The sequence below is a fragment of the Meles meles genome, chromosome 17, assembly GCF_922984935.1.
Source record: "Meles meles chromosome 17, mMelMel3.1 paternal haplotype, whole genome shotgun sequence".
In the NCBI taxonomy this organism is placed as follows: Eukaryota; Metazoa; Chordata; class Mammalia; order Carnivora; family Mustelidae; genus Meles; species Meles meles.
Window position 1 is genome coordinate 59,991,364 of NC_060082.1, and position 1,153,433 is coordinate 61,144,796.

A 1,153,433-nucleotide genomic window follows, 5' to 3' on the forward strand; every position below is an offset into this window, starting at 1 on the left:
ATTGATTTATCTCGGACATGATCTCTGAAACCCCTCCTCCCTGCAAAAGACCCAAACCTACGATGTTCACCAACCAGATTGTTTACCGTGCAGTGAGATGGCGAATACCCTCCGCAGACCCATGTTGAGTAGATCTCGAATTCCTGCTACGACGGCCGTGTGGCTGGGTATTTTGCTCTTTGATCAATGATTAATTCCTTCAAGAAGTAAAAATTAAAAGCCTTAATTGTTTCAAAAAGCTACTATTTTATTTCTGAAGCGCTCTGGATAAAGGAGTGCCATAGATTAAAGAGCCTGATCAATGATTGAAAAATTGGCTTCACCCTTTGCAGCAATGAAGTGGGGAATTTTTTTTTTCTCTTTTCAGTGACTTTAGAGGATTGACTCTTGTATCTCCAGACTAGGAAAGAGACTGGTCAGATTGTATTTAATTAATGAATATCAAATCAGGATAAAACTCTGCTTGATTTATGCCCTACCTTTGGCAGTCACCCGTTTCTTTTCTGAACTGCCACTTTCAAGTTCAGGATAATGCGATTGCATCCAATCTGGACCCTCAGGCTTCCCTTATTGAAGCCTCCATACATTTGGCTCCCGTGATCTCAAATGACTTGTTACTAAACGAACATAATGCCAGGATCCTATTTAGAATTGTAGAATGAGTACAGAATCCTATCACAGAAGAGATCCGGACCCATCGTTCTTAATCTGGTCCACTTTTGCTCAAAAGAAAATCTATCCCATGGTTTAAAATGCGAAAGGGAAACAGATTCTGTCTTTTTCATTCAGGTCACATTCTCGGTTCTCCCAACTCTCTACTATGAGAGAATGTCTTTACATATTTAACCTAAACTCGTCATAGTTCGGCTAATACCCATTGATTCCATTTAAGGATGGCATGGTCCCGTTCTTTGTGTGAGACCATTACACCCAGAAGGACTAGAATGGACAGCCCTGCAGCCCTCAGTGGAATCCTTCCCTCAAAGTCCTGCTCTAGGGCTCTCACCAGAGATAATTTGCTTCAAAGTCTATACTCCATAGTTAATGACTTTAAGAAATCTAAACTACAGGGGCGCCTGGGTGGCTCAGTGGATTAAGCCGCTGCCTTCGGCTCAGGTCATGTTCTTGGAGTCTTGGGATCAAGCCTCACATTGGGCTCCCTGCTCAATGGGGAGCCTGCTTCTCCCTCTGTCTATTGCTCCCCCTGCTTGTGGTCTCTCTCTCTCTCTCAAATAAATAAATAAAATCTTTTTTTAAGCGATTTATCAAAACAAGCCTTATGGTATTCACCAATAAAGCAGACAAAATTAGGAGGTTGACCATTTTTCAAATCTATGGTATCTCGTTCTACAGACATTGCCCAAAAAGGGAAGAATTTTGGTTTTAAGCTTTCAAAAATTCCATTTCCAGAGGTAAATCATATTTTAAATGATTATTAGATGTTCTTCCTTTAGAAAGTTTGGCAAAGGGTGCAAAATTTCTGTGGTTTGAAGGTCAAATACTAAAAGAGTAGAAGCCTGGTTTACCTACCCACTGAGCATCAAATCCTAGTTTTGGGTTTCAGTCATCAGTCTCTTTTGGATGGCTTAGGATCCCATTTCCTAGACTCAAGAAGTGTGAGAGCTGGACGGACCTCAGATGCTCCCTGGTCCCATTTTCTAGTTTTACACTGGGGACCTAAGACCCTCAGAGAAGTAGGTAACTTGTCCAGATCCCCAGTTAGTAATTAGCAGAACCAGCCCGGAAGGGAGGTCTCCTGAGTCCCAGTTCAAAGCTTTTTTGACAACAACATGTATCTTCTCTTGACAGAAACAGGACCTGCATCAGAAGTCTCCTGAGAGATGCCATGCGTTGTTGTGTTGTTTTTTTTTTAAGTGTGATGCATTTCTTTTATTCTACTTTGAGAAAAATGCTGCCAAAGGGCTCTCTAGGGAGCAGAGCCTCTATGAGGAAAGGAGAGCTTTCATGCTTGGAGATGGCAATGAATAATCATCCATTTAACACCTAGACTGCATCCCAAAGGCCACAAACACCCTGGGGAAGATGATCAGATGGAGAGCATCTGAACTGGGTTTGGGAGAGACCTAGGGAAAAGTTGAGGAACTTAGCAGCCAAGAGGTGTTGGAGAAGAATTGAAAAGTACCCAAGACTAGGGAATGAAAGAGCTGTAGGTAGCCAAAGCTCGGATCACTCCAGCTCAGATCAGTTTAACAGTGTCTTTACACATCTGTAAAAGAGTTCTTCTTTATATTCATTGAGAGCCCATTAAAGGACTAAGCAGATACCTTTTGATTCTCCTGGGGGGTGGGGGCAGGCATTTTATTATGTGTGTGTGTATGTGTGTGTGTTTCATCCATTAAACCCTTGGGGAGTAGGGGACAGTGGGAGAATAAAAGAGTCCAGATGAGGTCAAACAAAAGGAAAGGCACCAAGAAATGGATAGAACTGAAACATGGTGGCCACATGAGACAACCAGCAAGACAAACTGGTGAACAGTTTCCTGCAGAAAGATAAATTCTGAAGAGTCCCGCCACCCCCCCGCCCCCGGGAGTAACCACAAGTCAGTTTCCTTTGCTTTACCAAAAAGATAGCTTTCAATTAATCTAAACCGACAAAATAAGTCTAGGTGTTCTATTTGGTACACACCAAAGTTCCAGATCAGATCTTTTAAAAATTAATTTATGTTTCAGAAAGTGTGAGATATTACAATACATCACATATTTCTTCCCCGGTAGCAGGTGCGTAAGAGCGGCTGGTTTAGGAGCTACTCACTGGTTTGCTAACGGAAGGTAGTAGCAGGCGGATCATATCTAGACCCCGGTCTGTGCATATCCAGGAAGCTTCCTTCATGTGTTTCCTTCTCCGAACAGTCTCAGAGTATCACAGATCCTTAGAGGTCTCATCTCAAATTAATTTCGTGTTTTTCTCCCTTTTCGCCGATGTTGTGAAATGAGTCTTTTCAGCGAGTCCTAGGAACGAAGCTTGACACTTCTTAAAATTTTCTCTGCACCCCCTGACCGCAAAACAGGGCACTGGTGGGAAAGAGCACATTTTGGGGGCCAAGTTCATGTTTATACCGAGACGATGACTCCGGGAATGAAAGCAAAGACCGGTTGTATGTTAAGTCTCTTGCTAAGGTCTTCCATCCTTGTCTCTGAATGCAGACTGTCCAGGTCCTGCCCAGACGCTGCCGGCTGCCGAGAAGGGAGAGCTCCTCAGACACAAAGGCTTGTGTGTTCCTCCCGTTTCCAGAGTGTTCCAGGCAAGGGCCTTAAGTAGGATTTTGCATTGAAAGAGCAGTCCCTAGTTCCAACCAAACTTTCAGCGAGGACTTCCTCAAAAGAGAACGTCTGAAAAAAAACAAAACCATTTCTACATTCAACAGAAAAAAAAATGTTAATCTCTACCCACCTAAGTATTAAATTTCCGTTACATGTTCCACAAATTCTCTACACCACAGTGGCCAGTCGGGACCCCTGGGTCCTTTGGGTCTCATCCTGTAGATCCCCGGCTAAGACTACCCAACTCCTGAGATTTAAAAAATGGCCACACCCTCCAGATTTTTGGAAAAATGCAAAGGTGACATTATATCTCATCCAAAAGAAATATGATGTTAGGCAAAATGTATCTTTGGGACTTAAAACTCACTCGACAAATTTTACTCTCCCCCCCCCTTTTATTTTAATAAGTAGTTCTGAATAGAAAACTGGTCATTTTCTACTAGGGCCTTTTAAGCAATCCTCGAAGTCCTTGTGACATTATTATTATCATTGTTACCATACACAAACCCAAGGAACCATGCTCCCGAGTTGTTCATTTGCAGGATCTTATAGTGAGAGGGTCATCTTTAAAAACCCTGGGATGTTTTGTGACCCATCTGAATTAAAGTGCTTAGGATTCCATCTCAAGCAGCAGCAAATGACCTTTTTAAAGGCACCTAATTTACTGAGTCCATTAGGTTTATGATAGTAAATAAAACCTCTGCAATGCTTCATACTAACAATAATGCCTTTCAAAGGATTCTGCCCTTAATGGCCAATTTCAGAACATTCAATGTTGTTAACAATCAATTTCCTGGATATTACTGTGCTACAGTTTATACGTACCAAGTCGGATAGGTCAGAGTGTTACCTTTCTGGCCAGTTGCTGGGTTCACATTGATACTCTGTAGAATAATTGCCAAACATTGGACCACTGTGATGATAATTTTTTTGAAGTCTGATTTTTCAGCGGGTTACGAGCCTTTTGCACTGACACTTTTCTTTAACTTTCTCCCCCTCAGGATCAGGTAATTAAAAGGGTATTGATGCAAGGGAAGCCGAACACCACATGGCTTGGCAAAGTGTTTCCATAAAGTCCTGTCCTGTAGCTGCGGATACAAACTCAAGCTGGTCATGTGCAGAGAACTCCAGCATGTTGAGCCCACTACCCTTCGGCACAGCCAAATGTTTCAGCAGCTGCCCTTTTGTCCTGTGTCTTAAATAAACAAAGAACAGATACAAATTAATGACCTAGATTTATGGCAAAACACACTGCCTTCCCAGAGCAAATAGCCTTAAAAGAACAGATGCTAAAATCGCATTTCTTACTCACAGACCCCCGGAAAAGACACTTCTGCGAACACATTAGTTTCTATTCTATAGAAATTAATAACCGGTAGAAATGGGATCGTGTTGTGCAATGCCACGCGGATCCCCGGGTTTTGCAAGCTTCCAGGCGCAGGCAGAATACACCCAGACTTTATTGCGTGAGCCGCTGCCCCACTTTGTTCCAGGATCTTAAGAGCTTTATGTCCCTTGTGCCTTTTATTTGACTTTTCGCTAAGAAAGATCAAAAGATTGCTTCCTTGGGCTTTTAGAGATTGGATTTGGTTAACACCATCACTACTGTGGTTCCCAAAACAGTATCAGCAATGTCAGAAAATCTCCTTCTCTGTTTTCCTCTGAACCCCAGAATGATGGAATTATAGGGAAAATGGGGTTGTGTCTGTCAAACTTGGTTCAAATTTTATTCTCTGCTTTTTTCTTCCTCGGCTTCTGTGTTAGCCAATGTCAGCGACACATAACAAGACCCTAGAAACAATGAAAACCCTGCTGCCGACGCTTCACCCGGAGACTTCATAATTTATGGCAAATGGGAACGAAGCTAGGTCACCTCCAGACAGACATTAGAACGAAAAGGTACAGTATGTCACTGGCCACACGTTGTGCATTCTCTTTAGTCCACACTGTACAATATTTCCAATCTTACTCAATAATTTAATATACATTTTCTTGTCAAGTTTCTTGGCAGCAGGCTCTGCAGCTTGCAAGATGGACCGAGAATGCCACAGGTGGGCTGATTAGCGGGTATTCTAACAAGCTGTTAGCATTATGTCTGTTTGCTTTAGGTACAGATGTGAAATGATTTGACAGTAGATTTCAAAAGTGTGTGAGTACATTTTTGTATGTCAAACTATGGAAATCTGTGTGTGTGTGTGTGTGTGTGTGTGTTTAATTTCGCACGTTGATGGTATGTATTGTATTTATTAATTTCGGAAAGTATATGCCACTGACACGGCATAAGAATTAAAAAGCAGTATCCATAATGTCTAAAACGAACAGATTGAATAAACATGCCACCCCCAGTTAATCAGAAAGTCTTATCTCGTGCTTCAGAAAAAGTCAGAGGTTGGAATAGCTCAGCCAGGAAATAACAGTCTTTGAAAAGTTTGTTTTAATTGGTTTTACAGTGTGATGGTGATTTTTTTTAAAAGGAAGGAAAAAAATAAAAAAGCAGCCAAAGGGAAAACAACGACCACACGCAACAAATGGCATGTGGAACACTTGCCAGTCACATTAAGTGACATCTGCCCTTGTCTAAAATTTCAAAGGTGATCTCAGGATTTATAAAGGGAAGGCTGCTTGACATATGAAAAGGAAATTTAAAATAAATCTTCGAAATTTACATTTCGGGATACGCTTAAGGCTAGGATACAGACTTGAAATCAGAGGGATGCCCAAAAGTTAGAGAGCCGCCTGGATGGCAGGGAAAGGTCACTGGAGGGATAGCGGGGGTGGGGCAGAGAGGAGACTTTCTTTCCAAGGATGGGTCAGCTGGGGCACAGGGGAACTTCTGGGGGCTGGGGGGAGACAGTCGTGCTCTGGTCCTGTGGGGACTTGCTTCCAGGCTATGGTAGAGAAGGAGGATGGCCCCACTGCCGTGCAGAGCATCCTCTGCCCTAGTCCTGGCAGAATCCGTCCCCGCTAAAAGCAGCCACACTTGTGCGTAGGGACCAGCCCTGTAGGGGCTCATAAATGCACTCATAACTGCAAAGAAGCCTCAGCCCCTGGCCAGTAGGCCTCCAGCAGAACCTCCATCACATGCCCTGGGCTCAGTAGTAGGACCTCAGAATCTGAGCACCGTGAACAGGTGCACAGAGAAGGACCACCGCCTCCCCCATGCCGCTCTGGAGGGGACACCAGGGATCCTAAGAGGCAGGAAACCCCCAGAATCACAGGGCAGAATTCCACCACCCCCGGGCGCACAGGTGGAGGCTTGGGGTTGGAAGGGGGTCCTGCACGTCCATGTCAGGGGTGAGGAGTCAGCAGCCAACACCCAGTAGCGCGCAGGAAGCTGGGTTTTGTCTCCATCACCATTGCTGATGTTAAGAGCTCTGGGGTCATAGAGAGTAGCTAATAGGACACCCTGATTTTAAAGATCAGGCGCCGTGGCTGAGAGAGGGAACGTGTCACATCCTTACAAGGAGTGGTCTGTGGCTCTTGCCGGTGGTGCTGCGAGGGGAGCGGGCAACGCAGGTCCCCCGGTGAGAAGACAGATGGGGAGGCGTGAGCTGGTGGTGGTCACAGTCACACTCATGAAACCAGTGCTCTTTGGGTGATGAATCTGGGCCGGGGACTTGTCCCGGTGCTGAGAATAGCAACCAAAAAACTGACAAAACCCCTGCCCACCTTGAGGTGGGAGGAGCGTCTGGTTTAAGAAGGTGGAAGAGCTCTAGAGAAACATGGAGCCCGCAGGGTGACTCTGAATGTGGCAGGTGGCTTGCAGTCGGGTGGGGGTTCGCCTTGGAGGAAGTGGGGCAGCAAACCCACCTTCAGGTGGGGCGGGGGGAGGAGACCAGAACCAGGTACGGAGATGGGAGCTGTTCCTGAGAGATCCCAGGACTCGGTGCAGCTGGAACAGCATGAGCGTGCCCTGGAACAGCAGCAAATGGGGAAAGTGGGGCAGGGCTGCCACAAGCTGCTGGGTGGGGACGAGGTCTTGAGGCCATTGTAGAGACAGAAAACACCTCCGGGGGTTTTAATGGGAACCTCGCTATTGTGAAAGTCCTTACAATCCTGTGGGAGAGAGCATTCCAAATTTCACATGACAGTCTTCTGGGGGAGCTTTGGGAGCCCAACTCATTTAAACTGGGAACCTGCCTGTGAAGACAAAACGGGCTAGAAATGGCACTGCCCAATCTTGGGTTCAAGCACTCGGAGTCCAAAACTGGAATACTGGCCTGTACAAAACGGTTCTCTTTAGCTTTTGCCATGATTCTCCCCTCACCATGTATCATGCCCCCTCTAGCCACATAAGAGTGTTTTCCCTAGTCCCTCCCATCCGTTTCAGCACTAACAGAGTTAAAAGCCAATAATAATCCCAGCCCCTAAACCTTAGAGACTACGTTTTCTTTCTTTCTTTTTTTTTTTTTTTGTATTCTTAAACAAGGGCTTTGGTTAATGAAATAATTTCTTAGAATCTTCCACCACCTCAAATATACCCAAACCTTAAAAGTAATCAGAAAAAGGGTGTTACAATGAGGCCCACGTGGAGATCCTTGCTAGCCCAACCCAAGTGGGGATCTGTGTAGTTACCTCTTATCCTTGAGGCCTGGGTTTTTTAGATGCTTTGTAAAAATCCATTGCATATTAGAAGGCATTTTCATCAGAAAAAGAAAGTGCACAGCAAGGGGGTGGGGGGAATTGCTGTAAATTTTCTCTTCCTGATACGATAACGCGGGCTGTTTCCCCCAGCATCCCCCAACCTAGTCCAGAAATAGCACATGCGGGAGGAATGTGACTCCATTCTCAAAGGGCATGGAGCCAACAGCAGACCTGTCCATCCTGGGTCAGCCTCTTGGAAGGGGGTTTGATGCAGAAAATCCACCGGGTGTCATTCCCGGGTGATGGGCTTTGATGCCTCCTCCCATCCAGGGACGCGCGGGGAGAAGTCAGTGTCCACAAACACTGCCTGACCTCCTGCGTTTGTCCAGCTGCTGTGGAGCTTCCCAGCGGAGCCCAGCTGCTTCCCGCTGCCCTCACGTGCCTGACATCCCTCACCCAAACGGCCCGTCTCTAAGACCCGACAAGTTTTCCTGAGGACTTGAAACTTACTCCCCCCAGACCCTCAGGACCACCAGACACTCGATCTCTAAAGAGCCGCCGGCGTGAGGTAGACACCAGTCTGCATTTATTTTCAGCACACAGAGGGGAAAAAAGTCTCCCTTAAAAACCGATACCGATAGGGCTAAAGAAAGGTTCTTTATTGCAACATGCCCATCTCTGTGCAGAGAGAGAACGGCGCTGGTCTGTCTTGCGGAAGACCGACGCTTGAGTGATGCGTTCGGAGAGATGATGGATTTGCACTGATCCACCTCCGCTCCCAGCGTGACTGGTCCCCCCTGTGACCAATGGCAAGCATTTGCGAGACAGCTGGCGGAGTGAGGGGTGCAGGCTGAGACCACGTTAGAGCTCACTGGCCTCTGCGCGGATCAAAGACTCATTAGCATCCCGCTCTCACCAAATCAACTTATTGGCTCAGACGATCTGTATTGCTTGAAACCTTCAGACAGCTACAAAATTTATTTGTCAATGAGGCAGTGTTAGGATTTGATTTTTGACAAGTCCCATCCAGAGACAAAAGGTTTGCCATTCCAGAGCCATACGTACAGCCTCTGTTGTGATTCTCGTGGTCGGGGTTTTTTTTTTTTTCTTTTTTTGGCAAATACAAATTAATAATCTTCCCAAAGTACCAAAATAATAACTTTGGGTCACAAAATATGACAAATGGGCCACAAGAAAATGCAAAAAACATCTCTCCTGAAAGATCTGGTGACAAGCCCCTCAAAATACGACTCTATGGTCGATGTTGTTTCAAGAACTTCTGAAAGATTTATGAGATTGTAGAATTTACAATGTCACACTGCATGCTTCCCAGGCTACTGAGTATTGTTGTGTGGCTCGACGAACAAAATGAAAGTGGAGAACGCAGAGCACATTGAGTTCTAATTTAGATTTGCCCACTGACTTATGGCACGTCTGATAGAAGTCATTTTACTCCTCTGTGTCCTGATTTTGCCAGAAATAAGATGGGAACGACAAAATCACTTATTTACTCTTTGGGTAAACTGTGGAAAGAGTAATAAAAAAAATCAAAAAGCCTCTTTATGAATATAAAGATTGAGCTAGCAGATCCTGGGAACGGCTTTGATTTATAAGGGAAACTTCACTGTTGATGTGGAAAATTTTGCATTCGGGCTCTGTCAGTTTGCCCATCCTGACGAGTCTCTGTGTAGGCTGTCCGGTCTGCTGGATATAGCAAAGGCATCAACCTTTCTGCTGTTCACTTTCCTTTTAAGAATCCGTCATTATGTTATTGCCTGGAAGGAGAAGAAGACAGCAGCCTGTTTTCCAGTTGGAGCCTGACGCTATCTGTGCGGTTCTCGGGTACTCAGCACAGGGAATCAGGCGGGCTTTGTGACCCCCGCCCTGCGGTGAGCTGGCCCCCCCGGGGAAGTGCTGATGAGACTCCTGTCCCCGTGGCTCAGCTCTACCTGTCCAATTCAAGGAAACCTGCCATGACCAGACTCTTGGTTTTATGGTGTCAAGTACAGTAACGGGGGAGGAGGGAAGAACAGTCTTAGTTAGATCCCAACAGGAAATCATGGAAGCTATATAGACATTGTTAGAAGGAAGGGAAGTGAGGGAGGGAAGGAAGAGAGAAATAAAGGAAAGAAAGAAGAAAGGAAGGAAGGAAGAAGGAAAGAAAGAAAGAGAGGGAGGGAGGAAGGAAGGAAGAAAAAAGAAAGAAAGGAAGGAAGAAAAAAAGGGAAGGAAGGAAGGAAGGAAGGAAGGAAGGAAGGGGGCGTTGCATGGAGTGCAAGCAGGAAACAGCTGTTGAGTGGAAGGGATAATGGATGGCTGGTCCGGTGAGCCGCACAGAGGAGGTGGCCCTGTGGTCCTGGGCAGGGGCGAGAATGCTCCTGCCAGGGAGAAGGGAGTACATCAGGGCAATAAATCAAGTCAGGAATTCCAACCTTTGGGTTTGCAGCGAGGATTTGCTTCTCAGTGGGCTGCATTTTCTCACTCATAATTCTCTTCGGTAGAAAAGAGCAAAACGCAAGCGAAACTTTAGGGCCATTTATGGTATGAACCAAGTGGGGGTCAGATCGAATTAAACACTGCCCATTTTAAAGCCGACCTCTAATGAAGGACCTTCTGCCTTCTCCTCTTTGCTAAGCATGTAATTAGGCACCGGCATTCCTTACCACTCTGTGTATGTCACGTAATGGGTGCGCAGTTGGTCTATGGGACTTGACATTGACTTTAAGATGGGAAAATGCTTACCGTATGGATCCTCAGATATTTTCTGAGCCTGGGTACTTAGGATCCCACATCAGAGCATCTTTTGTACAACAACCCCTCTTTACTATTTTATGCAAAAAAAAAAAATAGTATATCTGCAGGCATATTCACTTTTTTTTGGTTTAAAATCTTTCGATTGAGTGTATATAGATTGGATTTTTCAGATGTCTTGCCATGTACTTGTACTTAGTTCTACAAGGTTAAATTTCTTTTAGACAAATAAGCTAGTCCAGTTCTTAGACAATAACAAAATATGTTTAAGGGTTTTGAGTGAACAACGTGATTTCACATCCAGATTGAGCATGTTGTTAGTTCTGGGCATGTTGTTAGTGTTGGGTTGGGCTTTTTTTTTTTTTTTTTATCCTATACATTTTACTAAAAATAGTTTACCAAAAGCAAAGTCTGCTTTAATTTAATTGTGCTTAAAAAAAATCCATCATCTGCCAGGAATTAGTTACAGTAACATTAGAATTTGAAACTATAGTCAGCTGAAGAGAAATCCCAAGGAGAAGAGTATCACCATCAGGACGCAGAAGGGCGTCTATTTACTGGTCTCTCCACCTTCCTTTCCCGTGCTGGGTCTGTCACAGTTAATGGCAAAAGGGAAGGATCCGGAGACAACGTGGTGCTCTTGGAGATGGGGTGGAGGGCTTCACTGGGCGCCACGGGATGACAGCATCCTCTTGACGCTGATACAGAAGGAAGGGTCATAGCCATGCCAGGACAGTAGCAGCGGGGGCAGCTGCCACCCCCACTGGCACAGGCCACTTGACTCAGTGCCTAAAGATAACAAAACAGATCCCTAGGAAAACAGAAGAATTCCATTAGCCGGAGCAGTCATCCTCCGGGAGAGGTGAGCAGCCTTCCACCTGCCAAAGTTGGTGAGTAATGAACACAGTCCCAGAAAATTCCTGGATTCCACAGTTTTGAACCACCCTACAAGGTTTTTGTACTCCTATCAGCAATTTTAAATGTGTGCTTCTCTATGGCCTCATCTGCTGCCATGCTGAATTGGCAGCTTGGAAAGCCCGATCTCCTCTTTCCTGGAGGGGCTGCCTTCCTCGGTGAGAAGAGCCACGTTTAATGCTTAGTACAGAAAAGGAGAGGGAAACGAAAATAAAAAAGGGAATAAAGTAAGTAGAGGCTGAAAGGATGCAAAGAGAGAAAAAAAATTAAAACGCTGACGTAAGTCTAGTGCAGAGCAAAGGCAGAGATGACAGGCACTAAGAATCGTACCTGCCTTTTTTCAGGAGGGCTTCTTGGCTTGCTCAGAAAAATTGTGGAAAAGAGAAATCAAGATATACAAAGAAAACATCCTCTAAGCACAGAAAAAAAAAGCGACGATAGCACAAAGATAAAATGAGACATACACAGACGTCAGGAAATTTCACGTACAGCAAGGAACACCACAGGAGGTAAGCTAGATATCTAAATGCAGAAGCACAAAGGCCAAGGAACAACAGAAAAGGCAACAAAAGGAATTTAAGGCTTAACGGATCTAAGTTATCTGGCGATGGCGTGTTCTGGTTACTTGACCTTCTGGCCAACCTGTTAAGCCTTAACTGTCCTGGTAAGCACAGATGAATGAACACAGTTGACTCTTTCCTTCAAGAAAGAACTCTTGTGAGCTCCCAATTCCCAGCTCCTGCTCCAAGCTCATTTTCTCTGGTTGAGCGTGGTGTTTAAGAGTACGGGCTCTGGGGTGGGTGGCTCAGTTGTTTGTGCGACTGCCTTCAGCTCACATCATGATCCTAGAGTCCCAGGATCAAGTCCCACATGGGGCTCCCTGCGCAGCGGGAGGCTCTGCTTCTCCCTCTGACCTTCCCCCTCTCATGCTCGCTCCTCTCATTCTCTCTCTCTCAAATACATAAAATAAAATCAAATAAAGAATACGGTCTCTGGCGTCATACCAATCTGAGTTCAGATGCTCACCCTGCTCACTAGTTGTAGAACCAGTCATATAACTAGTTCTCGTTTTGGAAGGTGGCTTTAAAAACTCATCTCTACAGCGAGGATAATAAGAGTCATGTCATCACCGGATTGTCCTGGCGAAGAGATGAGATGATCTGTGTAAATCGCTGAGCACCCTGTCTGGTACGCAATAAACCTTAGTGGCGGTTGTTTTGCTATTATTATGTTTTCTGCTCTGCGTGAGGAGATAGAAACGATCTATCCATTAGCCCCAGAACGTTTACTACATCATTTATCACTATTATAAAGTGAAAGGCTCCCTTGTGTCCGCCTTTCAAGTGGGGTATATGGGGAGACCAGGAGAGGAGGGAGAATTTGATAAACTGAGGACTACAGGAAGGATGCTTTGTTGATATGTCCAACACGGTGAATTCTAGTGTCTTTAAGCGCAACGTTCTGCTTGTAAATGTTTTGCCATCGTCCTGATTCGGAACATGGAAACCCACTACCGCTTTGTCTTACGTCTCCCAATCCTGGCATTCTTCTAGTTTTTTAAATACCTCTACTTGTAGCCAGCGACCTCAAGCAGAGCGTGCGATTCTCAAATTAATTTTAAAACGCCGTTGAGCCGAAGTTGCTTTCTGCAGATAATACCAAGTAAATAAACAAGCAAACAGACTCTAAAGCCCTCAGCCTAATTTTTGTGGGCCACCAGCTCTGGGGAAGCTGCAGAGAAGCTGGTTTTCCAAGGACCCAGGACTCCCCTCTGGCCACCGAACACGGCCACCTGGGAAATGGGGGTTAGTCCGTGTGGATTCCAGGGGCCAAGAAACCCAGGCTCAGGGGTAGGCAAAAACCAGGGAGTTTTCTGGCAGAATCAGAGATGTGGATAAACTTCATGTAAGTAGATATTTGCAGACTCCAGCTTAGGTTTCTTTTCGAAAAAGGTACTGAACAGCCTAGAAACTTCTCACGTGGTGTGGGGCACCGTGAACCCTCTGAGACTTTCAGGTACATCTTCCTTCCCCAGGGTGGACCCGACTTAGCAGTGAGGAGTTGACAAAAATCACAGCCCAAGACGGCATGACAGCAGCTTGATTAATAACGATTATCACAACAGATGGAAAACTGTAGACAAAACTTTCCATAGAATGAGTCTACCACGAAATTTCTTGACGAGACAGAAGGATGCTTAGCTACCACAGAACTACTCCTTACTTAAAAGAATAAAGTGGCTGAATTTCTACCCACCCCTTTAGATAATTTTCACAAATTTCCAGTGCCTTACAGTTGAAATTCGGACCCCTGGGTGACATGTGAAACGTATGGCTTGCGACGCGGACGTGTGATTCGGCTCGGGGGCAGCAAAGCGTGCATTCCTCTCCAAACGTATGTGCGTGCATGTGTCCCTGAGAAAAAGCGACTTGCATAAGTACTGTCTCGGGTAGGTCGTCTTTCCAGCGGGTCCACACGCGTGGACCTCCGCAGCCCAGGGTAAGTGAGATTTACACCCACCATCAGAATGGTTTTTGACCATTTGGAGGGCGGGGGGTTGCATCCTCCCTGCTTTTTTTGTTGTTGTTTCATTTCGTTTACAGTGCAAATGGCCTCAGCAGACGCTACCCATTAATTCGGGAAAACAGAGCCAACGTCTCTTTCTCTTCCCTCCTTCCCCTGGAGGCCCGGCTCAGCATACAACAGAAACAGCCCTGCCCTCCTCCTTATGGGGACTGTTGGAAGAAGGGACAGCCTGGTCCCCTGACATGTATGGTGGGACGGAGAGCCCGGGAGGCCGGGGAGACCCGCTGGGCCGAGCGACAGGGAGGTGACAGGTGCCGAGGCCGCAGAGAAGCTAGGAAAAGCTCATCCAAAGAGCCTTCCAGGGCTGGGTGAAGAGGCCAGTTGGTGTCTGAGTCTTTGCACACTGCTCTGCTCCCCGTTTCCCCCACCAAGGGGACGCCCCCTCCGGCAACGTTGCTTAATTGCCCTGTTCTTCAGAGGCGCTAGAAAATCCCCCCACCGCTGAGCAGTCCAGATTTTGACCCGAACTGCCGGTAGATTCCTGTGCTAATCAGAGTATTAATTATCCCACTGAACCCCCGGCGCGCCTGCCCCACAACTCAAAAGCCGGAATCAAAAGGAGAGGGCATTTGCCAAACAAAACGGAACACACAAACCCTATCAGCGAGAGGCTCTAGGTGGGGGCCACATGGAGAGTTCCTGAGTTTCTATGCCAAGTTTTCAACTGCGGGGCCTCAGAACGGTCTTGGGTGAAGACGGAGGCGTGGAAGGGGGCGGGGGGTTGCGGTGGGTGGAAGATCCGGGTCCACATGCCCTTGGACTAGTCACTCACCCTGGCTCACCCTTTTCGGGGCCATGAAATTTGAGTCAAGGAATTTGCGAGTCCGTCGTAAGAAGGTACTAGATACCAAAAGTGAAAGGAAAGCGCTCGATGGGGTCGTATAAGGGCAAGGCCCCGGTCTATGCCTCGAACTCATGGCAGCGTCTCCTTAGCCGGAGCCAGTAGGGCTGAGGGGTGAACGAAGACCAGAGGCACCCCTCGGGCTCAGGCGGTCCCCGCTGTGACCCACGCCTGTCTCCCTCGCCCACAGGCCGTGAGACCACAAAGCCAGCTCTGTGAAAATAGGACGCCGTGTGCTTCCAGTTCTGTGGACGACAGCCCCATGGTCAAGACTGTGCGCCGTTTGGGGATCAGACAGTCCAGTTCAGAACCTTCCTCAGGCCAGTGTGCGTCACTGGCCATGCGATCCAGCCTCACCAAGCCTGCCTCCCCTCAACCAGAGAACGGCTTGTCCTTCACAGCGTTGAGGTGATATTAAGGGACAGGACGCACGTCAAGAGTTCGCCCCGCGACCTTGCACGCAGTCGGGGTCATCAACACATGCTCCTCAGCCTTGCGCTGCGGGGTCTGGGGCTCATGGCCCAACTGCCCCGTGGGTGAGTGCTGTGTGAATCCGTCACATTCAGCCGCTCATCGGAGCCACGTGTCTAAGCCATCCCAGGTTGGATTCGAATGCTGCTCCCACCGGAAACCTCTCCTGACACAGGGCCAGCCCCGCTCCCCAGGCTGTACTAATCCAGGACCGTGCAGGCGAGAGGGCCTGTGCTCACGAAGGCCCACACCGACTTTGATGCTCTGCTCTTGCTGTCTTCGAACAAGGGACTCTGCATTTTCACTGGGGCCTGGGGCCTGGCCATTAGGTAGCTGGTTCCAATACTTTGGTTTTGCCTCAATTCTGCCTTATAATTTTTTTAAAGATTTAATTAATTCATTTATTTGTCAGAGAGGGAGAGAGCAGAAGCAGGGGGAGTGGCAGGCAGAGGGAGAAGCAGGCTCCCCACTGAGCAAAGAGCCTGATGTGGGGCTTGATCCCAGAACCCTGAGATCATGACCTGAGTCAGAATCAAAGAATCAGATGCTTAACCGACTGAGCCACCTAGGCGCCCCAAGATTGTTAAGTCCTTCGCAAGTGACCTACATGCAAGAGATTAGCTGGAATAAAGAGAAGTGTGAAAAATTTCTAGAATCGGTAACTTACTTATCACCTATTTAATTCAGGTGGGAATACTGGACCCCAGGATGCAGGAGAGTGTGAAATAATTTGTCCAGTTGTCAACTGGATGACGTTAATGTCCATTCTATCACAGATGAGCCTGTCTCCAAATCTGAGGAACATGCATTTTCTATTGGCTGGGTCCAAAACCTTCTGGTGAGACCCATCATGAGCCTCCTGGGGAGAAAAAGAAATCAACGTGGACCCTTCATGCACGGCATTTGAGGAATAATGTATCTGAAGGAGTCAGAAGGAGTGAGCAGAGGCCGCAGGACACAATCCCTGCCCCCGCCCCCACCATTCGCCTCCATACTTCTGGCTCTTGGCTCCTGGCTGCCTGCTCTGGCCCTCCGCTCTCCACTCTGCCTTTCTTTCTGTGGAAGCATGTCCATGGCTAGACGGGGTACTCCAAAGCGGCTTCCTTCAAAAGTCATTGGCACAGACCAACTAAGCAAACAAGTAAGACTGAGACAGTCCCATCCACAAGAAAGGTGAGGTTCTAGATTTGATGGACAACCCACCAGGGAGACCAGCATCAACGCATAACTGGTAATGAAAAAACTGTTGCTGTGTTCTGACAGCTAGTGAGTAGATAGTTTTGGACCATGTGTCTTTGGAGAAGTGAAATTAAAAGATCCTCACCTCCCCTTGACGACATGTCTCTTTGGCTCATAAATAGCAAGATGGTTATTTGGACTGAAAGGTAGTGAGAAAGAGGAGGGTCCAGCTGAAGAGAAGAATGGCTGAAAAGGCAGGGCGATGATGTGCTTAAAACTATGAATGATTAGTGGTGCATGGGTGGTTGGAGAAAGACAAGAACAGGGCGAGAAGCCAGTGAGGGGGCTTTGGTGGTGGTAGAGAGGTGGAAAAGCCAGGAGCCCAGAGCCCTGTGAATGGCACGGTGAAGGTTGATGTCAGGACCCTGGAAACTGACATGGGGGAGGGGATGCCCCAGAAGAAGGGGGATTCAAACATGAGGATCTTGAGTTCCATTGGCTGGGAAGCAGAGGTGTCTGGTGAGTGAGGTAGATAGAAGGTTTTGGCCCTTAGTGTTTAAGATGCTGGAAGCAATTGAAAATTGGCAGAATCTAGATATGACTTCATCAGAATTACATTTCACATATCAACGCACCAATGGTTCCAACCTTGTTTCTTTGTTACCTACCAATATTTCTGCAAGAAAGTATGTCCAGACTTGATTTCTCAGACCTGGGGTAGTCTAGGCAGAGTGTAGCCTGGCTGTGTTATGCTGGGAAGTGTCAGAGAGGATGTTCCCTCCAAAAACACTCTGAGTGGAGACTGTGACATGTTGAGACTTCAAGTTACCTATGAAATTATGAAAATATTTATCTTATCTTTTTGCCCCTCTCCTCCTCCCCCAATCTCATCTCTCCAACTACACACACATACACACATGCACACACACACACACAATATTGGGTTTCACATGCACCATATACTGACTTTCCATTACTCCAGTGCTCGCATCTGGGAAGGATAGAGGCAGAGGTGAGTAAGACACTGTGCTATCTTCCAAAGAGGTTACATGGGCGTCTGGGTGGCTCGGTTGTTTAGACGTCTGATTCTTGATTTCAGTCAGGCCCTCATCTCAGGGTCGTGAGATCGAGTCTGTCGGGCTCTAGGCTCAGCAGGGAGTCTGCTTGAGAGTCTCTCTCCCTCTCCCTCTGTCCCACCCCCGGCTTACATGTGCTCACTCTCTCTCTCTTTAGAAAATAATAATAATAAATAATAAATAAATAAATCAATCTTGGTGGGGGGGAAAGAGTTTACAGTCTGGTGAGGACGCCAATAATTGGCTACATTTATGCTTATTGAGCTCCCGCTATATACCGAACTCTGATTTAGGAGCCACTAAGAGGCCATGTTTCCTAGCGGTTAGACATGAATTTTAGTGGTGGTTGATGTGTAGACCCTGACGCTAGATTAGCTGGACTCAAAGTCTTGCTCTACAGCTTATCAGTGTGAGAACTTTGATCAAATTACTAAGGGTTTAGGGGCCTCAGTGTCTCTACCTGTAAAATGCAAGTGATAATAATTACTTCAGAGGGTTTAATAAAAATTAAGTAGGTCCAGGGGGCACCTGGTGGTTCTGTCGGTTATGTGTCTGGCTCTTGATTCCGGCTCAAGTCATGATCTCAGGGGGTCACGGGATCGAGCCTCATGCCCAGCTCTGTGCTTGGTGCAGAGTCTGCTTGTTCCTTCCCCTTTGCTCCTCCCCCTGCCCTTTCCCCCCTAAATAAATGAATAAATACAATCTTTTTAAAAAATTAAATAGCTCAATAAAAAGGCTCAACCATCGTTTTAGGAACTTACACATGCTTACAGCACAGCAAGCATTCATAACTGTTAGCTATTACTGTTAAATAGTGCTTTCGTAAGTATGGTTTCATTTAATCCTTGTATTAGCTCGGCAAAATTAGTGGCATTTTCCCCATTCATAAGTGATGACCTCAGGACTGAGGGAGAACAGCTGACTTCCCCCGGGTTGCTGCCGAATGAAGGATCCAGGACGTGAATCCAGGTGAGCCCAGCACTTATTCAACGATATTGCAAGACATGGTGCTACAGGGTGAACAGAATTAAAGAGCACTGTTACAGATCTCAGCCTGATCTAAAAATCTCAAAACTGGACATAATGTTTAAAGGCTGATAATTAAATAATCAATAATGATGAGAGCTGCTAATATAATTCCCTAATTTAATCTTATTCCACAAGTAAGCTTTTAACATGATTTGACTGTGATAATGAATTAGATGGACCCGGTATTTTCCTCTCTGATTTTATGAGGCATCTGTGGAGACACAGCTTTATTGAAAAATGAGCTTCTAATGTCCTATGGCAGAGACCGGTTTGTTAACATTAATAAGTGAACTGACAGAGTTTTAGATGTCAAGTCACAGTCAAGAATCTGAAGACCCTGCATGAGTGTTAACAAAGGGTAAATACACACAGACACACACGAGGTCAGTTAGGAGGTTGCAAGGATCACATCATAAGGGTTGGCTGCTTCCCACCCAGCAAGCTGATGTGCAGCAAAGTCTAGGCCAGGCTGACTTTCCGTCAGGCTCTCCACAGCGCTTTCACGTTCCTCCCTTAAGATCCTCTTTAATCTGGCCACCCTCTAAGGACTAAGGTTGGATCAAGCTTTTGCTTAAGCCAGGTCAGGTAAGATGTTTGCCTGGAGTGGCCCTCAAATAATCCACGTAATCCACACAAAGAACATCGCATGATCCAAAGGGAGACTATCAACCCTAGCCAGAACTGAAAGCCAGAGGTCAGTACCAAACCAGTTGTATCGACTACCAAGACAGAGAGACTACAAATGGAAAATGGCGGATAAATCTGAAATCGAAAAGATCCAGAGTGGTTCAAGAGAGAGAGAGCTGGGGGTGTGAAGGGGAAACCATTCCTTTCACACGGGAGAATTCCAGGCCCATACTTCCTGGATGCCTTGCTGGATCCGGACAAGAAGGTGGCTGTTTCTACGTGTGTGCTCTCTGCACCGAACCGGAAGGCTCTGGAGAGCACGATGTGTACCTCATCATTTTTCTCCCTCATGGAGGCTGTCATGGCAGACCCTTAGCAGATATTTGTTGAGTGAACAAAGGAACCACAAGAGAGAAGGCCACTATCAGGACAACTACTAACCCAATCACTGATAACACCTATCGCTTTTGGACATTTGCTGTGTGCCCGGAACTGCACTAAGCACTTGGCATGTCTGTAAGGGAGATGGTCTTCTTAGCCCAGTTTATAAACGAAGAAATTAAATTTAAGAGAAGTTATCTTTTACAAATTGCATACCTAACAGGTGGCAGAAACAACACACTCACCCAGTCTGCCTGACCCCTCGGTCCAAGAACTGGAGAGCTCAGTTGTACTGTTTTGGAAGCCCAGCCTTGTTTGAGCCTGACTGGATTCTGAAAGTTGTACAGAATTTCCTATCCTTCCCTTCTACCACCCCCCAAACCTGCCCTGAGTTCAGTGCCCCTCCTCCGTGCTTCGTGGCATGTACACTCAATACACCATCAAATAAGCATGTCTGGATGGGCATCTGGACCACAGGTACTCTTGTTCCTTATGTTCCCCTATCGTAAATAGCATAATGTCTGGAATAGAGTAAATGTTAAATACATGTTGGTGGGCTTGATTAATTACTAACTTCTGAATAATGATGGTCATTTAGAAGACTGTGTGTACTGGAGACCATTCTGATTTTGATCCATGGATTCCCTCATGGCGGGACTGAAAGGTCTGACAGATAAGATAAATAAGGCTGTCTCAGCACCTCTCAGTTACCTTTGGGGCTGGATTTATTGCCTTCTGGGGTGAAATACTGGCCCTCCCCTTTGCTGAGCCATCAAGAGCAGGGACTTCAGATGTGGGCTATTGATCGCCTCACAAGGTTACTTTTTTAACTCGAAAGTGCCACCTGGCACGAGAATGAGAGTTCTGTTGTGAGGTGTTAATAGGACCTTTGGACCTCCAAGGAGGTGATGCAGGCGAGACCAGGAGAAGCAAGGAACACCCTGTTCCCAACTTTAAAATTAAAAAAAAGGAAGGAATTTTCAACTAAAAAAAAAAAAAAAAAAAAGCTTTTAGTAAAAAAGAAAAAAAAGGAACAATAATCAAAATAGGATTCTAGAACAGTGGTGAACAGCAAAGGCTTTGCAGTTAAATAGATTTGTTTCAGAGTCCGATTCCTCTCTTCTTACCTGGTTATTTGGGGCAAGTTACCAGTTCTAAACCTCAGTTTTCTTGCCTGTGAAATGGTACTGATAATGTCTACCTTATAAAGTAAGCATTAGCCAATGCACGTGAGACATTTCCAACATCACCTACTGTAGAGCAGAGGCTCAATAAAAGACAGCTGTTGGCAAAGGCAGTCCTGAGAGGAAAATATATAGCGGTACAAGCCTTTCTCAAGAAACAAGAAAGGTCTCAAGTACACAACCTAACCCTACACGTAAAGGAGCTGGAGAAAGAACAAGAAAGAAACCCTAAACCCAGCAGGAGAAGAGAAATCATAAAGATCAGAGCAGAAATCAATGAAATAGAAACCAAAAAAACAATAGAAAAAATCAATGAAACTAGGAGCTGGTTCTTTGAAAGAATCAATAAGATTGATAAACCCCTGACCAGACTCATCCAAAAGAAAAGAGAAAGGACCCAAATAAATAAAATCATGAATGAAAGAGGAGAGATCACAACTAACATCAAAGAAATATAGACAATTATAAGAACATACTATGAGCAACTCTACGCCAACAAATTTGACAATCTGGAAGAAATGGATGCATTCCTAGAGACATATAAACTACCACAACTGAACCAGGAAGAAATAGAAAACCTGAACAGGCCCATAACCAGTAAGGAGATTGAAACAGTCATCCAAAATCTCCAAACAAACAAAAGCCCAGGGCCAGACGGCTTCCCAGGGGAATTCTACCAAACATTTAAAGAAGAAGTCATTCCTATTCTCCTGAAACTGTTCCAAAAAATAGAAATGGAAGGAAAACTTCCAAACTCATTTTATGAGGCCAGCATCACCTTGATCCCAAAACCAGACAAGGATCCCACCAAAAAAGAGAACTACAGACCAATATCCTTGATGAACATAGACGCAAAAATTCTCGCCAAAATACTAGCCAATAGGATTCAACAGTACATTAAAAGGATTATTCATCACGATCAAGTGGGATTTATTCCAGGGCTGCAGGGTTGGTTCAACATCCGCAAATCAATCAATGTGATACAACACATTAATAAAAGAAAGAACAAGAACCATATGATACTCTCAATAGATGCTGAAAAAGCATTTGACAAAGTACAGCATCCCTTCCTGATCAAAACTCTTCAAAGTGTGGGGATAGAGGGCACATACCTCAATATTATCAAAGCCATCTATGAAAAACCCACCGCAAATATCATTCTCAATGGAGAAAAACTGAAAGCTTTTCCGTTAAGGTCAGGAACACGGCAGGGATGTCCATTATCACCACTGCTATTCAACATAGTACTAGAAGTCCTAGCCTCAGCAATCAGACAACAAAAAGAAATTAAAGGCATCCAAATTGGTAAAGAAGAAGTCAAACTATCACTCTTCGCAGATGATATGATACTATATGTGGAAAACCCAAAAGACTCCACTCCAAAACTGCTAGAACTTGTACAGGAATTCAGTAAAGTGTCAGGATATAAAATCAATGCACAGAAATCAGTTGCATTTCTGTACACCAACAACAAGACTGAAGAAAGAGAAATTAAGGAGTCAATCCCATTTACAATTGTACCCAAAACTATAAGATACCTAGGAATAAACCTAGCCAAAGAGACTAAGAATCTATACACAGAAAATTATAAAGTACTCATGAAAGAAATTGAGGAAGACACAAAAAAATGGAAAAATGTTCCATGCTCCTGGATTGGAAGAATAAATATTATGAAAATGTCTATGCTACCTAAAGCAATCTACACATTTAATGCAATCCCTATCAAAATACCATCCATTTTTTTCAAAGAAATGGAACAAATAATCCTAAAATTTATATGGAACCAGAAGAGACCTCGAATAGCCAAAGGAATATTGAAAAAGAAAGCCAAAGTGAGTGGCATCACAATTCCGGACTTCAAGCTCTATTACAAAGCTGTCATCATCAAGACAGCATGGTACTGGCACAAAAACAGACACATAGATCAGTGGAACAGAATAGACAGCCCAGAAATCGACCCTCAACTCTATGGTCAACTAATCTTTGACAAAGCAGGAAAGAATGTCCAATGGAAAAAAGACAGCCTCTTCAATAAATGGTGCTGGGAAAATTGGACAGCCACATGCAGAAAAATGAAATTGGACCACTTCCTTACACCACACACGAAAATAGACTCCAAATGGATGAAGGACCTCAGTGTGAGAAAGGAATCCATCAAAATCCTTAAGAAGAATGCAGGCAGCAACCTCTTCGACCTCAGCCGTAGCAACATCTTCCTAGGAACAACGGCAAAGGCAAGGGAAGAAAGGGCGAAAATGAACTATTGGGATTTCATCAAGATCAAAAGCTTTTGCACAGCAAAGGAAACAGTTAACAAAACCGAAAGACAACTGACAGAATGGGAGAAGATATTTGCAAACGACATATCAGATAAAGGGCTAGTATCCAAAATCTATAAGGAACTTAGCAAACTCAACACCCAAAGAACAAACAATCCAATCAAGAAATGGGCAGAGGACATGAACAGACATTTCTGCAAAGAAGACATCCAGATGGCCAACAGACACATGAAAAAGTGCTCCACGTCACTCGGCATCAGGGAAATACAAATCAAAACCACAATGAGATATCACCTCACACCAGTCAGGATGGCTAAAATTAACAAGTCAGGAAATGACAGATGCTGGCGAGGATGTGGAGAAAGGGGAACCCTCCTCCACTGTTGGTGGGAATGCAAGCTGGTGCAACCACTCTGGAAAACAGCATGGAGGTTCCTCAAAATGTTGAAAATAGAACTACCCTATGACCCAGCAATTGCACTACTGGGTATTTACCCTAAAGATACAAACATAGTGATCCGAAGGGGCACGTGTAGCCGAATGTTTATAGCAGCAATGTCTATAATAGCCAAACTATGGAAAGAACCTAGATGTCCATCAACAGATGAATGGATAAAGAAGAGGTGGTATATATACACAATGGAATACTATGCAGCCATCAAAAGAAATGAAATCATGCCATTTGCGACGACGTGGATGGAACTAGAGCGTATCATGCTTAGTGAAATAAGTCAATCGGAGAAAGACAACTATCATATGATCTCCCTGATATGAGGACATGGAGAAGCAATATGGGGGGGTAGGTGGATAGGAGAAGAATAAATGAAACAAGATGGGATTGGGAGGGAGACAAACCATAAATGACTCTTAATCTCACAAAACAAACTGGGGGTTGCTGGGGGGAGGTGGGATTGGGAGAGGGGGAGGGGGCTATGGACATTGGGGAGGGTATGTGCTATCGTGAGTGCTGTGAAGTGTGTAAACCTGGCGATTCACAGACCTGTACCCCTGGGGATAAAAATACATTATATGTTTATTAAAAAAAAAAATTTGGAAGGGGAGGCGAACCATAAGAGACTATGGACTCTGAAAAACAACCTGAGGGTTTTGAAGGGTCAGGGGTGGGAGGTTGGGGGAACAGGTGGTGGGTAATGGGGAGGGCACGTTTTGCATGGAGCACTGGGTGTTGTGCAAAAAGAATGAATACTGTTACGCTGAAAAAATAAATAAAATGGGGAAAAAAAAAACAAAAAAAACCACAAAAAAACCAAAAAAAGACAGCTGTTGGCAAACAGTTAAGGTTTCTTCACTTATTTAACAAATTTTTATTCAACACCTACGGCCTGCCAGGCACTATCAACAAATAATGAGCAAACGCAGATGGGGCCTGTGACCCCACAGAGCTTCAGGGTGAATTGTGAAAAGGAGCCACAGTCTCTTCCCCTCCCTGTATCGACACCCCCAGCCATGCCCTTTAAGTGCCTTCCTGCTTTGAACTGGGTCAGGGGACTCGCTTCAACCAATGGGATGTTAACCAACATGCTCCCACCAGAGGCTTCAAAAATGTTTGTTCCTTGTCCCGCCTGGCTGCTCTTAGAACCCCTACCACTACCACCATGAGACAAAGCCTCAGGTAGCCTTGCATGACAAGGGACGCAAAGGTCCAATTGCTGCTGTGTCCTTGGCCAACAGCTGCCAATGTCTAAAGTACAGGTAAAGCGTTGCTAGGATCATTGTCTCCTGTTGACCCACCAGCTGACTGTAGGCACAGTAGGGAGTCCATCTGAAGTCAGCTGATCTGGCCCTAGACTGGAAACCTACCCAGCCAGCTAACAGATTTGTGGCTAAATAAATGGTGTTTGTTTTGAACAAGACTGGGGACGTTTCTTACGCAACCAAAGCTAACTGACACAAACTTAGAGCCGAACACAGGGGTCAATAAACTTTTTCTGCAAAGGATCAAGTGGCAGATATTTTGGCTCTATAAGCCATGAGGTCTTCACTGAAACCAGTAGCCAAAGGGAGTCATAGATGTTATGGAAGTGAAGAGTCGTGTCTTGTTTGGCCTGAGGGCTGTTGCTTGCTGACCCCCTGCTCTAGCGCAGGAAATACACACTATTCAAATAATCACAAAGAGAAATATGTACACAGAAATTCCAAGAGCTGCTGTACAGCCAAAGTGCATCACACTGTTAGGAAGAAAAATTGAAGAATCTGGCCCAGGCTTGTAATGCAGATATTGTGTCTTGGCTAGATTCCTCCAGAAACAAACCCAGAGGTGAGGATTCGAGTGTAAGTGGTGTGTTTGGGAGGTGACCTCAAGAAGTGTGAGAGGGAAGTGGTCACCAAGAAAGAGGCCCATACAGACCAAGTTTGTGAGTAGGTTACCCCGTTGGCCAGTAAGGCTGAGTCTGCTGGGGTCTCTCGGAGATGCTCTAGGTCCCTGAGTGGTGAGGAAACTGGGTTGAATACGCTCCAGCTCCCATCTGCCATCATTGGCAGGTGGCTCCGGGAGGTGTTCATTCTCTGGTGTTCTGGCCTGCCCTCATCCCCCTGCAGCCCGCAGAAGTGCTCAGGCAGAGAGTTGCAGCTCCCAGTAAGAAGCTGAACTGGTAGTGAGGAGAGCCAGGGATGTGGGCGGGCACTGACAGGCAGCTCCTGCCGAAGCTGCCCCGTGGGAGTCAGGTCTGAATCGAGAGCTGAGATGGGGGTTCGCAGGCAGAGAAGCCATGGCTGACGTGGGGATGTGGAGGAGGTCACTTAGGGAGGAGGATATGTAGAGAAATGAAGAGAAGTCTAGAACTAAGTGTTTAGGAAAACTGACATCTAACGTAGGATGAACCTAAAAAGAGACTGTATTCGTTTCTAGGGCTGTCATAACCAAGTACCCCAAAGCTGATGGTTTAAAACAACAGAAATTTGTTACCTCACAGTTCTGGAGACCAGAGTCCAAAGTCAAGGTGTCAGAGGGTCATGCTTTCTCTGAACACTCTTGGGGGGTGTCCTTCCTTGCTTCTTCCTGGTCCTGGTGACTTGTAGCAACTCTTGGCCCCCCTTATTTTGTGGATGAATCATGCCCCTCTCTTCCTCTCTTCTTACATGGCCACCTTGCCTCTGTGTCTGTGTCCAAATTTCCATTAGTCTTTGGATTACAGCCCACCCCTAATGACCTTGTGTTAACTTGTCCATGGGCAAAGACCCTATTTCCAATTAGAGTCCCATTCCTAGGTACTGGGAGTCAGGACTTAAGCATCTTTTGGTGGGAGTGGAGGGAATGATTCAAACCACACGAGAGACTGAGAAGGAGCAGCCACAGGCAAGAGGAAAGCCCAGAGAGCATCATACCGTGAACACTCCCACAGGAAAGCAGCACCTCACGGAGGAGGGAGGGGTCATCGCAAATACAATGAAGCCTGGAGTTCGCTGGATTCCAAGACATTCACTGGACTTAAAAACATGGACACTGGGGTTCTTGGCAGAGCTCATTCTGTGGAGAAATGGAAGAAAAACAGTGGTGAGTAAGAGATGAGGAATGAAGACCATGAGCCCTGAACTCCACCGAGATGCTGGGCGGTGAAAGGGAAGAAGGAGAGCCAGAGGTTTATCAGGTGGACGGAGGATATTTTTGAGATGGCAAACACCGAGCATCTCAGTGTGAGGGACCCAGTTTTGAGGGAGATGTGGCATATGGATGTGACCAGCATAGCGCAAGGTCCTGAGGGAACCAGAGAAGATGGGTTCCTTGTGTTGTGAGAGCAGGGAAGGAGGAGAGGAGACCCCGGGATTATCTCCCCTGTGCTTTATGCCCTTGTTCTTCCCACCAAGGGGTCTCATTTGCCAGTCTTAGAACAATCCATCTGGTAACAACCACCAACCTCTCTGCCCCCAGGGAGAGCTGTAGCTCCACATTTTTCTACTATTTCCCTGTCATTGCTGACCCTTTACCATTGTTTATCGATAATTTCTTTTGTATCTACTAAGATCCTGTCTAAAAAAGGCCGTGCTGGGAGAAGAGAGCATAGGGTGCCGGGCTTGCGGAAATGTATGGATTATTCTATTGACCTCAGAAACAGTCCCCACAGGAAGGCGGGATGAGATGACTACCTTGACTTTACCCAAGAAGAAACCCAGACTCCAAGAAGTCAAAGGTTTTGGACCAGATCATGTGGATTTAAACCCATATCCTTGGATATCTTGTTGGTGCTTTTACTACACAAAGAACTGGCTCCTTCAATGTGATACTAAGGGTGGGTTAGAATTGACCTCAGCATAGAGATGTTATCATTTCTGGAGGAAAGGGGACATATGGTTTTCAACATTTGTAAAAATATTTATTTTTTTCCTTTTCTAGGAATAATGAAGGGGACCGGAGTCTTGTGAACTAAATTTGCCTTCCTCACGAGTCTCTACCACTGACTGGCGCAGAAGAAATTATACAAGCACTGTTTTCCCATCATCTTAAAGTGTCATGCATGCGGCAAACATTTGCAGAGGTCCTACCGTGGGCCAGGACCGTTCTCGAGGACTCTGGAATGTGGGGATAGGCAGAGACTCGTGTAGGCACGCTCCCCTGACCACGTGGACCAACTGGGAAGTGTTTGGGAAATGACGATACTTCAAAGAAATTCATGGGACACAGAGTCTGGAGGAAGAGAGGGGAAGGACAAGAGGAAGCCCCAAGAGGCGAGGAAGAGAGATCAGGCCAGGGAGGCATGCTAATTGCAATAATAAAACATATTTGGGTAGTATTTACAATTTCTCAAACCCTTTCATATGATTTTTTTTTTCATTTAACCTTCACAAAAGTCCTTGGAAAAGTAAACCATAAAGCACTTTCTCCCCATACAGGTAGCTCTGGGAAATGAGATTTCCCGAAGCAGCAATGTATTCAAGATGAATAAAGTAAGAAATCCACCCATATTATACTACATATTCATTAGACTTGTGAATTGCGTCTGACAGCTCCTGCCTCATTTGGGGGGGCGGGATGGGGGGGTGCTTTGCCATGTTTAGTCCAAGCAGCAGTGCTCACCATCCTGTCTTAAAGATGCCTAATTCTGCCAACAACAAAACCCTGGAAGATGGTTGAAGCGAGGCTCTGACTTTCCCACATTCTGCTTCCTCCGCTGATTGAGGGCTACTGGCCATGACCCCTTCCTGTTCTTTCCGATCGCCAGTGTGGGCACTGAGAAGCCGTGACTGCCCGAGACAAACTCGTTCAGGTGGCGTTCCAAGCACGTCTCTTAACGCCCTTCCCAAAGAAGTGGTTCGTGCACAGTCCATCCACCGATCTGTTCATCTGGTCCATACATCCATCCAACGCCCACCATTTGCAAGACTCACGGGTCCGGGCTTTAAAATAGCAAGACGCATGCAAGGTGTGTGGGGTCCACTGGGAAGGAGAAGGTGAGCATGCAGATAAGTAACACGCAGGTCAGAGAGCTGAGTGAGAAAGGAAAGCATTTTCTTTCCTTAGCAATCGTTTAGGAAGCGCCAATTATGGGAAAGGAACTCTCCAGATTCTGCCCCATATGTCACCTGATTGAATCCGCCAGCAAGGAAGTAGATGATCTTAACCCCATTTTACAGATGATGATACTGAGGCTCTACTTTCCTCCCTCCGTTCCGAGGGGCTTCCTGGAAGAAGTTTTTTGTTCCTTTGGGGGCTTCTTTGTTTTGGCTGCTTTGTAGTCACTGCTGCCCGGATTGGAAGATTGCACAGAATTTTAACATATGAGTCGAGGAGGATTTATGAAGCTTAACCTTCGAGCTTACATGTCTAGGAGGAGCCAAGATTGTGTTCACCTTTCCATGTGTTTTTGTCGAATTTGCCGAAGGAAAGCCTGTGAGCCTTCTTTTTGTTAATGAAGCTGTCCCGCGTTGTGCGTGCTTTGGGTCCCGCGAAATCCGGATAACCGTCTGCACTGAAAGACAGAATGAAGGGCACAGGGAAAACAGATGCAGTGACGTGGAGAAAAGCCAGGCACGCAGGAAAACGAGAATGGGCGGCCCTTTTTGTACAAGACCACTTGGAGGCAAGGTTAGAAGGGATGAGATGACTTCCCCAACTCTTGGCCCAAACCCCAGGCTAATCTGTCTCTGTCCTCTCCTGTCCTCCTCTTGGCAGCGGTGATAGCGGGACGCCTCCCCCCGCCAGACTCTGATCCCCTCCCCAGCCCCACCTTCCCTGCAGATCATTCTTTGTCCCTTCTGGGTCCTTCCCTGAGGCTGCTCCATTGGCCTCTTCCCCATGTGACATGGTCAGAGTCCCCTCTTGGGAGGGGCTGGGAGGGAAAGGAGGAAAGAAAGAAAACCTCTTTTGAAGACTTTTCCTCTCCAGACCCAGTCCTTTCTTTTTCTCCCGCATTCTTGGCTGAACTTCCTGACAGAAGCGGTCCTGCACTTCCTGTCTGAGAACGGCCACTGCAGTCCGGCTTCTCCCTACCAGCGCCAGCCCCGCGGAAAGCCCCTTGCCAAGGTGGCAGCGGCTCTGCCCTCCGCACATGCCTTGGCATCCTGGCTTTGAGGACTTCCCCAGCTTTGCCTCCAGCCCGGCCTCCTCCCTCTGTCTCCCTGCAGACCCCCTTCCCGCGGCCATCCTTAAACGCTGGTGCTCCAGAGGTCCTGGCATGGGCCCTCTGCCTTCTCTCTATCGTGGTGAGTGTTTCTCCTTGTGTGTGTCCTATGCCCAGATGTCATTGTGTCTGAAGCTGAGCCCATTGTCGGACAACCCCACTTACCCACCCAGTCCCAACCCTGGCTTGTCCTCCGCCCAGGAAATGGACCATCGTCCACACAGCTGGCCAAGCCAGAAACCTGTGATACCTCAGATCATTGCCCAGACGCCCTCACTCAGTATCTCCAATCTCTCTCGAATCTGCATGTTATTCTGTGAGGGGAGTGAGACCATGACCCCCCACTTGGCTCTGGAAAGTTCACTCTGGGGTACAGTGGTTGGTGGCTCGCTCATGACGGACAAGTCCGAGCAGGAAACCCGGTCAGCAGGCTCTTGCAAAGGTCTGAGCAGGAGATAGCCGAGCCCGGCACTGGGCAGAGGAAGCAGGATGCGTTCTGTCCTCCAAAGGTCCAAGATCTGAGGCTTTTTGTCCTCCAGGGGTCCAGAATCTGAGACTTGGTGCTTCTGCCCCAAACCCTTGTGTGGAGAGCAGATCCTTGAATGGCGTTGGGCTATAACTGGTATCATTGTGGCTGTTCAGCCAATCAGAACCTGAAGGTTGAAATCCACTGTGGTGTGCATGGGGATGTCTTCTCAGAGAGTCCGCCCAACTCACACCCCGCTAGAACTAAACTAATATATGCCTCAGAAGATTGTGGGTTTGGCTTTTTATTTTGTTTTTCCATCTTTCAATGCTCTCTCATGCAGCCTCGGTGCAACTGTCTCCCAGCTCACTGTTCCTGGACCGTGGCTGCGGCCACCAGAGCACAGGCCACCAAAGCCACTGGCTAAGGGGCGGCCACCATGCCTGCCAGCGATGGCACCAGTTGGGAGGTCTGCAGGGTCTCCACTGGGTGTGGCTGGCCAGGAGCTCGTGTCTTCTCCCCCATCACCCTCCCAATACAACCTTTAGGGCACAAGGTTTATTTCAACACAATTTGTCATGACCTGGCACAGGCTGGCCAGGGACCTCATGTTCAGGAGTGTCACTAAGCCTGTTCTCTCGGAAGCACGTCTCCCTGTTGCACAAGCTGTTACTGATCTGGCAGGGTAAAGACAGGAATGCTTTCACTGAGTTCAATGGCACCGTGTTGCACTCATAAGGTAATAAGACTGAACACAGATCTGAGATGATCGCAGTTCCCATTGTGAACCTGGAGGTCAGAGCACCTGGAATCAGAGCCCAGGTGGCCACTTACCAGCATCATGATCCGGGGCAGGTCACTGAACCTCTCTACACCTCAGGGTGTAGAGATTTTCCCATCGCTGAAATGGGTATGAAAAAAGCCATGTGCCCAGGATTTTGATGAGTGTTGGATGAACCTGCAGACATCTTTGGCAAAGGAAATAATTCTAACAGCCATATGATTCCTGTTTCAAGTCTTCTGGGTTCCCCATCCCCATGGGCCTCTTCTTTTATCATTTTTCGAAGAAACCGTATTCCTTCTTGAAAAGAGTTTCCAGAACATAACTGACCCTGGAAACGGTCGAGCAGCTTTTCCTTTCCTTGCTTTTTTTTTTTTAATCTTTAACATTGTGATAAAATGCAAATATAAAAGCTACCATCAGTGACAGTTAATACATTCACAGCGTTGTACAAACACCGCCACTGTCCTGTTCTAGAATGTGTCATCACACGGAAGGAAAGCCTGTCCCCATCCACCCCGGACCTTGACAACCCCTTTGTCTGCTTCCATCTCTGTGGATTTGCCTCTCTGGACATTTCTCATGAAGCGGATTGCTCCTTTTCTTCCGAAGACAAAGCTTGCTCTCCACTTGGAAAGCTCCATCTGGCCTCCCCAGGCCTGAGCCTGGCTCTGGGGCTCTTGACTGTTCGACTCTGCTGGTTATTTCACATTTCTCTAGCTTAGGTACCCCCTCTAGACAGCCAGGATGACAGCCACGGGCTCCTTATGCAGGGTTTAAACGAGCCGTCAGGGAGCTCCGGTCATCAGTGTGGTTTTCAATGACACAAGTCTTGAGGGCTTGTTGAAGAAGATCCGGAAAACAGAAATGTGTCCATCCGAAATGAAAACAGCTCCTGTCCCCCAAATATAGTGCCGGTGAAGGTCAGAGACCCTGTCTCACCCCAGCACCAGCAGCAGCGCTGGAGCAGGTGTGAGGGACCAGAGGAGCTGGGCCTTCCTCTGCGCTTCACTCCACGGGTGACCTCGGACCAGACCCTCACCTTCTGCTAATGCTGTTTCCTCATCCGTCATGATGGGAAAACATCTATTGCATGAGGCCGATATGGAAATCCAAGGTCAAGGGCGTGACTGAGAGTGGGGTCTCAGCCCTGCAGGCAGGAGTGGGGCTGGCAGAGGCAACAGGTGAGCACGGACACAGCACAGACCCAGCATCGGCACCCCACGGTCACGCAGAGCCAGGGAGAAGGCAGGGCCTGAAGGGCGGTGGGAAGTTCCAGAGCCAGGGAGCGGGGAGGACTCTGCAGGCAGGGAGAGGGTGGCCAGCCTGGCAGGGCTGTGGGCTGATATATGTCCTTCACTAAACTTCACGCTCTAGGGCTCCCCTCCCAGGATCCTGTCTGCCGGTGTCTGGGGCCCTGCCCGTGGGTGGTGCACATGGGGAAGCTGAGCGAGCGCTTCCAGAGCCTTCCGCCCCGCTAACCGCCCAAGGGCTAAAGGGAAGACAGCCTGTTCTCCACGGGCCTCGGCTCCCCCAGCCTCACCTCCTTGCAGTCTGAGATGCGAGCCCTGGCTGAGAAAGGAACAGCCAAAAAGAAGGCAAACGTTCAGAAAGACTCTAGAAAGTACTAGGGCAGTCTCCCTCAGGTGTTGGAACCCACATGTGAAACTCAAACTCTTGGGCCAAGGCTGCATTCTTTCTTCAGAAACTCAAAGCAAGGCCACCTCAGCTCAGAGTACATCAAACTTCAATTAAATGAAAACTGATCCCTTAATGCACAGCAGGGGGGCTGAACGGGGTGGGCTGCTCATCAGGTTTTGCCCACATGGCACCAGGAATGTCTGGCTCCTGGCAAAGGTTACATGGAGTTGGCTGTGGGCCACGGGACCTGTGGACAGAGCCACCTCCCTCACTGTGCTGAGCAGCACTGGGCAAAACCGAGTTTCATCTCCCCAGCACAAACTAGCTGTGTGGCCTTAGGCCAGTCACTTAACTTCTCTGGTCTCAATTCCCAGGATTGATAATGAGAGATTTCACTCAGAGAATCTAGATTCCCTTCTGGCCCGAACTTCCTTTTTGGGACCTTCTCATATCAACTTTTGGGATCACCAAAGCTGCTGTGGCTGCGTACTATTCTAGATACAGCCACAGACACCTCTACCAGCAAAGCCTCATGCTGCCTGTTGGAAGTGTTCCTGAAATTGCGGAGGAAAGTCAGGGGAGTGAAAACTTTTGAAAGGGTTCTAGAGTCACTCAGAATTTAAAGGATTACAAGAACTGAATTCTTTTGCAAAAGGAAGAATACTTCTCTAATGTGCCAAATTCCCTTTCATCTGTTTCTTTTTCTTTAATTTAAATTTTGACAAGCAGGTTTAATAGTTGGGGTCAGCAGAACTGGGTTGGAAAGCCTGGTTCCTGGAGAAGTTACTCTCCACAATTCTGTTTCCTCGTCTGTGAAAGGGGTGTTTATACCTTCCTCAAAACATTGTCGAGAGATTAGCAGGAATTTATACATTGAGTGCCCCAGAGTGTGTTCGACATGAGATGCCAAGTGCACATCAGTGCTCTAAGGATAGTCTTAAAGCAAGACACACAGACATGTGTACTTGCCTCCTTCTCTCTAAACTCCCTGAGGTCCTGCAGGACAGAGACAGTTTCTTATTCTTCCTGGTAAGCCCCACAGGCCCTTGAACAGTGCTAATGGAATAAATGAATGCATCAATTCATGGAATGACTGTTCTTCCTGAAGTTTCTGCCTTCCCGGAGTTCACACCATCTTCCCCGTCCTCATGACAGCATGTCTGAGATGGTGGGTTGAATCAGTGTCTCAGTGAACCTCTGCTGCAAGTCTTTGAGAACATCCCTTAATGGAGAAGCTCCCGAATTGTGCAAATCCCATCAGGATGCATTTACTTGCACACATGTTCCCTGAGCACCATGAGGCTCCTGGAAGCCTGAAGGGGGAAAGCAGAGGCCTCTCCACTGCCCAAAAGAGCAAGCCAAACCCCCAGAGGGGCAGAGTATGCTAGATACTCTCCACTTTGTGCAAGGCCAGTCCCAGAAAACCACACAGTTTTTGTGCTCTTGCTCCTGAAAGATGGCTCTAAATAAAAAAAGGCTGGCCTTTCCCTCTTGGCTAACCAGATGAAGAGCCAGGAGTGGGAATGGGAGGGATGTGGCAGGAGAGGGGTTGGTGACAATGTGGCCGATGAGATTGGAAATGTGCCTGAGAGGTAGGATGGGGTGATGGGTTTTCTAAGGGGACACCTTCCACCTCCTGGAGCATCTAACTCAAGCTTCTCCTCACTTCACCTGCAGAGGCTGCCAGTCACGAGAACCCAGAAGCCGAGAGAACGTCAGTGGCCCAACACGATCCGCAAATTGCAGGAGGTGGAATGAGTTCCACGGTGCTTCGTGTCTGCGCCAGGCCAGGCCCACCCTGCATGTGTGTTGAGTGAGGGGTTCTGCAAACGCAGGAAGAAGTGAGTGAGCAAATGAACGGCAGCAGGAACTGAATGAAACAAGGGCTTCGGGGCCTGAGACGCCCATTTCACAGCTTGTCTGCATTTGCAGTGTGTGCTGCTTTGGAGGAGAGAACGTTTGTCAAAGGGCCGGCACAGGGGAGAGGGGAATTTGTGGGCAGGTCCCGGGAGAGAAGAGCTACAGGTGAGGGGCCAGCTGGCCAGGAAGCAGATGGGAGCGAGGTAGGAGGTGGGGGCAGCTGAACCCGGGGATGGGAGGGGTGGGGGAAGCCCCAGCAGGAAAGGGGCTGGTCGAGCCAGGGAAGGAGGGGAACTAGGGCATTTAGGGTGCACACGTGGGGCTGGGCTCCAGGCCAGGCACCCTTTGCAAGCTGTCTTTTCATTCTTCCAAGAGCCCTAGGAAGTCAGTATTGTATCTTCATTTTCTTGAGGAGGAAACAGAGGCCCAGAGAAAATGAGAGTCAAGGTCGAGAAGCTGGGAAGTGAAAGCACTGGGATTTGAACCCAGGGTTAGCCCATTCCAAAGCCAGCATTCTTTCCTTCTTCCAGGCTGTCTCCTGGTGGGGGGGGGAATTAATATACAGGATACGTATTAACATAACGATACACATTCCCCAGGCTGATCCCTCTGCCTGAGTCCTGCCACCTGCCACCCAACCATGCCCAAGTCCTGCCGACCTGCTTTCCTCTGCAGATCCACAATCCACTTCTTCCCATCCATGACTCAACGGCCTCCTTGGGGTATTCCCTGTCCCTGCTTCCTGAGCCATGGCAGTGGCCCCCTGACAGACCACAGCCCTGCTTCCCAAAAATGACCACTAGAATGTGATCTGAGGCATCACTGGCCTGTTCTAGGCTGAGGCCCCGACTGCCTAGGACCTGGCCTTGCTGCTCAGTCTGGAGCATCTGTGATTACTCTACCCTCCGTCCTATACTACTGGGGGCCCCCAAGAGGTGTGTCTAGTTCCCCGTGGCCAGACCTTGGGAATGTGACCTTACTTGGAGAAAGGATCCTCAGTTAAGGATCCTGAGATGAGCTGATCGTCCTGCATGACCCAGGAGAGGTGAGGACAGGAACCTGCAGGAGAAGACCACATGGAGGTAGAGGCAGGCATGGGAAGGTGCAGCCACAGGGGGGGCCTGGAGCCACCAGAGCCTGGGACATACACAAGAGGCTGGGAAAGTTTCTCCCCTAGGGCGGCCCTGCTCGCATCTCGATTTCAGACTTCCAGCTTCCGGAACCATGAGAGAGAGGATGTTTCTGTTGTTTTGAGCCACTGAGTGTGTGGTAATCTGTCACAGTGGCCCCAGAAAATGCATACGCCTTCCCCCAACAGCGTGCCAACCATCTGGACTGGTGGAGGGAGGAACTACCGGGGCTGTCAAAGCTGCTTGGTTCTCCTTGGGGCCTTTGCACATGCCGATCCTCTGTCCCCGCACTCTGCACCCTCTTGCTCTGTGACCAACTCATACCCCCGTCACTTCTGCTGGAAAGTCTTCCCTGGATCCCCCTGGCTGTGGGTTTGAACTCACTATATACTCTTGTCATAACACTGACGATGCTTTACTAAAATTTTCTGTTTGTTTCATTAACTTGTAAGCTCTATGAAGGCTGGGCCTTGCTCTACCCCCAGGGCTGAGCGGACAGTGGTCCTTTAATAAATATTCGTTTGCCCTCTGCCATTTCATTTTTTTCCCTACCATCCCACACCCAAATCAAATTTGTCTTCCCCAGGCAGGAACCCATGAACAGAAACTCACCCTGCCCTTGGCTCCCTGGTGAAATCTTCCCCTCTGGGTTCAGAGTCCTGCAAACTTCCTACAGCCCCACTTCCTCCTCTGGGTGGCTTGACTCAAGGTTTCTACTCACAGTGGCTGTAAGGAAGCTACTCCGTGGCTTGGGGACAAGCACACCCTCTAGGTCAGGTCAGAAATCCTCCCTTGGGGTTTAAAGGCGGGTGTTCAGAGAAGCCATCCTCTTCCCTCTGGGGTCACTTCCTGTGGTAAGGCCAGCGGGAGCCATCTTTGTCCAGGCCCCGTTCCCCTGTTGTGGGAGGAAAGCCCGTCTTGGACTGTAAAGACAGAAGTGAACCAAGAAAGGGGGTGGGCGGAGGAGGACAGAATGACAGAATCTAACGCCATCAGCTGAGTCCTTGTGCCCAGTCACTGCTGAGGCCATGGCCACCCCCAGACTCTCCGACACACGACTTAGTCATTTTCTTTGTATTTTCCAGCTCGTCTGAGTCCATTTTCTGTCACCTGTGACTGGACGTATTCTGGCAGGCCATCTGGCCAGTCTGGTCCTCAGGGTCCTTCTGAGGGGTGGTTGTGGCATCTCCGCCGTAGAGGGGAAACGTTGACCCAAGGCTCGACCTGTGTGCTGCCTGCCTTCGAAGCAGAGACTCTCCTGTCCTGGCTTCCTCGCTGCCTCTCGCAAGGCACCCAGGAGGAGGCGAAGGTCAACAAAGGCTGGAGAGGAGGCAACATCCTCTTCTTAAGTGCGGCGCATGATAACTTGGGAGGCTGAAGCAACGGTGAAATCCACCATACCTAGAATACTCGTATTTGTTTTCTAGACAGCTGGGAGACACCGAATCAGGAGCCTCATGCTTCTTCAGTTTGGCCTTGAGGAGCTAACTAACCAGGAGCTTCCTTCAAACTGAGTATTTTGCATCTCTAGCAATGGGACAGTAAATAGCTGGGGAGTGATGAGCCGTACGTGCAAACGGACTGAGTGTGTCTCTTCCCTCAGTCCATGGCATGGGTGCCCGTCTCTCTTTCCACCAAGCAGGCCCATTTCCCAGCTGGGCCCCTGGAGGCACCTGGGAGGTTAGTACCACCTTGCTGGTAGGCTACATCCTCAGTTGGAGGCCCTCACTCACATTAACCGGCACCGGCTTTCCCGGTCCCTCCCTGTTCTAGACTCATGGACTCCTCCGTCCCCAGACAGAGAACACACACGTCTTGCCTGCTGGGACTGCCTTGCTCTTCACTGTACACGGTGTCCTTCCTCCGTCCTAAACGAGGAGAAAACAAGTGTCTTCTCCATTCTCTGTGCTCCGTTGTCTGATCATCCTCAGACAGTTGGAAGACAAGGTCGGCCATTGAATTCTGTGGGCTCACCGGGTGAGCCAGGCAAGGGTTCCGCAAAACAGTACATGACCATGCTCCGAGATTATAAAACGGTAGGGAATTTGGGGGAGATCAGATGCACTAAGTTAAATGAAAACTAGTTAATCATTTATACTTCAGAAAGCCTACATTATTCCACTTAACTAGTTGGCCACAGATTAGGGATTCGTAACTGCTGTTGGACCACAAAGGATAATATATTATTCTTGCTCCCAGATAAACTATTTTTTTCATAGTTTCCTTTGGTTTTGGTAGAGAAACGCATTGGGGCCCTACTGTTCCGTCGGCACAGCCCCTGCCATGATCGTCCCCACCACCTGGGGACCACGACCCTGCCCCTCTCCCCTGTGGTGAGGGAGGGGTCCCACCGCAGGGACCATGGGCCTTGCCCCTGGCCCAGCCTATTGGTTGAGAGGTGGGCGCCCGGTCCAAGCAGGCCAACCAGAATCCTCCCCCAGGATTCGGGAACTGTAACTGACAAAGGGAGTCTGAAGATGAAGACGTGGAAATGCAGGAGCAGTTGGCAGCCCGTCCCACCATGTGGACTGAGGAGCGGAAAATGCCAATCAGCAGAATGGGAATGGGAGGCAGGGAGAGGAGAGCAGACCCTGACAGCCTCTACACGCGTAGCTCTAGCCGCTCCCGAGGCCTCTCGTGTCACTCTTTCGGATTCCATTGAATCCAAGGAGCCTTATAATAAAATTCTTTTTTGGCTTAACTAGCTTAAGATGGATTTCTATTCCTTGCAACCAAAAGAATTTTAACTAATATAAGAATGTTGTCCTATTTCAGTCTTCCATGCTAATCTTTAATTCAGCAACCATTTTACTTTGCGACTTCGGGATGAAAAAAAATAAAAGGGAAAATATTTGAGCAAGACTCTTGCACAAATTAGTCTGCGGTCGTTCTCTGGGATCGTTTTTTTCTCACACAACGCTCTGGGAGGCTTTTCCCCCATTCTGGGATGGATTAGAGACGTGCTAGAAGGACAGGGAATGACTAGGTCAGTGGTCAGGCTGTGAATGGTGGAACAGGGGATTTTTTTATGACAGTCACTAAGAATGTGGTTTTCCATCATTTCGGAGTCTGTCTGGGAGTGTGGTGTGTTCTCTCAATGACCGACGTAACTCAAATGATCTTTTGATCCATAGACCTGTCACCAGTCCCCCCAGGACACTCTGAATTCCATGAACCACATCTACGGTAATGGGCTCTGCTGTTTCCCTTCCTAGGGAAGCGACCAGAATTAGCCGTTTCATTCGAGAGGCCCCGTCCTGTGCTGGAAGGTGGCAGGGAGCTGTCCAGCCAAGGCTCTGTGAGGAGCTAAACCAGCGGAAAACCGCTTTGCAGTCCTAACAGGGACGACACGTCGGCCAGGTGTGCTCTGTACACGTTCATGTCCGCTGCTATTTAAGGTAATGAAAGCCCCTCGCTTTGCCCGAAGCCCGTGTAAACACGGTCCTAGCACGGACCTAGACGGGCTCTTGCCTAACATCTGTTCAGCACCTCTCAGCTGCCTCCTATCAGAAAACAGCCAAGGACCCAGACCTGCTGGGCTGGAAAGGGGACACGGAAGGTCGTCCACGTGTCAATACAGTTAGATATTAAAAATCCAAAGGCCGGCAGAAATGCTCACTTGCCCTGCCCGTGGCCCTCCCCCGTCCGAGCGAGCCTGCCTTTCGTGGCAACGAGCTGTAGAAGCCGAAGTGGTGAGTGAATCACCATTTCTGCTCTAATTGGAAAATATTTTCTTGTTAATCAGCCCAAGTTCCATCAGCATTATAAACAGGTACAAAAACAAAAAACAAACAAACAAAACCCCAAGAATTTAAAGCTAAAAAACCCTCAGTGTCTGATGGCCCAAGAAGTTTGTTTTAAAGATGAAGGGGGTGGGGAAACCCGGGAGAGAATGAGGTCACTCGTTCCAGAGCGCACAGAGAGGACAGTGGGAGAGTCACGACCCCTTCTCCTAGCTCTGGGCTCTCAGAACGGGGGGGCGGGGGGGCTGCGCAGCATGCTCCCTGGGTCCCCGCACGTGGGGAGGCTGCAGATGTCCAGGAAATCAAGGACACCGGCTCTTCTGAATTCTCCAGGGAGAAAGTTCCAAGGCGCTGGGGGGCCGCTGTGGCAGGGTTTTCAAAGGCCTGCAGCAGGAGCCCTGCTCGCAGGGACACGGTCCAGATGTCCTCATGTCCCCTCTGCAGACACAGGGCTCACACTGCTGCAGTCCACTCCACACAGCCGCGGAGCTGCTTCCGGCTCCCGGGTCCTTGGGCACGGGTGCAAAACACACCTAGGGTCGCCTCCCATCTGCCCGCCTTGGGGACAAGGCTGCCTCGTGCTCGCTGCAGAGGCCCCGGGGCTCTGCCTTCTCCTCTCCCCGCTGTCCTCCTCCCCGGGTCGCGGGCTGTGGCATAGCACGAGGAAACGAGGGAATGACAGGGCAAACAGAAGTCAAACTGAAGAATACCCACCCTCGCAAGACAGGGCCCAATTGCTAAGCAGCTTGAGTGGGATTGTGAGAAAACCATGGGGTTTTCACAGAGCAGGTGGAGCTCGGTGCAAATCCAGAGCGGCTTGCTAATCTTCAGAGATGGCCCCTTTGTTCGGTTTCGAGAAGCACAGTTTTGGGGGCATTTTTTTTTTCCTCTCCCTTGGAAAAGAGTCTGTAAAAACAATATAAATTTGTTGAAGCTCAAGATGTGAAGCAAACTGGTGTCATGCCTTCTCAGCTTCCCGAGGGAGGGACGACGGGGTCCCCCGAAGCAAAGCCTGAACAGACTCACGGATGGTCAGTGACCCCCCCCCTCCCCGCACCCCTCCAAGGCTGTGTCGGATTCTCCTGGACCCACCCAGACCTAGAGAGAGTCCTCCTTCTTCTGGAAGGGTAGACACTTGAACAATCGACGCCTGAACCCCTCACCCCGCCGTGGCCAGGCCGGTGGAATTCGAGGTTGCCATCACCCGGGAGCAGGTGGCCGAGTCCTCTGGGTGGAGGGCTTCTCCACCCTGGTTCTCTCCCTCCCGGTGTCGCCTGCCTGTGTCCGCGGCTACCTGAGCAGGGGTGACGGCTCCGTAGAAGCTGGCTTGCAGGAGAGAACGCTTCTCACTCGGGTTCTATAAATTACTCATATTCTCACTTTGGTATCGAGTACGGTATGTATTAGAGTGCATGGTTTTGGCTAGAACCAATTTGGAAGGCTGTCAAATAAAAAAACAAAGTAGGAAAATAAATCCGAAGTAAAATTTATGACAGGATTTCACTCCTATTACATTCCACTTAACAAATGCATATGTTTTACAATATCTTTAATAATAATTATTAAACATAGTAAAATACTTCCAAACTTGGCTCATTGCATAATTGTACTTCGAGTGAAAAAAAAATTATCTGAAGCCTTGTCAATATGCCACTTCCTCCTCCCCCAGCTTTTAACAGAAGCAGCCTCCAGTGGAATAATCCAAGCTGTGTTCAAGAAGTTGGCAAGTAGGTCCAATTAAATGTGGTTTTACTGTATTTTGGCGTTTGCATATCTAGTTTGCCAAGAAGTAATCTTTCACAAAAAAAAAAAAAAAAAAAAAATCTGTACTGGCCCAGACACAGCCTGGATAGAGCAATGCCTCACATAACTTTACCCCATGACTAAGATAATCTTTTTTTTTTTCTTAAATAGCTGTGGAAAACGTATCATACATCCATCACATTCCTATATGAATCACAAAACACCAGCCCTTATGGAGCCTTTTACATTTATACATGACAAACTGAAATTCATCTTAATAGTGCTGTTTATTTTAATGATTAAACTCGAAAGGGGCTCGCTCCTGGCCACCTGAGCTCCATGTTTTTATGCAGGTGTGCTCTGGTCGGATTATCTGAATGGGGCTATAAAGGATCCTTTTGCCTATTAAATGTCAACGTGTCCAAGCTGCAGTCAGACACATTCACAGACCTGGGTCCCTGAAACTCGGGGAGCGAGAGGCTTCTCTGAGATTTGCAGAGGAAATCCTGGGGCTGTTCTTTGCGGATGCTTTCCATGCTCCTGGTCCCTTATGGAGGAGCTGACTCCCCTCGCCCCTTCCAGCTAACCGGCGCTCTACGTGAACGATCAGCCGTATCCAAAGTCCAGATGGAAAGCTGTCAACAAAGAGACTCCTTCCGCTCTGCCTACTGCATGATTCATCCCTGGCACGAAGACAGGCCCGGAGATGGCCCCACCACCTTGACTCCCATAGGTGAGCCTGGAGAGGAGCACAGGTGCCCATTCCTCGGGTCAGCAGGGAGGGAGCAGGGCAGAAAACGCCCCCAAAACGCACAACCTGGCCTTTGTTACAAGCCCTCATGAGCTCATTAAAAACACATGCAGAAATGGTAAAACAAAATCCTCTAAACCTTTTACAAAATTGCCAGTCTATTAGAAGGACTGAGCTCACAGCAAACTCTCCTTTCCAATGTGTGCAATGGAGCAGCTAATGTCCTTTGGACTCCTGTCTATGGCACCGAGCGGCGGGGGGGCGGGGGGGGGGGACTTGTTTGTTTTTGGTTCTGGTTGTTTTTCAACTTTTTTTCTAAACCAAACTCCTAAATATATCAAACCCAAAGGACTATTTCACCAAACGTGTCCCGTTAAAGTCATTGCCTTTTTAAAATATCTATGAAAATCATAAAAAGAGAAGGAAGCTTTGTGTCATTACATGGAGGGCAGAGAGGAAGAGGGAGAGAGACAAGCGTGGCACCAATCCTTTGTGAAGGGGCCTTGCATCAAAGCGCAGAGTGGACACTCTGGAAGGGCTTTCTGACGCCTGTGTACGCAGACGGGATGGAACGCGTGTTCCTGGCAACAGAAATTCAGGGGTTTCCTTATAAGGAACAGAGCAGCTCTGCGTTGCATCGAGTTGTGGGCTTTGAACAGGTGCACCTTCCTCTAAAGGGATCCAGTCGCTATGATCCAGTATGCGCAGAGCGTCATTGTGCCACAACGTGCCTCCAACAACACGTAACAGAGCACGTTGGCGGTGTGAGGCCGGGGACTGAGGCGCTGTGAGCTCTGATCTAGCCAGTGCCACCTTCTCTTGGTGTAACTCATGGAGGTCTCTGGGCAAATCACTTTCATCTGTGCGCCTCCCCGGGGAGTTGGGGCTGTTCCTTACCGTGATCTATATTCATGATGCTGTGGTTCGTATTAAGACGCAAGCACAAATGTGACCCGAACCTTCGGTCCCGGTCTCTTCAACCCAAAGGGGGAAAAAAAAAATATCTGTATGCAACTTAGGTATTTGGATGAGAAAATCGGAGGGTTGAAAAGGCGCTGGGAGGTCTGGAAACGGCACCAACAGCGGGGGCGTGAGTTACAGGATACGGGTGTGCGTCAACGTGTGTCCACCTGCGAACCCACCTGGGAGTCGCCACCGTCTTCCTTGCCGTGGTGCTCGCGCTTTCTCGGGCTTCAGGTGGCGATGGCTTTCCTCGGGGCCTGCGGAAAACCAAAATAGAGTGGAGACAGTAAGCGCTCGTGCATTAAAATCATAAAGTGCCACATTGGGGGAAGAAAAAAAATCCACGTGGGTCAGAAGGGCTTCGTATGAAGGTGAAGCTTCCTCTTGCCCCAACAAATAATAATGATTATAATAGTGAGGTTCCCTCAGGTGTCCGGGGCACCCTGTTTCTGCCCGTGATTGCACACCTGCTCTCCCCTATTCGAAGGGAGAAGGTGAGGCAGGTGTTAGGAAGGTGGTCTTGCGCAGACGGAGAAACGAATGTGTCGGGGGCCCGGTTCCTCCCGTGTCGTTGGTAGGACCTTCCCCAACTTCCTCGTCAGGCTTCTTTTCAGCAGCTGATGCTGAGAGAAGGAGGTGAGAAACATTCCAAGAACCGAGGCCAATTTTCAGATTAATGGAAAACTATTCAATTCTCCCACTTGGGCAGCAAATGAGTTCTGAGGGTCCTGTCTTGGCTGCCACCGGGTCATGCCATCATGTTTCTTCTCTCCCTCTCGCGCGGCCAGCAACAGCTCCGTCAGCCCCGCAGTCAGTAGCCCACAAGGAGCAGTGCCTCGTTGTGGTTGAACAAATAACATATTTTGGAAACCCAAGCAACACTTTTTGTGGCTGGGAGCAGAGAAGGAGAGCGTGTCAGTCAGTAGAATCCTGCCAGGGCTTCGGCTCTAGGGGAGCCTGAAACACGTCCCCCTCTGACACCAGGAGAGAGCATTCTGCTGTAATATTTTAAAAAAAAATAGTCGAAAGGATGCAAGTCAGGAAAGGAAATAGTAGAATTCCAATCTGGGGTTTGGTGTGTAAATACACAGAGCGGACAATGGTAAGCACAACGGTGGTAAATATGAAATTACAGAATGCAGATTGGATCCCCTGGGCATGACCCAAGAGGGTCGACTTCAGATTCAGACTCAATCAGAGATGCGCCCTGAGCTGGGGATTCAACCTTCAGGGGCTCCTAGAGAGAGGAAAACCCCGTGTCTGACATGATAGGTAGCCAGTGGTCTGGGGAACGTAGGAGACGTTTGCAAAGTCCTCGGAGCCCCTTCCCGCCCCCTATGCCTGGCCCTGCAGAGTCCACTTCCAGGATAAATAAACCGAAAATCACTTTTGTGCCTTCCAGTTTTTCTGTGTGCGCTGAGACTGGTCTGGGTGTGAGCACATGTGATGTAGCCGTGTGTAAGGGGAGAGGAACCGACACACAATATAGGTCTTCAGATCATGGAGAATAATTGGACCATGGGATTATTTTCAAATTCCGGCCGTTAGATTTTTTGCAGTTTGAATAGCAAAATTAATTCGTGATTTCAAGAGCAGCCGGTCCAGAATGCAAATTTTAAAATTCGGATACAGATGTAAGCTTGGGATTGTTTTGGTTTATAATGCCTAAAAGTTCTGTTATTTTTGGAGAGAGAAAAAAATTATATATGTATTACTAAATAAGAATAATAATAGGAGGATTGACTGCCTTCGAGGGCGTTACTTGACTGACTTTTAAACAGAAACACTTCAATCATTAAAAGCCCTCCATGCTGGTCAAGCCTACAGACCGCCTGTATTTTGACTAAAGTATTATTTTTACTGCAAGATAAGCACCTTTACAAGCAAGTTGAACAAACGACGACAAACCCTCCCTCCCTCCCTCTTTTGCACATAAGTGATTCTAGTACCGCTTTGAGGCATCCCTCAAGTAAAATAACATATAAATAGAATGTGAGAAATCACCACATTTTCTAGACTCCACACTTGGTATGAAAAACAAAAATTCACTGTGCCCCAGCATACCCTCTAATTTTGTTTCCTCTTAACCTAAGGATTTCATCCTGTTCCATGTCATTTGGTATAACAAGCCCCTGGAAGTAGGAAGTGGGGGGCTCCTTCGTCCGCGCGCTAGGAACCCCCCAACCCTCCCCGGAGAGGGAGAGTTTGCTGGTGCAGACTGGAAAGGAGGGCCAACCTCAAATGTCGTTTTTCCTTTCAAAATTGTTCCCATTATTTCAAAATGGTAGAAATTCAGACACAAATACCACTTGGTTGGAAAATTCATTGGTGCAGTGGTGTCAAAATCACCCCTCGCATCAAATGTACCCTCTGAGGGTTGATAAAAGGACAGGAAGGAAACAGAGTGGACTGTGCAAAGTATGATTTTGAGTTTGAGTCTCAACAGAGATAAGAACCTAAAGGGATATTCCATCTGCCCACCCCCTTCAGTTTCTTTCGATCTGTTCAGTTGCAGAATCTTGGGGACGCTGAAATCTTAAACAAATGCTACGCCAAGGGCTTGCATAGGATGCCTAAGCTTTCAATGTACACCTGCACGATTTTCCCCTCCCGGCCCATTTTCAAGAGGCTCTCTCTCTCTCTGAAGGGCAGTTAGTTACAGAAACTTTATAAATTTGCTCTTCTTGGGATATGACTCTGGGCTCAAACTTCTTCTACTCGGCGAGGAGTCACTTTAATAGTGACACGGAGAAGAATTTTTTTTTTTTTTACACTAGAGACAAATACCAACTCCTATGGTTATGGCTCACAAGCAAAAAACACTTTCCTTGAATGTTTTAATTATCCATTATTATACCATTGTGCCTTCCTGAAAATTGTCCAAATAGACGTCCTTAGGAAACGTTGCTGTCTCCTTGGTAAACAGGAATCGGTCACCTCAATATTAGCAACCAGCCTGTCTACGTGATACGTCCCCAAAGAAATGGTCCGCAGGAAAGATACACGTTTATTTTTCACCTGCTTTTAAAAAAACAAATGGCAGAGACTCACGTGAAAAGCCTACATGCTCCTACTTGGATCAAAGATCATTTCAGAGCACTAGACAGAGAAAAACGTTAGTGTCTTCACCAATCCTCTCAATGGTAACGTACACAAGCATTGAGGACGATTCTCCAGACGAAGCCAGTGTGTCCTTATTTACAAAGGTTTTAAGTAATACATGTATTTTAATCACCTATGGTTAAGATGCATTCTTTTAAGCCCTGTCACGGATCAAAGTTAGCCCTAGCCTGGCATAGCACACCTAAATAAGGGTATGTCATTCTTTCAAGTCCAGCCCTGTTCTATGTGCTTTCCGTTCAGAAACAACAGATTTAATCTGCCCTAAAACGTTTACTCGTCTTCGAATACATTCTCCACACACCACTTTGTATTAACCACAAATACACGTCTTACAGACTTCCATGTTTAGGCCAATAGGACTTCTTCAAATTCCTATAGAGCTAATATTAAGCACGCAGACTGACATCTAATGAAAACGACTCGATTTAATGATTAACTACGGAGATTATGACAAACTGTAAGTCAGTCATTTCCGTGAATGGACTTGCTATGGGTGTCACACCGCCTCTCAAAGCCACTCTGAATCTCCGCACTGAAACTGTTGCTCACCAATGTGCTACATTTTAAAGCCAAATTGGGTTTTCAGTCTTCTCTTGCCAAACGAACTGGAGAGAATTCCTCCTATAGCAAAATGCAGGCTCCACTGTAAACCCACTCCTCAAGATTAGAAAGAGGGGGAAAGGGCCAGAAAATTCGAGAAAAATCTCAGTCTTCAAAAAATTGTTTTGTAAAGGACCCTGCAGCCAAGGGAAATACCACGCTCCCATAAACCTAGGGATTGGGATCGACGCTGAACTAGCAAATGTTGAACTAGAATCAGAAAAGTTAACTGGTAAATTCATCTCTTTAAAAAAAAAAAAAAATCTGAGTTCTTTCAGGTGCTTGAACATTTCAGGAGAAAGCCACTCTGGGAGCCTGAGTTATCGGGATAATTAATTGAACAAGTTCATGTGGTAAGGCATTTGGGCTTAGAAGAGAAACTTTTCGAGCTACTGTTTGATTTCTATGACCTCATCCTTTCTCGTTACAATGTTTTAAATTTAAAGAGCTCAGCTCCATTTCTGAGAAATTACAAAAATTCGTAGTAAGTTTTAAGGGGTCAGTCTGCAAAAATGCTAAAAGTCTCATTTCTAAAATGTCTCTAAAAATAAATTGCTCTTTCTAAAAACCTCCAGTGACATCAGTAAGCTCTGACTGCTGTAGCTAACCCCTTCATGATATTAAGAAAATCCAAGAAGGAGTAGGGAGGCCAGAAACATGCCTCTTCCTCCTCTGACAGATAGGTGGTTCTACATTGTAGACCGAAGGATCACATACGAAGATATTTTGCCATGTTTCTGGAGGCAAAGGTAGAAAAATGTTAACGTAAGGGACAAAATCTTGTCAGTGTAATAAACTTGGAGTCTAGCCAAAATGAAACTCCTAAAAGCTATTCACTTTAAAAAGACAATAACAAAACTACTGCTTTATTTTTCAAATGGTATAGTCCCTAGCATCTTAATGGCAAATGAGGGTAATGAAAACGACTGAGCTCTTCTGTCTCGGATTTCAAAATTCACTTACTCGATTCACTGGACTTTATCAGCAGTTTCAAACATTGTACCAAACAATTAAACAAAAACTTGCAAATTACATCTAAAAATTATCTGAGTTTCCTAACCCGAGGTATATAAAAGTTTCTCTGATTATATTAGAAATCCGAGAATGTTTCAAGTTTCACAGGAATAAAATGCAATTACAGGAAATGTTGAGATCTTAGGAGTTTTTTTTAAATTCTTATCTGACACAATGAGGCTTATAAAGTCTAATTCTTGTACGCTTGTGTTTCATTGATGAAACCTGTGAGAGTCAAGGTTTTTTAAGTAGGGTTACTTCTTGGGTAAGACTCAACTGCTTCCTTTGATGATAGCGCAAAACAAAAGATTTACTTGGAAAATTAGTATTTCGGTCATTGTAATGTGCAATTATCATGTAATTTTAATACAGTGTTCACCTTTTTCTAGGCTTCTAATAACCCATTTACAGGTAATCATGTCTACTTGATTCACCTATTAATCTGAGAGCAAAATTAACTAGAAAGGAAATCCAAAACCAGTATCCTTAACATTTTCTGTACTTCTTGGATATTCCCCAGGGACCAACTAGCACACAGTGCTGGGCCCACAGTGATCTAGGGCATAACTGATTATCTAAAAAAAACAGATGGTTTCAGAAGTAAATGAAATCACATAGTTAAAATACACTTAGACATCAGCCAGATGTCAAAGGGGGAATCAATTTGAATGGTTTCCAACATGATTACATGACAAATTAATTTCCTTTTTTTTTTGAAATGTAGCAAATGAACAAGTGATTCCTTCACTTCTCTTAACAAACGCAGCGATTTATGGACTTAATATTCTGTTCTAGTTTTGCAAGGAGTGCTTGAAGAAGTTATTTCCTCCAAATCACATGTCAAAATATTGTTCTTGTAAGTGTATCCGGCTAAGTATAGGGTAGTGCTCCTCATTTTAAATTAGATGCTAGTCAATGAAACTGAATTTTAACTCTCAACATCTTCAGAAAGTTTTGAGGTCCTATGACCAGTTACTGCAGGAACTGAGAACACAAGATCCACCCTCCCCAACCCCCGCCCCCACCCCCAGCCCTTTTTAAAAATAAGCTTGTTAACCGCTGCAGAAATAATTTCGTAGAGCTCAAATGTACATTCCCCTTCGACGCGAAACGATGCTTGGTTGGTTAAAAGCAAGTGTGAGTGCATGGGATAGAAATCTTCCTTCAACGACCACAAAAAGAAACAAACAAAAAAAGGAAACGCAGAGATTCTGAAGAGTAAATTATTGATTGTGCTCTATGCTTAAAATTAAAAAAAAAGAAAAAATCTTTTTGGATTCCCATCCAAAGCCACCCAGGGGGTTAGGAGTGTGTTTTCAAGCTCTGGACCTTACATCCCACTCCTTCTACAGAATTTAAGAATATTCACGTTACTCTAGGCCAGTGTAATGGAAACGTATCGCATTTGACTGTAGTAATGTAAAACTGTCTTCCTGTATATCTTTCAAAGCCTCGGAAGCTATGGGCAAATACGGACCTGAGGATTCACACTCTCGCGTCTGTGCCAGCCCTGCACGCTGTCCTGTCCAGTGCGTGTGTGTCTTCTTGTGCATTCCTGCCATCCACACCCTGACACGCCCAACGGGACGAGCGCGAAGTCGGGACGATGACAAAAATTAGGGTTCAGAGTCCTCGAAACCTTGAGAATTAAAAACTTGGGAACTTCTGAGCTCTCCCAGCAACAAAAAGGATGTGTATAGACCATCTTGAACAATCGCAGGCCTGCTAATTTGATTGCCTAGAATTCCAGTCATTAGCCCAAGCAATCTTCCAAATTAAGACATCCGGTCTCCTTCAATCTTCCACTTACACCAGAACGCAGAAGAATAGATCTGACCCATCAACTTGGGATAAAATTACCCATGAAAAAGGCCTGGGGTGTATGGATGAGCAGCTAGCCGTGCAGCGTCACTAGGAAAAACCCACGCTGCCACGCGAAGTTCTGTAGATTCACGGATTGCTAGGGAATTACCTTAACATTCTGGACCTAGGTTGTAGAAAATGGGTCACGTTTTAGAAATGTGCATTAGCATCTTAAAGGACCGAAAGCCCAAATGTTTGCACGTTTCCAGTTGAGTGAGTTGAGGCATCCTGATCATCCCACAAGCTCTGGACAGAACTGATATTAAAAATAAAGATGCCACGTACAACACATATTTAGGGTCTACGTAGGACATAATCACGATTACGCACACAAGGTTCTCAGTTCATATAATTTATTGCAGTTAGCACACAGTTTAAAAATTCACCAACACACCAATAGTACAAAACTAAACAGCATTATAAGTTATTCCCCCCTCAGGAAAATAAAACATACTATGATTGTCAAAGCTAGATGTCAGTCTAAGTTTTAGAACAAAGGAAGAATGTGAAACTAATAAAAGGAAAAAGCAATCACTCACAATGACCACAAAAAGAAAATCCAAAAGAAAGTCCGTTTTTCTCAGACATTGATTGTCTCCTCTAAATTAATAAAAATTATTTTAACATAAACTGTATTTAAAAAAAACTAGAAACTCTTCAAGTAACTAAAGATAATGCTCCAAGGCCATTTTCACAGCTTTTTTTTTTGTTTGTTTGTTTGCTTTAAATGCCATTACAGCCAAATTAACACACATTTGACCAAATATTTCCAAAACAGTCCAGCAACACACAATGGAGTTTTCCATTCAGTATCTTAAGCACAAAAATAGGCTATGTTTACAGTAGTTAAGGCGATCAAATTTTAAACAAAAGCAATTAAAAAAAAAAAAAGGGAAAAACAGCAAAACGTTTTCCATGCTACTCCCATAGACCTTATTTGTAAGTGCAAGACAGGAAAACAAACACTGTGCAAAATGCTTTTGCCCTGCGCGCTGGTCATTAAAACCACACGTTGGGCTGCAGCCTCTGCTGCCCCGATACACATAGTCTACTAACCCCCTTCCCCACCTTCCCCACGTCAATCAAGGCAGTCCAGTCCTTTCAGCCCGGGGCTTTTTCAGTCCATAGAATCTTTTCATGAGTTGGGGGTGGGAGGGGATGGGGAGGATGAAGGCGGGGAGGAAGGGAGGGAGGGAGGGCGGGCGGGAGGGGAGTGTAAGGGAGAAGGGAAGAAAAAGAGAAGGGGAGCCACCCCCCCCCCAAAAAAAAAGGAAGAAGAAAAAGAAGAAGAGAGAGAATGACCTATTGTCGATTTGTGCAGTAGTTACTCTAAAAACGCTCAGCTGGGTAAATGTGTACACCTAAACTTTTGAGCCGGCACGGGTTTTGTGCAATTAGAAGTTTGTCATAAACGCACACTGCACATGCAAATCTTTAAGCCGTTTGTAAACATTTATATTTTCCTTGTTATGTAGCGAAGTTATCAATTTGCAGCTTAAGTTTTTATTCAGCTTAACAGTTTCAACTTAAAGACAGTGGGAAAGTCAATTTAAATTATATAAAATAAAAATAAAAACAGTGCATTTACGTTCTTCATAACACCAGTTTTTTTCCCCAAACGGTGCTATTTTTTTTTCTAAGGAAATTAAATAATTTTAAACTCACTCGTTAAAGTTATACAATGCAAACAAAGACAAAAAATATATTGAAACTCATGCATTTCTGTAGCGTTAATATTTACTTTTCAAGACTCAACTAAGAGCATCAACACAACCTGTCAAGTTCTTTGACACCCCCCCCAGCCCGTGTAATCAGTTACAGTATACAAGAACAGTAATTCACATTTTTCAACACACAGTTCAACACTGCTGAAGCTGCAATATCCTTTTTCATCCCAAGCAAACCTTCACAAAGACAGCGTCCCAGTGATCCCAGTGTACGTTCAGAATTTCTCTCATTGGGAACCGTCAGAAAACCAGAAGTTGCCACAGAAAGTTTTAAGTCAACTGCTTGTTTAAAAATAGATAATCCAGCATTTCAGAAATTTTCCATTTGGGTCTAAAAGCATTCAGGTTTCCAACAGCCAGAAAAGATTCATGCAATTTTGTGACCTATAAAGAGGCTCATCAAACTGGAGGGAATTTCTACTCTGAAAAAGGAAAGGGAACGACGAATACGACGACGACGACAACAAAAAAAGAAAACAGAACAGAACAAAAAAACCAAAACAAAACAGAAACACAAAACCAAAACAAAGTGGAAAAAGAGAGAGAGAGAGAGAGAGAGAGAGAGCGAGCGCGCGCTCAGAAGACAATGCAGTGGCGACAGAATCAAGCCCTGTGAGAGCATCCTGTGACAGGACGAGTTGTTCCAAAGGTTCTTGTCGGCTTCCTCCCCCTACCCCCTCGGAAGAGAAGCCCTCTCTAGTCTCCGACTTGCTCCGAAGTCTCTTTACCAGAACGCTAAATTAGTGAGAGTCTCATGCTACTCTAAAGTGCAAAACCGAGTTAACGCCCCGACGTTTTAGTTCCAGGAAACAAGGCTGCTTTTAGACCGTACCACAACTAGATAGAGATCTATGTATAGATACGTGTGTGTGTGTATATATATGTATATATATATATATTATTTATATATATAGATAGATATAGAAAATTATTTCCAGAGTTCTTGCGAGCTATCTTCTAAGGTCCAGTCTCTGACAGTGGGCAAGCTCAGGGCTTCGCTTTTGACCGACAACGAGTTCACCAACTCACAGTGGAACTTGCGGATGTGTCTGTACAGGTCCCCCGACTGCGTGAACCTGCGCTCGCACCACTTGCAGGCGTGCGGCTTCTCGCGCGTGTGCACCACGGCGTGGCGGCTCAGGTTGTGCGAGTACTGGAAGCTCTTGCCGCACTGCGTGCACGTGTAGGGCTTCTCGCCCGAGTGGGTCCGCTCGTGGCGCTTGAGCGTGTACATGCACGAGAAGGTCTTGCCGCACAGCGAGCAGGTGGGCACGTTGACGTCGGCGGCCGGCTTGCTGCGCAGCCCGTCCTGCTCGCGGAAGTGCGTGCTCAGGTGGATCTGCAGGATGTGCGGGCTGGGGAAGACCTTGTTGCACAGCGGGCACATGAAGATCTGGCCGGCCGGGCTCAGCATGTTGGACACGTAGGGCAGCAGGCTGCTCTCCATGCCGCCCTCCACCGGGCCGCGCTCGGCGTCCGGGGTCATCATCTCGTCGTCGCTGCCTTTGTCCTCGCGCTCGAGCTCCCGCAGCACCGAGTCCTCCCTCAGCGGCGCCAGGTGCGCCGGCTCATACTGTACCCTGGCGTTAGTGCTCACGCCCTCTTTCACAGCGCTATGTTCCATGTCATAGTCACTAGCGCCAACCTCGCTCTCCTCACAGGAAGCCTCTTTCTCCACCTTCACCTGCACCAGGTTGCTTCTCAGCACGTCCTGTGAAGAGAAATAAGAGCTGTTCAGATTTTCAACTCCTGACAGGCTGGACTTGACAGACAGGTCCAGCACACAGTCAACATCTGCCGAATCCCTCACGGAGGTGACAGACCTCTGGGACAAAGACTCGCTGGAGCTGCAGGGGCTGGCCACTGTTTTTCCCGCGGCGGCGGCGGCGGCGGCGGCGGCGGCGCCGTGGGGCTCGGGCTCCCCGCCCGCCGGGGGGAGGCCCGCCGAGTCCGAGGGCAGGCGCATCCACATGGTCCCCGGCTCGGCCGCCAAGTCCCTCTTGCCCGGCAGGAGGTTCAGTTTGTCGTCTTCGCCCTCGTCCTCGTCGCTGGGCAGGTCGCCGGCCATGTGGCTGCTGCCGTCCGAGAGGCTCTCGACTTTGTCCGAGCAACTGGAGGCGTCCTCCTCCTTCTTGGTGCTGTCCGCCTCCGTGGTGGCTTTCTCTTTCAGCTTCTTTTTGCAGACTTTGACGATGTCATACATGTGCAGATAACTGGCAGCTGCGAGCACGTCTTCAATGGGCAAGTCTTTGAACTGGAGTTTCCCTTCATACATGAATTCCAGCAGGAGAGCGAAAGCTGGGGCGGTAACAATGTCGCTGTTCAGATGAACAATGTCCCTTTTGTCCAGCTGGTCCTTGTAAAAGAGGTGGAAATACATGCTGCACGAAGCCAGCACAGCTCGGTGCGCGCGGAACTGGGCATCTCCCACCAGCACGGTGCAGTCACACAGGAAGCCCTGGTGCCGCTGCTCGCTCAGACACTGCAGCAGATGTCTACTGTGGTCTGGGAACTCCATGCTGTCTTCATAACCTGCGGACAGACAGACTTCTCGTGAGAGCCCGCTCGGGAGCAACCTTCCGGCGCTCGGGGCCGCCGGTCCCCGCGCGCACACACGCGCGCACACACACACAAAGATAGTGCCAGTGATTCGGCTGGGGCCGCCGAGGTACACGTCCCTGCATTCTAATCAGGCTTCTGACCCCGGGACCACCAGATCATCCGCACAAAACCCAACCCACGCGAGCAGCGGAAAAAGTGCACTTTCCAAACTTCCTCGCCCCAGCCCAACGGTCCCTGAGGCATCTCCACCTTCCCGGAACTTTCAGTTAAGTTTTAAAAGCCTTCATTTCAGTGCAGGCTCTTACTGAGAAGAGGAATTCAGCTCTCTTTCAGGAGAAGTGAAGCTACTCATCAAATTATGTCCCACAAAACCTACAAAACAGCTTTAATTTCCAAGGGAACAGCTCATGGAATGAACAAAGAGAAGTCCCAAACACGTTCTGAAAGATTCAGAAAACTTGTTCAGCCGTCCTTTTTATTTTATTACTTTTGATACATGACTGCACTTGGAAAGCTCAATTTCAACGCGCACACTGGCTGAATCGAGGGGGGAAAAATGAAATCGCGTAATTAGCCCAGAAATTAGCAAACAACTCACTTTTAAAGTCAGAGTGTTACAACAACAAAAGCCCTGTGTATAAAAACAGATGTTAATGCCTTAGGATTTGCAGGTATGGCACACATGTACGAGATCAGAGAGAACTACACCAACAGATGGAAAAGATCATCTTTACTATGAACGAATCCAAATATTTTTTAAATGAATTGAGAAAAAAAATAGTAATATTTCTTTGTAAAATCTGTACATCCAGAATATCAGGAACCAGAAGGGATTCACTGAACTCTGAAAATTCTCATCTAAACTTTGATCTGTTGCAAAGCAAATGAATTCCATACTAAAATTATTTCAAACTTTCAAATGAAGGCGTATCGCATTCCAAAGCTTCACAGGTTCAACATCCACCCCCCCACCCCAAAAGCCTTGCTAGAAAAAGAGAAACTATTTTTTCCCCCTGACTCTGCCTTACCTCATGCAACAGAAAATACTTTGTTTCATTAAAACCTGATATATTTTTGCTTTCCCACTAGCTTCTATTCTTTCAAATATGCACGGCTGCCCTTGTTTTCTGGTGAAGGAGGGTGAGATGGAGGGAGAGGAAAGGCGAAGATGTACAAAGGGTCAAAATTCAACTGCAAAATTCAGCTCCTTAAAAAATTCAAGAAAACCCGACTTCCCCTTTCCTGTGACCAGAAGCAAGGTTCCACACCAAGCAGCTCAGAGCGCATGTGGGCAACGGACACACAGCAATTTAATACTCCAGAAATTACCTCCCTGCTTTTTCTCCACTCTGCCCAAGATGGACCCAAACTTTCATCCTGGCCCCCAAATACCTTTGCCACGATGCCACCGCTCGAATAAACCAAGATTTACAATACAATCACTTTAAGTGCCCCACAGCTAACATCAATCCTAATCCTTGAGAGGGCTAAAAATAAAGATTGGAGGGCAGCTCACAAGGTAGCCGTGATCAAATTAGGAGGCTGAGAGGACAGAGAGGGACGAAGAAGGAAGCTTATAAACATCTGATCCAGCTGACTGTGGCCATATGGCAGCTGCTGCCCAGATAAAGAGATTAAGAATAGAGGAGTGCGATTACAGCTGTCTGGCCAATTCAGGCAGCTCAAATCTACAAGTTCTAAATTAGTCGCTAACACAAAAACTCCTGCAAATAATTATTGTTATGCTGAAATAAAAGCTCTCTTAAATATATATTTGAAAGAGAAATGAGGAAACCAGTCACACTATTCTCCTGGGGACAAAAGTTTTTTTTTTTCCCCCCTTTTAAAAAAACCTTCGGTTTCAAAAGCACTACAGCTGTATGTTTCAGTAGTGCTGCTGAATGTTTTGAAGAATAAAGTTTCACAGTGGAATTAATTACACACAATCTAGCTTCTTAACTAGAATAATCTTCTCATATAAGTTTGAATGCTGGATTCCAGACAGTTTACTATTTCTCTCCCCCCTCCGCCCCACAAGCAAAAGGAATCTAAATAGCAGTGAACAACCACACGAAGCATTTTAATCCAAAGTGATCTCGAAAAGCAACATTTCAAAGCCTTCCTTCACATTTCAAAACTTGAAATATTTCTGTGTATTAAAGTTATTTACTTGCTCGAGCAAAAGGGATAAAAATTTAAACTAAACAAGCCCAAGACTCCCAACTCCAGTAAGATGTTCATTGAAGACTCGGTTTCATATCTTATTCCTAAACTGGGTTAGAAAAGTAATGTGATTTTTTTTTTAATTAAATAAACAACACACCAAAACAGAAATATGCTCCGTCTAATCTCTTGCTACTCCTACCTTTAGGACACATAAACCTGATTAAGTCCTTTCCTCTGAGTCTCGCTGGCTCCAGGTCTGTTACATCGGTGGAAAAAAAGCAGACTAAGAGAGACAGATGCAAAGTGGAGATGATGTTAGAGAGGAATAAGATACCTTCTCCACCACAGATCGGCACACACTAACTCCCTGTCTGCGTGTTAGAATAAAAGGCTGAGGGATGGCAGGCTGTCAGCTGCTCTGACATCATGTTCAGATGGAAATGCTACCTCCAGCTGTGCTCCTTTTAATGCCATATGCTACTCCTCTCCACTCCTGCGCCAGCTTTTTCTTAGGAGAACTTTTCTCTTCTGTTAGTATAAACAAAATACTTCAAAGTCTCCCTTTTTTTCCAAACTTTCTAACAGAAAGAAATGGAAAAACTCAGCATATGGAGTTCTACTGTATTTATGGAATAGCAACACTTCTGTCTTAAGTTGGTGGACTGGCTTGCACGCTGACAGCACACTCAAGCCACGGTGCTATGCAGGAAATCCAGACTCACTTCTATTCAACTCCAACGTTTGGTTTCAAAGGCAGCTTAGGGGATATTTTTAAACCAACCCAATTGACATCTCCAGTCCCATTTCGACATTATTATGGTACTTTCATTTTTTTTTTTTTCTTTTCTGCCGAGATAATGGCATACGTTGTCTCAGAATGCTGGAAGACGAGACGGAACTATTACTCCGGCCCAGTTCACCTTACGATTTCACTCTCATTTTAACTGTTTTGTCTCCTACTACCTTCTCGAGAAAATTTCTCACACTACCACTTCATGCAAATTTCAGCTCTCGGTATCAACCAGGTGAAACTGCGCTTTCTGAAATCCTGGAAAGAACTTCAATTCCATGAGACAAATTAATAAACTGATACAACCTGCTACGGCCACTGAAAATGAGCACAGCACCTGCCTATCTGATCTGACCCTCCGCTCAGAAAAAAGCAGAACTTTGTCTTCCCCTTGATCTGTGTCCCATAACAATCTTTTTTTGGGTCGCTCTGTAATGTTTCACAATCTCAGAAAAACCTTTCAGCTTTGGGGGGCGGGGGACAGGTCTCCTAAGTTTGGGAACTTTTAGCTCGACTTTGTGGGTCTTTTCTAAGGGCTGATGAAATCCACACGTAACCCCAGGCTGGGCTGACCAGCGCCCTGCAAGGTGCTGCGACATCTGTGAATGTCAAATACATCTCCACAGACTCTGGGGACGGTGAGGCGTAGAAAAGGCCCGAGGCGCGAGTGTTGCAGCCCTGGCGATCACCACTCCGTCCTCATCAGGAAACCGCGGCAGAGTTAAAGAGTAACAAAAACCAACGTCTCTGTCCAGTCCTCGCTTTGCCAAAGTCACAAACCTAACTTTCTCTAACTTCGCGGTGAATGACATAATGACGAACGCCTGTTCGAGGCGGTACTCTTCGGAGCTACATTCCTCCTCAGCCACACAACCTATTCTCCACAAATGCCCTCGCCCCATTCCAATATATCAGACATTAATCACCCCATTTACCCAGTGGGGTGGGGGGTGAGTGACAGTTTAATGAGTCCCAAGCACCGCAATGGGCCAGCGACTCCCACCCCACAAATCAACCCCTTCACAGTCTTGCTACCGCGGGGTCCAGAGAGGGTTTGCAAGGTTGGGTTTTTTGTTTTTGTTTTTTTCCTAAGGAGTGGGAGGCGAGGGTTCGGAGTGGGGAAGAGCGGAGGGGGGGAGAAATGCAAATCTCCATGTAGTTCACCGTGCAGAAAACACACGGGGAAAGAGGAAGGTTAAACCACAGGGAAGGAGGTGGAGGGCGGAGAGCCGGTGCAGCAGGAAAACACCTTAAACAGCAGACGAGAAAACAGACCCGGGTCACCGCAACAACAAAAGAAAAGTCGTAAGAAGAAGCCCGCGGGAGGAGGGTGGCTGCTACCGCTTCCCCGACGCCGCGGCGCGCGAGCCCCCGGGGCCTCCCGGCAACTGCACCAGCCCGGGAGGGGCCCCTCCCCCGCCGGCCCCCTCCCCCCCGGGCGCCACTGCAGCTGCACCGGTCCCCGGAGCCGCGGCCGTCCCGGGCGCCGCTGCAGCTGCGGCGGCTCCCAAGCCCCCTCCCCCAGCCCGCCGCCCTCCGCACCCGGGAGGCGCCGCCGCAGCTGCACCGGCCGGGAGCCCGCCCCGCGCCGCAGCTGCACCGGCCGCGGGGCGGGCGGGGGTGGGGGGACGGGTTGGGGGGGCGCGGCGCGGAGCCGGTGAGCCCGCACCCCGCCCGACCCCGCAGCTGCGGCGGCCCCGTCCCCGCGCCCGGCCTCCCGCAGCTGCGCCGCCCCCCGCCGCCCCAACCGCTCCAAGCACACAAACTAACTCCACTCGCGGGGGCGCCCCCGGCCCGGCCCGCCCTCCGCCCGCTCTGGCCCGCCGGCCGGGGCCGCACAGCTGGCACCCCCGCCCGCCAGGGGGGCCGGGCGCGGAGGGGACGCCGGGTCAGGGGCCGGGGCCGGCGCCGGGACTCACACGGAGCGGCCCTAAGTCACCGCGTCCCCGCCGCCGCCGCCGCGTCCTCCGCCTCCTCCTCCTCCTCCTCCCGGCCGCCGCCGCCGCCGCCGCCGCCGGACTTGGTGGGCTTCCTCCTCCTCTTGCCCCCCTCCCTCCCGGCCCCCCCGCCCCCCAATCCCGGCTCCGTCGCCCGCTCCCCCCTGCCCCCTCCCTCCCTCCCACCCACCCCCGCTGGCAGCCGGAGGAGCGCGGCGGAGCGAAGAGGGCCCCACTCTCAACGGCTCCCCATGGCAGCAGCCCAGCGGCGGCCGCAGCCTGCCAGACACAGCGAGGGAGCGAGCGAGGGAGCGAGCGCGGAGCCGCCGGCCGGGGAAGGGGGGGGGCGGGAGACGGGGTGGGGGGGTAGCCGGGGGAGGGGGAGGGGAGGGGGCGGGAGGACGCACCACGCACGCACGCGGCGGCGCCGGCCAGATGTTTCCCCCCCCCGCCCGCCCAGCCTCGGTCCGCCCCTCTCCTCCCCCTGCCTCCCTCCCTCCCGGCGTTGGGCCTCTGCGATTGACCGTAAGCGGCTGGACCGGCGTTCCCCGCCCGCCCCCAGCGCCCCGTCTCCTCCAATGGGAGGGCGGCTTGGCAGGAGGGCGGAGGGAGTGGCGGGCAATCGTCGGACTGACAGGAGGGAGCAGCCAATGGAAGAGACGAGCCGGAGCTGCCGCTCGCGCGCGCCAATCCCAGACAGAAACTACCGGAGTGGGCGGGGCCCGGACGGGCGGGGGCCGGTAGCGAAGCGGCGCGGGGCGGAGTCCTCGGGCGCAGCGGCGGTGGCGGCAGCGGCGCCCCTCTGGGTGACTTGGCCGTGAGAAAGTGAAAGGAGCCCGCAGGCGGCGGCGACAGCTGCGCTGGGAGGGGCCTGTCTCCGGGCTCCAAGGCCTCGCGCGCCCTGGGGGTGCGGAGCGAGCCTTTCGGTGTGCACCGTGACCCCCAGAAATACACTTTTAAACGTAGTGGGTCTGGGGTGCGCCGAGTTACGCAGGTATCCTCTGGAGGCAGGGCGCGCGGGGACACGGAGGACCGGAGCCGGCCCGAGGCCGCCCCCTCCGCTCCCCGGGCCGCGGGCGAGGCCGCGCAGTCGTCGCCCGCCCGAGCGCAGGGAGCAGGACCGAGCAGCGCTCGGGCTCGGTCATGCCGCACCCCGTCCCCAGGTGCACGTCGGGGCGCCGCGGCCGCGACCGGCTCGGGGAGGCCGGCTCTGGGCATCGCTCACCCGACGTCGTCTGGTTTCGGGCGGCGCGCCTGCGTTTCTCGCAGCCCCTCGCGTGCCCCGCGGACTCGCCCTGTTACGAGTACACCCTCCCGAGTGACCACATGTTAGAGAGCTGCAGCAAAACTGGTAGTTGTGGAAGCCGTAGCCGGAGGCTTTAATTGGTACGTATCAAGCCACAACGTCCAGCCACCGAGGGGGCAAGATGTTAACTGCAGCGTCGCTGTTGCCTCCGTCCGAGTGGACGTTCTCTCCCAGCCCTGCTCTGGGCTGTTCAATGGGGTTCCTCACGGCCACGAAGAAATGTAGAAACTTCTGTTCTCAAGAAGTTGGAACTCTTGTTGAGGAAGGCAGGCATTCCTGGTATAAAGTTGAATAGCAAGTTAAAAAAAGATTCAAGAATGTGAAATCGAAAATTGCACAGGGAGGAAGTTAGTACACTAGTAATTGTCCAGTGAAATGTGTTTATTCTTTGCTAACTGAAGCGGGACTGACAAGCCTGTTGCTAACCAACTTGCCAGGAGACCTTTCAGCTGGGCAAAATGTGCTTTCACTTTGTTCCAGGTCAAATGGGTAAACTAAGTTGAAAGTATTGTGTGGGCAAATCAGGCATGTTGAATTACTAATGAAGTAAAAACAGGAGCACATAACATTCTTGGAACTGGAGTACAGTTGTGCCGTCCTGTGAGAAGCAGGAGTGATGTTCTCTGCTCTTTCCTCCACTTTTTCATATGCCCTCTGGTTTGATCCCTGAGGTCAAGGGCATCCTGTGATAACTAGTTTTTTAGCCCATGAAACTTACTGTTGCATGTATGTGCTTTGGATGAATTCTGGATCTTTTAGTTTATGGGTAGAAGGCCCAATTTCAGTATGACCGGTTTCCAGTTAGGGAAATTTGTAAATGTTCTCGATGGATGCAACATACTATTAAAAAGAAAAGAAAAAGACGTGAGAAGGAGCAAATGCTTTGCCAACCAGTTCAGGAAGAAAAAAGGAAAAGGAAATGCTTGCATTCTCAAAGCTGTTCCTCACCTATGAAAAGTTAAAAATAAGGAAAGTAGCATCTCTGGATGAAGAGACAAAGTAATTGATAGTGTCAGGATATTAAATAATAAATTCATGAGAAAATAAGAGCAGATTCTCCACGAAACACTTGGAAACTCCGTTCTGTGGCGTACAGAGCAAAATCACAGCTGTAACAAGAGGTTTTACAGAATGTACCTACAGGGAGAACAACAGCCCCGGAGATGAGCCAGGGGCCGGACACGTTGATGCCTCAAAAGTTGTGAGCATTGTTTCCTAGATCTAGCAGTCTGCTAGAATTCATATTGAAAGCTGAGTAGCATAGCCAGAAAACATAGATTGAATGGATATTTAAGGAAGCATGTGTGTCGTCCCTCAATTATGTAAAAGATCTTATGAATTTATGAAAATGCTTGGAATATTCATACGTTGTCAGAATCAATAAAAACATTTCTGGAGTATTGTGTTCAAGAGAGGCACTCTGATGGGATGTGGAAGACAACAAAAAAGCAACAGACAGGTTCTCTCCTTCCTGGGGTTTAAATTTGCTGGGAAAGAAATGGTGCGAATATATAAAAAAATCTAAAACAGAGACTAAATAACAATATAATAGGATATGAGTGTCGGAACTAAACATAATATTCAGTTGTTAAAACCATCTTATCCCTGGTGTCTGATGAGGCGGCATTTTCTCTGCCCCTTTTTTCACATAAAAATTTTTTTTTTACTCCCTGACTCCCTGACTTTATTTTAAAAGGTCCTAAACTTACTATAAAAAATGATACTTTTAATCATCTTTGGAAAATCATCAGCATACAAATTGTAAATAAAACAAAACTGATGTCAGAGGTGTCATGACACAGAATAATTACTGTTTTTACTGAGTGCCCATTGCAACCATGGAAAGCAGTAAATCAGACCCAGAAAGCCTCCTCAGGTAGGCTCCTCAAAGTAAGATCTGTTTACCTGTACCCATCAGACTCAGCAAATTACCGAGATAAAAAGCTACTTGACAGAGTTTGAAAGCCAGTAATTTTTTTCACTCTCCCACAGTGAGGGGGGAAAAAAGTGCATAAAGTACAGTCTCTAAACTATTAGAACAATGTACCATTGCTTTCCTCCAAAAAAAAAAAAAAAAATCCCAGTCCTGTATAGTTAACAATCCATACTTTTCTGGGAGTCCTGAAATTAAAACCGACACAAGTCAATCTAACTGGTCATGGTTAGATTTCTTGCCAAAGAACAAGTTTTATGTTTTAATGACACATGGATTTCAAGCAGTAACAATTTAACACTATAAAATGTTGACGGACCAAATAAAATTTAATTTGATGGGCAAGTCCATAAAATGAATGTCTGACTTTTAAATGTGAGCCACAGGTCAAATCTCTGAAAAAAAATCAGTGCCTTGTTACACTTAGTGCAATAGGTCATGTTGAAAAAGTTATCTATGCAATTAATTTTTCAATATTGACTTTCTATGAACTTCATGTATAACTGGGATCTTTTTTTAAAAAAAAAGGGGGGGAGGCAAGCATTAATAATAAAAGACCAGATATTCCAAAGTGCCATATTTCATCTATAATAACTATAAAATGTACAAAATGTGGGTAGAGGTTAACTTGATTTTGAATCTAGAGAGAAAAAAATATACTAAAATGAAACATGCATTAAAGCTTCTATTAAGCCCAGACAATGTCATAGCACACAAGAAATTCTCTTTACTTGTGTAGATTCTCTCTCTCTCTCTCTCTCATTCACTCTGGCTTTTAGAAATGAACAGGTTGCAATGGCCTAAAGGTAGAAGGAGACACAGAAACACAGCTGAGACGATAGTTAAAAAAAAGTAGATAAACAAACTAGAACACACAGTACAATAATGACAAGAACAGGGAGCATATTTCCCAAAGCTCAGCTTTTAAAAATATATATGTTCATAATTCTGCAAAATATGTTCTATACCAAATCATTCCCCGGGTTATAAATCCTGTAATGCTTGAATCTATTTATTAAACCCCTCAACTATGATAAGTCATAAATAAGAGGCAATTCATCATGATTCTCAGCCCTGAAGACAGAAATCACGTTATCATACACTCTTGAGGAAGGAGCCTTAGCAGATTCATACAAGGCACGGGGGATACACTACACCCCCTGTGCTAAAAGTGGAAAGAGGCTCCACGCACGAGTAATTCAAACCTGTTTGAGGGTTAAGGGGAGAAGAGGAGCACAAGAGACAGTCTTCCCAGAACTGTTTTTCCTGTGGAGCTACTTTTCAGTTGCTTGCTATAAATCAGTGCTTTGACGTGGCCATCACAAATCCAGAGACAGCGTAATGGGTGAAGGAGGCTGATAGTTTAGGCTTGGTTAGCATCCAGGCTGGCCACCCACCCCTCCATTCTCTCCGTCTCTCTCTCTCTCCCCAGAACCCCCGCCCTGAGTCTTTTCCTAAACAAAATAAATTGGTATAGACAAGTCTACTACCCTTGAAAAATTACACAGAAACTCCCAACATCCAGATGTTGGAATTGTCCTGTTACTGTGGAGGCTGCATTAATTTGGATAAGGGAAAGATGTGTTCATTTCATATGTGGAGGCTTTTAGACTTAATTTTTAAGAATTAATCTGATGAAGGCTCTAACTTTTCCAGATGAATAGACTCTGTAACAGAAAGATTTTATAGGAACTTATGATATTTATGCCCCATTTTTTAATAGTGTAAATCTTTGAGTTTTGTTTGTTCTAAAATTCGCTAAAATATATAGTCAATGTGGGTAGTTTGTTTTGTTCAGCATGGAAGAATAAAAGTTCCAAATCTGTAAATGCTAATATTCTTAATTATATCCAGTTGCTTAAACAGGGGCTTGTAGAAATTCAGTGCAAAATGGACTCAGCTAGAAAAACTGAAGGGAACTAGAGAGATTTCCAGTAGGTTCCGATGCTGTACACCTACTATGTGTCAAGTGTTGTGCTTCTGACCAAAAGAAACCTCTGCCTGTCCACATCCCAATGCAGGGAGAAGTTTTTCCCTCCTTTTATGTTCATTCCAGTCTCCAGTGCAGTACTTTCCTGGACTTTAAATGGGCAGAACGGAAAATGACACATCCCCAAATTATTAACTGAGAACCTACAATGCGTTATAGAAATATGGAACTGCGTTTCATGGTTCTTGTAAAATTGCCACCCTGTGCTGGGTGCCCACGATACATAAGATCATCCCTCCCTGCAGTTCATCATTCCGTATAAATGTCATTGTGAACACACTGGACAAAGACAACATTGCTCTTTTCGTTCAGTGGCTAATAAACGCATACCAATCCTAACTCTTGTAATAATATAAAATCGCCTTAATCAAAAGCTTTTCTTATATAGAAATTCTATACATTTAATGCAAAAGTCTTGATACATACCAAATTCAAACTATTCCTGGTAATAAGAGCAGACAGAAGGTAAAATCTCACTCCAGAAATTTACTTCGCCCTTAGCGCTAACATGCAACTCAGGAAGTTACTTGCCTCACAAAGAACTAGCATTTATGCTTAAGACTAAAATGATTATTTTTAAAGTACTCATTTTACAATGCAAATGTGTATCTAAATTAAACTCAGCAAAAATAAGCATTTTAAATTGAAGCTGCAGTAATGACTTTATGGGAGACAATAGGAAAAGTGGCTCTTGAACGTGAACTCAGAGAAAACAGATTTCAGATTTCTTCTATGTGTCTTGAAGCTTTCTTTGCTCCCTGGCTCTGTACCTTAACATATTGGCACGTGTTTAATTGAGAACGCGTTGCCCTGAAGTTATTTTACAAAATTGAGACTACAACAAGGTCATAGCAAAAAAACATATAAGGGGGGTGTGCTGTGAGTCCAAAAAAAACTCCAAAAGACAAGAAACTGACAACCGATCCACACTGCCAAGCCATGCCTTAGCACTTGGAACACGGGACAGGTGCAGGAACACAGGCTCACTAAGAGCAGAAGCAAGAGTCTTGGTAACAAAGACATGTACACAGTAGAGCATTTGAGACAGAAACACGTGACAGAGAAGAGCAACATAGGGGAGAAGAGCTTCTGAGGGGAGATGGGTTGGGCTGGAAAGAACAGTGAGAAACAAGATGGTGACAGTCTGGAAAGGTAGCCCAAGAGAGGGGGAGGGGAGGGAAGCCGAAAGATCCCGGAGGGCAGTGGTTTGTGGTTAGAGGCCTTGGTTTGCAGATGCATTGTCAGTGGAGGTGGTGACGGCAGCCCAAGATAAATACCCAGAGAGGTGGACATCCCTTCCTGGCTCTGCTGACCCTATGCCACAATTTTTTGCCAACTTGCTCTTTGTCCTTATCTTGCTCTTTTTCCTTAAAAATGCTTTAAGAAATAGCTAGCCCCAGGGCGCCTGGGTAGCTCAGTGGGTTAAGCCTCTGCCCTCTGCTCCGCTCAGGATCTTAGGGTCATGAGATCGAGCCCCACATGGGGGTCTCTGCTCTGCGGAGAGCCTGCTACCCGCCTCCTCCCTCCCACCCCACAACGCCTACTTGTGATCTCTCTCTGTCAAATAAATAAAATTAAAAAAAAAAAAGAAAGAAAGAAATAGCTAGCCCCGAGGTAAAGAGAATTAGAACATACTTGGTATCTGACCCTTCCTAGACCTTATGTTGTCTCCATCCGGCGACTGCCTGTGCGCACACGCGTGCATGTGTACGTGTATGTGCGCGTGTGCGCGCGTGTTTGCGCATGCGCACATGACCAGGTCGTTAGTTTGCTTGGTCTTATGGTAAGACCTGCTTGATAGGATCCTTCTTAACATAGAGTCAGAGCTTATAGCACTGAGATGGATTTAGGCTGATCTTATGAAGAAATTGTGGGGCTGTATTGATATTTTGTTGAGGAATTTGAACTATTTATCAACCTAACTAATCACATTTTAGAAATTCATTCATTCAACCTTCACTAAACATCTATTCTGCACGAGGCCTGGCACTGGGCACATTAGCCTTCATGTAAAACATCTGGCCAGGACCCTGATGCGTGAATCAGCGTCATAGACATAGAAGACTGAGCTGCTGGAACCAAGTGAGCCCGGAAAATTCCCGTGATCCAAGAGAGTGACTCTATGTTTTGTTGACGATCTTCCTGGATAGGATATAAGCTTCCTCGTTTGGGAACCTTTTTTATGAACTTAACTGTACCCTTAGCACCCAGAATAGTGCTAGACACAGAATACGCATGCAAGAAAGATCTATAAGCCGGGAGGGAGGGAGGGAAAGATAGAGAGAAGTGACTTACAATTTTATGGTTTTCGGGCTGGAGGGAATAGCAGTGCTTTACACGTACAATTGCTCCCTTCAAACTCAGGAAAAAGTGAGAAATATGGCTGATTCTATGGACTACCAGAAGGCTGTCCATTCACTGTCTCAGAAGTACTCTGACCCAGTGGAGACATAAACCCAGATGGATGTGGTAGAGACTTGACTTCTGGTGGAACCATCGCAATCCCCTAGCATGTGTAAAGAGTATTTCATCTTTGAGGCATTTTAGAAATGAGTTATTACACAAAACCTCTTCTAGGCAGAAGATTTGTTGTTATTTTTGCAACTGGGAGAAGAATGTTTATATGGAATGGCTAAGTGGCTTGTTCAAGGCCCAAGATTGAGATCGGTGATTTGCAGAACTAGTCATTGACTCGTTAAGGCATTGTTCTTCAGATATTTAGGCCGTTCTGAAACTATAAGCAAAACCTCCATTGTTTTTTAACAAATTAAAATCTGCCATGCCTTGAAAAAAATAGGACTTATCAGAGCTTTATTCTTTTTTTAAAATTTTTTTATTAACATATAATGTATTATTAGCCCCAGGGGTACAGCTCTGTGAATCGCCAGGTTTACACACTTCACAGCACTCGCCACAGCACATACCCTCCCCAATGTCCATATCAGATCTTTATTCTTAAGGGCAAAGCCCATGATCTCAACTGAGCCACACAGACAAGCTAGATAGAATGAAAGGAATCATTCCTGACTTTTCAAATGTAGCTTCCACTGGAGACATATGCCATTGGTGGATATAAATGAAGGAGCCTCCCAGCAAGAGATGTTTTCCTCTCCTGGAGATCCTACTAAGACAGCAGGGTCCTTACGAGCAGTAAATCTGATGCAGAGGAATCTATGAAACTGTATATATGGGTGCATCCTGTCACTATGAAATATGAAAGATTAGATTTTCATTTGCATGGTTTGCTGGGTTTTATTTGGCAGATACAATAACACAGGCTACACAGAGCCCATAAAACAAAGTGAGAACAGCAGCTCATTTGGTGGCAAAATGTAATGGTTATGGCTAAAGGGCTTCCATAATTTATCTCAAACCCTTATGCCTACATTTATTGTTGTTTAAATGAAAATCAAACTCTCATGGCCATAAGGAGGGATCTGGTCCGAAATTTGACTGAGATCCTTTCTTCTCACACAGCTTCTGAGATTAGCAGTCTGTAACACTTAAAACAGCTACAGAAATATCCCAGAAGAAGCAACCTTACCTAAGCACACTCGTGCTTCATTTCTCCAATCCTGCTTCTCGAAACAGCCCTGTAACTCCTGCAGTGTGAGCGGGAGTGAGCACTTCCGGCCCTGTTCCTTGTTCTGACTCTTTATTCCTCCTTAGAACACACCTCAGCCCTGGTTAAGAGCTAATGTTCAGCATTCAGATGAGGTTCCATACAAGTGATACTTGGTGGGGGGGTGCTGAGAGAGGGCAATATGAAAGCAGAGCCGAAGCATGGGATAGTGGCACAAACCATTTAAGTATAGTGTCTTTTAATATTATTAAAAGTATTTATTTTGTAGCATATATCTAAAAGTCAATATTTAAATTCGTGATTTTAAATCACTTTATTCTCGTTATGTTGCAAAAGTAAAAACGTTGACTCTCAAATGGGAATTCTCATGGCTAAGTGTTCTGCAGTGTTAGGGGTAGGTTTCTTCTCTTTTTTCTTTTTTTTTTTTATTAAGATTCAGACTTATAGTTTGTTACAGAGAAGTCTGTACCATTTTATCAAATGTACATCTGGATAGGGTTTAAAAATATCAGTGATTATCACACCAATTTAGTGTGATATATGACAGGTGTATAAAATAATATTATAGTTTTATTTTCTGCAGATAATATATAATGTATATAATATTGATGTGTAAACATCTATTTTTATAATGTTGATGAAAATTCCATACCATTCAATGAGATAGAAGTGTTTTGTATGGCTGGGCTATTGTAACATTTGTAATTAAAGTAGTCTTAAAAATGAAAGAATAAATTAACTCAATCATTTTTGAAATGACCAACAGGCCGTCAACATGCAAGTTAAATGGATATGAAAATAAACGGAAAACATATGGCCTAAATTTTACCAACCATGAGCAAGTAGTTAATTTTGAAACTGGGTTATCCCTTTTGGTCTTAGAAACTCTTCATTATTTTTAGGTAAATCAATATGCATATTAAAGTGATTAGCTCTAACTTTCCAAATTCAAAAAAGTTTCATGCCATGGAGGTTATTACTATAAAAATACATGAACCAATTTGGAGAGGGAAGACAATTTTTTACGTTATTTTAAGCAACTTGTAAATGCAACTAAATAATTCATTTCCAAATCCGGAGATAACTGACAGACTTCCTCTTGCTTTGGTAGTAAACCCACTGCATGTGCATGCGTGTGTGTGTGTGTGCGTGTGTGCATGTGTGCGCACGTGTGTGTGTGCGTGTGTGTGGGGGTGTGTGCAGTCACTTTCATTGCAGAGTCCTCGAGTTTAATAGGAAACAATTACCGAGGGGGAAAAAACCAAGGAACATTAAAAAGCAAATAAAATATTATATATTTTCATTTCCAACAAAAATGTTACTGTCATGAATCCTTCCGGCCTTGTGTGTTTGCTCTCCTCAGGAAGATGTTTCCAGACTAGGCCAACATACATCTTTGAGTCAGCTGATTTTGATGGCCTTCTGGTGGCTGCAGGGGAAATCTGGCAAGTGGGAAGGGAAAAAAAAAAAAAGGAAACTAATACTGATTAAGACACTTTCAGAAAGAAAGGGAAGAAAAGATCGGGGGGAGAGAAGATGAATGCATGAAAACCAAATAAAATTAGGCAAAGTTTTAGGAATAAAACTATACAAGTTTTCCATCAATTTATTTTTCCCGGTATAGAATTTTTGTAATTGGCAATAGTACGTGCTCATATTTTAATTTAAATCTGCCTTCGCTAGACTAAAAACAAGGCACCTAATGCCTTGTAAACATGAATATTCAGATTTTAGAATCTTAAGAGCTTTGGGGGCCCCGCTACCATCGGGGGCTGCCACGCCACTAACAGATGTGTGGACTTCTGAAACCAGAGAGAAGCAAGTAAGGAAACAAACAAACAAAAAAATTTTTTTTCCTTTCAAAGATGTTCTAACCACGAAGGAGCATCACTCTCTGAACTGCCTGTTACCCAGGCAAGTAAGTAGTTGTTAGTTTGGCCAGAGTGAATATCAGTTCCTATGATACGATCCTAAACGAGCGAATGGAGCGATTTGTGTGTTTCCCCTACCTCCTCGTTGTGTGCCTTCAAACCTCACCTCCATCACCAATAATTTTTAGGTTGGTTTTTTGTTGTTGTGTTTTTTGTTTTTTGTTTTTTTTTTTTACTTTTGGGTTCTTGAAGCATATTATTAGCGGTAGTGGTATTAGTATTGCGATCTCCTATAGTCCCTTTCACTCAAAATTACAATACAGGGGACTATGGCCAATGCTATGCAGATGGCCAAGTAGATAATAAAGGCTCAGTTCATGAATAATATCCACTCCGAAAGAGGACAAAAGCAACAGGAAAAAAGAGCCCAAATTGGACAAAATGTGCATGCTATATTTAAAAAAAAACACACACGCGATCATTGTCAGAGATCATTAAGGGTGCCCTGTAGTTTTAATGATACGCCAGTGGCACCAATTTGATGTGACTGTTTGCTCTTATAGTCAATAAAAAAAGTCATAACTGCCATCAAATTTAAATTTAATTTATTTTCTACACAGCCCTTTCTGTTTTCCTTGTTTTTTTTTCTTTTATAACATTAACACTTTTTTTGTTAAAAAATGTGTGAAAGATTAATTTGTAGAATGAGGGGGTTGTGGGTGCACAGCGCAGGACAGATGGCGTGGGTGGGACATGGCAGTTTTCGTCTGAGGCATCATTTTGTTGTTGCTGTTGCAAATGAGCAAAATAAAGCTATGCGAGCCCGATCATCTCTTTGGGGGCCCCTCAGATAAGGTGTGTGGCTTTCCTTTATGTCGGCCCCTGCTGCCCCGAGACGCAGGCGCCCCCTGCCCCCCATGGCCAGCCCCCTTGAGAGCGTTGTTAGTCCGAGAGCACTTGAATTTTAAAAATTGCATTTATATAGAACTCCACCCAACTTTTGTATACAACAGCATGAAATATACTCTTTCTTGGTAAGCTGAAGATTTTGAAATGAATTTATGATCTGTCCTCTCTGAGATCCTGTCTTGTAAACCCCATGGCATGAAACGTAGATGCAAAACAGATTGATTTTTTTTTTCAAGGAGAGGATTTTGGGGGGAGGAAGACTGTGCACCAGTCAGAAATTCTACTCACATTCAAGGGGAGGGAGATATGGTACAGGTTTATATTCAAAGGTTCAATTTTTGCCTTGGAACAGCCCTCCTTTACGCATAAGTACTGTAGGAGTTCACCATTGTAAAGGTTCTTAGCAAAGAATAAAGCAATTACCAGAGAAAATCACTGTCATATGGCACACACAGACATTTGAGAAAAAGTGAAACTTTGAGAAGGAGGAAAAGGGGAATTCAGGACAGCCTGTGGGAGGGAAGGTTCAAGTTCTTTTTATGCACAAAGAGATCCATTAACAATATCTTTATCAGCTCCCTTCTTCCCTGTTAACTGAACCGACTTGCGGTGCCCAGAATATGTGAACGTGATTGCAAACAAATGCTTTGGGAGGAGGAGAGGGGAGTAAATAAGGGAGCATAGGAAAATGGTTGGTGGTTGATTCACGGCAAGACGGAGCTGCCTGACAAAAAATCTCCACCAAACCTTGCCTCCAATGAGTGCTTCTTGTCACGGGAAGGCAAGACGGCCCACGAAAGGATGTGAGCGGCCACGGAGTGACACACGGAGTCAGAGCAGTCTGTCCTAAGGCCGCCACAGCCTAGAGCCCGAGGTCTTCGGATATTTGGTATTCAAGTCATTTCAGATTACCGTGCTATTTCCCAATTAGACCGTAGGCTTTCTCGGAGAGGGGTCACGCCATACAAGGCAGGGTTCCACGAGCGCACCCCGCTGGGGCACCAGCACTAGGGGGCCACGGATCTAGGGACAGCCCATCGTGGAGGCAGTGGCACCCGGTGGTGGTAGGCGTGGGTCTTGGTGGCAGGCAGTCTGCAGGGGGCCTCAGGCTGCCACTAACTATGTAACTGGACCCAAGTTACTGTCCCGAGTCGGGACCTTAGTCATCCCCTCTGCGAAGACAGGGACAAGGGGAGTGTGGACCTTCATTACAGAACTGGTGGGGAATTGAAGAGTCGCCTTTGAGAGAGCACAGTCCTCTGGCAAGTGGTCCATGGCAGGTAGTTGATTCAGCCCTCGTTTCTTGGACTTTGCAAGTACTCGATGCCCGAAGGCACGCAAAACCCGAAATCTTTGGCATGAAACATGTCAACTGTTTCACTGGGGGACACATGGGTAAATACAGTGTTAGAATGTACAAGAGTGGATAAAGAATGAGGGAGAAGGGTATATACAATTTTAAAACCCAATAGACCATATTACATGGGAGGAGGGCGTTACTGATGTCATGGGAGGTAGAGGGGAATCCTGTATATGAGTTATGCATCTGGAAAATACAGCACACCGACAGGAAATGGGATAAGAAAGGTGTCTGCCATATGTCTCATCGAAAGAGCGTCCTCTGTTTGGTATTTATTTGTTCTACCAGTTTCTCCGTGGTTCCACGTGGTTCCACTCAATAGAAATTGAGTATAGCGAGTTCTTGCCATTCACTCAAACACGCCGGCACACAAGCAGACTCAGAATAGAGACGGGCTGTCCATAAACCAATACCACAGTCGCGATGCTAGCCCTACATACACTGAAACCATTGTAGGGCTGTTGTTTATACTCAGATGTGCCTGTAACTACTTATTTCTGTGTATCTGATACACAACTCGGAAAGTATCTTTATTTTCCCCTCGCTGTCTGACATAGTTCTACTGAAGCCCCAAACACTGGAGAAGAGTTGATTCACTGACTCTGAAGGAATTCGAATGGACTGAGGCTAGAGCAGAAATGGGAAGCTATATGCATCTCATGCTTCTAATATAAACCAAAATTTATATGTATGAACACAGATGTGTGTCCAAAATTGCATTTTGTACAAGTCAGTGTTTCCCTCACAGTAAGAAGTTAGCTCTTAGCAAAGGTAGGAGAGGTTCCTGAAAGTCTACTCCTTTCCTTGTCAGTAATAAAACTCTCCATTTTTACTGGGTACATTGCTGCTCAAAATAAATCTGCATTTCCCAGCTTCCTTTGCAGCTAGGTATACCTAGATGATAAGTTTTGGACAATGAACTATAAGGGGAAGTGTTCTGTGGCAGTTTATAGGAAGCCCTCCTTAAAAAAATTGTTAAAATACCCTGTGATTCCTTTCTTCTTTGTCCTTTTCTGCTGTCTGGGATATGGATGTGATGGCTGGAGCTTGGGCTGATATCATGGACCATGAGTATGAGAGCCACACAGTAGGGAGGTTGGAGAGGTGACTTAGAAGAAGCTTCTGAGTTTAATGATTTCTTAAAGTAACCAGCCCAGCCCAGCCTGCTTCTCAGCTTTGTATCTATGGAAGAGAATCCTGTCTATCTTGTTTAATGCCTGGTCACTTAGACTTTCTTCACATACAGCTGAACCAAATCCCAACTCCTGCTTTCTTTACGCCTTTCCCTAAAACATAGTGGACAGTGGGGGTTTATGTTGCCACCAAAGTTTGTACCTTTAAATGAAGTACAATATCAGGTAGATATGCCGACATGGCAAAGGCTAGATTTCATTATTAGATTCTAATATACTTACATATCTAGTATATGTAAAAAATATTAGGTTGGGAAAGTAATTAATGCTAGCTGTTAGAACCACCACCCCCACCCCCAGTGGCTTAATGAGAGGTTCATTTCTGACACAAGAGTCTGCTTGAGACAGAGGAAGAAGGCAGGAGCCTCTGTTCCACGCAGCTCTTCAGAGACCAAGTCAGTCTCAGCCCTCAGAGGCTTGGGCCATTTTCCATCTCTGGCCGCCCACGCCTCAATAGAACAGTGTGTAGGATCATCTGTGGGAGATTTTTCATGGTCCAGGCCTCCAGTGGCTTTTGACACTTCTGTCCACCTTCTGTCAGACAGAACTCACCCACATAACCCCAAAACAATTGCAAGAGAGCCTGGGAAGTGTAGTTGCACCGTGTTCCAGGAAGAAGAGAAGGAATACGAACACTAGTTCTCCCTTCCCTAAGAAATAAACAGAATTGCATCCCTGTTTCTACCTCCTGTTCCAAAGGCCAAATTAAACAAGGACCACATGCTCAAGGAGACAGCTCATTGTGTGGCAAAATATTCTTTTTAAGTCATTTTCTAGGGAAACATCTAAGACCCTGAATGTTTCTGATCGTGGAGGATGAGTTCTCTAAACAGGGTGACTTTAGTCACAGGCGCTGGCCAACTCCCTTTCTTCTTTTCCGTAATGTATTGTGTGTATATATTGAGATCCTGAATGCCCTTAAATTATTTTATATAGTGTTTGTAGCAAAATGTTATAGACTGGTTACGGTTTAAAAGGACCAAGTCCAACTGTTTTCTTTTTACTTTACTTCTATAATCACTATTCACAAACTTTTCCTGTAATAGTCTTAGTTCGATATGCTTTACATTTTTTATCCAATGAAACTCCAAAGTAATTTTATAGCTAGATTTTTTTGATAGGTAAGACAGAACATTCCTCTAACATGAAGACTGTTTTTTTAAGTTTCTTTTTTCCAGTTTACTGAGGTTTACTCAACAAATAAAAATTGTATATATTTAAGGTATACAACATGATGTTTTCTTTTTTGTTTTTCCTTTTTACCTTTTGACTCCCTTCACCCATTTCTCCCACCACCACCCCTCACTCTGGCAAACCGCCATTCTGTTCTCTGCAGCTATGAGCTTGTTTGTTTGTTCCTTGGTTGGCTGGGGTTTGGTTTGGTTTGGTTTTGTTTTCTAGCTTCCACATGTAAATGAAATCATACACTATTTGTCTTTCTCCGTCTGACTTTTTTCATTTAGCATGATGTCCTTGAGGTCCATCCATGTGGTAGTAGATGGTAGGATTTTCTTCTTTTTTTGGCCGACTACTTTTCTTCTCATTCCTACTATTGGTCTTTCTCCTTGTCCATGCGCTTTTACCATAATGAAGCATAATTCTTTAACATCTATGGATGACATTAAGAAACATTCCCAGAAGACTTATATTGCTGAGAAAAACAGTTTAAACTGTGTTTGAGCAATGGTTTTGGAATATGCCAGAGACGGTAATAATGGGTCTTCAAGGCAGGTAGAGCTTTTCCAGTTTTTCCTTATACTTCTGTATTCTATAGGTTTTGTGCTTATGTGCTGTTACTTGCAAGATATGAGATCATTTAGGATATTTTAAAGTTTTTAGACTCTCCAAAAACAACTGGGGGAGGGTAAGAGAAAGAGAGGTCGGAGATGAGGACAGATGTAGCTAATAGGTGAGTGGGTGGGTGGATGGATAGATAAAACTTTATTTTCCCTAAGAAAATCAATCATGATGGTTTTATTGAACCAGCGTTTCCCTTGAATTCTAGGCGACGATCAAAGACAGCCCATTTGAGTCCATTTGAGGAAACATGATTGAGATAAAAAAATAACAGGGTCAGGAGGACTCAAGTCTGAGATTCCATTTCAACCGAATTACTAGTTTGTAGCCTGCAAATACGACACGTTATTGACCGTCACCTTCTATCTTCAGAATCCTCCCTTCATTGGTATAAGGAGTTTGCAACCTCCATTTTCAGAACGATCCAGAAGATGTTGTTACTGTTAACTATCATTTCCTTTCACGGTTTGGTTTTGAAGTTTAGCCATCTTCCAGACATTTGAGGCATCTGATAAGGTGGATGGTGAATTTTAGAGTGTTTGCCTATTTCTCACATGAAATTCAAAGCAAGTTTTAATGTTTTGGATTGCTCAGTTAAAATGTAAGGGTGAATTAAAAAATTACTGTATTAACAAAAGAAACCTGAAGTGTCGGTGTTCACATAGCCTAAAAGAGGAAAACAGAACATCAAAGAACTATTTTTTTAAAGAATTTTTTTATTTATTTGACAGAGAGAGATCATAAATAAGCAGAGAGGCAGGCAGAGAGAGAGAGAGAGAGGAGGAAGCAAGCTCTCCACTGAGCAGAGAGCCCGATGCGGGACTCGATCCAAGGACCCTGAGATCATGACCTGAGCCAAAGGCAGAGGCTTAACCCACTGAGCCACCCAGGTGCCCCAGAACATCATGGAACTTTTATTCTAAAAGAAGAAATTGTAAAACCAGGATGAATTTGAACTTGAAAATGGAAAGATGTCCAGTTGGTCTCTGTAGGTCTTAAGGAAGCCCCAATTTAGGATGATTGGGTTTAAGTTTACTTGGGTCACATGTTAGGGTCACTTGTTAAACATCTAACAAGTCTGGCACACGGTGGGTACTCAAATAGCTTTTGAACGAAGGTGTGGGAGTGGCCAGGACCCGAGAGGAGTGGGAGAAGAGGAAGGTAAATAGATAGGGAGACAAGAGTTGAAATGGTCTTCACCTTCAGTGAGAAACAAGAGGATACCCAAGGGGGTCAGGTCCTGCAACCCTGGCAGGACACAGCCCTGGACAAATAGGACCCCAGCATCTCTAATGACCATGTAATGAATAAGGTTCCCGCTCTGTGGGCAGTGACTATTCCCATCCTTACCCACTATGCAGAAATCACCAAGCACCTGCCAGAGCTCTGTGGCTTAGACAAGGAGAGATTTTTCAGCTCTCTGACCATGGCTCTGAGGTTTGGGAAAACCTTCAGGAATTCTCTAGTGTTCTCAGGGCGAATCCCTTGGATCCCTCAAATCTTTCTCCACGCATTCAGGCTTGAGGGTCTGACCACTGGCAATGGTCACGACTTCAGGAGTGTTGTGCTCATTTGAATCGCCAGGGGATTTTTCACAAACTGCTGTTGCCGGGGTCCCGCCTCAGCCTTACAAAGCCAAATTTCCAAAGGGAGGGTTGGGACATGGAAGCTGGGGATGTGTGTCTTAAAAGCCTCACTGTTAAATCTGTCCCTTGTCAGAGACTGAGAAACTCCTCACGTCTGCAGGCGGATGAAACAGCATTAACCGGGGCTTCGAATGCACTTGTCACCACATTTGGTCACCGGCTGGATAGAAAAGGACGGATCGCGTCCTCCCACGAAAATGATTGCATGAGCCCTGAAGTCTCCGTCCCCGCCTCTAGGGGGCAGGGTACAGTCTGGGCATCTTTACCATCCACCCTTGAGTCAGACGTTTGCAACTTACTTGGAACTCCCAACCGTTTGGACTGCGTGCCTGTGAACATACGAGCACTAGAAAAAGGAAAGATGGAGTAAGTGCAGGTGGGCTGTGAGCAATTAGAAAATCATAACCGACAGTCTGGACACTCATTTCATACCATTAAAAGAATTAATGCATCTCTTAGTAAATAAGAGGCTGGAGCACGAGGACATATGATTAATGTGTTTTTTTCAATTAGAAAATCCAGAAAGTAGATTATAACCATTTAAGAACAATCTGGTCTACAACCAAAGACACGTGCGAACAAGAGGCCAAAGTCAAAATATTGGATTGCAATTATGAGGCGATCAAATAACAAAAAAAAATGGGATCATTCCCTTCTTCGTTTTTCAGGCTTCTCTTATTATTGCCAGCGCTTCAATAAATTGCAGAGAGAAGGAAAAACAAGACTACTTGGGATTAATATCGTGTGGTGCTTTTTAGCTGGCCGGCTGTCTCTTTGAAATACCGATTGCCACCCATTCCAAGCCTTTTGATAGCGAGTGGTTAAACTTGAATGAACACAGTCTTCTGGTCCAATGTTCCTTATCCTCATAACCAGAATGGAGTGTGCTTTTTTTTCCCCTTCGATAGTTTATAAACAGTCCATATAAAACTGCCCATTACCTTTTTGAACATACTCAGCTCGTTATTGAAAACTCACGCCCCCTCAAACCTCCGGGCCTTTCTGCATCGAAACGAAATTCTTTGCACTTAAATGTACATGGCAGGAAAAATCCCCAGATGCTAATATTCAAACCCCAAGGGGGCAGCCTGCACACAGATGAAAATATGACCGTGCACGTACACAGTTCTGTTGCCTGACACGGGGCCTAGAGGAGAAAACCAAAGCCTGCAGCAAAGATTTCACTCGGAGAAGCAAGAGAACCCAGGACTCGGGGGTTTGCACACCCCAAAGAATCTGCAGAAACCCCAACACTGTTGCAAACCTCACCATAAGGTCAGCAGGGCAGAAACCACAACACATTTTTGAAAATTCCCATTCACTTAATAATACATATTGCCAACTTTGCAGTCAGATGTCAAGGAAGCAGGCAAAACAAGTTATTTTTAGGAGTCCAGCCAAGGACCATTTGCTCCTTCATGAGTGGGTTCTAAGAAGGCCAAAGCCAGAATTTCAAGACAGGCCATTATCTGGGCAGTGGCCGCAGGGCCAAACCGCCTCACAAGGGGAGTGCCATCGACCACACAGGAAAACGAGATGAGAGACAACGTGTGGTTAATACAGACCCATTACTGTTGTGAGAAAAACAACCACGAGCATGAATGCTGATGGTGGTCAGAGCATTTGGTATTGAAGGAACGGCTCACAGTAGACTCGGCCAAGGGGTCTAACATGCAAAATGTATCTGAAGGCTAATGGGCTTCTTTGGAAAGATATTTAGGTAAGGGCCAAGCAACAGTCTACGACAGAAAGGCAACTTCCTTCCTTCCTATTGTTTACTAGCTGCTACCAGAGCAGCGAGACCCTGGCTTCCAGTTCTCATCAAGATGAATGATGGCAAGTAGGAAGCTATTTCGGGCTTGTAGAATGTCTTTTGAATGGGATATAACTGGGAATAACTGGACAGCAATAGAGAATGCCTCGTGAAGTTATACGCCTTCATTTATTTCCCCATCAGGCTCTATTGAACCCTTTTCAAGAGGTGTGTACGTGCCCGGGGTGAGGGATACCAAGACGCACCACACCTGCCTTCCGGTGGCCATCCTCAACATCATCGTCCCCACCATCACCATCAACATCCCCATCGTCATCCTGTCAGCAAATACTCCACACAACAAATACAGTCCCCTGAGTTTCCCTTGAGAGAAAGGGGATGAGACGTCTCTCTGTACTTGTCACTGATACTCAGTTTTGAATAATAATTCTCATTTCAGCCAGTGCCACAGAAACCAGGTAGCTGGCCGCACTCCCTTGGGCGGAGCCATGCGGCGGATCTGTCCGGCTGGCTGTGAACCGGTGAGTCTCACAGGCTGAAACTCAGAGGAGGCAGTGCTCAACCCTCCAGCCTGGACAGTCAAGGAGGGCTCGTGGCAGCATGGGAGAGCTGCACGGTCGGCCTTGATTGTCAAGCTGCAGCACAGCAGACAGACGCCCAGGAGGTCACCCAGCCCACAGTAGACTTCTTGAGTGAGAAATAGACCTTTGTGGTGTGAAGCCCCAAGACATTGCTGCTCTACAACATAACTTATCCTGCCTGATCCCATTAATAAATGTTTGTTTTGCCTAGGACTTTGAGAGGAGACCGGAAATCACTGCCTCAGTAGAAATGGAAGGAACTTCATGGATTTAGTAATAGACTCACCCAATGCCAATAAACCTCCCAATGGAAAAAAATCAACTTCTCCCCTATGCCTTTTCCTTTCAATCAATCCTAGCCACACCGACTCTTCTCAGGATGCTGGGCTGTTAGAGTCGCTGCCTCCTTCTGCCCGGCTTCTCGGGGAACCCAAAGACCTCCAGGTCTTCCCACCTTGGTGTAGCCAAATGCCTTTTCTTCTCAGTCTCGTGGGGGCAGTATGGGGATTTTGCCAAGAGAAATCTCTTACCAAACAATGAAAGTTAAGTAAGTACAAATGTATAGAAACAGATGGATGCGCTGGGTATAGATTTCTAATTAATCTATAATTATTTGATTATAATTAGGTGAGAATAATTCTCACCTTCCAAGACATTGGCAGGATATTTTTGATCCCTGTATCCTGAATCCATCCAGCGAAGGAATAACCAAGACAGAAAGGGGAGATCTGAAGTGCATGATGTGGCCAGATGCTAGCTTTGTTTATTCGCCCCAAATTACGACAACGTAGGAAACGCATTTCTTTCTATAGAACCGTCGTATTCCTTATGAACAATATAAACCATCAAGAGCAATACTCTCATTAATAATTAATTTGTGATTTTTACAGCACTCTGCATGTTCAAAGTCATAACTGTAGTATTGTGAACAATAATAGTCATCACCATATTTTAAGCCTATTCATGCACAGAAGAGAGCAAGGAAGTTCTTTATAATGTAAATTATTCCTAAGCTCTAGAAATTCAGTTTACACTTACAAACATTACTTAATTTTAAATTCTTCTATTAAAATATATAATTGTTGGGGCAACAAGCTCCATATTTAACTGCCAAGTCTTCCAAAATAAAACCGTACTGAATCTTACTTGGGGCGAGAGATAAAGTGACCACAGATGGAAAGTTAATGCTTTCAGGGCATGGTTTAACTCGCTGAAGAAGTAAATCACATTCATTTCTCGTTAAAGAAATTGAGTGCCTTTCTTCTTGTGTGTACTATGTTTTAACCTCCCATAAACCCAATGTTTCATAAGGGGTGTGGTGCAGTGGTTAGGAGCACAGACTTTGAAGTTGGACTTGTGGGTTTTAATTCTTCTGCCATTTTGCTAACTGTTGACCTTGACCACGTTCTTTGATCCTCCCGGGCCTCATCCTACCTGTAAAATGAAGATTCTAATCGTCCCTACCTTACAGCAGTACCTGACATCAAAGTATAAGCATCTAAACTTTTTGTTGATTAAAAAGGAACATATAAACCAGATGTGAAGAAGAAAAATGGCAAAGAAAAAAAAATATCCATCTTTGATACCAGAATACTCCAGAGTTGAATGCAGAAAAGAAAAATTTCCCATGCCACCCTTCACTAGAGCCCCCAAAAAGGAACAGAAACTGGTTATTTGGGGAACTCAAATTCAGGGAACTCTCAGACTTTGGGTAATCGCAACTGGTGAATTATTCCCTCAACTATGCCAAAGTTGCACCAGGTTTTCTAGGGCTGACTGGGTCTCCTGGGACACTGACGGCGGTGGTGAACCTCTCACCAGCAAGTTCCCCCAGGCGCCCACCAAGTGTCCCGCTCCACATTCATGCATAGGGGTTACAGAATCCAGAAACCTCGGAAAACCTAAAGTTTGCTTGTTTGTCTTTAATAAGTGAAAAGCAAACTCGCGAGGGATCGAAATTTGTCCTGAACAGAGATGAGGTGATTTGTAGTTTTATCTGTTTCTTTTAGTGTGAATCTTCTCATGTTTCGCTACAGAAACAATAATGCCTTTGTTTGTGGGCGTTTCCCCAGAACTTGCCAGGATGTTATATGCTTTATGTACCGTGTTACCTTCCTAAAAGCTGAAAAAGCCTGATTTCAAAATCCCATCTGGCCCAAAGGATTTCAGACTGGGGATTACGGACCCCAGCGTTCTTCTGTGTCATACTGTCTGTTTGGAAATGGGGAGGTCATTGAAACTCTATGCCGTCTCCAGTGCTGGGATGTGAGCTCCAGGCAATGTTTTCTCTGCCTCCTCAAGGTCAGGAGGTGGGAACAAGAATGGAGCCCCCAGTGAGAGGGAAGGTCTTTGACAAAATACTAAAGTCGTTCTAGAAAGTCTTTTCTCCCAGGAACTGGTGCCAGGAGGGCTGCTGTGAAAATTCAAAGGGGGTGCTGGATGGGGACCAGGACACAGAAGGCATGGGTGATCTAACCCAAGAGGCTAGCAGCAGGAATATTCTCTCCTAAGGAAGCCTGGACTGTGAGTTAGCCCTCAGGAGTAAGAGAACGATCCCAGGGAGTGTGTGAGAACACTGGCTAGACAGGGCCACATGAAGGTCTAACAGGAAGTGTCTGCTGCCACCCAACCCACGTTTGTGTTTGCACCTGGTCACTAGATTCTCCTCCAGTCTCATCCACCTCACTTACTTGGAACATTCCAGAAAGCAGCCAGTAGGTAAAACAATGGACAGTCCATTCCTCCTGCTTATCATGGGATGTACACCCTATCATCAGGGATCATGTTCAAGGGTTGGACCTCGATGATTTCTACCTACAAACAAGCCCTACAAAATGACATAACCCCAATAACCCTAGGGACACTGCTACCTGTTGAGACCTCCATGACTGAGACTTAGAGCCCAAAGCCACACCCTGTAGAAGTCAAAACCCCTCCCCACAGCATCTAAGTATTTTTGGTGGGGCAGGATGGTCTTTCTCCCAATATCGACTTCCCCTAGAGTTTTGTCTGCCCGGTTCCAGTGACCCACACAGCAATGTAATTTCTACTCACAGAAGACTCACTCGCATGAAGTTAAGTACATAGCTGACTTCTATAAAGACCTGGAGGGAGACACGGGGGATCATTTCAAACAAGTTCAACTGAAGATTCAACACCACAGTGCACTAAAACAAAACAAAAATCCACCCTACTGTGGCGGACATGTCGAGCTGATCCTCTTCATCCAGCTAAGGACCTGAACCCCGCATGGTCCAACAGGAAAATAATCCACATACACAACTGAATATTTTTATAATATTTTCTAATGGCCACACTTAAAAAGTAGTTTGTTGGGGGTGCCTGGGCGGCTCAGGTGGTGAAGCGTCCAACTCTTGATTTCAGTTCAGGTCATGATCTCAGGGTCATGAGATCAAGCCCCACGTTGGGCTCCATGCTGAGTATGGAGCCTGCTTAAGAGTCTCTCTTCTTCTCCCTCAGCTTCCCCCCCCCCCCGCACCCTCCAGCTCACACACACTCTCTCTTTTTGAATAAGTAAATATTATTTTGCTAATTCTAATAAAATTTATTTAACCCAATATTATTATTGAGAATATTAGAATTCCTAGATTATGGATTCAAGATCTAGAGTATAGAAAGTGATGTAATCAATATCTTTAAAGTATTAATGAAATCTTTGACACCCTTTCTTCCGTAAGTTCTTCCACACAGCATGCGTTTTAATTGACAAGCATATCTCCATTGGAACTTGCCGCATTTCAAGTGCTCCGTGGCCACACGTGGCTGGGACCGCCCGGTGACCCAGGTACTCCCTGCAGGCCCACCTCTGTTCCCAGGCCCCTCCTCACTGCCCCCTATAGCTCCAGAGGACTCTCCATTCCTCCTGTTTGTAGGAAACCCTTCTCTCATTTCTGCTCCTGGATCACAGCCCACTTCTCCTTGGTTAATTTCTATTTCAAAAGAGCTTGTTGACTTAGAAATGGGGCATACATTAGCCATTTGTTTTGTTTGTTTCTCCGCTTGAATCAGAAATTATTATTGCCTTCAGGATCTGACAGGTACGGAGGCTTAACTCAAAAAGCTAAAGATGTATTACATTCACATGGTGTAGCGTGAGCCCATGACTCCTGAAGGGTCTCCTTTTGGCTCCAGAAGTTAAGGGAACAGGACCCAGAGCCTCAGTCTGCTGATTTACTCTCCTGAATCCTTCTCTGGGTCCATCATCAGCTTCTACCAATCCTCTGAAGTCCTAGATTATGTCATGTCTTTTCTCTTCTCTTTCCTACACACTCTAGGGCTTGAACATTTACTCCAGCCTTCAGTCTTCAAGGCCAGACACCTGCCTGTCTCCATGTTCCCCACCCAGCTCCTCTGAAGCCATTATCTCTACTAAGCCTGGGCACCTTTGGTCCCTGACCTCCTGGACCCACAACCTGCCAGTCACCACACTCCCCTGAGTCCAAGCGTAAAAGCGCAATTTCAAGACTTTACAGTCAGAAGTTGAATGTTATGAGATAATTCTCCTAAGTTGGAAAACACTGTTCGAATATCTGAGAGAACTTGAAGAGTCACAATATTTATGACTTCCAGTTTACTAGATTTACAAAACTTTAAGATCATTCTTTGGAAAGTCCTATGGGCCAGCATCATTAGCTTGCCGGATCAGGCATTTGAGGTTGCTTAGGAAGAAAATGAAGTGTGTTAAATTTATCACTTTGGTTTAAGAGAAACGAATAGTTCGTGTAAATGACACGAATGGCTCAAGGAGCAGTGAGCCCTCTCAAGTTGAGTAGACCCCAAACTAGTCAAATGTGTTTCCTCTTATTTTCTATAAAATGCCCTAAATTTATAAGGAGAATAACTAGAATTGTAACACAAACGTGAAGGCTTTAAGAAGCTGGGCTTTTAAATGTGTAATTTATAAACCAAATATTATGAAAATCCCAACGGTGTTGTGTTCCTTGAAGGGGAGTGGGCAGCTTCTCCATACTTCAAACATCCTCGCTGGTCCCGCATAGCGACTCTACATGGTTGAGTTTCTCCAAGAAGGTCACAGTCGGGAAGCTTCTGGCATGAATGGTGACTTGATGATGGCTCAGGCAGGCAAGGAGCAGGGCCAGTGGGCAGAGAGTGGGGGTGGGGCACAGGAAGACTGGACGCCCACCCTGACCCCCTCAGCCTTGAGACTGGAAAAGAGGCTTTTATCACAAGTGCCCTTTCCACACACACCGAGTCTTGACATCATCTTCAGAGCTCTTTTGTGGGTCCTTCTCCATGGCTTTCAAGGACATGCCTGCGGTCGCTGTGCACCCGAAGGTCTGTGAGGCTCAGGGACACGCTCTCTTAGCCCGTCTGAGCTGCCATGACAAAAAATACCATAGCCTACGGGCCTTAACAACAAACATTAATTTCCCACAGTTTCGGAGGCTGGAAAGGGCAAGATCATAGCGTTGGCAGATCTGATGTTCGGCGAGGGTACTTTCTGGTTCGTAGACTTCTTCTGTGTTGCATCGGAGAAGGGGCAAAGGAGCTCTCTGGGGTCTCTTTCATAACGCCACCAATCCACTCATGAGGGCCCCATCCTCAGGACTCATGATTTCTGAAATGCCCCCTCTCTTCTACCATCACACTGGGAATTAGGTTTCAACATATGAACTTCGAGGGGACATACACATTCGGTCTCTAAGGCACACTCAAGTCCCAGCACAAGGGTGACAGACTGAGATCTCTGTTTCCTGCTCCTGGTTCTAATGTCTGTGTGCCCCACCATCTGTAGAAATCAAACACAAAGCTTGGGTAAATACAGACTTTCATGGAGAAGCAGAAGGGTCCCATCCAGCTAAGTGAACAAATCCATAAGCATAGAGCCTGTGGATATCCTGAGATCAGGCCTGGAACATACTGGCCATGGCTTCAGTGCTTCTATTCAGTGAATGTGACTATTGTCTCTCTCAGTGGATTCCATTTTAATGACACAGCCCTGTCCCCAGCAGGAGACTGTCTGGTGAGCGCAAGTAGGGCCAACAGTATTTAAATCACATTAGACCTCATAACATCATAGACGCTCCAGGATGGGAGGGGAATTCCCTAATGAAAGTTTTACGAGTTGACTGTGTTAACCAGTATTAATTTTTATCAAATCACGGCTTCTCCAAAGCAATTCAGGGCCCCCACCTCCTTCACAGATGAAGCTCTGCTTTTGAGGAGAATGAGAGCATAACACAGAGGAAAGGATATTTCACAGATGTTTACTGGAATAAGATGCAGAGGAGAAAACCAAACAGGAGAGCCGTTAACCCACTCCCGTTTGTGTTTGTTCCAAAGCAACTGTAATTAGGAGACAAGATGGAAAATTAGTGAATAAGACCCAGTTGTCATCTTAGTCCTCAGCCCCTCGTGTTTCTTTGCTAATAGCCAGGCTCGGGAATTAGGACAAGAATGAATAGGCAAGGCATCCCCTCCCCCATCCAGCTAACCCATGTCACTTATCTGAGTGATGAAAAGAATAATGTCATATGCAGCGTTGTTCAGTTTCACAAACACAGTATGGGGCACTTAGAAAAACTTGAATTTCGGATAAAAAGCATAAAGAGCTATTTAGTAGATAAGTATATTCTAAATATGGCATGGGATATAATGCGACATTCAGGACATACTTGTACAAAAATAATATTTTAAAATCTTCACTGATTATGTTAAATTCAAATTTAACTGCGTGTCCTGTACCTTATCTGACAATCATAACTGTATGGTCCCTGGGCTTATATGTATACCTAATATACATATCTTTCGAATTAACGTTAATAGGAAAAAAAACAAACAAACACATTTCATAGGCACAGTCTCTCAAGCTACCATTTCGCACTTGGATAAAGAGAACTTTCCTAACCTTAGAGTTATTATCCTAGAAAAATGGAGGAAACTGCCCAGGGTCACCCCTTAGTACACAGAGGAGCTAGGATCCCGATCCAGACCCAGGTCCGCGGCAGCTCTTAGACATGACCCCACATCGCCTTTCAGATGCTGAGGTGATAATACAGACAATAATTGCTTTTATTCTTGTGACTGTTTTGGTACATTACACACAACATAAAATTTACCATCATAGCTACTTTTAAGGGTGCAGTTTGGTAGCGCTGAGAATTGTCATGCAACCGAACTTCAGAATTTTTTTAACTTGAAAGACTAAAACTCTGTCCCCACGGGGGTTTCTGCCCATTCCTCACTCCCAACCCCGGTCCCTGGCAGCCACCAGTGGACTTTCTCTCTGTATGAAGATCACTTGTCCAGTTCCCTCATCTAAGCAGAGTCATGCAGTGACTTTGTATCTTTGTGACTGGCTCCTTTCACCTGCTGTAGTGTCCCCAGACTTCCTCTATCCTGTAGCAGGTGTCGGAATCCGCATCCTTTTCGAGACCTATACGCCATTTTCTTTCTCTTCTCATTTGGTGTGTGGATCGCTTCCACCTAATGCTTCCATTAACCTGAGAGGGTATAAGTAGCTTTTTGGGTCCTTGTTTTCAATTCTTTGCGGTATATACTCAGAAGTGAAACTGCTGAATCATATGGTGGTTCTATTTTAATTTTTTGAGGAACTGCCATCATGTTTTTCACAGCTGCCACACCATTCGACATTCCCACCAATAGTGCGCAACAGTCACAATGTCTCCACATCCTCAGTGTCACTTAATTTCTGGAGGTTGTTTGTTTTGGGCAGTAGCCGTTATACTGAATCCAAGGAATCATTTTTTTTTTTTTTTGTCTCCATGATAAAATAAAATAAAATAAAAATTATTATAGTTTGATTTTTTTTTTACTGATTTAAATATTTTGTAGAAATCTGCAGAGATATACCAAGTTATTCTCTTTGCTACTATAATTAACACTAACATCAATTATTTATTAATAATAGTGACTGGTGTGACTACCGGAAGCAAGGATCCACTGAGTGTACACAGCCACTCTCTTGTCCAGACCTCACACTGCCAGGTGGATACTTACTGCATTGTTCCCATCTGACAAGTGAGAAAAAAATGCTTAGAGAGAGGTTAAGTATCTTGTCCGATGTTACAAAGCTCATAAGTCCAGGTAATCTGATTCCTACTTATGCCTCTATCTTTCTGTGGATCTTGAGAAGAAAAACATTTCTTCCAAATCAAATTGACCCATCGGGAGGGAAATTAAAATAATTGTTGGGGCACCTGGGTGGCTCAGTTTTTTCGAGCTGTGACTGACTCTTAGTTTGGGCTCAGATCATGACCTCAGGGTCATGAGATTGAGCCCCACATGGAGCTCAGCTCACAGTCTACTTGCCCTTCTCCCTCCCCCTTTGCCCTACCCCCCATTAACATGCATGCCTGCATGTGCACACACACAGTCTCTCAAATAAATAAGTAAATAAATAAATAAAGTCTTTTAAAAAATTCTTAAATCATGAGATTTAATTCATTTAATTTAAAAATATGACTATTTTCAAGGTACTTTAAAGCTTCTTTTTTAAAAAAATAGCTTTATTGAGATATAATTCACTTATATAAAATTCACTCATTTAAAGTATACAACTCAGTTGTTTTTAGTATGTTTTACAGATTTAGGGAGCCACCATCACAGTCAACTCTAGAATATTTTTATCATGGCAAGAAGACACTTAGGTGAAGGTGGTACACGATGGCCGCATAGGAAGATCCTGAACTCACCTCCTCCCGTGGAAACACTCAATGTCCACCCACATCTAAAGCAATCCCTCCTAAAGAAGAGTTGATTGAACACAACAAATGATAGCCAAACCAGACAGAGAAGGGCAGGAGATGAGAGACGTGCTAACTAAGGAAAGCCCACCCCCAACATGGAGATCTGCAATAAGGAGGGATATCCCTGAGGGTCTCACACACAGACTCAGCTCCCACTTAGGAGACACAGTGAAAAAACAACAGTTAAAAAGCCACCCAAGTATAAGTGAAGGAAATCTACACAGACCCTAGAGTGTGGACCAAATAGGTTGGGAACTGCTGGGATTCTCTCCAGGGTTGGAAGAGCCTATGAGTGCCATTTCTTCACATTTCCCCTCTACATTGACAGCACAAGGTGTGAGCAGGGTCCAGAAGTTCTCGCCAGCCTGCTAAGGCTGCCCCATCATGCTTCAGATTCCTGCTCACACCACTTCCAGCCATCTCCCCAAGGTGGCCCTAGTGAGACATACCCTGCCTCAGGATCCCATAGCCCATGCCTGCCCCATTTCCAGCCATCCTACTAATATAGTCCCAGTGTGGCACGCTCTGAGACCACTTGGCCCATGCCTGTGTCAGCTCTAACCATCCCACCAGGGAAGCCCCAACATAGCACCCCCTAGACTCCCTAGACCATGCTCATATACCAGCTCCAGCCAAACTGCAAGATGGCCTTGGGAGCCCCTGGCTTGTGTCTGCTCCAGCCCCCATCATGCTGCCAAGGCAGCCCTGGCACAACATGCCAGGGACCCTCTAGCTCACACCGGCTCTAGCTCCAGATGGCCTGCCAAAGCTGCCAGGCACATGCAGTCTACACAGGAGCACTCCTTCAAGACCCAGGGAACAGATATTCCATCTAATTCATAGAACTAAATATAGAAAATTGAAGAAGGAAGAAGAAGGAGGAGGAGGAGGAAGAGAAGAAGAAGAACTGGAGGAGGAAGAACAAGAAGAAGGAGGAGGAGGAGGACGAGAAGAAAGAATAGGAGGAGGAGGAGGAGAGGGAGGAAAGGAGACAGGAATATGCTCCAAATGAAAGAACAAGATAAAACCCAGAAAGAAACTCTAAAGAAATGAATATAAGTAATTTACCTGACAAAGTTCAAAATAACAATTATAAGGACATTCACTAAATTTAGGAAAAGAATGGAAAAACACAGTAAGAACTTTGACAGAGAGTTATAAAACATAAGAAACAGCCAGTTAGAGCTGAAGAATACAATACTGACATGAAAAATACACTGTGGGGAATCAACAGAAGATTAGGTGATATGACCCACATTCTGGAAGACAGAAGAGTAGAAATCACCCAAACAGAACATCAAAAAGGAAAAATAATGTAAAAAGTGAGAATGTTTCAAGCTACCTCTGGGACATCAAGTGTACTAACATTTGCATTATAACAGTCCCAGAAGGAGAAGGGAAAGAGAAAGGGGCAGAAAACTTTATTTAAAGAAATACTGGATGAAAATTTCCCTAATCTGGGAAAGGAAGCAAACAGCCAGGTCCAGGAATCCAGAGTCCCAAACAAGATTAACCCAGAGAGATCCACACCAAGACAAATTATAATTAAAATGGCTAAAATGAAAGATAAAGAGAAAAACTTACATAGTCACAGATAGAATCTCAAATAGTCACAAATAAAAGAAATCCCATAAAATGATCAGCTGACTTCGTAGAAACTTTCCAGGCCAGGAGGGAGTAGCAAAGATATATTTACAGTGCCAAAAGGGAAAAGCTTACAACAAAGAATACTCTACTTGGCAAGGTTATCATGCAGGATTGAAGGAGAGATAAAGAGTTCCCCAGATAAGCAAAAACTAAAGGAGTTCATCACCACTAAATGGGTCTTACAGAAATGTTAAAGCATCTTCTTTAAGTGGGAAAAAAGTGTCATAATTAGAAATAAGAAAATATGTGATAGAAAAAAAAATCTCACCAGTAAAGGTAAATATGTACTAAAGACAGTGTATCTGTCACTTAAACAGCTAGTATGAAGGTTAAGAGACAAACATAATAAAATTAACTTTATCGATGATAAGTAGTTAAAGAATCCATAAAATAAAAAGATGTAAAATATGACATTGAAAACAAAAGGGGGGGTGGTGCAGTAATAATAGAGCTTTTAGAATGCATTCAAACTTAAGTTACTATCAGCTTAAAATAGATGAGTATGTACATATAGGTCAGTATATATGAATGTAATGGTAACCACAAACCAAAAGCTTACAATAGGTACACAACAATAGAGAGGAACCCAAACATAACACTAAAGAAAACCATGAAACCACAAGGGAAAAAACCAAAAGAAGAAGAAAGGAACAAAGAACTAGAAGACAACCAGAACACATTTAATAAAATAATAATAAGTGTGTATATATATATATATATATATATATATACTATACAAATAAAAGAAATCCCATAAAACGATCAGCTGACTATATATATATTGATATATATATATATATATCAATAACTACTTTAAATATAAATGGACTAAATGCTCCAATGGAAGTTGTAAGTCAGCTGAATGGATTTAAAAAAAAAAAAAACAACCAAGACCCAAGACCCATATGCTGTCTACAGGAGATTCACTTCAGGGCTAAAGACATCCACAAGAGCCCTGGGTGGCTCAATCAAACATCTGCCTTTGGCTCAGGTCATGATCTCAGCAGGGAGTCTGCCTCTCCCTCCTCCTCTGCCCATCCCTCTGCTTATGTGCAAGCTCACTCTCTTTCTCAAATAAATAAATAAATAAATAAATAATATTTTTTTAAAAAAGGACACACACAGACTGAAAGTGGAGGTATGGAAAAAGATTTCCATGCAAATGGAAATGAAAAGAAAGCTGGAGTAGGAATACTCATCAGACAAAATAGACTTTAAAACAAAGACTTAACAAAAGACAAAAGACATTGCACAATGATAAAGGGGTCAACCCAAGAAGAGATATGTTTGTGAGTATTTGAATATCCAACAAAAGTGCACCTAAATAAAGAAAGAAAATGTTAACAGACATAAAGGGAGAAATGGACAATAATACAACAATAGTAGAGGACTTAAACACCCCACTTCCATCAATAGACAGATCATCCAGACAGAAAATCAAGGAGACAATGGTTTTGAATGACACATTAGACCAGATAGACTTAACAGATATATACAGATCATTCCAACCAAAAACTGCTGAATCCACATTCTTTTCAAGACATGGAACATTCTCCAGGATAGATCACATGTTAGGCCTCAAAACGAGTCTCAATCAAGAAGATTACAATCATATTAAGCATATTTTCTCACCACAATGGTATGAAAATAGAAATCAATTACAAGATGAAAACTGGAAAAAACACAAGCATATGGAGACTAAACAAGACGCCAGTAAACAACCAATGTGTCAATAAAGAAATCAAAGAGAAATTTTAAAATCTCAAGACAAATGAAAATAGAAACACGATTTTGCAAAATATATGCGAAACAGCCAAAGCATTTTTTTTTAAGATTTACTTTATTTATCCTAGAGAGGCTGTGCATAGGGGAGGGGTAGAGGGAGAGAGAGTCTGAAGCAGACTCTGTGCTCAGCATGTAGCCTGATGTGGGGCCTGATCCCGTATCCCCAAGGTCATGACCTGAGCCGAAACCAAGAGTCAGAGATGTAACTGACTGCTCCATCCAGGTGCCCTTGGCCAAAGTGTTTCTAAGAGGAAAGCTCATAGCAATACAGGCCTACCTCAAGAAACAAGAAAATCCCCAAATAAACAATCTAACTTTATACCTAAAGGAACTAGGAAAATGGTGCTGGGAAAACTAGACACTTGCATGCAAAAGAATGAAACTGGGGCATTATCTTACCCCATTTACAAAAATAAATTCAAGATGACTAAAGACCTGAATGTAAGAATTAAACCATAAAACTCCTAGAAGAAAACATAAGTAGTACACTCTTGGAAATTAGTCTTAGCAATACTTTTTTGACTGGGCTCCTCTGGGCAAGGGACACAAAAACTAAAATAAACAAATGGGATTACATCAAACTAAAAAACTTTTGCCCAGCGAAGGAAACCTTTGATAAAACAAAGGGCGACCTACTGAATGGGAGAAGGCAAATCACATACTTGGCAAGTGGTTAATATTCAAAATATATAAAGAATGTTTATAACTTAATATTGAAAAAACAACCAACCTGATTGAAAAATGGGCAGAGCACTTGAAAAGTTTTTCCAAAGAAGACGTGCAGATGGCCAACAGACACAAGAAAAGGAGCTCAATATCACTGATTATCTGGGAAATGCACATGAAAACCACAATGAGCTCTCATCACACCTGTCAGATCAGCTATTACCAACAAGACAAAAAATACCAAGTGTTGGTGAAGACATGGAGAAAAGGGGACCCTCGTGCACTGTTGGTAGGAATTTAAATTGCTGTAGCCTCTTTGGAAAACAGCATGGAGTTTCCTCAAAAAATTAAAAATGGAACTCTCAGATGATCCAGCAGTCCCACTTCTGAGTATTTACCTGAGGAAAACAAAAACACCAATTTGAGAAGATACATGCACTCCTATGTTCATGGCAGAATTATTTACAAGAGCCAAGATATGGAAGCAACCTAAGTTCCATCAATAGATGTATGGATAAGGAAGATGTGATATAGATATTTGTACATACATATATATTTTTATATAATATTAATAAATCACAAAAAAGGAATGAAATCTTGCCATTTGTGACAACATGGATAGACCTAGAGGATATTATGCAAAGTGAAATAAATCAGACAGAGAGAGATAAATACTAGTTGATTTCACTTATATGTGGAATCTAAAAAACAATACAGATGCCTGGGTATCTAGGTCGGTTAAGGGTCTGCCTCTCAATTTTGGTTTAGGTCATGATCTTGGTGTTGAGACCCAGCCCTGCTCAGGCTCTGCTCTGGGTGTGGAACCTGCTTAAGATCTTCTCTCTCCCGGGGCGCCTGGGTGGCTCAGTGGGTTGAGCCTCTGCCTTCAGCTCAGGTCATGATCTCAGGGTCCTGGGATCGAGCCCCGCGTCGGGCTCTCTGCTCAGCAGGGAGCCTGCTTCCTCCTCTCTCTCTGCCTGCCTCTCTGCCTACTTGTGGTCTCTGTCTGTCAAATACATAAATAAAATCTTAAAAAATCTTATTAAAAAAAAAAGATTTTCTCTCTCCCTCTGCCCTTTTCCTATCCTTGCTCGCATGTGCTCTATCTCTCTAAAAATAAAGAAAAACTCAGCAAACAAACAATACAAAACAGAAATAGACTCATAGGTACAGGAACCAAACTGTTGGTGACCTGAGGGGGATGGTTTGGAGGGTAGGACTGAAATAGGTGAAGGGGATTAAGAAGTATAAACTTCCAGGTATAAAATAAATAAGTCATGGGGATCTGATGTACAGCATGGGAACTATATAGTCAATACATTGTAATCTTTGTATGGCGACCTATGAAAACTAGACTTTACTGTGGGGATCATTTCACAATGTATAAAAATACTGAATCACTGTGATGTCCACCTGAAACTAATAAGACATTTTATGTCAGTTATATCTGAATTTAAGAAAGAAACCCCGTCATACCCTTTAGCCATCACCCCTTATCTCTGATCTCCACCCCCCTTTCTGGCCCACCCTTAAACAACCACTCACTATTCTAGATTTCCAAATGAATAAGATGGTATACTATATGGTCTTCTAACATTTTCAAGGTGCAGTAGCAATGGTTCATTTTTTTATGGTCAAATAAAATTCCATTTATGAATACACCATATTGAGTTTATCCATTTATTCATTGATTTGCATCCACCTTTTGGCTATTACAAATAATGTTGCCATAAACATTTGTGTACAGATTTTTGTGCAGACAAACTTTTTCATTTCTCTGGGATATATACCTAGGAGTGGAATTGGTGGATCATATGGCAACTCTGTATTTAATCCCTTGGAGAACTGCCAGACTGTTTTCCAAAGCAGCTGAAACATTTTATATTCCCACTGGCAGGATATGAGGGTTCTGTTCTTTCCACATTCTTGCCAACACTTGTTGTTATCTGACTTTTGAATTCTAACCAGCCTCGGGGGTCAGAAGCAGTATTTCATGGTTATGATGTGCATTTCTCCGATGACTAATGATGGTGAGCATCTTGTCTTACGCTTCTTAACAATTTGTGGATCTTCTTAGAGAAATGTCTGTTCAGATCCTTTGCCCATTTTTAAATTGTTATTTGCCTTTTTGTGATTAAGTTCTAAGTTATTCATATATTCTAGGTGCACATCCTCTATCAGATACATAATTTTCATATATCTTATTCCATTCTGTGGGTTGTCTTTTCATTTCTTAATGGTGTCCCTTGAAGCTTAACAGTTTTTAATTTTGATGAAGTCCAACTTAACTATTTTCCTTTGTTGCTCGTGCTCTTAGTGTCATAAATAAGAATTCTTTGCCATCTCCAAAATCATAAAGACTTCCTTTAAAAATTTTATAGTTGAGCTCTTACATATAGGTCTTTGGTCCAGATCGATCTAATTTTTGTACGTGGTGTGAAGTAAAAGTCCAACTTCCTTCTTTTGCATTTGGCTACCCACTTCTCCCAGGACTATTTGTTGAAAAGATTGTTCTTTCCCCCATTGAATGGTCTTGACATCCTTGTTTAAGATTAGCTGACCACAGATGCACAGACTGTCTCTGGATTCTTGGTTCTATTCTGTTGGACCATATATTTATCTTTGTGCCACACTGTCCTGATGCCTGTTGCTTTGTAGTAAGCTTTGAAATCAGAAGGTATGCATCTTTTTACTTTGTTTCTTTTCCCACCAGATCGTTTTGACTATGGTGGGTCACTTAGAATTCCATACAAAATTTTAGAATCAGCTTATTGATTTTTACAAAGAGATCAGCTGGGATTTGGAGAGGGATGGCTTTGAATCTACAGATCAGCTTGAGGAATACTGTCATCTTTATTCACAGTGAGCCCTCCCATCCGTGGACACGAGATGTCTTATATTTATTTAGATCTTTATTTTCTTTCAATAATGTGCTATCACTTTAGAGTATTAGTTTTTCATGTCTTCTGTTAAATTCATCCCTAAGTATTTCATTCTTTTTAACATGATTATAAATCGAATTGTTTTTTAAAGATTTTATTTATTTATTCACAGAGAGAGAGATCACAAGTAGGCAGAGAGGCAGGCAGAGAGAGACAGGAGGAAGCAGGCTCCCTGCTGATCAGAGAGCCAGCTGCGGGGCTCAATCCTGAGATCATGACCTGAGCCAAAGGCAGAGGCTTAACCCACTGAGCCACCCAGGCGCCCCATCGAATTGTTTTCTTAATTGCATTTTTGGATTTTTTTGTTTATTACAAGTGTATACATATGTAAATGCTTTTTGTGCATTGAAATCGTATCCTGCAGCCAGCCTGAACTCATTCACTAGTCCTAACAGGTTTTTTTAGTGGATTCGTCAGGATGAGAACTTTAAAACTTCTTGATTTTGTGGAAGATCACTGATCTCTTGAGATTTGCTTTCAGAGGATAATTTCTACCTCAGTAGACAATAGACAAGATCCAAAAATCTAACTGAGAAGGTGAAAAAAAAATCTGAAAACCATCAACACAAACTCTAAGATAGAAGTTAATAGGCCATTATCGTGGAGTCACTCATTTTCAGTAATATTAAGATGATAGGCGCCAGCTGTTCATTAGTAAAGGAAAATGCTTCAGAGCAAGACTATCCAAAATACAGCTTTTTGTGATGGAAATGTATTAAGTCTGTATTGTCCCAAACAGTAACCCCTGGCCACATGTGATATTTAAATTTAAGATAATAAAAATTAAATAAAATTTGAATTTAAAATAATAATTAAAATAAAATTTAAATTTTCATTCCTCAGTCACACTGGCCACATTTCAAGTGCTCATTGGCCATACATATGGTATTGGACCAAACAGATCTAGAATATTTCCATCATCACCCATAGTTCCATTGGCTAGTGCTGCTCTCAAGTCTCCAGGAAAGCAACCATTGGATTGGCAGAACATAAGAGGAGGAAATGGTATTTCCATTCTCAAGTGATTCACAAAAAGAGCAGATTCAGTATGTTAGGTGGTCCGATTAATGCTTGTATCTATAACTCTTACAGAGATATTAGAAGAAAAAGGAATTCACAATTAATGCTCTCTCTGTGCTCTTTAAGAAAGGCAGAAATGTGAACAAGGGAGGGGAAAAAAAAAGAGTTGTACATTCCAGAGAATCACGACTTTGGAAATCTAGTGCTAGTTTTAAAGAAAAACAGTTTCAAGTCAAAAACCATTGTGTTAAAATGCTTGTCTGTGAAATCCTGCAGACTCTCCCTGCCTCTGGCTATCGTGGCTGAGACCTGTGTTCAAGTTCAAACTCTACACTTAGAGGTGTGACCTTGGGCAATCTACTTAACCTCTCTGTGTCAAGTTTCTCTCTTCTGTAAAATGAGGAAAGGCATGGATAGCCCTTAGATGTACATCTAGCAAATAGTTGGCATTAAATACGTAGTAGTTATTATTACTAGAGAGTGATTTTATTATTATTTAATATTATTTTATTTAATATTATTACTAGAGATATTATCGTAGAGGAGATTGATTTGTACTTAAAGCCCTTGAAATGACTTCTCATTGCCGATAGAATAAAAGCCAAGGTTCTCAGGTTCCATAGGGCACAAGTCTGGTCTGCAGTTACCACTCAATTTTCTTGTTCTGAGAGCTACCTGGGACTCTCAGCTTCATTGACACCAAGAAACTTGTGTTTTTTCTGGAAACTACGCCATTTCAGATGTCCATGACCTGCCTACGCCATTCCTTCTGTCTGGAAGCCCTCTGTAATCTTTCTGGCCCAGTTAACATGTGCTGATCCTTTAGGGCTAAGGACAGTGGCTTGGAAGACTTGCTGGTGGGCTCATTTCTTCCCCACCTACTATTTTATATTGAAATTATCAGGTTAAGTATCTGTCTCCACCAGTAGGTAGAAAACACCAAGTGACAGTTACTGTGTTGTGCTTTGAGGGTAGAAGGAGGAATAACAAATATGTTCTTGCCCCCACTAAGCCGAGTCTGAAAACAGGACCACATTTCTCGTGCCTCTTTATATCCGAAAGCACAGTACATGCATGGCACACAGTAGGTACATAAAAACATAGTCAAACCTCCCAGAATCTGATGTGAGAGAAAGGACTGCCAAGTTCAGCACCTGACTTCCTCCTAATGTGTGTTATATTGTTTTTTTTTTAATTTTTTAATTATTATTTTTTTATTAAAGGAGGACTCACAAGGCTCCTGGGTGACTTAGGCGGTTAAGCACCTGGCTTTGGCTCAGGTCATGATCTCAGGGTCCTGGGATCCAGCCCCCGCACACCAGCTCCCTGCTCTGTGGGGAGTCTGCTTGTCGCTCTGCCCCTACCTCTGGTCATGCTCTCTCTCGCTCTTTCAAATCAATAAAATCTTAAAAAAAAAAAAAAAGGAGGAATTGCGGCTGACCAGCTCATGAGCAGAGTAAATTCCAAGTGAAGTTCTGCATGTGTCTCAGGCACACTTCCACCCTTTAAGTCCCTGCCTTCTCCCTCTTCTCTGTGAGGACAGACACTGGCCCTCAGGCACCCAGCGTGTCTCAGCAACCCACAAGCTCCTGGATCCCTCTCCACCTCAGTATTTCCTCTTTTCGTGTTGCAAAACAAGGGAGAGAGAGGTTTGATTAAATTAATTCCTTTCAGATTAAACAAAAGCTCATTTAACAGTTGATAGCCTAAAGTTTAGCCTATGCTCCTTTTTCTGGACAGTGTCAGCCTTTCTGACACAGAAGTCCGAATGCAAAAGTCTCCTCTCACATGCGGAACCAGGAGCTCTGGCTGTCGTGTCCGGGACACACAGAGGACACGACCACAAGCAGAGTCAGCCCCTTGTCCAGTGCAGGAGCACCATCTAGAAACGCAATTTCGACCTGAAGAACTTCAGAGTCCTGGTGATTTGAAGTGCTCCAGGTACTCTAACGTGAAAGTGGTTAGAGAGAGAAGCTTCTTAGGGAAGATGCGTTTAAGAGGACATTTTAATTCTGGAAAAAGAAATTGCCGGCCATACAGAAAGACAAGGCTGTATGGAGAGACATTCCAGGGGCCCGTGGAATATTTAGCGTCCTCCGATCACAGGAAATCATATTCTTCCTGGATGGGCGTCAGTGGGTCCATTTACATGTGTCATATCCTGTCAGATATGTAATATCTAATATTATATAGGATAATCTATTCTGACGAAGAAAGTTGAGGCGTTCAGCCCCACAGATAGTTAAGGTTCCTTGGTAATAACTGTAGCTACATGACACCCAACCTCTGGGGTTTTCCCAAACACAGCCGACAACAGTGGGGAAGGACAAGGGGGCGCCATGTTGGATAAAGGTGTGTGACTGTTCCCCACCACACTGTGAATTCCATGAAGACGGAGCCTCAGAATCATTCGGCTCTGGATCTACAATGCCTAATATGGTGCTGGGCCCTGAGAAAGAACCTGGAGCTTCTTGTTGAGTGGGAGAAGGAAGAAAGCCAGGAAAGAAGGAGAGGGATAAAACAGAACCAAGAATGATCTCAGGCCCCACAGGGCCAGAGATGGCCACTACCCAGGGACTTCCAGGGACACTGAGGAAGAGGGAAGAGTGAACGGTCTCATCCATGCCAACCGCCTATAAATGGAATCCCCTGTGGCCAAAAGCACAGCAGCTGAATTAAATCAGTTTTACCAAGAGCTCTGTTGTTCCATTTGACCATCCCTTCAGCAGTTACATAGACGAGTGTGTATTTTATCAGCTACAGGAACAGGTGTCATAATAACCCTTCCCCAGATGTTCACAACTTCCTAAAATTTCAGCATTTTGGCTGGTGGTTTCTCCATTTGCTATCAGGCCAAAGGTAGCATTTGGAATTTGGGGGGGAAAAAACCTCTCGGGCGCCTGGGTGGCTCAGGTGGTTAAGCCATTGCCTTTGGCTTGGATCGTGATCCCAGCGTCAGGTCTGGGGAGCAGGGAGCCTGCTTCTCCCTCTCCCTTTGCCTGCTGCTCCCCCTGCTTGTGCTCACTCTCTCTCTCTCTCTCAAATAAATAAATCTTTAAAAAAAAAACCAAAAACCTCTCACATTATTTCTAATTTGGTAGAAATTAAATCCTCATCATTTCCCACTTACGATAACACACAAATAGGATTAAAATAGGAATAAAATACGGATCCAAATATCTTCCCAAGGTAAAACAATAAGAATTTGGAGTTCAAATTAGGAAATATTGATGAGTCTCTTCTTCTAATCAATAATAACATTTTAAAATTTATTTATTTATTTGAGAGAGAGCGTGCACACAAGCAGGGCGGAGGGGCCAAGGCAGAGAGGGAGAGAGAGAGAAAATGTCAAGCAGACACCCTGCTGAGGGCTGGGCCCCACTCAGGGCTCGATCTCACCACCCTGAGATCATGACTCGAGCCAAAATCAAGAGTCGGATGCTTAACAAACTAAACCACCCAGGCGCCCCCCAAAATACCATTTTTGATACAAGCTTTACTTTGCCTTTTTTCATAGGTATAATGGTATTTTACCTTGATGCAACCCAAACTCCAGTGCGAAATTATGTTTTCCTTCAAGGAGGTATAATTTCACATTCCACCAGCACAGCGATTTCAGGCTTACCAATTAGGTCTGCAGAAGGAATTAACCATTCTTCTAGCTCTGATCCTTCCTGCCTAGCAGGAACTGCAGAATCGCCTGGAAGGGCCCACATCGAGGTTGGGGAGGCAATCCAGCAAAGGGAAGGAAACCAGATGCTCCGTTTTGAAAGCACCACGAATGCTTGCTGTGTTTCCCATTAATGATTAGTATTCCTGCTTGGAGAGGAGGTTATTTCCAAACTTGGACTTTGCCTTGATTAAATCTGGAATGTCATTTTGCTTCTCAATCTTTGTCAGGGCTGGCAAGGAGTTGGCTCTTTTTTATGGCTGCCTTCACCGAACAATAAAAGTAACCGTTTGAAAAGTCAAACAACGGGAGTCCTTTTCAGGAGACTAGCAGCCAGACTGCTTCCCCAGGCTGGCCCCTTTCCCAGGAATAAAAATACTGCTAGGTAGTTGCCGTAGCCATTATCCCGGGTGAGAGCAGAAGGGTCACACTCAGGATTCCGGACTGCATGGCTGGGGAGACGAGTTAAAGTATGTCTAGGACCAGAGCACGATCGGAGGTGACTCTCTGGCTGCCGCAAGCCCTGCATGAAGTTGGTACATTCAAAGTTGCCATAGAAACCCTCTCTGAATGTCCTCACTTCTCCAGGATTGATTTGATGCTTAAATGTTAAGACGCCTTCTTACATTTAATGATATGTGAAAGAGAAAGCGGAGAAAGCATGGAAGAAAGGAAGCAAGGCTCTGATGTCTGAAAAACTGGAGAATCGAGGACTTTTCCAATACTAAGTTATCCTTTTAAACCAGTGCCCCAAAGAGGAAGGGGTGGGGTGGGGAGCAGCGGCTGGGAGCTGTTTACGAGTCTTTATGCCTCTGTGTCCAATGCCACACTCTGAAAGGCACTGCCGCAATTCAGCTAACCCAGCTTGTACTTGCAGCCAAATGAAATGCAAAGTTGCTTCTCAATAGCAAACCTCCAGGAGGAAATGCCAGTTCGCAAGCGTGAGAAGTTTCAGAGACAGTAATTCCATATATTCCGTCTTCTACCACTCAGTGTCCGTGAGAAAATGTTTGGAGGCTCTTTCAAGCCGGTTACATGATCAATTAATCTATAGTATGTTTTAAATAAATATTTCTATTAAATGTAACAAAAACCGGCATTTGTATTGCTTGCACCTAAATTATCATCATCATTGCAAAGCAGATGCGGAACGCAAAGACGAGGCAAACAATCGGCACTGTAATTTGCTCAGTAACATTGTTTTAGATCTAATTAGTGCTTATGCAGATCCTTTACAAAAATGTGAAAACTGCACCAGGATGTAATTGTTTAATGAATTTAGTGCAAAGCACATCTGCATAAATTCCATTTTAGCTGGAAAAACTAAGTTCAACCGCTATTTGCTCCAGAGCCAAAACATTGTGAATTGTGCCCACTGTGTGTTAGCCCGGCTCTGCTGGCTTGGATATTTCAAATAAATACTACAAAGTTAAAGCCTCCAGCTGCAGACCAACCCATCTGTAGATGTCTGTTATATTTGGCAGTATTGTAGAATGATTGTGCCTTCCTGCTGGAAAAAAAAAAAAAAAAAAAAGAGGGGGATAAAAAACAAGGTTCTGTCAGCAAAAAAAAAAAAGTAAAAGTTTGAAATATGCATCACCCAACAAAAGGGAAGTCGAATCCGAGTCTAGTTTCTCTAGCAGTAAATCAGAAGCACCTGCTCGCCCTGAGCCCATGACGTAAACCTAATAATACCCTTTCTTTCGGTTCACCCCAACATTTCATTTCTGTCAAAATCGCAGAAAATGGAACTGGACGTGCGTTTGAATGAGATGGAACTTAAGCTTTTCCTTCAGGTTTCAGGGCTTTTTCCTAGTCACTTCTTGGGATCAGTGTTTCCATATAAACATTCATCACTTCTCCAAAAAGAGAGGAGTTAGTCACGGACATTTGCGTGATTGGTTGGGAAGGTAACAACACTTTCTCAGTGTTTGGTTTTGGTTTTTGTTTTTCTGTGTTGCCTTCTGCTTTTTTTTTTTTGTCAGCACAAATAAATGCCAAACCAAAGTTGTTTGTTCTAGCAAATGTCTCCAGTGCATGTAGGGGTGGCAAGGGACGGCAGGGCTTGAGGACCTCAGGATGGAGATGAGTCAGAAGAATTTTATAAAACGATAAACTGCAAAAATCATCTTCCCATCGTTCACCTGATTGCTTCCATGTAGGCTGAAACACCCATTAGAAACACACAGACCATGTTTCGATGGAGCAAGTGGGTGCGGTTTCCGTTGGTTCAATACCACAGATCCCGTCTCAGAGGGTCTTGGGTTAAGGTTCCCGAGAAGCGGACAGGGAGTCAGAGCTATGCTCACAGGAAGTTTATGGGGTTGCGGAGGCAGGGAACTGTAGGAGGGAAGGTGCAGGGGCGGCGAGGGATGGGGGTGCTATGGACCCGCCCATGAGGGAGTGAGGGGAACCAGGACTGGACACCCCAGGTGGCCTCAGCCCGTTGCGTGGTGCTCCAGACCTGGAGTCTCCTTTCAGAGCTGGACGACAGGCCTTTCCAGCCTCACATAAAGGGGGTATAGAGGTAGGGCCCCCCCTGAGCAGGGCTTCGGCCTGGGAGGGTGGCTCCCTTCGGCCCCAGGAGAGGGAGGCTTGGGGGGATGGGGTAGTGTCTGCAGCCAGCGCTGCCGGAGACTGGGGCAGTGAGCACCTGCGCCCGATGGGAGATCTTGGCCGTGCACCGCACTCACTCCAGTCCCCTCCTGCACCCTCAGGTCGGCTTACTTGGTATGGTAAGTTCACACCACCCGGGAACCGTGCCTCCACGCACTGCCTTGGTCTCTTTTCCTGAAGAAACTTCCAGAGGAAGGGTAGGGGGACGAATGACAGCCCCTGCGGCTGTAGGTGGCCTTGACCGCAACTGCTTCTCGTCTCCACCTGCCGCCTTCACTCATTCTCTAGTCCCCTCACTCTCCACGGCTCACCTGCTGAGGTGAACCTGAGCCTCATCTCTCAGCTCCTGGGCACCCCGCGCTTCTCACGCTGTCCGTGCCGCGCTTGTCTATCAACACAATTTGCCAGGGGAGCCCCAAGAGGTGTCCGCATAGATCGCCGGGAGCCCAGCAAATTCTCCCCTGTCCTGCTGTATGACAGCAGCCCTACCCATCCGCCTGATGACGGACCACTCCCTCCTGGGTGCCAGCGCCTTCGCCAGCTTTGGTGAGCAGGATCCCGGAGTAGCCTGGGTCTTGAGGTTTATGCACCAGCCCTTGGGTGGCCAGTGATAAAGGCTGGTTGACGTGAACTGGTGAGTCATTTTGTATTCGGGTGGCTAGGGGCCTCTCCCGTAGTAGTCGATCTTCGGCAGGCATCTGACAGGTGACACAAAGGTCTTCTCCATGTTCCTCTTCCCCAGAGTCCTTGTCCTTGATACTCCAGTTTGTTCCTTCCTGGCCCCTGGCCTAGCTCTTGCCTTTGCTTGTGAGGCTCTTTGTGCGCCACTCTTTTTCCTCGGAAGTAGGCGATTAAGGGCATAGTCCAAAGATCTTTAATAGAGGAGGATTTAACCTCACTTCTGGCTTTCAAGGCCACTCCCAGGAGGGGCTACAATACGGTCATGCTCTATTTTTGGCTTGCACCCAACGCTAATCTAACTCTTCCTTAAGCTAAGCGTGGCCTTTTTCCTCTCTCAGTTGGTCAGTAAGGGACTTCATGACCATACAAGTGATCATAATAGATGAGAGCCAAGGGAGAGGAGCTGGTGGGACACTGGTGGGTGGTGACAGTCTGGGCCACTAGTCATGGAGTTTCCTTGTGCCCACATTCCCTGTTCATGCCTCATCCTGGAAGTACCGCTTCTATCTTATGATGAATGGCTCCTAGGCCTGCCTGACCTTATGACTTGGTGTGTCGGACAGAACCCAGATTATTCTAGCCACATGGTCACTCAATGTCCCATGGTTAGGCTCTCCATCTCAACCAGGGCCCATTAGCATGCCAGGAGCTATTTTTTCAATGGTATAGAATTCTCTGCTGCAGATGGCATGGCCCTGTTCCAGAACCCTAGGGGTCCACGCTGTGAATCTCCTATTGGGCTTGCCATAAACTCCACATGGCTTGTTTTCCCACCACAGACACCTCTAATAACAGAGGGTCTGCTATCTTGTCCTTTAGTAAATGTCCACAGATGAGCTCCCGAACCCCTGTAGTGTTTAGAGCCTAATGCCTAACCTCTGGAGCACATGTGTCATCAAGGTCTCCAATTCCTTGCCATGTCCTGCTCGTGTGGACCTATTAACTTGATATTATCAGATTAGTGCACCAATGTGATGGTCTTTAAATGTCCAGATAGTCCATGTTCCCTTTGGATTAAGTGATTGCTGAGAATGTAAGAGTTAATGCTTTGAGGGCAAGACTCTAAGTTTATACTGTTATCCACTCCGTGTGAATGTAACAGCTTCTAAATCTCTCTTCTGATTGGAATGGAAAAGAATCCGGATCTAGGGCATGTACCCTTGTGTTTCTTTGCTCTAACAGCAACAACGACGATAAATCCAGAATGACAGGAGGAACTGGTACTGTTGTCTGGGCCCCAGACTGATGGATTTATTGGGGGTTATGATGGGAACCACTACTCCCCAGATCCTTTAGGTCTTTATGGGTGGAGCTGAAGTCTACTGTTCTCCCTGGGATACAATATCATGTTCACTGAGTATTTTTGCTGGAGAGATGGAGCCATTTGCAGAGGTATCCTGCTTGGACTTCTCTATTAGAGTACTTACTGCTCCAGAAACTCGCAAACCCAAGAGAACGTGAAGTTCTGTCAATGACCAAGTATGCCCATTCCAATTACACACGCAGAGGCTGAGGAAATGACCATTTGGTGAGTTCATTGACCCAGTGGACCCATGCTGAATCCCAAGTCCAGGTCGGGTCCTTCATTTATTACCTGGCCCCCATATGCCCTGTTCTAATAGAAGGAGGATGATGACATAGATGGGTTGTGTCATCCGCAAATACTGAAAGTTTTACTTCTTCCCTACTGATTTGAATGCTTTTTCTTTTTTAAAAATTTATTTGATAGAGCTCAGATCCCGACGCAGGGCTTGATCCCAGGAACCTGAGTTCATGCCCTGAGCCGAAACCAAGAGTTGACACACTTGATTGGACTGAGCCACCCAGGTGCCCCCTTTTATTTCTTTTTCTTGCCTGATTGCTGTGGCTAGGACTTCCAGTACTACACTGAATAAAAGTAATGAGAACAGATATTCTTGTCTTGTTCCTGACCTTAAGGGATAAACTCTCAGTTTTCCCCCATTGACGGTGATGTTAGCTGTGGGTTTTTCATATATGGCCTTTATTACTTTGAAGTATGTTCCCTCTAAACCTACTTTGTTGAGGGTTTTTATCATGAATGGATGTTGAACTTTGTCAAATGCTTTTTCTGCATCTATTGAGATGATCATATAGTTCTTATCCCTTCTCCTACTGATGAGATGTATCATGTTGATTGATTTGTGAATACTGAACCATACTTGCAAACACAGAATAAATCCCACTTGATTGTGGTGGAGGATTTTTTTTTTTAATGTATTGTTGGATTTGGTTTCCTAGGATTTTGTTGAGGATTTTTGCATCTATGTTCATTAGAGCTATTGGCCTGTAGTTCTATTTTTTGTGGTGTCTTTATCTGGTCTGGGTATCAGGGTAATGTTAGCATCATAGAATGAATTTGGAAGTTTTCCTAACTTTTTAAAATTTTTTCTAATGGTTTGAGAAGAATAGGTATTAACTCTTCTTTAAATGTTTGGTAGAATTCACCTGGGAAGCCATTTGGTCCTGGACTTTTGTTCTTTGGGAGATTTTGATCACTTTTTTCAATTTCATTGCTGGTCATTGGTCTGTTCAAATTTTCTATTTCTTTCTGCTTCAATTGTGGTAGTTAATATGTTTCTAAGAATTTATCCATTTCTTCTAGGTTGTCCAATTTGTTGGCATATAATTTTTCATTATATTTTCTTAAAAACCTTTGTATTTCTGTAGTTTCAGTTGTTATTTCTGTTTACATGTCTGGTTTTGTTTATTTGAAGAGTCTGGCTAGAGATTTATCAATTTTGTTCAATGTTTCAAAGAACCAACTCCTGGTTTCATTGATCTATTGATCTTTTTTGTTTAGGTTGGTTTGGTTTCTGTATTATTTATTTCTGCTCTAATCTTTATTGTTTCCTTCCTGCTGCTGGATTTGGGTTTTGTTGGCTTTTTCCTAGCTCCTTTAGGTAAAAATCTAGGTCATTTACTTGAGATTTTTCTTGCTTCTTGAGGTAGGCCTATATTGCTATAAACTTCCCTCTTAGAACCACTTTCGCTGCAACCCAAAAGTTTTGGGCCATTGGATTTTCATTTTCATTTTTTTCCATGTAACTTTTTATTTCCTCCTTGATTTTCTGATTGATCCATTCATTGTTTAGTAACATGTTGCTTAACCTCCATATATTTGTGTTCTTTCCATATTTTTTCTTGTGGTTGATTTCTTTATCACAGCACTGTGGTCAAAAAAGATTCATGGTATGACTTGGATCTTGAATTTGTTGAGATTTGTTTTGTTCTCTAACCTCTGATCTATTCTGGGGAATGTTATATGTGCATGTGAAGAAGAATGTGTATTCTGCTTTTTTAGGATGAATATTCTGAATATATCTGGTAAGTCCAAGTGGTCCCATGTGTCATTCAAAGTCATTGTTTCCTTGTTGATTTTCTGTTTAAGTGATCTCTCCATTAATCTAAGAGGGATGTTAAAGTTCCCTACTATATTGTATTATTAACAATCTGTTCCTTTATGTTTATTACTATTGTATGTATTTGGCTGTTCTTATGTGGGTGCATAAATATTTCCAACTGTATCTTCTTGTTTGGATTGACCCCTTTATGACTATATTGTGTCCTCTATCTGTTGTTATAATCTTTGTTTTAAGGTCTATTTTGTCTGATACAAGTCTTGTTACTCTGACTTTCTTTTGACATCCATTTACATGGTAAATGGTTCTCCATCCACTCACTTTCAATCTGCCTGTGTCTTTAGGTCTAAAATGGGTCTCTTGTAGGCAGCTATAGATGGGTCTTGTTTTTTGTTTTTTTTTTACCCATTCTGTCATCCTCTACTTTCTGATAGGAGCATTTAGTCCCTTTACATTCAAATTAATTATTGATAGGTATGTATTTATTGTCATTTTAATACTTATTTTGTTATTGTCTCTGAAGGTTTTCTCTAATCCTTTTTTGTCTTTCTTTCATGGCTTGCTGGTTTTCTTTAGTGATATCTTTGGATTTCTTTTTCTTTATTCTTTGCATATTTATTAGTGGGTTTTAATTTGTGGTTACCATTAAGTTTATGCATAACATCATCTGCATATAGAAGTCAATATTAAGTTGATGGTTGTTTAAGTTTGGACCTATTCTTTACTCCTCTCCATATTTTAGGTATATGGTGTCATATACCTATCCTTGATCAGAAGCAACGCCATGTGGAATACCATTATAGAGGGTGAGGCATTTGATAAGCACACAAATGGCAGTTTTGGCAGAAGTACTGTGGGCAGGGAAGACAAATGTATATCCAGAATAAGTGTCTGTTCCAGTAAGAAAACACAGGCCCTTTCGTGATAGAAGCAGTGAGTGTAATCAACCGGCCACCAGGTAGCTGGTTAATCACCCCAGGGATTTATGTCATATTGAAGGTTCAGTATTGGCTTCTGCTGCCAACAGACGGGCACTCAGCAGTGGTCATATCCAGGTCAGCCTCGTGAGTGGTAGTCCATTGTGCTGAGCCCAAGCATGGTCTCCATCCCTGTCAGCATGGTGGCCACTTTTCCATGATCTTATTGGGCAATGATAGGTGTGGCTAGGGAAAGAGGATGACCAGTATCCACAGAATGGGTCAAATCATCTACTTGATTATTAAAAATCCTTCTCTGCTGAGGTCACCCTTTGGTGAGCATTCACATAGCACACAAATATCTTCACGTTTTCCCCCATGACTTCCAATCACACACAAAGCATTGCTTCTGATCAAGGAACTTATTGTGGGAAAGCCACTTCCTCTGTGGTTAGGGAGACCTCTTTCACTGGCAAGGAGACCCATCAGGATTTAGGGGCTCAGTATCCCCAGCTTCACCAGAGTCTTCCCACACATCCCCAGGCCAACTTATGAGATCTCATTCTTTCCCAACCAATGCCCTCATTTTAACAGCAGAAATGCTGCAAGGCTGAGAGTTCATCTTGCATTGTAAATTCAGCGGCTATGGGATGAGGTCTTGCATTTGATTTCCAGCAACTTGAGCCTTGCTATAGGAGATAAAGCTCCCCTTCAGGACACAGACAAGCTCTAGGGTCACCTCTGTGGTTCTCCTGCTTGAATTCACCCTTTTCTTTCACTATTCTGTCCAGCAATATTAAAAGCAACCCACTGAAGTCATTCTTTAGTTTTCCAGAAATGTTCCATAAGATCATATACAGAGTTTCTTAGCCCACTGTTTCTTATAAGTGGCCAATTAGAAGTAGCCAATATAAACACTTTGCATATTTTTATAAAGAGTTTTGTGCTCTTTTTACTATTGGAGATAGGGTCATTAGCATCTTTAATCAGACTCGGGAGCCAATTTCAGAAACAACAGAGCTAATTCAGAAAACTCATCCTTAAGATTCTGTTTCTCTAAAACCACTCTCAGTACCAAAATCTGTATTACTCAGAGTTCTCCAGAGAAATAAAACCAATAGAATATATGTACACAGTTGTATATATGAGATTTATTATAGAAATTGGTTCACACAATTGTGGAAGCTCACAAGTCCCACAGTGCGCCGACCGGAGAATCAGGAAAGCTAGCAGTGTAATTCAGTACAAGTCTCAGGGTCTGACAAGCAGATAAGCCAATGGTATGAGTCTGAATCCAAAAGCCAAGACCCAGGAACACAAAGTCTGGGGGCGGGAGGAGCTGGATGTCTCAGTTCAAGCAAAGAGAGCAAATCTGTTGTTCCTCTGCCTCTTTGTTCTACTCTGGCTCTCAGCTATCACAAGACTCATGGTCACACCATTGCCTCTCGGGGATTTTGGTAAGACAGAGGGGTGTAGAATGTTCAGAAATGATCATTAGACAACGGTTTGTTATTGGTTTTATCCTTTGTTACGGTCTACACTGACAGATACAGAAGGGAAGTAAGAGGGAATCAGCAATTGTACCCCATTGGTTTCCTGGGTTCATTTCCCACATTCTGCTTACACTCTTTGCCAGAAAATAGGTGATTTTCGATGTCTTCCTCTGTTTGTGTCTCTTGAACAAAATACACTTTTAGATCGCGATCTTCAAACCCACTCCTACTCTCCCTCTGATTTCTTGCCTTTTCTTGGTTTTAGGACAGATGGAAACTGATTTCTGTCAACATTTGTCTTCACTTGGATATGTAAAAACTTTATCTAGCTTATTTTTAAGGATTTCCTCCCACCTCACATCTGAAGAAAGATGGTGGGACCCCATTTGCTGGTAGTGATTATTCACGAATGATTATTGCATAACCTATTAGATAACCCTATTACTACAAGCAGAAGATCTAACATCTTAACTTAGTAACTTTTACACCATTTGGAGAAGCTGAAATTAACAGGATGCAGTGGCATAATAGGATTGAGGCATTGGAGAGATGTTTAGGGATTCCAGCGAAGCATCTGTTACATCCACACGTCATCTACATTTTTCTGACAAAAAGCAGGAGGGATCTATTTTTGCCTTATCAGAGCTTATCGGGAAACACTGTAAGTAAAGGCTTCCAAACTAGCGCAACACAGAAACAGAGCCAAGCAGCTCTCCCTGGTCAGTTTGCGAGACGACTAGTTACAATGAAAGATCAGGCCAGCCAGCGGCCACTGGAAAGAGAGGAGAAAAGTAAATGCCTACCACTTAATATAGAATCCTTAAGGATTAACCCTCAAAATGACGCACATAATTTGGAGAAATGGATGCACGAAGAGGGTGGAGTTTAATAGGGACCAGAGTGGCGTATCAAGCTGGGGAGCAGATTTCACATAATCCAAATAGGAAAGTCATTTTTGCTCATGAAGAAGCACGACGGGTTCATACTAACCCGGACCAATTCCCTGACGTAGTGTCTGTCAAGTGTCTCCACTGCAGATGGAATTTTCCCGCCTTTCCACATTGTCCCCTTTGGAGGGACATCATAAAGCAGCCTACACTTAAGGAATGGAGAATTATATTCCCCTCTCTTGAGGGTGGGACAGGTACACTGATTCAGAATTCCTTCACAGAGCAGATTTGTCTTTATAACCTCATGTATAGGTCTATTTATTTATTCAATCATTTATTCCGACAATTTATTTATTTAGTCAATCATTTATCCATGGACTCGTGGATATTTATTTTATACTTCATGTTATGACCCAGCACTACTTACTTCATTTATTTTATTGTTCACATCATTCCAACTGTGGCCATGGGTGGGGAGAGAATATGTTATTCAAAGCTATAATCAGTTGGGTTTTCCATTTTGTTTTCTTTGGTTTGTCACCAAAAAAAATCCTACTTGAGATGTCTTCCTAAAGACCTTGCTAGAGCACAAGTTAGCAATGAGTTAGCTGTGTAGTGCTTGTAAAAGTTCTGGCAAGGTACATACAAACAGGCGCATTGCCTGAAAACCTCACATTTACCCTTCTTTTTGTATTGCTTGGCCTGTTCTAATTAGAAAAATAAGCAAATCATCTTATTCAGGAAATGAAGGCTGATCCTTGCCCTCCCACTAACCAGTGTAGGTGCAACGGCCAGATTAACCAGACCAAAAATTAGGACACTATTTTCAACTACGCCATAAGTATTCACGCATATGTGTAATCCTATTGGTAATAACTTTCTTTTGCTAAAAAGAGCAAAATCACAGCAAAAGAGAGACAATTTGCTGAAAACACATGTCGGCTAATATTCTATTTCAATCCTTGCCTTGAGAATTTCTTTGGAGAGCCACAGGGTTTGTTTGTAAAGACAAAAATGAAATAACCATGAAAATGCTTTTTAAAATTTCAGTACTGTATAGATCGAAGGTATAATGATAACAAAAAAGTGAACTCCCAATTATCCCAATTTGTGGGCTAAGCGGGGTGTCGGAATCACTGAGCCCAGACCACTTCCTCAGGCCTGGGAAGCACTGCAAATCTCAGAGGCACCACGGTGTCGAAACAGGCAAAACAAAGTAAATGAACTTCTTCCCAAGAGAAGGGGAAAATGAGTCACAAAATGGCAACAGAATGGGTGGCTGGGCAGTGTATGAGGGTGTGGAATGGGGAGGAGCCTGGATCCTGCCTTACCTGGTGTGGAGGGACAGGGGAGGCATCCGCTACCAGCGGCTGAAGGGATGATGACAAGGGATAGGAAGGAAGTGGACGGATGCAGAATAAAATGCAGCTGCTCTGTTCTTTTCTAACACAAAGGGCGCAGCCACCTCTTCCCGAGCCAGTCCCGTTCCCAAATCACTGGTCTAGACCGGTGGCAAGTGTGGGGCCAGGAAGGACTCGCTCACTGTTGGGAAGAGTGCTGGCTGCAGTGCCTGAAATGGCCATTAGGGAGAAGGTATTTGCCGAGTGACTGCAAAACTCCGGGCCAAGTGCGGTGGGAGTCGGGGAGGGGCAAGATCAATCTGGCATAATCCGATGACCATGGAAGCAAATGTGGTTAAAGCATGAAAAACAAAGAATTTCTAGCAGTCTTTGCGACATTTACAGGCTTTGGAGAGGAATGCTTTTACAATTTTTAAAATAATGGACTATTCCTAAGATTGGAACATTTCACATGAAACCTACATGTCTGGTTTCTCCTGAGAGTGTGAGATCTGGCGAATCTGGTGCTTAATTCTCTCCTGGGAACTCAGCTGGGGCTGAATGGTGGCAGCTTGTCCCTAGCCAGACAGTCTGGTTTCCCAGAGTGCCCCCCTCATCCACGTTTTATCGTTCCCAACCTGTTCTCTCATTTAAAATACCCGTGTGACCTCAGTCAGCATTTTGAGCTTACAAGCCTGTTAGTTGCAGGAGGAGAAGAAGCCAGGAGGAGAGGTAAGAGAAAGTCGAGGAGAGAGGCAGAGGGATCCAAGATCAGCTGAAAGGCTAAAGAAAGGGAAACAGAGTGTTTTCAAAGATAAAATCCATAGGACGAATAATATGCATTCAATATTGGCAGATACTCAAAGATTTTTGAGAAAACGTTAAGGAGAAACATCTTTCTGTGGTGCTTAAACGCGGCTAGCATAGAGATCAAACCAGCTGTGCTTTATCATGAAGAATTTTGTGTGGCACTCATGTACAAAATTTAGTTAGGGCTTAGCACTCCGAGAACCGCTGCAACAATTTCCCCTCGTATGGGATACTGTGATGACAAATATTTTCAAATCATCCCGTGACCACTTTGCTGTGCTCGGTTCCGCAGTGGATTCAAATCAATCAGGTGTGTTTCAATTGTTGGGGGGAAAAAATCTACTTGGTGTGAATCTCTCCATCTTTTTTTTTTTCCCATTTTATTTATTTTTTCAGCGTAACAGTATTCATTCTTTTTGCACAACACCCAGTGCTCCATGCAAAACGTGCCCTCCCCATTACCCACCACCTGTTCCCCCAACCTCCCACCCCTGACCCTTCAAAACCCTCAGGTTGTTTTTCAGAGTCCATAGTCTCTTATGGTTCGCCTCCCCTTCCAAATTTTTTTTTTTAATAAACATATAATGTATTTTTATCCCCAGGGGTACAGGTCTGTGAATCGCCAGGTTTACACACTTCACAGCACTCACGATAGCACTTACCCTCCCCAATGTCCAAGATGGGATTGGGAGGGAGACAAACCATAAATGACTCTTAATCTCACAAAACAAACTGGGGGTTGCTGGGGGGGAGGTGGGATTGGGAGAGGGGGAGGGGGCTATGGACATTGGGGAGGGTAAGTGCTATCGTGAATCTCTCCATCTTAAAAAAAAAAAAAAAAAGCCAAAACATGATTCCATTCAAGTCCCAGGTATGTATTAGAATTGTAAAAGAAAGAATGTACAAGGGAGAAACAAGCTTACGTGGAGGTATCTGAGTAAAATAGCCCAATTTGATTTAAAATAGTCCACATATGCCCCCACGGCTCTTAATATTAGGAATAAAATTACTGCAAATGAACTGGAGCCACATGTGGCCAGAGAGGATGACAGTGAAAATCAGCAAGAAACGGCTTATTCAGCCTCTTCAAACAAAAATGAATTGTCTTGATGAATGAGAATTCTTTAATGAATTACCATATGACATGCCAGTAATTTTTTCAATGTCAAGCGGAGAAAGTTTTCACTTGTCTTTTGTTTGGCTACAGCCATTTAAAAATAATGGAAGGTCATGGCCACGGAGGCACTTCCCATTATGGCCCTGCAAAGGCAGGCTCTGCTGAGCCCAGAGAGAAAGGGGCGGGGTCGGTGAGGTTCCGCGGGAGCCTCTAAGCCTGTGGCTTGTTCCCGTGTTCTCTACACGGAGGCGTGCGGCAGGACTGAACGGATCCAGTGGACTGCACTTGGATAGCAGCGGAGCTGTGTCCAGATTTCACCCATTCCACACGGATGGCACAAGCGTTGGATGGCTGCGTTCAAAACTGCAGGTACCCAGATGGGGGGACAGTGTATGAAAAACTTGAAGGATGTCAAGTGAACGGTGGGGCTGCTGGAGCCACAGCTGGAAAGGAGAGCAGGAGGGCACCGGAGGGCCGTGGCAAGGGGGCAAATGGAAGAGGTCAAAACCACAGGTCTGGAGCCAGGAGGGCAACACCAGCCATTTCCTAAGGGTTCGGATGAGCTCCCGCCAACACAGCACCGAGTGGACCCATCGCGCGCGACATCGTCTCAGGCTTGACCTTTGAAAGATTGCCACCTCGGCCCCCCTTCGGGGCTCACGTGAATATTTATTTCCTTTCCTGCCCTGTACTGACCCCTTCCTCATGCTCAGTCCCCCGGGGTTTTGTGATATTGGAGTAGTTTCCAATATGCTGCCCAGGTGGGAATCTAGGTTTCTAGATTTGAGCACAGCAGAGCATCTGGGAGCGGGTCTCAGCGGGACCACACATAACACCAAGAGACTGACAGACACTCCAGCAAAAAGGGACACACATTAGATTATAAACTTTTAGATGTATTCCCTGACCCCATTCCAACCAAAACATAAAAATATAAACAGATGCATGCGTGCATGTGCACACTCATACGCTCACACACACGTGCACGCTCACACACACACACACACACACACACACACACCCTACAAAAGAGAAAATACTTTCTTAATTAAACCCTGGGAGAAATTCATCATGTATGTCCTTATGGACACCATGAATAGAGTTTTGAATAAGAACAAGCACTAAAAAAATTTTTTCAGAGGCGCCTGGGTGGCTCAGGGGGTTAAGCCTCTGCCTTTGGCTCAGGTCATGATCTCAAGGTCCTGGGATCGAGTCCCGCATCAGGCTCTCTGCTCAGCGGGGAGCCTGCTTCCCCCTCTCTCTCGGCCTGCCTCTCTGCCTACTTGGGATCTCTCTCTCTCTGTCAAAAAAATAAAACCTTTAAAAAAAAGTTTTTTTCAGATCGACTTCTTTATAAAGTCTGAACATAGAGCGTTAAGTTGTGACTTACTGGAGGCATTCCTTAAGGGGTCTGGGATACCAGGAAGCAAGAACTTTTCTTTCTGATGATCTAATTTCACACAGAAAGAGCACCTGGAGAAATAAATGAAATAAATACCATCTCTCAGAGTAGAGCCCATGGGTTACCTGGAAGACCTTTCCAGAAAAGGTAGCTTCCTGAGCTTTCTTTCAAAACTACTGAAACAAAATCCGTGGAAATAGGGCCTACACCTGCATTTCAACAAACTCCCCAGAGACCGGGATGTGCAGTAAAGTTTGTGCGTGACAATGTGCCCAAGAACATAAACAAGTTGATCGGCCTGCCTCTCATATATCCAGTGTCTGTAGTTAACCCTGGTCATCCTTGACGATCATTAATTCTTTTTCTTTAATCCAGGTGTAATTAACATACAGTGTCATATTAGTTTCAGGTATGCAATACAGTGACTGAATAAGTCTATACATTGTCAGCGCGCATCACGCTAAGCGTGCTCTTAATCCCTTTGCCTCCCTCACCCATCCCCAACCACCTGCCCTCTGTCAACCACCAGTTTGTTCTCTGCATTTAAGGGTCTGGTTTTTTTGTTTGTCTCCCTTTTTTGTTTGTTTGTTTTGTCTCTTAAATTCCACATATGAGTGGAAATGAATGTCTAACCACGGCCTTTGTGCAAAGATTTGGTGTTTTTGGTTACAGTGGGAACCATATGCCTTAAAATCAGATGTAAGGAAACAGTTATTGTTCTGTTGTGGAATGTGTAAGAATAAGATGTGGCGGGTGGCCCTGCCCAGTAAGCGTCAGACTCTTGATTTCCGCTCAGGTTGTGTTCTCAGGGTTCTGGGATCAAGCCCCATGTTGGGCTCCACACTCAGTGAGGAGTTGGCTCGACAGTCGCCCTTGCCCTCTCCCTCTCCCCCTCCCCACGCTCATGCTCTCTCTCTCTAATAAATAAATAGGCAAATAAAAGAATAAAATGTGTATTTTCACCCAGACTGAAGTCCAACCTCCCACATAAGCTGGAAGCCTGGGGAAGAGCCAGCGTCCCTGAGACGAGCTTGACTCAGCGTCAGGCGTCATGTAGTGGCATGGATACGTCTGATGTGGAAGGCAGAGGTTAATGTGCACTGATCCAGTGAGCTCCAGTAAGGAAACCAAACTGGGAGTCCCCATTTTAAGCATCAAAAGAAGTGTCTTCAGTCAATGTGTGCGCAGCTGCTAGGAGGGAGTTCAGGACCACCACGCCGTGTCATTTATTGAACCATATCCCCCCTCCGGCTTCCACCCCTACCTTAGAAAGGAAAGCCCCAGGCAGCTTAAAATACAGCAGCCCATGTGGCACATACAGACCTGGTCACAGCCTTTCAAGGGACCTCCTTAGTGGCTAAGGCCATGGCCCATAAACAAGGGAGGGTGGCCTTCGAGGGAAGGATAGGAGACAGAGTGTAATGATACAAAATACTAGCTTGGGGAAGAGAGGTACAGCGACTTCAAGCCATTCAGAAAGAAATCTGATTAACTCTCAGTATCCATTCTCTCCTTTGCCTCCTAACAACCAAGCTCCCAACATTTTAGCTGGGCAATCGCTACCCAGTTAAAGATTTTCTTTCCCCACCTGCCCAGCCACAGGTAAGACCACGTAACAGATTCTGGCCAATGGGCTGTGAATGAAATTGTCATCTGCCCCTTTAGGGTTACATTGTTAAAAGGGAGCCATTTGCCCCAGATTGTGGACTAAATATTTGTGCCCCCCTGAAATTCCAACGTGAAAGGCCTAACCCCATGGGATGGTTTTAGAGATGGGGCCTTTAGTTTCCAAATAAAGGTCTATTGGATAGGCTCTGTCAAAATCAGCTTCTAAAGAACTTGGAAGGGCTCTAATTTCTGTCATTCTACCCAGATAATTCGGTGGCGCAGCTTCTGGGGCAGAATACTGCCAGGTGTTTGCCCCCTTCTGGTTCCAGACCCTCAGGCCTCCCGTGTCACACCTGCCTCTGCCCTTCTCTACACTGGCATCTGCTCCAGGTCTCTCCTCCGGCCTGCCATCTTTGGCCCCTACCTGTTTCCCAGTAAGCACACAGCCTCCGCAGACGTGGGGGTTACAGCACCTTCAAAGAGGAGTCCCTTGTCCCCTTCCAGCTCTCCCCAGGGCAGCCTGCTCCCCTCCACGACACCAGCCTTGCTGCCAGAAAGGGGACTGGCACTCCGAGGACAATGTGCCGACGAGAGCTCTGCCTAGGCTGCCTCCTGCCTGGGTGAGGGGCCACCAAGCTGGCCCACGTGGGAGCCCCCAATGGCCTGTGAGGTGAACGCCCCTAGCGGCTTTCCTAGGTTGCCAGCCGAAGACCGCAGGTGTGGCCTCCGCGGTTCATGCAGAAACTTCAGAAGCAGAGACCCCCATGCAGGGTGATCAGCCCCCCACAGAGCCCTGGAGAGTTCTTGCTTCCATGGCTTACTCCAGGGTACTTCGTGGGGATGCCTCAGCCAAGATCCCCAGGGAATCCCCCTGAGTCTCCTGGTGCCCTCAGAATCCCTGGTGGGCTTGTTACGACACCGGCTACTGCCCTCCCCCAGAGTTTCACACTCGGTAGTTCTGGGGCGCAGCCTGAGATTCTGCATAGCTAACAGCTTCCAGGTGATGCCGAGGCTCATGGTCCCAAGCTCCCCCTTACCTCTCCCTCCCCTGTGGAACCACGGCTCCAAGTGTCTGAGGCCTTGGAGAGAGGGTCGGTGTGGAAACTTCCCAAAGTGGCTTATGTGGTTTGGGCTGAATGAAAAGGTTAAAAGGAAAAAGAAAAAGAGTCTAGGTGGGGAGGGGAACCAGGAACAGGTAACACCACAATATCCCAGACTGTGGGGTCCGACGGAACTCTTCTGGGTCTGGTTCTGTCCTGTACTGGCTGCGTGATCAACATCTCTAGAAATGGGGCTCCGAGAACCGTGGAATAGGATTGCTGGAAGGATTCGGTGCGGCATTATCTAGGGAACTCCTGCAAAGCCCGACTCAGGTGTGCAGTAGGTAGCCAGGAAATGGTGTTTCAAGCCCTGGCCTCAGTTTCCCACAAGTTTTCCCCATTCGGGTTTACGACCTTATTCAGAGAATCTTCAGGCACTAGACCCTGCACGCGCATCAGTATCTTTCTTTTTTTTTTTTTTTTAAGATTTTATTTATTTATTTGACAGAGAGAGATCATATGTAGATAGAGAGGCAGGCAGAGAGAGAGAGGGAAGCAGGCTCCCTACTGAGCAGAGAGCCCGATGCGGGACTCGATCCCAGGACCCCGAGATCATGACCTGAGCCGAAGGCAGCGGCTTAACCCACTGAGCCACCCAGGCGCCCCCAGTATCTTTCTTATCTTTGAGTCTCAAAGTGAGGGAAAGTGCTTCCTTTCTGAGTTTACACTGGAACATTCTATTTATATTATTTTCTGCTTTAGTAGTTTTCTGCGATCAACTCACCCACTAGCATAGGGAAGTAATTCCCCTTTTCTCTTAAATCACATGCAGAGGGCGTCTTTTCCCAGGAAGATGGCTGAAGATGACTTTTGTGGTTTACCTCAGCGGGCCGTTTAGGGGTCATCTTCCGGGGAAAAGTGAGAGGAAGCGAAGGGGCCAAAGCCTAAGGCTCCGGCCTCAACATACCTCATCAGCTCCACACTGTCTGCTGCCCCTTGTAAAACAGAAAAGCCAGGGGCTCAGCTGCCTGCTTCCTCTGAGCCCCCAGCTTCTGTCCATGGGACCTCCTGAAAACCGAACTCACCCTCCCCAGTTTCTTAAGAGCTGATGGTACAACTTGCAAACGACCCTGATGTTTTGCTTCTCCCTTTTCTTAGGAGCTATTTCTTTTTTACCTCTTAGAAAAACCAGTAGAATGCTTTGTACCCGGGGCCTCCATAAATGTTGTCTGGCTGAAGGAGGTCTTCTGCCTGCCTTTTGACATGTTTCTGTCTGTAAGCTCCAGAGGAGGCAGGGAGAACTAAAGGAAAGGACACTCAAACTGGTTCTCCAACTCTGATTCAATGCTGGGGCAGAAGCACCCACGAAAGCCGGAAGGGTGGAGGTCAGTGCCTCCATAACCACAGTGAAGAATTTCCAAGCCCGAACCTCCCCACGGAGGAACCTCCTCACGGGAGCCTGGACGTTCACGTCCCTGCCCAGTTATTTCACCTCATAGCCTTCCCCTACTGGTCACCAACTCGTTCAGTAAACATTCTTCTCCAGTTCAGTGAGTCAGTGCTTTCTGCAGGCAACCCGAGGGGTCCTGTAGGGGCAACAAGAGTAGCCAGAGGATGGAGCTTGACCCTAAGCACTGTAAGTCACAGCACCTCTTTCCAGCGTTTCCTCTCAGTGGGTGACACCACCTGCATCTTGTTGACCAAGCCAGTAATCCAGCAGTGACTTCCGGCCCGTCCCTCTCCCTCAGACCCTGCCCAAACTCAGTCTAGGGCCAATGGCAACAGTCTCCCATTGGACTTGCTCTGCAGCCGTGCCCATGGCCTCCACTCTCTTCTCCTCGCTGTGGCAGAGTGGCCTCTCAAAATGTGATCTGATTGTGTTACATCTCTTGAATTGTTCAGTGAGGGGGCATCTGGGTGGATCAGCTTGTTAAGCGTCTGCCTTGGGCTCAGGGCATGACCTTAAGGTCCTGGGATTGAGCCCCACATTGGGCTCTCTTGTCAGTGGGGTGTCTGCTTCTCCCTCTGCTTCTGCTCCTCACACCCCCACTCACGCTAGTACTCTCTCTCTAATAAATGAAATCTTTAAAAAAAAAAAGAATTGTTCGATGACTTCCATTACTTTTAGGATAAAGACAGAACTTCACCTGGCCCTGGACAGTCTGATCTCTGCCTGCCTTTCCTGTCCTAAACACTCACACAGTGCTGCTATGTAGGAGACCCTCAGTATTTGTTGAGGGATGACTATGCCACATCTAGCTGCTGATTACATGAGTGAATGAATGAATGAATGAATAGATAAATGAGAAGTTACCCTCCCCTTAGGACTCTGAAGAAGAATCTCAATCCACCAACAGACAGTTGCAGGTGTCTTCACGCCATGACCACAGACCCAAGGCTCTGATGAAAAGTTAGGCTTTACTGTGGTCCAGGATTCCAGATCTTAGTTGGCTTCTCTCATCTCACACCTAACTCTTGGCTCCCTTTTCGCCACCCATCCTGGCAACTATTCTACCATCTCATGCATTTATCTTGACACACAATCTTATTTCTCAGGACTTAATAATTAAGCTGCCTTCTGAGTACATTTTTATGGCCTTGATGCCCTCTGATGTTGTCCACTCCCCGAGCCTCCTTTCCTTCTCCCCACATGGGTGACTCCCATCCAGTCCACCCTAGAACCACAGGACAGACCCACATACAGCCGAGGCCCCACCAACCCCACAGACACTAGTTCGATATCTCTTGGAAAGAACCCAGACTTGGTATTTTCACTAGATCTCCAGAAAATGTATTGTGCTATCCCCATATCTGCCAAAAATCCTGTTGGTTCTCTGCTTTCGGCTTTGTGTCTGCAGGCCAGGATGCTAACTTTTCCTACACCAGAGTCTAATTAGATGATCTAAGGAAATATCCATCTAACACAGTATTTCTCGAACCATCAAAGTATGTTGAGCAAAGTTTCATGGATAACATAGCCCAGATTTTAACGAAGGCCAGAACTTTAATAGAACAACTAGGCAATAGGACTCATTCTTCAGGGCATACTTTCATTGTCATGAAATACATAGTTTATACTTTATTTTTTTAAAAGATTTTATTTATTTGGGAGCTAGAGAGTTGATGGGGGGTCGGATGAAAGGGAGGAAAGACCTCAACCAGACTCCCCACTGAGCACAGAGCTGGAGGACACAGGGCTCGATCCATGGCCCCGAGATCATGACCTGAGCTGAAAACCAAGAGTCAAGACACTTAACTGACTGAGCCACCCAAGCACCCCATGATTAGTTCATACTTTAAACTCCAGTTATCACTCACACAAAAGAATGACCTATGAATATATCAACATAGAGTCTGGTATAGTATGAGTGCTCAATAAACATCTTTTGAGTGAAGAAATAATTCAAAGGCACTCCCCCTACCAAAAACTATCCTCTCCAAAAGTTGTATTACTAGATTACCTCTTGAAATCAGACCTGCCAATTGCATAGATGTTCTCACAAGCATGTTTCCATTTTCTGAATTTGAAAGTTGAGACCTGAGCACCAACCAACAGAATCCTATCTGCCTGAAAGAGGAATTACTGGTTGGGCTCATGTCTGGGCTTCTGAGATGAGATATTAATCAAATCATTGACTGAGTTTGGAAAAGGTCTCTTTTAATATACATGTTATTAAAGTGCACTTGAAATCCAACGGCTTGCACGTTTTACTCCAAATGCCCTACCGAACACTGGAAAAGCCTTGGCTGAAGTCAACTTAATGTTTCTTTCATATTGGGAAAGACAAATGATGCTATGTTAAGACTGAATAATCACAAAGAAGCACAGGATGCTGTCTCGCTCCCGCAAATCTAACCCTGGGTGGAAACACGACAGAAGTGATCAAGAGGCAGAGGTTGGAGGACTCCAGAGCTGAGCTCCACAACAAGCATGGGAGCAGTATGGTCTGGAGTCAGAGAGGGCCGGAGCCACTGGATTCCTTCCTCCCTATAGCTCTTTTCCCCTCCATTGCATTTACCTGTGGAACTCATTTTATGCAGCAACGTCAGCCCAACGCCTCGGGAAGGTGGAGCTGGAAAGACCATGTGAGGGCAACATCAGTGGATGGCAGGAGCCCAAGCATCTTCTCTCTGCAACCCAATTGCAACCATCTCTCCTGGGACAGAAGTGGGAGGGTGGGTTTCCCTGGGGAACAGATGATGTCTACAGCCAGGAACACAGGGAGTAGTTGAGCAACTCAGCACCCTGACAGTCTGTATACTTCAAGGAGCAGCCCCACTCTCCAAACCCACATTAGCCTGGAAAAAGCACGAGCAAGGTCTTCACCCATCACCTCGGCAAACATCAGGAGTCAACGCAGCTGTGAGTTCCAATGTGAAAAAAAAAAAAAAAGAACTCATAGAGAAAATAACTAAACTGTTCCAGAGGGAGCAAAAGCAATAGGAAAGAAAGAACAATCCTTTTGTATGGGCATAATTAGTAGCCCATAACATAAAGGAGATGCAACAAGTGGCTGGTTATGCAAGCAAAACTATGAGAAATACTGTATACAGAAAAATATTAATTTCCAAGTAAAGGATTCCACGGGTAGATTACATATCAGAATGGATAGACTGAAGAAAGATTTAATGATCTGGAAGAATACTGAGGAAAGGAAAGAATGAGAGCAAAGGGGCACAGAAAGCAGAAGTAAAACCATCACTCTCTGCATAGTAGGGTTGCCAAGAAGCAAAAAAATAAATAAAGAGGAAAAAATTTGAAGAAATAATTTCCCAGAATTAGAGAAAGAATATTTACATTGAAAGGTCTTGTCTGGTGCTAAACAAGGTCAAAGAGGGTGTTGGAAAAACCATAACTGTGTGTTTTTTCATCATCGTGAAATTGAGGAACATTAAAGCTAAGAGAACATTCTAAAAGCTTACAGAGGGAAAGAGCTGATCACTTTATTTTTTTTAAAAGATTTTATTTATTTATTTGACAGAGAGAGAGATCACAAGTAGGCAGAGAGGCAGGCAGAGAGAGAGGAGGAAGCAGGCTCCCCGTGGAGCAGAGAGCCTGATGCGGGGCTCGATCCCAGAACCCCGAGATCATGACCTGAGCCGAAGGCAGCGGCTTAATCCACTGAGCCACCCAGGCGCCCGAGCTGATCACTTTAAAAGGAACAGAAACTGGACTGGAATCAGGATTCTTTTTTTTTTTTTTTTAAAGATTTTATTTATTTATTTGACAGAGAGAGATCACAGAGAGGCAGAGAGGCAGGCACAGAGAGAGAGAGAGAGAGAGAGAGAGGAGGAAGCAGTCTCCCCGATGAGCAGAGAGCCTGATGCAGGACTCGATCTCAGGACTCTGAGATCATGACCTGAGCCGAAGGTAGAGGCTTAACCCACTGAGCCACCCAGGCGCCCTGGAATCAGGATTCTTGATAGTAGTAAAGAAAAATCTTCCAAGTATTCAAGATAAGGAATTTTGAACCTAAATATTTCTTTTTTTTTTTTAAGATTTTATTTATTTACTTGACAGACAGAGATCACAGGTAAGCAGAGAAGCAGGCAGAGAAAGGAAGAAGCAGGTTCCCCACTGAGCAGAGAGTCCGACTCAGGGCTCGATCCCAGGACCCTGGGATCATGACCCGAGCCGAAGGCAGAGGCTCTAACCCACCGAGCCACCCAGGTGCCCCAAACCTAAATATTTCTATTCAGCCAATCTTTTATTTAAATGTGAGGACAGTGGGGCGCCTGAGGGGCTCAGTCAGTTGAGCATTGGACTTTTGATTTCAGCTCAGATCGTGATCTCAGAGTCATGTGATTGAGTCCCCTGTCAGGTTCTGTGCTGGGCATGGAGCCTCCTTGGGATTCTCTCTCCTTCTTCTGCCCTACCCCCGCTTACGAGCTCAACGGCTTGCTCTCTCACACACACACAATAAAAATAAAAAATAAATACAAATACAAATAAAAAATGTGAAGACAAAATGAGGATATTATGAAGCTATCCTGTGTCTATGGAAAATTTGTGCCAGTTTATGTCTCTTTGCAAGACTTCGTTGGGACACACTTTAAGAAGGGACTTAACCCATGAAGGAGCCACAAGATATTGGAGAATAAAAAGAATAACATGAATGAACCTTGAAAACATTACACTAACTGAAAGAAGCTAGTCTAAACGGATACAAGTCTGATTCTATTTATACGAAATGTCCAGAACAGAAAATCCAGAGACAGCAAGATTAGTGATGGCCACAAGGGCTAAGCAGCGAAGGTGAGCGGTGACTGCCGATGGGTGCACAATTTCTTTTGAATGTTCTGCAATTAGACAGTGGTGACGGGTGTATGACTTTGTGACTATACTAAAACCCACCAAATCATACTCTTTAAAAACAAGTTTTAAATAAACACAAAAAAGATATTGGGAAAGTCAGCTTAAAAAAAAAAAAAAAAAGGAAGGGACACCTGGGTGGCTCAGTTGGTTAAGCAGCTACCTTTGGCTCAGGTCATGATTCCACGGTCCTGGGATCGAGCCCCACATTGGGGTCCCTGCTCAGCGGAGAGCCTGCTTCCCCCTCTGCCTCTGCCTGCAGCTCTGCTTACTTGTGTTCTCTCTATGTCTCTCTGTCAAATAAATAAATACAATCTTAAAAAAAAAAAAAGCAATAATCTACCTCTCTCTCCTGCCAAAAAATATCTGTAACGTTTCAGACTTCAAACTCCAGACAATAGCCATATGCCAGGAGGAGAGGATGGAGGAAGATATCAGGAAGCATGCTAAGAGCTTTTTCTCAGTCAAGAAGAAGACAAGTATGTGCAACAGTTTTAAGCTTTGATAGTGAAACATAAACATAAGTAAAAAAATCTAAATAAAGCTGGAAGTAACCTGAGTTCAAGCATTTATATTTATATATATAATTATATATATTTATATATTATATTGATTATTAATTGTTATTATATATTAAATTATATTTAATTTAGTATTATATATATATTTATATATTATATATTTATTTTATATGAATTATATTAAATTTATTTAATATTAAAATATGTTTACTATATTATTAAAATGTTAATACATAGTATATATAAGATATATTCATTATATATCAATACATGTTATTTTTTGACAAACTGTTTTCCTCTCATTTCCTTTTTACATTTAGCAAATATATATTATATATAAATAAAAATCTATTTCATATTTATCAGAAACCAAAATATTTTCTATTTATTTTCTGTGCATATATTTACATAAAATCTATTTATAAATGCACTACATTTCTATGTCAGGTGTGTCATAGTGTATATTTTTAAAATTACACTTGCAGATATGTTATATTCACCCTGACTTCCATGTCAAGGTAGTAAATGGGGCGTTAGAAACATTTTTAAAGAGCTTTGTGTGTGATGGGGCTGAGGAGCTTCTGCTCAAAACCATCCTGGCATATCACCCCTATACCCCGTCTTTTTCTCAGTTACTTCTCTGTTGATTGCTTATTTGTTTGTTTCCCACCCCTGGAGCGCAGGCTTCATGAGAGCTAGGTCACAGCCTGCCTGTGACCAGCCCTGCCCGCCTGCCCAGAACGGCCAGGCACATGGGACACTCACGACTCACATCTGTCTCCCACGTCACTGGCCCATGCGGAGCCAGCCTAAAGTGGCTTCTCCCTACACACCCACCTCTACACACGTACCAACGTGGAGGAAACTGTGAGAGCTGTGGGCTTCCCCAGCTTTGCACTGTGGATGGGATCCCCAGGTAGCCTCTGCCAGGAGGGGTCGTCCCTCTGCAGAGCAGACACACGAGATTCCCCAACTCTCACCTCATCGCAGCCGCAAAAATCCTATGGAAACCCTTCTGAGAACGGGAGAGACTTAGAGACAAACAGATCAGCAGAGGGAGGACGGAGACTCGGCGGGCTGCCTACAGCCCTTTCTCAGCAACCCAAGCCGTAAAGATGACAACCACCCCGGTTACACCAGCTGATAACTCCTTCCTAGGGCTTGCTCTAGGATGAATAAAACCCATATTTCAGGTACCTAAGGGTTACACTGCAGGCCGTCAGTAAACACCTGATGTACGGAAGAAGAATGAATGCCTTACTGCAGGGCCTGACTCATGGACGCCATTCAATTACAGGCAGCTCTCAGGGACGCGGAGAAACAGGCCATCCAGATCTGAAGGATGAGGGTCACAAACAGCAAAGAACTTCCGAGGGGTCTCTACACTATCTATGAAAATAAATTTGTATAAAATAAACTCATTTGAGGAAATGTCTTCACATGATAAAGTGGTTCCTTGCTTGATAAAACGTTCACCATACACTGGCTTTAAAAACCGAGTCTTTTTCAAAATAGCATCTCATGTATCACAAATTTACTTACACACCACTTTCCTGGGCAGATTTTTTGCTTTGATTGAATCACATCTGTATTAATATTTTAATAATAGAAAATATGGTGAGTAAATGCTTACTACTTCGCTGGGGGAAATGAAAAGAAATTAGCTTAATTACAGCAGAAAGGGCTTAGGGTAGGCATGAGGAAAAACACATTGATATTGCAAACAAAAAAATTCTCTATTAAATTTGTTCTGTGAACACCTTCACATAAATTATTAAAGACACCGAGTAACCCTCTGACTTTAGTGGGCTTTCTGGAATCAAGAGAACCAATTAGGGGAGATCCCTTGATATGCACAATTTCTCTATTTTGCAAATGCACTTCCGATCTCGTTATCGCAAACTCTTAGATCAGAAAGGAATCTGAATGGCCATTTAATTGAATCTTAGCATTTCACAAGTGGAATCTGAGACCCCAGGAGGTTGAACTGATTTGCCAAAGGTTGAACAACAGTTAACTGTTCACTCGGGACTGGACACAATTCTCTCAAATACCATTTCAATGCTGTTTCTACCGCATATTATTTCCACCTTTTTATGCGCTGGCACTCCTGTTCTTTAAAGTCTTAATTTATTCAGCTTAATATTAAATCCACGTTGAACCCCAGACCCCGTCCCTTTGCAAGCTTTCTTTCTCAGTGTCCATGGCCCACAGTCCTCAGTACCCTTTTCATTTTACTTTGTTGAAAACAGTCTTACTTGGACGAGCTGTATCTCCTCCAATACGACATCCAGCAGAAAATATATTCCACATGTTCAATAACAATACTCCCGAAATTTGATTAGAGCAATGAGGTGTTGTAGGTGTAACTTACGATTTTTACCATCGAAACCATAATTTTTAGAAATGGGAAGAGTAGTGAGGGAAAATATTCTCACCGCTGGTGAAGAATCACGTTTTCACAGGGTTTGCAAACAGGGAAATATTTGTGGTTTTGTCTCATATGTTTTGCTTTTTTTTGGCAAAAGCAAAAGGCAGTTTTCTTTGCAATAAAAACGGCCTTTCGTTTTCGCCAATGCTTCACATCCATTTTTGCCAAGCAAAAAGCTGTTTTCCCAGGAGAAAACAGCTCAAGCTGAAATAAAAGTGAAGCACAATTCGTAAAATTTCCCTCTTTGAAAACAAGAATCACGCCCTCAATGCAAATGCCACCTTAGGGGCCTTGCACAGAGAAAGATAATGGGAGAGCCATGGTGAAAACATACATATAAACAAGCTTTCTAGTAGACACAAAAATAAGCCCCAAGTCAGAGCCATGGTGAAAACATATATATAAACAAGCTTTCTAGTAGACACAAAAATAAGTCCAAAGTCAGGCAGGTGGAAGTTTTTGAATCCTGCTCAGAATTCATGCTGAGAGAGTCCACTCTTCACCTCTGTGATCCAAATGTGCCTTGGGAATAAGTCTTAAATGGAGCTTATTGGATCCAGCTGTGATTTTTCTGGACGGCTTCTGTATCAATAAAAACATCTTGCATCTTTTTCGTATACTGTGATCCATTCTGATGCTTAACAAAACCATGAGAACTAGGAAGCATGGGCATTATCTCCAGCTTATATAAGTTCCTCAGACACTTAATGAGGAGGAAGGGGTCAGAGAAGGACATGATACTCACTCGTGATCCTTTCCAAGGTTATCAAGGTGCCAGGACCTGGGTTTGACGCAGAGGCATGATTCCTTCTTTGTGCTTTCCCCTGAGACTCTTGACAACAAATTATAAATTCCAACCGGAAATTCCTTACGTGTCGTGGAACTGGCTTTTTTCTGTTCTAGTTCAGTTTGCGTTTTCCTATGTATGATGACACCTGTGTATCCTTTGAGGTGTCACGGTATCTTGAGCTGGTCACCCTTGCTGTTAGAAAGACAAACCCTATAGAAAATCTTAGTTATGAAAAAAATCAGAAGTTTCCAATAGCCACGCCAATTACAAACAGATAATAGAGTAACTGTCTCCTTGATAGAAGTGGGCCACTTACTACATGGAAAAATAGAAAGATTAGAATCATTTTTGATTAATAGCAATGTTTAATGAGCTATTCTTTGAGACTTAGCCTCTGGAGAAATTTTTTTTATTGAATGTATTCAAACAAAAGCTGTAACCAGATTGCAAAATGACCCTCAAGTTCTTAATTTGTTTAAATGAAGATGTTTGATTCTAAAACTCTACATTTATCAGAATTATTATTGTACAGTTCATTATTTCACATTTAAGCAGCCACAAAAAGTGAGTGAGTACTTCGCACAGATTCCAACCTAGATGTGGACATCTCTTGGGTATGCCAGAGACACATCTTCACCCTCCTCCGTCATCTGTCCCAGCGCTGGCAGTCTTCCTTGAACAAGAGCTCAAGTCACACCACCTCTGAGAGCAAAGGCTTCTCTATTCCACCTTTCTTCATTTCTCCATCCAGTTGACTTCATGCTATGAAATCTGCCACTGTGTCACAGAAGTGTCACCTTAAAAATGACACATTTTAGGGTAAATATCAAATGTGTATTTACTACAACAAAAAATTAGGGGCCAACTGGGTGGCACAGTTGATTAAGTGTCCGACTCCTGATTTCAGCTCAGGTCATGATCTCAGGGTCATGGGATCAAGCCCTACATCGGCTCCGTGTTCAGCGCAGTGTCTGCTTCAGATTCTCATTCCCTCTCCCTCTGCCGCTCCCCCACAACTTGCATTCACACTCTCTAATAAATAAATCTTTTAAAATTTTAGGAAAAAATAAGAGTCCATGCTAGCCAAGGCCACGTATAAGTCTAAAGAGCTTAAATAAAGTAAAGCATTTATGTAATTGTTCCCTTAAAAAATGTCACTGTTTAACTGCATATTGCTGGGGCTATTCCAGATGTGTACATTATTTATTATATCTTCCTAACTAGATTGACTGTAAGCTTCCTGAAAGCCCAACAATGTCTAAACCTTTGTAAGCCCTTCCCAGGACTTATAACAGTGCTGTGACACAGCAGATAATGAATCAATAATTACTGATTGATAAAGAACGATTTAGTTGGACACACCTCAGTTGATGCTTCCTTAAAATTTTAAATAAATATCAGCAAGATAGCCACTAGGAAATTTACACCTCATCGTCTTTGATCTCAAAACTCTCAATCAATATTATCCAGTCCCTTTGTTCTCTACCCATAGTTACCCTTTATATATGTAAAGAGGCGATTTCACAGAGGCAGCAATGGAGCCTAACCTCTGGTAGTAAACAGCAGTTTGCAGTAACTGTAAAGTTGGTACCTTGGACAGCGCCTCCGCGTCAATGGATTGAGTGGCATATTTGATTAAGGGAGCCTTCAGAAAGCAGACAACTAAGAAAAGAGGAATGGGCAGGGACAGAAGCAGCAGGACAGACAGCAGAACAGTGATATTCAATTAGTGCATTAGTGCACTTCAGAAACCCCTAGGGCACCACTTGGAAGCCTCGGGCTTCCTGTCTTCTTGTATATCATGGGAGGCTGGGGGCTCCCCAGAGTCTACATCAGTCAGATGATGGCAGGACATCTGGAGCATGTCTGCGGATGCGGAGTCACCCTACATTGACAAGGGGAGGGGAGGCAGGGCCAGCTCCAGCCATGTGGCTCTGACAGGGATATGCTTCTGCCCTCCAGCACACACTGTGGAAGGGCCATCGGTTCAGCAAGGGCAGGACGGTGTCTGTCACCCTTCCCTCTCCAAAGTCGATGTTAAGAAGCTGGCATTTACCAGAACGAACAAACACTTGCTGCCAGTGGAGTGTGCCCAGAATAAGGACACATAGAAGAGCACCCAGAGAGCTGGTGATGAGAACCAGGGGCTCTTGAGACAGAGTGCCACCGAATGCAGGCTTTCACTCACACTGTGCGTGACATTCTGTTGCAACCAGCTACTGCCCCCGCAAGAAGGAAGTCTGTGATCTTACTTTGGGGAGATTGGGGAAATCATATGCAGGTTTCTTCTTGAGATATATCCCAGAGTCTCAGCCTTTTGTTCCTTATTTCTCATCTATAGCAATTCATTTGTATTCCACTGGGCTTCTGCACATAAAATTCATCTCTGTGTGGGTGGAAGTAGCCCCAACTTACTTACTTCCGTGCTGTTCACAGAGTTATTTTCATTATTGGTACATGATGTGCTATCTCTGTAACTCACTGTACTTGGAGAAACAGTGGTGGACTCTGGAGGGTAAAATCGAGTTTAATTGCCTTAACTCTCTTGTTGCCATCAGGGTAAACCCTGCTCTCCATCACCCTTTATCACATGCCTGTATCACCAACCCTGCATCTACACCCTCAATGATAAAACTGGAGTGGATTTCAGTGACTTAGACTTGACGTGGTGCTCAGTGGTCTCCATTTATATCACACAAAAGCAAATTGCTAACCCAGTTTTGTGTGTTCCAGGCCCCCCACTGAGAAACTTACTCTGACACGAAGCAAGACCTCGAATATAATTTCAACCAACTCCAGGTAAGGATTTGGTCTGGTTTCAAGAGTCTAAGCTAACATTTACTGAGTGCCTTCCATGTGCTAGACATTTCCATAGGTCTTATTAATTATGCCAACAACAGTTCTGGAAAGTGACTATGACCATCCTCATCTTGTGGAAGAAAAAACCGAGGCATAGAGAAGTTAAATAATTTTCCAACAGCCAAGCTGCTCGATAAATAGCAGAGCTGGGTTTAGATCTAGAACTGTCTCTCTCCAGGGTCCCCATTGGTCCCTTTCTTTCTGCTGTGCTGCCTCTCCTAGGGCATGCGAGACATGTGGGACAGGGGTGACCACCAAGCGTCATTTGGAGTGCAGCAAACAGAGAGCCAGGTCGACGCCATTTAGGAAGTCATAAATGCCTTCCTTTCTGCCCCCTGCATGATGCTGTGGTACTTGCAGAAAGAAACAGTTCTCCTTCCATCAACCCCTTTGGAGGAGGCTGACTACAGCTGGATCACCAAACCCTCTTTCCACCATGTTGCTCAGGCAGGGTAAGGCACTGATGACCCGAAATTACCTCTTAATATCCGATTCTGGTTTTCCTGCTTCCAGATGTAAGAGAACATCCCAAGGATATCCTCAATGCTGAGGTCTCACAGTTAAAGGCATGAACGTTCTCAGTCTATGCAGGGTCTGAACCCAGGCTGTCCCGAACCCAGGCTGTCCCGAACCCAGGCTGTCCCAAACCCAGGCTGTCCAGGTTCAAGTATGGTTCTGCCACCTGCTCACTGACAGATCTTGGGCAAATCGCTTCCTTTTGTGTGTCTTGTTCTCTTCCTCCCTAAAAACGATAACAGTATGTATTTCACAGGGTTAGATTTTCCCTTTGTACTTGTAGCATTGACCTTGGCAGAGATCTCCTTGCTTCCCCTAGACTCACAGCATGGCTGGTCAGGAGTCTTTATGAGGACTTAGACTTATAAGAGCTTGGGAAATGTAATTTCTCTTTGCTGGGTCACGTGCCCTGGAAGCAGGCCCGGGTGCCTTCCTTCGTACCCATGGGCTTACTCCTCATTTCGGGCCTCTATGATTTGGGAAAGGCAAGGGGACAGCACTAGATGCCTCATACTGGTAATGCTCTTTGATCATCAATGGAAACTACTTCACATCCTCCCTGCTGGCTTTTCCCTGGCGTCTATCATGACAACAACCCATTCATTTCAGGCCCTTCTATAGGCTTGGATGCGTTCTGTGTTCTACAGTGGTTTTAGAGGATCTTCAATAATTCAAGAATTATTGAAATGAAGGCTCTCAACCTCAAGGACCTTGTAGACTGCATCCTTTCACTAGTTCTCCGATTCCTTTGCATCTCCAAGACCCCAACTTACTGATGTGTTCTTTTTCTGATGGGGCTACCTTGACATCCATGTATATATTCAGCAGAGTTTGCTGAAGTCAGCAACATTTATTATACCCTGATAGCTTGATACAGCTGTACTTCAGAAACACGCTTGTGTGTAGTCTAAGACAATTATTTTTAAGGTTTCTCCTCCATTTCTGCAAGTAAAAATATTTGGAAAATGCATAATGTGATATTTCTATAAAACCTCATCCAACCCTTAACAGACACCAGCTCCCCTTTATGGGTCCCATATTGCTGTCAGCACCAACGAAAATGCAAAGAACAAGCAGGCGAGTCCTTGGCTCTCTGGAGCAGACATTTTAGGGAAGGAAACAGTCAATACACCGGCAAGAAGGCGGGACGATTTGTATTACGTACTGGGAGGAAAAGGAGAAAGAGGGGGAGAGGAGGGAGTGGGTGGGCAGAGACAACAGTGATACGATAGAGACTAAGTTACAGAAAAGGTAGCAGCACCAGAGTCCTTCGAAAGCAGCAACATTTCGGTTGAGACCCAAAAGAGGAGAAAGCCAGACACATAGAGTCAGGGGAAGAGCCTTCTGCTGGAATGAACCACAAGTGCAAAGGCCCAGGGGCAGAAAAGACCCGGTGGCCCAAGGTAGGGGAGCGGCACAGCGGGAGGCTGGAGACGCGGAGAGCAGCAGGATCAGGTGGGGCCTTGGGACCATGGGAAACAGTTTGCACTGGATGTCGCACTGGATGGTGAAAACTCGTCCTGCGCGTTAGCGACTCGCATCCAAACATCAGGCTCCACACAGGGATCTTTCCTCCCTTTGATCTGGCAGACTCTTCCTCCAACTTTAAGAACCATTTACTACACACACATGTTCGGACAGTACTGCGATGAAGAAGAAAACGCAGAGGGAGGAGCAAGTTTTAGAGAAACTCTGCCAAATCCGCATGGAAAGAGAGAGAAACGGAAGCTTTAGCTTGAGCACTCAGAGCTTTAACGCTGAGGTAGCTCTCCTATGGTCTCTTATGAAGACATAGATGGGTCAGGGAGGAGCAATTTAAGCTCCTTTGAATAACAGTTTTAATTTAATTCACTTTAAAGTGAATTACAGGTGTCAGAAAGGGCAAAGTTTACCTGTTGGAGATGCATTCAAAATTCTGGATATAATTCGTCAATTAATTCATATAAATAACATAACTTTTCCCAGTTCCTAGATCTGAACTTAAAATGAGACAAGGGTGGGGCAGCTCATTTCTCTTTTACATGAAAAAAAAAAATCAGAGTCCTGTGTTCAGAAGCAAAATCTAGAGTGAAAGGGTAGAATACATCCTTTAGACAAACCAGATATGAAAAGACATTTTATAGATACTTGCCCTGAATAATGTGGTAGTTTGTGCATTAAATGCTCTTGCCCCATTAAGAGAATATCTGTTTCTTCTAGAATATGGTCTAGACTATCATTTGAAGTAACTGATCACAGGGGCGCCTGGGTGGCTCCATGGGTTAAAGCCTCTGCTTTCCGCTCAGATCATGATCTCAGGATCCTGGGATTGAGCCCCGTGTTGGGCTCTCTGCTTGGTGGGGAGCCTGTTTCCCCCTCTCTCTCTGCCTGCCTCTCTGCCTACTTGTGATCTCTCTCTGCCAAATAAATAAATAAAATCTTTAAAAAAAAAAAAAACAGCTGATCACACCGTCTTTGGAAAATTAATACCATTTATTTTTAAGGTCTTTCATTTTATTGTTGCTTGAATTTATCCCAAGACTCTGCTCTGTTCTTTGTATCATTCAAAACGAGAAGAGTAAGACAACCTCCGAGAGCGAGACCACCGAGAATTACTTTCCCCACCACAGTGAAGAGAAAGCAAAGAAACCTCTTGATTTAGGAATAAGAACTTTCTCTCTGGCAGATTTAATTAAATACCTAAATGTTAATAAAGCATTTCTCAGTGGACTATTTAATTACTTTGAAAGCAGTGCACTCCCCCATGTTCATTTTCCAGATGAGGAAGTTGAGAATCACATCGATTTAGGAAACAATCTCTAGAACAATGCATTTTACAATCTTGAGCCGGGAAGAAATCATCTCACCTTCTTCTCTTTCTTGTAAAACTCATGCTAATATTGTCACTCCATGTACTGAAAGCCAGGAAGTAAAGGTCTCCCCGAACTCAGAGAATAAAATCACTTTTCTGACAGATCCTTTTAGCATGGGTTCCAAATTGAAAAAAAAAAAAAAAAAAAATACAGCATACATCTCTTCTCCATATTTATATCTTCTGTATTTACATCAGAAGGGAATTTTAATTTAGGAAACACAGCAACTTGTATTTTAAGAACAAATTAGCCTCATTAGCTAGTACAAAATGCTGTTCCTCCAGCCATCATTTTGAGATTTTCTTAAAATTAAATTCATCTTTCCTTCACCATCAGAAGCCAACCCTCAGATTAAATGACAGCCTCCAGCCGCACACAGAGATAACATGGCGGATCAGTCCTCGCTTTCGGTTACCGCCTTTGCAGCTATCAGGAACATCCAAAAGGACGGGAAAGATGAGCCATTTGCCACAAGCCCTTAGATGGGGGAATTTTTAAATGGGCACCTCTGGGTGGAACTTTGCGGAGGAACGGGCATCTGGTGAGGTTTCTCGAGTTCTGAAAGATGAGCAGTTCCACTGAATTCTTCAGTGTTGAAGGGTCACGGCCAGGGTAAACCCAGTGACTTTGGAATGAAAAGTATGATAACAATGTAAACTCCTATTTTTCCAGCCTGGCCCTCCTCTGACTCCCCAAAGAGATAATCTCATAGTTTCTATTCACAAGTTTTCCGGTTTTCCTTCTTGTCTGTTTCAGTCCTGTTCTACGAGGGTATACACTTCTATGCCAATTATGTTTTAGTAATTCCTGACTCATGGGTAAAAGATCAGGAAAACACCCTGAAATTTCAGTGCCCCATTCTCGTCAGTCTTTTAAGCTAAATCACACCATCCATTATTCTAAAAATCAGCCCATCACCTGTTAATCACTTTGTTGCTTTACGCTGATTTCTCTCTGGCCTTCTATATCTGTGTGCTCCCCAGACACGCAGACCTGAACACAATATTCCAGGTGTGTTTCTGCCAAATGCACTAAATTACTCCACCTCTCCCTCATGATGTGATGTCTCTACACATACAGCCCCAAATCACATTAGCTTCCATGGCATATTGCAAACATGTCTAATTTGTTGTCCACTCTCCCTAGGTCTCTCTGGCATTACTGCTTTCTGGATGTTTCCCTCTTGCTGCTTACTTTTATAGCTTGTTGTTTTGTTTTTTTTTTCCCCCTCCCAAGCGCTGGGGTTACACCTGTCTGCCTTCATTCCCATTCTGTTTGATCCTGTCCATATTTTTAACCTCAGAAACCCCTTGTAGCATCTTTCTTTATTCACTGGTGTGTTTCCAACTCTTCTTGATTTAATTTCATCTGTAAATCTAATTAACATGCTGTTTACTACATTTTTTCCAGGTTACAAATGGACACGTTCAGAAAGAAAAAAAAAAAAAAACAGCACTAACAGGGATTCCCAGGGCTCTTCTCGGCACCTCTCCTACTGGGACAGCCTCAGAAAGTGCAATTAACTTTCTCCAGCTCAGGGGATGGCTGTTTCAGCCACTTTACACCATTTTGATGGACAGCTGGGTCTCTCCCCTAATCAGCCAATTTGGAGATAGAACAATTACAAAAGACAGCAATTACCGAATGCAGTCTGTCATTATGAAGATGGGGGTGGAACAGGAAGAGGAAAGAAGAAACGGCCCAAGTTTAGAGTCAGATGATTTAAAAAAAAACAAAAAACAAAAAACAAAAAAACACAGATCTCAGCCCTGCTGAACATGGAGCCTCTACAAGGCAAAGAGAGTCCTGGGTTCAAGTAGGTGAAAATGCTGGTTTTCCAGCAAGCCTCCAGTCCAGCACCCAACCTCCCAGGAATCAAAGATCAAGGATTGCTTTGTGTTCTTGTTCTTAAAGATTCCAAGAGGGTCTTAGAATCCTGCTATAATATTAAAACAATTACTCTCAAAGTTATCCTTCTGTCTTTCTATTTTGGGTTGTAATTTAAGTATTTTTCACTGTTTTTTTTTTTAATATTTTATTTATTTATTTGACACAGAGAGAGACAGAGATCACAAGTAGAGCAGCAGGCAGAGAGAGAGGGGGAAGCATGCTCCCCGCGGAGCAGAGAGCCCGATGCGGGGCTCGATCCCAGGACCCTGAGACCATGACCCAAGCCGAAGGCAGTGGCTTAACCCACTGAGCCACCCAGGCGCCCCTTCACTCTGTTTTGTTTTTTTTTTTTTTTTTTTTAAATTTTATTTATTCATTTGACAGAGAAAGATCACAAGTAGGCAGAGAGAGAGAGAGAGAGAGAGAGAAGAGGAAGCAGGCTCTCTGCCGAGCAAAGAGCCCGATGTGGGACTCGATCCCAGGATCCTGGGATCATGACCTGAGCCGAAGGCAGAGGCTTAACCCACTGAGCCACCCAGGAGCCCCTTCACTCTGTTTTTTAAAGTGAATACAATGTCCCACGAGATCTTGATGACAACGACTATAAACCACAGAGCTGTGAAGACATGTTTCATCATGTTTCCCCTTTGGGTTCAAGAATTTCAAATTCTTGATCTTTCCCTAAATTCACTTAAGCAATTGTCTCAAAAGTACTGTATGCTTTTCTCTGGATCCAGTGAAAAAAACAAAAGATGGGGCCCTAATCAGGAAGAAAACATTATATTTCTCAATTTTAATGGTCATGGAGCACCTGGGTGCTTCCGGAGGCTAAACCACTGACTCTTGATTTCCGCTCAGGTCATGATGTCAGGGTCGAGTGAGCCCTGTGTGGGCTCCACACTCAGTGTGGAGTCTGCCTGGCAATCTGCCTGGGATTCTCTCCCTCTGCCCCTGCCCACCCATGCATGAGCCCATGTGTGCTCCCTCTCCCTCTAATAAATAAAATCGTCAAAGAAATTTTAATGGTCACAGTCTTACTAGAAGATTAGAAAAACATCCTAGGAAAAGCAATATGTATCTCTATTTAAGCATGTATTAAATTAGGATCATTTCTAATCCAATTTTTTTTTTCTAATATGAGAGCTGGAGAACAAGAAAGGCAATTCTTCTCAAAAACTGGATCAACAGCAGAAGTCACGTTGAAAACTAGTGGAGCTTAATGAAGAAATTCCTCCCAATATAGATTGGACATTGATCAGGAAGGAGAGGGGACCCAGACTAAAGGAGGAAAATTTTTTCATATTTCAGGGGGAAAAAAATCTTTGATGGAGAAAACGAGGCTCTTATGAATATTTTATAGAAGCCTTTACCTTATTGTCCTCTGACTTTTTCCCGTTTTCATAAAAGAAAGGAAAGGAATGGGGGAACCACATAAAAGTCCAGATTCCCTGTGAGCATTTTTTGCTGAGAGATGCGGGGGAGAGAATCACGGAGGCAATCAAATGTCCTCTGCTAGGTAAACAGAACCGGGCTGCGGAAGCCTTTTGACCAGAGCTCGGTGCAACCCAGAAGCAGGCAGAGCATGCTCTAACTGGCAGCTTCTTTGGCACTTGGGACAGGCCTATGCTTCAAAATAATGGAAGCGCCGAGGGTAGCAGTACGTTCAGTACTTTCTTTCTAGAGCAGGATGCGGTAGGTTCAAACTGGATTTCGCCATCATCCTGATGGAAGTCTTTGTCCTTTATCGGTACTGTGGTCTTGCTTACTACACGTGACCTCCCCCAAGCTCAGCTCTCTCATCTGCTCAAATGCCCTCTCCCACAGAGTGGTAGCCCATGATCAAATGAACCTTAAACTTCATACGGAAATAAGTCATTTTTCATAATTAAGGTTTCAGAAAAACCTGAAATGTTTCATTGCTACCAAGAGTGTATATGGATCACCACTGGAAAAACATGGAATTTTATATTCATTAATTCCTAGGCCGGTGACATTAACACTTCTGTTTTCAAGCAGATCAGGAAACACAGGAATTAAAAACCTTAAAACATTTGAAATGTCTATTAAATGTGTAATTGCATATACTTCTAACTGTATTCTGTAATGATCTATTTGAAACAATTAAATTTAGTAGCGGTTTATCATAGGCTTTTGATCTGAATGTTTATATTCTGGAATTATGGTTCCCCACATATTTTGCTATATTTCCGTTTATTCTTTATCAATGATCTGCAATAAAAAACAAATCATACCCCATTGAGATCATCTAATATTTGACGATCACGATGAATTTCTGAATAATGAAAAATAGAACGGAATAAGAATGGTTATATTCATTTAGCCATCAGCATTCCTGAAACCACTAGACTGGTTACATACCAATGAACAGTTGACCCATGTTGGTTGCAAATATGGCTGAAATTAACCAGACTACAAATATTTACTCTAATTACAAATAATTACTCTAATTACTACAAATGCTAACTGATCGGTGAACTGATCTACTGTTATTCATTGGTCAACCTGCAAATGGCCTGTGCATTTGGACACACAGGGCACGTTATAATTTAGATTTAAACTTCCACAATGTATACGTATGGTATGGAAAAGTGCCAGGTGTGTGCATGTGCGTGTGTGCGTGTGTGTGTGGAAACTTGATGTTGTTCATCGGCAGTTCTCTACTAAAATTAATACCAAAGATTTTTTGTTAACAGTTGAAGACACCCTGGTGATGACACAAAGACACTGAGACATCCATACATGAAAAGAAGCTTGAGAATTCATGAATATCGTTATGAGAGTCAAGACTATAGGCACCTGTGCTCATGGACCAGGCTTAGCATCACTAAAAGTGGACAACGATAACGATACTCCAAGATGTAACAGGAAGTAGTGACCCAGCAACAACGACGAAGCCTTCCTGCCTAGGGCTTGACCTTGAGCCTGATTAAGCCCACAGCACCAAATACCGGTGTATAGGAAATACAGGGATAGAGAGCCAGGTTAAATGTCTTTCTAGGAAAGTAACTAATCAAATTCAGAGTGTAGGACATCCTGAGAACAAATAACCTGGTTTATCCAACTATCAATGAAATGAAAAGGGAGGGATTAAAATAAACATAAGAGACATAATCGGGACTCTGGGACCTACTTCGAACAAGCTAACAGTATAAACACACCTCTGAGATAAGCAGGGGACGGGTGAGAGGATATCAGGAGGATTTTTGGTCACTGCGTTTCAAAAAGTCGTCCTTGTCTCTTAGGGATGAATAATAGCAAAGTATTTCTGGGTGAAATGACAATCTGAATTTGCTTGAAAATACTCCAGGAAAAGGAGGGGGGAGTGTGAGCAGATGCCAGGGAGGACGAAGAAACAAAATTTGGCAAAATAGTAATAATCGCTAAGTCTAGGACACCTGAGAGTTCATTATCCTATTCTACCTACTTGTTTTGTAAGTTTTTAATTTTCTTATACTAAAACGTATTTAAAACACGAGTAGATGTATCTACATTTCAATTAGTTGTTTATTCGTGTATCACAATGATAGTTATCAGCATAATAGTTTGGGGGAATCGAACACAGCTTAAATCTGGTAGGTTCTATACGACGAGTCACCAACAATAACCCACTAACATCCATACGGACTACTCTGGTTTCCAAAAGAAAAAAAACAAACACCCCACCAGATTCTTAGCCGTCTCTCCTTCCCTCCTTCCCCACTTCCAACAGACTAACAAGAATGGGTCACTTCACAGTGGGCTGCTGCTTCTCGACCATCAATCAAGCACAGCCTTCTGCAGAGGGCCTGGGGTGGGGAAGCTCTGCCTTCCCCCGCATCAAGCCTGGTGCCCCACTAGGGGCGGGAGTGGACACTCATGCCCCTGGGGAGAAGCTGGGGCTGGCGTGTACTTAGGGACAGTCGGGACAATGCAGGGAAGGTGGAAGGAGATCATGTCTGAATGTAACACTGCCTCAGTGCCTGAAATCAACATGTTAATTTCTCTTGGATTTTTGTTCAGGTCTCTAAGTGGCTTTGTCTTAAATGGATATGCTTGGTTTTTGTTTATCACCTCTCTAACATACATCTAGGCAAAAACTGCATCCCAGGTTGCCACGGGCAGAGAGGAGAAGCTGCCCCAGGGACGGTGGAGAGGCACACCGGGGAGCAACTGTTTGAAGGGTGGAATGAAAGCACATCCCATGTCTTGGAGCTAAAAGAAGGAAAAGGGTATTTACATAAGACGAGACGCCAATACATCGGAAAGTTCAATGTGCTTAGAAATAGATAGTGGCTGGGACAATGATGAAGGAATCACATTTCGGCAACAGATTGCATCTTTCATGTTTAATTTTCGTTTAATTCCTGAGGAAGGCAGAGGCTCAGTGGAATGACTCACCCTCATCCTCTTCCTTCGGGAACACTCCTGCCGACCCGACGGATGCCAGAACCTGGAACTGCCCCTATGTGTTCCCCTCCTGAACTGATCGTTTTTCATATGGCGTTTTTTGACTAGAAGCCAAGTTCATCCGAGGCTCAGCCACGAAGCAGGGTTTCAAACCAGGTGAGGAGGTAAAAGATGGACTTCTCCAGCCTGTTCGGCCAGTGACTCATCCGTCATCATCTCTGTGCCTGGAGAGAACGTAAGCACTCTTACCCCTCCTCTCTTCATTGCCCTCGGTCACCAAAGTGCAGTTAACAAATTAAGGTATTTTATCTGTTTGAAGCAGAAACATCTTTTTGTCATCTCAGTCAAGAAACGAACTAATGTTAAGGGATTGAATTAAAGTTTGGAATAATAAGAATAGCGTAGTTGGGTTCAACATGAGGTTAGAACCAAGTAGAGAGAATGGAGAAATTGAAATCAAATATGCTTTAAATGACTCTGAACAGCTGTGGGGTATTTTTTTTTTTTTTAATTAACTATAGGTAACAATATGCAAGGGTCATCTGGAAACAAAGTATGTTTTTAATGGTCAAGAACTTGACATCCAGTTTGAAATAATTCACTCTTACTGTAGTTGTTTCCTGAAAGTCTCGAAACACAAAACATCCATGGTGTGGTATTGACAATGACGAGATGATGATTTATTACGTTGGTTTTAATTCAGTATAAACTGGAAAACCTAAGGCATTTGGGGTTTACTTGAGGATGGGGAGTACATAACATTCAACTCCTCCTTCCCACCTGATTTCCCTTGGGGGGAGGAAGCTGGCTAACAGGTCTGTGTTACATTTGAGGCTTTAAGGAGGACTGAGACCTGGCTCACTTTGTTTCTTTCTAATGGAAGATATGTCATTCATACAGAGGGTAATTAGTGATTTTTCAAAATTCTGAATATTGGTATTTCTTAGACCTCTGTTCGTTTCCTCATCAGGAATGTATGGAGCACCAAGTATGTTCAAAAGAATATTCATATAAATTTAAGGATCCACTACCCAATTCTTTGTTATGTTTTTATTATTTTATAATTAGATAAGGCTTTTTGGCTTTTCCACAATATGAAAAGGCTTTTGTTACAACAAAAATATAAGAAGACAACGGTGATATTTCTAGCCACTGACAAACAAGTTGCTTTGTTCTCTCAACTTTTCATCTGGTATTAAATGTCATTGCCCAGAAGATTATATTATATTGTATTTTTAATTCAAGCCCAAATTATAGCATTTTAAATGAAATTAGAGCCAAGTCCCATTGGTATTTGAAAGTGGCAATTCATGATTTCTCCATATTATGTATTCCAGCATTTTTTTTTTTTCTGTTTTCCCAACCTGTTCTGTAGACCGGTTTCCAATTCTGTACCATGTCTTCAAGAGTGATTCTACAGGAAATTTCGTATAACTGGGGAACAGTCCCTACATTTCAGAAACACACAGCAGCTAATTTGATGACAAACTTCGGCTTAAATCCAAAGTGTACTCCTATTTCCCAAAGTCTGACCTTTGTTTCCCACACAACTCCTGTGAAGAAATTCCATTCATGAATTTTCTCTCTGTCGGAACAAAAATATCTAATTGCCTCTTCTATGAAATCTGTATTTATCAATTATGGCTTTCTCGGGGAAATTCTAATTTGCAAAAATGCTCTATATTCCAAGCTTTCACAGTTGGAGGTAGATGTCCTTAAGGATGGAGGGGGAAAAAAAAGTTCTTTTTTAAATGGCACATTTACTAATTATAAAATGCTCTTATCTCTTTGCAGCCAAAGCCAAAATGAACATGTGCCTTGTACTAAGAAATCCCAGGATTGTGACAACTTGTGCCAGCTGCTGAGGTTACGACACCTGGGCCGGCATTGCCAGCTCTGCCCACTGTCATCTGTTCCAACTGTTCCATCTGCACTGTTTGTACCAATTCTCCCATTTCTGCATCTGTACCTTCTGCAGAAACGTTTCCAACAATGCCAGCTGTGTCATTGGTGCCAAATATGCCAGATGTTCTATTTGTCCACCCTGGGCCAAATCAATGCAGTTTTGTGCTCATTAGTTTTAGCTGGTAGATTCTATTTTACAATTTTTTGAGATGTATTTAGATTGAATCCAGGCAAAAATCCCCCTTGCAACACTTTGACGTCTCCCTACCCATCTTTTTGGCCACCCCAACTTTCTCTAACAGCGTGAAGTTGGTCCATGTTGTCTTGATCGGACAAGACCCATGCTCTCCAACCAACGCAGCACTAATTGCGGTAGGCCATTGCTTGCAACGTGAAACTATATAGAAGAAAATATTGCAGAAGCCCCCAAATACAACAATAAATTGGCAAGGTAATTAAAAAAGAGTAACTTTGTTCTGATAAACAAATGGGAAATGCTCAACAATCAATATGTCGAGCCGATTAGAGTAATCTATGGCATAATGTTCTATTAAGCTGCCCGTTTATTGCTCTTTTAATCGGCAGAGTCACACATGCCAGTTGATGGGCGGCACACTCTCCTGTTTTCTGGGTTCTGCTCTGCAGAGTATTAACCAAGGGTGCGCGCGGGTTGTAGGGCCGTGCCGATGGCCCTGACCGCCTCCCGGTAGAATGAAGCAAGGTCAGGAGCTTTGCCCTCCGGCCAGAAGCCAGCTCTCTCCTCTCTCAAATGTCAATTCTACCTGTGCCAACACAAACCATTCCCTGGGTAAGAATGTGCTCTCATCTTTAAGGTTGAAAAAAAGAAAAGCATTTTCATCCTCACAACTTCAATATTCGACACCACTGCAACGCAAAAAAAAAATTGTGTTTTTTTCTTTTCTCATTTGGGAAAGCTCTTTTTTTCTTTCTTCTTTTCTTTCTTTTTTTTTCTTTTTAAGGAGCCCTAACACTGAACCTCCAAATGTTAAGCCAGATTCTTTCCTCTCCAGTTGTTTTTGGAGATGGAGGATGAGCTCAGAGTCTGTCCTTTGAAAACCAACGCTCTCCCAGGAATGTGAGGTCCAGAGGACAGCATCTACTTCCTGTTTATCCAGCTTGGATCCCTTAACCACTGCTTCCCAATGATGGAAGTCGTATCTATTCACTGGTCCTTCAAAGCATTAATAATGGAGTTCTTGACAGCAAATAAAATGGTTTGGGGTGATCACGCCCAAAGATCTGTACTCGGTCTACACACGTGATGAGGTGCAGTGAGGAAATGTCTCAACAGAATTATGAGGTTTCAAAATCCACACAGAAGCACTGAGCTTCCACAGGGAACCATCAGATTACCATATGAAAATGACTTTGTTTAGGTTTTAAGCTAAAAATGCTGGTGACATCATTTCTTCCCAGACAAGGGTGTGTATGCTGAGGCTCTAGTCTCACCAGTCCTAAGTGGGCTATGGTGTCCGGACTCGCCAATATTCTCATACAGCTAGAATACCCTCCACTCAATCACACTTTTGCCTTACAGGGTAAGTGATTGTTTCTCACTGTCCCAATTCCTTTGCTCCACCACCCAAAATTTAGCTGTTTCTGATCTTTTCACCCCTTACCTTTCCATAATTTTCTCTGAACATGGAGAGGAGGCTAGATAAATATCAATTGCCTAAAATGGTAACTCTCTCTCAAACTATCCCCAGTTCCTGACTTGAGGGTTCGGTCTGAGTCTGCTGACCCAACTTCTAGAAATGCCACAGACTTTTAAAATTCTAATTTTCTACGTTCCAAGATGCCAAGAGGGAACATCCTTAATTAGGATTAAAATAGTGCGATGACTCGTCGGGAGTGCACCCTGTACCTTCTCAGAACATTTTAATTAATATAACTTCTGCTCCCTGCTGACAAAGATATTTCTGATGGTGTTTTGGCCCAACATATTTACTGCCTCATTGATGTGAGTCATTTGAATAACTTGGAAGAACCCAGAAACTCCATGGTCTCATGTAAAATACAGAATTGAGCGATACAAGTGTGCATCCGACATGGAGAGTACTGTTCATCACCTGAGACGGTGACCACAAGAACATTCAGATCTGCAGGTAAGGGATAGAAAACCACCCATTTCAAGGTTCCAGTGATGGGGTGGCTCAAAAGATCCAAATGGTTTTGAAATTTGCTCTCATGGCACTCAGGCTCCCTGTTAGTTGCTTCTCTGGAATGACTAAGTCATGAGTAAGTCAACGTGGAGAACAATACTGTGCGTTGATCTCCTAGCCACTTGAGGTAAACAGAGTACCTCAGTGCTCTTCGGTTTCTTGAAGATTTTTCTACACTTCCTCAATCTCACAGTCCACATTTTCCATTTTGGAAGGCCAACGAATCCTAACAAGTAGTTGCCTCATTATCAAGTGCATCAGGATACTCCAGCTCTTTAAAATTACAAGCATGAGAGCAGCTGCGTGATCGATATTTAGGAAAATGCTGTACAAGACGACGAAACGTCCCGAGGGGCCGTGACTCCGCCAGTACTGTGGCTGTCATTTCCACCATTTGCTGACTTATTTTCAGGTAAATGACACTGCTTGACTCGTTCACGTTCAGACCCTTATATTCCGCCCCTAAACAGTCCCCAGACCACAGGGCTGAAGTATGTCAATGAGGTGTCTGCATCTAGAAGTGAAATCTGCCAAAATGTAGACGAATTTGAGGAAGTCGGAAAAGAGGTTAAGAGAAGGCAAAGTAGGGCAAGGGTAGAAAATAATAAATCATTGCAGCAAATCAGTCAGAGGAACAGACAGAAGCGGTTGCCTTGGTTAGAAACAAGAACAGAGACCATTAGTGGAGACTCACTAGTCCAGTCAGAAAGCAGGTCCTCGGAGGTTAAGTGACACATTCAAGCTCACGTTGCTTATTAATGGCAAACTCAAGTGTAGAACCAACCCATCCTCGGGTTCTTCTTCTGTAAAATAAGGACCGTAATACCAGTATGGGACGGGGAGGGTTGAGCAGGCTGAGTGTGTCAATGGGCAGCAAGCACTGAGAAGAGGATCTGACAGGTGGTAAACACGGTGGTTGGCTCTCACCATCATCAGCATTAGGACACTTGAACCCGTGGGGTTTTACTTTCCTCGGACCATACGAACTGTATCTGGTAAATCGTAGCATCAGTTTAAAGTCATACTCTTACTCGCAGCAATAAATCATCTTATTGCCATGTGTGTAGTCGGACCCATCAAATTCGTATTATAAAAAAGGAAGGTGAAATAGGAGCCTGAAAGTAAGCAACAACCCAACTGTTTTCGGTACCCTACCTGGCACACCATGAAGACAGTCAAGGTAGAGACTGCCAAGATGCCCAAGTTAATGGAACGAAGCAAAGGCAGGATCAATCTAGACCAATCAAGGTGCCAGCAGAAGTGGTATCTGGCTCCAGAAAGAAAGCACTCTCAGCCGGTGTCACGCCCCCACGCTCTCCTGCAGGTAGCCTCCAGTCACCTCTCTGGGGCTAACCACAGCTATGCGGGTCCTCACCAAGCAAGAGAAACAATAAGACCACGGGGATTCCAGAAGAAAAACTCCATTCTAAATGGAATCGGTCAACCATGCTGGGAAATTAAGAGGCCAAGGCAGGAAGGAAATTGTAGTAGCTACATAATGAAACGAATCTCTCCTACTTGTAAGTAAGGTAATTTAGGCTTCCGGTTTGACTCAGCCTCTGATTCTAGGCGTCAGTACTGGGTGGCCCATGAGAATCACCAGGGTGAGAGATGCTAGACCGATGGAATCAGAATCGCTCAGGAATAAAGACCATGAGCATGTGTTTTTAAGAGGCTCACCAGGCTATTCGGATGCATTGGGAGAGTTAAGAAACCACTTTGGAAGCCCAGTGGGTGCTCTTTCCTTTTCATGAGAGTGGCCTCCTAACAGGGTATTTAATTACATTTAAATTAATTATTTAGAACTGCAGAACTCTGGGCTGTAAACACAAAATGGTACTTTGTGCAAAAGGTTTGGCTCAACCTGGGTTAACCTGTCCTTTCTTGGCTTCTGTCTTCAGAGTCATTTCTTGCCTCATCTCAATACACTCAAGTTGGGCGTGATCCCAAATGACAAAAACTAGAGATGAAACCTTCGCTCCCGAGTTTGCTCCATATGCTCCCATAGGAGTTGGCCTCCGAGTTAACCTTGTTACAACTCAAGATCCATCATAACAAGTGCTGGGATGCAGGCACGTGACGATGCCTAACCCCCTTTGCTGTACCCAAAGTCTGAATCCACAGTGGGCTGGACACAGACTAGATGGCTTTTTTTCAAGCAAACATTTCAAATTGTGTGTAAAGCAGTTCACAGCACTGTTATGCATGGAAGCAGAGTTTCCCACCCTCTGACAACGGCACACTTGTGCGGCCCAGATGGCTCATGGGTGTGCCAACGCAGCGACCCCTTCATCCCAGGGGCAGCCAGATCTTCTGGGCTAGTTGCCTTCAGGCATTAGCAGCCTTGCCCCATTGGCCATACACACGTTACCACTTTCTGTACGTGCCATGATGTGAAGAATGTTACAGAACGGAACAGGACAAGTTGACCCTGGAGAGGCCCTCTCTAGACATCTAAACTCCATGGACCAGTGACATCAAGAAGAAGGAAAAAAAAGGAAAGAATCAAGGTTGGGGTTGCCAAGTCTTTATTTTGGATGTTACTACAAAGCAACTATTACCTGTAGCTACCATTTTATAGAAAAAGGGGATTGTGGAGCTGTTTGCCTCCAAAACCCTTTCATCATAAAGTAGTTCACATAATGTGAGAGAATACTGTCCAGACGCCAAGTGCCAATAAAATATTTTATCAAGAGTACCAAATCTTTTTCTGCTTTTTATTTTGTAATTTTTGATCCCACTGAAAAGCTGAAATACCATCACAATGAATACCCCTCCCCTAAATTCTAGATGTTTGTCCACATTTGCTTCATCTCTAACTTTCCTTGCTATGGAACCATTTGAAAGGTATGACATCATGTCTCTTCACCCCTACACACTTTGTCCTGAGTCCCCAAGAAAAAAAAAAATCCTCCAAAACAACCACAGAAGTGTTGTCCCAGGAAAGGTGACACGACTCTGATGTCACCTACTGAACAGCTCATATTTATAACATCATCATCGTTTCAGAAATCTCTGGCACAGATCTGTTTCTTCCCGTGTGAGATTTAATCCAGTACCATACACGTATTTGGTTGCTCTCTCTCTCTGCAGTATCTTTTGATCTAAGATAGTACCCCATGTGCTTTTTTTTTTTTTTTTAAGATTATTTATTTGACAGAGAGAGAGATCACAAGTAGACAGAGAGGCAGGCAGAGAGAGAGGGAAGCAGGATCCCTGCTGAGCAGAGAGCCCGATGCGGGACTCGATCCCAGGACCCTGGGATCATGACCTGAGCCGAAGGCAGAGGCTTTAACCCACTGAGCCACCCAGGCGCCCCCCCATGTGCTTTTTTAAAGATCATTTGTTTTTTCATGACATTGACTCTTTTGAACAATGTGGGCAAGCTGTCTTGCAGCATGTTCTACATTCTGGATTTGTCTGTTGACTCCTGTTTTGATTCAGGTAGAAAGGGTGTTTTCAACTCCCGAGTATAGAGCAAGGACATAATCAGGACTAAGTGAGCACTGAACTTGATGGAGAGATTCTCTCCCTGGTTCTGATTTTATTCCTTATGGAGTGTCAACAACTTGGTCACAAAATGGCCCTCTCCCACAGGCCAGCATTAGGTACCCGCCGTTCTATAGAACAAAAATGATTTCGGGGCACCTGGGTGACTCCGTCAATTAAGGGCCCAGCTCTTGATTTCAGCTCAGGTCACAATCTCCAGGTCCTGGGATCGAGCCCCACATCGGTCTCGGCCACACTTAGCGTGGAGTCTGCATCTCCCTCTCCCTTGGCTCCTCCCCTTGCTTGCTCATGTTCTTTCTCTCCAATAAATAAATTTTTAAAAAAAACTTTTAAAAAAATGATTCCACCACAGACCATCTATCGACAAACCACAGCCCTAGAAAAAGATGCCAGGTCTTCAGAAGACGGACCTAATTTCTGCCAAGCTTCAACTTACAGATTGAGGGCAGTGACTCATAAATCTGTTTGGCTGACACAGCCTTATCATACCGTGGAGATTGTCTAAGAGCAAAGTAAAATGTCAGGCCACATTTTAGAAAGAGAATTTGGCCCCTGCTGGCTTGCCAGGAGCCCCCTACTTACCGTGGTGGGAAGTGTCCATGGTACCCAGGAGGGCGGGAGAAGCCTTGCTCATGAACTTGGTGAAGAGGCTCCCGATGCTCCATCAACCACCTGCTGGTTCCTGAACCTGCTGGGTGCCCACGATGTCCTAATGACCACGTATGTGCCCTATCGATCGCGGAGCTTTTCTGCAGGAGACAATAATAACAGAAGCTCACTCGAGCATGAACACAAGTTCCATCACGGCACCCTTTCACCCAGGGGCTTCCTCAGTTGCTGATTCGGATTCTAGCGCATGACCACGGAGTTCAGGCCAGGGACAGACTCCAGGCGGGAGCACGGTTTCCTCTCTGGGGTAGCGGGTCTCCAGATCCACCCAGCAGCCTTTGCGGGTGCCAACTGTTCTCCACCCATGGGGAGAAGGACTGCGGCTCTCAGCGGGGAGGGGGAGAGGAGGGCTTCACCCCATCCGGTGCTTTCCCAACGAGGCAAATTAGCAGTGGGGGAAGAAGGGGGGCTGTCTCCCCGCCGACCCCAGTTCTCGCCACTGTGCCCACCACCCAGCTGACAGGTTGGCACTCTGAGCACGACACAGGGCTGAGCACGCCCAAGTGTCCCAATGCCGATGCCCATTTACTTCACATAGACACGCATGTGCTTCTGAAAAGGGATTCGCCCGAGCCTTCCAAAACCAGACACTTCTCACCTTGGCTCCTCCACTTCCAGCCAACGGCTCTGGTGCCTGCTCTGGGCCATTCCTGACCACGCTGCTTCTCATGGCTGTGGCACGGCGAGGGGGACAGGACGGCTGCTCCTACCAAGTTCATCCAGAGACCAGAGAGACCACACTTTGTACATCCATGGCACTCCCTGGGGAGTGGCACCGTGGTTTTCCATTCATCTGGGCACCGTGTTCTCCTCTTCAGGTATCTCCAGGGAGGGGATGCTGAGAGAAGCGAGGAGGGGTTCGGGACCGGGAGTTAATCCTCCACCTGGGGAGAGAGGGAATATGTATATATGGACACACGGGGACACACAGGGTTGTGGGAGTCTCGCTGGAGGGAGGGGTTCCAGCTGCCCGCAGTCGGGGGTCAGACTATGCGGGGAAGAGACCACAGAGCCTGCATGTTGGAGGCAGAACAGAGGACGTGTGTGGTGTGTGTGTGTCAAGGGATGCAGGTGGGTTGGGCAGTAGGATGGAGATGGGGATCCGTGAGAGAGGGCGGGGTCAGAGGAAAGAATCCACTGACAGATTTCTAGCTCGGCCACGTACTCTAAGTGGCTCCATTTGCTACGAAGAGAGCTTCTGAGAGACTAGGTTTGGGGTGGGGCTGACGAGCCATTTACTCATTTATCTTTCAAAAATACTTTTCACACCTGCTGTGGGCTGGGACCTGTGCTAGTTTGGGACGTACTCGTTCTTGAGGTGCCATTAAACTGTCCAGAGGAGATGTGGCTTTAACTGAGTTTAAGCATGAATCGAGCTCAGAAGAGCATGGAGGACAGAGATCGCCACGTGGAAACCATCCACCTTCCTCTCTGGGCAAATGCTACTTCTTCAAAGCCTCTCCTTTTGGCTGGATTCTTCCTGTGGACACATTCTTCTTCAGCTGGGCTACGCTACATTTATTTGGCACATTTAGGGATGTCTGGCTTCCCGGTGCTGGAAGAAATCCTGCATCTTTCCATAATGGGTGATTGGATTATGTTCTGAGTTCTAGAGGTTTCCTATTACCGTGGCTGAGAGCCTCCAAGCTAGTAGTTGATCACCGGTGAAAAACAAACCAAAAATAGAGTCCAGGTACAAGATTGAGACCTAAATAAATAAATAAATTAGGAATCTTTCCAACAAAAAGATCAAACTGTACAAAGGAGTTTCTCTTCTTACCTCTTGCAATAAGATTTTCTACTCTGCCATGTTATGGCCAGAATGTTCCTCATTTTAATAATGGCTAATTTTGAAAACAAAACAAAGCAAAACAAAAACAATACAATAAAGTGTGTTGGTAATCTAGACCGTGGACAAAACCATGGTTCAGGAGTTCATCTGTGGGACCAGGCACCACCAGCCCTGCTGTAATAGCTTATCCTACCTTCCTGCCTGGGAAAACTAGCAAACCGCAAAGCATCCCACAGTAAAATTCTATCAGATGTCGCTCTCTCCTTGATAGAACTCGTCAGACCAACGGCCAAACCAAGGAGACATATTTGTAAAAGATACACCAGGCTACTTTTGTTGATGTCACTCAGTTGAACTCCCCTCCTTGACGGTACCCCAAGATGATCAGATCCCTGGTAATGGGATCCCCAAGTTCTTACCACCACAGCGACACAATCTGGGGAGACCAAGTTCGCACCTCCGGTAGCAGACAACAGTGCAAGCCTTTCTGACCCATCCTCGAGGCTATTGCACTAAAGGCACAGTAGAGCAGGGCCTTGACTTTGGGGTCGGACATTCCTCTGTAATTCTGTGCATCCCATGAGATGAAAAGTCATTTGTATGATCTCAGACATAAGAACATTTGTAAACCCTTCACAGGGAAAACACCATATTAGAGACCCAACATCTAATAATCCAAGTTTAGGGAAAGGAAGCTGTGTTAGTTTCCCAGGGCAGCCGCAATAAATGATGCCAAAATGTGGCTTAAGACAACAGAAATGGGGGGAAAAGCAAAAAAAAAAAGAAAAGAAAAGCAAAAAGACAACAGAAACATTCCCTCACAGTTTTGGAAGCTTGAAGTCCACAATGTCTTGAATTCAAGGTGTCTATAACATCATGCCAACTCATAAGGATCTTTCCTTGCCTTTCTAGCTTCTAGTGGTTGCAAGGAATCCCTGGTGTAGCAGCTTCGAGCAGCACATCACCAATCTTTGATGTCACGTGCCGTTCTCCTTGCGTGCCTGTGCCTATGTCCAAATGTCTCTCTTCTCATAAGGACACCATCACTGGCTCAGAGCCCAGCCTGATCTAGTATGAACTTGAAGACATTTGCAAAGACCCACTTTCTTCATAAAGTCACAGTCACAGGTAGCAGGGATGAGGGCTTGAACTCATCTTTTGGGAGGACACAATTGCATGACAGGAAAAAAAAAACACAAAAAACAAAACACTGGTTTTTGGCCTTTGTTCTTACTAATAAAAGGAGAGACGGAAGTAGTTTTTTTAATAAAGTCAAGATGCTACAAAGTTTAAAAGTCTTAAAGTTATATGAAACAGATTTTCATTATAATTTAAAAATATATCCTAGGGGCACTGGGTGGCTTAGTGGGTTGAGCGTTCAACTCTTGAATTTGGCTTGGGTCAGGATCTCAGGGTCATAAGATCGAGCCCCGGGTCAGGTTCCACGCTCAGCAGGACGTCTGTCTGAGATCCCTGCCAGCTCTCCCTCTGGCCCTCTTCCCGCCTCTGCTCACGCACCCACATGTGCTCTCTCTCAAATAAACAAATAAAATCTTCTTTAAATATACAAAAATTAAAAGATACCCTAAAAATTAAGATACAAAAATCCGAAAATGCTATTAGCATGATTTGATTTGATTTTCAACTATTGACCTGGGAGTCAAACACACTAATAAGAGGACTGACGGACGCCTTACAGAGACGCCTTACAGCGTCTGGGGGCTGCGGGGGGGTGGGGGCAGTCACTGTGCAGACAGGAAAGCGGAAGTGAAAAGAATTCTTTGGGACCCCAAAGGCCAGATCTATGTTTTTAGCGCCCCCAGAGACTACCGACCATTTCCATTTAAGTCTCCCATTGCAGAAACACGACACACAGAGTCAGAGGACCAAGGTGGGGGTGGGGGGACCATCCCCGTGTCAAGCGTGGGAAATGCAGTAGGCGCCTCTCGTGACCTAACACCAGGCGTGGATGCACAGCCCAGGCTCAAGGTCTGAATCAGCGAGGGCAGTGCTCCCCGCCGCTTTAGAAAGAATTACCGCAGGTGTTAGCTTTTATACAATCATCTCTTCCAGCGAAACCAAATTGCTCTATTCAATCCAGGTCATCGCAGCCAAGTGTTTTCAAAGCCATTTGCAGGCTTTTGCTTCTCAGGACCACACCCTGCCTGGCCGGTGGCGGACACTGAGCATTCTTTCATGGAGCTAAAAGGGTCAGGATTAGCCCAAGCTACAGGAATCTTGCGCAAATGGACTTACAGCCGCGCTAAAATTGCAGGTACACGCTAGCGTTCCAGCTAATACCTACAAATCATCGCAGATACAAAGGGCAATAGGATTGTCAGAAAGCGAAACTTGGACAATATTAAGTCACTCCATCTTCGGCTTTCTCAAAGTCAGCCTCCCTGGGCACTGCTCTCCGCCAAGCGAAGACTCAAGAATCGATCAGCGGTCGGCTTTTCTGCCGTGCATCTGGGCTCGTGTGAAACAGTTCTACCCCAGGTTCTACCCAACCGAGAGCCGGCAGACACTCCAAGGATCCCCTGGTCTGGAGCAGAAAACAGTCACAGACTCGTGAGCCACGCCTCCCATGTCCTGGTAATCCCCTCGATTGGTCAGGTACACAGGAGACTTTGTGGGAATGTCCCCCGAGGGACATGCTAAGATTCCTCTGTCCTCCACTGTTTCCTTTGCGGGCTGCAACCAGCAGTTCAGATTCTCGACTTTGACCGTCACCCCTTGCTTTCTCCCTGGTCCTCTTTCCAAAAGTCCTGACTGTGCTCAGCACAGGCACTGACCACCCTGCATGTCTGTTTTTCCCCCCTGGGGGATGGACCCCACAACCCCCCCCACCCCACCCCAGGCCCTAACTCAGTGTCTGATGCAGGGTCATTGCTCAGAGTTTTTGTTCAATGAAAAAATATTTCTAGAAAGGACCGTCCATAAGGCCTGCCTTTACAAGCTGAGCATAAATTCATCCTACTGAGTTTATCTCACAAGCTATTCGGGGAGTGAGGTGTGATGTGGGTGCGTGTGTTTCCATAGGGACAGCAGGAAGAACGGAGCTTGGAGGTAGGGGTCTATTTAGGAAAAGGATAGGTTTGTCAGCAGCTTCCATCAACAGAGGGCGGAATCCACATTAGGAGCGGGGTGTCTGACCACCAAGGGCCAGTGAGGGTGCTGGGGGCCTGGAAACGTGGGCAGGAAGTTCAAGGTGAAGACAGCCGGGAGCCTGGAAACCAGCATGTCTCCACTCTTCAAAGGGACTTCAGGCTGTTTCTACTCCTGCTCTCCTAGGCAGATCTGGCTGGCTCAGGTGGGAAGGGATTTAAAGCGCACTGTGTCGCTGAAGGTTTACCTGCCTCAGGCATGTAGCCATCCGTGAGGACAATCCCATCCCCTGGGAGAAGTTCCCTGTGGCCATTCAGCAGAGGAGGCAGAAGACCCACCGCTTGTCTGGTTTTGTTCTATCTTCATTCTTTCAAGTGGTGCCGGCAACCTTATTCCAGGTTTGCCCTGGTGGCCTCCCCCACCTCCCCCCACGACCAGCCCTGACCTGCCTGGTTCATTCTCCCCACTCTCCCTCCACTACAGCAAGGACTGAACCCGGGATCCAAGTTTGGCGCCTCTTTCCTACGTTGAGTAAAGTCAAGTCATAACTTCTACACGGGGACTTGGACCCAGAGGGGCCACAAAGTGAATGAAGTGGGAGACGCAGGCCCTTCTCTTGCCAAGGATGCTTCTGAGGCTCGGGGAGGGTCCTTGAGACTCTGGGCATTTGTCCTTGTGAAATGTTCTTCCCGTGGGTACTTGGGCTTTCCTTCTGTAAACTCCAACCGGCGCACCAGGATCCGTGCCCTGGTTTCACATACAAGCCTTGCACACCACTGTCCTTCTTGGTCTAACTCCACCGTAGGCAGCCTGACCCGCCCTAGAAAACTCCATTCCTCAAATCCCACCCCTTAGGCGCTTCCTGGGCCCCTCTATGGACAATGGCCCACCCTGTCTCCCCATCTGTTTATCGCACGTTACCACTTGTCTCTGATCTCTCTGAGCGTTTCTTGACCAGAATCTGGGGTTGTGCAGATAAGAGCTCTGTCTCTGCCTTGGCTTGCTTCTTTGTTTTCACTAAGATTTCCTCTTTCTAGTCATTTCCCCCCCACTGAGAATACAGTTCTCTCCTGCTTTTAAAGGCACATGTCGTGGTATAAAATAGAATTGTATTTGGGAAGAGAAATCACGGGGCTACTGAAGTCTTAATGTACAACTAGGCAGCAGAATTCAAGGTCAGTCTGATCAGGCAGATTCCGAGCATTTTTCTACCTCCCTTTGAAATCACTTGGGTTAAATTCTGGGTTACTAGTTAACTTCCATTATTCGGTTATTTCACTCCGGCATTTCTCCCTGCCCTTCAGTGATGGCGTGGAAGCAGCTTTTATGACCTCATCTCATAGAAACCCTCTTCAGTTTCATCAAAGGAGCGATCTCGTTCCCATCCCAGGACGTTCGAACTCACTTTCCCCTCAGCCCAAGGCTGACTCTTCCTCACCCTCCATAACCCAGTAACAACTATTGCTTTGTAAGAGATCTTCCCTGCCTATCTAAAGGCAGTCTGCTGTCATTCTCGGGGTGCCCAAGTGGCTCAGTCGGTTAAGTGCCTGTTTGGGTCATGATCCTGTGGGGGGGGGTCCCCATTCAGCAGGGATTCTGCTTGTCTCCCTCACCCTCTGCCTCTCCCCCGTTCTCTCTCTAAAATACATTGATAAATCTTAAAAAAAAAAAGAAGTCCATTGTCATTCTTCCTTTGCTGGTTTTGTTTCTTTATCATAATATGTAAATATGTATTTTTTTAACTTTTTATTTTCCAGTGCCTTCCTTCAAAACCTAAGCTCCGTGAAGGTCAAGGCCACACCCATCTTTCTCTCCATTATACCCACAGCACTAGGCTTGTTCTGAGTTACGGCTCTCATTGCCATGACAATAGGTCAAATCACCTTACCCGCCTTGGCTCTTCTCATAGCACTGATGAAGGAGGCAGAGAACCTTGTCCTAGGCCGCTGGGAGAGCTCTTCCTAAATGAGGCAACTTGGTTATTAAGCTCGTCTCTTTCAGTGTTACTGGTAATAGCATGGCTTCTCCAAGGCCCCCATCTTTGGTCTGCCCGTGATTTTCCCAACAGGCTGGCTCTCCAGTGCTCACCTACTGGCTCAGAAAGGGGGGACCTAGGGCAATGGACACCACACGGGAGGGACGGACTGGTCTTACCAAGTTCCAGCCAGGGCTCCCCTCCACTTGGGACATAGGAATTTCAGGAGACAAAGGCATTACTCATCGAGCTCTCGCCAGGAGCCCAGAGGGGTTGGGGGGATGGTCTACTTCAATACCAAGGACAGCTCCTCGGGGCTGGAGGGAGGCAGGGCTTCTTGTGCCCTCTGCCTGCCCGCTCCTCTGTTACATCTTTGAGCCCCTCGATAGGTTCGGACATCCAGAGAGCCAGTAGAAGCATATACTGGGTTCAAGGTCAGGCTTCACTCAGCCGCAGAGCTCAGAGACTTGACTTCCGACTACCTCGTAGTATCTCTGACTACGCCTCGGTGTCCTGGGAATGTGGCTGGGAGCCTGGAGCATAAGCAGCTTCCTCCATCAGGAATTTACCAGCAGGTCAAGTCACAGTTAGTCTCGGCAAAACATGACCTCGGAAGCTATCGATTCTGGCTACCTTTTCCTTCTGTGAATTCCTACAGAATGGGATGTTGATATGGATGCTGGCTTAGAAGATCTTAGAAGCTAGAGCTCGCCACTGTGATTAATGGGAACAAAATGGGGTCTTCCAAAAGTACTGGGAATTTCTGGGACCCGAGTCTTCCATTAGCCTTTAAGGATATGGACATCCTTAGAGAGTTGGGAGTCCAAGTGAGGCTCAGAAATAGGTTCCCCCAGAACATTCACCCCAGGGAAGGGGCGGCACAGGCAGCGTTGTGGGAGCCGGCCCAGCCCTGCGGCTGAAGTGCTGGGGCACAGGTGACAGGCTGTCTTGGAAGGCGAGCACCCTGATGCCCCCGCCTGTAGTAGCTGGCAGGGAAAACAAGCAGCAAAGTTCTCATTTGATGCCGAACAAAGTGCTTCCTGGGAGTTCTGCTCAGTCGTCAGAACACAGCCACCCAAGGGAGTTGGCACATCAGTGAGAGCAGGCGGGTTCTGAGAGTGACGGTAAAAGGGCCTTTTGGTCCCTCGCGTTGTACTGTGTTGTACTTGTACTGTTGCAGTCAAATGCTATACCCCCTGTACTTGCACATTGGTCTCCACTGAGTGAGAAGCTATACAATGACAAAAAGGTGCTGTGAGTTCACTATCACCTTCAAGTGACTGATACCTACTTAGAGACCAAAGCATTGACATTTTCAAAGGAGAACGCATCTATTTACCGAAGATATTCCACATCTAGTCTACATTCAGCCTCCAGTGGACATACGGGTGCCTGGGCCCTTGTAAACATCTCGGCCCTGTCCACGCATCACAGCCCTCCTGTTCTAACCATCCCTCTAAGACACAGCTTCATGGGGACTAGCCCCACAGGCCTGACACAGATGGGTATCACTGGGTTTGCTCAATGGGGTGACAGACCCAGGTAGCAGTCACACCCTCAGGAATCAGGACCTACATTTGGAATTAGAAGCCGGAGAAATCAGAAGCCAGGTGGACACTGAGACCCCTGACCCAGGGTGGGGAGGGTGAGAGCAAGGGTCAGCTCCAGGGAGGAGGGCTAGCAAAAGCCACACACGGTATAAAGAAGCCTGTCCAATAGGCTGGGGCTCAGAGAAGGACTCTGTCAGAGGCAGGAGTGCTAGAACAAGGCAGGGGGAAGATGGTTGGAGCAACCCAGGGTGTGGAGGGGGTGGGGCCGGGAGCCATGCCCTAGGGGCAGCCAAGAGATAAGTGCTCACCCCTGGGGCCAGTTGACAGCAAAGGACACTGGCAGGCCAGGAGACTTAACAGCAATGGCCTCTGGAGTTGGAGGGGCATTTGGTTTAATTCTCAGAGCTGCTGGGTGCAGGATAGGGAGGGGACTGTGGGCATCTTTCTACCCTCAGGATTGCTCCAGGACCTGGGGCCAGACTGACCCCACCAGGGGGATATCAGAACATTCTGTGGGAGGAACCCAAGACAGCAGCTTCAGAGGCAACAAGCCTCTGCCGACCAGCCCGACAGAAGGACAGAAGAGCCCAGCCTCATGAAACCTCCTTCCCCAGGCCCGGAACACACCAGCAGACACTTCCCCAGATTCTGAGAACTCGGGGACATTATTTAGGACAGAAGGACAGAGAGATGGGGAATCGTTCCTGAGTTTCCCTTCTGTGTGCACTCTTCGTGTGTAATCCTGTTCAGTGGGAAAACATGAATACTGAGGGCCTCACTTCCAAAACAGAAAGTGAGAGTGGAGCAGTTTTATGGGCAGAATCTTCGTGGGCTCCCCGATTCAGATCCTTATTGTAATTCAGGAGCCAAAATCATTTCCACACCGCCCCCACGGCACAGGCTGAAGCCCCCGCTCCACCGTGGAAGGAACCGCTCCTAGAACCGGCCCCCTCGCAACCCCCCACCCCGCCCTACAGAAACAGTTCCACATCCTTTGTCTCTGCATCAAAACCAGGATGATTAATGTTGCCGGTGGTGATGTTAAAAAGGGATCTCTGAGATCCAGGGATGTTATCTAACGGCAGTGTCTCCAAAAACGCCTTTCACAAACCTCAAAGCACTCTCCATCAAACACACCCAAGGGAGCAGCCGCAAAAGGCCGGGACAATAACTTGAGATGAGTAGTGTTCAGAATAGTAAAAAGTTCTAGGAATGGCCAAAAGTCAAAACAATGCCACAGAGTGGAGAGGGAGCTCTGCCCCGACACTAGCATTCATGGAGGACAATAAATAAAAACTTCAGAAAGAAGGAAAGAGCCCTGCGCCGGGAGTAGGGCAAGTGCACGGCTGGACGGGCCCTCCGTTATGAGTCTGATTGGTGACACCCGTTTCCGACCCCACCTGAAAAGGACCGCATTTTGGCAAAAGAGGGTTATGGTTAATTCTAGAGGGAACATTTAGGTGTAGTCTCAATCTTCTTCCTGTTCTGGGCCGGCTCAAATCTTTTGGAGGCGGTAGGATCCTTACTCAGACAGATGTTTGTTTCCCCATGGTCCCCCATGCTAAGGAAGTCACCTTCCAGTAGAACCCTGATTCAGGCACACCCCCTATAAATCGGATGGGGTAGCCTCCTAGAACATGCAGGAAAGCCAATTTTCTTTCCTTCTGGCCATTCAGATCACAAGACGGAGTTTTCCATGTGCAGGAGGAATTGTGGCCAGTCCTCTCCTGACTTTGTCACCTCCCTTACCAACACAGGTAGTGTTCCAAATGTACAGTCCATCCCCCAAGTCACCAGGCATCACTACTGGCCATTAAGAGCTGGTCACTTACTGTCTACGGAATGTGGGCTCTATACCACATGCTACTTACATACAAGTTACTACCTAATGGTTTCTGGTTGTAGGAGATTCTTCTGGTGCCTACCCAAACCCCCACCCCTCTCCCCGATCAAACTCTCCCCCATGAAGCCCAAGGGACACACGACAAATTGACCCCATCCTCATCAGAGGTAGATGCTGATGGGTCTGAGTGAATCATCCTGAGCTCATTCTCCTCGCCAGAGTTTGGCTCAGGAATGCAGGTACATTCACAGCGTTCCTTCCTCTGGCATCTGTTTAGGGGTGGGTGTGTGACCTAAGTGGGCCAACTGGCCTGAAGGGAAAGACTTCTGAGCCACACTCTCTCTCTCCCTGCCTCCCTCGCTCCCTCTCCCTCTGTCGCTCCTCACCTGGGCGTGAACAAGGAAAGAGAGGGCCCCGGTGCCGCTGGTAGTCACCTCAGAGTCCCCTCCGCACCAAGAAGGGAGCCGTTCTGAGAACAAAGCTGACAGAGATTGGAGCCCCTCAAGACTCTTGATCTGAGAGCTGAGAGATGCCCTTATTTCTTGGGCCAGTCAAATGTTCTGTTACAACCGGAAGTACCTTCACGACAGATCTGAGGCAAAGTTCATTTCTCTCTCCCTCCAATCTTTCCGTTTCCTTCCTTCCTTCCAAGGAGGCGGCCCTGCTGGTTTTCTAGCTGTGTGAACTTAGGCAAATCCTTCCACCTCCCCGGTCTCCAGTGTCTCCATAGGTAATGAAGGAGCTGGACTAGGATGATTTGTAAGAACCCTTCAAACTGTAACATTTGTGGTACAAAGATTAAATAGTAAAATACTTCTACTCAAAAGACAAGTGTCATATTAAGTAGGTAAACCACTGAGATTAGTTCAAACTAGTTCAAGCTTAAGGCACAGAGTTGCCAAGGCAATAAAAAAAGAAGGTTTGAGAAGACGTGAAGCAAACTCCCATACACAGCAGGCTTCAAGTCAATGAACACAGAAAATCAATGAGGCGAAAACCATGTACCCCTGAGAATGAATGAGGTGAAAATAAATTGACCACAAAATCGTATGTTCCCTTTTACACTCAGCCAAACAGACACTCTTTCCAGTCCCTCGTCGTGCCTCTTGGCTCTGACAACGCCAAGAAGATAAGGGAAAAAAGGACCCAGGGCTTTATTCAGGAGCAAAGAATAGAGGAAAGCACTCGAATGATGGGAAAAGGAAGGGATGTCGTTTGAGGCAAGAGGCTCTGAGAATCCACTCAGTGGCATTTCTTTTCCTCCTACATTCCTGTGGACATTCTGTTCCTAGTGAATCTCCAGTGGACACCAAGGACCAAAGACTGTCTCGGCGTAGTTTTGCCCCAATAAAGGGCTGATGAGGGGGAGGCTTGCCACGCCTCCAACAAGACAAGGCTGCAGTGTCAGAATCTAGAGCACGAGTGTCCAGAAGGCAGATAATCCGGCGGTGAGAACAGAAGAGTACTCTCCTGAGGACACAGGAGAAAAAGACCTTCTATGTTCTAGGCGATGACCGCAGTGAGAGCTTGGGACCCAAGTCAGGAAGGGAGGAGGATGCTTATTTACACTTTCTAGGATTCCCACCATCCTGGCACAAAAGGAAGTTCTACAAATAGTCATTGCATCGATGACCGAGGTGAGTAAAAATACATCTAAGCCAGCGAAGACACTTCGTGGCATCAAGGTATCAGGGAAATTGAACAAAAGTAGTTGTTGGGACCATACCTGTGACGAATAATGGACAGGGATCCAGGGCAGCAACTTAGGAACCATCACCAAGAGAGATTAAAAATAACAGTCATGAGGCTTGAGCCCCTCCCCCACCCAAGAAGTTTTCATTTGGCTGATCTGGAGCAGGGTTGAAGTTTGGAACCTGGAAGTGGGCGCAGTGAAAGCACTGCTCTGCTCAGCTCTAAACTGGCTCTTCGAGTCCACTGAATTTTGACAAGCGGCCAGCAGGATCCTTTTCCAGGCAGGAGTGGGTCTATGTTTTTGTCTCTGCACACCACCACCAGAATGGTCTTTCCAAAGCTCTTGCCTCCATAACCGAAATGACCATTCATCACCGGCAGGTTAAAAATCCTGGAACAAGTTCGTGGCTTTTGTATGATTTCCTTTCTTATGGTTTGTCAAGAAAAATGTCATACTTCACACTTAGGCATCACCTTGAGGGATTTCTGAACTCCAAATAAAGATAAAAAAAAAGGGGTCGGAAAATTGAGTTCTGAGCACTTGCTTCAAAAGAAGAGTTCAGAAACAAACCAACATAAAAATGTCTCTCTTGGTGGACACTTTTGTAGGAAACTCTGGTTAAAGATCATTAGATTCTTGACTGACAGTCCACTGAGTGGGAAGCCAATCTCCCAGAGGCAGACTCTCTTTAAGCTCATTAAAGTTTATTTTTAAATTACTTAAGCATTTTATCAGGAATATTAATTTCTTCCCAGAAGGAAGTTGAGAAATACATCATGCAAAGAGAGCAGGGGATAATTTTTCCTTTCTAATTTTTCCTTTCTAAGGAAAATCTTACAACTCTCTGTAAAACTGAAGCAACTCTCTTTGCTTTAATTGCTCTTAAAGCAAATAAAATCATTCTGGCACCATCTCGTAATCAACTCTAAAATCAGAAGACAATGAGCGATGTTTTCAGACTTTCCAGGAAAAAAAGTTGTCTGACCCAAGATTTCCACACCTGAAAACAAATTATTCAGTGTAAGAGCAAACTAAAAATATTGTTTGTTATGCTAGGATTCTAAATGGATCCCATTTTGTTCTTTCTGAAAAGCTCACTCAAGGAGGTACTCAAGCAAAACAAAAATTAAATAGCAACAAAAATTTCTAGAAAGAGGGAAGCAACCTATGGAAGTTCCAGTCGGTGAGAGTAAGGTGATGATAACATTATTGTCAAAAGTAAAACAAGTGTTAAGAGAAACTTCTGACAAAATAGAAGGAGCTCTTAAGAAAAAGCATCACCACTCTCTCCCCCTGCTCTGGAACTTTCTTGTCTTCCTGTTTTGTTTTGTTTTTTCCCCTCAGTACTGCCCCAGAGCAGTGTGTGGTAAGACCCTGAGTCTTCTGCCTGGGGGGCTGAATTTTTGTACATACTGATCTTAGTGTAAAGCAAAATAACCCTTTCCTCCAGCAGCACCAAAGGCTGAGATGTTCTCAACTCATTCTTAAACCTGTGTAACCCTAAAAGGACATTCAATAATAAAGCTGGAAATTCTGGTCAGGATATGAACATGAAAATGACCTGCCACTTGGAGTTTTGCCCTTCTAATCTCAAAGCACAGGGCCAAGTTCAAGTCCTCCCAAAGCCTTCCATAAAGCCGCTACAAGGAGAAATTGCCTGACATATTCTAGGCAATCCATACATGACTTCACTGGAAGGAATTAAATAGAAACAACCAACTTAGCTGATTTACCTTCCCACGGTAATTTTGTAAGTCACGTGCAGCCACGGGAAGCAACTGGACATATTCTGGTTCACCTGGTTTGTTAGATAGAAGTCAAATCACAGAATCCTGCCTCACCCCCCCTCACCTCCCAACCACCACCTTCCAGTAACAGTGCTTTTTTTTTTTTTTTTAAGTTTTCATCTTTAATGAAATGACCTATGGGTCTCTTTTGTTTGATGGTTGCTTTCTTGATTTTGTTTGCCATGTAACAGTGCTTTCTACTCTTTACCTGCACGCTGGGCACAGAGAGGTCTGGGATGAGGAGGGTCAGGTGGGAGGGGTTGTGAACAACCCCAGCCCAGGGAGGAGGTCACATGCCCAGCCCCAGGCTGCTCAGGGAACTTGGGCCCCTCCCGGCCGCGCCCTTGGAACCACGCCCCACCGCCCACCCGGCTCCCTACTGCCACAGTCTGTGGTCCCCTGCGCTACCCTCTTTCCCGCTAAAGGGAATTTGAAATGCAGAGGACCCACTGGAATTCACCGATGGTTGGAAGTTCCCAAATTACCAGTTCATCTCTCTCCTCTTACCACTCACAGACATTGAAAATGTTCAGCCAACACTTCATTCCCAGCACACGCACACACACTCGCGCGCCCGCGCACCTTCTCTCTCCCCCACCACCGCGGGAGGAGAGCTTCTACAGCATTCCGGATAGCCAAAGGCCGCACTGACAGCGGCCGCAGGCGACTTGAGCTCCCGTGGCTCCCGCAGCCCACACCCGTGCAGTGCTTTCCTGGGGGGAACAGAAGGCCAGAGACCCCACGCTCTGATCCCAGTCGTGCTTAGAACTATTTTCTCACCCTCGGTCCCCTTATCCGTGAGTGACAAGGTAGAGACAGGGCCCAGCCCCAAGAGAGCGCGTCATCGACAGGTCTGCAGGAGCGCGAAGCCACCGGCCCAGGGATCCGAACCCGTAATTTCAGACACTGAGGCATCTGCCTGCGCCTCTCCCCGGCAGGTCCTCTGCCTCTTTCAGATCCGGCCTCTCTTTAAGCGCGCGGCGGCCGAGCCCGGAGAATTCAAACGGAAACGGGAACCGAGCCGCTCGCTGGCCTGGCCGTGACCCGCGGGCGCGCTGCGGGGGCTGTGGGGCCCGGGGCGGCAGCGGCAGGTGCCCGGATCCGGCCGCGCCCCCGCGCCCGCGCACCTTGGGAATCTTCGCAGGAATGAGAGGAATGAGCCGAGGCTGCAGCAGCGCATTCTCGGTGCCCGCCGCTTCCCCGCTTCCACCGCCAGGGTGGGGGGCGGTAATCCCTTCTTGGTGCCGGAGTCAGGTGTCATTCCCTCCCTTGTGCAGGCCCAGCCGGCCCAGCGACGAAGCTCTGAGGCCTCTCCGGCTCCCGAGCCAGTCTCTGGTGCGCAAGAGGTGGCCCCCAGAGGGCCTGGCGCCCGCCACCCTGACCCTTCCCGGGAAAACACTTTGGGTTCCTTGAAAGGGAAAGTGGCTCTGCTGAAACAAAACAAAACAGAAAAATAATAAATAAAATCTTTAAAACAAAACCGAATCCGTGCTAAGAGGTCCCAGGGGAAATGGTTCGGATTACCTGCTCTTTCAGACTGACTCAGGGCACAGCAGGCCAAAAGAACTGGACCAAAATTCCAGGAATAGGAGTGGGACGCGGAGCTGGGATTGAAACTTCTACGCTTAGACGACCGATGGTCTGTACTGTGCTATAGGGTGCTGCAGGGCAAAAGGGAGAATAGGAAGGGCCTGTATTGTGGGGCTCCTGGATAGCCCGGGTTGATGGAGGGACTTGGGTTGGCTCAGGTCACGGTTTCTGGGTGGTGAGTCCGAGCCTGGCATCAGGTGCTGCGCCCAGCCGGGAGTCTGCTTGAGATTCTTTCTCTCTCTCCCTCTGCCCCTCCCCCTGCTCTCTCTTCGCTAATAAATAAAGTAAAATCTTTATGAAAGAAAAGGGGGGGCGTGTACTGTAAGAGAGGAGAAAGAGGTTCAGAGGAGGGTGGAGAAAAGGAGCCAGTAGTGAAAACGACAAACCATCAGGAACCCCATCAATGAGGCAGGGAGTGTTCTAAACTGCTCGAACGCAATGATCACTTACTCTCAAGGCAATCCTTGGAGTCCGAGGTAGACAAAGTTATTACACCCATTTTGCAGATGACGACACCAAAACACAGAGCTATTAAACGAACTTGCCATTGAACACAGGGCAGAGCTGGGAGGAGCTCCCCTTGGTACTGCTCCTTTTCCATCTTGTAAAACCAGGCTAGGTGGCAGGCCTTTGGGAACTTACCTGGTTTTAGGTAAATTCTAGCTCCACTGTGTAGACGAGCCACGGACTCTCTGAGTCCCAGTTTCTCAGGAATGAGGGCAGTAATTGTTGGCTTTTCAGGAATGCTGTGAAAATCAAATGCGATCATGTATCAGCATGCAGTTTGCAAAGCAGAAGGCAGTTACCAAATATAAAATGATTTCATCTTGTCCTGGTCCGTCCGTGGAGGGGGAGCCTCGAAGAGATCTCCTGAGAGGGGCATCCATGTGCACTCATCAGCCCTCAGAGCAACTTCCGCTTCCGCCTGTGCTAATTGTGATAGAGACATTGAAAAGGCCCCTGATCTAAGTAGGCCTCCTTCCCCTTTAACAGAATTCTTCGTTCCGTATGTCGAATATACTCCTGGATTTAGGTTGCTTCCCCCAGGTACTTACTTGCAACTTAGAAACAAATGACTAGACATCATGTTGGTTCTACGGTTTATAGCCTGGCCTGGGGGGAATAAAGCCCAGTTTCTTTTTTAAGCGTGGGGCTTGAGCTTGAGAAACCACCAGCTACTTCTTTCCTTGCTGCCTAGGTCATGACTCCACTGGAAGGAGGGGATGGTTCTCAGGCCCAGCCCCGGCTTCTTAAACGCTGCGAGGGAAACTCAGTCTGGGAAACTCAGTCAGTGGAGCTCCGTGGCGGCGATCCTTCGGGAGAGGGAGAAGGAACATGTGAGATTCTGCATGGGGCTGGTGTATCGGTTTGCAAGAGTTGACATAACAACGGCCCAGAGACTGAGCTGCTTAAAGAATAGAATTTTATCTTCTCGTTCTGGAAGCTGAATTCTAAGATCAAGCAGGGCTGGTGCCTTCTAAAAGCCGTGAAAGAAGGACCTGTTCCAGGCCTCTCTCCTCGGCGTGTTACACGGCTCTCTTCTCCCTGTGTCTTCACGTGGGCTTCCCGCTCCTCCTCTCTGTCCTCATCTCTACTTCTTACAAGGACACCGGTGATTCTTGTGGAGGGCCCACCCTACGGCCACATTTTAATTCAATTTCCTCTTTAAACACCCTATCCCCAGTTACAGTCACATTCCAAGGTACTTAACACATGGATTTTGGGGGGGGGGGGGACACCTTTCAGCTCACAGCAGCTGGCCGGCAAAGGAACAGAGGCTCTCCAACCCAGCTGAGAGCAAAGTCTTCCCTAGAACCAGCACATAAAGATCATACCCATTATTAGATAAGGTCGTTGCCTGTTACCTATTAAAGTGGCATGTTTTTTACCACGAAAACATGAATTCTGAAATCGAGACGATTTTGCGATGTGTCATATTTCCTGTTTTTCTCTGGTAACCAGGAAACTCAGACCCAAATTTGTCAGTAAGTCTTGGTGGCAATATAAGATTTTATGACCTGTGGGTCTCCATGCCATCCTGGATCACCGTCTTCCAGTCCTACCCATATTTTCCCTAGCCCTGATTCTCTATTTCTACTTTCCCTATTATTAGACAAAGTATATTCTAGATGCTTCATCCAACCCGCTGTGGAACATGGTAAAGACAATAAATGAATAAATTCTACAGCTCTGTACCCAGGACCAATAATAATACCCAAGGAAGAGTTGCCTGTGGTATGTCCGGCTTTTCCATTTACCTGTGGAGACAGGGACCTATAGGAATTCGATGCGAATTAATGACAGAGCTGCTCTGGAGAACTTCCAGCTACTCCAGAAGCAGAGAATTTGTCAATAAAGCCACAAGCAGCAAGGAAGTTCATATTCTGACACCAAATGACGCTGGAGCTCTTGAGGCCTCCCCCAAAACCTGCCCCATTCTCTCCTCCCTCCACCTGTCTCTGCTGGATTATTTTCACAAGGGTTTTGAGGAGAGGTGTCTGAGCCCCACCCATCCCCATCTCTAACTTACAGAACGGCCCCTTGAGAGCCAAAATTCAGAACACCTAGTTGGGGAGGCAAAATCCAAATGATCAGAGGAAATGGTGTTTATTAGGATCATTATTAGGCACATTAATGGACCTGCTTTTGTCTCATCGTGGAATACAGAACAGTAAGGCACTGTGGCTATCCAAATATTTTCTGATAAGGTGGCAGGAGATCAGACAGCACAAGGCCCAATGCCACCTGAAGCTAAATTATCACTTAATAGACACAGCGAGCAGCTGATGTCCAGAAGTCAGCATCGAGCTTCTTGCTAACATGATGAGCAATGACCATCTGTCCCCACAAAGCCAGGCAGCCTGACCTTCAGTCCCAGGCGTTGCTAGCATGGCTCTTGCCCATGATGAAGGATGAGAAAGAGAGAGCTGCTGTGATAATTCTCTGTTATGAGCAACAACAAAAACCAAAGCGCTTGTCTCTGTTTTCGTTACATATTTTCTCCTAAAACACACACACACACACACACACACACCAAACAGGCGAAGAATCAACTGGAACCTGGATGACAAGTTAAAGCGTAGAGATATGCGATCCTATTTTCTTAGAAGGAAGATGTATGCACATAATTAATATGTAATCAAAGAGCAAAGCTGAGCTCATGCATTATACTGGAAATTCCTTCATGTTTTATTAATCTCAACTACATGGAAACATCTAGCTGGAACAAAGACCGAGCTCAAAACCTCTGGCCACCAAACCGCTCCCGACAAACAGCACGTCACTCTGAACTCTGGGACTACTGCTGTTGGCAGCGACAAAACAAACAATGATAGAGAAGGTGAGAGCAAGTCACTGCTAAGATACAACCTTGCCAGTGAGGGGGTTGTAATCTAGATCGACTCATTAAATCCTTATGTGAATCGAACGCATTCCCCCATTTGTCTCCTGCATTCTTTTCTGTGTCTGTCATACTTGGGATTGTTAGCTGCCTCAGAACAAAAAAGGGGGTGGGTGTGGAAAGTAAGTGCCTGCTTCTCAGTGGGAATCCATCATTTGACAGAGAGTAAAATAACCATGTCCAAGATCAACAAAACCAGACATTATAAAATGTTTCTTTAAGCCTGAGTGGTTCTCACAATATCAAGCAAATATGTATGCAGTGTGTTATTTTTGTAAAAGAATTCCGTTTTTCCGTAACCTTTTGCTTAGCTCTCGGGACTTAAGGGGGGAAAAAAAGTTTTAAAAAAATGTAAGTCATTTCCTAAGAACTTGCTTCCATAGTTCATTTAAAGAAATAGGAAACATAAAGAGTTGTTGCTGGGTCCCTTCACGTGAAACACTGGCCACGGCTTAAGCCCTGAAGATTGTTTGTTGGTGTCCTTGGGAGAGTCTGGAGGGATTGGGTGGCAATCCAGGAGTTCAGCAGCTCGACTCTCGGTTCTTGTGTTCCTCCATCCTTTGTGTGCAGGCTTTCGTTCTGGTGTCTGTCAGCTCGCAGTCCGAAGTTGGCCGACAAAGCTTTAGGTGTCGGATTCGCTCCCTGGCATCGCAGCAAGGAACAAAGGGCAGAAACACAACTCTGAGCCTGTCTGGGCTCCCTCTTTATTCAGGAAGGGCAGTCCTGTATAGATTTTCCCTTGGGTCTCATTGGCAGACCTGGACCTCTTGCCTTTCGGTAGGCCAGTCACTAGCGGGAACGAAAACAGGCTTCGGCTAGGCATGGTTCACCCCTGGGATGAGTCCCAGCCTGATGCCGGTCAGAGGAGAAGCTGTGACAAATGGCGGTGGGGAAAGGTGAGGACCATAATCTACCCCAGGGGGCCACGGCCCGGTCCCCTCCCCATTCTCCAAAAACTCTACTCTGTCAGTTTCCTTGGGCCTTATCAAGATCAGCCCATGCAAAACAGCCACCCACCAGATATGACATGATATTCGGAATCATTTTCCCATCAGGCTTTCCAAGCATTTTCTTACACTTTTCCATTCTGCCATTGGCCATATAACTTTTCTTCTGGCAACAAGCGCCTCTTACGTTTGCCGAGCCTCCTCTCCTGATGCCTCCCATGTTGGAGCAACCTTACCCTTCTGCATCTTCCATTTCCTTAAGAAAACAAACAAACAAACAAAAACCACGCAGACCTGTCTGCTTGTTGAAGCTGTGACTTCCATCTTTGGGATCAGAGCTGGGCAGTTTCCCCCCACGGCAAGAGATAGGGCAGACATGGCGACTCCCCACTGTAGCCCACTTAGCCATGAGTATTCCTCGCTCACTGGCCTTCTGGGATCATCTGTTAGGTGCGCTTGGTTGGAAAAAACAATCTTCTTGGAAAGAAGGTTCGTGTCAGGGTGTCCCATCCCTGGTGGTCACTTCCTGCCCATCCCCCGGGGCAGGCCCTCGCTCCACAAGGGGTTTCTAGATCAATCTGAGGGTGTTAGGGTGGGGGGCACACTTGATCGGTACCCCTGCCAGTCTGGGGCTCTTACTCTTGCCCAATCCTAGTAGAACACCATCAGGAAACTGTTGGTCTCCTAATAAAAGAAAAAAGAAAAAGAAAAAAGGAAATCTGATCAGATCTGCCTGGGTGGGTTGGCAGCAAAGAGAGAGTCTCCCTGCAGGAAAGCAGCAGGATCTTGGAGCCCAGAGTGTGGCTCTGCGTGTAGGCTCTCTGACGATCGGCCTCCCCGAGACCCACGCTGGCCTTGCTGGAACAGGGTGGGGGCAGGGTGCTCCACTCCCGCTCATCTGACCCTCCTGTGTCGCCCCCTCCAATTTCCTCCTGATAACTGGGCTGGGGGTGGGGGGCAGGTTATAGCACAAAAACTGAGCTTTTCTAAAAAGGCAAGAGAAAGGAGAGAAATAAAAAGGATTACAATTAGAGGATTTAGCTTCCTCCCAACGTGGTCTCTTGGTTGTCTTCTTTGGTTCCCCTGCCAGCGTGGCTCTAGGCTCCCTTTTTATGTCAGAAGCCACCAACAACAGAATGACAAAGTGGGAACTCCCCGACTGGCCAAGGGCTGACAGCAACACAAGACTCTGAGGATGCTCGGCCAAGGGTGATTTTGCCCCCTTGGGGACAGATGGCAATGTCTAGAGAGACGCTGGTTGGGTGATGCTACCGACCTGCAATGAGGAGAGGCGAGGGCACTGCTGAAAAGTCGAGGATGCAGGATAGGTCGCAAAGCAAAGCATCCTCTGGCCCCAAAATGGCTGTAGTGCTATGACTGAGACACCCTACCCTTGCCTCTGGGCATCAGCCAACCTTAAGGCATTCTGCCACATTGCCAGGAGGCATGTGGGGGAGGGAGCAGTAAGATGGACAAAAGACTGTGTGTCTTCTAACTGGCCATCATGGGTGATCTCTGTGGTTCCTGGGAAGGGCAGAGTGTCCTCCCCTCACTTTAAGTCAGAGCAAGAGGAGACCTCAAGAAACTCACTTCACCAGGTGGACATAGGTCTTCTGGGATTTAGGGGAAGCAAAACCTGGTGTCTGGCTTTTCTCAAGTAAACAGACTCCACAAAAGAGGCTCTCCAGAGCTGGGAGAGCGAAAGGAAGAGCTGCATTGGGAGCCAAGCTACATCTCTACCAACAGCAGAAAAGGGCTGGCCTGGGACGGGCTTTAAAGAAGAGGAGTGGAGGCGCCTGGGTGGCTCGGTCCGTTGAGCCTCCCGCTCTTGGTTTTGGCTCAGGTCCTGGTCACAGGGTCATGAGATCAGGCCCCACGTCGGGTTCTCACTCACTGCAGAGTCGGCTTGGGATTCCTCCCCCTCCTCCTTCCTTCTCCTCTGTTCCTTCCCCCACCCCCCATGCCGCTCCCCCACCCTCACTGTCACTCAAATAAATAAGATCTTTAAAAAAAAAAAAAGAAGACCTTATCTACAAGGATCCTTTGGAAAAACAGACATATACCAGCACAGGAAGGGATTGCTAGAATCCCCGGAGATATGACAGGGAAGAGGCTGGCTGCACAATGGGCACAATTCCCTGGGGGCTGGAGAGAGAGAGAGAGAGAGAGAGAGAGAGAGAAAGAGAGAGAGAGAGAGAACCAGAGAACCACCATCTTCCCTCCCACAACAGAAAGTGATTCAGAATCATGACAGTGCATTACGTCAGGATAGCTTTGAATCTGCTTCTCTATATTTCTTTTTAATTTTGGTGCTTGGCTATCCCTAATAACTTGTGAACACACCTCCCCCCAAATATCAACAATCTGACAATTGAGAGTAAATGTTGGTTATCAAAAGAGAGTTTTGGGGCGCCTGGGTGGCTCAGTGGGTTAAGCCGCTGCCTTTGGCTCAGGTCATGATCTCAGGGTCCTGGGATCGAGTCCCGCATTGGGCTCTCTGCTCAGCAGCGAGCCTGCTTCCCTCTCTCTCTCTCTGCCTGCCTGTCTACTTGTGATCTCTCTCTGTCAAATAAATAAATAAAATCTTAAAAAAAAAAAAAAAGAGAGTTTTGACCTGGGTTCACATCCTGGCAGAAATTTGCTCCTGTGCTTCAAGATTTTTTAAATCTGTGAAGTAGGTTCATGGTTGATTTGCAGATCATGAAGATAAAGCACCTGACACGGAGCCAGATTTCAAGAAACGGCTGCCGTCCGTGCATGTGGGCGGGGCCTACCTGGTACCCATGCATTTGCGACATAGGACCTTTCTCTCATTCTGCCTGGGCTCTTTGTGAAGAAAAAATTATGAGGCTCTTTCTGCTCCTCTTGCCAGACTAACACACATGTCACAGTGCCTCCCAGGGTTATCTGTATTTACTAGGGTGCTTTCACTTACAAGAACAGAGAACCAAACTAAACGTATCTTAAAGTATAAAGAATTTATTACCTCACATAACAAGGCTATAAGTGGAACAGTTCTAAGTTAACTGGCAACCACATCTATACATCAAATAGTTGTCTTTCCATTCTCCTAGTTCCAGTGCTATGGCCTTTGTCCTCTTTTGGAGTCAAGATGACCACTGTAGTGCCAAGCTACAATAGCGCAAACAGGTAGGAAAAAATGAGGACATTCCCAACCCTTTCACAGAAAATTGTTACCCAAGAATCTTCATCTGATTGGCCAGAATTGTATCAGACGCCCCTGTTTCACCAACCACTGGCAATGGGCAATGAGACCACTAGGAATGGCTTGGACCAATCAAGATTCACCCCCAGAGTGACTGGGACCTCCTCCCAGAGTACAAGGGTAATGAAGAACAAGTAGACAAATGATTGTGGTTGTCAGAACACTCAAAATATCTCCAGGCTCAGACATTGCGAGAACCCCTGTGCTTGGAAAATAAATATCCAACATATGATATATAGCAACGGGGTGGAAAGACAGGAGCTTGGAGTTTCTACCAACAAACTGGCCGTTAGGAAAGTTAGTTTCCTTTGACTCTTTTTGGATAGCCCTTCTCCCAAAATTTCTCTCTCTTTTGGGCAGATACAAGGAATGACCTCATTGTTTTTATCATGATATCATGGTATGATATACACTCATTTTTTTAAATGAGCAATACAGAAAAGTACAAAGGGAAAAAAAAGCAACAAATCGCCCAAATCCCACTGCCGAGAACTGACTAATATTAACACTGATGAGCGTAATTGCAGACCTTACTCTGCGTGTGAGACAGATCCGGGAAAGGGGAACTATAGAAAGAAATAATTTAATAAGGATAGCGAGCTATGTATTCTCCTAGTAATTAAAAGTATTCACTTGCATGTGGCTTGATTTTAATGAGCAGGAAAAATATCTTGAAGTGAACCTGAAAAGTATCATGGAAATTTTAGACATGCACTGGCACTAGATATATTATTTTCCTAAAATATCTAAGTATTTTTTTTAAAAGCAAAATCTGTTGCTTAAGAAGTTAGAGTATCTTTACCTTTTACATAGAAGTTGAATTTTAGAAACTAGGGATCCATAGGTGAAGCAATTAGCCTCCTCCCATCTCTACTCCCAAATTTCTATTGGTGATAATATTTTTATTTTATCGAGTTTTGTGCTATTTGCACTCTTTTCGGTAACCGTAATTCTGGGCCAGCTGTTTTGAGCTAGCATCAGGGCTTCTTGAAGTCAAGTGTTCAAAGGCAATGCCTCCCACCCAGACTTCATACCTTCTTCCTGGGCTCCCCAGTTGTGTAAATGGCAGCCTCACTTGTGTCCCGCCCTGACCGTCATTCCTCGCTCTACACATTTTTGTACCATTCCCTTCTGTCCCACTGACCGAGTCCCATGCATTTTATCATTCAATTCTTCCACTGCTCGTTTCCTACATCCATATCACTTTTCAGGTAAGTCAGGAAGATCCTTGCTGGCAGGAAGCTCGTCTAATTCTGCATTCTCTTGTGGCCTAACAAAGCACAGGAGCACTTAATACATGCTCAATAGACAACTGCTCAGTCGAAATAGCCACGTGCAGAATAAAGCAAAAGCAGCAGACTCTGGCATAAAAGACGGAAAAAGCACAGATATATCCCTGCTTGTTCATCGCACGTAGCAAAAGGCTACTAAGCTTCCCAGACACCCTTCCCCAGACAAAAGCATGTCTCCTGGCTTCCTGAAAGGAGATGATCCATCACAGGAAACAACAGGATGACTGGATCACTGCCTGTATCACTCACATGGAAAAAATATCTAGAAATTTTAAGGCTGAAAGTTATTGGTCAATGAAAAGATGATATTTTTAATTTATGAAAATTCAGGACGCCTGGATGGTGTAGTTGGTTGGGTGTCGTACTCTTGGTTTTAGCTTGAGTTGTGATCTCATGGGTCTTGAGATCGAGTTCCAGGTGAGGCTCCACCCTTAGTTCAGAGTCTGCTTGAGATTCTCTCTCTCTGCCCCTCCCCCCCTTCAGTGACACACTCCCTCTCTCTCTCAAAAAATAAAATTAAATTTAAAAAAATTTTAATTTTTTTAAAATTAAAAAATTTTAAAATTTTAAAATTTTAAATTTAAATTTAAAATTTTAAAATTTTAAAATTAAAAAAGCCGCTGGGCGGCTCAGTGGGTTAAAGCCTCTGCCTTCGGCTCAGATCATGATCCCAGGGTCCTGGGATCGAGCCCTGCATTGGGCTCTCTGCTCAGCAGGAGGCCTGCTTCCTCCTCTCTCTTCGCCTGCTTCTCTGCCTACTTGTGATCTCTATCTGTCGAATAATAATAAAATCTTTAAAAAGAAATAAGAAAAAACAATAAAATAAAATAAAATAGAAAGGGCTAGTTGCTCACAATTCAGCCCTGTACAATAACTTTTCCCAACAAGCATCTTGAAGGCTTTTTCTGTCACTGTCGATTATATGGAAAGCCTTTATGGTTACATGTATTCATAATGTATCTACAAAATAAAGACCCTTACTTATAAAATAAATATTCATGTGTTAGTCTAGTTTTGTTTTTTTTTTTAAAGATTGATTTATTTATTTGAGAGAGAGAGAACAGAAGCAGAGAGGAGGGGCAGAGGAAAAGGGAGAAGCAGACTCCCCAGTGAGCAGAGAGCCCTATGCAATAGGAGGCTCGAACCCGGGACCCTGGGATCATGACCTGAGCCTAAGGCAGAACCCAACTGACTGAGCCGCCCAGACGTCCTAGTCCAGTTTTTTGGGTTTTTTTGGTAAGAATTTACTTTTTACCTAAGACTTGCCCTCAGATAGCTCTCAATTTCCAGAAAAATAGGTCTCTCTCATTAAAATAACTAGATGCATTCCAGCGGTGAGTGTGTGTGTATGTATGTGTGTGTGTTGTTGGAGAGAAAGGAGCCCTAAACCAAGTCCTATATAATGTGTTTCCCCCCACCGATTTCTATTAGTGTAATGAAAATGTCAAGGTAAAGGAACAAATAAATTCTAGAGGTAACGTCTTCCCACATAGTTGTACAAATACCAACTATGTGCTTTTGGAGCAAATGGGGTAGCTACTCACCAGCCCCCACATCCCAGGTCTTTGTCACCTCTGCTCCACTAGCCCCAATCAGGGTCCCTCCACCCCACTGTCCCTCTGTTTTCAATGGGACCAAGGGGTCAGCTGCTTGCCACAGGTCAGCTCATCTGTCTGCTGAATACAGGGTCCCTGCCCCACCCCATTAATCCCATCTCAGGAGCTGGGGGATGAAGCCAGGGAATATGACTTTCGGTCACCTTCCTAAGTCATTCGAAAGAATGGCCAAATTGGGGAAGCACAGCTAACACCCTGCTCAAGCACCTCTTTCTCTTGGACGCCTTGCTAATCCTCCCAATTCTCCACTCTTTTCCCAAGGAATTATACATAGAAATATATCCTATTATTACATAATGTTATATTATAAATAGGGGAGGATCTCCACATATGACTCTTCCTAGTCTTAGGCCAAGGCTTGGAATATTGTAATTCCTGTACCTCTTTGTGGAATGAATCAATAAAGGAAGGAATCAGGAAAAATGGCTCACTGTCTTTGAAGATGGAAAGATTAAGATGGGGTCTGGTCCTTGGGCACTAGACCCTCTGTGTTCCCCCTTTCGGGTGGGCTCTCTGCCTCCGCAGAAGCAGATCCCCTCTTCTGGAAGCCCTGATTTCAGGCTCCATTACCAGGTCACCTCCTGACCAGGAGTGGGGTGGCAAGACTTAAACTTTAGGAAACACAGACGCGTAATTGCCGGAAGCTGCAGGCTTGGGATTCCAGGTACTGACATAGATCACATCTGGATAAAAGAAAAACACGTGGGGCGCCTGGGTGGCTCAGTGGGTTAAGTCACTGCCTTCGGCTCAGGTCATGATCTCGGGGTCCTGGGATTGAGTCCCGCATCGGGCTCTCTGCCCGGCAGGGAGCCTGCTTCCCCCTCTCTCTCTCTCTGCCTGCCTCTCTGCCTACTTGTGATCTCTCTCTCTCTCTCTCTCGCTGTCAAATAAATAAATAAAATCTTAAAAAAAAAAAAAAGAAAAAAGAAAAACACGTGTCATTTGGGGGAGAGCTGTGAGTCACTTGTAGAGCGTCCTACCCTTAAAAGTTATCTCCTGGCTTGCACAAATCGTCACAGAGTTGTCATTTTCTGAGAATCAGCAGTTAAGTGAGATGCATTTGGGCAGTTATCTACTACCATCTTCTGAAACCCTCACAGTGATGGGAAGGCAGAGTGGTGGCACGAAGAAAAGAAATAAAACAGAAATAAATGTGTAAACAAGAGCATTAAACTATCCAAGAGCTAAATGGAGCTGGTCGCGCCTCAGCCACGTTGCTGTCTGTGACCGGACTGAGTAAACGGAGGGAACAGTGCCCCTTCCAAACAACACGCAGAAAGCAGCCGGAGGACGTAGCTGTTTAGGAATGCCTGCATTGCAGCTCTTATTTACCGTCGCGGGGTTTAAGCCTCGCTGCATACGCGTTCACAATATAAACAGGAAGGATTAGAGTGACCCCACGTCCCGAAAGACTGAAGCAGTCCGGGAAAAGCTCCGGTTACCTTGCATCCCGAGCAGCCTGCCCCTTGATGACAAATGTCCCAGATTCGGGCGTTCTTTTGTAGTTCATGGGAAAGCACGACTAATCCGTGCAAGCCCGCGCGCACACAGACCAGCTCCATTCAGCAGCGTCGCACAAAGCGCTGGCTGGCTCCCCGCGTGGGGCCCGGGCGCCCGCTCCCCGCCCGGCCCCCGGCCCCCCGGCCCTGGCTCCTCTCTCCCTCCCCGCCCGGCCCCTCCGCCCCCCGCCCCGACCCCCGCTCACGCCCCCGCCCCCATCCCCAGCCCCAGCCCCGCTCATGCCCCCCACCCCCGGTCCCTTACCCGGGCCCCCAGCCCCCAACTCCTGGTCCTGGCCCCGGCCCCCCTCTCAGCCCAGGCCCCAGGCCCCAGTCCCCAACCCCCCGGCCCCACTCCCCGCCCCGGGCCCCAGCCCCTGACCGCAGACCATCTACCCAGCCCGGCCGCGCTCAGCTGTGCCTGCACGTGCGGGCGCCGCCCTGCTGCCGGGACACCAGACTGGCGGCGACTCGGGTCTCCCTGCACTCCAGGCTTCGTGGAAGGGGAAAAGCAAGAGCCGCAGGCCGGCCTTCTGCCTCAAACCAGCTCTTCTGCCCCACCTGGGGTTCACCCAGCTTTTTAAACCCTCCGCCTCTGTTCCCCTCCCCTTTTCCATTCTCCTGGTTCAGGTGGCACAGCGAACGCTCCAGGCTCTGTTCTGAGAGCCGCTCTCAGAGGGAGGGACCTCATGGGCATCACAACCCTGTGAGGTAGGTGCATTTTACAGGGGAGGAAACCAAGGCACGACCTGGCCCTGGGGCAGCGCGCATGGAACCAGGCTTCCAGAATGCGTCTTCTTCACCACTAAGCTGCCCCTTGTCGCTGACGCTGACGCAGAACTTTGCCATAACCCGCGCTGGGAGTGGCCCATCTAGCCATCTGCATTTCCATCTCAACTGACACTTTGGAGGTGTCAGGCAAATGGAGAAGACCCAGGGAAGAGGTGGGCCGTGGTTCATTCTGTCAGCTGCAAAGCCTGGCCTCCAGAAAGTTCCCTTACTTCTTCTGGAAGGGCTTGGGTTCAATGGACAGCCACCCTCCACCAGCTCATTTCCCCATTACAGGGGTTAAAGCTGAGTTTTTGCCTTGGAGAAGGGGGTTAAAAACCTAGCTGTAAAACATGAACCGTGTGCCTTAGACATTTCCAGTAAGATGGCTGAGAGGAGGGTGGTCTGCTGGGGTTTCCTAACTCCTAACAAGTGATCTCCTTGGTATTCTGGAAAATGCTCAAAATCCTATGCTATGTACCTGGGAATATGTTGATAATTCAGAAAACGACAAGGTGGTGAACAAAAGTCCAGGCAGATTTATTGAGGTTTGGAACATATGAATCAGAAAAGGGCTGAATTTGTGCAGGGGGAAGGGAGGGGGAGTTTGGGGACAGAGAGTTTCACTTTCATTAGCGATTAAAGCAATGAAAGAAAACAGCAAAGAGATACCAAATTTTCCTTTGGCCAAACTAAAAACAAAATGGAACGAGGTAGACTTTGCCATCTCATATACTGCTGGTGGGAGTGCCAGTTGGAGCAAACCTTTAAGAAATGATTGGGAAGAGGCACCTGGGTGGCTCAGTGGGTTAAAGCCTCTGCCTTCAGCTCAGGTCATGATCCCAGGGTCCTGGGATTGAGCCCCCATCGGGCTCTCTGCTCAGCAGGGAGCCTGCTTCCCTTTTTCTCTCTGCCTTCCTCTCTGACTACTTGTGATCTGTCTGTCAAATAAATAAATAAAATCTTAAAAAAAAAAAAAAAAAAAGGAAGAAAGAAAAGAAATGATTGGGAAACACTTATCCAAAGCCTTCAAATGTGTACACTTTTGGCCCAGCAGTCTTTAAAGGAAAAAATAAATTTGTTTCTCCCCAAAACGGTGCCACAAGAGCAGCTTCCGAGTCAAAGCTGGGACAGCCCTCCACCTGGGCAAGAACCCCTAATGTGATTCCTGTCACATCAGTGTCTGGTATCCGAGCATAATAAAGTCCTTCAATCAGCAACACAGAGGAGAGACACAGGTCTTTGGCCCCCGGCAGGGAATTTAACTGGAGAGTGTTATTGTCCGAAGCTTGGCAAAGAAATTTATCAGATTTAAGTAGCTATTTCTAAACACGTGACCTTACAATCAGGTGGTGGGGGGGGGGTTCCTACCAAGAGATATGAGCAAATTTTTATAATTGAGATATATTTGATATACAGCATTCCGTGTAGGTTTAAGGTATACGACATACTGATCTGATACACTGATCTTGCAATATGGTTGCGCTGTAGTATTGGCTAATAGTCACAGAACTATCATTTTTTTCCAGTTTGGGGAACAATTAAGGTCTAGTCACTTAGCAAGCGTAATGTTTATAATACCGTTTTATTGTCTACAGTCACTGTAGTATGTATTAGGTCTCCAGGACTTACTATATAAGATCATTTTCTAAAAAGCACTAACGTAAGTCATTACATAGTGAAGATCGCAAATATATACTGTATTTGTTTGCTAGGAGTGTTCTAACAGTGTATGGTTAACTGAGTAGCTTAAAGCAACAGAAATTTCTTGTCTCACAATTCTGGAAGCTGCAATTCTAAAATTAAGGTGTTGGCAAGGCACAGTCTCCTCCTGAAACCTGTAGGGGAGAATCCTTCCTTGTCTCTCCCGATGCCTGGTGTTTGTTGGCAATCCTTGGCCTTCCTTGGCTCGTGGGGCCCTCTTTCTGATCTCTGCCTGAGTCATCACATGTCCATCTTTCCCTGTGTGTCTCTCTGATCTACTTGCTGGATATCAGATTAGAGACTCTTCCTCTTCCGGTTTGACCTCACCCTAACTAAATACATCTACCTATGAGGACCCTATTTTCAAATTAAGGTCACATTCTGAGACCCCAGCAGTTAGGACCTCAACATGTCTTCTTGGAGGACACAATTCAACCCATTACATACATCTACAGAAGAAAAGCTTTTAAACCAACTCTCTAGTCTTGTGTAAATGATATTTGTGTCCTGAGATAAAATTCAATGACCAAATCATACATGGGTTCAAAAATGCTGTCTCCCAAGTAAATTACAGGAAAAGATAATATTCTCCCCCCAAAAATGTTGTCAATGACTCCTAGGGCAGCTCTTTTTAATGATGACACTGGGTGAGAGTTAATTTTATGGGTCACCTTGACTGGCCTGGGGATACCCAGATTAAACATGAATTCTGGGTGTGTCTGTGGGAGCATTTCTGGGTGAGATTAGCATTTGAATCAGTACACTAAAAAAGCAGGTTGCTCTCCCCAAGGCCTCTGAAGGCCTAAGGAGAATAAGAGGCATAGGAAATGGAATTTGCCCCATTTTTCTGCCTCCTTACTTGAGCCCAGACATCTCATCTTCTCCTACCCTCAGATGGGGATTTACACCATTGGAACCCCAGTTTTCAAGCCTTCAGACTCAGACTGGATTTTACCACTGGCTTTCCCAGGTCCCCAGCTTGCACAGAGCAGATGGTGGGACTTCTCAGCCCCCATAATCGTGAGCCAATTCCTCATAATAAATCTCCTCTTATATATACATATATAAACATATATATAATATAAATCTATACATTATATAAATATCTATAAATATCTTCTTGGTTCTGTTCTCTGGAGAACACTGACTTGTACACAACAGTGTTAAAAATTCATTTAAAAAGTTTGAATAAAATTACTTCTTAATATTTGAGAGTTGAAAAACACATGTTCTAAATTAATATTGTTTTTCATAGTTAAGATCCCTTAATACATAAAATTGAGTTGCCAGGTGGTATTACACTTGAAAAAGGATGCCAATTTTTTTTCTTTAAGTGTAAGAATAATCCTGGACTCTTGCCTTAGAATCTTAGAATATAGTTTCTTCCCATTCTACCTGATTTTTACTTCTTAATTTTTTTTTTGGAACCCTATTTATGGATGCCTATTATATATACAAAAGTACTTGCTAGACATAGGGAAAAGAGCAATGAATTAAACAGACATGCTTTCTGCTCCTATATAGTCTCCGTTATGTACACGGAGAATTGCCTTTAATTATCTTTAGAAGTAGATACATTAACACATAAGGGGACGATAAGAGAGAAACATAAGGGATTATGAACAGAAGGGACAATTCAATGAGGGATTGGTGGTGAACAACACTTGGCATCATAGAACTGTTGGTCTTTAGAAATCAGTGGCCAGCTTCTCATATCTAAGGCGGACAAAGATGGGCTAGAAATAGAAATAATAAAAAGAGTATGCTTCCAACCCATCTATTAAAACCAACATCCAAGCCATGACTATGAACATAGGGGTCGAGTAATCCCCAGGATTGATATCTGGGTCCAGAGTCCACAGTCTGTCATATGACTACTCATTGGGCAAAGTGATTATTTTTTTTCTTCTTCTTCCCCATCCTTTACCACAGACCTGTGTTTCCACTCTTCTCCTTGACAGAAAATGGCACTGCCTTCTACCAGGTTCCCCAAACACACAAATCAGTCTTGACTCCTCTCTCTCTCCATCACTCCTGTCAGATTAATCTCCAAGACTTGGCAAGTCTACCTTGCAATTATCTTCTGAATCCATGCATTCGTTTCCATAACTGCAGCTATAACCCAGTCTTAAAAATAAGATTAGCATTTATTGAGCTCCTCATGTATCTCAGGCATAATTTAACCTCTTTATTTGTATTGGCTATTTTAGTTCTGACTCTAATACTATGTGGTAGGTACAATTAATATCCTCATTTTAGAGAAGAGGAAATGAGGTGCACAGAGATGAGGGAGCATTCTCAAGGTCACACAGTAGGAAAGGGTCAGAACTCAGACTCAAATTACAGAAGACTGCCTTCTGAGCCCAGGTGCTTAATAACGGCAGTACAGCCTAGTCAGCCTCCTGCACTTCACTAAAAATTTGCCTCCTCTATCAGAGCTGAGTATTTTATTCCTTGTAACTTTTTATCACTTTCCTACCTCCCCACTTTTAGCCGATCACCTTGCCCTTCTTAGAAAATAGAAGCCACCAAATCCATAAATAAGAATTCATCAGTATCCATTTTTCCTATCTCCTTGGTTTTAATGAAAGAAGTATCCCGAGACCCACAAGGAGTCCATGGAGAAAATTCAGTTTTGTGAACCTAGATGGGAAAAAAAAATTACATCTCTATTTTCATTATTTGAACAAGCCACCGTTGGATTAGCAACACTTTTTTGTCTTTATCAGCAGTATAAATTACAGATTTTTTAAAAAGATTTTCTTCTTTTATGCAAGAGAGAGAGAGAGAGACAGCGTGCATGCACGTGAGAGAGAGAGATGGAGAGAGAGGAGAGAGAGAACAAAAGCAGGGCAAGGGGCAGAGGGAGAGCAAGAAGGCCCTCCGCTGAACAGGGAGCCTCATGCGGGGCTCGATCCCAGGACCTGAGCCAAAGGCAGACATTTAATCACCTGAGCCACCCAGGCGCCCCCAAATCACGGATGTTTTGATATTACACTACAGTTTTGCAGACATCTCCAAACAGCATTTCTGCCTCATCACAACTCAAAATTATAGTTGTTATCAGACCCACCGCTAGATCTTGTAAGGTATACGTTAACAGATAAACACACGTAATAGATTTGTCTTTTTTTTTTTAACTATAGTTGCTATCAAACCCCTCTCCCACACTCCAGACTCAGAGCCAACTGCCTCCTGTCATCTCTAGTTAAGCATATGATAAGTATCTCAAAGTTAATATGTCCAAAACAGAGTTCTTGATTTCCCCCCCAAACTTGTTGCTCCCCTCAGTCACCCACAACTCCATAATGGCTTTTCCATCCACTCAGCTGTTTACATGAAACCCCAGGAGTCCTTCCTCATTCCCCTCTTACACTCAGTTCCCATTACCAAGTTCTGTAAGTTTCACCTGCCTCTTCATTCACCCCTGCAACCTGCTCTCCTCCTCACTACACTCAGCCTCACAGAACCTATCTCTGTCCCTGAACACTTCAGGTGTGCATTCTGTTTGTACTCCCTATGGCCACCGTTTTCATCTCCAGATCCTCACATGGTTTCCAGTTTCTTATCCTTCAGGCCTCAGTTGAAACATCATCAACAGTATACGTCATGACTGTAAACATGCTTTTGTGTATCTTGTTTCCCGTCTCCCCTCTAGAACGTGAACTCCATGAGAGCAGTGATCTTGTCTGTCCTGTTCACTGCTCAGAGCCTGGATAGGAACCACATAGCAGATCAATAAAAATATATTGCATGAATAAATGCTTAAGCAACTAATTAGTATGAGGCTATTTTGCAGATTAATTAAAATAGCGCATGTTCCTCCCTCAGCACAGCCTCACTGCATGGGGAGCACTTGATCACTGTTTCATACTGAATGTTCCCTTTCTCCCCCATGACACCATGGTAGGGATAACCTAAGAGTCATCTGACACATTAGTTCCCATGATGGCACAAACATAAAGCTGGAATTCAATTTAAGCCACAGAACAGAAGACAGCGTACGGATAAGAATACCTTTAGGCAAACTAACAGGAGTGCAGGGTCAATTCAAATAAGCATAAACCAGAAAGAATATACATTTTGGAGGGAAGTGGTCTTATATTCAAGTTCCTGTTCATTTCCTTCCCCAATTTGCATGTTGGCAATTGTTCAAGGTCTCTGGGCCTCAGTGTCCTTGGCTTGTGAGAGCCAAGAGGCAAAACAGGCCAAGAGTACGCAACACAAGGCAGAGCCTCCCTACAGCATCACTGCCATTTACCACGATAGCAAGTCCTCCTTGAAAAGCTAGCACTTAGAGTTGCAAGGAACCTGACAGAGCTCCTGTTTTGTCTCATTTTTTATATTTAATGTCAAACATAATACATTTTTTAAAATCCACACGCTACACGGTAATGGGCTGCCGCAAACAAAAATTTACCAAGTATTTCTTTATGCTCTAAAAAATTTTTCGTTTCCTGCCAGCCTTGCATTTAAATGAATCCCTTCCCCGGTAATCATGCTGACATGGACTCATATCTGCATTCAGTGTAGACTCCCACTGTTCTTAGGGGTAATTTTCAAATCTTTCTACGCCAGTCGACACGCAGTTCCCATTGATAAATAACAGCCTCTATGCTTTTGCTTCCTGCATACTATTTTGACAGATCACCACCCTGTAGAAGTTTTTATGTTTAAGGAAAGTAATTTGTCTAAAGGAAGAGGGTATTTTCAAACCACACTTCCAAAAAAAGTCAAATAACAGGAATAAAGGGGAAAATGAGCTCTGGAGGAAAAGAGGCAGCTCTTAAATAAAAGAAATCTCCAAATATAAAGAATAGAGAAGATCAAGGGACAGCACAAAAGGAAAATAGGAATCTGAACGTGTACTAGAGGTGGGAAATGAAAGTGTAACTGCCTTCGTACCCAGCTGTGAGAGTTTTAAATGACATGACAACGTTAATGAAAAAGGAGAAGTGGTATTTCAAACCAATGGTCTCATCCTTTGAAAACTTGTCTTTTTTTTTTTTTTTTTTTAGAATTTCAGGATAATGAGACCCAACTGCAGGAGTTAATATACAGACATAAGTCCTTCATTGTAGGGGATTTTCCATTAGCAATTTTAATAAAAATTAAAACTCCACATAGAGATAAGAAATTAAATTACAGTCTAACCCCTAACTATGCTAAAATGTGAAATGCTATGACATTCTACTCAGTTATGTACCAAATAATTTGCTGGTGCTCAAAGGTAAAATCTCTAAGCCCCACCACAATTATTCCTATACAGTTTTGACCTGCAGCCTCTGTTTTGTTTGCTTGTTTATTTTCACAGTAATAGCATTTTTAAAAAAAGATTTCATTTATTTATTTGACAGAGAGAGACACAGTGAGAGAGGGAACACAAGCAGGCAGGGGGAGTGGGAGAGGGAGAAGCAGGCTTCCCACGGAGCAGGGAGCCCCACGTGGGGTTCGATCCCAGGACCCTGAGATCATGACCTGAGCCAAAGGCAGACACTTAACAACTGAGCCTCCCAGGAGCCCTACAATAATAGCATTTCAAAAAAAGAATCCAAACCAGATGTTGACTTTAGAATGCAGTTTCCTATTGACCAAAGCCCGAAAAACCAGCTTCTTAATTAAGTTGAAAACTCTTTTCCCTGAGAATTTCTTAGCAACGCTTCATAATTTATGTAAATCTACCCTTAAAATTCTTTTTTTTAAATCACTTGCCATTCCATTCCTTAATGTTGGTTTGTTAATAACTGCTCCACATTCCATCTCCTTGTCCTAAAATGTAAATTATCTTTCCTATTAAAAATACCTTCACATGGCAATAAGCTAGGACTTTCCGTCCAAGTCACCCATTCCTGTAGCTGTATAAACCTCCATGTTCTGAGTTTGTTTATATTTATTAGGGCTTTTTCTTGTTAAGTTCTTTTGATTTGGTGGTGAGTTATGGGAAGGAAGATAAAGGAACAAAGACCAGTGGGTACCCTTGAAGAATGCAGTCTCTCTGGATGTTTCAGGGTAAAGAACACTTCAGTTATTTTGTCTAAAGTCAAGCTGTTTATAAAACTTCCAAAATGGTTTAGCAGAACTACTTGGATAATGAATACTTATGCACAACTTACGACTGCCATACACATCGCAGCATCCAATAATATAGAATAAACAACAGCCATATCAAACCATAAAGCAATAATTTGTATCAACTTTTGAATTTCAAAAAAAAAAAACAGTATTGAAGGATCAGGTTTTAAGTGGAAGATTATCATACTAATTCTATCTCTATGTCTACCCCTATGTCATGGTTCTTGTGAAGAAATATTCCAAAAAACTACTATTTGTTGGTCCAAGCTTATTTTGACCATGAGCATTAAAAAGCACATTGGTTTCTTTAGCTATTAGACATGACATAAGTTCTTGATAATAAAGGCACAAGGATGATAAGAGAGACTCCTGCAGCAGCCACTGAAACAGTAAGGATCCAAAGTTGGGCACCGCATTCTTTGAGGAAAGATTTGAGGGTCATAAATGGAGGCATTCACAAGCAGGGGAGCTAAATACAAATTTTGGGTGTTTAGGACCATACCTGCTAGTTGCAAGAGCTTGTAATAACTTCTCAGGTCCTGTCATGATTTATTTGAGGACCCTTATACCTAAGGATTCTATATCTGTATATATGGGTTGCTTATCTATCAAGGTGAAATTTAAAATTCAGTCATGCTGATGTATTCTCTATTTGAGTGTTTTTAAAAACATAGGCATCTGGAAATCTTATTTAATATTCTGATGCAGAACGAAATTGACGTCGACTGACTTAAAGCTTGCCTGCCTCCTTCAATTCAATCATATTCTCAATGACTAAAATAATTTAAAATAAATTTGGTGCTTTTCTTTCATGTTTTGAGGAGCGTGTGTTACAGCCAAGTTTCACTCACAAGTTTGCCACCTTTCTCATGTCCTCATGTGTTATTATTAAATATGCTCACAGGAGCTAACATATAATACATATCCACTATGTCCTAGATATGATATAATAAGCAATTTATGTATATTCCTTCACCTGCTGTAGTTTCCATTTGATGAAGAAACAGCTTGGGGCTTAGAGAGAAGATGTCACTTGCACAAGGTGACCTGTTTTCACGTATGGATCTGGGATTTGTGTCTCTGTTGAGGCAATCAAGAGTCTTTGTGGCAAAGATGGAAACTGACCAGCTGGTTTTAGCAAAAAGAAAGAAATTATTAAAAGGATCCTCGAGAACTTCCAGGAGGGCTACATTAAAAGCCACAGAAAAATGGCCAGGAGCAAAGAGAGGCTATGGAGGCAGAACCGCTGTGACACAAGTCACAGTAATGAGTCAGAGCCCCAAGAGTGCCAGCACTGGGCAGCGGCCATCAGTGGCAGCACCGCCATTCCTGGAACCCTAGGAACTGGGTGTTGCAGCAACCACTGCTGCCACCAAAAAGAATCTTCCAACCTACTGATATTTTGGACCACCAGATCCCGATCAGAGGTCTGGGGCAAATGAGTCTAACCGACCGAGTGTAGGTCTAGACGGTTCCTGGGCCCCAACAGTAAGGAAGACTGAGAAAGGAGGAGTCTGGCCCCTCTAGCTTCAACAGTGAGTGGTGAGCTCTAACTTGTATCAAGATTCCTATTGTAAGAAATTTCCCCTGAAGACAGAAAGGATCATTTCCTTGGGCTCATCACCGTATCTCAGGCATTTAGCACAATACCAACACTAAGCAGATGTTCAGTAAAGGTATATGAAATGAACAAATGGATGTCTGATCCAGTTGTCCCCAGGAGGGACACAGAGAAAGGCAAGAAAATACTATCCATAGCTGGTAATATTATTGAAATGGGCAAACAGGTAAACCCTACTTGACTGAAAGCTCTGAGTAGTGAATGTGTGGAACTGGAACTCCACTCCAGAATGCAAAACTGAAACTGACAAGCATGGGAGTTGGTTGCTTTCTTACTTCCTGAGTGTGTCCTTCCCCTGAAAGAGAATGTCCTCAGAGAGCCCCAAATCCTCAGTACCGGTCACCACTGCTGTTGTCAACCAGGTCAGAAACAACCCATTAGAAGGTACACAGAAAGCAATGTGTGCTTGCTACGTGCCGAAGGTTTTGCACGGATTAGCTCACATCACCTCAGAACAACCCTGAGAAGGAGCTACTATTTGCAGCTCTATTTTGTGGAAGAGAAGAGCTAAAGCCTGGGGAGATTGCTGAAGGTTACATAACTAGGAATTGGCAGAACCTGGCTTTGAATCCGAGCCTTATTGACTCCAAATCCACCTCTTAAGAGCTAGGCAGCGCTATACAACAGCAACTTAAACTATAAAAATAGGTTATTGTGGAAGGCATTTCTTTTACAAAATCTAGTTTCACTGTCAACTTATCCCATTATTTCTCATTTCACATTTTTACCGAAGAAATCAGCCTACACTTGAGCTGGCTCCAGTGAGGGAAATGGAGGGCTGAGTTTGATGCTCTCCAAGGTTCTGAAAACCAATGTCTGAAATTTAAAATTTAACTGCCAGAGTAAAGGTAGCATCATTTTATATTGGCTCTTCAATTTTTACACCCAGGGCAAAGCCATCTGTGAGCGGATGAAAATGAAATAATTATGAAATTTAGGCAGTTCTTAAGAAACTAAGTTTTCAAAACACCCACAGCCATTCACTAAAATTAAGGAATATGAACTCTGAAAACAGACTTCCTTTATACATTTTTGGCTTTCCTCCACAGTTATGAAAGTCAATCCCTGCCAGTAATGTCTAAAATCACGATGGGAATTTTCTGAGGGCTGCAGTAAATCCATTCTCCTGGTTATGCATCATCACTCCTGGAACGTTGCTGAGGCCAGAGTAAGCATCTGGAACCAGAGTACCTGGTGGCAGAGGCAAGAGACAGCCAGTGGGGTGAGAATCAGAGTTAGAATTGGCAGCAAGAGTCTGGAAGAAGAAAGGAAATCAAAAGGAAAGGAGGGGAGTAAAGATCTGAAATAGAGAGAGAGAAAAAAAAAAAAACCCTAAAAGCTTGAATGGGGCCAGTCCGAAAGGAGATGAGGCTGTGGCCAGTGGCAAGTCATGGCTTTCAATTCTCGGGGAGAAAGGTATCATCTGCTCTCTCTTTACTCCTAATACCAACTGCAGTGATGCTGTTTCTTTCCAAGTCTTTCTACATAGCTCCACGGGGGTTGACATTGGGCTGGACTGACATCTGCTGCTACTTCTTGCTGCATTCTGTGCTATTTGGAGATATTCTATTGATATCATCCTTCTTTGACCTTGCTTTACTCTTCCCCCTCCCAACCCTCCTTCCGCTGTCCTATTTGTAGCACCCGCTTTAGTCCACTAACAAGGGCTCTTTTATCTATTGGTCCTGCTCTTGCTTTTGTTTCTCTTGTCTGTTTGGAGTTAGCTTCTTGATATAAAGCCAGCATGAATTCTCCCTTGTCCTTGAGAAACTGTTGAATGTAGCTGACTTGCTGGAACCGGCAGGTAAAAGTATAAGCTAATTCCATATTTCATAGTAGTCTGTTCGGCAGCCTTCAACTTGAGCTAAGTAAATAACCATTTTCCTTTGCAAAAATTGTCATCCTGCCCTTATAATCACAATCCCCAGCCATGAGTTACAGAGACCACATGTGTTTAGAATAAATAAATAAAAAGAACTGAGCTCCTGTCATATGGATTCTGGCTTGGGCTCTTTGGACCCTGCCATTGCAGCTGAAGATGGGTTTGCTGCTTTCGGAATACTAATTGCTATTACTATTCTGAATGGATCTGTCTTATGAAAGAAAAAAATATGAGAGAAAAGCTTATTTGGGGGTTGGTCACTCAAAATCATAAGCTGACTTCGGAGAAAAATCTTTGCACCAAATACATATATCTCCAGACTTTTTTTTTCCCAGAATGCCTTTGGGTTTGCACCCAGTGAGACACATCATGACTCTCCAGTGATCATTTACAGTTTGTGTGCTCACTTAGTCACAGCGGTCTGTCAACAATATTTACCGAGCACTCGTGTGTACACAGAACAGGAGAAGGCTGATCTTCTTGCTTGTTTGACTCTATTTAGATAGAACAAATTGATCTAAAAGTCTGTTTGCCAGAGATTCACCATTGATCATGTATTCTTTGATGTTCTCTTAGCGGATTTAACATCAGATGTTAGCAAACTTGAAGGTAAGAGGAGAAGTATTAATCCTTAGATCCAGATGGAAGTTTTCCTGGTTTGGTGGGAGACCTACGGATTTGGAGGCGGGAGACCTAAGATTAAAGCCTGGCCCTTTTACTTGGGCTTACGCAAGCAACTCATTGTTTTTGAGCTCTGGTTTACCACCTGTAAAATAAAGGTAGAAGCCCTCGCCTGACTAGATCATGGGATCGCCGCAAGGATTAAGTGTGACTAGGATGTGAACCAGCTTTGCAAACTGGAAAATGCGGTCAGAAAGGAGTTAGAAATTGTCATAGTAATGTGGCCCGGTGGCTATAAGATATACTGACTGTCAGGATGAAGGATCACGGTTCAGGGGACAGCCACTCTAAATTGTCAACCCATTTTCCCCAAGTGGAAGTTAACACTATTCTAATCAATTCAAACTATGCTTCCATTTTCTCCTTCTGGGGTTTCATTCCACCGGATGAATTAAAGCTGAGAAATCATTAGTAGGGGCTGGAAGTAATTTGGTTCAACGAAGCTCTTTTCATCTTAGCACTATTCCTTACAATGCACATATTGTAAAGCGTCTCATTAAAGTAAACTAGAATATATCTTATTAAAGTATCTCGCCAGCAAATGAACCAGCTCTATACACATTTTCTGGTCAGTTATTTCTGCCCAGACATCAAGGGTAGCATGGAACCGTGAGAGGGATTTGCAGAGAGATACACACTCGGTGAAGAGAATTCTGTGAGGTTTTAGAGAGCATTCTGGGAACATCCTCTTCAGAGGCTTGTTCCCTGGGAGACCGTACCTTCCCCTGTTTCTGGCAGGGATTTGAGAACGGCTAAGTGAAGCTACCACAGAAGAACCAAGGGGGGAATTCAAATCCTGGACAGAGTCTGGACTAGATTAGTCCTTCCCGGTGTAGGGTCACCAGCCTTTCCTCCTTAAAAAAAAGCCTTAAGATGGGGCGCCTGGGTGGCTCAGTGGGTTAAGCCGCTGCCTTCGGCTCAGGTCATGATCTCAGGGTCCTGGGATCTCAGGGTCCTGGGATCGAGCCCCGCATCAGGCTCTCTGCTCGGCAGGGAGCCTGCTTCTCTTCCTCTCGCTCTGCCTGCCTCTCTGTCTACTCGTGATCTCTCTCTGTCAAATAAATAAATAAAATCTTTAAAAAAAAAGCCTTAAGGGGCGCCTGGGTGGCTCAGTGGATTAAGCCGCTGCCTTCGGCTCAGGTCATGATCTCGGGGTCCTGGGATCGAGCCCCGCATCGGGTTCTCTGCTCCGCGGGGAGCCTGCTTCCTCCTCTCTCTCTGCCTGCCTCTCTGCCTACTTGTGATCTCTCTCTCTGTCAAATAAATAAATAAATAAATAAATAATCTTTAAAAAAAAAAAAAAAAGCCTTAAGAAAAATTAACTATCAGGACACTTGGTGCTGCTCAGTCATTAAGGGTCTGCCTTCAGCTCCGATCATGATCACAGGGTCCCAGGATGGAGCCCCACACCGGGCTTCCTGCTCAGCGGGGAGCCTGCTTCTCCCACTGCCTCCCACTCCCCCTGTTTGTGCTCTCTCGCTCTCTGACCAATAAATAAGTAAAATCTTTAAAAAAATTAACTATCATGATCATGTCATTTTTTAAAGGGCTATCTTCACATGAGAAAAGTGGGTAGCTACAAAATCACAGAATAAAGAATAGCACTGAAAATATAATCATTTCGTTTATTGGGAAAAAGTCATTATATCGTCCTTAGAGTCTCCTTTTAATGCAAACCAGGAAGGCTTCCTCTGATGCGGGGACCGGTTGCTGGCCAACATGAGGCCGATATTTGTCTACGACTCCTTCCAACTCTGAGATACTCTGATCACAAAAATGCATTAAAACAAAATGAGGTATTATTGTCACAGCACAAAAGAGTACCTTTCGGGCAGCGTGTGTGAGCAGCTCTCTGTAAGGCTATGACTAATTTCAGATTTCGAGAGCCTCTCCCATCATTCAGAGTTTTGATGAAAAATGCTTCATATTTTCATCAAGGAACTCTGGTCGCTCCCTATCATCCAATGAATTCACCTAAACAGCTACCAGAAAAATAGGAAGAGAAAAATAAACTAGGAACAAAATCATGTGCAGATTTTTCTCTGTTGACAGCATCGCACGAACCGTTCAGATATTGCCAAAGAGGACATTCGACATTTTGCCCAGGTGGAAGGAGGTGTGAGGTTTGATTTCTCAAGATGTCGTGCCCCTGATTCCAGTTGCTCTCTGCCAGCAGCGTGGGATTCGCCTGCTGTTTTCTGTTTCTATTAGCTGTGAGTTTCTCTGCATTCAAGTTCCATCTGAGAGCCCGGCTAAACTTAGCTCATCATCCCAGCAAGAACAGCTCCCATTGGAAAAGTGTCATGGATCAAGTCTCATGACCTCGGTACCGGAGAAAGCCAGCCCTCCTTGATTTTGCTCATCACGAAGAAGATAAAAATATATGAAAAGATCTGCCTTTGTTTTTCCTAGCCATCCAATATTCACTAGGCTGGACCATTTTATATGGAAGCTCAAGAATCAGGATGAGTTGGTTCTTAACAGAACAAAGAATTTTTTTTAAAACAAGTGATGTCTTTCCTATAAATGGAATGAACAAGATTGTGGCCGTGTGATAATATTTCAAAACTTTATAAATGTGCTATACATAGCACTTCCATTTAGTGTCTCAGGCATTCTCTGCCCAGCGGAGTGGCTGTGATGCATAATAATTGTTTCTGTCAAAATCAGGTTTCCTTTTTTAAAGCTCCTGAAGGGACTGAGTTGATTTCTTGTCCTTATTTTCTCCCTGTATCACAGCCTATCCTGAACATCAGCAAATGTAGGATAATGAGTCCAGGGGAAATTAACCCCTACCCCGCGATTGCTCACACATTCATTCACTCGCTCATTTATTCTACAACTATTTGCTTAATGCCTGGTCCACGCAAGGCACTTATACTATTTCTGGGATTCCCGACACGAAGAGGAGTTCACAGTTTGATGGAATTTGGGTTAGCATGTGTCAGCCCCAATTTTAGTATATGTGCTGCCGAAGCGAGCACGCATGTGTCAGCCCCAAAGTGGTCAGGACAGTATTTCTCAAAACCAAAAATTTTCTTTTATTTTTTGAAAGATTTTATTTATTTATTTGAGAGAAAGAGAGAGGGAGAGCAGGAGCACACACCAGCAGGGGGAGGGGCAGGGGGAGGGGCAGGAGGAGGAGTAGCCTCCCCACTGAGCAGGGAGCCTGATGGGGGTCTTGATCCCAGGACCCCAGGATCATGACCTGAGCCAAAGGCAGATACTTAACTGAGCCACCTTGGTGCCCCCCCCTTTTTTGCTATAATCCACAGTAAGAAATAAACTTTATATCCCAAGTCATTACCTATGAAGCACACATACACACCTTTGTGCCCAAACAGGCAAACACACAACCAATGCTCTACTGAAACAATTTTCACAAACTGGACTTATTCTTTATGTGTGTGATTCACTGTAGTATTTTCTGTCCTATTCATTTAATTCTTTAAAAGGCTGACATGACTGTCTGAAGGGATTTCAGAGCCTACTGTCGTAACACGCAGTTTGAAAGAGAGCAGTCTGGGTAGGTCAGTATGCTAAAATATCAAGAAAATTGTCAAGAAGCATAGTGGAAATAGACAAAAGACATGGCTACATAATACTAGAGTATTTCAGCTGATGTGCCGTAAGAATGATGTTAACCACAGATAAGAAGGATATTAACTTCCATTCTTCAGCATGAATGTGTTAAGCTTGGACCTAATAAATTCAGTACCACTTCCCAAAGGGCGCTAACCAAAGGTAGAGAATTTGGGGACTTGGTTATATTGCAAGTCAGGGTAAATACGGGGGAAATGAAGCTAAAAATTACCCCAATTTCACCTCCTGTTCTACATCTGTTCAACGCACTGGCACCAAACAACACCTCTTATAGTCTAAAGAGAAGAAGAAAGTGATGCAAACACCCAATATATAGGTAGTTTTCAGACATTTGTCCAAATCTTCCAAGAAAGTAAAGAGAAATCGGAGACAGAAATGTAATAATGATCAAAGATCTTTGAGAGGCTCCTGAGTGGCTCAGTTGTTAAACCTCTGCCTTTGGCTCGGGTCATGACCCCAGGGTCCTAGGATGAAGTCCCCCATTAGGCTCCCTGCTGGGAGCGGGGGGACACCTGCTTCTCCCTCTCCCACTCCCCCTGCTTATGTTTCCTCTCTTGCTGTGTCTCTCTCTGCCAAATAAATAAATAAAAATCTTAAAAAAAAAAAGCATGTGTAGTGTACGAATACCATCTATGGCTCTTTTCTCCGATTGAGCTGTTCTTGACACAGGAGGGGTTGAAGGAGAGGTGGGAATCAAGAATAATGTATAGGCTTCAGATTTGGGATATCTGATGGATGAGATGTTATTTATAGAGATAAGTTCCCCGGGTAAAGAACATGTCTGAGAGGAAAGTGAAGAATTCTGTTTTGAACATAGTGAGTTTAAGGTACTTGCAAATTTTCACTTCAACAGATAATCAAACAGAGAGGCTCCGCACTATGACTTGAGCAAACAGCATCAAGCAAAGTCAGTTGCAATAACAAAATTTCAGAATAAAAAGAGGTCCACCAAATCCCCTTTAATAAATTTTAAGGATTCTATACAATAAAAGTCTGTCTTTTATTTCAATATCTTAAAGTTTGTTGTAATTTTTTACATTTTAATTCCATTATAGTTTAGCATGCAGTGTTATATAAGTTTCAGGTGTGCAGTATAGTGATTCAACATTTCCACACGTCGCCCAGCGCTCATCACGACAAGTGCGCTCCTAATCCCCATCACCTGTTTCACTCATTCCCCACCCACCTCCCTTCTGGCAACCAGAAGTGAGTTCTACATCATTAAGAGTCTGTTTCTTGGTTTGTCTCTCTTTCTTTTTTTTTTCTTTGCTCATTTGTCGTTTCTCAAATTCCACATAAAAGGAGAAATCACATGGTATTTGTCCTTCTCTAACTGACTTGTTTCACTTAGCATTATACTCTTTATCTCCATCCATGTCACTGAAGCACCAAGTTCTCTTCCATTTTGTGGCTGAATAATTATTTGGTTACATATATACATATGTGTATATATATGTATCACATCCTCTTTATCCATTCATCAATCAGTGGACACTTGGGCTGCCTCCCTGTTTTGGCTATTGTAAATAATGCTGCAATAAATATAGAGATGCATGTAATCCTTTGAATTAGTGTTTTTGTATTTTGGGGGTAAATACCCAGTAGTGCAATTATTGGATCATAGATCAGTTCTATTTTTAATGTTTTGAAGAACCTCCATACTGTTCTCTACAATGGCTACAGCGTTTACAATTCAACCAACAGTGCACAAGATTTCCTTTTTCTCCACATCCTCACCAGCACCTGTTGTTTCTTGTGGTTTTGATTTTAGCCACTCTGAAGTCATGGGGTGATATTTCATTGTAATTTTGATTTGTATTTCCCTGATGATGAGTGATGTTGAGCATCTATTCATACGTCTGTTGGCCATCTGTATGTCTTCTTTGGAGAAATGTCTGTTCATGTTTTCCACCCATTTCTTTAATTGAAATTTTTGGTTTTGGAGTGTTGAGTTGTGTCAGTTTTGTTTTGTTTTTTTAAGTCATATGAGTTCTTTATATATTTTTTTGACTTTTTTTTTAACTTTTTAAGTTGTATGAGTTCTTTATATATTTTGGATACTAACCCTTTATCAGATATGTCATTTGCAAATACTTTTTCCCATTCTATAGGTTGCCTTTTAGTCTTGTTGATTGTTTCCTTTGCCATGCAGAAGTTTTTATTTTGATGAAGTTCCAGTAGTTCCTTTTTGCTTTTGTTTCCCTTGCCTCTGTAGACATACACAGAAAGAAGTTGCTATGGCTGACATCAAAGAGGTTACTGCCTGTGTTCTCTTCTAAGATTTTTATGCTTTCCTGTCTCACATTTAGGTCTTTCATCCATTTTGAATTTATTTCTGTATATTAATTCTTACATTATGATGTAAAGATTTTATGATGTAAGACAGGGGTCCAGTTTCATTCTTTTGAATGTTGCTGTCCAGTTTGCCCAACACCATTTGTTGAAGAGACTGTCTCTTTCCTTTTGAATGATCTTTCTTGCTTTGTCAGAGACTAACTGACCATATAGTTGTGGGTTTATTTCTGTATTTTCTATTCTGTTCCATTGGTCTGTGTCTATTTTGTACCAGTACCATACTGTTTTGATCATTACAGCTTTGTAGTATAAATTAAGTCTAGAGTTGTGATGCCTCCAGCTTTGCTTTTCAGAATTGCTTTGGCTATTCGGGGTCTTTAGTGGTTCCACACAAATTTTAGGATGTTTGTTCTAGTCCTGTGAAAAAATGCTATTTTGATAGGGGTTGCATTGGATACATAGTGTAGATTGCTTGGGTGGTATAGGAACTTTAACAATATTCATTCTTCCGATTAATGTGCAAAGAATGTCTTTCCATGTCTCTGTGTTGTCTTCAGTCTCTTTCATCGATGTTTTATAGTTTTCAGAGTCCTTCACCTCTTTGGTTAGGTTTATTCCTAGGTATCTTAATCTTACATAATCTTAATTAATTTCTCTTCTTACCTGGTATGTAGTGATCATTTCAAAATGTTTAATAGTTGAGAAGCTATTTTTGTGTTTTAGATCATGGTAAGCACTTAGTTTGCTAGCTGCTTGTTGATAATCCCATGTTCTGATAGTTTTCATACTTTACACATTTTATTGAGCCTACAAAAATTATGCTTTCATATTTAAGAAATATAATATCCTCCTCTCTAGTCCCAATTAGACCTTTGATATTCTCATCACATTCTCCTTCCCACTTCACCAGATTTAAAGAACACAAGAATTTGCTTTTACAAATGTCCTCCAAAGTTCCCCCCCAAAAAGAGATGCTCATGATAATAGACAAATGGACTAAGAAAAGAAGACTTTGTGTCTTGCTTCATTTACACCCACTAACCTATTTTTATTCTAAGTGTCTGATTTAAAAAATGATTGTGCCTTGAATTATTTTAGATTTCAGGTCTTTGGATTATAGTGCTCCTTTTTCAAATGACAACAATAGCCTAGCAACCCGTCCAAGTTATTACATCTTTCAAAAAGGGCTTGTTATTCTGAGGCAATAATATAACTTGGAGAGCCTGTCTCATTATACAAATGTTCTTGAGGTTTCCTTTAGTGCTCAAAATAAATAGTTCCATGTTTGCATTTGCATATACCTGCTGTCAAAATCAGACTTCCAATACAAAAAGTATCAGCCCAAGGGGCGCCTGGGTGGCTCAGTTGGTTAAGCATCTGAATTCAGCTCAGCTCGTGATCTCAGGGCCTTGGGATCAGGCTCTGCACTCGGGGGAAGTCTGCTTTTCCCTCTCCCTCTGCTGCTCTCTCTCTCTCTCTCTCTCAAATAAATAAATAAAATCTTTTTTAAAATAATCAGTGCAAAACTCTTTTAATAAATTTGAAGAGTTATATACAATAAAAATTGTAAAGCTTCATTTTCTTTCCTCCATAATCTTTTGTAGAGTGAAAATACTACATACTCTCAACATTAGTTCACTCTCACCGCTCTGCATGAGATAGGTCAGTGTTGAGTTTTCGTATTTCCCAGGAAGGAAGGAATACCCAGAAGTTATGGTGACATGTGATAACATAAGCAGCTGTGTCAAAACTAGAATTTACAACTTTTAATTCTCAATACCCGGGGTACGCAAGCCACAGTCCTATACATTCTGCTTTCCCAGTAATAAATGCCAACTATATTATATATCTGAATTGTAAAATGAAGTCTGCTATAGAATCCCATTTACCATTTTAACAAGAAAATTGGAAAACACCATCCAGGAGAACATGAAAATTAAAACTGTAGATAATCTTCCTACAGATTGAAAACAACTTAATTAAACCAACAGGGCAGGTAAGGCAATTCTGTTATTGAATGACAACCCCTCAGCTGTTTGAAATAACCACCTTAGTAATCAATACCATGTTGAGATTTTCACCTAGCATTTATTTCAAGGGATGTCTTGTTTTGAACAGTCATTTTAAATCCTAGTAAACTGAAGAATTAATTAGCAAGCATGGAGGCTCAGCAAACTAATGCTTTAGTCTGTCCAACCATCTGCTCAGAAGCACCCTTCTCTACTCTTGGCATTATTGAGAATGGGGGAACACAGCACTTTAGACGGCGGTGCTGGTAGACGAGTCGGTCCTGAGTATTTAACCATTCCATCTTCCAAACGCTCATCAAAAGATTCAGTCCTAGGAATCAGCTCAGGAACTTCCTACCTCTATTTGCACTTGTGGTCAGAACCACAGTGAGGCCAAGCTTTCTTTAAGGGCAAGGACCTGGCCAAAAATTACTTATCTACCCCAGCTAGTTTTGTCCCTTTCTAAGTAAGTACCAGGAGGTTCCAGTCTAAAGCCAATCATTTTTCTACTCAGATCATATTTTAAATTTCATTTTTGGAACTTTTTTTTGCATATTCATTCTCAAACAGTGGGAAAGAATCTGAATCTGTTTAATATAGTTAGCTATTTCATGTAAAAATGTTTTGTAATTATAACCTAATGAGACAATTTTTATTTTACAGTTTGCTAACTGATTCAGAAGGCAGTTCAGAAATGGAGGTTCAAGACAAAAACAAAACCATGCTGAGGAAAATGCGACATGATTTGAACAAGCATACAGCTAGCTCCCTGAAGGGGCTGCTTGTGCTTGGTGGAAAGGACTGATAAACTTGTTTAGAAAAAAAAAAAAATCTCATGTCCTTAAATAAATTCAGCATATTTGCCAACTGAAGCATAAACCTGCTGCATTGTCTGCTCAGCACTTACCCTTCCCTTTTCCAATGACAAGACATGGGTTTCCTTTGGCAATGAGCCCCTCACCCACTTTCAGTCCATTTAGCTCCTGCGGAGGATGGAGAACCAAGACCAGACCATTTCAGTGCATCCTATCACTACTGGCCCCAGACCTAAGCCTGAGGGTCCATTCCATGTCTTGGCTGAAACTGGGAAGAGAAACTTGCTTTCTTTGGAGGTTACAAAGCTTAAATAAAGTGGGGGTTGGGGATGGTTGTAATCACTAGGAACCATCATGTGGAGAGAACTCCTGAGGATGAAGCCAATGTAGAGTAAGGCAGAGCTGAAAGATGGAGGAAAAGAACCCCGATGACATCATTTGAGCAGCTAGATCCAGCTCTGCCTGAAGCTAGATCCCTGATCTATTCAGTTATGGCAGCCAAAAAATTCCTTTTTAAAAATTTACACCCACTTAAGCGTGTTTCCCTATATAACGTTTCAGTCAAGGAAAAAACCAACAGGAAATGTCACAGCATACACACAGGCAAATATGATGTGACTTACATTGTGCCCATTTATGTTGTCATTAAGTTTTAGCTTGACATCGTTGGTCATGTGTATTCCATTTTTCTCAACTTCATAGCTACACAAAGTGTTTTTAATTTCTGGTCTGTTTTAGGGGCCTCTGAGTGGCTTAGGCAGTTAAATGCCTCTCTTCGGCTCAAGTCATGATCCCAGGGTCTTGGAATCAAGTCCCGCATCTGGCTTCTCATTCAGCAGGGAGTCTGCTTCTCCCTCTGCCTACTGCTCGCCCTGCTTCCGCTCCCTCTCTCTCTGTTAAATAAATAAATTCATTTTCTGAAAAAAAAAATTCTCATCTGTTTTACAGAGCTGAGGATTTAGTGGCTGGGGTAGGAGAGAAAATGTGCTTAATCTTTAAGACTATTTTCATTCACGACACCTCAAGTTTGGAATATAACGATTCTGGATATGATATATTCAAAGTCAGCAATGTTACCTTCAGAAGCTAAGAGACATCAGGTCAGAAATCAACGCTGACCTCTTGTCCCTTCCCTCTGTGTCACAGCCTTCCCTTTGTAGTGCAGGGTAGCCAATCTTTGGGTCTTTCTGGCAGCCTATTTCCTGGGCTATCATATGTCAGCACAGTAAACCCACTGCAGGCTGTTTTTCTCTAAAAATCTGATCAATACATCTGTTTCCCAGAGCAAGAGGAAGAACAAACAGCAAGTCCTGATAACCCTTCGCTGGCATTGCTCATTTCCTCAAAGGCTGTCCATGGCACACACTTATCGGTTTAGCCCTGTGCTATTAATAAGACTTCTTGAGTAAACCCCGAAAGCTCTAATTCCACCCAGATGCAAGCAGTAACACCAAGTGCCTTGTCCCTGATGTTCCACTGAAATTACTAAGAGCACATCATGACTCACATGTTCTCAAGCACTCCTCTCTATCCTAAAATCTAAAACTAGGGAATGTGGAGCAGGTTGCCTTTTGCAATTGACTTTTCGGCTACTGTAAATCATGCCTGGCTCCACGACACATTTCCTCTCCTCACAGAAGAAGGCAGTTTGCATTAAAGAATTAGCCCAGTTTGGGGAGGGGGGGGGGGGCGCGGGGAGAAGTGAGGAGCAAGACCGCAGAGGAGTGAGAGACCTAAACCCTATGGGGTCCCAGGAATTCAGCTAGATCGTTATCAAACCATTCGGAACACCTACAAACTCCACAGGAGATTGAAGAGAAGAGCAGCAAATCCAGGAACAGAAAAGCGACCACTTTCTGGAAGGCAAGATGTGCGGAGACGTGAATCTGAGGTGATATATGGTAAGACAGACCCCCGGGGGAGGGGCTGGTGGTGGAGTAGCAAAGCACAAAATCGGAACTTTTAGAAGTCTGCTCCACTGAGGGACGTCGCTCCAGAAGCTAAGCAGGGGGTGGAGCCCTCGCGGGGACAGTGTGGTCTCAGGTCCCGTGAGGTCACAAAAAGACCAGGGGTGTCTGAGTGCAGCAGAGTTCCCAGGCATTGGAGGGGGGAAGCCAGCTACAGAGACGGAGCAAGGAGGGAGCTCTCAGCTCCGGGTTACCTTAAACCATGATCCGGGGCACAGTCAGGCCACTGCTCTTCGAGCAGGGACCCCCCAAGTGGCAGATCTGGAGAGACTCACCTTCCTACTCTAGGAGGAGTGGCACAGGAGCGTGGCAGGAATCTGCCAGGTTTGCAGACTCCAAACGGGGCTGCGCGCCAGCGATAGAAGCACTCCGTCACAGGCCAGGGGAGCTCGGAGCGTGGCCAGGAGACCAAGGAGACAGGAGGGACTGACGGCTTTTCTTCGAGGTGCACTGAGGAGTGGGGCCCGAGCTCTTGGCTCCCTGGCCCGAGACTGGGCTGCCGCCATTTTATTCCCGTCCTCCCAAGCGGTACGGAAAGCGCTCAGGGAACAAAAGCTCCGAGCGCGAACCCAAGCACATTACTTAGCCCCACTCCTGGCAAGGGCGGTGCAGCTCCGCCTCGGGAAAAGACATTTGAGAATCATGACAACAGCCCCTCCTGCAGAAGATAAGCAAGAACGTCCAGCCAAGACCAAGTTCTCCGATCAATGAGAACTGAGGAATTCCAGAGCAAAGTGAATGCGGCACATAGAATTCATGGCCTTCTTTCCCCATGATTTTTAGTCTTTCAAAGTTAATTTATTTTTTTTATTTTTTTCTTATACTATTTTTTTTAATTTTTCCCTTTCCTATTTTAAACTTTTTAACAATTTTATCTTATCAATACCTTTTTAAAATATATTTTTAAATTTCCATTATTATATTCTATCCTTTCATTGTATTTAACCTTATTTTTTGTATACATACAAGTTTTTCTTTCTTTAAAATTTTGGATTAGAGTTTCTTCTAACAAATCAAAATGTAACCTTAAATCTAGCATATGGTTTTGTTCTAGTCTCAGCCTGATCACATTATTTCCTCCTTTTTTTTCTTTTTTCAACCAACCACTTATCAATTCCTTTTTTAAATTTTTTATAATTTTCATCTTTACAGTCATATTCCATCACTTCATATTTACTCTTATTTGTGTGTGTGTGTGTGTATATATATATATATATATATATATATATATAGGCTTTTCTTTCTTTAAAATTTTGGGAGGCATTTTCTTCTAAAGGACCAAAATATACCCAAAAGCAAGTGTGTGGCTCTGTTCTATTCACCATACATACATACATACACTATATGTATATATTTCTTCTCCCCCCCAGTTTCAGGTCTCTTCTGATTTGGTTAGTGTATATTTTTTTCTGGGGTCCTTGATGCCCTTTTAGTATTTTGTTCTCTCATTTATCTATCCTTCTCTGGATAAAATGACAAGGCAGAAAAACTCACCTCAAAATAAAAAAACAAGAAGCTGTACTGATGGCTAGGCATCTAATCGATATGGACATTAGTAAGATGTCAGAACTAGAGTTCAGAATGATTATTAAAAAGATGCTAGCTGGGCTTGAAAAAACCATAGAAGATGCCGGAGAAACCCTTTCTGGAGAATTAAAAAATTAAAATCTAACCAAGTTGAAATTAAAAAACCATTAATGAGGTGCAATAAAAAAAAAAAATGGAGGCTCTTACTGCCAGGATAAATGAGGTAGAAGAGAGAATTAGTGATACAGAAGACCAAAATGATGGAGAATAAAGAAGCTGAGAAAAAGAGAGATAAACAACTACTGGACCATGAGGGGAGAATTTGAGAGATAAGTGAAACCATAAGACAAAACAATATTAGAATAATTGGGGTCTCAGAAGAAGAAAGAAAGAGAGGGGCAGAAGGTATATTGGAGCAAATTATATTAGAGAATTTCCCTAATCTGGGGAAGGGAATAAGCATCAAAACACAGGAGGCACAGAGAACCCCTCTCAAAATCAATAAAAATAGGTCCACACCCCATCATCTAATAGTAAAACCTACAAGTCTCAGTGACAAAGAGAAAATCCTGAAAGCAGCTCAGGACAAGAGGACTGTAGTACATAATGGTAGAAATGTTACATTGGCACCAGATCTATCCACAGAGACCTGGCAGGCCAGAAAGAACTGGCATAATATGTTCAGAGCACTAAACGAGAAAAATATGCAGCCAAGAGTACTATATCCAGCTAGGCTGTCATTGAAAATAGGAGAGACAAAAAGCTTCCAGGACAAACAAAAATGAAAAGAATTTGCAAACACCAAAGCAGCCCTACAGGAAATATTGAAAGTGGTCCTCTAAGCAAGCAGAGAGCCTAAAAGTAACAGAACAGAAAGGAACAGAGACAATATACAGTAACCACCCCCTTACAGACCATACAATGGCACTCAAGTCATATCTTTCAATAGTTACCCTGAATGTAAATGGGCTAAATGCCCCAGCCAAAAGACATAGAGTATCAGAATGGATAAACAAACAAACAAACAAGACCATCAATATGCTGTCTGGAAGAAACTCATTTTAGACCCGAAGATATCTCCATATTTTAAGTGAGGGGGTGGAAAACAAGTTACCATGCTAATGGACATTAAAAAGAAACCAGAGGTGGCAATCCTTATATCAGATAAATTAGATATTAAGCCAAAGACTATAATAAGAGGTGAAGAAGGACACTATATCATACTTAAAAGGTCTGTCCAACAAGAAGATCTAACAATTTTAAATATCTATGCCCCTAACATGGGAGCAGTCAATTATATAAACCAATTAGTAACAAAATCAAAGAAAGACATCAACAATAATACAATAGTAGTAGGGGACTTTAACACCCCCCTCACAGAAATGGACAAATCATCTAAGCCAAAGATCAACAAGGAAGTAAAAGCTTTAAATGACACACTGGACCAGATGGGCATCACATATATTCAGAACATTCCATCCCAAAGCAACAAAATACACATTCTTCTCTAGTGCATATGGAACGTTCTCCAGAATAGATCACATCCTGGGTCACAAATCAGGTCTCAATGGTACCAAAAGATTGGGATCATTCCCTGCATATTTTCAGACCACAATGCTTTGAAACTAGAACTCAACCACAAGAGGAAAGTTGGAAAGAACTCAAATACACGCAGGCTAAAGATCATCCTACTAAAGAATGGCTCAAACAGAAAATTAAAGAGAATTTTAAAAATTCATGGAAACAAATGAAAATGAAAATACAACCATTCAAAATCTTTGGGATACAGCAAAGGCGGTCGTGAGAGGAAAGTATATACCAATACAAGCCTTTCTCAAGATACAAGAAAGTCCTCAAAGAAACAACCTAACCCTACACCTAAAGGAGCTGGAGAAAGAATGGCAAAGAAAGTCTAAACCTTGCAGGAGAAGAGAAATAATAAAGATCAGAGCAGAGATCAATGAAATAGAAACCAACACAACAGTAAAACAGATCAACAAAACTAGGAGTTTGTTCTTCGGAAGAATTAATAAGATTGATAAACCCCTGGCCAGGCTTATCAAAAAGAAAAGAGAAAGGACCCAAATTAATAAAATCATGAATGAAAGAGGAGAGATCACAACCAACACCAAAGAAATACAAACAATTATAAGAACATATTATGAGCAACTATACGCCAGCAAATTTGACAATCTGGAAGAAATGGATGTATTCCTAGAGATGTATAAAGTACCAAAACTCAACCAGAAAGAAATAGAAAAACCTGAACAGACACATAACCAGTAGGGAGATTGAAGCAGTCATCAAAAATCTCCCAACAAATATGAGCCCAGGGCCAGACAGCCTACCAAACATTTAAAGAAGAATAAATACCTATTCTCCTGAAACTGTCTCAAAAAATAGAAATGGAAGGAAAATTTCCAAACTCATTTTATGAGGCCAGCATTACCTTGATCCCAAGACCAAAGATCCCATCAGAAAGGAGAATTACAGACCAATAGCCCTGATGAACATGGATGCAAAAATCCTTTTTTTTGGATAGCAAAATACTTTTTTTTGGATAGCAAAATACTATCCAATAGGATCCAATAGTACATTAAAAGGATTATTCACCACGACCAAGTGGGGTTTATACCTGGACTGCAAGGTTGGTTCAACATCTGCAAATCAAATCAATCAATATAATAATAATAATAATCACTGTGATTAATAAATTTATACATTAATAAAAGAAAGAGCAAGAACCATATGATAATAGATGAAGAAAAAGCATTTGACAAAGTAGAGCATTCTTTCTTGATCAAAACTCTTCACAATGTAGGGAAGAAGGTTACATACTTCAATATCATCAAAGCCATCTATGAAACACCCATGGCAAATATCATTCTCAATGGGGAAAAACTGAGAGCTTTTACCCTAAGGTCAGGAACAAGGCAGGGATGTCCACTATCACCACTGCTATTCAACATAGTACTAGAAGTCCTAGCCTCAGCACTCAGACAACAAAAAGAAATAAAAGGCATCTGAATTGGTAAAGAAAAAGTCAAACTCTCACTCTTTGCAGATGATATGATACATTATGTAGAAAACCCAAAAGACTCCACTCCCAAACTTCCAGGACTCATATAGGAATTCAGTAAAGTGTCAGGATCAATGCACAGAAATCCGTTGCATTTCTCTACACCAAGACGGAAGACAGAACAAGACAGAAGAAAGAGAAATTAAGGAGTCAATCCCATTTACAATTACACTCAAAATCATAAGGTAACTAGGAATAAACCTAACCAAAGAGGCAAAGAATCTCTACTCAGAAAACTATAAAGTACTCATGAAAGAAATTGAGGAAGACACAAAGAAATGGAAAAACATTTCATGTTCATGGATTGGAGGAACAAATATTGTGAACATGTCAATGGTACCTACAGCAATCTACACATTTAATATAATCCCCTATTGATGATCTGCTTAGATGAAAAAACATTGCTTTAGGGGCACCTGGGTGGATCATTCTGGTAAGCATCTAACTTTGGCTCAGGTCATGATCCTAGAGTCCTGGGATCCATTGCTGCATCAGGCTCCCTCTCCCTCCACCACTCCCCCTGCTCTGCTCTCACTCGCTTTCTCTCTGTCAAATACACAGATAAAATCTTCAAAAAGGAAAAAGAACATTGTTTAATCAAAAAGTTGTTGCTGCTTCTTGCATTCCTTGCAACTAAAGTTCTGCATATGAGATCTTTGAAAGTCAATTTGTACACGTCATACTAATAGTCGGTTTGAGTTTTCTTTTGTCGTTATATAATTTCCAATTTTTAGGAAAATACTAGTATTTATAGATAGTCTTCACTAATTATGCAAATCAAAAATACAATAGACCTTTAGTTGCAATGTTCACATCACCACACAGATGACTAATTTTTCAAATTAGTCACGGAAGTCAGAACTATGAGTCACTGAGTGGCTCACCCTAATGAATGAAAATAAAATATATGCTTCTCCCAGATGGACTGTATTTTATTTTTTAAATATTTATTAAGGCTTATTAACTTTGTGCTGAAATTTTGTGAGTGGTTCCTCCCCATGCGTGTTTCAAGCCTTCGGCATGTTATTGTGTTTGTACCTGTGCAATCTAATACCAAGTCAGACATGGGATGGAGCCTGGCATGTGATACAAATGTACAAATCGTACCAAATATTCCAGTTCGCTCGCAAGCACAGGCTGGCCATTGCATCCTGTCGCCATATTGGGAACGGTCTCAATATTTAACACAGCCTTCACGGCAGGAAAACATTCTGCACAGCTAAGCTAAATACCACCTACTAAACTCTTAAAAATAGTGATGAAGCCATTGATGTAACTATTTTTTTACACCTTGTCAAATTTTACATGTCATTAGACTTGTGTAGCAGGTCTTGCTATGTGGAAAAGAAATAGTCTTATCGTAGACTGCAGTAAATGTATGAACATATGTAAGCATTGAACAGTCATCGGACATTCTTGAGCACCGACTGTGTCTGGCATTATTCTGGGTGTGTGGTACCAAAGAAAAAGGCACAGTCTCTCTGTTCAAGGAGTTGTACCCAGTGTAAGGGAGGTCATGTAAACAGATGTGATATAGGAGAATCTTGGTATGCTTTTCAATGGTATAAAGAAAGGACCACTGAGTAAATTGTGCACAGACTGGAAATTATAAGGCTGTTGCTTCATGGGGCAAAGAGTCAAGTTTAAGAGAAGCAGTGGGGCGGAGGGCCTGGGTGGCACATCACTTGAGTGGCTGACTTGGTTTCAGCTCAGGTCATGATCTCAGGGTTATGAGATCGAGTCCCATGTCAGACTCTGAGCTCTGCAAGGAGTCTGCTTGAGATTCTCTTTCCCTCTGCCCCTCCCCACGCTTGCTCATGCTTTCTCTCTCTCTCAAATAAACAACCTTTTTTGAAAAAAGAGAGTGAAGCAATTGATCCAATGACGAATGTCCTTTAAAAAAAAAAAAAAAGATTCTTGAGACCAGCATATGGAGATCAGTGGTATGGCCATGATCTTTTCTTGAGAAGTTGAGTTCCAAAGGGAAAAATTCTAACAACACTCAGGGACTCACTTCTGTAACTAAGTGAAACAGAGAATGAGTGTCAGGGACCTTGACACCAATGTTCGGGAGCTGCGGAGAAGCCCCAGTATATTGCACACAAACCTAAGGAGGCCAGCGGAATGGAATCAGAGAGAATCACAGGGTCCCCTTTTAATTAGGGCAGCTGAGTGTTGTAGCCCAGAAACCTTTAAATGCCAATCAGGCTTCAAATCTTACAAGCACTCTCACTCTGAAAGGTGCAGGTTAAGTTTGACCTCCTTCCTTCTTTAGGTTATGTTGGATTCTCCAGGAAAATTGGCTCAGGGGTAAAGAGTGATCACCAAGAGATTCACTATGGAGGCGCAACAGTCCCTAGGGGTTCCTATTTCTTTACATTTTACCCTAGTGTGATCCCACTGACTGACCTGCTCTTTAATACGTGTGCAAAGTGACGACTATAAAGTACTAGACTCATTTAAAAATACATGTGACTGAAACCAATAATCTTTTCAATTCGGCATTTCCAGGTTAATTATGCTTAGGAACGTTTGGATCTTTGGGGGCCATTGATCCATAAATCAGCACCCACCCCATACACATGTCCCTTATAAAGGCAGCTTATCTTACACGCAGGCAGGACGGAAGAACAGAAACCGCTAACATCTGCTGACTTGTGCAATACGCCAGGCACCGAATTAATTAGTTTGCATGATGCTTCTTCATTAATTTTCTCAACCACCTTAGAATCCAGGAACCATAATTACCACCACCTTCTTATACACAAGGAAACTTAGAGGAAATTTGCACCAGGTTGCACAGTCAGCAAGTGGAGAAGCCAGAATTCCAGGCCAGACATACTCTGACTCCAGAACCCACACAGCGCAAACTGGGCTCCTTTGCTGAGGTAGAAGCGTGCGGGGAGGGGGGGGGGGCGGTGCTGGCTTCTGCGTGAAAAAGACAGGGTAGGGGCAGGAAAGCGAAACAGGAATGGAGCACGGGAAGATCAGAGACCCAGGAAAGGAAAAGAGCAAAAATAGCGTCACTGACCGGACTCACTCCTCCCTTCTCACCAAACTCCGCATGTCCTGGAAAACACTTGCACAATCCGTGTATAATCCTGATTACCTGCACGCACTAGGAAGTCTGCCTTTCCCCCAACCGGCACACCGCACAGAGCACTGCCCAGCACCTCTAAAATGCAAGAAGCATTTCTTGAATTAATCATTAAATCAAGCAATGAAATTATATTCTTTTCAAAACCGGAGGCTAAGCTCCCACAAACTTTTTTTTTTTCCCGGTTTTTGGTTTGTTTGTTTTTTTTTTCTTTCCTTTCCTTTTCTTTTCTTTTTTCTTTTTTCTTTTTTTAACCAATCAGCTAAAAATTATGTCTGCTCTTCTCTAACAAGAGAGACACTACCCATAACGTATTCTCATGGGTTCGGTCTCTGCCTCTCGAGCTGGTAATTTATATTTGCTCAGCAGTCAAGACTCAGGGACATACAGAAAGGAGGGGGTTGTGTTTCGGGAGGGGAGGGAAGCATGGACCTTCTTCGGATAGAAGATAGATGATCTCAACAAGTAGATTCAGGGCTCCCTAAATTTGTCATGAAGATCATTTCGGAGCTGCCTTCCCAGAAGAGGTGAGCTTCGCTGGGGGAGTGTGTAGGAGAGAGGTGCCACAGATGGGTGAGTGAGCTCGTTTTCCACTGTCTAGGGCCATGTGGAAGCGCACGAGGAGATGCCGGGAGACGGGGAGAGTGGGAGTGGTAGGCGGTTGTGATTCCAAAGGGCGGAGGGAGCAACTGTGGGACGAGGAGGAAATGACAGCACTCCCCTGACAGTGGGTTTAGCAATCTGGCAATAAACCGGGAGCTAACAAGGCCCACCTGGAGTGGTGAGCGACAAAGGAAACATTTGTCGCTCACCAAGAAGATTTAATTGAGGAGAAAATAAGATGATGTTTGGCTCTCCTGAGACTCATGCTGTATCTTGGACCCAACTTCCTTTGCAATTTTGAAATAGGCAAGAAATGACAGACATGTTTGTGCTCCTGGACTGAGAGCTTGTTTCTTGGTGACACGGCAGCGCCCGCGCCAGCATCGTCCTCCTTCGCTGCACAGCGATTTTGTCTTGACTTTCGTGTTCCTTAACATGCGACGTTTTGCTCCTATTAAAGTTGTTTTATCTTACTCTTTGATTAACTTCTTGGCACAGATGTCCTTTTTGATGCTAATCATAGATTTGTTGCTTTTAACTTTTTATTTTCGATCTTTTTCATGATAGTTCAACTTTGCTTATTCTGTTCACTACTTATAAAAACCTGTCTTCTGTTTTTAGTCATAAAGGATTCATTCACCTTAGAGATTCCAACATTCATTTTTGTAAAGCCTACAGTCCATCTGTTCCCAGCTCCTCTGATATTAAATTTTATTACCCTTTGTTGTTTCCTCCAACTTTTGGCAGCGGAGACTATTCCCCGCTAAGCCCACTTCCTTCAGATGACAAGAAATGAATCTGGGTTTTTGTCAGTGTCTGCCACAGACAAGTCATCAAGCAGGCCCCCAAATGTTTACACGTTCCACTTGTTTATGTCATCGATGCGGTGTGTTTGTTCCGGGAGATAAGACCACACTTATAAAGGAAAAACTTAGAAATTGGAATGCTCTACTAGGTATCTCTTAGGCAGTGACAAACCACCACGAAGTCAACAGCTTGAGATGACACGGACCTACATTCCTTACCTCACAGTTTCTGCAAGTTAAGGGTCTAGTCTCAGCTTAGCTGGGCCTTCCTGGGTCTCACAAGGCCGCAGTCAGGGTGTCAGCCTGGCCACTTCCTTTCTGGAGCTCAGGGTGCTCCTCCAAACTTGCGAGGCGCTGGCAGTTACAGGACTGAGGTCCCCATTCTCTGTGGGCTCTCAGCAGTGTTGCTCCTGAAGCCCAGAGGCCATGTGTCCCCTCGTGGGTCCCCTCGCATGGTGATGCATCTCTTCCAGCAAGAGAGCCTCACGCCATTCTGGTAAGATGAGACTTTTATTACCTAAGGTGATCACAAGAGTAACTATCCCCATTGCCTCTGTCACGCTGTGCCAGATGGTGGTAATGAGCCGCTCCTCTCTTTCCCCTCTGGGGTTGTGTCAGAGGAGGCCTACAAGAGATTCAGGAGTTCCACGACCACCCGTCATACTATGGACTGGATTGCATCCCCCTCATATTATGACATTGAAGCCCTAACCCCCAGATGTGATTGTATTTAGAGGTAGGTTTTCTAAAGACATAATTTAGGTTACATGAAGTCATAAGAGTGGGGCCCTGATTCGATAAAATTAGTGTCCTTACAAGAAGGGACCCAGAGATTACTCTCTCTCTCTCTCAACCCCTCTCACTCTCCCATGTGAGGATCCAGCAAGAAGGTAGACAGCCATCCATAATAAGTAAGAGAGCTCTCACTGGGAATCAAACCTTGCTGGAAACTTGAACTTGGACTTCTAGGCTCTAGAACTGTTAGAAAAGAAATAGCTGATATTTAAGCCACACAGTCTACGGTATTTTATTACAGTCACCTGAACAGACTATGACACATGCCTGTCAGTGCAGGCCAATGTGGGCAGCAATAACGGGACACCCTCCCCCCACCTAGACCTGCTGTATCAGTGGAGGCCTGGTGTGGTGCCAAAACCCCCTCCCTGCTCAACAGCAGTGAGGATCCCTGCCCCCATAAATAAAATAAAACAGTTTCAGTAAAGGAATTGAAAATCTCAATAAAGAAATCAAAATTATAAAGAAAAAACGAATGGGGATTTCCAAACTAAAAAATATAATAACTGAAATAAAAGACACAAGGGAGGTGCTCAACAATAAAATAGGAAGGACAGAGGAAGGAATCAGTGAAGTTGAATGTAGAACAATATAATGGACCAATCAGAACAATAAAAAGAAAGTATACTGAAAAAAAGAAGAAAGAAAAGAAAGCAGAGCCTCAGAGATCTGTGAGATTATAACAAAAGACCTGGTAGTCATGTCACTGGCATTCTGAAGAAAAGAAAGAAAATGAGGCTGGTTGCCTGGGTGGCTCAGTTGGTTAAGCATCTGCCTTCAACTCAGGTCATGATCCTGCGGTTCTGGGATGGAGCCCTGTGTTGAGATTCCTGCTGAGCTTCTCCCTCTCCTTCTGTCCCTCCCTCTGCTCATGTTTTCTCATTCTTACTCTCTCAAATAAATAAATAAAATCTGAAAGAAAGAAAGAGAAAGAAATAGAATGAAGCCGAAAAATATTCAAAGCAATATCACTGTATGGAAAACTTCCAAAATTTGGCATAAACATAAATCTACAGATTCAAAAAGCCGAGCAAGCCCCAAGCAAAAGAATCCCCCCTCAAAAAAAATCATTGCCAAGACACATCATTGTCAAGCTTCTGAAAACTAAAAGGAAAGAAAAACCCTTGAAAGCGGCAAGAGAGAAACATCACCTTATACATGGGAGAAAAACATTTCAAAGCACAGAGTTTTCTCTTCAGAAACCATGGAGGCTGTAAGAAAGTGGCACATTTTTCAAGCACTAAAAGAAAACATCTGTTGACCCCAAATCCTATATTCAGCAAAAATATCCTTCAGGAATGAAGGTAAAATCAAGGCGTTTTCAGAATACAGAAAATAAAAAAATTATCACCTAAAGACCTGCCCTAAGAGAATGGCTGAAGTAAGTTCTTTAAATCGAAAACAAATAATACAAGAATCTTGAAACATTGGAAAGGAAGACGAATAGAAAGAGTAAAAATATGGTAAGTTCAATAGGTTTTCCTTCTTTTGGGTTTTCTAAGGGGTGTTTCATGGTTGAAAAATTATAACACTATCTGACTTTGTTCTCTGAATGTGGAGGAAATATTTAACACAGTATTGTGTAAGGGATATAAAGGGAGGTAAGATTTCTACACTTCACTCAAAGCAGTAAAATGCCAACACCAGTAGGCTGTGATTAATTATATGTATGATGTATATGCATATGTATACGATACATGTATATTATGTGCAATTATATGTATATGTAATTTTATACATGCAACCACTACAAAAGCAATACGAAGCTTATACAGTCAAAAATATCATAGATAGGGGCACCTGGGTGGATCAGTGGGTTAAAGCCTCTCTGCCTTCAGCTCAGGTCATGATCCCAGGGTCCTGGGATCGAGCCCCACATCGGGCTCTCTTCTCAGCAGGGAGCCTGCACCCCCTGCCCCCGCCTGCCTCTCTGCCTACTTGTGATCTCTGTCTGTCAAATATATAAATAAAATCTTTAAAAAAAAATACCATAGATAAATCAAAATGGAATTCTAAAAGTATTCAAGTCACCACATGAAGGCAGGAAGAAAAAAATGGAAAAACAAGATGAGAGAACATGGACCAAAAAATTAAATTGTAGACCTAAGCCCTAAAATATCAATAATTACGTTAAATGTAAATTGTCTAAATATATCAGTTAAAGACAGAGATTGACCTAGTGGATGAAAAGAGCATAACAAACTAAGTGCTGTCTGTAAGTAAAACAACTCAGATATAATAATGTAGGTAAGTGGAAGGTAAAATGATGGGAAAAGGTACACCATACAAATGTTAATTAAAAGAAGGCAAGAATGGCTGCGTTAATGTCAGGTAAAGTAGATTTCAGAAAAAATTACCTATGAAGTCTATTAAAGTAGACGTCAGAGCAAAGAAAATTACCAGGAATCGAAAGGGACATTACATAATGACAAAAGAGTCAATTCAAAAAGATGTAGCAACCCAAAATGGGACTGCAAAATATATATTTCATGAAACTTAAATAATGTATAGACAAAGCCACAATTTGCAGTTGGCGATATTAACACACTTCTCTTAAAACTGATAAAATAACTAGACAGAAAATCAGCAGGAATATAAAAGAACTCAACAACACCATCAACCAATCGGATCTAATTAACTTTTTTTTTACAAACACATATATTTTATTTAAATTTACATTTAAGTTCCAGTTAGTTAACATATGGTGTAATATTAGTTTCAGATGTACAATATAATGGCTGGACACTTCTGTACAACACCCAGTGACCATCATGACCGGTGCCCTTCTTAATCTCCATCAGCTGTTTCCCCCATCCCCCCCCATCCACCTCCCATCTGGTAACCATCAGTTTATTCTCTATAGTGAAGAGTCTGTTTCTTGGTTTCTCTCTCTTTTTTCCCTTTGTTCATTTGTTGTTTCTTAAATTCCTCATATGAGTGAAATCACACGATATTTGTTCTTCTTTGACTGAATTATTTTGCTTATACTCCCTAGCTTATCCATGTCATTGCAAATAGCAAGATTTCATTCTCTTTATGACTGAGTAATATTCCATTATATATATATTATATATGTATAATGTATATATATGTATACATATGTATGTATATGCATATGTAAGTATGTATATATGTATGTATATGTGTGTGTGTGTGTGTGTGTGTGTGTGTGTGTGTATCACAACTTCTTGATCCATTCATCAGTCAATGGACATCTGGACTCTTTCCGTAATTTAGCTACTGTAGATCGTGCTGCTATAAGCATCAGCATGCACGTGTCCCTTTGGATTCATGTTTTTGTATTCTTTGGGAAAATACCCAGTAGTGTGATTGCTGGATCATAGGGTAGTTCTATTTCTAACTTTTTGAGAAACCTCTATACTGTTTTTTACAGTGACTGCACCAGTTTGCGTTCCCACCAACAGTGCAAGAGGGTTCCCTTTTCTCCACATCCTTACCAACACCTGTTGTTTCTTGTGTTATTGATTTTAGCTATTCTGACAAGTGTGCGGTGATATCTCATTGCAGTTTTCATTTGCATCTCCCGATACTGAATGATGTTGAACATCTTTTCATGTGTCTGTTGGCCATCTATAGAACATTCTGCCCAACAATAGCAAAATGCATTCTTTCCAACTGCCCACAAACCAAATACCAGAACACGCCATATCCTGGGCGATGAAACAAACCTGAAAATTTTAAAAGAATTGAAATCAGGGCACCTGGGTGGCTCAGTGGTTTAAGCCGCTGCCTTCGTCTCAGGTCATGATCTCAGGGTCCTGGGATCGAGTCCCACATCGGGCTCTCTGCTCGGCAGGGAGCCTGCTTCCCTCTCCCTCTCTCTGCCTGCCTCTCTGCCTACTTATGATCTCTCTGTCAAATAAATAAATAAAATCTTTAAAAAAAAAGAATTGAAATCATACACTGTAAGTTCTTTGACTATAGTGGAATCAAAGTAGAAATCACTAACAGAAATATAACGGGAAAATTGCCAAATACCTGGCAGCTAAACAACACACATCTAAATAATGGGTGGGCCAAAGAGGGACTCACGAGATAATTTTAAAATATTTTAAATATATTTTAATATTTAAAATATATTTAAAAATTATATGACTGAATGAAAATGAAAGTGCACCATATCAAAATTTGGGATGGATGCAGCCAGAACACTACTGAGAAGAAAATTTATAACACAAAATGCTTATCTTAGACAAGGGAGGAAATCTCAAGGCAATAATCTAAGTATCCATCTTAAGAAACTAGAAAAAGAAGAGCAAAATAAACCCAAAACAGGCAGAAGGAAGGAGATTATAAATATAGCAGCTGATACTAAATTGTTTATTTGAAAGTTGATAAAAGAATAAATCTTAACATCTCACCGCACAAGAAAAAAAATATTGTAACCGTGTGTCATGATAGATATTTGCTAGATTTATTGTGTGTGGTCTTTTTATAATATATACAAATATTGAATCATTATGTTGTACACCTAAAACTAATATAATGTTATGTGACATTTATATCTCATTAAAAAAACCTTATAGATCTCTTAAGTGAGATCATCAAAGTTTCAGATCAATATACAAGAATCAACTGTATTTCTAGGTATTAGCAATAAACTTAGAGCTCTGAAACTAAGAATATAATACCATTTACAAGCTCTCCAAAAATATAATGTTGCAAACCTAATAGAACATGTGCAAGACTTCTATGCCAAGAACTTAAAAAAAAAAAACCAAAAAACCAACAACCAAACAAAAAACACAACAAACTGATGAAAGAAATAGATCTAAATAAATGGTGATACAGAATACTAGTGGACTGGAAGACTTAACATCTCATAAAGAGATCACTTTTCTCCAGATAGATACATTAAAAATTTTTTTAAACTATGCTTGAACTCATAACCCTGATCAAGACCTGAGCTGAAATCAAGAGTCAGATGCTTAATGAGCTGAGCCACCAGGGTGCCCCTCCAAACTGATACATAAATTTAATACAATTCTTATCAAGATGTAAGATCTTTTAAAACAACAGACAAGATTATTTCAAAAATTTCATGGAAAAACAAAGGAACTAGAATAACTAAAAATAATTTTGAAACAGAATATTAAGGAGGAAGGAATCAGTATACCCAATTTCAGATAGACTATATGGAGATACAAACACAGAGATTAATGAAGAGAATAAAGAAGCCAGAAAAAACCCTACACAGGTACAGATAACATATTTTTGATAAGGGTGAAAAGGCTTTTCAAAGAATGAAGAAGAGTCTTTTAATAAATCACTGGGGCCCTTAGATATCCATATACAGAAGGAAAATAAACAGAGCCTGAAGTTAAACCTCATACCTTATACAAAAATTAACTCAAACTGAATCATGGGCTTAAATATAAAGCGTAGAACTGTAAAACCCTTGGAAGACATGGCAGGGGTCTTGAAATTATCAGACTGGGAATTTTAAACAATGATGTATAATATGATGAGGGCACAGATGGCTAAAGTATGTAGCACATAAGAACAGTTGGGCAATGTAAGTAGCAAGCTGGAAATCCTAAGAACGAACCAAGAAAGAACACTGGAGATAATAATAATAATAATAATAATAATAATAATAACTAATAAAAATGAATAATGTGGAGGTCTGGGTGGCTAAGTGGGTCAAAGCTTCTGCCTTTGGCTCAGGTCATGATCCTGGGATCATGCCCCGCATTGGGCTTTCTGCTCAGGAGGGAAGCTGCTTCCCCCTCCCCTCTCTGCCTGCCTCTCTGCCTACTCATGATCTCTCTTTCTCTGTCAAACAAATAAATAAAATCTTTTAAAAAAATGAATAATGCTTTTGGTGGGCTTTCTAGTAGACTAGACAAGACTGAGAAAAAAAAATCCCTGAGCTTGAGAACATTTCAATAAAATAAGTAGACAGAAAATCTTTAAGGATTTAGAAGATTTGAACCTTAGCAACAAACATGACCTAGTTGACATTTATAAAACCGTATATCCAACAACAGCAAAGTTACACTCTTTTCCAAGTAAATATGGAACATTTGACAAGATAGATTGTATACTGTATCATAAAACAATTGTCAAGACATTTAAAAGGATTGAAATGATAGAGTATGATCTCTACTCACAATGAATTTAAATCACGAATCAATTATAAGATACCTGGAAAATACCAAAACATACGGAAATGAAACAACACACATGTAAAGAAACTATAGTCAAAAAAGAAACATAACAGAAATTATAAAATATTCTGATTGACTGATAATGAAAACATAATACACCAAAATTTGCATGATGCCACCAACACAGTAATTACAGAGAAATTTCAAAGCTTATTTTAGAAAAAAGGACAGTCCACGTCAATGACTTAAGCTGCATCTTAAGCTTAAACTAAAATAAACTCAGGACAATTATAAAGAAGGAAATCATAAAAATAAGATCAGAAATCAATAAAATAGAAACATACATGCAATAGAGAAAATTAGTGAAATCAAACACTAGTTTTATGAAAAGGTTAGTAATATTAATAAACCTCTAGCTTGACTGATAAAAAAATTAAGTAAGTCAAATTACCAGTATCAGGAATGAAAGAAGGGCTATCATGATAAAGCTATAGACATTAAGAGGATAGTAAACTATTATTATGATTAAATTTGTGCCAATTAATCCAATAACTTACATGAAATGGTAAAATTAATTAAGACATGAAATGCCAAAACTAACACAAGATGAAACTGAAAATATGAATATTTCCATATCCATTACACAAATTGAATTTTTTAAAAAACCTTCTCACACAGAACACTCGAGGCCATATAGGTTTACTGCTAAATTTGATCAAGCAAGGTAGAAAGAATGCTGATTCTACAGAAGCTCTTTTAGTAAATAGAGTTAAGGAAATACTTCCTTTTTTTTTTTTAAGATTTTATTTATTTATTTATTTGACAGAGAGAGATCACAAGTAGACAGAGAGGCAGGCAGAGAGAGAGAGAGGGAAGCAGGCTCGCTGCTGAGCAGAGAGCCCGATGCGGGACTTGATCCCAGGACCCTTAGATCATGACCCGAGCCGAAGGCAGTGGCTCAACCCACTGAGCCACCCAGGCGCCCCAAGGAAATACTTCCTAACTCATTTTAGGAGTCTCACATAACCCTGAGGCCAAAACAAGATAAGACATTACAAGAATACTTACAGACCAGGCTGCCTGGGTGGCTCAGTCAGTTAAGTGCATGACTGTTGATTTCAGTTCAGATCTTGATCTCAGGGCTGTGAGATCCAGCCCTGTGAGTTCGAGCTCCATACTGGGTGTGGAGCCTACTTAAAAAAAAAAAAAAAAAAAAAAAAAAAAAGAATACTTACAGACCAGTATCTTTTATGAACAGGTACAAAATCTTTTTGAAAATTAGCAAATCAAATTCAGCAGTGTATAAAAAGGATAATATATCACAACCTATTGGAATTAATCCAAGGAATGCAAGGTTGGTTTAACATTCAAAAATCAATTAATATAATTCACCATATTAACAGAACAAAGGAGAAAAAACAAGTAAGTATTCTAATAGATGCAGAAAAAGCTCTTAACAATGTTCGTATAAGCTTATTACAAAGATTCTTAGCAAACAAAGAATAGAAGGAAATTCTGTCAATCTTATAAAGGGCAGCAATTAAAATCTATAACCTATAATATTTTACTGAATGCTTCCCCACACTTCCTCCACTTCCATTCAGTGTTATATTGGAAGTCCTAACCAGTATAATAAAGCAAAGAAAAGGAATAAAAAGTAAACAGATTTGAAAGAAAAAGTAAACTGTCTTTATTTGCAAATGATCATATATGTATCGAATTTACAGAAAAGTTACTAGAAATCAGTAAACTAATCTGGCAAAGTCTTGTAATACAAGATCAAAATACAAATATCTGTTGTATTTCTATATGCTAGCAACAAATGATCAGAAAAGCAAATTTATGAGAAAGTACCATTTACAATAGCTTCAAAGACCATAAACTACTTAAGGATAAAATTGACAAATGTATGTAAGGTCTGTACATAGAAACTAAAAAACATTGGGAAAAAAAATCTATCTAAAGCTTTATTTATTTAAGAGAGTGAGAGCACAGGGGGAAGAGGCAGAGAAAAAGGGAGAGAGACTTTTAAGGACACTGTACATGAATCACAGAGCCTGACTCAGGGCTCCATCTCAGGACTTTGAGATCATGACCTGAACCAAAACCAATAGTCATCTGTTTAACCAATTGTTCAATCTAGACCCCCAAGAAAAATTTTAAATACCTAAATAAGTTCTGAGATATACCTAAATATATCTAATATACCTAAATATATAAAATACCTAAAATGTTCATGAATTGGAAAATTCAATAATTTTAAGATGTTAATTCCACACGCATTGATCCAAAGATTTTGTGCAATTCTTATCAAGACCCCAAAATGATCTCTTTTTTGGCAAGAATTGACAAGATGACACTTAAATTTTTATGGAAACTGCAATAACCTAGAATAGACAAAGCAATTGTTTAAAAAAGAAGCAATGTTGGAGAACTTTACTTGATTTTGATACTGACTTTTAAACTATTATAATCATAGTGTGTGGTCTTAGCAAAGCACACACATATAAATCAGCAGGATGGAATAAAAAATTCAGAAATAGACCCACATGTATACTTCTTTCATGAGGGGAAAAAAAATGAACCTTAAGCCTTGCCTCACACTATATACAAAAAATTAGCCTAAAATGGCTGATAGGCCTAATTGCAATCAGCAAAATTTCAAAATGTTTAGAGGAAAACATAGGAGCAAATCTTCATGCAAAGATTTCTTAGGTATGGTGAAAAGGATAAAGGAAATATTGATAAATTGAATCTTATTAAAATTAAGAACGTCTGCACTTCAAAAAATGTCATTATCAAAATAAAAGGCACGCCACCAACCAGAGGATAATATTAGCAATTCATATATCTAACAAAGGATTTGTATCCAGAACGTGTAATGTGCCCGGTAGCTTAATAACAAGACAAACATTCTTATAAGAAACCAACACATGATTTAAGAAGATATGTCCATGAAAAAAAATGCTCAACGTCATTAAAATTAAATGAAAACCTTGAGGCACCTGGGTGGTTCAGTTGGTTAAGTGTCTGCCTTGGGCTCGGGACATGATGCCAAGTTTCTGGGAACAGAAGCTCTGCATCGGGCTCCTGCTCAGTGGAGAGTCTGCTTCTCCCTCTCACTCATCTTCTACCCCTCCCCCCAACTCATTCTCTCTCTCTCTCAAATAAATAAATAAAAACCTTAAAAAAAAAGAAAGAAAGAAAGAAAACCTCAATGAAATATCAGAGCCTGCCCACTAGAATGGTGAGAAAACTAGTATGACTGATGACCTGAGTGTTGGTGAGGATGGGGAGCCCCTGGAACTCTCATGCATTGCTGGTGGAAATGTGAAATAGTACAGCCACTTTTGGGAAAAAAAAATTAGAGTTTCTTTTTTTAATTATTATTTATTTTAGAGAAAGAGAGCACTGGGGGGGGGGGCAGAGGGAGAGGGAGAGAGAGAAACCCAAGCAGACTCCGTACTAAGCATGGAGCCTGACGCAGGGCTCAGTCTCACAACCCTGAGATCATGACCTGAGCCGAAACCAGGAGTTTCACACTCAGTGGACTGAGCCACCCAGGCGCCCCTGGAGTTTCTCGTAGACTTAAGCGTACGATACATATGACTCGACTACTACACTCCTTGGTATTTACCAGAGAGAAATGGAAACATATGTCTACCCAGGTCCTATACAGAAATGTGCAGAGTAATTTGGTTCATAATAGCCAAAAGCTCGAATAATCACAATGTCCCTCAGTGGATGAATAAACAACCCGTGCTAGATCCATAGCGGGGGTTAAGTACCGGCAGTATCAGAGAATGAACGACTGGTACACACCACACAGGTACCTGGAAAATGGTATGGTGAGCACAAGTAGGCAGGTACAAAGAGGGCATATTGTAAGGTTCCTTTTATACGGAATTCTAGAAAGGGCAAAACAAAGCGGTAATTACTGAAAGCTGCTCAGTGGTTATCTGGGACTGTGGAGGTAGAGTGGGGAGGCTGACGCCAAGAGGCACAAGGGAAACTCATACAGCGGTGGAAATGTTCTTTATTTTGACTGTGGTGGTGGTTCCAGGGATCTATACCTTTACGCAAATTTAGAATTCTACACTTAAAATAGGCGCTTGTATCTTATATAAGTGATGCCTGATAAAGTTGATTTTAGGGGGGAAAAGTTTGAAATCCAAATTTAAAAAATGTGACTGATAAGTAAAAATACCCATAGGAGACTAAGGCAATACACCTGTGACCCGAACTTCTGCTCCATAGCTTACAAGTCTTTCATGTTAACTAGAAACGACCGTCAAGCTAAGTACCAATATTATCTCCATTTTACAGACGACAAAACTGAAGTCTTGTTATATATTTGCCCAATCTCCCATAGCTGGCACATCGCAAAGCTGGGACGCAGACCAAAGTTCCAAGTCTTTAATCCTTTATCTGCTCTGCTCTACTATATATTTATTCACAGTCTTTTCTTGAAAACAAATTAATAATCTTAAGCCTCTTCTTTCTTTTTTTTTTTTTTAAGATTTATTTATTTGACAGATAGAGATTACAAGTAGGCAGAGAGGCAGGCAGAGAGAGAGAGAGGAGGAAGCAGGCTCCCAGCCAAGCAGAGAGCCCGACGCGGGGCTCGATCCCAGGACCCTGGGATCATGACCTGAGCTGAAGGCAGAGGCTTTAACCCGCTGAGCCACCCAGGCGCCCCAAGCCTCTTCTTTCTTAATGCTCTGAAGAAATTAATGAGAAAATGACCTCAAGCCATACTCACTTCCTTTTTTCCCTTTGTTCGACAGAAATAGTTTTAAAATGGTACTTGGTATCAGCATGCTTCCCTCGACTTCTTTATATTTACAAAATTTGCAACAGTTCCTCACATTAACCTCTTCCCAATCTTTCTGGCTTTAGGAATATCTTAGTGATTTTTCTTATTTTGTGCTCACAGGATTATAGTCTTTGACCGTTTATTTCCCATACTATTAGCAAGTATAACAGGGCAGCCAAGGTTCTCACGTTCATTGTCTAACGAAAGAATAAAGAAGCATAAGATGTTACATAATTATTTTATCTTCAGGACCCACTCCATACTCTACCAATGAAGGTAGGTCACTGGAATAGGAGTTACTTATCAAATGGAAAAATAATGCAAAATAATATTCATTAGTGAGAAGTAAGACAAATATAACAATTTATCTGTAAATCATTAGGTTCATAAATATGCATACACATATATGTTGCAGAGCTACTCTACTCAAAACAAGTTTGGAACTTAAGAAAATTTATATTGAATTCTGAATATTGCTAAGCAAGAATTATTAACCAATCTTAAAAAAAAGAGAAATTTTCCCTTACTGCAAAAATCTATACGCAGTAACAGAAGGGCTGGTTTCTGGTAAGGGTGAGTTTCCACATGAGGCATTCTTTTGACAGCAAAGCCTAGCATACATACAAAGCTTACGACTCAACATCTCCAGTCCGAGGGATCTACCTAAATGAAGCACATACATTTGTGTACCACGGGACATGCTAGAATGTTCACGGCAGCATTCTCGATAACAGCAACAAACTGAAAACAGTGTAAATGTCCATCGATGGTGGAATAGATTTTATTTCTCAAGGAGACATAGTCCTATAGTGGAATACTATACAGGAATGACAAGGTGCAAAATATTGCCCCAGGCAACAACACGTGTATCTCACAAACAAAATTCTGACTGAAAGGAGCCAAATCAATAAAAATATGTATAATATCGGGGCGCCTGGGTGACTCACTGGGTTAAAGCCTCTGCCTTCAGCTCAGGTCATGATCCCAGGGTCCTGGGATTGAGCCCCGCATTGGGCTCTCTGCTCAGCAGGGAGCCTGCTTCCCCTTCTCTACTTGCGATCTCTCTCTCTGTCAAATAAATAAATAAATAAATAAATAAATAATAAATAAATAAAATCTTTTAAAAAATACATATAATATGATTCCACTTAAATACATCTAAAACCAAGCAAAACTAAGGTATGACATTTGGCATGTATGTATAATGTATTACAGTAAAAAGTTCATTTTTTAAAATGGGGAGTTTTTAAAAAGACATTTTTGGACACATAAAAATTGAGAGTACTTTGCTAGTAGGGAGGTACTCAAAACAATGTTAAAGCAGTAATTCCAAGAGGGAGGCCCATGGGCTAACGCCAGCCCACGAGAGGAGTCCAGGAACCAAGAATGTGTGTTCAGAAAACACACAGCAATTTGACAGCGTACTTTGATGTCTATCGAAACTAAAAATAAAAATGTGGGCCTTATATCTTGTACCATTCTTTCTTTTAAGAGTTTATTTATGTTTATTTGTAGAAAGAAAGAGAGAGAGCATGTGAGCAGGGGAAGGAGCAGCATGGGAGGGAGAGGAAAGAGGAAAGAATCCCAAGCAGACTCCACTCTGAGCGCTGAACGAGAGGCGGGGCTCCATCTCACAACCCTGAGATCCTGACCTGAGCCGAAATCCAGAGTCAGATGTTTAACCAACGGAGCCACCCAGCTGGCCCTGTGCCTTTCACTTTTTTCATTTAATTTTCCATTAATTCGTGTTATTGTGCTTTAAAAAAAAATTGGTCTGTGACGACTAAAAGAAAAAAACAGGTTCTCTCCCAAAGAGTTTAAGAAACACTATGCTAAAGGTTGTGCTTCTGGAAGGAAGAAGGACAATCAAGATGCGAAAAAGAATGGAAAGAAAAAAATGGTAAATATTTGGATAAAGAAAACAATCACCGGTTGCATAAAACAGCACTAGTAATGTATCACAGGGATTTTTAAAAAAGATATTTGATGGAGATGCACAAATGCAAAAATATATTAGTTTGATAACTGTGGAGGGAACAAGGTTCAAGTGTTGTTTTATTGTCCTTTGGCCCCCCTGCCCCCCACAACACCTCAGGAGGAGGATAAAGGTATTGATTAACTTTAGACATGGGTATATTGATTTTCCACATTGTAATTACTAAAACAATAGACAAAGAGTAATCACCAAATCAATACAGAACCAAGAATACATATATAGAGAAAGAAATCAGTGAAAAAGAAGGCAAGAAAGGTATTGGTCAAAGGGCATAAACGCGTGTACCATGGGCATAACAGGCTGGAAGGCACAGAGCAGCGGAAAACATCACCCAAGGTCCAGTGCTCATCATCCCAGTCAGAGGCAAACTGGAGGAGACCCAGTGGAAAGACCCTGTCCAATGCGATCTTATGCATCTATGAGGGACTTGGAGGAAGGCAGGGACACCAATTTGGCTCTGTGACAGTGGGACCCTCCTGGGCAGGAAACCGGCTTTATTACAAGGGAGCCTTAGTGCCTTATGCCCTTGCATTGAACTGGGATCTGCTGAGCTACAGAAAGTGACAGACCAAATAGAAAGCATCATATAGGATAACAGATTTTTTTTTTAATCGAATTTTGTTTAAATCGAAGATTGTTTTTTAAATCGAACTTTTAAATCGAATATTTGTTACACGAAATATAAATGAACTAAATGCTCTGGTCAAAGAAAAAAATGATGGATTCCGTTTTCTTTCTTTCTTTTTTTTTTTAAAGATTTATTTATTTGACAGATAGAGATTACAAGTAGGCAGAGAGGCAGGCAGAGAGAGAGGAGGAAGCAGGCTCCCAGCCAAGCAGAGAGCCCGATGCGGGGCTCGATCCCAGGACCCTGGGATCATGACCTGAGCTGAAGGCAGAGGCTTTAACCCACTGAGCCACCCAGGGATTCCATTTTCTTAAACCCTTGCAAAGAGTTAAGTATGCAGAAAGCTTTAAAGAAAGATTTAAGGTAAAAGGATGAAAAAAAATCATGTAAATACTAACCAGAAGTAGGCTGCTATACCTTCATACACACACACGTACACATACTACATGTAAAATACACACATATACACAGATGTATATACACCTTTGAATGTGTGTGTATCAAGCTCGATAGCCCTCTTTCTCTCTCTCATTATGTACATAATGGTCAAAAGCATTATTAGAGGTAAAGGGTCTCTTCACAATGATAAAAGGTACAATTTACCAGGAAGAGGCAAGAATTCTAAATTTGTATGTTTCCTTAAGACATATAAATGATAAAATGACAAAACTTCAAGAAAAGGAGGTGAGTTCACACCATGATGAGAGATTTTAATATACCTCTCTCAGTAACTGAGACTATGGAGACAAAGGAATCAGTAAAGATATAAAAGATTTTAACAATATGATTTTTAAAGATTTGCCTTTGGGCATGTGTAGATGTATAGCACACAACACCCACCAACCGCAGAGTACTTATTTTTTTTCAAGTGCACGTGTGGAATATTTACAAAAATTGAGTGAAAGCTGAGACACGAAGTAAGTCTCGATAAATCAGAAAGGATTGAAGCCGTACAAAGTAATCTTTGGGAGAATTAAGAAAGACTGCCTAATTCTAAGAAAAAAATCAGAACATAAATAAAAATTATTTTGAACTAAGATAATAAAAACATGACATCTTTAGCATATGAGACGCAGCTAAAGAAGTATTAGAGAAAAAATGGATAGCCTTGCATGCATATACTGAAAAAGGAGAAAGACTGATAATGAATGAGTTCATCAACCACCTCAAGAAGTTAGGAAAAAAACAGCAAAATAAAGCCAAAGAAAGTTAGAAGAGAGAAAGTAATAAAGATAGCAGCAATTGATGAATTTCAAAACAAGTATAAAGTAAGTAACTGCAAAAGTTGTATTTTTAAAAATGTTGTTGAAATTGACAAACCCCTAGTGAGAATCAATCAGGAGAGAGAGAGAGGGAGAGAGACAGGAAGGGGAAGAGAGAGGGAGGGGAAGGAGGAGAGGAGGAGAGGGAAAGGCAAAAGAGAGGGGGAGAGGGAAAAGGGGAAAGAGCGCATACATAACTAGTATCAATTGTAATTGAAGAGGAGGGGACGCCTGGCTCAGTTGGTTAAGCGGCTGCCTTCTGCTCAGATCAAGATCCCAGGGTCCTGGGATCGAGTCCTGCATTGGGTTCCTTGCTTGGTGGGGAGCCTGCTTCTCCTTCTCCCTCTGCCTGCTTGTGCCCTCTCTCTGTCTCTGTCAAATAAATAAAATCTTTTTTAAAAAAATGAAAAAGAGGGCATTACAGATTCTTCAGGTATTAAGAACAAAATAAGGAGATTTTTTTTAACTTTGTCATTAAATCTGAGAGTTTAGATGAAGGAGATATACTTCTTTAAAAATCATGATATATTTACACAATGGAATATTATATAGTCCAAAAATGGGGGGAAAACCACAGCTACTCAAAACAATATGGATGCATCTTAAATCCATAATATTGAGAACAAAGTAGGAAGTCAAACGAAAGGAAACTTAGAACTTACGGGCTGATAAATTGGGAGAGACACTATAATGGAAACCAGGAAATTATTATTTCGGAAGGGAGGGCAGTGGTTACTCTTAAAGGAAGGGGGCTAAGGTTGAGGGAGAGCTCACTGGATTCATGTTCTGGTTTTTGGACCTGGATGGTAGTTATATAAGTGTTTACTTTAACATTATTGGCCAACCTATATACATGTTTTATGTGCTTCCTGCATAAATATTATATTTCACAATTAAAAATGGAATATAAATCAATAGAGGACTTAAAGTCTGTGTGCATTCATTTCATACATATTGGTTCAATGTCGCTCCCTCTCCCTCATACAAATGTAATATACCACATCCTCTAACTAAATAAAGCATTTTTTTCTCTGGAAAGCTGCTGAGCTGATTTTTGAGTCATCTTGAAATTGGAATTTTGATTACTATAATAAGGTAGAGTATATCCTACACATATTTCTTGAAAGCAGTCCTTTTAATAAAGAATTTATGAAGACAAGAGAATCAAATGTTGGTTTAAGCAGATATAAATATTCTGACAAATTACAAACATTACAGTTTTAATGTTAAATCCCAATTTCTATTCACTAAGGAGTTGTGAAAACTCTGCCAGCAGGACTAAGATGAGACCTTTGTTCAGAGTTAGTCTACATAACTTTTTTCCTTGTCAAGTCTACTGGTCCACACCACTCTGTTCCTTTTTTGTGTGAGGTCTTTTTTTTTTTTTAAGATTTTATGTATTTGAGAGAGAACGAACAAGAAGCATGGGGAGTGGCAGGCACAGGGAGAGGGAGAAGCAGACTCCCTACTGAGCAGGGAGCCCGATGTGGGGCTTGATCCTAGGACCCCAGGCTCATCTCCAAGTGGACAGCAGACACTTGACGGACTGAGCCACCCAGGTGCCCTGAGTGTGGGTCTTTATCATTACTTGTGGGAAATGCTCGCTGTTTCTATAACTGCATAAAGTTCACTCATTTAAACAATCTTTGGGGCAGGAAGAAATAGACTCCAAGAGTAAAGAAAATGCTTTTCTGTGGCATATAAATGTGGTCACCTTGATACTCTCCCTTCTCATTATCTGTCCCCTGTGAGCTTCCTTATTTACTTCCCCTTTAAGCCCTCCATTTCTTGGGTTTTTCCCCTTTTATTTTTTTAACTGAATAAATTTGACATACAGATAGTGTAGATTTAAGGTGTACAATGTGTGCTTTGATACACTTACATGCTGTGATGACCACTGTTGTAGCAATATTTATCATATTCCATGATTATAGTATAATATATATATATATAGTAATATATAGTATATATATAGTATAATATTGTTGTCTGCAATCATTACACTGTGCCTTAGAATTCTGTGGCTTAGGGCACCTGGATGGCTCAGTTAAGTGTCAGACTCTTGATTTTGGCTCAAGTCATGAGATTAAGCCCCAACCACCTCCCCCCCAATCCCCATTCCTTGGGGCTCCGCTCAGCAGGGAGTCTGCTTGCGATTCTCTCTTCTTCTCCCTCTGCCCCTCCCCCACTTGTGTGCCTGTGCTCATGCTCACTCTCTCTCGTTCTCTCTCTAGCTCTCTCTCTAAAATAAATAAATCTTAAAAAAAAAAAAAAAGATCTCCAAGGCCTATTTACAACTCATTGCAAGTTCAAAGCCTTCAACGACGTCAGTCTTATTCCCTCACTCCCGGTTTCCTGTATTTTTACAAGTTTGGCTTTTTCATTTCTACTACATTGTAGGCTCAACCATAGCACACTTAATTGACAACCCGGGGCTTGTTTTTATGTGCATTAGTTAAAAATCAGTTGAATTGTAGGAAGTCATCAGGTTAATCAAGAAGAAAATGAGAGAAAATTTCAGAAAGAAGCTTTGAATTTAAATGTGCTGTAGTGTTGAAGTATGTTGACAGTCGAACTGGAAGTCTGAGTTCAAGTCTGTATTGGAGGATGGACTTCTATTTTGTGGCAAAGAATGCGGGGGTTTTCTCTCAATCTCTGCCTGCCTCTCTGCCTACTTGTGATCTCTCTCTGTCAAATAAATAAAATCTTTTTAAAAAATGCGGGGTTTTGTTTTTTCAACGTCGGGACATTAATTGTGTAATTGGTAAATGTATTTTAAAAATATTCTGGGATCAGGAGTAAAGAAAACTCTCTGTTGAACATCAAAACAAAGATAAAGTGAGGAGAGAAGGTCAGGTCCATTTGAAAGCCGATGGTTTGAGGGAGCCGAGACTATTAGGGTGATAACTGGGCAGGAAGGAGGGTGTTCTAAAGGCATGTCTTGACAATTTTGAAAGTAATTCTGGAATTTGCCATGGAGTAAGCTTCCTAACGGGAAGCAGACTTGCCTCCTGTTCTGTTTCCCGCAGCTCGGGGATATTCACTGAAGAATAATTGGCAATCGTGTAATTATTATTTCATTTTTAACGATTTTCTTACAGTGGTTGGGGTTGATGAATTGCTTGTATATTTTAAAAAATTACCTCTTCCTCCTTCCCAAGTTAGGATATTATGATGTGAAAACGCACTGGCTGAATTGGGGGCAGGGCTCAAGAGCAACCAGACTCAAACACTGAATAGAAGCATTGACAAATGAGGACACTGTTACCAGTTTAATCCCCATATGGGCCAATTAGTTTCACATAGAGAAGAACTCTGTTCCAAAGCCACAGATTGCACCATTAACCCCAGTCAGCCGTCTCCAAATTGTGTGTCATTGATCACAAGAGGCCCAGGTACTAGTGTCGATAGCTCAGAGCAAACCCATGATCACCTCCGAGAGCAGAGTCATTCTGGGAGCTCATACGCTCCTCCTCTCATAGAGGGCTAGGAATATTACAGTAAGATGAGAAGTTGAAGACCCTTTCCCCTCCATTTCCTGCACCTTGTAACCTTATTATAAGCAGTGGAAAATTACACTTGCATTGCTTTCATTCTTATAGGAAATCTGAATGCCTTTGAGGAAACAGATAATACCATTCTTTTTAGGATTGATTTATTTATTTTGAGAGTGAGTGGGGTGGGTGCAGGGGGAGGGAATTCTCAAGCCCCACACAGGGCTCGATCTCACCATTTGGGAGGTCATGACCTGAGCCGAAACTGAGAGTCGAGCGCTTAACAGACTCAGCCACCCAGGGGCCCCTGATCGTACCATCATCCATAAGTAATACAACTGGCAAGTAACAAATGCTTTACGGATTCATTTCATCAATACTTAAGGGTACCCTAGAAGTCCCAACATCAACCCAAACAGATGAGAAGGGCCAAATACGTGGTTTCTAGCCCTTGTAACCTGGTTCCTTCTGGTATGGGATAACAGAAATGGACATCAGAAGTACGTGGAAACTGCAAAATACGACACCCGAAACACCCAACTGGTCTAAAATGTAAATGTTCCCTGGCCTTTTTTATTCTCAAAACAAACGAAATCTTACCTAATGTCTGGCTTATGGACAACATTTCAGAGTCATCCTTAATTTGGGACAAAGCCTGAAAAATTAATTTGGAGGGTAGCTTGGGGGTATAATGCGATCAAATTAAGGTAATTTAAAAATAGGCATTAATAAAAATAGTGGTACCCTTACCATCACTCCTGCAAATCTATCATAGAGGTTTTGATATGTGGATCCACTTAGCATACTTATCTTTTGGTAATAAAACGTAATTAAATTAATGACAAAACTGATCTCTGCAAAAAGTTGATACAGTTCTTCTCTGTGATGGAGCCAGTCTTTTGAATTCAGCCCCAAATTCGGAGAATCAAAGAACAATGATTTAAATCTAACGACCGGGAACTTGGGTACCTTCCGTTTGTGGCTCACTCCTCTTGGGCGGGAACTGCTTTGCCCGGAGGACTACAGATCAGGGACATTTTCCAAATGTTGCAACCATTACATTTTTCTTTATCTTCTATTCCCCATCATGTTTATTTTTCACGTCCCTTCTCATTCTGGCCAGCTCTTGCCCTCAAAAGCCACCCAAACACTGAGTAGTGTTTTCTTTTCCCCCCTTCCAAAAGTGCCACAGGGGTTTTCAGGGAGTGAAACAGCTTCCCCCTCTCCTCTTTGTGAGTTTGGATCCCAAGGGAGAAACACAATACAGAAGATAGGCCCTGGACCAGAAAACAGTCCCTTCGAATCAGGTTGGGCTGGGGAAAGTGAATCTAGGCCTGTAGACAGGGGAGATCACTAACACTTTGTCCCAGAACCAGAAAACCACAGGCCATGCCTGCAGAGCGGGTCTCTTTTGGCATGGGAGGGGGAGCCGACTTATCTTCCAGAGGCACCCCAAAATGGCCTAAGGGCCAAGTGACCTCCTCCCAGACTCCCCAGTCAGATGAGTCTCTGGGAACAAGGGAGGAAGGGATGAGAGAAGTCAGGAACGTCACTTTAATCTGCATGGAAAAAATGAGGGCAGGAAAAAAGGAGGTTGTTGCCCTCCACAGAGCTGTTCATTCACAAAACCTTGATTTCCCCAAGGCATGCTGGTGTTCCCCACCCCCCAGGTTCCTTTCCCAGTGACACAGACTGCAACAGAGATTGGCCCGCAGGAAGTTTTGGGGGAGCACTGTTGGGACAGAAGCCTGTGGGGGAACTGAAGAATGCAGGGGCAGGGTTGGGCAGAGGGAAAGTCAGCAGGTCACAAGAACAAAGACCTCAGCTGATCCCAGGGCAGGGCCGAGGGCCATGGTGCTGGCGAGCAGTGTGGGTTGGGGGGCAGGGTATATGGCCCTGAAGATTTGCCCTGACCCGAGGCAAGGGGCTGGACCTCAGAACCTGGGACTGAAGAGTCACTGGGAAGGGGATGTCATCTGGGGTCACACAGCTCTCTCAGCTGTGGGCAGTTCCTCAGGAGACAGCATTAAGAAGGGTCGGTGACCAACTTTCCTAGCTGGAGAAATGTCTGCTTCAGTCCTGTGAGGAGGGGATTGAATATCTGGGCGTGACTCTACTGCAGTGTTGAAGGAACTTGATCAAGTTCATGATACAGAGCACTTGACATTCAAGGCACTGGATGCAAGCGTTACGGTCCAGCTTCATCCTACAGGCATCCTACAAGCATTGTCAAGTTTCTCCCTCCTGTCTACAAAACTCTACCCAAGCAAAGCCTCTCTGTGTTCTCTCCTATCTTTGGGAAGCACCCACCTCCCATTCAAGGTTTAGCCCTTTATCTGTCTTCTCTTTTCACATCCTATAGAATCATCTCTTGGGACATGATCTTCCTTTTTCTGTCGTTTTCGATCTCTTTCCCTCCACTGGCTCTTTTCCCTTTCCCCGTTTATATTGTCTAATTTCTCTCCTTCTTTCTAAAGAGTCCCATCACCTCCAACCCCCTTGGCTACCACTCCTCTTCTCTGCCAAACTTTTTTGAAAGAGCAAAATGGTCTAGTGGAAAGAACATTGGCAGTGGGGTAAGAGGGACCTTGGGGTGAGTCCTGGCTTTGTCTCTTGCTAGCCTAGAAAATTCCTGAATCTCTCTGAACCTAGTTCATCTCCTGTAATGTGAGAAGGGCATTACCTATTTAGGGACGTTGTAATAAGGAGGAAGTATCAGGATACATATGGTAGGCATGAATTTAATTTCCCCAATTCAAGTGTTCAGAAAATACACCTATATTTCTAGAACTCAACTTTATTTCTTTTTTTGAGTCTTTATTTTGCTGGGTGGTTAAAAGGTTCCAGAAAGCCTGGCATCATGATGAAGGTCTGGAGGGAAGACAGTGAGGAGAATGGCTTCTGTGGTACCAGTTCATGGAGAGAAAGGGCTATTGGTCTTGGTTGTCTGTGCACACTGGCATCCTCTGAGACATCGGTCACCTCAATTGTCCCTTGGTCGTTGGTCCTTCAAAGCTACCACTGAGCTGTCCCTCAGTCCCTTCATTGTCATTTGCTGGTGTGCTAGAACTTTATTGCTGATCCCATATGACAGTTGAGCGTGGGGCTCTCAGACATCTGCCTAGAGCCCCATGCAACCACAGAAATCATTTTTTTAATAGGTGGGGTGGAGGGGGGAAGCAGTCTCCCTGCTGAGCAGAGATCCCAATGCGGGACTCCATCCCAGGACCCTGAGATCATGACCCAAGCCGAAGGCAGAGGCTTAACCCACTGAGCCACCCAGGTGCCCCACAACCTCAGAAATCTTAGCACATAGGAATCCAGTTGCTGCTCCTGTCATGCTGGACCCCTGGAAGCTCTCTGAATGCCTACATGAACCACAGGGACGGGTCAACCTCTGGTTCATCCTCCCTCCACCCACACTCCTAAAGAAACACAACTTCCCTTGTTTTGGAATCATGAAGGCTGTTAAGTTATTCATTCATTTTTCCCACTCAGGCTGGCCCTACAGGCCAGGGTACAGGTTCAGCCCTTCCCCCAAGCCCTGTCCCAAAACCCCTGTACTCTCTTCCTCTAGCCAGCCTGAGGACTGGTCTAGTTGGAGGACTGTTCTAGCTGGAGGACTGTGGTGGTGTGAAGCCTTAGGGTATGAAGGGCATAGGGTGTGTGAAGCCCTGTTCTTGGTCTCAAAATTCTCCCAAACCAAAGTTCTAGAATCATTTTCATTCTCCCCGGGTTAGGCTTTTGAAATTAAAAGCCAGGAAAGGACTCCTTTCCTTATCAGTCTATTCTGCTATCTCTCTCCCAAGGCAACAAGATTCTGGCTCTCTCAAGGGTGAGGAAGAGCTAGGGGAATCGGAAATCAGAAAACAACAGTCAGTACTTCAAATTCTCATCCTGCCACCCTTAAGCAAAGTGCCAGCACCAAGCTGAGCCCATAGTAGGTCTCAATAAATATTCGTTCCTACCCCCACCGCTGTACTATGCCCTCCTCCTCAAGCGGCTGGGTTCTCTTGAACTCTGCTGGGTGAAGCTTTCAACCCCATTCCACGATGAGATCCCTTCCCCCAAGCCAACCAGCGACTTCCCAGTTGTAAAAGTCAGGAGAGACTTACAAGATTTTCTCCTTTACCTGACTCTCCCTACAGCATTTCCGCTGGAGAACACAGCCTCCTTTTGGAAACTCTGTCCTACCTTGGCTTTCCTAACTTCTTCTGTTTCTCTACTTGCCCATTTGGCTATTTTGTCTCTCCATCTCCTTCTGCCCTCGCGTGTGAGTACTTCTGAAGGCTCAGTTCTTAACATCACATGGCTGGCTGGTACCACTCACCCCACGCTCTGGTGCAGACCTATAATTTCAGACGACGTCTTTTAATCTCTGTATTTTCATATTCCCCAATGCTGAAGACACTAAGTCAGTTAGTTCCTATCGCACAGTGCCACACCACCGCTTCTCCCGCTGCAGGAGGACAGAATTCTGGGCATCATTCTTCCCACCTGACTTTGCATCCTAAGTTGCTCTTGGAGATTCTTCGTTCTGCTCCTTCTCCACTGCTTCGGCATAAATGTGCACTCTTATTTGCTCTCATGATTCTTCTTCCAGCTCAGATCTCTTCGTGTCCCTTAAACCTTTTCTACACCCATTTTCTTTTCCTGGAGCCCCTGATGTTACTCTTTCTTGCTTTTCTTTGCGTTCCTTTCGCTGCCTGGAATGTCTCCTGTCCCATCAACTTTTGACCTTGTTTTGAAGCTCAGGTAAGATGTCATTAACTTCTCTTTAGGTTGCCAGACTCATTCCTTCTCATTAATTGGTACTGCTGCCATGTGTGCTCTTTTACCCCTTTACACATATTTCTATTGTCACACGTATTTGGTGTATTGTTGCTTATTTATGTTCGGTCTCCCAATAGATGGAACCTCTTGAAAGTACGCACTGGGCGTACTCATAGCTGCCTCTAGACCTTCAACTGTATAGAGCTAACAAGTTTTAGGGAAGTAAGTTGAAGGGAATGTTCAAATGTGAGCAGTCCTGGCCTCTCAGGGGTAAAACTTTTTATCAGGGAAGATAATCGGACAAGCACATAAGCAAATAAGCTTTTTGAAACCTTGGAGATTTAAGAAAAAAAAGGTCACAATAATCCATCTTTCACTTGAAGGTGGAAAGGCATGAAGAATAACCAAAGTGGGGACTTTGCCTTTATTCTCACTCTTTACACATTTTTTCTTATGACTTATCTAAAGAATCTTTGGCTCATAGATAAGATGTCTAGATGCCATGCAGCTCAAGGACTTTCTCAGGTATTTGGAAAAAGATATGTACGAGGAAAGAGCTTTGCAGAAGATGAGGGGTGGAAGGAGACCTATGACATGCTTATACATGGTTATTCTCTGGCCTGTATACTCAAGGCTTCTCCTTTTTAAATAAGGCTTCTCCTTATTTATTCATATATTTGAGAGAGAGAGTTTTTGAGAGCAGGGGAGTGGAGCAGAGGGAGAGGCAGAGGATTCCAAGCAGACTCTACGTCCACTGTGGAGTCCAAGGTGGGGCGTAATGTCAGGACCCCAAGACCACGACATGAGCCAAAACCCAGAGTCAGTCGCACAATGGACTGAGCCACCCAGGCGCCTGCGTAGTAACACTTTCAATGGAGCCAGATAAAATTAAGAAGTTTACACTAGGCACCAAAATCCATTCTAAAGTCCATCATATTCTTTTTTAAAAAATTAAGTTTATAATCTTAATTCCAGGGTAGTTGACCTACAGTGTTAAATTAGTTTCGGGTGTGCAGTCTAGTGATTCCACACTTCCATACATTACTCACTGCTGGTCACACGTGGTTAAGTGTACTCTTAATCCCCGTCACCCATCTCACCCCGCCCCCACCTCCCATCAGTTTTTTCTCTATAGTTAAGAGTCTGTTTCTTTTTTCTCTTTTGCTCATTTGTCTTGTTTCTTAAATTCCATGTCTGAGTGAAATTATATGGTATTCGTCTTTCTCCAACTGACTGATTTCGCTTAGCATTATACTCTAGCTCCATTCGTGTGATTACAAATGCCAAGTTTTACTCTTTTGGGGGGCGGAGTAATATTCCATCGTATATATACACCATATCTTCTTTATCTACTTATTAGTCATTGGACACTTGGGCTGTTTCCATATTTTGGCTATTTTAAATACTGCTGGTCTATATGTAGGTGTGCGTGTATCCCTTTGAATTAGTGTTTTTGTATATTTTGGGTAGATACCCAGTAGTGTGATTGCTGGGTCGTAAGGTAACTCTATTTTTAACTTTTTGAGGAAACTCCGTACTGTTTTCCAGAGTGGTTGCTCCAGTTTGCATTCCCAACAACAGTACACGAGGGTTCTCCTTTCTCGACATCCTCACCAACATCTCTTGTTTCTTGTATTGTTGATTTTGGCCATTCTGGCAGGTGTGAGGTGGTCTCTCATTGCAGTTTTGATTTCCGTTTCCCTGATGATGAGTGATGTTGATCATCTTTTCGTGTGCCTTTTGGCCACCTGTATGTCTTCTCTAGAGAAATATTTGTTCATGTTTTCTGCCCATTTCTTAATTGGATTATTTGTTTTCTGGGTGTGGAGTTGCATCAGCTCTTTATGCATTTTGGATACTAACCGTTGATCGCAAAGTCCGTCATTTTCTAGATTGTTTTACTTTGATATAAAACACAGGAAGGCAAGTCCTCTTTGGCTATCAGAGGCAGAGAAAACTCAAGGCAAGCTTATGCTATTAAAAAATCTATTTGAGCTTCATGTTCATATTCAAAAGTTTCCATGACTCGATGTCACCTTCATTCCACTGACCCACTCTCAGTACACACTGTACTTGCATATTTTGATTTTGTGGCTTATTTATATATTGTAGGCTTTTGGGAGATAAACTTTCATAACACTCAACATAAAATTCTTTAAATTAAATTTTGAGAAATTAACCAAGGCAAGAGTCTAAATTTTTTAAAAAGATTTTATTTATTTATTTATTTGACAGAAAGAGATCACAAGTAGGCAGAGAGGCAGGCAGAGAGAGGGGGGAAGCAGGCTCCCTGCTAAGCTCCCTGGGGCTCGATCCCAGGACCCTGGGATCATGACCTGAGCCGAAGACAGAGGCTTTAGCTCACTGAGCCACCCAGGTGCCCCATAACCAAGGCAAGAGTCTAATTGTTTAATATTGCTACCTAACGATATATGAAATAGCTAATGTGCTATTTGTCACATATTTTCCCAAACAGAAATATAAACAAACGAAAGAAATATAAGCAAATGTCAAGAAGATACTATTTCAATTTAAACCTTAAGTTTTAACTGAGATCCCGAGATACAAAAAACAGGGAATTACACATTAGGTAACTATTATGAAGGAATAGCTCAAAGTCTATCCTATGAGCGGAACACTCATTGACTTTAAGAATATAAAAGAGAGAAGAAAATTCAACAGAGAGATTTGAAGAGATTACACTGGGGCAAGTCGAGGTCCTCGTCTCACTGGGGAGGGAGGGGATGGAGGATGCTTCTTCAGCTCATGCCAGGGGCTGCCACGGGCTTCCATGGGCTTCCGTGGGTTCCCTGGAGAGTTTGCGAGGTGCTCCCTCCAATGAAGGGTTTCTGTGGAAACTGGGAGGCAGGCTGCCCCAAGCACCTCTGTGGTAGAACCAAGACAGGAAGAGTGGCCTGCAGCGGGAAGGATGGGTAAGCATCTCCCTTGGCCCAGATAAAGCCTCTGGGGAGAGAAAGAGCTGGCCTGGGGCCATCCTGAGTCCCTCCTAGGAGACCTTCTGCCGGAGGGTTAGAGGATTCCGGTAGGGAGACTCCAGGAGTGCTGAGGAAACAAGCCGAGAGGTCACAAGAATCACGAAGTGTGTCATCTTTGTCATAGGGGCTGCAGTCAGAGGAGCCCAGAAGTGACTCCAAAGAGCCCCTGGAGATCTGGCCTAAAACACACGCCAGCGGCCTCATGGGAGCATGGCCTGAGCACACCTGTGCACGGGGAGCTATGCTTGGTTCAACGTTTGCCTGTCGCGGTCTTGAAATTCTTAATTCTTTTCCAGCATGGGGCCCATGCTGGAATGTTCATGTCGCACGGTGCCCCGCAAAGGCTGTTGCTTGGTTCTGTGTATCCGGGGGAGAGAGCGCAAAACTGGATTCCAAGTCGACCTGCTGGAGGAGGACTGCTCCATCCTTCACCCAGGGACTGACTTGCGGGCTGGAAGAGGAAAACAAGACCCAAAACCGAGAAGCGGAGCTCGCCTGCTTTCCCCACTACCGGCTTCCAGCCCAGAGGAGGCTAGAATTATAAATTAAATTCAGCGTTTTGATTAAAATCCAATTTCTGAATTGAGATGGTGTTTGTAACTTAAAGTGGCCATGGTTCCATCTAGTAACTAACAGCCAAGAGAAAAAGTCTCAGACTGAATTTCCTCCTGCTATAAAATAGCAACCCAGGATTATTGAATGGCATATCACGAGGTCAACAATTGAAAGCTTTCATCGTGGGGGCAGGGGCGCTGAAGTCAGGCATAGATTTGAAACGTCCCCGGTGATTCTGAAGGTATTTTCATTAGCAGAAGATATTGCGTTTTAAATGGATGGGGACACTTCCTGGAACAGAACCCTACTAACCTGAGACAACGGGGGGCACGGCTGGGGTGATCATCTAGGTGAGGGTTGGAAATGCACTGCGGAGGCTTCACTGCAAGCTGTCCTGTTGAAAAGGTCAGTCCTCCCAGAGCCGATTTTGAAACAGCTAGACGTGCACAGCACCTCAGGGAGTTGAAAATTCTAGCCTCAAACGGGGTTCTGGGAATATAACATGGGTGTGTTCGTTTTATTGCTGACCTGGATCCTCCCCCACAGCCAGGGAGAATAATTATGCATGCTGGCGGCTTTGGAATTAGATCATGAATTCTAGCTCTGAGCAGTTGTTTAACTGAGCTCAGTAATTTCCGTGACTCAAGTGTCCTGACAGACTACACGTAATGTCCAGAGATTGCTTTCTTTGCTGTCCGACTTAGAAGGACAATATGAATGAAAAAATGTTCATTCGCACTGAGTGACATAGTACGGAGAGAAAATCCGACAGTGACTTAAGAGGGAGGTTTCCAGAAGGCTTTAAGCCTCCCAGTTTTGTGTCTTCAGATTGGTGGCATACCTAGTCTCAGGTATTCTCACGTGTTCCTGACACAAGACATTTGACCTCCACACGAAGAAGGACTTCTGGGCAAAAGACGATCCGTATCGATAACTCTCGCCACAGATGCTTCTGCTACATCCACCCAGGTTTAAACTAAGCTCTTTTGAAAATTCCTCCATTAGTCCTCCAGAATATTCATTAATTACAGCCCGTGGCTTTCACGTGGTTACTTCGGAAACCAACTGTGGCAGAAACTGGCTGGCTGTTTATCAAAACTACCTCATTTTTTTGCTTTCCTGGCCTAGACTGATTCCATTTCATGGCCTGCCTCATACTTAGGTGACTATGGAGGAGAGTTCTGGCCAACCGAATGTGAGTGGAAGTGAGGTGTCGAAAGCCTTCCTTGAATGACCTCCATGCTTTCCCTCCTGCCTGCTCAATGTCATGATTTTGCATTGAACACGTTGGAGTTCTGACGTGTAAGAAACAAGGATCCTAAGTATTTGTTGGCTTGTCTGTTTTTTAAAGATTTTATTTATGTGGGTGGCTCAGTGGGTTAAGCCTCTGCCTTTGGTTCAGGTCATGATCTCAGGGTCCTAGGATCAAGTCCCACATGGGGCTCTCTGCTCAGCGGGGAGTCTGCTTCCCCCTCTCTCTCTGACTGCCTCTCTGCCTACTTGTGATCTCTCTCTGTCAAATACATAAATAAAATCTTAAAAAAAAAAGATTTTATTTATGTATTGGCGGGGGAGTACACACAAGCAGGGGTAACAGCAGGCAGAGGGAGAAGCAGACTCTCCATCAAGCAAGGAGCTGGATGCAGGACTTAATCTGAGGACCCGAGGATCATGACTTGAGCTGAAGGCAGACACCCAACTGACTGAGCCACCCAGGCTTCTCAGACCCTAAGCATTTGTAAGAATAAATGTTTAGAGGCAACTTGCCTGCATTCAGGACTTTACATGGGTGACAAATACACCTCTGTTGTGTGCCAGGATAGATTTTTGTGTTTCTTCATTGTAGCAGCTAGTGTAATAATAATGAATATATTCACATTTAGGATAAAGGAGTCTTAGCTTGCTGTGCACTCACTACGTTTTAGATTCTAAGATTTCATCGCATTTATTTCTCATAATAAACTGTTGAAGTAGTTGAACCGTCAGTTCAAAGGAGGGAATTAAGGCTAAGAAATGTTAAGCAACTGGTCTGACATAAATCCGAGGATTTGAACTCAGGTCTGTAAGCCTCCCAAGTACATTCATGATCTTGCCCATAAGTTACCCCAAGAGGATAGTATTGTATAAACGATACATAGGTTATACAGATTTATCTTTCGTTCATTCTTTCATTCAGTCAACAAACACTCTGTGTGTACTTTGTGCCACATCCTATCCTAGACCTTCGGGACAAGATATCCTCTTTATTAAGGCAGAGAAGTGGCATTGTTTAAACCTACCTTCCAGTTTAAGTAACTCCCCCCAAATGGGAAAAGTACTAAGAAATAGCTCTCAGTATCTAATTTAGTCATTGGTAGTCAAGAAGAGTGAAGGCTTTTCTTAAGATGCATAAATTACTACAACTGAGAGATGTTAGCCAAGGATATCCGGCTTAAGAAAGAATGAGGGCTTTCTCCCTGAAATTTGGGAGGGACATTCTCATGGATAAACGTACTCTGCTCCCTGTATGACTGTGATGTATCGACAAGGGAGAAGAGGAGAAAGCTAGCATGTGCTCTGTGTGGAGTACCAGCAGACCTAAAGGGCAGATTCTGCCGAATGTATGATGGCACAGTCTAGGGGAAAGGACAATGCTGTTTAAATAAATAATAGTTCTAATAAATAATAATTCTATAATTATCTAAATTATTATCTAAATAATAATTCTATAACAAGAGCTGACATGATCTCATTCTAGAAATTTGTGAAACGACTATAGAAGAGGAAAGCAGAGTAGAAAGAAAAGTTTATAATTTTTCAAATACATGAAGCCCAGAGTATATAATCCACTGTAGTTTACATAATACTTAATTTTATGCTTTAATCCAGCAAATATATAATACAATATGGTGAGACTCAGAGAAATATGGTGGGCATTATGGCTTATGGCACAAATTTGGTTCTCGCAAACATGTTGATGTTAAAATCGGAAACACATGAAAATTAAAATGGATAAGAGATATTAGTAATTCAGAAGGCCACAACTCTCAGAGTTAAATATTTACAAGAGCTTTGGAGACACTCTTTTTTGCCCTGGTGTCATAGGGACTATTTTCTCAAAAATAAGAAGTAGGTTAGGTTACTATAAAATTAATATGTGACCCATTATTGTGTTTCACAGCAAGAAATCTGTAAGCGAGTCATTTTGCCAATTGAGACTATTAGAGGTGTGATAATTATGGGAATAAACTGTGTACATTTTATACTCTGTAAACTATGTAAGGATACAGTTTCTATGTTTATTAATGTTTATTAATCAGTTCTTGATGTGTTGGGAACTATGGGGAAAGGAGAAAAGCAACAATTGAGAACTTTTCCCCCCGGGGTGGCTTGTGTATCTTAAAAAAAGGCAAATTTTGTTCTAGAATCGTCCCTACAAGTAGGGGGAAATTAACTTAACTCTTCCCCCCTTTTTTTCTTCTCTGGTGTCATACTGTTGTCCCACACAGTAGAAGACAATCAGTACGGACACAGCGTTGTCAGGACGTGGAAAAGCAGAAAAGGAAGTGCATGTTGGCAGGAATTTTCCAGAAAGAAGCCGGGAGCATGATCAAGAATCTTGCACTGGGAGAAATACCACGTACCTCAACAAGGCTAGAGCCACGTGGTGAAACAATACGGGGTTTTCAAAGTGTTCCAAAAACGACAAAACATGGTGTCAGAAAAAATAAACTTCTTTTATAACTTTACGCACTACGCTGCATCCGAGAGTATGGCCATTTTGCACAAGTAGTGTCTCCATTGCAAATAGTCTCAGGAGCCATGAACTTCAAAAGAAATGGTTATCTTCTGGTAGTGTGAATGCAATACATCATGGCTTCCCTAAAGTCAACGAAAACTAGTATCCCTAAAAAGAGTGTCATTTTAAGAGTGCATTCCGATGCCCGGGCAACCCGTCCCCGCCCAGCGGTGGCGAGCGCGGCCGGGCGCGCTGGGGGGCTCCTGCGAGAGGTGTGCTCTGGCCGCGCGGCCAGGTCTCCGGGGACGCTCGGGGAGGGCTTCGCGCTCGGGACCCAGCCCCGGGGCGCGGAGGGTGGGGTCCGCTCGCGGCCCTCGGGTTCAGCTCCCCCCCTCCCCGGAGCGCCGCCCACCTCCCCGGGGCGGCGGGCGGCGGGCCTCGGGGGCCACGAGGGCGCGGGGAGAGCCAGAACTTCCCGCCCAGGAGAGCCTGCCCCCGCCGCCGGCTCCGGCGGGCTGGGGGGGATGTTCTCGCGAGAGGAGAGGGGGCGCGGGGCGCCGCGGGTTTGGGGGGCGCGGGGAAGCCTGCGGACGAGGGCGCGGCAGGGAGGGGAGCTGAGGCGGCGGGCAGGGCCGGGGACGCGGGGAAGCCGCTCCCGCCAGTCGCCGAGAGCCAGCCCCTGACGTCAGGAGTTTTCCTCAAAGTCAACAACAAGCCCCGCGGCGGCGGCGGCGGCGGCGGCGGCGAGAAGCGATCCGCGGCGGCGGCGGCCCGGGAGGGAGGAAGGAGGGGGCGGGGAGGCGGCGGCAGGGTACCCCCACCCCCGCGGCGAGGCGCGGCCCCCCACCCCCAGAGGAGGCCGCAGACCCCCGACCCGCGCCGGGCGCGCCCCGGGACCCGGAGCCTCCGCCCGCCGCCGCCTCGCCGGCGTGACCCGGCCCCCGCCCGAGCGGTGTTTTCTGGTGATGAATTGAATTTGTAGCCGATATCCGATTCCCATGTAGAGTCTCCGCCTCCTCCTCCCCCCGCCGCCGCCCTCCCTCCGCCCTCCCCTCCCGCCGCCGCCGCCGCCGCCGCCGCCTCCCGCTCCAGCTCCGCGGCCCGGCCCGGCCGGCTCCCTCCTCCCTCCCCTGCAGCCTTCGCCTGCCCTCCCGCCGGCCTCACCGGGCTCCAGGGGGGCCAGAGGCTCTGCGGGGTGGGGGGAGGACAGGAGGGGAGGAGGAGGAAGGGGGGACCCCCGAGTCGCCCCCTCTCCTCCCCCCGCCCCCCCGGCTCCATCCTCCGCCGCCGCCCGAGCAGCTGCGGGGCCGCCGCCGCCGCCTTTGCAGGTAACAGCCACCGCCCCCCGCTCGCCCCCTCCCCGCCTGGCCTCCGCTCCCTCCGGGCCCCCGGCCCCGGGCCTCCCTCGGACGGGGGGGGATGGGGAGGCGGCGGCGGGGTTGAGGGGGGGAGGCGGGGGCGTCTGGGTTGTCACCGCGCCGGGGGCGTGGGCGGGGGCCGGGTCACCGGAGGCTCGGGTGTGGGTGTGGGTGGGGAGGCCGGGGGATGCCCGGCGCCGCTGACACCGGCACCCCCTCACTTTCCGGGGGAAGCTGGGGGGCGGCGGCGCGCGGGGGGCCGGGGAGGGTGTTCCCGGCCTAGCGGTACCGGCCGCGTCTGCGCTGCCCCGGCCCTGGCGCCTCCAGTCCCTGCGCAGCTCCGGCTCCCAGCCGGCCCGGGCCGCGCGGCGTGGGGAGGGGGCGCCGGCCGGGCGGGGGCGGCGGCGGGCTTATATAACGCGGGGAGCGCGGGAGCCGGCGTGTTTGGGTTGGGGGGAGGGGGCCGTCTGCCGCGCTCCCCGGCGCGGGGGCTGTCTGCGCGCGCGGGGTGGGGTGCAGGCGAGGATGCACCGGCGTCCCCCGGGGTCTCCTTCCTCCCCACCCTCCCCGGCAGCCGGCGCGCAGGAAAAGACTGCCCTGGAGAGGGGAGGGGGGGTAGGGGGGGTGGGGTGGGTGGGGGTGTGTGTGGGAGGTGGGTAACGTGCTCGTCTGTGTTTTTAATAGTAGTGGGGTTTTAATCCGCTTGGGAGTTGTGTGCTAAGAATAGAAATGTGCGGAAGATGCTGGGTTTGGCGGATCCAGTGATGCTGTAGCTGTTGGCGGTGGTGGCGGCTCAGGCTGCAAGTAAACAAACCAGCCTCTTCCTCGTCCACCTCCTCCTCCTGCGCATCGGGTCTGCATCAGCCATGATGCTGGCTGGGCCCTCAGAGCCCAAAGTTGAAGCCTGGCCGGTCGCCGGGTTCACCCTAACTCCCAGGCGGGGTCACTCCTTGTTTGGGATTACCCCGGGGATCTTCACTTAGGCTGGATTGAGTCTCTTTGGGGTCAGGTCTTCAATACCGATATTGACTGTTTATCTTCTGAAAGCAGAGAAAGGCTTTCCCCTAAGCCATGGGTAGGATGCTCCCCCCCCCTTTTTTTTTTTTGCATCAGGAGAACCTTACGAAAATAAAACCAACTCATTTCATCAGTGTGGTAATTGGTCGAGAGCCCAGTAGTTTGTAATGGATTACATTTTCAAAGATAAATTCACGGCGGAACCTATGTATCTGTATTAAGTAGTACTATTAAGAAAATGTTCACACTTTTTTAGTTCATCCTGTAGCTGAGACATGTGAAATGATGACTTTTTTTGCAGTTCAATACCTTGCCAAGGGCTTCAGATCGTCAAGTTAGATGTATGTTCCATATTTGGGAAGGCATGGTCATTTTATATCTTTTATAAAGATGTAAATTACTGTAAATTGTAAATTACTACCCCCCTCCCGTTTGGGTTTGGTGGAAATTCATTAAATTAGGTTATACATTGTTAGGAAATAGTTGAAAAAGCCAAAGCTAGAAGAGTCCAGTAAACATGGCTTAGGAAAGTTTGCTTTCAGAAGTTAAGTATCATTGCAAAATACGTATAAATGAACATGAGTATCCCAGGGGGTGGTCGTCCAAAACCAACACACATTCAGGAAGTGGTTGTCTAAGACAGGAACGCATTTTTTATTAAGAAATCTAACTCTTGGTAAATTACTAGATTTCTGAGGTGAATGTGCAATACTTTGGAAGATGCATATCAGGAGTGTCGTTTTTTGTTTTTTTTGTTTTTTCTTCTGGCAACAAATAATCTTGACTTGGAAAGTTTACCACATAGACTGTATTTGAAGATCTGCTTTTTGTTGGTCTCACTAGGGTTGACCCCAATATCTTTGATTGGCTTGTGCTTCTAATTTTTAAGTGAGAGAGCGCATATATCACATGAATGAGACACCATTGGAATTTAGATGAGTGTAGAACTATAGTTTTCAGTTGCTATGTTTTGTTTGTGGTAGGTGTTTGCAGTAGTAGGTTTTCCAATAGCATTTAAAAAATACCTAAAGTAATTCTACAAAAAAACTTAGGAAACTACTACTTATATCCGTTTTGTCCCGTATGCTTAGTCTTTCTGTAAGAAGTTCTTTAGTGAGTTGTTTTCCAACTGAAAATTCGTTTTTAGTTTGACATTGACTCTTAGTTTAAGTTGTGTATGTGAAGGTGCTTAAGGGTTCAGCTTTAGAGTTTTTGGTTTATGTACTTTTATAGCTGTAAAATATTTTAAATAAGATTTCTTTCATTCTTCCAACAAATAATTTGAGTGTGAACTGTGTGCCAGAGCTAGTTTGATTAAAAACTTCCGTTATTTACATATCATTCAGAAGATTACTACCATTAGAAAGAGAATTTGTTTTCAGAATCATTGCAAATCTAAACATGTTCTGGTTAAACATATCCTAAGACAAATGTACTTGGCATAATAGAATCTCATGTAAAGTAGAGATGTAAGATTTTTTTAAACTCTGGCTTTTGATTTAAACATATAAGAGATTTTATTTCTTAATAACTCAATGGAAATTTACAACTATTTGGTTTTCTTTAAAAAGAGGAACCTGTTTGATAAATTGATTTTGTGGAAGTTTAGAGTTTACTTAAACTTTGCATATTTTTGTGAAAAGATAGCTACACTTTGTTGTTAACCTTTTTTAGTTCAAGAATTCACCCTTGAGAAGATAAGGCAGTTATTGTTAACTCATGTTAATTGGATTTTTACCATGATTTGATAGGATCTTGCCTTTATAATGTGATTAAGTTTTAAGCATTAAAAAATACTTAATTTGCAATAATTTATACTTGAATACCATAAGACTCAAGACAGAAAAATAAACCATTTGTTTTGATCGAATCCGTTTTATAATTTGACTGGCATTTTTGTTTTTCTTAACATATTTTAATGCACACAATGAATTTTTGTAAGTTTGTGTTAGAATATTTACATTATTTGAAGTTGCTCTGTTTCTAGCTCCAGGGTTCAGGAGTGTGCCTTGGTATTCTGAATGCTCGTTTTATACATCAGGCATCAGGCACTCTTCTGCACTCTTCTGCAGTCACCTGGAAGGATAGCCCTGAATCATCTGTTGTTAATTAAAAATTGTATTGTGGTAGCGTGAGGTCAGGTTTAGGGTCAATGCCAGGCACTGGTTAGCACTTGCCAAGTACCAGGCGCTGTTCTAGGTGCTTAACGTGTGTCAGTTGGTTTAATCTTCACAACAGCCCCTGCTACTTTATGAAAGTGGTTTTCACAAGAGAAAACACTTATTAATGCAGCATTATAAAAAGCCATTTCCGTCTGACTGTCCTCGTTCTGAAACACTTTTTTTTCCTTAGCATTTCGCCTAAGTTGCTTATACCTCTCATTAGACTTCCCAGTGACATACTCAGTTTCAGTAAGGTAGTACAATAATTTCCATAGAAATCTCGTTAATAGAATAAAAAAAAAGTATTATCGACAGACTCTTAACAGTCTTTCATTTCAGTTGTTTCAGAGACCAAGTTCAGTTGTTTACATATGTTATTACAGTGCCCTGGTCTATTGGTATTTAGACGTAAATAGGTTTCCTTTGCCAGGTAACCTTCACGTAGTAGTTGATAGATAAATTAATACATGTTTCTTGACCCATAGATTTGCTTTTTAGCAGTCTTTTCAGTACTTTCTTTATAATTTAGGTATCACCAACTGCCAAGATTTCACATTTTGTAAATGGGTTTATTTTGGTAATATTCAGGGGGAGAAGTAAAATGATTGACCAGAAGAAATCTATAGAAGACTTTTAAGGCTCTGACTCTGTTTGGAAGTCTAGGGGATGGGAAGGGGAGGAAGATGGTGTTTTGCCAGTATTGGAGTTCAATTTGAATTTTGTCTAAGTAAGATTGATGTTTGGATATTTCATCTTCCCAACTGTGTATTCAGCTTTTGAGAACAGAAACTGTGTATAATCATGATGCTGTCACAGAGATGCCATCTATAAGCGAAGTAGATGCTTGGTGGATTTGAACTCGAAGAATCATAAATACCAACTCTGGAAGAGCTGTGAAGCTATTTAAGTTTGTCTAATGCTACACTTTTATTTTTATGGCTAAGAAAAGTGAAGCACAGAGAAATTAAAGGACTTGATGTAGCGTCACTCAGGGTGGGGCGGCGTTGGGAACTGGGACCCCAGGTTCTGGGCCTGCCCAGTGCTCTTCTTGATGCACTTGATGAACTTTGTTAGAGGATTCCATGCCCGTGGGTTAACTCTCGGTTTAATTCGGGGTAAAATCCGTCATGCTGATTTTTGACATTTAATGGACCATATACCAACTGTATTTTATGTATATATGTGGATTTTTTTTTTCATTTTATTGTCAACAAGGTCCGCAAGGCAGATTTTAGAAGGATTTTATATGTGTGTTGGAAAAGTATGGCGACCTGTGCAACCGAAATTCTTTCAGGGGCAACCCTCAACATTTTTCTGTTGTATTACAGGTGCCTTCACATAGAGACAAGCCACACTTAATATGAGAAAGGTAGGAGATCATTTGTCTATGGCTTGTTCAGTGGTTTAGGTGAACCAGAGGAATCCAATGGGCATTTTTCTAGTTGTTTCAAGTTAGAATATTAAATACAGCACCCAGCACAAGTTTTTTTGTTTGTTTGTTTGTCTGTTTTTAGTTTGGTTACTCATGGATGTGTTGGTTCAAATGGCATTCAAATGTCCTAAACCGAGGTAGAGAAGAAGAGAAATACTCTCCACTTTTGTATGAATATTTCAAAATTTGCGAATTGAAAGAACGAAATTTTGCGTGAAAGTTGGAAATCTTGCTTATGCCAATTCAAGTATTTTTCTGTAGGATGAAACAGTGAAGATATCTATTAGTTTTAAGAAAATCCACAAAGTCTGTTACTGCATTCGGAAGAAAGTTTTGTGGCTCACTTTCCCTGTAAGACAGGTTTATGAACAGGATAGCAACTTGTGAGAGGGACAGATAGGCTGAGAGTTATTTGAAGTGCAGAGCAAGTTGTCTTGAATTTCCCTTTATTTCAGTATTTTTCCTTTCCCTTGAATCCTTTAAAGAGTTTTATATGACTTTAGGCATTTACTATGGCATAAGTTAGTTTCACCTATTTCTTGAAATCGGTAGATAGGGTAGAATTGTAGTATGGTTACCCTTGACAATCATTTGTATTTCAAAGTAGCAAAATTCTCTTGTCTTTGTACCTTAGTAGTCCTTCATTAATTCAGTTTGGCTAGGCATAGCTAAAGAATATAAAAAATCGTGGTTCAGGGCAAGTATATTCTTCATAGTATTATTTACAGCCAAGGATATGGTTTAGAGGAAGTTGTATTATGGATAGTATTGTAGCTTTGAACTTAGAAATTAACATGTAGGAAATTGCTAACCCGTGAATCTTGTTCTAATTTGTAAAAAAAGAAAATTGCTGGCATGCCTTTTAACTTTGTCAACCTTCTGGTCTTCTGTTAGTGTCATTTCCTTTGTGATGCTGCAGTTATATTTGATTTTTAATTTATTTGAAAACGTTGTGTTTACTGGACTTTTGAAAAATAACTCAACACAGAAAAAATGTTCACAGCGATATTCACAAATGTTACACATACTTCTGAGAGTTCCTACTGGGTTACTTGGTAGAAAGCATACCTAACTGATAGGAGACTTGAATTGCAGGTGTTACTTGTCACTGTCTGGCTATGGTAATGGTGAGGAAATAATGTCATTTTTGGTTGGTCACAGTTTGCCTAGGTTCAGAATTGTAGATGCTGTAGCTACTATACAGATTTGTTTCCGGAGTCAAATTCACAAATATGCGAAAGCACTTTGATAACAAATTAGTCCATGGGAAAGATTTTTTTCAAACCTTTGTTTTGCTTGCCTCCGTGTGTCCTCAGTGTGGTCCTTGTCACAGAGTAGGCAATCAATACCTGTTTACTGATTACTTGTATATGTTACTTGAGTGAATGAGATTTTGGAAAGGCATTTGAAGAACTTGGATTATTGCTTAAAACCGAATGGTTTTTGCCTTAAGTAAGCAAATATCTTTTAAAAATTGTTATAAATGTCATTAAGAAGATACGCCATTCTTTCTATTTCTTTCTTCCACAAAGATAATTTTGGGTAGCATTGATGCTTAGTTGTTTGGGAGTTGAAACTTGGCCTCCTCTCAACAAAAGGTATCAAAAAACATGGAGAAAAGGAGCATAATTTTAATGTGTACTAGTCTTCATAATTAGTGGAGGTCTACAGTAAACATATTTTAAGGAATAAGGGAGGATATTTATTGTAATTTAAATTACTTCTGTGTAGATGCTTTTATAATGTTTGAGTTCAGGTTTGTATTTAAGGTGACTTGATACCGCTCTCTGTGTTTCTTATACTATTATCTAGTGTGTTCTTCATTAGTTATGTAAAGCTGTATCTTTGCTCTTTCATTCTTCCGCTCATTCATTTCTTCTGTATTTGTTGGGCGTATCTTATGTGCCCCGCACTGTTAAATTGCCTTACTAAATAGTAATGGTATTGAATGAGGTACAAGATGTGAAAATGTTTTGTAAATTGTGAAGTGATACTCAAATGCTGTTATCATCAAATTTTCAAATAGTTTTGAATGAAAGTACCTTTAGTTTAACTGCTTTGTGTAAATTCTAAATTGAATCTGCCAGGAATTTTGTATGACATTTTTTTAAAGAATAGACAAAATTAGATTATTCAACAATGAAATATTTAATGCATTAGGCTTAAAAGAAAAAGGAACCAAATTTTGTCTTTTAGAGCTCATTGGATAGAATGTAATTTCTGGAGAAGCTGGGACTGTAGGAGGAGGGGAAGTTCATGTCCAGCTCATCGTTTGGCAGATTAGTGTTTTTAGCCACGTGGAACATGGGAGTGGGAGAGCACGGATGACTTGGTGCAAGTGGGTTGCCACTGTGGGGAAGTTAAATCGAAGAATATGGTGGATTGCTTAAGAGTCATTAGCATTGTGGTTTGCACACAGGACAGCATTTATTTCTAGCCTACTGGCCATGATTCTGCAGTAGTATACTTTGAATGTCTTTTAAGCTGTTTTCAAAGAAGGTATCATTTTAGCTGAGAGTCCCAGGAGCAACTTTCAAGCTGAATGTTATGATTATGGGTAGAATTTGGTAAGAGTTTAAGATGCAGTTGGATAAAGCCACTTCTATAATGTGTGGGTTTACTGGTCCTTATGATGATTATAAATTTTGTCCTGTTGATTTAACATACATTTCAGCACTTTAAATATAAAAGCACCAATAAATATTTTTATCTAAAAGTTAGCTTTTTGAAAGTTTCATTTCACTTATTTTTTTAAAAATTTATTTGAGAGTGGGGAGGGGCAGTGGGAAAGGGAGAGAGAGAGACTGTCAAGCAGACTGTGTGCTGAACACGGAGCTGATCTCAAGACCCTGAGATCAGGACCTGAGTGGAAACCCAAAGGGAGACACTCAAGGACCGGGCCACCTAGGCACCCCGAAACAGTTTCATTTTAAAACAAAATTCATTGATTTGGGCTGATCTGGATATTTCAGTATGTTGTTTTGTACCAAAGTGCTGGTGCTAGTGGAAAGAACATGTGCCTGGTTCTCTGCTCTTGGTTCCCTCAGAGAGCAGCTATGCGACCTTGGGCAGGTCTCTTCATCCATCTGGACTCTGTTTCCTCAACTGCAAAATGAAGGTCCTTTCCTGCTTTGAGATTCCAACAGTGAAATGTCAGCTTAAAAAATGGAATGAATTTTGAAAGTACTTTTCTTTAGTGTTCTCTATAGGTGTGTTTTAATGCAGATTATTTTACTAGAAAGGAAGATATTTTATATGTTTATTGGAGTGGTATCATTTTTTGGTTATTACTGAATGCTCACCCCTGATCTGTTCCATTTCCAATCCCAAGAATATTAAGATAGGAATTTTTTTTTTCCAGATAATACCACTTTATAGTCAGGAACCAAGAAGGGCTTGAATGAGATGAGGTCCCTTGCTACAGGTGCATCCAAAGAGAAAGACTGCGTGCATCTCTCCTGAAGTCCTCAGTTTGCACTAGGGACCCCGGTACTTAATGTCCTCGTAATTATTTATGTAATAGAAGAAGGTAACCCTTTTAGTTACCTGGTTCTGTATTATGGAGCCAGTTTTCAGGAAGTTATGTAAATCAAATTAAAATAATGTTTGGATTCTTTATTGAAGGTTTTTTGTTTTTGTTTTGGTTTTTTTTTGCCCATTTTTAGTGATGAAATGAGTCTTGCTTTGAGTTATGTGGCCATTTCACAAAATGTGTTCCTCTGGATATCTAAAGAAAAAAAAAAGAGCCCTGCAGGTTCAATAAGTTGAGGATTTGCTGGGATAAACAGGTTGTACATATTTTATATCTTTAATAGGTTAATAGTGATGTTTCAAGAGAAAGAATAGTTCGTAGAATTTTTCTAAACTTACTTGACCAAAGAATTTTTTTTTTCTTTTTCTCTCTCCCAGCACCCCCCCCCTTCCCCCCCCGCCCCGGAATTTCTTTTGGTGTTCTTTCAAACATATTTTGGGAAGATACATTCAGATTCTAGTATCCCTTTCTCTGCAGTGGCAGACCCCATTGCTTCTGAGGACAGTCTTGGCCTTACCTGTAGGTGCTGAGGGCATGTGTGGGGGTGGTTTTCTATTCAGCCACACAAACTTGGTCAAGCTTTCTTAAGAAAATGTTAGCCTTGATTCCTCACTGCTGTGTGATTAGGTTTTCTACTTAATATGCATTGGAAAATGACCCATACTTCAGTTCCAGTAATAGCTAGGGAGTCTAACCTTGAACTTGCTGCTATGGACTATTAACAAAACCCAGTCTGAGAAAATAGTACAGTTATATAGTCCATCTGTCCATCGTTCTGGTTCTCTAAAATTTATGCCTGTGCTTTTGGACATATAATGCCAGTGTACCCTGGACTACATGTTTTGGTCCCTTTCTGTGGAAATATTTTTAACTCTGTTTTATCTTGGCATTTTCCTTTTTAGGTTGAGAGGGACAATGAGAAATAGCCCTGTAAAACTCATTAGTGTATATATGAGGATACTTTTGGGGACTTTGTTTATTATACAGCAAGGTATCTTACAAAGACCCATGGGATAAATTTCAGATTTTTATTCCAAGAAAAACTATTCCGTCTGAAGCAACTTTTTTTCTTTTAAAAATATTTATGGATCCTATAAATATTGAAACTGATTGTGTCTCATTTGCTTTGCTTCCTAAAAGCTTTCCTGCTAAATTTGTGGCCCTTCTTATACAAATGTGTAGACTTTGACTCTGGCTTCTTTTTATCTGAAGGCAGTAGAGTCTTGGAGTTAGGAATGCGGTCTCTGGAGTGTGATCGCCTGGTTCAGACCCGGGCTCCATCACGCAGTAGTCGTGTTGAAATCAGGCACGCTGCTTAATCCGTGTGAGCCTCAGTTTACTCGTCTGTGAAATGAAGTTAATGGTGCCCTCCTGGGTTTATTGTGAGGATTTCCTGAGAGTGATAGATGTAAGCAACTGTTCTTGACACAGCTTGGATACCCCATAGTTTTTTCCACTTTCATATTCCTTTGTTTCACTTCGTGTATTTTAAGAAATAATTGACTCCATAGTGTTTATGAAAATTTATTGATTGTTATCCAAAAACTCATTGTCATCTAACTCATTGATTGTCTAAAATATTTCTTGGAGTATGGGCAAAGTAAGCATATGCAAGTGCTGGTTTTTAGTACATTGTGTTTTCCATAAAATACAGCTATTAAAAATAGTCACAATTGCTTTGCCATAAGTATTCCTAAATCCCCAGAGATTTCAGAACTAGACATACAGGAAAGTTACTTTTAGTTCCCCCAACTTCCAGTCTCTCCCCTTTTCACCTCCAACACATAGCACCAAACAGATGTTCTGTATTCTTTGTCTAGGTGTGACAGTAGTTTTCTTAAGACATTTCTGTTACAGCCTCTTAGGTTAAAAGTTTCACTATCATTTGAAATCTGTCATAAGCCCAGGGAAGCACGTTCACTCTAGAACTGTTGAGTAAATGAGTTCCCCAGTTTGAGGAGTTAGAGTTTTATGTGAGGTCAGGCCAGTTGAAGACATTTACAAAGAATTAGTTGTTTGTTATTGCTATGTGAGTTGCAAGAATGGAAAAAAAAGAAATTCTTTCTTCAATACTTCCTTCCAGGCTGAGTCATCACTAGAGAGTGGGAAGGGCAGCAGCAGCAGCAGAGAATCCAAACCCCAAAGCTGATACCACAAAGTAGCATTTCTCCAAGTTGGGGGCTCAGAGGGGAGCCATCATGAGCGATGTTACCGTTGTGAAAGAAGGCTGGGTTCAGAAGAGGGGTAAGTACTCACCAAAGCCGAAAGTCGTATGCTTGGTAAGTGTGCTAACGGTCAGTGGTGTCCTGGAACTTGGTATTTGTTCCATAGCTGTTCACAAAGTCCAGTTAAGAGAGAAATATTTAACTTATGTGTGAGGAATTTGCTTGTTATTTAGGGATTCTTCGTAATTCTTGATTTTGATCATTTATCATCAACATTACGAAGACTTGGCCTCCTGGTATGTTGTGTTACAGAAAGTTCATGTTGTGTTTTTCCGTGTCCACAGATTCTACAATCCAGAGAGGTGTCTTTCAGATGATTTGATACCTAGAAAAGTGTCTAACTCATCAGCATTTAAAGACATGTAAATTTATATTAAGCCAGTCTGGGCCGTAGCAGGGGAGGGGCTTACAGGCTTAAGGGGAAAGAGTTCTCCCTCAAACTCATGGTTTCAACTGCCCTGTAAGTTAGGTAAGGAGAGTCTGAAAGTAAAAGACCAAGTGAAAAGGTTTTGTGTTGTGTATGTGTGTGTGTGTGTGTGTTTATGTCTCATTTCATATTTTTATTTTTCATGATCTAGTTTTAGTATTTCTTGGTCACTTGTGCACTCCTACTTTAGGTAAATAATTCAAATGCACTATTCTTCTCTAATACTAAAGGAAGAACTCTTCAACATAAAGCTTAGTTTATCCTCTATGAGGTCACCTGCTAATGTGGTCAATATGTTTATCAAGAAATCGGAGTGTAGACCAGTTGCCAGGCAACGAGTGTTTATCCACGTGGCCAAATTGAGTAGCATGAGGACTGATTCACTCTCAGGACTCTTAAGTTCTGTGTACTGGATCTATGTTCTGATTAAAAGTTGCCTTTTAAATACGTGATTGCAGTGTTCCTTGTGGGTCGTAGTTAATTCCTATGCTTGAAAAGCCGTTGTCAGAAGTTAAATGGGATTATGTATGACTGAGTTTTAAAAAATCAACCCTATTATAAAACCCCGCCCCCCAAAAATCAACCTTATTGAGTTATAATTTCCAGAACAATAAAATTGACCAATTTTACGTGTACACTTTGATGAGTTTGCTGCCGTCATGCGGTAGTGTAACGGGCACTACAGGTACGACAGCAGACATGTCTGTCTCCCCAGAAGTGTCCTCTTTCCTCAACCCTGACAACCACTGATGTGATACCACTGGAATCTTCCTTTTCTAATATCTCTTATCAATAGAGGCCTGCGGCCCTTTGTGTTTGGTTGCTCTTATGTAGGGCAGTACTTCAAGGATTCAGCGTTTTGTTGTGTATGTTATCAGTTTGTTTCTTTATTGTTGCGTCACATTCCGTAGTTGGGCCATAATACAGTTTATCTCTTGACCAGCTGATGGGCAGTCGGTTGTTTCTGGTTTCTGGCTGTTAGAATAAAACTGCCATGAGCAAGGGAGTGTGTATCTTGGTGTGATGTGTTTTCATTTTTTCTTGGGCAGTAACCTAGGAATGAGATTGTGGTCATGTGGTAAGTGTGTGTTTCACGATAAAAACTGTTTCAGCCAAGTATTTTACTGTTGTTTCATTTATTGTATGTTCTGTTATATAGTTTAGGAGGCATTTTCAGACTTCACTGCTGTAGCAAGGTATTTTTTCTTTATTTTTTAACTGGCCTATTAACATTTATTCTACCTTACTTTCTTTGGTATGGCAAATCACATAAACCTTTTGGAATAATACTTTATTAAGCTCTAAAATCTGCTCTCTTACGACCAGTGCGAGGCTTAAGTAAGACAGTGGATGTGGATGTGTTTTGAGAGTTTTAACACCAGTGTAAACTATTGTGGTCACGGCATTTTGTCAGGGATTTAGGGTGGTTCTTGAGTTTGTTTAGCTAATTGTGTCTTGTCTGAACTACTGTAAGAGAAGGTTGGTATATAATGCCTGAGATACAGAAACAAGAAAGAGTGGACAAAGGTTTCATTGTGTTTTTCTTGCATTGGTTAGCAGTACACAAAGGTATATAATGATAAGTAAAAGGCTTTTCTACTCTCTACTTCTTCAAACTGGTTTCTCTTCTTGGATATAACCACTTTAGACCTTTTCTGCTTTTAATTTTTTTGGTGATTATTATCTCAATTTTATGTATATTATGCTAAGCTTTATATTTGAGTAATCTTACATAATCGAGTATATATATCACCGTTGTGAAAATAAAGAATTTAACTTGTAATACCTGTTCTCTTCCTTCTTTCCTGAAGGAGGGGAGAGGGCTTCAAAGTTACATTTCCAACACTTGCACTCTTAATTCTAGAAGATACTTAGGCATCATCTCTAAACTTGTCATTTTATGAGTTGAGAAAAACTAGTACCCCTCCCAATCTTACCCCCGAATTCCTCATGGTCCCCTCCCAGGTTGTGTCAACTGTAACATTTATTTAATGTTGCCAAGGTTTGTAATAGTTTCACTTGTTAATTTGGAGCAGCAGTAATCAATAGTGTGATAAGTAAATACTGCCTGCTGCTAAAGAAAGTTGTGTGACGGGTATGGTGTGTTAAGAGCCGTGGGGAACAAATGTTGGTATTCCAGATCAGGACGTACTTTAGTTTGGCTTCCAGATGGGGCTATCCCTGTTTTTCCTGGATTTTCCAGTTGCCATGTTGCGCCCCCCCGCGCCCCCCCCCCCCCCCCCCCCACCGTTGGCTAAAGAGAATCTGTCTTCTTCATCATACCACTTGGGTATCCAGTTTTTTAATCATAGTATTTGTTGAAATTTTACTGGGAACTGACTTTCTTCTGGGCATGGTGCTTAGTTAATAGCATGTTATTTAATTGCATTCTTGGACACATTCTCTGCTTTCTTAGATCTTGTGTCCTTCCCGTTTGTTTGGGATTTATTTTACCATATTCTAGAAGTTTTTTTTTTTTTAATTTCCTGGAGTACTTTTTAAAGAAAGAAAATGTGGGGGGTGCTTGTCAACAGAGTATTAAAAAATGTGCTTTTCACTTTCACACCCAGGACATACTTTAGCTGGGTATAGAATTCAGTTGTGCAACAGTTTTCCTTTGGAATTTTGAAGGTTGTGTTACATTACCTTTTGGTAACCAGTTTCACTGATAAGAGGCTTAATGCTGAAAGGAGTAATTTCTTTCTAGGTAACCTGTTTTTGTTCTCTGGAAGCTGCTTGTGGCCATGCCTCTTTGTCCTTGACATGAAATTTAAGGAGGATGAGATGTAGTTCTTTTTAGCTCTTCCTGTAAAGCATTTGATGCACCTTTTGGATATGCAGACATTCTAGGGAATCTTCTGTATTTCTGTATTTCTTTCATTATTTCTTCCCTTCTATTCCTTTACGGCCTGCCTCCCTAGAGCATCTATTATCAATGTTCAAGTTTTATGATTTTTCTTTTACATCCATGTCTTTGTTTTCCTGCCTTGTTCTGGAAGATTTCCTTGACTTTTTCTTTGAGCCCTTTACTGAGTTAATCTATTTCAGCTATTACTTTATATTTCTGGGAATTCTTTCTAGTTCATAGCCAGCTCTTATTTTACAGATATAATACAATCTTTAATCTTAGGACACTAACTAGGCTTTATTTTTAACTTTTTTCTCCCCTCTGAGTAACTTTTTCAGTTTGTTCATTTTGGTTCTTTTTTGGTGGTATTAGTGTTCCTTAGGTATCTGGTGGTTCCTGTGGCTGTGTTTATACTTGGGAATGAAAGACTGAAATTGCTGGTTGTGTCCTCTATTTGTATAATGTATGTATTTTCCCTATAAATAAGACAAGTTAGATTCACTGAACGAGGATTTGTGATGGCAGTTTTAACTGGACTCCTGAAAGTATTAGCTGAAATATTAGGGGAAACCAAACTGGGCATTTTTTTCTCTCCACCATTCTTAACTTATTCCTTTAGAGATTTTCAGTATGATTTTAATAATAACTTTGTGTTTTAGTCAAGCAGATTTCATTAGGTAGTCTGATGTTGTTTGGCTATATTTTTGTTCAAAGAATTTCTTCTAAAAGAGTGTTATTATTTGTTGCCTGTTTCCCCTGAGCAGACAGATTTTGATCGCCTGAACCTGGGTGTACTTGTTTGAAAATAAATACGATAACATCTGCCTTCTTTACCTCACAGTATGGTGCTAGGCATTATGAGCTAATATGTATGGAGTGTTTAAACTATTAGTAAAAGTACTAATAGAAAAGTGATATCAGCCGTTACCTTGAATATCAGTCCTTTTCCTCAAACTTGTAGTTATGAATCAGTTCTTGTTAGCTCTTGTCCAGAGAGAATCTCATTTTATTTGTACTTTCAATGTAAATAAGTCATTCTTTAGTAAATATGATCCTAGAAAAGGAAAAAAAAAGATTTAAAGATAATTAATGGTACTGTGTTAGACAAATGCTTTCCTAATTTTGGTGATTGGTGATATATCGATATTGAAACCTTTTTTTTGTTGTTGTTGTTCTGTACTTTTCTGGAGCAATTACAAAATGGTAAGTATTAATTGGGATAACACATGGACATGGGATTGTTGGTGTTAGAGATGACAGTAAAGAAAACATCACATAGCACACATAGACTCCAGTACACCTGCATTTTCCTCTTTTGTGTGGGAGAGAACCTCACAGTTCAGTTGTACATCATCGCAGGAGATACCTGCATGTGTATTAAGTGCTTATTAGATGGTCTCCTTCACAGACCAGCCAGCTAGTGACTGCAGATCTCTAAAGTTAATGTCAAAAGTTCTGCTCTCCTAGTTTTTTATCCCATTACAGCCAGTGGTGATATTTGCTGTGAAGAAACTTAACGCTTTAATAAAGTGGGAAATTTAACCAGCTTAAAAGGTCTAAATTATAGAATTAAGTAGACTGCAATCCTATTAACCAGGGCTGATTGTAATTTATAAAATTCTATTTGCTTAATAGTACTGTTTCTTAAAAAGGTAAGTAGTCTCATAAATGTGAAGAGGCAGTTTTTTGATAACAGGTTAAAATCTAATGTATTGTTAGTCAACTCATAACCTTATTGTTTGGAAATTGGTAACAAATCTAAGAGGTAGTTTTATCATTAAAAACCTTTGAATTGATGAAAATGCTGCAGATTTCTTACACTTTTTGTTGCCTCGGTATCTAACAAATCGAACATTCATGTTGTGTTCGTATATGTAACCAGTTTGTGCTTTCAAAGAACTTGTTCCCTCAGTTTTCTTTGTAGTTAATAGTTTCCAGCTCAGGGACATCAATAAATTGTGACCTTGGAAAGATATTTGTTTTCAATTCTTTGAAATGATTTGTTTAGAGGAATTGGAATGTTAGTGTTTGGTAATTTCAAGCTAAAACTTCATGAGTCTATGAGTTTTCTCTCAAAATAGCTTAATGCCACTATGCAGAATATTTTAGTAATGTGAAGATTGTAAGCTGGGCTATATTTTAATGTGTGATTGTTGTGATCTAGTCAATTTTAAGCTGTTATGGAAAGCAAAATGCACAATTTGTTGGATGCTCATCCAAGTCCAAGGATCTTCTCCTTTACTTTTTATATACTTGTGTACCTTTTGTTCATGTTTTATTCAGAAAGTGAGTTTTGAAATAAATTATCAAGTGATTATGGAAATAGAAAATGATAGTATGATTTTCTGTTTACTACTCAGCAGCAAGCATTTTCCATAGAAAGTAAAGAGCTGTGATAGTGACTGAATAAATCACATGATAGATTAGAGAAGCTCTATTTTGACTGTTGATGTTACAAATAGAGCATAAACCTGAAAAAATTAAATTTATTTTCTGAAGGCATTGGAGTGCTGAGATTTAATGTATTTAGAATAATGTGAAATTTGGGGTGCTTGGGTGACTGAGCTGATTAAGTGTCTGACTCTTGATTTTGGCTCAGATCGTGATCCTCGGGGTTGTGAGATCGAGTTCTAGGTGGGCTCCATGCTGGGCATGGAGCCTGGTTAAGATTCTCTCTCTCCCTCTCCCCCAGCCCTTAAAAAATGTGAAATTTATTTTTCTTGTAATTTGAATACATTTATTTTGGAAATTTTAACCGAGTTAAACCAAATGGAGAGAACCATCAAATGATAAGCTTCCATATGCATTCTAGAATTACAGAACTGAGAGCTGCTGAGGCGCCGGGTAGGGTGGCACAGTTGATCAAGTCTTGGACTCCTGGTTTCTCTTCAGGTCATGATCTCAGGATCATGAGATTGAGCTCGCAGCTGGGCTCTGTGTGCAGCAGGGCGTCTGCTTGAGATTCTCTCTTACCCTCTCCCTCTGCCTCTTCCTGCTTGCATGCTTGCGCACACACTCTCTCAAATTAAATGTGTTAAAAAAAAGAACTGTAGAGTTGCTGTTGTGCACACACACACATACATACTCACACACACTCTGCTTCCCAATAAGCATGAGTTTTGTGTATTGACCTTGTATCCTGCAACCTCGTTAAATTCACTTATTTGTGTTAGTTACTTTTACTAACGTGAATTTTTTGCTAATTTTCTGCATAGATGGTCAAGTCATCTCAAAGAGCCACAGTTCTGCTTCTTCCTTTGCAATCCTAATGCCTTTAATTAACTTGTTTATTTATTTATTTATTTATTTCTGTTTATTTAATTAACTTGTTTATGGCTGGTCTTGTTTTGCTGGTTAGGAATTCTGGTGCAATTTTGAGTAAAAGTGGTAAGAGTAGACTTTCAGCTGCCTTTCTGATGGTACTGGGAAAGCAGTTATTCTACCGCTCTCCTCATAATATTATGTAATAAGCACTGTTGTATTATTTGTGGGTTTTCTATTGCTGCCTTTAATCAGGTTGAGAAAGTTCCCTTCTGTTCTAGTTTGGTGAGTGTTTTTATCATGAGTGGGTGTTCACTTTTTTCAAAAAGTTTTCCCATGTCTTGGGTGCCTGGGTGGCTCAGTGGGTTACGTCTCTGCCTTCGGCTCAGGTCATGATCTCAGGGTCCTGGGATCAAGTCCCACATGGGGCTCTCTGCTCAGCGGGGAGCCTACTTCCCCCCCCCCGCCTGCCTCTCTGCCTACTTGTGATCTCTCTCTCTCTGTCAAATAAATAAAATCTTAAAAAAAAAAAAAGTTTTCCCATGTCTACTGAAATGGCTATTTGATTTTTCCCGTTTTTCTTTAATATGGTGCATTACTCTCATGGCTGGAATAAATCCCATTTGGTCACGATGTATTATATTTAATTTACCAGTTTTGATATACTAATATTTTGTAAAGGATCTTTTTTTTGCATGTACGTTGGTCTGTCATTTTCATTTCAGGTTTTGGTGTAATGGTGGTATGGGACTCCTAAAATATGTATGTTAGGAAATACTCCCTGCTCCTTAATTTTTGAAGGAATTTGCATAAGATGGGGTTTATTTCTAGTTTAGCATGTTTGGTAAAATGCATCAGTGAAGCCATTTGAGTTGGAGCATTTTTGGTGAGATTTCTGATAATAAATCCAGTTTCATTAATAGCTAGATACAGGACTATTCAGAATTTTTGTTTCATCTTGTGTCAGTTTCATCTTGTGTCAGGCAAATTGTGATTTTTTTTTTTTTATGGAATTTGTCCATTTCATCCAAGCTGTTGATATATTTGGCATAAAGTTGCTCTTAATATTTCGTTATTTAAGTCTTTGCAGGATCTCTAATGATAATCACTTCATTAAATTCTGATATTGGTAAGCTGTGTTCTCCTTTTTCTTACCTTTGGTCAGCTTGACTGGGAGTTTATATATTTCACTAAGCTTTTCAAGGAGCCAACTTTTTGCTTTGTTTTCTTTGTCCTTTTTTTCTGTTTTACTGCATTTGCTCATTACCGTTTTAATTTGTGTTTCTTTTCTCTGGCTTAAGGTAAAATAGTGCATCACTGGTTTTAAACCTTTTTTTAAAATATAAGCACTTAAATGTATGGATTTATCTTAACTTCACTGCCTAAGTATGTCCTGCAAGTTTTGATGAAATATGTTTTCATTATTATTTAGTGTAAAATGTTTCCTAACTTCCTTTGTGATTTCTTCTTTGAACCAGGGGTTATTTGAATAATGTTGCTTAATTTGAAAAGATACAGGGGTTTCTAGGTAGCTGAATGTTTTGATTTCAGCTTTCTATTTTTAATTGTAATTACAGAAGATACTATGTAAAATTGCAGTCATCTGGAATTTTTTTGTTATTTAAAAAAAATTTTTTTATGGTCCACCATATGGTCTCTCTTGATTTTTCTGCTGTTCTGGTTGTCTTTTTTTTATAAATGTCTGGTCAGCATGGGTGATAGTGAGTCATATCTTCTCTGACTTTACTGATTTTTTTTTTCTTTAGTTCTGTCAGCTACTGAGAGGTAAAATCTCCAACTATGATTGTGAATTTATCTGTTTCTTTTTTCTGTCTATTTTGTTTTATATATTTTGAAGCTCTGTTATCAGATGCATTCACATTTATAATGATTATATCTTCTTGATGTATTACATCTTTTATGCTTATGAAATGTCCATATTTTTGGGGGGTATAATCGTCTTTGATTTGAAATTCTGTATTTCTGTTATTAATATAACCACTCCAGACTTTTTCTGTTTAATGTTTACATCTTATATCTTCTTAAAATGTTATTTTACATTTATTTACTTATTATTATTTTTATTATTTTACATTTAGCTTATCTGTGTTTTATATTTAAACTGCCTCTCTTGTATACAGCGTATTTTTGGGTCTGGCTCTGTTTGTTTGTTTGTTTGTTTGTTTTCTTGATCTCATTTGACAGTCTTTATGCTTTAATGTAGACCATTTATATTTAGACCATTCATATTTATTAAGGTAATTATTAATATGGTTGAGTTTCCTTCTTCCCATATTCCTGCAATTTTGGGGTTTAGAATTTTTTTACTTTCTCATTTTATTTCTGCTGTGGCTTGTTAGTTATACCTCTTATTAAAATATAAAACAAATCTATGGTTGATGTTGATTTTATTGAATTTAGGTCTTCTGTTTTGTTATTTATTTTCTATTTGGCCTATTTAAAAAAATTTGTGTGTTTATATTTATTGTATATATTGTATATACAATTGTGTGATTATATATATTGCCTGTATGTATATGTGTGTGTGTATACACACACACACACACACACACACACACACACACTCTGTCCTTCTGTTCAGACTCAATACTTTATTTCACCTATTGTGAAGAGCAAGCTGGAATCTCAGCTTTTTTCTCCACTTTTTGATTTCCACTTTCAGGCTTACTGGAGTCTTTTCTGTGCATGTACAACTCAAGGTTTAGCCATAATTTGGGTTGAATTTACCTGTAGGTTTTGGGACTACCGCATGTGTCTCCCTTGTTTGTGGGCTGCCTCTCTTACTTTCCAGCCATTTTGGCATCTCTGACTCTAGCATCTGACTCCTAAAGTGAGCCAGACTATAGTTTTCTGTCTAAATTGTATCTACCTTAATCGCATGGAATGGGGGAGCCGGTCAAGCAGAAAGCCGCATCGATGCGGATCTCGCCCAGGGCAGTTCCTTGTTTCCGGTGCCACCTTACCTCCGGTTTCTGCTTTTGCTTTTGGTGCTTTCCACTGCCTTCAACTAGTTATTTTGTATGTTTTATACAAAGTTTATAATTTTATGTGTGGGAAAATTAGTCTAATGTAAGTCACCCAACTTATACTCTGAGAAGTATATGCTTTAATGTATGGATATAAAAACCTGTTTAAGTTTTATAGTTCACTTAATTTTGTCATGGAATTGCTCATAACAAGTTAGGTGAAGTAGAAATTTCATCTGCATTTATATTTGAGGAACCTGATGGTTTCAAACAGTTGAGTTCCTATCACCTGGAAACATAGCTGAACCTTTTTTGTCAAGTGAATGTATAGAATCATAAGCTAGAAGAGACATTAGAAGTCATCTCGACTTGGGGCTCCTGGGTGGCTCAGTGGGTTAAGCCTCTGCCTTTCGCTTAAGGTCCTGGGATCAAGCCCCGCATCAGGCTCTCTCCTCTTTCTGCCTGACTCTCTGCCTGCTGGTCATCTCTCTGTCAAATAAATAAATAAAATCTTAAAAAAAGAAGAAGAAGAAGGCATCTCGACTTATACCCATTTATCTTCCACATTAGAAAACGGGTCATTTTTCGAGTTAGGGACTTCACCTGGACCAGTAGCTGAGATTTCTTTATGGCCAATTTTATGATGCTTCATATTTTGTTTCTTTCTCACACTCTGGCCAGTATTGGAGTTGTTTTGTTTTGTTTGTTTGGTTTTTTTTGGAATTCTTTTTCTAAAAGTTTATTTTTTATTAACATATAATGTATTATTTACTTCAGGGGTACAGGTCTGTGAATCATCAGTCTTACACCATTCACAGCGCTCACCATAGCACATACCTCCCCAGTGTCCATCCCCCAGCCACCCCATCCCCCACCCCCCAAAGTTTCTTATTAGTACCTGGTGGGGGGATGGTGCAGAACTGTTGGACAGGAGGGGACTTTAAAACCCCATGAGAATGGAAAAGAGAGCATTTTCCATTTGGTGGAAGGAATCCTTATGCTATTTGAATATATCACTTACTGCTCTGTGTCCAGCGGGGAATGCAGGGAAGCCGTTCCTCTGGAACTTACTGTGTTACCTCCCTTGGAGAAACTATTTCTGTTTCCTGTAACACAGAGAAACTTTTCTTTAGTTATCTGTTCACATTCTGTAATCAACCACATTATCCTACTGATGCCATTAACTGGGTTCCTATCACCACGTTTTCTTTTAACATGTCATTGTTAATGCTAGTTTTTTACTTGGCGTATTTTCTTTTTCCTGTGTTTTTGTCAGTGGAAATCTTCTGTGTCCTTCAATTATAAGTTCTAATATAATCTCTGTTTTTTCCCGGATCAGTCTTACAAAGGCAGAGTGATTTGTCTGCGGTGCTCTGTCGCTTCGCTTCGTTGTGGCTCTGTATGGGCTCCTGTTAGCTCCATCACTTCTCTTTGTCCTTTGTCAACACCCCGAGCGCAGGAACTGTGTCTGATACAAGGGTATTTTGCATCTAGGGGCTACCAGCAGTTTGCCCATGGTAGGTGCTTAGGCTTGGAGCGAAGGAGGAAGAAGACAGCTTTAGAAGGTCAAAACAGCAGCATGTCACAGATTCCAGGGCAAGGAAAACTAGAATTGGGACAGCTGAGGCGAGGCAGGGAACACAAAATAGATCACAATTATGAAAGCAGCCTGTATCTAGGATAGGCTTTTGGTCAGGGCAATGCTGGGATTCTAGAGCACGTTGTCTTATCTGTCAAGCTTTCATGTGAGGGAAAACGGAACTAACGGTAGGAAATGGTGGAAATGACCGAATGGTTCTTCCTGGCCCAGGTGGCTGCACAGGACTCCGCCCGACCCAGAATGGATTAGTATAGAAGGTGTCTAAGGCAGATAGGTGCACTCTGCACACTAGAGTGAGAATAGAGTAGTGGTCGTAGTTCTGGAATATCTGTCCACGTTTTACCCTTGGAAGCGCAAAGTACTTTTGAGGTCAAGACACCTAGCTTTTCCCACCTAGCAGAATCTTTTCTACCAAGTTTCTGATGGATCCTTTGTCTCAGGGATTGCGGGTAACTAAAATCTCACTGTGTAAGGCATAAGTGTTTCATTATTGAACAGCTCTGGGTACTAGTGCGCTTTCCTTTGGCCTCCTGAGCAATATAAAACAAGTTGTGTTTTCCACTGATAGGCCTTCAGATATTTCAGGATTGCTGTGATAGCTTCCCTAAAACCTTTTTAAGTGAAGTGTTCTCTTTTCTTTCATTTGTTTATTGTATGATATGGTTTCTCACCCTCACATGTAATTTGGGTGTCTTACTATGGAAATAGCTCAGTTTGTCCATGTTCCTGGTGCCCAGAAGTGAGCGTAATCCTGCAGGTGTGCTCAGTGTGAGGAAGAGCGCGGCAGGCCTGTTCGCTCCCACGGTATATATCTCGGGGCGGGGGGTGGGGGGGTGGGGAGCATCGCTGCCATCCAAGGCTGCAGTCCTTTTCTCAGTTTTAACTTTGGAAGCAACTTTTATGATGTGTTCTTCATGCAGATCCTTTACATCTGCCAGTTTGTTGTCCACATGTTAGCAATTTACATTCCTATCACTGGTGTGTGAAAGTTTCTGCTGTATCTTGCCATAGTTAATCACTGGGTGTTATTCTTTTTAGTTCTTGCCATCATATTGCTGTTTCAGTTTACGTTTATTTGCTACTGAAGCTTAACTCTGTTGTTGGTGCTTTTAGCCATTTTTTCTTCAAAGGAATTGCTTGTTTCTGACCGTAGTCAATTTTTATATATGCAGCCTATGTCTTTTATATATTTTATATCTTCTTATTTGTTTGTAAGTGCTTTTTGTATATTCAGGATAGCATCATTTTATTAATCATTTTGTTGTTAAAAGTATTTTCCTGACTTGAATATATATCTTTCAGCTTTATATTTTTGTCATGTAGAAGTTTTATAATTGTTCTGTAGTTTAATATATCAGACTTTTCCCTTCCAAGGAGGCCATTGAAGTCACACTTAGGAACTTTTGCCCTGTTTTCTTCGAGCATCATTATGATTGCAACCATTTGTACTATCTACATAATATATTAATTCCTTTTGTAAAAGATCCAAGCAGTATATAAATAAGCAGAGTGTGATAGGATTCCTCTACTCCCGATTTCCTTCTCAGAAATAGCCACTGTTGAGTGGGATGTGCTACTGTAAAGCCAGAAGGATACATACCAAACAACAGGTAATATTTGTCTCTTGTCAAGAGATTGGAATCCAAGACATTAGGTGGGGGACAGGAAGAGGGATAATTAAAGAAATGAGATTTTTGCACTTTATTTTGTATGTTTGGATCTTTTGTTTTATCTCATTTTGCTTACATGTTTAATGTCATAATCGCTTAACAGTGTACCTTAGAGATTTGTCTGTGGCATTGCAACATGGTCATTCAGACATTCTGAAAGGAGCGTCTAACTTGATAGAACTTGGTTTCAGAGAATCTCTTCTCATCCATCAACTTTTCGCACTTTTTTTTTTTTTTAAGATTTTATTTATTTATTTGACAGACAGAGATCCCAAGTAGGCAGAGAGGCAGGCACACAGAGAGGGGGAAGCAGGCTTCCTGCCAAGCAGAGAGCCGGATGCGGGACTCGAGCCTAATGCGGGACTTGAGCCCGATGCGGGACTCGATCCCAGGACCCTGAGATCATGACCCGAGCCGAAGGCAGCGGCTTAACCCACTGAGCCACCAGGCGCCCCAACTTTTCGCACTTTTAAGTACTTGTGTACTGTCAGTTTAGTCCCCTGGTTAAAAGGATGGAATTTAACTTCAGATCTTGGCTTTGCCATTTATTAGTGACTATGGGCAAAATACTTAATATGCCTTAAATTTCTCATCTGTAAAATGGTGATGATAACAAGTGGTTGTAAAACTCTTGATCAACTCTTCTCGCAGTTCGTGGGACATACCAAATCGATAACAAACAATAGCTACTATTTAATAATCTGTTATATGATATTGCTAAATTACCAATCAGCTTTATTAATATTTAATAATTAGGCTCATCCATTGTTTTCCTCTGTGAAAACAATAAGGACTTGCCCTTTTTAGTTTTTTAGTTTTTTTTTTTTTTTTTAAATCCCTTCTGATGCTCTTTGTTTCTCAGAGATTATGGATGCTAACTGGAACTCAGCGATAAGTCACTTACTGTCTTCTCAGCATCTCTAGGCATCCATGTTTGCATTATGATGGTTCTCTTTTGAGGAGTCAATCAGTATTTCTTTCCTGTTGTCCAGCCCTGAATGCTGTGCTGTCTTCCTCTGGCTTCATCTTTTATAATTTTGAAATTCATGTTAGTCTGTAACTATGTTTTTCCTGTTGATTGAGGACTTAAATTTCTTTTAGTTGTTCTCTGTATCTATTCTTCGTTACACTTCTGTCTTTCCCAACATTTTTTCCCTACATTAAATGAACTAGCGCTTCAAAGCAACAAGTATATGTGCTTTTTTCTTCCTCACTCAGGGTTGGGTAAGGTCAAATGACAGTCACATTTTAGTCCTGTGGTTGAATTTTACTAAAACTGTTCGCCATACAAGAACGCTAATTTCCTTATCTTGCACAGTCGGCAGCAGATACATCATCCCAAATTCACTGGCCAAGAAGTGGAGCTTCCGTGTACTTTGTTTTTTGACTTTACAATATCAAGCAGTAGAAACTAAAAATGAAAATAAAAGTAGTAAGAATTGGGAAGAAGGGTGAAGGGGAACCCAGGTTTTCGCCTTCAGAGTAGGAAGTCAGTTGATGTGTTTACAGGTGATAAATCAAGAGACAGGCACAATACCAAAAACATTAAAAGTGGCTGTTTCTGAGAAGTGGGAAAAAGAGGGAGGCTGTGTGTTGTGTGTGTGTGCACGTGCACAGGCGTGGTAGAAGAGACACTTTTCAAGTTTTCTGTTCTTTCATTTGCTGTTGAATTATTGTCACTGGTGCGTGTGTCAGTTAATAATGAATCCCATCCTGCATGATGCCAGGTTGTTTATGAAAATAAGAAAGTACAGTTTTATACATAGATGGATGTTTAAAAATTGTTTGGAAAGAAATATACCAAATATGAAAAGTGTTTATCTCCACATAGTGAGTTTTTTTTCCGTCATTATATTTTCCTGTATTTTGTATAATTTCCAAAGTGATTATGTTACTTTCATCGTTAGCAGAAATGTTATTAAAGGAAAAATATCTAGGACCTCCTGGATTTAATTTGTCACGCTTCCTTGGCATCAGTCGGACTGTTTTTTGTTTATACAAGTACTATAACCTTTTTTTTAATTAAAAGAATTGTACACCATATTCTCTAAATGTTTGTAAATGTATTAGTAAGGCAGGCATTCTGCTAAAAATAACAGAAAACCCAGCCAACAGTAACAAAACAAAGACCGGTTTATTTTTTTTACTTAAGAAGGGTAAAGGTGAGCAACTGCTAGCTGTTTAGCAAACAAAGATAAAATCATAAGAGATTCCAGCTCTCTCGCTGCTTCACCTTTAGCTTGTGGCTTTTCGGTCTCCATTTGTTGCTTTTAGGTTTCAAGATGGCTCTGCTAATGAGCAGCACGTTTCTGTCCAAGGCAGACGCGTGGGACGGTGGCTAGTGTTAGCCACCCTGTCCTTTTTTTTAGGAAACCAGGGGCTTTCTCAGAGCTCCCTGTCAGACTTCCTTTTGTGTCTCTCGGAACCGGGTTACGTGTCCCCTCAGCTGTGAGAAAGCGAGTAGCCCTCTCTCGGCCTCTGTACAGGGGGAGAGGGGACTGGGACTCGAAACTGGGGTGGCCAACCAACAGTGTCCTCCGCAGAAAGTTTCATACGTCCATCAGATTCCAGCAGAGACAACAGCCTTTCCAGAGGTTAGACTGAGAGTTTGGCACACAGGCAGTCTCAAAAATTCACCCCCGTGGGGATTATTCCAAAATGACACCGTTTTGTCTGGTTGTGGCAGTATACCAGGCTTGTGTCCCCTTTTGTATTTTGAGGTAATAGTGAGTTAGGGGGTGTGTCTGTAAAATGCTCCCGAATTTGACTTAAGTTTTCTTATAGAATCCAAATTTCAGTTTCTAGCCGTATTTGAAAGCGAGAGTTTTTAAGTTATCAGATGAATTATGTAAATATTTTCATTTTTAAGTCAAGAGTATGCAATGAAAATGTTGGTCACAGGTTTTACCACAGGATGATTCCAACTTTACCAACCCAAATAGTACTGGGTCAGCCCGAAATTCCCAGATTACATTGCTCAAAGTATTTGGTCTTAAATTTACTTGGATTTTTTTCATGCATGCATTTTAATGGGTATTACCACTGATTTTCTTATTCCTTTGTCTTGGACTTCTTTAAAAAAAACTTTTGTTAAAAATACAGATATGTATGGGGCGCCTGGGTGGCTCAGTGGATTAAGCCGCTGCCTTCGGCTCGGGTCGTGATCTCGGGGTCCTGGGATCGAGCCCCGCATCGGGCTCTCTGCTCCGCGGGGAGCCTGCTTCCTCCTCTCTCTCTGCCTGCGTCTCTGCCAACTTGTGATCTCTCTCTGTCAAATAAATAAATAAAATCTTTAAAAAAAAAAAAATACAGATATGTATGATTGCCTTTGCGATATTTATGGGTTTCTGGATTAAAATAGCGCTGAGTAAAATATGCTACTCTCAAATTAGACTTGTTTATAAAAGTCTAGTACTTAATAGTTGTGTTTATCAATGAATTGACAAACCTTAATTTTATATTTGTCTTACTGTAAACCAGAGATATTTATTTAGTTCTAGACCATTTTTCCTTAGTCCAAAAAGGACTAACTAAGGACTTTGCTTTAGAGGAGTGAAAAATCGTCCTTGGAAAGGAAATGATCAAAAAACAAAAAAAGAAAAGGAAAGGAAATGGTCATATTCATTTCTAGTACTTGGAAAATAATTTCTTTATTTAATTAAAGAGAAATATGTGCAGGAGACTGGGGAAGATATGAAGATGAAGAAACAGGTCACCTGCTGTCACGGAGTTTAGAGTCTTAAGTGGGGGAAGAGACTCTGTCTGAGTCAATTTCCCCAACTGTAAAGTGGGGATAATGATAGTGCTTACCTACCTCGAGGTGGTTGTCTTGAGGACTGAGTGAGTGAAATCCTGTGAAAGGCTGAAAATTAGGCCAGGCGCATATTCAGTGTTCCATAAGCATTAGCGGCTATTACTACTAGGATCACAAAACAGGAATTTGCACAGAATGCTTTGTGAACACAGATGAGGCAGGGACTGACTTCCTGGAAAAGCTAGGGGAGTGTTAAATTTTTACCTGCCCCAATTCCATGGTCACCTTTGCCACTCTAATGCCTGCTGCCTAGTAAGCCCCCCAAAACTGTTGACGAGTGAATTAATCAGAGAATGGGAGTACACTACACAAGTGAATTTTTTTTTTTAAAGATTTTATTTATTTATTTGTCAGAGAGAGAGCGCGCATGCCCATAAGCGGGCAGAGAGGCAGGCAGAGGCGGAGAGAGAAGCAGGCTCCCTGCCCAGCAAGGAGCCCGATGTGGGACTTGATCCCAGGACCCTGGGATTGTGACCTGAGCCGAAGGCAGAGGCTTAACTGACTGAGCCACCCAGGCGTCCCCACAAGTGAAATTTTCTTAAAGCATCTTAAAGTAGATATAAAATTTGTAAAAATTGAAGATGTAATATCAAAATTTATTGATCTTACATTCCTGACTTGATCCTAGGGTAGAATTTAGAATATTTTTTCAAGTAAGCAAGTAATAGAAAGTAATTTAAGAAACAGAAGAGCTATTACTTGCAACGTGATATTTGAAACAAGCTGGGTTTTCAAACTGTTTAAGATACAGTATTTTCCAGCAAGGACCTGGGATACAAGTATACGGCAGCCCACAGCTCTCTCTGTAGATTTTGGCAGTCTTGTGTGATTTAGATCTGTTTAGTGACATCAGTTATCCGCTGTTGCAGAACAGACCACCCAACACTTAGTGGCTTAAACCAACAATGGTTTATTAGTTTTCATGATCTTATGGTTTGACTTGGAAGTTCAGGTGGTCTCACTTGGGGTTACTCCTGTGGCTGCATTGGAAGACTGAACCGGGAGATCCAGATTTGGGGCCCGGGTTCAGTGTCGGCTGGGAGTGCCTTCAGTCTCCACCACGCCACCCTTCCTCCGCAGAACAGCCTGCGCTGTTTGAGAGCATGTGACTGCCTCCCTCTGCGGGTGGAAGCTACCAGCCCTTCCCAAGGCCAGTTCCAGAGTTGGCACAGCATTTGTGTTAATCCTATTTTGTTGGTTGGACAAGTCGCAAGGCCAGCCTAGAGTCAAGGTGAGGAGAAACATAGTCCATTTCTTGATGGGAAGAATGGCAAAGAATTTGTGGCCCTTTTAACCTGCGAGAGAAGTATGGTACCTTACTATTTTTGATTGGCTATTTATCCTTCATATTTATAATTTCTTCCCTTATGTTCTGTTTTCCTCTTTCCTTTCATTCCTAGTGAAATTTCATAGTTTGCCTTCAAACTGTTCCGAGGATTCAAGTTTCTGTTCTTTTGATGCAAACTTACTTTTCCATAGTGTGGATCCTAGTTCTGCCCTGCTGGTTTTGGTGGGGCCATATGTTTTTCTAGTTTTATGTTAATGTATTCTGTATCTTAGCTATCTCCCTTTGCTTTGCCTCTTTTAACTCTAATTTTATGCAGTCTATTAGAAGTTTTTAGACATAACAGACATCATGGCCAGGTCTGGTAGCAGGACTGGAGGTAGGATTAGAAGCTCTGGGTGGTGTCTGCCGTGCTGTGTTACTGACAGGAGGAGCCTGAGTCTTTGGTTTAGGGATCTAGTGGAACATGACCAGACTTCCCCCTTGCACTGAGACAGTCTTGAGATTTTGCTAGTCACTCCTGAACTTTTATTTAAGTGTGGTTGTAAGAATGATTTCAGCAGGTTACCCATAAAACTGCCATGAGATTGCTCAAATTTTGTGATTTAAAACATGTAAGCTGTTGTTAGATTAGTTTAGAAAGCAGTTCAACCTGGTGTTTACCTTGGAATAGCATTTCCCGAGTCACGTAAACATGGAGTGGCAGCTGAGTTCCAAGAATATGGAAGGGGCACCTGGATGGCGTGTTTGGTTGAGCATCCAGCTCTTGGTTTCACCTCAGGTCATGATCTCAGGGTCTTGAGATTGAGCCCCATGTGGGGGTGTGCATGCAGCGGGGAGTCTCTCTTCCGTTCCTTCCCCTCCCACCCCCACTCTCTCTCTTTAAATAAAAAAAAATAAATAAAAATGAAATCGTTTTAAAAAAAGAATGTGGAATTATAAGCCGCAAGGTATTATGAACTTGTCAGCTGCTTGAGGAAGCTATCTTAGAAGAAAACCCCATTCAAGTAGAGCCTTTTGATGACCACGGCCGTGGTCACCATATTGCCTGTGGTCTCATGAGAGAACCTGTTTCAGGCTAAGCCACTCTTGCCTCCATTGAAACTGTGCAGTAGAAGTTCATTGTATTTAAAGATGTTGAATTTGGGGGTAGTTTGTTATGTAGTGATTGATAATACAGATTTTGTACCAGTGGTTTTGTTTTGCCAAAACAGAAATTTAAGGTGGAGGGCTGTTTTGGGAACTCAGCGGTGGGTGCAAGCGGGAAAGATTAGGAGGCATTTAGCGAAAGCCTGAAGAGCTTTGAATCGACTCTTGGTGTAAGTTGGACAGCCTCTGGGAAGGCTGTGGGTGAGAGCTTAAAGAGCGGTGGGAAAAATGTCAGTGGAAATTTGAGGAAGGAAATCCTTGTTCTGTAGTGGCAGAAAGCTTAGCTGTCCAGTTGCTAAACTGTAGAAGGAGAGAAATAACCTCAGGGAAGTACTGTTAACGAAAAGGAGCAAGAACTGTTGAGTCTGAAAATTCCTGGCCTCTTTGTATGACCAGTATTGCTGAAATTAAGGAGATTCTGGGGGGGCACCTGGGTGGCTCATTCGGTTAAGCGGCTGCCTTCCGCTGAGGTCATGGTCCCAGGGTCCTGGGATCGAGCCCCACATTGGGTTCCCTGCTCCTCGGGAAGCCTGCTTCTCCCCTCCCTGCCATTCCCCCTGCTGTGCTTGCTGTCTGTCTCTCTCCTTGCTCTCTCTGTGTCGAATAAATAAGTAAAATCTAAAAAAAAAATAGTAGATTCTGGGCAAGATCAAATGTGGGACACTTTGAGGAAAACATCTACCAGCAAAGCTGAGGATGTGACTTGAAAATCCTTTGGGACCTCGGGAAGATCCCAGGTGTTCCCTCAGAGAACTGTGTAGTCCAACAGTAGGGGTTCTGGAAACATGGAGAGAGCTGGCCGCCTCAGTCCTGGTAGAGGGGCTTCTCTTGTGCAGAGTTGTAAGTGTGGCCTTTCGTCTCCTAATGGAGTAAACCGGGACCCGCAGAGCGTTTCCTTTTCTGTCTCCCTCTCTGTTTTAAAGACAGTTGAGTTGGCAGACGCACTGTCTGCTCGGACTGCAAGGGCCGGAGACTGCGCGTGGGAGGCAGCGTGTGGACCCCTGCGCCTCTCTGCACGCGGGAAGCACACTGGCAAGACCATGGGGCGTCACTCCTCACTCCCCTCTTGGGCAGGAAGGGATGACTCCAAAAGCAGAGCTGAACTCCTGAAGGGCAGACCCTCATCAGGAACTGCCTGGGCCCCACTGGATTTCAGAATTGCTCTGAGCCCCTGATGGCCATCCTCTGAGCCCCTGATGGCCATCCGTCTTCCTCATCCTCACCCCCTTCAAAAAGTTTTTATTTACTTATTTGAGAGAGAGAGAGCACGCAAGCAGGGGGAGCAGCAGGCAGAGGGAGAAGCAGACTCCCGGCTGAACAGGGAGCCCATCGTGGGGCTGGAGCCCAGGACCCTGGGATTATGACCTGAGCCAAAGGCAGCCGCATAACCAACTGGGCCACCCAGACACCCCAATAGTACTTTATCTTCCTTACCCCTTCCTGAGCGGCAGTGCTGCGGTGGTTTGTCTCTGCCTTCTGCACAATTGGTCCTGAGTTCCTGATTCCCAGAAACTGCGAGATTATAAAAATTGTCCAGGCACGGGCTTGTGGCAGTCTGCTGTGCGGCGATAGAAGACAAATGTGGGGATGCTTAGGCTGAAATTGCAAGTCTGGGAAGGCAGCCGAGCACGGGTGGCAGGCGGTGGGCAGGGGCCAGTAACGCAGGGGTGAGGAGGGCCTCCCATGCAGGGGCCAGGAGCTGGTGGATTCCGTGGAAAAGCGTGCAAACACAGGCGTGTTCTTAAATGTAATTTTTGATTAAATATTGGAGGAAGGAATTATCTGATCACAATTATTACCAAGAACTAGAGTTTTATGTGTGAAATGAGGAAAACGTTTTTCTGCTTATTTTACATGTAATCATTTAGTCTTTTGTTAGTAAAGTTATGTCTGCATAGCATATCTTCTCCAAGGTTAACGTACATATTTCATACATAGTTATTTATTTTAAAGATGTTATTTATTGGGGAGAGAGAGCACGTGTGCAAGCAGGGGGAGGGGCGGAGGGAGAAAGAATTTCAAGCAGACCCCCACTGAAGTCGAGCCCCACACAGGACTTGATCTCATGACCCCGAGAGCATGACTTGAGCCAAGTTCAGGAGTTGGTTCATCAGCTGACTGAGTCACGCGGCGCCCCATGTCATCAAAGCATCTAAAACGAGTAAATGTTAGATACCGTAGGGCTCTGTACTCAGCTCTGCCTCCGTTTATCTGGAAAGTGACTGGGGAAGGGGGATTACCTACACTCCTTTTTCTTTGGAAATTTTAAAAATACGGAAAATCTCAAAGTATATAGTGTTAATGAGCAGGTAAGCAGCCTCAGTGTTCTGCCACATTTATTTTTTCCCAGCCTTACTGAGGTACACTGGGCAAAAACTGGATGTTTAAGGTGTGCAGTGGGACATTTTGATAGGTTTATATATGCTGTGAAACCGTTACATATCAAGCTGGTTAACATACCTGACTCCTCACACGGTGACAGTTTTCCTTCTACCTTTTTCTTTCTTTCTTGGGCGGGGGGAACCATTGGAAGGGAGTTGCAGGTTTTGCTGTCTGTAAGTCCTTGAACCCGAATCCCCAGGGATGAGGTAGTTAAAACCACAATACCATCAACCCAGCTAAGAAGATTAATACATTCAGTAATCCCATCTAATATGGTAGTCCAAAAAAACTTTAAAATTTTTTAAAAATCCAGGGTCCATACTGTTTATTTGGTTGTTTCTCTGGCCCATTATATTCTGGAATAATAAATCATGACATAATTCTTTCTGAGAAATGCATTCTAATATTTGGGCTGATTTTTATGCCTCAAGTTGCCTTGTAGAATGTCCCACATTCTGGCTTCGTCTAATTTGTCCTCACTATTAGAGTCACATTGAACATTTTTTGGTGAGAAAATTGCAGGGATTACGTGTTTTTGATCAAGAAGGTGATTTATGGGTCTCTTTACATAAAGACGTATTTTCCCCATTTATAAATCTGTGGGGTCATAGTCCCCCACAACCCTTCACTTTGGTTTAAATGTCCATTGATGATACTTGCCTGGAACGGTTTTTACATTGTGAACTGTAGAGGAATTGCTTTTAGTGCTCATGTTTAAGAGAGTCATATTTGCAAGGAAAGAACCCGCTGTTGTTTTTCTTTTAAGAATAAATATATCAATTGGGTTGGGATTTAAAAATATTTATTGCCTGAGTTCCACGTATGTTTATTTTCCTTAATGATGGATTTGGAGAAGTCTTGGTTTAATTTAAAACAGTAAGTTAATAACAGATCATTCAGATGGTTCCTAGAATTGCTGACCGTGAGGCTCATCGAACAGTCGTGTAATACTTCTTGAATGCCTGGTAAGGTGCAGGGAATCACACCAGATAGTTTAATATGCTTAATGCTAAGAATCATAGCTCTCAAGTACTTATCCAGCTGAGAAGATAAGACACACGAGCATATAAAAATAGAATAATAGTCACCAAAGAAGATCATAAATGCCAAGTTACTGGTGTAGTCAATAAATGCTTTTCGGTGTTCAGAGAGTGATCGCTTTGAACTTTGACCCGTGCAAAGCAGTGTTGGTCTGTGAAGTGTTTTAAGATGTCACTGACATTCTGAACCTGGGCCTTTTAAGCATGCTTTCCAATAAATATCACGTGCCTACCGTGTTCCAGAAAAAAGAATAAAAACCTGTCCCTTGCCCCCGAAACAATTACTGAGCGAGAGGAAAAGCACAGGAATGTACACTCGCTGTGGTCCTAAGGACGCTCCAATGCAATCATCCCCGAGGGCCATGGCCATGTGGACGAGAGAACTAGGACCTGATGTTGCTTTGGCGATGGGTGTGGGTGTGTGCCTGGAAAGGCTTCCTGGGGGAAGTGATATCTGAGTCTGGCAGGTCTGTTTAGATCGAGAAGGGAAGACTGTCCTCGGCAATGGAAGGTGGACCCATGTATCCAGAGGTGTGACGGTAAGAGCTGTGGTTTCCCGGAGGCTAGTGATGCTATTTGTAGTCGATTCAGGAGCGGTCCTGATTGGAATGGGTGTGACAGGAGTGTGTTCGCGTGTGTGCATCTATACGTTTTTTTTTTCCCGGGTGGGAGAACACCACCGTTGAGATTTTAATGGTAGGTACAGTTTTTCAGAAAAGGCGTATGGAAAGATGAGCAGTGGAGTGAAGAAGGAAACGTGTACTCTGATAACACGTGGGGAGTGGGAGGAAAAAGAGCCTCTTCAGGCCAGCACAGAAGGAGCTCTTGATTAGGAAGAGCACTGAAATAGTAAGGCCAGAGCCACCGGACAAGAGATTGTACAAGAGGCCAATTAATGTCACATACAACAGAGTATACAGATGGAATGAAAACTGAAAAAGGCCATTGGATTCGACAGTGAAAGGATGCTCTGAATTCAGGATCAGTGATTTTGGGGGGGAGGGTGGTGTGGAAGCCAGATTTCTGGGGAGTAAGGAGAGTCCATTGATGTTGAAATATCAGGTTGAAGCCATTCGTTTGTAAAATTTGGCAGTGAGAGTAGAGGAGGAATAAAATGAGGCCGCGTGGTCAAGGGAAGTTTATTTTCAAAGAGAATACCTTGTAGGCACACAGTGGCCGGAGGGGAATGGGACAGGAGGTCCTGCAGAGGGTGGGAGGAGATGGGAACTTGGGAGAAGGGGTTACTTTTGGAAAGGCGAAGAGCGAACCTCAGTCCAGAGGGGAGGAAGGGAGTCTGCGGGAAGAGCGGAGAGAAGGAAGGATTATTAAGGAAAAGAAGAGGAAAAGAAGGAACTTCTAGATGATGGCCCGTATGTGCTCTGTGAACTTGGAGAGTGCAAGATTGCCGCGGTTTAGCCTTTCCTGCGCTGTTCATGTACCCCAGGAGCCCGCAGGAGCTTGCACAGAGCGAGCCCCTACCCGCCCAGCGTTCTCTGAAGGTGGAGAGTAGCCTGGCGGAGGACTAAGGGACAAGACCATAGTCACGTGATATTCTCTACCCTTAGGAAAGTGTTCATACCCCCCCCAAATCAATTAATTGAACACTAAATCCTCTAGTATTATCTTAAAATGTGTAGAAAACATTACTGGGTTTAATTTTAAATGTTTTGTTAGTACATACATTTTTTTAAAGATTTGATTAATTTGAGAGAGAGAGAGAGAAGAATGAGAACAGACGGAGAATGAGATGGAGAAACAGACTCCTGGCTGAGCAGAGAGCCCGATAGGGGGCTTGATCCCAGGACTCTGGGATCATGACCTGAGCGGAAGGCAGATGCTTAACCGTCTGAGCCACACAGGTGCCCCAGTATATACATTTAAAAGCATGTGTTAGGTAGACCAAATTATTAAGGGATCAAATTTTCAAACATTTAAAATTTTGCAGCATGTTATTTTTTTTGAACTGAGGACGTTTCTCTCTGAGGATAATTCGTCAAGACTTCAAACATTTTAAGTAACAAGAGCTCAACGCAAGCTTGAGCAATGAAAGGAACATGAAAAGGGGACAGATTTAATAGATTCTATCAATGGGGAATCCAAGACGGGCTGATTGCAGGTATGCTTGAATCCAGGAATCCTGGTGATGGTGTCAGACATTCTGTCTTCCGTTCCATTCCATTCTGCGTCTGTCTGTGATGGTCTCGTTCTCAAACAGCCTTCTGCTCTGTGGCAACCCCAGGGGCTCAGCAGCACGGCTCGCTGTCCAAAAGGAAGATAGACTTTCCTCCGCCAAGCCGTGTGGTAGACACCAGAACAGATTCCGTTTGGCCATGTTGCCCTCCCCAGTTACCGCCGGAGCCAGGAGAACAGCCCACACTGATTCTGGAGAGCCTGGGTTGAAGGAAGTCACCATGATTATGGGACAAGCGGGGGCTTTACGATTTTGGCACGTTTCCTTCCAGTCTGACATGCACACGTATATAGAGTGTGTATGGATTTGTTCTATAACAAACCAGCTTGTCTAATGAAGGCCTCGTGTTGAAATCAGATTCCTTAGAGAGAATCAGCCTTTGCTTGCTTATAGAAAGGAACCTTAACAGTTTCTTTATGATTTCATAGATACTGTAGAAGCCTTTTCCTTTTTTATAAGTAAAAGTGTTTTCTGTGCCACGTATCACAGTATTTTTATGTCTTCACAAAAATGGAGCAGCTGTACGTGGGTCGGTTTTAGTAGCAGCAAACACAAACACACAGAAACCAAACAACCGTTCCAACACGCACACAACCTGGGTCTCTCCTTGGGATTAGGAGGCAGTTGTGATGGAAACACAGAACGTAGCTGGCTTTGGAGTCAAGCTGGCTTTGGAGTCAGCAGTTGGGGGCTTTCAGAGAGATGGTTTGGGGGGTGGGATTCAAGATAATGGTATACAATAGCCTGTATAGTTCGAGGCCTCTAGTAAGCGCTTGACAAGTGATAGCTATCAGCATAATTCTTACTGATAAGCCTTGATCTTTTGTGAGGTCGAAAGGAGCTCCATGTGACTCTAGCTGAGGTCCTGGGTTTTTATGTCAAGTCTTTCAGTGACCAATTGTGTATCGCCACCATTATCAGACCACTTGATATCACTGGTCTGTAAATCAGAGAGGTGGGTTAGAGATCTTGTTTAGCTCTAAAATTCTCCGGTTTGTGATAGACTAATTTGGGTTACGGAAACATGTCGAGTGGGAAGAATCTGTGTATACTGTAAAGAAAATTAATGATCTTAGTTTTGGTGTTAGACACATTTGGGTTTGAATTTCAAGTCCTTGGCTCACCGGCTGTGCACACTTGGAGAAATTGCTAAACCTTGTCTCCTCGTGTAAAGAATGGCAATAATTTGTAATAATACCTGCTCTCTAGTTTAAGGATAGTGCAGAAATGCATTTGATTTTTCTTCAGTAACATTTTACTTTGATTGGTGTCTGTAAAGTTCCTTCCAGCTCCAAAATTTGATATGTAGAATTACTTGCACCCTGTGAATATTTTTTTTTTTTTTAAAGATTTTATTTATTTATTTGACAGAGGGAGATCACAAGTAGGCAGAGAGGCAGGCAGAGAGAGAGAGAGGGAAGCAGGCTCCCTGCTGAGCAGAGAGCCCGATGTGGGACTCGATCCCAGGACCCTGAGATCATGACCTGAGCCGAAGGCAGCGGCTTAACCCACTGAGCCACCCAGGCGCCCCACCCTGTGAATATTTATTTATTCCATGTTTTCTGATAAATTCCAGCTAGGGAAGTTACTGTAAGTCACAAGGGTGTAGTTATAAATGTATAGTTACATAAGGCGAACTTTGTCCCAGCTGCATTGTGCCTACGACACGCTGCCCTTTGAGATCACGTGGTACAGAGTCCATGCGCACCGCTGCATAACCGGATGTGAGCACTTACTGATTAGCTGCCTTACTAGTGGCTTGGTGGTGGATTGTGTTGGAATTTACCCTATAAAACTGGGCCAGCAAAAAAGAGGTGTACAAAATTACAAAAAAATCTTGGTCAGGCATTTGGAAATAAGTTGTGGACTTGGGATCTGCTAAAATTCCCACGACCAAGCCACGTATCACTTAAAGATCATTGCGAAGATCAAAGGAAATGATGTATGTGTGAGCCCTTGAGCATATAGTATTTTCCGTATACATTGGCTACTGCTGTTTTATTTTCATCTTGTAGAAATGTTTTGGCTCTTGATTCACCAGGCCACGTTTAGTCAAGGGCAAAGCCGGTGCAACACCCAAAGCCATTCTTGCCCGAAGGCTGTACTGGAACCTGCAGCTGGAGTTCATTCTTTCTGACCTAGCTTTAGTTCCTGAAATCATTTTTCCTGAGAAGTTTTTTTAATATTCATTCATTCATTCAGCAAGTACGTAGTACTCATTACAGGCTAAGTACTAAGGGAAAGAGCAGTGACCACAGAGAGGTAGCATACTTTAATTAGTAAAGAGCCAGTTCATTTAGATTTCATTTCGTAAGACGCAAAATAAAATTAATTGAAACTGTAAAATCAAATAAGGGACACTAGTATACCAATGACTTTTGGGTAGAAACTAGATGGTAAAGAAACTTGTTTCACTTTTTTTAATTTGGCATTTCTGAAACTTTTTTTGACCGGTTCTACCCTTTCCTCCTCACTGAACCCTCTTTCAGAAATAATAGTCTAAAGTAGGTTTATTTAACTGGAAGTGAACAGTATTCGGTTACCTCTGTGATATTTGTAGGCCAGAAACGGTTGCCTGTCAACGATAGCCTATGGTTCGTCCCATAGTAATTGCGTGACTCCATCCTGGTTTGCCACGGACAGTTCTGGTTGATGCCTGTTGCTCCAGTGTGGTGATTAATAGTCTCTTCTTTAAGGCTCAGAAGTGCCCTGGTTTGGATGATAAATGCGGCGGTCCCTTGGAGCGAGCACTTAGGGATCTCGTATGTACCAGGCAGCATCCTCCCCAGTTATGTGTCTAGTAATTCACTCGCTGCTCACAACACCCCTGTGAGGTTGGTACTGTTTTGTCCTTTTCTTGTTTCAGCATGAGAGTAAACTGAGACCCAGAGAGGTTCAGTCTTATGACAACACACCTGAAGGGGGTGCTCCGAACCGTCAAGCCTGCAGGTGCAGCCCGCATGTTCAGTGAGCGCTGCAGGGACGACTGGGCCGGAGCCGGTGGGAGCGGTGACCTTGAGCAGCTAGGAAGGGGAATACAAACTTGGAATAACCGAGAGCACGAGCCAAGAGGGATGTGTTTTAGGTTACCTAAAGTAGAATTTGGTGAATTTGATTTTGTTTTTTCCTCCAGGAATTGCCATCCGTCCTCTTTCAACTGAGAAATGTTTTCCTTTTCACTTTTAGTGTCCAGAAGTCCTAGTTTTCCCTTGTAACTTAACAAAAGAGTGTTAATTTAAAGCAATTCATTTATGTGTATTTTGTTTTTAAGTTTAGGTGCTAAGTTTAGGGACATCTTTTTTTCCTTTAGTAACAGAAATCAGACTTTTGGAAAAGCCCTTTTAAACCTATCCCAACTTATTAATGACAGGTTCTTCAGAGATGGAAAAGTTAATTTTAGGAAATTTATGGAGTTTTTTTACTACCCTGTCTCCGGACTTCAGTGCTGACGTTTGAATTCCCCCTCATTTCACGTGGACTCCAGCTTAACTGGGCCCCTTCCCCATACCACCTGGAAGTTCAAGAATGCTGAAGTGTATTATTACTTCCTTGCCGTAGTCAACAGTGCGATTTTTATAACCAAACCTTTAAGGTGAATGTATAATTCTCAGAATTGTAAATGTGAATGTTCAGGTTAACTGAACCAAACCGAACCATGAGACAGGTGGTATATATGCGTTCAGTGAGATTCGGCAAACATTAACTGAGGTTCTTCTATGGCTAACTTTTCCGCTTTGTACTTAGGGATAAAAAGATGAGGAAACCCGTTTTCTCTCTCTTCTCCTTTCCTTCCTTCCTCCTCCACCCCTCAGTCCTTCCTTCTCAGCCTCCTTCAAACCTTTATTGCGTGTCTGCTCTGTGCTGGCGACTGTGGACTCAGGCATATCAAGAAGAGTGAGCAGTGCCTGCCTTCGAGTTACTTGTGCCTTAGGGAGACAGACCAGCCCCTGAGCCAGCTCGTCAGCTCAGCAGTGTAGTTAAATGTTGGAGCCAGGGTCATAGCCGGACCCATCTGCTGTCCTTTAAGGATGACCAGAATCTAAGTCATGTGGAAGGAGGAGGGGGGTCTGGGGGGTGGGAAACCCATGGTGAGTAGCCAAGGAGCTCCTGGTGACAGCCAGGGAGAGCCGCTGCTGTGGTAAGCGGTTGGCGGCCATGTTGGTTAGCTTGCGTGGAGGGTTGAGGAGTCAACGGGAAATGAGAAAGCACTTTTCCAAGAAGCTTGATGTGGTAAAGGGGGAATAGATAAGATTGTAGGTTGAGTGTGTAGTAAGATCAAGTGAATATTTTTTATAATGAGCGGTACCTACATTTGGTGTCTAGGAGGGAGCCATAGAAATGGCAAGGTGAGATTTAAAGACAGGAGAAGGAAGCTAATAGAACAGAATCCTGTAGGAAATTGCATACTCTCGAGAACATAAATGGAAAACAAGTTTTTGGTGTTTTTTTTTCCTAACTCAACATTTGAATTACATGATAAAATAGATCGTTAAACATCTATGATGTGGAAGCTCTTCTAGTAAGGCATATGTGCTAATCTTTGAAAGAATGACAATAAAGGAATGATATTGCCATGTTGTCAGGAATTCCTGTTGGGAAATAATGAGAAACTCCTCATTTTATCCCACCTTCCCATTGCTCATTCCTTTAATCAAAAGCAAATGGGTCTTTGCTGAGAAGAGAATATCTGTTTTAAGGGTCAAATGTGTCAAATTGTTTTGACGAGCTGGAAGGAGGGGTGCTAATTGGGTTATATATAGCAAATTATCTGTTTTTATAAATCAGTGTTTGAGGATTCTGGGATCTCATTTGATAGGTTCTAGGTGGGACCCAGAAACCAATTAATTCATTTATTCACCAAATGTTTATTGAATGCTTTCCTACCATATTCTTTTTTTTTAAAAATAAGATTTTATTTATTTATTTGACAGACAGAGATCACAAGTAGGCAGAGAGGCAGGTAGAGAGAGAGGAAGGGAAGCAGGCTCCCCGCTGAGCAGAGAGCCCGACACGGGGCTCAATCCCAGGACCCTGGGATCATGACCTGAGCCGAAGGCAGAGGCTTAACCCGCTGAGCCACCCAGGCGCCCCTTTCCTTCCATATTTTTATTACCATAACACATAAGTGAGGTTAGAAGGTGGCCCAGGTGCCTACTTTCTAACTGGAGTACAGAGATAAACAAGTAGGATGGTTTCATACAATAGTAAGTGCTACAAAGAAAGTAAACTATAGGATGTACTAGAGAGTTACCTTATCCAGGGAGAAATAACTTTGCATAGGGTGATCTTGGAAGGAGTTTTTGAAGAAGTAGGTAGCTTTTATCAAACTTGCTTTAAAAACAGTTCTTTTTAATCACGGTAACATATACATAATAAAATATACATCAGAAAATGAACCATTTTAACTACTTCTAAGCATGGAGTTTGGGTGTATTAAGTCTGTTTCCAGTGTTGTGCAGCCATCCAGCCCCATAACTTTTTTCATCTTGTGAAACAGAAAATCTGTAGCCCTTTAAAAAAATCTTTCTCTATTCCCCTCTGAGATTACAACAGGAGATGGAAATTGCTAAACTTTTTTTTTGAAATAAGGCAGCAGATGGATAGGTGGCCTCAGATTCCGCAGGGAGGAAAGGTCTGTAAGTGCTTAATACTTGCATACTTGCATCAAGTCCAAAATTGTGTCCTGAAGCTCCCAAGAGGCCCGGCTTTGGGAGGCACCAGACACTAAGGAAGGCAGGGGTCAGAAGTGGAGCCGGAAACAGGGCTTGGTCAGAAAATGTGTAAACTTAACAGGTGGAATCCTTGACTTGTCTCTTTGTATACTCCGTGTAGATAGGTGACTGTCCACCAGCAACTCCTGGCCTCGGGAGGCCAAGATTTATCCTTTTTTTTTCTTTTTTTTTCCTTAAGATTTATTTATTTGGGAGAGAGAGAGCCTGCCCACGTATGTGAGGCTGGGGCAGAGGGAGAGAATCTTCAGGCAGACTCCCGGCTGCCCGCAGAGCCCAGGAGGGGCTCAGTCTCACCACCTGTGAGCTCATGCGTGACCTGAGCCGAAACCGAGAGTCAGAGACTTGACCGACTGAGCCACCCAGGCGTCCCCAAGATTTCTTCTTTACAAAGTTAAAATTAGAAAATAGAAAACTGAAGAAGTGCCTGCGCTCTGAACCAGGGGCACTGGGTGGCTGATTGCTTCAAAACCGGAGGATCCAGGGAAGTCTGCACCTGAACTGTGGAACTCTTAGCCGGTTTGCTCTGCTCTCCTTCCAGAACTCCACGGTGAAGCCTACCCAACCTGCTCACTCCCTTGCAGAAGACCGAAATGTCTTCGGTCACGCACAGGCTCACTACTGGAGCGCCCTGCAATGAATTCTACCAGTGACAAGCCCCATTTCCCCACATAGATCTTTCTGTTTCTTTCAGAGCCTCGTTTGTAAATATGACTTAACAGCCCAAGCCCAGTGGACAAAGAGAGGTCAAAAGAAGCAAACGGAACAGGTGTATTGGGAGAAAACAGACACTGTAGGGACCAAGAGAGACCGTAAAAAAATCCATCCCTCTAGTAGTAGTATCGGAGAAAATACAGTCTTCTCTTCCAATATGAGGGTGAAAACAAAAGCATATTTCTGTGAGGGGAGAGAGACTTGGAGGGGAGATAAGGGCAGACAGAAGGTACCGGCTAAGTATGGGAAGCCGAGAACCTGCGCGTGAGAGGGGACTGACTTGGCGGAGCCCAGACGGCGGAAACAGGAGTCCGAGGACATGGGTGGCGGTTGCGCAACCCCGAATGGGTCTTCCTCTCGTTCTGACGGGCTCTGCCCTGTTTGGACCGCTCGTTCTTATTTTTTGAGAGTGTGTGCCCTTTCCCACTTGAAGCTGCGAGTGAGCTATCCACCCGTGGAGAAACCAGAGCTATTAAACGTAGCTCGTTTTCATAACGGCGTTCTGAAGTGCTCATGCCTTATTTCATCTGTATCCTTGTTGCTTGTGAGCCGGCATTTCACAGAAGTGGGCGGCCAAAATGCTGTTCTGGGTGCCCGTGATGATGGGCTTAAACCATGCCGACAAGAAAATAGAACCAGTATCTAACCTACGAGTGTGTCCTTTTGTTTGTTATGTAGTTGTTTAATACTTGGGACTTCTTTTGGAATACCGTAAAAAAAATGATCATCGGATTCCCATACTGAACTTGAATAAGACTTTCCGTGAGCACGTAAATGGGCACTGGTGGGTTCTCCGGGGGACCTCACCGCTTCGGGCGATATCGTCCTTTGAAGAAACACTTTTTTGTGGTAAAGTGACTGGATTTGGATCAGACAGCCTTGAATTCAAACCGTGCCTCTGCCGTTTTTCTGCTGTGCATGTGTAACCTTGGGTAAATTATTTAATGTTTCTGAGTCTCGGTAGAACCCGATGAATAATGTCTAACTCAGAGGGTAGCTGTGACGATTAAGTGAAATGAAAGTAGATAAAGCCCTCAGCCCGGCTCCTGGACGCTGTGGGGTCAATAAACGGTAAGTTTCCTTCATTGCACTTTTCTGTGGAATGTGATAAGAGGGAACATTAGTTTTCTAGGACTTAAGGGAAGCGCAGATCAATTGAAGGTGTGTAACATTTTCGAAATGGGATTCCTGTGTTTTAAAATTTTGCCTTATTTATTTGCAACACATGTCCCTCGTTTGATAGATTGCGCTTGTAATGCTGTGCAGGAGCCTGGGAACAGGGCTCGCGAGACTCAGGATCTGGTTAGCCTCCATTTCTACCGCTAACTAGATGAGTGATGTTTTCTGTGTGGCACTTCTCCGCTTTGGGTCTCCTTCCTGATCTGCACAGTGAAAGTGTTCTGTTGCAGGGTGATTTCTGAAAGTTGGCGTCTGCTCTAAGGCGATCCTGAGCTGAGACATGGGCAACTGGGTCTCCTTTTTGCAACCTGGGTTTTCTGGGGTGTTGAGGCTTGGGATACATTTATTATTATAAAACTCAGTTGATGTGTTTGGAGGACTTGAGGCGATTGAACGAATGGCCGATGTTTGGCTTTTTCATTGGAAAATAGTTCTAGCTGTGAACTCGAGTTTTGAGTGGAAATACACCAAGAGATGGCCACCGCTTTCCTTCCTACAGAGTGAAGTGTTCTTTGGTGCTGCTCTCACGAAGCTATCACCAGTATTTTCAGGGTCCTGTGGGTTTTACCATTGCTCTTACAAAGTTTTTATTCTCAAAAGTTAAGGATATGCTTATTCCTTGAGTGATTGGGGGTTGTGTGTGTTTGAAATTATTTTTAATGTTTGTTAAATCAGCTCAGTTTCACTACCAAAGGAATCCTTGTCTGACCTCTGGGCTAGATCGTGTTGTACGTTTACATTTTTTCCCCTTTTCTTTGTTTGGACTGTATACATGTCTGCTTTCATAATAACTTTCTTCCCAGCTGGATTGGAAGCTCTCGGAGGGCAGTGACCACATCTCTTTTGCTGACCTCCATCTATAATGTTTTGGCACGTAACCGACACTCAGGACATACTTTTTTGAATCAAAGAATAAAGTAAAATTGTTGCAAATATTAAGCAAGTAGAAAATATAATGGTAATTAAGAGCTCAAAGTAGTGATTAGAATTAGTGACTGTAGCCTTTGCTGTTAACCAAACAGTGAATTTTAAAGGAAAAGAAAGAATAATGAAGGTGGTTGTATAAATGACCCTTATTGTTGTTTGTGCGAGAACAGTGAACATTCCCGAGTACAGGAAGCAACTGCTAAAAAACCGCCTGCAGACCAGCGAAGTCGGACCGTCCTTGACCCTTAGATCAAATGTCTTAGAGCCTTAACTCTTCTTCAAGTTTGGAATAAACAGTTTGACACAATGAAAGATTTATTTCATAAAATTTTTGGTCCTCACAAACAAAGAGTTTAACTGAAGTTGCTGAAACGGAAAACAAACACATTTTGAATTTTACTGGTTCCATTTGAAAAAAGTTTGTTTCCTTTCAAGTGCATAACATGTTCGAATGAGCTCAGCTGCTTGAGCAGATAAACATGTTGATTCATTTGGCCCAGAGCTACTGAATGAAGCCTGGAGGGGCAGATTGTTCTGGTCCCCACCCACCCGCACAGTGTTTTTCTTCCTCTCCGCCCTGGGGAGGGCAGGGGACTGGACTGAGTGGCACTCCCTTACCTGAATTGTCGGGGTTGGGGGGGTGGGGGGGAGTTGTTTCACCATTTACGTCTCCTGTCCCTTGCTTGCCTTCTCACAGCCTGTGCCACTGGTCCAGTGCTCGTAGGCAATGGCCAGACTGAGCCCAGTTCCTGAATGCTCTCGTTTGAGGAATGAATCTGTTGTGAGTCAGGTGTGATTCATTTTGAGAATGGACTTCCATTTGGGAAGCAGAGGGAAGCAGGCTGTGTGTGGTGGTGTTGGGATCACAGAGACACATGGCTTTTATCGAGCATCTAAAGAACCTGTGTAAGACGCTGAGATGAGCTGCGGTGCTTGGAATAGTATTTAGGAAATGACCAAAATACGTGGCTTTTACTGTTTTAGAAACCCTGTAAGTGTCTGTTGTGTCCTGTGTGTCTCTTACCGTGTTTGGTGCCATTGGTAGGAGGACTACATTCTCTCTGCCCTCCGGTAGCTTATCATCGGTGTCCCATTTCCCAAAGCACATGTCAGGAGGAGGTGGGTGTTCCTCAGAAATAGATTTCTGCCACTGAGGAAGTTTTGGAAATACCTGGACTAGAGAAAATAAAAGGTTCCTTTAGGATAAGTATATATCCAACTCCAAGAAGTCCTTATGCGTGATAAGAGTGTCCAAAATTCCTAGACGCAGTTTCTTTTTCTCATGAACTTTCTGCGGTGGGATCTGAGGGGCAGGGGGGAGGGCTGGTGGCAGTGATTCGTGCAGGAAGTGGATGATCCTTGAGTCACGGCGCGCTCCTTGGGACACACTGGCCTGAAGTGGTATTCTGCAGAGCCCTTGCTTCTGAGCGCTTTCAAAGTAGTTCGCTGCAGAGGTCTATGCTTGATTGTCCCTTTTAGCTGGGATGAGGGGCTGGGGTCTTTTGACTGAATAGGTAAGTTAGAAGTGGGGATTCGTGATGAACGTGAAAAATGGTGCCTGTTTTCTCAAATTCAGCCTGTCTTGAAGCAGACTAACCATTTCTTCCAGAACGGTTACATCTCCCACCTTTTCTGTTGGTGCTGTTTTGCCCCCTTTTCTAGGCAGGCAAACATGAGGCCAAGTCATTATTGACTCTTCCCTTTGTCTTACCCAGCATAGCCCCAGTGCCTCCAGCCAGATACTGCCTGATTTTTCCTTAACGTTCATCAGTGTTGTTTTTCCCTTCCCCACCGCCGCGGTTCACACGAAGTAAGTAATCAGTAAATATTTGTCAAATGATGGAATCTGGATGACTGTAATGTCCTCTGGTGACCGGTGACCAATGGGACTCAGGCCCTCCCTGGGCTTTCAGTCCTGAGCCACTGGGACTCACGCTGGGTTTCTGCTCTGCGCCCCCAGTGGCTCACTGTTGCTCGGACAGCGGCCAGAAGACATCACCTGGGGCTCTTGTCTGGGCCCGGCCACCTTTTGTTCCCCTCAGCCGCAGGGAGGCCTGCGGCGAGGCCCACTCCCCACCCCCTCGCTACTTTTTGATAAATGCTCTTTCCCCTGATACTACTGCTCACCATTTGCCATGAAGTTCTTACCTTTCCAGTTTTCACCTGGTGGCCTCTGTCACGTTTTCATCTTCAAATGCTTTTGGTGGACCGGGGGGGGGGGGGGGGGGGCATATTAATTATGTAATAGATCTTACCTATCAACAAAGCAGGTCGATACTTTAAAAGCTGATTCTTCCACGATCTCTCCAGCTGTGAGTGCTATTGTTTATCTGGACATACCACTTTTCTCTGGAAACCTAAGTTTGTCTTACTCTTGGTGCTGTGTGTATGGGTTGTGATAGATATTAATATACCGGCGCATTTCCTCTAAAGGTTTAAGTTTCTTGAGGCAGTATGGCATTGAGTTTGCTGAAACAGATAACAGATAACCCTCAAATCTCCAGGGATTAATGTCATCCTTTTTTGCTCCGCCAAATCCAAAACAAGTAATACTGTTCCTGATTCTCGCTCCTTGTGTCTGTGACTCCGGTGGTTCCACACGTGCTCACCTGCACGAAGCCGGAGAGGGGAAGAACACCATAAGATCCCCGTGGGAAGGCTGTTGGTGGGCCGAGCCTGGAAGGAGCCTCTTCCTTTCTCCGTTCATTAGCTAGAACTCAGACAAGCGCCCCATGCGACTGCGAGGGAGACTTCTGGAAAGCATGTGGCTGGCAGGAAGAGATTTTCGTTAATACGAGGCAGTTGTCAGCATGCTTAGAAACCTGTGCTCTGAAGTCAGACAGTCCAGAATTTAATTAATTTTCTTTATTTGAGAAAGAGAAAGACAACAAGAGAAAAAGCATGAGCGGGGAGAGGGAGAAGCAGACTGCCCGTGGTAAATATACGTTAAACATATTTATGCGGGGGTCGTACTTAAAAATACCTTATTGCTAAAAAAAGGAAAAAAGAAAAAGAAATATTATGCTAACCATCCCTTGAGCTCTCAAGCAAGTTGTAATCACCGCTCACAGATCACAACAAATAGAATAATGAAAAAGTTTGAAATGTCGCAAAAACTGCCAAAATGTGACACAGATTCACAAAGTGAGCTCGTGCTATTGGAAAGATAGCACCAGCACATGTCTCTGTGCAAAAGTGCCACAAGCCTTCCGTTTGTAAGGAACGCAGTATCTGCAGAGTGCAGCAGAAACAAGGTGTGCCTTTGTAGCGTAGTTCTAGGTTCTGGTGCAGACAGAGCTCTTGCTAGCATCTCACCAGCTGTTAATGAGAGAACAGGAGTGATGACCCGGGTAGCTCCTGAAACTAGCCCTGCTTAAAGTCATTTAGCATTTATTTAAGAAGCCCCTGTGCAACAAAGGTCCAAAAATGTCCCTAAGGATGGCAGTAATGGGTAAAATGTATTGAGTGGTTACTCTATGCCAAGTACTTTGTCTGCATTATTACTTAAATCTCACAGATGGAGAGAAGTAACTTGTCCAGAATCACAGAGCTGATTAAGTGATGCAGCCAGAATTAGAATCCTAGTTTGGGGGGGCGCCTGGGTGGCTCAGTCGGTTAAGCGTCTGCCTTGGGCTCAGGTCATGATCTCAGGATTCTGGGATCGAGCCCCAGGTCAGGGCCCCTGCTCAACAGGGACTCAGCTTCTCCTTCTCCTCCTCCCCCTGCTCGTGCTCTCTCTTTCAAATAAATAAAATCTTAAAAAAAAAAAAAATAGCAGAAGCGGGAAGAAAATGGAGCAGCAATGCCTTTAAATTCTGAAGACAAAGGATATCCAAACTAATCTCAGTAGTCTAAGTAAACTGTTAAGATTGAGAGTAAAATAAAGATATTTTCAGAGAGACAGATCCCTCCCACAAACCCTCAGGAAGCTGAGGAACGTCCTCCACCTGAAGGAGGCAGTGTGTCAAGTCAGGTGAGCGGGGAGAGGGGTTCAGGAGAGGGTCAAAGGGACGCCCAGGGGATGGCTATGCAGCTGGCCAAGGTGACCCGTTTAGATTGGAGCACGTCGGAAGGCAGGGCGATACTTCTTCAAGGAGGTGAAGTTGATAGAAACCTGATGGGAATGAATCTATTAAAGGGGACTTGTTAGACTAGAGAGTCTGACGTTAATGAGGGATAACTACATAGTAGAGAAATGCATAGGAAAAACTCTACAGAAAACTAAGTAAGTGAGAGGTAAGACAAAATGTTACACAGGAAAAGAAAGGTAATTAGTGTTTACTACGTGGCTCAGTTCTGAATACCCTTCGATAATAAAAGCCTCCAATATTGATCTAACAACCCAAGTATTGAGACTGTGGGGTGGGAAGTGTGGAAGTGGCAAGACTAGGACGCAGAGCTAAATCTTAAACATCATCGTCAGGCGGTCACTGGAGAACCCCCCACCCAGTCACGAAGCTGTGGTACAGACATGCCGCGTTACTTAGAGATGTGGAGGGAAATTCCAAAACAGCTAACTAGAGAAAGCTTGAGGGAAAAGAAGGTGTTTTCAGGGGGTGGGGTGGGGGAGACTAGTTTTTCTTAACAAACCTTGTAGATGGAGTTGATTTTTAAAAAACTCTCTGGGTGTGCAATACTTAACATCTGAAACTCTAGATTTTGGAGAATCCATTAACTTCAGTGGATTTTTTCAAGTACTTCAGCTTCTCACTTAAATGTTTTCTCAAGTTGAAGTTTCTCTGGTGTCTCTTGGGTCTGAAACATACAAATCCATCTCCTTGTCTTCTATATTATTTTATTTATTTATTTTTATTTAAAGATTTCCTTTATTTGTCAGGGAGAGTGAGCACAGGCAGGCAGAGTGGCAGGCAGAGGCAGAGGGAGAAGCAGGCTCCCCGCTGAGCAAGGAGCCCGATGTGGGACTCGATCCCAGGACGCTGGGATCATGACCTGAGCCGGAGGCAGCTGCTCAACCAACTCAGCCACCCAGGCGTCCCGTCTTCATTATTTAGATTTTACTTGTGGATAAGGTGCTGGCTGGGAGTTCGACCACATCGGCTGCTCTAGGACCGGGGTTTCCCAGATCCCGTCCCTGCAGTGGCTCTGCTCAGTCTCCCCACACCTAAATCGGCTATTCCATCTGCGTTAGACTCTTCCATGTGTTGCATTAAGCGGTTTCCTCACTCAGTTGTTACCTAGACTACCCCCTCACACCCCCTTGATGGGGCCTTCCCTCATTTCCTGTTTCTTCTAGCATTTCAGTAGCAGGAATGTTTGTGTGGGGAGAAGCTCTGTGCTCCTCTCTGACCCCTTTCCCCAAACTGGGGTGGATGGTTGGAAGGTAGAGCAGGAGGTCTGGGGTGAGTAGCACCGGAAGAGGAATGTATCACTCTGCAGCATTTCCGGTCCAGCAGCTTCTCATCATTTTGCCATCTCCCTCCCGGGTGCTTTCTGCAACTTCAGGGCTCATGATTCACTGGTTTACTCTATTTGCTTCTTGCATACTTAGCTCTTCCATCCAGAGTTCTTAATTGTAAAAACTAAGTTACTGGTTTACACTTTGCTAATACAAGTAGGCAGGGGATTTATTAGCACTATTGTAGGTCTCCCTGAACCAGTGGGGAGGCCGGGATTGGGATCTCGGGATGGGGCCACACAACTGGGAGCAGTTCCTCCGTGCTAAAACAGCTGTGGGAGGACTCTCAGTAAATCAATAGCCTGCTTGTGAAGGTTGCCGTTCTTCATCACGTTATATAGCTTTTACACTCTTGAATGATAAACTTGTAAACTGAGAAATGGCTCCAAGTGCAGGTCATAGTGAGGGAAGAGGTGAGGTGACTGGATTTGTAGTTCCTGGGATTTTATTTTTACTTTTTAAAGATATTATTTATTTATTTGAGGGAGCGCACATGCACAAGGGAGGGGGAATAGCAGAAGGAGAGGGAGAAGCAGACTCCTCACTGAGCAAAGAGCCCAATGTGGGGTTTGATCCCGGAGACCCTGGGATCATGACCTATGGTGAAGGCAGATGCTTAACCGACTGAGCCCCTCAGGTGATCCAGTTCCTGGAATTTTAAATCCAGAGATAGGAGAAATAGGCAACACAAATTTTCAGGATGTGAAAGCATACTTTGGACCATTTTTTACTGAAAACCCTTTTTGAGGAGGGTTAAAGGGTAGCCTTAGGTCAGTGCATTTCTTGGTGTGTTCTGGTTAAAATGGAACTTACATCCCTTGATTAGAACCCTCCCCTGGTTTCTTGTCTCTTGTAGAAGAAAAAAACCGAAACTGCTTTTGATAGTCTTTAGGCTCAGGATGATGTGGACAGAGGTGGGTTTACCACAGAGCTAACTAATGTTTACAGCCTCTTGCTTGGGCAGGCTCCTTCCTGGGCTGGACCGAAATCGGTAGAGGCCACCATAGTTTCCCACTGTGACTTTCTTCCTGTCACACTCCCTATCCTTTCAGGCTATGCTGGAGTGGACACCGGCTGTTTAGGAACCCCAAGGAGCGGGGCATGGGGTACACTGATGTGATTTGCAGTCACTTTCGTGGATGGTTTAGGGGTTGCAAGCTGACCCAGTGTAGGAACACCTCCCGGCTGGCCGCATGTACGACCTCGTTCTGTGCTGCCCAGCCCGTGCTGGAAGGATTGTGGGCGGTGGAGGAGAAGCCAAGATGGACTGTTTGCAAGTTTATTGAATATTCTTCTAATCTTATAACTCCCGTGAAAAAAACATAAAGGAGGTTTTCACCAGTTCAATAATTTGACATATTTACATGGCATCACCAACAGTTGGGAAGCGGAAAGAAACCTTTCCCAACAATCAGTAATAAAAAACAAAGTTTTACCCTTTATTTCCGATGAAGGACTACACTGTTGTCTCTAAAATTAATGTGAAAGTATGCCAGGGAGTTAATTATTAAAAATAATCTTGTTGTTATTTAGGATGTTTTGATGTGGTTGACAACTCTTGAAGATGTATAATTTGCTGTGGTTTCCTTTCTCATTCCAAAGAAATACTCAGTTAGAACCCAATTTTGTTTTCATCATGTGTGTTCCTTTTCTTGAGAAAGCCCTCCCCACCCCGCCCCCCCAGCTGCATAAGCTTCGAGCTCCGTTGAAACCTGGGTTCACCCCCAGGTTTCCTCTTGTTAGCCACTTTCCACCTCACGTCCTGTGTGCATGTCCTCACCCGCTGGAGTCCAGGCTCCTGGTCGCTTTGTCCCTCAGGTGGATTAGCTTTGTTCCTGCCGCGGACCTTCCGCCCCTGACCAGCACACTCTTGCCTTGGCTTCTCAAAGAACTTTCCCTTTACTTCTCAGGACAGCCCAGCCTGCAGTACAGTATCCCTTTTTCCTCCCTCGTCTCTGGCGCATCACCTGCTTGATCTTCAGAGCGTTGGCCAACATGGGACCGTCCCTCCCTTCCTGGACTGAAGCTCAGCGTCTGAGAGCTCTTTGTTCACTGCTGTGTTGCCAGAGCCTCAGAGAGGGCCTGGACCTTTCCGTTAGGCGCTTGGTGGGTATTGGTTGGAGGAAGAGTTACAACTAAGCTTGCCCTTGTTCATTTTGTTGTGTGTTTGTGAGTTCCTTTTCCTGTTTTGGTCATTGTTTTTTGCATGTTATTAGACAGATCCCTCCCTCACACCGCTGCCTCTCCTCTTGCCCTCCGTAACCCAGAGGTACGTTGAGTCCAGTGTTCAGCATTCTCATCCATTTGTATCCCGAGTTTCCTCTTACCTGTTCGTGCCCATTAAACACTGTATGTGTTTAACACTGTATGTGTTTAACAGTAGAACTATGTCTTCAAGCTTTACACAAATGGCACCACATTGCACATTGTCTTCACCTTTTTCAAAGCATTATGTTTTAAGACGTATTGATACTGACACCCCGAGTCCTGATTTCTCCATTCGCATTGCTGTGTGCTTCTGCATCAAGAATAAGCCGCATTTCACCGAACTTTTCTATTGAAGGGCTTTTAAGTGGTTGCTAGTTTTTTTTTCCCTCTCCCAAACCGTAGTGTGCTGAGTGTTTTTGGAATGTGTGTGTGAAATTACTTTCTAGGATATATTACCGCAAGTAGAAAGGGCCGGGTCCTCGGGAGGGCTCATCCTTCCTGGTGACTGGATCGTGGGGTACCGTTTCCTGAGGTGCTTGTCACCCATCAACTCCACCAGCAGTTCACAAGAGCTGTCCTCCCCTTGCCGTCGCTTTGTTCGGTCAGACGTGACGTCTGCCATTCTGATGTTTGACAGTGGTGTTGCGTGTCTAAAATTTGCATTTATCCGGTTACTGGTGGGGTTTCAGTTGTGTGTGCTTGTTTCTATTTCATTTCTTTTGTAAATTGCTTTTTCTGTCCTTTGTCCCCACTCAGAGTTTTTTGTACTGGACGATTTGTCCTTTTCCTGTTGGTTGGTAGGAATTCTTCAGGTATCGGTAGGAATGATTTATCTGAGTCACAGGTATCTTCTTTGGGTTTGTGCCTTTTCCTTTTTGTTGCATTTGTACTAACTTTCGTTGTTGTGCCAGACTTTCTCATCTTGGTGCAGATACATGGATCAGTCTTTTCTTAATAGTTTGGGCTTCTGGTGGCATCATCAAGAGCCTCTTTGCCTGCATGAGGTTATAACGGAAGTCTGTGTATTGGTGATCTATTACTGCTAACAGATTACCACCCAAACCTACTTTAAAACAAACAATAAACATTTATCACCTACCCGGTCCCTGGGAACAGGGCGGCTGGGTGGTTCTCGCCCCTTGTCCTTGGTTTGCGGGTGAGATGTCACTTAGGCGGCCGTCGTCAGAAGGTTTGACTGGAGCTGGAGGACCTGCTTTTAAATGTCGTCCACTCCCACGGCGGGTCGTGGGTGCGGGCCCTCGTGGACAGCTCAGTTCTTTCTCTTAGGTCCTTTCCCAGAGTGAGTGTCCTCAGAGGGGAGAGGCTGGCTTCGCCTGAGTGAGTGAGGCAGGCGGCAGAGTGAGGCGGAAACTTGGTGGCTTCTAGGAGCTAGTGTTTGAAGTCCCAGCCCTGCTCGCTGGGGAGGAGGAGGCACGGGGACAGCAGTACCGGGACACGCAGATCGCCGCAGGCCGACCCGGAGGCCGGCTTCCAGACTGCCTTCGTTCGTTCTCTTACCAGATACCTAAAAGTTCTTTCACATTTAGGTCTTCTCTGCCCTGCTTTCAGGATTTTATGTTGTGTGTGTGCGTGATGCTGGGAAGAGGTCTAGCCTCAATGTTCTTCTGAAGGTGTGATCTGTCCCGGTCCCGTTTATGGAATCATCCGTCGTCATTGTTCTGTTTATACGTACGTTTGTTTCTGGACTCTCTGTTCTTCTCCTTCGGCTTCTTGTTTTCCTCGGCCCGTCCCACTTTACAAGTACTGATCCCTCCCAACCAAGTCTCAAAGTCCCTTTGTTCTTCAAGGTTGGCTTAGTTCTTCTCGTCTCCCAAGGGTCTTTAAGAGAGAACTTGTTAGATAAAATCTGAGTTTTAGGATCAGTTTTCTAGGCTCCATGCAAAGTCCTATCAGATTTTTCTCATTTTAAGGAATATAAAGATACAACTTTTTTTTTTTCCCATTAAAAAAGAAAATAATGCTTCATAAAGATTTGTGAAATTTAGGTAAAAGAAATGTGAAAAAAGAAAAGCACCCATAACCCCATCACTGAAACATCACCATTATCGTGATTAGGAATATTCACTGGAAAGTCTCAAAGATTTGATTATGTAAAAATTAAAGCTGCTCTATAACAAAGGGCAGGATGTATTGGGAAAAAATAACATTAACATTTTTCTTTCCTTTCCTTTCCTTTTTTTTAAAGTAGACTCCACGCCCAGCCTGGAGCCCAGCGTGGGGCTCAAACTCTCGACCCTGAGATCAAGACCTGAGCTGAGATCAAGAGCTGGACACTTACCTGACTGAGCCCCCAGGCGCCCCTAGTGTTCACTGTACAGAGTGCTTCCATAAATTATTAAGAGAAAGATAAGGGACCTGATAGAAAAACGGGCAAAGAACATGAGCAGGCATTTGACAGAGGAGGATGTACAAAGAAGGGCACGTACCCATTCCTCACATGGTAGCATTTTTCTACATTTTGTGTTCTCTTTTCTTTCTCTCCCCTCCTTTTCTCTCTGTCCCTTTCTTTGTCCTTCTTTGTATATGATATTTTAAATATATTCATAGAGATTAAAAATATATTTAGATATTTAAATATATTTATGTTCAAATATATAGATTTTTTCCTGAACCATTTAAAAGTAAATTTGAGATATAGTGCCTCTTGTGCCCCTGTACACTTCAGTCTGTGTTTCCTAAAATGAGGACATTGTGTCACATTATGTGTCGTTATCAAAATCAGGAAATCTTGTGGGGTGATGCTGTGTGACGGTGTAATGTCTGGTTACTCCTCAGACTTGGACCCACCAGTTTCAACAGCTATTTACGGTTCTTGTTTGAATCAGTTATTAAGGATTCATGGTGATTTTCTAATTCTCTTGTTCCTTTTTCATTTTAATTAACTTTTTACTAGAAAGAGGAAATTTGATTTTCCTTCATGAATTGTTTTATTCATGAACAGTAATCTTTTGTTATCATTATTAATTTACTTTTTTTTAAACAATTTTATTTATTTATTTGAAAGAGAGAGAGAGAGAGAGAGGAGGAAGCAGGCTCCCCGCTGAGCAGAGAACCCAGTGTGGGCCTGGATCCCAGGACCCTGAGATCATGACCTGAGCTGAAGGCAGAGGCTAAACCCACTGAGTCACCCAGGCACCCTAATTTACTTTTTTTTTTTTTAAGATTTTATTTATTTATTTGACAGAGAGATATCACAGGTAGGCAGGGAGGCAGACAGAGAGAGGAGTAAGCAGGCTCTCTGAGGAGCAGAGAGCCAGATGTGGGGCTTGATCCCAGGACCCTGGGATCATGACCTGAGCCGAAGGCAGAGGCTTTAACCCACTGAGCCACCCAGGCGCCCCCTAATTTACTTTTTAAAAATTTATTTTTCTTTAAGATATTTATGTATTTATTTATTTGTAAAGATTTCATTTATTTCTCAGAGTGAGAGAGAATGCAAGCAGGGGGAGTGGCAAGTAGAGGGAAAAGTGGGCTCCCCGCTGGTGTGGGGCTCGATCCCAGGACCCTGAGATCATGACCTGAGCCGAAGGCTGATGCTTAACTTACTGAGCAACCTAGACATCCATTCCTAAAATACTTATTTTTAAAATCCCATTATAGGGGCACCTGGGTGGCTTAGTAGGTTAAAGCCTCTGGCTTTGGCTCAGGTCATGATCCCAGGGTCCTGGGATCAAGACCTGCATCGGACTCTCTGCTCAGCGGGGAGCCTGCTTCCCAGGCCCAGCCTGTCCTCTCTGCCTGTCTCTCTGCCTACTTGTGATCTGTCAAATAAACAAATAAAATCATAAAAAAAAATAAAATCCCATTATAATTACCATACTATATTAGTGTCAGGTGTACAACATAGTGATTCAACAGTTCTCTACATTACTCAGTGCTCATCTGGTAAGTGGACCTGTTTCACCCATCTTCCCACCTCCTCTCTGGCAACCACCAGCTTGTTCTTATTTAACAACCTGTTTTTTTGTTGGTCTCCCTTTTTTTTGTTGTTTTACTTCTTAAATTCCAGGTATGAGGGAAATTATGTGGTATTTGTTTTTTCTCTGACTTCACTTAACATTATACTTTCTAGATCCATCTCTGTTGTTGCAAATGGCAAGCTCTCATTCTTTTTGTGGCTGAGTAGTATTCTGTTGTATATACACACCACATCCTGATCTCTTCGTGTATCAGTGGACACTTGGGTTGCTTTCATATCGTGGCTGTGGTAGATGATATTACAGTAAACGTAGCAGTGCATATATCTTCTTGAATTGGTATTTTTGTTTACTTTGGATAAGTACCCAGTAGTGGAATTATGGGATCAATATACTAGTTCTATTTTTTATCTCCTAAGGAATTTGCATACTGTTTTCCACAGTGGCTGCCAATTTCTGTTCCCACCAACTATGCACTAGGGTTCCTTTTTCTCCATATCCTCGTTAATCCTCTTGTATTTGTTTTTGACTTTAGCCATTCTGACAGGTGTGAGGTGGTGTTCTCATTACTAATTAAGTGATTAATTTCTTTGTTAGAGAGAGGTGAAGAAGGGCCAGAGGAAGAGGGAGAGAATACCAAGCAGGCTTCACACCCAGTGCAGAGCCCAGTGTGGGATTCGATCTTACAACCCAGAGATCATGACCTGAACTGAAATCAAGAGTCAGATGCTTAACCGACTGAGCCACCCAGGCGCCCCTCATTATTAATTTTTAAATGCTCAAATTACCCTAGATTTGTCCCATGGAAGCCCCTTTAAGTTAGCTCCTGTATTGTTTTGACATGTTCCCATCAATTTGTGAAGACTTTCTGACATTCTGACACTGTAAGATACTCCAGGCTGATCTTGTCCCTTTCCTTTACCAGCTTTAGAATCAGCCATTTCTCCACAGAGTTCTGGTTCCTTCTACTGGATAACAGTATTATCCTTTATTTAAAATTCTTTTATTTTTAATTACCTTTATTCTTCATTACTGTATTTTTTTATGGTATCTTGAGCCATTGTATTTTTGCATGAGTACCAGGTTGTTTTAATTATTTAAATTTTATATTTTAGTTAATTATTTTAGTAGATCTCTTTGCTATATATTTGACACTGATGAGGAATCGGTGCTTGCTTGACTTCTAGAAACGCATAGTTCCTCTTTTGTTAATTTCTTTGATGTCTTATCTCATTCTTCTTCTGGATTATTCTTCCCTGATTAGGTTTTTAAAGGGTTGAGTTTTCTAAGATTCTGTCCTTTCTCTGGGATCTAGGTACTGCCATTGCTCAGTCTGAACGGGTTCCATCCCTCTGGGACAATTTGATAATATATATCGGGATTAGGAAAGTGTATTCCTCCTTCTGGGAATGTGTCTTGCAGATATGTTTGCATGTTTTATAATGCAGGTACAGGATTATGCATACAGATATTGTATGTAATAGTAAAGGATTTGGAGATAATCCACACTAACCTGAAAAGTTTATTAGCTTTTTCTCCCCATATCTGCATGAAGCTAGATTTTCTTTACATGTGTGAACCAAAATAACCTAGTGCAGCAGAGTGGCAAAAAGCCCAAATGTCTATTAATAGTGGATTGGTTAAGTAAATTTTGATACAGCGATGCAACAGGTATTATACATGTGAAAGTAGTAGGAAGAATAGTATTTATATGGAAAATTTTGGAAAAATCACTGCAATTAAAGAGGCAAAGAGCCAAATGCAGAACATATTATGTATTACTTTCTGTGTAAAGGAGAGGAAACCAGATTATGTAGTTGTATTTGCTTAAATTGGTGTAAAGGAAGTCTGGAAGGAAAAACAAGAAACTAACGCTTTACCTCAGAAAGCAGGGTATGAACTAGGCAGATGACAGACAGGGGTGTAATAGACCTTTTTAATCTGTTTGATTTGTGATGGGGGCGCGTCTGGGTGGCCCAGTGGGTTGAGTGTCTGACTCTTGGTTTCAGCTCGGGTTACGATTCTCAGGGTGGTGGGATCAAGGCCCGCATCGGGCTCTACGCTAAGGGGGAGTCTGCTTGTGGGTCCTTTCTCTCCCTCTGCTCCTCGCCCCTGCTTATGCTCTTTCTTTCTGTCTCAAATAAATAAATATTAAAATAAGTCTGTTTGATTTGTGACATACTGTGACATACTGTGAAGATACTGCCTAATTCCTCTTTAAAATGTTCCTGCTGTAGCTTAAAGCTCATGTTGACACAGCACGGACTGAGGCTTTGTGCTCTGAGCTGCTGGCCCACTGCACAGTGCTCGTTGACATGCCGTGTAAAGCCCTTCGTCTCTTTAGGTATTTACTTTGCCATTTCTGGCTCCGTGTTTCACATTCTAGCAACACTGAATTTCTTCTGGCCCTTCTCACACGTGGCGCTCTTTCCTACTTGTGCCTGTTTTACTTCCGTCTTCTTCGTATTCACCTGTGAGGAATCCTGTCCTCATCTTCTCCGCAGGCCGAGTGAGGTGATTGTCTCACGTGCCCCATGTATTTGTCCGTTACCGCTCTGACCATAGTGCATTGTAACCACTGGCCCCGTTATAGTACCTATAAGCAGACGCTCAAAGATTTGCTGTAAGTTTTTGTTTGTTTGTTTTTAAGATCTTTGCATGTAGGGTCCAGGCCATCCCTCAGCTCCTGCCGTCTTCTGGAGATGGACACGCAGGGATGCAGCTAACGTAGCAGGTCTCTTACGTGAGACGGTAGGCAGAGTCATCCTTCCACAGGAGGGCTTGGGCGTGGCCCTTGAAGCTGGGCCCGAGTCCAGTGGAGACCTTTGCACAGGCCCGGTGAGGAGCAGCACTCACTCGGGTGGGGCTTGGGCAGAGGGGAGTCATGACTCAAGGTGCAGGGGGAGGGGAAGGAAAAACAGGCACAGATTGTGAGAGGTCGAACATTCTAGCCTCAGGAATTTAAATAGCATCTTGTGGGCAGAGCGGGACTATGGAATGTTTCTGAACAGGGAGTCAGTCTGATCTGTGTTTCAGGATGGTGACTTTTATGCTCTGTGTAAGGTGGTTTGGAAAAGGAGATGTGACTGCGGGGCACCTGGGAAGATATTTTCTACCGAAAGCTGCGGTGATGAACGCGGGATCGGAAAAGGAGTAGCCAGTCCCATTTCAGACTTGTGCTTTTTCCAGATAGTCCGTTCAACCTGGAATCATGTTGTTCCAGCGACGAGAGTGTTCATCCTTGAGGAGGCGGCTTATGTGTTACTTCCACTCATAATCCCTAGTAAATTCCCTCCAAAAGTAATTAATCATGCCCCGTTCTGTGTTTCATTTCTTTCTTTTATAACCTTTTTCGTCCTCTCCATGTCTTACCGTCGTCATCTTCTTCACCCACAGAGTTAATTGCTTGCTCCTGGGACGCGGCGTTGCTTTGTGTGACCCACTCATGTAACCCTTACCACCTTGTGTTATTGTTCGATGGTGTTTCTGTTTACTTCAGCGAACATTTTCTGGGTGTCAGACCTCAAGGAAGCCTTGGCAATCCGTATGTTTATCTATCATGTATGATTAGATGCGCGAGTTCCTTGAGGGGACTTAGGATGGTCTCTTCCACTAAGCACAGTTGGTGATACATGTTAGACCCTCAGTGGTTAGAAGAACCAGTGGAATAGCGTTGGTTAAAAACCAGGTTTAGATCCTGGCTCTACCGCTGTAACCTGGGTCCACTGCAGAGAAGTTACTTAAGCCTGTCTAAGCCTTGATTGTCTCGTCTGTAAAATGGGGAATTCGCGAGCTTGGGCTGCCATTACAAAATACTGGAGACCGAGCAGCTGAAACAACAGAAAGTTCTTTCTCCCGGTTCTGAAGAGTGGGGAGAGTGAGCTCGGGTGCTAGCATGATTGGGTTCTTGGCCCATGGGCAGCACCTCCTCGTTGTATCCTCATGTGGTAGAGAAAGACAGAACACGCTCTCTGGTATAATCCTTTATAAGGACACTGATCCCATCATGCGCCCCACCATGTCATCTAAATGTAATTACCTTAGAGCACATCTCCGAACACCTGGCAGGTGGGGAGTTAGGGCTTCCACGTGTGACTCTGGTGGTGGCGACCAGGGGGACACAAACCCTCCATAATGCTGTCTTATACAGTGGTTATGCCAATTAAGTAATTCAGGGAAAGCATTTAGCCCTGGGCCTCTAACGTAACAAGTGTTGTGTTTATTTAACCCCTTGTTATCGTTATTTTGGCTTGGCATAAATTTTACATATGGGTAACGGAAAATTCGAAATGATCTGGCGGTTTTGCTCTTCATGGCTGGGGACTGTGTGGTCATGTTAATGAAGAAGGGGGTGTAGGGAGAAGGGCGGGGGAGGTGCTTTGCTGGACCCGCAGGGGAGGGAAAGGTAGATGCTGCTGTCCCCGCTGTCCGGCTTAGAGACGGAGCCTAACTGTGCTCACTGGAGAGGAAAATAGAACTTTAATATTCTGTACATGTACGTGACCTTTACAATGTACTTCTTAATTTGTTTTTATTCAAAGCTTTCTTTTCCTTGCTCTGATTTCATTGATAAGGTTGAGTTTTTCTGTGAGCCCAGGAAAACAGAAGTGCCTTTTAGATCTTTCTCCACAAATGCTACTAGAGTTGTTTTGCTGGATTTTGAAAAGTCATATTTGAAACATTAGACTTGTTCTGATATTTTATAATTGGAGTATTATCTATTCCTACTTGGATTTTGACTTTCCTCTCTCAAACTTAATGAATCAGGGACTTAATTTATGAGCATTTCTAGAACTATTAGGACTTTTGGCAATAATTGTCTCACATTTACTTTATAGAGCCCTTTGGTGGAGCCCACGGGCGGAAAGGAAGCACGGGATTCATAAGATGGAGGGCGGGTGAGTGACTGAGAATTTGGGCCGGAACTTGGGAAAAAGTGGTAGTAATTGCTTCTTAACAACAGGAATAAAACATGAAGTATACATTTGGATATTACGTTGTCTTGGTGAGGTCTAGAGAGACGACGTAACAGTATTTGTCATACGTAAATCGTATTAATAATTTGGGTGGCATGGTTATCATGCCATCTGTACTAAGATTTTGTCAAAATTCACGCAGTTGACTGGGGAAACAGCGAACAGTTGATCCCAGGGCACAGTGTTTCTTGGCGACAGTGGTCAAAGCACATCATTAAAATGCACTTTGGGACTTTTCTCGTTTGTCTTAATAATAAAAATTGCAACTCTTAAGAATAGATACCATTGTCGTTGTAATTGGCAGACACATAACGCTTCTGGAGGCGCAGAAGTCAGACTTACAGTGAGGTGATCTGTGGTAAATATTGACATAAAATAATTATCAGTGACAAACGTTTGCATTCAGAAGAAAAATGATGTGTGCCCAAGATGAACTGTATTACTGTATGTCGTATAACTCAAGAGTGCGATTTTCTATGACATCAGTGCTGCAGCCGAGATGCAAAGGGAAAGGGCTGCAAATCGACAGCAAAAAAGGATGGAGCCTGGGACAGTGGAACCGCTCGGGAGAAGGGGACGAACGTGGGTCTGGATCCGTGGCAGGCATCTCTTTCTCGCAGTGTAAAAATGACCTTCAGTTGTTTGTGTTGGTTTAGTGGTGAAATTTATGAGTTGGTGAGAATGTTTGTAGGTATCTTTTGATGAGACTGAGTGTAATAGGAAAATTTTAGAAAAACTTGGTCTCTGGGGCTCTTTGACTGCTTCTTTTCTTATTCCTTCAACCTTCTCATTTGGGGTTGCCCCGCATAGGCCTTGCCCTGCTTTATCCCGGTCGGGGGGGATGCCAGTACTTTTGGGCCTTGACAGGTTATCTCTGAAAGAGGAATAGACACACTTAACTGCAGATTAGTTTACATTCAGTTGGGGCTCGTGAAAACCCAAACAGAATTGCCTTATGATAAAACCTCAAACATTGACATCTGTTGTGGGAAATATTTTTAGGGAATATGACTCGGTCCCAAAATGCACACAGCGCGAGGCCTGGTACCCACTGGTGTGTGGGGATGTGGGCCAGGCCCCCGATCTACGGGACGTCTACCATTTGGTCCTGACGGTGACATTGGCCTTCTCATTCGCATCTCACAGAAGAGGCCCTGGAGGAGGCACAGAGACGAAGTGACCCTTCCAAGGAGGTCGCAGTAGAGGCACATCTTAAAACCAGGACTTCCGGACTGCAGAGCTTTTACCGCCACCTGCACGCCAGTCTCCGTCCCTGTTTTCTTGTTTTACCCAGACCCCTTTGTGCTGAATATACAGTTTCCCGCCCTCAGGACTTCCTTCACCTGGTTCTCTAGAGACGGTCCCCCAGCTCCCTTGTGCGTCACCCCACAGACCTGCTGCTGGTGGTCCCTTGGTCTCTTCCTGGGATGTCCTGTCGGACTTCGGCTAGGAACCTAGGAAGGCCTTCTTAGCCGAGATGGCCAGCAACTTCAGCTTTGGTTCTAACCGTGCTCAGGCTGGTTGGTGTTTTAGCAGATTGGCCAGCCCTGGCGCTTGCAGTTGCGTCAGGAAGTATGGGTGAGTTCCGTGTGGAGCGCCGTGTGTGGGAACGAGCGCAGTAAGAACTGATACGGTTTTTGCGCTTGCCCCTTTTGAAAAGACGTGTTCAGTATTACAAACAGTTTGAGGATGTTCGTTCGACAAAGAGCGGTCAGGTGTGTACCATGTGCCGGGGAGCGCTAGATTCTCCACTACCCCGGCTCTGAGAACATGGTTCTGGCCCCCAGGGAGGGGGTAGCTTAGAAGGGAGATGGACAGGGGAGGCCCCTACTGGGGTACGCTCTCCTCCTAGAGTCATGCAGGTGCGCAGGAGGAGGGCGGCCCTGTGGAAGGAGCAGCCAGCTGTGCTTGAGGGGCTCACAGACAGGTTTGGGGAAGAGGGTGTCATTTCGCAGAGGTTGGATGACGTCCTCGGCCCTAAGAAGCTGGCTTCTCCGTACTGCGTGCGAGTGTCTGTACCCACGGCGGTTCTCTCCCACGGACACTGCAGTGGTTCAGCTCCTCCCTTCTCTCCGAGTCATGAGTGATCGTGTATCTTCTCTTCCTCCCCATGTATCTGTTAGAAAGCTGGTGTTCTAGCTACCTGCTTGTTCCTTTACGTTTCTGCTCTCTGCTCTTAAATTTTTCTGGTTTTTGAAAGCAGGCAGATGAATTTCTGGGTGGTCAAGTAAAGTCAGGTTTTAATGTTGATCGTCGATAAAATAAATAAAAAATAAATCTTACCAACAAATGTTGATTGTCGATTTCCGCCTTCTTCACAGCACTTAGTGTGAGGGGGCGCGGTGGGTGGGGCACGAAGAGAGGAGGGTAGTGGAACCAGGCGCCTGATCACTCCATCATCTCTACTGTGGCACGGATTGTTTTCTTCCATTTCAAGTAATCTCAGGACTGAAAGTGTTGACTCGCTGTGTTCTGGAGCTGAGAATGCAGAAGAGGACAGTTGGCTGGAGGGAAACATTGTATTCAGTGGTGTATTATTTTCTGGTTATAAGGCTCTTGTGGTGAGTTACACTTAGGAAGGGCTCCCCTTTGACTAAGTCTCCTCATAACATGCTGGTCTCTCGTGCACATGCGGTTTTCCCCAGGCACATTGCCAGATGTGAGAGCAGTTTGGTTTACTCGAGAAGCCGCCGTATGACATAATGGAAAGAGCCCTGCACCAGAAGTTAGGAGAGATGAATTCTGGACCTACCTTAGTCTCTTGTTGTTTGCTTTTGAATTAGTTAACTTCATTTTGGTCTCAATTTTTTTGCTTTTTAAATGATGGGATAGGATAATGCTCTCTGAGTTATTGCTTGGCTCAAAACTTTGATCCTTTCATTATTTTTTCAAGTATAAATTTTTATTGAGTATGTCCCACATTTCATGCAGTGAAAAAAAGAATGGAGGACACAGACCTATAGGCGATGGAAGAAAATTGGGAGTCCAGAAGTAAACCCATATATCTGTGGTCCGTTGATGTTTGACAAGGGTGGTGAGACTGTTCAGTGGGGTAGAACAGTCTTCAACAGATGGTACTGGGACGACTGGATTTCCACATGCAGCAGAATGAACTTGAACCCCTGCCTCACAATATATGTAACAAGTAACTCAAAGTGGACTTAAACATGGGAACTAAAAGTGTAAATCTCTTAGGAAAAAATGGATAAATCTTCGTGACCCTCGACTGGGTACTAGTCTTTTAGATTTGATGTCAGAAGTACAAAGCTGATAAATTGGACTTCATCAAAATTAAAAACCTTGCTGGGTCAAAGGACACTATTAAGAAAGTGAAAAGATGACCCCACAGAACGGGAGAAAATATCCGTAACTTATATCTAATAAAGGTCTGGTACCCAGAATATATCACGGGATTTTTATAACTCAGCTATAAAAGATGACAATAAAAGACAAATTAAAAAATGGACGAAGGACCCAAATTGACATTTCTTCAGAAAAGATATGCAATTGGCCAATAAAACATGAAAAGATGCTCAACCTTATTAGCCATCAGAGAAGTGGAATCACAGCCACATGAGATACCATTTCCTACCTCTAAGATGACTGTCATCAAAAAGACAGATCGTAGAAAGGTTGGTGAGGTCACAGAGACAGGGGGACCCTCAGGCAGGCTGCTGGAATTACAACACGGGAAGCTGCTTTGGAAAGCAGTTTGGCGGTTCCTAAAAAACCTAAACGTAGAGTTTACCATGTGACCCAGCAGTTCCACACCTAGAGACTTGAGAGCATATGCCCAAGAGAACTGAAATCCTGTTTCCATAAAACTCACGTATGAATATTCATAGTAGCAAGATTCATAATAGCCCCAAAGTGAAAATCACCCAAAGGTCCAATAACTCTTGTGTGGATGAACAAAATATGGTATAATCCAGAAAATGGAATATCCATCCTCCAGAAAAGGAATGAAATACTGATTCATGCTCCAAAGTGGATGTACATTGAAAACATTATGCTGAGTGGAAAAAGACATGAAGGTCACATGTTGTCCGATTCTGGTGGGTTTTTTTTTTTTTTTTAAGATTTTATTTATTTGACAGAGAGAGAGAGAGATCACAAGTAGGCAGAGAGGCAGGCAAAGAGATAGGAGGAAGCAGGCTCCCCGCTGAGCAGCGAGTCTGATGTGGGGCTCGATCCCAGGACCCCTAGATCATGACCTGAGCCGAAGGCAGAGGCTTAACCCACTGAGCCACCCAGGCACCCCTGTCTGATTCCGTTTAAATGAATTGTCCAGAGTAGGCCAATCCATAGGCAGGAAGCAGGGTAGTGTGGTTGCCAGGGGCAGAGAGGAGGAGGGGGTGGGGAGGGACCACTGATGGGTTCAGCGTTTCTTTCTGGGGTGATGAGAAGTTCTGGGATTAGACAGTGGTGATGGGTGCACGGCCTTGTGAATAACCTGAAACCTACAAATTGTCCAGTTGAAAACAGTGATTTTTGTTATAGGTGAATTTTATTCTCACAAAATTTTTAAGAAGACATGGCCCTTTCCTTCACAGAGCTACAGGGAACAGTTTATGTGATAGAGATAGGGTTCTGTGGGAGGACATGGTATGACATTTTCTCCTAGTGTGTGGCGTTGGGGTCAGACTCATATTTAGGTGAAAAGACATCTGGTACTGGAAATGAGGAAGAATATGTGAGATTTTTTTTAAAAAAGATTTTATTTATATGTCAGCACAAGCAGGGGGACTGGCAGGCAGAGGGAGAAGCAGACTCCCGGCTGAGTAAGGAGCCCCATGTGGGACTCCCAGGAGCCTGGGATCACAACCTGAGCTCAAGGCAGACACCCGACTGACTGAGCCTCCCCGGCGTCCCGAAATGTGAGAACTAACAGCTTGCAGTCCGTGTCAGCTGTTAACGGGTCTGAGCTCCTCCCTCTGTCACCGTGCAAGACTAAGACTGTCTGAGACCTTTGCCTTAAATAACTTAATTATCTTATAATGTTCATTATGAGATATGTATGTGTCATATCTTCCTGGGAAAAACATAGCATTTTTTTTTTAAAGATTTTATTTATTTATTTGACAAAGAGAGAGATCACAAGTAGGCAGAGAGGCAGGCAGAGAGAGAGGAGGAAGCAGGCTCCCTGCGGAGCAGAGAGCCCGATGTGGGGCTCGATCCCAGGACCCTGAGATCATGACCTGAGCCGAAGGCAGCGGCTTAATCCACTGAGCCACCCAGGCGCCCCAAAAACATAGCATTTATATTTCATGATTTGATTGTAGGATTTTAGTCCATGGCATTTTATAATTTAAAATTTTCATGAAACCGGGACGTCTGGGTGGCTCAGTCAGATGAGCGTCTGTCTGCCTTCGGCTTGGGTCATGATTCCAGGGTCTTGGGATCAAGTCCCGCATTGGGCTCCTTGCTGGGTGTGGAGCCTGTTTCTCCCTCTGCCTGTTGTTCCTTCCACTTGTGCTCTCTCTCTCTCTCTGACAAATAAGTAAATAAAATCTTTTAAAAAAATTTCTTTTTCATGAAACCAAAGCTAGCTTTTAGGATTCATTTATGCTGGGTTTTTTTTTAAGTATTTATGTCTTATTAATTCAGTTTGTAGAAATTTTACTGTTTTCACTCCTTTTGACAGTTTGAGGTTAATTTCAGATCCTTGTGAGCATGATTTACCAGAGTTAGGGTAAATACAAGTATTTATTTTTATTTTCTCCTAGGTAATAACATGGTTTATTAGGAAATTTCGAACATGTACAAAAGTAGAGAGAAAAGCATAATCAGCATCCATGTAATCAATATCAGCTTCAGAAATTTTCAACGCATGGCCAGCTGTATATCCACTTACTTTCTGGGATAATTTGGAGGCAAATCTTAGGTGTCACATTGTGTCATACATGTTTCATTCATCTCTAAATGACAATTTTTAAAAAAAAAAATTGAGTTATTTTAACTGGAAATTTAACAAAATTTTTTTCTTATGAAAACAAATTATTTAAAAAGTTAACTATTCCTGGAGATTGTTACTGTTACTCTTAATACTAATTTGCTTACGTACTCAATTCTAATTATCAGGTATGTTTATAAAATAACAGAGTGAAGTTATAAGAATACGGCTCATGTATTCAGTCTTGATGCCCCTCATTGTGTTTAACTAGGACTTACACATGACAAAACTCTCTCTACAGCTAGTCATTACCTCTGTTTGCCATATTCAGTGGCCCTTACTGTTTGGCCTTCTAAGGGGGTCTGTATCGTATAATAGTGTTTCCTGCCCATTCCTTACTAGACAGCCATCTTTCTTGGCTTCCTTGACATCTGACTTTCTTGGTTCATCCCTGTGTCAGAGTGCTCTTTCACGGACACATTTTCTTTTGCTACCCACCGAATGTTACCGTATCCCATCCTTACTCTGTTCTCTGGCCTCTTCTGACCACTCTGCAAACTTGTAGTTCTCTCACAGCTGTGTGATAGGTTAGCTGCCTGTTAGTGAAGCCCAAAGTTTTGTTACTAGTGAACGAAAGAACCTCTTTTTCATGTTCTAGTTGAATATATTTTTTAAAGATTTTATATATTTATTTGAGAGAGAGAGAGAGGAGAGAGTGCGAGTGTGGAGAGAGGAGCAGAGGGAGAGGGAGAAGCAGATTCCCTGCTGAGCAGGGAGCCCAATGCGGGGCTTGGTCCTCAGACCCCGGGATCATGACCTGAGTTGAAACCAAGAGTCAGTTGCTTAACCAGCCTAGCTACTCACCTGCCCCTAGTTGAAAGTTCCCATGGATATGCTGTGTCTTTGTGAATTTGGATCTTCAAAACTGAGCCTGTCTTCTCTTTTGTTAACATTGATTCCCCTTCAGCTTTCCTTACTGACAGATCGCCATGTTTCTTCAGATTGCTAGGCTGGAAATGTTTCTGTCTTCCTCTTCCTTTACTCTCCTCTGCACATGCTGTTTGTCTTGTCCTGGTAGGTCTTCCTTCAAAATATGTAAGCTAATTTGTATTTTATTATTATTGTTGTAGTTTTTTTTTTCTTCCTTTTGGGACACTTCCTAACTCCTTTTAGGTCAGCTCACTGCTCTTCTCTGTGATTCCATAAACCTCATACATTGTCTAGTCAAGATGATCCATGTACATGTCTCTCCCTCATTAGAACTAAAGCTCATTAGAACATCAAGTCCCATGGAGACTCAGATGGGATTTTATTCATGCTAGCCTGGCGGCACATGAGGCATTATGGTATTTATTAAAAGCTAACTGATTTGAATCGAATATCCAGTCCCCTACCTGTGTTCCTATAATATCTATCTAAGGTTCTGTCTTTCCCTTGCAGTACGTCCTAAGTAAGGTAGTCTGAAGCCTTGGAGTGTCTCATGAAAGCAACAGAATGTCAACATACATCACCACTGTAAATTTCCATCATAGAACTTATTGCTGTCTAAAATTATTATTTATTTTCTTTTTTATTATGGGTTTTTCCCCCCTGGAAAAACCCTCTGTGGTGGTACAGACCCAGGTCCGTCTTTCTTGTGTTCGTGTCCTCTTACATAACCTTCCACGTAGTACGACCCTAGTCAATATTGATTGAGTACGAATGGGTCCTCTCCCCTCCGCCCTGACAGAGAGCACTGCGCTTAGACCTAATGCAAATGATTCCACAGCAGTTACAAATCTCAGACTTGGACTCTTTGTTTTGTTGTATCAGAACAGTCTTTTTTTAATCTTATTTAAATTCAATTTAGTTAACACACAGTGTATGACAGAATAATCTTTCTAAAACAGTGCTTTTATCAATGAAAAGTCCAGTTAAACTCCTGGGCCAGACTTCAGAGAGGTTCTGAGGATACAGACTAAGTAAGAACATCATTCCTGGCATCTAGGCACGAGGAGGTAGAAGTGCTTAGGCCTCCTTGAGGAGGTCAAGGAAAGCTTCGCGAGGACCGCTGACATCTCAGGTTTCTCTCCAGCTCTGCAAAGACATAGTCCGCAGCTGCCATTTTCCTTTCTAGGAGGCTGGAGCCTGGGTCTGTGCAGGGAGAGGACGGAGAGCCGCCAGCAGGAGTTCCTGGCCCTTCCAGCAGGTTCCAGCGGCCGCCCTCGTTCTCACTAACGCAAACACTCCCGTCAGCCTAAGTAGTTAACTTCCCAGTGGAAATCAAATTCCTTATTAGGTGGAGATGATTTTTAGATTATGCCTTGTTTTGTTAGTTTGGATTCCTGAAGGAGAAGCCACTAGTGTGCCGGTGTCTTTACCGAAGCCACCACGAGCTTTTGTTGCATGTGGTTTGGCGGGTTTTGTTAATGAGGGAAGCAGGAGACTCTAGCACTCGGCAGTTCGGGAGCCCCCCTTACTCACTCAGACTTACTCCCACCGCTCATTTAGTCATATGCGTGTTTTCCCTTTCCATTCCCATTAGAATGGAAGCTCCGTGAGAGCAGGATTTTGTCTGTTTCGTTCATCGCTTAACAGGTGTTTGTTGAATGAATGAATACTTAGGAAGTGGTTGGTAGCCATCACAGAGTAGGTTAAGTGAAATAGTGGGAATGGAACCTGGTTTGCCTGGTTGAGGATAGCCTCAGCTGGTGATTTCAAATCAAACAGGACTCTTTTCTTACCTCTTTTAAAAATGTTTGGTAAAGAGATACCTGAGTGGCTCAGTAGGTTAGGTGTCTGCCTTGGGCCCAGGTCATGATCACAGGAACCTGGGGTCCAGCCCCACAGCCAGGTCCCTGCTTGGCGGGGAGCCTGCTTCTCCCACTGCCCCTCCCCTCTCCCATTCCTCTTCTCTCTCACATACTCTGCGGTCTCATGCAAATAAATTAAAAATCTTTAAAAAAGTAAAGAGAATTGTTTGGTAAGGAGAATGTTTATGAAAATTCTCTGCTTGGTCACTTTTGTTTCCTTTTTACTGATGGTAGCTTGTTAAATCTCTTTCAAATGAACATGTCTTTTTTAGGTATCCTTGTAATTTATATAAATTTTGTAATTATAGAATGTATTTATTACTGTAAGTTCTCCAATCTCAACTTCTTATGACTTTTTAGATATTTAGAGAAAATAAAAATTTTCAGTGTTCTTTAACCTACATGCAGCTGTGAAATGAAGTATCAGTAAATGGTTTTGGACCTGAGATTAATAAATTCTCCAATCTCAATTTCTTATGACTTTTTAGATATTTAGAGAAAATGAAAATTTTCAGTATTCTTTAACCTAAATGCAGCTGTGAAATGAAGTATCAGTAAATCGTTTTGGACCTGCGATTAATTTTATTTTGAAAAATTAACTTAGTAAATGTGCACCAGAAGTAAATGTATGTGTAAATGACTTTACATTATTCAAAATTCTAGAATTAGACATCTGTCTAATGAATGCTGTTCTAAATGTTGCTAAATCATTAATAGTAATTAAAAGGTTAAATGCAAGCTGAAGAAAGCTTTGAATTTTGAAATGTTTGCAATAGCTAGTAATCTGACTGATGCAGACGTTTTTGTCAAAGTTGAAAAAGTTAGAACTAATTAATTTCTTGGGAGACATATGATGAATTGTAGGTGTGATAACATATTTGAGTAACATATGGTAGTAATGGGGCACCTTTCTAATGACAGAGCAGCCAATTAAATATAGACTTTTTGGGTGTTTTTCTTTCATGACCGTTCTTTGTTACAGTGTATTTTTAAACCAGTCTTGTTTTCTAGAGGTCATTGCTCAGGACTTAATGATTTATATTTAAATGTTACCATGAACACGTAATTCTATTCTAAGTTGGCATAAATTTTAGTGAAAGGTTTTCTTAAAACTGCAGCCAATCATTTTTTCCCTCAACATGCACATGGCGTGCTTCTGGTAAACTCCGTGTTTGGGGAAGAAGAGTCTCCGTATATACATTGTTTAAATGCCGGTTGCCCTTGAATGACGGCCAAGAAGAAATGTTAGGTGTTTACCTTTGCACCGCACCACATACAGGCGTTTACTTTCAGCATTTGGCTGTCCTCTTCTCTGAAGGATTCATTATTTGCATTTTGACTAATTTCCTTCCTTCCTTCTACTTTTACTTTCTGAATATTGCTCATTTATGACAACAGATTAAAAAAGGAATTAACCATTCTGTTATTAAAATAGTATCTAACATATTGTTAGAGGAAATCTCGAGTTAAGAATTTTGCAAATAGAGGCAATTTTAGGTCATGACGTACAGTTTTCGTTTTTTAGAGGCTGGGTTTTTACCAAGCTTACGGGCTTGTAATCGGGTGTGCAAGTCCCCAGTTTTGTAACTGTCCTTCAGAGCAGTCCACAGTGAAAAGGAGAGCTCAGGTTGCCAGTGACTCAGGGAGGGGAGGGTATTCAAGGGAAAAGCCTCCCCCCACCCTCACCCCTCTTTCCCACCCCCCAGCAGTGTGCTGAGGACCTAGGTGGAGTGGAAAAGGTAGCGAAGGCTGAGCGTTTCCAGATCTTCTGACATTAAAGCAAAAGCCGTATTTACCTCTAAAAGGAGATAGGCTGAAAGGGAATTGATTGTAAACCTTCAAGGAGAGAGGATATGCAAATTCTAGAATTATTAAGGAGATAACTTTAATACTCCTTTGGCCTCTCCTCCAGACGCTGTTCAGAATATTACTGTAGTTTGGTATACACTTAACTTTAAAAACCTGCATGTCAGTGGGTCTAGCTTGTCTAGAAACCTTCCAAATTGATTTACTGAACTTTTTGATATCACCATAATTGTCTTCATTTAAATTTGAGTATCCTATGAAGAATTTTGGTATGGACATCTGTTCTATGAATTCTTTCTTGTTCTAAATCTGTTGTAAAATTTTCCTTGGTAATTGGCATACTTTTAGCCTCTGGGAATAAAGACAAAGACCCCCGAGGGGGCTGCTGGAGTGTTTTGTCCCAGGTGGGCTCTGGCCTCAAGCCTTAAGCTAGATAACGAAGGTGAACTTTCACGTCACTCATGTAATTCACTAGCTTTTCATTCATTTAATAAAATTTATTAAATTTGTGAACACTCAGTTTCTAAAAATAGCAGAATTCGCTGAAATATAGCTTACCAATATGAAAAATGATTAGGGATTTATCCTAGACATATAAACTTTAAAGAATTGAATCGGTACGATTGTTACACTGATTAAAATGTCCAGAAACAAAATGCTAGTGGGTAGGCTGTTTATTTACTATTTAAAACTTATAGGAGTTTTAGTAGAGTAAAATGATTTATAAATTGATTGGTTTATTAATTATCAAAAGTAATGAACTTTAAATTGGATCATTTTTCTTTATGCAAGTAATAACCCATATAGTTCTATGCAGCTGGTAGGCAGTATTTAATGAAGAATAGAAAAAGATGATGATTTTTCCATTCAGTAGGAAAATCAGATATTTGATTTGATTTCATAGTTGAATTATTATACTTAGAAATGGCATTTTTTTTTTTTTGCTTTCATAAGTCGTTAAAATATTTCCTGTTCAGATAAGTCTGTCTTTATGTCCTAAAGTAAGTAAATGACAGATACCAGATGTAAAAGCCAACGTTAAAATTCACTATAAAATACTTGGCCCCAGTCTGGAAAGCTGGGGTTAGTGGTTCTAGCACTGTTTCTGGAACAGTGAGTGAATGATTTTGGAAGATTAGGGGATTTCCATTTTAAATACAGTGTCAACAGTCCTTACCTTGCCATGCATAATTTGCCTCCCAGGTGTGCTCAGGTCAGTGCTTACCATTCCCATATCTGAACCTTTTTTCTGAAATTACTTGAGTTTCATAGTTCTAAGTCCCTTCAAGACTTGCTAGTCTTGAAAAGAAGGGTTTGAGAGAAAGTCTGTTAATAGTCTTATTAATAGTACAGAAAACAGTCCATTTTGTGGAGCATGCTGCATTCTGTCACATAAAAACGTTTTTTTGGATGCTTTCATAGCCATCTGTAGAGCGTGGATCATTGATTATACATAAGTCAGATCTAAAAGATAATTTTGACACAATCTTTTCCTTTCCTAAAAACCTTGTTTCTGGAGAATGATGTGTTAGTTAGGTTGAGCAAATCATTACATAGGAGTCTCAAATTTGGCAATTAAAAAATATATGGTAAGTTCATTGTTGATGATTTTATTTTAGTATTTTCTGTTGACATGAAAAATTTTGAGAACAGATGATCAGCAAGCTAGCCTGAGAATAAATGGTTATTTTTTTTTGCCTCTAGGAATGAAAAATTAATTTTAATAAACATATTTTAAATCTATCCATTGCACATTGTTGAGTCACTAAATACATGCCAGAACTTCTCAGAGACTCAGTTACCAGGAAGATACTCTCCCTCTTTTTCAGAAATTTGGGGGGAACTGTGGATGCTTTCTTCGTTTTCTGTTACCGGGTATGCTGACAAAACCCTGTTCTTTTGACTTTACGAAATTCCCCTAGCATCATAATTTCTTTTTTTCTTTTTTAAAGATTTCTGTATATATTTGAGAGAGAGAGAGAGAATGCCTGTGGGCAAGTGCAGGGTGGAGGGCAAGGAGGGGCAGAGGGAGAGAGAATCTTAAGCAGGTTTCACGGCCATTGTGGAGTCTGGAGTCTGACGCAGGGCTTGACGGCACAGTGCTGTGATGGTGACCTGAGCGGACTGAGCCACCCAGGTGCCCCACATTGTAATTTCTTTGCAAAGTTTGTGCAGGTGGTTAGACAGCGACTATATAACACAGAACTGGCCTTAGAGGACAAATAACTGGATGGTCCCATCCCCCCTCTATGAAGTACTAGAGTGGTTACATTGATAACGATAGGAAGTATAGAACAGTGGCTGCTGGGAGCTGGGGGAGGGAGCGATGGGGAGTTACCATTTAATGGCACGGAGTTTCAGTTTTGCAAGATGATAGGAGCTCTGGAGAGGCTTGGGGACTGTGGTTTGCAGAATGTGAATGCACTTGATGTCACAGTCCCAGACGAAAGAGCTAAGATACAAGACGAGATGAAAGAATGACAGATGTAAAAAAATGTGGGGCCTCATCAGCAATCAGAGAATTACAAATAAAAATCACCATAAGACCGTCTCTACGTGCACACCATTTTGGCAGAAACGAGAAGCCTCTATAATACCGAGGTTTGGAGAGGTTGGCAGAAACCAATGCCAGAACCTAGAACAGTCCGTCATGATCTAGCGAAGTTGAGGGTACACATACCTCTGACTCAGTAACTGAACCTAGAGAGATGTGCGCGTGTTTTCACCGGGAGACCCGTTTAAGAGTGTTCAAAGTAACACCGCTTGCAAGGACACGAAATTGGGAAGAAGTGGCGCTCCACAGAACAGACCAGTAAGTTGTGGTACACAGTGCAAAACTACACTAAACACCGGTGAATTGCGCGAGCTTGGTATCGAGTGAAAGAAGGAAGGTGCAGACGATGCGTCAAGGGCTATCCTGATGTATGTGAACTTGAGACGCAGGAAGCACCCTGGATTGTCTGGGGAGACAGAGCTAGGTGCTCACACGTTAACAAAAACCAGGTAAGTTAACACCATAAAAGTCGGGAGAATGTCCGCCCTTCTGGGGGAAGGATAAGAGTCTGAGAGTGGGAAGGGACGTGTGGACAGTTCCTGGGGGCTGGCCGTGCTCCATGCACCTGCTCGCTGACCAAATGCAAGTTCACTTGAAAGCCTTTCATCCTGCTTTACTGTATTTTGAACGATGGGGCTGGCTGTTGTGGAGAAGTTAGATTTGGTTGTTAACCCTCATCTAAACTGTCCTTGTTCCCCTTTTTATTCTTTTTTTCCAGCAGTAGCCTCTGAGATCTTACTAAAACTTGAATCAGATGGCCCGGCCTCTCTGCTCAGAAACCTCCCATAGCTTCCCACCGCACTCGGAGTAGAAAGCAGCGTCTTTGGTGCAGTCTACAAGGCTGTAGATGATGTGGGGCTCCTCATTACCCCTCTGACTTTCTCCTGGTTCCCTGCTTTTCTTCGTGCTCTGACTGTGCAGGAGCATGCCAGGCATGTTCCCTTCTCAAAGCCTTGCTGTTCCCTAGGTCAGGAAATCTCTCCCTGACCTTCCCTCTTCCCCGCCCCCGGTACCCCCGCCTAGCTTCCTCACATCTCTTAAGTTTTTCTTAAAATTATCAGTGATGTCGTCCTTGGCTACCTCATCTAAAACTTCAGTCCTCTCCCCGTTTGGCATTTTTCTGCTTGGCACTTGACCAGCATTAACACATTCTACCCTCTATTTGTTTCTCTCCCATTAAGTATAAACCCCATGAGAGCAGTGGTTTTTTTCTCCATGTTTTCCTATCATGCTCCCATGCCTGTCCCAGAGTCAGGGACTCTGTTTTCCTTGAGTGAAGAATGAATGAAATGTATTTCTAGAACCAATTAGTTGAGAGCTTTCATTGTCAGATAAAGCTACATCAAAATACAAACAGGGAATGCAGGTGTAAAAACCTTTACATTTTATTTATTTTTAATTTATATTTTGAAATAATTTCCAACTCATAGAGAAGGTGCAAGAATAACTCCGAAGCTTTTCTGTCCCCATCCATTTGAGCGTAAGATGCTCCCTTACCCCCAAATCCTTCAGTGGGTTTTTCCGACCAGAGGATGACATCCTCCTGTATGAGGGGAGTATAACTATTAGGTCAAGAAATTGATACTGATATACATCAGTCCCTACTATCTAATCATCAGGTCCTCTTCAGATTTTTAATGTTTAATCATGTTTTTTTAATAATGTTTTCTTCTCTTAATAATGTTTTTTGCTTGAGAAATTCTAATCCAAGATCTTGCGTTGCATTCTTTGGTTGTCTTTAGCCTCATTTAGCCTGGCATGGCTCCACGGTCTTTACTTCTGTGGTCTTGATGCTTTTGAAGATTACATATGGGTTATTTTGTAGAACGTCCCTCGATTTGGGGCTGTCTGATGTTTTTCTTCACTGTTAGATTCAGGTGGTACGTTTTTGGCGCGATCGTAGAAGAGGTGCTCTGTCCTTGTGTCCTCTGGCGGGGGGATGTTCAATTTCGATTTATCCCATTACTAGTGATGTTAGCTTTGATCACTTGATTCAGGTAGTGACTGCTAGTTTCCTACACTGTAATGGTACTCTTTCCCCTTTTGTTGTTATTAGTTTGTAAAATTGTCTTTTAAAATGTTTAGACCTACCTTTTTACCTATTCCTTTGAGTCAGGTTGCATTGTTGCCTGGTGAGATCAGAGGTTGGCAGAGGGAAGGAAGGACATTTTGAAATCTGGGGCATTTGGGGAAGTGAAGGCAGATCAAGATGGTATGGCATGATGCAAGAGGGCTGAAGACCTTGAAACTGGTAGAAATAACAGCAGGGTGTGGGAGAAAAGTTTGTATTGGGGAAGGATGTAGGAACAATGCCAAAGGTACACTTGCCCATTTCAAATACTTGATTACTGCAGAAGTCTGTGCCTGGAAGGAGTGATAAAAACTTAACTTCCTTTTCCCCACCCTTCCATTCCAAGGACCTAGATTTAAGGTTGGGTTAGCTGGTACTGATTAGTACTGTTTAACTGAGTTCAACAGACTTTGGATGATACCCTCAAATTTATAGCGTCCATTCTTTATAGCATTATTCTCTGGAACAAAGCACTCCGAGTACTCCGAAGCTACCGATAAGCTAAAAGGGTGCAGACCACTTATAAGCCAGGGGACTACCTACAGAGGGTTCCTTTTATTTAAAAATTTAAAGTGTAGTAAAGTTTGAAAAAAATAAAAAGTTGGAAACACTAGATCTAAGACTAGTGTGTAATTGAAATGAGGTTGTTTTAGACAATTAATTTTGGCAAGTGATTAATCCTTAATAAAGAATAATTGTTTTATCTATTTTAGGGAAAAATTAATTTAACAAACCTATTATTATGTGAAATTTAGGTAATGAACATGGGCAGTACATAATTTCCGTAACATTTATAGCATCGACCACAAAAAAGGCTGAATTAGTATCATCAGATACAAAGAATGTTCATTTCAGAATCAGAGCTGTTCAGAAAGCACTGCTCATGGTTCCTATAATTAAGTCAACATTTCAGGGCTACTTGAGTTGTTTGGCTGTGTCATTTTACTAGATGTACCTTCCAGGTGCTTATATGCATGGTTTTGGAGAAGTATCACTGTGTGTGTGTGTGTGTGTGTGCTTCCCAATATTGGGTAGATTTTTTTCTTAGTTGAGAATGTTCTCTCATTCACTGATGTTTGATTTTGTACCAAAAGTAAAGAAACTTCGAGTTATATTAAGTAATAAAACTGACTCTTGCCGCCCAGCGGTAGGTAGGACTCTGCACCCAGCATTAGCCCCGACCCAGCAGCTGGCTGTAGAATTAGCTGGCTGGATTTCTGTAGGTACGTTGTCCGTCCACCCCATTCCCTGGAGCCAGTGGAGTTTTGGTCGAGTGGTGAACAGATACCAAAAAAATGAAGAAAGTCGCTGTAGATTATTCTTTGAACTTATTTTTTTTTTTTTAAAGATTTTATTTATTTATTTGACAGAGAGAGATCACAAGTAGGCAGAGAGGCAGGCAGAGAGAGAGGAGGAAGCAGGCTCCCCACGGAGCAGAGAGCCCGATGCGGGGCTCGATCCCAGGACCCCGAGATCATGACCTGAGCCGAAGGCAGCGGCTTAATCCACTGAGCCACCCAGGCGCCCCTGAACTTATTTTTTGATGAAAAGAAAGAAAGTAGATTGGAACAGGTCAGAGAAAGATGATGTTTGGATGGGGTGGGCATGTTCATAGGTTAGAGGGAAGGAGTCAAAATACAGAGGGGAATTTTGAAGATTCAAGAGAGATTTAATCATTGACATGACCAAATCTTAAAGACAGGTAACAATAAAAATGGGACACAAGACTAAGCACTTGACAGGGAGGCTGTTCTCCTTTGAGGGAGAGAGAGAGAGAGAGAGAGGGTGTTCCAGAATAAGTGTCTGCTGCAAGTGCAGAGTTGGGAAGTTGACATTACTTACATTCAGTTGGTTCCATGTTTTCTAGGAAGTGAGCGTATTAGAGGATGAGAGAGATGGAGTCTGGGGAGAGGGGTTTGAATAAGGGCAAAGAAGATGTGATACGATTGTTTTGGGTAAATAATCATCTATCAATTTGACTTGATAGATGGTCAAGTCAACTGGAGATGAATTAAGTAATTTCCCAGATGAATTACAGTTGATTCATTTGGCTTAGTTTCATGATTTAATATTGCCATACTCAGAGCAGTTCCACAGCAAATGGGTTTTACAAAAGGCCTAGGATGAAGAGTGATAAAATGCGTACAGTGAGGGCCTCTGGGTGGCTCAGTCAGCTAAACATCTGAGGATCCTGGGGTCCTGGGATGGAGCCCCATGTCGGGCTCCCTGCTTTCGAGGGAGCCTGCTTCCTCCTCTCCCTCTGCTCCTCCTTGCCCTGCTCATGTTCTCTCTCTTTCCCTCGCAAATAAATAAATAAAATCTTTTTAAAAATGTGTACAGTGAAATAAAAAGTAGATGAGAAAAATACAGACCGCAAGAGTCCATAGAGAATGAGAAAGTGAGCAAGTGTGGAGGGGAGCGTGCAGACTGGGAAAAGGGGGAGAATGAAGGGCTGGAAATGGTGGGAAAGGAAGGAGGAGGTTCAGTAGGAATGGGGAAGTTGGGATATTAACCTAAAGTATTAATGGTAGAGTGGCTGATTCATACACTGGTGTTTGAGCGCCTGCCATGTGCTGGGTTTGGTGCGTTTGTAGTTAAGGAAGGAGACCAGAGTCCAAATGTGCTCTGTTCAACAGAGTCGCCACTAGATGTCGCTCTAACTCGTATGGCGAGGCTGGCCTCCACACACTTCACAATGCAAGGCTTTGAAATTCAGACGTGTACAAACAGGCAACCTTCAGTTTTTGCAGATTGATTCTTTATTATGGTTATCTTATTTGTAAAACTACACCTTGAGAGAATACCGCCTTTGAACAAAAGCAAAGCCTGAAAAGTTTATGTGATTAATACTGCTTTGTATGTTTGACTTATTTTTACTACACTTAGAAAGATTTTATTTATTTATTACAGAAGAGATAGTGAGAGAGAGCACGAGCAGGGAGGACAGGGACTTGAGCCGAAGGCAGATGCTTAACCAGCTGAGCCACCCAGGCACCCTTATTTCTACTCAGTTAACTACCACATTAAGTAATAGTATTCCTCCAGTAAACTTTAACTGATTTTCTGAAATTCTACATCAAAGTTTGTGAAATTGTTTTCTTTCCTTTTTATACTGTTTTAGTTATTTGTCTACTAGATTGGTTTGGCTTTTTATAGGGACTAATGAATTTTTATAAGCATCAAAGCAGCCACTAATTTTAAGTTGTCGAGATTGTGCCGCGGTTGTGCCTATCTACACCATGGCTGGAAGTGTCAAGTTTTACCCTTTGTGAACTTTCTGTTCTCGACTGTAAGGAAGAACATGGAATCTCCCCAACTCTTTAAAAAATAATTTTTTTAATCCCATTCTTGTTTTCGATCTCAGCCAGATAGGATCACCAAGTATAGTTTTTCTTCTTTATCTTCATGCTCAGATAAAGGAGCTATGTTTAGGGCACTTGTCCAACTTCCTGCCTGCCCACAAGCTTTTCCAACTTGGTTCCTTTAAAACCTCTGAACTATTTTGGACAGCTGTGCAATATAATCGTTAAGCCTGCGAAAACAGACTAACAACCATGTTGACTTCCTCAAAAACACAGATTAACAGTACCCTGGCACATTATATATTTTATAGGATCTGTTTATGTTCTCTCTCTTTTTAAATATGTGTATGTTAGGAGTAGGGTTAGGGTTTATGTTCATTTTTTCTTCATCTGACTGAGGAGAGATTCTGCTAGGACTGTTCGGTCTCTGTAAAACTGTTTGAAGATCGTTATGGTAGAAAAAGGATAGTGTCCCTTTTTTTTTCTTGTTGATATGTCCCACCATGGATTCCTGTGCTTTCGGCATACCCCACTTCCCTGGTGACCGCGAGTTAGCTTGTGATTCCTTATGACCTTAAGTCATTTTGTGAGAAGCTTATATACTGTCTTAAGTAAACGGTCTTAAATTTATCCCTTTTTGAACTTTATTGTGTCAGTGGGACACAGTTTATGTTTTAAGGCGGTTTTCTGTAGCACCTCCTATGTAGTATTCATCCTTTCATTTGGAAACGTACCTGGTTGCTACCATCATAAAATCAGCACATTCTAATCGGGAAAGCCCTTTGCATCAAATGGCACAAACGTAAACTACAAAGAGGAAAACAAATACATTATCTGGAATAACTAGAAATAAGCAGAAGATGCCATTGCAACTTGCTTTGAGAACTGTACCTATGGCTGGGGGAAAAAAGATGTACTTTCTCATTGTTTTTTAGGACCGCATGTTGTTAGATGGTATCTCGGTCTATGAATTGACGATGCCTCCCTTTAATCTTTTCATGTCTCTTGCAAAATTAAAAAAAAAATTATTTTTATTTATTTATTTTTTGCTTTTTTGGTCAAATGATCATGAAAATGTTGCATTTACTGAGGTGTAATGGATGGAATGCTAGCGAGAGAGGAGGCCAGTGAGAACTTCCCAGCAGTACCATCAGAATTCTGCTTCCTCAAAATTATGTTGAGCCAGTCATTATGACTTACAGCCTCTGGGATTAAAGAAGGCATGGAAGCAGGATGCAGAATGCTCCATAAATGAAATTCCCCTGGAAGTTATTCTGTAATTACTTTTTTATTCTTAAATTCACTTTGCTGTATAACTTTCAAAATGAAACTTCTGGCATTTTTCTTGGCACATGGAAAGAGTGAATGGTTGTTTATTTTTTTTGTTTTGTTTTGTTTGGAGCTTCACAGTGAAAATATTACATACTCTTCTTCAGGAATATATTCTTTTGTTGCGCTCGGAGCAGTACGTTTATTTAGATAATAGCCATATATACTCTCTATCTCTAATCCCGCAAGGTCTTAACCTCCATTAGGGACAACTGTAGATTTTTGTTTGCTTGGAATAGCTTCCTGGGCATGTGAAAACTCTTTTGACATCATTATTTAGGGGCGCCTATCCTCCCAGTGGAGCCACAGCCTAATACAAAACCTTTGCAGCTGGTGAGCTCCCAAAGCCCCTTTTGGTGATTATTTATAAGCTCAGCATGGCAGCCTTCAGTTGTTTCTGTCCTCTCCTGCCCCCGCCCCCAGCTCGCCTCTCAATGCCCCCCCCCGCCCCCGCCTCACCCCCATGTTCATGTTCTTTAAGACAATAAGCCTTCTCCAGAGGTAAAATACAGGGTAAAAATATCTGATGCCTTCTTTATTCCCTATTTTTCCTGATCTTTTTCCATAAGTATATTAATAATACAGTTGTTACCTGCAGATTTTCAAGGGAAAGGTCTTGCTACTTTGCTCTCCTCTATCCCTCTCCTCTCTCGCTGTCTCTGTAGCTCTGTCTCTGTGTCTTCTCTGATACCTCACTGTCTTTAATAAACTCATTTCTGTGATAAATTAAAAAAAAGCACCAACAGCAGTAAATATTCAGAGGTAATGGGACAACTCTTCTTCTCTGTAGAGTGTTAATTTGAGACAGATCTGGGATCAGATGTTCAACCTGCATTTCTGATTATGGCCTAGTTACCAAACTTTCAAGTTTCTTTATCTCTCCCTATGATCTCTAAAATGATGGGGTACAAATAACACAAGCGAGTGGCAATTAATGACTTATTAACGCAATGACATACCAGTTAGCAAAAAAGTCTTTAAAGGTTTTTTTTTAAACTTCAACTAGCTTTATCAAACACAGGCTTGTATTGGTATTATTTAGAGGAAAAATATGACTCAGGACAAACCAGGTTTACTTCATTGGAGTGTGAAGATGGAATGGTTTTTACCTGAATAATTAAATAGGATATGATTTCCATATTATGAAAATTTAAAACACAGGCCCCACTGAGATGATCTGAGAAGACACGGGACTCACAGGCCAAGTTAGGGATAGATGAGAAATGACTACAAAATACACAGAGAAACATGTTTGGCTAGAAGTACTACATGTAGTTTTGAATTTAGCGAATAAAGTGTCCAACTAGGACTAATTGGAAATAGAAACAAAGCAGAGCAAAAAATCATCCGGTAACCTGGGATATCTTTTCTTTGATTCCATGTTGGGAATTTGTGTTTCTGCAGTTTGTTGGTACTTGTATTAAAGTTATGTTCTACATGAGAGACTGTGAACTCTGAGAAACAAATGGAGGGTTTTGGAGGGGAGAGGGGTGGGGGGTTGGGTGAGCCTGGTGGTGGGGATTAAGGAGGCACGTATTGCGTGGAGCACTGGGTGTGGTGCATAAACAATGAATCCTGGAACACTGAAAAAATAAAATTTAGACAAAAAGTTACGTTCTAGAATCAATGCAGATTTTGCGAATTTTTTTTTTCGAGGGTCTACCTCACATGTTTTTTATTGAGCTGTTTAATAGACCTATGACATTAATTTCAAGTGTTCATCATACTAATTCGATATTTGTATATATTGTGAAATGACCATGTAAAGTGTGAAGCGCTGTGTCTTAAAAACTGTCTTCATGAAGAATACTAGAGCGGACGCAGAGCTGATGGAGTTCTTAGATGTCTTAGATTCCCTAAGTCTGGCTTCAGAGGCATACTGTAGGAAGACCCTTTGTGTAATAGTCCAGAGGTACGAATAATAAACTCTTACTCAGGAGATCTGAGTCCTCATATACTCTATTACCACTTGCTTCTGTGACCTTGAATAAGTCACTTTACCTGTGCTTGTCAAATAAGATAATGATCTCTAAATGCCTAAAATCCTACAATCTAAATGATCTCTGAAATCCCTACATGTTTTAGCCATGTCTTTCATGTCATATTTTATTTTCTTATGTACATGTACCCCATACTTTTATTTTATTTGTTTAAAAAAGTTTTGTTTTTTGTTTTTTTTTTCCAGATTTTATTTGACAGAGAGCAAGAGAGCACAGGCATAGGGGGAGTGGCAGAGGCAGAGGGAGAGAGAGAGGGGGAAGCAGGCTCCTGCTGAGCAGGGAACCCAATGTGGGGCTCGATCCCAGGACCCTAGGATGATGACCTGAGCCGAAGGCAGTCGCTTAACCAACCCAGCCATCCAGACGTCCCACATACTTTTATTTTAAAACTGAGATCTTCAACAAATTTGTTACAAAAACTTTACAAATCTCCTGTGTTACTTGCACAAGAAACATCTTTTTGAGAAGCTAAAAAATATTTTGGGGGTGCCTAGGTGGCTCAGTTGATTAAGTGACCAACTCTTGATTTTGGCTCAGGTCATGATCTCAGGGTCTTGAGGTCAAGCACCACATTGGGCTCCCTGCTGGGTGTGGAGCTGCTTAAGATTCCCTCCCACTTCCTCTCCCCCCCCCCATTTATGTGCACATGTGCACTCACTCTATCAAAAAAAAAAAAAACCTTATTGAGTAAGGACTTTAATGAGTAATAATTATCACATATATGATTGCTACATGGTGACTAGAAGAGCCATTTCAGGGCGCCTGGGTGGCTCAGCGGGTTAAAACCTCTGCCTTCAGCTCAGGTCATGATCCCGGGGTCCTGGGATCGAGCCCCGCATCGGGCTCTCTGCTCAGAGGGGAGCCTGCTTCCTCCTCTCTCTGCCTGCTTCTCTGCCTACTTGTGATCTCTGTCAAATAAATAAATAAAATTTTTTTTTTTTAAAAAAAGAGCCATTTCAAAAATTACCATTGACCATAGTAAAGAATATTGGAACTAATAGATGATATTGCAAAATAAAACAAAATGAAGATTCTGTTTCTGTTACCAGTAATAATTTTTAGGGTAAACTTAAAGTATGAGATACATACGGAAAAGTAAAAAGTCATAAGAATACCTTTCTGTGAATTTCCATCAAGTGAACATGCCTGGAGCTCCTGGGTGGCTCAGTGGGTTAAAGCCTCTGCCTTTGGTTCAGGTCATGGTCTCAGGGTCCTGGGATTGAACCCCACATCGGGCTCTTTGCTCAGCAGGGTGCCTGTTTCCCCTTCTCTCTCTGCGTACCTCTCCGCTTACTTGTGATCTCTGTCTGTCAAATAAATAAGTAAAGTCTTAAAAAAAAAAAGGTGAACATGCCATGTAACTAACACACTCATATAAAGAAACAAAACATTGCTACTACCTTCTAAACCTTTCCCTCCTACCTCTCCAAGTCACTGACCTCCACCAAGGAGGTGGCTTTTGCACCTTAAATGAGTTTTGCCTGCTTTTGAATGTGGAATCCATAGGATTTTTTTTTCCCAATGCCATATTCATGAGATTCATCCAAGTTGTTGCATGTAACTGTAGTTCATTCCTGACTGTTACATAATGTTTTGATTGTGTGACTATGCCACAATTTATCTGTTCTGTTGAATATTTGAGTTGTTTGTACTTTCTTTTTTTAAGGAGGTTATTTATTATTTGACAGAGAGCGAGAGAGAGAGCAAGCAAACACAAGCGGGGGAGTGGGAGGCAGGGAGAGGGAGAAGCAGGCCCCCCGCAGAGCAGGGAGTCTGATGTGGGGCTTGATCCCAGGATCCCAGGATCATGACCTGAGCCGAAGGCAGGCTCCCAACTGACTGAGCCACCCACGTGCCCCCCAGTTGTTTGTACTTTTTGGCCAAATGTTTTCTGGTATGTTACATGTGTATTTTTGTTGGGTATATATCCACAGGTAGGACTCTAGCATCACAGAATATGCATACGTTCCCCGTGTTTTGTAGATACTGCTAAACACTTGACTGAAAAAAAATGTTTTTTAGTTGAAGTACAGTTGACCTTGAAATGTTGGTTCTTTGTATTCCCACTAGCACTTTCTGACAGTTGCGTTTGTTCTGTTTTTTCGCCAGCACTTGAGATTGTCTTTCTTACTTTAGTCATTGTGGTGATTCAGTATCGTGGTTTCAGTTTTTATTTCCCTGATGACTTCTGAAGTTGAGCACTTTTTAAACATATGTTTGCTATTCATTTGCAGTCCTGAAATAATTTTATGACACTGCATTTAAAAATAATTAAACTTTTCCGGGGCGCCTGGGCCGCTCAGTGGATTAAGCCGCTGCCTTCGGCTCGGGTCATGATCTCAGGGTCCTGGGATCGAGCCCCGCATCGGCCTCTCTGCTCCGCAGGGAGCCTGCTTCCTCCTCTCTCTCTGCCTGCCTCTCTGCCTACTTGTGATCTCTCTCTGTGTCAAATAAATAAATAAAATCTTTAAAAAAAAAAAAGTAATCAAACTTCCTTATCGTAGGTAAGGGTCATGGTAAATACGATGTTCTCTAAAACGTTTGGTGTGGTCATTTGCTCTAACACTGTTTATCTGATAAATTGTGAGATTCTTTGAAAATCTTTTCTAACTTAAGGAAACTGCTTTCTGTATTTCAAACCATAAAATTAATTTTAAATGCTGACCTTTTAAATGTTCTTCAGACTATTAGTATCATTTAAAAAAGAAAATGACCGAAGTGAAGTAGCTGGAAGCACCAGCGTACGTGTTTTCTGGCGCCAGGATGAAAACACCGGACGGTGTGGAGGTTGTAACTCAAAGTTGATCTAACTTTAGTTTTATTGAAGGTCATTCACACCCTTACCTTTTAACCTGGGATCTGAGGTTTCCTTGAGCAGTATTTTAGCGCTGTTTCACAGGTAGAGACTCGCTTTTTCCTGTGTTCCTACATTTTCCACCTTTCCATGCAGTTATGTTGGGTCCAAGTGACTAATTTCGGGCTAGTGGCCTGTGAGCAAAAACATTATGTGTCACTTCGGACTGAGGCAGTGTACTTCCTCCCTTGATCTTTTCTCTCGCCATGGGGACCTTGGAGGCCGTGCACTCCCACGTTCCTGCATTAGGCGGCCAGCGCTTGTCTGTGTTCACTAATATAGTTTTGTCTCCGTGAACAGTTAATTTCCTTTTTAATTTTTTAATTTTCAAGTTAGGAAGGTGACAACTGTCCTAGGAGACATATGTCACAGAGTATATTGAAGGATTATGAAAAAAGTATCATAGTCTCTAAGTATTTACTGAATATTGTGAATATAAAGAACTCAAGGCCTAATTTAGATGAAAAAGATTTAAAAAAAGAAGGTCCTTTCATCTTCAGCTGTCATTTTAATTTTTTTGCAGCAAAGCATTTTCTTTGAAAAGCTCTCATTTGTTTATTTCTTACTCTTGGTTTTGTTTTAGAAAGAATTCCCAGCAACCAAATATAAACCGGAGTTAGTACTGAGGTCCGAAGTATGTTGTGCATCGTCATGTGTCCGTGAACCTTCTTGCATTAAACGACTTGAGCAACATCAGTAGAAAACTTGGAAATGTGAGATGCATAGCACCAGGGAAATGGTGGGACAAAACTGAAATGGTTAAAAAACGTGATAAAAATATGCAACACTCTGATTGGCCTATTTAAATATTTTGTGAAGGGTTATTGTTGGATTGTGTTCTAGAAACTTGGAAATCCTTCATTCCCTCTGTTTAACCTCCTTGTAGTTATTATCAAGATTAACATTCTTGGATATGCATTTTTACAAGGATATGTGATAGAATTGTCTCTAACTGAAGGGTTTTAGTTAAACAACATCAGTGTAGGATAAAAAGGTAAATGCTCTTTAAAAATTATTAGAATAGTTTTGACTGGCATTCCTGGAAATAGGTGATCTGAGGTCACTTTTTATGTAATAATGATTTGTTTCAGGAGTAGGAGAAACATTCAAGGAAACAAAAAGGAATACTGTCCAAAGACTGTTTTGTTACAGGAAAAATATAGGCACTGCACATATTTTCCTAAAACAAAGGGCATGACATGAAGACTTAACACTATACATCTTTTTATTTTTAGTACCAAAAAGCCATTTACTTAGAAGCATTCAGAATGTCAGCACAACAGTGGCAACTCGTGTGTGTGTGCGTGTGTTTGCAGTTTACAGAGGGGTTTGCAGTTACCAGGATGACAGGGACTTCATACAAGCTGCATCAGAGGCAGCTGAAGACGAGAAAACTCTGGTCCCCGGAAACGAGTTGGCGCCGGAGCCTGCTGTCAGCGAGGGCCGGGGAGGCAGCGGCTGCCGGAAATGCCACCAGGCCAGGCCCGACTGAAGACACAGCAGGTAGTGTGTGCACTTGGCAGAGTACGGGGCCGTGCAGTTTAAAAACTCATCTTACACGGCCTTGCATTATTGCAAGTTTTTTCTTCAGAAGAAGTGAGCTGGCTGTGGGCTCAGACAGCTGCACTCGAACCAGCTTACTCATCGTCATCTTCTTCGTCTCCGTCCTCACCTCCCTTTTCGTTCCGCTTCTTCAGCCCTGGTGGTGACTCCGTTTTTGCCTGATGAAGGCATGCAGCCGCGACGTCCTCGTCGTCCTCCTTCAGCTTGGCGACCGTCTGTCCGTGAGGCCGCTCGCTAGTCGTCTGTCCTTTGCAGTTCACCGTCGAGTAGGCTGGGATGTTCCCCTTGGACTTGGGGCCACGCTCAGGATGAAGGAGGCTCCTGGGTGCGTTGGGATTCTTCAGCTTCTTTGGTTTCCTTTTTAGGATGGAGATCCCTCTTCCTTTCTCTTTGGTGATGGGCCTTATCAGCCTTCGGCTTGTCGTGACGTTGTTCTCTCCCTTTGGCAGACATGGGGTCGCACCTCTCCGGGTGCTTCTGGGTACTTCTTCCTCTGCCCCTCTGGCAGGTTTGCACAGAGAATGCACATGGTGACCTTTTGCCTCTTGCTTCTGAGGCTCTTGGCCTGGGTTTCATTATTTTCCCCAGCAAGGCTCAGCGTCGCCTGCACCCAGCACGGTCTCTGCAGAGCTCCGGGTCAGGCAGCAGCCGTGAGGGCCGGAGCCAGGTGCGGCCTGCAGCTTGGTTAGTCTTCAGAGACGTAGACTGGAGTTTAAAGTGCCAGCATTCTTCACTGGAAGTAGAAGAATACACAGTTTGTGTGAAGTTAACACTAACGGGATTTTCAGATGTAGGGCCAACGTTTCCTCCAGAAGACACATTTCCAAGTGCTTCGTAGCTTAAACAGCTACCAGACCAGGACCCCTCTCCTAGCACTTAAGTACCCTGGAAATTAAAAACTATGCCTAGAAAATGTATCAAGATGCATTGCTGGGGTTTCTAGAGGCCACAGTATAAATTAGAATTACTAATTATCTGGCCTTGTGTCTGACACTTGAAATAATGATGGAGGCCGAAGCAGATCACCAGTAGAGGTTACGTTGGAGGCCTTAGAGAGAGCCGAAGGACGTGTTGGTTGGATTGCAGAACGAAGCCAGCTTTTCCAGGTGCATTTCAGGCAATACAAGCAAGATGGTGCCTTAGAGCTCGGGTCTGTCTCTGCAGACGGCTGGATACTAAATTCTGCAGGCCTGCGGTCTCCTTCACAACTGTAGCTACTCAACTCTGTGACTGGGGTCCTCGACAGTCTGTAAAGTAAGGGGTGGGGCTGTGTTCCAATAAAACTTTATTGAGAGAAACAGGCTGCAGGCCTTGTGTAGTTTGCTGGTCCCTCCCATGTAGAAGCAAAGGCAGATTTGCATTTTCTAGAGACTAGCTTCAAAAGGAAGACAGGGGACTGAGTTCTGTGTACCAAGGGATTTTCCCCACATCTCTCCACCTGAAAAATGACTCCAGGTCACCTGACTAGCATGACTAAAGGGAGAGTAAGAAACCTGGGGTTATGCTCACGAATCCGCTTTTTAGGAAGTGGGGGGGAAAGTTTTCCTCTGACCTTCACTGCCCTTCCAGTAGACACACGAAAATCTGTTGGGCATGAAGTGTTACTTCGTGCTGAAGATTCCAACTTGGAGAGCGTTGGTGTTTCCGTTCATTTTGGCGTCGGTTCTCGGGGTCGGTCTGTTTCTGGTTAGTGAGAGTGAAACCGTGTTAGTGAGCTCCCAGGTGGACACTTGTCTTCCCGCCTCGTGTGTTGGATGAGGGCATGCTGAGGGCAGCTCCCATCTCTCTTGGCTGGTCCGTGTTTACTGAGTGCCCGCAAAGTGCCAGACGTTTGGTAGCTGCCGGGAACGCAGCAGTGAACAAGACTGACATGTTTCCTGCCTCCCAGGAGGTGGTGTCCTATAGTAGGAAGGGGTCTGAGAAGAGACTGATCTCTCCGTTGTGCCCTGCAGGATAAGCTGGAGGTGGCCAGTCCACAGGGGTGTGGGAGACAAAGGCTGTCCAGGAGAATTTAGGGCACAAGCCAAAGGGGGACACTCAGCGCAGTCCATGCCAAAGCCTTGTTGCCTGCCACGGGGGGTGCGAGAACGTGGGGGCAGAGGAGGCTGGAAAGAGGAGGGGAAGCCCATGTCGTAGGCAGGCCATCAAGATTGGGTTTTGCCAGAAGATCACTGACAAGTGGACGAAGGGCTTTATGCTGTAGACGATGGGAACGGTTTGCGTATTTGGAGATATTGAGCCTGGACTGGAAGAGACAAAGATGAAGTCCTGTAGCTTGGGAGGGGGCACCGGGAGCCGCAGGTGGGGGTTCAGCATGTGAAATGTGGCCGGTATGGTCGAGGAACGGGATTGGAGATTTTATTTAACTTTAATGAAAAACAGAAGCAGTATAAAATCTTTTCCCTTTCGCTTTATTGTTTTAGTAGGATTACATTTCACTTAAGCTGTTGAAAACGTAGCATCTAAATTGAGACGTACCGTAGGTGTGAAGTACATGCTGGATTTTGAATTCGTGCTTTGGGGGGGAAAAAAAACAGAATGCAAAATATCTCAATTTTTTTTATTGATGATTTCTTGGGATGATAATATCTTGGACATATCTGGTTAAGTAAAGATACATTATTTAAAACAATGTCCCCTGTTTGTTTCTACATTTTTGAAGGTGGCTCTGAAAAATGGAAAGTTCCGCATGGGGGGTTGCGCCCTTTACCTGTCAGGCGGCTCTGGCCCAGGGATCTGTTAGGAGCTCTTGGAGGAATGCAGGTGAGCCCTCATGGTGATCTGAGTTAGGGGTGTGGCAGCAGGGGAAGGGGCGAAAATACGAGAGCTGTCCAGGAAGTAAAACGGAATTTGGCATCGTTTAAATCAGATCAGTTGTAAGGAAGAAAAAGGGAGCCTCCGAGTACTAAAATATAAGGCAGTCTAGACCAGCAGCCGAACGGCAAGTTGAACAGACAACAGTGTTGTTCTTTGTTGGCAGTTGAACTAAAACGATGTAGTTGAAACTACTTTTCTGCTTCTCTGTTGGATTTTTTTTAAGCATTGGTACTATTTGCCAGGAAGTAGGTACTAGCTGGGAGTTGGTTCTTTAGAGTTACGTAATTTTGCATTTCTTACACAGCAGCCCAAGACTGGTTTACTCTCTTTATATCTGTCATTCGTCTCCCTCGATCAGGGACAGGTGGGGACTGGGACACAGGTTTTTTTTGTTTGATGGTTTTTTTTTTTTTTTTGGTAGCTTGGAGTATACAAATTTTCTAAATGCCCTCCAATTTGATAGGATAAGTGAAATTTATTTACACTTTAAGTTTATTCCCACTGAAGAAGCAGCACTTTATTTCCATTCGAAGGTTTGCTGGGCTCCCTCTCATTGTAGCTGAAGCTCCAAAAACTATCTGATGGATGTTAGACGCTTAATACTTTTTCCTATTGTCCTCTTAAGAACGAGGATGCATTTCTAGCTTCATTTTCCAGTCTCTTAAGCTTATGAAAGTAGTCGAGACAGTTTGTTGACCCCAAAGAGACCTTTTAGTGTCTGGCCTGTTCGACAGCGGGGTCTGCCTCTTCGTTGACATTCAGATCACAGGCGGCCACTGGGCTCAGCGCGAAGCCAAGCACAGCTTTCGCATGTAGACAAAGCCGCCCTGGCAAGGGAGCCCAGTTGTCAGGGTAGCTGGCTGTGTTGTAAAGGGCTGTTGCATAATGGGGAGACCAAGTAGAACTAGTAGGATGCAAATGTGCAAAAAATGGTGGCGCTAACCTACAAAAACAAACATTTCTTTCTCGGTGAAGAGTCCATTCTTTGTCGCTTCCTGCTGTTTCGCTTCTCCGGGCTGCAGACACAGTCGCCGCAGTCTGGGCGTGTTCACCTTCATCCCGGGTCCCAACGCTACTCTGTGTTATTTTAAAAGGAACAGCTACTCTGTATGAAAGGACCAGAGTACTTCAGTGTTGTGGAATCTTGTCATAATTTACAAGTGTGCCCTACTTTAGCCCAGATCAGTGTTTGTGTGTGACTTTGATTCCCAGATTCAGATGAGGAATCCTTTTGACCCTTGAGGTCATTTTTTTGATGCATAGTAAGATCTTATTCTCATTACTGACACCCAGTAACTTGCCCCCGTGGACACAGTCGTCCTCTTAGTTTGTGTGGAATCTCTGTGGGCTCGAGAAAAGTGTGGAAGCCCAAAGAACAGGAGTTCAACTTTATTGTATACAGTCTTATTAAGGAAATGGACCCTTTCCATGTGTCTCCCTCACTCTCTTCATCCCTGACTTGAGCGCCCACTTAATTCTCTTGTCTTCTCCTTCTTTCTCCTGCTTTGTTTTTCTCCATCTACGTCTCCTCTTCCTTAGCAGATACAGTGAAGTCCACACTTGGGGAGATGCTGTGGGAGGGAAAGAGACACGATGATAACAGGATAGGAAGGGCTTTCCACCTAGAGCTGGGGTCAGGGGATAATGAAGACAACGACGCCTTTTTAACTAGCAACTACTTGGCAAGCACTGTGTCCTACACCTCCCGTGACCGGTGTCCTTGAATGTTCTCAGCAGTCTCTCAAGGTGAGCGCTGTTGGTTAGTGGCCTCACCGTGCAGGTGGGTGGGCATGTGGAGGCCCAGAGGAAGAAAGTGACTTGTCCAAGCTCCTCGGGCTTGTGCACAGCAGAGTCAAGACAGGCCTCCCGGAGTCCCTGAAGAAGGAAGAGCCCAGGCTGAAGAAGTGGAAGAGTGACTTGTTGTGGTGTGAAGGGAAGCAGGTTAGAGGAAGGGGCCCTGCCAGTGAGTGACAGGATGGAATCCAGACCTTTCTGGATGGATGGATGGATGATGGATGGATGGATGGATGGGACAGGATGGATGGAGTCCAGACCTTTCTGGAAGGGAAAGGCGATCTGTAGGGCTGGGGAGAGTCTGTGAGGAGGGGGGACATCTTCACATCATATCTTACAAATGTCCTTGAAGGGTGACGTCGATCACGTAGGCCACAGATGCCTGTAGGTGCTCGTGAGGAGCTAGTCCCACGGGCACTGTCCTTCGGGAAGGCGGGAAGCCAGGAGCAGAATGTGGTGAGCGCCGGCCTGGATGGAATCAGGTGCTTTGAGGTTTTCTAAAGGAGGTGAGTCTCAAGCAGAGTCCTTGTCCCTCTCTCGGTTTTGTTTTGTTCTGAGCTGGCAGAGGTCTCGATGCTCTCAATCTGCAGTCAGGCTCCCACTTCCTTCTCAGCTCTGAGCACTTTCAAGGGTCCTGATTTCTTTAAGATTGTCCTAATACTGTATTCGTTGTGCTTGTTTTGCTTTGCCTTTGAAGTATCTTGAGACCACAACTGCCCTCAGCCAGCGTTTTCCTGACTCTCACGCTTTGACCCAGAGAGCCGTGCCCCCCCTTCCTCGTTCTTGTATCCTGTTTTCTTCCGGGACTGTGCTTCCTTCAACTCCTCTGGAACGTTTGTTTGCTGGTGGATTTTCAGTTGCATTGGGCACCAAGTGCAAACGTTCCAGGCCTTTTGCTTTTTCCTTGACCTCAGTTCTTAGGAACTTGGATGCTGACCGTCACAGCTGTTGGGGACTGTGATTGTCATTTCTCACATACTGATCGCTCACTACAGATGGGCCGGGCACTGTGCTGCTTGCCCTATATAGATGGGAGAACGCAAGCCTTATGACTCCTCTGTGTGGTGGGCATTACTGTAGTATGAGCCAATTACATGGTGTAAGAAGTCTCTTCAGTGGGATGAACTTGACTGACTTCCACCCATAATTGGTGGGAGAGTCAGGATTTGAACCCAGGTAACTGAGTACACAGCTCTCACTTTTCGACCTCAGCAAGCCTTCTGTCTGCATTTTCATATGTTGACAGATTTGTGTATTTTAAAATAAATATGTGTCAGATAGTTTGACTAAATATAACACAAACTAAATGTATCTGCCTCTAAATTACCTAACCCTGCACTTAATATTTACATAGGACGTATTTTGTGTTCAGCATTAGCAACGGGAAGTAGTTCACTTTTTACTAAGATTTGAATCACTGGGGTGCCTGGGTGGCTCACTTGGTTGGGTGTACGACTCCTGATTTTTGTCTCAGGTCATGGTCTTGGGGTCGTTTTGAGCCCTGCATTGAGCTTCTCGCTCAGCAGAGTCTGCTTGACATTCTCTCTCTCTCTCTCTCTCTCTCTCTGCCCCTCCCCCACATTCTTTCTGTCTCTAAAGCAAATAAATAAATCTTTTTAAAAATAGTATTTGAATTGCTTATTTTCATCCTGAGATTCATTCTGTTATTCTGCTTATCCTTCCATGGCACCTTCTCAGACACCATTATTTTCTTCTTCATGTTCCCAGTACTTCAAGAAGTGGGCCCTTTTTGTTGGGCTTTAGATTCGTTTTCTACACGCGGTTGTGTCAAACACGCATCTCCTGCTGCAGCTCAGTCTCATGATGGAAAGAAATAACTGGGAAAACTAGAAATAAGCACAACAATCATGGCGGTGATGATGGGGATAAGACTTAGCCATGCAGACGCGGAAGTCTGCTTCTGGGTCTCACGCAGTAATCCCTAATAAGGGAGAAAAAATGGTGGAAAATATATTATAAAGAAAAATATAACAGACTGTTTTTTCTGGCTGTAGAATAATATTACTAATTATTTTCAGTATGACTTGCTTGCTGTTCAAGTTTCAAATTTCTTACTAAAATGATACCTTAACAAGTATTTTAAGATACTGTAATAGTATGACCTACTTTCCTTTCTAAATTTTTTTCCTTTTCGTGGCTCACATTTTTTTAAACCGTCAGTCTTCTAGCACTTGAGTTGATCTGTAAGCTTCAGTCATGCACTCACTCGTTCACGTTCATTCCTTCATGAGTTGTGTGTTGGTCACACTTACGTCTGCTGGAAACGCTGGGTAGGCACAGGAGACGTGTGACACGGTCTCCACCCACGTGGACTTGATGGCGGATCTGGCCCTGGTTGGAAGTTTAGGAGCATCAGCTCTCCCCAATTTTTCCTTTTGAGAAGCCCTGCCATGTTTGACTTTTTATGTTTCTGTATTCATGTTTGGAAGTCCTGATTTAAAAAAAAAAAAAAGATTTTATGTATTTAGTTGAGAGAGAGAGCACAAGCAGGAAAGAGGGAGAGGGAGAAACACCCTGCTGAACAGGAACCTCCCCCCCCACACGTGGGATCCGATCCCAGGACCCTGAGATCATGACCTGAGCCAAAGGCAGATGCTTAAGCTGACTGAGCCACCCAGGTGCCCGGAAATCCTGATTTTAGAGGGATGTTTATAGTTCTGTGTAGAAAATGAGTTGGTGACTCCATACTTTTTGTGATGGTTAGCCTTTACTTCTTGGGATTCTGAAATTTCCTTCTTTTCGCTCAGTGTTGCATGTGTGCGCTCTGTCCGAGTATGTCATCATCACTGCGGCCGTCCTGTATCATGCCTTTTGACTGCTGTGTAGTACTCCATCTGAATAAACAGCTCTGTAATGTTACTTTTTCACTGATGGACTTGAGAATCCTTCCCCTAACTCCCTTCCGTTTTTTAATACTACAGTAATTTGGGTCTCTTCTGAGTCAAAAATACGAACAGCTTTTGAAAAACAACTATCTCCTGTCTCATTAATGTCGCTTTAAAACAAAAGTTGGAGTTTTGCTTTAGTCATTGTGGTTGGAGTGTTCTACAGACGGTTCTGGTTAGATTAGTGGAAGTTGACCCTCCTCTCTCCTCTTTCTCTACCTTCAGAGTGAAAGCCCTGAAAAGTTGGTCAAAGTACTTTCCTTAGGGCGTGTGAGCTGGCGGAGCTCAGTACATGAACAGGTAAAAAGAGACAAAGCATAGGGAAGCAGCTAATTATAGTAATTGCAGCTGGTTTCAAAGTACTTGTAACAGTTTGTGCATAATGCTTACTTGAAAGCATCAAATGGGCGCGAGTTGTGAAATAGAACACCTGTTTGTTGTTGAGCATGTGTTTATGCAGATGATTGTTGTTGTCAAAGCACCTTGATGTAGAGTCGTCCTGTTTACATTTACGTTCTCCCCAAAGGATTAACAGTGCTCTCTCAATACATTTGCAGCCTATTCTCCTCTCAAAGGCTGCTGTTTGGAGGGTGGTGTGAAAGAGGCAACAAGTGCTTGCTAATCAGTCAAATATACATAATTAGCTACAGTCTGGTGCACTGGATTCCTTGTCAAACCGTGACAATGCTGATTGGCAGGAGCGCTAACAGTAGTTGTGTTAGTAGCTTGTGCGTTCCTTGACAGTTACGATTTTCCTGAACCTGAGTTTTTATTTCTCACTACACGGGCTTGTCTTGTTCTTCTGAAGCAAACCAGTGTGAGTTACACAACCGTTCTTGAGAGTTGCCCCCAATGAGCAGTGTCGCCGATCTCTAGACCAGCTAGAGTTTGGGGTCGTTACTGAAAAACATTTTTGACGTATTGAGTCATCCCAGAGACTGAGAAATATTTAAGCTCATTGGATAGCTAAACTCGGTCCGCACTGGAGCTTTTTAGACCAGTTGGAAAAAAGATAAGTTTAGGATGAACAGATCTTTCCCATAAACAGAGAAACAGAAGACATTCTCTTGTTTTCGAAGTGTTCTAGCATAACATCCTACTATTGTAGAATATTTAGACCTCAGACTTTGCATTATGAACTACGGGTGCAGCCAGGGATCGGCGGCCTTAGAGATAGCCTTCTGTGGACGCTGTTAGTCGTGGTGATAGTTTTCCGTTCCCGCTCCCTGCCACACTGCACTCCACGCAGGCCTGCCTCCTGGTCCCTGCAGCGAATGGACAGGTGCTCGCTCACTGCTGGAGGCTTTCCTCCCTGCACAGAATATTCTGGTCGCGCCATCAGACTTCAGAAATTCTGATTTAGAAGTATTAATGGAGAAGCTGGTTTTGTATAGATTAGAAAGGAAGCCTGCTGACTTTCTGTCCCAGGGACTTGTAGCTAGCTGACCTCTGAGAACCCTGCCGGTGGGGGGCAGTCCTGTCTGTGACCCAAGCACAGCATTCCCTGAAGTCTGACAGCTAAAGATTATTTGAGGTAGTGCCTGGGGGACGTCACATTTCATTAAATACTTATATTTATATTTAATATTTGATATGTTTGTTTATTTTATCTAACATACAAAATATTTATATTTTATATGTTAGAATGCGACTAGTCTTACCAGACCTGTCCTTTCCTGGTATGGAAATCAACAGTCCACCCCCAGATGGGAACAAACAGAGATGTTTACCTGGAGTTCGCACAGCACAGGGAGTCAGCCACCTTAGCTTACCTGGGACTCAGAGGCAGGGGCAGAGTGGGGAATAGGAAAGCTTCACGGTAAGAACTGGGACGGCTTCAGGTGCGCCCTGATGGGCTGTTGTTGGTGCCAGGACGGGGGCATCTTACGTGATTGGTTGCGGGAGCGTATTCAGCTTTTCTTGGTTGGTCGCAGCTGGACGAGGGGGCAGAGATTTGGGAATCGGCCAGAGTCCTGACTGTTGTGGGCCGATCGCTGTGGAGTTTGTGATTTTCTCTCCCCTGATGGGCTGGAGTTTGCGGGGCAGATCTCTGTTGTCACGTGTAATCTGGCCGTTGTCTGTTTTCATAGTCCGTCTCCTGGTAGGTAGTATTGTTAAGGTGAAGCTAAATCTATTTAGGAAAAAAACATATATACGTGTACATAATGAAGCATATTAGATAGTTGGTCTATCGAGATGGCAAAAATTGTGAAGGTGGTAAATGAAATTGGAGAAGAAAACTAAAAATCTGAAAACTTTTAATTGTGTATCAGACTTTTCACTAAATGTTTTCTGTATTTTATTTCATTTCATCCTCTTAATTGCTCCACAGGTAGAACATTACACTCTTGAAATGAAATGGAAGGATCCTGAAATATGAAGTAAAATGTGAAGTAAATGGTCCAGGGCTGCACAGATAATAAACAGAGCGGCTAAAGTCACAGACCAGAACTTTTGGATGTGAAAGACATTACTCTAAAAAGAGGAGTGAGCCCTGGGTTTACAAATGTGATCTTTCAGCGTTCTACCTCTGGTGCTTTCTTTTTCTCTTTTTCCTCATAGCACACGCATTGCTGTGGGGGGGGCGGCTAAATAATAATTTCTCTATCCTGACTTTTAAATGTCTGGCTAGGGTGACTGGGTGGCTCAGTGGGTTAAAGCCTCTGCCTTCGGCTCAGGTCATGATCTCAGGGTCCTGGGATCGAGCCCTGCATCGGGCTCTCTGCTCAGCGGGGAGCCTTCTTCCTCCTCTCTCTCTCTCTCTCTGCCTACTTGCGATCTCTGTCTGTCAAATAAATAAATAAAATCTTAAAAAAAAAAATGTCTGTGGCTACCTGCTTCCTTGTTTGAGGCTGGCTTGGCTGAGTGTCTGGAGGAAGCTTTGGTTCGCTGTTGTCACCACTGCCCTTCTGAGATGGATCTTTCAAGAAGGGTCACCTGGGTCTGGCCCTTTCCCTCTTCTCTTGCCCCCTCAGTTCCTGCTGCTTTATCAGAGCCAGTGTTCTCTACCTCCTTGGAGACTGTTCTCCGTGGCCTTTATCGTTGCTGCTGCTGTTACGCCGTTGAACGTAAAGGTGTGGGCGGCGGGAGACCCGAATGAGTCCCTCTGGCACCGTGTCCAGCGGCAGCGGCCGGTGGGCTCCTCTGCTTTCACCCCGGCTTGGGTTGGATTGCTTTGAACGCCTCCAAGCTGTGATGTTCTATCAATATAACCCAAGGATGGTTTTGAAACATAAGTGTGTAATGACGTTTGGAAGGAGTAAGTAGAGAGGGAGGCACTGAAAATATAGATAAGGTGAAAACAAATTATTTCATTCTAGTATTTAAAACGACCCATTCAGGGGCGCCTGGGTGACTCAGTGGGTTAGGCAGCTGCCTTCGGCTCAGGTCATGATCCTGGGGTCCTGGAATCGAGTCCCGCATCGGGCTCCTTGCTCAGCAGGGAGCCTGCTTCTCCTCCTCCCTCTGCCTCCTCCCCCCTGCTCATGCTCTCTTGCACTCTTGCTCTCTCTCAAATAAATACAATCTTTAAAAAAATAAAATAAAAATAAATGAAATTGACCCATTCATTGGGGGAAATTTTTTTAAAATACCTATAAAAGAAGAAAACTAAAATCTTTATAATCTTCAGTATCCTCAGAGTTAAGTTATTCATAATTTGTGTTTCTTTGATCTTTTATCTATACACATATTTGTCTGTATTTGAAATCCAACATTTGGAATTTTATATCCTGCTTTTTTTCTTTTAACACTATAAACATTTCCCCATGTTGAGGGCTTTTCATGAGCATTTTATCCCATAATGTAGTAATTCTCCTTAATCATCACATAGTTAAGATCATTCCTGTATTTCTTTTTTGGATAGAATTTTGCAAGTGAAGGTACCGGCTCAAAGATACAGCAGTTTTCATGGCTCTGTGTAATGTATAAAGTGCTTGATCTGGAAAGGTCATACCGGTCTGTACTCCTGCCGTATTCTGATGTTTAAGTTCAGTGCGTTTGCTGTTCTTTGCCCTCGTTCTGTGGGTTCCATCCCTCTTCATCTTCTCCAAGACCTCTCAGTTCCACCGTCCCTCTCTGGCATCACATGCCCTCCCCTTCCATTGTGGCCCACAGGATCAGGTACCTTCCATCTGAAAAAGAAAGACCCTCCCTCGACACCTGCTACCCACTCCAGCTCCCGCCTCGATTCCTGCTTCCCCTTTGAATCTGACTTCTTGAATTCTGGCTTTGTCTACACCCGCAGCCTGGACTCTCGCCTCGTGGTTACCCTTCTACTTCTAGACCACTCCGGGCTACTTACGTTTCTCACTACTTCCCTGAAAAGGCTTTTATCAGAATCACCTGTGATGTCTGTGTTTCCCAATCCTTGGGCATCTTTTTGGCTCCTCTTCTTAATATCATCAGTATCAGCACAGTTAGCAACTGGTCCTTCGTGAAACACTCATCTTTGCTTCTTCTGATTCAGTGGACATTCTCTTTGCCGTAGGCTTTTGAAATTCTGCCCGAGGCCTTGTGCCTCCCCCTGCCGCTCTCTCTCTAAAGAATGTTAGACTCCCCACGTGCTTTTCTCCCTAAGAACTCCCTTCCTCTCCTGGGAAGCCTGGCATTTGACTCCTCCGGCCTTAAAGGAGGAGTGGACTGCAATGGGTTTATAATTTTAAGGCTATGTGCTTTAAACTCATTAATCTTAGAAAGCTTTAAGATTTTAGTTTTCTGAGGTTTTCTTTGAACTGGTTACCCTTTGGCACCTTGAAGAACTCACAAAACACCAGAAGAGTTTTCCTGAAAGAACGTTGTGATTGCCTATCCAGTCCTAACTGTTCTTGTCAAGTTTTGGGTAAAATAAGTTTTGTAATCCAAATTCACAGTGGTTCTTGGCCTGCATTAGCAAGCTAAAAATTCTCAAAAACTCTTTACATTTTTATCTGAAATAACTAAAATATGTGATTGGCATAGTATCGAATGCTGGCTTTCCAAATACCTTCCTCCCAACGCGCTGGTAAGACAAAACCGAGTTTACTGCTTGCTGCGGTGAGGGCGAGTACCTCCTGGGGCACTTCGGGGTGTCTTGGAAGGAAGAAGGCAAGGTTGGTGTGTAGTGAGGACCGAAGTTTGGTTTAAGGTAGGTTCATACGGGTGTGTGTGTGTGTGTATGTGTGTATTGTATAAAGATCATTATACAACAGTAGAGGACTGAAAAAACCTCAGAGACCAGACCCTTGATACTTTCCATGGAATAGTTGGTGTTTCAGGAAGTGGTGTAATGAGCAGTCCAGTCCTGTGCCTGGACTCACGTGTCCTGTGACAGGAAGGCGCGTCCTGGTAAGGTAGATAGACAGTGAGTTGTCAAGGGAATCCATAGTTCCAGTCTTCAGTGTCTCAGTTGACTGTGGTCTCTGTTAGGCTACTGATGTCCTAGGATTACAACATTTTGCTTTAAACCTTTGTACTGGTGGTTTTTCACTTAGTTTAGAGAGATGTAGCTGAGTGCCACACAGGTGGATTCTTGTAAAATGACAATATTGCCTTACAAGTAACCATTGAATCACTATTATAATGCTCTTACTATTATTGTTTTAACTCTGGTCAGGTTCAGATCTAAACACTTAATTTTAGAGTTGCTGTTGATAGACTATTTCTGTTCCTTCATTTTCTTGCGGCTACTTTTTTTTTAAAAACTACAAATAATGCAATGGTAGAGATTCCTTTTCTGTAGAACAAGAGGATGTGAAACTTGGTGTCGTGAGTCCTAACCCCTAAGATTGTTTCAAGAAGACTGGAGTTTTCAGCTTTGCATGTTTCAACCTATAAATTACAAATAAGGACGAATCCTTATAATAATAAACCTTTGATATTGTAGGCTGATTTATGAAGCCTGACCCCAGGATGAAGTGTTGTCCATTGTCTGCCGTATACATTTCCTGCAGTAGCAGATGCCAGGTTGAGCTGCCCTGTCCTGAGTGTGACCGCGGGCGTGTATCAGCCACAGTGCGCGTTACGTGGGCTGGGCTCCTTTTAAATGTTAAAGTGTCCACATTCACCAGAAACACTTATACTTGGGTGAATTGCTCATTTTCTATCCAAACCTGGGGGAGTGGAAGGAGTCTGTTGAAGGACTGAGTGGGGCCCGCGGCAGGAGGCAGGTTTTACTGCGGTACTGACATCCCTCCCCTCTGCTCAGGCGGAGAGCCGGGGCTGGGTCACCTGTGCACCTGCTTAGAGAGAAGTCTGTCCACCTTTCTTCAGTTTTGTATGGATAGAGCTGTTGAAGGATGCCGGGTGCTTGGGTAAAATGAATTCTGTTTTGCGCTCTGTCCTCCGCTCTACCAGATCACCTGCTTTTTCAGGAAGGTGCTTTGGTTTTTAAGGGCTGTGAAAACAATAAAAGAATACACATTAGACTCTTTTTATTTGTGCATTCTGATCCATTTAGAATTTGATATTTTATACCCTTGGTCCGGTTTTTTTCTTATGTTTTGACAACTCTCACATGGCCTTGAGACTGAGCACTTGTCCCACAATAAAGAATTTTCTCTTGTGTTGAGAGAAGGTTGGTAGATAAGTTGAGTTTACTATGAAGTTTTTCATGAAAATTGTCTGTTATGTTGAAAAATTACTGTTACAAGTTATCATAAAAGTCAAGCTTAGATACTGGTCAAAGACCACATTAAATATTCACTAGGTTTTTAGGTTATTCTCTCTGTTACTTGAGTTTACTTTATGTGTTAAAATAGTTTTATATCTTGGTCAGTCAAATGGTACTGATCCTGCTTTTTTCAGTAGATTAAAACAAAACAAAACAAAAACAACTGACTTTATGCAGGGAATTTTTCTAGATGTTACCACCGGGATTCACTCAAGTGTCCTCAAACACATACGTAATCAGTCTTGTTCTTTTATTATCTACCTTTCATAAATGATTAAAGTGGATTTGGTCTTCATGCTGGGGAGCGGGTTATCTCACAGTTGGAACTCTAGATGGATCAAACTGAAGGCCCCGTTGTAGCGCTCCGTAACAGAGTCCTCCGAACAAACGGGAAAGGACCATTAGCCCCCACTAGCATAATGACACGTTCATGTTGGAGGTGCTAAATTCCAAGCCCGCCCTAAGTCAGGGCCTTTATGAGCAGCAGTAACCTTTGAGAAAAGGCCGGAACCTTCCGGTCTTCCACGAATGCCCCAATCCCGTTTCCGCGTGTACTTTTTGCTCCTCCTGTGGACAGTGTGCCCATGTGTTGCTCATTGATTTTGAATCACTGTGACATCTCATAGCCACATATCTGGGGCATATGTATGCTTTTCATTAATATACTCAAGTCTCCTAAGACATTACTGTTTTCACTAATTTTTCTTGGCAGTGATGTTTTGGGATAATTACATCTATCTGAGCTGTCTATTGAAAGAGGCCAAGGAGCCTTTAGAAGGCAAGTCACGTGTTACTCTCTTTGACGCCGTTGCCACTGAGGAGCTAATTTCTGAGCTTCACGTCCCTGATCCCCGCCCTTGTGTGTCACGGTGTGCAGCCATCCCAATCCTGCTGGACTGTGCTGTTCCGGTCTTGGGAACAGAGACAGAACAACCGCCAGGATGACCTCATCGTGAGCCAGCCGGCAGATCGTGTGTAAATGCTGTTCCCTGCACCTTTGCAGATAGCCCCATTCCCTCCCGGGGTACAGCGGCGCCCCCTTCTCCGGGTTTGGTTTTCCAGGGGCTCAGTTTCCTGCTGCGGAGAAGCCAGGGATTGTGCTCCCGCGGCACCGGCTGTCACTCTGCTCTCCGCGTCTGATCCCACGGGTGTTTCCTCCTCTCCCCCATCCTCATCCCCCATCATCACAGGGAGAAGGGAGAGTTGGAGAGCGAGACAGAGACCCCATCTGTAGAACTTCTACTACAGCTACTCGTACAGTTGTTCTATTTCATTATTCTTGTTTTAATCTCTTACCGGGCCTCGTTTGTCAATGAAACCTTGTTACAGCTGTGGGCCTGGGGACAGACCTCACTCATATGGAGAGGGTTCAGCACCTGCAGAGGTTCGAGTGTTGGGGTGCCCCCCAACTGCCGTCACTGGTCTGGTGCTGAGAATCCCGTCCAGCAGTCCTTCCAGGTGGTTCCGCTGTCAGCGCTGTGCCTGGTTTCCCTGTGCCCCAGGGAAAGTGAACTCTCCTTCCTGGAACCCCGCCAGCCCCTTGTCAGGACTTTTCTTATGTAATTTTAACAATCCTGGTTTTCTTCCTTGTGGGTCTGTTTTCCCCGTCCATATACGAGGGTAGTTTAGGATTGTAGTTGCCTTTTATTTATTCCCCCCCCCCCCCCCCCCCCCCGTCACCTTGTAAGTTCTTGTCTACCAGTGATCTGATGAATGGATTTTAATTTAAAATTTAAATATCTATCATCTCCCAGTAGAAATTATTTCTTAAAGGGTGGGCTATAATCCACATGCTGTAATTTTATTTATTTTTTAAAGATTTATTTATTTGAGGGCGGAAGGGACAAAGGGAGAAGGAAAGAGGGAATCTCGGGCAGACTCCCTGTGGAGTGCAGAGCCCGAGGCAGGGCACCATCTGACAACCTTGAGATCATGACCTGAGCAGAAACCAAGTTCAGGTGCCCAGCCAACTGAACTGTCCAGGTTGCCCCTCTACCTGCTTTTGAATCCTGTGGGTTGCTTATAAAAAATTCAATTTTTCAGAAACTGGAATTAAGATTTCTAGGTTTGGTATCCTGCAAGATGGTTACATGTGCATTAAGTACTCTGGTAATTCATATTTACAGTAAAATGTAGGCCTTATTTGCTTAAATTATGATGGAAGACAGTAAGAAAATGTAGCTCAGTTTAGGATGTTTCTTAATACATAATTATGTCAAAATGTAACTAACTTTGGGATATACAGTAAGTTTTATAATGTAAAAATTTTTCCTCAGTTTTGTGTTTAAAAAATTATGTTTTTGGAAGGAAGCTAACTTTATTAATAGATTCTCAGTTTTTTTGATCTTACCGATTTGTTCACATAATAGCTCATTCACGTATGTGGGTTTATATATAACTAAAAATAGAGATCTAACCAACGGATTCTGTTACCATGTCAAGTGGAAAATAGGACAACCGGGCGCTTGGTGAGGAGTAGTCTTAACTGTTCTCTGATTTTTGGTGTTTTTTTTTTTCTCCCTCCTCAGTTTTCCTCGATTTTGTCCTGCCTCGTAAATTGTCTCCGTTATTTCTTGAGTGTATGTACACTTTTTCATTTCAAGACCTCCCATCTCATGCCGCAGTGGGACAGTGGCCTAGAAAAGCATTCATTTTAATTTGAGGACTGTTTATGTGTCTGATTCCTTGTATCTGACTTGGGGAAAAAAAAAAGGGTGTACATTTTGTAGGAATCAATTTTAAAGGAAGGTTCTTGAGAGAGACAACTGCATTTAGCTTGGATTTTGTAGTGTCGGCGAGTAAACCAGCGAGAACGCTGTATTGCGCCCTGTGTTGTCGCGCCATTTTCCTTCCGGGCTGGTAGCTGGACTGTGCTTGGATTTGGTATCTGGTGGTGAAAGTAGTGGTGAGGGGGAGGCTTTGAGTGTAGGGCTCAGATCCTTGGATTCCGAAACTACGTAAAGTGGAAAATATTAACGTGCCCCAGTGACTTGTCTAGAATTCTGGAGAACGTTTAACTTGCGTTCTGAGATAAAGAGGTGGAGGGGCAGTTGAGTCAAAGTCAGCTGGGATCAAAGTGGTAACTTCTGTATTTACCCCGACTTTGACATATAGGAAAAGAAGCTTTGAAAAGATGGCTTTCTTTTTTTTTTTTTAATCCCCTCTTTTTTTTTTTTTTTTTGAATAGTGACAGGCATCTATGAATAGTGATGAATTCAGGAAAACTCCTAGGCTAGACATTATCTTGACAGTTGGCGGACAGATGTTCTGATTTGAGTGTGAGACTGAGGTATTCAGAAAGTGCTTCAAAATACTCTGTTTTCCTTATATCAGGATGGAGTTTTTAGCTGCTTTGCAATAATGCTGCTTGATAAAGGACCTGGTAAGAGCTGGGTCAGATTTTTGTGATTTGTTTATTTGGACTATAACAACGTCTAGTTATTTTTATAAATTGTCTTTCAGACCTTATCACCACTTGTAAACGGATGTATTAAAAAAAAAAAAGGACAACAGATAAACATCAATGGTTTCACTTTGAATATTTTAAGTAAAAAGGGTAAATGTTGAATGAAAAGTAGCTTTGACAATTTGGAAAGAGAGTACCCAGATTTCTTTCATCCATTTCTGGAGAAGGATTAATTAATTACTTCTTAGAGTATCTACAGTAATTTGTTTTCGTGTTACATATTTGAGGTAGGATTTGTCTTGAAATCTCTTTTTCTGAGTTAGTGGATGTTTTCTTGAAAACAGGAATGTTCACTTCAGTTTTCTGCATGTAGGAAGAATTTCTCCTTTTCTGGTGGGGATTGGACAGGACATTCTCATCCCGGCTGCTCCTTTCAGAGCTGCTCATCTCATCCAGTTGAAAGAATATATTGGCTCTCTGTGTGTAATGTGAGGGTCCCCTGACTTCATATAAAGGCTTTGGCCTGGTGAGGTATGATGGCCACTGGAAAAGATGTTTTGTGATGGGGGAATGCCTTTTGTAAAACAAATTTTGGTAATTATATTGTTTTCTCCTAGGCATTTTATTCCTAGGCATGAACTCAAAAGCATGCATAGAATATATTTCGGAAAGATAAAAAAAATTAGATGGAACTGCTTTGATGGAGTTACAAAATAAATTTAAGTTCTTTCTACCTCAGTTTATTTATCTTTTTCTAAAGTTTTGTACTGCAGTGTTTCTCTTATGATAAGTTCAGATGTGAGCACACTTGGAATAGGAATTCAGCAGATGTGTCAAAATGTGTGATTGTTCTTAGCATTGAATATTCTGCTCATGAGAAGACCATAACACCTGCTGTGACCTTTTAAGCTGTGTACATTTTAGTGACTATAAAATTAAACTATTCATTTCCAAAATGAGTTTGGGAATTATTTGGAATATTTTGTGCTTAACTCTTTTAGAGATTTTTATTATGTAATATGAAGAGATTCAAATCTGGCCTAAAAACGGAAGCATATCTTAATGCCTACATTTGTTTTATCTTTTTTAAAAAAGCTATTTGCAAGGTAATTTCACCTCTGATGTTGCTTGTCAACAGGAGCAACAGAAAGTCAATGTTAGCCAGTAGCACTTGATGCCTTTGATTCTGTGCGTATTTTACATGGATACCTTCTTTAAGAAGGTAGGATAGAATAGGATTACAGTGGAATAATAAATTTTGTAGGTTTATTAACATCTTTTTCTCTCCATCATGTAAGAAACAGAAGATATAAGAATCGTTAAGAGCACTACTTATTTATCTTGTTTGCCAATGGAACGCGTTATATAGCACATACTTTGAAAGAATGGTTTGTATGCTTATTTTTTCTGAGAGCTACACTGTGTGTGACCTAGGAAGATGTTAAAAAAGAAACAAAGACAAGTAGTGACTGTGTTTTGATTTGTCCCAAATTCATTAACACTCAATGTCAATTACTAATGTTTAATTTTTAAAAGATACTCGTATTTGAGGAGAGTATCTCTTTAACTGGTTGAACTCCTGTTTTAAGGCAAAGCTGTGATATTACCAAGCCTGTTTTTTTTCTTTTCACATCTTTTAGACCAACACAAGTAGGCCGTGTCAGGTTGAGAGCCTAGTTAGGATGAAAACCTTAGAACGCTCTGTGATATGGTCAAGCACGTGAAGATTGCGCCTGCTGGCCTTTAATGATATCTGACGCTTACTCGTCTTTGATGTCGTACTTGTTATTAGTGAGATATGTTCTTTTGACTCGTGTGTGTGTGTGTGTGTGTGTGTGTGTGTCTTACCAAAAAGATTTTAAGTTCCTTAGTGGTAGAGACGATCTGCCTTCCTGCCTTCCTTCTCCCCTTCCCACCCAACTTCTCCCCTTACTCCCTTCCTCTTCCTTCCTTGTGGTGAATATATATAAAATTTAGCACATTAGCCATTTTTAGTTGAACAGTTGCTTTCATTTCTTCTGTGTCCCTCATAATCCAAGGTAGTTAAGTAAGAATTTACTTAGAATAAATAGTCGATGTTCAATATAGCAGAAATTGACTACTCATTCACTACATCCATTTGGACGCCCTCACCACCTCACCCCCACCCAGGACACAGACTGTATTTCCCAGCCGACTTGATGTCAGGTGTGGCCATAAGCCCTCTTTTGCCCCTGAAGTCTGAGCAGCGTTAAGATAAGCTGCTTCCAGCCGTGCCTCGTAAACATCCCCTGTGTTAGGTTCTCTTTCTCTTATCCTTTCTAATAGCCAACAGGAATTCAAGGATGTGGTTGAGCCTCTAGAAGGAAGGAGTCTGGGTCCCTGAATCACTGCCTGGAAAAGAGCCACCCATGGATAAGGAGCATTTGTTTGACTTGACATGAACCCCAAATACATTTTGGTTGTGTTTACTGCTAAGAGCTTGTGGTTTCTCTCTTTTAAGCTCACTAAGACCCTCAACACTGGTTGAAGTGAATAACTTCATTTATTTAAAATTTAATTCTCATTTGTTAGTCGTTGGAGGTAGGAGTCAAGAAATGAAAGCAGAACAGAGGAGTGAGAAGTCGAGTGTGACTCCTGTTGGAGGGAGGAGTCAGCGTGGAACTCAGCAAGGGCAGGGAGTGAAGACTGAGAGGAAAATTTGGGATTCTGTGTTAGGGAGTTAGCGGAAGAAGTCAGAGCCTGGCGTTGTAGTATGAGGAGGACATCCTTGAGAGTTGGAGTAGGGGACATTGGGAAATGAGAAAATCAACTCTGAGAGTTGGAGAGGGTTCTTTTTTTTTTTTTTTTTTTTTAAAGATTTGTTTATTTTTTTTTGAGAGAGTGAGAACCTGCGTGGGTGAGTGGGGGGAGGGACAGAAGGCAAGAGAGAATCTCAAGCAGGTTCTACGCTCAGTGCAGAGCTGGCTGCAGGGCTCGATCTCACAGCTCTGAGGTCATGACCTGAGCCAAAATCAGAGTCTGACACTAAACGGACTGAGTCACTCAGGCACCCCTTGGAGAGGATTTTAAAACACAATTGACTGTTAAAAAAAAAAAAAAATTTGCTTCATGCTCTGTGCTTTTTGTTGTTGTTGCTTATTATGGGTTCAGTTAATGAATATCTTGACAAAGCATGATATTCAGAAAATGACGTGTTTAAATGAACAGAAGAGTTGCAGACCTACATGTCTGTGTGCTGTGAATTAGATTCATTACTTGTAGCATTTCCTAAGCAAGTCATTCTCTTAGGTACATGAAAAGAATTGAATCATGGCCATGTTTTATGCATATGTTAAATACAGTGTATCATATGTTACAGTGCTTAAGTAGGTGAAATTTACCTTGTCTTTCAGACAAGAAAATATTGGATAGAGTATTTAAAAAGGAAGACATTTAGCAATTCATTTTACTAACATTTACTCTGTATATTTTCAGTTGATAGCTTTTAACCTTTTGTGCTACACAGCTGGATCTTACCCACCAATTAAAAAAAGCAAATGGGGGGGCGCCTGGGTGGCTCAGTGGGTTAAAGCCTCTGCCTTCAGCTCAGGTCATGGTCCCAGGGTCCTGGGATCGAGCCCCGCATCGGGCTCTCTGCTTGGCAGGGAGCCTGCTTCTTCCTCTCTCTCTGCCTGCCTCTCTGCCTAGTTGTGATTTCTCTCTGTCAAAGAAATAAAAAAAATTAAAAAAAAAAAAAAAGCAAATGGGTACAGTATTCATGGCTTAGACCGCTTTTTAAAAAAGCTTTAAAAATGAGTTAATAATATGTGTTAGAAAAATACTACATGACTGGCTGATATTTCCAATTTTCAGATCTTGTGGAAATGATAGCAAAGAGAATATATACAGTTCTTGACTTAGGAATACCCCTGTCCACAGTCTCGCTGATGGTAGGCAGTGGCTATAAGATGTGGGGATTTTCAACCACTGTTCACAGCTGCTTCACCTGCGGATGTACTAAGTGCCAAGAGACCATCTGACCTGGGCCCTGGGTGTCATTGTGCTGGAAACAGTAGCTGCCTCTCTGTCTTCCTGTGCATAGCACGTATCATGAAAAGAGTATGGGTCTCGGGGCACCTGGGTGGCACAGTTGGTTAAGTGTCCGACTCTTGGCTTTGGCTCAGGTCCTGATCTCAGGGTCCTGGGATTAAGTCCCACATCAGGCTCCGTACTCAGAGCGAAGTCTGCTCGGGATTCTCTCTCCCTCTCCCTGTGCCTCTCCCCCTGCACTCTCTCTCTGTCTCTCTAAAGTAAATCTTAAACATATACACATATGGCTCTCTTCTTTTACCTTACACTTCTGTGCGTGTAGAAGACCATCGATGTGTTGTCTAGTCAGTGTCCTAGACTCGTTACAATGCATCTTAAAAAGAGAAGTGCTATTTAAAAGGGATTGGGTTTCCGGGATTTCTTATAAGTATAAGGGAGACTGCATGCTCTGTGATGTATAGATTAGCCAGAACTGTGCTGGACTTGAAGCCAAAGAGCTAGTCCGTGCACATGTCCCTTGTCAGCTCTAAATCTTGGTTTCCTGACCTGTGAAATCATAATATCCTAGAATCTGACTGTTAACAGTGACCTACGGAGCAGCCTGGCACAAGCTCACACTCAGACTTGTAGCTTCGATCCCCAGCCATCCAGTGATAGGAAGCTCAGAATCTCATCCTCCTCTCTCCATCAGGGACATACAGTTTTGAAAGAAGAATTTTGTTTTTGAAACAAAAAACATCTCCCCATTCTTTGTGTGCCATCTACTGGAGCCGAGAGTACTGATGGGAATATTAATACCTGACCCTTCTGTCTCCCAAGTTGAGGGGAGATCACGTGAAATGAGAGTGAAAACAGAGTGACATGTTGTAAAAATACTAAGTCTCTTGATTACTACTGGGTAGTGCTTTTCAACTAAGGGCTCTATGTCAGAGTTGACTGCCATTTATATTAGTAAAATTTTACCTCTGATAAACTGAGCTTTAAATCTGACCAGTAACCTTTGGAACTTGCCTGTTTGTCGGGCGGTGGACCAGAGCTTCTAGTATTTTTGATACTGCCTAATCTTTGAAAATTAGAGATCTCGACCCACAGTTTAAAAACTACTGGACAAGACTCTTCCTGGGGAGACATCTAGATCCTTAGTGTATGATTCCTATCCTGACTAAAGGACCGTGACACAGCTGACCTAATCTTAGAGTTATATAGAAGTCATTTACACAGCAGTTCCCCGCCTCCGCCTTATCCGCCATGGTGGATTAGTACTTCGTGTTGTCAGTCTCTTACTGTGCCTGATTTATAAAGGAAGCTTTGGCGTAGGTATGTAGGTGTACTAGTTGTATTAGGGATATTAGGGAAAAAGCATAGTACGTACAGGGTTCAGTACTGTTTGCAGTTTCAGCCCCCCACTGGGGGGTCCTGCCATGTATCCCCTGCAGATAAGGGGGACTGTTGTATGCTTCTGCCCCACAGCTCGTGCTGTTCCTGAATATAGTACATGAGACCATTCACATGACTGTGTTTCATGTGCTCACAGTGAATGACAATTCAAGTGACTCCTGCTTGGATTCCTTAGTAGTTCTGTCTGGTGGTCACACAAAACACAAAGCCATTTTGGTTAAGTAAGTTTTATTTATTTTTTATTTAATTTTTAACACATTCAGTGACTTATTCCACGAGGCCTTTAATTATGCTTATTTTTTCCAGTTGTTAAAATTAATCCACTAAACTAGAATTCTGTTTCTTGAAATGCACACACACTGATACACACACACACACACACACACACACACACTTAGTATGGCTTAATGTGTTGGAGATGCCAGTGATTTGTCGCTCTGTCCTTTCTGAGGGAAACTTTCTGGGGTAGTGTTTCACATTTAACAAGAGGACCTCAACTTTGTACTTTGTAGCCCTTTCTGAGGGAAACTCACCCTCACCCCCTCTCATTTGGGGGGGTAGGCACCCCTGTCCCAGTCAGGTTGGTGAGTGGGCATCTGACCCAAGACCTTCTTCAAGGGGTCGGAGAGGCCAAAGGCTGAGGCAGCTCAGAGACGGAGAGGTGAAGGCCGAGCTGCTGTTGGGCCTCGCGTGCCCGCGAGGGGCTGCCTGCAGTCTGAGTCCTGGGGGGAAGCTGAGGAGCTCACGGGTGGAGGGACTGTGGCAAGCGCAGCAGACGTTCGTTCGAGGGGAAGGGGAGGGAATAGGAGAGGGAGCTGGAGAAGAGAGACCAGAGACAGACCCAGACCAGACGGCCCAGCTCCTGAGCAGGACAAAGCGGCACGCGGCTGGGGGTCTTCGGTCCTCCGGATGCGCCGCGCCCAGGTCCTGCCTGTGGGTGAGGCGCCTGTGCTCTTCCAGTGGCGAAGCCTCCGCCCGCCTCGGCTTCGGTGGGGTCCCGCCCCGGCAGCAGGAGGAAGACCTGTCCTGCAAGAGCCCCGAGCTTCAAGACGAACGATCCGAGGAACATCTCTAGCGGGCGCCTGCTACTGAGGACTATTCTGGAAACACTTTTCTTCTTCCATTCCTACATGGTCATAATGATACATGAGGTACGCGTTCGTTCTTGACTTCTAGGCCCTCTTAACTCTAAATTCCGTGATCAGGGTTATTTTACTTGCTTTGCTTCTGTCACCGAAGTGGGAAGCGCGCTGCAAACGGCCGGCGCTGCTCGCTCTTCTGCGGGGACGTCCGCGCGCGGAGGTCAGTCTCGATCTCCAAGTCCGGTTCAGGTTCGCCATCGTCGTGAGGGAGTCGCTAGGCTGCTGCGCTGTGTCCCTGTGTCACAGCCTCTGACCAACTGTTCGCAAGTATTTTAGAGTTTGCCACCCGTTGTAGACCGGGTCTGGTACCTGTTGAACCCGTTAGGAGGACTTTGGTATTTCACGTTTAACAAGAGGACCCCAACCTTTGTACTTCTGTGTCCGGTGTGAGCTCTCAAGGAGCTGCATGGCGGGTAAATCAAAACGGTGGGGCTTACCCGACATTCTGATCCCTTCGCTTGGGCAAGTCTGATTTCTGCACGTTTTCTTGACCACTTATTCTGCCGGCGTTCCCCGCTCTCCCTCGCCGTCCCTTGCTGAGGGAAAGGGTATAGTCTTCAGAACTGTGATCACACAACAAAAGCATTCTCTCCGAACTGCTATCCGTACTCTGGACAAATGCTTCTGATTAGAAAGGACTTTAAAAAATAGTCTTAATTCGTCCTTATGGACAATTAGATTTTTGCTGTTATTGAGATAAAGAGAAATGGTTTCAGGTAGTTTAGAAACTGTTGATGGGTTTTGCTAGGAAGCATTAATGATCAGATGTGGAAGTCAAGCTCATTGTGCCCTTGGGTTTTCAGATCTTGTATTCACACCCAACCTCCTAAATATTTTATATTAAGTAATAGAAATACATTCAGCTTACAGACACTTCCTCGACTCGATTTTCCCAAATGGAACCAAATTCCGGTTTCTCCACAAAGAATCGCTCTTTACTGGTATGTGATGAAGAGGCCCGTCATTGGATGACCACATCTTTGACCCTATTTTCCAAATGATCTTATTCTCTTATTTCTTTTGCTCATTCAGTTAACCAGGAAAGTCACTAAACGATATATAAACTGCACAGTTTTAGAAAACAAGTTATTTTTCCTGTTCTGTAGATTGAGCCCCCCCACTTTTTTTCAACACCAGTATGATGACCTTGTTCACATAATAGGATTCACCTGGTTGAAAAGTAGACAGACTCAGACGCGCATTACTGGCCAGATAATTCCCAAACAAAGCATCACTTTGTATGTCAAAACAAATTCTGATCTATCAGAATGAGCTTTTAAGATCCATTTTCATATTTGAAAATGTTTAGTAAACTGTAAAGCAGAATACAAAAATAAGATATTTTTATCTTAAAGTAAACTGGTCCTCTCGCCCCATATTGGTAGCATAAAGAGAAGGCACTGTACCTGTTACGGATGATAAAGTTTATGTCTTCAAGCCAAGATAGAGATTGATCCTAGGAAATCAGGGGAACTTGTTGAATGGGGCCGTTCCTTCTGCACGTAACTGTACCTACCTTCTTCAGTGGGATTGCGTTCTTGGATGGTACTGGAATATTGTTACCATTGACCATTTTGTATTTCTAAAGTCACAGATTACTTCAGGCTCGAGTGGGGACTCTTAAGTTCTATGTTGACCTAATAATTCATTAAAATATTTTACTTTTTCATATCTCCAAAATAGCAATTAGGGCAGTACTTATGGATACATGTCAATTGTAGAAATGCAGACCTGTGATTTCATTCCCCTTGAAGTTTCAGTGGTCAAATGCTTTCTAGTTGAGTATTTCGGTGTTTTAGTATATAGTTTATTGAAGATAGATAAACACTTCATATTTTGATCTTAAGAGGCACACAGCTGGCATGGAAATGAATTTACTTTTGATTAGAGAAGAACATCTTACAATTATTTTTTACACAGTATTTTGTCAGAAAAAATTGTCACTTTGCTATATATTGGGCCTTAATAAGCAATGCCCTGATGTTATTGAGGACTTTTTTCAAATAGTAGGTGGATTTTTATAGAATTTTAAAGTCGACAGAAATATTGACTCAGTTTATGTTCTGATTTTATTTTAGATATGTGAAGACTTTTTGACAATATGTCCTCCTCCCTGTGCCTAGCATGGTGCTTGGCACATAGTACTGACTATTTAATAACTGATAGATTCTCTTGAAAAAAATTTTAGAACACATACAAGGGAATTCTTTTAAGTCTAGATTTACCGATATGTGTGGAGAAGAGTTACATATGCTTCAGCGAAATACAGAATTGAACCAGATGGTCTTAATGAAAGGTCATTCTCCTAGTGATCTGGTATCTTTGAAATGGGTCTGTAGAAATCTTTCCAACCGCCGTAGCTTATTGTTTTGGAATTTTCGAAATATACTGTACTTTAACTTAGCAACACTCCAATGAACCTGTCCTAGTCCTCGTTCTTTTTTATTGAGTTACAGAAAAAACATTTTACCAAGTGGACACATTGTTTAATTTTGTTTTGCATTTACTAGATTGCAGTGCGAGGCCAATAAATTAAACCCAGGCAGTTCTGTTGCTAATTACACACAACTTCTCTTGAGTATCAGATATTCAAATCCATTTTATGAATATGGTAGAGAGAATAACAACTGTAAAACAAAGCAGTGTGCATGTAAGTGACTGTTAGCGTGCATTTCAGAAAGGATAAATGCTCACCATATGGTACAATTACTGTGTCCAAGTTTTCAAATTAGCTTCTCTCATCCTCCTTATTACTGTCTTTAAAAAGAGAGGAAAAAACCCAACATGATTTATCTACTCTGCAGCAGAACTCTTGACGCAAAACAGCAGCCCAGTTCTGTCCAGTTTTTTTTTCCCGTAGCATAATAGAGGCTGTCGGACTTTTTTATACTAATTACTGTGTGAGCCTCAGATGAACCCCCTTCAGTTCACGGGCTTTGTTAAGGGAGGAGCTGTCAGTGTGTCTGCCCGTTTGCAGCTGTGCTGTGGCTTTAGCTTGCTTAACATTATGCTGCTTTGTAGACTTGACAGAAGGGCTTTTTTTTTTTTTTTTTTTTTTTTATTAAGGCAAAGCAGCCTTGTAGCGAAATGGTTTAAGCAGCTGCATTGTAGGGAAGCACAAAGAAGTTATTATTGTGTCTGTTTAGGGGGGGAGGACGGAGGGGGAGATATTCGGCTGCTGTTGATGCCGATTGTTGACTTGCCATCTGCCAGATAGGGAGAAGAAAAAAAATGACGGCTCCAGCAGGGTGCTCAAGAGGTTGTTTGGAGAGACGCATAAACATGTGCAGATGTCGAGCTGAATAATGGCTCGAACTTGAGACGGTTTATGATGCTGCTGATGTTTGTGCACATACAGAATGAATGTATGTGTGGGTTTGGTTAACCAAGGGTACATACTAATTATCATTGTTTTCCTGCCTGCCCCCTCCCCCTTATTTCGTTAATTAGTTTAGGGACTTAATACTTCCTCTTCCTTCTCTTACTCCCGTAGAGTTGCGGGAAAGCAGCTTCTCCTCTAAATGGCAACGCAAACTTTCTCGTTTCCCCATAGAGACGGCGGCTAATGTGATCGATTCATATGGGGTGTGAATTGTTAACGGAGAACGGGAGATGTGGGCTAGCAGTCAGGCAGGTAAATGGCCACACTTGTCCTGTGCGCGCGGACAGTTTAACACCAGTCAGAACTGTCAACTCTTTCTTGAGACTGAATGGATTTGTTTTACAGCCGACCACTAGGGGTGAGATTGAGAGTCCCGAATTTATCTTACCAAGTCATTCCGTCCTACTTTGAAATCAGATGCGACTAGTTGTGAAGCAAAGTTGTATGGGAACCGGGCCTTCTTGGTTAATACTCGTTTTTTCCCTCTCAGTTGTCTTTGATTGTGTGAATGACAGGCATGCGCTGTCATCGCGGAGTACTGGTTTGGCGGTCGGTTTCCTTCTGATCCCTTCTTGTCATTCAGTATCAGAGAGCTGGTACCTCTGATTTTTTTAAAGGCTGTGATAACACTCAGAGGGAATGTCTATTAAATACCTGTTTGATCACTTTGACTTTAAATAATCGAGAAGAAACACTGATGTGAAGTCCAGTTTCTCAAAGGTGTTTCTGTTCTAGGACACCAAATTTTTGTAAAGTTCTATTTTACATATTTATTTTTACAAAAGTTTTGTCAAATCTTAAAATCAAGCACGATGTGAATGAAATTGCTGAAAAACAAAAAGAGAAGCCTTGACTTCTCTTTTCTCTTTTTCCCCCTTGTTTTGATTTATATTGCAAAAAAAAATGTATATGATGTGACTAAAGAGTTTTTATCTTGACTTTCGGTAAACTCCTGTTTTCCTAAAACACTCAGGGTTTTGTTGTGTAATTATGAAGCAGAAATGCCTAATGTGTGGCTGGAAGGCAAGCATAGTTGACAGCTTTGTGACCAGAGGAATGTCTTTCTGAAAGGACTGAAGGAAGATTATCTGTTATTTTCCACTCTTTGTAAAGAAATAGAGGTCAGGTCTATTTAGAAAAACTTTCAAGCTCACTGTCAATTTCTCTTCAAGTGACTCTCATCTGTGTTTGCTGCAAAGGCTTAGAGACTCATCAGCCACACTGGACCTCGCCTTTGTCTTGTGTATTTGTTTTTTTTTCCTTTAATTTAGAGGCCGCGGATACGCCCCTATTTTTGTATGTGGAATTATGTACAAATATTTGTAGTCTCACGGTCCGTGCTGATACCCCTGCTAAGTTTGGGAGCAAGCAGCAGGCCGTTTTCCAGGTGGGGGGCGTCATGAAACGGCGCGAGCGTGGAGTGCCGGTCGGGATGCCCGGGAGTGAGTGGCTGAACAAAAGCAAGCTGGTAGAGAAGCAGGCTTGCAGTTCTGGCCTGTGTGCTTCATGAACTGTTCCTGCTCAATTTTTCAGGCCATTTACAAAATCTGAGTAGTGCAGGCAAGTATACATGCTGAGGCGATTAAAATATTACAGACAGAGCGTCTTTGAACTTAACACAGACCAGACTGAAATACCACGTCGCTTAGAGGAGTGACTTTACGAAGTCCTTTCCCTGTTTAAGGGTCGATTCTTCCCAGGCTAGAAGGCGGCCACGAGGACCGCTAGCACAGATCACGTGAGGACTAAATGAGATGCTGATGTGTTTAGAACATCTGGACCCTGTGCCGTGGTAGCTATTAGGAGCATTTGGGTTTGGGGAGGTGTGCAACGTTCCTCGTTCCTCGGTGTGCGGGTGTGTCCGTGGTGTGCGTGGGGCACCTCCCAGCATTGGCAGCGCTGCACGGTGAGCGTGCGCCGTCCCGAGGTCAGGGAAGAGATGTCAGGTGCTTCCTTAGGACCTTACGTCTCTTTAGTGATTTATGATTGTTTCAGGAACCTGAAGGCAAGTTGATTGTTGAAAGAGAATGTAAGAGAACTGTTGAATGTAACTCTTTTTGGGGTGTGGCAGGACTGGTTATGCAGGCATGATTTCATACTGCATCTTATGAAATCATTGTTCTACTTAAAAAATTCAGCCTGAGATTGCTGAAAACTGTATTCCTTTAATTCAGTATTAATCGCATGATCTTAGACCTACAGTTTTCTCCGCTATGGTCAGTGCTTAAGCTGTACTTGGGTTAGAATTATTTTTAAAACTAAATTTTCAGACATATCACAATGACTTAATGATCATCATGAACAAACAATACTAAGAATAATGTTTTGTCTCCTCATGGAGTTTTAAAATGTGATGTGATGGTCCCCGCTCTTGACTTTGCAGACAAAGGCTCTGATGAGGCTCGCACAGGGTTGAGGGCACGGGTGGCGTGCGTTTCCTGGCAGGGAGGGGGGCGGCCGTGGCCAGCAACAGAGTCCCTCACGGCAGCGTAGCCTGTTTAGTGCCCACGCGTGGGCCAGTGGTTCCTCAAGGCTTTTCCTCTCTTCCCTGATTTTGGGTGAAGAGTCCAGGAAGGCTGGACCTGGGAGAGTTGCCCCATCTGGCTGCCCAAGTGGTTAACGGGACTGGGTTTAGTGATTCAGGACTTCTGTTTGGGTTTTGAAGAACAAATTGGTTATACTTAAAAAAAAAGAAAGAAAAAACCCTCCATGTGAATGCTGGCTTCTCTGAAGGAGACCTTAGTGTCTAACAGCACATGGTGATAGATGCCAGTGTTCATATGCAGATCGTTAAGTGTCATCATTTGTTTTTTTTGTTGTTGTTGTTGTTTTTTGTTTTTTTTTTTGTTTTTAAAGATTTTATTTATTTATTTGACAGAGAGAGAGAGAGAGATCACAAGTAGGCAGAGAGGCAGGCAGAGAGAGAGGGGGAAGCAGGCTCTCTGCTGAGCAGAGAGCCCGATGCGGGGCTCGATCCCAGGACCCTGAGATCATCACCTGAGCTGAAGGCAGAGGCTTAACCCACTGAGCCACCCAGGCGCCCCTCATTTGTTTTTTTTTAATAATGGCATTCCCAAAGACAACTTCCAGGACCAAAGAAGTGGAAATATCCCAGAGCCCATGAAATGCAGCGTCACAGATGAGGAGGACACTCTCCTACCATGAAGACGTACGAACAAAACTGGTGCTTGGTGTGTTTTCAGGATAATCCAAAAAGCCTTCAGGAACTTCTAGCGTTAATGGTATATGGATGCATTTGAATTGTGCCTCAGAAAAATCCTGCATGAATAGTAATTTTTAAAAATATTGGCCAGTGTGTTGAAAACAGAAGAGTATTTCTCTGTCTGACATATTCTTTAAGGCATCTTGCTAAATGTTTTGGCTTAAAATTTTTAATGTGTTTTAGTTTCAAGAAAATCTGATTAAAGATGTTGGTAAACTTGGTAGCACTTTTTAGAACAGAAGATGATTAAGATACAAAGGCAGAAAGGCAGAAACCGTGAAGTTCGTGTCGTTTTTGGCTGGGCAAGTCACTTATTTGCTTGAGACTGGAACACAGCATCAAAGTTCATAATTTTATACTTTTAAGTGAAAGCACATAGAACAGCAGCTGTTGTTTCCTGGCATCTCTCTGAGGAGATATTTAAACTTAAGTATATATATTTATTACAGAAAAGAGTTTTATGAAATGACCTTCTTTCCCTTCCCTGCATTTACATTATGTTCCACTGACTCTCTGAAGCTGACTGTGGGTACTTTTTGTTTTCGTAAAATAGGATTGGAATGCAATCGTCCTGAAATTTTCCATAGTAGAGTATAATTTAAAAAGAACACAACTCTTCAATTCCCGTAGCACATAGTTTAAGAACCCCGTTTACTCATAAAGTTATGCCAGGTGCCGGTCTATTTCCTGAGGGGCGAAACATCATCCCTGAACTTGGGGAAGCAAGGGCTTCTCTTAAACGTCAATACAAATTCTATATAAGACTGTATTTCCACTCAGTGGAAACCACATGCGAGAGTAAAGTTTGTTACTTACCTGCTTATGATAATTATCTCCCCACAGGAGGTCAGTCACCATAAGACTGCTCTGTGGTTTGGGCTGGGTTAATGGGGGGCGTTGGTGGCGCGCAGTTGGATGGTCGCTGAGTAACTGACGCGCGAGACTCGAACATGAAGATCAGCACGTTTTATATTCTTCAGCTGAAAGTTTGCCATGTCACTGTGGTATACAGGGCTGGTTATTCAGCATTTCGTTTCTTGTGCTTAGTACATCCTAAAAAAGTCTTTGACGAATAAATGCCAGAAAACTTTTTCCTCTGTTGGTGAGGTAGCTGCTTTCTGAGGAACAGGAATAAAACACCCAGTGTGCGTTGCATTGGATCCGGGAAAGGAGACTGATAATCCTCATGCTCTGGGAAGATTTTTGCAGTTTCAGAAGCGGTCTGAAAATTGGGTCAGTGCATTGACCCTGACCTACCAATTTGCCTTCTGTCTTATATTTTATTTTTTTCTTTTTTATTAACATATAATGTATTACTGGCCCCAGGGGTACAGGTCTGTGAATTTGCCAGGTTCACACACTTCATAGCACTCACCGTTGTCTCATATTTTATTAATAAATGAGGGATTTGTAATAAATGAGCCTATTGGCTGTTGGCTGCTGGTAAGAAGACCCCCAGTCTTCGCGTTTGGTTTGGTGCCGAATGCTAATCTCTTTGAATTACTTTATCTTTACTCAAAGATTCCTATGTTCTGGTGTCCTGCAGTTTTTACATAACAAATTACAGAGACCATTATGACAGAAACTTACTAGAATTTAAAAGAGTAATTATATAATGCAGAGTCATTTCTATAATTTTTCATTTCATTGGATTTTGAATGACTTTCATGACTGATGCCTCGAGTCATTTTCCTTCATGAGTCTTGATTTCAAGACAGTCTTTCCTTTCAAACTTAATGGAAACTCTGGAAGACAAACGCTCCTAAGCTTGTCAAGGTACAGATACTGATGAGGAAAGAAGTATTTATGTGCAATGAGAAATATGCCCATTTCAGGTTTTTTTCAAAGATGATTTTTATGGGAAGGGAAGGTAGATTGTTTTCTGAAATTTCCTGTGTGTTAGGTAATGCTGCCCTCAGAGGGCCAAGGTAAGTAAATTCATTTTTAACATTGAGAAGTAGCTTTTCTGGTCTTTATCGGATCGATAAACTTGCTTTAGGGAGGAGTGGGCTGCTTTGAATCATTGAATAGTGTTTGATTTTTTCCCTTTTTTTGAAAATGTTCACTCTCCCTGCACTTGCGTGTGCTGACCACATCAAGCCCATTCAGTCCTTTTCTCAGAACGTGAAGGCAGATGACAGGCCACAGACTGCTGCTACATTAGCTCCGTTTACAAAGAGGTTAAGGAAATTACCCAGGAAAGTTAAGAAGGTATCACTTGGGTGTCTTCTGCTCTTTGTCTCTTGGATCACAGATACTCTGATACTCAGAATTATTTGAACCATGCTTTTGAATATCTAGGTACATTCATTGAGATGGAAACATTATATTCCCTTCAGTTTTATAAACATAAGCATAATCATGTCTTTACAGTACAAATCAAGAATTATTTACTTCCCTGGATATGTAGTCATTAATGTAAATGTAAAACGTCCTACCAGTTGGAATACAGTATTGTTCCTAAGTATTTATGAAAGCCCGACTCTGATGTGCGGTTTAACACGTACCCAGATGCAGAGTGGTCAAGGTTAAATGATTAACTTGCACAATAAAAAAGGAAAAGTGAGAAAGGCCTGGTATCAAAGTTGTATATTCTTGTGTTTTGTTTTCTGTATATGCTAACATGTTATGAGATAATTGGAAAGAAACACGGAGACGTCTAGTAGTAGACCCAGTGAATGCTTGATTTTTTTTTTCTCCACAGAGCTACTTGATAGTGCACCAAGAAAGACTGTTTCTGGGACAGCATTCTTTCTCTTTAACGAAAGATTTCCATTGGTTGAGCATAAATGATATGTAACTCATTGTTATCGGTAATAATGGGGGATGAAAATAGGATATGAGCAGAGTGAATAACAAAAATTGAAATTTTTTCCACAAGAAAACCAGCATCTACTCTGCTCAGCTAATGTGGAACAGTGACAGTTGGGCCAAATGAGATTAACAAATTACACTTTATTTTCAATACTCCACTTTTGTTTAGTTTAATATGCTTATGTGTCTGAAGCACTTGCTGCATCTCTTTTGTTTAGCCATACTTTATTCATTTAACAAATGCTGTGTGATGCTCAGTATTAGCCAGATGTTGTTCTGTGTACTTCATAAATAGATTTCTTTTAAAGATTTTTATTTGTTGGAGAGAGAGACAGAGACAGAACATGCGCAAAGGGAAGGGAGAGGGAGAAGCAGGCTCCCCACCGAGCAGGGAGCCCGATGTGGGGCTCGATCCTAGGACCCTAAGACCATGACCTGACTGAAGGCAGACGCTTAACCCACCGAGCCACCTAGGCGCCCCCCTCATAAATATTAATTCGGTTCTTCTAAACTCTTGTCCCCATTTTCCAGAAGAGGAAGCTGAGGCACAGAGATAGTAAGCAACACGCCCAAAGGCGCACGGCTAGTTGGTGGCAGAGTCCGCATCTGACCTTCCACGTATGTGCTCCCCCCCCTCTGGTGTCAGACGCTCCCAGCTTTGAGGGCCCGAGCAATGTGGCAGAGCAGAATTTTGTTTGCTTTAGCAGATCTTTACTCCGATCCCAGCTCTGCCCTTGGCGTGTTAGCAGTGTCTCAGAGCCTCTCTGTGGCTGTGCCGAGTGAGGGCACCTTGGCACCTGTCTCTCCATGGCGCTGTGGGGAGGTCGCGGCGGTGAAGCCTGAGCACCATGCGTGGCTCCGTGGACTTACGTGTCCCCTTCATCTTACCTTTCGTACTCCTTCTGTTCCCCACTTGCCTGCTGTGAGACAAGTCCTGGTCAGCGAACTGCCTGGGAAAACACAGAGGGGAGGAGGCAGGGGTTGGGAAGGCCGTGGATTCAGCCCTAGAGGGGTCGAGTTTGTGGTTTGGTGTGGTGTCATTTTGGGGTCTTGTGCTACTGGAAATTGATTCCAGGAGACATCAGTGCCCGTCTGAGGTAAACCCTCTTCTGTTTCGTTGGGTTTTGCTCTATAAGGCAGTGATTTGAACGTAGGGCTGGGAGGGTCGGGTCACCTGAGGGTTTTTTCAAGGCCTCCTTGTGCCCACTGTCCACAGGCAGTGAGGAGGCGCTACAGCCAGCTCCCCCGCCCCGCTACCCTGGGGGGACACCCCGAAGGCCGCCGATGCTCTCCATCAGACGTGTTCTAATGCAAACATGGACTGAGCCGGGCAGCCTGTGTTGGGGGCGACTTGTGTTCCAGAGAGCTTTGCTGACACAAGCGTGGCTTACGTAGGGTTAGGTTTGTTTACTCAACTAAGGGGTCAGCACCCGCCTGCTCCGTGGTAGGTGCTGGCGATGCATGGTGGGTGGGTTCGCATTACGGACTCCCTGCCTCCATATTTGATATTCCTGAAGGCTGTTGACCGCAGCGCACAGATAATGTAGGAGAGTACATCAACTTAAACATTTAGGGGGCATGGTGGGGTGAAGTGGAAAATATTCCTCGTAAAGAAGTTGTAAAATGTCATCTTTTAAAACCTGTCCCTGGCTACTTTGTTAGAAAAGTACGGGAGCCACTGGGTGTTCCGTGCAGTGTGGCGTTGGAGACGTTTTGTTATCACGCAGAAAGCAGAGTAGAAAGAAGGCTCTGCTTTCACAGTCTACAAGGGCGTAAATGTAAGCAAAATAATAATTTAGCTCACATTTAACCCAGCAGGAAGCTGAGTGCAGATTGAGTAATTCTCCACAACATATCTACTGCTATGTAAACTAATCTCACGGTTTATTCTTCATTAAATTGCCAAGATGCTGTTTTTCTGTTGGCTAGCTCGCGTGGATGCTTTTTGTTCTCTCTCTGTCTCTTTCTTCTCTTTCCATTCACCTTGCTTTTCTCTCAAAACTGAATATTCTAATTCTTTTAAGATGTTCCTGTGCTTAAAAGGATAATTAGTAAGTGTCACGGTTTGGGTCTGAAGTGTAATGTTTTTGAAAAACAAAGGGAACTGGGATTTGATTAACTAATTTAAAGCATACCTGGAAACAAATACCAGAATGCTTAAATAGATAGGTGATCATTGTGCAGTTTTCTGGAAAAGAGAGGAAAACGATGAACTAGGTAAAGTCCCAGTGGGCCAGCCATTCCGACCTTGGAGAAGGTCGCACTGGAACATTTGTGGTACTCAGCGCGTGGGGCCTCTTCTCGTCACTGCCTCAGTTCCACAGCTGAACATGGACCCCAGCCTTCTTCAGGAAGGAGATCTGAAAACTATACCTAATATAAAAATGACAAGTTCATGCATTATGCAGTGCAAGCACAATTTCTTGACTATAATATACTTTTCAAAATAATCATGGGAGCATATGTGGGAAAGCAGAGGAATGTGGGTACATCTGGAAAGCTTTTAAGGCATCTTGGAAGCACAACGCACAATCACCAAAATTGTAAACACCTTCCATCTGGTCCATCGCGGTGGTTACAGTGACCAGTACCAGAGCAGACACATCTCTCAGTGACCTGATGTGACAGCAGACAAGCAGGGGGAAATCATCAGAAATAGTTGAGTGTTTTGCAGTATGACCTCATTAATCAATACTGTGCGGAAAACCGGGAGAGAAACAGAGTGCACGGGCAGGATCTTGAAACTTGAAAGGCTTAGGGGTGTTTCAGATTACGCTCAGTGAAAGAAGCATCGTAAACGATTCCCAGGCCTCCCTCGTATTGTTAGGAGGCTTCAGAGAGGAAGGGGCGCAGGGCCTGAACCTGGAGCCAACACAGCAGCAAACCAGCCCTTCCCCCGAAATGTCCTGGAGGGATTCCGTGCCTCAGTCCCTGCCGGCCCTTTCCCGCGGGAGCGCAGGGGGCCGTGGGTGTCCGGAGACCATTCCGCAGGCACGTGGGCTGCCGCTGGGAACCGCCATGCAGGGGAGATGTTGCCACCCCTCGGTGTGACTTCCTAGATCACAAAGAGGGTTTCCCTTCACATCCTAATTGCCCAAAGCATCCGCTTTTCTGCGGTTCGCCCTTCTCACGGCTGCCCGCAGCTCTTCCAGCTGCGCGGGCGGGGCCTGCTCTGCCATCCTGACACCCGCGGTGTTACTTTTGAATGGATGAGTCTGTCGGAAACCCGTTTTCCCTGGTTCTGATAAAAGTGTTGCGAGAACCTTTGTTCTCTGAGCTGTGGTGCTTTGAGCTATGAACCGTACTTGAGAATGAGGGAGCGGGCGGAGACCCCACCCAACTTCCAAGAGGCCTGGAGACGCCGCCGGAGCGGGGTGATGGCGGTCTGGGGATCGCGCGGCTGCCACTGCAGAGGGTGGCACTTTCGGTGTACCCAAGGGCAAGGGAGAATATGCTTGAAAGGACTCAATGAAAGGGGAGCGACAGCCCAAACCTAACATATCTAGGAAGCTCGTGGAATATGCAGAAGTACTTTGATTTTTCAAAAAGTTACGTTTCTGATTGTCCCTGTGAGTTGAAACATTGTTACTAGGCTAGCTCATTGCCATGTAGAGAATAGAAAGAAACTCTTTAGGATTTATTTTCAAGACACTTGTAATTTCAATGAGAAATGCTACTTCTTTTATTCCCTGGGAGACATTCATAGGGCTTTTACGTAGATCTAACTGGACTAGAACACTTGCTGTCCACTATATAAAAATGGAACAATTTCAAGGATTGCAAATGTTTTGTTATGTTTATCACCATACATTTCTGTAGTTACTATATTTGGCTTCATGATTTTTAAGATATTTAAGACATAGCACACTATCATGAATTATATATTCAGTATTTATTTGTTTGTGGTGCCAATATTTAATTATGAACATCCACTAGTGGAAAAAAGATTCTGCTATATTTTCTTTTAGGTGGTTCATGTGTAAATTTGGTTGGCATCTGTCAACAAGCAATTAAATATGTAGCTATATTGCAAACCAAGAAATTAATTGATTTTCTTATACTGCTACCAGCTTTCAACCTTTTTTTTGTCTTTGGTAAAATTTGTCCTGTGAAGACTTTTATTTAAGACTAATGCTTTCTTAAAGTCATATAAATCTATTTTGACAGAAAGCTGCCATCTTTGGATTTAAAAGCTCTTCTTGGCGGGGGCACCTGGGTGGCTCAGTGGGTTAAAAAAGCTTCTGCCTTCGGCTCAGGTCATGATCCCGGGATCCTGGGATCAAGCCCTCCATCGGACTCTCTGCTCAGCGGGGACCCTGCTTCCCCCTCACTTTGCCTGCCTCTCTGCCTACTTGTGACCTCTGTCTGTCAAATAAATAAAATCTTAAAAAGAAATTTTTTTAAAAGCTCTTCTTGGGAAATTTTAAATTATTTGATTTTCATGGTACTGAAATTATTAAAAATATATTCAGAGAGACCTAAGACTTTAGAGCTCTCTCTCTCTCTCTCTCTTTCTTTTTTTTTTTGGAAGACTAGTTACTCTGATATCCTTAACGCCGTCTCGAAAAAGAAGTACGCATTAATTAATTAATTAATTTTGATGTGATGTGCCTTTTCATTTCTTTAGAGAGGATTCAAGTTTTATATACCTGACAAGCGCTAAAGAGACTTTTGGGGGGTGTGGGGATAGAGTAGATTTATTGCTGATTGTCACCTGTTGCCTCATTTGTGACCATATTCCTGAGTGAGGTACTGCTCAGCGGTGGACTGTTTAATGCAGGGCTGGGATGAGCTGTGAATGTTAGTGCCATGAGTGACAGTGGTTCCACTTCACAACAACAAAATCCAGCTCACGCTACACTCAGGTGAGTGCTTTCAAGTCCTGTCCTTCTGGTGGGGGCTTTTATGCTTCGCAGGTTTCAAATCAGGAGGCTGGGAGTAGAGAGTTTCATGTTCCTGCAGCTGAGAAGTGGAGGAGCCAGGATTCAAACCCCCCCAGGCAGGGAGGCTGCAGGCTCCGCTCCCAAGCATTATGTTGTCCTGACTAGAGCACCCGAAGGGTGAGGTGGAGCCGAGTAAGAACCGAGGCCCCACTGGAGAAGGTTCTTGATCCTGTGGTGACCATGACTGTTCGTTGTGACTTTTATTATAGAACGTAGCATTTGTCTTACGTCGGGTTTCTTTTTTTCTGAAGATGTAACCCACATGCCTTACTGCCATGGTAAAATGGCCAGTTGCTTGCTTGTGTAAATCCTGTTGGCTCTCCCGCTCTGCAAAGGATGAAGGTGTGAAGAGGTTATTTGCTTTTAACAGACAAAGCAGGTGTCGATGCTGCTCATTTTCCCCTCTGAGATGACAAAGGCGAATAATAATATATCTTACTGGGGATTGTGATTAGACACTAATGTAAAATACAAGGAACACTTATTCTCAGGAAAGCTGAGCTTAGGGTTGTTTTGGCTTTACGATGAGACGGTGGTGCCTCCTTCCCGACGTGCTCTCGCCCCTTCCTCCCGGAGTGATTAGCTTGGGAAGCCTGTGTGACGGCACGTGTGAGGGGTTGTTAGTAATTTCAGAAGCTGCGTCTCCTGTATCTCCTAGAGAAATCAGAATTTCAGTTTGTTCGCAGTACAGCTGTTGGTAACCAGCATCATTCATTTTCCTCGAATTTTATCCTAGGGAAGTAGCTTATTTTAAAAATGACGCTTAAGCATTTTGTCTAATTAAATTCTATATGATCAATGTGTAGGATTTGTGAAAAACAGTGCTATGCTTGTACAGACTTCTTTTCAATTGGATTCTATCTATATCTATTTTAATAACATCTTGGTTTTTCTGCCTAAATGTGCCCGTGCCAGTGGAGGCGAGGCCTCAGTAGATGAGGGAGTCTTTCTGTGCGTTCTCAGCCTGTACGTACTTGACTGCGCAGCTCATCGTCTACTTCTCGCGAAGTCAGAGTTGGTACCAGGTTCTAGAACACAACTTTGCCGTACAAATGCATGAATGCATGAATCAAATATTCAGCATAATTCACTTATGGGGGTACAAGCTGAATCATTTCTAAGGGTCTTTTCTCCACTTGTATGTCTGAGCAAATCTAGGCACGTCCTGGTTATTCTAGATGTGTAAGACCATTGGAATGTTTTCACTAATCTGCTCTCGGTCCTTAGACATACATTTGCATTTTTCAAAGTTGAAGTCGTCAAAATGTGCCGAGGCAGGAGCTGGAAGTGTGATTCTCAGTGAAGTATCCGTGAAATATTCTGCAGCTGGGGAGGATTATCGAATACAAATGTAATTTGAAATTGGGTGAACGGTAGGAAATGAGCACTGTGGACTTCCAGGGATAACCCTGAGTTGAATGCTTATTACTGATAATGATGATCCACTAGAATATGCCGTCAAAATATTTAGGTGCAAAGTGAGGATGAATTTAAACTTGTACCATCTCCCATCTAAGGTTGTTATTAAAGATTAAGCCTGAGATCCTAAATATTATTTGTACTCAGCTGGGGAAATCAAGAATGTTCTCTGTGGCCAACACCCACTCAAAAACACTGAGGTTTTTTATTTACTTGTTTGAAGAGCTTACAGGAAATAAATTATTAAGTAAAGTAAGAAAGTTGGCAAAAGTCCAGAATCTGAAGTCATTAAAACCAAGTAAAACTGTGACCTCCAGTAAACAGCCTCTTGTAACCCCACATTTGACAAATAGGATTCTGTCCTGTTGATAAGAGTGAGATGGATTTTTTTCCTTTGTGTTCGTAAGATATTAGCTATGTGTCTCTATACCACTGATGCCAAGAACTTAGTCAATAAGGTTTTGTTTTGTTTTTGGTTCTGTAAACAAGCCCTCGGTTAGAGTGCTAGGAAACCGCATGAAGTTTTCTAGGGCCGTCGTAACCAGTTCCAGCAAATTGGGTGGTTCACAACAAAAGACAGTGACAGAGTCTCTCGGGATTCTGGACACCAGCAGTAAGAGCCAGGGTCAGTCTCCCTCTGGAGGCGTCGGAGGAGAATCGGTTCCTTGCCTTTCCAGCTCCTGGTGTCTGCAGGTGTTGGGCGGCCGGTGGTGCTGCCCTGGTCCCGTGGCCACCTCCTCTCAGTGTGTCCAAGCTCCCTTCCCCCACGCATTTGGGGGTGTTTGTGATTGGATTTGACTCACCCAGATCATCCAGGATAAGCCCCTCTTGTCAAAATCCTTCATTTCATCACCCCTTTGGCCATCTTAGGTTCTCCAGGTCCCAGGGATTGGGGTGGGTACAAAATCTTTTGATGGGGTCACCCTTCAGGTCACTAGAGAAGCCAAAATATCGGGCTCCCTGTTGGGAGGCTGCAAGCCTGCAGCCAAGGAGCGTGAGCCAGAATTGACGGCACCCTTCATGAAGACAGACAGAAAGTGGGGAAGAGATTGCGCTGGAAACCCCGTCCACGTGTGGCTGGGGCCCTCGCTGCAGGCTGATTCTGATACACGTAGAAATGTGGCAGCAGTGCCCCACAAATGCAGCTGCTGTTTTAAACAAGACTTTCGCCCCGTTACGACAAACCACTTCTTAAATTAGTTGAAACCTATGGGCTATAAATACCAAAGTATGGTACAGCTTGGTTTTAATACAGCTTGTGTAAATTTAGGTGTAAATGCTATGTTTAAAATACAGGATGCGATTGACTTTTAGCAGTCTCTCTCAAAAAGATGGGTGACAGAGAGGGCACCTTTGTTCCGAGCACTTAGCCCCATAAAAGCAAGGACTTTTTGGCCATATTTTTGGAACGGCCTGAGAACATGTTCCTCATCTAGATGCTCCCTGCCCCAGCTACTGAGTCCGTGAGGAGACTGTTCGGGTCCTTTGTCATGACCAGCTGGACAAGGTCCCCGAGGCGGCAGGAACAATTGTGCTTTGCCATCAGTGTGCCCGGAGGCCTGCCGTGGTATCCTGGAAAGCTGTGATTTCTTCCACTCTTTGGAGCTAGGAATCATCTTCTTTTGCTCTGGGCCTAGTAAGTGGCAGTAAAGCTTGCTTTTTTGCTTTATTCCCTACCTTGTGAATCTGTGTCCTCGGGAAGGCCCGGTTCTTTGGCAGAAAAAGAATCCCTTCTCAGTTCCACTTTTGGAACTAGAAAATAAACATATAATTAGGCCAGCACATTATGCTATTATATGAGCTTGACTTGAGAATGTTCCTGGGAACCTATAAAAAAAAGGATCTGCTTTCAGGAAGTATTCTGAAGCCCCCTCTGAATTTTAGGAGGTGCCTGAAACCTGGTGTCGTACTGGAATAGGAAGTCCAAGAGTTCGAGTTCTTGTGTTTTTCATTTTTTCGTCCAGTACTGTGTCTCTGGGACCCAGAGCAAATAAATAGGTAGATGTGCTCTGAACTTCTTCTTGGGAAGTCCACTCATATTATAAACAATAAAAAATCGAGAGTCTTAAAGTCGGGGATCCACAGTTAGCTTTCTGTGACAGTACGATTGTTGACTGATTTAACTGAGTCACCTCAAAATTATTAATCAAAATTTGTAAGAAATAGTAATTTTTATTTCACCAACAATGTAGATTTTGACTTTTCAGTTTTCTTCCTGATTGCAAATGATTCCTGCACTGTCTTGGTATAACGTATTATATGTCAGGGATACATAAAAATTTATTTTTAAAAGACCTTTTTGGCAACCAGAAGTCTTGCTATAGACCACATAAAATATTCTAAATTTCCTAAGATCTGTTTTACAAAAAAGATAAAAGATTTATGTGACGGTGTTTTGTGTCTTTCAGCTAAGCATGACAACATTAGTGGCTGACAGGAAATTATTCTTAGAAATGAAAATTTGATGTTTATTTCTTTTAATTTCATATTTCTTGAATACATGTTTTCAGTACTTTCATAAAATGAGAACAGCACTATCCTATTTTCTTCTTTTAAATTTTTTAGATGAACTTTATTCTTTTATCTTTTGTATACTTATTAAACTAGTACTTATGTTTTTGCTCGATAGACTTGGAGCATCTTATACGGGTATGAATCGTCTATTGTTTACAGCAGCGTTTGGAATCTAAACACGATATTACTAGTTAGAGATTTGATATCTAATGATTTTAAATTTTATATAGCAGTCCATAAGTGAAAATGGAAAAATAAAATAAGTACAATCAACAAAGGAACCTGCTTCATCTTGGAGATGGGAACTGTGAATTTAACATTGTGGTTTTACAAATTTGGTGTGTGCTTATTCATATTAAGACCATATATTGTCAGTAAAGTGAAGTGAGGAGGGGAGTCAGGTTTCCTTTTTCTTTCCCTGTTAAGTGCCTCTTCTGTGCTGGGATGATATGCATCGCCTTCGGTCACTTGGTAGATGACTACTCAGCATCTACCCAGTGGTAAGCACTGGGGTGGGCCCTTGGAGTGCATCACCGCAAGGAAAAAGAAATGACAGAACTTAGGACCAATGGGGAAAATCAAGTTTTGAAACAAAAATTAGAACCTATCTGCCATTTTGAGCTTCGTGGCTTCCCAGTGCTTACTTTTCTGATGATACTTGACCAACGAAACGTGTCAAGACTTGGAAGATCAGTATGACTCAGTGGAGCGGTGTTTCCTAAATCACCCTTGTGTGATGTTGTACAATCATGCACAGTGGCTAAATGATTCATTCAGTGTGTAATAGAGACCAGCGGCTTTTCACCTAACAGCAGGTTCCTTGACATGCTTTCAAAGTCCACAGTGCAGTTAACCTTTCAGAAACGGCAAAGAAAGAGAGTCGTAACTGTCTGAATAGCCCTGCCCTCTCCGGCTGCGTACCCGTTGAGCCAGCTCTCTTTCCTGTATTTTAAACCAAAACACCCTACCACGGTTGACTGAATACAGAAGCAGGTATGAGAACCTGGCTATCTTTTGTGAAGCCAAACATCAAAGAGACTTTTTTAAACGGAAAGAAGTTGTGCTCTCTTGCTGATTTTTTGTTTGTTTTAGAAAATATTATTTTCATAAAAATATGTTAGTTATGTTACATATAATGAGTTTATTGTTATTTTTAAAAGAAGTAATAAAGGCATTTAAGTTTTCTTTTCAGTTCCTAAGGCAGTAAACATAGATGTAATCTACCTAAATAGATTGTTGGAGTTGTCGGTGGTGGCTAAGCGTGTGAAGAGGTGGGAGGTAAGGAGTTTGAGAATGGCTGATCCAGAGGTGCACCCCACATCTGCAATGTATGTTGGGGTGAGATTATGATACGGAGGAGCTTATGTTTTATGTTAAGAGACTTGAATGGGAAGGAGTCAATATTTTTGAGCAGAAACGCGCTGGAGATCAAAAGTGGTACACACAGAGGGTTAATCTGGAGGGGATAGATGCGTGAGGATGGCACGGGGGGAGAGCAGGACAGGGGGCATGAACAGCACAACAGCAGGCCAGGTGTGAGGGCCCCCTTTGGGTTGGGCTGAATGAGAGATTGTGAAGGCAGTGCTGGCCTAGCTGAAGGAGAGGGAACGGGCCCCATATTAGCTTGAGTTGGGTAACTGAGGTCCAGGGAAGAAGCTGACTTGTTGGAAAGTGGAACTGGGTTCAGTTTCCTGAGGGATTGCGATTTGGCATTTGAGATCGAAGAACCAGGTAGAAATATCCAGTAGAGAACTGACGATTACGAGACCAGAGAGCCTTCCATATCTTACGGTGTCACGGGGCACCTCTCTTTCTTAAAATTCAGATGAGTCCCTTCTTATGTACGCAACTTGTGATCTGGTTGCTAAAAACATCTGGTAGCTGGATGATGGCTCTTATCGAAATGTGATACGTACGCGTTTATTGGCTGTTAGGTAGGTGCTTGACCCTGTACCGTGTGTTCTTACAGTTATTACTGTTCGTGTGAGTGTCTGTCTGGTTTTTAAGCTCTGTTAACTCATGTTCTTTCATTTCCTTGACTTATTTACAGCATTGTACAGAAGATAATTTCCCTATTCAGAACAATAAAATGTTTTTTAAACAAGTTATGATCAAGATTTAACAATGAAAACAGGCTTTACCCCTTTTCTTCTTAAAAAATGACACAATTAGTCAGTAGTACATGGAAGATAAACATCTATTTCATGTTCCTCCTTATGATAAGTGTTTTTCATCGAAATTCCTTGATACTGTGTGTGGATGATTTACCAAGGCTTTTTAAAATGGTTGAAATATGCTCTAACAACCATCTGATAAAATGAAAAACTGAACAAAATGTGTACTCAGATGAATGATTCTCTGAAGAAATAATGGTGCAAATGAATTATCAAAGTGTGAAATCATTAAAAACAAAACATGTTTGAGTTTTTATTGAATCTTAATTGCAGGCTTATGTATTTTCTTTTGTAAGCTAAGTTAAAAGAAAATTGCCTAACTAAATTTTTGGAGGCCAGTGTTGTGGGACATATATTGTACCATAATTTATTTTTCACAAAAAAGCTGCTGTTCATTTTTTCCCCCAGCATTAACATGCATGCTTTCCTCATGTAGGAGAATATATAAAAAACTGGAGGCCAAGATATTTCCTTTTGAAGACAGATGGCTCATTCATAGGATATAAAGAGAAACCTCAAGATGTGGATTTACCTTATCCCCTCAACAACTTTTCAGTGGCAAGTAAGTTCCCTTATAATTGTTGATTCACCTTGTATTTATTTATATTTATGACGTCATGTGTCAGCTATCTTACGATATAGGAGCAGCCTATGAAAAAGTTTAGGTTTGTATTTAAGTTCAGGGACATTTTCAGCTTTGATACAATTTCAGTTCCTTAGCATAGCGATTATTGATGATATGTGGTCTTATATAAGACAATATGGTTGAATATAGAACTTAAATGTGATAAATACAATTCCCCAAATATGTACCTCAAGTTTTTCTTTATAAATGTAAACAGGAACCTTCGAACGCTGTTGCTAAGTGAACTTGGTTGTTAAGATTGTTGCAGGACCTGGTACATTTCTAACTGGTTTCCTGTCAGGATCTTAGCTCTTTTCAGTTGATCATAGGATGAGAAACAAGTGATTTACTTGAGAAATTGTTTTCTGGGGAGATTTTATGTTTGAAGTTCCATTTTTCTTCCTTACAAGTATCTAAGAAAAATGTTTGTAGTGAAACTTTATTTAGGAATTATATATTTTCTTGACCATAAGCCCAGAATAAACTGAAAGATGCTGCTGCTGGTGATTTTGGCAACAGTTACCCTTGCTGTGTGATGACCAGGCTCTCTGGGCTAGCTGTATTACTGATTACTCAACAGAAGTGTTGTTGGCTATTAATTCAGAAATAAAGCATTTGAAAAAGTTACATTAGGTTAAAATAAACTTGCATAAGAGCTGAAGTCTGTACCGTTGAGATAAAATCTTTAGCCAGACACCATTCTTAATTTTGATTTTGGTTGTATGTTGTTTTTTGTCAGTGACATCTGAAACAGATAGGAAGGTAAAGAGTGAAGCAAAAAAATAAAATGAAAAATATCATCAAAAAGCAGCAACAAAAAAATGCAAGATAAGAAAAGTCCTTGAATGTTATAAAAGTCATTTTAAAATTGGATAGAGCCCCAGCCTTTTTTATGGATAGCGTCTTTAAATTTTTTTTTTAAAGAGTAAGATAAAGCAATAAACCAAAGGGTTTGTGAAATCAGTTGAGTGGCAAGAACACTAACTTAAAAGACAAACAAACAAACCCAGACACCTCTCTGTTTCTGTAAATGGAATCTTATGTAGGGATTCATTTTTTAGGAGGTGAGAACACTGTTAATATGTATGTATTAGTTTAAGGAAGCCATGCCCCTCTCCCTCCACCCCATCCCCCAGAATACTCATAAGTTGTTTATGACTTTCTGTTAGTAGAAAATGATTTTTAAAACTCTGTTGTCAATTGAAATAATGTCTTGTATTTTGTATTGACTTAAGAGCACATTTTCATTCTAGAGATCTCGTGGGCGAGCATTTGCTTTCAAGTGATAGAAATTGGCTTTTAAAACACTAACAGCACATTATTTCTGACATAAAGCCACTGCAGTTTCTTAGTTTCTCTATTTTCCTAGCAAATGGTATTGGTTGTCTGAAATAATTTATAAAAGTACAGAACTCCTGTATCTGCTGATCAAAATGCAGCATTTTTTGACCTTACGAAATTTCACACCCCAGCACGTCTTAAAGACATACTGTATGTCACAGTCTGCCAACATCTGCTCCCGCACTTCCACTGGCAGAGGCTGGAAGAAACGCTGCACTCTTGGGGAGAGATCCTGCTCCGTGACTGACAGCCTAGCCACGAAATAAATATTAGTCGACATCTGTAATCTTTGCTTCTATCATCAAGTAGTTGTAGGTAATTGACTCAAACGAACAAGTGGAAGTTGTAGACCAGCTTCTTCATTTTCGGAAGTGTGTTAACACGGGTCTTACACCAGATCAGCTGTTTAAGATTGATGGTTCTTAAGACTTGACCTACGGTGGTCTTAAACTGACATGCAGAAATGACGAGTAGTGAATGGACGCTGGTTGAGAAAGACGTGCCAAGTTCAGCTTTGCCACAAGGCATGAGTGTGACCGTGGATGGGTCATTCTCTGAAGCACTCAGCATCATGGGAACACTCGGATGTAATGAACTTCAAGGCCCTTTTATCTCCTACGTGCTGTGGTTCTGGGAGGGGCAGTTCGAGCGGGCCCCTGAGAGTGAATGGGAGTTAAGCGGGGAGAAGGATATTCCAGGCTGAGGAGGACAAAGAATGTTTTCAGGAGACAGTAAGAGAAGGAAGAGTTGGAGCAAGGAAGGGTTACTTGGCCAGCAGTTCCCCCTCTGGCCCTAGCCTCCTTGAGTAAGTGAAAAAAAGAAATGATTTTACTGCGTATTTCTAAGGGATGTTGGGAAATGGTATATACATATAGTCCACTGAGAGTTACAAGAGTCCCCTATTTTTCCTTATAATTAAAAATGTTACTTCAAATTTAATGTATGTAGGTTTTACTGCAATTTGACAAAAATAGGCTTCTTTATCCATCTGAAAAAATGAAGTAGGAGAACCAGCAGGGACTTGGGATCCCTCTTTCCAGTCCTCACTGAATTTCACATTCCTTCCTTTCTGATCTAAAGTTCCCCAAAAGATGGTGTGTGCTCCTTTTGTCTGTAACCCCCTGCCGTCTCGCTTTCTCTCTCAGTCACTTGATCGAAACCAATCTCCGTAGTTCTCCAGTGACCACCTACCTGTTCAGACGAGCAGACACTTTTCAGTTGTTCTTTTCCTGGGTCAGCACCTTGGGCTGCGTTTCATACCATTGGTCCCCACCTCTCTCTTGGCATGACCTCTCCTGTTGGGTTCTGGGAGGTCTCTCTCTCCTGCTGTTCTTCCTTCGTCTGTTGGGTGGATTGCGTTATCTCCACGGGTTCTGGCCAAGGATGCTTCTCATTTTGTCCCCTTTCCCTGGTTCGGGGGAGGGTCACATGGACTTGGAAGGTTTCACACGAGACATGACTTCAGGGCACCAGGGTGCTGTATTCAGCCGGCTGCTGGACATCTCGCCCCGGGTGTTTCTGGGCCTCAACCTGTCCTAAGTGGAATTCAAGATCATCTCATCAGTTCTCTCTGTATTGGGTATGCCAGTTCTGTCTTGAGCAGAAGCCTGGACCCATTCCGTGCCCTCTCCCGCCCCGTCACCCTATTCCCATTTCATTGGTTTCTACTGATTTAGCTTCTCAGTTTTTGAACTTGTGTGCACCCCTTTCCTGTAATCACCCTGGAGCAAGCACTCACCGTCTCCATCAGAGATACGTAGCCCGACACACTGCCTCTAGGTTCTGCCGCGTGCACCACTACCTCTCGTGATTGTCACAGTGACCCTTGTCCATTTGGGTCCATTTGACTGTGCATTCGCCCGGATCTCCACTGCCTGCTGGAGGAAGTCCAGTTTCCTCTGTGTGTCCTGCGGGTGTCCCCTCAGTCTAACCTTTGCTTTCAACTCTTGCCTCTATGTCCTCTGCTGGCAGGCCGCACTTCCACTCTGAGACTTTGTTTATGCTGTTCCCTCTCACTGGACTGTTCTGCTGTCCTCCGTTTTTCCGGAGGGTTTGTTTGCCTCCTTTAAGAATTAATTCAGATTTAAATTCCCAGCCTCATTCCTTGCTACATCAGTCCTCCCTGCCCTTCACAAAGCTGTTCTCTTTTGTTGTTACCACATTGTTGTTCATGTGTTGTGTCTCATCTATCAATTTTGGGGTGAAAAGCCTACTGTTACTTACTTTATATCTCCTAGTGCCTGAGCATTAGGGCTTAATAACCATTTTTGAATGAATGTCTGAAAACATCTAGCCCTGATTTTTCCTGTTTTAGATGAGAAAAAGGAGGTTGTTAGAAATTTAGTGATTTGGTTAAGGTTGCTTTACTAGGTAGTGGTAGCCAGGTATCAAGGTTGGAATTCCAATTTCTCTCCTGTCATTTCCATTTTATTTCCCTCCCCCGCCCCCATTCTGGACTGTTTTCTCTGGATTAAAGATCTGATTTGGGTCAGAGTTCCAATACTTTAAATTGCTAGATATCTGTTGGCCTGCAGAACATAAACTCTCCAGGCCCTGTGAAATGTGGATAAAAATCTTTGACTTCATCCTCCTTTGGTGGATCAAATACGAATGTACATGAAGGTACTTTCTAAAGGGAGTGCCGAGGACATGTCAGTAAAGTAGTAATCGTTTTCCAGCAGAGTGAGTCTCTAATCAGAATTATGATCTGGCCAGGTGCTCACTATAGACTGAGAGGACCAGGACTCCTGGTCTACTCAGGAGTCAGTGGTCTCAAACATTTTGACAGTGACCCCCCAACTCCAAAGTAAAACAGTTCCTCAGCCAAGAACTTGAAGATCTGTCCGTATGTCTTGGGGCTCATTCTACTTTTGATCTACTTCCTTTTACTATCAGTTGGGGTAGGGGAGGCGCCGGCCAGCCTGGGTCCTGAGCAGCACTTCCTAGAATCTCACCTTTCCATGTTGCAAATTTTGGCCCACTCTGAGGATATCTCTTTCCTCTCTGATACCTTTCTGCAGTCCTTTTTCCAAAAAATAGGTCGGTCTACATTTCTTCAGCCAGCTTTTAAAAGCAAAATGAAATGTTTACGTACTAACCCATTTTTCTTCTTCTCTTTGTAAGAAAGTAAGGAAATTTGGGGATTTAAACCTACCAAAAAACCCATTTTTACCTCTGAATAAATATTGGACACAGATTTTTCAATATGTAGAAAAATCACTTGGTTTCTACTAATGCTTTCATTCATGCTCATGGGGATAGAGAAATTCTTGTGGCTTGATTCTTAGTCTTATATAAAGTATAATACAACCTAGAATAACAACCCTATAAATCTAGAATAACTCTACACTATATAAATGTAGAAGGATTACAAGAAAAAAAAAGGATTACAAGAGATCAGAATCGGTCTCTTTTAAGGGGTTTACTGACCATTAGAACCATAAAAGGAGCATTTGTCATTGACTCTGGAAGACGTACACAAAGAACACACAGCAGTGGAAGGAGAGATGATATCTGTTGCCAGAATGAATTTTATAGAAAATAAATGGCTGTAGAAGTTGAGGGAATATATAAAGGTGAGCTAGGGTGACTAGGGGAGTTTAACAGGAGCGCCGAAGGATGGGTGGTATTTAAGATTTTGGAAGAAGGTGGACATTCACAGTAAGGTTAACATAAGCAAGCGTATGAAGTCTGGAATTAGTGACTAGCTTATTTTGTGAATAGAATAGACTATATCCTAGGAAGCTAGAGAATTTATGTTGGAGAAAAAACAAGATTAGATACATTGTGATCAGATTGTAAAAGGTCTTGAATACCAGTCTGATGTTTTTAGTGGAAACCAGTTGGAAACCATTGGAGGCTCTTAAGCATGAGGTGTCCAAATTAGTATTTGATAAAAACAAAAAAGGAACCTACCTGCTTATAACAGAAGGGATATATCGGCAGGCAAAATGTTCCTTTCCCTCCATGAGTCTGCTGGTCAGCAAAGTATTGTCTTGTTTTCCTTCTGTGCAGTGTCAGTCCCTACTACCACCTTGGTTCAGTTCTTCATCAGTTCCTGCCTGGGCTATTTTGACAGTCAGGAGACTAACTCATCTCTTGCCTCCACATATTCTCCTCTCCGGAGTATTTGAAAGCAATGCATAGGATAGATTCGTCTTCCAAAGAAAAGTTCTTTTGCAGGTATCATCTCCTTACTCAGAAAAATCCCAGATTTCTCCCTTTTTCACAATAGGAAGATGAATTGCTACTTTTTAATTTAATTTTTTTTTTTTAAGATTTGAGAGAGAGAGAGAGAGAGAGTGCACATGTGAGCAGAGGGAGAGAAAGAGGATCTTAAGCAGACTCCTCGCTGAGCATGGAGTCCTACTTGAGGCTCAATCCTATGACCCTGAGATCCTGTTCTGAGCCGGAATCTAGAGTCGGAGTCTTAACTGACTGAGTCACCCAGATGCCACTATATTTTTTACTATTATTAATTACCAGCAATTAAACACTTGCCCAAATCATAACTGTGTTTCTATTCTATATATTTTCAGTATTCCTTGTTTCTTCTCTTACTCTGTAATGTTCCATACCTTTTCTTTTTGACATACATTGCTACATTCTGTCAGGTTGAGTTACATATGAAGTTCTTAACCTCGTTTTTGTTTTCAGTGATTTCTAAACAATTTTATGTACTTGACTGCTGGAAGATGTGGTGCTCTCCCCACCCCACCCCCAAAATGGGATCAAATTTTTAGGCAAACAGAAAGTTATGTCTGGTAATAGCAGCATCTCATTGTATGGAATTGATGCCTTACGTACTTAAAAATTGATCATACAGTGAATTAGTGTAACTGCAGTCAGATTTTCCTCCTATCTTTCATTTTTATGGATGGTACTGTATTCATTTATTTGCAAATTTTAACCCATAAACCAAATTTAGAGTGGGGAATGGAGAAAAAACCTTTTTAAAAATCACTTTAAGGGGAGATCGTTTTTAGACAATTACGAAGAATAAGAATGCCATAACTAGTCACATATTTTCTTCCTCTCATTCAAACCACACCTAATACCACAAGGAAAAAAATTTCCATAGACTTTCTCTTCTTCCCTCCCCTTTTTTTGGTATTATACAGCAAGTCTGCAAAAACACCAAACCTCCCGTAGAATGCTGTTTTTCATGGATCGGGCTGTGGAGTCCAGGGTTTCAAATCCAGCTCCCAGGTGTGAGAGCGACCCTCTGCATCTCTGAAAGATTTCATCAGTTCTGTGTCCTTTAGAAACATAAATTATATGTGTTTCATGTGAGTTTCCTATTAGATAATCTCACTGCTGTAGTACTTCCTTCATTAGAACATTGTCAGTGACCTGGTCAGACATCTGTTAGAGCCCCTGGCTTCCCTGGCAGCTTCCCTGAGCTCTCTGTCACCCCCTTCCCTGACTGACAGGAAGCTAGTCTATGGTTGGGGCTTTACCTTCGAAGCCTCATTTGTCAGAATATAAATTAGTGGCAGGGGCGGGGAGCTTGAGTGATAAATTTCTAGAGCACAATGACTGTGTATACTCATTTAAAACATTCCCTGTAAGTTTAGCTTTGAGAGCTATATGCCAGAAGTTCGTCTGACTTGGAGTCAAAAGACCTGAGTTTGAGTCTTGGTTCTGCTCCTTTACTAGTGTGTGACCCTGGGCAAATCACGTAACTTCTCTGAACTTCATTTTTGTCATCTTTGAACATGAAGGCTAATAATGCCTACTTCTTGGGATTATGGTGAGGATTAACTGAGATGCTGTTAAACAAAATTAATGAGATGCTGTATGTGAGCACACTCTGTCAATTGTGAAACGCTGTGCAAATAAAACTATTTATGGAGGTTGGAAGATGCTCAGTAATTTTGCTCTGTTGAATTAAATGGCAGCCATTCTCTCTCCGGCTAAATTCCACTGGAATGGGAAGGAAGCTTCCTTGGTTGGGTTTTCTTTAAAGATCATTAGAAGTCTGAGGTAGAAGCTGTTTGCAGCCCTCTCTAGCAGTTGAGGATAGCCGCTATTGCTTGGCTGGGGGAGAAAAAAACCCAGTTTCATTTAACGTCAACGACTTTAATCTGTAAAGCCTAGCTCTTGTGACTAAGCCACATGAGCTGGACCCCAAGCCATGCCTGTGGCTGCCCCTGGCCGAGGAAGGAAGGATCACTGCGGCTGTGGGGGCAGCTCCGTTGCTCTGGCCTCTGAGGAGATGGGTGCAGACCGGATTCTTCAAACCTTCAGGCTGTGGGAAGTCAAAGCTTCCACAGGGAGATGGTCCCTGTGACTGTTTTTACTGCTTATTATAGTCAGGAGTCGTTTTTGCTTTTTTTTTTTAAAGATTTTATTTATTTATTTGACAGAGAGAGATCACAAGTAGGCAGAGAGGCAGGCAGAGAGAGAGAGAGAGAGGGAAGCAGGCTCCCTGCTGAGCAGAGAGCCCGATGCGGGACTCGATCACAGAACCCTGAGATCATGACCTGAGCCGAAGACAGCGGCTTAACCCACTGAGCCACCCAGGCGCCCTCGTTTTTGCTTTTTAATAAAAGTAATAAAATCCTCCAACATCTTCTTGACGGTCCTGAGAGGACCTCTTGGTTACCACCCATTGGGGGAAATTTTTAAATTAATTTGGGTCTTCCTTTAGAGGAAGACTTTTTGGTAAGATGGGGGATGCCGTAGGGCTTGTTCCTAGAGGAAGGCAGGCAAGCGGTGATCAGTTCCAGTAGCTTACGTTAAAAGATGTGAGGAGAAAACAGGGACCCTGGCAGAGCCAGCCTTCCTCCCTTCCCCCTCCTCCTCCCCACCTTCCCTCCGTTCCACCCTTTTCTGTTCCCCTCCCTCCCTCTCTCTCTAAACTTGTCCTAAAGTCAACAATTAACTCCCATTTATCCAAAGATACCTACATAAAAGAACACCCTAATGTAATTACTTTCACTGACTTGTTCTTGAACAAGTCTGACTCCTTCCTTGACTCTCTTTCCTAGACAGCAGCCTCCAACCCACAGCCTCACACGCTGAACTGTTTTTGAAATTTCCTACCTTGGGTGCATAGGATTTCAAGTAACACAAAAAAACACGGGAGTTATCCCAATGAATATTTAAACCTATTTTTAGGAAACCTAAGTTCTAATAGATACTTAGAAAGTTTTTATTGAGGGTCTGTTGTGTTCTCAACATTGTACCAGGTTCTGAGGGAAAAAAGAATAAGGAAGGAAACCAACCTTCCTCGGAGTGCTGCTGTGTGCCAGGCCCTTTCACACATGTTCTCTCATTTAATCCTCACAGCGCTCTGAGGTGAGTATCACGTTCTCTGCTTCAGAGACTGAGGGAGGTTGTGTGACTTGGTTGAGGTTGCTTATCCGGCAAATGGCAGGGCCAGGGTTGTAGCCCGGGTCTCACAGAGTGCTAACCCCAGAGCCGGTGTTCACTCCCCAATCCACAGGTCTGGGTTAGCTCCGAGCTTCAGAGAGTTTATCACACAGGAGCAAAAGTCTGCTCCAAGCTCTCGGAATTGGTATTTTGAGCTCTCTCGTGGTTCAGTCCTGAAGTAAGTTTTACAATGAACACACCGAGAAGAGCTTGGGAAAGGGAGGGTCACCAAGAAGACCTTCTTGGAAATTGAGATTGTTTAGAGAAATAGTAAGATTTCGGAAGAGGAAGTACATTCCAGGTAACAGGAATAGCATTAATTTGAAATGTTATTTCTCAGAAACTTCAGCTGAGTCTCTTATTGTTGATTTAACTGAGTATGAAATCCTCAGATATGAATGAAAGCTCCAGATGGTATGTTATTTTTTTATCCCTGTATAGAGTGAAAAATATCAAAGGAGGAGGAAGGATAAATGATAGGAGGAAATATGGCACTTGAATCTGTAGCAGAATGCCGGGATCGTGCCAGACACTGTGTCTTCTCAGGGTCAGAGGCAGGCACTAGCCCCCCGTCAGCTTACCTGGCCTTGCGTGAGCCCCTCTTGTGGTAACATTGCTGCTCATTGTCTTTCTACCAGAGTCGCAAAGAATTTTACTGTTGCAAAGAAATACTCCATTTTAAAATCCCATCCTGATGGCAGTGTTTTTTCTTCAGCTAGAAAGGTTTTAAACGAGAGCTTTTAAAAAAGGGTACTTTTTATCTGTTTATTGAAAAAACACAAAACCCTGACTTCTCCTGTAAAGGAGAGGTGAGAGGTAAAGTGGTGCAGAGGGGAGGAGAGACGGTTGCAGTGGCAGGGGGGAGGCTCTCCGCCTGCACACTGCGTGCCAGAAGCAGCTGTGGGCTTTATCCACACGCTGGTGCGCGCCTTTCCCATGGAGTTAATCATTGATGGGTGCATCTAGCTCAGCCTTTCAGGTTAAGATTTCCTGAGCCTGCACCAGCTCACAACACCCGCCAGCCAGCCTGGGGTGCTAGGGATCCGCGCACTGCTGTTTTTCCTTATTACCGATGCCTGCGTTTTCCTCCGTGACACCCTTCCATCTCTGAAGGGTAAAAATCATTCTCCCTGCTCACCGCTCTGACTGCACTCACTGACGACCTGATTGCCTTTATCGATCATTTTTGGTTAAGTTGAATGTGGCTGTCTACCTGATTTCTATGTTTAATATTTATGTTTTAGCTTAATTTTTTATTTTCTAGAAGGAGCTGCTTATGTATAATTAGCTTTTTAAAATTGTTGAGTAAAAACTGATGATATGCCCATTGTATTTGGTGCTTTATGCCATTTTATAATTACCACAAACGAAATTAAGAGAGACTTAAGGAAGTAAGGAAAGAGAATTGACAGATTTTAAGAGCCTGCTGTGTACGTGGTGCTTTATTTATGTGATCACGTTTTGTCGTCACAAGAAGAGATGAAATAAAAACACCTAAAAAACCTCAACAAACGAGATGATGAAACCAAGACCTAGGGCGATGAAGAGACTTGCCCAGAACCCGGAGCAGACACGGGCGGAGCTGCGATCTGGGCGCTGGTCCTGGCGACACCGGGCCGGACTGCGTCACCGCTGTCTTCGGGGGTGTCTAGTCAGCGCCCCCGAAACTCCGTGCTCTGCCCAGGATCGCCCGCGCTCGGTTACTCCAGGCGCTCCGTGCTGTCCAGGGGTGGTTTCAAGTCACAGCAGTTCCCTCTTCTGCCGTGGCGAGGGGAGAGGCTCGCAGGGGAGGCGAGGTGGCCGGTCACCTGATAGGAGCTGATCATGGAACTCGGGTCGGTCCCGCAGCCCCCCCCCCACCCCCTTGGGGCCCCCGAGTTCCGGCCGGTGGTGCCGGGGACCTGCGAGCCCCTCAGCGGCTCTCGGTGGCGCCCAATGTTCCCCGGGACAGTCCCCTCAGAAGTGACCGGACTAGTCATTACCTCTTGCGGTGCACCTGTGCGCCCTGCCCGCCTCCTGTGTTCGGGCTGCGGAGCGGTAGCGCGGGACCTGGGCTCGGGGGGGTTTGCCAGGGTCACGCATCCGTGAGGCCCCCATAGAGCGGGAGGCCGACCCCCCGCGGCTGCCAGGTGTCAAGGCCGGGTTTCTCCGCCCGCGGCCCCGCAGAAGTGGGGGCCCCGCCGTGGGGGCGTCATTCCTAGCGTGGGCCCTCGGGAAGGCGGGGGTCTCCGCGCGACTAGACGAGGTTCGGGTGGGTATCGGGATCCCGTCTTGCGATTGTCAACTGGTGGTGAAGCCGAGCTCCAGGGCGTTCGGCTCCGCTCCTTAAGGAAGCCGAAGTGCGAGGAGGTCGAGGACCACGGGTGCGGGAGGCACGGCAGCCTTGCCCTTGTCGCTGCGTCAGAGGTCAGAGGAGAAGCCCTGATTTTCAGAGGCAGAATCATCTGGTCGTTTAGTATGACTCATGCGATCTTGCATTCTCAACAAATTGGACTTGAAGGACACGTGTTTTGTTGACCTCTGGGCAGTTCTGTGCTAAATCACTGCCTTTCTGGGTTTTTTTCCCCCTGCCCTATCTTTATGTTAATTTAAACTCATTTATTTATTTATTTGAGCAACGTTAAATGAGGCTCAGGGCCAGGGGCCAGGGTGCGGGGAAGGACCTGGAAGCCTTGGAATTTAGGACCGCTGTGGAGGCGTTCTTTTGGGTTGGAAATAATACACAATCGAGCAGATGCTAATGGAAAAATGAAATGCAGGGAGAGAGAAAAGAGGCGCTAGGGTGGCTGTGTGAGAGTTTCATGGAGGAGAGGACATTGCCCCTTTATTACAATAATGTTTCTGCCCTATAATAAGGTCTTTCATTGCTGGTTCAGCTTTTTTCATTCACTTGTTTTGTGCTCTGCTTCCTGTTACTAATTGTCAGCACAATAGTCTTCCAACTATGAAGTCTCAGTGTCCTTTTGGACCAATTTGTCATTGTCTTTCTCCCTCACCCCCAACCCATGCTCTCAGAATCTATTACTATGGTTGCATTTTTAGACATTTTTTATGTTTTAAAATGGCAATGCTTTTGAAACATGCCAGAATAGTTTATGATAATTGAATCATCCAACCAGCAACAGTTATTGCTTCCAAAGCTCACTGATGAAATTTAAAGTTTCTGTCTCTATAGGATATTCTTATAGAGTAATTGAAATTTAACACGCAGTGCTCTCTTTGAAGCGTTATTTTGTGCTATGAAATGGTGTCCTCACCCTGCTACACCTGGTGTCCTTTGGGCTTCACCATTGTCCTGTGGACATAGAGCATTTTGTTAAACCGTTATTATTGACGGAATTCACAGATTCTTTGCAGTTTCTCTGCTCGTAGGAACTTACGTTTTTCTAATTTTCCCACCAGTGGCTCTTGATTCTTACAGATAGATTATTTTAAGAAATCCGCAGGGTTGGCTTAGATTGACAAGCCCGAATAAATCCTGACATCAAACTCCGGGCAGGCGTTACATGTTAATTCCTGCTCGGTTTTTAACATTTTGGCCAATAAATATTCCAAATGTGCTCTCAGTGTGGTACCAGTAATTTAATACTGACAGGGACATTTTTCAAGTGTAATTTCTATAAAGAAATTCTGAAACAGGGTTAGTTCTTGACGAGTTGATCTACCACCTCGAGGGTCCCCCTGTCGTAGATCATGTGATCAAAGTGGGTTGGTGCTTGTCAGTGTAATTTTCTCACGGTCGATGGCAGTTACTCTGAGGGCATACACTAACCAGGAAGTTTTGGTCAGTTTTCTTTGAGGAAAAATGATGCCGGTACTCTCTGTATGTCACCTGTTTCTGGCAATTTGATTGCAGAAAACCAGTGAGTATAGTGTACAAAGCTTGTTATTAAGAAATAAAACCTCACTTCCTCTCTTGTAAGTAGCTAACAGTCCTAAAACAGTGTGTGACCTACTCCAACGAGCCAAGGGTTTAGAACTAGAAAATATGGATTCGATACTCCTGTTTTACAGTTGTCGTGACTCGATGGTTTTGAACAAGCAACTTTAAAACCAGACGGACTTCATTTTCTTATTTGTGGAATGGAAATGATGAAGATATTCTGAAACGTTATTGGGAGAATTAAGTGAGAAAATAATGCATGTAAAATCTTGATGTTGTAGTGAAGCAGCTGATAATAGGCCACAATAATGACTTAGTACTTAATCCTTTAAAAAGAATAAAATTTGGAGAAATTTGTAGTGGAAAGGGACGTGTCCTGGCTGACCTGAAGTGGGAAGACAGTGAAGATGAGATTTTTTTTTCCCTTAAATTTCGCTGGAGACAAATGAACTGATTCTTCCAAAGTTTGCTCTTCATTTGCCCTGCGAGGCGCCCACCACTTACACCCGAGTTTGAAACGAAGTGGTTTTGTGTTACAGTAAGACCCAGAGGCCGAGATCTTTATGGTAGCGATTGAAACCTTTTAAAGTCAGGATAACTTAATTTGGAGTCAGAATTCCTGAATGGAAACAGAGAGATACTCTGTCTTCTCCTTGAATTTACAAGAAGTGAGAGGGTTTTCCAGATAGGTCAGATGTAATAATGACTCTTTAGTTATCTCTTTATGTGTTTTTAATGAAGTCAGTAGGATTGTTGGTTTATAATCTTCCAAAATTCATTGTTGTTGTTGTTTTGGACAGTCCTGTGCTTTACTCTGAATAGATAGGCCTACCTTTTCATTTTTCTCCAAGGGAAAAGTCCTTTTTAACTAACTATTCTATAATCTAAATCGAATCCTTCCTACTTAGGAAGAAAGCTGTCTCTTACATGTTAGAGCTATAGCTGTACAATCAAGGATTTGATTAGGCTTAAAATACTTTTTTTCAAATGAAGTTATCAGGACTTGTTTATACATACATGTAAAGTAAACTGTACATTAGATTTTGAAGAAATAAGTAAGATTGGGTCAGGGGAGGGATCATAAAGTAAATTTGTGTTTCTAAAGGCATGTGAACTTGAAAATATTAAGATTCTTTTACAAGAAAAAGAGGATTAGTTGTGATAAACTCTGTTGCATCGGAAATGTTTTCTGAAGTTTTGTGTGTTTGTTTGAATTCTGGCCGTGATGAATAAAACAGAACAGTTAGAAGTCCCCTTCCCCCCGAAGCTTACCGTCTAGCTAAGGAGATGTGGACAGCTGTGTGATCAGGTACCAGCATGTGGAATAAAGATGTTAAGTGCACTAGATCTTCGGGAGTAGAGAGTAAGGACTGGATCCTGAGAGATTTTCAGGGACCAAAATCAAGGTAGAAGGGAAGGAGAGTGTTTCAGTTGAGGGAAGCGGTGTGAATTAAATCCTGAAGTTAAGAATACTCAGGGAGATTTTTTAAAAATCAAACAAGCAAAAGCAGAAGCAGACCCATAAATACAGAGCACAAACTGATGGTTGCCAGAGGGGAGGTTGGGGGAAGTGGACAAAATGGGAGAAGGGGAGTGGGAGGTAGGTACTGGCTTCTAAGTCACAGACTGAAAGGTGCAGTATTGGGAATCTAGTCAATGGTATTGTAACAGTGTCGTATGTGACGGTAGCCATGCTTGCGGGGAGCCCAGCATAACGTACAGGCCTGTTGAATCACTGTCTTGTACCCTGAAAAAAAAAAAAGAAGAATCAAGGAATGTTTAAGGGGCAGTGAAGTAGGTAGGTTGGTAGAAGGATAGAAAGAGAGAGAGAGAGAATGAATCAGGAGAAAGTACACAAACTGTTGTTTTAAACTCTACACGTGATTCCATACAGGATTTGTCTCTCTTTCTCTCTCGTTTATTCACTTAGTGTAATGCCCTCAAATGTCATCCATGTTCATCCATGAAATCATGGGTGGCTTTTTGTTGTTTTTTTTAACATACCACATTTTCATCATCCATTCCTGAATCATGGGGAAGTTGGGTTGTTTCCACAAGTTGGCTGCTGTAAATCATGCTGTAATGAACAGATGTAAATTTTTTGGATACATAACCAGGAATGGGATTGCCGGTTCATATGGTAGTTCGATTTTTAATTTTTTTAGGACCCATCATATAGTTGTCTGTAATAGCTGTACCAGTTTCTCTTCCCAACAATAGTGTATAAAAGTTCACTTTCTCCACAACCTCAGCAACATTTATTTCTTGTCTTTTTGATTCTAGGCATGCTGGCAGGTGTGAGGTGGTATCTCATTGTAGTTTTGGTTTGCATTCCCCTGATGATGAGTGATGTTGAGCATCTTCTCATGTCTCTGTTGGCCATCTGGATGTCTTCTTCGGAAAAATATTTATTCACCTCTTTTGCCCATTTTAAAAAATCAGATTATTTGTTTTCATAGTGTTGTGTAAGGTCTTTATATATTCTGGATACATCATTTGCAAATATCTCCTCCCGTTCAGTAGGTTGCCTTTTTGTTTTGTGGATGATTTGCTGTGCTGTGCAGAAGCTTTTAATTTTGGTCTAGTCCCAGTAGGTTAATTTTGCTTTTGTTTCCCTTGCCTCAGGAGACCTATCTAGAAAAATGTTTCTACAGCTGATGTCAGGGAAATTATTGCCTGTGTTCTCTTCTAGGATTTTTTGCTTTCAGGTCTCACATTTAGGTCTTTCATCCATTTTATTTTTGTGTGTGGTGTAAGAAAGTGGTCCAATTTCATCCTTTTGCATGTAACTTTCTAGTTTTCCCAACACCATTGTTGAAGAGACTGTCTTTTCCCCCACTGGATAGTCTAGCATCCTTTGTTATAGATAAAATGATGAAATAAGTGTGGCTTTATTTCGGGGGTCTCTGTTCCATTGATATATGTGTCTGTTTTTGTGCTGGTACTATACTGTTTGGATGACTACAGCTTTGTTCTTTCTCAAGATTGCTTTGTCTACTTGGAGTCTTTTGTGGGTCCATGCAAATTTTAGGATTATTTGTTCTAGTTCTGTGAAAACTGCTCTTGATATTTTGATAGGGGTTGTGTTAAATCTCTAGATTGCTTTGGGTAGTATGCACATTTTAACAATATTTGTTTTTGTAATCCATGAACATGGAATCTTTTTTCATTTATTTGTGTTGTCTCCAACTTCTTTCTTCAGTGTTTTGTAGTTCTTGGAGTATAGGTCTTTCATCTCCTTGGTTAGTTAAGTTGACTCCTTGATATTTCATAATTTTTGGTGCAGTTATAAAGGGGATTTTTTGTTGATTTCTCTCTCTGCTACTTCATTTTTTTTTTTAAGATTTATTTATTTATTTATTTTAGAGAGGAAGAGAGCATAAGTGGGAAAGGCAGAGGGAGAGAGAATCTGAAGCAGACTTCACACAGCATGGAGCCTGACGTGGGGCTCGATCTCATGACCCTGAGATGAGACCTGAGACAAAACCAAGAGTCAGACACTTAACCTACTGAGCCACCCAGGTGCAGGTACCCCTGCCACATCATTATTAGTGTTCAGAAATGCCACAGATTTCTGCATACTAATTTTATATCCTGTGACTTTATTGAATTCATTTTTTGAATTCAATATTGGATTCTACTAGGTCTTTTTTTTTTTTTTTTTGGTAGTATATTCGTTTTTAATGGTAAGGAATAAAGTTTTAAAAAGATTCTGGCTTGCTTATGAGTAGCTTTAAAAGTCAGACTAACAGGGTTGAGCTTTTTTCTCTTGCAGAGACTAGTAGATCTTTGAGAAGGAGAATGACCGATGGAATAAGACTTGAGTAAGGCTAGTTAGGCCAGTAATACATGGGACACCCTGGTCAGAGTGGGGGGTGGGCAAAGGGAGACCCCTCAGGAGGCCATTTCAGGGATCCAGATTTTGGTAATAAGCATCTGGTTGGCTGTCCCCAGTGGAAAGAGACAATTATGAAAGAATTGTTAAGATGAATGTTGCTGGCTTAGCTATGGGCTGGAGGAGAGTCAAGGATGACTGATGATGTGTTTCTTGGGTGATTAGGAAAATGATACAGGAGTAAATTGAGTAGAAACACTATCAATATGATTTTCAGTTTGAAGGATAAAAAACAAAAACAAAACACGAGGGGCGCCTGGGTGGCTCAGTGGATTAAGCCGCTGCCTTCGGCTCAGGTCATGATCTCAGGGTCCTGGGATCGAGCCCCGCGTCGGGCTCTCTGCTCCGCGGGGAGCCTGCTTCCTCCTCTCTCTCTGCCTGCCTCTCTGCCTACTTGTGATCTCTCTCTCTCTGTCAAATAAATAAATAAAATCTTTAAAAAAAAAAACAAAAACAAAAAAACAAAACACGAAACCCGTTTAGGTGTGTTGAGAATGAGGTAATGATGGGAACTCAAGAGAGAGATGCCGGCTTTGCCATATGGAAGGTTCAGGTTTGAGAATCATCAGACATCGGGCGACATTTGAGGCAAAGCCCCAAGAGAGCCTCCCCAGGATTATATCCGCAGCCCTTACCAAGTCATTAAAGATCTTCCTAACCTCATTTCCTACCGTGTCCTGAACTTACCTTCTCTTCCAGCCACCCCGGGACTCCTTGTTTCTCGAGCACATCTGTGGGCTCCTTGCAGCCGTGGGTCTCTGCACTTCTGTTCTTCCGGCCGGACCACTCTTCCCACAGTTGGCTGCCTTGGTGCCTCCTTTTACCAAGAGAAGCCCTTCCTAAGCCTTCTTTTTTTTTTTTTTTTTTTTTTTTTAAAGATTTTATTCATTTATTTGACAGAGAGAGATCACAAGTAGATAGAGAGGCAGGCACAGAGAGAGAGAGAGAGAGAGGGAAGCAGGCTCCCTGCTGAGCAGAGAGCCCGATGCGGGACTCGATCCCAGGACCCCGAGATCATGACCTGAGCCGAAGGCAGCGGCCTAACCCACTGAGCCACCCAGGCGCCCCCTTTCCTAAGCCTTCTAAAGTAGAACCTTCCAAAGTAGTAAAGTAGAACCTCGCTGTCTTTTTAACTTGTTGCCCTGCCTCATTTCTCTTTGTAATCCTTATAAGCACTGCTCTGGTATAAATTAATCGGTTCGCTTGGTTCTTGCTTGACCGCTCCTCCGCTCAGTGAAATCCAAGTGTCACGAAAAATAGGAACTTCCTTTTGTTCACTGCTCTACCCCCAGTGCCTAGTTTGTTGCCTGACGTGCTGTGGGCACACAATGAATATCTACTTAATGAATGTCTGAATTTCCCAAGACAAAATTATCAGAAAAGAAAAGTTTAACACGAAGCACCGAGCCTAACGGAGCAGCTCAGTTGGGAGAAGAGATCCTAAGGAAGAATACTCGGGAGTGGTCAGAGAGATGGGCGCACTGGGCGTGTCGGTGTCCTGTGCATTAAGTGAGTTTTAATTAACCAGAAGTGGCTTTATTTTAGATAGTCTCCTGTATATTTTATATTTTAAAAATAATTTCCTTTTCCACTCTCAACCATTTAAACTTTTGGTAGTTTATTTTGGTACGTATTTGCAGAAAGAATCTAATATTATCCTGCAGGGGGTTTCTATTTTTGACTTTTTATGATGGGAAATGTTGACATACAGATAAATAGAAGAGCTGCTGGGACTCTCCAATATCCATTACCTACACTTACATTGTCATTTTGTTAAAATATTTAATGTCAATTAGGATATTAAGACATTTATCCCTGAATCCTTGAGTACAGATCTCTGTAAACAATAAGGAATTTTCCCCCACACAATTACAGTGCCGCTATCCACCTAATAAAACTTAGAAATCCTTGGGGCACCTGGGTGGCTCAGTGGTTAAAGCCTCTGCCTTTGGCTTGGATCATGATCTCAGGGTCCTGGGATCGAGCCCCGCTTCAGGCTCTCTGCTCATTGGGGAGTCTGCCCCCCCCCCACTGCCTACTTGTGATCTTTGTCAAATAAATAAACAGAATCTTTTAAAAATAAAATTAAAAAAAAAACAAAACTGAGAAATCCTTAATATTATCTAATGAAAAATTTGTATTCAGGTTTTCCCATTTGTCACCTGAAATATCTTTAACAGCCGTCTCGTTTAAAGCAGAGCACATGAAGGACCACACGGAGTATTCGATGGGTGCGGCTTTTAAGCCTCAGCTGGTCTGGAAGAGTTCTCTGTCCTCTGCCAACACCCCACTTCGGGTATATTCACTTAGTGAAGAGACAGGGCTGTTTGACCTGTGGAAAGTCCCCTTTTCTGGAAACTTCTACTGATTGCTTCAATGAAGTGTCATTTCACTAGTTACATGACTAAATTTGTCCTACATCCTATAGTTATGTTTACTCATTTGAGATCAGCTGTGTTAGGCAGAGGACTAGGTAATCAAAGCGCATGGACTCTGTCCTTAGAGAAGTTGGAATCTAATATACGTTCTTGTCAGGTTCTTGTAAAATGTTGCTATCAAATCCCACTTTCATCATATTTCAAATATTAATTAGTTTTTCTTGTTTAGTTAAAACAAAACTGGGGCTTATGATTATTTTTCAGATTTTAACTCAGTACCCAATAGCAAACTATGGTATAATGGTAAGATGTCATCCTGTTTACATCTGATAATTCACTTCTGTTTGCTTTGTGGATTATTATAATAAACTGTGTACTGGTTCAAATGAGCAGAGAACACTTACCTAATACGTCCCATATGTTATGGTTTTGTGTTTCGGGTTTTTTTTAAGATTTATTTATTTATTTTGGAAAGAAAGAGACAGAGACAGTAGGAGTGGAAGGGGCAGAGGGAGAGAGAGAGAGAATTTGAAGCAGACTCCCCACTAAGCACAGAGCTTGACACAGGGCTTGATCCCCGAGATCATGACCTGAACAGAAACCAGGAGTCAGACAGTAAACCACCTGAGCCACTCAGGCACCCCTGGTCTCCCTGTTATTTTTTTTTAAATGCTTAGAAAAGATCTGAAAGAATATACATGAAAACATTAACAATGGTTATACCTGTCTGGTAGGGTGATGGTTAATTTTCTTTTCATTTTAGCTATACCTGCTTACGACTTGTTCTACAGTAAGCATAGATGATTTATACAGTGAGGATAAATAAAGCAGTGAGTTCGGAACCAGCTTGACTGCAGAACATTGTGAAAGTAGAACTATACATTTGAAAAGGGTTAAAGTGGTAAACTTCATGTTTTGTGGTTTGTTGTTTTTTTACCACAATTTAAAAAAAAAAAAGAGTCTGTGGCTTTCATACTGCAGAAAACAAAACCAAAACGCAACTTGCCTAGTCATATGTTTTGAGTCCCCTAGATGTTTGCATGCCTCTTGTAACTTGTTAGTAAATGCCTTGTTGTTGCGTATCTTAGTTATTGCCCCACGGTGACCACGGTATATTTTTACTTCAAATTTCAAGTATGCAGAGTGGGGGCGGAAAGCATTTGTTCTGGAGGACCCTGGCGGTGTTTCCTTTGTTTAATTAGAGGCAGGATTCGGGGGACAAGACAAGATGGAGAAATGCTGATGGGAAACACATTGGCTCTGAAAGTCTACTTCCGGTTCATGGTGGTAACTGTGGTGACTATGTTCATTAATGAAAAATGTGTCGGGAGAGGTTCACTTTAAATGTCATGATTTCAGTCCACAGATAGTATCCCATGTTAGAACCAGAGTAATGAAGTTTATGGTAACTAAAATGTCAGAATTTGAAATGTATATCATAAAGAGAAAACATCTAGAGAGCAATATAGTGTTAATGGGCCAATCTTACTCCCCTTGCTTACAGAATTTGTTGTGTTATGAAACACAGTGCAAGAAGTCTTGGATTTCTCCTACCTCCTTAGATGGAGAAGACTATGTTGAACTCTGGGTAACAGGGAGATGTTTCAGGCAGAAGCCGCTAAAACATGGAGCTAGATCAGTGCAAGTTTGGCGATTACTTTTCCATCATCAATAATCGAAAAATCTTAGTAGCTTTATTGGTATTGTGGGGTGTGAGCCCCAGCAGTGAGAGCACCCAGAGGTTCTCCTGCCTTCTTAACTACCACATCTTTCCCTTCTGCTCCTCATTCTCGGTCACCTTCCCTCTGCATGCCTACTTGGAGAGACAGGAAGTGCCTGGGTCCAGATCCTGCTAGGGGATAACCCTCAGACCTGTCCATCCCCAGGCTGTGTTCAGAGCCAGGAGCAAACACATTGGGGCCCTCTCAGGTAAAAAAAATGTCCTGGATTTCTCTGTAGAAGAGGTGTCCTAGAAGGGAGGAGCACCACGCACTGGGAAGGCATGGGGAGGCGTAGAAGATGGAGCGGACTGCCCCATCCCTTGGACAGATGACTGCTGAGCCTTTAAGACACTTTCCTAGCAGTTTATTCTCTCCAGAAGAGCATGGAATTTGGATTCAGACAGACCTGAGGGTAGATCCCTATACAGTTGCTCACAAACTGTGTGTTTTGGGGCAAGTTATTTAGCTACTCTCAGTTCATTCGTTTATGGAACAGAAGACGAGAATGCCTTGTAGACTTGTCCTCTGGATGAAATGGGGACACCGAGGACCCATCAGTGTCTGCAGTTCTGTGCACATAGTGATCGCAGAACAGACACCCTCTCCAGGACCTGCTCGTCACCAGTGCACCTGTCACACTCCTCTCTCTCTCTGGACTGAATGCGTCTCTTTAGGACTGATGTGTTGAGTCTTAATTACACACGATGCGTTTTCACTCCCAGATAGTAAAAACTTTAACTCAAAGGAAGAAATGCTTTCTGTCCTCTTTAAAGAATATCCACAGTAGTATTATATCTGGGGGTTCAAAAATACTCTCTCGTTATGATGATGATAACTGACAGCATTATTTCATTATGTGACTTAATTATAAATAGAGTCTATTATTATGCTTTTGTTTTTCACATTGAATATTAGTAGAACTTATTTTTAAAACAAAAAATGAGCAGTTAAGGAGTTATAGAGATTGGAATAAAATTTAATATTTTTAATAAATTCTAAACAAGTGATATAAATTCTTTTCTACATATATTTTTTGATCTGGCGCATTACCGTTCCTCTGACTGGCCTCCAGGTTTATAGAGTAGTTACAGCTTCAATAAACTTGGTCGTCTGTGGTTCAGAATGTGTAAAAATAAGCAGAACACTCAAATTTAGCTTGTAGTTTGCCCAGGTGAGCTTAGTATGACTACCTCAAGTATCAGTAACAAATACTTTGCTAGGAAGTATTATGGGCTGTGATATAATAAAAGTTAGCTACCTGGCATTTTATAGAAGAATATGTGCTTTTTTCTTGTATGTTAAATAGTTCCAGAAATCATAGCTAATTATTTGGGTAATAGTGTTTTAGAATCATTATTGGAAGGTTCTGCTTTGGGTTTTAAAATTTTAATGCGGCCCAGCCTGAATTGGGAACCTTTACATAATTAAAAGGAAAATACTCTTCTAAAGAAGTATTGGCTCATCTGTTATTAACCACCATTCTCTTTAAGAATTAGAGTGGGTGGAACTGGAGGGTTATTAATACTGAGTGAAATAGGTCAGAGAAAGACAAGTATCGTATGGTTCCACTTGTATGTGGAATATAAGAAACAGTGCAGAGGATCGTAGGGGAAGGGAGGGAAAATGAAATGGCAAGAAATCAGAGAGGGAGAAAAACCATGAGAGACTCTTAACTCTAGAAAACAGAGGGTTGCTGGAGGCGGGTAGGTGGGGGGATGTGGTGACTGGGGGATGGGCATTCAGCAAGGCACGTGATGTGATGAGCACTGGGTGTTTTAGGTAACTGGTGGATTACTGAACTCTACATCTAAAATTAATGATGTCCTATATGTTGGCTAATTGAATTTAAATTTAAAAATTGCAATATTTGAAAAAAAGAATGAATCCCCTTTAAGAATGAGAGTTCAGACATGAACCATGTTCTGAAAACTTCCCTATTTTTTTTCATTTTAGGGGGAGCTGTAGGATATGTCCATGATTTTGTATTATGGCTGGCATAAAAGAACCCAAAGTTTTTCTGTTTCCTGGCCCACTTGTTCAAACATGGTGACGTAAAGGGTCAAGTGTTCTGAGTTCAGATTTCAGCTCTAACCTGCATGTACTGTATGGCAGGAAACCCCGGGCTTTGGTGGTGGAGTGTCCTCTGCCCTTGGTACTGACCCAAGTGCCACTTGAATGTCTTCAGCCGTTTTTGGTAGCTGCTTCTCTCTTTTTTTGTCTTAATTTAGGATTATTTAGAAATAGGGTTCATTTATAAAGCATATCGAAACATAAAGTGTAGGCTTATTTCTATTTTACAGCTTGTTCATAGTAACACTTTGTTCAACTAGGCTTCAGAAGGTCCTGATTGAATCACGTGTGAAATGTTACCTTATAATTAGGGGTGTTAGAATGAGTAATAACACAGTTTGGTGTGTGCTGTAAGTATGTAGAGTTTCTTACTCATTTTTCTTACTATGCCCAGAATCTTCCATAATGCTTGACCCGTAATTGGCACATGTCGTTGAGGCCATGGATATTTAGCATATTTCATCAAAATAGCCAAGTTGTGTGTAGCTACTTAGGTCACTGTATTACTATTCTGATATTTTTCCAAAACCATCGTTTTTCGTAAATACAAACATTTAATTCATTTTCGAAACAGTTCCTTTTCAGTGGTCTGCTTGAGAATGGCAATCACTTCTGTTGTCATTTTTGTAAACTACAGTAATTGATAATCACTTAGAGTCCCGTGTGATTTTTTAAATAGCTTGTTGGATTATAGCAAGGAGAAATTCTTAAAATTTTATCACTGAAACTTCTTTTAGGTATAATTTTGAAAATATGCTTCCTTCGAAATCTTACTTTGATTCCCGATAGCTCTTTTAAAGCTGAAAAACCTGGGGGCTTGGAGGTGCACTCTGCCTAGGATCGCCGCCCGCTGCCGGTGTGGGAGAGGCTGGGCTCGGGTCTGGAGCTCCGGTTTTAGTCTCTTGTCTTAGTCACCTTGACATCATCAGCGCAGCAGGCGTACAGCTGCGGTGTAGGTGGACTGGATGGGGCCTTCTTTCCTTTTCTGTTCTTCCTGTTTCTGCTTCATTGAGTTCATTCGTGAGTATTTCTCTTGGGCCCACTCATCTTTGGAGTGTCTGTCCTCTGTTCTTTACGTTAAAAGCCACTCAGTCGCTTCAGTCCTGAGGTATTTACGGTGTCCCCTTACGTGCTGTCACGTCACAGGCGCTGTGGGGGAGAGTGGAGCATATGGGATTCCTAATTTCTCGGTGGCTTCTCTGCTAGGACGTCGCGTTCACCTGCATTAAACCCTGGCCAGACACTTCATAGGAGTTTTGTGGAGAAGGAAATACATTGGAAGAACGGTGGTCTGCGAAGAGAATCGGACTGTGTCTGCGCTCTTGGGATACATGTAAACTACACCGATTTATGGTGTTGGTGTTTGAAAACTTTCGTATTTCAAACAAGAATATAAATTGGCATTCTGTAGTTGGTGTTTTTTAACATTCGTATATCAAAAGGTACGTAACGGTGCTGTACGATATCTGACTGTAAAACAATAGATTTTATGATGTGTTGAATCTACCACCTTTTCGTTGTCTCACAGACCACCGGGTCCTCGCTTTCCTCCTTACCCAGCTTAAACTCGTCCCTCGATTCTCTCAACCCACAACCCACATGTCTTGCATCCTCTCTTCTCTTTCTTGCTTTGCCAAACCGACTCAGTTAAAGTACAGCTTTGCTGCAATCCAGTTGTCCGTGCTCCTCCTGCGCTCGCGTCGCTGAGTGTGCCTGGTGGAAGTGCACATCCATGACCCTGGCACCCGCTTGAATTCTTGATCGTTAAATCCCAGTGGGCAGAGGGTGCCTGGGTGGCTCAGTGGGTTAAGCGTCTCCCTTCAGCTCAGGTCATGATTTCGGGGTCCTGGGATCGAGCCCTGCGTCGGGTTCCCTGCTCAATGGGGAGCCTGCTTCCCCTTATCTCTCTGTCTACCCCTCTGCCTACTTGTGCTCGCTCTGTCTTTGTCAAATAAATAAATAAAATCTTTTTTAAAAACAGACATTGTTTAGGCACAGGTGGGCACAGTTCTTGGTGTTAAGATCGGTGGAGCTTATGTTCTTGTTGAGACCGTAAGCAAAAAAGACACCAGGTTAGTCGTTTCATGTGTTTGAAGATAACATGGAATGAAATAAAAAGTAGAACAGGTCAGAGGGCTGGGGGCGTCCTGGCTGAGGGGTGCAGGTCACAGTATTTAGGATGGTCAAGGTAGGCGTCCGTGTGAAGGTGAGATCTGATCTGAGACTTGAAGGTGGGGAGGGGTTAGCTGCGGGCTATGTGAGAGGACGGAACGCTGGCACAGACGGTGCAGTCCACGGTCGAGGAAACACACAGAAGCGGGGGTGCCTGGCACAGGGGCCAGAGAGAGAATATAACTAGGCGAGGAGGTCAGAAACTTAAGTAGGGTGGGTGAGAGGCCCAGATGATGTAGGACCCCTGCTGGTCATTGAGAGGCCTTTGTTTTCTTTCTATTCTTGGTGAATTGGAAACACTGCAGGATTTTTTTTTTTTTTTTTTTTTTTTTTTTTTTTTGGTCAGCTGATCATGTTAAGAAGGTTTCTGCTACAGGTGTTGGGAACAGACTCCAGTCAGGGGCAGAGAGAGCTGTTCTAGAGTTTGCAGTGTTCACGTGAAAGGTCATGGTGATACTCTTCTGAGAGTAGTGAAAGAGGTGAGGAGTGATACCGGATCTGTTTGGAAAGGAGCCAACAGGATTTCTAGAATGAGATGGGGAAGAGAGAAGAGGACCTAAGGGTGAGTCCAGGGCTTTTGAGCTGAGCACTTGAGAGGATGAGGTTGCTGCCGTGTGCGACGGAGGGAGCAGTAGCAGAGGGGCAGGAGACCAAGGGTGGGAGAGATCGGTTCGCTTTTGGATGAGTCCAGGTCTGTAGTAGATTCCAGCGAGCTCACATACAGTGTAGTATTCGTTTCAGGAGCACAGTGTAGCGATTCAACACTCTGTCTATCCCCTATGCTCATCACGAGTCCCGAGCTCCGACGTCTTCTAGAACACACTTCCCAGCTTTAGGTAATGGATCTAGCCCTTCCAGGTTTCTGAGTAGGAAGAGCTTTATGGCACCTGGGCAGATTGAGGCACTCGGCAGTGAGAGTCGGAAGCAGAATTGTGTCCTCCGTAAAAGCCAGGTGAAGGCAGATAACTACCAGTATCAAACAGGAGCAGCCCAGGTTTCCAGTCTGGCTGGTAGAAAAGTGAGGAAAGCCGGGAGGAGGGACAGAATCAGGAGGAAAGAGAGTAGGCTGTAGGACCCAGTAATCCAGCCAGGTAGATACTGCCCCTGTAGAGTTAATCATGGGTATCACAAAATGCAGATCCAAAATGGGAAGAGGTTTGGATTTTTCTATTGGCCAACCAAGAGATGATGATGGCTGAAACCCTGAAACCTTGTTAGAAAAGAGAAGAAAGCAAAGCAGAGATCCTTGGGTGAATGATCTTTTCTGGTGTAAGGAGTCCATGAACAAGTCCAATGTGGGCAACGACAGAATCTTGTAGAGACTTCGAGATGGTAGTTGATGGTTGCTAATGACAGAGATAGGAAAGAACAGGCAGACTCTGAGTAAAAACACAGTTGACTTTGTCAGCTGGAGGGAAATTGTTTCTTCCAAAAAGCAGTGTCAGTAAACAACCCTACCCTATTCTGTCTTGTCATCTAATACCACATATCCTTAAAAACCCACGCAGGTATGCACCCGATGATAATAGCTAACATCCACTGAAAGCTCGTTATGTGTCATACGTTGTGCTGAGTATTTTACTGATTTATTACTAATTCCCACACCAGTTTTATGATGTAGGTACTTGTTTCCCCTTTAATTCTTGAAGACCGGAGAGACTAATTTAGCTTGTCCAAGGTTACATGGTCGGAAGAGTAATTGAGTCCAGGAATATTGGTGTTGGAATCCACACTCTTAGCCACTATGAGATGCTACTTTTTTTTTGAAGTCTTCTGAGATATTCCCTGACATAATTTATCCCTTTTGACTCACTGGGTCCACAGGCTGTGATGACGGAGAGTTTAGGTGGCATATATCGTCAAAGGGTGTACAATTTGGCAAGGGATCAGGATACCTTCTTAAGTGAAAAGTAATAATACGAGATAATGAAAAATGAGGGATACAATAATGAGAATATGGAGAGGGGAATGTTTGGTTTAGGACCAGGCCCATAGGAAAGGCTTCCTGGAAAGAGTAGGTTTGGATCTGGGCCTTAAAGGATAGGTATTCTTTTGAGTGTAGGTGATTACGTGGGGGTAGGGGTGAACTCAGCAGACGCCAGTCCATGGAGTGAGAGCAGCTGGAGCAAAGGTGTAGATTCAGGACAGAGCAAGATGTATCTGGGGAAACTTCAGTCACCCAGTTTGGTTGGTTGATAGAGCATGTGGCCGGAACGGGTGTTGGATTGGAAAGGAAGACTGAGGCCAGGTTGTGAACACCCAGAGGGGAGGCCCATGGCAAGCTGTGAGGGGGCAGTGGTTTTGCCTGGAACAGAACTCTGTCCTTCTCGACTATTTACTTCGTGGTTTGAATGTAAGTATATTCAAAGAGACGTTTTATGTTATTTCTAGAATGCCAGTTAATGAAAACAGAACGACCAAAGCCAAACACATTTATTATCAGATGTCTTCAGTGGACCACTGTTATAGAGAGAACATTTCATGTAGATACTCCAGAGGAAAGGTAAGAAACCTGTTTTTCCTATTTCATGAAAAAGCAACAGTCGGTGTAAAGATACATGTGTATCTGACGTCCCCATTTGTAAATCTGTGCGAACACATTTATCAAACCCTGTAGTCCCTTAATGATTGTTTCTGGTATGATAACGGGGGCTCGCAACCACCTCAGGAACTGCTGTACGATATTCTTCTCAACAAAAACCAGGACGTTTAAAAACTGAAATATAAACTGGGACGTTTTTATAACTAAACTACCTTGAAAAATGGTTGAATTGATTGTGTTCATATTTGGAATCTCGAGGCTAGTCCTGGCACAGGTTTCAAGCAGTGCTGCCGTTATGCAGGGGCTGCCCGAGTGTTAGGCAGGGAAGGATCCTGAGACTGGAACTAAGCTCCCTGAAAGACCAGGACCAGGATTCACTGGCCTCGACCGGCCTCATTGCTAAAGAGGGGACGCCCACGTCCCTGAGCCCATATTGTCATGCTCCAGATCTGCGCATTCCTGCAACCTCTGCCCCCCAAACCCCTAGTTCTGTTTTCATACCCTTTTATCTGGTGCTAACTGAGTTAAGTCCAGCAAGCCCAACCACAAAACCATTTTCTTGCACGGATGTTATCATGGTTGATCCAAATCAGCAACTTCATGAAGTCAAATAATACTAGCTTTATGTTTCAAGTGTGTACATCAGGTCTTAGGAGACTTGTCTAAGATTTTTTTTTAAAAAGCCAGAAATAACCTCCCATAAGGCCTAGTAAATAGTAAAGTATTATTTTAATAATGCTTTTGATCAGTAAACACAATTTTATAACCAGAGTTAAGGACAGATCCAGTTTTCTTTTGTACACTCCCGGTCTTACTCTGTGCAGACGTATATAGGTCTTGAGCGTACATACAATTCCGTATGTCTTTTCTCCCAGTCCACTCCTGTCTTCCCGGGGCATTTCTATCTGCTAAGTCCTCAGTGTGCTTATCCTTCCACTCGTAACCATGACTGGGCCAGTTCCCATTCATCTCTCAGATCTGAGCTTCAAACACCACATTTCCTACAAAACCTTCTCTGACTCTTGTAGACGAGGGAGGTCCCCCCACTAGAGACTGGGCACCTCCCTGTACCTTTTATATCCAGTCTGTCAGCCCCGTAATCTTCGTTTGCCTTTCTCGCTAGACCATGAGGTTCTTGACTAGCAGGGATTGTATTTTCCTTGCTCAATATTCTATCTTTACAGCCTAGTCCAGGATCCAGCATAGTATTTGTTGACTGGCTGAATGAATGGAAATATTATTCTTAGTGGATTTACAACATCTCATTGAAGCATGATTAATGTTGCCATTTACGTTTGCAAAGCTGGATTTACGCCACGTCTTAAGACTTCAGAATAGTTCCTGCATTTATATATCACGCTACTTTTCTGAACAATCAGTTTTTATTTGCATTTATGACTAGAAGAAAGCAGTTTTAGTAAAAAATGAAAAAACAGCATCTTTATATTTACCATGGGGTGTGTTTTTCTACATTCATCTAGAATCTGGTGCTTGGAGATTTTATATGACTTTAATGTTAATGAAGACTTAGAAAAAATGTAGTGAGAACTAGAAAAGCTGTGTATTTTCTATGTTCTGTCTGCCAGTCTAAAATCCGTTCTTGTTGTAAATGAAATATGTATCTCTAGTCTTAATCTAAAAAAAACCCTTCTATTTGTTTTATTGCATGATAGACATTTAGAATCTGCATTTTCCAAGGGATGAGACTATTGTACCAGCTCAGTTCTTCATTTCTTTTCATTGAATAATCCATTCTGTCTTCACTGATGATTATGGTTGGCACATATGCATAAATATTTGTACTTTTAGGTTTTTTTCCTCTTTGATTTCTCTGTCATTCTAGCACTAAGACCACATGGTTTTTGTTAGAGAAGGCTAATAAAGCTTTTAGCTTCTAAGAGAAGGAAAAGGCCTTAACTAGAAGTAAGAAAATTAAGAAAGGAAAAAATTTCAGGTAAAAGCAAACAGAGAGTAAAGCAAAACTTCAGTTGCTACTTTTTTTTCCCCCAAAAAATGTTCTTAGCTTTTGCAGGCATAGTATCTACAGATAATAGTAATTTTGTCTCTTCCTTTCAGGTAGGATGGCCTATTATTTTTTTGTTTTAAAATAATACATAATAATTTTGGTGATAGCATACACATTTGTTTTTTCTCTGATTTTACTGAATGCACTTCAAATTACCGTCAAATATGAAATATGATGTTTCATGTACAGTTTATTTTGTTATAGTGGAACATCCACTTTACAACCGAGAGCATTTTCCTTTCTTAGAGCTAATTACTTTCATTGTCACAACGATGGCCCCACTACACTCGCCACACACGTTCATGTGCACGCCTGTACCCCCTTCTGTCACTACAGTGAGCTGTTTGTAGTTTCCCAAGTCCCAGTTCTGCAGTGATTTTCACATCGCTTGTGGAGCTTCCGGGCCTTTTGGCCCTTATATCAGACATGCCTTCCCTTGCTTGTTTCTTCCTATACCAGCTCACTGTATACATCCCCATTTACAAATCATTTCGCTCCTTTGGTCCCCACTCCAGACTTAACGTTGTTTTTCTTCTCAGTGCAAACATGTTATCATTTTACCTAGAACACTTCATTGTACGTGTTTACAGTATCAGGGTTTCCCTTCTGGCTGTAAGTTTGTACTACACTATGGGTTACTGAGCTTTACTAGCATACATATATTAGACATTTTAATTAAATGCATATTTTTAAAATGAATGATCAGCTTATGAAAATTGATTCATTTTCTTACAAGTAGTATGTATACTTTAAATAGATAAATTTATTTGCTTCATGGGGGGGGGGTCTCCATTCTGTTTTCCAAATTGAGTACATTTTCTAACATTACGTGGGAACTAGAAGATTGCAAGCTTTCTTTGATTAGTGAAATATTTGGGCCCAATACTTTTCTGCAGAGCATACATATATATTTTAATTTTGGTGAGTGAGGTAATTTAGGTCAATAGTCAACCTAAGAACTCTCTGAAAAGATGGACAAAATTTAAAAAGAAAGAAAGGCATACATGGGACAATTTAGCTGTGAAGAATGATGGGAACAAAACTGTATGGAAGGGGGAAACACAGAGAAATGAGCTCACTCTTTTACTAGGGTTTGCCTGCCAATTCTAGAAGTATCTGAGACACTGACATTTGGAGTAACTCTCAGATGTAGGAATCATGTCCTGGAATCCAGGGCCTACCAAAGAGGGGTCATGGTATGTCAATACATTTTAGGTTGGCACTAGAAGAAAGGATAAACTGGATTTAGACTTACCTTTTAAGGATTGAAGTCTAGCTTTCAATTATTTGAGGTCTTAAGTTTGGTTAATGTGATCCACTTTTGCTAAGTCTCCTTGGGACCTGTTAAAAGTAAATATAAACAGTCTCAAACTATCTATTTACATTTTAATGTACATTGTTTGATAGGATTAAAAAATAAACAAGTATACAAAGATTCAAAGATTCTGAAACCACAGAGACAAAACAGACAACTGAATAGGCTCTCCAGGTAATGGAGCTATGGGACAGAGATGAAAAGAACTCTGTGTGAGTATATTCAAGGAAATAACATTTAAGACAAGAAATTCATCAGAGAGCTAGAAATTATAAAAAAGAATAAAATGAGAATTCTAAAATTCTAAAATTGGAAAAAAAAGATACTTAAAATAATGAGTACTGGTGGATGGTTTTAACAGTAAATTGGGCCTAACATTGGGGAAAATTAGGAGCTCAAACATAGGTTATAACAGAATATGCAGAATGAAACATGGAGATAAGGATGGAAAATAAAAGTAAATAAGAAGCCAAAGTAAGATGAAAGGAATGCAGTGAGAATGTCTTACATATACATAATTGGAGTTTCAAAATGGAGGAGAGAAAGAATGGGTCAGAAAATATTTGAAGTAATAATGGCTGAAAATTTTCTAAAATGACTAGAGATAGAAAACCACGCGTTTGGGAAGTCCTGAAAATCTCATGCAGGAAAAATACAAAGAAAACCCACTTAGTGTCATTAGACTTTTGAAAACAGAGACAATGGGAAAATCCTCAAAGCCAATAGAGATAAGTTGCCTTCAAAAGAGCATCAATTAGACAAAAAGGTGTTATCAATAGAAATAACTGACATGGAATATATGGGGTGGAATGATAATTGGAGATAATGGAATGATGTTCTCAAAGTGCTGAAAGAAAATAAGTGCTAATGAGCAAAACCACTTTCCAAGGGTGAAACTAAGATGAAAATATTTCAGTCAAATATTTCAATAACTTCAGTTAAGAAATGATAGATTTTCTCACCAGCAGACTTGCAGGAAAGGAAATACTAACAGCATTATTCAGACAGACTAAAAATAATCCCAGATGGGAGAAGAGATATAGGAAGGAATGAGAAAAAAAATGGTAAATAAGTTGATAAAACCAAAGGAGTATTGATCTTATGAATAATAATATTTTATGCTTTAATTATATAAATAATGAAAAATTATAATATATAAACTAAGGTTGAGGAAAAAATGCGAGTTAATGTCTTATGACATCACTGCTTCCTAGAAGACTTAAAAGTATGGACATATAATATTAGATTTTGTTAAATTGAGGATGAATGTTATGATTTCATTGCTAAAAGGAAAGCAAGCACATGATGACCTCAATGCTGATGTGAGGAGAAAATAGAATCATAAAAACTTTATTAATCCAGAGTACATTATGTAGGTTGACTGTGTGAAGTTAATGCTACATATAAAAATATGTCCCCCCCCAAAAAAAAGGCAGAGACACCAACAGGGAAAATGAAATAGAATTCTGAAAATTTTTAAAATAATGAAACAAAAACAGGGAGGAAAAAAAGAAGAGGAGGGAAGTAGAAAAAAGTAAAATGGTAGACTTAAGTGTAACCATATAAATAGTTGCATTAAGTATTAATGGGTTAAACACTGCAGTTAAAAGACAGAGTTTTAGAATTAAAAATACGAGGCTGACTTATGTGCTGTTTATAAGAAATGCACTTTAAGCATTATAAAGACATAGCTAAGTTGAAAATAAATGGATTAGTAAAAATATATCATGCCAACAATAATCATAAGAAGAGATTTGCTATATCAGATTTCAAAAGAAAGTAATATTCTAGAGAGTTCCAGGACACTTTATAATGATAAAAGGGTAAATTAATATGGATGCTATAACAATCATATATATGTATACATGCAATAACAGAATTGAACAGAGAAAAGTTGACAATTCCACAACCATCTTTGTAGATTTTTTAATTTTTTCCAGCAAGTGATAGAGCAGCTAGAGAAAAAAAATAAGCAAAGTCGTAGAATAACAGTGTCATCCATCTTGATGTAGTTGATATTTACAGAATACTACCCCCCAAAAGTGAGAGAATACACATTGTTTTCAAATACACATGGTATATTCACCAGGATAGCTCATAATTCTGGATCATAAACAATTCTTAATATATTTAGCATGTCTGAAATTATATAAAATATGGTTTTTGCTTCAATAGAATTGCTTTGAAATCAGTAAGAATAAGAACCTGAAAAGCTCCTAGGTATTTGGAAATTAAACAGCATACCTCTTAAAAATCTTTGGGTCAAAACAAAATTCACAGGAGCCATTAGAAAATCATTTTTAAATGATAATGAAAATAAATGAAAATGAAATGAAATAATGAAAATAATGAAATAATGAGAATGAAAATAAAGCATATAAAAATTAGTGCTTAGAGGGAAATTTTATAACAATAAATGCCTATACACGAAAAGAAGAAAGTTAAGTCAGTAATCTAAGCTTTCTTTTTTTTTTTTTTTAATTTTATTTATTCGACAGAGAGAAATCACAACTAGGCAGAGAGGCAGGCAGAGAGAGAGGAGGAAGCAGGCTCCCTGCGGAGCAGAGAGCCCAATGTGGGGCTCGATCCCAGGACCCTGGGATCATGACCTGAGCCGAAGGCAGAGGCTTTAACCCACTGAGCCACCCAGGCACCCCCTAAGCTTTCTTTTTAAGAAACTAGGAAAGTAAAGTAAACCCAAGTAAACATCCAGAGGAGACATTAGAGCTCAAAAATCAGTGAAATAGAAAACAAAATGATCATCAATAAACCAAAGCTAATTATTTGGGAAAAAAAAAAAAAGAATGGAAAGCATTTTAGAAGATTGTTAAAGAAAAAGAAGAAAAGAGGGAAGACACAGATTACAAATATACCAACCCAAGAAAACATTAGAAGACTTGAACAGCAAATGTCAATGAATAGAATTGAGTTAATAATTTAAAAACCTTTTCTCAAAGAAAACTCCCAAGTCCAGATGGCTTCACTGATGAATTCTGTCAAATATTTAAAGAAATATTACCAGTCCTACACAATCTATTTCAGAAAATAATGGAGAAGAGAACACTTTCCAACTTATTTAAAAGGGCACTCCTGTTTCAAAAACCAGGCAAAGCTATCATAAGAAGTTAGAACTGTAGTCTAATATACTTGCAAACATCAATGCAAAGTTTCTCAACAAAATTTTAACAAATTCCAAAAATATGGAAAAAATAATAAATCATGACCAAATGGAGTATATCCAAGAGTTCAGTTGCATTATTATCTGAAATCATTAAACTAAATTCACTATATTCAGAGGATAAAGTAGAAGAACCACATGGTCATCACAACAGATGCAGGAAAAGCATTTGCCAGAATTCAGTACCCTTTCATCACTAAAGCACTCAGCTGACAAAGGATAGAGGGGAACTTACTCAACTTTTGTCTATAAAAAAAACCTATAGCTTATGTGATAATCAAAGGTAAAACCTTCAGTGCTTTCTCCCTAAGATCTGGAACAGAGTAGCAATGTCTTCTCTCACCAGTTTTATTTAACATTCTACTAATTGTCTGATATAGGTCATTTAAGGCAAGAAAAATAAGTAGAAGGCAAATAGATTGGAAAGAAGGATGTAAAACTGCTCTTTTTTTTAGACATTTGTCAACTTAATAAGGCTTCAGGGTACAAGGTAAACATACAAAACCAACTTTATTTGTAAGTACTACCAAAAAATTAGAAAATTTTAGCCTCCACAGCAGCATCAATAGTTAGGAATAGATAACTCAGGAAGGGGTCTCTGCGAAAGTGAAGAATGCTGCCAAAGAAAGAAACATTCTAAGAAAACAGTCAGTTGATGTTGTTCAAGGGAGATTGGCAGAGTAGGAAGATTTTGAGATCACCTCCTCTCACAGTCACACTGTTGCCATTACTATATATGGAGTAACTCACTTTGAGAAAAACCTGAAGACTCCTGAACAGCTCTTCCATGGCTCAGTGGGTTAGGCCGCTGCCTTCGGCTCGGGTCATGATCTCAGGATCCTGGGATCGAGTCCCGCGTCGGGCTCTCCGCTCAGCGGAGAGCCTGCTTCCCTTCCTCTCTCTCTGCCTGCCTCTCTTGTGATTTCTCTCTGTCAAATAAATAAATAAAATCTTTAAAAAAAAAAAAAAAAAACACTAAAGATATATATATTTTTTTAATGTTAATTTGTTTTTTTTTTCCATTTTATTTATTTTTTCAGTGTAACAGTATTCATTCTTTTTGCACAACACCCAGTGCTCCATGCAAAACGTGCCCTCCCCATTACAAGATATATTTTGAAAACCACATCAAGAAGAGTAGGAGGTACAGAAACAAACTTGGGAACCAAACCTCGGATACGCTGACCCACAAACAGGAGGTCCTGTGTGAGGACCTCTATTGGGCACCTCAGCCCAGGGGATTTGTACTGGGAAGGCATGCCTCCATAGCCTCTGGCTTTGAAAATTAGTGGGTCTTAACTCCAGGAAAGGTGGAGAGCTATAGGTAACAGCACTCTCAAAGGGTCTGGGCACAGTATCACTCACTCTGAGACCCAGTACAGAGGCAGTAGTTGGAAAGCTTCTGGGCTCTATGTGAAGATTGTCAGGTTGTGCTGGAGGATCAGGAATCTGTAGGAACTTTCTCGATAATGGAAGAACTGGCAGGTGCTATTTTTCTTGCCCTCCTTCAGTGTAGTTGGCCCTGTGCTGGAAGGCACCAGTTCTGACACTCTCCTTCTGCACTTGCTAGCACTGCAGACACCTACCCTGTGGACCTGCACTGGTGAGTGTCCCTCCAAAGCTGCTCCTGCCCCCCCACACCCAGCAAGCATCGCTTAGAGGGAATAACAGCAGACTAAAGTATGCAGAAGAACAGATTAGCAATCCGAAAGACAAAACCTGAAAGTACTGGAAGACACTCAAGCTGAACAGCAAAGAGTAAAAGAATCTAAAAATATGAAGATATGTAAGGGACCACATCAAACTTAGTAATATTTGCATTATAGGGTTCTCAAAGGCGAAGAGAGAGAAAGGGGGGAAGAAAACTTCTTTGACGAACAAAGAGTTGAAAACTTCCTAACCTGGAGAAGGAAACAGACAGCCAGGTCCAGGAAGCATAAAGAATCCTAAATAAGATAAACCCAAAGAGATCCGCATCAAGACATACAATAATTAAAATATCAAAAATTAAAGATGAAAAATAATCTTAGAGGTAGCAAGTTATATAAAAGGGAAATGTGGTAAGGCTAATCTTTCAGCAGAAACTTTGCAAGCCAGAAGCAAGTGGCATGATATAATCTAGGTAACGAAAGGAAGAAAACTAGAACCAAGAATACTCTATTCAGCAAGGATGTCATTCACAGTAGAAGGAAAGAGAAAAGAGTTTCCCAGACAAATGAAAGTTAAGCTCATCACAACTCAACTGGCCTTATAAGAAATGTTAAAGGGACTTTTTTTTTTTTTTTAAAAGAAGAAAAGACAGGCCATAATGAGAACAAAGAAAATTACTAATGAAAAATTTCAGTGGTAAAAGCAAACATATCATTTATAAAACTAGTATGAAGATCAAGAGATGAAAGTAGTAAAATCAGTTATATCTAGAATAATTAATTATATACAAAATAAAAATGTAAACTGTGAAGTCACATACATAAAATGTGGAGAGCAGTAGTAAAAATATGGTGCTTTTAGAATGTGTTAAAGTTAATTGAACATTAGCTTTAATAGACTTATATATAGGGACGCCTGGGTGGCTCAGTTGGTTAAACCGCTCAGGTCATGATCCCAGTGTCCTGGGATCGAGTCCCACATCGGGCTCCTTGCTCAGCAGGGAGCCTGCTTCTCCCTCTGCCTCTGCCTCTGCCTCTGTCTGCCTGTGCTCGCTCACTCTCCTTCTGACAAATAAATAAATAAAATCTTTAAAAAAAAATAGACTTATATATAGAGAGTGTTTTATGTGAACCTTATATGAACCATACACTGAAAACCTTTAATAGATACAAAACCTCCAAAGAGAAAAGAATCCAAACTTAGCACTCAAGAAAATCATAAAATCACAAGGGAGGAGAGTAAGAGAAGAAGAAAGGAACCAAGAAGAACTACAAAACAACCGGTAAACGGTTACATGCCAGTTGTTATGTGCCAACAAATGGCAATAAGTGCATCCCTATCAGTAATTACTTCTAATGTAAATGGGCTTTAAGTTCCACTCAAAAGATAAAGGGTGACTGAATGAGGGAAAAAAAAATAAAACCCAGCTAGATGCTGTCTATCAGAGACTCACTTCAGACCTTAAGACACAGACAGACTGAAAGTGAAGGGCTAAAACATATACTGTATGAATGGAGGTGAGAGAAAAAAAAAAAAGACGACGACGACGAAGCTGGGGTAACAGTACTCCTATAAGACAAAATAAACTTTCAAAGAAAGACTGTAACAGGAGACATAGATGGGCATTGCATAATGATGAAGGAATCAAGTCAAGACTATAATGGTTATAAATTTCCATGCACCAACATAGGAGCACCTAAATATATAAAGCAAATTAACAGACATAAAAGGAGAAATTAACATAATGGGAGGGGATTTTAGCACCCCATTTACATCAGGGGAGAAATTATGCAGAAAAAAAATTAAAGAAGGAAACAGTGGCTTGAATGACACATTAGACCAGACAGATCTAACAGATATATACACAGAGAAAATTAAAAAAATTGATGCAGAAAAATGAAAATGGAAATACAACAGTTCAAAATCTTTGCTACTGCGTTGGTGGTATAGTGGTGAGCATAGCTGCCTTCCAAAATCTTTGCTACCCAGCAAAGGCAGTTATAAGAAGCAAATTTCCAATGATACAGGCCTACCAAAAAAGAAAAAAACAAAAATCTCCAACAATCTAACCTTAGTCCTAAGGAACAAGAAAAAGAAGGACCAAGCCCAGTGTTAGTAGAGGGAAAGAAATTATCACACCAGAGTGGAAATAAATAAAATGGAGACTTAAAAAAATAGTAGCAAAGGTCAGTGAAACTAAGAGCTAGTTTGTTGAAAAGCAGAACAAAATTGATAGACCTTTAGCCAGACTCTTAACAAGACTCCAAATTAGAAATGAAACAAAAGTTACAGCTGACACCACAGAAATACAAAGGGTTTAAAGTGATTCTTATGAAAAATTATATGACAATAAATTGGGCAACCTAGAAGAGATGGATAAATTAGTAGAAACCTAGAATCTTCCAAGATGAAAGAGGAAGAAATAGAAAATGTAAACAGACCAATAAGTAGTAATAGAATTGAGTCAGTAATCAAATAACTCCCAGAAAGTAAAAAAGTCCAGGACCAGATGGCTTCATAGGTTAATTTTATGAAACATTTAATACCTATTACTTAATAGGTATTAAATTTAAGATTTAATTGATTAACTCAAGTTAAATGAAATAAATTTAATAATAGATTAATTTAAATCTAAAATAGATTTAATAATAGATTTAATACCTAGTCTTCTCGAACTGTTCCTAGAAAATTAAAGAGTAAGGATTGCTTCTAAATTCATTCTGTGAGACCAGCATGAGTGTAATTCCAAAACCAGACAAATACACTATAGAAAGAAAATTATAGGCCAATATCTCTGATGAACACAGATGCAAAATTGGAACAAAACGTTAACAAACCAGATTCAAAGTACATTAAAAGGATCATTCCCCACGATCAAATAAGATTTATTCCATGGGTGCAAGGATGGTTTTATATCCACAGATAAGTCAGTGAGTGTGATACAGCACATTAACAAAATGAGGATAGAAATCATATGACCATCTCCATAGATTCAGAAAAAGCATTTAACAAAGTACATCATCCATTCATTCTCAACAGAATGGGTATAGAGGGATTGTACCTCCACACAGTAAAGTCCATAAACGCATAGCTAGCTTCATACTTAATGGTGAAAATTTGCAAGCTTTTCCTCTACGACCAGGAGCAAGACTAGGATGTATGTCCACTCTTACCCTTTTTAATCAACTCAGTACTGGAAGTATTAACCCTAGCAGTCAGAAAAGAAAAATAAAGGCATCGAAATTGGCAAGGAAGAAGTAAAGCTGTCACTTTTTGTAGGTGAGTGATACTATATATAGAAAACCCTAGAACTTGACCAAGAAAATTAGTAGAACTAATAAATGAATTCAGTAAATTTGCAGGATACAAAAGTAACATACAGAAATCTATTGTTTTTCTAGGCACTTATAAGGAAATATCAGAAAGAGAAATTAAGATTTACATTTGATTCAGAAAGAATAAATTGATTCAAAAAGAATAAATTTAACCTAGGATTTGAAAACCTGCACTCTGAAAACTGTAAGACACTGAGGAAAGAAATCGAAGGGGATACAAATAATTGGAAACATATAACGTGTTCATGGGTTAGAAGAATTAATGTTAAAATGTCCAGACGACCCGAAGCAATATACAGATTTGTGCAAACCCTATCAAAATATCAATAATTTTTTCATAAAACTAAAATTTGATGGAACCACAGAAGACCCTGAATAGCAAAAGCAACCTTGAGAAGGAAAAACAAAGCAGGTAGTATCACAATTCCAGATTTCAAGGTATAGTAGAAAGCTATGGTCATCAAAACAGTCTGGTGCTGGCACAAAAATAGACACACAGATCAATGGAACAGAACAGGTAGCCCAGTAAACCAATGCTTATTTTGTCATTTTATCTACAATAGAGTATGCTAGAATATACAATAGGGAAGAGAGTTCCTTCAGTCAATCGTGTTGGGAAAACTGTGCAACTAGTGCAAAAGAATGAAACTGGGCCACTTTTTTTTTTTTAACATCATACACAAAAATAAACTTGAACTGAAATAAATATCTAAATATAAGACCTGAAATGATAAAACTCCTCAAAGAATTAGGACAATGGTTTCAGCAGTACTTTTTGGATCTCTATTCTGAGTCAAGGGCAACAAAAGCAAAAACAACTGAAACTGCATCAAACTAAAATGCTTTTACAGAGGAAACAATCAACAAAACTAAAAGGCGTACTGAATGAGAGAAGATATTTGCAAATGACATATCTGATAAAGGGTTAATACCCAACATATACAAAGAACTCCTATAACTTAATGCCAACTCCCCCTCCCCCATAATCTGATTTAAAAAAAGGCAGAGGGCTTGATTGACATTTTTCCAAAGACCTACAGTAATCAGAGGGGTGTAAAATATGGCATAGCAGATATAGTCAATAATATTGTTATAGATTTGTATGATAACAGCGTAATTACATTTATGTGGTGAACATTTCATAGTGCATGTAAGTGTTGAGTAACTATGTTGTACACCTGAAATTAGTGTAAGTCAACTATGCTTCAATAAAAAACAAATACTCTTTTAAAAATAAAATACTTCTGAATAAATTTAAAATGTGCAAGATGTTTTCATAGAAAGACACAAAAGATTGCATTGGGAAATTAAAGACCTAAATAAATGGAGACTATACCATGTTCATGGAGTGGAAAATTTAATTTCAGATAGTAATCTATCCCAAATTGACAATTCCACTCAAAATTCTAACAGACTTTAAGAAGCACACACTGATTTAAAAATTTATATGGAAATGGATGATTCTTGATCTGATAATACAAATTTCACCCAGTACTCCTGAGATTTACTGTTTTACCTACAAACTATGACTTTTTTTTTTTTTTTTAACTTATCTGTGATTTGGTTCTGGAACACTGAAAAGAAATTAAAAAAAAAAAAAGAAAAGAAAAAGAACAGTAAAAGGCTTTGACTTTGAAAACCTTTTCTTGGAACTGCCGTTGGACCACAGTAGATCTTGACTATACCAATGATAAACTTAACAATGGCTAAACAAAAAAGTCTTTCAAGGGGCAGCAAGCTCTAGGAAGTCAACTTACTTTATAGGTAAGATGTGGATAGGCAATAAAATTTAACTGTACTTTTAAAGGGTTTTAACCTTTCTAGGGTTTCTTATAATCCTTTCCTTCTTTTTTCTTCTATACTTAAATAAATGCTCCTACAATTGTAAGGTCTATAATGTTAAGTGCTTTTGGGAATAATTTCACCTTTGAGTAAGTGTGGGAGGAGGATATGTTTACCATGTGTGGGTGTGTGTTATCCTGGAATAGATTTTATTTGTGTTGCTGTCATATTTTACGAAAGGGAAATATTTGAATCATTTACCATTCTTTATTAATGGCAAACTGTACTTGTTCTTATAGGGAAGAGTGGACAGAAGCCATTCAGGCTGTAGCAGACAGACTTCAGAGACAAGAAGAGGAGAGAATGAATTGTAGTCCAACTTCACAAATTGATAATATAGGGGAGGAAGAGATGGATGCTTCCACAACCCATCATAAAAGAAAGGTAGAGAATAGTAATGTATTCCCTCCTCAGCACGGTATATGTATCTGGAAGAAATACACTGAAATTACCCTTTGCAAGAAGCTCTGGCCGATGTTCTTACGTTATGCAAATATGTAGGTGTGGGTGGTGTTCATTCTGGTAAATCTGAAATACCTGTCATTGTTTAAGACCAAGTAATTTAGATGTCACCTCATTTTCATGGGTTGGCACTTAACACTGACTCCTGGTAGGGCTTCGGGTGAACTTGTTGAGTGAAGTGCCATTGTGCTGATTTATAATCTGCATTTTTACCTTATTGTTTTTCATACCATTTTAGAACCTGGAAATAATGTTTTCCCTAATGATCCGGTCATTTTCCATTTGGTATTTTGTATGCTCAAAGCAGAAGGAGAAATGGTTCTGGTGCGCTTCCTACCTGACGCCCCAGCCTCACTAATAGCTTTTTGTTTTAACGGCTGCTTCTGAGCCAGTGCGGGAAAGGAGTTTTCCTTCCCTGAGTCTTCCAGATTAATAAATGCCAGTTTATAGATTGATGGAATTATAGAAATAGAAAATTAAAAAGCTAGGTGCCTGTGTGGCTCAGTAGCTTAAGCATCTGACTCTCGATTTCGGCTCAGGTCATGATCTCAGGGTCCTGAGATCAAGCCCCACATTGAGCTCTGTGCTCAGTGGGGAGTCTATCTTAGAGTCTCTCTCCCTTTGCCACTCCCCCCCCTAAAATAAATAAATCTTTAAAAAAACAAAAGAAAATTAGGGGTGCCTGGTGACGCAGTCATTAAGGGTCTGCCTTCATTCAGGTCATGATCCTGGGGTCCTGGGATCGAGCCCTGCATTAGGCTCCCTGCTTGGCGGAGAGCCTGCTTCTCCCTCTCCAACTCCCCTGCCTGTGTTCCTCCTCTCACCGTCTTTCTCTATCAAATAATAAATAAAATCTTAAAAAGAAAATTAAAAAACAACTTCCTTGTATGAAAATGACATTTTAAGATTAAAGATCTAAGTGTTCAAATTAAATGAACATGCCATTTATCATGGTAGGGTATATTTGTTACAGTGAATTGTAAATTTAATCTCCATGTAGGAAAATGCTAATGTCTAATGTAATTACTCATGTGATTTGGCCTTAGCATGATGAATAAGAACTCTTTGGAATTAGACTGCTTGAGTTCAAATCCTCCTTTTTCCAAGTGCTAAACGTGTGAACTTGATGAAGTTAATTTCTCTCTCCTTATCTGAAATTTCTGTTTTAATTATAATAGTCTATACTTGATCTTGGTTAAATGTCCGAGAACTCTTTGTGTCTTCATTAAAGACTTATTCTCTGTCAGTTGAAATGAATCCCTCTTTTAAGTCAACTTAACGCCCCCTTGTTCTTCAGTCATTGCAGAAACAACAAAAACAGTCAAGTTTTACTCACCTACTCAGAGATAAGAAAGCTTCTTTTGGATGTGTATGTGCACTTGCAGATTGTGATTCTGCTCATAAATTTAAAATCGGGTCCCAATTAATCTTGTCCTTTGAATTCCACACTACCCCATCCAGTAACAAGCTCTTTTAGCTGAAATTCCTAAAACTCCGCTTAGTAACTGTTAGACTGCTGTTGAGGCAGTTACAGGTTGGAAGTAGGGAATTTATAATACCCTAACTAGAAATACTCTTGCTAATCGATAAGAGAATTTGGAAATGAATATGGAAGTTATTTACTAAAATATTTTGAATGAAAAGAGACAAAACATTTTCAAAGATGTAAAAATGCAGAAGCATGGAGGATTATATTTTATCTTTTTTTCTGGTAAGGCTGGTTATAAATCATGATGAAAAAGCACAGTGCGATTTCCTCCTTTCACAGTTAGTGGAGTATCTTCGAATTCATCACCTTCACTAATTATCACTTGTAAACATTTGTTTTAAGTTTATTTGGTGCTGTGCTTTCAACAGTACTGTTATATATATTATCTCATTTAGTCCTCAAATCAGGTGAGCTTGATTATCCCATTTTGTAGGTGATTCATCTGACATTCAGAAAAGTTAAAATCTTATTCAAACATGTAAGGACTTTTAATTTTACACTAACTTCAGTGTGCACCTTATTTCTTATTATTGATTGATATCTCATGAGCCTTTATAATCAATTAGACTCATTACATGACCAAGTTATATTAGAGAACAAAATTATACAGACATTCTCTCTTATGATTATCCTTGGTTTCTCAAAATATTTATGTCAAGCTGTTGTGCTTACTCTGTTTCAGTTAATTTCTTTATATATTGGTGTACTCTTGGGAAAATCAGTAGAACTTTAATATTACAGAGTAATGATAAAAAGTAGGGTTTTTAAAGCAGATTCTCTAAGAAATCTCACTGAAACTGGGTCTCAGAAATTAAAAATTGATATGAATGGTATTTTGAAAATAGGGTGATTCGTTGTCTTATTTGACCTATATCTGATTTCTATTGTTCATTATTATTTCATTTAAAAAAATTCTTTTTAAAGATTTCATTAATTATTTAATTAATTTATTTATTGAGGGAGAGAGAGAGAGAAGGGCGGGGGCAGGGGGAGCATGTAAGCAGGAGCAGAGGGAGAGGGAGAATCCCAGGCAGACTCCCTGCTGAGCCTGGAGCCTGACTCGGGGCTCGATCTCAGAGGACTCTGAGATCATGACCTGACCTGGAATCCAGAGTCGGACACTCAACCAGCTGGGCCTCCCAGGCAGCCCTATTTCATTTCATTTGAAATGAGATAGTATAAAACTGTTGTAAATGACAAAGAATGTAGAAAAAGTTCGAACCTCTGTACGACTCTTCTGTGATGGCCCTAACAACTTGGTTAAAAAGGGTAACAGAGTGCTATGACCTCCCTAGTTCCCTGGTACTACATCCTCTATGTGTATCAGGTTTCAGGAAAAGGATGACAGAAGTCCAGATTATTCTTCATCTCAGACACTGTAAACAGATATTCTGAAATAAGAATGCCTTTCTCATAATTTACAGCGTACATTTCTTCTTTATTCACTTTTTGAAACATGAGCAATGGGAGGAGGGGAAGGGCTACTGCTTGTGTTAGCTCCACTGAGAACTGTCGGAGCCGTTTTGTCTCGCCTCCAGCACAGTTCGTGGGAGTGGGTCACCCAGTATCTGCAGCACAGGTGAACGTCTCTTAAGGAAACACGAGCGGTGGAAAAGGGTCAGAGGCCTCATAACGAGATTTATGTACTGTTCTGTGTTTCAACCAAAAGACGATCTTTAAAGGATTTTGATGAGAGGACTCAGAAGGGCCTAATCTTGGTCTGCCAAGCGGCCGTTCTCCGTAGGGTCAGGTATGTGAAGGGCACAGCATCCGAGGATCAACAGCCAAGTACGAGGCAACGTTCTGCCTAATTTTTAAGTGCCCAGTGTGGGCCTCTCTGAGAGCAGCTCTTTGTCATCTCCTGACTTGGTGTCAAGTCTGAGCAGTACATGCCACCTTCCCATTGTGTCTGCCTCCGGTCCTTGGAGTTGCGTTACTTAATGGCTGGCACGTGGAGAAAAGGTGAAGATGTTTCACAGGGACCTGCAGAACCCGCGATCTCCTTGCCTAGCCAGAGGAGCTGCAGATCCGTGGCGGAGAGGTTGGCTGGACAAAGAGGTGAATTTCTGGAGAGCCTCCCTTTTTAGCTCTTGGTTTAGCTCTGAGCGTTGTAAATTATACGTGGGTTTCTCTTCTTTGACCAAACGTGCTGAGAGGTTTCTTGTGTTCATCTTCAGTTATATATTCATATTCTTTAACCTACGTTTTGGGCTACATAATTAGCCGCCCTCTTATACTCTAGTGTGTATTTGAATACATTTACTAAGCATTTGTTGTGTATGTCCGTGCATCTCTTAACCAAAAACAGCCACGTCAACACGCTGGAGATGATGTGAAGGAAAGGAAACATTTAAATATGTTAAATATTTACATAATAAATTTGGGGGATTGGGTTTTAGAGGATTGATTTTTCTGCAGAGGATCCATGCTGTCATCTTTTATTAAAGTCTTACTGTTCTTTTTTCCCCTTAACACCATCTAAAAGAGGGAAACATTTTGTAATGGGTTGTATTTCGTTTGTAAAGACTACATAATTACTGTGTGTACCATGCTGAACGTGAGCATTTGGTATCAAAGATACTTTTAAAATTTTCTTAAGTTTTGTCAAAATAGGTATGAAATCTGTTTCTGATTTTTCACATAGGTTGCTTTTAGTACTATTAATTTCCATACAAATTCCCTTTTTTTAAGGTTGGCAGTCAAACTGATAGAAGCTGTAAAATTTAGGGATAAGGTTATTATATTGTTGTAAAACTGCCTTTTCTCTAAGAATCTAGTAGAATAGGAATCTAGTAATATTTTATAATTACATATTGCTTTTCATCTGAAAATGTCATAAAGCAATTTATGAATTCTGATTTTTATCTCTAAGAATTTGGTTTCCAATTGTATGATATTTAATAATAGGACATAGCAGGTATCATTTTTCAGTGCATTTAGATACACATTGAAGAAGGTACTGTTCAAATGAAGCTTTGAGCCAAAAATAACATCAGAGCCTCATTACAAGAATAATGTCTCTTAGTTCACTATTGCTATGGAACAAATTACCAAGTTTAACGTCTTAGAACAGTAACGGTACCTTACTTCTCGTGATCTTGTGGTTTGTGTGGCCACTTCTACTGGTCTCACCTGGGTCTCTCAAGCAGTTGCGTTCGGTTAGCATACAGGCTGGCCTGGAAGAGCCAAGAAATCCTTTCTCATGCTTCTGGATTCTTGGTTCTCCTCCATGTGGTCTCTTGGCTTATGGTGTCCCATTACCTAGGCCCTTTGTACATGGTATCTTTCGTTACGGCATGAAGGCTGGCTTTCAATTATGACTTCTCCAAGGGGTGAAAGCATAAGCTTCAGATTTAAAGGCTGGACCTGGAACTGGCATAGTATCACTTTGGTCATATTCTGTGTTCAAAGCAGGACACAAGGCTAGCCCAGGGAGAGGAAGAGTCTACCTCCTCAGGGGAAGAATGGCATGTGCGTAGGAGTCAAAGGACTAGTGGCAGCCATCGTTGGAGACTACCTCGCACAGATAGCTTTGTGGTTATTTAGTATCCCTTGGTTTTTAGAAATCTATTAATGCAAACAAAATTTTATAATACTATCATCTATTCAAATGACACTAACCTTGTTAACTCTATTCTGTATATTTAGTGCCACGTTTGATTTTGAGTTGAATTAATGTACTTTTTTATTTTCCCTGATACGTTTTGCTACTTTTGAATTGAAGATATTATGGAATGGTTAAGATATTGTAACTTGACATTTGGAAAAATTTTCAAAATTATAGGCAGCAGATAATGTTGAAAATGAATATAAGCATTTGTTTGTTAAATTTTTAAAAATTTTTACAAATATGTATATGAAGAATATTGGTCTGAAGTTTTCTTGTAATGTTTTTGTCTGATTTTGGTAACCAGGGTAATAATGGCCTCATAGGGTAGATTGGGACGTGTTCTCTCTTTCTCAACTTTCTGTAGGAAGTTATATAGAATTGGTATCATTTCTTCTTTAAATGTTTATAAAACTCAGCAATGAAAGCACCTGGCTTTAGAGTTTTCCTTGTTGAGTTTTTTGACCACAGATTCAATTTTCTTAGTAGACATAGGGCTATTCAAGTTACCTATTTCTATTTGAGTGAGCTTTGATAGTGTGAGGTTTTCAGGAAATTTATTCATTTCATGTATCTTGTTGACTTCATGGGCATAAAGCTGTTTGTAATATTCCCATGTGATCCCCTTAGTGTCTGTGGAGTTTGTAATGACGTCAGCTCTTTTGTTCGTAGCATTGGTCATTTGTGTCTTCCATCTTTATTTTCCTGAGCAGTCTGGCTAGAGGTTTATCAATTCTATCGCTCTTCTAATCTGATATCCTCTACTTTTTTTCCTTTAAAATTTTTTAAGTTGATTTCTGCTCTGATCTTTATTATTTCCTTTCTTCTCTTCAGCTTATTGTGTTCTTGTTCAGTTTCTTAATGTGGAAGTGAGATCATTGATTTGAGACATTCTTGATTCAGATGGGTGGTAAACAGGAAAAAAATACGGTTAAAAATGGCAGAAAAGTCTTCACTAACTACTGATCATCTATAGGATAAAACCCAGGTTCTTAACTTGTTATTCATGAAGATCTCTGAACTGAATTTAAATTTAAGGTGATAAACTGAGCATACCCAGTTATCTCCCCTTCCACTTAAAAGCCCATTAAAATGGTAGTAAAGGCACAAAAAAAGAGACAGGTCCACACAAATAAAAAGCTGGGTGGGAGAAAGGCATTAGTGGACAACCAATATCAAAATTACGGAAATTTGTGGAAGAACCTTCATAAAACAGGAAAAACGTACATAAAGGGGACTGTAGAGAGCAAGTAGCAGGTCTGCTTGGCAAAATCCTGGGAATCAGCTCACTTAAGAGTGAGAAATGAAACTGAACAGGCAGATTAATTAAAAGCATTCTTAGATGTCTCTGACTTTCTATTCTGAATTGTACCAACTTGTTTCTCAGATGTTGTACTGCTTCTTCTTAGGTTTCTTCTTACTGGGCTCCAGGGTTATTTCCAGCATTTCTTACACACCTGTCTTTCACTTCCTAGGAGTTCATCCTAATTTTGTTAAAGTACATTCTCGAATAGCTTCCCCGAAGGGTACTGCTTCCTTAGATGTATTTAGAAATGTTTGTGGGGGACATTTTTGATGACCATGTTGTTTGGGGATAGTGGCCCTACTAAGCCCTGAAAAACCTGGGTCCTTGGAAAACAGTGTGGCAGTTCCTCAAAAAATTAAAAATAGAATTACCATATGATCCAGTAATTCCACTATTGGGTACTTACCTAAAGACACAAAAACACCAGTTTGAAAATGTACGTGCATATTCCTGTTTATTGCAGCGTGATTTATAAGAGGCAGGATATGAAGGCAACCCAAGTGTTCACTGGGTTCACAGATGAATGGGTGAGGAGGGTGATACACACACACACACACACACACACACACACACACACACACACACACACACACACAGGAATGTTACTCAGCCCAAAAAAAGAACAAACCATTGCCATTTGCAATGGCATGGATGGAGCTAGAGTATAATACGGTTTGAAATGTCAATCAGAGAAAGACAAATACCATATAATTTCACTCATATGTGAAATTTAAGTAACAAAACAAATGAACAAAGGAAAAAGGAGACCCAAGAAACCAGACTCTTAAATACAGAGAACATATTGATAGATGTCAGATGGGGCGCCTGGGTGGCTCAGTGGGTTAAGCCTCTGCCTTCGGCTAAGGTCATGATCTCAGGGTCCTGGGATTGAGCCCTGCATCGGGCTCTCTGCTCAGCAGGGAGCCTGCTTCCTCCCTCTCTCTCTGCCTACTTGTGATCTCTGTCTGTCAAATAAATAAATAAAATCTTTAAAAAAAGAAAAATTGATAGACGTCAGAGAGAAGCCAGGTGTGGTGCGTGAGTCACAGAGATCAAGGTGATTAAGAGTTCACTTATCTTGTTGAACGCTGAGAAATATATAGAACTGTTGTATCATTATATTGTATACCTGAAACTAACATTGTGTATTAATTATACTTCAATAAAAGAAAGTGAGTCCTTGAAAGTGAATTAAAATGATCCTTTTTTCCTTTGCCCCTATACTTGACTGATAGCTTGATAGCTGAGGAATTTGAGGTTCAAAATTATTGTCTCCCATATCTGAAAACTGCTTAAAATATTGCTAGTATCCACGATTGCTGGTGAGGCAGCCGTTGCCAGTCGGATTCTTACTCATTTAAGTGTGTTTAGAAATCGGTTGAAATTTGCTTTTGAGTAGATACTGCAAACATATACCTATATGTTTATAAATAAATTGCATCTGATATTTCATACCATATTTTTTAATTTGTATTTTTCAGACAATGAATGATTTTGACTATTTGAAACTACTAGGTAAAGGCACTTTTGGGAAAGTTATTTTGGTTCGAGAGAAGGCAAGTGGCAAATACTACGCTATGAAGATTCTGAAGAAAGAAGTTATTATTGCAAAGGTAATTGGTCACTAGAGGTGGTTACTGAATGCTTCCTTACGGTGTGCACGCGCGCGCGCTCTTCCATACACAACTAAGCTGTAGAAACTCCATTAGATAACCAAAATGTGGGTTACTGTTGCGGTAGTATCTGTGCATCTGTATTTATGTATAATGTTAAAAATTTCACAGGTTTATAGTATTATCTGAAGGTTGTATACCGAAGCTGTTTTTTTTTCCCTTGAGATAAAAATATTTATTCCATGTTTGTGTATTTGGGGAATGTTTTGACTGTTTTTGTGACCTATGTCACAATTATACTAGTATTGCTTTTTGCTATTTTTCCCCAACATTCTGAATTCTTTATTATTAAGTAAAAAAGTGATTCAAATCGCATAGATGATTTGCTCCCATAAATCATACAGTGTATGTATTGATGAGTGGGAAAGCACCCTTAATAGATTTGAAAACACAAGAATCATGAAACTGAAAGAAATAGCCTTTGAAATTCTTTCAGGAGCTCCATAACTTTGTTCAGCTTAGACATACACAGATAACTAACATGTTAATGATGCCAGTTCTCACTCTGACTTCTGAACTGAATCCTGATTCCCTCAATAGACAAATTCGATATGCTTTACAAATTGGTCCTTGCTTTATGTTTCATTTAATGCAACAAATGATACATTATATTATTGGTATACTTTATGGATGACTTTAACTTTCAAACCACAGTTGACCCTTGAACACCATGGGGGTTAAGGGTGACTCCCTGCTCCGTTGAAAGTCCACATGTAATTTTTGACTTCCTGCAGTCTGCTATTGACTGAAAGCCTTCGCGATGTCATGAACGGTCAGTTAACACATACTTTGTATGTCATATGTCTTACATACTGTATTCTTACAATGAAGTAAGTTAGAGAAAAGAAAATATAATTAAAAAATCATAAGGAACAGAAAATACATTTCTAGGACTGTACCGTATTTATCAAAAAAAATCCATGTGTAAGTGGACCTGCGCAGTTCAAACACATGTTCATGGGTCTGCTGTGTAGTGTTCTCATCTGGAGTGTATTCCTTCCCACACTCTGTGAGGCTGTGCTCTCCCCATCCTTGTACATTTGTTTTCCTTTCAACTCTTACACAAGTCTGTGTCTGGTACGGGAAAGAATATTGACCTGGGAGTCACACGGGTCTGGATTCGCATCCCAGCTTTGCATCTTACCACCTAATGACCTTTAACAACCAGTTTTGGGGGAGGACTGCTCCCTTGCAGTGTTTGGGGGGGCATATTTGCTTATCACAGTGAGTCGGGGAGGAGAAGCTGCTGACCATCACCAGGTGGAGGCCACGCATGCTCAGTGTCCTGCAGCGCGTCGAGGAGCCCAACAGAGCCTTGCAGTTTTCATCTGCAAAATTTCACTTGTTAAAAGAAAAACAGTCACTTGAAGTAATGAGCCCTGGGTGTTCTATGCAACTGATGAATCTCTGAATTATACCTCTGAAACTGTTAATACAGCATATGTTACCTAAATTGAATTTAAATAAAAAATTTTTAAAAAACGTATTTCTGGACAGGAATATTGAGGATTGGGATGTGTAAAGTATTTAGCATAATATCTGACACTATTCATTAACCTGATACTTTCTGGGAGGTAGTATAGTGCCTCTTACTAAATGATCCCAAACTGATTACTCAACTTTCTATGCCTTAATTTCCTTATTTGCAAAATGGAGATCATACAGTGCCTATCTCATAGAGTTGTCATTAGGATCAAATAAATGAATAGGTGTAATAGCATTTGCTGTAAATAAAACTGAATTAAGGTTAAACAAAAATAAATATGTTATCGCTGTAAGTATTTGCTATGATTATTATTATTTTTACCAACTACCATGTGTCAAGCATCAGTAAATAGCATTTCTATTCTGTTTTTTCTTTTATGCATTAGCCTCCCTTGGAACCTGTCTTCCCTTACTAATTAATTATACTTTTCTGAGTAACTCTGCGGAACTGGGTATGTTTTGCCAGTGATCGCATATCCGGCTTGGTGTACTATTCCTGATATTTTCACCAACAAGTCCGGAGAAAATATGTCTGTTTATAGTAAAATGATGAACAGTATAATTTAGAGTCTAACAAGACCTGGGATTTGAATCCTGATGTGCCCATCACAGAGCCTCATCCCGGGGACTAAATGATGTCCACGTGCCTTGCTACTGTTGATGTTCACACTGATCACTGGACTAAAGCACTGTCCACCAGGTTTCTCTACTCTAGAGTTCCCGTCTTCCCCATTGTAATGCATAAATATCTTAGGGTGATGCTCTGACACTATGCAGGTAGTTGTTTGTTTGTTTTGTTTAACTTTTGCCCATTCATTTTAACTTCCATCAGTGGGTCTTGTCTACAACAGTTACAACTGTGCTGTATGAACGGTATTTTCTAGTTCCCTCCTTCTTTTTGCCTTTATTCTATTCAGTATAACTAAAGGTTTGTCAATTTTATCTTTTCAAAGAATCAACTTCTACTTTCATTGATTTTTCTCTACTTTATCTGTGCTCTAATCATTATTGTTTCCTTCCTTCTGCTGGCTTTAGCTTTAGTTTATTCTTTTCTTACTTCCTGAAGTTGTAAACTTGGGCTGTGGATTTGATATCTGTCTTCGTTGTCTTCTTTTTCGTCCTTTTTTTTTTTTTTTTGTGAGAGAGAGTGCACGTGTGAGTTGGGCTGAAGAGCAGAGGGGAGAGAAATAAACTTAAGCAGACTCCGCTCTCAGTGTGAACCCAGCCCAAGGCTCAGTCCCAGCACCCTGAGGTCATGACCTGAACTGAAGTCAAGAGTCAGTCACTTAACCAACTGGCTGAATCACCTAGGCACCCAGAGATCTTTTTAAATATGCGTCTAAGGCTATAATTTCCCACTTAGCACTGCTATCTATCTATCTATCTATCTATCTATCTATTTATTTATTTATTTGACAGACAGAGATCACAAGTAGATAGAGAGGCAGGCAGAGAGAGAGAGAGGGAAGCAGGCTCCCTGCTGAGCAGAGAGCCCGATGTGGGACTCGATCTCAGGACCCTGAGATCATGACCTGAGCCGAAGGCAGCCGCTTAACCCACTGAGCCACCCAGGCGCCCTGATGTGTCCCACAAATTTTGGTGTATTCGATTTTTCTTTTCATTCATCTCTCAGTATTTTCAAATTTAATTTCCCTTGTGATTTCTACTTCAATCCATTAAGACTCTATTTTCATTCCTGTAAGTCTCTAAGTTTTCCAGCTTTCTTTCTGTTTCGGATTTCAAACTTCCTCTCATTTCTGGTAGAGAAGATACTTAGTATCTATCTTTTTAAATCTATTAAGATTTAATTTGTGACCTAACATGGTGTATCCTGGAGAATTTGCCACATGCACTTGAAAAGAATGTGTAATCTGTTGTTGGGTAAAATGTTCTCTGTGTGTCTGTTAGATCTAGTTGGTTTATTGTGTTAAGTCCTCTATTTCCTTATTCCTGTCTGGCTGTTCTGTATCATTATTTTGAGTAGGTTATTGAAGTCTCCAACTATTAGTGTAGAACTATTTCTCATTTTAATTCTTATTTTTTCTTCATGTATTTTGATGGTTTTTTATTAGTACATAAACATTTATAATTGTTATTTGTTGCTGGATTGAGCCTTTTATACATAATGTCATTTTTTGTATTTTGTAACAAAAAAAAATTTTTTTTGATCTGATAATTATATAGCCACCCCTGCTCTCTTTTGGTTATGTTGTATGAAATTTTCCATCCTTTTGGTCTCAGCATATTTGTGTCTTTGGCTCTCAAGTAAGCCTTGTGTAGACTATGCATGTTTTGATCATTTTGTTGTTAAATCCATTTGACCCTCTCGTCTCCTCCGACTAGAGTGATTAATCCCTTTACGTTAAACACTTATAAGGAGATAGTTCTGTCACTTTGCTATTTTTTTTCAATATACTTTATACTTTCTTTGTCTCTTGTCTGTATTACTGTCTTATGTTTAGTTTGTTTTTTTCTTTTTCTTTTTTTTTTAGTGAAACATTTTAATTCCCTTCTCATTTCCTTCTCTATATATTCTATAGCTATTTTCTGTGTGGTTACCATGGGGATTACATTTAACATCCTAAAATTATAACACTCTAATTTGAATTTATACCACCTTAACTTCAGTAAGATACAGAAACTGCTTCTCTGCTGCTTTGCTACTCAACCCTTTTAAGTTATTGATGTTATAAATTACATCTTTATTCTTTTTGGTACAATTGTAAATGGGATTGTTCTCTTAAATTCTTTTTCTACTTTTTTATTAGTGTATAGAAATCCAAGAGATTTCTGTATATTAATTTTGTATCTTGCAACTTCACTGAATTAATGTATCAGTTCTGGTGGTTTTTTGGTGGAGTTTTTAGGGTTTTCTATATATAGTACCACGTCACTGCCAATAGTGACAGTTTTACTTCTTTCTTACCAATCTGGATGCCTTTTATTTCCTTTTCTTGTTTTATGACTGCGCCCAGACTTCCAGTACTATGTTGATTAAAAGTGGTGAGGGTCAGATACCCTCAACTTTTTCCTGATCTTAGAAGAAAGGCTGTCAGTTTTTTACCATTTTTCATATATGGACTTTATTATGTTGAGGTATGTTCCCCCTAAACCTATCTTGTTGAGAGTTTGTCATGAATGGATGTTGCATTTTGTGAAATTCTTTTTCTGCATCTGTTCATATGATCATGTAGTTTTTATCCTATCTCTTATAAATGTGATGTATCATACTAATTGATTTGTGAATATTGAACCACCCTTGCATCTCTGGAATAAATCTCATTTGGTCGTGGTGAATGATATTTTTAATGTGTTGTGAATTTGGTTTGCTGTTTTTTTTTTTATTTTATTTTGTTAAGTTCTTTACTTTTTTTTTTTTTTAATTTCTTTTCAGTATTCCAGAACTCATTGTTTATGCATCACACCCAGTGCTCCATGCAATACCTGCCCTCCTTAATACCCACCACCAGGCTCACCCAACCTCCCACCCCCTCCCCTCCAAAACCCTCAGTTTGTTTCTCAGAGTCCGCAGTCTCTCATGGTTCTTCTCCCCCTCCGATTTCCCCAAACTCCCTTCTCTTCATCTCCCTATGTCCTCCGTGTTATTCCTTATGCTCCACAAATAAGCGAAACCATGTGATAATTGACTCTCTCTGCTTGACTTATTTCACTCAGCATAATCTCCTCCAGTCCCATCCATGTCGATACAAAAGTTGGGTATTCATCCTTTCTGATGGAGGCATCATACTCCATAGTATATATGGACCATATTTTATTTTTTCAGTGTTCCAAGATTATTGTTTATGCACCACACCCAGTGCTCCATGCAATATGTGCCCTCCTTAATCCCCACCACCACGCTCACCCATCCCCCCATCCCCCTCCCCTCCAAAACCCTCAGTTTGTTTCCTGGAGTCCACAATCTCTCATGCTTCATCTCCCCCTCCGATTTCCCCCAATTCACTTTTCCTTTCCTTCTCCTAATGTCCTCCACCTTATTCCTTATGTTCCACAAGTATGTGAAACCATATGATAATTGACTTTCTCTGCTTGATTTATTTCACTCAGCATAATCTCTAGTCCCGTCCATGTTGATACAAAAGTTGGGTATTCATCCTTTCTGATGGAGGCGTAATATTCCATTGTATATATGGACAGTATCTTCTTTATCCATTTGTCTGTTTAAGGGCATCTTGGCTCTTTCCACAGTTTGGCAATTGTGACCATTGCTGCTATGAACATTGGGGTACAGATGGCCCTTCTTTTCACTACATCTATATGTTTGGGGTAAATACCCAGTAAGGTTTGCTGATACTTTGTTAAGGATTTTTGCATCCATATTCTTCAGAGATACTGGTCTGTGGTTTTTTTGTTTGTTTTTGTTTTTGTCTTTATCTGTAAAATATTTTTTCTTTATCTGCTTTTGTTATGAGGGTAATACTGGCCTTGTAGAATGAACTTGGAAGTTTTCCTTCCTCTTCTATTTTTTGGAATTGCTTAGAATAATAGGTATTAATTCTTCTTAAATGTTTGGTAGGAATCACCTGTGAAGTCATCTGTGAAATCCAGCCAAAAGTCCTGGACTTTAGTTTGTTGGGAGTTTTCGATTACTGATTCAATTTCATTTCTAGTAATGATTCTCTATTTCTTCCAGATTTAGTTGGAAGATTGTGTTTTAGGAATTTGTCCATTTCTTTTAGGTTGTCCAGTTTGTTGGCATATAATTTTTTATTCAATTCTTTTATAATACTTTGTATTTCTGTGGTATTGATTGTATTTTTCCTCTTTTATTTCTGATTTTATTTCTTCAAAGCCTGTTTTTTTTTCTTGATGAATCTAGATAAATAATTTATCATTTTTGTTGATATTTTCAGAGAACCAGCTCCTGGCCTAATTAATGTTTTCTATTTTTTTTAATCTCTATTTCATTTATTTCTGCTATGATAATTATTACTTAATTCCTTCTACTAGCTTTGGGGTTAATTTGTTTTTCTTTTTCTAGCTCATTTAGGTATAAGGTTAAATTGTTAATTTGAAACTTTCCTTGTTGTTGTTGTTGTTTTTAAGATTTTTTTTTTTTTTAATTTATTTGAGTGAGTGAGAATGCCAAGGATGTGGGTAAGCCGGGGTGGGGGAGGGGGGCAAAAGAAGAGGGAGAAGCAGACTCCCGCTGAACAGGGAGCCCAAAGCGGGGCTCGATTCCAGAACCCTGGGATCATGACCTGAGCAGGCGTTTAACTGACTGAGTCACCCAGGTGTCCCGAGATTTTTCTTGTTTCTTGCAATAAGCCTGTATTATTATAAAATTCCCTCTTAGAAGTGCTTTTGCTGTGTCCCCAAATTCTGGACCATGTGTTTTCACTTGTCTCCATGTATTTTTTAAGTTGCTGTTGGATTTCTTGGCTTGCCCAGTCATGGTTTAGTAGTATGTTGTTTAGCCTCTGCCTGTTTGTGTTATTTCCAGATTTTTTCCTGTGGTTGATTTCTAGTTTTATATCACCGTGGTCAGAAAAGATGCATGATATGATTTGTCTTCTTATGTTTATTGAGACTTGTTTTGTGGCCTAACATCTCCCCTGGAGAATGTTCCATGTGCACATGAGTAGAATGTGTAGTCTGTTGCTTTTGGCTGAAATGTTCTATATATGTCTGTTAGGTCTGTCTGGTCTATTGTGTCATTGAAAGGCACTGTTTCCTCGTTGATTTTCTGTCTGCATGATCTATCCATTGATGTAACTGGGGTGTTAAAGTCCCATCCTGTTGTATTACTCTCAATTTCTGCCTTTATATCTGTTAGCAATTGCTTTATGTAATTTCCACTTAAAATTTCTGGATTTATGATTATGATATCCTCTTGTTGGATTAATCCCTTTATCATTGTGTAATGCCCTTTTTGGTCTCTTGCTACAGACTGTTTTAAAGTCTAGTTTGTCTGATACATGTATTCCTAACCTGACTTTTCACTTCCATTTGCATGGTATATGTTTTTTCAGCCCCTTACTTTCAGTCGGTATGTGTCTTTAGGTCTGAAGTGTGTTTCTTACTGGCAGTATATAGATGGGTCTTCCTCTTTAGCCATTCACTTATGCCATGTCTTTTGCTTTGAGCATTTAATCCATTTACATTTAAAGTAATTATCGATTGGTATATATGTATTACTATTTTAAAAATTTGGTTATTGGTTGTTTTTGTAGTTCTTCTCTGTTCCTTTCTTTTTCTCTTGATCTTGTCCCTTGTGGTTTGGTGTTTCTCTTTAGTGTTATACTTGGATTCCTTGGTCTTTATGTTTTGTGTATATGTTCTAGGTTTTTGATTTGTGGTTACCATTAGATTTGTGTATAACATGTTTATGGCAGTCTATATTAAGTTTGTTAGTTGAGTTCAAACACATTTTAAAAGCACTAAATTTTTATCCCTCTTCCATGTTTCATGTACGTGATACCATATTTTACCTCTGTTTATTTTGTGTTTCCCTTAACTGTTATAATTTTTTTTAGATGTAATTGATTTTACTACTTTTGTGTTTTAATGTCCATCCTGACTAATTGCTTGATCTATTACTTTTATTATATGTTTGCTTGTAACTGAAATTTTTTTCATTTCATAATTTTCTTACTCCTGATTATGGCCCTTTCTTTCCACTCAATTCCTTTTAACATTCCTTGCAGTACTTGCTTAGTGGTAATGAACTCCTTTAACTTTTGTATGGGAAACACTTTGATTTCTTATTCTATTCTGAATGATAACCTTGCTGGGTAGAGTATTTTTGGTTGCAGATTTTTACCTCTGAACACTTTGAAGATACCATGCCACTTTCTTCTGGCCTACAGAGTTTCTGGTGAATAATCAGTTGATAACCTAATGGGGTTTCCCTTGTATATGACTGTTTTTCTTTTTCTTGCTGCTTTTAAAATTCTCTCTTTGTCATTACTTTTTGACATTCTAATTACTATGTGTCCTAGTGTGGATCTCTTTGGGTTGATTTTGTTAGAGGTTATCTGTGCTTTAGAGGTCTGTATGTCTGTTTCCTTCCCCAGAATAGGGAACTTTTCAGCTCTTATTTCTTCAAATAAGTTTTCTGCCCCGTTTTCTCCCTCTTCTCTTCCTGGGACCCCTATAATGTGAATGTTACTATGCTTGATGGAGTTGCTGAATTCTCTTAGCCTGTTCTCATTTTTCATTATTATTTTTTCTCCTTGCTGCTTGGCTTGTTGCTTTCCATTACCATCTTCCAGATTGCTGATCTATTCTGCATTTTCTAATCTGTTATTGATGCCCTCTACTGTATTTTTTTATTTCAGTTACTGAATTTTTCATCTCTGGTTCTTATGTTTCCTCTCTGTTGAGGTTCTCACCGAGGTCCTCTGCTCTTCCCTCAAGTCCAGTGGATATCTTTATGATACTACTTTGAATTCTGTATCAGGCGTATTGCTTATATCCATTTTATTTATCCCTTTTGTTGGGATTTTTGTCTTGTTTTTTCATTTGGAACATACTCCACTGTCTCCTTATTTTGTCTAACTGTCTGTGTTTGTTTCTGTGTATTAGGGAGGTGAGGCTACACGTGGCCTCGTGTAGCGGTGGTCCTGGGGAGCTCTGTAGCACAATGGCCCTGGTCACTAGAACAGGGTGCTCCAGGGTGTCTCCTGTGTGGGCTGTCTGTGCCCTACTGTTGTGGCTGAGCCGTGTTTGCCTTCCATCCAGTCAGCTGCAGTGACCTGCTTTGCCTGCTGTAGGAACACCAGGCAGGATTTGGTCCCTGCACGGTTGCAGTGCCTGCCAGAGGCCAGTGGGATCTCATCGGTGGGAGGGGTCGGCAGTGAGGGCAGGTGTCCCCACTTAGTCTCTCGGCACAGCCAGCTGAAAGCTCTGCTGCTCAAACTGTGGGCGTACTAGGGTGTGGGATGTCTCCTCCCTTGCTCTACGACAGGACTCACTTTGGAGTGGCGCTGGTCCCTGTTGGGGCTGCTTGTGGGGTGGGGTAGGGCAGGAGTCACTTTGGAGGGTTGAATGGGGTTGGTCTTCACAGGAGTGCCAGGGCTGGGCACCATGGCTTGCAAGGTAGGTCGAGATTGCTTCTGCTGGCTCCCCCAAGTGTCCAGCTGTGTCGGCTGGGGGAAAGGGGAAGAGAAATGGTGCCCACAGCATTTTTGTTCCTGGAGAGGTGTCCTGAAAATCCCTGCCCCTCCAGCACGTGTTCTGAGCTTAGTAACGAATCGACACGTCTGCCCCAGCTGCTTTTCAAACTGTTGCGTCTGTGCTCTGTCTCCACTGAGTTATTTATTAGGCTGGGTCTTGAAGGATGGGTGCACCTGCTGATTTTTAAAGTACCTGGAGTTCAGCTCCACTGACTTTAAAAGTTGCTAGAGTTAAACCCCGTTGGTTTTCAAAGCCAGATGCTCTCGGGATTCCTCTTCCCAGTGCAGGTACCCTGTGTCCCATCCTCTCATTTCTGTGTGCTCGTGCTGGCCATGCCGTTTGCCATAAGCCTTGCCAGAAGTTTGGTTCCCACCTGCATCTCTACTCCTGTCCTCTTCCCTGGCTTTCTCTCTACAGTTAACTATGGAAAATGTGTCCTAGCGGTCTACAGGTTGTTTTCAGCTAGTTGCACAAACGTAGCTGTTGTCGAGTTGTGTCCGTGGACCAGGTGAGCTCAGGATCCTCCGGCTCGGCCGTCTTCCTGACCACCCCCTGAAACGTCAAAATGTACTTTTGACTAATGTCAGAATTACCCCTTGATCTATGGGCTGCAGAATGGATGTTGTATTAGTGGTCATGAAAACAACACTAATCTCTTTGTCCATCTCCATGAGAGCTTTTATGTTCCAGAGATGACTGCTTTACTGAAACCTTGCGAACCAACCTCTGCCAGCTTCAGAACTTTCTTCTGTGGCTCCCTTACCTCTCTGAGCCTTCCCAGAGTTGAAGACAGTTAAGCTTTGGGTTAAGGGAATGTCGTGGCTGATGGCTCTTCTGTCCAGATCACTGAAATGTCCTCTGTATGAGCTGGAAGGCTGTTTTGCTCTCTTATCATTCATGCATTCCCTGGAGTAACACTTGTTTCCTTCACGAACTTTCCCTTTGTGTTCGTAGCTCGGCTCATGCTTGGTCCAAGAGGCCCAGCTTCTGTCCCATCTCAGCTTCAACACGCCTTCCCCACTCAGCTTAATCCCATGTAGCTTTTGATTTAAAGTGAGAGATTACACGTCTTCTCTTGGACACTTAGAGACCATTACAGGGTTATTAACTGGTTTAAATATTAGTTTCAGTATTGTGTGTCTCAAGGAATAGGGAGGCCCAGAGGGAGGGAGACTGGAGACTGGACAGTGAGGAAAGGATTCTGAAAACACACAACGTACATTGATTAAGTTCGCTTTCTTACATGGGCGTGGTTCGTGGCACTGCAAAATAATTACAATAATAACATCAAAGATCACCATAAAAAAATCTGATTGTAATGAAAAATTTTGAAATGCTGTAAGAATTACCAAAAAGCGACACAGAGACACAAAGTGAGCAGCAAATGCTGTTGGAAAAATGGTGCTGATAGACTTGCTTGATTACAAGATTTGCCGCCTTCAGTTTGTAAAAAATGTATTATCTGCAAAGTGCAGTGAAGCAAAGCAAAAAAAAAAAAAATGAGGTATACCTGTATAGCATTTTTAACTCCCTCTGATTAGATCGGCTGAGTCTGCCTAATCCCGCTTGTGTCCTCAGCCATACAGAGGGATTGGTTATAGTGTTTATGTCATCAAGATAAAAATAGAACTGCCCTTCTTACAATGTTACTGAGTCGTCTGACCTAGGTAGGCTAGGTTCCCAGTTGTGGCAGCTGACACCCTCTTCTCTTGGACTTTTCTGGGGTCAGAATGGAGTGGTCACATTGCTTTTCCGTTCTCTACCTCAGACTCTTTCAGTGTGCCAGCCTGTTTCCTAATTCACATAGTGGAATCTATTTTCAGCTTTCCCAGTCAACAAGAGAACCCGTGTTCTATTAATCTACCTCGTTAGTCATTCAGGAATATGAACAGAGTACTGAGGATCACCACGCAGATGAAAAAAACTTAAAGACAGAATAAAAGCAAATGAAGAACAAAAGAATAGTTGATCCTAGTGAAAACAGGCAAAACAGAGAACTGAAGATACATTCACAATCTCTAATTGGTATTTGGAGAGAAGTAGGAAAAAATGTTATATTACAAAACAAAAAATAGACTGAAAGAAATAAAGCACAAAAAAAGTAACTAAATTTAATGCATGATTGCTAAAATAAAACATTTAATATAAGGAATTTAAGCAAATTTGGGGGACTATCTGAGAATGAAGAGCCAAAAACACAGCAGTGGAAAATACTAGAAGAATTGTTAGGACAGGAAGGCTTAATCCAGGGCACTCAGCATGTATAAGAATTTAAGGGAGAAATGATCAGAACTGATCAAAGAAAATAAAATTTATCAGAGCTGAAGAAGTCTTCAGATTCAAAGTGTCTACTGGGCACTGGGCCAAAGAAAAGAAAACTGGGGCTCCTGGTTGGCTCACTCCGTGGAGTATTCAACTCTTGATCTCAGGGTTGTGAGTTTGAGCCCAACATTGGATGTAGAGATTTCTTAAAAATAAAATCTGGAAAAAAAAAAAAAAAAGAGAGAGAGAGAGAGATGAAAAGAAAATGGAGCCTAGATACCCTTTCATACCTTCAGGAAAGTTTGAACTGTAAGGCTGAAAAAAATCATCTTAAAAGCTTTCAGAAAGCAAGGAATGACTACCTCCAAATAAAGGAATGAAAATAAAATTGTGTTGCACTTATTTTAGCAAAACTTAGAAGGAAATCTAATAAGGATGGATGGAGTCCATGAAGCAATAGAATTAGCACTCTGTGTGAGTGAAATGAACTCTCAAGATGACACATGTAGAAATAGCCAGTCAGTCCCAGGAGATTGTTTGACTAAGGTCGAGTCTAATGGTAGAATAAAGAAGGAGGAGGACAAAGGATATAGGAGCTTCAAGGAAAAAAATTTTTTTGCTCAAGAAAGACCTAGTCCAAATGCGAAACAGCACAAAATATGGACTCATCATGAGCAATGGGTGTAGTGTCAGAAAGTATCAGAAAGTTGGCCCAGACACATGAAACATTGTCCCTGGAGGGGCTCAGGATTATTGATGAAGAGTGACCTTTCCATTTTCACTGATGAACCATGCTGTTTGATTTTACCCTAAATGATATTTACTTACTTTCGTAATGCTGCAAACACTACAGTGGTGGTCAGTTTTCAGAATTCATTAATCAGCAAAGCACACGACTTAATTACAGTGACGGGATGGACTGAGAATGTCCTAAGCCCGAGGAGAATAAAAGAAATGGTACAGTCAATGAACATTTCCAGCTGGAAACAGGCGACTCTTCCCACAAGAAACGTGGTTCTGAGGCCCAGAGCCACAGACGGGCACAGAGGCAGAGGCCACAGGGGCCGCCGTGGGCCTGGAGAGCAGAAATGCAAATACAGAGGATTTCTCAAACCTTGGGATCTAAAGGAATCTCCGCTGCTGAACTTGTTTGAGACACGTGATTCCTTTATCCTTTCCCGTGTCTCCCTTTCAGAATGGGAATGTCTGGCCTATGCCTGTCACGCTTTTGTATTTTGGAAGCAAATCATTTCATTGCCTGTTTTAAGAGAGCCACAGATATTAGATGAGTTTTGCTCCAGGATGGACCAACCCTGCCATCTCGCCCATATATGACTTCACCATTGAGATGAGAGTCAAGACTTGAGAGCTAATGTTTGAATGAGATTTTGGCCTGGAAGTTGGTCAAGACTTTTGGAGATACGGGGATGTGTGAATGTGTTTTGCCTGTGAGACAAAAGTAAATTTGGGGCAACAGGGATTGAACTGTAGTGGCTTGAATATTGAACCCTGAAATAGTATTTCCACATCTTAATTCCTGGAGCCTGTTAATGTGACCTTGTTTGGAAAAGAGGTGTTTGCAGATAAAATGAAGAATCTGGAGATAAGGAGACAGTCCTCAGTTATCTGAATGGGTCCTACGTCCAGTGACAGTTGTCATTAAAGTAAGCAGAGGGAGGTTTGAGCCACACGGTGAGCAGAGACTGGAATCCTGGAGCTCCAAGGCCAGCAGCTCCCAGAAGCTGGAAGAGCGTCATGGAATGGATTCTAACCCCAGAGCCTCCGAAGCGAATTTAGCTCGCAGTCTTGATTTTGGACTTCCGGTCTCCAGCACTGAGAGAGAATACATTTTTGTTGTTTAAGCCACCACGCTTGTGATAATTTGTCACAGCAGTCCCATGAAACGAGCATAGACAAGTACCCAGAGATGCGAACTTTCCCAGTTGGGGTTAGCGTGTGCCGACCCAGCTTGCTTGCGATCCCGGAAGTCTACCACACACCTGTCCCTCGGCCCAGCCCGGCTCAGAGGGCGAGGCCCACAGTCGCAGAACCAGTGATCTCTCTTGACCATTAGGCAGCACAGCGGCAGCACTGTCAACCCCGCTTTTCTTAGAGAGGGTGAAGACACAGTCCATCCTGCCAGGCCCTTGGGAATTCTGGCATCACAGTCAGAGGTCCGGTTACAGTTTCTTGCTGAGGGATGAGCCCTGCTTCTCACACCATAGTGGTAGCCCTGGCCCCAGGATCACCACATCAGGTAGGAAGAAAGAAAGTTGTGGTGACGTGGGGACGAATTTCAGAGTCCTAACACCATCCCCTCCTATCCCCTGTTCCCCACGTCCTCCAGAGAAATGGAGGCCTCTATGGAGCGGGGACCCCTCCCTCCAGCCTTCCTCATGTTCAGCGTGAGCACACTCGTGAAGGCATGGACTCCGGGAAGCGCTCTTCGTGTCTTTGTCTTCTCCCATTTTAGAGAACATGTTTGAATTTCCATTCCCGTTCTTTATCAGACTCTTTCCTGCGATACCTCTTTGCCCGTCGCTGGTCGCTGTGGACTGTAAAGTACATTTCTGGGTGTGATGACACGTAACCTGGGGTCCAGATTGCTATGGTATCTTCTGTGCTAGTCTTTTTTATAGTGTTTTGAATTTTTCTCTACCAGCGAGTATGCAAATCCCAGCCCTAAGTTTGTGTCCTTGTCAGGTCCCATGTATTGCCTTGGGGAATACTGGTATGGTCCACTGTACTGTATTTGCCAACTATATGGTCTCTACTTCACTTACTTCTCTAATCTTAATTATTTCTTTCCTCCTGCTAACGTAGAGTGTTCCTTTTTGGTTCCTTTAGGTGTAAATTTAGGTTGTTTATTTGAGATCCTTATTCTTAATGTAAAAAACTTTCCTCTTATGACTATAAACTTTTCTCTTTGAACTCCTTTTGCTGTGTTCTGTTCTGTAAATTTCAATATGTTGTGTTTCCATGTTATTTGTCTTAAGTTTTAAAAATGTTTCTTTAGATTTCTTCTTTGACCCCTTACTTATTCTGCAGTATTTTAATTTCCATATATTTGTGAATTTTCCAGCTTTCTTCCTGTAATTCATTTTTCATTTCATACTGTATTGGTTGGAAAAGATACTTGATATGGATAAACCTTCTTAAGTTTGTTAAGAGTTGTGACCTAATACATGATATTTCCGGGAGAATGTTCCATGTGTGCTTGAGAAAAATGTGTGTTATCATGCTGTTCAGTGGAGTGTTCTGTATCTGTTTGTTAGCTCCATTTGGCTAATGTGTAGTTCAAGTCCATTATTTCCTATTGACTTTCTATCAGGATGATCTATCCATTGTTGAAAGTGGAATATTTGAGTTCCCTACTACTATCGTATTGCTGTCTGTTTCAGTCTTCAGATTTGTTAATAACTATATGTATTTACTATTGTTATAGCCTCTTGGTGAGCAGACCCTCATAGCATTATATAGTGACCTTCTTAGTTTCTCATTACAACTTTTGACTTAAAGTCTATTTCGTCTGAGATAAATATAAGTATCCCTGCTTTTTTTTACCTGGAACGTTTTTTTCATCCCTTCACTTTCAGCCTGTGAGCTTAAAGCTTAAGCTAGTCTCTTTTAGGTAGCATATAGTTGGATCTTGCTTTTTTTAATTTACTTAGCCACTCTGTGTCTTTTAATTGGAGAAAGTAATCCATTTGCATTTAAAGTAATTAAAATTAATAAAGATTTGCCATCACCATGTTATTACTTTCTAATTGTTTTGTTTTTGTAGCTCCTTTGTTTTTCTACTTTTCTTGCTTTTTTGTAGATTGATGATTTTTTTGTAGTGGTATAACTTTGATTCTTATTTCTTTTTATTTGTGAATCTGTTATAATCTTTTGCTTTGTGATTACTGTGATGTTCGTGATACATCTTACTGTAATAAGTCTGTTTCAAGCTGATAACAACTTCAATTGATTGAAAAAGTTCTACACATTTACTTGCTCCCCCAATTTTGTATGTTATTGATGTCCAAATTTACTTGTTATGTTGTAGCAAAATATTCTAGCTATAATTATTTTTAACACATTTGTCTTTAAACCTGTATGCCGGAGGTCAGAGTGATTTACACACTACTTTTGCAGCATTACAGTGTTTTGACTTTTACTATATATTTACCTTTTTCCAGTGAATTTGATACTTTTATATGTTTTCATGTTACTAATTAGCATCTTTCATTTCAGCTTGAAGAACTTCACTTACCATTTCATGTAAGACAGGTTTAGATGTGATAAATTCCCTCAGTTTTTGTTTTTCTGGGAAAGTCTTTATCCCTCCTTCATTTTTGAAGGACCACTTTGCTGGGCAAAATATTCCTGGTTGGCAGGTTTTTGGTTTTGTTTTTGTTTTCTTTTCATCACTTTGAATGTATTATCCTACTCTCTCCTGGCCTGCAAAGTTTCTGCTGAGAAATTCACTAACAACCTTACTGGGGCTCCCTTGGTGGATTTTTTTTTTTTTTTCTTGCTGCTTTCAAAATTCTTAGTCTTTGATTTTTGAGAGTTTGATTAAAATATATCTTAATAAAGATCTCATTAGGTAGAATCTCCATGGGTATCTGAGTTTTGTGTACCTGAGTGGCCGTATCTCTCCCCAGATTGGGGGACATTTTCAACTGTTATTTCTTTAAATAAGTTTTCTGTCCTGTCCTTTCTCTCTTCTGCTGGGACTCCCATGTGTGAGTATTATTTCACTTGGCAGTATCTCATAATCCACATAGGTTTCTTCACTCTTTTTCATTCTTTTTTTTCCCTGGGTAATGTCAAGAGCGCTGTCTTCAAGTTTGTACATTCTTTCTTCTGCTTGATTGAGCCTGATTTGAAACTCTGTTGAATTTTTTCATTTTATTCCTTGTATTCTTCAGCTCCAGAATTTCTGTTTGGTTCTTTTATATGACTTCTATATCTTTGTTGAACTTCCACTTTTTTCATGTATTGTCTTTCTGACTTCATTGAATTATTTCTCTGTGTTTCCTGTGTTCAGCTCGCTGAACTTCTTTATTTTGAATTCTTGGTCAGATAACTCTCAAGTCCATTTCTTTGATGTCAGTTACTGGAAAGTTATGGTGTACCTTTAGAGACGTCATGTTTCCTCCCCTTTTGTGTGTTTCTCATGTGTTCACGTTGCTATCTGAGCATTTGAAGGAGTGATCATCTCTTCTACCCTTTCTGGACTGGCTTCTTCAGGGAAAGACTTGTACCGAAGGTGACGGTAAGCACGCCAGCTGGGTGTGGCCCAGTGTCTGGTTCCTGGGAGGGTCCAATGAAGTGGTCCTCATGCAGCCTGTCCAGCTGAGACCGACATCAGTCAAGTCTGGGGAGGTCTTCTATGGCTAAGCCTGTAGAGATCCTGTGGGTGGCGGTGGTGGCTGGGCTCCAGGGATCCCGAGAGGGGAGTCCCTTTGGGTACCGGTGTGATGTGCTGGCGGTAAGTGCCAACAGAGCTGCTGTCCTGGGGTCTAGTGCATGCAGAGAGAACTGTCACAGCACCTCGGTCCTGGAGCTCAGGTGTATTTCTGGGGGGTGGTGCTGGTGTCTGTGATGCAAGGATGGGCAGGTTTCCTGTGAACCATCATGGGTCTCTGGGGATCTCCACAGGGACTCAGGCCCTGGGGTGGAGACGGATGCAGCAGTGGCAGGATGAGGGTGCGCTGGGGCCTCAGGACCCAGTAGCAGCGAGCAGAGCAGTCACAATGCCATTCCGGTTATGTTTGGTCAAAGCCCCAGCTTGGGACCCCAAGGGCAGGGTGCAGAGCAATAGCAGTGTGGCTCTGATGAGGGCGGGTCAGAGCCCCAACTTAGGCTCAGGGCGGTTCAGCCCCAGAGCACCATCAGCGCAGCGCCGTTCCTGGCAAATCAGAGCTGCAGCTGGGTGCTGGGCACAGAGTGGGGCGGGCTTCACAGCGGCAGCACAGCCCTGCTTAGAGCAAGTCAGAGTCCCAGCTTGGCATGTGGGAGGATGCAGAGCAGTGGCGGCCATAGTGCGACCCCTGTCAGGCAGGTCAGAGCCCTGACTCGGGACTCGGGCCGCGGGAGCGGGTGGGCACACACAGAGCTGCTGCAGCTTGTCCCCGTGGACGGCAGAGTTCGTGGCATCCAGAGAGCGGGCACGGCAGCGCCTGCGGCCCCGGGGCACGTTTCACCGCAACGTCATTGCAGTCCCGGGGAGGAGGTGCGCGCACTTGGGGCAGCTCTGTCGGCTGAGTTCAGTGTTTGCGAAAACTGGGCGCGTGGTAGCCAAGGATACAGACAGACGTGGCGGTGGGGGGGCTTGCTGGGGTTCTCTTGCTCTCATTTTCCTCAGGCGGCAAAACCGTACCGAGCAGGTCCCTTTTGGTGCCTGGCCTCTCTGGACAGTGGGGTGGGGGGGGGGGGGCTGCAAGAGGCTTCCTGCGCTTTCTCGTTGGCTGAGCGTGTGTTTGTCTTTAACTCTCCAGGGTTTCTGCTGCTTTATCACTTTCTGCTGATTTCGTGGTAGTCCGGAACTTTCTCAAAGCTGTGTCTAGCCCTCTGTCTTGCTGACGTCACCCCACTAATTCCCGGTGCAGACGCCAACTGTGTCAGTGGTCCCTTAAGAGCAGCCTCAGGCCCGGTATTTCATTTGGACCACAGGATTCAGAAAAACTGATGTTCCTACTGTTATATGGTTCATTAGAGCCCAAAGACATAGATTAAGATCAGCAAAGGGAAAGGCACACGGGGCAGTGAGGAGAAACCAGATATCAGCTTCCAGGAGCTCTGTCCTCATGGTCTCACCTGGCCATGCTTCATCCTCCCAGCACCAGGGAGGGACAGCATGTACCAAGTGCTGTCAACCAAGCAAGCTCACGGAAGCCTTCCTGTCCGGGATTTTTGTGTGGGTCAGTCACGTAGCTCCGCATCATGGCTCGACTTCCCTAGCTGCTCAGATTTTAGCCGTCCTGAGTCAGTTCAGGTGCACAGCACTCACCATCCTTATAGCTGTTTGTATACACTGTTCAGTCAAACCGGTACCATGTGGCCCCAGGTCGCTGGCATACAAAAACTCCTTATCACCCAGAATATTCAGGGGATCCGAGTTTATTTCCCAGGAGCTGGCCAAGGGCAGGTCCTGAGGATCGGCTGTTCTTGTGAATGCACAGAGTGTGAGCAGCCCACACCTGCTCCGTCAACCCTTGCCTACACATGGACCCACCGAAATACCAACCCAGGACTTCGGCTTGACCATGACGTCACTCTCTCCTTGGCTCTTCGGTTAATGCTGGTAGACCTTAACCAGAACTTGTTAGCATCATCTGCCAGCTGCTGGCGTCCCTTCTTCCAGATTCTCTCGAGTGTCTGTATTAAACATTGTGCCAGTGACTGTGGTTTGCTTGGGAGACAGATAGTGAGTGGATTCGCTTTGATCAGCCATACCTTCATCTGCTCTTTGTGCTCTTGGGGGTCTGAGTTCGTTTGTGTTCTGGTTTGCTTCTTGGGATTTATGAAGCTTGTCATTCTTCAGCAACATATGCTAAAGAGTCACTATTTCTTGTTCCATTGGTCGTTCTTTTAATAAATATAAATTGAACTCCTAATTAATGTAAGACGCCTGTTCTAGGCACTGAAACTACTGGATGAATCAACCTGATCCAACCCCACCCCCCATCAGAAATCACACTCTAGTCGGGACGCAGACAATACGCAACACACAGAATAAATGAGTCAGTCACAGTGAAAGTAAGACGCTAATACGTAGTAATGGAGAACAACGAAGTAGGGTAGGGAATGAAGGAAGAGTGGCAGGAGCCATGTTTGTGGGTTTTGCAGTTTTAAATAGATCACAGAGGGCCTCACCGTGAAGGTGAACTTTCAGTGAACATTTGAAGGGGTTGAGGAAGCAAGCCCTTGAGGTGTTTTGGAAACAAGGATGTTGCTGATGGATGGCGTCACAGTTGGAAAGGCCCCGAGCAAGCAGCAAACGGAGCGCACTATCAGAGCAGCTAGGGGTCTGGAATGGTTTACGTGGAGGAAGAAGAGCTGAGGATTGTGTGGGTACTTGTAGGTGTCGTAAGAATATTAGTTTTCACTCTAGATGATGTGGGAAGCATTTGAGAAAGGCGATGTGGTGTTCATAGGCAGCGGTGAACGCCTGTGCTTTCATTTTCTGCATCAAGGTGAAAAATGGTAAAGAAGGAGAAGAGAAGTAGCAGTCAGGACACAGCGCGAAGCCAGTCTGGTGCCGGGAGAGTGGGAGAGCAGGACAGGGCTGATCTGGGCAGTGCCCATGTGCTCAAAAAGGGGAAGTTAGGAGCCCAAATTTAGAGCATGAAAAGTGTGACGTCTTTCCTGTGGGGTAAAAAAGTGTATACACTGCTAACCCGTGGTGTCAAGACAGAGGACCCTAACCATCCCTGGGACGCTGTGGTTTAATTGAGAGTAAGTGAGCTGGGCCCCAGCCTACTCTGCCCTGTTTGCGCTGTTCTGCGCCCTCGCCTCTCCTCTCCAGGGGCTTTGTCTGCTCTGACAGAGGAGGGAAGTGCTCCGCACTTTGCAGAGTGGAAAGTGCCTTTGAATGGGGGGCGGTGGTGTGGCGCTGAACCCACCTTAACGTGGGCCTTAGACGGGGCATCAGTTCCGCCCATTTCACCTGCGGCTTGAGCTGGTTAATTTCTGGGAGCCTCAGGTTCTTCATGCAAAATGGGAATAATAAAGCCTCCCTTGTTGAGCTGCCATAGGGATTAAAGGACACGAAATCCTTGTTGCCCCTGGTGGTGGGTTAGAGATCTCTTCCTCCACTTCCCTGCCATGTCCTGCCCCTCACCACCCACGAAATACCCACCGACCACTCAACAGTACCGGGACGGGGCGGCAAATGAAGGCAGAATTTTTGACCACGTGTAGTAGAAGGGAGTGATTAATTGGAGAAGATGGGGAAAATAAATGTGAGGAGGACACTTCTCCGCCTCATAGCCTCAAGAAATAAAATCCCATTCCTAGGAGAGAAACTAGATTTAAAAATTCATTAGTTAGTGTTTTACCCTGGATGAATATACATGAAACTGAATTTCAGAAGCTTTGTCAGGAAAACGTTACACTCCTATTGCAAACCCAAGCATTTTTAGCCCTCTTCATTTGTAGTCCTCATCAACGAGTGGATTTTTTAAAAAGCATCACATTGTTTTAGCCACTAAGTTTTATCGCTGTTATTTTTAAATTTTTGTTTTGACATGTTGCTTTTAACTGTAATTAAAAATTATTGGCATCTGTGTTTACTTTTTAGCTTGTGCGTACCTTATCTTCATTGCAGAAACTAATTAGTATGTGAAGTAGAGTCCCATTAAATCTGCATTAAGGGGGAAGAATTCCAATCTGATCATATGTAAAATATGGTAGAAAATGCATTTTAATATTTGAAAGATACATACACAGTATTAATTCCGTTCCCATTCTTACAATAAAGAAACACTGTTTTAGCATTTGTTTCCATACATCTTGCCTTGGCTTCTTCCCTGTGGTTAGGCAGATTGCAGAACTCGGGGGAAAAAAAAAAACTAATCTTCACTGCTGAAACTTACCCAGTGATTTAGGAAAATAACTGTTGTATGTGGTGGGACTATTTTAAAAAGTAGAATGGGGGTGCCTGGGTGGCTCAGTCGATTGAGCGTCTGACTCTTGCTTTCAGCTCAGATCCTGATTTCCGGGTTGTGGGAGCGAGCCTCACCTTGGGCTCCGTGCTCAGCAGGGAGTCTGCTTGTCTCCCTCTACCCTTCTCCCTACTCACAGTCTCTCTCTCTCTGACTCAAATAAATAAGTAAATAAATCTTTATGAATTAAAAAAAGGGGGCACCTGGGTGGCTCAGTTGGTTGAGCATCAGCCTTCAGCTCGGGTCATGATCCCAGGGTTGTGGGATGGAGCCCCTTGTCTGGCTCTCTGCTCAGCTGGGAGCCTGCTTCTCCCTCTCCCGCTGCCTGACACTCCCCTTGCTTGTTCTCTCTCTCTCTCTGTCAAATAAATAAATAAAATCTTAAAAAAATTAAAAAGGCAGCATGAACTACCCTCTGGAAATATTTTCTGAAGCACTAGAGTATCTTTTCTGGTTTCACATCTGGCCTCCAGTGGCTTAGCGTCTGCGAGCACAAGCTGCAGAAATGGTGTCTCTTCTGTGACTCTCCTTCTGACTGCTTGCGAAGAGATGTTTCTTTTGAGACACCGTCATGTTGGAGGCAGGTAACCTTTGGATTATGACTGTTAACTTTGTATCTCAAAAAGATCTCAAGACATCCCCCCTTTTCTCCTCCTTCTGCTGCTACCAGGGCCCTCTGAGCCATCCTCATTTCTCTCTGACTCCTTGTTGCCTCCTGCTTGATCCTTGCTACTTTTGCTGTCCTGCTACTCAGAGGAGCCTGAATAAACTTCTAAAAATAGAAATCAGACTGTGTCACCCCCGGCCTCTCCCATCACCACAGCACCCACCGTACACTTCTCCAGTAATGTTAGTTTTTCTTCATTACCCGCGGAGGCTAGTGAGTACCCACCCTTGTCTTCCTGCCACTCATCAGATGAGTAATTACTTATGAAGTTGGTTATTTACCCATCCGTTCTGTCTTCTGCACTAGCTGGTGACTCCATGAGCAGAGGGATCGTGTTGTTGTTTTTTAAACCACTTCATACCTGCACTGTCAGCAGCCTTCAGTTGAGGGCACATCAAGGGTTTTGGTTTTTAATGGTTGGATTTGGTTGTGTTTGTCACAAAGTAGCCTTCATCATGCTTCCTGATGAGTTCATGTGCATGATGTAATCCCCTGAACTGCTGGAGGGCCTCTGCTTTTTCCCTTGACCCCTGATCGCCATTTGTGTGGGGAGACACAAAGTTCTCCGAGGGCAGGGATCCTTGTCTTTGTTGTTTGGGGCCGTGTTTGCAGTGTGTAGAGCAAGCCCAGAATAGGTTTGGTGCGTATTTGTGGAAGGGATGAGTGTTTGAATTAATGAAGTCCCATGCCCCTGACATCTGGAATTGATTCCTATGATAAGCAAGAGTTCAGTTCAGCAAACATTTACTAAGTCTCTGCTGTGAGGTGCTCATCACACTAGGCACTGTGAGTGCGGAAATCAGTAAGTTACGCTGTCATTTCTGTTTGTGATTTGGTTTGCACTAAGACGTGTGCTCTTTTTCTGATTCGTTTAGAAACTATAGAGTGATGTGGACAGGCTTTCGAATCGTTTGAGCGCTTATGCCTGATTCTTATTAAATAGATAATTCGGGCGTGGTTTCAGACCCACGCTTTGTTTCACTACCAATTTTAGACGTTGTGTTGTTAATTTCACTTACCTTGTTCAGACATGGCTGGTCCTGCCCTCTTGGAATGGCTTCTGGGGCTTAGCATCTTTGATCAATCTGTTTCTCATTTATCTTTGAGGTCTGACTGAGGTCAGATGATAAATATAATGCAGTGACCCAGTGTTTTGCTCTCCACATCTTACTTACAATCTAATTGTGATTTGCTGACAGTGTGGAGACATTAATCCAGCAAGAGCTTCGTTTAGGATCTTGCTAAAGGCAAACACCAGAGATGCTGTGTTAGTTTCAGCGGTGTCTTCCTTTCCTTTCTTCTGGAAGATGGTGTTATTTTTGAAATACAAAACATTTTTCCCGTTCTCCATATGTTGAAGAAAATATCTCCTACTTCATTTTTGATGTCAAGATGAGATTTATATACAAGATTGGGGAAATACACTTATTTTTGGTTTGAGATACACCCAGATTTTTAAAATTTTCACCTAAAGTAGGTTGTGACTTTTCTTTCTTTCTTTTTTTTAAAGAGGCACGTTAAAAAGCCACAAGCAAAAAGATACAATTTTTACATTCTGTTTCTATTTCTAAAATGTACAGTTGATAATTAAATCTTATCTATATATTCTGTGTTCCTATTTTCAGGAACTGATTTTTCTCTTAAGTAGGAGACTTACAAATTCTGTGATCTTTACTGAAATAAATCCTTTATATCCTCCTGAATAAGATATATTACAAACATGGAAATATTAACTATTCCATGCCTAAATATTAGCCACTAAGGCATTGCCTTCAAGGGGAGAGGTTAACTATTAAATCATCTGTGTCCCTGGTAACTTTTTGGTGATTTTTGTATCATTAGTAATATAACCGATTAAGTAAGACTGAATGTGTACAAGTTTATTATATTTTACAACCATCCGATTTAAATGATTAATTTGATCTTTTTTTGAAGGGGTTTAAGAGGAATAGCGTAGCAATAAAGGAAACGCGTCATTGTCTCTTCACATCTTTTTCTGTTCTGGGTTTAAACTCTTCTGGTCTTAGAGAAATAGTGAAAATTGGATATTACTAGCACTTAGTACGTATATTAAAGGTTTGCCTTTTTCTTTTGTAGGACGAAGTCGCACATACGCTAACTGAGAGCAGAGTATTGAAGAACACTAGACATCCCTTTTTAACAGTAAGTGACTAAAGGGCAGAGGTGATCGTCATAATGGTTTAAACTTAAAGGGTGTTTTATTGCAACAACTAAGCCATGAAAAATAACATTTATTTAGGCATACCATTTTCTTTGCCGGATGACTGTAAGTCTGACTTCTTTGACGTTATTGCAGTGTGTGGTCTAAGTTTACAATATGTATGCCTTTGTCCTCCCTGCTCTTAAACATCCATTCCCTTTTTTTGAGACTTATTTTTTCCCTCATGAATTTCACTGCCTTCAAAAACAAAAACAAAACGTAGAGCAAATATGTGGAGACCACTGAGAAAATGGTAGAGTTACAAGAAATTCTTAGTATTAAATGTGAGGGTTTTGTGTTTCCTTTGTTTATTGGCTTCTGATAAATATTTAAATGATTGGGCAGCCTTGCTTGTCTCCAGATATGAAAGGCAGAAAATCTTGACTGAAAATTTTTTATAGAAATGGAGACTTCCCGTAAGTATAGAGTACTTTAAGAGACCCAGGAACACTGAATACATTCAATTAAAGGTAGGATAAGTCATGGTAGGTTTTCTTGATTTACATGCATATTACTTGTTTTGAAAGAAACTGATTTTTATAGTCTTGTACTTAGGTCGCTTGTAGTAGAGACATAATTTCTTCCTGGTTCTAATGAAGTGCATTAAGATTTAAAATAACAGGTAGAAAAGAAAGAGGAAAAAAGTAATAACAGGTAGACCTTCCAGAGGGGGAACCTTTTGAAGATTTAGGATTATGTAAAGTAGGAATGTTTCCAGAGGCACGATCCGACCCCTAGACTGATTTTGTTATGCTGCTATGTTTATATTGTCCAGTATAGCAAGTTAGCCCCAAAGTTCTGATATCGTTAACTTATACAATTATATGAGCCAACTCTGTTGAATTCAGGCATGTTATGCACCTACCCAGTATGCAGAAACACAGTGTTGAAGCTCTATCAGAAGCCTGAGCATAACTGCTCGAGCTGTGTTCCTGAGACTTCCCCACGTGCAGGTCAGGCAGCTGGGAATTTCAGGGACTAATACCATTTCAGAGAGACAGCTCAATAGACCGAGAGGTGCTCATCATAATTACTAAGTGCATTTTTACTTAAAATTTTAATTTTAACCTTTCCCCTAACAGTAGCCAATGCTGATCTAAACAAAATTTGTTTTATGTCCTTCAAAACTCTTCAGCTCTCTTAAGGAGTAAGTAGACTCTTCAGGACAAGAACAATTTGTTCCCTCCCTCAAGCTTACTGTTTCTAAGTATTCTATTTTGGTATTGTTATAAGAATACTGGATTATAATGTAACATTTTTTCTTTTTCATTTCAAGTCCTTGAAATATTCCTTCCAGACAAAAGACCGTTTGTGTTTTGTGATGGAATATGTAAATGGGGGAGAGGTGAGTCCAGAAGTAACCCCAGCACTCGCATATGCATGGTAGTATTGTCCTCATTTTTCTTAATTACTGAAAATACAAGTTATAACATACCAGGTTTCCACTTCCTGGCAAGGATTTGTGTGGCTCCCGGGGAGATGGGAGCTGAATCATTTCTAATGGTTGCTTATATTGTTCATGACTGCCTTTATATATTGGAAAGCATAATCCTACTCTTTTTCTCTCTGTATTTTTTTAATGTAAACTATTTTAGCACAAATGTGCTTAATGGAAATCATGTGATTTAATTTTGAAAGCTGGAAATATAGGATTTAGGGTGCTTTGCAAAGTTCTTTCCAAGTGTTTGTGCAACTGGTAAAAGATTATTTGGCCCATCTTCAGCTCGCTTGAGCCGCGGTCTATAGCAGCACTGTGGCAGAGTTCCCTCTTCTCTTACCTGGTAGTTAGATGACCTTGACTACATTTAAGAGACTTGAAAGGATCTTGTAGTTTTGAGGAGAAATGCAATTAGCGTCCTATTCCTTTGTTCCCTGTCCTTTGTCCTCCCTGTTTTATATCAATGTGAGGGAAATTTTTATTTACTGGGATAGTTAATTGGAAATATTTTACACTGTGGATTTTCTGAAATAAATTTAATTATTAAATAGGGGATTTTATTTCACAAACCTCAAAATATCTTCCAAAGTAAATGGATTAAATATCCTCTACAGAATATATTCTTGTATAGAATTATCTGACTTGTAGGAATTACTTCATTGCAAGCATTCATCCATTCATTAGGTAATCACATTTGAAATGCCAAGGCAGTGTGGGCTTGCCAGAAGGTGCTAAGACGTCATCCTTTCTATGAAGACGTTTGTAATTTACCTTATAAATTAGAACACACAGTGAAAGATCTAAGTGCTCATCTGTTCATATTAGAAAATGCTTTATGAAAAAAAAAAGGAAAATGCTCTCTGGGTGATCCAGCATTAAGGGCAGATGTTCCAGGCTTCCTGGGATTTCAGCTGGAGACTCTTTAGGCAGAGGGGGTCACATGAACAGAAGCACCAGGTGAGCACAAGGCAAGGAGAACCCGAGTGGCTGGATGAGAATAGCCAGGCACTGGGCTCCAGGATGGCCTGAAAAAGTACAAAGACAATGAACTTTGTGGAATTGCGCAGGACCAGTCCACCCTAATGACCAGGGAATCGTGTATGGGTGAAGGATCGAAAGTGGCTTTGAGTTGGAATCAGGGAGAACTAACTGAGTAAACTTACAGAGAATGCGACAAGGGTAAGACTGTGAATTTGGTTTCAAAAAGGGTTTTCCTAAGGATCCAAGGAAATGTGTATGTCGAAAGATCATGGAAATATCACAGAGATCCCACAGAAAGTAAGTAAGGGGTCAGAACTCCGGGTACAGATTTGTGAGCCATTTCTATAAAGGTTAATAATTTACGTTATGAAGGTGGGTATTTCCTGGTTTGTGGGAAATTAAACCAGTGAATACTCTACGTTAGCATCTATCAAAGCAAAAAGCGCTCGTATTCTCGAGCCCGCAGTTTCACGTCCAGGAATATATCCTACAGACATATTGAAAGACACACCACAGGGTGATACACGGATAAACACGTTCACGGCAGCATTTGCAGAGCCTCAGATGAGCATTTGCTGAGGAGATGCTTAAATAAACCGTGTGGGATCCGTGCGGCGGAATACTTGATATCCATTACAAAGAATGAAGACAGCCCGCGTGGGCTGATAGAGAACAGTTTCTATGAAGTGAAAGAAACAAGGTGGAGGGCAGAAGTGCGCTGCCCTTGTCATGGTTAACAGAGAGTAGGACCACGTGCCCGGGATCCGTGTCTCTGCGTGTGCGTTGACCGCCTCTGTGGTTGTGCACTGGGCTGGGAAGATAAACGAGTGGCTGGGGACAAGGTAGGAGGAAGACTTCTTTCTCACTGATGTGTTCTGGAGCAGTTTTTGTATTTTGTACCACAGGTATAGATTATGTATTGAAGGAATGAAGGAAGGATTAGGCTGAGGGACGGATGGTGGGAGAGAAGATGACCAGGGAAGACTGTCGTATCAGGAAAATGAGAAACTACAAAGAGAAACTTGAAGCACTCTTAAATTGGAGAAATACTCTTACCGAGTATCGTGTCTTTAGATCCGTTATAACAATTATCACCTTGTTTTATAATTACTTACTGAACTGTATGTCTCTCCTACTAGACTCTGAGCTCCCTAAGGGCTTTTTTGCTGGTGTAATCCCAGCACCTTTCACACTACCTAGCAAAGTAGGAACTCGACGAGTATATGTTGGGTGGTTTGAATGAATAGGTTAAGTGAATTGGACAAATAAATTCTCTCTGGGAGCATGGATTAACAGGGATTTTTAAACTGGAAACTGCTGAGAAGTAGGGGGAAAAAAACAAAGTAATGTACTACATAGTTTATTTTGGGGGAAAAAAACTTGAATTTTTTTTTTTCAGGAGGGAGTGTCTGTGAGTGTATTTATAAACCATGTATTTTTTGAGGCTTTGTGCAAGGCATCCGGGTAGGTATGGTGAGGCATAAAATCTGAATCAACATAGATCTTACCCTCAAAGAGTGTACAGTCAAGTGGGGAAGGCAAGGCACAGTACGCACACTGGGTGTAAGGTGTAATTACTGCTTTATCAGAACTACAAACGAAGAACCATGGGACTTCATGGGAGGGAGAGGGCTCTTTTGGTGAGACGAGGGAAGCTTCGGAGCCTCCTGAGGGCCGCTGCAACCACACTCTCATTCTAAACCTAGCATACTTCTGGGATTAATTAACTGATGATTGTTGAAACAATTTTACACACAAAAGCAGATTTTCAGACTAGCCAGATGGTTTTCTTTAGCACTGAAACTCCTACATTATTTCTCTCTTTTTTCGGACTTTCTGTTTCGAGAACGTGTTATAGATAAAGACCAAATTATTTCATGGATTGTGACAGGTGAACCGATTCTGTATGTGGTGGTAATTTTCAAGTGCATGGATAGTAATTACAGCATTGCTGTGAATATATATATATTAAAGGAAATTTTTATTATATTTAGAAGATTTTTAGGAAAAATGAAAGTTCAGTATATATAATTTCCAATTTTTCTCTCTTTAAAGTTATCAGATATTTCTAAATACATTTTTTATGTACTTTTGAATGTACTTTATAAATACGAATATTTATTTAGTTCCTGGAACATGATGTGATTATTTCTGTTCTTAAATTTATCACTTCTGTGAAGGAATTCTATGTTCAGTGTATCTTTAGGGTGACTTACTTAATTTTGGTTTTGCTTTAGGTTCACTGTGACATTTATTCTGCCCAGGGATGCTTCCTAGAAATGTAGAAAACTCCATTGCTGTAGAAAAAATGCAAACATGGTACTTATGTTTGGAAATAAGGTTGAAATAGAGGTAAAGTAAGGGAAGCTATAAACTCACCCAGGCAGTCCACACCAGCACTCACTGATGTGCGGGGTAGGGGTGGGGGGACAGTTACCCCGTGGGGAACCTCTGGGTGACATCTAAGAGATGGGTCTGTTGAAAGGAAGGCTCTGGGGGCACATGGGTGGCCCAGTCAGTTAAGCCTCCCACTCTTGGTTTTGGCTCAGGTGATGAGCGCAGGGTTGTGGGATCGAGCCCCGTGTCAGGCTCAGCATTCAGTGCAGATCTCCTTATCCTGCTCCCTCTGCTCCTCTGTCTCTCTCTCAAATAAATAAAATATTTTTAAAAGAAAGAAAGAAAGGAAGCACTCGTAAACAGTGCTCACCCAAAGGGCAGTATCTTCAAGTCTCTTTATACCCAACCCGTGCCCTGAGGTGGGCTTCTTGCGTGGGCCTATTGAAGTAATTATAACTAGCCCAGTTTTTACTTAAATCATACTTGTTGTCTTGATTTCTAATTAGCAACAGCATCCTTTTCACCTATGTTTTGGGATATTTTATCATGAAATAGAAATACAGCAGTTGAGACATTTTTTTTCTGGCCTTCACATTTTTTGGTGAATATATGGATTTCTTTCAGCCTGATTGCACAGAATTTAGCATGCTCGCAGCCAGGCCTGTTACCATCCCTGTGTTTGCTGGTATTGTTTAAAGCACTGAGTACATTTTGATGGAAGTGGATTGTGAGAAGATATTGGTGTAAGAAATCAACAGTGCCTGCTTATAGGCCTCTCGGTACAGTGGGGATCCCATCATAACTGCTGTTAGCTTACTTGAATTCAAGAAATGGGGTCAGCAAGGGGCACCTGGGTGGCTCAGTCGTTAAGCGTCTGCCTTCATCTCAGGTCATGATCCCAGGGTCCTGGGATCAAGTCCCGTATCAGGCTCCTGGCTCAGAGGGAGGCCTGCTCCTCCCTCTCTCACTCCTCTTCCTTGTGTTCCTCTCTTGCTGTCTCTCTCTCTCTGTCAAATAAATAAATTAAATCTCAAAAAAAAAAAAAAAAAAGAAAAGAAATGGGGTCAGCAAGAGACAACATAGAGGTAGAGAGATAGGAAGGATATGGTGATTTTGCCATTTTTCTACTCTTTTACACCATGTCAGTTTCTACTTGCCATCCAGAGTTTCATGAGATATAAGCTCTGATACTTAAAAATACATACTTTTCCTAAATCGGTGTCAGTAAGTGCGTTGTAACTACAGGTGTTCGTCTGAAGAAACCACAGGGTTTCAGTGCTGGAGGAGGACCTGCTGGGCTTGACCATATTGAGACAGTGTGTCGGGTCTGCAGTGTAGTACCTTCCTCAGGAGTTCTCAGCAATGATTTTGATTATACCTGAGAACGTATGTATGCACGTTAGAACCCATTCCATTGTAGTCCATTTGCCTGCTCAATATGAAATATTGAGTGAGCCGCTGCTGGCCAGTGGACCTCAGCAGATACAGAACTAAGGAAAACATGGTGCTTTCTTTTAAAAGATGACTGTGTGGTTGGGTTCTAGACAAGAGAATATGCATCTACTTTGTAGTGTCATTATTGCTATGATAACGCTGGTTGCCATGGGATACAGAGAATGGGCCCTTGAGTCAATCCAGAAGGAAGAGAGAAGAGAAGGAGGCAGAATGCCAGGGTAGGAAATGAAACTCTTCCTCACGTTGTTGCTAAGCTAGGACTTTCACTATACCTTCCATCACTAAGAACGAGAAGGAGAACAGTCATACGGAGGAAATACAACCTGTAGAACGTACAGGAATATGCCAGGTCTCCCCCACCTGCCCAGATGTAACATGGTGTATGGGGTGTCGGAACAAGTAGCGTCATATTAGGACAGATCTTCTCTCCCAACCAGTTTAGATTTTATCCTGAAGATAGTGGAGCATCATGGAAAACTTTCTATAAGAAAATGTTTCAGAAGGAAGACTTTGTAGCGGTATGAAGCTTGGATTGAAGAACACAGAACTGGAAACAGGGGAACTACTTGAGAGGATAGTGCATTTAGGTTTTTACTAATTTAGTCATAAACTGATAGGGTCATTAATTGAGGCAATATTAGAAGGAATAAAATTCTAATCATGTTTAAGTGCCATAATTTCCAGGATTGATTGGTTGATTGATTTTTAAAGATTTATTCATTTATTTTTGAGAGAAAAGACAGCAGGTGCAGGGGGAGAGTCACAGGAAGAGGGAAAGAAAATCGTAAGCAGACTCCGTGCTGAATGCAGAGCCTGCCATGGGGCTTGATCTCACAGCCCGTGAGGTCATGACTTGAGCTAAAACCAGGAGTCAGACGCTTAAATCAACTGAGCCATCCAGGTGCTCCTAGTATTTCCAGGATTTAATGACTAATGGAAAGAGAAAAATGTCACACGGTTTCCTGTTTGCTGCTTGGGGGGGGGGGGGATTGCATGGATACCGGGTTGTTCGAAAAATCAGGAAACAGGATGAGGAATGAGTTGTGGCGCAATCATCTTACATTTGAAGTACCTAGTGGGGCTTACAGGGAGGTAGAGTTAGGTCAGAGACAAACAGGCCTCATCAGCAGTGCCAAAACCAAAGCAGGGAAGAAATGTCCAGGGTGAGAAAAATAGGTAGAGTTAGAACATCAGTGGCCAAGAATGGTGCCTGGAGAGACCAACATTAGACATGTTGGTGATGAGAGAAGCCTCAGGAGCATCCTGGGCAGGAGGAGTCAGGCAGGAGAAGCCTGCGAACTAATTACAGTGTATTAAATAGAACAGAGTGTAGTGAATGAATCCTGCAAGATAACAAATGAAGAATGTGCATTGAATTTGACAAAGACTAGTTCCCAAGCAGATGCATGAGTTCTTCCTTTTTCTTGGGTTGATGCAAGGCATGAACGTTGGCGATAGGTTGGAATTTACAGGAGTGGGTTTGGAGCTCAAGGTTGTGAAAGTGAATTCAGGGCATCCTTGGGTAAGCAGTCATTAGGCATCTGGAGAACAAATTATAAAAGCACTCTAGTAATGTGCCCAGTGACATTGCAGCTAACATAGCCAAATCAAGTCTCTTTTTGTGGCTTCGGTATTACCAAGTTTTCCTAAAAAGGAGAAAAATAGTCTGAGGAAAAAAAAGAAAAGTAAAGTGAAAACTGACTAAGATGGTGACGGTTGGTTTAGAACGCCTCACTTGGGGGATGCCTGGCTGGCTCAGTTGGTGGATCGTGCAACTCTTGATCTTGGGGTTGTGAGTTCGAGCCCCACATTGGAGGTAGAAATTACTTAAAAATAAAATTCTTAAAATAAAATAAAAATAAAAAAATAAAACTTAGAATGCCTCTACTTAGGATTCTTCCCCCAAATCTTACTCAGCCATATTTCTTTCTGAAACTCTCAAAACCTCTCTTCAGGCTGAAAGTAAAAGTTCAGGTATCCATTAGGGGATAAAGGAAAAAAAATCACTGGGTAGAAATGTTTATTCATCTGATAAATTCTTCACAGTCCTCTCTTTGTGTGGATATAGGTGAACTAACACTTTCATTTATTCACTATTCTTGTCCATACTTAGCTCATTGTATACTATATTAATTACTTTGATAAAAATCACTCTGGTTTTTGGATATGACTTTCAGTTGCATGCCAGTCTTGAGATCATCTCATACTTATTTCAGATTTTCATTATTTGGCTGGCATTTTTGTCTTCAGTGAACCAGAATCATCTCATTTTAAATTCACATGAGGCAGAAGTCCCGGCAGTCAGCACTCTACTTCTACTTACTAATTTATGGAGGTGTGATTTGGGTGATTTTTAAATTAAAAGTATCATTTTATATTCATAGTGATAATTTTGAGAATTTTACTAAATTTATATGCCTATAAATACCTTTATTGTCAGGAGTCTGACAAGTTAATTTCTTTGCTAACTATTTTAGTTATTAATATACTATGTAGGTTAGATCAGAATTCTATTGCTTTCATCCAAAGCTTTTTCAAAAATTCCCAAGCCAAGAAGGATGCATTATAATATTCACTTTAGCACATAAAGTTGAAGGCAAAATACATTTGGGAGTATTTTTAGTGTATACTTTAGTATATACTGCATTTTAGTGTACTTCCATAATATTTCAAGCCTAGTTTTCGAAGATAAATTATTAAGCCAGTATATCACTGCATCTAAGGTAATAATTCAAAGCCTTGACTAGCTTCAATATCTGAGAGGCTTATTTTCATATCTAGAATCTCAGATGAGGAAGTGTAGGAGCTGGCCAGGCTTTGCCTCTTTCCATGATTCTTCTTCTCTGTGTGGTTATGGCATAGCACCACATTTTTAGGGTAATTTAACTTCTAGAACAAAGGTTGCATTACTCAGAGTGAGCATATCAAAAGAGTGAAAACCAAAGACACAATATATGTGCAATTGGAGACTTTGAAGAAAAAAACACAAGGCATTGCAACACGATACCTGAATATTAAAAAGTATAATCCCCCCCCAGTATAATCTCTAAACACAGTATCTAGCCATTTGTGTTGTGCATCTTTCACATAGCATATTACTTTAAAAACTCATCAAAATTATTGCATATATCAGTAGCTTGTTTCTTTTTATGGATTTGCTCCATTACGTGGTGGTATCATAATAGGCTTATACAATCACTAGTAGATAGACATTTGGGTTCTTTGCTCTTTGGGCTACTATGAAAAAAACTTGTGAATATTCCAGTACAAAACTTTGAATGGACATACGTTTTCAGTTATCTTGGGTAGATATCTAGGAATGTAATTTCTGGGTCATTTGGTATGTTCAACTTCCTAAGAAATTGCCAAATTACATTTTGCATTTCTAGAATGTTATTTAACATCATCACCACACTTGTCATGGTTAATCTTTATACTTTACCCATTTTGGTGGGTGTGTAGTGTTATCTTGTAATTTTAATTTGAACTTCCTGAACAACTAATGATATTAAGCATCTTTCTGTGTTGATTTGCTGTTTGGATATCTTCTTTTGTTAGGTTTTCTTAAAAGTGTCCTTTGAAGGACAACTCTTTTAAAGTAGGTGAAATACATTTCATCAGGTTTTGTGTGTGTGTGTATGGTTTGTGCATTTTGTGTTTAATTGAAAAGCTCTTTTCCTCACCCAAGTTTCAGATTTTCCTCCCATGTTTTCTTCTAAAAGGGTGAATAGTTTTAGCACTTACATTTAGGTTTATGATCCATTTCAAGTTAATTTTTGTATATGGTGCTATGTGAGTCAAAATTCTTCTTTTTTTCTTTTTTTTTTCCTTTTCTTTTTTTTTTTTTTTTTTTTTTTTTTGCTTTTGGATGTCTTATTTTTCCAGCATATTTGTTGAAAATACAGTCTGTTTCCCATTAAATTACCCTGACACTTCTGTCAAAAATCAGTTGACCATATACATGTGGGTGGATATCTGAACCCTCTCTTTTGTTGTGTTAGTCTGCTTCTGTCCATTCTTATGCCTGCCACACTGTCTTTAACACTTGTGTTAGAGTAAGTATTAAAATTGGGCGTTTGGGTCTTCTACTTTTGCTCTTCTTTTAAGAAATTGTTTTGACAACCTTATTTCCTTAACATTTCCATATAAATTATAGAATAAGCTTATTGATTTGTACATAAAGATCTCCTGCATTTCAGCTGGGCTTGTCTTAAATCTGTTGATCAATTTAGAGAGAATTGACCTATTAACAATATTGTGTTCTGATCCATGAGCATAGTATATCTTTCTGATTATTTAGATTTTCTTTAACTTTTTCAACAATATTATGTAGTTTTTAGTGTACAGGTCTTGAACATTTTTTGCTAAATTTATCTTGAACTATTTTATGTTTTTGATGTTATTGTTAAGTGATTGGTCTTCTAAATTTGAATTGTTGGTTGATAATATATAGAAATGCAATTGATATTTATTACCCTTAAATTTTACATTCTTGCTAAAAAAATTTTTTTTGTAAATGTGTTGAGATTCTCTGTATAGATGATCATATCATGTGAGGCCAGACACAATTTTACTTCTTTCTAATCTCATGCATTTTTTTTCTTCTTTATTCTGCTAATACCTTGAATTTTTTTGTTTGATTTTTTTTTAATGTTAAACCAATTTTGCCTTTCTTAAATAAACCCAACTTGGTTATGAGATATTTTCCTCTTGCTGTGTTGTTGAATCCAGTTTGCTGAAATTTTATTAAGAATTTTAAATATTTGTTTCTTTGTAATATTCTTTAGGTCCTTCCTCTCCCTACCCCAAGTAGTGTCTCTGGGTTTGGATTCTGGGTAGTGTTGGCCTCTTGAAATGAGTTGGGAAGCACTGCTTCCTCTTCTGTTTTCTGGTAGATTTCACCAGTGAAACTTTTGAATGAAGAGTTTTCTTTGTAGGAAGGTTTTTATAATAAATTGAAAAAATATATATATACATATATATGTATATGTATATAACCATGCCTTTTTTTTCCCTTGAGTAAGCTTTGGTAGTTTATGTATTTCCAAGAATTTGTAATTTCATCTAAAATTTTAAGTGTATTTGCTTAATATTGTTAATAATCTCTTGTTATTGCATTTGTGTCTGCAGGGAACAGTGGTTAACATCTCTCTTTTACTATTGCAATTTGTGTCTTCTCTCTTTTTATTTCTGATCATTCTTCCTAATGGTTAATAATTAATAATTTTTATGGATATTCTCAGCATTAGGTTCTATTGTTTTTCTCCTTGTTTGGAGTTGCCTATTTCATTGGTTTTTACTCTTACCTTTATTATTTCCTTCCTTTTGGCAACTTTGGGTTTAATTTGCTTTTCTTACCCTTGCTTCATAATGTGGAAACTTAAAGCTTTTATTTAAACCTTTTTTTCTTTTCTAATACAAGTATTTAATGTATAAACTATTGTTTATACATGTTAAATGTATAAATGTAGGAACCAATTTTTGTTGTATTTACGTATGAATATAGCATATTTTTAATGTTACTTATGTTTTCACATTTTTTTGTATCTTGTATCTATTCTTTTCCCAAATTTACTGATTTCTCATGCCCTAGTTTTTTGACCAATGGACTATTTAAAGATGTGTGTTTTCCAAATAAGGTTTGTTTATCATTCAGAAATTCAAGAAATGCTTATTGGGTTCTGGTCTTAGGGTGCACTGGGGTAAATAAACAGTCATATTAGAAAATAAACCCAATAAATATCATAACAGTGAGCAGAATGCTATGGTATGAGAGAGAAAAACGGAGAACCTACTTACCCTAAATTGAGTTACCTGTTTGAGGAAGTAGTGCTTAGTTTGAGACTTGGTAGCAAAACGTATGGGGAAGCAGGTGCAGACTCAGAGACCGTGGAGAGAGACGATTTGTAGCTCCCAGTTCTCGGCACCCTGATCCTTCACCAGAGATGGGTTGCATTCCTATTTTTGTCTACGCTAATAAGTTCTTTCTCTTACGCAGCTCATATTATGCTATTACAAAGGAGAATTAAAGACATTTCTTCTATTTATTTATTTATTTGTTTATTTTTATTATTTCTTATGTTCAGTTCTTCTTAATGAAATAATTATACATTTATCATCTCAAATTAATACAAATTGTAGTTTTAGTTTGATAAATAGATGATATGCCTTGGAGACGGACGACCTCCATTTAAATCTCAGCTTTACTACTGAATAGCTATGTGATGCTAGGCAAATTTTATAACATCTCCAAGCCTTAGTTTTCTCATTTCTGTGATGCAGATAGTAATTCTATTTTATAAGGATGTTTTGCGGATTATGCCCATAAGTCACTTGGTACAGTGCCCAACAAGTAGCAGTACACAAAAATGGTGCCTACTGTGGGGTGCCCGGGGGCTCAGTCAGTTAAGCATTGACTTTTGGTTTCCACTGAGGTCATGATCTCAGGGTCCTGGGATGGAGCCCCATTGGGGCTCTGCGCTCAGCGGGGCATCTGTTTAGGATTCTGTCCCTCTGCTCATTCTCCCCCAACCCCACACACACACTCTCTCTCTCTCTCTTTCTCTCAAATAAATAAATAAATAAATCTTTAAAACAATAGTGCCTATTGTGATAGTAATGGGAATAATCACTTATGTTTAATCACTTATTATATTTAGTCATCTGTAATACGGCGATAACATTATGTAGTTTTTATGATTGTTATTAGAATGTACTGTTCTTAATGCTCCAAAACGACAGTGCGTATTATTTTTCTTCTATTGGTATTGGATATAGCCCAGATATATCACATACAGCCTAATAAATACAAATATTTTAAAACAATTACCTTGAGAAATTTTATCTTTTTAAAAGTGTGTTTTATTTTCCAAATGAAGAATTATTTTAATTATAATAATGGATGGGAAATTTAAAATGATTAAAGGAAGATATTTTTTGTCTTTTGACGTCATTAAGTATTTCCAGTAGGCGACTTTTAATCCCAGAAAATTTTAACTTGTCTTGTATTACTATTTTAAAAAATTGCCTGTGTACAAGCTATGCTTTCAGAGAAATATTGGTCACCTAGTTGGTGATCTAGAATTCTTTTTACATTTTCAGACTTGTAGGATGAGGCCAAGAAGCAGACGAAGAGGGCTTGAGGCATTTAGCTGATAATTTGTAGCTAACACAGTTTCAGCCTCCAGCAACTCTGACCTTAGATCTCTGTCAGTTCTTCTGTGGTATTCTAAAGGGTTAATTTGTAGTTCAAGAAATATATATTGAACTATATTATTAAATATGACATTTTTATACTTAAGTCTTTCATAATCATTTTTGAAAAAACCTTACTTAAAAATTAAATGCAAACATTGATTACTTTGCATTAATTTTCCAGTGTGAAATAAATGCAAACTGTGAGCTTAACTTGTAAAAAGGATAAACATTATCTGGGAGATATTCTATGAAGACTTGCCTGTTAAATATAAGAATACTTTCATTTGAGCCTATAGAATTAAGTATTCAAGTGTTTATTTCATGACGTATTTAATACTGTTCCAGTTGTGTAGTATTTGCTATGGACTGAAGATTTGTGCCCCGCTCACCACAAGACTCCAATGTTGAAGCCTGACCCCCAGTGTGATGGTACCAGGATGGCGGGGTCTTTGGGAGGTGATGAGTCATGAGATGGAGCCCTTGTGAGAGGGATTAGTCCCTTAAAAGAGCGACCCCAAAGAGCGCCCTTCCACCACATGGGGATACAGCAAAAAGACAGCCATTGGTGAACTAAGAGGGAAGCTCTCACCTGACACCCAGTCTGCCAGTGCCTTGATCTTGGACTTCCCAGAACTGTGAGGAGTAAAGTTCTATTGTGTATAAGCCGCCCCCAATCTTGGGTGTTGGTTATGGAGCAGCCTGAACAGACTAAGACACTGTCACTGATTCTTTTCTCTGTGGGTGAGCCAGAGCCATTCTTTTAATCTTACGTCTTTTTACAAACCCAGGGGATGTGTTGATCCACACATGGTGCAGACATGTCTTGTTGCTTTAACTAATTAGTTGTCTTCAGAATATTCAGGTTTCAAGCTCAGTGGATGTTGTGATAACAAATATCATCACTGAAAATGAGCATATTTTGTTACTCTCTAGTTAACCCAGTGCTCCATGCAATACGTGCCCTCTCTATTACCCTCCACCTGGCTCCCCCAACCTCCCACCCCCCCACCCCATCAAAACCCTCTGGTGGTTTTTCAGAGTCCATAGTCTCTCATGGTTCATCTCCCCTTCCAGTTTCCCTCAACTCCCTCTCCCCTCCATCTCCCCATGTCCTCCATGTTATTTGTTATGCTCCACAAATAAGTGAGACCATATGATACTTGACTCTCTCTGCTTGATTTCGCTCAGCATAATCTCATAATCAGCATAATCTCTTCCGGTCCCGTCCATGTTGCTACAAAAGTTGGGTATTCGTCCTTTCTGATGGAGGCATAATACTCCATCATGTATATGGACCACATCTTCCTTATCCATTCGTCTGTTGAAGAGCATCTTGGTTCTTTCCACAGTTTGGTGACCGTGGCCATTGCTGCAATAAACATTGGGGTACAGATGGCCCTTCTTTTCACTACATCTGTATCTTTGGGGTAAATACCCAGCAGTGCAATTGCAGGGTCATAGGGAAGCTCTATTTTTAATTTCTTGAGGAATCTAGTTAACCTTTTTTTGTTTTCTACCATTACCAAGGAATGAATGAAAGTTGTACAGGTAGTATATACAAGAAGAAAAATGAGTTTAAAATCTTAGATTGCAGTGATAATTCTTAGGAAATTTTTTATTTCCAGATTTTTTTGTTTTTTGAAAAGTTACATGCATTAAATACTAAACTTTTGTACAGTGAAGAAAACCATCAATGAAATGAAAAGGCAATTTACTGAATGGAAGAAGATATTTGTAAATAATACATACGATCAGGCATTAATATCCAAAATATATTAAAAACATATACAATTTAATATAAAAATACCCAACTCCATTAAAAAATGGGCAGAGGACTTGAATAGATGTTTTTCCAAAGAAGACATGCAAGTGGCCATCAGACACATGAAAAAATGCTCAACATGATTCATCATCAGAAAATGCAACTCACAGTGACGATGGGATACCACTTCACACCCATTGGATTGGCTGTTAACAAAAACACAAAAAAATCATAAGTGTTGGTGACAATGTAGAGAAAATGGAACCCTCGTGCAGTGTTGTTGGGGATTCAAACTGGTGCAGCCACCATGGGGAACAGTATGGAAGTTTCTCAAAAAATAAAAATAGAACTATCATATGATCTAGCAAATTCCACCTCTGGATATTTACTCAGAGAAAATGAAAACACTAATTTGAAAAGATAAAACGCATCTCTCCTCTCATTGCAGCATTGTTTATAATAGCCAGGATATTTGAGAAAGCAACCTAAGTGTCTACTGATAGATGAATGGATAAAGAAGATGTGATATATATTATATGTCATATATATAATATATAATATTGTATATTACATTTATATCATATTTAGGGTATATGTTACTTTTACTTTTGTAACTTTGTATATATATGCATATCAACACAAACACTTGCATATACAACGGAACAGTACTCAGCCATAAAAAAGAACAAACTCTTGCCATTCACAACAACATGGATGGATCAGGAGGGCATTGTGCTAAATGAAATGATTCAGACAGAGAAAGATAGACAAGCTATAGATTCTACTTCGATGTGGAATCTAAAAAACAAAGCAAGTGAACAAACAAAACAAATAGATTTATAAATCTATTGGTTTTATAAATTTAGAAATTTAGAAATCTGTTGGTTACCAGAGGGAAGAGGGCAGGAAAAAAAGATTAAGAGGACTAAGATACAAACTTTGTTATAAAACAAATAAATCATGGGGATGTGATGTACAGCATAGGGCACATATGGCATATGGTGACAGATCATAGCTAGAATTATTGTGAGGACCATTTTACTATATATAAAAATATCAAGTCACTATCACTATGACATACTTCTGAAACTAGTAGGACTTTGTATGTCAATTACTCTTTGGTTAAAATAAAGAATATAACATTTTCAAAATAGATCAGTCTGTTTTCAAAATAAACATGGGTTTCCTGATGAAATACAGACTTGTTTATTTAGTAGGTTAAGATAATCTATTCACATTAGTGTCTTCCTATAGTAGGACTAAGTACAACCAACCAAAAAACATGGAGTCTTTCCCTTAAAGGAACCTAAATTTCTAAACATACGCTTTTTGGTTGAGTAGCAAGTAACTCATTACTGTTTTTGAACAAAAGGATATTCAGGTATTTTATATCATTTTATTTTGCTTCTAATGAAAATGCTTTATCTTCAAAACTGTAAGCCTTATTTTCCCTATAAATAATTACTTGAAAAGTATTTTTGAATTTCCCTTCATTCTTGACATACTTACAAAGCACGTAACACGGAATACGAGGTCTGGTGGTAAGGATGCCAAGCTCTAGGTACTTGCGTAGTCTTTCTCTTTTCCTTGTGCCTCTGCCAAGAAAAGCAAATTAATAGAGCATTAAATTTGTCACAAGGGTTAAGGTACACGTATTTGACAGCTTTGTAAGGTTTTCTCCTATTATAAATGTAACATCTGAACATTCATTGCAGACATCAAAAAGCCAAAAAGTTATTTCAATTCAGTTGAAAAATGTATTGACTGCTACAGGCTAGTTACTGCGCTGTGTACTTGGTCTATGATGGGAATAAGACAGATGGTCTCTGTATTTAAGGAAATCTTAGTGTTTTGGGGAATTAATATTAAACAAATAATTACAAGTAATTTTCAAGGTATAAAACAGAAGATGAAAACTACTCTAAATCTCACCATCTAGCAATAATTGCTATTACTGCCTTAATATATTTTCCTGTTTGTATACTGTACACAGGTTCCATTTTATTTGGTGTTATAAAATACTCATTGTCTGGTGATTAATTATGTAGATACATGCTAATTTATTAAATCCTGTCCAAATTTTTTGAACATTTAGATTGTTTCCATTACTTAACTTTGCTTAGGTATACTCTACATACAATAAAATGTGCCCACTTTAAATATACGTGAATTTTTAAAAATTTAAAAATTCTTAATTTTTAAAATTATGAAAATCATGTGAAATTTGACAAACGTCTATGTGCATGGAGTTCCCATTATAATAAAGATGTGGACCATTTCCATAGCTTCAAAAAGTTCTGCCATGCCATCTGTCACCCAGTCCCCCAAACCACACCTGGCCCAAGGCAACCACTGACCTGCCTTCTGACCTAAAGGTTTGATTTACCATTTCTGAAATTTCTTCGAAATGGAATCATACAATATATGTTGTTCTGTGTGTCTTTTTCTCAGCCCAGTTGTTGCATTTCTCCCAAGCTTGTTCCATTTCTGGCTGAGTAGGTGATGCACGCATGGCCGTAGGAAGGCTTGTTAATCTACCTGGCTCTTCGTGTGCATTTGGATTAATTCCAGTTACTGCCTAATAATAAAGGGGATATGCACATTCATGGGCCAGTTTTCTTTTCTCTCGGGTAAATACTGAGCAGTATCATTGCTGAGTTTATAGTAAGCACATGTTTATGTTTTTAAAAAATTCCAACACTGTTTTCTAAAGTAGTGGTGTCATTGGCTTTTCCAGTATTGATGTCGTAGAATTCTGGTGCTTCCACATTCTCACTGACACTTGGTGGGGTCAGGCTTTTTAACTTAGTTATTCTAGTCCGTATATAGAAGTGTAATAGTATAGTTTTAAGTTCCATTGGTCTGATGCTTAATGATACTAAATATCTTTTCACACACTTCTTGGCTGTTCACATATATTTTTTGTGACCTGTCCCAATATTTTGCCTATTTATTAATTGGGTTGTTTTCTTATTGTATTCTAAGAGTTATAAGTAGTCTGCCCAATATATCACAAATAATTTCTCCTGTACTGTATCTTGTCTTTTCATCGTTTTCTTGCTATTTTTTGACAACAGTAGCTTTTAATTTTAAAGCCCCGATTTATCAATTCTTGTGTTTTCTGATTTTTATATTTTTGGTCTACTACCTAAGAAATGTTACCCTAAGTCACAAATATTTTCTTTTAGAAACTTTTATAGTTGTACCTGCAACATTTAGGTCTATGACCCATTTTAATTTGATTTTTATGTTTACAGTAAGATAAGGATTGAGGTTCATTTTTTTTTCCCCCTTATGAATATCCTGTTTCTCTGGCATCTTTTGTTGGAGAGGCTGTACTCTGACTTTGACACCTTTGTCAAAAATCGATGCCATATATTTGTTTCTGGACTCCCTGTTACATCCATCAATTGATGTGTCTTTCCTTACACCAATACCATACTGACTTGATTGTTACAGCTTTAAAGTATATCTTACAATCAGGAAGTGCACTGTGGTTTCTCAGAATTGTTGTGGCCCTTCAAGATCCTATGCATTTCCTGTCGGTTTAGTATCAGCTTCTTAATCTCTTCTTAATCTTTTCCGAAAAGCCTGCTGGGACTGTGATGGGATTGCTTTGAGCTTATAGATTAGTTTAGGGAGAACAGACCTGTCAGTAACATTTGTGTTCTGATCCATGCACTCAGTGTATCTGTTCACTTAACGGCTTCTCTAAGTTCTAGTAAAACGTTTTGTGAGGGGTGCCTGGGTGGCTCAGTGGGTTAAGACTCTGCCTTCAGCTCAAGTCATGATCTCAGGGTCCTGGGATCAAGCCCCGCATCGGGCTCCCTGCTCGGCGGGGAGCCTGCTTCCCCCTCTCTCTTTGCCTGCCTCTCTGCCTACTTGTGATCTCTGTCTGTCAAATAAATAAATAAAATCTTTAAAAAAAAAAGTTTTATGTTTTTTCATATATAGGTCTTGCATAACTTTTTTCAGTTTCTCCTTACATGTTTCTATTGTGTTTTCATTGCCAGTTGTTTGTTGCTAGCATATAAAACATATTGTTGCTAGCATATAAAACTGATTTTTTGTGTACTCCTGTTGTATCCGACAGCCTTTTGAATCTCACAAGTTTTATGATTTCTTTTTGTAAATTTCTTTGGAATTTCTGTGTAGACAATCTTTCTGTCTGTGAATAAAGGCAGTTAACTTCTATTCCAATCAGTATGACATTTATATATTTGTCTGTCTGTCTACACCATATTTCACTTGACTAGAACTCCTGCACATGCCAAATGAAAGAAGTGAGCATCCTTGTTCCCAGACATGGGGAAAAGAGATTCAGTCCGTCATTATCAAATGTGATGTCAGCTGTACATTTTTAGATGCCTTTTATCAGGTTGAGGAAGTTCTCTCTTGTTGCTGGTTTGTCAGGAGATTTTAGTATCAATAGCCATTGAGTTGTTTTAAAAGCTGCTTTTGCATCATTTGAGGTGATCATATGGTCTTCCCTTTTTCAGTCTGTTAATATGGCAGATTACATTGGTTTCAAATGTTAATCTAGTCTTTCATTCTTGGGATTAACCATCACTGGTCATGATGTAGTATTATCTTTGGTTGGATATGATTTGGTCAAGTTTTGTTAAGTCTTCTTACACCTATGATTATGAGGGAATATCGATACCATTTCATGTAATGTTTGAGAGGTATTTCCTCCTGTTTTCTGTAAGTATTTGCATGAAATTGTTATTCCCTCTTTTTTAGGAGTTTGGTAGAATTCACTATCAAACTAGGGGGAAGAATTTTTTGAGTTGGTTTTTAAATACAAACTCATGGGGCGCCTGGGTGGCTCAGTGGGTTAAAGCCTCTGCCTTCGGCTCAGGTCATGATCCCAGGGGTCCTGGGATCAAGCCCCGCATCCGGCTCTCTGTTCCGCAGGGAGCCTGCTTCCTCCTCTCTCTCTGCCTGCCTCTCTGCCTAGTTGTGATTTCTCTCTGTCAAATAAATAAATAAATAAATAAATAAATAAATAAAAAAATACAAACTCATATTTAACTTAACACATTTTTTGAAGATTTTAAAGGTTTATTTATTTACAGACAGGAGATAGTGGCCTTAGTGTGGAAAAGGGAAGAGGGAGAGAGAGAATTTCGAGCAGACTCCCTGCTGAGTTTGGTGGTGGACACAGGGTTCCATCTCATGTCCCTGAGATCGTGACCCGAGCCGACAACAGGAGTCAGACACTCAACCGTCGGAGCCACCCTGGCGCTCCTAACTTGTCTCTTTTTATATTCAAGGTAGGCTATACCATCTCACATATCCTAGGACCCTTCCACCAGCACACCTTCATTTTCCCCCTTCAAGGTTTTGTGCTGTTGTTAATACATTTTCACCTTTACGTGTGCTACGAATGCCACGATGCATTTTTTTTTTCTGTTTTAGACCAACACTGTCTTTTAAAGAGATCAAAAACATAAGAAAAGCCAACATATATTAGCCCACAAAGTTATGATTTGCAGTCCTTGTGTAGCCTCAGCTTTTCATCTGGTACCATTTTGCACTAGCCTGAAGCATTACCTTGAACATTTATAGTGCAGTGCAGTGTTTCTGATGATTTCCCTAACCTTTTGCATGTCCCCAAAAGTCTTTATTTTGCCGTCATTTTTGGAAAGCTATTTTAGCTGTGTATAAAATTGTAGTTTGCTAGTTCTATATTTAATTACTACAAAGATGCCTCTCCTCTTTCTGTGGTTTGCACAGTTTCTGACAAGTCGTCTGCTCTCATTCTTTGTTCCATGTGCTTACTGAGTCCCCCCGTCCTGTTATGCTTTCCTTTTAGCACTTGCTCTCAGCTATTTAATTATGATGTGCCTTGTAGGATTTTCTTCACATTTCTTTCTGTTGGGTTTTTTTTTAAGCCTTTGTGAATTTGTAGGCTTATAGTTTTCATCAAATTTGAAAACTTTTTGGTTATTTAAGTATTTTTTTTCTGTTCTTTCATTTCTCGTGTCCTATCCCAAGAGTGTACTTACGCATCTTTTAACCTGCAGGATACTGTCCTACAGTTTATTAATGCTCGGTTCATCGTTTCCATTATTGTTTTCCTGTCTTTAATTTTAGATTTGTTTGCTGTGTCTTCAAGTCTGTTATCTTTGGGTTTTTTTCCTCTAGGGTCTAGCAAGGTGATAATTCAATCCCGTTTTTCATTTTTCATCTAGGACATCTCAGACTTTATCTCTTCGAGTTTTATTTGGGACTTTGTTTTTCTTATACCTCCCATTTATTTCCCTGTTATGCTTCTCTCCCTACCTTGAGGCTATATCTTAATAGCTGCTTTATCACGGTATTCTTCTATTCTGTGTCTATGTCACTGAGTCTGTTTCCATTCATTGATTTTTCTCCAGTAATGGGTTATAATTTCCTTGTTCTTCTCATGCTAGGTTGGTCTGACTCATAAGCAGTGATCTTTTCCAGGCTAGCTTTTAGGCCAAGCCTGGCCACCCTGGCCTTTGTGCTAAAGAGGCAGTTAACTGCCCAGTCACTCCTAGCCACCACCACGTCTCTTAGGAAGCCTTTCCGTCCCGCTGGTTGAGGAGGCAAAGTACTTTGAGCTCGTGCGAGCCTGCGATCACTACATCTGACCTCTTCCATTGTCTCTTTCCCTGGCCTCAATATTTTCCTCACATACATGTGCTTCCTCTTTGATGGATTTTCCCACTGGATGCAGAATTTTAAGATATGTTTTTTCATTTAGCCATTGGGATGTATAGTTCCATTGCCTTTTTGCCCCTGTAGCCTCTAGAAGGCGGAGGATTATTCTCCTGTTTGTTCCTCTGTATGTGATGTTTCTCCCCGCTCAGTATTTTTAAAGGGTTTTCTGTCACTGGTTTTTCTGTGATTTGAATGTGCTCTGCCTTCTTATGTTCCAATTATTCGTGCATGTTTATGAGTCTTCATCATATTGGGATTCATCAAGACACACAGATTTATGCATTTGTTATTATTTTTTGTCTCTAAAAGTCCCATTTATTTCTACTTATATTTTCCTTTCTCGTTTCTTTCTTTTCGTGAACTGTTTTAAAGTCAGTCTTATTAATTCCCTCATCTGCTGTTCTTAAGGTCTTTTAAAGACTGATTTTTCTCTTGGTTACGGGTTATATTTCCTACATCTCCTTGTGTCTAGTAATTGTTGACAGATACCAGATCACTGGAATTTTACACGAATGCCTGGATTTTGTTGTCTTCTCTGTATTTGCTAGCTTTTGTGGGTTTATCTTTGACTGTTTTTGAAATGTCTCCTCAATGCCTGGCTATTCCGTGATGACGCGGTTCTGACTGGTCAGAAATTGGATGTGTCTCAGCTCTGAGTGAGCTCCGGGAATCACTGGGCATGCAGACCTCCATTTGTTCTCTGCTTGTTCTCGCAGACTTTAACCTTACACGCGCATTGCTTGTACTCTGCAGCAGACTCGACTGTGGATTTTGTGTAGTTTCTTTCTCACTGGGGCTCATCCTGTCCTGCAAATACCATTTACCTCATCCTCCGCGGAGTCTGCTTTTCACTCTCCAACAGTGAGACCTGGGTTATGCTTGGGATCAGTCCTTTCCTGCCGGTATGTTCCATAAAGTGCCCTCGGACAGAAGGCGGCTGGTTTTAGGGCTCACTCATTTGTTTCTCTCTTCGCAAAGATCTTGGTCCTGTACTGCCCATTGTCCAGTAGCTAAAGAGAATTCTGTTAGATACTTTTCCCAGTTGTCATTTTGTTGTTCTTGTTTTATGTGTTTTTGCCCAGTTGTGTACAGCAAGAGGGTAAGTCTGGTCCCATGAACTTTTTAATCCTTATCTTCTAGTTAAAATTTTAATTAGTTTAATATTTTATATTTAACTATGACTATATCAGGGATTTATTTTGATACAATATTAGATGAAAATCTAATTTTTCAAATAGTATGAAGACTGTTTTTGCATTTTTTTTCATATATACTGCTACAGAGGATATCCTTTTGTCAAAGACTTCTGCATTTCCCTTTTTAAAAGGAAATTTCTAAAGAAGGAACTATGGCACTTTAAAAATTATCTTAGTATCTATTGCTAATTGCTCTGTGAAGAGTTGCTCTCTGCTTACACTCCAGCTACCAGTGTATAAAGATACTCATCTCCCAACCCTTTCAGTGACAGTGCTCTTTCTGGATATGCTAAATTGTCTCTTTATGTTTTTATCTTGCTCTCATTGATTATTGTAAGATGGCATGTTTTCATGAACTATATTCATTTGTATTCCTCTCATTTTAATTATCTATGTCCTTTCCCCTTTTCCCCTTGTGTTTTAGTCTTTTACTATTTTATTTGATTTCTCTACATCTGTATGCCATCTTTTTCTCTAACTAGTGCCCAACACAGTGACTTTAAAATAATTAATACTCACTAAATGGAAAGTTGATTCAAAGCCAAGGTAGAAACTGAGACGGAATACCAAGAGATTTAGGTAGAAAATCAGGAGAGAGATGTATCACCAAAGCCAAGGCACATGTTCAAGGAGGAGGCCAACAGCCAATGTTCTCAGGTCCAGACCAGGAAGAAGGGCAAACTATAAATAGGTCATTGGATTTGGCAATTAAGAGATAGATCCTTGGTTAATCTTAGCAAGAACCAGTTCTATAAGGTAACAAGGGTAGACATGAGAGGACAGCACATTGAGAAATAGAGTTCTTCTCCTTGAGCATCATTTTTTTAGCTGATATTTATATAGAAATTTGGCTGGGAGTCAAATTGAAGAATATGGTCCAAATAGATCTAGAAGCCTTCATGTATTATATTGATTTAGGGAGGATCTATATCTTTTATACAATAGATAAGTAAGTAGTAGGCTTAACATTATTTTTGAAAAATTTAGAAAGCTAAACAATATTTTCATCCCATTAGAGGATTGCCATAAAATTACATAGAGATCACAGGGGTTCCTTCATCCAAGTTAGTGGTATTTTGAATAAAGCATGGCAGAAGTTATTTTGACCCAGATATTTTTTAGAATGGCTTTACTAATGATACATGCTTCTTTCTACTTCTTATCCTCATTTGGATGGTAATACATTAAGAAAATATATCTGCCTATATAAAATGAATAAATCTTGAGATATCCCTGAGTAATTGTATGTATTGGTTTGATTCTTGGCATACTATCTTGGATCATTTGTAAGACATATTTACCATTTCTGCAGTCAGAATTCCTTTGATAGTTGATGATTTATTATAGCTTGAATTGACAACTTTTTTGTTTCTTAGTATTAACTTAAAATGATGATGGAGTTCCAATCAGGAACATCTTAGATTTGATAAAATATGACAAGATAGTAGAGAGCATTAGAATTTAGAGACTATCTGCCAAGTATTTTAGTTTTACTATAACTAATGTTAAGCCAATCTTTTTTTTTTTTTTTTGCAATTGTTAAGTCATATTCCCTCCTGATCTTTATTGTGACAAGTGGGTTATGGATAAAATAGATCTTAAAATAATGATAGACTCTTCAGTGGAGGTGGAAAAAAGGAAGAAATCTGTCAGAAGAAATCTGTTTTTATGTTGCTTCAATTATGATTTGGTGTGTGAGGAACAAGTCTTTATTAACCATCATTCTTAGACATTTGTTGGAGCGCCAAGAGTCCATAGTCCATGTGAAGGTGTAGTTAATTTCTGATCTTGTAGTCCAGGATACACTGATGGGTTCTTTTCTTTAATCACAGACGTGTATTGAGTACCCACAGTGATATCTAGCCATGTACCCAGCACCATCAAGATCTTTCATTGTTCTTGGCAGATTTCTTAATACAATGAAACAGTACATTGAAAGTCAATTCATAGTGCCGGGAACCTGCTCCTTCCCCATATGCGTTATTGAACTGAGATGAGATGGGCAGTTTTGTAAATAGGGAGCGAGTCTAAATGCAGAGCTGAGCATGTGGCTGCAGTGAGCTCCCAGGAAATGTCTGTTGACTGCGGAGTGGTCTGTCCTGTAGGTGATGAAGAGAAGTGAATGAGCGTGTGGTTTAAATGGTTATATGAGGGGAGGTTGGTGTTGTGGTTATTACTGAAGTAAGGAGAGGTCACGGCAGCTTCTCAGTCCTTTTGGCCATTACTAAAGTGAAATCTTGAAGCCTTATGGTTTGTCGTTGTAGAAAACCTTGATTCAAACTTTGAAAACATTTCTAGAGATCCGAGGAAGCCAGGATGCTTGTAGAATGTAACAAGCTCCCATCCATCAGTTTTGGCAAATCAGCAGTCCTTTCTTTGAAATCAAATGTAAATCAAATAATTAAGTAGAAATATTACATCTCTGTTGTGTACATTTATTTTAATCATGTCTCAGTGCCTCATCCTTGAAAGAGTGAAGCAACAGTATAGCGAGGGGAAAATGCAGTCTGATGATGCATACTTTTTTCCTCGAGTAACTGAAGGTTAAATGGGTAGCAAGCAGAATGCCTTAAACAAGATTGGTATATTGATTAAAACGCTGATTTAACAGCTCGCAGTCTCCCCTTGGAAACCTGGAGAAGATAAGCCAGCTGCTGTGTAAGAGTGCTCCATGTCCGCTGAGAGTACACTATCTATCATCACAATATGGTGATGAGAGGTGTTTTATGTTTGTGTTAATTTCCCCCACTAAATCAGTAATTATTACAATCCTGTCCCTGCTGTTTACCCTGCAGCTGTTTTTCCATTTGTCGAGAGAGCGGGTGTTCTCCGAGGACCGCACACGTTTCTATGGTGCAGAAATTGTCTCTGCTTTGGACTATCTACATTCCGGAAAGATTGTGTACCGTGATCTCAAGGTAAAAAAAAAAAAAAAAGTAATCAAAATTTGTTTTTGCAGAGACTATAGGGACAAACACAAAGTAATTACAAAGTTACACAGTTTGGAGAAAAGCAGATTTAGTTGGGAAAAAAAAGCAGTCTGTTTAAGAACGTAGTTCATTGCATTTGACAGGAATTCCATTCACTGATATGGACGTAGGTCCTTCATGTCTGAGTTTTTGACGTGCGCCGTAATTTCTGCTTGACAGCTTTGACCTGCCCATGACAGTTTCATTTTTCTGGAAAGTTACGAGCAATGGTAAACATCCAATTAGGAGTCAAGTGACTTTGCCAGGGACATTCTAAAGTAAATTTCATTATTACATTCTACTGTCCTGTGATGTGTTACAGAGAAACTTTTATCATACGTAAGATATTTCTCGTGGGGGCAAGTATTTAATTTGATTTTGGTCTTCACTTTGTGGTGGGTTTAAATACCAGGAGCATTTTAATACAGCCTTTTTGATTCGTTCGTTTTCCATTTCAAAAAGCGCCATGTTGTTTTTTGGACAGTAGTGACTTGACTTCTCTGAGTTCCTTCCTGATGAGACCCTCGGAATAGCTCAGGGGTTGGCATACTTTCTGTAAGGTCCAGAAAGGCTTGGGTGCCCGTAGTCACTTCTGTAATTCCTCTGCTCCGCTCCTGTAGGACGGTAGATGCCTGAGCTAGAACTTTATTTACCAAAAGAAGCAGTAGGCTAGCTTTGCTCATGAGCCATAGTTTGCTGAGCCCTGGAGTAGCTCATAGAAGGTCGTCGTGAAGCTCATGACACTGTTTTGAATTAGATTGGCCTTGTTACGGAAATGTGCCCCGTGACGCATTTTGAACACATTCTAAATGTGACTCTCGTACTTGTGTAAAAAGTAAATCATACAGTAATCTTGACTTACTAAGATTTGATACAGAGTTGCTTAATTTAGTAAATATTAGTTCACTTAAAGTATGATTTGATTTGGAGAAATCGAAATCTTTTATGAAATCCCATCTGTATGAAATATATCTCCATACCCTAAAAGAAATCACAGTTACCCCTCGCTCCTGCTTCACGCCTTTTAAACACCTGTGGTTCCTAAGTTAACTTAGCACTTGTCTGGTTCTCTCAGGGTTTTGTTGTCATGTACCTTTAGGCTGTGAATGACCCTAAGGCATTCCTCTCACAAAGTACTATCTGTACGCAGACAGTGAGATTTATAGTATGTGTGTTTGTATGACATATTATGCGTTCAAGTTTAAAAGAAGCTATAAATATTAGGAAAAATGAACTATGCAGCTCTGAACCACCAGATCGGGGATGAGCTGATGTCCAAACGCTAAAGTGCACCAGAGATCAAGAGTATGATTATACTTAGCCTGAAGTCTTTATAACAGGAATGTGACAGAATTAAGCCCCTGTAGTTTAGGTCTGTGTGGCCAAGTAATCCGATGATGTTTACATGTCTTGAATCTAGATGTTTCTTCAAGAAAGTAGTTCCATGGCATGATGAAACTTACAAGTTAGGTTGCATTTCCAGACTTACTTAGAAATAGTTAGCTCTCCTCTGAGGCTGCTCTCCCCTTGCTTGAAATGTTATCTTTTATGGATTCTAGTTGTAGGAAAAAAGTGGGGTGTTTCCTCGATTTAAGGAAGTGAGAATCATTTGGAGGGACTCAGTAACTTTCAAAATGCTTGAGCTGGAAGCAGGAACTATTAACCTAAAGAAACAAGGGAAAGAATGCCCATTTGATCACCAGGATCGATTAAGGAATGATATAATGGGAATGGTCTTGGTCAGTAGTCTTTGTTAATCATTCCTTCTTTAATTCTTTAAACAAAATTCTTAAACAGAATTTTGGTATGTATGAATACCAGACCATGCAGTTATCATACGCATATCCACTGACTTCACTAGACAGTGAGGTGGTCTCTGCTCTCTTAAGTTTACTTTTTTAAAATATAGTATTTAGCTTCATTATTAAAATATAGTATTTAATATAGTATTAACTTCAGATCTAAGTAATTATATAACACAGGACAGAAGCCACACAAACTCACACCAGGAAGAATACACGTAATGTTGTGCTCGTTTCGGCAGCACATATACTAAGAATACATGTAACGTTAAAAGCCACGCATTCAGATTTATATAAGTGTTACTGGTATCCGTAGCGCACAGGCTTACGTGTAATAGAATGAGATCCCGTAGCTGGACCGACATTTCAGGTTGTTCCATACTCGACAGGTGAGGTCATGGAAACCCGGAAGTCTAGCACGTGTCTTACTTGAAGTCCAGGACTAAGTTGGTGACATGGGCAAGATTACGGAAACCATGAATCCTAGCTCCACGCCCGTTGTCCTGCTCCTTACACACCCTTCTGCCTTTCTAGAGTTGAAATCTTCGTGGAGAAGGAATGCATTAGATTAACTCTGAGATCTTTGCAAATCTAAAAGTCAAATGAAGCTGCTAAATATGTGAGATTGGATGTTTTGAATACATTTACACAGATACATTAAAAACCGCATCATCAGAACTGATTTAGGTACCAGTTTAATTTATCAGGCTCAGATTTCTCTTGATCCTCAACTTACTAATGACCTCATGTTTATTCGAATGCAAATGCATCTGATGCCCGTCATAGCTGTGCCTCCCAAGAAAATCCGTATCTGTTTGCTGACGCCCCATTTATCATGGGAGGGCAAGCCTTACTTCATGTGCAAGTTAATTTAAGATATTTTATCAGTTCAGAGTTCCTAATAAGTTGGTGCTCATGACAGCAGATAAATTACTACGATCTTTGTGACGCTTCTGAAAGCAGGTTTGCTTAATTTATCAGTATTTGCCATAACACAAATTTCTCTCTTAGGACTCAGATCCCTTGTGATTACTTAGGCGAAACTAGTGTATTTTCATGAGAGCATCAAAATGTGAAGAAATCCCTTTTAAGATTCTGTCAGCAATGCAAAATATATTGAAATCTTCCTTTCTGCTTAGTTCTTACTTTGCAGGTGAAAGCTTTCTTTTCAAAGCCCACACCATCCCAGTACAGAATAGGCTGAATGGCGGGCGTATGCCAAGGTGCATATAAGGATTCCGGCGTTCTTGAAGATTCAATTTCTCCGGGAGTTTGTAACAGGGCAAGAAAGGGCAGAAAATCACATATAAATCGCTACAATATTCTATTGGTGATTCATCTAATCTTATTTTCTACCTACTTAGAGAGTTTAGTGGTTAATGTAACCATTTACATTATTAGCATGACAAAAACCAACAAAGAGATTTAGGTAATTTCCGGGTCTCCGTGCGGGCCCAGAACGATGAGCTGCGAGTCTTCCCGGGCTTCATCCGCTGCCCGACACGTGCCCCAGACAAACCCGCAGTCTGACCACAAACCGGCTTCTTTTTGCTTTACCTACAGTCTCGGGACTCCTCGCCCAGCTCCCACTTCTCACCTGTCACTCCGGATTCTCTCTTCTATAAAAATCTTAAGCCACTGCTATTAAGAACCCCTTTACCCTCTAAAATTACATTGTACCACTGGGCTGCATTCCTTATGTGTAGTCTAGTTCTTAAGCAGCCTGGCCCCCGAAGTGCGGTCCCCCCCCGTTGTGCAGTAGCAGCCATCTCCAGCCGAGGCAGCAACGTAAGTGGAGCCGTGTTTTCCTTCAGTATTTCCATACACTCTCTAAAGTTCAGGGTTAAGGTCCTGCAGGTCAACTTGTATGACATGTTGGCACTTTGATGGCCGTAAACCCGAGAAGGCGGTGAGCAAGGACAGATTTCCTGACTGCGTTCTCGGGCAGGAGGCAGTCTGGGTACCACACATCGGGTTTGGTGTAACGGTGCCAGAATGGGGCGCAAGACGGAGTGAAGGGGATTGTCCGTACCTGCTCCGACAGCCATCAGAGCCCTTAGGAACTGCAGATTTCATTCCTCTGTTTAATCACAGTGCCAGCCACTTAAATAAAATGAAACCTAAGAGATATGTATGGTAGCTAGATAGTAGAATGCGTGTCTATATTATAATATTAGGGAGGGTACAAAACTTACCAGCCTGATGTACATCAGAGCAAAGCTTCCCAGCCTGTGCACCACAGATGGGTTCCAGGGGACCCAAGCCTTCAGGCTTCCGGGCCAGTCAGATCTGGCCTCAAGCAGCTTGTCCGCCAATGCTGCTCACGCCCGACAAATTTCATTTTTTATTGTACTGGGAAGTGTTGAGAAGCACTGTATTAAAGACAACAAGGATTTTTAGAGTTTAGTTTTATGCTAGGCACCAGCAAGAACAAGAAGGAGCAGAGTACTTTCTTGCTATGATTTCTTGTCCACAAAGCATAGAGGGAAAAAAGATGTCAAAATCTACTACATTTTTTTGTATATGCACTGAATTAAGACCTTCTATCAGATAATGGCTGTCTGCTTCTGCAGGGGAAAAGACATTGCCTTTTTTTTTTTTAATTTTATTTATTTATTTGACAGAGAGAGATCACAAGTAGGCAGAGAGGCAGGCAGAGAGAGAGGTGGAAGCAGGCTCTCTGCTGAGCAGAGAGCCCGATGTGGGGCTCGATCCCAGGACCCTGAGATCATGACCTGAGCCGAAGGCAGAGGCTTAACCCACTGAGCCACCCAGGCGCCCCGACATTGCCTTTTTTTAATGGGAACTCTTTGAGCTATAGGTAAATATTTTCTCTCTCCTCAAAGAATGAACTGTTAGAACGTAACCCTCTCTAACTGGACAGACAGCAAGCATCACTTGGATTTTCATATATAATCTTTTCTCTCAAACCTCCTATTTGATTTTGTCATTGCTTTTGCCTGTGGATGCATCCGTGCAGCGTAAACATAATGCCTGCCCTCAGTCTCGGAAACTAAGACTGATTGGAGGTAGAAGCAGATGGATTTGGAATTTATAAACAGAGAGGACCCGAGCAGTCAGCACCATGGGGTATTCTGGGCTTCGCAGCCCATGCAAGCTAGGAGAGCTGTGAGATTGAGGGAAGAGAATCAAGGAGAGATCATTTGTAATTATTTCATTTCTCCTTGGCACAGAATGTTCAACTAAATCCCCTTTAGTGTTTAATGCATGGAGGAAGTGATTTCCAGGTGATTTTTGATCCACTCTAAGCCATTGATCTGCTTTGAAAAGACTTCCAGGTGATTCCGTACAAGCTCCACATTTCTTAATCACGAAGCTGATGGTTCTTCACATTCCACAGAAACTTGGTTATGCATCTGTGTCGAATTATTATTTATTTTTTAACAAGACTGGATGTTCGGTTGCCCCGATGTGTCCTTATCCAAGACTAGGTTTGAGGAAATCCTTTCTGTAAAGTGGTACGTCTCTGACGACTGTTGATACTTTTTAATGGATAAGTTGTATTTGTCAGTCATGCTTGGTAAAATGACATTTCAGGATGTCCAGAGAGCAAAAGTAATTGATGGGAGAAGGTGGACACCGTTTAAAAACTGGCTCAAAAAATACGAAGTATTTATGTTTTGTTGTTTTATTCAGTAGAAATTATTGCATATTGACAGTGTCACTGAGCTGATCAAAGTGTTCTTTTTCTGAACCTTCCCTTGTTGTCTCGAGGAGCACACACCATTGTGATAACTCATAATTCAGCCATTAAGCTCTCCACGTTGACTAAATGATCGATACACTTATTGAATGTCTACAGTGTGTAAAGTTGCGCATTCAGTATCTCTGATTCTCAAAGCAACCACATCAGCTACTACTGTTATTTACCTCTGTTTCATAGACGAACTTGAGAGACGCAGAAATCAGCAGCATGCCCAAGGTCTCCCAGTGCGTAAGGGCAAAGCTTGAATTGACGTATGCGTTCTCTGATTTACTCCCATTATGTGACCCTTTTGCTCTCACCTGCCTCCCAGGCAGTGTGCTACCTCAGCCCACCTCTCACAGTCATCCCTTAGTCTGACCTCATTGCTTCCTTTATTATTGTAATTTTTTTTTTAAAAGCTGATTTATAAAACAAATAGGATGACAAACTTCTGGTTTGCCCCGGACTTCCCAGTTACAGCACTTTGAAGTCCTGCATCCTGGGAAACCACCTGAATTCTGGGCAGACTGGGACTCTTGCTCTCGTTCACCGTATTCCTTATTCCAGCCCTCCCCTGCGTCTTGGTTCATTCCTTGTCTCTCAACCCCTGGCATCTTAGAATTGAGATAGGAGGCTAGAGAATAAGGTGCAAATCAGGATTTTTTTAAAATACACTTTTTGGTATTAAAAAACAATGTTTTTTAAAAACTTGTTTCCATTCGCTTCCAAATAGCCTTGTCAAAATGTAGAGAAATGGTACATGCTTTTGTGTTTCCATGAATACTTTCCAGGTGCACATAAAGCGTATAGAGAGGAGTAATAGAATATACTCCCAACACAGACTGGAGTAGGAAAGGAATGGACTACAGACACACATTTGTATTCTCTTCAATACTGTTATGTTTTATTTGAAGTTTTTATAAGAATTTTTATGTATTATGTTAATAAAAGAGGTTTACTAAATACTTTTAAAAGACCTTTCAGCATTAAGAATTTAATTTGGTTCTGTTTTTATATATGATAATATTCATATATTAAAACAGTGTGCATATTTTTAAAAATGAAGAGAGTGGGACGTTGATATTTTCATTCAACCAAAACAGCAGACTCTCCGGTATATACTTCTCAGTGTGGCAAGATGCGAGAGGGAAGAGGAGGGTGTTTTTGAAAGAGAAGGAAAAGCCTGGAAAGCCAGAATCCTGAAAAAAAAAAAAAGAAGACCAAAGCAGGGAGTGGTGATCTGAAGAAGGGGAAGTAGACAGACTCTTCCTCGATGTTTCTGACTGGTTTCAGTGTTCAGGACCTGTTGCCAGCTGTGCAAATTAGGCTCGATTTTTAAGTTCCAGTTAGTAGAGGAGCATAAGGAAGATGCACAATAATCTGAATTTAGGTAAAATAAAAGAACTCCTATTTTTAAAAGTTTCAAAATATATTTAGGGTTCATTCACCTTCCTGAAGACCTGTGAAGGACAGACTTGCTTCACTGAAGTTTCTACAGTACATGAGACGTGTACTGAGCATTTAGTTTAGCCAGTACTGTCCCCAAGGACTTAGGTCTGTCCTCATGTTTCCTTCCGAGAGCGTGACTTCCTTAATTATATGTGGTTTCTCATGTATGAGACTTTGGATAATGTGACAAAATATACTGTCACGTTTTGTATGATTGATATCTGTTTATATCCTTACATGGAGTTCTGTTTTGAAATTGATAGTGACTTCAGAGCTCAGGTAAGCGCTGTCATACGTCATCACATGAAGGAGAATAAGTCCCCACTCTTAAATAAGCTAATTGTCATTTCTCCTGCTAATACATTTTTCACCTGTGTTTCTTGTCTCTGTGTTTCTTGTGTGAACCTTTAGGTTATACCTAGATGACCGAACAAGCTTAGGAGCCATGTCTGTATAAGACTATAAGGTCACAACTTAGACCTCGTGTGTTTCTCTGTGTGATGATAATCGTCAGTTTGGGTTCAGATTGGGAGGAGAAGATCAGTTATCGTTGCTATTTTTAATTGCATTGATTTTGCACAAACTCCTTCCCCCCCTCATACATTTTATAATTTTCACTTGAGGCAAATAATCTTAACTCAGTTAAATCTTTAAAATTCTCTTTGGTGTTTTTGAGTTAATGGGTTCAAAGAGATTCCAGTTTTATGATATTTGTGCTATATATTTTCATTAACTGTTGAATGTTTGACTTTGATATTCTTTTTCTTTTTATGTTTGAAAGGGTTGGTATTTCTTTATTACAAAGATCTTCAAAAGAGGATATCGCCTTACCTTACAAAATAAGATTTAGGTTTGATTTACAACAACCACCAAAAAACATTTCTGTAAGTGAATATTTTATAATAGCAATAGATTCCCAAGAGCAATTGTTGAAAACCATCTGTATATATCTAGAAGAAGATGCTCGTCTCTTTGGGATTGTTTAGATCGCAATGTATTAAGAAAAAAAAAAAAAGGATTGCTGTTTGCTTTGAAGTTATTTAGGTTTTAGTTCTCCGAGCTTACACAATATTGGCTTACTCCCATTGGTTTAAAAATCAATAATTTTGTCATCGTGAAGTATTTGATACAACACATTTCTTTTTACACCTGAGTTAGGAAGCTGTAGGGTTTGTAAGTGCTGCGAGTTCTACTAACTACAGCTATGTCCTCTTTCCAAAATATCTTACTCAGCATTCCGTAATTTTTCAAAACAGTATTTTCCTAATTTTTGAAAACTTTAAAACAAATTATGTCATTTTTCTTACTACACAGTTGGAGAATTTGATGCTGGATAAAGATGGCCACATAAAAATTACAGATTTTGGACTTTGCAAAGAAGGGATCACAGATGCAGCCACCATGAAGACATTCTGTGGCACACCAGAGTATCTGGCACCAGAGGTAGGCTATGCTTGCATTTGTAGGAGAAAACTAATATGGCCATATGGTTTGCAAAGCAAACCATTTAGCATTAAAAAACGTTGCGCTATCTACTACTTTTTCTTAATTTTAATTCCAGTACAGTTAACATAGTGTTACAGCAATTTCAGGTGTATAATAGAATGATTCAACATCTCCGTACATTACTCAGTGCTCATTGTGATAAGTGGATTTTTACGAATCCCGTCACCTATTTCGCCCACGGCCCCCCCGCCTCCGACCCACCTCCTTTCTGGTGACCATCAGCGTGTTCTCTAGAGTTAAGAGTCCGTTTCTTGGTTTATCTCTTTTTTCCCCTTCGCTCTTTGTTTTGTTGCTTCAGTTCCGCCAACATGAATCACATCTACTTTGCTCTCACTTGTTTAGCATGGGATTATAGAGCAAGAATATGTAGCAATTAAATTTTATGAGCACAAAGTCCTAACTTCAGTAGAGTCAGTCAGTTTTTATTTTTTAGCCACATATATTTTATTTCTTGATGATGCCCATTTTGATTCATTTATTAAAATCAAATAATTAGGCAGCATCTGCAGGAGTATTTGCAGTTTTATAAGGAATCTTGAATTTTCCTTTGAAACAAAGAAACAATGACAATTGACATTCGCAGTGTTGTGAGCCTCCATACTTTATTATTGGAAAGTATTTTATAGGGAAAGTTAATGAAAGAACAGTAGCTACGTCTTGGAATTCATGCCAAGATGAGGTGGACCTCCCCATGCTGAGGGTTCCATAATCATTCGTTAATTTGTGTTCAACTAATATTATTATGTGTCTGCTGTGCGTCGGGCCTTTGCGCGGGTGATGTGGCTACAGGAGCACGACACAAAAGACCCTGCTCTCTGGAGCAAAACAATGTGAAGAAGTAAATGCCATAATGTCATCTAATGGATATAAGGGCCGGAGAGAAAAATAAAGCTGGATAAAGGGAAGGATGTGGTGTGGTGGCTATTTTAGATAGAGTTCAGATTACTCTGGCCTTGTAACAAAGGACTCCAAGTGCTAGTGGTAAAAAACGAGCATTTTATGTGTTCTCTGGTTCAGAGTCGGGGGATAGCAGGGATGGCTTATCTCTGCCCAGCAGCATATGGGGCCTCACCAGAAGGATTTCACAGCGGTGGGGTGACTGTGGCTGGAGGCTGGTGGGGGAGGTATCCTCACTCATCCTCTGACAGTCCAACAGGCACCTGGAGCCTTGACCTAGAGCCTCAGCCTTGCCCTGTGGTCCAGACTTCCCCAGCCTCGGGTTCCACAGCGAATATCTTAGGGAATGAGTCAAAAGGTGCTTCCTCTTGTTTTGTTTTGTTAGGTTTTTGTTGTTGTTGTTCACCCAGTAAACCATTACGATATGTTTCATTAGTTTTTTGCAAATTCCTTTTCATAGTATATTTTTAATAATTTTATCAGAGTATAGGCCACCCACTCTAACCTTCAGCAGTGTTTTTTATTATGTTCACAGTGACGTGTGACTGTCACCACTGTCTAATTCCAGAGTACTGTCATCACTCCGACAACAAAACCTGCACCATTATCTCCTCTTCCCCCCCAGGCAGCCACGATCCACTTTCTGTCTCTACAGATGTACTTTTCCAGACATTTCATGTCAGGGAGCCGATTGTGTCTGGCTTCTTTCACGTAGTAGGTTTTCAGGATTCATCAATGTTTTTAGCATTTTCTTGGTACTTCGTTCCTTTTAATGGCCAAATAATATTCCGTTGAATGGATATACCACACTTTGTGTGTCCATTCAGCCATCACTGGACGTTTGCGTTGCTTCTAGTTTGGGGCTATGATGCTGCTGCGAACACTTATGCATGCATCTCCTCTTATGGCCTGGTTTCAGAAACCACCCATCGTCTCCGTCATAGGCTTCCTTTGACTTCCTGTCATAGGCAGTCTGAACCAGTTGAAGGAGTAGACACACCAATCCCCGCTTCCCCATTGTAGAAGATCCTGGGAGACAGGAGATAACTGCTGTACCTGTCTTTGGGAGATACTGTCTTCTACGGACAGGATGTGTGGGGAAGTGATGGTTGAGCAGACAACCAAATACTAAGGAGGAGGCAGCTATTGCGGAAGTGGAGAGGACCAACTTTCCAGATGCAGAGAGCAGCTAGTTGAAAACCCTGAGGCAGGAATGAGCCCAGTTGCTCCCTCAAACTCTAAGAAAGTTCGTGTGACTGGAGCCAAATTGGGAGGCATTGATCTTCGATGGATGGATAGTAGCTTCTCGAACATCTGCTATGTATGCGTGCTGTATGTTTGCAGTGATCTTTTGCGATAGCATCCCTGATGGTTCTAGTAAAGGTGAGGGGACTGAGGATCAGAACTGCTTTTTAATGGTGTCTGTACACCGCAGGGAGTTGTCAGAGAGAGGATCCACCTTATAAAGGCCGCTCTTCCTTTTTTAACTACAGATATTACAGCCTCCAAAGCCACAATTTCAAGACTGCTTATAGGTGTAAATAATGGTCATTTTTAAGGTGAATGCTTTACAAATGCTCAAAAGGAAAAGGTAATTAAAAGAAATTAAGAAGTAGGAATACATCGAGAACCCTAGCATTCCCTATACCTGTAGTAACTCATACCAGTTTGTTAATATAATGGTTTTTTCAATTAGATAGTAAATATACATTTCAAAAATGTTGTGTTATTATAAAGAAGAGCTAATAATTTGACATACCGTACATTTCTAAATATTATTTTCTTGAGGGCTGCCAACAATATTATTTTCTGTTATAAAATCTGGAAGTTTAAGATCCTCCCATTTTGGTGGTGAATTAAGTAAAATTTTCAGAGCCCTGTTCCTTATTTATTCAAATATGAGATCATATTTTCTAGAATAGGGTTTTTTTGTGAATGTCATGAAAAACAAATCCTGGGGCACCTGGGTGGCTCAGTGGATTAAGCTGCTGCCTTCGGCTCAGGTCATGATCTCAGGGTCCTGGGATCAAGCCCCACATTGGGCTCTCTGCTCCGCAGGGAGCCTGCTTCCTCCTCTCTCTTTGCCTGCCTCTCTGCCTACTTGTGATCTCTCTCTCTGTCAAATAAATAAATAAAATCTTTAAAAAAAAAAAAAAAAACAAAAAACAAATCCTTTGTTTCTCTGGAGTTGGAGTGACCCCTGCGGTCCCTGGGCCACAGATGCTGCCATCCTGTATCGAGAATAACAGAATTAGTTGTGTCACAATTAGGGGAAATTATTTCTGAAGAAGATAAACACATCTCATTTCATTGAGAAGCAGATGATCTAAGAGACAAAGATACTGTTTTACATGCTTAATGTCATCAGCTGAAGAACAAAACCAAGAGTTTCATAAAGAAAAGTACAGTTGTTTCTAAAGTGAAATTTTACAATTCCCAAGAAATTATCAATTCTTTTTAAAAACAAGTAAGAAACGTTTCTGCGTACTTTTTTTTTTTTTTTAATATTGCAGACGTCTGGTCTTTAACAGCAATTTCTGTACCCATGGCTGATGTGTGTTGATCCATAATTACAGTCTCAACCCGTCTTTTTTCCGTCACTGTTGTTACCATTTGGGGATGACAATTCCTGAAACAGCTAACTTCTCATGCAATTTAAATTCTTCCATTTTAAGTATTTGTGTCAATCATGGCATTTTGGTTAAATAGGGTAATTTTGAATGTGTTTACTCCTACTTTTAAGAAAAAAAATTTTAAGCCCTTTCCTCCGGTCTCCAATACGGACCGTTTCACTGAAGAACACTCTTGTTCACTCAAGAGATACTTACCGAGTATTTATTTTAGGGGTCATGCATTGTGTTAGGGGCTGGGAATACAAAGATAGTAAGAAATGGTTTTTGTCCTCAAGCAGCTTGCTGTTTGCTAGGGTGATAAGAGACAGAAAACAATCATTACTATGCAAGAAAATAATTGCTTTCCTGGAGTTGTGCCCAGGCTCATGGAGGAGAAGGAAGGGTGTGTCAGCCTGCAGGAAGGGTCCAGTGGCCTTGAACGGGGAGCAGGAAGACAGGAGGCTGGTCGCAAGGATGGGGACTAAAATGCAAAGGAGTTTAGCTTTGATCTCTTGTATAAAGGAAAGTCAGTTTGGAATTGAGAACAAGGCAATAATGTGATCAGACAAACATGATCAGAGTCAGAGGGGTGGGCAAGAGCCTTTCAGATGGTGTCTCTCACTTTTCTTGAACCTTGAAATTTCTAGCACATTCCATCATCAATGCCAGACTTTTCTCCGTGGTATGTAAGTCATAATTGCTTCTCAAACCTGGAATCCATTCCTGATTGCTTCTCTTGTGAGTGGCTCCTTGTCAGTGTTGTCTCTTTCTACACAAGACTTGTTTACACCTTGTGGAGAGAGCTCAGGGCCTCCTTAGAGATCGGGTCAAAAACCGATTGTCAACTGTCAGACATGTCAGACTCATAGCTGGTGTTAAAGACAAATTTTAAGTAAACTTAAGTTTCTTTTTGTGGCAGAGAACCCCAGAAAAGATGACTCTTACAGTATAAAAATGCCATTTATTGGAAAAAGAGTATTTATAAGTATTTGTTCTCTTACCTCTTTTGGTGAAGAATTAGGGATATTTATTGGTAAAAGAAAAAAAATCGTGTCTTTTTTTTTTAAGAGGTTGGAGAGACAGAGTGCCAGCAGGCATATAAAGTATGCATTTAGTGTCCCTCCATCTCTAAAAATGCATTCGTATCTGTGGTTTTAAATGAACATGTTTCTGCTCTTTCTTTAATTAGAAAGAAAGAAACCTTTACCTGCCGTACATTATGGACATTAAGATATTTTGAGGGGATTTTTGTTTTTGAAATCTCTACTGTCTTTTCCACCTAGAAATTATAAAAAAAATTGGAAATCACATGTAAAATCTTACTGTTAAATTTTATTATTTGACTTGGCTCTCATTGGATCCAAACCGTTTTATGCAGTGCTAATTATTTAGTCTCAGCTTTGCTCTTGAGTTAGCAGTACCTGATCAACTTTCCAACTGTAAAACAGTTTGAAAATCAAATGTAGCTTACATGCAAGACCCAACAAAATTAAAAGTGTTAAGTACGTTTTGGCAGTTCACTTTTATTATGCCCAGTCCTCAAATGTACCAGCAGATAATCATCTGAATGTTAGTTATTTTTCACATGCTTATGTGATCACACAAAAAGTACATGCTAAAAAGAAGCAGATGGTGACAGATGGGGAAGGTTGAATAAGGTGGTTTTGGAAACCTAGAGAAATGCACTTCTGTAATAGTGTAAAAATAAAAATTATTTGATAATCAAGTTAGAACTAACAAAAAGATTGCAGAAAATGGCTTGACTATTGGAAAATGCATGGTACTGAGTTGTGGTTGCTGTTCAGAAAAAATATAGATTATATATATACAGAATCCGATTTCACGTAAGGGTAAAATATTTTTTCCAGTGACTAAAGATGCATTGTTTGATATGTTCTTCATTTTCAGATCCCCATTCTTCGAAAACAGTCACTCGCTGTCATTTTATTCAGCTGGCTTTTGAAGCCTACTACCTTTACTCTCTTCCTTAGAACATGTAATTTGAAAATATCTGAAATTTTTGCTGACGACTTTGAGAAAAAGATTTGCTCGAAGTTCTCTTGATGCTGTAGAGGGAGTAGCACAAATGGACATTAAATTTCATACAACTTTAAAGCCAGAGACATACAATTCCTTCTTTAGAATGAGCTGGGAGCATCACAAATTCAGGGTAATGGTAGTTGCTGGCACCCAGTAGTGAAGATGGGGTGGGGGGAGCATTTAGAACCCAACTTGATTAAAATGTATGACATGGAGTTGTATGTATTTATCTTAAATACAACAAAGAAGAAATACTGTAAAAGACATCATTTCCTGGGCTCTGTCAATATTTTCTTTAAAGATTTTTATTTATTTGCCAGAGAGAGAGAGAGATCACAAGTAGGCAATGAGGCAGGCAGAGGCAGAGAGAGAAAGAGGCTCTCGCTGAGAAAGGAGCCCGATGTGGAACTCGATCCCAAGACCCTGGGATCATGACCTGAGCCAAAGGCAGCCGCTTAACGGACTGAGCCACCCAGGCGTCCCTGTCAATATTTTCTTTAGATCTTAAGAGAAATGAATGAGTCCAAGGGTGACATGTATTTGCACATTTAATCTGTAGGTAAAAATAGGAGCATACAGTCACAGTTCACTTAGCCCTCGGACAAAATTCTCGCTCTAACAGATTGTGAAACTAAGTCTTCAAATGCCTAAGCATTTTGTAAAAATCAAGTTTTCGTGACCCTTTTAAAACTATGTACGTCCCTCATATTTCATTTGTTAATAATTCATGTAACATGTGACCTCTTAAGGGCTTTTTGGAAACCTTTATCCTCCTGAATGGCTCTGAGAAGGATCCATCAATAGGAAGAGGGAAATTAAGTGAAGGAACATGGTGATTAGTTCAGGTAGAGGTTGTCCGCTCACATATAAGGAGATTGAAGGGCCTTTAACTGCCATGAGTTGGTTTACTATTTACACTATTTTGGGGTAATAGTAAAAATCATCCCACTTTCTCCCCAAATTGGATATTACTTAAATATGAGTGAAAATAATATTTCTAGTTCAACCTTGACCATCTCTCGGTGTCACTCAGTCGTGGCTCCCCCTTCCTTAGAGGGCCGTCTGTTCCTGCAGCCGCTAGTTTTCACCGAAAGTTCCTTTCAGTGTTGTTTAGTTTTTTGGCTTTAACAGTAGGAACATTCGCATTCAGTGCTTTGGAATGATTCTAGGTTAAGCACAAAATTTAATTTGAAATTCTCTGGAGCATGAGAACAGAGACAAAACTCACCGTTGCTGGGCGCAACAGTGATGATAGTGATGATAACCTATAGTATTTCACCATGGCTGTTTTGACGCAGGTGACAAAGGCCCAGTTTCTTGAAATCCCTTGATGGCTGTTGCTCCCGGGCAAAAGGAAGTCGAGAACTCTGGGAAAATGTGCTCCTTCAGTGCAGACGGCATTCACACTCTCAGTCTCTTAAGAGTTAATGAGCACTTGAGAACCGGGTAGAAAAGAAGTATCTATGAAGAAAATACCAAGAAACCGTGGAATTCATAATTGTCATGAAATACAGACTTCTAAAGCTGCAATACATTTTAGAATCTGGATTGGAAGACTTAACAGATCTTTTTTTTTTTTTTTTAAGCAGATTCCTAGGACATGAAGAATAAGGATTTCCATAAATGATAAAGTATAGAAACGTATGTTTATATAGAAAACACACACATAGCCGTTACCTGAAATACAAGGTTACCAGGAAAAAAATTCTTTTTTGAATTAGTGTTAAATTGGTTCATCCAAGTTCGCAGTTTACTTTCACAACATAGGTGTGCAGACAGTTTGTTTGGATGTTTAATTTTTTCCCCCATCTGTTCTGTCTGGATTATTGATTGAGCAGCAAGCCACTCCGGGGCAGACATCCCCTCCTTATAATAGCTTGCCTTGGGTGCATTGTGTGGCGGGGCAGCCAAGCCGAGGGAGGTGTTCCTTCAACCTTCCAGCAAATTCTAGCTGGTAAAAGAACACTGGAGTAAAGATAGTTTTTGAAAGTGCCCATGCGCCAAATAAATATTTACACTGGGAATTTTAACTGATGGTATCATTTTAAAATTCATAGTTTATTATTTAACATCATCCTTGAAATTAGTAACCATTCAAGAGCCACTCGTGCCAATTTTTGTTCAACTACCCTGGCTGTTTTGTACAGCGCCTGCATCGGCTATTACCAAATATTAACCAGATGTTACCAGAATATTTAATGGTAATGGATACCTGCTGTGACCTCCTTGAAACCGCTTTTTATTACATCAGAAAGTGAAGCAGTCAGGCTTCTGGTAGAAAAATGGAAACTAAGTCTTGTTTCCTAGCATTTGGGTGCCATTTGGATATCGACTTAATGTGACCTCTTATCATTGTTGAATATTTACATTACCTCTGGTATTCCAAATCACCTCTTGTCCTTTCTGTCTGTCTTTTGCATTAAATGTAGTCACAAAGTAAATCTACATCTGTGATGACCAAGACAGTAGGGCACAAAGGAAATCCCAAATGTCCACATTAGCTATGAAAACTTGAGTTCAGTTGAAAACATGAGTAACAGTGATTTTGTGGAAAAGAGACACTTTCTTTAGGCTAATCCTTCAGGACAAGTCTTTCGGTGGATTATATTTCTCTAGGAGCAGGTTTTGATCTGCATTTAAATCCAAATTATATGATAAGGCAGGTGGTAATGGAGTTGAAATGCACTTTGCCATCATTGTGCCTCTGCCTTACCAATAATCCCACCTTTTGGATCTGCCCTCCTGATAACCAGGAAGTAAATTAGCATTTTTGAGGGGGAAAAAAAAAAAGCATCAGAGGGAGGCAGAAGGGATTGCAGCTCTTAGTTTAAGGAATGTAAATTTTATATGTTGTTGTAATTTGGGGAAAAATACGTGCTTTGAGTAAGGGAGGAAAATTATCTTTACAAAATAATATAAAAGAAGCTGTGGATTTTAATTTCATTCTGGAGTTTCTAGAGCCTTTGGACGTATTGTGTTTCAAGATAGTTTAGATTTGGGGGAGAGGAGGGATGTCTGAACAGTGGTAACATGTTTTATATTCTGTATCCTCATGTAGAATATTATAATCACGTTTCTTTTTATTTCTTATATATTTTATCCTCCAGCTGTTCAGAGGTGGGAGTTGAACAGAAATCTTTTTTTTCTTTTTAATTGAGAACAAAGACTCTTAGATTAAGAGGGCTGGCTGCGTTTTTAGGGTTTTGTTCTCCTCAACGTTGCTGGACTTCACATGTCGATAAGATACAATATATCACATCAGATTTGTTCAGTTCAAAGTCATACAGCAAACAGTCCTAATTGTAGTGTGATGTATCTATATATTCATTAAAACGCGTATGTTCAGAAGCAAAACCACTTATTTTGAGAATCAGTGTTCATGTTACAAAGCGAAATGAAAAATTTATTTTATCAAACAGATTTTTTTACAATGCAGTTTTATTTTTCAGTTGCTTATTTCTCTTCAAAAATAAAACCCTTTTTTTATGTACTCACTTTCCTTTCTGGCAGCAAACCAGGTATTTAAACAAAAATAAAGGATTGCCAGTTTTGCCAGCTGGGGATGAGAACCCGGCTGGTGAAATGTGGGTTCGGGAAGCAGTTAATCCAGCTTTTATGCTTTTTATGGTTTTATGAAAAAAGAGGTTAAAAACCACATTTGGCTCTTTTTCGCGTGTGCCACTGTTTTGTTGGTGTTGTAGGAATTGAGTAAAAGGTTACTTAGATTTTAAAATCGTTTGTCATTAGGTGAAATCCTGGATCTCTTAGATTCAGGCCCACAAACAGTACATTCTACTAATTGGACAGGAGATAGATTCTCGAATAATCAGAAGTCCCTGGTATTTAAAAATCATACATACGGCATTTCCTTTCACTGAAGTAATAAGTACACAAGCAGAATTCTTTCTGCTTCTTTAGGTTATTTCTTGTTTTCTGTTTGTTTTTATATTACTCATTTCGAACAAGTAGAAATTTGAAATATTTTTAGCCAAAGATAAAACTAGAATTTGTTGTTCTTCCCCAAAATATTTTGCGTAGTTTGTTACTCTACAGAAGATTTTTTGGGAGAACACAGGACTGGACTTGTGTTCAGATCTTGCTAAGGCAGATCCTGTGTCGCCTTGGAACTGGGATACAACGGAATTAAAAATCTTCTCATAACATTTGAAAGACACTGAAATAACTGTTAAGTAACGTAGTTTTTCTCAAACCTACATTCTCCATGCATATAAATACCCTGTCTCCCAAGTGCCTTTCATAGTATTGATAGGTAATCGAAACTTTACTGTCAAACATACCATGTGCAATTCTATGACATTATTGGTAAATTTTAAATAAAAGTCCCATGTGCGTCATCTCCAATAACTGATTTACTTAACTCTAAAAAAGTTTGGAACGTGTGCCCCACTTTGTTCTGTGTGAAATTCTTATCAGTTATAAGATTTTTTTATTTGGTAAATTTCATGGGTGTGGTTTTCTTGCTCTATCTATCCCAAAGCTAGGAGAATCCGAAAAGTAGGCTTTAAGATTATTCAGATATAGTAATTTAAAATAAAATACTGAAAGATTCTGGGACACCTGGGTGGCTCTGTTGGTTAAGCATCTGCCTTCGGCTCAGGTCCTGATCTCAGGAATGTGGGGTCAAGTCCTGGGTAGGGCTCCGTGCTCAGCGGGGAGCCTGCTTGAGAGTCTCCCTCTCCTTCTGCTTCTGCCCCAATCCCCACTTATGCTCGCTTTCTCTGTCTCTCAAATAAATAAATAAAATATTAAAAATATAGGAAGATCTACATAAATGAAAAAAATTGCATTGGCTGAGGAGCATACCTAATAAAAAGGGAAAAATCAACATTTTCCTGAGACAAAGAATGAAATATTATGCCCCGATTTGAATAGGTCGCTCTAACATCGTCTGACTGATACTGCCCTGTCCTTTCTTTCTAAATTTGTTTTGCATGAGATATATTTTGGGAAATACATGTATTTTAAGGGCACGTGCCAGAGAGATACTACACCGTGATTTTTGTTTGTGTTTAACAGAAATTTTATTGTGAGGTACTAATAAAGCTTTGGACACACCCCAAACAGTAAATCATTATATTTGCTTTGTGGACTATTTCCTTAAAGAGTAGAAACACGCAGGGCCCTCCAGAAGTTTCCAGCTCTACTGTCCTGCTCTCTGTGCCCTGAACCTGTCTTTATGACCCTGTGTACATGACTCCTGTCCTTACAGTTTGACCCGAGTTCCTTAGTGCTTCTCCACGGCTCCTTATATACTCAATCAGCAGGACTTAACCTCCCAAGTTACTTGAAGTCCATGTAGTGGATCCAGAGTGAAAAATTAAGTAGGCCTATGAGAAAACATGCAAATAACACAAACCATTTTCGCTTGAGCTTTCGTCGTCATTTGCTTGGAATATACTGCGTGGCCTGACCCTTTTCTCCTACACTGGCCACTTCAAGAAGTGGATTGAACAGATATTTCCCGTATCCGGTATGATTCATATCTTTTGTGGGATGCTTTGTAATTTAAATGTCAAGGTGTCAGGATAGCCCACCTAGGCTTTGCAAGTTAGGATTCACTTTGATGTAAGAATAGTACATTTGGTGAAGACTGCTGTAAAAGTTCGTGTGTAATAATGCATTTGTTCACTGGTTTCCCTCTTAGGTGTTAGAAGACAACGACTATGGCCGAGCCGTGGACTGGTGGGGCCTGGGGGTTGTCATGTATGAGATGATGTGTGGGAGGCTACCTTTCTACAATCAGGATCATGAGAAACTTTTTGAACTAATACTAATGGAAGACATTAAATTTCCTCGAACACTGTCTTCAGATGCAAAATCACTGCTTTCAGGGCTCTTGATAAAGGATCCAAATAAACGGTAAGCCACAAGTAACACTTGATGGGTTACAGACGAACCCATGGGTAGAGGCTGTGATACAGAGATTAATTCAAATATAATTAACTCCAAGAACAGTGTATTTGGTGTAGACATCTTCCCACCGAAATACTGACTTATTTTTAACCGCATAATACAGAACATTGTAAAAATTTCTTCAACTCTTTCTTAACTTGGAAATTTTATGCAGATTTTACCAAATAAGGATTTTGAGAGGTTTTCTTAACCATATTGTGAGTGAACAATTTCTTAATTGCCCTGGTACTTGCTATTGTGGGGATAGAAGTATCCCTATTTTTTTTTTCCTTTCAGTCTCTGGGCCTTTTTATTTATGCTAATTTACAGAATAAAAAAGATAGAACCAGCTCTTTACTCTCCTCTCATGGCAACCTGTATTAACAATCAGACTACTTTTTGTTTGTTTGCCATTTGAAGATACACTTCTCTGTGTACTGCCAGAGAGGGTTAAGGGCAAAATACCTTTACATACTTTGTATTTCTTTTGTAGCTACAACTGTGACCTGAAGCATCCTACAGCCCTTTGCTTAGTTAATCAGTGAGCTTAGTGTTCTCTGTTCATGTTTCTATATTCATTTACGCATATAATTTGTAAGTCCTATATGGAATGACTATTATTGTAAAAACGTCCCTTACTCTCTTTTATACATGTGTGCGGCCGTCCTTTCCTGTAGATGAGTAGGCGTGCCAGCATTGCTCTAAAAATCGCTTCGATATGAAACATCTTGAGGATAGATTTCAAGATTTTATTGTCAAATCTTCCCTCCCATAATGTGTTTTTGCATAGTTCTGGGTTTTGTTTTTTTTTGTTTGTTTGTTTGTTTTTTTTGCTGCTCATTATGTATTTGTTGACAGACTGAATTAATGAAAGAAGGAATAAATGAATCCTAAAATGTGGGTTTTGTTTACATTAGCAATGGTTTCCATCACACACTTGTAGCCTCTAAACTTTATGAGGGGCATGATTTTACCCTTCAACAGAAATAAGCAAACACAGTAAAAGAGACACCATCCTTTTGCCTCTTGAAGACCCTTTCAAAAATGTGTTTTCTGATCCCAGTAATGGGAAGTTTACCTCGTGTTTGTAGAGTGGTTTTAGGTGTTCTTTTTTAGGGCATTTGCGTATCCGTGGTCCTCTTTGCTGTTTCTCTAGCCTTGTAGAGTCGATAGGTAGGTTTCTCATTGACATTTGACTGAGGGCAAAACTGAGGCCTGAAAAGGGTTAAGTAATTTATGCTCCAGAAAATTCCTGTAGAACAGGAGTAATCAACTTTCTTGATGCCCAATTGGTATTTCTGTGTATCTTTTTTGCAATGCAGCTGCTTCTCAGTGGGTTCAGGTTTTGAAATGTGTTCCACTGAGTGTGATTATTTCACAATTCATGTAGCACTTGGTAATAGCAGACAGCACTTGGTAATAGATGATCTTTAAGCAGAGCTAGGATTTCCATTTTATCTGCTTGATTTTGGGTTCTAATATTTGGCTTGGATTTCAAAGGGCAATGAATGTTTAGCCTATCCTTTTGTGACTCCTCCAGGTAACTCTGACAGCCCTTGCCTTTACGGCCCCCCACCCCCCTCTATAAGGAGTTGGTGGAACAACCTTGCATGTGTGGTTCTCATGTCTGTGGCTCCTTCATTTTCCTGTTCGCTGCCCCTGCCCCCCACCCTGGGATAGCACATAGTGGATACTTAGTAATTGTTGAATAAGTAGGTAAATTTCTAGATTGTTAGTGGGCTGATATGTAGGACAACTGAAGGTTTGTCCATCCAGAGGTTGGTATTATCTAAAGGGAAGACAGGGTGTTTGCAATGATTTGCTGTTTTCGTTTAAGGTAGATAAGCAAGCGCCTCCGCTATTGTATTAAAGTATCGGGAATGGGGCGCCTGGGTGGCACAGTGGGTTAAGGACTCTGCCTTCAGCTCGGGTCATGATCCCAGGGTCCTGGGATGGATCCCCGCATCGGGCTCTCTGCGTGGCAGGGAGCCTGCTTCCTCCTCTCTCTCTGCCTGCTTGTGATCTCTGTCTGTCAAATGAATAAAGAAAATCTTTAAAAAATAATAAATAAATAAGTAAAGTATCGGGAATGCAAGGATGAGTGAGACGAAGTTCCGCTGTCGCTGTTCATAGAATAATGCAGGACACAAAAGGCATACTTACAACTCAGCTCTACCTACAAATGCATGTTGGAATTAATTAGCTCTGTCTAGGGGGCTAGGCGGGTTGGAGTCCACAGGGGTTAAAAGGAATCTAGAATTGTGAATAAACATGGCATTTGACAAGTTCAGGGACTAGTGTGTAGAGTATGAGTTGGGTAATCTTGGGAGATAAAGCTGAAATGGTATTGCAAAGACCTTATGCTTCTTAGAGAATATTTACCCTTTATTTGGAAGGGGATGAAAAACCACCGAATTATGAAGTAAGAGATGGTGTAATCGGATTTGTGTTACGAAAGATAACACCAGCAGCTTCGTCATGGATGGATTAGAACAGGGAAGGGCCAGGGGCAGGTAGGCGGAGCTGTTGAAAACGCATGTGGGATTGTCCAGAGGAGAGATGGGGTCCTTCCAGAGGCAGTGGTTGAGGAGCAATCAATCCTAATGTGTGGATAATTGACTAGAAATAGTGAGGAAGTGGAAGGAGTCGGGGGTTCCTCTGTGTTTCCAGCTCAGGTGACTCTTTCGGAAAGTGGGGTGTTAATTAGCAGATAGGGAGCACAGGCCAAGGAGCTTGTGGGAAGGATGCTGATACTCACTTTGGCTGTACCAAGTCAGGTTTGTGAGAAAACCTAGATGGAAATGTGAAGACAGCAGCTCGAAACTGTACCAGTGCTTAATAGATACACAGTGGCTGAATATATGGTTTGGACCCCTTCGATGGCTCAGAGGCAGCTGGAGCCCTGAGAATAGTGGGGGAAAGTAGAAGACAAAGGGAAGAAGGCCTAGGACAGTATCCTGGGAAACCTCAGAATTCAAGAGGTAGAGAGAAGGGAAAGAGGCACTAAAGGACCCTGAAAAGTCTTTGGAAACATAGTAAGATGGTATTACGATGCACCTCATTGTTTTTCCTCTTCAACAGTTTTAAATACTGATGACTTTTTCTGATATTCTTTACCGTCAGTTCTACCAAAGGGTCAACTACCATTTTGCCTTTACTCGTATTCTCCATCACTTTGCTCATTCTGTTGGTATCTCCTTTATCCTCCTGTGCACAGTTGAGAGGAAAAGCATGACCTTGCGCTGCATTCAGTAACACCAGGAAAATACGCATTCCACGATGTTGCTAATAACGAAGAATCCAGAGTAGCTGAGGATTTAGCTTGGCATTCTGGTATTGGAGTTTACTATTCTTAGACATAAATATCTTACTGCAAATAGTATTTTGATATTATTTTGAAGTCTTAAATTGTATATTAGGGAGTCATTGACATTGAAATTTTTGACAGTTTCACACTTGGAGAAAGCGCGTGTTAAAGAATCTCTCCCAGCTTCTAAAATGGCAGTCTAAGATTATATTCTTAGACTTCGCGTAGTACTTATGGCTGATACTTTAGTTTTTTATGTATTTTATAAATATAGATTAAATGCTGGCAATGTCCAAAGCCAAGCTATTGCAAGAGAACAGAGGGGTGACATAAAATGAGTAACTGAAGCTGGATAAAAACCTTCTATTTACAAAATGATGAAGGTTCTCTGCTCCCAACTCCCACCTCCCCCAGCATCCCCTGTGTCATTCAAAAGAAAAACAATAGCGGAAGGGTAAGAAAGTACAGCGAGCTTCTGAGTCTCCTCATGCGGACTACTTTGATGCATACTTCTGAGATGTTAAATTCCCTTCAGAAACACTTATTTTGGTGTGTCTGCTTTTCCGGCTCCCTAAGTACAAGCTTGAAATGCTTTTTGGATCATCCAGTCCCAATCTCTACCCTCAAAAGAATTTGCAGCCCAGACGGGGAGGGACATAGACCACTTGGAGTAGACGGAGACAGACCGAGGCCAGGGGGAGAGCGCTGGCGTTGGCTGAATACAGACCCGCCAGTGCCTACGAACACTACTCGTACCATCTGGTCCAGCCTAGAAGTTTGCTGTCAGCCTTGTAGTTCATCCCCTGCGATCTGAGATAGGAGACCTAGGCTGTGGGAACCATGGATCATCGTCACAGATACTCAGATATCGGCTCATCGTTGTATTTTCCGTTCTGACCATGTGTCAGGGAATCCTGGATTCTTCGTCTGTCATGTGTTCCTTATACCTAATAATAACCAGCACCATTAGATTGTATTATCGTTTTTTTATTATGACCTGTTTGTGTTTCTTCCTACCCAGTGGTATGTGGGAGTTGGCATGAACCAACTTATAAGAGCCGGTTGTTATGTTCCAAGGATTTTGTGAGCTGGTTGCTTAATAGGGTCATTATTAAAAATCAAATTATATGAGCTTACAAATCAAATCAAGGACATTAAAAACAAAGGTAATAAATACTCAAAATTCAGCACTCCTTAATAATTTTGTTACGTTTTACCCTTCTTGGTGCTTTTGAGGTTGCTTTTAATTGTTGTGTCTGTATAGAAATACCAAACAATGGTTTCTTTCTGTGCATGTCTTTCCCCTTCTGTGTTGCGTGACGTCAGGTTCCTAACTTGAAATTGGCCATGGGAAGAGTATTTACATCACCAAAACTGGCAAACTTTTTAAGTCGGGGCTTGCTTTATTGTTTTGTTGATTGTTTAGATTTAAGAAACTAATAGAGAAGATATTAATAATGAAGATTACATTTTATTTTTATTTTATTTTTTTAGAGAGAGAGAGCAGGAGGGAGGCACAGAGAGAGAATTTTAAGCAGGTTCCATGCCCAGCACGGAGCCAGACACGGGCTCAGTCTCACAGCTCTGAGATCATGACCTGAGCTGAAATTAAGAGTCACTTAACTGACTGACTGAGCCACCCAGGCACCCCACACAGATTATATCTTAAAGTTTGTTCTGTCTGTGTCCATTCTATTGTGAATAGCACAAAAAAATGAGGAAATAGTCTTTCACCATTCATCAAGGAAGTCACTCATGTAACTGACAAGCAAGCGAAGGTCTGACGTGTATCTTTGTTTCATCACTTTCAAATTAGTCTTCACCATAAAAAAAAGATCAGCCAGTATTCATCTTGGAGCTAATCCTAAGCCAGTTAGTGGCTTTTGAGTTCAGCAAAATTAACAAATGTTATCTGTGAGCATCACTTGGCTGATTTAGAGTAAAGGGCATTCTGTATTACCATTCTTTATCAATTTTATGCCTCACATCCTTTATGTCTGTAAAATTCATAACAAACATGTATACATAATTGGCATATGTAATATTACACATGCATCGTTTTCCGCAGAGAACTGGCTGTTACGCCTTTACGGGCGCACACAGTTCTAGCTGCTAACAAGACCAGAGAAAGCTTGCTTTTGTCAATCCAGTTTTAAACAGATTGCCTTTCCTTTCTTTTCCTTGCTCTTTACCCATTCTTTTTTTCTTCCCTTTCTCTCTTTCACTCCCTCCTTGCTTTCCATCTGTTTTTTTTTTTTAATTTGTTTTGTTTTGGTTTGATTTTTTTTTCTTTTCTCATTCCTTCTTCATCGTGACTAGTATGCACTATGTGTTTGAAACCGGGGAAGCCAGAAAATACCTGAATTTCATACCATGCCAGCTTTTCGTTAAGTAAGAGTACCTGGGAAGATGGGGGAGCATCTTTAAATTCATAATATGTATTGCAGCTTGCAGAATAAATCACGTTGCAGTGGTATTTCATAGATTAGCAATGTCATTTCTGTGGAAATCCACTTGAGGTATGAAAATAGCCCCTGAGTTTCTATCTGTTAGCAATACTATGCAAGTTGCTTTTTCTAACTAATTATTTAGTCATTTCAGAATTTATGGTGACAAGGATTCAGTTTGACCTAAGTCTTAACCAAAATAAATTTGGTTTATAGAATTGACTATGGTAATTGCTACCATTTGTTGAGCTAGCTGCTTACCTCTGTTATTCCTAACCCTCGTGGTGATCCACAGGGCTGGCATCGTTGTCCCGCCTCTACAGAGGGGACACTGGGACTGAGCTTGTTCCTTGTCACAAATCTTATAAGTTCAGAGCTGGTTGCCTATTTCAGTTTTGTCCCCAAACCTTGCAATCTTTTCAGGTACGACATTGTCCTGAGGCTACTTCTTCTTCTTCTTTTTTTTTTTCTTTTTCAAGATTTATTTATTTGAGAGACAGAGTGCAAGGGTGGTGGAGAGCAAGGGAGAGGGAGAATTTCAAGCACACTCCTGACACGAGCTCTATGCCTAGACCCTGAGATTGTGACGTAATGTACCTGAGCCCAAAATCGAGAGTTGGTGCTCAACTGACTTCTTATTAATAGCACGTTAGGGAAATCAGATCTGACAGCAAAATTTTTTTATTGGTGCAGCTCTTGATCTCAAGAACTATGTATGCCACAGAGAATTACATTTTGTGAACACTTTTTGTTTCCTGTTGGGCTTATGTAAATGTCTTAATGCTCTCTCACTCTGGTGTCTGTCTTTTAGCCTTGGCGGGGGCCCAGATGATGCAAAAGAAATTATGAGGCACAGTTTCTTCTCTGGAGTCAACTGGCAAGATGTATACGATAAAAAGGTAGGTTATTTTCATGGAACAATCTTTATATATTCTGGCTAAAATGAATTTATGGCCAAAAAAATTTTTTAAGTGAATAAAATTCAGTTCAGTGATGTAATGATAGTTTTCATTTTTACTCTACATATAATTGAATATAATATTGAAATTCTTAGGCCAAAAATTTATTGATAATTCTGACTCCCAAAAATGCATCTTGAAATGTTATTCCGTATGGTCGGTTGATTTTTCTTTTATCACAGTACTGTTAGTTTGCTTCTCATTGTTTCCTTAACATTAGGGGAAAAAAAAAGACCCCAGTGTTATGTTATTCTTTAAGAAAACTAGCAAACAAATCAGAATGTTTTTCCTTGTCTTTATGTCTTTAATTTTAAAGTGAACTCTACTAATTTATTCATACAAATCTTATTTAAAAAGGAATTAAAAAACCCTTTAGTTTTCAATATTTAACAAGGAAATGGATATTTTTCTTATTTGGGTCTTTTCTGTTATTTGAAACTGAATTTTAATGCCCACAAAATGGATGCTATTAATTTTGTAACTTTATTGTAATCTGCTTATTGCTTGTTTTTAATACTGTAATTTTTGCTTAGGACAAGAAATTATTGTGTCTAGTCCTTCTTTTTAATCTTTGTCTATTTTATTTCTTCTATTTCAGTTATTGTCCATATAGGCACTGATTTTGATTTTTTGATTTTCAAATGCTCATGTAAAATTTTTACCAAAATTTTACTATGAAATTTTTACATAATGCCATATTTGCTTAGAATCTTTATCTAGTTCTTTGTGTTGTTAGTCCTTCTATTTCAATTTATTCCAGTTTTCCCTATTTTTCTCTGAAACATACACAGTCAGCATTTAGGAAATATCTATTTTGTGCCAAATATTCTCTTCTATTAATCCCTAAGATAAAGATAGAATGATACCATGTCACTTATGAGGAAGAAGACAAGTACTGAATTTCTGCATTATGTTATGGGAATGGGGAGTAGGGTGATTTTCTAAGCATTTCTTGTAAAATAGTTGTGTGGTATTAAACACCTCTACTCAAACTTTAGACTCCCACCAGGTGCAAAGCACAAGGGTAGATGTTAGCTCCTTCTCGACCCTTCTGAGAAGCACATGACCATTTTTAAACGTTTATTTACTTCATGTAGATGACTAGGCATCCAGTTTATAACGCTGGTGATGTCCTTTGTGGGTTGTTTCCCTCTTTAGACCCTAATGGTGGGTTTGTACTGTTTTTATCAAATCAGTTCACTGTAAAAGACCCTCATCAAAGAGAAGGATCACAGTCTTCTTATGTCTCCCAGAAATAATACAGGGTCAGAGGTTTTCTTTGGTGTACAAAGCTATAGGCTGCAAACAAATACCCCTTTGCTGGACCCTCACCAAACAAAATTAAAAAAAAAAAGAGGGAGAGAGAGAGAAGGAAGGAGAGAAAACATTTCTCGAGGACACCAGTGTGTCACTGTTAACTTAAAGAAGAGGCAAAACATGGACTTTCTTCCGTCCTGTCAGGAGACTAAGATATGCCACAAAGATTTCCTCAGCAGGGTTCAGCTCTCTGTGTTAAGTGGGATCACCTGGGGAAAGCTCTGAGAAACACACGTCCTGTCTCTGCTCCTTGGGGCTGGACATGCCCAGAGCTGAGGTGAAAGCAAGACACCCGCCAGCTCCTTCGAGGTGAATGGGAGTGGAGGGGGCCAGCCAGCAGGGAGAAGGAGCTGCCACATCATAGCTTTAGATGATGTATTGTGGAGACATGAGTTCAAATTGTTATAATTGATAAACGTAGGTGCCACTTAATCTGAGAGGAGGTCTTAAGTGTCTTCCATAAATAAATATAACCACGAAAGCTACAGTGTCCATAAATAGAATTCATCAGGGACCGAGCTCTACTGCAGGTTTACCCGGGTGGATGTCAGATGAGGTATGGATGTTTCCAGCCATCATGCCTCTTGAGGGATGGTATAGCAACGTGACAGCAGCATCCGCACATTTTGAGTCTGTCTCTGGAAGGCTGCGAAAACGTGATTGGGTCTGTCTGGGTTTATATCACTAAGAAACCGGGGATTAATTATGGGAATGCTGTAATACTCTTTGGGAGTTTTACTGTTTTGTGGGTTTATCATTACATAATCATTGGCCAGTTTTCTATGTATTGTGGCAAAGCTAGAGATGACATATAGAGAAGCTAGTATCTTGAAGGGAAATCTAAATCTTTTCCTAGGTTAAGTAAGAAAAAAAAAAAAGAATTAATCTTAATTGCAAATATCATGAAGAGCACAGGATTGAAGTGTGGAGATCCGTGCCCTAGATTTGCTTCTTTCTTCCTGTAGGGAAATGAACAAGCCATTTTGCTCACATAAAATTATGATCTCTAAAATGCCTTCAAGCTTTAAGATTCTCTGGAGGATGTTTTAGAAGATGAATTTATCTGGATAAGTTTCTATATAAACTTTACACTCAGTTTCTTATCTTCTGCAAAAAGTCTGCTGGGATTTTGTGTGATACCATGTTGAATCTGGATAAATTTGTGGCAGAATTGACATTCAAACAGGATTAAGGCTTCAGATCCATGAACATTGTATACCTCTCCATTTAATTAGGTTTTCTTTAATGTCTGTCTGTTATGTTTCATAATTTTCCATGTTCGAGTCTTATCTGTATTTTGTTAGTTTTGTCCTTAAGTGTTTCATGTCTTCTGATAAAAATGGTATTTTAAAATTTTATTTTCATAGTGTTTGTTACCAGTATATAGAAATACAATTGATTTTGTATATTACCTTATGTCCTGCAAACTTGCAAAGCTCACTTAGTAGCTTTTGTGTGTGTGTGTGTGTGTGTGTGTGTGTGTGTATTAGTCAATATTCTCTGCATAGGTGATTATATCCTAATGTAAATAAGAAGTTTTGCTTCATTTTCAATTGGTATGTTTTGTTTTTGTTTTTGTTTTTGTTTGTTTTGCCTCAGTATATTGGCTAGGACCTCAATGTAATGTTGAATAGAAATGATGGAGTGAATATCCTGGTTTTGTTCTTGACCTCATGCAGAAAACATCTTTTATCATTAAATATGATGTTAATTATCACAAATAGTGCTGAAATCTTAGTTTTTAAATATCATTCTTCCAAGCAAGAACCAAGGTTACTTGGAAAAGTAGTTGATTTCAGAACTTGGATGGGGAAAATAAAAGATAAGCCCATGGAATTTTGTGGTGCCAAAAAGTAAAAAACAAAAATAGATTGGTAGGTAGGTAGATAGATAGACAGAAGTGCATTAATAGGATGCAGGAGTGAACCTTAATTAAGTCCCAGTGATGAAAGCTGGAAAATTTAAATAACAAATAGTTTATTGTTTATTACTATTGTTACTATTATTATTACTATTTATTAGTCTGTTATGACCCAAGGAATAAAACATCCACACTACAAAAATAAATGATTGAACAAATAAAATGTTAAGAAGAAGGGATATGTCTTCCTTATGGATGACTTCCAGTTAATAAATGTAGTTTCATAACGGAAAAAATATGTGTGTATATACTTCTTATGCATTATACAGCTGGAGACATGTTAAGGTACTGGTAACACTGGTTGCCTCAGGAGAGGGAACTAAGTGAATGAGACCTATGGTGTGTGTTCAACTTTTCATTACATGTGGTTTTGGAACTTCTGAATTTTTATTTTTTTGGAACTTTTGAATTTTTAACTATATAGATAGATATGTTATATAGTCATAAGTAGCGTTAAAACTTTAAGAAGACAATAAAATGAAAAATATATAAATATTTAAATAAAGAATCTTGTGAGTATCAGAATAAAATGAAACAAAACAAATAAAATAAATGTAGAAGGAATGAGGGAACTAGAAAATCACCATCAGACCCTCAGAGGGGAACTTACTGCATGTGGGATCTACCGATGAATGTTAAAATCAGTGGGCAAAAGTTTAAGAAATAGTTGCATAGTCTCAGTGTATCGGTCCTCAAACATTTATTGTATACAAAACTTGAAAGGGTAACTTTTTGGTAGAAAAGCCTGGTAGACTGTGTCTTAAGCCCGCTGATCGAGATTAGCATCACCAGTGATAAGACAGACTTGCTATCCTGTAGCCCATGATACAGACTGTGGGAAGGCTCGATCACTTTTGTGGTATTCTATGCATAGCCTCAACATAATGATGAGAAAACCTGAAACACCCAAATGGAGGGGACATTCTTCTGGCCAGGTAACCCCAAAAGTGCCAACTTCATGCAAGAAAAAGACTGACTATAGAACTGGGCTGGCTGAAGAAGACGGAGGGCACACTAACCAAATGCAGTGCAGGGTTCTGTTCAGGGTCCCAGACAGGGTCCCAGACGGGGTCCTGGACAGCAGAGGGCCATAATGGGAAGGTGGTGAAGTCCAGATAAGGTTGCTGATAACAGTTTGTACCAGTGTTATTTTCTTAGTTTTGAGTGTTGTGCTTGACTGTATGAGATATTAACCTTAGGGGCAGGTGAGTAAATGGGATGGGGGAGCTTTTTGTACTATTTTTGTAAGCTTCTCTAAGCCTAAAGTTATTTCAGTACAACAAGTTATAAAAATGCGATGTCAGTGTAAGCTTTCTATACCTCCTTTATTAGGTTGAGGAAGTTCCCGTCTGTTCCTAGTGTGCTAATAGTTTTTATCCTGAAGAGGTGTAGAATTTCATTAAAAGTTTTTCTGCATTTGTTGTAATGACCCTATGGTTTTTCTCCTTTATATTCTATTAAGATGGTGAATGACACTGATTGGCTTTCTAATGTTCAATGACCCTCCATTCCTGGAAAACCCACCTATTCCTGATGTCCTTATTATGTATTGCTAGATTTGATACAATGGATTTTTTAAGGATTTTTGCATCCTTAAATCCTGAGTGGTACTGGGGCATCATCTTTTCCTGAAATGTTTTTGTATGATTTTCATTTGGGGATCATGTTTGATTTTTTAAAATGAAGAGAGAAGTATTTCCTTTTCTTTAATTATATGGGATTGTTTGTATAGAATTTGTATTATCTGTTCCTAAAATCTTTGCCAGAATTTACCAGTGAAGCCACTTGGCCCTGGAGTTTTGTATTTGTTTGGGAGGTTTTTAGCTCTGAGTTCATTTTCTTTCATAGTTGTGGGTCTGTTCTGCTTCTCTGTTGCTTCTTGAATGTTTCGGGATCTTTTGTCTTCTAAGCTTTCTAATTTAATGGCTTAAAGATATTTATAATACTCCCTTATTGTCTTTACAGTGTTTGTTTTAATGTATATAATGATGACCTCTCTTTTAATCCTGATATTGGTAATTGTGTGTTCTCGCTTCTTTTCCTTGAACAGTCTAATGAGAGGTCCCTATCAGTGCTATTGAATTTTGTCAAAGAACCAGCTTTTGGTTTCATTGATTTTCTGTATTCTTTTTCTGTTCATTATTCATTGATTAATTAATTCTGTTCCTTGTTACCTCTTTATTCCATTTCTTTTGAGTTTAGTTTGCTCTTCTTTCCCTATTTTATTTGGGGGGAAGCTAAGATTGTTGTTGGCGGACTGTTCTCTCTTTGTAGCATAGCACTTAGTGAATGCTAATGAGTTTCCATAGAAGGACTATTACCTTTGTTTTGCAAGGTTTGATATGGTTTTTTTTTTTTTTTTCATTTCAAAATAGTTTTAATTCCTCTTGTGATTCCTTCTTAACTCGGAGATTAGTAATATATCGTTTGATTTCCAAATATAAGGATTTTTCAGATTTTTCTGTTACTGATTCCTCACTAAACTCTTTTGTGTTTGGAAAACATACTTTATATGATACTAATCCTTTTAAATTTATTGAGATTTGCTTTATGGCCCAGAAAATGGTCTCTTTGATATATGTTCTATGTACACTTGAAAAGAGTGTATATTTTGCTTTTAATGCACAAAGTGTTCTGTCAACAGCCATTCGTGAAGATGGTTGGTGGTGCTTATCTTTCCTGTATTCTTACTGATTTTCTGTCTATTTGTCCTTTCAGTCCCTGGAAAAGGGTTTTTGAAATCTGGAGCTATAATTGTGCATTTGTTTCTCTTTTGTTTCATGTATTTTGAAGCTTCATTGATAGTTGTGTACACATTTAGGTTTGTGATAGCTTCTTGGTGAATTTACCCCTTTTATCTTCATGAAGTGTTCCTTTATATTCATAGCAATAATCATTGTTTTGAAATCTACTTTTTCTAGTATTAATATAAGTACTCCAGCTTTCTTTTGAGTTTATCATTTCCATCGTGTTACTTTTACAAGTGGGTTTTCTTTGAGGCATCATGTAGTAGATTCCTGTGTGTTTGTGTCTATTTTCATGTGTATTATGGTCTTTATTTACAACTTTATGGCAAAAAAGAAGAGGGAAAATTTAAAACAGGGCATTCAAGCTGATATTGTCAGATTAGAGAAGTTCCATTTTAAGTGTCCATCTCATTGCCCAAAGGTAAACAGTAGTAAAACCACATATGCAATTTCCTTTATGAAGTATAGTGTTCATATTTTAGGCATCTTTTAAACATAAAAATTCAAAGAAAGTGAAATCACTCCTTAAAAACTACATAAATTAAGGGTGTTTTAAATTTATCTTGTCCTTGTAATAAAAAATCAAAAGCTGGAAAAGCAGTTGCACTTCCGATGTGAGTGGACAGTTGCAACAATTAGTCACTTTATGCAGTGATGGTTATATTTTCAATTCACCATTAACTACTCTGAACTTACCATGAGATGTAGTCAAAGTCAGAAGACAAGACTTAGGGAGAGTTCTCCTTTCTGGAGGGAGGTTAAGCCTTTCGGAACCAGCATGGGAAAGAGACACCCTGTTGAAGAATTCCGATGTGGGAAAAAAATGAATGTAGTCCGTTTCAACTCCTGCTGAACTGGGGTACCGTTTTCATTGACATGGTTCGTATTGTTCTTCTGGCTCCACTGTGTTTAATTTTTCTAGTTTTTCTGAGTCTTCAGCAGTATAGAGATTTTCTTCAATGGGACCAGCACCCCTGGCTCCGTTTTCCTGTCTCTTCCCTTCGTTGTGCTGTTTCCACATTGCTTCCTTCACTGCTTCAGCCTTACCTCTGGAAGCTCGGCTTCATTGTTTTTTGAAGTACAGGAAGTTTTCAGGACTAGCTATAGTAACGCCTTTCTCATCCCCACCTCTTGGAATATACGGGCTTAAGTCCACTCCGTGTGTGTGCACTGAATCATCCCCTTCACCTGTTGCCTGCATATTACAGGTGCTGCCTGCTTCCTTAGGCCCATGGGCCCAAGCAGGACAAAATTCCAGCACCCCGCGACCACTCTCACCAGCGCTTCCTCTGCTTTGAAGTCTGCTTTCCTTCCTGATCTTGCTCAAGTTCATCCTTAATTTCCTGTCTTTTCCTTTCCTCTGAAAGGAAACATGAAACATGAAAATGTTAGGGTGATGTTGGTAACACTGGAACCTAGGACAGAATGTCTCTTTCAGTTGTATCTTACGAAATTTCATTTTCTTTCTCTTCCTTCTTTATATCTTTCTTCACCACAAATCCGGGAGGAAATGCATGATGATGCATACAAATATCATCCCCTCCAGGGCATACCCAAAGTCAGCCATATTTGTTGTTTTCCAAAGTTTCAAGAAAATGTTTGCACACTCTTTGAGGGTTTTTTTTCCTCTTTTCCGCTTCGCTGTACTTTTTGTTCACTCTGCAGTTTTCTCTCACCTCAATTATTCATACTGTCTTTTTCAAGTTTTTTACCTCTTGCATTCCATTTTCTCACCAGTCACATCATTAGCCAACTTATGCTTACCTCCCTTAGTTCACTGCCCTTGCTTGAAGGGCACACCTACCATAGATTGAATCTGCACCTTTAATTATTTTTTGAGCAAAAGTACAGGTTTGAATAGCTCATTGGCTTCTTTCTTCTTGTCATCTTTCTTCAATTTCTTTTCAGCTTCACTTTACGCTATGTGATGTAGATTTTGTAGACTAAATTGAACTTGATGACTGACAGCTTTTATAAACTTATGTTGTTTTGCCCCTGTATTATTAGATCAAAATTTTAGGGGCACCTGGGTGGCTCAGTTGGTTAAGTGTTGGACTCTCGATTTCAACTCAGGTCACACTCTCAGGGTCATGAGATCAAGCCCCACGTTGGGGCTCAGCATGGAGCCTACCTGAGATTCTTGATCCCTCTCTTTCTGTCCTCTCCACTGCGCACACACGTGCTGTCTCTCTCTCTTAAAAAAATAATTTGTGTTCAGTAATTTTCTCTTTATTTTTCTGCTCCATCTTTTTTCTACCCACACCCTAACTCTGTTTCTTGGAGGGCATTATAGAGACAGGTGGCACCAGCCAGACTTAAACCCAGCTGGATTCTGTCAGGGGATCTGGCCCCACAGCAGGACGGGGAGGAGGAAGACATGGACTGCCGTAGCCACTGTACTGTGCATTGTTCTTTCTTATTCACTAGGTTACATAGGATTTTTAAATGGACTCTGAAGCCCATTTTCATTTAATGCAAGTATTGACATAGTTACTATAGATTTAAATCTATCATCTTGGGATTTTTTTCTTTCCATTTTTTTTTTAAAGATTTTATTTATTTATTTGACAGACAGATCACAAGTAGGCAGAGAGGCAGGCAGAGAGAGAGGAGGAAGCAGGCCCCCCGCTGAGCAGAGAGCCCGATGCAGGGCTCGATCCCAGGACCCTGGGATCATGACCGGAGCTGAAGGCAGAGGCTTTAGCCCACTGAGCCACCCAGGTGCCCCTCTTTCCATTTTTTTTAAATCTGTTCCTTTCTTTATCTTCATCTGCCTGCTTTGAGATTTATTGAATATTTTATGATTCTGTTTTATCTTGGCTCTTGTCTTATTAGCTATACAGCTTCTCTTTATTGTTTTGAGGTTGTTTCCAGAGTTTGCCATATACAAGTTTATCTTTTCACAGATTGCCTTTAATTAATATTAGAACCACATCACATTCACAGCACATTCGTTTCCTCTTCCGTTCTTTATGCTATCATTTTACTTTCACATGTCATCAGCGTCATAGCACATGAGAACTGTATTTTGCTCTCGACAAGTTATATTTTGATGTGACTAAAACTGTGTATTTACACTTTTAGCATTCTCCATTCCTTTATGTAGATCCTTGTTTCCATCTGGTATCTGGTTTTCGGTTCATTGCTTCTCTTCAGCCTTTATTCTAAGGCTCGTTTACTTAGCTCCACTTCTCAGACATGACTCCCTGGGCTTGGAAAGATTCATGGAAAAAGAACATGTTTGAAGGAAATACAAGGTAAGGAAACAATGGGAATGTGTCATTTCAGAAGCGGAGGCCAATGTGAGAATGACTCAAGTAGCGATGAACGAAGGAAGATCTGCCGCCTGGGAAGAACCCGCACGCAGCTCAGGGTCGACTGAAACCGGATGCAAAGAGTGGAGCAGGGTGCCTGCTGATGTGCTGTAGCTTCCTGCAAGCTTAGTTCCTGTTTGCTTGATGCACCTACTTACCTATGCAACTAGGAAACTGACAGAACACGACTGGACCCTTTCGGCTTTTGTTAGGATAAAGTTTTAGGTGGTAGAGTTCGGAAAAGAGAACCTCATTGAGAGACTGCGCAGGGATGGTAATATTTCATTCCACATGCGGTTATCCAGAGGCTAGAGATACAGGACTAGCACTGGAAGTGAGGACAGCAATGGATAGGGCTATCTGGAAACCTGCTTAAACAAGGGTTGTGGGAGTGGATTTCCTCTGTGAGCAGGGGAGGGATGAGAAAAATTGATGGGAAAGAAAAAAAGAGCCTGGGATGGGGTGCCTGGGTGGCTCAGTGTCTGCCTTTGGCTCAAGCCATGATCCCAGGTGTTGGAATTAAGTCCCATCTCGGGCTCCCTGCTCAGTGGGGAGTCTGCTTCTCCCTCTGTCCCTCCCCCTACTTGTGCTCTCTCTCACTCTCTTTCTGTCAAAAAAAAAAAAAAAAAAAAAAAGTCAGGTACAGAGGGTGGTGTGAGAACAGTGAGAGCCAGGACTGAGTGTTGGAAAATATCCACAGTCAGGAATGGAAGTTGGTTTGAGGACACATTTTTATAAGGTATATCAGAATCCCTTGTGAAGAATCATGCAAAAGTTGCAGGGACACTTTTCTGACTGAAAAATTCATCTTGATGAGATTGGTGATTGTGGCAGTTAGCGCAGGTGTTAGCCATCGCTGTGGTGTTGGTCCATGAAGCAAAGTCAAGTACAACATGGGCACTAACAGAAGATGGATTGTCAGCTACAGTATGCCTCTAGGAGCTCCACATTGATATGCTCCTTCCGTGCTTGAACAATGGCCCATTTTTAAATTTGGATCAAAGATAGATGGGCTCCAAATATCTACCAAACACTCCTGCAGTTTAACATTAAAATTACTGTCTTCCATTGATCATGAGGCATTGTACTAAGGATATAAAAGAAGACAGACAGCTGTCCAGATGTTAGTTATGGCATGAAATGCAAATGGCCACAGTTTTAAGATCCCTCAGATTGGGTTAAAACAAAATACCAGTAGGTTTCCTTAAAAGAATCTCACCTGGCACAAAATTACCCAGAAAGTGAAAAAAATAAGAGGATGACTAGAGATTAAGCAGTCAGATGTTCTCAAAAGTAAATAGATAACAACAATAATTTAGGGCGAAGTTGACTGCAATACCTAAATAGGAAATGTGAAAGATCACTTTTGCCAAAATGAAAAAACATGCACCGAACAGCAGCATATCCACAAGCACAGAACACGGTCAGAAATGCCAGGGGCCTTCGCAGAAAGACAGTTGCTCACTCAGTGTGGCAGAGGTGTGCTGGCAAGAGGCAGCTTGTGGTTTTGTTGGTTTTCTTCATCAATTTTGTTTGCAGTTTCATTGATTTCGGCTCTGAAATTTCTTTCTTTCTCTTACCACAGGTTTTATTTGCTCTTCTATTTCCAGTTTCCTAAGCTGTAAGCTTAGACTATTACTTCAGATCTTTCCTTTCTAATGAATGGATTCAGTGCAATAAATTTTCCTTTAAGTTCTGTTTTCACTGCATCCCACAAATTTTTGATAAGTTGTATTTTCATTTTCATTTAGTTCAATATATTTCAGTTTTTTTCCCCGAGACTTCCTGTTTGAATCGTGTGTTATTTCAGTGTATTAGGATTTAAACTCTAAGTGTTTGGGGGTTTTGAGCTGTCATTCTCTTTTTGATTTCCAGTTTAATTCCACTGTGGCCTGAGAACGTTCCCTTGAATATCTGTTCTTTTAAGTCTGTTAAGGTGTGTTTTATGGCCTAGAATGTGGTCTGTCTTGGTGAATGGTCTGTGAGCTTGAGAAGAGTGTGTGTTCTGCTGTCTTGGGATGAAGTAGTCCATAAATGTCAGTTGGGTCTAATTGACTGATGGTGCTTTTCAGTTCATGATGTCCTTACGAATTTTCTGCCTACCGGATGTGCCAGGTACTGATAGCGCGATCTTGATGTCTCCACGTGTAATAGTGAGTTAATCTGTTTTTCCCTGCTCCTCTATCAGTTTTCGTCTGCTGTACTTTGAATCTCTGTTGTTAGATGCATACACATGAAGGATTCTTAGGTCATATTGGAGAATTTGCCACCTTATCATGATGTAATGTCCCTCTTTGTCTGCGGTAATTTTCCTTACTCGGAAGTCTGCTCTGCTTGAAATTAGTGTAACTGCTCCAGCTTTCCTTTGGTAAGTGTCAGCATGGCATGTCTGCCTCCATCCCTTTACTTTTAATCTCTCAATGTCTTTACGTGGAAAGTGCATTTCTTGTAAATAATACGTAGTTGGTTCTTGTTTTTTTATATACTCTGGCAGTCATTGTCTTTTCGTTGGTGTTTTTAGGCCATTGAAATTTAAAGTGATTGTTGCCAGAGTTGGATTATTATCTACCATATCTGTTACTTCTTCCTATTCATTGTCCTGTTCTTTGGTTCTTTTTGTGTGTTCCATTCTTTTTCTGATTTTTCTGGTTTTAACTGAACATTTTCTAAGAATGCATCTTTTTCTCCTCTCTTAGCATATCATTTATACTTCTTTTTAAACTGTCTTGGTGCTTTCCTTTAAGGTTGCAGTATATATTTATAATTAATTGAAGTCCTTTTTCAAATAATACTACACCATTTCACAGATGGTAAAAGTACATTAAAGCAGTATTCCTAATTCCTCCTTCCTGTCCCAAGTAACATTGCTCATTAATGTCACTCATCCATAAACTATAGTTATTGTATACATTGTTGCATTATTATTGTGAACACACTGTTTTCTGTTAAATCAATTAAGGGTGAGAAAAAAAATTATTTTACCTTCGTTGGTTCCTTTTCTAGCATTCTTCCTTTCTTTCTATAGAACTAAGTTTCTACCATTTTCTTTCGATGAACTTTTTTTTAAAGACTCTATTTATTTGAGAGAGACAGAGCCAGCATGAGCAGGGGGAGGGGCAAAGGGAGAGGGTGAGAGAGAGACTCCCTGCTGAGCATGAGTGGATGCATGGCTCTATTCCCAGGACCCGGAGATGGTGACCTGAGCTGAAGTCAGACACTTAACTGACTGAGCCACCTAGGCACCCATGAACTTTTTTTTTTCTTTAACATTTCTTGCAAGGTAGGTTTACTGGTGACAGATTACCTCAATTTCTGTTTGTCTAGGAAAGTATTATTTCTTATTTTTGAAAGATAATCTTTCTGGATACAGAATTCTAGGTCAGTATTTTTTTCATTCAACACTAAGTATTTTACTCCATTTTTTTTTTTTTTCTTGCATGGTTACTGAAGAGAAATCTAATGTAATTCTTGTTTGAAGCTCTATTGATGAGGTTTTTGGGGTGTGTGCGTGCGTGTGTGTGGCTTCTTAAGATTTTATCCTTATCTTTGATTTTCTGCAATTTGAATATAATATGGCTAAGCATAGATTTTGGACTCTGTGTTGAGTCATATTCTCTGAAATTCGGAGATACTGTTTTGTTGGCTAGTGCTAATTTTGGAAAATGTTCAGTCATTATTGCTATAGATCTTCTGCTTTCTCTCTTTAACCTCCTTCTTATATTTCCATTACATACGCCTTCTATTACTGTTTCACAATTCTTATTTCTCTTTCCATTTCTGTTTTGGAAATTCCCATTACCATTTCTTCAAGCTCACTGATTCTGTCCTTGGCCATGCCCTGATTGTTAATGAGCTCATCAAAGGCATTCTTAATTTCTGTGATGGTGTATTTTTTATTTCTACAATTTCCTTTTTATTCTTTCTTAGAGAATACATTTCTTCACTTATATTACCCATATGTTCTTGCATGTAGTGCAGTTTTTCCATTAAAACACTTACTATATTTTCATAGATGAATTAAGTTCCCAGTCTGATAATTCCAGCATCTTTGCCCATCTTTGCCATATCTGAGGCTGGTCCTGGTGCTTGCTCTTTATTGTGAAGCTGTTGTTTTGTTGTTTTTTGTTTGTTTTATTTTTTACTATGCTGTGTAGTTTTGTCTTGAAAGTCAGACATTATGTACTGGGTAAAAGAAACTGAAGAAATGGAGGTAAATAGGTTTCTAGCAGAGATTTTATGTATTTATCAGGCTAGTTTATGAGGCTAAACTTATTTGCTAGTGCTAATACCTTTTTTAGGAGATAGTTCAATTTGTATGCCTTTTATTTCTTTTTTCTTACATAATTGCACTGATTAGGATCACCGGAACAACGTCATATAGCAATGGTGAGAACAGACATTTAATTATTATAGCATGAACATATCCCCCAGTTACTATGGTACTAGCTGTAGGTTTTTTTATGTGCACCATCTCTCAGATTGACAGAATTTTCCACTGTTCTATTTTCTGAACATTTTTATTATGAATGGATGCTGGATTTTGTCAAAATGCTGCTTTCTGCATTCACTGACATAGTTGTGGTATTTCTGTTTTAGTTTGTTAATATGGTGAATCACATTGATTTTTTTTTTTTTAAATGTATTATTTCTTTGACAGAGAGAAATCACAACTAGGCAGAGAGGCAGGCAGAGAGAGAGGAGGAAGCAGGCTCCCTGCCAAGCAGAGAGCCCGATGCGGGGCTCGATCCCAGGACCCTGGGACCATGACCTGAGCTGAAGGCAGAGGCTTTAACCCACTGAGCCACCCAGGCGCCCCCACATTGATTTTTTTAATATTATGTTTATGCTCACACACCTCAAATTAACCCCAATCATGGTATATATTTTTTATGTATTGCTAAATTTCTTTTGTTAGCATTTTGTCAAAGATTTTGCATATAATGAAAAATAGTAGGCTATACTTTTTTTTAATGTATTAACCATATGGTTTTAGAATCAGGATAATTCTAGAGACCAAAAGTGAGTGGTATTTCCTTCTCTTCTATTTTATGAAAGATTTTGCATAGAATTGGTATATTTCTTCTTTAAATGTAGAATGTCCTATGAATCTGTCTGAGCCCAGACTAAAGAAATTCAGTTTCTAATGGGTATAGGACACTTCTAGTTACAAATTTTAAAATTTTGTCTGATTGTTGAATTAATTGACATTGAGTTGATCATTTATTGTCTTGATTTCTTTTTTCTATTTCTTTTAGCTTGTTTTTAAAATCAGTTCTTCTTTTTCTGATTTAAGTTAAAACTTAGATTTGAATCTTTTCTTCTTTTCTAATACAGCATTGTAGTGCTATATCTTTACTTCTGAGCAACTCTAGCTCTGAACACAGCCTATAAGTTTTGTTATGTCATACTGTGACTATTTGTTTCAAAATGTTTTCAGATTTCCCTTATGGTTTCTTCTTTTGACCATATGAGTTATTGAAGTGTATTGTTTGATTTATAATATTTGGACATTTTTCGGCTGTCCTTCTGTTTTAATCTCAAGTTTAATTCTGTTCTTAAAGAATATACTTTGTATATTTTAAATATTCTAAATTTTTGAGATTTGTTTTATGAAATATGGTTTATACTGATGAATGTTTCACATGCATTTGGAAAGAATATGTATTCTCTTGTCATTTATAGTGTTCTGTAAATGTCAGTTGTTAAGTCAGGTGAATGAATAGTGTTAAGTCTTCTACATCCTTACTGAATGTTTAACTGTTTACTTGCTATCAGTTACTAAGAAAGGAAGAAGAAAATCCTTAATGGTAATTATGGCTTTGACTATTTCTCTTTTAGTTCTATCAACTTTGCTTTATTTTAATCTTCAAGTTCTACTTGTAGATGCTCCCAAATTTAAGATTGTTATATCTTCTTCATAAATTTACCTCCTCATCATTTCATCTAGCTTAGCCAATTTTTGGCATAAAGATTAGAGATGAATGAAAAAAGAGAATAGAAAAACAATAAAGTAAATTTTTTTAAAAAGTTGATTGCAAATATCTATAAAATTAACAAACTTTTAATTAGATATACTAAGGAAAAAAATCAGATGCTAAAATCACAAATGAAATAGGGACATTACTACTGACTTTATAGAAATAAAAAAAGGACTATAAGAGAATGCTCTGAACAGATGTACATGTAAAAATGGATAACCTATATGAGATGGAAAAATTCCTAGAAATATACAAACTACTGAAATGACTCAAGAAGAAATCGGAAATCTGAGTAAAGCTGTAACTAATAAGGCAATTAAATCAGTAATCAAAAAATCCCAACAAGGAAAAGCCCAAGACCAGATGGCTTCACTGGAGAATTCTATCAAATATTTAGAGAAGAAATACCACTTCTTCTCAAACTCTTGCAAGAAATTGTAGGAGTGAATACTTTTTAACTCTGTGAGGCCAGCTTTACCCTGATTACAAGAAGAGAAGACTACAGACCACTATTCCTAATACAGGTACAAAATTCCTCAATAAGATCTTAGTAGACCAATTAGTAGCATATTAAAGGGATTGTATACCACGATCAAGTGAGTTTTATCCCAGAAATGCAAAGACAGTTAAACAGACTAAAATTAATCAATGAAATACCCCACATTAATAAAGGAAAAAACCCACATGATCATCTCAATTGGTGCAGAAAAAGCATTTGACAAAATTCCACACCCTCTGCTGATTCATAAAAACAAACAAATAAGAAAAAAACTGAGAAAACTAGGAATAGAAGGAAACTTGTTCAACAGGATAAAGGCCATAGATGAACCTACAGCTGACATTATACTTGGTGTTGAAAGACTGAAAGCTTTTCACCTGAGATAAGGAAGAGAACAAAGATGCTCACTTGTGACACTTCTGTTCAACATTAATACTGGAAGTTGAAGTCAGAGCAATTAGAACAGAACATAAAAAGCAATCAGATTGGAAGGAAGTAGTAACACTACCTCTCTTCACAGATGTAGAAAACCCCAAGGAGAACACACACACACACACACACACACACCCCCTCTAAAGCTAATAAACAGATTCAGCAACATTTCAGGATATGAAATCAACACCAAAAAAATACTTTATATTTGTATATATTAAGCTATGAACAGTGTGTTAAGCCGCTGCCTTCGGCTCAGGTCATGATCTCAGGGTCCTGGGATCGAGTCCCGCATTGGGCTCTCTGCTCAGCGGCGAGCCTGCTTCCCTCTCTCTCTCTCTGCCTGCCTCTCTGTCTACTTGTGATCTCTCTCTGTCAAATAAATAAATAAAATCTTTAAAAAAAAAAAAACTCTTAAAAAAAAAGTCTGGGGGCGCCTGGGTGGCTCAGTGGATTAAGCCGCTGCCTTCGGCTCAGGTCATGATCTCAGGGTCCTGGGATCGAGTCCCGCATCGGGCTCTCTGCTCAGCGGCGAGCCTGCTTCCCTCTCTCTCTCTCTGCCTGCCTCTCTGTCTACTTGTGATCTCTCTCTGTCAAATAAATAAATAAAATCTTTAAAAAAAAAAAAGAAACTCTTTAAAAAAAAAGTCTGGGAAGCAAATTAAAACAATTCCATTTACAGTACCATCAAAAAGAATAAAATACTTAGGAATAAGTAGAATCACAATGGTGCAAGTTACACGCTGCTGATTATAAAGTACTGCTGAAACAGGTGAAAGAAGACATGGGTAAATGGAGAGACACCCCGTGTTTGTAGCTTGGTGACTTACTATTAAGATGACAGTAACAATCGTATCGCAGAATCTGTGCAATCCTTATCAATATGGTTGTGTGCAACCTGTGTAATATGCTCCTGGATTCACCGTGCTTCTATTTTGTTAAGGATTTTTGCATCAGTGCTTGTGGGGATATTGGTCTGTAGCTTAGAATATGCCTGTCTTTTAAAGCATCGGATCAAGCCTCAATAGAAAACAAAGGAGCTATGTCACTCAGACTGTTTTCTGTGATCAATAAAATTGCAATAAAACTAGGAGTAATCAACAAAGAAATACTTCTCTAAACCACAAATGTTTAAAATCTTTAAGATAAACTTGAATATAAGTCACGGATTATGAAGTAGCTGCATTGGAAATCGGAAAATATTAGAGCTGAATGGCAGTGAAATTTGTGAGACGCAGTCAAGACAGTTCCTAAATACTTGCACAGGGGTGGGGGCGGGCAAACAAAGCAGAAATATCCAAAATTAGCCAAGCTCTCAAATCTAATCAGGGGAGGAAATTCAACAGCAGAATAATCACATTGAGAGTGAGTAGAAGCACCAAGTGAATGTAAAAGTACAAATGAATGAAACAGAAAGCAAATGTTTGAAAGGACCAAGAAAATGCAATTACATAAGAGACTAGTAAAGTAGACAAATCTCAGAATTATTCAAGAAAAATATTAGGAATTAAAATGAGATACAGAAATATAGAAATGAAAATGTAACTCAACTACCATCGATAATTTTTATACTATTTATTAAAAAAGAGTTAACGGATAATTTTAAGCAAACTGTAAATTATCCGCTGACTCAAGAAAAATGTGAAAACATTTCATTGTTAAATTAGTATAAAATCTGTCATCTCTCCAGCTCCAGTGTTTTTACCCAATACAAAAACACCAGTACAAGTCCAGATGAGTTTTTCAGGTAATCTCCATCAAACATCCAAAGAGAAGATAATCCCTGTCATTAGAAAGATTTTATACAAGCTGCTCCTAAGAAAGAAAGAGGGTTATATGCTTCTTAAACTTATTTTATAACCTTTGATAACCCTGATAAGACTCCTACAAGAAGAAAAAAAAATTATAGACCATTTGTGAACAGAACTTAAATATTCTAAGTAAAATACTGAAGTTATTTCTAATACTGCATCACAATATTTATGTTCTCATATCCATGTAAGATTTGTTCTTGAAATACGATTAGATTAGAAAAATGTTATGTTATTCATCACATTTAGAGATTAAGGAAGAAACCCACGACTCTCAATCTGTATAGAAAATCTTTTCATGAAAATGAAAGTAGAAACCATTCATGATTTTTAAAGATATATTTAAAACACTGTTAGTAACCTCAAAGTAAAGTGAATCTTCTTTAAGTAAGTTTTTATCAACATTTTTCTACAAACATTATACTTAATGGTTGGATATTACAAATATTTTCTTTAAATGTAAGGAAGATAATATCTATCAATATCACATTCATGGTGGGTTTTTATATTATTTTTTAAAAGATTTTATTTATTTTATTTGAGAAAGAGAAGAGCGGAAGGAGAGGGAGAATCTCAAGTGGACCCCCAGCTGAGCAGGGGTCCCAACGTGGAGCTCGATCCCATGACCCTGAGCCAAAACCAAGAGTCAGATGCTTAACCAGCTGAGCCACACAGGCACTCCTAGGCAGTGTTTATTATAGATTCTAATAAAATAAGATAATAAGAAAAATAAGGGGTATGTGATTTTTAAAAGAAAATAAAACTTAATAGACCTCTGATAGTGGAATATATAATAATTAACATTTGTCTTATTTTTACAGTGCAGTACTATAGTGAATAAAAAATGCTTAAGTTGGATTTATAAATATCATTTGGTTGATTGGTTTATAAGTATTTATTTGCAAATCTCAAAAATACATGAACATAAAAAAATCAAGTTACATAAGATACTTAGGGAATGATACATTATAAGACTGAAAATGAACTAAAGAAAATTATGTCTGTGATGGCTTATCTATAGGTGAAAATGATAACTTGCATGCAAATGATACAAAGAAATAGCACCACAATATTTGCTTGAGTCATATATAATTGTAATTTGGGGATTAAAAATGGGTGAATAAGGGCGCCTGGGTGGCTCAGCCATTAAGCTTCTGCCTTCGGCTGGGGTCATGGGCCCGGCGTCCTGGGATTGAGCCCCACATTAGGTTCCCTGCTTGGCGGGAGGCCTACTTCTCCCTCTTCCTCTCCCCCTGCTTGTGTTTCTACTCTCGCTGTATCTCTGTCAAATAAAAAAACAAAAAAAAATCTTAAAAAAAAAAGGTGAATATTAGTGAGGGGAAAGCAATAGGTTTTTAGCTGCATCTCCATGTTTTATATCTTTAAAAAAAGTTTCAAAGTACATATGACAAAATGTTAACATCTGTTACTTAGATCTGGTTGTCATTTTATATTATTTTCTATGCTCTCCTTTATGCTCAAAATAGTTCTTTTGAAGTTTTGTAAGTGAAGCGGGAGGTAAAGGAAGTGGAAGCACCAAGCATAGGCTTTTTAAGAAAATGAAAGTATAAAGAAGGAGGGAGCAAGAGCAAAATGGGAAACAGCCCACAGAATGGATTGGATGTGTGTTTGCTTTCCTGTTGCTCATGTACTGGGGGGAAATCCAATCAGGGCTCTGGACGTGGAGATATATAGGAAAAAAGTAAGGTTATATACAGATAGTAAGATGTACAATACAGAGATTGTAAGACGTGAGATGATGATAAATATGGGGGGAAAGTAAGACATACGGAAAAAGCAAGACCTGTGAAGGCAAGCCAACGGGATTAGTCTTTGTGGAAGAGGTGGGGCACTGTCATCGTGTCATTGACGGGAAAGAAATGGGAATGCCCACTGAACCAAATGTTTTTATAAATATTTGGTCGGGAAGCCAGAGTAGTTCCTGCCTGAAGGCCCCACTTTACGGCAGGAGTCCTGCCTCCATAGAATGAGAAGAATGTGTGAGGTCTACATGAGCCACGTGAGGAGGGGGCCTCACGAGCACTCGAGGGAACCCGCACTGGGGACAGGGCAGCGGTGCCAGCCAGTAGGTGTGGGCCCAGCTGAGGCAGGAGATTCCAGAAGTTTATGCAGACTGCTGAAGCTTTATTCTTCATAAGCAAAAAATAATATTGCAAAACAGTGAGGACCAAGAAAGAGGCTTTTAGGGAAGATTGATTTGGAATCTTTGGCTCATTCTGATCTTATTAAGATTTTACCTCATTTTGATCTACCTTCTGCTTATCACATTCATACTTATTTTCCAGAGGTTTCCTTCAGAAGAGAAGAGAAAACTTGATTTTAGAGAGGGATTTAGGTACTTCATAGTTTACTTTGGTCACTTGTTTGATAATTCATTTCAGCGAAATGGCAGCTGTTTAAATGAGTGATTTTATCATAGTTTGCAGTGGGAATTGCAGAGAGAGACCTAAATGAAATAATGTCTCGTGGCAAAGGGGCCGATGGGGATCTTCCACACTTTGCTGTCTTAAAGTCTTTGGTTCCTTCCTTAAACTACTGTGTTCTATTTGAACATCAACCTTCACCTCTGTCCAGATGCCAAGTTAGAACTTCTAGTATTATTTTTTCCATGTTTACCCTTTCAAATAATCTTCATTCTTTTTTTTTTTTTAATTAAGAAAAAAAAAAAGTTGTTTTGCTGAGCTTCGGTTCACCCTGTCAATTGTCCATGGGAGCGGGTGTTTTTGTAAGGTCACCGGTCACTGTTGCTGCTGTCCGGAGCAGAGCGAGCGCTCCCATCTTTTCACTCCTTCTTAGAGACCAGGTTCCTTTCTGGTACATTCCCCTTCAGCCCCAGGAACTTCCCTCATTTGGTATAGTGCATGTTGCCTGGCAGGGAACTTGAATTCTTTTATCTGATGGCACCTTTATTTTGCCTTCATTCTTGAAGGAGATTTTCTCCGAGTGTAAAATCGTGAGTTTAGTGAGTGCGTACTCAGTTATGTGTTCCCTTGTAAATTATGAGGCCTGTTTCACTGGCTGCTTCCGAGATCTTTAGGTTTCTGTGATGGCTTTAGAATAAATCCCTCTGACTAGGCTGAGCTACATTTTCCAGAATTCTGCGACATTCTCCCAGGATAGCTCAAGAGCCTGAGGCAGTGGTCAGGCCTGTCTGCTTCCAGCTCCCTGTCAGCCTGGGTAGCTCTCCCCTCTGCCAGCGGCCTGTGTATTCAGCCGCAGGATGCATGTTCCCAGCTTGTGAGGCGGAGCCACACCATCGATGTCCGAGGCAGTAAGAAGTGACGCGGGCTTAGGTCTGTCCTGTGGGCTCCAGTTCATGCTTCTGAGTTTCACGTTGTTTTTCTCCCTGCTTTACAAACATCCTCCCCACCTCCCGCCCAATGGACACCAAGCTCCACATGTCCCTACCTGTGAAATTCTTTTCACTGTTAAAAATGAATCGAAAAGAAGAGGTACTTAATTCTACTCTAGAATTCAGAGTACGGCCTCTGAATTTTATTAGATTACAACAAACAATATTGGTATTTTGTTTTGTTTTGTATTGGTGGGCAGTTTATCATGGCGGAACTCAAACAGCAACCTCTGTGCCCTCCCCAGTGAGCGTAATTTAAAATTTTAGGTCGGTTTATTTAGACTTCCCTAGGGAGCTTGGAATCTGCCCTGTGCAAGCCTGGTTCAGGAGTCAGCCAGAGATTTGGGCAGACTGTATTCAGAATGTGGGGTTCCCCTCTTCTTCCTACTTTAAGCTGCTGTGCTTATCCCAAATCCTGGCCTCTGGTTCTTCATGATGTAAGACTGTGGATTTCTCGTCCAAAAATTTTTTTTAAATATTTTATTTATTTATTTAACAGAGAGAGAGGGATCACAAGCAGAGAGAAAGGCAGAGAGAGAGGGGGAAGCAGGCTCCCCACTGAGCAGAGAGCCCGATGCTGGGCTGGATCCCAGGACCCTGAGAACATGACCTGAGCTGAAGGCAGAGGCTTAACCCACTGAGCCACCCAGGCGCCCCTCTCATCCATATTTTAACTCTGCATGGTAGAGACTGGAGTTAGGAGCCCCAAACGTGGGGAATTCATCCAGTTCCAGTCTCTTCTTCCTAGTGTCCAACTCCCTTCTGGTACAAAGCTGTTTCTAGTTGCTTCCCAGAACCTTTGGATTTTTTTCCAGTGTTTATAATTATCTACAGGAGGGTTGATCCAAAAGGAGCTTCTTGGCCATTAACAGAAGCAAAACTTAGTATCTATTTTTAATTATTCATTATTGCATGTCAGACACAGCCTTACTTCTAGTGACACAGGAACATTTTTTATTCCTGCAAAGAAGTATCCCACAAATTCACATTTGTGCAGCATTCCAAAGAGTCTGTGTAGATAGAAGAGCTTATTTGAATTCTGCAAATTAGCAGTGAATGTATGGTTAGTCCTGTGTACCTCCAGGAGATAACTGCAGGCTCTTCCCTTCCCTGCTTGGCCCAGCTCTTACTAACAAACTGAGACTCTCCCAGAAAATGTGTAATTTGCATTGCCTTTTGAGTAGACCTCAGCAAGACCAAAGGACCTCATATGAATATTTTACAGTTTTTACCTACCATTTGCTGTTCATCTACTTAGTACCAAGTGTTAGGAGCCTGCTGAACATCTAAAGGGAAGATCCCTGTCCTCAAGTTGCTCACAGTTGGCAGAGGAGACATAAATAAGCAGACTATTTGCATTTCTGTGCAACCTCATGGTTGAATTAGCCCCTTGGGGACAGAGTGAGTCTTCAGACCACACAGCTGCTGCCTAGGTCTCCAGGACACATTCCTTCTTTCTGGAACTCTCTTCCTAACCCCAGGCTTCATGGGTGGACACAGATGCAAGTCTGTGCGTGTATAATAGATGCCTTTCATCAAAAATCATGTTTTAATAGAAAATGCATGCAGCGTATGTTACATCACTCAGTGATGGCACCACCACTCAGACTAGATGCTGGGAGCCCAATTCTGTTACCAACAGGAACAGTCACTACTATTGACAGTTCTGTTGTTACCATTGAGATGGGGCTACGAGAATGATGACTCTGAATTAAAAAAAAAAAAAAAAAAGTCTAGGTTGAAATCTGAGCAGGATCCGAGGCAAATTCTTCTAAGCTTGTTTCATTTCCAGTATTCTACTACTTCCCAGGACTATTTGGAGAATTAGAGACGGTGTGTAAAGTGCCTGGCACTTAGTAGATTCTCATCAGTGAAAATACGGTTATTACTAATATTTTCAATAAAGTGTTTCAGAGCGTATGCAAGGTGCTTCCACACACATGTGCTTACCTAGCTCTGAAAACAGCCCTGGAATGTAGGAAGTGTCTCTTCTACCCAGTGAATGAAGATTCAATAATAAAATAGCACTGGGGCACCTAGGTGGCTCAGTCGGTTAAGAATCTGCTTTTGGGTCATGTCTTGATCACAGGGCCCTGGGATCAAGCCCCAGCAGGGCTCCCTGCTCACCAGGGAGCCTGCTTCACTAACCTCTGCCTTTGCCCCTCCCCCATCTTGTGCTGTCTCTCACTCAAATAAAAATCTTTTGTAAAAAAGTAATTAGAATTTTATTTGTATTATGCTTTTGGATAACTGACTAGTATGAAAACTTGGGGCCTCCATTTTTTTTTATTTTAAAATAAGGGGATTGGATTAGGTCTACAAGATTCTTTTCAATGCAAATATTTTTATAATTCAGTTAAAAATGCAATGAAAAGAAGAGGTACTCAAACACCTACTTCTTTGTTCTTCATAAGGAGTTGAGTATGTTGGATCATTTAAGCCCTCTTGAACTGAGAGGTGCCCAGCTAACAGGTAGTGCTGCTTGTTCTAGCTTCCCATCTTCCGATTCTCTGGCTGGCTGGCCCATGTATGCATGCAGGGGTCCCTGGATGCATAGTCCATTTCAGAAAAGTGCTTGTGCATTTAGAACCTCTTGTGCCTCTTCTCCCTACTTTTACCCTTGTTGGGGGCCTGCACAACTGAGCTCCGCCTTTGGGATTCTTCACCTGATTCTCGTTAGTTGCCGTAGATCCCTGAACTAACACAGTGTATTCTGTAGATCCGTGAACAACCCAGATTCTTTCTGTCAGTAGCTCCCTCTCCTCTCACAGAAATTGCTCTCTGCCTCTCTGCCCTCAAACTGAACCTCCACATTCTCCTGCTCTGCTTTTAAAATCCTCTACTTTCCTTCTTCCTTTCCCATCAAAATCTTCTCCCCAAACCCAGAGGCTCTTGGATCACTGGATCCTCTGTAGGGGTTGGTCTGGTGTGATAATGAGAGAGTGGCTGTCTTGGTGATTTGGTGGGCACGGGGAAAGGACATCTTGAAGGACATCTTCATTCCATGAAGGTCATCTTCATGGAAATATAATATGGATTTCTCTGTAAAAATATAAATCTTGGTTGGGAGCATTATTATTAATACCCATCTTTTTCTGTATTGGAGGTTTAATAGACTTTAACGTGACTCCCTGGGATCCTACCCACATTTTATAAGGTTTTTGTTTGTTTGGTTGGTTTGGTTTTTATCTGTTGAAATAGGTCCCACGTTTTCTTCATCTTATACCATTTCTCCCCAATTTACATACTCCTTTAACTTTTGCCCATGTTCATGAACATTTGTAATCAGAGATAGTGATTACTGGCTGCCACGTTGCTGATGGGGGGCTGGGCCAGTGCGATCAGCTGGAGGGGGATGAAGAGTGCACTGTTCCAGCAAGTTCTTGGTGAAATCCTGGGGCCCATAATGGATGCAGCTTGCCCATCCTCACCTCCATAGCAGCAAAGTCTTTTTACTACCATCCCCTGCCTTTCAGAGAGGGCTCTGTTTACTAACAAGAGTTGTTTTACCTCCATAAGCAACTATTCTCCAAGTATAACTGAGTCCTCCAATGATGTAACGTGCCTGTGAATGTTTGTGAGCAGCATCACCTGTCCACAGACCCACAGCCAGTGGAATGTTTGTGAAGCTCTTTTTTTAAATGAGGAAATTGATCAAGGAAAAGAAAGTATGAGTTCACATTTCTGGGGATCACTTTCTGAGCAGTACAGACCATGCATACTGTATGTTAAAAAGCCCTTCAAAGTTCCAGCAGGGAAAACAGATGTATTAATCAAACAGTTAATGTTTGTTATAGCTGAAATACTCACTTTGCTGCACTCAAGTTACGATATAATATTTGTATATTAGTGTGATATATACCCTGGGAACCTTGGTGCATTTTTTTAAATAGATCAAGGTCAACATTATGGACATGAATTACTATTGTGTGGTTTTGTGAAAATGAAGGATAGGTGTTTGAGTTTCTGGGCACCTATCAAGAAATCTTAATTGGTATTATAAATCTTAACAGATAATATAATTAAGCAATGTTTGCTATAGGCTTATTAGTTTTGCTAGAAATAAATCTTCTTTCCATATTCCCACTTTTCGTGTGTGTGTGTGTATAATACATATACACACAAAGCATAAAACCAGTTTTTCAGGAGGGGCACCTGGGTGGCTTAGTCAGTTGAGCATCTGACTCTTGATTTCAGCCCAGGTCATGGTTTCGGGATCGTGACATCGAGTCTCACTTGCCAGGCTCTGTGCTGGGCATGGAGCCTGCTTGAGATTCTCTCTCCCTCTTCCGCTATAACCCTACCTCCCACTTGTGTGGTCTCTCTCTCTCTCTCAAAAACCACAAAAACAAAAACAGTTTTTCAGGAGAACAGAGATTAAATAAACTAGAATCCCTACCTAAGCTTAGTTACTCTCTTGAATGGTTTTAAAGAGGTAGAATTACAGCATTAGAATATTGTCTGTGGTAAATCTAAGCCTTGATTAGTGGTGGCAGTTTTTATTGCCAGTGTCTGTGTTCCCAGGCTTTTTGATCCTTATCAGGGTGGTGGACATAGTATTCAAATAGGGTAATGGTTGAGGTTCTATAGTCACTGGTCTGTATGAGCTTCCCCTGCAGTTTTCAAGCCCTGCTGTCTATTTCTAGAGCGCCAACCCTGAAAACAGAAGAAAGAACATAGAGACCGGGAGGTAGCCATTGATTTGTTGCTGAGGAGGGTCGGGGAGACTGACCCTCAGCGGCCTTGGTGTCCATACTCCCCTGCTGTCCCTCCAGCCACATACCAGGAGTAGGGACTGCAACTTAACCCTAACAAGTTCAGGGGCATGTTTTCTGTTCTCTCACTTACAGGAAAGAAACATAGTGCTTTAGAAAGATGGCAAATGATAGAGTGGCTTGGTACCATGTAAAAGCCAGGAGAGGGTCAGTGTGGGAGGGTTTCAGGGGCTGCTGGCTTGCCACCACCCTGTGGTCTTGAGGCTGCACCAGGAAACACAGCTCTGATAAAGCCTTGTCGGTAAACTGGAAGCGCAGCCCTCCAGCCGGCACTGTGATCTTCCTGTTTACGTCGTCCGGAGCGACATTTCCTGAAAACCAGTGAGCTCTCAGAGACAGATACTTTGGAGGTTTAAAGCATCTGTTGGGAAAATATTTCAGATTTGCAGTTGATGACATTCTTTGAGTTAACATCTAAAGGTAGCTGAGATTTATACTTGGCTGCTTCTGCCTCAGCCAGTACATCCGCATTCCTCAACAAGAGTCTGCGGTGTGTCAGTTGATACAGGAGTGTTTTGAGATATGTGTCCAGAGCAGGGGAGGGAAAATTAAGATGATACTGGTTTAAAGGCGAAATAGAAAATTAATGTGTTAGTCTGCTAGGACTGCCATAACTGAGTGCCACAGCCTGGGTGACTTCACAGAAATTTGTTTTCCCATGGTTCTGGGAGCTGGATGTTCAAGATCAAGATATTGGAAGGGTTGGTTTTTTCTGAAGCCTCTTTCCTTGGCTTGTAGATGGCTGCCTTATCTGTTCCTCCTCACATGATCTTTCCTCCACGTGTGTGCGTCTGGAGTCCCTCTGTGTCCACATTTCCTCTTACAAGGACATCTGTTAGGTTGGACTAAGGCCCACACTAACACTTTATTCTAATGTAATCGCCTCTTTGAAGACCCTGTCTCCCAGCACAGTCCTTGGGGGTTAGGACTCCCAACATATGGATTGGGAGGAGGGGGCACAGTGCAGCCCATAAGAATGAAATATTTGAAATGTGACCAGTTGTTTAAAGTGAATATATACTCTGGGAGTCAGAGGAAACCCGCAGCTGGGCATACCTAGGAAGTGTGTGGTAGCACGTCTGTTGGGGTCTGTGGCTGTTCTTTGCACATTCTCTCTCACACCTTTCCCTATGTACAGAAATTGGGTTCTTGCTTCCCTGTGTGGATGTTCATACTTGACTGTGTTGTGTTCTGCTTCCGTGTGTGAATTGAAGGGAGGAAATATGCCCCCAGCATGCATGGCTTGACCATGACTAATATCTGGAGAAGCAGTCAAAAGCAAAAAGCATTTTTATGCTGTCTTTGCAGGCACCACAGTAGGGAGAGCTTGGGATCCGGAGACAGAGGGTTTGCTGCTTCCATTGCTCCTTATATCATCTTCAGCAAGTCACTTTACCAACTTTAGCTTCAGTCTCCTCGTTTCTAAAAGGGTAGACTCCATGCTCTCTGACATCTCACTTGAGCACCAAGATTGAATAATGATTCATTCAGTGGCAGGCACTGTTTTAGGAATCAGGGGTATAGTGTTGATGCAAAACAAAGTCCCAGGTGAGACAAGTGTGAAGCTTGTTTCATCTCAGCCATATTAGTAATCACATTGAGAGCAAATTATCTCAATACTGCCCTTAAAAGAGATTGTCAGATCAGAGGTGCCTGGGTGGCTCAGTTGGTTGGACCTCTGACTCTTGATTTCATCTTAGGTCATAATCTCTGGGTCACGGGATCAAGCCCTGCATTAAGCTCCATGCTTGCTTGAGATTCTCTCTTTCTGCCCTTCTCCTTGCTCACACTATCACTTTCTCAATAAATAAAATATTAAAAAAAAAATTAAAGATTGTCAGATTGAAAAAAAGCAAGAATCAACCTATATGCTGCCTATAAGAAACCCACTTTAAATGCAAATTATAAATAGATAAAAATAAAAGGATGGAAAAATGGTATACCATGCTCACACTATTTCAAAAGAACACTAGAGTGGCTGGCTATATTAGTATCATATGAAGATTTCAAAGCAAGTAATAGCACCAGGGTTAGTAAGGCAGATCAATTCATAATAGTAAAGGGATCAATTCATCAAGAGGATGTAAAAATCTTAATTATTTTTGCATCTAATAACAAATCTTAAAGTACATAAAACAAAAATTACTAGGACCGCAAGAAAAAAGACAAATACACATTATAGTTTGACATAGCAATTACCTATCTCTAAATAATTGATAGAAGAACCAGAGAGAAAGTCAGTAAGGTTATAGAAGACACTAGCAATACCATCAACCTGTTTAATCTAATTGACATTTATAGAACATCACCCGACAACAGAAGAACATTTCTTCTTCTCAAGATCACACAGAACATTTGCCCCGGTATACCATATTTTAAGCAAAACAACTCTATAGATTTTAAAGGATTCAAATAATTTGAAGCATGGTCTCTTTGAATGAAACGGGAATAAAATTGGAAATCAAAATAAAGATATATGGAAAATCCTCAAGTAATTGGAAACTAAGTGCAATTTTAAATAATCAATGGGTCGAAAAAGAAGGGAAAGTAGTATTTTGAACTGACTAAAAATGAAAACATGTTTTGCTGTGGGCTACAGCTAATACTTCAAAGAGTAGTACTAAAGGACGATACTCAGAAAGAAGAAAGGTCTGAGATCAATGACCTTATGTTCCATTTTGAGAAACTAGAAAAAGAAGAATGAATTTAACTCAATGTAAGCAGAAGAAAGGAATTAATAAAGATGGGGGCAGCAGTTGGTGAAACAAAAAAAAAAAATAGAGAAAATTGATGAAAAGAAAGGTGGTTCTTTGAGAAGATTAACAAATTGATAAATTTCTTTTTTTTTTAAGTTTTTTAATTTAATTTATTTGACAGACAGAGATCACAGGTAGGCAGAGAGGCAGCCAGAGAGAGAGGAAGGGAAGCAGGGTCCCTGCTGAGCAGAGAGCCCGATGCAGGGCTCGATCCCAGGACCCTGAGATCATGACCTGAGCTGAAGGCAGAGGCCTTAACCCACTGAGCCACCCAGGCGCCCCCAAATTGATAAATTTCTAACCAAAGTGAAGAGAAAAGATAAGTTATTAATACCATGAATGAGAGGGGGTGACTTTGCTACAGATTTTATGGGTATTAAATGGATAATATGAAATAGCATGATAATCTTCATGTCCATAAAATCAACAATTTTACTGAAATGGACAAATCCCTTGAAATATGCAAATTACCATGAGGAAATAGATATCATGGATAGCCTATTATGTGTTAAAGAAATTATATTTGTAGTTAAAAAATACTTCTCGCAAAGAACACTCCCAACCCATATTCCTTCACCAATAAATTTTCAAACATTTAAGTTCCAGAGAACTGAAGAAAAAGGCAGTATTTCCCAGTTCATTCTATGAGGCTAGCTTAACCTGATACCAAAAGCAGGCAAAGATAATACAAGAAAAGAAAATTATAGACCAATTTCCTCAATTAATATATGTGTAAAAATACTTCACATAATTTTATCAAATCAAATCCAACAATAAATACAAGAATAGCACATCATTACCAAGTGGGGTTTATTCTAGAAATACAAAGTTGGTTTAATATTTAAAAATCATTATAATTTACCATATTGATAATAACTAAGAAATAAATACACATGGTTATTTCATTGGATGCAGAAAAAAAAGCATTCAAGAAAATTCAATATCCGTCTGATTTAAATAAAGAGCAGACTAAAATACTCCCAGTAATCTATGAATGAGAAACTTCTCCACTCTGATAAAGGACATCTAGGGAAAACTTACCGCTAATATCCTACTGGAGACAGTCTGAGTGATTTTACAAGGTGAAGATGTTCACTCTGTTCAACATTGTACTGGAGGGTCTGGCCAGTGCAGTAAGGCAAGAAAAAGAAATTAAATGCATTCAGATTGTAAAGAAAGAAGTAAATCTGTCTTATTCATGAACAATATGATTACCTATATAGAAAATCAGCTGGAATCTACAAAAAAAAAAAACTATAAATGTTTAACCCATATTCACAGGGTAAATATACAAAAGACTGCACAATATAAAAATAAATGGAAACTAATAAGACTATTACTTATAGCAACAGAAGTATGAAGTACTTAGGGATACTTTTTTTTTTTTTAAGATTTTTTATTTATTTATTTGACAGATGGAGATCACAAGTAGGCAGAGAAGCAGGCAGAGAGAGAGGAGGAAGTAGGCTCCCCGCTGAGCAGAGAGCATGAAGCGGGCTGGATCCCAGGATCCTGGGATCATGACCTGAGCTGAAGGCAGAGGCTTTAACCCACTGAGCCACTCAGGTGCCCCTTAGGGATACTTTTGACAAAAGATGTGAAAGCCCTTCATGCTGTAAACTAAAAAATACTGTAGAGAAATTAAAGACAACCTCAAGCAATGGAGAGGTCTAATATGTTCATGGTTTAGAAGACTCAGTATTTTTAGGATGATATTTCTCTCAAAATGGATACATAAATTCAACACAATCCTAATCAAGATTAGCCTAGCTGGCTATTTTGTAGAAATTGTTAGGTTGATTCTAGAATTCATATGGAATGCTGAGGACTTAGGGTAGCCATAACACCTTTGACAGAAAACAAAGTTGGAGAGCCTACACTACTACAGCTTCAAGACTTAGTAAGTTACAGTAATCAGGACAGTTTGTTATAGACAGATAACATCTTTTTTTTTTTTTTTTAAGATTTAGTTGATTTAGAGGGTATGTGTCGGTGGGGGAGGGGCGAAGGCAGAGTGAGAATCTCAAGCAGACTCCCTGCTGAGTGCAGAGCCCTATGTAGGGCTCAATCGCAGGACCCTGAGATCATGAACTGAGCCAAAATCAAGAACTGGACACAACAGACTGAGTCAGTCTCCCAGGTGCCCCCGCACAGGTAACATTTTTTATTTGTCCATAGATAACCTAGAAATCTAGACCCACACGTATATGGTTAAGCGACTTAAAAGAGACATGCAAAGATAGTTCAGTTCAAATTCTGATGAAACAACTGGACATCCATATTTTTTTAAAAATTTGCAGCACATACAAAATTAACTCAAAACATAGTCCTAAGTGTAGAGCTTTCTAGGAGAAAATCTTTGTGGTGTTAGGTTATGCAGATTCCATAGATGAGGGCAGTGCATGACCCATAAAGAAACATTGATAAATCAGATGATAGCGTAATTAGGTATGTGTGTTCTTTAGAAGGCCCTGTTAAGAAATGAAAGGAAAAGTCACGAACAGGAAGAACAGTTACAGATCACAGATCCTATTAAAGACCTGCACGCGGATTATGGAAAGAACTCTCGGAACTTGTGGACCAGGAAGGGGCGGGGCAAGTGTTTGAACAGACCCTTCCCCAAAGAGCACGTAACCTCACCAGAAGTATAAATTAAGCCCACAGCGAAACACCACCACACACTGGAATGCCTGCTGTTGAAAAGACCCACCAAACCCGTGCGGGCAAGAACCGGGAGCGACTGGAACTGTCGTCCCTGGGGGGTAGTCATGTAAAATGAAGCGACTGCTTTGGGACAGTCTGGCAGGTTCTTGAACAGTTAAGTGTACGTCTAGCGTACGACCCAGCCATTCAGGTCTTCGGTATTTGCCCAAAATAAATAAAATCTCATGTCTACAAGACTCGGACCCCCAGGAGTCCGAGCAGATTTGCAATAGCCGCAAACCAGAAGCAACCCCGGTGTCCGATGACAGGTCACAGACAGATGGGTGCGGGCACACCTGTGTGGAGTGTTACCCAGCAGCATCGGGGGTGGGGGGGGCGGGGGGCTGGTGACATGGGAAGTGACAGGGATGGTCGTCAAAATAATCATGCTAATGCCAAAAAGTCAGACAAAGGATACCTGCTATAGGGCTCTGTTTACATAAAAGCCCGGAAAATACAAACAAAGGCATCGTGGCAGAAAGCACGCTGGTGGTTGCCTGCCAGGGCCGAGGAGGGAGCAGGGCCCAACAGGCTCATGAGGAAACAGACCCTTCACCATGTTGATTTGGGTGACGGTTTCGTGGTTCTGTATGTAAGTCAAAGCCCGTCAAACTGTAACACGGACGGCTTATTGCCTGTCAGCCGTACCTCAATAAAACTGGTCTTAAAACACCCTCGCCGTCACGGAGCTGACGTGTCGTTAGGAGAAGGTGTCATGGCGGCGGCCGGAGATGGACGCACGTATATCTTGCGCACGTGCGCGCGCATGCGTAGCTGCGTAGAGTCAGCTGTTGAGAGGCGTGTGAAGCACGAGAAAGCCGCGTGACGAGAGGAGGCGGCCAGGATCGCGGCCAGAAGCCTTCTGAGCGGAGGCTGGCTCGGGCACCTTTGGAGGATCTTGTAAGATCTGCCCATTTCGGTGGCGTTTCAAGGGGCCGCGCTGGCGCCACCTGAGAGGAGAGCAGCTTTCCCGGACCGCGCAGGCAGGTGGCCGAACTTGCCTCAGAAGGCAGCAGCTGGGCAGGGTGGGCAGCGGTGAGCGCGCCCCGAAGCCAACTTCTGCCAAAAAGCCTTTCTTTGTGGTGAAGTTCCGATGGGAGGGATGAGGAAGAACCGTTCTGGGGGGCGTTTGTAGACTGGTGACGCCAACCCGAGGCGCAGCCTCCAGTCTCCTGCAGGCAGAGGCCGTGACCCCTCGGTTTCCAAAGACTTTGGAAAGGGCCGGTTGTCTGGTCCCGGTGACCTTTGTTGCTGGGGTGTGCGGCGCCCCGGAAAGGCCGGCCTCGTGTCTGCGTGGAGGAGGGGCGCTCTCCGGCCGCCGAGCGCGTGTTGGCACGGCCCGGGCAGCGTCCCAGAGCAGGGCCCACCCGACCGAGGAGCTCGGCCCGCGGAGGCTGGGGGTGCGGGAGGAGAACCACCCCCCCCCCCCCCGTCACAGGGGCGCCTGAACTAGGGTCCGCCCCAAAAAAGTGCTCATGACGGAGACCTTAGACTAGCTGCGTCCTGGGACAGACAGAAAGAGTGGTAGGAAGCAAAGGGATTAAAAATGCTCTGTTAGTGGGCACCTGGGCGGCTCAGGCGGTTAAGCGGCTGCCTTCGGCTCGGGTCATGATCTCAGGATCGTGGGATCGAGGCCCGCGTGGGTCTTCCCGCTCAGCAGGGAGTCTGCTTCTCTCTCCCCCTCCGCCTGCCCGTGCGCAGTCACTGTCAAATAAAATTTTTCAAAATGCTGTGACACGTGGCATAAACAGAAGTGTGGGGTCCCTTATTCCAAAAACATGCTTTTCATTTTGCCCACCCCTTGGTTTTTGAAAACTTTGCCTAGAGAGTAATGTAAAGATTTTTGCCTTATGATTTAACGTGAATTTGGTGACAAGAGTGGAAAAACGCATTGAGCTAAAGCCAGTTGTGTGTGTTTGTTTCTGTGAAATTTTTATAAAACATCCTTTATTTCTGTCACTCGTCTCTCTGTATTTCTGTCTACTTGGGAATTTTCTCTAAAAGCAGCATCTCCTGTTGTTCAGGGTACCCATGAGAGTGAGTACTGAGACTCCAGGCCCTGGGAGAGGGCCTGTCGTGTTCTCCTGTGAGGCCGGAGCCATGAGGAGCAGGAGTCCCACCCCGCTCCTGCTCATCCTTGCCAGCAGAGGTCCCAGAGGCTCGGGCTTCTGGGACCTTCAGCAGCCCCAGACTTGCCCTGCACTGTGCCTGCTGCATCTCTGAGGCGTTCAGCCCCATCAGTCCTAGAGCAGTCCCTCTCTCTTTTGGGTCCTGGTTCCCCTCTCGGGATCGGAAGCAACCAAGGGGCGAAACGTTCACATTTAACTTCAGGGGCTCCCTAGACCCCTGACCCAGAACAGGGGCGGGTGTTCATGCCCATCTCAAGTAAGCAGATGTATTTCTTTGCCAAGGATAGGACCTGGGGAGTAACAGTATCATTAAGTTGTGTTCTTACTAATAAGCTGTTGGACCAGGTGCAAGGAAGAGACCAGGAGACAAGTCGTGTTTTCATGGCTCCGGGGAGGGCCTGCGTTTTGTCACTAAGGTTTGCATCCATATGGTTTGGTTATGTTTGTGATTGGTGGGGAAATTGGGACTTTTCAGTATCCTCTTTGCACCCTACTCTCTGGTTTGTTCTGTTTCACATAATCGTCAGATTTTGCACAGAACAACCAAGTACCTCCTGTTCTGCGCTCAGACTGTTGACTGGAAAGCCAAACGCCACATCTCCCATATGCAGTGACTCAGTGGTCTGGATTTTTGGCACTGTTTTATTAATTATTTGCTCTTTAATTTTATCCTAGAAATGAATTTTCCTAAACTGGAATCTCTTAACAGTACGCTTTTTCTTTCTTCTTGCAGCTTGTACCTCCTTTTAAGCCTCAAGTAACATCTGAGACAGATACCAGATATTTTGATGAAGAATTTACAGCTCAGACTATTACAATAACGCCACCTGAAAAATGTAAGTACATCTGACATGCACTTGATAACATTGTAATATAACAGAAAACAGCAGCCACTCTGTTGATTGGATATTTTCAAGATCGAATTCCACAGTGACTTATTTCTTGTCATCCCACTTAAGAATATGAAGTTCCACGTGGAAGTCTCAAAGGTAGCAAGAGAAAAGTTTTGGGGAGTTGGAAAAATTTTATAAAGAAAAATTGTAGCCTGAGAATTATAGACTAACCTGTAGACAATCTTGCCTTTCCTTACTATTCTAGTACTTTCTTTCTTCATCAGCTGGAAGGACTCTGAAAGTGACCCTTCCCTGTTTGCTGACCGCTGACTCACGTGCCCCCTGCAGAATCATGCACGTTTTGGTCTCCTTCTGACTTAATAGTTTTTAATTCACTTTAAATTTAGCTTTGTCTTAATAGTATTTGTGAAGACATAATTTAGTGTGCTAGTAGTTTTTTGATACATAAAATTAAATTACATGTCTATTAACGCAGTACATTCAAGTACCACTTAATATTCTTCCACGTATGCTGGTATGTGTGCACAGTTCAATACGTATCCTAAATAACTGGGCTTTAAAGGAAGGAAAGGTATCAGATGTAACTTATAAACACTCTTGTGCCAACAGAGGGCTCTGTACCTGTCTTTATGAGCTTAGTGATGAGGATAGAATTGAGTTTCAGGGACATGGAAAGCCATGTGTGATTTCTTCAGGTCACACATCTTTTGGCTCATGATCCTGTTGTGTTCTTTTTTTTTTCTCCTTTTCTTTCCTTTAGATCCCTTCCTCCTTCTCCCCTCTCTTGTTTGTGAAAGGCAGCGTAGCTGGAGGTACTGTTACAAAACCAGTATCCACGGGAGGGAAGGCTCCAGTCACGGATGCGGTCGGTCACCTGATCGTCCGCTGAAAGGCAAACTAGGAGCCATCCCGGTCTAGAGTTTTCAACCCATAGCCTGACAACAAGGGACCATGAACACACCCTGAAATGCAAAATATGATCACGTTTGCATATGTGCGCTTGGCTTTCTTTAGACTGGCCAGAAGTTAAGAACCTCTTAACTTCCATTATCTAAGGGAAGAGACTGAAACCCAGGGAGACAATGAGCTTCCCAGGTCCCCCAGTTAGTGTCAGCAGTAGCCAGGAGCAGGACTCCCTAGCTTGGCCAAGCTGTGAGCTGGGAATGTGTGGGACTGCTATCCCCAGTGGGACAGTGGCCTTCCATTCTCTCTTGCGTGTCATTGCTAACATCTTAAAATCTGTAAGAGAAGAAGACTGTGTTGGAAATGCCACAGATTTGGGGGCAAGTAGCTTAGGACTTGTGTGAGCAAAACAATTGGCTAGGACCTTGCCACTGTGTCCACTAGCCCCAGAGTGGCCAGTGGCGACCCACATGTCTGAAAGGCAGGCAGCACCATTGAGGTGTTGGAAGGGCCCAGGAGCCCTTTCCACCCCAGAGCATTTGCCAGACCTCATCATTGTAATAACCTTAACTGCAATCAGACCACATCATTTCCCTGCCCACAGCCCTCTCATGGCTCCCGAACTCTGCACTCAAAACCAGAATGGCTCATGCTGACTTCCACAGCCCTGTCTGTCCAGTCTCTGCTCCTGCTCCATCTTGCCCCACCGTGCCTGGATTCAGCCTCACCTTGAACATGCCACGCCTCACTGTGCCTTGGGATTTGGGTGTTAACAGCTGTCTCTGCCTGCCATGCTCTTTTTTCCGACATTTGCATCAACAGCTCTTACTCCCTCAGATCTCAGTTTAAATGTCACTTCCCTAGAGAGCTTGCTTTCACCTCCCAATCCAAAGAACAGTGCAGCCCATTGGGTACTGCCTCCCCCACCCCTTGATTCCGTACATTGACAACTTGTTGATACTCTTCTGGTTAATTTGTTCATTTCTCTGTTTACTGTTTGTCCAACGAGAATGCAGTAACCCTGAGAAAAAAGGCTTGGTTTCCTATTCACAGCTAGCCCCAGCTCCTGGCTGGGTATCTGGCCCAGCATTGGTATTCAGTAAATATGTACAATGTGAAGGAATAAACACGTTATGGCGAGGGCCTGGTAGTTTCCCGGCCAGAAGGAGTCCCAGCTCTTTACAGATGGTGCTGCCGGCCATCCATACCCAGGACTTTGTGCTTTGGCCTCCCTCCCCACATGACGTCCACAGCACGCATTAAGAGGGCAAGGCCCCAATGTGTCTCTGTCTCGGCCTCAGCCTCTTCAAGACTGTTTCTTTGGTAAATAGAGCTTTGGCATTTGTGGACTCTTTTAAGTTCACTCAGTACATGGTCCTGGACATCACAGAAATAGGCTCTGCAAATGCAAAGCCGTGAGCACAGTTTGCTTCAGACAGGTCAGAGTCCAGTCCTCACGTGGGAGAGACCTGTGAGGCTAAGTCTCAGGGAAAGGGGGCTGAGGAGGACGAGAGCCTGGTGGGGTGACTGTGTCATCCCGACTTTGCCACTCTTTGCCAGGGAAGGGGCAGGTCACTTTGCCCTCTAGGAAAGGGGACACAAGGCTGGATGGTGTCCCCAAGCCTCGGCTTTCCCCTGTAGTGCCTGAGAAGCTGTCCGGGTGGGAAAGGCACCTGGAGTTAGATAGCTTTGAAGAGCCCTTGTTTTGCTTCTGTTTGAGTCTGTGGTGTTCTTTGTCCTGTGACACACTGCCTGAAGCTTGAGGCTGGGCCCAGTACAACGGACACCCCGCAGAGGAGAGTGGGTGCGAATCTGGGGTAGGGGGGCAACCTAAAAAGGCTGCCAGGGAGCAGGAACCTGGAAGGACACAGCAGAGCAGTTCCCACAACCATGACCTTGAATCCGTGAAATCTAAAGTTCCGTGGTAGGTGTTGCCCTGGCTGCCACAGACTCGATTTCAAAGCCCAGGGGTACCTGGGTGGCTCAGTAGGTTAAGCATCTGCCTTTGGCTTACGTCATGATCCCTGGGTCCTGGGTTGGAGCCCAGTATCAGGTTCTCTGCTCAGCTGGAGCCTGCTTCTCCCTCTACTTGTGCTCTCTTGTAAAACAAAAACAAAGCCCTGGCTGATGAGGTCCAAATCTCTTTAAGACTCACCTTGCCTGCCTTACCACTAACTCCACACTCACTAGGCACTTACCGGGCTGAGAATATGTCATTAACAGGCACGCTGTGGCTTCATTTCTAGAACTTTATAAAATGACATGGGAATGTTGAAAGATGTTTTAAGTCACCCAGCATGGTTTCTAGAATATCATGTGAACCTGGTGTCCCAGCTTCTCGATCAGTAATATAAAATGTTTGATCACTCAAAGCAATCCCGTTCTTTTTTTGTTTTTTTTTTTTAATATTTTATTTGTTTATTTGACAGAGATCACAAGTAGGCAGAGAGACAGGCAGAGAGAGGGGGGGAAATAGGCTCTCTGCTGAGCAGAGAGCCCAATGTGGGGCTTGCTCCCAGGACCCTGAGATCATGACCTGAGCTGAAGGCAGAGGCTTTAACCCAGTGAGCCATCCAGGCGCCCCAGCAATCCCGTTCTTGAAAGAATATGTCATTTTAGATGTGGGGAATGCTGTCCACGCCCACTGACCCCGGGTCTTGAAGGGATAAGGAGTCTGTTTTGAGCAGGAGGCTCACACACTATAGTCCCTTCCAAGGTGGGTCCCAGAATCCACCTACCATGGAGGCCTAGGAACGTGTGGTTGTGCGGATATCTGAACCCAGAAACCTGAGTCCAGCAGCAGCAGCCTGTGTCTGTCGGGGCTATCTGTCTGACTTCCCAAGTGGGCCCCTGCAGAGGGAGCAGATGACAGCACTCAGTAGGCTGGGCTGAGGCCAGTGGCCCCTCCCTGCTGGAGGGAGGGCTGGGGAACATGGGGCCAGGTCTTTAAAGGGATGGTCCCTGGAAGCATCCTAGATCCCCTTAGGAGACGGATCAAGGGAGATTCAGTGAAACCTCTGACTATGATTACATGTAATGTAATCTTTCAGCTTCAAGTGGTGTTGCTGGTGAGCGGCCCTGCAGCCGCTAAAGCATGGTTTTGTTCACGGAAGCCCTCCACGGTACCCTCAGTTAGCGACGGCCTCCTTCCCACTCGCCACCTGGCTTTTAGGACACAGAATGGAGTTACTTTTTAGAACAAATCAGCAGTTCGACAGGCAAAGTGTTCCTTGCCGACAAACAGCTGCGGTCACATGCCAGATTGTTCTCACTGGTGTTAATTAATTGAACAGATTTTGGAATGTGTCGTCTTGCATTCTATCCGTTAATGGTCCTCTGCTTTCCTCTTACAGGAAAAGAGGATTTCTTAGAGATTGAGTAGCTTTTAACGCCATGTAGTTACATTTGTTGAATGCTATAAGGAAATGAGCCTCCTTGGGTCACAGATTCTGATGTGGGGTGGGGAGTTGATCCCTGCTTGCTTGTTCCAGATGAGTCTCATGTTCGCAGCATGGTTCTTGGGTGTTGTCAGCAACTGTCCCTACGATCCTCTGTTCAGAGCAGGAATACATTTCCAGACGTTAGTTGGTGTGATGGGCTCTGGCTTGGGCAGGCTGCTGCCCCCTCGCAGTCGGACCCCAGCCTCCCACACAGGCAGTCCGGGGCTCTCTGCACATTCACTGCGCAGAAACATGCAGCCAAGCAAAGCTGTTAGTAGGGAATACTGTTTCCTTGAAATGTGATTGGCACGTGTCTGAATCTGAATGCTAAGCTTGCAGCTGCCTTTTCTCTAGTTTTTATACTTTGTGACTCCACAACAGATCGGCCATCTCCAGCACCTTTCCTGCAGCTAAAAATACTGTGAAAGGTAAGGTATTTCATCTGAACAATGTGTGTGGTTTGCTTGGTGCCTAACCAGCATTTGATAAGAAGGAGGCAGAGCTTTCCCTAAGTCACAGTCCTCTCTTGAAAAGCTGATATAGTTAGGCTTGTCTGCAGAAGGACAGAAACCCTTGGAGTTCTGTGGTCTACACAGAACAGGGAGCCCCACATCCTCTTCATGGATTGATTGCTATCTAATCAGTGATTTTTTTTTTTTTTTTTTTGGTACATTCAAGGTCACAAATTTTGGTTAGCAACTTGCTCCCATTTCTACAATCTTCTGTATTTAGAATAGTATACCCAATAGAAGCATCGTGAGAAAAGAAATGTTTGCTCTCCAGAGGGTTGTGTGTCATTGAGGGGCACAGAGTGTTATCCTTGTTGTGTGACAGGGTCAGGGCCCGCCATACAGAGTCCTGTGTGCTTTCTCTTGTTATATGACCTCCATGCACCTGGAGAGGCTGGAAATTTTAAAGAATTGGCACTGTGTTCCTTATTGGTATTGGAGGAAGTGGAATTATTTTGCTTGAAGAAAAAGAAGGTTGGGTGTTTGAAATCCTCCTCTGGCTCTTCCCCTGTGGGACAGCATCTGACCCCTCATACTTGGGGAGAGCAGAAGAGGCTTTGTGGGCCCCTCCTGAATAGACAGGACTCCCCAAGGGCAGATGGTCTTGGCCCAGAGCCTGGAGCAGGTGCACAGGGGATGGTGTGACCAGGGTGATCGAATGTGTGATCACATAGAAGGAAGAGCTTACTCGCCGTGCAGACTTTAGAACGTTAGGAGAAGGGCTTGGGGGATCATTTGAGATCTTTCGAATACAGAAAGGCAGGGAAGGTGAAAGGGGGCAGCCCGAGTGAAAGCAGCTTGCTTCCATGCCTTCATGTCGGCTTGCTGCTGGTTTCCTGTGGAGGTAGTATTAGCTGCTGGTATCTGGCCCTCTTCTTTGTCTTCCTCTCTTCACTCTGGTTCAAAGGTGCATCTTGGGGAAACTGGTAATGGTGACCAAAGGTGGATACAAGATGGAGAGTAAATAACGTAAACAATGTCACATCAAGGACTCATATGAAGCTTTATTTCGCAGTCATATCTAAAGCACCAAGAAGAAAAAATGCATGCATTTGAAGACGCTGGTACTGGATTCTAGCCAGACACTTCTGGTGCCTTAGGCCCGACTGCCCACTGCAGTTTTGACAGGTGTAGTTTCGTGAAATTGAAGCCTACTGAAGATCATTCGCTTCTTCTTATTTAAAAAAAAAAAATCTGGTTTTCTTGAATACTATATTTTCACAGTATGTTGGGTCTTAAGATGTTCACGGCTTGAAGGAGACGACATGAGGGTGTTACTTTGTAGATCATGCGTGGGAAAGGGAGTGTTTGGGGAGTTAGTGTCGTTACTTTGTGTTGTGTTGATGGGCACAAGTGTCCTCTTGTGCTCATTGTCCGTGGTTGACCTTCCCTGTGCTAGACGTTAGAACTGCATAGACTAGAGATACAGTTGCAGACAGTAACCATGACGTTAAGTGGCCGCTTTGTGCCTGCAGATGACGAGGACGGCATGGACTGCGTTGACAACGAGCGGCGGCCGCACTTCCCTCAGTTCTCCTATTCTGCCAGTGGCCGCGAGTAAGGTCCCCGTCCTGCTCCTTCACTGTCATCCCAGATTTCCTTCTCAAGATGATTCCCGGACATCACACCAGTCGTAGCTCTTACAAAGCAGGAGCGCTTCCAGACACCCCAGCCCACTCTCACCCCCACAAGAACACACATGAACGCAAACACACTTGTTTGTTTTTGCATGAAATTGTATCTCCGTCTACGGTCTCATGCTGCTGCTGCTACTGTCTTACTATTCTAGCAACTTTAAGAGGTAATTTTACAATCTTTGGAAGTCATGAGCCCACCATTGTTCATTTGTGCACCAGTTGTCATCTTTCGATCTTTTAGTTTTTGTTTATCCCTAACAGTGAAGGCTAAATGAGATACACTGATTCTAGGTACATTTTTTAACTTTCTAGAAGATACATCGAAAACTAATTAGACTAAGAAGATTTAGTTTATAATTCAGAACAAGCAATTGTGGCAGGGTGGTGATGTGCATATGCAGAACTGTAGGAAGGGGTTAAGAAATCGGTGCATACGGTGGGGATCACGCACTCAGACCTGGCCGGAATCCCTAGGGAAGCATCTGAGAGAAGGAGCGAACGGCCGTTGAGATAGAGTGCTAGATGCACACGTAGTCCCTGTTGGACGCTGCAGAGGAAGCCCGCTGTTCACCCGGATGTCCAGATTTCACGGGTGGTCGTTGGCAAGATGGACACTGCTCTTCCAGGGAAGGAGGCGTATGCACAGCAGAGGCAAGGTCGCTTACAGGCTCGATGACACGATTTGCACCAGAGAGCATTTTGTCCCCCTGTGCTTGGAAACCTTTTCCCCTTCTTGATATTTATCACCTCTGATGGCTGAAGAATGTAGACAGGTATAATGATCCTGCTTTTCACCAAAATTTGTACACCAAGGTAAACAGGTGTTTGCCTTATTTGTTTTTAAGTTTTGACTTTCAGTTCTACGTGAATTAGCTTTTTCTCGGATGTTAAAACTTTGAATGTCCTTTTATGATTTTGTTTATATCGCAGTAGTATTTATTTCTTAGTGAAGACAATTGTGTGTCATGTTAGCAAATGCAGCTCCAACTTACATGAACTAGACTCACTGCAGTTTCTTTTGACCCATGTGCAAGGAATGTACACGCCAATGAGAATCATGCACTTTTTCTCCTTTGTAACAAAATTTGATGAGGCTCTGAAATCGTACATATTGGTTAGAATGGGACTTTGGGAGAAGAGATGCTGGCCCTGAACCCCTTGGTGCTCAAAAGGAGAAATTCCCCAGCTCTCCGTGCCGAGGGGTTAAGGAGACGGAAGGATGTTGCTGTTGACCGTTTGAGGACGGAAGTGCTCTGACAACCCGGCGACGTCTCGCCATGAAGGAACCGCGACCGGCATGGCATGACCGTGACAAATGCACCATACTTGGCAAAATGCACACATCTCGAGTATTCACCAAGTAGGCAGTAAGGGGTAAGAACCTGGTGTGTTTATTCCAATCATGGTACATTTATCACTGAATTAAGCCATCAGGGAGAAAACAAAACAACACACACAAAAAGAACACCTCCAACTTTTCTTTTTCTGTATATATTCATGTCCCCAAATTCCAACATTTCTCACTGAAAGGGGACGTGTATGCAAACCTCATCTTTCTCCTCCATTAATGATGATCTTCAGATTAAACCCTTTGGTGCTAGGAGCTGACATTTTCCAAAGCAGCCTATGAAGTCCAGGGGCTGGGGGTCCTTGCTGAGGCCGCAGGAGGCCGGCCGGCCCCATGGAGCGATTGTGGAGATGTCTGTAGTCACATGTTCTGACAGCTCCCCGTGGAACACTGCGGCATGACCTGGTATGACGACTCAGATGCATTGTGTGGAAGAGCAAGTGACTTTCTAAGTGGGATGAATCATACTCATACGCAGATGTCTTAGCCTCGTGGCGCTGGAAGTGTGGATCTGTAGATGAGACACCACTGCTGGCGGTGGGCAGGCCACTGGGACTGACGGGGGTCAAAGGGCATTTTCCTAAGGCAGCTAAGACATATTCAGACATAGGTTTTATCCTAATTTTTCATATTCCTATCTGAGTGAAATTCATCCTTAGCATTGAGTAGGAAGTTACAGGAAATGGTAGTTCGTTCATTCTTACACATGTCGCTTCACTTTTTCTCCACCCTTGGAATTCTGTTGAATGTTTCACTTTGACCAGAAAATAGACTAGAAGGTATGTCCTATAAGTTGTCTCGCATCCATTTTATCCAAAAGGAACAGGTAGAGGCAGAGAAGGTGGCTGAGGCTGGTTGATGTTCGTGCGGAGCGGCCATTCCTCTGGCAGAGGAGGGCGACCCTATATACTAAGCACTTCAGTAGCTTCCCCCCACAAACCTTAAGGTGATTTCCCGTGACCTAGGCCAAGGACACTTCCTGAAGATGAATGACCGCGCTGACAGTGCCCTGGGCCAGCCACCCCTCATGGCTGGCTCTCCATCTCCAGCCCGCCTGCAGGGCTCACTTGCACTGGACCTTGAGATGCGCCAGGGCCAGCAGGGCCTTGCCTTGGCTTCCACGCCCAGCCCCCCTCGCTCTCGCTCCCAGGTATCCATCAGCTGGCGCGGAGGAATGACAGGATAACAGATGTGCGTGCGTGCGCGCGTGCGTGCCTGTAGAGGAAGGTTTCCGCACCTGCCCTTGGGGCTGCCCGTGGCCACGGTGGGGGCTGCTGGCAGAAGGGGAGGCCCAGAACCCAGCATTGCACCATCAGAACACGGGTCAGACATAGCGGACTCCATCCCGCACTAACTTCCGTGAAGTCTGCCCTCTTGTCTTAATGCAGCCATCTGGGAGGAAATTGGCCATTTCTGCTTGGATTTTTTGGCAGGTTGCTCACAGCTTTGCTTTCCACACTAATGACATAGCATTATTCCAGTATTGTTTTCCATTTCCCGTACCTGATTTCCGGCTTCTTAAAGCTGACTGTTCTTGCAGGGGCCCCTTGCTTCTCCTAGAGGACAAAAGTAAGGGCCTTCCTTACTAACTGCAGGGTCTCTGTATTACACCTCAACGTACACACTTTGCTGCTACTGTTCGTACTGTCTACAGTAGAGTTTCCTTATCTTGCTCCTGGTAGTGCATTACAGGCAAGCATGAAATGTAAAGTATTTATTGAAATAAAAAGAAAAACCTCTAAATTGGTAATTGAATTACCTCCCTGTAGCTTTATAGTTTGTGACATTTCTTGACCTTGCTAGTTCTTTCATTAGATCCGCGCAAGATCTAGTCATCTGGTTAAGGATTTTAAGCAGACGCAACTATGAACCCAAGAAAAACTGTATTACTATTACTGTCGGTCATACTAAAACTGTTCATTTCCTTAAGTATATGACCCACAAGGATGTGAAATAACTACAAGAAACTGTTTTTGTACACTGTACATCCTTAGTATTTTTACACGTATATGATAGGGATGCACATTATTTTCCTTCGTACAGACGGCTTAAATAAAGCACTATGTCAATCTGCTACTTCTCTGTTTATTGTTGTTGGACGTGGTTCTGTAGTCTCAGAAAATATGCTTTTCTGGAAAAAGATTTTTAATAGCTCCAGCTGGTATTAACCTACCCTATATAAAATGTGAGAGGAGAATAACGTCCGTCTCTTGTAGCCCCCCACACACACAGGACTGCTTTGTTATTTATGTGAGTAAAATGGCAGTAGTGCAGTTGTGCAGACTTGGACGAGGGGCCACTTCTGAAGGGAAGGTGCTGACCCCGCAGTTATGGGCCTCAGGTGCATCTCCTGTGAAGTCAGGGATGAAGAGGGCTCCCTGGAGGCGTGTTAGGGACCTAACAAGCTTCACACCAGATGGTTTGGGCCCCGAACTCTTCAGGAGTTTCGCTCCTCAGTGATGTCTTCCTGATAACCTTACACGTGTTGCTCTGCGTACTTCCTTCCTTAGAATGTGCGTTGGCAAGTTAACAGACTTAGTCGTGGGTGAGAAATGGGTAGGGTGATTGTACTCCAGTCTGATTTATCTAGACTCATTTTGGTTGGGGCCTTTTTCTGATTTTACCTCATAAACCTACTATTGTACAAACTTGGCTTTGCTCCTGTGAGTAAGCTGAGTGGAGGAATGGCTTTGGGACCAGAGTCAGGCATGTGTGTGTCGCACAGGCAGATCTGAGGGTGTTCTTCTGTGTGCTCTTCTCTCAAAACCACTGGGATGGACAGATCAGGAGGCTAAAATAAAGTGACCTCTACAATTCTTTAAGGGTGCTATTTGTAGAATATTGTAATTTATTTACTGTAGTCCTCAAACAGAATTAGGGACAGTTAACATATCTTAGGTGACAACCTTGATGTCTAGCACATTGGATTAAATAAAAAACGGAGTCCATATAGTAGAAGTTCTACTCTTTCAGGCTTGAACCTTTTACATGCTTGAGAGACTTTTGAAAGGTCTTTGCGTATGTCTCATCCCATCGCCTCCGAAGCCTAATCCCCGTGTCTACCCCAAGAGGCCACGGGAGGGCCAGTGAGGGTGAGGATTCGGGAGCGCTAGCCAGGAGAAGGGCCTGAGGTCAGGGCCTCCTCCCGCCTGCTGGCAGCCTTGCCTTTAGCACTTCCTTGTCCTCCTCAAATACAACACAACTTGCAGTGCCCAGTTTTTATTACTTTCAAGCATCTGAGGGCTTAACTGTGTAGTAGAAATACTCTCTTAAACTAAAATAACGATCCATGTACAGCTATCTGATAGACCTCAAAGTCAACTTTGTAATTCCACGAAGTACATTCGTAGGCTCCTCTCAAATACTGCACATTCGAGAAGAAACCCGACACCACCAAGCCAAAGACGCTTTCTTGTCTGTTTTCCTTGTGAACAGAGTGGACAGGATAAACAGTGCTTCCTGGTGTCTCCCGACTGTGCCCAGAGTAGCAGGATGATAAGTAATGGAGTCTTACGAGATGTTGATTAAAAGCATCAGAAGTTCAAGGATGCTCTCTAGCTCACGAAGAGGGAAGGAAACGTGAATGACAGGAAGAAAGTCTGGTCCTTAATACCCTCTGGCCTAGTTAAAATATGTGCCTTTTTGGTGTGTTTCGTTCATCACTACAAGGTAAAAAGGAAACATTACAATTCAGGTCTTTAAAAAGTTCATTTATTGAAAGTCGTGTGTAACAGCATACAAATGAGCAGATCTAAAAACATCATCACTTCAAGCCATTTCTGGAGACATAGCAGGAGGGCTCATCATCTGGTGCCAGAGCTGAGCCACAGGCCGCCCGTACGCAGGTGCCGCCGAGCAGCGGACAGGGCGCCGCGCGAGCAGCTCGCTGCCGTCCCAGGCGCTGGCTGCTGTTCCGGAAGGTCATGGCGCACTGTGGCATCTCACGAACAAATCAGATGAATGTAAATATCTCTTTGTAAACCATTTATTTCACTCTGTTTCGTCCAGGTCAGCAATCAGATTGTCGCATGCTGGGTAACTGGAAAAAATGATAATAAAAAGTGAGTTTAAATAGATCTTGTTCTTCCCTGTGATTTGTCTTCCCACTGGCTGAGGTGCCCTTTCTACGTTTACGGAGAAAAATCACTCTTTTGCTAAAAATGCAGGGACTGTTTGTAACCAGACAGAGGAAAAGCTTGCACTCCCACTTGACCATGGAACATGAGGTGAATGACTTTAAGGCTTTAACTCTGAAAATGACCCGTACCACAGACATGTGTCCGTCTCTCGAGGAAGGGCGGGCCGATGACAGGGTGTTGCTGGAGAGTCACCACCTCCCTGTCCAGGGAAGGAGACCCCGATCCAGGCCAGGACCTCTTTACTGAAAACTGCTCAGACATTACAGCTGGGGAAGCTAGAACAAAAACAGGATGCAGGCAAGTGTCCCTGAGACGCTCCTAGTGAAATCAAAACGAATGAGAACTTCCCAAGTTTTTAGCGGCAGACACTATTATATATAAGGGCATTTTTTTTTTTTTTTTCCACATAGAAACCACTGCCCACATGCTGGAAGAGAGAATTTGGTGTATCTGGCCTCTTGGCTTTAAACAGGAATAAAGGTTTCAAAACCAGCTCATGAAAACATGGGTTGAGGGAATCACAGATTAGTGGAGTTTGAGCACAGCGTTGATGGGTCTGGCCCACAGGGCTGCTCAGATTAGCTTAACCCACAGCTGGAAGTGGTGCCAGAAACCACTGCAGACAGTTCCATTCTACAAAACAGGGCAACTCCTGGGGACCTAGCCCGTACCACGTGCGAAGATGCATAAGACATTGACCCCAAGGAGCAGGAGGTCCTAAGGAAGGTGGGCAGTCTGGTCTGACTGGCTGGCAACCACCTTCCGGAAAGACACGTGGGCCTCTCTCTGCCCTCCCCAACGCAGATTTCCTGAGCTGGAGTCGGCAGGGGAGGGAGGCTTCTGTGAGAACCCAATTCCAGCCACGATTGAGGACTTCCAAGACAGGACAGTGAGTGACAGATCAGAGTTCACGCAAGAGAAATAGGAAAATCAGTCTGTTGCCTCTTTTGAAAGATGCAGAAAGGGACTGTTTCTACCTCAGGTGGGCCTCGGTGCGTGTGACGCTCATCATGTGTCTCCAGTGTGCCAGTCTGTAAGTGGAAGTGTCATTAGAATGTCACGTGTGCAGCTGTCCCGCTTGGAACACAGGTGGGGGCTGTGTCTCTCTGAGCACAAGGATAAGCATAAACCATGACAGGCATATTGCAAAAGAAAAATGTAACCGAACTTTGGGTAGAAGACACACCCCCCCCCAACGTCTGTACAGAATAATGGTAAAGACCTGCACTAGAAAGAAAATGTTGCAGGAATTCTTTTAAACCGAGCTCAAGGAAACTGGCATCTCTCACTGCAGTGAGTTCATAGTGCCCGTGGGCTCCAGGCCCATTTGTAACTGATCATCACCCGACTGGTCCCCCGGCGGCCTCTGGTGGCCCTCTGGAACCTGCGACCTCCGGCACCTGTGGGATCCCTTGGGAGCAGCACAGACGTGAGGTCCCAGGTGTGAGCAAACCGACAGGAGCCAGCCGCAATCTCGCTACTGGAGCAAACTGCCTGTCACTATCTCTTCGCTGGTTTGGTATTTTACTTGGTTTTGATGCAAAACCCGTCCTGAGTTTGGTATTAGAGCCCCAATATTACCATTCTCGGGTCTGGGATCCCCGGTGCCTGCACCGCCCACCCCATCCCGTAAACATCTGAGTAAATAAGTCACCTGTGCTCACATCACTGGTCTACAAATGCAGCACCCACGGTTGCCCTCCATTTGCTGGAGCTTTGGTAGGGAACAGTCCTGAGTGCTCCCCCCATCCCGCAGCACGTGCAGAGACAGAGGACCTTTAGCGACTGCCCAAATCCACTCATCTGCCATCACTTCTTAGGGCTACTTAGTCATGCTTATTTCCAGGAAGTTGGGTCCATCGTCCACACCAGTGACCACGGTCTGGCGGGGGGGTGGGTGTGGAGGGTGAGGACGCATGTGCCTGTGGGACGTGAGCTGGTTTGAACTGGGGCTGGAGCCCTTGGCCACCACCTCCCTATCCTCTGCCTTCCAACCTGTCTCCACGGCCCCTTGCTGCGGCCTGCCTGGGTGGTGTGGCCACTTCTGCCGTGGTCTGTGGCTGCCCTCCAGGAGAGGGGAGGGCCAGCACGGCACTCCGGCAGCTGCTCCTCTGAAATGCTGTCCACAGATGACAGAAATGTCCCCCATCTACACACCCGCTGCTGCGACCCCATTTTCTATGTTCTCGTTGTAAAACCTAATAGAGCCTTCTCTCCGCAAACCCTAACTTTTGTGTTTATTTCTGAAGTTTGACTTGAAATTCAGAGTTTAAAAAATGAGTCTCTGGGTGACCTGAATTGTTCCCCAGGCAACCATGCTGTGGGGTCCAGCGGAGCCTTTTCTGCGGCTGTTTCCAGGCTCCCCGGGGCCCCCTGCCCCACACACCCCACTCTAGGGAATGCCCGCCCCGCCTCGCCCCTGCTCACAGACTGCGCTGGCTCAGCCTCAGCCTGACCGGAGTTTCCATCCGCAACCTCCATGCAGCCTCTCGCTTGTCTCCCCACGTGCAACACCCCACCCGCCTCACCCATTTGTACATTTTCTGCTTCTGTTGGCCGGGTCGAAAAATGGCCCCGTTCCTTGTGCCTCTGGCAAGAAAGCATCTATTTTTAACCAGAAGCGCCTCACCCGCCCCACCTTGAGGTGGGGCGTTCTCAGCTTGTCCCCAGTGAACAGAGCTCCAGGGAGGCCGCCAGTAGCTGCCGCTTGGGGGTTCAGAGCTTCAGGCCCCACCGGGAGAGAAGCCGATGGACACCCACCTGTGCATGCGGCCTGTGGCCCAGGGACTGAACACCACCTTCTCAAGAAGTCCACGTCCCTGCCAGTCACTTCCCAGTTACGTCCACTGCATCTCTGGGCCTTCTTTGTCCTACTGGTACAGGAAGGCCTATGAATGACTTTTCCAGAGGCCTCTTTGTGCCTCTGACCAGGTCGGCTTCACGGTCACCCCTGCTGGAGTCAGGCATGCAGGGGCTCCCTCTTAAGGGGAAGCTGGTTCTCTTTTTAAGGGCTTTTGTTTGTTTTTTGGTTTTGGTTTTGACCAGGACCTGAGTGATAGGAAAGCTAAACCACTTCCCGGGAGTGGTACAGAGCTGAGATCTGAGCCGTGGCAGTGTGACCTTGAAGTCCCAGTTCTCTCGTGCTCTTCTGACGTGCTCAGGGAGAGCACATAAGCCACGGAGTGTGACTTTCGTGGCGCCGAGCAAGAGTCAGCTGTGGACGGACGGCTGGCACACCCAGGCCACGTGGACTCCAGGTGGTCACCAGTCTGCTGGGAGGAAGGTGCCCTCACTAGTCCTCTGCAGAACTTTGTGGATCATGGCCGGAGGGGGCCGATGGGGTGGGGGGGAACCACAACATTTCAGAAGACACAGGGCACACGGCGGGCTGCCTCCAGGTCAGCAGTCTTGCCTTGTGCCCAGCAAAGTGGCCCACACGCTTGCTGACCTTCTTGGGCATCCAGCTGTTGGCAGGTGCAAAGCAAGCTGAGTTCATGGCGAGGTCACTGGCACACCTATCTGTCCATTCTCCCCTCGGGTTGCCCAGCTGGGCCTCTGACCACCACAGGTCTGTGCAGGCAGAGGTCAAAGCCCTGGGTTCCCTAGACCATGGGGACCACAGGCCTGACTCCCTGCTTCTGGGCTCCCAAAGGGGGAGGAGTCCAAAGGAGTCAGAAAAAGGAAAAGGCAGAGGCAAGAAAGCCTTCCTTGCAAAACGAAGGCAGGGCCCATGCTTCCTTGGCTTCCTGTAGAACAGCAGCTGGAGTTGGACTTGGGACCAGCAGCCCCGGGGAGGCGGGGAGCCCCAGGAGCACAGGGCCGCGGTCAGAGTGCAGGGGCGCCCCGCTCGTCCCAGCAGCTCTGCCGATACCAGGGTCCCACACCTAGTGCGGTTCCATGATGTCTTCTTCCAGCTCTCTGGAGTCCCGCGAGTCCCGCGAACTTCCCCAGCACGCGGGCAGGTGTCTGTGTTTTAGAAGGACCATGTTTCCATGGTAAATAGATTTTTAAGAATTCCCAAAGGACAGACAGTGTCACCAACAGCAGAGAGAGGAGCCTCTGGCTGCCTCATGTTTGAAAGCGTTAAGAATAAAGACAACACTGACATTTGGGGTTGTAATGTGACGGAATCACAGTCTTTTAAAGTCAAGAACCACTTCTCCACACTCCATGCAATATTCAGTGTTTTGTTCACTTGTCTAATTGGATTAAAATATTTAGCTCCCTTTAAAATCTCGATTGTGAATTTATATTGCAAAATGTAATGTCTGACTCAGGAAGCAGTAACTGGGGCAAGTGTGTCTGAGGCAACAGAAAATTTGATTTATTTTTCTTCCATGAGTCTCGTTCTGAAATTATTCACTCTTGGACAAAGTGAACTGTTAAACGGAAGAGCGAGTTTGGCTTCGATGAAGCCGTATGTGCTTTTCAGTATTAATTACACACGGGGTCTTCCGTGAAACAACCACCACAACAACAACCACAACAACCCACAAAAGTTAAAACTGTACTATTTGAGTTGCTCGGGGAAGTTTCTCTTGAGGGTCGCAAGACCCTTATGTTGGAAACACAGCACCAGGGGTCTCGTGTCACTCTTTAGAAACACTCAGGCAGCAGGGAGTTAATGACATTTTAGCTGCATATGTTCAAGTGTATTTAAAAAAATATGCAAGTCACTTTGGTTGACAGTGTCTTGTACACAGTTTTGAAAGAATCAGGGCAAACTTTAACAGAGTCAGTTTTTATTTGAAAAATATTTTCTGGGAATGTATCAGTGTTTATTTTTGAGACTGACAATTCGGGTGAAAATCAGGATAAAAACAAAAAAACAACAATTTGGTTGAAATCAAATTGTTTGTTTTCATCTATTTAGAATTCTTTCCAAAAAATCTTGGTTCAGGAGGAGGCTTTCTAATTTATTTTATTCAGTGTATTTGCTGTTCTATTCAAGCGCCATCTGTCCTGCAGGTAGCTGACTTCGGGGAAGCGCCCACGTGAGGCGGGCGAGGCCCCCAGGGCTCCGGAAGGACCCCCGCAAAGCTGCGTGCACCTCCAGGTCCCACTCGGGGTGGGCAGCAGGCACACCCTCCTCAGCGGGACCCCCGCCCGGTGACCCTCCCTTGAGCGGCCATTTCGAAGGTGCCCTGCCCCTGGCTTCAGGTCACAAGTGGGCCCTGCCTTCCCTCCTCCCCTGCGCCGGGTTCTTTGCTTGGTTCAACTCTCTTGCCGGCTCCTTCGGTGTAATGAGATAATGTCCATGATTTTGAATATAATCACATGTGGCTGCTGGATCCAAGTACAAGTTTGAATCAAATTAGAAAGTCAGTTCACTGCCAAGAATGCTCAGAAGTCACAGGACCTCCTGATTAATCCCTGATAAGTCAGTCTTATCCCGACTGCAGAGACGCTTCGCCCGCAGACCGAGCACTGAGGACAGATCCATAGGGCCCACGGGGAAGGCAGCTATCAGAAAACAAGATCTGAACCCTGAGTCATCGCCCAGTCGTTATACCCCAAACTCTCTGGGGTATAAAACCAGCCTCTGAATGGACACCTTCTGTTCTCTCCCATCTCTCAGCCGCCACTCTCCCCAGGGAGAGACTGATTTCCTTAGCAGCTGGCATCACCCTCCCTGGCCAGAGGTTAGAGCGCCAGGTACCAGGTCCCAGAACACTGACCCTGCTCCCAGCCACTAGGCCCCACCACCACTCCCCTGAGACCCAGCCAGAGTCTCTGTCCCCCCAAGAAGAGGCAACAGGGCCTGTGCCCAGAGACGGGCTGTGGAGCCAGGTCTGCAGGCAGGCTGGGTGGGGGCTTTGGGGCTCCATTTCGCCACAATGACTGGCATCACCATTTTAGAACATTTTAAAAGCCTTTTTCTAGAAGTCCCCTGCCCGCGGCGTGAGGCAGGAGAGTAACAAAGCCACTGCATTTAGTCACACGAAGAACAAGGCGGACCAGAAGCCCTGAGCCAGGCCCACTCGGCTGGCCCAAGTCCTGCACACCAGCGGTGCTGGAGGGGAAGGCGGGAATTCTCACAGTTAAAAACATCACGCGGCCTAGTTAGGACCACGACGGGCTCACTCGGCCAGACTGCTGTGCAGGTTTTAGAATGTAAGCAGAAACGACTCAGAATAATAAAACCTTCTGAACAGACGTCACCGTTTTCCTATCATGGGCCGCAGGCCAACCCCAGGCCAGTCATCCGCTCCAGGACCCAGGGCTCAGGACCCGGGAGCAAACCAGAGGCCTGGGACTCAGCGTCAGGTGGACAAAGAGTCTGAGAGTTTGACCTATGCCATTAAGTCCTTAGGCTTACTCCAACCAGGCTGAGAACGCGGAAGCCTTTAGCTAAACATTTCATCCCTAAATGAAAAGATGAACCAGTGTCTCTCCAGGAAAACAGGGAGTCGGGTCAGTCACTTGGGAGCTTGCAGCAGGAAGCTGTCCTCCTATATCCCTGCCGGGGGCACACAGCAGCCTCATTTACTTCAAGGGCTGGAAGCTAAACTCACAATTCCAGTTTATTCCATGGCCGAAATAGGTCTAATGCCACACTTGGGTAGAAAGAGCAGGTCTTTCGTGTAGATATTCGGCAGAGAGCTTGCAAAACTGGATTCTTGCCTCTTCTTTGAACACTAGTATTTGCTACTGAAAGCCAACAGTCCCTCTATGAAATGTCTTTTGTCGTGTTCATATTAAAATAACTCCAAATGTACTATTTGAATCTGAAAGATCCCTTTAGAGATGAGCCAGATGGGCTGGGATCAGATAACTCAGGATGGTCAAATCATCTCTGTGGCTTCAGGCAAGAGAAAAAAGACCTGCTCCTTTTTTTTGAGGATTTTTTGAGGTTTGGGTTTTGTTTGTGTTTTAAATGCATTTTATGAAAATTTTGCAATCCACTTGGCAATTATCAGGTTTTAAAAGCCCTGGAAGAGGTTTCTAAGCATTGATGGTCCATGTTCAGATCTGAGTGGCTGTGAGGTAGGCAGATGGGGAGTTAAAAGGGAAATCCGACATGATAATGATCTGGTCCAGAATCAACAGGAAACTGCCATGTGCTCAGAGCTTGGACAGAAGACTCCCCACAAGTCTTATTCTGAAGTGGTTCTTGGCTCCTAGAGCCAAAGGATTCACTCATGCTAAGAGCCCCTGTCCTTCCACCGCGTGTGACAGGAGCCTAGTCCACCACCTGGAGAGCCGGTGGCCCAATCTTTGGCTAGCTCCATGCACGGCCTCCTGCAGAACCTGCCCAGACAGTTAGGTTGTGGCCAGGGTCGAGCCTGAACCCTTCAGGACCTCCAAAGCTTCGCGTCCCTCAGAATTACCCAACCAGCTTGTTAAAATGCCGATTCCTGGCGTGTGTGACCAGAGGCCGTGAATCGGTGACCCTCGCAGTTACCCATTTGCAAGCCCCCAGACGCCTGTGAGGAGCGGTGTGAGAGGGTCAGCGGCGCCAGGGCCGCGGGGTACAGGCGGGTCCGCAACCCCAGGCCGCAGTTCAGCGCCTGGCACTGGGTTTTGTCTTACTCTCCGCGGAGAAATGAGTCGCACCGGCGAGGGTTTCAGTACACTGGGTGGGAAAACTCCCTCAGAGGAGGGCGGCTCCCCGGTACCCATTCGGCACATTTTGAAAGAGGAATGAGAGCCGGCTTCTGGCTCTTCTCATGGCCAGAGGCACTCTTCCCGTTCATCATTCCAAGCACTCGCTGTGTGGGCGCCTGGGGGCTCTCCTAATACAGCATCCTAGGACAAGACAGACACCGGGGCCAGTCCCTGGACCACCTCATCATCTCAACATGCTGCTTGCTGGGGCAAAAAGTACAGCTTCTCCGACGGAAGAGAAACCATTTAGGGGAAAAGGCCTCACACCATACTGCTGACTCACCGGGATACTCTCCTCCCTCCACGATCCCTTTCGGTGGCCCCAGATCTACCCTCAACAGGGAAAGCCCAGATTGTGACGTCAGCCTTAGGGGCCATTTGTAGTGTCCCGACTTGCTAGCTGTGCAGGCTGTTGCAGCCTCGGTTTCCCTAGCTGCGAAGCGGAGACGAGCATGGATCCTGCAGGCTCGTTCAAGGGCAACGAGAGTTCGCGCGCAATGTACAGGCAGCGCTGCCGGGCACAGTCACCGGCCGCTGACGTCGGACAAGCCACCTGCAGCCACTCACCGTGGCTCCTCCAACGGGCAGCCCCTCTTTCCGCGGCCACTTTCAACTGTACACACCCCCCGGGCCCTTCCAAGTCTGCTTCCTGCACGAAGCCTGCTCGCCCCTATAGCCCTCTGCATCCTGCCGCGGGCCCCAGTTCCACACTCGGTGCGGCCTGCCGGGTCGAGGGTTGTTCTTGTGCATGAACTCCAGCTCCCTAAAGAGCGCAGGCCCGAGGGCTACACATCCGTGTCCCCCACCATGCCCAGCATGGTCTTCAGGATCCCCCTACGGGCTGCCCAACGGGAGTACTGGGGTTTGCACCTGTCACGGTGCAGCTCTGAAACAAGGAACAAGAAAAAGCCCCACGCGCAGACACCGCTGTGTCCTCTGGTTGGGTGAGCCAGCCCAGAGGATCCCCTCCGCCCCCACACACATACCCCTGCGTGGGGTCTGACCGGTACCTGGGATCTCAGACGTCCCACCTCTTCGGCCAGGCTCTGTCTCTCCAGAAGAAGCTCGTTCTGCTTTTTGAGAAGCTGCACCAGCTGCTGGGCTGTGGCCTGGCTGTGCTTGTCCAGCTGCTTTAGCCTGCGGAGAAATCCACCGCCGAGTTAGGGATGGGTCCCGAGGCATGCGGGCATCAAGCTGCAGAGTGCGGAGCAGGGGGTGGGGGGGACGGTAGCGGCCAACTTCAGCCCTTCAGTGTGTCCCACTGCTGTGTCCGAGAGAGGCCCTGTTTAGTGAACCAGGAGCTGCAAATCCAGGTGACCCTGAGGGGCGAGGCCAGCAGCAGGCTCTTGGAACGCAGCATTGATTAAGATGGATGGAATCACATCAAATGTGAAAGGGAATCAGGAGCCTTCTCCCGAGTTGTCAACGAGTAAACACACAGATAAGTTGGGTAAGGAGAAGAAAAACCGAAACCTTAAACTCACAGAGGTTGAGGATGAGGGGCCTAAACGCTTCCATTGTTCCGCGGGAACCGTCTCTGGCAGGCTGCAGCAGACAGCCCGCCCTGGCTGGGGAAGCGGGCGAGGGACAGCAGAAACACTGAACTAAGGGTTTTCCATTATTAATCACTCAGTCAATCATGAGCTCCGGCATCGCTGACCAGATGTCTTTAAAGATCCTAAATTTGTCATTCTGCTGATGGGCCCTCCTCTCCAGACTTGCTAATTCACTCAAACTATTATCCTCATTTGTCCACAGACAGCTTCCTACAGCACACTCACCCCTGGAAATGTAGCCTTTGGATTAAATTTAGAGTTGCACAACTACCCAGCCCTGTTCTGGAAAGAGGCTGGCTGTGTCCTGCACTCTTCCTCCCCGACCCAAAGCACCAATGGTGAAATTAACTTGTATTTTCACAGGGAAAGGATTTCAAAAGCTCAAGGTGCAATTCAAACTCCAGGCTACACGTTCCGACACTCACCGAGTCAAAGGCCACGACGTCATGTGCAGACACTGGCGTCAGGCTGCCCCCGGGTTAAGCCTCCCTGCGTCCCGCCAAGCTTCTAGTACGTTCCCAGCACAAGGAAGCACTGACAAGGGCAGAGACTAGGGCCTTGGGGCGGGCGGACTCCTTTCCCAACCCAGCAGGGAGGCGGCACCTGCCGGCGGGTAAAACTGCGTCCTGAGGGAACCTGACGACATTCTAGTACTGCTCTCGCTCTCGTGCCACCTGCAAGCCTGCCCCTTTCCCAGGCGGCACGACTGCGGGCCCTGTCTGCCCGTTCCACCTTGGAAGGATTCTTGTGGGTATCTTTGTTTAGGCTGTCCCCAAAGGCACACTTGGGTCCCCACCCCGGTCTCCTCCTCCTCCTCACGCACTGCGAACTCCCCCTTTTTAGGCACTCCGGACCTTCTGCTACATCCTACCCCGGCAAGCAGGAGGAGCCGGAAACCAAGAAAAGGTGGTGGGCGCTGCGGCAGCAGGGCGCATGCTCACAAAGCCCGCCCCGCCCACCGCCCGCGGGAGGCCGCCGTCTGGCCCCGCCCGCAGGCCCAAGCCCCGCCCCCTGGCCTCAAGCTTCCTGTGGGGCCTGGAGAAAGCCCAAGGAAGCAGCCAGGGAAGGACTTAGTTCTTCTCTCTTGTGTGTGTGGCTGTTCAGGGCCAGGCTCAGGTGCTGTGGCCCTGACTGGCCTCCCGGCGTCCCAGATCAGGCTGGGGCAGACCCGAACACTACGATCTTCCAGCCAGGTGTGAGCGCTTTGCCGCTTCGACGCGGTATACACGATGGTCGTGCCCCCTTGCCCCTGTGGCCCTGCCTCCGATCCTGGTGAAGCCAGGACACGGCAGCTTTGGGAAGCGCCCTCCGTCCCCACGGCCACCCATCACACTGTCACACGGGGACAATTCTTCCTAAGAGCAGTCCCCAAACCACCCCACGGGCGTCAGACCAAACCGGAGCTTCCCTGCACCCTCTCCTGCGCAGAGAGCAGCTGGGAGGGGCGAGGACACCCCAGGGCGGCAGAGAAGGGCTTGCGGCGCAGGGCAGGGGCACTCTCCCGGGACTGAGTCACCAACAGATGCTGGCAGCCACCGCCCATCTGAGCAGCTACTCCGCTGTCCTGCACTGGGGTGGGTCCCCTAGAGGAGAGAAGTGCCTTTTTCCTTGAGAAGCAGACAACCTACTGCTTGGGTATTTCAATCAGACAGGTGGAAAGCATCGTCATTAGCAGCTGAGCTGTCTAAACCCTCGAGTAGCTTTCTCCCTCCCATCAAGCCCTGGGTGTGGAGACAGCCACAGGCTAAGCTCTGGCCGGGCGGTAGGCCGTTGGCTTCAGGTTTGCTGGAAACAAATGTAACAGAAACATGGGATAAATAGATGACACCATTAAGGCTTAAAGACAACAAGGCGCCAGGAGTGGCCTTTCCCCATGTGGTCCCTTGCCCTGTGCTTTGATCAAATGGGATAACAGTCCTGTGGACTGATGGCTTCAGTGTGTGTTTCTGGGCCCCTGGAAAGAGGTGGCTGCCTGATCCAGAGCTAAGGGCTGAGCCAAACGCTGCTCTCACAGCACAAAATGCTGGCCACAGGCTGGCCACGCTGGCTTACAGCCAGAAACGGGGCCAGTCCCTGCCTAGACCCTTCTGCCTTGGAGGCCCCAGGACCTAGGCCAGGCTCTGTTGGCACCGTTTTGCAAACCGTAGGCTTCAGCTCCCTGCGGCGATCACCTGAGAGCACCCGGGCCCCACCTGGCGCCGCTGAATCAAGTCCCTGGGTCTCGCAGAAGGACCTCGGGAGAGCCTTCTTCCACGAGGCTGAAGCTCCTCCTGCCCTCGGCTCACAGTGGGAGCCAATGTGAACGCTCCGGGCGGTCAGTCTTGGGGGGCTTTTCACCCTTAAAAAGACATGCCCCTTCTTGTTCGAGGTCAGCTTCCATTAGGTCACTCCATGTGCAGCAACGAAGTCAATCACAAGGTCAGAAAAGGTAAAAATCACCACCAAACCAAACCCACATTGGTTAAAAGACAGAAACAAACCCAGATTTTAGATAAAAGGGACCCAGTTAAGGAAATAAATGTCAATAGCAGCTCTCTTGAGGTGTTTTATGAATAGTGGGAAGATTTTTTTTTTTTTTTAATTAACAAGTTATTTCTTGGAACAGCCTGCCCCAAATGCTGCACGACCCTGCCTGTACTCGGTCCTTGTCTCCCTGCACGGATTAGCGAATTCAGAGGTAGGTGCTAGACCCCATCTTACAGTTGAGAGACCGAAGCTGAGAGGTCCGGGGAGCTTGCACAAAGCCATAGAGGAAGCACGGGAGCTGGGGGAGCTCTTAACTGGTGTTAAGGAGTAGTTCATTCATTGAGTTAATTCAACAAACCAAGCAGTTAACCCTTCCTTGGGAAACACCTCTCGCGGGTCAAGTACTATAGGGTAGATACGGGGTCCAGGAGGCCCCATCCTCTGCTCACGCCCGTCCCACGAGGCAGGAAGTAATCTTACCTCACTTTAAGGACAAGGATCCCCATGCACAAGGAGGAAAAGTGGCTGGTTCTGGCCACTCAGCCAGCAAGTCAGGATGCGAAAGGGGAATGGGTATTGTCCTGGGCAGGGCCTCCTCACAGGAGAAGGGGCCCTGCAAAGGCCATGCTGTCTGCGAACCAAGAGCGCACGGTGTGGCGGGACCAGAATCCCCAGGCTGTTCACACGGTCGATGATGCTGGTCCCAGTCCAGCCCTGCAGCCAGACCAACAGCTATGGACCTTGTCGTCTGGGCAGTGGTGGTCCCTGCACCGGGAGAGGATGGGAGGAAGGACAGGCCTGGGATAGAATTTCTGGGGCCAGAGGGAGGTATCCACGAGCCGTGCACCTACCAAGCAGGTATGCGGCCTGGAGCCTGGGGCCTGGGACAGGTCTGGCTGGATGTCCAGCCTCGGGCTACACCTGCTGAGAGGAGTGGCCATGAATGTGGGCCAAGATTCACCCAGGAGAGCTGGGCGGAGGTTTTCAAGTTTGTTAAAAATACAGGTGTCCTGGGGCGCCTGGGTGGCTCAGTGGGTTGAGGCCTCTGCCTTCCACTCAGGTCATGATCCCAGGGTCCTGGGATCGAGCCCCGCATCGGGCTCTCTGCTCCGCGGGGAGCCTGCTTCCTCCTCTCTCTGCCTGCCTCTCTGCCTGGTTGTGATCTGTCAAATAAATACAATATTAAAAAAAAAAATTTTTAAAATACAGGTGTCCGGGGGCGCCTGGGTGGCTCAGTGGGTTGAGTGTCCGACTCTTCGTTTCCATTTGTGTCATGTTGTCGGGGTCCTGGGATCGAGCCCCAAGTCCGGCCCCGTGCTCAGCGGGGAGTTGCCGGTCCTTCTCCATCTGCTTTTTCCCCTACTTGGATGCGATGTGCTCTTTCTCAAATAAATCAATATTTTAAAATCTTTATATAGGCATCCGAGCCACGACGCGTGTCTGCTGCAATGAGAGGGAAGAGGGCCAGGACAGGGCCTCAGGGATTGGTCACATTTACGGGGTAGCAGGGGACAGGGAGCCACGGAGCCACGGACACAGATGACCACGAGGAGGCAAGCCTGGAGAGAGAACCTGGAGCTTAAGAGGAGAGGCTTTCCAGGAGGAAACAGCTGCTCGCCCTGTCCGGAGGGAGGTGTGGTGGAGGACGGGACACCGTTCTGGAGCAGGGGAGAGGGGCTTGGCAGAGGGCAAAGGAGCAAGAGGGGTACAGAGGGTGGAAGGGGCTGGAGCCAGTGGGCAGGAGAGGGGGGTTCCTCGAGGCAAGGGGTGCCAGGCTTCCCCAGGCAGGAAGGCACCCGCAGCAGAGGCCGGGGCCCTCCTCACCAGCGGGGTGAGTAAGGAGAAGCCCCTGATCCACAGCCTTCCCGTTCTGCCCCGGTTGGAGGGCACAGGTGTTTGTGGAGAAAAGCAGCAAGGTGACGCGCTGTGGCCGGCGAGCTGCTGGGAAGGGTCAGCGCACCGGCCAGGGGCGGGGGCAGGGGCATGAGGGTTGAGCAGAGGCAGAGCCTTCTCGCATGGACACAGGTGCCCTGACTGCCCCTTCGGACAGTCTCACCCCATCCCGGCCCTGCAAGGACTCCTGCTCTCCAGCCACCCAGATGCCCCTCTGCTCCCCTGCGGATGTTCTCGGGGGGGCCCCGGAGCCGGACCCCTCCTATGTTCGGGGCTCAGCTCTCAGCTTAAGTGTCATTCTGAGAGCTTGCAATTTCTTGTTCTGTTCGGGTGCCCTGTTTGGAGCCATTTCTTCCCCGTGGCACGGAGGCATTCGAGGAGAGAGTGGGGCCGCCCTCCCAGGCCTGCCTTGGAGTCTGCATGGACAGCAGCCCCCGCTGCGGGAAGGAGCCCTCGGCAGCCTGTAAACCACGCACGGGCTCCGCAGGGCAGGACAGAGGGGGGGTCCTGCGATCGCAGAGCTCAGTCCCAGACTTGGACCTTCTTACCCGAGGCCTGTGCGCAGCTCACCTCTGCAGCAGGCAGCTCTTCCGTCCCTCCCGGATGCCCCCGGGATGTACTTGGCATCTGCCCTGGCGGTCACGGCACCCAGCGGAGCAGCGGCCCGGGGCAGGAGGCCAACCCTCCCCAGGAGGCAGCTGGGGCGCCCCTGCCCTTCAGGGCACTGAGGGCTCAGCAAGTCTGTGACCAAGAGGCCCCTGTGGGCCACTCTCAACCCAGGGCTGGGCTCGCCACCCTGACTGCAGGGGCAGGGCCCGTTTCCTTAAGGATCTGCGGGTGTGTAACTGCCACCACGGGGCAGAAGTGGGGGACTTGGGGGGCAGAGAAGAGCAGAGCAATCAGAATGGGCTGGGCTGGGGGCTCAGCTCCCAGGGGTTACGGGCGGGTGGGGCCGCGGTTACCATGGGAACAGGGGACAAGCCCCCTGGGAGCCCGCTCTACCCTCCCACAGCCATCTCCCCGCCACACCCCACCAGGCAGGAGCCCAACCAACATTCTTTTTTTTTTTTTTAAATATGCAAGACTTCCGGGATAAGAGGGAGCAACTTTCTAGAGCTGAGTGGGCTGGGTAAGATATCTTATGCAAAACAGAAGCGGCGCGAGCTGCCAGCTCCGGTCCTGCGCTTCAGATACTCATTTGCTATGAATACTGTGAAAGCAAGTGAATACATGTATTTAAATTTTTTTATGTTGTATGTGATACATACAAAATATATGCAGTGTATAAATAAGTTATGAGGTATAATAATCAAATGAACACTCGCGAAGCTCGTACCAGCCCCCAGGGGCCACCGCCCCTTCTCCCTCCAGAGGTGGCCGGTCTCCCCAGAAATACACGTTTTGTAGAGGAGACGCTTTCGTTTCCCTCAACCTTCTCACCCTGCAGCTTCCTACAGACCACTGTGGGGTCTTTTTTTTCCCTTTCTTTCTTCCTGCATTTGTGTTGTTTTGGTGTGGGGTCTGGTGGGGGTCAAACGTCCTTTATCCTGAAATGTTTTCAGGCCGGAGCCCCTCCTTCGGTGGCTCTGGCTATAGTAAAGGTTTGCCCTCCCCTTCGTAGATAAACGTTCTCAAATGCCGCCACCACGGATGTCACTGGGACGGGGCGGGGGGGCGGGGGGGCGCTCCTCATGGAAGTGAAGAACAGTTTTCAACCAAGACGTGGACTTAAAAGGTGCAGCTTTTAAAACACACGCTCACCTCTCTACTAATGCCCAGGGAACAGGAAGCTTTTCACATTCGCTACTTTAAAGCTCCTGACAATACGGAAGGGGAGCTAGGACGGTCATCCGCACCATTTCTGGCTTGAGAGAAGCCAGGCACAGCCCTTCGTCATCCGTCCAAGCTCAGACAACCAGCAGGCGGAGAGCCAGGGGGACCAGGGCATGAAGGACAGGGCTGGCTCTCGGCCATGGGTGGCCACCTCCAGTTGCAAGGCTCCGAGCCCTCCGTACCGCCGCCTCCCTCGCCCTTCCAGTCCACGCGACTCAGACTCCTGGCTCTCAATACTGGCGCCCCGACTCTCTGGATCTTTCTGCAGCCCGCCACCCAGTCACCCCGCCACCCCGCCACCTCACTGTGCTCCCAAACACTTACTGTCGCCCTGGCTTGCCTGCCCCTCCCACCGGACTCTCTTGGGTTCCCTAAGGACAGGAAGGGGGTCTAGTCCAGCTCGCTATCTCCGGCACGTAGCCAGGTGCCTACCACAGAGGTTGTGCTGGATAAAAACATCAGAGTGACCAAACTCCTTACCAGTGGACACTATTCATACCACAGACCCATGATTTCATCTGTAGCATCCGTATGCTTTCACATGCGCTAACTCGAAACAGCGTAACATACACGTTAAATAACTTGAAATGTGCTACTGAAATTCACCACTAACTTAAAAGATGATGCAGAGATATGACTTCAAAATCCCACCACAAACTACCTATTCTCCTCGGGCAGGAGGCTTGATCTCCGTCAACCTCACATTCTCCATGTCTGGAACCGAGAAGAGAAAACCTCGGGGGCTCCCGGATCAGCAGCTCCGGGGTGAGGCCCAGCAGGACACGTTTCGTGGGCCCCCTGGGTCATTCTGGTCGCTTCTCAAGGGCAGGCACCGCTGGCACGCGGTAATTCCAGTCTCATTCCTGCATACGAAATGAGTTCTCCTGGAGGATAATTTTTTCCCCCGTGGCTCCAGCTTTGATCCCTGAACGGCCAACTGTCCACATGAAAACTGTGCCGGTCTACTCCCAAGCCTGGATGTCAGTCACGAGAAGTTAAGCAAAGCACGTGATCCCGGTGAGCTTCCTCCTACATGGAGTGAGGGAATAAGCTAGAACAGGAGTCAGAAAACATCACACCCCACAGCCCTGTTTTCGTACAGTCTGCAAGTTGAGGGTGGTTTTTACATTTTCCAATGACGAATTAAAGAAAGAAAAATAATGTTTTGTGACAGGAACATTCCACGTGATGTTGACGACTTGACCCTTTGGAGAGAGTTTGCTGGTCGCGGGGCTCAGGGATAACTGAGTCATGATCCCACAGTACCCTGACTCTACACAGCCTCCCTCGCTGTGTCCCATTTTCGAACCCTACAGCCAGCTGTAGTCCTAACAACACCCGCTGCCCACGTGCAAGTTTGAAAACCCAATCACCCTCCTAAGTGCTCCAGGTTACGAACTGTGGTGAAGAAGCCAGATTCCTGTAAAGTTGTACACTTGGTTCCAATGCTTGCAAATCGCTTGCCACAACTTCCAAAATCCCATCTCATTCATGCGGCCGCACAGAGTCGGCGAGGAGGAGCCTCGTGGTGAGGAGTCTGGGACACATTTAGCCCATCACCCTCACTTAGAACACGAAGGTGGTTTCAGTGGCCGCTGTGCCCGCCAAACTTCCTTTGCTCAAATCTACCTGGTTCTGCAGTGAGTGTAACCGAGTCATTCATTCTAAAAATCCTGCCGTTCTGGGGACAGTTTTCATTCCCGGCAAAGGGAACTTACTTCCCGCGGCGCCCCTTTGGTTTTTCACTCCCTCAAGTCAGCCTTGGTTACTTGTGGAAGTGGAGCAGCGGGTGGGGGGCCTCCTTAGCGGTGCGAGTCGGGGAAAGCCCCCTGCTCTCCTCTTTGGAAGGATCAGATCACGTGAGAGCTGACAGGCACTTAGGGCTCATCTGATTCAGCCCCTGAAGCTGAACCCAAGGCCCACAGTCACACGGCCCATGTGCAGGAAATCTAGGACAGAAACCCACGTCCCTTGACTCCAAATCCAGTGCTCTTGGACGCATTTCTGAATCCTTTTGAAAAAGGCCTGACCTCTCTTCCATACTCCAAAAAAGTAAGGATTTTAGGTAAGGACCTTGAGAAAGGTGACCCACTGGGCGACCTATTCTCCGAGGCCTGGGGCTGGGGGAGCCCCTGGGCCAGCACTCTGCGGCCGGGCTCGGGGGAGGGAGCCAGTTTGGGCTTTGCTTTTTGTTCCTTTTTATACTTCCACTCTATTGCCGACTTACTGGGGACCGCACAACGCTGCTGCACTGACGGCAAGAATTTCTAAACACGGGGACGCCCGGGTGGCTCAGTGGGTTAAGCGTCTGCCTTGGGCTCAGGGTCCTGGGATTGAGCCCCGTGTCGGGCTTCCTGCTCAGCAAGGAGTCTGTTTCTCCCTCTCCCTCTGCCCCTCTGCCTGCTTGGGCTCATGCTCTCTCTCTAATAAATAAATAAAATCTTAAAAAAAAAAAACTTCTAAACAGTTTCTGTTCTTATCTTGTCACCAGCCAGTTTGTGGACTCCTCGGCCCAGACGTCACACTGACCAGTCCGGACTGGTGCAGGCATGAAGGGCGCACCCGCGGAGCCCCAGACCTCCAGACACCCACCCGGGGAGCTTGCTGCCGGCCCCCCCCCCACATCCCTATGGCCTCGGACACTGTCAGGCCCGGCTCTCTCACAGACCGACTGCTGGGAACAGAGCTTCCCCTGGAAATGAGCGTCATGGCTTCCGCACAGAACGCCGAGAACATCTGCTGTACCACTGCCTTGTCATCCTAACGAGCAAGTGCCATGCGACACGGGCTGAGCCGGTGATCCCCCGGGCAGGCCTGGCAGGAAGAAGGGATCCTGCACCACGAAACCGCAGGGACCAGAGCTGACCCGTTCAGAATCTTAGACTCTGAAGAACCTAGGGGACTGCTTGCCTCGGGCCTCAGTCACCTTTCGCCTGCTCTTTTTAACTCAGATGCAGTCAGCGAGAGCCCAGCTCTGTGGGGCGAAATGAGACGGGACAGAGGAATGAAACCCGTTGAAAACCCAAATGCTTGCAGAGTATAACCCAGGCCACATCTGGATTGTGGCCATTTAGAAGCCGTATCAGCAAAACCCAGACGGCCTCTCGTGGCGCTCCCTACCTAAACTTAGGCACCCTCTTTTGAAAAACCGTGTATTTGGAAATAAGATCATGTCTAGGAAAAGTCGCAAGAATAGTACAAAGAACACCCCTTACCCAAATTCACCTTCTGTTGTCATAGACCCATTTAATATTCTGCTCTGTCTCTCTCTGCCCCCCTCCACACACCCTACACACACACGCGCGCGCGTGCGCACGCACACTCCTGTACTTCTCATTGCTTTTGGAGCCATCTGACTGCGAATCCCACGAACCCAGACCTCCGTGTACGTCCTAATGAAAAAGACTCCCACAGACCACAGCACATTATCAATGGCAGGAACCACAATAGAGATATAATACCTTGATCTAACCTACTGATTTCCAATTTTGTCAACGGATTCCAAACTGTGCCTTTTCCTCTTTTACCGAAAAGATCCTCTGCGCTCAGATATCATGTCTGTTTAGTACCCTTGATCTGGCACAATTAAAAGACCAGTTTTATTTTGACGAATGTGATTTGTAATGCAATCAAAGTATCTCAAAAGCAGACGGAACTATCGGAACACATGAGGCTCCTGCCCAGTTGCCCTCTTGAGTTATTTTTTAAGATTTTATTTATTTATTTATTTGGGATGGGAATGGGGTGGGGGGAGGGAATGAGAATCCCAAGCAGATGCTGCGCTGAGTGTGGAGCCCGACACGGGGCTCGATCCCATGACCGTGACACCACGCCCGGAGCCAAGGCCAAGAGTCGGACGCTTAACCGACCGAGCCACCCAGTCGCCGCCAACCCTCTGGAGTCTTCACCGCAGTGTGGTGTTTGCTTGAGGGTTTTTTCCCAGCGAGGTTCCCCTGGGGCTCCCGGACGCCCAGACCCTCTGGGAGCGGTCCTGCACTTAGCAGGGTCACACTGTCCCGAACCCGCTCTCTGTTTCCTACACGGCTGGCCACCTCTGAGATGGGCGGACTGGTCGCAGAGGTGTGATCAAGTAGGCGCAAGCCCATGGCCGCTGAGTAACCAGATCCAATCACTCCCGTACGCTGACTGGCACACATCTTAATTAGGTTTGAATGCAAGTAATTTGATAAGTACTCCTGGCCATCCACTACGGAACTGTCAGCGCTGAAGGCTTTTTATTTAGCTCCTCTTCAGTCTAGAGTCTACACCCAGGCAGCCTCCCCGCTGACCCTTGTCAAAGAACCCCATCTGCTGGTTGCCACGGTAACTGAAGGCGACCAATTGAGCTGAACAGAGTGACTCAGAAATAAAATCTGCAGCCAGAGGAATTCTGCTAAGAGTAAGAAATCATTTAGTAAAAGGGGGTCCTCCACGCAGCGATGAGTGTTGGGACAATGTGGTGGCGGCGGTCTTCCAGCTCCAGGGGCCGGCGGCGCGGAGCATGACGCCCTGCCGGAGGGGGGCCTCGGGCAGCCGAAGGAAGGCGCCCGCCCCACCCGGCTGCCCACCGCCACGGGGGACAAGGAACCAATTCCACCCAGGGTTTCACGTTTGGGCTACGGAATGTTGAATTTTATAAGTGCAAGAGAACCAGTCTAGGCTTCCAACACTCCTTCCTTCCTCTCTCTCTCTCTTTGTAAAGAGCACCAGTAGAGAAAATGCCCCAAGTTGCTCAGGAGGCCACTGTGGCCCTGAGGAAGGGGGCAGGGAGAATGAACACCAAGATTGCTCTGGAATAAGGAAGGCTGCAGTCTTAGGTGCTCCGGGCAGAAGCCGGCTGCGTCTGAGGCGCAGTCCTTGAGGCAGCTGGAGACAGGGCTCAGGTCAGAGCGCTGGGAGCGACCCTACGGGAAGGTTTGCGGAGAGGGTCAGGGGCTCTCTCTCTGGGTCCGTGTTCCGAACCAGCAAAGTCGGTAGCCTTCCTAAGTTAAGATTTCCTGAATGAGAGGAAAGAAAAGAAGGGGCAGGAGGGGCCTTCTTGGGGTCTCCGGCCCTCACCCCGCCGCCAGGGCTGGGTCACGGCCCCCCCATCCCCGGAGGAGCTCCGGCGGCTGGACTAGGAATCCCCTGTGGGCAGCAGGGCCCGGGCTTCAAGAAGCGGAAGCCGCAGGCAGGCTGACTCTTGCACAGGCCACGGAAGCTCTCTAGGCCGGTTCCTCAGTGGCGGCGATGGGACAGCTGGGGACCCTCAACTGAGGCAGGAGAGGAGAGGCCAGAGGCGGGGCGGGGGGCCTGTGGTGGGGGACGGAGGTGGGAGGCTGGGGACAGCCTCATCCTGCCAGTGCCTCTCCCCAGGGGCTGCAAACGGGCATGTTAACGGGTGTAGGTAGCACCGCGGACCTCCCAACGCCTGACCCCAGGGCAAGGGCAGGACCCTGCACTAGATCCTCCCCAGGGAGACGTTCCTGCTTCAGAAAAGAGCAACTGCCAGACAGAAGGCAGTAGCTGTCATAGGTACACCCCCCGCCCCCATCCTAGAGGCTGCCAAGGACGGGCTTCACCGAGAGCCGCGGCGAAATCCCGCGCACCGAGTCGGGAGCGCCCGGAGCTCGCCGCCCGCCTCCCGCCGCGCGCCGGCCACTTCCTCGCGCGCCCGCCGCGCACCTGCACCGGCTCTCAGGCCGCCCGCGAGCGCGCCGGGGCCGGGGCCGCCCCTGCTGCGGGAGGGCGGGGAGGGGGTCCGGCCGGCTCCCGCGCCCCGCCGCCCCAGCGCCCCGCCCGCCGCCGCTCCGAGCGGCCCCCGCACCTGCTGCGCGGCCGGGGCGGCTCCGCGGGGCGCGCGGGGCTCTGCGCTCGGGCCGAAGCAGAGGATGACGCCGACGCCGCGGTCGAGGGAGGAGATGCGCGACGGCCTCATTAACGCCAGGCTCGCGCCCCATCTCTTCCCCGCGCAGCGGTGCGGGAGAAAAGTTTGGTTTCCTTGGGGGGAAAGGTGCTGCGTGACCGTCTTTGCTTTTCTTAGCTTCTCAGTCCTTATTCGTGAACCAACACGAATCGTTGGATGACGATCCTGGAGGACTCGGACTGAACAGTGGAGAAGCATCTCGACGAATAGGCCGAAGAATGCTGCGGCCCGTGCGCTTTCGGTTGGTGACCCAGCTGCTCGGGTCACTCGCTGACGTGCCACACAACCGGAGAGCCCGAGGAAGGGAGAGTCACAAGGGGCGGGGTATGACCTCGCTCTCTCCGCCCTCCCATCACCGTCCCGCGACCCAACTGTTGTTTTAGGATGGGTCCTAGAGTGTGCCCCGAGAAGCGGGCCCTGATTCCCTGCACACTGCTTCCTGAGCTGCTCACTGACATTCCCTCCGCTCCTCACTGAGGTACCCCGAGTCGCACTTCCAGATGCTTCCGTCGCTTTGTCTCCACTCACTCTCTCACTCTCTCCAGTTCGCGTCCACATGTCAGTTCCCAGATACTCTTGAACTTTGGCACACGCTGCCAGTTTGAGCCCGCACAGAATAATCAGTGTATTAATTCCACTCGGAGAGAGTGGGGTTTTTCTAACACAATCTGCGCAACCTGAACTCTTTCCTTCAGAAACACTTTGCCTTTAAAAAGAAACTCCCAGCATGAACCTCCTAAGAAGCGACATGTAACAGACAGTGCATGTGGCGCTGGGCATGCCGCTCAGAATTAAAAGAGAATTTTTTACTTTGTTTCTTCGGTGCCATGTGCATAATGTACATGTGGACGAAACTGACATCAGACATTTAAAGCAAAAAGGGATGGGGGGAGGGGGATGTGATGGTGGCGGGAAAGAAAATGTGTTGATAAAAACAGTAACTTCTGTTAATCTACATTTTTCGGTTACTGTCTTAATTAAGAACGTTAGGAAATATGTTGCAGTTTAATTGCATTGTTTCAAGAAATTCTAATGCTGACAAATTTGGGCCCATGTACACTTGGATGGTGAAAGGGATTAAAGTGGTGATTTCTTCCAGTTGGGAGATAACAATTAAAATGATACTTCCTCCTCTGCGCCCCTCCTTCCTGGCTCCAGATCCTGCGTTCAGAAGACAGAGTAAGAATAGCCTAACACTTAAGGTGTTCAACATGAAATGAGCCCTGGGTGGGAGTGGCACAAAGGCAGGTTTTTAACCCGTGGATATGAGATAAGAATGATTTTTGTTTAAATACAAAGAAGTCACAAAAATGAAATAGCACTTCATCCGAAATTTCCGGGTGTCAATCGGTATCCTTGCAGCAAATCGTTATTTATGAAAGAAATCAGTAACGATCTCCAAGTGATTCCGAGATGACCCGTGTCAGACAGTAAAAATCATTTGCCTCAGCCGTGAGTATACAAAAACGATGACGGTGTGAAGACACGTTCAGATTTCTAGACACCGGGCCCTTTCCTCCCACTGGAGCTCAGTCGTACATGCTCTAGGCTGCCTTTCTTTTGTGTGTGTGTTGGGGGGTGGGGAGCCTTTGCATCATTACCCAGCAAAACAAACTACGATGTATTTTCACTGCTCAAAGCACCTTTGATAGAAGCTGTAGTAGACAAGGTAGCTTCCTATTTCCCAAGCTTACACTTACAATGGTACTTGCTCCCATTCTCTGGGGCCTGTCCAGTTGGGCTCCCCATCCGTCATCAGGGAGGTGATGACTCAAACCATGAAGGAGGGGTTCGGGTCCCCTGCTCTCCAATGCCACAGTGTGCGGCGCAAACCAGGCACTGACCACAGACTCCCACTGAACCGTCCAGCTATAGGTCATCACACGGGCATGATCATTTGGCCAGATAAATCGACCAGTTTTCTCTTACTGAATCAGCTACTCATCCCACCTTCCGGGAACCACAATGTAGGGTACACCATGGCGCCCTGAGTTGGTCACCCGCCCCATTGAGGAGGCAGACCCAACTCTCCAGCAGCTAGAGATGCCACATTGTACACGGAGAGGCTCTGAAATGACAATAAAAGAAGATCTGTCGGCCCTAGAATGCAGCTGCAATGCCCAAAGAGCTTGGCCAAGACAACAACTCCAAAGATTTGCTCTCGCTGGGAGGTCTCCCGGCTCCTTCTGCCTCCATCTCTCAAAACAAGAAGGGACAAAGAATTTGACCACAGAAAAAATACTGCCACTGCGCCCCCAGAATAACAGCGTGTCGACTCTTAAACTTATATTTACGTTTTGTATCAGGGAGTAGAGTCCGGAGGTCACTGAAAGTGCTCAGTAAATGGCATGTGTGACCGAAAAGTCCAAAGAATCCACTGCTACGGAATTAAGACCATTTTTTTTTTAAATGCCACATGCGAGATCCGAAAGAGCAAAGGGACCATCTCTTTTGTGCTCCCTGGGACCACATAAAACTCTGAGCTGACCCACTAAGGAATGAAAAAGTTTCATCTCCTGGGGTTTCTGGAAATTCTGGTGGGAGGACACAAGCCCTATGAGTCTGGCAACCTCCTGGGGGAGTGGGGGAAGGGGGTAGACCTTTGTCAGGAAGTGCGGGGCGGGGGGGGGGGGCGCTGGGGCCCTGCTCTGGGATGCCCCCCCCCACACACAGAGGGCCCTGGGGGCTTGGGGGGAGACCACCCAAAGCAGGACCAGAGCTGCCTTAATTCCCAGGTCAGAGAGAGAGGAGAGCTCAGGCAGACGTCCAGGCAGGGAGAGCCGGGAGCATAATTCGGAGTTGCAAAGTTCTGAGTCAATTCTGGGAGTTCGAAGAACACTAAAAGAAGAATAGAGAACACGGGGGAGAAAAAAGGGAAGCAGTACCCGCCCGAGGGCCGATTGCCTCTCCAGCAGCGGCAAGGCTGTTCCTGGGCTCGCAGGACCATTTGTTCCATTACACAATCTCCTGAAGCCATTTAGAGAGAGCTCAAACAACTGCGTGCACCAACACGACACATGGCTTCCCAGCCCGCCTCCTTGCTGATCCAGACGCTCCAGCCATCTTTCTTTAAGATGCCATATGGTTGGCAGAAGCCTGCAGATCTCGCAGCACATCTGCTTGTACGTTTCTTCTTCCCCTCCATCCCCCTAACAAAAGAGGGGCAGGGAGACAGAGCGAGAGGAGGGCAGGCGTGTGTACCCCTGCCCACAGAGACTTACTTCTTTGGAGGCTGCCTAAGGAAACAAAACTATGAAAGGGATGATCGCGAATTATTCAGGACTCGCTTGGTTTTTTAACGTGACAACATGGCGATTTGTTTGCTTGTCATCATTTTAAAACCAGATTAGAAAAACAAAGGATGGTCCGGCTCCCTTTTTCCAAATGCCCGATGACTCGCAAACCACTTCAGAGCTCTCCCTCCGGGAATCCTCGTGATGCTGTCTTGCCCCCCGGAGAGGGACAGCACCCTTGCCTGAAGCTATTCCTCCGCTCCTTTTCGGTCAGGGAAGACAGACAAGCTGCGAAACTAGCAGATACCCAGAGCCCGCTTTGTTAGCAAGCACGGCGCGGCTGTATGCTAATGAGCCGGCACCGACCCGCGGCTTTTCCTATGATGAGCAAAGATTGTTGACACTGTTGAAATCCTGGCTCTCCTGGCCTGTGAGCGCCCGGGCTGCCTCCTTGGAATCCGGCCCCCAGAAAGACAGGCTGCAAAAAAATAATACATTCTACTCTCCTGATGACTGAAATCTGGCCATTTGTAACTTAGAGCAGTTGGGAGTGGGGGAAGGGAGCGGGGACTGGGCAAATCTTCGAAAATATCTGATCAGGCCGGGAATCAGAAAGACAGGTGAAAATGATGGGTTTCTTCCAGACTAAAAAGTAAAACCTGGTGGACGCATGTGAGCAACTGGGGCCAGGACGCTGGAGAGCGGGGGCGAGGAGCAGTCCGGACAGCCCCTGTGACATGGGGACAGCGAGGACCTTCCCTCTTGCAGACGGGACAGCCCGACTGGGGCACCCTCTGCACCAGGGGAACAGCTAAGTTTCCAACCTTCTTGTTAATGTGTTTGAACCATGTGCTGGTTGACCACGTGTGGTTTCCCAAGTCCGGGGAAATGAGACATGGGAAAACAGTGCCCAATATTCCACTGTCGCGACAGCTGACCTTTTTTTTTCTTTGTAAGTCAAAGAAGGGTGGCAAAGGAACTCCGCAGTTCAAGCGCCCAGCACGTGAAATGAGATATCCCTTTACCTGCCGGAAACGCTAAGGGATGCGCATTAGTCTTTGGATTTCATAGGCTGAGGCTTAGGGAAGATTAAAAAAAAACAGCAGAAGTTCAGCAAGCCACGCTGATGTCCTGAAGTCCAGTAGGCTCCAGGGGTGAAAGGACGCTGTCCAGACACACGACTCCCCCAGCCCCGCTGGGGATCTGCCCTGCTCCAGGGTCCCCGCCTGAGCGGACCACTGTTGGCCACAAGCAATAAAGTAGTTCAAATTCGTAGGCAGGCGGGGAGGGAGGGGGGCACAAAGCTGTAAATTCCATTTACTTGTAATCTACACTATGAATGAAAATTCATGTAAGTGAAATGTAAAAACATGAGGAGCGACTAAAAAAGCATTGAATGTTATGATGAAAGTTTCAGAACGCAGCCATTCAAAAAGTGTGCCCTTCAGATCATCCCCCTTGGGGATGGCGCGAGTCTTCGACCACACAACCCCTGCCCATGTCCCCGGGATGCGTTCCTTCTGGAACTCTCTTCCCTGCCCCGGGCTTCAGGCTTGGACACAGACACAGGTCTTTCATCAAAATCGTTCTTTTCCATAGAAAACACGCAGTGCACGTTACACCACTCAGGGATGGCACCACCACTCAGACCAGATGCTGGCAGCCGGATCCTTTTTTTCTTTTTCTTTTCATTTTATTTTTGGGGGGGAGCCCAATTCTGTTACCAACAGGAACAATCAACTGTTATTGACAGTTCTGTTGTTACCATTGAGATGGGGCTACGAGAATGATGACTCTGAATTTAAAAAAAAAAAAAAAAATCTAGGTTGAAATCTGAGCAGGATCCGAGGCAAATTCTTCCAAGCTTGTTTCATTCCCAGTATTCTACTACCTCCCAGGACTATTTGGAGAATTAGAGACGGTGTGTAAAGTGCCTGGCGCTTAGTAGATTCTCATCAGTGAAAATACGGTTATTACTAATATTTTCAATAAAGTGTTTCAGAGAGCATGCAAGGTGCTTCCACACACATGTGCTTACCTAGCTCTGAAAACAGCCCTGGAATGTAGGAAGTGTCTCTTCTACCCAGTGAATGAAGATTCAATAATAAAATAGCACTGGGGCGCCTGGGTGGCTCAATCGGTTAAGGGTCTGCCTTCAGCTCAGGTCATGATCTTGGGGTCCTGGGATCCATCCAGTCCCACTTAGGGCTCCCTGCTCAGCAGGGAACCTGCTTCTCCCTCTGCCTGCTGCTCCCCCTCCCCCGGCCCCTGCTCTCTCTCAAATAAATAAATAAAGTCTTGTAAAAAAATAATAACTAACGCAATCAACAATAAGAGCTTTTATTATTGTACTGGGGCCTGTTCTCTGTGCAGTTGCTGTGCTAAGTGCTCTTCCGCTATTTTTAAATCGTCCACAGCAACCTTTTAAAGAAGGGATTATTGCTACTATCGTGAGCCTCATTTGGTCAGAGATGCCACCAATATCCTGCTTAACTCACACAGGAAGTGGAGAGCTAGAAGGCGATCCCAGGTCTGTCTTCTGAACCCCGCACCCAGATAACAGCTCTAACAGAGTGCAGGCAGAACTAGAAGCCAGATTTGCTTAAAATCTGGTGCTCCTTTGTCCTACCACGTTGTCCTTGGGTGGAACTTACTACTGGACATCTGACGAGGAAGTTTCCTAGCATAAAGCTGCGTGTCTCCACCAAATGTCCGTGTCTGCTAGGAAACTCTACAGGGTCCGTGGTTCCAGGCTCAGTGTGTTCACGTACATTCCCCACAGAGCTGGAAGGCTGGCTGCTCCCGAGAGCACAGGGAAAAAGCAAAGCAGGATGCGCCAGGTGCATTTGAACGCACTACACACAGAAACACATCGACAGAGCCGCCGTTAGCTGTTTGGAATCTAGTGAAACACCACTGAGACTGTCGGAATTCCTTATCAACAGAACGGTCTTCAAATACTGATTCACTATCAGCAGAACACTTCTAAATCCAAATTCTCTGCTAGGGCTGCTCGAACATTTGGAGGTGCTGATCGGATGCTGCTGTCGAGCCTGGGGAGCTGGGGAGCACATACGCGCCGGAGCAGACTGCTCTCCCCATGCAAAGCCCCGAGTTCTTGCTGAACCTCTCTTCTGGGGCAGCGGGACCCCCGCGGCTGTCATCTCAGGTGAGTTGTGCCCCAGACCTTTGCTCTGCTCTCTCCCTCCCCTGACTGGACCTGGACTGATTTCTGAAGGCACTGTTGCATGGCTGACTTCAACCGAGTTCAAAATGGAATAGGATTTTAACCAACCAACCATCCACCTTCGCTTTCACTGCGATGCTTCCAAATTCATAAATCTTTGGTCACGTTTTTAGTCAACAGTCAACAGCAGCTTCCGGGAGGGTCTGAGCGGAAGAGATTATGAATGGAGATGTGGTACTTGGGATAGAGTGCTGGAGAAACACAACATGTCTCATGAGTTTCAAACATAAAGGATCTAAGTCTTTCACGAGTATTCTGGAATGCATTCTTTGTGAGGGAGCACCCTGGATCGGGGGAGGGGGGGCAGCATAGTCACGGTCCCCCTGAGAGCGAGACCAGGTTCCCCAGAGGCAGACCTTGTGAATTGCTTGTCCTTCGTTAATTTCAGCAGCCGGAGGAGTCCTGGATTACAGCTCGAGAACAACACCGCTTTATTCTGACTTAGCTGAAGGTGTGCGGAGGACCTCCTCAACACCCACCTCCCCGGGGCACAGTGTGAGCTCGGACTACGTTGTTCTCTGAGCAAGTCACACAGAGACCGCTGGTTGAGAACAACCTTCTATGCCAGGCACTGTTGGGTACATTTCTGGGTAAGAACTCAATGCGGTCCTCTTAAGAACACGGCAACATACAGAACGCCATTGTCTTAAGTTTATAGATGACACGTTGAGGCCCCATGAAGCAGCCTGCCCCAAATCACACAGCCCAGAAGCCGGTGGAGCCGGTATTTGAAGCCAAGACGTCTGCGTTCAGAACACATACCCCTAACGACCCTTCCCTCCCACGACCCTCACAGATTGAGCAGCAAAGGGTACGCTTCTCAGCCGACCAGCCATGGGAACTTGGCACTACTTAGCCTCTCTGTGCCCAGAGTTCTTCAGGGTAAAGTCAAGGGTTACCACACTTGTCGCCCCTGTCCATCGCACAGGACATTGGGAAACTTTACCTGATATTCATAATCTCCCGCACGGGCTTCTCTGCTTCCTCTTCCCCATGGGCAAAAGTCTCGGGGGGCCCGAATGGGCTGCGAGCTCTTTGAGGAGAGGACCGGCGTCTGCTGCATTTGGGCAGCCCCGTGGCCAGAGCTCACAGTGGGCTGTGACTACCGAGGGGACCGCAGACGGAAAGCCAAGGAACTCAGGCTTTGCCGGCTAGAGGAAGGGACAACAGACGCGTTCACCCTGCATGTGTCTCAGATGAAAGGGGAAGGCAGTGGGATCAGCCAGCCCCACCGAGTACACAGGGACGGTATGGCCTGCAATACGCGAAGGGACAGCAAGGGCCATCTTCTCTTCTCGAAGCCCCTAGGGTCAGCTTTGTCGTCTGCCCGTGGTGCTCGGGGGTCTGAAAACCACTATCACGGCAAGGGAATGAACGCGGCTAACGTGATGGGAGACGAGATTAGATCTAAAACAGAGACACTGCCTTTCCAGAGAGAGAGAAAATTGTTAATACAAATGAACAGCTGTTTGGGAAGAAAACATTATTTCCCAAACCCAGACAAAGCTCTATTTATTACATTTCAGAGACACTTAAATTATAGTGTCTGAAAGCTATCCCATCACGGGTATCTGTGACACCTAAATTATCCTCCAAATCGGAAAGGTTAAGCCACAATAAGGGCATTGCTGTGAGAAAGACTTACAGAGAGAAAGTTCCTCTTTTTCCTCAAAGGAGCAGGTGAATAAACTCAGTGTGGAGCATAAGCAAATGAGTACTAAATTCCAGCACTAAACTTTCTGGAAATCCAGTAGAGTCTCGGACTCACAATCCATTCTGAGATGCTAACGCACGCTGTTTAACAATCTGAAGTGTCGTTCCCTAGTCCCACTGGCTCCTTTATATCCTGTGTTCACGCGGGCTCTCCTGGCGCTCGACCGCACTGAGCTCTGGGCCTGCGCCGGGTGCCCCACGGAAGTCCTGGAATGTTCTCTGTGCTCACTGTGCCGGGCCAGTCCTGCTACGGCAGGTGCTGGACATGGCATCAGCCCTGACCCTCCCACCCACTCTGACCCTGCCAGGGGAGACCGGGGCTCGCCTCCACCCTTTCCATGGACTTAGCTGTGTCTGACCACCTCGGGGCATTTCTGGAGAGTAGATTGGCACATTCTGGGAAAAAATTCTGGCTAAGGGGGGAAAAATTAGATTTAGTTGGTCTAGGGCAAGTTAAGCAATGGGCCACGCGGCCAGATGAGGAGGCAAAATCCATAATTTCCTGAGATACTTACAGGCCCTTCCGTCTCTGCTCCCTTAACTGGGAGTGACTTGAACTCAAAGGCCAAGGGTTATCCAGCAGTGTTCACCCCCTCTGCAAGCACACTTGCTTCCCTCCTTTCTTCAGCTTCTTGTTCTGTTCTACCTTATTCCCGACACACCTTGTGGGGTGTTGTTCAGCTTAGTAAGTTAGCAAAGGCTTGAGATTTCTCAAAGGAGAGGTGTTATGGTGTTATGTAAATACACAGTATTATTTTGTCTTTATTCCAGCATTACTGGTTTGAAATAGTTCAGTGTGTGTAAATATGTTTAATAATGTGTATTAATTAGATTTTTTTTTTAGTAATTCCCTGGCATCCCAGTTAGCCAAGGGGTAGCAGGCTTACTGGTACAGTGAACTATGAATGACGGTCTCAGACAACTATCCGGTGGTCTTTGTCTCATGCAAGTCCACTCACTGCTTCTGATCATGTGCTTGGAGACAAGACAGAATCACCAAGTTGTGGCCTCTCGTGAAAACAAAGAGGCAGGTTCACCACCTATCAACCATCCCAACCCAGAGAAGGGGAATGTGTGTGCGAGCTCCCCGTAAACGATTAGTAGGACTGAAGAGCCCAAGTGTGCAATAATCAGGAAGAAAAAATAGTTTAAGTACCACTGACACCAGCATGTGCTTTAAATGGAAATTTCCAAAAACAAATATTACTCTGAAGGTCAAGTGCCCATCAGAGTCATGTTAACTCTCGTAGTGACCCTCGTTCCCCTCTATGAGCACCATTTTGTCCAATCCTGTCAGCAATGTCAGGGCCAGGGGCAGAAGGAGAAGCAGACTCCTTGCTGAGCAGCGAGCCCAATGCATGGGGTCGATCCCGGGACCCTGGGATCATGACCTGAGCTGAAGGCAGACGCTTAACCGCTGAGCCCACCCAGGGGCCCCACAATCCAACTGCCTTGACAAGGTTCTGAATAAAGGGTTATTTCCAGTCTTCTCTCTAGACAAGAGTCACCTACACCTGCTGGCTCTCCTAGGAACACTGAGAGTTCACACTGGTTACACGGACAGGTATTTCCAGGAGATACGGCTTTTTAGATACCCTGTGTGGGCATGTGCCCATGTGGCGGAACGGTCTCGTTATCCTCCCCATCACAGATGGCAGAAAGTACCTCCCATGCAAATGGAGTCAAAAGCACAGGCTCTCGAATTATCATAAAGATGGGGAGAAGGTGTCAATGAATTACTGAAAAACTCACAAAGCTCATCATCTGCTGGGTTAGATGAGTAATGTTACCATAGAGAACATTTTTTGTTATGTATATTATTTTCTCCCAAGTTAAAAATCTGCTCAGAGACCCACACTGTGATTGGGTTGTGCTCTACGGGCATTGTAAGGAGTGTGTGAGTCAGGATGGCGTTGGCTAGACCGCCACAGGGACACTCCAGGCTGGCGGCCAGAGCCACTGGGAGGTCCAGTGAGGCACAGAACCGTGCCTGGATATGGCGAACATAAGGGAGTTCGGGCGGAAGTCACGTGCTGCTTCTCATCTTCAAAGTCTAAAACGATTTTCCAAAGTGTGGAATCCATAGCATCTTATTAGAAAAACTGCCTTTTTGCCTTTTTTTTTTTTTTAAACTCTCTGCATATACCCTGCTCTCCTTAGGAGACAAGAATCACTCCTCTGCAAAGCCTGATCTGATCCCCGTCCCTGTTCTTCCATGTTCCACATCACGGCTCATACAGCATCAGAACCGTGTCCAGCAAGAAAGCTCCGTCTCTTGTGAGCAGCGGCTGGTTCTCACTGGTACCCACGATGTCCAGTCCAGAGCCTACACCATGGGTAGGGGTTGAATCAAAGAAGGAACGGTCATGCCAGCCCTCACACGGCACTCATAAAGCACCTATCGGCCTGAAATGAGATGGCATCGCAGTGTAAATTCAAAGATTTGTTCACCCTCTCTACGTAGGGAGCTTTTAAAGAACCCCGGGCCGGAGCTGCCACTTCCACCTTCAGCCAAAGGAGAGAGCCAGTGGCATTTGTAGAAGTCATGCTATTTCTCCCTTCCGAAGAAAGTGGGCTTTTTTTTTCCCTAAAAGAAAACCCGATGAAAGAAAGGGCAGTGCCTCAGGGCAGAGAAAGCCTTGGGGACTTTCTAGGAAAAACCATTTCATTGGCAGCAGCTGGAGACCCAGCTAAAGCTCTTTAAATACCATACGCGCTAGAGATGCTCCTGTGTTCTAGCTGACCGAGAGGAGGGGACTTGAGCGCTGCGGGAACAAAAGACCACAACTTCCAGCGGCTCAACAAACATCTGCCCAACGCCTACAACGTCCTCTTCCCCGGCTGAGAAATGGCAGAGAACACCACCGATAGGATTTCACTCCAAGGAGGTCACGCTGTTGTTGGACTTGCGGAAATTATGCCAAGATGCTTCTGGGGAAGTGCGAGGAGCAAAACCCGGCTGGTGGAAAGGAAGGAAAGTCAAATCCAACCTCCCCGGACTGAGACTGAGGGAATCACTTAGCGATGTCATCGAGATGACGTGACTCAGCTTCCTGTAAACAGCATTCTGAACGTGTTTTCTTTGAGCTCTGACCACAGTGACTCCCCAAATACATTAGATACCGGCCCCTCCCCTCACAGAGGTCACAGGACTTCTAGAAGGACCCCTGCACATGGGCAAGGAAAGCAGCAAACAGGTGTGGGAGGGGCGGGCCTGGGTGCAGATGCGCGGTCTTCGACTTCAGATGAATTCATTCAAGAAAGCTACTCCGTTGACTCCACAGCATCGTGTACTACTGATGAACAAAAAAAGGCACAACGGTCCATTTATATGCCCCAATAACCCTGAAATAGAGGAGCTAAAATGGACCGTCTCACTGGTAACAAAGGTTTCAGCGCCATCAGTTTCAAAACACAGCAGATTGGTAACGTACTTCCAATCTGGCTGGACGTGCCAAGAAAGAGAAAGTGTTTCCCATCGAAGCACATTCTTTGGAGACTAAGAAAATGGACTTTTAAACCCTCTCAAGGACTCCGCTAGTCATGCCACAGACAGTCAGCAGGAACTGCTGGCTCCTGGAGCCACCCTGCAGGACTGCAACGGAGACCGCAGAGACGCCGCCTTCCCCGACCAGCGCGCGTGGGAGCCCGAGGCTGGGGGACACCTTGCCCACCACACCCGGGAACAGTCAGGCTGACCCGCTGCACTTTCTCTTTGATCAACCTTATATCTGAGTGTATTTTAGTAAATTATCCATGTAGTTGTATTTTGACAGCTCTCTTTACAGCAGTAAAACAAAATGTGTGCATCGCAAATGGCAAAGATTCAAATTTCAGCTCTGTTTATCCAAAATAGCACTGAACTGCTTCTGTACTTATGCTATACTGCCTACAGCTCTACGGAAGGGAAGACAGATGGGATGGATTTAGCAGGGAAACAGCTGTGGCTTGAAGAAGAGACAAGCAAAAGTTTTGCTATCAGGCTCCATTATGTATCAAGGTACCAGTAAAATGTGTATCCGTAAGGCAGCCAAAAAAGTGTTTTTCGTTTGACTAGTGATAATTACCCTTTCTCAACAGCTGACAATGTTCTAAGTGGCATTAAATAGGTATAATAATTGGGCAATAAGCTACAACAGGCAATGCCTCGCTGGGAATCGCGGTTCCCCTCAGGTGAGCCGGAAGGTGTGGGCCGGGGGCTGCGGGCTTCAGCCCCCGGAGGGACGAGCGAACCCGCCGAGTGGGCCGGGGGCAGCGCACAGAGCTAGGACACGGGAGAAAGAACCCCCCCAGGTGAGACCAGAAAGCGGGAGCTTCTCAGCGTGACTGTGACGTCACCGAAAGAAAGTCACACACTCACCCCCCAACCCTGTCGTTGGGCTCTTCATGATTCACGGACCCCCTCGGCCCCCCACCCCCCTGCCGCCCCCAGACCTACAATTCCTCCAGCTCCTGGAAATGGAGCTTTGGGCTGCTAATCCTCCAAGACATCTTTGTCTGTGTGAAAATGTCCAATGAGATGTTCCCCAAGACCGGGCCCGTGTCCACTTGCAGAGGAGAGGAAGTTTCCGGGCTTCACGGCGTTGCGGTGGTGATCGGTCACTTTGCCAGTTAAGCCGGCTTGGATGGACCACCCCTGGCTGGCACGGGTTCCATCCTGACCTGCGGCCTCAGGGAACCCTGCCCGTCGCGCCCGGGACCCTCCAGGACAAAGGAGTGCTCATGGCACAAACTCTGTGTTTAAAATAAGAAACCGTGCATTTTGTGGGGTGTAGAGATACACATACACACGCTGATATATAATATGTGTCTGTTATTAACACCTGACAAATTGCTCTGTGAAGGAGGTTTTTTGTGAATCGAACTTGCGCCACGTCGATGAACGGCAGCCTCATGCTCCACCAGATCCACAACGTGAATCCTGCCACGGTGACAGGAAGGAGACAGACAGAGCCTAAAAAAGGAACATACTGCGACATCGAGGCAATAGAGCTGCTGTGACAGTGACACTTGGTGGCACAAGGTCTACCCCACCGCCTCGGAGCGGTAACACGTGGGAAGCATTAACCTGCTCCACAGCCCGTGCGAACGGACGAGAACACTGCCTTCCTGAGGGTAACACCGTGACCCCCTCTTCGCGCTTGTGCAAGGATGTGTACTGCCTTTTCTTTCTTTCACGTACACCCAATGTCCCCCAGTAGCCTTTTTGTAAGGCTCCTCCACACTTCCAGTGACTTTTGTTCCTGGCAACACTTCTCGGGACTCTCCCTGACTACGTCTTGACGAGCCCCCTCATGGCCACTGGGTCCACTAGGACCATCAACTCTGTGAGAGGCAGGAAGGTGCTGTGCAGAGCGCCCCGGCTCCGGAGTGAGGCACCAAGTGCGCCATCACAGTAAACTGTCAACACTTAGCAACGACATTTTTTACTACGGGGAAAAAGGATTTTCCTGAATTGCCCTTCCTGCCATTCCCTTATTTCCAATTACTGCTACTCTTCTCTTCCTTCTCATTATTCATCAACCTGCCTTGAATTTAAGGAAACAGAAACATATCTGAGAGTGTGATCACCTTGGGCTCTCTACATTTTATCCCGTCGATTAGCCTGGAAGGTTTTCACAGAGACACCGTTAGGCGTAAGAAACATACACAACGCTGACGTCACGTACGTTGGGACTCAGTTCAGAAACGAACCGGATGCTCCTTGCGGGACCACAGTTGTGGTTTAGGGGTAGGACAGCAGCTCAGGGAACACAGAGAATGAGAACACAGAGCAATCCTGTGTCTCACTGGTACCACAGCAGGCACTTTTCAAAAACCCGCGTCATGCGGGGCGCCGGGGTAGCTCAGTCAGTTAGGCATCTGACTCTTCATTTATGCTCAGGTCATGATCTCAGGGTCCAGAGATCGAGCTCTGTGCTCAGTGGGGAGTCTGCTTGAGATTCTGTCTCCCCCTCTGCTCACCCCCCGCCCCGTTTGCTTGTTCTCTCTAAAATAAATAAATACACAAACAGCTATTGGCATTGTGAGAGCTAAAATATCCCTAAGGTTCTTCACATCAGCATCCCTTCTTCACAGACGTGGGTCTGGGTTCTGCCTCTGTCATGTGGTACCTGTGTGACCTCTCTGTGCCTCAGTTTGCTGAACAGTACTTGCCTCATAGGATGGATATAAGATTAAATATGTTAATAAAGTGCTTAGAACAAGGACAATGGCCGGTGCATAGTACGTAGTATCTAAGGTTAGCTACTGCTATAATAACTATAATAATGATAATTCTAGGGCACCTGGGTGGCTCAGTGGGTTAAAGCCTCTGCCTTCGGCTCAGGTCATGATCCCAGGGTCCTGGGATTGAGCCCGCATCCAGCTCTCTGCTCCGCAGGGAGCCTGCTTCCTCCTCTCTCTCTCTGCCTGCCTCTCTGCCTACTTGTGATCTCTGTCTGTTAAATAAATAAAATCTAAAAAAAAAAAAAAAAGATAATTCTAATGATAACTTATTACATATCTACTCTGTGTTGTATAATTAGGTAGACTGTAATCATCATTATCGTAAGGGGTGTCAGCAAATTTGTACACGGCAGCAAGAGGTTTAGTACAATGTGTAATGCTGTCAAACCTGGGAACTGGAGGTCATCCAGTGTGGAACCAGGATCGCTGAAGGCATGAAATGAGAGTAGAGACAGGGCCCTGGGTGCACCAGGCTGAAGGTGTGGATGAATTTTTCTTATAGCAAAGATTTTAAGATCCTCATCTGAAACAGCCAGACTTCTTCCTGAGAAGCATGCGTCCAAAATTAGTGACTTGGTCAGATCCACACGAAAGTCAAGATCACACTGAGCTGTGTCCTATCCTCTTGAGACAAACTGGGATGTCTCCCAGAATGGGATGGATCTCTGTCCCTACCAGGAGACTTGATGCTGTTCCTGACAGAGAGAGATCCTTTGTGTACTACAGCCGGAAAGAGAAGAAAACACACAGCAGTCCAGCGGCAATGTGGGCTCAGTACAAGTCCACAAAGCCTCTGTCTCTTGCTTTCCTCACATTGTAAGTGATGGTAACCACCTCTGATAAGCACTTAACCAATGGGATGGAGCGTGCTGAGCGAAATTCATCGAGCATGCATGAGGTTGCAATTACACAAACACAGAAATGAGCTCTCTTTTAAGAATCAATTTCGACTGCCTTCAATCAATATGTTACGGACAAAAGCTTTCTAAGACGAATGCAACAGTGAACTTAGAGACGGACTTTGACATCAACCACCAACATCACAAATGTCATATTTGCACAAAGACTGCCACCAGCAGAAAGTTCAGAAGTAAATACACTGCATTTAAAAAACCATTTCTCAATGCTGATGGAGCCGTTATAAATATGGAGACGGATGGGGCAAGCAAAGCCAAGGTGTTTTTACTTAAAGGGTGGATTCTCTCCGTATCTCTTTTGCAGGGCTCCTGCATTACATTTAAGAAGAAAGAACACTGCCTTGGATGCAAAACCCACTATGAAACAACGAGGACCTTTACATGACTTATCTCTAGTTTGCAATAATTTCCACTGTTGATTGGACACGGAGAATTTAACTTCTTTTGTGTCTCCAGGATCAACAAAGGAGACTCAGGCTGACCTTGACCATTTGTAGGATTCTTTCCATAAAGAAAAATTAGGAAATAATTGATAAGCTAATTGTGATAAAGCAAGACACCCATTCATTACTCCCAAGCACTAATGTTTCCAGCATGTGTGATGAATACCTATGATTTCTCCATCCGTTTTCATTTTTGGAAGTTCGTCTCCATATATTCTGTGACAATCTGCTCCCCTACAATTGGGAATTCGAATAGAGCAGATTTGGTTGCTTTTTTTTCCCCCAGATGAATGCACAAAGACCCTTAAAAAACAAACGTTCTTTAGAAGACAGCGCGATGAGTGTATTTCACATTAAAGAAAAATATAGCATCTACACCAAAAGACCTTCAGGCTGAACTCTGGCCATTCCCCCTCCCCCAAGCCCAGTTCTATAATAGGAAGTTAAATAAAAGCATAATAAAAGGTCCAGGAAAAGCACAATGAGAAAGAGGGGATAAAGAGGGAAGACTGCCCCTCAGAATAAAAAGAAAAGGAAGAAAAAACCTCTCTCTCACCAAAAACAAAAAGTAAACTACTTTCCCTGGCCCCACCCCCCCTTTCTTAATGCTGGCAATGACCCACTTTGACCTAGTTATATTAGAATAAAAATAAAGGTGAAAAGACTGGTTTCCTTTATGTGTTTACATGAAAAGAACCACAGACACAGCCAACAGCTCACTCTAATGTCTTCTAAGAAATCATTTTCCGAAGCAGATTCTCCCACACTAGCTTCATTATAACTGACGCACCATTTTTTAAAAAAATACTACTTATTTTGCCAATCTCTGCCCAAATCTGTCACCTGACTCTGCTCCCGAAATGCCCCCCACAGCTTTTAGCTTTCAGTACACCCAAAGGCCCAGTGGACTCGGATCACCCGCATGACGAACACCAGCTACAGAACTGTAAGGGAATGCCCCCCAGCGACCGGGGTAGGGTCAAGGATGACCAGAACCTGCTCACTCTTCTCAGACCTAATGACGTCAGGCTTTCCCTTTCAGTTAATCTACGAGGAGGAGGTGGAGGAGGGGACTTCCCATCAAGACACGCTCTATGGATAAGCAGTTGGAGGACACACAAAACTTGGATGGTGAGACCAAGGAAAGGGGCCAGTGCTCCAAGCTCCGCCCCCCCCACCAGGCCGTCTCCCCCTTACCCCGCCCTCCAGAGTAGTCACTGGACTCCCTTCATCCTGGGCCTCGCTCCCTGAATACACCTGCCTTGGGTACAGAGTCCATTCTGACCCATTTTTCATCCCCTTAGTGTTGGGTCCATGGTCAAAGGAGTGAGACTGATACAAAGTGAAGGTCAAGCAAAGCTTTATTTCGTGCTAAGCATCGAGAATCAAACTGACCGGCCAGGGCCGTCTCTTGCAAAGAGGCGACCTCTCCTTTATAGACTAACTTTTAAGGGCAAAGGCCATGTGGTTGGGCCTGGCCACGCACGGGGGACCAATGAGACTGTAACACAGAGAAAGCTGCACAGTCCTGCTAGGTCACACATAACTGACCAACTGAATTACAATTTACCCTCTAGTAGACATTTGAACCAGCTTATCTGGTCAGAATGGGCACCCAAAGGGCAGCCAAAGGGCGGGGCCCATACTCCTTGGTAGCTAGGGAGACAGTATGCGCCCCCCCCACTGATCTGATGTCTCCACCTGGCCTGACCCACCCTTGTTTCTGGGCTTTGTTACCTGGGACTAGTTTCCGGGACTTGTTTTTAAGTAAGTTCCCTGAAGAGGGGGGAGGGGCGGGGGGGGGGCGGGGGCTGGGTCAGGATGGAGCTGCTCTGCCTAAATAGGCCCCTACACTTAGGGCCCAGGACAGTGCCCAAATCCTGGGAGAAATTTGAAACTGCTGGTTTGTTGGGTAATATTTTCAAATGCACTCTGCCCTTGAAGTGAGGCACGGGGTTCTAACGTACGGAATCGTGCTTTACAAGCACTCCGAGGGGAATTTACTACAGCGATGACGTGGCTAAGTGAAGAATGACCACTTAGCTAACCCATTTTGGAAATTTGGATTTAATATATCAGGTTTGCCTAAAGCAAGATATAGTGACACCAGCTTGGCTTTCTATCAAGCTGAGTTTGGAGTACGATATTTTGATTTAGGGTCATTTACGAAATTTCAGAACCTCCAGTTTCTTAGCACAAATTAACGTGAGCAAGACAGACGGAAGTAAAGCAATGAAGTGCTCAGCAGGTGGCCTACTTCTCCACGCCAGCAGGCAAACAGACCTCAAAACTGCCCAGAAATTTTTCCGTTATAGCTTTTTTTTTTTTTTAAGATTTTATTTATTTGAGAGAGAGAGTAGGAGAGAGCGAGCCCGCATGACCATGAGTTGGGGGACAGGGGGGCAGGGGGAAGAGCAGAGGGAGAGGGAGCAGCAGACTCCCCATTGCGCAGGAAACCTGACCCAGGGCTGGATCCTGGGACTCTGGGATCATGACCCGAACTGAAGGCAGATGCTTAACTGCCTGAGCCACCCAGGCACCCCCCGTTATAGCTTTTAAAACTTTTTATTCCTGGGGCGCCTGGGTGGCTCAGTGGGTTAAAGCCTCTGCCTTCGGCTCAGGTCATGATCTCAGGGTCCTGGGATCCAGCCCCGCATTGGGCTCTCTGCTCAGCGGGGACCCTGCTTTGCTTCCTCTCTCTCTGCCTGCCTCTCTGCCTGCTTGTGATCTCTGTCTGTCAAATGAATAAATAACATCTTTTAAAAAAACAACTTTTTATTCCTTCATTCTGAAATAGAAAGATTCCCTTTTTTTTTAAAGATTTTATTTATTTATTTGACAGGCAGAGATCACAAGTAGGGAGAGAGGCAGGCAGAGAGAGAGAGGAGGAAGCAGGCTCCCTGCCAAGCAGAGCGCCCGACTCGGGACTCGATCCCAGGACCCTGGGATCATGACCTGAGTGAAAGGCAGAGGCTTTAACCCACTGAGCCACCCAGGCACCCCAAGATTCCCTTCTTTTAATATAGTTGTACTTTTCTTTAAAATTGTGCCCTACATTTTTCTTGTCTTATACATCATGGCATTTTTATTATAAGCAGTATATATCACTTTAAAATTAATAGATTTTACTGAAACTCATACGAACCCTGTTACAAAGGTATTCTGTTCTACCTCCCCCAGGAAGTTTTCTGACCACTGGACACCCACACTATGAATGGCACATCTGGGGGGGGGTTATCGAAATCTTGACCACATAAATGGCCCCATCGGGCTGCGAGGTGCTAAGCCTCTCACAATTCAAGATGTAGAAGCCAGGAAAGAGGTCTCTCCAGCTGCGCCCACCATCCAGTGGGGGACACAGGCCTGTGTACCTGGGAGACCAGGCTCCAGATGGAGCACGACTTTAGAAATCTCAATGATCTCATAATGTAACCTCTGGCGAAGGTTTCCCCCAGCGCTCTTCACAACTCTGCTTTGATCTCGGGCTGTCAGCATCCAGCAGCCTGGTCAGGCCTGCATTGCCCAGAATCTTGTGCATTGAGAGAGAATCCCCCGGCCCCCCGCCCTCAATATCTGATCAGCCTTGATATCTGATCAGTATTCCTCCTTCCACCATTCCCCAGGCGGTGTGTGCTCACCCTGCCCGCCTTCCGGAAGAATCCTGTGAGGCTGGTTTGGCCAGAATGCCCTTTTTGTCACTTTTCGTCCCCTGATTTTCCCCGCCCCCACTCCTTCCCGCTCCCGGCCTGCAAACCCCCACTTTTCCTTGCTGAATTTGAAATCCAGACCAGTTCTAGGCTGAGGTCTCTCTCCCCCTATTTGCAAGACTTCCTGAATACAATTGTTTTTACTGCCTTAACTCCTCTCAGGTTCCTATTTTTCCCTGACACCTCCGCAGGCCTCACTCTGTTCCTCTGGAGAACGAGCTCATGACTATGAATAATAATAAATGACATAAGAACATATTAAGCTTAGGGGCGCCTGGGTGGCTCATTCAGTTAAGCGTCTGCCTTCCGCTCAGGTCATGATCCCAGGGTCCTGGGATCAAGTCCCACATCGGGCTCCCTGCTCAGTGGGGAGCCTGCTTCTCCCTCTGCCTGCAGCTCCCCCTCCTTGTGCTCTCTGACAAATAAATAAATAAAATTCTTAAAAAAAAAAAGAACCTATTAAGCTTAGTTAAAGCCAAATCCTTATTAGCCACCCCAAAACGCTACTTTTCTTATCCTACTTCAACTACGCCTCCTAACACCCCAAGGGGCCCGGTGCCAGACCGTAGTGCCCCCAACTGCGGGGCAGGGACAGATGCATTCAGAGCGGATGCATCACCTGCGTGGCCCCAAGAGGACCCCACGTGAAGGATCCCCCTTCGGCCCGGTGACAGCGTGAGCCCGCCCACAGGAAGCGGAATTTCCGCCCCGCGACCACGAGTTCTCAGGTGCTCTGCTCCGCCTCGGGGTCTCACACCCATCATCTCAAAGGGAAGACAAGACTAATAATCCATCTTGCACAGCGTATCCGAAGAGAAGGATCTATTTCATGTTTTAAAGGTCATTGAATATATAACAGCTAGATAGTTGAAGCAAAATACCATATTCATCAGTGAAATAGGAAAGTTTAGCAGCACTCATCTGTTCTCATTTTAAATTTACCACAGTATGTAAATGAGAGGATTTAAAAAAGCACCAAGCAAGAATCTGAGCTAGGTGCGAATGAAAAGCACAATCAGAAGCAAATTTGTGAGCCTGAAGTGCAGGAGTTTGCCAAATGGGCTGGTGCTTAGATTTTACTACTAATCTGAGTGTATGTAAAGCCAATAGAAAGATCCCAATTATTGTTAAATACCCAGAGTAGAAATTTGCTGCTAAACTGCTGTATAGTATCGGTCTCAGGTTGGCTTTTGTAAACATCTTACTGTACGTGCTGCCATGATCAGAGGAGCACCGCACACGAAGCTGAACTTTAAACGCACAGTCCCAGTCACACAAAAAGAGTCTGAAGAAAACGAACGAAATACAATTGGGATTAGAGACGGAATGACCTGATTTTAGAAAGATTTTGCAGTAGTTGGGAGAATCTGCTTCCCCGGAAATAGCAGTTTTTCTACCCACTTAACATCTCAAAATACAATTGATGGCAAAATGAGACAACCTAACCGTTCTTCACGGGAGTTTTTGGGCTCAGAACACGTTCGCCGTATCAGACATTCACACCCTAACAGGGCACGGAGGCGGGGTTGTGACTCACGCTCTGGTAGGTCTCGGTGGGTCAACGGGTCACCTTGAGACATCAGCCCACTGTCTAAACAACACCCTGTTTGATTTCTATGGAACAGACTGTCTTCAAAACCCAAAATGATCCATCTGACATGAAGCCAAAGGGAAAGAGTGTTGTGTTCTCTAACCCAAGGGAGAGGAGTCGGGATGCCTGGGTGTTCATGCTAAGCTAATCCTGCAGACTTTGCCTGGGTCCCTGAGTCCGCCACACGTGTGGAATTTTGAGACGGAAAGGGCCGAGGCAACCACGGGGCCCAGGCTGAGGGACAAGGAGACAGACCCCCACATGGGTCGGGATCCAATGCTGCACCATAGCCAATTCTGCAACGAGACTGAGCAGAAAGCCCAGGCTAACTTCCCAGAGTCTCACGATGCCTGAGATTCCTTCCTTCTCCCTCAAGTTACATCAGGACCTTTATTCAACTCTGAAAAATGGGGAGAGTGAAATAAATGTCTTCTCTACCTCCTAATGCTTCATCATTGGCCACGTCTCATGCCTGCTATGGTTAGAGCCACTCTGGTGGCGAGCGAGACAGACAAGTCCTCGTGGCCCCTATGTTCTAGGCAAGGAAAGGAAACAGAGTGAGTATGGAGAAGAGTGGGTCAAAGAATTCTCCAGCATTTTGAGGGTCTGACCAAGGATGGGACCTAGAACTTTGCCCGGCACAATGCAGGCACTCAACAACTAATGGGATCTGCTTCCCAGAAAAAGAAATGAATAAACATTAAATTTTGCATCCGGGGCGCCTGGGTGGCTCAGTGGATTAGGCCGCTGCCTTCGGCTCAGGTCATGGTCTCAGGGTTCTGGGATCGAGTCCCGCATCGGGCTCTCTGCTCTGCAGGGAGCCTGCTTCCTCCTCTCTCTCTGCCTGCCTCTCTGCCTACTTGTGATCTCTCTGTCTGTCAAATAAATAAATAAATAAATCTTTAAAAAAAAAAATTTTGCATCCATTTTTGGAAGATTCACAGCCCATCTATGGATTTCAGCTTGAGAATTTCATTGCAGGGACACCTGGTTGGCTCAGTCAGTTGGGTGTTGGGTGGCTGCCTTCAAACTCAGGTCATGGTCATGGGGTCCTAGGATCGAGCCCCACATCAGACTCCCTGCTCAGTGGGGAGGCTGCTTCTCCCTCTCCCTCTGCCCTTCCCCACCCCATTCATGCTCACTCTCTCAACAAATAAATAAAATCTTAAAAAAAAAAAAAAAGGAATTTCACTGCAGAGGGAAAGGAGAAGAGGTCTATTAGGGTGATGAAGCCGGGGGAGGAGAAGGGCCTGAGAACCAGGAGGAAAACGTGATGAAAACAGATCATTACAAGGCAAAGAAATAAGTGCTGGGACAAGAAGTCAAAAGGGCAAAACGGACAAACGACGGAGGGAGCTAACCCCTCTTGGGAGGGTTTGGTCAGGGAGGGTTTCTGAGAAGAGGGAGAACCTGAGAAGAGCCTTTTCTTCAGGTTTTTTTTTTTTTTTTACTGTTTACATTTCCTTTTACAAAAATAACACGTGCTCAGTGCAGAAAACTTAAAAATTCTTGGACAATGTGAAGAAAATACACCAATGACCCCACTGCTTGGAAACAGCTAATGTAAACTCTGACATTCCTCCACCTCCTACACAGGTGTGTAACAGGATGGAAAACAATTTATTCACTAGGTGTTTGGAAGAAATAACTTGATAATCTGAGAAGATTCCAGAGGGACTGCTGAAGTTTCGTGCTCATCAGCTGGCCTCCTAGGGACATTTCTCAAATGCTGGGTCATGGGCCACTAGAAGGTCAGAAAATGAAAAATACAGATTGCAGCCTTAAGAACTGTTTTACTAAACTTCCTTTCGCTCTGTGTGTGTGTGTGTGTGTGTGTGTGTGTGTACAAGGCTGTAATGTTAACTTTCTCTTTTACTCGGGATCCAGGCTAGTTTGAATGTACGTGCTTTTGAGGCAGTATCCTCCGTAGGAGAGGGGTAAGGAATTAGTGTCCCCAGAATGTGACAAAGCAAAGACTCTGAAAGTGATAGGAAGAGGGGAAGCCGGAGAGAAGACAAAGGTTCCTGAGTGGAAATACAGCCTAGAAGGGACTTCGAAAGCGAGAACCGTATCAACGGAGACTGTGGTCACGTTGTTTCTAAGGGACGTGTGGTGTAAGTGCTCACCATCTTCTTTCTTATAATATCCTCCACAGCAGCGTCCATGCCGACCAGTGCTTTGTGCATATGAAGTCTTCTGGAGAACTCAGAGAGATGCCGAGTTCCATATACGAGTTGGCAGAGAGCAGAAATTGAGTCCACATGTGTGGGATATAAAAGCTAGAGTGTGAAGAAGATATTTTGGGTATATATCTGTATCTATTTTTTTGGCAAAAATGGAATCATATAAGATATACTACTTTTATCCTATTTCCCCTTGGAGATATGGAGATATTTTGAACATCTGTCATGTCAATAAATGCTTTTCTGTGAACAAGCGACGTCCTTGGCATTTTAGAATTCCATTGTGGGGAATTTACGTAAGCTGTTTATGTAACCAGTATTCTAATGTCGGACATTTTGACTATTTGATTTAATATTTTGATTTGGTGATGTTCAATGCCCTTCTCTTAAAAATAAGACTACTCCTTAGAGTAGGACTGGCCAAGGAGAGGTATTTATACTTTTTTTGCTATACTGTGTCTGTTCTATAAAGGAGGACCCTTTTACCAGCACCAAGGACAGAGGCAGGCGTATGGTGGTGTACTGTAGAGAACAGGGAGCAGCCTGGCTGGGAGGCGAAGGAAGCCTATACACTGGCCATACACTGGGAATCAGTAAACCAGCTACAATCTCTCTTCTCATACAATTCTTGACACCTATTACCCGGGATTTAAAGTCCTTCTTGTTAAAACTACAAATCTAGTTTGAATAATCAGAAATATATTTAAATCTGAAGATAAAAATTAGACTTGCTTTAGGGAAAATTTAAGCCAAACAGAAATATGACTAACATCTGTCACTTTAAGTCATTGGCTTAAGTCATAAGGCATCCCTCAGGTTCATTCCCAGGGATATAGAAATGTCACTGGAGGGGTACCCAGGTGGCTCAGTCAGTAAGTGCCTGACTCTTGATTTCAGCTCAGGTCATGATTTCAGGGTCATGAGATCGAGTCCCAAGTCAGGCTCTGCACTGTGTGTGGAACCTGCTTAGGATTCTCTCTCTCTTCCTCTGCACCTCACCCACTCATGCACACCCTCTCTAATAAAAATTATTATTTTTTAAAAAGTCACTGGGATTTAGACCAAAGGAACAGGTACTAAAAGTCATAGTTAGGAGGAAAATTACCTGATTCCTTTCTTCTCATCACTTCTCATATTCCATCAACTGCTAGCCAACTTTACCTCCTAAATACTTCTCCAATCCATTGCCTCCCCTTCATCTCCACTGCAGGCACCAATCATGTCCTGTCTGCTTTCCCAGCCCTGTTTCACACTCTTCATTGATTCCCCAATACCGACAGGACACAGAGACAGGTAGGTCCCTGGCACGGACCTGCAGTGTGTTCCTGCTTCCCACATTCCAACACTGCCCCGTGTGTCCTTTTCCGTGTGACATCACTTCTCTCTCCAGGTTTCCTCTCCTCATGCCTGGCATGAGCCTTGCCTCTAAAGTTAAATTTTGGGGGCGCCTGAGGGCAGTCCATTAAGCATCCAACTCTTGGTTTCGGCTCAGGTTATGATCTCAGGGTTGTGAGATTGAGCCCTGCAAGGGGCTCTGTGCTCAGTGTGGAGTCTGCTTAGGACCTCTCTCTCTCTCCCCCTCTGTTGACACCCTGCCCCGAGCTCTCTAATAAATAAATTTATTTTAAAATAAATAAATATAGTTTTGGTGTTCCTTCCTCCAGAAAGTCCTCCAACATCTCCCAGGCTGGGTTTGTACCTCTCCTCAGTGGCCCTTTGTGGATACACACACCTCTTTGCTAAAGTCTTTACCACTTGGGGCCTGTGGGACTAGGGTGAGGGCTTTATACCTCTTCAGAGAACAGAGGTCAGCGATTATTTAATTTTGTAGCTCTCCATTGCCTGTGGTTCCTATCATGTAATAGGTATTCACTTTCCTGTGTCTGGTTTTTGTTGTTGTTGTTGTTGCTTTAGGTGGACCAAACCATATTATAGCTTAAAGGGTCAAAAAGTGGTGAATAAAGCCAGGTGAGTTCAAATCCCAACGGACTGGTGGAAAGAAACAAGGGCACACATGCAATCAGTATGTCGGAATACTAACCATTAGCTAACAGCATTTAAATGAAAACAACTTCAGTTCCTAGAGAATTATTCATTAATTCAATAGAGTTTTATACACTGGGACCTCGGAGATTGGGAACACGAGGTCACACTGAAGACTTCACAATCTGACAACAGGAAAGGATGTACAATGCCATGAGTGGGGCGCTCTAAGAGCTGGAAAGCAGAGCATTGGGAACAAGAGGGACTAAGTACCAAGGATTAAGCAGGGACAGTCCCCGGGGAGAGCTCAGATTTTTGGTGAGCCCACCCTTTCCAACCCTGCAAATCCTACCCCAAAAGCAATTATCATGTGAGATATCTGGAGACAGGCCCAAACACATCTTACAGCCTTTCCTTGGGGTCATCTGCTCTCCACGCTCAAGAGGAGGAGATCTGGAACCAAGACAGGAGCGTGGACCCCGGGGGGAAGGCCCCTGCCTGGGCTGCTCACCTGCACTCGCTCAGGCCTTCCGGTTCTGGCAAAAAGCCCGAGGAGTCCAGGAACCTCTGACCCAGCCAGGCCCAGCAGCTGAACACGGTGGCATCATTCAAAAGAAGAAATACAAATGCAACGCTAACAACCTTGTGTTTTAAGGGACATGTGGAAAAACGGGAGCACTTCCAGACACAGGTCACAGAAATGATTATTTTAAAGTGGGAGACATAACAGAAGTTAAGTGTATTTGGTTGGAGCAAGAAATGATGCTCTCTTTCCAAGGATCATCTTCCAAGGGCTGTTCTGCCTGGCCACGGAAGACAAGAAAAATGTTCCCCTGCCTCGATTCTATGTCATCTCCTTGGCCTGTGATACAAACATGGGCATTATGTAAAATGTCAAATTTGGCTGATTAAAAAAAAAAAACCTCTCACCAGATTTGCAAGTTAACAGTCAGTCTTTAATATATTAGGCCATTGGGGAAACCAAAAGCTTGGAAAAATATAGAACTCATTCCAAATGACTGCCGTAAAATTTGTAAAGTCGAAGGCGTTTCCGTAACTGCTAACAACACTAACAAGCAGGTCCATTAACCATGACCTTCAAAGCTTAAGGACCAACTAATAACACAACGAGTAGTCCAATGGCCTGAACAGGGTGAGAAGCTGTTCTAGTTTCAGCGAGATCAAAGCACATTTCACGGTTGTGATTAATATTTATCATGTGCTCACTGGATATACATCATTACACAATAAAAATTTAGATATGCGTTATGTGATGACAGTAACTAGACACACACATATTGAAGATTTTTTCCAAACATGAGAATAGAGATAAGAGGTGTAAAATATTTTTTTAAAAACTGGGGCGCCTGGGTGGCTCAGTGGGTTAAAGCCTGTCTTCGGCTCAGGTCATGATCTCGGGGTCTTGGGATCGAGCCCCGCATCGGGCTCTCTGCTCTGCAGGGAGCCTGCTTCCTCCTCTTTCTCTGCCTGCCTCTCTGCCTACTTGTGATCTCTGTCAAATAAATAAATAAAATCTTAAAAAAAAAAAAAGTTGCACATACACATCAAACTCTGTGTTTTGGCTCATGATTGTTCCCCCTTCTTCAGTTGTGGCAGACTGAAAAAGGCAAACCACTGCAAATTCACGGAGTGAGTGTCGCCTAAGTGCCTGGTATGGGGCTATACGCCTGAGACACAAAAATGACCGGCATATGGGTCCTGCTCTCCATCGGACATTTCAAGAATAATTAGGACGTCCTGCCCTCGATCAAAGTGCAGTTTGAACAAAGCACTGAGGAATGCAGAGGGTGGGTTGAGGAAGGCTTCGCTGGAAAGATGACCGCTGACCTGACTCTTGAGAAACAAGAGGTCTTGAGGCCAAGAAGGAAAAGTTTCCAGATTTCAGGCAACATAGGCCAGAACATCCAGCCTGTGTGTTCTGGAAGCCCAGGGCTCATTCTGAAGCCCGCCGCAGGTCCCTGCTACCACAGTCCAGACTTACCTATAAACACCAAATGAACAAATTAAAGACATGCACACACGCCTTCTTTCTGTAGATACTCAGAAATGATTCTAGAGCCCCAAGAAGAAGGAAGAACACAAACCAAAAATCCCTTTGGAGAGCCTGCGAACGGAGAGAAGAACAGATGTTTCCTCTCCTTGCCCATCTACAGCCACCCGGGTGGTCATGGAGAGGCCCCGGCCCACCTGTCAAGATGGACCTGTTTCTCCCAAAATCCATTCGACGACACAGTCTCAGGTGCCTGGAGTCCCCACAGCTCAGAGCTCATGGCCAGCGGACAGATCTGGTCCCGAGCAAGGCCTGCATGTGCGCCGGCCGAGAGCAGCTCGGCCTGCCCGTGAGGTAGAGCACGGGGCTGGCCATGACATCGCGCTGTAGGGTCTAAACCATCTGCAGTGACGGTAAAGACCAGGGCTGCTTCCATGCGATGAAGGGATGAAAGATGGTCACAGAGCTGCGAGAAACCATGCGGTCCTCAGGGAGGTGCCACGGTGTCATTTCCATGCCTGGACGGGTGACCTGTCTCTAAACTCAGTCCCATGGGGCGGCTTGGAACCCTTGGTGCCATGTCCTTACCTCTTAGCTGTAAAATCTTCAATGTTTACCGATATTTATCTTTATATTATTATTTCAAGGAAAGCCCACTTCAACTTTACAAAGAATCAGTCATTGCTAAGATGTATCAAGGCTTTTATACGCTAATGCATGTTTTTCCCCCAAAGAGAAGGTGTAGTTTATGCACTATGTCCCAAAGTAAACCCTGCATTGCTTTCTTCAAAGAACCTTTTGTGGAACTGGTTGTTCATGAAATCCATATGGAAAGATGCTGCCCCATCCCTCTGGGCCACGACAGACGGAGCAAGGGGGTGAAGAGGCAGCTCTGCTGCATTAGTGTGTGTGTGTGTGTGTGTGTGTGAAGCAGTTGTGTACTCTAATCATCTTGGCAAATACTATGACCTAATTAAGAAAGGAAAACGAATAGATGCTTAAATCACCAAAAAATGATAAAAAGTGGAAAGATTTCACTCTCCCGATGGAGACAGAGGTTAGTTGTTCATTACTTGTTGATTTCTCCATTCATTAGCATTCCAGGAATGGGACTTAATGCATTCACAGCACCCTTTAAAAAGCAAGGATGGGTTCTCAATTCAAGAATTTATTTTAACCTGTTTGGAAACCATTTGCATTTTCAGCAGCCCGACCTCCTAGGAAACCACTCCTTCTAGGATTTCATGCAAGGAAGAGATCAGCTCCCTAAAGAAAGCAGGGCTGTGGCACCCCCTGCCCACCGCCGCCCCCATCCCGAACTGAGTACCAGGTCACTCGCAAATCTGTGGGCCAGCGGTGAATCTCTAGGCTGAACAGTGGCCACTGCTTTGAAGTTGGCTTCGTGGAAGAAGGTTCCACTGGCCCAGCTTCTGGGTGGTATGACGCTGCTCTTCTTAACCCCGGGGAAGAGAAAGCAAAAAGGGGACAGAGAAAGCTCCCTTTCTTCTGCCTCCAAGTTGGCTGCCTCCTTTCCAGCGCAAAGGGAAGAAAAAGTGTGCATGGGGAGTGCACTGCGAAGTCGTCTTCTGAAAAGAGTTCCTATTTTGCACATTTTCATTTGTCTGACTCCAGTGGTTCTCTCCAAAGTAGAGTGGCAGCTCTCTCAGGGACAGCCATTTAGCCTGACCGTCTAGTGAGCCAACACTTTCCTTTGGTCTCTAGTAAAGGTACTGAATGGGGCACACCAGTGCTTTCGGCCGCGGACCGCTAATCCCCAGTACCCCCGAGCCTGGTTCTGCTGCTTACGTGAGCATGACTTAATGTTTGGTGAACTCAGAGATATGATTGTTAAAAAAAAAAGAGTTTGCTGATTCAGTGAAAACAAAGTGGAATGATTTAGAAAGAATCAACAAAGCAGAGGTGTTTTTGTTTGTTTTTGTTTTTTTTAAGTCTGGCAAGTTAAGTGTGCATGAGATAATCATAAAAGACTTGGTGGGGGTGGGTGGCCCTGGGTGCCTCAGTTGGTTAAGTGGCTGCCTTTGGCTCGGGTCATATTCCTGGGGTCCTGGGATCAAGCCCCTGCTCAGCGGAGAGCCTGCTTCCCCCTCTCCCTCTGCCTCTGCCTGCCGCTCTGCTTACTTGTGCTGTCTATCTCTCTGTCAAATAAATAAAATCTTAAAAAAAAAAAAAAGACTTGGCGGGAGAGGGTCACTGAAACAGCAAGTTCTGCAGGGAGCCTGCCGCCCAAGTGCCTTATGTCCTTGGCTGGTTTAGAGAAACCAAAATTGGATGCGTCAAAAGATGAATTTTGGTGGGGTACACCCAGAAAAAAATGATGTGGCACAGCAAATCGGGTCATCCGTACATACAGAAAATGTCTCAGCCCAACACAGAGATCACTGGTTATGATTTCCTGACCTTTGGATTAACCATCCAACTTCCGGTCTCGAGCTTTCCGGATTAGCCGGCTTTGCTAAACATCTGTTCACCTGCACGTACTATTTCGCTTTTGATGATCAGTTCTAGCCCACCTCCCTCCTTCTGGAAACCGATAAATCAGCAAGTGAGTTCGGCAGAAAACACGAGAGCAGCAGTCAGAAATCACAGATTCCAGTCAATCCCCGAACCTTCTGTCTCCGGGCCTGTCTCCTTACCCAGAAACTGTCTGCTGTGGGGAGGGAGGGAGGGCAAAAGACAGGCGCTAAGACCAGGGGGTCACGCTCATCCCTCAGGTGTCTCTACGTCTTTAAAATGCCATTCTGCGCAGTTCAGCTCACAGAAGACACACAGTGCTCCCGAAGACATCCAGTCATCTTTATTTAGAATTTAAAATAAAAATATTCAGAAAATATATGCAAATTTGTTGTGAATGTCAAGAGTAAGCAAATGTACTTGAGAAAGGTAATATTATTCCGAAATTTTTGCCACAGAGAATAAAATGGGAAGTGATACATATTCTTCCAATATAAAAATACAAGCTTAGATGTATAAGCATGCCATATGTGTGCACACGTGTGTGCATATTTATATAATGATTCAAATGCGATTTAAGTCACCCGCATAAAATTGATCACTTGTATCCTTATGACTTGCGAATGGGAAAAAAGTCCGAGATGCCACATCTCCAGTGTGCAGGCTTCCTATGATGAACTTTTGGAAGGAGCTATACTTACTAATTTAGAGTTGCAAAGTGGACTGCAAAGCTTTAATTCTGGGAATAGAATGTGACAGAAAATTGTTGGAATATTTTCCAGCATCAATTTTAATTTTACAAGTACGAAACTACAAACAACTCCTGCCTGGAGAAGATCAACCGCTCAAAGACACAAACGCTGCCTTCGTTACAGTCCGAGTTCTGCCACAGAGCTACAACGAAAAATTACGCTCAAGATTCAAGTTAAGTCACCACTGACTTTTTTTGACAGCAACGAGGCTTGTCAAAAATTCATGCTTGCAGGTAAGATGGGAATTATCAGAGAGTCCTAATACTGCTTTGATATTTCTTTCATTTTCATCAGGATGGTGCCTGAGTTACTCTTGGCGCCACAAAAATTAGACACAAAAAGTAGACTACACTGTACAAAGCCAGATTTAAGGGGAACACCCACCCTCTTTTGAAATGACCATTTGCCACTTGTGAGTGGGAAAAGTAACTGTAATATTCGGTTTATAGGCTGCCTGAGAGGAGAGTCTATATCAATTTCAAGTTTTCTTTTATGATTCAGCTATTCCAAGAGTCTGAAAATATTTCATTAAAAATTAATGTGTTATCCACACAAATGGCAAATATTGAAAAATGGGAATATAAATACAAACTAATAAAAATAGTAAGTCTACTAATACTGAAGAGGAAGGAAGACAGGAGGGGGAGGCGAGCATGTGAAAGGGAGAGAGATTTTAAACATCCGGTTTCTATTCTGGACCGTTTATAGAAACAGACAGACACAGCACGAGGAAGCCAAATATATTCTCGGGCTCTGACAGGATTTGTTTTCTATCTTGTCATTATTTGTACTCTGTGCTTCCTAATACTGTTTCTCCAGGGCTCTGGATCTCCCGACTGACCTGACCAGGCTTACTCGGAGCTTGCCCACACGGGAGCTACCGAGGGCTGGGCGCGTTCCCGGAGCCCGGCTGCCCAGTGGGCTGACTCCCTGCAGTTTGCTGCTCTCCCAGGAACCCCTCCGGCACGGAGGCTCAGGCCCCTGCTAGCGCATCCCCGCCTCCCCCATCCCGGCCCCGTGCATCCTTCCCCGATCCCTCTGGATGATTCTCTGAGGCTGGAGCGCAGGATCCCGGGTCTCTCGCGCAGAGGTAGGGAAGGATCCCCGGTCCAAGAAGGCAGGAACGAAGGTAACACACCCACTCAACCTCTTTGTCTGCTTTTCCTAGAAGAGTGATTTCATGCCCAACAGCAAGCAAGGACCTACCTTATTCCATCTCAGCCCTCGCAATTTAAATGCCATTGAGAGAAAGTCACATTGCTTACTAAGCAGGCAGCCACGGACACACACTTGTCCCTACATCAAAATAACACACAATAGGGTTCTCCTATACCAAAGATAATGAGGGGACTATTTTGAAAATATGAAAGATTTGTTTATGCAGACTAGAAAAACATCCCTTTGCATCAAAATAAGTGTCCTTCTTTATTGCACACTCATTATTTTCTATAGAATTTAAATTGTACATGAAAGTATAATTGTGCCTTGTTTAATGTAAATTGATTGTCTCAATTATTGGGAACGGATTTGAATTTTAATGGACTACTTTGCTGGAGATGTGCCAGGCAAATCAGCAAAAACTCTAATAGCTCTAACTGTGGAGGTACACAGCCCAACAGTCAGATAAATCAGGAAAGACAGTGGGTTCCAGAATCGATCCTAAAGTGGTCCGGAAGGGTTAGGAAGCTTTTCTCCATGCACAAGAAATCAGCCATTAACTTTCCATCTTAAAAGACCCTGTGACCGTGAGCCCATGATCTGGTTTCTCACTTTGAAAAAAATGGTTAAGATCCACCTCTTAGAACAAAGGACTTTTGTGGTTATACTTTTTTCCCTTTCCCTTAACATTCTTCCTTGCTACAAATTAGGTTATCTGTGAAAATCAGGGCTTTTCTCCGAAGGTGGAAGAGACATAAAATCCAGTAGCCCCGTGTCACCCAGGCCCTGAGACACACTTGCAGATGACACTTCAGGGTCTGAGGGCGGCCACCCCAGGAAGTTGGCTGCAGACGCATCCCCACAGATTGCCACCATAGCTACGGCCTGACCTATCTCCTTTCTTTTAATAAATCCAGGATCTACGAAGTCCAGCAATCTCGCGCACACTTACGATCATGGCCCAGAGCAGACCTCAGCCGTTTGGCTACCCAGATGGTTGCAACGTTGCTACAGTTAAATTATAACCAGCGATGCCTGAGGTATACAGACACATCTGCCCGAAACTGCCAGTCTCCTACGATCTTTTCCTCAAAGCTGCAGCCTTTAGAAGCAGGTAGAAAAATCACCTCTGGTCAGAGGAGGACGAACTACATAGCCAAGTTTATACCTCAGCTATAAACCTTCAGGAATTTAACTGCTCTCTGAGATATCTGGGGCACTGAAAATACGACGTTTTAATAGGTTCACTCTTGAAAGAGCCTCTTTTTGCAACGGAAAACTGGCAGGTTTAATCTAGACATACATACGGATGTTAATGCATGGGGTAAAGATTAAGATTTGGGCCAGTGAATACAAATTTCTTTTCCTATTCATTAATCTTTCCTGAATGAATGTCTACGATGCTCAAGAAGCAAGCTGAATACAAGGCATTTCTTTTTATAACCGAGTCCAGAAAGAGCCATAAATTATGGCCAACTGTAGTTTTGACTGAATTCTCCCTAAACGCTGATCTGGCTTGCAAAAAGCAACCTCATTAAGATAGTTCACTGTGTACATGTCCTATAACTTTTTTCTCTCTCTCTCTCTCTTTTTTTTAATGAATTTCCTGGCAACTAGATGTTTGATTAAAATTCGACATTTCAGGGGCACCTGGGTGGCTCAGAAGCGTCTGACTCTTGATCTCAGCTTGGGTCTTGATCTCAGGGCCGTTGACTTCAAGCCTCACTTTGGGCTCCATGGTGGGCGGGAGCCTACTTCAAAAAAAATTCCATGATTTGTAATTAGTAAGGCTCAGATTTTGGACAGGACACCCCAACAGGATGAATTTTAATAAAATGCCACACCCAAGGCACACTGTTTCACTGTAGGAGAACAAAATCTGGCCCCAAGTGGGTATCTAGAAATAAAGAACCAAAGAAAGCAAGAGAACCATCACAGGAGAGAGGGGAAAAAATATAAAGGTGAGAGGAGGACCAGACAAAGATGGGGAAGAAGTGAAAGGGGCAGGTGAGTAGCCCTGGCTGGTGGGACAGCAGAAGCAGGTCTGGCCTCTTTCATACCTATCCTCCCCCCCGGCCCCCACCTGCAGAGGCCTGGCTGAGCCTCACTTAGCAGCCAGAGTCAGTCGTCCATCAGCTAGACGGATGTCTCCTTTCTCCTTTGTCTAGCATATAAATGCACTCAAATTTGCATTTAGTGGGAAAGAGTGACTCTAAGGCTGCTTTTCTGTATTTCTACAAAATCCCTTTAAAATATCTGTTCTTTTGGGGCACTTGGGGGGCTCAGTGAGTGAAGCATCTGCCTTCAGCTCAGGTCATGATCCCAGGGTCCTGGGATCAAGTCCTGCATTGGGGCTCTCTGCTCAGTGGGGAGTCTGCTTCCCCCTCTGCCTCTGCCCTACCCACCCCTTCCACACTCCCCTTGTGCTCTCTCTCAAGTAAATAAATTTAAAAAACAAAATCTTCAAAATACCTGCTCTTTAAACTGTTGCATGCTTTTCATGGATGATGAGAAGAAAATGGCTCTGTTCATGTTCACACACACACGCACACACATTCGAGGACTGTAGCATTTTTTATACCAATTAGTTTCTAGAATACGAAAGCCCAGAAAATATCACTGTATATCATCAGGATATCATCCCCAACCCGTTCTCTTTAATCTGTGAAACTGTCACGGCCAGCCGTCTGCACGTTATCTGTGGCGAGAACGGTGCAGCAAACTGCTTCCCCCCCACCATCCCCACAATGTACAAGTCCCTGAACAGAGGAAAACACTTTAAAAGGTCCAAAGGCATTGTTCCTGGTGGAATCACCTCAGAAGTTATTTTGCCCCAAATTACCAAAGAAACACTAAAAACAACAGGGAATTCCACAAAGGGGTCCATTCACTATGTTCCAGATTCTAGATTTCAGCCTTTTGTGTCATGTTAGAGAGCACCAAAGCATCGTGCCCAAAGGGTCGCCCGTGCACAAGGCTTGGCTGTCCCACTCGTCAGGCTGAGAGCCCCTGGGTTGCCCAGCGGGCTCCCCGAACCCCGAACTGAACTGCCCTCCCCAAGTCAGCGGAAAAGTTCTGCATGTGAACAAAACCCCACAAAAGCAGCCAAAAGCGGAGTATTTCCCAAGAAGAAGTGAGGTCTGGCAGATCCTATTCAGTTTCAAAGGAAGACCAGCTTTTTTTGTGTTTTTCCTTTCCTTTGATTTATTTTTCATTGCATGATGATACACTGTTTCATTTGAATTGCAAAATAAGACCCAGGAATGAGTTATTTTATTTAATGAAAACATGGACCGCAGCAGCGGACTCGAAGCTCCTTTTGGTCTCCCAACAACCCGAGGAGGTGGGGACCTTTCCTCCCTCCTGTTGTGGATGAGGAAGCTGAGTCACTGAGAGAGGAGTGACTTGCCCGGGAGACGAGTGACAGCCTGTTCAATGCTGGGGCTGGGATTAGAACCTGGGCAGAAGGCTTCAGAAACTGCATGTTCTTAACCACTAGGCACCATATGCTATATTGGTAATTAAAAAATCTTTTCAAAAGCTCATTTAGTCTGGCTGTAACAGGTGGGGGGTGGGAGGTCTCTGAGGCACATTAGCCTGAAGAGCCCCTAGCAGAGAATCTGGGACTCTTAGATGCCACACTGTCCCTCCCCGGTGCAGCATGGGAAAAATCTGCCAGGGAGCTTCGGAGCTCGGGACTCGGTGGGTCCTGGAGTCCAGGCCCAGCTCGGAGGCAGCTGGCTGGGGCTGCTCGGGGAGCCGCTGCGGTGTACCGGGGGAAGGCGTGAGCTCTGGCCTCAGATGGCCCAGCATTCCCCAGTCTGGCCCTGCCACCAGCACAGCTCAGTGAAAACGGTGACCATGGTATGTCACATAACCTCTCAGAGCCTGTCCGCCCCTCTAAAGAACAGAAGACGAGAACACTATTTAACAGTATTGATCTAATAGTCACATTCCATATGGTCTCTCTGCTGAAGATTCTTTAATTATAAAACTGAAGTCTTGTGCCAGAGACCAGCAAGTCCCGGCTCCCTCACAAATACCAGTTCCATGACGCCATGATGGGTAGGACGGCTGACTGAATAATAACGCTATTCTAGATCGATACAGTGCATTTCCCCTACCCCGCCAATTTTTATACCTAAGATCTGATTTGATCCTCATACCTATTCCACGTGGTCTCTGATCCTATTCCATGGATAAGGAAGTTGAGCCCCATAGAGTTTATCTGGCCTGTCTCAAATCCTAGGTTGGCAGGGGACATCCACCCTGAGCTTCCACTCCCTAGCTAGTGTTCTCTCATTACAATTTGTTGTTTCCACAGAAGACGTGATGCCTTTTGGCAATAAGCTTACAAATTAATGGAGAAAGTGAAAGACTGGGAAAGATAGAAATCAATACTGATGACCCTCTCGGTCACACCTGAGTCACACTGCCCACACCTCAAGTCATGGGCTCCTCCTGTCACTTGGAGTCAAATGCCATGCCCAATCCTAGAATTCAGGATTTGGCTTCTGAAGCAGCTGCTGAAAGGACCGGCTAATTAAGTCTAAAGGGCAGGTAAGTTCTCTCTCATGGGGAAAATTCTGGAACCTGGGCAGATAAAATCCCTTCTCTTTTCCTTCCTCCAGTGGACCATGTGGACGCAGTTTCTTTGTAACAGGCTTATCCAGAAACATCTCTGTGGTTGTGTCTCTGTGGCTTATCGTGAAACAGTCAGCAGTGTGATAACACCTCGAGCTACACTGTTCTCCATTCTTCCTTGCCTCACCTTCCTCTCCCTCTCTCTTGCTGCCCTGGGACTGGAGCCAAAACAAACACTCACTGTTAATTCTTGCTCAGGTTCTAAGACAAAGGAAATGAAGGGATTGGCCAAATCATCACGGAGCTCACCCACTTGGGTAGTTAACATATCTAAAAATGGACAGAGAGGGGCGCCTGGGTGGCTCAGTGGGTTAAGCCGCTGCCTTCGGCTCAGGTCATGATCTCAGGGTCCTGGGATCGAGTCCCGCATCGGGCTCTCTGCTCAGCAGGGAGCCTGCTTCCCTCTCTCTCTGCCTGCCTCTCTGCCTAATTGTGATTTCTTTCTGTCAAATAAATAAATAAAATCTTTAAAAAAAATAAAAATGGACAGAGAAAGATACACACCAGAGGAATATGTCTAGACATGGAAGTAGTCTGGTAACATAAAGAAATAGCTGGTGAGAGGAATCAACGAGCTCGGGATCTAGAAACAGGCTACCACAGGAAAGATGAGAAATGCCGAGCAGACAGCGATCAGGGGTCCACTTGGCTGAGCAAGTAGGAGATGGACATCACCCTGTTTACAAGGATAACATCACAGAACTGTCTCTCCCTGCTGAAAAGCCCTCAGAGCCTTCCCTCTTACCGTGCTTAGAATAAACTCCAGACTTGGTTTTACATGATTAAGAGAAAGACTCTTCCAGACCTAACTGCTGAAGGCCTACCTCCTCTTAGGATGGAGGAAGCCACAAATGAATATAACTCTTACCTTAACAAGGAGAAAGAGGTCAGACAATCGACAAAACCATAATTTTCCTTGAGCCAATCAGAGCCAATCAGGTTGCAAGAGAACCCGATAAATGTCCTGGGGAAAGGTGAGAAGCAAAAGCTATCTTCCCCGGAGGTGGGTGAAACTGTGTGCACCTGGCCCGAGGAATAGATACATTTTTAATGAGGGAGGGATAGAAGCAAAATCCATCAGTGGTGTGATTGGCAAAAGTTTGAAATGCAGCTTTCATGGGGCAAAGAGGTCCTGTTTCATGATGTCTGCCAATTTCTCTGACGTGAATCCTTCTGCCATGGTCAATTTAAAACTACCGGCATGATACTGAATGTCCAATGCGTTTCCAAAAATTTAGTACATCAGCTCTAGCATACAACTGCATTGGACTCTGAGGAAGCAAGACGAGGTCCTGTCCCCATCCCCATCATAAGCCATGATGACAGTCAAACAAACAAACAAACAAAAAAGCATCAGAATTAAAAAATACATTTGATGGGTCTACTGGCAGAATGAACTCAACAGAGGGAGGAAATCATTAAGTCTGAAGACTGGCGAATAGAGAGGATCCAAAGTGAACTACAAAAAGAGAGAAAGGAGCTGGGATGAGGGGTGAGTGCAAGAAACAGTGCCCCGAGAGCTGTGGGACAAGCTTGGAAGGTCTAACCGACGTTCAAGTGGGGGCCTGGAAGGAGCAAAGACAGGGAGGGAATGGGAAGATCTGACCCCTGCTTACGGCCCCCATCTCATCTCCTCCTCAACCTCACATTCGATTTTAAAGCCATGGTTCTTGAAGAGACCGTGTTCTCCTTGACCCCTGGGACCTTTAAACATGTACTTCTTTCTCTCTGGGAAGATCACTTCTACTTCTTGTGAGGATTCAGTTAGGAATCATTTCTCTAAGGAACAGTACCCTGTCCCTCCGAACCTGGGTGAGGTGCCAGTCCGAGGTGCCCCCGGAGCATCCTCAGTGACTCGCACGAGAGCAGAGGATACGACTGATCACCACGTGCTTCCCTCATGGGTCTGGAAGCTCCTTAAGGGTAGAGATCATGGCCTTTTGCTTTTCAATGCTCAATGCATAACAAATGTTAATAAATATTAGGATATATTAATAAGCTAGAAGATACCACAGAGAGCTCAAGCCAGGCAATCTACTATAGCTTTTTCACATTGAACATGCCATGTTTTAAAATTATAGTTTGTGGCAGAGCAACAAACATGACTGCAGAAATGAAAAACAAATCCTTTTTAACTTAAAAGCACTAAATTAAATTTTAAATCATAAGGGTTAAGATCATGAAAATGCTAATCAGAACTTCTCGATCTACCTAAACAATAAAACCAGAGAGAGAAATCTGGCTTTAAAGAGTGAAATCACTCACAATGGTTTATGCTGGATTTATGGAAGAAATGTTTAGGGATTTTAAGCACGGAAATATACTTTCTGTCCTCGAATGTAACAACAGAAATTTGCCGACCCTTTTCAGCAAAAGCTCTGTCCAAGGAGTGTCTGAAGCTCATCACCTCTAGTGGTTTCTGGTATAATTTGAATATATGCTTAGTATTTATTTTTAATGGAATATTTTTCATTATCCAGACTTAATTATAGAAAAATAAAAAATAATAAACATTATAAGAATATTAAGACCAGCTGGTAATAGTCGGTTCCCTAAAATATCCGTCTCCAAAAACACATTAGCTGTTTCCTCCTACTTTACGTTCTTAAGAGTATTTGTCTTTTTAAATTTTGAAATATTTTAACACTCACTCCCAACTATGCTGAAAACATGACGTTTTTAAGCAAGCAGGTGAATGCATCACTCTTGAAATTCAATCTGCGGCTCGTACTAAAAGTTTCACCACTGAACAGAGGACATATACACAGAAACACACACAGTCACGTACTCGCAGACACTTAGATTACCTTAGGCCTTTCCCAAGTATGGTCCAAAATGTTGTTCCACAAATCAGCTGCAGGAAATTCAGAAGGGGTGTTTCCAAAGAAATAACGTTATGTAAACATGGTGTTCTGTTTCGCAGACTAGGTCATGAGAGCCCGTTTAACCCACAATGTAAATAAACCAGCTTCTAGAATGTTAGCCTCTGAAGTTCCCATCGCACCTCCAGAATCTGGAACAGAGCCTGGCGCGTGTTACAGGGCTGATAAGTACGTTGAATGAAGGATATTGACTGAATAATAGTGTGAAACGTTTGTCGAGCACAAGTCTGTGCCAGGCACTGTTTACTAAAGAGTTTTCATGGATTATCTTAGGCAATTATCACATCCTTCTAAGGTTGCATTTTTTAGACAGACAAAGGAAGGAAGTGAGGATGATGAAATGTAAGATTTAAGGAATTTGCTCATGACCTCATGATTAGGAAGTGGTAAAGTAGGAAAACCCAGAGAGCCTGGTTCTAGGGTGCCTGCTCCCAACGACTATACATGGTCTCTTTACTGAGGTTTTAGGTCTTACTAGCGGAGAACTAGAACCTGAAGGCAGCTTAAAGCATAAAGCAGGGATGTCTGTCTGCTCGTCCAGTGGTTTAGCCAAAGCACACGCCACATAACACTCGATAAATATTTGATGACTACGTGAAGGGGAGTCCTCTTCCCTCTTGGACATCAGGGCTATTCTAGAAAGAAGTGTGAATTATATCAAAACGTCTTTGGCACTTTCCTTACTTTCTTTCATGGAGTATCTTTCCATTTACTCTCCTCTCAGGTGATCAGCTATGGCAGTGCTGGCCTTGCTCCAGCTGCAGAGACGGGACAGGCTGCTTTAATAGCGCATCACCCATTCCCAGATCAAAATTCTTAGAACCTGCTCTGTCATCGAGAGGAAAGCAATCTGACTTCAGGTCTTCCCGTTAAAGTGTAATCGAACCTGGCTTCTAGTCCTCTTAGGAACTTGTCAATAATACATGGAAAAATTGGATTTTAAAGAGATTGCTTGTAAACCCCAATTGGCTTATAATTTTGGTATAATTTTGGGGGGAAAGGGTCAAGCTTTCTAAGCTTTTACTGGTTTTTGGAGCTTCTTCCTTTCCTGTACACAACACTCTCACAGGGTTTGTCCTTAGAGCCCTGAGGGGAGGCAGCCTACCCAATCCCCACACTTCCATGGTCCGGTAACATGAAAGCTAGAGATAACCAAGAAGCATTTCAAAACAAACAAGTTGCAATGAGCTTCTTTCCTAGTAACATATGGATTACTTATCATCTTCTATAATTTTATATTACAAAATAATGGCACATAAATCTAAAATAACATAGCAATTGTGTGGATTTACTTTTAATAGTATGTTGCCGGTTATTCAAAGATGCAGATTTCGAGTGTGTCTGGGTGGCTCAACTGGTTAAGCCTCCGACATGATTTCAGATCAGGCCACGGTCTCAGGGTTGTGAGATGGGGCCCCACGTCCGGCTCTACGCTGGGTGGGTGTGGAACCTGCTAAAGGTTCTCTCTCTCCCTCTTCCCTGCCCCTCCTTGGACCCCTCCCACGCGTGTGTGTGTCCACATGCTCGCTCTCTCTCAACAACGACCACGAAACACCAAATTCCCAGGCAGCAGATCACTAAAGAGGCCTCTCTAAAGCATATTTGTGGGGGCAGGGGAAGACGGGAGGTAGGGATTATATATACATTTGCTTTAGCTAAAGAGATTCAGATGACTCACTTGTGAATTACAATTCACATAGGACTTGAAACACAGTTACTGAGAAACCAATATGTTGCTGAAACAAGTATGCAATATTGCACTCCTAAGAGGCTGACAAAACAAGGTAGGACACATGAAATTAATGACCATGAAGCTAAAATGTAAGGGCATTTTATAATTAAAAGAATAGCAGCATTAAAAACCCAGATGACCTCAGTACAACAACAGATGAGGCAGTGATAACTAATGTCCTTTGCCCCCCAAATCATGGGAAGTCAAACTGCTGGAGCTCGGGCAGGATCAGGGGAGACTGGAGAGGGAAGGAAGCCAGTGGAATGCTGCGTTAGCATTCTCAGCAAATTACTGATTTACTGATTCTCCATAAATCACGACGCAGAGCACTTTGGTTTATACTTTGATTACTCTTCTAAATGAGGGAAGAGCAACTCAAAACATTTCCTCAGGGACAGGGAAAGTTTTATGACTATACATCCAAAGCTAACATCAACAGACGTTTGGTTTACATAAATCAGCAAGAACAAGAGATCAAACACACACTCCAGGACAACCAAGTCTTGCCCAGGCTGCCATTGGAGGCCAGCCCCCAGGATACCTCTCTTTCTTGCCTATGGGGCTTCTGGAGGTACAAGAGCGGCAGGAGGGACCTCCCAGGAGATGGTGGGTGATGTCACGACTGTTCTGGGGCCATCAGCCCAAACAGAAAGGGAGCCTGCAACCAGGGAGAGAGGTAGACCCTTTTCATCTTTGTGTCCCCTCCCCTCCAGCCTAGAGCGGTGACTGCACCAAATCGATGTCTGATAAACAGAGAACAAACCAATTCTGGCATTAGCTCCCTTTACCAGCACTCCATCTAGAAAGCTGAATTTATTAGCTCATGTCCTCTCAAGCCACTGCTGAGAAGCATAAAATAATCCTCTTCTAGTCCAGGATTCCTCCTGGCTCAAGCTTGGTCTCTCCTCTACTCTGTCTGATTCATCTGATTCTCAAAGTCTTTCACAGAAATACATACCTTTATGAATCCCCTTAGGGATCAGGTAAATTATTTCATAGTTTTTACAGGATATGATTAAGAGGATTTTTAAAGGAAAAAATTTTATTTGAAATAGGTATACCTTTAAATTTTTTAATATAAAGTTTATTTGTAAAGCAATTTTCCTGAACCTGAAATTATTCTAAAAAGATAAAATCTATTAAAAAATATGATGAGAGGGGTGTCTGGGTAGCATAGTCAGTTGGGTGTCCGACTCTTGGCTTCAGCTCAGGTTGTGATCTCAGGGTTGTGAGATTGAGACCCATGTCCGGCTCTGAGCTCAGCATGGAGTCTGCGTGAGAGTCTCTCCTTCTCCCCCCACCCTAAAATAAATAAATAAATCTTTAAAAACTATATGATGAGAAACAGGGTATTCACATGGTCTCTATTTCCCCACGAGGCACTTGATAACTTCTCTTGAGCAGAGAGATCTGATGGACGCCACCTTGACTTGACCAAGCGATCAAACTCAACACCACCAGTGATAAGACACTTGTCCCCCTCAGTGAGGTGCACTGAGAGGGACACAACACTGTGGGATTCCTACCTCAAATGCCCAACCTCGGCCTAACCACGAGGAAGCCTCAGACAAACCAACATAGAGCAGTTGTCATCAAAAGTGATGAACTATCGCAGGTCAGGTTTCTCCCACTGAGAAATTGTCTAAAGACAACTAAAGAGAAACGGGAACTAAACTGCAACATGGAATCTTGAACCAGAACTAGAATATTAGGGGAGAGCTAGTGAAATCCTTGTAAGGTCTAGAGATGGGCTCCTAGCATTGCATCGATGTTAATTTCCTAGGTCGGATCAGTGTATTGTGGTTATGTAAGATGCTAACTCACATTGTGCGTGGCTGGGGGAAGGGCATATGGGAACTCTCAGTTGTTTTTGTAACTTTTCTAGAAGTCAAAGTATTTCCAAATAAAGAGCTAAATAAAAGTAATTTTCCGATGTAACCAATAATGCCAGCTATGTCACTTACATAAATTAAATCCTTAATGAATAAATTATATAAGAAAAAAGACACAATTGGCCAATAACATAGTATGGTTTAGGAACAAAATGTGCTCTGTAATGTCAATTTGAAGTTAAATTGATGTGTTAGAATAAAAAACATGTAAAAATAGCTTCATGATACTTTTTGGAATTCTTGGGTTTTTTTAAATGTAAAATTTAACTTATTGCTTCATTTTTTAATTGAATAAATAATTTAAGACTCAGAGCAAAACTGAAGGGAAGGCCCAGAAACTTCTCATGTACCCCCTGTCCTCACACCTGTGTAGACCACTCCCTAACATCAGCATCCTCTGCTGGTGTGGTACAGTTGTTACAAGCGATGAACCTACAGGGATACGTCACAATCACCGGAAGTCCACGGCTTGGTGTCGTTCATTTTATGGGTTTAGACAAATGTATCATGACTTGTAGACACTATTATGGTATCATACAGAGTATTTTCACTGCCCGAGGAATCCTCCGTTCTCCTCCCCCTATACCCTGGGCAACCACTGACGCTTTTATTGCCTCCAGTGTCTTGTCTTTTCCAAAATGTCATACAGTTGGAATCATAGTTTGTAGCCTTCTCTGACTGGATTCTTTCACCTCGCAATTAGCATTTAAGGTTCCTCCATGTCTTTCCAAGGCCAGATAGCTCATTTCTTTTTAACACGAGATACTACTCCACAGACTGGTGGTACTACAGTTTATTCACTCACCTGCTGAAGGACATCTGGTTGTTTGCAAGTTTTGGCAATTATGAATAAGGTTGCTTTAGACATCTCTGCACAGGCTCCTGGGTGGATGTAGGTTTTCAACTCCTTTGGGTAAATACCAAGGAACATGATGGCTGGATCACAATCTGGTTTTGTAAGAAACTGCCAAACTGTCTTCCAAAGTGACTGTACTATTCTGCATTCCCACCAGCAGTGAATGAGAGTACCGATTGCTCCAAATCCTTGCTAGCACTTGATGGTGTCGGTATTCTGGATTTTGACCACTCTAACAGGTGTGTACCTCATTGTACACAGTAGCATTGTAACAGGTGAGGTACCTCACTGTAGTTCCAGTTTGCATTTCCCTGATGACATACGATGTGGAACATTTTTTCAAATGCTCGTTTGCCATCTCTTCTTCGGTGAGGAGTCTGTTACGGTCTTTGACCCATTTTTTAATTGTTTTGTTTTCTTATTGTTGAGGTTTAAGAGTTCTTTTTGAGGACATCCAGATGGCCAACAGACACTGAAAAAGTGCTCCACGTCACTCGGCATCAGGGAAATACAAATCAAAACCACAATGAGATATCACCTCACACCAGTCAGAATGGCTAAAATTAACAAGTCAGGAAATGACAGGTCTGGGCGAGGATGCGGAGAAAGGGGAACCCTCCTCCACTGTTGGTGGGAATGCAAGCTGGTGCAACCACTCTGGAAAACAGCATGGAGGTTCCTCAAAATGTTGAAAATAGAACTACCCTATGACCCAGCAATTGCACTACTGGGTATTTACCCTAAAGATACAGACGTAGTGATCCGAAGGGGCACGTGTACCCGAATGTTTATAGCAGCAATGTCTACAATAGCCAAACTATGGAAAGAACCTAGATGTCCATCAACAGATGAATGGATAAAGAAGAGGTGGTATATATACACAATGGAATACTATGCAGCCATCAAAAGAAATGAAATCTTGCCATTTGCAACGGCATGGATGGAACTAGAGCATATCATGCTTAGTGAAATAAGTCAATCGGAGAAAGACAACTATCATATGATCTCCCTGATATGAGGACATGGAGAAGCAACATGGGGGGTTAGGGGGATAGGAGAAGAATAAATGAAACAAGATGGGTTGGGAGGGAGACAAACCATAAACGACTCTTAATCTCACAAAACAAACTGGGGGTTGCTGGGGGGGAGGTGGGATTGGGAGAGGGGGAGGGGGCTATGGACACTGGGGAGGGGAGGCGAACCATAAGAGACTATGGACTCTGAAAAACAACCTGAGGGTTTTGAAGGGTCAGGGATGGGAGGTTGGGGGAACAGCTGGTGGGTAATAGGGAGGGCACGTTTTGCATGGAGCACTGGGTGTTGTGCAAAAACAATGAATACTGTTATGCTGAAAAAAATAAATAAAATGGGAAAAAAAAAGAGTTCTTTTTGAGTATTTTGGACAATAGTCCTGTATCATCTATGTAGTATTTTATTCCAGTCTTGGCTTGTCTCTTACTCTCTTGACAACGCCTTTCTCAAAGCAGAAGTTCTACACTTGAATAAAGTCTATCTCATCAATTACTTCTTTCCTGGATCTTGTCTTTGGTGTTGGGTCTAAAAAGTCATCATCATTCCCAAGGTCCTCTAGGTTATCTTCTAGGAGTTTCAAAGTTTTGTATTTTAAATTTTGGTCTGTGGTCTGTTTTGAGTTAATTTTTGTGTCAAGTGTGAGATCTGTGCCTAGATTCTTTCTTTCTTACTTTCTTTCTTTCTTTCTTTTTGCATATAGATGTCCAGTTATACCAGCGGGATTTGTTGAAAAGACTGTCTTTGCTCCATTGTATTGCCTTTGGTCTTTCATCAAATATCATTTAACTGTATTAATTTGGGCCAACTTCTGGCTTCTCTGTTCCATTTCAAAGGTCCCTTTGTTGATTCTCAAATACTGCACTGTCTGGATTAGTTGGAAGTCAGGTAGTGCCAGTCCTCCAATTTCATTATTCTCTTTCATTATATTGAAAATGTGTTGCTTATTCTGGGTCTTTTGCCTCTCCATGTAAACTTCAAAAGCAGTTCATCACTACCCACAAAGTAACTTATTGGGATTTTAACTGGGATTCCATTAAATCTATAGGTCAAGCTGGGAAGAACTGACATCTTGACAACATTGAATTTTCTTATTTATGAACATGGAATATCTCTCCATTTGTTAATTCTTTGGCTTCATTCACTTTATAGTTTTCACATAAATCTTAAAAAGTTTTTTTTTGTTAGAGTTATACTTAAGTATTGAATTTCCGGGGTGCTAATGTAAATGGTAGTGTGTTTTTAATTTTAAATTCTAGTTGTTCATTGCTGGTATAGAGGAAGGTGATTAATTGTAATCTATTAACCTTATAGCCTACAACCTTGCTGTAATTGCTTATTAGTTCCAGGAATTTTTGCTGCATAGATGATCATGTCATCTACAAAGACAGTTTTAGATCATCCTTCCCAATCCTTAGGGCCTTTATTTCCTTTTTGTCTTACTGCATTAGTTAGCACTTCCAGCATAATGTTGAAAAGGAGGGGTGAGACAGAACATCCTCACCTTCTATCTGACCTTTGTGGGAAAGCTTTGAATTTCTCACCGTCAAGTATGATATTAGCACTAGGTGTTGTAGATGTTCTGTATCAAGTTGAAGTTCCCCTCTACTTCCAGTTTACTGAAAGTTTTTACCATGAATAGGTTTTGGATTTTGTCAAATGCTTTTTCTGCATCTATTGATATGATCATGTGATTTTTTTTTTGCTTGGCATATTGACGTGATGGGTTCTATTAATGGATTTTTGAATGTTGAACCAGTCTCATAAACCTAGAATAAATCCTACTTGGTTGTAGTGTGTAATTCTCTTTAAATATTGTTGGATTCTCTCTGCCAATATTTTGTCTTATTTTGTTTTTGAATGATGAAATAAAGGTTAAGATTTCAGGCTGCTATTTTCAGGGACTTCTCTGAAAACAGTGAATAGTCTTACTTCCCCCAAAATGGAATGTCTACATTAGATAAAAATCAATACTCTTATTTCCTTTTTCTTTTCCCCTCTAAGTAAGTTCTAGGCCCAAAATGGGGCTTAAACCCATGGCCCCAAGATCAAGAGTTACATGCTCTATTGACTAAGCCAGTCCGGTGCTCCTGTTTCCTATTCTTAACACTGGTCTTCAAGGAATAAATATTCTATTAGAAAAATACAACTTTATAGATTTAGTAAAGATCATTCTGAGGTAGTTTATAGAAGAATTGCCAATTTTAAACTCATTATTCACCCATTATATTTCAACCAGCAGCTGCATGTCTTCGTCAATGGTTTTGATGTGTGTAATTTAAGCCATATATTACCACAACAAGAAAACAAACTATGTAAGACCGTGTAACTGACAAAGTAACACAGATTTCCGGGGCCAGTGACCCAATACTTGACCCCACGACAGCACGTGAGGGCTCTAAGGCTTGTTCCCTCTGCAAACACTGCGGAGTTCTCACAGGGTTCTATTTTCGAAGACAAAATGTATGAATCTGTATCTGTCTCAAAACATTACTAGAGGGGCATCTGGTGGCTCAGTGGGTTAAGCCTCTGCCTTCAGCTCAGGTCATGATCCCAGAGTCCTGGGTTCGAGTCCCGCATTGGGCTCTCTTCTCAGCAGGGAGCCTGCTTCCCCCTCGCTCTTTCTCTGTGTACTGCTCTATTTGTGATCTCTGTGTGTCAGATAAATAAATGAAATCTTAAAAAAAAAAAAAAAAACATTACTAGAAAACATGTCATCGCTATCTTGAACAGGAATCCCCGGGACTGCCTTGGTGGACACCAGGGATTCCTAATCACCGGCTGGAAAATGGACCTTTCCTGACTCCACAGTTTAATGATCTGGACAATTAGCTTGTAATACATTCACATCTACCCCTCCTGATACATTCTCCCCCGCCACTGGTTGCTTGGTCTTCCTCTCCAGCTTGCTAATGCTTCCCACCTTCCTCGGCTGCCGAATCTCATGAAAAAGTACTTTAAATTTGTTATGTCAGTTTTTCTACTCACACAACTTTTCAGCCGACCCTCATAGAGTTGCTGCACTCCTCTACTGACAATATTCTTGTTACCATAACCAGTGCTGTCTATGTCACTAAGTCCAGCGGACACTTTCTGTCTCTCAGTCACTCAGTAGCATCTGGTTGGTCCCCTCCTCTTTCCTGAAGCACATACAACAACAAGCTCTTCTGGTTTCCATTTATTTCCCAGGTTACTTGTCTTAATGTCTGTTGCCAACCTCTACCTTATCTTTAAAAGGCTTGCTGTTCTTGGGGTGCCTGCTTAGCATAGTCGGTTAGGTGTCCCAACTCTTGGTTTTGGCTCAGGTTATGATCTCAGGGTTGTGAGATCGAACCCTGTGTCGGGCTCCAAGCTGAGCATGGAGTCTGCTTCAGACTCCCTCTCTCTCCCTTTGCTGCCCATGTACACGATCTCGCTCTCAAATATTTTAAAAAATGTTGATGTTCTTTAAATGTTGAAGCTCTTTTCCCTTCTTCCTGTACTTTTCCTCTAAGTGATTTACCTCACTTTCTCACAAGGTTTCAAATATCCTCCTTAGGCCCCTGGAGATTTCTATCTCCAGCCCAGACCTGTCTCCCGAGCAGAGTCCCTATGTCCCCCCACCCCCGGCTTATTTGACATTTCCATTTGTACGAAGCATTGGCACGTTAACTTCAACAGGGCGGAGCTGAATGCTTGGTCTCATTCCAAGCTCAAGACATTTCACCCACAAACCTGCTCCTTTGTGGACACGTTAGCTCTCTAAGTGGTATCACTCTGTCCCCATTTCTTGAATCAGAAACATGGGTTTTATCCTTGACATGCCCCCCTACCCAAGAAAGCCAATCAATGAGTAAGTCCTACTGATTTTGCCTCCTACATATTTCCCCAATCTGTTTGCGATCATCGTTATCACCACGTCCAGTCCAAGCCATCACCATCACTTGACTAACTCCTCCAGGAGCTCCCAGCCGAGCTCGTGCCAACACCGGGGCTCTGCTCTAACACGTGATCTGCTCTGGAACTGGAATGCTACTTTTTTTAAAGATTTATTTATTTATTGGTTTGAGTGAGAGAGAGAGAGAGCGAGCGCGCACGAGCATGAGCAGGAGGGGTAAAGGGAGAGGGAGAAAGAATCTCTAGCAGGTGCTGTGCTGAGGATGGAGCCCAACACGGGGCTCGATCCCACAACTGTGAGATGCTGACCTGAGCCAAAACCAAGAGTCAGACGCCTAACCCGCTATGCCACACAGGCGCCCTTGCAATGCTATTTTCAAAATGCAAATTTGATCACCTCATTCTTCAAAAAATTATTTTTAAGTTACTTCTTCTCTTTAGTAAAATGATAAAGTAAAAGGTCTGTAATAAAAACTAAAAGGCCCTGCCTTTACGTCTTGCCCTCACCGACCTCTCCAGCCTCATCACGTGTCATTCTTTCCCCTATTCTTTATGTTTCTCTCCTTCCTCAAAAGGCCTACCGCAGGATCTTCAATTTTACAGTCTTCTTTTCTCTAGAACAGGCACTGGCAAACTCGTATAGGAGTAGGCCAGACAGTAGATATTTCCGGCTTCCGCGGCCAACAGGTCACAGCCTCTGACTCAAGCGCAAGAGAAGCCACAGACAGTATGTGGACAATGAGCACGACTGCCTTCCTGAGCTACACAGTGTGGCTGTGGGCTGGGGCACCGTCTGCCAGCTCCGGCTCTAGAAGGCTGGCCATCCCTAACCTGCCGCTTACAGATTCATCTCAACCATCACTTCTTTTTTTTTTTTTAAGATTTTTTTTTTATTTATTCATTTGACAGACAGAGATCACAAGTAGGCAGAGAAGCAGGCAGAGAGAGAGGAGGGAAGCAGGCTCCCTGCTGAGCAGAGAGCCTGATGCGGGGCTCGATCCCAGGACCCTGGGACCATGACCTGAGCTGAAGGCAGAGGCTTTAACCCACTGAGCCACCCAGGCGCCCCTCAACCATCACTTCTGCCACTGAAACTTTTCCTGAGCAGGTAAGTCCCCTTATTAAAGGTGCTTTTATCAAAAAGTATATGTCTCTTTCATAGAACCAACTGTTGCTGTAATAAACTAGAAATTTATGAAATTATTTCCTCTATATTCATCCTCCCTGTTAGGCTGTAAATTTCATGACACGCGGGGACTATATTTACTTTGTTATTTTGTTCCCAGCATGTGGTGGAGAACACAGCACACAGTAGCAATCGGTAAGTATCTGCTGAATGAATGAGTGATTACTTTGCTGCTTGGCCTTCAGTCAGCAACTGTAGCTTTCTGAGCCTCAGTTATCCATTTGGAAATGGATGATAGTAACAACTACTTTCCCATTTGTTTCAAGGTAAGATAACATGGCTGAGTGCACTTTGTGAACTCTAATACAAATTTAAGAAAAAAAAAATTAGCAAAATGCCCTGGTTGCCCAGTATGGGATAAACTGCAGCCCAAACCAGGCCAAATTCTCTGGCTTGTTTTGTTGACCCTCTAGTCATGGATGGTTTTGCTTTCTTAAAAGACAGTAAAATACAAAAAGAAAACAAAGAAGCCCTTGTGACAGAAACCACATGTGGCCCACAAAACCCAAAATATTTTAGTCTGGCCTAGAACAGTGTCTGAATCTAAGTACATATTTTTAAAAAAAGATTTTATTTATTTATTTGACAGACAGAGATCACAAGTAGGCAGAGAGACAGGCAGGGGGCGGGGGGAGGCAGGCTCCTCGCTGAGCAAAGAGCCCAATGCGGGGCTCAACCCAGGACTCCAGAATCATGACCAGAGCCCAAGGCAGAGGCTTTAACCTACTGAGCCACCCAGGTGCCCCCTAAGCAAATATTTTAACGAGTAAATAGATGAATGATTAATATCTCCCAAATCCACCCACATTTTAATATTTTGGTGACTGAAAAAGCAGTGCCATTTTCCAACTGCCTTTCTTCCCTTCCTTTCCCTTTGAGCAAGTGATCAAAGTTATAAAGTATTTACCCCCTCCCCAAGGAATCTATGTTGACTTTAAATATATTTTAAAAAAAAAAAAGGAGTCTATAAGAATTTTCATTTTCCTCTCAATTACGTCAACAATTGTTTTTGAAACAGAGAAGGTACGGGGTGTCTGGGGAACAGGTAGGAACAGGGGGCTGGAGGCCCAGAAAACCCCTTCAAGCTCGCCCATGGTGCTGTGCACGTGATCACCATGTGGAGTCCAAACCTACAGCAATCCATTCACCGTATGGTGTAAATACTGACGCTTCTTTTCCCCTGGGGAATCCATCATTATATAGAAATTTTAAGTGACACATTTATAGGAAATGACAAGGGGTTGGGTTTATTACAAAGAACTGCACTAAAAAGGAATGGAATTTGGAGTCAAAGCGTCAAGATTCAAGTTTGAACTCTACCACCTCCCCAACCTGTCCCTTTGAGCAAATCCATTAGCCTCTCTGAGCTTGCGTTTCCTCGTCTGGAAAGAGAGAGTGACTATCATTGGTGCCATTTAGTAGGTGACTAGTAGGAGCCAGGTGCTTAACACACATTTGACCTTGTGTCAAACTACAAAGTAGCCATTATTAGTCCCAACACACAGATGAAGAAACTGAGGCTCAGGGAGGTCACATGACTTGCTCCAAGTGACACCACTAGGAAGAACCAAAAGGTTTGGGAGTCAAATTCTGTCTCAAGCAACACCATCAGTGCATATCTGATAAAGATATTTAACCTTTGGGCACCTGTCGGTTCAGTCGGCTAAGCATTTGACTCTTGGTTCTGGTCTGGTCCTGATCTCATGGGTCATGGAATCCAGCCCCACATCGGGCTCTACACTCAGCAGAGAGTCCCCTTAGGGATTCTCTCTCCCTCCCCTCACTCAAGCATGCACTCCCCCTCTCTCAAATAAATGAATAAATATATTTTTTAAAAAAGATATTTCATCTTCTTAGACCTTTTATATGTTTTATCTTACAAAAAATACATGAAAACTAATTTCTGTGAAAGTCCTCCATATTACATTACCGACTTACACCTTAAAGGTAGATGGTTTTCCTACAACGCTCTCTATTACATCTAACTCTGAGTCTAGAGAATAGTAAAGGGGGATATGCTCTCCCCCCCTTTGTGTATTATAAGAAGTGACGAAAGCACAAAACTCAAGAGCTCAAGAGTATTAGATTTTGAGCACATCCCTCATGTGCCACAGTGGCCGTGAATTCCATCATTGCACATCAATTCCATTCTGCTTTTGAACCAAACACCTTCAGTATATGGCATGTCAGGTGATTACTAAAACTGAATTACCTTTCCTTCATTATCTCATGTAGTCTCCCGTGTTGGACACACTGTTCCTCCAACTCCTCATTTCTCCTCTGTAACTTTTCCAGTTTGTCGTATGTATACATTTTCTCTTGATTGAGCTGAGCGATTTCAGATCTAGAGCGGTGAAAACACAGAAGTGACAGATGTTAAAGGTTCTTATCACCAGAGCACACTTTTACAATATAAACTTAACATTATCTTAAACCCCATACTTAAAAATAACAGTGTAAATAAAAGTTATGTTATATAAATTGAAACATTTCAGACGTTACACAATGTCTAGTGGAGGGATATATGCATTGCAGGGACTCACATAGTAGACAGTCTACATGGAGAAAGGAAGAGTGACTTACTCTGAGAGAGATGACTTCTTCCAGGAATGACACAAAAATAATAAGGATTCATACTCATACCCAAAATTTAATGAGTGCCTATTACAGGCCAGTCACCACACTGTTAAAGGAGCAACCCCAGGCCTAATCTCTACGACAGAGCGTTGTTTCTTTTAATTAACATAGCTAATGTAATGGCACATGATTAAAATCATATGGTTCCAAAAGGCATAATAATGAAAAATGGCATTTCTCTACCCACCCTCCCACCCCATCTCCAGCTTATCAATGTGAATTATTACTATTCCAGTGTGCAGTTAAAGCAATAGGCATATTTACATCATGTGACTACCTAAATATTGGTCCTTGCTGGCTCAGTAGCTTATCACGATCACATGTGCACTGGTGTGGTGAGGGCTCGGGTGTGGAGTGACGGAACGTCAAGCCGTCTTTTCCAGTGGGAGATTTCTCATATCCGTGTCTGTCATTCTTCCCTCTGTGGCCATTCTGCTTCTCAAGAGAAGAATTCTCCAGCTGCCTGCTCGCTGGGTCTGACCCTAACCCCGAGTGGTTAAGGAGCCAGTGGGAAATAGACAGGTGGGGATCTCATCTTTCCTATTACTCTCCCTCTGCTACGCTCAGTGCCCCTATTCTAACCAGAGCCTGCTGGTTCAATGTCTTCAGAGCGAAGTCCCTGATCTGCTGGGTGGAAGAGGGACAGCCACTGGCTGTGTGGGGCAGGCGGTGGAACCAGCAACTCTGGTTTCAGTCCTATGCTGCACCACTTCTGCCTTCCAAGAGCTTCTGGCATCCCAAGGGCAGAGGAGCTTCCTTCCCATGCGAACGCCTCCTCTGGGGACACATAGGGTTCACTTTCCCCCACTTTGCCACCACAGGTACTATTTACCCAATCTTCTTCCTGCCTTCACACATTTCACGTGGGATCACAGGTATAGCTGCTTTGGGGACGACTTGGGCCCCTCAGGAAATATGCCACCTCTTCAGAATCTTGGAGATCACCTCAAGTCTCGAGATCTGAAGATCAGAAACCTATCTGAGGAAAACCCTATCGCTAGCCTCGCTTTTCGCTCAGCATGGATCCTTGGCCGTCATCTCCTCGTGCACCACTGCCCCACAGGCACCCAAAGTTTAAAGCTCTTGCATAAGAAAATGCGAGCAGTTAAGGACGAGTTCGTCTCTTGAAGGTTAGGTGGGACCCCTGATGCAGAATTATGTCCCTCCAAAGAACGGATTTCTCCATGAGGTGGGAGTGTCTTTTCTTCCTGGTCAAGGAGACACGTGGCTTTGCTTGCGGAACTCATCCCCAAGGGCCAACTGGCGTCACCGTATGAAGCAATTTCTCGCCTCTCCTTCCCCTCATCCCTCATTTTGTTTTCATCCTGGTTCCAGCATCTCAAAGGAAACTTGCCCCGATTAATACTTCGCAGTTCTCAATATGCCAGCGCATTTTCTGGAAACTACCCCCAGCTTTTCTGCATACATTAGCTTATAATTTATTCCTCTGAACTGCGGCTCGATGCCTCATCTTTCTTACTAGATTATCCACGAGGGCAGGGATTACCTCCTTCAAGCTCAGATCAAGCACTTGGTCTACACTTGCTTCTCCTAATGAGAATTCACCTATATTTGAAATAGTCTAAATCAGTTAATAATGATTCCTGTTTCTCTTTTCAAAATCACATACAATATCCAAGAACTTAAGGCAGTTACAAAAAATTGTTAATTGAGTGTTCTTCTAAGAATAGTATCTCCTATCACAACACGCAAAAAAACATTCCAAAAAGACAAGAAAATATCCTTAAACCAGATTATGAAAACATGCAGAAGAGTATTTACCTGTTCCCAGAAAAAAAAAAGTCACTTTTTAAAAGAGCATTCACAAGGGAAACAGATTTTCATAATATAAAAATGTGAAACCTTTACACATAAAAAGTCGTAACGTTCGCAGTAGCATTCTTTCTAGAAGCAACCTGGCTCTGCAACCTGATATCCGGAAACTGAATCCAGAAATGTGTCAACAGGAGATTGGCTGCATTACTTACACAAAGGAATATCAAGAGGCTATTCTGACAGTGAGAGCTATCTGGTGGTGGTGGTAATTACTGATAAAATATGATATATTGGTAAGGAAGGAAAATATTTGAAAATCAGCATATATAAAGTGAGACCATTTTATAATTTAAAACATACTCTTTCCTCTCCCCCCTTAAAAATACTTGAAGGTATACATTACATATTACTATGGATGATCTCGAGGTGTTAGAATTAGGAATTTTTTAAAAATATATTTTCCTTTCCATATTTTTTGAATTTTTACAACGGGCACATATCTAAGGCAAAAAATAAAGTGACTTTAACTGACTCCACTGTGGTCATCATGTCACAATCATGTGAATCACACCATCATGCTCTACTTAATAAACTCAGACAGTGATATACGTCAAAAACTTCTCAATACACCCGGAAAAAAATTTTTGAAAGTCGTTTTGATCTTGAAAAACCTTCGTGAAAAACAAAAGGCACTGGGAACAAAATTTTCAAAATTAAAAAAAGAACTGGGAACACAGAAAAAATGAGACACGTGAAGATGAGAAGCATCATTTAATAAAGTGTTATCCCAGTCTCCATCAAAATTCCAATGAATGTTATGAGGAATATGAAAAATATTCACAGGGGAAGAAATAGAAAAGGTCAATCAACATTTATAAAATGCTCAGTTTCTACTATTGTTCAAAATGTGCATAACAAAGCCAGATTCCAGTTGAATATTTGTTTAGTGATGCATGCCTACTCTGTCAGACAGTGGAATCCACCCTTTATATTAACGATCGCAATTAATTCTTCAAGGTCAGTGTTTATTTCCTTTTCACTGTGAGGCAAATAGGAGGTTTAATGACTTGCCCGAGGTCACCCGAAGGGTGATTAGCCCAGTCCAGATACAAACACTGGCCTGCCCAGCTCTAAAGGGGTTGTCCCGACCACTGTGCTATACTGCCTCTCACATTTTCTTTTGTAAATCTCACCTCTTTGTGTCACATGGGTACATGTATAGTGTAGTACTTGAGCAAAATCATCCACATCAATAGCCTTAAAAGGGCTCATTATTATTGAAACAGATAAAAGACAGGTCAGAGTTTGGACCCGCATTCCCTTTCAGGCATCTCAGCTAAGGGAATCATCAAAAATTCAGAGTAATGGACAAAATTATTATTGTATTATTCATAAATATTATTGTATTATTCAAATACAATTATTATCGTATGGAAGAACTGGGAACATCTTAAATGTCTAATTATTATGCATACAAATGATTCAATTAAATGGTTTCCAGAGTAGTGAATCTAGATAAAGATTCACCAGATAATAATAAGTGAAAAGCAGGATACAGGCTTTATATGCAGTGGAGCTCACCCATCAGGTGCATGTATGTGTACGCACGTACGTACACACTTACATCCACACGCAAACTCAGTGCAAGGAGATACCTCACAGATGAAGAATACTTTGCTAGGTGGTAATGTCATAGGAAATTTTTTTCTTAATTTTTCTTTATAGTTATAGCCAAATGCCCTACATTGGGGATGCCTTACATGCCCACAAAAAGATAAATGTTGTCTTGTAAAGTGCACAGTATTATCAAGTATTTCATTGCTGATTTTTTTTGTTTGTTTTGCATATTTTGGGGTTTTTATTTCCCTTTGTTTATAATGGTAATTTGCCTTCCAACTTGCAGCGTTGGATAAAAATTTGGCAAATGTCCATGGACATCATCATTTGTCTGTCTAGGGCCCAGGATATATTGAAAGAACTAGTAGTTTGCAAGGTTCAGAGGGTAAACTTCAGCACAAGTTTCTGTGTTGGTTCCAGATTATGTTTGTGGCATGATTATCTCAGTGTCATATAAAAGAATAATTGTCTCTAATCCATTTTTATAGATAATGTAGGTAGTTTCTGGCTTCACAGAAGCATGAACTTTTCCCTGCATTTTTATATATCTGTGACATTGTGTGATGGCGCTTGTACCGAGTATAATATTTTACTACGACAATTAGGATTACAGAGATAATTGCTTTTTTTAAGGGAAAACCTAACCCCTTAATTTTTTATTCTTTTAGATTCTCACTTGGTTTTTGGTGACAATTAGCAGGAGGCAGTACGAGTCTCTCCTTGTAGAATATAATTTTTGTAGCATCCCAACCTAACATCGTCTAAACATGCGGGGGGAAAAAATAGTTCAACCGGGTGTGTGTTCTTTACTTCAATTAAACTCACACAGTTGGATACTGACTGTTGCCAAAACAGTAATATAATTTATACATTATAGTCCACACAGTAAAACTACACTAAAAGTCATTTAACAATATTTATAACACCATAAAATACAGTGTTAAAATATATGAACTGCAATATGTACCAAAATTATAAAATTTGTTTCTCATCATCAGTGATTAAAACCAGGATCATTGCTCTAGCCTCAATACCCACAACCCTGGTGACAGATTAGAATTCAAATCTTAATGATCAATTTACAATTAACAAGATAGAAGTGAACCAAATTAAACCAACCATTATATATAACGAGACCCAATGGACTCCCATTGTTCCTCTGAATTACAAAACGCAAATCACAGATACACCAGGGGCAATGGTAGACATCGATCTGCAAGCCTAGCAACCCAGAAAGTGACAGTGACGGGAAAAGAAAGAAGAGACGCAAACCACCCCGTACGTAGACCGGGGTTCTGTCCTCTCTTGCGGGCTTGTCTCTCCAACATCGGAGTACGGTGGGGCTGCAACCCGGCCCAGGCTTGATCTCCCCCCCTTGCAGCGGGCGGAGGCTCACTCCTCCCTGCGCCCATCACTTCTCAGCTCTTCCCAGGCCGAGGTCTCAGCCCTGTAAACTGCACTGCAAACATTTTACTGCTGATTCATCCAAGCGCCTGCGGAGAGGGAACACTTCCCCCACTTTGATAAACAGGAATCACATTGCACCAAAGATATTTCAATAGCCCCACTTACCACCCTCAAAAACAACCCCAGGACTGTAATAAGCTCCCGGGGTCCCGGGGAATAAAGACGAAAGGGTAGCTAAAGTTTATGAGAGCATCAACTACAATCAGCCAGCGTGCCTGCCTGGTGCCAATTAAAAGCAAAATGGAATTAATTGTCCCGTCTCGTGGTCAGAAACCAGCTCTAGCAAATGCACGGAATTGGCAGTTCATTTTTAGTTCGAAATTGGGACGTGCCATTCACGAACCCTGGAGTTAGAGATACCACCCAAGCCGTGTGGAATGCGCTGGGCAGAGAGTACCAGGCTGATCACTGGGGAGGGCTTGCATACAACAGGAGCTCAAGGCGCTGCCATAATACCACGCACATTACTTGGGGAGAAAACGCATATGACGGGCGCACTTGGAGGGACCGTTTCTAAACACTTGCACTGGGCAGCCTGAGGCTGGGGTAACGAGTCAGAGCTTCCGCACAGTGAGCCCAGACTGTCAGCGTTCCTAGGGACAGCATGGGCTCTGGTCAAACGGCCAGATCTGCGAGTGAAAGAATAAAGCTTATTATAAACGGTGTGAGCCATTTGGTTAGTCCGGGACTTATAAATAATGTAGAACTCCTCGAGAAACATCCCGAGTAAGGAAAGGGGAGCCACAAAAATTGTTCTTAATTGTTGAGTAATACAAAATAAATGCATTCACTTTGAAGAAAAATTTTACTGTAGTATTCTGAGGGAAAGCTGGCTCGAAATTACCATGAGGTTTCATTATTGTGGACACTGAATTTCCATAAGGATAATATCACTTTAGAAAACTCAAGAATCTCCAAGATTTTCCTTACCTCAAAGCACAGGAAAAAATCATTTATCCCCAAAGTTTAAGTACAGGGTGTACAGAAGGCTTCTAGAGGGCTTTGTAAATTTATACTCTCTATTTAAAAAGAAACATTCAGGGCCCTTCAAGTTATACAGGTGAATTCAAAGCAAAAGGTAATGTCAAAATCAAATGATACATTTTGTACAAAGTTTGCAAATGCCATCCTTTTCGTAGAGGGAGCCAGAGGGAAAAGAGACTCCGTGGACAAGAAATTAAGAGTCAACAAACGACCAATCTTAAAATCAGTTTATCGTATCTACCACAGTCTCGTGAGACACACAAAATGAGTATTTTATAAACTTCAGGGGCTCCTTTAAGTTTTAAGCATAATAAGTAACAATTTTTTGAGTGTTTACAAGGGCTAGGCCTGCCCTTGTTTTGGATAAACTTGCAAAAATACAGTAGATGCCTATTTCAATTCTTCAGATTTACGAAACAGGCCATCCCAGAGCAGGACTCCAAACACAACTGGACCACAGTTTCCCGATTCTGCTTTGCCTTTGAAAAGGTTTTCCTTGTGATATAGACTTTATGTCTGTCAGAATGGCACTCAGATCCTCCGTGGAAAAGACAATAATAGGTAGGTCAAAGTCAAATCCAAACTGGTCCGGTCAAGACCCTGAAAACCGTGCCATCTGCTGTGGTTCCACTCCTGTGTGTCCAGTCTCGTGCGAGGCGCCTTCCATTTGTGCATATGCGTATGAATGTACCTGTATATCTCTCGGTACTTCTCATCCCCACAACAATCCTGCAACATGGTTTTAGAAATGTCTTAGGGCCGCCTGGGTGGCTCAGTCAGTTAAGCACCCGACTCCTGGTTTCGGCTCAGGTCATGATCTCAGGGTCAGGCTCCGCACCGAGTGTGGAGCCTGCTTGAGATTCTCTCTCTCTCTCTCTGCCCCTCGTCCCCCCAACCTTCATGCTCTCTCTAAATAATAAATAAAAATAAATTTCAAAAATATACATATCTTAGGGATGGAGAAGCTGAGGTTTGGAGAGATTGGTACCCAAGGTCATGCAGCCGGGTGGCAGAGTGAGATTTGAACCGAGTTCTTTCTGAATTCCAAAGTGGTTTTCACTGCACCCTGCCTGTCATCAACACAGGAACAGCCTGGGACCAGAGCCAGGTCAGGATACGAGGGATAAAACCATACTTGTTTCATTCACTTAGTAAGTACGTACCGCGTGCCAGGTATGTATCAGACAGACAGAGGCACGCTCCATCGGCAAAGCGCTGGTCAGGAACCGGAGGGATCTGAAGCAAGGGGAGGGGACGCGGGGCTAGGCTCTGTCTCACTAGATCAATCCAGGATAAGTGGACAGGTCTAGAGCAGAAGAAAGAGGGCCTAGGATGCAGGGCATAGGCGGACCCAGACTCCCAGGCTTACCCTCACACGATGAGCGTGCCTACTTCCCCATGGGAATTTAAAGAATATTTGTTCTTTTCCAGACTTTCTCATCATAGCTGCTTCGGCCTGGGTTTTCTTTGGTAATAGATGTAAAATTCTTACTTCTTACTCTTCTTACAAGAAAGATCATAGGCCTTGGAACGAGAAATATCTAGAGTAGAACTCTAGCTCTCCCACTTCCCGGCCATTTAAACACTGTGAGTACTGGTTCCCTCACACGTAAGAGAAGATAATAATTCCTGTCTCAAGTTGTAAGAATTAAATAATCCACATTGAGCATATAGTCCACCTCCTTCTCCTTTACCAGCTGCCATTTCCAGAATTTTGTCTCCTTAGAGAGTAAGATAATTAATAGTCAATCACAAAGCGATCTTAAGATGACACTCTTTTAAGTCCCAGATCAATGCAGTTTTTTCTTAAATTGTAATGATCCAGGTTGTTTGTTTGTTTGTTTCTAACGAATCAGATTTGAGCTTATGTGAGGCAAAGCCAGTATTTCTAGTTAGCAGCAACTACTGTGATATACTATGAAGGTCTCTCCTATGACAAAATCATTCAAACTTCTTGAAGATATCTGGTACTTTGGCACCCTGAGCTTTTCTCTACCCAAATAAGATCTTTAATTAGTATTTGCCAAGAAGGTGCACATGGCAGAGCACCTTCTGGGAGCTTTATAGGAGCCTCTGCGTTCCTGCGAGCAAACAGAACTGGATTCATCAGCCCTCTGACTCCCCAAAGGGTTCAGGGATGGGGAGTCCAACAGCTAAGCCACTCTTTGATGCAGGAACCCAAGACAGAGCTCGGGGTGATCGGATATGCTCTGATTCTCTAGGAAATTCTTTCTGAATGGGATACCGGAGGCAGAAGTTTGTTTGCTGAGCCCTACTGCTTGCTCTGTGTAGATCAAAGTGAACTTCAGCAAAATACAGAAGAGATCTATAGGTTAGTTTTCCATTGGGTTGTATTTTAATGGGACATCTGATATCTGGTTTGTTTATGTGAGTGACACCTTTTATAGTTCAATTTGAAGTGATTCTGTCCAGCACCATTCATTTACAAGAGGAAATCACAGTTGAAGCAGGTCACGTAAATTTGTCTGAGATTACACAGTTACTCTCAGAGCTGAGATGAGAACTCAGGCTTCTTATCATTTAGAATATAAAATCATTCATTCATGGAAATAACCTGATTAGGAAATGTGCAGAAAGTAATTCACAAAGATCCCAATCGATACATTTTAAAAAAGAGCAGTGTACCTACAAAATGAATGACAGTTGTTCTAATAAAACGAATCAATTTTAGGAGAATGAAAGGATGGTTTTATTTACTGTCTATATGGAAAATTTAGAAATGTGTGTATTAAGAAATTGTCCATTCAGAGGAAATATTTTCACAGGAAATACATCAACACATATCTAATGTTGACATCAGCCTCAAACAGTGGAAATGCTGTTTTTTTAAGAAAAAAATGACAGTATTCACACAAACAGTGCTCAGTAATGTATAAGTATTGTATAATATTACCCACCTGCTTTTTGTAGAGATTTGCTCCAGTTTCTTGGCTAATGTACAGCACTCTTCCTTTAACTTTATCAAAAATGTATTCTGGGAGGTCAGCAATGAATACTGTTCATTTTCTAGAAATAACAATAACCCCCCCACCAATATAAGATGTTTATGGTTGTAACTCTGGAAGGCTTCCATACGTAGACCAGTCAAAGTTCTAAGACCACTACCTAATTCCTATAAGCCACTAGGTCAATTTCAGTGTCCTCAAAGTCAAGGACCACTCACCTGGCAAGACACTAAATTTGGGAGGCATTAATTTTTCTAATAATTATACCCCGGAAAGAGTTTGAATCATACCAGCTTGGGGGAACGTTTCAACGTGTCGATAAAGTGTCAGATTATGTCAAATGGAGCCGTGGATGCTTATGTCTTTGTAATATGCACGATATTGTATTTTTATTTTGACAATTTCACTATAAACAGTGTCAAGAATGATCACAACTAGATAATTCGCAACTTTAAAATAACAGAGGAACTCTCTTCTATACTGTAATTCTTGCTTTCTGTCTCATATGCCCACATATATCTCACTATCTCCACCTCTTGGGTATGCTTCTTTCATTATGAAGGTAAAATAACAAAATTTTCCCTAGAAGTTGGATTTCATTGTCAACAGTACGAGTATCACTGAAGATCTGGTCAAGGAATTGAAGAGAGTGTGGGATTTTTGTGCAAAATAAAAGGAGTGTTCTTAAGGTGGTCTTAGCCATTAAATCCTCTCACGCAGCTCTTAGAGATTCTGCCCAAGACCCCTTGATCACTAGAATCGTGCAAGCAGGAGGGGCAAACACTAAGTTTTCCTGGAATTTCCTCCTCTTACTTTTAGTGGAAAAACATCTCCCGAGTCTGGGAAAATGCAGGAGGGTACCATGGGTCAATGTGACATTTGCCTCTTTATGAGCAAACGGATGACTTAACAGAGGTTATGTTACCATTTCTCCCCTATAGTATGACACTCGCTTTTTCACCCTGTCATCAAATACAGCGTACACGAGACCATGTGAAAATTATCTTTACGTGTCAGGCTTTCTTTCCGATTTCAGCCACTGACTGGCAAAAAGCATAGAGCCTACAAAGCAAAATAAATCAAGGCACTGGAAATTAAGCAACACTTTTCTGGAAGAGGCAGGATCAATTAAACTTTTGTTTTAATAGGACAATCAGCTCAGAGTATGCGGTGTGGAATTATAATGACTGACGCAGTCTTGTTTTGACTCACACTGTCTATGAACACACAACTCGAAAGTGAAAGGAGCTACAGAACGCTCCAGCTGAACGCATCAAACTGCCTGCTTCGAACAAAAGTGCATTTTACTTTCAAATGAAAGGTAAAGAGTTACTGGCCAACTCCGTCTGCGAAACAGCACCGATGTGATGAAAGATAGCAATTTTTAGCCAAGCTGCCAGCTGTGGTCAATGCCTTGTATTAGTGAATTTTCACAGCAGTTTGAGAACTTGAAGAATGCAAAGGATTAAACATCACTCTAGATTGGGCTGGGGGAGGTGGGGAAATCATACAAATGCTAAAAATGTTCGAAGCTGCAAAGATTAAATAAAGGAACATATCAATTTGGAGCCACTGAATTACATCCAGCTGCGACAGTGAATTAAGAACCGATTAATGGCTAAAGCTTTTCTCCAGTTTGGATGCTGAAGCAAACTCATTAGGCTTTTAGAGGAGCTATAATGTGTGTACTGTGGGAACTGTTCAATGCTATTCAGGAGACTCTAACTGTAAGCTCAGAGCATTTCCCGCAGAGCTTCTGATGCTATTTTTTTATATAACATGTGTGCCTGAAAACCCAGCCAAAAACAAGCCCTTTGTTTTTCTACTTTGTTGTGGTCTCTCTCAGCTTTGCGTTTCTTGAACACAGGTAAATAAACTCATAATCCAGATGGTGCGGCAGATGTGAGAGCAGCACTCTGAAATCAACAGACAGTGGGCAATACTTTCCATTTTCTCTGTTAAACGCTAACTAATATGTAATTCGGAACCTCCGGTGTAGTTAGCATCTGCTCCCTTCGGCCAGCCAAAGGTTACAGGTGTTCCTGATGTCATTTCACAGTAAGGCGTGGGCCTGGCTTGTGAGCCGGTGCCCAGGCTCTAATCTTCCCTGCCACCTACCAGCTCTGTCGTGCTGGGCCTCCATTTGCTGCATCTTCTGTGTCAGCTCCTGCTCCCTTTGCTGGGCCTGAAGGGCTTGGGCCTTCGCTTCGTTGCTGAGGCTCTGCTGAATGCTAGCTTTTTCCAGTCTGCAAAGCAGAGAGGAGACAGACAGAAATGTAACCGACACACGCACCGAGCCTCACCATCTCCCCTACGGACCACGGAGAGCTGAACGCAGTAAATTGTGAAGCAGAAGATAACAACGTCTGTCAGACCCCCGACCCCCCACCCCTCCACCTTCCCAGCTCCCTCTTCCCTCCCACCATCCCCCCACCCACCCTGGCCCCCTGGGGGGAGGGGAGCCAAAGGGCCTTTCGTGCTGTGTTTAATACCTGCCATAAATCGAAACAGATTCAAGGACACAACTCTAAAAACCAAGAAATCGTGATATCCGAATACTGGTATTTCGTAACCTGAAAACACAAACCTCCTTTTCAGTAAGACTATCAACATTCTGGGCCACCATTTCGTGTTTTAACTTTTGAACGGTCCGTATTTCCTATAGATCTTGCAGTCCTACCAACGGCACGGTTCAATACACCATCCCTTAAATTCTTGAAACTCAGCTTTGTAGACCACCTCTGCTTTTCCTCCCCAACTTAAAATGGAATCTCAGATAGAATGTAGGGGATCCTACCCAGGAGCAGGGAAATGGTTCTGCATTTTTCATTAAACATATTCACATATTAGGCCACGTAATGGGAACAGAAATATGACTACGAGAACGAGTAACTTCCCCCAGCACTTCATAACAAGACCCCTTTTGGTTCACACTGAGGCAAGTTTGCAGGATGAGAATATTCCATAGTCCAAGACGATGTCCTACCCATGGTGATGGGATTACTGACCCAGTGAGATGGGTCATTCCGCTCCTAAAGTGTTTCCTAAAGACAGAAAGTGCCTGAACAATTAGAAGACAGGACCACACTTCTGACAGCAACACTGACCCCCCCCCCCCCCGCCAACACACACACATTAGGTGGTTCCTCATACTCTAAACCCAGGGAAGTGAAACGAGGGTTTCCTTTAATTAACTGACTTAGTTATTTCTAACTCCTATCTCCTTGTGGGCATTTCTCATCCGTGCTGTTTTAGTTTACTAATTGAGATATTTACTGCCTTGCCTTTGCCAAACTAAAAATAAACAATTCCATAAAGCTATCACTAGTAGTCTACATACCGCTGTGGAGCGTCGATTCATTGGCTTCTAATTATAAAGCAACATAAGGAAAGTCTGTATTGAAACTGGTCAATGCATGCGGTAATGTTGTGGTATAAAAGTTCAGGAGGAATCTATACCCATCGCTCACTCGAACGGAACATCAGGAGTCCATGCTAAATGTGAAATAAGGTCCCTTCTGGTGCTTCTAATAACAGCCCCCCTTGGACCTGCTCCAGGGTCTTCCCTCACACTCAGCTCCAAACCGGTATATTGCAACAAACAGAGACACTAGGCCACTTTTTGCCTTCCCAGTCACACCATGCGTCTTCTGCCCATGGATCACTGCATATGTCTCTTTGTTTTCCTGGGATGGCTTCCCCCCTGAGTCCTGTTCCGCCCCTGCACCCCTGTGCCCACCCCTGTCCCTCTGCTCAGTGAACACTACTCCTTTAAGGTCTGCTCAAAATTCTCCCCTCTCCTTCCATGCTCTTGGAAATTAAGTATTCTTTCCTCAGTGACCCTAATATATGTTGTAAATGAATACGTCCCACTAAGATGGCATTTGTCACACTTGACTTACTGCTTCTTGTCATCTTTGTCTCTCTAAATCCGGAGCCCGTCTCAGGATTGGCACACCAGCAGCGGGCAGTGAATGCCTAATGAATGAGTAGATGTTCTCAGACCCTTGCCATGGGGGAAGGGGAGATGCTGTCTTTACCGAGGCTGGAGAATCTGCTCAAGGCTAGAATGAGGAGGCAAAAACTTTTCGGACATGTCAAAAAGGAGAGTGCCTGGAAGAGAGTGGTTCTAGTGGCTTTGCCAGCTAGAGACCGTGCTGCGGAAGGAATCAGGCTAAAAAGAGCACTGTGGACTCTTCCACTGAGGGACCACCCCGAGATCAGACCCCTGGTTACAGGCAGGGAGATGTGAGGCTCTGGGGGCACTAATAACCAGGTAGCTGGACAGTGTACTGCTCAAAACCAGCATCCACTGGAGAGTGACAAGGAGCACTACTAATAATCACGCCAGGACAACAGCCATAATTGGGGCCACCCTTTGCAAACCAGGGCTATGGTTCTCTTACATAAAGGGGTTGCCAGTCTCAACATCAATTTTTAGCATGACAGGTTGCCTAATAACTGATATTCTAAATTGACTATAGAAAAAAATAACTATGGTTATCGTAGTTCTCCTTCTAAAATAAGACAATTAAAAGAATGCATACTGAGAAGGTGAAGTGATCCAGTCATGATCCCAGGGTCCTGGGATGGAGCCCTACGTTGGGCTCCCTGCTCACCAGGGAGCCTGCTTCTCCCTCTCCCTCTGTCCCGCCCGCCCACCTTGTGTACAAGCTCTCTCTCAAATACATAAATAAATCTTAAAAAAAAACAATGCTATACCAACAAATGTTGTATCATACACCAAGTTTTGTTTCTTGAGTGCTTCTCCAATTTTTATTCTATTTAAGAAACATGTTGTTTTGTAATTTTTAATTGAGGTATAATTGACATATAACATATTAGTTTCAGGTGTACAACATAATGGCTCGATATCTGTACACAGTACGAAATGATCACCAGTAGTCTAGTTAACATTTTTTTTTTCACTGCATAAAAACACAGCATAGCTTTACTTTCCTATTTCCTCCCTCCAGCCCCCTTTCCTTCTGTGTTGCCTTCTCCCCTCGCAGGTTCTTTCTGACATAGTAGGCTTTTTATAAAACCTTAGAATGTTAGAACTGAAAAGGAATCTCAAATCTGTTTAATCAAATCCTCTCACATTACAGCTGAAAAAAGACACAGGCTCGAAGGTTACATTGTAAGTGATGTGAAGGCAGAGGTGGGATGTGAAATATTCTGATTTACGGAAACCTATTTTATGGCGCTCCAGAGGTAATGCAATGGTGGACTGAGAGAATTAATAAAAACCACTTAAGTATCCAAGGGAGGGATTAGAGAAGAACCCAAATCAATTCGTTTACTATTCATCATAACTCTTATTATGTGAAAGGCACTCTGCTAGGCACTGGGTCAAACAGAGATAAATATGGCAGAGTCCTTGTTCCCGACAGGGACTTCGAAATGGCTAAAATCAGAAGCAGAAGGTGGAACACAACAAAAGCAGTCTACAAGGGGGAAAACTACGGAAGCAAAGAAAAATGAGAGGCCAGTGCCAGCTGGGGGGGAGAGCGTCAGAAAGGGTGTCTGCTCTAGTCTCCCCCAACTGGGTTTCTTGCAGCTCTCACTCAGAACACTGACGATCTCGCTTAATCAAACTTGTAGTTAAACGCCTTTTATCAACTGGAATAAAAGCGATGGCAGTAAGGAAGAATTTCTTGGTTGTGGTTAAAACAAGGTTGAAAGGTTTAGCCATAATAGCTAAAAGCTGGAAACAATCTAAATGCCCACTAACCGCTAACTGGTTAAACTGGTGGTATCGCCTCGTGGGGCTACTGGGACTTGTAGGAATAAAAAGGAACAGCTACTATAAGTAGCACACAAGGGTGAGGCTCCAAGGCAGGATGCTTCGTTAAAGAAGCCAGACCTGAAAACATATTGTATGATTTCATTTACATGACATTCTAGAAAAGTAAACACTAGAGCCGCAGGATCTACGAACGGGGGGGGGGGGGGGGTGTATGAGGGAACAAAGGGGCGTGAGGGACATTTGGGGTTGACAGAAGTGTTCTGTGTCAGGATTATGATGGTTCCACCTCTGTAGATACTTGTCAAAATATTTTTTCTTGCACACCTACAACTGGTGATTTTTATTATATTTAAGTTGAGCTCCGTAGAGCTGATTTTAAAAAGGAGCAAAGGCAGTAGAATAGACATCTACCGTCTTCTCCAAGTTACTCACAATCACCAGTGGCCATATGTGGGCATGTCCACATTTTCTTGAAGACAGTCAACAGTTAAAGGAAGTACACACTCACTGAACAGTCCTCGAACATGGACTAAGGACGCAGAGAGGTGTTGTCACTCCTTTTTCCCAATGACAGTTTCGGCGCATTATATTCTCTAAAAATGTCTGCAATCATATTAACATCCCATTAAAGAAATGGACTGAAGAATTCACTTTATGTTTTTGATCCTCAACTTTTCTGTATCACTTATTATTTTAAATCCTGCTATTTTTAAAATGTTCCTGTCACAGAGCAAAAATGACTTATTAGATTTTTTAAAGGACATTCTAAATTTTACGGCAACATTGAAGGATTAAACGTTTCTGAGGATCCTAAAGTTCATCGATGAGTCTAGGACAGAAATGATGAAGGCTTCAAGTCTAACACGAGCATGGGGCCTATAGCGGAGGTGATTTGAGGCACCAATCCCATATACCATGATTCTAGTTACCTTTTCCCTAGGGCTGAAGTTGGAGTATTAAACATACAACCCTTTTGGTGAAATGGTGTTGCCCTTCCAAAGTACAATACCCAGAGCTCTGTGACAGTAGAATACTGGTATGACAAAATTATGAGGCATAACATGCTTACCAGCTGAGAGCCATTCTTGATGGCATTACAGAGAAAAGCAGCAGGAAGGTATGGGTGTCATTGTGAGTTAAGACACATGATGTTCATGTGTCCCAACACTGGCGATATTCTCTTTGATCACTTGGTTAATGTCATTGGTGTGCTAGTAACATGTTTAATAACTGATCCCCAGAGGGGGGAAATTGCTTATTTGTAGTGTTTACCAATTTTCAGTGTAAATGCTTCTACCACGGCCTGTTTCAAGCTACCAACATAACATCACTGAACAAGGAGTTAGGAAGAAATACACACAGTTGGCGTTCATAAGCTGGCAGGAGCCAATCCGGGCACAACACTGGTTAGGTGGTCTCTCCCAAGCTTCTCCACCATAAAATTATTATTTCCCTCTTTGTAATTCATAGGTAATTTGTTGGGAGGTGATAAGACCATGTAAATAAATACCCTATTCCTCATTAAATTCTCATCTTGAGTTGTATATCCAATGGTGGCTCTTCTATTCTAACATTCTTTCTCACTTATTAGTTAACATTGTGCTGTAAGAATGGGCTTTCCTTTCTCTCCCATTATTAATTCATTGATATTAGCATGGAGTCATGGATTCCATTTTTACTCAGTGGGCTATAATCTATTATGGTCATTTCTTTTTTGGTTCAACTCATCCTAGATTTGGCCAGTGCGAACCCCTTCAAGCTGTTTCCTAGATCTCTATTATCCCTGTGAACTTCTTGGCTTTCAACCCCCACCAAGCTGTTTCAGGCTCGTCTGGTACTATCTTTGTACCAGTCTTGCAATCAGCCTTTGTCCGAGGAGCTCGTCTGCCTTTTAGTGGAGAATGGTATTTAGAAACCAAGATCTTTCATCAGGTGGTACACATTGCTTCCGAGAAGTCTGCTCCTAGGTCATCTTAGTAGACAGGACCAGGATGGGTAATATATGTATAATATATATGGGTTATAAATGTATAAACATACAAGTATTTTTCCAAATATGTTTATATTAATAGTACATGTACATTCATACCAATCTCTCCAATTCTGATCCAACAACATAGATAGAACCTAGTTCCCCTCTTTCCATCACTGTAACTTTCCTCCTCAACAATGAGAAATGTGGCTCCCATTATCTTCAATATGTTTACTCATTTGTTCAAACTTACACAGTAAGTTACACAGTAACTTACACAGAACATATTTTCAAAATTGCTGATCTACTACAGAAAGCGTATCTACTGTGAACTAGAATTAAATATTTGCTTATAGTTTTGTTTGCTTTGTGTTTTTTTTATTTTTATTTTTACTTATATATTCAGTTTTACACAAATGCATCTACACCATTTTCTTTTTTTTTTTTTTTTTAAAGATTTTATTTATTTATTCGACAGAGAGAGATCACAAGTAGACAGGCAGGCAGAGAGAGAGAGAGAGGGAAGCAGGCTCGCTGCCGAGCAGAGAGCCGGATGCGGGACTCGATCCCAGGACCCTGAGATCATGACCCGAGCCGAAGGCAGCGGCTCAACCCACTGAGCCACCCAGGCGCCCCTACACCATTTTCAGTTGATTTCCTCTCTTCTGGGAAAATTACATCTTGAGGGGCAAAAGAATACAGTAGAAAACACACAGCTACAGTGTCGAAGAATGCCATTCACTTTCTTATTACCTGTGTGGCCAGAGACAAGTAATTTTATTCTTTTAATCTTGGGGTTCTTCATTCGAATAGGGCAGAAAAAAATCCTACCTTAAAGGATTAACCATTTTAGTAAGTTATAAGCTAAGCTCTTCCCAGTTATCCTTTCATTTAATCCTCATAGCAACCCTCTGAGGTATATTCTCTTATTGTCCTTACTTTATAAATGAAGAAACCAAGGCCAAGAAAGGTAATATTACTTGCTCAGAATCTCTTAGTTATTAAGGGGCATAACCAGGAAATCCAGGCTGACCTGACCCTCAAGTCCACAGTATGAATCCTTATGCTTCAATCTCTAGTTCATCAGGGGTGCAGAGAAATGACAGAAGGTTGAAAGGACAAGATCATTGAAATAATTCAATTATCCCTAAGTGTGTGTCTTTTAATACCTATAATATCCATCTGGACAGCTGAATTCCAAGATAGTTCTCCTCCTTTTCCATTTGTCCCATATGTTACTGGATCACTTCCTCCTACGTGACACTATCAGTTAGTTGTATCCTCCTTAAAGAAATTCACTGGCCTTAACAAAAGCACTGAAAGGAGGGCACCTGGGTGGCTCAGTCATCTGCCTTGGGCTTGGGTCATGATCCCAGGGTCCTGGGATCAAGCCCCGCATAGGGCTCCCAGCTCAGCAGGAAGCCTGCTTTTCTCTCTCCCACTCCCCACTGCTAGTGTTCCCTCTCTCACTGTGTCTCTCTCTGTCAAATAATAAATAAAATCTAAAAAAAAAAAAAAACCACAAACAAAAGCACTGAAAGGTGCTCAACTACGTCTCTGGCCTCAACCTGGCCACAAAGTCCTAGAAGACAAGACACGTATATCTTATCTGGAAGGTAAGTACCTAAAAAATAGAGACCTTGGTTTTGCTCACTAATTTATCCCAAGAGCCTGGAATGATGCCTAGGATATAGTTATGTGCTCAACAGATATTTGATGAATGAATAAATGAATGAATGAACAAATGAATGAATGAGCAACTGTAGGAGATGGAAAGTACCAAGTCTCCACACAGGTTTAAGTTTCTTCCTGTCTACTGATCGGAAGAGAACAGGATCAGATAATCCCTACTTTGGCCAACAATTTGATTCAGTTTTACATTGGTATGGACAATAACAAAATAAAAACAGTAAAATTAGTAGACAACATGATGTCTTCCATGTTTGACAAGAACACAAAATCCTGTACTTGTTTACTGCTAACAGGGGTTATGTTCTCATATCTGAGCAAACGTAGAAATACTTGGATAGAACAAACCAGGATAAAAGAAATACAAGAGGAGTAGCTTTCAGTAACCCCTACTTCCTCAAGTACGCAAAAACCCCCTAATGGCATCATACATATTTCCTAGAGTAAATTATTTCTATTTTCTTCACTGCAAAGTGTGTCAGAATTTTAAGTACAACATTGAAAGATGAGTTATCAGATTAGAACATGAGTCACTTCTAGGAAAGGAAGCAGAAACAGAAAGGAGATCAACGTCTTTCAAAGGAATAAACACAAAAGAAAGGAAATAATTAACAAAAACAGCCCTAAAAATAATCTGCTCTCCAAAAGTGTTCTCTTACAGTATCTCCAAAATAACGTGAAAGCTCTAACCATCAAGCAAAGGACGCCGTGCTCGACGAGATTCTGCCTGCTTCCATGCGCACGACTCGCATTTACTTCAGACAAAACCACGGACTCTTGTCAACTCAGGGTCCTCCCTGTATCTGTGTTTTCTGTTTTGCAAAGAACATTCCAATGCATTGACCTCTCTACTCCTCATAACAATTCCGGAAGGCAGGGAGATGGAACAGCTAACCTTGCTTGACATTTCTGGACAATTCTCGAGCTCAGAGAATTCAGAGATGTGCTCAATGGCACACAGAGAGCAGAGCTAGAACTGACACCTGCCTTCCGGCTTCAAGTTCAGGGCACTTCCATTCCATGGCACTGCCTCACATGAGTGGCTTGGTCAGACTTCTACTGCTCATCCATTCAACAAATACTTAAACAGCTACTTTGAGCCACGCACAGACCGCCACCGTGCCTTCAGAATTCATGGTGAAGAAAACACACAAGAAAGAACAACTGAAATAGAATGGGAAGTAAATAGGACAATAGGGCCGAAGGCCTGCTATCGTACAGGAAGATAGGCCAGGAGTGGCGAGGTACAGTCAGGGAGGATCTTAGGAAGCTGAAATATGAGAGGCTGAAAATGAGTTGTAATTAAGCCATCCAAAGAATGAGAAGAATTTTCTAACAAGTGAAGTGGACAGCGTGTGCAAAGATTCGGGGAGGAGCGATAACCCAGGTGCCTCTGGAACATTGCGAACAGCCTTGGCACGACCAAAGGGTGGTATAGACACGTTGCAGGGTAGAAGCGAGCTGCTGGTAGAGAGAGGCTGGAGAAAGAAGAGACTGAAGATGTAGGCAGGAGCCAGAACACGAAGCTATTTTTAAGGACTTCATCCTGAGGGAAGTAGGGAGCCAATGTAGGGTTTGAAGCAGGGGAGTGTTGTGATCACACTCATGCTTCAGAAAGATCACTCTGGCTGCGGTGTGGGAACAGATGGGGAAGGGACAACATTAGAAGCAGGGAGAGCACTTATTACTACAGCAAGAGCAAGAGCAATTTCTGAAGTCGTTTCCTAGATGTGGTAGCTACCTAGGTAGATGCCGACACTGTACGACCACCAAATGCGCGTTACGGCAGTTTTCACCCTTAAAACATCTCAGCGCTCAGAGGTCTCTGATGCGTAAGTGATGTGAGTCTCTTCTAGTTCACGACACCAAGGGCCCAGTTCACTAGACCAAAGAATAAAAACAAATATGCTACTGCAGAAAATAAATTAGATCATGAATTTGCCTTTGCATCTTCCTATTGTCAAAATATCCGTGTTTTCCAGCTCTGACCCTTCAATGCAAACGGATCACTTTGGCCCATCCCTGCCTTTCCTCTCCGAAAAATGTCAGTGTGTCTACATAGTCCCCAAAATTCATCCTTCTGATGAGTAACTTCAGATGGGACATCAGTAGGATCAATGTATATGTTATAATGACTTTTCTGTAACCTGCTAATGGATATGCATCATTGTCAAGTTGTGATACCACTGACTAAAGAAAGTTTCTATTATTAAAATGTTTTTGAAACTTATTTCTCAGACCCATTATTAAATGGGCAATGTGTTGGCTGCTTCGTGGCTACTAAATTTATTAAGGAATAGGCTGTAATAGCAAGAATTACAATTATTAAGTGCACTTTATCACACCGTATTTCCCAAGTCTGATAGAGTCATGCTCCATCTATCTGGGATGTTGGGAGGTGAGAAGTTCCACCTGGAAGAATTTTTCCAGGCAGCAGACCCACAGAAATCTGACCATTTACAGTAGAAAGATGCCTAAAATATATACGAATTATGACTCTGCTTCCTTGAGCAAACTATACCGAATATAATGGACTCCACTTGATAGTCAAGGTCATAATGTCAAATGAGGAAGGCTGCTTGCTGCTACTGTTGCCCTTGCTGGGAAGTTCTTGGGCTCACTGCTCAGCCTTGTACCTTCAGGTGCTCACCACCAGCGACTGGAAACAGAAGGCACTTTGTTGTTACAAAGCTGCTGCGTGGCAAATCTCAGGTGCTCTTCTAAAGATCCAGGAAGCAAACGGAATGATGATCTGCTCCTTCTAAATTTCTCATTTCTAATTTCTGATTTTTTGCATCGGTCGTTTTGTAAGAGTTGTTGCCATGCTTTGGGTTTTGTTTTGTTTCTTAGAAGTACTTTTTAATTTATATCTCAGTTTATAGCAATGGGTCAAATGGCTGCATTTACCAGAAATCTGAGGAAGCTGAGAAACGCTGTAATAGACAGTGGAGTTTTCATTGTTACTGAAGTGGTGTGTTTTTGGTCAAACACTCAGTATGTTTGTACCTACGAATTAGGGTTGTGTTCGACTGACTAACCTTGGCTTAGTAACAAAGATATAGTTCATTCATTTTTTAAACTTGATTGAGAGCTGTGTAAACTTTCCATAATTCTGCATGGGATTCTGGAGCCGAAAAGCACAATTATATTTACAGAAGAGAACACTGACTGAGGCCCAAGTGTTCGGATTCCCGTTCCAATGTTACCCCCCCCCCCCCCCCGCCTTTCAAATTAGAGAAGCATGTTTCTGCCATGGGACTGAGGTCATTCTCCTCATGAAAACACTTTCCCTTGTAGTCATTTTATGATTTAACATGATTTCTATTTGGCTTGGAACACGTGCTTACAACTACTCTTACCTATCTTTGTAAGGTTCCTTCTCAGAAGCCTAAGTGTGCGTTGGGTTTTCTTCTTTTGTGGCCGCCAGGAGGCCACGGCGTTTCCCATTCCCGCGGCTGCAGAACTGCCTTTTCTGTTCCCAAAGACCTGCTTCTACCTCTATTCTAAATCTATATTCGGATGCATTTCTACACGGTAGCCTGTTCTGAGCGTACCCAAAACAGGGAAATTCATGACCTGAGGAAAGGAATCAAAGCAACTAAAATCCTGAAGGGCCTCTGAAAGCAACATTGTGCCTTTGGCCTTGAGGCCTCAGTGCGGAAGCCCACTGCCAGCAGGGTGGGGTCACGTATCCACACACAGGAGCCCAAGGTTAAGAGCTCAGACCTTGGTGTCAGCCGGATGTGGTGTCAGAGTCCCAGCGTGTTCACTGACTAGCCATGCACCCCAAGCAAGTCACTTACCCTATGACTTCGTTTTCTTAAATGTGTGATGGGGTTAATAATGTACCTCTCCTTTGGAATACCAGGACGTTGTATGTAAAATATACTTAGTATAGCACAGGCATAGCCTGTGTTCAGAAATATTAATCGGCACCACTATGATTCTCATTATTATTTCCTAGAAGATGACTATTCAAAGTGTAACGATCCATACGATTATCTCAAAGACTCACAAGCTTGAAGAAAGAATAAAAAAAGTCCTCAAAAAAAAAAAGTCCTTAATTTCCTGATAAAAGCCATATGGGAGGAGTGGTATTGTACAGCGGATATGAACTGGGGCTTTGAACACACACAGACTAGATCTGGGCCCTGACCCGCCAGACGCTTGCTGTGTGCCATTGGAAGGGACCTCAGTCTAAGGTCATTTTCTCATTTAGTGAAATGATGTTGTCTGAATCCGTGAGACAATCTATATAAAGCAACCAGCAACATCCGGCCCAGAACACCATTTGACGAAGGTCTAAATAAATGCAACTAATGGCCTGGCATCTAGTTATTTCATTGTTGAGATTATTTGCAACAGCTGTAAGGTGTAAAGGCACACGCGGGTCCCTAAGACAAGGGGAACTGGCGCCCAGGGCTGCTGGGCCAGCGAGGAGCTCAGCTGCTCTGCAAAGAATGACCAGTAAATGGCAGCTTCCTCTCTCCTCCTCCCCCTCCTGCTCCAAGTGGCAGTTCTGCAGAAACGGACTAATCAAAGACGGGCCTGGCTACTGGCTCCAAAATTACTGAAAAAGTTGACATGATTTTCTTGTTTTTATAGAATGATTCCAGCTCTTGTAGAAATAGAATTCAGGGTTTATGCTCAGGAAAAACCAACTGCATCCAGACTGGCTGCTGAGGGGAAGCTGGGGGTAGTGAACGCAAGAGCCTACTAGGGCTGCCACGGTTTCTAAAGCAGCCACTGGCCACACGTGGCTGCCACTACCTGACACGTGGCTGAGCTGAAGGGAGAGGTGCTGTTCCCCACCAGGCTGGGGAAACTTAGAAAAAAAAAAAACAAAACAAAACAAAAACAAAAACTCATTAATTTATACTGATTACATGTTGAAATGATACCACATTCTGTGTTGGGTTAACTAAACTACAAGACCAGTGCTCTAACCCCTGAGCTATGGAGCCTTCACCCGGGTTAACTAAACTATTAGAATTAATTTCACCTGTTTCTTTTCACCTTTTAAAATGCGGCTATTTGGAAATTTTTCATTAAATATGCAGCTTGCATATTGTGGTTCTCCCTGTATTTCCACTGGACAGTGTGGGTTTGGGCATAACTCCTTTGTCTACTTCCCCAGAGCAAAGAGTCATTTTCAATCCTCATGGGCCACCAATCAATTAGGTTTTTGTTGCCAAAACCTGCTAACTTTAAGTGCTTCATGAAGATATCAAATCTCGTAATTTTTTATAAAAAGAGAAAGCTATTAAAATAATATATATCTTTTTATGTTGACAAATTTCTCACTTAAGTCGGCCAGTCACCACTGCTTGAAAGGAGAAATAAAGGAGAATTCTGATACAAAATGAAGAACAGCCAATGCTGAAGCAGTTACCATATTACACAAATGTAAGCAAAATAAACGCTTTAAAAAAAAAAATCTGATCTGGTTTGAAGCACCTCCCCAAATTCATATGCATAATGAAAACTAAATTATAAAGCCTGGTAAAAAGTATTCCACACAGCCAAGCTGGCAAACTACAGAAAAATATCATTAGGAACATGCATTAGGACTCCTAATAAGTAAGTGTGCGTACAGTTGGAAAATCTTCAGCATTTAATAGTCTTTCTGTCATTGTTAAATGGCAATAACGGATTCCTTAAGAGATTTTTCCTTCTGAAATCTGGAGGTAATCTCCTAAAATCTAAAATTTTTCCTAAAAAAATCTGTACCCAACAGATTTTTGAATCTCCAGTAATCAACCCTGTATCATTCATTACTTGTTTTTCATAAAAAAAAAACCTCGGCACTTTCAAAGTTGGTCAAGAGGACCGCGCAGTCGTGTTAGTCAATGTGTCAGCCAGTTCTATCGACCATCCCACTGCCTGGCGAGCTATCTCTTGCCTCTGCAGTTCTCACTGACTGCCGAGCAGAATCTGCACTTTGCGGAACTCAGATAAGCCAATGAATGGTTTCAGCCCTCTACAAAAATTGCTGGAGTTTGTTGGAAGAAACAGCATTCACGAACCCGGTAAGGGGAGGGGTGGGTGGGCAAGCCAGGACCACACATAGCAAGCCCTCGCGAGAGTCGCTGTTCCAGCCATCATTATCCCTGCCACATCATTATTTACAGAAAATCTTACCACAAGGAGCTGCTGGAAATAATGATAAATTATAGGCACCTCCAAGTGTATTTACGGAAAAATTAACACATTAGGAGTGCCCGCCTTCTCGACTTCTAGAGCTGACTATCCATGAGTAGCTCCATTTCTTCAGGATACTGGAAGGGATACACTTAGAGGGGGGAATACTGGGATAGCAGGAGTTGGAGGAGAGTGAGGTCTACTGCAGAGTCTGAGTTAAGGGCCCAGACCTTGAATCTGGGCCAATAACTCCTGGCCGAAGGTTTTCTGAAATGATTTATATCCCAAAGCATCCACGGTATTTTACTCTACGAAATCTTATTCTAAGAGTCAAGCTTTGAGAGAGGTGCCTAAACCTGCCCAACTGACTGGTCTAGTTACTTGCCAAGTTTATTTTCCAGAACTATTACCAGATAAAGTCCAAGCTGGAATGGTGCAGCCGGAAGAACCCCTGGTAACGTCACTCACACAGGTGACCATTCAAGGAATGGTCAGACATGTTCCCCTACGCTTTAGAGGATGGACTCAACCTAAGCTGAAAGGAACCAACCCACCTGCTCTCTGCAGAATGGAAGGGCCGGGGAGAGAAGTCCCAGAGGCGCAGATAAGAAAACAAAAACTTTCCACATGGCAATTCTCACAATTATCCTACCATGAATGAATTTAGAGTAATTTTTCCCAAAGCGTATTCCTAAACACCTGATTCCTGGGAGAGATGTGGAGATTTGATAGAAGAATTTCCATAAGTCACATAAACTTGGAAATGCTGAAAATGAAATCCCTTTCCAAGACAGTCACAATGTGCACTAGTTAGCATTTCCAAGGCTCTGAGAAGTCCAACTGGAAAGAACCCTATTCAATTCAACTTTCCAAAAGGAATTGATCACAGAATCGATTTTCTCACGACACCCACTACCAGAGGCAACATACAAAGTGTAATAAATAAACCTATTCTGGAGCCTAATTGCTGAGGCTTGAATCCCAACTCCGCCTCATTGCTAGTGCCGTGACTTAGGTCAAGGTAGTAACCTCCATACGCTTTAGTTTTCTTATCTATAAAATGGGCTCATGGCAGACTCTACCTAAAAGAGTCAAGTAGAGTCTAAGTGAGTTAATGTGAATAACGTGCTCATCACGGAGTAAGCCGTGTGTCCTGGGAGCTATCTTGACCACTGCCCCCAGGAGGAATGTTCCAAGAAGTGGTCATTGTTTGTAAGTTACAGCTCTTCTGTTTGTTTCAAGAACTAGTAACCGCGAGGAAAAGTCCAAAAAGATTGTTTTTCCTTTCAGCAACAGGTTGTGCAAGACTCCTACAGAAAGATTTTAATAGGTTTCTTCCGACAAGTCATGTTATCACTGAATACCAGGGCTGTGTAATGTAGAAAACCAGGAACAGCGCTAGACTAGGAGTACGGGGATGGAGAATGCACACTCAGCCTTCACGGACGAATTCTTGACCTCGGGCAGGTCACTTGGCATCCCTCACCTCAGTCCTCACGTACAAGAATGAAAGCTGGATTAGGCTTGTTTCACTAATTCGTTCACTCACAAGGATCTGAGTTAAGGAATACTTTTAAATATAAATAAAGTTTTCCAGATTTTACACACACACACACATACACACACACACACACACACACAGGTGAGTTACTACATCCACCTTATCCACTAGGATAAAGAAGGATCACCACTCCTGCACTGAAAAAACCTACAGTGCCTAGTACAGCTAATGCTGAACGAATGCCTATTTAATAGCAATCAACATGTTATCCCTTCATTCAAAAAAAAATTACAAAACCCCTATGACATAAGACACGCCACAGAGTACAGCTAAGTTTACGTATTTCTGGAAAGCTACGAGATCCACCTATAAAGAGCCGTTTAATGCGTGATGTAAGCAAATGATGACGAATTGTTATGTTTTCTTTTCCCAACCTTTCCATTTGTATCCCATAATTCAGGTGAGTTTTGTGGTATTATTTTACACAACAGGACCACACTAGTTTTCTATGTTATTATAAAAAGGCTTTGTATTTGTTATAAAACAGATTTTATAAAGGTATTCAGGAACGAGGATGGAAGAGATGGCAAACTCAGTACGTTACGATTAAAGCAAGTATGCCCCAACCAACTTTATGTAGAATTTTAGGTTAATAAGAATATCTATTAAATCAAAACTTCTTAACAAGTGAGGGGAAAGAGGCACACTTTGGAGCTGGTTGTAAATACAGGTGATCAATTTCCTTTTGTTCAAAGAAATCATTTACTCCTTTTCCTCCAGACAGACAGTTGTGTCCATTTCTTAAAGAGAAATGACCAAAAGCCCACAGTTCTCCATGAACAACACAGGCGTGAATAAACATGTTCTATCACCGCTAATCAAACTGCAGTTCTCACTTCTCACTGACAAAAGCAAGCCATGGATCATAGATGTGATCTCTAAAATCAGAATGTTCTCAACACCCGCCCTAATCCAATGTTAAGCTACCCCATCCGGCTGCTCGGAGACGGGGGACGTGAATGCAGCGCTCCCTGGGTACACCCCGGGTGTCTAATCTTGGTAAAAAGTGTGCAGAAACTCTTGCGGACAAATCACTAGATCTTTAACATCTCAAAATAATTGTACATTTCCATCATTTCTCTTGGGGATGGCTTCCTAGCAGCTATTCCTCACTTGGCAACTCTTTATCAGTAATGGAACGTTGGAAAATTTCAAGGACGGCAGGGGTAGACGAGGGCCCACGTAAATGGCATGGGTGATGTGACCAGGCAGATGATTAGCACGGATGTCTTTGGTTTGCACAAAGTTTAATTTTAGTAGGTCTAAGAAAACAAGAAAGTCCTCCCTTCCTTGCCCCACTCTACACTGTTCCTGTTGTAAATGCCTCTTGAGTTTGCAGGTTTCTGCCTGAGGGCAGGTCATAGAAAGTCAGTGAAAATCAGGGCACCTTCAACAACAGAAATTAACCTGCAGATCAGGCAGGCAAGTATATATTTCAGAGAGCATTAATCTTTCTGGAACAATCAAACTGGACCTCACGAAATGAACAGGGATTCCAAACAACAAAAGCAACCAACAGCATCTATTCCAACATTGCAAATTTCTTAGATATTACAGATGTCACCCAACAGTGCGTGCATTTGCTTCCCATATGTGAACAAAACTGAGGCATCACAAGATAAATTTGAATGGAATGTTAACCTTCACTTAAATTTTTTTCTTTGCCTAGCTGACGACACAATTTTAGTATTATCACAACGGAGCTTCTGGCTGGAAAAAAATTAAATTAATGGATGGATTTTAAAAAAGCTTAGAAACTTAAAAAAAAATAAACAACTTTCAAATATCTGTACTTGATGGTGTCAAGAGCCAAGATGAATGTATTTCAATTGCAACTTCCAAACTAAACTCACAAATTACTACCATTATGCTAAGTGTTAGCTACCCCACTGTGCAGTTTTGCTTTGTGAATTTTTACCTTCCTCTATGAACACTTTTAGCCACTGATCGCACAGCCTTTCAATGTTTTCTGCCTTTTCCTTTAAATAAACTGGCTCTGGCTCCTTCCATCTGGTTCCCCTTCCGTCAGCAACCCTGCACCTGTTCACACCTCCTCTCCTGTTGGATTCCACTGAACATTTCCTCCTCTGCCAGGGCTATTCTGGCACTCGCAACCTTTCTGTCATTCAATCCATCTGTCAGAAGTGAACTTTGTTTACCGCAAGCTTCTGCTTTCTTCTTCAAGAAGCAAAGCCCCTCAAGGTCATTGTCAAATGAACTGTCGGCATGGATTTAAATCCTCTCCTGCTAACCAGCAGAAGATGAAGCTCTGCTGTGTAATGCACTTGTGAAAATTACTTTTGGGTTCGGGAAGACAATAATTTGGAGTCAAAGTAGTAAGACATGGTATTTTAATGATCATTTGTAAAACCAGACAGCTGATATGTACTTCCTTCGTGTGTATCTGCAATTCTTAGTATATCGAGTATGAACTATATGTATAAGAAGCAAAATAAAAGTTTTTAAGTGAAATCAAAATATCATAAACAAGTTTACACTATGTAAAAATTGCTCCGTACTATACAGCATTAACTTGAGGAATAAATATTTTCACTAATGAATTAGCCAAGGGAAGGAGTATTCCAATTAAGAAATTTTACACTGAAATGCTTAAAATGTACAAATATGTACCATTTCAATTATAAGCTATATATTAACACACAGCTCCGTTACTGCTTTGAAAGACTGAACCCATAATACACAAATTGAGTATATTTTAAATTTCATCATTTAAAAAATAAACAGTTCTGCTTCAATAATATTCAAATATATGTTGCCCAACAAGCACATCACCATCTAGCTAAAGAAATAGAAGTTGTACCAACAGGCTAGTTCTGGGGAGAAAATGAACTCATAAAAATTAGGTGAAAACTATACTCTCCAGTGAATTTCTTCTGTGTCATCCCCTGCTGTCAAGGATTCACCCTCCCTTCATAAATCGGACATGAAATCACTTTATGTTGCATTATTTCCCAGCATTTTAGGCAATTGTATTCTCTAGGAAAAAGGCAAAGCCATGGCTTGATTCAGTGTTCTTGCAAGAAAAAGGGAGATGACTTTTTTAGGAGAAAAGAGATGACACAAATTTGAACGAAAGGATTATTACAAATAAATGTAAGCTACATGTAAACCTAAGGGCCACTTCATTCATAACACTGCTTTTAGATTTGGAGGACTTACCCCCAGATTTTGTTCTATTGCGTATGCTTTTATTAAGCACAATTAATCAAGCCAGGAAAATGTTCTAAATCCTTTGTAGAAAAGGCAAAAATTAAAACATTTTTCATGGACACAGAGTTGCAGGCAGGTTTATTAATAAAAGCAGCCTAAAAACATGCAATCTAAAATTCGAATCTTTAGGGTTTGATTGATTAGATATTTGTAATTTACCCCCAAAAAAGGACTTTTTCAGAACAATTCTTCAGACGTGTTAAAGAAAATTATTGTGATGCTAAATATAAAAACAAACACAAAACCCAACAAAGACAGCTTCAAATCCAAGTGCAGAGACATTCTTTTTTAGCTCGAATTTCAATTCTATTCTTCATCTCCAAAATTCCCTATGTCCTAGAAATCATTCTTATGTAATATACACAATGTAATTGAAGGTGTGGCTTTTGAACACCAAATATGAATTCTACGAGGTGCTTCCTCCTCTATCTTCCCAAACATGGTATCGAAATAAATTGTTTTAATGTGGAGAAAATTCCAGAGCTAGTATCTAATTTACCCAGCAAGTCTGTTTAATATTTTTCTGGGTTTTTTTTTTTTTTCTCTTTTGTATAATCCGTGCCTGACAACAGTTTGGTCACCTGGATGCCTGCTTCTGAATAGCACAGAAAGGGTACTGGTAATGTGATCACTTCCATGGTCTGATTTGCTATCTGAAAGAAAGAAGTATTAGCAAAATGCTAGTTTCACAGGAGCTGCTTAAATCACCGTGAAGGAACGCTGCATTCTTAGCAAACTGCGTTTCAGAAACACACTAGTAGGCTTGTTTTAGAAAATGTATATGGCAAGAACGTAAACAAATGAAAAGCCGCTCAGCTGAACAGCACTTACACTCACACGCGGATGCGTGAGTGTGCACACACATCCACTTTCCCCCTCCATAAGTGCGGAAGAAAAAGAAAAGGGGAAATAGCATCATGACGGCTCCGAGTGAAGGAAGTCGGAGACTCCTGTTAACCGTTATCTGCCTCAGGTGTAAGATGCTTGTTTCATCTTTGAAACAGAAAAACGAGGAAGAAGTTTTAGATACTTTGATACCAGCACCTGCAAGAAAATTTTCACAGCAAAAATAAAGTGGCGTTGAAGCCATGTTGCTAGGTTTACTCGAGAACAGGGAAGCCGTTTCTAAGGGCCCTGCTAGGTGAGGACGAAGCTGATGTCACTCACATTCGTTCAGACCAGTTTTCCCAAAGCAGCATATGGACGTAGGCTGGAAGGTAAAAATACTTCAGCTCCTTAATGGAGAACTGACCTGCCTTAATTTATCTACATTCTGAGTGAGACTAACGGTTCTGCTTTTCTAAGAACTGAAAATGATGAGCATACAGTGATTTTTCTCTGGTGTGTGGGTTTTTCTGCGTCTCTATCCACACAGCCTTTTAACAACAGAGAGGGTACTCCTCCTTCCACCGCCTTCCTCGATTACCTAAAGGCAAGATCTTCTTTCAGAGGGGAAAAATATTTGCAGGACTGCAGGACAAAGAACGGAGACATTGTCACAGAGTTGAGCAAAGAGGGAGAAGACAAATTTGCAAGATTCTGTGAAGAGCAAGGAGAGACTAAATGACAACTTTAAATCTGCCACAATCATTTACTAATGTGCTGCTATATCAAATAAGTCTAATTTTTTGACAGCACCAAATTAGATTTATTGCAGAAACTGCTGCATAAATAGCATATGGCTATGTTATACCACCGATTTCAAATCCTGGTAATGTTTCCCCTCCCCCTTCAAAATGAATAAATTGAGCCAAGCTACAAAGCTTCTGAAAAAAAAAAGAGAGAGAGAGAGAGAGAGAAATATACTAGTTCAAAAACAGATGTAGGAGATCTGGATTTCTTTGTTAAAGTAGTAGTTTTAACATGAATGTCCCAACTCCATATTTTAAAAAACATGATTCCTTAATAAGTTATTAAATTTAATAGATCATTTTCTCTCTCATTTCTTTCAGAATGACTTAATCTTAATTTTGCTTTAAGGCTTGGGGTTTCTGAATGATGCTTAGCCTTCTGACGTTCCATCACAGTTTCACGGGCGAGAAAAGGAGGTCAAGCGGCTCCAATTCGGTTCTGAGAAATGATTAGGCGTAATCGCGTGTATCGTCTGTGGGTTTGGGTTTTCATTTGTTAAAGACATATGTGGTGGAAATCGTTTCTCATTTTAACTCCAGCCTTGGTACCAGAAACTCTCTGATGCATAAAATATACAAAGTGATCGCTCCACGTGCCGCACTGTACACATTAGGACAGCAGGAACCCCCCCTCCCCGCCCTCCCCACCCCAAATGGCACAAAAAAATCAAAGTTCCACCGTAGCCGGGACCCAACACTCACGCCGCACGCTGCGCGATGGACAATCCTTCCTTCCTGACCCTCTACCCCGGTGGCCACCCCCACCCCCGCCGGTGCTACAGCTCAACTCAGCTTTTCTCTTGGAACAAAAGTTTCCGCTCTTCCGTTGATGGGAAAGACATCGCAAGGTCTTATCTCAGACCAATGGGCACACCACTGCAAACATCATGGCACGCGGCTACCCCGCGGACTCCCTCTCTGTGGTCAGTCTTCCCAGCTGCCCTATCTGTTACTGTCTGATTAGTTCTGCTAAGGAGCCCCTCCCCTGCCAGCTTTCGGTGCCATCTGTTCCACACAAGATGGCTGCTGCCCAGCACGCTCGCACTGCCCTCCTACCTGGCACCCGGCTACCGTCCTTACCCCAAAGTGCTAACACAGGTTCTCGCTGCCGGCAGAGTCAGGATTTCATTACTACTGCTTTGACAAGTGCAGGGTTGTCTGTAATTTCTCTTTTATCCTGATTTTGATTGTACAACCACCTCCCACTGATTCCGTTTGCTTCAGTTTTGTTGCTCGCAGATTTTACTCTCCACATTAATCTCCCTCTGGCATGTTACTGCATCTGTTCCCTTTTTTATTATTAATTTTCAAATTCCCACCATTTTTGACAAAAAGGAGGTAATCTACACTCTGTTTCTGCCCATTTCATTTTCTTTAATTTGGAAGATAAGTAGGAAAGCATGCCAAAGAAGTTAATTCTCCGTTAACAGTTGATTTTCTGGCATCCCTACGCCTTTGTAGATGAAAAACAGATAGGAATAAATGTTGACTGAATCACAACAACATAGTCGCGACCGTTCCTGAATTTAATGAAAAGCAAACATAGGAAACGGCATCTCAAAAGTTTATTAGTTACACGAGTTGTCTCATGCTGTTTATCCTCTCTTCCCCTTTGAACACAAAGCCTTTGTGCAAATCAGCCCGAGCGCAGGATCTGAATTTGGGCTCCCCTTGCATATCCGACAGGGGCTCTGTTTTCACCGTGGATGAATTTTATCTAATTCCATAATACAATTCTCATCCTTCCTCACCCCAACGCTGTGGACTCATTCAGTAGTGCCTGATCCTGAATAAAGGCCTGATTTCAGAAGGAGGAAAAGGGTCCAGAACTGCCATCCGTGCAACGAGGCAGAGCACAGAGAGCCCCCGAGCCCACAGAGCTGCTTTCATTATTTCTCGTTGGGCAAACGGAGAATATAAGGAGGGGCAAGGTGGTTTTTCCTCCAAAGACAAAGAGGGCCACGTGAGAGTTAGAAAATGGGACGTTATATATTTAACGATACACTCTCTTAGTGTCCCTGATTCGTCACCGCCGCCGCCTTGCCAAAAAGGACTTGAGCAACTTGATCTTGCCTCAACTGCCCTAAAGTTTTCTAGCCTGAGCAAAGCACTGGGATGGCTACTGAATTGATTATACACGAATTCGTATTAGTAGCATCATCCCTGAACAGATGAGTAACACCTCAGACTTACAGAACCCTGAATGAGTTTCAGTGATTTTCATACTCACATACGTCCTCACAAAATTGCAGTTAAGATCGGTAGGAAATAAAGTGTGGTAGGAGACTTCTCCCAAGGTGACAGAAGGTCCTCAGAAGAAGAACCAGGACTGGTGTTAAAATCAAGCTACGCCCAGCCTGGCAAACCACACTTCCGATCCGCTGCTGGAAAACCAGCAAACCTCAAACCTGCTGAAACCCACTTTGAATGGCTCATCGTGAACACCCCTAACCTCCAGGCCTCACATATATTCCAATAGTGACTCCTTACTCAATTTTATGTACTTCTTTTGTTGGTATGGCTACATGTAGAATAATTATGCTCTCTCCATGGGGTGGATTCTTTTGATAAAGAGATCCCTTCATACTCTGCCTGGCTCTCCCTCCCGCCGGGGTGGGAGACACTCAGCCTTCCCTCAGGTGACCAGGCGCCTGCCGCGGACAGGTCATGCAAAGCCAAGGTCCCTCAGCTGGATGTCAGCGGCACAGGCTGCTTCCAAATGTTCCCTGACCCGTTTGGTGCCCACTCTGAGTTCCTGAATTCAGGGAACTGTACTGGCCACTAAGGCGATCTCAAAGAAGAGGAGCTTAATAATGTAGTTCTCCTTGCAGTGGGCCCTGGTCCCCTATGAGACATGGCCCCGAGGAGGGCACCGAGGAAACTGGATATTCTCCAAACCTCCTCCTTTCTCAGGATCCTAAAAATGAGCTTTGATTCCAACACCGAACATCAATGAGTCACTGTATAATCTACTTGTGGGTATCAGGGAAACATTAAATAACAAGTGAGTCATGCCCAATAATCGGTCTAGCCAACACTTCCAATTAGGGAGTAGTGTTTAAAAAGAAATTAAACATCAAGTTGTTTTCGTTTTTAATTTACCTTAATACTGCAGATTGGAGCTTTCTTTTAGAGAAATATTCTTTCTTGGGGCTACTAAAGCCACAGCTCTAGGTTTTTTGTTTTGTTTCCTCCTCCTATTTGCACTGAACTTGAAGTTCATTGTTGTTGAGTCGGGCAAGTGCTGTGGGCAATCCTTTCTCGGTTTCCTCTGGGCTTCTTCAGAAAATGAGTTGGCTGCCCCCACCACCATGCTCCAGGCTGTGGGCCTGTGTGGCAGGGGAGAGAAGACATCCCCGGTGTGGATTTTCATTGCACACACATTTGGGCTTCACAGAACGGAGAGGAGCGAGCCAGGGAAAGTTAGGCAGAACCCACCCGCAGAGACACATTCTCTGGCAGCCTGTGACTCTAACCTCTCCTGCCCAGGGCCGCACCGGGACCAGGGTTCCTCGCCCATCAAACAGGTGGAGCCCAGGGCGCTCCGGCGGCCCAGCATCCACCGGAACAAAATGAAACGCCTTTGCCTCCCTGGCTCTCCGACAGCCTGTTCTCTGGGGGGCCGGGTGGGGGAAGGAAAAGAGGACGCAATTTAAAACAGTACCAAGGCCGTCTATTTCAAGACTTGAAGATGTTGGTTGCACATATATCCATTTAAAAGTATTTTTGACACGTTCTCTGCTTAATTTATTCATGAAAGGAGTACAAGGAAAAAAAACAAGCTTAACTTTTAAATGGAAACTTGAGGCTAAAAATTCTTCAATAAAACTCAGGAGGGGGAAAAAAAAATAAAGTTCAAGGAATAGCAAGGTTCCATGTCAGGGCTATAGTCCCCTTTACAAACGAAGAGAGAGACTGGAAGTTTGGGCTTCCGACCTAAGCCAGTTGTCACCTGAAAATGAGAGCAGGTCCTTCATAATTTGCCCCGAAGAAGAAAGAGCAGAGGCAAAGTTATGCAACGTTCATGGAGAATGTGCTAGACGTAGCCTGACGCCAGAGACCTGCTCCTGGCCTCTGAACTGAGATTCTGCAATCCAAAGGGTATTTCTGCTTAGCTTTGAAATACGTTTTTGCGTTGATTTGTGAACAGGAGCTTCACAGCACAGGCTCTGGAGTCGGATGGACCTGGTTCAAAGTCTGCCTCTTCTGCTCGGCACCCTCCCTCCTTCCCGGCTGCCTGATTTCATGCCTCAGCTTCCCCGGGCTTGCTGTAAGGACCGAGAAGCCAGGGTGTTTGACCTTCTCGCGTACAAGCTTAACTTCTTAAAATTTTCTTTGCAAACCATGAGTTTGTAAAATGAAATAAAAAACAAATTACTAGAATTTTTTAATAATTTTAAAAGACACAAGAAAAGGAAGGAAGGGAGGAAGGAAAAAGAAAGAAAGAAAGAAAGAAAGAAAAGGAAGGAAGGAAGGAAGGAAGGAGAGGGAAAGAAGAAAACCCACTGATCATGCACTTGGTTGGATACTGTGCAATTTAAAAGTTTCCAAACACTCAATTTTTGCATTTATCGCAGACTCATCATTTACAGCCCATCCCAGGCCACATTTCCTGTCGCACTGCTGCTGGGAACCAGGCATAGCGCTTGGCCAGCGCCAGGGCTCATTTATGCATCCTTTCTACACCTCTCTTTTTAAGCATTCTGAGAGTTCTCTAAAGAAAACCACAAAGTGATCCTGTAACGAACCCTGCCTCCTTGGCCTTGTAACATGCTAACAATGGAGACTATCACTCACACACTGACGTGAAAAGAGATGTACTCTTCTTTCCCCTCTTTGCACTTTGTTCCTCGAAGGAAAAATCAGGGATTATATATTTTTAAAAAGACAACAGAAGGGGACACCTGTTGTTTGATTTCCCCAGGGCCCCGGACCTCTGTTCCCCTAGTGCGAGCTCTTCCCCTTGCTCAGTGTCCCTCCCCTCCCTCAGTCCAGTGCCGCTGCTGAGGTTGCCACTGCGTGCATCCAAGGGGTGGCTGTGTGATCAGAAGTGGGGGAGCCAGGAAGTCACATTCTTACAGTCTGGGATCAAGGGCATCTCCTTTACCTTCAGTTCGGATGGAAGGAGGTGACTCCATGGTGTGGGAGATCGTGAAGGAATGAGCCAACCTTGAGACAGGAGTCAAGCCCTGGGATGGTCAGAAATGGACAGCAAACTGGGGTGGCCCGAGTCCCTGTTCCAGGAGAGCCTGAGGCCAGCTGCGGCTGGATTTTATGTGGTCTGAATGAATCAGTTCCCCCTGTCTGGGTTTCTGTTACCTCAACCCAAGTCCTGACTCCCAGTAACCGGAGAGGTCAAACAACTCCAGTCAAGAAAGCATTTTCAGTCATGACTGCACGGAAGCTCGACGCTCTGTGATGCTCTGGGAAGACAGACGTCATCCCCTGTCCCCAATAAATCAGCCGTCCGAACAGGATAAGCCGCTGCCCCCTCCAGTCCACACTTTCTCACTTTCAGAAAGAAACCAACACTGCCTTTCAATTATTCTCTGTCCGCGCCAGAGGACACACCTTCCCGTTTGGATCACAAGAGCAGGGGACCCCCCTTCTATGGGGCTCTCCAGACTCCTGCTCTGAGGAATTCTCTGAAGCACCTAGCACTGAAAACGGGGTTTGGGGGAGAGAGGAAGCACGCATGTGAAAGGCAGCGCTGCCGAAGCCAAGCTCCAGCCTGCAAGTTGAAGGGCAGGTTGGCCTCCCTTCTGCTGTGCACTGAGAGCCGCTCCCGTTCTCAATTCACTCGAACGTAAACAGGAGGCCGCCTGCGCCAATCCCCCTCCAGGTCAGGCCTGAGAAAAAGATGCAGGAGTCGAAAGAATATGCTTCAGTAAAGGTACAGCCGTAGGTCTGGAGAAGAATGTTTGCTTCAATAAACCGTCGACGACAATCCTATGACCGCTCCGAAACAGGCTGTTTTAATCTATTGAGCTACAAAGTGATCCGCCCACACGGATGGAAGTGGTGGTCCCGTGAGAGGGACGAAAATCCCGTCGCTCTTTAAAAATGTTTGGACATGTCAAAAACCAAGCAGGCGAAGGAACTGCCACCTTCTTGGAAAGGCCTCGCTGTCCAAGGGAAAAGGAAGCGAAGAAGGCGAAGGAGAAGGACAGCTGCGTTATTGGTATGTTAAGGGACCAATGCAACTGACCCCCAAACCGGGATGAAGACACACTGACACATACTTATACCAGCGTACAAGGGGGCAGTTGACACTTTTATTACAAATGTATGTGCCTTGTTCCTCCAGTTGTGTTTTCGGGAGCGACTGCATTAGTCATTTTCCTGGGAATTTACCCGACTTCCAGCGGGATGGTAACGGTAGAGGCGTGGAGGGCAAACCACTGGGGCTGAAAACCTGCTTCTATAACATGGCAGCTGTGGGACCTCACACGGATCCTTCCACTTCTCTGTACCTGGGATCCCTCAGCTGTAAGACAGGGGAAGATGACTGCACCTTCTAGAGCTCTAGGCGGGGACTGGGGGCAGGGGGCACTAAACAAAAAGCACTGAGCCCAGGTCCTGGAACACAGAAGGGGCTGGGAAAGTGATGGCCAGGGCCCTTAGCCATGATCTCTGTCCTCATCTTTTTATTTTTTATTTATTTTTTTTAAAGATTTTATTTATTTATTTGACAGAGAGAGCTCATAGGTAGGCAGAGAGGCAGGCAGAGAGAGAGTGAGAGGGAAGCAGGCTCCCTGCCAAGCAGAGAGCCCGATGTGGGACTCGATCCCAGGACCCTGAGATCATGACCTGAGCCGAAGGCAGTGGCTTAAACCACTGAGCCACCCAGGCGCCCTGTCCTCATCTTTTTAAAGAGTTACTGCATGTAGCATGGTACCAGGCAGATCTTAAGATGGATAGATTCTTAATCTCAGAGACTGAGGCTCTTAGCTAGTTCAAACCAGGCTGTGTGTGTTTAATGTTCTTCATGTCTACAGGCGTGCCCTGCCAATGCCACGGTCTCCCCTACGGAGAATGACCTTCGTTCCCCTTTACCTGCTTCCACATGCCCCTGAGATCATTAAGAGGCTATCTGTTGCTCTGTCCCTGTAATACTTTATCCGGAACCTCTCTTCTAGATCTTTTCTTTGATTTCACCAGCTCTCTGCGTATCTTCTTTTCTTCCCTACCGGCCTGTAAGTTTCTGTCAGAGGGGACAGCTCTTAATCATAGAGAATGCTAATTTGGAACTGTGTGTGTGTGTGTGTGTGTGTGTTTTAAGGGAGCATATTTAAGTGAGAGCATGGTATATTTTACCAACTTTACTTTAATTGTTAGAATGATATCATTTAATTCTCCCATACTTACATATGTATGGGCATACGAAGTCAAAAAAGAAAAAAGCTATTTCTGTCTTACCTCCATCTTATACTTTTTACCCTGATATATTTGAAAAAATATATATGTATATATATTAATGTTTATTGTTACTATACATAGATGTATAGTAATGTGTATATGTATGAATATGTACTATGCAATAATATACATCGTTGTATGTATGCTTACATCTGTATTATATGTGTATGTATGTATATAATAGCATACATTATTAGTAATGTGTGTGTGCGTGTGTGTGTGTATATATATAAATGTTTATTAATACTGGGCTTTGAGGGCGCCTGGGTGGCTCAGTCGGTTAAGTGTCAGGTCATGACCCCAGAGTCTGGGATCAAGCCCTGTGCCAGGCTCCCTGCTCAGAGGGGAGCCTACTCCTCCCTCTCCCTGTCCCCTGGTCATGCTCTCTCTTGCTATGTCTCTCTCTCTCTCTCTCTCTCAAATAAATAAATAAATAAAATCTTTTAAAAAAATACTGGGCTTTGAAAGAATAGTCATAAACTTGCAATACATTGGCCATCCCTCACGTGACTTACTGAGCTCCAATTCTTTGCAAGGGGCTGAGCTAGATGCTCTGAGATACAGAACATTAATAAGACCCCTCATCCCTCATTTGGAGAAGAGCTCATTCCAGAAGGGAAGAAAAGCAAGTACATAAAACCCTTCAGAGTAGTAACTCATTTTTCTCATATCTTCATTGTCCCTGTTTTGAGGAGTTCACTCCGGATGGAGAGCCTTCTGCTCTGAGTGGGAGGGATTCAGAAGGAGACATGATCCCCTGTAGCAACGGGGCCATCCAGGAGGGCTACTGTGGTAAAATCAGGATTTCAGAGCGACCTGGAAAAAGGAGGTAATATTATCATAGGGCTAGAGAAGGTCAAAGGGGTATTCTAGGTGTAGAGAATAACAAAGGGGAAAAAAGCCCCAAAGTGCAACTTGGCTTGTGACATGAGCTCGTGACTATGGTGATGAAACTAGAAGGCTGGGACCCTGTCTCACAAGTTACCTGCAAGTGGTCTGGACCTTTTGTAATAGTGTGATGCCAGGGAAGGTTTCAGGAGCAGGTGACAGAGTCAAGACAGTAGTTAGGAATACTGATTGGCAGTGCCAGGTGAAAAAGGGCTGGAAGGGTCCATGACCTTTGTGAGAGGTCAGCAGAGGCCAAGTTATGATGAATGCAAATGGCACGTCTCCACGAAATCTCTCTGAAGGACGTCTCCACGAAATCTTTCTGAAGTTCAAACTAAGAAAACATCTCTTTTTAAAAAAGATTTATTTATTTATTTTAGAGAGAGAAGGGTGGGGCAGGGGTAGAGGGAGAAGGGGAAAGAAACTCAAGCAGACTCCTTGTTGAGTGCAGAGTCCGACACGGGGCTCAGTCTCATGACCCTGAGATCATGACCTGAGCCAAAATCAAGAGTCAGATGCTCAACCAAGAGAGCCACCCAGAGGCCCCCTAAGAAAACATCTTAAACAAAGAATACTCCAGGCAAATTAAATGCCCAACATCATGAAATGGGCAGTTCATCATGGGATGTCATCAATCACCATTAGAATCATTGACGATCAGAGCTAGATGGAAACTTAGAAATCAGGTTGTAGCCTCATTTTATATATAAACAAGCAGGTTCAAAGAATTAAGTAACATGTCAAATGTTGCAAAGATGGCGAATGCCCAGAAGAAGATTCTAAAACTTGGCTTCCTCAACACCCGGAGGTCCGGGGAGTCCCCTAAGAAAAGCATGTGGCTTTGCTCCAACATTCCGTATTCTTTCTTAGGCACGGATGACTCCTTCGGTCTCCTTGGCTGGCGGCTCTCCACTCTCCCACTCTTAAGGCCTCTCATGCTTTCACCCATTTCCTTGGCTATGCCTAGTAGCTTTATAGAAAAGCATCCAAAGAAGAGAGAGACTCAGGTCCTCACCTTTTTCCTCAAACTGGACCTACACTGCACATTTCCACCCAAGTCCCAAAATAGTCCCTTTTAAGTCCCCTACTGGAAATAATAATTCATCTAGTTATCGTAGGCTAAGAACATTGGAATCATCTTTAATTCTGGCCCCTCTCATTTGCTACCCTAAATTCCTCTTCAAGCTGCTATTTCCCTTCCATTTTACCAGCAAAGCCACGGCATAGGATATCATTACTACCCCTTGGACTGGGACTTATATTCTAATCAGGGGCCCTGTCAATCATCTCTTCCTCAGGTAATCTGTCTTCAATTACCCTTCATTTACCTTCTTTAAATACATATTTGAACCCCTTAAAGTTCAAGCTCTCTTGACTTCTTACTTGAATTACACAGCCTCCTAACTGAGGGGTTAGTAAATTGCTAAGGGCCAGACAATAAATACTTGAAGGCTTTGAGGACCATACTCAATTCTGCCATGATAGCCCCAATACATAATGCATAAAGGATAATCATGGCTGTGTCCAATACAACTTCATTTATGGGTATATAATTTTTATGTGTTATAAAACATTATTTTTCTTTTTAAAAAATACAAGAACCATTTTTAGCTCACAGACAGAAAGAGACAACGGGCCATATTTATAGGCTGTAGTTGCTGACTCTGCCCTAACTGGTCTTCCTGTTTCCTCCATCGGCTCTCCAAGTTTACTCACCACACTGCTGAGTCAAAATGCCGACCCAAAGACGTGATCATGTTGACAGCCTTGCTTAAAATCTATCAGGAGTGACCCATGACTCTCAGAATGGCCAAGACTCCAGAATATAGACAAGGCCCTTCCTCTAATCCCCGTTTGCCTTTTCCAGGCTTATCCCCTGCCACACACCTAACCTGACTGTAGAGTTTGTGTCCATCCCATCTTTACGTCTCTGTATGCATTGGTCCAGCCACCGGGGTACCCGCCCCACCTTCTTCCACTTTGAGAACTGCTATTCATGCGCTCATTACTCAAAATAGCTACCAAACATCCCTCCTCCAGAAACTTTCCCCATCATCTTCCCCTCCAATGTAGTGAGCCAATTCTCCTTCTTACGTGCTCCGTGGTAGCTGCGTCTCTGTTACTGCAGTATTCTCACGCTTGATTAAAACTGCAAATATGCGGCTTGGGAGAGTGTGAGAAGCCTAAGGGTTAAAACTGAATCTGATTTTTTTTCTCCCTACCCAAGACAAAGCAATGCACCTGAAAGATAGTAGGTGCTCAATAAGTATCTGCTGACTGGGTGAATGTTACACTTACTGGTTGGGTCTTTCAATAAATGTTGAATTTCTATTTTCCATTTTTTAAAGTAATCCCTATGTCCACACGTGGGGCTTGAACTCACAACCCCAAGATCAAGAATCACAGGCTGCACCGACTGAGCCAGCCAGGCACTCCTCTATTTTCCATTTTTAAATCTAATTAGGCAATAAAGGGAAATAACAGACATGTGATAGCTTATTTTTCTTTCAGACGGATCTACAGATCAATACTCCAGTTTTTAAATCTTCTTCGCCCTGGGAGATCTGTATACTTCATCATTACTTGTAACACGGCTTTCATATTTGATTTTAAACTTTGCGCAGACTACGTCATTTGAAATGTTTACATTAACACTAAGCTACCTGTGTGGGATTTATTTATTTCGGCTGGTCTACGCGAGGAAAGAAAGACATAATGTTTCTCAGCCACACACTTGACTGTACTGAATCAATAAAGACTGTCGAGGAAAAGCAAACTCTAAAAAAACCCAAAAAAAGTCTATCAGAAATATCTAGCCCAACAACCAAGCCACATTTTCAGTGCAAAAGAGAGCTACACACAGTTCTCTGCATTTTTAATTGTCATCTTTAAATTTATGAATGTGGATTTTATAAAACACGAACACAGACTAAATGTGAAATGCTTACAAAAGAGTACTGCACTTAGAAAATGGGTAATTAAGTTTTATTTTCCCCTAAAACTAGTTTTCAATTTTTGTAGACTTGCTGGAAATAAAGCTCAACAGAAAAAGCTTTCTATGGAACCAAGCAAAACCGTTTTTCTCAAGAACAAAGGAATTAGTTACCACTAGTCCATTTTCAGCAGTTGCTGTACCTTAAATATGCTCTATTTGCAAGAAACTGGTCTTGTCAGACAGTACAAATTGATAGTGCACAGGAAAATTCCCTGGAGGACTCTGACTTCAGAAATTAACTCTCTGAATAAGACAGAATGGCGAAGGGGACAAAGCCAGCATTAATATTTATTTACTGAAGCTTAGCCACACTGAGACTTTGAAAGCCGTCCTGTTTCTGTGGGTTAGTAGTGCTTAGCACACAAATGTTTGTCTTCCAACAGAAGTCTGACAGGAGAACTATTAACTATCATGATGAAGCTAAATTTCGAAACTTCTGGGATTAAATAATCCATAGGAACGGTGTTAACATTTTACGTTCTCAGTTCGACAAGACAATCCATCGAATGGGCACTAAAAGAACCGTTCTTATTCTACCGTATTAGGCAATTTCTTCTCATAAAAGTGTTTTATCTCTTGGGATTTTTCCAGATATCACATGTGTATAAAGGATTTCTTTTCTTTCTTCCTTGTTCCCTTTCTCCTCATTTTCTCTCTCACCATTTAAAAAGGGAAGTTGGCAAACCATTTGGAATATTATCATAACAAAATGTTTTTAACAAAGTTTGATTTTAACAGAACTAGAGGCATCTTAACACTAACCCAAAACTTTGGGAGGTTCACCAACCTCTAGAATATTTTTTTCTCGAAACGCAGGCTGTTCAAGTGGTGCTTTTCTCCATCTGTTATCATACCGTGCTCAGAATTACATTGTCATATTTAATGTAAAAGGGATCAGTCCCCTTTCATAGTTTAAATTCAACATATTACTATGATTAGAAGACCAGCGTTTTTCTAATTTGTGAACCAAACCGAAGCTCATAAACTTCCATGTGTATTTAGACAAAGTTCTCCATAAAAACTGAAAAACTCTTCAGAACTGAACAAACCCAAATGCTTGCTGTGAAACATGAAAAACTGTACTAAAACCCGAAGTGAGAAGAAATCACTTCTCTGGTAATGTGAAATTTCTGCTACCTCTATCTGAATTTCCTCTGTGTATGTGCATTTGTGTGTAGGCAGGCGTGCGTGCGTGCGTGCGTGCCTTTTCCGTGCGGCGGATTATATAGTGCTTGCTACCTAAAATGTCTCCTTGTCACCTAGGGCTAAGCCACACGTTCCCTAAAGTTGTATGGCATGGATAATCACGGCGCAGCATCTTGTGACAGAAACCACGTAACTCGAAACCACAAGAGCACGCTTATAATAACGGTTTGAATGTGAACACTGTCAATCAAGCTCATCTCTCACTTCTATACCTCCTTAGGACTCAAGTTCTTCATTTTCTCTCCGTTCCGTCTCAGCCTGCACCCGAGGGTGTCTTTTACTTTGTCTCGTTCACCACTGACAGCATCTGATTCTTCTCCTAAATATATTCCTCAGATCTTTCACTTCGACATTTTTATTAGACACAGAATTAACAGGAGAGGCAGTGGTGGTGGTAGGAGAAATATGTCATGTTGCTCCTATTGGTAGAGAACCTCCTAAATATTTGAGCATTGTCGATGAAAGGTTTTGTAATATATCAGTAATTCCCTGCCACACTTATCATTCACATGTCTGGGTGTTTTGCTTACCACATCTCCACTTTTCTTAATATGCCTGAAAGCTGTGTGTGAATTGAATGACTAAGACTAACTCGAGCAACTGTTGGGAAGCCGGCGGCAGAAACCAGTGGGATGGAATGGGGGCTCTGGCGCGTAATGGGATTAGGGAGTACCTGGTGAGGTGCAGTTGGCGCTCGGATTCGCTCAGCAGCTCTGTCAGTTTCAGGCACTCCTCTCTGGCCCGGGCTGCCTTCTGCTGCTCCTGTTCCAAGTGCTGCCTGCTTTCACTCACTTCTGATCTCAATTTCTCGATTTCCTTAGGTGGAGGGGAGAGGGGGGAAAGCATCCGTATCAACTATATGCACTTGAGTTCAAAATTCTCTCATTTTTATGTTTGCTATGAATTTTAATGTGATGAAAAATTATTAGAAAACTGAGGCTCGCTTCCATTTTATGACAAAGGGAATTAACACAGCCAAAAATGCACATTAGTGAGGTTTTTTTGGATCGGAAGATGAAGTCTAATTTCAGAAATGAAATGATTAAATGAGAGGAGTCAAAATGGATAGTCTGCACTTTCATTCTTAAGGCTCAGTCCCTTTAAAAAATATGAACTTAAAAATGTCACTACTTTAAAAATATAACATTTTTGTTTGTGAGATTAGATCAGATCCATGCAGAGATTTATATCAAATACGTGACTACTCTGAAAGGTATATTTATGGTTTCATTTGGATGTTTTGAAAGCCTAATTAAAGGGTAAAATAATACATCTTTTAGAAAAATGTGAGGTGTAAAAGAAGGCATCATTATGATGCTCAGTATCATTTGGGGAAAAAATATTTTAGGAAAAAATATGGCACAAGAACCTTTAAGGCTTTAGAGCAGATGAGATTTCTGAGATGAAATAATATTACACTAAAATGGCACTAAAAAAGGTAACAAAAGCACTCTAAGACTAATAAATATGAACATCTAAAATAAATGAAAATTTATGATAGTTTATTATTTGGTCTCAGGATGAAATTATCCTCATCTTACTGAAACTCAAATATTTCAAAGCAAAAATACCTTATATAGAATGCAGGTTTTAAATAATTTATACACTAAAGTAGAAATATTTATCATGGAACATCTACAATTAAAAAAAAAAAGTTAAATATTCAGTGTGTTTAAACCAGCAAATCAAATAAAAGGGAATAAAAGGTAGAAACATTTTCAGATTCAGCAGAAAGCAAGAAGCAATTTTAATTCACAAAAATGCAATCTCCTTTTGGAAAACAAAGTCATATCTAAGTGTCTTAAACTTAGTATTTAAGTACATTTCAAATTTCCTCACATCATTATGCAATTTGCTGAGCACTTTCCAACTGCATTTAATACATCAGGCAAGATAAAATAATGATTTGGGTTTTTCTGACATTTACTACACCATAAATATTCAGTTTATCCCCATCAAAACCGTATATTACCCATAATAAAACAACTTATAACGAGTTCTCAAATATTTTTAGTTTCAAAAACCTACACAATAACAAGTCTATCACTTTCACTCAGAGTAGATTTCCTATATATTTCAGATCAGAATACTAACTGCCACTGATCTGTTTCTGTAAAATATTTCAAACTGATAAAGTTATACCAATTTATTTCAAATCCCATAATTTAATATAATTCAAGATATGAAAAAACATCAGTCTATTAAGTTTTATTTGCCTAACATGCAATTAACAAAAGCAAATGTGTATAGAATTGGAAATAATGTTGACTTTAAAACTTCAAAAATTCACTCATTAATTTTGTACACAATGCTATATGCAAGAAACCATCCTGGGTATTATGGTGAGCTCAGAGGGCTTCTATCCCTATACTCAGGAGTTAACAATTCAGGTGGGTAAAGGAGACGTACACACACACACAAAACTATCAAAATACATAGCACGTAAGAAACAAGTGAGTGGTAAAGAAAATCTGTGCTTCAGTAGGTCGGATTAGGGATATATTAGCATGGTCAAGAAAAGTGGGAAGAAGGGAAGGGCACATTAACTCATCGAATGAAAGATGGGATCGCATCGTGAAAGGTCTTGACTTACTTCCAGATTAATAAAGCTGTATTTTTCCTTATAGATAATGGAGAGATATTAATGACTTAAAACAATTCAATATGAGAGAAGTTCCTCTTTAAAACAACTGGAGCCTTGTTTATGAGTAATTTAAGATCGCAGAGGTGGGCGGAAGGCAGACCACGAAGAGAGCTGCAATATTGCAGACATGAGAACAGAGACGCTTCAAATGAACGTAAAGTTGGTGAATACATGGAAATAAAAGGAGAGGTATTAGGAGATATCAGAGGCGATTCCAGAATTCTGAATTTAGAAGATACCCCAAAATAACGAAAAATGTATAAAATCCCAAACTTTCTTAAAGAGAAAAGATGTGACAATTTTTATAAGCACTGTGTGGTAATTGCCTTTTGAATACATATCAGCTGCTTTCTTGTTCTCATATAACAAAAAGTCAGAGGCTGCACTGAAAGTCAATCAAACACAGAAAGAAAAACATGGGCCCCCGCTTATTATCAAGAGCACTGGATGTTACATGCAAGTGATGAATCACTAAATTCTACACCTGAAACCAATTTTACCATATATGCTAACTAACTAGAATTTAAATAAAAACTTGAAAAAACAAAACACACATGGGCCCCAAAGTCAACACAAATCAGGGCTTCAGACACAGCTCTGGCATTTTCCAGTTCTGTGACCTTGGACAAGTCACTCGACTGTTAATCAGATTCTGCAGTTTAACAAGGGAGTAATGGTGGTAACAAGCTCTCAAAGCTATCGGGAAGATTAAATGAGATGCTGAGTACTTATCAGAGTGTCCAGCACATAGGAAGAGATGAATAAAACACAGCTAGTGTTATTATTGCTGCTTGTTTTCTCTATTGATCTTTCAAGGAGAGCAAGGTGGGGTAAGTAGAAAAATTGACGGGCCGAATGATATATGGCTATCACCAGAGTTCTTGACTTAACTCAATAAAATTTTCCCCAGAATTCAGACGAAAACTGAATAAAACTTTATTACAGTTACAAAATGCAAAAAGCATTTTTCTTAGGAAGATGGAAAATTACTGCCTGCTTCTGATGGTCTGTGCCAGAAAAAGAGCTTATTGGTGCAGATCATCAAAATCAACAAATAGTCTAACCAGCTGGACCAGGGCTCAACACTGACTCCCTGAGTCAGGAAAATCTGCCAGGGCACCAACTCCAACAGTCAGAGGAGGCATCTCTTGCCAGAAATGCCATGCTCCCCCTGGCAGGATAACCCTTTGCCTCACCCAACTAGGTCAGCACTGCTTCCTGGCTGTATATAGTGGCTCTGGGATAAAGGACCAACAGTCAGAGGCCAGTGGTACATGACTCCCAAAGTACTCTATTAACCTGCAACCTACAGTGCAGTTTGGTGCACCCATCTTCTGGCTACCTAGGCAAACACAAATCCAGAGAGCGTTACACTTTACCAAAAGATATACTTCCAGTCCTGAATGTAACCACGAGAACTAAAAGTAGAATCTGTTAAAAGTGGCTTTCTCAGGAGAATCGTACTAAGGATCAGATATGAAGAAAGGCAGACTTTTTACTGTTTATAGTATTCTATACCACAGGAAGTTTTTTTTTTTTTTCTTCTTGATCATGGACATATGTAACTTTATTTTTACTATTCATTAGTTTTTCATATCAGGGTAATTCACCTAATTTAAGTCAAATAGTACTCAACGGCTCATACAAACGGCTCAGAAGAAGGGCAGTGTCCATGCTCTACACTGTACCCATCTCCAAGCCCGATCCTCAATGGCCCACACTGCCTACTTTCCTGATATTTATCTTCATATTTTGTATGACATACTTACAACGTTATTTCTTGATTTTGCAATATTAAAATTATCTACTGACTTCTTACAGTAAAAAAGTAACAATTTAGGTCACTCAACAGACTTATCTCATCCTCCCATCTAACAATTCTGGTTAAATCATTAGTCAGCAGTTCACTTATATTATAATGATTATAGAAATATTGTTCACTCCTGAGACAAACACTATTTTGATTCAATTTTTTAGGCAAGATTTTATTATTTCTGGAATTAACTGCCTACTTTTGAATAGCTTATTTTTTTTTTAGGTATCTGACATTTCTTCCCCAATGTTCAAACAGATCTGTCAAATACCCATCAATATTTTATTTTCAAATAATAAAACACATCAGAAAGATGATCAGTTCCTTTTAAATTTTCCCCCTAGATATATTCTTCTTGGTGCCTGTGTCTGGCCTCATTGATCTCTGTCTTGGGTCAAGCCTTAGACATGATCCGATTAGAGTTTCCTGTTTTCTGGCTGGTAAGTCATCCCGTTTTTCGGTTTACTTCCTTTTTTAGTTAAAGTATATTCTCCAGGTAACTTTCATAAGAAAGAATATATGAATAATACATTTTTAAAAGTATTTGCATGCCTGAAAATGCAGTTTTCTATGTATCCACTCAATAGTTTGGCTAGGTATAAAAAAAATCTATGTTGAAATTAATTTTTACTCAGGATTTTTTTTGAGGTTAGTTTTATTTTTTATGTTTTAAATTTTATTTTTTTCCCAGTGCTCCAAGATTCATTGTTTATGCACCACACCCAGTGCTCCATGCAATATGTGCCCTCCTTAACACCCACCGCCAGGCTCATCATCCTCCAAAGCCCTCAGTTTGTTTCTCAGAGTTCACAGTCTCATGCTTCATCTCCCTGTCTGATTTCCCTCAATTCACTTTTCCTTTCCTTCTCCCAATGTCCTCCATGTTATTCCTTATGCTCCACAAGTAAGTGAAACCATGTGATAATTGAGTTTCTCTGCTTGGCTTATTTCACTCAGCATAATCTCTAGTCCCGTCCATGTTGATACAAAAGTTGGGTATTCATTGTTTCTGATGGCTTGGTGATATTCCATTGCATACAAGGACCACATGTTCTTTATCCATTTGTCTGTTGAGGGGCATCTTGGCTCTTTCCACAGTTTAGCAATTGTGGCCATTGCTGCTATGAACATTGGGGTACATATGACCCTTCTTTTCACTACATCTGTATCTTTGGGGTATATAGCTGGTAGTGTAATTGCAGGGTCATAGGGAAGCTCTATTTTTAATTTCTTCAGGAATCTGCACACTGTTTTCCAAAGTGGCTATACCAACTTACATTCCCACCAACAGTATAAGAGGGTTCCCCTTCCTCCACATCCTCTCCAACACTTGTTGTTTACTGTCTTGTTAATTTTGGCCATTCTAACTCGTGTAAGATGGTATCTCAATGTGGTTTTGATTTGATTCTCCCTGATGGCTAATGATGATGAACATTTCCTCGTGCGTCTGTTAGCCATTTGTATATGTTCTTTGGAGAAGTGTCTGTTCTTGTCTTCTGCCCATTTTTTTGACGTGATTGTCTGTTTTTTGAATGCTGAGTTTGAGGAGTTCTTTATAGATGTTGGATATCAGCTTTTTGTCTGTAGTGTCTTTTGTGAATATCTTCTCCCATTCCGTGGGTTGCCTCTTTGTTATGTTGACTGTTTCCTTTGCTGTGCAGAAGCCTTTGATCTTGATGAAGTCCCAAAAGTTCATTGTCGCTTTTGTTTCCTATGCCTTTGGAGACATGTCTTGAAAGAAGTTGCTGTGGCCGATGTTGAAGAGGTCACTGCCCATGTTCTCCTCCAGGACCTTGACAGACTCCTGCCTCACGTTGAGGTCTTTTATCCATTTCTCTACTCAGGATTTTTAAGGGGCTACTCCACTGTCTTAAAGATTGTAATATTGCAATTGAAAAGTGCTATGCTATTCTGATTCCTAGTACCTGGTCTCTGATTTGGTTTTTTGTTTCTGAAAGCTTTAATAATCATTTCTACTTTCCCCTGGCATTTTGAAATTTTACAATGTTGGACCTTAGAACAGGCCTTTTTTCATGCTTTGTGCTAGGTTTTCAGTGGGCCCTTTTCAATCTGGATGCTTATTTTCTTCAGTTTGGGGAATTTTTCTTGTATTATTATTTTAAAATATTTTGATGTCATACATTTTAATATTTCCTCTTCTTGGAACTCCTGGACATTGGTTTTTGTCTCCATTGGATTTATCATCTAACTTTTGTCTATTTTCTATTTCACTATCTTTTGATTCTAACTTCTAGAAGATTCTCTTGACTTCATCCTTCAAAGCTTCCACTGAATTTAAGAAAAGATTTCTGCCACAATTTTCATTCCCAGGAGATATTTCTTGTTTTTGCTGTTTTTAAATAGCATGCTATTTTTATCTAATGGATATAGTATCTTATTTATTAGAATATTATAGTATTTTAAGTGTTTTCCTCTATTATATATTGCCTCAATTTCCTTTTTTTCTGCTTCTCTATTTTTAGACAATCCCTTGTATTAGAGGCTTTCTTCAAATGCATGGTGATACTTGGCTATCATTTCACATTCTGAATGAAGTAGTGAATAAAGAATGGTTTTGGGGTAATGTGATACTTTACATTATTGTTCAGAAAATTTTCACTCCTATCTCCCTTCTACTGGGGGTGGAACGCACTATCTCTTCCTAATGACTTTGGACTTGGCCATGTGATTTCACTTGGCCAATAGAATTTTGTGACTATAATTTAAGCATAAGTCATAAATATGTTTATGTGGTTTGGCTTTGCTTTTGTATTCTGGTGATTCTCCATTAGAAAAGAATGCCCTGGACAGCGGCTACCCCTTTTGCCTGGACTGAAGAATAAATACCTGTGGAGCAGAACCAAACCCAAATCACAGCCCAGACAACCTACAAACTATAACCCAAAGCAGAGCCACCTAGTCAAATGAAGCCTAGATCAGCCAAATCTCAGTTGATCTGAAGATTAATAAAATGAGCACAAATGATTGCTATCATAAGCCATGAGTGTGTTCAGTAGAAAATGATTGACAAGTCACTCTAAAGGAATGTGGTATGTGACAATTGTCTATTTCCTTAGACTTTTATTTGATCTTTAAAACAACTGCATGAAGCACATAGGGCAGGTGTTCATTTGTACAAAAAAGAAATTGAGAGTCAAAGACATTGAATGATTGTTCAAAGAAGTAAATCCATGCCTTGACCCAGATCTTCTGACATTATTGCCTCCACACCATACCATAAGTTAAACATTGGCTTTCAATCTTTTTTGTTTTCTTTTCTTTTCAAACAAGACCATGGTGAGAAATCCATTTTACATCACAATTCAGAAACATGCATGTTCTTGCACACACACATTTGACTGTAACTAGCATTTCTTTTTATTTATTTATTTATTTATTTATTTATTTTTATTTTGACAGAGAGAAATCACAACTAGGCAGAGAGGCAGGTAGAGAGAGAGGAGGAAACAGGCTCCCCACAGAGCAGAGCCCGATGTGGGGCTCGATTCCAGGACCCTGGGATCATGACCTGAGCCGAAGGCAGAGGCTTTAACCCACTGAGCCACCCAGGTGTCCCTAGCATTTCATAAAATATTATTAATCCTTACTTTGTGTGAAGTGCTCGGATAAGTCCTATTGCTTCTTGTTCTATACACTTCTTTAAAAAAACTTCTGATTGCAACCTATAACAATATATAATTATATAATATTAATAATAAAATTAATAATTATATATTAATAATAAATTTTATTAATATTAAATAATCTACAGCAGTGTTGTCCAATAGAATTTTCTGTGCTGATGAAGATATTTTATACCTGCACTGTCCAGTGTATATATTATATATATATATTATATATAATATATAAAAATTATAATTATTATTATTCTGATTGCAACCTATAATATTATTTTCACTGTCTTGCAATTTGAAAAGCATTGTGTATTTCTGATAAATAAGAAACACTTTTACATAAACTAAGTAGAATCAAATAAAGAGTTTCATTAAGGGGCCTGGGTGGCTCAGGCCCCTTTAACCTTTAGTGGGTTAAAGCCTCTGCCTTTGGCTCGGGTCATGATCCTAGAGTCTTGGGATCGAGCCCCACATCGGGCTCTCTGCTCAGCGGGGAGCCTGCTTCCCTTCCTCTCTCTCTGTCTGCCTCTCTGCCTACTTGTGATCTTTGTCTATCAAATAAATAAAATCTTAAAAAAAAAGTTTCATTAAGAGAAGCTCACACATTTCTCTTGATTTCTTAAGAAAAAATATCCAAAGAAATGAACATAAAACCCATCTGAAAAATTATGTCATCATAATCCTGAGGATAACTACCTGGAAAAATAAAGTAGCATACATGAGTGATTTTATTCCAGTGGTTGTGATTCATCCCTGCTACTAAACATTACGTGACTTAAAAATAATTTAATAATTCTTAATATAGGATAACCTAGATGAGGCAGAGAATGGGGAGAAAAGAAAAAAAAACAAAAGAGAACAGTAAGCAGACAGGAACCCCAAATTCTTGCAAAGTAAGAAAGAAGAACTTGTGGTTTTGAAGCTGACAAAACTTGACAGTGTGAATTTATCACTCAGAAACCAGTGGATGAATTCATACAATATATTTAGAAAATAGAGTAGTATCAGATACTGACAAATGAAACACAATAATGTATACCTTGGGAGAGAGATGATAGTTTCTGTCAAGTTCTATACGGGTAGAAAGAATGAATTCTCTGGAAATTTAGAACGTGCCCGCTGACACTTCTATTAACTTACAGATGTTAAGGATGCTTCTACCAAATCACTAATAAGGTTTTGTCCAGAGATACACTAGCTACCTGTGGCTATTTAAATTTAAGTTAATTAAAATAAAAAGTTTAGTTCCTCATTTGCATTAATCACATGGTAAATGCTCAATATGGATTGTTTCTGCCACGCTGGACAGTGCAGGTATAAAATATCTTCATCAACACAGAAAATTCTATTGGACAACACTGCTGTAGAATATAGCAACATGCATTTCTAAGACTCACGCTCCAAACTGCACTCTTAGAAAACCAGCCTATGTGAATAAAAGGAGCATTTGGGTGGCTTAGTCCTTTAAAGGATCTGAATTTTTTTTTAAGATTTTATTTATTTATTCAGAGAGAGCACAAGCAGGGGGAGAGACAGGCAGAGAGAGAGGCAGACTGCCCACTGCGAAGTGAGCCCAATGCAGGTCTCCATCCCAGGACTCTGGGATCGTGGCTTGAGCTGAACATAGATGCTTAACCTACCGAGCCACCCAGGCGCCCCAAAACTTTCCAGTTTTCTAATTGTTTCTAATGTGACTACTAAATCAATCCTTATTCTAAGCAAATTTTTAAAAAGAATTTTAGGGGCGCCTGGGTGGCTCAGTGGGTTGAGCCGCTGCCTTCGGCTCGGGTCATGATCTAAGGGTCCTGGGATCAAGTCCCGCATCCGGCTCTCTGCTCAGCAGCGAGCCTGCTTCCCTCTCTCTCTCTCTGCCTGCCTCTCTGTCTACTTGTGATCTCTCTCTGTCAAATAAATAAATAAAATCTTAAAAAAAAAAAAAAAAAAGAATTTTAACAAAAGTTTTTTTTTTTCTTTTTTTCCTTTCCAGAATGTTAAGGGAGGTGGCATCAACTGAGCACTTCCATCCAGAGGCACTTCCTCGGAGGGGACGGAACTCTCAGCCAAAACAAGGGTTCAAACCAGATGAGAAGGGACTATGGCAGGAGAGAACTGCCTTTCTGAAAGTATGTATCCAAAGAAAAGAAAAATTTAAGACATCTAAAATAAAACAGATTCTGTTACACTGCGACAATACAGCAGACTTCTTGGAGAAGCCAAGCGTAGACCACTCTTCTGTGAGGCCAAGAGATACAGAGGCAAAAACAAGAATCATTTCAGCTGTGGAGTCCGTTTACCAAAAAGAGCCCGGAGGGCAGCTCTACTCTTTGGGCTACCGTAGGAGATGCTTTCTGCCAGCTGGAAGTAGAGGAAGGAGGTGCTTTGTAATCTCATGATCACAAATTTCTACTTAGCACAGGCAAAAAAAATATTAAGCCACTCCTAAGTCTAAATTTTTTCTTTGAAATAGTGAGATGCCTTGTTTTGCCCCGAATTTTCTCATGCTCTTTCGGTGCTCTAAAGGGGTAAATTATTTGGGTGCATGGGTGGCTCAGTTATTTAAGCACCCAACTCTTGATTTCAGCTCTGGTCGTGATCTCAGTGTTGTGAGATCAAGCCCTGTGTTGGGCTCCGTGCTCCGCGTGAGAGAAGCTTGAGACTCAACCTGCTTGAGACTCTTTCTCTCCCTCTGTCTCTGCCCCTCCCCTTGCTTGCTTGCTCGCTCTCTAAAAATAAATAAATAAAATCTTTAAAACAAATAAAAGGGTAAAATATTAACATTGTTCAAATATCCATAAGCTTACACATTCACATTGTAAACACCATGGAGAGAGATCTTGACCTTTCACATCTGCTGATGTTAGATAAAGGGGCATTAAGATGACCCTGGGTGAGGCGAAATCTGAAATAAGATGCGATTGTTGGAAAGCCGTAAAAAAAAAAAAAAAAGTGATCATTTTTTTTCTAATGTTCCACTGTAAAAGAGTTGTTAAGGTGCAAGAACATGAATAAGAATGACTGGGTGAGGGGCGCCTGGGTGGCTCAGTGGGTTAGGCATCTGCCTTCAGCTCGGGTCATGATCCCAGGGTCCTGGGATTGAGCCCCACATTGGGCTCTCTGCTCAGCAGGGAGCCTGCCTCTCCCCTTTCTCTGCCTACTTGTGATCTCTCTCTCTCTCTCCCTAATAAATAAAATCTTTAAAAAAAATAAAAAAAAAAAGAATGACTGGGTGAGCTAGCTGCAGATCACAGATTCCAATGGATAAAGAAGACCCCACACTGTGAGTAAAAAAGATGGAAAGAACACAATGTTAAAATCTATGTTGGATTCTTAAATTAATGAAGTAGTCAAATATATAAATCTGCTCACGGTTGACCATACCAGTTATTGGGAGAGGCATCAGTGATGTGATTTGAAAAATATCTGAGAATAACTTTTGCATTCGGTTCAATACCAGAAAATGTATCAAGGGTTGCACTAAAAAATGACAGCCATCAATCGTGATGTTAAGAAACAACCTACCACTTCTGAGACACACCTGCCTCCTGTGGGGGGCTGAATCCTTCATTTTCTACTTCGAAGGTCCCCTGTTTCTTCTAGTCCATAGTTTGATGCCAAGGGCCCTCAGTGTATACGATCTACATCACCCTGTCGGGGGGTACATTTCATCCTTGTCTTCATTCATCATGATCACAGACTCAGATGACACAAAGTTAATGTTAACTGCAACAGGAATACATAGTAGAGTTGCAATGCATAACAGCAAGAGACAAATGTACTTAACTCTGTCCACCATTTAACTCAGTGAGTGAACGTCTTGGAATGAATACGAAGATTGAGACATGAACATACAGAGCCTTTGGTCAGTCACAGTGCACGGGTACCTCTTACACTATGAGCATCCCACTACATTTAGTGCAATTTTATCTAAGAAAGAGATGTATTTTTCATACACATGGGCCCCCAAATACAAGCCTGTCTGGTCCTTGTCTGAATAAAAGGCAATCCATTCCAACAATAGAAGTAAAATAACATGAATTATTTCTGAGAAAGGGTACGAATGTCTCCAACATGGTAGGGATAAAATGCTCTAAACACATACAAAGTTATGTATTTTTACATAATTAATGCATACAAATCCATGTGGACTATGAAAATTATGAGCAACTTACGAGATTTTCAGAAGTCATTTTGACCACATAGAGTATTCCCCTTTCAAACTGAATTTAGACGTAACCCTCTCCCGAAATATCACTTTGCTATAATGAAATATACTGAGTTTATTTTAGTAGTAGAATTTATTAAAATAGCTTCACAAATAATTTTAGCTCTATATTTATAAACATTCTGGAAGTTGAGGGGTCATTTACATTTTACTATTTTTTTTTTTTTAGATTTTATTTATTTATTTGACAGAGAGAGACCACAAATAGGCAGAGAGGCAGGCAGAGAGAGAGAGAGAGGGAAGCGGGCTCCCTGCCAAGAAGAGAGCCCGATGCGGGACTCGATCCCAGCACCCTGAGATCATGACCTGAGCCGAAGGCAGCAGCTTAACCCACTGAGCCACCCAGGTGTCCCAACATTTTACTATTTTTAATCAGAGGAATTAATTGCTTTTGCTATCATTGGTGAAGACTTTGGGATTTGTCCCTACAAATAATCAAGGGTCTGCTATAATGTCATAGACTTGCAAACAGCTTCCTAACACTGATGGTTAGTTGAGTTGAGAGTTCAATGGTGAGTTGAGAGTGAATCACTAGGTTTAAATGTATCTATAAGTAAAAACCTCCTAGGAATAGTTGCTTGATCTCTTACAAATCTACCTCATTGAATTATCATCCAAGAGAATATTTCTGTTTTGTTCATAGCTGTGTGATGAGAACTATGTTAATGGAGTTTAATAAACTCAAAACACTCCAGATGTTGAGCAGTCCCCTGGTTTACAAAGATGGTAATCCTATGCCATCTATTTCTCTACACATACCATAAAATGAAATATTGGGACATTTAAATATGACAGGTGTTGTAATGTTGTTTGTGGAGAGACTCTCACCAAACAGACCAGTGCAGGTCTACATTCCTCTGTACATAGAAAGGAAATCCTTTAATATCTCGTAATCATCCCATGTTATAACTTAAAAAAAAAAAAAAAAGAAGGCTTTTAAAAAGGTAACATTTGGCTTCTTATCTTCTAGAAGGGAATTTATGTCAGCAATGTCCTTAACTTCCCAATTTAATAAAAGGAGAAACCATTTTACATTTAAAATGTGAATATATAAAATTAACTTCATAAGAATGTAAATTGGTGCAACCACTATGGAAAACAGTATGGAAAGTCCTCAAAAAATTCAAAGTAGAACAAGCGACGAGCCAGCAATTCCACTTCTTGGTATCTATCTGCAGGAACAAAGTCACTATCTCAAAAAGATATCTGCATCCCCAGGTTCATCGCAGCTTTCGTCACAGTAGTTAAGACAGGGACACAACCCGAGTGTCTGTGGATGAATGAATGGATTAAGAAAAAGTGATTTTAGATACTTAGCCATTCAAAAAAGATGGAAATTTGACATTTGTGACAAAATGGGTAGACTTTGAGGGCATTATGCTAAGTAAAACAAATCAGACAGAGAGACAAATACCATATGATATCACTTTATATGTGGAATCCAAAAAAGAAAAACTGAACTCATAGATACAGAAAACAGATGGGTGGTTCCCAGAGGTGGGGGGTGGGCCGAATTGTTGAAGGGAGTGAAAAGGTACAAGCTTCCAGTTATCAGATATCTGGGGATGCAGTATATACTACCATGACTAAAGATAACATTACTGTACAATATATTTGAGGGTTACTAAGAGACTAGATCTTAGGAATGCTCCTTACAAGAAAAAAAGCATACAACTATGTAAAGGGATGGATATTAACTAAACTTACTACGGTCATCATTTCACAATATACACATATATCAAATCATCATATTGTACACCTAAAACTAATATAATGTTAAATGGTAACTGAATCTCAATAGAATGGGAAGAACAGGCATGTGTTAAATATATGTACTATTTACATATATTTAAATATACACACATATTTAAAATATGCATGTCTTATACATTATAATCTATTATATGTATATGCATGTTTTAAATATATGTGATATATTCAAACTACCTGAAATGCTAATTTAATAAAATGACAGGGAAATTAGTAAAAAAAATGGCCAAGAAGAAACTGTGGTTCCTTCCACTCTTCCCTGAAGTGGGATCATGGGCCTTTGGCCAAAAGGCAGGAGAGAATGGCAGGTGAAGACGACCTCAGTTTCTGTGGTGCGAGTCACCAACACAAAGGAATATTTGGTCTGTGCTCCCTAACAAATTAATGCAATTCTTTTTCATAGTAACTCTCCATATGATTCATATCAAAAAATGTTAGAGGAACTGTAAGCCAATTCTCTTTAAGGCACTTTATTTTTTTTAAGACACTTGATCTATTTATTTGTCAGAGAGAGAGAGACAGCATGGGAGAGCTGAGCAGGGGGAGCAGCAGGCGGAGGCGGAAGCAGGCTCCCGGCTGAGCAAGGAGCCTGATGCTTCCATGTGGGGCTGGATCCCAGGATATCCTGGGATCATGACCTGAGCAGAAGGCAGATGCTTAACCCACAGACCACCCAGGCGTCCCTCTTTAAGGTACCTTAAAAGTATTTTCCCTGCTACAGTGAATACATCCAGAATAAAAAATAAACCTGGAGCTGTTTCTCGCAAAATGCACTGTAATAAAAACAGGAAGGTCCTTTTTCTGAGGGGATATCCTTGTATATAAAAAAAAAAAATAGGTCTTTTCTAAGGTCAAAAATTATTTCATATGTTTTTCTCTCTTATGAAAGAGGAGCTATCCAACAAGTACAAATGCTGGGAGATAAAAGAATTACTCAAGAAAGCATCTATAAATGTCTATCCTAAACTCAGATGTTCATTACGATTGTTGACTTTATCACCGTTTAAAAACCATTTTATCACCAATTGAGAAAATCAACCAAAGCAAAAATAAAATATTCCCAATTTAGGAAAACAAACTGTTAGTTAATTCTTGTAAAGAATTCCTTCCAATCCCTCAATTCAATACAGTAAGTGCTGCTGAGTGCCTACTATGTGCCGGGCATTGTACAGCATGTATATTACATATTTTATATATGTATGTATATAAACCCAGATGGCCAGATAATTACATACACCTATACATCTTCAGTCTGTCCACTATTTCTCTCACTTTCTTGTCCTTTATACCTATTAAAATATAAACTAATTTCCTACCATTTTGATAAAAAAAAGCAAACCCAATGATATATCTTGTTTTTCATATCATTACCTCCTCAAATGTACAAGCATCTGGCCTATAGTAAATAACAGAAATTACTGCAATACTCTTGTTTAGTTCTTGTAAAAATTTATAATAGAAAATTTTATAAGTATTAATATTAAGACTCCAGGATTCATGTTAAATGAAATCTAACCATAATTTTACATTATGTTTCTATATTTTGAGATCCCTTCTTTTGTGTCTCTCTGAATATTATAGCTATTAATATTTTCTGATAAAATAATTCAATTGAAAATAAACTGAAATATAATATTGAAATAACTTTAGTCATATTGCTCACTACTAATTACAATGTTGTTGCTACTGTAGCATTTCTCATGGCTAGCAATGGAACTAAACACAAATAAAAAATAAGACTAAATATAAAACTACACTAAAACAATTGTGATAAATGAGAATGAAAAGCATTTTCAAATAAGATACAGATGATTTCACTTTCTATACAGATAAATAAATTGAAATGAACTAAAAGTATTGCTATTCTAAAAGTTTTAACTGATTTTGCTATAGGAAAAATTCTAACTAAATTTAAATGTGTGAAGTTTATTATGTATTTATGGTTTAGAAAACATCTTTTTATTCCTATGTATTGACCATGCCCTCAGGTTCTCATTATGAGATTAAAAATACTTAAAAAAACATCAAGGATATAATTTACCACCCTAAGTTAAATAATGAAATTTTTTCATAACTGACACTATTACCTTACATGAATTGCAGTATAAAGGCTTCTATTCTATTGGCTTTTAATGGCATAAAGAAATACAGAATTCCAACCATTTTTTATATTTTCTATTTATGTTTCAAATGTAATTTTTCCAACTATAATTATAGGAATACCAATATTCAAGTATGCTTTTCAAAGCCAAATTTTTTTTTGAGTACACATAAAAGTACAGACAACTACCAAATTATAATTTCCAAAGAAAACAAGTTAATAAATTTGCTGCTATTCCAATAGTAAGCATGGTTTTTCACTTATTATGTCAGCTATTAAAAATTGTGTAAAAATAAACCGGCCCATTGATTCTTAGTAGAAAAGCAGGCAATTATGGCAAAACGACTGTGTCTCTTAGATAAGGCACACATTTTTATTACTGTCCAACAAGCACAAATTTAAACTCTTATACTCAATGTTACTTTTTTAGGAGTTGTCAGAAAAGCATCAGTTAAATATTCTGACTCCTGAAGGGAAAACACAAGAAAGCTTTAGGGTTATTTTGCACCCAACTTTCAGGACCTTGACGTGCATTCCTTAATTTATCAAATAAAATTCTCCTTCCTTAAATAATGCACTGATGATATTTCTTCTAAAATGTGCTCCCACCAAAGGATCCTAAAACATTTGGGTGTTAACTCCCCGGTTCACATCAAGAGTTTAATAAAAATACAGGCCTTAAAAAAAAAAAGATACAGTGAGAGATAGAGATGCCCGGTTGTCATCTCTATCTATCCTGTCCCTTTACGAAGGGGAACACTGGGGTCCACCAGGATCAACAAACAAACCAGTTAAGTTCACTCAGTGGGACTAGAACCCAGGCTTCGGACCCTTCACCGAACCCCGTTTCCATTCAAATGTGGAATCATGCCAAACCACAACGCTAACTCAGTTAATAAGCATCAACAAGCTTCTATTGGCAATAATTAATTTTTTTAATGCAATAAAGAAAACACATCATCTGTTTCTTTTCTGACAACTGTTATTCAACAAGAAGTTTTTCTCTGTGCTTTGTGTGTTCTCCTATTAGTGGAATTCTGTCAATCTCTGACAGACAGAACAAAATGAAGACTCAGATCCCCCTTTGTAAAACTAATTTCATAAGACCATATATGTCACGGCTTAACTTAAAAATAGACGTTATTGGATTTTATTTTTATCATTATTACTGTTTCGTATAGGTGCTGGGGCAAAAGAACGTACTTCCTTTCTCTCGAACAAAGAAAAGACCAAACATTTAGACCTGTTCAAGGTCTCCCAGCCTTTCACTTGAAACGGAATGATTTCGTTTCATAGGAAATCATTTTTTCATTTTTCACATCAGTTCGAGATGACTGAGGAAATAAACCCCCACCTAAGGAGTCTAGACCACTTAATGGCACAGATGAGGGAATGCAGCCTCTCCTCTGCCCCATCCAAATATACTGGACCTGCAAGAGGTCAGCCCCTGTTACCACCTCCCCACTTTCTGTTACTCCTTGGTCTACCTGATGACAGAGGACAGCCACGTCAGGGCTCCAGCTGGAAGACTCTAAAGAAGGTAAGACAGGTAAGAGTTTTCCTGAAAACACACTGAAAGCATCCAAACCAAAATACTCTGACCACTGAAACAGCATGTCTGTCTTCGACTCACCTCTTAGCTGCTACTCTGCTCGGGACACAAAATGGATGCTCCTCCACTGGAAAAATTGGACAATTTAACCTTATCTTGTTGGACGGTTTTCACCGAAATTAATGAGACGTTCTTACGTGAAGAGGAAACAGCAAATTTTAACAACAAAACTGGGTTTATTTTTAGAGACATAACTGATTGAAAAAAAAATCCTTCTGTACTGAGACATGGCGTACGTGATCTCACCTTATGGGGAGTTTTTAGAAAATTCACTTTAGCTGTGAGTTATAGAAATATTTCTGTAAAATTCTATTTGGGGAACTTAAGAATTGATTGTACTTCACTTTAACTCAAAAATAACCTATATTTTCTAATTAATTTGGCAAGAAGCTTCCAGTGCAAAGTAGATGCGTTAGTTAATAAATATTTTGAGTATGATTCTTTTCATTAACAGCATCCACATACAAAGAGTAAATTCGTCCGTTCACTTTGTTGACCATCTAGTCAATCACCACAGCTCTATGTATATACACAGCTTTTCATGGCTTAGAAGACAACTGCATACAAAGCACTGAATTTAGATGCTGTGACAATTAGAAAAGTAACATAATTTTTGCCTTCATTCATTTTTATTGAAAAATGAAGTCGTCATAGAAGAGATTAATACAGGGTAATGATTGGGATGGTTCATTTTTCACTGAGATAAAATTGAAATATGACATGTTATTACTGTTGACCTTGAACAACATGGGAGTTAGGGGTGCTGGCCCCTGACAAAGTTGAAAATCCACATATAACTTTTGATTCCCCCAAAACTTCACTATTAAAAGCCTACTGCCGACCAGAAGTCTTACCAACAATATAAGTAGTTGATTAACACATATTTTGTAGGTTCTATGTATTATATACTGTTCTTACAATAAAGTAAGCTAGAGGAAAAAATGTTATTAAGAAAAGCATAAGGAAGATAAAATACATTTATAGGGCTGTTCCATATTTATCGGAAAAAATCCATTTATAAGTGGCCCCTAGGAGTTCAAACCCATGTTGTTTCAGGGTCACTGTATAGCATAAGGATTTGACATATGTATACAAACATGCTTTTAAAAGGACAGTAGGTCAATAGACTTAACAGAAGAAATCTGAAAAAATGGTTTTACAGAGTCAAATTCCTCAAATTTCCGATTTAGTCTATCCAGATTGTTTAGATGAAGCAATGGGAATTTCAGGCAGGCCCATCCCCCTTCCACTGGGAGTTTCCCAGCACAGGTTTGAATCTGATCCCCATTCACAAGGTGCTCTGGTTTCTTAACAATCTATGCCTAATTTCTTCAGGTTTGCCATCAAGCGAACCTGTCATACGGCTCAGTGGTGCCCGCGTGCACTACTTGCACATAGTAGGTACTAGAGTCAAATGTGCTTTGACTTGCTAAGAGTATTTTGAAGAAGGAATAGAATAAGAAAAGAAACCACGAGTTTAAGCAAACACACGGAGGATGGAATGAAAATATCTAGCTATGGGGGGTCTCCAGCCACGGTCTACCCGGTTCTGTTCTGCTACGTGTGCTAAACTGTTCAAACCACTGACTTTACTAAGCCCAAAGATGCGCTCTTCAAACCTGCCTGTGATACAGACCCAAGAGGACTAATCAATGATGATGAGATGTCAAAACAGAATCCAAAGAGGTTCGGATCTGCTGACACAATAGGTCCAAACAAAATAACCAACTTTCAGAGAGACAAATGCAAATACCTCTATTTACGGCCCATTGTGGGGCAGCAGACCTATACCATTTGGGGTCTTAACTGAACCGAGGCTCAGTAAGAGTTCACAGCGAGACACGTTGGATAAACACGTAACGCGGAATGAGAATGCAAACTAATCTAGCTCTGAGGCTCAATGACTGTACACTCAGATGACTGGCCAGGTCATACTCAAAATACCAGGGTCAGTTCTCATGACTCTGGAAAGCAACTAGATAAGACAGAACACAGTTAGGAGAAAGAGATAAGGGTGGGGAATGGGAACAGCAATCATCGAGACATTAATTAAAATAAGTTATTAACATTATATGTCACGTGCTGAACCAGAGGGTTAACACAGATCATCTCACATTTTACAAAATCCTGTAAAGTGATCATTTTATGGGCCCCTGGGTGGCACAGTCGGTGAGGAACCAACTCTTCATGTCAACTCAGGTTATGATCTTGGGGTCATGGGATCAAGCCCTGCATCCGGCTCTGCATTCAGCAGGGAATCTGCTTGAGATTCTCTCGCTCCCCCTCTCTCTGCCCCCCCTCCTGCTCATGTGTGCTCTATCTCTAAAATAAATAAATAAATCTTAATTTATTTTATTTTATTTTTTTACTTGACAGAGAACACAAGTAGGCAGAGAGGCAGGCAGAGAAAGAGGGAGAGGCAGGCTTTCTGCTGAGCAGGGAGCCCCATGCAGGGCTCGATCCCAGGACCCTGGGATCTTGACCTGAGCTGAAGGCAGATGCTTAACCCACTGAGCCACCCAGGCGCCCCTTTAAAAATTTTTTTAAAAAGTGGTAATTTTATCTATTCTCATTTTACAGATAAGAAAACTGAGGCTTAGACATCTGAAGTAATTCGCCCAAGTTCACCACGGAGTAGATAGTGAAGTTAGAATCTGACTTCAGGTCCAACCTCTTTACCCACCTACCCTCCAGTTACTGGGACCCTAACTGCCTACGAGACGCTGAAGCCCCAGAGATATCAGAGCAGTGGCTTAAAGGCTGGTGATGCACATGGCTCTCATGGGAAAAGCAAGAACCAAGGCCCTGCTATGGGAGTGTACCTGACGTGTCTGTAGAACATCAAGGAAGCTGGAGTGGCTAGAGCAGAGTGATGCGGGGGGAAAGAACCACAAGACAGTTGTAATCAGAAGAGTAAAAAGATTTGACACAGGTTTTAACAGGGTCCCTCTGTCTGCAAAGGGACTAAGATGGGGAGACAGAGGGAGAAGGGAAATCAGTTATGACATCCTTTCAATAACACCAGTGACAATGATAGTATCTTGAATGACAGAGTGGGAGTGGATATAACTGATGAAAGCATACGGATGGCAAGCAAGCACCCAAAAAGAAGTTTAATATCATTAATCATTAGGGAAATGCAAATTAAGACCACAATGAGATACCATTTTACACTTTATTAGAGTGGTAAAATTCAAAAAGTCTGATCGAACATTTTAGACTAATTAACTGCTAAAAAAAGAAACATTATTGTAAAAGAAGTTTTTTTCTTTTCTTTTTCTTTCTTTTTTTTTTTTTTTTTAGAGTGACAGAGAGATAGTGTATGCGGAGGAAGGAGCAGAGGGAGAGAGAGAAACTTAAGCAGACTCCATGCCCAGTGCAGAGCCTGACACGGTGCTTGATCTCATCACCCTGAGATCGTGATCTGAGCTGAAATCAAGAGTCGGACACTTAACTGACTGAGCCACCCAGGCTCCCCAAAAGAAGTACTTTCTCCTCGATTCTGATGGAAACTTTTGCCTGCACAACAGAGATGAACTAGGAGTTAGAGGATGTGTCCTCTAGTTGACATATTATTACTTATTATTGAAAGTCCATCCTTCGCCTCACCCATGCATTCATTTACTTCATTCAAATGACAGATAACACTCGTGGTAAGCCTTCTCTGTGCCAGGTGCTGGGGACACAAGGGTGCATAAGACAGAGATTGACTTCAAGTGGCTTACTGCTATATCCGGCAAGTGATCTCAGTTTTCTGGGGCTCAGTCTTCCATCCTCATGTCTTGAGTTTCCTTTTGTCCTGCAGGTATATATGGAAGAGGGTCTCTGCAAATTCTGTCCCTTGTGCCTGAATGGCCTTCCCTTCCTATCTCTCTGCTCCGCGCTAGACTAGGCTGAAATATGACTTTTATGGTAGGATTTTTTTAAGCAACAGCTTTACTGACATAATTCACATACAATTCTCTCATTAAAGTGTACAGCTGAATGTGTTTTAGTTTATTCAGAGTTGTGCAACCATGACAGAGGTCAATTTTAGAATACTTTATTACCCACAAAGAAACCCCATGCCCATTAGCGGTACCTTCCCCCCCAAAAGGCCCCCAACTTCCTCAGCCGGAAGCAACCACTAATCTTTCTGTCTCTATAGATTTGCCTATTTTGGACACTTCCCACAAATGGAATCATACAATATGTTGTTTTTTGTGACAGGCTTCTTTCACTCAGCATACTCTCTTCATGGTTCAACCATTTTATGGAATGTACCGGGACATCTTTTGTTTTAATTGTCAACATACAGATAGAGAAAGAGATATAATCACATTTTATTCATCTATTTATTAGTTGATGTCCATTTACATTGTTGACACTTTGGGGCTATTATGATGAATGCTGCTTTGAACATTCCTGAACACAGTTTTGTACATACATAGCAGTGGAATTACTGGGTTATAGTGTAACTCTATATTCAATCTTTGGAGAAACTGCCAGACTTTTTTCCAAAGCAGCTACATGACTTTATAATCCTACTAGCAATTCATGAGGCTCCAATTTCTCCACATCCTTGCGAACACTTGTTATTATCTGTCCTCTTGATTTTAGCCATTTTAGTAGGGATGAAGTAGTATCTCATTTTGACTTGGATTTGCACTTCTCTGATAGCTAATGATGATAAGCAACTTTTCACATGCTTTTTCTACCATCTGCCTATCTTCTTCGAAGAAACATTTATTAAGATCCTTTGCTTGGGGTGCCTGGGTAGGTCAGCTGGTTAAGAGTCTGTCTTCAGCTCAGGTCATGATCTTGGGGTGTTGGGATAGAGCCCCGCATTGGGTTCTCTGCTCAGTGGGGAGTCTGGTCCTCCCTCTCCCTTTGCCCCTCCCTCCCACCTATGCACGCTTTCTCTCTCAAAAAAATAAAATCTTCAAAGATTCTTTGCCTGTTTTTAAATTGGGTTGTCTTTTTTTTTTAATTAAAATTTAAGCGTGTTTTATAAGTCCCAGTTACAAATCTCTTAGCAGCTGCATTATTTGTAAACATGATCTCTCATCGTGGGGGCGATCTTTCCACTTTCTTGACGGTGTCCTTTGAAGCACAAAAGTTTCCTATTTGGATGACACCCAATTTATCTATTTTTCATTCTTCTATTGCTTGCACTTTTGGTGTCAGATCTAAGAAACCACTGTCTAGACCAAGCTCAAAGGGATTTATGCCTCTGTTGTCTCCCAAGAGTTTTAAAAATTTAGCTCTTAGCAGGCCACGTTCATTCTTTCGCGTGTGGATATCCAGCTTGCCCAGCACCACTTGTTGAAAAACGATTCTTTCCCCTATTGAATTTTCTTATCCTCGTGGAAAATTGGCAGTTGAGTAGGATCTTTTTTGAACTCTGTCCCACCACAGTAAGCCACTTACACTGAGCCCTCTCATCATATTTTTACCTCCTTGCCAGACTGTAAGAGTTGTTTGAGCAATGCACAAGTTTCATTTTAAGCATATCTCATTGCAAACTCAGTACCTATTTGTGAGTGACATGTAATAGTTTACCAATAACTATTAATTAAGGAAAGGAGTGCCTAAAAATGAGGTAATCATTCTCTCCTCACCTGCTGTCTAATCATCGACAACATAAAGGGGACAGACTGAGTCATTACAAACTTTCTGGCTCTCGGTGCCCACCAAACCAATGCTCCTTATGACCCAAGGCCCTCCCTCTGATTTTGCATACGCGGCCAATGAGAGGAGAGAGACTAAAGAAAACAATCATGTCCATGAATTGTATTGCTCTGTGATTAGAAAGCATCTTCTGAAAAATGCCAAGCTCTATCAAATTACTCTCAACGACCAGTAATGGTTTGGGGCAGGGATGCGGGGAGAAGGAGGTTATAACAGCAATTACAGTTTTCAAAAAAAATCTTATTATCATGGATCCCTCCTGAAAATACTGATGGAACATAGTGATGGATCTGTGGTCATATTTGCCTTCTCTGAGTTAGTCTAAAGCAGAATATGCAGAGGCAAAAGCCCAGCTGTTCTCTGTGTAAATGTCTTTAGAATGGTTTCTAAAACCTTCCTCTTTTTCTCCTCCACTTTTTTCTCCTCTTATCCTCCACTCTTCTTTTCTCTTCTTGTTTTTGGCTGAGACAACTCTAGGGTCCTCCCTTCTGTTCTGGATGATGAAGTAAGTCTAAGGTCTCCCAAATTCAGCATTTAGAGTCTTAAAACCTCAGGTTCCACTCAAGAAAAGTCATCAGCTAGTCATACCTCTTGTATGAGGTATTAGTAAGATACACACAAAGATAAATATCCACATGTAGATTTTAAAATATAGGCATATGTAGGCATCTGATCCATCATCTTAACTCCCCCCTCAGATGAAACCGTATCTGGTTCTTGTTATTAAAAACCTCTATGGCTTCAATCATGTATACACAGTGGACCTTCAGTGAGTTAAGAAAGAAATGATGACCCAGCCCCTATGATTCTAAAATAACCTTAAGTGTAGACACAACTTGAACACAACATCCTAAAGTTTCTAACTCAAATTAGGATCTGACCGTTATCTCCTGGTATGAGTGAATTTAGATTGCTTTCTTTTAAAAAAATGTTTAAAAATTTATTTTAGAGAGGGAGAGCACAAGTGGAAAGGAGGGGGAGAGGGAGAGAGAGAATCCCAAGCAGACTCCCCACTGAGCACAGAGCCCAACATGGGGCTCAATCCCACGACCCATGAGATCATGACCTGAGCCGAAACCTAATGTCAGATGCTCAACAGACTAAGCCGCCCAGATGCCCCTGAGTGATTCAGATGTCTGTGCATGAAATTCTGAGCAAGCAAAAGAGGGGTCCAAATGAAAAGGCAGTACTTGCAATGGTGAGACAATCTTTCAAGTGGAACAACTCTTTCTAGTTCATAGAAGTTTTTACCTCCCCGTTTTCCTCAGCTGCCATTCTAAGGAGACAGGAGCACTCCCTTGCACTTCAATGGGAACTTTCAACCACAGCTTGACTTAGGATTTCCAAAGCCAGGCTAATGCTGTCGTTTGCATGAGTTATTGCCATGGAGAGAGAGAGACAGAGACAGAATGAACATCAGAACTTCAGTTGTAAGTAGAGAGATTTGACACAAAGAACAATTTTCCATTCCTCATTGGGAGAGCAGAAGGCAGGCTAGAAGTAAAGACACTGCGGCTTACTTGTCTTTTCCCTAAAAATGAAATGTTACTGCAGCTGCTCCACTTAAGAACAGATGCCAACACCAAAAAGGGTTGAATTACTCTGACCACCCATTAATGAGAACAATAGGAAAAAAACCTAGACACCTTGCAATTCATTAACAGTCAGCTATATCTAGAATCTCTGTCTAGGGCAGTCTTTCACACCAGACTCCAGTGAGGGCCAGGGAAATATTCCAGGGATATGTAAAACCTCTAAGAGAATTAAAAAAAAAAAAATGTTTTCATTTTGATGACTAAAAAAAATCAAAACACAGAAACTGAACATGATCTTATTCTAACCACAGGAGTTCCTTCCATCACTGCACTCACAAGAGCACCAAGTGCAAGTGTTAAGGGGAAGGACTAACTATTAGAATCACGGGTCTCTAACAGGAGAACACCCTTGTCATCCTGTGGATCGTGCGTTCACAGGGAAACTCTGGCTGTGGATATGTGATTCCGCGGGTTTGGGGAAGGCTGGCTATTCCTCTAAAATACTTCTTTAAAACACTTTGCTGTGGCCTGAAATGCTTCCAGTAGAATTTCATTCTTAATTCAGAGTCGGGCTTTAATCCTTATCGCAAATTAAAGTCTATCTTGTAATTAAATTCAGCCGTTTAAAAGTCTAGTCATTTTATTGTTCCATTATTAATCATGATGAAAAGAATATGATCTAAAATTGATGACAATAAAATTTCATCCTTATCAAATCAGGTGAACAACTGGAAAATCTGAAATGACACTTGAGACTCCATGCAATGTATATCGATTTTATTAATACTTAATTCATCATTAAGAGGGGCAGAGAAATATTTCCTATGTTTCTGGAAACACAGGAATTTTGAGCTAAAGAAAAACCGTAGCTATCACTTCTCCAAGGTTTTCACTTCCTGGGAAAGAAGGTAAGACTCTGAGACGTTTGCTCAGGAAGATAGCCAAAAAGCCAAATCAAGAAGTTGAATCTTTGGACTCACAGTCTATAGGTCAAGTAAGACCCAGAATTTTACCCTCCACCATTAGTCATGCAGAAATCTGCTACAAATCATTAAGGTAACTGTGAATTCTTTATTCCTAAAAACTAATCCTACTCGATTCTAACATTATTTACAAAATGACATTTTATTGTTACTATTTGAAATTTGAACATCCTAAAATTATTCCCTCATGTAGAAAATACTACAGAGGAAATGAAAAACTTATGCAAACATTCCGCGGATACAGTATGATTTTGGTGCCTGACTGCAGGGTGTGCGGTATGTCATGTAACAGGCAATTACCCTGGGATTCTGAAACTTCTAGAAAGCAGCCCGTTTTCTATGGGCAATCTTTTACAATGGAGCCGTGGCACTGGAGATATTGAGGTCAGTTACACTAGCGTGCTATGGGATCAAGAGACACATGTGTTCCTTGAATGCATCTTCCTTTCCCACATCCCAAGCCCAGCCCTGCCCTGTCCTTTGGTCAAGTTGCCACATTGGACCTCCCAACCAGAATGTCTCCCTCTCATCCCTGCTGGGTAACATCCTACCCACCCTCTAAAGATGCCAGCTCCCCCTCTTCTAAATCCTCATACCCTTGTAGAGTTTGCTAATTACAGTTACTGGGATCTCTGGGACATGTATTTGTTTGCATACCTGTCTTATACCTTCCCTTCTTTAAGAACAGAAAACAGAAGCCCATTCTAGGCCAACATGGTACATGGGATACATGACTGTTGAATTAAAGCAACAAGTGGGGCGCCTGGGTGGCTCATTGGGTTAAGCCTCTGCATTCGGCTCAGGTCATGATCTCAGGGTCGTGGCATCAAGTTCCGCATTGGGCTCTCTGCTCAGCAGGGAGCCTGCTTCTCCCTCTCTCTCTGCCTGCCTCTCTGCCTCTTGTGATCTCTGTCTGTCGAATAAATAAATAAAATCTTTAAAAAATTACATGCAAATGGCCCTATTAAAGTGATCACTATGAGGAATAGGCAGCATGACATGAAAATGCTGGATAGAGTTATGTGAAACAAGCAAAAACCAGAATTATACCTAGGCTATGTTTACTACTTGTAAATATCATATATGCATATGGACAAAATGTAGAAGGGAAAACAGAAAAATGAAAACAATTCATTCTATTGGGTGATGGAATTATTGGCTTCTGTGCATATACTTATGTTCACATAATAAATATTATTTTAAAGTGTATACATTTGTATAAATTCATAATATTTATGCTGGATATCAATACTAATATTTCTGGATTGTTTAAATAAAAAGAAAAGCACATGGAGTTGTCCTCTGTCTACTGACTTCTAGTTTGCTGCCCCGCGTGGACACGTGGGGAGCCATGGGCCACCTGGTTGCTATCACAGTCCCAGAGTCGGTTCCCAAGAAGGTGCTCTGTGAGAATGGCAGGTACGTCTGTGAGTCCAACGTTCAATGTCAAAGGAAGCACACACACAAAAATTTTTAAGGACCAAAATATGGATCTCTCAGTGAAACTGAAAATATAGCAAAAACTCCTTGAGTTCAGTTTACAGCTTCCTAGTCTTCTCCAAAAGCAAACATTTCTTTCTAAATGTTTACCCCATAAGGCATATGCTTCCTAAATGGGCTTGCTTTATGTCCTGTTTGTGCCCTTCTCTCTAAATCGCCCTAAATTGCTATCTTCAGATATATTGTTTCTGCTTACACATTTGATTTTTTAAAAATACATCATTATGGCGAACAGCATTACCATGTTTCCTGGAGAACTGAATGATTCTTTTTTGAGTGTTTGAATTTCTACTGTGTTTTCATGAATGATGATACATACTGCTACCTAAAACCTCTGCCCAAATCATTAACTAAATTACCAAATGCTAAATGTCCCAACGATCTCCAACTTGGTATTATTCACTGGGGCAATTTGGAACTGCTTCTTTAAAAAAAAAAAAAAGAAAAAGAAAAAGGAAAAAAAGGAATTACTTTTTCACTGCTCATTTTGTGACTTTACTGACATAATTGTGGTTTAGAATGAAGACATTAACTTTGCCTGGCGTTGGAGAAAAATGAGAGGTTCGATAATCTTTTATTAAACGAAGATATTTTTATTTACATAATCCCATTTGTCCCATTCAAGCATCGTGCAGCGCCAGGACAAAAGAGCCTGATTTATTAGACGCAGGCCAGTCTGAAGAATTTGCTCAGAATTCTTGGTTAGGCTGTGATAAGAACACAAATTTATCTGAACAATGCTTTAGGGCGTACTTAGGGAAGATGCTATAAAAAAAAAAAGCTTTATTGCATCACACATGGAGGCAGATTCTGACTCTCATGGGCCAGAGCCAGCATGAACTTCACACTACATTAATTTGCACTTGTCGATATGCTGCTTTGCAAGTCTTTTGTAGGCATGTTCAAATGTGTACCCTGTCTCCTGCGCTAGAATATAAACTCCCTCAGGGCAGGACCCGGGTCTTCCAGCTAGCACCCCCACGGCGCCTCCTCCATCGGTCTGGGGAGGCCGGGCCGGCGCGTGCGTGCGAGGGCGCTGCCTGGGCGGGGAGCAGGGAGCGGGATGTGCTAAGCTTCCAGCCGCGGAAGAGGGTGTGAAGAACAGTGGCGAGCAACTCTGTCATCACCAGGACCGAGTGATTACATGTGCTAACGGCAGGCCCAAGTGGCCCCTCTCCCAGTCAGTTTGGAGAGGCAGAAGTGCGACTGCAGGTGGTAGTTGGGAAGTCTCTCGAGTCTGGCTCTCCAGAAGCCGTCCGCTCTCTCAGTACACTCTCCCCAAGCCTCCTGACGAGAGCACAAGGCATTACAGACACAGAGCAGAGAACAGAGCCGAGGAGGATTCTGCTTTAATGTGTAGGTGCGAAACTACCAGGAGAAAAGACGAATGCCACTACTGGCCGCTTGAACAGGGAGCCTGAGATATTCTGAAGGTGCTTCCACAGTCCAGTGGGAGACGGTGGGCCTTTGGCATCCTGCCATTTTTGTGTGAAACTAGTGATTTCAGGGAAGAGAGTTCCATGGCCTATTGCTGCGATCTCCTTCCGTCTCCCTGTCAGAAAGTTCTTCTTCCAGGCTACTGTGATTTCTAGCGGCTGTGATTAAATTACTTTGTTCCTATTCCTTCCGTCCACACGGAAGATCCAGAGCAGGCGTGTAACTTTCTCCTTCAAAGAGTCTGTCAAGTGCTTGAAGGCAGGCACAGTGATGTGTTAGACTTCTCTAAGTAAAAACGTACAATTCTTCACGTTTTCTTTATTGCTTTTGTTTCTCTGGCCTTAAGTAGGCCCTCCCTTTAGGACTTGCAAGGCTCCTTCTCATCCTTTCACAAAATAGATGCGCTTCTTCCAACAATCTCATTCATTCCAGTGAACTTCAGAAATAATTCCCGTGTTGCTAGAGGCCGTGTGGGACTTCAGTACCGAAGTGCCGAATCCTACTGCTGCAGACGGGAGCTCCGATTCTTTCTCGCCCTGATTGTTCTAGCCAAAACCTTCAGATCTACTTACTTGGTTTGCTCAAGGAAGTCCAAACCTCAGTGCTTCCTGCTCAATTGTAGCCACAACTCCAAAGTGATAACTCATGCAATGCTGGGTTCAAAAAAAAAAAAAAAGTCTTCCTGCCTCTTGAAAAATTTTTTACCACCTTAAAAGAAACTGTACCACAACATACATTTTATATTTATATTTATACTCTCATCTAAACCATTATTTATTTTTAAAGATTTATTTACTTATTTGAGAGTGAGACAGAGAGGGTGAGGGAGCATGAGTGGCAAGGCAGGGGCGTGGAGAGCAGGTTCCCTGCTGAGCATGGAGTCAGACAAGGGGCTCGATCCCAGGACCCTGAGATCATGACCTGGGCTGAAGGCAGACACTTAGTCAACTGAGCCACCCAGGAGCCCGTTTCATCTAAGCCATTATTAAGCCACAGGCCACTACTACGGTAATGACATTCTAACCTGCCGCACACTCACGTGGCAATGCTTCGGCTAAGCGACCAGGGTGAGGCCATGCACCACACTGCAAAATACCCCGAAACCATTAAGTTACCACCTGAGACTGATGAGTCTCCAAACTCAAAGAACCCCACCTTCCAGTAAGGCACGAGAACCTCAAGCCATCCAGTTCTATTTCTGTACCCGGGACAGGGACGGCAAACTTCTACGAAAGCTCAGGTAGTAAATACTGTAGTCGCTGCGGGCTACGGGGACGGGGCTACTGCCCCAGCTCGACTGTGCGGAGGAAAGCAGCCGTCGACAGCACGCGCATGAACGGAAGGGGCTGGGTTCTAACACAGCTTTATTCGTAAAAGCAGGCAGTGGGTCAGACCGGCCCCGGAGGTGCAGTTGGGCAGCCCCCTCTTACGGGTGTGGGGCATACGGGCGTGTAGAACACTCGTGCACATCCATGCGTGTAAGTGGGCGCGTATCTACCTGCAGCAGCCTGCCCGCCCCCATGGCCTTTGCAGCATCACGGGCGTGTGGCCGGGGCAGCCATCCAGAGCTCCGTGTTTAGGAGGGTGCTGGGCTCTGCTGTTTAATGCTCTGTGGTCGACATCTTGAAATCTGTAATGATTGATTATCTATTGGCATTGGCGCTTTGTCAGAGATGTCTGATGGGACAGTGGGACCCCCCATCATAGCTGTGGTCTTATGTCTTCACTGCCTCCCAGCAGCCCCGAGGTGGGACTCAGACACTGTCCCCTGCAGCTGCCTCTTCTGGCCCAGGCTTGGGGATCTCGCCGCCCTCTGCCTCGGGTAGAACCAGGTCATGGCAGTGTGAGGGCGGGGAGGGACGGGTTGTGTTCTGCTGTTGCCCTCTGCCTCTGGCAGGAGCCCGGATGTGAGCCTGGGGAAGATAAGGTTGAGTGTGTCACCCCTGACAGACAGCCCAGGACACGGTGATGACTATCCCTGCCTCCAATTGCCATCACTGCTGCGCGCTCGGGAGATCCAGCACGGAGTCTCTGCCCTTCCTGATCCGGGTCCCACCAGGCCTGCAGTCCCCCACGAGCATGCCCGTGTGGGACGTGGTCCGAAGTCAAACAGCAAATACTGGGCAAGAGGGAGAGAAGGGGAGGGAGGAAGAGGGAGAGAGAGAGAGAGACACTCTAGAAGAAGGGAAAATGCTTTTATATTGTAATACCTCTAGCAGCACTTTCTTCCTGCAGTTTGGACACAAGCCCCTGCATTTTCCTTTTACACGATCCCCTGCGCAACCCTCTGTGCTCTGAAGATCACTTTCTGAGATTCTTGTACTAGAAGGGAAGGTGGCAAGGAAACTTCCACTTAGGCAGCACTACGTAAGAGGGCTTCCCGCAGCATTCCCCAACCTTAAACGTAAGGCTCAGAAGTTAATTACGAATTGTGGGTTTTCGACTCTAAAGGGATCTGCTGACTGGGGTTGCCGCATGGGGTCACTTCCCTCACGCAGCTGCTGTAGGAGGAATTCTTATTTCTTCAGAACCACGACGGACGAGTCACCTTGTATAAAGCACAGCCGACATGTATGAAATATGTATGAAATTTAATAGGACACCAGCAGATAATAAAGTTGAAATTTTGCTGGGATAGCCCCTTACTCCCTATTAAAGAAGATAAACCCAAAACATTCTGACATACAAAACACACCCGCGTGTCGGGTGTGGATAAACCAGCTGTGAAAGGGGCACCACGGAGATGGTCAGAGCGAGCGTGAGTACGGGCCGGGCATGACGAGATTTTACAGAATTATTGTTAGTATTGTCAGGGGTGAGGACGACACAGCGATTACGAAAAAAAAATCCTTCAGAGGCACAGGCTGAGGGGTTCACGGGGGAAATAACATCATGTCTGAGATCTGCCTCAGACGCTTCAGCAAAAGGAGCAACAGAAGAAGGAGACAGATGAACAGGCTGTGGAAGAGAAGATGAAGAAACAGACAGTGACAGAGAAGAGGAAGAGGAGAGACAACATGTGAGCTAGAACAGGGACGAGCAAAATGATTAACCTAGGTGATGGATGTGTGGGAACTCATCATGACATTTTTTTACATGTTTTTCAACTCCCATAATGAACTCCGTGTGTGTGTATGTGTGTGTACCTGTGCCTACAGAAAAATTTCAAATAAAAACTAGGGCACAGATTTTTCATTCTCCTCCATACCAAATGTCTTCTGTTTTGTTTTTTGTGTTTTTTTTTTGTGCGAGAAGCGTTCTCTCAGACTGGCAGGAGCGCTCTCCGCTGAAGAGATACAAAGGAGTTGATGGGAAGGATCATCTGCCCATGGGCTCCTGACACAATATAAAGAAGAAAAGGAGAAAGTGGGAGGAAGAGATCGCTATTGTTCCTCCCCTAACCCTTCCTTCTAATTATGCCAGAGTCAAGGCTCGGGTCACAAAGAAAATGATTTTGGTGGTCAACCATTTGCCCTGTTCTGTATACATCAAAAAAGCTCTTGTTCTTACCACATTCCAATCTCACAGTTTCCCACCTACTTTAGAGACGTATGGAGAAGCCAGATTAACAAAAATATGAACAAAATGACTATATTACAAGGAACGCTTTGTCTGTACACCAGGAGATGGCCTTCTTGTTGGGCTGAACTGCACGATGTGCAACACTTTAAAAGTTAAATATGCTGTGTCTGTTATGATAAGTATTTCCAACAAATGCGTAACATGCACAGCTTTGAGAAGCTGAATGTAAATTTCTCTCTTGAGTGCAGATGGTGGCCAAGCAAAGCAGCTCTTTGGTCTTAGAGACAGAAGGTCAGGTCATGGCTGAAAGACCAAAGAACAATTGCTGCTTTGCTCCTCCAGATCATGCACGGAACGAGACACCACCACTTTCTTTTCTGAAGCTGCCTGTTCAGTACAAAATAGTTACAAAGAGCACCTCTAAGATTTCCCCACATTCTGTCCCAGAGAAAATGATAACAAGTACATCCCATCACAAACCCCTTGTAACCATTCCAAGGTTTTATTCCTACCCCCTGTGACCTCCTAACAAGGCACATCTTTATCTAAAAGCAACACTGGAAATCATTATGAAACTGCTAATGTTTGACTAGGAAGCAGGAAATGTTTACAAATGAAAAAGCCTTCTTTAAAAATCCTGGCCTCCGCGTCATTGTTGGTTAATTGCAACGAGTTAGAGCTCTGAAAGACAGATATTATAAATACTTCTACACGTTATTCATTTACAATTGATACGATAATCTTATTATTCTGACCTTGTTTTGTCTCCCTAGAACATTATCCTGTAATTTTAAATAACTCAGATACTCTTATTTTTTTTCCAATTAGTTCAAGTTGTTATGTTGGGCAGACATTATAGAATAATTCAAAAGCATATAAGAATGCCTGGTGAGCATACCAAGATAACCTTTAAAGAAAAAGAAAAGTCATAATATGTCAGGAAAGGAACGTTCTGTTTGGTTTGGTAGTGCTAGACCTTCCGCTGCTGCATTTTCAGTCCCACTATCAGGCCCGCCCCCAACTGGATGCAACACAACAGTTTCATTATCTGTATACATTAATAAGGAAAATTCTCAAAATTAAAACTCGTAACACTCTGAATATAGTGGTACAAAAGCAGAATCTGATTCTGGTTGCTCAGATGTTAATTTAGTGCCAGGGATTTCAGCCATGACTTGAAAAACTTTTTCAAGTACTAAATTTCATTATCACTTTCATTTTTAATACTTTCCCCAATCGTCTTTACATCATCTGTATAGAGAGTTCACTGGGTTGAAAGGGAAAAGATGCTGGAAAGCATGGTAAAAGCTATGAACTAGAAATACATTTGAAAAAAAATTACTTTAAAGTTTACCTACTTCTAAATTGTGGTTTAAAAAAAAAAAAATACTGACACCGAGAACTCATTTTACTGAATAGATATCAATGTGCGTCCACTGAACAAGAAGCATGAAAACCTTCAATGTTCTGTACTGTAACACAAACGTAGAAAACCCAAAGTGAGTCTCTTAGAACTGCCTCTCCCAAAACTTTATCCATGTCATCAATCAGAATTGGAGTAGCTACGGGATCTCAACAAAGATATAACATAAAACATCTGTTCAACTGAAATGGAAGTAAGCAGCATTTCCCCCTAACATTTCTAATTTCCCTGTATTTAGGGCTTCTTGAGCAAACGTATTCATGGTTATCTTAGTTAAAACTGGTTTCGCTCTGCCAACAATCAATTTGATTGACATATTTACATATCAACTCATCTCATCTTACAAATTTTAAACTTTTTCACTTAAAATTGGATTCAAGTTGGCATCTTTCAAGAACTTTATGTACGTATATTTTAGGTTCAAACTGTGCATTAGAACATTTTTTTTTTTTACTTTTGTAAGTAATAGATACACATATCCAAATGTATATTTATGACCTGTCAGATTGGGATTTCATATGCAGGCAGTTGTATTCTCACCATTTCATGTGAAAGGTGATAATTTTAGGCAAGTATAAATGAAATTCTTTTAATAGCATAAACGGGATTGTTCCATTAGTTAGAAGCAATATAATAGAAATAAATAACTTACATCTTTAATTATGTCTTTAATCATCTTTGTTTTTATGTCTTTGTCATCTCTTACCTCATCTTTAATTTCAAGATCCCTTTTAGTTTTTGTTCTGTACTCTCTGTGTTCCTTCTCTGCCTCATCCTTCTCCATTTTGGTTTTATTCAACTGATAGCGCATTTCCCCACACACCTGTTAGATTGTAAAAACTAGATCAATAGCTGCGGGAATCCACCAGGCCATGCCTGCAATCAGATCTTTTGGTGCCCCCTAGAGGTCATATGCATAAAGTACAGTACAACTTTCCTAAGAACGGCCTTTTCCGTTAGAATATTCAATGTATTCTGTTAAGATGTGAAGGGAGTATCAGGTATTACTGAATTTAACAAATTCAAATTATGATAAAGAAATGCATAACTAGGAAGTTTAAGTAATGTGCCCAAGATTTTTTGTGTAAAATAATTTTCAATTGCATATTATCATCCAAAATGCATTATCGTCTCCATCTTATATAGATAAAATCATTAATTAAAATATTAAGCTATGTGACTATCCATTCAGATTGTTATGGTTTAAATAGATATTCTATATAGTAAAGTTTTCCCTTAAAGATTTGGTCAGTTAGGCTTTTATTTAAGGAAATTTATAAAGGAATTTTTCTCTCTGCTAAGAGACTGTACATATGGTATTAAGGTGTATAGTAGAACACAGTAGTTACTGTAATCTTTGCAGACAATGTCAATCTTAAGCACTGTGAGATGTATTTAAGTTAATAAACACTGTCTGACAAAAGGCACAGACAGGAACCATTTATAACTGTAGCATTCAACATAAAAGGAAAATACACATTTAAGTGAAATGATTTTAACATATCATTAAATAATGAATACACATAGCATCTTAAGAGTGTCATGTATCATCCTTTATATAATTTTCTTTTTCAATCCAGGGCCTCCACAGACAGGTAAATATATTTGGAAAATCCAACCAGCAGATAAATCTAAACAAAGAAATTATGAGCCTTTGAGATAACTGAGAACTGCAGAGAGATTAATTAACACACAAGTCTGCTAATTCAGTGTTTGATTTACAGATACAACTTTCCAAAAATCATGTATCATCCGAAGGTTATAGTTGCTTGAAACTTTTCAATTTGGGGATTTCTCCAAAACTGGTTAGAACTTCAGAAATTAGCTTTTATCATTACTGAGGTATTAGAATCTTACAAAACCTTTGTCTCCCATGTTCAAATAAATATACTTTGAAAAATAAACAAATCTGTGTCTAAAGGTTATAGTTACAAGACAGAGGAAAGTAAGTTTTTCTCCCCAGTGTCCCTCAAAATGCTAGAAAAAGAATAAAATTACAAAAAATTATTTGAAATTCAGATGCTTTGAATGTGTCATTGCTGACCCCTCTCATTTCAGAAAAAAAACAGTAATTTACAAAAAGTTATTAATTTTAAAGATAAAGTTTAAAATTAAGAATGACAGAAAAAAATTAGAAGGGCCCCAATTTGCTTGCTTTCTTATTCTTATTCCAATTTATTTGATTTAAACACATGAATGAAATGAAAAAAACCCAATTGATAGTACCAAAAAAAAAAAAAAAATTCCCCAGTCATCGTGTTTCAAACCCAATACCAACACAAAATTATTGATTATTATATGTCTAAGCATTCAGTTTTATTTAAAATTATTCTATCCCTTAATTTTATTTTTAAAGTTCCCTTGCCTTACTACTTTCACTTTAGCACCTGCTAAGTTAATCCATAACCCTTAAGTTTATCTAAAATAAACTGGCAAATTAAATTGAGGTAGAATGATATCTCAGGGTTGGAGTCACACAAGGAATGCTTCTAATGCTTGAGTCTTTCTGGAAGGTTCTAAAGACAGAGGGGACATCTTTACTGTACACGCTCCAACACAAAGTTCTCTCCCTACAAAGGACCGGACCCTCTCACCACCAGCCTTCCCCCTATAAATCTGGATTAACCACGGCCAGCCCTCGATATCCATTCCCTTACTTCTACCCTTACCTTCACACAAATACATTTATGATATTGGAACGTATGGTATTTTAAAACTTTTATGTTAGCTAGCTTGAATTTTAGAAAGCAAATGGAGAATTATAGAATTCAAGGGAAAAATAAGAAAAAATAGGCTTTGTTTCTTCTGTATATAAATTAAAGGTAAGTTTAATTACTAAGTCATAAAGTAACAGTGGCATTACAAATCTGTCAATATTTAGGAAGACATACTGACAAGTAAAATGCAGTATGGGGGCACCTGGGTGGCTCAGTTGGTTAAAGCCTCTGCCTTTCGCTCAGGTCATGATCCCAGGGTCCTGGGATCGAGCCCCACATCGGGCTCTCTGCTTGGCAGGGAGCCTGCTTCCTCCTCTCTCTCTCTCTCTGTCTGCCTTGCTCCCTACTTGTGATCTCTATCTGTCAAATAAATAAATAAAATCTTAAAAAAAATAAATAAATAAAATAAAATGCAGTATGAAAAGGTATGCATTTCAAACAAAATCATCTGTGTAAATTGGTAAAAAAAAAATCAATCCATTGTATTACATCATGCATGCCTTTATTTAGGTTTCTTACTTTTAAAGCAACTTCTTGCTGAAATCTACATGGACTTTAGTGTTCCATAAATATGTACCTTAGAGTAACCAGCAAAGACTATTAAACATTTTAGTTTTGGGTTTACAAGCTTGTAATGCCCATAGCGCAGACACTGTGATATTTTATTTTATTTTACGATTTTATTTGACACTGATATTTTCAAGTATTAAAATAAGACACTTGGTGTTGGAGCTTTGATTTCAGAGACCAGGTTGAAAAGGAATGGGAGGCGGAGAATTTTTTATGTTAAGTACACTCTTCATGTGGTAAATAAATCTCTTTTACTATCACTGTGGAGACCAAACCCATGCGATCTCTGGTGTTTAACATCTCTCCCATCTAATTTAGAAACATAAGTTTAACCAAATATTCAATGATTAAAGTCATGAAACTTGCTTACTGACAAGTCTGTCTCAGCCATTTAACCTTGAGTTCTTCCAGGACATTATTTGTGTCTGGTTCATCTTCTGCATTTACAGCACCCATCAGAGGGCCTGTCAATAATACGTAAATGCTGGCTTCATGACCATTATGTGGATCTTTACTATCTTAAATAACAAAACTTCTCCACTCCAAACTGCTTTCTGGGCTTTGTCCATTAGGGAAATACTAGAAACTAAAATCTCACTTTGTACCTTTGTGACATCCATTTCTTTGGAAGCAAGTTGGTTTTGAACTTCCTCAAGCTGATCAACAGCTGAAATCTTCTCTCTTGTGACCTTTTCAACCTGGGCCTCCAGTTGCGCAATGTCTTGAGACAGGGACAACATCTGTAAGAGGAAACAGAAATCCTAAACCATAGTGCCATTTGACACAATAAAGATATATACTTTTAAAGATTTTATTTATTTATTTGACAGAGAGAGAGAGATCACAAGTAGGCAGAGCAGCAGGCAGAGAGTGGGGGTGGGGGGGGGAGCAGGCTCCCCGCCGAGCAGAGAGCCCGACGCGGGGCTCGATCCCAGGACCCTGAGATCATGACCTGAGCCGAAGGCAGAAAATTAACCCACTGAGCCACCCAGGTGCCCTGACACAATAAATATTAAGAACATTGATTACTCAGCCATAAAAAAGAATGAGAATTTGCCATGTGCAACAACATGGATGGACTTAGTGTAATGCTAAGTGAAAGAAATCAGAGAAAGACATAATATCATACGATTTCACTCATTTGGGGAATTTAAGAAGCAAAACGAAAAAAAAAAAGAGACAAAGAAACAAAAAACCACAGACTCTTAAATACAGAGAACAAGCCTCCCCCAGAGGGGAGGTTGGTGGGGGATGGGTGAAATAGATGAAGGGGATTCGGAGTACACGTCTCTTGATGAGCACTGAGCAATGTACAGAACTGTTGAATCAGGGGCGCCTGGGTGGCTCAGTAGGTTGGGCCTCTGCCTTCGGCTCAGGTCATGGTGTCATGGAACTGGGGTCCTGGGATCGAGCCCTGCATCGGGCTCTCTGCTTAGCGGGGAGCCTGCTCGCCCCCCCCCCCGCCTGCCTCTCTGCCTACATGTGATCTCTCTCTCCCTGTCAAATAAATAAAATCTTAAAAAAAAAAAACAGTTGAATCATTATATTGTACACCTGAGACTAATATACTACCATATAAAAAAAATCTTGAATTAATGGGAGTCTCCACACGGCCACTGGGTTTGCTCTTAAGCCATTTCTCTGTGGACTGGGTATGCCCATTTTTCCACTTCCTCAACTCACCCATCCCCCACGACTAAAATATGTACTTCCTTCTCATTCATTCCTGGTCTCTATCCTCATTTTGGGAAACACATGTAACATGGTAAGACCAAAGTTTGGGCTGAAACTTTAAGGTTGACAATCTATACAAGTTGCAGAAGGGACTGATACGAATAAATTTCAGAGGCGATGTCGAGGAATCAGAGAAGTCTGGGGAGCCTGGGCAGCTCAGTTACTTGTGCATCAGACTCTTGGTTTTGGCTCAGGTCATGATCTCAGGGTCCTGGTTTGAGCCCCACCTTGGGCTCCCGCGCAGCAGGGAACCTGCTTGAGATTCTCTCCTCTCCTTCTCCTTCTGCCCCTCCCCCAAAGCTCACACGTGTGCACACACTCTCTCAAATCAGTAAATCTTAAAAATGATTAAATCTTAAAAAAAAGAAAGGAAGGAAGGAAGAAAGAAAAGTAAAGAAGAGAAAAGAAAAGAAATCAGGGAAGTCTTAAACCCTTCTCCCGAATGGAAGGATAAAAGGACGGGACCGGAGAGCTGGAGCGATGGGTATCTTCAGAGAACCACTGAGGTTCCGTGCATCCTCCTCCCCTCCTCCCCACACCAACAGCGGAGGCTCTGGTACTTCCTGAAAAACCCACCCACCCTCCTGTTCCTAGCTACCGCCATTCCTCTTCTTAGCCATCATCCCCCCTCCTCGGGAGGTTTCTCTGACCTCTCCCTCCCAGCCCAGAACAGGAGCCCCTTCCCACACCCAGGGCTGCTATTTGCTACTCTGTACTGGGACAGCCATGCCTGCTGTCGGCGGCGGGCACCCGTCCGCACGGATTCCTGCCCACGCGGTGCTGGGGGTTCGACATCTGGACTCTCTGGGGATGCGCTGCCCCCACCACCTCCGTAGATCCCCATCACACCACAACGTGCCACGTCTGCGTACTTCCCGCCCGGCTCACTTGTCTCACTGTTGGGTTGTTTCCTCCCTTAGACTACAAGTTCCTCAAGGGCATGTTCCTCAGGAGGCACAAGTGTCTGACAAATGAATGGATCATTGGAATAAACAGGTTTTCGGAGGAGCTATCCACTCTATGAATGTCAGCTTCTTACTTTTTCTTCCCAGGGCGAGAAATGCTTTCTAGATCTTAGGTTTAACCTTTACAGCCTTTTATTTGCAATGATATTTTACTCTGCTACAGGAAGTCAAAATTTCCTAGACTCTTAATTTCTTGTTTGTATTGGCAGCTTTAAAAGTGAAGAAGAAATGCTACCTTCCTAGAGAGGGAAACACAGAGATATCGATCAGTTTTTAATCTGTTAAACAAAAGCACATAACAAAACTGGAAGAGTATTTTAGGGGTGTCTGGGTGGCTCAGATGGTTAAGCATCTCCCTTCAGTTAAGGTCATGATCCCAGGGTCCGGGACTGAGCCCCACAATGGGCTCCTTGCTCAGCAGGGAGCCTGCTTTTCCCCTTCCCACTCCCCTTGATTGTGTTCCCTCACTTGCTGTGTCTCTGTCAAATGAATAAATAAAATCTTTAAAAAACAAAACAAAACGGAAAGATTATTTTAATTTTACTGTAGTACATAGACATGGGTGTGAATTCAGTTTTACAACTGAAATCAATAATAACGCAACGTTTGTGATAAAAATCACGATTGCCTTTGAATTATGTAACTAGTTCAAGTTGACACATGTGCAAATAATGAGCCCTGGTAGTGATTTTCTAATTAAATGGTAGATATATTAATTAACTTTTCCGGGGATTGTGAAGAATTGTACATTTGACTTATGGTTGTTTACATGTCCCTCTTATCCTCAAAAGACTGGCTGAAAATCCAATTTGCACATAAAATTACTTTTACTAATACCAGGCTACAAACTATTCTAATGCATATTGCAATCTGACCCCAAAATGAAAGTCAAAAGAAGTTAAATGCGACCATTAAGAGACTAATTTATATCTCTAATTTAAAAAATTCAAGTTCATGAGTATCCATATTATGAAGGTAATTATAGCTTTTCTGGAACCACACAACAGCAGCAAACTTTAATCACCAGCTACTAAAAATCATACTTACATGTGAAGATATATCTTATGGTAAACATATTAACATTGCTGGTTTCTGAAATAAACATGCAGACATTCACTTGCTAATTGCAAATTCCAAGTCAGTTTCTATTATAAGCGTGTAACAAATCACACTCCCTCCATCTGATTCCCTCCCTCTGCCACCCATCACTTCTTTCCTCTGCCCACTACCTGTCTGCTCCCTCCTGTCACCCACTTCCTGAGGCCTCCGCTCCTGTTGTCACACCTTCTTGCCCCCACGCCCACCATCTGGAAGTCAGCAGTACCCTGCAGGGGCTTCTCCATCCACATCTGTTGCGGAGACAGAAGGAACACAGACAGCTGCAACACTGCCGGATGTCCAGGGCGTCGACATCAGGTAAGTCCTTTAAACTTTGACAGGGGCAAGCAAGAGACAAGGACACCCAGGCTGGGAGAGCTTGATGGAAATCTTTAGGCTAAAGCAGTTCCTAGTGTCCTGAACATGGTATCAAGTGGTACTCGCTACAGAGCAGGTGCGAGAATGAAGGATGCTAGCCATGGACTATTATCAAGGGAACCAACTGAAAAAAAAATGTGTAGACCATAGGAGGCGCTCACTAAGTATGATGAACGACAGATTGAACTAACAGACCCAGGGGCTCAGCACAGCCAAGGACCATAACTGAAGACAACAAACAAACTCACAGCAAGTACTGTTCACGGGGGGAATGATTCAAATCTGTCTAGGTAGAAGACATCTGCTCTCCTAGAGCTTCCCACACACGCGAAATTTAATGAGAACGAGTCAGGAGAAAAGAAAGAAAAATAATAAAAAGAGAGGAAGAAAGTCTAAAAGTCTCACAGGCCTTCCTGACTGTTCAGAAAGGGGGTGTTGGGGCAGGGGGGCCTGCTTTAGCCCTAACTACAGAGCTCTCACAACATTAGGATGAATTGTTCAGTCTCCCACTTAGATTAACATCCTCTGCCAGGCCAAGTGATATATATTCTCTCTTTTCATCCCCTTGAAGGCTGAATTATATGAATTAATTTTCAGTTGAAAAAAATGAGATTCAGAAAATTCAGGAATTTGCCGAAGTTCACTGAAGCTAATGAATCAAAAGTAAAGCCAGGCTTTATATTCAAATCTGTCAGCTTTACTAATACAGAGGCCCGAGAAATCTATCCCATCTGGCTGGCGGCTTCTCTTTCCCTGGAGTAACAATGGTAATAGCCTCGAGCTAAAAGTTATTAAATGTCCACTCTAAACCAAGTATCTTAGGCCCTTTCGAAACATTCAGATTTAATCCTACCAATTCCTTGAGTAGATCAACTCCATTACTTACTCCTCTGAAATTTGGAGAGGTCAAATGAATTATTCAAGGTCACAGAAAGCTCAACCTGCATTCAACTCTAAATCCCTTGACCCCAGAGCCACCTGCTGCCATCTCCTGGTGATGGCGCCATGCCCAAGTGCTAGGACCACTCTGAGCTCCTCATTCAGACACTTTATTTAGGGCGCGACCTTGAGATTCAATGCCAGCCAAGGCTGGTCTTTGCTATGGGTCCCATTCTCTGTCACACACACAGTGTGCAACACACAGTCACCCCCACTCCACGCCTCACGCTGGGTTACAGTCAGCATTCCTCTCCCCATGCTCTGCATTTCTGAATCCCACCTACACTCTGAAACTCAATGAAATCGCCGTCTTCCTCACAAAATCTTCCATGATCTCTTGCAGACACAGACTGCTCTGACCCTCTGAACAAACATCTCAGTCATACCTTTCCGAGGGCACAGGGCCTTTTCCTTCCCCTGTACTCTATTCATTCACTCATTCGACAAATACATGAGGAGCACATTCTACGGGAGTGGGATATGCCAAGAGATGACGATATTAAGGAACCACACATCCAGGGGACTCAGAGGAAACTGGGGGAGACAAACAATTCAATAAGAATTTGCAGTTAGTTGAGTTACAGGAGCCCACAGGGGAGGCTCTCGATTCATCTCTGGGAGTAGGTAGTAACCAGAAGAACTCTGAAGGATCGGTTGGAGAGGACAAGGGACAAAGCATGTGCAAACCTGAAATGAAAACACAGTATGGCAGGCTGGCATGTTTGTGCTGCAGAGAGTGCGGTAGGTCAGTATGGGGGCAATGCAAGAAGAAGAGTGGAGGGACATGACCCTGGAGAGCCGAGGAGAGGAAAAGAGGTGTAGAATTTTCAAATGATTCTAAAGGATCCTAAATTTTACCCAAGGGGTTGCAGGGAGACATGAAAGGATTTTAAAGCAAGAGACTGACATATTGACATGCTCATTTTAGAAAGATCATCCTGGCTGTGGCTTAGGTGAGAGGGAGGTGAGACGGGAAGGAGGGGGGTGCAGGGCTACAGAAATCATCCAGGGTTGAGGTCCAGATAGCAGTGGGGTGGACAGACAGGGCAATGGGAAATTCCTAGGTGCACGAATCGCTAGAATTTGATGACCTAATGATGAGTAGGGTGAGGGAGGGAAAGGGCAGAAGAATGTCAGCAAGATTTGGGGGTTGGAAACTGGATGAACAGTTGCTCCCTTGGGAGAGGGAAGCTGGTTCGGGAGCTTACCTGGGAGCTGGGGATTTAGGAATCGATTCCACATACAGGAAACTGGGAGCAGCAGTAATGCCAAAGACCCCAAAATCTAAAGCTCTCTGCTAAACTCTAGACTTTTCCATCAAGCTGCTTTCAGGATGTGTTTCCTTCCTTGTCTCAAAGGCACTTTAAACTCAGAGAAAACTGAAAGGCACACACCATCATTCTCTCAAATCAAGAATATAGATCCAAAGGAAAAAAAAAAAAGAATATAGATCCAAAGAAATCAAGGAAAGAGAATCTTTTAAAGGGAAAAATAACTAAAAAATATTCCCTAAAAGTAGCACGAGGAGGGCTTCCGTGAACATAATGAGAGGTGAAACAATGGGGACGACACGTACAGACACACCTTTGGAGAAATGTGCCCATCACGGGGAAGAGCAAGGAGGGACACGGAGTCACTGCGGTGGCTTCCGACCTTGGCTGCACATTGGGATCCCCTGAACAACTTTAACAATACTGACACCTGGATCTTACCCACAGCTGTTGACACATCTCGGTTTGGGATGCAGATGGGCAGTAAGATTTCCGGAGCCTCTGTGGAGCCAAGATTGAGAACTACCGGATTGGAAGACTGTTCCCTTCAATGGATGAGAGAAACTTGAGCAGCTTCTCCTCATAAGGAAGACAATTCAGTGGGAGAGAGGAATAGAAATGATATCCCTGAGGGGCACCGGGGTAGCTCAGTCAGTTGAGCACCCGACTCTTGCTTTCGGCTCAGGTCATGATCTCAGGGTCTTGGGATCGAGCCCTGCGACAGGCTTTGTGCTCAGCTCAGAGCCTGCTTGTCCCTCTCCCTCCCCTCAGGTTTACCCCGCTCCCAAATAAATAAATAAATAAATAAAATCTTTACATTAAAACACACACACACACACACACAACAACAACAACAACAACAAGAAAAAGAAATGACCTCCCTGAGGTGCAGGAAGAGAATAGAATCCAGAGCACAGGGAATGAATGAGCGGGAGGCTTCTCCTATTCTGACCGGGTTGGTATCCTGGTAAAATTTTACTTGAAGGCACAAGTGAGGGGGAAGTGAAATAGAAATGGCTGAAGTTTTCAGTTTTCTTGTTAGGTAAGTAAAGCTCTCTGCTGAGGGGAACGCTGGTATGGTAGAGATTCTGAGGAGAATAAAATGGTCCTTGAAAATGAGCCCAAGATACCATCATTGCCACCTGGACTAGGATAATTACCTCCCACCTGATCTCCAGGCATTTCTTCTGATTTTCCTTCCAGTCTCTTGACAGATGGTGCTTCTCAAATATAAATGGCATCATGATGCTGTCCGATTTAAAGCTGTTCAATGGCTTCCCATCAGTTTCCAGATAAAATTTAAAATCACGTGCCCTTTAAGGCCATTCGTGCTTTGGTCCCCACATACTATCCCAGCCTCATCTCCCACTACTGTCCCCACTCCCATGCTCCGGTCACCCGGGGCCTTCTTGAAATTCCGAAAAAGTCAGACACTCTTTAGCTTCAGAGTCTGGGGGTGTCATTTCCCTGGCGTGAAGCTCTTCCCCTCGACTCTTCAGCCGACTGCTCCCACTCAACCCTTTTGAGTTTGTCAGATCTCTTCCATAGGACAGGCTCTCCTGACGGCCTGGACTCAAACGTGCCTGACTCACATTCCCCGATACCCTCTACCGTGCTTCCTTACCTTTATCACAGTAATCAGAGTTTGATTACAAACTCACGTATGGGGGCATCTGGGTGGCTCAGTAGGTTAAAGCCTCTGCCTTTGGCTCAGGTCATGATCCCAGGGTCCTGGGATCGAGACCCGCATCGGGTTCTCTGCTCAGCAGGGAACCTGCTTCCTCCTCTCTCTCTGCCTGCCTCTCTGCCTACTTGTGATCTCTCTCTGTCAAATAAATAAATAAAATCTTTAAAAAAAAATCACATCTGGAAGTGTTTAATGTCTTCCTCTCCCTCCTCTGGAAGCGGAACTGCACATTCCCGGGCCCTCCAGTCACCATCTGCTGAGTGCGGCAAAAACGGGGGAGAGGACTGCCTGGCGGGACTGCTGGGAAGCAGCGGGAGCACCGCGGACACCGGGTCAGGAAGCACAGCGGGGCTGTCTGCAAGGCTCAGATTGCCCGCCCCCGCCAGAGAAGGCAGACGGTCAGACTGACGTCGAGCAAGGTTCTGACAGGCACCACTTTTCGCAAGGCTGAGACAAGGGAGTTTACAGTAAATGCCTCAGACACTCATGCGACTTAAAACCCCTGGACATAACTTGTGATCTTCCTCTTTCTATAGCCTCCGGAGCGCACACTGGCCTTGCACAGAGTGACACTCCGGAGCCACGTGTTGAGCAACAGGACCGTGACACACCGGAGTGCCACAACAACCGCACTTAGGGCACACGCTGCAAGTCGCTTTAAAGCCAAAACTGAACAAAACATGCAGCGGCTGTTTTGGTGATTTTACGGACCCCATCTTGCTCAGTTTTTACCCTATCGTAGCAACTTTAAAGATTTATTTATTTTAGAGAGAGAGTGAGATAGTGTGTGAGCTGGGTGAGAGAGGGGGAGACAGAGAAAGAATCCCAAGCAGCCCCCACACTGAGCACGGAGCCCACTTGGGGTTCCCTCTCACGACCCTGAGATCATGACCTAATCGAAACCAAGAGTCGGAAACTCAGCTGACTGAGCTACCCAGATGCCCCCACTGCAGCAACTTTAAAGCTAGGTTTTAACTCTGTATCCCAGTTTATGACTCTTTTCCAAATGCTGCCCATTTCGTGTTAGCTGTTCCTTTTGCCTTTCTTCTCTTCCTTCCCTGTGTTTATCTGGTTATGTTCATTATTCATCATGCAATTTGTCAGAACCTTCTTTGTACAGTGTATATAATTACTTTTTCTTGGTTACTTGGTTTCTTACATGTGTTTCATCTTCTACAAGTCTAATTTGAGAGTGGGGGAATACGGTGGGGCAGTCATCTCTCCTGGTGGTAGCCAGGTTGAAATAAAATCTGGGTATCTGCAGAGCACCTGCGTTTGTCTGACAAACATGAGAGAGAGAATCAAACAGAATGGTGGGATCAAAGTATAATCTTACAATTTCCTATCACAGAATCGAATTGATTATTTTACCTGGAGAGGTTCTGAGAATATCACTTTTCTCGAGAAATTTGTGGGAGAATGGAAAATTTCTATGAACTCTAGATTATAAGTAACTGACTACTTACAGAGTGTTCATTCAAGAAGGCCAGCCTACAGCATCATCAGTGACATCACCGAAAACATTTCTGCCGCAGCAGGTAACAAATTGAATCCATAAGTACCTTGGATCCCATGTCCTCCCGTTCTTTTGTTATTTCTTTTCTCATTGTCTCCTTCTCAAAGGCCCGTTTCTCTTGCTGAGATGCGAGTTCTTTTTCAAGTCGCTCTGTCTGCCTCTCCAGTTCATTCTTCAACTGCTCACACTGGATTAAAGCCTGCCAGAGGAAGATGGGAGTGAAATGGGGCCTCTGACTTTGTAAAAAATGAGAGGAAAATGAGACAATTAAGCTTCAATTTTATTTAAAATCACTGCAACTCACCGTAAAGCCCATTAGAGTAATTTTACATTTATTTGTCAATACCACTCACAAAACTAAAACACTATTCAAATGTTACTTTTATTCACACATTTTAATTTTCACAATTAAGGCTATATTAACTAAGCAACTAAGAAAATTCAGGCTAATGGACCCTAATGCACACCACAGATGAATCCAAATTTTGAAAACAAGAAACAGAAAAATCAAGTGATCTAATATTTTTCAATTATATAGCATATTTATACTAAACGAAATATAGAGGTATCCAATATAACTAACTTTTCATTTGCTTTGGTTAAAAATTAGTGAAATACTTCAAAACTTAAAATGAGAAGTACTTGTTATTATATACTGGCATCTATTTTTAATATCATCAAGTAATCAAGTTTCCTTAAATATAACTAGGATAAGATTTAGTTCACTCTCCTTATAAACATAACAAAAGTAAACATTAGGTAATGATAAAAAATTAATTAAAAAAATAAAAAATAATAAAAAATTAAAAATTTGGTAATAAAAAATCATTTAAAAATAGTAATAATAAAAAATCTAGATAAAGACTCAAAACAACATTTACTACCTAGTTTTATGAAATGAGAAGTGCCATCTTTCACTGCTGGTAACTTACTTACAAGTCCACAATTGTTCTTTAGTCTTAATTTCCCACTCTGAATTTCTAGAAGTAAAAACTTTCTAACTTCCTTTTAACTACATCGACTATCTTTATGCAAAATACCCAATAGGAAACTAATTTCAAAATTCCAATTTTAAAAAACCCCAATAAACGTAAGGTGCTTGACACAGAAACTCTGAGTCATTCTATGGTGTCTTAGTCTGATCCCAGTGGCTTCTTATCCAATATCCGACATCCACCTCATTCAAACACTGTGTTCCCCTGAATTGGAAACCCAAGTAACCCAAGTCTCACACAACTTACAAAGTGTGTAAGTACGTATCAATTTATATATTTGATAGTCACATCTGTTGTGGATGATGAGGGAAGTGGTCTTAGTAACATATGCATAGCTTTGCTTCCCTCTGGTGAAAGCTATAATAAATACAGACAATAAATGATCTAGGTTAAGTGAATTTGCTTCTCTTCATCTGGAAGCCATTAAGCCCTAATTTACTTCAAATTCTTCTGGAAAGTTTCTACACCCCTAGGCATGAAATAGGTGGGTAAAACTCAATTGTCTCAGATTAACTGACAAGCACATCTAGTGACTGAGAAATGATTCTCCTACGGACTTGGTCCCATGTTCAATTCTAGTTGAGAATGTCCATAAAATAAAATTCTCCATTAGATTTTAAAAGAAGTGGAAAAGCAGAGTTTTCCTATAATTTAAGTCCTCGGAGTGGGATATATTATGAATTTCAGGTTTTTTTTGCCTCGGAACACAATCGCTATTGTGAAAAATACTTTATATGAACCGAATAAAAATGTTCATAACTTTACAGATCTAATCTAACCACTGGCATGAGAGAATGAAATGACTATGGACTACAAACCAATATTTCCAATCAGAAACTTCTTTACTGAACAAAAACTCAGGAGTCAACAGTATTAAGCACAGGAACAGCAGAAGGGACTGTCCAACATCAAAGAGCGGGCTGACATGAAGAACAAAGAACCAATTCCAAGAAGTCAGTCAGTTTGGGAACCAGGAACAGTCAAGGATCCTGACAGCGTAAGAGACCTAATCTCAAGGTAAGAGGATATAAATGAAAAGTATAACGTACAAGGCAAGAAGCTGTAAATCACTTAAAACCATTGCTGAAGGCTTCTCCCTCTTAGGGCTCCCCACCGTGAAGAGGTAATGATGAGGAGATAGGTAAAAGTAAGGGCTTTTATTTGTCTTGATTTTAATATACATGCTGGGTCCCAGTGAAGAAAATATGAAGGATCAGTAACACTTGGATTTACAGAAGTAATTTAATCCTTCTAAAGATAGCTCTCTTATCGCTCTCACATACTAGAAGGTCAAGGAGAACTAAACAAATGTTTATACAGTCTTTCCATTATAGCTTTACCTTAAAAAAAAAAAAAGAATTTATTTATTGGAGAGAGCATGCACACAAGAGGGCACAGCAGGGGGAGGGGCGGAGGGAGAGAGAGAGGAGGCGGCTCCCCGCTGAGCAGGGAGCCCAAGGAGGACTCAGGGCTCCATCTCAGGACCCCGGGATCACAACAGGAGCAGAAGGCAGATGCTTAACTGACTGAGCCACCTGGTGCCCCAAAGCTTCACCTTTTCATTCCAGGGCTGCCTCTCCCAGTTTCTAGAAGCCCAGCTCATCCGGTGCTCCCTGATTCCGCTCATCCAACCATTCCACAAGCGAGGTCAGTAAATGGTCAGTTACAGCTAGCTGACAGACCTTCGGAGAGGCCCAAGTTGCTGCGGGGCCTGCAGCTTCCATTTCTCCCAGGGGTTCCCAAAGGGGTAGCTTCCTTCTCTCCCTGAGCACAGCCGCTTTGTGATGGAAATGGCTGTAGCTCGAGGAGTTGAGGGAATTACAATTCTGACCCACCCAGTCGACTCAATCTTCAAGATTCTACCTTTTCTCTTCTGGGAAATTTCTATTTGTGGTTATTCTACGTTGGCCACATTAACACGTTTTTCAAAACATAATTTATTGGACTTGATATTCCTAGCCCTAGTTTTATTAAACCAACAAGTATGGGTTACTGTCTTAATGGGGTCAAGACATTTTCTGAAACAAATTTATATCTAGTCAACTCCATTTTTTAAAATAGGAAGCCTATTTTAGGACATAGGAAAATTCTTCCCAAGTGCTAGGGTTAGGTTTCTAGAAATCCTTGTGACCGAAGAATTCACAATTCAGGAATTAAAGATCTTCTGAGAAGTAACAAAATTCACGCCTAAGAAAATTAAATTTAAGGGATGACTGGATGTCTCAGTCGGTTAAGCTCTGCCCTCGGCTCAGTTCACGATCCCAGGGTACTGGAATGGAGCCCTGACTCAGGCTCCCTGCTCATAGGGAGTCTGCTTCTCCCTCTCCCTCTGCCTGCTGCTCCCCCTGCTTGTGCTCTGTCTCTGAGATAAAATCCTTTAAAAAATTAAATGTAAAACTTTACGAAAATGTTTTCATTTTTATGAACGATATAGCCCACAAAACTAAAATGATTGTCAATATGTTTTAAGCACATAACTTACAAATAATGACAACTATTGATTTTTTAATTTATAAACTCTTCCTTGCAAGAAACTTATCAGTCTGTCCCTATCTCCCATTTTCAAGATGTTAATAACTTGTTTCTGTTTCGTGGCAGATAATGTACGCATCAAGAAGTGAAGGGGCATCTGGATAGCTCCTAAGCATCTGGCTTTTGATTTTGCCTCAGGTCATGACATCAGTTTGTGACCTCCCCACTGAGTGTGAAGCTTGCTTAAGATTCATTCTTTCTCTTTCTGCCCGTTCCTGCCCCCACACCCACTTGCACAACCTCTCTCTCTCAAAAAAAAAAAAAAAGAAAAAAGAAAGAAAGAAAAAAAAGTGCATTATATTCTCTGCCTGTGCTTGCAATCAAATGACCAAATGTTTTGATCTTTTCACTTTAGGTTTCTAATTTTCGCTTTCTGATTCTGTAGTCTAAGCAAAGAATAATTTTGAAAGGAAAAACAAAAGTTTTAGGGACATTTATTCAACCTCCTGGGTTTCTGTCTTTTGTGTTTTGTTTTTTCTTTTTAAATCTTGCCTTCAAGGGTTATCTCATTATAGATAACACTCAGGATAACTTCGTACCAAAGCCAACAATTTCCCTTTCAATGGAAGCAAGCAGGTGTGAGGCCTGGTTAACCATTTCATGCTGTAGCTTTACCAAGGCATCACTGCAGAACCTCTGCTTCCCCAACCCCATTTATCCGGAGGATATTTTTTTCTCTCTTTTAAAAAATGATCGCTGGTTGGGGCGCCTGGGTGGCTCAGTGGTTTAAGCCTCTGCCTTCAGCTCAGGTCATGATCTCAGGGTCCTGGGATCGAGCCCCGCATCAGGTTCTCTGCTCAGTGAGGAGCCTGTTTCTCCTTCTCTCTCTGCCTGCCTCTCTGCCTACTTGTGACCTCTCTCTATGTCAAATAAATAAATAAAATATTTTTTTTTAAAAATGATCGCTGGTTGCAATGGCTTGCAATTTCCACAGTAAACCAAAACCATTTACTGATCATTCACCATGTGCCAGATACTTTGCTAAATGGCTTACATGGATTACTTTATTTAACACTCTTACTAAATTTTAAGTAGATCTTATCACTCAGCAGGAGAAACAGCAGCTCTGAGACATTAAGTATCTGCCCGGGATCACAGACCTAAACAGTGGCAGAGCAGAGGTTTGAGCCAGGGGATTCCACAGCTGAATTGATGCATGGCATTACAGCTTTCTCATGTTATAGATTTATTTCCTTATAAAATCCTCGGGTGTTTTCACTGCCATCGTCAATGTTAAGTATAGAACTTAGTGAATTCCTCCTGAGCACTTACTTAGCATGCAATGTGCAGATGCGAACACTAGGTGGCAACAAATATCAAGGAACCCATTTCAGCAGCTCGAGGATCAAATAGTTGGTTTCAAAATTAAAATACTGATTCCATTTTACTTTTTTACTCTCACTAAGCAAAATTCCTATTATGTTTCAACATACCTGGGATAAATCCCAATAGATGTGCATTGTATTTTGTAAAGTGCACAGAAATCTGTTCTTGCAGTATTACTAATTCAAGGAAAAATGCTTTAGATTTGCAATACACAATAGCTTCTTTTGTTCTTAACTGCTAGATATTTAAAAGCACTAATTACAAAAATCCATATTCATAATTAAAGCTAACAATCGACTTTGATTCAATTCAACATCGTGTAATTAATATGTAAATGGCCACCTGAGGAATACAATAATAGTATTAGAGACCTGCCTTTTAAGGTCTTTTGGTAGTAAGAGCTACGTAAACAACTACCAAAATGATACCAGCTCCTGCAGAATATGGAGGAGAAAGAGATTAATTCAAACAAGAAAGGACTGGGGCCAACTCTGGGGAAGACTGCCGCCTGGGTTGAGCCCCAAGGTTGAGCAGACAGATCAATGCACTGCTGTAAAGTATAGCGTCAGCAAATTCATGGTCACATTCAGGAAGGTCACATTCCTGACCTTGTAAGTCACATTCAGGAAACAACACAGGTCTTGTGAAAGACTGTAGTGAAAAATAAGGCTAGAAAAGTTAGGGTGGGGCTGTATTGTGAAAGATCTGGAAGGTCACGCTTTTATTTTACTGCAAGAGGGGAGCCGCCTGAACAGGGAGAGTTACTTCTGGGGGGTCTCTGGCAGCAATGGGAAGATGGGAAAGATACAGTGGAACTGGAAGAGACGGGAGCAAGACCAACAGAAGTCCACTGTAATCATCTCTGCAGGCTTGAACTGGGGTGGAAAAGGTGGGCACAGCTTACGAAGAGACCCCAAAGCCCGAAAGACAGAGTGATAACTTGGCAACCCATCGGATGTTGAGAGTGTAGGACGGGGAGGAGCCAAGATTTTTTTTTTTTAATATTTTATTTATTTGACAGAGAGAAATCACAACTAGACAGAGAGGCAGGCAGAGAGTGAGGAGGAAGCAGGCTCCATGCGGAGCAGAGAGCCCAATGCGGGGCTTGATCCCAGGACCCTGGGATCATGACCTGAGCCGAAGGCAGAGACTTTAACCCACTGAGCCACCCAGGTGCCCCGGAGCCAAGATATTTTAAAACTGTGAGCCAGGGCTGCTGCTAAGATGAGGAAAGAGAATACAGACAACGGTAGAAGAAACGAACGTGGGCAGGAGAATGGAGAGGAGCAGTGACTTGGTTGCATTGAGCTTCAGATGCTAACGGAATGTCATACATATCCAGAGGTCTAGTAGCAGCAAGAAATGGGGGTCTGGTACTCAGGAGAGCCATTAGAGCTAAAGCCACAAGGCGGGGGTATTCAAATGCAGGGAACATGCAAGACATGACAGGAGAGACAAATTCCTAGAAATGAGGACAACACGAGTGGAAGGCTAGGGCTGTGCTTAAGGTTTCTGGAAAACAAGTAAAAAGAGATGGAGAGGAGGAGAGGAGGGCGGTACAACAAGGACCCACGGGAGAAAATGTCAGATAAATCAAGGGGGAAGAGGACATGTTATGGTAAGACAGCCAGTGGCTTCCAAGACGCCAGGGTCAGGAGTCGAATGAAGACAGAGATGAGGTCACTGGGGTTGGTGATCAGAAAGTGCCTGGTGACCAGCAAGTGAGCGACTCAGCAGTATGAAGCCGGGCTGCGATTTGGCGCAAGCCTGACTGCGGTGTGCTCGGAAGGGAAGGGACTGCGGCGATGGCGGAAACTCATTGTGAAAGGCCTGCTGGGGAACCAGCGGTGAGGAGTTAGTCAAAGAAGTGGAAGCTGATCAAGCGAAGGCCGCCTGCTGTTTGTTGGAACAAGAATGATGGCTGGGGATGGGGGAGGAGGGAGATAGACAGCAGGAGGAACCAAAGACACAAGAAGCCGGGTTGAGAAATCCCTGAGACTTCAGTAACAGAAAGAAATTTCATGTTGGGAAGAAAGAGGACCCGGCACGCAGGGGAAATGAGCCGAAGGCACGTCCGAAGGGTTAGAAGATGCCGAGAAGGGTTTTCTGGTTGGCGGTGATGTCGGCAGTGCAGGTCAGCTCCCTAGTGCGGACGGACGGCGAGATGTGGACACACAGAAGGTGCGATTCCTGCCTACCAGATGGAAGGTGGCCAACCACAAAGAAAAGAACTGCTAAATAGTACTTCTTCTTTTTTTTTTTTTAAAGATTTTATTTATTTATTTGACAGAGAGAGACAGAGAGAGAGGGAACACAAGCAGGGAGAGGGAGAAGCAGCTCCCCACCGAGCAGGGAGCCCGACACCGGGCTCGATCCCAGGACCCTGGGATCACGACCTGGGCCAAAGGCAGACGCTCAATGACTGAGCCACCCAGGTGCCCTATAAATTCTACTTCCATCCGCGGAGGGTGACCCGTATCAGCCTCCTGTGGAATTCATTCTGTGGCTTTCCTCAGCAACACTCGCCAGGCTGAAAGTAGTGATAGGAAAAAAATGTGTGGTTGAACCTCTGCTGGGTGCTGGCCCTGGGGGTAGACTAGAAAGATAAGAACAAAAGACTTCTAGAGTCATACTGGAAACAGATGACAATTCCCTAGTTAGTGGACATTTCCTGAGAACCTATGACACGCCACACAGAATGCAAGATGCAAAAGACTGACCAGTGATCAAGACGGGTGAGTTCCTTCCTCTCCGAGATTCTTAAGTTTAATGAAAGGGGCGCCGGATGGCCCGCTTGGTTAAGCGTCTGAGTCCCCATTTCGGCTCAGGTCGTGATCACAGGGTCATGAGATTGGCTGAGTCCCACGCTGGGCTCCGCAATGAGCAGGGCGCCTGCTTGGGATTCTCCCTCTCTCCCTCTGCCCCTCCCCCCGCTCACACACTTCTGTGATGCACTCTCTAAACCAATAAATAAAACGTTTAATGGAAGAGAAAGACAAATAAGGAAGACTAATACACTGATGACTGACGTACCTAATGGGGAACAGTTCTTACCCGGGGGCAATTCAGCACGCACATGCGCTTACATACGCACACGTGCACACACACACACACGTGCACACACACATGTACACACACACACGTGCACACATACATGCACACGTGCACACACATACATATGCACACATGCGCACACACATACGTACACGCGCATACGTACGCACACGTGCACACATGTGCGCGCACATACACGCGCACACATACACGTACATACACACATACACGTGCACACATACACACACTCATGCGCACACAGGTATACATACAGGTATGCAAACACACACGTACACACACATGTGTACACGCGCAGGCACACACACCCATGGGAACCCCTGACAATGTATGGAGACATCTCTGGTCGCCAGAACCTGGGGAAGAGGGGTATGATCCCAGCATCCAGTGAAAAGAGGCCAGGGATGCCGCTAAAAATCCTAGGATGTGCAGGCAGGACAACCTCTACAACAAAGCATTATGTAGTCCAAACGGCAGTAGTGCTGGGGCTGAGAAGTCCTGCTATGAAGACATAAGAGGTACATGAAATCTACACATGGGAGAGCAGAGATTTTCTAGAGAGAGCAGCAGACCTGAAAGATGGAGAAAATATCCCGGTGGGGGGTGAAGGAGAATTTGCATGGCACACGCAAACTCCCGGGGGCTACAACGGCAGCGCATAAACAAGGGACTGGAAGCTGTCACCATCAGAGGCACTAGCTCTTGAGGAACTACTTTGTGCCAGAGTTTCTACAACTTAACAGATAACACATTTTAAAATGCGCCTGGGTGGCTCAGCCGGTGAAGGGTCTGCCTTGAGCTCAGGTCCTGTCCCAGGACCGCTGTGCTCCCTGCTCAGCAGGGAGTCTGCTTCTCCCTCTCCCTCTGCTCCTCCCTCTGCCCAGTTCCCGGCCCCCTGGCTCTGCTCCCTTGCACTCTCTCTCTCTCAAATAAATAAATTTTTAAAAATATAAATAAAATAAAATGCAGTTCTCATTAACAATCCTCTAAGTCCAATATTATTTCCATTTTTCAGATGAGGAAAAACTGCGGCCTGGGGAATTCAGTAAGCTGTCCTGGGTCACCCAGCTGGGGAAATGATGCAGCTGAGTTGAATCTAGGACTGCTAATGCTAATAAGACCTCGCCCAACCCCTGACTGCTTTTCCAAGCTGACAGGGGCTGAGTCTGTTGGAGGAGAGTAATAAGGAAACACATGACAGACCTCAGAAGTACAGCAAAGGGCTTGGAGACTATCCTGAGACAGTGGACACTCCCAGACAGATTGGAAATAGAAGAATCACAGGATCAAACTGCCGTGAAGAAAGATCACTTCTGGGGCGCCTGGGTGGCTCAGTGGGTTAAACCTCTGCCTTCAGCCCAGGTCATGGTCTCAGGGTTCTGGGATAGAGCCCCTCATCAGGCTCAGCAGGGAGCCTGCTTCCCCTCTCTCTCTGCCTGCCTCTCTGCCTACTTGTGATTTCTCTCTCTCTGTCAAATAAATATGTAAAATCTTAAAAAAAAAAAAAAAGAGAAGAAAGGTCACTTCTGGCTGCAGTGTATGCGACGGAAGGAAGAGGATGCTGTCATTCATAAATCCAGAGACTATGGTGACCTGAACGAGAAAGGGGACAGCGAGGGAAGAACTCAACAGTTCAGAAACTAAGAGGTGAACTTAGCATTGGTTGGAGTCAGGCACAAAGGAGAGGATGGCGACCAGCTTTCCAGTCGAGGCACAGCAGTGGACAGAGGCGCCACTCCCTAGAGAACACAGCAGTGTAGGGGGAGCAAATGTAATGAGTTCAGTTGGGGATGTAAAACTCATGTTTAAATGGAAGGGGGGGAGACCCCTGAGTGGTGCAGTCAGTTTAACATCTGACTTGATTTCAGCTTGGGTTGTGATCTTGGGATAGTGGGATTGAGCTCCGCGTCGGGCTCTGCACTCAGCAGGCAGTCGGCTTGAGATTCTCTCTCTCTGCCTCTGGCCCTCCCCCCTGCTTGTGTGCATGCATGCACTCTCACCAATGAATGGTTGGATAGATGGATGGATGGATGGATGGTTGGATGGACAGATGGAAGGGGAAGAAGACCAGCCTGGACACAACAGGGAAGACAGGGAGGGCACTGAAGAAGCAGAGGCAGAAAGGAGGACACTGAGACGTTTAATGGCGATAGGGAGGCAGAGAGAAGTGCTGGTCAGAGGGAGCAGATGCAGAGTCTGACATGCCTTGGACACGTCAGTTCAGGCGACAGTTACCATAAAAGAGGGGAAATGTTAAGAGGTAAGCAAGCCAAAGGGTGTTGGGACTATGGTGTTGCGTGATTAACACCATGACATAGAAACGTTTCAGGCTGATCAAAGGAGGAAGGCAGAGGGCGGTACGGACTGAACACACCCCTCCAAAATTCATGCGTTGAAACCTAAGCCCCAGTGCGATGGTATGCACGTATGTGGTCTCTGGGAGGTGATTAGGTCCTTAGGATGGAGCCCTCGTGAGTAGGATTAGTGCCTTTATAAAAGAGGTCCCAGAGAGCTCCCACACCCCCCCGGCCATGTGAGGCTGCACAGGAAGAAGACGGCCTCTGTGAACTGGAGCGCAGGCCCCACCAGACACCAGCTCTGCTGGCGCCTTCATCCTGGACTCCCCAGCCCCGGCACCGAGACAAATAAATGTTTGCTGTTGGAGCCAGTCAGGCTATGGCATTTTTGTTACATCAGCCCGAGCAGATGACGATGACGAGGGGGAAAGGGTCAGACACTCATGTTCTTAAGAAGTGTCAAAGAGCTAACAACTATTTTATAAACCCAAGTAATAACATGGATGAGTTTCTTTAAAAAAAACAACAAAACAGTGTCAAATAGTGACCCTGTGACAAATAATGATTGAGAGTTTATATTGATTAAAATTAGGGAGAGGAGAAACCATGAGGATTTCAAAGAGGCTTGGTCACTAACAGAGACGATAGAAGGAAGGCCTGGAACTGGCAGTAGGGAGCGGAGGGAATGCTGATTCTTCCATCGCAGCCGTTTGAGATGACGTGAGCAGCTTCACTGGAGGGCTTGAGAGTCCCAGTGTCATCGAGGGACAAGAGTTCAGTACAAATGAACAACTAGGAGTGTCTGAGGAGACAAAGCCCATGAGGGAGTTTGGTCAGAATGGACCTAAGTTACAGAGGCACCCGGACAACAGTCATGGAAGCCGTGAAGGTCGGGGTCGAGGAAGAGTCGGGGAGGAACTGGGTAGAGACAAATGGACAAGGGAGTGACTGAGGAGCTGAATACAGGGGTCAAGAGACTGATACCTTAATAAACACTGATGCTACCACACGGCGTAGACCAGAGCTATCCGATGGAATCTGTGACAACAGAAATGTTCTACAGCCGCACTGCCCAGTGCAGCGATCAGCTACTTGGAATGTGGCTGGTGTGTCTACGGGAAACACGCAGCAGCCTCAGTGGAATCTGGTGCAGCCCCCAACACAGCAATGAATCACCAAGAAGCTCCTACCATTCAGTACTCGCCACACCGCCTAGTCACGAAGTGCTACCGATTACCGTCATCGTTCAGCATGTGTGACTTAGCATCCACGGGGCCAGACCCATTCATAGCCAAGGATGCTGTCTGATACACATACATCATCTGTTACCTGTGGCATGCCTGGCTGTTCTCAACATTCCCCAGGCTCAGGGGAGAAAATTTTTGTTGCCCGTCATACACGGACACATACGCATGGTGTTAGGTTTTCCTAGCATTCGAAATCATCAGCAAATGAGAAGATGAGGCATGTAAGCCTCTCCAAAGAAGACTTCTACCAGTAAATCTGTTTAATTTTGCAAAGTCAACATTAACAGATTGGTATTCACTCTGTGTGTTCTGAAGAAAGAGTTTAGTCATGGAAGAGGAACCATCGAAATACTTGGAAAAGAAAAGAGGGCTGCTTCGGCATGCCTTCATTTTGGTCTTCCGAGACTTGCCTTGGTTTTCTCGAAGTTGGCCTCCTCGGTCATGTGCATGGCTTGTTTCACCTGCTCATAAGCCCTGGCTTCTCTCTGCTGCACATCTGTCAAGTTGCTCCTGACGGAGACCAGCACAGACATTAAGTCATCCCTTTCCCTGTGGGCAAGAGAACATATGAAACAAGAAATGGTCAAGCGATTGTGTATTCCTAAGTCATGAAGAGAAAGGCATTCACATGCCGTGGAAGAAGAGCCAGGGTGGGCCCGCTCGGCGTGTCATGAAGCATGCCGGGAGAAAGACCTGTGTCCTCCCTTGGTGAGGGGCAGGCAGAGCCGCCAGAAAGGCTGGGCATCCATGGCAGGGCTGCATCTGCCTGGGACAATGACCTATCGTGGGGAGGACAGCCCCACTGTGGGCTGCAGAGTAGAGCCCAGAAAACAGGAAGTTGGTTGAAAAATTAGAGGGGTGGGGGCTGGGGGAAAAAGGAATAAGAACACAGAGGCTGGGAACTCAACTTCAAAGTGGAAGTTAACATCTTCAGGGGCGACTAAGGCCTTGTCTACACTGCTGACTCTCCCCCTGCACCCGAGCTTCCCCTACCCCATTTGTCTGAACAAATAGGTCCTTTCCTGTTTGTCTTCCTCCACCACCCCCTTTTCCACCCTTCTCTTTCAATTAAATTTTTTGCCTTCCATATGAACACATTTCTTCTTTCAGTGGGTAGGACTGCTAAATCCCTCAACTACCCTGGTCACGCAGAGAACAGTCAGGATTTAACAAAATCTCTTCCCGCTGGCTTTGATTGCTGCTTGGCCCCACACCCTTGTCAGCAATTCTCAGAAGTCCTCTAAGCTAACCATTTCTTGGGGACAGATGCAACCAGATGCCAAAACACTCTGGCGTGTAAACTAGCAAAGATCCAACCTCATGGGTTAAATAAATCCTGTAGAAGATTTTAGGATATTTGGAATTTATTCATTGGATAAAAATGGTCAGTAGACCAAAGAGAAAACGAGGTGGGGAACTTTCTATGCACACAAAGCAAAAAAAATGTAAGCTGGATGGTTCTGCTGCTATTCCACACTTTGTTAAAGAGTTCAAGTTCTAAACTGTGGTTTCAAATTCAGTACAAGTAACTGCTTGCAGTTTCCTTTTTTTTTGCCAAGTCCTAAACTACCAGGAAAGAGCCAACTCTGATTTTTTTTTTTTTAAGCTTAGCAAGCTTGAAGGAGGAATAATCTCAAAGGTTATAATCTCTGAGTTTGAGTTGCTTTCAGAATTAACCAGTGACTGGATTTTAAAAAATAAAAAAAATTTTTTTTAGATTTTATTTATTTGACAGAGAGAGAGAAAGAGCATAAGCTGGGGAAGCAGCAGGCAGAGGAAGAGGGAGAAGCAGGCTTTCCTGCTGAGCAAGGAGCCGGATGTGGGGCTTCATCCTAGGACCCTGAGCCAAAGGCAGATGCTTAATTGACTGAGCCACCCAGGAGCCCCTAAAAAAAAGCTCTTAAAGATAAAATGATTTAAACTATTCGTGGTATTTGGAAAGCACGCATATTTTAAGAAATATGTAATACTGAACAAAGTTATAATTATTGGCAGTTTCATAAAAGCCCATTCTGTTTAAAAAAAAAAAGATTTGCTTCAACTATCGTAAAATTCATGGGAGCATAGTGATCTTCATTCTAGAATTTCCTGCTGTGTTCTGATTTGAAGAAAATAATTTACTCTCCAATTCTTTTGTTCTAAAGGAAATGAAAAAAGGAGTTAATTATTTTGATCAAATACAATCAAACAGAATGGTTATGTGAAAGAGGAGAAGAATCAAAGCACGGTTAAATCATTCTAGTTAAGTCAAACACAGATTACTTGAAGGCAAAGTGAATTTATATTTATTTGCATTTCAAAAAAGCTCTAGCATAAAAGAGGACTCACTTCATTGAGAATATGCAGTCCAACTAGAACCTAGGAGTCTAGAAGAAAATAAAAATTCACTCTTTAAAGACAGCAAGTCAAAATGGGCATCAGATTGCTGTAAGTTGGACTGAGAAAGGATTCCGTGTTGCTCTTTGTGCTGCCGTGTGCTCACTGAAGCCAAAGTTCTAACTAAAGAGAATTGACTGAAAAGCTCAGTGTTGATAGTTCGCTGACAGGATCAAAATCGATCAAATCTGCTCCTCACAGGAGACTTAACGCTTAATATATTTAATCTCTTTTCAGTATGTCCTCTGGCGGAGAGGAGTCTGCCACATTCCGGATACTCAGTGGAATAAAGGACCAAAGACCAAAGGAATGAGTAGTGACTCTGCTATCGCAGGGCATCAAAAAAGGTAAAGTAAAACTCCCCCCAGTTCTAAAGTCTCAGGATCTAGATTTAAAAAGTCACTAGACTGTTTAGAATTGGAGACTCAAGAGTTTAGTAGTTCTCGTTCAGAATCTCGTCAGACTATCAACTCGTCAGGTTCAGAGGACGGACAATCATCGAAGATGAACACCCCAAACACTGGTGTCCTGTTAAGCTCATCACCCAGCAGTGAGCCCGTGGTGTGATGATACTGAACATCTGTATGGCCGCCAGGATGACACACTCCAGGTTTCTGGAAGAGAAATGCACCACGTGCTTGAAGGTGGCCCTCAGATCACCTGGAAAGCTCCGGAGAAGCCCAAATCGCACACACACTTCCGGGCCCAGGAAGCCATCTTGATAATTTGGGGTCATTCGCTCAGTCGCTACACTTTTGGTTTTGCTTTGCTTCAGCTCGGTTGGCCCACATTCCAAGGGCAAGCGCCTGACACAGACCCAACTCTGGGCACGTTAGCCCTGTCCTCAACATCCTCGATACGAGGCTTTGCTTCCAGTCCCACTCCCAAGTCACCGTCTTGATTTAGCCCCTTGTTCAGTCGCGGCCCCACGCTCCTCCACATGACCTGGCCTTCGGGAGCAGTCCAGCCCAGCCATCCAGGAGAGCGGCCCCGGCAGCCGCAGGCCTGCTCCAGAGCTCCCAGCCCATAGGCTCAGCCCAGAGCCAGACCCGAGTGCGCCTCTCCCAGTGGGAAGCTGAACAAACACACGTGACCGACCAGTGTGAGTGTGCGGTGGCAGTCCGCCAGATTACCATCCGCAGTGGCCGGAGGTCTGCAAGTGCTGCGAGAACACCATCGAGGCATCATCAAGGAGTTTTCTGAAGCAGAGTCTCACCGCTGCCACGTTCCCTGAAAGGATCCCCGCGAGGGCAGCTCATGCAGAAATCGAGGCAAGGAGCACGGGGGGCAGTGCTGGGATGAGCCAGCTATCAAGCGCAGAGTATTTAAGGAATTTAGTGCAACTATCAGAGCAACAAGGATGAGAAAGTCCCTGAATAATCTGGGTCAGATGTCTAAAATAAGGTCTGATATATATGCACGAGCTCCATCTTGGAAGATAAAGTGCCTAAAAAATGCCTGGAATTGCTCAGCTATTTCACAATGAGAACCAGTTTCAAGCATAACTAAGAAACATTAATACTACTCCTGTCGTTTAGAAGCAAGTCTAGAAGGCTCGCGATAACATTTCCTTGTTCCTCATTTCTGGGAAGTTCCTGCCATAGTCTTTCAGGGCCAACTACACACCACATTGCCAAGACCCACTCAAAATTCACGAGCTGGACTAAAGGCCCAGGAGGACACACAGTAGGAATCACTTCTCCTTTCTGAACGGTGCACTGAAACTTCTCCAAGGCACGAGGCGCTACAGAAAAGGACCTAATTACAAAGCAGTTCCACCCCGATGATCGTTCAAAGTGTTTTGATCGTTGGGCAAGAAAGAGAGGCTCCTGTCGCTCTTACTTACCCCAAGGCATGAAGCGGATAAAGAGGATAAAGAAGTTCAGAAACACCGTGAGGACTTCAAAGCGACTTTTAAAATGTATCCGGCGTCATCAACAGTTGTCAAGTGTACTTTCCAGAAAGTCCTTATGGTCCTAACACAACTCCACGTGCATACTGGTGGTCTGATCTCCAGGTCATGCCTGATCCTGTCCCTTTCAAGTGCTTGAGGCACTCTTGTCCTATATGCAATACATTCTATGCTTAAAGTTCAACAAAGGAACTCACAGCTCGTGTCATAATGCCACATTTCAAGGAGAGGCCAGGAGATTCATTTGAGTCATTTTTAAAAATTCCCACTTCGAGTCCTTCGGGAAATTCCATGATACAGCTCATGGAGGGTCCGGGTTCCTAATTATGCAGAAAACTAAAAATCCGGACCTAAAAAGGGCTGGCCACTCTTCAAAGGCAGCATGACACTCAATATTCAGCCTTCTGCATTAATAAGTTGAAAGAAGCTGACCACCAGCTGAGGCCAAAGGAATCCTATAGACAAAGGTTTCATTGACAATGAAAGCAGGAGCCTTCCACTGTACTCTGTTAGGAAAGCAGAACATGAGCTCATGGTACGCTGACAAAGCAGAAAACTGAACAGAGAAGGCGGACATTTATTTTAAAAGGCTAAGAGCTAAAATGCAGGATAGAGACAAAGGAATACATAACTAGGGAAGAATCTAATTTCTAAGTGACTGTCAGCCTTCAAGTCAATGTAAACATTAGCTTCCTCTTAAATTATGTTTCTAAAGACCTGTAAGGACAGTATGAAGGCAACGGGGGCAACCCTTCTCTTTGTCGGCTTGGCTATGATAGACCACTTAGTTAAACTTGTTTCTCTTCGTCTGCATGACTTTGAAAATGCTTTTTGCCCTTTTAAAATGAATTTTTCGGGCGTCTGGGTGGCTCAGTGGTTTAAGCCGCTGCCTTCGGCTCAGGTCATGATCTCAGGGTCCTGGGATCGAGCCCCGCATCGGGCTCTCTGCTCAGCGGGGAGCCTGCTTCCTCCTCTCACTCTCTGCCTGCCTCTCTGCCTACTTGTGATCTCTCTCTCTGTCAAATAAATAAATAAAAAATCTTTAAAAAATTATTATAAAATGAATTTTTCATTATATTTTCCTTGTAAATGTGACTACCAACATGGTTAAAGACCCATCTGACACCTACTTTTGATTTCGGTGCCTTCTTCCCCCTCTCCAGGGGTAATCCCTATTAAATATTGGGTGCTTATCCTTTCAAACCTCTTTTTATGCCTGTATATGAACCTGGAGAAAATACATGGTAGGGTTGTGTATGGACTTCTTTAAAAAAATAAAAATACAAATGGGTTTCATTTCAGACACATCTTTTTCATCTTTATTTTTTTCCTTCAACAATATATTGTGGGACTTAGTCCCATATTAGTACCTACAGATCTACCTCTTTTTCTCTTCTACTATGCATAACATAATTTACCTAAACCTCTGAAGTATATTTAGGTCGTTCACATCTAAAAGAAACACTTCTTGTTTTCCTCCACAATTTCTGTACTCGCAACACTTCTGACACCTTATGTGTGCATTTTCCACACCACGCAATTTTCTAATTCTCAGTTGATACTAACTCAGTTGGGACATTAATTTCCTGGAGTCAGCACAGACCCCAAGGTTAGGACTCAGTCCCATTAGACTGTCCCCCACTTCAGGCGCCATTTGCAAGTCCCAGATGGTCACCTGTACTTCTGGACAACTGGCCCTAAGACAGGGGTTCTCATGACCTCTTCCTCAGCCTTGATCATTTGCTACCACAACTCACAGAACTCACGGAAGTGCTTTACTTACTATTCTCCATTAACATCAAGGAGACACAAAGGGCTAAGGAAGAGACTGCACAGGGCAGTGCGTGGGACGTGGCGGGGGACGAGGCATGGAGCTTCAGTGCCTTCTCTGGGCGTGCCACCCCCCAGCCCCTTGATCTCTTCACCAAACCAAAAGCCCTCCAAACTCCATTGTTTAGGGTTTTTAGGGAGGTTCTACGGGCATGATTGATAAAATCATTAGCCACTGGTGATTGAACTCAATCTCCAGTCCCTGCCCACTCCCCAGAGACTGGGGAGTAGGAGCTGAAAATGCCAATCCTCTAATCACGTGGATGATTCCCTAGTGACCAGCGCCCCACCCCCCAACCTTAGAGATTTTCCAAAAGTCATCTCATTAACATAAACTCAGGTTTGGCTGAAAGGATCTTGTAAGAATAACAAAAGATGTTCCTTTCACCTTGATGTGCCAGAGCTATTTCAGGAGCAGGGGACAGAAACCAAGTGTCACAAAGGATGTTCCTATCATTCTTATCCTTTAGGACATTACAAGGGTTTCAGGAGCTCTACATCAGGAACTAGAGATGAAGACCAAAATATGTATTTCTTATCATATCACAACATCACAACACAAATTACAAATAATGCTGTGAAAGCATTCCCTAGAATGGCCCCATTATGCACATACATAGTTTCTTTGGGATAGATTTTGAAACATGTAACACACAATTCAACTACTGATGGATAATGCTAAATTACCCTACAAAGCAGTATCAACTTACAGTTCCCACCAGCAGTATGTGAAAATGCTCACTCATGGCCTCCCCAACGCTTGTCACTATCAGTCTCTTTAATTTTCGCCAACATGAGGGCTCAGTTTTTTGGAAATCTGTATTTCCCTGAATAATAACGGAGTAAACACCCTCTCGTATATTGACATCTTCCTCTTTGATTGCTCACCAGTCCTTATTCCTTATCCACATTGCAACTAGGCAGTTTGTCCTCTGTGTTTGTTTCAAAGGACGTTCTTTAGATAGCGTACCAATTTTTTGTTACGTAACATGCAAATATTTTCCCCAGTCTTTTCATTTCAATTTGCATCATTATATCATAAGAAGTTTCTCTTTAATGAAGTTAAATGTATATATTTTTTCCCTTTATGGCATTCATTTTCCATTCCATGTTCAGGACTTGACCTAGCCAAAAGCCATAAAGATAATTTTCTGTATTTTCCTTTAATGTTTTTATAGACTGAGTTATATTTGGGTCTTTAACCATCTTGAATTTGTTTTTGTGAAGTATGGTTCTTTTTTTTCAAATGTAAACAGGCAAATTTTTAACTCCTCTGAGCCTCGGTTTCCTTAGCCACAAAACAGGTGTAATATTTACCTCACACATGCTTTACTAAGGTTAAAAAAGATTATGTTTTTAAAGTGCCTGGCAGTGTCCTTTGGTATTTAATAAATGTTTGCCACATGGTAGTTGGATCCGAAAATAGATTTAATATATACTTAATAAATTTTGCAGTTATACAAAATACGTAAGAATGGGGTGCCTAGGTGGCTCAGTGGGTTAAAGCCTCTGCCTTCAGCTCAGGTCATGATCCCAGGGTCAGCAGGGAGCCTGCTTCTCTGCCTACCTGTGATCTCTGTCAAATAAATAAATAAAATCTTAAAAAAAAAAACAAAAAAAGTAAGAATGACTTAATATATTTAATTAATGTAATATTTAACAACAAGCAGGACCATGAGTTCTGATCATAAAAAATTACCAGTCAGTCCATACTGGAGAAATTCCGTTTTTATGTAACAACCAACAGGTTAGTTATGTATGGAAACAACAGCTACCTGACATCTTGATCGCTTTCGAAGTAGGAGAGGCACAGAGGAGTTTTAATATTTATAGAACATTTATTATTTGGCAGGAAATGTTTTAAGCACCGTGTAGGTATTCTTTCAAAGAACCCTTAAAATAATGCTATTAAGGTACTTTTATCTCCATTTTAAAAATGCCGAAACTGAGGTGGAGAGGTTAAGTAACTTTCATGAGGTTGCACAGGCAACTAGCGGCAGAACTAGAACACGAGTCAAGGCAGTTTGTGCTCCAGCACAAGGCTAAGTGCCCCGGTAAAATCCCAACACGTGGGTATTATTTCCCCAAACAAAAGACATCCAGACTCAGAGAGGTAAAGTAACTTGTCCAAAGGTCAAAACACTGGGGTAAAATGGGTCTGACTTTAACGACCACGTCTTTCCGCTCTCCACGCCAGTTTGTACCAGAGGAACTCTGACTGCCAAAATGCCTTGTCTATGCTCAGCAAACCCTCACCTGAGTGTCTGCCCCAGGCCAGGTCCTCAGCCAGAAGCCAGGGACACAGAAATAAACACATCGCAGATGCCACCTCCAAGTACACACAGTGTCTTATAAAGTCATCGAAGGAAGGAGCCCAAGTCGGTTGAGCGCAGGATGGGGTGAGGCTGGCAAGAGAACACTTTTGGAGGCAGTGACGTCTGGGCTGTTTAAATGAGCCCCAACAAGCAGAGAGGGGAGACCTTCAGCACGGACAAGAGGAGGGGGCCCGGGAGAACACACACTGCGAACCACCAGTGGAACCACCAGTTGTCTTAAATAACAATTTTCCAATTCCACAGGATAATCTTCTCTCAGGAAAAGGCGTCCCGGGAGCAGTGAAGATAGAACAAAAAGGAGGCAGACAAAACAATCTGAGGGTTTGGAAGGGGCGGGGGGTGGGAGGTTGGGGGAACCAGGTGGGGGGTATTACGGAGGGCACGCATTGCATGGAGCACTGGGTGTGGTGCATAAACAATGAATTCTGTTACACCGAAAAGAAATAAATTTAAAAAAAAAAGGAGGCAGAGAACCACAGTATTTCAGCCTAGATGAAAACATGGACTGTACAAAAGCTCATCTGGAACTTGTCCATAGTCATCTTCAAATACTGATAGCGGATCTAAGGGTCCTTCCTCCAATGCACTCGCAATATTCCTCACAGCAGGCACGTGATGAAGACGTGATAAAAACTCACCCTACCTAGCCTTCCGCTGGGAAATCCAAGATCTGGCAAAATCAAAAGTATTCCTCTCAGGGGCACCTGGGTGGCTCAATCAGTTAAGTGTATGCCTTTGGCTCAGGTCATGATCTCAGGGTCCTGGGATCGAGTCCCATATTGGGCTCCCGGCTCAGCGGGGAACCTGCTTCTCTCTCTCCCTCTGCCCCCACCCCCACTCATGCTCCTTGTTCTCGCTCTCAAATACCTAAATAAAAAATATCGAAAAAAAGAATTCCTCTCAAATTCAGTTTTGTTACAAATAGTGCTGGATTTGCAATTATAGACTCATAGACATGAACAGAACCGTAGAGATTATCTACTTCAATCCTCTCAATTCGAGATGAGACCAAGTCCAAGAGAAGTAAAATGACTTGCCCCAGTGACCTGGTCACACACAGCTGGTAGCACCCACCTGTCTTCAAGAAAGCACCAGGGAAATAAAATAAAATCCATTTTATTTGAGGCTGTGCATCAATCCCACGTGAGGCAGCATAGGGATAAAAGAACACAATGATCCTTCAAGACACAGTTTTCCATTTGCAAAGCCTCCGTGTGGAGAGGCGTACTTACTTGGTCAGTCTCTCAATGGTCTGCACGTGAACGTTACTATGGGTTTGGGAGAGAACAGCTTCGTGCTGAGCACATTTCAAACAAAGGCCACCCACACGGTTAGACATATTAGCAGCGAGAAGAGACTCTTTATGCTTCAGTCGCTCCTTAAGATCTTCACAATTTTTCTGATATTCAGCTAGGTCTTTCCTGAGAAGAAGGGAAAGAAAATTCTAGCAAATGACCATGTACACTGCTATCACTGCTGGTTGCTTACTTTGTGAGATGCTCGGTACACAAAATCTAATTAAGTCTTACCACAACCCCAAAATGTGTGATTATCCTAATTGACACTTTGAGTCAAATGAGACTTGAATATATGAAATAATTAGCCCAAGTTCTTGTAAGATTTTAACACAAATTAGTCTGCCTCTTGATTCCAACTCTTCTTAAAGTTTCCATTATGTTATATTATTCACTGATCAAAAATAAAACTCCAAGTACAAATCCCAAGTCATTTCTCTTAATAAAAAGGCGAGGTAACGTAACACAACATCTTTGAGTTGAGGGAAATATCCTATTCCAAGTGTTAACCCTTAAATGTGCAAAGTGCCTTAGAAGTTCATGGATTTCATTCATGAGTCATTTATTGTTGCCTATTCTTCTTTAGGAGGAAAAAAAAAACTAAAAAATTATCTAACCACAAAGTTCTACAAAGAGCTATTTCAAAAGCAAGTGGGCTACTCTCTTCTTTTAGAAAGAAGTTATAGAAAATTTAGCAGTTATAAAGATTTATTAAGTAGCAGCTATTAGCTGGAAATAGGCAGTTTGCTTAAAAAAAAGGGGAGGGGCTGAGGAAGTGTGCGTGTGTGTATTTACTTTGTTTCACTCTATGAGATAGTCGATGAGGTTCTCCAAGCTGACTTTTTTTTTTTTTTTAAAGATTTTATTCATTTATTTGACAGAGAGAGAGAGAGAGATCACAAGTAGGCAGAGAGGCAGGCAGAGAGAGAGGAGGAAGCAGGCTCCCTGCGGAGCAGAGAGCCCGATGCGGGGCTCGATCCCAGGACCCTGAGATCATGACCTGAGCCGAGCCGAAGGCAGCGGCTTAATCCACTGAGCCACCCAGGCGCCCCTCCAAGCTGACTTTTTAAGGATAAAACAACCAGTGTATGGGTTGTATTCCTGCACACACACCACCCCCCACCCCTGCCTCAAGTAAAGCTTTGGTAAAGTCAGCTGGGACAACTGAGCTTCCTTGCACAGACATTCCTTTCCTACTGTATATTATATGTATTTTTTAAAACTTCCTAGCTTAGGGGCACCTGGGTGGCTCAGTGGGTTAAAGCCTCTGCCGAGCCCCGCATCGGGCTCCCCGCTCGGCGGGGAGCCTGCTTCCTCCTCTGTCTCTGCCTGCCTCTCTGCCTCCTTGTCTGTCAAATAAGTAAATAAAATCTTAAAAAAAAAAACAAAACTGGACTACTGAAAGCAGAGACTTTGTCTCCAGCTCAGTCAACTCTGTTGTCTGTTCCTATCACACTCGGGGGCTGTAGCTATCTTAACTTGGTAACACCGAAGAGAGGCCAGTAATCTAGATGCCTGGCTATCACACACGACCTCCACTCTGGGATGCGGGGGCTCTCAGGCAGCCTTGAGAAGGGAGGAGAGATCTGCAAGCAATCTAAGGGTTAAAAAAGCTAATCTAACCACTGTCTGAAGTGGGGGGGGGGGGGGGGGTTTGCCCTATGCCCGAGATAGTATCTTCGATGTAGTAAGTTTTCTTTTTAAATACCATGTAGAAAAAGTCTGACTTTCAAAGACTTTGTAAAAAGAACTTTGGAAGCACATTCCAAGATCAAAGGGTCTCCATTATTATTTCTGTCAGTTTCAAATTCAAAACCCTTAGGTAGATTTGATTACTTGGAATGGTAAAAAAAAAAAACAAAAAACGAAAGAAAAGAAAAAAGAAATAGATACCAGAAAGCGAGAGTTTCTGAGAATGGTGGTTTTCTCTCTTTCTTAAAGAAAATGACTCTTTAAATAATCTTAAGGTATACTAAAGGGAAAAGGGAGAAGTAGAAGGTTCAGGGAACAAAGTCTACTTCATTGCAAAGCAGTATTTTAATGTAATTAAAGATGGCACATTTGACTTATGAACGAGACAAAATAAGTCACATTGCCATTACTTTAAAAAATGAAGAATTAGGGCATTTGGGTGGCTCAGTCGGTTAAAGCAACTGACTCTTGACTTTGGCTCAGGTCACGATCCCAGGTCTGTGGGACTAAGCCCTGTGTCCTGCTCCACGTTCAGCATGGAATCTGCTTGAGATCCTCTCTCTCCCTCTGCCCCTCCCCCTGCTTGTGCTCCCTCGTGCTCTCCATCTCTAAGAAACACAAAAACTGAAGAATCGAGACACAACAGAAATAAAAATATAATAAAGAGAGATAAAAAGCAAGAAAGTAAATATTAGGTCACTTTATACGTTAGGTTTCTTCATTAAAAAATAAAAGTCTCTATAGAAATCCTAAAACTAATCAGGCTAAGGTATAAAGTGCATAAGAGTGTATTAAAAAATGAATGATAATGTGCATGAAAGCCATGAGTTCTGGTTCTAGGTATGACTCTGCTTATGTCTCCAAACAATATGTGGCCTAAAGATTTTATATTTTAGTGCAAATTAGAACTTACTAAAACTATAAAAAGAACTTTAAAGTTTATTTGGTTGAAATATATTTCACAGCCATTATTTAAAATAAGCTTTAACACCCCTCCCCCCAAATCAATTCCTGGTATCTTTTCCTGCCTACAGTATATAATAAATCACTAATCGTTAATCTATAATATATAGTCCTTATTGAGACTTTTAAAAAAATGTCAGAAAGTACATGAAACCTTAATGTGTATACAGAAGTCCTCCCTGATCCAGTTTCCCATTTCATGATTTGAGTTATACAAGGTTAACCGAGGTCCAAAAGGAGATGATCCTCCTTCTGACGGACCACTGGAAGGTCAGTGGCAGCCTAACGATGCGTCACAACGCAAACATCATTCCCCCGACTTCATCTCATCACATCATCTTGAGGAGGACCAGTACTGGACAATACAATATTTTGAGATACCACATTCCCATAACCCTTATTACAGTATATTGTTATAACTATTCTATTATTGGTTACTGCTCTTAATCTCTTACCGTGCCTAATCTCTTACTAAATTAAACTTTACCTTAAGATACATAGGTATATATATATATATATATATACTTGAAAAAACAATACATATAAGGTTCAGTACTATCCACAATTTCAGGCATCCACTGAGGGTCCTGGAACATATCCCCCACAGAGAAAGGAAGACTAGTATACACATATTCTTCACATATAGAAAAATACTCAAACTATTATTGTTACAACTTTAAAAGTTAGATAAAAATATCTATAGAGGAAAACAATACCTGTTTGTAATTTGAAAACTAGGAAGTTTATTTTCAGTATTTTATTTTAAAAGCATAATTTCTATCAGAGCAGCTAGTGATTCTTATTTCTATGAGAAAACATAAATATTTCATAACTGATGAAGGGATAAAATTTTTAATTTAGCTTAGTTCTTTGAAATGGGACTTCACAATTTTATGCCCCCGTTCCTTTAATAACCTGAGGATATTTCTCATCTCGAACACAAAATGTCATCAAGTAATTCTTAAGTTGAGTAGAACTGGCAGGTCAGCAAACCTTCAAATATATTTTAAGATAATTATGCTTTTGCTATAATTTTGCTATAATTTTTGCTATAATTTGTAATGATACTTTACCTCAAAATTTTCAATTGCGATTCCAGGATCTCACCCTTTTCTGCATAAGTAAGTTTTAACCTCTCCTTTAGAAAAGAAAAAAAAAAGTGTACATTTTCTCCATGCTCTGTGCTTCACCAGAAAGTTTTAATTATTATTAACCTCAATTTCTGTCCTTTTACCAAAGAAGAAAAATAATGTGTCTTCTCGAGAAACACTTTCCCTAGTTCACCCAAACTTCTATACTTTTACTGAGTACCCACTCTTTGTGGACTGAGTCATAAAATGGTTACTACTGCCCTCCCCGCCAATTTTTTTCAAAAATGCATATATTAGATCTTACTTCTAAAAGTATGATTCTGAGAAAATCCTATTTTATTTTTTTTTAAGATTTTATTTATTTGCCAGAGAGAGAGAGAGAGAACACACACAAGAAGGAAGAGAGGCAGGCAGAGGCAGCAAGAGAAGCAGGCTCCCTGCTGAGCAAGGAGCCCGATGCAGGATTTGATCCCAGGACCCTGGGATCATGACCTGAGCCGAAGGCAGGGGCTTAACCAACTGAGCCACCCAGGCGCCCCAAGAAAAACCAATTTTAACCTATAAGGTCCATGAGGGCCAGGATCAAACCTTACTGGAATCCCCCACTGTGACTGCTGTGTATTGACATACAATAAATGAGGGCTGGATCAGTGATAAAAGAAAAGTTATAAATCACAATAAATGACAGACGAAATGGATGTCCTAGCTACGAGGGGCTGCTGGCATCCCACTGTTCTTTCATTCAACAAATATTTATAGCGTATCTGAGATGAAGATGTCTTTCACCCAGGAGCTTATATTCTTGCAATGAATAGAAAAACATGGGATAGTATTAATTACATATAATTCACTCCAGGGAGATATATAGAAGGTAAACTGAAATCAGAGATGCAGGAACTTATAATTCAGCTTAAGAGAAATGAAGAAGGCTTCCTGGAGGAAGCGTTAATACTTCAAGGATTAACTTCCAACAGAGCAAAAGGCACAGAGGCTGGAGAAAACAAGCTGCATGTTTGGCCGGGAGTGGACCAGTATCCACTTACGGATCCGGTGCTACACAGAAAAATGGATAGAAGCGGGTGAATCAATGAGAACGGGCCATGAGGAGAAAAAATATACAAGCCCTTTACCCAGACAACTCATGTAATCTCCATGTAGCAGAGGCATTGGGTGGACATTGGAAACTTTACCAGATTTGAATCTTAAGTCACTCTGAAGTGTGGAATAGGGAAGACCAATGAGGTGCATTGCATCTACATAGGGAAGACATGCCCCTACCCACCCCTGCTTGGGTTCTCTCTCTCTCTCAAATAAATAAACAGAACCTTCAAAATAAATAAATAAATAAATAAAGGACCAGATGATATAATATCATCAAGCTATCTTCAGGACACCTGGGTGGCTCATCCTTTAAGTGTCTGTCTTCAGGTCAGGCCATGGTCCTGGGATCGAGTCCTGCCATCAGGCTCTTCTCTCTGCCTGTGGCTACCCCTGCTTGGGTTCTCTCTCTTCCTCTCTCTTTATGACAAATAAATAAATAAAATCTTTAAAAATAAAGAAATAAAGATCTCTTCTCCCCCTGGTGACATAGTTTAAGGACAATCTCAATCAAAGCCTCATAATGACTTTCCAGAACTTTAAAAATTAATTCTAAAATGTATTTGGAAATACAAAAGGCCAGGCATAAGACACTTTTTAAAAAATATATTTATTTATTTTAGGGGCGCCTGGGTGGCTCAGTGGGTTAAGCCTCTGCCTTCAGCTCAGATCATGATCACAGGTCCTGGGATCGAGCCCCGCATTGGGCTCTCTGCTCAGCGGGGAGCCTGCCTCCCCCCACCCCCTCTGCCTGCCTCTCTGCCTCCTTGTGATCTCTGTCTGTCCAGTAAACTAAAAAATTAAAAATTAAAAAAATTTCTAAAAAAGACTTATTTATTTTAGAGCGGTGAGGCGGGCTAGCATGAGCGGGAGAGGCAGGAGAGGGAGAGAGAATCTCAAGGAGACTCCAGGCTGAGTGCGGAACCTGACATGGGGCTCGATCTCACAACCCTGGGAACAGAACCAGAGCCCAAACCAAGAGTCAGACATTCAACCGGCTGCACCCCCCACCCAGGGGCCGCCAGGAATGAGACACTCTTGAGGACAAAGTACAATGTTGGAAGATGTGGTATGTGGACCACCAGGTACAGACCTGTAACAGTCAAGACAGGATGGTAGTAGCAAAGACCAAAGAAACCAAACACAGAGCCCAGACATGTATGTACACCTGATTCACGACAAAGATACCAAAGGGCTGTTTTTTTGACAAATGCTACTGGGACATACATACATAAACAGGTGGGAAAAGAACAAAATATGACGCCCTATGTAACACGTCATATACAAAACAAAGACTGGTAGATTGTAGATTTAAATGTTAAAAGCAAGAATATAAGAGAATAGCTTTAAGACCTGAGGCAGGGAAACGCTTTTGATACAGGATACAGAAAGTACTAAACAATGAAGGGGAAAAACTGTAGATTACATTAAAATTAAGAAATTTTAGGGGTGCCTGGGTGGCTCAGTCACTGAGTGTCTGCCTTCGGCTTGGGTTATGATCCCAGGGTCCTGGGATCAAGACCCACATTGGGCTCCATGCTCGGTGGGAAGCCTGCTTCTCCCTCTCCCACTGCCCCTGCCTGTGTTCCCACTCTCACTGTGTCTCTCACTGTCAAATAAGTAAAATCTTAAAAAAAAAAAATAAGAAATTTTAATCATGAAGAATGAAAAAAGAGAAAAAGAGAGAAAGAAAGAAAACTATCAGGACAAGCCACAGAGTGAGGAAAATATATTTAATCCAAGATACAATCAACAAAGGGCTTATATCCAGAATACAAAAAGAAGTTCAAAAAAAAAGTCAAATAACTCAAAATAATGGCTAGGATGTTTGAACACATAGGAGGACACTGATAAATACATGAAAAGAGATTCAATCTCAGGAGCAATCAGAGAAATGCAAATGACAATCACAATGAGACAGCACTACAAGCCCACAAGAAAAACGGACAATAAAATATGTCAGTAGGAATATGGACCCATGGTATCACTCCTGTGCTGCTGTAGGAGTGTAAGCTGATAAAAACCACCTGAAAAGCTCACCCTAACCACTCAGTCTGAACATACACATATCCCAAGACTGACAATTCCACTCTGAGGTACGTACCCAACATAAATGTGTGTCATGCACACCAACAGACATCTTAAAGAATGTCCATAGCAGCAATATTTACAATAGCCCCAAACAGGACACGATACAAAAATCCATCAATAGGAGGGCCTGGGTGGCTCAGTGGGTTAAAGCCTCACCTTTAGCTCAGATCATGATCCCAGAGTCCTGGGATCGAGCCCCGCATCGGGCTCTCTGCTCAGCAGGGAGCCTGCTTCCTCCTCTCTCTCTCTGCCTGCCTCTCTGCCTACTTGTGATCTCTGTCAAATAAATAAATAAAATCTTAAAAAAAAATCCATCAATAGTAGAATGGATAAATGAATTGTATGTATACAGTAGACCCGCCGTGAAAACGAACAAACTTCTGCCATATGCAACAATGGGTAAAAATCTAACAAATGGAAGGTTGAACAAAAAAAGCCAGACACCAAAAAATACACATACTGCAAATTTTAAAAGGGCAAAAACGCTAAATTTAATGGCACGCATATTTACCACGATAGAAAAAGTACAAAAAAGTAGATGCATAAGAGAAAAGCAGCCAAATTCTCACCAGTTCTAGCTGCCATTTCTCCGCCTCACCAGCTGCTGGACCTCTGACCGCATCTGCATTGCCCTGGGAGAGTCGCCCCTTGGCCCCTTCACTCGTCCCAGAGCCGCCACCTGCTGTAATCCAAGAATTCTGCAGGTTTCCCTAAAATAAAATGTACGAATTACATTACAACTGGCATTTAAGTCAACATGCATGCTTTACAAATGGAACACTGATTCTCTTCTGTGAGAAGAGAATACAAGAGCGGATGCTTCCAAGCTACACATCAAGAATGATTTCACGTTTTCAGGTGATTAGGGTCATATTCCCCAAGTGTTACAAAGTCAGGTTCCTACGGGCACAGGCACTAATGTAAATGAGCAAAGAGGACTGCCTGCCAGTGTTTCAGCAAATGAACTCCTCTCTTACTTCTCTGGAGACATACATTCTTAAAACACACAGCCCTCTCCTGGTTTCATTTTCCACCTTTCCCTATTGGGCTCCAGGCTCAGTGGGGAGTTTGTTTGAGATTCTCTCCACCCCCCTCTCCCGCTGTCCCCCGCCCCCCACATTACTCTTTCATGCATTCTTCTCACTCTCTAAAATAAATAATCTTTTAAAAGAGGAAACTGAGTCACACTGAGTAACTTGTAAGAGTCACAGAGGTAGGAAGTAGCTAACAAGCAGCAGAGCCAGGATGTGAACCCTGGCAATCTATAGCTCCCCAGTCCATGCCCCAAACCACTGTGCTCTCCTGCCCTTTCAGAAAAATATTTACCTTCAATAAGAAAAATAGTGTGTGGAGATAAACAGCACTGACACCTAGCCTGCATGTCAGGGACTCACAAAGGAGGGGTCGGGACCATGACAAACGATCCAGAATTTGCAGCCACGACTCAGTTCCAGGCAATTTTTGCCACGAGTGAATGCAAACTCGTATTACAAAAAAGTCTTCTGATTTTTTTAAAGATAAGCCAGATATCTGGCTTTTCATTTGAAACACTGTTAAATACTGGTTCATAGTTTGTCAAACAAACCAAATATGCCTAATAGACCACATCTGATGTGTACCCCTTGTGTCTGTACCTCCGGGAGAGATCCTCTCAACATTCAGTGAACTATGCAGCCCAAAGATCTGGGTAATTTGTGTGTACAAGGACTGAAATATCAATAATATCATTCAACAAACAATTACTGAACTCTTCCTAAGGACCAAAGGATACGGTAGAACTCACAAGGGAGGGCAGGTCCCGAACACAGAACGACACCGCAGTGTCATATCATGCCAGAATGAGCTAAACTCACTCATCCCAAGTAGTATTCTGATGGCCCATTCCATATTCTTCTGGAAGTTCAGTTTAATGCAAATATTTGTGTATGATACTTCCTATGTTTAGGCACTGTGCTAAGAGCTTGGGTGGTCAAAATGAGCAAGACCAATCTTATCCTCAAGGCAAACCCCTAAGCAGATAATTTCAATTTACTAAGGTGAGAGCTAGGCCAGAGGTGTGCATGGGGAACTGCGCGGAAAGAAAGGAGGGGCACTAAGAACAACCAGAGATTCAAGGAAGGTTTTCTGGGGACGTGTTGACGCTGGTGTGGTATCCTGGATTAGAAAGACTGAACTAGATGAGAAGAGCAAGCCAGAAAGAAACATTACAGGGCAAGTCACAGAGGAGTGAAAAAGTCTGGTCCCTATAGGAGACTCACGCAATTCAGAATTACTAAATATTGAAGCATAAAACAAAGCTTTTGTCAAGCTAGAGTGTCAAATAAGGGTCTAGAAAACATGGTACAACAAGCTTGAACTTGATTTTGTAGGTAAGGACAAATCGCTCAAGATCTGAGTGCTTTCAAAGTTGCCTTAGAGAATTATGAAGAACAGCAGCACTAATTTCCTGCAATGAAATTGGAAAAAGTACGTACACCACAGATCGCTGACTTATGATATAAAATAATGTCATTCTTTGATAAGAACTGATAGTCTACTTGACACTTTGTCCTTTCACAGATAACATTTAAGAATGTGAATGGTATTTGACCAAAATTTTAAAAATCTAATTACATTTACATCCCTGGAGATCACTGAAAACCTGATTTTTTTAATTGAGGGGAGTGATGGTAGCGAAGGGATGAAAGTAGACAGGGAAAGAAAGGACTCGGAAATGTTCTGCTTCTAAAAAAATCCCCTAGATCTTTGGATGAGTACACATGTCAAAATTTCTTTCTTTCTCTTTCTTTGTTTTTTAAGATTAATTTATCTGAGGGCAGGGAAGGGCAAAGTGAGTCACAAGCAGACTCCATATAGAGCACAGAGCCCAACTTGGGGCTCGATCCCACAACCCAGAGGTCATGATCTGAACTGAAACCAAGAGCTGGACATTCAACAGACTATGCCACCCAGGTACCCCCCAAATTTCTAATAAATAGCATATTTAATATTATTATAATTGTTGGAACTCAGGAGAAAAGCTCTCCATGAAGAGAAATTAGTGGAATGATAAAAAATGAAGATGGAAATGGTGGCAGTTTTTAAAAAATAACCTGTCTGGGGGCGCCTGGGTGGCTCAGTGGGTTAAAGCCTCTGCCTTCGGCTCAGGTCATGATCCCAGGGTTCTGGGATCGAGCCCCGCATCGGGCTCTCTGCTCAGTGGGGAGCCTGCTTCCCCCTCTCTCTCTGCCTGCCTCTCTGCCTACTTGTGATCTCTGTCTGTCAAATAAATAAATAAAATCTTTAAAAAAAAAATAAATAACCTGTCTGTGTCTTCAACCACTGGGTCATAAAGTAGGTTAAGTGCTAAACATCACGTAGGCTACCACCAAGTCCAAGGCTAAAACTCAGGAACAATAAAGAGGACATTCCCCTCTTCTGGGGATAATCTTCTACCCCATGGCAAACAAAGGTAGTTTGGTTCAATAGTGACAAGCTATTCCTAACTTATGCAGAAAGACAGTATAACTCAAGTCTAGACAGATGGATGTGGGAGTCAGACAGCCCCACGTTTGAATCCTAGCTTTGCCATTTTCTAGCTCTGTGACATTAGCAGACTTGCTCTGTTTACGTAACCACCCTGTACCTTAATTTACTCACCTGAAAAGAGAATAACACCTGCCTTCCTTTGCTGCTATAAACCTGAAATAATTGAATATAAATAAAGTGCTTGATAGAGTGCCTGCCACATCATAACATGTAGCCGTCAGTAAGTATTAATCATGACTATCTAACTATTTTAATTATTTTTCAAAAGAAAGTATTAAGAAATACTGAAAATCGGGGCGCCTGGGTGGCTCAGTGGGTTAAGCCGCTGCCTTCGGCTCAGGTCATCATCCCAGGGTCCTGGGATCGAGTCCCGCATCGGGCTCTCTGCTCAGCAGGGAGCCTGCTTCCTTCTCTCTCTCTGCCTGCCTCTCTGCTTACTTGTGATCTCTGTCAAATAAATAAATAAATAAAAATCTTTAAAAAAAAAAAAAGAAATACTGAAAATCTATACTCAAATCCACCAACAGCTTTGGCAAGATCTACCATTAGCATGGTAATAGGCTCAGTAAAAAGAGTTCAGGAAAGAAAAAAAAAGATAATGCCTCTTGATGTGTTTATATTTAAGATATTCTAAATAGTTTCATTTACATTAAAATTCTGAACACAATGGACCAAGCATACGTTGCTGAAATGCCTCAATTCACCTACACAAGCAAAAAGCAACAGGAGTAGTAATTCCATAACAACAAAATAACACATTAGACCAACATTAAAATAGATACGGAGATCTCCAAACCCATGTGCAACAATCATTTGCTTGTTTGCATTATGTTTTAGTTCATGTGAATTTAAAAAAAAGAAAAAAAAAAGAAACACTCTACAACTTTGTTTTTTCCCTAACTATGGCTGTAAATTTCTTCAGCAAGTTTCCTTTGTTCCTAAGGCAAAGCATGTATGCTTGAACGTTGCTTCCTTCCCCTTCTGCGTTACTCCTCTCGCCCTCTGGTTCGCTTGTCTGCCTAATTTCCTTTCTCACTTCACTTCCCCTTCTTCCACTTCTTTGTCATTGTACAAATACCAACGTCTATGAATAATCGAGTCACTGTTTGCTAAGTGACTGCATATTTGGAAGAAAAGCAAAAGAACATATTTTTAAAATGAGCTACTTCCAAGTACTTTTTATAAGGCTCTATCGTCTTCAAACTGACATTAAAATAATAAGCAACTAAGATGGAATTTTTAAGTACTAACATTGATAATAAATAATAATACAAATATTCAGAAGAAACACTTCTGGTGAAGGGAGAAAAGCTGGACACAAACTGAAATATACTGCAGAAAAATCAACTGAAATGCGGAGAAGCCCCATTTGCCATTCAGATTTAACACAACTGGCTACTTCTAAATAGGAAATTCTAACAGAGAGGTCAAGGATTACAAATGAGACACAGGTCAGGTCAACGAAAAAACACTTCAAAATAAAAAATTAGAGAACATCTGGGTAAAACATGGAGACAACGGATTTACCAATGACAACCAGGTCAAAGTCACCAAACCCATTATAAAGTAAAGCCGCAGCAGGCAAGTATTAACACTTCCTCATGGAACACTGAGTTTGTTTCAAAAGGCAAAACAAGCTATGATTAACAGTGTCCTACAGCAAAAGAGTAAATATCATTTTTAAGGCAACCGTATCTCTGACCAGTCACAAGGAAATACTAAGTTTAAACACTACTTAAATGTCATCACAAGAATTTTGTGTCATACAGTTATGGACCTCACTGACTCCACTGTTCTTCAAAATGTGGCACATGGATTAAAAAAAATGGTGCAGTCATACTAGAATCTTTTAGGCAACTTGTTAAAAATTCATATTTTTAACTCAAGAACTCAACTCAAACTCACTGATTCAGAATCTCAGGGGAGGAGAGCTCAGGAATTGCATGACCAGCAAGTATCCCAAGTGACTGTTACTCATATTAAAGATTAAGAACAGCTGGGGCGCCTGGGTGGCTCAGTGGGTTAAGCCTCTGCCTTCCGCTCAGGTCATGATCTCAGGGTCCTGGGATGGAGCCCCGCATCGGGCTTCTGCTCAGCAGGGAGCCTGCTTCCCCCTCTCTCTCTCTCTCTGCCTGCCTCTCTGCCTACTTGTGATCTCACTCTATCAAGTAAATAAATAAAATCTGTAAAAAAAGAAAAAGATTAAGAACAGCTAATATAGGTGAATCTTCTCAAACTGCCAATAAACAGAGGACACAAGAAGTAAAGCCACATTTGAAAGCCGCATAACATTACTTGTGAAAACACCCAGCTTGTCAGGGACGACGGGAAACTAACGTGCTGACCCTGGAACCCTGGGCCCACACTCTCTCTGCTACCCCAGGCTGCCAATTAGACTTACTAGGATGCAGAGGGCAAGGAAAACTTAGAGACCTACAACAGAAATCTAAGCTACAGTTACAAAGTTTCTGGATTTAACCAGGTCTTCCTACATGATCTGCTTCCTGCTTTGGACTTGCTCTTTCCCTATGGGCAAAACATGCGCAGCACGTATGCTCCGGAGGAAATCAGCAGATAGTGGGCATCACTGCGTCACTGCGTCTGAGGGGTCAATCCACCACGGTGAATTTAATTTCTGAGGCCCCAGGTGAGTAACAGCACAGTACATTTGCCAAACGTCAAGTCAAGAATTTCAGCAGTTCAGGAGGCAGGGAGAGAGGGTAGGACGGAACATTCAAACTAAAATATAATTTATGGTTTTGAAAAAAAGTGCTCACAGATGCATCCAGAAGCGTTTGTTCCCTCATTGCTTCCTCTTGTCTCTGAGATTTCAGCTCTTGTTGGAGCCTTTCATTTTCAAGCACAACTACTTGAACCCTATTTTTCATTGCAGAGAGTTCCTCCTGTAAAAGCGGAAACAAAAATACCAACTACATTAAGCATTTTGAAGCCGTGTTCATTCTGATTACCAGGTGATCCAACATGATATAAAGCACGGGAAACATGCTCTCTATCCATTTTCTGAAGTATTGTAATTATAGTTAGACAAATAAAGCAACTCAAATATGAGCTAACAAACGAAAAGAAGTCTGGGGAATATAGTAAAAAGTCTGTTAATGGCCATATCACAGAAATGTGTGGTTCTGACAGTTTTTTTGGTAGGCTACTGAAAAGACTTAAAGGAGTTATCTAAAAGACTTTTAAGAATAAGGTAGACTTTTTTTTTTTTTTAAAGATTTTTATTTATTTACTTGACAGAGAGTGAGAGCACAAGCAGGCAGAGAAGCAGGCAGAGAGAGGGGGGAAGGAGGCAGCAAGCCCGACTCGGGGCTCGATCCCAGGACCTGAGATCATGACCAGAGCCGAAGGCAGAAGCCCAACCCACTGAGCCACCCAGGCACCCCGAATAACATAGACTTTTTCTAAAAACACATCTTAACAAACAAAAAGAATAGAAATCATAAAAAGTGTGTTCTCAGACCACAGTAGAATCAAGCCAGAGATCAGTAACAGAAAAATGGCTGGGACATTCCCAATATACTTGGTGATTAAACCTTTCTAAATACATACAGGTCAAGGACAAAGTCTCAAGAAAAAATTTAAAAATACTTTGAACTAAATAAAAATGAAAATACAACTTATCAAGATTTGTGAGATACAACAAAATCAGTGAAAAACATTAGAAAAGAAGAAAGATTCCAAATCAATGATCCAAGCTTCTGTCTGAGGAAACTTTTTAAAAAAGGGGGGGAGAGGAGTAAATTAAATTCAAAGTAATCAGAAGATACAAGAAAAATTAGAGATTAAAGAAATTAAAAATAGAAAAATTAATACAGGGCGCCTGGGTGGCTCAGTGGATTAAAGCCTCTGCCTTTGGCTCGGGTCATGATCCCAGGGTCCTGGGATCAAACCCAGCATTGGCTCTCTGCTCAGCGGGGAGCCTGCTTCCCCCCCCCCCCCGCCCCCGCCTGCTCTCTGCCTACTTGTGATCTCTGTCAAATAAATAAATAAAATCTTTAAAAAAAGAAAAAAGAAAAAGAAAATCAATAGAGAAAAGCAACAGAACCAAAAGCTGGGTCTTTGAAATGATCAATAAAACTGGTAAGACTCTAGACTCTAGCCTGGCTAACTGAGAAAAAAAGGGAGTAGACACAAATTACTAACATGAAAATGAAATGAAATGACAATGAAAGCAGGGTCATCATGACAGATCCCATGGACATTAAAAGGATAACAAACGAATACCATGAATAACTCTATGCCCATAAATTTTGTAATTTAGATAAAAAAGACCAATTCCTTGAAAGACACAATCTTTAAAAACTCACAGAAGGAGAAATAGTCTGAACAAGGCTTACATCTATAAAAGCAATTGAATCAATTATTAATAACCTTTAAACAGAAAGCACCTGGTCTGCCATTAGCTCACATGTAAATTATACCAAAAATTTAAGTAATAGATTATACCAGTTTTTTACATCTTCCATAAAATATCTGAGGGAATACTTCCTAATTCATTTTCGCGTACCCTAATACCCAAACCAGGTGAAGACACTACAGGAATGGAAAACTAGAGACCAATAATATATCTCATGAAGATAAATACAAAAATCCTCTTCGAAATATCAGCAATTAAAATGCAATGATGTATAAAATTGTTATACAATAGGACAAAATGGAATTTATTCTAGGCATACAGGTTGGTCCAATATTTGAAAAGGAATTAATGTAATCCATCATATCAACAAGCCAGAAAAATCACTTATGATCATACCAATAGACAGAAGAAGCAAGTGACAATTTTCAGTAGCCATTCAAGATAAATATTCTCAGCAGACAGGAAATAGAAGAAAACATCCTCAAATTTATAAACAGCATCTATAAATAACAAACAGTTGAGGACATACTCAATGGTGAGACTATAGATAGTTTCCCATTAAGAACAAGAACAAGAACAAGCCAGGGTGGCTCAGTGGGTTAAGCATCTGCTCAGGTCATGACCTCAGGGTCCTGGGATCGAGCCCCACATTGGACTCTCTGCTCAGCAGGGAGCCTGCTTCCCCCTCTCTCTCTGCCTCTCTGCCTACTTGTGATCTCTCTCTGTCAAATAAATAAAATCTTTATTAAAAAAAAAAAGAACAAGAACAAAGCAAGCATGTCCCTTCTCATCACTCCTATTCATCATACTAAAAATCCTAGCTAATGCAACAGATATGAAAAAGAAATAAAATCATATATACTGGAAAGGAAGAAATAATCTTTTAAGAAGACATCTGGTTTTGTTTAAAGTTGACATGACTCTCTACAAAGAAGATCTCAGAGAATCAAAAACCAGCTAGAATAAGTGATTCTGGTCAAGGTTGCAGATTACAAGATTAATTAATATACAGAAGTTGGTTATTTTCTTATATATTAGCAATAAATAATTGGAATTTGAACTAAGAACATATTACCAGTTACATTAACACTAAAAAAATGAAATACTGAGGCATAAATCTCACAAAACATGTACTAGATCTCTATGAGAAAAGCTGCAAAACTCTGAAAAATAAAGGAATGCCTAAAAAAATGGATAGACAGTCCACGTACATGCATAGGAAAACTCAGTTTTGTCGACATGCCAATTCCCAACCTGCTCTATAGATTCAACAAAATCCCAGTATGTTATTTTGTGGAAATTTACCAATTTTAATTCATATAAAGGGGCAAAAGACCCGAATAGCTAATACCATAGTGAGAAGAGTATCAGAAGATTGACCCTACCCAACTTCAAGACTTACTATAAATCAAGACAGTATGTTATGCAAAAGAACAGACCAACAGATCAGTGGCACAGAAAAGTGAGCCCCGAAGTAGATTCAAACAAATATAGCCAACTGATCTTTATAAAGAAGCAAAGGCAATCCAATGGAAACAATCTTTTCAACAAATGGTGCTGCAACAACTGGATATCCACATGCAGGGGAAAAAAAAAAAAGAAGAGAAAGGAAAAAAAATAATCTAAACAATGATCTTACACGTTACACAAAAATTAACTCAAAATGGAGCACAGATCTAAACGTAAAACACAAAGTTATGGAAGAATGGGGAAAATACTGATCACCTTGGGTTCAGCAATGATTTTTAGATAGAATACCAAAAGCAAAATTTATGAAAGAAAAAACTGATAAGTTGGATGTTACTGAAATCAAACCTTCTGCTCTATAAAAGGCACTGTTAAGAGAATCAAAGGCTAGCCACGCACTAGGAGGAAAAAATTGCAAAAGACATAGCTGATAAATGACTGGTATCCAAAATATATAAGGAACTCTTAAGAACTCAATAATAAGAAAATAAACAACTCAACTTAAAAAAAGGAAGTATATAAATGGAAAATAAGTACAGGAAAATAATGTCCAATATTATATGTCATCAGGGAATTTACATTAAAACACACCTTTAGTACATTACTAATGACACCAAATGCTGGCAAGGATGGGGAGCACCAAGAACTCTCATTCACCGCTGGTGAAAAAGCAAAATGGTACTTTGGAAGACAGTGTGACAGCTTCTTACAAAACTAAAAATACTCTTATCATGTGACCCAGCAACTGAGCTTCTTGGTATTTACTCAAATGAGTTAAAAATTTATATCCACAAAAACCTGCACATGAATATTTATAGCAGTGTTGTTCATAGTTGCCAAAACTTGGAAGCAAGCAAGATGTCCTTCAAAGGATGAATGGATAAACAAACTATGTTATATCCATACAATAGAATTTTATCCGGTGATTAAAAAAAGGCTATTGAGCCATAAAAAGACATGAAGGAAACTTCAATGCCTATTCGAAGTCAGCGAAGCCAGTATGAAAAGGCTACACACTATGTGATTCCAACTACACAACAATCTGAAAAAGCAAAACTGTGGGGACAGTAAAGAGATCAGTGGTTGCCGGGATTTGGAGGGTCAGGAAGGAGAGATGAGGAAATGGAGCACAGATTGATCTTTATGGCAGTGGAACTATTCTCTTTGCCACTGTAGTGATGGATACACATCACACATTTTCCAAAAGCTACAGAATGCACAAAGAGTGAGCACTAATGTAAATGTAGAATTTAGCAAATAATAATGTAATAATATTGGCTCATCAACTGAAATGAACATGCCACGTTGATACACGCAGTTTATAACAGCAAGAACTGCTGAGGAGGTATGAAGGGGAAGTACCTGGGAACTCTAGGTGCTTTCTACTCAATGTTCCTGTAAACCTAAAACTGACCTAAAAAATAAAGTCTATTAATTTAAAAAAACTAATAAGATATCTCTACCAAACAATTAAAGGAGAGTTAATACCTATAAACTATTGAAAAATAGAAAAGGAAGGAAAACTTCCAAATTCACTCTATAAGTCCAGCATTACCCTGATGCCAAAACCAGATAAAGACAGCACCAGAAAAAGAGAACTACAGGCCAATATCCCTGATAAACACAGATGCAAAAATTCTCAATAATATACTTCCAAACTGAATCCAACAATACATTAAAAAAATCATTCACCACAATAAAGTGGGATTTATTCCAGGTTTGCAAGGGTGGTTCAAATTTGCAAATCAGTCATCATGATACACCACATTAATACAAGAAAGGATAAGAACCGTATGATCATTTCAATAGAAACGGAAAAAGCATTTGACAAAGTCAACATCCATTCATGACAAAAACACTCAACAAAGTAGGTTATGACTCAATATAATAAAGGTCATATATCAAAAACCCACAGCTAATATTGTCAATGGGGGAAAACTGAGACCTTTTCCTCTACGGTCCAGAACAAAACAGGAATGTCCAATTTTGCCACTTCTGCAACATACTACTAGAAGTCCTAGCCACAGCAGTCAGACAATAAAAAGAAATAAAGAACATCCCAATTGGCAAGAAAGAAGTAAAATTTTCACTATTTGCAGATGACATGATACTCCATATGGAAAACCTGACCAAAAAACTGCTAGAACTTATACACGAATTCAGTAAGGTCACAGGATACAAAATCAACATACAGAAATCTGTTACATTTCTATACACCAATAATGAAGCAGCAGAAAGAGAAATTAATGAATCTATCCCATTTACACTTGCACCAAAAACAGTAAGATGAAAAACCCGTACTCTGAAAACTATAAAACACTGATGAAAGAAATTGAAGGTGACACAAAGAAATGGAAAGACATTTCATGCCCATGGATTAGAAGAATATTGTCAAAATGTCTATGCTATCCAAAGCAATCTACACATTTAATGCAATCCCTATCAAAATACCAACAGCACTTTTCACAGAGCTAGAACAAATAATCCTATAATTTGTATGGAACCATAAAAGACCCTGAATAGCCAAAACATCCTTGAAAAAGAAAAGCAAGCCAGAGGCGTTAAAATTCCAGACTTTAAGTTATATTATAAAGCTGTAGTGCTCAAAATGGTATGGTACTTGCACAAAAACAGACGCACAGATCACTAGAATGGAACAGAAAACCCAGAATTGAATCCACGAGTATATGGTCAATTAATCTTAAAGCAGGAAAGAAGATACAATGGGAAAAAGACAGTCTCCTCAGCAAATGGTGTTGGGAAAACTGGAGAGCGACATGCAAAAGAATGGAACTGGACCACTTTCTTATACCAAACACAAAAATAAATTCAAAAGGGATTAACTAAATGTGAGGCCTGAAACCATAAAATTCCTAGAGGAGAACACAGGCAGGAACCTCTTTCACATCAGCTATAGCAAGTTCTATCTAATATGTTTTTTGAGGCAAGAGAAACAAAAGCAAAAATAAACTGCTGGGATGACATCAAAATAAAAAGCTTCTGCACAGTGAGAGAAACAATCAATAGAACTAATATCAATGGGAGAAGATATTTGCAAATGACATATCTGATAAAGGGTTAGTATCCAGAAGATATAAAGAACTTAAAAAAACTCCTATACTCAAAAAACAAATAATCCAGGGGTAGCTGGGTGGCTTAGTCGGTTAAGCATCTGCCTTTGGCTCAGGTCATGATCCCAGGGCCCTGGGATGGAGCCCTGGATCGGGCCCCTGGCTCAGGTCTCCTCTTCCCCACCCACTCCCCTGAATTCATGCTCTTTCTCTCTCAAATAAATAAAACCTTTAAGAAAAACAACAACAACAACAAATAATCCAATTAAAAATGGGCAGAACACACAAATAGGCATTTTTCTAAAGAACACATCCAGATGGGGGCACCTGGGTGGCTCAGCGGGTTAAAGCCTCTGCCTTCAGCTCGGGTCATGATCCCAGGGTCCTGGGATCGAGCCCCACATCGGGCTCTCTGCTTAGCGGGGAGCCTGCTTCCTCCTCTCTCTCTCTCTGCCTACCTCTCTGCCTACTTGTGATCTCTATCTGTCAAATAAATGAATCTTTAAAAAAAAAAAAAAAAAAAAAAAAAAAGAACACATCCAGATGGCCAACAGACACATGAAAAGATGCTCAACATCACTGATCATCAGGGAAATACACATCAAATCTACAATGCAAAACTATAATGAGCTATCACCTCATACCTGCCAGAATGGCTAAAATCAGTAACCCAAAATACAACAGGTTTTGACAAGGATGTGGAAAAAAGGGAACCCTCTTGCACTGTTGGTGGGAATGCTAACTGGTGCAGCCACTCTAGAAACAGAATGGAGCTTCCTCAGAAAGTTAAAAATAGAACTACCCTACCATCCAGCAATTAGTAGTAAGTATTTGCCCAAAGAATACAAAAATACTAATTCAAAGGGATATACGCACTCCAATGTCTATAGCAACATTATCTACAGCAGCCAAATTATGGAAAGAGCCCAGATGTCCATCAACTGATGAACGGGTAAAGAAGTGGTATGCGGGCACCTGGGTGGCTCAGTGGGTTAAGCCGCTGCCTTCGGCTCAGGTCATGATCTCAGGGTCCTGGGATCGAGCCCCGCATCAGGCTCTCTGCTCAGCAGGGAGCCTGCTTCCCCCTCTGCCTCCACCTGCCTCTCTGCCTACTTGTGATCTCTCTCTCTGTCAAATAAATAAAAATAAAAATCTTTTAAAAAAAAAGAAAAGAAGAAGTGGTGTGTGTATATACACATATATATATATATACACAATGGAGTATTACTCAGCCATAAAAGAGAATGAAATCTTGCCATTTGCAAAGACAGATAAATGGTGCTACACAGTGGTGCGTTAAGGGAAATAAGTCAGGCAGAGAAAGACAAGTACCATATGAGTTCATGCATACGTAGAATTTAAGAAACAAAACAAATGAGCAAAGGGAAAAAAAGGCAGAGAGAGGCAAACCAAGAAACAGACTCTTAACTCTAGAGAACAAACCGATGGTCACCAGAAGGGAGGTGGGTGGGAGGACGGGTGAAAGAGGTGATGGGGATTGCAGAGTGCACCTGTTCTGATGAGCACTGGGTGTTGTACGGAAGTGTTGAGTCGCTATATTGTACACCTGAAACTAACACATTGTACTTTAACGAACTGGAATTGAAATAAAAACTTAGGGGTGCCTGGCTGGGTCAGTTGGTACAGCATGTGACTCTTGATCTCCAGGTTGTGAGTTTAAACCTCACATGTGGCATGGAGTTTACAGAAAATTAAATTAAATTAAATTAAATTAAATTAAATTAAATGAGGGATGCCTCAGTGGCTCAAGAGGTTGAATGTCTGCCTTCGGCTCAGGTCATGATCTCAGGGTCCTGGGATCGAGCCCCGCATCAGGCTCTCTGCTCAGCAGGGAGCCTGCTTCCTCCCCTCTCTCTCTCTGCCTGCCTCTCTGCCTACTTGTGATCTGTCAAACAAATAAATAAAATCCTTAAAAACAATAAAAAATTAATAAGCTATTTCTAAGCCCTTAAATGTTACTTTTATTCCATTATCCCCTTGTTGAAATGTATCAAATATATACTCTACCTTTCAAGGTTCTTATAATCTTCCATTTTCCTAGTTCAGCATCATTTTAATAATTTCTTTTTTTTTAAGATTTTATTTACTTGACAGAGAGAGGAGAGAGACAGAGAGAGCATAAGCAGGGGGAGCAGCAGAAAGAGAGGAAGAACCAGGTTCCCCACTGAGCAAGGAGCTTGATACAGAACTTCATCCCAGGACCCTGGGATCATGACCTGAGCAGAAGGCAGATACTTAACCACCGAGCCACCCAGGAGCCCTTAGTAATTTCTAACAGACATCCTCTACTGCAGGATTTAGAATAGATGCCTTGTGGCTCCCATAGATAAAACGTATTCATCCTGAATATGTCCTTTCAGTGTGGCTGTTTTCTCTATGAACTCCTTCATCCTCCTGCTGATCTAAACAATCCCACTCCTTTAAGATTTTCCTCTCCCAGAAAAACATCTCCCTAAACTCCAACTTTTAGTACCTTTCTATTCTTACTATAATTTTAGTTAATACTACAGAACGGAGACTACCTTATACTCTACAGTGTTGCTGTGGTGCTCATAGGCATTCGTACTCTCTTCCCAACTAGATGGTAAGTTTATTTTTTAAGAAGATTTTCCTATTTGTCAGAGAGAGAGAGAGCGCATAAGCTGGGGGATTGGCAAGCAGAGGGAGAAGCAGGGTCCCTGCTGAGTGAGGAGCCTGATGTGGGACTCAATCCCAGAGCCCTGGGATTATCACTTAAGCTGAAGGCAGTCACTTAACCAACTGAGCCACCCAGGCATCCCACGACTAGATGGTAAGTTTATTACAATCTATATTGTGGTAGAATCTGCTACCCCAAAATATGCCACTTAGGAATAAGAATTATTTTGAGCTAAAAGCACTTAAAAAACAGCAGATACAAAAAGAGTCACCTTCCATTTCTTCCTGGAAGTTGGAGATAAAACTCGCATGTGAAAGCTGTCTTCTGCATTAGAGGAAGAAAGAAACATTCTTATCACCAGAGATAGGGAGTGGAGGCTGAGAGGAATCTGTACAAACAGACCTCACAATAACTCACCCCTCCTTTAGCCTCCCCAAGTATCTTAGTTGTGTTTCCACACTGCCTCTCTTTGCTCAACACAGTATAAGAGTATTTCGGTCTTGCCATTTCCTTGTGAGAGTTTCCATGTCACACAGAACTTGTATTAAAACAATCCCAATTACACAGAAAAAAAAACCCACAAAAAAAAAAACCCACAAAAAAACCCATTTACAATGCACCAAAAAAAAACCCACAAAAAAACCCATTTACAATGCACCAAAAGGAATAGAATACCTAGCAATAACCCTAACCACGGATGTGGAAGACCTGTAGTGTGAAAACTACAGACCACTGATGAAAGAAGCTGAAAGAGATACAGACAAATGGTAAGCTATCTCATGCCTATGGATTGGAAGAATAAACATGAAAATGTCCACACCACCCAAGGCAATCTGCAGATTCCATGCGCTTTCTACCCAAGTACTAACAGCATTTTCCACAGAGCTAGAATAAATAAACCTAATATTTGTATGGAACCAAAACAGATCCTAAATAGTCAAAGTAATCTTAAGAAAGAAGAAAAAAGTGGAGGTATGACAATCCCAGATTTTAAGATATACTAGATCGCTATAGTAATCAAAACAGTATGGTACTGATCCCAAAACAGACACGGTTCCGTGGAACAGAATAGAGAGCCCAGAGTAAACACAACTCTAATGGTCAGTTAATCTATGACAAAGGAAGCAAGAATATCCATAAGGGAAAAGACAGTCTTTTCAATAAAAAATGGTGTTGGGAAAACTGGACAGCGACATGTGAAAGAATGAAACTGGACCACTTTCTCACACCGCACACAAAAATATACACCAGATGGATTAAACACCTAAATGTGAGACCATAACACTTCTAAAAGAAAAAAAACATAGGCAGGAATCTCTTGGCTCAGCAACATGTTTATGGATATGTCTCCTCAAACAAGGGCAACCAAAATAAAAAGCTTTTGCACAGCAAAGGAAGTCGCCAACAAAACAAAAAGGCAAGAAGAGATTTGCAAATGATATACCTGGTAAGGGGTTAATATCCAGAGTATATAAAGAACTTGTACTATTCAACACTGAAAAAAAGTAAATAATCAGATCTAAAATACAGAGGACCTGAATAGACATTTCTCCAAAGAAGACATACACATGGCCAAGACATATGGAATGGTGCTCAATACCACTCATCATAAGGGGGAAAAAAAATCAAAACTACAATGTGGTATCACCTCACACCAGTCAGAATGGCTAGTATCAAAAAGACAAGAATTAACAAGTATTGATGAGGATGGGGCAAAAGGCAATCCTCGTACACTGTTGGTGGGAATATAAATTGGTACAGCCAGTTCGGGAAACGGTATGGAGGATCCTCAAAAAAATTAAAAACAGAAAAAGCATAAGGTCCAGTAATTTCATTACTGGGTATTTGGCCCCAAACTGACACAAAACCAAGAAGATCCATGCACCTCTCTGTTTACTGCAGCAGTATTTACAGTCGCCGAGATATGGAAACAACCAAATATGCATTGATTGATGAATGGATAAAGATGTGGGATGTGTGTTTGTGTGTGTACATATATATGTGTATAAATGGAATAGAATATTATGCAGCCATAAAAAAGAATGACATCTTGGGGCACCTGGGTGGCTCAGTGGGTTAAACCTCTGCCTTCAGTTTGGGTCATGATCTCAGGTCCTGGGATCGAGCCCTACATCAGGCTCCCTGCTCAGCAGGGAGTCTGCTCCCCCAACCCCGGCCTTGCCCCCCCTCCCCCGCCTCCCTCTCCACCTACTGTGATCTCTGTCAAATAAATAAATAAAATCTTAAAAAAAAAAAGAATGACATCTTGCATTTGTGACAACTTGGGTGGACCTAGAGAGTATCATGCTAACTGAAATAAATCACATAGAGGAAGACCAATACCCTATGATTTCACTTACATGTGGAATCTAAAAAACAAAATAAAGGAACAAACAGACAGACTCTTAAATACAGAGAACTGGTGGTTGCTGAGGGGTCGGTAGGGAGATGCGTGAAATAGATAAAGGGAATTAAGAGTTCAAACTTTCAGTTATAAAACAAATCACAGAGATGCAAAGTACAGCACAGGGAATGTAGTCAATAATATTGCAATAACACTGTATTCTGACAGGTAGTAACTACACTTATTGTGATAGGCACTGAGTAATATATCAGATTGTTCAATCAGCATGTTGTACCCCTAAAAGTAATATCTTATCAATTATACTTCAGTAATAAAACAACCAAATAAATGTGTATATTTTCATCCTGTTAATCTGGTTTTTGTTAATTTCATTATAAGTCACAGCCAAAAACTCTAAGAGGGTAGAGATAAAACTCCCCTACAAGGTCTTCTAAGTTTTACCCATAGTATCTTCTTTTTTTTTTTTTTTTCAAGATTTTATTTGTTTGACAGACAGGGATCACAAGCAGGCAGAGAGTTAGACAGAGAGAGAGAGAGGAAGGAGGAAGCAGGCTCCCCGCTTAGCAGAGAGCCCAATGCGGGGCTCGATCCCAGGACCCTAAGATTGTGACCCAAGCTGAAGGCAGAGGCTTTAACCCACGGAGCCACGCAGGCACCCCTACCCATAGCGTCTTAAGGATTAAAAGGAGCTTGTTAAGGGAATCAATCCGAGGCTATCATTTCAGCCTTTTTTGGTAATCCAAGAATACTTGTGCAATAATAATTGTATAATTATAATAATAATTATAATAATAATTGTATCCTCCAAGAATGAAGACAAAGTGACATGTTAAGATGGAGAACTTCTTGGAAAAGTCAAAACCATGAAATGTCTAAAGGTTTCTGAGTCTTGCACCTTAGAAGAGGAACCAAAATGTAAAAAATAGATATATTGATACTGAATTAAAAAAGGAGGGAAAGGCATAAAGTTTGGAAAGGCATAAAGGCTCCAATGGCATTAATGACAATAAAGGCATTAATGACATTACTAAACTGCGTACAGTTGAACGTTATAAGCATCTGGTGTTACAAGTCGCAGCAGACACATTTGGTTTCTTCAACATTGTTATTAGCACCCCGGGACATTCTCATTCCAGGCTAAGGTAAGAACCTTCATGCAGACAATGGAGTAGATTGAGTCAGCAGTTTAGAATCCCTGAGTGCAGGAGAGTGACTGGTATTACCATTCTAATGCATTTCCCACCAACTAGGCTAAAGAATGTGGGGTAGAAAGCAAAAACTCTAAAACATAAGAGCACATTATCAAAACATGAGACACAGTTATGGGCCACTGGGAAATGAAGCCAGCAGAAACGGCAAGGTCAGGAGTATCATGCCCCAGTCTGAGAAGCTTCTGTAACGTATCAGTCTTTTCAAACATGTGAACATGCAACTGTCAATGTATCACAGTACACGTGAAGACTAGTAATAGCACATTTTCATAGAAGGTATCATTAATAGAAACTTTAATTTAGTTACAGTTAAATTTTTAATGAGAAACTTACCTTGCAGAACTTGACTTCTGCCTCTAAATGATGAATGTATTGAGACTGGTCATTGACGATAGGAACGAGATTGTATACAGTAGGCATATTGGCTTCCTCGTACTCTGATGACCTCTACAGCAAAAAAACCCCAAAAAACAAAAACAACCCCCCCAAAATTAAGCATGTTTGGATTTAGCCAAGAGTCAGGTAATACCACCACACCACCCCTATACTCAATTTAGTACTGATGTCACATAAGCATAGGGTAAATCACATTGTGGCCAGTAGTATTTATGTCTCTAGCCTATAAATTCCACAGATAGATAAAATAGATAAGATTCAGGTGTGAATATCTTTTTTTAAAGACGGAAAGTGAGAGTGGTCATAAAAACTTTGTTGCAAATGGAAAAATGCTGGGGTAGTCTCATTGGCTTGGGATGAACTGCCTATCAGAGCCATCTGGAAATGCGACACCCCATTCAGCAATAGGGAGATAAATGGACAACTCTCTTCAGGAAACCGCCATGCCAGAGCACTGCAAGACAAAATGGCAGACCAGCGGCCTGCTGCAGGGTTTTTTTTTTTTTTTTTAGAGGAGGAAGCAGGCTCCCTGTGGAGCAGAGAGCCCGATGTGGGGCTCGATCCCAGGACCCTGGGATCATGACCCGAGCCGAAGGCAGAGGCTCTAACCCACTGAGCCACCCAGGCGCCCCTGCTGCAGGGTTTTTTAGACAAGGGTTTGCTGCCAGGTGTGTCCACCAGGTAAAATTCAATCTACAAAGGAGGACATTAGCAAAGCATGGTTTTTGATTTTTGACCCTAGTACTCAAGGCAGTTTGAGACTATGCTGGTCTGGAACATGGAGCCGCCAAGCGTAGGGTACACAGGCAGGACCCTCAAGAAACTGACAGCTACCCCAGACCAGGGGTCCAGCAAACAGACCCAAGAAAAAGTATTAATTCTCTGTACCTCTGCAGTACTCCTGCATTGACTTTAATGTATATCCTACTTTTTCCTCAAATGATAACAGGGTTTCTAGAATCATTTATCATTCGGTGATATTTCTTAAGGAAAAGAGGAAAACAGGAAGGGAGTATGAGTGTCAACAAGTGAAATGAACCCAGAGAAATCTCGAGATGAGACACCTACCTGATCCTTATTTATCAGGCTGTTAGAAATTCCTAACAACAAAGGACCAGTTCTTGTGGCAGAATAATTAAGTAGAGTTCTGCTTTTTGGCATATTTAAGAAGTTTAAAAACCAAAGTAACTTTAATTAAATGGATTATCTCTGGCTATTAGAAAGCAATTAGTGATAATAATTTTATGTTAATAGAAATGGGTCCAGAACATAGACAAATAAGAATCAAAATATTACTGTGGGTATAAAAAATAAAAAAGACCCAAGCTAATACTGAGTGGAAAATGAAATCGCCTGTGTATATTTTGAAGGGTTTATTAGAGTCTGGACAGCTACATTTCAAAATCATAAGTAACATATTTTCCATCTCAACAGCGCCTCCGCTGCACTGTCTATAGAGCCGCTAGGTCGTATGGCTATGAAAGTGCACCCAAGTGCTGCCCGGGTGGCTCAGTCCCCGGGCATCTGACTCTTGGTTTCGGCTCAGGTCATGATATCAGGGTTGTGAGATCGAGCCCCAAGATGGGTTCTACGCTGAACACAGAGCTTGCTTCAGATTCTTTCCCCCATCCCTCTCCGTCCCACTCGGCACCTCCCCCTGCTCCCACGCTCTCTCTCTCAAATCAAATAAATAAAATTTTTTTAAAAAGAAGAAGAAAGTGTCTGTAAAGTGTTTTTAAACCGTCAGACATGCTTATTGTCATTACGGCTTGTAAGCATTCCAGGAGGGCTATACACATCCAGAGTCTAAGTCGCACCTTCCACACCACTCCATATAAACAGATCCAGGAATCTGTAAAGTATGTAAGAACCAGTGATGTTCTTGATAAGCCTCCTCCTGCTACCCAGATTCAACCAGGCTGCTCAGCTGTAACTTTAAAATGCTAATGACTGTGCCTGAGCATTCAGCAGATGCAGTAACTTCGTCTACTAGACTTCAGTGCTCGACCCACTGTGCGCTTAAGAGCATTCTAGAAGCCAGGTCTCACCAGGAATGCAGTCACTGAATGGTGCAATATTGCATTAAAATTATAGTTGATAGCCATAAATATTGAATATGGGTATGTAGTACATGTCTCCAAAGTGGGAATTAAGCACGAACGTATGTGTCGGGCTGGAGTGAAGTATTAATTTGAGGGTACGGTTATGACATTTCAGCTGTGAGTAAAGTGTTATGTCTCCATGGTTTCTACAACGCAGCCTTGTTATCCAACTGTCGCACACATTTCAACGCATTACATTGAAAATGCTTTACGCATTACATTGAAAATGCAAACTATTTATCGCTACTTTGATGTATTAGATTTATGTCAGACTGCATAGGTTTATAAAGAATTTTAAGTATATACTCTTATTATTACAGAAATGCTGTGAGGCATAATATCTTTCTAGAAAGTAATAGGCCCAGATAGACTAAGGCCTAGGCCATTATTTTGACCATTTAAACCCAGCCAAATCCTTCCCTCATGCCTATCTCTCCCTCACATCTATATCAGGCATTAGCATACCACATTGCTACAATCAGGAATAATTCACTCTGTCGAAGGAATAGCAATAAAAAAACAACTTCAGAAAAAAATACACAATAGCTTCTCACATTGTGCAACTTTATAACCATGTATTTTAAAATGCAGAATAAGATTATATACTTTGGCTTTGACACTCAAAATATATATGACAAAGGACAGCTAGCAATATAATTAAGTAAATTCTAAAAATGATAGGATATTGCTATGACCCCATAAAAAAGAAACAGCTACTCTTTTTCATAGACCGTTCCTTTTTTGTTGTTGTTGTTGTTGTTAACAATTGCAAAGTAAATTGTCCAGACTTGTCCCTCACTTATACTTTTCAAGCAAACAATAAATTTAAAATTCAGGATTCCCTCTGCCATGGAAGTCTCTATTCTTCAGCCAAAATAATCAGAGAGGAGATCATTTCTTTTTTTTTTTTTTAAGATTTTATTTATTTATTTGACAGAGATCACAAGAAGGCAGAGAGGCAGGCACAGAGAGAGAGAGAGGGAAGCAGGCTCCCCGCCGAGAAGAAAGCCCAATGGGGGACTCGATCCCAAGACCCTGAGATCATGACCTGAGCCGAAGGCAGAGGCTTTAACCCACTGAGCCACCCAGGTGCCCAGAGGAGATCATTTCTTTTAATGCTATGCTATCAGAATGTCCTGCCCAGAATTCTACTAAAACAATACTATAGAGTTAAAACATACTTAGAGGGGCACCTGGGTGGCTCAATTAGTTAAGCGTCTCTTGATTTTGACTCAGGTCATGATCTCAGGGTTGTGAGATCAGGCCCCCTGTCAGGTTCTGCTAAGCGTGGGGTCTGCTTGAGATTCTCTCTCTTTCTCCTTTCTCCTTCTCCCTATTCAAGCTTTTCCCCTCTAAACAAATAAATAAATAAAATCTTTAAAAAAAAATCGGAAGACAATGCTCTAGTCAGGTTGCAAATGTGGATACGCACCAGAGGGGACGCATTTCGTCTTCTCGATGGGGACACCTCACTTTCCTTAGTTGCCTGTTGGCGCAACAGAGCTTTGAGCTGATTGACTGTGGAGCGAACACAGTGGGTTTCATTAGCCTTCCCTCGGATCCAGGGCTTATTGCCACCCATCCACGCTTCTATCCACCTAACAAACATAGTGTAAACATGTTTTATGCATCAACAACTGTGCAATGGATGGGTCATCTAAAGGCAAACATGAGAAAATCGCTACCACTGAAAAGCTGAGTCCACCGAGCAAGAGCGAGCCACTGACAGATAAAACAAAACACACTGGGTAAAAAGTTCCCACGTAGATCTGCAGCTGTACGCAGTGCTAGAAGAAGAGCGAGCACCTGACCATGGTTGTGTCTACAGAGCAGTTAACTCTGTGAAGGCTGAGCAGAAGATTAGGAAGCAGGAAAGGGTGAGAAAAATATCCCAGTTCGAAGGGATGGCGGAAGCAGGGCCAGTGGGCTGCTGTGGCTAGAACGTGGCTTGCAACACGGATGGTGGGGAGCAGGACAGAAATATGCACATGCAGAGGCAGCTTGGAGCCATCTCAAGAAAATATTGCTATGCCATTGAAAGGATTGTGGGCTTCAGCCTACAGGCACCATGAAGTCAAAGGGAAAATATTCAGCAAGGGAATTGCACCAGCCAATTTGTGTTTCAGGAAGAAAATCACACCTGCAGAGTGGAAGATGGCCTGGAGTCCTTACTTTATGGAGGAGCTTAAAATAGTCACCCTGAGCCACTGAGACCAGGACTGGCGTCCGTTCACACTCACCGGCATGGCTGTACTGCAGCTCCTGCCAGGCTGCCCCAGGGTCCTCACTTTCCAGGCCGGTGCCACATGGGGCGTCTGGTGCGCCTTCTCCAACACCACCGTCGCCTTCTCCAACACCACCATCGCCTTCTCTCAGGGCGCTCTGCAGCTGGTGAATGCTTCTATTCGCACGCTCTGCAATGACAACATGACGCAAATCAGCGCCGGGGACGTCTGGACGGCCACATGTACACTTACTCCAAAAGCCAGTTTCGAAAGGAGAAGTCATCGTGTTTCGGACTTTCTGGGAAAAAGCAGAGAGGTGTTTCTGGCTTTGCTGAGGACAGTGCTGAGGAAGAGAGAGATGAAGTTCATGGTCAGAGGGAGGCTTGATGATCCCTAAGGTCCCTGACTCGTTCGTGGTGGACACTCAGCACACATAGCTCTACTTCCGAGGAGGACAGAATGGGTTAGATGCTCCCCACTCCACCCTCCAAACACCGACCCCACCCCAGAAAGGGCTCCTTTTCCCTCCCTGGGAGACCAGGGTGGTGGGCAGAACTAGCCAGACAGACTCCACCACATCAAGGTCATGCCCAGGGAAGCCTACTTGCGCCTGTGAGCCAGAGGTCCCTCCCCAAGAGAGAGACAGCCAGACCTAGTTTTGATGAAGACCAGAAGAGCTAAATGAAATGCTTACAGTGCCCTCCTCTGTAGTGTAGTCCCTCCAGTGTCCTGTGGGCTGACCGCACATCTATAGTGACTCTTGGTCAGTGGACCTCACCATCCCCACGACCAAAGCTCCAACTCACTAGCACATACTTAACCCTACAGCCTAAAACAAAGTTTCTTAGGGTATATTATACTACAGTAGTTCATCTCTCCAAAGAGCGCCCCGACCCCTCCAAAACCAGGATTCTACCCTTGTCCCCTCCCAAGTTGAAACGAAATTGGTAACTTGTCTTCACCAACAGAATGCAGAAGTTACACCATGCTAGACCAGGCTTCATTTTTTTTTTTTTTTTTAAGATTTGTTTATTTATTGGAGAGAAACAGAGAGCATGCAAGTGCTAGTAAGCGCCCACTGTGCACATGTTTGGGGGGACTGCGGAGGCGGGAGAGGACAAGCAGACTTCCCACTGAGTGTGGAGCCTACTTGGGGCTCAATCCCATGACCCTGAAATCATGACCTAGGGAAACCCAGAATAGAGACCTTAACTGACTGAGCCACCCAGGCGCCCCCAGATTTCATTTTTTAAATGTCTGGTAGCTTCTGCTTCCTCCCTGCTGGAATGCTTGTTTTTATGATCCCTACGCCATGAAGCAGGAAGCTTGCCTACCCTGCTGGAAAGATTGTGGCCGGGCCATGTGGCAAGGAGAGGCCCTGAGACCACATAGGGAAGGACAGAAGCCCAGCCCCGCTGACAGCCAGGGGAGCCTCCAGATGACTCCAGCGCCCGAGGCCATCTCATTGCAATGGCATGAAAGAGACAGGAAGAACTGTCCAGCTGCGTCCAGTCAACCCAAATGCCTTTAGTGGTTGCTGTCAGACACCAGGCTTTACAGTGGTTTGTTATGCAGCAATACAGATCTGAAATAATGATCCAGTGAAATACCCAACAATGTTTTCAGCAAAGGATCCAAGTCTTATATTAAAAGCAGAACTATACTAATGACACCAGGGATGGGCATTAGGAGAATCTATGCTACGTTACGGGTATTTTCCCATGTCTAACAACCAGAGAACCAGGCAATCAACTGGTAATTTCATTAATTAAGGTCCATTTATTTTTTCCATTTAAACTTGTTGCTTCTGCTCATCTCTTAGGATTGAATTCACTGGTTCCAAATTAGAAAACATTAACTACAACAAAAACTGTTCTTTCACATTAGAGCTGGAACCCAGATTTCAGTCACCCTGTTCAAATTTTGACATCTGTATTTGAAAGTTATTTTTTAATCCACTCATTAATTTACCAAGCATCTACATATATTTAAGATGGAAATGTATGGTTGGAAAATGATGAATTCCCATGCAAATTCATCTACATCTATTATCTATTTATTTTTTAAAAGACATTATATATTTGTGAGAGGGAGAGAGAGACAGACTGCATGAGCAATGGGAGGGGCAGAGGGAGAAGCAGACTCCCCGCTTGGCAGGGAGCCCCATACAGGGCTAGATCCAGGACCCTGGGATCACAATCCGAGCTGAAGGGAGAAAACCGACTGAGCCACCCAGGTGCCCCTATTTCTTTTTCTTTTAAAGCTTTTATTTATATATTGGAGAGAGTGAGAAAGTGGGCGCACGCAGCGCGCCACACACACAGGTGGGGTGGGGGGGCAGAGGGAGAGGGAAAGCAGACTCCCTGTGGAGCAGGGAGGCTGATACAGGGCTAGATCCCAGGACCCTGAGATCATGACCTGAGCTGAAGGCAGATACTTAAGCAACTGAGCCACTCAGGTGCCCTATCATCTATTACAAATGGACTCCATTGAAACAATCCTTAAGATGTTTGAGGGAAGGAGATGGTACTTTCCCTGAGAAGGTCCCTAAGAAGGAACAACTCTTAACAATGATGGCCAGTGACATTCTTGTTCTTCTTTGCCAATTTAGGTCTATTTCTTCTTGTGTCCTCAGGAGTAAAGCTCCTCATCTTTGCTACCTACATGGGAACCCTATGAGAGCTACAAAACAACTATCTTTTCATTACCAGTCATGGATGAAAATATATTTACAAACATATATTCTACAGGACCTCGAGAAACAGATTTTACTTTATCCAAGCTCATTAATTTCAAAGTTTAGAACAAAAAAAGTAACTGTAACTCAGTTAAAAAAAAAATACACACACACACACACACTACTCTGTGTTATAAAATATCTGACACAGGTTCTTCACTTAGAGTAACTCATTTTATTTCCTAATTAAACTAAAGAAAATAAGCCTTTCAGGTCAGGGGTTCAACAATGAAATTTTATTACTAACTACGCAAGAGACTCGGTGAATTTATCACTACATTCCTCTCCACAAACCAATCCTATTTTCACACAGACCTTTGTCTGACGGGCCTTTGGTGCTGAATACTAATCAAGCCTAGCCTCCTCTTACTCATCATGAGTTTAAGAAAAGCCCAGATAAGACACATTTCTGGTTTTAGAAAAATAAGAAGTAGCAGTTTTCCAACAACTTAGTATTTTCTAAAGAGATTTATTAATGGAAAAAGGAAAATCAAAGTGTTACATGGTAAGCAATTTAGCTCCCAGAGCTTTAGACTCACATGCGTAAATCTATGAATAAAGCACTTACCTTTATTACATCCATTAGAAAGGAAACAGAGGGACTGACTAACATTAAAAGTGTGCCCTGTGGAGCTATGAAATGATTTCTTCTAAGATAAAGGATAATTATTTATTTATACTTAATTTGACTAAAAGCTAAAAAGCTGTATTAGGAACAAGAAAGGAAATCCGGAAAAAATTCACAGTTGAAAAATCTCTATACATAGAGTTCTTTTATGAGATTACAATGTTGGCGAGTTTTGGGCTCACTTAACCCGTTTTCCAATATCCTTCTTTACTCTTTTAGAATTTATGACAGTCAAAGACTACGTGTTAAAATTACACTATGAAAACAGTTATTATATGAAATGGTGAGATACTGATATCAACAACTAACCCAAGGAAAAATTATAACCAAGATATGGGTGGGTTTTTTTTTAAAGATTTTATTTATTTATTTGACAGGCAGAGATCACAAGTAGGCAGAGAGGCAGGCAGATAGAGAGGTGGAAGCAGGCTCCCTGCTGAGCAGAGAGCCCGATGTGGGGCTCGATCCCAGGACGCTGGGATCATGACCTGAGCTGAAGGCAGAGGCTTTAACCCACTGAGCCACCCAGGCGCCCCAAGATATGGGGGTTTTTTGCAATCACTGACTTCAGTTATTAGGATCAGAGAGGAAAAGAAGGAATTTGCAAAAACTGTGTCCTAAAACTAAAAAGGGAAGTGATATTTTTAAGTCATTTCAATAGCATATTTCAAAATACTCCAAATGCTCTTAAGGTATATACATAGCAACCTAGTTATATGCTGTAACAGACAGAGTTAATCCCGAGGAATAATAATGCTTAGATGGTTCAAAATAGATGAAACCCTATTGCTCTTCAGCTGGAACCATTGCAACTCAAAGTCCTATACTCCTTACAGAGAACACTAAACCCCACATGCCGTTATCTGCTACAAACCGGATTAGACAGGAGGTTCTAGTTATCATTTCCTACCCCATTGTGAGTGGGCAAACTTTTTCCGTCCACAACCAAGAGACGAAAAGAATATTCGTTTCCCCTTCTCTCCAGAGAGGACAGTACGAGTATTTCATAATGCATCCTGATTTCTTCTCCCCAGCACCAACCACAGCCTGAAAATAAACTTAATTATCAATACAAACCCAAATACGATCTCTGAGTCCCAAAGCAACACATGAACAGAAAAGTAAGTAAGTAGTGGGGCACCTGGGTGGCTCAGCGGGTTGAGCCTCTGCCTTCTGCTTGGGTCATGGTCTCAGGGTACTGGGATCGAGCCCCGCATCAGGCTCTCTGCTCAGCAGGGGCCCTGCTTCTCCCTCCCCCCTGCCCGCCTCTCTGCCTACTTGTGGTTTCTTAAACCAAATCTTAAAAAAGAAAAAGTAAGTAAGTAGCATTTCTGGTGGTCCACTATTCGTACATCAATAGTACAATGAGCACAAGTGAGCGAGCTGCTGACTGTTGGTCCACTTCAGTCTGTCTTAACCATTTTCATGGTCCAATCCCACCCACCTATTTTCTCCCCCACGTCACCATCATGCCTCTCTTCACCAAGGTGTTTTTGAACAAAAGGCAAATAACGTCCCAGTTTAGGAAGGCTCACCCCTTACATGTGGACCGTGAATTATTCATGTCTCCGTTCTCCATCTGCACAGGGAGATGTGAACAGGAATTACCCCGGTGACCGGGTGGGGGAACCACTCCCCGGGCAGTGCCCAGCTGTCTCTGAGCAACCAAGCAGTGAACCAGACCTCCCGAGGCTGAGACTCGAGATGCACCCCGGTTCTTAAAACAAGCTGAGACCAGGGCAAACAAGCAGAAAAATGAAACCATGGGGAGATAAGAGATGCATGTGTCTGTCCACACTTGACTGGGCTTCAGCTAGTCCGAAGATTGTTGTCGCCCTTTACTAGGAGACTGACAGCTAGCACAACCAAGATAAAAACAGCCTAATCCAAAGTCAGACAAAGCCAGCCTTGGAAATGACAATTACAGCAGTGAAAGGGATTAAAAGTAACATGCAGAAATGAAAAAAAAATCTAAAAGAAAATTCTATCCTAAAAGAAAATTCTATCCTAAAAGAAAAGACTCTAATAGCCAAAAAATGTGCTGAAGGCGTCGGCGCCAGGAGTGAAAGGTGATCTGAACAAGAATGTCAATGTCTTAAGAAAGCAGCGGCTGGAAGGCCATTAAGGACATGTGGATGCTGCCAAATCAAGGAGATCAGCTCTATACATTATGAAGGCTACACCGGGTATGTTTCCAGCACCAACTGGGAGGATGCATGCACCTGTTAAGTAATCCTAGCCAGACTGGCAGAACATAGGTAAAATCACCAGCCAGGACAATCCGTATCCTTAACTGTAATTATTCTCGAGAATGATTCTTGTAGAACAAAGGCAATGAGCAAGGCCTTGCTACTTCTAGATCATGATTTCTCAACCTAGCACTACTGACATTTGTACCTGATTGTTCTTTATTGTAAGGAGCTGCGTTGTGCATGTTTAGTGGCCTCCCTGGCCCCTACCCACTAGATGCCAGTAGAAACCACCCCCCCCAACCACCACCAGTTGTGACAACCCAGTGCTCATCATGACAAGTGCCCATCCCCCATCCCACTTCCCTCCATCAACCCTCAGTTTGTTCTCTACGTTTAATTATGGCAACTGCACCCAGAGGATACAAAAAAAATTCTTTTATTTACCCAGAGGATACAAAAATACAGACTTGAAGGGGTACATGCTCCCCGATGTTAGAGGAGCATTATCAACAATGTTCAGAATTGAGGAGACTTGTCACGTTACCACATTGTAAGTATAGCCACCTCTTAATGAAAAGCGGGCAGAACAGTCAGCCACAGCGCACGAGCCATGACGGGGCGCTTCTGATGCAGGTGTTAGGAGACAGTGTTATACCTGCTGTAATCCAGAACTTGAAATCCACTTTAGCTTCATATTGTTTCAAGGCCTACCACAGGAAACAACAGTTACACTTCAAAGCCATCCTTTGGAGACACCGTAGGTGACTGCGCCTGTAAATATTCTGCTGGGTCTTGATGAAGAACATCCCCTGCCCGCCCACCCCCTGCCCATCAAGATTGCTTTGGCCCAGTGCACGAGCCCATTTCAAGCTACTTTCTCTACCTTTGGACCGTGTGAGGAGTATTACTAAGTGAAAAGATGGAAAACCTTAGCACACACAGGGGAAGTGATCAGAGTTTACGTTTGTAAACATTTCAGGAGAAAATATCATTATTCTCAGGATCTCAATAACTTGGAATTAACTTAATCCCCTTTTCTGCCCAAGAATATGTGAAAATGCCCTTACAATTTCCTAACACTGAACCATTGTTTTGGTTCTAAATTATTCCAAGGATGACTATTTATTTATAAAATAAGTTTTTACTGCCTTTTCTTTTCTGGCTGCTAAGTCCGGGCCTTTGCCTATTTTACCTCATCAGTAGTGGAGAACAAAAAATGGGAATTTACTAACTTTTGTGATTCTGGTTTTAAAAGAATGGTCATAACAGGTAAAACTACTAAGAAAAGCCATTACAGCAGACAAAAAAGAATATATGTTATCTAAATTTTATCAGCAAAAAGATAAACTCAGGTGTTTACAAATTTCATTTGCATTACCAATCCTTATTTATTAATAGCCAAACCATTCCGTTTCTTTAATTTTGAGAAAAGAGAGCTGTTTCAATCTGCACCAAAATGCCAAAATAATTTTCTCATTTCATAACGAATGCTTCCAGGGGCTCTATTACATTGTTGCCTGTCTTGGTCACAACGAGGCTGATAGCAAAACAAATAAACACACACACACTAGCTGTGGAGTATGTGTGTGCGGGCACAGAGAGTGCACATGGCAAAGAAGAGAAAAACATTCAGAAAACACTCAAGAAAAGCAAAAACAAAAAGAAGAAATACAAGTTTGATGAGTAAAATTGAGAAAAGGGACTTTACTTAAATTGCACACATGTTTTCTTCAGTTTATGAAAGGTCCAGATGACATCACTACTGGCTAACTCAGTGACCAAAGTATTGGCAAGCAACACAGGCCTCCTAGAGATGGGAGCCTTTCCCTGCCAGGGGGAAGAAAACAGCACTTGGTAAGATCTGGGGAGATGTGTCTATCATATATAAGTAAAATTTATCAACATTATCTTTGGTTTTCTCAAACTAGGGCAATTTATAAAGAAATAATCTACTCTCAAATTTTATATATATATAAATTATATATAAAAATTATATATATAATATATTATAAATAAATAACATATAAATAAAATAATATATTTATACAATTATATATAATATAAATTATATATATTTATATATAAAATTTATATATATAAATATAATATAAAAATTATATATATATATTCCCCCCATATCCAAGCTCTCACTTTCTAGGGACCTAGTTCCACTCCTTCCTCTCATTATGAAACATAACTTTCATCATTCACATGGTCCAGTCGGCGTTGGTGGAGGGATATTAGCGGTGCAGGAGTCTGAGAGAAAGCCCTGCAGGGGGAACCAGTTCTCAGGTGTATTTTTCTAACCAAATGTGGGAGGAAGGGCGAAGAAAAACAAAGAAATTGGAAGGTTTTTATATATATATTTTTAAGATTTATTTTATTTATTTGAGAGAGAGAGAGAATGCATGTGTGAGTGGTGGGGAGGGGCACAGGGAGAGAGAGGGAGAGAGAGGATCTCAAGCAGACTCTGCACTGAGCACGGAGCCCAACACAGGGCTCAATCCCACGCCCCTGAGATCATTACCTGAGCCAAAACCAGGAGTTGGGCACTTAAGTCACTGAGCCATTCAGATGCCCCCAGAAATTGGAATTTTTTAAAGAAAGCATAAACTGCCCAGTTTGGCCATAAGCCTCACCACTCCCTAGTGTCTTCCACAGACTCTATCACAGATTTTGTCACCTGCTTGGGTCCTAAGGCAGTAATTCTGCCACCTCCTCTAAACTCTTCCTTTTACAGAAAAGGGGACAAGGATCTAAGAAGAGTTTACTGCCTTGCCTACGGTGACACCGATGTTTATCAGTAAAGCTACAATCAGATTTTAGTGGCCTGACTTCTAGTTCCATAGCCTCCACTGAGTCCACCATACTCTTACGGAAATTCAGTCTAGAGCCCAGAACGTGATGTTGAAAGCAAAAGAGGAACCAGCATACAAAATGGATGTGGAAAATAATGATGTTATACTTGTCACAGTCTATGTTTGTTTTCTTTACCCACCCCCCCCACCCCGGCAGCCAAAGGTGGTTAGGAACTAGGTAAATAGGTGAGTCACATGGAGAGTGTTGTTGACACAAATGTACCTACAGCTAACACTGCAGCAATAAGCTAGACTCAATTCTGTTATTAAGAACGGGACACTGCTTTTCTAACAGGTTCTCTCCTTCCTATTGTCATATTCCTACATTCAGGGCACAGAACTTAGAACAGCCTGGATTCCCTGTTACATTGGTTTTTCTGACCCTTTCTTGGCTACACACTAGTTTATTTTATACCTCGTGGCCTTTGTACAATGATGTGGTAGATTTAAATGAGAAGAGGGGTATTTGCTACGCTCCCCAGTTCCCAATATAGTTCTCAATCAATCCTAATGTAGCTGCCTACATTCACTGTAAGAGAATGAGTACCTAACCGTCCTGTGGGAGACCTCCCAAGTCACTTCCACCTCTCCATTCAACTCCGTGATTCCCAGGGTACCTGTTTTCCCCACACTGGAATCTTTCAGATCGTCCGCTGTGAAACAATAATATCACAGACCAGTGGGGCAATGAAGCCTTACTTTGAAGGAAAATCACTATATCTCTCTAATTTCTTACAATGAGGGCACAAACCATCCAAAGCAAGAGATAACGAGTGAATACATCTGAAAAGTGTAAGGAAGGGAAGGGTAAGAGGCGAATGTGAAGTCTGCCAGTGGGCTCCCTCCTTCCACAGCTGCTTAAGGTCATGAGTCAAGGAGGAGTAAGAATTGCACTTCGGTTTTAAAAGAAAGTGAGCATGGGCACCTGGGTGGTGCCGTTGTTTAAGCCCCCAAATCTTGGTTTCAGGTCAGGTGGTGATCTCGGGGTAGTAAGACTGAGCCCCTTGTTCAGCTCTGAGATGCTCACTCTCTCTCTCCTCTGCCCCCACCCCCCATCCCTCAAATAAATAAATCTTAAAAAAATAAAAATAAAAGAAAGTAGCTTTGACTCTGCCTTTCAAATCAGAACTTCAAATCCTTGGGACGCCTGGGTGGATCTGTTGGTTAAGTGTCTGCCCTGGGCTCAGGCCCTGATCCTAGGGTCAAGGGATCAAGTCCCACATCAGGATCTCCCCCTGCTTGTGCACTCACTCACTTTGTCTCACAAATAAATAAAATAGAGCCTTAAGGGAAAAAAAAAACCAAAAAAAAATCAAATTCTTAATGTACTATAAGGGTACTTAAAATTACATTTAAAGTAATAAGGAAAAGCTCTAAAAATAAGGAATTAGTGTAGAAAACTGTGAAAGCATTTTGCATTTTTATATGGCTACTTCCTGACTGCATATAAATGAAGGGACATTAATAATAATTACACGTGCAATTATGAAGGAACCAGAGGAATAACATGTGAGGAAAGACCAAGAATACTTATTAGAACATGAACTAGGCAAAACATTTTGGGGAAGTAATGGCAGTTAGACAAAACCAAACAAAGCAACAAAACCAAAACAAAATAAAACAAAAGAATTTCAAATTACATTTTATCTGATTGTATAGTAACACAATTCTCAAGTCGCTAGGCACAAACACTTAAATAATGAAATTTCCCATGGAAAATAATGCCACCATACTTTGTTTATTCAGAAACACAAATTTTGACTTCAAAGGGAATTGTCCTATTCAAAAGGGCTAATTTATAGGAGTGAAGCAAAGAACTTCTGACTGTACTTTAACTCAGGATTAGCTGTTTCCTTCCATAAGCTGTTATATAAACTACACATAAAAGTTAAAACGCTACTAAATAAATAATAAGTCCTGAAAACCCACAAAAAAAGTCAGGTTCCATTTCTTGTTTCATTGTTAAAGCCATCACTTAAAAACCACAACAACAACAAACAGCTTTAACTTTTTTCTCTGCTTCATGTTTGCTTTTGATTATAACTGTTTTTACGATCTTATACTGTTGTCACCCTAAACTTAAAATTTACTTTAAAATGTATCACCTGTGAATGAAAACTCTCCACTCTAAACAATTACTGAAAGCAGCACTCATTTGAAATGAACCACCTATTGCACTAAAAAGCCCTATGAAGCCCCCACTGCTTAGATAACGTTTCAAAATAAGGTAAGAGGAGGCGAAGTATTAGCAGAAACTTATAACTAAAAACAAATTCTTACCAGCCTCAAAAAAAAAAAAATCACTGCGCACTTGTGCACAGTGCATCTCTTGCTTTCAAATGAAAAGTCAGAAGTGGTTATTTTTGTATCTAACAGCTCTTGAAACATCAGTAGGCCGATGAGCGTATTCATCAAGACCAATTATTTTATTCTTGCAGTCTGAATATTGAGAATGTTGACAGTTTACAACACTGTTGACAGATGGAAACAACACATAATAACGCTTACAAAATCTAGGGTCACTAGAAGATAAGCTTTCTCATCTCCTCAAAAAATCTTCACTTTGCTGCAAGAACCAATTATAAGTAGCAGTGGACTTTTAGGGAGTGCTTCTTACGTGCCACGCACTACTCTTTACCCTTATTCTCCATCATAATTATCTGTAATTATTTTGTTTATTGTCTTTCTCCCCCACTATGCAGAGGCTCCGTGTGGACAGGGACTCTGTCTACCTCTTTATTGTATCCCCAGCACCTAGCATGCCTTATACATCGTAGCCACAACGTTTTTAAGTGACTCATTGTTCTACATTTTTAAGTGACTCATTGTTCTAAACACTTTAAATCATTTTTTTAAAACCGTTGGTCATGGGCACCTGAGTGGCTCAGTCAATTAAGCATTTGCTTTGGTCATGATCCCAGAGTCCTGGGATCGAGTCCCACATCCGGCTCCCTGCTCAGCAGGGAGTCTGTTTCACCCTCTGCCTCTGACCCTACCCCTGCTCAAGCTCAGTCTCTCTCTGTTAAATAAATAAATAAAATCTTAAAAAAAAAAAAACCAAAACTGTTGGTCATGATCTAAAGGGTTAAGAAAATGCAAAAGAATAGCGTGTATTACATTTAGTAGAATATTCTCCAGTGAAACTTTTATATGTATATGTATATATCCCACATAAAATGTATTTACCAATGGGTAACAATTTTTTTTAAAAAGCTGAAAAATCAGTGCTTTATGTGTATTATTTCATTCGCTCCTGACAAATAACCTGTAGACAATACCATAACTTCCTCTTTAAATTAATAATACTGAGATTTCCAGATAGTATATATGATGTCCAAGACGACAGAGCTATGGATAAGTACAAACGTCACTCCTATAAAGTCTCATTGATCCCTAACGACACTAAGAAAATCTGAATTAACCAAATAAGGTATCAGTAATGGTAACCATGACATGATTAATAAAGAAAAAAACAGGCTTTTAAGGCAGTCAGTTGTGACTGAATTTAATACCTGGTTCTGCCACTAACCAGCTGTGTGGACTTTGGGCTAACTCAACCTCTTTCCACCTTGATTTCTCCATGTGTAAAAGAGGGATATTCATAACGTTGCTGTGAGCTTAAAATGATTCGACGTATGTAAATAGCCTAGAACACTAAATGGAAGTTTTGTGATTAAAATAATTAGTATTTTCTTTTACGTGGTCCGATAAATCACATTCAGCAGCCTACACCACTCTTTTAATGTGTAAAAAGCGTGAATCAGGAATTTACTGGATTAAAGTGCCAATTAGGGAAGTGGGCAAGAGTGGACTAGAGCCACCCAAAGTTTCTGCTGGCCTTGGTGAGAACGATGCCTATGTCAAGCTCAGGGAGTTGGTTCAGGTAACCATGGGAATCAAGGGGGAAACTTACTGCTTCACGGTAAAAACAAACGCAAACTATTTCATCTCTGCTCAACGATCACAGCACCATCCATCATCTTCCTCTGCATCCTGGCTGGGGCTGAGCCGAGGTGTTAGGAAACGCACCTGGCCAGCTCCGCCCACTAGACCCTGGGACCCAGGGGCTAGGGCGCAGAGGTTCGGCGCAACTCACCCCGGAGACTCCGTTGATACTGCCCCAGAATCTCCTCCAGGGTAGAGTTCTCCGGGGACTTCGCCATGCACAGACCTGGGACCAAGAAATGGGAGTCACGTGGGGAAGTGTCCAGTGTCGCCCCTCGGGGAACAGGAGGCCTTGGCGCCAGAGAAGCGCCCGCCTGCTTCCTGCCGCTGCTGTCACTGGGGAGCATGGAACCCCGGACAGAGCTCGCTGGGGGCCCTTCCCACCCAGTGTCCCTCATGGTGGACGTCGGGAGTTGTAGTCCGCAGCCCGTGGGTCTGCAGTCACAAGGCTCCTAAAAGGCCCCTCCAACTATACTACAATTCCCAGAGGACATCGCGCCACAAGCTTTGGCGGTTTGGCGGCCGGATCCTGTTGCCAAGAGACTGCTTGGAGGCTCCGCCCTTTTTCTGGAGCCCAGGCTGGCTTAGTCCTGCCTTTATCCCATCCTGCTGTTTGGACCACCCAACCGACAGAAAGAGCTTCCTGAAGGCCTTGACTCTGCTAAGTCCGCTAGTTTGCGGTTGGTCCTTGAGTCTTCTCAAGGACACAAATAACAAGCTCGTCGTCTTTCAGCCGCGACCATTTGCCAAAACAGCCAAATAAATTCTCAAGAAAAAGAAGCTTTAAATCTCCCAAACAACCTAGATTTTGAAGGCATCTGACACTACAAATCCTAGCATGCCCAGCAGCGAGACAGCCACTTGGAGTTGGCGCACTGCCCTCTGGGAACTGTAGTCCTTTTTAGTTGCAGTCCCGGCTAAAGACACAGTCCTCTTCATTGTTCAAGCAGGTCTTTGGAGCACGCCTGCGCAATAGGCAGCTGGAGAAGCCTTTGGGTGACACCCTCCGCACAGTCCCTTTTCATTGTCTGCGTTTGGCGCCTGCGCAGTAAGAGATCGTTGGGACTGGGCAGGCTGAGGGGATAGGGCCGGGTTCCTCGCCCTTTCCTCAGGCGCCTGCGCACTGGGCGGCCGCTCTTTGCCGTTACCGCTATGTGCGGGGCGTGTGTGGAATAACGTTATTGCCCAGCGGAGCTCAGGGCCGGGAGATCGACCGGAGCGGTAGCGACCACGACGACAGCGGCGACGACGACGACGGGGTGGGGGGAGGACGGCGTGCGAGAGACTCACGGGACGCGACGCGCCCCGCCTCCCCCGTCCGGTCCCTCTCTCAGCGGTGAGGGGTAAGTGATGCGCTCAGCTGCTCGGGTTCGGCGCTGCCGCTGCTGCCGCCGCTGCCGCCGCTGCTCCCCTACGTCCTCCCGGGTTTGCAGCGGGGGCTCGGGGCGCGGCCGGGGTTGCTGGGCCCGGCGGCGAAGGGGGCGCTTCCCCGCTGCTCCGCGCGGCGCCCCCCCCCCCCGACTCGGGGCTCGTCGGGGCCGCCCTCCCCTCCCCCACCCTGCCCCCAGCCCCACCCGCCGTCCCTCCGGGCCCTTGGCCGCCTCCTCTTCCCGAGAATGTCTTGAACCGTTTTCAGCCCGCTCTCGGCTTTGTGCAGCCCTCCCCCCTGCGCCGAGCAGCTTGCTACGGGTGCGGGCGGAGCATTGGAGGGAATGGCTGCGCTGCAGCTGGGGAAGGGATTTTTTTCCCCGACCCGAGCGGCTAACAGTGCCGGGCCTTCTGGTGAGGTTGGTTTGGGGGATGTGGGGCGGCTTGGGAGGGAGGTCAGGCCAGGCGCCCTCTGGACGCGGTTGGAGGGCGTGGAAGACGTGGTGTCACGCACCCTGCCAGGCGACTGCACCCGCGCTGGCTCCGGCTCCGTAGTAAACCCGGGGGAGGAGAGAGTGGCTTCCTGTCGGCTTCATTGTCCTAAGATTCAAATGTGGGGTATTGGTATGCTTCCCTTCGTTTTATGCCTGACACAGGGCGGGAAGACGTGGGATTTGTGTCCTAAGTTATGGAACCCCGGGGGGTGGTGGGGGGCGGGAAGGGTGGTGTTTAGTAGGGCTTTAGGGATTTCTTTGAAGAATGTAAGCCCTGGAAGACAGGGACGGTGCCTGTCCAAGCATTGCCAAGGTGATAAACACGACATTACTAGATGGCTCTGAAGACTGGACTTAGAAAGGACTCGACGACGAGGCTGTTGTGTAGCAAGGAAATGAACCAGCAGAATTGTTTTTTCATTGGGTGGGTAACGCGTTCACGTTCCTAAGGGGATAGACTAGGCTGTATCTTTCGGTTTTGTTTTTTGAGCAGTCAAAACAAAAAACGAGCCCGGTACATTTCTGTTTCTGATTTCGTTTATTCATGCTTTCCTTCTCTTAATGAAAATTCACTCATTTGGGAGAAATGTGATGGGGCAGATGATCGTTGATTCAAAAATGCATCTTTTAAAATGGTTTCATCTTAAGCTTTCTATGCTTACAACCGTTTGCTGGCGTTAAGACAAGCGGAAGAAAGAATGAAGCAGGATGGGGAGGAGCAGGTGGAGGGATAATGGGGGAGGAGAGTCACATTGTGAATACTGTATCTAGATCTTCCCTGATACAACCCCAGCTGGATATGTTTCAAAAATTTAGTAATTCAGTTGCAAGGTACAAATAATTTTCTATTTTTCTGCCATTACTTTTAAAAAAGTAAAACCAGTGCTGTTTTTCATCCTTCCTAACTTTGTGGATATCATAGGATTTGGGTGTTTAAAACTCAAGAATCTAAGTGCACTTGACATAGAGGAAGATGCTGAAACATGGAAAGTTAACCGAATTGTCTGTCCAAGCGTCACTGCTGTTGAAAGGCAGAGCCAGATAAAACCAAGATCTGTTCCTCCAGTGGGCTCTTTTGGTTTGGTCCCTTAGTCCCCCCAGCCTGTGAAAATTTGTGGAAAGCTTCTCTACATGCTCCTTGAGTTGTCCTTAACAATCAAGTTCATTGATACGCCTAGTTCTATTAACCTAGTCCTTTTCCTTGTGATACAAAAATAATTCTACTGAAGTGGAACTTTGTTATTATAAATTAACTTACAATATAAGGAAAGATGCTCTAACATGGGCTTTTCACACTTGATCTTAACCAAAAGGCCGAGAAGCGATAACATGGGCTTTTCATAAGAAGAAAACTTTTGGAAGTTTTTCTCTACTACTTATTAGTAACCATATTTTAATATTATGTCATGATATTCAGTAGTATTTTATGGCATGATAAACTCTGTAAGCTCTGTTAAAAGTAAAATTGCCATGTAACAAGAACCTGTGAAGTTCATTTTTCTTCAATTAGTGAATTACATTATTCTCAAATTAACTTTTGAGGAAAAAGAAATCTAACTTTTTATCAAAATTTGTTTTAACATTTAGTTGCTTTTGACAAAGTGCTTTTTTTTAACTTTATAATCTTACCCTTTAATTCTACTTTGCATTTTAGTAAACTTTTTTAAGAAAGAATTTATTAATATGCCCTTTTAAATTTTAGCTTATTTAAAAATAATCTAAATTCAGCATGTGGAGTTATATTAAATCAAACTTTAAATGTATTTTATTGGTAAATTTCATTGTTCTCAATTACTTTGGAAATAACCATCTGCATGTTTTCTATTCTTAGCCTTAGAATGACATTTATGCTATAAAGTTATCATATATTATACTCACTAATGCAAATATTAAAGTGTTTTTAAAAATTCTATGCTTAGTGATTTGTTTTATTCCAAGTGTCAGTTTTTTTCTGTTATAAAACACTGAAGAAAAAACTAGTTTTATTGTTGCATCTGATAGTAATCAGATACCACTCATCTAGTACTGAATACTGCCTATGTTTAAACTTAACATTTTTTATTCAAAAAATTATACTCCCATAAAATAATTTTTAGTATTTGAATTTGTAATGATTGATTTTGTTCTCTATCGTGAACATTGGGGTTTTAAGCAGTGTCCTATTCAAATAACCTACAGACAGCAATGTACTGAATTGCCAACAAATATCTGTACAGTTGCAAATTATTATGGAAGTATAACAAAAACCAATTAGATACCATCTGAAAAATCCTTGGCGGGTAAATAATATGGAGGAAAACGTTGAATGTTGCTATGTTTCAGTAAGAAATGAATTTCTTCTGATGGGGAGAAACTCAGACCATCCTTATTTCATAAACTTACATTAATAACCAAGATTTCCAATAATCAACTACCCTTGGTGAAATGGAATTTAATTTATTTACTTACATTTTTTGAGGGACTGAGCTAGCCAGTGTGGGCAATACAAAAGAATAAGACATCTGTCTGGTAGTAGAATTGATTAAACTAGACAGATACTCTAGTCTAGGTAAATGATATAGAATATATCTATGTTCTACTTTTTTTGGCCAAAATGAATGACATGGTCAATATATACTGAAGGTAAAGCCCTCTTTTGTGTCAAACAAAGGTAGAAAGGAAATGAACAAAAGCAAGGTTAAAGAAAACCTTAAAAAATTACTTACCTACAAATAGGGATTGTACAGAACATGAAAGTGGAAAAGAATCTCAAGTATGCATTGCTTAGGTTTAAGAAACAATATGAGACATAGCAGAGAATGTCATTATTTGATTATATCAGTAAGCAATAAGTAATATAGAATACTACCCTTTGGAACATGATATTTATTGAATAAATGACTAATATCTACCACGTCTTCAAACCTACTATGTGTCAGAGGCAGTGTGTATGCCTCTGTGTGTGTGTATGTGTGTGTGTGTGTAATTCATGCAACAGTCTTGTATATAAGATATAAATTTACGCATTTGAGAATATTTGAAGCCTAGAGTTAGTGAATAATTTTGTCTCTCTGTCATGCATCACTAAGTGGTAGACCCTATAACTGAACCTTTGTCTTTTTGACAAAAGCCCAGATTCTTTCCACTCATCCTTTTTGGTAAATTAAGAAAGCAAACTATACTCTTTTCTGATTCACAAAATTTTAGAATTAGAGGAGACCTTCGAGTTATCTGGTGCAGTGTACCTTCTACTACTGCTCATATCCCTGAGGTCTTACTGAGTCCAATTTCTCCAAGAACAACACTTTTGTGAACAAAGAGGCATCGGATGTCTCATTTACCTTCTGGAAAGTACAATAGGAAGATCATAATTAAATCGAGCTGGTGTCTGCTTTACTATGTAACTTCTCCCGTTGGTTATAGTTCTGTCATAAGAGGAAGATTACAATACAATACAATACAATAAGGTATTTCTTTGCCAGGTTTTCGCTTTTCTAAATTAAATACAATAACCTTACAACTTCATATGATACTGTTTCCTTTACCTTTCTCATCAGTTGTCAGCTAGATTTAGTTTTGTCAGTTCTGTTCTTTTTGTTCTGGTCTAGTTTTTATATTTAATTCTGTAATTATGGTCTGAATGCAGTGTAGTGAAATTATCCCTTTCCTTAATTCAAGCCGTACAATTGTGTTTACAGTCTAAAATTGTGTTAACTCTTCAATAACAGAAATATCTTTGCTAGCTCTAAGCAAAGAAAAATGAGAGAAAAATATTGTATAGCTTTTCAAGTTATTGTTATGCAATTCAAGGGATTTGAGTTTCTGTATTTCTTCTTTTCTAATGTTAAAATGACCTCTCTTTAAGAAATGATAGTTCTTAATGAACAATAAAAAGTTGGCAGACTTATGTTGTTTTTCATTTTGTTTTTTTGAAAAATTGGAAACCACCGATGTAGTCAACATAAGCTAATGTCTTTTTTATTTTAAGATTTTTCCCATTCTCTGTGTATATACATAGATGATTTTTTGAAAGTGTTAAACTTTAACCCTTTCAGATAACCATCTCCTTCGATGCAGCTATGGTTAAAACTTGTTGAGATCTTCCATGAGTCTGTCATCCAAGGGATTAGTTTCCCTTCCTGGCTTTTAGACACTTACCAATTTAACAAGCCAGCCCTCTTATGTCTTCCTCCTGGCTGTGTACTGGATATAGCCGAGTACAGAGCCATGCAGATTTATAAATAGAGTAAATGTAACATAAATAAAATATGCTTGAGAAAAGAGGTGACACAAAGATAATGAAAACCATTTGAATGTTTTTTGTTTGCTTTTAATCAAGGAAAAGACCATTATATTCTCCAGTATGGAAGAAGTTGGTCAAAGCTTACAGTGTGTTGCATAATAATGGATAATTAGACAAAAATGAGTCAAGGAAGCATAAGCACGATGAAGAAAATGTGGAGTAAGTGGATAGACTATGATGGGGCGACTGTTATTTTTCATTTGTTTCTAAGTAGTCCCTCAGATAGAACATTCAAATGGTTCCAAAAAATCAAGCAATTTTAAAAACAAATAATATGAAAAACCCTCCTACCCCTCACATTGTTGCTGAATTAGCACGTTCCCTAATCCAATAGGTAACATTTTGTTATTTCTTCTGTATCATTCCAGTGAGTTTTTTTTCTTTCAAAGTTAAGCAAATATATATTCTTAGCCTGCTGTCCCTCTTTTATACCAAAGATAACCTCTTAAGACAACATACTGCACCTCGAGAGTTACCATTTTAGGAGCAGTTAGGGAATACTGTCCTGTGAGGAGGCGACATTTAGCTGAGACTTGTCTTAGGTGAGGAAATAAGCCATGTAGGTGTGTGGTTGGACTGTGCGGTGGTCCTGAGACAGGAATGGGATGAGTGAATTTGGAGAGTAAAGAGAGCACTGGCTGGAGGTGAGTGAGCAAGAGGGAGAAAGAATAGGAGGAGATGAGGTTGGAGAGAGATTGTAGGGTTTTTAACTTCACGTACTTTGGAAGTTAATTGGTGGGGTTTGATTGGGGGACTGACAAAAGGATTGTATTGTACTTCTAAAGTATAGTCCGGACTGTTTTGTGGAGAACAGACTGGACAGGAAAAGGGGAACAGGGAGGTGAGCTAAGAGACCATCGGACCATTAACAACTTAGTATAGATCACTGTAGTCAAAACCATTAACAACTTAGTATAGATCACTATACTAGTATAGATCATATCACGTATGATATGACTACAGTGATAAAGGCGGAGATAAAGTTACAAGGTCTGGTCTTTTAAAAATCCAGAGTTTGGGATATGTTATTTGAAATGTCTGTTAAACATCCGAGTGGAGCTATCAAGTAGGCGTGGAATATACAAGTGTAGAATTCAGCAAGGTTCAGGTCTGAAGATATTTAATCTTAAGCATCACCAGTAGAACACATTTAAAGCCATAGGACTGGAAGACATCCCTTAGTTTGAGAGTTGGTTAATTAGGTGGAGAAGAGGTCCAAGAGTTGAGACCTGATTGTCTTCGGCAGTGAAAGCTTAGCAAGGGAAAAGGAGCGAGCCAGAAGGATTGAAAAGAAGTGGTCAGTGAGATAGGAGTGTGCTATCCCAGAAGCCAAATAAAGAGTATTTTAGAGATAAGTGATGTTGAGTCAAACTACACCGCCTCTGATCACCTGAGCGCGCCTTATAAACTGGATGTGGACATTTTGCTAGAAGTCCCTTTCTCCCAGTTTTTTGATGGGGATGTTCACAGTTATTCTCCCCCAGAAACTACTAAATCTGAAGCCCTGAACAAAGTTTGGTTTGTAGCCAGGCCCCTGCTGTTTCTCCGGTGGACGTGGCTGCCACTGCCGCCGCGGACCGGACAGGAGAGAATTGCTCTTCAGTGAGAAGAATTTGCTGTCAGGGATTGGTTCAGTCACTCCTTGTGTGATCTCAAACGCATCATTTCATTTCAGAAGTTCAGTTTCTTAGTCTGAAAAGTAAATCTAGTGATATTCCGTTTACCTCAGAGGTTTATTTGGAAAAACAAATGATGTAAAAGACAAATGGAAGTTATGGTTGCCCTAACCCATCACCCCAGACGTGGGGCCACTAGCTCGTGTCATGTTTGAAGAAACATTTTGTTTGGGGTGATGAATAGAAATATTTTTTCAGTCTCACACTGTGGGGTTAGTTTTCTTCTCCTTCTGCATTTCATCCCCATAAGGCAGTTTTGCACATTATTTTAGTGTTTTTGGGAGTGGACATGATGTGGAAAAGAGGCTTTGAGATAATAACTTTCTCCAATCCTAAACTCATCCTTTAATTCCAAGCACAGTGTCTAAATGAGACGAAAAAGTAAGGCTTTCCTTTTTTAACTGGCTTTTTTTTTTCCTGGAAGGTATTTTACCAGATAAGGGTTTTCACATCTTACATGGAATAGTACAGTACAAATTCAAAGCGTGGGGTATGTTAGGGGTCTTGGACTCAAGGCAGTCAGCTAGAAACTGATTTGAGGAAACAGAGGACTGGGAAAATGAGCATACTCAATGTAGAGGTAAAATATAAAATATTTATTTTGGTGAGAAAGGAACATTGCAAATAGAGGACTTTGAGCAGTAATTCTTAAGCAGTAAAGACGTTTTTGAGTCAGTAGGACTATATTATAGGATATAACTTCAAAATCTCTATCTTGAGGACTCTGTATTATCATTTGCTCAGTTGCTCAATAAACACTTCTCATTTGATAAGCAATGTATTGTACCTTATTTTTTATGCTTTTTTTCATATTACAAAACTAATCCTTGTCTATTGCAGAACACTTAGAAAATACCATTACGTGAGGAGCAGTGCTTTCTTGCAGTCCCACTAGCCGGTGCTGCCACGTTACATATTCTTGGCTATTTTGGTTCAATCTGGTAACATATTATCATGAGATTAAACTTTCTGACTAATTTTTCTTGAGGGTATAGGAGTCCATGTAATCAAACTTACAATTTACTTAAAATTTATGGAAATTAAGGGTATTTTTAAAATTGTAAACAACTGTGAATTTCTGTGCAAATTAATATTTTTCTTTGCCAGTATTTTAAGGTTGTTTTATATTTATTTATTTATTTAAGGGGGAGAGAAGAGCAAATGAGAGAGAACACAAGTGAGGGGGAGGGGCAGAGAGAGTGGAATTAGCAGGCTCCCTGCTCAGCAGGGGGACAGAACCCTGTCCCATTCCAGGATCCAGAGATCCTGACCTGAGCCCAAGGCAGATGCTTAACCAACTGAGGCACCCAGGCACTCCTCTTTGCCAGTATTTTAAGAAATGAACTGTATCAAGGAATATTTAGACTTCTAAAGCTGTTTCCTCAGGGCACCTTCCCCTCAGGTCATGATCTCAGAGTCCTGGGATCAAGCCCTGCATCCAGCATCCGCTCTCTGCTCAGTGGTGGATCCTTCTTCCTCCCCTCTCTCTGCCTGCCTCTCTGCCTACTTATGATTTCTCTCTGTCAAATAAATAAATAAAATTAAAAAAAAATAAACCCGTTTCCAATTTTCTGATGTAACCCGCCACTCTGCCCTGGTCTTTCCAACATATAGTTCCATCATTGGTATATGAGGTTGTTGCTTCAGCCCTACACCAATGCTGGATATTACATATCTTTTTAAAAATTTTGCCAACACGATAAACTGAAAACCTTATTTAGATTTTTCTTATCAGTAATAGATCTGAAGGGTTTTTAAAAATACATTTATTGGCAAAAAAAATGTTTGTTGCCCATTGTATTTCTAATCTGAATTGCTTGTGTGTGCCCTTCGTTAATTTTTTCTGAAGGAATGTTCATTATTGTATTTACTTGTAGCAATTCCTTTGTTACGTATGTTGTAAAATTTTTTCCCAGATTGTCATTTTCCTTTTTAAATTTTTTACCAAAGACATCAAAGATTTTTAACTTGTGTATAGCCCAATTTCTCTTTTCCTTTTCCTTTGTGAAGTAATTCCACTACACAAAGTTTCATTAAATACATACCGATATTTATTATCATAGAATTTGTGATGTGAATATATGCAAATGTGTTAATTTTTCTAAAATATGTTAAGGCCTATATATATAGCCTTCTTGAAATATATATATATATATGTATACATATATATGTATTCCCTTGCCATGTTTCAGATCATAAAAAAGTTAATAAATTGGGCTGTATCTCAGTCCAAACCCCAAAAGGACTTGTTCAAATCAGCCTGATAAAATAATTCTAAAACGCATCTGGAAGAAAATAACCATACAAGGAGAACTAAGTAATTTCTGTTAAAACCAGTGTAGGGTAGGGAGAACAGTCTGTCCATTTATAAATGGATATTATAAACCTGTGTTATGAAACATGGTAATAATATTGCAGTACAGAAATAGGTAGATGGAATAAAAGATCCAGAAATAAACCTAAGCATATGAACAGAACATTTCAAATTGTATCAGATAATGAAAGAGTTACGCACCTGGGTGACTTAATCCTTTAAAGCATCCGACTCCTTTTTTTTTTTTCCTCGAAGATTTTATTTATTTATTCAGAGAGAGAGAGAGCATAAGCAGGGGGAGTGGCAGGCAAAGGGAGAAGCAGGCTCCCCACTGAGCAAGGAGCCCAACATGGGACAGAATCCCAGGACCCTGGGATCATTACCTGAGCGGAAGGCAGATTCTTAACCTGCTGAGACACCCAGGCATCCCAAGTGTCCAACTTTCAGTCTTGGGTCAGATCTTGATCTCGGGGTTATGAGCTCAAACCCCATGTAGGCTCCATGCTGGCCATGAGGAGCCTACTTCAAAAAAAGAGTGGGTTGTGGGGGGACACACCTGAGTGGCTCAGTTGGTTAAGTGGCAACTCTTTCTGGCTAAAGTCATGATCTTGGGGTGCTGGGACTGAGCCCCACATCTGCCTCCACGCTCACCTAGAAGCCTGCTTCAGGATTTTCTCTCTTCCTCTGACCCTCTCCCGTTCTTTCTCTCCCTCTCTCTCAAATAAATCCTTAATTAAAAAAAACAAAAAACAAATAAAACAAAGAGTAGTTGAAAGGTAAGGAAGTAGAATCAGCAAAAACAGACCACTTTTTAAAGCCTGGCCCTAATAGGAAGGAGAGAAAGCTCTTTTAAATGAGCTGTATGCTATCTGTACTTAATTTTCTTTCTTAAGGTCTAAAATTTTTTGTGCTTTCTAATAATTCATTTTAAAGCCTATTTTAAACAATTCTATTGTGAAACAAAATCGCAAATGCAAAAACTTAAATTTAAAACATTAAGTTTTTATAACATACAAGAATATATTAACCCCTTTTGGGGAAAGTCATTAATTTTAGGACATGGCATTCTGAAAAGCTAAGACATCCTTGGATTCCAGCAGGCATTCGTATTTTCATATTCCAGCTTTGTTGCACGTATAGGTAGCTCCACTTGTGAGAGCTGGATTAGAATTTTTCTTAATAAGAAATAGCATTTCTTAAAAATAGTAAGGCAACTTGCCAAAATGAATTGCTCTCTAAGGGTATCATGTTCAAAATCCAAAAGTTACGTTGGCCTTGGAAATTCAGATTTACTAATATGGGTACTGTTACATACATACATACATACATATTTACTAATACGAGTTCTGTTCCAGAGTTACTTTCTGCTTCGCTGATTTGAGTTTTTCTTTGATAGGTATATATACCTTATGACTAAAAAATAAGTTTACTATTTGACAAAATTCAAACATTCAAAATTCAAACTTCTTAAAAATGTGTAAGAATTTGGGTCAACCTGTGTTGATCCAGTATAAGTGAAGTAACAAAGTAAATTTTTATCAAACATATATCAGTGTCAAAAATAAGGATAGAAATAGGGCTAATATCCAGAGTAGGGAAGAATAACTAAGAAATTTATAAATCTGAGCTCCTAGGCACTTCCTGGGAACAAAATTATTTACTTCTTTTTTTTTTTTTCCCCTTTTTATTAATTTTTTCAGCGTAACAGTATTCATTCTTTTTGCACTATTTACTTCTTTTTATATTTTGAGTATTTTTATTTGATCATGTGAAAATGTCTGATCCAAATCCCCAGGAAATGAATATGAAATTAATATATGTCTGTGAAATGCAGGATTGTCTTATCTTTCATAGGATTCTCAGACAGCTAATGGATGTTAAACTAGTTCAGACAAAAAAAAGTAATCATAGAAATATCAATAGGATTCATTAAATTAATTAATTAATTTAATATTTATTTTTACTTAATTTTATTTTTCCTTTTGCTAGCGTTCACCCCATAGTAATTGGTCTTTAGTAGTGTGACATGATTTTATCTGTTCAGTGCAGTTAGGAAACCACTTTTCTATCAAAACATGGAAAACTGTAGGGAAAAAAATGGGGGTCACAGGAAGGCAGGAACCAAATTGTTTTCTTTTGAGACATTTGTATAAGCCTACATTTTTTACAAACTTAAACACATCTATCATTTCATTTAATAAATACTGTCATCAGATATCAGCTCCAGAAAAACCAGATGGCTTATTTTCTGTCACAGATGACTTTTGAGGGTGTTTCCTGATCTTAGGATAAATACACACACACACATTACACATACACTTTGTCAAGGAGGTGTAAATAAGAGTACTTTGCACAAGGAGTTAGATCTCCATTTTAGTTTGCCACTATACCAGTATGCCATTGAACAAGTCTTTAATCTTACGTTCCATTTTGCTCATTTGTGAAAATAAAAGGCTTAAACTATATTATTTTTCTAAGGTTACTCCCAACTTTTAAAGCAATATTGCGTGTGTAGAAAATTCAGAACTCTTCAGTTTTGTGCTTATGGCCCTTTAGTCACAAAGAAAAGAGAGAAGATTAGGAGGGCATTTGTGGTATGCAGTGGTACACAGATATGGAAAAAGGGGAAGAGGGTAGGAGTGAAGAGACACAAGGCATTTGGAAGGTGAATTTTTTTTTTTTTTTTTTTGGCATATCCTGATATTTGACTCAGAGTATTACCTCCTACTAATAATTGTTCTAAATATACCAACAAGCTTTTAATCTATTGTAGCTGTTGCTTTCCTCTAATATGGAGAAACTCTTCTCCAAATGAAATAAATGTCAATAGGGCATTTCTCTTTAGCTGTGTCTAGAGATTCCCTCCCTTAAAAGAATTGCTTTCTCAGAAATATTCACAGCAAGTATCAGAAATATTTCTAGAGATTTCTAGAGATTCCCTCCCTTAAAAGAATTGCTTTCTCAGAAATATTCACAGCAAATATCAGAAATACCAGAAATATTTCCAGCAATTTATTACATACCAAATGGCATATACGCTCGTATTAATGAACCTAATCACTTTAAGCATCTGTAGTCTAATTAATTATAATATAAAAAGAATAAACTTATAGTAATAGTTGAAATGATGGTTGCAGATTTTCAGCCAAAAGGTAGCCTTGCTTGCTTACATAGCTTACTAATTTATATGAATGCTGTATACCTTTATAAATGAAAACATAAAGCTCTTTATGCTGTTGTGATCAGATCAAAATTTTTCTTTCCAACATAAATTATTTTTTAGCAGGCAGTTTTGTGTGTTTATATTCTATACTTTGAAAGCATATAAAGCCATTCTAAATTAATGTAAATAATCATGTGATTCTGGGGTGCCTGGGTGGCTCAGTGGGTTAAGCCGCTGCCTTCGGCTCAGGTCATGATCTCAGGGTCCTGGGATCGAGTCCCGCATCGGGCTCTCTGCTCAGCAGCGAGCCTGCTTCCCTCTCTCTCTCTCTGCCTGCCTCTCTGTCTGCTTGTGATCTCTCTCTGTCAAATAAATAAATAAAATCTTTAAAAAAAAATAATAATCATGTGATTCCTCTTTGTGTAGAGCTGAGCAAACTCTAGTGGCCACTAGCAATGTATGAAATTAAAATTAATTAAAATTAAAAAGTCTTCTCAGATGCACTTGCTGTTCGTATTTCAAGCGCTCAGTAGTTCACATGTGGCTAGTGGCTTATATGTTGGACAGCGTAGATAGAAAACCAGTCTATAATCACAGTTTTACTGCATGCCCTGTTAGAGAGTTATCTGTAGGTGTTATAATATACATGAAGGTGAAAAGGAAATGTTGCATAATTTAGGCTAGTAACAAGTTAGGCAGTAAATAAGCACCTTTTTCATATTTATAAAATACGTCTTTGCTTTAAACGTGCTCTAAGATTCTTCAGTTATGCCGCAGTTTGAAGTTTTGATTTTGGTTTTCATGCGTTGTGCTGATACTGTGGTTGAATTAATTTATATCCACCTCCCAAACAGTTAATGTATGATTAGTGAAAGGAGGAAGGTAATAATCATGAGCAGGAACCATCTTTAAGGGGCACATTAGGCAGTGATATGCTGAAATACATTATAGACCGGTGACAGAAACAAGAGAAATTGTTGTCAGCTACGAAGTTGTTGAGCTAGGAAAGGTGAATCCAAAGCGTTTAGCTTTAATGTCCTTACAGACCCTTAGCTCATATCATACTGCCTTTTCCCGCTGTCAGCCCCTCCTTTCCAGTCTGTTTGCAGTCCTTTGAGACCGCTTTACGCACCTTTTCCTGACGGTGATGCGAGACCTGGCAGAGTTTTTCAGATCATGGCTCAGTGAGCGTAGAGATAGTTTACTTTTCTTTCAGATAATAGGTTTCTGATTCATGCTGTACCCTATTTACTAAATTTGCCTCATTCTTCTAGATGAGTCAGCTGATTTTTTATCTGACTTTAACATAAACTGATTGATTCTTACTTGGCTACGGATTTCGCAGGGAGGCAGTCTTGGAGCCTGCTGGTGGTCCGGCAGGAGGGTAAGAGTTAGATTAAACATAAACTGAGTCTTGCATGAACCTTCAGTGTTTATGGCTCAAAAAGGTAGTGTCAGAGTATATGTTACCAAGTAAAAATACATTTCTTTTCAGTCATATTCAAATTCTTAAACCAAATCTGAGTTTGTAGGAATTGGCATCACTAGCATCATTTCAGGTATACTTGAGAAGAATACGGAGGAGTCTGTGGTTGCAGGAGCAGCCCAGAACTTACTATGTGAAAGCCCGGTTTTGAATCTGGGTGACTCCTGTTTCCTACTAGTAGACTTGTGACCTTGGGTAAGTCATTTAACTTCAGCTTTCTTGAAGGGAAAAAAATGATTCTCATGTGCTTGTTTGGGGAGTTAAATGAAGACAGAGAGTGTAAGCACTCAGCACAGTTACTGGCACAAAGGAGGTATTTGATAAATGTTTGAATCTAAGTCTTTTTTTTTTTAGATTTTATTTATCTATTTGACACACACAGGGAGGGAGGCAGGGAGAAGTGAGAGCCTAAGCCAGGCTGGATCCCAGGACCCTGAGATCATGACCTGAGGCAAACACAGACATTTAACCCACTGAGCCACCTAGGCACTCCTGAATCTAAGTCTTAATTGATTTCTTATAAAACAGTAGTTGTGTTTTAACAAAGTTGTGCAGTTCTACAAAAGAAAGCAAGTCAGACTTTACATTTTTCATATACTGGCAGAGAAAACTTGGCAGGAACTTTTAATGCCTAGATAATTTATGGCAATCTATAACTTGTTTGCTCAAGCATTTTCTTTAAGCACTTCATAAAATGATTTTTATGAAGAAATGATGTCTTGTTAAATCACTGGTTTTTCCTATCCAAGCTAAGTCTTCTTTTGAAAATGTGTAATAAACTCAGATACAGAAAATATGGCTATTGATATTGGAATGTCATCTTCATTTATTTTTTGTTCACACTTTAATAATGCCATTTTAAGTGAAAGCTGTAAATTACATTTTTCTCAATACTTTTTTTCAATATTTGCTTTGCTTTTTTAAAACATTTAATTAATAATGTATGTGGCAGGTAATAAAGGTAAAATTGGAAGCACTCATTTCAAAATAATCAGGAGTATATGAAAACAAAAATTTTCTTGTACCAAGTTTGTTCATGTGATCATGGAGGAGGCATCTATGTAAGTATCCAAAAAAAAAAAAAAAAAAGCACAGCTGTGGATTTACTGTTTTGGATTAACCATACATTTCAAGTGGAGGGGTTAGGGCTTTAAAAGAAAGTTTTTCCCAAGAGTTTATTTTTCATTATTCGCCCTAGGTCAAATTAATTATATAGCAGAGCTGAAATTTTTAATATGTTTTAAATGTATGTCACTTCCTCAGAGAGGTTTCCCCAGAACACCCAGCAGCATAAACACCAACACCCTGAAACTATTACATTATGCTGTTCTCTTTGTCTTTTTATGTTCCTGCCTTCCCATTGTCACTAAAGTTGTCTTAGTTCGTTTACTTAGCTCTTCTTTGTCTATTTTTGCTTCTGTGGGATAAAGAACTTGATCTTCACTCTCTCCTTCTTACTTATAGTGCTTAGTACTTAAATACTTGGGAATAAAAAAAAGAGTAATTCATCTTGGAGTACTCTATAAAATGGGGTCCTCATGTATCATTGGTACATAATGTTTATGTTCATTTTTGTAGTTAAAATCAATTTTGTGAGCCTATGTATATGAAAGAAGTTCTTAGAATGGTATATGGTACATGGCCAGTAAATGCTACCTATTATTAATAAAAGATTGCAGATAATTATGTCTATTTGCTTTTATAACATACGATCAATCATATCTATACCTTATTTGATCCTGGGTCTTTAGTTGAAATGCAACCCTATTTTTTTTTTTTTTTTTTTTTTTTTTTTTTCAAAAGACAAAGGCTTTAATGTTAAGGCTATTTTCCACAGGGATTTTAGTAGGGGGGAAATGTGAAATAGAATTTTGAAGTGAGACATTTGTTTAAAATTTCTCAGTTATCTTTTGGGTGCTTGGTGTAAAGGGATAAAAAGATACGGTATTTATAGCAGCTTGAATTCTAATTGCTAAAACTTGGAAGCAACCAAGATGTCCTTCAGCAAATGGATGGATACATGAATTGTGGTAGGTCCAGACAATGGAATTCAGCACTAAAAAGACACAAGCTATGAAGTCAAGAAAAGACACGGAGGAACCTGGAATGCATATTAGTAAGGGAAAGAAGCCAATCTGAAAAGGCTGCATACAGACCATGCGATTCTAATGATAATGATATTCTGGAAAAGGCAAAACTGATGACAATAAAAATTTGAGGGGTTGCAGGGGAGCGATGAGTACGCAGAGCACAGGGTTTTGAGGGCAGTGGAAATGCTCTGTGGTGCCATAGTGATGGATACATGTCATCATACGTTCGTCTGGATCCGTAGAAGGTGCAACACCAAGAGCGAGCCGTGATGTAAACTGGACTTGGGCTGGCAGCGATGGGTCAGAGCACGGTCCTCCGTTGTCAAAAATACCTCGCCGTGGTGGAGGGTGTTGACACTGAGGGAGGCCGTGCCTGTTGAGGGGTGTGGTATTGGGAAACCTCTGTACCTTCTCCCGGAATCTTCCTGTGAACCTTAAACTGCTTTGAACAAATAAACTCTTCATTGCAAAATTTTTTTTTTCAAAGGCATGGTACAAGTTTTAAAAGCACGTATGGCTGTTGTTCAGTTCACTTTAGTGAATAAGCTATACTGTCGGCTAATTTTTTTTCAAGTTTTTATTTAAATTCCAGTTAGTGCACAAACTGTAATAATTAGTTTCAGGAGTAGAGTATAGTGATCCATCACTTACCTACAGCACCCAGTGCTCATTACAAGTGCCCTCCTCAATCCCCGTCACCGGACTGACCCCCCCCCCAGTAGCTCGGTTTGCTCTCTGTGGTTAAGAATCTGCTTCCTGGTTTGCCTCTCCCCCACCCCACATCTGTTTTGTTTCTTAAATTCCGCTTATGAGTGAAATCATACGGTATTTGTCTTTCTCTGACTTATTTCATTTAACATAGTATTCCCTAGCTCCATTCATGAAATCAAACGGCAGGATTTCATTCTTTTGATGGCTGAGTTAATATTCCATTGTGTGCGTGTGTGTGTATGTATATATATGTGTGTGTGTGTCTATTTTTATATATACACACATCTTCTTTATCCATTCATCAGTCAGGGACCACTTGGGCTGCTTCCATAATTTGACTGTTGTTGAGAATGCTGCTATAAACACTGAGATCCACGTATCCCTTCAAATCAGTATTTTTGTATACTTTGGGTAGTTTTACTGCTGATTTAAACAGCAGTTTCAGGAAGTGAAATTTATTACTTTTTCACTTTAAGTTTTCATTTATTTTGTTATGAAAATCACATTTTCTTTCTCCTACTACTGTTACTGATTCATTCAGGAAACAGAGCCGGGTAGGTACTAGACCAAGCCCATGAAGATCATTTCCACCCTTTCATGCCAACTGGTACCAGAAGACAAGTTGTCACTTGGATTCATCAGTAGATAATGTTTTATTAAAGAGAATTGCATGTGTAGAGAAAAGCGTTTTCAGCTGTGTAGATTGATAGTCCTAAAGCTACAGCCATTATTTCTTACTCTGCAATGGCAAGGCTGGTCGGGTAGGAGGAGGTTCGTTCTCTGTAAAGCCATCTGGTGATGAATCAGCCAGCTGATTGCCAGAAGTATAAGGATATACTGCCCTTAACATGTATTTTAGCTCAAGTAATTGCATACACCTGACGATCATTTATAGACTAGTTTTCCTCAAACCTAATAATCGGAGTTAAATTGGTCTTTGCTGTTGGTTATGTTATGCCTTACTTCATAGTTCGGTTTAATGTTAGTACATGTCGAATATTCTAGTGCCTGTCTCACAGCATTCTAATAATAAATATCACTTGGATTCTTGCCATTAGTCCACAATTTTAAGTGACTGGAAGTAACATTTTTTTAGTGTAAATAAACAAAACCAGTAAAATATATGGAAGGTTGAAACTTAGAAATGTAGTTGAAGCCCCATGCCCTGCTGAACATCTGCAGTTTTTGTTTTTTAATTTAAACCTTAAATTTTTAGTACGTTCAATTCTGAAGTGAGCTAGGATCTAACAGGAGAGTCCATTTTTAAAGCCAGTTATAGCTGTCGGGAACATGGAAACTGGACTGTGATTCTGGGTCAGTGTTTACTTCCCTCTGACCTTCAAAGGTCAGAGCTTTAAGCTTTAGTCAGGGAGCTGTTGAAAACTACGTGACAAGGAGATGAAGAATATGGGAGACACAACTGAAGGCGGGGGGTGGAAAGGGCTTTAACTGTAGCAAAGGTTCAATGATTAATTTCACCTTCTGTCCCTGGAGATTTCCAGATTATCCACTTCAACAAGATTTGCTGCAGGTCGGGGACTACTCATTCATTCGTTAGAAATAGCTAGTCAGTCACTAGGGGTGAAACACTGCATTAGGCTCTGGGGATGCAGAGAGAAACATCCCTGTGGTCAGCTCTACGCTGGACTTGGAAGGATCCTACCCCAGTGTCCCCATCCCATGCTGGGGTAATGGCAGCCTCCTGTTTGTTCCGGTATCACTTCAGGCTTATCTCTGTCCTCGCATCCACTGACCAACATCACCCAAGGACTAAGTTCCTTGTGGAAAGTTTTATTGCTTGGTTTGTCTGTGCGCCCTGTCTGCCCAGAGCGCCCAGATTTGGTGGGTTTCTCACATTGACTGTAAGAACTGGGAGTAAGAGGATAAGTTTTTCTTGCTTTCAGATAGGTCACCAGCTAGACTCATTATCATTAATGCTATAAACTAGTTTAAATTACACCATGAGAGATGTTTGAAAAAGTATTGTTGGGCTACGGAGAAAAGATGGGCTTACTCTGCCACAGGAATAGATTTACGGAAAGGCATCCGTTTTGTACATTGTCGTGCTCTGAGATTTCTTAAGTGCTAAAATTAAGCACAGAAGGGGCGCCTGGGTGGCTCAGTGGATTAAGCCACTGCCTTCAGCTCAGGTCATGATCTCAGGGTCCTGGGATCGAGCCCCACGTCAGGCTCTCTGCTCCGCAGGGAGCCTGCTTCCTCCTCTCTCTCTGCCTGCCTCTCTGCCTAGTTGTGATTTCTCTCTGTTAAATAAATAAAAAAAAAAAAAAATTAAGCACAGAAGATAAAGACTAATATAATTTTGTATCAAGTCTAGTGTGTATTTCTGAGGCTGTAGGCTTTTGAATTTCAGTGGTAACACTGTTAGAAAAGTCATTGAGGATTGCTGGTGTGAGAAATAGAGTTGTTTTGAGTTGCGTTTCAGTTTTATTGTTAGTCATTTTAAATGAAACAGAAAATTGTATATTTTTCATTAATAGACAGGCTTTTGGACTTGTAGTTCTTAAGTGAAATTTCCTGGAATTTTTACTCTTTGTAATTAAAGGTCTTATCTGTTTCTCATACCCAAAAGATACATAGAGTTTTGTTTATTTTTCATAATTATGTATAAAAGTCTTAGACTCTGAATCTGTTTGGTTTTTTAATCTAAACCTAAGCCATACTTATGTTAATTATATGTTTCATGATTGATGGGCCAACATACAACATATGGTCTAATCCCTGAAACATTACTAGTAAGTTTTTGGGGTGATCTTGTGGGTGTTTTTTTTTTTGTTTTTTTTTTTCAATTTCTCATTGTGTAAATTCTTGTTTTATACTAGATAGTAAATTATAATACTCTGGGGGCACCTGGTGGCTCAGTGGGTTAAAGCCTCTGCCTTCGGTTCAGGTCATGGTCCCGGAGTCCTGGGATCGAGCCCCGCATCGGGCTCTCTGCTCAGCGGGGAGCCTGCCTCTCTGCCTACTTGTGATCTCTCTCAAATAAATAAATAAAATCTTTAAAAAAAAATAGTAATACTCTGGTAATATCACCTTCCGTTCTTTGAATTCAAGGAACCTCAGGATTTTTATTTAATTTGATCTTTAATTGGAAAGGTGATACTTTCATAATAACATTCTGCCTATAGAGTTCTTCTGCTTACCAACTAAAAATCTAAAACATTAACTCACTAAAGCCTCCAGAGTAACAAAATTTATGTTCCAAAGCCTCCTCCTTTATTCACAGGAGCTCTTGTTTATATTCTGTTTGTTTGAGCATAGTTGCAGTATACTTATATTATTTTTAAGGCTTTGCAAGAAGGAATAGATCCAGTACAATGAAAAATGATGGGGGCACCTGGGAGGCTCAGTGGGTTAAAGCCTCTGTCTTCAGCTCAGGTCATGATCCCAGGGTCCTGGGATCGAGCCTCACAGCGGGCTCTCTGCTCAGGAGGGACCATGCTTCCTCCTCTCTCTCTCTCTCTCTCTCTGCCTGCCTCTCTACCTACTTGTGATCTCTACCTGTCAAATAAATAAATAAAATCTTTAAAAAAAGAAAAAAGAAAAATGACGACTGATAGGAAGGGAGAAAACAGAAAAAACAAATAATGTGAGTACAGAGTCTGAGAAATGAGAACTAATATAGTATTAGGACAGATACATGCATATTAATAAATATTGAGAAACTCATTATTTTGCAGGATGGTTTGATAACCTGGTAACTGTATTAATCATGACCCACTAAATATAATGTTCAATTTTAAGTCGTGAGAGGTAGATAAATGTGAAATTTAAAATACTTTGGGAGTACCTGGATGGCTTAGTCAGTTAAGCATATGACTCTTGATTTCAGCTCAAGTCTCTATCTCAGAGTTGTTGGCTCATGCCCCGCAGTGGCCTCCACATCCAGAGGAGCCTACTTAAGAAAATATATGAAATAAAAATAACATGAAATAAAATATTTTCATCCAAAATGGTAAAACTAAAAACTGGTATTAATCCTTTAAGGCAAGGGTGGCCAACTTTTCCTGTAAAGGGCTAAAAAGTAAATATTTTAGGCTCTGTAGGCCATATGATCTCTGTCAATCTCCACTCGGCTGTTTCAGTGCAAACGTCTGTGTTCTCATAAAACTTACTCAAAAGGGCACCTGGGGGGCGCCTGGGGGGCTCAGTGGGTTAAAGCCTCTGCCTTCGGCTCAGGTCATGATTCCAGGGTCCTAGGATCAAGCCCCACATTGGGCTCTCTGCTCAGCAGGGAGCCTGCTTCCCTCTCTCTCTCTCTGCCTGCCTCTCTGCCTAGTTGTGATCTCTCTCTGTCAAATAAATAAATAAAATCTTTAAAAAAAAAAAAAAGGGCACCTGGGCGGCTCAGTCAGGGAAGCAGCCAACTCTTGATTTAGGTTCAGTTCATGACCTGCGGGGCTCGGGTCAGGCTCCACCCTCAGCATGGCATCTGCTTGAGCGTCTTTGCTTCACCACCAGTCCTTCGCATGCACATGTGTGAGCGTGCTCACGCTCAATAATTTTTTTTAAAGATTCGTTTTTTTAAGATTTTATTTATTTGGCAGAGATAGAGACAGTGAGAGAGGGAACACAAACAGGGGGAGTGGGAGAGGGAGAAGCAGGCTTCCCGCCGAGCAGGAGCCCGATGCAGGGCTCAATGTCAGGACCTTGAGACCACGACCCGAGCCAAAGGCAGATGCTTAATGACTGAGCCACCCAGGTGCCCCCAATTTTTTTTTTTTAAATCTTTAAAAAAGAACTTCATCCACAAAATTAACAGGAGGCCAGAGTTAGCCAATCCTTGCCTTAAGGGAAAACTTGAATGTCCAAAACAACTTGTTCTAAGACAGACAGAAGAAATATAAAACTAAGCAAAATGAAGATTCACTATGTCTCTAATTTAAAAACAGAGCTATCAAGGCAGAGAGAGTGCTTGAGTGGCTTTTTGAAATTACATTTAAAAAAATTCTGCTTAAATAGACACAATGTAAAATTGACCATTTTTAGGTATACAGTTCAGTGACATTAATTGCATTCACAGCGTGTAACTGATACTGCTATTTCAAGAACTTTTTATTGTTCTAAACAGAAACTAAGTACTTGTTAAATACTAACCCGCTTTCTGCCCAGCCTCTTGTAACCTCCATTCTCCTTTCTGTCTGTATGAATTTGCCTATTTTAGGTACCTTATGAAAGTGGATCATACAATATTTGCCCTTTTGTGTCTGGCTTATCTCACTTGCCATAATGTGACAGAGTTCATCCATGTTATGTGTTAGAATTTCATTTCCTTTAATGATGGAATAATATGTCATTGAATGTGCAAGTCATATTTTGTTTGCTCATCTGCGGATGGACACTTGGGTTGTTTCCACTTGTTAGCCGTTGTGAACAGTGCTGCGGTGAACACTGGTGTACAGGTATGCCAGAAGTACTCCACACCATTCCGTTCTTTGAGTATATACCTACCTGGGAGTGGAACTGCTGGATGACATGAAAATTCCGTTTTCTTTTTTTATTTTAATGACAGAGAGGGCCAGGGGGAGGAGCAGAGTGAGAGGAACAAGCAGACTCCACCCTGAGTGGGGAGACAAATGGGGGCTCCATCCCATGACCCTGAGATAACAACCTGAGCTGAAACCAAGTCAGATGCCTAACTGACTGAGCGCCCCAGGTGCTCCTCTGGCTTTTTAAGAAATAGCAGCTGCACTTCGTTACATCTCAACTAGCAATGCGCAAGTGTTCCAGTTTCTCCACATCCTCATCAACATCTGTTTTCATTGTTTGATAATAGATCACGTATATCTAATGGGTGTGAAATGGTATGTGTTATTGTGGTTTTCTAATGATTAATACTTTGGACATAGTCCCTTATCAGAAAAAATGATTCTCAAATATTTTCTTCCATTCCTTTCACTGTTTTGCCCATTAATGTGCAAAAATTTTATATTTTTATAAAGTTCGATTTATTGTTTTTTTTTCTCTTCTTCCCTGTGCTTTGGTGTCATCTGTAAGAAACAATTATCAAATAAAAGAGTCATGCAAATGCCCTCTTTTTATCTTGTTAGAATTTTATATAGTTTTAGCTCTTCTGTTTAAGTCTTTGATCCATTTTGAGTTAACTTTTGCATATAGTCTGGTAAGAGGCCAGTTTCATTCTTTTACAAGTGAATATCCAGTTTTCCCATGACCATTTGTTAAAAAGACTCTTTCCCCCAAGAAGTGTTATTGGCACCCTTGTTGAAAATCAGAGTCTGTATATGTGACAGTTTATTTCTGGGCTCTCTATTGTGTTTCATTGGTGTATATATCTGTCTTAATGGCAATGTTTTAATTAAAATTGCTTTGTAAGAAGTTCTGAAATCAGGAAACATTGTGAGCATTTCAACTTTGCTTTTCTTTTTCCTAGTTGTTTGGCTCTGCATGGTCCCTTGAGATTCCATATGAATTTTAGAGTGGATTTCTCTATTTCTTTAACCGTGCTCTTGGGATTTTGATAAGGATTGCATCAGATCTGTAGTTTGCGTTGGGTAGTCTTGTCATCTTAACAATGTTGCATCTTCAGGTTCTTGATGACACAGTGTCTTTTCATGTATTTAGGTATTCTAAAATTTCTTTCAGCAATGTTATATTTTTAAGTATACAAGTCCTGAGCCATCTTGGTTATATTTAATCCTAACTTTTTGTTATTATTGATGCGTTATAAGTGGAATTTAAAAAAATTTCCTTCTCAGATTGTTCATTTGTAATAAGTAGAAGTGTAAGCGATTTTTGACTGGATTTTATATCCTGCAGTTCTTCTGATTCCTGTCTTGCTGTAAATAGTTGTTGGGCCTTTTTCCCCCCTTTTTTTACTTCTTTCATTCCAATTTTGATACCTTTAATTTCTCTTCTTATCTAATTGCTATAGCTAGGATTTCCAGTACCCTATAGAATAAAAATGATGGAAGCAGGCATTCTTGTCTTGTTCCTGATTTTAGGGATGCAGGTTTCAGTCTGTCATTATTGAGTCTGATGTTAGCCATGGGATCTTCATATTTGAACTTCATCATGTTCCCTTTTATTCCTAGATTATATGTGCTTTTTTTTTTTTTTAATCAGGAAAAGGTTTTGAATTTTGTCAAATGCTTTTTTTGGTGCACCAATTGAGATGATCATGTGGTGTTTTTTCCTTCGTTCTTTTTTCTTCATTTCTTCATTCTTTATTCATTTTCATTTTCTTCATTCATTTTTTTCTTCATTCATTAATATGGCCTATCACATTGATTTTCCTACCTTGAACCGTCCTTTTATTCCAGGAGTAAGTTCCATATAGCTGTTGTATATATTCCTTTCAATGTGCTACTGAATTCAGTTTGCTAATATTTTGTTAAAGATTGTTGCATCAATAGAAGATAATGGTCTGTGGGGTTTTTGTTTTTGTTTTTTTTGTAGTTTTTATGTCTATGCTATAAGGTAATGATTTCATAGATTGAATTAGGATATCTTACCTTCTTTTCAGGTTTTTGGAAGATTTTGACAAAGATTGGTGTTAATTCCTTTTTAAATGTTAAGTACAATTCAACAGTGAAGACATCTGTTCCTTGACTGTTCTTTTTTGGAATGTTTTGATTAGATTCCGTCTCCTGACTATAAATCTATTCCATTTTTTCTGTATCTTCATGATTTAACTTGGTTTGGTTATGGGTTTCTAAGAATTTTTCAATTTCATTTAGGTTATGTACTTTTTTTTAGCTTACATTAGTATATGAAATTCTCTTAAAATCCTTTTATATTTCTCTAAAATCAGTAATGTCATCATTTTTTGTGGTGATTTTAGTGATTTGAGTCTTCAATTAGTCTAGCTAACTACTTTTCATTTATTGCTCTTACAAAGAATCAACTTTTGTTTTTTATTTTTTATGCTCTCATTTTATCTTTATTCTTTATTTCTTTTTTAACATAAACATTCAAAACTATAAATTTCCCTCTGAACACTGCTTTTGCTCTGTCCTATAAGTTTTGGTATGTTGTATTCTTGTCTTCTCATCTCTCAATGTACTTTTTTATTCTCTTATGATTGCTTCTTTTACCCATTGCTTGTGTAGAGTATGTTAAGTCCCACCTTTTGAGAATATTCCTATTTTTGTTTTGTTATTGATTTCTAATTTCCTTCCATTCTGATTGGAAGAGTGTTTTGCACTTTTTGCTTTTACAATTTATTGTTTGTTTAAGGCCTAACATAATGTGCCACTCTTGAGAATGTGCTTTGTGCACTTGAAAAGAATGTCATTCTGCTGTAGTTGAATTGAGCATTTTATGTATGTCTGTTCGGTATATTGGTTATAGTGTTGTTAAGTCCTTTATTTATTTATTGATATTCTGTCTAGTTGTTCTTGTTTCGTGTTGTTGAAAGTGTGGTATTGAAGTTTCATACTATTGCTAAACTATTTTTTTAAATTCCATTCATTTTTGTTTCATATCTTTTGGGCTCTGTTGGTAGGTACATATACTTTTACATTTTTTAATGTCTTGCTATATTGAAGCTTTAATCAATATGTAATGTTCTCTTTTGTCCCTTGTAATCGTTCCTTGATATAAATTTTATTTTTTTTTCTGACACTAATATAGCCACTGCCACTTTTGGGGGATTGATTACTATTTGTGTGGAATGTCTTTTTTCGACCTTTTTTCTTTGTGTTCTTATCTGTACAGAACCTCTTATAAACAGTATGTAGACAGATCCTGATTTTTTTTTTCCTTTAAGATTCGTTTATTTATTTTAAAGTATGTTTGTGTGAGGTGAGCCTGGGGGAGAGGCAGAGGGAGAAGGAGAGAGAATCTCAAGTAGACTCCCTGCTGAGCACAGAGCCCCAGTGGGAGCTCAGTCTCATGACCCTGAGATCATGACCTGAACCAAAACCAAAAGTCATGCACTCAACTGACTGCACGTCCCAGGCTCCCCAAGAGGTCCTGTTATTTTATCTGATCTTTTTCTGCTGTTTCATAGGAGAGTTTAATAGGTTTACATTTAATGTGTTTTCTGAAGGATTGACTTCTGTCACTTACTTATTTTTTTGCATTCTATATGATTTTTTGTTCCTCAATTTCTTCACTACTCCATGTTTTTCATATTTAGTTGGTTTTGGCTAATGTGCCATTTTGATTCACTTCTTGTTTCCTTTTCTACATGTTTATTTAGTTATTTTCTTGGTGGTTACCCTGAGAATTATAAATAACATCTTAAACTTATAATAACCTAATTTCAATAATACCAACTTAATATCAAGCGTATACAATCTCCTTCTGTACATCTCCATTCCTCTTCTTTTATATTTGTCACAGATTACATTTTTATATATTGTATTCCTAATGACATAGCTTTATAATTATTGTTTTATGTATTTGCCCATTAAATCATATTGGAAAAAGAGAAAAGTTATAAATCATATTGAAAGTACAATCATGGGATGCCTGGTGGCTCTGTTGGCTAAGCATCTGCCTTCAGCTCAGGTCATGATCCCAGGGTCCTTGGATCAAGCCCCACTTTGGACTCCTTTCTCAGCGGGAAGCCTGCTACTCCCTCTCCCTCTGCTGTTCCCCCTGCTTATGTGCGTGCACACTCTCTCTCTCAGTAAATAAATAAAATTGTAAAAGTATTAAAATGTGGGGCACCTGGGTGACTCAGTTGGTTAAATGGCTGCCTTCGGTTCAGGTCATGATCCCAGGGTTCTGGAATCAAGGCCCACATGCTGCTGAGCAGGGATACTCTTCTCCCTTTCTCCCTGCTGATCCCTCTGCTTGTGCTCTCTTTCTCTCTCTCAAATAAATAAAATCTTTAAAAAAAAAAAAAAAAGGTAAATCATCCTAGATTTATATTTACCTATATACTTACTTTCCCTGTGTTATCTTTAATTTTTCTCATGGTTTCTATTTACTGTCTGGTGTCTTTTCATTTCAGCCTGAAAGTTTCTCTTTTGCATTTCTGGTAGGCCAATGTACTAGTAGTGAACTCCATCAGCTTTTGTTTAATGGAAATGTCTTAATTGTGATTCTTTCTTAAAAAGTAATTTTATCAGATACAGATTTCTTGGTTGACAGTTTATATCCCCAGACTTTATAAATAAGCCATCCCACTGCTTTCTCACTTCCATAGTTTATGAGGAGAAATCAGCTGTTAATCTTATTAGGGACCCCTTATCCATGACAAGAGTCTTCTCTTGATGTTTTCAAAATTGTCTTTTTCTTTCAGTTTTGACAGTTTGAGTATAATATGGCTGAATGTGGATCTGTGTGAGTTTTTCCTGCTTGGAGTATATTGAAATTCTCGAGTGTGAATATCTATATCTTGCCTCAAATTTGGTAAGTTTTTTTTGTTTCTTCCCCTTACTCTGTCTCTTCTTCTGAGACTCCTATAATGTATGTGTAGCTACATTTGATGATATCCTACAGATCCCTCTGACTCTGTTTATGTTATTACTTCCTTTTTTTTCCTGTCACACTGACTACTTCCAATTGTCTTATTTTCAGATTTGTTGATCATTTTTTCTTTCTGCTGAAATCTGCTGTTGAATTTCTGTAGTGATTTTTTCATTTTATATAATTTCTTTTTTAAAAAGTTTTTTTATTTATTTGACGGAGAGAGAGAGATCACAAGTAGGCGGGGGGGTGGAATCAGGCTCCCTGCTGAGCAGAGAGCCTAATGCAGGGCTCGATCCCAGGAACCTGGGATCGTGACCTGAGGTGAAGGCAGGGGCTTAACCCACTGAGCCACCCAGGCTCCCCTCATTTTATAAAATTTCTGTCTCCCTGTTATGCTCTTGGCTTTCTCATAGCTCATTTTGCTGATTCCCTTTAGGTCTTTGTCATGTAACACAATTGATTTAACATTTTTGACTAATAATTAAAATGGCTGGGCTTCCTCGGGGATGGTTTCTGCCCATTTTTCCTCCTGCAAATAAGTTTTTCTGTTGCTTGCTCTCTATATATAGTTTGAGAACTGAACTGGGTATTTAAAATGTCATATTGTGATGTATATGGAAATTTAATTATCCCACACCTTAGGGATTGCTGAATATTTCTTATTGAGCCCTAAAGCCAACTGTTTGTCACTCTTCCAAACTGTTTTTGCAAGGTATGTATTCCTTGTTGTGTGTGGTTACTGAACTTTCTATTCTGTCATCTCTGTGGTCAGCCAGTGATCTGATAAGGATTTCCTTAAATACCTGGCTCCTTAAAAGAGGAAGAAAACAAAGCAACAAGCACACACCGACTCTCCAAATTCCTTAAAAGATGCTTCAGCTCATAGGAATTGAAGCTCTGATGGCCAGCACAAAAGCTCAGCAATAAAAAAACAGCAATCACCAGCCAGAGCACAGAATCCGATAGTTGGATGACAGAGCTTTTATTATGTATCCTGGCTCCAGTGAGCCACACCAGAAATGCAAGAGGCTAGCTGTAGGCTACTTCTTGGAGCTTTTGGAATGGGAAATCAGGTTGATGGTACCTGGTACGATGCAAAATACTGAAGTTTAACATCCTCTTTGACTGGACACCAGAGCCCCAAATAGTTAACTTCAGATAGTTCTTAGGAGTTCAGTAGTCATTCAGGTGGATGGATGGATTCCTGGAGCTTCCTGTTCCTCTATTTTTTTGTGATACTCCTAAGTAGCTTAAGAATTGAATTGCTCTCCAGGGTGGAAGTGCTCTGCTTAACCAAGGAGATTAATATGTAAAAAATGCAACCGGAACGGTGAAACCCCCTAAACCACTTCTTGGTTTAGCTTCTACATCAGCAGTGCATTTATGTCCATTATTGGGGGATATGGGAGGAGTCTCCTGTGGTAAACTGAATGTTCCAGAGAGGAAAATAGTAAACTAAGGATGTTGACCTCCCCCACCACCCCTCAAAAAAGGGGCTTGCGTTTTCTTCCATTGCTGGATTTTCCAATTGTTGGTTCTTTGTTACGATAAAGCTGAGAGCTTTACCTGTAATTTTTAAGTCTGTAATATATAGCACCCTTATGTTTAATTACACAAATAATGTTAACCATCAAGAAAAAAGTAAATTGGGAAAAGACACAATAAAAACAAAAATTTTCATTTGTATATTCTAAAAATACTCAAATGGGTATATTGGACTATGAATGTATTTATGAAAAGATACTGTATTTTAGTAAATTATACTCAATGTGCATTATAGTCAGTAGTGAAGCAAATCAGCCCACATGTCTCAGTGGCTTCAAACAGCAGTCATTTTTATTTTGCTCATATATCTGTCATTCACCTGGGGGTTAGATGATATATTGACCTTCTGACTTCAAATTGTATGTTAGGTCCATGTCTGTTCCATATGTCTCTCATTCATCTTGAGCAAATAGACTGACCAGGGCATTTTTTTTTTTTGGTAATGGAAGAAGTGCAGGAGGGCAAGCCAATTTCCTGAGCACATTTTAGACTCTACTTGCATCACATCTACTAACATCATTCTTTTTGCCAAAAGTCATGAGGCAGAGCCCACAGTTATGGAGTGAGAGAGATACCCTACCTCTAATGGGAAGATTTGCAGAGTCACAGGGCAGAGGTTATAGTTTGTGGTAGAATTTGAGTATGTAAGAAGGCCTAGGGCTCCAGTCTTTGAAAAAACTCAGTGATCCTGTATATTATTCAGGCTTTATATCCCAATGAAAGCCTTTCATGCTTTGAGAAAGTGCTGTAGAAATTTTAATCACTGATTTATTAAATTTACTTTTCTTGAATTGAAATATATATGAAATAAAGACTGTAGCACTTTTAATTTTATCAGTAACCCATAAGCTACATTATATTGTCATAATTTTTATCCTAAATATTCCTTTAATTGAATACTTTTACTGCATTGACATAGAAGATATTCAGTAATGTTGATTGGTTGGCACTGTTCCATTCTCAATTTACGACTTTAGGGTATTATTTGGCAGAAAAGATTAGGAAGAAAGGGAGAAAAGGAAATGAACATTAATGAGATGCCTCCTGTATGCCAGGTATTATAAGACATCATATCTGTGTCTCATTTTGTCTTTAGCTATCCTCCCTCTGTATGTTTTTTTTTTCCTTTTTCTTGATACAAGTAAAATATCTGGAATCCAGAAATATTTGTTCTTATTTTTATCGTTTTTGGATTTTGAGTCACTTAGCATGAGAGACAAGGATTTTAAATCAGAAAGTCTGCTCCAAAACACGTTTTCCTGGCTCATTCGGAAACCCTACAAGGAAATGTAACTGCTGTCACATCTTGTCAAGACCTTGGGCATGTTGTCGAACCCAAGGGCTTCTTTTCCCCCTCCCCATAGAGGAACTGAGCTGAAACCTATGTCTTGGTCATTGAGCAAACTTTCAACCAGGTTTCAGGGGTTTTTTATTTTTTGGGTTTTTTTTTTAAGATTTTATTTGTTTATTTGACAGACAGAGATCACAAGTAGGCAGAGAGGCAGGCAGAGAGGGAGAGAGAGATGGAAGCAGGCTCCCTGCTGAGCAGAGAGCCTGATGCGGGACTCGATCCCAGGACCCTGAGATCATGACCTGAGCCGAAGGCAGCGGCTTAACCCACTGAGCCACCCAGGCGCCCAGGTCTCAGTTTTATCATGTGTGAATGTCAGGATTACTCAGCAAGTAGGAAGAGATAATTGGAATTGAAGGACCAGTGAGAAGCTATCTTAGATAAGGAGAGAGCCCTTTGTAATAACTGAAACGCAGCAGCTTTTTGGTGTATCTCATTCCCACCTGTTGTTGAGAAGGTAGAAAAGGACTCAAGGCCTCCATTAAATAAATAAGTAAATACTCCTCATCTTGAGGATTATGATTTTTAGTTTTGTTTTTCAGAAAATGCCTACTCTTTAGTTACCTTTTAAGTGTCATTGACAGTCAAAACAAAATATATGAATTGCCACTATTTTCATATTATTTTATGTAATTACATGCAGTTGACTCCTGAACAAGGCAGGGGTTGAAAAATCCATGTGTGATTTTCGACTCCCCCCAAATATGACTCCTAATAACCTACTGTTGACCAGAAGCTTTCCCAATAACATGAACTGTTAATATGTATTTTTATATTACATGTATTATATGTTGTATTCCTACAGTTAAGCTAGAGAAAAAAATGTTATTGAGAAAATCATAAGAAAGAGAAAATATGATTACAGTCCTGTATTTCTCAAAAAATCCACATATAAGCAGATCCATGCAGTTCAAACTCATGTTGTTCAGGGGTCAACTGTAGTTATTGTTTGTGTTATAGAATTATATGTCGTTTATTTGGATATTAATATAATTTTGTTTGATATTGTCTAAATACTTTAGTGTTTTTGTAGCATACAAATAATGCTTACATAAAACTTCTTTGATTTGGAAAATATTATATTGTTTCTATTGCCCGTGTTTGGTGCTCCTGTTTTAGTTGACTCTGTTTAGGCTAATTTCATTTCCTTTTAATATGTCTTACTGTACTTTTTCTTTTCTCAGTTCCTTTAAATAAATATGTAACTGTTGGCTTACTTATTAATATCATCTTTTGAAATTGTCCTTTTGTTTGTTTTCAAATGCAGTTTGCAACTTATACGCTAAATTTAGATTGGAGGGTTTTTCTTGGATAAAATTGTTTTGATTCTCTGTTGACTTGGCTAGGAAGTACACATGAAATGCTAAAAGCCAATTTGACAGAGAATAGGCAATGAAAACTAACAACATCTCCAACACGGAGTAAGGTGGATAAAAGATTGAAAAATCCATGTAAACTGACTGTTTCAATTGATAAGCTGAGAGTGGGGTAAGACTTGATTGTTTGGCTTTACAGAAGACTGTTTGCCTGTTTTGGTGTTACCCATGGTTTCATGTCTGTGTCGATAAATTTATAATATAAGGGTTTTTACCTTAACATAAAATTTTACATCTTATAGGATTTTGCTTTATAATAGATCTAGTTCTTACTACAGAATGTTTCAGTTCACGGCAGTATAGTTCGCTTCTAATTAAATTGTAGAAGAATGTGCCATTTTCGTGGAAAAAATATTTACATGTATAGTTTTTTTTGATTCCTAAGAAAAAACTTTGAGTAGATAATATCCTCCCCATTTTAGATAAGAGTAAACAAAGGGGCAGGAGCTAAATAATTTGCCCCAGGTCATGTAGAATAAAAAGTGTTGGGACTAGGAGTCAGATTATTCATCTGTCCGTCTGACGCTGACTGAGGTTTATCTTCTGAATGACATAGCCACATTCTCTAGCACAGCCTTCCCAGAGCTCAATCCACAGGCCTCTGGGAGTTCCCAAAACCATTTCAAAGGTCAGGGGGTCAAAACTATTTTCATGAGAACATCAAAACATTAGTTGCCTTCTTTATTGTATTGTCACCTGAACTGATAGTATAAAAAGATTGGTGGGTAGAGCTGCTGGTTCCTTAGCGTAGATCCAGGCTGAACTATAGTAATAGTAATTGTATCCTTCACTGCCATGCGTTTGCAATTAAGGGGGGAACAAAGCCAGTTTCACTTAAGAATGTCATTGATAATGTGGTTAAAATGGGAGTCACATCTTTTTAATATTCTGTGCAAGTAATTGGAAGGACACATAAAGCATTTATGTTGTACACCGAAGTACCAGGCTTGTCCCAAAGAGAAGAATTTGTGTCATGTTCGAGTTGTGAACTGCCCACTTGCTTCATAGAGCGCCTTGTTACTTGACACAATGACTGACAGACAAATTTATGGTTTTGTAGACTTGAGTATTTGGCAAACAAAGTAAGCCTGTCACTTCAAAGAAAAGAATGGGTGGTATTTTTTGCCAATAAAATTATAGCTTTCAAGAGAAAATGAGAATTTTAGAAAACTTGATTCTGCCACCATGATTCTCACGGCTACCTTGTACTTAAAGATTTTTTCTGAGAAGATGGGTGATGACGTCAACAACTGTGATGTTTTTAAATAATACAATGAATAGGTCATCATTTAGAAGATCTGTGTAACTCGGGGAACCCGTATTTTCCATATGACCGATTTATAATGTTACAAGATCCCTTCGAAGTTGATGAATTTTCATGCAACATAGTATAAAAAGTTTCAGATTTCTTATTGTAAATAAATTTCAAGAAACTTTCAAAGTTTTGATGTAGTATCAAAGAAAAAACTATCTATAGTTATTTGAAAAAAACTATATAATAAATTTCCCTTTTCTAACTATTTGAATGAAGGCAGGCCTTCTTTAGATATTTCAAGTTCAGTAATATGTGGCAACAGATTGAATGCAGAGCTAATAGAAACATCTTCCGTTAAGCTAGACATTAAAAAAATTTTTTTAAATTAAAATAGTGCTACTCTTGGGTGCCTGGGTGGCTCAGTGGGTTAAGCCTCTGCCTTCTGCTCAGGTCATGATCTCAGGGTCCTGGAATCGAACCCCATTTTGGGCTCCCTGCTCAGCGGGGAGCCTGCTTCCTCCGCTCTCTCTGCCTGCCTTTCTGCCTACTTGTGATCTCTCTCTGTCGAGTAAATACATAAAATCTTTAAAAAAGAAAAAAAAATAGTGCTACTCTTTACCCTAATTATTTTTGTTTTGGAAGTATATTTTTCATTAAAATGTTAGTTTATTTTAAACGAATTGATAAGTCCTAGTTTCTCAGTTTTCATTTTTTTTTTTTAAGGTAAATGTTAGTACATATAAACCATGCAAACAAAATGCTCTTTGGGGTTCTTTTTTTTTTTTTTAAGTGGAATGGGGGTGCACGGGTGACTCAGTTACGCAACTGCCTTTGGCTCAGGTCACGGTCCCAGGGTAGTGGGTTTGAGCCCCATGTCAGGCTGACTGCTCAGTAGAGAGTCTGCTTTTTCCTCTCCTCTGCTGCTCCCCCTGCTTGTGCATGTGCTCTATCTCTGTCAAGTAAATAAATTTTAAAGAAATAGAGTATCTTGGTGGCTCAGTCTGTTAGGCACCTGCCCTCGGCTTAGGTCATGAGCCCAGGGTCCTGGGATCGAGTCCCATATCCTTCTCCCTGCTCAGCAGGGAGCCTGCTTCTCCCTCTCCCTCTACCCCTGCTGTAGTGCATGGTCTCTCTCTCTGTCATCAAATAGATAAATAAAATCTTTAAAAAATATATGTATAGGGGCGCCTGGGTGGCTCAGCGGGTTAAAGCCTCTGCCTTCAGCTCAGGTCATGATCCCAGGGTCCTGGGATCGAGCCCCACATCGGGCTCTCTGCTTAGCGCAGAACCTGCTTCCTCCTCTCTCTCTCTCTGCCTGCCTCTCTGCCTACTTGTAATCTCTATCTGTCAAATAAATAAATCTTTAAAAAATATATATATATATATGTATATATACAGAGATACTAAAAAAATTTTAAAAATAGAATGAAATGGGTACCAAGAACAAAAGCCTAAGACTTGCTGCTCTAGAAAAATGTTCTAAGAAAGTGAAGTACATATGAGGACAGAGAAATTGAAATTGCATGTTTTTGAAAGTTCTTTCAGTGGTCTGCACTTGGTTGACAAAGAAGCAAAATCTTTGGTTTTATTGTTCTTAATCAGATAGCAAAAATATTCATTTGAACTTAGTCTTTCTCAAATCATATATAAGTCGGACATTTATTTGTATAATATTGGTAGTATTTACTCAGGTTAACATGATAATGTGATCATTTACTTGAGAATTATAGAGCTTTATAAGCTCTGTCCAAAGCCTTCAGAAGTATGACAAATGTGAATTAGTTGACTACTTAATTGCCTGATGTCTTCCTTTTTAATTGAACTCTTTAAAGATTTTATTTATTTCTTTGACGGAGAGAGATCACAGGTAGGCAGAGAGGCAGGCAGAGAGAGAGGAGGAAGCAGGCTCTCTGCTCGGCAGAGACTCGATCCCAGGACTGCCCGGGACTCGATCCCAGGACCCTGAGATCATGACCTGAGCTGAAGGCAGAGTCATGATCTGAACCACCCACTGAACCACCCGGGCGCCCCTTTAATTGAACTCTTAATGGAGTCTGTGTATTTACTTTACTAATGAGAATTTGGTAAATTTGTCATGTCGGATGACCTCTGGACTGTCTGTTTACTGAGCTAGGAGTAGATGATGAATGCAGTTCTATTCTTAGGTCGACTTTAAAGGGTTTAGTGGATGAATCCTAAAGCTAAAAATATCTGAATGTATGTTTTTCTTTAATATCTCTTTAGGATGACGTAGCTTTGCCAAAGACTTAGAAGCTAAGCAGAAAATGAGCTTAACATCCTGGTTTTTGGTGAGCAGTGGAGGCACTCGCCACAGGCTGCCGCGAGAAATGATTTTCGTTGGAAGAGATGACTGTGAGCTCATGTTGCAGGTAATGACATAAAACTTCTAGATGTATCTATTCAAAACCTGGAACTAGTAGAAAATATTCTCCTGCTCCTTTGGAGAACAACACTACATAAAGTTGAACGTTCTAGCTCTATGTCTTTTGGCTGTAGTTACCAGTTTAATTAATTTTCTCCCTCTTGAATCATCTAAAAATAAGTTCTAAGTGTTAGGGAATAAATATTGAAAAATGAGAGTTCAGAGTAGAGAAGTTGATTTTTAAGTAAGATGTTTCACATTATATGCTTTAAAAATAAGACTTGTAAATAATTCATAAAATTAGCATAGCATGAAGTACAACTGAATTTTAATCATGGATGCTTCAGTGATACCAAAATTAGTTTCTCTGCTTCTTTTCGAGATGTTCATTATGATACCTTTCAGTAGTTTAAGCATAATTAAATATTGATGGTATTTACTGCATTATGTATAAAGGAGTTACTTTTAAAACATACTTTTAAGCCGTGTTTGTGTAAGATAATTAGCAGGAAAATGGATCTCCAGGTTTTTGAGGATTTAGTTATTTTAACAGGTCCCTTGCAGTTTAGAATAAAGGTTTTGTCCCCTTACTCTTCCTCCCTTTTTTGTTGTTAAGAATGATAAACAAATACTTAAGAGTAGAAATGTTTATTCTCTTAGCCCAGTGGTTCTTAACTGGGGCAAGTCCTGTCTCCCACTGCGCAAAGGGCATTTGGCAGTATCTGATTATTAGAAGTGGTGGGAGGTTGGAGCCGGTCTCTGTGGACATTTGGTAGGTAGAAGCCAAGAGGCTAAGTGTGCTGCTAAGCATCCTGCAGTGTACAGTGTACCCCCCCCAAACACAGAATAAGGAAGTGTCTGGCCCTAAATATCTACAGTACTGAGATTGAGAAACCCTGCATTATCCCGAGAAAACTCAGATTTGGATCTGTCTATTATACATGTTTACTGTAAAATTAAATAACTTATTTTACAGTTCTGGGGCAATTAAAGTAAAGCCACTCTACAGCTGTGTGAGTATAGAATATGAATGTAGTAAGTATAGTACACAGGTACGTTGCATATACAATGACACCTTAATTCAACAAATTCAATACGAGAAATAGTACAGAGATTATCTGCGGTTCTCAGTGAGATGGGAGCGTTGAAAGTGGCAACTGAGAAAAAGGCAGTCGTTTGGCTTGGCTAACAGCTTCTTGGAACTGGACCCTCTCTTAGGCACAGATAGTGGGAGCTCATTTATCAGAGAGTGGTAGAGGGGCTTTCTATGTAGCATTTGTATCAACCAGCCAAGAACTGTGGGAATGGGTTTTGTGGGTCTTGCAGGATCAATCTCTTAAGAGACATGACTGATACAGTGTCTGTTCTGGACTGTGTGTGACAAATGGAAGTTGTCTGATAGTTTGTGAGGTAGAGGGAGGAAGTTGTGAGTCCAGGAAGACCAAGGTGAGTTCCAGTTCACAGGACACAGTACCAGAGAGGAAGGAGGTACACAGAAAGGAACTTCACAGAGTAATTCTCCAGTATGCCGCTGCGTACTACTGATCATTACATATATAATGGAGAAACTAACCTTAAAGTGAGGGAGAAGCACTCAAAGGAGTTAGAGTTGACAGTGCTGGGCAATAACATGGTCAGGAATGGTGCCTGTCCTGACAGCCAGATTGGTAAATGTCATGATTCACGAGGCATTGGTGTCTACCCCCTCAATAGTGGGGAATAATTTACCATAGACTGAGTTCTACCCTCATCTAAATCTGAAAAGCCGGACCCAAAAGGGTCATACTCTTTTCAAGTAACTTAAATATACCCCATAAGAAAGTCCCAAGAAATGTGTAGGAATACAGAAATATCCATAGTAAAAGATGTTTTGTTTCTAAAGAGTTTGGCTAAGTTTGGCACAGTCTGGCAAAATTTAAAAAATGGTAAAATAATCTTGAAAAAGCTTTCAAAACTTACTACAAAGCTAGTGATGCTGGCTTACATAAAAGTAGACATATGGACAAGTGAATATGGAATAGAATAGAGAGTGTGGAAATAAACCCTTCTATATCTGTGGCTGTTGTGATTTGAATTGTTTCCCCCAAAAAGATATATTGAAGTCCTAATCTTCCATACCTGTGAATGTGACCTTATTTGAAAATAAAGTCTTTGAGGATATAGTCAAGTTAAGAAAAAGTAATTAAGATGGACTCTAAACTAATATGACTTGAGGTCTTCATAAGGAAAGGAAAAGACAGAGGGAGAACATCTATGTAAAGACAGAAGCAGAGATTACAGTTAGGCTACCAGAAACCCAGAACACCTGAGTCCACCAAAAGCCAGAAGAGGCAAAGAAAGAAGAGATCCTCTCCTAGAAGTGTTGGAGGAAGTATGACCCAACCAACACCTTGATTTTGGATTTTTAGAGTCTAGACTACAAGAAAGTAAACTTGCATTGTTTTAAGCCACCTCTGTGACACTTTGTTATGGCACCCACAAACTGTTACAGTGGCCGGCTGAGGATTTAGAAGGGTGTTAAGTTCATTCAGTGGAGGAAAGAATAATTTCTTTGACGGATGAGACTTAGGACAACGGGATTTCCACTATAAAAGAGTGTGGATCCCTGCCACACATCAAATATAAGAATTAACCAAAATAGATCAATGACCTAAATTTAAGAGCTACAGCCATAAAACTCTTAGAAGAAAACATAGGGATAAGTCATCATAACCTTGGATTTGGCAGTGGATTCTTAGATATGACACCAATAGCACCAGCCACAAAAGAAAAAGTAGATAAATGAGACGTCATTAAAATTTAAAACTTGTGTATTAAAGGACACTACCAACAGAATGAAGAGTGGGAGAAAATATTTGCAAAATTACATATATCTTTTAAAGGTGTAATATCCAGAGTATATGAAGAATTCCTACAACTCAACAACAAAAAGACAAGCAGTCCACTTAAAAAATGGGCAAGAGGCTTGACTAGACATTTCTCCAAAGAAGATCCAAAGTGCCCAGTAAGCATGAAAAGAAGATGCTCAATATCATTTGTCATTAAGAAATGCCAGTCAGAACCACAATGAGATAGCACTTCACATCTACTGAGATGGCTGTAATTTTTTTAAAACAGGAAAATAAGTGTCAGTGAAGATGTAGAGAAATTGAAATTCTTGTATGTTGCTGGTGGGATTGTAAAATGGTGTCGCTGCTGTAGAAAATAGCTTTTAGTGGTTCCTCAAAAAGCTGAACATAGAATTACCATATGACCAGCAGTTCCACTTTTAGACATATACCCACAGTAATTGTGTGCAGGGTCTCAGACAGATGCTTATGTGTCAGTGTGGATTATAGCATTTGTTACTTGCAACAGCCAAAAGGTGAAAACAGCCCAAGCGTCCAGTCACAAGTGAATGGATAAACTAAATGCAGTGTGAACGTGTAATGGATTATTTTGCAGTTATATAAAGGAATGAAGTTCTCATACATGCTGCAACAGAAATGAACTTGGAAAACAGTATGCTATGTGAAATAAACCAGACACAAAGGACAAATACTGTATGATTTCATCTCTTTGGAAATAGCTAGAATAACCAAATTCATACACATGAAGATGGTTAGCAATAATCGGTGGCTGGGGAAAAGAGGTTTGGGCAGTTAACTGCCTAAAAGTTACAGAATCTCTGTTTGAGGTAATAAAAAAAATTTTGGAAATAGATGGTGGTGTACAACACTGTGAATTTAACTAATACCCCTGAATTATATATTTACAAATGTTTAAAATGGCAAATATTATGTTATGCATATAAGATATATATATCACCACAATGAAGAAAAGGAAATCAATGGCAATAGAATTTTAAACTATCTGAATTGATTCAGTTAATTAATACTGCCTTTATAACAAACTTAAAGCAAAAATTAGTACTATTTTAATGAGCAGAAATAATTTAATTGATTTGTCAATATTAAAGTGCTGTCAAAAGTTAAAATAATATTTTTATTTTAATTTCATAAATGTTTATGATATGGGTATCCTAGGTATAACTTTTTATTTATGCTTTATTTCTTAATTTTTAACTGGATTGTAAAGGAAATAAGGGAACTCCTTGATTAGGCAAGGAAAAAAAGCAGTTTTGACCTGTTCCTCAGTCTCCACCCTTAAAGATACTTCTGCCCTTTATCTGATCAGCGTGTTGTTTTTAGTCCTGTCCTAGACACAGTGGATTCTCCGAGAGAGATCCACGAATAGACTGGCCTGCTGGTCATGTGGAGTCTGAATCAGTGCTACAAATTAGTAGTACTCTCATAGCACTAAAGGACATCTTGTATATCGAAGTAAGAATAAATATTTGCAAATTGTATTTAGTTTTTAAGTGGTTGAATATTAATTTAATCTTTCCTAGTATTATAGTAGAATTAATGGATTTTTAAAACTTACTCTTTTTATATCATTTCTGAAAAATGAACTAAGCTTATATATGGATTATAGTGTTGGAAGAGTGAAGAGTTTTGTGTTTATAAATGCAAAATGTATTTGTTTTGAAAGATTAGTGCTCTAGAATTGATGAAATTGTGTTTTCCTTTTAAAGGCTTTACACAGCATGGGTGGTTCTGCATTGTTAGGTCAGTCAGTCTGATAATTAAAATTGTTTGAAGTGCCAGGAGCTAATATTTGATTGCTTTTTAATGAGTAAATAAAAGAAGATCTTTAAAAATTTGGTTGATCTAAGTCTACATTCGTGGCTTAAAACCCTCCATTTTTAATGTACAGGAAACCAGTTGTTAGGTTTCAAAATCTCTGCCTGTGAATAATTTTAAGTAGTTTCTTATCTGTAAAGATTTCAGCTACAAATAGATTTGCTGATCTGTGGTGATCATATGGCTTAACCCCAAAGCAAAAGGGAAATAAATGATCCATAAGGTTATACAGCCTGTTTGATTACATTTAAAAATTCTTTGTTATGTTATGCCAGAAAATAAATTTTTTGAGTTTTATGGTTTTTGTTATTGCATCTCATTCCAATAAAGGTAGTCTAAAGAATGTGATCCTCAAGAAGAAAATGTGCCTGGATATTAAAGAGTAGATGATTAAATAAAGGATTCTGGAATTAGTTCTTGCACTTATCCTGGAAGCCTCCAGCAAAGTGTGTAGACTTGCTATGCCTGTTTGTCTTGCCGTACAAAGATGACTGTGCTGTGTTTCATAAGGGCATACTATGCAAAATAAATCTTAGCCATGGATGAAAGCTATAAAGTGTAATTATTAGATGGAAATTACATTTTGTCCGGAGTAACTCACATTAATATTACTATTAAAAGTACCTTGCATTTAAATAGTACTTTCTATTTCTCAGTGTTCACTTGCATCATTTCAGTTGTTCCTCTCAGCAGTCTCCTGAGAGGTCATCCCTGTTTTAAAGACGATAAAATTAAGATTCAGAAAGACTTAGTCACAGGGCCAGTATCACATACCCATTAAGTCATGGAGGCTGGTATCAGAGTCTTGGTAATACTGGCTCAAAATCACATGATCTTTCTCTTCCACCACTAAGCTGCTACTGCACGTATGTGACCTAAAACTGGTTTGCTAACTTACTTCTCCTGCTAGTAAACGTGTTCAAACTTTTGTTGCAATATATGGGATACTACCAAATACACACGGAGGTGCATTTTGAAAAGTTTGCTAATAATTGCACTAAATAATTGAATTTTGCCGTGTTTTAAGAAATACCATCTACTAACTGAAACATATTTTTTTCCCTCTTGGTGCATAATACAAACAGTAACAATTATATTTTACTTCAAATTTTAATATTTTAACTTTCACAGTGGTGTAAGAACAGTCCCCAGGAGGATAATGGAATATGTTATAAATATCATAGGTAACTTATTTTCAGCAAAGATAAGTCACTGTGTATTAATTACCCTGATTGTAGAAATGCAGTTGAGCTTTTAAAGAGTCAACCACAGGGTCTTTTAAAAAGATTTTAAAACAGTGATGACACACAGTGGCATTTTTTTTTTTTAGCCTATGTGTCCATGTATGTCTGTGTTTTCGTAGGAAAAAGAAGTAATTTAAGAGGTAATAATAATGTTAAAAACAGCCATTTCATACCGAAAGCATATGTGACACGTGGCAGGTAGTCATTTGTACCATATCATGTGTTAGTTTTAGTTAAAAGTAGCTTTTCACTGTGCCTGGCCTAGAGTTGTTTTCTATGTTTTGACTTATTTGATATCAGGCTTTTCGTTGTTTGTTTTTTTGTAGAAACTTAAACATAGCAGTTTTTAAAAACTAAACATAGCTTCATTTTAATACTCTTACCTTCCAGAATTTTCTGGTTTTATAATTATCTGAGATTCAAAATTTTTTGGTTTTGTTTTGGTTCTGTTGTTTTAAGCCACTCAGTTTGTAGGTTTCTTAAAATCTGGTCTGAACTTTGTAAGTGGAGTACTTCTGTTAGGCTAAAGAGCATGTATTTCCTTTCCAACAAACCTATGCTAAGCATCTACAGTGCACTTGGCCCCGTGGCTGGCTACCAAGGGATCAGAGTGTGTACAAGTAGGTTCTCCCTGTCCTTGACAGCTTATTGCTAGTAACAGGAGATACGCATGTAAACCAGTCCAGACACTACGGCATGGACCCTGATGTGTCTGATGTGGGGTACACAGCAGACAGATTGATCAGTCCTACCTGCAAGGAAATGTGGAGATGAAAAATCTGGGAAGACTTCATGGAGGAGATGGCTTGAGCTGAATAATCTTGAAAGATGAGTAAATGGTTTCTGGAAGGTTTTGAGTGTGATTGAGTGCATGGTATTAAAGATAGCATGGCATTCAGTGTTCCTTGTGATTTATAAATAAAATAGTCCCTTATGATTTATATATAGGAGATGAAGGCAAACTTTTTGCAAGATTAAGACTGGGATTTTAGAAGAGACCCTATCTTGGAAGGCCTTGTGTGCTACATGAAAGGCTATATATTTTGTCTTAGCCAGTAAGTACACTGAGGAGTTTTTACACAGGGGAATATTACCTTTTTATTTTATTTTTTAAGATTTTATTTATTTATTTGACAGACAGAGATCACAAGTAGGCAGAGAGGCAGGTAGAGAGAGAGGGAGAAGCAGGCTCCCTGCTGAGCAGAGAGCCCCATGCGGGGCTCGATCCCAGGGCACTGAGACCATGACCTGAGCCAAAGGCAGAGGCCCCAACCCACTGAGCCACCCAGGTGCCCCAGAATATTGCCTTTTTTAAGTGTTTCCCATGCCTTATGTCATTTTATCCTCACAAACAAACCTCTGAGATATGGTCTGTCTTTCTTATAGACGATTAAGCAAATATTGGTCTTTTTACCAAGGCCACACAGTTGCCATATGTCTCGACCAGTTCTTTTGGACTCTAGCGCCTGCCCTTTAAACTCTTAATCTATATTGCTGCTCAGAAATTGGAGGTCGGAATCGGTATAAGCAGTTAGGGGGTGATAATAGTCTAGAAAGTGAGGTCGAGTTCTAAAGAAGAAAGAAACCTTTGAAATGGAAAGAAGACTATGAGAGGGACTGAAGAGTTAGGGTGCGCTTTCTAGTTACATAATGGGGGTGGGAGAGAAAGAGCCTCAGACCTAGCCTTTTGGGCATAGGAGTGAATGAAAGAGGGTTTCCGGAGGTATACTTTTGGGGGGAGTAAGGTAGTGAGTTTGAGGTTCTGAAGGGACATCCGGATTGAGATATTTAGTAGAAACCAGGAAGTAAATGTGTGAAGCTGAGCAGGGTACTCTGAGCCGAAGGTGGAGGTTTGGGAGTCGTGAGCATGAAGGATCGGGGAAGCCAGGGGGAGCTGGGTTAAAGAGAGGGACATAAATTCAGGAGGATAGGGATGTTTGCTTGGGAGAAAAGGACGGGGGTCAGAGTATGAGATGACCTGTTGCAGTCAGGGCACTGAGGTCACATAAGAGTAAATTATTATGAATAAGTGAGAGAACTGGAGGAACAGGAGAATGTAGTCCCAGAGAAAAATACCACAGCTGAGATTCCAGGCGAGGAGTCCATTTCACGTAAGATCTAGCAGTGGGAGCGGTTTGCTGAGATAGAGTATGGAGTTTGGTTGTGGACGTTGGGAAGGCTAGATTTTTATATGGGTTGTCTACATAGATTTTTAAAGATTGTATTTATTTATTTGAAAGAGAGAGGGTATGTGAGCGGAGGGAGGGGCAGAGGGAGACAGTCGTCAAGCAGACTCCCTGCTGAGCACAGACCAGTACCCCCCCAATGCAGGGCTTGATCATGGACCCTGAGATCATGTCCTGAGCCAAAATCAAGAACCAGAACTTCAGCCAACTGAGCCACCCAGGTGCCCCTCAACATAAATGTTTAAAATGAATCATGGTGAAGTAAATTTGAATGAGAAGGAAGACTATAAACCGTTACTCCAAAACTACGGTCAAAAAGTTAGAATGAGGGCCGCCTCGCTGGTTCAGTTGGTGGGGCATGTGACTTTGATTTTGGGGCATGAGTTCAAGGCCCACATTGGAGGTAGAGTTCACTCAAAAAAAGGGGAAAAAAAGTTAAAGTGACCATAGATGATTGCGGCAATCTAGGAAGGGTGTGTGTGTGTGTGTGTGTGTGTGTACAGAAATATATAGTGTGTATATATATGTTTATTTATACTTGTATAAATACTTGTATACTTGTATCCACCTATAGGTAGATAACCAGAACTTCAAAAAAGTGAAGGGCTTTTCCTTGAAGGGGGATAGTAATGGCCCAAAAGCCGTGATAGTAAACCGCATGAATTCATTTTGTATCTCTGAACTCAGCAGAATGTCGGATTTAGGAGGATGGCATCCACTTTAAAGGAATGCAGTAGAAATAGTGCTCTCGGGGAAAGCCAGATTTCAGTTAAAGGAAGGAAGTAGGAGGTAACCATCTGTGAGAGCTTGAGAATGAAGAGGAGTTTCGGGTAAGGTGGATTCTCTAGAGTGCGGTGCAGGGCCTCGGGAAGAGTCTTTCTAGAAAGTAAAAATCACAAGGAAGGGTGTTCTTTCCACTCTTCTGGGTGTTTTCTGTAAGGAGCCAGTGACTATAGAGTCCTGCATTTTTTTAAATTGATATATCATTGACTTACAACATTATATTAGTTTCAAGTGGACCACAGTGGTTGACTATTTGTGTATTTGAAAAGTGATCACCAGAATAAGTGCAGTTAATATCTGTTCCCATACAGAGACGCAGAATTTTTTTTTTCCTTGTGATGAGGAAGGACTTCAGGAGTCTTGCATTCTTACTGGAGGCTTAAAGTGGCAAGAATAAGAGAACTGGTAAAATACGACAATCTTCATAGTTTACACCCGATCAGCTAAGGTTTTCCCATTGGAACCAGAAACTTGATGAATTTAGCGGCCTTTGTCAGGATTTAAATTATATGTTTGAGAAATACTAGATTTGCATTGAAATGTCCAAATGGGTTGTAAAAATTAAGTTGTAATACACCTTCTCCTGGCAGTGTAATCTAGAGAAAATGTGAATCTGCTATCTGGAAATGGAAATGGATTAATCAATACTTATATGGTTAGATGTAAGTAGTGAATCTTCCTTTCTCAGTTTTTCTTGACTACTCACTGGACGTATTATGCTCTATCATCTTGGTTTTCTGCTGAGTTTCTCTTATGGGTGCTGAAACATACCACCACCTTGAAAACAGCAGATAACGAAATGCAGAAATTTTTATTTGCTTTCTTTCATTGGCTGTTAAAGAGTTACACAAACTGTGTAACTTGTTCTGTGAGTTTTAAACTGGTGATCGCTCTTGCCCTGAGTTCATAAGCCTGGTCTTCTCAGGACATTATTACCCTCTTTATTTCAAAACAAACAGGGGCGCCTGGTGGCTTAGTCAGTTAACCCTGAGATCAGCCCCACGTCAGGCTCCGTGCTTAGCCCAGAATCTGATTGAAGATTCTCTCTGTCCCCAGCCCTGCTCAACACATGTGCATGTGCTCTCTCTCTCAAATAAATAAACCGTAAACAAACAAGATACAAATAAATAAACCGTAAACAAACAAGATACTTTCTCTGACCCCACATAGCATCCTCACTCCTCCACTCCCAGCACCTAGACTTGGAATGGCGTCTCAACTCAGTGGACTCTGTCGTCTTCTGGTGTCTTAGGTTTGCTCTGTGTTCCACGGAAGGTGTTCTTGTACTTAGCTACCCCCATACACAATTTGAGGGCAAGGTGTATATCAGGTTCAGGATTTTCCGGGTTCTGGCAAGTTGTTCACTTAGTTAAGTGGCCTCTCCTGACCGTTTCCTCCTTAAACCCTCCTTTTCTCATCTCTGGTGTGTGCTGACCATTCCCTCGAAAGCTGCGGTTCCCTGGCTCCAGAAGTAGCCACTTGGCCTGTTTTCCAAAGCTAACAGTAACTCCCTTTCCTGGGTGATTTTTTCTTTTCTCAGCTTTCACTTGGATTTTTCCCCTTGAATTTCAGTTCGCCATTCTAAGGACTTGAGCTCCTTCTCTGTTTCTTTTTTCACAGATTATTTATGACGATTCGTTCAAGGTCATTAAGCGCCTACGTGGACCTGCAGTCTCACTTGCCTTACAGCAGGCAGAGATTTTTATTCCACAGACTAATTAAATACACGGGAAGGAGGAATTGTTTTCCTAATGGTCCTACATGTGCTGCTTTTGTCACCGGAATAACTGAATTTTGTACTTCATTAAACAGAGCAATAACTTAAAACATGACAGTAGAAACCGGCATAAAGTTTAAGTAACTTTCAGATTGAATGCAGATGTTTTGTGAATGCAGATGTTTCGTAGTGGTTACCCGCGCAGTCGGTTTCTCAGGTGAGCTGCAGAGAAGTGGCAGTGGTCCTACAACACAGACAGGTGCTCTTCAGTCTGTCCTAGGGAACTTGAAGTTTCAGAGAAAACCAACCCAAAAGCAACTTCGAAAACTTTTAAAACGTTGTGTTGCAAAGATCGTATGTATGATGAATGTGTAGGTGTTTCTGGAAGATCGTTTGAAGCCACATGCTGTTTGTTCCTGATGTTAGACAGACGACCCCAACTTTTCAATATGCAGTTGAAGCTGACGGAGGAAGGAGCTTCTCATTTCAGTGATATTTATTTGGAAAGGATCGTTTCAACTAGGATTTACATCGGTATTGTTGTTTTACTAGTTGCTGACCTCGTTCTGTTGATGGGGCTAGGAGTCAGGCTGTGTTCACTGTTGTCTGTAGCTGAAAGTATCAGAGGTTAACATTCCTCTAGTGTCCTTGTTTTCGTCTCTCCAGTGGTTTCTGAGTTTCCTTAGAGATCCTTTATTAAATAATCTGAGTTTAGCAGTGTTTCCCATTGTAATCTCCCCTATGAGTGTAATGGTAAGATTGGGAAGGAGAGGAAGCATACTATAATGCTTAGACTAGTCTTCAGGCTTTTTGTGGGGTCATGACCTTCACAGGTACATCTCAGCTCTTTTTTGTCCCCTTAGATAGAGGCAGGAAGGCTAGAGGACGCTGAAGTTCAGTCTTTCCATTCTTGCATGTCAATTAGGCTCTGGTAAATCCCACATTGGTGGGATGGTAAAAGAGTCTTCCTTGAGGACAGGCCCTTGGAGACCACAGAATGTTCTGGGGCTATTTCAGAACAGTTACTTTGACCCTCACACTAAGGGAATGCAAGACTTTCTCCAGTCTTCACCCTGACATTCTTGTGGGGCTTCTGGGGGTGAAACTCAGAAAACTCCTCAGAGAGTGGTGTCCCCCAAGGCTGTGCCCCTAGGAGCTTTTGTCTTCGAGTTAGTTGGCATTCATGTCTCACAGTTACTCACATGAACGCTGGAGTTTCCCCTGCCTTGCTGGCTGCAGCCCTGGTCTCCGTTTTCAGGAAGCCGTGATTCTCCGTGTTCACCGCTCTCCCCACTTTTCAGGATGCTAATTGACCTTATGACCTCAGTGCTCTGAGAAAGCTAAGATTAGTTTTGATTTTCCATTGGCGTGTCTTTTTTCTTGTTGTAAGGATGGGACTGATGACCTGCGTGCCCTTTTCGTGCTGGACTGGACACTGGAAGTCACCTCTCTCCCATCTGGGATACTTTCTTTGCTTTTCATTTACGCAGGTTCCCGTAGTAACCCTCAGTGTTATGTAGTTCTCAGACTTTCTTCTTGTCACGATGTGGATATTTTCTTTCAATGAAAGTTTCCACAGGCTTGTATACAGTTCCTCTCTCAGGTGCTTCTGTCTCCAGACAACTCCCCAGGCTCCAGAGTGCGCAGGCGTGTACGCGTGCTGCGTACTTGAAGAGAGAGTGAAAGCCGATTTTCAATAATCATTTGGCTATTCTAATTCCTTTTTTTCTACTTTCTATCTCTGTCCCTCTTAGAACTTTCCCTTGAATTCTAGTTTTAGGACCCATGTTTTAAGTGAGGATAATTTGTTCAAGAACATATCACATTGTGTTCCTATTCTCTAAGTCTTTGGATTCCTTATATAATTTATACTGTAATCTTCAATATCGAAAGAAGAAAATCCTGTAGGATAGTTTTTTTTTTAACAGTAAGATATATAAAACATCATGAAATTGTAATTCTCATGACTTCCATGTAACAGTTTTGAATTATAAGAAAAAAAATTGTCATTTGATGCATTCAGCAAAATCACCTGATTTAAATTCTTTAAAAGTCGAATGTGTGAATTTAGTAGAAAAGAATCTTCAAATTTTGGCTGCTTTCTTCTTGGGGAGTGATGCCAAATTTGTGTTGCATAGTAACACAGTTTAAATCTTATTTAATCCAGTTTCATTTTGGTATTTCTCCATATTTATCTACTGTCCTATTAATATAAGGTATCTAACCAAAAATCATTGTGTTTGTTATTTGTCCTAGTATTTTTTTTTTTTTTTGTATTTCCTAACTCAGAAAAATTCCTTTCAGTCTCGTAGTGTGGATAAGCAACATGCTGTAATCAATTATGACGCCTCTGCAGATGAACATTTGGTGAAAGATTTGGGCAGCCTGAATGGGGTAAGTTACGATTTTCTTTTTGTCTTACTTGAATATTTTTTTAATATTGTAAAAAGACAAATCAGATTACATTTCCTGTTTGTGTTCTCTTCCTTTAGTTTGTATTTTACTCTTTAAGGTTTACTAGGTACATAGCACTTCGGGGACCATATGGAAGAATATGGAACTAGCCCCCCTTCTCAAGCAACTGAATTGGCAGTAAATACAGGAATTCAGAAGGTTGTTGGTTGTTATTATTCATAATGGCTGGAAAAAGATTTCTTTAAGGAGATGAGATGAAAGTTGACCTCACCAGATGGCTTGAATTTATATGTGGGAAAATCGTGGAAAGCCATGGCAGTTAGGGAAAAAAGAACTCTTGGGAGACAGAGAAGTATAGGGTAACTTAGGAAAAAAGGTGAAAACATGGTTTGATGCCAGATGGTGGAGAACTTTCTATACTAGAGTAAAAAAGACATGAAACACGTCCATTTACCTTAAAAATATGGCATGTGATATAAACACCAGTATTTATTATTGCTTTTTTGTATTCCTACTTCGAAGATATTTTTGGGTTACTACAGTGAGTTTTTTCATAATACTTCATTTGATTTTTCCACACTGTCAGAATATAAGGAGCCACAGAATAAGAGAATGCTAAAGTATTGAATAATTTCTTATTTTTTCTCAATTTTCTTATGGTTCTGCTAACATAACCAAATGCAACATTTTTCCATAGCTGTGCTGTTGAAATTGTTAAAGTTAATTTAACAGAAATTCAATGTATCCCAACTGCTTCAAACTGCTATGGCTTTTCAAAATATACATTAAACATTATATGGAAAAACATATGCAGAAATTTGGCAATTACCATGAAACATTTTTTTCTCATTCTGAATTGGCCTGCTACTGAAAGACTGATATTTAGTCTTTGACATACCTTGTTTTTCTGCTAGTTTTTTCTCAAGCCTTTGTTTGTTTCTCATGGCACACAGGATTAAGTCTCAGTGCTTCAGGTTTGAACTGAAATGGCTCACATTTGGTATCACTCACTTTGCGAGTTCCTGCTTTGCTCGCCGTACCTCCAGGGGGACAGTAGTTCCTCTCCCGTCTCCTTCTCCAAATAATTTGTTCGATTTTCTTCAGCCTCATAATTCTTCCGTCTACCTTGTCATTTACACAAGTTGTACTTAAACCCAAATTCCACTTCTCCCTGAAGGGAAGGAACAAAGGAGAATCATTTAGGAGTATTAACTTGCTGATGTTATTAACCTGGTGGGCAGATTAAAGCAGAGAGGGAGGCAGCCAGGGTAGAAACCATTTTTTACAGTTGTGGGTAGAAAACCTTTGTTTGCCTTTCATTTTAACATGAGACAGGTAAGTATGCTGTTTTGATTCCCAGGTCCTGTTAGAAGAATTACTTTCTTGCTTCTCCACACCTGTAAACTTTTGTTTTAATCTCGTTTTGGGGTGCTTTATCAGCCTTGTATTATATCTGCTTTCACTTACCTGTCACTGTGCTGGATCATGAGCTTCAGAATGGTTCCTGAGCCTTTGCTCAAAGCTCTGCACAGGGGTGCCTGAGTGGCTCAGTGGGTTAAAGCCTCTGCTTTCGGCTCAGGCATGACCCCAGGGTTCTGGGATCGAGCCCCACATCGGACTCTCTGCTCAGCAGGGAGCCTGCTTCCTCCTCTCTCTCTGCCTGCCTCTCTGCCTACTTGTGATCTCTGTCTGTCAAATAAATAAATAAAATCTTTAAAAAAAAAAAAAAAGCTCTGCACAGTGCATGAATACGGTAAATCTTTTTTGAATGCAGTTTAACTTTATTTCCTATATGGAGGAATTTATAGAGAAAAATTTTAATCTACTTGCATATGTGGACTATTTTAACTAAAATGTTACATTCTGGTTTTAAGCGTAGAAATTTTCGTCTCCACCACAGTGTGGTCGTAGGTGTCTTTACATTATTATCTTTGAAAATAATAAGTAAGGATTCCATCATGGTGTTTTATTCTTTTAAAAGGCTATGATCAAATATAAAAATTATTTGGTGTTGGTTATAAAAAAATCAGGTGAAATACTAACTTACAAGTTTCCCTGGGTTGACCTTTCTCAATTTGATTATACTCAATAGTTCTGTGAAAGATAATAACTTCTAGAGAGCAACATTTGCGTTTTGAACTCGAAATCAAGACCTGGATTTGAATTTCAGTTTGTAATTTACCATTGGTAAATCTGGGGAAAATCACATACTCTCTCTGCAATTTAGCTTCCTTGTACATCTTCCTTTTAGTTCCCAGAGTTGTGGGAGGATGTAATGAGTCTGTGAGTATGAAGACTCCATGAAAAATTCAGTTACCTTGCTTTAGCTCTGAAATAATGAAATGGTAGTTCCTGCTCTGTAGTGTCGTTACAGAGATGACATGTGACAGTACAGGTAAGTGTGTGTCCGGTGCGGAGCTGGAGAGCATCGCACGAATGACAGCTAGCTGTGCTCTTACCCACGTGACAGCCTAAGACATACGCCAGAGCAGAATTGTGAACTCCCACCTGTCATGCGCCTTATCCATGAGCAACTATTACTCACAGCCTGTTTACTCTTAAAGTTCATATAATTCTAGAAATTTGAGCATCAGGTTAAAAGTAGTAATTTCAGAAGTGTGGTGGTTATGAGCCCAGCTTGAATTCTTACCAGTGATGTAACCATAGACAGGTTACCTAATTTTTCTGTTCCTCAGTATTCTTAAATGGTCACAGCAAAATGGCACTCCGCTCAGGTGTTTGTGAAGCTGCGGTGGTTTCCTAATTGTAAATGATTAGACAGCACAGAGTCAGCCTTCAGTAAGTGGTAGTCACGGCCGGCAACGGTGTTATGGTAAGAAGAGCAGTTAAAACAAATTTAGCACCCTGTGGCCTACGTACTTTTCAGTGAAGCCACTGCTATATATTTTTAAAAGCATTTACCAGCTAAACCCAACTTATAAATAACTCGAGCTCTGACCACTTTCACTCCTCCCTTTTGTCCTACCCTAAAATATACTCCCAAGGGACCTAGATCTACACTTGATGTTGCTGCTACTGGGAATGAGATTGCTCTGCCTGAGGAAGCTGGGACGCATTTTGTAGATGACGTTATCATGGCCCATTTCCCTGCAGGCCCTTTGAAGCCTCTCTCTCTGTGAAAACCCTCGTTTGCCGTCAGTTTTTCCTGCCTCCTTCCACGAGAGCACTTGCCCCTCTGAGAGCCACGATGGCCTGTGCCGTCCCACTCCCTCCCAGTCTACATGTGGCTTCTGTTGCTAGGCTGGCCCTTAGCTCGCTGTGTCCCTGCTTCTGCCGCCGCATCCCCTTTTCACGCTGGGGTTTCCGTCAGCATCAGACCAGAGTGGCCTAGAGGAAAAGCTATAGGGAAAAAGAGGTGACTTTTGTCACTGGCAATGTGATTGAAGGGGTTGTGCCCCTGGCCACTCACTCTGTTCGGATCTCCCAGAGCATTAAGATAATACACAGTGGTTAAATGGTTTATACAGTCAACTATGCAGTTTAGTTGTATGTGAATTTAAAAAGAGATGTTTATCTCGTTTGCTTTGCTTCTGTAAGTTAGTGGTTTGGAAGAGGGAGTTTGAAGAGCTGGCCTGGCTTGGGCACCCAGGCTTCCTTGAGATGGAGAGAACATGGGATTTGTAGTTGGGGGAGACCTGAATTTGAATTTGAGCAATTCTGCTTCTGAACTCTGAGATCTTGTTTGTTAACTTCGTTCTCCGTGCCTTGTTGTCCTTACTTGTTCCACCTGCAAGGCAGAGGTGTGATCCAATTCGTTGACATAAGAAACAAAACCTGTTTTCCCCATGTTCAACGTATATAAAATGTCTATTTATTTATTTATTTCCTTTTGCTCTTTGAAATTTTCTCTCTTTGTTCTACAGTCTTAGACTGTCAGGAGACTTTTTCCCTTCAGAGGTTTCCACTTGCATTTTTGTATGCTGAAACTTTGGGTCTGGCTTCTATTTCCTAAGCCTTTTTAGACCTCAGGGAATATTTCTGCCATAAATGCCAGCATGTTAAAATTCCGTTCCTTGATTTTTGTCAGTACCTACCTAATATATATGTCAGACACATGGTACGTGCTTCATTAAGATATTTGAGCAGTCTTAAGTTTTACGTGGATCTGATTGGCCATCTTAGGCCTTTTGAGTAGGAACGGTATTTTAGGTTAAGACATTTTTAGGTGAAAATGGTTAAGAGCTCTGGCGGCATTCCTCTGACACAGTGAACCTAATTGCTTGTCTTCTGCATACCAAACTTCAGTGAATTAATGTTTTCTTTTATTCTTCTCTACTTTTCTGTCATTTTCCTCAGCTCTTCTATTTTGTCATTATACTTAGAACATTTTGGGAAACTCAAGGTGTAACTTTTCAAATACTCTAAAATGTTCATTTGGGAAATGAACGTGAAATTAATTTACAAATGCCTGAAGCCTTTGAATTTTCTTTGTATTAACATTTCAGCCTTTTTGTGACGGATGTTGGAAGCTTGTGTTTTAGGATTACTCATAAATCATAGTAAGGGATTTTCCCACGTTTTAGCAGAACTCCACTGTCTCCATGTATCTGTGCTTGGAATTAGGATCATAACTTCTAACTTTTCTACAGATTTGCAACTGATACTCCATGACATATTACAAAGTGTCGGTTATGCATAGGAATTTGAGTATATGACCACAATAACATAATTTCCTTATATATTTTATGATACGTTACTCAGTATCCTTCAAACCTTCCTCACCATGGAGGGAGCTTTCCCGAATAGGGTGTCCTGGCCATCTCAAATACAATCAAATAGAAGATTAAAAGAATGGAACTCAAAAAGAAAAAATAATTTTTCAAGTTTTCAGCTCATTAGAGGAAAACTTGGATATTTATATAATATCTTCATTCTGGGCAATTAGTATAACAGTGTTCTGTGTTTTGTGAATCTAGCAAATTCCAAGGCATTAACTTCTAGTGTGCCAGGAAAAATAATCACCATCTGTGTCTAGTTGAATCTGTAAGTCTTTCTACCAGTAATTTGTAGAAGGATAAAAGGATAATGAAAAACAATTGTAATTTTCATAAAAAATTAATCCTGACAAACTCAGATTTTTATTTCTTATTTTCCTGGTTTTCAAAGGTGCATAATATACAAAACAGGTATTGTTCATCAGTTGTCCAGGGATACCTGGGGTATATATCCGTTTTATAAGTGTTGGTTTCAGATTTCAATACATTTCTAGCTGTTCCAGCTGATCAGTATTTCTAGTTCTTCTTGCACTGTGTTATCAGAGTGCATTATTTTTAAGGCTTTGACTGCTTAAATTTTTATTTAGATGACAGCTGTCTTCCGTAATATGTTTGCTATCTTGCAAAACATGTCTTAGTTTTAGATTTACTAACAGAAGAATAGTAATTTTATTTCTTTCTACATCATCTTCCCTTCTAGTTAGCTTTGTAGAGATACCTGCCTTGGGCATTCGTCCACTTACAAACTAAATCAAGTAAGTGTTGGAAAACGAACATCAAAAAATGAAAGAAAAATACCCTCTTTCCTTTTTGTCCTTGAAAACAGCCTTCTCTCACCACTTCTTGCATTAGAGAGAATTCATCCAGGATTATGTTTATCTGAAGACTCGTGGTCTGATCATTTTGCTACGTTGTTACCAGTTTTATTGCTGTCATGTAGTCTAGAGCTCTGCTCTCTCTTTGTGTTCAACTTACAGTTGTGAAATATCTTCCTGTCTGTTTTCTTCTCTTTGCCTTTATGGATGTTGAGCAAGAAATTCTGAATCCTCAGTGGTGCTCTCTATTAGCTTGTAAAAGAGAAGGACAAAGATAGCGTGTCCAGAGGTGTCACATCTTGCTGGAGAGACGGTGCCGTGTTGCGGGCAGCACGGTAAGGACAGTGAAGGTGGCAGCAGCAGTGACAGTGCACGGCGTCCCTCTAGACCTCTGCTTCCCACTGCAGCGGCCGCGAGTCAGTGCAGCACACGAAGTGACCAGTCAGAGAAAACGAAGAAAGAACATGAAACACTTTGTTGGGTTTTAGATTGATTATTTTGGATATATGGGCTGGGTTAAAACATAGTGTCAAAATTAATTTCACCCTTTCTATTTACCTTTTTAATGTGCCTAGTAGGAAACTTAGGAGTATATGTGGAGCTTATTTCTGTTGGATGGCAGTGTTCTGGGCAATGCCATTCTTTGTTTTCTTATTTTTTTGGTCATTTTGGACATTTTGACAGAAATCTCTGATGAGTAGTGATAAAATGATGATGGGTTGATGAAATAGCAGAATGTTTTAAGAAACAGGAAAAGTAAGGTCAGTAAGATCCCATAATATATCTTAGGTCGTAGAAAGGTCTCAAGGACTTATCTGGCAATTGTAAAATAGAAAATACGAGTTTTATTACATTTTTTTGAAGTAAATTTTCTTTTTGTTCTTTGGGCGAATTCTGATAATGAAAGTAATGAAATATCAAACCTTATGATTAAAATTGTCCAAAAAAGCTAAAATTGAGTCCAGTGAACCCTGATGATATATCAAGAGTTAAGTATTTATTTCCCTTTACAATTTGGCAGCTTCAAATTAGGAGCTTTGCTTAGCATCATTTTTAGGTGCCTAAATTTGTTTTGGTGGCACATGGTAGGCTGAGGCGCTGTAGCCTGGTTTTTTGGGTGTTATGATATTGATTAAGGGTGTGGTGAGAAATCACTTACCAGCCTAGAAGATGCATTGGCACACAAGCCCATGTTAGCCACCGTATTGCATGTGTTTTTAAGTTAAGGTTTGAGTATTTGTTTTGTCTGAAATGTAACAACAATTAATAATTCCATTTATAACCTGACACCTTTTTCTCTCTTTGTAGACTTTTGTGAATGATGTAAGGATTCCGGAACAGACTTATATCACCTTGAAACTTGAAGATAAGCTGAGATTTGGATACGATATCCTTATATGATTTTGTACATTCATCAGATTTATTCAAAAATCTTTTCTGGTGTAAATTAACATTTCTTGAGATGTAAGAATTTGCAGTGGAGGCATGCTTGAAGTCTCTTTGGCCTCCCACACTAAAATACATGTTTAAAAATTTTATATATTTATATATATATTTGGGAGGGGGTGTTAGTATTTTGGCCTGTTCCTAAAAGTAATCCTAGAAAAATTGATGGACTCTGCTTTTCCCCACTCTCTATATATAGTTTGAGCAGAGGTTTCCCTGTAGCGTTATTATATATGCAACTTGGGTGTGGGAGAATGTAACAAGGAGACGACGGAGGAGTGTTTAATATTAGCTCAGCTCAGGGGTTTTTTTGTTGTTGTTTGGATGATCATGGCACAGATCAGCCTCCTGGGAGGAGTGCAAGAATTTATGCCTTTTTTCCCATTCATACTTTTACTCTGTTCTATGAATTCTGTTCCTATTGCCTATTTAATTCAGATTTTCCAGTATCCTGTATCTCCTGAGACTTGTGCTCCCTGGTTAAGTTAATTATGCAATTAGTGTGTAGTTAAGATTCTTCTGTTTTTAAAAATACGATTCTAAGGGGCATCTGGCTGGCTCAGTCAGAGCATACGACTCTTGATTTTGGAGTTGTGAGTTTGAGTCTCAGGTTGGGTGTAGAGATTACTTAAAAATAAGAATGTTTAAGTAAATAAAAATAGGATTCCAAGAACTGAGCAGGGACATGACTTTGTCCTTCTTAGCGTAGGGTAAAGAACCACTAGTCAGGAGAGGGGACAAGATTGACGGAAGAACCATAAAACATATCTGTTCATATGAGGCACAAAGCTTTGTAGTAACGGACTCTTCTTTAATTAAAATACAGATATCCTACATTGTAGTGAATGTTTTTCTTGTGTTTTCATTTTTTAAGTTACTACATGTACCCGGACTTCAGTATTGAAGAGTGGGTTAAACGTATTGGCGACTCAGGTGGACTTTCTCACTCTAGCATAGAAAATGTAGGCTCAGCGATCTGGAGTTGACGCGTAGATGAAGTAAATGTACTAACACTTTAAAATGGTTATTAAAGCATAACTAGGTTTTTTTTTAGATTTAACTTAAAATTTCTCAAAAATATTTTTGTAGCGGGGCGCCTGGGTGGCTCAGTGGGTTAAAGCCTCTGCCTTCAGCTCAGGTCATGATCCCAGGGTCCTGGGATCAAGCCCCGCATCGGGCTCTCTGTTCAGCAGGGTGCCGGCTTCCTCCTCTCTCTCCCTGCCTGCCTCTCTGACTAGTTGCAATCTCTGTCTATCAAATAAATAAATAAATAAAATCTTTTAAAAAATATATATATATTTTTGTAGCATATATATAAACCTTATACTTGTGGAACAAAAGGACGTGAAAAGTGAAATCATTAAGTACTAATACTTGTAAATTGTATGTTTTAAATCCTTTTAAAAATACGAATCACATAAAATGATTAAGAATTAACATTCAAGCCTTGATTCATGGGCCGTTTTCCACCTGCAGAAGAAGTTTCATCAAACAATGAATACAAATATATTTTTAATTTACGTATGCCCTTAATCCATTTGAACTTAGCTGTTTCAAAACATGAGAAAATAGTAGGAAATCTGAGTTTCCATAAAACTCTATGCTGTTTACTTTTTTTTAAAGATTTTATTTATTTATTTGACAGAGAGATCACAAGTAGGCAGAGAGGCAGGCAGAGGGGGAAGGGGAAGCAGGCTCCCTGCTGAGCAAGGAGCCTGATGTGGGGCTCGATCCCAGGACCCTGAGATCATGACCTGAGCCGAAGGCAGAGGCTTAACCCACTGAGCCACCCAGGTGCCCCTATGCTGTTTACTTTTAAATCGAGAAGAAACTACTAAGAAATCACTCCTGCTTTTACAGTTTGTATAGTGATTTTTTAATAGTGAACTAATATTCCCTTTTTTAATATTAGCTCATAATATGTCTTTCTGAAATTGCTGGGATAAATGTTTTGTTCCAAAGGATTGTTTTAGGGTTTTATTTTTTTTTATTAAAAATTTTAGTTAGTTATTTGACACAGAGAGACACAGCGAGAGAGAGAACACAAGCAGGGGAGTGGGAGAGGGAGAAGCAGGCTCCCTGGCAGAGCAGGGAGCCGGACGCAGGGCTCAATTCCAGGACCCTGGGATCATGACCTGAGCCAAAGGGAGACGCTTAACTGAGCCACCCAGCGCCCCCTGTTTTAAGGTTTTTTGTTTTTGTTTCTGTTTTTAAAGAACCAGAATGTGGTTCTTTTTTTTTTTTTTTAATATTTTATTTATTTGACAGAGAGAAATCACAACTAGGCAGAGAGGCAGGCAGAGAGAGAGGAGGAAGCAGGCTCCCTGCTGAGCAGAGAGCCCCATGTAGGGCTCGATCCCAGGACCCTGGGATCATGACCTGAGCCGAAGGCAGAGGCTTTAACCCACTGAGCCACCCAGGCACCCCCTGTTTTAAGGTTTTAAATCAGTGTTGAATCAGAGCTGCTATTCCAGATCCTCAGGGTAGGCTCAGTTAATTTTATTATTTTAAAATAGCATCTCATGATGCTTATGATTTTTGAGCACTATACATACATAAGTGAACATTGGACTGTTACAATGGCAGATATTTTATTACATGAGGTGAAATTCTTAAAACAAATTTTATGTTACATTTACTTGTTTTATATTTGGCTGTACCAATTATTGTGCTTTATTCATATTAAAATTAAGCTTAATAGATAGCCAGTCTACAAACTGCTATACCTTGGAGTGGAAAACTGTCCCATTTGTTAAAATGTCACATCAGTAGAAAGAACTGAATTTCATCTATTATTGTTTTCTCTTTGATTTCTGTTCTTTTACTAATTTCTTTTTTCTAGATATAAGCTGAGGTTATTCATTTGGGACCTTCTGCTTTTATATAGTCTTTTAGTTCTATACATTTTCTCCTAAGTACTGCTTTAACATCAAAATACTTACTAATTTCTCTTGGTTTTTGAATGCAGGTTATCTATAAGTTTGTTAGAATAATTTGGAGGTTTTCCAGAGACTTTCGGTAACTGACTCCTCATTTAATTCTATAGAGCTCAGAGGACATATTGTATATGTTTCAGATCCTTTCAAATTTATTGAGACTTGTCCCATGGCCCAGAATATACCTGAGCTCTCTATCTTGATACGTGTTCCATGTATTCTTGAAAAGAATGTGTGTTCTGTTGTTTTGGGATGCAGTGTTCCACTAATGTCAGCTATGCCAGCTTGGTTCCCATCTTCAGTATTTTCTCAAGGCTTGTCCATTTGTTCTGTCAATTACTGAGAGAGAGGTGTTGAAACCTCGGGCTATAATTGTGGATTTGTCTGTTTCTCCTTGCAGAAGTTTTTGCTGCGTATAATTCTAAACCTGGTTGTTAGGTATATAAATATTTAGGATTAAAATATCTTCTTGATGAATTGACATCATTTATTATTACAAAATGACCTGCTTTATTCAAAATGATGTTCTTTGCTCCAAAATATGGTTTGTTTTGACATTGATATAGTTTTTCCAGCTTTATTTATTTATTTAGATTAGTGTTAGCATGGAACATCTTTTACATTCTTTTATTTTTAAGCTGTTCATGTCTTTACTTTCGAAGTAGGCATCATATAGTTGGCCTTACTTTCTTTATTCAATCTGGTAATTTCTGCCTTCATTTGGGAATTTATTGGTTATTGATGTAGTTGGGCTTATTATTTTACTCTATTTTTTTAAGATTTAATTTATCTTAGAGCGAGTGGGGTGGGGTGGAGGGGAGAGGCAGAGCAGGAGGGAGGAGGGAAGGAGAGAATCTCAAGCAGACTCCCCACTGAGCATGGAGCCTGATGCAGGGCTTGATCTCAGGACCCTGAGATCATGACCTGAGCCAGAACTAACAGTGGGGGGCGCCTGGGTGGCTCAGTGGGTTAAAGCCTCTGTCTTCAGCTCAGGTCATGATCCCGGGGTCCTGGGATCGAGCCCCACGTGGGGCTCTCTGCTCAGCAGGGAGCCTGCTTCCCTTCCTCTCTCTCTGCCTGCCTCTCTGCCTACTTGTGATCTCTGTCTGTCAAATAAATAAATAAAATCTTTAAAAAAAAAGAAAAAAAGAACTAACAGTTGGATACTTAACCGACTGAGCCACCTGATATAGTTAGATTTAAATTTGTCATCTTGATATTTGTGTTCTATTTGTGCCATCAGTTTTTGTCTTCTTTTTCCCATAATTTCTTTTTTTATTTTAGTGGTTGCTTCAAGACTTATAATAACACCTTTAATTTTAAGTTGTATCTTCAAGTGATGTGACACTAATTCACATATAGTATAAGAACCTTATAGTAGTATAATTCCCATTTCTTCTGTCCTGATCTTTGTTATGATTGTCAACTTTTATGTTTAGATGTTACATACTGTGTACTACATCATTGTGAGTAAAAGGTCAATTATCTTTTAGAGATTTAGATAAGAAAAATATCTTCTATCTTTATATGCATTGTACCCGTATCTTAAATCAATGTAGATATCATTTCTCATGCTCTTCCTTCCTCTTTACAGGTCCATGTTTTCATCTGATGTCATTTTCTTTCTGCTCAGGGCTTCAACATTTCTTGTAGTATGATTTTGTTGATGATGAATTCTTTCCATTTTCATGGTCTGGAAAAGTATTTCACCTGAGTTATTGAAAGTTATTATTGCTGGGTATTGAATTTTAGGTGGCATTTCTTTTTTTTTCAGTGCGTTAAAGCTTCTCCCTTGGATTATTTCCCTCTGTCCCTGGTTTTGAGCAGTTTGAGTGATCTTCCTTGGTGTAGTTTTTTTCATGTTTCCCCTGCTTGGAGTTTGTTAAGGTTCTTGGATCTGTGGGTTTATAGTTTTAATCAAGTTTAGAAAATGCTTCTGCTAGGGCGCCTGGGTGGCGGAGTGGGTTAAAGCCTCTGCCTTTGGCTCAGGTCATGATCCCAGGGTTCTGGGATCGAGCCCTGCATCGGGCTCTCTGCTCAGCAGGGAGCCTGCCTCCTCCAGTCTCTCTCTCTGCCTGCCTCTCTGCCTACTTGTGATCTCTGTCAAATAAATAAATAAAAATCTTAAAAAAAAAAAAAGAAAGAAAACCCTTCTGCTGTTATTTTTCCAGATATTATTTTGTCCCTTCAATTAGATGTTGTTAGGTTACTTGACATTGTCTTTCAGCTTACTAGTACTTTGTTTATGTATTATTTTTTAATCATTGGTTCTGTGTTCCAGTTTGGATTGTTATTATTGCTGTGTCTTTAAGCTTAGTGGGTTTTTTTGTTTGTTTGTTTGTTTGTTTGTTTGGCAGTGTCTAATCTGTCATTAATCCATGCAGTATAGATTTCATCTCTTGAAGTTCTGTTTGGATTTTGTATTTGATATCTCCCAAGCTACTTCTTAACTTTTTGAACATATAGAATATCATTGTAACTTTTAACACCTTTGTTGACATCTGGGTCAGTTCTTCATCAGTTTTAATTGATTTAATTTGCATGTAGAGTAATTTTTGATTGGATGACAGGCATTGTGAGTTTGTGGAGTATTGTATGCATATTTTTATATTCCTGTACATATTTTTGAGCTTTGTTCAGGGACATGGGTTACTTGGAAACAGTTTTATTACTTTGGGTCTTGCTTTTAAGATTTGTTAGGCTTCTAAGCTTAGTCTGAGGCTAATATTCCCCACTACGGAGGCAAGACCTTTCTGTATACTGCTACAGAGGTCAGCAAACCCAGTGGCAAATCTGGCCTTCAGCCCATGTTTGTAAACAAGTTTTATTGGAACACAGCCATGCCCACTCATTTACATATTTCTGTGGCTGCTTTTGGACTACCACAGCAGAGTTGAGTAGTTGTAACAGAGATCACATGGTCCCAAAGTCTAAAATATTTACTCTCTGGCACTTTACAGAAGATATTTGTGTCCTCTCCTTTATTCAGTGACTCATGATTCATGAGGTTTTCCTGCCTGGCTTTTAGGAACAGACACTACTCCTTGCCATCTGTGTGCACTGGGCACTGTGACGTGTAGTACTTTTAGATAGTTTTTGCCCCAGACCAGGTAGTAGTTTTTTCCCGTGTGTGTGTTACTGATCAGTACTCAGCTGAATGCTTGAGCAATATCCTCAGAACATGTGGAATTCTCTCTCCTGTGCAGCTCTCTACTCTTAAGTACTCAATCACATGAACTCCAATCACTTTGGTCTCCCCAGACTCAACCGTGTTTCCTTTACAGCTCAGAGAGCCTGCCAGGCTCTGTCCAGATTACCCCTCTTTGCACTGTGACCTGGAATCTCTATTAAGGTGGTCGTCTGGAGACAGTGATTAGACTCACCTCGTTTGGTTTCTCTTCGCTCAGGAATCACTGTCTTCTGTTTCCTAATGTTGATTGTCTTGAAAACCATTGTTTTGTATATTTTGTCCAGTTTTTGGTTGCTTCAGATGGGAGAGTAACTCTGGTTCCTTTTTTCCATCCTGGCCAGAAGCAGGAGTCTGAGAAGTTGATTTTGGCCATTCTGGATATACAAATTGAATCCAGAGGAGGAGGTGTAGGCTATAGACAACAATTTGGGAATTTCCATTGTCTAAATAATACTTAACATCTTAAGACTAAGTGATATCACTCATGGGAGTGAATACAGATTGGTAAGAGAGAGGTCCAGGGACTGAAACCTGGTACATTCTAATACAAAGAGGCAGGAGAGATAAGGAACCAGTTAAAAAAAAGATTAAGATAGAATCACTGGTAAACTAGGAGGAGAATCAGAATATGATATGGTTTCCATGTTCAGTGGCAAATGATTTAAATAAACATTACTTAAATACATAAACCTCAAAATCCTTACCATCCCAGTCATATGAGTCAGCATAAGAATCTGCTACCTTAATTTTTTTAATGAGGTTCTTTTTCCCAAAGAAGTTGTCTATTCCTGTAACAATGGCCCACAGAGTTATTGGATTAATCATATTAGAAGCAAGGTAAAAATCATTGTCATAATTTTCAAGATTATGATTTATCTGTACTTAGAACATTACATTTAGCATTGTGTGCTTGGGTCCGGATCGTGGCTGCTAAAAATGACCAAGAGGGGGATAAACATAACTAAAAATCAAGGATTCTTCATTTAGAGGAGTTAAGATTCTTCCTGATTAATATGATTGATATCCACAACAATACATGAACACGCTTTCCAGATTTCAAAAATGGGGAACATTTCTCAAAGCTTGAAAGAAGTAAATTTAAGAAATTGAGATGAGTGATTAAATTAGGAGTCATGTCATAGAAGAAAAGTTAAAAGGAGTTGTTTAAAAATTATGTTCTTATAAAACAGTTTTTTTTAAAAGTTAGCCAAGGGGGGCGCCTGGGTGGCTCAGTGGATTAAGCCGCTGCCTTCGGCTCAGGTCATGATCTCAGGGTCCTGGGATCGAGCCCCGCGTCGGGCTCTCTGCTCAGCAGGGAGCCTGCTTCCTCCTCTCTCTCTGCCTGCCTCTCTGCCTACTTGTGATCTCTCTCTCTCTGTCAAATAAATAAAATAAAATCTTAAAAAAAAAGTTAGCCAAGGTATTCATCTACCAAAATAAGATGATACCTCTTTCTAAAGGTGTAGATAAATGTAAGCTAGTAGAAAATTGCTGAAGAAATGAAATCTTCCCCCTGGGAGGTTTTCTGTCATGAACTTCTTTGGTAAAACTTTGGCATCTCCTAAGACCTGCCTTGTCAATACGATGTGCAGTCTATTTTAGCATAATTGCGTATTTCAGTATTGAATATAGTCAAATACATTTTCCATATTTCTAAGGAGAAGATCTAAAAAGAAAAGTTTTTGGTTAACCTAAGGAGACTTTTTAAGGGTATTCTTATTATATGTATATGTGTATTTTTTTTTCAAGATTTTATTTAATTATTTGACAGAGATCACAAGTAGGCAGAAAGGGAGGCAGAGAGATAGAGAGAGAGGAGGAAGCAGGCTCCCTGTCGAACAGAGAGCCCGATGAGGGGCTTGATCCCAGGATCTTGAGATCATGACCTGAGCCAAAGGGAAAGGCTTAACCCACTGAGCCACCCAGGCGCCCTATTATATGTGTATTTTTAAATCACACATTCAAGATACACAAATTTAGAAAAAGAATGCTTTTTTCCATTCTTCCCCTATATAAAATAATTTTATTCGGGTATTCTCATATATTGTGACATCCAGTGTCTTCAGCATCATGAGAATCACATTCTTTTTAGTATATAGTTTTTCAGAGAACATTTTATTAATGCCCATTCAGTTGTGTAAGACTATAGCACTTTTTGAAACCTTAAAACACTGGAAATCTTGCCCCAAGCAGCAAAAGCACATATGTAATACTGGGTTTCTTCTGTAAGTGCTTAGTATCTCCCCAATGAAACAAGTTAGTGACTTTATTTTTTAAAAGATTTTTTGAAAGATGTGTTTACAATGATACCTGATACTTGGTGTTTTTAAGGCCCTAGGAGCAACTAAAACTGTTTAAAATTTTACTCTCCTTTTAGTTAGCTTTACTTGTCATTCAGATAAAAGAGAGGGTCTTAGAGAGCATTACTAATATGCAGATGAGTTTCTTTGACCCCACTTTTAGATAAACATTTCTTGAATAAATTGAGCATAGGGATGACTTAGAATAACAATGACACAGCCTTATGTAAAGAAATAGGAGAATAACATACAAACATGAATTTTTTTTAAGATTTTATGTATTTTGGGGCACCTGGGTGGCTCAGTGGGTTAAGCCTCTGCTTTCAGCTCAGGTCATGATCCCAGGGTTCTGGGATTGAGCCCCGTGTCCAGCTCTCTGCTCGGCAGAGAGCCTGCTTCCTCCTCTCTCTCTCTGTCTGCCTCTCTGCCTACTTGTGATCGCTCTCTGTCAAATAAATAAATAAAATCTTAAAAAAAAAAGGGGGGGGGGGCGCCGGGGTGGCTCAGTGGTTTAGGCCGCTGCCTTCGGCCCAGGTCATGATCTCAGGGTCCTGGGATCGAGTCCCACGTCCGGCTCTCTGCTCTGAAGGGAGCCTGCTACCCTCTCACTCTCTCTGCCTGCCTCTCTGCCTACTTGTGATCTCTCTCTGTCAGGTAGATAAATAAAATCTTTAAAAAAAAAAAAAAGGAAAAAGAAGATTTTATTTATTTCAAGAGAGAGACTATGCAAGCAGGGGGAGGGGCAAAGGGAGACAAAGAGATCCTAAGCAGGCTCCATGTTCCAGGGCTTGACCCCATGACCCTGAGAGCATGACATGAGCTGAATCAAGAGTCGGATGCAACTGACTGAGCCACCCAGGCACCCCACAAATACGATTTTTAATCAGCAAGAATTTAAACTTTATTTAACTTTTTAATTCAGATATAATCCATATTACTAGTTAATACTGTATTGTGTATTTTTAACTTACTGACAGCATGAGTAATTGTATCTTAGTTTGTCATTTTTTTAAATTAGCAACTTAAGAATAGTTAACCTGCGTCTGTACCATTAGGAGGATGATAACTTTGGATGCAAATTCGAGGACTAAGGCAGGCTCAAAATCTCATAGTGATACCGGTGTTCTCAGGTAAATTCATGACCCAAGTAAGAGAATCCTTGAGCTCTTTGGTTCCACTCAAACCATTTTGGAAGGTAAAGTGTTTGACCCCAAGAAGTGTGGCCTCTCTCCAGTTGTCCCTTATCTTAAAAGAGTCTTAAGTTCAAAGACAGTACCCCAGACTAGCCTTGGGGAATAGCCTGGAACACTCTCTGGAGAAAATTTGAAGCCCCCAGAAAACCCTCACAGCAGGCTGTGGTCATGTGGTGTTTCCCACTGGAAAAGTGGAAATGGCTTTCAGTTTTTTTGAGACACTATTTTCCTTTGGAAATGTAGGAATGCTGTGAATCTTCTCCAACTGTTAATGAGTTTCTGGGGGTAAAACAAAATTACTAGACTTATTTTTCATGAAATATGAAATTATTACAAAATATGTATTTTCACCTATATCAGGAAGTACGGTACCAGCATGTGTACAAAACAAAAAAGGAAAATTCTAGTATTTCACATATTTCACAGCTACGGGAACCCTGGACTGGGATTCAGCTGACTAGATTGTGGTCTTGGGTTTTACCCCTCCAGTCCTCAAGTTCCCTATATACAGAATAAGACGACCAGTTCATGGAATTAAACAGGATATTCCCCAGAGCTCTTTACAACTCCACAAAAATTCCGAGTTTTTATTGTTTTAATGAATAGAAATATAAATTAAATACTCGTTTGCAAGTTTGCTGCTCCTTAGGCATGGAAACTATTTTTACCCCAAGCGATTGTGATAATTATAGCTTTTTACCCTTGAAGTCATAGGGTGCTGTGAATTGGTAAAGGATAATGGGATTTATTATAAATACATGGTTATAAAAGTACAGGGTTAAGTAATGGTGGGAAATGTGACCTCTGCTGTGTAGTGAAAGATATTCTTTAATATACAGAGGCATTGTTCTTTTTGGCCTAATGATGAAAGCATTCGTTTTATCTAGCACTTGGTTCTAATCTGTATAGAATCAGTTGTTTGGTAATGTAATATGACCTTGACTGAATCGCCAGAGGAAAGGGGCAATTGTGGTTGCTGTAAGGACCGTAATTATAGCATTTCTTCTGCACTTTCAAAATGAACTTCATTTTTATCAGTGCTTATAAAGTCTGAGTAATCCAGTTCTTTCAGGATTTACTGTTGAGTAATCACTGATGAGATACTTCCTTTCACATCACTGTGATTAACTCAGTATAATTTGACCCAGGTGCTTTTTCTTTGCAGTCATACTGTTTGTTTGTGAGAACTGAAAATGTCTTTTGTGCTCTAATCACCCAGCTATTTGCTTCTTGAAGACCATTACTGGTTAAGTTGGGAATTACTTGCTAGATTTTAGATTTTTCTCTAGTATTTAAAAATTAAAGTCTTCATGGTTGTGAGCATATTATAGCATTTAACTCTTAAGGGGAATATAATGCTTCCGTTGTAATTACCTGTTGAAAGTAGGACAATTTCAAAGTTATCGTTGATCATTTGAAGCTTGATTATCAGAATTTTGAAATGATATTCTTCCTTAGCTCTGTTTACATACAAATCTCTTCACTGTAGTACGAGGAGAAATGAGGGTCCCTGAAGAAGCTCTAAAGGTAAAAATGATTCCTCATTTCTTCTGTAAACCTGCCATTTGCTAGGGTTGATTTTACTCCTAGATGTTTCATTTTCATTTTTAAATGTTCTGTAGCACGAGAAGTTTACCATTCAGCTTCAGTTGTCCCAAAAATCTTCCGAATCAGAATTATCCAAATCTGCATGTGCCAAAAGCCTGGATGCAAAGCTGGCAGATACTTCGGCGGCGGACGTGCCGCACAAAGCCGCGGAAGCACTGCGACCTGAGGAGAAGGCCCTGGGTGAGTGAGCGCCTGGGACAACACCATGTTTCTGCTTGATTGTGAAGAAAGCACGTGCTTTGTTCTGCAGAACTTGGCCATGTCCATATCAGCTTATAGTAATGACAGCTTTAGAGAGGGATTTAATGCAGCCAGTGCCTTCTTTAGAAAGCATTATATAACACATAATTATATGTGGCGGTTATACGTAGTTGTGTTAAATATGTTTAAATATTTGAGGGAAGAAAATATAGTCATTTACACTATTTTTATTATTTCATGTTTTATGCTTTTTCTGAACTATAATAACTGAAATGAATTAACAGGAAATACCCAGTGAGGTTACATCATCATCATCATCGTTATTATATTTATCATGTTCCAGGAACTGCTCTAGATAAATAATCCCATTTATACAAAGACAATTTTTTTTTTTAAAGATTTTATTTATTTATTTGACAGACAGAGATCACAAGTAGGGAGAGAGGCAGGTAGAGAGAGAGAGGAGGAAGCAGGCTCCCTGCCAAGCAGAGAGCCCGACGCGGGACTCGATCCCAGGACCCTGGGATCATGACCTGAGCGAAAGGCAGAGGCTTTAACCCACTGAGCCACCCAGGCGCCCCCAAAGACAATTTTTTAAACTAATAGGCATTACCAAATTTGCTCAGATATAAACCTACTAGTCACATTAACAGCTAGTTTAAATTTAGTTACTCTGCAGTGCCCTTAGGCTTTAAAAATATTTTTAATGGTCACTCATACCAAAATTTAGTTTTTGTTTTTTATTTTTTTTTTATTTAGACTTGATGAGCCATTTCTATATACCAAAAAAATTATTATACCTTCACAAAAAAGCTATTAGGCTAACGCAGTTTGCATACTTAGATATTCACCAGTACAAAATTTCGTTTATTTAGTGATGTCCAGCATTGAATAGGGTCTTAAACAAATAACAGGTTTTTCAACTGAGAGTACCTTTCAGTTACCTAGACTATACTTTGTTTTCATTTAATAAATTAACCAGGCAATTCTAGCAGTCTGCAAAAGTCTATTTTTTTCTGTTTCATATGCTTTAGGTAGATTTTTTCGCCCCTTTCCAGATATTTCTGCCATGCCTCGTGGCACTCCCTTATACGGGCAGCCATCATGGTGGGGGGACGATGAAGTGGAGGAGAAAAGGGCTTTCAAGTCAAATGGCAAACCCGAAGAAAAAAGTCATGAAGCTGGAACAGCAGGTAAGGAAAAGCTCAGAGTATGACATTTCAGCAGATATTTTGGGAAGAATTTATGATCTAAGCAGAAATCTGGCAACCCTGTAAAGAGATGTATGTATCTACTAATCTTTAATAAAAAATGTTGTGAATGTCTTAAGTGACCTTGTCATTGTAAGTTTATTACGTATGATTCTCACATAAAGTGTTAATTCCAGTATCATTTTTATTTAAAATACTATTCTAACTTATGAGATTAAAACTTGAAAAATAGATTAATAATATAATTGGGCATTTAAAGTCATTTAAAATCATTATTAAAATGTTTCAATTAGACCAAAATAGTAGGCACAAACTAATTTTGTGTGCTTCATTAGATTTGTAGGTATATAATCATATTTTTAAATGAACAGTTTTTTTTTTATGCTCAGAAATGTGATGTATGAAATTAAAGCTTCTTTAAAACCTCAGTGTGCTTTATTTGTTGGGTATGGTAGCAGCAGAATTAGTCAAGCTCAGCAGCCAGAATGAAAAAATAGTTCTGGGTCACATTCATAGTCCAGGAACATATTCTTTTGTTGCTAGAGGGATTTAGTAATGAGCTAAGTGTCCCATAAGCCAGAAAATCAAGATTTCCAGGAAACAAACAGAGGTATCAGTTGTCACATAAGGACTTGGCAAAGACATGGACACCAGAGGGTCAAATGGCCAGTTTCCACGATAATGACAGATAAGGATCCAGGACCGGAGGAATTAAATACTAGTACCAGGAAACCCAGCAGCACGGAAAACCAAGTGTGACTCTGAGTCAAAGAGCGATGCCATCAGAACCCTTCCCTGTTTTCTACTTTTGACCCTAGCTGTACAAGATAAGACATTCTTAGCTGGAGAGTAAGAACACTGTTCTTTAAATATGCTGATATTGCCAGGATACAAATCTGGTAAGAAAGCTGGCTTTATGGACTCGATTTTACAAGTGCCCCAGACTGAAGTGGTCAACTTCGCAAATCAGTTCCCATCGTCGCTTCCTTATTTCTGTCCACCAGCACGGTTTTCTCCATGTCCAAGCTTAGAAATACTGAGTGTTGATGCTTAGTATCATTTAGCATACGGGTCAGATGCAGACAACTCATGTGACCTGAGACTAAGCGGAAAGGAAATTTACTGGCTTATACAACTGTTTCTTCAGGCCTGGTGCCTGCCTCTCTGGAGTGTCATCGGGAGCCCGTTTCTCCCCTTCTCTGCTCTGTCCACAGTGGCTGCAGCTAAGGGCATCTGTCCTCATCATCTGTGTGAATGAAAATGAATTCTTAAATGATTATCAGCTTGTGTGGCCTGTCTTACTCAGTGTCATTTTTGCCACATGACAAAAGCTGTCTCATGATCTTGGGATTATTCTTGAGTAAGAAAGAACTAAGTGATTTATGTCTTGTGTTAAATGCCATAAAGAACCCAGCCAGATGCCACCAGTTAAGAGCTGGGTGAGGGTCTCATCGGCTTTCTCATATTCTCATTTCTCATTTCTCATTTCTCATATTTCACATTTATTATTTGTAGTCTCTTAAAATACAGGTGAAGGGAACAGTTTTCTGACATGAAATAACTTATATGATACTGAGATTGCAGAATCAGTATGAAGGTACACACTAAATCTAATTTAATTTGATCATTTCAAAATTGTTTTTATTGAATGTTTCAAATTATGACATAAAAGTAATCAGTTTATGCTCTAAGGGTGCTCTTTTGAAAACACAAAAGGTGATTTGCTTCTTGGTTACCAATTTTTAGAATGTAAAATTTTAGTAATTATTGTGAGAGCTGAACATTTCAGAAAGGGTAATAGAGTATGTGCCACGTGCTGATTCCTTATGCCCCTCTCAGTGGGTCCACATGTATCCAGAATCTTCTACAGACTTAAGCACAGAGCCTAAAAAACCCTGGAACCAAATATGTATGCTGGACAACCAAATTCTCCTGAAACTGTATGAATATTTTTAGTCCTAGTAAGAAGGAGAATTTGTACTCATTTGAGCTATCAGTGTGCTTTTTGACCTGCTGGCAGGGTGTGAACATTTATTTAAGTTATATTTAAAGGCCTTTAATTGTTGCAACTGTGAGGAATAGATTTCTGGCTCTCTTACATTGATTTTAATCTAATCATACTAAATTTGGAAACTTTCCAATTGTGACTCCTTTTTAGCAAAAGGTATTTCCTAGTCTTTGTTATTTGAGGCACTTGAATATGTGAGGTTGGATATATGTTCTGAGTTCAGCGAATGGGCTTTCATCATGATAGCCTTTATCATCTTGATTTAGTTAAATATTTCACTTAATTTAGTACAGAAGAATGAAGGGAACAGTTTTTTGGACGATGTGTATTAGAAGTTTCCCCAAAAGGCTGCATAATCATAAAATGCCCTAAACTTGAGGATATTATCACCAGTTGCTGTTCTGATTTAGATAAACATAATTTAGAATAATCAATTGTTAAGTAGTTTTATCTAGCAGTTGAGATTATAACAAAATATTAGGATGTTTCATATATTAATTTAGTATAAACAGAGTATGAAGATAAATCGATATTAAATTCACAAATTTCCAGAATCTGTTCTGTCAGTGTTCTGAGAACTCTTTTATTTTTCTATATTAATTCAGAAGCCCCCCCCCGCCCCCGCCACCATGGTTTTTCTAGAGGACCTACTCTTCTCAAGTAAAGTAAGCCCACACATGATCTGTTTTTATCATCTTCAGAGAAATGAATTCCTTCAGGTGACTGAACTTTATATTTACAACTGACAATTTATGTTAAATGTTTAACCATTTTCTTCAATTTCTATTAAATGAATTACCCATATCACTGTCTTCTTAAGTGGAGAAGGCTGACTATAATTTAAGTTTTTAAGTTTCTGGTTGTTGACTGAGTCGTCCTGATGAGTATCAGTTACTGAACTGTGATGCATCACAGTGATATCCTTGGGGGACACTGGAGGATGTAGGACTGCTGGCCTTATGTACCAAATGGTTCTGGACCACTGTGCTTCTGAGCCACACTCTGAGCTCTTGTGTTTTTGTCTGATTCTTCTCAGTGCAGTGTGTCTTACCTTAATCCCTGCTTCAGGTTTGCTACATCTATCTAAGCAGATAGTAAAAAGGCTCTTGGTGAGTGACTTCCCAATTAGAAAGATCATGAATATGGGAATATTCATTGTTGAATTTGTCTTGGGTTTTTTAGAGTTAAATTTTCAGTTTAGTTTTCATTTCCCTGACTCTTATCTATGCTGGAGAATTGGGGAAAAGAGAGAGACATTTGTGCCAGGCTTTGTTCTGGGTAACTTAGATTATCTCACTTAATACTTAACCTCACTGGATCATCCTAGTAATCTCGTGGATAGATAGCATTTTTTTCTGATGAGGAAAATGAGAAAGAATGATGGAGACAGAATTTATCTGATTGCAGATCTCTCCGCTACTTCCCTGCCTAGGTATAGTCATCAGGTCCTGACATGCTGCCTTTCCCCTCTCTTGTGCTACATGACATTGGTAGGTAACTGGTTTCTAGGGAAATTGTGTAAGTCTCAGCTTTCTAGTCCTTGGAGTAAAGGTGACTTTGAAGTAGGACGAATGGATGATAACCTTAGAAACAGTGATGTGCAGTTGTTGATCTCTGCTGTCTTTATGTGTATAATGTGAAAAAATATTGAAAGTATATCAGTATTAACTGTGAACTTTTCCTTCACAAGGAAGAAAAATTAGGAGAGTATTCCTTTAAATTATGAATGACAAGTAGATGATAAATGCTGTATCCTTGGAGGAGATTTTTGTGGTTTTTGCTTTGTAGTAGATGCAGTTCAGCCACATCATTTTATTTGGGTGACCACATGGTGGTAGAAAGAACCTATACCATCCCTTGTCCCCAGCCAGCATTATTCTGTTAGCAGAAGGATGAGCAAAGCAGAATAAATGACTCAGTGAGTATATGGATGTAACTGGTGGGTACACACACAAATGTAGGTTTATAGGTTTATAAGCCAATTGTACTATAAGGAATAGATCAAGTCCAGTACATTGTAATAATAAATAAGTCCATGTAGAAAAATTAAAAACATTTTTTAATGAGTTACTAATATGTGGGGAATGACTAATGCAATTTACTCTCATGGAAATTTTAAATGGCAGGCCTTCAGAGTAACCAGAATGCAGGTGGACATTTTACTATTAAGATAAATTAACTCTTACACAAAGAAATTTAAAACAGGACTTTAGGTCATGTGGCCTTATTGTATAATCTCTTCTTCCGATTGGTATGTAAAACTTCCGCTTTAATGACAGTATTTTCTGATACACACTTCACATTTTCAGCTATAAGAAAACCTGTATTTTGAAAAGAATGATTTTTACACTGAAAATTGTTTTCTTTGCTTGTTTACCTTCTGTGTAGTGGGTTTTTTCGTTTTTGATTTTTGTTTTAGAACGGGAGCTTGATGTTTTCTATACCCTGTTCCATACATTTGATTACAGTGGTGTCATTGTCCCGTTCTTACAACCTAAAAGCAAACAGTTGTTTTGTTTGTTTTATGTTCAGAGAGTACTGCCAAAACATCAGTTATAGCACCTGAAGAATCCATCAAGATTTAATATTTGAAAAGATACTTCAAGAGACCAAATAGTACTTCACTTAATTAGGGAATGATTAGAAACAACCTAGTCTCCATGTACTGCCTTTCCTCCTAATAAATTATCTGTGTATGGTTTTCCCATCAGTCTGTTTAAAAATAGAATGCTTCTGTGAGCTTTAGGGAAGTATTTTCATTTGAACTCTTTGGCATCTTGGTAATGGACATGGTTCTTTTGCTGCCTGGAAAAGAGGTCAGTTTAATCTTCTATTTATTGATTTATCTATTTAGTAATTTTTTGCATTTGCACTAATAACACATACATACAAGAAGACATTTCGGTAGTCATTTTCATTTGTATATTTTATTTGCCAATTTCATTCACATATACTGTGTACAAATGTGTATATTTTTAGACCTTTATCTTGATTTCTGAGATAGCAGAACAATGGTGACTGTGTTCCAGAGTCCCTTCTGCCCATCTGGTTGTTTTGATCTGAGATTTATAATTCAGCTTTCCTCCTAAGAATTTTTGGCACTTGTGCATATTCTGCTATATAGACATACACATGGATTTTCTTCTGGAATTTTTGGCTGGCAACTAAAATTTCTATTTTTACCTTATTTCTTTCACACTACTGCTCGGATTGCAATGCTGCAGGCAAACCGCATGTTTTATCTTTAGTCTTTCTTTTCTTCTTTATAACTTGTATCCATCTTCTTGCAGTGAGAGCACATCAGTAATGTTATTTTTATAATTCTAAAAGTAATGTCTCTAAATGTCACGGTGAGGAGTGGTAAGTGTTCTCATTACTTCGAGAACATTGCTTGCATATTGACTTCATGTTTCTTTCTTCATTTAAGCACCTGTTCTTTAGAGCTCTACTTTGTGTTCATAGATACTTCGTCCTCCTGATTTGATAAGGAAATTCTTATTTTTTGTTATGTTTCTAGGTGTATATGTCTAATGTGCATCTCCATCTGTATTTGATTGATTTCTTTTGCATCTTGTTGATTTCTAGATCCAAGTTGGAAAAAATATGGATCTAGCCATGCACGGTGCGTCTCTTAACTGCTTTGTTCTTTGTCACTGCTGCTACTCGTCTTGCATCTTCTGCTACTGAATGCTGTGCTTACAATCAAAATTATTTCTGCTCTGTGACACTTGCCAGGTTTTCATCCAGGCTGTGATCTGCCTTCTGATTCTCATGGCACAATACAAATGGCCATACTTATTCTCCTTTAAGTGCTAGAAGCTCCCAAATATTTTGAATTTTCTCTTATTTTTTTCATTAGGGTGCAGCGTAGATGCCAAGCAAGTTGAGGAACAGTCTGCAGCTGCAAATGAAGAAGTACTTTTTCCTTTCTGTAGGGAACCAAGTTACTTTGAAATCCCTACAAAAGAATTTCAGCAGCCATCACAAATAACAGAGAGCACTATTCATGAAATCCCAACAAAAGACACACCAAGTTCCCATACAACAGGTGCAGGGCATGCTTCATTTACCATTGAATTTGATGACAGTACGCCAGGGAAGGTCACTATTAGAGACCATGTGACGAAATTCACTTCTGATCAGCGCCACAAGTCCAAGAAGTCTTCTCCTGGAACTCAAGACCTGCCGGGGATTCAAACAGGAATGATGGCTCCAGAAAATAAAGTTGCTGACTGGCTAGCACAGAACAACCCTCCCCAGATGGTGTGGGAGAGAACAGAAGAGGACTCCAAAAGTATTAAAAGTGATGTTCCCGTTTACTTGAAAAGGTTGAAAGGTAAAGTGAATTGATCATTTCAGAACTTCCTGTTTTGTGATAAAGAAATTCAGTCTTCACAGTTAACCAGAATACTCCTAGATAAATAATTATATGGTAGGAAACGTCAGCTTTTCAAAGCTCTATATTTGATTTTGAAGCTCGAAAGCAAGCCATACTACCCTTGACCACCTCACTCATTAAAAACAGTCTGTCTTCGTTTTCCTGCCAAAACCAGATTGGTTTCATGAATTTAATTTATGCCTTTAAAAATGTTTCTTTTTCCTGTGGAAATAAAACATTCATTCTGTTCACCAGTGGAATTCCCTAGAAGACAATTCTCATCTTTCCTTGACTTAAGGAAAAGCTCTATTCAATTCTGTTCTTCTCTGTTGTGATGCTTCCATTAAAATGTCAGTGTCTAGATTTTGAAGGAAATTATCAGCCATTAGGTGATGGGCCAGAGGTTTGCATTAGTCATTCAGTGACATTGTTGGTAGCGTGCTTCCAGCTTTTCTCAGCAGTTACTCGTGAAACAAAAACCTTTGGTCTAGAGATATTGCAAATCAATTGAATTAAAAATGTTTTTGATATTAAAACTTATGAAATCACTGGGGCACCTGGATGGCTCAGTGGGTTAAGCCTCTGCCTTCGGCTCAAGTCATGGTCCCAGGGTCCTGGGATTGAGCCCCACGTTGGCTCTCTGCTCAGTGGGGAGCCTGCTTCCTCCTCTCTCTCTCTGCCTGCCTCTCCACAATTGGGTGTTTATTTGTGAAATAGTATATGCTCTATTAGTGTAATGCTTGGCCACAATTAGTCAAATATCTATACCTGTGTATCAGGGTATCATCTGAATAATTTTTCCATTGTTTTGCTAATTAAGTGTATTTTAATTGCCCTATCTTAATTTTATTGAATAAGCTATCTTTAAGAGAAATGATTGCATGCTAATCTGGCCATTCTGTTTCTATACGAGGAGTTAATGAGCTTAAAAAAAATGCTCATTGAGGTCATTGTATTCCTAACACTTCACCTGGGGACTTTATTATGAAGCAAGTGCTCAATAATTTGAATATACTGTGAATGACTTCACTATCACTGTTCAGACTAACCCTGGCCTAACCAGTACTTTATGCCCTGGGATTTTGTTTGGTCAAGTAATGAGGAAATACCTGTCTGATTTGCTTCTAAGACATTTCAGGATAGCAAGGTGGTATAATTACCTAATTCTTTGTTGGGGCCTATTAGTATATTTAATTATAATCATAAACAGTTACCTGGCATATATACTTTTCAGATGTGACTGTTACCGTTTCATCTACCAGATGATATTAAATGCTTAACTGAGAACCATGTATGTATCTCTGTATAGGTTAAAGCTCAAAAATAAAGGCTACCCATTTGGAGACTGACCATTTTCATGAATTTATAAATAGTACTAATATCCTAGTTTAATGTAAAAGGTAGCGTAAACCTTGAAAATTTAGAAGTGACATGGTCTTTCTTAAACTACTCTTAATAAATGTCAAAAAATGAGTTGAAAGATTCTTTAAAAAGCTACCATTTTAAAGCACCTTTATACCATTGTTTTTTTAGTCATCTATAAATATTGTCTATATTAGCTATTATTTTAAGCCATAAGTTTTAGACGTTCTCTTCTTGACAAAGGCCCATTGTAAGCCTGACTCCAAACAGAGGTGTTAATGCCCATTTTCACACTGTATGTACATACATGTTAATGAGTAGATGTTTTTAAGCTTTACCAGAAACTGTACAAAATTACTGTGGTCCCTCAAAGTTGGTTTATAGGTAGACATATTCCAGTATATTGTCATTGCTCTGAGCCCTTCTTTTGGATTTGCTTTCACACCATTTTATAAACCATCCAAGAAAACGTCTTTATGAATATAATACATTTTTGGTTCAAGTTCCATTTTCTTTCTCCAGACATATTTATAAATGACATTTGACTTTTCCCCAAAGGGAGATATGCCATCGTTAGATAAAGATTTTCCACAATGTGGAATGTTGAAAGTGTATACATAGATTTTAAATAAAGGTAATTATGGCAAATAGTAATTTTACAATAATTAGACTTTCAGGAGTTATTTGAATCAGTCTCAGAAACTTGAAAGTAAGTAAAATAAAAGCAAAAAACTTTGCTCCTACAAGAGTAAAGTGCACGCGCTTTGGGACAGTGAAGAAAATAATGTTCACAAAGCCCATACACTTTTACCCTTTAGGAGAGTCGCAGCTTCTTTGAGCACAGCTTCTGACTTGGTGCAGCTAACCGACCCTAGAAAATACCTGAGACACTGGCGCGTGTTTGGGCATGGTTAATGCCAGACAAGACAGACACTTGGTGAGGAGTTTCCTAGTGATTTGTTTGTTGTTGAGAACAAAGAGAAATTGCAGTTCTGATCAGATGTCTCACGTGGTATAAGACAAATACAAGAAGGAATAATAATTTTTGAGAAAAAAAATGGCTAACCCATAAAGACAAGTTCTTAAACTAGAACTTAAAGAAAAGATGCTGAAAGGATCTGACACCGCTTAAGTGCCAAATTTTACATGTTGGTACAAGAATCAAATTCTGTGAAGTGGTGTTTTCCTGTGTCTACATGCAGCACGGGTTATTTGGTCTTATTATATAGGAAATATTAGAGTTCAGTCATTTCCAGCTCTTACAGACTGGATTCCTTTTCAGTTTATCCAGTGCGGCAATGAAATAGGCTGTAAAATAGCATGTTTTTTAATGAGTTTTGTATTTGAATTAGTGGTTTAGTTGGGCTTTGCGTTCCATCCGCTATCCCTGATTCCTAGCTTAATTACCTGAGGGTAGGTATTCCAGTAAATGGACACCTGTTTTGTTTTGTTTCTTTTCATACTGCATTTTGAACAGTTGCTAATTTGAAGAAAGATTTTCGGTCTGTTCTTATCTGATGTTGCTAACACTCATCAGTTTTACTCTGCTGGAGTGTTTCCCCAAACCCCTTCATGCTGGTTCTGTTCTCTCCCTTTGTTTCCGTAGCCTGTTACTTTTTCAGAACATTACTCTTTTTGTGTGTACTCTTTCTTTCTTCTGAGTCTTCTCACACTTTTTGTGCACCACATTTTGACAACCAGTCCTCTTGTGTTAAATCATTGGCCCCAGTTGGTAACCTCTAACTTCATTAGAAACAAACCCATGAGTATTAAAACTCAACTTTTTCCTTTGGACGTGTGCCCTTTGCCCCTCCTGGCCAACAGGTCTTCAGTTCTGATCTTCGTCTTGCTTGATACCGTGTTATTCAGCAGGTATCAGATTCAGATCTGTAACCCAGGAAAAGCTTCAACTCAGTCCTAGAAGCCAGGGCTCACTGCACCTGGTTGACTAAACTCATTTACACTTGCACAGAAGCCACCATTGAAGCCCTCATTTGTGATTCAGTCTAAAACATGAGGAGCGTAATTCTTGGCTTTTCAGTAAATGTCTGCTGTAATAATAGAATTATCATTTGATTATTTTTTCTAATGCACTTATTTAAGTACTGAGAATTCTAAATCATTGAAAAATAAGTCCCATAAAGTTTTATGTTGAATCCCTAGTGGAACTATGAAGGGTAACAGAAAACCTCTGTTTTCTGTAGGAACCTGATGTTTCAAAATTCAAATGTATTCTAACTTGACTCTGTATGCTTTATCGAGAAGACAGATTTTAGCTGGTTATATTTAGCACCCTGCCATTTGCCCAGAAGGTGGTTACATTTATATAGGATTTCATAGACTATGCTTTTCTGTGATAGGCCTTTAGCATGATTTATTTAACTTTTGAAGCCATCAGAGTTTAGAGCACAGTTGTAAGTTTGCCAAAATTCCCGCATCTAGAAAGACACTTGTAAAAAAAAGTGTGTAGTTAATTGGTGGAAACTACCAATTTGTATCTTCTTATTAACATTTTGCATACTTTTTATTGAAAGTATGCTATACTTTTGCAAGTACTGAACGTTGTTAAAAGTTAAAATTCATCCCATCTTTATAGTGTTTGCGTTCTCTTTTACTGTGTTGTGATACGCCTCTCCGGGATCACCCTCTTCTCTCTTTGCCTCTCATGCTAGAAGTGAATTTTTGATTGCTCACACGGAGTGTAAGGTTTGGAGGCAGGATTAATGTTTATCAATATTATAAGTACAGACAGTCACAGCCGATACAGCATCGCTTATCTGTTCAGGCTTTGATGAATCATTATCAAGTTAAAATTTGGAGAAAGAAAAGCAATCCCATTCAATTGTTTATAAAGGACCTCATTGTTGGTTGATAAAATTTGAATGTGAACATTGCAATGGAGGAAGTTTGCAGAGCCTGTTACTGAAAAGAACATATGACTTGGCTTGAAAAGGGGGAGGGGGCAAAAAACAACTAGCACTTTTGTATATGTGTCTAATTTTCTACATGGGATTTTCTTCCTCCTCTATTATGTGGTTTCTCTTCTGTGTCCAGGAAATAAACATGACGACGGCACACAAAGCGATTCAGAAAACGCTGGCGCTCACAGGCGCTGCAGCAAGCGAGCGGCTCTGGAGGAGCACTTACGGCGCCACCATCCCGAACAGAAGAAGCTGCAGAAGGCCCAGGCTGCTGAAAAGCATCAAGACCAAGCCGTTGTAAGTCAAACTGCTTTTATGATTGCATTCTTTGATGAAGACAATCCCAGAAAAAGAAGGTCCTATTCTTTTACTCAGAGTGCGGGAATCTCGTGTCAGGAAACTACTTACTCTGCACCACATACAAAACTTGAAAAAACAAAATCTCCAACAGCAGATGCCAAAGTGGTTTCTTTGTCTTTACAGACTAGCTCTACGCATCACAGAGGGGGGCATGGTGTTCCACATGGGAAATTGTTAAAACAGAAATCAGAGGAGCCATCGGTGTCCATTCCCTTCCTACAAACTGCATTGTTAAGAAGTTCAGGGAGTCTTGGGCACAGACCAAGCCAGGAGATGGATAAAATGTTAAAAAATCCACCTACTTCTGCCACTTCTGAAAAGGATAATGATGATGACCAGAGTGACAAGGGCACTTATACCATTGAGTTAGAGAATCCCAACAGTGAGGAAGCGGAAGCCAGAAAAATGATTGACAAGGTAAATACCTGGAATCTGGGGATGGTGGAAGTTTTCTTTTGGTGTATGTGACTGCTGGAAATTACCGAAGGGTCAGCATGACGTGTTTTCATGGAGTCAGCGGTGTTGGAACCTGTAGGGTTTTGCGAGGGGCCCGCAAGACTAACAATAAAACCAAAGTGCCTTCCGGTTTTATTCTGCTTATATTCTGAGCTTTTGCCTGAGTTTCTTATACATTGTCGGTCTCTGGACCTTTTAAAGTTGTGTAAATTTAAGATAGAATTTTAAACGATGGACTTTGGTGACCGTCTTCACTCTGCGTTTATGTAAAAGCCATAAAACAAAGCCAAGCTGCTGGGCCTCTCTTGATATCACCATAAATGTCAACAGATGATAATTAACCACAGGTTTCCTGCTTACTAATTTCATGTCCGAAACACATGAAAGCATATATGTTTTAGTCGGGTTTTGTTCTTTGTCCTTATTTTCTTTTCTTTCTGTTCACTGCTGCCTTTGGAGATAGAAGTGTATGAAAACAGAACGAGTTTCACTCTGATACTCTGCATTCAGCCACTTTCAGTGTATGCCCAGCCATGATGGTTATTTACATTGTGGATTTGTTCTTTGATGTTCTTGGTTAATGTGTATAATGATTGTTGTATGGTTTTAAAAGCAGTTTTTATTAATTTTGGAAATGGAAATGGAAAGTTGACTTTAGGACAGCTGTTTATTTTACCCCCTAGAAAACAGCAGCTTAAGTTTGGCTAAACAATAACCTCTTGTTTAAGTTCTTACTACTCCGAGTGTGAACGGCATTTGCATCGACTGAGGAGTTCATTGGAAATATAAAATAATCTCAGCCCTGATCTAAATACACTGAATCAGAGTCTGCCTTAACAGCAAGATCTCCAGGTGATTCGCACGCACCTTCATGTTTGCGGTGCCCTAGTTTTAGATGAGCTAAGGGGCAGGGCTTCAGGAGGTAGATAAGATAAACCTTTGGGATCTGAGAAAATTATTAGGACTTATGTTTACCCCTAATTTTTTAGTTTTTATTTACTTTTGGGGGTATGTTCTCCAGTGTTTGCCATCTGTTATTACATTGGTATATGTATATAATTTCAAAGCATGCATTTATATGAGGAGCATACACTCAAAAGTCTTGGCCGTTGGAGCGTACAGCTTCAAACTTCCGGGGCCTGTTAGCCTAGGAAATAGATGCTGTGTGAGCAGTGTTATGACAGTTGTTAATAAGAAAAATAAAACAAGAAAGAAACGGATGAATGAAGTAAGTTTCCTGATTATACTAAAAGAAGTCTAAAGGGCATGGTGTTATCACAGAAAATGCCTCTTGATGATTTTGAATTATTTTCATCATTGGGAATTAATGATGATATTTCTTCCAGGTTATTTTAAAGTTCTACATTTTCTCTCTGATTACTGAGAACAAGAATATTGCTATGTAAAGTACTGTAAAATGCAAAATAACAAGAGGTTTTGGAAAGGAGAATAGTGAGAAGTTTTAAAATTCAGATCAATATTAATTTTATCTTCTTGTGCCTTTGTTTGGTCTATGGACATTGTATTCACAGCGATCGGTGTTTTCTCCGTGAGGTCGTTTTACACTTGCTGTGGGGTTGAAGAACGTGAACACTTGCAGGCAGACAGATGTGGACTGACTCTAAACTTGGCATGCGCTATGGGTGCCCTTGCCCTTGAGTAAACTAACCTCTTTAAACCTCTCTTTTTTCTCTAAAATGGAAGAAAGTTCACCAGGTCTTAAAAAAAGATGAAAACTATAAAAATGCATATCACAATGCCTGTTTTATAATAAGATGTCTAAAAATGTTAGTGGTGTTATGTCCTTACTAGGAATCTCCACATGTGGATCTCTACACAAGGTACTGATCAGTCCTGGAAAGTTCTTTCAGCCCGAGTCAGATCTGGAGCCCAAGGGGAAGTGACAGTGCGAGGGAGCGGCCCATGCAGAACAACAGAAAGCCAAGAAAGAAGTCACTGGTACACACGAGACTCTTAGGAAAATGCTGGGTAGAGAGGGACCACAAAACCTGGGGCCTACCTGCTGTCTGTAATCATCATGAGCAGCCTTTTTTCAATGGCAAATTACACATTACCACTCTGGACAGAGAAAACTAGGATTTTAAAGCAGGATTCATTTAGGGAAGTAATGGCGCTGTATGAATGAGTAGATAAGTCAGAGTCATTCCCAGTTGGTGTAAACCAGAAAACAAAGCTGCCCATAACTATAGGGGATAGTCACTGCATTATCTTGTGAATACAAAGAAAAGAGCTGAGACTCTGCGAGTTGTGGTTAAAGCCAGAAGCCAAATTCAGCCTAAAATCAGGCTCTGGGAAACAAAAGCAGGGAAGCAGGCGTCAAATGTCTGAAGGAGATGAGGTAACTTTGTGGGCATGGAGAAAACAAAGACCGAGACTAGCCAGAATCAAGGCCTAAGAAGCACTCAGGGAGGCTAGGAGCAATACAGGTGTCATATCAGATTGCTGGGACGAGTCAGGTGTGTGGACAGAAGTTGGGGCCTTCAGCCCTTTTCCACCTAGTATTGAATTGTTGCTTGGCCCCCAAAACTTGTGTGTGGTCTTTCCTTTTTTACCCCATCATTTGAGAGCTGGCTTATTTCATCGATTTATTCATTTAGCAACATTTATTCAACATCCTTTGCTATCCTTTGTGAAAGAGGAGAGAGATTCAAATTGGAAAGACAGCGTTCTTCCCCTCAGGAAATGAGTCTGTAGAGGAATGGAAATACACAAGCGAAAACATGAATTAAAATACTATGAGGAGTGCTCTGATAGCCATAAGCTATTGGAGGAAGGGTGCCAGGAGTTCCCAAGAGAAGACAGTTCCACAGAGACTTCCTGTCTGTCTGTTCATCTCACCAGTACCCCCAACACACGCACGCGTGCACACACACGAGTGCAAACTCCAGAACTGTGGGAACCTAGTGCCTGGTATTTTATATGTCCTCATTAAATACTGAATTTAATTACCACCTGAGCTCATTCTTAAGTAGGTGGAATCAGTCCTGTAACAGAGGTGGTTTTCCAGAAATACGGAGCAACCTCTTGCAGATACGGAGCATGGGTGTGTGGAGGATTCGTTCAGAGGACCCCAGTTATTTTAGAGAGATGAGATCTGACTAGATATTGAAGGCCCTTGTGTATCGTACGAAGGACTCTAGAGTTTTTAATGCTGGTGGGGAATCCCCAAAAACTTAAATAGGGCAGTGACATCTTATCACCGTCAAAAGTGGGAAGAATGCATTGAAAATTGGAAAGACTAGAAGCAGAGAAGGCACTTAAGGAACTGCTGACATGTCCAGTAGTCAGTTGGATAGAAAGGTATAGAAACATCAGGGCCTTAGGTAAGAGATCTGGGCTAACTTCCTAATTTGGGAAATATTAGAGAGTAGCTCAGTGCAAAATAATAGATGAGATTACTTAGAAAGAATGTGTAGAGGAGATGAGACAATGAAGTTCTTCGCAAGGTGAATGCTGGTGGACAAAGGCGAGCAAAGGAGGCTAAAAAGAATCACCCAGAGGAGACAGAGAAAACCCAGAGAAAATAGCATGTTGGAATCAAAACAGAATCAGAAGGAAGGGAGTAAGCCACAGCAGCACACGTTACAGCGCTGAATGCCTTTTCGATTTTTCCCCAAAATCACACTGTACTCCTGGGCCTAAAGAAGACAATGAGAAAAGGTATTTGCTTGTTTACTTGGGAGAAGTTGGATGCACTTAAAATGGGATCTCTCTAAAGAAATCATCAAGCTGAAATACCATATCTTTGTGTTTTTGTGCTGGTTGTAGTTAAAGGGTACTGAAATGTCCCCTCCCCAGGCCCCAGGTTATGGGATTACAGCATTTTGGTTCATGTTTTTGTGCTGTGTGTTTGTCAGTAGATAACCTTATTTTATGCATTGTCCCCACATTCACTTCTTAGGATATTAACACAAATGCTTGTTGTTTATAAAGACCTCTTGAGTTTTATGTCTAAGCTTACATGGACATGTGCTATAATAAGAAAGTGCTGTTGACTGCTCGGATTAAAGGTAACTGTTTCCCACAGTAGTGATAGCCTCCCCGGCCCTCCCTCCTTTGGCCTCCCTATGGTGTCTTGAGAACCCATCGTAGTGCGGGCTGCTTCTTCCCACTCCTCCATCAAAACGGACTGCTGAGGGCAGAGGAGGACGTGAATCAGGGCTATGTCTTAGCCTTCCAACCTAACGGAGAAAAACTTGTAGTGAGAACTGAAAGCTAAACATTAAATTATGAAACAAATTTGGTCATTGTAGAGGGCTTGAGGCTCTATCTTGAAAAAAGTGTTTTCCATAAGCGTCATACCATAGACCAATTCTGCCAGATACTCTTCCTGCCCTGAGTTTCAGTTCCTGTCCATGCGTTCGTGGCAACATATGTCCCCCCCAAATGCTTCTTATGAGCATATTCTCTTCTCTCAGGGGCCTTGATCTACCCGTGCTGCTCTGCAGGCAGTAGGTGGTAGGGAGGAATCCAGAACGAGGAAAGCGATAACAAGACTGGAAACACAGGATGAAGGAAGTCAGTACTGGATCCAGCTGGAAGCAGTTTGGGAGTTCAGGGCAAGAGTTTAGATTAGATCCAAGTTGGAGCCAGGGGAACCCTGATAAACCAGAGTCAAAATCTAGGTGACCACGCCAGACAGAACACAGAAAGGCAGCATGTCCCGGGTCCACTCGGCACAGACCCAGGTGTGTGTGTGGGAACCGAAGAACAGAAGGTCAGTGAACAGCCTCGAGCAGTGGGAGAGGACCTTGATAACGGGCAGCATTTTGATTTGGACTTAACATTTTTTCTTCAACTTCTTGCCAGGCCAGAAATAATCTGAGTTAATGGGCCAAAGTAGATAGCAGTTGTTAGCTGGTGAATTCTGAGGGCTTCATTTTTCTTCCTGTTCTACTAATCTCTCTTGCCCTCTCTTCACTAAGCAATTTTTTAAAGAAAAATCTTTGTCAGTATGGACTTTCTGTCACTCTGATTACTGCTCCTCTCCCCTTCTCAGCTCCTCTAGAGTTTCAGGTGCAGGAAACCCTCTCCTGCTGTGCTCGTCCCCAGAGCTTCACATCCGAACCCTCACCTTTCTTCAGTCAGAAGCTTAACAACCTTTAGTAGGCTCCCCCTTCTTCCTTCCTGTGTTATTACACAAAATCTTATTTATTTTCCTGCTTGTAGGACTTGCCACGTACCGTGCCCTCAGCCGGTAAGGTCTTCTCGCGTTTTCGCATGCCTTCCTCCTTCCTTCCCCTAGTTCGCTGTCGGAGGCTCTCTCTCCCCTCCCTATCTCAAGTAGCCCTGCTGCTCACCTCTTCTTTGTCCCCGTCACATGCCATGTCTTATTTTTCCTTAGAGAACTCCCCTCTAGCTAGTTTACTTTGTGCCTGTTCTTTCTAGAATGACCTTACTTGTCTTGATCACTTCTATACTTCTTGTGCTTAGAAGAGTGCTTGGTATGTAGTAGAGACGCAGCCTCTTTTTAATGAATAATGAGAACAAAGGCTCTGTGCCATGCTCTTTCATTTTTGTTGGTGTCTGTGTGTGGTTAGCTATAGATTAGCTAATTTCATTAATGCATTTATAAATTGATCAGATTCAGCCAAGCCTCCGCAAACAGGTTTTCCTTTTTATTTGCTGAAACTAGCTTGTATCTTGATCCTAATGTAAACTTGTTCAAATGCATAGTTTAAAACCTTCTATGTGTTAGTATGAAAGCTCCAAGAGTCCAGGTTCTATCAGAAGAAATACATGTGTAAGTTTCAGGGGAATTGCCTTGATAAGTAGGACACTGGAGATGCCTTGGAGTTTCTAGCAATACCTAGCTGGCAGCCTAGTGCTTAAAAATCTGTGTAGCAAGGAAAAGGTAAGATGGTCATTGATGAGCAGCCATACTTTAGGCATGAAAGGAAGGAATGCATGTCAAGGAAATGAGCCATAAAGAGAGAAATTGGAGATTTTAACTGTAGATGCATGAAATTAGCCCTGAGCATAATTCAAAGCTAGGAAAGGAGGAGCTAGTAGAAAGAGAATGCTAAACAGTGCAGGAAAGGGAAGAGGGACGGATAGAACACTCCTAGGGAGGGTGAAGAATGAAGGACCACAGGGTGCGTCCAGGGAGAGGGCAGAGATCCAAGCACGTGTTTACACAGGGAGAAGTAAAAGGGAAGATGATCCAACTAGATGGTGCCTTTTTTTAAAAATTGAGGCAATGTCATTCACATGACATTCACCATTTTGGCCATTTGAAGTGTGTTGGCTTTTAGTATATTCACATCATGTGACCACCAGTGCTGTCTCAGTCACGGCATTTTCTTCCCCCCAAAAGAGATGCCCTACCCACTGCATTTCCCATTCCCTAGCAACCACCAATCTCCTTTCCACGTCTGTGGATTTGCTGCTTCTGGGCTTTTCACGTAAGTGGAATCATACACCATGTGGCCTTCTGTGACCCGCTGCTTGCATGTGGCCTGTTTGCAGGTTCATCCATGATGGAGAATGTGTCAGTGCGTCATTCTTTTTTATGACAAGTACACCGTTGTGTGGGTAAACCACATTTCATTTATCCGTTCATCTGCTGATGGACATTTGGGCTCTTTCCACCTTTCCACCTTTTGGCTTTTGCGAATGGTGTTGCTGTGAACATGCAGGGACACGCGTACATGCCATGATAGATTATAAAATGTCTCTCTTAACCCCACTCTTTCTTCTAATGGTTTCATCCACATTTTAAATTGTAAAAGTTGATTACAAATGTTTAAAAATCACAGTGTTAAATATACTTAGAACCACTGACTCCAGTGACTTTGGAGGGATTTTCCCTTTTTAAAAATGAAATTAGATTTTTATGGAAAATTAACATGTTTAAAGAAATTCTTCTCTGTTAAGTCTTCCTGATTTTGTTCCCTGATGTTAGAAGCTAGGATTCTGCATAGTTCTTAAAGCATGCGTCAAGTGATTTTCACGGGCCACGGGAACCTTTGCTGTGCATTTGAACTGGTAGAGACCCTGCTCCCGCTACCCAGGCAGTCCATGCTCATTGAGGAAAGAGTAGGTCAGTCATCTGAGGTTGAAACTTGAGCGCACACTTGCTTAGACGCTTCGATATGACTGATACACTAATACGATACTGTTCCTCAGTTGCTAATTTAAAATAAGCCCAGAAAAGTTTAATGTTTAACCTACCCGTTATGTTTCTCATTTCTCTGGAGAGATGAAATCTTTCAACTGATTTGGAAATGTTTTTAACTAATAAGTTAAGGACTATTGCTTTTGAATTACCATTTTGCTCTGCATTTGTACCTATTACTAAATTTATGTGCAGAGGTAACTCTTCCCCCGTTCTCCACGCCTTTTCACACTGGTCTCTACTTTGCCACGATAAGTAAAACTCCTTACCTGATGTCACCAAATAGAATTTGACCTCTCTTTACAAGTATTTAATCGGTGGGATATTTACCCCCATGAAAACTGACCCTGTATTCTTTGGTTTGATATACCATTATTCCCCGCCTACTCTCCAATTTCAGAATTAGACACTGTGGACATTTTCTGAACAGTCTGAGCTTTTTAAATGATAGTGACAATGATGATAATACACCGCGTGGTTTAAAAAAAAAAAAAACAAGGTCAAACTTTTCACAGGTTTGGTTTGTACCACACATACTGGTCCTTTTTCATCTGGAGAACATTTCATGTCTTTAAATTTGAAACTAAATTCTAAACATATAGTCTGGTTCTTACAGAAATCTTGTTTTAACTACAGAATGCCTCTGCATGGTTCAGGTGACATTCTCTTTTCTTTATAAGCTTCCTGTATTAGACCTCAGCTCTCTGAGAACAAGGACTAAGTTATACATATTTTTGAAGCCCCTACAGTGGCTAGCCCAGTTGCCTGCCAAAAATAGTAAGTACATACCTCAGGAACAGGTTGTTAAAATTGTTTAGAGGAGCCGCTGAGATACAGATGTGAAATCCCAAATATCATGATAGTGAGCTGCCGAATATCAGATGCACACATCCAAAGGAAAAGAGAGAGGACATGTTCCATGGTTCTTGGAGTAGGATGGTGAGGAAGTATAGTCTTCTTACCCTAAACCTTGAGGCCACAGCAGGGGTCACAGTCACTCACCAAAATAGAGATGCCTCTGCCTCCATCAGGAGACCTAGAGGCAGGAGTATTCTCCACCCCCTAAGATGAATGAATTAGCTTTAAGCGTCTGCCAGGCCCAGAGAGCAGATAGTGCAAGTTCAAAAGGAAATTTTCTGTTCCCATCCACTCCTCCTTTCTTTTGCTTCCGCCTGGAAGAATTAGATACTGACTGATGAACTTGGGGTGGGGGGCTGTGTTAGAGAGGAAGCATAATAATTAGGTATCTGATCTCTCCCCCTTCCTCAGTCTAGACTTTTAGTCTTAAAAATGAGTATCTGAATGAGAGGATCTGATTTTGTACTACATCAGGTTGGGGCTGTGACTGAGCCCAGGAAAGGGAGATGAAGCCTGAGCCCGGGGTTAACACACTACACTGCATTTGTGAAACGCGTTTGAGCGTCTGTGAGGAGAGATGACGGGAGCAGCTGCCTGTGGTTGGAAATCGAAGGGAAGCCTCGGATGTGGATGAAGTCATCTAGGGACGGAGGCTACAATGAAAAGACGGGAAAATCTAGCAAACTTAGGTTTCAAGTCTTGTCCAGCTATTGGATCCTGTGTCAGATTATATGTGCTTTTTGAAATGGGAAAGCTCTAATGGCTTTAAAGCACACGGACACAGTATAAGATGTTTATATCCTCTTTGTTTTCACATGAAAATTCTCACAAGTGGATGTTTTTGTAGCAAGACACAGAAAGGATAGGGATCTCAAGCTGGGTAGTCTTTGCTACCATTAATTTTTCAGAACACTCAAAAAAATACAGGTAGGAATTTGGAGACTTCTTTCCCCTGCATTCGTGCCTCAGGCCCTGTCACGTGTTTGGGAAACAGATGATGATTTAGAAACTCGGACAGGTGTATGCACAGCTGTGTCTGATGCTTTACAAGGCACCTGTAGAAAGTCATCTGAGTATCCTCTCTGTACAGGCCAGCCCTTTCCCCCCAGAAGCATCACTTCTTTGCATGTATTTTGTTATTTCAAAGTAGTATCAGAGTGATTTGGAGAGATCTGTTATGTTTTACTTGAAACTGGTGGTGCTTAAATGTTTGAGGCACACAGGTTTTGCAAGTCCATTTTGAGTATGAAGTAGAAGTAATTATCACCAAATCAGAAAATCACCTGAGCTCTTTGATACGTCAACATGCCAGGTAGCACATGCAAACACACACTCACATGTGTGTGGGTTTTTTTTTCACATGTGTGTGTTTTTATCTTTTCCTTGTAAACTGGAGTTAGATTCCCCCCCCCCCCCCCCAGTAATTCTAAAAATAAGGAAATAAAGTCCGGTAACTTTGGAGGTCAGAGACTTGAGTTAGAAATAATACTGAGTTTTTATTCTAAGGCAGTCATAGGTAACTCAAGTAGCTCTGATTTGCTTTCTTTACAAGTGGGACTGGAGGCAGAACATGAGCAGTGTACACAGCATTCTTTACTGTTACGGTCAAACTTACCAATTCTGCTGTTCGACAAAATGAAACTAGTTTGTTTTCTTTCCCTTCTATAAACTCTGCTTCTGTGTATTATTAAAATCCATATTTGATTTAAATTAGCAATATACAGTTCACTTTTAAAGCAGAGATAATTAAAATATTGAGTGGTTCAACAGATATTAAATCACAATTCTTGAAAACTATAGTTATATTTGAATTAAATATTAAGTAATAAGGCCATCTAGTGGTAAAGTTTCCAAGTTTTACTTAACAATTTGAAAATCTGATGTCTCTTTTAGTAAATGTGGGCTTTAGAATTTATCAGGTATATTGTATAATCATTAAAAAGGTTTCTAGAAAAGAGTTTAACCTAGGGTATTTTCCCCTTTTTATAGCAAAGAAGGCCCTTGGGTTATGTTCTAAAGACCCTTTCTACAAAGCACTAATTCAAACACATAATATTGTTCTTGATTGTAGTAATTAGAGCCACAGATAAAGTCTATAAATAATAAGCATCGGGAATGAAGAAACTTACTAGTAAAATGGAATATTAAAGTTTAACTATTATAACCTTTCTCCAGTCTGTTTGACAACCCCATTCTCCAGCCTCTTATGTGCCAGGAGATCAGTAAGACTCAGACCCTGCCCTTGATCAAGCACATGATTATCGGTCTGTGTGTTTAAGTATTCCACAAGTATTGACAGTAGTCCACCTGCTTATTGAAAATCCTGATCTGTGAGAAGAGACCCAGGATCTGCCTTTCAAAGGCCTTTCAATGAATCTTTAGGCAAATAAAATTTGAAGATCATGCTGTACTCTATACAGAGATCATACAACAAAATCTGATATTTGGGACCTTAAAAAAATTCCAATCATAATTTGAATTCATGTATGTAAATGTTACACTTTTGTTAGGGAAAGAACCAGTGAAATCAGCTGTATGTTTACAGTTCTGCAACATGCTTCTCAAAAATAATAGAGCAAAGAGACAAGCTGGAAACAAGCTGAAGCAGTATTCTTCCCTAACTCTGCATGACTATAATTTAACATTATTAACCTCTTTCACTAACCAGATGTAATATCCTGGCTGTTTATTATCAAACAGTACTTGGCTAAATCTTAAAAAGGATAGTCTCATTTACTGTGAAGTAAGCTGCCACAGCCCAGTTTTTCTTTCCAACTCTCAATTCAGTTGGATGTTCCACTGTCCTTAAACATGTTTTCCTCACTAGTGAATTACCCATCGAAATTAATTCAGAGTATTTTTACTTGCCTCTGAAGTTACTGATACTATTCCTAGTAATCTGGTGCTCAGACTTTTCATTTATAAAATAATTTCTCCTCCTAGGTATTTGGAGTAGATGACAATCAGGATTATAATAGGCCTATTATCAATGAAAAGCATAAAGATCTGATAAAAGATTGGGCTCTCAGCTCTGCTGCAGTAGTAATGGAAGAAAGAAAGCCACTGAGTACACCTGGATTTCACAACTCAGAGGTATACATCCCTTCCTCCTATGTAACTTTTACACAAAAATGTAAATTTTTATCATTTTTGTAATTATATTATTTTAAGTAATTGATATATCCCCTTGAGGGTTCTTCTAAAAACTAAATTCTCACAAATTAATTTGTTTCAAATAAAAGCCTGAAGCAATTTTGCAGTAATTGTTTCAGTTTTGTTGTTACGTTCTTTTAAATTATGTTATTATGTTCACGGTGAAAGGAAAATGTTAACTTCAGAAAGCAGTAAGTTACATGTGCACTGCTCTGATTGCCATTATGAGATAAAACAAAAAAACATACATCGCTTAAACTTCTAGGAGGGCATGTATTTAGCATGGACAGGCCTGGCTGTTATGCCAGACAGACAGAGCTTTCATACCTCAGTAAGTGTGGGTACGGTGCAGCCCGGGATGTGATTTGGATAACATGAAGCTAACCAAGGTTGCCTTGACTAACACAGTGAGTCAGTCTGGTACAGTAGAGCCAGGAAGACCCGAGTACAAATCCAGGGTGGCCACGTTTAACCGAGTGCCTTGGTGTTGGGAAATGCCCCCTTTCAGCTGCAATTTTCTCATCTGTACAAACAGGATTGTTGATAAAGCCTGTTTACGGGGAGTTTACTGAGTCTGAACCGCTCGGCAGAGTTAACTGCCCGAGATTTATGCCCTCTACAAATAGTTATTCCTGTACTGGAAATGATATCCAAAAGTCTTTCCACATTGTTAGGTCAAAGAGAAATGTGAAAGATGAATGTAACTGAGAAGTACTAATTCATTATAATTTGTTGAGACAGTAAGCTAACAACCAGTAGGAGCTTTCTTGTGCCATTTCATGAAAAAGGAAAATGAAATATGTAGAAATTAAGTTGACAAAGGTCACAAAGCGTGGTCCCTGTAGAGCCAGAATTTGAACCATAGGAGGCCTTATTTTCTTAACTCATTCTCTTACTCATTGTGCCATACTCTGTCTCAGGAAATTAGGTGATTTAAAATCTACAAATGGTAAATAAATATACAAGTGGTAAATAAAACAAAATCTAAAAATATAAATAAACTATAAATAAAATGTTACATTTGCATGAGATGTAAATAAAATATTTCAATAGACAGGTGAATCCACCTGTTCTTTTGTTTATGTTAAAATTGTCCCTTTTAATGGCCTGCTTTTCCCTGAAAGCAATTAGTATTTTAGTGTTCTTTTTTTCTTCCTCAATCTTAGAGAACTTTGATTCTAGTTTCTGTTTTATAAGGTGCCTAATTTCCTTACTGAAAGCAAATGATACATTTCAAGGCAGTGTTTGGGTTTTCTAATTGCCCATGATGAACATGAACTTTGTAAGACCGCCCTCTTTCCTTCTCTGTCCCCTCCACCCATGCCAACTGGACTTTATATGTAGCCCCAGTATGTTGCACCTGCCTTTGAAGGAGTCACCTAACCAGGCCCCGAGAACCTCTTGACAGAATAGTTCTACTATCAGTGAAGGTGTGCGTGGCGCTGGTACTTCCTTCATGCTGAGAGCTGTGGGCAGTTGGCACAGAACCTTGAAAGGGAGTTCAGGGACTCAGCAGGCTTTGGAGGACTCCTTAGGCTTCACTGTCACTATATACCTAATACTTGAACCTATTCTTGAAGTTATGTACGTAGTCTGTGTGAAATACTTCATCAGTTTTTAGCCTATCATCCTTAGTAGTAAATCTGATACTTAAGGTATTGTTTTGAATAATTCATAATACAATTTTGGTTATATTCCAGTCTCAAAATTAAGCCTGGACTTAGATTTCTCACGAGGGAACAGGACTTTTTTCTGTACTCCCTAGATCTCCTGTATTAAATGCCTAGATTGCCCTGGTATTAAAAATTACCAGTATATGCCCATGAGTCCATGGAACCATATCATGAATTAAATTCCATTTCACACTTGACTATAACGATTCAAAGAGCGCTCACCTTAAGGCCAGATCTAGTCATGCACAAGTTGAGATTCAGACTAGTTACAGAAAAATTCCTAAAGGCTGAGTGATTTCTGGATTCTTCTGGAAACAGAAAAGTGTTATAAAAAGAAGTCTTAAGCTTTGGGTTTGTTTTTGAAATCCCTGAAGAGATGATCTGGCAGATTTAATACCCCTTGGGACTCTGGATCCAGTCTGATTCCTCGAAGCACCTAGAGGGCTGGAGAACCTTCAGGCTCCTGTTGTAGAGAAGGAAGTAGAGCCCGCCGCACTGTCATAGCCCTGAGGCTGCAGGAGCAGACCCAGGTTCGTCCAGCCGCAGTGAATTTGAAGCTCCAAGTGTTTATTTTAGTGCCATCATTAGTATTTAACAAGTAGAGCAAATTATACTACGTCCACAGTAATAATAAGATGTGGTTAAAGGGGTACCTAGAAAATCTTCATTCTAAATATGAGGAAATTTAATTAACGATAATATGGCAACGTGAGATTTGAATATGGCTTCGTATGACAGGCTTATGAGACTACATAGAACTGACCAAATAGGCTCCGATTTCATTCCCTTATTTTTCTCCTTTAGGAAGGCACGTCTTCATCTGGAAACAAACGCTGGGTTTCACAGTGGGCTAGTCTGGCTGCAAACCATACAAGGCATGATCAAGAAGAAAGGATAATGGAACTGTCTGTACCTGTCCCTTTAGAGAATGGTATTTTCTCTCTCTCTCTCTCTCTCTCTCTCTTTCTTTTTTGTGAATCATACATTTAAAAAAAAAAATCTATAGTGAGAATTCAGTTAAACTTAGTAAACATAATCATATATTCTCATGCTTATGCTACATACGTATGATTGTATTTGCACTAATCATGCAGATACTGTTAAAATATAACCTCACTGAAGGTAAGAGATAATTTGTAGGTGAAACACATACACAAATTCTTATCTATGACATATATATAAAAATGAAAATTTTAAAGACTAACAATAGTTCCAAATTATAACATTAATTAATATCATTAATACAGCAAATATTTTAATACTTTGTGCATTTAAGTAAAAAAACACATTCAATACAATTCAATAAAAAGAACTAAGACACAGTAAATTTACTTTTTGCAAGTCTATGCAATGTGATTTTTATTGCCTTCTAATATTTCTGTGAACTGAAATAAAAAGTTTCTTTAAAAAAACAAAAATGAAATTTTATGCCTCTAATGATTTTATTATGTTCAGTTAATTACATTCTTAATTAGAAATAAAGCCCTCAAGGAGAATTTTCATGTGGATTTTTATCTGTATTCTTAGTTTTATTATTGTTGAACATGGAAGTGGAAATTTATTTTGTCTCTGGTTTATGGCACCCCAAAGTATGGTTTAGGAATTTTGTAAACATTACTCTGCAAGCATTTGAGCAAGGTGCATAGCAATGTACTAGAAAAGCTTTATCACTGATTTACTATAGACATTAGAAGTAATTGATAGTATTACCAAAAATCTTTGGAAAAGACCGAGTGATTTGGACATTGATTAACATAAACTGGTCACCTGTTGGGAAACAAGAAACCTGAACAGAGGGGTCAAAGGAGCTAGGTAAACTTACCAAGAATCCATTATGAGTTAGTCAGGTTAAGCTGTAGGAAGCAAAATTCTGCCCTCGTTATATAACAAACCAGCTGCCCCTTCATTATCTCGTTTCAACATGTTTCATCATCTTCTAAATTAATTTATTTAGATAAGCTGATAAATTGACTTGAATCCTAAATATTCTTGTTAAACATTCATCGCATGCATGTTAGGAGCAGGACAGTGTGAGAAGTGCTAGGAAAACACAAAAAGATAAAACAGTGACTACATTTTAGGTGCTTCTGGCAGCACAACAGAGATGAGACACCGTGAAGTCACTAGTGGCTAAAGTTGAATCAGGAAATTTAGTCACTGTTTTCCTGCATCATAACCATCATATTGCTGTGAAATTTAAATGTTTGACTTTCAGAATTATAAAGTGAGAAAAGACCCACAGAAACTATGTGTTGGGGCACCTGGGTGGCTCAGTGGGTTAAAGCCTCTGTCTTTGGCTCAGGTCATGATCCCAGGGTCCTGGGATCCAGCCCCGACCGGAATCTGGCTCTCTGCTCCGCAGGGAGCCTGCTTCCCCCACCCCTGGGCCCAGTCTTTCTCTCCACCTGCCTCTCTGCCTACTTGTGATCTCTGTCAAATAAAGAAATAAAATCTTTTTTAAAAAAAAGAAAGAAAGAAAGAAGGAAACTATGTCTTGGTTTTTTGTCTCCACTTATCCCCAAGGATGAGAATGCTTTATATGTTAATTTCCTTTATCTCAGAAATGCATTCCAGGTACGGCAGTCAGGAAAATCCTTAGGTATTCTCAAATTCTCTCGCACAGAAACATCAAATTATATATTTTCTCATTGTCTTCTACTTAATTATGAAAAGAAAAAATGATCTTATATTCCTATATGAGGCCTTAATATACTGGAAGACCATAATTTAAAAATCCCTTAGTTTGTAAAAGTATGATAAGTCCTGTTCTCTTGTTTCACACTTAAAAATTTTTTAAATTCTTGGGGTGCCTGGGTGGCTCAGTCGGTTAAACGTCTGACTCTTGGTTTTGGCTTAGGTCGTGATCTCGGGGTCCTGGGATGGAGCCCCGCTCTGTGCTCAGCGCCTCTCCCATCTCATGCTCTCTTTTTGTCTCTCTAATGAATAAAATCTTCAAAAATATTTTTAAAATTATTTTAGTCAGTGTTAAATTTTTATTTAGAAAACCTTCTAAAGTTGTGTGTTTTCTGTTTTACTTAGGCTATCCAAACTTGCAATTCTTTCAGATGGCTAACAATGCTCATTAAAAACTCCCAACTAGAGGCACCTGGGTGGCTCAGGTCATGATCCCAGGGTCCTGGAATCAAGCCCCATATCGGGCTCCTGCTCGGCGAGAGGCCTACTTTTCCCTCTCCTACTCCCCCCTGCTTATAATCCCTCTCTCACTGTCTCTCTCTGTCAAGTAAATAAGATCTTTAAAAAAAAAAATCTAGGGGCGCCTGGGTGGCTCGGTCAGTTAAGCGGCTGCCTTCAGCTCAAGTCATGATCCCAGCGTCCTGGAATCGAGTCCCACATCAGCCTCCTTGCTCAGCCGGGAGCCTGCTTCTCCCTCTGCTTGCCACTCGCCTGCTTGTGCTCACTCTCTAATTTAAAAATAAAATATTTTAAAAGAAAAAAAAAAAACTAGATATATTTCTCTTTCTTTTTTAAGTTCAACACGGGCTTGAACTCATGACCCTGAGATCGAGACCTGAGCTGAGAGCAAGAGTCGGACACTTAAGCCACTGAACAACCTAGAAATATTCTTCTATACTATGTAATTGAAAGTGCTTATGAGGCATTCTCTGTGCAATTCTGCAAAGTTTTCTTCTGCAAAATTTCACGGACCTTACAGAAGCAAGAGGAACACAGTGACCTTCCCTGCCATAAAATACATTGAGAGAAGAAGGAACAGATGGAGGATTAAGAACAGATGACCCCAATTTTCATCTCCTAAAACACTCCCCCTATTAATCTGCTTATTTGTACATCGTGGCCTCATACTTGCTTTTGAAACTACTCTGTCACAATGCTGGGGTGTTTATTCAAAGTTTTCTTGTTATACGAAGCCATTTCTTAACTGACACTGCAAAATCTAACGTAACATGATATTCTTTTTATTTGTACTTTTTTTTGCCCTCATAATGTCTCCTTTGTGGTTTTTTGTTATAGATGCGGATATCAGTGAGTCTGGCATTTCAATGAGAAGTACGGGGTCGGCCACTTCCTTGGCTAGCCAGGGAGAGAGAAGGCGACGTACCCTTCCCCAGCTTCCAAATGAAGAGAAGTGTCTTGAGAGCTCCAGAGCCAAGGGTATGACACAGAGGTCAGAGATCGGAGAAAAACAAGACACAGAGCTGCAGGAGAAAGAAGCCCCAGTGCAGGCCTACCAGAAGGACAGACAGGATGCCAACAGAGCCCTGAGTAAGATGAGCAGGGCCGTGAACGGGGAGGCCGCCAAACCCGGCGGAGATAGTAAAATCCTGCTTCACTTGGGCAGCTTGTCCGGGAAGGACAAAAGCGAAACCGAGAAGGAAACTTCTTTGGTGAAGCAGACATTAGCTAAAATTCAGCAGCAGGAACAAAACGACCAGGTCCAGTGGACGCCTACCAAGTTGTCCGCTTCCAAGAACATTTCAGGTCAGACAGATAGGTGCCGGGAGGAATCTTTCAAACAGGAGTCACAACCTCAAGAAAAAATCCCAGGACACTCTGCAAGCAAAGGAGAAAGGGTGACACAAAACGAGGGCAAGCGAAGAAAAGCCGAGGACGTTCTCAAAGGTCAGACTCCAAAGGGCGGAGAGAAGAAGGAGTCCTCCAAGTCCTTGGTGCGGCAAGGAAGCTTCACCATAGAAAAACCTAGCCCGAACATCCCCATAGAGCTCATTCCCCATATAAATAAGCAGACTTCGTCTACACCGCCTTCCCTGGCGCTGCCAGCAGCCAGCAGAATACGGGACAGAAGCGACTCGATGGACACAGACTCTAGTATGGACACCACCCTTATTCTCAAAGACACAGAAGCAGTGATGGCTTTTCTGGAAGCCAAACTGCGTGAAGATAATAAAACTGACGAAGGCCCAGACACTCCCAGTTACAACAGGGACAACTCGATCTCACCAGAGTCGGATGTGGACACCGCGAGTACAATCAGTCTGGTCACGGGCGAGACCGAAAGAAAGTCAACCCAGAAGCGAAAGAGTTTCACGAGTCTCTACAAAGATAGGTGTTCCACGGGTTCTCCTTCGAAGGATGTGACAAAGTCATCATCTTCAGGTGCTAGGGAGAAAGTCGAGAAGAAAACCAAAAGTCGTTCGTCAGATGTGGGCTCAAGAGCGGAGGGTCGTAAATTTGTACAGTCCAGTGGACGAATGAGACAACCTTCCGTGGACTTGACGGACGACGACCAGACCTCCAGCGTACCTCATTCTGCCATCTCCGACATCATGTCCTCGGATCAGGAAACTTACTCTTGTAAATCTCACGCCAGGACTCCACTTACCTCAACCGACGAGCACGCACATTCCAAACTGGAAGGAAGCAAAGTGACGAAATCCAAGACCTCTCCCGTAGCGCCGGGGTCCTCCAGTAAGTCAACCACCCTCCCCAGGCCACGGCCCACCAGGACTTCCCTCTTGCGCAGAGCCCGACTCGGCGAAGTGTCCGACAGCGAGCTGGCCGATGCCGACAAGGCCTCAGTTGCTTCTGAAGTGTCCACAACCAGCTCCACGTCGAAGCCGCCCACGGGAAGGCGCAACATCTCTAGGATTGACCTGCTGGCTCAGCCTCGGCGAACGAGGCTTGGCTCATTGTCCGCTCGCAGTGACTCTGAGGCAACGATCTCTAGAAGCAGCGCCTCCTCTCGGACTGCGGAAGCCGTCATCCGAAGCGGGGCCAGATTAGTACCTTCAGATAAATTTTCACCTAGAATTAGAGCTAACAGTATCTCTCGACTATCCGACTCCAAGGTCAAAAGTATGAGCTCAGCACATGGCTCTCCTTCAGGTAAATTGGGTCCAGACTTTTTACAATATTAGCATAATATTTCGTTCATGTTTTAGGACTCCTTTTTAAAAAAAAATTAGGTGTCTAGTGTGACTTTTAAAAATATTCAACAGAAAGGTTATGCTATAAGAGGGTATTTTCTCCTATTAAAAGTATTTTAGTTAGCTCATTAGTAAATGGAAAATTCAGAGCTGACACACACTTCCAAGGAATGCCCTGGGGCAAAATAGTGATTTCAAAATGAGGACCTTTTTTGGAACCTGAGTATCTGGATTCATGTGTCAGAGGAGGAACAATATCTGGAGTCAGTAACAGGGATTAACATTGTCCTGCTGAAAGCAGTGTTTGATTTTTAAATATCCTCACCTAGTTCAGAGCCCCTAATCTGAAGAAGGGCAGGATACCCTTTATTCTTCCTTGAGAGTGCAGTGAAACGGTATCTGCTTTACACTTGCTTCCCCATTTATGCAGAAATGTCTCAGACGCTTTTTTAAAGTTCACTCTGTTTACAGTTGGGGCAGGTGAAAACTAATTCTTAATTCATTTCAGCAGAAGAAGGTGAATTTGTGAGATGAGCCCTAGGCACATACATGTCTAACCGGGCTACAGAAATGTAACTGGTTACGAGAACTATCTCATAGAGCACTCTCCTGTCCCTTAACTCTAGTCCTTAGCTGTCGTTGAATGCACTTCCAGAAGGTACCTGCTCCCCGCCAGAATCTTAACGGCTCCGGGGTGCTGGTCTGCTGGTGTACTTCCCCCTCGGAGCTCTAGCAGCTCTAGCGGGAGAGTACCGGTGTGACCAGGTCCTCGCCCAGATCCCTGTGTGTACCTGGGAGCCTGGGCTCTTACTTCATAATCAGCCTCACACCTGGGTGGGGCTGCAGAACCCCCCCCTCTTGCCCCGGGGGAGCCAGCTGCTCAGAGACTTAGAGATCACTTATCAGCAAGCATCCAAGTGAGTCTTGAGGAAGGCTTGAGGGAAGAGTGGGGGATGGTTGGTATGCAACCCCGGCTCCGAGTTTGATGTCTGGGGCATCGTAGCCTCCAGACTCAAACCTAGCGGTGCTCCTCGTGTTCTGTTTTCTCTTCGCCTCCCTCCTCTCTCACCCTCACTGCCGCTTTCCTCCCCACCACTCACGTCGCCCTCTCTCCGGGTCAGTGGCCGTGGTGGTGATGGGCAGATCCGTGGTGGGAGTGGATGTGGGCGGAAGATAGGTGACATAGAAGCCTGACTCCGAAAGAGGAGCTGGCATTTTCCCCGTGCCCTGGCTTCTGCACCGGAAGCTTTCCCTGCGGGTTCATGCGGTTACCGCAGGCGTCTGGAACTGACTGCTGTCCGCTGGTTGATGTTTACCGAGTGCTGGTTTTCTGTCTTCTTATGGCTCTACCTCTTCAATTCACATCCCCTTTGTGCCGCATTCTATGGTGTGTTCCGTGGTAGCATTTCTTCCGCCACGTGGCCTGTTCGATCACCTCATCTCTCCTGTACATAGAAGTGTTACAGTTTCCTCCTGTCTCACTGTAAGCTATAATGCAAGCCGTGTGTCACCAAGTAGCATGGGACGTTCCTTCTGTACCGGGCGTCTGGTCCGTAACACACGAGTGCGCTGGTCTTGTCCTCAGTGTTGAAGGCGAAGGGCTTCTGTGAGAGGCAAGCCAAGTAGGACTACTTAAGCAAGTCCGAGAAACCGCTGTAAGATGCTATGTTGTCTTTAAAGAAAAGTTTTGTTTTCTGCTTTGAATCCAGAGCTTGATAAACATGCAGTTTCCCATATCCAAAAAGTACCTTGATTTGCTTATTGAAATTCCCTAGAGTCCTCTGAAGTGCGGGATGTGGACCTTCTTCCTACTTAACAGCAGCATATTAAATAATTAGAACCATAAAATTGAAAAGCTGGAAGGGTCATTCAGTTTAGGTAACTCGGGCCAAAAGAAGTAGTGACCTGCTCTGGTCACGCAGCAGTGACTAGGACAGGGTGAGAAGCCCCAAGGCCTTTTCATTCCCGAGCTCTTGCTGCTTCTGCCCCATCCGGTCTGGCTCTCCGAAAGTTTTTATCTGCTTGCTTGCAAGCTTCCAGAGGAGCGCTGGAATTTATCGGATTCTTTTCAGGCGTGTATACAAAGACAACTTACAATATATTTGGTATATTGTGCACTATAATCTATATAATTCTGATGTTTTACTGAATTCATGAAGCCATATCGGGATCCAGGACTGTATGTTCAATTCTCTCAAGACGCCCTTTTATAGTATTCTGTCCCATCTGGAAGAGTAACGGCCGGGCTCTTGTAGTCAGTGGTAATGTACTAAAATAGTTATATGGGTATGTAGTTAAAAAAAAACAAGCGGACAATTTTTTGAGGTATTAGCTAATTGGGGTGTCTTTGATGCTGTGATATTTCTACTTAAGATAATTATAATACATTGAATGGAAGAAAAAATAAAAATTCTTAGCTTTAGCTTTTGAATTACGATTTAAGAGGCACCTGGGTGCCTCTTGATCCTGGGCTTCAGGGATCTAGAGCCCCGTGTCACACTTCCTGCTCAGCGGGGAGTCTGCGTCTCCCAATACGTCTCCCTGTTTCTCCACTCATGCTCACTGGCTCTCAAAATAAATAAGTAAAATCTGAAAATACATATATGATTTAAAAGAATATAAAGCTATACTCGTCAGGGTTTTACAAACTGTAAACTTTAAAGGACTTAGAAATCTCTGAACCTAGAGCCTGTGATATGTCCAGATTGGCATAAGTGAAAGTAAATCTGTAATGTTTCAAATTTCATAATTTAGGCCATGTCTAAAGAAAGTTTTTCAAAGAAATGTATATGATAAAAATAGAAGAGTGGGATCTCTGACTTAGAAACATTTAGAAACTTAGGAACATTTATGCCCCTTTCATTCTGCTGTAATTTGCTTTTAGGAGAGTGTAGTCCCCTCTCCCCCTCCCCCCGCCACGCCTTCAGTGATCCGTCAATACCAAGTTATGTTAAAATTTCCTGATTTATTTTGATAAGATACATTTAAAAAACTAAGTGTGCCAAATTATCAAAATAAAGCAGTTGGTTTTCATTATGCCTTAGGTGCACATTCTGAAAAATATCATGTTAACATCCTTAGAATTTTTTTAGACTGTTTGCTTTCCCCGTTTTATTCTAAACCTCAGGTTTTATAGGTGGTAGGAATTAGATATTGGGCATTCATGGCTTCAGTTATTTCTTCCTCCAGGTCAGAGATCAATACAGAACGTCATCAGGGATCTTTTTCCCCAAATGACCTTATTGCTACTTGCTTGTAAATGTAAATGTAAAATGTGTTTCTGGTTTTGTTTCCCACCAAAATATTCTGATATAAAGTGTGAAAATGTAGTGTTTGTTTCCTGAAATGTGTTTGTTACATCTATAGATGTGGCTGTGTTTTAAGGCCAACAAAAGTTTTGGGTAGCAGTAGAAGAAATCAGCATTCACAAATAAATAACCTTAATAACTTCCTTTTTCAATTCTCGACAGTACAGCTTCATAATAAATAGAGTAGTTTCTTACTTCCATAAGAGGGGGTATTGCGTAATTTTACAACTAAAATAAGTTTTATAATTAATGTAACTAAGATGATTTTCAGGTTAGCTATAAAATTAATTAAGCTGATGTTAGAACTATGATTTTACTCTATATGCTCTCTACTACCTCACCAGCCAAGAAAGCCTCCCTAAGGATGACATTTCAAATGCCTTTGACATAAATTTTCAATTTAATGATTTATCTGAAATATCTTTCTACTAGTACCAATAATATATCAAATAAGCCTAATGCTATAAAATTAAATTTAATTCTATGCAGGAGTTTACCTGAACAGAGTAAAATACAAGAGGAAGAAGTAGCAATTTCTCTTCATGGTTAGAAATCACAAAAACCATCATTCCATGAGAAACTGAGGATGTTTTCAAAGAAGAGTTAACCTAACTGGAATTACAAAAATAATTTTTTTTATACAGTCCTTGGATTTGCAAGGAAAGAGCTTTGAACTCTGGGAGTCCGTACACCTGGCTTAAACTTTGATTTAAGTAAGGCAAGACCTTTCTGGGCCTCTTGTTTCCTCCATAAATTGAAGAACTGATGCCAATGTCTAAGGTCTTAATATTCTAAAATTCTGTGCAACAAGTAAGCAATAGGGAAAGTTGCAAACATGCTCACTTGGAGTCTACTCTGCAGCAACTAACAGATGGTAGTAGAAGGAAAGGTTAAGAAAGCAAAAGATACTGAAGGAAGTTGTTTGGGGAATCCCAGGCCCTGGTCCCTCTCCCTGGGGTTAGTGATCATTCCGCTGGTGTCTGCGCCCATTTCGGCTGTTCCAGAGGCCAGTGGCATCCAGACGGAATGGGAGTTCTGCTTCCTGGCACACCCCGTGTGATTGCTGTGCCATTGGTAAAGACAGCCCTTAATTGAGAATTTCATCTCTCAGCTCTCCCCTATTTATTTTATCCTTCATTTTGCCCTCAATTTTAAGAGAACAAACCTAAAAATGTTACCTTTCAGTTTTTAAACAATGCTTTATCCCTATGGTTGCTTTTCTTTGTAAAGATAATTATAAACTTCACCAGTCTTCCTGGCGTCTAGACAAACTTGTAAAAATAAGTGGGAACTTTACAAACGTCATTTGAGAAAGGAGTTTTTCTCTTTTTTTCCCCTCCGTGTAATTATTTTCTGATGTTGAAACTCAGACTACGAAAAGTTGATTCTAATGTGGCTCTACTTACCTATTGTTACCTGACACCTAGTACCGCTTTTCAGTTTCTCGGCCTGTTTTCCTGTGTTGGGCCACTCGGGAGATAAAGCGGCCATCGATGCCTGCTTTCTGAGTGACATCCAAGGGACTGACCTCAGCTCCACCATACCTACCCATGTTTTCACATCTCCTGCAGTTTATTAAAACTCTTTGCCATTGGTTTTGTTTTCACTCCAAACAACTTTCGGTTGTTTTGAGTATGGTTTCCAGGGTTTCCAAAACAAAAATTGGAAAATTTAATCTAACGAATCGTCTTTTTCTTATTTGTGAGCTTGTTTTCTATGAATAGTATTCTGAATAAACATTTAATGTTTAATGAAATGCCTTTATTAAAAAGTATAAACATTGCAATATTTCTAATTTTTTCCTAAAGCCTTTTTGCTCTTATTCCTAAACTTTTTCTGAAATTGTTTTCAAGTCTTAGGGTCAGTTCAATTCGTAGGATTTTTCAGATGTCTATGATAGTAATTTTCCACTGTGGTAAGAGTATTTTTATAATAATGAACTATCTTATAAAGGTAAAACCAGAAAATATATTGACTACTGCCTTCAAAAGATGCTATGAAGAATTGATTACCTACACTTCTGTGTATGTATTTGCATACACTTTTCCAGAAAGCCAAGAAGTTTCTTCTGTCTTCTTACACCCATAAATCTTGTTCCAAGCTCCACAAGCTTCAGATGAGAGTGCGAATCAGGGCATATGGGTAGGCTCTGATTTAGGGCATGTTCCCAATCATAGATTTCTCGGCCAGTTCTGGTGGCAGTGTTTATCAGTTTATCTGACAGCCACCTGAGCCTTACCAGAGTCCCAGAGGCAAAACTGTGGTTTGGGGAGGAAAAGATAGGAGAGGCATAAAATTCCAGTGAAATATGAAGGAGTTCCAGGCTCCACCAGCCTATGCAGCCTACGGTCTGTTTGTGTTTTAAAAGAGGGGAAGAGAGAGAGGGAGAGAGGGAGAGACAAAGAAAACTCCTCTATTATTAATAGCAGTTGGGACTTCCAACAGGTGCAAAGTTTTTGTCACTTCAGCCACCAAAACCATCTCATGCTTTTCAGTAGGTTTTTCCTAATCTGAGGAAAGCAAATGGTCAGTATCTATTCATTTGTTCAAAAAGAGTTATTAAACATTTGCTAGACAGACACTCTGCCAAGGGCTGGGTAGGCAGGAGCAGATTAAACAGGCATGGCTTCTGCCCTTGTGATGTGTACCGTGAATCAGCCATTCTTGCCCCGTTTTTTACCTCTATCCTGTGCCTCACAAATTACTTGTATGTTTGGTTCTCCCATTAACAGTAGTAGTGAAATTAATTTGTCTTCTGATTTTTCAGATGTGTCCGCAACACCGTCTCTTGACTGTCTTTACTAACCTTAAATAAGAAAGTGATTGTCACTTTCTTTAATGTGACTATTCACAGTATCTCCTGTGCTTCAGTGTCAGTGGTTGTGAGACCCGCTCTGTAGAGCTTTGCTCCGTGTAGGTCTTAAGCCATCGTCTATTCTCACCGTATGCTTTCAGTGTCAAAGCGGCAGACAGTTGTACTGAAGATGCTTTGTTGTGTTTTTACCATGTAAAAAGATTTTTTCCAATCATAGCATAACAGGATGTTGAATGACAGAGGTAATGTTTTTTTTTCTGCCATAAAAGCATAATTTCCACAGCAGGAATTATGCGCATTTGTATGTTGGGAAAAGAGGGTTTTACCATCTCCATGTTGAAAGTCTCTGTGGCATGAGGAAATCTTTTCCCTTATTTTTATTTTGTTGTTGTTGCTGTTACTGTCATTAAAAAAAAAAATCCATATCTTCACTCAAATGAGAAATATTTGTAATGAAAAAGTACCCAAATTAAACATGTATGAATAGAGCTTGCTTAGTTATCATTAGTGAATTTTTCATCTGAATGTTTTATTCACCGTAGTACGGAAAACATGGTCTTTCGATTGTTTTTAATTACTCATTGTTTTTAATTCACCAAAATGTAGCGTTTCTATCTTTAAGAAGTAGTAGACTTACGGTTTCTGTTAGGTACGTGTATGTCAGTTTTGACAATTGTGCTGTGTGTGTCTCATGGTGTTTTTGAAATCGTGATTTTTATCTCCTTTAAAAGGTAACATAATAATTCTTTTTTTAATAATTAAACTAATTTAGTAAATTCAAGATGGAGGCGCTTTCCCACTGATTATGCTTCCACCTCAGAAGATGAATTTGGATCAAACCGTAATTCCCCTAAACATACTCGTCTACGTACTTCTCCAGCCCTGAAAACTACTCGGTTGCAGAGCTCTGGGTCAGCAATGCCTACTAGTTCTTCGTTCAAGCACCGGATCAAAGAACAGGAAGATTACATCCGAGATTGGACCGCTCATCGAGAAGAGATAGCGAGGTTGGTTTTTACTGGATCATCTTTAAAAATGGAAATATTTTCTCAGGGTTTCAACCTGATAACAGATTTTAGCTTTGATGTGATTTGCACGCGTAGTCCAAGAAATGACTGCCGGAGGCTGTGAACTTAGTTGCTCTCCGTCCAGTTTCTCTGGGTTCCTGTGTTGAAGGCCATTGCTGCTACCATAGTGTAGAACTGGTTTGTTTCGGTTGCAGCCTCCCCTTTCCTGTTCTCGATGCCGGTTCTGAAAGGTCGTGTCCGCTCCCTCAGTGCCGCTGCACTTTCTACTACTTTCCTTTTCTCTTCCAGAGAGGGAGTAACAGTGTCCTTGATGGAGATGCATTGCTCATGTCCTTGGGGAGAATTAGAGGAGGTGGATTTCTACTCTCACTTTTACGAGTTCATTAGGCACAATTTAATTCAACCCTTTATGAACTACTTTGAATATTAAATAAATTTGTTTCGTGTAGCCTTTAGGTTATGATAAAAATTCATGCTGCTGATGTGATTTTTAATCAGTACCTTGTCATGGCTGAACATTGAAGAGAGGCTACACTCAAACAGATGCTCTTGTAGCTAAAATACGTTTTTTTAAGTTTGTAAGATACTGAATTTTACCGCAGTGTTTTATACCGTATGTCACCTAAACATTTTCACCTTTTACGTGCTATAGTTACTTCTGCCTTCAGTTTAAGACCCTGATCTTCGAGTTTTACATTTGGCGACAGTACTAAAGAACATCACATAGAGTAAGGCCATAGATGCTTTAAAAAAAAAATAAATTCTTACCATAATTTAGTGGTGTTTATCTTTTTTTTTTTCCCTTTGTTGACTTAGGTGAATTATGTTTTTTTTTTCTGGCTCATGTCTTTAAAGTTTATGTTTTTTGGTCTTTAATGACCATTTACTTGTAATTGTTTTTAACTGCTTCTAATTCTTTGACAGCATGCCCTTTTAATCTCACGGTGCTGCTTAAACATTTTATTTTGCCATATAAATAGCCTTTTGTGAGCCTAATTATCGAAGCCCTGCAAGCCAGTCAGGGGACAGGCCTATATGTGCTTCAGGATCCGTGAATAATTATGAGCCCGCAGGATGCCTGCAGTGAGAGGATTTCCACCCATTTTTTATTCTTGTGGTCACAGCTGGCAACAGCAGGCCTTGTCCTCCTCCCATCGTTTCCCCTTCCTGTGGGGGAGAGGTCTCACTGCACCTGCTCAGGAAGTACCTGAGGGAACTGGAGGGTGTGTCTGCTTCCCCTTCCAGGGCCACCCCCTTGAAGCCCTGGACCCCAGACCGGAACACCTGGACACCTTCTTTGGAGCCAAACCCACTTCCCTGCCCCCACACAGAAGGCAGAAACTGCAGAGGGGACAATGTGCAGGAGCACTAGTTGACATTCTTGCTTGGTTCCATCTTGCTACCACATGCCTTCTGCCACCGCTGCCCCTGTGTCTTGTTATCTGTAGCAGGACTGCCCAATGGCTGGGCCATTTAACCTCTAATGACCTTATGCCTTCTCCCTCCAGTTTGTTAGCAGCACCATGCTTACAAAACTTGCCTTTGGCATTTTAATTTTTTTAAGGTGCATTTTTCGACCGTATATCTGAAAGCAAGGAAAACAGATGGATTGCAAAAATCCAAATAAAATGTTTGTATCATTTTAGAATTTTCTCCTCCTGCAGAGTTGATGGGGGTGGAGACTGAGAATAAGAACAAGGATTATAAGCTCGGAGTTTAAAAAAAAATAAAATAAGTACACAGATACGAGATTATAAAATATTCCAGTGAGCATAATCTGGAAGCATCATGACGGAGTTTAGTAAACTGAGATTTAACAGCTACGTGAACAGAGCCAGACTCTCTGTTGAATTATAAATCTGTTCCTTCTGCTTGAAAGGTATTCATTACTTTGGTTTTCTTGATAATTTTGCTTTTTAGAATTCCTAATGCTGATTTTTAGTAGGTGCTGAGACTTCTAAGCAGTGTGGATTTAAGCCAGTTTTATGGTCTCTATTATTGAGTCAACTTTAAGATGGGAATTGGCACGCAGGGAAACAGCTGGCAGGTACACAATAAACTTGCAAATTAGAAGAAGGCTTTGGGGTGCTTACTGACGGAACAGTTTATGTCGTGGGTACGTTAGTTATTCATGTTAGTTTAGTTTTTCCCGTGTAACCTGTGAGATTGCTGCTGTCTGTGTATGACACTTGTCTTTACTAATTAACCCACACTGCTGTCTGCAGATACCAGCAGCTTCATTGTGCAAGTGTCTGCATGAAAAACCTTAATACCAGAAGTGGATTTTTGGATAAAACTCATGGTTATCTATTTTTTTGTTTTGTCTCTTTTAAGTTTGGTTATTCTGTTTTTCACCCTAGTTCATTTATTTCTTTAGTTCATTTATTTTATTATTCCTGCAGAAATGCAGGAATTGAATATAGTATCTAAAAGAACACTTTAAACTCATTCCAGAAGAATCATATCAACAGTTAACAAGTTTTTAAAAATTACATGTGGAATGATAATGTGAGATGTAGCATGACATAATAAAAAGATCTAGTTACGCCACTTATTTGTGATTTGAACCAAAAAGCTTATATAACCTCTCCTAAGCCTTATTTTCCTCATCTGTAAAACAAGATGATGACTACCTCTCCTGCAGGGGGCGCTGTGGGAATGGAGTGAGTTGACGAGTATAAAGCTTCTTTCTAGGGGTGCTCCTGATCACATAGTGGTTTTGATTCTATTATTATATACTTTCCATAATTATATATACTATAATGTGCTCCTTACATTTATTCTATAGTTATAAGTGATCAGAACATATTTATTGGTGTTCTTCCTATCTTTTTGTATTGGTAAATAAAGGAATTGACCACAGATTGTGTCTGTGAGGCCACAGGCTTCCATTTAGCTTCTCTTTTTAAATTTGTAGCTAAATTATTATGCAGTGACTGCCTTCCTTGGAAGGCTTTCAAGCTTACATTTTGCCCAAGTTAAAAAAATGTTACTTTGTACCTGGTTTTAATCTTAAAGTTGCAGAAGCTTTTACATGTTGCTTTAAGAATGTTCTGCCATTCCAAAACCTTCCCTAACCTTCCTAACTTAGGAAACTTTCATGTCTCATTGAATTGAGATCTTTTTGAGAAAAGCAGGAATATCAGTGGTAGATCATTATGTTTCTACCTCGTAAAAAAAAAAAAAAAGTAAAGGAAAAAATCCCATTTTGTCTTTTGCTTATCACTGATAATATTTATTTAGTTCTTCAGTCCATGTGGCTGATAACACAAATAAATGGCTCTGTGGAAATGAGCTCCGCCCTGGGATCTGGCCCTGCCTGAGCAGTTTGTAAGTTGTGTTGTCATGATCCGGCCATTCACTTTCTCTGGGAATGCGTCCTGATTCATGTTCAGTTAGAGAGGTCCTACCCTCACAAGAACTCTGTGACTCTTGGGACAGCTAGCGTGTGGTGTGACCTGCCATGTGTAGCCAGAGGTCCTACGTCTGGGTTCCTGACCTCTTTGGCCCTCTGGGGAAGCCTCTGGAGCTCCTCTCAGAACAATGTTTCTAAATGCATCAACATAACATATTTAGTTGTATTTGGTATGACCGCATTTCTTTGTAATGTTACCAAAACATTTTTTTTTTTAAGATTTTATTTATTTATTTATTTGACAGCGAGAGAGAGAGATCACAAGTAGGCAGAGAGGCAGGCAGAGAGAAATAGGGAAGCAGGCTCCCTGCCGAGCAGAGAGCCCGATGTGGGACTCGATCCCAGGACCCTGAGATCATGACTTGAGCCGAAGGCAGCGGCTTAACCCACTGAGCCACCCAGGCTCCCCTGTTACCAAAACATTTTTAAAGTGACAGAGTAATATATCGTTCAGGAACATTCTTGCAGCGGGTTGAATTTTGAAGTAGTAATGTCTAATTATTTTGAGATACCTATAGCAACTATGATGTGATTCCTATTGGTGAAAAAAACCCAGTATCACTAATACAACTATTGTTTGTTACTCGTATTTATAATCAAAAGAAATGCTAAGCTTCATTTGAAGGTTAGTGAAAATGAAGTTGTACTTGCTCTCTTTTCCAGGGCCAGCGACTCCTTGGGTTCTGCTCACTGTTGTCCTCCATTAATACTAGTCATCAGCACTGACGCTGTATTTTAAAAGATACATCACTACGTCTGGGTGTTGAACATGTTTTTCAAAGTGACGGTGTTTGCGAAACTTAGTTTTATTAACTTTTGGAGTTGAAGTTCAAGACTTAGTATCAAAATAGTTCATAGGATTTCCAAAAATTCTTAAGTTTTTGGTACAGATCTTTAATTAGACACACACAGTTGACGTAACCGATTCTCTCTCAAATGATTGTTTCTGGAGCTGTTATTTAAAAGGGATTAAACTTCTTTTCTAAAATCGTCACCAGGATCAGCCAAGACCTTGCTCTCATTGCTCGGGAAATCAACGATGTAGCAGGAGAGATAGACTCAGTGACTTCGTCGGGCACTGCGCCCAGTACCACAGTAAGCACTGCCGCCACCACCCCTGGCTCTGCCATAGACACTAGAGAAGAGGTAGGAGATCTTCATGGAGAAATGCATAAGGTTCTTTCTTTTCTTTATTTCTTTTGCTTTTAGCTTTTTACTTCGTTTATTTTAGTTCATCCACCCTCCCCGTCTGCATGCAGCACTGCTTCTTCCAACTTTGGTTTGAAACATTTCTTTTTCTGTTCTTGTAACAAAACTAGCAAAGGCTAACATTTGGTCTACTGTTAACATGAAGTTGTAAAATTGTTTAAAACAAGCACTTTGTCGGCCATTTCTTGGTGTATGGTTTCACTTGAAAATATGAATATAAATGATAATCGAAAAGCAAATTAAAACTTGATAAATGATTGTATAATGATCCTATAAAGTTTGGCTATGAAAATACTTCAACTACAAAAGTATCTTTATTTTTTTTTTTAAGATCTTATTTATTTATTTGATAGACAGAGATCACAAATAGACAGAGAGGCAGGCAGAGAGAGAGGAAGGGAAGCAGGCTCCCTGTTGAGCAGAGAGCCCGATGTGGGGCTCGATCCCAGGACCCTGAGATCATGACCTGAGCTGAAGGCAGAGGCTTTAACCCACTGAGCCACCGAGGCGCCCCCTACAAAAGTATCTTTATACCCAGTTAGCTAGTAGACATCCGTACTAGCAATGAAGAGAAAACGCTACAGTGTGCACTACTTTAAGTAATTCTGTTGAAAAAGACACATATATACTCAAAGATACTTTGAAAATTGAAATGTATGTGTTTATACACACTGACAAAAATACATGTATATTGAATTTTGAAGCATTCTTGTAAATTCTGGAAGGGAAGGCAGCATATGTAGACTGTTGTCCTTCCCCAACCAGGGCTCCTGCTCTCCAGCTCCAGGGGCCAGTATTATGTAACTGGCCCCAGAAGGTACCTTTACTGGATCATATAAAGTTAATGGTACGCTGCCACGTTGGCTCTCTTGAACTGGTGCAAGCGAAAGCTAGGCATTTGAGAGAATGAATTAAAAGTTTTGTTAGGACAAAGCCACATTCTTTGATTTAAGTATCTGTCATCTGGCCGTTTTGTGCTACAGTGTCAGAGATGAGTAGTTAGACAACCACTATATTGGCCGCAAAGCCTAAAATATTTATTATCTAACCTTTTACAGAAAAAAAAAAAAAACAAAAAAAACGCCAGCCTCTAATAAGCTTCCTTAGTTTTATGAAATAACATTCTCAAAAGTAGCCCAAAATGGCTAGCCTTTTTAACAATTTGATAAACTGTGTTAATAATACTTTCTTCCTCTGCTTTTTGTCACATTCCTTGTATAATCTAGTTCTTTAATGGTTATTTTGTGGTGTTGTTGTTGTTTTTTCCCTTCATGTGTTGTCTGATTTGGTAAATGAGCTTTCATGAATCTGTGTAGAGTTTTGTTACCACATTGATCAATTGTAAATGTATATAAAATCATCCTCATTGGTGAAAAACAAAAGGATCTTCTTGGTGGCAAGACATACACAATTCTTCTGGTACATTGAAAATGATAAGATATTATTTTCTCAGCTCTCTAACTAAATTGTACCTAACATGCTTATATATTCACTCAGACCTAGTAATTATTATTCAGACATTTCATTGAATAGACTTTCATTTTTCCTTTTTGTTTTACTTCTGAATATTGTACTAAAGTTTATTCCTTCTTCAGTAAACCTGAGTTACTTTGTATTGTATTTGCATAATACGTGCTGTAGATGGCAGTGTGTCATTTTTACTAGAATATGTCATTTCTATAGCGTTGTTCAAAGCTTACCTAAGACCAAAATATACTTATTTTGTGGATTTAAATTTTTTTTCTTTTGTAAACTTAATTGGAATTTGCAATTTATGTCTCTGTGAAGAAATTTGGCACCTGGATTTGGGGAGGAAAAAAAAAGATAGGAAACTAAAAGGAAAAGAAACATTATTTTACATTGGTAAGGCAATGTGAGTAAAATAAACTTGTCCATTTACATGGCTCAGCTTTTTCTGCTTATCATCTGTTTTCCATTTGGGGAAAAGCTTGTCCATTGAAGAATTGAATTCAGCATAATTCTGTATTTTGGATTTTAAAAATGAAATCTTATGTAGCGGAACATCTATTTTATTAAACAGGTACCTTTTTATAAAAAGAAAGAGTAATTGGTTTATTGAAGACATCATGCTTCTTTTACTACCTGACAATGGAGTAACTTCTGTCTAATTAAATGAAATGATAATGCCAGGATCAGTACTTTTCCAAATTATTCTCATAAGGATCTGCTTTTGTCCAATTAGCTGGTTGATCGTGTTTTTGATGAAAGCCTCAACTTCCGCAAGATCCCTCCATTAGTTCATTCTAAAACACCAGAAGGAAACAACTGTCGGTCTGGTGATCCAAGACCTCAACCAGCAGAGCCCCCTGATCACTTAACAATTACAAGGCGGAGAACCTGGAGCAGAGATGAAGTAAGTAAACCACAAACTTTAACAAATGTCAGAAGAGGCATGTCCTGTTGTAGGAAAAGGAGGAACTGTTCGATAAATGGGGCTGGGGAAGAAAGCACTTGTCCTTATTATGAGTAGAATGAAATTTCATCCTGACATCACATCATGTACAAATAATTAACTACAAATGAATTAAGTTCCTAAAGGGCACAAAAGCAAAACTTTAAAACTTTTAGTAAAAAATACAGGTAAATGTCTTTCACATTATAGTCAGGGGTGATTTCTTAAAAGACACAGAAAGCTTTGAGTTTTATAAAAGATTGGATAAATTAGAGTATATCAAAGGACTTTTGTGAAACATACAGCCAACAAAGGATTAGTATACAGATCACGCGAAGAAGTCCTACCAATCAACTTAAAAAGGCAAAAACAACCCAGTGGAAAAATCTCCAAAAGACATGAAGAGAATTAACCTAAAACCTTAGAAATACAGGGATATTCAACTTCCTGAGTATTCAGGACTACAATGTGATTCTTGTTCAACTGGAACAAATTAAAAGTCTTAAAATACTAAGTGTTAGAGAACACAGACACATTGACTCATGTGTTGCCGGTGGAGGTTAAATTGCTGCAGTCACTTTGGAAAAACGGTTTGACATTATTTCTTTCTTTCACAGAAGAAGTCATGCAAAAGAATTCTAAAGCACTGCTGTAGACTATAACAAAAACGTAGTTTTTAATCCGCAGAAAAGAATGTATAAAGTGGCATGTGTACAAATTGAGTAATTACAGAGAAATCAAAATTAATGAACTACAGCAGTATGCCACAATGCGGGTGAATTTTAGCCATGTAATATTAAATGAAAAAAGTAATTCTCAAAAGATTATATACAATGTGATTCTGTGTCATAAATTTTTTTAAATGAAAATATATACTTAGGACCAGAAATAGATGTAACAGAAGTGATATGAATGATAGGAAAAGGAAAGCAAGGGAATGAAGAATGGGATTCAGGATACTGTTTAACCCGGGTGGAGGGTGGCAGGGAGATGGGATGGAGGAAACCATCTGACTAGTGGTAGGTTACATAAGTCAGCTATTTCTGCATAACAGCCCACAAGATCTCAGTGGCATAGAGCGGTAAGCGTGTGTTATTGCACACCTGTGGTTTAATTGGAATGACTCAGCTGGGCAATGAGAAGTCGTAGGTTGACTCCAGGCCTGCCCATGGGTCTCTCATATTGCGTGGATAGGCGGGCTAGCCAGGGCTTGTTCTTTTCATGGTTCCATCAGAAGCACAAGAGAGCAAGCCCCACCATGCAGGCACATTTCGTGTTCGTGTCGTGTCTGCTAATATCCCATGGGTGAAGCCAAGTCACATAGTAGAGGTCAAAGGCAAGTATCCTGTTCCTGTGGGATAAGGAATGAGTATTTCTGGCCGTCTCTTCTGTAACATAGTGCTGCATTCTAGCTTTTGTTTTGGCTGTTAGATTTATCGTAAGTTTCTAACTTATCATTTATCATCACTAAAGAGAAAGAAAAAGTGGTCCAGATTAGGCTAGTGATTTATATCATGAATCAAGAATTAGGATTAATTCTGTGTACCTGTGAACCAATGCAGATAAAAATCGTGTAACTCTCTTAAAAATAAATGGGGCCATGACAGATCAGGTATGGAGAGGTTTATTGAAAAGGTTTATGGTAATGGACATTAGTTGAAATGAGTTTGGGGGATATTCAGGGATATAGAGGAGTTTATTCACCAAAGAATGGTTATTCCAAACCACAGCACCACGGAAAGAGCTAATTGAGGAACACCACGCAGCAGCAGTAACAGGCCAAGCCTTAGGGCATAGGTAGGAGAATAGAGAAGGTGGCCCAGGAGAGTCTGATCGTAGGCTGGCATCCTGGACTTCAGGAACAGGAGCTGCAAGTTAGTATGTAGGAATGTGTGTGTGCGCCGTAGTGCTGAGTAGAGAAAGGTGTCCGGTGGGAGAGCTTGTAGCCTGCTGCACAGTCGCCCCTGCCGTGCACCGGATGGTTTTAGACACACTCTGTCCTCGCCTGAGTCATCAGTGTCTTCCGCTCTTGCTCTGGTTTGTTTCCTCAAGGCCCACAAGATACCGTTATGTTCGTTTAGCCTTCCATTGCCGGTATGTTGCTGATCACACCCTGAGTAACTTTTCATCCTGCACTAAATTCAAACCCTTGACATTCCCAGGTTCTCCTTTTCCATGGTGCCTGCCTTACTGAACTCACCCTGCAGTGAACTCCCTTCCATTAGAATTTGTGTAGCAATGAACCACAGAATTCATCACTTACTTCTTTTTAACAAAATACTTAATAGTGTTGCCTCCATTCTTTTAACTCCTGCACTGGTCTTGAACAGCTTCTTGACCTCCAGGGCCATATCTTATTTTCTGGATGGTCTTGCAGAGTCTAGATGCGGTTCTGAACTACAAGGAGGTGATTTGCGCACCCACATCTAGCCCCAGTTCAGTCCCTTTGCTAGCTTCTGCAGAACAAATCCAGCTGGCTACCAGTTTTTGTAGATAAAGCTTTATCTCAGCACAGTCAAGCCCACTTGTTGGTGTTTTATCTGTAGCCGCTTTCACAAGAACGAGTTTAGCAGTTGGGACAGAGACCAGAGAGCCTGAAATCTTTACTCTCTGGCCCTTTACAGAAGAACTTTGCCAAACCTAGCTTTGCCATAAATTTCAACTAGGGTGCTATGAGCCTCCATTGTAAAAACTCATTCTTTTGGGCAAATTTTTAAGAAGTATCTCTCAGGGGCGCCTGGGTGGCTCAGTCGTTAATCCTCTGCCTTCCGCTCAGGTCATGATCTCGGAGTCCTGGGATCGAGTCCTGCGTTGGGCTCCCTGCTTGGTGGGGAGTCGGCTTCTCCCTCTCCCACTCCTCCTGCTTGTGTTCCCTCTCTCACTGTGTCTCTCTCTGTCAAATAAGTAAATGAAATCTTTCTAAAGTATCTCTCCCATTAGACTCTGCCCCCAAAAGCAAGGATTGTAATCTTCTTGATCTCTATATTCATGTTATTTGGTGAAAGAATAGATAAACAAAGTATTCTAAATTACTTGTATTTTCCTTTTTTTGATCATTTGAATTAGAGGCATGAGAGATGGGATCATGATTGTGATTGAAGATAGGGATAATATGGGTTGTTTTTGTAAGTGATATGTGATAAGTGATATGACCAAAATAGTATGGAAACTGGACAAGTTATTTTTAAAAAGAAACTCCTTTATTGATATTTATTGCTCTTTCTCAGTTTAGTTATACATAACTCTAATGACATTCCTCATTTTTTAAATTAAAATTAGCATAAATACTAAATGCCCCTACATATAGTGAGCTGTGACTAGTGTTCTCCGTGCTTATACGAAACAGATAATATTTTAATTTCTTTGGATGTTTCAGGTCATGGGAGATAATCTGCTGCTGTCATCCGTCTTTCAGTTTTCCAAGAAGATAAGACAGTCTATAGATAAAACAGCTGGAAAGATCAGGTACTGTTGTGCACTCACACCGGTGAGCTTAGATTGCCAGCGGACGCCTGTTCCGCCGCGTGCTGGGCTGCTCCCGCCCGCCGCCCGCAGGGACAAGCGAGACGGAGTGAGGCAGCAGCGCCGAGCTCACTGCCGCCACCATCCCCATTCTGCCTCTTTTTTAGGTGTAAGTCATAGCCAAAAGCTAGGCCGCATGAAGGGGGCAGAAACGGAACCAGAAGACTCAATAATCAGCCCTTTATAGCGGAGAGTTAACAGCTATACAATTACTTAGATTAATTTTATTAATAATTAGATACAATTTACCCCTGCACAGAGTAACAGTAAGTATTTTAAATTAACAGACCTTTGGGGCTTCTTTGATAAGACCTGAAACTTGAGGCTGGTTGCGTCTTCCTCGTCGGTAAAGAGAACCGTGTGCACAACCCTGTAAGACCCGAACGCCCGCGTACTTGCCAGCCGTGTGCGCTCAGTCGCGAGGGCCTCAGAACTGTGCTGGGCGAGTGACACAGTCAGAAATCATTCAGTCTGATTAAATTTGCAGACTTCATTCCCATAGAAGGTCCTTTTAATCAGTGTTTATTTCACTTATTTATTCCTTTGGCTAACAATCCTTCCCGTATGTCCTACTTTTGGAATATAATTTGAGTGGAATTAAATTGAAAATAACAGCTTCATCACCTTCAGCCGCACTGCATGCTTGAGCCAGACCCGAGGCATGTGTGACCTGTGATTAGACCTGTGGATTTCACTGGGTGGCCTCCATCTGTCTGGCTGCCTGCTGTATGGGCAGCTCCAAGGAGGATGGGTTGTCATGGCGAAGGGAGCTCATTGACCGTGAGAGAAGATGGTGGCACCAGCAGACCGGAAGTGACGTAGTTGCTGGGACTCACGAGACAGGCCTCACCTACCGTGACATTAGAGTGCCGATCGCTTGGGCACTGCGTGTGCTGGCAGTAGAAGCAATAGGCTCATCTGTAAGCCCAGTCGGAAATGACAGAATGTGTTATTCATAAGGAGCATGCAACTAATTTAATTTCCTTGAAATCAAATGTTGAGCCTGAAAATGTACACATTTTTTAATTTAGAAAGGATCCAATGAAATGGCATTGTTATTATACTTTTTATCCTGTGTAGCTAGTGATTTTAATAATAAAAAGGAAAAAAGGGGTGATTGGGCTCAGTTGGAACAAAAGTTGTGAATAGTAAAATCAGTTAATAAAGGCCAAAATAATGAAATTAAGACAAATCACCCAGAGATAGCAGAACATACAGGTGTGTGTACTGAAATACACGAGCTAAAATGCAAATTCCATGAGAGCAGTGGTCTTTAATGTTAACATACCTAGAATAACTATGTAACTATTGGTTAATGAATGAATGTTAAATTATTATTTTATAGGAAGTTAAGTTTACTTAAAACTCATAAGGATGTGTGAAAATTGAGAAGGGTAAATTATCTTGAAAAAACAGCAGATGTCAACATAATTGTAGTCATTAAAATAACTAATTATATGTACAAGGTACTTCTTAAGAAAAGACAAACATGCGATCACTTTTTAACTTTTTAACTGTTAAGGGAATAAATGAGGAAATAAGCCTCCTATTTCCAACTGCATTTGGAGGGGCTGTTGATATACTTCACTGATACGCTTTTGAAAAAGTAAAGATACCATTATTGAAAAGACCAAGGTGTACAAGAGTAAATATGTTACGAGGTCATTTGCATAAACCATTAAGAAATGAACCTGGAGGGAAGAACTGTACGTGTATATATGTACACATGTGCGTGTAGTAGGTATTCTGGATAATACGTATGTTTTTTCTGAAAGGTTTGTTGTTTTTAACCACATTCTGTATTACTTTTGTCAAAAAAATTTAAAAAGTAAAAAATAGGACAAGACAGTGTAGATGGCATTATTCTTTTAAACTAGAAAGAATTTGGGGCACCTGGGTGGCTCAGTGGTTGGGCCTCTGCCTTCAGCTCAGGTCATGGTCTCAGGGTCCTGGGATCGAGCCCCACATCGGGCTCTCTGCTCGGCGGGGAGCCTGCTTCCTCCTCTCTCTCTGCCGGCCTCTCTGTCTACTTGTGATCTCTCTCTCTCTCTTAAATTAAAAAAAAAAAATTTTTTAAACTAGAAAGAATTTAACTTAATATTTTTTAGAAGACAATAAAGTGGAGAGAGAAACTGGTACATTTTTAAGAGATCAAGATAAGGGTTCAGGGAATACTAGAAGGCTCAAGGTGTAAACTCTATGTAAAAATACTTCAAAAATTCATTGATGCCGTGAATTAATTTCTAATTCCTATAATTAAAATTTTAAGATGTAATGAAACCGTGGCTGAATATGGTTTATGAATTATAATATTCCACACAAATAAAATTTTATATTGCTTATGTGATGAAATCATACATTTCATCAGTGTTTGATAAGTACCTAGTCATGGTAAAAACACATTGAACATCATATTATTGAATTTTAAGGCTATCTGTTTAAGAGAATTCATTTAGGTCATTTTTTCCCAAAACTATTTCAGAACAGACATTGAAGGACTTAGAATGTGACCTGGAGACTTTTTAGTCTAAAACCAACTGCTTTCGCAAAACAAGTTTTTTGCTTAATAGTTCAGTTACTGAATGAAATTATCCTTGGCATTTCCATGGTTTTCCATGCTGACATTTAATCTGACTATGATTTTGATTCCATAATGTAATACGAAGATCACTCAAAAGCTGTGAAGTTTTTTCTGAAAGATCTATAATGACCTTTAAACAAAGACAGTTAAGTTCTAACCATTATGGCCTGGTCTAAAGTCATGTCTTGATCTCGTTTTCTGCTTCCTTAGTATTGAGATAGTGTATTTGAGTTCGCTTCCTAAAGTCAAAATGCCAAGTTTGGCTTCTTAAATCCATTCTGTGGTATTTACTCATTGTCCTTAAAGTAAGTTTTTTATCCCTTCCGTGGCTTGGAGCTCTGGGGTGCTTTGTGTGTGTGAATCAGGAACCTCAGGTGACCACTCTGAGCTATTTTCAGCAAAGGTGATAACGTGTGTGTCCTTTAAAAGTTTGAGAAGCCCATGCATTTTACCCAGTAACCATATTCTGGCAAAATTCACTGGATTTTGAGCACAGTGTGGCTAAGTGCTGACTTTCTGTATCACATGAGTTCATTGTAGTTCTCAGGTGGTCCATTAAACAGTCTTCGCTTTCTCTGTACCAGTCCTAATGCCGCAAGGGACTCTTAGAAATCACATAATTTACTTACCTGTTTTAATGTCTTGGCCATGACGATATCAGCTCTTAGACAGCTGGCAAGGAGGTTTATTAGTCTTTTGGGTTTAGAAAATTTAACAGTCTGAGAAGAATATTCTTATATCAGTTTCTAGAACCATCGTTGCCCTTTCAAGCATGGCAATGTATAATTGTAGATGTTCCAGACTTGATTGATGTTGATGAATTTCATGTTTTTCAAAAGTAAGTTGAACCTGGCATATTGATCTTTGAAGAAATACAAATAATATGTACTATTTAATACTTAAATACTGATCAGCTTCCAGTAGTAATAACTTACTTACTTGTACAGTGTTGATATTTATATAAGGCAAATAAATTAGATTTCCAGGCTCAATACAGAAATTTTTAAAAGAAACCAGAAAGGTGCCTATTATTCACATCTCTCTAAAACTTCTGAGTCATGTTTCAGAGATGCCAAAGTATTGGGAGAGAAGGATACCACTTTTAAAAGACAAATGAGGGGTGCCAGGCTCAGTGGGTTAAAGCCTCTGCCTTCGGCTCAGGTCATGATCCCAGGGTCCTGGGATCCTGGGATCGAGCCCCGTGGCAGGCTCTGCTCAGTGGGGAGCCTGCTTCCCTTTCTCTCTGTCTGCCTCTCTGCCTACTTGTGATCTCTCTCTGTCAAATAAATAAACAAAATCTTTAAAAAATAAATAAATAAAAAACAAATGAAAACTCTGTGTTACTTTTTTTTTTTAAGTTAAGACACTTGAGTTTAGTTTCTAACATAAGGATAATTATCTTTATTGGCAATTGTTTTTATCAAAAGGATAGTGTCTTAACTCCTAATTGGTTATTGTATACAAATATACTAACATAAATTAAGACTTTTAAAGACAAACACAGTAAGTACTCCAATTTTCAGCCTTAAAAATAATGATCAGACTTCAATCAATCCATGATTTTTCATACCTAATTCATTTATTTTCATCTTATGTTTATAGTGCATATATTCCATCTGAATAAAACTGTGTTTTAATAAGTGGTCATCTTATGATTGATTACAAATATTTGATAAAACATGGGGGCTATATCACCTATATCTTATATTTGGTTTTCAGTAACAAATGAGATAACTATGAAAGGATTTACATGTGTATTCATAACCACTCACTTGCTTTTTTTTTTTTTTTTTTTTTAGATTTTTATTTATTTATTTATTTGACAGAAAGAGATCACAAGTAGACAGAGAGGCAGGCAGAGAGAGAAGCAGGCTCCCTGCTGAGCAGAGAGCCCGATGCGGGACTCGATCCCAGGACCCTGAGATCATGACCTGAGCCGAAGGCAGCGGCTTAACCCACTGAGCCACCCAGGCGCCCCTCACTTGCTTTTTTAATACATATTTCTCACATAAATGAGTTTATTGGTAATACTGGTTCAGTATTTTATTTGTAGTTGATGTGATGTTTAGTGGTCTCTTTATCCCTGGGTAGCTTTAAAAAGATGCATTGCTTTTATATTATTGGTAAACATATGATGGGTTTTTAAAACATGGAAAGTAAAATGCTTTTTTTTTTTTATTTCTAGAATATTATTTAAAGACAAGGATAGGAACTGGGATGAAATAGAAAGCAAGTTAAGAGCTGAGAGTGAAGTCCCTATCGTGAAAACCTCAAGCATGGTATGGCAATTGTTCTCGAACACTGAAACATTTAATAGGTTTATCTTAAAGGAGTGATATTCTTTTAAAGTGTTTGTTAATTTACATTTTTAATAAGATAGAAATACACAGATTTGGGAAGTTTTATGCCTTCCACTATCTCTCACAGGGGTTTAAAATGTTGATTGCTTCAAAATTATAGATGGTATAAAGGAGAAACTTTATGTTTCTTCACTCTACTTTCTTGTCTTGTAATGATTATACATTGTAAATAGGCAGTTTGAAATAAGAGCTGAACTCAAATAGAAGTGGACATGAATCATTTCCTTAGGAGATTGCTCGTCTCCTCCTCAAGAATCTGTACAGGTTTTCATGGGAGTCATCCTAAAACTGAGGTCACGGTTCATTCCTTTCTCAGGGAAAATCCTTATGCACTTTTTCAAAGTTGTTGAAGGTTGTTCAATGCAAGTGTTTCAGAATCACTTATACACTGTATAGTAGGATCATCTTGAACTTTCGTCTTTTATTATCTTGCTGAAAAAATAATTGTAGTTAAACATTAAGAATCTTAAAATTTGAATCTCGGTTTTTGGACGTCATAATGATTTCCTGTCTTGTTGCTGCAGAGGTAGTGCCGTGTGGCTGATGTTAAGGGTTCCAAGTAAGACGAGTGTGAGCTTCATCGCTTATCAAATAAACATGCTTTTCTTACAGTAAGCTGATTTTTGTCATTGCTTTCCCTACAGGAGATTTCTTCTATATTACAGGAGCTGAAAAGAGTTGAAAAGCAGCTACAAGGTACATGTACTACTAAATTAAGTAGGAAGGACTAACAGTTTCAGACAAGTATATTCTAAGTGGTATCTCTTAAAATATTCTACTAGAATGTGATTTGGTTAAGTATAACAAATATAACAATTGGTTAAAAATATAGTTATTCCTATACAAATTATTCATAAAAAGGAAGCTTGGAAACCCAGTATAAATAGGGGCACCTGGATGGCTTAGTGGGTTCAGTGTCTGATGCTTGATTTCGGCTCAGATTGGGGAGTCGAGCCCCACATGGGGCTCCAGCTCAGCATGGAGTCTGCTGGAGATCCTGTCCCTCTACCCCTCCCCCCACTCACACGCTTGTGTTCCTGCACACACACGCTCTCTCTCTCTCAAATAAATAAAATCTTAAAAAAAAAAGAAAATAAAATGCAATATAAATAAAAAGGTAAAGTTAAGTCTTGGGCATATAGGCCAGCCATTGTAGACTAATTTGCAATATGACGTTAACTATTTTATATGACATAAATATTAATATATGAAAAATATGTAAAATAATTCATTAACATTGTATGCAACTCAGAGTGCTTATTGACATTTGGCTTTATTTATTTGATTTGACACTTTTGATGTAACCCAAATGAACTTGTATTCTGATACAAATCACAGTTGTTTGGGTGAACCACAGAAAAGAGCGCATATTGGCCAAAGGGTCATGATTTCCGCGTGTGCCAGATCTCCCTCAGGCCTGAATGCCCGTGTGTGTCTTGAACGAGAAGTCTGCAGGGGGCACAGCTGGCCTCCAGAGTCAGCTGCTGGTTCTGCTCCGTGTTTGTTGCTTGAATTGCCATAGGCAGAACATGCTGGCCCTCCCTAAGTGATTCTTAACGTCTGGTCCATCTCCACATCCCAAAGGGTTATATTTTACTGCTGTGGGGACACGTGTCTTGCTAGTAACACGACGACTGTTAGCTGACAGAACAGCAGGATACTTTGAAAAGGACCTCTTGAGAGTAATTGTTAAATAAAGGTGCTTCCTTGTGCCAATTCCCCACTCTCCCCGTGCCAAGCTGAAAATCACTGCCTAAGGTTTTTCCTTGTCCACTCACTCCCGGATCTTTCGGATGGAAAGTTGCTCTTTCACTGGCCCATGCCATAGAGTAGCAAGGTCTGTAGGGCCTGCTGGAGCCGCCGTCGGGTTCTGAGGGCATCCGCATGGCTCGGGGGCGCACACATCCGGCACACGTCGGACGACCCCACACACTCACCAGGGTGAACGACAGTGTGCGTGGGAGCATTCCAAGTGCGGTGATGCCCTCCCGGCCTCCCCAGCCTTCCGGTTCCTTAGAACCCCATCTCAGCAATGAATCCCAGTTCTCTGAGTGGTAACACAACTAGGAGGGCTTATTAAAATCCCACCCAGCACTTTCCCTAGCCTGTCACAATGATGAAAGCACATTTCAAAAAGACCTTTCTCCCAAACCTCAGTCTTCCAACAGACTCCAAAAGGCCCCTACGTGAGCCTGCGCAGGGCCCCAGAGCGCACATTCAGGTCCGGGTCATCTGCAGTAGAGGTCAGCCCCCGAGTTATTCAAAATGGGTTCTAAATATGGTATTCAAAAGGATTAGCCACATTTAAGCTCATATAAGCATCCTTAGTTGAAATATTACCCAAGTCATAAGCAGTGTTCACATCCAAATTTAACTGCATCTACAATTATCTTTTTTTTTTTTTTTCCTTTAGCAATCAATGCTATGATTGACCCTGATGGAACTCTGGAGGCTCTGAACAACATGGGATTCCCTAGTGCCATCTTGCCGTCTCCACCAAAACAGAAGTCCAGTCCCGTGAACAACCACAGCAGCCCCGGTCAGACACCGACCCTTGGCCAGCCAGAAGCTAGGGTTCCCCATCCTGCCGCTATCTCAGTGTCAGCTGAATTTGAGAATGCCGAGTCCGAGGCTGATTTCAGTATCCATTTCAATAGGTTCAACCCTGAGGGGGAAGAGGAAGATGTTCCAGTACATGAATGACTTTCCCTTGGTTGTTAAAAATAAGAACCTGTGGAATGACTAGAAATATTGGAAGCAGCATAATGTTGACTTACACAAAACAAGACAGCTTGGTCAGCTACAATCTTGTTCTCTCGGTCTTCTTAATTTTATTTATTTATTTTTTTACCTGTGATGCGGTATCCTATTAATCCTTTCGGGCCGTTAGAAAACCACGAGAGGCACATGTAGGAAAAAACAGATTGTGGCAGTTTTGCCTTTTGTGGTTTTATGATTTTCAATTTGAATTCTCTGATTGCATCCTTTCCCTTCATAGATCTTTGTTTTTTTTCTTTAAGCCATGCTGTGACCTACAAGCAAATTAAATACCCAACATTTCTGACCCCCATGTCTCCTGTGCCAAGCTGCTCCCCGAAATGGACTTCCTCTTCATCTGTACAGATTTGTTAAACACTTATATTTGCTTCTTAATAATAGGATTTATATTAGTCTTCATTACCATTGGATACAATGACATATTACTCTCCACAGTCCAACTGACCTTTCCAGACAGTCGTTCTTGTGTTCTGAAATTTTCCAGCATATATGTGATTTCTATAACTTTGTTGCTACGTAAATTGTCTTGGGTTGACGGAGATGAACTATTATGTTTGCACTAAGATTTGCCGGGAGTCGTAGGTGGGCATAGCTCTATATCAGTAAGGACTAACCGTCTTTTTTGTACATAGGAGATTAATAATACTGTATTTGTTTTAACCCCTCCGTGTTTTACTCCACTTTCAAAAAAAGCTCAATTTGGCACTTTTTTCCCATTTTTTTTAACGGAAGTAAGATTTTGTCTCATTTTAGGGCAAATGATAACTAGAAAGATTAGACTGTTGAGGTGGAGTATATTTTTTAAACTGAGAACACGTATATTGGTCCTGTGTTACCAAGTTTATATGTGACAGTTGAAAAAAAAAATTCCCTTGAAATGATCATGAAGTTAAAATTTTCTTCATTAGGAGACTTGGAGAACCAGTAGTCATAAGATTAGCTGATAGTTCCGCTCCCAAGCAATGAATTGCTTCTGTGTGTTTCCCTGTAGGACCCAGTAGTAAACCCTGCCCGTCTTACACAGCTGTAAGGACCCTGCAAGGCGGCAGCCGTGAAGGCTCAGGCCTGTGCCACTAAACAGGAAGCCTGTGGAAAACACCTTCTGTAAACTTGTTTTTTCTCTTTCCAGTAAGTTCACATTTGGATAAGTTTTAAAAGAAAGTAACTATCTTTGTGTTTCCAGAACACTGTAATTTGGGTGAATCTTAATTGCTTTAAATATTACTTAGTAAACTTGGACTTCCCCCTGACCCCATCCGTCTATAAAGGTTAAAACAGTGGCTTCTGCAACTTTTACGAATGGTCTTTAGTATTTCAGCAATAATCCTGTACTACATTGGTTTCAAAAGACAGACTAACTCTGTATGCTTCAAAACTATACAAGACTTAAAAACTCCTGTACTTTTGGGCCAGTTAATAAAGATGCAAAAAAAAAAAAAAAAAAAAAAACCCTTTTGTAGAGATGTAAAAACAAAAGTCTGTTGTATAATGAATCTCATATTTTTCTTTAAATTAAAAAAAACAGTAAATGAACTATTCTCCTTGTAAAGCTAACTTCTCCATTCTGTCTAATAAAGGAGGACTGAAAAAAAAAGGTTTTAAAGAACATGAATGGAATGATACAAATGCTTTGAAGGAATAAGTGAAACATTAAACAGGGTCAATCCATTTGAAGAAAAAGTCAAACAAAATAATCACCATTGCTCCCTCTTTTATTTACTGTTTGGGTACTGATTATATCCCCATGGAAGTAGAAGGTAAGGAGTTGTCTAGGAAAATATTAGCATCTACTCAACTTACATTATCCTTTAAGTGTTTACACGGTTTTGTTCAATTATAAACATTTGGCCTTTTACTATGTTATTTTTATTTTGTATGAATACATTATCCTCCTTATTTATTTTTGTTACCTTTATTACTTATGTTATTTTGTTATGCATTTACAGCTCCATTTTTAAATAAAGTGTTTCTGGAACTTTATACATTGATTGTACATTTTATTCTACCATCTGGATTGCCAATGCTTCATCAGTTTACCAAATAACCCTACACCATTTTCCAAGGCTTAGCAAAACAAGGAATCCTTCAGTTCTAATTAATACATGGTAATTGTGAGACTTCATAGTGCTTTGACTAAAGAAGAAAAGATTTTCTTGGCAAATTTTTGTAAATCTCCTCTTCACTTAGTACTCTAATCATAATGTGCACATAGAAGGCCTTTATTTCTCACTGATGGAACACTCAGAAGGCTTTATGACCATGATACATTTGGGGAACAAAGAAATTTAAAGTATCTTGTTGGACATCCTAAATTTGAGAACTATCCATTCAGATTCATTTTCTTTCACTGTTCGGCCTATACCCAGCAAACTTGAATCTCTGTTACTGTTGAACATTCTGTTACTTAGCTTGGCCTTTGAGGCTTTCCACAACCTGGTCCTTCCCTCATGATTCTCGGTGCACCTGACTCAGACTCTCCCACGAGTTCCTCGCCATCCTGAGCGATTCTTCTCTACTCTGGGCATTTGCCTTTCTCCTTCCTTCCTGCTGACCCACCGCCCCTCCCTTCTTCAGAGGCCACCAGCGACTTCGTGAAGCTTCCCTCGCTGGACCAGGCCACAGCTCAGGACTTTGCCATGCGTCGGCATTTCACTCTTCCTTCCCCACTAGAGAGACACGCTTTTCTTCCTTCTAAGTCACTAAGACAATCTTCGTTTCCTGAGCAGACCCTGTACTTTCAAACATCTCGCTTCTTCCCTCATTGCCGTTGGCTTTGCTTACCATATCTCTGCCTGTCAGGACCCTAACTTTTGGAAGGAAACTAGGCTTAGAATCCTGGGATCCAGACACCTCCCTCACGAGCTAAATGTGCCTCTCCGCGTCCCGATCTGCACACTGAGCGGATCGTCGTTCTCTGCATGCTGAGTGGAGTCCAGTCGGTGCTCTGTGGCTGGGAAATGGCTCCCCTTCCTCTTTTTCTCCAGAAAGCCTTCTCTGATTCTTTGTTCTGTAAAAACTTCCTTTCCCCATGTTCGAACCCCCTGTCCTCCACTACAGGCCAGATCCTACCTATTCAACAAACATGGACTGCGTGCCTAACCCATGGGCCCGGCCGCAGCGGTTACCGGCTGTGAGCAGCCATCGACTGTGGCCCTCGCAGACCTGTGCTAGAGTCCAGAAAAGAGAAACTGAAGATAAGTCCACTGATAACGTCAGGTGGAAGGTGACTGACTATTCTGCCGTTTCCCCCAGTGAGTTGTTTACACAGCTGTCCTCGGAAAGATTTCTGTAGGCTCCTCTCTAGAAACGCAAATTTGCTGAGAATCCCTCATTTCTTGGTAAGCGGTCTCCTAGAATTCTTGCTCATCTAAAGGAGGAGCTGCTAATCTCAAAATGTGTTGTCCTGGGTGAACTGGAAGGCAAGACAAGCACCAGGTGCTGGCAGGGCAAGGGGAAAGGGCAGAAAAGGTCAGCCAGACCTCACTGGCACAGCTCGCCCAGCGTGGCCAAGAGAGAGGAAGTGAAGACTGGCTGCTTTTCTCTCCATGTTTCTAAGCGCATAATCCCAGACCAGACCCCTCTGACTGCCACGGCAGACCATGACATGGGGCTAGTCGTCCCGGGGACTCCTTTTCTATGTTTTTCTGGAGCTGGTGTCCACGGAAGTGTTCACCATGTCTTCCATAGTGGTGACGTGGCCCGAGGCTGAGTAGAAAATCCTCCTCACTGGGTTGTACTAACCTGTTTGGAAGCAGATTAAATAGATTTCAGGGAAACAACCAGAATCCAAGATGGTCGGGAGCCCGTGGCTTGGATGGGGAAACTGACATTAGTATCAAGGTTCCATTCGGGAGAGAAAACATTCTAGCCCACTAGACCTCACGAGTTTTCCATAGTTTATGTCTTAAGAGAAAGAGCACACTAAACGCACAGTCCGTGTGAGATAGAAATGGGCCATGCAATGGAATGTTATTTGGCCGTCAAAGGAAGGCAAGTACTGATTAATGCATGTTACAATGTGGATGAACCTTGAAGACATCCTGGCAAATGAAAGTAGCCAATCGCAAAAGGCCACTCGTATGAGCTCATCTGTACGAAAGGTCCAGAGTGGATAAAGGACTCTCCGAGGTTCCCTTCTGCGGACAGCTTGACACGGTGTGGAATTCTGTAGCCTATGCTGGCGGCGGCGGGATATCTCAAAAAGAAAGTAGACTAAGGGCCGGCAATGGCTCGGGAGCAGGGATGGGAAGATGAGGGGGGTATAGTTCGTGGGTACAGGGTTGCTTTTAGGGGGATAAAAATATTTAAAATTGATTGTGGTAATGGTTGTACAATTCTGTGAGTATACTAAGAATTGTTGACTGTGCATTATAAATTATTACAACATCTGTCTTTATAAAATAGGTATGTAAATTTGATCTCAATAAGGCCATTTCAAAAAACAATAAGAAAAGTATGGAAGAAGACGGGCAAGGGGGGTGGCGGGTGGGGAGGAGAAGTACAATGTCAGGTGGGATGGCGGCTCATCACTGCGGAAGTAGCCAGCTCTGCACCTGTTAACATTCTACCTGGGTTTATGTATACGTCTGTCCTCTGCAGTTTGCTTTGTACTGGTTTTCACATGTTATCATTCCCCCCATTAGCTGATGAGTTAAATAAAATCTTCACCATATGTTCTTGTTTAAACAGAGAAAATAGGATCTTTCTTTTGAAGATGTTTGTATCAAAATGTGTTGTCCTGGGAGAACTGGAAGGCAAGACGAGAGTCGAGACTGCATTCCTACCAAAGAGTTTGGTTATCAGTCTCAAATGACCAGCTGCCGTGAGCTGACACCGTGCTGGGCTCTTTAGCACCTCATTTAAATTTCACAACAACCCAGAATACATAAGACGAGAATTGTGAGTCCCATTTTATGGAGTAGAGCCTTGAGTCAAGCAAGAGGCTCTGGGAGTCAAGCTCTGAACCCGGGTCTAACTGACTTCTATCCCCTTTATTCTCGGTCATGGACAGACAGGGGAGTACAGTGGCAGTAGAAAGCCAACTCAGTGTGTTAGAAATCCTGCAAGTAAACTTAACATGTTGTTGGCTTCAGGCAAATGATTTCAACTCCAGCCTGTTTCAGTATCTGTAAAGAAGGGGCGGGACGGTCGACGAGCTAGAGGGTCTCCAAGCTTTCTTCCTGTTATATTAGTTTTTATTCTCTGACCTTCAGATATGGTACTCTGCTCTCTTCCCAGATTTGTGGCAGAAACATACCTTGTTGCTTTTATAGTAATTCTGCCTCTCTCCTCAACCCCTTTAGCAAATGACTCGTCTCTCTCTCTGGTTTTGAGACTTTTACGAACACAACCCTTGGGAATTTATATGGCTTTCAGAGAAATGAAATGAAAAGCAGATTCGCAGGCTTTGACAGAATGCCTTAGCTGGAATTTAAAGAGAGAAGGATGTCTTCTCTAGCAGAAAAATGAGGACCCCCCACGTCCTGGGAGTTGGGAGGAAAGGGGGGCAGTTACACCAACTTCGCCACTGTGCCACCCAGGAGAGGGGCAACATCCCCGGGACAACTGTGGCACAGTGTATCTGGCAAGCGGACTGTGGGCAGCGTGGAAATTTTCTCATGACTTGATCTGCACCAGGAAGCAAGAGAGACTTAGAACTAAAGTCTCCAGCTCCAGGATGCCAGGCCTCTGAGAGGCGACTTCTGCGGACAGCTTGACACGCTGTGGAATTCTGTAGCCTGTTCTGGGGGAGGTGGGATTATCTCCAGAAGACGGAAGTCAGGTATCGTTTGGGTTCCCAGGGCATCTAAAAGCTATGCTCAAACTCTACTGTAGTCTGCTAAGTGTGCATTAGCGTTATGTCAAATACACGATGTATGTACCTTAATTTCATTTCTTTTATGATGTGATGTTAGTCACCATCCAGTGCATCATTAGTTTCTGATGTCGTGTTCCGTGATTCACTGTGTATAACCCCAGTGCCCCATGCAGCTCGTGCCGTCCTTAACGTCCCTCACGGGGCTAACCCGTCTCCCTGTCCCCTCCCCGCTGAAACCCTCTGTTTGTTCCCCGGAGTCCATAGTCTCTCATGCTTCGTCTCCCCTTCCGACTACCCCCCCCTTCATTTTTCCCTTCCTTCTCCTAATGTCCTCCACGCTATTCCTTATGCTCCACGAATAAGTGAAACCATATGATAATTCTCTTTCTCTGCTTGACTTATTTCACTCAGCAGTCTCCTCCCGGTCCGTCCATCTTGATGCAAAAGTTGGGTATTTAAAACGCACAGGTAGGAGCAGCCCAGGTGGGGTTTGCACACAGGTCCGTTCGCCTGGGACATTCCTGGCAAATTAACAGCAACCCCTTCGGTGCTCTGAGCACAGGTGGCGGTGAGGAGACGGGCATGCGCACTGGGGGCTTGGCCTCCCTGTCAAGGAGCGGTGCTGGGGGCGGTGGGGGGGGGGGGGGGGCAGTCCCGGTGGCCCAGCCAGGCTGTGCACCCTAAGCCTGTACTGCTGAGAGAGCCATTTTAAGGACAAGGAATAGAAAATTATAAATACATATTTGGCTCTGAAGATTTATTTAGAGTGAGACGAGAAATTACAACTAATTGCAAGTTTCGACACTATCACAGCATCGCCAAACCCAGAAAAAGAAACCCCCACCATATTTTTGGCCTGCATTTTGGGGATGCACTCCCTGTGATGACCTTCCTCCGCCTACACTGTCATACATCGGCTGATGGCAAGAATGTTCTGCAGACCAGCCTGGAGCTCCGAGCATCGCCCCCCTGATCTTTCTCCACTACCCACCTGTTGCCTGTATGGGGCGCTGTTGCGCACGTCACACTGTGTCTGCCCGGTCCTGGCATCCTCTGCAAGTGGAGTTGGCGCCACTCGCTGGTAGGAGAGTTTCCAGGGACCGTCCCTACGCTGCAACAGGTGGCAACAACACTTAGCTATACTGAGAAGAGACTAGGAACCACATAATTATATCCTAAACCCAAACAAAATACATCCTCAACTCAAATCCCCCTTATCCACGCCATGACAGTTTCTTTTATATTTATGTATATAGTAGCAGCGCAGGTGAGGTTGCGCCAGGGTCCCTTAGCCTGGGACATTCCTGGCAAGCTATTAACAGTAGTCCCCCCCATGCACAGCCTCACTCCTGGAGAGCCCAGAGTGCAGGTGGCAGTGAGGAGGTGGGCATGGGCGTGGGGGCTTCGTCTCCCTACCTCCCTGCCTGTCTGCCTCCCTCCCTGACTCCCACTGGTGCTCTTAGTTTTCACCAAGAACTATATATATATACACATACATACACACATACACACACAGAGAGAGAGAGAGAGAGAGAAAGAATCTCAAGCGGGCTCCACACCTGGCATGGAGCCCAACCCTGGGCTTGATCTCACCACCCTGAGATCATGACCTGAGCCAAAGCCAAGACTGGGATACTTCGCTGAGTACGCCACCCAGGCACCCCAGCCATGACCATTTCTGATGTCACCAGACACCAGGGAATTGTGTGTGGGAGGGAAGTTCAGAATGGACGAGATGGTAGCTTTAACAATGGCAAATGAAAAACCTGTCTGGAACCTTGCCCTCGTCTTCCCCTTCACCTCACCTCTCCAGCCAGAGCACTTCACCCCCCCCCCCCCCGGAAATGTCCCACATTGCGTATTCGTTCAGGAAGTAGTCACTGAACATCTACTTATCCTAGACACTGTGATTAGCACTGGAGTGCAGCAAGGATGTCAGAAAACTTGCTGACCTGGAACTTTGCAGGCTGCTGCACACTGAAGCTGGTTTCCTAACCCCGTGTCAGCCCTGATACAAAGCCCTCGGACTCACAAAGCAGCTTGTGGGGGAGGGGATTGGGAGCTGGAGAGAAGCTTTCTGCCTGTCAGAGACCCTTTTGTCCCCCTCCTCCTCCCAACCTACCCCCAACCAATCACTTAGCAATTTATGGAATCAAACCTCATGATCACCTCGAGGCGTTATCCTAAGTTTACTGCAGGCTGTAAGGAAGGTCCTTTCTGAAAGTCTTCAGGAGGTGAGTGATACATGCCTTGACTGCAAATGCTAACACTTTATATTCATAAGCTATAATAGTAGACCAGCGAGGTACTCCTAAACTTAACTTCTGACTTTTGAACTACTGCATCCTCTTAAGACCCTGGTAGAGTCATCAATATATTGGGAGGGAGACAGCAATCTGCAGAAATATATTTTAAGATGTGTTGTCCTGGCTTTCTAATTCCAACAATGTCAACCAGACGGAAAATCTCTTTCCCTCGTGACACCTCAAAACACTGGATAAAGTATCACAAGCATGGTTTTAGTAGCATAACTTCATTCAAAATTTCCCAGGGCCAAGGACTGAAAAGGAAACTGAAATACAGAGCTGGTTCTGTGTCTTGTGAATCGATTGCTTGTCGCTGGTACTTGGCGACCAGGGCCTTGGGTGCAGGGAAAGGACACGAGCCTCATGTGTGTATATGCGAGGCAATCAGAATGGAGATTTTCGCGTGAGCCACCTCAAGGAGGGGGTGACTGAGCATGAGAAAGAGGAATTGTCCAAGGAGAGAATAGAGGATCTTTTTCCAGAAATGACACGGACCCTCAGATTTATAAATTGCAGTCAGTCTCAAGACTGATACATTTTTCTTAAATACCTTGTTACCTTGTAGTGAAATTGTAGCACACCAAAGTTAAAGATAAAATCTTAAAAGTAATCAGGGGTGCCTCAGTGGCTCAGTCATTAAGCATCTGCCTTCTGCTCAGCTCATGACCCCAGAGTCCTGGGATCGAGCCCCACATCAGGCTCCCGCTCACGGGAAGCCGGCTTCTCCCTGTCCCACTCCTGTTGCTTGTGTTCCCTCTCTCGCTGTGTCTCTAACAAATAAACAAACAAAATCTTTTTTAAGAATCTTAGAAGTAAAGAGAAGAGAGTTTTTTCACCAAGAAACAACTAGACTTCCCAACAGCAGGAAGAGCTAGAATATGGGGGACTACCCAATTATTGGGAGCGCATGCGGATGGACAAAACACAGGTCGGAACGACTCAGACTAATACTGTGTCGAGTTTATCCCTGAGGATGGAGAGAAGAAGGAGATGAACACTGGGCAAGTCTTTAGCTGGGCTGTCACGTTTCATTTCTTTAAAAATAGCATTTTTGTAGACTGAAATGGTAGACTTAAGGCAAATAAAGTATTAACAACTGTCTAATTTTGATGGGATGCTCTAGAAACTTGTTACTTTCTGTGCTTGTTTGCATGCCGGAGTGGTGTCAAGTTCAAAAAACAATGTTTTCAGATTTATTTGACCTGTGCTCACAGAACGTCGATCAGTTAAAAGAGTAAAATTGATGCTGAATTTCCAGCATGTCTAACAAGGAGAGTCATTCATCAGATCGACTTGTCACACATTCGAAGGAGACAAAACGTTAAGAGACTGGAATTGGCAGTGAAGATCTCTTTGGAACCTGAACCAGCATTGCTGAAAAGAGCAAAAGGCCACTAAATTCATTCACTGGTTCATGAAATTATAGTCACTGAGTTGACATCCAACACCAAGGCATCTGTTATTTAGGAAAACTTATGTACAATGAAGATCTGAATACCTAATGGAATTACTAAAGAAGATTCCAGAATTTCTTTTTTCAGAGGTTGTGGCCTTTTTTTTTTTTTTTAAATTAACATATAATGTATTATTTGCTGAGGGGTGCAGGTCTGTGAATCATCAGTCTTATGCAATTCACAGCATTCACCATAGCACACCTCATGTCCATCATCTCTCAGTCTGTTTCCTGAGATTAAGAGTCTCTTATGATTTGTCTCCCTCCCGATCCCATCTTGTTCCATTTTCCCCCTCCCTTCCCCTCCCACGACCCCGCCATGCCTCTCAAATTCCTCATATCATAGAGATCATATAATTGTCTTTCTCTGTTTGACTTATTTCACTCAGCATAATACCCTCTAGTTCCATTTATTGATTTTGTTACTAATTGGTTTATATAATTGACTGCTCCCATTTTAGGGGCATAGATATTTAAAATTGTTAGATCTTCTTGTTGGACAGACCCTTTAAATATGATATAGTGTCCTTTCTCATCTCATATTATAGTCTTTTGCTTAAAATATAATTTATCTGATCTAAGGATTGCCAGCCCAGCTTTCTTTTGATGTCCATTAGCATGGTAAATTGTTTTCCACCCCCTCACTTTAAATCTGGAGCTGTCTTTGGGTCTAAAATGAGTTTCTTGTAGGCAGCATATAGATGGGTTTTGTTTTTTATCCATTCTGATACCCTGTGTCTTTTGATTGGGGCACTTAGCCCATTTACATTTAGGGTAACTATTGAAAGATATGAATTTGGTGTCATTGTATTGCCTGTAAAGTGACGGTTACTGTATATTGTTTCTGTTCATTTCTGGTCTGTTATTTTTAGGGTTTCTCTTCATTTAGAGGACCCCCTTCAATATTTCCTGTAGGGCTGGTTTGGTGTTTGCAAATTCTTTTCTTGTTTCTTTGTCCTGGAAGCTTTTTATCTCTCCTTCTATTTTCAATGACAGCCTAGCTGGATATAGTATTCTTGGCTGCATATTTTTCTCATTTAGTGCTCTGAATATAACCTGCCAGTCCTTTCTGGCCTGCCAGGTACCTGTGGATAGGTCTGCTGCCAATCTAATATTTCCACCATTGTATGTTACTGACCTCTTGTCCGGAGCTGCTTTCAGGATCTTCTCTATGTCGCTGACACTTTTAAGTTTCACTATTAGAGGACAGGTGTTGACCTATTTTTATGGATTTTGAGGGGGGTTCTCTGTGTCTCCTGGATTTTGATGTTTGTTCCCTTCACCAAATTAGGGAAATTATCTACTATAATTTGCTCCAGTATACCTCCTGCCTCTCTCTTTCTTCTCCTTCTGGGATCCCAATTATTCTAATATTGTTTCATGTTATGGTATCACTTATCTCTCGAATTCTCCCCTCATGGTCCAGTAGTTGTTTGTCTCTCTTTTGCTCAGCTTCTTTATTTTCCATCATTTGGTCTTCTATATCACTAACTCTCTCTTCTGCATTATTTATCCTGGCAGTAAGAGCCTCCATTTCTGATTGCATGTCATTAATACCTTTTTCTATTTCAACTTAATTAGATTTTAGTTCTTTTATTTCTCCAGAAAGGGATTCTCTAGTATCTTCCGTGCTCTTCTCAAGCCCAGCTAGCACCTTGATAATCGTCATTCTGAACTCTAGTTCTTACGTCTCACTAATGTCCATATTGATTAGGTTCCCCAGCCATCGGTACTCCCTCTTGTTCTATTTGAGCTGAGTTTTTCTGTCTTGTCATTTTATCCAAATAAGAATAGATGAATGAGAGAACAAAATACTAAAAGTGTAGCAACAACCCTAGAAAAATATATACTAACCAAATTGGAAAAGACCTGAAACTGGGGAAGAAGAAAGGAGAACAAAACAACAACAACAACAAAACAAAAACAAATTAAAAACAAACAAACAGAGAGTGGTGAATAGAATAGAGCCAAACACTTGATTTTGATTTTGGGTGTATTTTGGTCTGTTAGGAGAAACTGCCTCTCAAAATTTTGAAGAAAGAAAAACATATATATATATATATATATATAAAAGAGTAAACACGATGAAGGGACAGAATATGACTGGAAAGATGAAAATTAAAAAAGGAATTGATACGGTTGGCTGATAAGAGGTTGGTTGATAAAAGAAAAAAAAAAAGAGTAAAGAATGTGATCAGGTTGGAGACTAGAACAAAGCCATGCACTAGATTTAGGGTGTATTTTGATCTGTTTGAAGAAACTGTATCCCCAAATTTTAAAGAACAAAAAACCTATATGTATACAAAAAATAAGGTTAAATACAATGAAGAGATCGAATATGACTATAACAGTGAGAATTTAAAAAGATTTTTTAAAAAGTTATTGATAAGATAAAATATTTTTAAAGGATTAAAATAGGAAAGAGAAAATTAAAAAAATAGAACAAGAAAAAAATAAAATTTTAAAAATTTAACTTTGAAAGCTAAAGAATCTGGGGACAATGCCTTGAATTCTATGTGCTGCATTCCCTTTGCTCTGGAATTCCTCAGTTCTCATTAATCGGTAAATTTGGTCTTGGCTGGACGTTCTTGCTGATCTTCTGCGGGAGGGGCCTCTTGCGGTGATTCTCAAATGCCTTTGCCCGAGGTAGAACCACACCGCCCTTGCCAGGGGCCGGGCTAAGCAATCTGCTCGGTTTGCGTTCGGAGCTTTTGTTCCCTGAGCGCTTTCCGTACCGCTTTGGAGGACGGGAATGAAGATGGCGGCAGCGCAGTCTCCGCGGAGGAGCCGAGAGCTGGCAGCCACACTCTTCAGTGCGCCTTCAGAGAAAAGTAGTCAGTCCCTCCCGTGTCCCTGGTCTCTGGCCACACTCTGAGCTCCCCGGCCTGTGACCGAGCGTTTCTGTCTCTCGCGCGCGGCCCTGTTTGGAGTCTCCAAACCCAGCAGATTCCTGCACTGCTCTTCCCAGAGAAGGTGAGTATCCCTGGATCTGCTACTTGCAGGGTCCCTGACTGAAGATCAGTGGCCGGACTGTGCCCCGGATCATGGTTTAAGGTAACCCTGAGTTGAGATCTCCCTCCTTGGCTGCCTCTGCTGCCGGCTTCCCTGCTCTGATACTTGGGAGCTCTGCTGCACTCAGAAACTCCCAGTCTTTCTGTGACCCCACAGGTCCTGAGACCACATTGTCCCCATGAGAGACATCCCCCCCCCCCACCCCGCTTAACATCTGGAGCAACTCAGTGAAGCCTCAATAGAGCCGGCTTCTAAAACTTCTGATTTTGTGCCCCGCTGCTCTACTGCTTGCCAGGAGCCCCCCACCCCCCACCCCCCCCACCCCCCCGCACAGTCTATTTTCCCTTGGATTGACTTCCCCGCATGACCGACCTTCCAGAAAGTGGTGGATTTTCTGTTCCTAGAATTACTGCTATTTTTGTCTTCAATCTTCTGTTGAGTTTGTAGGTGTTCAGAATGGTTTGGTAATGATCTGGCTGATCTCCTGGGACCCCACAATATTTAGGTCTCCTACTCAGGCTTTTTTTTTTTTTTTTTTTTAATACAATGGTTCTTTGTTCAGTGACTTAGCTGTGGTCTCAACGAGATTGGAGCAGGGAGGGTGGTCCCTTGATAATCCTTCATGAGCTACTTAATATATGTGTCTAGCTTATTATCTTAACTGGATTCCAGGATTTTCTCATTTGGAGAAGTATTCCCAGAAAACAGGAGGGAAGAATTGGGGAGAGTGAAACAGGGAGGTTAGTGATGCTTCTTAGGTCATCTCTTCTAGGCCACCTAGTCATGATCCCACCAGGGCCACCTAAGTTGCTCTGTAGACCACACTTCTAAGCAGACCAAGCCCTTGAAGGGTGGGAGCAAACTTTGCTCACTAGCTCTTACCTCCTGTTGTTCAAGCATTGCCTCTTGGGCACTGAGTTCCTCATGCATGCAGGTGACGCCTGTGTGAGTGCGGGCCTGCTCGTGTGGGCTCCATTCTGAGCTGCTGGCAGACCGGAGGTCTCGCCATGTGACATTTGTTTGACACTGTGGTTGGCTGCAGCTGTGGCTGGAGTAAGGCAAGGCACACATTTTGTCCCATGCAGGCGGTCACTGCAAAAATGGTAATCTCCATTGGGGTAGGGGGTACTGGGAAAATCCGTGTGTTGTTTCCATCTTAACACTCAGGGAGCAAAACTGTACATCAAAGTTGTTGGCTTTGAACAGTGGAAATTATTATTTTTCATTCCTATGCATTTGAATCAAAACAAGATTGTATGGAATAGGTCATGCCCTGGTGTTCAGAGGAAGCAGGGAATCCGTCTCAGAATCCCTCTGAAGTGCACTGATGGAGAAGATGCCATTCACTGAAGGCCGCTGGAGTCATCACATTCTTTAAGCAGTGATCAAAAAAGAAACGAATTTTTTTTTCTCCTTCACATTCTGTGTTTTAAGAGTGTGTTATAAGGATAATAATGTCACAAGGCTCCCTCAGAGCAATGCATTGCTTAAATTGCATTATTTATCTCAATATTCAACTTTGGGTTCTCTAAGTAGCAAAGATTCACCCTCATTGGGTTTGCGGGAAAAAACCAAAATATCTGAAAATATCTTTTTTCCTCTTAGACCCAAGATCCTAATGAATAAATATAGCTTAATTTATAATTAAGCCTGTCTTACAAATAACTGATAACTTACCAGAAATGTCAGTCTCTAGGCATGTGTACCCCCATCTACTTGTAATTGTTGGCTCCTGGAAAAGACCACAGAGGAACATTTCCCAAAGTGCATCTTCCAAAGTGCAGGGAGCCTGACCAAATATACCAAACTCCAAATTAGCAGGATGAAGAGAAATTCTTGGAGGCTTGATTGCAGTAGTTTCAAACACAGCAACTGGGGGAATTATTTTATGCTCAAATAGGATATGTAAGAGCCTCATTGCACTAAGGAGGTATATGGAATGGAGCTATAACCTGTTTAATAGTTGAAAAAGAAAAAAAAATTTCAGATTATCCATGGATGACCCAATCATAATGGATTTTTGAGAGAAAGATAATGCTTTGGGGTACATTGAGTTGACGTGTGGAAGGTGACTGGACACTGTCCCCGCAGTGTACTCCCATGATCCCAAAGACAGAGACAGCTCTGGGTAGACCAGGTGCCTGAGCTGGGGGAGGGTGGGCAGGACTAAACTTTGCAGAACACCCACCATGTGGCAGGTGCTTGCATGCACCATGTTTCACGTCATCCTTCCTTCACAACCTCGGTCACATGAGGTTATCGCTGTCATTTTGCAGAGGCAGAAGCTGATTCTCAGTGTTGCTGGCTCTGAGGGTCTGGGACCCAGACCCAGCTGCCAGCTGGTGTGGGATGGCTTCCAGGCACGGTCGTGGGGCTTTATGTAACTTCTGATTTTATGATGCACCGAAAGAGCTTACATTGCTTAAGGAATTCTACAGGGATTCATCCCAGAATGGACTAGGCTGAAAGGAAAAATCAGCCTATGAAAGGACAAAAAGGGTTCAGTGATTTCAGTGTCTCCAAACTGTGGTTTTAGATACCTGGGATCTTGAGACTCTGGTTTACTTTATGTCCTGTGTTTCATCCCCAAGCTGCCAACCAACCCCTTTGATGAGACCACCCCAGTGAATTAGCAGCTGGAGCAACAGTGAGGCCATTTTCAACCCCATGTTTGAGTTTATGACCATACACACAGGTCCCTGTGCTCTTATATCCTCCTGCACATGTTTTATTGCCCCAGTGCCTAGATGAGGAGAGACCAGTGGGCTAGTGACCTTCTGAAGGTCAAAGAGTTTCCCAGTGGTAGGGCCAGCCTTGCCATCTGCTTCTCTTGGCTCTGGTTCCAGTAGAGTTTCCAAGACACCAGACAATGGAAAAGTGACCCCTGTGTCACCCAAGGTGGAGTGGAAATTTACCTCTCTGCCCACAGACTTTTCAGATTTGACATGTTTTCAAGTTAAACACCTGATCTTTCATTTTACATGGAACCTGCTAAACTTAGAGCCTTCCCCACCTCATTACGGGGACTCCAGTCCTCCAGCTGTCCTGATGAACAAACAAGTAAGCACAATCCTTGGAAGCATCCCCGCCCTCCTCTTCCTCTCACACTCACAAAATCCTCCTGACTTGACCTTGAAAACTATCCAGAATCTGATGGCTTCTCACCCCCTCCACAGCTGTCCAGCTGGTCTGAGCCCCCCTCATCACCTGCATGGATTCTTGCAATTGGTCTCCCTGCTTCTTGCCTTTGGCCCCTAGATAACAGTCACAGTGATCTCTCTAAGGTAGGACACAGGTCATAAGTCAGATCAACTCTTCCTCTGCCTAAAATCCTGCACTGGCTCCTTGTTTCACCCAGAATAAAGGCTGAAATTCTTGCAGTGACTACAAAGTCCTTTCTCTTTGCTCCAACCCCATTGCCTTGATCACCTCTTCTCCAACTATGCTCTTCTGTTCCACTCCAGCCACACTGGCTTCCTTACTGTTCTGAAATTCCAGGCACATTCTGACTTCAGGGCCTTTATTCCAGATGCTGCCTCTCCTGAGGGTGCTATTTCCCAGATTCTGTGTGGCCAACCCCCTCACCTCCACCCCCATTTTGCTTCTCACCGAGGGCTGCCCTGGGAGCTCTTTGATCCTACATTCTGCTCCATACCATTGTGTCTGACTTCCTTAACTCAGTTCTATTTTTTTTTTCTTTTCTTCCTTCTGTCTTATTATTATCATTATATAATTTTATAGTAGGCAGCAGAGAAACTCTGTTATTATTCACTTATATTCTGTGATACTCCCTGGGGGAGGATTAGACCTCCCCTTTTCCATTGACATCTAACATTGCTGTATGACTTGCTCTGATCATTGACACGTGAGCTCACCAGCAATATCCAGGTGGTATGAGTCATCAATGAACTTTTGTAGTGGAAGCCACTGGAATTTTGGAATACTTTGTCTTTCTTAACTTATAACTATGTTTTTCTTGGTCACTGGTATATCCCACATCTGGAGAATAATTCGAAAAGGGGCTAAAGAGTCAGCCATCCATTGGCCAATAACCCATGTTATTGACTAATCCTTGTTTCTAGAGGCTGGACCATGGAAGAGTTGGGCATATTTTTCTAAAGTCATTATGTCACAAGTGATCTATCTTTGACCATTGAACTTCTGTCATCACTAACACTATTTTTACGACCATACCTTTAAAATAGCTTTACTGAGGTATATTTGCATTAAAAATCCACTTATTTTAAATGTTTAGTTTGGTGATTTTTGATATGTGTAAGTAGTGACAGACCTCTACCATGGTCAAGATATTGAAGAGTTCCATCCCTCTATCAAGTTTTGCCTTGACAGCCACAATTTGTTTTTCCATTCACAAGCTGGTAAACGTTTGAGTTGTAGTTTTGGTTAATTACCTTATTGTGTTAAAATATACATAACATAAAATCTACCATTTTAACTCTTTTTAAGTCCCAATTAGGTGGCAATAAGTAGATTCACGAAGTGTTGCCACCATCACCACCATCCATTTCTAGAATGTTTCCATCATCCCCCCAAAGAAACTTCTACCCAGAAGACGCTAATTCTCCATTCTTCCTTCCCTGAGGCTGTTTGTATGACTGTTACTACTCTCAGTATCTAAAAGAAGTGGAAGTATAAGTATTTGACATTTTGTGACTGATTTCTTTCATATTGTCATAATTTATTCAGTGTTCACCCATGTGGTATCATGTCTCAGATTCTCATTTTTTAGGGCTGACTACTATTCCATTGATTGTATCTATCGTGTTTTATTTACCTGTTCATCTATTGATTGACATTGGATTCTTTCTTGGTTATTACGAATAATGCTGTTGAGAACCTTGGTGTACGAGGATCTGTTTGACCCCCTGCTTTCAATTCTGTTGGGTACAGAAATTGAAATGGAGTTGCTGGATTATATGGTAATTCTATGTTCAACTTCCTGAGGAACTGCCAGACTTGTTTCCACAGGGGCTGCACCATTTCCTAAGGGCTCCAATTTCTCCACATCTTCTCCAACAATTTTTACTTTCTGTTTTTTTTTTAAATTTTTAATTTTTTTATATTAGCATTATAGTGGGTGTGAAGTTTGTGGTTGTGGTTTGATTTGCATTTCCCTAAAGGCTGGTGATGTTGAGCATATTTTCATGTGCTTATTGGCCATTTGCTTTTCTTTGGACAAATGCCTGTTCAAGTCTTTTGCCCTTTTTTTTAGGTGGATTGTTGATCTTTTTGTTGTAAGAGTTCTTTCTGGATATCAAGCCCTTATAATATATGATTTGCAAATATTTTTCCCATTCTCTGGGGGGGTCTTTCCACTTCCTTGTTACTGTCCTTTGATGCATGAAAGTTTTTAATTTTGATAATGCCCAATTTATGTATTTTTTTCTTTGGCTGCCTGTGCTTAGGTGTCATATTCAAGAACCATGACAAATCTAATGTTATGAAGATTTTTGTTTGCTTCTAGGAGTCTTACAGTTTCAGAATATTATATATTATACTTATATTTAAGTCTTTAATCCATTTTGAGTTAATTTTTATATCTGATGTAAAGTAAGAGTCCAGCTTCATTCTTTTGCATAAGGATATCCAGTTTTCCCAGCACCATTTGTTGAAAAAACAGTCCTTCCCCCATTGAATAGTCTTGGTACCTTGTCAAAAAACCAATTGACCATGTATTTGGGTTTATTGCTTGACTCTATTCCATTGCTTTATATGTGTCCTGATGTAAGTATCACACTATTTTTAATTACTGTAGTTTTATAGTAAGTTTTGAAACCAGGAATGAGTCCTCTAACTTTGTTCTTTGTCAAGAATGTCAGTGCTTCAGGATCCTTTGAAGTTCCATATTAATTTTAGGATAGCTTTTACTATTTCTGAGAAACATACAAAAACTACTGTTGATATATTTTTAGGGGTTGCATTGAATCCTATGAAAACTATGGAGATCATTTTGGATAGTCTTGTGACCTTAATAATATCAAGTTTTCCAATCCATGAACTTGGGATGTTTTTCTGCTTATTTATATCTTCTTCAACTTCTTTCAGCAATGCTTTATAGTTCAGTACACAAGTCTTTTGCCTCCTTGATTATACATATTCCTATTTTATTATTTCAGATATTATTGTGATGATATTGTTTTTTAAATTTCTCTTTTTGTATTGTTTATTGTCAGTGTATAGAGATGCAACTTATTTTTGTGTGTTAATTTTGTATCTTACAATTTTACTGAATTCATTTCTTGGCTCTAATAGATGTGTGTGTGTGTGTGTGTGTGTGTGTGTGTGTGTAATCTTTAGGTTTTTCTACATATCATCTGTGATATCTGATCAGAGATAAGTTTATTTCTTCTTTTGCAATTTGAATGCCTTTTATTTCTTTTTTCTTGCCTAATTTCTCTGGCTATAACCTCTAATACTATGTTGAATAGAAGTGGTGAAAGCAGGCATCTTTGATTTTGGTTTTAGTTTCTTTTTTTTTTTTTAAAGATTTACTTATTTATTTATTTATTTGACAGACAGAGATCACAAGTAGGCAGAGAGGCAGGCAGAGAGAGAGGGGGAAGCAGGCTTCCCGCCAAGCAGAGAGCCTAATGCGGGGCTCGATCCCAGGACCCTGGGATCATGACCTGAGCCGAAGGCAGAGGCTTTAACCCACTGAGCCACCCAGGCGCCCCTTGGTTATAGTTTCTGACTGTTTTGGTTTTGAATAATGCTGATATGACGTACATGTTCAAATATTTACATGGACACATTTCATATCTCTTGGGAGATACCTAAGAGTTGGATTGGTGGATCACATGGGAAGTGCATGTTTAATTTCATAAGGTAATGTCATATTGCTTCCTAAGGTGGCTGAACTATTTTGCATTCCCACCAGCAATGTGTGAGACTTCCATATGGTCCACATCCTCACCAACACTTGGTTTAGTCAGTCTTCTAGCTTGAGACATTCTAGTGGCTGTGTAGACATAACATGGTGGGGCTTGTTTAGAAGGGCTCATGTGATTTTAACTTGCATTTCCCTGATAACTAATGATTCTGAGAATTTTTTAATGTGCTAGTTAAATTTAAAAACAAACTCCAGGATGAATACAAAGTTAGAAACTTTTGTTGTCAAATATATCTTTCTATGAGCTTTCCAACAGGTTAGGTCCCTTAGATCATGTTTTGGTAGAAAGAGTGAAGAATGGCTGAGGGTAAATTGTTCTTTCTGTATTTTATTCTCTCTTGAAATCCTCTCCCCACCATTTTTTCTTTGTGGCCTTCTTGGAAAAGGTATCTTATTACTCTTCCATTTCTTTCTGTCTTTTTTAAAAAGTAATTTCCATGCCCAGATGGAGCCAAGCATGGGGCTAGAACCCATGATCCTTAAGATCAAGACCCAAGCTGGAATCAAGAGTTGGACACCCAACTGACTGAGCCACCCAGGAGCCTCATCAATCTTTCATTTCTTGATGTAAATTTAGGTTTAAATGTTACCTCTTCCAAACTTATTTTAAATCCTAAAAAAAAAAAAAAATTGAGGATGAAAGGCTGTGTTTTTTGTTAAAGAAATTGAAGGGGGAAAATGAAGAGAAATTGAAGAGGAAAGAGGATGAAATGAAGGACATTATGAAGGATAACAGTGTTTTGAAGGAGCAAGAGAAGGAATAGAGTATTTACTGAAGGTCTGCTGAGGACTGACACAGTCACAGTTCCGAAGACTCAAAAATGAGTGAGAATTCCACATGACCAGACCATCAGCCATGTCACATGTGCCCCTCCTCCTCCCCTGAATGTGCGTCCTCACGCAGGAATATGCCTCGTGGCTCCCTGGGGACCTCTGTCATGGCTTTAAATGTTTGTGACAAATGCCAACTATTAGAAACATTTTATTGTCTTAAGAACAATTAATGTTGCTCATCTCTATTTTTCAAAGCTGTGAGAAAACCTGCCTTTTTTTTCAAGGAGACACTATCTCTTTCATTTGCCATACACATACTTCGGAAGAGAGTCCCCTGTTCTCAACACATGTGGAAATGTGAGAGACCCATAGAGCATCGTCATCCAGCACTAACTGCCTCAGGACTATCATCACAGACATGTTTGCTCCAACATTAGCTTTATGACGATGTCATTTATTGGGTGCTTTCTAATATATCTTCCTTACCACGCAAAAATATTTTAGGGGAGTGTTACATGACCAAGAACTAGAACATGTGTCTGCTATCTGTAGTGCTGAAAAGTCATCCAGATGGCCTGCAACAATTAAATTAAAAAATCTCATCCATGGTGTGTTTTCTTCAGAGCCCATTTTCAACAAAATCCATAGATTTATTCCTTGAGTGGCTATTTTTCACACAGAACCATGACAGCCCATGTAATAAAAGACAAAATTCCTAAGAAACAGAAACCCTAAGATAGTCCCTGACTTCAAGAAGTTAAAAACAATTTTGATTCCATGAAGGAGGTGCCATAATATATGACATTAACCAAGAAAAGAGGCTGATTTAAGTTAAAAACAAAAGCATTTATCTGGGTCTCAGAACTGCAATTTGGGGAACACAGATTTGGGCAGGAGCCCAAGTCGTGCTCCCTCCCTGCCCCAGGGAATAAATTCAAGGGTTTTTAAAAACAAAAGGGGATGCTTGCCTAGGTTGTTTACAAACGATTTTGATTGGTGTTGGTGCCAGCGCAGTCATCTGTGCTGAAGCTTCTTGGTTGTTAAGGCTGTCACTAAGCAAAGCCTCGTGACAGCAAATTGCAGGTGTTTGGACTTAGTCCTTGGAATATTGGTGGTTGCCTCAGGTCAAAAGTTCATGGCTTTCCAGTGAGGACATGCATAAGGCCCATCTCCTTAATGGCCTCCCAGCTCCATTTTACAACTCCTTGATGTAAATAATCCCATTTCCTCTCACCTCTTGCAGGGAGATGCTGTCAGGTGATAGGACAATAAAGGTTTGTGAGCAAACACGGGCTTACCAGATTGCAGGGAATAGTTATAGGTTATTTGTGCTTACAGCTAATGAAATGGTAAATGACTTTGAGGACCTAATAATGCGGAGAACACCCAATGTTTAAACCCTTGTTTTGCATCATGACAGATTCCTTCTCTGACAATGACACAGGGAGATTTTACGAGAGAAAAATGTTAGCTGTCCTCTAAAATTCAGGGCAATGTCATTTGGGTAATACCATCTTTGGATCCAGTAAAGCCTTTTCAAGGTTGATTCATGTTTTCAGTGTTGTTTCCTCTTGGTAGCAAAGAGAGGCATTTGTGCTGGCGGCTATAATAACATAAACTGTCCTCTCCGGATAGTCACTCAGGTAAAAAATGCAGGTGCCTGCTTTGCTCAGGGCATGAGACAGGTGCAAACAGAACTCAAATGTTAGGAAGGCCCCTGAGCAGAGAGTGAATAGACTAGCCAGGGTGTAAGAAAGCTGATACAAGGGCCAGAGCAGATAGAAAACAACATATGTCTGCAGAGAGGTATGGAAAAGTGTTCTGCGCACTCACGTGAAATTCGTATTTATCCAAAAAATGGAAAGGATAATTATCATTTACTACTTTAAGAGAATCTTTAGTTTTACAAGAGAACTCGCTGTAGGATTCCCCTAAATGGCAGCATTCCTGATTGAATTAAAACTGTCATTTGCGATTCCTCAAGAAATTAAAAATAGAGTTTCCCTATGACCCTGCAATTGCACTGCTGGGTATTTACCCCAAAGATACAGATGTAGTGAAAAGAAGAGCCATCTGTACCCCAATGTTTATAGCAGCAATGGCCTCGGTTGTCAAACTGTGGAAAGAACCAAGATGCCCTTCAACGGATGAATGGATAAGGAAGATGTGGTCCATATACACGATGGAGTATTAGGATTAGTATTAGGAGTAAAGGATGAATACTCAACTTTTGTAGCAACATGGACGGGACTGGAAGAGATTATGCTGAGCGAAATAAGTCAAGCAGAGAGAGTCAAGTATCATATGGTTTCACTTATTTGTGGAGCATAACAAAGAACATGGAGGACATGGGGAAATGGAGAGGAGAAGGGAGTTGTGGGAAATTGGAAGGGGAGGGGAACCATGAGAGACTACGGACTCTGAAAAACAACCTGAGGGTTTTGAAGGGGTGGGGGGTGGGAGGTTGGGGAACCAGGTGGAGGGTAATAGAGAGGGCACGTATTGCATGGAGCACTGGGTGTGGTGCAAAAACAATGAGTACTGTTATGCTGAAAATAAATAAATTAATTAAAAAAAAAAACCTGTCATTTGCTTGGCCACAGTGGAATATATGTGTAACTCTCTGGCCACATATTTCCTGGGTGAAAGACATCACTCCAGAAGCTCTTTACTCTTTACATTTGCTCTCAAACTACACTGAATTTCATAATTCATGTCAGCAGCATCTTCCAGGTAGAAACCTAGGGTTGCAGGGCTGTTATATAAAGAATTCCATTTACCAAACCAAACCAATTCCTGCTCTATGCATGAGAGTAACTCGTAAAATACAGACCAAACTGGAACATCATTCTCTCTTGTGGTTTTGTCTCCTTTTATGTTCTGGGATATTGTGAAATTCTTTTAAAATAGGCAAGGGAGAAATATAATGACATCAGGTGGCTGGTTTCTAATCAGCCCATGAACATCAAGTTCCAGATGGCAGAGCAAACTTGTAATTTTGCTGTGTGGTGGGATTATTTATCGATACCTATTAAACAGTCAGCAGCTCCATATCCTGGACTGTACTCCAGTGATTCTAAATGACTTACATCTGCCTTGTAAACACGCCTGCTTCCCTGAGACTGTTGACATTTCTGGAATGGATTTTGATTCTGTTTTGCCTTGGCCTGTTCCCAGGAGGCTGTCGTGATTTATAGACCTAAACCAGTTTTCTACTTCCTCCATCTTTCTTCCTCTCTAAGATGTGCTGAAGCTGTTGGGAGCTCAGGCCAGTTTTAATGACAGCGGAAGGTCTTGTCTTGGGTCTGATCTCCCAGCTGTGCTAGGTTCCAGTGCACATAAAGACCAGGGGTGCCTGGGTGGGTCAGTTGGTTAAGCGTCAGACTCTTGATTTCAGCTGATGTCATGATCTCAGGGTCAGGTCATGATTTCAGTGTCATGTGATTGAGCCCAACATCGTAGCATGGAGGAGTGCTAGAGATTCTCTCTCCCTTTTCCCCTTTTCCTCTGCCCTTCCCCACTTGCACACTGTCTCTAAATAAATAAATAAATAAAATCTTAAAAAAAAAAACCAAAACCTCCCCCCAAAACATAAATCTCAGAGACTGTTAGCCCCAAGCATGGGTAGTCCAAGAAGACAAATTATTGGGGTCCTTCATGAAGGGAGAGGTAGGATTCCAAACCACAGTAAGGGACGGGGCAACCCACATCATCAGACCAGTGACGGAGCTAGAGGAGTCAGCTGGGCAAGGAGGAGCTGGGACGGGCTTTGTGGCAAGTGACAAGCATATGGCTCATTCATAAAATAGTAGTTGCACACCTACTAGGTTCAGAGCAATATCCAGAACCCAGGATGACAAGGTCAAGAGGTAGGTATCAGGAAAAAAGGTGAGATGGTGGGAAGAATGGAGCAAGAAGCCTTCCAGAAGTTTAGGAACTGGCCACAGCTCTGCCAATAAGAAACCTGAAACAGGATCTATTTGAATTCACAGCAGAGTATGTTTTGAATGTCCCAAGAAGCTTGTAATTTTGAGCAGAAATTCTCAAATCGTGGTCTGTAGACTTATAGCATCATAACTGGACGGGCAAAAAGGAAGTGGGGCATGAAAAATGCAGACTCAGGTGCCCCATCCCAGACCTACTGAATTGGAATCCCCGAGGATTCTGAATTCACAAAGAAAATGAAATCACTCACTTCTTTTTTTTTTTTTAAGGATTTTTATTTATTTATTTGACAGAGAGAGCTCACAAGTAGATAGAGAGGCAGGCAGAGAGAGAGAGAGAGAGGGAAGCAGGCTCCCTGCCGAGCAGAGAGCCCGATGTGGGACTCGATCCCAGGACCCCGAGATCATGACCTGAGCCGAAGGCAGCGGCTTAACCCACTGAGCCACTCAGGCGCCCCGAAATCACTCACTTCTAATCATGAGTCCTTTTTTTTTGGTGGGGGTGGGGGACAGAGGAAAAGAGAGAATCTCAAGCAGGCTCCATGTTCATTGCAGAGCCTGAGCAGGGCTCAATCTCACAACTCTGAGACCATGACCTGATCCAAAACCAAGAAGTGGGTGATTAACCAAGTGAGCCACCCCTAATCATATCTCTTACACAGCTTTTTTGAGAACCATAGCTTTAAGAAGATCTTTTGGTGAACATATTTTGGAAATTTAAAAAAAATCTATCTGACTCTTTCTATCTCTATCTCTCTCTCATCATATATGTAATCTATCTATGAACATTCTTTGAAAAGTGGCTGCTAAGGTTTGAACTAAAGCCCACACTTTAATAAGAATTCCCTCAATTCTTGTACTAGATTTCTCTATTGGCACTGTTGCTGTTACTGGTTACATTAATACTTCTGGGTGGAATAAGGCAGGACTTGAAGCTGGAGTCTGAGAGTCTGGGGCTCTCTAGTCTCCTACCGGTCAGAGTAGTATCTTGTTGTGAAGTGACTAGACTTCCCTTGAGGGCAAGGACTTAGGTTTTGCATATCTCTGACTGCCCTGTTCTTAACCCATTTCTGGAATACTTTGGTGGCTCAATAAATGATAGATCAGCTAGCTTTTGCCGCTTAACACACCATTCTCTAATTCAATGTTTTAAAACAAATATCTTGCTTGGAATCCATGGGCCAGCTAGCGGTGGGCTAATCTACTCTAGGCTCAGCTGAGTTTGGCTCTCAGCTGCAGGTGGCGGCCAGCTCTGCTCCACATGTCTCTCATCATCCTTTGACTACCAGGTGACCTGGGGCATCTTGCCCTCACGGCAGTGGCAGAAGTCCAACAGGGGAAAGGAAAACACATGTAACCTCTTCAAATTCATGCACAGAATTAGCAGACTATCACTTTGCCTCCAATCAATTAGGCAAAGGAAAGTACATGAGCAAGCCTGAAGTTACAGATTGGGAAAATTTACATCTTTAGTGAAAAGAACTGCTATTTACATGGCAAAAAGTATAGATCCAGGGAAGGATGGACAATTGGGGCCAACAGTTGAATCTACCAGTTAGTGAACGTGAACCAAGCACATTTTTATATTAGCTGGAGTGCAGAATTGAGGAAACGGGGAAGCAAGACAGTTTCAATATAACGGTGAATTGCTGATGTTACAGATCGATTAGGAAGCCTGACGTAAGACTAATTACAACCTCTGTTGGCTTGATGAAGACTGTTAGGTAATTCATAACAGTTGACATTCTCTAACAAGCTAATGTAAAAATTTCAAGAGCCAAACATGGATTTAAGCCCAGAGGACAGAAAAAGAAGACTTTTAGTTCACATACTTTGTAGCTCTCTGGGATTTGCCCAAGTCTGTCCATAATCACACCTTTCCTCTGAGAACTGAAGTGAAATCCAAGCATTGACGTAGTTATGCCTGCAAATGACCTGTCTGCCATTTGACACTTGATGAATGTCACCAAAGTCTCATTAATCCCCAGTTATCCATAAACAGGCATCTCACATCTTCCTATAGTTTTCTCATCCTGAGAAACCATTAGTGGTTTCTGGGCAAAGGCAATTAATGTCAACAGACAGAACTCATTGCATGTTTAAGGGCGGGTCTCCAATCCATAATGGTGTTTAAGAGGCGGGCTGCCTGTGCTTCTTGACTGAAGCTGGTTGATGACCCGGGGCTACTCCATCATGCAGGGATCCTCAGCACCCCTCCATGGATGCTTGTTTCAGCTTGAGAGTTCTGAAAATCTCACTCCCTGATTATTCTGCAGGGGTTTGCAAGGATGAAAATGGTATGTCCATCATTATTACAGAGAACAGGAAGTTGGGGCAGACTCTTAAACCTCCCAGAGAAAAGAAACTGAAAATGCGGAAATATTTGTAGCAAATATTTGAAGCAAGCACTGAAAATGCAGAAATATTTGGAATTCAGGGTTTGGAAGGTAAGACTCCACTTGAGCTTTATTAGCTCAAAACTCCCCTAAGCCTCCTTGGATCTCTTGTAAACTCAGCGAACTTCGAATGAACTAATATAGGTTTTTGTTCTATCTTTATGGCTTTTAAAATCTTTTTAATGAGGGGAATCAAAGTAGAGACAGAAGTGCTAAGTATCATCAGTACTTAGAACTTGGAAGCCCTTGTTGTAGTGAATGGGAGTAATGGTGGTGGTGGTGATTGTGGTGGTGTTGGTGTAGGTGACGGTGGTGGGGGGGGTGATGCTGACCGTAATAGCGATGGTTGTGATGCGGTGATTGTGGTGGTGGTGGGGGGGTGACAATGATGGTATATATATGGGTTTCCAGAAGTCCTATTCCGAAAGAGAAGTCTTCAACCCCTCTCTGTTGCCACTCCTCTTTGGACTTATTTCCCTCAGGTTTTCCTTTACCAGATTCTGTATTGCTCCTCTGACCACTAAGGATCGCTCTACATTGGTATTCACCGGAGACTGGTTAGAATTTGTCTGGCTCTCGCAAATGAAGCCCCTTTCCTTCTGTGTCTGTGAAGAACTCTGGCGGCCATTCCCATTCATTTTTGGTACCATGGAACCACTCTGAGGTTCTAAATAAGCTGCTCCCAGATCTTCACTTCACCAGGGAAAATGATCTCTGGGCCACACCCTCAGGCAAGATTTTGTCGCCTCTTATTTTATCACCATTGAGCTCTTTGCAGCATCACATAAAATTAAGCTCAAGAGCTCATGCTTGGAAAATCATCTTTTAGAGGCAGCCAAGACTGAAGTTCATTAGCTACCAGATTCCATTCTGGCTTTTACTATAGTTGGCCAACATCTTCCTTTCTGAGAGTAGATACCCTTGCCTCTTTCCTGTGACCTCAATTATTGAGGGGGAGTTTCTCAAGATGAAGACTTTCCTTAGCATTACTTAGTAGTTTGTATTCTTGTAAATCTTTTTATACACTCTGTGGTCTCTCCATTGAAAAAGCAGCTTGAGCTGCTTATACCTGGGTCATTCATCATAGTGTTCCACCAGGATTGCTAAATACAAAGAGAAGTGACTATACAGCAATTCATTAGGCAATAAGCTTAGATAGACCATCCATAGACACATTTTTTTTAAAAGATTTTATTTATTTATTTGACACAGAGAGATCACAAGTAGACAGAGAGGCAGGCAGAGAGAGAGAGAGGGAAGCAGGCTCCCTTCTGAGCAGAGAGCCCGATGTGGGACTCGATCCCAGGACCCTGAGATCATGACCTGAGCCAAAGGCAGCGGCTTAACCCACTGAGGCACCCAGGCGCCCCCATGGACACATTTTTGATGATCCGTTTTAACTAGGACCAGAAAGAGCATGGATCATTGAAATTCTCCGCTAGTCCATAAATGCTATTTTAGTTGCTGTGGTGCTTTTTAATGTGTCAGTGTGGTTGGATTATGTTTCCTAGAAATCTCTTTCCTATTGGTTTCTGGTGAAGATGGACCACTAGACAGATTTTTACAAGAGATTTTGGGGAGGAAATGAAGTGGCAGCCACTTTAAAGCTCACATACCTTCTTGCCCATCTTCTGGCTCACCTTGTTAACATGAGGCAGGGGTCAGGCCTAAAACTGTTCCTCCATCCCCTGGATTCTCTCATCAAGATCATATGCAACAAAAAGTAACAAGGACTCCCATCTGTTTCTGTGGGTTTGAGCTCATGTGATTGCGTTTTTCCTTGTTCTTGCACATCCTCCCCCCTGCCCTTTGTGTTTGTCTTCCCTTCCCAGGTGCCTTCCTGAAGGAACAATATTTTCTATAAAATCTAGTGGTTCTGCTTCTCTGACTGACTTTGACTGATGCAGTGACTTTGGTCAAATATCTCCCAACCAAAGCAGCAGTTGAAGGGAAGAAACATGGTGAAGGAGAAAGGCAAGGGTTATATTTTGGAGCACATCAAAGTCTGGATAAGGGCAAGGGGCCTGGGCAAATGATGTGATGTTAACTGTACTTTTCTGAGTTTGGGCTGGATCTTCTTCCACTTCCTGATTCTTGAACTGCTTTTAAGATTTTTTCTTTAAAACTAGATTTAAGGGGCAGCTTTTGTGGCTCAGTTAAGTGTCTTACTTCAGCTCAGGTTATGAACTCAGGATCCTGGCATTGCATCCCTCACTGGCTCCCTGCTCAGCAAGGAGTCTGCTTGTCCCTCTCCCTCTGCCCTTTGCCCTGCTCATGCTTTCTCTCTCAAATAAGTAAATAAAATCTTCTGAAAAAATAAAAATAACTTTAAAAACTGGATTTAATCAATTTGATTTTGATGTGTCTTAATGTAGTCCTCTTCACATTTCTAATATTTGGAGGTTTTGATCTTGGATCTATGGGTTTATAGTTTCCACCAACTTGCCAATTTTGGGATATTATTTCTTCAAATGGTAATTCTGTTACTCCAGCTCTCTCATTTCTTATTCTGGGATTCTAACTACATGGACATTAGGTTGATTAAAGTTGTCCTGATGCTCTGTACATTTATTTGGTCTTTTTTTTGTTTCATTTTAGCTAGTTTCTATTTCTGTCTTTGGGTTGACTAATCTTTCCTCCTGCAACATCTAATCTTCCATTAATCCAGTGTATTTTTCATACCAGATTTTATAGTTTTCATCTTTAGAAATACAATCTGGGTCTTTTGGGGGTGCCTTGGTGGTTCAGTTAAGCATCTGCCTACAGCTCAGGTCATGATCCCAGGGTCCTGTGGGATCCTGCTTCTCCCTCTGCCTGCTGCTACCCCTGCTTGTGTGCTTTCTCTCTCTCTCCTGAAAAGTAAATACATAAAATCTTAAATATATATATATATATATATATATATATATATATATATATATATATAAAATCTGGGTCTTTTAAAAAATATATCTTTTTATATTTGTCATGACTACTTAACATACTCCATCTTTCCTTTACAGCCTGGAATATACGCAACATAGTTTTAATAACAGCTCTATGCTCTTTGTCTATAAATTATATCATAATTGTCATCTTGGGGTCTGTTTCTATTGATTAATTTTTCTCCTCATCATGGTTCATACTTGCCTGCTTCTTTGAATGCCTGGTAATGTTTGACTGGATCCTAAACATTTTGAATTTTACCTTTTTGACTGCTGAGTATTTTTGTATTCCTATAAGTATTCTTGATCTTTATCCTGGGGTGTAGTTAATTACTTGAAAACAAATTGATTCTTCTGAGGCTTGCTTTTGTTAGGTGCAATCAGAATGGTCTTTAGGTTAGGACCAATTTTGCTCCTTTATTAAGGAAATGATATTTTTATTGATGTACCCAATGTCCTATGAGTTAGGAGCTTTTTCTGCTCTGGCTGGAGGCAACATAAACTATAGGCATACCTTGGAGATATCATGGGTTCAGTTCCAGACCACGGCAGTATAGTGAAACCGCAATGAAGCAAGTCAAGTGAACATATGAAAGTTATGTTTACATTGTACTATGGTCAATTAAGGGGCAATAGCATTATGTCTGTAAAAGCAATGTACATACTTTAATTTTAAAAGACTTTATTGCTAAAAAATGCCAACCATTATTGAAGCTTTCAACAAATCATCATCACTGATCACAGATCACCATAACAAATACAATACTAATGAAAAAGTTTGAAATACTGTGAGAATTACCAAAATGTGACACAGAGACACAAAGTGAGCACATGCCATTGGAAAAATAGCTCTGTTAGATGTGCTCATCACAGAGGTGCCACAAACACTCAATTTGTAAAAAAACACAATAAAGCAAAGTGCAGTAAAACGAGCTATGTTCCATTTCCAGTCTTAGGTGCGCTCTTAGGGTAACATCTCCCACATATGTGCCAGTCAGTACTCCTTAAAGAATCAAGGGGGCCCTCCCCAGATTTCTTCTACTCTTTCTCTGTTCATCTCTCTGTTTCTGGGTATTCTGCTTTGTGAACTTAAGCTATCTTGGCCTTCCCAGGCTTCCAGATCTGTCTCCTCATGTCTGGGAGGCTGCTAGGACCCACCTGGGATCCCCCTCTCTGAGCTGCAGCCTCAAAGCTCTCTTGGGCCAGTGAGCTGGGCCCCCAGTAGGACTCAAGTTGTATGCTTCCCTCTCTTGTGCTGCCTGACATCCAAATGACCGAAAACCTTAGTTTCTTGAATTTTGTCTGTGTTTTTAGGTATGTAGGAAGACTAAATCTCATCTCTTTTACTGATCTTGACTGGAAATGGAAATCTCAATTTATGTAAACGAATTTTGAAAGGAAGTTTTTCTTGCTGAGTCTGCTTAAGAGTATCCTGTAATTAATGGCAAATCAGCCACTAAAAAAATAAAACAAAATATACAAATGCTCTCTTTCATATACAACTACTTACAGGTGTAAGTCATTTTTTAAAAATATATTAATTTATAACCAAAACAAAACCCAAAAATCAATTACATGATGAGAATGATATAAGATGCCTATCAATGTCCGTAGCCCCCAATGAGAAATTTCTATTATTATTATTATTTTTTAAATTTTTTATTTTATTTATTTGACAGAGAGAGAGAGATCACAAGTAGGCAGAGAGGTAGGCAGAGAGAGGAGGAAGCAGGCTCCCTGCAGAGCAGAGAGCCCGACGCGGGGCTCGATCCCAGGACCCTGAGACCATGACCTGAGCCGAAGGCAGCAGCTTAATCCACTGAGCCACCCAGGCGCCCCTCTATTATTATTTATTTATTACTATTATATTATTTACTATTGACAAATTAAGGTAAAGATACATATCTAAAACACATTTATAGTAACGGGACACTATTTTTATCCATTATATGTAGAGACTGTAGCATTTTCTAGAAGAATTCACTTTTAGGGGCGCATGGGTGGCTCATTGGTTAAGCGGCTGCCTTCAGCACAGGTCATGGTTCCACGGTCCTGGGACTGAGCCCCACATCAGGCTCCCTGTTCAGTGGAGAGCCTGCTTTTCCCTCTCCCTCTGCCTACCCCTCTGACAGCTTGTGCTCTCTCTCTATCACTCTGTCAAATAAATAAATAAAATCTTAAAAAAAAAAAAGAATTCATTTTTAGAGTATGGTCCTATGCTTTAAAAAAGTCAAAAAACAACTGTTTTAGACTGTCACGTGAACTATTTTGTAGCTGCAGTCATGAAAGACCATAAGGTGGGGCAGTTGAGGGTCAGAAATGAGGTTTGCATACACAGAGAAAAAGGGATCAACCCAAAACAGTGAACAACATCAAGTCCTAATGCTGTGTCTGGACATAGGCTCATTTCAAACACACCATGTGTACGTCAAGGTCTTCATTTTGTTGTGTCCCTTCCCTCCACACCAGCATTTCTCAAACTGTGTTCCAGGAGATTTCCAAACACAAGTTTCAGATGTGAGTAGGCATTTTGCAGGCAAAAGTGGTTCTGGAAAGTAAATAGGTGTGGGAGAAATATTGAAGAAGTCTGAGTATAATGTCCCATACCTGGATATGTACAAAGCATATTGCCAGTAACGATCTGACAAGTCCTGTTTCACTTTGTTTAATCAAACATGTTATTCCCTGACGGAAAAGTGTTACTTGCAAAACTAGTTTGGGAAGCTCTGATGTAGATATTCAAATTTTTTATTATACCAGTAAGTGCCATTGTAATTGTCATTTCCACTAGGAGTTCATTTTAAATCCTGAATTTTCCTATTCCGTCATTGTTCTCATGCTGCTTCCTGTAAGATGTGGTTAGCCACATGTAGCTATTTAAGTGTAAATTAATTAAAATGAAACACAATTTCAAATTCAGTTCCTCAGTCACACTGGTCACATTTTAAGTGCTCCAAAGCCACTTGTGGCAGGTAGCCTCCATAGGAAAGGGCTGTTCTAGGTTTTGTTGTTGTTGTTTTGTACAAAATAAATACCTTATTAATGCAAATCTTCATAAATTTCTAAACCATGCAATGCAGACACTATTATCCAGAGTTCTCAAACACCTTGAAAACAGCAATTTATTAATCTTCATAAAAGCTTTGTGAAGTACTAAGCATAATTCCTTCCTGGAGAGAGGATCTCAGGTGTTTTCATTTAAGGGAAATTTCAGGTGCTGGGTTTGACTTAATTGCTCAATTAGTCATTTGTAAAAGCTCCCTGTGGTCCTCTGAATGTGCCATGTGCAAAAGCAAAGGATATACAAAGCCAGGGACGAAGTCCTCACCATTTCAGGATAGTGAAGTGGGGAAAGCCAGTGTTTTCTGGGTATCCTAACAGATACAAGTAAGGACGGACATGAGGCATCTGGCCCTCATCTTGGGGTGTAACTGGAGCTTTGAGCACTGCTCTCAGGAGGGGACAAGGAGCTCTTCTTGGCCTTTGTTGTTAGGAATGGTCCATATTCCCATGCTCAACATCAGTTCAGTCTGCATAGCAGAGACGAACTTTAACACCCACACTCTTTGGACGTATGTGCAAGAAAAACAGAGCTTCTGAAAGGGGAGTGGAATTGGTCACCCAAAACATGCCTCTTTGGCATCGGGATTATTTTAAGCTGGTTATTTTATTTATTTATTTATTTTAAGATTTTATTTATTTGACACAGAGAGAGACCAGAAGCAGGGAGAGCAGCTGGCAGAGGGAGAGGGAGAAGCACGCTCCCCGGTGAGCAGGGAGCCTGATGCAGGGCTCCATCCCAGGACCCTGGGATCATGACCTGAGCCCAAGGCAGATGCTCAACCGACTGAGCCACCCAGGCGCCCCCAGCTTGTTATTTTTAAGAAACTGCAGATACCGGAGGAACTCTGAAAACAGGATACAAGTTACAATTTCTCATAAAAGACATTTACATTTAGAAGGGAACTCTCCATTTGTAAAGATGTCTTTACACCAGAAAGAGAAGGATGACTCTAATCTGCAGAGACTTAATCCGCCTAACAGCCACAACCTCCCTTACTGTGTTTTGCCTGGAAACTTCCCACAGCTGGCTCCACAGCCTTCCCCACCCCCAACATCTTTTGTCTTTAGCTAGAGATAGTATTTTGGGTGGCGGCTTGGACCATTTCAGGGAGTTACACAGTTTTCCTGGGTCTCTCATATGTATACAGGAGGTATACATGTTACTAAGCTTCTGTTTGTTTTTTTTCCTGCTAACGTGTCTTTCATTTGGTGTGGGGCAGGGTTGGAGTGTCTCAGCCAAAAACCTAGAAAGATAGAGGGAAAATTATTTTTCCTCCCCCACATTTATTTCTTTATAACCAATGTGATTAATCTTTTCTAGGAATCTGAGAGAAAGCAAAATACATGACCCCCAAATATGTCACTTTGGCATGTAAATTATTTTGAGCTGAAGGCGATCAAGACTCAGGAGACTCAAGAAAACTTTTACCTCTTCCTTAACTACCTAAAAAAATTTAGTTACTGAGCATTAAAAAGAAAACCCCAGGCCAAAATGGAGTCCTTTATGCTAGGCCACGTGACCAAAATGAGACTTAATTGCAGTTTCAACCTCCCCCAGAAATATGGTCTTCACTGGTCAGTGAGGAATTTTCTGGTCAGCAGCAATGAAATAATTGGTTGCATGGGCCCTTTCCAACCCGCAAAGAAAAATAAGGTCCTCTGCGTGGTAAGAGCCCATGCTCATCCCACTAAAGGAAAGTGACCTTGTCTGACACAAACTTTCCTTTTGCTAATAACTTCCTTGTCCCTCCTTCCTTCCTATGAAAACCTTCCATTTTGTACAACTCCTCAGAGCACCTCTCTGCTTGCTAAGTAGGATGCTGTCTGATTGTTAAATTACTTAATAAAGATAATTAGATCTTCACATTTCTTCTTTGAGTTTTTGTTTGTTAATAGGGGCCTCTCCTAGAAAGAAAGCTATTTCCAGAGATAACTTTTTTTTAAAGATTTTATTTGTTTATTTGCCAGACAGACATTACAAGTGTTGGGGTCCATTATCAAAGGAAAAAGACTGAGACCAAGTGAAAGTTATGCAAAGCTTTATTCTATGCCAAGCATTAGACATCAGACTGGCCGGCCAGGGCGCCTCCGAAGAGAACGACCCCATCCCAATCTCACAGTCTAGTTTTATAGGGCATAACCGCAGACCTCAAGGTACGTGGCTTCTATTGTTAGGGTGTTTACTCCCGGAATCGATACCCAGAACCGATACCAGGAACTACTGGGATGTTTGGAACTGCTGGGGCGTGCTGGGGCGTTTATTCCCGGAATGAAGTCCGTGGATGTAAACAACAATATAGCTACCTAGGCAATATGGAATCGCTCTGGCTAAGCAGGCCCTAATAGTTAAACAGGTTTTAACATTAAATCGGCCCTAATACAAGTAGGCAGAGATGCAGGCAGAGAGAGAGGAAGGGAAGCAGGAAGCAGGCTCCCCACTGAGCAGAGAGCCCTGCGACTGGGGCTGGATCCCAGGACCTTGGGATCATGACCTGAGCCCAAGGCAGAGGCTTTAACCCACTGAGCCACCCAGGCGTCCCTCCAGAAATAAACTTTTTATCTGAAAGAACTATGTGTATGGCAGTTCAAGAATCTAATTACCAAACAGCTGCTTTTTATTGTCTTGTAAATTACCCCCTCCCTTTTGAAGCCCAGATCCCTATCCCATCCTTAGCTCAGGATGGCATAAGCCTCAAATGACCAACCTGTTGTTTGGTCTCATATTTTTTATGGGGTCCCACACATACATAACTAAATTTGTTTTTCTCCTGTTAATCTGTCTTATGCCAATTTGATTATAGATCGGCCAAAAGAACCTATAAATACAGAGGGAAAAGTTTTCCTCCCCTGCAAATTCTTATCTGCAAGGATGGAAACAACAATTTTAAACCTGGAAATTGAAAGTAACATCCCTTTTAGATGATCCTGTTTGGATCGTACTGGCTTTCAGACTTCAGCTTCCAATTGTCTCTACCCAGTTGGGCGTCCGGGTGTATGTTTCTGGGACATCCATGATGGTCGTTTGGAAGGAGCCTCTGGGTTTGAAGGCTCTGGAAAGCCACTGCACTCTTGCTGTTCTCTGCCTTGAGGAACTGCTCTGTTGCATTGTCTGGCTTTCTGACGACTGAGTGTGATCTCTCAGCTGAGGTTACGAGACTCAGCAAATAAATATATGGGACACCGGGGAGGCTGGGTGGCTCAGTGGGTTAAGCCTCTGCCTTTGGCTCAGGTCATGATCCCAGGGTCCTGGGATCGAGCCCCACATCGGGCTCTCTGCTCAGCAGGGAGCCTGCCCCCCCTGACCTCTCTGCCTGCCTCTCTGCCTACTTGTGATCTCTCCCTTTCTGTCAAATACGTAAAATCTTTTTTTTTTCCTTTTTTTAATTTTATTTATTTGACGGAGAGAAATCACAACTAGGCAGAGAGGCAGGCAGAGAGAGAGGAGGAAGCAGGTTCCCTGCAGTCACCCAGGCGCCCCTCAAATAAGTAAAATCTTAAAAAATATGGGATACCCAGTTAAATTTAAATTCACATAAACAACAAATGATGTTTAGTATAAAGATGGAACTAAAAGTATTTAAATTATTCATTGTTTTTCTGAAATTCAAGCTTAATTAACGAGGCATCCTGTGTTTTATGTGGCAACCCCGCAGCACTGCTCTATCCCTTCCCAGGGGTTTCCAAGGGGAACTTCCAGATCCTCTCCTCAACCTGCACATAGAGCCATTCTCCCCTTCCCAGTATCATTCCTTACCACCTGTGTGAAGTTGAACATGGGATTTCCAGGAGGAGCTTGTGGTCTCCCTCTATCCCTCCATCTCCCTCTATGACTGGTTTCTTGGGTGCTTTTATACTTACTTCACTTCTTCCTCAGCCCCATCACCACATTAGGCTGAATCCACCTCCCTTTTCCTTCCCCAGGGGAAAAGAGCGGGCTCACTTTCCCTCTTCCATCTTCTTCCCAGGGACACGAGCTTCAGAAGCACAGCCTAAATCTTCATGACTACTTTTCATGATGCTGGAAAGGCACGATGACTGGGGTAGGCTGGTTAGTTCTCATTATGGAGCAGTTTGCAACTAGGGACAGCTAAAGGTAAAAATATATTTAGAAGAAGATAAATCATGACTTTCATATAAAATGAACACACATCAAAGATTTTACTTAACTCATTAATTAATGAGGGAGCCAGAAAGTTGTTAGAACTGATTCAAAGGAAGAATCCAAAGAGAAGACACAATTATAAGCCATTAACAATGTGGACATGTATTTTCATTAAGCAAATTAAAAAGCAAAGTGAACTGGCCTCCTCCACAATGGGGAGGGAAGCCAGCTGAACCTCTTTGGGATGGAATTTGCATTTCTATAGCAAGAATTATTTGATTACTGTTAGGTTTCTACAGCCAATTTCCATTTCCACAAAGCTGTAATATAACCTGGTCAAACCATGAAAGTTGAAGACAGCCCAGATGGACGGACTGAGGGTACTCAACGAAACCTCAAAGTCTTTCGTGTAATATATTGCAAGCACTGCCCTATTACAGGTGTTTCCCCACCTTCTAGTGTCACTCACTGGCCCTAGACTGACCTTGTGTGTCACTGATTTTTTTCCCTCAGAGAGACACTATATAAGAAGATTGGTGGGCCGAAAGTGGTGAAAATATCATGAATTCTGGACTCATATCTGCATTTGAATCCTGGCCCTCTCACACTAGCTATGACTCTGGGATACTGAATGCGATACTGGGTACCAGGTGCTCTTAATTCTAGGAGTTAAGAGTCTCATGTGATTTTTCACCCTTCTGATTGTATCTTGTTTTATTTATCCTTCCCTTCCCCTAACGATCCTCTGTCTTGCTTCTGAAATTCCACATAGGAGTGAAATCGTCTGAAAGTCGTCTTCCTCCCGTTGACTTATCTCACTCAGCGTGACACTCTCTAGTTCCATCCATGTCAAATGCTATCTTACTTCAGTGCTTGGAGGCGCCACATTCACATGTAAGGACAAACACAAATTAAAAATAAGAGGTTTGACTCTTCCTGTTGGAAATAAGAGACTTCTTAGAAAACTTAAATTTCCTGGGACACCTGGGTGGCTCAGTCGGTTAAGTGTCTGCCTTCTGCTCAGGTCAGGCTCCCAGGGTCCTGAGATCGAGCCCCACACCAGGCTCCCCACTGAGCTTTTCCCTCTCCCTCTGCCTTTCCCCTGCTCGTGCTCCCCTCCACTTCAAATAAATAAAAAAATTAAAAAAAAAAGAAGACTTCATAATCATAAATTTTTCTCCGCTCTGAGATGCATTTATAAGTCCTTCTGAAGACTTCCCATTCCTTTTGTCAGCTCTGTTCCCCAAGAATGTCTTTTCAAGGACACAGGAGCCATCTCTCCTGGATAGAAACATCAAGGGAGAGAGCGGTGCTCTCTCCCAGTTTCTGTGGGAGGTGAAGAACCTACCTTGGGTGACAGTGGGTGCCTTGCTCCAACTTCAAAATACCTCCTGCTATGAAGAAATGAAAAGGTTATTTTCCTTTGCAAAAAGCCATCAGCTAACACAGATGGCCCCCTTAACGGCTAAGTAAAGCTGGGATGAATGTGTGTGACAAATGGAGCCGTCCGGCTCTCTTACTTGAGGAGTAGTTATTGCTTGTCTTAAGCACATGATGTAACCGGCTGTATCTACCTGTCTGTATAGGAGAGTGAGGTTTCTGTCCGTCTTGGCAATCTCCGAGCAGACAGCCAGTAAGGTGCCTCACATTCCAGCTTAGCTCTTCCTCAACAAATACCCATTTTCTTTCTCTACTGCCTTTGAGAAGAGGAATTCTGGATTGGGAAAGATTCTGTATTTAATTCTATTTGACCAGCACATACTCGTGAAGGCTTGCTGAAGCTGATATGTCCCTTTGGCTCTGTGACATTATTCCGTCTTCTGTTTCGTCCTGGATCTCTGGCACACCTTCATCTCTTGCCCTGTCTTTTTTTTTTTTTTTTTAAAGATTTTATTTATTTATTTGACAGATAGAGATCACAAGTAGAGAGGCAGGCAGAGAGAGAGAGAGGAGGAAGCAGGCTCCCCGCCAAGGAGCCCGATGCGGGGCTCGATCCCGGACCCTGGGATCATGACCTGAGCGAAAGGCAGAGGCTTTAACCCACTGAGCCACCCAGGCGCCCCTCTTGCCCTGTCTTTCCTTCCTCAGCCCATCCCTTCAACAGTGTGTCCTCCCAAGGTCTCCTTCCTTCTTCTTTTTTTAAGATTCTATTTATTTATTTGACAGAGAGAGCACAAGTAGGCAGAGGCAGGCAGAGAGAGAGGAGGAAGCAGGCTCCCCGCCAAGCAGAGAGCCCGATGTGGGGCTCGATCCCAGGACCCCGAAACCACGACCCAAGCTGAAGGCAGAGGCCTAACCCACTGAGCCACCCAGGCACCCCGGTCTCCTCCTTCCTTCTTAATCTAGGCCATTTCAGCCATGCAGCCTGTGTGCTGATTAGAGCCAATTTCTTTAAATACCTAGTCCTGAAAGGAGACTTGCAGACTTGAATTTTCAGCTGTTTATTGGACATCATCGTAAAGCCCCTTTGCTCATTAGCATGTCCCATGCCACATGGCAGAATGGAGGAATGGATGGAGAAAATGTTGGTTTATTCCAAGAAAATCTTTGTTCTTATACCCGAGCAGAGTCATGGTTCAAACAGTTAGCTCTGTTACCGTGGAAAAATTCTTTCTAACCAATCTGAGCCTCATTTTCTCCATATGACACATGAAAATAATAAGAACAGTGTTAGTATGAGTATTACAAGAGGTAATGTACATACAGAACTGGCACATAATAGGCACTTAATAAATTGTAATTGTCATTATTATTTGTTTGAAAACAAAATAGCTTCCCTCTTTCCAATGTAGGTAGTTGTCCTTTTCTTTTCCTTTCCTTTTCCTCTTTCTTTCTTTCTTTCTTTCTTGTCTTGTCAAATAGTAGCATCCTCTTAATCTCTGAAGCCATGAAGCTTGTTGACATCAAACAAGTCATCAAACAAATCATTAACTCTACCTTCTAAGTATCTTGCAAATCCGCTATGCCCTCCAGCTTTCCTGTCTCTGTCCTTTATCATCTCTTGCTCAGATGATGAGTTTTTCTCCTCATCTCTATGCTGTCCCTCCTCCAGCTCATTCTCCATATTCATCACATATCTGATGAGTGTTGTTATTAAATAATGTAATCAGAGTGTTCTTTCTGAAATAAAAATTTGTCTCTATTAGAAATCCTGTAACAGTTATCCTTCTCTGCAAGATAAAATCTTCACTCTTTGTTCTGCACACCAGGTCCCTCTGGAGTCTTCTCTGCTACTCTGAACTCCTGCCCTGTGCCAACCTTCCTAGGACACCCGCTGTCCCCTGCCCACATGCTGTGTCGTGCTCTGAGCCTTGGTGTTTGTCCTTCTCTCTGCTGAGAATCCCCTTCTCCACGCCACTTTCTTGTCCAGAAAGCTGCTCCACATTTTGCCAGCTTTGCTCAGACACCATCTCCATCTGCTTCTGATCATCCAGGACAGGGCATCTGTATGGGTTTTCTATCATGACCATAATAAATTATCACAAACTTCATGGCTTAATGTAATGCAAATTCAGTGTCTTATGGTGCTGGAGGTCACAAGTCAGAGAAAGTCTCACTGAGCTAAAAGCAAGTTGTTGGCAGGCTGGATTCTTTCTGGAGGCCCTGGGGGAGAATCTGTTTCTTGACTCTGTCAGCTTCTAGAGGCTGCCTACACCCCTTGCCACGTGACTCCCCTCCTCCATCTGCAAAGCCGGTCAGGGACCAACTCAAAATTTTCCTCTGAGCCTGAACTTCCTCTTTCCTTCTCCCTCTTTAGAGGACCAATGTGCTTAGATCAGACCTGCTCAGACAACCCAGGATCATCTCCCTACTTGAAGGTCAGCTGACTAGCAAATGTAATTACATCTGGGACTTTAATTTTCTTTCACCATGTGACCTTATATCTTCACAGGTTCTGGGGATTAGGACATGGACATGGTTGCCGGGGGGTGGCATTTTTCTGTGTCTTTCAGGGTCCCTGATGCTTCGTGGCACTTTGCACCAACCCATTTACAGTGTTTATCACACGGTGTGGTGGTCCTGCGGAGGAGCCTGGGGAGGGTGAGAACAAGAATTTCAGGGACTTAACTGCCTTTTATGAAAATGTAAAAGTGATTTAACTTCTCTCTGCATCAGGTTCCCTGAAATGAGATGATAACAATAGTATTTGTGAAATGTATCTATACTATAGAGTTGTTACAAGGATTGAATTACATCTCCTGTCACCCACAGGTCACTTTGTAGAGTGCTTGGAAGGGGCTAGTTGCTAAATAAATGTAATATTGTTATACACGATCATATAACCATAAAGAAATCTGACATCCAGCGAAGTCTGAAGGGTCTGATTGCATTCCCTTGTCTTCCCTCCTTCTCAGTTTGATCTGTTTTGATTAGAGAGGAGGGGATAGAGGAGTGGAAAGGAGGAAGAAAATGTTCTGTATGCATTCTGGAATCGCGATCCAAGAAGAAACTACCTCCTAGATTAGCTGCCAGCCGGATTGGCAGGAGACAGTGCAACCCCACGGGGCTCTCTGACCAAAGTTGAGACTGAGCCCTGCAAATGGGCCCTAATGGGCTGCCAGTGGGGATGACCTGAGGACATGGGCAGGAGAATAAACTTAAATAAAATGAGGAGAAAGGGCCCAGTCTTCAGAGTTCCCAGAATGTCACCAACATCCGAACATGGCTGGGTTCCCTATTTCAAAGTGAACTTAGGTTTCCTCAGTGATGGGCAAGTGAGAAACACTCGGTGCCTTCAGTAGCCCAGAACAAGTGCAAAGACAGGAATGTGATTAACCAAGTGGGCTTTGCTGGCCAGTGGGTCTCAGAACATTCATTTAGAGCTTTCAGTGTAAGTCTTTGGCAGGGAAGCAAGGTCGTCTCAGAAAGAATGTCTGCCCTATTTTTGCTGGACTCAGAGAATTTCTTGGTAGAGTAGGGTCAGTTTTTGATTTGAAGCAAAGCCCTTTGCCCTTCTGACACTTCCATGTTCCATGGAGATGGTGTACAATTGCCTAGGAAAATAACTTCATCTCAAAGGAATATTAAAATCTGCCTGAGCAAACAAACTAACTGTAATATCTTCTAAAAGTCAAAATATTTTCTAAGGAAATTTTCCTGTGTATGTGCATGTGCGTGTGTGTGTGTGTGCGTGCGTGTGTGTGTGTGTGTAGGCTGGAGAGGAGGGTTGTGCTTTTTATCCCCTCAAAGGGAGATATTTGTTCCCTTTTTCTGTGGATGATTTAGGAGAGATTCAAGCATGCAGGATGAAATTTATGAAATCAAATGACAGAGCAAGTTGCTTCTGTCCCGAGGCAGACGCCCCTCATGGCCTCTCATCCATGGCAGCTACCAGCAGCTACCAGAATGTTCTTTGTGAAATCAGGTGCTTCACTGAGAATGAGATATTTTTTAAAGTCCAGGTGACTGCACAGGACCCTGGGTGGCTCGGTTGGTTAAGCGTCTGACTCTTGAATTTGGCTCAGGTCATGATCTCAGGGTCATGAGATCAAACCCAACATCAGATTCTGGACTGTGCATGGAATGTTCCTAAGATTCTCTCTCTCTCTCCCTCTGCCCCCCACCCCTCTCTCTAAAAAAAAAAAGAAAAAGAAAAAATCCAGGTGATTGCCATTTGAAAGTTTCGACCAGCATTTTGAGCCAGAACAGGGGAATTTGATTCACCTTTGAGACAGACTTCCTAAAAAAAAAAAAAAAAAAAGTATGAATTCTGTTTAGGATTGTAGGCTGCTTATACTTACTTTCTTGGTTATACATAGTAGAAGCCAAGTCTTGTCAGCAACAGGAAAAAAGGAATTAGAAAAGGTTAGCTAGCTCAAGTAGCTAGCTCTTGGAATTAATGGAAAAGTTGGAGAATCAAGTTGAAAATGCATATCTAAGAACTAAGGAAAAATAAGTAGTCGACACCGCAGGCAGGTCATGAGGCAAGGACACCCTGACACCACCAGAGGGCCTGGGCACTGCCAGCAGCCCCCACTGCTCCGGACAGTAGTTTCTAGAGGTTGCCTCTCTTACTGCCAGAGTAAGTTCTGATAATGCTGCCTTGTCACTTGCTTCTGATTCCAAGTTCTGGCGAAGATATTCTGTGACATACCAAGCTTAGAGCATGAGCCCACGTGCCTGCCTATGCCCTGCCTTGCTCTAAGACCCCCACAATGGTGGGTTTCCCAAACATAAATGGGTTTCAGATCCTGGGAAATCAAGATAACAACACCTAGCCAACCACCTAAACAGGAAAGTCAGATATTCAGTATCTACCAAATACAGATTTTTCCCTCCAATTTGTTTTAATCTACACTGTTCCCAGTGACTGGGTAATTTGTAGTCCAAACTGGGGCCACTTTGAGAGTGAAAGCTGGTGCTGCAGGAACAACAGGTGTGAATGAGGACTGTCCTGGGCAAACCACAATAAGCAATTCCCCTACCTATATCTGAAAATGTATGACTTGCCTTTGAGGGCTGTGTGTTTGTCTTACCTAAGAATTTGCTTCTGGGGGCAACAACATACTGAAATATAACAACAGGGTTGTAAAGGTCTGATATTTTCTTTAACTCAAGGTGAGGGAAAAAACCCTTGATGAGGAATGGAATTGGATTTGATGCAGCTTTATATCACGGGGAGTTCTGAAAGTAGAAATATTGCAGACTCTCCAGCCTTTGGACATCTACCGTGCATTTTTGTGATCGAGTCGTCTGCACCTCTGGGCTGTGGGCTTGGAAGTACCCTGAATAAAATGGAAGTCTTGTTCATCAAAGTTTCTGAAACAGCAAAGGAGGAAAGCTTTGGAAGGAAAGGAGAAGGACCTTTTCCTTTCGATAAAGTGAAATGTCTCAAGGGATTTATACCTCCAAGATGAAAAGACATTTGGAAATTCCTGTTAGTGGTTGTGGGGATGGTGGGAATGGGACCTACTGCTGGGAGCTAGCAGGCAATGGTGAGGTCAGGTTTTATTAGGATGTACCTGAGTATAGTTTTGTTTTGTTTGGTATTTTAAGATTTAATTTATTTGACAGACAGAGAGAGAGAAGCAGGCTCCCTGCTGAGCAGAGAGCCCGACGCCGGGATCCATCTGAGGACCCTGAGATCATGACCCGAGCCGAAGGCAGAGGCCCAACCCACTGAGCCACCCAGGCACCCCAGTGAGTACAGTTTTTTATGTCCTTACCACACTTGAGTGTTACAGTACTTTTCCAAATCTGTGGTTTGGTATCTTTCACTTATTTTGGAAAATCTTTTTTTTTGAGAAACAGTCGCAAATGTACAGGAAGTTGCAATAACAATACAAAGACCTTTTTACAGAACCATTCGGGGTAACTGCTTATGTGACATCCTATAACCCTTGGAGAGTTCGGTATACATTACCTGCAAAAAAAGACATTCTGCAAAACCATAGTACAACCACCAAGCTCAGGGAAAGAGCTCCAGCTTACTACCTACCATCTAATCTTCAGATTCCATTCAAGTTTTGTCAACAGTGCCAGCAATAAAATCCTCCACAAAGAAAGACGAGGGACTATGCATATCAATTCCAAGTCTCTTCAAGTAGCCAACAGCAACTTCCTGTCCATTCAGTTTTTTCCTTGGATTTCATGACTTTGGTACTTTGATTACAGGCACTGTTTTGTAGACTGTCCTTGGTTTGGCTTTGTCAAATGTTCCCTCCTTGTTAAATGCACGTTCTGAACCTTTGACAAGAGTGTCACGGAAGTAATGCTTTCTTTTCTCATTGGATCCTGTTGGTTGGCTCATGATTTTGACTTGCTGTCTTCGGGATGACTAGAGCAGTTTGGACTGAAGTAGTTCTTCCAGTTTCTCACCCATTAAGCTGTGCTTTTCCCTTTTGTAGTTAATTTGTAATTTGTGGGCAGCTTTCCTTTTTTTTTTTTTAAGATTTTGTTTATTTATTTGACAGAGAGAGATTACGAGTAGACAGAGGCAGACAGAGGGGGTGGGGGGAAGTAGGCTCCCCGCTGAGCAGAGATCCTGATGTGGGGCTCCATCCCAAGACCCTGGGATCATGACCGGAGTTAAAGGTAGTGGTTTTAACCCACTGAGCCACCCAGGCGCCCCTGTGGGCAGCTATCTTAAGGTTATGTAAATATCTCATTCCCCCTCAAAAATCTCAATATTTTCAGTTATTATTTGTATTACTATAGTGTCAAAAACCCCTATTTTATTCAGTGGCACATAACCTGTTGCCGCCATTAACAATGACCCCCTTGGTGAGTCAGATCCCTGATAGAGATGTCATAGGATTCCCTTACAATACTTCTATACCATTAGGCAGAACTTATTCCAAGGGCCTTGCCTAACTACAAGTGATCCTAGAAAATTAGCTTTTTATTCCAAGTGTCCTTGTGCCCAGCTAAGATCTGTTAGTACGGGTTCTGATAGTAAGAAACATGGAGAGAGTGGATATTGGGATCAACCAGCAGCCTTTGCCACTGTGGCTTAGGACAGAAAAATTCCTCTGAGGGTTTTTGATCTATTGTGGAGCGTGATTTCTCAGTGACATTCCTGCAGATAGGAGATATGTATATCAATCACAACTTTAAGGCACTCTATCCAAAGCTTTTTTAAATAGTTATACATTTTCCCAAATAACAGTATCCCTGTGAGTACTTATAGGACTGGATAAGAGGTAAGGAAGTATAATGGATCTGCTTTGTAACATTTGGGAAATGTCTGCGTGGTTGTCTCTTTATTGATAATGAAGGAATGCCTTTATAAGGAGCTATTATTAAGTGTAGAAAGTGAAATAGAGAACTCCTGTCATTATTGAAGTATGTTCTCATGGATAAAAATAGCTCCTTTTCCTCATCCGTTAAATCGCTCAATAATGCTTACCTCCCAGAATTACTGTGGGAATTAAATGTGATGGCATATCAAACGTGCTCAGTACAATGTCTGGCATGTATTATGTGCCCAATAAGTGGTATTTATTAATTTTGTAAGAATACTATTTTTATTATTAGAGGGGGCCTGTACATGTGTCTGTCAAGGAATAGAGTGGCATCAAAAGGGAGATTTTTAAAAAAAATATTTTATTTACTTATTTGACAGAAGGAGATCACAAGTAGGCAGAGAGGCAGGCAGAGACAGAGAGAGGGGGAAGCAGGCTCCCCACCGAACAGAGAGTCTGATGTGGGGCTCGATCCCAGGACCCCGAGATCATGACCTGAGCCAAAGGCAGAGGCTTTAACCCACTGAGCCACCCAGGTGCCCCAAAAGGGAGATTATTTTTTTTTTAACTCTTTCTGGGATAACTTTGAGGCTTTGGTTATTTACATTATCAGTCACTACGCCAATAAAAATTTACCGAAACAAAACTGTACGAAATAACTTTGTTGAAAACATCTGGTCCCACTGTACTACTGGTTTTCATAAGTCAGCTCGGTTGCCTTGGAGCCGACGTGACTTGTACCTCTCCATAGCACTTCGCTTGATTACCTGATTATACATTTGACCCTGGGGAGAACAGAGTTTATTATCTTCAAGGAACACTGAGAGAAACAATGCTATAAAAGTTGATTTTTAAAACGCGTTAAAACCAGGTAAAAAAGGACCTCATATTCCAGCATTTTTCAAGGCCTTGGTCTTTCCCACTGCTATCTGTATATCGTCAGAATTCTGGAGTTCATACAAGTCTATAAACCAAAATGATTCCTTTCTGTCTCAATTGCGCTGTGGTTTAGATGAGAGAACTCCAGTTGAACTAGAACAATAGGATTATAAGAATAGAATTGCTCCTTTGGGTGTTTCCCCAGTACTTGGGATTCAACATTACCTGAAAAGAATTTCAAAACTAAAAATATCATATGGACAAAAATGAAGAGTATATATTATTAAGGTATTTTAATCCCCATGAAATTTATATGCAATTAACCATACATAATCAGAGATGTAATGCAGAAAGCAAAGGTCAAGGTGGTAATTCTAACAGCACATGGCATAAAAATATTATAATACACCTGGCCTGGAAAGTGATATATAGTATGTAAGAAAATTCATCTTAAAAGTGTCCTTGGGTAAACAAGCCCTAACACTTACAGAAAAGCTCCATATAATTGTAGGAGTGAATAAAAGAAGAAAAAAATTTAGTTCCTCAAAGAACTAAGGAAATTTGGGGGCAAATATTGCTACTAAATGAAGAAAAGACAATATGACCCTACAATCCAGTTAAGATGGAATGTTGTTCTAGGGGCGCCCGAGGGGCTCAGTTGGTTCAACATCTGCCTTTGACTCAGGTCATAATCTCAGGGTCTCTGGGATCGAGCCCCATATAGGACTCCCTGCTCAGCCGGGAGTCTGCTTCTCCCTCTGCCCCGCCCAAATCCCCTACCCCCGCCACTGCTCATGCTCTCTCTCGCAAAGCTCTCTCTCTCTCTTTCTCAATTAAATTAAATAAAATCTTTAAAAAAAGAGAGAGAGATGGAATGTTGTTCTAATGAAAGTAGCAAATCAACAGAAATCATCCAATCTTGACATCTGTCCCTTGATAGGGTTTTGGGACACAGGTGACTCATCGACACTGTTTCTATTTAAAGGAATTCCTGTCTTCTGTACTCTTCCCCAGTCCTCTCTGGGCCACAGTACCCCACCCCACCCCCCAATAAACAGAAAGAAAGAAAAGGAGTTAAGAAAGGAAGCAAGAGAGGAAGGGAGATACATACCAAAAATTCTACAAGGTTATTTTCTTCAAGGCAGGAGAAGAAAATCCTCTGTCCCATCCGTGAATCCTTCACTAGGACAGTTGGAAAGTCCTCGGCGACATGCCGAGGAAAGGGTGCCATTGCTGATAGTGATTTTTGAAGCGCAGACACGGTTTGACTCGGTTTGATTACTGTTTTCAAATTCTCTAGAGACGCTGCCCTCTTGCTTCCATGGGAGCTGACCATTCCCTCCACCCTGCCCTTCGTAACGTCACTGGAGGACCTTTGGGCTTCAATAAAACAAGTCATTTTATGTTACAATTACATAAGGGAGCTTGGGGAGCTGAGTGGAGTTCAGCTTAATCTCCCAAGGTAATTAACCGGGTGTTTTCTAAAGGCCACTGCTTTCCGCGATCGGCTCTTTCTTTTCCAGCATCTGTTTGGACTGCATGGGCTTTCTGGGTTTTGGGCTCTGCAGGGCTGAAATCACTTCTGTGGTTCATGATCCATGAAACTGCCTTCACAGTGAAATGGCACACCCAAGCCAGGCTTCAAAGCCGATTTTTATGGACCCTCCAGGTCAGAAGCCAAACGATGGCAGGAGTAGAGCTACGTCAACCTTCCAAAGTAGTCAAGTTTCTAGAAGTCTACCTACCCACACAGTTCTGTAGCCATTCTTGCTCTGAAAGAAAAAAAGAACACAACATAAATGCCTTTTCCTGGTTAAAAATCCACCCTTATTGTATTTGGGCACCTGGGTGGCTCAGTGGGTTAAGCCTCTGCCTTCAGCTCAGGTCGTGATCTCAGGGTCGTGGGATCGAGCCCCTGCATCGGGCTCTCTGCTCAGCGGGGAGCCTGCTTTCCCTTCTCTCTCTGCCTGCCTCTCTGCCTACTTGTGATCTCTCTCTTTCTCTGTCAAATAAATAAATAAATTCTTTTAAAAAAAATCCACCTTTATTATAGAGAATATAGTAAGCAAAAAGAAGAAAACAGAAGGCAACTCTAAATCTACTACCTAGAGATAAGTATAATTTTCTTCATGTATATGTATACTTTCAAGTCTCTGGACTGTATATGCGCAAAGTGTGTGTGTGCGCATATTAATATATGTATATAATACACACATACATATATATGTACATATATTGTTTCATATTCTTTTCTCATTGAATGGATTAGGAACAGTTATTTCTGTTATTATGATAGCATTTTCTGTTGAAGGCCTTCCAGAATCAGGCATTTGCTCCTCTATCTGGAGACCCCATGCTTTCAACAAGCTTTTATTCTTTCTGTTAGAAAAAGCTATTCAGAGGCTCCTGGGTGGCTCAGTCAGTTAAATGTCTGCCTCTGGCTCAGGTCATGATTCCAGAGTCCTGAGATCAAGTCCTGCATGGGGCTCTTTGCTCAGCGGGGAGTCTGCTTCTCCCTCTCTCTCTCTGCCTCTCTCACCTGCTCATGCTCTCTCTCTCTCTCTCTCTCACAAATCATTCAGTCAGTCAATCAATCAATCAGTCTTAAAAAAGAAAGAAAGCTATTCTGGGTGTCATATGGCCAAGAAAAGAAGTATAAGATGAGGCCTAAAATTAAGTGCAGAACTGCTCATTTTTGATGAATATTTTATTGTTTGGATAGGATGTGGAAGCATTCTGAGCTTCAGGATATTTGCCTCTTTCAGGATATTTTGCACCATTCAGACAGCGTATGCAGGTTTGACAGTTTTCACACCTCTGCCAGTAGCAGGGAAGACGTCTGAACAAATTCAGGATCGTGGGTCTTGCCTACATGGTCCTTTGCGGGAAAGACAATCATTTGTTTAAGTAGGACTGGGTTGTGGGCTCAGTTGACAGCATTAGGTTGCTGAGTGTGAGGCTGAGAGGAGGGAAGAAATGTTCTGTCAAGCACAGAAACAGCTTCTGCAGTGGCCCCAACGGCAGGTGGCAGCCTAGGCTATGACTGAGTTCCATAAGCGATGAGGGAGGGAGGGATACTCTTGGAGGGGTACTCCAAGTCACTGATGGAGAGGTCTAGAGGTGAGGAATGTATTGCTTATGTTGAGCTAATTTCTGCCTCCCGATAACTCTCTTGCACGTGTCTAACATCAGCTTGTCGCTCTGGAGTCTTTATCCAGTATGGCAAAAGCCCCAGGTTTTGTAAGGGTTGACATCCTGCTTTCTTGGGATGCACCTCTTGTGTACACTTCCTTCTCTGGGAGGCATCAGATGGAGCGTGATTTCCAGGTGCATACTGGTCTGTGTAGGGCTGAGATCTTTGACGCTCAAGACCTAGAATATATATTAATAGACCTGAGATGGGGCTAGTTTTGGTTTTTTAGTAGCTGCGTCACTCTGCTGGATGAGCATGAATGTGCTGATTATTTTCTGTTTGCTTCCCTGCCAGATCAGTTCCCCAGCTTTGTCCTCCCTGAAAGATTAGGAGACTAATCTCTAAGGAACATATCTCTCCCTTGGGTTGCCTTGCCCTCTAGCTTCTGGCTGGGTTTGGCCAATGGGAGTCACCAGTGTGAGTTCTGGAGATAAGAGCTAAAAGGTACTGAACCATTAAAAAAAAGGGGCGGGGGAGGAATGTGTCTTTCTACCTATAGTCTCTGCTCCCGTTGGGAAGCCATGGAAGCCATGATGCCAGTGCCTGGGTGATTTACGATTGCTAGTTGGCCACCCTGACACTTCCTCCATTAAACTCTTCTTAGTTAAACTCTTTGACAGTACTGCCATTTCCTGCTGGGACATGGACTCGTATAAGCAGCATACAGGCCCCAAAATGCTGAGGAATTTTTCAAATGAACTGCATCAGAGCAGATCTTCTGGATCCAGTATATGTAAAACTCTTTTTTTTTAACTCCCTAAATATAGTACTTTGAACTTAACCCCAAGGGAGCTCTTCATGTTAGTGTCAGTCAGTCATTTCAGATCGCTGAGACCATTTGGATATTGATTTTATCAATCATCTTAGCCTTCCTTCCCAACAATTTTCTGTGTACAAATTCTATTGGTATGTGATATGTGCTCTCTACCTCTATCCATAGAGAGGCAGTATAGTATCATCATGAAAAATTGACTTCCGTGTAGAGAGATTTAGGTTTGAATTACTATGTAACTTTGGAAAAATACTTAAACTGTATGAGCTTCAATTTCTTCATCTATAAGATGGGCATAATGCCTGAAAATTCTGGTGTGAGTTTAGCAAAAATGTCTGAAAAGCTGTCATGTCCCACTTGGCCCAGGATAAGCATCTGGTAATTTGTAGCTTTGTATACAGCAGAGAAATGGGAGCTATCCTAAAAAGAAATAAAGGAAATACAAATACCATTTGAGATGTAAATATAGAATGAGAGGGGTATGAAATCTCCCTCTCTCTCTGCCTCTGTGTGTGTGTGTGTGTGTGTATGGGAGGGAAGGGGAGTAGAAAAGAGAACTGCTCCTCAGACTTACATGGAGAGCAAAATATTTTACAAGGAACTGCAGTCATTTGAAAGATGGCAATTTGAATACACACACACACACATTTGACCTCTGCCTTTGCTTCTCCAACTGTCTTTGTTCATTGAACTGTTTTCTTTCTTCTCTACCCCAATCATCCCATCCTTCCCTTAATTCAAAATTTTCTTCCCTCCTGACAAGATGTCATACTTTATTAAATTATGTTTTGTTCTTTATGTATTGATTTCTGCTTTCATGTTTATTAATGCATATTTCTGCATCCTTAAGAGTAGGTATCCTTTACTAATTTTTTAATTAACACTTAATTTGTTTATTTTCATTCTACTATAACTATTTTTCATATGTAGTCTTTTATTGTCACTATTTTCTAAATAGTCTGTAAATTTTATTTTTATTTTATTTATTAATTATTTTTTAAAAGATTTTATTCATTTATTTGACAGAGAGAAATCACAAGAGAGGCAGGCAGAGAGAGAGGAAGGGAAGCAGGCTCTCCGCTGAGCAGAGAGCCAGATGTGGGACTCGATCCCAGGACCCCGAGATCACGACCTGAGCCGAAGGCAGCGGCTTAACCCACTGAGCCACCCAGGCGCCCCTGTAAATTTTATTTTGATTTCTTTTTGACATAAGAGTAACTTGAGAGAGTTTTTAAATTTTGGTGTTGTAATTTCTAGCTTTATTGCATTATGATAAAATAATGTCATCTGAAGCACTTCTACCTTCTTTACTTTGTTCATACTTTTTTTGTTGTGGGGAATGTCTAATGTGTTCAATCTTATAAATGTATCATGTATATATAAAAACTCAGTGTTTCTGTTTTCTGATTACAGGCTTTGCTCTCTAATATTATGTATGTGTATTAGGGCCTCTGTATATTTTCTTTGTTGCCTTCTTTCTCTATCATGAAGTTAGAGAGCAGCAAAAATAGCACTTACTGTATTTTTCTTTCTATATCTCTTTGCATTTTCCGAAGTTTCTTCATGAAACTTCTATGCATAAAAAATGCATACAGTTTTTGTGCATAACATTTGGATTTTACCCTTTTATAGAACTTTTGTCCACCCCCCCTTCCTTGACTGTGACTGGGTGTTGTTAACAGCATAGGTTTTAAATTTCAGGGAGAAATTTAGTTAAGATTCAGTAGGATCTGGGACGCCTGGGTGGCTCAGTTGGTTAAGCGGCTGCCTTCGACTCAGGTCATGATCCTAGGGTCCTGGGATCGAGTCCCACATCGGGCTCTCTCGGTGGGGAGCCTGCTTACCCTCTCTCTCTGCCTGTCTCTCTACCTACTTGTGATCTCTCTGTCAAATAAATAAATAAATAATCTTAAAAAAAAAAAAAAAGACTCAGTAGGATCTGAGTTGCTAATGGTTGTTCAGGACCAGGGACAGCTCCCCATTCCAGGAACAATCTTGGTTACCCTACTTCAAATGTTGAACCCTGTGAATCACAGAATTAGAGAACAGATATGGAGGGTCCTCCTAGGATGACAAATTGATTTCTGGTCTTGCATAAGACTTAAGAAAAAGGCCAATAGACTGTTCAAGCCCAGAAACTGTCCAAAGTCCAGGGGGCATTCCTAGTATCTTCAACCTTGCTATCCCCTCTGGGCAAGATTGTCCATACTGTGAGGGGGACTGTCTTAAGCTGTTTTGGCTGAGGCGAGTTTCTAAAAATTTATCCAATTAACTTCCCTTGTTGTGATTCTTTGCTCACCAAACACGATTCTGATTATAATTCAGCATCTCATATAATTCCAGCTATGGGAGAGACTGTACTAGGCTTGACAATGCTAACATTTCAGCCCATGTACTGCAAAAATCTCAGTATAATTTGATAACTTGGCATCTTAGTTCTATACAATATTCTCTATGTTCTTAGTTAGTGTGATAATTTCACTTCCAAAAATACTCATCCTTTCTTAGATGTGGATAAATCAACTTTTGCATCTACAAGGTTGAGAGTCAGAACTTAAAACTTTATGAATTCTCTAAACATTGCCTGTGATGGTTATCTGCCAACTGGCCCCCTTTGGGGGGTACCTCAACACCAGTGTACACTTTCCAGTAAAAGCATGGACCATATGTGATCAGAGGGAGAGTCCTGGGACACTCCATTCCCCCTCTCCCTTGAAGTTCACATTGACTTATTAGTCAATACTCACCCTCACGTGAAACTCTGTGACCAAATCTGGTTGCCTGGTCTGATGAAATGGTATGAAGTTCAAGCAGCATAGAGGGTCTCAAGCTTCTGTTTATTTCCTGGGAGAACAACGTTAAGGCAAAGTATCTTTTAACAAATGTTTATATTTGACTTAAGAAAAGCAAGCCAGCAAGGAATTTCTGCATTTGTTAATTGCTCTTCTCAACTGAGAATATCAGTGTTGAATATTTGTTGTTATTTTCCAGATTTTGCACAGAATACTGCCAAAGACTATGTGACATTGTGCCCACTCTGGGCTATAAAAACAATTCCAAGGCTCCCAAGGCTGTCACAGTGACGTTCTTTTGTTTAGGCCCTGGGAGCATTTTTCCTGAATAAAGTACAATAGACTTCGTTCTCACATATCACATACACATGAATATGCTGAAGTTTATTTACATTTGACTTAAAAAAAACCCATTACTAGGAAGGCCCATCAACGCATTCCTCCTATGCTAATAGTAATTGAGGCAGCTCTGCTTTCTTTTTAAGGCATCTTTCTTATATATTAAATGCCAGGGAAAGGACACTCCTTAGTTTTAAGGAGACTCTTTCTTTATGAAGTCAAATGGCTATGTTTAGTCAATTTCAGTCAATGATATTTAGTAAATGCCACTAGAGAAGAAGCGAATACTGACAGAAAATCACATTTACAAAGACCTTCACCTCAGTAGCCAAACCTGCCAGGTCGTAATTCTGAGGCTGCTTTTCTCTGTTGCACTCGGTCTCCTCAGGTGGCTGGAGGATTACAGGTAGCCTCCTGAGATTATGTGTATGACCTTTTTAGAAAGGAGATTCTTGGATAATGAGGTATTTTAAAAGCTGGAATGAGTCAGCAGCAATAGCAGAAGGAGAAACGCGAGTGTGGTCCCTCCACGAAGCCATCTGGCAGCTCAGGGTTCTGTGGGAAACCCCTGGAGGAAGAAGCAGCTCAGGAGACGCCTCTCTCGCGTGCGGGTGGGCTAGGAGGAGACCGGGAATCCTGAGGGTTAGCTGGCTAACTTCCTGCCTCGGTTCTAGTGCAAAGGATGAGCTTCATTTTGAGGACTTCTCCTTCTGTCACTGTGAAGCATGTCTGTCCTGTTGGGTCCTGAGGCATCCAGGCATTTCCTGTCTGCACAGAGATCTCCTTTCATGGGGAATTCGGCACCGTGGGCAGTCTTGTTAGGGTGGGGGAGGGCAGGTGACGTGGTTTGGGCTGCCTGGACATTCTCAGTGGGAATTTGAACAGTGAATGAGAGAGGGCAGTCTTGTTACACAGAGGTAAGTAGATTCAACTGTTCCCGACCTGTATTTTCTGTGGCCCAGCCCTGCCCAGGAATCCCTTTGTCCTGACCTGTCCTTCAAGCCTTGTTCTCTGTCACTTCTGTGAGTTTCCCCACTCATACTTTCAAATAAATCTCTAATTTTCATTTTCATTTTTTAAAGATTTATTTATTTCAGTAATCTCTGTGCCCAACGTGGGGCTTGATCTCATGACCCTGAGATCAAGAATCCCATGCTCTACTGACTGACCCAGCCAGGGGCCCCTCAATCCCTTATTTTTAAATCCACCCAGAACACTCAGACTAGATTTTGAGACTTTCAACCTAGGACCCCAACTGATGTGCCTTCTCTCAGCATTGAAATTCTTATCTGTTCCACATTCTTACTGATGGACTCAGTCTCCTCAATAAAATGAAACATTGAGAAATGAGGTTCAAATTTTATTTTATTTTTTTTTTTTTGAGGTTCAAATTTTAATAGCATAGAGTAATGGAAAAATTTAAATGGTCCTTTAAGATAATTGAGACCACAACAACTGTGATATCAATACAATTCACTTAGCTATGTATTAAATAATTTGCAGAACAGTGCAAACAAGTTGATAGCCATCACTAAACCCGAATTGGTCTGATTTTTGCTATACTGACATAAAAATTGTAAGAAATACTTCAAGTATCACATACACAGAGCCAGTGTTCCTTCAGGAAACAGAATTTGTTGGTAGCATTATTACAGAAAACTGGGACATGTACATGGTTCTTATGAGCTCTCAGGCTGGCTAGGAAGTACCTAAAAGGTGACAAAAAACAAACACAGGGTGTGATTATGAGAGTATAACCTCTGGGGGTGCTTGGGTGACTCAGTCAGTTAAGCGTCTAACTCTTGGTTTTGGCTCAGTTGGTGATCTTGGGGTTGTGAGATCGAGCCCCATGTTGAGCTCTGGTTGCAGGGCTGAGTCTGCTTAAAACTTTCTCTTTCTCCCTCTGCTCCTACCCCACCTCTCTCTCTCTCTCTCTCTCTCTCTCATAAATAAATAAATCTTTAAAAAAAAGTATAACCTTGGGCTGAAAATATAGTTTGGTTCAAATGGCACTAGTATTTCTTATGGCTTATCATCTGTTATATGGAAGCCCATGGACTGCACATCCCTTTTCTTCATTTCCCATTGTCTTACCACCTGGTCCTGAAAAGTGCACACACACACACACACACACATACATGCACACACGTGTGCACACACATAAACGCACACACAGCTCATGCAATTTCATTCATGTTGGCAACTTTGGTTTTATTAGGAATTAGTCTTCCAAGCTACTTTCTCTTAAGGGAGACTGCAAAAAAAAAAAAAAAAACAAAACCCAACTCCTTTCACCCACTTAGCCTGATGAACCCTATAACTGTTCCTGTAACATGAAACATTTTGATAAAAGAAGTAACACTTACCTTGGAGAAGTTTAGTGCTAATCTTCTGAAAAGTGTGCTCGGAGCCCACGGTGGCGACTGCCAGAGGTTCTGGCGCGTCACTGCCCGCCCAGTGGCCACGGAGGTGTCAGCTTTAAAGTACAGAGTCCCTATTTGCCCTTCAGCATGTCTGCCCGAACTAATTTATGGCTCACACTGAAAAGCCATGTTTTATAACTCACTGCGGTTGCACCTCCTGTGTTTCTCCAACTCTCCGGCAAAGGATATTGAGAAATTACCTTTGTAGATTTCTCTACTCTAGTGACCAGGGAAATCACACATTCATTGTTACCTAATGAGGACAAAATGGAAACATTTTGAAGCCCGGCGCCTACCTGCCAACACACACAGACACCTGCCTCTTGTCCTCTCTGTCTCAGGGTGTGTAGACGGTTGCCTTCAGAGGCTGCCTCCTTTGCCCTTCATCCATCCTGTGACCATATCAATCCCCAGAAAATCTCAGTTTCCAGGCAGCAAAAGATAAGATCATTGTCAGGGTTTTTTTTTTTTTCCCCTCTCATTGACAGTTTACATTTTTTCTGGGGCTTAGAAATCTTCCAGCATTTATCAAACTTCCTGGCTTGATGTAGGCTTATTTGTGAAGCTGCCTGTCATCAGGCCCAAGTCTCAGGGGGCCCACAGTCCAGTGGGGAGGTGTGGTTAATTGGAGCTGCCTCTCCCCCTAGCCTTTGAGCAGCAGGAAGTTCTCAGGTTCTGGGGAGGGGGAGGCCCCCAGCAGTTTGGATGGTGTCCCACTGCTCTTCACAGTCACACCGAGCCCCATAGCAGCACTGGTATCTGGTGTTCACGTCTCCCCTGAATTCATTAGCTTGACTTGTCCTTGAATGTCCTTGGATGAGATCGCTTTCTTGTGTCCAGTGTGGCTTGGGCGTCCTGACTCTTGGCCTTGGCTCCCAAGCTGACTCTGACCTTGACTTAGAGCAGATGCCAGAGGCCGAGAAAGCTGCAGCCTTGGCAAAACCTGAGATGTTGAAGTTTCACGCTGGGACTCGGAAAGTTGGGAAACTCTAAGCAAACACGTCTTTGGACTACTGGTGAAATCACACCCGGCTCTTTATAGTGGTTAGTTCTGGGCTGTGGGATTATGGGAGACATTTACTTTTTTCCTTAGATTTGCCTGCACTTGTTGTGATGGGTGTGCGTTAGTAAAATATACGATGCTTTTCAGAAACTTCCCCATGGTCATGATGCTGCTGTTGTTTCTCCCTTCCTCCCCGCCCCTCCTCTTCCCTTCCTTCCCTTCCCTCCCGTCCCCTGCCCTCCTCTGCCCGCCCCTCTCCTCTCTTTTCTTTTCTTTTTAGAGAGAGAGAAAGAGAGTGTGCATGCAGGGTTCGGGGAGGAAAAGAGGGAAAGGGAGAGAGAGAATTTCAAGCAGACTCCATGCTGAACGTGGAGTCCGATGCAGGGCTTTCTCACAACCCTTAGATCATGACCCGAGCCAAATTCGAGAGTCAGACACTGAAGCAATGAGTCATCTGGATGCCCCTATTGTTTCTGATAGAAATCCGAGCGGGACGGTTGAGGCAAGGCAATTGATATTTACTCTGAAATGTGTTCTTACTTCTTCACCCCCAGAAATTTTCAACAAAATTCCATGTGATTGATAGGTTTAGAGAGTAGAAAGGTATCCTGGTTGTCTCCTTTCTAGCCCTCCTCATGGCTGCTCTGGCTCATAGCACGTCGAGAATGGTGACGGTAAAAGAAAACCATGGTGCCTTCTTCTAAGAGGAGAATTCAGGTCCGTCTTCTCTAGCGTTAGACCCTCTCTGTGCCTCAGGCTAGCCCACTCCGCAGCTTCCCGGATATCATCAGGGTCAACAGACTGGTCATGTCACCCTTTGGTTTCTCCCCATCACCTTCAGAAAAACATTTCGTTAATGCCCATGCCACAGATTGCGAAATGCAGTCCCATATTCCTAACCTGGTCTGCATGTCCCTTTGCATGGGCACACACATGTGACTTTGTCACTCTTCCCGTCAAGAGCAGGGGCCTATGGGATGCAATCCGGGCAGGTCTGGGAACTTGTTTTGCCAATAAAGTATTGAGGAAACAACCTCCTGTGACTTTCAAGGCTAGGCGGTGAGAGGCTTTGGATCTTCTGCATTTACTTACTGTCTTCGAACACTGCCCTGAGACCACTGTAAGTAAGAGGGTTTAACCTACCAGAGGATGAGAGGTCAGTGGAAGAGCAGGGAGGCTCCCAGTCAACTGCCAGTCACATGAGTGGGACCTCTTAGAACCAGCCGCCAGCCCAGTAGACTTTTCCACCAAATAGAGGCAAAGGAAGGAGCCCAGGAAAAAAGTAAATTGTGTGGTTAGTTTGGGGACGGCGATTACACAGCAACAGATAAATGAGATGCCTGATGCCTTTTAGAGATGAGAACACCCAAATCGTGTTCATGCAGATACACAGTTAGCACAATATGGTTGTGGGAGTGGATCGCATGCAGGTCAGGAAGATAAGCAGTGGCCAGAACACAAGGCCTGTTTAGGGTTCGTCCCAGAAGCAGCCATACAAAGGTCTAGGCCAGAGAGTAACAGTGAGATTTTCATTTTGGGACATCTCCGTTGCACACCCAGCCCCACAGAGAATGGAGAGACAGGTATGAAGGCTAGAGGCAGGCAGGCCATGGGGAAGCTGCTGCGATCTATTTTAGAACTGATGGGGGCTGAGGATTGGGGCAGGTGTCCAAGAACAGGAAGCAGATCTGAAGATTGGGCAGGTATTAAAGTGGGAAATTGGTGGGGCTTGGTGATAGGAGGAAGCCATGATGTCACCGTGGAGGCAGAGGCTCCTGGCAGGGGAGGGCGCTGGGAGGGACAGGCGGTGGGTTCAGGGCTGTAAGCCTCTTTGTGGAGGCGCCATCCAGCCAGAGAATGATGATGGGCTTTATGTAGAGGCCTTTCCTAAAGAGGTCGAGGTGAACTTAAAATTAAATTGAAACCACCAATAAATGTCAATTTTAAGTATTTTTAGTAATTTTTAAAGATTTTATTGATTTGAGGGGCGCCTGGGTGGCTCAGTGGATTAAGCCGCTGCCTTCAGCTCAGGTCATGATGTCAGGGTCCTGGGATTGAGCCCCGCATCGGGCTCTCTGCTCCGCAGGGAGCCTGCTTCCTCCTCTCTCTCTGCCTGCCTCTCTGCCTACTTGTGATCTCTCTCTCTGTCAAATAAATAAATAAATAAATAAATCTTTAAAAAAAAAGATTTTATTGATTTGAGAGAGAGAGAGAGAGAGAGAAGCAGACTCCCCACTGAGCAGGGCGCCCCCCTCAGGACTCAATCCCAGCACCCCGGGATCATGACCTGAGCCAAAGGCAGAGGCTTAACCAACTGAGCCAGCCATGTACCCCAATAATTGTCGATCTAAAATAAAAAGTATTTTTCTTTCTGGTTTAAAGAAGTACCCGTGTAAGTCAGAAAGCCAGAATTTTATTTCTTCTGGCAGGAGGTTATTGTTATAATCTAGAGGGGAAAAAATGTAAGTGCTAATCTTAAAAATTAACCGTAAAGCCCATAAGCCAACAAGGAAGATTGCGTTTCATGATTTATGTACAAGGGGTAATGTTTTCCAGTTGATTTTATGAGGGAATTCATTAAGCCGATAGAGAGCCATGCCATTTTAACTGTAGTGTTTAAATATCTTTAGCTCTGATTTTTTAATTAGCAGAAGCAAGTAAAGAGAGCTTCAGTTTAACTGTGGGAAGTCCCTCTTCTGTACATCGAGTGACTTTGCATTCCCACTGATGCTGCTGTCCCAACGATCAGTGCAATTAACAGCCTCATTGTCACTTTCCCCGGTGTAAATCCATCTTCTGCCTCAGTTTCTCTCTGTGGGATTGGTTAGGGAAACAAGAATAGGGCCTGCTAACAGGTCTTATTGATGGCCTCTGGGACAGCTACCCAAGTGAAGCATAATATAAAATATGTCATATTTTATGTAATATTAATATTACACAATACTATGTACATTAATGTTACATAATATTAATTACATTTACTTTATATAATATTAACTATATTATATATTTTATATGTGTACATATTTCTTTTCTAGTGCCAGAAGGGACTTTAGAGATTGTTTACCTGTACCCTTCCTGAATCACCTTACTTCTGAAGGGGGCAACTTGACCATTTTCCCAATGAGCTTTTTGGTATGATTTCAGATATTTGATGGGATTTTGTGAGTGGGTTTATTGTAAATATTTTTCATGCTCCAGCATTTCATTTTATTTTTTTTAAGATCTATTTGAGAGAGAGAGAGCAGGAGAGGGAGAATCTATGGCAGACTCAGTGCTAAGTGCAGACCCCCACGCATGGGCTCCATCTCATGACCCTGAGATCATGACCTGAGCTAAAACCAAGAGTCAGATGCTCAACTTACTGCACCACCCAGGCTCCCCCGTGCCCCAACATTTTCTTAAAAAAAATGGGATTTCCATGGTGCATCCCATGGAACACTCATGGCGGGGATGGTAATAGATGTCACTCAGAAGTTGGCCACAGTTGCAGAGCATGTGTATTCAGTAGAAGCCCAGTGGCTGCTGCAAACATCCAAGAGGGCACTTCCCAACTTACCAAATCCATTACAAGGACGGCAGAGGAATGGGACTTGGGGCCTCATAAGCTGTGATGAACCACAGGCAAAGGGTCCAAAGAGACAAAGGGAAGGCCAGCTTTTCCGTGTTGGGCAGAGTGTAGGGAGGGTCGTTCTGGACTGGAGTTTATCCGAGAAGGAGAATCTGAGGTCGGGACGGTCTCTCGTTGACTGCCAGCGGTGGCTGGTGCGTTGCTACTGGGGCAGAAAGGGATCTTCTTTCCTTCTAGTACCTGGAGTAGGTGAAGTCCTATGGGAAAAGTGCCCTTCCTTGTGCAAGTAGCTCCGTCTTCCTTCTTCCAAAGCATGGTCTTTTGGGAGAGCGTCCCCTTCTGGGCTTGCCGACTGTCTCCAAAGAGGCTTCCTCACGCGCACAGCACGGCCCTTTTTCCAGGCGAGCGCTTGATAGAACTCACGCTCTGTGGGACGCTTCTTAAGAAATACTGCTGAGAAAAGAAAAGAACTTAAGATCCGCTTCGTGGGAAATCTCTGGCGTCTTCTCGTATTAAACCACCAAGTCCCATCCAAGAAGATAATCTCCTTGCTCGGCTTTACGTCAGCTGGCGGGGCCCAAGGGAAGATGGCCATTTTGAAGGCTCCGTAAGGAACCAGCCGGGCGCTCAGGGTCCTGTCTAGGGGGTCAGCCCTGAAGGGGATATACGAGGAAGTGCTGTCCCAGCGCTGAGAAACCCTGAGATGAATTTGGAAAGTGTGCTCTGAACAGTCAGTCTATTTTAAATTCAAGAGCCTTCCTGTCATGGTTATGGTCACAGTTACTGTTTAGGCCTCGGGGTTGCTTTAGGGAGAAGCAATTTCATACCCAAGCCACACTGATTTTAAGTGAAATATTGGAAACCATGGTTGAAATTGCGTGGAGGTCATCAGCCAGCCGGCGAGGTTCAGATGCCTGTCACTCTCCGTGAGCTGAAGTCTCTCTAATGTTCTTATTTGCAAATCCATTTGGCTCAGAAAGGACATGCACGGTTAGTGGAAGATCACCTCCCGGATTTCATCTGAGATCTTCCTTCATGAAAATGGCTCCCAGTCAGTCACTGAGAAACAAAGCCAATGCAAAGATTATGTCGGTAGGCACAAAGTGGATTTTTAATAAGTTCTGGCTGAAGAAACAACTGTTATTTTGGGGATGAGAATTTCTGTTCCTCTTTGCCTCTTTTTCTCATAATATTTGCTTCAGACCTGGGTTCAGATGCTGGCTCCCTAGACCGCAATCTCTCCGAAGCACCGTTGAGTCTAAAATTTTAGACTTGGCTTTCCATCCTGAAAATGGGAGGCTCTTTCTGTCTGCCTCAGAGGGTCGTGAGGACAGAGGGGCGGAGAATGCTGTTGTGGTTCTGCTGTCCCTCTGGCATCCCTGCAGCTGTGTCCTCCGTCTCCTGGAGAGAGTGGAGGCGACGTTCTTCTGGTGCTGCCGTTCCGAATACAATGGCTACATGAGCGTTCTTTTCCCAGTGAAGTCATCCGTGGACAACCAGAGTCTGTTACACCAAATGTAGGAGCTGCTGGGCCTGAAGTGCAAGAGGTTTGGGCCAGGAGCTCCTGGGCCTGCTCGCTTAGAACTCAGTCCTGCTTTGCCTGGAGCCAGCTCCTGCAGGGTCCAGAGAAGCTATCCAGCCTTCTGTTGTGTCGGGTCTGTAGAGCCCAGAGGAAGCCTGAAGATTGAATTGACACAATGGTGGCCCTGACCCCAGAGTGACGATTTGGGGCCTGGGCTGGGTGGCCGAGATTGCTTCCAGTCCGAACCACACCTCTTTCATACCCTTTCCTGGCTTTCTTCATCCATTTATTCAACAGATGCTTATTACCCATTAATAAGCATCATCAGATGCCCATCTAGGATCCGGGGAGTTAAGATGAATAACACATTGTCCCTGTCCTCCAGGGGCTGTCAGCCTACTAGGATGACGCAGGCGCATCATAACGAACACAGTGCCTCTGTCATCCTGGAGTCTGGGAGGAGGGTAGACTGAAAATGGACCTTTCTGCAGGTTTGCCTTGAGCATGAACATTTGCTTTCCTCGTGGAGGCTGGTTATAGTGCCTGTACCATTTGTTTACTGCCTATTACCACTGGGGTGTATCGTGTCATTTCATTTCTGAGTCTTCATGATAACACCACAGCAAAGACACATTTTATGAATAAGGAAAGGGGAGACTCAAAGTAATCAAGATATATATATATATATATATATATATATATATATATATATATATATATTTTGTCCACACAGGTAAAAAATGGCAGAATTTGGATGTGAGCTCAGGTTTGTCAGACCCAAATCGTAGATCTTGGGACAGTTAGTTTTATGTGTCAACTCAGCTGGACTAAGAGTTGCTCAGAGAGCTGGTCACACATTATTTCTGGCGTGTCTGTAATATTTCTGGAAAATATTAGCATCTGACTCAGTAGGCTGAGTCAAGAGATCCACCCTAATCAATACGGGTGGGCCATGGAACAAAATAGAATAATAGAACTGGAAGACGAAGGAGGAGCAAATTCTCTCTTTCCTCTTGAGCTGGGACATCTATCTTTTCTTGCTCTTGGACATTGGAGTGCATGGTTCTCTTTCAATTGTAGTTTCCTCCTCCCCCCCTTCTTTACACTATTCTTGGAGAAGCTATTCTACCAACAAGCAGAGAAAGTGTGCCTGGGCACAGCTGATGGGACCAGGGATGGACACCTGGGGCAGATGCCTTTGACTGGCAACTGGGGATTGGGAGATGGTGGGAATTGAACTGAAAGGTTCTGCTGACTTCAGTGTTCAGACTGCAATTTTGGAGGAACTTTGACAGGCCCAGAGATGGATGAGTGAACAGAGAAATCAATCTGCAGAAGAAAAAGGATGGAGGAAGAAGGTGAGCAACAGAGTAAGAGGACCCCAGGCTTGCTTGTCTCATGAACACAACTAGATAACTAACAAATCATCCTGAATACCCAGAAATTGATCTGAAGGCTGACAGAACAAAATCCACAATAAAAGGGATAGAAGAAGACACACCAAAAAAGTTAGGAAGTACGGAGGTATGGTTTATGGGAGAAAGAATGCCTGGCTGCTGGAGAGGGGAGGGAGCCATGGTTGTAGAGAAGAGTGAGAGAGAGAGAGAAGCTCATGGGAGAACGCACAAGAACATTTCCCCATAACCACTGGCTTGGAAAATAAGAGAGGCTGAATTTCATTAGTTCTTGCAATGAGAGAATGAGACTTAAACTTGGATTTTTTTTATTATTAAAGATTTTTATTTCTTTATTTGAGAGACAGTGCGAGAGAGCAAACATAAGCAGGTGGGTGGGGAGGACAGAGGGAGAGGGAGAAACAGGTTCCCTGCTGAGCAGGGGCCAGATGGCATGGAAACAGCGATTTGAGGACTGCCTGGTGCACACAGTGGGGACATTATTTGCTCTTCCCAGAACCTGTCTCTGAGAGACAGCATTCATGAAGACATCTCTTCAGGAACAAAGGAAATGGCCAGAACCAATTCCATCTCCTGTCCCTCAGCATGAACACAGAGCCATCTCAGGAAGCAGGCCAGTGCCCACACTAGCTGCCTGACTTGCTCACACCAAGCCCACCCCCTGCATTCTGGTGGAACTGCCCTTCTCAGTCACACTTGCCTCGGTCCCGGTTCAGGCCTGCCAGAAGGCCAGCACAAACCCCTCCCCACACCACGTCTCCCAACCAGAGAGTTTTGCAGAGCCTCAGTTCCGGTGGAAGTGGTGATAGTACAGCATCCACTCGTGATAAACACCCTGAACAAAGTAGGTTTAGAGGGAACATGTCTCAATGTAATCAAGGCCATATACAAAAGACCCACAGCTAAGATCATCCTCAATGGGGAAAAACTGACAGCTTTTCCTCCACAGTCAGGAACAAGACAGTGACCTCCTTGATTTTATTCCACATAGTACTGGAAGTCCTAGCCACAGCTCTCAGACAACACAAAGAAATAAAAGGCATCCAAATTGGTAAGGAAGAAGTACAACTTTCACTATTTGCAGATGACACGATACTCTATTTATGATATAAAACCTGAAGGACCTCACCAAAAAACTGCTGGAACTGACAAGCAAATTCAGTAAAGCCATAGGATACAAAATCAATGTACAGAAATCTGTTGCATTTCTATACACCAATAATGAAGCAGCAGAAAGAGAAATTAAGAAATCTATCCCATTTACAATTGCACCCAAGCGAGTAAGATACTCAGGAATAAACCTAACCAAAGAGGAGAAAGACCCGTAGTCCATAAACTACAAAGCACTGATGAAAGAAATTGAAGAGGACAAAAAGAAATGGAAAGATAGTCTGTGCTCCTGGACTGGAAGAAAAAGTATCATTAAAATGTCTATACTAGGGGCGCCTGGGTGGCTCAGTGGGTTAAGCCGCTGCTTTCGGCTCAGGTCATGATTTCAGGGTCCTGGGATCGAGTCCTGCATCGGGCTCTCTGCTCAACAGGGGGCCTGCTTCCCTCTCTCTCTCTCTCTCTGCCTGCCTCTCTGCCTACTTGTGATCTCTTTCTGTCAAGTAAATAAATAAAATCTTAAAAAAAAAATGTCTATACTACCCAAAGTGATCTACACATTTAATGTGATCCCTATCAAAATACCAGTAGCATTTTTCACAGAACTGGAACAAACAATCCTCACATTTATGGGGAACCACAAAAGACCCTAAATAGCCAAAGCAATCCTGAGAAAGCAAAGCAAAGTTGGAGGCATCACAATTCTGGACTTCAAGTATGTGACGAAGCTCCAGTAATCAAAACGGTATGGTACTTGCACAAAAACAGACACATAGATCAATGGAACAGAATAGAAAATCCAGAAATGAACCCACAATTACATGGTTAATTAATCTTTGACAAAGCAGGAAGGCATATCCAATGGGAAAAAGATAGTCTCTTCAATAAAGCACTAGACAAAAGAATAAAACTGGACCACTTTATTATGCTATACACAAAAATAAATTCAAAATGGATGAAAAACCTAACTATAAGACCTGAAACCATGAAAATTCAAGAAGAGAAGACATGCAGTAACCTCTTTGACATCGGCCATAGCAATGTCTTTCTAGATGTGTCTTCTGAGGCAAGGGAAACCAGAGCAAAAATAAACTATTGGGACTACATCAAAATAAAAAGCTTCTGCACAGCAAAGGAGACAACCAACAAAACAAAAAGGCAACCTACAAAATAGGAGGAGATATTTGCAAATGACACATTGGATAAAGGGTTAGTAACCAAAATATATGAAGAACTGATAATACTCAACACTCCAAAAATGAATAATCCAATTAAGAAATGGGCAGAAGACATGAATAGACATTTTTCCAAAGAAGACATCTAGATGGCCAACAGACACGTGAAAAGATGCTCAACATCACTTACCAGGGAAATGCAAATCAAAAGTACAAAGAGATACTGTCAGAATGGCTAAAATCAATGACACCAGAAACAACAGGCCCTGGTGAGAATGTGCAGAGAGGGGAATCCTCTTGCACTGTTGGTGGGAATGCAAACTGGGGCAGCTACTCTGGAAAACAGTGTGGAGTTTTCTCCAAAAGTTAAAAATGGAACTACCCTAAAATCCAAAATCAAACTACTAGGTATTTACCCAAAAAATACAAAAATATTAATTCAAAGGCATACACGAACCTTGGTGTTGATAGCAGCATTATCTATAGTAGCCAAGTTATGGAAAGCCCAAGTGTCCACCAGCTGATGAGTGGTATATATCCATATCCTGCTGGTTATCAGAGGGGAGGTGGGGAGGTCGGTGGGGGAAATCGATGACAATTAAGGAGTGCACCTGTTGTGATGAGCACCAGGTGATATAGGGAAGTGTTGGATCACTGTATTGTACACCTGAAACTAATATAACACTGTATATTAACTCACCAGCATTTAAATAAAAACTCAAGAAAAGAATGAACAATGAAGCAGAGAAAGAAGCAGAGATGAGATTGAAGGTAGTGGGATGGCGGGAGAAGAGCATGGTGACAGCTTGGATCCTCACCTGGGTTCTGTAAGAGTTCTGCATCTGTTCTACAGATTCCCCCTTTCCTTGAGCTGCTTTGGCTGGGTTTCTCATTTTTGAATGGTCTCTGAATGAGACCCTGGGTGCTGCCCCAGCCTGATCCCAAAACTCAAATGAGTAGTGTCCTCAGAAACAGAGTCTAGTGAGCAACTCCAGGCCATGTGACCTCTGGGTTAGGAGCCACTCTTCATGTCAGTGATGCTTCAGTGGCTGTAAGAGAAAGAGTCATTCAAGTTACCTTGAATAATGATTTTTTAAAGGATTTTATTTATTTATTTGATAAAGAGAGAGTGTGAGCAGGGGGAGGGGCAGTGGAAGAGGGAGAAGCAGACTCCTCGCTGAGCAGGGAGCCTGACTCTACTCCAGGACTCTACTCCAGGACTCTGAGATCGTGACCTGAGCCTAAGGCAGATGCTGAACTGACTGAACCATCCAGGTGTCCCCTCATGAATATTTTTTTGAAAGGATACATATAACATATAGAAACAAGGAAGGCAGTAATTTTAACTGTCTATCCCAGGCTAATGGAAGCTAGAGGGATTTGAGACAATTTATAAGTGAAATCACTATTTGAACATGTGTCTCCCTCCCTATACCTGGAAGGGAATGATAACTACATTTCTGGAAACACTTATCAGTGGAGAAGGCAAGGGACTCAATATGTCTAACAACCTGACCCTGTCCCTGTGCTTTGTCTGGAAACCCTCCATAACTTGCTCTTCCCCCTCCCCAGCTTCTTCTTTTGTCTTTAGTTGGAGATGGTGCTTAAGGTGGTGGCTTGGGCCACGTCAGAGAGGTACTCAGTTTTCCTGGGTCACTCCCTTGTAAACAGGAGGTATACATGTCATTAAACTTCGGTTTGTTTTTCTCCCGTTAACCTGTCTTTCATTACTGGGAGTGGGGGAAATTCTCAGTCAAGAACCTTAAAGAGTAGAGGGGAAAGTATTTTCCTCCCCTGCATTATTTACTGTGATGGGGGTCCAGACTCTGTCAAGTTGCATGCTATTTTCCCCCCCTCTTGTAGAGGTACGAATGATTTCTTTCCTGTGGAAAGATTTGATTGCCCTATAGGACATTAACCACTTTTGGCTCCAGATTAGCACATTTATTTCATCGTGTCATTCCTAACAGTCAATCTAAGTCTTTGGCCTTCAAATTCTACATGAAAATAGCTTTATCATTTTCTGATTCTCTAGTTTATGAAATAAATAAATCTTTGGTACACATTCACACAAACACATTCACAAAACACATTATGTGCTTTTAGAATAATCATGTTTAATTGTTTGAAAATTTCACTTTGATAAGTCAACCAAATAGGCTGGGGAAAATCTGAGACTGGTCAGATCCAGCTACTTGCTCAGAGGTAACCAGGGCAGAACCAGGCTCTTCTCCATCATGGCTGACTTGAGGTTCATTTCCAGATCTGTGTATTCTGGACTGAGGTCAGATCGGGAGTGGGGTGAGCTCCGTTGCTGGGATGCCCACCTGGTGAGGAAGGATGGGGCCCATAGTTGGAGAGACAAAGCAGGAAGGATGATAGTGAAAGGGAGAGATTAAACTTTTCATTAAATTGGGAAACCAAATATATTCCTGGGACGATCCCTTATCCAGGAAGTTTGATTAGGTGCCAATACTCATATATTTTTTTTTAAATATTTTATTTATTTGACAGAGAGAAATCACAACTAGGGAGAGAGGAGGAAGCAGGCTCCCTGCGGAACAGAGAGCCCGATGCGGGGCTCAATCCCAGGTCATGACCTGAGCCGAAGGCAGAGGCTTTAACCCACTGAGCCATCCAGGCACTCCCAATACTCATATCTTTATTAGTGTTCAGAACTTTGCTAATATTATTAGTAATATTATTAAATGTAATCTAAATCTGTAATTAGCTCCCACTTTTAAAAAAGTTTTAATTTAAATTCTAGTTAACATGCAGTGTAATATTTCAGGTGTACAATACAGTGATTCAGTACCTCCCTACAACACCCGGTGCTCATCAAGACAAGTGCACTCTTTTTTCTTTCCTTTAAGGAAAAAAAAAGATTTTATTTATTTATTTGACACAAAGAGCAAGAGAGTGAGAGAGAGAACAAAAGCAGGGGGAGTGGGAGAGGAAGAAGCAGGCTTCCTGCTGAGGAAAGAACCCAATGCGAGGCCCGATCCCAGAACCCTGGGATCATGACCTGAGCTGAAGGCAGCCTCTTAACGACTGAGCCACCCGGTCGCCCAGCACTTTTTTTTTGTTTTGTTTTGAGAGAAAGAGAGAGTGCATGCAAACATGCATGCACATGCATGCACCTGGGAGAGGGACAGAGGGAGATGGAAGGAGAGAATCTTAAGCAGGCTCCACACAAGGCTTGGTCTCACCACCCTGAGATCATGACCTGAGTTGCAGCTGGCCACAGTTAATAGTTGGACGCCCAATGGCCCGCGTCACCCTGGTGCCCCACGACAAGTGCACTCCTTAATCCCCATCCCCTCCTTCACCATCCCCCCTCCGGTAAGCAGCAGTTCGCTCTACAGTTAGGAGCTCGTGTGTTTGGATGGCCTCGTGGCACTAGCAGCTTTGCAGATGACATCCTGGGTCTTTACACTGGCCTGGTCATTGGTGACAGGAGAACGGGACTTCAAGAGCGTGACTAACACATCGGCATTTTTGCACAGTTAGAATTGCTACAGGAAGGACTTAAACTCAAGTTTTTCTAATTCCACAGTCCGTGTGCTCACCCTTCCCTCTCCCCTTCTGTCCCTCTCTAGCCCCTTCCCTTCCCCTCTTCCCTCCCTCCTATCTCAAATATTAATGAGGACTTACCACGGCTAGGCACGGTGCTAGGCTCTCGGAAGACAGCGGAAACAAAGCCCTTGCTCTCAGGGAGTTGACGACACAGGTGGTAATAACGGTAGTAGTAGTAGTAATAGTAGTAATGATAGTAATAAATACAAAATCTCCCGTGACAGCCCATTTCCTTGTTTCTGGTTCTATGCCCATCAGCAGTGCATTTTCCTCACTCTAATCCCCCACCCTGGCGGGGAGCGGTACTCTGGCCTGGAGAGTCACAAGCACTTCATAGAAACACCTGCAGTCCCTTTGTCTGGGGGCCTTTGTTGGAGAGCAGCGGACACAGCGGCCGACAAAGCTGCCGGAAGCCGCTGTGGGGCAGGCAGCCAGAAGCTAAACCGCTCCTTTGGAAGGCGGTGTGTGCGCCCGCGGAAGGGAAGCCGCAGCGGGCAGCTCCTGGGGGTTCGAGTCCAGTTCGCCTGCCAGGGATCCCTCCCCTCTAACCTCATACATGCAGCCTCGGAGCAGCAGCGACTGATTCTTAGAAGTTCCGCGCACCTGAGGGGTGGGGAGCGATCCTAACCTGATCGGTAGCTCAGTTAAAATTCAGGCGAAGAAAGCATTTCTATGAAGTCAGGGTCTCAGCGGAGAGAGCATGACGGTGACGAAAACCGGCGTCAAACCCGAGGCATTAGCCCACCCGGCAGAGCTGCCGCACCTGTTTGCAGGACGTCGGCTGCAGCGCCTCTTCGGAAACGGCAAGGAGACGATAGCCTCTCGGCGAAGACAGGCTTCCAGAAACTTCTGGGACACTGGAGGCCGTGCCTGGAAAGCACTGCTTTTTTTCTTTTTTAAAGTTCTTGAGGACTCGTCGTCGTCCTCGAGGACTTCTTAACATTTTGGGGGGTTTATGGTTACACTAATGCAGCCTCTAAACAGCAACTTTGTATTTGACCCGCTTGGAGGAATTCCCCCGGATTCCGGGCGCAAAGGAGGAGAGACCAGGGATCCCTAACCCAAAGCCTGGTGCATTCAGGTGGAAGGCAGTGAGCAGATGGCCTCGGGGTGGGGTCCTGTTTCCCCATTGCCTCGCCCCCCCATGTCAGCTGACCAGCTCCTCCTCCTCTGTGCTGGGGGTTACAGGGGGCGCTGATGAGACCCGGCTCCCGGAGTCTGTGAGGCCACAGCTCCCCAGCAGCAGTGCTCACCCCGGCTCCCGGTCCTCTCAAACTTGCCTGCCCTTGGGAATCCCCCGCGGAGATCTAAAAACCCCGGATGGCCAGGTTGCATGGCAGACCGGTGAACTCAGAATCTCAGGGGTCAGGCATCAGTAATTTAAAAAGTCTTCCCACGGGATTCCAGGGCTCACACAAGTTTGGAGAACCATGTCCTGAGACTCCTGAGAGGGAGCTGGTCTCCCAGATGCGTGAACACAGACAAACACGGCGGAAGGGTCGCAGGGGCGCAATGCGCCAGCTTCTCTGTTCCTCTGCGGTGGACAGCGTGGCAGTCTCGGGAAGGGGGAGGAGGGAAGGGTACCTGCCTCCGTGGCATAGCGTGAGGCAGCCGTGTTCCAAACCAGCTTTCATCCCCATTTTACAGAGGAGGAAGCCGAGGCACAGAGGATGGATAAAATCCCCCAGGACTCCTATGGGAAGGGGGCACGAACGGTGTGCCCCCGAGCTGAGAACTCTGCTGCATCTGCAGAGCACAGGGGAGACCAGTACCTGTAGCGCTCTGGCTCTGTAAGTGGGCACCTGGCCAAAGCTAGCCCCTCGGGTGAACAAATCAGAGCTTTTGTAACAAATTTCCATTTCAAAGAGCCAACTCCCCACCCTAAGTCCAGTTATATTGGTTCTGGCAGCTCTGGAACCCATCCCCATCAGTTCTAAATCCTCGGTGCTCTTGGGCAGAAGCGTCCCTTTACCTGTCTACTCTGGTGTGCTGTTATTGCCGTCGGTGGTCTGGCACGAGACAGGTGGAACGGTCCGAGCCATGGCAACGCCGTAAAAAGTGACCACCTGGGCTTTGGCTGAGCCCAGCTGTCACTGAGCAGTTGTGAAGATTAATCACCTGCTGAGCCCTGAGAGAAAGCTCTTCTCATTTAGCCAAGCAGGGCGCCCTGGGGATGGACAGAAAGGAGAGAACAGAGGGTGTCCCATGGGTTGTGTCGGGGGAAGTGGGGTGTGTCTCAGGCTGGCAGGGGTGGGACAGTGTGGCGCTCTTTACGGAAACCTCCCTCATGCCCAGTGCTTGGTTAGGACACAGCTCCAGAGGGAGCGGGGGGAGCCAGAGGGAGGAGGCACCAGCCAGAGGGAGGAAGCACTGGCCCTGCCCAGGAGTGTGTTAGGGACAAATGGGGTATTTCTTCTAGGGACCCCGCTATGGATGGGTGAACATGGATGTGCCAGAGGGGAGTTCGGTGGGGAAGGAACGCAGTTCCACACAGCTGTCTTACTCAGCACGTCCCTGCTTCCTCAGGCAAAGAAAACCACAAGGACAGACCAACAAGAAGGCTACTCCTGTGTTAGTCTCCCACATGCCTTGATTCAGGAATGGCCTCTCCTAACCACACCTCCCAGCATGGCTGCAGTCTTCCTAAATCCCACCTCTGCAAAAACCCCTCTAGCAGTGAACCTTCTATGACTTCCCACTGGACAGGGAGGTGTTCAGACCCTTGTGAAAGGTCCAAACTTCTCCCCAGTTCGCTCTTTCCCTACCTTTCGGGTGTCGTTTCCACTTACCCACCACCTACCTTGGGCTTCCACAGGCTGGGTCTAATCGCTGTTTCCGGAAAATGCTCTGACGTGTCCGCATTCCAGACCTCTGTCTCTAGGGAGACAGCATATGTGGTCTCCATCCCAGAGGGGCCCCACCCCACAACTGCCCAGGTCCCCGCTCCCCTCAAGCCCAGGTCACTGCTGGCCAGTGGCCTCTGGTGGGACCCCTCTTCCCAGCTTCCCAAATCAGAGTTTGAGCCTTGTTTAGAGCACCAGCTTCTCAGGCACCTTTTTTAGGCTAGTGTGAGTCCGTGTGTGCACGTCTGTGTGTGTGTGTGTGTGTGTGTGTGTGTGTGTTCATCAATAGATGTTCATGGAAGGACAGAAACATCAAAAAGATTCATTTTATCCCTTACAAGAGGGATCTTAAAAAGCTAGCAGGTGTTCAGATGTGGTAGGTTTAAGGAGTTTTCTGTTTGTTTCTACATAGTGGGGTAAACAACATCTACTTTTTATCTCACAGTTTCTGTAGGTCAGAAGCTTGGGCCCAGTGTGGCTCAGTGCTCTGCTCAGGATCTCACAGGGCTAGAGTCAGGGGTCAGCTGGGGCTTCAGGCTGACTTCAAGCCCATTTCCTCTGGTGGTGGTAGAATTCATCTGTGGTTGTAGGACTGAGGTCCCTGTGTTCTTACTGGCTGTCCATCGGGGTGACTTGGAGCTCTAAAGGCCACTCACTCTCAGGTTCTTGCCACAAGGTCTGACCTATCTTCAAGGCCAGTGGGAGAATTTCTCTCCCATGGGATTTCTCTCCTGCTTTGCATCTCTGACTTATAAGCCTGGATTTAAATGACTCACGATTAGGTCAGACCCACCCAAGATGATCTCTGTCTGGCCATAACATAATCCTGGAATTGATGCACAAATCTACCCACACTCAAAAAGGAGGAGGTTAAATAAGAGTGAAGGTCACAGGGGTCATTTTAGAATTCTGCCTACCATACGGTGTTAATCAGTCATGCACTAACTATGCGTACATGTGTGTATCCTTTTTTCTGGGAAGAAGATCTGTCCTTTGCGTTGAATTCTCAGAAGGGGGTTCACCCCTCAGACATTCACACCAGGTGAATTATATCAGATCCACTGGGGATGGTGAGTTCTCCTGGGCAGCCGGGGCAGAGAGCCACCTTTGTGGAAGGAAACTCTGGACTTGGAATGTAAGCGACGCTGGTTCTTCTCTAGGCCACGAGACCTTAAAGAAATCACTCTAAGCCTCATGTGCAGGGGGGATAATAGTGGTAAATCCCTTCACAGTTGTTAGGATTAAAAGTGTGTAAAAGTGCTTTGTAAACTGTGAACTGTTGGCATTTGCCAACTGTCTTATCAGTGTGAAGAGACACTGATAAGGAAGTAGGAGAAACAGCCTAAATGAAATAAGGTAGAAATTCACATCTATCAGAGTTAGATTTTACATACAGTGTACTTCACAGGTCTGTTGCTGCTGGACTAAGGAAATTGTCATAACCTTTCCAAAAGGCTCTTTTCCAATATGTACAGGATTTGTAAAAATATTCAGGCTCTTTGACCCCAAGAAAACCTTTCTAGGGATTTCTCTTAAGGATTTAATTAAGGACATGTACTAAGATTATCATAATGCAAAATGGAAACAATAAAAATTTATAACAATAAGGGATTGTTTAATGATAAATGAGATCTTATTTAAACATTAACATTGTTTTTGCATTTAAATGTTTGACATATGGGCGCCTGGGTGGCTCAGTGGGTTGAGCCTCTGCCTTTGACTCGGGTCGTGATCTCAGAGTCCTGGGATCGAGTCCCACATCGGGCTCTCTGCTCCGTGGAGAGCCTGCTTCCTCCTCTCTCTCTCTGCCTGCCTCTCTGACTACTTGTGATCTCTCTGTCAAATAAATAAATAAAATCTTTAAAAAAAAAAAAAAGTTTGACATAGAAAGAGACTTAAATAGTATAGAAGGCAGTTTATAAAAATGGTATATATCATATGTTCACTCTTATTTTTATTTTATTTTGTTTATATATTTATTTTTTATATATAGAGAGAGTACATGAGTGCAGGGGAGAGACAGGGAGAGGGAGAGAAGGAATCCTAAGCAGGCTCCATGCCCAGGGCAGAGCCCAACCCGGGGCTCCATCTTACAACCCTGAAATCATGACTGAGCCAGAATCATGAGTCAGACGCTTCATCGACTAAGCCATCTAGGCACCCCTGCACTTATTTTTAAAGACACCTAGATGGGCTTGTACCAAAATAGTGACAGTAGTTAATTATGATGGAATTTTGTGATGAAATTATGGAAACTACTATTTCTTTTAAAGATTTTATTTATTTACTTGAGAGAGAGAGAGAGAGAGCATGAACGGGGATGGGGTCAGAGGGAGAAGCAGACTCCTTGTTGAGCAGGGAGCCCGCTATGGGACTTGATCCTGGGACTCCAGGATCATGACCTGAGCCAAAGATAGTCGCTTAACCAACTGAGCCACCCAGATGCCCCAGAAAATACTATTTGTTTCTTATGTTGAATATTAATTTTAAACATATTTTTTCATGATTTTAATTAATTAAATTTAGAGATGTTATTTATTTATTTGAAAGAGAGCACAAGCAGGGGGAGGCACAAAGGGAGAGAGAGAAGCAGGCTCCCTCTTGAGCAGGGAGCCCAAGGCAGGACTCAATCCCAGGACTCCGGCATTGTGCCCTGAGCAGAAGGCAGACTGAGCCACCCAGGCGCCCCTATACTTTTCATTTAAAAAGAAAATTTAGGTCGGTGTATTGCTGCGGTGACTTGCAACCTCCCTGAGAGCAGCATCTGTCTCTCTCGTGCCAGGCGAAGAGCAGGAGCCAAAATGAGGCTCTTCCCGATGCCGGGGAACTGACTTGGAGAGATAAAAGGATTATCTCTGTTTCTCCCAAAAGCTGGCCATCCTGCCCTCCGAATTCTCCATTCTAGTCTGGACCCAGATTTTTTTGAGCAAAATGAGCTGACAAAACCCATCACGAGCTCATCCTGCCTTCCTGCGTGTCAGGAGGAAGAGCCTCTCCTCAGTTGGGTCCTGCTGGACTGGGGTCTTCTCACCAACCACCATTCTCTGCACCCTTTCTCTTTGGCTGGGAGTGGGGGACCTTCCCAGCCCTGCCCTCAGCCCAGTTAGGAACTATTACAAAGTGTGGAGTTGGGCATCAGTCGGAAGGGCGCTCGGGTCTAGGTTGCCTGACTGGTTCGCTGCATGGTCTGGTGCATGTAATTGAGAGGCTTAGGGTTTTGGTTTCCTAATCTCTAGTTGCCAGACCAGGTTGGTTGGTAAGAACAGCTTAGATGGATCTAAGAAAGCATTTGTGGACTTCGACACTGTTCCTATGTTCCTATGGCACTTCTTTTTCTTTCTTTCTTTTTTTTTTTTTTCTAAAGACTGTATTTATTTGAGAGGGAGAGAGGGAGAACGAGCAGGGGGAGGGGCAGAGGGAGATGCAGACTCCCCTCTGAGCACAGTACCTCATAGGGTTGGATCTCAGGACCCTGAGATCTTGACCAGAGCTGAAGGCAGACGCTTAGTGGAACCACCCAGGCTCCCCTTCCTATGACACTTCTGACCAGTGTTTTCTGCGGCTCTGAACTACTGTGTGATGTTCCAGTTCTAGAGTCTGTGCTTGCAACCCACAGACCCGCCACATACACTAGTCACCCGCTGAGCTGCTAGGGCAGTGCTTGTCTCCCTGCAGTCCTGTGCTAAGCACTGACCTCGCCTTGTTCTCTCCTAGGTGGCTCTTGCCACTGCTGCACCTCAGGACTAGAAGCCGAGTACTGGCCAAGGGTTGGCTGGGAAGCCCTGCTGTTGTTACGTTCTCCAAGGGTTCTTGTGTGCATTAAGGTTTGACCACCACCAATCTGGAACTTGGATACTGAGCGTAGGCCTCTCAGATGCTGCCTATCTCTTTGGTTCCCTAGCTGGCTTACACTCAGTTGCTGGACACTGCTCACTTCCTAGGTCTTACACACTTATCAGGTACTCCCTTGTATTATCAATATACTTTTACTTAGAGATGAACAAAACCAAATCCAAAATGATTTGGGCAAAAAGACAGTTTATTGTAAAAGTTCAGGAAAATACTGCTTTCAGGCATGGCTTGATCCAGGCACACACTCTGTTATTAGGAGACAGTCTTCCTCTGCCTCTTCGCTTGTCTGCATTTTTTATATTGGCTCCGCTCTTCAAAAGGATTGACCCTGTGGTAACAGAATGACTGCAGGGGCTCTAGATACCCCCTCAGATACAAGTCTGGTAGAAAATTCAAGTCCAGAATTCCCATCAAAATCTTGTAGTTTCTCTCTGGCTTTGATGGAGTTACCTGTGCATCCCTGAGCCTGTCACAGAGCTTAGAAGGATGAGTAGCTCTGATTGACCAGAGTGTGGTGGTGGTTAGTTTTTAAAAACATATGGACCAAGGTGTTTGTGGTTATGTGCCCAGATGAAAGTTGCCGGCTTTTCCCAGAAGTAAAGCACATGAGTGCTAAGTGATCCTAGGGAGCAAATACCCATTTATCCCTTTTGTGAATGCTGTCTGGACCCTTCACTGGCTCTGCTGTGACGGGGCCTGCAGCACTCTGTCTTAGGTTGTGACCCTGTCGGTCAGCTCTTCTTGGACCAGAACCTGGCTCCCATGGTTCCCCACTCTGGCCGTATCAGCCCTGCCCCCTGTGTGTCCAGCTTTTTCAACAGGCTCAGCTTCCTCCAGCTATCTATCACTATTATCCATATCCAAGCCCAGAAGCACAACAAATTTCTTTTCAGATCCAGAGTGGTCCATGAGCGGCTGAATTCAAACATGACAAAGGGTGAAGAAACCTCTTTTATTAAAAACCTTTCCTTTCCCTCAGAGGTGATTTCACTCCAACTCTTAAAAGCTCAGCATAATTCATCCCCCACTGGGTTGCACTCAAAGGGAATGGCTGGAAGGCCCGAGCTGATTGCAGGATAAGAGACTGTACTTTGTTGCTTCCCGCCCCCCAACCCAGGGCGAACCCGGGTTGAGAGTCCATTCCTGCCCCTGCTGGTTAAACAGAATGAAAAGGGGGCAAGCAAAGAAGGGGCCGCCTCTGTGGTCTGGGCCACACGCAGCTGGAACAGACCCAGAGCAACCAGTGCTGCTCCGGGCTGAGGAGGCCATTCGGCAGGAGTCCTATTGTCTGCCCTTCACCATGTGAAAGGAGATTAGCTCTCACCTCTGTTTGCGCTGAGACACATTTCCATGGAGAGCATACCCATGGGATGAAGATGGCGAATCCCAACAGGGCAAATGTAATGAGACTAGACGCCCGCCCCCCACCCCAGCAAAAGCTCTGAAACGATAATTAGATCCCAAGCCCTGGCTGGCGATCAGGCGTATACATTTGAACACCAGGAGCCGGGGCTGCAGGTGTTCTGCCGGCTCTCCCTTGTGGGGCGGGGAGTAGGAGCCACACCACAGACCCTGCAGTTGACCTTGAACCTCCTTCCATTTAGCAGCTGTGAGCCTGCATTCTGGAACTTGCTTTCCATGCGTCCAAGGAGGAAGGTCTGTGGATGCTTGAAACTGGATGATTTCAAGTAACCCGTGTGTCAGAATGACAGGCAGAGGACCAAATATGGATGTTACCCTTAAACTTTAAGGTCGGAGGGGACTGTCACCAATAATTGATGTTCTACCGTTGCTCCAGAGTGGAGGACGTGGGGAGGTGACCGGGGCTGGGTGGGAATCTCTCAAGGCACCGCAGACCTTGCCCAGGGACCTCTGGAAAGACAGCAGCAGGAACAGTGGCAGAATGCAGCTTTTAGCTCTAGATTCTGGGGGTTCCCCAGTTTTCTCTGGGTGGGAGTCCCCAGCCCTGTTTGAAGGCCCAACTCAGCAGAGATAGAAGCGTGGGTGATGAGAGAGGAGGGGCTAGCCCCCTTGACCCCACGTTGGGAAAGGTCTCACATGGTGTCCAGGGGCCCACCAGCAGTGGCCTTGCATGGCACGCGGGTCTTGGGTTCAGGTCTAAAGCTGCCAAAACCTGTAAGAACATCCTCCATATCCCACTGGGCTACCTTTGGTCCTCTGACTAGAGACCCAATATTAGTTGTGAACCAAAGGGCCACATCCAGTGTATAGAAATAAGCTTTTAAAAATAGTGTTCCTCGCCTGGGTGGCTCAGTTGGTTAAGCGGCTGCCTTCAGCTCAGGTCATGATCCCGGCGTCCTGGGATCGAGTCCCACATCGGGCTCCTTGCTCGGTGGGGAGCCTGCTTTGCCCTCTGACTTTGCCTGCTACTCTGTCTGCCTGTGCTCACTCTCTCTCTCTTTCTCTGACTAATAAATAAAATCTTAAAAAAAAAAAATAAAAAAAAAATAGTGTTCCAAGGAGTGTCTTGGCATCTTACAGAAAGCAGCTCATCAAATTGCTGATTCAGCCTCTGTAGGGGCATCAGCGCGTCAGACTCGGACATCCAAGGGAAAGAGCACACGCAGGGAGCCTACTCAGACCTTCTCAGATTCCTCACATGAGCACCGCGCTTGATGTGACCATCAGAGTTTTTGTCTGCTTGCTTCTACTTTTGGGGGGACAATGAGATGAGCAAAGGATGGACATTTCGTGTTTGCTCCCAGGCCTGACTGACACTGCCTATTTGGGAAAGAATCTGTTTTCTTGAACCCATCGTGTTGCTGTGTCTTTAATCAGTAGGATCAAATGGATTTTTGAAAGAATTTGAAAGAATCCCAGCGAGACCAGAACCCAAGGACGTTTTCATAAATGTCAGGTCATAACTACTGCGTCCCCCTCAACTACGGTCCAGAACGTGCAGGTGACCCCCGGGGGCCCTTGTTTGCTCCAGCAGCTCAGATATGCTCACTCAGTGCTTGGGCTGGAATGCAGGTGGGTAACAGCACCAAGCGTGCACACGCAGCCCGACACTGGGTCTCTAACTCAGCCATCACGGGCTTGGGCTTCCATCATGCCAACGAGCTACCTGCACTGAGTCTCCCGTTTGATGCCCTGTCAACAGAGCCTTTACTGAGTCCTCTTGCGGAACCCAAATGAGCTCAAAGTCCCGTGACCTTGAAATATCTGGGGCACTCGATCCCCTGGGGACCGAGGATGTGGTCCGAGAGAGCAGAGCCTCCTCTTGGGGAAAATCTGCTAATTTTCTCCATGAAAGAAGGCTGAGAGAGAAGAGAGAACATATTTCCGTTTGTTGCCTATAGGTTTACATGCTTGTATTGCTTTGGGAAATGGAATGGCTGTGTGTGCCCGCGTTACGGTTGGTGGCATGAAGCATCATTTCGTATCATACCTGAGAAATAAGTAACTTCTGAACCTACATAAAAATAATGAAGTGGGCCCGCTCCCTCTGGGAACGTTCTCTTTGCCTGGAATCCAGCTTCCATTAATATATAGGAATGATGCCTGACATTCCTTTACGGTTATATGCCTATCAACACTGAATTTATTAATACACCCCCAGGCTTTTCTTAAGTTCCATAAGGTGATGAAAACGGTTTCAGCGGTGATGCTATATATCCATTGAACATATCTCAAAAAACAACAACAACAAAAAGCCAGCACTCTCTCTGCTGAACTGTAAACTGTTTCACAAGGTAGAGGCTGTTGGGAAGGGTCTCTGTGACATCAGAGGGTGGTCAGGGATGGATTGGCCCGGCTGGTGGCACCTGTGAAACCCAGCTCCGGTGACTCTGGAATGGTCCAGGCTGCTGAGTGAGGTCTTGTCAATCTCTTCTGCCGCACTTTTCCTTTATGACTTTGACATGACTCTTTTCCCCAAATCTTTGGCCCCAAATTGTGAAAAAAAAATAAGATACACATTGTCCATTTGAATCTGAAGGGAATGGTTGTGTAAGTAGCGATTATGTGCCAGCCATGTTGTTGGCACTGGGCATGTTTTCCCTCGTGCCATCCTCCTGACCCCAGTGAGGCAGGGCCTGTCACTCTTCCTGCTCTGTGGGGGAGGGAGTGAGTACTAAGGGGGTGGGGTCCTTGTCCCCCAGTGCACCGTCAAGATGAGCTCAGGCAGCCTCCTGGAACCCGGGCTCCGTGCAAGGAAGGCTGCCATTGCCTCCCTCTGGAGTGGTTGCTGACCTGTACCTGGGACCTTTGGAGGCAAGGGCAGCCTGAAAAGGCAATTTCATTTGGTAAAACACAAGCCAGAAAACTAAGAAGTGAACTACCAAAATAGCGCCATTTCAAGTTTTGTTTCCCATCAGTCACACGAAGCTTTGGTTGTTCCAAACACCCGCTGAACACAGAACTTTCCAAAACCCTTGCGGTTTACTTTGGTCAACTCCTCCCTGCTCAGAAAGCTTTCCTAGACCCATAGTAGCCCTTCCAGATAACTGAAATGCAATGATGAGATCCTAAAAAAAACATGAGGGGTGAGTTTGGTAAGGTGTTTCCCCTTTTCCCCTTCCCAGGCCAAGCACTCAAATTCTTACCGTATAAAATCTTTAAGGGGGACACATCCCCACAGGGCCATCCACGCAAGTTTCTGACCCAAGTGAGATTTTTAATCCAGTTCGTGGAGCAAAAGAGTGTACCTGGCCCAAATTCTGACACCCCCACTGGACAGCAGGATGAATTTCAGGATGCGATTTTGTTCCGCAAGCATCAGTTTCCTCATCTATAAAATAGGGATAATATTAGTAACTACCTCTCACTGTTCTTTTTTTTTTTTTAAGATTTTTAAAAATTTTTATTTTGATCTAAGCTCGATACCCAGTGTGGGGCTCAAATTCACAACCCCAAGATCAAGAGTCACATGCTCTACAACTGAACCAGCCGGGTGACCCCTACCTCTCAATGTTCTTAAGAGGAAAATCGCCCTTTCTCACATGGCAGGATGGAGCCATCTCGTATATCAGCTGTTCACGCTCTGTCTGAGAGCGCTCACCACACGTGACCACACATTTTCTCGTCCCTGGTCTTACTTGGAGTAACATACTAGTCACCCTTCAGTTTATCCATTTGTTGCTCAAAACAAGCCCCTACTCTTTTCCACATGCTGTGGATACACACATGGAAAGACACTCTCTGCTCCCCAGATGGTAATGGAGAAGTGGAAGAATGGATCAATAAACTGGGTGATAGTACAGTGGGCACAGGTGCATAGTACTCTCTAGAAGCACAAGGGAAAGGGGTGCCAGGCATGTAGGTAACCTGTAGCGGTAGGGACGTAAATGGTACTATCAATGTGACAGATACTGCTAGTAGTTCAGAACGCAGCCCCCCTTCTTCTGAGGCATAACAGCGCCCCTTGTGGTCAGGAGTCCACATGACAACATTGTAGCCAATAAAATGTGAGCAGAAGCCACGAGTGCTGCCTCTCCATGGAGCCCACCATTACTTAGCATGTGATTCTTTGTGTGTTCTCTGCATCTACGGGCTAGGTGCAGACAAGGACAGTGACCTGGAAGCCACATCCTGCAGCAGGTGTAGCCACAAACGGAAGGAAGGGACCAGGTCTCTGGTTTAGAAGACAGAGCTTCCTGCTGACCAAGAACAAGTGTCTCGGACTTCGTGGATGTGAGAAATAAACTTCTCTTCTTTTTGAGTCCTTACACTTTTCGGGTGAATTTGTTGTTGTTGAAGCAGTGAGTGTTAATTTCATGGCTGCACTTAGTAAACCCAAAGCTGGGATTTATTTATGTCATGTTGAGAACAACCAATAGCTAAGCCAGTCCAAGAGACAGGCAGCAGTAATACTGGCTTCTGAGTCTACTAGACGATGAGCCAATGGGAGCTGGACTCAACGTGCTGTCTCCTGGAAAATTCCATTTGAGATGTATTTGGGCTCTTATCCCTAAAGAAATCATCTTAGCCCTGATTGAAATGTTCCTGTTTCTCATAGATAACATGGCCTACTCTAGCACTGATTGCTGCTGCTAAAAATCTACAGCTCGCTTGTTTTTTCCCCCACCCCTCTAAGGAGAAAGGAAGGAGCAGGAAGCAACATTATCCCTATAAAGGGAAGGGAAGGAGGCCTGCTCATGTATGAGTGTGGAAAGATAAAGAAGGAAGAGTATTTTGCTTCTTGTCGGTGGGTCTTTCTGGGCTTTTCCTCCAGTTAACCAGGCTTTCCACATCTTTAACTTGACCTCAATCAGATCACATCATATTTCATTATAGTTTTTTCATCACTTTTGACAGTAGTGCCACAGAATAATCCACGGGCTTCAATCAGATAAGGAATAAATCTAGTAAGAGCACAACAAGTAAGGAATAAGCGAGAGAATTTATACAAAAAAAAAAAAGATGTCTAGTTATTGACTTCCTCTGGTAACTACCTAGGCAACACACTTTCTATTTATTCATCTGTGCATCTGTATTAGTTGTCTATTGCTAATTGATATGATATGTCATTCATTATCTCACAAAGTTTCTGAAGGTCCGGGATCTGGGAACAGCTTTGCTTAGCTTATTCTGTCTCTCATAGGGTTGTGGGGACTGGAGAACTCCATTCCAGATGGTTCACTGACATGGCTGTTGGCTGGAGGCCTCAATCTTCATTATTCAGTTTTTCAGGAGGTAGGCCTTACCATAGGGCTGAAACCATATAACATCTCATCTGCTTTGTTCTTTTCGTTAGAAGTGAGTCACTAAATCCAACCTGAGCCCAAAGGGAAAGGAATTAAATCCCACCTCTTGCAAGAAAGATCATCAGAGAATTTGTGGGTTTATTTTAAAACCACTACAACCCCCAATATCAATATATTACCTTCTTTGTACCAGGCACCCGTCAAGGCACCGAAGATCCAGGAGTAATGGAAATAATGAATATTTATTTTTATTTTTAAAATTTTAAAAAATAATGAATATTTAAACAGCATGTCTCTCATAAACTTAAGCAATCAATGTCAATGAATCAGCTTGGAGACATCCAGCCACTTTTCCCCATGATATGCCATAGTATCTCAGTCAACTGACCACTGGTCTTTGCTGATTGATTGTCTATGTATCTTAGCTCAAAGAAGGAACATACTATGTAATGGAATGTCTAGTTGAGTGCACACAAATTTATAGTTTTCCACCTGGCATTTCTCAGTCATAAATATACATATTTAGATATGCTTCATATTATATACTGATGAACATCAAAGAGACCTTCACTCAACCAAAGATTGAGTTTTCCCCCACAAATTCTGTTTTCTGGTTAAACATTCTTGCTGAGAAGTTGCAGCAGAGTAAGAAGTAGAAACCAAACCAAAGAAAATTACCCTAACTTGTGACATCATCCCAGTGAGCCATAAATGGCTCATAATAATAAGTGCTTAAACAATTACATAATCATTTGTGAAATCGATGACCTCACATGGCTCCCTTTATACAACTCTGTTTCTGATAATGAGTAAATGGAGGTGAACTTGGGTAGCCCTGGGTGCTCTGATGTGTGCCAGATCTGGTTTCAGAGAAGCAATGCCTTACCATTCGAAGAGGCAGCTCTCCCTCCTGCCCTCTACATTCTCACAGCCCTAAGCAGAACACACCGGCTATAGCCCCCACTCAAGACTCCTAGAATCACAGTCAGAAGTGGAAATTGCACTGGAACATGAACTAGTCCAACTTCTCCATTGACCATTGTTAAGACCGAAACTTACAGAAGGATTCACTTTGGATCATGTGGTGGTTGGTGGCAGAGATGAGATGGCAACCCAGATTTCCTGGCTCTGATGCTGACTTCTTTCTCCGGAGTCTATTCTGCCTCTTGTGGGAGCAGTTCCCGTGGATGCCCATGGAGCAGGGGCAACGCCATGTTTTCAGAGCAAAGGCAGTTGGCTGTTGTTGGCCTCTACACATCGTACTCTTTGCAAATTGCTATCCAAACATTTTGTGAAATGTGATGATAGCCAATGTTTTTGAGGACTCTGTTGCCAGAATTCTGTTGCCAAATTCATTTAATTTTCACAAAACCCCAGTGAGGTTATTACTTCGATCCTCTCTTTACAGCCAAGGAATCCAGGCACAGAGAGGTTATGTAACTTGCTAAAGGTTGCAGGGGTTGTAAGTAGTGGAGCTGGTGTACAAATCCCAGCAGTCTGGCTCTAGAGCTCATGCCCATTAGCACTAGGCCAGTACCAATGGTAATTCTGTTCGCCAACAATGCTTTCCTCCCTTATGCTGTTCCTGGGTGGGGGTGGTATCTTGATGTGATACGATACAAAATGCACCACACCATCTCTGACAGCTTTAAGGAAGTACAATTCACAACCCATACAATTCCCCCACTTAAAAGGTGTACAATTCAGTGGTTTTTAGAAGATTTTTATTTATTTATTGTGTTAGAGAGAGTGCTATGTATGCATGTGTGAGTATGGGTGGGGATGGCCTGAGAGAGAGAGAATCTCAAGTAGACTCCCTGCTGAGTGCAGAGCTCTGATGTGGGGCTTGATCTTCTGACTCTGAGGTCATAACTTGAGATGAAACCAAGAGTCAGGCACTTGACCTACTGAGCCACCCAGGTGCCTCTCATCCAGAGTATTTTTACTACCTAAAAATCCTCTGTGTTCATCCTATTCACCCTTCCCTCCCACTCCAACCCCTTAAACCACTGATCATTTTATTATTTTCATGGTTTTGCCTTTTCCAGAATGTTCCATAGTTGGGATCATATAGCATATGCCCCTTTCAGACTGGCTTCTTTCACTTAGTAATGTGTGTTAAAATTCCTCAATGTCTTTTCATGACTTCATAACTCATTACTTTTTGTGCTGAATAATATTTCAGTGTCTGGATGTACCACAGTTATCCATTCACCTACTGAATTGAAGGATATCTTGGTTGTGTCTGAGTTTGGGCAATTATGAATAAATAGCCTATAATCATCTATTTGCTGGTTTTTGTGTGGACATAAGTTTTTAATCCCTTTGGGTAGTTACCAAAAAGTGCAAGTCCTCAGTTACACATCAAGAATATGTTTACCTTTGTGTCTACGGCCATACCACCCTGAACGTGCCCGATCTCGTCTGATCTCGGAAGCTAAGCAGGGTCGGGCCTGGTTAGTACTTGGATGGAAGAATATGTTTACCTTTGTAAAAAATCCACCAAGCTATCTCCCAGAGTAGCTGTCCAACCTTGTGTTCCCAGCACCAGGGAATGAGGTTCCCTGATGTTCTACATCTTCACAAGCATTTGGTGCTCTAGATTGTGGTCATTCTAATAGGTGTGCAGTAGTATCTCATTGTTTTAATTAGCATTTCCCTGGTGATAGATGATGTGGAGCATCTTTTAGAATGCTTATTTGTTATCTGTATCTCTTCTTCGGTGAGGTGTCTGTTAAGGTCTTTGGCCCATTTTTAATTGGGTTGTTTGTTTTCTTATTGTTGAGTCATAGGAGTTCTTTATATATTTTGGTTAACAGTCCTTTATCCGATGTGTCTTTTGCAAATATTTTCTTCCAGTCTGTCACTTGTCTTCTCATTCTTTTGAGTTGTCTTTTGTAGAGAAAAAGCCTTAAATTTTAATGAAATTTAGTTTATCAATTATTTCTTTCATGGATTTTTTTGCCTTCAGTGTTATCACAAGACCAAGGTCATTTAGGTGTTCTGTTATGTTATTTTCTATGAGTTTTATAGTTTTGCATTTTACATTTAAGTCTGGGGTCCACTCTAAGTTAATTTTTGTGAAGGGTGTGAAGTCTGTGTCTAGAATCTTTTTTTGTGTGTGTTTATGCAGATGTCCAGTTGTTCTAGTACCTCTTGTTGAAAAAATTATCTTTTCTCCATTGTGATGGATTTATGCAGGTCTATTTCTGAGATCTCTCTTCTGTTCCATTAATCTGTTTGTCTGTTTTTTAACCAATCCCACACTTTCTTGGTTATTGTAGCTTTATAATGGTCTTAACTCAAGTAGCATCAGTCCTTCTCTCTCAATCAGTTCTTCTCTCTCAATATTATGGTGACTATTTTGGGTCCTTTGCCACTCCATATAAATTCTAGAATCAGTTTGTTGTTATCCACAAAGTAACTTGCTGATAGTTTAATTGGGATTGCACTGAATCTATTATAGATCGAGTTAGGAAGAATCGACATCTTGACAACATTGAATCTTCCTATCCATGAACATAAAATATCTCTCCATTATTTGGTTCTTCTCTGATCGCATTTATCAGAATTTTGTAGTTTTCCTCATATGGGTCTTGTACATATTTCATTAAATTTATATCTGAGTATTTCATTTTGGGAGGGTACTAATGTAAATGGTATTATATTTTTAATTTCAAATTCCACTTGTTCACTGCTGTTATATATAGGAAAAAATCAACTTCTGCATATTAACTTTGTGTTCTACAACATTACTTATTAGTTCCGTCAGTTTTTGTTGATTCTTTTGCATTTTCTAAATAAATGATCATGTCTTCTGCAAACAAAGACAGTTTTATTTCTTCTCAATCTGAATCTTTTTTATTTTCTTTTCTTGTTTTACTGCAATGTCTAGTATTTCTAATCTGATGTTGAAAAGGAGTGGTGAGAGGGAAGATCTTGCCTTGTTTCCAAAATATTTACTATTTTGAGGAACTGCTAGACTGTTTTCCAAAGTGACTGTACCATCCTCTATTCCCACTAGCAGTGTATGAAAGTATGAAGTTTACATGTCAAACATGTTTAATCAAGACTTTAAGACTAACTTTCAGTTTATGGGAAACACAGAGAGAAAAATGTTAATGGGCACCATGAGGAAGCAGTTAGAAAAAATAAGATAACCAGAAAGTGAGATAATCTATAACTGGCCTGACCTCTTTAAAAAGTCAGTAAGTGAATGTCCTGAAGAAAAAAGGGGCGGTGGTTAGAAGTTCCAAAACAACAACAACAACAAACACGCAGTCTAATGTGTCAATTTCAGCTGGATCCTGGTAAGAATAAAACAAAACAGCTCCTCACACAAAACAAAACATATTATGGGACAAGTTGGGATATTTGAATATACACTGGATTTTAGATAATATTATGGAATTATCATAAAATATCTTAGATATGATATTAATGTTGTAGTTAAATGGGAGGAGAATATTCTTACTTCTAAGGTAGCTAAATTATTTAGGGACTTCTAGTGTTGGGATATCTGCTGCTTACTTTCAAGTTGTTCAACAATCTCTCTCTCTCACACACATGCACACGCACACACACACACACACACACAGTGATAAAGCGAATAACAGCAGATGTTAGGTTTTTTTTTTTTAAGATTTTATTTATTTATTTGACAGAGAGAAAGATCACAAGTAGACAGAGAGGCAGGCAGAGAGAGAGAGGGAAGCAGGCTCCCTACTGAGCAGAGAGCCCGATACGGGACTTGATCCCAGGACCCTGAGATCATGACCTGAGCCAAAGGCAGCAGCTTAACCCACTGAGCCACGCAGGCGCCCCAGATGTTAGGTTTTTAATAGAGGGGATGAATATGAGTGTTCAATATACACTATCCTTCAGCTTTTGAGCCACTGACGTTTTTCACAACAACAAGTTGGCAAGGAAGGAGATTACATATGCCATGATTTTTTAGCCTTGTCTCTCAATTAGACTGCAAACTCTGGAGCTCTGGGGCCCACTTTGTACCTGTCCAGCCCTGTAACAAGCCCAGTGCCCATCACCTCGAAGGTGTCCAGCCATCATGCCTCAATACAGATGTCTAGTTGTTAACCAGGAGGCAAGAGAGCAATGTGCACAGACTAGCGATTCCAGCTGTTACTGGAGTGAAAGGAGACACTGACATTCTTCACTCTTTATAGCCCTAGCTTGGAAGATGAGTGGGTGGTAATTGGAGTCATGTTCCCAATGCCTGCCAGCAAAAACAAACTTTCCTGACTTTGCTCCCAGAGCAGTTAATGCACAAGAAAATAGAAATCAACCAGTATCCCAATTAGCATCACTCATGTTGATTACTGCTTCTGCCCAAGGTGAAGCAAGTGCAAAGTAAGATCTTGAAATAAAATATAACCCCTGGGGTACTGAACTCTATTTGTCCTAAGAACTAGAGATTTTTGAAAAGGTTGTTGCCGGATGCATGCCATTCTGTTACATAGGGGGCGTTTTCATAACGAGGCCTGGTGGAGTATGGGTTCCTAGGGGATTTTATAGAAACATCTGGGTCAACTTGACCAAATAAGAGTAATCCTAAACTAATATTGTTGTCGGCCTTCCATTCTTTCCCTGACTTCCACAGCCAAGCAATGGAAAAGAATACATCTTTCTTCATTTCGAAACACAGGTTGTATCACTTTCCCTTACAGTATTGCTTTTAGGATTATGAGCAAGCCTAGAAATAGAGCACATACCTCAGGAGAAATGGAAAAGTGAGTGCTTGAACTAGATAAGTCCATGTAGCTATTCCTCATTCAAAGACAGCACATCGCAAATCTTTTGGAGATTGCTAATTTCATATGTTCTACCCCGTTATTCCTGTAAACTGATAAGACGTCCTGGATATTCTTTTGTTCCAAAATTGAATCTGTATTTCTCAGGTGGCTTATCCCCAACCCCTTGTGATACAAAATTCCTTTTTATTACACTGGGTCTTACTGGTTTGGGGGAAGTGTAGTCTCTATGGATGCTGAAACACGGGGGACTCTCCCTGATAGATGGCAGCTTTGTTTGCTCAGAAAGTCCAGCCTCATGCTCTGGGATCCAAGGGCAACACTGGTTTCAATATTCTGCCCCTCTGTGGCCAGGTACCCAGACCCTGTATCGGTCCCACATATATTAAACTTCTGTTTACAGACACTTGGTTGTCATTGGTCTGCCCACACATTACCTTTATTAGTAACTACAGTTCCCAGATTTCTATTAGAAACAGAATGCAGGCTTTGCAGAGACCATATTGATCATCATTAAGACTTCTAGATGAAACCAATCCCATTACATGTTACACAGGGGAAAGAAAATGGACTCAAAAAGTAAGTGACTTGGGGCACCTGGGTGCCTCAGTGGGTTAAAGCCTCTGCATTTGGCTCAGGTCATGATCCCAGGGTCCTGGAATCGAGCCCAACATCGGGCTCTCTGCTTGGCAGGGAGCCTGCTTCCTCCTCTCTTTCTGCCTGCCTCTCCTGCTTGTGATCTCTATCTGTCAAATAAATAAATAAAATCTTAAAAAAAAAAAGAATAATTAGGAGACAATCAGAGCAATTTTCATGCTATTGAATACTTAATGATATGAATGAGCTACTATTAATTTTTAAGTGTAATAATGAGATTCATTGGTGGGTCGTGTTTTTCTTGACCCCTTTATCACATGCTGAGAGATTTACAAATGAATGACTTGGTATCTGAGGTTTGCTTCAGAATGATCCAGAGTGAAGCAGCTTGTAATAGGGGCTTTGTGAACTGACAGCACTTGAAACTGTTCAAGCACTTTTTTAAAGGACACAAGCTTGTACTTAAAAATTCTTTTCTGGGGGGCGCCTGGGTGGCTCAGTGGATTGGGCCACTGCCTTCGGCTCAGGTCATGATCTCGGGGTCCTGGGATCGAGCCCCGCATCGGGCTCTCTGCTCAGTGGGGAGCCTGCTTCCTCCTCTCTCTCTGCCTGCCTCTCTGCCTACTTGTGATCTCTCTCTCTGTCAAATAAATAAATAAAAATTAAAAAAAAAAATTCTTTTCTGGGGCACCTGGATGGCTCAGTTGGTTGAGCATCTGGCTCTTGGTTTCTGCTCAGATCAGGATCTCGTGGGGCATGGGATAGAGCCCCATCTCAGGTTCCACGCTCAGTGGGGAGTCCGCTCGAAGGTTCTAGCCCTCTGTCCCTCCCCCTACTTGTGTTATGGGTCTCTCTCCAAATGGAATAAATAAATGTTTAAAAAAAAAAATCTTTTCTAACATTGGAGACCTGAGTTCCCAGTTGTCATTTTGATGGCATGAGCTTGCTTCAGAAAGTGTCTCCAAGGAATTCCTAACTTACAGATCAGTTGTAAAATGATTCTTTCTTTGACAGAGAAAGAACAAGCAGAGAGCAGCAGAGGGAGAGGGAGAAGCAGGCTGTGGGCGTGCAGGGAACACCAACTGAGCCACCCAGGCGCCCCAAGCATGATCATTTTTAAAAGGTACAAAATGCTTATTTTTGTACCCACGTTAAGAAATATGTTTTCTCTTTTTGAGCAGTCTTCACCATCCAGGTGAGGAGAGAAGACAATACCATCCTGAACTAATTTATTGACATAGAAATTGGGTTACATTCGAAATATAAAACTTGATCAGCGACATGTTACATCATTGCTAACACAGATTATTCCTGTCTTAAATGTTTGTAACACTCTGGGGAAAGGCATATGTAGAGTGAATATTCACATTTTGAATTCTACTACCTTTAATAATAAATTTCATCATGATTTAGAAATATATCATCGCCAGAAAAGCAATCAAAAGTGATGTTGTATAAAATAAAAAGAAATTTAAAGAGAGAGAGAGAGAAAGGTAAAAAAAAAGTGCTGTTGTGGCGAGGGGCTTAGGTAACCTGGTGTTCCTCTTAAGGCACATGTGGTCATTGTGCATCCCTAATTCCTGCATAATTCCTTCAAAAATTCAGATAACCAGTTCAGAGGATTTGGGACAATTAACGCATGCTCATGTTTAAAAGAGTTGTGTGTTTCATGCCCCTGGAATTGACACAGGAATTTCTTAGGATTTAAAAGAAGATCCTCTCTAAAAAGAAAGAGTGGGGGACACCTGCGTGGCTCAGTTGCTTGAATGTCAGATTTTTGATTTCGGCTCAAGTCAGGATCTTAGGGTCCTGGGATTGAGCCCAGCATGGGGCTCCCAGCTCAGCAGGGAGTCTGCTTCTCCCTCTGCCCATCCCCCACTCCCACCCCGTGCTCTCTCTAAAAAAAAAAAAGTCCCAGATATTCAGAAAATTGTAGCAATATAAGCACCCCTTGATTTTCGCTCTCATCTTACAAGCAGCAGGAAAGTGCGATATGATCCAAAGATGAAAGGCTTTGAGGACTAGTAAACATGGATTCCACTGAGGAAATCATTTCCCTTTGCCAGGATTTACCTTCCTTAGATATAAAACACTTTTACCTACTGCAGTGGTTGATTCAAGACCCGAAGGATGCACCATATACGAAGTCTGACATATCACATGCTCAACACTAGCCTCTGTTACTATCAGCGCACAACGGTCACATAAGCAAGTCTTCTTAAAAGGGGGAACTAGCTTGATGGGAAGTTTGGAAAAGTGGACTAAACCCACTGATGTTTCTTCCTCCCTTGTTTGCCAGTTGTGTCCTCTGCTGGCCCGCCAGTGGGAGTGACCGAATTGTACAAGCCTCTCTCCTTGGGACGGTGGGATTCATTAGGTTACTTTACAATGTCTGCTCTCTGAGGCTGAAAAACGTTCTTCTTTTGTAGACGGTGGCTTGTTGGGGTGGGAATGACATTCTCTCTTGACTTTTTATATCCTAAGCCGGAAAGGACATCCCTGTGGGGCTCCTTCAGCTTCAGGGATGCTACCCCTCCCACCGCCGCTGAGACCTGGTTCATGGAAAAGGACAGTAAATACTTGAAATGGACCATTGCCTTCCCAGCTGAACCACCATGAGAACTTAGTATCTTTAAAGAGATTCTTTGAAAGACACCTTTAAAATACATGGGTCAGGGGTGCCTGGGTGGCTCAGTTGGTTAAGTATCTGCCTTTGGCTTGGGACATGATCCCAGGGTGGTGGGATTGAGTCCTGCGTCAGACACCCTGCTCAGCGGAGAGTCTGCCCCTCCTCCTGCTTGTGTTCTCTCGCTTTCTCTCTCACACATAAATAAAATCTTAAAAAAAAAATAAGAAAATAAATAAAATATATGGGTCAGGTTCTAACCCACTCAGTCTATGCTTTCTGGTTAGTGAGCAGGTTGTCGGACACATTTTATGGTAAAGCCCAACCCCAGGCGTGCTCAGTTGTATAAAGATGGACGTGTCTGAGAAAAAGATGGTCCTGAGGGATCTGTGATCTGTCCAAGACCAGTGAGTGGGCTTTGCTTCTCTCCCTTTCTTTCCCCTTCTCTTTTCTTTGTGATTAAAACAAAGAAGTGCGAAACAAAACACAGAACGAATCAGCCACTCTACTGAAAGCTTCCATCCCACTCAAAAAAGCAAATGTCAGTGGGTCAGTTTTCCTGTTGTATCCTGCAGCGGCCCACATGGTTGTAGCTTATGTTCTCAACTCGTAAGCACACCCTCCTACGTCACGATGGCACGTAAGCAGGTACCCAAGTCCACAGATGTGCTCATTGTCGTCAAAAGAAATGTCTGAGTTTTAAATCCCGGAGATTGCTGGTTGTCCTTCTGGATGTGAAACGCCAGGGGGTTCATTACGCTGGTTTATCGCTTTATTAAAATGGTTTTATATAACCTCAGCCGCATGTGTTTTTACCTCTCTGGCCTCACTATTCTGAGCTCAAACACTGATGACGAGAGGAGCACTGAGATCAGAAACAAATACATTTAACTAGTAATTGTTCTCTTCACTTGTGATCACTCCTGCATCTCATATCTTAGAAGGACAGCTCTTTATTCTCATGATTCACTGCTGAGGGTCAGGACCCGCAGGGTGTAAGTGGGACTTTAAAGGGGTTTACATCTTATGGTTACCATTGTCACAGCTCATGGGGACAAGCAACAAGTAGAGAGTGAATGTTGCAGCTTTTCTCAAGGACACAGTGCTCTCCCCCTGTGTGAGGGACTAGCATGCAGTCAACGAGTTGAACAAGAATATGAAAGTATTTGAATCAAGTTGGGCTCAGAGACAGAAGACAAAACCTATCATTGATAAAACAGTGGGATCAAATTGCTGATGAACTGTGGTCATACTCATATTCCTCCAAGGGTGGAAGTCCATTTTTCTCTGGCCCATTGAGCACCCAGTCCTTCAGCACATGACTATGGGGGTAGGGGGTGGATAGGGTCTTTAAAGAGGTACCATGAGATCATTAGGTTGGGTCTGAACTCAATCTCCTGGTGTTCTAATAAGAAGAGGATATTAGGATATGCACACACTCAAAGAGAAGGGCAACTGAGGACACAGAGAGAAGGTGGCCATCCACAAGCCAAGGAGAGAGGCTTTAGGAGGGACCAATCGGCCAACACCTTGATCTTGGAGTTTTCGCTTCCAAAATCATGAGAAAATAAATTTTGTCATTTAAGCCACTCTGTGTGTGATACTTTGTTACACCAGCCCTAGCAAACTGACACATGCTCCTCACCTTCCCCAGCCAGAGCCACCTGACTCTCTCTGGCCTCCAGGCTTCCCCAGCAGAACTGCCTCCTCTGAGGCCATCTCTACCCACAGGACTCCAAGGTCTACATGCTTGTCTTTGATTCAATTCGGAGGTCATCTGTTGACTCCCACCCACACATCAGAGGCTGTCACCTGCTTGGGGAGGCAGAGAAGACACTGTTTCAAGTTTCCTACAGCACCCTCTTGGCTGACCATTCTCTTGGCCCGTCCCCCTGGAGTCGCTAGGTGACCAACCAATGCCCATCTGAATCATTATGCCCATCTGAATCATTATGCCCATTCTGGACTAAAGGCCTTCTCTAGGAACTCTCTTCAACTAGACACTGCTTGAAATCAGGAATCTTCTTTATTCTGGGTCCTCAACGTTTATCAAAGTGCCTGGCGCATAGGAGATGCACAGCAAAATTTGTTTTCACAAGCAAGGTGGTCACCTTGCTTGCTCCCAGAGACTTCTGATGAATGATGGTTCATTGCAGATTGACATGGAATTTCCTTACTTAGCATAATGATTAGGCCATATAATTTGGGACATAAACATTACAATTAACTTACATTATGAGTACAATATAGATTAAAATTAGGAGAAAGAAATAAAAAGATTTTACTTAGAGTCTTGGAACCATCTCCTTTCTATTGCCCTCCCCTCTGACCTATAAAAACAACTTAAAAAAAGATTTTATTTATTTATTTGAAAGAAAGAGTGTGAGCATGAACAGGGGGGAAAAGGGGAGAAGGAGAGGGAGAAACATGTTTCCCACTGAGCAGAGACTCTGACACAGGGCTAAATCCCAGAACCCTGGGATCATGACTGAGCTGAAAGCAGATGCTTTTTTTTTTTTTTTTAAAGATTTTATTTATTTGACAGAGAGAGATCACAAGTAGGCAGAGAGGCAGGCAGACAGAGAGGGGAAGCAAGCTCCCTGCTGAGCAGAGAGCCCGATGCAGGGCTCAATCCCAGGACCCTGGGATCATGACCTGAGCCGAAGGCAGAGGCTTTAACCCACTGAGCCATCCAGGCACCCCTGAAAGCAGATGCTTAACAGACTGAGCCATCCAGGTGTCCTGACCTCTGAAAATGACTCAGTCTCTTTTATAGTTCACCTATTATGTGGTTCTCACTCCTCTTTGTGTAGCGGTACACGGTGGTGATCAGACGTCTTTCCTGCCCTCACTTAACATAATCCGGTCGCGAGGATAGATATATATGACATATTTTTACAAATATGTAACCAAAGACTGTGATAAATGGGAGGGAGCAAATCTATATTCTTTCTTGCAAGAAAGGCCCGCAGAGGCATTCTGTTTAGACTCTGAGAACGGAGTCTAGAAAAGGTGACATTTAAATGGAGAAGCCATTAGCCAGAGGGGGAGAAGGGAAAAGAATGTTCTATCAAAGGGAGCAGCCCACGTGGGGGAAGCTGGTCGCATCCAGGAACCAGAAGACCCACGTGGCTGGGGAAGGGGTAATCTGTGGGATTAGTCAAGGCTAGTGATGAGACCCGGGGGTTTATATATTTGAAATGATCACTAGCCTTGTACAGGTTTTTTTTTTCTCACTATTACTTGTTAGAGAATGTGGTTTCTGGTCCAGGAGTCTTTTCTGACCCCTTCCTGGAGGAGAGGCAGGAAGCTTGTGCCTAGCTTGAGCTCAGATGAGACACTTCCAGCTGCCCTACAAATTCATGTAAATATCCCTGAGTAGCTAATGGTGTATGTTCTAACATCTCGTGTGTGTGTGTGTAGCCTTGTCACATATGACATGGGATCCTCATCTAATAAAAGTACACTTACAACCATGCAGAAATCAATTTTATGGCTTCAACTACAACATTTATCTTCCTTTTTTAGTTCCCTACCCTAACAGAGTTTAACTAGGAGTTGTTTTCTACCCGAAGTAATATTCATGGCTATACTTCACTCTCACCCCAGGTTGTAACCTTCTGGGGACAAGATCCAGGGCTGAATCATTCTGTGTCCCCAGCACAGACACCCCTCAAAACTGGGACCTCATCACTTACCTGTTCCTCTTGCTCTTTCCAAACACTCAGCGCTGTAGGCATAAGGTGAATAGTTGGGACAAGTATCCTAAGTTTAATGCCCTCCTCCCAAAAGACACCTCAACTATATTTAGAACATATTTTGGCCTTGAAAGACTTTTTTTTTTTTTTACATTATTTTCTGTATTATAAGGTATTGAATGCCTTGGGTTCCAGGGATCTGGGGAAGATGTCTTTCCAGTCATGCTTTGGGTTTTAAAGGAAACAGATCAATTAAGGGAGTAATGTGACACTTGGTTGGGGGAGTGACAGGGACCATTCGTCTTTATAGAATGTTGTTACTTAGTAAGTTGTACCTGGCATGGGGTTTAGTATGCTTTGTAACAGTTGGGTTATAGTTTTCTTTGGCTTTTCTAGAAATTCATCACTTTTGACAGAGTTGCTGTCTTTTTTGAGTTACTGAATTACATTTAGTCCATTCTAAGGAATAGGATTATCTTTTTTTTTTTTTTTAAGATTTTTTTTTATTTATTTATTTGACAGAGAGAGACCACAGGTAGACAGAGAGGCAGGCAGAGAGAGAGAGGAGGAAGCAGGCTCGCCGCCGAGCAGAGAACCCGATGCGGGGCTCGATCCCAGGACCCTGAGATCATGACTTGAGCCGAAGGCAGCGGCTTAACCCACTGAGCCACCCAGGCACCCCAGGATTGTCTTACTTAACATTGTGTTCCAACACTCGGCACAGTGCCTGGAACATAGAGACACTCACAGATATTTATTTACATTATTATGGGATTCTAAGGCATGTCACTGCTTCCTGGAAATGTTTCTGTTTATATCTTTGCATCTCGTTACTTCAGGCCGTCATAAGGTCTTATCTAGATCCGCTGGTGAGGAGAGCCCTGTCTGTGCCTTCCACGGGACTGGAGTCCCCGACTAAGTCTGAGATCTTGGAGCACAGAGTCCCTTCTTAGTTATCTTCAAAATTACTCAGCAAAGTCCTTGGCACATGGTAAGTAATAAACATGTCTGTGGATGCCGGAAAATACGTACATCGCCAGCCCCGCTGTGACCACAAGAGCAGTGAATGCTCAGACCTGTAGAGATTTGCTTCCTGCTCTGGGTCAACTTCGAAAGATTCATTTACCAGTACTGTTGTTGGCCACTGATGATGATATTGTCTGGAAGAGTATCGACTTAGAGCACGAAATAAATCAATCTGCTGTAGGAAGTCATGTGACTGCTGGGGTTAAACTCCCTTCCCTTTCTTGGATGGGGACAAGTCACGTTCTTTCATGGGGGATGCAATTCGAATGGTCCCTCACTGACTCAGTGATTTCGGGTAGCCTTGGCCATCCTCAGAATCTTAGCAGGGATCTGGATGTCTGGGTTTGAATACAAGGAAGCTCCTGCAACCCCTGGGGGAAATCTTTGCAGGCAAGGCCAGAAGAGGTCATGTTTGTAGTAGAAACTGTCAGAATGCTGTGAATAGAGTGGTGAAGAAAGCTGTTGACACTCCCCACAAACCCAAGTCTATCTCCCTTGTGCCACAGAGCACACTTCTCAAAGACTGAGAAGTCTAAGAGGACACAGCGGCTAGTTTTCAGAGGAGCAGGAGTTATTTTGGGTCATTTACTCCTGTTCGTTAGAATCCTGTATTGGATTGAGAGGATAAGTGTTAATAGGGAGGTAGGGTAGGCATCAGGATCTAATACTAATCCGAGCTTAGTATTAAGAAAGAGAGGGAAAGGAAGAGAAAAAGAGAAGGAAGAAGAAAAGGAGTATGAGTGTGTGTGTGTGTGTGTGTGTGTGTGTGTGTGTGTGTGAGAGAGAGAGAAGAGAGAAGGAGAGAGGTCACTTTATGGTAAATGTTAAGTGGAGGGCACAAGAATTGGAATACAAAATTTAATTATGTCCTTTAATTCATATATTTTATTGTTAAATCTTGTTAATATGAGGGATGCCTGGGTGGCTCAGTTGTTAAACCATCTGCCTTCAGCTCAGGTCGTGATGTTGGGGTCCTGGAATTGAGCCCTGTGTTGGGCTCCCTGCTTCTCTCTCTCCCTCTGCAGTTCCCCTGTTTAGGCTCTCTCTCTCAAATAAATAAATAAATAAAATCTTTAAAAAACTTTTTTAAAAAAGTCTTATTAATATGAAGAAGGGCACACATAAACCAAATAATCACATTTTAGTTAGCTTTGTTTAGATTTTTTTTTTAAATTTTTTGTTTAAAATTGGCGAGAATTAATTTATCATTGTATCCCTAGTGCCTAAGACAGGGCCTTAAGCCTAGTATCCCTGAACAAATATTTGTGAGCACAAAAATGAACTGAACACTACCCAACCTTTCCAGAAGAATTAAAAAAAAAAAAAACAAAAAAAAAAACCAAGTCTCTACAAATTCTTCCATTAAATAGAATGGGAGGGGGGGGTAGGGTACATTTCCCAGCTCATGCGGTGAGGCCAGTATCATTCTGATGCCAAACCGCAGACATCCAAAGAAAACTATGAACCAAGATCTCTTATGAATATAGATGCAAGAATCTTCAACAAAATACTAGTCCAGCAACAAGGATGATATACAAGGACGGTATAACATGAAGAAGTGATATTTGTCTTGGGAATACAAGGTTGGTTTAAAATTTGAAATTAATTAATGTAATATACTATACCAATAAAATAAAAAATTAAATGCAAATGATCATCTCGATAGATAAAGCATTACTCTTTCTGAACAAACAAGGAATAAAAGGAACTTCCTCAACCTAATAAAAGACATCTATGAAAAATGCACATCATATTTACTGATGAAAGACTGGATGAGTTACCCCCCTAGGAAAAAATGTCAAGAATGTCTGTTCTCACTATTTCTATTTAATATTGTACTGGAGGTTCTGGACATGACAATTTGGCAAGAAAATGAAAAAAAGGCATTCAGATTGGAAAAGAAGTAAAACTATCTCTATTCACAATCTGATCTTGTATGTAGAAAATTTGAAGGAATCCACTAAAAAACTAGAAAATTAGAACTCGCAAATGAGCTCAGCAATGCTTCAGAATATAAGATCAACATGTAAATATCAATTGTATTCTTATATATTTGCAATGAACAATATGAAAATGAAATAAAATGAAAACAATTATATTTCTAATAGAATAAAACAGGAATAAATTAAATAAAAAAATGCAAAGCTTCTGTTCTGGAAACTGCAAAACATGGAGAGAAATGAAAGACGAGGGATGCCTGGGTGGCTCAGTCAGTCAAGCCTCTGCCTTCAGCTCAGGTCATGATCCCAGGGTCCTGGAATGGAGCCCTGCATCAGGCTCCCTGCTCAGCAGGGAGTCTGCTTCTTGCTCTGTCCCTCACTCCACTCATGCTGTCTCTCTCCCTTTCAAACAAATAAACAAAATCTTAAAAAAAAAAAATCAATCTTCGAGGGTCAGATTCCTGACCAACCTTTGAGGTTGTTTCCTGCCCAACATCCAGACAACAGAAATAAATTTCGAGGAGCCTCTTACTCACCAATGTTGAGATAAATAAAACAACACGACGCATTTGAAGACATTTCCAGGGGGCACTGTAGATTGGACCAAACTGAGATAGCCCCTATCTGCAAAGCCGAGCTCCCTGGCGACCCAGGCTCAGCACAGTGAGCATTCACCACAGCGGATAGTCAACAATGGTATTTGAAAGCAACTTCAGTGTTATGAATAATGCCAAACTATTCTTTTTTTTTTTTTTTTTAAGATTTTATCTATTTATTGGAGAGAGGGGGAGAGAGAGAGCCTGAGTGAGCCTGGGGAGGGGCAGAGGGAGAGGGAGAAGCCCACTTCTCCCCACTGAGCCATTTTGATGACTCTTTTTTTTTTTTTTAAGATTTTATTTATTTATTTGACAGAGAGAGATCACAAGTAGATAGAGAGGCAGGCACAGAGAGAGAGAGGGAAGCAGGCTCCCTGCTGAGCAGAGAGCCTGATGTGGGACTTGATCCCAGGACCCTGGGATCATGACCTGAGCCGAAAGCAGCGGCTTAACCCACTGAGCCACCCAGGCGCTCCCATTTTGATGACTCTTAATCCCCTCTCACCCATTGCCATGGAGCTCTGCAAGAAAGATCAGGAAGGCAGAGTGCGCTCCACCAGGCAAAAGCGGGCAAGAAGCCGCAGGGCTATTTTTCTAGTGACATTGCCCAACACATCTAAAAATTAGAGGTGATAGGTTAATAGGAGTTGTTGCAAGAGGAAGTGAGTCCCCTTCTGTACTTTCTGGAACCTTCTTACCAGGGCAGCCAGAACATCAGCTGGAACCAGGGGAAGGGGGTTTAGCTTTCTGTGTGCCCAGTGACTGTCAACCTAGTTTGAAGGAGAATGGTTTTACATTGTTTTACATTGTAGGAGGCTTGACATCCGCATTCTCATCCTTAGGAATCTAAAAGAATCCACAATGATTCATTCTCTTCAAACGGAGGCTCCAAGGGAGGGGATTCAAATGCCAGTCTGAAGACAGGGGTTAAGAAATCACCAATTCCAGGAGCATTCAGACAGCTTTTTCCGTTATTTGCCAGTCGATAGCACTTACTGAGCGATTGTCCTCTGTGTATCCAGCACCACCTTTAAACTGCAAGTTCTGCAAAGAGAATCCGCCCTCACTCCTCCACCCAGGAAAGTGTATCTTTCTCTGCAAATGAACTCCTGCTGGGAGTTCCCAGCGTTTTGGATGCCTCTGCCCGGGAGTTTGTGCTCTAATTTCACAGAAACAGAGGAGGCTGACGTCTCCCTGGCTCCCTGCGTGTTCTCCTGTAAGCATAAGAACATTTCAGAGTCGAAATCCACACCCGCACAGCCTTGGCTGACTTTAGAAGGTGCCCTCGAATGAAGATGATTTTCTGAGCTGCCATCTCTAGACTTAGGCTAAAATCTGTCCATCTTGGCATCTTTCTCTGAGAAGGGGCGACAACAGGAATCTTGCGAAGATCTCTGGGTATCACTGTTTGAAATGTGAGTTCTCGGATGAGAGATGCTGGGTAAGATGCAGTCAGCGAATGAGTCAAAAGGCTGTTGATATTTACACGCACTGAGGGAGTAACTCTTTACAGGGGCAAGGAATCAGCTTGTTTCATCTGAACTCTTTTTTCCTTCATTTTCCTCCTGCAGCCCATCTTTTGGTTATTTTTCATTTTGTTGGCACCAGTGAGATATGAGGGAGAGAAGAGTCAATCTCCCTTAGTCAGACTCGGGTGAAACAGTGCTGGGGAGTGTCATTTGAAACAGGTGCCCTGGTTTCGCAAAAAGTATCCACGACTTGTACCCTTCATGTGTGTGGGTGATGAAGAGTGGGAACCAGCAGCAAGACTGAGGTCCGGCTTCAGTGTGGAGCTTGACTGGATAAGCATCTAACAGATGAAAGGCACGGAGTCTTCCAGTCTGAACGAGTGGGTGCCCTAGGAAATAAGTTGCTGGGTCATTCTTTTGGAATGGCTGTCTTTAATTTCTCTGCGAAATGTGAAGAATCAGAAATAAGAGGATTCTTAATTTTTTATTTTTTTATTTTTTATTTTTTAAATATTTTATTTATTTATTTGACAGAGATCACAAGTAGGCAGAGAGGCAGGCAGAGAAAGAGGGAGAAACAGGCTCCTCACTGAGCAGAGAGCCCGATGCAGGGCTCGATCCCAGGACCCTGAGATCATGACCTGAGCCGAACGAAGGCAGAGGCTTAAACCACTGAGCCACCCAGGTGCCCCGATTCTTAATTTTTTTAAAAAAGATTTTGTTTATTTATTTGACAGAGACAGACAGCGAGAGAGGGAACACAAACAAGGGGAGAATGGGAGAGGAAGAAGCAGGCTTCCCGCTGAGCAGGAAGAGTAAGACATTAACGACTGAGCCACCCAGGAGCCCCATGGGGTTCTTAAACTAAAAAAAAAAAAAAACAAGCACTTTGACTTTTGAATGGTGATTGTGAATTAGGGTTGTCTGGGAGAGGTTGCCTTCAGAGCCCTTCTGCATCGATGCATATCAGCGACACAGTAATCCCGAAGTGACTGGTGATATCGGAGGTAGGGCAGGCGAGGGGTACCCCTTCCAATTAGTGTATGCATGGGGAGAAGGGGGAAAGGAGGAGGACGAGGTAATGAAATGATTGGTGGCCTTCCAAATGCATGGCTGTGTACTGCGGTTCAAATGCGTGTGGAGTTCTCACTGGGGAGGCTGAAACCACAGAGCAAAACCTCACCATCATCATGACACCCCCCCCAAGACAGGTTTCCATTCCCACAACCACCAGCAACTTCCTTCACTTCTAAAGCAATTTTCAATAAAACATACCGTTTCTACAGATGCTATTTCAATGTTCCCTTCTGCGCCTGGCACATCACCACTGAGGCTGCTTAATAGCCACTTATTATTGAAAAGAATGAAAAAAATAGTTGAGTCTGTATATTATTTTATTTATAGACTGCCCCAAATTTTATTATCCCCAGTTTTATTACGGTTACTGCCTGGATTCACCGTCACAATTGATTATTAATGAAATCATAAAAATTGGGGGGGATATTACAGTGACTAAGCACAGTCCATGTCCTCAGGAGCTCGCAGTCTAGCGGGGGAGGCAAAGAAATAGCTCACCATAAACCACTGAGTAGGGGCGCCTGGGTGGCTCAGTGGGTTAAAGCCTCTGGCTTCGGCTCAGTTCATAATTCCAGGGTCCTGGGATCGAGCCCCGCATTGGGCTCTCTGCTCAGCGGGGAGCCTGCTTCCTTCTCTCTCTCTCTGCCTGTCTCTCTGCCTACTTGTGATCTCTGTCTGTCCAATAAATAAATAAAATCTTAAAAAAAAATTAAAAAAAAAAAAACAACCACTGAGTAAATGCTGTCCTGGGGTCGGGATGAAGGTCTATCAGAGGTAAAAAGCACAAAGGAGGTTCTTCCCTCCGACCATCTTCTCTAGACTTAAAGGACTAGTGTCCTCTGCAGAAAACAGCCCTGTGGGAAAGCCTGGGTGGTTAGGAAGAACATTTCCACGGCATGGAACGTAATGCGAGAACACGAGCTTCATCACAAAGGGCTACATCGGGTGTTACAGGCAACTGATAATCTACTGAGTGCTGCATCGGAAGCTAACAATTGACTGTAAGTTGGCTAATTGAATTTGAATAAAACAACAAAACAAAACAAAAACAAAAGGCTGTCACAAGGGCTCAGATTTCAAGCTCTGGAGGATTACTGAGGTTGCCAATTACCTAGACACAGGTCTCTTACGTATATTAGTCACATACAAGATGTTCTCATCCTACTCCAGAATCTTCTATCCTCCTCTCCCAGCAACAGGGAGCCAAGTTAAAGACCAGGATCTACCACTGCCTTGTGAGGGATGGACTGTACCCTGAACCAGAAGAGTTTTGATCTTGCAACTGGAAGGGATATTTTATTTCTTCCCCAGTAGCCCTGTAACAAAACAAACCCACTTTGGTCAGAAGTCACGCAGCCCGAGGAGTCAGCGTTCCATAAACAGATGCCGGAATGAACCAATGCATGGCACACCGGTTGGAAGGCATGATGATGGAGAGTTAACCAGTCAGTCACAGGGTTCTCTTGAAGTACTCCTACCCGTCGATTATGGATAGATAGACTGAATAAAGCAGATTGTCCTCCCTAATGTGGCCGTGTCCCCTGAAGTCCTGAACGGAATAAAAAGCAGAGAGAATTCTCTTTGCCTGATTGTCTTCAAGTTGGGACATTGATCTTCTCTTGCTTTTGGACTCAGACATGGAGTAGAATTTACACCATCAGCTCTCCTGCCTCGCAGGTCTTTGGGTTTGAACTGGAACTATTATTTATTTATTCATTTGAGAGAAAGAGATAGAGTGCACAAGAGGTGGGGAGGGGCAGAGGCAAAGGGAGAAGCAGATTCCCTGCCAAGCAGGGAGCCCGATGTGGGGCTCGATCCCAGGACCCTGAGGTCACAACCTGAGCTGAAAGCAGACACTTCACCAACTGAGCCACCCAACCACCCAAGGTTTCTTTCTGGTGCATTTAAATGAGATAAATAAACTATTCTTATGTAGTAAGTCAGCAGATGACTTATTCATAAGACGCCATATCCCTGGTTTTGGAAGAAGCTTCCTGCAATGGGTTGATTCAGGGGACTCCTGCTGCCCTTCCAGCCTGAAGGAGGAAACTGGAGCAGAGACTCCCTTCCGACATTTTCTCTGAGGCTGTGGTGTGCGTGTTGTTTGAAACCTCTGAATGCCTGCCTCCTTCAATGTGTATCTCTTCTTTCCCCAGCTTTTGTTGACGCATAATTTTCCAATAAACATTGTGTGCATTTCAGGTGTCCAGCATGATGATCTGATCTGCAACTACATTGTAAAATGACGACCACAGTCAAGTTAATTAGCACGTCCATCACCCACACAGTTGTTGCTGCCTGTTTTCTGTGGTGAGCACACGTAACGTTTATATTTAGCGATTTTTAAGTGCATAATATGGTATTGTCACCTACAGTCACCATGCTGTACACTAGATCCCCAGGACTCATCTATAATGTGTATTTCTTGCATGCCAACTGCAAGGCAATGTCCTTGGGCGTTGGGGCTGGGTGGGGGGAAAGCCCAAAACACATAAAATACCTCTGCGCTTGAGAACCTCAATTAGCAGGGGGGACTGGACAAGCCTACCCAGCTCCATGTCAAGCAGATCCACATTGTATGGTTAGAGGTAAAGCGCCATGGGGGGGGGGGGGGGTCAGGAGGATGGGGATGCTGAGGCCCAAGTGACTGGGAAATGCTTGACATGGAAAGAGGTCTTATCTGAGCCTGGCTTTGAAAGCTGAGGAAGATTTGGAAGAGGTTTGGGGGATTTCTGTGAGCATAAGCTAAGAAAAGCTCCAAAGTGAAACCTAGAATAATAGCCATGTAGGGAGTGAGGGTTAAGGGCATGGATTCCAGAATCTGCTAGCTGTTTCCACATCTGCCTCTATCACTCTGGCTCTGTGACTTCAAAGCAAATGACATAACCTGTCTCAGCTGAAGGACCCTCATTTATATGGAAATTCTCAGCCCTCAGAACGTCTTGTGGGTCCTTCTGTAACCATCTAGGACGCCATCTCGGTCTGACAGATGGTGAGTACTCTGGCACCCAGCCGATGGCCCTTCTTTCCCCATCAAGTCTCAGGGCTGGCTGTGGGCAGTGTTGGGGAGCCTCTTCTCTCCCCAGATCCCCCTGTCATCTCCTCTCCCATTCACTCCACTCTGTCCACTTCAGGGTCCCAGCTTCCTCTGGTGGGTGCCTCCCGTCTCTGAGAGCAGTGTTTCTGGCCTCAGGTTACTCTAGATATGAATAGCCTTAGGGCTTCCACATTCTATAAACTATACTCTTTGTAAAAGAAGCCAACATTTTTCTCACTGATGTTGGTCAGATCCTCAGAGACATCAACAAGCACAGACTCTCTGGCCATTTATTCTAAGTCAAACCTTCTTTCCACCCAGTGGCGGAAGGGGAGGAGGGAGAGGGGATGAAAGGGACCAGAACTGCATTCTTCCACAAACCTAAGAGAAACAGAGAAAGTACTTGCCTCACAGGCAACTCCCCCAAATTCAAAGGGCAATAATGCAAGCAAAGCCCACAGCGTGGTGCCAACCGGAGAACGATCTTTCAACGACCATCATGAATAGTAGTACTGCAGCTATCTCCTGAGGACCAGACGGCCTTGGAGAGTTGAGATGCTTCAGTGATAAATTCTTCTAGAATCTCTCATAGCTGTGCTAGGCTTTTTGTTAGTTGCTCTAATTATGCTATTTCTAACAATCCTGATGGTAAATATTGTATTCATCAAGATTTTAGGGTTTTTTTTGTTTGTTTGTTTGTTTGCAAACAAGCACTTACTGGGCAACAGAAGCAAAAAGAGGAAGGTGCATGGACATTCCCCATGGATTCCAAATTACTGGGCCATGAAGACATGGGAGATGTCAGAGCTGGGCATCCCCAAGGGTCGGAGAGGCAGCACTTCTTGCATCTTCTACCGACAGACCCACCGCCGGGTCTGTTTCCTTATCTGTTCAATGAGGTTGACAGTGGTAATAGTCCATGTACGTAGATCGGTTCCGAAGATGTAAACAGTAATAGGGCTTAGAATGGTGTCGGGCACCCAGTCAACCCTATCTGTGTTTGCTTTATTGTTTTTCATTATTATTATTGCGGTTGTTTTTCTTAGCACCAGACACTCCAGGTGTCTGCGTCTCTATGTAAACATAAACTTCTGGAAAAGAGAATGGAGTTGTTTTCTGTTGAGCCAGGAGTCACCTTGGGATGAGTCAGGTGAGGCACAGGTGGAAAGATGGCTTGGTACAGACATGGCTGTCAGGGACTCACAGCGCTGTGTGTTCCGGGAAGGTAGCTCCCCCAGGAGCTGTTTACTGAGTCACTGCTCCCATCCAACAGAGGAGCCGACTAAAATTCAGATAGGTCACGTTATATGCTCAAGGGCATGTTGTCACCAGTGTAATGTAGAACTTAGATTAAAATGTAGATTTCTGGGGCACCTGGATGGCTCAGTGGTTAGGTGTCTGACTCTAGATGTGATGTCAGGGTCATGATTGAGCCCCCCATGGAGCCCCACGTTGGGCTCCACATTGAGCATGGAGCCTGCTTACGAGTCTCTCTCTCCCTCTCCCTCTGGGCCTCCTCTCTTACTCTCAAATAAAATAAAATAAAATAAAATGTAAATGTCTATGCCTTTTAAAGGCTACAATCTCTCCATGTACCATCTACCTGCCTCCACCCCCCACCCCAAGCCATCTGGGCAGGTGGAACCACCTACCTTTGAACCAAACACCGTGATGGGGCAGGTTCTTCCTGCTGAAAGGAACCATCCGGGATAAATAACCACAAGAACACAGTAATATGCTAATACCGACTTCACAGCAAACTGATGAGAAAGAACCTGAAGTTCACCCTTCCATTTTAAATTAGGTTACACAGGCCATTAAGCCAAGTAATAACAGGTTTTTAGATATTTGGACAGAGAGCACAGCAGCCAGAACGTATTGTAATGCAAATGAAAACCAACCGTTCAAGGTTAAATACCTTGATTCCAGCTTAAAACTAACCTTATCATCAACATTGGCTTTGCAGAGAGGAGGGAAATGACTTTTTATCTTGACTTGTTTCACCACATACTTTCTTCCTAAATACTTTCTATTTGTAGTGAAAGGATTTTCTCAAAATGACAAAGAAAACCGTTGTCAAGAAATAGGTAGAACTTACCTTGGTTTTGGAGCTGGTACTGAAAGTGGGCCTTCTTATTAGAAAAATCATTGGCTTTGCATGGAGCACTGGGTGTTGTGCAAAAACAATGAATACTGTTACGCTGAAAAAATAAATAAAATGGAAAAAAAAAATAAAGAAAGAAAAATCATTGGCTCAGTGAAACCTTGCCCCTTTCTTTTAATTACACCAACACCCCCATCTAGCCTGGTGGTATAACATTGAATGGATTTCAGGAGGCTATGTAGAACACTGCAAGTTCTGGGGGTTTATGGATTCTTTTTAAAATTCTCAACTTTGCCAATGGATGTTCTCAAACAAGAAATGACAACAGGAATGCATAATACTGCTTATAGATTTTCCTTCTCCAGGCGCCGTTTGCTTTACTAGTGGACTAAATGTTCCTCATGGAACCTCAAGGGCCTGGATCTTGTTTGTCTTGTCTTGCCCATTATCATAGTCTCGGAGCCTGGCAGAAAGTTGTGCGCCCAATCCATCTTTCCCAAGGGGAACTGGGTTCCAGGAACTTTGGCTTCTATTACCATTGTAATCACTATATACAAAAGGAGTAGCCACATAGAGCAGATGGGATTATCAGTATCTTGGGGGCATGTAAACGGAGGCAGGATAAAGTCAAGTTACGTGTCCCAAAGTTAAAAAGCCAGTGAGTGAAAAATCAGCGGCTTGTCCCCGTGAACCTGAGGTCTGTTTCCCGAGCTAGGACAGCTTGAGTTGCATAGATATGGCACCATTCCCACTGTCCCCAACTAAAGGAACGCATGTGAAAAGCTTTGGAGAATTATTTGCCTTTGGCTGCTATAAAATCCTTGTATGATGTTCCCATATGAAAATATTTCAAAATGTATAATGTATTAATAGAGATCTGGAGTTGATTTGATATCCTCTTATTTGCCCAAACCGAACCAAACATTTCCTAAATCCTCAGTGATGACATTTATTATCGTTTCTGTTTTCTTTCCTGTATGAGAAGTCAACAGGCTCCTGATGTTTGTAACTTTGCTGTGATCAATAAACAAGCAACCACACGTTTCCCCAATCATTTTGTCTACCGAGCCAAATTCTGAAATTCATGGGAAATGTGTCCTAACTCCAAGCATTGTCGTATTATTTCACAGAAAATGTTTGCCCTCCCCAATTTCAGTCTAGCTTCCTGAAATTTTCTACTTTCATTATAGAACATACTTCTGATTTTCTTGCCATCTTGATGTTATTTCCTTCTCTAATTCCTCCAAGTCTGGATTATATTTAGGGTACACTGACGAAGGAGTTGTGTATTCTAGAAGCTGCTCATGCTGACTTGCTAGACCCAGCTGGTAACTTGTCAGGAATTTTGTAAGCTGATCATTCACCACAGCCATTATTAAAACTTAAAGATACTTAAGCTTAGGGGCACCTGGGTGGCTCAGTTGGTTAAGCAACTGCCTTTGGCTCAGGTCATGATCCCAGAGTTCTGGGATGGAGCCTCAGGATGGCTCCCTACTCAGTGGGGAGTCTCCCCCTCCCTTTGCCCCTCTCCTCAACTCATGCTCACCCGCTCTCGCTCTCTCAAATAAATAAATCTTTTTTTTAAAAAGTACTTAAGCTTACAATTAAGTAACATTAAGAAACAGTAAATAAATATGTAAAATGTATTACTTTCTAATTATTGTACTACATTTTGCAGTTCTATGTGTTCTTGGGTTCTTGGTCCATTGGTGGAATTAGGATATCATGGTACTTACTTCTCCCATTTCTTCCCCTCTCCATGTTCTGTGATGCCATGTTGTTAGCCTGAAATAGGCTTAGTGGGGGTAATTTCACTACAGAAATTGGCAAACTGAACAAAGCAGGGATTTTTCTTCCACGGGCCGGTTGTCAACAGTTACAAATGAGAAGGACAAATGTTGCTCTGAGTCTCGTCGATGGCTGTGTCCCCTTGGGTGAGATGCCCAGAGTCTCCTCCTCTGTAAAGTGGGATTGTTGTGATGTTCAGTCAGTGCAAAGCATATAAGACACTAATCACAATTTTTAGCTCAGCCTGTGCAGTGGGCTCTAGAAATGCTGGCAATAACATAATCCCTAAACAATTCCAGGCTTCTCTGCCTTCTCTGCTGGTAGGAAGACAACGTGTCTTTCCAGAGTTATCTGCAGTCCGCTGCTGCTTCTGCCATCTACAGAGGGAGCCACCGATGTTGGTCTCCGGGGTGGGTTTTCCCAGCGGTTAAGAACACACCTGGGTGGAGCCCGAGGGGCCTCGCGTGGGGGGAAGAGCGAAGCCCGTTGACACAGCCTGTTGGGCAGCTCTAAGTACGAGATGGCACTGAGTGCCCCGGCGCAGTTAAGGAAGAGGAATTTTGCGATTCGATGGCGATCCGGATTGGAGGAATGAAGAGCCAGCGGGACTGGGAGAACCCTGTGGGATGAGGATGGGGTTGGGGTGAGGGCGTAGCCAGAGGGGTGGGGTGGGGGTGGGGGTGGGGCCGGCGGGCAGGGTCCCCCAGGGTGGGGGGTGGGAGGGCGGGTGCAGGTGCAGCCAGCCAGGAGCCAGCCAAGCCCTTGCGAGCAAGCCCTGGGGGAGAAATGCTCTGTGATGGCGGAGGGCGGGATGTCCAGCTTTCACGGTGAAGCTAGTCCTGGGCTCCGCTGTAGTTTCCTCCCTCCTGCCACACACGGGAGCGCGGCACATTGCGTTAGGGGTGCTCTGGAAAAGTTGTGGTCAAGATGACGTGTGCATCTCCCTGCCTTGGGAATCTACAGAAGAAGTGGGCTCCGCGGCTTTCCCACAGCACATGAGATGGAAATTCAACGCACCTTTCCTATCATGGGCAGCCTTCGAAGATATTCGGGGGGCGGACTAGGGCTTACAAGCAGCAGTCTGTCCAAGCTGCTCATAGATAATGCCCCAATCTATAGGCGGCCCTAATCTTTCTCAAGCTGCGGTCTGTCTGTCCAGCTTCCTAGCTTAGCTTCCTACCGTCACCTCCACGTGGACAGCTGGACACAGAAGTCAGTAACTTCCCCCGCGAACAGGCTCTTCCGCGCGGGTCACTTCAACAGCCAACCATTTCCACCTGAGACGTTTGAGGTAAACAGCTGCTAGAAACAGCAACCCGCCAGTTCCTGTCCCCCAAACCCCAACACACTAAAGGGACTGCTACGAATTTATGTGTTCTCTTTTCTGCAAAGGATTCCTGATGGTTTGTAGAGCATTTTCCCCCCAGCTACCTCCCCGGTGCAGATAATAATTTTGTAAGCTGTCAGGTTTCTATGGTCTTCTAAATGACAATCCGTTGACTACTGAAGATGTCCTCGTGATTGTGAACAACCCAAAGCATCCGATTTATTACATTTACCTTCTACTTCCTTCTGCCTGTGCGGGGGTGGTGGTAGCTACAGGATGTAGCAGTGCCTTGTGCTCATGACTGGTGGGATGATGTTTCTACTGTTTCTGACAAATCTTTGACACTTGGGTGCTTTTGTTGTCAACAAGGAACCTGATTCAGCTTCATGACCCAGGGACTGTCCAGTGTCTACCACACATGAGGTATCCAGGAGAGGCTTCTTGGAACCACTGGCTAATGAAAGGAAGGCTCGGTATGGAAAGTGTAGATAGTAGGGGGTCCTGAAGAAACAGGGGTATAAACTTCCTCTTGAAAAATGATGTCTTTGAATTGAGAGGAAAGGAGAAAGCTTCTACAGCCAAAATGGACCTTATGTGCCAATGGAAGTGACGGAAAGCAACTTAAAAATCACATTAAATGTAAGAGCTCTTCTGTGGGTATGTTGGACATGACCTTATTTATGCTGGAATAGAAGAATGGAGGGGGTAGGGATACCGGGCATCAGGTCCGTTATCCAGACACGTGTGTCACACGAGTGGCATAAATACTCAAGACCAACTGCCCTCACGTATTTATCTCACTGAAAGATGTGCCTTTCTAAATACCCCAGACAGGAGACACAGAAATCTAGTCCGGACCAACGTGTTTGTCACGAAATAACCAAGCTATCAGTCTCACCGGCTTTGGAGTTATTTTTACTTTTTATTGCCTTAAAAAATTAACATATAATGTATTATTTGATTCAGGGGTACAGGTCTGTGAATCATGTCTTACACAATTCACAGCACTCACCATAGCACATACCCTCCCAGATGCCCATCACCCATCCACCCTATCCCTCCCCTGCCAACCTGCAGGAACCCTCAGTTTGTTTCCTGAGATTAAGGGTCTCTTATAGTTTATCTTCCTCCCCGGTTCCATCTTATTTCATTTTTCCCTCCCTTCCCCCCACAACCCCCCACCCTGCCTCTCAAATTCCTCATATCAGAGAGATCATATGATAATTGTCTTTCTCTGATTGACTTAAACGTCACTTAGCATAATACCCTCTAGTTCCATCCATGTCATTGCAAATGGCAAGATTTCCTTTTTTTGAAGGCTGCATAGTGTTGTATTGTATATATATACACCACATTTTCTTTAGCCATTCATCTATTGATGGGCATCTAGGTTCTTTCCATAATTTGACTACTGTGAACATTGCTGCTATAAACATTGGGGTGCATTTGCCCCTTCAGATCACTACAGTTATATCTTTAGTATAAATACCCAGTAGTGCAATTGCTGGGTCATAGGGTAGCTCAATTTTCGACTTTTTGAGGAACCTCCTTACTGTTTTCCAGAGTGGCTGCACCAGCTTGCAACAGTGTAGGAGGGTTCCCCTTTCTCCACATCCTCTCCAACATCTGTTGTTTCCTGATTAATTCCTGGTTAATTTTAGCCATTCTGACTGGTGTAAGTTGATAATATCTCACTGTGGTTTTGATTTGTATATCCCTGATGCCCAGTGATGTTGAACACTGTTTCATGTGTCTGTGGGCAATCTGGATATATTTCTTTGCAGAAATGTCTGTTCACGTCTTTTGCCCATTTCTTGATTGGATTATTTGTTCTTTAGGTGTTGCGTTTGAGATGTTCTTTACAGATTTTGGATACTAGCCCTTTATCTGATATGTCATTTGCAAATATCTTCTCCCTTCTGTCGATTGTCTTTTGGTTTTGTTAACTCTTTCCTTTGCTGTGCAAAAGCTTTTGATCTTGATGAAGTCCCAATAGTTCATTTTTGCCCTGGCTTCCCTTGACTTTGGCAATGTTTCTAGGAAGAAGTTGCGGCTGAGGTTGAAGAGATTGCTGCCTGTGTTCTCCTCAAGGATTTTGATGGATTCTTGTCTCACATTGAGGTCTTTCATCCATTTTGAGTCTTTTTTGTGTGTGGTATAAGGAAACGGTCCAGTTTCATTCTTCTGCATGTGGTTGTCAAAGTTGCCCAACACCACTTGTTGAAGAAACTGTCTTTTTTCCACTGGACATTCTTTCCTGCTTTGTTGAAGATGAGTTCACCAGAGAGTTGAGGGTCTATTTCTGGCCTCTCTATTCTGTTCCATTGATCTATGTATCTGTTTTTGTGCCAGTACCATACTTTCTTGATGATTCCGGCTTTCTAATAGAGCTTGAAGTCTAGAATCGTGATGCTGCCAACTTTGGTTTTCTTTTTCAACATTCCTCGGGCTATTTGGGTTCTTTTCTGGTTCCATATAAATTTTAGGATAATTTGTTCCCTTTCTTTGAAAAAAATGATAGTATTTTGATAGGGATTGCATTAAATGTGTAGATTGCTCGAGGTAGCAGAGACATTTTCACAATATTTTTTCTTCCAATCCATGAGCATGGAATATTTTTCCATTTCTTTGTCTTCCTCAATTTCTTTCATGAGTACTGTATAGTTTTCCGAGTACAGATTCTTTGCCTCTTTGGTTAGGTTTATTCCTAGGTATCTTATGGTATTGGGTGCAATTGTAAATGGGATTGACTCCGTAATTTCTCTTTCTTCTGTCTTATTGTTGGTGTATAGAAATGCAACTGATTTTTGTGCATTGAATTTATATCCTGACATGTTACTGAATTCTTGTATAAGTTCTAGCAGTTTAGGAGTGGAGTCTTTTGGGTTTTCCACATAAAGTATCATATCATCTGCAAAGAGTGAGAGCTCGACTTCTTCTTTGCTGATTCAGATGCCTTTTATTTCTTTTTGTTATGTGATTGCTGAGGCTAGGACTTCTAGTACTATGTTAAACAGCAGTGGTGATAGTGGACATCCCTGCCATGTTCCCGACCTTAGTGGAAAGCTCTCAGTTTCTTCCCCATTGAGAATGATATTTGCTGTGGGTTTTTCATAAATGGCTTTGAGGATATTGAGGTATGTACCCTTTATCCCTACACTGTGAGGAGTTTTTTTGGTTTTTGTTTTTTTAAAGATTTTATTTATTTATTTGACAGAGAGAGAGATCACAAGTAGGCAGAGAGGCAGGCAGAGAGAGAGGGGGAAGCAGGCTCTCCGCTGAACAGAGAGCCTGATGCGGGGCTCGATCCCAGGACCCTGGGATCATGACCTGAGCTGAAGGCAGAGGCTTAACCCACTGAGCCACCCAGGTGCCCCCACTGTGAGGAGTTTTGATCAAGAAAGGATGCTCTACTTTGTCAAATACTTTTTCAGCATCTATTGAGAGCATCATATAGTTCTTGTTCTTTCTTTTACTAATGTATTGTATCACATTGATTTGATTTTTGGATGTTGAACCAACCTTGCAGCACAGGAATAAATCCCACTTGGTCGTGGTGAATAATCCTTTTAATGTACTGTTGGCTAGTATTTTGGTGAGAATTTTTGTATCCGTGTTCATCAGAGATATTAGGTAATTCTCCTCTTTGATGGGGTCTTTGCCTGGTAAAGGCAAATGGAATTTGGAAGTTTTCCTTCTATTTCTATTTTTTGGAACGGTTTCAGGAGAATAGTAGAATGGTAGAATTCCCCTGGAAAGCCATCTGGAAAGCCCTGGGCTCTTGTTTATTGGGAGATTTTTGGTGACTGTTTCAATCTCCTAACTGGTTATGAGTCTGTTCAGATTTTCTATTTATTCTGGTTCAGTTGTGCTAGTTTATATGTTTCTAGGAATGCATCCATTTCTTACAAATTGTCAAATTTACTGGTGTATAGTTGCTCATAATATGTTCTTATAATTGTATTTCTTTAATGTTGGTGGTGATCTCTTTTATTCATGATTTTATTAATTTCGGTCCTTTCTCTTTTCTTTTTGATAAGTCTGGCCAGGGGTTTATCAATCTTACTAATTCTTTCAAAGAACCAACTCCTAGTTTCATTAATCTGTTCTAGTGATCTTTTGGTTTCTATTTCATTGGTTTTTGCTCTGATCTTTATTATTTCTCTTCTCCTGCTGAGTTTAATTTTTTTTTTTTTTTTTTTTTTGTTCTTTCTTCAGCTCTTTTAGGTATAGGGTTAGGTTGTGTACTTGAGACCTTTCTTGTTTCTTGAGAAAGACTTGTATTGCTATATACTTTCCTCTCAGGACCATCTTTGCTGTGTCCCAAAGATTTTGAAGTTGTGTTTTCATTTTCATTTGTTTCCATGATTTTTTAAAAAAAAAAATTCTTTAATTTGCTGGTTGACCCATTCATTCTTTAATAGGATGTTCTTTAGCCTCCGTGTATTTGAGTTCTTTCCAACTTTCCTCTTGTGGTTGAATTCTAGTTTCAAAGTACTCTACTCTGAAAATATGCAAGGAATGATTCCAATCTTTTGGTACCATTTGAGACCTGATTTCTGACACAAAAGGTGATCTATTCTGGAGAATGTTCCATGTGCACTAGAGAAGAATGTGTATTCTATTGCTTTGAATGGAATATTCTGAATATATCTGTGATGTCCATCTGGTCCAGTGTGTCATTTAAAGCCTTTTTTTCCTCGTTGATCTGCTTAGATGATCTGTCCATTTCGGTGAGGGGGGTGTTAAAGTCCCCTACTAATACTGTATTATTGTCGATGTGTTTCTTTGATTTTGTTATGAATTGGTTTATATAATTGGCTGCTCCCATGTTAAGGGCATAGATATTTAAAATTGTTAGATCTTCTTGTTGGAGAGACCCTTTAAATATGATATAGTGTCCTTTGTAATTTCTTATTATAGTCTTTGGCTTAAAATCTAATTACTCTGATATAAAGATTGACAGCCCAACTTTCTTTTTATATCTGTTAGCATGGTAAATTGTTTTCCACCCCCCACTTTAAATCTGGAGGTGTAAAATGAGTATCTTGCAGACAGCATATCAATGGATCTTGTTTTTTGTTTTTTTTTTTTTTAATCCATTCTGATACCCTGTGTCTTTTGATTGGGGCATTTTGCCCATTTACATTCAGGGTAACTATTAAAAGATACGAATTTAGTGCCATTGTATTGCCTGTAAGGTGACTGTTAATGTCTCAGTTCCTTTCTGGTCTGTTACTTTTAGGCTCTCTCTTTTCTTAGAGGACCCCTTTCAGTATTTCCTATAGGACTGGTTTGGTGTTTGCAAATTCTTTTCTTGTTTGTTTGTCCTGGAAGCTTTTTATCTCTCCTTCTATTTTCAATGACAGCTAGTTGGATATAGTATTCTTCTATACATATTTTTCTTTTTTAGTGTTCTGAATATATCCTGCCAGTCCTTTCTGGCCTGCTAGGTCTCTGGGGATTGGTCTGCTGCCAATCTAATATTTCTACTGTTGTAGGCCACAGACCTCTTATTCTGAGCTGCTTTCAGGATTTTCTTTTTGTCACTGAGACTTGTAAGTTTTACTATTAGATGACAGGGTGTGGACCTATTTTTATGTGTTTTGAGGGGTCTTCTCTGTGCCTCCTGGATTTTGATGCTTGTTCCCTTTGCCAAACTAGGGAAATTCTCTGTTGTAATTTGCCACAATATACCTTTTGCCCCGCTCTCTCTTTCTTCTTCTTCTGGGATCCCAATTATTCTAATATTGTTTCGTCTTATGGCATCACTTGTCTCTCAAATTCTCCCCTCATTGTCCAGTAGTTGTTTATCTCTCTTTTTCTCTGCTTCTTTATTCTCCATCATTTGGTCTTCTATATCACTAATTCTCCTCTGCCTCATTCATCCTAGCAGTAATAGCCTCCATTTTTTTTATTGCAGCTCATTGATAGCTTTTAAAATTTCAATTTGGTTAGACTTTAGTTCTTTTATAGCTGCATAAAGGGATGTTATTTCTCCAGAAAGGGATTCTCTAGTACCATGCCTTTTTTTTTTTTTAAATATTTTATTTATTTGACAGAGAGAAATCACAACTAGGCAGACAGGCAGGCAGAGAGAGAGGAGGAAGCAGGCTCCCTGCGGAGCAGAGAGCCCGATGCAGGGCTCGATCCCAGGACCGACCCTGGGATTATGACCTGAGCTGAAGGAAGAGGCTTTAACCCACTGAGCCACCCAGGCGCCCCATACCATGCTTTTTTTGAGTCCAGCTAGCACCTTGATAATCGTGATTCTGAACTCTATTTTTGACATCTTACTAATGTCCACATTGTTTAGGTCCCTAGCTGTTGGTACTGCCTTTTGTTCTTTTTTTTTTTTTTCGGGGGGGGGTGAGTTTTTCTGTTATTTTATCCAGATAAGAATAGATGAATGAGGGGCGCCTGGGTGGCTCAGTGTGTTAAGCCTCTGCCTTCGGCTCAGGTCATGATCTCAGGGTCCTGGGATCGAGCCCCACATCAGGCTCTCTGCTCAGCGGGGAGCATGCTTCCTCCTCTCTGCCTGCCTCTCTGCTTACTCGTGATCTCTCTCTGTCAAATAAATAAATAAAATTAAAAAAATAAAAAGAATAGATGAATGAGAGAACAAAATACTAAAAGGGTAGCAATGACCCCAAAGAAGTCTACACTAACCAATTCAGAAGAGAACAAAACCAGGGGGAGAAGAAAGGAGGAAAAAAAATGACTGGTGAATAGAACAGAGCCACATACTTGATTTTGGGTGTATTTTGGTCTGTTAGAAGAAACTGCCCCCCAAAATTTTAAAGAAAGAAAAACTTACATATATACAAAAATTGGAGTAAGTATGATGAAGGGATGGAATATAACTGGAAAGATGAAAATTAAAAAAAGATTCTAAAAAAGGAAATGATAAGAAGTTGGTAGAAAAAAGAATAAAGAAAAAAAAGAAAGAATGTGATCAGGCTGGAGACTAGAACAACACCATGTGCTAGATTTAGGGTAGATTTTGATCTATTAGAAGAAACTGTATCCCAAAATTTTAAGGAATGAAAAACCGATATGTATACAAAAAATAAAGTTAAATACAATGAATGAATAGGATAGGACTTAATAATGAAATTTTAAAAAGATTTTTTAAAAGGTATTGATAAGATAAAATAGTTATAAAACACTAAAATAAGAAAGAGGGAAACTTTTAAAAATAGAATAAGAGAAAAATAAAATTTTAAAAATTTAACTTTGAGAGCCTGAAGAATCATGGGAAAACAGCCATAATTTTATGTGTTGAATTCCCATCGCTCTGAAGTTTTCTCGTTCTCATTGATCAGTAAAGTTGGTCTTGGCTGGGCGTTCTTGCTGATCTTCTGTGGGAGGGGCCTGTTGCCCTGATTCTCAAATGTCTTTGCCGGAGGCGGAACCGCACCGTCCTTGCCGGGGACCAGACTAAGCAATCGGTTCGGGTTCGCGCTCGGAGCTTTTGTTCCCTGAGCGCTTCCGTTCCGCTTTGGAGGACGGGAATGAAGATGGCGGCCGCCCAGTCTCCAACTCGGAGGAGCCGAAAGCTCAGGGTCGCAGTCCTCAGTGCACCCTCAGAGAAAAGCCGTCAATCCTTCCCCTCTCCCTGGTCTCTAGCCGTGCTCCGAGCTCACCTGGCCTGTGACCGAGCAGTTCTATCTCTGGCGCATGCCCCGTCTGGAGTCTCCAAACCCAGCAGACTCCTGCCACGGGCTCGTGGGCCGCTCCTCCCAGAGAAGGAAGGTGAGTCTCCCTGAATCTGATGATACTGGTGGTATCTGTGATCAAAGGAGCGAGACTGATACAAAGCGAAGATCAAGCAAAGCTTTATTTTGCGCCAGCACCGAGAATCCAACCGACCGGCTGGGCCGTCTCTTATGGAGAGAGCGTCGACCCCCAGCCTCATAGACTAACTTTCATAGAGCAAAGGCCATGTGGTCGAGCCTGGCCAATGAGATTGTAACACGCAGAGAAAGTTGCATAGTCGTGTTAGGTCACACGCAGGTGGCCAATTGAATTACAATTTACCCTATAGTAGCTGTTTGAACTAGTCTATCACTCTGGTCAGAATTGGGGCCCAAAAGGCGGGGTTTACATTCTTTGGTGGTTAGGGAGATAGTATGTGCGCTTTACTGATTGGATATCTCCACCTGACCTGACCAGTCCTTGTATTTGGGCTCTGTTATCAGGGACTGGTGACCATATTTTACTGGTTTCCCGGACTTGCTTCTAAGTAAGTTCCTCTGGGCGGGGGCAGGGTCAGGTTAAGTGTACTGCACAAACAACAAAATGGCTATTTAACCGGGATGGAGTCGCTCTGGCTAAGGAGGCCCCTACAGTATTTAGGTCTTTACTCTCTGCCATCTCGCACCTCCCCCTTACTGCCTTTTTAAGTGCTAGTGTGAAAGGGTGGGTCAGAAACAACTTTGTGCGGTGAATTTTGGAAGAGACCTTTGACCTGTCCTCCCAAAAGACCAAAATAACCCTGCTGGCAGGCCCAGAGTGATGACCCCAGAGTCTGCAAGGATGCTTGGGAGGGAGGAATCTGTCTGTGATCTGGGGGTGGGGAAAACCAAGGAGGGATGGTTGCTGTTTTTCCTGTTCTTTGGAGTAATTAAATTAGTTGTCTTGGACGTGGAGAAAGACAGACCGAGGGTCTTGAAACACAACTGGTATCTCTGGTTTTGTGAGGAGGAGGGCAGAGGAGAAGGAGGTGGAGAAAGAGAATGCCAGAAAGTGAGGCGAGGATAGAGAAGGGGAGGGAAGAGAGCTGCGTGTCTGGGTTTCCCCACAGGACCGGGGAGAGAACTCTGCAGGCAGATGGAGGTAGGTGTTAGGAGTTATGTGGTCCTGGCCCTGCGTCCCCAGATGGGCAGCTCCAGCAGGTGGGCTTATGGGGTATGGCAGCCCCTCCTTATTCACTGGGGGTCTTGGAGCACATCCCCCACGGAGGAGGGAGGAACCACTACACTGGGGAGAGCAGCTGATCAACACACCCTTGCCAGGCTTTTCTCAGCGTTCAGCCATGCCAAGCAGTCTTTCTCCCTTTCACTGGCTGAGCTGGACATTGCCTTCAGAGTCCGATTCCTGAGACAGCAGAAGACATTAAGAAAGGAGCTTTGCTGAGGCCTTATGTTTTACGCATTAACGTGTCACTGAAGTTTCGTTTGAATGAATTTCCACTCATCTCCTTCGGTCCCACTGGGCCCCAGGGAGGGGTGCGCAGGGGACTGCAGGACCAGCAGGAGTGTGGAAGTTGAACTGTACTTCCCGATGTGGCTCTGTGCCTGGGGGCTTCTCATCCCCGGGTGTTTGAAGAAGAGGAGGCAGATGCTATGGGAGCAGTGGCCAGGCTGGGAGTTGTGGGTTGTGTTGACAGAGGACTGTCCTCCAAGACTGTGTTAATATCCACCCACAGTTTCAACCAGAAGCACCCATTTGCTATTTATTCCCAGTGTCCACTCACTCGGAAAGGAGACAGCAGGAAATATGAAGCAAATTACATTTCCTTCATAACCGAGTAGGTTGGACTCATTTTCAGATTCTTAAAGTTACCTCTGCATGTTGCAAGAGAAACAGATGCCAAAGGTTTTCAGACACTATCTCCTTTGTCTTAGCTTTCCTCTGGTCTGCAGTCTTCCTTTGTTTTGCAATTGATTTTTTAGTTTTTTTTTTTAAAACATCTCTTATTTATTTATTTATTTGACAGAGAGAGATCGCAAGTAGGCAGAGAGGCAGGCAGAAAGAGTGAGAGGGAAGCAGGCTCCCCGCTGAGCAGAGAGCCCGATACGGGACTCGATCCCAGGACCCTGAGATCATGACCTGAGCCGAAGGTAGCAGCTTAAACCACTGAGCCACCCAGGTGCCCCTGATTTTTTAGTTTTTTGCCACTGGATCCTTCCCTGGACCAGCAGCAGTTAGAAGCAGCACGTTTAATGGTCTAGGCCACTGAGGGGATCGAGCACGGGTGCTGGGTGTTGGGTCCCTGAGACTGAATCTCACGGCACCATGAACTAGTGGTATACTAACTAGAAGGATACTTTTGGCAAGTCATCTTTCTCTTCCAAGCCTTAGTGTGTTGTCATCCATAAAATGGGGGAAATGGCCATCATGTCACATACCACAGGGTTATGCGCAAGTTAAAAGAGAGAAGACAGACTTGGTGCAGGAAACCGGCGCCAAAGGAAGTGTTGGTGGCATACGTAAATTTGTGGATGAGTCAGCCTTGAGCTTGGCTTAAGGACAGAATTGAGACAAGTCCTTGTGAATTGTTTTCTCATTGCTGGATTGTTTCTTTACACACTTGAATTTAAGATAACTGGTGTTAAGACACCAGTCATCTGAGTTCTTAATTGAAATGCTCACTTTTCTGGATCTCTAAGAAATTTCTGCCCAAATAGTGGATGAATGTATGGGGTGTGTGTGTGTGTTTCCCATATCTTATGGTGGAGATCGTGTTTTGGTGTCTTCCAAACAGTTTCTGTGTGGTGAGCCAAACACACTAACCTTCCTGATAAAGACATACTTTTCAAGCAATGCAAATGGAGACCCCATTCCACGATTATGTTTTTCTAGAGCAATACTTTTTACTGTAAAAAGTGGCATCCAGTGTGGTGTTTCAGAGAGTTTACAGACACTGGAAATGGGTGGTTTAATCCTTAGATGCATGAAATGCTTTGTAGTTTTCAAAGTCCTCTCACAGCACCTCACTTGGTTCTAACAATACCTCTTGCAGAGATCTTAAGTTTATTGCATATCTCCATTTTATAGATTGTAAAACATAACCTAGCAGTCTTAGGCAAGTTCTGTAGGGGAGACAGATTAAAATTCTCATACTCCCACTGGAGTATTCTTTTGTGCTAGCTGGTCTCCCGGTTTCCCTTTTTGTCCTACAGCCTACTCTCCACACAGAAGCAAGAATGACCTTTGAAAGTGTGAGTCAGATCATGTCACTCTTTTGCTGAAAACCCTCCAGGGGCTCCCCATTGCAACCCCTGAATCTAAAGTCTTTGCAATGATTTACAGGTTCCTGGGTGAGCTGGCCCCTGGCTACTTCTCCCCTCTTCACCTTTCATTCTTTCTCTGGCTCACCATCCCCCAGCTCACGTAGTCTTTGGTATGTATGTATGTATGTATGTATGTATGTATGTATGTATGTATGTATTTGACAGACAGAGATCACAAGGAGGCAGTCTTTGTTTCCCAAACTTGCCAATGGCTTTTCTGCCTCAGGGCTTTGGAATGGGCCGTTTCCTTTACCTGGGCTGTTCTTTTCCTATGATGGTATCCAGTTTTATGCATATCATCACATAAACACATTTGAGAATCAAAGCTGGAATCACCCTGTATTATTGTCTTCGGAAGCTTATGACTATCTGTAATTAACAACTTCATTTACTTGTTTATTTCACCTGTCCTCACTAGAATGTAACAGACTTTAGTCTGTTCTGTTCATCCCTGCGTATGCTACAATGTTTAACATAGCACCTACCACCTAGTAAGTGTTCAGTACTTATTTGGAGGAATGGGCCCTCTTTATAATTTAGAAAGCAATGCAGGAATAGGAAACTGGGTTAAGATTTGGGGTGAAGTAATCCAACAGCTGTTGGCACGGTATCTGAAACCTGAATTATTTTAAGGACTTAAGCTGCTACTATAAGCCCAGAAACAGAGTAAAGGCAGTTATGTAACATTATTCTCCCAAAGAACAAATTCATGGCAAAATTAGCAGATTTGAGTATTTGCTCAGTATGAGGCTGTGGAGGTCTCTGCCAAAGCCAGTATTTGTAAACTTATAATATTTATTTAATATTTATACTGAAACCAAAGTACAGAAATTTACTGAGATAATAACTTTCATTCTGTGGGGAATATGATAAAATCAAGCTATAAAAACAAGCTGCTCTTTTTATTGTTTCTTCCTTCCAATAAATTTCAGCTCTAAGTCAGTAACTAGGTGAATGAAGGTCAAACCTGGTTGTGTGAACAGGCAAAATTATGGCTGTAATTCTGGCAGCTAACGACAGATTTTCTCTTCTCCAAGAGAAAGCACAGGGAGTCAGGGGGAGTTACCATTCCATGTAAAAGGTAAATCTGTGCTAGTCATAACATAAATAGGGTTTCATGGATGAATTTTACCTTGTCTTCCGTAAGAGTTTTGTCATCACAGTGCTTACAAAAAGGTCTACCGGGGGGGGGGCTGGTTTTCTTCCCCTACCTACAAAATTGCGGCGCCTTACCCGCGCGGTCCTTGACTCATGTGACACACAGTTGGGCAGACAGCAGAGCTCTTTTTCAATTTAAGGAACAAACAGAGTCTCTATTGCCAAATTAGAGGGGACAGGGGCCAAGGTATCAAGTGTTCTGACAGTGGTTTCTGCTGCACCCGTTCAGAAGGAGTCATTATCCAGGGAAGCCGGGGACACCGGTCCCGGGGAAGGTGTTGGGCCGGTGTCTCATCTGTCTGTACTCCTTCCGAAGCTGTGCAAAGCGGGTGTGTGTGTGCGCTCGCATTCTACTCTATCCCCGTTCTTTCATTTTTCAGTATTGATTTCTTGGAAATAGGTTTCAGTCAGTCCTCGAGGGACATTACCAGTTGAGAAGGACATTAGGAAAGAACATTCTTAAGCCGTGTCTACATGAGGTCTCTCTAATTGGTTTCAAAGTGAAACATTCAGTCCATCAGCCTTTATCTTTAGACAAAGAAACCAAACGACCCACTGTACTGACTCTGCTCCACTGAAGAAGGTAAAATTTTGCCCGCATCGACTCGTCCATTTAAGCCAGAGCAGCTTTGCCTTCAGGACAAATCAACCAGGGGGAAAAGCAATCCAGCAATGAGATCGTGGGACAACAGCCTTACCCAGAAGAAATGTCACTGGAGTTCTGTTTTAATCGAAAGGAAAACCCCTTTCAGACTCTGACTCTGCTTCGGGCTTGTCTGGGGGATGGTGTGGTTTGTTGTTTTCTTTGTGACCCAGGGTGAGGTCACCTGGACCTCCTCCTTAGGCAGGCAGTTCCCTTACTGTCCTGCAGACGGGCTGCCCTCGTCTCTGCTGCTGAGCCTTTGCCTGCTCTGAGCCTCCTCTTGCTGTTCTGTGTTGGAGGGTCGGGGGGCAGGACTCGGGATCCCATTTTCAACAAATACCCCAGAGGGGTGTTAAGGCAGGCAAGTCTGTCCAGCCGAGCTCTGGTGGGAGGTGGCTGGTGGGGACAGGAGCCCAAGGTATTAGGAGTTGCTTCCAGGTCTGGTAAAGCTGCTCAGGGTTATTTCTGCGGAGCGGTTGCCTCAAATGCTCTGTGCTGGGCCCTCTGAACCAGCGTTCAGGGCCGGGGTTAGTCCTAAGGCTGGAAGCACAAAGTCTTTATATTGATAGGACTTGGGGCTCATGTTTGCCCTCAGTTTACGGAGAAGGAAACCAAAGCTTCTGTGGGAACTTGCCTCGCTCACGTGAAGCGTCAGAGGGAGAGCCCAGATTGCCTACTCAGGGCTGGTTTCACGGGCTTGTGCCCCACCGGGCACCCTTGGGCTTTAAAGGCTCTACACGTGGGGCTTTATGCTGTGCGGTCCTCATTTTGAATCTGTGGTAATTTTATCCGTGAACATGTGTTTTGTGAGTGAAGGCTGACGGGGCCACGGAGCGTGCCCTCCGGTGGCCGCACGTTGTGTGCTCCACGCTCCCTGCCCTGTCCTGATCCGCAGACCCGAGGGGTCTCGTGTCGCCACGTGCACGGGAGTTGGTGAGATTCCAGGTGTGTGCACAGCCAGTGTGAGAGGCCCAAGGCTGAGTGAACAGGGGCACCGAGAGCCCCAAAGGCCATGCTTCCCACTCAAACCACAATTTGTTTCCGACACAGAAAAGAAATGTCATTAAGAAACCCTGGGTGCTGAGGGAACCCTATCATTTCCTTTCTTCCTGGTGTCCTTATGCTGGCATTGCAGAGGGGCGTTCCAAAAATGGACAACATAAAGGTGAGCAGTAAAATTAACCCAGTTACTGTAAAATTTTAATTTTGCTTTACTTGGAGCAACATTCACTTGCAAAGTGAGAGCGACCATGGAAGGAAGAATAGAGCTTTCTAGGTGGAGTTTCCCCCAGCCCACCGTTGGGTGGAGGGTGGGAGGAGGGGTAGAAAGGGCGGCACACTGAGGAGGAGGGATGGAGGCCACAGTGTCTCCTCAGGCATGATGATGTCACTCTGCCTTTCACAAGGAAAATCTGTGCCACAGCTTTACCTTGGTCTCCATGGAAACCGGGAAAGCATTAACAGTGAAAAGTTAAAAGACTTTCCGCTGGCTCTCCCTCAAGGTAGGAATCTTCCTTAACTGAATTCTGTTAATCGATGCCCAAGGCGGCTGACCCCTGCCATCCTAAAGGGACAGGGCTCTGTCATTTCCAGCACAGGCTCCCATGAGGCAATCACCTGTCCTTTCACTCTTCCCGGCCAGCCAACAAGAGAACACCAGACCAGTCCATTCCAGCGTTCTGCGAGCTGTAGTTGGATTTTCTTAGAGCTGTCAGCACGCATCTTTCAGAAGGTTTGTTTATACTTGGGTTTGAGGCAAGCTTGGAAGACGGAACGTGCTCCCAACATTGAGGTTACCGTGGGGCAAAGGTGGGTGAGAGTTTACATGCCCACCTGAGAAAGGAGGCCGCCCAGGGTGCTAGCTGGCTGCTCACCCCGGTAGCACTTAATTCCCTCTCTGGCTGTGACTCGGACACTTCAGGAGTAGTCCTTCCGAAAGCACAAGGGAGGACGTGGAACTGTGACCCGGCCTGCTCCAAGGAGATGCTCCACAAGCTTCTCCTCGTGAATTCGGGGGGCTTGGCTTCTAATCTTCAAGAATGGAAATGACTCTATGGCAGGGACGGAGTGCTTTCAGAATCATTCATAGTGAATTTTCGAACTCCAGACCTCTGCCCCGTGATTGAGACAGGCACCTCATTCTCCTCCTGCCCAGTGGAAAGATGTCCCCAAAGACCAAGAGCAGGTGGGGCTTCCCACAAACTCTGCTCTATGCCCACAGCATGAGCAGTGCCTCACAAGGAGGCAAAGCAAACCAAAGCCGCTGTGCAACCACACACACACACACACACACACACACACACACACACACACACTCACTTGGCTGCTTTGCCATGCACCTGTGGGGCCGTGGCCCACTCACCTGTGTTGCTTCCTTGAGCCCTAATGGTGCATTTCCGTGGAGAGGAGAAAAGTGTCCTAATTAGGAAGGCTTCCAAAATGAGTGATTGAGGCATTATTGGATCTGATTTGCACATCGCTGCACACATTAAGCAGCTATGAATTAGAGTAACGGACAGGACAGGGAGAGAGAAAGAAATGTAAAAGGTCTATTGGGGAAGAAAATCCTTAATGAGTTTTCTATTGAAATAACGGATGAATGGCTTGTTGGAAATAGGTCAGGGGAAAATATATATTTTTATAATCACTCTTCCTCTATGCTTTGTGTCCAACTTGCTGTCCAGAAAGCTTTAACTCTGTGGTCTATTACCATTACAGCATTAACACAGATAATGATATCTCTATGCAATGTTTTCAACATGATGGAATTGTCTTGGAAGTGTAGGGTGCTGGGAACCAGGTTGATCTTCTTGTGGGGATCCTTATATTGCCTTTCAAATCCTTGCTGAGAAAATGACTCCTCTGCGAAGACTGTTGGTTCTCCTGCTTCTCCCCGAGTGTGCTTTCCTACTTCTCATCGCATAACAGGTTTCAAAAATCTTTTAAAAGGATTACATAGTCATATTTTGTCCTCGGTTCTGTTACGCAGTGGAGTAATGCGGTAGGAAAGACATGGGGACACAGCATCAGGCAGACCTGTATACGAAGTCTAGCATTCTCCAGTATGTGCCATGCATTTTTGGACAGGACGTAACTCTTGATTTCTTCAGCTGTAAAGCAGGATGATGATAACATCTACTTGAACTATTGTTATAAGATCTCAGTGGAAGAGTATATGTAAAATGCAGAATGTGCATTGTTCAAGAATAAATGCCCAAGATTAATTATCAAGCATTAGTTACTTGGACTGTCATAATAGCTTGCAATCTTGGAAACGTGTGAATACGTTACCCTATGTGACAAAAGAGATCTTGGGGATGTGATTAAGTTGAGGACCTTGAGATGAGAAGATCCTCCTGGACTTTTCGGGTGGGTCCAATGTAATCATGTGGGTCCTTAGAATGGAAGAGGGAGGCGGCGTCTGCGTGGCTCTTGATTTGTGCTCTGGTGTCTGACTCTTGATTTGGGCTCAGCTCATGACCTCAGGGTTGTGAGATCGAGCCACTTGAGATTCTCTCTCTCCCTCTGCCCCTCCCCACTGCTCACACACGTACACACTCTCTCTCTCTAAAAAAGACAAGAAAAAAGTGGAAGAGGGAGGCAGAAGTATGGGAATGATGAGATGTGGGGACTCTACCCACTCTTGCTGTTTCTGAAGATGCAGAAAGGGCACCAGCAGCTCAGAAATCTGGGAGGCATCTAGAAGGCAGAAGAGGCAAGAAAATTGGGTGCCCCCTCGAACTTTCCATAAAGGAATGCAGCACGGCCCACACTCTGACTTTAACTTAGCGAGACCAGTGTCAAATTTTAACCTACAGAACTGTAAGATAACAAATCTGTGTTGTCTTTAGCCACTAAAATTTTGGTACTTTGTGATAGCAGCAATGGGAAACTAACACACTCCCCTTAAGGATTACTCTTCGCCCAGCAACCAGAAGGAACTTTTCAGAACCTTGGACAGTTCACGTTTCTTTTCTGCTGAGGACTTCCAGCAGTGCTGGGGCTGTTAGGAGTACTTCCAAGTCCCCCGATGGTCCTCAAGACCCTACAGGACTGAACCCTGCTACCTCCTGGACCTTTGTGTTTAAGTCTTTCCTTTCTCACTGTGTCGCTGATCCTGAGACATGGTAAGCCCTGTCCTCACTGCAGGGCCTTTGTCTGACTTTCCTTCCAGCCGAGACCCTCCATCCTCAGGTTGGTGTGGGGTAGGGGGTAGACACACAGTCTCAGGCCGGGGTGCCTGGGTTCAAACCTCCCCCTGCCACTTGCTAGCAAGTCATTGAGCTCTTACGTGTTTGCAGTTTCCCCATCTGCAGAGTGAGACTAATCATAGCACCCACAGCATATGATTTTGATGAGGATTAAAAGAGTTAATCTGTGTCAAGAATTTAGAAGCATACCTGCTTTAGCTAGACTCCTCAGCAGCCATTCCAATGAGTCCATTTTCCTCTGTCTGCTCTACTTACCGCTTCCTATCATTCCCCATCACTTTATCCTTCTTTACTTCCTTGCACTCATTACCACCCAACGTGGCATGTATTTTTTTGCCAGTTTCCATTGTCTCCCCCAGAATACAGGCTCCATGCAAGCAGGGACTTTGTTTTGATCATGATTGAATCCTCCACCCCTGGACCAGTGCGTGGATCCTGTAGGCACCCAATGTTTGAGAATGGGTTCATTCTTTTCAGGAATGCTGGGAGGGGACATCTGCAGGGAAGCTGAGTTTGAACTGAGTGTGGCCTCTGGGGTTATTGTTAACCCCAAAGTTGAAGAAGTTCTCATGTTCACAGCAGTAGGCAGTAGAACCAACATCTAAGTCCTGGTGATGGATGTGATTCTCAGGCACTTTGTCATAGTCAGTTTTCCTGTCCCTCCTTGCCAATGTCTTTCCTGGGGTCCCTCCAGTGGGGTTCATGTTCCTTCCCCTGGGAAACACATTTTACTTGCTTGAGTCCTTAGGTGCTTTCTTGGTGCCGTGCAACAGTTGATAACCTCACCTTCATAAAACAAATTATATCTGCCGAGGGAGCGTGAGGCCCTAAAGGAGCTAGAGATGTCCATGACCTCAGATTACCTCAAAAGTATTCATGGTGAGGTGAACGGGAGGGAACAGCCCCATGGGAGGCTCCCTAAAGTCACGTCACAAAGAACTGACATTTGTAGCTCTCACAGCAGACTGTAATTTGTCAGTGGTGCTGTAGGAAGTGATGGAAAGCGAGATCCGGCCGATTTGGAGACGCAAATCCAACAGTGCCATGCATTCTTGAGAGTAATCTTATTTGAAGACTTTTGTTCCTCAGTGTTGGTGGCCCCTGATGGCCACCTGCAGACTTCGTGTGCACAGAAGTCCTGGCTGGGGTATTTTGACTTAGCTGATGACTCAGCTAAGTGATAGTTTGATAGATGTTTTCAAAAATGAGATGAATGATGGCTTATTTGATTGAATTAAGAAAGTCAACTGGTTGACTTGTATACCAGTCATGGTTTAGGTGCAGGTAATAAGCACCATTCTCGGGGTGCCTGGGTTGTTCCTTTGGTTAAGCATCTGACTCTTGATTTCAGTTCAGGTCATGATTTCGAGGTCCTGGAATTGAGCCCCATGTTGAGCTCCTTGCTCAGTGGGGAGCCTGCATGGAGATTTTCTCTCTCTCTCTTTATCCTTACCCCCCAATATAAATAAATAAAGCTTTTAAAAAATAAACACCATTATATTTTTTTCCTTTTCTTTGTGGTGAAATACACATATATTAAAATTTGCTGTTGTAACTGTCTTTAGTGTACCTTTCAGTGGCGTTAAATATAGGCACAGTGTTCTGCAACCATCACTGCGTCCATTTCCAGAACTCGTTCATCATCTGAAATAGAAACTGTACCTGCTAAATAATAACTTGCCATTCACCCCAACCTGAAGGACTTTCTTGTAGGGCAGGCTTTGTGATAATAGACTCCCTTGGCTTTTGTTTGCCTGGGAATGTTTTAATTCTGTCTTCATTTCAACAGACAGTTTTGCAGATATGGCGTTCTTGCGGGACAGTTCTTTTCCTTTGGCCTTCTAAGTGGATCATTCTCACTGCCCTGGGCCTGAAAAACTTCTGCTGAGAAATCCACCAGGAATTGCATGGAGGACACTTGCATGTGACAAGTCTCGCCACCGTCCCACCTTCCCCAATCCCAAGCCCTTTACTCTCCATATTCAGCCCAAGTCCTCCAGCTGTGCACCCCCAGTATCCTCCTCTCTGTCTTCACTGCCATGCCTTTGGTTCAGTTCTTGTTGGGACGACAATTTGCTTCCTACCATGTTTTTCCAAATATGCTTTTGCCTTTCCCTGACACACTCTCCAAGTTTCACAAATTTGACTGATCAGGGACAATAATGAACATGAGGGTCACCTTTTTGAAGTTGTTTGTTGGTTCCTTGTTACCTTTAGCCAGGTCGGGACTCATGGCCGTGACGTGTAATGCCTGTTGGCACAGGGGCCTCCAGCCCACCATTTCCTTTGTTCTTTGCCCCATTTTCTCATGCTCACTCAACCACTGGCTGTTTCATGGTGGCATTGTGGGCATCGGGAAATCTCATCACACCATTTTCTCTTCAGTAGAGATGAAATGTTTTTCATGCTTCCAGAACATCTTATATATGCGTTCATCATACTGCTGAGCTCTCTGGCTCATACAGCCTTCTGTCTGTCGAAGTGCTTTCCCACTCTACATTAGAGAAGGGACATTTCTTATTTAATTTTATGTATTCAAAGCCTAGCAAAATGAAGGCTTTATAAATCCTTGTGGAATGAATAAATGAAAGACTCACCACCATTCTTGTTGTAGGAAAGCATTTTTCGAAAGCTGTCAGCATCCCTCTTACCATTCTTTAGAGAAAATTTTTGTTAAAAAGTTGCCCTATTGTTAATACTTTATCCAATAGATGAATACATAGGAAGAGTCTGGCTAGTTTCTGTGTCTTTCTGGAGAAAAAAATGGAATTAACGTTCTAGAAGTAGGTTCTTTTGAGACTTTTTTTGTGATGTAAAAAATTTATTCTTTGATTTCTTCTTTTTGAGAGAAAAAGAGAGAGAAGATATGCCCAGGAGCAGGGGGAGGATAGAAGGGAAGAGAGAGAGAGAGAGAGAATCTCAAGCAGACTCCTCACTGAGAACAGAGCCTGATGCATGGTTTGATCTCATGACCCTGAGACCATGACTGGAGCCAAAATCAAGAGTTGGATGCTTCACCAACTGCACTACACAGGCATCCCTCTTCTTTGATTTCTGTAGGACAATAAGCACAAACCATTTTTCTGTCAGCCAATCAGATGCTCATACAGTTGTGCCCATTCACATGCCTCTCGTTAAACTATCCCATCCTTCCTGTCATCACTCAAGCACCTACTTTTATTGTTTCTCTTCCTATCCCTTTCCCAGTCCCTCCCACACAATGTAGACCCCAGAGCAGAAGTTATTTTTGCCTTTACTAAGGGAAGCCTTATGTCGATGCTGAACTGGGGGTTCTTCCAGGACACAACTTTCCATCATGTCGAATGACATTCTGTTCCTGCGTTCATTGGATGTTTCCACAGGTCAACTTGTGCCATTGCTCTTCCTTATAACTGGACTGTCTTCTGATTTTGGTGTTGATGGCCATTCACAATATAATCGTTCTGGAGCACAGCCCTGCAGATTGCATTAAAGAGGACATGTAAGCCCTCAGAGCTGGAGAAAGACCAGAGGGAAGGGTGCAAAGTCAGATGAAGCCCAGTCCTTTGAGAGACAGAGGCATGCAGTACCCCTTACAAGCTGACTAGTCATTTCTACAATTGTTTCTTTTGGGGAAGACAGCCAAAGTTGGACCCTAGAGAAGTGGGAATGCTTAGATAAGGGGAGAAAGTAGCTTCAAATTTCCATGGGACCAACCACCTACATGTATTCCTTGGAAGATACAGAGAACATAGGCCACTACAAACTGTATACTTCGTCCCTTCTCAGTTTTTCCCATTTAGCTCACTACACTTTAGCTAAGTTGGGCTACTCATTCTTTCCCAGTCATCTCCTAAGCATCTGTATGCTTTTAAATCCTCTCCTTTGTTGCCTGTCCTTGGAAAACATCCGTTGATGTCCTCTATCTCTGAGTCCTTCCAGTCCTTCCCATTCTAGAATACAGCTTGCTACGTGGAGCTTTGCTAGATCCCCACAAAATAATCTCTTCCCAAAAGCACTGTCTTAAATCCTCTCCTTGTTATCTTCTTTATGTTGAAGTGATTTAATTTTGCATATTATGCACCTCACAACCCCCCTGTCTGGGCCCAGCTCCTGCCTTGTGTCTGACATGTGCTCTGAGAGTAAGTGTTTGTGCTGATGCCACAGAGAGCACCAGGAGATACCTGGTGTAGGGCACACAGCTGGGACCAAGGGGGCGCACAGAAGTGTGAGGGATGTCAGAACTGTGGCAGCGTTTCCACAACCAGGACGTGGAAAAACAGGTGCTGAGTCAAAAGCTGCATGAGAAACTTTAGGGCTTTGATGCATTCTTGCTCTTTGGGAGGCAAAGAAAGATGCAGGAAAGAGCCCAACTGAAGTCCTGATGTCCTGCTCTCTTCTGCCCTGTTCTATAACAGAGTTATTTGGGGAAGAAAGAGAATGTGACTGAGTCTCAAGGAAAATGAAGAAGCCTGGCAGACAGTTCTGGGTTCCTTACATTGAACACACTGACAAAATGACCTAAGCTTGTTCTGTAAGGAGACTTTAGGTTATTTTGGCAACCCTCGGGGAGCCACCAGTATTTGGACAGTGGGTTCAGGTAAAAATAATGCCAGCCACCTGCACTCAGCTCTCCCAGTGGTCTGGGTCTGTGTAACATTTGCTGTTGCTGCTAGAAGTTTGGCTTGCAAAGTCTGCTATCATCTCTGGTTCCAGCCTTGGATGCTAGGGTCCGGGGCTGTGTTTCACACCTCAGAAATCCCAAAGGAACTTATGTGTTTACCCATGATGGGCTCCTCAGGCCAACTGAAATGTCAAGTGATTTTACTTTTAACTGGAATAATTTTCACTCGAGGTAGGAACACTCGTATGCTAATTTGAAGTTGATTGCTAAAATGTGAACAATTTTTTAAAAATTTTAAAATATTTTATTTATCTATTTGCCAGAGAGAAAGATGGATTGAGAGAGTGTGAGAGCACAAGCAGGCAGAGTAGCAGGCAGAGGGAGAGGGAGCAACAGGCTCTCTGCTGAGCAGGGAGTCTGATGCAGGGAGACTGATTCCACGATCCTGGGATCATGACCTGAGCCAAAGGTAGCTGCTTAACTGACTGAGTCACCCAGGCGACCCTCATCATTACTTCTGTAGGAAGACTATACTAACACTTATTTTTTCTTTTTGACATTTTAAGTCAAATGATGAGGTAGCAAAGAGTAATTTCAGGGGAAAATTGTCTTACATAATCCCACAACCCTAAAATAAAATTGTCTTATTTTTGTGTTTTATCTTTTGGAATTGGTTTATATGATTGCTAAGTATTTTTTAGTCATGTTGAAATCATTGTATGGGTGCCACAAGTTACATTGTCACAAAATAGTGGTTTACCTAAAACAAACAGGATATGAAGTCAAGAGGATAACAATAGAAAATGGTATGCTAAGAATTGGGGGGGGGACAAGGCTGATTAAAAAAATAGGGAAGGGAGTGGAGGAGGTCAATAATTAGTATTTTTTTATAATTAGACTTTTAGGTTTAAAAAAAATTTTTTTTAAAGACTTTATTTCTTTATTTGAGAGAGAGACAGAGAGAGAGCGTGAGCAGGGAGAAGAGGCAGAGACAGAAGGAGAAGCAGGTTTCCTATTGACTAGGGAGCCCTACTGACACTGGGATCATGACCTGAGTCAAAGGCAGACACCTAACCAACTGAGCCATCCAGATGTGCCTGCTTTTAGGTTTTAAATAACCACTGGTATGGCATGACTATAAATACTCTATATGTAAGCCGTAAAGTATAAGAGTACAACGAATGACGGGAGCCCACCACCCAACACAGAATCTTGAAAACGTAGCCATCATTTGCAGCTACCTGTGTGTTCTACTCTATCTCATCCTGCTGCCTAGCCCCCAAAGACAGTTATTCTGGATTCTATGTTAATTATTCCCTTGCTTTAAGTCCTCTGTTAAAAGTTGAGGTACTCAGGGAGCACCTGGGTGGCTCAGTCAGTTAAGCTTCCCGACTTTTGATTTCACTCCTCAGGGTGTCTGGGTGGCTCAGTGGGTTAAGCCTCTGCCTTTGGCTCAGGTCATGATCTTAGGGTGCTGGGATTGAGCCCCATGACAGGCTCTGCACTCAGCGGGGAGTCTGCTTGAGATTCTCTTGTCTCCCACTACTCCCCCACCTTGGGACTGACCTTCGTACTTAGTTTCCAGACCCTTTGGAGGTCAAACTGACACAGCATGGCCAGGACAAAATAGGCATTCATCTTAAATCACATTGCTAGCATAAACTCTGTGACGTGGCCTGAGAGCTCAGGTGTCCAGACACACTCTTTTTAGGCAGGATATCCAAAGGGCTTAAAGGTTACATCCCAGGCGCTGGTCAAGCATTAGTCCCGAAGAACTTTGGAATGTACAGGGCTTAGATAACCTATGCCTGCTGAGTACATTCTTTACTGCATACAGATAAACCAGTTATTGTGAAAAATATCTTGAAATTGTCAAGATGTACCATGCCAGCGGGGCACCTGGGTGGCTCAGTCAGTTGAGTGTCCTACTCTTGACTTTGGCTCAGGTCATGATCGCAGGGTCCTGGGATCAAGCCCCACATCGAGCTCTTTGCTCACTGTGGAGTCTGCTTGTCCCTTTCCCTCTGCTCCCCCACCTTACTCTCTCTCTATCGCAAATAAAATCTTTATTTTATTAAATTTTATTTTTTCAGTGCTCCAAGATTCATTGTTTATGTACCACACCCAGTGCTCCAGGCAATACGTGCCCTCCTTAACATCCACTGTCAGGCTCACCCAACACCCCACCCCCCTTCTCTCTAAAACCCTCAGTTTGTTTCTCAGAGTCCACAGTCTGCCATGGTTCATCTCCTCCTCCAATTTCCCCCAATTCACTTTTACTTTCCTTCTCCTAATGTCCTTCATGTTATTCCTTATGTTCCATAAGTAAGTGAAACCATGATAATTGATTTTCTCTGCTTGACTTATTTCACTCAACATAATCTCTTCCAGTCCCGTCCATGTTGATACAAAAGTTGCGTATTCATCCTTTCTGATGGCTTAGTAATATTCCATTGTATATATGGACCACATCTTTTTTTTTTTTTTTTTTTGGACCACATGTTCTTTATCCATTCATCCGTTGAAAGGCATCTTGGCTCTTTCCACATTTTGCCGACTGTGGCCATTGCTGCTATGAACATTGGGGTACAGATGGCCCTTCTTTTCACTACATCTGTATCTTTAGGGTAAATACCCAGCAGTGCAATTTCAGGGTCATAGGGAAGCTCTATTTTTAATATCTTGAGGAATCTCCTCACTGTTTTCCAAAGTGGCTGCACCAACTTGCATTCCCACCAATAGTGTAAGAGGGTTCCCCTTTCTCCACATCCTCTCCAACACTTGTTGTTCCCTGCCTTGTCAATTTTTGCCATTCTAACTGGTGTAAGGTGGTATCTCAATGTGGTTTTGATTTGAATCTCCCTAATGGCTAATGAGGATGAACATTTTTTCATGTGTCTGGAAGCCATTTGTATGTGTTCTTTGGAGACATGTCTGTTCATGTTTTCTGCCCATTTTTTGACATGATTATCTGTTGTTGTTGTTATTTTTAAAGATTTTATTTATTTATTTGACAGACAGAGATCACAAGTAGGCAGAGAGGCAGGCAGAGAGAGAGACAGGAGAAAGCAGGCTCCCTGCTGAGCAGAAAGCCCAATGTGGGGCTCGATCCCAGGACCCTGGGATCATGACCTGAGCCGAAGGCAGAGGCTTTAACCCACTGAGCCACCCAGGTGCCCCTGATTATCTGTTTTTTGAGTGTTGAGTTTGAGGAGTTCTTTTTTTTTTTTTTTAACACTTTATTTATTCATTTGACAGAGAGAGAGAGATCACAAGCAGAGAGGCAGGCAGGCAGAGAGAGAGAGAAGGAAGCAGGCTCCCTGCTGAGCAGAGAGCCCGATGTGGGGCTCAATCCCAGGACCCTGAGACCATGACCTGAGCCAAAGGCAGAGGCTTAATCCTCTGAGCCACCTAGGCACCCTGAAGAGTTCTTTATAGATCTTGGATATCAGCCTTTTGTCTTTAGTGTCATTTGTGAATATCTTCTCCCATTCCGTGTATTGCCTGTTTGTTTTGTTGACTATATCCTTTGCTATGCAGAAGCTTTTGATCTTGATGAAGTCCCCAAAGTTCATTTTCCCTTTTGTTTCCTTTGCCTTCGGAGATGTGTCTGTGGCTGTGAAGTTGCTGTATCTGATATCGAAGAGGTTACTGCCTATGTTCTCCTCTAGGATTTTGATGGATTCCTGTCTCGTGCTGAGGTCTTCTATGTGAGGCTACTCTGTCAAGACTGGGAGGAGAAGCTCTTTCACCTAGTACATAGAAACACAGACACAGAGGCAAGCAAAATGAGTAAAAAGAGGAATATGCTCTAAACAAAGGAACAAGATAAAACCTCAGGAAAAAACCTTTAATGAGACAGACTTAAGTAATTTACCTAGCAAAGAGTTCAGGGTAATGGTCATGAAGATATTAGAACAGCTATTATCAAAAATACAAGAGGAGTACTTCGTGGCTCAATCAGTTAGGTTTCTGACTTCTGCTCAAGTCATGATCTCGGGGTCCTGGGATGGAGAATGCATCCAGCTTTGTGCTCAGCAGAGAGACAGCTTGAGATTTTCTCTTCCTCTCTCTCTACCCTCCCCCACCACCCCCACTCACATTCTCTATCAAATAAATAAAATCTGAAAGAATCTAAAGCAATCAAACAAACAAAAAACCCAAGAAATAACAAGTGTTGTTGAAAATGTGGAGAAAAGGGAATTCTTGTGCACTGTTGGTGGGAATGTAAATTGATGTAGCCACTCTGGGAGACAGTATGGGGATTCCTCAGAAACTTACAAAAAACTATCATTCGATCCAACAATTCTACTACTGGGTATTTATTAAAAGAAAACAAAGATATTTGCACCTATGTTCACTGAAGCATTATCTATGATAGTCAAGAAAAAGAAACAATGGACGTGCCCATTGGTGGGTAACTAGATAAAGAAGATGTGAGGTGATAGATTAGAGAGATAGATAACGGAACTTTACACAACCATTAAAATAATGGAATCTTGCTATTTGCAACAACATGGATGGACCTCGAGGGTATTATGCTAAGTGAAATAAGTCAGACAGAGAAAGAAATATTATATGATTTCTCTTATATGAGGATCCTAAAGATCCTCATAAAGATCCTAAAGCAAACAAACAAAAAAATGCTATGCTCATAGAGAACAGAACATACCAAGAACACACAGAGAATAGAATGGTGGTTGCCAGAGGTGGGGGGCTGGGCCAAATGGGTGAAGGGAGTCAAAAGGTACAAACTTCCTGTCATAAAATAATTCGTGGGGATATAATGTGTGGCCTGGTGACTGGAGGTAATTATAATCTGTGGCATATATGAAAGTTGCTAAGAGAGGATTTCTTTTTAAAGATTTTATTTATTCAGGTGTCAGAGAGAAAGAGCACAGGCAGAGGGAACAGCAGGCAGAGGGAGAAGGGAGCTCCCCATTGAGCAAGGAGCCTGATGTGGGACTTGATCCCAGGACCCTGGGATCATGACCTGAGCCAAAGGCAAGTGCTTAACCAACTGAGCCCCTCAGGCATCCCAAGACAGGAAATCTTAAAAGTTCTCATTAAAGAAGAGAATTTTGTAACTGTGTGTGGTGGCAGATTATTATTGTGAGGAATGTTTGGCAACATGTACAGGTCCTGAAACATTCTGTTATACTCCTGGAACTAATATAATGTCATATATCAAGCATGCTATTAAATATGTTAAAAAAGACAAGAGTATTGGTGAAGCCCAGACAGGCAGAAGGGACAGGTGTCCAGAAAAGATAAAGACCAAGAGGTGTTTTATCACTAATTCCATTCCCTCCCATGCCTGCTTTAAATCTAAACACTGGCTGCAAGTGGCTTCTTGTCCAGGCTTTCCCTGCTGCCTCAGGTGTGGTCCTATGGCCAGCTCACTTCCCTGTGTCCTAGGAATTGGAGGAACTTGTTTTTGACAGTGAATAAGGGGCAGAGACCATCTGTAGTGATATCCTTTTAGTTCCACAGATTATGAAGCTGACCGAGAGCAGCCGGTGGCGTGGAGTGGCCAGAGACTGGACGTGGGTGTCACTCAGAGAGCAGCCTGCGAAGTCCCTATTGTTCTGGGACTCTGAGGAGTCCAAGGCTCTAATGACTGTGAAGAATTAATAAAACACTTCTTGTGTATTAACCAGAAGTAATCTTTGAGGACAGGCGTGTTATTCCTGTGTAACAAATATCTTCTTATTAAAAGTAACGAATCGGGGCACCTGGGTGGTACAGATTGTTAAGCATTCGACTCTTGGTTTCAGCTCCGGTCATGATCTCAGGGTACTGAGATCGAGCCCCAAGTTGGGCTCTGTGCTCAGTGTGCAGTCTGCTTGTCCCTCTCCCACTGCTCCTCCCCCTGTTCTCTGTCTCTTTCTCTCTAGAATAAATAAATAAAATCTTTTTTTAAACAAGTAACAAATCTACTTTTGTTTAACTTACAGGTGGTTAGAATTGTCACTTTCCTTTTTTTGAAAATCAGTGAGTGGAAAAACATTTTAGGCTTTGAACAGATGTATGGTGGGATGAGAGTCTTGGAAACCTTGGGAGCAGGTGAATGTATTTTGTACTTGGTAGAAAGAAGAATCACTGGGCCAGAGGATAGACTGTGGTAGGTGGACTTTTTCTGGGGCCTCTCAAACTTCTAGTCCTCTCTCCTTGAGTGTAGGTGGATCTAGTGAGTATGACGGCATATTGTTCACATGATTATGTTACTGTCCCGTTGGCAGGGTTAATTTCAAAAGATTATTCTGGGTGGGCCTGACCTCATCAGATGAATCCTTAAAAGGGGGCAGGTACTGGGCATTTCCTGAACCCAGAGAGAGTCAAAGCAGTACAGATAATTTTCTTACAGGCCTTGAAGAGACAAGCTGCTATGAGTTTCACAACAGGGTGAACTGAATTCTACCAACTTCTGAGAGCCTGGAAAAAGACCCCCTAGTTCCAATTAAGAACAGAATCCAAACAACAGATAGACACAAGGTTATGGCCCTGTGACACCTGAGCTGAGAGGCTGGCTGAGCCCTGCTGGGACTTCTGACCTATTGTTCTAAGCTGCTGCTTGTGGTAATTTGCGGTGCAGAAATAGAGAATGAAATCCACAGCGCTTGAGGGAAAGAACAGAGGGGAAGTGATGGGGGCAGGGTTTGTTTGGCTTTGTTTTCTTCCTTTTAAAGCAGTAATCATTTCGTGTTTTGTGTATTTCTTACTTCCCTCCTTTCTTCCTGTTCCTGTCCTTCCCTCCACAAATCTTCCTTTCAAGTGTCTCCTCTGATCCCTGTTTCTGTCGTGCCAGGTGACTCTAGTGCAACCACATATACTCCATCCGAATCAGCAGAGTTGACAGGGTCGGACCTGGTGAGAGTCCCGCTGTTGGTCAGCCCAGCAGACCAGAGCAACACGCATGACTCGTTTGCCGATGAGTGGTTGGACCAGAGAGCGTCTGAAGTTCCTCTTTGTCCAGATGTTCATGATTCTATGAATGGCCCACATCTGTGTGCAAACTGGGAGAAAATGGTGTCGCGGTTTCTGGGGTGCTTGGAAGAAGGGCGCGCATGGCTACAGTCAGCCATGTGCCTTGAGCTGGCACCCACCTCCCTTGGAACAGGCTCACAGCGGTCCCAACTCCACCCACCCTTGCTCAAGAGCCTCCTGTAGGCCCTGAAGACTGGGCTTTCATTCCAGGCAGTTCCTTGATGTGGGTTTTCGTGTCAGTAGTATGGAAGGGATCTAGAAGAACAGAGGCTAGAAAGATGGGCAAGAATTCCATCTAAGAGCAATCCTCTCTTCTGACAATTTCTTGGGAGGTTAGAATTGGCCTCTGAGAATTCCAAAGACCCGTGATGGGTGTTACTCTTGTAGGTGTTGAGGATTAAAAGACGAATAAGTGAGACCTTCAAGCAGCTTACATTCTAGTTGATCCAGGTGTTTTTGTTAAAGATATTGTTTATTTGAGAGACCGAGAGCAGGAGTGGGAGGAAGCTGCAGAGGGAGAAACAGACTCCCACTGAGCAGGAAGCCGGATCTGGGGCTCAAATCCAGGACCCCGAGATCATGACCTAAGCTGAAGGCAGCCTCTTAACTGGCTGAGCCACCCAGGCACCCCTTTCATGTTTTTTTTTTAAAGATTTTATTTACTTATTTATTTGTCAGAGAGAGAGAGCGCGCACGCACGAGTGCACAGAGGGCAGTGGCGGACAGAGGGAGAAGTAGGCTCCCTACGAAGCAAGGAGCCGATGTGGGACTCGATCCCAGGACCCTGGGATATGACCTGAGCCGAGGGCAGCAGCTTAACCAACTGAGCCACTCAGGCATCCCTCATGTTTGTTTTTAAATTCGGAAGTGGAAGGTAGGAGATGAAAAAAAGCTGAGGTGGTTATTTTCATAAATTGATTCTAAAAGACATTTTTCCTTTTAGGAAGAACATACGTGTGTGTGGAAAACTAAATCTCATCTTCTTTCCCTTTCCCTCTTTCTTTTCAGATTTCTCTAAAAAGTTTTTTTGTATTAAAAGTTTGAAAAATGCAGGAACATAAGAATGAGAATGTAATGTGTACTCATTATCCATAAACTCTCCTTCCTAGATTAAAAACAAGTTATCACTAAAAATACCTTACCCGTGCCCTTGCCTAGCTGTTCCCCAAAGATAGAAATTGTCTTCTGACTATGGCTTTGAATTAGATCTGATTTTAGCTCCTTCACCCGCAGACACTTAGTTTCTAATAAGATGGCTCTTTCTGGAGTTTTGAGTCCTCTCCTTTCTGTCAACTTACTACCTGCCCTTCATTCTGAAACATAAGAAGCCTCCTTCGGCAGCCGTCTTCACAGGGATGCTTCTAGAATTAATGAGCTGAGAGAGATACCATTTTGAGCTTCTTTCGGAAAAAAAAAATTAACGTACAGCCTCTTTCTGCAGCTTCACTGTCTTTTTAGAACAAGAGACTGTCTTATCATTCTCTTACACTTACACTCAACAGACACCACTCCAGGATTTACAGCGGGATAGAAACTGGGGCACAGTTCTAATTGAATAATGATAACCAGGAGAGATGCAGGGCCATTCTGAGACATGAAAGCAGGAAGAATAATTAACTGATAATGGAAAGGATAAAGCCAAACTGGCTCTTCACTTATCAAGCAGCAAGCATGTACGAAGCACTATAAAGTTATTTCTTACGTCAGCATGCATTTGCTCATTTATTCTGGGCTTTGTAGCTATGTTTTAATTATTTCAGATGATGCTACAAAATCGCAGGAGCAAAGGTGTCCCAACTCCTCCTGTATTAGCTGCGCAACCCTGAGCAAGTAATCTCCTGTTCTAAGCCTCACTGTCTTCATGCACAGCATGGAGACCACGAGGGGACCCATGTCATCAGGTGTTGCGAGCGTCCAGTGGAATAACTCAGACGCAGTGCCTGGTTCCTAGCAGGTGCCCCAAGCCTGGGGTGCTGCTGCTTCTCTGCTCAGTACTGGGGTCTCAGGCACTGTTCGGGATGACATCTGTATGACTCCCGGAAAGCCAGGGGACGATTCCGCACGCCATCTCTGCAACTCTGGATTCTGAGGATGGGAGATGCTGGTCCCCAGAGGGGATGTACTTTTGCCAAGAGCCACTGCGAGGTTCCCAGTGAATTCTGAGCTGTGGCTGCAGCTTGGCGGTTTAGGCAGCTCTTGTCGAGCACGGACAAGAAGAGGTGTCATTGTCTCAGCATGGGTCACTGGCCCTGAACTTTCGGAGGAAGTGGGGCTGCTGTTGTGCTTTGGGGTGGAGAAGGACATGCAGGGAACCAAGAGAATCCACTTGGGTGCTTCTTGGGACTTTCACAGCCGTGACTGCAAATGGACCGAGACAGCACCCTCAGCCTGAGAAGGACATGTTTCAGAGATGACGGTCTGGTTCATAGCCCAAGCAAGCTGATGGGACCGGCAGGGAGGAGAGCAAATGAGGAGGGTAATCAAGAATGGATAGTGGAGGGCACCTGGGTGGCTCAGTGGGTTAAGCTCTGCCTTTGGCTCAGGTCATGATCTCAGGGTCCTGGGATCGAGTCCCACATTGGGCTCTCTGCTCAGCGGGAAGCCTGCTTCCTCCTCTCTCTCTCTCTGTCTGCCTCTATGCCTACGTGTGATCTCTCTCTGTCAAATAAATAAATAAAATCTTAAAAAAAAAAAAAAAAGGAATGGATAGGGGAGGAGGGAGATGAGGAGTGTCTGTTGCAGCCCTAAGGCCAGCTCCAGGTGAGGGGGAGCAATTCCTCCCCTTAACTCGCCGCCCTCTTTCTACTTCCTCCTGAGAAAAGGGGAAGTTTCCAGGGAAGCCCGCTGGAAACTTGGAGGAGATGCTCCCTGAATGTACATGGAGAAGTGAATCCAAGTGCACCAAGAGTGGACTCTCATCACACAGAGAGGCGCTGCCTAGGTCTCCCTTCAACGGAGGACGTGCCACCCACCTGTGGGGTGGCCAGAAGGCAGCCTCCAGCTGTCCACCCATTTCAGGGTCTGCCTCAGCATTGGTGGTGCTCCAGGGCTCCTGGCCGAGAGGATTTTCTGGATGGGCATCATGATTTGACTTCACTCTCTGCATAGTCCTGGTTCCTGTTCCTTCCATTCACAGGCATCCATCCATTGTAAACATCTTGTACCCAAACTTTCTCATCATTTGCTTCCAGATAGTACCTGTTTTCTTCCATTTGGAGCCCTGACACTGGCTGGTTCCATATACCACCTGCCCACCATTTTTGTTCTGTCCTTTCTAATCCATCGAGTATGATTGTATTTTTTTACTCATAAAAATCATTGGGTATTTCCCCCATCTCTTGGTGATATTTGCAAGACTTGTGCAAGGATTCACTTGTGTTATAAGTTAGAAATAGAAATCAATTCTCAGCAACTGAAGGAAGAAAAAGGGAGGAAAATTTGAAAGACTATGGTAGAGCCCACAGAATCCAAGAAAAAGATGATTCACCTGGAATCGGGAAGGAGGAATCCCATGGGAGCTCTAAAGTGTCTAGGAGTAAGAGTTCAGAGGTCTCCTTCCCACAAGAGTACTGCTATTAGCTTTCACCATTACGGCGTTCTACTCCAAGCTTCTCATGTGATCGACCAGCCTGTGTCCGCTTCACTGGGAATACAGAAGGAGCTGTTGAGAGTCCCATACCTGAGAAGGGGCTGCTCCCACAGAAGGGAACGTCACTGAGGCAGGTGTTCCAAGAAGCATTTATTGCTTTTGGTGATAAATCAATGAGTGAGGTGAATTTCAAAGACACGCTTGGTTGTCAGAAACTTTATTAGCAGAGTTGAAAAATACAGGAAGGCTAAGCGTGTGTTTTGGTGTTTCTTTTCTGTCATAGCTCTAGTGGTCTCTCTCTTTCTTTCTTGGTCTTTAGGGAGCTGGCCCATAGTCCTCTGGCTCTTTTGATGCCTGGGGACAGTGTCTTCCCTGTGACCCACTGGCCACACATTGGGGAGAGCTGGGTTTTTCTTCCTCTGTCCCTGGGAGACCAGGCTCTTCCAGGTCAATGAATGGAAGGTAGCTACAACCACCGTCATTCCCTCCTTAGCTCTGAAGAAATGATTCTAAAAATCTTGGACCCTCTGTATCCTGCTAATTAGTTTCCAGAGGTGGTTTCCATTCTAGTTGTTTCAAGAGCAATTGCATTTCTGAAGATAAATTTATGAAAGCCAAGTAGCCATGACATTGTTTCTCTTTTTGTCTTTGGTGGCTAGAAAGGTAAGGTCCATAATAATTTTCCAAGAGTAGAAGTTTATTCAGCTGTAACATCTACTAGCCTGAGCTCTTTCCCTTTCTGAGGGCTCCTTTTGGCTCTATGTTTCAATGTCCTTTTGTGCCTTTGAGCTACATGTCAAAACCATGAGCTGGCCCCAGGTCCTTCTAGTAGCACACAGTACAAACGTCTTTAAATAAATAAAGATCAGCCATCTTTTGCCTTCTTACCTCCAAAATAAAAAATAGCCATAGTGGTTTAATTTAGAGAGAAAGAAATGGAAAGGTTTTGATGTGACCAGGTGTAGATAACTGCTGGGCCTTCCACAGAATGAGATGCACATTTAAGAGAGCAGACGGGCTCTTGGCACTAAGAAGGAAATTTCAGAACACGCAGCCTCTGACAGAGTTGGCCACTGTGACAAAGAGCTGCCAGGTCCATCTGACACAAAGGAGACCCATGTCCTGCCCTCTGTTTTGTTAAAGCAGTTGAACAAGAAACCTGTCTGTTATAGTTTGCCTTTACTTCATTGTCTCTGAAAATTCTCTGAAGAAGGGATATTTGGGGGCTAATTATCCCTTTTGGCAGAAATTGGAGTCATATTTGATATGTAACTTTTCTGCGGTGAAAGCTCCTGTTTTTTAGGCATATAATTTTCGAAGGCTATAACTTGCACTTCCTTTCCTTGGACTGTTAACATATTTGGGTGGATAGCCAGTGTGAAGGGGGCCATTAGTTCTGGTTGTTTGGACGTGTAGAGGAAAGCTTCTCTCCCAGGGTCTTCCTGTTCATTCCAGAGTTTACAGTCCTGAGTGAAACTGTCCTGTAAACCACAAGTTGTGTGGCTGGGGGAGAGGGTTCCCAGTTCTCTGCAGGTGTGAGCAGAGTGATGAGGGCAGTCCTTCAAAGACCACTGAAGGTGTGAGTCATGGAAACAGAGCAGGAGGGGAGGGGCCTCATTAAGACACAGTAGGGGGCAAGCAACTGCCGTTCCATCTCCTGGTACTTCGTTCACGGTGCTACAACTGATCTACCACACATTCGGATTCCCCTCACCATGGCTAAGACTTGTGCAGTCTAGACAGCTTTCCTGGTTACCTGGTACAGATTTTCATCCCTGAGGATCAGAGTCCTTGGTTACCATGCCTTATCAAGCCATGGTTGCTTTAATTATCTCTTCTCAGTTAAAACTGGGCATGAAAACACCAAGAGATTTCCTAATGAATACTTGTGTTTCAAATATATTCATCTCTGTCCCCATTATGTAGCAACAACTCTACCACTGATCGATTACCCTGGTGCTGATAAAATTTCTTGGCTTACTGATCTACCAGCATGACCTAAAATCACCAGACAGAAGCCATGACTTTAGGTGTAGAGTAACCTTATGGTGTCCCTGGGTAGAGGTGTTCCTCTTCTGGGAACAAGGCACGCTAAACCTTCAGATCCTGTTTGTCTCCAGTGGGACATTAGCAGCGGTAGTGAGTGGAGCCACTTCCATTTCCACCCCTTTGTGGCTAGACTCTCATATTCTACATACATAGAACACAGATCCCTGTAAGGACCACTGGCTCAAGGTATGCCCTGCATTCTGAAGGACAGCGAATCAACATCGCAGGACATCATCTCCTGGCTCGTGCCACAGCTACGCCTTCAGATGACTGTCTCATCATCTTCCAGGCTGTCAGCTTCTGTGTGGTGCAATACAGTATGGTGTAGGACCACTGAATGCCCCAGACAATGATCATCCGCATGCCCTTTGCTGACAAGAAGGTCTCTTGGCCCAGGGTAATATTACATGAGATTCCATTCTGGTAATTAGACATTGTAGTGTCCTATTAATGTTGACTTGTGCCGCCGCAGGTTGGATATGCAGCAGTGACGGTGGCTAGATCGGCTTTGATGAGAGGGAGCTTTTGGTTTGGGGCCCATGCCTGGCCTCTATGTGTCACACTGTGGCTGTACTCTGCACCGGCCCATTTTGCAAGCACTGGGATTGCCAAAGACTGAGTCTTGCTAGCATTTACTGGAGGAGTCCTTCTGTCCAGCTGGTTGTTTTGTGGCCCTCCTGCGACAGACACTGTCTGGTGAGCACCAGTGTGGAGCACAAAGAATTGCTCACTTCACGCCACTCCCTCGTGCTTCTTCCGTACGCCTCTTCTCCAGACCCCCGTCTCTGATGTTGCAGCTTTGCTCACTATAACCCCATGACAAACCAGCGAAGCACGTCTCCGGAAGGCAGGAACGTGTGCAGATCCCTTCTTTCTCTCCATGAAATGGATGACCAGATGCCCCCCCCGAAGCCCCGCCCGCTGGGAGGGCCTTCTCTCACTGCTGTGTTTCAGGCTCACATGTGAATGAAAACTTAGTCCAGCAGCAATCTTCGTTCAGCTCATACCAGCGTATCAAGCTGACCTTTCTGTCAACCAGCCCCAGGAGTTTGCCACCTCTGACAACTGGTTGTAGAGAATTGGGGTAGGAGGTCATAGGTGTGAGCTGAGGAGAGGCACTGGGGCAACAGAGTGGGTAATGCTGGAGCCTGGCCCTGATTCGTGCGGCTTAGTTGTGCCTGATGCTGCTTGTGCCCAGTCCTTGATTCCTTGATTCCTGTTCCGCTGTACAATGGATTGTAGCTGTGCTCAGATGACTTTATGGCTGGGTTGGTCTGATAGCACCCAGCTCGTGACGGGAAGCTGCAGTCACGTGGCCACTTGAACTATGGTCAGAGCTCAGTCTCTAGAAGGACCCGGGACTCTAGCAGGAGATGCTTTCAAATAGTCTTACTCCAGAATCCTAGGAGCTTGCACTGAAACTCCCTGTTGGAGCTTGTCAGATCCCCAAGTCAGTGTCTATTATGTTAGCGCCATGGGATCTGCTCCATTCAAAACTGTTAGATTTCTGAGCATCCTGATCAATGAGTTGAATGTGCTGTCTTGTAATCTGAAGAGGTCTACTCAGAGCAGCCTTTCTTAGAGACAGAAGCTGTAAGATGTGATGCTCAGTCTTTAACTTAGAAGAGAGAGATCTTGGTATGTTCTAGACCACTGGACTCCCAAAACAACACCAATGTGGTAGGTCTCTGAACCTTTGTAGGGTTTTCCGACCACTCTCTGGGCTGCATGTGTCTCCTCAAGACACCCAGGGGACCTGCCACTTCCTGCCTGTCAGTCCAGTTAACACAGTGTCATCGACATCGTGGGCCATTGTGATACTCCGTGGAACATCTAAACAATAAAGTTCTCATTAGAGACTATTATAGAGAACAGGAGTGTTGACAATCCTGCGACATGATTAAATTTATGTTGTTGTTATCCCCATTGAATGTGAACTGCTTCCGGCTCTCTTCCCTGATGGGTTATGGACAAGAATGAAATGATCAGATCCATAGCCATGTTCTGTATAAGGTGCTGTGTTGATCTGTTCTAGAAAGGATAAAATTGCCCAGCAACTACAATTAGGCCACTTCTTGATTTGGTTTGTGGTAGTCTACCATCAACCACTATGACCCATCTCTTTGCTTCAGTGGCCAGACTATAGAATTAAGTGGGGATGTGATAAGTTTCCCCAACTAGTGCAAGCTCGAAGTCCTTGAGAGTGACACTAATATCTGCCATTCCAAGCAAGAGATGGTGTTGCTTTTTATTTACAATCTTTGTGGGAGAGCTGTAGGACCAGATTCAAGGACTTCTTAGCTTTTCCTAATGATACCTCTGACTTCACAGGGCAAGGAGCTAATGTGAGGATACTGCTGTGTACAAAGTGTATCCGTCCTTCACATCGCTGTGCCTTTGGGAACTGGGGAAATGCCCACTGTGGATGGCCCAGAGCCAGGACCCCACTCATCATCTGCCCTCTACAGACCTCCACTCTCACATGGGAACCAGATAACTTCGGATTCCCCAGTGAGGGTCAGAGAAGATGCTATATCCAACAGGACAGGGCCTGTTGGGGGAAAACTGAGGAATGATCACTGCGTAGTCCTTGGCATGGCTGGTTTCCCTGCTTTCTGCACCTGCCCACTGCATGCCGGCAACCTACCTGCTGGCTTTTCTGGGAGCACTGGGAATTCTGCTTCTAACTCACTAGGGCTACATCATTTCTGTGTAATGAGGGCTATGTTTCTTCCCTTCTGTAATTCTCCCCATGGTGTGGCTAGTGAAAGGAAGAGGAGGAACCTATAGAATTAGGTGGAGTGCTCACTGTCTGCTGAGTGATGGGTTTTCCAGGATGGCTGAGAATTTGAGACTGTGTACTACCAAACCATCAAATAGTTTAAAAACTTTTTTATTGGAACCTTTCTAAATTGCATTAGAAAATACCCAAGTTTATCTCCAAGGGACATCGTTCAGAGAAAACAAAGGGGTTGTTTCCTCTATAACCCATTTTACCAGCCCTATTTTGCATCATTTCCTTTAGGGTCTCTTTGGATTTAAGGGGCACTAATGAGCTGAAATTTCCAAGCAGAGCTTAACCTGAAGGGTCTATTTCTACCTGAGCAGTTAAAATCCAGGGCAGACCTGCCGAATCCTAATCTTTCCAGACCTCTGTTTCCAAATCTTTTGCACCTTTATAAATATGCATTCTAAAGCTATAAAGGGCTATGAACAGAAAGTGATTTGAGAAGCAGAATGCTTCTGAAGGGCAGGACAAAAAAGAGATTATAGTCTAATAAAGAAAGCATCTGGTTCACACTGAAAGGTGCCCAAACTGGATGTGTGTTTCTAGCCCCATGGAGCTTTTTTTTTGGAAGGAAAAGATTTCATTTATTTATTTATTTGTTTATGAGAGAGGGAGAAAGCATGAGTGGGAGGGGCAGAAGAAGAGAGAATCTGAAGCCAACTCCATGCCCAGGGCAGAGCCCGACATGGGGCTCCATTCCACGACCCTGAAATCATGACCTAAGCCAAAACCAACAGTTGGACTCTTACCAACAGAGCCCCCCAGGTGTTTCCCCAAAGAGCTTTTAATAAGCAAATGCCCTTGTCCTGGATTTCTACTTAATCTAGGCAAAGCAACTTCAGGACCAGGCCTGTTTTTAGAGAGATTTGAGCGTTATTTATTATAGATCAAAGAAAAGGAATATTTTCAAATCAGGGTGGTTGATCTATAAAATGAGCTGAATTGATTAATTGATACATTCATTAATTTACTCAACACATGTGTATTAAGGAACTGGCGATGTCCCCAATTCTAGAAGGCATAGGGTCTCACTAGATCAGAGAGAAAGACCTCTGTCCTCAGGGAACATTTTCTAGGGGTGAATGCAGATGAAACAACACTGGCAATGACAGCCAATGAGTGTGGTGCCAGTGTCTAAGGGGGCAGTCTGGGAGAACAGAGCCAGGGTCCAGGCCTGGGAAAGGTTGGACTCAGCTGCTCAGATCGTAGATGTTGGGGGGTAAATTAGGGAAGAGAAAATGCCATTTTAGTAACTTAGGTGTTCCATTAATCTCTAAACTCTATGTCACCAGTCTGGCTATGTCCTCTGGGGACATGTGTGGAAGCTGAACATCTAGTATTAGTAAGAAATGAGACCAAAGCAAATGTTTTTCTGGTACTTTTCATTGGAAGGTGATATGATTTGGGCACTAAACCAACTGGTGGCTAAAAGCAAGATTGCTGATATTATTCATCTCCTCCAAAAGAGCTCAAGGCCGTTAAAATTTTTTTCTAATTCACCTTCAAGGTGTTCTCTAAGTTTGGGGCCAATCTGTCCTGCCTCCCTGATTTCATCTCTCCTTGTTGCCTTTTTTTCTGGACTTGGCCCTCTTTATAGCTTTATATAAAAATTTCCTGTGACTTTACATTCTAGTGTCTTCAGAAATGTCTTTTTTTAAAAAAGATTTATTTATGCCTTATTTTAGAGAGAGAGAGAGAGTGCATGAGCGGGGGTGGAGGAGGGGCAGAGGGAGAGGAGAGAGAGAATCTCAAGCAGATGCCATACTGAGAACAGAGCCTGATGTGGGGCTTGATCTCAGGATCCTCAGATCGTGACCTGAGTCAAAATCAGGAGTCGGGTGCTCAACTGACCAGGCCACCCATGTGCTCCCAGAAATACCTTTAGTGCTACATTCAACTCCATTCTGCACGCATTCATTCTGCATTAAGGTTCCTTCTTACTGGCCCTCCTCCTGGTCACATTATCTCATGCCCTGCCCAGTCCTTCTGGATTAATGTTTTATGGAGTCTCCCTGGGATTCTGCCTCCAGAGACAGTCTGTCTCTCTCTTGGCTGCACTGTCCACCGCCCTCAGCCTCGTCCCGTCCCAAGTCTACCCCCTCCGAGAACATGGCGTGCGCTCAGACTCAACAAATGTGTTTGGGCCACACGAACTGGGGAGAGTTGCAGAAATATCACAAAGTCATATGGGACCTCAAAGGTCTTCTAGTTGAAATCCACGGTTTGCAGAGAAAAAAGCGCCTCCATCTGGGCGTGTGCAATCTGCCGTACTTGGTGGTGGCAGATGGAACATCACACCTAGATTTTCTGACCCCCAAGCTCAGTGCTCGTTGTGTTTCTTCATGTGGCCCTGGGGCCTGAAGAATTTTTAAAAAGCAGTTTGCAAAATTGTTAATCATATAACATGTAATGTAATACAGACGGATTTCTGTTTAATCTTCGGAGCCTAAAGCTTTGGGATTTTTAAGCCGTTGAAACCAAGTGCAATATTTAAAATTAACCATTTTCTTCTGCCGAAGATGTTTCCTTAGGGAAGAATATTAGGAGTGCCGGTGAAGCTCACCTGAAATTGCTTCTGGTAATGTCAGCTATTGCTTCCTAAGCCCCAGAAGGTGGATTAATAGATCTTGAATGGCTTGACATTAACAATTTTCTGTGACCCACTTTTATATAAAAGATCATGTTTGAGGGTGAAGTAAGAAACAGACAGATATCTAAATGAAGAAATATCTATTAATGGAAAAAGGAGATCCAAGCTTCTTCTTTCCAAAATATATTAAGGAGATTGCAAAACACAATGAGAGGTTGTGTAGTGTTATAAAGAAAAGAGCTGAATATAAATGAAAGTCAGCTGAAAGGCGTTTAGTGCTTTTCTTGTCCTTGTTTTTTCTCCTTGGTAGAGTGACTTGAAGTCACAGTCTGGGAGTCTAAGTCATCTTTACTCAGATGTAAAAGGAGACTCCAAGAGTGATTTAGTATGTGTGTGTGTGTGAGAGAGAGACTGAGGATTGGAGTGAGATTTTATTTTCAGGAATCTTCTTGAAAAAAATGTTGATAACCTTCAGACAATTATGATGTTAAATTCTAGCCAACAAATCATTGTGTGCCAGAACCATTGTGTGCCATTGTGAACATAACCACACCCAAAAGCATTATTATTTTTTTTGAAGAAGTAAAATTGTCACTGTTTATTGTTGCCATGATACTATATGTAGAAAACCCTGAAGCCTCTAGCCTGTTCTTTAAAATTAAATTAAATTTAATTTAATTTTCAGTGTTCCAAGATTCATTGTTTATGTACCACACCCAGTACTCCATGCAATCCGTGCCTTCCATAATACCCACCACCAGGCTTACCCAACCCCCTCCTCTTCTCCCCTCCAAAACCCTCAGTTTGTTTCTCAGAGTCCACAGTCTCTCATGGTTCATCTCCCCCTCCGATTTCCCCAACTCACTTCTTCTCTCCATCTCCCCATGTCCTCCGTGTTATTCCTTATGCTCCACAAGTAAGTGAAACCATATGATAATTGACCCTCTCTGCTTGACTTACTTCACTCAACATAATCTCTTCCAGTCCGGTCCATGTTGATACAAAATTTGGGTACTCATCCTTTCTGATGGAGGCATAATACTCCATGGTATATATGGACCACAACTTCTTTATCCATTCGTCTGTTGAAGGACATCTTGGTTCTTTCCACAGTTGGGCGACTGTGGCCATTGCTGCTATGAACACTGGGGTACAGATGGCCCTTCTGCCCATTTTTTGACATGATTATCTGTTTTGTGTGTGTTGAGTTTGAGGAGTTCTTTATAGATCTTGGATATCAGCCCTTTGTTTGTAGTGTCATTTGTGAATATCTTCTCCCATTCCGTGGGTTGACTCTTTGTTTTGTTGACTGTATCCTTTGCTCTCCAGAAGTTTTTGAATCTTGATAAAGTCCCAAAAGTTCATTTTCACTTTTGTTTCCTTTGCCTTTGGAGGCATGTCTTGAAAGAAGTTGCTGTGGCTGATGTGGAAGAGGTTACTGCCTATGTTCTCTTCTAGGGTTTTGATAGATTCCTGCCTCACACTGAAGTCTTTTACCCATTTTGAGTTTATCTTTGTGTGTGATGGAAGAGAATGGTCAAGTTTCATTCTTCTACACATAGTTATCCAATTTTCCCAACACCATTTATTGAAGACTTTTTCCACTGTATATTTTTTCCAGCTTTGTCAAAGATTATTTGACCATAGAGTTGAGGGTCCATATCTGGGCGCTCTACTCTGTTTCACTGGTCTGTGTGTCTGTTTTGTGCCAGTATCATGCTGTCTTGTTGATTGCAGCTTTGTAGTAAAGCTTGAAATCAGGCAATATGAGGCCCCCAATTTTGTTTTCTTTTTCAACATTTCCTTAGCAATTTGAGGTCTCTTCTGGTTCCATACAAATTTTAGGATTATTTGTTCCATCTCTTTGAAAAATGCTGGTGGAATTTTGATTGGGTTGGCATTGAAAGTATAGATTGCTCTAGGCAGTATAGACATTTTAACAATGTTTCTTCTTCCGATCCATGAGTATGGAATGCTCTTCCATCTTTTTGTGTCTTCAATTTCTTTCATGAGTGTTCTGTAGTTCCTCAAGTACAGATCCTTTACTTCTTTGGTTAGGTTTATTCCAAGGTATCTTATGTTTTTTGGTGCTATAGTAAATGGAATCGATTCTTTAATTTCCCTTTCTATATTTTCATTGTTAGTGTATAAGAAAGCAACTGATTTCTCTACATTGATTTTGTATCCTGCCACATTACTGAATTGCTGTATGAGTTCTAGTAGTTTGGGGGTGGAGTCTTTTGGGTTTTCCATATAAAGTATCCTGTCGTCTGCGAAGGGAGAGAGTTTGACTTTTTCTTTGCCAATTTGAATACCTTTTATTTCTTTTTGTTGTCTGATTGCTATTGCTAGGACTTCTAGCACTATGTTAAATAACTGTGGTGAGAGTGGACATCCTTGTTGTGTTCCTGATCTCAGAGGGAAGGCTATCAGCTTTTCCCCATTGAGGATGATATTCACTGTGGGTTTTTCATAGAAAGATTTTATGAAGTTGAGGAGTGTTCCCTCTATCCCTGTACATTAAATTGTTTTAATCAGGAATGGATGCTGTATCTTGTCAAATGCTTTTTCTGCATCAGTTGAGAGGACCATGTGGTTTTTCATTCTTCTCTTATTGATTTGTTCTATCACATTGATTGATTTGCGAATGTTGAACCACACTTGCATCCCATGGATAAGTCCCACCTGGTCATGGTGGATAATATTTTTAATGCACTGTTGGATCCTATTAGCTAGAATCTTGTTGAGGATCTTGGCATCCATATTCATCAGGGATATTGGTCTGAAATTCTCCTTTTTTTTCTCCCGAAGATTTTATTTACTTATTTGACAGAGATCGCAAGTAGGCAGATAGGCGGGGGGTGGGGGGGGGGTGAGCAGGCTCCCCGCGGAGCAGAAAGCCCAATGCAGGGCTCAATCCCAGGACCCTGGGATCATGACCTGAGCTGAAGGCAGAGGCTTTAATCCACTGAGCCACCCAGGTGCCCCTGAAATACTCCTTTTGATGGGGTGTTTGCCTGGCTTGGGGATCAGGGTAAAGCTGGCTTCATAAAAAGAGTCTGAAAGTTTTCCTTCTGCTTCAATTTTTTGAAACAGCTTCAGGAGAATAGGTATTATTTCTCCTTTGAATGTTTGGTAGAATTCTCTAGAGAATCCATCAGGTCCTGGGCTCTTGCTTTGGGGGAGGTTTTTGATCACTGCTTCAATCTCGTTACTAGTATTTGGCCTATTCAGGTTGTCGATTTCTTCCTGATTCAGTTTTGGAAGTCTATAGGTTTCCAGGAATGCATCTGTTTCATCTTGGTTGCTTAACTTATTGGCATGTAATTGTTGGTAATAATTTCTGGTGATTGTTTCTATTTCCTTGGTCTTAGTCATGATCTCTCCCTTCTCATTCATAATTTTATTAATTTGGGTCCTCTTTCTTTTCTTTTGGATTAGTTTGGCCAATAGTTTATCTACCTTATTGAGTCTTTCAAAAAACCAGCTTCTAGTTTCGTTGATGTGTTCTACTGTATCTCTAGTTTCTAACTCATTGATCTCTGTTCTCATCTTGATTATTTCCCTTCTTGTGTGTGGGGTTGGCTTACTTTGTTGTTGATTCTCCAGTTCTTTAAGGTGTAAAGAGAGCTGGTGTATTCTGGATTTTTCAATTTTTTTGAGGGAGGCTTGGATGGCTATGGATTTCCCCCGTTAGGATCGCCTTTGCCATATCCCATAGGTTTTGAATCAGGGTGTCTTCATTCTCATTGGTTTTCATGAATTGTTTAAGTTCTTCTTTGATTTCCTGGTTGATCCAAACATTCTTGAGCAGGATGGTCTTCAGCTTCCAAGTGTTTGAATTCCTTCCAAATTTTATCTTATAGGTGAGTTCCAGTTTCAAAGCATTGTGGTCCGAGAATAAGCAGGGAATAATCTCAATCTTTTGGTATCGGTTGAGCTCTGATTTGTGACCCAGTATGTGGTCTATTCTGGAGAAAGTTCCATGTGTGCTTGAGAAGAATGAGTATTCTGTTGTTTTAGGGTGGAATGTTCTGTATATATCCATGAGGTCCATCTGGTCCAATGTGTCATTCAATGCTCTTGTTTTTTAATTGATTTTCTGCTTAGATTATCTGTCTATTACGGAGAGTGGTATGTTAAGATCCCCTACTATTAATGTATTCATATCAATGTGATTCTTTATCTTGGTTAACAGTTGTCTTATGTAGTTGGCTGCTCCTGTATTGGGGGCATAAATATTTAAATTGTTAGATCTTCTTGGTGGATAGACCCTTTAAGAATGATGTAGTGTCCTTCTTTATCTCTGACCACAGTCTTTAGTTTAGAATCTAATTTACCTGATACAAGAATCGCTATCCCAGCTTTCTTTTGAGACCCATTGGCATAAAAGATGCTTCTCCATCCCTTCACTTTTAGTCTGGATGTATACTTAGGTTCCAAATGGGTCTCTTGTAGACAACATATGGATAGGTCCTGTCATTTTATCCAATCTGCAACCCTGTGCCATTTTAAGGGAATGTTTAAGCCATTTACATTGAGAGTGATTATTGAAAGATATGTTTTTATTGATATCATGTTGCCTGTGAAGTCCTTGTTTCTATAGATTGTCTCTGTAAATTTCTATTCTATAATACTCTTGGGTTCTTTCTTCCTTAACAGAATTTCCCTTAATATTTCTTGTAATGCCGGTTTGGTGGTCACATTCTCTTTTAAACCTTGCTGGTCCTGGAAGCTCTTTAACTCTCCATCCATTTTGAATGTCAACCTTGCTGGATAAAGTATTCTTGGCTGCATGCTCTTCTCATTTAGTTCCCTGAATATGTCTTGCCAGTCCTTTCTGGCTTGCCAGGTTTCTGTGGACAGGTCTGACATTGTTCTGATGGACCTTCCTCTGTACCTAAGGAATCTTTTCCCCCTAGCTGCTCTCAAAAGCTCTTGTCTAAAATTATGATCCATCAGTTTCACAATCAAATGCCTCGAGGTGTTTCTAGGTTCATTGATCTTGGGGGGTGTTCTTTCTATCTCTAGGACACGAGCACTGGTTCCATTCCCCAGACTGGGAAAATTTTCATCAAGAATTTGTTCAACTATATCTTCTGGTCTTCTTCCTTTCTCCTTTCCCTCAGGGATCCCAATAATTCTGACATTGGAACATTTCGTGGTGTCATTTATTTCCCTAATTCTGTTTCCATGGCTTCCAAGCTGTTTGTTCCAGGCCTCCTCCTGATCCTTTTTCTCTATCAGTTTGTCTTCTAGATCATTAATTCTATCTTCTGCCCCAGTGTCCATAGATGTTAGAGTATTTAGATTAGATTGGATCTCATTGGTAGCATTTTAAATTTCTTCCTAGGCAGCTTTCACTTTTGCCTTTAGAGATTCCATTCTCACTAATGGTTTTCTCCAACCTTGCTATTGCCTGGATAATTGTTACCCTGAATTCCCTTTCCAACATACTGTTTATGTCCATATCCAATAGCTCAAATGGAGAGGGCACAGTCTCTGAATTTTTCCTCTGTTGGGTGTTCTTCCTCCTAGTCATTACACTGAGAGATGGTTGAGGGGATGCATAGCTGAATGTATCAGTCACAATCCAGGCAAGGTGCACCCTCGAATGCTTCTAAGCAATCAGAAGTCAGCACCAAAAAGAAAGAAAAAAGAAAAAAGAGAGAGACAGAAAAAAAAAAGAGAGAGAGAATACCCAGCCAGAATGGGTCCCAAAGGTAAGATTTATAAGGTATACAAACAAAAATGGACAAATAAAAAGACCAACAAAAGTAAATGACAAAAAAAAAAAAAAAGAACCCAGCCAAAATTAACCCCAATGATAAGATTTATATAATGCCAGAACAAAACCAAATACACAGAAACACTGATAGAAGAAAAAGATGGGAGGGTGGTTATAAATCCTCGATGTGGGCAAGGAAGTTTATTTTGATTCTTCCTGGGGTGTATATTGATATCTTTGTTAAAGGACTCAACTCTTCAGAGATAAAGGGAGATTAAAACTGGTTTACATCTAGGGGTAGTATTTATTAGGGAACGAGGATTACCTTGAAGCTTATATCTATATATATTTAAAAAATAGAAAAGAAAAAGAAAAACACAGGTATATGTATGAAAAAAGTTCAAGTTAAAAGGCTATTATGGAATATGTTGTGTTAAACCTCTCATTGTAATGGTAAGTAGGTTAAAAAAATTAAAAAGAACAAGAATAGTGAGAACAAATTAAGAACAAAAGTTTTGTCTATGAAATATACAGGTTTTAGGGCAATACCGGGAGCTTAATATCTTGTTTTCCCCTGATATTGGGGTTTTACAGTTTTATGGGGACCTTGTGGTGGTTGTCCTCTCGTTCTTTCAGCTGACTTTCTGGGGGAGGGGCCTGCTGTGCTGTTTTTCAGGCAGTCTTGCTTGGGTTGGGTCCTCCCGCCCCCATCAAGGGGCTGGGCTCTGTGGAAACCAGTTTCTCAGGCTTTCGTTCTCTGGAGGTTTTTATCTTTGGCGGCTTTTTGCGGCTCTTTGGAGGTTTGGTGGAAAGCAAACTGCACCCAGACCTCCACCTCGGAGAGAAGCCTCAGTCTGCTCTGGGTAGTGCAGAACATACAGACTCCTGCTCTGCAAACTCTGCTGAACTGTGCAAACTCCCGCAGGCAGAACCCGTCCCCAGCCATTGTCTCAGGGGTTGCCCAAAGCGCCCGCTTGTCTCTGTACCCCTGTGCTACTAAGACCACAAGCCGTATTAGTCCAGGGAGCCCGCTTCCAGTGGCTGCCTTTGCCAGTACTGCTGTCTGGGGTCCAGACCTCAGGTTGCCAGTGTGGGATCACACCTCAGCTGCTCCTGGAGACCACCAGCTAGCGCCCACATGTTTTCTCAGGTGCTGGTGGGGAGTGGGTCAGACTCTGGTCACACAGCGCACGAAAGTTCTAGGGAGCACAGGTCGGTGCCATCACCAGACTCCCTCATGCAGGGGCAGGAATGTGCCCAACCTAGCCATGATGCAAGCTACGCAACCCTGGGGGACTCTGCCGCACGCTCTTTGGCTTGGATGGTCGCTGGTGGTAATTGTTGTGGGACCATGGGCTTAGGCCTGTGCCCATGACCACCCCATTCCACCAGTTGCCCCTTAAGATTTTTTGCTCTTTTTGAGCACTTTTAACCAGACTCCAAGTTAATGCTGGTCTCCAATCATAGGGCACTTTTGTATTGGGGTATTACTTTCTAATAGGTTGCTTTTGGTGGCTCCCTTCCCCTTCTGTTTATCCTCCGATATTAGTCCTATTGTTCTCACTCCACTTTACCTCTCCACTGATGTCTTCTGTCCCCATAGAGATCCAGAAGTGTTTAATCCTACATCTCAGGCTCATTTCATGGGTGTTCAGAGTGTTCTGGTAGATGATTAGCTCACTTTAGGGACCGGTTGAAACAGGGTCTCCTACTTCTCTGCCATCTTCCCCCTCCTCCCCAAAGCATTATTAAATCATGGGATTGAAACCAAAAAGAGCCAAGATACTAACCAGAAAAATCACGGTGATTGCAAAGTTGTGGGTTTTCTAACATTTAGTTGCTTTACTCTGTATAATATATTCCCTTAGTGTCTTTATGATCACCATTAACTAATAACAAATCATCAACTTAGATTCAGATCCAAGAATATAGGAAATGAAAGTAACTAAAAATTATGTTTCCAAGCAATGAAATGATAATGGGAGTGAATCATTATGGATACAGAGTGTACAACAATATTATTTCTTATTTTCTTCTGATTTACGATTTTGCTAAAATATAACAACCTCATATCTTTCCTCCAGGGTAATTTATAATAATCCTTGCTTATCAGGAACTTAAAACTGGAGCTTCCATTTGTCTATGGGTTTTTCCAAATTCTAAAGGCAGATAGGGGTATAAATAATTTCTGATACTCAGTTCAGCACTCAGTGAAACCTGCCATATAGGCTTCTTTCAAAAGCAATTATGCTTTTGTCAAATTTATATGATGTTTCACACATGAATGATGAAATGACCCAACTTTTACTTTATAGAAAAATTATCTCTGATCACTAGGAATGGCTTCCCTAAAAAGTTGCATTGACAAGATGCCACTGGCTTATGTAAGATTAGAAGAGAAGAATAAAAATCACAGTGTGTTCTGTATGTCAGATAAGATGCTGGTTTGGAATGATTGAAATCCTACCTGGAAAATTGTCTTAATCAGCAATCAATATTTTTCCTTTTGGCTGAAGGCAGCTGAAGAAATTCATGGGCTTATAAAAGAGTAGAGCAAGAAAGGACCTTGAAAATAATCATAAACATTTTCCTTTTTATAAATCAGGAACCTTACAGATCAAGGTTAAATATCTTGTCTTGAATCTCAAAACTAAGAAGTAGCTGGGACAATAAATTAACTCTCTTACCTGCCAGCTAATTAAAATGGGAAAATCTATCTCCACCTGAACTTCAGCAAAATCCAGTCCTTCATTTACATATGGCTTGATCAATCTAAGCTTAGGTTTATGGACAGGATACAAAGGCAAAAACTCAAAAGGCCAAATTTTTCTGACTTGATTTATCCTTGTTTTGGGCAAGTTCACTGCAGAAATGCATCAAGAAAAGACAAAGGTGACCAAGTGTAATTTTAGCATAGGGGTGGGGAGATTGGATGAATAAACTTTAGGTTTATATTGAACACTGGATATAGTCTTGGGTGACAGCTTTTCAAAATTTTAGCTCAGGACAGCACTCCTACTCAAACGTAGGATTTCAGAAAAGGAATAACCTGAATTGGAACTTTCTCTATATGGGAAAGAAGGATTGTTTCCAGGGCAGAGCTCTTACAAGTCTTGGTATTTAAGCAGGAATGTGAACTAACACAGTTTAGCAATGTTTTTAACAGCACAGATTGAAACAAAAGGAATTCTCTGCGTAGTCCAGAGTGAATCAGAACATTTAATTAGCTGAAACACTCTGAGCATCTGGATGAGTTAAATTTTTAGTGGAAGAGAGGTGCCGAATTGGATTTACACTGAACTGGATTTGCATTTGGATTGCATTTGGATGCGCAGTGGGATTCAAAGCAGGATGGGTTGTGTCCTGAATTTGGGGCTGGAAAACCATCCATCAGGTGCTGAATGTCAGAAAAGTCTTTATCATTGAGGAGGATTCCAAAGGGCATAAAAGAAAGGAAACTAGGTGATCTCATGCTCATTAGCGAATCCACTGAGGAACTGAGCATCGTGCTATGTGTGCTGCTAGCTAATACGAAAAATTGGGCGAACTATCTCGTTTGTCTGCAAGGAATGAAACGATCTACTGGACATTTTCCCTGTTTGTTTAAATTAACCAGTGTGTTGGTGTTGGATAGGTACAACATAGCTTCATGTACAACAGAGCTAGTATCTCACAGTTGTGTTCGGGCTTCTCTCTGTTGCTCATGCAGAGCTTCTGTATCCTTAAGTTCTCTATGAGGAAGAACTCTCTAACCTTATCCCTTGGCCTATAGAAAAAAAGTCATTATTGCCTCCTTGCTGTATTATCAAAGGATCTTAGGCCAACATCAGGCCAACATCATTTTTCCATTAAATAATACCAAACCTTGAGTTTTATGCTTTTTATTAAAAATTTTGACCAATTTAAACATTAGATATTTTATAAAAGATATGGAGTCTATAAAGTTTATTGTTAACTTGGATATGAAGTTAAGGAGAATTATTGCTTTTGAACATAGAACTACAGCATTTGGGCTCTTTCTGCTCCTAGAAAATTACTGAGCCTGAAAAATCAAGAGTAGGCATATAGATCTCACATGTTGTCATGTGCTCCAAAGCCCTGGTTGCCCGAATAAATTTGTTCTTCAACCTCCCACCCTTCTTTCTGATCTGCAATAGGGCAATAAAAGATAAATTTCACAACTGATTTGGCTCCTAGATATTGGTTGGCGCTGTGTTTGCTTCTCCATTCTGAAAGTTAAGGTGGGTCACTCTCCTATAGATTCACAGTGGGTGGTCTCTAGGATGGCATTTAGGCTAAGCTTTGTGGACTGGTACCAAGCCTACAGAGTCAAATCTCGCCCCTGTGGGTGCCAGGCAGCCCAGGGCAACAAGCATGGAGGGGAAAGTGGGCCCTGGGTCACCACATCAGCCTCTGGGATTATTGTCCTACTGATTCTTGGATGTGTGCTTTGGAGTTTCATTCCAGGGGAAGAGCCCCAGTTCTTTCCAGCTCCGAGTAGGGAGTTTATGACAAGATTGTGCATGTGCGGGATCTCTGGAGCACAGTCCCTGTTAGAGCCAGTATCTGAAGTCCCATTCTCATTGCCAGCTTCTGAGCAAACTTTATTGCAGAAAGCAGCTATTTTTTTTTTCTATCTTATTAGAACTGCAGGGGAAAATTAATTTTCCCCAAGATTTTTATTGCAAAAAGGTAATGAGAGTCCTTTACACCATACCAGGATAATAATAAATATTTTTGAATACTTTTAATAAGCAGGAAGGCCAGTTGGGTTAGGGAATAAAACTTGGTCAGCATTAATAAAGCTATTAAAAATGCTTCCTCCAAGTACCGCAGAATAGCAGTAATAATAATAGTGGGACAAATCTCTTCTGTGGAGATGGGCTGATGTTTATAGTCATGGCCTGAGTAACAGCTTCTCATCTGCAACACCTTCTCTCTTCCATTTTGTGTAGAAATGATATAGGGTTAGAAGTAAATCTACACACATATAAGTAATTAATCTACAAGAAAGGGGGCAAAAATATACAATGGGGAAAGGACAGTAAATGACTGGTGTTGGGAAAACTGGACAGCCACATGCAGAAGAGTGAGACTAGACTGCTATCATACACCATACAACATTTACTAAAAAGGGATCAAAGTCTTGAATGTACAAGCCGAAACCATAAACCTCCTAGAAGAAAACACAGGTAGTAAGCACCTTGACATTTGTTTGGTCATAATTTTTTGGATCTGACCATAAAAGGAAAAGCCACAAAATAAAAAATAAAGCAGTGGGACTATATAAAAAAATGTTACACAAACAAACAAACAAACAAAAACCCAAATGAGAAGACAACCTGGTGAATGGGAGAAAATGTTTGCAAGTCACATAGCAGATAAGGGTTTAATATTGAAAATATATAAATTACCCATACAAGCCAATAGCAAAACAACAACAACAAACCCACAAAAAATCTGATTGAAAAATGAGCAGAAAATGTGAACAGACATTTTTTTTAAGAGGGAGACAGTAGAGGGAAAGGAGGAAGGAGGAGCAAAGGGAGAGGGAGAGAGAGACTCTTAAATGGACTCTATGCCCAGTGCAGAACCTGATATGGGGCTCGATCTCACAACCCTGAGATCACAACCTGATCCCAAATCAGAGTCAGATGCTTAACTGACTGAGCCACCCAGGTGCCTCTGAACAGAGATTTCTCCAAAGAAGACATCCAGATGGCCAACAGACACATGAAAACATACTCAACTTTCTCATCATCAAGGAAATGAAAATCCAAACAACAACGAGTTTTCACTTTATACCTGTCACAATGGCTAAAATCAAAAACACAAGAAACAACAGGTGTTGATGAGGATGCAGAGGAAAAGGAACCCTCATGCACTGTTGGTGGGAATGCGAGCTGATATAGCCACTCTGGAGAATAGAGTGGAGGGTTCCTTAAAATGTTAAAAGTAGAACTACCCTACAACCCAGCAAACATGCTATTGGGTATTTACCCAAAAAATACAAAAACACTAATTCAAAGGGATATATGCACCCCAATGTTTATAGGAGCATTATTTACAATAGCCAAACTATAGAAGGAGCCCAAGTGTTCATCAGTAGATGAATGGATAAAGAAGATGTGAGCTATATAGAAAGAGAGGGGCAGAAAGTATATTGGAGCAAATTATAACAGAGAATTTCCCTAATTTGGTGAACGGAAAAGCATCGAAATCCAGGAGGCACAGGGAAGCCTCCTCAAAAATACATAAAAATAGGTCAACACCCCTTCATCTAATAGTAAAACTTACAAGTCTCAGTGACAAAGAGAAAATCCTGAAAGCAGCTCAGGACAAGAGGTCTCTAGCCTACAACAGTAGAAATATTAGATTGGCAGCAGACCTATCTACAGGGACCTGGCAGGCCAGAAGGGACTGGCAAGATATATTCAGAGCACTAAAAGAGAAAAATATGCGGTCGATAATACTATAGTCAACTATGCTCTCATTGAAAATAGAAGGAGAGATAAAAAGCTTCCAGGACAAACAAAAACAAAAAAATTTGCAAACACCAAACCAGCCCTATAGGAAATACTGAAAGGGGTCCTCTAAACAAGGAGACACCCTACAATGCATAGATGGTTTCTCCCCAAAGTATTTCCTGATTCAAAATGTCAGTAGTACCAAGGTTGAGAAACTGATTTAGAACAGCAAATGTTTCGGGACACCTGGGTGGCTCAGTCGGTTAAGCTGCTGCCTTCAGCTCAGTTCATGATCCCAGGGTCCTGGGATCGAGTCCTGCATTGGACTCCTTGCTCGGCAGGGAACCTGCTTCCCCCTCCCCCTCTGCCTGCCTCTCTGCCTAGTTGTGATCTCGCTGTCAAATAAATAAATAAAATCCTTAAAAAAAAAAAGAGTAGCAAGGGTTTCAAGGGAGCAGATATTAGCTGGCCTCAATCATACACATCTTAATAATGGGAATAAGGTGGTGAGGAGCAATGAAGAGAGGGCATGTTAAGGACTCTTCTTATGAAGGCTTCAGTCTGTCTTTCTGTTTACAGGGCCTGATTCCCTATGTGGCCAGACACCATGAGGTGAAATGCTGTGGGACACCTTCTCCACCGTGGATAAACTCATGTGAAATTGATATACAAACCAGGTCAATAGGCTACCTTATAACTAGAAATAGAATTTGGGAATAGTTGCTTAAATCATTTTATCAGGATAATCTCTCCCTGCAGGGTAATTGGCAAGGTTAAACACATAATCATATTTCTTATAAACATACACTCAGAGAGAGGGGAGTTGGTTAGATCAGTGGCATATCATATGAGAACTTTCTGTCTCGGAGGCCACTGTTTCATACACCTGTCAAAGGGACAAGACACTTTTTTATTCATAAATGTTTAATTTGAAAAACAATTTTAAAATAAAAATTATATGTGTGTGGTGTAAAATGTGATGTTTTGTCATGCATCCTTTTTGTGAATGGATTAGATCACCACCACAGTCAAGGTAATTAAGGTATCCAACATACACCTGGTTACCACTTGTGTGGGGGGTGGGGGGAGAGAACTTAAGATATACCTCTTAGCAGATTAATGATGTCGAATACCTTTTCCTACATGCATAATTTTTATGTGTAATCTGTATAATTCTCCCTATAATGTATTCTAGGAGTTTTATGGTCTTGGGTCTTTTGTTTAAGTCTTTAATCCATTTGGAGCTGATTTTATTTATTGTGTAAGAGTCCACTTTAATTTTTTTGCACATGATTATCCAGTTTTCCCAGCATCATCATTGAAGAGGCTTTCCTTTCCTGTTGTGTTGTTGTGTGATCTTGGCACCCTGTTGAAGAGTAGCCGTGTCATCCTCAATTTCTTTCCTCAATGTTTTATCATTTTCAGCATACAGGACTTTTACCTCCATGTTTAAATTTATCCCCAAGTATTTAATTCTTTGTGATATTATTGTAAATGGGACTGTTTTCCTGATCTCCTTTTTGGGGAATTCCTTGTTGGTGTAAAGAAATCTTGCTGGTTTTTTAATATTGATTTCAAAACCTGTAGCTTAACTGATTATGTTTTCGTTCTAACAGTTTTTTGTTTTTGTTTTTTGTTTAGTTTTGTTTTTACTGGAATCTTTTTAGGGCTTGCTACATATAGGATCATGTCATCTTCAAACAGAAATAATTCTACTTCTTTCTTTCTGATTTCCATGCCTTTCTTTATCTCATCTGACTTCTCTGGCTAGGATTTCCAATACTATGTTGAATACAGGGGGCAGGAGTGGGCATCCCTTGCCTTGTACTGGACTTTGGAGGAAAAGCTCTGTTCCCCCCCCCCCCCCCAAATTATGATGTTAGTTGTGGAATTTTCATAAGTGGTCCTGATTCTGGTAACTTCCTTTATTATTGTTTTTGTTGAGAATTTTTATCATACATGAATGCTGAACTGTGTTAAATACTTTTTCTGCATTTATTGAGATGACCATGTGGCTTTTGTTTTTCATTATGTTAATGTATTATATCTCTTTGGTTGATTGGGGCAAATTGCATCAATATTGCATCCCAGGGATGAATCCCACTTAGTCATGGTGGATAATTTTCCGACGTGTTGTTGAGTTCAGTTTGCTGGTATTACACTGAGGATTTTTGCATCTAGGCTCATCAGAGATATTGGTCTGTAGATTTCTTTTTTTGTAGTGTCTCTGGATTTGGTATCAGGGTTATACTGGCCTCATATAAGGAATTCTGAAGCATTCCCTTTTCTTCTGTTTCCAGAAGAGTTTAATAAGGATTGGCATTAATCTTTCTTTGAATATTTGTTAGAATTCCCCTGTAAAGCCATCTGGTCTGGGGCTTTTCTTTCTTAGGAGGTTTTTATTTATTTTTTAAAAAGATTTTATTTATTTATTTGGCAGACAGAGATCACAAGTAGGCAGAGAGGCAGGCAGAGAGAGAGGGGAGGGGAAGCAGGCTCCCTGCTGAGCAGAGAGCCCAATGCAGGGCTTTATCTCAGGACCATGACCTGAGCCGAAGAGAGAGGCGTTAGCCCACTGAGCCACCCAGGTGCCCCTCTTAGGAGGTTTTTAATTACACTTCAGTCTCTTTATTTTTTATTGGTCTGTTCAGTCTTTCTAATCCTCCTTCATTTCATTTTGGCGACATTGTATGTTCTAGGAATTTATCCATATCTTCTAGGTTATCCAATTTGTTGGCGTATAATTGTTCAAAAAAGTTTCTTATTATTCTTTTTATTTCTGAGACATTCTTTGTAATATTTCTCATTTTATTTATTTGATTCTTCTCTCTCTTTTTTTTTTATTAGTTAGGCTATAGGTTTTGTTTTTCTCTTATCTGATTTATTTCTGCTCTAATATTTATTATTTCTTTCCTTCTGCTAACTGTAGGCTTCATTTCTTCGTTTTCTAGTTCCTTGAGGTGTAAACTTAGGTTGTTTATTTGAAATCTTCTCTTTTTTAAAAAGATTTTATTTACTTCTTTTAGAGAGACATAGAAAGAGCACAAGTGGGGAGAGAGGCTGAGGGAGAGAAATCTCAAGCAGACTCCACACTGAGTGCAGAGTCTGACATAGGGCTTGATCCGAAACCAAGAGTCAGTTGTTTAACTCACTGGGCCACCCAGGCACCCCCCCCCCTTTTTTTTTTCAATGTAAGCATTTATTTATAAACTTCCTAATACTGCTTTTGTTGTATCTCATAAGTTTTGCTTTGTTGTATTTTAATTTTTTTCTTTTAAAATTTAAATTAAATTAGCCAAGGTATGGTACATCACTGGTTTTTGATATAATGCTTAATGATTCATTAGTTCAGTGAATCACCCAGTGCTCATCATGTCACATGTGTTAGTTATCTTTTTTGTTTGTCAGTTTCCAGAGTCAAGAGTCTCATATGGTTTGTCTCCCTCTCTGATTTCTTCCCATTCATTTCCCCTCACCCCACCTCTATTATTCTCATAAGCAGTATTGCTTATGTTCTACGTATGAGTGAAACCATATGATAATTGTGCTTCTCTAATTGATTTATTTCACTTAAGGTAATACTCTCCAGTTCTACCCATGTCGATGCAAATGGTAAATATTCATCTTTTCTGCTGGCTGAGTAATATTCCATTGTATATATGAACTACATCTTCTTTATCCATTCATTCATTGAAGGACATCTTGGCTCCTTCCAGTTTGTCTGTTGTGGACATTATGGTTCCTAGGGTGCATGTGCAACTTCTTTTCACTACGTCTGTATCTTTGGTGTAAATACCCAGTGGTGTAATTGCCAGGTCACAGGGTAACTCTATTTTTAACATCCTGGAGAACCTCCATATTGTTTTCCAGAATGGCTGCACCAGCTTGCATTCCCACCAACAGTCTTTAAAGGCAAGGGAAACAACCAAAAATGAACTATTGGGATCAAGCAAAAATGAACTATTGGGATCTCGTCAGGATAAAAAGCTTCTGCACAGCAAAGGAAACAATAAACAAAACTAAAAGTCAACCTATGGAATGGGTGAAAATATTTGCAAAATGACATTACAGATAAAGGACGGGTTTCCAAGATCTATAAAGAACTTCTCAAACTCAACACCTCAAAAACAAATAATCCAGTCAAAATATGGGCAGAAGACATGAACAGACACTTCTCCATAGAAGACATCCAAAAGGCCAACACACACATGAAAAAATTCTCCACACCACTTGCCATCAGGGAAATACAAATTAAAACCACAATGAGATAGCACATTACACCAGTCAGAATGGCTAAACTTAACAAGACAGTAAACAACAAATGTTGACGAGGATGTTGAGAAAGGGGAACCCTCTTACACTCTGTTTTAATTTTTATTTGTCTCAAAATATTTTGAAAATTCTCTTTGGATTCCTTGTTTGAGTCAATGGTTATTCAAAATTGTGTTCTTGGCTTCCATGTATTTGTGAATTTTCCCATTTTCTCAGTGCTGATTAGTTTCATTCTACTGTGGTCCAAAACAATGCCTGTAATATCTACCTTATTAAAAATTTAAGACTTGTCTGCAACCTAACATGTGATATATCTTGGAGAGTATTCTGTGTGTGCTTGGGAAAAATGTGTGTTCTGCCACTTTTGCGTGGAAAGTTCTAAATATGTCTGTTTGGTTCATTTGGTCTATAGTGTTGTTCAAGATAGCTCTTTCTTTATTGATTTCCTGTCTGGATGTTCTTTTCATTATTGAAAGTGGAGTATTAAAGTTTCCTACTCTTATTGTATTGCCATGAATTTCTCCCTTCAGACCCGCCAATATTTGCTTTATAAATTTAGGTGTTTTGATGTTGGGTGTGTATACATTTATAATTTTTATATCTTTCTGTTGAGTTGACTCTTTCATCATTATATAATGACTCCCTTTTTCTCTAGAGGTAGTTGTTAACTTAAGTATAACCACTACTGCTTTAATTTGGTACCATTTTCATGGGATATCTCTTAGGGACAAGATACTTTTGATGGGCAAGGGGAAGGTTCATTGGAGAGAACTCTGAACCTTCCACCCAAGATGTCACTAGAATAGCTCTATTTATATCTGCTTTATTCACTGGATTTTGCTTAAAATTTCATTAGGGAAAAAAAGGTTCTACTATTTACAATGCTAGAAAATCTGTGTTGTCCACTGACCCACTACTCATCCATGACCTACTGCCGTGTTTCCTCTCTGGCTGGTCTTTTACAGATGCTTTAGGCTGGATCCTGTTGTGTTTACAGAGCTCTTCTCGAGACAGGCCACTGAGGATATAGTCAATTACATTTTGGCTTATTAAACTGTACTCCCTGTGATGGATTGAATTTTATCACCATGAAAGTCCCAACTCCTGGTGCCCCTGAATGTGACCTAACTTAGAAACAGGATCTTGGCAGACTGTAGGTCAGATGACCCTCTCAGTTCAGTGTAACTGTGTCCTTATCAAATGTCCATTTGAACCCAGAGACAGACATGCACACAGAGAAAACATTATGGGAAGAAGAGGCATCTGCAAGCCAAGGGATATCAGAGATCTCCAGCAAATGACAAGAAGCCTGGAACAGATCTCCTGCCAGCACTGATCTGATCTCAGGCTTCTAGCCTCCAAAACAGTGAGATGGTAAGATTCTGCTATTAAACAACCCAGTTGGTGGCCCTTGGTTATGGCAGTCATAGAAAACTATGGAAGCCCACATTCCAGCTCTGAGTTTGCAAGCCACTGAGATTGGAGTTTTCAGTGTTCCTGGACCTTGTCAGTTTCACACTGACAGCTCATCTCTGGGACTGTTTTCACCTCTAGCTAATCGCATTCCTTCGTGGTGATTGTTCATGAGCTTCACTTAAAAGCTGGCAGCCTTATTTCCAAATTCTTGTAGGGGTACAGGGCACCTGTCTCATAAATTCTTCCTTGTACCCACAAAACATCCTATACCCGGGTTTCTTTTGGGTCTCTAAAAAGCAGAAGTGAGGGAAACGATGAGAAAGTCAAATGAGAAGCAATCAAGGCTTATTAGAAAAAAAAAAAAGAGAGAGAGAGAGAGAGCTGGCTCCCAGTGGAGTACTCACTCCCAGTGAGTAAGGTCATCTTAGCTTATTCTTTTCAGAAGTAGACTTATTGTCATGATTATGATTATGATTATTGCCAAAAAGCCAAGGGAATGGGAGGGTCAGGAACTTCTTAATTATTTAGTATACCTAGCCTTAAACTGGGGAATGAGTTGGCAAAACAGACCTTGACAGCAAGCAGTTCAAATAAGTTGGCGCAAGATTAATAGGTTTCTAATTGCCAATTTCCATGCAAATGTAGTTAAGGCAGTAGCTGCTACCTTGTAATAAGCTGGAGGCTTATTTGCACTGTTTTCTAAGACCCTTGGCAGTTTTGCAAGTCATCAGGAGTTTAAAACCAATAGGTAGTTACCTCACAAAGAATTTTTAGCCTCCTCATGCTGGGGCTCAAAAACCATGGCCCGATGATGTTAAGCCCGGCTCTCAGAGTCCTCCAGTATGTTCACAAACACACTCAAGCAGCCTCCTCTAGGCCCTTTTCCTAAAAAACAAGTATTTCCACCTTGGACCTCTTCCAAGCTTTTCTGCCTTAACAATCGACATCTCATCCACTGAATTGCTCCGAGTCCTAAGAATCATCCTTGATGTCTCCCTCCTTTACTTTCTCACAGCCAAACCATTACCAAGTGCTGTCATCTTTGACTCCAAAGTATCTGTAAATCCGTGGTCCCCCCCTGACTGCCAGCCCCCTACCTGTCATGACCTCCCCTCCCAGGATGGTGGTAATCTCCCGACTGGCCTCCTTTCATCTCTTCTTGCTCTGATGTAAACATAGACAAAGACATAGTTCTTGCCCTCGTTGAGCTTAGTCTGGAAAGCATGTGGGGTGGGAGAGGAAAAGCATTAACCAAAGAATTATGTAACTTTTTATAAAGGTAAAAAATCATAATGGTGATACACGCTAAGGACAGGTGCATGGGCTCTAAAACTTTTGGCAGGGAACTGAGCCTATCGGGGAAGCCTTTCTCCAGAAAGTGGTGATTAAAAGTTATGGATTAACGCAGGTAGAGGGGTGGAAGGTGGGTGAGTCCCCTGCATAAGGGAGCAAGGTTTGTTTAAGAAAGAAAAGTCAGTGACTTGTACAGACCAAGAGGGACAATGTGAAGGCTTTGGATCTCTATCCTAAGAGTAGTGGGGACAAAGAGAAAGGTTATAGGGCTGAGTGTATAGTGTGGCATATTGAATAACAGGAATTTGATCGGATTTGATTTTTGGAATGCTCTCTCTGGCTGTAGCATGGTAAGTAGATGTAGGAGAAGAGGTAGGAGACTGCTGTAGAAGGCCAGGTCAGAGATGACAATTGTGGACCAGAGCTCTAGTAACGGAAGTAGGGCAAGTGGCCAGACTTCAGGGGTAAATTAAGGGACTTCCCACTGCTCTTCTGAGGAAGCACATAGGATGGCCCCCTGTTCTCTCTTACGAGATCAGTGAAAGGTATTTCGGAAATAAGCCTGGGCCGAGACCTGAGACACAAATAGGGTGGGGTCTTCGAAAGGACACAGGAGTAGGGTAAGAGGATATAAGGTAAAAAGTCTCAGATACCAGTGTATGAATGTTTAGAGAGCAGCAGGGACCATGCCTTTTTACCTTGTGTTCTCCAATCCAGCATCTAAACTTGAACCTGACATATTCTGAAAGGGAGTAGTGGTTGAATAAACATGAGTGAATTTAGAAACTGGTAATAAAGGCAGTCTCTCTGATGCCAAGAGTCAAACTCCTTTCTCTCTGTCAGGCTGCTTTAGGTAATATTCATATAATATTTCTGTCTCTTTGTTATAGATGAAGAAACTAAAATAAATAGAATTTCAAGCATCAGCAGGAGAAAAGACTGACTTCATGGCAGATTAAAACAGAGATGATTTGGGAAAGACAGGCTTTTGTCAGACCTGTAGATTTATGAAGTCATAAGTTAGTATAAGTCAATAATTTTTTTTCCCAGAAGAAAAAAGCTTGTCTGTAAGTTTATACACCAGAGCCCTAGGGTCTGATTTTAACGATGGGGTCAAGAGGAGGTTGGAGGACTGTTAGTAGAAGTTTGTTGTTGTTGTTATTGTTGTTTGTCCAGTATGCTTATAAATCTTCTCCCTAAGTGATAGCAACTGGTCATATATAAGTCAGAATAGGCAAGATTGGGGTGCATGGGTGGCTCAGTCACTTAAGTGTCCAACTCTTTTTTTTTTTTTAAGATTTTAATTTTTTATCAGAGATCAGAGATCACAAGTAGGCAGAGAGGCAGGCAGTGGGGCGGGGAGAAGCAGGCTCTCTGCTGAGCAGAGAGCTTGATGCGGGGCTCGATCCCAGCCCCTGGGATCACGACCTGAGCCGAAGGCAGAGGCTTTAACCCACTGAGCCACCCAGGCGTCCCAAGTGTCCAACTCTTGATTTCAGCTCAGGTCATGATCTCAGTCATGAGATCGAGTCCCATGTCAGGCTCCATGCTCAGTGTGGAGTCTGCTTGAGATTATCTCTCGGCTCCTGCCTTTCCCCCCACCTGGCTCGTGCTCTCTCTGTCTGCCTCTCTCTCTCTCGCAAATAAATAAGTAAATAAAATCTTTAAAAGAATAGACAAGATTATGCTCTAGGAACAAAACAACAAACTAATATAATAAATATATATAATATAATATATAAATATATTTATATTTTTATAAATTATAATTTATAAATATATAAATTTATAAAAATTTATAAATTAAATATATAAATATATTTATATATAAATATATATTTATAATAAATATAACTATAATAAAAATATAATAAAATAAAAATAAAAGAATAGGCAAGATTGTGCTCTAGTAACAAAATAAACTCCAAATTTCAGTTTTTCTTAAAAAAAAAAAACCAAACTATTTATTTATTTATTTTATTTTGTAAAAAATTGAGATGTAAGTGATTAATAACACTGCATTATTTTTGGGTGTACAACACAATGGTTTGGTGCATGTGTATATATATTGCAAAACCATTACCACAGTACGTTTAGTTACTGTCCACCACCACACATACACATTTCTTTTTCTTGTGCTGAGAACTTTTTAAAGGTCCGCACTCTTCACAACTTTCAAATATTTGAAAGTTGAAATATTTCAGATATTGTGAGCTGGCGTCACCATGCCCACATTACCCCCCAGGACTTACTTATCTTACCCCTAGGAGTCTGTACCTCTTGAATCCCTTCACCTATTTGCCAACACCCCCCCCCCACCTCTGGCAACAAGGCACCCATCTGTTCTCTGTGTCTATGAGTTCATTTTTTTAAGACTCCACATATAAATGAGATCATACAGTACTGATGACCCTTGAACAACACTGGTTTGAATGGTACAGGTCCATCTATGTGCGTATATTTTTTCAAAGATTTATCTACTCATTTATTTAGCGTGTGGGCAGGGGGAGGGACAGAGGGAGACAGAGAAAACAGACTGCCTGCGGAGTGTGGAGCCCAACAAGGGGCTCTATCCAAAACCCTGAGATCATGACTTGAGCTGAAATCAAGAGTTCCACGCTTAACCAACAGAGTCACTCAGGTGCCCCATGATTTTCTTAATAACATTTTGTTTTCTCTAATGTACTTAATTGTAAGAGTACATTATATAGTACATAAAACTTACAACATATGTGGTAAGGCTTCCGGCCAACAGTAGGCTATTAGTACTCAAGGTTCTGGAGAGTCCACGTTAATTGACGGGTTTTTGATTGTGTGGGGTTGGCGCCCCTCACCTCCAAGCTGTTCAAAGATCAACTGTATTTGTCTTTCTCTGTCTGATCCACTCCACTTAACATAATACCTGCCATGTTGTCATAGAAGTCTCAGTTTCTTAACAGAGCACAAGGTCATTTCTTGTTTTTGACTCAGGGACCAAGGCTGATGCAGACACTAAAACCTCAACAAACAACCTTTACAACCAGGAGAAGAGAAAACACAGGAAAACAAAAACGATGAGAGATTGATGCAGGCAGGGCCTTTGATACACAACACTTCTGCTCACAGGTCAGTACTGAGCTCTGTGTACCTTCTTTGGGACTGGGAGACAGTCTCCGTATAACTACAAAGGAAATGAAAATTAGACATTTCATCACCTACAGAGTCTCTAATCTCCTTACTGAGGTGACATGTTTCCTGACTTTGACAGATCTGTGTAGTTCTGGTTCCATGCAAAATATCTTAGAATAAAGAACAAAGTGTTCTCTAGTTCACTTCTAATGAAATCAGATAAATAGTTGGCGCCAGGGATGAGAGGAAGTAGACACAGATTTTTTTCCTTAGTACCTACTATGTACCAGGTACTATCCTAAAGATTTGCAGAGCTGGACTCACATGGGAGGGAAGGAACTCATAGTTTTGGCTTTTATTCTTGGCCAGAGCTGGTCCTTGTGCCATAATTTCAAAGTTACCCTCTGAAGGGGTAACTTTGGTGTCCATAAGCCAATTTTAAAAAAATACCACCAATTTAGGTACACATATACTTTTAAAAAATATATGTAATTATATTACTTAAAATAATGATAACTATGATCACAGTAGTGAGTGAGATGATGTCTTCAATTTTCACCAAAGTAACTCTGTTGAGCTTGAGGACAAGTAACTTGAGCTGCAGATCAGAGTCCGTGGCCACTTCTTATCCATACCTTTTATTTCTACTACATTAGAAATGTCAGATTCATAATTGTAAGTCCTCTAGAGAGGCTGCAAATATTTGGTGGGTTTTGGTGCTGAGAACTGGTCACAACGAAACACTAGAAAATGAAAAAGTATAATTAGGGAGATAGGAGAAAATAGATCACTAATGAACTCACTGATTGCATGCTGTTCTGGAAATTAAAATGGTATTTTGTTCAGATATTGGATTTGGTTTTACATTTTTTCATGGCCCGTGATTAATTTTGTCCTCTAACGAGTGTCATAAAATATCAAAATATTGGGACAGAGTCAAATTCTTAGCAATTGACTTACTCAGTTCATTCGTTAGACTTCTTATAAATCCTGAATAAAATCCCGATGTAATAGGTACAGGTTATTTATGACCCCACATGTATTGTTGAGTTAATTTCTTCAGCTGATCCACTCGAGATGGCAGAAATGATCTTTACCACAATTGCCATGTCATGAAAAAAATGTTTTCTTATTTCTCCCTTTGTTTCAGAAACAGACAGGAGCATGTTGCCCCCCACAGTCAGCGAGGTTTTGCCCTCATTGCTCAGGTCCTTGCCCCGCATTTCCAAAGACGTACACCAGGGAAGAAACTGTTTCCACAGTTTTCGCTATTTTCTTCAACACTGAATCAAGAGGCATATTACTGACCACCAACCACTGTCTGTTAATAAAACAGTAAGTTTACGGATTAGGATTTATAGACAACTTCTACTCAGAAAGTTAAGGACAGGTGCTCTGTTAGGAAAGATGCCAACACACATATTTTCAATATAAAAATCAGACCAAGGCGGGGTGCCTGCATGGTTCAGCTGGTTAAGCATCTGACTCTTGATTTCAGTTCAGGTTATGATCTCAGAGTCATGAGACTGAGCCCCACATTGGGCTCCACGCTCAGCATGGAGTCTGCATGGGATTCCCTCTTCCCCTCCCCTGGGTCACACTTGCGCACATGTGCTCACTTTCTCTCTCAAATAAATAAAATCTTCCCAAAAAAAATCTGACCCATAAATGATTGTTTCTGTTTTTAATGGCATTGACTTTCAATGCTAAATAAATAAAAGTTCCTCTGTTATACATACTATATATTTTCCAAGTGCTGACTCAGGCTTTGAACGACAGAGGCTTCATTCGCAATGCAAACTGTTTTCTCGCACACATACATGGTGGAGGCTGTTCCTCGACGTGGAATGCCATTACTCTGCTCAGAGTTCCATCTCAGAAAGGCCCCGGGCCAATAGCACATTCTGCATTCTCTTGGAGCCTCATTTCATAAACCTTCCTCCTGTTTCAGGAATAAGACTTTTGGCGATCCTGTAGCTTGCCCCAGTTTTGCTATAAAGAATGCAACTTTGAGGGGCGCCTGGGTGGCTCAGTGGTTTAAGCTGCTGCCTTCAGCTCAGGTCATGATCTCAGGGTCCTGGGATCGAGTCCCGCATCGGGCTCTCTGCTTGGCAGGGAGCCTGCTTCCTCCTCTCTCTCTCTCTCTCTGCCTGCCTCTCTCCCTACTTGTGATCTCTATCTGTCAAATAAATAAATAAAATCTTTAAAAAAAAAAAAAAAAAAAAAAAGAATGCAACTTTGAATGATGACTTTGTGGTTTTGGGTTCTTTGCTTCTTGTGACAAAAATCTTTGATTTTGTACTAAAAAGTATTCTTTTGCAGTTGTTTCTGGGCCTTTTAATGGGCTTACGAGTTAGGATACTGTGTTTGAAATGATGAAACTTCCCTCAGTGACTTCCTACCAACATTTGACAAAGTATCGTCATAACAGAGCCCACTAGAAGCCCTAGAAGCAAATAGTCAATAACAGCCAGTCTTTGTATTTTCATTATTACGCTCCCTGTTCACCTCTTTCCTTATCAGCTGCGGCGAAGTCCTCACCCATCTTAGAGAGTGCATGGCGCTGGAATCTTACTCCTCTTCATGTCGATTGTGTTATGCTGAGTTCTGTTGAGGTTCTATTTTCATCACTACTTTCATGCATCAATGCAGCATTTTGGAACCAACCATCCTTTTTTGTCACTTTGGGGATATAATGCATCAAAAAATAATGAGACAAAGTATAAATTTAACAATGTGTAAAACATTACATGCCACTAACATGAAAATACAGTAGCCGAGATACCTTGGAATGTTAACAAGATAATCTAATTCAGTCAGTTCCTTTTGTGTAAAGAGACCGTTGTATCAAAAATACAAAATATTTTTGTTAAATAACTAATTAATTTTTACACTTTCAATGTAAAATATAGATGTAAGTAAACCTATTGCATAGGTTTTTTTTTTTGCTCCCCAATGGCTAAGCCACCTATAAACAGCTTGCCAGATTTCCAGGGATTTCTGGGAGAAGCTGTCGTCAGAGAACCACACTTGGGTAAACTCTGACTGGTAGGGAGGAGGGAGAGCTGCGTTCTGGTCTGCTGCCCAGATTCCCCCTTCAGGCCAGAAGCTGGATTTGCTCAGGTGATAAGATGTTTGGCAGTCCATAGCTCCAGGCTGTCCCTCTCAGGGACTTGGCTTTGGCTGAACAGAGTCTCCTTGCCGTGGTCACAGTTCTTCTAATGGGTCAACACCCATCCAATGGCTGGTGGATGTTGAAACCACATATTTAGTCCTCTTATCTCCATTCAGGACAATTTTGGAGTATCACATTTCTCTATTCCCCTGTTGATGGACACTTCGGTTGTTTGAAGTCATTGCTCTTACGAATTAAGCTTTTATGAATGCTCTCTTGATTGGTCATATCCAGTCTCTTCTCAGCTCTGTATCTAGAAATGCAACTGCTGAGTCATATGTTTTGGCTTAGTAGATAATGCAAAGAATTTTCCAGAGTGGTTGAACCAATTTCTATGGACCACAGAAATATCTGAGGGACTGCCAGTTTCACATTCTTCCCAAATTTGATATTTTCCTTGTCATTTTAGCTCTTCTGGTGGGAAGGTGATAGGATGCCATTGTGATTTTGGTTTGCATTTCCCTTGTAAGGACTGATTCTGAGTTTTCCTATGCCTGTTTGCCATTTGGAAACCCCTTTTGTGAAGTGGGTAGTCTTACACCTATTTTTGTTTATTTTTTATTTAAAAAATTTTTTTAAGATTTTATTTATTTGAGAGAGAGAGAAAGTACATGCACGAACTGGAGGAAGGGTAGAGGGAGACAGAGAAGCAGATTCCCCGCTGAGCAGGGAGCCCTGACTCCAGTCTGATCCCAGGACCTGAGCTGAATGCAGGCGCTTAACCGACTGAGCCATCCAGATGCCCCTCACCTATTTTTAAAAATTATTAAATTGTACGAGTTCTGGATATAAGCTCCTTAGTGTGTGTGTGTGTGTGTATTAAAAATATAAATATATAATATAAGAATATATATAATCTATTAGGATACCGGTATATCTACCCTTATTTTACACACACACATATCTTTCAACCTATGGCTTACCTACTTACTTTCTTAATGATGTCTCTAATATGTAGATTTGCTTTATGTCATTGAAGTTCAATTTGTCAAAAATTTTATCTTGAGGGTTTAGGCAGGGCTTTTGTGTCTTAAGAAACTTTTGCTTAACCCCAGGGTCATGAAAATATACTCCTTTGTTTTCCTCTAAAAGTTTTATTCATTTAGTTTCATATTTATGTCTATGATCCTTCCCAGTTTAATTTTTTTTTTGTATAGGGTGAGATGGAGTCAGAAATTATTTTTCCAGGTGGATATCCAACTGCCCCAGCATCATTGATTCTTGTATTGACTGTCCTGTCTTGCTGAATTGAAGTGGCGCCTTTGTTGTAAATCAGATTACCGGATAAGTATGGATCTCCTGTTGGTCTTTCTTAATGCTGTTTGACTTTTTTGTTTTCATGTCTTGAACCAATATTCTGTTGCTTTATTAGACCCTAAAATTCTATAGTCAGTTCTAAAGTTTGGCAGTTTAAATCATCCAAATTTGATCATCCCTTTCAATGTGGTCTTAGCTTTTCTGGATTAAAAAAAAGTGTTTTTTTTTTTTTTGTTTTTGTTTTTTTTTTTTTTTGCATTTCCTTCTGGATTTTATAATCAGCTTGTCAATTTTAATGAGAAATAAAATTGTTGGAAGTTTTATTGAGACTTCATTAAATGTATAGATGAGTTATGAGGAGATTAATGTCTTTTTTTAAAAGATTTTATTTATTTACCTGACAGAGAGAGAGATAACAAGTAAGCAGAGAGGCAGGCAGAGAGAGAGGAGGAAGCACTCCCGCTGTTGAGCAGAGACCCGGATGTGGGGCTCGATCCCACGGCTCTGGGATCATGACCTGAGCTGAAGGCAGAGGCTTAACCCACTGAGCCACCCAGGTGCCCTGGAGATTTATATCTTAACAATAGTGAGCCTTCCAATCAATAAAGAGATGGTATTTCTCCTTAGATTTCTTCAATTTCTCTTAACCATAATTATTTGTTTTTAGGGTAGAGGTCTTGCCTATATTTTCTCAGATTTATTTCTAGAACTTTGATCAGTTTTTATTCTATTATAAATAGTGCTGTTTTAAAGTTCAATTTTTCCAAATATTTGATAGTGTAGAAAATATATAAAAATCCAAATAAATTCTTTTTTTTTTTTTTTTTAAGAATTATTTCTTTATTTTAGAGAGAGAGAAAGAGAGAAAGAGTGGGGGTGGGCAGAGGAGAGGGAGAGAGGGAATCCCAGTCTCCCTGCTGAGCACAGAGCCTGATGCAGGGCTCTATCTCACAACCCTGAAATCATGACCTAAGCTGAAATTAGGAGTCAGATGCTCAACCAACTGAGCCACGTAGGTGCCCCTAAAAATCCAAATGATTTCTTTCTATTAACTTTGCTTCCAGCAACTTTGCTAAGTTTACTTACTCATTCTAATAGGTTTTATTGTAGATTCTTTTGGATTTTTCCATATAAAATCATGTCATTTGTAAGCAAAAGCAGTCTATTTCTTACTTTATTAATTTACCATAGCTATTATAACAAATTGCCACAAACTGTGTGGCTTAAGACAATAGCAATGCATTCACTCACAGCTCTGAAGCCTTGACGTTTGAAATCAAGGTGTGGACAGGGTCTCGTCTTCTCTGGAAGTTCCTGGGGAGAATCTGTTCCTTGTCTCTTCAATTTTCTGGTGGCTGTTGGCATTCCTTGGCTCATGGCCACATTCCTCCAGTCTCTACCTCCTTCTGTGTGTCTGTGTTATCTCTCTCTGTTTCTCTCTTACAAAGGCATAACTTGTAATGGCATTCAAGGTCCATATGGATAACACAGGATGATCTCGTCATCGAAGGATCCTTAACTTAGTTTCATCTACAAAGACCTTTTCTCCAAATCTGATAACATTTTCAAGTTCCAGGGATTAGGTCTTTAAAGGCTTAATGTCAACATACACTCACTTTCTAGGGTACTGGAGTTAAAATTTCAATGTAAGAATTAGAGGGGGCATTGCCTGGGTGGCTCAGTCAGTTAAGCATCTGCCTTTGGCTCAAGTCATGATTCCAAGGTCCTGGGATCGAGTCCTGCATTGGGCTCCCTGCTCCATGGGAATCTGCTTCTTCTTCTGCTGCTGCTCTCTCTATCGCTGTCTCTCTCTCTCTCTCTCAAGAAAATAAATAAAATCTTCAAAAAAAAAAAAAAAGAATTTGGGGGTGGGGAGACACCATTCAGCCCATAACAGGTTCTCTTTGATTTTGATGAATGGCTTTAAATAATAACAAAAAACCTCTTGCCATGTGGTATCTGGAAATGTAACCCCCTGGGACAAACTGATTCTGTCCTGTCTGTTCGTGATGTGTAACCCAGCAGAGAGACAACCAGAGAGCTGGTGGAGAGCACTGCACTCTGGTTCCCCTTGTTCTTTCAACCCCTTGTTCCGATTTCTTCATGTAAAATGGGGTGGATGATACTTCCTAGTTTCTTTTTTTTTTTTTTTTTTTTTTTTTTTTTTTTGCATGCAACTGCTTTATTTTCTTTTTTTTTCTTTTTTTTTTTCCCCCTTTTATTAATTTTTTCAGCGTAACAGTATTCATTCTTTTTGCACAACACCCAGTGCTCCATGCAAAACGTGCCCTCCCCATCACCCACCACCTGTTCCCCCAACCTCCCACCCCTGACCCTTCAAAACCCTCAGGTTGTTTTTCAGAGTCCATAGTCTCTTATGGTTCGCCTCCCCTCCCCAATGTCCATAGCCCGCTCCCCCTCTCCCAATCCCACCTCCCCCCAGCAACCCCCAGTTTGTTTTGTGAGATTAAGAGTCATTTATGGTTTGTCTCCCTCCCAATCCCATCTTGTTTCATTTATTCTTCTCCTATCCCCCTCCACCCCCATGTTGCTTCTCCATGTCCTCATATCAGGGAGATCATATGATAGTTGTCTTTCTCCGATTGACTTATTTCACTAAGCATGATACGCTCTAGTTCCATCCACGTCGTCGCAAATGGCAAGATTTCATTTCTTTTGATGGCTGCATAGTATTCCATTGTGTATATATACCACATCTTCTTGATCCATTCATCTGTTGATGGACATCTAGGTTCTTTCCATAGTCTGGCTATTGTAGACATTGCTGCTATAAACATTCGGGTACACGTGCCCCTTCGGATCACTATGTTTGTATCTTTAGGGTAAATACCCAGTAGTGCAATTGCTGGGTCATAGGGTAGTTCTATTTTCAACATTTTGAGGAACCTCCATGCTGTTTTCCAGAGTGGTTGGACCAGCTTGCATTCCCACCAACAGTGGAGGAGGGTTCCCCTTTCTCCACATCCTCTCCAGCATCTGTCATTTCCTGACTTGTTAATTTTAGCCATTCTGACTGGTGTGAGGTGATATCTCATTGTGGTTTTGATTTGTATTTCCCTGATGCCGAGTGACGTGGAGCACTTTTTCATGTGTCTGTTGGCCATCTGGATGTCTTCTTTGCAGAAATGTCTGTTCATGTCCTCTGCCCATTTCTTGATTGGATTGTTTGTTCTTTGGGTGTTGAGTTTGCTAAGTTCCTTATAGATTTTGGATACTAGCCCTTTATCTGATATGTCGTTTGCAAATATCTTCTCCCATTCTGTCAGCTGTCTTTTGGTTTTGTACCCAAAACTATAAGATACCTAGGAATAAACCTAACCAAAGAGACTAAGAATCTATACACAGAAAATTATAAAGTACTCATGAAAGAAATTGAGGAAGACACAAAAAAATGGAAAAATGTTCCATGCTCCTGGATTGGAAGAATAAATATTGTGAAAATGTCTATGCTACCTAAAGCAATCTACACATTTAATGCAATCCCTATCAAAATACCATCCATTTTTTTCAAAGAAATGGAACAAATAATCCTCAAATTTATATGGAACCAGAAAAGACCTCGAATAGCCAAAGGAATATTGAAGAACAAAGCCAAAGTTGGTGGCATCACAATTCCGGACTTCAAGCTCTATTACAAAGCTGTCATCATCAAGACAGCATGGTACTGGCACAAAAACAGACACATAGACCAGTGGAACAGAATAGAGAGCCCAGAAATCGACCCTCAACTCTATGGTCAACTAATCTTCGACAAAGCAGGAAAGAATGTCCAATGGAAAAAAGACAGCCTCTTCAATAAATGGTGCTGGGAAAATTGGACAGCCACATGCAGAAAAATGAAATTGGACCACTTCTTTACACCACACACGAAAATAGACTCCAAATGGATGAAGGACCTCAATGTGAGAAAGGAATCCATCAAAATCCTTGAGGAGAACGCAGGCAGCAACCTCTTCGACCTCAGCCGCAGCAACATCTTCCTAGGAACAACGGCAAAGGCAAGGGAAGCAAGGGCAAAAATGAACTATTGGGATTTCATCAAGATCAAAAGCTTTTGCACAGCAAAGGAAACAGTTAATACTTCCTAGTTTCTGATATTGAATTATTGCGGGGATTAGATAAGTTAATATTTGTAAAGTACTTCTAACACTTCTTGAAAGAAGTGCAGAACTTACAGTATCTTGGAATTTTTTTTTAAGATTTGTTTATTTATTGGAAAGATGGGGGCAAGGAGGGGCAGAGGGAGAAGGAAGAAGCAGACACCCTGCTGAGCATAGAGCCAGATGTGGGGCTTGATCTCCCAACCCCCTTGATCATGACCTGAGCCCAATTCAGGAGCTGGTCACTTAACCAGCTGAACTACCCAGGTGGCACAGTATCTTGGGATTCTCAAAGTAAAGCCGTGCTGCCACAAAGGGGCCCTGCCACCTCCAGTCTGTCCGGTTTCTCTTTAATCTATGGCTGCATCAAAGCAGCCCCATCTCTTCTGTCTTCAATCTCTTCCTCATTATTCTGTAGTGTTTCTTCTTGTGGTCCCTTCCAGAGTACCTCTTCTCAGACCGCCAGTGTTTTTCCCCCAGTGGCCCAGTTCCCTTATCCATAGCCTTGCTCCTTACTCTCTGATACCTGCCTTTTCTGCTCTGATCCTCCTTCCAGTCTTCCAGAACATAATCTGTCTCCAGCCCCATTTCTACCGGAATCTTGGGTCACACAGCATGACTGAGCATGCCTCAGGTTTGCATCCTTCCCAACTTGAATTGGGCTGGTTGTACTATTTGCTCCATTGTTCTGCTCAGCACATAGTTTTATCTCCATCCTGCTCAGTCTGTCTGATTCCCAGGACTAGTGAGAAACCAGATGAAGGGTGAGTGCTGGTTCTGGAGAGTTCTGCCTACACAGTACTCTCTCCAGCTGACTGAGAAGCAATAAAACATTGCTGTGAATCCAAAACTGACATCATCTCACTACCATTTGGATGCTGGTCGGGTTAGCTATAAATGCTTTCCACTTCCCCCATTAAAGGGAAGATAGCGTTTCCTCCTTGAAGATAGCGTTTATCATTTTCTTTTGCCAACAGAGAGGCTCACATGAATTAATATTTAATTTTCAATGACACATTAAAGTGGGCGTGAGAAATACCCAATTTTTTGAGCAGTAGAGTTTTAATATCCCGAATGTCCTCTGCATTTGCTTCTCTTAAGTATCCCTTCTCTTCATTGCATTTTTGCAGGTGGTGGAAGGGCAAAGTGTTAGAAGTTTTTTTGTTTGTTTGTTTTGTTTTTTTTAAGATTTTATTTTATTTATTTGACAGTGAGAGAGAGAGATCACAAGTAGGCAGAGAGGCAGGCAGAGAGAGAGGAGGAAGCAGGCTCCCTGCGGAGCAGAGAGCTGGATGCGGGGCTCGATCCCAGGACCCTGAGATCATGACCTGAGCTGAAGGCAGCGGCTCAATCCACTGAGCCACCCAGGTGCCCCAAAGTGTTAGAAGTTTAAGGACTTGGGCTTCCAACATAAAAACTACCTACCTCAAAGTGTTGTGTATTAAATGAGATAATGCTCAGAAAGTACTTTTCAAAGGGCTCAGACCATTAGAAAATCGCCATAAATGTTAGTAGTTATCCTTAGTACTCAAACCTGTCATGTTATTTACATGCACACTCTTGCATTTCAGAAAGACAAATGTCATGTAATTTTACATGTTTTCTTTCTCTGAACCCTCCACGTGCAGTTGTGCCTCCCTAAGACTTCATTTGTTTTGTTTGTTTTGTTTTTTTTTAATTGTATTTATTTATTTGAGAGAGAGGGATAGCAAAAGTGAGGACAAATGAAGGGGTGGGGCAAAGGGGGAGAGAGAAGCAGACTCCCTGCTGAGCAGAGTGCCCAAGGTGGGGCTCTGGGGCTTGAGCCCACGACCCTGAGATCACAACCTGAGCAAAAGGCAGATGCCCAACCAACAGAGCCACCCAGGCACCCCTCCCTAGGACTTTTAACCAAATGGTTGTGCTAGAAGGACCCCGCTTCTTACAGGTTGCATGGCTATCAGATTGCTGGTCTTGGACAAGGCCAGTGTGCTCCTGGGGACATTGTGTGGGCTTTGCCCTTGATGTGATGTGGAACATTCAGATGGTTCTGACTCCCCAGATCACTGTATTCCAGCGTAAGCCATGTTGTCACTTAAGAATTTCACTGGGTTAACACTTACTTTGGGAGGAGCCATACGCCAAAATTCTAGGGTTTTTACTTGTTTTCATGCTGGTTGCTCCCCGTGTTGCTCTTCCCTACAGAGCTCAAGTGAATTCTGGTATCTTGCTGCACTTTCTTTTCCTGGATATGTGACACGGCTCATGTTAAGCAAGAACTTCAATTATTTTGGTACCAAGGTTAGCAAATAAATTTCATCTCTTGTAGCAGCTTCTATTGATTGGTCATGGGAAACTGGAGTCCTGTGTTGAAAACAATTCTGCGGCCTTGGCTCCAGGTGGGGAAGAGTATTTGCCCAATTATTGTTTCCGTGATGGATGCAAGAATCAAGGAGGATAGGGTGCGTGTCTCGTGTCTGCTGAATTGTACATTGGCTGACTCCCATAACAGAGTGTCGTAGGGGCGAATCAGGCATCAAAATTGCCTTTGTTCTCCCAGAGTGTGAATGCCAAGAGTAATACAACTGAGCTCACAGCCCTCCTCATAAAGACACGGCTGAGAAGTCTGTGCTCCAAGCCCACGGAGGTGAGTGAGAGCCTGTGACCAATAAAACCAGATGAAAAGTGACAGCCTTTTTCTTCAAAGCAACTTAAAAAATTGTATGATATAATATGACTTTTATGGCAGATTTTCTTTTTTCCAGTGGCATCAATGTCATACTGACATTAACCCGGATGTCCTTTCCCTCTTGGGGGGGAGATAAAGTCTAGATACTGCAGTATTAGCACTCTCAAGACATTATATGATTTAGGGACCAATGGAACAACTTCCATCGAACCCTCCTTACCCCACTTGGTTTCAGACACCTAGGTCTATGCTGCCAAATTCCCCACTGTCATTCCCACCCATGTGGACACCCTCCTCACTTCCTTGGTCTTCAAATATGGCGCCAGGCTGCACCCATGCTTGAATGCCCTTCGTCCCCAGACTCCAACACTCTCCACTCCAACACTGATGCTCTGTGAGAATGCCCTTCTGATGCTGTTTGGTCTCCTGACCCACACAGGTCTGGCTTTGTTGTATGGACACCCCCTTCACCCAACTTGGGCTCTGATGCCCAATACAGGGGTGCCCTTCTCTTTTTGCTGGGATTCTGACTCCTAATATCACACCACCCACTCATGGACAGTCTCCTCTCCTTCCTTGGGCTCTAGCACCCCACGCCAGGCATGCCTCCTATGTGATGCCCTCCTCTGCCCATCCCCCACTCCCCCACCCTCGCCACCCCCCCCAATAGTGTCTCCTGCTCTGCTTTCACCAGCAACTCACGTGAGTACTGGCTTGATCAGGACAGAAAGGGACAGGAAGGAAAAGAGGAAGCACATTTTAAAAATTTGATTATAAAAGTATTCGCTGAAAATATGTAAAAGCAGAAAAAGCAAAGTTAGAACACACAAGTTGATCACAACATCCATAGACGCTCTGGTGAAAATGCAGAAATTGGTATTTTGCTGTATATTCATTCTCTCCTTTTTCCGTGCATACATATCTATATCTAAAATTAATTTATATTCCCATCTCTATCTGTATTCCTTTTGTACTTTTCTGAATGTTAGTTACATTAGCTGTACCTAAACACAGAAAGCAAAATGATATCTTGGCATTTTTAAAGAGAAAATTTAAAGAGATATCTTGGTATTTTTAAAGGCTGAGACTTTACCTATGACACTAGGACTATTTTCTATAGACAAATTCTGGAAGGCCATCTGTTTGTGTTTTTTAATTTTCTTTTTCCCAAAGATTTTGGTCAAGGAATTGGTACAGGAGCTGAGCCTTCCTAGCTCAACTACTCTGTGTAAAGTCATCTTCTCTGTAAAAAGATAAAATCTTGAATTCAAAATGCTTTTAGAATGCTTTGAGTGTGTTTTATGAAGACAGTAAGTGTTCAAGAAATATTTAAATAAAGGAAGCGGTTTAATGTATTTTCCCTAAGCTTCTGGGGGTTGCAGTCATCTCAATAAACATGTTATCAGCCTTAAAACAAAGAAATCCCAGAATGCTTAAAAAATACCTTAATTGTGGGGGAGCCTTGGTGGCTCTGTCATTAAGTGTCTGCCTTCGGCTCAGGTCATGATCCCAGGGTCCTGGGATCGAGCCCCGCATCAGGCTTCCTGCTCAGCAGGGAGCCTGCTTCTCCCTCTCCCCCTGTCCCCCCACCCCTGCTGATGCTCTCTCTCTCTCTCTCTTTCTCTCTTTCAAATCAGTAAGATCTTAAAAAAAATACTTTGTGAATTTAACCAAATTTCCATTAGAGTTCCAAACATATAGCATGTATTCTAGGCAAGCACATGGAAGAGCATAGCCAGAATTTGGATAATGTTTTACTGGACTTAAATCTATTTATAATGTGTATTTATAAATATTTAATGCACAAATATTTAGGTTACTGGAAAAATATATGTAATAAAAGAGAAATGTGCTCGTCTTCTATAGATTTGTGGATGCTCTTTTGAGTAAGACACACAGTGTTGAGGCTGAGGGAGAGAGAGAACAAGATGCAGATTTTTTTTTTTAAGAGTTTATGTATTTATTTGAGAGAGAGAGAGGACAGGCAAGGGGAGCAGCAGAGGGAGAGGGAGAAGCAGATGCCTGGCTGACCAGGGAGCGAGACTCGCTGGACTCGACCCCGGACCCAGATCATGACATGAGCTGAAGGCTGATGCTTAACAAATTAAACCCCCAGGTGCCCAGAAGACTTACTATCTTCTATCAGATTCTAGAGGAGAGGAGGGGCTGGAGCCAGAACAGGCCCTTCTTCCAGATCTGAGACTGGACGAGCAGAAGAGCCAGAGCACACCCCCGAGGACAGACCCCCGAGGAAATGTGCCCCGCACAGCCGAGGGTCCCTTCTCAGAACTGTGCGTGGGTGTAACGGTTGACCTGACTCAGTGAGGACCCTCACCAGTATCCAGCCAGCCATCGCCCGCTGGAGAGGACACGGGGTGAAATGCACGGCAGGCTCGGACCAGCGGCCGCATCATGCAGGCTGTCGTCAGCCTGTCAGGTGCCTGAGTGCATCTCTGGCTCTGAGCGACCCATTTTTGAGCACTGGTCCTCACATTCCCTCCTGGCACCTCATTATCCAAATCAGTACATCTTTCCCCTTATTAGCTGCATAAATATTTATATTACTCAGTGTCAGAGCCTCAGGGCTCTTGACAGTTTGTACACTTTATCGTGCTTGCTGGGATATGAGCAGGCTGGAACCTGGAACCGATTCTGCAGCCAGGATGCCGGGAGGTGGAGTTCAGGATGCTGGCCCCGGCCTTAGGCAATGATGCTTTAAGGCCAGGGGGGTGGGGGCAAGAAGAGACAGGAGCACCAAGTATGAGAGACCCTGCACAGGAAGGGTACCCAGGCCTCGTTCTGCCTCTGGCTCCAGGATCCCCTGGATGAACCCCTCAAGGTGACAGATGGCTCATCTGCTTTGTTTGTCCTACTGCATCTTCCCCTTCAAGTATTAGCTCATGTTTTATCTCCTTGAAATTAAATTATCTCTGCCTCCCATCTGCCAAGCGGCTGCTGACCCACTGTAAATTGTTTCCGTAGTTCTTGCATTTCCAGAGTTCTGTGCAATTCAGGGCAATGACTCCACAGTAATACAAGCACGTTTAGGAGCTGGGCTGTCTCTTAATCTGTGAACTGAACAATCAGGGCCCAACTCACAGGTTCGGATGGCCTGACAAGTAATACATGAACCATTAACAAATATTGACCCAGCCCTGTGATCTTTTCCCCCAGAAAATCCAAATTTGGTTTATTTCTATACAGATATTTTCCAAAGTGATAACATACTTAGATTTTCTAAATACTTTATATACTGACAAGAGAGATATCATCCAAGATTAAGAACATTTTTATCCTGGAGGGATTCCCTTTTCCTTCCTCCCCCTTTTAAATGTAAGACTAACAAAGTACAATCAAGGACACATTGCACCAGGTCGAGCTAACTTTTGCACCCTACTCCAACCCACATATTAGCTTTATCATTTCTTCATCTTATTCCAAATAAGGCCTCTCCAAGTCAATGTGATAAATCCGCATTATCAGAGAGCTATGAGTCTGGCGCCAGGAAGTCACCAAAGGGCCAACGAGAAACTCCTTATGAATTCAGGTCATGTTTGATTCTGAGATCTTCAGGAGTGTCTGGGGAAGAGGTCCTGGATGCAGATGAGGACAAAAGGGCTGTTATGTTTTGGATTTCCCTAGTCCTGAAAGCCGTCCGTAGAATCTTCGATATTCTTGGAGGAGAGGCGTGGAAACCAAGAATGAGTCATTGACAGCGATGCAGGTCTGTCCTCAAAGTGGTTTGCTCTTAACAAATTTTCTTAAGATCTTGGTTTGCTTGCGAATGCTTATATTTTATATTTTGGTACAGAATTAGTTAGGAATCCTTACCAAACCTGGCTTAGGCAAAAAAGTGAATTTATTGGCTCATATAACTGAAAAGATGTAGATTTCAAAAACAAGACTTAATTTATGACTGAGAAAATATGGGTCAAGACCTCCTTTCCCTCCATTTCTCAGTGCCACTTGCACTTTTCTTTTTTAAGACTTTACATATTTTATTTGAGAGAGTGTGAGCTCATGGGGGTAGGGAGAGGCAGAGGGAGACATGGGGTTTGATCCCACAACCCCGAGATCACGACCTGAGCCAAAACCAAGAGTTAACCCACTGGGCCGCCCAGGTGCCTCTAAATTCCATGACTCTTAAGTGTACAGTGGAAAAAATGTTAGGCTTTGGAGTATAAAGACTTTGGTTCAAAGTTCAGTCCCATCACTTAATAGCTGTATGATCTTTGTGAATTGTTCTAAGTCTACTAACTTCAGCTTCTTTTTTGGTTTCTGGGGGATAAGAATCAGAGTTATCTCATAGAAAGACTGGATTAAATGAGGTAGTCTCTATAAAGCACTCTGTGCAGTGTTTGGCATACAGTAAGTACTCTGACTTCCTTTCTCCTATGTGTTCCTACCAGCTGTTGGACCTTTGCCAAGGGTAGGGATTTGGGGGCAAACTTCCTTGGGAAGATATCAGTAGGCATCTGGCAGAAGCATGGACCTCGGCACTGGCTAGTGCTGAGCAACTTGACATGGGATTGATTCCATTCGGATCTTTGAGACGGATTAATCTTCTAGTCTTACGTTTCCAACTCCCATTAGATGATACAAGCCTCTCCTTCTCTGTAGGTGTTCCCAAAGAGCTTGAAGATTCCAGATCCCCGACTCATCCTTCTGAGACCATTGTCCTCCCCAGCAAAATGTCCTGTCCTGCCCATGTGGATGTGGGTGTTGGAACTAAATGCCGCATCAGATATCCTTGCAGAGATGTAACCCCTTTGAGATCCTTACCCTCCATCTTGAATCCACACCCGCCCACCTAAGGACTCCCAGATTCTGTCATTGCACAGAACTGTTCCATTGTCGAAGATCTTATCTGCAGTATCACATTTAAGATGACAGTCTCCACATTTCTGGTTCTCCTAATCTCATTTCCCATCCTATCTGCTCTTCAGTCTCATACAGATTTTTAGTTTCTTTTTTTTTTCAAGATTTTATTTATTTATTTGACAAAGAGAGATCACAAATAGGCAGAGAGGCAGGCAGAGAGAGAGGGGGAAGCAGGCTTCCGGCTGAGCAGAGAGCCCGATGTGGGGCTTGATCCCAGGACCTTGGGATCATGACCCGAGCTGAAGGCAGAGGCTTTAACCCACTGAGCCACCCAGGCGCCCCCAGATTTTTAGTTTCTTAATGCTTCATTTTTCTCCCAGTTATTAAACACTTGTAAGGCTTCACCTTTTCCTAGACCATTGTTTTATCAGTTGAAGCGCTGTGCTAACCCTTTGAGCTTCCACTATCCTCGGTCCCAAGCTCCAATCCTGAGGACCCATCCAACCACCTGTCATCTCTGTTCTTCTGTCCATGTTGCTAAGGATTTCTGAGGAACATCAAAAAGTATGCAGATTGCTGCCATTGTGATGTCATTCTCTTTTGATCACAGGTGCGCCCTTGGCAATGCCTTGCAACCCTCAGAAGTTTCTAGACAATTCCTTAGGCAATCTGTTCAAAATATTCACCACTGTTTTCAAATCTCTCCCTCCTTCTGACTTGTGGCACACATCTCCGTCTTCATAGAGAAAGTATGCTGTAACTTCCTGATCATCTCTGTAAAGAACTGCCCATGTAAGTTCTTTCATTTTCTAAGCTGAAACAAATTTCAACGGGCTCTACCCCTCCCTCAACAACAACTGCTAATTGTATCAATGAGTCCCTCTCCTCTGGCCTTAGCCGCTTCCTTTCTCCTAATTCATTCCCATCAGCACGGAGACTGTGATCTTCTCTTCTAAATCTAACCATCAGCTGATCTTTCTCTTTTCACTCACAGACACCATTCTCCCAATTTCAGTCATTCCCAGGGGTTCTCATTAATTTAATTGGAAACATTTCTTGCTGACATTATCAATGACCTTCCAGTTATCTGATCAAGGGAACATTTTTCAGTCCTTTTGAACTCGGTGGTGTTTGGCAATGTTACTCATTCCTTATTTTGACCTGCTTCTCTAGTCTCATGGCCATTACTTTTCAACATATTTTCAGTTCTAATTAGTTCTAATTAGTGCCTGAGTAAAATTGTATTAAGTCAATGTTTCAGATGAAACTTGCTTCCCTTGATATACAATTCTTAAGTCCAGTGGTTTTTAAACTCTAAAAGAAAGAAATTAAAGCATTTTCTCCAACTACAGATTTATGCAGAAACCCAATATTTATTCATTCATTCATTCCATTTATTCATGGCTGAATATTTATTGAGTACCTTCTTAAAAGGTCTTAGTATTCTAGGCAATGAGAGTGTAATTATGGGAAGACAGTTACTTGTTGACAGTTACAAATATATGTATTTGTGTCTAGGTTCAGCCCTTGTACTTGCTTGCTGTTCTCTATCTAAACTAATTACCTGCATGAGCTCATCCAGTCTCATGACATTAAATGCCATCCACATACTGATGAAGCTCCCTTTGTATCCCTCGGCAAGGCTCCTCCCTGAACTCGACTCCTATATTCACTTGCATGTTAGACACACCTCCTGGGGTGTGTAACAAGTGATGGGATGACAAAGGCAAGCTGAAGGCAAAAGACAAACTGACACTCCATATACTACCTCCCACACCCCACCCCCTCACCCCCCGCACAGTGGGAGCCAGATTCACAGGACATTGCTCAGGCGCTCATAACTGCCCAACAAAGGAAGGAAAAAGCAAATGGTCAGCTGGAGAGATCACACTCACGGAGGACATGAGTCACCATCAGTTTGTCACTGTCTTAATAATTTACAAGAAAAGCATAATCTTGAGAACAGAGCTCGGGAAACCTATAGACAATTTCCTGGAGCCCTAACATTACCTTCCCCTTTTACAGGGTAAAAACCCTATATAATAAGTCATTCCTCCCACTTATATAATAAGTCACTCCTCCCACCTATGATGCAGCTCTTTCTGCCCACAGATCCCGTCCCCATGCTCTAAGAAAATCACCTTTTTTGCACCAAGACCTAAGACTTCTTTCTTGAACATTGGGCTCAACGTTCCTGTGTCACTGGGTATCTCAAATTTATCATATTCAAAGTTAAACTTCTGACTCTTCTTGTAAGCCTGTGCTTCCCACAGCCATTGCCCTTTCTGTTCATGGCAGCCCGTACTTCTCATTGATCAGGATGATCACCCTGGTGTCATTCCTGAACTCTCTTTCCTCACGTCTCATACCAGGCAACCGGCAGATCCCATGGTTCCGCCTTTGGTGTACATACATACAGAAGCCAGCCTCTTCTCGGCATTTTCACTGCTACTGGCCTTGTCCAAACCGCCACTATCTGCTGCCCTGATGGCTGTAATAACCTCTGGGTTATTAGCCCCGATTCCCACTGTCCCCCGCAGTCCATTTTCCACACAACAGCAGCACCATCCTTCTCAAAACCTAAAACGCTTCACACTGCTCATCGGCTCAAAGTCCTTGCACTGCTTCCCACCTCACTCAGAGTCAAAGAAATCCTCACATGACCTACTCCTCCTGGTCTCCCCTTCTTCCCCCTTACTCCTCTCTAGCTGCTCTGGCTTCGTTACTGTTCCTCTATCATACCAGCGAGGGTCCTTCCTCGGGACCTTTGCATATGATATTCTCTCTGCCTGGAATGCTCTTGCCCTAGTAGCCTTATAACCAGTGTCTTTTGTTAAATTTTGCTCAAATGACACCTTCTTAGTGAGGCCTACTCTGATTGCACTTTTAAAAAGTATAACTACCTCTCCCCTCCCCCATTTAAAAATGAAATGCTTGGTTGGCTCAGTTAGAAGATCGTGTGACTTGATCTTGGGGTCATGAGTTCAAGCTGCCCCCCTGCTTGCATGTAAAGATTATTTAAAAAATGAATAAATAGGGGCCCAGGAGACTCAGTTGGTTAACCGTCTGACTATTTTGGTTGAGGTCAGGATCTCGGGGTTGTGAGATGGAGCCCTGCACTGGTCTCTGTGCTCAGTGGGAAGTCTGCTTGAGATTCTCTCTCTTCCTCTGCCCTTCCCAGCCCGTTAAAAAAAAATAAAAACAATAATAAATAAATAATATTTAAAAAATAAAAATAAAACCCCCACTCTTATCTTTTTTCTTCTCACATGCACTTAGAACCTTTTAACATTCTATTTGTCTCTGTATCTATCTATCATCTATCTATAGCTTTTCCTCTCCCTGGCTAGAACTAAGTTCCGTTAAAGCAAGGACTTTTGTTTTGTTCACTGATACATACCTACAAGTTAACACCTAATAGGTGCTCAATGACATTTTACCCCACAACATTCGTAAATATATCAAGTTCATTTGTCCGTTTTTTTTGTGGATGAACTTTTTCGTTGTTCTCATGTTTCTTTTTCTTTTTTTTTTATGCTTTGTAAATATCTTCTCTCAGCCTGTGGCTTGTCTTTTTATTCCTTTAACAGTATTTTTTTTCCATTTTATTTATTTTTTCAGTGTAACAGTATTCATTGTTTTTGCACAACACCCAGTGCTCCATGCAATACGTGCCCTCCCTATTACCCACCACCTGTTCCCCCAACCTCCCACCCCTGACCCTTCAAAACCCTCTGGAAAACAGCATGGAGGTTCCTCAAAATGTTGAAAATAGAACTACCCTATGACCCAGCAATTGCACTACTGGGTATTTACCCTAAAGATACAAACAGAGTGATCCGAAGAGGCACGTGTACCCGAATGTTTATAGCAGCAATGTCTACAATAGCCAAACTATGGAAAGAACCTAGATGTCCATCAACAGATGAATGGATAAAGAAGATGTGGTATATATACACAATGGAATACTATGCAGCCATCAAAAGAAATGAAATCTTGCCATTTGCGACGACGTGGATGGAACTAGAGTGTATCATGCTTAGTGAAATAAGTCAATCGGAGAAATACAACTATCATATGATCTCCCTGATATGAGGACATGGAGAAGCAACATGGGGGGTTAGGGGGATAGGAGAAGAATAAATGAAACAAGATGGGATTGGGAGGGAGACAAACCATAAATGACTCTTAATCTCTTTTTCTTTTTTTTTTTTTAAGATTTATTTATTTGAGAGAGAGCGTGAGCATGGGAGGAAGGAGCAGAGGGATAGGGAGAGAGAAGCCCAAGCCGACTCTGCACTGAGTGTGGAGCCGGATGTGGGTCTCGATCCCACGACCTTGAGATCAGCACCTGAGCTGAAACCAAGAGTCGGTCACTCAACCGACTGTGCCACCCAGGCCCCCTCTTCCTATACTTCTACCATTGCTGCAGTGAATCTGTATATGAATCTTGGTGCAGTTTGGATGGGATTTTTCTAGGACATTGTCTAGAGTTGGTTCTCTAGGAAGACGACTCTGACATTTACGTATATAGGCTGGTACAGTGCAGTGCTCTTTGGAACAACACCTGCAAGGAATTGTATGAAATGGGACTGGGTAGAGAAGAAAATTAAACTGAGATGTATTTACAAAAGAAGCGTCAGCTCTGCAGCTGATGTGGTTATTCGACTGTCCCAGATTGAGGTGGATACAGGCTTTCACTGATGGGTGAGGTAAGAGAAATTTTCTGAGAGGAAATTGGTACCCGAGTTCTAAAGGGTAGGTCACCCTTAGATCAGAGCAGTGCAGCCTGGCACCCACAGCTTATTTTAAGAGGAAAATTTTAAGTAGTAGAATGTGTCCGTCTTCAATTTAACTAGATTTTGCAAAATTGTATTTCAAATTGGTTGTACCAAGTTCTGCTCCCTTCAATTATATATAAAAATTTTTATCATTATTTGCCCTTTTCACATTTTCTGTATCCTCCTTTCCCTCTGCTATTTTCTGGATAATTTCTACATATCTTCCTTCAGGTATAAAAACTATCTCTCTTTGGCTGTGTCTAATCTGCTTTTTAAGTTATTGGGATTTTTATGTTTTCTTGCTGAGATTTTATTTCTGGAAGTTTCACTCCTCTTAAAATACCCATTTCCCCATAAAAAGCAAATAGTTTCTTTCTTGTGTTCTGATTTCTTATTTTACTTTTTAATAATATGAAGCTTATCTGTTTGTTCTCCTACACTAAGTCATTGTATTTTTTTAAGTTCTTGATCTTGAGGCTCTTGATCTCACTCATTGTTCCATCTGGTGATTCTCATGCGGGCTTGTCTTTTCATATCTATAACTATGTGATTGTAAATGCACAACTGTGGGAATTCTGTACTGCCTGTATCCACCCTCCAGAGAGATCTTAAATCTACTTCTGCCAGGAAACCCAGACCCCATGTCTCTTCTGTTAACAGACCTTATTTGTTAGAACAGTTTTATGTTCAAAGAGAAATTGTGCAGAAAGTACAGAGCTCCCACTTAACCCCTTCCCTCCCACCCTTCCCCCACGATCAACACCCCCACAAGAGCTGTACATGGGACACATTATCACTCCAAATCTGTAGATCACATTAGGGATCACTCTCGGTGACCGTTTTTTTTTTGTTTTTTTTTTTTTTTAGCTTTTTTTATGTGGAAAATTTCAAACATGCAGAAGGAATATATAATATTAATGCTTCATGTGAGATTCTCAGTTTCAATTCCTGAAGTCGTAAGTCTAGGGACTGCCAGGCTAATCCCCAAACAAAGCCACAGACAAGGTTTATGGGACTGTCTGTATAGGGGGTCACATTTAGTCCCAGAACCCGGGCTTTCCAGGCACAGAGCTGCTTTCCCTCACCCAGAGAAATGGAACTTTCCGACCCAGACAAGAGCACATGTAATGAGGATCCGTGCACATTCAGGGCATACTGGCGGGAATTCTTTTCCTCAGCATCACTCTCATTCCCAAATTCATACAGCCCCGGCCCCCGTTTGATCCTGGCATCGGGACTTCCGGTCTTTACGTCATGGTTCAGGAAGGGGGGCACTGGTGATCTGCAGTGTTTTTCTTTTTCTCTGTCTCAGGAGTATCTGGCATATTGTTGTCACGTGGCAGACTTTTAATTACTTGTTGAGTTCAGTTGAACTTATTTTAATTCTCATGACCCCTTGGGAAAGGTCATCTGAAATAGAGTGAAAAAATACATATAGCTCTATGGTGGGAAATGATGGACTCTGATAATGTTCATGTACAGGGAAGTAGATCAAAACCACTTTAGAAGTCAGGATGAAACATGTAAAATCATTGCTTTCTCTAAAATTTCTGCTTGAATATATTGACCCGTGATGGCATATATATATCTATATATATATGCATGCAAAGGGCACAATATTGTGTCTCAAAACAAGGAGAGAGAGGTACCAACAATGAGATCTTTTTTTCAACTACGTTTCACTGAATACCATCATCAGAATGCTTTTCCCAAATTAGCAATTTATTCCCTGCTTTTGCTTTTGGTTCATAGCTCAGATTCTGTTTGCTATAGATCATTCACCCTGTGTTAATCTGCTGCCAGACTTTGATGGATAAAGCAAGGTGTTCTTAGGACAAGAACATGGACATCTATAAATCTGAAAGCTTGTGATATTGAGATGTTGGTTGCCAAGTGTGCTTGTCCAGACCAGGGTTGGGGCAGAGAGCTGAATTTGACTGGGTTTTCCCCTTCCTGCCCCCAAGCTTGTCTTGTGTTTCTAGTTTGAGGTGATCATGCCATCGACCCCTCAGTCACCAACACTCCTGATTCTTCCTAAATGCCTTCATCTGCCTTACTCACCATGTTTGATGGGACCCCGTCTTACTGATTCAGTGCCTTACCTGGGGACAGGATTGTCACCTGGAGCACTCATCGATCCCCTAATTAGCACCTCTTTCTCATTCATTCCATACACTGCTGCCTAGGTAATAATTCTAAAAGCAAGCTTATTTTCCTTCCTTACTTAAAATCCTTGGGTGACTCCCACAAAGCCTGAAGGACCAAGTTCAATTGTCTCCGTCCCACCAGAGATGAGCTACCCGTGTTGCATCATCTCCCATTACTTGTCCTTCAGCCTCTCCACCCTGAGCAGTTTCCCCTCCCTGTTTCCTTCCTGCATTTCCCTCTCTTCTAAGGCTTCACTTATGCTAGTCCCTGTGCCTCACTCCATCCCCTCTGTCATGCATGGGACTGATCTGTGGCAGAGCTCAAGGCTCAAGGCAGGCGTTGCTTTCTCTGGGGCATCTTCCTTGATTCTTCTACTTGATGTCTGAGCACATATTGATCCCCTCTTGTGTGTCAGAAACGTTATTTAAAATATCATATTTAATCATCAAAACCCTATATGGCAGGTCCTACTACCATTCTTATCATACTGATAAGGAAATTATCCCAAGAAGTAAAGTTATTTGCATATACAACTCAGTGAGAGAGTGGAGGTCTGAAGCCAGATTTCTGCAGAGGGGAGAGTCTTTGTCTGAGCTACCTGTACAGTGGTAGTGTTTGCCTAAATCTGGCAGGTATCATCGCTTAATAAATATTTGTAAGTTGAATTGAACCTGAGGGTTGGTCCTAGACCCAATCTGAAGCAAGGAAATATGTTTTGGCTCCAATTCTCCCTGCAATGTCGTAACCTTCTCAATGCATATGAGATTAATTTCTTCAGATTCAATGAGCAGTGGTGAATTTTAATGTGCTCGTGATTTCTGGCTTCAATCAGGTATATACTGATTTAGGGGTCTTTGGAAGCACATTGCCCTGGGATTCAGTGTTCTCGTGCTGGAGCATGTTGAAGACAGGCATTGTAGTAGATAAAAGAAAGGTCTCAGGACAGATCTGTGAGTGACAGAACCTTCCAGAAAGCCTAAAATCACATTTCTACAAGACGTCTTCTGTAGAATTGGAAACAACTTTGTTTGCTTCATATAGAATCAACTGATCAGCTCAAAAGAGTATCAACATAATAAGTTCAAGGTAGACTGTATTATTTAGTGACAATTAAAAAAAAAATCATCAGCAGAGATGTACCCTGGAGTGATCACCAACAAAAACTGGGGGGGGGGGGGGGTCCACCGTTTCATGGGCTGAGCTACACATCCCAAATCACATGTGTTCATTGGATTAAAAAATAAATGAAATAGGGATGCTTGGGTGGCTCAGTCAGTTAAGCACCTGCTCTTGATTTTGGCTTAGGTCATGATCTCAGGGTCCTGGGATTGAGCCCTGCATCAGGCTCCATGTTCAGCAAGGAGTGTGCTTATGGATTCTCTCTCCATCTCCCTGGCTCGCCTCTGCCCCTGCTCCCAACCTATCTGTCTCTAAAATAAATAAATAAATCTTCAAAAAAATAAATGAAATACTACTTTGGCATGTTCACTATATCCACTTCAGGGTAAAATCAATATTCATTTAATTATTATATTGTTGATATTGGCTTTATATTTATTTTTGGTAACTGAGCAACCAGAAGCTTCCACTCATTCATTGCCTGGTTAATGAAGAATGAAGGCTCACACCTTAGAGGTATTTTGACCCCAGCTGTAAAAAGCAACACCTGCTTGTTTGTCCTGAAGCTGTGAGCTCATTGTATTTTCCTCAGGTCAGCAGTGAGGCTGAGTCCCAGCTCCGGAGCCCCATCTTCCAATATGGCGTTCCTGGCAAACATAATTACAGCCTAAAATTAGCCTTCCTCTTCTGTGTGTTTCTTTCTTAACTCAAACGAGCTCTTTGATATGACTAGGATAAATAAGGAAACTTTAAAAAAGTGAGACTGTAGCTTTTTGTTAATTAATGAGGGAGAGACAGAGACAGGAAGAGACCCAGAAACATCTGTCCTAATCGATCTCTGTGAATTCCCCTTCCCACCTTTGTCCTCTAAAATGCCATTAGCTCACCATCTTTCAGTCGTTCTAACAACCATACCATCTATTTTCACAATTTTTGTTGGTTTTTTTCCTCGGCTTTGCATATGCATTCATGCTATCTTTCAAGTCTCAGCCGAAAGGTCACTCTCTTGGAAAACTACTCCTGCTCCCCAAAGCAGATCTGGGCACACCCTTCTTGGAGATCTCTCAGTGTTTATTCTCACTCCTGTCAGACAGCCTAACTGTATTCTAATCACACGGGCACCCTATCTGTCCGCTCCCTTGCCCTACAAGCCCCTGGTGACCAGAGCTAAAGCTTCCTCTTCGCAGTCGCACCCAACAGCCTGGCGCCAGGGAGAGGGACTGACCAGGACATGCCTCTGGAAGGAATAAAGGACAACTGGAAACCCCGTGGGCATTTGGGTAGGGGTATGACACCTAACTCAGTATGAAATGAAAATGGAAGGCGAGAATGCGGCTATTAGGTTTCCCATTTCCCCAGGCAGTGTTTACAAGATGTCAAAACTAGAGGAAAAGTGAAAAATGCCAGTCATGATTTGGTAGTTTTGTGTAAATCATGAAAAACAACTATTGGACTCTTTACTCCTTTGACTGACTTAAAGCCAAAGCCAGGCTTCCTAAAAGGAAAGAATGGACAAATTTGGTGTCATTAAAACTGAAGCTTGTTATCTTATGCCCATGTGAGGAAGAGGCAAGGACAAGCTACAGACTGGGGGCTGGGGGTGACTACAAGCACACCTTATTGCTCTCCGCCTTATTGTACTTCACAGATACAATTTTTTATAAATTGAAGCTTTGTGGCCAACCTATCTAGAGCAAGTTTGTCCAACAGCATTTGCCCATTTGGTGGGTCTGTAGCACATTTTGGTAATTCTCACATTTCAAACCTTTTCATTATAATTATATTTCTGATTGGTGATTTGTGATCAGTGATTATGAGCCGTTGAAAGCTCAGATTATGGTTAGCGTCTTTAGCAATAAAGTCTTTTTCTTTTTTAAAAAAGATTTCTTTATTTATTTGAGAGACAGTGTGTGTGCAGGGGGTGGGAGTGGAGGAATTGGTGCAGACTCTGTGCCAAGTGCAGACTCCATGCTGAGTGCAGACTCCGTGCCGAGTGCAGAGCCCGATGCAAGGCACCATCCCCCAACCCTGAGATCATGACCTGAGCTAAAACTAAGAGTTAGACACAGACTGAGACAGCGACCTGGGTCTCGGGTGCTGTGACAAAGCAACAAAGTCATTTTAAATTAAGGTATGTATATTGTTGTTTTAGACATAATGCTATTGTATACTTAATAGAATACAGTATAGTATAAACACAAATTTAATTTGAACTGGATATAAAAAATACATTTGATTTGCCTTTTTTTAAAAGATATTTATTTATTTGAGAGAGAGAGAGTGTGTGTGTGTGTGTGTGTGTGTGTGTGTGTGGCAAAGTTAGAGGAGAAGGCATCCCAAGCAGACTGCAGAACTCTGCCGTGGGGCTTTATCTCACAGCCCTGAGATCATGACCTGAGCTGAAATCAAGAGTCTGACACTTAATATCGAATGAGCTATCCAGACATCCCCATTTGACTTGCTTTATTGCAATATTCTCTTTACTACAGAGATCTGGAACTGAACTCTCAATATCGCCAAGGTATGCCTGTATTTCCAAACCATATATTCATTAAAGGACTAGTATCTAGATACATAAAAAAACCATCAAAACTCAACATTAGGAAACCTGGGAGCCTGGGTGGCTCAGTGGTTTAGGCCGCTGCCTTCGGCTCAGGTCATGATCTCAGGGTCCTGGGATCGAGTCCCGCATCGGGCTCTCTGCTCGGCAGGGAGCCTACTTCCCTCTCACTCTCTCTGCCTGCCTCTCTGCCTACTTGTATCTCTCTCTGTCAAATAAATAAATAAAATCTTAAAAAAAAAATGTTAAAAAAAAAAAACTCAACATTAGGAAACCAAAGAATCCAGTTACAAAATGGGCAAAAAAATAAAAACTGACCAAAGAGGATATCCAGACAAAAATATAGCACCAGAGGAGCTCCTGGTTGGCTCAGTCAGTACATCATGGGACTCTTGATCTTGGGATCGTGAGTCTGAGCCCCACATTAGGTATAGAGCTTATTTTTTAAAAATAGCATAAGAAAATTTTAACATCATTAGCCATTGTGGAAATGCAAATTAAAACCACAATGAGCTATGTTTAGCTACACCTATCAGAATAGCTAACATAAGAAGAGTGACAACACCAAACCTGACAAGGATGCAGAGAAACAAGCTCTTCCATATTTGGTGGGAGCACCAAATGGTATCACCACTCTGGAAAACAGTTTAGCAGCTTCATGTTCAACTAAAGGTGCAATTACCCTATGACCCAATGATAGAACACGTGGGCATCTATCCCAGAGAAATAAACATTTCTTTTTTTTTTTTAAACAATTTTTTTTTCCAAGATTTTATTTACTTATTTGACAGACAGGGAGGCAGAGAGGCAGGCAGAGACAGAGGAGAAAGCAGGCTCCCTGCTGAGCGGAGAGCCCGATGAGGGGCTTGATCCCAGGACCCTGGGATCATGACCTGAGCTGAAGGCAGAGGCTTTAACCCACTGAGCCACCCAGGAGCCCTGACACATAAACATTTCTATTCACACAAAAATCTTTACACAAATGTTCATAGCAGCTTTATATATAATAAGCCCGAAACTGAAATAGCCCAGAGGTCCCTCAATGGGAAAAATGGTTAGACAATTTGGTAGATCTATGGAATAACTTAGCAACAGACAGGAACACATTGCTGACACACGCCACCAACTTGAATGAATCGAGAATTATGCTAAGTGAAAAAAGTCAATTCTGCAAGGTTACCTACTATATGACTCCATTTACATAACATTGAAAAAGTGGCAACCTTAGAAATGGAGAGCAGATTAGCGGTTTCCAGGAGTTAGGGATGGGAGGGGTGCTCAGAGGGCGCTGGGTTTGGTTACAGAGTGTCAACATGAGGGATCCTTGTGGGGTGGGAACTGGTCAGTATCTTGACTATGATGGTGGACACATGAATCTACACATGATAAAAGTAGATAATACCTAATCCACACAGAAATAGCTTCGGGAGCACGAGTAAAACTAGGGAAATCTGAGTAAGATCAGTGGATTGTCAGCATCAACCTGTGATGTTATCCTACAGTTCAGCAAAATACTACCAGTAGGGGGAACTGGTTAAAAGTGTCAAGTATCTCCATATTATTTTGTGTAGGTGCACCACAATCTGTTTTATAGATTGATTATTGCAACAAAAGTTTCAACAAAAAGAGGGGTGTTATTTCTATCCTTGATATTTTCCCTCTAGCAACTTCTATCTTTTCTTAGAGAAACTTACAGAAAAGACTGTTTCTCTCCCTTAAATTAAAATTCACGGAAGCTGAGGAGAATCGTGCCAGTCAGAATTGGAGCTAGAATGTAGTACTAGAAAAGGAGGTTATCCTTCTATGTAGATCTTCCGATATCTGTGATTTTAGATCAGGGGTGCAAATTTAACCCCAGTAATATGTCTATAATGTAAGCAGAAAAAGTTGTGGTTTTAGAAAAACTTTCTTTAAATTATTGTTTGTACTGTTGTTCCAGAAAAGGAAAAGAATGATTCTTTAACCTCATGTTTTATTTTGTGTTAAAAACATATGCAATATACAGAAACATAAAAAATGAATTACCCAAAGAAAAAAATATCAACATTTGTTTCAAAGTTCTTTGGGTTTCCTTCCCCAATTCCATACATTCCTCACCCTTCCCAAAATTAGGTATACTTATGAATTTAGTGTTCATCCAGTCATGTATTTTTAAATTTTAACATACACACTTACACAACATATATGATGATTTTAAAAATTAAACGTGTAGCATACGCCCTGTAATATTGTACAGTTTTATTTTCCTGTACTGAACATTCTGTTTCAGGTGTTGATTCTGCTGGTATATGTGCATTCAAGCTCATTTTAACAGTTGTAGAGCATTTTAGAATATGGGTATGCCATAACTTACTGTTCTTTTATTGAGGGTATATATTCGATCTCCAGTTTTTTTCCTAATGCAAATGTAAACCAAGAACTTGGCCCTTGGAACAGTGCTTGCTTAAGAGCTAATCAAACCAAGTGTTGTGTTTCATGACGACTGGTTCTAACTGACACTGATTGGCAACTAGACGCTTGGAGCGGCCTTGGTATGTCAGACCCTCAGTGACCCCTTTCCTGAGAATAAGAAAAACAAAAGTACCCTTATTCCTAGAAGTAATAAATGAATATCAGAACCAGTTTTAAATGCATTTATTTCATCAATGATAGGCCTGTAGCCATGCTAACAAGCAAACATTTGAACTGGCTTTTAAAATCCCTCTGTTAAGTCAAAGGCAACTCGCTCCAGTGAAAACAGTCAGTGGCGGCCTCATGCTCCGAAAGGCGGCCAATCAGCATCAGACTCACCCCAGTAACTAAGCCTCTAAGACTGATGTCAAGCCACTCCCACCTCCATAACTAACCCAAAACATGCTCCTGAGACCAAGGCCAGCCTACTTACCCATCTGTAATCATCACTGCCTCAAGTCAGCTTCCTCCACGACCTTACACACCAGATGGGCGGTTTGCTTTGCTTAATGACTGCATGTCTGACCAGCCTAATTGCCGCCTCTCTTAAGTAAGCGGGAAGTTCACCTTCTTGGTTTCAGACATTGGGTCATATTTTTTTTTTCAACATTTACTACTGACATGTTTTAATCAAGTGGGCATGGCTGTAGAGAATGTAAAATATTTAACTCTATCCCGAGTGCAAGCTCGAATCTATAATTAGCATGGTTTCTGTGGGCCCCCTCCTCATGCCCCTTCTCCCTGAGAACTACTCAAGGAATTACTTGAATTCAGTGTCTTCTCTTTCCATGCAAGTAAACAAACTCTGTATTAGTCATTACAGTGGCCATTAACCTTTTCACAAATAGAATTTCAGGGAACAATCATTTCCATGTCTTTTTATCTAGATGCAGAAAAACATAGCTTTACTAGAAACTGCCAGATTGCTCTCCAAAATGGTGTTAATAATTAAAAGCCACACCGTTAATAGTGTTGTTCTCACTAACACTTTGTGTCATCAGACTCTCAACTTCTGCAAATCTGATGACTATGTAATGTTAGCTTAAAGTATCAATTTAAGGTCCTTGATTACTTAAGTGTGATTGAGAGCCTTTGGCGGTTTATTAGTCATTTGGCTTTTTTTCTTTGTGGATTGCCTGTTCTTAAACCATTTTTCTGTTGTATCATTTGTCATTTTCTTATGAATTTTATGAGAGTTCTTTATGAATCCCAGATATTAATCTTTGTCCATATATGCTGTCTCTGTTGTCTACCTTTTTTTAAAATGTATTTTAAAAGTAGCTTTCCTGTACAATGTGGGGCTTGAACTCATGGCCCTGAGGTCGAGTCACGTGCTCCACCAACCAAGCCAGCCAGGTGCTCCTATTTTTTAAATGATACTTGACAAGTTAAATTATTATATGTTCAATTCAGTCAAGTGTCTATCTTTGTGATTTGTCGTTTTCTTGTTTTAGAAACCCTTCCTTACTCTGGAGTAATAAAGTCATTCTGCTGTGTTTTCTACTGATAGTTGTTTTCTCACATTTAGTTTTTAAAAATCAATCTAGGGTTTATTTTTGAATAGGGTGTAATATTTGGAGACCTGAGCTCATGTTTTTATATTGAAATACAATTTTCCTCCTAATGAACTGTGGCTACACACGATGCAAATGAATCTTACAAAGTTGACATTGAGCGAAAGGAGCAGGTCCCAGCAGTTGCGACAGAATTAGCCAGTAGATCGGACTTAGAAATACAAAGCAATTATGAAATCAAAGACATCATTTTGAGGCCCATATTCAATCTAAAATGGACTGTGACATGGTTATTTTAATAACACAATCCCTGTTTATCATAATACTTCAGTGTAGTGATGTTTTGTCATTTACAATGCAATGTTCACAAGAAAATGACTGCATTTGAAAACTGTGTTTATGGTAGTGATTCCCAAACCACAGACCACGTCATCACTGTCACGTGGGAGCTTGTCAGAAGTGCAGGATCTGAGACTTCAACCAAACCCAGGGAATTATTACGCACATTGAAGTTTGAGAAGCACTGGGCTGGGAGATTTACTTATTTATATATTGAAATAGCACTTTGGGGAGAGGTGGGGGTGGGGCAGAGGGAGAGAGAATCTTAAGCAGGCTCTAAACTCAGTGCAGAGTCCCTCAGGGCTTGATCTCATGACCCTGAGATCTCGACCTGAGCCAAAATCAAGAGTTGAGGCTTAACCAATTGAGCCACCCAGGTGCCCCCAGGGAATTTACTTTTAAGAAGCTCCCCAGATGCTTCCAACAATGAACCAAACTTAGAGGAAACGGGCCTACAGTGTTTTCTTCTAGGAAGTTCAAATCGTTGGCACCAGGATCAGACCTATAAATACAGAAAACATACTATTGGCTGCCAGAGGGGTGGGGGTGGGAAGATGGACAAAATGGGTAGAAGGGAGTGGGAGGTACAAGCTTCCAGTTATGGAATGAATCAGTCATGGGAATAGAAGGCACAGCATTGGGAACGTAGTCAATGATAGTGTAATAGCGTATGGTGACAGATGGTAGCTATACTTGTGGTGAACATGGCATGACACGTAGACTTGTTGAATCACTATGTTGTATATCTGAAACTAATGTAACATTGTGTGTCAACTATACGCAAATTAAAAAAAAAAACTTTCTTAAAACCCCAAATAGTTGACATACATTCTGTCAATTTTAATCTCCAAAGTAGTTTCTTTTGCCAACTTCTCTCTCCTGTAGAAAATAGAGTCACCATATGTACATGCCCACAAAGTTGGATGCTCAGTTGGCATGTGATGGGGTGTCTGTGGTCTCATATTGCAGGTTAGCTCTCATGGTCTTGGTGGAACGCGTATCTCTAACTGGGAGATATATAGGGAAATCAGCTTATTTACCAATTAGCTCACACCTAAAATTCTTTAACTGTTCCAGATTAGTTAGAATGCCTCTTGGTCCAATATTTATAGGGTAGACTTTATGGATACAATATTCTGGAGATTAGTCATAAATCTACAAAATCTGCAAACTCTATCAAGTCCTAAGGTGTTGCCTAAAGACCCACCTCTTTAAACAGAAGAAATGTCTCATGAATGCTCTCTCAAGAATGTCAGTATTTTTTATTAATAAATGCCTTGAGGTTGGACTAAAGAGGAAGAAGAGACAGCTAGTGGGTGTCCTTTTGTTTGGGTTTGCTTATTCATTTTGATTCAGATCAATCTTGAACTAGACCCTCTCTGTCCTAATGTGTCACTCACTGCATTGGCCAATCATTAAATAATTGAACTTGGCCAACTCCATATTACTAATTATTCTTTTGCCTAAAGAGAGATCCATTATCTTCCTATCACTCCCAGGGCTGCATGTCAAAGAACATCCCATTTAACCAATTTTCAGCTATCAGCCAGAATTGATTTGCTGAAATGGTGAAGCTAATGATATGTTGTAGTTGATGACTTACTGCCCACAGGAGCGAGCTCTTGTTTCAGAAAGAGGGAATGGGAATGTGCTCTCTGGGTTGTCGTTTGTGCCAAATCCTTATCACACTATTTAGTGACTGGATCTTAGGAAAGAAACATTGAATGAAAACTTGTAGTGAAACTGAAAAACGAACATTAGGTAATTAGAGAAGTGCTCATTCTTATTTTTCCTCGTAGGGTTTTGCTAACCAACTGCAAATACAGGCTTGTTTTTCCCATACCTGATGTGTTCCTTAACCTATTTACTTTGTGTGTGCCTAGTTTCTCTTGTGTCCTGCCACCATTTCATTGTTCCTCCCAGCTTGAATGAAGAGTTGTAATAAGTTGGGGGGGGGAAAGCAAGCATTTGGTATTACCATTTTTAATGTTTGTGTCTCCTCACTTCTTTTGCTGAAGTAGAGGAAAGTCAGATTTACAGGTTTAAAATGAAAGCTTCAGCATTTTGAGCATAGAAGCGTAAAGCCTAGCTCAGGGCAGAGGAATACAAAAAGAGCACAGAAATATTGCTATGAATTGAGCCATGCCTGGCCTGCATGAAAAAGTAGCTTCCTCCTCATTGTTTATATAGAAGTCTACAGGAAATGAAGTGAGTGGGTGCATGGCTTAGTTTGATGACTGAAATACATCATTTGGCAATTAATAATATATTATTATTTTTATTGCTGTCAAAATGATCTTATTCCACCTCCCCTCTTAGAGAGTGTAACAGGATAGGAAATCGATATTTGCGTCACATGAAAGCTCTATGGACAAAATGCGGTCATGGTCTTTTGACTTGTCTTTTACTAGATTATTCTTCACTCTTCATTTTTTTTAAAGATTTATATATATGAGAGAGAGAGAGAGAGCGCGCGCGAGCATGTGTGAGAAGGAGAGGGAGAGAGGCTCTTAAGCAGACTCTATGCTAAGTGTGGAGCCTGACATGGGGCTCGATCCCCGGACCCTGAGATCATGACCTGACCAAAACCAAGAGTCAGATGCTCAACTCACTGAGCCACCCAGGTGCCCCTATCATGTATTTCTACCAAAATTATTTTCCTTATCAGTTTGAAAACTCAACTGTAGAAGTTAGTTTTGGTCTTTCAAGCAGCTGCCCGCTCAAGGGTCCTGGGATTCTCTTCACTTTTGCTGTTTAGTCCTAGGGCTAGAACGTTTCTAGTCTGTTTCATTTTCAGATCTAAGAAGAGCCCCTGTGTCGTTCCTGGTCTTCTTGGAACAAATGTCTGTAACAGCCAGAGTGTGCCCCTTGTCTCTGCAGCAACCTTCTCCTTTTGGTAGAATCTTTTCTAAATATCTGTCTGGTAGATCTGTAACATGAAGGGTCGGGACTAGAGGAAGCAATGCTGTCTTATGAAGTGGTCACCAAGGCTGAATTCCCAAGTGGCCCTTGGCTTTGGAATCTCACAGATGTGGGGGACCACACCCTTGTGACTGCATTTGGGCAAATGACTCCACAGAGAGGTTTTCAGTATCTGAACTCTTTGTGTATCACGTACAAAGAGAGACGTTCCAGGTCTTCAGCCACAACTAGCATTTCTAGGCCCATCTGTGGAGAGGCCATGCTCGAAAGAAACGAGCCAATGATGCCCTTTCTGTTTCTTCATGGCAGGTGGAGACATGTTAGCTCAAAAGCTTGCTGGTGCCAAACTCAAATTTTTACACATCCAGTTGTTTAAAAATACCCCAAAGGAATAGATTTTTAGCTGTTTAGAGCCTGCCTGCTTTGCCTATACCCCATGAAACCTCATCCAGCATCTGCTGGCCATTAGTAAGATAGAGCCCCAAGCTGCTCCTGTGCTCTGACCCAGAGACTCCCTGCTGTCCTGCTGAGGGAGCTGGGGAGCCAGAAAGTCTGTCTTAAAGAATGGACCTTTAAGCTGAGGTCTGAGTGATGGGGAGGAATTAACCAGGTTCAACAGAAAGGAAATAGTCCAGACAGAAAACTGTTTGATGCAAAGGGTGTGAGTGGAGCAGGGGCATGACTTCTCTGTCTGCAAGGCAAAGCATGAATAGAGAATGTGTCAGAAGTCAAGGCCAATGGGATGGCTGGATTACACAGGATCGTAACAACAGGTGAGGGGTTCCGTGGGTGCGTGTGTGCGCGCGAGTGTAGTTTGCACTTTGATGTGAAGGAGAGGTAGCAGCATGAAGCTCTCTCCTCCAGAGTCTCTGCCTGGTGTCCCAGAATCCTGGGAGTTTAATCCAGCTAATTTTGGAGAGGTCATCCACATTCGAACACAGGGAGGCATAGCAGGTTCTTTGGTCAAATCCCACAAAACCAAGTGGAACCAAGGTTACAAATTCATGACCTACAGGGCCCAGCTACCTCTAAGATGTATTTTATTGAGCTGTAAAATATTTTAAAAATAAGTTCTAGTGAGGTTGCCATCATTTAAGAATAGGGGATATTTCTTTTTTTTTTTTTTAAGATTTTATTTATTTATTTGAGAGAGAGAGAGAGCGAGCACACGAGAGGGGAGAAGGTCAGAGGAAGAAGCAGACTCCCTGCAGAGCTGGGAGTCCAAGGCGGGACTCGATTCCAGGACTCCAGGATCATGACCTGAGCCAAAGGCAGTTGCTTAACCAAATAAGCCACCTAGGCGCCCCTTGAATAGGTGGTATTTCTTATAAAATAGGAGTATTTGGCTTCCTTTGAAGAAGTAGACATATGCAAACACTAACATCACCCTCTAACAGAAACACAGTTTGCTGGAGACGATTAATGACAGCCACCTGCTGACTTTCTCTCTGCAGCCTCTCCTCCTCCCCCCCACCCCGCCCCCGTGCCCTTCTCATGCCATCTGCATGCCTCCAGGCATTCGAACTTAAGATATCAGAATTGGAGGATGGAATCATCTCCTTGTGTTGGGGACAGGGACCGCGGCCATTCGCTGCCATGCTTTTGGTGTCCGACGCAGTCCTTGGTGCATGATAGATACTCACTAAAACGTATTAAATCCACGAAGGGAGCTAAAATGGACCCCAGGAGGCATCTCTGTCTCTCACGAGCATTGGCTGAAGGTCAAACTTTTGGGGCGGTCAGACTCATATGTAGAGCTGTTCAGTTGGGACCTGAAATTACCAATGCCCCCTCTTGGCATTAAGAGATGCTTAGAAGGATTGAACAAACCAAAGGCTTTGGTGTTGTAGCCGATTTTTATTTCGGAAAGAAATCTGACGGTGTTGCTGGCAAGTTGCCCACGTGAATAGGGAACAGAAGATACTACGCACCGTAAGAAGTTTAAACAGGTTGTTTGGTGAACCAGGAGGGAAATACAAAAAATAATAATAATAATAAATTTTAACAAAATTAAGAGCTTGCATCAGCACATGTTTTTCCCCTGAGGAGGCAGCATTATTTGAAGCATTTAAATACACAGAACCTAATACTAAAGCGTAAATTATACAAGGCAGAGTGAGCATATGTTGTCTTCCAAAAAACTCTTTATTTTTCCCCTTATGTTTACATGAATTTCATATCCCACATCAAAGCTAAAAATACATTCCTTTCCTTTCCAAAACGGATTGACTTAATATTTGATTTTAATTGGAAAATGTGCCTCATACAGTTCAAAAAATCTAAAGAAAAAATTAAAATGAGCACAGAAACCCTCAGCCTAATGTAGTCGCTAAGAGCCCAGACTGGTATCAAATTTCCTGGGTTGAAATCTGGGTGTGTGACCTTATGCCCATCACTGCACCCACCGGTGCCTCAGTAACGTCACCTGTAGAACGAGGATTGTTCGGCCTCTTTCAGGGGGTTGCTGGGAAGATTATAGGAGTTAGTATTTAAAAAGTACTTATCAGGGGCGCCTGGGTGGCTCAGTGGTTTAAGCCACTGCCTTCGGCTCAGGTCATGATCTCAGGGTCCTGGGATCAAGTCCCGCATCGGGCTCTCTGCTCGTCAGGGCTCTCTGCTCGTCAGGGCTCTCTGCTCGTCAGGGAGCCTGCTTCCCTCTCACTCTCTCTGCCTGCCTCTCTGCCTACTTGTGATCTCTCTCTGTCAAATAAATAAATAAAATCTTTAAAAAAAATAAATAAAAAGTACTTATCAAATCGCGTCTGCCACATAGTGAATGACATGTTTTGTTAAATAAATGGGATACTCGGAAAAATAACAGTTACAATTTTTTTGCTTATATAATTCTAGACTTTTCTATGTACACAGTTTATACCAACACATTTTTAAATGAATAGGCTTATTTCCAAATAAGATTTTCTCACCTGTGTGTTTCGGTGAGTTTAACACAAAAAGATTTTTCGTCATGGTAATTTTATAATAATTTCAAAACACAGTTTAAAATTTTTTTATTATGAAATATTTCATTAGAGAGTTTTTAAAATGCGTATATAAAGAATAAACTAATGTCACAAAGTTCAGAATTTTTTCAATAGATGTCTTACCCATATTTGGTATGGTTTATTCCAAATTACCTTTATGTTGCCATTATAGATAGTGCACTAAAAATTACATTTAAAAAAATATTTTATTTACCTCTCTGACAGAGGGAGAGCACCCAACCAGGGGGAGCAGCAGGTAGAGGGAGAGGGTGAAGCAGGCTCCCCACTGAGCAGGGAAACCGAATTGGGCTCGATCCCAGGACCCTGAGATCATGACCTGAGCTGAAGGCAGGTGCTTAACCGATTGAGCCATCCAGGCAACCCAGGCAAAAAAAGTTTTACCATTTTAGTGTGTAGGCCTGAATAATAGGCCTAAACAGAAAAACAGGTAGTGATAATGTTAAAAGTAACTACTATTTTAAACCACATTATTACGTTTATCTGTCATTATGGGCCTCAGGTTGCTGGCAATGTTGTGCCCCTAAGAAAACTGTGCAGCACACAGATCCCCCTGAAGTCAAAGGGCAGGTGTTAAATCAGTAAGAAATCCAACTCGGGTGGACTCTGCCCACTTAGGCGTAACGGCGTAACATCCAAGAAGTTTATGAGCTCTTCTTATACTTGTAAATTACACGACAACAAAACCTGGCTTGTCTTTCTTTTCTTTTCTTTTTTTTAAAGATTTTATTTATCCATTTGACAGATATCACAAATAGGCAGAGAGGCAGGCAGAGACAGAGAGAGGAGGAAGCAGGCTTCCCGCTGAGCAGAGAGCCAGATTTCGGGCTCGATCCCAGGACCCTGGGATCATGACCTGAGCTGAAGGCAGAGGCTTAACCCACTGAGCCACCCAGGCGCGCCCCCACTGGTCTTCTTAAGAAGGTTTTTGTTTTGGGTAAAGTCAGCACACCTTTTTTTTTTTTTAAAGATTTTATTTATTTGACAGAAAGAGATCACAAGCAGGCAGAGAGGAGCTCCCTCATCCCCACATTGGAAATGCAGGAAAATGCAGCTGCTTTAAGCCACGGAGACCCCCGTTGTTTGTCATCCCAGAATAATCTCGCTGATCCTCCTGGCAGACAAAGCAGACAACTCAGCAGTCTCTTCTTTTTTATTTATTAATTATTTATTTTCAGCGTAACAGTATTCATTGCTTTTTGCACCACACCCAGTGCTCCATGCAGTACGTGCCCTCCCTATTACCCACCACCTGGTTCCCCCAACATCCCACCCCCCACCCCATCAAAACCCTCTGGTTGTTTTTCAGAGTCCATAGTCTCTCATGGTTCATCTCCCCTTCCAGTTTCCCTCAACTCCCTCTCCTCTCCATCTCCCCATGTCCTCCGTGTTCTTTGCTATGCTCCACAAATAAGTGAGACCATATGATACTTGACTCTCTCTGCTTGACTTATTTCGCTCAGCATAATCTCTTCCAGTCCCGTCCATGTTGCTACAAAAGTTGGGTATTCATCCTTTCTGATGGAGGCATAATACTCCATCGTGTATATGGACCACATCTTCCTTATCCATTAGTCCATTGAAGGGCATCTTGAATCTTTCCACAGTTTGGCAACCGTGGCCATTGTTGCAATAAACATTGGGGTACAGATGGCCCTTCTTTTCACTACATCTGTATCTTTGGGGTAAATAGCCAGCAGTGCAATTGCAGGGTCATAGTGAAGCTCTATTTTTAATTTCTTGAGGAATCTCCACACTGTTTTCTAAAGTGGCTGTACCAACTTGCATTCCCACCAACAGTGGGGATGGGTTCCCCTTTCTCCACATCCTCTCCAACACACGTTGTTTCCTGTCTTGCTAATTTTGGCCATTCTAACTGGTGTCAGGTAGTATCTCAATGTGGTTTTAATTTCAGTCTCCCTGATGGCTAGTGATGATGAACATTTTTTCATGTGTCTGTTAGCCATTTGTATGTCTTCATTGGAGAAGTATCTGTTCATATCTTCTGCCCATTTTTTGACATGATTATCTGTTTTATGTGTGTTGAGTTTGAGGAGTTCTTTATAGATCCTGGATATCAAGCTTTTGTCTGTACTGTCATTTGCAAATATCTTCTCCCATTCCGTGGGTTGCCTTTTTGTTTTGTTGACTATATCCTTCGCTGTGCAGAAGCTTTTGATCTTTAAAAGAAAAAGAAAGAAGAGCAGGGAGGGTATGAGAATTAAAAGGTTTTAAAGTCATTGTTCTGAAGACATGAGATATTTTCTTTCATTAAGGAAATTATGGTAAAAAAAATTTCTTAGAGAAAACCATTAAAATAGCAAGAGCAAATGGGAAAAATTGAAACATACTGAGAAACTTGTTCTTTCTCTAGCACAGGAAGCAATTTTCCCTTCCCAAAAAGAAACCATTGTATTTCTGTGATTTCCAATTTTTTCCTCTTTAATCCCACAAAGAGAAAGGGACGAAAATTTTAAAAATGAAAGGCCAACCCTTCTTTAATAAAGCCCAGAGAAGGGCACCTGGGTGGCTCAGTTGGTATAGCATCTGACCCTTGATTTAGGCTCATGTCATGATCTCAGGGTCATGAGATTGAACCCTGCCAATGTCGGGCTCTGCACTGAGCATCGAGTCTGCTAAGATTCTCTCTCTCTCTCCCTCTGCCTCTCTCAGCCCCTTCCTGCCACTCACATCCATGCATTTTCTGTCTCCCTAAAAAAAAAATAAATAAATAAATCAGGAGATGTAGAGAGTTATGAGTGAGAGAATCATTATTTTTACAAGAAAATTATTCATTTTATAGGAAAAAATAACCATAGGATTATTTCTATAACCCATGCCCTTCATATATTTTTACCTGAGATCTATTTTTTAAGAATTGTTCTGAAATGTAGACTGTAGAGAAAGAACATAAAGAATATATTTGTAGAATTTAAAGACCAATAATAAAATGAACAGCATATGCCCAACAATCAAGCCAGAAAATGAATTATAATAACCTGGAAGCTTTCTGTGTGACCTTTCCAATCACATTATACAATATATCTGCCAGAAGTAGTCACTTAGCTGAATTTTGTTCCCCGGCTTTGCTCCGCTATTGTCACTAGACATTTCTGTATCCTTACATAACATGCTGATTAATTCTGACTGTATTATGGAATTGGAATCATACCTATGCATTCTTCTATGGCTGCTTAAAATTATTTTTACAAATTTTATCCATGTTGATTTCTGGAGCTGTAGATCATTTTCATTGCTATATATTATTAAGTTTGCAGAGGTAGTAGAAGTTACTTAATTCAACCTACAGTTGATAAACATTTGGACTGATTCTCAATTTTTTTTCTGCAAATAATTCTCCTAAAAATACTTGTACATGTTTTCCTAATGAATATGTGCCAGTATTTTTCATTCTTTCTTTCTTTTTTAAAATTTTTTCTGATATAAGTGAAATGGTTTTGTCCTAGGATATGCACACATTCACCTCAGTGTTTTTATGTCTTATTGAAGCTGCATGTCAGTTACTGTCCAGTGTGGTGGGGCTCTTCGTGTTGTCTTTATTCCAGAACTTTCACCCAGTGGAAAGTTACTAACAACCTGGAAGGTAGAAGAAAGGTGGAAAACTGTGCTTTACCTCTTAAATTCTAGTATCTAAAAATAATACCTATTACTTCCTCTCACATTCATTTCAGTGGCTTAAAGCAGGTTACGTGGTCACACCTGGTTTCATGGGAGCAGGGAGGTACAGTCCTCCCTAAAACTGAAATATGGGTCAGGAGCTCTAATGTCCACCATAGTCCACCATCCTGGACACCAACTGTTTGGTTCATTCTCCTTCACCCATGCAGAGCCCAGAAACACCTTTCTCAAGGAAGTCAGTACAGAGGCCCTATCCTGTCATGGCATTGAACTCGAAGTTCATGACCTCCAGGGGATGGGCAACAGTATTTAAATGAGAGGTTAGGGTGGGGTGGGTGGTTTCATGATTGAATTGTCACCCTAAAAACTGGGTTGAAGTCCTCAGCACTGATGCCAGTAAATGTGAACGTATTTGGAATCGGGGCCTTTGCAGATGTAATCAATTTAAGGTGTGGGGTTTACTGGTTGAAGTGGGGAGAACTCTAATCCCATGTGACTGGTGTCCTTGTAACAAAAAGAGAGATGAGAGGAGAACGCTTTGTGAGAACAGAAGTAGAGGTTAAAGTGTTTAGCTGCTGCCAGTCAAGGAAAGTTCTGGATTCCTGGCAAGCCACCAGAAGTTAGAAAGAGACAAGGAAGGAGGCCCCCGGACAGGTCATGGAAGGAGCATGGGTTTGCTGCCACCCCGGTTTCAGCATCTAGTATCCAACTGGGAGACAGTTTTGGTCACCGTGTGGTATTCTGTTGCGGTCCCCCAGGAAACAAACACGGATGCATCATAAACATTTGTCTTTCCATCAGGTCCAGTGTAATTCCTCCTGAATTGAAAAAGCGAAAAGGATACGTTTTTGATCCCCCCTTCCTCCCGCACACCTGATTTAGGGAGCTGAGACAGGACCACGGCAGGTGCGTGTGTCTGCATGAGGGACAAAGAGGAACTGAGTGTGTGTCCGGAGGAGTAGAACATGAAGGAGGTCACTACCTGTCCCTCCATGTCTCTCTGAGGTCAGGCACAGTCATGTATGTAACTGGCTCAAGGGGACAGGTTTGGATGGACGTGATGGGCTATTCGTTATTGACCCAAGACTTGCCAGCCACGGTGAAAACATTCTCTGAGATGAGCCCTCCATCGGGCTGATGATCGGAGCTCCCTCATCCTCACATTGGAAATGCCAGAAAATGCAGCTGCTTTAAGCCACGGAGACCCCCCGTTGTTTGTCATCCCAGAATAATCTCGCTGATCCTCCTGGCAGACAAAGCAGACAACTCAGCAGTCTCTTCTTTCTTATTTATTTATTTATTTTTTATTTATTTTCAGCATAACAGTATTCATTGCTTTTTGCACCACACCCAGTGCTCCATGCAGTACGTGCCCTCCCTATTACCCACCACCTGGTTCCCCCAACATCCCACCCCCCACCCCTTCAAAACCCTCTGGTTGTTTTTCAGAGTCCATAGTCTCTCGTGGTTCATCTCCCCTTCCAGTTTCCCTCAACTCCCTTCTCCTCTCCATCTCCCCATGTCCTCCATGTTCTTTGCTATGCTCCACAAATAAGTGAGACCATATGATACTTGACTCTCTCTGCTTGACTTATTTCGCTCAGCATAATCTCTTCCAGTCCCGTCCATGTTGCTTCAAAAGTTGGGTATTCATCCTTTCTGATGGAGGCATAATACTCCATCGTGTATATGGACCACATCTTCCTTATCCATTAGTCTATTGAAGGGCATCTTGGATCTTTCCACAGTTTGGCAACCGTGGCCATTGTTGCAATAAACATTGGGGTACATATGGCTCTTCTTTTCACTACATCTGTATCTTTGTGGTAAATAGCCAGCAGTGCAATTTCAGGGTCATAGGGAAGCTCTATTCTTAATTTCTTGAGGAATCTCCACACTGTTCTCCAAAGTGGCTGCACTAACTTGCATTCCCACCAACAGTGTGAGAGGGTTCCCCTTTCTCCACATCCTCTCCAACACACGTTGTTTCCTGTCTTGCTAATTTTGGCCATTCTAACTGGTGTCAGGTGGTATCTCAATGTGGTTTTAATTTGAATCTCCCTGATGGCTAGTGATGATGAACATTTTTTCATGTGTCTGTTAGCCATTTGTATGTCTTCATTGGAGAAGTGTCTGTTCATATCTTCTGCCCATTTTTTGACATGATTATCTGTTTTGTGTGTGCTGAGTTTGAGGAGTTCTTTATAGATCCTGGATATCAAGCTTTTGTCTGTACTGTCATTTGCAAATATCTTCTCCCATTCCGTGGGTTGCCTTTTTGTTTTGTTGACGGTTTCCTTTGCTGTGCAGAAGCTTTTGATCTTGATGAAGTCCCAAAAGTTCATTTTCGCTTTTGTTTCCTTTGCCTTTGGAGACATATCTTGAAAGAAGTTGCTGTGGCTGATATCAAAGAGGTTACTGCCTATGTTCTCCTCTAGGATTCTGATGGATTCCTGTCTCACGTTGAGGTCTTTTATCCATTTTGAGTTTATCTTTGTGTACGGTGTAAGAGAATGGTCAAGTTTCATTCTTCTACATATAGCTGTCCAGTTTTCCCAGCACCATTTATTGAAGAGATTGTCTTTTTTCCACTGTATATTTTTTCCTGGTTTGTCAAAGATTATTTGACCATAGAGTTGAGGGTCTATATCTGGGCTCTCCACTCTGTTCCACTGGTCTATGTGTCTGTTTTTACGCCAGTACCACGCTGTCTTGGTGATCACAGCTTTGTAGTAAAGCTTGAAATCGGGTAACGTGATGCCGCCAGTTTTGTTTTGTTTTTTTTCAACATTTCCTTAGCAATTCGGGGTCTCTTCTGATTCCATACAAATTTTAGGATTATTTGCTCCAGCTCTGTGAAAAATACCGGTGGAATTTTGATTGGAATGGCATTAAAGGTATAGATTGCTCTAGGCAGTATAGACATTTTAACAATGTTTATTCTTCCAATCCAAGAGCATGGAGCGGTCTTCCATCTTTTTGTGTCCTCTTCAATTTCTTTCATGAGTGTTCTGTAGTTCCTCGAGTACAAGAAGAGAAGAGAGAAGAACCACATGGTCCTCTCAATTGATGCAGAAAAAGCATTTGACAAAATCCAGCATCTGTTCCTGATTAAAACGCTTCAAAGTATAGGGATGGAGGGAACATTCCTGAACTTCATAAAATCTATCTATGAAAGACCCACAGCAAATATCATCCTCAATGGGAAAAAGCTTGTAGCCTTCCCGTTGAGATCAGGAACGCGACAAGGATGCCCACTCTCACCACTCTTGTTCAACATAGTATTAGAAGTCCTAGCAACGGCAATCAGACAACAAAGAGAAATAAAAGGTATCCAAATTGGCAATGAAGAAGTCAAACTCTCTCTCTTCGCAGATGACATGATTCTTTATATGGAAAACCCCAAAGACTCCACCCCCAAACTACTAGAACTCATACAGCAATTCAGTAACGTGGCAGGATACAAAGTCAATGTACAGAAATCAGCGGCTTTCTTATACACTAACAATGAAAATACAGAAAGGGAAATTAGAGAATCGATTCCATTTAGTATAGCACCAAGAACCATAAGATACCTGGGAATAAACCTAACCAAAGAGATAAAGGACTTGTACTTAGCAGTCTCTTCTTGAGAATATTACATTGCATTATAATAAGATAAAAGAAATAAACACTGGAATTTAATTTCCAATGTTCCACAGATCCTTCATTCTTCAGCTGAGAGAGATCTCTGAGCGTAGGGACTCCCCACCCGACTTCCCACTTCTGCGTGGAGCTCTAGTCCTCCTCAGACCGCCCGCACTCATTCATACATTGATCGAATGACAACTCCGTATCAGGCAGTGACAATGAGAGAGAAAAAAGACAGTTCTTCGAATGACATTATTCACGGTCTAGAGACGTATTCAAGGAGGTCAGCTCCTTTGGTCATGGCAGTGTGAGAATCTTGACACAAAACTTTCTACTGTCTGGTGCCCCGAGGAGTCTGGGTCATCCTGCTGTGAGCTGCCTTTGGGGGCAGAATCCCCGGAGGGGGGCGGGGAGTCTCTGCGAGGTACAGGTGGCGGGGGGCTCAAGGTGGACAACGAGGGACAGGTCACAGCATGATTCATGCTGTGGAGAGAGAGTCTGTGGAGAACCTCTGTCGGATAGAAAAGTCAGCTGTGACGATCCAGAAATCAAAAGATCTGAGTGTTGGAGGCGGGCAGAAACAGGACGAGAGAAGGGGGGGGGCACATCTGGAATCTCCGAGATGGAGAGGGTTAGGGCGGCTCTGCTCTGGGATGGACCAGACACCCGCAGACCACGGTGGGCTCCGCTCTTTCACTGAGAGGCAGCAATGTTTGAACAGCTGCGGAAGGCGGCCCAGGGCTCCCAACAGTCAAGCCTGCAGGATTTAGCACCCCATGGATAAGGTATGTCAATAGTGATTTTGGGCAGAGGGAAGTGAGGTGGAATGTTCCCTCACCCCAAGAATGGGGGAGCAGGGCCTCCGGACCATTGCACAGACCTTCATCCCCGTGCCTGGAGAGCTGGTCTTGGATGCCAGAGACAACAGGGTGCCAGTGGAGTTGTAAAGAGGCTGCGCTATGACCTGAGTGGTGGTTTTGGACAGGGGAGCCCTGTAGCATACTGCGAATGAGCTGGTGTCAGGCGAATCCCGTGACAGGACAGGTGGACAGAAGGATCCTGCCTCAGTCCCAGCAGGACACAGTGAGAGACTGGATCAAGGCAGTGACAACAGGGATGTGGAGGAGAGAAGCCAGAAAATAAAGACATTGCCAGGCCTGAAGGCTGGGATTGCAGGGGTAAGGAAGATGGGTGAGTCATATGGACCACGACTTCAAACCTTGGTGACGCACCCCGGCTGGCCGGGGGTACCTCAGCTCCATCCGCCCCAGTGAACCGGCTGTGACGGACACCACAGTGTGGGGTGTGGGGACAACCTTCCCTGCACTCCCTCCCCCGCTGAGGTTACTTTGAAAAGGAAGGGGTTAACTAGAAATCTGAAGTTCTTCCTGATTGAAAATGTCATTATTCTAAGCTCCCCCCACCCCGTTCATAATACTGGGTTCTAAAACCAGTGATACATGAAACGGCTGAGATCTTTCTCTAAAGTAAACTTAGAAAAATATATCGTGCATGGCCTTGAGCACCCTAAGGGTCCAACATTTATTGAGACTGAGATGAGCTGCTCACTGAGGGAGATGACTGGGCTTTGGAATTTGACCTTGAAACAGTGCCTCGTAAACAGACCCAGAGGGAGGAGGTGAGGGGAGCTCAGAGATAAGTCAGGGAATTTGAATTGAGCAAGATAATTAAAAATTGAGAACAGTTTCCTAGCTTGCTGTATTTGTTACAAGCTTGTGGGTTACAGAAATATTGAACTTCAGTTTTTGAGTCAAACATGTAATGAAACCAATCGATTTTTAGGCTATGTGGTCATTCATATCTTTTTAATCATTAAGTACACTTCTGGAAGGTTTTCGTTTCTTTGTAGTGGATCGTTTATAAGGTCTGTGGATAAAACCTCCATTATCTGAAGTACGTTCCATAGTACAGTACAGTGAAAATGGTCACAAACCACACATTTAATGGGAATGATTAGTAATAAAAAATGCGACCATTTCCCTCTGCATTGCCAGCAGAGCTCCTGATGAATGTTTTATGTTAATGTGCAAATGTTCTTTTTGGTCTGCCTGACTTTGGTGAAGCAGCTTGAAAATATTTCATCCCACATTTCAAATACTTTGTTCCAAGGATATGGAATAATAAAATGTGCTTCTCAGCATCTTGAATAATAAATCCATTTATTCATGAGGCAACTAATTTTGTAAACTTCATGTAATTGAGGTTTTTCTGATCTGATATAAGATTTTCCAAGAAAGAGGAAGAATGTAGAGTAAATAAGAATCCTTTTTATTTTTCTGAGTGTCATAGTAAACCCAAAGATGCCACACAGAGTCTTAGAGCTGAAAAATGGGCTGTCTCGCTCAGAGCCAACCACCTTATGCTTTCGTATCCTTAAAATCAACAATGGGCTTATGTCTGTGATGGAAGACAAAGCGTAGCGACTTGCAGAGAAACTAGCATTTGATTGACCTTCTGTGAAAGAGCACAGCTGAAATCTTTGGCCCTTTGACACAGCCTGAAAGGATGCAAAAGGAGGAGGTAAAAATTGTGGGGCGCGTCTCCCGTCGCTCTGCAAGGAGGCAGTGAGAGAACCGGTTATTGCCATCAGAAAGGTCACCCAGGTAGGGGCTAACCGCTATTTTGATTTGGCCTGGAGTCTGGCTGGAATGCAGAGAAGGTGGTGGCAGGTGGAGCTGGACGTGGGATTTTGGTCATTGGTAAAGTGAGGGAAATGAGAAGAATATTTCTATGAAATCATTCAGTTATTCAGCCAACCAGCCATTCATTCAATAAATATTTGTTGACATGTAGTATGTTCTGGGCACAGATAATAAACAAACAAGCAAGCAAAAGATTTAGCATGTCAGAAGGTGGTACGTGTTACAGAGAAATACAGAGCAGGAAAGGAAGATGTGTTGCTGGGGATCCAAGGGCTCATGGGGATTAAATAGATCGCAGAGGAAGGTCTTGCCGATAAGGGGACATTTAAGGAGTGAAGGAGAGGATGGAGACCCACTCAGCTGGAAAGAGGGGAGAGATACTCAAGGGCAAGAGCCTTTCAAGTAGAGGACCAATAGCATGAGCAAAGGCCCTGGGGCAGGAGGATTCTGGCCCATTCATGGAAGCAGATGGTTGGAGGGAAGTGGGCCCAGGAGAAAAGTCTCCAAGATGGCACCCAGGTTGGGGCCTTCCAGAACATGTGGTACCTTGCGGATTCTTGTTCTGCCAGAGATAGAAGCCACCACAGAGCATTAAGCTGAAAGGTAATGTGATCTGTTGTGGATTTAACTAATCATTCTGGCTGCTCTGTGGAGAATAGATTGGGGGGGGGGCAGGGTGAAAGCTAGGAGCCAGAGATGTGGATCTTAAGTCACTGAGGTGAAGAATGGAGATGCTTGAGCCTTGGACAAAGGAGCAGAGATAAGCAGCTGTTCTGGCAGTAGAACCAACAGGGCTTCCTGATAGATTGGATACACGGTTTAATAGAGGAAGCTTCAGAAATGATGAAAATGGGGCGCCCGGGTGGCTCAGTCGGTTAAGCATCTGCCTTCAGCTCAGGTCATGATCCTGGGGTCCTGGATTGAGTCCCACATTGGGCTCCCTGCTCAGCGGAGAGTCTGCTTCTCCCTCTCCCTCTGCCTGCTGCTCTCCCTGCACCTGGTATCTCTCTCTGTCAAATAAAAAAATAAAATCTTTAAAAAAGAAAAAAAGAAATGATGAAAATGATCATCTGAACACCTAGCAGGATAACACTGGAGACTGGGAGCCTGAAGATGGTGCAAGGGACATGTTAGGTGTTTCTGTCTGAAGCTGTCCAGTTTGAAATGTTTCAAAGTGTGGAGGGAAAAACAAAGCGTGCACTCCCTCGGATTTTAATATGTAATTGTCCAGGAAAACAGACGTGTGTGATAAAAGTTTGTACAATAGAAGGGAATGACGGCCACAAAACTTAAGGTGATGGCTTCTCCATCTGGGGAGGAAGGGGCAGAGTGCTGGCATCCAGAAGGAATCACAGGCCGATGGTCATAACATTGGTGATGTTGCACATTTTTAAGTGGACGAGGACGTTCGCTACTGTTGATTTCATTATGTTTCGTAACTTACGTATATTCTGTTGCATCAGTCAGATATTCCACGATAAGAAACACTCAAACAGAATGAGAGGAATCAGGAACAAGGGTTCCAGACAATGGTTCTAAGGAGCGTTTCTGTGAAGGGGGGCAGAGAAACTGGGTTAAGGGGAGTGAAGAGGGGGTGTTGTAAAAATTGAATAATAATAATAAGGGGCTGTGTGCTGCTGGGATGTTCCGGTTGGAGGGGCCTCTCGGCAGCGCAGGGGAAAGGTGGCTTCAGACTCGTCCTTGAGCAGGAGAGACGATAGGCACCTGTCCATTGATGGAGTTCCTTTTATATTTTAGGTATACATCCACTCTTGGTTTCAGATATGGATGATGCCGTCTCCTGGTCTGTCAGCTGTCCTTAGCATTCTTCATTGAACAGAAATTCCTATTTTGATGGTTTAATTTCAGTTAGCCAAAATATAGTCCATCGTTCGTTTCAGACATCGTGTTCATGGATTCGTCAGTTGCGTGTAACACCCAGGGCTCATCACATCCCGTGCCTGTCTTACTCAGTGTCTGCTGAGTCCCTTCTGTGTGCTTGTCTGCTTTAAGACGGGCACACAAACCAGCTGACTGGAAGTTCTGCATCCGCAGGAGGACTGCCTGCTTGCAGGCCCCTTGTGGGGTGGTCTGGTGGTCGGTGTCTCACAGTCTCTTCACCTCAGGGGTCAGACTCTGCTCATATCCCATCTGGAGGTGGTCACTGAGCTGCTGGCTTGTTAGAAAGGGTGAAGGAAGGCTCAGGTGGGGATGGGGAAGGGTAGTATTGAGGGAGGTTTTCAGACTGGAATGTGCAACTTTTTTACCCAAGTCCTCTGGTTTTGGGGGGCAGCAACCCCCAACTTACACCATGCCTGCGTGTCTGTAAGCCCAGAGACTCTCAGTTTACACTAAAGAATAAACATCCAAGTCTTCTTTCTGGGTTCGGGGAGGGGCACTGGGCTGACTAATCACAGTTGGGAGGAATGTATGTGGTTCTAGATTTTGAGAGACCTGGGCTCAGTCCCCTTCTTGTAGCACCTTCGTCCTCAGGAGCTCTGGAGAGAAAAGGGAGTAAATCTGTGGCTTCTTGGCTTGCTGCTCCTCAAGCTAGAATTCAGCTTCCCTGTGATTTCGAAGTCACCATTTATCTATTTATTTCCTTGCTTCTAACGTCTGGGAGTACTCATTTCTTCTTTTCTACATGTTTCCGTGGGGCTGGAGACGTCCAGTTCCCTGCCATCTTGGGGAAAAGCCGTTCCTGCTTCCCTCAAAGATGAGGCCTCTGGGCTGAGGCTTCTCTAGCCTTCCCCGCTGGCCCCGGAGCTATCAGGCACTTCTGGGAAGTGCCACCAGATTTGAAGAAATTCAACTCACCCATCTGTGATGACAAACAGAACAAAACAGCTCATGTCCCAGAGGTGGGCCAGGCACAGGGTCCCCACTCCCTTCCTGACATCTTGCCTACCCCCGTCTCCTTCTTGGCCCCATGAAAGAGCTCTTCCTCAATGCAAACGGAGCAGACACCTCTCTGGATTGAGCCTGGCTAGAGGTGGAGAATGCGATCATGTCCGTGAGCTTTTCTCCAAGCTCAAGGACTCTCTAAAATTAAGAGCCCACTTTGCAGCAAGAAGCTCTGAGACACATACGCCTTTTGTAGAACTCTCCAGCGCATGCAGCTGGTCGGAAAACAAGGGCCTTTGTCTCCTGTATGAATGCTTGCACCTTGCATTCTAGCTGGAACCCGGTGGCCGTGTGTTCCCTGCTTTCTTCTGAGAGGGCAGAAGCACCATAATTAGGTCTCAGCTGAGAGGATGGCCCTTCTCTTTGACCTTGTGCCAAGGGTCTAGCCTGGTCCTGCCTTGGACTATAACATGATTTCCAGATTTGTCTCATTTTTCTATCAAAGTGTTTTGCAACAGAAAAACACATTCAAATCCCATCCTAGCCCCAGTTTGTAGCTACATAAGGGAGGAACAGAGACGTCTAGCATGCTTGCTGGAACTCCGTGTCGGAGATACATGCTGGCATGGAGTTCAAGCCATTTGCCTTGGCTGAACCCCTCTCCCCGCAGAGGCCCTTGTTTTTCTAGGAAGGTCGTGGGAGAGTGCAGATAATTTTCCAAATGCCCTAATCGTTTCTTAGACGTTTCCATGTTTGCTTATTAAACTTGCTGACCTGAAGTCATGGTGATGGATTTCCAGAATATTTTTTAAATTAAAACATGAAAAAAAAAAAGGCGCTGAACATTTTGTTGGCAAAGCTGAACCCGAATAGGCTCAAAAGTTAGAGTATAATCTTTCATGAAGGGAGGATTTGGATGATGAATTAATAATGCACTAATGTTATTAAGTTCCTAGGCTGGAGATTGGATCCATAGCGTGTGCACAGGGGAAGCTGGCTGAGGTGACTTAATCGATTACTTATGATCTCACACAGAATTCTGATTAGTACATTTCTTTCCAGAAGTCATAGCAAAACAAAACATTAAAGCGCTCTATCGAGATGCCTCATAAATTGCCAGTCACGGCACCGTCACTGTAAATCATCCTAGGTTCGGATCAGATTTCATAAAATGGGGAAGAGTGGTGCCAGCTGGGACAATGAAGGCCTATGGGGACCCAAGGTCCTGGTTCTAATCACAGAATTCCCACTTCCGGTTTTTCTGAACTATTGTTTATTATGCGTTAGGTGTTTTGTTTTTGTTTTTGTTTTTTCCTTCTCAAAAGTGCCCTTTGAAGCTGAGGTTCTTTTGTATTCCTGAAGTTTTCAATGATCAGGACAAAATGGGATCTGACATAATTGCCACCATGTGGTAGACTGAACTGTTCGTCAATTTCCCCCACCCCTGTAGTGTGGTTCTACCTTTACAACCTTGACCCCACTGAGGGTGCAGTTCTTCACTCTTGACTCTGGACTTGGCTTTGTGATTCACTTTGGCCAAAGGAATGTTTGGGTTTGCACTCTTGCTTCTCTGTTGTTGTCATGGGAAGAACGTGTCCCAGCTAGCCAAGTGGCCCAGAATGAGAGGCCCAGGGAATGGAGCTATGCCATGAGCCTATAAGGGCGACCAGGAAGTAAATGCTTATTCTTATATGCCATTGAGCTCTGGATATGTGTTGTGTAGAATTGTTGCAGGTATACTGATCGATCAACTCAACATTTTATTTTATTTGCCAAACAAGAACAGCAAAGGACAAAAGTACTCATTATTACCATCATTTCATATTACTAAAAACCAGAAACAACACAATTTAGAATAAAGAAATTTTCTTCAAACTGAAAAATTTCCTTCAAACTGAAATATAACTCTACAAAACACACATTAAAGGCTTTTCATTTTCTTCATTTTTTTTTTAATGGGACCCATGAAAATGTCATCATTGGCTTGTAGCAGTCCAGGGAATAACTACAAGGAGCCTTAACACAGAGAGAAGGATCTAGTTGGGGGTCCCCCAGAAGGTTTCCTGGTCTCCCCAACTCTGTATGAGTCAAAGTTCCTGCATATTTCTCTCCTGGCATAACTCAGGGTATCATGTTGCTATAGTGACTTTCATAAAAATCTCCTCCTTTAACTCTTCAAAAGGTAAGTGATATCCCTTGCATTAAAGTGCGCTGTTTCTGAGAGGTGAGGATGAGCAGAAGTAGCCAGGCGAGGTCCTTCAAGAAGTATCCCTAAATGGAGCAGGTGGTTTTGGTTGCCAACGCCCAGTGTCTCAGACCCATGAACCTCGATGAGAGCAGTCTTGTCGGCAGGCTTGGGCGGTGTGACTTGGGACTTGTTTTCTCCACCTTACTCGCCTTCCTTATTTTTAGCACCGCTGTTCACAAAGAAAATAAAGAGAATCACCCAGAACACTGAACATTGAATTGCTGGTTGCAGAATAGAAATGATAGCGCAAGAGAAGGAATTTGGTTTTTGCTCTTGTTATAAAGCTTAAAAGTAGTTATTCCTTCAGGAAATTGTGGTCGAGGGGTAACAAAACAAAGGATATTCAAGTGGAAGACCTTCCAAGGACAGGTGGGAAGCGAACTGAATCTGGACATGAGCGAAGCTCCAAACCTACTGCTTTCCGCCAGGCCCGATGCCCACCGCCTGTGAATTCAGCCCGGCGCCTGGCGGAATCCCCAGCTCCCTGGCGTACCAGGCGGCGATTACAGGCAGCTGGGGTCCGCTATGCGCTGGTCATGAATGGCTCTGCTCAGTCATCAGATTTTTCTGGCTCTTGTTTTGGGACTTAAAAATTAAAAGCAAACCATATATTTATATTAATATATATATTTTATACTGTATATATTATATATTAAATATGTACATATACATATTTAATATACATACACATGTATGTATAACATACATGTATATGTATACAGATACATAAATGTGTATATGTATACCTATTTAATATATAATATATATTATATAATCAAAGAGTTGTTAAATATGTATATATGCATATTTACACACAAAAAAATGAATGCACATAAAAATGATAAAACCGATTAACAAATTATTCAGGGACATACATATGAAAAAATTATTTGTTTTCATCTGAAATTCAAATTTAACTGAGTATCCTGTATTTATCTGGCAGTTGATCTAGGGATGACATGGATTGGCTGCCTTTGGGGTCTATAGGTTATTCATTGAGCTACAGGGGTTTGAAGAGGCGAGGTACGATTCTCTCAACTGCGGGAAAAGCAGTAAAGACTGTTGGCAGAGATAAATTGCATGTGGCAAGCTTCTAAGCCTGTTCTGTTAAAGTCCTGAGTGCCCCTCGCCTGCTGGAGGTTGGGCAGCAAATAGCATTCTCACTCTGATGTGTGGAGGTGAACTCTCTTTGATTTCCCATGTCCCCATTGACAAAACTGTCATGGCTACCAAAGTAATTTGGCTAAACAGAAACTAGGAGCTGAATTTCTGTTTCTTATGCTCTGGGAATTGCCTTGAAGACCATTAACTATGTTGGGATGCACGGAGGATCCGATCCCTGTATTCTAGGGGACCAATGTCAAGGTGACATCATCCTGGGGGCTCTCCTAGGCAGATGAGATCTGGGGCTCCCTTTTACTCCTATGATTTAAAACCAGCACAAGGAACCTAAGTTTTTAAGCTCCTTTTTCATGGAACTATATACTAGTCATGCTGATCCAAATGTTAGCACTGAGATGTGGGTGCGAAAATGAGTAAGGTTTGGGGAAAGAGGACTAGAAGTCCTTTCCCAGAGAACATTCCTTGAACACCCCACTCCACATTTCCCTGTTCTAGTCTTTGGAGGTGCTTCAGATAGTCAATAAACATGGTCAGTGAATGACTGAACTACTTCTGATACTTTCCTGTATTTTAAATCTGCATTCTCTGTGATCACCTCTTTATAGCACAATTTTATAGTGTTTTTACCAGAGAAAAGATAGGCCAGTCTTTCCTTTTAGATGTCTAACTAAAAAATTTAAAGTCACATTTGAAGTTTAGAAAATTTTCTTTCAGCTTCACAATTCACTGTTGGCAACGTCTTACTAATTTTTTTAGAGTTATCATCAAATTTGGAAAAATCATATGAAATTACTTACATGTACAAGCAGTGAGATTTCAGGGACTTTCGGTTCTCTTGTTTGATAACTGCCCTTATGTGCTCTAAATTGGTGACACTCAGTGACCAGGTATCAAGCAATTCTTGGCAAGATGTGGGTGAGTTTTCCCCAAGTGCTTTAGGAGTATCCCTGGGAACCAACCAGGTCAAATAAGTTATAGCAAGAAAACCTATCTGTACATAGAAGTGAATTGCAATGTACATTAACATTTTCTACTAAAAGCAAATCAAATCACTATGTTTATACCCTTTGGATAAATACCTAGTAATGCAATTGCTGGGTCGTAGGGTACCTCTATTTTTAACTTTTTGAGGAACCTCGATACTGTTTTCCCAAGTGGCTGAACCAGTTTGCATTCTCACCAACAGTTTAGGAGCGTTCCCCTTTCTCCACATCCTTGCCAAGCAATTCAAAGGGACATGTGCACCCCAGCATTTATGGCAGCAATGTCCACAATAGCCCAGATATGGAAAGAGCCCAGATGTCCATCACCAGATGAGTAGATAAAGATGGGATCTGTATATAGACAAGAGAATATTACTCAGCCATCAAAAAGAATGAAAGCTTGCCATTTGCAACAATGTAGATAGAACTAGAGAGGATTATGCTAACGAAATAAGCCAGAGAAAGATAAACACCATACGATTTCACTTACATGCGGAATTTAAGAAACAAAACAGATGAACATAGGAGAAGGGAAGGAAAAACAAAATAAAATGAAAATTGAGAGGAAGATAAACTATAAGAGACACTACACCCAAGGGAACAAACTTAGGGTTGCTGGAGGGAAGGGGGGTGGGAGGAAGGGATAACTGGGTGATGGGTATTAAGGCAGGTACATGATATGATGAGCACTAGGGGTTATATGTGACTGATGAATCATAAAATTCTACCTCTGAAGCAAATTTTAAAAAAGCAAATTGTTATATCTCCAATTCAACATTTTTATCATGTTTGCCAGACTAATGTGAAAAACTATTTTCATTTTTATTTGTATTCAGTCTTTGTGAGACTAAACTTTCTTTTCTTTTTTGTTTTTTGTTTTTCTGTTGTGAATTTCCAGTTAACTCATTTCTCTTTTTAAGTTTTTTCTTTTTTCTTATTGATTTGCAAGACTTTAAAAATATACGTTAAAGATAGTAGCCTTGATGCTTTGTATGTTACAAGTGCTTTTCTGTGAGTATTAATCTTGTTTATGATGCTCTCTGCTGCATAGAAAGTTTTAATTTTTAATAATTAAGTATACGAATCTTGACTTAGTAAGGACTTAGTAAGTCCTTCTCTATTGTAAGATTTTAACAATGTTGACCAAATAAGAGTGATAGTCATGAGAATAGCGGTATTAGTAATACTTAGAGCTGCTGTGTCTGTTTATTTCATACATGCGTTTGCCAGAGATCTCACTAGATACCAAACTTACACGATTATAATGAATTCTCTTTAGCCCGGCAACCTAGGTGTTGTTAATTTCAACAAAAAGATTGCTGTGGAAATTTGCTTGACATTAAAAATTGACTCTTCATATGTAAGAGAATGGTCTGTCTCTTCATTTATTTCATGCTTTAAAGTAAAATTTTATAGTTTTCTTTATGCTAATCCGGTTCATCTCCTAAGGAGAGTTTTTTGTTGTGTTGTGAATGAGATCTTTTTAAAAGTTATACTTGTAACTGGTTATTATTAGCATATAGCACACCTTTTGAGTTTTATATGTAGATCTTATATCTGACCACCTTACTTTTTATTTTTATTTTTTTTATTTTTCATTATGTTCAGTTGGCCAACATATAGTACATCATTTTTGTTGCAGTGTTCAATGATTCATTAGTTGCATATAACACCCAGTGCCCATCACAACCCGTGCTCCCCTTAATACCCATCACCCAGTCACCCCATCCCTCTCCCCCGTCTCCTCTGTAACTCTCAATTTGTTTCCCAATGTCCAGAGTCTCTCATGGTTTGTCTTCTTCTCTGATTTCTTCCCATTCAGCTTTCCCTCACTTCCCCTGTGGTCTTCTGCTCCATTCCTTATGTTTCACATATGAGTGAAACCATATGGTAATTGTCTTTCTCTGCTTGGCTTATTTCACTTAGCAATAATCCCCTCCAGTCCCATCCATGTTAATGCAAGTGGTGGGTATTCATCCTTTTTGATGGCTGTGTAATGTTCCATTGTATATATGGAACACATCTTCTTTATCCATTCATCTGGATAGATGAAGGGCATCTCGGCTTCTTCCACAGTTTGGCTATTGTGGACATCATTGCTTTGAACATTGGGATGCATGTGCCCCTTCTTTTTTTTTTTTTTAAGATTTTATTTTATTTATTTGACAGAGAGAGAGATCACAAGTAGGCAGAGAGGCAGGCAGAGAGAGAGGAGGAAGCAGGCTCCCTGCAGAGCAGAGAGCCCGATGCGGGACTCGATCCCAGGACCCTGAGATCATGACCTGAGCCGAAGACAGCGGCTTAATCCACTGAGCCACCCAGGCTCCCCCCCTTCTTTTTACTACGTCTGTATCTTTGGGATAAGTATCTATTACTTCAATTACTGGGTCTTAGGGTAGCTCTATTTTTAACATCTCGAGGAACCTCCATACTGTTTTCCAGAGCAGCTGCCCCAGCTTGCATTCCCACCAACAGTCCAAGAGGGTTCCCCCTTCTCTACAACCTCACCACACTTGTTTCCTGTCTTGTTAATTTTGGCCATTCTAGCTGGTGCAAGATTGTATCTCATTGTGGTTTGGATTTGTATTTCCCTGGTGACTACTGATGTTGCACATTTTTTCATGTGTCTGTTATCCATTTGTATGTCTTCTTTGGAGAAGTGTCTATTCATATCTTCTGCCCACTTCTTGACTGGATTATTTGCTTTCTGGGTGTTGAGTTTGATAAGTTCTTTATAGATTTTGGGTATCAGCCCTTTATCTGAAATGTCATTTGCAATATCTTCTCCCATTCCATGGGTTGCCACCTAGTTTTGTTGACTGTTTCCATTTCCATGCAGAAACTTCTCAATTTGAAGTCCCAAAAGTTCATTTATAATTTTGTTTCCCTTGCCTTTAGAGATGGGTCTTGAAAGAACTTGCTGTGTCCAATGTCAGAGAGGTTACTGCCTATGTTCTCCTCTAGGATTTTGATGGATTCCTGTCTGACCACTTTACTTGACTCTCTTCTTTGTCCTAATAATTTTCCAGCTGGTTATCTTACGGTTTCTTGGCAGACTGGCATGGAGTTACAAAGTTTACATCATTCTGCAACTTACATTTAAGAGGAAATGTAGTTTCTTTCTTTCACCCATAGTTGACTTGGTCTTCCTACTTGCTCATTAGCAGAAAGAATATTTAACCAAAGTTCTAATTTTGTCCAGTCTAGTAATTTAAGTGTACTCTATAGAGTATACCCAGTCTCTCCAGGAAAAACAGCAAAAGCACAGTTGTTTGGTGATCTGCCTCTCTGCTCTTAATTTCCCCCAAGATTGGGTTTGGATATAGGAGGAAAGCTGCTCTGTCTTCAGGGTGTGCCAGGAGGGAGGATTCCACTGTGTGTAATGTCATTGATCTGCCTTCTCCATGGCGACCTCTCTGTCAGTTCTACTGGGCTCAGTACTGTAACTTGCGGCTGGGATTTGCAGTTCACTCTGTTTTACTTTACTGATGCTCCTGATGCAATGATCATACTCTCACTGGCCCTCCTCCCCGGGCCCCAGCCTATTATATGTACTTGCCCCAGTTCCTGCTGGCTGCAGCCCGGAGTCTCTGCCTCTTCCTCTCCCTGCCCCCTGGCTTGGGGGTCCTGCCCAGGGTCTGCTCTCAGGGCACAAGCCCCCAGGCTCCCCACAGAGCTGGACACTGAGCGTGGCTTGTGAAAACTGCTCCTCATAGCCTCCCTTGGCATGGATCTCTCCCTTTGGTGTGGTTGAGTCCCTTCATGGTATGAGAATTTAGGAGATGGACTCCCTGAATCCCAGATGGGGAGCAGGAGACAAGAGAATCCCTTTGCCCTCAGTTTCATCTCATCTGCCTTTCATATCTCTTTCCTTGTCCATGGTATCTTTTCTGCCCAAAAAATTTCTTTGAAATTTGTCCTCCGTTCCTTTTTTTTTTTCCTTTTTCTTTTCTTTTTTTTTTGTGATGGCTTTGCAGTCATAGGACAACATTGTATCTTTTCTACCCAAAAAACCACTAATCCTACTCACATGTTAGAAGCCAAATATTACTGAATTCTTTCATTTTGTGAGATGAAATTATAATCTCCATCCCTACCTGCCCTTCATCTGTTAGGGCAAATATTATGGACTAAATGATTTTCAAATTTTGTCCTATTTACAAGGTCATCATAATAATTGCAAATGATTTTGTGTGTATTTTTCTTAGTGCACAAAGCAGGGGCCCTAGGACAATGTGGAATAATAGGATTAATACAAAGAATTATTTTGTATTATTATTCTGACTTTCATGATGTTACTTTAACATTTCACCATTGTGTAATGATGCTTTCTGGCAGATATGCTTAAGTTGAGAAAATTCCCTTCTATTTTTTGTTTACTAAGAATTTTTTAATTAAGAATAAGCATTGTTTATTTATTTTAATTTCAGTATAATTAACATACAGAGTTTTATTAGTTTCAGGTGTGCAATATAAGGATTCAACATTTCCATACATTACTCAGTGCTCATCATGGTCGGTGTACTCTTAATTCCCCTCACCTGGTTCACCCAGCCCCCAACGCCCCCTCTGGATACCATCAGTTTATTCTCTATAGTTAAGAGTCTGGTTTTTTTGGTCTATTTTTTCTTTGGCCATTTATTTTGTTTCTTAAATTCCACATATGAGTCAAATCATGACTTTGTCTTTCTCTGACTAACTTATTTCACTTAATATTATACTCTCTAGATCCATCCATGTTGTTCATGTCATTGCAAATGGAAAGATTTCATTCATTTTTATGGCTGATTAATATTCCATTGTGTGTGGAATATATATAGAGAGAGTATATGGTGTGTATATATATAGATATCGATATGGTGTATATATATATAGATCTATATATATAGATATTGATATAGATCTATATAGATATATATAGATATATATCTATATATATAGATATATACCTAGATATATATATCTATATATATATATATAGATAGATATAGACACCATATCTCTATCTCTATCTCTATCTATCTATATATATATATAAACCTTGACCAATTCATCTATCAATGGCAACTTGGGTTGAAATTTTAACTTCTTTTTTTAAAAATCAAATTTAAATTAAATTAAATTACATTTTTTTTCAGGTGTACTCTATACTCCCCATCACCTATTTCACCCATCCCCCTACCCACCTCCCCTCTGGTGACCATTACTGTGTTCCCTATAGTTAAGAGTCTGTTTCTTGGTTTGTGTCTCTCTCTCTCTCTGTTTTTTTGTTTTTGTTTTACTTTGCTCATTTGTCTTGTTTCTTCAGTTCCACATGTGGGTAAAATCATATGGTATTTGTCTTTCTTTGCCTAATTTACTTCACTTTAGCATCGTACTCTCTAGCTTCATCTATGTTGTTGCAAATGGGAAGATTTCATCCTTTTTTAGGTGTGAACAATAATCCACCATATATACATATGCACTACATCTTTATCCACTCGTCTGTGGATGCACACTTGGGCTGCTTCCGTGGTTTGGCTCTGGAAAATAATGCTGCTAGAAACATAAGGTGCAGGTACCCCCTTGAATTAGCATTTTTGTATAAGCATTGTTACTTTAGTAAGTGCTTTTGGGGGGTGCTTCTATTGATAGCTTTATGTAATTAAACTGTATTTCTAGATATTCTAACTGTTCCGCTTGTTCTGCTTGGTGGCAAGCAATGAAAAATAGTCCTTGAATATCAATAAAGAAAAAGTGCATTGGAACTGCACTAGAGGTATTTTGCAGAAGCAAAGTAAAAGCTGAATGATTACAGCTCAAGAAAGACAGGAATTGGGGTTGCTCCAAGGAGCAGAGTAGTGGGAACCAGTGGACAATTTAGCTACTATGGCACCATTGTATAATTGACCCTGACTCCTTTTGTTGCTTTGTGACTCTTTTCAAGAAGCAGATTTTAAACAGAGAGCATCTGAATGCCCCAGCTTAGGGCACATGTCCACTCCATCGTTGAGCAGAAGTAGTGTGTACTCTTCTGGAACGGGGACAGAGTAAGTCCTCAGAGAAAGTGGCACTGTTACCAAAAGGTTAGAGTATCATGTTAAGAAGGAGATGTGTTAGACAGGAAAAATACTAATTACCATAATACATGCTGGGCTGGAGTCCCAATTTTATTTTATTTTTTAAAAGATTTTATTTATTTTATTTGAGACAGTGAGAAAAAGGAGAGAGAGAGAGAGAGAGAGAGAGCATGAGCACGAGACAGAGGGAAAGGGAGAGAAGACTCCCTGCTGGGCAGGGAGCCCAACTCAGGGATCAATCCCAGGGTCTTGAGATCATGACCTGAGTTGAAGGTAAATGCGTAATGGACTGAGCCACCCAGGTGCCCCTAGATTCCCAATTTTAAAAATAATCTATATTGTGTATATGTATTTGCATCTCTAGGGTTGAATCAATTGTATTTTGGGGGGGTGGTTTGAAGTTTTCTATCCTTTTTGGGGTATATTTTGAAAAAGTTTAACTAATAGGAAAACTTTTTTTTTCTACATTGGATAGAATTTTCCTGAATCTGGTATATGATTATCATTGGTTAATTTACAATTTATTCCATGAATAGTGGTATTTTTAGGTTTTCTTGCCTCTTGAGTTCTGACTAATTATACTTTCCTAGAAAATTGTTCATTCCATGTAGATTGTCAAAATATATATTGTTATAAATTTATATCTAATATTTTCTCATACTTAAAAAAATGCTTTCTTCTTGTGATTCAGGCATTTTACCTATTCTTAATCTCACTTATTGGTTTTTTCCCTTTCTTTCTAAACAGATCTGTCATAAGCTTTTTAATTTATTGGGCTTCAAAAAAACTGCTCTTGCTTTTGTAATGTGTTTTTTAATTAAATGAATTCATTTATCTCTTCTATTATCTTCATTGATCCCCCTCCTACTTTTTCACATGTTATTTTTTTTTTTTAAAGATTTTATTTATTTATTTGACAGAGAGAAATCACAAGTAGGCAGAGAGGTAGGCAGAGAGAGTGAGAAGGAAGCAGGCTCCCTGCCAAGCAGAGAGCCCGATGCGGGACTCGATCCCAGGATCCCGAGATCATGACCTGAGCCGAAGGCAGCAGCTTAAACCACTGAGCCACCCAGGCGCCCCACATGTTATTTTGTTATTCACTTTCCAACTTCTTTAGTTGAATTCCAATTTATTCATTTTTATTATCACATTTCCTAAAAAATTCATTTTATGAAAAAATAATTTTAGGATCATGATTATTTCTATGAGTACTTCTGCTTTTCATAGGATTTTTCTAAAAGTCCATAATTTATACTTTTATTCCTTACTTATTTAGGCATTTTAAAACTTGCAAGTAGATAGGGTTTTTCCCCCCTGAGCTTTTCTATTATTGAATTTTAGTGTTACTGTACAGCAGTCAGAGAATCTGGCCTGTGTGCTTTCCGCTTTTTTGAAATTTATTGAAATGTATATTGGGGTCAAAAAAGTAGCCAAATAACACAACAGAAGCAGCCAAAACATAACCCCCAGTCACTATTATGACTGAGGAAATTTGAAAAGGCATGTTTAATCTTAAGTTTTTTGTTGATTGTTTTTATTATTTATATATTTGCTGGGCTGCACCATTTTGCCCACCCCCTGCCCCAGTCCATTAACTCAAGTCTTCTGTAGAGCAAACTGCACACACACACGCACACACACACACATTTGAACTGATGACAGGAAGTGACGGGAGCAGCCATCTGTGATGGTGTCTGGCACGTCCATGTGGTTCAGAAGAGACCGCACGTGCAGGAGGCATTCTATGGGGCTGGTATGGAGCAGGGAGAAAGAGCTGGGTGGGTGGTATATCAGCCAGGGCCCTCCAGAGAAACAGAACCAATATGATGTGGACATGTATGGAGAGATTTATTTTAAGGAATCGAATCCCATGGCTGTGGGGGGCTGGTGAGTCTGAAATCTGCAGGGCATGTTGGCAGGCTGGAGACCCAGGGAAGGGTGAATATAGTAGCTCGAGTCCAAGGGCCATCTGGAGGCAGAATTCCCTTTTCTTCAGGGGACCTCAGAATTTTTTCCCTTTAAGAGCTTCAGTTGGTTGAATGAGACCCACCCACACAATGGAGAATAATCTGCCTTACTCAAAGTCTGATTGAAATGTTAGTCTCATTTTAAACATACCTTCATAGAAATATCTAGATTAGTATTTGGCCAACCATTGAGTACCATGGCCTAGCTAAGTTGTCATAAAATTAAGCATCAGTAGTCTACACCTCATCAACTTGACATCCACACATATCTCCTTACATCATACTTAATCTCCAAATAAACAAGACCAGGTCTTGTTAAGGTCTCTAATAATAAGACCAGGTCTTGTTAAGGTCTCCAAGACCTTACTTCCTCCTAACATGATACAACTATTCTACATTTAACTGAAAGTGCACTATCCCTTTCCCCAGAAGAGGATGTAAAATTCTTGGTAATGTTTACTCTTCTCCTTGATGTCCTCTGGTATATAGATAAAGGTGATGAACATCACTCATTTAGTCTTCTACCTTCCCTAAATATTATAGATACTGGAAGGGATGCTGGATTTAAGGTGCATTTTTCTTAGAAATAAAGGACAATATACCCAGGAACTGACTTTTGAACTTTACAGACTTAGCCTATTTCATAGTTTTGCCAAGGACCAGCCATGCTTTGACCATTTTTAATACCTATATCCTACATCAAAGTCTGGAAATAAGTGGGAAAATCAGGAGAATTTCAAGCCTCTCCAGGACTATTTTAATTCTTTTTATCGTATTTCTTTTATGTACAGCCAAATAATATCCAGTCATAAAATCTTAAATTTGGAAGGGCTTTTATAGGTCACCTAGTCTGTTGTCATATAGACCCTGATATAGTCCCAGGATTTCACTGAGAAGGTTTTAGGTAAAGGCTTTTGCTGTCCTAAGAATATTTGAGATGCTCTTGGTCTAACTTGATCCCTCTGGTTCCTGGATCCTCCCTTCATCCTTCCAGCAGGTGGTCAGGGCCTTGAGGAAGAGCTCACATGCTCCCCTAGGCAGCCCGTTTCATCTTTGCATGACTCTGTCAATCACTTTATATCGATTTGACATCGTATCTACAGCTCTATAACTTAACCAATTATAGGAACTGCTTCTTTCCTGGTTTCTGAAATAAAGCAGAACTTAGCATTCACAATTTAACATCAGCAATTCCACCATGGTCCTCAAAGTCTCATGAAATGACCTAACTCATCATTTTGTTAGAACATTAAATTGAGTAATGTTTTTTTCTAGGCTCGTCTATAGCATTGAGTCACTTAGCTGGCAAGTGGGCCCATCCAGAAAGTCAGCATTTATTTTTTTTTTCACCTTTTTTATGTTCACAGTAACCCTCACGAAAGAGTGTAAATAGTCTTGTAAATGACTTTAGTCCTGTATTTATTATTTATAAAAGATTGAAAGCAGTCAGATTTTTAAGATATTTATTATTAAGTTTTACGGGAAAATATATGCTTTAGTGGTATTTATGTACTTGAGATGTTTGAAGGCATTGAGAAATATTCCTAACAAATGCCAGTGGTCTACAATATAATCTGTTTTCAAGGGCTTTTTTTTTTTTTTTCCAAAAAGCGCTGAACATTACTCTAGCATTTCTTTATTATTAGGAAGAAGGTGAAAAGGGAGATACAGATTGAAGCCCATCAAGATTTTGATGTGTCAAAAATCAAATAGCATTTTAAAAGGAAACTAAAAGAATAACACCTGAATTGGCATTAATAGGGAGCAAGCCAGGAGTGTGTTAGGACCAATGTGTGCCTCAGTTCTGTTGATGGAAATCCTTAAGATAAACATTTGTGCACAAAATTTATATGATGAAAATTTTACATTTAGTAAGTCTTTTTTGCTTATTGATCTATATATTATTTTATTTACACTCAATTCTCTTAGAATTGATTTGAACTGGCTTATTTAATGATTTGATAATACAGTTATGAATAAAGACAGCAACAATATGGGTGACACTCTAAAAGTATGCTTATAAGCAAAAAGGAAAAATGCATTCAAGGAGACTGCTAGAGGATATCATGTCTATCAGGTTGGCACACTATGGCCACTGGGCCTCATTTGGCCCTGTTTATGTACAGTAGGCAAGGTAAGAAAGGTTTTGATATTTTTTAATGGTTTTAAATGAAAAGGAAATCCAAACAAACAAAAGAAGAACATTTTGTGACATTTGTGTAAATTATATGAAAGTCAAATTTCAGTGTCCATAAACAAAGCTTTACTGGAACACAGCCACATTCAACCATTTACATATTGTCTACAGCTGCTCTCTTGCTAAAATGCCAGAGTTGAGTATGTGAGAGACTGAATGGCATGCAGAGCCTGAAATATTTACTGTCTGGTTCTTTATAAATGAAAGTTTGTTGAACCCTGATGTAGATCCTTTGAAATACCTCCTGCAGGCTAAAAGGAGTGGTATCCTGGATGACCATTTGATCCCCGTCCATTTCTGTAACAGCTTAACTGTGTTCTGAGTCATTGTGATGGGGATGGCAGCAACATGGCAATCAGGGCTCAGGTGCTCCATTCCAAGAAGGGACGGAAGGTGGTGAGATGGAGACCATAGTAGTTGGTTCTGAAGCTTCATGAATGTCTGTGGAGGCCCAGCAGTGAGATTAGCTCTGAGAACTTTAGCTGGAGTGCTATGGAAAGTGCTATGGAAGGCTTAGAACATGAACAGGAAGAACAAAGAGCAGGAGAAGGAAACACTAATATGTGTGAGATGAGGAGGAAAAGAAGTGAATTTTGGAGGGAGTCACCAAGTCTGGCTAAGTTTTCTTTCTTTCTTTCTTTTTTTTTTTTTTAAAGATTTTATTTATTTATTTGACAGAGAGAGACCACAAGTAGGCAGAGAGGCAGGCAGAGAGAGAGAGGGAAGCAGGCTCCCTGCTGAGCAGAGAGCCTGATGCGGGACTCGATCCCAGGACCCTGAGATCATGACCTGAGCAAAAGGCAGCGGCTTAACCCACTGAGCCACCCAGGTGCCCCTGGCTAAGTTTTCTAATTCATCTCTGCATTATTGGTGAAAGGGATAGAGTACAAAGAAGAAAATATGCAACGTTTAGAAAGATGACTCTGTTTGAATCATATTGGTTTGGACTGACCTGTTCAGATGATCGATATCATGCAGTCCGATGAGTTGACCATAATTCTGGGAGGTGACGCTAGAGTGTTGAAAATATTCATGAGATTGAGGTTAGAGACCCTGAAAGCCCCAGACCTTGGCCAGCTCGTAATTGTTACTCCATGACCCTCTCCCTACCCCATCTGATCCACCACAGCTAAGCTGTCTGCCTTAGGAATTGCAGCCTAGGACTAGCAGCCAAATGAGGGTCAAGATGCTTAACCAGTGCTTAACCAGTGCCCCAAATTTCTATGCTAGTTTAGAGTAAAAAAGCTGGTTTAGAGGACCAAATTTAAGCTGTGGCCTATGTGGGTACTCTCTGACTGCCCTAAGCCTGAAGGGAAATTTTGGCATCTTACTACCCTCAGGCTCCCATGGAAGAGAGAGTCATCACACAACCAACAGTCAGGCATGCACGCAGATCATACCACCCAAAAGTTAAGGTTCCAAGTTTATTAACACAAAGCCTCACTGGAAAAAGAAGTTCAAAGAAGAGAATGGAAGATATAATGTCTTGACCTGCCCCCCTGGGTCAGAGTTCACAGTGGCCATTAATGTCAGTCATACCAGCCACTAGAGAAGAGACCATATGAATGACTTGGAGTCTAGCAATTTTTCCTTCTATGTGAATTTGTAGGTTGGGAGAGGGCAAAGTAAAGCTTAGGGAAAGTAGTAGAAAGTTTTTTATATTAATTATTCTTCAGCTTTTTAATCTGTAGAATAAAGATAAGCTGAGTGATTTCTAAGGCACCTACCTGTTTTCAAATTCTGTATTCATAACTTTTACAAATGAAGAAACTGCTTCACAATTCTTACTGTTCTGCTAAAGAATCCTTTCTAAAAATGCAGCTGATGAAAAACTTGAAACAGACAAATATGACCTCAAATTATCTCATAAATCTTACTCTAATGAGTTCCAAAATAGCATACTTCACACAGACTTAGTGATGCTGACATGTTGAAATATTTGCAATTCAAAATATCAAGATATTGATTTAAATACATCTCATGGTTCCAGTCCAAATGGTGACATTAGAGGCTCTTTAACTCCCCTACTCCCATGGACACACTGGATCTACAGCTACACATAGAGCAATTTCCTGTGAAAGAAATTCAGAAACTACACATTGACTTCTACACATCAGGCAAATGAGAAAATACCCACATAGAAAGAAGTAGGAAAGACTGAGACCCACCTTTGTCATCAATCCCATCCCAGGCAGAGTGCCATACAATCAGGAGGGAACTCCCACTACCAACTTCTCCCTTAGGAGCAAAGATTTACACTGGGCATTTAGCATCCTAACTTTAAGACCCTCACCTAAGGGGTAGGCTCCCAAAACACCTAGCTCTGAAAGCCAACAGGGCTTGCATTTGCAGGACCCACAAAATTATAACAAACAAACAGAACCAGTTTTTAACTGGCTCATGAGATCTTGCTATGGCTATGCTCCAGGACTCAACATAGAGGGAGCAGACAGAAACACCTCTCTCCTGGTCTTTTCTTGAAAGATACTGATTGGCAAAATTTGAAAGGTACTACCTGAATCAAACTTCTGATTTAGCACACATCTAGGGGTTGACTATAATCTTCCCCAGAGGAAAGGAAAGCCACCAGACACCACCTCAGCCTTCTTCCTCTAGCCCACTGCAAATTGCCAGTGTCTCCCCGGAAGGAGCTTGTATGCACAGTAGCTGCCACTAAAGGGAGGGGCCCCTGGATCACCTGGCTCTGAGAGCAAATGACACTTAGGGTCACAAGTCCCTAGGACTTTCACAAACTCAGAATCAGTTCTAAGCAGGCATAGGAACATCCTCCCTGTGGCTATATACCTGGCTCCAGTATGGAGGAAAGAGGCAAAAATGCCATATCCAGTTTCTCCCTAGAAGGACTCAAATTCTCCCAGCTTCTGCCTGAGAGTCTGGCTTTTAGTTATTTTGCATCTCAGTTCTGACTGGGATCCTCCCCTTTGGCTCACTGACAGGTCTTGGCATATCCTTAACAACTGGGAAGCACTAAGAGCAAATGAAGCATCTTGGACAATCACAAAGGTTTAAGAGTCAACTGACTCATGGTCATGAGACCACTCAGTTAAGACTAGGAGAGATGGTTATTTTGGCTAATGCACAGATACCAATACAGAGAGGCAAGTAAAATGAAGAAGCAGAATATGTTTCAAACAAAAGAACAAGATAGAGGATCACCTTGGTGGTGCAGCTGGTTGGACATCCAACTCTTGGTTTCAGCTCAGTTCATGATCTCAGGGTCATGTGGGACTGAGCCCCGCTTTGGGCTCTGTGCTTGGTGCAGAGTATGCTTGATATTCTCTCTCTGCCACTCACGTGCACACGCTCCCTCTTTCTCTCTAAAATAAATAAATATATCTTTTTTTTTTTTTTTAAGATTTTATTTATTTATTTGACAGAGAGAGATACAAGTAGGCAGAGAGGCAGGCAGAGAGAGTGAGAGGGAAGCAGGCTCCCTGCCAAGCAGAGAGCCTGATGTGGGACTCGATCCCAGGACCCTGAGATCATGACCTGAGCCGAAGGCAGCAGCCTAAACCACTGAGCCACCCAGGCGCCCCTAAATAAATATATCTTAAAAAAAAGAACAAGATAGAACTTCAGAAACAGATCTCAATGAAACAGAGATAAGTGATATATCTGATAAAGAGTTCAAAATAATGACCATAGAGATGCTTACCAAGGTCAGAAGAACAATGCGCAAACTTTGTGGAAATGTGGAAATTTCAACAAAAAGAATATACCAGAAAGTACCAAACAGAAACTGCAGAGCTGAAAAATACAATAACTGCACTGAAAAATTCAATATAAGGGTTTAAAAGGAGATCAAGTGGAGAAAGGGTTAGTTTATAGTGCTAAGGGCCTACAGTAAGAAAAATGAAAGATATCAAATTGACAACCTACACATTTACAGCACAAGGAATCAGAAAAACAAGGACAAACTAAACTCAAAGTTAGCAAAGAAATGAAATAACAAAGCTCAGAGCAGAAATAAATGAAACAGAGACTGAAGAGACAACAGAAAAGATCAATGAAACGAAGAACTGGTCTTTGAAATGATAAATAAAATAGACAAAATTGTAGCTAGACTTACCAAGAAGAAAAAAGAGAGAGAGAGGACTCAACCAACTAATATTTATCAAAATTCCAGTGACATTTTTGGCAGAAATAGAAAAGATGATTCTAAAATTTGTATGGAGCCCAAAAAGACCCTGAGTGGCCAAAGCAATCTCGAGAAAGAAAAAAGCATTGCAAGTCCTGATTTCAAACTACATTACAAAGCTATGGTAATCAGTGGTATTTGCATTAAAAGAGACACTTAGATCAATGGGACAAATAGAGCGCCCAGAAGTAAACGCATGCCCATTGGGTCAATTTGTGACAAAGGAGTCAAGAATATTAAATGGGTATCGTCTAATAAATGGTGCTGGGAAAACCAGAAGCTACATATGCACAGCCTGAAACCATAGAACTCTTAGAAGAAAACATAGACAATAAGCTCCTTGACATCCATCTTGGTGGTGATTCTTTGGATCTGATACTGAAAGCAAAAGACAAAATGAACAAGTAGGATGGCATCAAACTAAAATACTTCTGCACAACAACAACAACAAAACTGCTAACAAAATGAAAAGGCAACCTTTCGAGTGGGATGAAATACTTATAAATCATAGATCTGGTAAAGGATAGTATCCAAATTATAAAAAGAACCCATAGAACTCAATAACAAAACAAAACAGGACAAAAAACAAACAAAACAAACCCAAACAATTTGATTAAATAAGGGTAGAGAGCCTGAGTAGACATTTTTCAGACAGATAGCCAACAAGTATAGGAAAAGGTGTTCAGCATCACAAATTATCCGGGAAATGAAAATCAAAACCACAGTGAGATCTCATCTCATCTCTAGACAGCTAGAATGGCTGTCATCAAAAAGAGAAGCCATAGCAAGTGTTACCAAGAACGGGGAGAAAAGGGAATCCTTGTTCACTGTTGGTGGGCGTGGAAATTGGTGAAGCCACTATGGAAAATAGTAGGGAGGTTTCTCAGAACATTTAAAATAGAGTTACCACGTGATCCAGCAATCTCATTTCTGGATATATATCCAAAGGAAATGAAAACAGGATATTGAAGAGATATCTGCTTTCCCTTGTCCACTGCACCATTATTCACAACCAAGATATGGAAGCAAGCTTAGTGCCCATCAGTGCATGTATGGTTAAAGAAGATGTTTTGTACACACACACACACGTGCAGACCCAACTGAATATTTTTTCAGCCATGAGAAAGAAGAAAATCCTTCCATATGCGACAACATGCAGGCACCTTAAGGACATTATGCTAACTGAAGCAAGTCAGACAGAGAAAGACAAATCGTGCGTGGTATCACTTACATGTGGAATCTAAAGAGATACATACACCAGACTCATAGAAACAAAGAAGAGCAAAGTGGTTGTCCAGGGTTGGGGGTTGAGTCAACAGGGTGAGATTGGCAAAAGGGTACAAACATTGAGCTTTAAGAAGAATAAAGTCTGAAGATCTAATGTATAACATGGTGACTATACTTGAGAACACATAATTGAAAATTGCTGAAAGAGTAGAATTTAAATGTTCTTGCCAAAAAAATAAATAAATAAGAAAGAGACACGTATAAGGTGTTCGATGTAGTAATTAACTAGGTGGGAGGATCCTTTCGTTACATATATATATATCTTAAATCATCATGATATACACCTTAAATATCTTACCACTTGTCAGTTATATATCAGTAAAGCTGAGACAAATACATTTCATAAAACATACGTTTTCTCAGGTTCTTGCTTGGAGGAACAAAATATAACAATAAGCACAACTTCCACTTTTCCTCTGAGCTTTGGACATGATCATATCAGTTAAGAGTAACTTTGGCTGCATAAAAAATAACAGAAGTTCAGATGAGCTAGAAGTGTATTTGTCTCACATGCAAAAGAAATTCTGCTGTAGGTTGTTCCAGTTCCGTCTGGTATTGTGGCTCCAAAGTCAGGGGTGACTTGTCAACAGTCATCACATTCAGCAGATCATATCCAATTCAAGGTCACCTCATTGTTTGAAGGGGTTGCAGGGGCACTGATCACCACTCCTGCATCTTGGGACAAAAGGGCAGTCTTCCTCAGTAAGAAGCTTCCTTTAAGTATCTTTCCTGGAAATCACACACATCACTTACACTTATTTCATTATCAGAGCTTAATAAAATAGCTTCACCTTGGTGCAAGGGGACTGAGATAAATATATTTCCTATAGGAGTGCATTGATGTCTGAATAAAAACTGTAGACCTATCTTGAAGACAGGGAGTGTGGATGTTGGGGCAGAAATAGTAGCCTCTGCTATAATGATGAAGAAATGAAGTTTCATCATTAAGTTGTTTTTGGACCAGACACTGAAGACACTTAGGATGGATTTTCTCCATTTAGTAGATATTCCAGAAGCATGGGCTCCTTCTGCATCCCTGGTGTACCTTCTTTAGAACTTGGTTTATTGGAAAGAACATGGGGCAGGGATGGACCTCTGTTTGCCCTCACTTGTTACAAGTGATATATCTTAGGCAAGTCACATGCCCTCTGAGTATATCTCCTTACTTGGAAATTGAGAATTTTATATGGTATTTGCCCTACCTTCCCAGGGTTGATATAAGGCTCAAAGATGCAATAAGTAAACATTTAGTAAGGATTCACTATATTCCAATCTGTGGGCTAAATGTTTTATGCACACCAATTTCACTGAGAGGTTGGATTCACATTCAAGATTCTACTAAATAGGGCGCCTGGGTGGCTCAGTGGATTAAGCCACTGCCTTCGGCTCAGGTCATGATCTCAGGGTCCTGGGATCGAGCCCCACATCGGGCTCTCTGCTCCGCAGGGAGCCTGCTTCCTCCTCTCTCTCTGCATGCCTCTCTGCCTACTTGTGATCTCTCTCTCTGTCAAATAAATAAATAAATAAAAATCTTAAAAAAAATTTTAAAAAATTTAAAAAAAAAGATTCTACTAAATATTTATGAAGTGTCTGTTATGTACGAGATGTTTGGATTCAATAGTAAATAAGACAGTGTCCTTGCCCTCCTGTGATCACATTCCACCAGAAAGTCAGACATTAAGCTACAGATTTACTGAATGAATTGCTTCATAAGAAATAGTCTATGTGCTCCAAAGGCCAAGTACATGGTCCTGGGAGAGCTGAAGAAGGGAATGTGACTTGCTCTGGGGGGGTCATGGAAGCCTTCCTGGGAAGGAGACTGGAGCTAATCCTGGAGGAGGATTAGGAATTTAGCAAATTGGTGAAAGATTTCCACAGGTGAGCAATCACATGTGAAATAAATCACAAATGTTAGGAATAAAAGTTGTAGTCATTCAAAGGATGGATTATAAAGCTTTGACTTTGAAAAAAGAAACAGAAATGTTCTGAACTGCTCATTTCCTCTGTTTCCCCAAGTGTGTAAATACACACATCCTTCTTTACATAAAAAGAATATTGAGCTAAGATTTGTATAGCCTTTAATTATGCAGTTGACTCGAACTTCTTGGGTCCACTTATACACAGACATCTTTTTTCCTGTAAAATGCCTTATTGTGTCCATTTGGTCCATGGTTAAAAGGTGCCTAATGGCTGCAGCAAGAGGCTCAGGCACCAGGGGGCTGCTGGACTCCCAAGACTCCCAGTTGGGCTTGGGGGTGAGCCTTTGGAAGAGACCTGCTCAGCCCAGTCTGGGCAGGTGTGTCACATGGTCGTCCATCTTCTTGTTGAGTTTCACCTGCTCATCCCGGAAGTGACCTTCGAGGAAGTCCCAGAGACAAATGTCTTTTTGGGCAGGATCCAGACACACAGATCCATAAGGATCTGGTTCGGGTTCTTCTCCAGGCCTCCAGGGTTTCTCCCATGCATCTTGGGAGGCTTCTGCACATGGGGGAAGAGGGCGAGGGCTCCCAAAGTTTTACATTTTAGGAGATGCAGGGAGTGCTCCTGCTTCTCCTGCTTCTCCTCATTCATCTTGGGGAAGAAGAACCACATGGCCCTGTTGGAGATGGAAGCCCAGAGAGAGGTAGGTGCAGGAGGCGGGCAGATACAGGTTTGCCAGGTGGCTAATGGCCAGCCCCACCTCCGTGGAACAACTGACGAATCTGGGAGCTCAGGGTTGATGCGCAACAAGGAGCAAAGCTCAAACAATGGTGTGGCCTGGTTCTGAAAGACAGAGAGTGGCTGAGATGGTGGTTCTGGAGGTCCTGTCTCCAAGAGGGATTGGAGCATGGTTGGAGGCTGGAAGAACGGACGACTGTGGACCTGTTCCAGGTAAACCCTCGTAAAGCAAGAGGTAGATCCAGGGAGTTGAGCACACTGCCTATAGGTGGTTTTTCTAGCATAGTACTGTAAATGTATTTTCTCTACCATATCATTTCCTAATAACACTTTCATTTTTATAGCTTAATATATTGTGAGATTGCAGTATTTAATACATATAACAGAAAATATGTGTTAATCCACCATTTATGTTATTGGTAAGACTTCTGGTCAATGGTAGGCTATTAGTTAAGTTTTGGGGAGTCACAAGGTAGGCGCAATTTTTGATCATGTGGAGTTGGGACCCCTAAGCCCTGCATTGTTCAAAGATCAACAATAATTACTTTTGACAAACTGAATGTCTTCCATCCTAGTCAATCCTGCCCTATCAAAATCCCACTGAAGTTGAACTAATAGAGTATTAGTTGAACTAGACGAATAGACAATTAGTTGAAACCAAAAATCTAAGAAATAACACGTTGTACCATTTCCTCACACTATTGGAGGGCTGTGATGCTTGCTGCCACTTTGTGAATTTGGATGATAACCAGGACCAGGGTTCTCTGCAATTCTCTCTCTTACTCATGAGGCCAGGCCAAGGAAACGCCTCTGTCAGGAAATACGCTGCAGCTGCCAGTTGACAGCTTTCATTATCAGCAAACCTCCACGGTCTGCTTGCACAAAATCATTGTCTCAGCCAAGAAAAGGCAGTAAAAAAGAATTGAAATTAAGCGGGAAGCCAACCAAAATTCCAACATTCGTCATTTGCTGATGGTTTTATTGCCAGACTTGAGATAAAATAACTTACCTTGATCTTTTTCTGCTTAAAACCTTCTCTAGGTCATGCACAAGCCCTGGAAGTGACTTTCAAGATCTTCAAGCATTAAGTTCCGCCAAGTGCTTTTCTATGGTCTTCAAGCTTTAACAACAACAACAATCATATATTGGATTTTTACTTTTTCGAAGGTAAAGATACTGTCTTCTTGATGCTTCCTTTTAGCTCTTCAGCATACAGATCTGTATCCGTAGCAAAATAGAGAAGGACTGATGACAGGTCTTTAGCTTGAGAACTTGAATTTGATCATTGGTAATAAAACCCCTCAGTTGATTTCTTAGAAGTCCCTGGCTTACTTTATTTTCAAGAAAATGTCTGTCAAATATCCTAGTGTGAACAACCACAGTTTCCCAGTTGCCATCAGTTTTCCATTCAAGTAAACACAGTGTTCAGTGTGGAGAGTGGGTAAATCAACTCACAATGTAAACTGTTGCAATAGTGCTTTGCTGTGAGTACTTCCCTGTGCCCCAGAAGTGCCCGATGTGTACTTCCCATTTTGCTACACAGGGTATTAAAAAGACGTGTTCTCATGAGTTCGTGCGGTTCACAGTTCTTATTGCTTCTTTGTGGATCTTCTTAAGGGATACTGACCTTCCTCTTTCTGTGAGCGCATGGTAGTGAAGCATAAATAAAATAATTACTAGTAAGTAGAGTCTGGTACCCCACCTAGATTCCTTCAGAGACACCAGCGGTGAAAATCTCAGCCCAGTGCAAAAAGAAAATAATGTTTTAGTATTACTACAAAAATAGTTTCAGCTCCAGGGACCTCCTGAATGATAGTGGGGATCACCAGGTGGACATGGACCACACTTTAGGAATTGCTGTTCTGAGATGTAAATTGCTTCTTTTTAAGAAGTTTCGTCTCATCCCTAATTTCGTAGGATAATGAGATGCTTTTGGAATTTGGTTACATATGTTAAATACTAAATTCCCAGGAATTTTAGGTCCTTTGCCCTTCCATACAAATTTTAGAATTGGCTTATTGATGTCTATGATAAATCCTTCTGGAATTTTGAATGAATTTGTATAATATCTGGAGACCAATCTGGCGACAAAGTGAGTCTTCCAATTATTTAACGTGATATATGTGCCCATTTATTTATGTGTCTTCATTGTTTCCTAAGTTGGAGGTGGTGTTGGTGGTTTTCCTCTTCCTTCTCTTTTCTTTTTCCTCTCTTCTTCCTCCTCCCTTCTCTCCTCCTCACCCATGCCTCCTTTTCCTTCATTTTGGTGCTAGTTAAAATGGTAGTCATTTTTTTTTTTTTTTTCAGATTCTTATCATTCACTTCTGGTAAATAGGAATGTTGTTGACTTTTTGTGTTGCTCTTTTATGCTTTGACAATGCTGTACTCAGTTATTGAACTCAGTACTGACTCTGGGATCATTTTGTACATGACTTGGGATTTCTACATAGCCAATTTGTCTATGAATTCAATATTTTTTTTCTTCCTTTCCAATCTGGGTTTTTTGTTTTGTTTGTTGTTGTTGTTGTTTGTTTTTTATTTTGTCTTGCCTTACTGCATTTCCACAATGATGATGAACAGGAGTGCTAAGAAGGGATATTTTTGCCTTGTTCCTGATCTAGCAATGAAAGCATTCAGTCTTTTACCATTAAGAATGATGTTAGCTCTAGGGTTTATTTTGTTTTGTTTTTTAATGTCTTTTATCAGGTTAAAAGCATCCCTTTCTATTTCTAGATTATGGGTAGTTTTTATTGTTAATGGAAGTTGAATTCTGTCAAATGCTTCTGTGTTTCTTTTGCAATTGCCCTATAATGTTTTTCTTTTAATCTGTTAATATAGTGGATTACATTGATTGATTTTAAGTGTAAAGCCATTCTTGTGTTTCTAGGGTAAACCTAATCAGTTGTGACTATTATCTTTTTATATGTTTTTTTAATTTGATTTCCTAAAATTTTGTCGGGAATTTTTATATCTATGTTTATTAGAGATACTGTTCTGTAGTCATCTAAGACAAAATATCGTTGTCTGATTTTAGTATTAAGGTAATGCTAACTTCTAAAATGAGTTGGGGTGTTCCTGTGTTTAATTTCTGGAAGAGGTTATTTAGATTGGATTTTTTGCCTTAAATGTTTGTAGAATTAAAAAAATAGATTTAGAACTCTGAAGATTATTTACGTCTTTTTGAATGATTTTCAGTATTTTTTGTCTCTCACGGGATTGATCCATGTCATTTAAATTGTTGAATTTATGAGCATAGATTGGTTAGTAGCATTTTCTTTTAAATATGTATGGGATCTATAATACTGTTCTCTTTTCCACTGCAAATATTTGGGGGATTTTTCTAGATATCTTTCTGCTATTAATTTCTAGTTTAATTCTGTTCTGGTCTGAGATCATACTTTGAATAACTTCCATACCTTTAATTTTGCTAAGGTTTAAAATATGTATTCAGCTCTTTTTGGGTAGTTGGTTCTATAAACATCAGTTAGATCAAGCTAGTTGATAATACTGTTCAAGTCTTCTTTACCCTTACTGATTTTGTGTCTGTTTATTCTGTCATTACTGAGAGAGATGTATGAACTCTCCAAGTATAACTGTGAGTTTGTCTATTTCCACTTTCATTCTGATCAATTTTCACTCTATGTATTTTGATGCTTAGAGGTTTGACCTCATTATTATGTAATGAAGTTCTTTATCCCTGTGCTCTGAAGCTTACTTTTTATTAATAAAAAATTTTATAAAAATATTCATATAGCTACTTCAGTTTTATTTGATTATAATTTTTATAGTATGTATTTTTCTCTCCTTTTCCTGTTAACCCATTGATACATATATCTCCAGTGAGTTTCTTGTAGACAGTCATCAACTGAGACATCCTTTTTTAAATCCAATTCAACAGTCTTTTAACTGGTGTTTTTAAGTCTTCTGTGTTTAGACTGTTTAAATTTAATGTAATTATTTATATGGCTGAATTAAAATCTACCATCTAACTAGATTTTTATATTTATTCCATCTCTTTTATGCTTTATCCCTTTCTGCCTTTTCTTCAGTTAATTAAACATTCTTTTTTTTTTTTTTTTTTTTAAAGATTTATTTATTTATTTGACAGAGAGAGATCACAAGTAGGCAGAGAGGCAGGCAGAGAGAGGGGAAGGAAGCAGGCTCCCCGCTGAGCAGAGAGCCCGATGCGGGGCTAGATCCCAGGACCCTGAGATCATGACCCGAGCCGAAGGCAGCGGCTCAACCACTGAGCCACCCAGGCGCCCCTAATTAAACATTCTTTATGGTTATATTTAAAAATCAAAATATGTGTTTATTTGCTCTTTAAATTTATTTATACTTCCCTTTAAAATATTTTTAGTGTTTGCAATGTACATCTTTCATTAATCTAAATCTACCTTTAGTAATATTAGTAGTACTACTTTTATAAAAATACAATCTATTGCTATTTTATTGCTTTAAATATTTATCTTTGGAGCAATTAAAAGTAAGAAAATTAAATTTTTTCTTTATTTCATTTCTCATGCTCTTTATTTCTTTGCATAAATATAGATTTCTGTCTGGTATCATCTGCCCAAAAGAACTTCTCTAAAAGATTTTTTGTAGTGTAGGTCTGACAGCTGTGAATTTTCTCCATTACTAGCTTGGGGGAAAAAAAATCCTTAGTTCTCCTTTATTTTATTTTTTTTAAGATTTTATTTATTTATTTGACAGAAGGAGACACAGTGAGAGAGGGAACACAAGCAGGGGGAGAGTGAGAGGGAGAAGCAGGCTTCCTTCTCAGCAGGAAGCTGAGATCATGACCTGAGCCTAAGGCAGACACTTAACCACTGAGCACACAGGCACCCCTCCTTTACTTTTTTGGAAGATATTATTCCTACATATAGAATTCTGGGTTGATAGTTTTCTTTTCCCTTTTAGCACTTTAATAACGCTACTATATTGTCTTATAATTTTCATGGTTTCAGACAAGTCTCTTCTTTGTTTCATCCGTCTCTGTGGTGGCACCTGTCTCTATAGTTCAGCCTAGTTGATTGCCTTGCAATTTCAGGTTCCTGATGGATTAAGAAAAGTCATGAAATTATAGTTTGCCAGTCTTTTTTTTTTTTTTAAGGATGGAAGCAACATTCTTTCCAATTCTCTATACCCCAAGGAGAACTCATAAGTCCCCTAATTTATGGAACTAATTTTGCAGAAAAATAAGTAATGCAGTGAGCTAATGCACACAGCTTTTGTGAATCTTACCATGCACCTGTTTCTTAGAAACAGCTGTTCTTAGTGAAAATATTATTGAAACATCAGTAAACAATGATGGACAAGACATTCTTTTTAAGGGTAGGGAACCATCCTGTAGGTTGTAGTAGGCTCAGTTTCAGTGGCCAGTATATTGTCTCATTTCTTCCATAGTCAGAACAGAAGGGTTATCCAACCAAAGGGTAAAAATTTTAAGGCTCCTCATAGTATTCCTGAAAAACTGATTTCCTTTTCCTCTGCAACCTGGAGTTCTGCTGGGTTAGATCTTAGTTTGTAATGGATAAATACTATCACTATAGGTTATCACAAATATTCCATTAAGTTCAGTGTTGCAAACTGCTGCCTACCCATTCAGAGCTCCTTAGGCCACACCGTGAATAGGGAACAGAGATGCCTAAGAATGATAGCAAGTACTTAGCAGTATATTTCCTTTTTATTCAGATTTTCCCTATAAAAAATAAAATGCTAAAAATAATAATAATAAAATGCTGGTGAAGCACAATGCATTTTCTCTAATTTTTTCTTAGAATACGCAGAACTTTTACCTTTCCTCTCTGTTTTCTCTGTAAGAGGTTAACAACAGGATGACAAAACTTGTGTGTGTTTGTTGAAACATCAGGAACCTGTTACAGGCCTAAAATATATTGCTGGTTATCTCATTTGCAAAATGAGGACCAAGTCATTTCGAAGGTTCTTTTGTCCTCTAAAATTATGTGATTCTGCTATTGAAAAAATGCAATTTTTCTAAAAAGTATTCAAGGTTAATTTAATTTGGGTTGACCTTTATGACCTTTAGATTTTCCAAATGATAGAATATATCATCGCTGGAGAAGAGCAGCAGTAAAGAGGGGCTGGGAGATAGGAGCCTAGTGTGGCCGTCTTTATGTTCACTGATGAGACCTGGGTTAAATCTGCTACTTGGCAGCAGAGATACCTTTGAGATCCATGAGATCTGGCTTCCTGGGTGATGGGGACCCTGCTGAAAGGCCTTCTTGACTAGAGGCATGTCTTCCCAGCCCTACCCCAGGAGGCACCCATACTCACAGCTATTGTGCATGACATAAGGGAGGGCTATTCCCTTCCCCAGCAACAAAAACAACCACCCAGGAGCTGTTATTTGGTCCTGCCCTAAATGAAATTGGAAAATCAGTTATTCTACCTTTACACACTGCTTCTCCAGTTACTTTCTCCACTAGGCAATTAGGGATTGAGGACTGTCCCTCCAATCAGGGAAAAGATCTTGACAAATTCATCCTTATTATGTTATAAGGAACTTACTGTACAGTCTCTCCAAAGATAATTATATTTTGAAATAGACCTAATAGGGAAAGATAGACTCCAACACAAATAAATGAGCCTCTAATGCTGTAATTTCATACATGGGGTAGGAAGGGTGGGGTAGGGCGCCTAGCAATTCTGTCTTTCTAAGTAAGGAAACTATTTGACCCGCCTCAGGCTGGCTCTGCTCTTTGGATCTAATCACATGTAACTTAGTCTTTCAGCAATTTTTTATAGACCACCTGCTGCTTCCAAGGACTTTCTGACATTTCCGAAGAGTTCACATAAGCCAGATGTACGACTAAGCAGATCAGCTGTCATGGATAAGATTTTGTGATCCCAGGCCAATGTCTTTCCCCTGCTTTGACTCACGTTTTAATGATCAACAATCATCTTCAGCCCTGGCAAGGAGGCAGATAAAACGAGTCCCCTGTCTTAATAGCTGTTCTCATTATCTTGGCAAAATCCATCATCCAGGAGTTGAAATTCATCCACAAGAAAAATCCACTGTCCAGGACCTGAACCCCATCCAAAAGCTAGGTGCCCTCTCAAGACAGAGCTGGCCTTGGAATCAAGTCTCTGATCCCTGGCTGGTTGGAGCGAGTTGAAGTCCTTTTTCATGGTTGTGGAGGGCCTTATGATAATACAGAAATCTTAAAACCCAGCAATAAGCTCGACACCATCTTCCGCCCTTAGTCTATCTACGTAAAACCATATAATAGAAATCGATTTTAATTGTCTGGTGCAGACTCTTTGATATAATTAGACAACAAATAGTCAACATTTTAATGGGAAAAGAAAAACAAAACAAAACAAAGCCATGAGGTTTGGAGCCAGAAATCCATGATTTAAATTCTGTCCGTTGAGTGGTTATGTGGCTGCAGATAATTAGCTTAACCTCCCTGAATGTCTGTGTCCTCATCAGGAACAAGAACAAACATCAGAACAATGACAGCAAATGGGATAATTCCTATTCCATATTGCATTTGTGTGAATTAATTTTTTGGGACTCTAAAAGACTGTCAGATACGATGCCTGTTTCCGATAGAGCTCGTCTGCTCTTTCCTTCCCCCTAACACTTTTGTCTTGTCCCTTTCCCTTGAGACAAAGTGGAATCAGCGTTTTATTCCTCAGCACACACCTTTTTTTTTTTAAAGATTTTATTTATTTATTTGACAGATTAAGAGATATTGAACATGAGTGGGGTTAGGGGTTGGCAGCAGGGAGAGGGAGAGGGAGAAGGAGGCTCCCCATGGAGCAGGAAGCCTAATCCAGTGTTCTATCTCAGGACCCCAACGTCACGACCTGAGCCAAAGGCAGCCGCTTAACCAACTGAGCCACCCAGGCGTCCCAGAATGTACCTTTTACAACTGCTGCCTTCCAGTGGATTAACAAAATATTCATTAAGCACACATGATAAACAGCCATTTTCTGTGCTATGTGGAGGATACAAGAAGCATGAGCTTGAACTCAAGGTATCTGCACATTACAACATATGCCTATGCAACTGTTCAGGTGCAAGGCGCTATATATAAAAACTCTCTAAATTAAAGGGATGAACAGCACAAGATCTTAAAGCTCCGGGAGGTCTGCCCTTGTCCCTTTGTGGCGAGATAGAGGAGACATGCTTTATTCTTCTGCATTTAGAAAAAAAATATCCTCCAAAATAAAAATGTCCCAGGTTGGATGCAGAATCAGTTAGTACATAGGACAATTTCACTGGAAAAATGAATTACACAGTCATTCTTCCTCCTGAGTCTATACGTTGTGTGGCCTCCAGTAGGAGCCAAAGAACTTTGCAAAGGGCATCCCAGGCCTTCCTTCAAGTCTGGCTGGTGGCCACATTGCCGAAGTTACGGCCCATTTTTCTAGCAAGCTGGTAAAATTGTGATAATTATGTAATCTGACTTTGATATGGATGGAGGACTCAAGGCAAAGTTTAGTAAACTTTTCAGGAAACACACAGATTACAATATTAAAAAATTTAAGCTAATGCTAACTTCAGCGTTTTTAAATGGGTAGGTGATTTTTTAAAATGAGGTATTTGGTTAAAAGTGCATGTGAGGGGCACCTGGGTGGCCCCATCAGTTAGAGTCCAACTCTTGATTTCGGGTCAGGGTCCTGGGATTGAGCCCTGCGTCAGGCTCAAGCTGAGTGGGGAGTCTGTTTGGGATTTTCCCTCTCCCTCTCTCTTTGCCCCTCCCCCCAATAAATAAATAAATCTTAAAAAAAAAAAAAAGGTGCATGTGAGATTTGAAGAGCCTGCGTGCCCATCTAGGGAGGGCAGTGCCATAAGTGGGAAAAAGCAGAGATTCAACACTCCTTGCAGAACCCTTGGGTCCTGCCGCTCCTCTGTTCTTTTCATGCCCATTGCTGAGTAGCCCTCCCGCAGCCCTCTCCACGCCAGCCTCAGATTGAGAGCATTTATTAAATATATATTTTATAAACAAATTTTATTTTGGGACGAAAAAAGGTTTCCTTTCTGAGAAAGTCCCTTGTGAGCACATAACCTTCAGGCAACACTGGAATTTGTTCATAAATATCGGATTTCTTTTTAGAGTAGTCACATCCTTAGAGCAAATATTAGAGTGGCCATGGTTTACTGTTCATGAACATGGTTTAAAAAAACTTTCCCTCACCCAACTTGATATAGAACCTTATCAATAAGGCCCCTCCTTCTGCATAAATGTGCCCCTTTCTCTGCCTTTCCACAGGTATCCATCCCCTGAATTTTATGTATATTCTCACTTTCATTTCTTTGTTGGTTACTAGGCATGTAATTATACCAAGTGGCATCATTCACTTTTTTTTTGCCTCAAGATTTTTATTTTTATTATTTTTTCCCCATTTTATTTATTTTTTCAGCGTAACAGTATTCATTCTTTTTGCACAACACCCAGTGCTCCATGCAAAACGTGCCCTCCCCATTACCCACCACCTGTTCCCCCAACCTCCCACCCCTGACCCTTCAAAACCCTCAGGTTGTTTTTCAGAGTCCATAGTCTCTTATGGTTCGCCTCCCCTTCCAAATTTTTTTTTTTTTAATAAACATATAATGTATTTTTATCCCCAGGGGTACAGGTCTGTGAATCGCCAGGTTTACACACTTCACAGCACTCACGATAGCACTTACCCTCCCCAATGTCCATAGCCCCCTCCCCCTCTCCCAATCCCACCTCCCCCCAGCAGCATCATTCACTTTTGCGGGGTTTTGAGCTTCACGTAAATGACCTTGGACTGTTTCTCCTCTTCAGCCGCTCACTTTTTCCATTCGACACTGTATTTGTGAGATTTATTCATTTTGATCTTTGCAGCTGTCATCCTTAGAGAAAATGGGATGTTTCTATGTCACACTAGGGTAAAGGAATTAGATACGATAGGGTCCTGAGTGCTTTGTGTGTACTCTGTGTGTGTGTGTGTGTGTGTGTGTGTGTGCTCATGCTTGTGTGTACCTGTGAGTTTTGGTGAAAGTTTTGCTAGTCTCATAAAATGAGATGGGGATCACTCCTTTTTCTATTATCAGAGTTTATGAAATATGGGAATACTCTTCTTACCAACTATTTGATAGAATTCTCTCATAAAATCATCGTAAGCCTGTTATTTTCATTGTGGGAAGATCTAAAATTATCAATACAATTATTTTTGGGTTATAGGACTATTCAGTTTTTCTATTTCTTCACAAGTTAGCTAAGATTATGCCAATTTTTAAAAATGTCTTGAGACTTCTTTTATAGCTTGGTATACAGCTAATGTTCATGAATGTTACATGTACACTTGAAGAGAGTGTATGTTATTTGTGACTTTGAGGAAGGATTTTATATGTATTTATTAAGCCAATAATTATGTTTTCACTTTTTCACTGATGTTTTTCTTTCCTTAACCTAATAAATAACTAGAGTCATGTTCAAATTACCCACTTTGATGGGGGAATTTGTCAGTTCTCTTATTTTGTCAATTTTTAATTTAGAACCATATTGTTAATCATATAATGTTACAGGGTAGTTATATTTTCTTGAGGACTCAATCCTTCTGTCACATGAAACTTTATCTATACTAATGACTTTTGCCTTAAAGCTTTTCTTATTTGATATTAATAGAGCTACTTCTCTTCTCTTTGGCTTGGTATTCCTTTTTTTTTATTTTTAATGTACACTGCGTGTGTAGGTTTGAATGTATATTCTGGCTCTCCCTTAGCCAGTCTCAACGGCTCTTCAGTCATAACAGTACTGTTTCATCCGAAACCCCGTCCATTCCTTCCCTGCCTCTCTGCTCCCAGATTATCTTGAAATAAATCTCAGGCATCTTGTCATTTCTTTGGTAACTATACAGTGTGTATTCTTGAAAAATATGGGCACTTAAAAAAAATATGGACACTTCTAAAGACATAATAACACTATCATTACTACACTGAAAAATTTAACCTTATTTCCTTACTGTCACCAAATAGACAGTCATTGCTCCAATATTCCTGATTGTCTCATTTTTTTTTTTTAGTTTTTATTTTTTAAAGAATTTATTTATTTATTTGACAGAGAGAGATCACAAGTAGGCAGAGAGGCAGGCAGAGAGAGAGAGAGAAAAAGAAGCAGGCTCCCTGCAGAGCAGAGAGCCCGATGTGGGACTCGATCCCAGGACCCTGAGAAGATGACCTGAGCCGAAGGCAGAGGCTTAACCCATTGAGCCACCCAGGCGCCCCTGTCTCATTTATTAAATGCTTATTTTGAACTTAAATCCAGATATGATCCTTGCATTGCAATAGATTAGTATGCTTCTCAAATCTCTTTTAATCTATATATGTTGGCTCTCAACTTGTATCTTCTTTTTCTGCAGTTTGTTTATTGAAAATTGCCTTGTTCGTTCAGTAAACTGTTCCATATAATGGATTTTGATAATTGTTTCCTTGTGAAAGATTTCCAGTCATGCCTTTGTATCCATTGTCCTTTGTGAGCACAATGATATGTATCTTCCTGGCCATTTTATTTTGAACCATTGTATATTATTATGTTTTAGGGTTTGCACTTTTAAACATGATATTTCTGGGTTTTGTCATCCACTTACAATTATTTTGATAATTATTTTGATGTTTATTTTGATGTTGATGTTGCCACTTTGATAGCCTTATATTCATCATCGTATTTTTTTGTTCTCTAATAGTTCAGCTTTTTCTATTTGGTCTTTTTTGCTCTTATTTGAGTTGGTAGTAATTTTTTTAAAACTCCCTTCATTTAAAAATATCTGTGGGTTTATGTTATATGTAACACCTCCCTCCCCAACAGATGTCTGTCTCAGAAACCTATGCAATTCTAATTTAGCATTTCCCACAACATTTTATTTATCACAAAATTATGATAAACAGTTATTGAGTACTATTCCAAATGCTTGATGTGAATTATATTTTTATTACACAAATGAGCTATGTTTTACTTATTATGATGCATTCACACATGAGGAAACTAGGTACAGAGCAGTTACATAATTTGCTTACAATCCTATGGACAAGAAGGGGTGCAGTTCAAATTTAAGTTCACAGTTGAAATCCAGAGCTTTAGTTTCTTGCTTAGAATATCAGCTCCTTAAGGGCAGGGCCGTGTTCTTCATATTCTCTGTGTTCTCCACACATGCTGTACTTTAAAATAAATAAATAAATCTCTGCTCTTTCTCTCCCTGACCCCAATATGAAGGGTTTGGGGGGAAGGGGATGTCCTGTATTCTGGAGTTATGTTCTCTCTCTGCCACTACTCTTCTGATGGTACATACTTTTCCTTCCAAAATCAGCTTGGGAATAAAGTTGCCAGAATTAGCAAATAAAAATACAGAATGCCCATTCAATTTGAATTTCAGATAAACCACAGAAGACTTTTAAAGTACATTCTGTGAAATATTTGGGACATGTATCTAATAAAGAATTACTTGTTATTTATTTTAAATTTAAATTGATCTTGTCAACCTGTATATTGTCCGGCAACTCGATAGAGGAATTGCTTGGGAGAAATCTGTCGCTCCTGATACTGATCAATGGTTCTAGGTAAGTCCCTGCCTCTTTTTCTCTGAGAGTCTGCAAATGTTGACATTGAACAAAGTTCATGCGTGTTCTTACACTGTCACTCTTTTCAGTCACCAGCCTAATTTGCTGTCCTGTTTTGATTGATTAAAACCACATACGAGGAGTGACTATAAATTATAGATCTGTTTCATAATTACCTAGCTACTTCTACTCAGTGATGCATGAGTGACTCTGCTCTCAAAGCCTTACTAATTTGATTCATTATCAGAAACATTTTTTCTATTCTAAAGCCTTAAAGTGATTAATGTTTTACTAAAGAAAATCTAAAAGTAATAAAGAAAAATGGGGGAAAAAAACATGGACATGGAAAGAAGAGGAGGTGGTGGTCTTCAAGTCTCTTCTTCAGGGACAGCCACAGTTGACACTGGTTTTTAATCTATTTCAAGTCTTTAAAAATACTTAAATAGTATGTAGATATATACCAGCTTATATTCTTTGATATTTATCCCACTTAGACAAAGCCTGAGATTGAACCACCTTTTGTTTAAATTGTTTCCAGTTTTATATTACAAACAGCTTTAATAAAAATGTCGTTTTTATTTCATTCTTGGTCTTCATGTATGTGACAGTCACTATTCAATGCCCTGGAGAAGCAGCAGTGAAAACAGCAATGTCTCTACCCTCAGACAGTTAATAGGGGATATGGAAAATTATCCAAAATATAAGTAAATCTGTAAGATATGAGGAAGTGACAAGTGCTGTGAAAGAAAATGAGCGACCAGGGGCACCTGGGTGGCTCAGTGGGTTAAGCCTCTGCCTTCGGCTCAGTTCATGATCCCAGGGTCCTGGGATCGAGCCCTGCATCAGGCTCTCTGCTCAGCAGGGAGCCTGTTTCCTCCTCTCTCTCTGCCTGCCTCTCTGCCTGTGATCTCTATCTGTCAAATAAATAAATAAAATCTTAAAAAAAAAAAAAAAAGAAAGAAAGAAAATGAGCGAACAAAGTGATGGAGAGAGATGAGGGTGCTATTTTAAAAGGAGGAGGAATGGAGGCCTCTCCTGGGATGTGACCTTTGGGCAGAGATCCTGATGAGTGAGGAGTGAGCTATGGGGACGGACGTGTGGGGATAAGCATTCCAGGTAGAAGGGACAGTGGGTACACCTGCCATGGGATAGTAAGCTGCTCAGTGCTCCTTCCCGGTTAAGACACAGAAGAAAGACCAGTTTGGCGGGACTGCAGTGCGCAGGGGAGGGTAGTGGAAGACGCAGCCAGGGTTGGGTTTTATGTCTCATTACGAGAAGCCGTCTGTGCTCCACACATGGGATGCCCTCTGCGCACTTCAGTCTGGCTTCTGCA

At 42.3% G+C, this 1,153,433-nt stretch overlaps 4 protein-coding genes across 24 annotated transcripts; 2 read left to right on the forward strand and 2 right to left on the reverse strand.

Moving 5' to 3' along the window:
- Nucleotides 1-49,773: 49,773 nt before the first annotated feature.
- On the reverse strand, nucleotides 49,774-58,738 carry ZBTB18 (zinc finger and BTB domain containing 18). 2 transcript variants are annotated; one of them, XM_045982950.1, is made up of 2 exons: nucleotides 58,602-58,738; nucleotides 49,774-53,696 (listed from the first exon to the last, which is right to left on the reverse strand). In XM_045982950.1, exon 2 carries the CDS (start codon nucleotides 53,680-53,682, stop codon nucleotides 52,093-52,095), a length of 1,590 nt encoding a protein of 529 aa, XP_045838906.1. In that variant the 5' UTR covers nucleotides 53,683-53,696; nucleotides 58,602-58,738; the 3' UTR covers nucleotides 49,774-52,092. The 2 variants fall into 2 exon arrangements, with proteins under 2 accessions (XP_045838906.1, XP_045838905.1); XM_045982949.1 differs by lacking the exon at nucleotides 58,602-58,738 and adding an exon at nucleotides 56,092-57,938.
- A 180,665-nt stretch (nucleotides 58,739-239,403) lies between these two features.
- AKT3 (AKT serine/threonine kinase 3) lies at nucleotides 239,404-541,928 on the forward strand. Of its 6 annotated transcripts, none has more exons than XM_045982267.1 (14): nucleotides 239,405-239,521; nucleotides 249,778-249,938; nucleotides 370,853-370,978; nucleotides 398,270-398,381; nucleotides 412,006-412,150; nucleotides 420,112-420,243; nucleotides 444,610-444,675; nucleotides 446,010-446,078; nucleotides 470,585-470,707; nucleotides 479,030-479,158; nucleotides 490,436-490,650; nucleotides 497,249-497,336; nucleotides 531,885-531,987; nucleotides 538,333-541,928. In XM_045982267.1, exons 2-14 carry the CDS (start codon nucleotides 249,893-249,895, stop codon nucleotides 538,416-538,418), a joined length of 1,440 nt encoding a protein of 479 aa, XP_045838223.1. In that variant the 5' UTR covers nucleotides 239,405-239,521; nucleotides 249,778-249,892; the 3' UTR covers nucleotides 538,419-541,928. The 6 variants fall into 6 exon arrangements, with proteins under 6 accessions (XP_045838226.1, XP_045838223.1, XP_045838225.1 ...); XM_045982269.1 differs by lacking the exon at nucleotides 239,405-239,521 and adding an exon at nucleotides 244,081-244,099; XM_045982268.1 differs by lacking the exon at nucleotides 239,405-239,521 and adding an exon at nucleotides 247,575-247,651.
- On the reverse strand, nucleotides 541,455-771,907 carry SDCCAG8 (SHH signaling and ciliogenesis regulator SDCCAG8). Of its 6 annotated transcripts, XM_045982261.1 has the most exons (18): nucleotides 771,715-771,907; nucleotides 759,219-759,392; nucleotides 758,411-758,496; nucleotides 754,814-754,927; nucleotides 742,107-742,232; nucleotides 736,371-736,511; nucleotides 732,595-732,659; nucleotides 728,804-728,992; nucleotides 719,528-719,666; nucleotides 707,695-707,847; nucleotides 698,666-698,800; nucleotides 695,480-695,596; nucleotides 661,580-661,722; nucleotides 628,543-628,670; nucleotides 626,377-626,485; nucleotides 617,190-617,321; nucleotides 552,600-552,726; nucleotides 541,455-543,881 (listed from the first exon to the last, which is right to left on the reverse strand). In XM_045982261.1, the coding sequence occupies exons 1-18, from the start codon at nucleotides 771,779-771,781 to the stop codon at nucleotides 543,852-543,854; spliced, it is 2,175 nt and encodes a 724-aa protein (XP_045838217.1). In that variant the 5' UTR covers nucleotides 771,782-771,907; the 3' UTR covers nucleotides 541,455-543,851. The 6 variants fall into 6 exon arrangements, with proteins under 6 accessions (XP_045838217.1, XP_045838219.1, XP_045838218.1 ...); XM_045982263.1 differs by lacking the exon at nucleotides 695,480-695,596 and having other exon boundaries at nucleotides 771,715-771,885; XM_045982262.1 differs by lacking the exon at nucleotides 552,600-552,726 and having other exon boundaries at nucleotides 771,715-771,885.
- Nucleotides 771,908-772,641: 734 nt separating this feature from the next.
- CEP170 (centrosomal protein 170) lies at nucleotides 772,642-897,395 on the forward strand. 10 transcript variants are annotated; one of them, XM_045982477.1, is made up of 21 exons: nucleotides 772,642-772,906; nucleotides 799,379-799,488; nucleotides 807,320-807,465; nucleotides 820,378-820,467; nucleotides 827,348-827,426; nucleotides 838,573-838,631; nucleotides 838,727-838,892; nucleotides 839,972-840,106; nucleotides 845,992-846,468; nucleotides 850,927-851,090; nucleotides 851,277-851,570; nucleotides 862,549-862,698; nucleotides 865,236-865,362; nucleotides 868,422-870,254; nucleotides 877,191-877,425; nucleotides 881,860-882,037; nucleotides 884,274-884,444; nucleotides 887,860-887,948; nucleotides 892,772-892,865; nucleotides 893,591-893,642; nucleotides 895,360-897,395. In XM_045982477.1, exons 3-21 carry the CDS (start codon nucleotides 807,361-807,363, stop codon nucleotides 895,647-895,649), a joined length of 4,788 nt encoding a protein of 1,595 aa, XP_045838433.1. In that variant the 5' UTR covers nucleotides 772,642-772,906; nucleotides 799,379-799,488; nucleotides 807,320-807,360; the 3' UTR covers nucleotides 895,650-897,395. The 10 variants fall into 10 exon arrangements, with proteins under 10 accessions (XP_045838433.1, XP_045838438.1, XP_045838432.1 ...); XM_045982482.1 differs by lacking the exon at nucleotides 799,379-799,488 and having other exon boundaries at nucleotides 895,360-895,485; nucleotides 895,967-897,395; XM_045982476.1 differs by lacking the exon at nucleotides 799,379-799,488.
- The last annotated feature ends 256,038 nt before the right edge of the window (nucleotides 897,396-1,153,433 follow it).

What these genes read in the sequence shown, in the direction of transcription:
- AKT3 (XM_045982267.1), top strand. Translation starts at nt 249,893, where the DNA reads ATGAGCGATGTTACCGTTGTGAAAGAAGGCTGGGTTCAGAAGAGGG. An exon ending in AAGAAGTTATTATTGCAAAG is followed by an intron (nt 420,244 to 444,609) that starts GTAATTGGTCAC and finishes TTTCTTTTGTAG; the next exon opens with GACGAAGTCGCACATACGCT. An exon ending in ATAAAGGATCCAAATAAACG is followed by an intron (nt 490,651 to 497,248) that starts GTAAGCCACAAG and finishes TCTGTCTTTTAG; the next exon opens with CCTTGGCGGGGGCCCAGATG.
- SDCCAG8 (XM_045982261.1), bottom strand. Translation starts at nt 771,781, where the DNA reads ATGGCGAAGTCCCCGGAGAACTCTACCCTGGAGGAGATTCTGGGGCAG. An exon ending in GTATCAACGGAGTCTCCGGG is followed by an intron (nt 759,393 to 771,714) that starts GTGAGTTGCGCC and finishes TTGTCATTGCAG; the next exon opens with AGCGTGCGAATAGAAGCATT. An exon ending in AAGAAATGGATGTCACAAAG is followed by an intron (nt 695,597 to 698,665) that starts GTACAAAGTGAG and finishes ACAATCTAACAG; the next exon opens with GTGTGTGGGGAAATGCGCTA.
- CEP170 (XM_045982477.1), top strand. Translation starts at nt 807,361, where the DNA reads ATGAGCTTAACATCCTGGTTTTTGGTGAGCAGTGGAGGCACTCGCCAC. An exon ending in TTCATGGAGAAATGCATAAG is followed by an intron (nt 882,038 to 884,273) that starts GTTCTTTCTTTT and finishes TTGTCCAATTAG; the next exon opens with CTGGTTGATCGTGTTTTTGA. An exon ending in AGTTGAAAAGCAGCTACAAG is followed by an intron (nt 893,643 to 895,359) that starts GTACATGTACTA and finishes TTTTTCCTTTAG; the next exon opens with CAATCAATGCTATGATTGAC.